Source organism: Equus caballus, chromosome 4 (genome assembly GCF_041296265.1).
Source record: "Equus caballus isolate H_3958 breed thoroughbred chromosome 4, TB-T2T, whole genome shotgun sequence".
Lineage (NCBI taxonomy): Eukaryota > Metazoa > Chordata > Mammalia > Perissodactyla > Equidae > Equus > Equus caballus.
Genome location: NC_091687.1, coordinates 32,456,453 through 33,566,055, shown reverse-complemented (window position 1 = coordinate 33,566,055; position 1,109,603 = coordinate 32,456,453). Strand labels below are relative to the sequence as shown.

The window sequence follows — 1,109,603 nt, the reverse complement described above, 5'->3', positions numbered from 1 at the left end:
TGATACTGCATATGGATACATACATTCATATGTAAGTAGTAAATATATGAAAAACATTTCTGGAAAAGCTAAGCGCCAAATTCAAAATAGACTTTCCTCTAAGAACAGAATGAGGACACGGGGATTTACAACTGTTTCAATAATGTTTCATTTCTTCAAAAAACATGTCTAAACCCAATATTATATTTATATTATATTACACATATTGGTAGGAATTAGTAGTCTTAAATGTTAATATTTGGCAAAGTTGGGCATTGGATTACAATTTAAATATATTACTGTCAACATAATTCTGTGTGCTTGAAATATTTGATAATAAAAAAGTAGATTAAAGATCTAAATCTCAATAAAAGAACAAATTACTCAATAGTAAATTCTAAAGAGAGAGAGAAAGAAAAAGGGAAAGACAGAAAAGAATAACAGAAATATTAGCTATTCAGCCATCTTAACGGAAGCAGCCTTCCACTTCTAGTTACTCCTACATTATGGACTTTCTTGGACACCCTGATTATTTTTAAAATGTGACAGCTAGGACCTTGTTTGGCCTCAGGGACTAGGGATAATGTCTGGTTTTCAAACAACACCTTATTGTTATGGAAATGCCTAAGGCATCTAGGATATCGAACTATGTGCTTAATATGCCAAAAGACTCCAAACAGCTGAGTTGGCCTTTCTTGGAGTGAACACTGTTCAAGGTTGATACTTAAAATATGGGGTTTCTTCTTTCTGACTTACATATCAAAACCAACTCATGCTCTTTAGGTAACCTGGAGAGGGAAGAGAAACGTTTATATCTCCCAAAATGTCTTTAAATGATCCCACAAATCATTCTTTTCTGTAGGAAAGATTGTATATCAATGTAATGCACACTTTTAATGTACTCTGATGTTTTGTTCATGTGTGGAGATAGGCCAAAATTTAGCTCAACATTTTTGCCTTTATAAATTCTCAATTTTATTGGGTCCTATTAGTGAGGGGCTAGTAAATTTAAATATGTATTGTAGGAGTATAAGGGAGTATATTCAGAGAGTATTAATTTAAAGTACATAAACTTGAATAAGAAGAAAATGAAATCAGTTATCATTTGGAATCAGGAAAAGGGCTGTTTAAAGGGCCATATCCCTCTAAGCTTTTAATACATTGAAACAAATTCCTATTGGGTAATTATCTCCAATTACTGAATTTTATAATTGTAGCTCTTCCTACAGGTCATTTTTACTGCTGAAAAACAAACAAACAAAAACTTAGAATCTCCTGTGGTAATTTGTGTTGTTGTAGTTCGTTTTTCATCAACTTTTAGGAGTAGTCTTAGGTTCAGTGACCACAGGCAAATTTAAGAGTGAGAACTGCCACACTTATTCATATGTGGAAATCAAAGAAAGCTGCATGAGAAAGCAAGGGTCTGATTATTAGGAATTTTATAATTCAGACTAGAGATTTAATCCTACAGACAGGGGGAGACATTTTGGAGAGGGAAGAGAAACATTTTGGGACATTTTGGTATTTTCAAGCAGGGAAATGACTTAATGAGATTTTCATTAAATTTGCATATGAGTAATAAACATAAAGTGAAATAAAACCTCTTGATTTCCATGTTTTTTAACTGGGTTAATGACAGTTAAAAAAAGAGTAAGTACAGTGGGGAAAAAAGGTTAAGGTGGGGAAGAACATGGTTTCAGCATTGAACACTGAGTCTGAGGTGATTTGAGGAGTGCCTGGGTTTGGTGCTCAGGAGAAATGAAAGCTAGAATGACTTTGTGGTTGCTGGAAGCAATGTAGAAGGGAACGCAGTGAAACTAAGAAAAACTGGGAGGTCAACTTGGAGCCTAAATAAGTGTGTATCCCGGTATAAGTTATCATTACTTTCTCTGTACCACAATGAGATGTCTCTAAGGTACCAAACAGCTTAAAAATTTGAATTTTCCTTACTTCTTCCACCAGAAACTAAATTTCTTGAGGACAAAATCTCTATCCTAATATCGAGTGAAATTTCTGGTAACTAAAAAATACAGTTAAATCTGTACTGCAAAACAACAAAAGAGTTTCCCTCAAAACTATTATAATTCATCATTTAAGGAATTAGAAAAAATTCCACCAAATGGAAGCATTTTCTAAAATTCCTACCCCATGTGCTTCTTTTTAAATCAAATTGGTAAATTGATGAAGGTCTATCCTCATTTTGAATGTTCGTCTGTTTTAAACAAAACAATTACAGACTGGTGGTGTTGGTTTTTTCCTTTGATTCAGGTGGACACAGTGCCGTGAACTACAAGGTTTAAACTGGTAGAAAGAAGGTCCACATAATTTTTAATGGATGATTTGTTTAAGCACAAGGACTTTGAAGAGGTCTTTGAAGAAAACTTTAAAGATTTAAAGACACAGCACAGTAAAGAATAGATAGATGACAGATATTCTTTGGATAAAAATATTTTGAGTTATTTTATTTTTGACCTAGTATTTCCTGGTTCAGTTTTCATTGAAGAGCACATGAGTCTTAAATGGATCGTCTTAGAAAAACATCCTACTAGTCCTTCAAAGTCCAGTGTTAAATGAGGGCAAGCAAAAGTTGTAATACTAAATCTTTATCCATTTTCATCCTCTGTATATTGTCTCAAAAGTGTAGTTGAATTAGGCATATTGGTTACATTTACACGTTTTATCTCTTAAATAGCAAAATAATAAAGTTAATTTCTGTCACTGACGTACAACTATTAAGATGCATTTAAAAAGTAAAATACTGATATATGAGAGTTTTGATTTTAATTTGAACCCAGGATGATGTACGCAATTTGATAAGCAGAAATCAGCTCTTCAAGGTCCTGCTCCTGAAAAACAAACATTCCTAGCCATTAGCAAAGCTTAGAAATATTTTCTTTCTTTGTGATTATATAAAAACAAAAACAACAAACTATAGTCCTCTCTTTTGGACACTTAATATTCATTAAAGCTATTCATGCACATATTTATGTAGCAGCATTTTATATATCATGTGTACAAATAATTTAACAAAAATATAAAACTAATTATAGAGAGTTGTCTGAGATTTACATGATTTAGATGTATAGCTAGGAAATCCAAAAGAGAACTCCCCACCACACACATTTACACAACTCTCCCTTTACACTTCATCTCACCAAGGGAGTGGCTATTATGGAGAAGAAGTTTGTGGTACCTCTTGCCAAGATTAGGTAAGGTTCTAGTTCATCCCTCTCAATGTCGATATGATGGTGTGAGAGGTGATGGGGATCAAAGAGAAATAAAAGGGTGCTCAATTCTTGTCTTACCGGTGGGGAGATATAGATGTTGGTAAGTGTAAGGAATCAGTAACAGTGAATTAGTAGGAGTATATGTCTTAAGCTGAGGATAAACTCCATAGAAATTTAAGAAAAAGAACTGGGCTCAATTCTGAATTTAGCATGGACAAGTGGGGATTTATAACTAAGAAACAGGGTGGGCGTCAGTGGATGGAAAATTACTAGGAGTACTAGGAGGAAACATCGGGGGTCGGGGGGATTCTTAACCAGCTTGATGGGATTCTTGCTGAAGGCAGGCCAAAGAGATCAGATGTCACTTAGGAGATGGCTGGGGATGAGGAATTTATCAAGACCCAGAGTGGCCAGATATTGAGGGTAGGGGATTCTGGCTGAACCAACTTGACAGGATGCTTGCTAAAACTGGCTGATCCAAGCCCAGCAAGGATGGACACTGAAGCCCAGGGTCAAAGCCTAGTTGAGAAGAGGTCTTAGAGGAGCCTGACTAAAGTTTGTTCAAAGAAAGAGTCTGTCACGAAGGCGTCCCAAAGCCCAAGAAGGGGCTAGTGGTGGAGGATGGAATACAGATGCACAGCCTGGGTATTCACATGCACATGCTTAAGGCCCCTTAAAGTTCAGGAAGCAGAGAGAGTGAATCAGGTGCCTGAGGCCTGAGGCCTCCATTTATACTCTTGCCCCAGCCTTGCAAATACAATGGGCTAGCCTAGATATGGGGATGAAATAAACAAGGAAATAAACAAAGAGATGGGATTTGCGTGAACCAACGACAATAATGTGTGACGAACTGCGGACTACAATCAACTCAAGCCTCTGTAGCTCAGGTTACTAAGGAAGAGAAAGCACATTGCATGTGTGCAGACCGACAGGAGACGACAGCTAGTGGATTACTGGTCCACAGGGACATCTGCCCCTTTGTGGACAAACAGCCCACCACGGAAGTTACTGCAAGAAGTCTCCCTCCTGTGAAGGTAGCCATAGTCCAGACTTCCTAAGTGGGTACTTAGATTGCTACATTTTCATTCGAATATTGCTTTTGTTTTAGTTAAGTTTTTAGAGAAACGTGGACTTTTCCAAGATACTGGCCGCAATTTTAAATATAGCTTCTTGGGGAAAATGTGGTTTGAGTTTCAAACCACGGAATACAACAAAAATGAAAGTTACTAATACCCACCAATTATTGGATGCTTACCGTGTACCACCTGCTTTGCAGACATGATCTCAGTTACTGTGCACAACAACACTTAGACATAGGAATTATTGTCCACATTTTTCAGAAGAAGTTGAGTCTCAACAGAGAATAGATGTGTGACCTAATATCATTACAGTATTACAAAGCTGATAAGTGGCAGAGCTAAGATTCACATTCAGGCTGTCTGATTCTAAATTCCAAGTTGTTAACAGTAATGATATTTTCTTTTGGCCCATTTGTAAATTGTAAATGTCTGTAATAAGTGTTCTTATTACTGCTACATGGCTACATGGAGGTTTAATTTTGTTTATATTTATTAATAACTAATATTTATTTAGAAGCTAATATTTACTTAATGCAATCTTCATTCAATTATTGTAACAATCTAATAAAGTAAGTACTATTTTAATTTATATTTACCAATGGAAAAACTCAGAATTCTAGAGATTAAATGAATTTTCCAATGATATTTTATTTGCTTTACACGTACTAATATAAACATAGTTTGCACCAGTTCTAAGTGTTTTAGAAATATTAACTCATTTAATTCCCACAAGCTCCCGTGAAACTAGTCCTATTTTCATCCAGATTTTACAAATGAGGAAACTAAGGCACAGAGAGATTAAATAATTTGTCTGAGGCCACACGGGGGCAGAGAGAGAGAGTTTGAACCCAAATAAGTGGGTTCCAAATCGTTCTGCGTTGCCTTACAGCTAGCTGCAAATTGATAAAAGCAAGCACTGACTCTCAAACCCAACCCTTAAACTCTATTCTAAGAACATCTATATTATGTTATCATAGTCAAGAAATTACACTTAGAACGACTATTAGGTGACAAAAATTGAATAATCATACTAATTTTCCATGTTTCAGCATAAGAATTCTTATTAACTGGATTTGTTCTATTTCTTCTGAGATGCTGTCCATCTTTATGATTCTCTGAATTAATATATTCCCATAGATTTAGAAAATGCAATCATAAAATTAAGAGACAGCATTGAATTAACTGAGTGGTAGTTGTGGCACTGGTAAAATATTCATGTTCATAAATTCAATTAATAGCATTCTAGTTATTCATTCACTTCATGAAATTGAAGCCTTCTCTTTCATAAATATTTAGTTACTTTCGTGTTAGCCTTTCAGCTAAGATCAATTGTGGTTTCCAGAGTGAATATCAAATGAATATCAAATTAAGGCTCTTTGCTAAGGCTGAGAGGGTCCGTTGTTCAAAAGTTATTCCTCTTCTGCTTAGAAGTAATGAATGATAGTGTCTGTAGAACTTAAGTGAATTATGGCTCCGTTTTAGGAGGCATGTTAGACAGAAAACCTCTGCTGGAGACTGAGAGGACTTAATTCCATCTTTTCTGTTGGCATAGATTGTTTTCACTCCAGGGAGCCAAGTTTGTAATCAGGACATCTGTCAGGTAACACTATCAATGGGAGCAGGCTGTGCTTTTCTCCACAACAGCGTTTGTGTACTCAATGCTGACCAAAGCGTAAGACTGATTACACCCAAACGACTACACACAGAAGTGTAGATTCCAAAAGAAAGTTGCAGACAATTATTATAACAGATATTTATAAAAACAATGAGCTGGAGAGAACACCTTGTCCTAAGACTTTGACTAGAAGCAAAAATAGAAAAAAATAAAAGATGAAGGAGTGATGATTAATAATGTTCTGAATTGTAGGTTTCTGGTGGGTGGAAGTCTAGCAATTTTCCACCAATATTTTATTCTTTATTTCAAATTGTCTCCTGTCAATTTTTTTTATTTAAGAAGGATTTATTATGTGAACACATTGTGAATTAATACATATATACTATATAATCATTCAATATTACAAGAGAGAGTGAAGCAACACAGACAGGTTTATAAAACTGTCTTTTCTTCCGCCTCAGACCTGCTTGTGGAAGTTTCCATGTCACTGCTCAAGTAGAGAGATCCCTAAAGCAGTAGGATCAGACTTATTTCATTAGAACAATAATCTCTTTAGAAGCAGAATCTAAACTCTTCAGATTTATTTGTGTGTGCGTATGTGTAGGCAATCTTTACTCATCATTCTCACTTCTGCTTTGAAGATATGTGAAGTGAGAAATGAATCTGGCCAGGGAAAAGGAAGCAGAAAGTGCACAGAAAAGACTGTTTTTCTATGAGGATCTTAGTATGCTAGACAGTTGAGAGCGGTTTATGTCTTGCTTTTCCTGGAATCATTTCCCATATGATTTCCATAGTTTCTTCCAGCCTAGTAAAACTACAGTATCCTTCCTGGCCATGTGTCCATAGTTTAACCAGTCACAAATGTTCAATCACATACTCATTTGACTTTGTACACACCTTCCTGGGTAGTAATGAAGACACACCCTGAATAGTTGGTATCAATCACATGTTTAGCTATGCATTATACCCATTTATATACACACACAATGTGCCCCCACATAACAGGTGTTACGAGATTTTGATACATCAAGAGTGAAGAAGTGAAGGCTAGTGAACAGAGCAAGGGGACTGGGATAAGAGAAAAAGGAAGGTTGAATTTGTGATGCAAATAGTAGAGATTACAGCTACATAATGAACAGAATAAAACCTGGATAAGGAGCCAAGGAAATGGCCTGAAAGAAAGCAAAGTAAGAGTCTCAAAAGGTGGCACTCAAATTCTGAGATTGACTTGGAAGTAATATAGACAGTGAGATAGGGAGAATTATATGAACTATGGGAGAGCTATGATGAGCAAAGACTTTTACTCGAGGGAAAGACATAATCCTCAGCTAGAAGGACCCCAGTGAAAATACGATGAAAGCCAATACATAAATTAAATGGTGATATTTCTTCCATCAGGATGAGAGAGGCTGAAGGGATTGTGTTGAATGCAAGAAAGAATGGAAGACGGAGCTACAGCAGTGCGGGCGATGAGACCTTCATTCCTCTCTCTTTCACCCCTGCTAGATTGGGACTCAGTTTTGTTAGCATAGTCAAAGTGAAACATCCCTAGGAAGTCTTCCTAGCACTGCTTTTTCTGCAAAAGAACTTAAGTGCTAGTCAAGTTTCTCCTCATTTCCTGGTTTAGGTGAGTCACCTCGACAATGTGATACACAGTGTTAGAAACTCTCCTTTGACCAAAGAATGATTCCTCCCATTCATCTGCTATGATGTTTGACTTTTCCAGTTTTAGAAATGTGAGGATTTTTTTTAAGGATAAGGTCTTCTATCTCCTTTCGTAAAAAAAAATTAAAATGCATTTTTTAAATTTCTCAAAAGAAAGACATTCTCAGGTGCAAATTCCTTCAACTTCCTGCTTATCTGTGTTACACCTGCACCTACTCTTATCTCTTTAAATTGTATCTTAGAATTCCAGGGTGACCTGTCCATTATGCTTTCCATCTCATTCACTTCTGTCTTCACCAAGAACTTATTAGATCAATTCTTTTTCTCTATTTTAAACATCACTTCTTCCTCTGCTATATTGTCTGTTTATATCTCTTCCAATCTCCTTTCCTTTATGGTCATGGTTCAAGATAAAATTTCTACAATTGCTGTATCTATTTCTTCTCTTTCCTTATATGCCTCAAATCACCCAGGACTGCAGTTTTGCTAAAATAACCAGTGATCTGGGAGGTGACAATTCAAACAGGTTGTTTTTATTCTTCTTTCACTTGATCTCTCCACCACCTCTGACACTGATGGTTAACATCATCTTCTTGAATTAATTTCATCTTTGGATTCTATTACATGAATCTCTGGATTCTTCCTACTTCTCTGCCATTCTTCTTAAAGTCTTTTTGCAGCTTCTTCTTATCTCATCTACTACTTAAATTCTGACATAACCCAGGGAAGATTCTAAGCTATCTGAAGACATATTTCTTTGGTTCAAATCCAGGCTTTACTGTGTGAGAGCTATGTGACTTTTGGAAATTTATTTATCCTTTCTGTGGCCAACCAGTAAATTAGGGGTAATAACAATATCATAATATGTGTAATGTAAGTATTAGCTATAACTACTGTATTCCATAGACAATTTATTTCTTTCCTTTAGATCTGTCTGCCATTTCTATTCTAAAGATTCCCAAAGAAACCTCTTGTACTGAGACTCTTCTCCTAAGCTCCAGACTCTTTATGGAAAAATTTCTATTAGCCATCAGTTTCTGGATTTATCATTCATCTTACAGTAACATAACCAAATCTGAACACATGTCCTCATATTGTTTATTTTGGTGGGCAGCAACATCTAGAATTTTCCCTCTCCCTGTTTTGGTCCCAAATCTGACATCAACTATTATTAATTTACTTTGGTTGACTCTTATTTATTAACTCCCAAGAGAAGCTAAACGCTTTTCATTCCATCTTCTCATTATCTCAATTATTATTGCCTTAATATAGGTCCGTCCACTTGCCTCCTGAATTATTGCTTAATTGTTTTCACTTTCTTTCTGCTTCCCCTGACTCTTGACTCATGCCTCTACAATTCATTCTTCACAGAGATGCCAGTGAAGTTTCTCTAAAGAGGAAATCTGAAAACTCTGCTGATTTTCCTCAGCATCCTCTAAAATTTCTTTATCATTAACAAATTCCAAATTCTCATGTTACAGTAACCCTCCTGAGTTGGCTCCTTCCTGCCATTCCAGCTCATCTTCTGATAGGTGCCACCCCCCCGTCCTTTATGCTCAAACAATACATGCAGTTTCCCTTCTGGGCCCCCACATATGCTGTGTCCTCCACCTAGACTGCCAATTTTTTTGTGTCTACTTGGCAGACACACGTCTTTAGGGGCTCAGATTAAACACAGCTTCCTCAGTAATTCATGCCCTGGGTCCAGCTGTCAGCCTTGAGGGCTTTCTTCTCCCCAAATATCTCTGTTTATTGAATTATAGTTGATCCTTATTATTTGGGGATTCTGTATCTGAGAATTTGCCTTCTCACTAAAATTTATTTGTCACCCTAAAATCAATACTCACAGCACTCCTGCAGGCAATTGCAAACATGTAGATAAGCTTTGTTCAGGCATGAGTTACAGGCTGTTGGCATTGAGTTCAATGTTAATGAATCAACGATATATTTGAATAAGGTGTCTTTAAACAGAATAAAACATAAAACAAAGTTATGTACTGATTGGTTGATGAAAATGTGACTAGAGACTCGCAGGAATCTAACCCTGACTTTCCCCTAGAAGTGAGGGTTCAGTGTTCGTAATACAGTGTTTGCAGTGACTCTATATAACATTACTACAGCCAATAATGAAAATCAACTGAGTATTTATTTGTTTGCAGATCCATATGCAATTTTTTGAGGCTTGTTATTCTGACTTTTCATATTGTCTATCTTCAGGGTCTTGAACAATCCTTAACACAAAGTAGATACCTAATAAATATTTGTTGAATATTGAATAACATGTAAAGGTATGTATACAGGGATTTGAATATGTGGCAGCATACTTATTGTAGTATGCATATAATCTCTGTAAAAGTAGAATAAATTAGGTGAATTTCCCTGAACAGAAAGAAGGAAAGGATTAGTTGAGGATAGACGTGGTTAGGGCACTGCTGTCCTGATTTCCGTGTCCTAGGAAGGGGCCTAGGGTAAGTGAAAGAAGAGGAGCAATGAGATGGGAAGTAGCTTGGATCAAGAGTCCCTGGGCAAAAGAAGTTTTAAAAGAAGTGACCAAGAACAGATGGGTTACATGGAAGGCTTCAAGAAGCAAAACTTACCATCCTTCATATCTAGTGAGAGTTTCTAGTTTCCTTTCACTGTCTTGAATTTTTTACGTGCAAATATGTTGACAAACCATCCTAGTTCACCTAGGACTGTTCTGGTTTTAGCATTGAAAGTCCTACCTCATGGTAAACCCCTTGATCTTGGGCAAACCAGGATGGTTGGGCACCCTGTTTGCAAGCTACCATATCTTGAAGCGTAACTTATGTTTTTTTGGTGAGGAAGATTGTCTGTGAGCTAACATCTGTTGCCAATCTTCCTCTTTTTGCTTGAGGAAGATTTCCCTGAGCTAACATCTGTGCCAATCTTCCTCTATTTCGTATGTGGGATGCCACTTCAGCATGGCCTGATGAGCAGTGTGTGGGTCCATGCCTGGGATCCTAACCTGCAAACTCTGGGCCGCCAAAGTGGAGCATGCAAACTTAACCACTATGCCACAGGGCCGACCCCAAAGCATAACATATTTTGCAAATTAAGACAGTGTTAATTTAGTGTTCATCCATTGTATTATATTCAATTATATTGAAACATCCATTATATTAAAACTATAACTTGAAAATTACAATTACTTGACAGTCACTGTTTAGTTCTTGAGGACACATGGGAATTTAATACTGACCTTTTCCTCAAGGATCCACATGTAATATCTCAAAATAATTTATACTTCAAATTGTTTTATATATATATATATATATATATATGGAGTCAGGCTGAAGATTCACAACAATACGTACTTCTGATATAGATTTTTTTAATAAAGACTTTATTTTTTTTATAGCTGTTTTAGGTTTATAATAAAATTGAGAGGGAGGTACAGAGATTTCCCCTACACCCCCTACTCCCACGCATGCATAATCTCCTCCATCATCAACATCATTCACCAGAACGGTGCATTTTTCACCAAGCATGAACCTACATTGACACCTCATAGTCACCCAAAGTCCGTAATTTACCTTAGGGTTCACTCTTGGTGATGTACATTCCGTGGGTTTGGAGAAATGTATAATGACATATATCCATCGTTATATTATACAGAGTATTTTCACTGCCCTAAAATTCTGTGCTCTGCCTATTCTTCTCTCTTCCCCACCCCCAGCTCCTGGGAACCACTGATCTTTTTATTGTCCCCACAGTTTTGCCTTTTCCAGAGAGTCATAGAGTTGAAATCATACAGTATGAAGCCTTCTCAGATTGGCTTCTTTTGCTTAGTAATATGCACTTGAGCTTTCTCATGTATTTTCATGTCTCAGTAGCTCATTTTTTTTTAGTGCTAAATACTTTTCCACTGTCTGGATGTACCAAAGTTTATTTTTCCACTCACCTATTGAAGGGCACCTTCGTTGCTCCCACATTTTGGCAATTACGAATAAAGCTGCTATAAGCATCTCTGTGTAGGTTTTTGTGTGGACATAAGTTTTCAACTGCTTTGGGTAAATACCAAGGAATGTGATCACTGGATCGTATGGTAAAAGTACGTTTAGTTTTGTAAGAAGCCACCAAATTGTCTTCCAAAGTGTCTGTGCCATTTTGCATTCCCACCAGCAATGAATGAGAGTTCATGTTGCTCCTCATCCTCACCAGCATTTGGTGGTGTCTGTGTTCCAGACTTTGACCATTCTAAAAGGTATGTAGTGGTATCTCATTTTTGGATTCCTCATCGAGCTGAAAACCAAAATGTTATTCCAGAGAAAGGGAATATGTAAATGCTAGAGCCATTTTTTTTTTTTTAAGATTTTTTTTTCCTTTTTCTCCCCAAAGCCCCCCCGGTACATAGTTGTATATTCTTCGTTGTGGGTCCCTCCAGTTGCGGCATGTGGGACGCTGCCTCAGCATGGTTTGAAGAGCAGTGCCATGTCCACGCCCAGGATTCGAACCAATGAAACACTGGGCCGCCTGCAGCGGAGCGCACGAACCTAACCACTCGGACACCAGGCCAGCCCCGCTAAAGCCATTTTTACGTTATACTGAGGTAGGGCAGGTAACAGCACTTGAAGAAAGAAAGATCTTGACAACGCAGGCAGGAGAAACATACTGCATAATAACATACTTGTGGAAAGATGGCACAGGAAAGCTTTTGTTCTCTTATACTGCATGTTATTAAGCTTCTTGAAGAAGCAGAAACCCATGCCTCTGAATCACAAGAAGGAAAAATAAATAGGTTCCTTTCATGTACAGCTAATCCTCCATTAGAATGTGATAACTTTTTTTCTAGAGTAAGTAGTTTGTGATACTGTAATCAACGATTCTTTTTTTAATAATAAACAGTCATAAATGCATTCCCTGTGAAAACATGATAATATAATTATTGTACAAGATGGTTAAATTAATTCAAATTTTATCTTGGTTTAAAAATAATAGTTCTTACTAATGGCAATAATCAGATTTTTAGGTATATTTTACTTTCTAAGTTATCTCCAGATTGGTAAAATTACACTTCCTATTCAATTTACCACATAGTTTAAAAGAGCTCCAGAGGAAAGTTCCAGAAGATCTTCGCATAAAAATGCTAATATTTTTCCTTGACTCAATACTTAACAGCTACAATCCCACCCCAGTTTTGTTTACTAAGCTAAGTACTCTCATAGTAGCTTCACCACTGATACTTTCATCCAAGAAACTAATATATTTTGTATATTATTAAAATGTTAAACTTGATTAATAGCAAAACTGCTTATTTACAAAAGGGGCTTCAATCAATGCTTTATTCTGAGAGTGAAGTAGACACATAAACATTAGATTCAGACTAAATTTGCAGTTGTGGCAATGAAGAGAAACATGATAGGCCAACTTGAGCTACTTGACTATGTTTCACTGGCCATAATCAAAGATTTAGACAATTTATATTGATTCCTATCAGTCTTATAGCATTCGATTTACATTAAAAGTATATATAAGTATTTGGCAAGATAGTCATATACAAACAAAGAATAAAACAAAGCAGCTTTGACAGTTTAGGATTAGCTGTTTGTTAGTGCCGTCGAGTTGATTCCAACTCCTAGCAACCCTGTGTACAACAAAGCGGAACCCTGCCTGGTCTTTTTGTGCCATCTTCTCACCTTCCAGTGCTGTATCAGACAATGCTCCTCTGCTATTCATAGGGTTTTCATGGCCAATTTTTACAGAAGTGGGTGGCCAGGTCCTTCTTCCTAGTCTGTCTTAGCCTGGAAGTTCTGCTGAACCTGTCCACCATGGGTGACCCTACTAGTATTTGAAATACTGGTGGTGGCATAGCTTTCAGCATCACAGCAACATGCAGACACCACAGTACGACAACCAATAGACAGGTGGTGTTGTTCCCTGACTGGGAAACGAGCCCAGGCTGGGGTGGGGAGAGCACTGAATCTTAACCACTGGGTCACCGGGGCTGCCTTTTGAGGATTATTTACTTAATTATAAATTCATTAATTAATGAAACAACTCTTCAATATATTCTAAAACAATAAAGAGATAATACAATTTTATATAGACAAGTGCGTTTAACAATGATCATTAGTGGTGATATGCATACATATTTGAAGTATGTGATATAGTAAAATAATTAGCTTGGAAATCAGGGTCTTGAATACCATTCCAGGAATTGACACTAACACATTATGGATACATCACTTACATTATCTCTGCCAGATTTCTTTCATAAAAATGAGAAAGTTGGGATAGATGTGTTTCCCAAACTGCTTTTTGAAATATTCTTCTAAAAAATTTTAACAGATATGGCATTAAAAAGGGGTTGATTGATCACATATGTTTGAGAAATACTGTGTTTTTATACCCCGTCTTGAAAACTCACAGTGCATATTTGTAAGTTAAAGACTCTAAATAAATTAAGCCTGCAATTTACATTTTTGGGGGACAATTTGTTTAACAAGGTTAATTGGATTTGGATCACATTTTTCGTATTAGTTTTAGACACATTTATAAACTAAATGACTTCCAAAGTCCTTCTCATTTTTGAAAGTCCATGATTATATCTCCAGAAACATTTAAATAACATGCCAATTAAAAGGAAATAAATCTTAATCAATCAGATCTAAATTAGTGAGCAATGGCAGAAATAAAGATTTTAAGGTATTTTGTTTTTATCAGACACTGATGGATGCAGAAAGTGCGGACTCCGTATTTCACTTGTAAACTGTGTTTTTCTGATCACATCAAAATGCCTTCATTTCCTTACTCCACAGTCACTGGGGTCAAGGGTCAGTGATTAGGATTTTCTGGGGGAGGAGAGGAAGGAAGTTTGAAGTATAACATTAGATTAATTTCTGTTGACTAAATCCTCCCTTAAGAACAGATCAGCAGGTTTGTAAGTTGGCTGAATGGTCATCCCTTAGATACATCTGTGTTTGAAACTCTGGGCTATGTGGCAGAAGGACACCTGAGATTTCCCTTACCTAAGGTTATTGACAGCATCTTTTTTTTTTTTTTTTTTTGAGGAAGATTAGCCCTGAGCTAACATCTGCTGCCAATCCTCCTCTTTTTGCTGAGGAAGACTGGCCCTGAGCTAACATCTGTGCCCATCTTCCTTCACTTTATATGTGGGACGCCTACCACAGCACGGATTGCCAAGTGGTGCCATGTCCGCATCCAGGATCCGAACCAGTGAACCCGGGGCCACCAAAGCAGAACCTGTGAACTTACCACTGCACCACCAGGCCGGCCCCTTGAAAGCATCTTTAAGTCTACTTACTACAGAGTCTATTTCCCTCTCATTTGGAGAGGAAAATTCTGCCTGAGAATTTTGTGTTGATGAAATTTTGCAGAAATTACAACTATTTGCACATAAAAATTTTTAAATATTCATTATGAAAAATTTACCCTTTCTCAGTCTTTAGACATCACATACATTTCTCCAGATAAGAGAGTGAAATGACTACTACCTCCCAACCAATTGTCCTTCCTTCCTTGTCAGTTTGCATCAAAATTACCAACAGGATATAAAAATAAGGAAAAGCTACATCAGTACAGAAAACTAAAGAAGTCTATTACTGAAGACCGCCCAGAAATTTTAGAGTCTTTGTTATATCTAGACAGATGGGATAATTTTAAAGGATAGCATGGAAAAAACACTTGGAATTTTCCCTATATTATTGTAGTTTGGTGGTAATCCTGACAAAGCCCACAAATATCACTTACACAAAATAGAAACCACAAGGGAAGGTTAAAGTTAGTGGGACCATCGATCCAAAAATAAGATACTTGGGACTTATCCTTGAATTGTGTGGCCAAGTCAGGCAGAGTGCTGGCACCTACTAGGCTCATTTATGCCTCAGGATAGCTTCACAGGAGCAAAGCTCTATGCTGTGACTTCTCTGACTCTGGCTCTGTCTTTATTCTCCAGCTGAGATCTTTGATATTACAAAGAAAATTCCCAGTTGCTCTATTTTCCTTCTTTCTTTTTGTAGACCTGAAGATTTCAGGAAGGGATCCATACCAGTATCTATGGGATTTATCTCATTTTCTGCTTGGATATAAATCAATGGTTTCAAGTAGAAAAGACCTCTAGGGAGAAGTATGAGCAAATGAAGACCAATAACTACATGAATAAAAAGTTGGAACCTGGCAACCCAGATCTGCTAGCTAGGCCTAATGTTTCCAACTGAACATGGACAATGTTTGCATAACATAAACCATACCCAGACCTGGCCACCTGGTGACTGTGGTGGACTAGACAGGCAAGGCCACTGCATGACTACGCCCGAAACAAGACAGAAGCAAGGATACACTCTACAAATACAAAAATAGCAGCCCTGCTGCTGATGGACATGAGAGACAACTGCTTCTTTATCAATGACAGCTTTAGCTTGACTTTAATCCTCTTGCCTTCTAGATAAAAATGACTAAGACAATGAGTCACTAAACTGCTCCTGCTTCTTGACAGCACTCAATTCCAAATGGGCCTCCATTTTGTCCATCTCTTCTTAGTATTACATAGTCCAAGCCAAAATGCTATAATAAGCTCCTCCCAAAAACTTCTCCAGATAACCCACATGTCCACAGCGAAGCAAATAAACCTAACAGGTGTTTTCCTGGAAGTCACGACTGGTGGGCTTCAACACCATCTTGAATCATCAGATGATGTGATTTGGTATGAATTAGTTTGAAAGAAAACAAATCAAAACAAAACCAACAACACAAAAGATAACAGGAGAGAGAAAACTCTGGATTTCTATTTTTTTCTCCTTTTGAAAGAAATTCAAGAGAATATAGAATTCTGAAACTTGAACACAATAAGGTAAAGGGAAATTTAAGCCACAGGAAGATTTCGTGAAGACAAGAAGCAGAAAGAACCGATAAATTTAAAAGTATAAGGTAGTCAGTGAGCACTAGATTGAAGATTGCACAAAATGAGTTGAGTGAAAGAAAAGACAGTAGAAGCCATAGGTGTTACCAAGCTACATCCACCTAGAGGAAGGGGAGCATTTTTACTCCCAAAACACCATTTGTCTAGAAGACACAAAGGTCAGAATAGGCTAATATGAGACCTGAAGAAAAGTATATTTCAAGTGAAATTTTCATAGACTACCTTAGCGCATCCCACGCAATAAGCCACAACACATGCAGGTGCTCAGAAACTCAACTGCTCATCCTTTGTGCATCCTGTAAGAACTGGGGAAGGCTGGATCCTTGAAGTCAAACCACAACCATTTACCACCATTTGCCACACATTTTCTAAGCCTGATGTGACAGAAAAAGGTTGTGGAAGCATTGGCCTTGAACAATTCACTTATTCAGTCAGCCAGTATTTATCAAGTTTCCCTGTTGCACTCCGTTCTGGAGAGCAGCTGAACAAAAGAGTTAAGGACCCTGCTTGCACCCTATAGTTCTCCACATGACAACATGGTTTGCAATGTCCTCCTGATTTTATTCTCTCTCCTACTACCATACAATTCTTCTTTGGAACCAATAGCATCTTAATCCATAGAATCATTGAGTTCTAGATGTCTTTACCATTAGTTTGAGATAAAATAATAATAATAATAATAATAAAATGCTCAGTTTGGGTGAATATATGTTGTGTGTGTGTTGGATAAGATATAAATTTGGTATTAAAAAGGTCAGCATGTGGGTGACGTGTACCTCACAAATATAGTTCAAGTCAGTTCTATTTGTTTATTGAGTATCTCTAGTAACTTTCTTATTGCTCAGTCAGTTTCGTCAAGTTGAAAGTAGTCAGTTCTTCTGCCAGGGCCATTGCAGAAATTAACTCAGGTTTAAATATTTCTAAGAGCTTCTCTTATCCTTTTCTCTTACTTTGTAGGTCCTTACATGAGGCCTAACAGTTTCAGTTGTTTTTTGTTTCTGCCAAATCTAAGCATTCTGCTCTCAATTTTTACTTTTAATTATTTTCTTCAGCTTCTCTTATAATCTTTGAATAGAATTAAAATATTTCGTATCTGACTTTCAGGTTTAAATCATTGTGAGGAGTGAAGGAAGAAAATAAAACAAACAAAAAGAATATCAAACAATACAAAACTAAAAGTGATAGTGGCTTCATAGCTACTTCTTTGACCATCACCATTACCCTTGTTGTTCTCCTTCAGAAACTCTCTTTTACAGCTAATTTCTCATTCTAGGTCCTAATATAGGTCTTCTCTCCACATTAAATCCTTCTGAATACTCTTACCCTCTGTCTTATCCTCCTTCCCCTTATGCACTGTCACCAGGTACTGAACCTGAACTCTTTATTTAGCAGCCTTCATTTTGGGTCCTTCAAGAGATCATATTCCTTGAATCAAAATTAAGACATATGGGTCAAAAACAGAACAAAATTTCTAAAATTGTGAAGGTGAACCAGTATTGGTTCATGGCAGCAAATAAGAGAAACACTGTGGATGACTTCAGCAAAAAGGGCGTGAGTGAACTGTGAGGACATTGGGGAGCTCATGGAATTGATGAAGCTTAGCAAATTGCCTGGAGTGGAAGGGCTGTCTGTCCCCACTTAAATTGTCGTAGTCAATTGTCGCTCCTTTCTGTTCAGTTCTCTGTGTTCTAGCTCCTTTTCATGGGCTGCTATGGCCACTGTTCAGCTTTCCTGTTTATTTATGATGTGCCCAGCACAGTGCTTAACACACTATAGATGTCCAATTAATGTAGGTTTCACTTTTCTTACCTTTTCTGTTTGAGGGTATCTTTTCCCCAAGGTTTCTCTCTCCTACCTGGCCTACCAAAGTGCTTTTTCCAACACCTCATTCTGTATATAATCTAGGAAGACATTATTCACAATTCTGGACTTCATCATATTTGTAACTTAAAAGCAATGCCAACTCCAGCTATCTTTTAAAATACTAAAGGCCCATTGATTACATTTCAAAAAAAATATGTTAAGTCCATTGTTTGGAAAAACTATTCAAATCCATAGTTCTTTGTTCTGAGTGTGGTATTATTCTATTATTTCCCCATCAAGTGAGAAGTCCCAATTCATTAGACCCAGTATCTTTTCTGCTCACATATCCCTTTATTTTATCCACTTGTCCAAATTCTACATTAGGAAGGAAGACCAAAAGGAAGAGGTAAAGCTTATTTCTAAGTTTTCAAATTTTTTCCCTGAGTTCCCTTGAGAACTAGGGTTCCGAATCATACAGATATTGTTTCCTTTAAGATAAAAGGAGATACTGTTACCCCACATGGTGAATAAATCATAATAAATCTAAGACATAGAACAAGATGAGCATTAGCAAGAGACCAGAGAGCAAGTTTGGAAAATCTGAGGATTAGCCAATTGCTCCCTAATGTCAAACCAAGATCCAGGAGAAAAATCATTCTGGCATCTGACAGAAGAAGTCAAAGGTCAGCATTCAATGTGGCCATAGTCTGATTTCCCAACTTCATTGAGCAGGTGCTTAATAAGGCATGATTATTTGTTATGTTTAAAGAATTTAGAGCAAAGAAAGATGTAGAGGCACAAAAGAGAGTGATTCCCAGCTCTAATCTTCTGGCGAGTACACTGTAACCTTTTTGTTAACGACAATTATGTTGAAGTCATTACTTTGTCAGAGTTGATTTCTTTGCCTAAGAAAAATATGGAATTCAAACATATTAGATTACACAAAACTGCTAATGTCACTGATGAGTCTTCGGTGATTATAAAGGAAAAGAAAGAATTTAAGGTCAGCAGAAAGAGCCCTGAATAATTGGGTGATTAGATAAAAATGTGTTTTACTGTGACATCTAAGTGAAAAGGTTGTGTAAAGTTGGCAGAAATTTCCACACAACCACCACGATTTATTCATAAAAAGGAAGAGAGAATAAGAGCAACAGCTGGGTGAACAAGAGTGAGAGAGAGAGAAAGAAAGAGATCTTTTTTACAGCACATGTAATTAATGCTGACTGTAAGAAGTTGCGGTTAATGAGAACTTCTTTAATCACAACAACGATAACATCAAGGATTTAAAATATTGCTCAGTAGGCCTGTTTTCTTTTTTTTCTTACAAGTTGTTTACATCAACAAAATTAACATTTAAACACTTAACAAATAGGACAGGAGCTCAGGAATCAGAACACCTGCCTGGGCTTGAATCCCAGGTTCCCCACTTACTTCACCTCTCTGTTACTTTGAAATAACAGTACACAATCATGACAATTAACAGTGACAATCATTGTGAAATAAATACTTGTTGAAAGTCTAATCAACACTCAGGAACACTAATCTCCATGCCTCCTGGTATTTATGCCCTTGTATATTTCCCTTCCACCCTGAATCTGTGCTGGTCTGTGACTCACTTCTAACAATAGCAATATTTAAATAGCACAAAAGTGACACTGTGCAAGTCTCAGATCTAAGCCTTAAAAAGGCCTGGAAGTTTCTACTTTTGAGCTTTTGGGAGCCCTGAACCACCATGTATTACATCTGATTATCCTGCTAAAGAGACCACATGGAGACAGCGTGTATAGAGGGAGAGGCCTTGAGGCTGGAGAAGGAGAGAGAGGCCTGGCCATCACAGCATCCTAGCTCAGCCCAACCTTGCAGCTCTCCCAGCAAGGAACCAGAATTGTGATAAGGCTATTTTGGACATTCCAGCCCCAGTGTCTCTCTAAACACCATCAGCATGAAAGACATAAAGCAAGACCAGAAAATGACTATGAGGTCAACTCAAAGAATTATGGGATTTAATAAACTGGTTTTTTAAGGCACTGATTTTGGGCGAGGTTGGGGGTAGAAGGTTGCTGTACAGTACATAACAGAAGCAAGCAACAAGGAAAACGTGGAGCTGTGTTGTTCAATGTGGTAGCCACAAGCCACAAGTAGCTACTGAGCCCTTGAAATGTGGCTCGTATTCTTGAGAAACTGAATTTTGAATTTTATGTAGTCTCATTAATTTAAATTTAAAAGCTGCAGCAGTATGAAATAGTTTTTCTGTTAAACACAACTTTGTTTTGGTAGGATGAAATTTTACTTTAACTGTTGTGTTGTCTACAATATTGTTATTGGATTGTAGTTCTGTCAGGCACCTGTGTTGTTTCTAGTATCACACATAAAAACACTACCAAAAAAGATTGAAATATATGTTCTTAATGATTACTTTTTGAAACAATAATATTTGGAATATATTAGGCTACATAAAATAAAACATATTCTTAACATTAATTTCACCTATTTCTTTTTACTTTTTGAAATGTGACTTCCAGGAAACTTAAAATTACAGAAGTGTTTTGTATTATATTTCTATTTGACAGAACTGTTATAAAAGATTAAATGTAGAATTGTTTTAAAGTAGACTTTGTTTTTCAGAACTGTTTTAGATGCATATACCCCAAACCCAATTTCCACTATTATCAACATCTTGCATTACTATGGTTCATTTGTTACAATGAATAAACTAATATTGATATATTATCATTAACTAAAGTCCACTCTTTATTCAGATTTCCTTGGTCATTACCCAATGTCCTTTGTGTATTCCAGGATCCTATCCAGGATACCATATTATATTTAGTCATTAGGGCTTCTTAGGCTCTTCTTGGCCTTCATAGTTTCTCAGACATTCTTTATTTTATTGTATTTTATTTATTTATTTTTAAAGATTGGCACCTGAGCTAACAACTCTAGCCAATTTTTTCTTTTTCCTGCTTTTTCTCCCCAAATCCCCCCAGTACGTAGTTGTATGTTTTAGTTGTGGCATGTGGGACACTGCCTCAATGTGGCCTGATGAGCAGTGCCATGTCCATGCCCAGGATCCGAACCCGAGAAACCCTGGGCAGCTGAAGCACAGTGCGCGAACTTAACCACTCGGCCACAGGGCGGGCCCTGACATTCTTTATTTTAGATGAATGGAGTGGATTGAATGGTGACCATCAAAAAGATGTTTCCACATCCTAATCCCTAAAACCTGTGAATGCGACTTTATTCGGAAAAAGGGTCTTTTATATGTAATTAAGTTAAGGGTCTCCAGATGAGGTCATCCTAGATTATCTGGGTGGGCCTTCAATTCGATGACAAGTGTCCTTATAAGAGACAGACAAAGGAGAGACATACAGAGAGAAGAGGAAGAAGCAATATGATCACTGTGCAGAGATGGGAGTGATGCACCCACAACCACAGGAATGCTGACAACCACCAGAAGCTGGAAGGATCAAGGGAAGAAATCTCTGCTAGAACCCTGGAGGGAGCACAGCCCTGCCAACACATTTGGAAGCTAAAACAATGACCTTGACAGTTCTGACAGTAATGTTCAGATATTTTCTTGAATGCCCCCTATTGGAATTCGTCTGGTGTTTTTCTTATGGTTAGACTGGAGATACGAATTCTTCAGAGGAAGATCACAGAGGTAAAGTATTGCTTTCATCACATTGTATCAAATGCATATACTATCATCATGATTTATCACTGTTGATGTTGACCTTGATCATCTGATTGAGGTAGCATTTCTCCACTGTGAAGTTACTCTTTTTTCTACTCCTTTCCATACCATACCCTTTGGAAAGAATTTTGCCACATCAGAATAAAACTTATAATCAAATGGAAAGGAAGAGATATCCATGGGAACTGCTAAGAGGGAAGAGAAGACACTGAAGGCCTACTGATCAAAGAGAAAAATAGATCAATAATAATCACAGTGTAAAAACGGTGGGGCCACATTTGAAAAGGAGGGAAGAACTTTACTGCTCTGAAACAAAAAGAAATAAATAAAGGAGAGGTAAAGAAAGGGAAATATTGAATAGGTAATGCTAAGAAAGGTTAAAGACCTCATAGATACAGTCATCTTCTCATAAAGTAAAATTCAACTCAATTCAACAAACATTGAGACTTACTATATACCAGACCCTGAACTTGGACCCTGAAGAATCCAAATTTAACAAGATTTAGTGTCTGTCTTAAAATATTTACCATTTGAAAATGAAGGATATCATACGAATAAGGAATAAAAATAAATATAGCAATGTAGGGATATTTTAAAAGAGCGAGAGAAGAGTAGCATTCACATCCATCTGAAACTCAGGAGAGTTCCCAAGATCATCTGGTATTTGAGAGAAAAACCACTAACCACAAAAACTGACATGGTAGCATGACCTAAAAATAATTGCAAAAATAGTTTCTCAACTTTGAAGTTTCTGAAATGCCATTTATTACTGACACAGAATTGATTAGACTTGGGGGTAGAATTCAAGCCAAGAAAAATCATAAAAATACAAACCAGAATGAAAAGTATTAATTATATTGAGAACTAAAACTGTCAAAAAGCTTTATGTGGAAAAATTAGACGAAAAATGGAACTATTAGAAGATGATATTATTTGATGGGCCTTGAGTGGGAGAATGGGGTATTAGTTATTTACATGGGTTCAATGTGTAAAGGCATTAACCTAGCAAGATTCAGTTTCATAGTCTACAAAAAATGAGAATAGAAATAGCTCTTATATCAAAAGATCAAATGAAGTGAGGCACGCATAGCACAGGGTCTGGAACATAATAAATCCCCAGGAATTATTATCATTACTATGACCATTATTGTTTGTTTAGCCATCATTTTCCTCCCCCATTCTAGGTTCTTTCAAAAGGGCAGCCGTATCGTATTCATTTATGCTTCTCTACTGGCTAGGAAAGTGCTTGTCACCAACAAGAAATACAATAATGAGCTTATTTTTCTTAATTAAAGAGGAGTCGATTGTATCAAGGATCAAGAATAAAAGTAATTCAGGGGTTGATAGAAACAATGTGCTTCAAACTAAGCTGTTCCTTAACAAAAGGGAAAAAATAAAAATATTTGTCCATTTGAAAAAAGTCTTATTAAAAGCCATTTTAATGCTCATGAATATATACATAAGAAAATGTACGTATGAAAAAGCTGTAATTCCCTTTACAGCAATACTGTGTCCTGTTCTTGATTAAATGGAAAGAATTAAAGGCAAGCACAAGGGAGCAGGGATTGGGGTGGTTGTGGTTTGGAGACTTGGTTGCTATTTATAAGTAAAAAATGGAAGAGAAGGTGTCATAAACTTGAACTAGGGAGGTCCAATACTAACTAAGTCACAATCTTGTCTCTGTGGACTGCGCTAAGCCCCTTAACAACTTCTCTGTTCTATTCTCTCCATCTGCTTTACTAGACTATTGGGAGGATTATTTAGTTAATGTGGAAGACTATATTTATCAATTCCACAAAATGTCTGCTATTTAATGATGAGAGAGCTCTAAACGACGCTGTGGGAGTATCACAGGGGCTAACAACAGCGTGATTGTCGGTCGAGTCCTTCAGAGACCCACAGGACATAATACGATATGCAGTTCTCAGAGCATTTGGAATTGTATTTCAATAATTATTTCTCCCTCTTACTCCTCCAAGTCAACTGAGTTTTCTACTTCGTGGGCTTGACAAGCAATTTGTTTCTTATGTGGTGGAGATTTTGAGTGGTCTCCAACATTATTCTGAAAATGATTCTTCTAAACAGAAATTACAGTGACACTATGCACTACAGGTGATAACCTCTCTTTCTACATAACCAGGAATGTGAATACTTCACTTTAACTCCTTATCCAAGATCTTTCTTTTTTCCTTTAGTGAAAGAAACAGTTTAATTTCTAGTAACTTGATCCTAAACTATGGACTGGGAAGCCCTCAATATATCACATTTAATTGCAAATTTTTCTATAGGATATACAAAACAGAGAAGCTCAGAATTTGAAATAACAGCATACGCTGAATACTTTAAGGACAAAAGAATTTCCTTGAAACAGGGTTTATAAACAGTCTGCATTTTAATAATTCCATAATAGGTATGATTCTGACTCATTGAAGATGAAAACACAGCACAACATGTTTTGCATACCCCTGATTTGCAGTTCTAGAGTATTAACTCAGCACCTTGTAATCTGTAACTAAAAACAAAACTTCCTACTTCAAAAAAGGACCATAGAGAAGAAAAATATTTCAATACACTCTTAATCAGCATACAATGTGTCAGTCCTCCAATAAGGCCTGGTAAATAAAATCCTCTCTACAATGAAACCTCCATGTTAGGAAAATCAGTTCTTTCATGTCAGTAGGGCAGCATTTGGTAAATTACCTCTGCGCCTTTCTACCATGAGAGATTGATATTACCTCACATATGTGGGCTAGTAATGCTCACCATGCATCAAACCCTTCTGAATTGCTCCAAGGATCATGCTCAGTTTGAATAAGACAGAAAATATTATTAATGGACAATTTAGACTTTAGGCCTGAGGCTAGATTCATGCCGTTACTTGGTCAGGATATTAGCACTTTCCCTTCTTTAAATTATGTTTGCACAACAGTGACATGAGCTAAGCTCGAATATCCTTCTGGAAATCTGGCCTGAATCCCTCTTTGTGTGGGTGTAATTTACACCCTTCGTAGTTTTTCTGTGTATTATAGTTGCTTTCATACCAGGTTGAATGGAATTTCAGACATGATTGAAAAGAGTTCTATTTTCATAATTCAAAATTAATCCTGCCCTGGCAACATGAACATAGCTCTCTGGGTGGTAATCCTGGAGTTAATGTTCTCACTTGAAAATGAAAATACTCATTTGTGATCTTTATTGAAGGTTATCATGTCTACAGAACATGTGTTTGGCGTGACTTCAGAGTGTGGTTCCAGTAATTTCTACTGTGCTGCATGTTAATCATGTTAAAGCAGGGGCTCAGTTTCACATCAGAATCATAAACAGAGCTGGAGTCCCGAATGCCTTCCAATGTGGAGGAGGATGGTGGTAACTGAGATGTCCAGGCAGGGTCAGCAGGGGCCCAGAGGCAGCTTCACAGAAGGTAGAGGTTAAGATACAGATTCCTGAACCTGGCCACTTAATATTTCTTGTCTTTTTTCCCTCTGTAATACTGGAGCGCCTTGTACTAGGTAAGTACTTGTTTCAATTGGCAATCACTCCTGGAAAAATTAGGAGGCTTGACCTACATACTCCAACATAAATTTCACAGTTCAGCATTCTGCACCCCTGCTATCTTCTCCAATCAACTCAGTCCTTCTTCCTACCTCCTCCTTCACTCCCCACGCCTCTTGCCGGACCACCCAAAAAACCCTCTACAGATTCTAGCACAATACTGAGCTCTGGATGATCCCTCATAGATCAATGATTATTTGAATGAACTGTGTGTTGGACTAAAAATTTAACAATCGTTTGAATCATTTTGTGTGTGTGTCTGGTTTTCTAGGCAACATTCACATTTTAATAGTATCCCTGAATAATTTGAACTAAAGGCAGTGGCAGGTGAATTATGAGGTGTCTTCCTGCCTCACATCCTATTTGTAAGAAAACCAGTCCTGTCTGCAACTGTGCATATTAGAAGATTCTTCCCCCCTTCAGCCTTGCTTGCTTGGTCAGAGATAGACACCCAAGGTGTGGACAATCAAATGAACTATTTGGGGAATTAAGATTTGAGGATCAGAGAGGGGATTAAGTAGCTCTTGAGAGCACAATGGGGGAAAAAATAGCAAGTACAATCATGCATTAAAGGCAGCACTTCTTGATGTTCAATTGTGAGTAGACAGATAAAGGGAAGCCAATCTATAAAGAGAAAAAGAAAATAAAGCAAGTATGTTGAAGAAAATGAAGCTGAGGGTATCTCTTATAAAAGAAAGTATCTTAATTACTTTTCAGTTCTTTTGAGGCCTGCTTTTTATTTTGTGAGTGGGTTTTACAAGACACATGTAAAATTTCCTTTCTCTATCTGCCGCGTATCATTCTTCTTTTCTAGTGCTCTCTTGCACTTTCTTGTTCTCCCTCCCTCCTCTGTTTCTCTTACTCACTTGGTCTCTAAATCTGTCTCTCTTTGTCTTTCTCTTTTTTTCCCTCTGTCTCTCTAGCTCTCTGTCCCCTTCACTCTCACCCTTTTCTTTGGTAATCTCTCTCTCTCTCTCCCTGTAGCTCTCTGTCTGTTTCCTCCTCTCCATTTCTTTTTAAAGTTGAATTTCTCTAGATTTAGTTTCCTTGCAATTAAATAGGATGACGAGATTTTTAATCACCTTGATAGGACCAGTGGGCAATCCAACTTCTTTTATAAGTGAGTATGCTGTTTTGGGGGATTTCCTCTGTGCTCCTCAAATCACATCCACTTTACCTAAGTGTATGTAAGAACAGCATTTGTAGTAATCCCTTCTAAAATACTGGATATTAAAGGCTCTGATGGCCTATTGTGAAAAATAGCAGGAACTGCTGGCAGAGCTACGATCTATTTTCAGACATGAGAATGGGAATTGTGAACTCTGAGAAACCTGGTGGTATTACCGCTAAATCATTTGTATACTGTTAAACGATATACTGACGAGGGCGCCGGTCCCTTCAGCAGTATTCCCTTGATATTTCCAACTCTCGAAGCCCTTTCACAACTGAAATCATTGAGTAGAAGGGAGACATAAAATGTAGAAATTTGGAATTAAATCTTTCATTTGGGAATTCACTGAATAGAAGGGAGTGTGAGCTCTTTCAGCTATTTTAAAGTCTGAGGACAATTTAGAAGGAATGAAACCTCATGTTCTGTATGGTGCTGTAGTTTCACATGTGGTCATTTTAATGAGACTCAATAATCACCTGCCCAAAAAAAGTAATTGGTTTAAATAACCTAAGGGTATTTCTCTATCTTTATTCAAATTAAGGACTCTGTTGTGTTATTTCTCTTGGATTAGGCATTATCTAAAAAATATTCATTAATTGGGTAGAGAGTCTATAATGTTAAATCTGCATGTTAAACTATAATGAGAAAACCAACCTTGTTTTTTCTATCCACCAATCAACTTAAGAAATAGAAACTCAAATATAATGTAAGCTCCTTCTGTAGCCCTGGTATAAATTTTACTCGTTCTTTTTCAATTCATTTTCTTCTTTTGCCTGCCCCCCATATTTCCCTGTTTAGGATGCCAGACAAGGGAAAATATAAGTAAAGAGACTTTTCATCCTTGCCTTGTTCTCATCTTATTGTTTTCAGTGTTTCACCATTAAGTATGATGTTTACTTTACATTTTTTGTTGTTTCCTTTTATCAGAATGAGAAAGTTCCCCTAAATTCCTGGTTTGCTGAAAGTTTTTTTTATCAGTAATGGAGACTGAATTTTGTCAAATGATTTTTTTCTACATCTATTGAATGATTCATGTAATTTTTTCTTTTATTCTGCACTAGACACTCACTATAAATTCTAACTTCTGACCCAAAATTCTCATAAAAGAGAATATGACTGGTCCAGTGTCAGATGTGAATGTGGGTCCAGCCAATTGTAACCCAGGGGAGGAGACAGGTTAGGTCCATGTAGACCATTGCCCATTCAGTAGGGACTATGGTTATTGACCCTTTGATCAAGGATGTGGCATGTCCAAAGCATACGTGGGGAGGGGCAATGAGAAGAAGATGATTGTTACCTCTTATATACCTTCTTTCTTGATTTCTTGATTTTACTGTTTATTCGGTAGTCCCTCCTCCAACTAAAGGTAATTGTTGAGTAAATAAAAAATAAATGCAAATGTCATCAGCACTCACTAAATGTTTAAGTCACAAAAGAAAACAACTCCAAAAGTAGAATCAATAACCATCAGAAAGCCATCATTTTTAAAACATTTTTTAATATCTTTCTGCATATTTTACTATTGAAAGAACACATGAGATTCCTTGCTAGATTAAGACCAAACTAATTTATATTTAATTTATACACTCAACCTACTTAGGCATTTATAAAAAACTGGATATATTTTATGTCTCATATATCTTGGCACAATACCAAGTTTGACATTAATTGACAGTTATTCTGACTTAAATAAATTGGCGTTTAAAAAAAGTACTCAGTGACAAAGTAATAATCCTGAATGCATCTGTTCATTCAGACAATGACAAATGACAAACACATTATTGATGTAGGATGCAGAAAATCAAAGTGTACCATGCAGATTTTGGCAAAGTGGAACAACAAGGAATAATGAGACAAAATTTGAGAACCAGTGATTGGACTTCCTGTCCAGGCTGGAAGGGTTGGGGATATTTTCCAACATTCAAACATTTCCAAAGTAAAACCATCTATCAAGTATTAATTCAAAATGCTAAGGATTTTTAACTTAATGCAGTAACTTACTGGAAATTTTTCTTTAACTATCAATATTTGAATTATTATTAGCCTCTCATTCATTAGTTTAGAAAGCAACTTTCTATTAAGACTGCATTGTGCAAAGATGGGAGGTGGGAACCTCTCTGCAATGTGCAGTGCTTTGTTTGTACAATTCACATGCTTAATGGTATAAGATATGGAGGAAAGTGATACTTTGGCCAAATTGTTACTGAACAAACCTGTAACTATTTTTATATTGAGAAACTGGATATACAAGTGGACAGTGGTCAGATCGTATATGACAATAAAACTCTGACCCATAATCTGATGCAGGAGAGGCAAATAGCCTCTGTAGCAATCAGCCCAGAATGGACAGGACTCAGTCAATGACTGCCAGCTCCCCTAATTTTTGCCCCTGGTCCAACTCAGGACCAACTAGCGAAAGTCAACTATGCTTTCCAACCCAATCACATAGGATGCCCCACTTCTAGTTAACCTGCCTCTAGCTTCCCCAAGCCAACAACATTCAGTTGGAGTATATATGAAGGCTTCCTTCTTTTTTTTTCACTGTAAAGCTTCCCACTCTCATGACTGCCTCTGAGTCTGCCAAACCCCAGTGAAGGTGGCTGACTCCCTTGTTATAGAAAGCTCTGAATCAATGGTCTCTGTTTGTTCTCATTTGGTGGTCTTCATTTATTTCCACCACATATTTTTCTATTTAAAAGTACATTAAATATTCACTGAAAGACTTAATAGCAGAACACTTTATTCTAATTTTTAAAGTACATAAAATATTTCATGGTATCTTTGAGGGGATACCCAGGGACATTGGTAGATTGATCACATGCATTATCTACTTTCAATGATGCTCATTAAAATGAAGCTTCATCACTGAAAAGAATGGCAACTGAGAATTAGCTGATAAGATATCTCAATACATTTCTAAAAGACAAGGCAAGTCACCTAATGGACATCATGGATGACATTACAGCCTGGAGTACAGTACAGAAGAAGCACATATTCTCTGAAGAATCACAAAGAGGCTTAACAAGAGGTCTTAGAGTCAGAAATGTCTTTTTTTCCTACAGAAACTAAATAAATTTTGCCAGGAGAACTAGAAGATCTAGCGTCCGAAAATAGAGATGTCCGGGCGTTCAAGATTCCAACATCAATAACCGACTTTCGGCCGTCTTACTTTAAAACCTCACCAATCATGGAGCTCCGCCTAAATACAAGGAGTTTCTAACTGGCATAGCAAAACGGGTATTCTGCTTCTGAGTAAGATGTAATGTATCCAAGCAAGACCAAAGATCCCATTACAACAACTAGAAAAAGCTGGTTAAATTACAAAATTCATATTTCTTTTTAAGGCATTAGATAGCTGTGGAGGAAAAGAAGTCCTGACTGGCTCACATTTCAGAGATGGGCTTACCATATAGATGTGAGCTAACAATATGCAGCTTATTTGCTTTGTTGGTTTTTGGTGATTCTGAGCATGGACGTAGGATACAGGCTTGACTCAAGCAAATGGCCTCTACAAAGAGAAAGAGAAACCCAGCAAAGCTTTTGGCAGCTTCACAGAGAAGTAACAAAATTGGATATTTGAAGGGCCTCAACTGAAGGCTGAATTTGTAAAGAATTTGCTGAAGTCTAAGGTAGCAGAGAGGCCAAAAAGCATAGTCTGTTTGGCAGAATGTAATCTCCTGCAATCTCACAGTATTTAGGAAATAAAGACTCTCCTGGGGAGGATCTGAAAACAAGAGAAGGAAGAGATAACAGCCCTAGAGGGAATGGTGAGTTGACAGTGTGTGCCTATAATCACTTTTCTCCTTGAGGTACTTTCTGATTCTGGACACTGGCTAGTGGCTGAGGAGAAAGAACACTAGGCTTGGGATTTGGCAGAATGCTGTTTCTCAGGAAAGAGATTTAAAGAGTCACATTCTTGGCTAAACAAGACACTTGACGAGGTGCAGCCCCAGTAGGCTTCAGAGGTAAGGTACAAACTATGACTCATGATGATGTATCATAAACATAAAAAAATTTGCAAGATTTTGACAACATATATGGTCAGAAATTAAAGGGACGTGTATAGATCAGGGTGGAAGGAATATAATGTTGGATTCGTCTAAATGTATTGATATCAGTGCATTAAGCAGAGATTCTGGATTCAGTGAGTTAACTGAAGCAATGATAATGGCTCTAATAGTTTGCTTGATTGGTCTCTATCAAATGAAATTGAAATTGCAGGACTTTCTTGGCATGCTGTAGAAGAAGATATGCAAGAGCTCACAGAGATTGGAATCCTAGAGTAGATTTAGCATTTAAGATCTGCTCAACCATCCTCTTAATATGTTCCCTGGGAGAGTCTAGAGAACACTCTCATTACAGAGCTTTTTAGAAATGCATTGTTGAGGACAGTCCTGGAATCCTGGAAGAGCTCTGTGGGGGCTATTCTCCACAAGCTAGGAACACAGTCGGAATGCCGTTGAACTGGACTCCCTGAATTTAATGTGGATGATGTGCACCTGGGATAGTAGAACCCAAGTAGTGGCGCTTAATCACCAAAGAGAAGGTGAGAACGGCTACTGTAATGGGCACCACAGTCAATGCAGTACTTAAAATGGATTTACCTGCAGAGATTTTTGCCATTGACTGATTTGTCATGGCCTCCTAGAACTGAAATAGATGGCAGTCTACAAAAGTATTACTTGAGGGGCTGGCCCAGTGGCCGAGTGGTTAAGTTCGCGCGCTCCGCTGCGGTGTCCCAGGGTTTCGCTCGTTCGGATCCTGGGCGCGGACATGGCACCGCTCGTCAGGCCACGTTGAGGCGGCGTCCCATATGCCACAACTAGAAGGACCTGCAACTAAGATATACAACTATGTACTAGGGGGGATTTAGGGAGATAAAGCAGAAAAAAAACAAAGAAAAAAGATTGGCCACAGTTGTTAGCTCAGGTGCCAATCTTTAAAAAAAAAAAAAAAATTACTTGATTTATATATTGGAAAGAGTTCTAAATCTGGTTAATGTTAATAGAAGACTGACTTGAATTACCAAAATAGAAAGTTATAATCCCTCCACCAATTCCCATACTTGATCCAGTTCACAGACTCAGAACCCCTAGAGCATATGGGAGGCCAGGACTCCTTGAGGAAGGACCCTGCTATACTGCCAAAAACATACTATAAATTTTCTTCCTTCTTCAAAGAACTTGTGGCCATTTTTCAGAGTGACTGTGAATTTGGGAAGGGAGAATAAACAAACTACTCATGGATTACTGGGCACTGACTCTGAACCGACCCTAATTCCTGGAAACACCAAACACTACTCTGGCCCAGTAGTCTGAATGGGGGTTACGGAACTTAGGTAATCAATGGAGGTTTGGCTCAGGCCCATCTTAGAGTGTCCAGTGGGTCCATAAGCCCACCCTATGGTTTTTCTTTTTTAATTCGACCCTAGACTTCTTAGTTGTAATAAATATACTGAGCAACTGGCAGAATCCTCACATGTGTTGCTTGACCCATGGAGCAGATGGAACTTGTGAAAGTTCAGCAGCCAACACTCACAGCAGGTAGAGGATGGGTGTAGCAGTCAGTAAAGGGAATCTGGGGGAGACAACAGTAGCATCCAGTACTGCAGATAGCTCTGAAAGGCTGGGTAAGCCAATGGTCCCTGACATTTTAAATTCTCACAATTTCATTTTCATTTCATTCTCTTTAGATTTTCATATCATTTCTTTCCATGTTTGAATTTTATTTCCATATAATAATTTATAATAATTTTAAGCAATTCAATGAAGAGAAACTAAATTCTACTTTTGAATTTTCCCTTAAAAGTTAATACAGTTATGGTTTAAAAGTGACTTTCTAACAATTCCTATAGTAAAAATTGGGGATGCCAACCTTTCAACCCCAGACAGAAGCCTCACTCCTCAGAAAATGTAGGAGTAACTGATACTTACTGGCTTTAAGATTTTTAAGACATTCAAATTCTCATTACTTCTGCATGTTTCTGTTGACATTTGTCTTGTGGGATGAGGGCAAAAAGGCCTTTGCAGACGTAAAACAGATCACGTTAGTGCTAAGGAACTGAGAAACCGCTTGGCTTGATCTCCCTATTTAGAGATAATGTTATGAACACACAGAGAAGGAAGGTGAGTTGACCTAGGTGGCAGATGCTTAGAAGAACCAGGACTCACAACCCCTATGTTCCAGACCCCTATTAACATGCTTTCTACATGTTTTATGAAGTCCTAATTCTCAGACTGAAAAGTTTGTTTATAGGGCTTTTGTTTTCTAATCATCTGTTAAATCCTTTTCTATCAGGAAGAGAGAAATAAGACCAGAGCAGAATCATTTTGCTGTGAATGAATATTCACATTAGTTGAGTATAAAAAATTGATAGAATTATTCAGTTACCAAGGTTTTCCTTAGAGTAAACTTTTCTTCCAGAGGAAAGAAGAGAAGAATGTGACAAATTTTAGGACAGGAATTAACAATTCCCATTGTTGGATGCCAGAATAAGGGGCAGGATGGGAGCTTCATTTGACCCAGAGACAGCAAATTAGCACTAACAATCATGTAAACCAGCAGTCAGTTCCAAAGAGGTCTAATAAAGTGAGAGAGAACTGACCAATAACAAAAGTCTAATAATAAGCAAGGTACAGAAATGTGTAAAGCACACCATGTGACAACATGGATAAAAGTGAATAATACTTTTATTTTTGCTTGTATACATGCAAAATATTTATGAAAGGATACAGCAGGAATTGATTATGTGAATGATTTCCTGACAGGGAACCAGTTAGTTGGGAATAGAGAAGGAATGGAGAATTTCCAATATATATTCTTTGTTAGTCTTCCGTTTTGAACCATTTAAATGTGTTGTCTACTCTAATTTTGAACACTATGAAGTGAAGTTAGAGCTTCAAGTTAAAAAAAAATTGATGATGACAAAAATAATACATTTGTTAGGCACATACATGTGCCAGGCATTTTACATGCATCACCTCATGCAATCCTTGCAGGAATCCCATTCCTCAGATTTTGTGAAACTGAGGTTTGGTGGGCTTGTCCTTTTGATTTTCTATAGGTTTGACCCTGTGTCAAAGATAGGGCACTAATCATTTGCCTTGAATATGAGACTAAGAAATTAATTAAATATTCAGATAAACATTGCTATACCAATTAGCATTACAATTTCTGTAATTGTTTCTTGGAAAACATTGCATGTTAGCCTATCTATATTCTAAAATTTGATTGAAATTGACTTTAAAATAGAAATATTTTGCAGTAACTAAGACATCAAAAAGGCCGAACTGTTGACTACAATTGCAGAGTATGAATATCTTCTGGAGCAACAGAGCTGCCCATAGCTGTGGATCTCGGATCACTCTGCCTCTGCGTCTTCCCTCTCTGCCGCTGCAAGTGATCTTCAAAGCAGAGGACTGGATTGTGGCATGTTGAAAGCCATGTGGAAAGCATTTTCTTCACTGACTGTTGAGACTGAGTGTGAGCTTAAGTTTGCCTTTTGAAAAATATTTTTATGATTTAATTTCTAGAATCCTGCTTTATGTTTTGTTGAATATCTGAAAGAAGAGCAACAAAGAGCTGTTCTTCAAAGATTGTAAATATTTCCTAAAATATCAAAATTTATCATGTCTTCACACATGTAGCATATTTATGAATCTCTGAGTGCTTCATATTTTTGTGCTGGATGTTAGTAACTTTATCTTGATTATTCCACACAGGTTTGAAAGGAAGCCCTCTTATATATAAGTATTTTATCAATTTAATTTCCTGGTTCTCAATCTATAATTTCAGAACAGATCACCTTACTTTATGCTAATTACTAATTATTTTAGTGAAAAGAAAGACTTCCTGTATTGATTCTTTTTTTGTGTGTTCAGATCATATTTGCCTCAATAACAGCTGTTTATTCTACTTTAAAAGAATTCCAGGGATAGGACTCTCCGAGTAAGTGTTGTGTACTGATATAAATGCCTTCTTTTACAGAATGAAATCAATAAATTATGTGCTAGAAGTGATTTTTAGTGATTTATCAATATGATTCTAAAGCAATTAAAATTCAGATTTATGCATTTCACATGTCAATAATGTTAGAACAAAACCTATAGCATTGGGATTTCATCTCCTATAAGTAATTTTATTTTAAAAAGAAACTACAGTTTTCTAGATCAAACTCAAATGTCTCTGATACTGAATTTCACTTGAAACACTATATTCTGTGGAATGATGTTAGAACATATTTAACAAATCCTCTGTGTTACTAGATTTTTATTTCTATTTTTAAATCTTTCTAGCAAGGGAACAATTGGCTTCTAAATTTTACTCTTACACCACTCATGTCGCTAAAATTCCATACCACCTGAAAATAATCCAGCACAGGGTTATATCTCACCAAGTCCAAGGGAGATGGAAGCATTTAAGTATCTCTTTGGAGGGAAGGAAATGCTATCTTTAATGTACTTCTCTATATACTGTGTCAACCTCATAGTTCAATTATATTATGGACTCATATCAAGCCCCACTCATGATCACACCTCTTATCCCTTTATTAACCTGTAGGTTTTTATGATCTGTTAGACACAGATACACATCTGTTCAACAGACCAAAATCATACCTAGACACCTGCCTAAGTATTTCAAAGGCTACTAGTAAAAATAACTTGAGTGTATAAACAGTGCCTAGCTTCACTTTAAGATGAACATATTTTCTATGCACCACAACCCTCATGACCCTGGTTTTAGCCACTCACATGGTTGACACCTGTGGCTAGTTGGTTCTGGATTTGGGTGAGGCATAACATCTCTAGTTCAAAGTTTGTTGCATCATTTAACAGGAGGAGGGTGCAAATTAGCCACAGGACCCTACAATGAAAATTCTTTAAAAATTACTGTACCCAAGTGTAAATTTAATTTGGGTTAACTTTCCTGGATCCAGATAATATTATAGGGATCTCAAGATTTTTAAAAGTAATATTAAAGTATTTTTAAAACCTCAATTTAGTTCCATTTATTTCAAAGTCTTAACAACAAAGGAATTGATTAATCACTACAAGCTGGACATGTTATCATTGAAGCATTTTTTTCATTAAAATTTTCTAGTTTTTTTCCTTAAATACACTACCTCAACAATTTTCATTTATGTTAAAAAAACTAAGGAATGCACTTAATAATTAATAAATCTGGGTTGAATTAAAGATCGAAGAGGTAACAGAAGTTTACCTTTAACAGGAAAAAGTCTGGATGTCTATCAAATGATACATAGAAACAAGAGAGAAAGGTATAGCTAAGATTAATTTTTTTTTTACTATGTCAAGCTACTGGATTTAGAAACAGTTACAAGCAAGAATATAATATTCATCATATAATTTATGAGTCTATATATTATTATATAATGGAGATAAATAGTATTTAAATCGCTGGGTTGTATGTAAAGAAAATATGGACCAATAGTTATATGCTAAGCTGGGATTGTGTTGTAGTTGGAAATGATGTAGTACAGCTAGCCTCTGGTAACCTTTTGGCAAACTTGGAAGAGGTATAGAAAAGGATATTAGGAATTCAATTTGAATAGGGGTAAGGAAAATGTAAATAGGAGTGACACCATCCATTGCTACTATGTTTTTTTGTTGAAGTCTTAATAGGTTATTCTTAAGGGAGTATTGTTTGTAGGCCATGACGTTTAGAAAGAAGAATAAAAAGGTTTCATAAAATGCCATTGATTCTAGTTATAGGAGTTTCATTCTATCTTGAATAATAAATGATAGAAATTTGATTTGAAAGTGTGATATTTATTATTGATATGCAAATAGCTCTTTTCATTTCTCCTTTATTTATTTTTTTCCTGGAGGAAAAATTCCATCAGAAAATCTACCAAAGTAGATTTGTTATTAGGAGCTGATCCAGGATGAAGAGTTAGTTTTCAAGTGTCTGCAGAATCTCAGCAGACTTTGCGTACGGCTGCAGTCACCAGCAAAATATTTATTCAATGAACACATTACAAACAATTTTGAATACTTTGAATTTACAGTGCCTTTTTGTGGTCTATTTTTTTATGAATTCGAGAAGTCAAAAAGTTGTTTAAAAGTATATTTTTGGATGCCTGTGAAATCTATTGGCCATGAGCAATTTCACACTCATTACTTTGTGTATATTTAAAGTAAAAAAAGCACTTAAGATTTGCAGCTAAAGACAATCTACTCATTGCCCAAAAGCATCTAAAGAATAGAGGATTTCTATTAGACTGTATGTCATATGTCTCTGGCAGCTTAAATTTTATTATTTTTATAATGATACAAATGAAAACAGTAACAGTAAATGGTTTTAAAATAAGACAGAAGCAAAAAATATATTACCTACTGTACATTTCCATTGGCTACTACACCTTTCTCTAAAAACCAAAACATCCATATAAACATATATCGTTATAGGTGAGAGACATGGACACATATGGCCACAAATGTCTTCATGATTCTTTCTTAACTTGGTGTTCTCCAGCACTATGATTAAAATATCAGCAAGTAAGATACAATTATGTTGTCAAGGAATCAACAGTGAATATAAGACTTGCTGCTTCATTTCTTCTCATAATTCTTAGGGGCTAGTAGCCCTTTAATATAGGTGTTTGTGGTTATCAATCACTGAGAGAATCTCTGAGCTTTTCTCCTCTTTCAATCAACTTTCACTGACTTGATGCAAGGAGTGCATTTGTCTCAAGCAATTGACTTAAAAGCACTTGTAATTCAGAGAGGAACATTTTATGTTATCTCTGTTAAAACATTACAATTATGACTTTCTGTCAAATTTGTGGATGGAGAGAGGTACCAATTTATGAGTTCCTGGTAGAAATTACTGGTGTTATGAGAGAACAGAACAGGTAATTTTGCAGTTATCAACAGTTTAGGAAGGTTCATTTCCATTCTTGTTTACCCCATATATGAAATTTGAAGTCATTGTACTACTGACGACAGCTGTAATACAAGCTGGAATGTGAACAGCTTGTGTAAGCACTATTTCCTTAGACCGCACTAAGCTAAGGATTCAATAGTGTCATTACTAATGAAAAAAGCTCAACCCCAATTGCAGAACTCTGAGAATTATAGGTTCCTTCAGATCCCTCCAGCTATTTTAAGTATTTCCTGTTAGGAAGGGATCTCAACATGCTTTCAAGAATAACTCTTCGGGATTCCATAAAATATATAGTTACACTTTAAGTGTGCTCCACCTTTGCCAAGACCAGCCTCAAATCCATGGGACTGAATTTTGTTATTGTTTTAGTGATACTCTGTTCAGAAGTTAATCTCTCTCTCTTCCAAACCTTACCAGGTGTCTCTAATCTCTCTCTTCAGGAAGGTGTTCCTCCATCAAGTATCTCAGTTCCACATATGCTGGTCCACATTGCTGGCCATTTAGATTTCCTGTTGCAGGTCTCCTGATACTAAAAAAAAATTGACTCTGGTAAAATATACATAAAACCTACCATTCAAACCATTTTTAAGTGTACAGTTCAATGGCATTAAATACATTCACATTGTTGTGTAGCCATCACCTCTATACATTTCTAGAACTTCTCAGCATCCCAAACTGAAACTCTGTACCCATTGTATAATAAGTCCCTGTTCCCTCTGCCCCTCAGCCCCTGAAAAGCACCCTTCTACTTTCTGTTCTATGAATTTGACCCCTCTAGGTACCTTCTATAAATGGAATCACACAATATTTGTCCTATTGTGTCTTGCCATTTTACTTAGCATAATGTCTTCAAGGTTCATCCATATTGTTACATATATCAGAATTTTACTAATTTTTAACACTGAGTAATATTCCACTGTATGTATATGTCACATTTTATTTACCCATTCATCTGTCCATGGACATTTGAGTTATTTCTACATTTTGGCTATTGTGAATAGTACTATTAGGAACACTGGTATACAAAAGCTGTTCAAGTCCCTGCTTTCAATTCTTCTGGATACATACTGAGAAGTGGAATTGCTGGATCATGTGGTAATTCTATGTTTAACTTTTTGAGGAACTGGCATACTGTTTTCTATAGTGGCTATACCATACGTTCCAATTTTTCCACATCCTGGCCAACACTTGTTATTTCTGGTTTTTTATGATAGCCATACTAATAGGTATGAAGCAGTATCTCGTGATTTTTATTTGCATATCTCTAATGATTAGTGATAAGCATTTTTTTTAAAGATTGGCACCTGAGCTAACAACTGTTGCCAATTTTTTTTTTCTGCTTTATTTCCCCAAATCCCCCCGGTACATAGTTGTATATCTTAGTTGCAGGTCCTTATAGTTGTGGCATGTGGGATGCTGCCTCAATGTGGCCTGACGAGTGGTGCCACGTCTGCCCCCAGGATTCGAACAGGTGAAACCCTGGGCTACATCAGTGGAGTGCTCGAACTTAACCACGCGGCCACAGGGCTGGCCCCTGGTAAACATTTTTTGATGTGCTTATTTAGCCTCCTGATATTTTAAGGTCATGCTACTACATTTAAAAATAGAATAGTCTTATGCTACAGTATGTAGAGAAAGCAGTAGATTTAGGCATTGAACTGAAGGCCAAGTTAACAAGTTTCTGGTTGTTAAATTGAAATTCATTTCTAACAAATTTAGGAATCTTTTCAGGTCCCTAGTGCCATCCTAACAAAGACTAAAATTGGTACCTTGAAGAAGATGCAACCTTCAACAAAAACTAATGTATAGGCTATAGGCTTAATGGTCAAGTGGCAAAAGGCAAATAAATAGCTATCTTAGGTTGTAAAACTGGAGATTCATCATATGCAAAGGCAGAAGTTTTATAAAATTGTTTCCTGTAATAGCAAGAATGAAACTAACAGACTTTTACCCCATGGAGAATAACTCCGTGTGAGTATTTTTCTTTGAAAAAAGAAACTAGGGTCTGGCGTGGTGGCGAAGTTCACATGTTCTGCTTCAGTGGCCTGGGGTTTGCAGGTTCAGATCCCGGGGGTGGGGGCGGGGTGGGCTGCTCATCAAGTCATGCTGTGGTCTCATTCCAAATGTAAAGTAGAGGAAGACTGGCACAGATGTTGGCTCAGGAACAAGCTTCCTTATCAAAAGAAAGAAAGAGGGAGAGAGAGGGAGGGACAGGGAGAGGGAAAGAGGGAAAGAAGAGGGAAAGAAAGAAAAGAGAAAAAGGGAGGAAGGGAGGAAGGGAGAAAGGAAGAAGAAAGGAAGAAAGGAAGAAAGAAAGAAAGAAACAAACAAACAAACAAACAAACAAACAAAGAGAAACAAAGAAACAAAGAAACTAGTGCCATTAAAACACTGCTTTAGAACAAAGAGCAAACCTAGGATGTAACCATAAGACAAAGCCTCAGGGCATGACCTATTCAAGGATACGGCTGGCACAACCTTTGTTAGACCTCTGAAAGGGTTAAGGTAGAACCTTAGAGATTCTTTGAGTTGGGCCAAATCATCCTATAAAGATTAAGTGCATAGTGTACTGGAACATGGTATGTCCAAAGCCTCAGTAAATAAGTCTTGAGGAAAAGTTACAGATCAACAAGACGTGTGGCTTGTGAAATTGACTTGAATCAAAAATATAGAATGCCTACAGAATTTTTGAGAACTCTATTGGCAAAAAAATACTTTAATATTCAAGATATAAAAATACCTTTAAGACTGTAACTTTATACAGAAACAAAGTGGGCTTACAAAGCTACCAAACCACCAAGATTATGTTCTTCAACGCCCTTTTCAGATCTGACCAAGACATATGATGTAAAAGAAGGACATCCCATGTGGTAAATCCACAATTCTGGAGAAAAATGGACTGAGGGACTACTCCCAGGAAGTAGATAAGGGGCCTGATACAGGGACATCCTCTACCTACAAGTTAGGTGAACCTTGCAACATTTGGCTTCCAGAATTTCAGAACTGCTGTGGAACAACAGCCACTATGTGACTTTCATTTTCCCTTTTTAAATGAGAGTGTTTATTGCAATTATTCTCTTGTACCAATGGTGCGTGGAGGACAATTTATTTGTCTTTGTTGCTCATAGGTCTTCAGATCAAGAGGATGCTCATCTAGATCTGAGGTAAATCATAAGATCCTGGGCTTCAGGCCTGCTTTTGTGATTGGATGAGAATTTGGGAGTTGGGACAGGATAAGTAAATTTTGTAGTGGTAAATTGGATTTTTCCCCCCCAATTCTCCACTTTTCTTCTGCTGGGGGATCTTTCAATTCTTCAGAATGAAGGGATATATCTCCGCATACTAACATAGAGGCTTAGCAACATAACCAGCTTTGGCTAAAGAAATTTTAGTGGAATACGATATAAGCAAGGGTCTTTAAAGTGTTTGCATGGCATGGCTTTGCCTCTTGTACTTCAGTGATGTACCATGGTATAAGCATGCCCTGGGGAACTGCTGGTCCAAGGAGCATTTAGAGACACGTGGGCTGAATGGAACCCAACCTGAAGCCTGGACCCAAACCGAACTAACATGTAACGTGATGCTGGGCCACCCTATTCAAATTGAAAACTTCTAAGTGAGAAAAAGAAATTCTCTTTGCTGTAATCTACTGAGATTTTACAGATGTTTGTTTCATACCTCTAATGTGGCAATACTTGACTAACAAAGAATTAAAATAAATTTCTAATCTGCAAGGAATTTCTCCTTTTACAATTTCCTCTCAAAGTTACTAATAATGAAGAGCAAATCACTCAGGACAGCCTAATTATGTTGCTTTTGGTATCTTGGTTATATTTTTATTAAAAAATCATTTTTACTCCTCCACCCCTCTAGACACTATTTTAATATACTAAATGAACATCCTTGAAGTCTACTCTCTACACATTTAGAGTCCTTGTGAAATACAAACTGTACTGTATCTGTATATGTTTAATTTGCATTAAGTATACATAATTGACTTGTGTTTCTTACTATTTTTCACTGAACATGTTACATTTTTGAGATCTATAATGTTGACATACATGAATCACTTTCCTTGACTCAATATCGCAATGGTATTCCAGCTTATGTAGGTAACAAACTTGATTCTCCTATTCTCCTGGTCATGACACCCAGATGATCCTTTTCTTTCACAAACAGGAGCAAGCATGAACATCCTTATCTATGTTTCCATATAGACCTGCATGAAAGTTTCTCTATGTTATATACCTAAGGGTGAACACACTTGGGTACCCTGAATTCTGTCAAATTGTTCTATAGAATGACTTTGAGTTTATAGTAATATCTTTGTTATCTTAATTTACACATACGTGATTACTTGTGAATTTATATCACTTTTCGTTTTTTCTTTCCTATTGGATTTAATGCATTTTTCTACTCTTCCCAGGACAGATTAGGAACAGACAAAAGGAATTTAAAAACACCTGTTTCTTAACACTGTTCCCCTTTGCTGTTGGCTGAAGTTCCTTCCACGCCACAATGAAAGCATCTTTGGTCACCCTAATGGTTTTCCCCAGTGTTGAGGGGTGTTGCTGAACATGGGCGCTCAGAACAATTAATCTCCCTATATCTCTATGGCTTCTTCAAGCTTGAGATTCATGTTATTTTCCCCCAAACCCAAAGTCTCCATAATATTTTAAACTTTATCAGCTAGTTATGTTGACACTTTCTCATATTCCAATACCAATTGATTTAGAAAAAGACAACACATCTATAATCAAGTAATATATTTCAACTCTGTTATGGATTGAACGTTTGTGTCCTCCAAAAATTCTTACGTTGAAGCCCTACTCCCAATGTGATGGTGTTTGGAGGTGGGGCCTTTTGGAGGTGATCAGTTTTAGATTAGCTCACGAGAGTGGGGGACCCCATGATGGGATTATTGTCCTTATAAGAAGAAAAAGAGTAAATTTGTGCAGCCACTATGGACGACAATATGGAGTTTCCTCCAAAAAGTAAACTAGAACTATCATATGATCCAGCAATCCTGCTTCTGGTTATATATCCAAAGGAAATGAAAACAGGATATTGAAGAAATGTCTGCACTCCTATGCTCATTACAGCATTATTCACAATAGCCAAGATACGGAAACAACTTAAATGTCCATCAATGGATGAAAAGATAAAGAAGATGTGATATATATATATATATATGTATATATATGTGTGAATATTGTTCAGCCATAAGAAAGAAGAACATCTTGCCATTTGCAACAATATGGATGGACCTAGAGGGCATTATGCTGAGTGGAATAAGTTCAGAGAGAGATAAATATTGTATGATACCACTTATATGTACAATCTACAACAACCCACCAAATTCATAGAAAGAAAGACTAGTTAGCAGGGACTTGGAGTGCAGGGGAGATGTTGATCAAAGAGTACAAACTCCCAGTTGTAAGGCGAATAAGTTTTGGAGATTTAATATACAGTATAGTGATTATAGTTAATCATACTGTAGTATATATTTGAAAGTTGCTAAGAGAATAAATCTTAAATGTTTTCACCACAAAAGAAATGGTAATTATGTGATGTGATGTAGGTGTTAGCTAAAGTATGGTGGTAATCATTTTCCAATATATAAGTATATCAAGTCAATGCATACATGTGTTAAATTTACACAATAACACAATATTGTGTTAAAAAGAAGAGGAAGAAAGGCTAGAGTCTTTGCCAGCCCAGTGGCGCAGCGGTTAAGTTCACATGTTCCGCTTCTTGGTGGCCCAGGGTTTGCCGGTTCAGATCCCAGGTGCAGACATGGCACTGCTTGACAAGCCATGTTGTGGTAGGCATCCCACATATAAAGTAGAGGAAGATGGGCACAGATGTTAGCTCAGGGCCAGTCTTCCTCAGCAAAAAGAGGAGGATTGGGGCTGGCCCCGTGGCCGAGTGGTTAAATTCGTGCACTCTGCCTTGGCAGCCCAGGGTTTCGCCGGTTCGGATCCTGGGTGCGGACATGGCACCGCTCATCGGGCCATGCTGAGGCAGCATCTCACAAGGCACAACTAGAAGTACCCACAACTAAAAATATACAACTATGTATCAGGGGGCTTTGGGGAGAAAAAGGAAAAAATTAAATCTTTAAAAAATAAAAAAATAATTGTAGTCAATTAAAAAAAAAGAGGAGGATTGGCAGTAGTTAGTTCAGGGCTAATCTTCCTCAAAAAAAAAAAAAAAAGAAAAAGAAAGGCTAGAGTTTTCTTTCTCCTGCATGTGAGGACACGGTGAGAAGGCAGCTGTCTGCAGGCCAGGAAGAGGGCTCTCACTAGGAACCAAATTGGCAGGTACTTTGATCTTGGACTTCCCAGCCTCCAGAACTGTGAGAAATAAATTCTTGTTGTTTAAGCCACCCTGTCTGTGGTATTTCGTTATGACAGCTTGAGCTGACTAACACAAACCTCTTTCTGTGAACAGGTTTTCAAGCATAAAAAATATCTAGTGGAATATTTGGCTATTTATCTTCAAAATATATCTGTGTTATACTATGGGAAGACAATTTACAAGTCTTTCCAGTACCTCTCTTGAGTTATTGCTGGTATGCCTCCTCAATCCCAAGCACCTCAGTGTATTTTGGAAGGGGAGCTATATTTTTGCCCTATAGCTTTGTATTTACCATATTATAGCATAATAAAATAACCTCCAACTAAAACAAAAGGTCTTAAGTAAAAATTTTTAAACTTAAGAATATTGTCAGTATTATGTGTTATTGCCATATAGAAATATAATTTTTTAGAACATTCAGTCTGCTTTGATTTTCAAAACAACTTAAAAAGTAAATTTCATAATTCAACGTGCTTAATTCTAAATTTATAGACAAATTCAGTATATGAACTTAAGTGATTATATTAAATTCTTAACAATAAATTATTTCTCTCTCTACAAACTCAAACATACAGAGAGAATACAAATTAAAATCAGGAAGAAACCAATAATAACTTCTTTAAAAGGAGAGGGGAGGTTTCCCATTTATTTTCTATTTGAAAACTAAAACCAATGCAAGATTCGTAATTACAGACTATAAACGTTGTTATCAAGTGACAAATGGAAGACCACACAGCCAGAGAAGATAGTTTGTTTCAAGGGTTATCAGAGCCGTCATTTATTTTTTCACTGGCGTGTACACAGTGTCAATTTGGTCAAGGCTCTATCCATAACCATTGGAGATAAATCACATCACTAGTTGGGTAAACATAAATACTCCCAAATTGAAAATAAAATATCTTTCCAATCATTTTTAAGGAAAATCTTGCAGATGGTATGTTTTCATTCCCAGGACCAATAGAACAGTTTAACAGGGGATACACATCTCTTGACATATTCCAACGAGAAAAAGTGTATGAATTTGATGAAATATTACAGATGGGAGATATTTTCATCTCACAATACATTTCAAAGCACTATTTAAAAAATATATTTTAAAGCATATGACAGTAGAAAAGAAAAATATCCTAAAAAATAAAAAACTATAAGACTATAAGCATTTTTCCATTGTTGATACATTTCCTTATTTAAAAGATTTCCATTTCTTTTTACTGTAACTTAGCTTTTTAGCACAAAATTTCAAAAACTTTTATTGTAGCTTACTTGCCTGAGATTTAAATATATTCTAAGGAGAGAATGATAAAATGATGAAATGATAAAATATGTAACTAGCTGCTCAATGGCAAACATATTTATAGAAAGTATTCTCATTTCGTTCATTAATGATCCATATATGCTCTACCTAGTGAAATAAGACCCAAATGTAGAGCCTTCCCTGGAGCAAAAAGTACCTTACACTTAGCACTTCTTTACCAATGTAGAAATTCACATCCACCTTGCCTAATATGAAAACATTCAAGAAAGGAATCTTTTATCCAAAGAAATGACTTTCCTTTTTTTTTTTAGTGTCAATCACCCACTCATATGAGTTCTATGCTGTGGGCACATTTAGACCAAAAATATCTAAAAATCAAATAAGAGTTAAAACAGGATTTCATGGACTTTAATTTCCACAGTATTTAGCAAGAATTGAAATTAATCAGCATTATAAAACAGTCTATGTAAATGTCTTAGACATTGAGAAAGGAAGGATAAGATTTTATTTAAGGTAGAGAGAATCAATTTAGTTGAATGAAGTTTGAGAAAAATGGGACTTGATTCGAATCAATTTTCCCCAGGCTAAAATGAAAACACCCTTTCTCTTATGGACTATTATGCAAGATTCTTTGACTTTTATATCTATTGTGAGACTATTTTTGCCATAAGTAGATACGAAAACAGGATCATTTGAATCTGTTTAGTGTAACAAAAAAAGCTATAGAAATTCTAGAAGGAAAAAGCTATTGAGAAACAAATTAGTTTGAATGAAAATGTCAAAAGAAGGACAATTAATTCATTCTCTTGAATACGTTGTTTTAAGTCACCGTATAATAATTAAAAAATTAAACCGCTTTTTAAAAGGAATTATAAGTGAAATCTATTAACTTTTTATTTCAAAGGCATGTATGAATATTTGAGTCAATCCATCTGACTAGCAAACCCAAGTTAATTCTGATACCAGAACATTTAATATTCTTGTGAGTTTATTCCAATGTCAAAATCTCTCTACATTATAACATCTATAGATACTAGAAGGCTACTAGAAAATGAAATCTTATATCTTCCTTAGGGATAAGGGTTTACTTATACTTTCCACTTAGTAAATAACATTTTTTCTTTTACATGCTTACTTTAGATTGGACTGAAAGTTATAGCTAAGTGAGAGATGGAATTAAACATAGTTTGACAGGAATAAAATTTCATTTTTAGCAGTTGAAAGCCACTCTCTCTTTATGTTACCCACAGGTTAGAGCATTATTTAGTTTTGAAGATAGGACACATATAAGTAACTATTCCTCAAATGTTGAAGAATATAAATAATAATCAGCTGCTTTGGGATTCTGCCCTAGTTGGGAATGGGGGAAAGTGCTTGGATTAGATCCAGATTTTACTCTCAGAGATGAATTCCATTGTGCATCCTTCTCTAAGGCTCATTCTCTAGAAGGTTCATTTTCTAGAATATTATTCCTTGCTAATTATACTCCATGGAAACACATGAAGTGGGCTTTGGAGAATATCCCTTCTTACTGTATAAATTTCACAGTGAGCATCCTGATCCTATAAATTTGGGCACCCAATGTTAGTTTTCAGCTTCAAACAATCAAATGACTTTGAAATCCAAGCTTGTGGTTTTTTGGGAATATACTTTATTCAAAAATTCTTTCGGGTTCTGGTCTGTTTGTTTCTCATGAGTAACCATGCCAGAAGTTCTTCCTTACAACTAATTATCAAGCATAAGATATTTCTTTGCTTTTTCCCTCCTGTGACTCTCTCAACTTGATGCTGAGTACTCTGTAGCTATCTGGAAAAGTAGGCTCATTGGGAAGAGGGGTCTCCATGGTAACTTTAAATTCTGCTTGCAAAACGGCCAGTTTTTCTCTAAAAAGCTCATACTCTTGAGGTAACATCACATTCAGCTAGCAATACCCCACTCATAATATCAACATTCTGCCTCAAAACGTGTCCAGTACCAGAAGTTCTTTAAGTGCATTTTCTGACTTCCAGGTTACCACACATGATAGTTTTACCAAATATTTTGCTACTATATAACATGGGTTACCATTTTCTTAGCTGCCTATAATAGTTTCTTCAATTCTCTCTACTCGATTGTGAAACCAGCCATTGGCACATATTTCAGGGTTTTGTTTATGACACCATTCCACTTTTGGTAGCGATTTTTTTTTTATTGGTCAGCTAACACTGAAATACTGTTGCACAGTAACGGCTCCCCAAAGTCAGTGGCTTATAATAACAAGTTTTTATTTTTTTCTCATGGTTCTGCAGACCAGCTACAGGCTAAGTTCCAGCTGGAGGCTACAGCTTGGGTTCAGGCATGCTTCAGGTGTTTCTACATATTTTTGGACGAGGAGCTACTCAGGACATACTCTTCTCAGAAGCACAGGACGCCAAACCACCTTAGCCAAATCATTCAGGCTACTTTAGAGCTTTTGTTTAAATCATGTCCCCTAAAAGCCTATTAACCAAAGTAAGTCTCATGGGCAGAGCTCAACATGAATGAAATGGAAAATTATACTCTACTCACTCTAGTGCACTGCAAAGTCATCTAGCTGAATGAGGCAGTGAAGAATTAAGGAAAATAATCCAATCTACATCTATCTAGCTATCATCACCTAGTATGTCTCGATCTTCTTTCCTCCTTAACAAGCAAAAGTAGAGCTATAACTTAATCTAAAGTTTGATAAAGTCTATTAATTAAATACCCATCTCTTGGTCTTTTTTAGTAAACTTCTACCTTCCTATTTACATGATAATACAGAGGGAAAAGATATATATATATATAAATAAACACATCTTACATATAATACAAAATATATATATTTTAATACAGCAGTCCCTCCCCATCCACGGTTTTGCTTTCTATGGTTTCAATTACCTTTGGACAACCAGAGGTCTGAAAATATTAAATGGAAAATTCCATAAATAAACAGTTCATAAGTTTTAAATTGTGCACCATTCTGAGTAGTGTGATGAAATCTCAGGCCTCCCCACTCTGTCTCACCTTGGATGTGCATCATCCCTTTGTCCAGCATATTCACACTGTATACGCCACCTGCCCATTAGCCAGTAGCTGTCTAGATTACCAGATCCACTGATGCAGTATTTTACTTAACATTGGCTCCAAAACATGAGAGTAGTGATGCTGGCAATTCAGATATGCCAAAGAGAAACCATAAAGTGTTTCTTTAAGTGAAGAGGTGAAAGTTCTTGACATAATAAGGAAAGAAAAAAAAATTGTATGCTGAGGTTGCTAGGATCTATAGTAACTTTTGTTATAGTATATTGTTATAATTGTTCATTTTTATTATTAGTCATTGTTGGTAATCTCTTACTGTGCCTAATTTTCAAATTAAGCTTTATTGTAGGAATGTATATATAGAAAAAAACGTAGTATAAATAGGGCTGGGTACTATCCATGGTTTCAGGGGTCCACTGGGGGTCTTGGAACATATGCCCCAGGGATAAGTAGGGAGCACTGTATATAATATGTATTTTATATATAATAAATATAGATCTCTTTTTATATATAAATAAAATATATATTTTATGTATTATACATATTATATATACCTATACGTATAATCTTTTTGCAATTGCTTTACTGGTGAATTCCAGAAAAAGCAGAGCTTTTAATTGAAGTTTTTGGACAATAGCCTGAATAGCTGTTTATTCACCCATTTCTTCATAAAACATTTAATGATCTTACTATATGCTAGGCACTCTGATAGTAACTAGAGGGTTCATAACAATCTTCTATTTTTCTTCTAGTCTTTATTTACTGATTTATAGGCATTCTGCAGATAGAGAAGAAATTACCTCTTTGCTTAAGATGTGTTGCAAGTAATTTTTCCCTTAGTTTAGCATATGTGTTTGCTTAGATGTGTTTTTGATTTACATGTGGTTGAATTTATCAAGTGTGATTTGCATTTAATTGAATTCATCAATCATAATTTATTAATTATGGATTCTGAATTTTAGTCATAGGAGAGATATATCTTTGAGAACTTGAGTAACAGTACATCTAAAAAAGGCAATGTGAAATCTTGGATGTATTACTTTATGAGACTCTAAGGAAGATGACTATTCATATTACAAAAGCAAAATAAACAAAACAAACAAAAACAGAAAGGACTATACCCTTCAGAATTTGTGACTCATAGAAGTGAAGAAGAGAAAAATAAGAAAAGGGAAACATGGAATTTTAAAATGATTAGTTATTTTTATACCCGAAGCATCAATATTCAATAGAAAGTTAAGGCCAGAAATATGTTTCTCATTTAATTTCTAATCATAGACAGTGTTTAAAAGTGAGCAGACTAATCTTTAACTGTCAGTTGTAAAAAAGACTAGGTATTTGTGAATAAAGAGAGTGGGATGCACAGTCACCTACTTTCATGGACATATAGAAAACCATTTCTTGGATGTGATGTGCCACAGTAAAGCAATTTTGAAACCTGAATCTGTTACAGTAATCACAGGTTTGCCTGATACTACATCCAGCTTCATCAGGCGTCCAGGTGCTAAGCATTCCTCACAGTATAAAGCAGTTGACAAGTTGAAGATAACCAGACCTTTTGTAGAAGCCAGAAACGTGGTTTCTAGCCAAGACAATAAGAGTACTCTCTATGTGAGTGACAACCCAAGACACCAAGGGTAGGTAATCAAAACGAACTGTCACCATTGGAGTGTTCTACAGTGACACATAATCTTTGCTTTTGATTGGTGTGGTGAGTGCCTGTGTGTGTGTGTGAGAAAGAGAGCATGCAAATGCATTTGTGCAAGAGGAGTGGGGATGCTAATGTGTTTAAATAAGGAGAAATATATCATTTTAATCTAAAGTTCGGCTGAAAATATAACACTTAGGCAAGCACATTTTTGTTCCTGACAGTAGCTTGCTTTGCTATATTCAATGGACATACCTTCTATTCATTAGGAAGCCATAGATAGATCAGTTTATAAAAAGAAGAACATGAAGTTATTTTACTTTAAACATCTTTGAAAAATATTTACTTTAATTCTCTCTCTGGGCTTGTTGTAGTGAAGAAGGTGTTTGAAGATCCAGTGCTAATGCAGAAAAGATTTTGTGCCAGTTATGCCATTAAGAAGTTCAAGACACTATATTGTAAAATAATTGGATAGTGGAGAACTGGGAAATTTGGAAAAATCATTTGCGTAACCAAACATTTATGATTTTACAGTGGAGAAGCTAAAGATTATTTAATGTTAAGAAATGCAAGACACAACATCTGAGCAAGATGAGGCATACTATTATTGAATTTCACCTCCTAATTCATATTATTAAATTCATATTATTAAACTCTTTAGATCACTTTAATCTTATAAATCATTAAATAACTTCCAGTCTATCCCTGTCTGTGCTTACCAAACACTTCTAAACACACTTATTGTTCCCTATCTATTATTTGCATGAGTGTTGAGAAACATAATGCCAGTTCTTCTTGGAAGCAATATGTCCATATAGTTGATATGTAGGGAAAAAGATGAAAAGGAAAGTAAGAGGAAAAATATCTTTGTAACAGATATTTTGGTAATTTCTCATGGATGAAAAAATCACACACTCAAGCTACCACACATTTAAGAACTAAAGTGCAGTTTTATGGTAGATTTGAACTTAAGATACAGTAAAACTTCATCTTAACGTGATTGACCATCACACTGATTCAGAAATAACTCATAAAATTGGGCTACTCTTTCCCCAATTAAAATGGAATAAATGCATTTTATATACAAAGCAGTACACGTAATTATATTACTGGTCTCCAAGATTTAGGTATGAGTCCTGTTCCACCGCCTCTGAATTTATTTATAAATATATACCATTGGATAATTATAGAAAAATAATATTTACGCATATTACGAACATTTCAAACAATTGTTTTATCCCCAAATGAGTAGAGGTTACAGTTAAGAAAATATATATTTGGATTTTCTTTACTAGTATTGATAATCATGATAAATAATGATCATTTTAAAATGAAACAATTATTGTAACATAATTTTGAGATTAGAATTTCATTAACCACAATTCAACAAGCCAATGACTTATGCTACTCTCTTTCTTCCTGATGGTTTGTGATAATCTATTAGGAAGATAATGTAAGTCAAAGCATAGTTTACAGATTTACACAATTTATAGGATATTTTGAAGTTCATATTTGCTAAAAATTTCATAATAAATACTTTAAATAAATACACTTCTCATGGAAACTAAGAAGGACATATAGGTTCAGGTTCTAGGAAAGCAAAGAGAGAACTGGGGTAGAGTGGGGAGCATCTCTTTAAGCATGGCATGACTCTGCCTGACCATGGTTCTGTTGACTATGTGCGATTTTTCACGGCAGCATCTCTAAATCCGGTGTCAAGGCCCTGTGATTGGAGTGAGTCTCTTTACTGCATCCAACAATACCTGCTTATTCCATGGATAGTATGAAAATTAAGTATTAGAAATTACTGTAATTATATTCAGTTCAATAATCACCTTGTGAAAGACATGGCAGCTCAAAAAAGACACATTTTGGCCATTCTGTCTAACGAATGGAAAGATTAATTAGCAAAATATAAAACCTTCACTTATCTGAAGCACTTAAGTTATCACTTTGATTCTTATTTTTTTTTAAAATTCTGCTTGAAACTTACTGTACGCCAAATTTAAAAGGTAGACTTTGTGATGTGAGAATATTATTTTTGCCTAAAAGGACAACTACACATATGTTTTGGGAGATCAAGATGCACCTACACCTGCGGGCAACGCTTTTGAAGCAGGAAATCAATAATTTGTCTTTTTTCCACTTTGGCCACAAAATGCCATTTTTCAAACACCAACAACTTATTCAGCTCCAAATCTTATTCTGGGGAAAAATGTGGTGCAAATCTTGTTGTTTAAATGGATATGATTATTGAGGACAAATAAAAAACTCAGGAATTACTGCATATTAATATCTCAAATCTTATCCCAACGTAACTATTGTTAAAGAAGAGATTTGCAGGCACTTGATCACCAAACCCACTGTCCCTGAGAATGTACTTTTACCCTTTTTTTTCTTAGGCTGGATACTTAAACCCATACTTCTCTGCCTGAATCTGTTGTTCTGGCAATATACAGAGAATTGAATGACTAAATATTTGTGTCAGCTGTTATGGGAGTATAAAACAAGTGAGATATAGTTTCTTTTTTTTTTTAAATACTTTATTTTTCCTTTGTCTCCCAAAGCCCCCCGGCACATAGTTGTGTATTTTTTTTTTAGTTGTGGGTCCTTCTAGTTGTGGCATGTGGGATGCTGCCTCAGTGTGGCCTGATGAGCCATGCCATGTCCATACCAGGATTCGAACCAGCGAAATCCTGGGCCTCCAAAGCAGAGCACGCGAACTTAACCACTCGGCCACAGGGCTGGCCCCAAGATATAATTTTTATATTGACAGAATTTATATTCTAATATACAAGGATAACATGTTCCAAAGTAATTTAACAAAGTGCTATCAAATCATAGGAGTAACTCATTCTGATTAGAATTGTGGAAAACTTCACAGAGAAAGTAACATTTGAGCTGAGCTAGAAGAATCAATAGAGTTTGATAGATGATGGTGGGTGGCGAATGGGGAAAACATTCTGCAAAAAGGAAAGAGCACAAGAAAAATCCATGAGGTGCAACAGTGTAAACTTACCATTTGCATGAATTTGAAATTATAGCAGAGCTTTGCTGTAATATTTTTCTTGTGATGTATGTCACAATTTCTTTTTATGTATAAAAACTTTAAAAATTTGATAGTTTGTCATTTCAATGAAGTAATATTCTAGCGTGAGAATTAAGATAGTGTTTGTTTAAAATAAATTTCATACATTATCTGTTATTATTTGAGTGGCAATGTTTCATTCTTTGTTTTATAAAACAATATGGGAAAAGTTTGAATGTTTAAAATTTAGTATTACATTAGTGGGCAAGAATTAGCTTTTTTCCTAGTGTATTTGACCTTTAATATGAGTCCCTCAGAATTTTATTTAATATTTACATTTTTACTTTTCTACAAACAATTTTTTAATTTTGTGTTATTAGGAGAGGGAAATTGACAAAATCTTGGAGCAATAGGGAAAAAATATAATTAGCTTTAAAACACTGACAGTTTGAATACTATATGCTGAAAAAAGTGGTAATGATCAAAGTCTGATTTGGAAAACACAAAGATAGCAAGTAGATTATATACGAAGAGAAAAATCAGTTCAGCATATTTGATTCCATGTGTACTTTCGGTCTATGAGGCCACAGGAGGTGGATGACACTCTACTGATGAAACCTGGTAAGGCCATGTGTAAAATGCTGAGGCCTATTCTTATTGGTGTCACCAAATTGTGAAGAATGTATGCAAGAGCTATGGAAATGTTTAACAGGCTAATGATTCAATTTATGCTAAATATCACATGGGAATATGGAGAGATCAAGTAAACAACATAAATGAGTATATGAATATTAAGAACAAAATATTGGTAAAGAAGTGAAATCATTTGGCTAGCTTGAGAGCAAATTGTTAGGAACGATGAACTAAATATGGTCAGATGAAGTATTTTTGTCTTAATTTTTATATAACCCCTTAGACTGAAATGAATGTTGTGCATTTGCTATGTCTACTGACATGTGATAGAGTTGGAAGTGACAAATATTTGATCATTCTAAACCCTTAGTTCCTTGTTGAAGATATTTTGAGAATGAGCAAACTAATATTTCTTGGTACTTGCTGTTTCTGGAGCTACAAAAAGGTGCCACAATGAATTAGAAAGAAGCAATTTAGGTGGCTTATAATTTAACCCATGTGCATTGGTTATTTTTCTGAGTCTCTCAAATATACAAATATCTTTTAATATAATATCTTTTCTTGTGGATATAACCTTATAAAATACTAATCCTGATTAATACAATTTAATTTCCTATAATTTATCTTCAAGTGGGAATTTTCTTAAGAGAATGTGCAAACAATAATAGAATCATTGTTGCTTTGTGATCATAACCTGATTTTGTGAAATCATCTATATTTTGGACACATTTACTTTTCTCTATATTACAATAAATATAGTTACCATAGAATATTCACAGATAATTGTCCCACAAGCATTATTATATTGTAGTCCTTAAAAACAGCTCCTTAGGAAAACAAAGTGATATTTCAACATTCTTCTTTCCCTTGTTTTTTAACTCATGTCATGAAACAAATGAGAGTGTAGAAAATGCATTACTATCTAGCCGCTTTTCAATCCTTTAGTGATAAGGATCTACTTTGATAGTTCATCAACTTGGACTTGAGTTGTTTCATCAAGTGTCTGATATAGTTTTGTGTCTGTTATGCATAGGAGATACAGAAGGAGAATAGATTGAGTTGTGTAGTAGAAGGAAGACATGAACTGAAAAATGAGGAATGAATGGAGACATAGCTATAGGAAAAACAGAGTGAGTAAAAGAGAAGGGAAGATGTGTAATAAGTCAGTTACTTCTTTTCTCCATCAATTATTCATATGGTAGCTTGAGTTTCTAGATTAGAATTTTAGTAATATAACATTTTTATATTCTTAAAGCAACTTCTAACCTACCTCCCTACTTTTAGGCACTATGATAATACAATGTGAATTTTATCAAATCTCCCAAACTTCCTGGTTTCAAAATGGAAGAGGTAAATAATCTTAATGAGGGATACCTGATCCTTTTGAGAGAATAAAGTAAGTTATCACTCACCAGGTATGAAACTAGCTTGAAGTCTTTGAGCAGGGCAGGGAGGAGATGCTGATGCTGGAGACCAGGTCTAGGACTTACAGGACTCACTCAGCGCTGAATGACGGGATGTAGGTGCAAGGCAATCGACAAGCGTGCACTGAGTGCAAGTTTATATAACAGTCACCTCAAAGCCTCTTCCAATCCTAAAATTTTGTGATAACTTAGAAATTCCCAATTGAATTCTTTGTATTGGAACGGGCAGAAAACTAATAAGAGGGAACAGAAAACATTTACTTGGACTCAAAATATATACAAATTGAATAGTGCATTTTATAACAAATATACCTATAATCAATACATTGTTAGTCTTCCTAATTCATCTCAGATCATAGGAAAGTGATACTGGAAGTGACTAGTTCAGATTTAGGTAAGTGTTAAAGATAAACAATTTGTTTTGCATTTTATATAGTGCACTATCTTTTTCCACTTCAAGACGTAGTTCAAAGGTTTTCATCATGAAGTTCATAACCCCAACTACACAATAAATAATTAGAGCTAGCTATTGCCAAATAATAAAGTTCCACTAGTTAGAAAACCAATAGTTTTGGCCTGCAAGTTAAACTATCAAACATATTTTAGCTATTTGCAAACCTTCAGAGTTGTTTACAAGTATGTGCAAAATAAGCATGAATTGAAGAAAAGAAAGAGGCGTCTGTGAAACAGCTTGGACTTTAAGACTAGAAAAATAGAATCTTACAAAATATACCAGGGGCAATTTTAATCTGTGTTAGAACATATTGTGCTCTAAGACAGATTTCATTTGAGAAATGAAAATTTACAAAACATTCTATATATTTTGCACCTAAAATTTCACAGATATCCAGCACACAGGACTTTCACTTCTGTTAACACCTATGTCCTATATAGACTCTTTTGTTTACCTAAAAGACAGACTAGCAGTTTTGCCTTTATCTACTTTTTCTTCAAGTTTTTAAGGTGAATTTTATAACTAGATAAAGAAAATATACAGGCCAAAATTCTCAACTCAAATTCCAAAGACTTTTCAACTTATGATGAAATCAAAATAGATTATATGAAGAGAAAACAGAGTTGAAGCATATATGGCAAAATTAGAGATCTTGACGCCCTCCAACTTTAGAGACTATATAGCTGATATTCTTTTAGATTAGCTCATTTGATATGAATAGCTATGATCTTTTGGAATGACGTAAGTTACTTATAGTTATGATAAATTATAAAGTAACTTTTCTTTGCAGAGAATCAAAAACAGGGAAAACAAAGATAATCTTAAATGCTATTGCACAATATCAGCCAGTATGGAAAAGCGTATTTAGTGCCATCAAGAGATAGGAGGCAGGCAGACAATCTGCATAGAAGTTTGGTTTCTGGGGATGACAGGCTCAGCTGGGTACTCACATGTTGGATCCCTCATATAATTAGCTTACAATTAGATGGAGACCGAGGCTGGTGACCCCTTAAGACTTTTTCCACTCACCTGTGTGGCACCTCGGCTGGGACGGCTGGAATTCCTGGCATCTGGTTGGTCATCTCTCTCTCCAGGAAGTACCTTTTTATTTTGTAGTAGCTCTGTGGCTTTTAGTCAAAAAGCCAATGCCTCTTACAATATCATGCTATTAAAAACCTTGAGCTTCCCATTCATAATATTGGAGTTTATTACATAAAACAAAAGCCACAACCACAGATCTCTTTCAGAAAGACCCAAGGGGTCATGTCAGGCTGCTGTGGAACAATTCTCTTAAAATACTTAGGGCCCTATTATGTAACAAAAGATTCAATAAGGTATGTCCTTAGGACCCTTGAGGTCTTTTGAATGACAGAAATTTTCTATGGGCAGTGACTTTGATTCTATAAAGGAACTAACTGCCTCATTTTGTATTTTCTCTCTGTCCACTTCTTACTTTGAGAATATTTTGCTGAGGATAAAGATTATTAGGTTTGAACCCAGCAATTCCTAGTTCCTACATATATCCTACAAATTGTGTTTAAAAATGGAACTACTTTAAGGCATCTTTCTCTTCCATATTATATGATAAACATCTAGAAGAAGCAAGGTAGACTTTTTCAATATTCAGCGTTGAAATCTCCTTAATTACCTGCAAGATCGTTATAATCCCTTTCCGTTGTTCACATTGCCGCAGATTTTCTGCACACATCCCCACAGTTCCTGCGGTTCTTCTGTCAGCATGTAATCGGTGCCCTCTCTTCACTGTCCTCTAAGCCCTCATCAACAGTCTCCTTCGTGCTTATCATAACCGTTTCCTCAATGCCCTTCCAGCTTCTGCTCACTCCCTCACGTGAAAGCTACTTTACAGTTTTTTTCATGCAATTACTCTACATCTAGGAACCAAGTTCTGTTTCAGTTATTTGTTGCTGCATAATGAATTACTCCAAAACTTAACAGCACACAGTGACAACCATTACATTTTGATCAAAATTCCGTGGCTAAGGAATTCAGGCAGGCCATAGCAGGGATGGCTCATTTGTGGGGCCTTACCTAGAGTCCGTAAGATGGCTGGAGTTGGCTGGGACAGCTTAAGTAGGGCCATACATTTTCAGCTTTAGGTTTTTTTCCCTTTGAGATCTGCTGGAGATAGAATCTCCAAGATGATTCCTTTACTCACATGTCTGGCAGCTGGGCTGTGATGGCTGTTTCTCCATATGGCTCTTTTACCTAGCCAGCCCGAGTATTCTCATAGCATTGTAGTGTTCATTTGCTAGACTTTTTACATGGCTATTGTGATAAGTGAGCATTCCAAAAGTTCCTTTAAGAGTTTCAGGGCTTAAAAGCTAGCCTTGAACTCATGCATCATTATTTATGCCATAATCTTTTGGTTATATGGTGTCAGAGCAACTTCAGAGTTGGAGGGGACTACACAAGGGTGTGAATATCTGGAGGCATGGTTCACTGGGGACTGTTGGAGATTTAATTACCACAATGCCTACTGCCTAAGCAAAAGAATTGGCCAGAGGCCAGGTGGACAACAGAAAATTATAAGAGCATTTCTGGTAAGATGGAATTTAAAATTCTGGTAGAATTTATGAATCTTAATTTACTCCTACTATTGTTAATTTTCATATTCTCTCCTTCAGATTTCAACATATCAACATTTATTCTATGGGGATTTTTGTGAAGCCTTCATAAAGATCTATGGCAATCTTATATACACTTTGTAGCTATAAAGCTGAGATAATGGTTTTCTTTTCCTCTGAGGCTGTCTTACAATCTTCTCTGACTATTGTTACAAAAATTAACAATTTGTACCATTAAAAGAATTTTCGTTCAAGCCCAAGACTTAATTATGACAATTTCTTCCTTTCTTCAAATTTTTATACTTTGACATTCCCTGGATGACATGTATGATTAAAACTGGATCAGTTAGAAATAATATATTTGAAAATTCTAACATATTTAAAATTTTTCATTGCTAACTTCAAGCTTTAAAAAATTTGCTTTTTCTGTTTGTTAACCCTGAAAAACTGTCAGTTGACCAAAACACGTTTGGGAATTATAAAGAGATAAATGTTGTCTGTATATTAAGACTTAGACTTTGCAAAAAGTAGAATCACAAGGGACAAATTGTGTGGGATACTGGTACTTCATTAGTAAAACAGAGACTCAAAGTGCTCTTTGAGTATGTTATTATCAGCTGAGACATTCTGGGCACAGCATGGAACACATACTGTGACTAATGATCCTGAAGATGAGAAGTGCGGAACAGTGCATAAAATGGTATTCGAATACACAAACCTTATGTTGCCCATCAAATATGAGCAGGAATACTGTGTCTAGGAACACGAAACAGACCACACATTCATAGGGTCAGGGAATCAGGAAAAAAAGATAAGATAACAAATTATGATGGAAAAAGGGAGGCAAAACACACAGTGCAGACGGCAAATGAGGTATGAGATAAGGGGGAGAGGTGTGCAAGTGATGCTCTAGTTACATGGCTTTGCTTTTCCACATTTTTAAGTGAGTAAACTAGGATAGATTATTTTAATAGCCTACTCATAGTTTATTTTCTTTTCCTTTTTTCCCCTCTGTGTACATCACTTCAAATTATTTCCATATTGGAATAAATGGCACTGATATAGATACATGTGGGGGAAATGGTCCTCTGCTAGTTTTTTCTATTAATTTAAAACAGAAAAAGTCCTTCGGCATCCACCTTCTCCATTTCTTCTTAGGGTTCTTTAATATCTTCTTCCAACTTTCCCCAGATTGTTGCATTTACAGCTGCAAAACACACACTGAATCGAGCACATCCATAGGGAGAAGCAGAGAGATGGTAGAGGGGCTTTGGTCCAGCAAGTGGTCTTGGATGTCTGTTCTTTGTAATATCTGTGGACAATTATAATGCAAGCTGATTGTGAATCCTTTTATTTTAATGAAGACAAAGTGCATTTTTTCATGTGTGTGTGTGAGGTCAGTTTTTATTTTTGGCTACCACTGGAGTATGTTTCTGGGGGGCATAAGGAAGAACCCATTATGAAACGCATGTTTTCACAGGAAGATTTCTTTTTGAACAGAGGTTACATTTAATAAATGAAAATAATCCTTGCAATTCTGTTCTATACGTTTTATTTCCATTAGGATTGAAACTTAAAATTGAGTTCTATAATCTATTTATTCTTAGTTTAGAACAGAAGACATGATTAAAGAGAAATTCCTTTTGATCCTGAATGTTTGACAGAGAGTGAATGGTCAAGACCACACAAGATTAGCTGAAGTTGTAGGAAGCAAACTTTCAGAAGGGAAATGATTAAATGGCTTTCCTAAAAATATGAATCTTTGGGAACCATTTCCTGAAAAAGTTCTACACACCTGTACAGCACTCTTCTAACAAGACTCCACCTGGAAATCTATGTGTTTTGCTCAAGGCATTTTGCCAGAGAGGTATTTGAAAGGTATCAGAGAGATAAATGAAACCACCTGAAGACTGTCACTCCACTGGAATCAATGGCCTTCCCTGGATGGAGTTCGCTTTACTGCAACTGTCAGGCTGCTACTTTGTTCTTTACAGCTCCTCTCAAAACAATATCCACCAAAAGGTGTCAATTAAGTTTTATAGGTGGCAGCAGCTCCACTGTTATGAAGGGTTTTTATTAACTATATGTGAATAACATTAATAATAACTATTTAATATTTATGAGGGCAAACTATGTGACCCAAAGTCCTGGAAGAAGAAAAAACTGCTCACAAAATCAGGAAGCCCAGGAAAGTAGAACAAAGTACCTCACAGGTGTGAAAAATAATCATTTCTTCACCCCAAAATATTCAAGTCTAAGAGACAATCCAGGAGTGGAGATAATCAATAAGGAGAATAGAATCAAAAAACCTTGAGCAGCTCTGTTGAAATTACTGTCATTATGCAGATAGGAAGTCAATTGTCCCAAAAAATGTGCATTGTGTTTTGAATCTACTTTTATAGCTATTCCTCTTGAGGTTTGAGAACTTAAAAAAAACCTCACAAGTATATCTTGTGGAATAGGAGAATTTGGAGAATCACACGTTAAAGATACCTATATATTTATTCAGGTGGATGACCAAGAGAGAGGACACTATGTTTGAAAGAAGTGTTTTTAGGTTGTTTTCATGACTGACGTCAGCAACGTGGCAGAGTGAGCAGTTTTCTTTGTCGCTCCCTCTTTGAACTACAATTAATTGGACATTCATTGATCAACAGAGGATACTCACAGAGCACCTCAGGATGCCTGAGAGACCCATGCTGCTATGCATCAGAAGGTATATGGACTACCCCTGGGGAAGAAGTGGAGATGGGTGAAAACTCTCCAGTCCTCAGACAGCCTAGTACTTATGAGCAACTCTCTCCTGGCTGACATGCTCATAGCACTGCCGTGGCACCAAGGGTGGGCATGTGTGTCAGCAGCATGACTGTGGAAACAGGTGGCTACAGCCCTAAGCACCTGCAATTGGTCCTTTGTCCAATGGGAAAATTCACGGTCCCACAGTGGCCACAGGGAAGTCTCTGGACGGCCCTAGTGGAGAGGCCCCGTCCACCAAACACAAAGGCTGGGAAGCCTTGGGGCAGAAGTGGCTCAGCCAGGTGAGCTACCCACCTGCTGCATTAAACACCCACAGACCTGCTGTGACCCGGAGGGGGCAAGTGAGATCCTGCGGGACTGCACAAGTGGGAGGACACAATCTGGAGCCCCAGTGTGACTGCTCCTTGGTCCAGGGGAACATCCATGGTCCCACAGTGGCCACAGGGAAAGTCTCTGGTTGGCCCTAGTGGAGAAACCCCACCCACCAAGCACAAAGGCTGAGTGACCTAACAGCAGAGGTGGGACAGCTGGGTGAGCTAACCACTGGCTGCATTAGATGCCCATAGCTCTGTTGTGGCCCAGAGAGGGCAAGTGAGATCCTGTAGGACCAGACGGTGTTGGCAAAGTTGTGAGTCTGGGCCAGTCAGCTTCCGGCTGCTGCAAAAGCCCATCACACTGCTGTAGACCCTAAGGAGGGAGTGTGTCTAAGTGGGTCTGTGAGAGCAGGCACCAGCAGCCAAAAGTCCCCTTGTGATTGTTCCCACAGCTGATGGGAGATGTCACAGGGCTACTGCAATCCTGAGGAGGGGCCCAGGCTCAGTCAGGAACAGCTGACAGGGATCCTATTTGGCTCAGATTACACAGGTGCTGCCCTGCCCCCACAGTGGCAGCAAGCAGAAGTAGTAACCAAAGTTTCTCTCTATGCAGAAGCACAAATCCACACCATAAGGCAGTATAAAAAAGTACAGTAAATTTTCAGAACAGAAGGAAAATGACAAGTACCCAGAAAACAATCCTGAAGACACAGAAATTTATGACCTAAATGACAAAGAATTCAAAATAGCTATCATTAAAAAATTCAATGAGTTAAAAGAAAATACAGATATACAACTCAATCAGTTCATGATCTACGTCATGAAAGAGCTTGATACCATAAAGAAGAATCAATCAGAAATGTTGGAGATGAAAAACACACTGGAAAATATTAAGAAAAATCTAGACTCCCTGAAAGTAGGGCTGATGATATGGAGGACAGAATTAGCAATTTGGAGGATAGGAATATAGAAATGCTTCAGATAGAGGAGGAGAGAGAACTAAGGTTAAAAAGAAATGAAGAAACTCGGAGAAATATCTGACTCAATTAGGAAATATAACATAATGATTATAGGTATCCCAGAGGGTGAAGAGAAGGAGAAGGGGGCAGAAAGCCTGTTCAAAGAAATAATAGCTGAGAACTTCCAAAACCTGGGGAGAGAACTGGAAATCCATGTGACAGAAGCTAATAGATCTCCAAACTTTATCAATGTAAAAAGACCAACCCCAAGGCATATAGTAGTGAAGCTTTCAAAAGTTAACGACAAACAGAAAATATTAAGGGCAGCAAGGCAGAAGAAAATAACTTACAAAGGAACCCCCATCAGGCTATCAGCAGATTTCTCAGCAGATACCTTACAGGCTAGGAGAGAGTGGAATGATATATTCAAAACTCTGAAAGACAAAAGCTTTCAGCCAAGAATACTCTATCCAGTGAAAATATCCTTCAAATATGATGGAGAAATAAAAATTTTCCCAGATAAACAAAAGTTAAGAGAGTTCATCACCACAAGACCTCCCCCTCCCCAAGAAATGCTCAGGGAGACCCACATACCTGAAAAAAAAAAAAAAGGAAAGGGTTTACAAAACCCTGAGCAAAGGAGATAAGGAGAAAGACAAAATCAGAAAATTGCAGCTCTCCATCAGAACAGGTTAGCAAAGGCTAAGTATAACATTAAAGATAAAAGGAAGGGAAACACCAAGAATTAATATAATCTTGTAATTTTAACCACAAACTCACAACACGAGAAGAAAAAAAAAAGATCTGACAATAACAACCTGGAAGGGGAAGGGGAAAGGAATGGAACCGGCTTAGTCTAAGGAAATAAGAAGCTATAGAAAATGAACTATCTCATCTATGAGATGTTTTATACAAACCACATGGTAACCACTAAACAAATAACTAGAACAGAGACACAAATTACAAATAAGAAGAAAACCAACCTAGAAAACTATCTACCTGAATTGGTAGTCTGAAATTCATGGGATGGGAAACAAAGGAAATGCAGGAGAACGAGAAAATGCGTGATAAAATGGCAGCATTAGGCCCCTACTTTTCAATAATCACTCTAAATGTAAATGGCTTGAACTCTCCAATCAAAAGACACAGAGTGGCAGGATGGATTAAAGAACAAGACCCAACAATATGCTGCCTCTAGGAAACACACCTCAGCCCCAAAGACAAACACAGACTCAGAGTGAAGGGATGGAAGACAATACTCCAAGCTAATAGTGAACATAAGAAAGCAGGTGTCGCCATACTTATATCAGACAAAGTTGACTTCAAGGCAAAACAGGTAAGGAGAGACAAAGAAGGCAAGTTTATAATGATAAAAAGGGCACTCCACCAAGAAGACATAACACTTATAAATATATATATGCACCCAACACAGGAGCAGCAAAGTACGTAAAGTAACTACTAACAAAACTAAAAGAAGATATCAACAACAATATAATAATAGTAGGGGACCTCAACACCATATGAACACCAATGGATAGATCATCCAGACAGAAAGTCAACAAGGAAATTGTAGCATTAAATGAAAAACTAGACCAGATGGACTTATCTAACAGATATATATAGAACACTCCATCCAAAAACAGCAGGTTACACATTCTTCTCAAGTGCACAGGGAACATTCTCAAGGATAGATGATATGTTGGGAAACAAAGTAAGCCTAAACAAATTCAAGAGGGTTGAAATAATATCAAGCATCTTTTCCAACCATAATGCTATGAAACTAGAAATCAATTACAAGAATAAAACTGGGGAAGGAACAAAGATGTGGAGATTAAACAACATGCTACTGAACAACCAGTGGATCGTTGAAGAAATTAAAGGAGAAATCAAATATTGAGACAAATGAAAATGAAAACATGCCATACCACCTCCCATTTGGGATGCAGCAAAAGTGGTCCTAACAGGGAAATTCATCACAATACAGGCTCACCTCAACAAACAAGAAAAATCTCACATAAGCAATCTCAAACTACACCTAAGAGAATTAGAAACAGAAGAACAAAAAAAGCCTAAAGTCAGTAGAAGGAGGGAAATAATAAAAATTAGAGCAGAAATAAATGAAATTGAAACAAAAAAGACAGTAGAAAGGATCAACGAAACAAAGAGCTGGTTCTTTGAGAAAATAAAAAAAATTGACAAACCCTTAGCCAGGATCACCAAGAAAAAAAGAAAGAAGACTCAAATAAATAAAATTAGAAATGAACAGGAGAAATCACAATGGATACCACAGAAATACAAAAGATTATAAGAGAATACAATGGAAAACTATATGCCAAGAAATTGGATTATAAGAAATGGATAAATTCTGGATTTTGTATCCATAAATGGATACAATGTAAATGGAAAAAATGGATTTTGTAGCCATAAAACACTATCTGTGCCAATAAAATTTTTCCAAAGAATATTAAATACCATGCCTTCATAAAGCTAGAACCTGAACATGTGTGTTCCTTTCCCTCTCTAAGGAAAACATAAATTAATGCCACCTATACGTATATTCCATCTTCTGCTTAGCAGCTGATATTAGAATTAATTTTGATATTTGAATAAGTTTACCTACTTTTTTCTTGGCCCCAATGATTGTTGTGTGCTATTTCAGCTGACGCTAGTTAACTTTCAAAGAACAATAGATTTTCTGTGTTTAACTTATTTTATAGGGCTAAAGTGCTTTACCCACATCCTTTTAAGGGATGCTGAGGAATCCAAGTGATTTCATGGGCAATTATGCAGTGAAACCAAGTCTCTCTAAATTAGAGTGAGTTAGGTTTCCAAAATCTAGTAGGAGGTGTATTGAAACAACGTTACACTTTTAAACTAAAACATTGAGTCATTAAAGATATGAGGATATCCATCACTGCTCTAGGAGTATGATTCTGAGAAATTATTTTTTAAAATAATAATGAAAAAATTAAAAGGTAAAATAAATTTTTAAATGACTATTTGACGTACTGGAGTAAAGACAGAACTATGATTAGACTTTTCTCTAAGAAGCCATGACACCAAAAACACTTTTGTGAGTATTTCATAAAAAAACTTTAAACAAAAGACACTTAAATCAAGACACCACTATATAAATTTTCTGTGAAAACGTTACCACATGAAAACTTCCATTCTAAAATATTCCCCAAAACTTTAAGGCTATTCACCAAGGCAATAGCACAGCCTGTGCTGTGGAAGTCAGTGATAATGAGTAGCTGGGTCCATTTTCCTCCCTTTGGGACTGAAACCATATGCAAACCTCCAAACTCTCAGTCCCAGGGGTCTGGAAGCATGCTGCGGCTCCGCTCATTGGGGGTCAGGTGAAATTAAAAAAAAAAGGATGTTCTTTAAATAGAAGAGTTGCAAAAGTTTGTGTTTATTATCTGGATAACATTTTAACTGATATTATGTTGAGATATAAATATATATATATTAGTAATATGATGTAAATGAATAATAACGATATTAATATATGATAGGCTGACTTAGTTCTATTAATCGTCTTTAGCTCTGAGACCTGGCATTTTGCTGAAATTCACTGTCCTAAATTACATTAACCAATATTCTAGAGTCCATGAGATTATCTCACTATTCTCTCCCCTCTCTTCTTGCCTATGGGTCACGATGGTCTCTCCTGTAGCAGTCTGCTGTCTGAGCCGCTTTTCTTGCTCCTCCAACCGACTCTTCCCACAGCATCTGGAGGGACTTTAAAGAAAATCAGATTATTTACCACTCTGGATTAAAATCTTTTAATGGTTTCCCAGCACCCTTAGATTAGGTTTGCCAGATAAAATACAGGATAAGTGTTATATGTTAAGTATAAGTGTCATATTAGTGTAGTACAAGTACTGAATGAGACATTTTATAATGACAGGTATCCATTGTTTATCTGAAATTCCAACTTATATATTTATTTGTAATATATCTGCATATTTATTTGTTAAATCTGTCACCCTAGTTTGCTCATAAAGCAAATCCCTCTTAGTGGCCTACAAACCTTCCCCACTCAGGGACCTGCATATCTTGGCTGACATCATCATCTTATAAAAAGTCTCTACCACATTTTTCTCTACTCCACTGTTTTACAAACTGCAGGGTGACCTATTAGTAGATTGTGAAATCAACTTAGTGGTCTCTATCTGCATCAAAAAGAGAAAGAGAGTGAAAAGAAAATAATTGAAACAAAGATCAAAGCGTATTACATGTAGTAAGGAAAAATGTTTCATAAAACTCTTTTTTAAGTTATATATGTATATGTTGTATGCCTGTGTCTGGTGTCTGGGTGTGCATTAGGTGGCAATATAAAACTAATCGCTTACTGTGGGTCAGAGTTAAGTATTTCGAAAGCCACTGCCTAGCCGCATTGCCATTCATTCATTTCCTCAAACCTGCAAGTGCAAACCACTTTTCTGTTTCTGGGCCTTTGCAAGTTCTGTTTCCTCTGCCTGGAGTAATTCTCTCCACAATTCTCTCCTCTTACTCGTTTCGTGTATCGAGCTCCTTGTCATTCTGTGGTTCTTAACTTAAATGCACTTTCTGCAGAGGCTTAGAACAGTGGCATCTGTGGGATGTGAAGACCCTGCTCGGCCCTCCTCTAATGATCTGGGGCAGACAAACATACTGAATGGTAACACAGTCACACACACACGCACACACCACACCCCTTTCAATTTTACTTGAATTTACTATCAAAGAAAAGTTGATACTTTTCTGAGTTGGTTCTATATAATATTTAGAGCAAGTAATGTCACCTTTTTTTGGAGGTATATTTCATTACCTCTCTTTGTTAACACGTCACAAATAATGAAATCTAGGAATTCACTTCCTTAATTATTTTGGTTGATCTGATTATTTACATATTTATTATAATGTGTAAGAACCTGATTATTGGAAACTGAACTTCTGTGAAGTGTTCTGTTTTTAATCCACAAGAGGGATTCACCTCTCTTAGGGTGAAATAATTTGCAGAAATCTGTTTTGAGGATCAGAGAAAAACTCTTCTTGAATATGCTTATGGGGACTGAATAGCACTGATTTTACTTTAAGTGATTACTTATAAAAGCCTTTTCATGATGTCGCTCCTTTCCATTTATACAGACTTCTGAAAAATGAGCATGCTTGTCTTCCAGCTACTAACAACAGATGTGCTTAGCATAAAACATCAGAAGTAGATTTTGCAGACTGTAACTAAGATCTAGTAAAAATTGGAATGAAAATTTGCCCTCAAGGGAGCCATCTGCTATTTTCTTCTGCAAACCTGTTTCATATTTTCCTTAGAAGTGAAGGGAAAAGGATGAGTTCTCAGTCTTGCTTCTGTACCAGCACTGCCTCTGCTTATCAACTTTAAAAAAACTTAAAAAAAAAAGTTCAAAGTGATCTTTGTCTTAGAGACCTTCAAAAAGGGTTTGTAATTCAAAAGAATAGATAGAATCTCTTATACCACTTGGATCTGAAGAAGACAGTTTCAAAATTCAGTTGTCTTTTTCATAGAGAGTTTTCAACTATTACACATTCCTTTTGATTTTTTTCTAAAAATTGCTCCAAATTTAAGTAGGAAGAACAAGGTAAACTGAAAAGTATATGAAATTGCCTCTTCTAATTGTAACAAAGGAAGCCACTGCACATACTCCTTTTAATATTTATAAGCACTTTTCTAAAATATTATGTTCTATAGCACATTGATTTTCTTTTTAATAGCAATTGTGAGGGGTTTTCAAGTTCTTAAGAGTAATCTTTGAATTTACTCCAATGTTCTGGTATATTATATTTGTGTAAATAATTTTGGGAATACAGTGGTTATTAATAGAAGCTTACATTTCTATAACACTTTGAAATTTCTGAAGCATAAATTAATTCTTTTAAATTATAAACTATAATTTTTTTCTCAAAATTTTACAAAATGTTTTGCTTGTGAAAATTGAACAAACTAAATTCATTTTTTTTTTTTTTTTTTGGTGAGGACGATTGGCCCTGAACGAACATCCTTTGCCAAGTTGCCAATCTTCCTCTTTTTGCTGAGGAAGATTAGCCCTGAGCTAATGTCTGTGCCTGTCTTCCTCTATTTTGTGTATGGCATGCCACCATACCATGGCTTGATGAGCGGTGTGTAGGTCTGTGCCTGGGATCCAAACCTACGAACCCTGGGCCACTGAAGCAGAGCACATGAACTTAACCACTATGCCACTGGGCCGACCCCTAAATCCCATTTTTAAACTAGGTTTTTAAAATTTTAATCTCTCCAAGATTTAGGATCTTTTCTGCTTTTTCAGTTGGCTTCGTTTAGCTATGATATGAAATAATACACTCTCTATTATATCTATTAATTATCAGAAAGCATTATGTATATATTTTACAAGCAGATAAAAATAACATTGTTTCTTACAGAATTACAGGACTTTATTTCAAGTAAAAATAGTGGAATTTTATTTATTTATCCTGATTTATACTATACATTTCTTTGAATTTACTCCAGTGTTCTGGTATATTATATTATACATGCAGCTGTGAAAGAAATTGACCGTATCAGAGTATACCCCATTTTTTGTGGAGCTGATTAGTTTTGTAACACAACTTCCATGATGAGAAACCAAAAATTTGTTCTCCATTAATGCACAAATAAAGTTTATTCTTTAATTTGCTACTGCAGAATACATTTTCAAAACTAGTCAGTATTTGAAAAACTGTTTCTGATTTGTGTTTGGCCAGAAGTCCTGACTGCAGCAGAACAACCCCACTCCTGAATGTAGTGCCCTAGGCAGCTGTTGTCTTTAGAACTTGACACTTGCGGTAGTTTAAAGCCAAGTCTGGATGCTTTGCTGAATTATCCTCTGCTCCCATGTATAGCCGTTGATGCTCCGTAACATTTGAGCATCTTGCTTTCTCTTTCACTGGCTGATCACATCACTGAAATCAAAATAGTTACTGAAAGTTTAAGAGATTGCAAAATTTTTGGTGATACTGAATTGAGTTTTTAATATAAAACTTCCTATAAAAGGAATGTAGTAAGTATTGTTAAAGAAACTTGACATTGAAACTATAAAATATATCTGCTACGTTTATTTCAAGAATTTCATTTATAAAGAAAATTGAACATTATAATTTTTATATTGTCCCCAGTACTTGGTCTGTGCTTGTGTGTCATGCAACCCTTTGAGAGTCTTCTAGATGCTCTTTGCATCACTTTAGCTTTTCCCCTCTCTTTCTTAATGTGCTGCATAAGAACAAAATTCAGTAGCAAGCAGCTGGAGTGATAAGTTTGCGTGTCAGGGCTTTCCTGGGATGCACTGAAATTTGTTCTCTAGCATGTCCAGTCTTACTATCCAAAGCACTGTGAGAATTCTGCAAAGCCTCAAGAAGGCTCATGCATGCTGGGATTTTAACTCTAATATTTTTGCTTATGCACATAGAGGAACTGGAATTGTTTTCAAGATGTCAGGAAGCATACGCACCTGTAACAATTGTCATTTTATGCTGATGGTTGAATGGAACAAATGTAAATGTATGGAATTTGGCTTGGCTCTACTAGTTCTGCAAAGGGCACTGATGTAATCATGTTGTCCATGAGAATGTGCCTCTCAGATGTCCAGCTGCTTCAGACACTTCAGGGAGTGTGTCTGAAGGCCTAGAAGTTACACTCTGAAATTCCCATTGCTGCTTGCACAAATGAGCTTCCCTTAGGCTGCTCCCTGCCAATGACTGAGTACCACAGGGATCCTGGGGCAGGCATGTTCCTGAGAGATGCAGGACTCCTTTGATGAGGGATTTTGGCTTAAGAATTCACCAACTGCCTTGCCTCACTTTTCTTAAAACTGCATGGCAGTCTGAGATGCCTCCACACTACCTACCTACCAACATACCTGACTATAACTTTCCTCCCTTCCTTCTTTTCTACTTTCCTTTTCTAGCAGCCAGACTCCACCTTGGTCTAATGTCTGCAAATCTCCCCTAGCTTCCTCCTCATTTTCTCTCACAGACTTTTTCTCTATAAGAGTTATTTCTCATTTAATCTTGTTTTGGTGTCTGCTTCTCAAAGGACCTGGGCTAACACAACAACCGGTTCTTACATTGTGAAATCTTAAAGAATTCCCTCCATGAATATGTAGACCTATTATTTTGTTATTATAATAGAGTACATGCTTGCTACAAAATATCCATGGATGTCAGAAAAAAATTCTATACGTAAATTCAAATAATTCATGAATAGACAGGCTATTAATTATAAACTAAAAGAAGTGTTTTCTATACCTCTATCCCTAAAGATGTGGAGATAAAATATAGTGATTACCTCCATATCACATATATTAACAATAGGAATAAATGAGTTAATGCTTTAAAAGTTTTTTGCAGAGTGATTGGAATTAGCATGTAATCCAAAAGTGTTAAATGTTAATTTACTTTATATTGAGGGTTTATGTGTAATCATATTTCTAATTTCAGGATTGTAATGGTATCTTTATGGTTTTATTTTCATACTAGAAATCTAGACTATTACTAGACTATAAATCCCGCATTAGTCTAGATCCCCTTGAAGACAGAGACCATGATTATTTTACTTTGCATTTCAAGTACCAATGAAGGGCAGATTCAGATAAGTGCATGATAACCATTCTCATGCCTTCCTACTCAAATTGTTGTTCCAGGGCCAGTATTATTGGCACCACCTGGGAGCTTGTTAGAACTGCCGATTTAAGGTCTCCTACAGACTTTGCTGATTTCAAATCTGTACTTTATCAAGACCTCTGGGTGGTTCACGTGCACAGTAAGGTGTGAGATGCAGTAATCCAGAAGACTCGTCTATTTAATGTTCATCCTTTCTACATCCTCTTTCCTAAAATAACCCCAGTTGTAATCAGGTAGTTTCTTCTGCCTGACAGTCATTTGATTCAACGAGAGCCAGTAGCATCTTCAGCATTAGGGAAGAAGCCACATTTATCTAAGCCAGTGGCGGCCTGATTCTCTTTGCAAATGATTTGTTTATCCATAGGCCAATGAGTCAGGAAGAAAAATCTGCTGGAGGGAGCACTTCTGGGCAAGGTGTTATTTATTTCACAAAGAGAAAACACTCTTTTTTTTTAATCTCTGGATGTTGTCGTGTCTTTATGGGACTCCTAGCACTGCCTTAGCTTCTTTTCTACTTGCCTAACAACGTAGCCAATAGAAGAAAGGTGGGACCATGAGACAAAGAGAGAAGGGGAACCAAGGCTATGACTTATTTTTAGAAACAGTTTTCATCATTGGAAACCAAAATCTTATTGACCTCTTTTCAGTCCAATAACTCTGCCACATCGTTGAGTATTTGATAAGGGCAGTCAAATCATCTTTCTTGAAACTTTCTTCTTCCATAGCCTATGAGACTCTAGTACCTCCTTTTTCCCTCTGACTCATCTAACTACTTCTTAAAATCAATCCTCTTTACCTCCTTCTCTTTGCATTTAGGGTGTTGCCTGTGGACAGCTTGTACTCTCACTCCAGACTTTCATCATGAGCCACACCGTCTACACTGCCATGGCTTCAACCACCATATATATGCAGACGACTTCAAAAATCTGTATATTTTAGCCTCAGCTTTGCTTTTGAATTTCACAGTAAGCTAGCAGTTATGTAGTGCTTCCACTACGAACTAAGTGCTCTAAGAATATTAAATCACTAAATTCCCACAGCAATTCTTTGGGGGTATGTACAATTATTATCACTGGTTTATAGATGGTGAATCTGAGGCACAGAAGGTGTAAAGATTAATTTTAAGTGTTAACTTGACTGAACCACAGGGTGCCCAGATTAAACAGTGTCTCTAGATTTGTCTGTGAGGGTGTTTCCAGATGAGATTAGCATTTGAATTAGTGGACTCAGTGGATTGCCCTCCCCAGTGTGGGTGGGTACCACGCAGATTGCCCTCTTCAATGTCAAAGGGCAGTATCCAACTCATGGAGGCCTGAATAGAACAAGAAGGGGAAGAAAGGAGGATTCATCCCCTTCTTGCCTGTTTGAGCTGAAGCATTGGTCTTTTCCTGCCCTTGGACAGGGATTTACACCCTTGGCTCTCCTGGTTCTCAGGCCTCTGGACTCAGACTGAATTACAGCAGTGGCTTTCTCAGGTCTCCACTGTAGGGATGGTAGATCATGGGGCTTCCTCATAATAAATCTCCTATGGAGTTAGACTGCCTGGGTTTGAATCCTGGTTCTACTTCTTACCAGCTCTGTGACTTAGACAACACTCCTGTTAGTTTTATTTCTCTGGAGAACCTTGACTAACACAGAAAGGTTTTTCTAAGTTACAGAGCTAGTAAAAAGCAGAACCAGAATCTCTGTTTTTAAACATTGCTATTTTTTCAGTTGCCCTATTGGTCAGATTTCCAAAATATACATTCATAATTTTTTTGTTGCTTTTCCCTATATAATGATGTTATCATTTACCTAGTTACCAAATTCGAAACCGAGAACTCATCCTTAACTCCTTATTTTCCTTTAGCAATGTACCAATTCTCTCTCCCATATGTTTTCATATGAGTTTCTTCATATTAGTCTTGACTGCTGCCCTCTCAGATCAAGCCCTTAGCAATGGTGATCCAGACTATTACTGTCACCCAGAGAAGTCTCTAAAACATTTTCCACGTCTAATGCTTTGTTTTTAAGTAGTACCTGCTTATAGGAACCAAGCATAACATTGCCAGATGGCCAAATGGCAGAATCAGTCCAAACCAGAAAGGTCCAAGAGGGCTATGGGGTGCCATGGGCAAAAAGAAACCTGTGCAAAAGGTACTGTGTGCAAGAGGGGAAGATCTGCACATGCCCCAAATGTCCCTACTGGTAAAGATGACGAGGAGACCCCTCCCCCTTCACATCCCATAAGAACCCTGCTCATCTTCCCTTCCGTGAGAAGGTGTTTTAGAGACAAGCTCTGCCTCCTCCATTCATTGATCAATAAATAAAGTTTCTTCTCTGCTGTTCCCAACCTGCTCTCATTCTATCAGTGAGAGTGGCTCCGGGCAAAAGTACCCACTTGCCAATCACTGGTCCCTTAGGGCTTAGTAACATTACCAAAGCCACCTGATAGGTTTTCCCATTCCAGTTTCTCATCCCTATATATCAATCCATCCTCTACAGCCAACAAAACTTTTCTTTCCAAAATAGAAATACGATCACCTTGATACGCTGCTTTAAAAACCTGCCAAGGGACTCCAGTGCCTATAATACAAAATCCAAGTATCTTAGCATGACACACAAAACTCTGACTTTCTTATGTACCTTGTATTTATTTCATTTTTATGTGTGGGATACAGTATTGTGATTCTTTTACATGTCCATTTCCCCTACCTGATCATAAAACTCTAGAAGGCAGAGACCATGACTTATTCAATCATACATTCATTAAGCATTCTCTGTATGTCAGCCTTAGTGATAGACACTAATGATATATCAGAGTTTAATAAATGGATGCTGTATTTCCAGTGCCAGTCAGAGTGACTGTCATGTGGTGGTGGATTGATAATTTCTGAATTGCATAGAATGATAGTTTTCCTAATTCTGTCCTAAACCATCTTTACAGTCACATCCTCAGAGACAACATTCCATTAAAATAGCACCACAAAGACATTAAGCAGGTTGATAGTCTCAGAATACAAAGCTTGCACTTTGTGTACTTCTATGCCTTTAGTTACGCTGTTGCCTTGGCTTGAAATGCCACTGTTTGTTGACCAGCTAATTATTCTTGAAGATCCAAGTCGTTTTGGGGAAGTCTTCCCCCAAATTCTGCTTCCTTTCACCACTACTCCTTCCACTGTTGCTAGGGAGATAGAGTTATTCTTTCCACTTTGTTCTATCATCAAAGTTGGTATATGTTTTGTGATATTGTGATTTATAAGAAATATATATTTGGCGATTCAGCTAACCAAAATATATTTCTCATATAAATTTAGTCTTCCTCCACAGTTCCCCAAACCTTGGGAATTTCCTGAGTGATAGCATTTAAAGCATCTTTTGTTAAAATATTTGGTCTCTTGTCCTGAGTTCCTGAAATAACTTCAGAGCTATAATGTTGAAATTTGTGTCTTGTTATTTATAAGAGCCCCTTTCACTACAACTGGGTTTATGTTAATGAGGGGACTTTTGGAAAGCACTTAAAGATGAGGGTTTGTTGCCAGAGGAGCTAACCATGAATAGAGGGTTGGAAATTTCAGTCCCACCTCTAGGTTTCTGGGGAGAGGAGAAGGGCTAAAGGTTGAATAAATCACTGATGACCAATGAGCTAATTAATGCAGCCGCCATAAAAACCCAAAAGGATAGGGTTTGGAGAGCTTCTTGGTTGGTGAACACATAGAGATTCTGGGAGAGTAGATTGTTCAGAAGGCATGGAAGTTCCATGCCCTTTCCCCATATCTTGCCCTGTGCATCTCTTCCATCTGGCTGTTCCTGAGTTATATCCTTTCATAATAAACTGGTAATCTGGTAAGTAAAATATTTTTCTCAGTTGTGTGAGCTGCTGCAGCAAATTAATGGAATCTGTAGAGGGAGTCACAGGAACCTCTGATTTATAGCCAGTCAGCCAGGAATACAGGTGAAAACCTGGACTTGCTACTGGTGTCTGAAATCCAAGGTGGGGGTCTTTGGAACCTCCAATCTGCAGCTGGTTGGTCAGAAGCACAGGTAACAACCTGGGCTTGTGATTGGTGTCTGACGTGAGGGGTGGGCTTTTGGGGCAGGTCATTCTTGTAGAACCAAACACTTAACCTGTGGCATGTGATATTGAGTTGAATTCTCAGACACCCAGCTGATGTCAGAGCATTGCTTAGCGGTGTGGGAAAAATCCCCATCCCCCACACATTGGAATTGTGATCAGGACACATTTGTGTTTTCATAATAGCATGTGTCAGTTCTGCATTGAATTGTGCAATCATCAATTTTTTATCCTAGTACTCTGTACAGTTTTTAATCTAGTATTTTTTAGCATGAAATAAATATTCAATTGAATATTGTTTCAGTTGAATTTAAATCAAACAATTCTCTTAAGGCAAATAACCTGTTTCTATGTGCCTTGTTGTTCTATGTGTATATATCCAACCTCTGTTACCAGTTTGCAATCTGATTGATCAGTATCCAGCAGTTAGTCTGACTGTTTGTAGAATAAATAAACAAATGACTCACATCATACTGAATGTACAATGTGTTGATTTTATTATTCAATTATTTTCACTCATTACATATTTAATTATTGGACTGTTTGGAAGTGGAATATGATAGGGTCCACAAACCTAAGATACAAGCCTAACTGTATCAAAGGTTTATTTAAATGTTTGTCTTGCTATCTCCTGATTGAACGATTTTAAATTACTAGCGAAAAGCAGAACTAGTCATTACTATGTGTACTGGGACTAAAGTCAAGATACTACAAAATTCAGTCTTTATTTAATAGAGTTGCCCCTTTATGTGGAAAGATTCCTGCTTTTGATTAAGAACTAATTCAAGAGTTATTCAGGGACAATTATGTAAGGCTTGGAGATTTCTCACGTGTGTGTCCTCCTGGGTTGCAGGTGCTTGAAGCAAAATCTTAAAAGAAATAATAGAAATAGAATTCCCAAAAGCTACCTTAGAATCATGATAGATAGAGTTCTATTAAGAAGGAATTAGAAAATGTGTAAATTTCTTTATGTCTATACAGACTTTAAAAAATTCCCCTTTATCTATAAAATTAGATGTTTAAATAAGAGAAAGAGAAAGCCTCCTCTCTAATAAAGGAAAAGAGATATATTGCAGAACATTTTGAGTCTATACTATAGTTTATAATGCAATGAGATGTAGGAAATTTATCAAGATTTTGCAAAATTAGAAAACTTACTTTCTTGGAAGTTTACAATTATTATGGTACGATAGGATTTGTAGATTTGATCTGAAAATGTTGTAAAAAAAGAGATCCCTACTTTGTCGAAGAGAGACATTGCTTGCCAGGGGACATCTACAATGCTTATTTAATCATGTGTAGGATATGGTGACATAGTCTTCTGCATTATAAGGACAAATTCTGGTAGAGTTAAATAGTATTGTAACCCTGGGCCCATTTAGAGCCAGTTTGAAGAGACCTCCATCTCTGATCAACAAAAATGATTAAGGATTGTCTTTCAGAAAAACTGCAAAGTCATGCAGCCAGGGCATGCCCAAAGGAAGAAATCATGACCTGAAATGACCTCAGAACCAAAGATCCTCCTTCCCACATAACCCAAGGCCTGGGACATGGCAGGAACTTGAAAGCGGACTCTAATCATAAGTGAGGGGTCCCAAATTCAGGAAGATCCTGTGCTAAAATTCTTTCGGCACTACATGCAAAATGTTTAGAACCCTGTCATAAATGTTTAGAGCCTCACCATAAGTACCTGAAGCCCACCAGTCAAAACCTGTCCCACCAGCGTTTCCACGTGCCGGCCTGTGCTCCATAACCTCTTAAATTTCATCCCAAATCATGCATCGGGGAGACGGATCTGAGGGCAAATGCCTTGCCTCCCACCCCCTGTCTCCTTGGAGATGGGTCTCGCAGAATAAAAAGCTGACTTCTCCCCTCAAAGGCTGGTGCCATAATTAATTGGCTTGTTTGTGCGCATCGGCCAGAGAAGCCCAATTTTGGGTGGAAACGGTATCAAGTTAATCAAACCTGAGAAGGCTGACTCATGTTGATTAAAATCAAAAGCGACATATAGAATATAGCTAAAATGCAAATTTTTTTATGATAGAAATATAGCTGTCATAGCACATTACCTTTAGGCAAGATACTTGAGGAGACCATTATCAGAAAACTACTGGTTGACTAGAGGATCAGAACTGGTATATGAGAGGCAGGAATTGAGCAGAGGATAGTTATATGATTTGAATATTTAAGGCCCACAGGCTAAAATAGAAAGATGCATCCATTTTCTCAATAGATTTACTTTCTCACTGTGTAAGAGGGGTTAAGTTTTTGGTGCAGGGCAATCTTTTCCTTGCATAATGATGGATGGCTGCTGCCAAAACTCCTCGTTTTCACCTCTGTATACATTTCTGACAAAATTCAATTGGCACAATTTTTTCTTCAGCAAAGTTAATTTTTTAATCCATTTGCTGTCAGGTTGTCCTTGCTTGCAAGTGATTCTGTCCTCATATAATGATATCTCTAGCCTTCCATACAAGTGTTGAATTTAGAGTTTAACTCTTCACGTGAAATCCTATGTTTCTTATTTCCTACTTGGTGGGACCTTTCTTGCCCTTCCATGCACTGACTAAAATAGCCAAGGAAAGCATAAAACTAGACTTACAAAACCACACAAAATAGTTCCTTCTCATTAAAATTATTTTGCACATTTATATTATTGTCAACTGTATTTTTACTACTATCATTTTGTGGAACAATGATGATTAGTGAGATAATATTTCAAAAATTTCCCCAGTATCTGTTTCAAATAATGACATTTATTTGGAGATGTGGAAAATCTTCAGAGTAATTCAATCTTGCATAATATTTGAACTACTACTGCATATATAACAAAGTGCTTAGTGACATTTAAAAGGTGACTGTGTGTGGTGGTTAAGGGGTTGATTAAAAATAGCTTTTTTACACTTAATCCAAGATCAAACAAATTATTTTAAATCAAAGATTTTATGTGAATTCAAAGATAAGATAAAAAATAAAGTGTAATTGGTGTACGTCTCAATGTTGATCTTTACAACCTAGGTATTTCTAAATAAAAATGCTGGAGAAATGTATTTACAGTAGACAGAGTCTCTTGAATATAAAAATCCTGTCTGGCAGGCTATTTGTGAGGCTGACATTACATGTTAAGTGTGTACCCCTTTTCCTTGCATTTCATTACTTGCTTTCTTTTAAATGGGTGTTTTGTTTTATATATATATATGAGATTTGTGTTTTCAATCTTCTGTAATCCCAATTCTGATTGAAACATGCAAAATTAATTTTCCTAAAATCAGCAAAATGTTATTCAAAATTCAATTAAAAATAAATTTTGTTGAGGAGTTAAAATGCAAATAAATAATACATTTAACTTCTTTCTATTCTTGACAAAATAACTTATTGAACTTGAATTTAAAGATAAAAGGAGTTAGTTCTTACCATATTGGCTTTGTGGCATCAACAGGTCACTAACCTTCACTTTCATAACTCAAAGAGAGAAACAGATATTAAAACCCAAAGCCATCTGTGTCTTCTGACATTCAACGGGTTTAAATTAATGCTGAGGTAGATTTATTCCAAGATTTAAGGAATATTAGAAGTCTTGAATTTAAGAGCTTGTTCTTAGATTTAAAGATGAGTGTGTGTATATGGACAAATATCATGACCTGGTTAAAGCAACGTGGCAGTACAGAAAATGAGAGTGTTTACTGGCAAGCATGTTGAAAAAACTGAACCTTACGAATATTTGGCCCCTTAAAAAGTTCAAGAGTGGCTTTAGACCATTCTAAAATATGTTTCTCATGCGCTGATCTCAAGAATGCCTCCTGGTTATATTTCTTTTGTTTCCTCATAAACGGCTATTTTTATTCCTAAAGCTGTGAAACATTGGGGAGAATTTTAGTTTTGTTTCTTATAAATGTAGCTTTATTTACTTGTGTGCTCATATTTTATCTTGTAAATTAATTAACTTGGTGCGTATTTGACCCCCAATTTTTCTTATATTCTCTAGTCAAACACTTTTTTGTGTATGTGTGTTTTGTGTGTGTGTGAAAGAGAAAGAAAGAGAGAGAGAGACAGAGAGAGAGAGAAAGAGGATGAGAGGGAAAGAGAGAGAGAGAAATATTCCTGCTCTCAGACATTTGGCTTTATATGTATTTAATTAACTATCTGGTTATTTTACCACAAAGGTACATTTGAATTCCTGGTAACTTAAAATAAAGCTAAAGCTCATAGGATAAATAGCTCATGAATTCTTTCTCAAAATGTTTTCCTTGTTTCACGAATAGAATTTTATAAAAGAACTTATTTTTTTTTAAGTTTGTTAGAAAATGTATTTCATTCCCTAGAAGTGAGAGGTTAACATTTTTGACAAAAGCATGCCTGGTTGACATGTGACTAACTTTGTGATTTGGGAGATCTGATATTGTTAAAGCAAAACACAAACTAAAATACCAAACTAGTTAGCTTTCTTCAGAGTAGTTCAGTTGAGATGACATCAATTAAGCATAGTTGGGGATTTGCACTCTTGTTACAATTATTATTATTGTAGGATTTTATACTGACTGGTATAGAAAAAAAATTAATAGACAATAGTTGCTAAGTTCAAAAAGAGATTTCTACGTATGGATATTTTTCATTTATGACATCTACCGCATGGGGAGAACCATTCAGACAATTTACCAAAGAGCTTTGGAACTCTCGCCACAACTTCTACATTTAAGAAGGTCAGATGACTAGAAATAATTTTACTAATCTATTTAGCAAGTTAAAGGAGAAATCAATGTCATGATAAATAATTTGCCTATAAACATTTTTTCTGAGGAATTATGGAGAAAGTTCTAAAACTGGTAGTTTATTAAATTTATTTTCTTCAAGTTTTGTACATTTACTAGCAGTGTTTTATGTATAGCCCAAAACTTAATCTGTTTTACAAATAGTCAGCATATAATTTTGATTAATACATTCAACAAACATTTATTGAGTACTTACGTACAACAGTCACTGTTCTAAGCACTGGGGATATACTTGAAGGGGGAGTTAGTAATAAACAAGTAATTACAAAATATGTCAAGTAATGATAAGTTCTCTGAAGAAAAATAGAGCAGGGTAAGATGGCAAAGAGTGAAACATGGTTGAGGAGAGAGGGAAGGTGCTATTTTAGATAGAATTGTGAGGGAAGCCCTGGCATTTGAGGAAGGGCATAAAGGAAATAAAAGAGTTAGCCTCTATCCTCCTGGACAATTGGCAGCAGTGGATCTCAGACAGAGGCAATTGTAGTTAAGACTCTGAGACAGACCATCTACGCTTGAGCTTCTCGCAAAACGATTTACGTTTAAGTCTGGGCATGACTACATGACTAAACTTTACTGAGGACCTCAGACTGCAATGTAGTCCAAAATTAAATGAGTCAAATATTTTGAAGAAAAAATAGACTTTAGCACTAAAATTCAAGCAAATATAGGGTCCAGACTCATCGTCCTCTCACTTAAGGAACATACATGTAACATATCTAGTATTAGTTATGCCAGTTCTGAGTGACATATTTGAAGAGAAAGTCAGCTTATATGTGGGGGGAGAGGTGGTTGCTATTTGAGGACAAGAGATAAGGATTATAAAACAGCCTAGGTCTTGGCTCACAGTAAACACTCCATAGGTATAAAATGTTTGTTATTATTATTATTATTGTTTAATTGTTTTACTTGAATAATAGAGATGAGTGGGAAAATATCATAACTCTCAATTAGGTGAACAAATGATGCCTGACCAGATGCTAACTCACAATCAAACATGGTTTCTAAGTCTTAAACTATCAGAGAAGATATTTCCCAGCTTTGTGGACTTTTCTGAAGCACTATGTATAGGCACTGTGCTATGTGAATTCAATAAGTGCCTGTAGTCCATTAGAAAAAACCAAAGCGAGCCCTCTCTGACTTCCTATCCTCTAAAGTTGCAGAGATTTAGCCAGTCAGGCCTCCCTGGGGTTAGTGGTGGGAGTGGAGTGGGGTAAGCAAGGTATAGGCAAGTGTTGAGTTTCAAACGAATCCCATTGGAATCTCACTTTTTGTAACAAAAATACCCAAGTATAGAAATGTTCGTTTCAGCGTTTGGTCTAAATTCGTACTGTTCCCTCTAACAATAGCGATGTTCCCTCACCTACTCCTTTCTTTCCTGTCCGAACAATTTCTCATGTTTCAGGACTCGAGAATGGAATTAACTTCTCCAACAAGGCTTCCCTTATCTCTGTCCTTAACTGGTTTTGGCGGGTGCTGCACCTTTACTTTCCATCACTGCGTGTATCTTTTGGCAGAATTTGGAACTCTGTATTAGACTCATCTGTTCCTATGTGTTTGTCTACTTCCATAGTGTAATATAGTTTGTTTGTTTTAATGCTGTCTTAACCCAGTTTTGAGGCCCTGACTAGAGGCCAGCTTCCTTTCTTGAGCAGCTACTTAAGTCACACCCAACCCTTCCTTTACCTAGCTTTCACGCTTTGGGCCTCTATGCATTTGCCCTAATCGCCTCAGGGCCAGGTATTAGAAAACTAGAGACACTGCCTCAGGTCCCACTTGAATGCGCAAAATTATTCAAATAAGCCAACCCACAAAACCTGGTTAACCCCACCCTGCTTGCCATCCATAAACTGGCCCCTGCACCTCCAGTGCGCTGTTGGCTTGTCCCTTTGGGAAATCCCCTTGTGACCGTACCCTGCAGCTTTCTCTCTCTCAGAGCTGCAAGTAACAAAGGGCTCTGCTTTTCATCTATCAAAATGTCATTGTGTTGTGTCCCACTATCAAAATAATCTTTGAATTTTATAAAACATATAGCCAGTAGGTCATTTTCTGGTCTCTATCAAGAATACAGGACTAATCCCTGGCTTCTGGACACACTAGGGTATAGCTCCCAACCAGCTGGAGTCTGTCTCTCAGGAGGACTTCCTACTCCTTCTTACATTAATGAAATGTAAATAATTCATGAAATTATTCCTACAAACAGAACCCACATATGATCACTTGAGATTGAATCACATGAAAATGCTAATATTCAATATTATTTGACCTACAAAACTGTCAATTTCGTCAACTTGATTATATACCTTCTCATATTACACACAGCATGTGAAACATCCGGAGGTAGTGGACTTCATTCCTCATGTCTCTATGCTTCTACACTTTTCCCTTCCATTCGGTCAAATAGGAGTTGATGAACTGGTTGATTATACCAATGACTCTTCTCTAATGAGTAATCTTACTGTGGCTCAAAGGTAACACCTGTGCACTGCCCTCTATAGTAAGCAAGCAAAGCAGGCTATGCATCCACCAGGTGGACCTGGTAACGAGACCTCTGGTCATATTTGCCTTCTCGTTTAAGCCCCTACTGGGAAGAATAATTTAGGATAGAATCTTCTCTCTTCACACATTCCTGTTACTGGTTTTTGCCAGAGACTTGAGTTTAACTCCTTATAAAACAACCACAATATGGAAGTTAGCCAAGTGTTGGAATTAAGATTTAGGAAGGAAACTATATGGCAGAGGTCATGTATTCTCATTGAATTTCTGAAGACACGGACTCGGGAAATGTTCACATTAGCAGTAGCACAGGGTTAAGAACATCTTGAGTTTTTGGAAAGGTTAGAAAAAGCAAATTTAAACTCTGGATATGATATTTGGCCTGGTGATGGTTGGAGGGGGAAGGGGGCCAATGTAGGAGTCCCTACTTAAACCTTAAAACAAAGCAAATGCACAAGCAATTCATCTATTATCGAGAAGAGTCCATTGCAGATCATTAGATGCTGGCTCTCATATTAATGAAGTACCTTGATTCCAAATTTTCTCTGCAGACCTATTCTTTAATTCCCTTGGGGACTTTGGATGATTTGTAGGGCAAGTTTCAGGAAGTTTGGGGAGCTGGACAAAATCTTATCATCATGGCTCCAAAACCTTTCCTCTAATCTCTAAGAAAATCTTATTTAAACAATAAGAAAACATAATGAAATAAGGGAATTGGTTGACTTCAAAGTTAAAGATCCTCCAGAGAATTAAAAAATTATAACATAAGAGTAACTGGGAGCAGAAGAAAGAAGAGGGAGAAAAGAAGATGTATAATGAACAGAGACTACCCACACACACACCCTTTTATTTTCCAGGGAGAAATGCCATAGAATCATATTCAATTATTTCTAAACAAAACAGTTTTAATGGCCATCTATCCAGCAAGTAATTTTATCACTGCAAGTTTTGCTCCCACTGCCCTTCACTTGCCAAAATGCCCAGGAGAAGGGGTCCTCACTCATATCTTCCTTATCACTTAGATAATTATCACTTAGATAATTCCTTTCTTCCAGAACCAACTATTGTCACCAAAGTTCCTCTCTGACATCCTGGCAAAATAGAGGAGTAGCCTTGGCGAGTTCTTTATAACAGCTAGGAGATTCTGTCACAAGAGACCAGCTCCGAAGGTACATTCCATATGTGATAAATGAGAGGGAAATGAAAAGGTTGTAGGTGATTTCGAGTGTGCAAATATGAGCACCATATGTGACAGAAAGGTAAAGGAGGATCTCACCTAGAAAACTGTTTTTCGTTACGTCCTCTGTAATGAATAATGGGGGTGAAAGTCAGCTTGTAAGAGATTAAAAAGTGTAAAGCATAACTGAAAAATTCAGCACTAAGAGGAAAGAAAGAGGAGAGTATTTGGGGATTTTATTTATTTCATATGTGCGCGTGTGTGTATACACACATGCAAGCACACATTTTTTTATTCATGAGCTAAGGGAAAACGTTTGTCAATGGGATGGCATTAAAAAAAGGGTATGAAAATGCTACATTGTGAAAAGGTTAAACTAGGGACAAAGATGAAATCAACTGTGGACAGGGGTGGGAAGCTCATGCCAGAAAATGAGGTAGAGAACTAGCTCAGAGACTTCCAATGAAAAGGAGAAAGGATCCCTTCAAAGACCCATATTGATTGCTGTGAGTTGAATGCTTGTTCTTGTAATTTATTCTTTTCCCCGTTATTATGTTCACAACGTTCCCAGCTTACAGGATTATTTGCCCCCAAATTGATCATCTTCCAATGTATTTTGTAGAGTTGAAATGCTAAAAACACCACAGGATTTTAAACTAACCGAATGCAGGTGTATTATCAGGACTTGAAATCCATGAACTTTCTGTTAGATTGTAGCCCAGTTTTCATTCTTAGAATCATAATACATTCTTTTAAAAAATAAAACCTCACAGAATTAGATGGGGTTTTAACCAATAAACACTGCAGTCTTAACCACATCATTCCCTTACTTCAAACCACTCATTTATTGTTCAGGGTCTTTAAGAGAACAAAAATCATGAGCTTGGTATGGCAGCTCTCTTTCTATGCAGTGTGGGCCTGCTATGCTTTCCCTCTTGAACTTCATGTTTCAGACCTCAGGTACAATTGTGTTTCCTGGAATTCAGAACCCCTCCTGCATATCACCTTATCACTGCCTTTTCTTTCCTTTCATCTCCACCTCTACGTTGCAAGTAACTCCAACTACCCCAGGCCTCTGCTCATCACACAAACATGTTTGAGGGGCCAATTACTGCTAATCTAAGACTCAGGCTGGTTATTTAGTTCTTCCAGGAAGCTGCGCCTGAACTGCACTCCCCTGGCTTCCTTTGATTCCTGCTTTCTCGGCTTTGATTATAGCCTATTTTAATGATATATTTACTTATCACATACTTGCAAACCATGGTGTCTGCTCCGGGAGAAGTCTCTGCTTCCTTGTCTTTTTATAACAAGACCTTAACTATGTCTGGAACATAAGGAGTAGTCAATAAATACTTCTTTCTTATGTGTGAAGTCTAAGCCTTTAGTTTTGAAATGGCAACCCAATGCGAGGGAACATATTTCTTAGCTCTTGTTTTTAATCGTTTATATGTAGAAGGTTGTATACAAATGAGTGATGGATGTTTGTGTTAGGGAAATATTTGGTAGCCTTCAGAATGCAAATGAAAACTACCCATATCTAAGTAAAATACAATAAGTATGGCGATGAAAGTTCACTCTCTGGTATGGGCAAACACATTTCCCAAGATGATTTTTTTTTTAACCTCATAGATAACATTGAACTCATCTGTAAAATAAGCAGTTAAATATTAATCTTTAGAAAATCAATGTTTAATATGAAATACTTGTTTATTTTAAAAAAACTGTTAGGACAAGTTAAGATCTTTATGTGAAATGATTAGAAAATTTGCCAACAGGTGTAGGGAGACATAGAATATGTATATATAAATATAAGCTTATACTGAGCCATATGATTAGAGAGACTGATGTTTATAGGAACATATTTGTTTCAAAGCAGTACTAAATAATGTATCCACTTTTCTTTCTTTATTTAAATGCCTTCTACATTTTTTTTTTTTTTAATTTTGGGGGTTCTATGTCTCAATGCAAGAGAAATTACTGGTTCCTCTACTTGGAAATCACATTTTGAGTGATGCAGTTCCTAGAAGTATGGCAATCATTTTTCGAAGACAACAGCTCTGCATTCTCTTAGGGCACTGTCTGGTTTACTTTCAATCCTTCAACTGCAGTATAAGGTCATTTTGCAGAAAGGCAAATATCAGTCATATTTTTTACAAGCTCTTTACCTATCAATTGAAAGCGTTAACTAGTTCACTTTTATCAAGGAAAGAACATCTTAACTTTTAAAATAATAATTAAAGCCAAAAAACTGGGGGTTTTTTGGTGAGAAAGATTGGCCCTGAGCTAACATCTGTTGTCAATCTTCCTCTTTTTTTTTTTTTTCCTCCCCAAAGCCCCAATACATAGTTGTATATCCTAGTCATGGGTAATTCTAGCTCTTCTATGTGGGATGCTGCCACAACATGGCTTAATGAGCAACGTGTAGGTCCGTGCCCAGGATCTGTCTGAGCCAGTGAAACCTGGGTTGCCAGAGTGGAGCGCATGAACTTAATCACTCAGTCATGGGGCCAGCCCCCCCAAAATTTTTATGTTTAGCTATGGGTAGAGACTCATACATAATATTATTTGTAATCATGACAGTATTGTATGTTCAGTGAGCCTGAAGCAACATCTATCTTCTATAACTATGTTGAAAACTTACTTGATAACATACCTAAATAATTTTTTAATTATATACATTATATTTGGCAAAGATTAATGTTTTTACCATTTTGGATATTGAGATATAAAACCTCCAAATAATATATATATTACTTATAATTAAGTTATAATCTTCAAAGTAACACACATACATATACATATAAATTTTGGAACAGAAAAGATGTACTGTTTTTCCCAATATGTAAAATTTTCCAATTTAATATATATTTAAAAAAATGTTAAGCTAACTCTGAAACTAATTACAATGAGGATTATAATACTTCTTTATTAATTAAAAGAAGAAAACACATTCTACTCTGTTGATAATTAAGATTCATTATTAAAATTATATCTAAATAGGACTTGATTTTGCTAAACTGAAGGAATGTTTAGAAAAATGCAGTCAATAACTCATCATTTGAAGTAAATCACTTAAATTTATTTAGGAGTAAATGAATTTGAGTTAGAGATAAATTAATTCAGGCTAACTATAAAGGAGTAAAATATCCTTATATTTTCTCTTAATTGCTATCAGAGTTGAATGCTTCTTCCAACTCATTTCTATAGTGTTTACTTGTATACCAGTTGATTCTAATTTGGGTAAGTTCTATTCAATTAAATTTCATTCAATGTTGAAATTCCATTCCATGATTTAAAAATTGCAAACCTTTTATTATGGGAAATTCCAAAAGCAGGTTAAACTAGAGAAGACAGTATAATGGACATTCATTTACCCATCACACGTCTTATAGCACAAATATCAACTCATGGCCAATGTCATTTCAAATATATCCCTACCTACTCCTCCCTGTTCATTATATTGACACAAATTTCAGACATTATGTCATTTCATCTGAATTTCAATAAGTATCTGAAAAAGATGCTCTTATTTTTTCAAAATAAAATCACAAGTGTTATCATACCCAAAATAATAATATCAATATTCCTTAAATATCACCAAATATCCATCGTTTTCCTGAATGTCTCATTATTTTTTATAGCTTGTATGAATCAGAATACAATTAACATTTTCTATTAAAAACAAGACAACAGGCCCAAAAGGGAGTCACTTATGCTAAATCTCATGTCAGCAAACCGAGACTTAACGTAATTACAGTTTCAGCTCTCCCAGAAATCGAATCTTCAACCAAACAATCAGGACTTGCCTGATCAGCATGAATTAGGCAATCTGTCTGATAGACTCCATCTTCCCCTAAAGGAAAGTAACCTTACAATAACCAACTAGCTTTTTTGCTTAGCATAACTTCCTTGTTCCTGCTCCCTTCTACCTATAAAAGTCTTTATTTTGTATAGCTCCTTGGAGCTGTTTTCTATCTGCTAGATTGGATGCTGCCTGATTCAAATCAATTTTTGCACAAATAAACTCTTAAAATTTTTAATATGCCTCAGTTTATCTTTTAACAGTCCTGGTGTCAGAAGAGGGAACTGAAGGAAACTCCCGCCAGCCTCCAGGAGCAAGAGATACCAGGGTATTTACCTGTTGAGCTCCTTGAGTTGGCTGCTTTCTTGCCTTTGGAGATGGTGAGTGTCTCCCTCTGGGATCCTTGCTCCACAGGTTTCGTGTTAAGAGCTTTCAGACTTGATTTGAGCATTTTTTTTTTCTCGATCTGGAAATCGGCTGGAGTTGGACTGGATCTTGACTTAGAAATTGGATCGGGTCTAGGGATGGACCAGTCTGGACTTGAAACCAGACTGGGTCTGGGGACGGACTGGTTTTGACTTAGAAATGGTCAGGGGGTCGAACTGGGACCGACTTGAACTGGCTTGGGTGTGAGGCCTCAGGTGAACAGAATTTTGCTTTAACGCTGAGCAAGTAGGCTAATCTTTCAAAAAATAATCTTGAGTTACAGTAGGTACAGAGGAGAACTTTTAACCTAGATAAGCTTATCCATTTACTAGATGCCGTAGAGAAAAGGGGTGGGTCTCAGCCATGCACTCACTATAAGGGGTAGAGGGAAAATTATTTTTCTTTTCTCCAGTTTCTGGTGACCAGGATGAGACCTGTGGGGACATACTACTTCTCCAGAGCCTTCAGACTGGATCCTGGGAAAACTGTCAGAAGCCAGCAAAGTCCTCTCTCTCAAATCTTGATCTGTGGTGCATAGTCAGGAGAGGAAGATAAAATTTTACATTGTGCCTTACCTTCCAAGTTCTTTAGAATTGATTTTTCTAAATTGAATTTTATTTTATAATTGTGCTAAATATTTACACGGTTCTGAAGTCAGTTACAAAACAAGATATATTCAAGGAAATCTAAGTGTAGTCCCAATATGCTACACCTTGTTTCCTCTCTCTCTCCCAACAGGTAAATATTTTTAAATGTATACTCTTTCTTTCACTCTTAAATATAAGCAAATATGTTCATAAACATATTCATAGTGTATCTGTGTGTATATGTGCATATATGCGTATGCGTGTGCATGTGCATATGTAAACTGACAATAAAAATGGCAAGTAATAGGATATATTGGAGTATATGAGGAAGCCATTTGGTGTAAACCTAATTCGACCTGATCTTGTCTTTCCAAAAAGGCCTGACCCAGGCAGTTGTATATCTGCTTTAGATATTCCCTATGGCAAGAGCAAAGGCCCTTGAGATAAAGGTGCAACTTCCCTCCACCTCCCAATGTTGGCATTTCTTTAAGGATTGAGCATCTTTCCTTAGGCTAGGAACTGATTGCTGTGCTCACCTGTGACCACCCAGCTCAAGACAATAGACTTGCCTCCTGCTACGCCCTCTGAGAAAGCAGACCCACTACCTGCTGTGTCCATCAAGTGCTGTGCTGACAGGGCCATCTTGTGACTATTGTGGGAGGGACATTTCAATCACATGTGAAACGTCCTGTATGGGGGTATATAACCACTCTGTATACCTCACTTCTTTGGTGCCCTTTCTTCCTTTGGGAAGAAAGGCCCCAGGCCATGGTCCTCAGATTTCAGCTCAGAATAAACTCACCCAAATTTTCATTTATAGATTGGTTATGGATTATTTTCGTCGACAAAATCAATCCTCCCCCCTTTTCTTGATAAGCAGTAGAAAAGTATACAGACTTCTTTCTACTTTGCTGTTTTCACTTAATATATTCTGGAGATCACTGAATGGCAGTATATAGAGACTTTCTTCATTCTGTTTATAGCTTAATATACTCTATAGTGTGAATGTTCCATAGTTGACATTAGGAGCTACCTTTGAGTGTCTTTTTTTCATTCTTGTTTTTAAATCAATGTTTACAGATAATGCTGAAATGAATAGCCTTGTCATGGATTCATCCATATTTTTTCCAGCACAAAAATATGAAAATAGGATGTGGGATTCTGGGTCAAAGCTCAGATACATAGGCATTTTTTCTGTTTCCAAATTCTCTCCCAAATGGTTTTATTCTGGCATAATCTTACTGATTTTTGGAGGACATAGTAAATATGAAAGCATGATCTAGTTTCTAAGGCTACTTTGTACCTTCATATGGTTCTTTCCTTTGAGAATTAAGAGGTCTCATATTTGAAATCATAGATTCAAAATGAATAGTACATGAAAATTGAATTCTTATTTAAAAGTTGCTTTAAGTAATAAATTGCTCAAACTGCTAAATCGTATGTATACATGCGGCAGAGTGTGCACGTCTGGAAACGATGCAGCTGTATGAGTTATTATACCAGAAATATTATCTTATATTTATAGTCTCATAGAATTCCAGACACCATTGTCTTGAATGCTTTAAAAGGCATAAATGCTTGCTGAATATCCCATTTCCGTTTTGCATTTAGTTTTCTATTGTTCTTTCTTTGGGGATTCTCTAGTGATTTTTTTTTGCCCTGAGATAACTCTCAGAAAGGCTTTAAATATTTTGAACCACTTCTTAAACATTTTGAAGTCTTCTATGTAACAAAACCTTAGTATTATGAAAAGTACTTCTGTGCTTTTGTTTGTTTACTGGTTAAGAGTTTCCTTACATTACAAATAGGTAACTTACTTTTTCCTAGAGTACTGAAGACCTAGACATGATTTTAAGAATATTTCTCTTTTAACTCTGAAATTAGTGATGATCAACAAAGCAGAATATCAGAACTTTTGTCAAAGGATAGAAGGAAGGAGTGGCAGGCAGAAAAAAACCCAAAAACCTTATCGGGGATTTTCTTTTTCAGTTTTGAGCTACTTCTCATTGCTATTCTTCCTTTTCAGCCAAGCTTTGTTTTAGTCCATACTCACTATCTTCCCTTATCATCTTTCATCCACACCTCAGCTCACCTTTATCTGGCTTCTGCTCTTCTCTGAAACACCTCCCAAACTCTGAGACTGCCAAAGTTCACCAATAATATCCTATTGACAATCTTCAGTTTTTTTCTTCCTCGATGTAACAGCTGCATTGCACACTGTTGACACCTTCCTCCTTGTTAAAACTTACTACTTTAGAATCAGGAGAGTAATACTGTCCTGGTCTTTTCCTCAGTCTCAAGACATTAAACAGTGGCGCTATCCAGGTCTCTTTCCTCTGCTCAATCTTTTATGTATGTATGGTTTCTCCATTATCCTTCCAATCCTCTATCTCATATATACATATAATTCCTCATAAATATGACTACAGAGTTTCTGAATCATGTATCTTATTGTATCTGGGTACTTCTAACTGGATATCCCGTAAGTCACTGAAACTGAAAATATCCATTTTCTTCACAACCTTTCCTATCAATGTTTCTTATCTCAGTTTATGTCACATTCACTAATGTATTGCAAAAGTAGAGCTCTTATTTCAGAAGTTCTTTCTCTCACATTCACCTCTAATCAGTCACAGGGTCTGGATATTTCTCCAATAAGCCTCATTACTTACATGTCTTTATCCATGGACCAAATTTAAGCCCTCATCATTTCATGCCGTGTCCCTTTCAATAATTACCTAACTTATCTCCTTGCCTGAAGTCTTGCCTAAATCAAACCAATTCTCTAGATTGGGACAGAAGCATTTATTTAAAATGCACACTTCATTCTATCAATAGCATGCTTAAAATATCCATTGCATTCCCAACACATACAAGATAGAACCCAAGTCAACAAGAAATGTCTTTTTCTCTAAGCTCATCCTCTGTGACTCCTTGTCTCAAATATCATGCATTTGCTTTGTCAGATTGTGATTCCCAGCTCTGTGCCTTCACAAATGTTTCCTCCAGTTAGAAGTCCTCTCTTATCCTGCTAACTATTATACATGCTTTAATATTCAACTCATTAATCCCCCTAAAACAATCTTCTCCTCATTCTCTGTACATCTTTATCATAGTACAAAAAACTCCTGAACTTCTATGATTGTCTCTGTCCACAGCCATACTGCAGTTGATTCAGTAATGGGGTGATATTCTTATGCTCCCCAATCTGAGCAAAGTATATGGTATAAATAATGTTCAGTAAATGTGGGTTGAATTGAACTGAGAAAGATATGCTAAAAATTCTGCATTGACTATGAAATTGGACCACATAGGTTGGTGGAAAGAAAACCATACAAAGAGAATTAAGTCAATGGCATTGAAAGAATGAGAAAGAGTTAATAATAGTATTTGGATGAATTAATTTACATGTTTAAATTATAATTTTACTCTTACAGCATTATTTAGTACCTGATTGACTGTCACCATATTTATGTCAGATGATTTTCAAACTATGGGTTGAGATGGTTCTTCCATGAAAGATTCAATTTTGTTTGTTTGTTTAAAATAATCTTTTTCTATATTTACTTTGCCCTATCTATGTGTTATACTACGTATTAATATCTGCTGGGTATGTAAGAGACACCTAAATAATATTTATGGGATTTATGTTCCCTAGTTTATGTCATGAAAACAGTATTTGAAATTCTATCTGCTTCTATTTATTATTTAATTCAAATTCAAATTTCAGTTAGAATATGGAAACTTGGGCTCTAAGTTCAAGAATTTAAGTGAATCTAACACCTAAAATTCAAGTTTGATTTATTGCTATAGAAATGTGATTTCCTACTTCAAAGAGGTAGCTTTCATGGTATTTCTGGGACAAAAAAGATTTTCAAGTATAGAGTAAACTGATAAAAACCATACAGATTAACAGTTTTGAATTTTTACTTATTTTCAATTTACTTAACTTTTGTAAACTTCAAATAATACACTGTCATGAAAGGATTAATAAGAAGAATATATGACTACCTTTTTTTATATCTGCTGAAGGCTATGTATTTTGAAAGCTTCTTCTCTTTTCACAACTATCTCTTTCACCTGGTACCACCTTTTATTAATGTTTTGAAATACTTTATCTTGAAAGTAGAATATAAATAGACATTAGACTGGAACATGGGAAACTAAAATAGAGTGTGTAAGTAGGGATAGGTAAAATACAGGCAATAGAAAATGCTGCGTGAGCTAAGTGTTTATTTTCAACTTGTGAACTCTTTGAGGAAGCAGATATTCAGAAACTAACCTGCATGATTATCTATGCAGTGAATTCATAGGCAGTATGAAATTCCAGGCCTTGTTACTTGCACTATATTTCCAACGCAGCTTTTTGGGTTCATATTTTCTATTTCATGTTCATATTTACTAGACCTCTTTTTCTCTACATGCTGCAGTGGGCACAATTTAGAGAAAAATTGCTTGCAAGTTATAGTGAAAATGTATCTGTATGCAAATCATTCAAAAATAACTTGAGGCATTTTGTGGCAATCAGCACACTGCCAAGTTCTTCCATCTTTCAACTCTCCATTTGGCAGAGCCTAATTATTGCCAATGCAAACAATGCTTATCATATAAAGGATTAGGAATTCCGATGACGAACAATAGGAACAGATGAGTTCTTCAAAGCAAAACATTTTTATATTTAAATTCCTCAAAAAATAGAAATTTAAACTAAAAAAATCATGTGTGTAGATCCTGCTTGAAAAGTTTATGTGGCTCTCCTTGGCGGATTGCAAGAAAAGAGACCTAACAGGCCTCAGCTTAAATTTGGAAAGTAGCTTTAGAAGTAATATGAGTGGCAAAGAAATTTCTGGAGAGTCTTGTAGGAAACAAATGTATACCCTGACTAAAAATGTATTATGTATATAAATCATTGCTTTGTATAAATTACATACATTATTTTATATATGATATTCTAAAAGTGTCTCTATAGTTCTCTTCCTACATACTTTAATTGATTTCAATAAGTTTAAGACACATTTTATTAAATTTAGATATTTGTCATTTTGTGTTACAGCATTTTTCACATTGCATTATAGCTTGTTTTTAAACATTAGTTTCTACCACAAGATAACCACTCTTTGAATAGTGCTACTAGGCCCTCGTTATAGCCTGTCATCCTAAGTAGTTCATATTGCATAGAACTGTAGTCCTTGAAAAAAATAAATGAATATGTGAAAAAAATCCAACACAAATTATTTATAATATGTATTAAAAGTTATAAATATGAATCAGTTTGCAAATGAACAACAAACAAATGAATAGAAATATTAAATAAAACATTCATCAATTTTGAGTTTTATTTTTCAGCATTGTCTCAAATAAAGCGTTTGATGTTTGATGCATATCATCCAAAAATTGTAGTGCTGCTGATGACTAGAGCCATCAACTGTACTGTTTCTGTTAGGTAGAGGTTGTATGATTTTTCCCTGTAGATGAAACAAGGGAGCAGTGGGAATGGCATAGATAACATATTTAAGCAAAATTTTACTGTAGATATTCCAAACGTTAAATAGAAGTATCATCTCTAAAGCTAAAACATGCTTGCTTTTAAATCTAAAGCTACTGATTACCTATTATTAGAGGACTATTTGGATCACAGTATATTGGATTACTCTGTAATTGAACGTAGCATAAATAGTGCTCTGTTAACTAAAGAAAAATAAAAGTCAAGCACTTTGGTCTCAGTTTTACATTCTACAACTTCTAATGTTAGAAGAAACTAAGCTGTGTTTTTAGTATTTTCTGACATTATGCTCTACTTGACTGCAAAAAAATTCACAAAGGTTTAAATCTGGGAGACAGAGGACAGTAAACCAGCTTTAATAATTATAGATTACAAAAACCACTTGAATAATTTTAGATCGATAGGTCAATAGCTACAGAGAAATTGAGGGAGTTATAAAAGTAGATATTTGTTCAAATGCGACTATATGTTGTTTATCTAACTTATATATCTACTTGTTTAACTCCCTGAATTTCTCTGTAGCTATTGACCTATTGATCTATAATTATTCAAGTGGTTTTTGTAATCTATAATTATTAAACTAAAAAGCTTCTGCACAGCCAAGGAAACCATCAACGAAACGCAAAGACAACCTAACAGTTGGGAGAAGATATTTGCAAACCATATATCAGATAAGGGGTTAGTATCCAAAGTATACAAAGAACTCATATAGCTCAACAACAAAAAAACCAACAACACAATTAAAAAATGGGCAAAAGATCTGATCAGAGATTTATCCAAAGAAGATATATGGATGGCCAACAGGCATATGAAAAGATGCTCAGCATCATTAGCTATCAGGGAAATGCAAATCAAAACTACAATGAGGTATCACCTCACTCGGGTCAGAATGGCTATAATTAACAAGACAGGAAACAACAAATGTTGGAGAGGATGTGGAGAGAAGGGAACCCTTGTACACCGCTGGTGGGTGTGCAAACCGGTGCAGCCACTATGGAAAGCAGTATGGAGTTTCCTCAGAAAATTAAGAATAGATCTACCATATGATCCAGCTATGCCACTGCTGGGTATTTATCCAAAGAACTTGATAATGCAAAGGCATAAAGATATCTGCTCCCCTATGTTCATTGCAGCATTATACACAATAGCCAAGAGTTGGAAGCAACAACTCTTGGTACAAATGGATAAAGAAGATGTGGTACTTATAAACTATGGAATACTACTCAGCCATAAGAAATGATGAAATCTAGCCATTTGTTGACAACATGGATGGAGCTTGAGGATATTATGCTGAGTGAAATAAGTCAGAGGGAGAAAGTCAAATACCATATGATCTCACTCATAAGTAGAAGATAAAAACAACGACAATCAAACACTTAGCAACGGAGAATGGATTGGTGGTTACCATGGGGGAAGGGATGGAGGGCAAAAGGGGTGATTAGGCTCACATGTGAGGGGATGGACTATAATTAGTTTTGGGGTGGTGAACATGATGTAATCTACACAGAATTCGGAATATATTATGATGTACATCTGAAAGCTATATAATGTTATAATCCAATGTTACTGCAATTAAAAAATAAAGAAAGAAAAGAAAAATTCTTGTAACACGGTGCTACCAAGATAAAATATTCATATTACTGTTAATTTATTACAAACTTTATGTTTTTAATAACAAATATCATCAAAATGTCTAACATATATAGATTGTATCTTATCCAAGTTTGGAAGGGAAACAAATTCCTGACTGAAACCATTAGATCTTAACATGGGACTCATTAACAATATCAAAATTTATCAGTACCACATACTTTTAAAACAAGGGTCACTGACTTTTATTATTTACTTGTAGTCTTTGAAATAAAATGCTCTGCTGTTGAAGAAGTTACTTTGGAAGCTTATTTTTTTCCCAGTATGTAAGCAAAGATAAAACATTAAATCAGCTAACTCACCAGCATGTGAGCTTTCATAATTGGGAATACAAAAGCATTATAATACTAAATTTGAATCTTCATGGTTATGACTAAGAAAAGTGCAGTCCTGTAAGTTTGGCTTTACCAAGAATAAATCTTCTGCTAGATGATGACTTGAAGGAATCCAGTTTTTCTCAAATTCAGAAGAGGCCTATAATATGTTAGTAAACTTATATTCTATCGTGACACACTGCATTGCCATAGATTAACCCAGCATACTTTAGTCTTGAAGGATTTATCACATTCTGGTCCACTAATCTAAAAGCCAGCAAGAGGACAGATATGCTGGTGGTCGGGTCCTTTGGAAATATTCCACACGATCATGAAGTACAGTGGAACAAATTTTTGTTTTTCAGAACACAAGTATAGCCCTGAAAAGACACATTTTATAATAAAATCACATTATTCTAGACTCTGATCTGCATATATAAAAATATCATCTTATATCCTTTCTCTTAGCTTCGGATGGTCCCACTTAAGTTCCTTCATGAGCAGATGCTGAGCCAGCCACCAGACATTGAGCTGGTCTAACAGCGCACCCTCAAACCCTGGTTACCTCTTCTTTACTCTTTTCTGTTCGTCCCATATTCCTCTGCTTCCATCCACCTATATCTGGGTGATTGAGTCATCCTTTGAACAAGAAAAATATTTAAGGCTAGAGAGAGCAAAAATAAACACACAAAATCTAGTGTTCTGTTTAGCATACATGTTTCATTTTGTGAGCTATCAATTGTTACTCCTTGCCAGCTTTCAATAATTTAATGTTTGCTTTCTTTGTGAAGTTAGCGGATAGACTGTACAGCTAAGTCACAGGCTCCCACCAATGAGTTCCCGGTAGGCACAAAACTCAATGTAGGCACAAAGAAATTCTGGGCAGAAGGAAAAGCTTTGAGGCTGGAAGGAAACAACTCTAGTTGAGGAAAAGATCAAAGGCAGTATAGCCATGCAAGCCATGATAAGGAGTTTAAAATTTAGTCTAATTGCTAAGGGAAGACAATGAAGCATTTCAAGCAGGTAAATTACAAGACTTGGTTTATATTTTTAAAAGATCATTCTGAATGCAATTGGAGAATGAGTTGTAAGGGCAAGAGTAGAAGCTGAGGAATCATTAGGAAGCTTGCAGTAATCTATGCGAGAATTGGTGGTGACTATATTACACTGGTAATAGCAAGAGAGATGGAGAGAAGTCAGTTGATTTGTGACGTATTTTTGAGATGTATCCTGCAAAATTTAACAGTGGGATAGCTATGGAAGAAAATGGAAAGAGCATAATCAAAGATGACCAATACTTTTCACTTGAGTAGCTGAGTGGTACCATTTACTGAATGAGGGAGTTTGAGTTTGAGATTGGTGTGAGGATTAAAGAGTTCATTTGGAGAAATATCAATTGTGAGATGGCTTCATCACATTAAATGCTCAATCCTTTTCAACATTAAGACAAAACAACATAATAATCTGTCTCAATCTTGCTGCTTCTCTTTACTTTTTCTTTCCTTTCTACATCAAGCTTCTTGAAAGAATTCTCTTTCTCTCCTGCCTTATACTTAGGTCTATGATTCCACTACTCCATTAATATGCTTGCAGTTTTTACGATAGTGCCTTGCTTCTCAATGTGTACTTTCCAAAACAGCAATGTCAGCATCAGCATCACCTGGGACATTGTGAAAATAAAAATTCTCAGGCCCTACCTTAGACCTGATTCTGAATCAGAATAGGTCCAGGAATTTCTCTTTAAAAACCCTACAAGTGAATCTGACGTATGTCAGTGTTTGCAAAAAGACTGCTGTGGTAGGATGCTCTGATGCATCACCCAGAACTCCCCTTCCTGCCTGAGGCATTCATTCTCCTGACTTCTGGAAGTGTTGGCAGCAGAGAACTCTTAGGTAAGTCCCTCTCACTAAGAGGAATTGCCTTCAGCCAAATACAGCTGAGAGCCATCTGGCCCTAAGGTCGCAGCTTTTCTCTAGAGGCATCCTATCTCCTATAACAGAGAGACGGAGGGGCTGATATAAAGACCAGGCTCTCTTGCTTCAAGGTGGGCAGCTATAAAGGACCATCTCATTTTCAGGATTTCCTCAAATATCAGCTACAATCACATTGTAGTTCAACATCTCCTTTTGTTCAGTACTGATTCCCTTACACCTCACAGGTTTTTTTCCTATAATACTCTACAATAATCCTTTTGCATGCAAATCTCAGACTTTTGATTTCTGATTCTTGGGGAGCGTGCACCACAATAATTACCAATGACATCCTCAGTGACAGATGTAATAAAATAGTCAATATCTATTTCATTTAGCTGCTATAATAATTTTCTCATATGATCACTTTCTTGAAATCTCCTCTATTAGTTGTCTGAACTCCATTTTTGCCCCATCTTTCTCTGATCTCTTGACTTCACCTTCTCAGTGTCCTTTTGAGAAGGCTTCTCCTCCATTCATTCCGTCAATTTTGGTATTACTCTATTCTTTCTTGTCTTCTCATCTAACTCTCCCTTAAAAATGCCTTTCACATTAGATGTCCAGAACTTACTCATGGTGACTAGTTAATAACACTGTATTATATACCTGAAATTTGCTAAGAGAGTAGATCTTAAGTGTTCTCATCACAGAATAAGGAAGATAACTATGTAAGAGGTGATGGATGTGTTAATGAACTTGATTGTCATAATCATTTCACATTGTATATGTATATTAAATCATCACATTGAGCATCAAGAAAAAATTTTAAAATCAAATTTTCCAACCTAAATATATATAATTTTTATTTGTCAATCGTACCTCAATAAAGTTGGAAAAAAAGTGTCTTTCATATATGTGAAATCAAAAAGATGCCAAATTTATACTCCAGTTCAGAACTCCAGAAGTATATACCCATTTGTTTACTAGATGTTTCCAAGTGGATGTCCAAACAGCACCTCATAGAATAATTTATTCAACATGCATTGATTAGGTATATCTTATTTATCAGACATTCAAATGTTTCAGTAAATTCAAAGTTGAACACTGCCTATGCCCTCAAACTTTAACGTGGTGTGAGTAAGGCCATACAGGTGGAGGAATAAAATCACCTGAACTTGGGTGGCAGCTCTTCAGGGGATTTATAACAAACACCTTGTTTCTTGAAGCCTGTGCTGATTGTATCAATAGATATTGAAGGAATTTGAGAAAATGGCAGTTTCTCCCGCTGAGGAAAAGGGAGCCAGCAGTCCCAAGGAAAATTGCTATGTCATCCAATAGACTATCCCACTGATCTTTCTCTCCATTTTCTCCTTAAGAAAGAGTCAAAACTCCTTAGGGTCCTTCAAATAATACTTTTAGAATCTAGCCCCTCAGTCTGATTTTCTAGTCTCACATCCTGACATTCTGGTCATACAGAAAAACTTACGATTTCCTTAATATAACATTCTTTCTTATTTGTATGTTTCTATCTGCAAAAATTGTTTATTTTACCTAAAATACCTTTTCTTCTTTTCTGCTTTGATGAAACTTAGTCTTGAAGATTTGGTAAATTGATGATTATGCCATAAAAATTTACTGGGTACCTACTGTGTGCCTGGAAATATTCTAGAGACTTATGATATCTTAGTAAATAATTGTAATATGAATCCCTGCCATAAAGAGCTCATATTCAAGTGAGAGAATACAGACAATAAACATCATCCATAATAAATAAGTACGCATGCCAGCAGGTAATAACTTGTATGGGGTAACAATACAGAGTAGGTTAAAGGAGATGAGGCAGTACCAAGGGTTCAAGGAGCTTTGTTGTAATTTGTCCAGGTAGTCATATTGAGAAAGTCATCTTTGAGCAAAGACTTAAAGGAGATTTGGCAGTTTGCCATGTGGTGTTCTGGTAGAAGAGCCTTACAACCTGAGGAAGTAATTAGTGGAAGGGCCCTAAGATGAGAGTGGACCTAACATATATGAAGACCAGCAAGGAGGCACTGTGGCCAGGCAAAGTGAGCAAGCAGAAGAGTAGACGATGAGGGAGTGATAGAGCTATCATGGGAACAGATCACAGAGAACACCATGTGCCATAGGAAGGACTTTGGCTTTTGCATGAAATTGGGAGATATTGAAAGTTTTGAGTTATAGGAGTGGCATAATCTAACTTGCTTTTTAAAAGGATTCCTCTAGATGCTGTTTTGAAAACAGACTGTGGAGGGGACAGGGCCAGAGCAGGGACCCAAGTAGAAGGCTGACGCAGTCATCTGTAGGAGGGTGGTCACAATGGAGATAATGAGAAATAGATAGGGTATAGATAAATTTTGAAAGTTAAGCTAATAAGATTTGCTGATGTACCAGACTTGGAGAAGAAAGGAGTCAAAGATGACTCCAAAGTTTCCTACCTGAGCACCTGGAAGAATGGAGCTGTCATGAGGTAGGAAACATGGTGGGGAGAGCAGCTTACGGCAACACGATCCTAAGTGTGTTTTGATTGTGTTGTTTTAGATATCAACTAGGAGGTGTTTAGGAGGTTGTTGGATATAAAACAAAAGATAAAAAGAAGTGTCTAGTCTAGAGATAAAACTTGAGGAGTCATTGATATACATAGAATCTTTTTTTTTTTGATATGAGACAGGTTGTGATTATTAGGAGAGTGAGTCAATATGGAGAAGAGGAATACAGTGTGCCTCGGATACTCCAATATTAAAAGTCATGAAAGAAAAGGGAGATTCAGCCAAGTAGATTAAGAAGAGATAGCCAAGGAAGTAGGAAGAAAACCAAGCGAGTCTGGGGACATAGAAGCCAAGTTAAAAAAAAAAAAGTGTATTATGGCTGAGGGAACAATCAATGGTGTCAAATTGGGCTGCTTTGTGAAGATTACTTTTTCCATTACTTTTTTATTGCTACATAACAAAGTACCACAAAGTTAGGTGTGAGATAATTTATTATCTAGAGCTCCAAGAATCAGGAGTGTGGTATGTTTTAACTGGGGTCTCTGCTCAGGAGCTCATAAGGCTCCAAGCAAGGTACTACTGGCTGGCTGCACCTCATCTGGAGGCGCAACTAGGAAAAGAGCTCCCTGGTTAACTCAGGTTTCCAGCAGAATCAAATCTACACAAGTATTTTTGTTGTCTCACTATTTTAAGCAAATACTTATTGGGTATCTAACACCATCAGTTACTCTCCTAGGTGCTATGAAGAATGAAATGATGCTTTACAGTGAGTTATTTTCTTCAGAGAATACAAAATATTGTAGTTCGATAAAAATCCATAAATGAACTACTATAGAGGTTATTCTAAGAAAAACATGTTCATTTTAACTTGGGGAATAAGAAGTCAATTTCCAGCAAAATGTAATTTTTGATTTGGATATCAGATGACACTGGGATTTAACTATCTGTGTAGAAAAAACAGGCAGGTTCTATTCACAGAGCATTATCTCAGTTTGTCTGGGATAGAGAGAGAATTTTAGCTATGACTGGAAACCAGAAGTACAATCCAGATTTTGTGGAGCCATCATCTTATGCAGTTTGGGAAGCCCTTTTTAAAAGAAGAATGCAATGTCACAAATAGAAAATGCCTTTGGCCACGCAACTGCCATCCAACTTGATGGGAAGTGGGATGGAGGGAAAGTCAGAGTGGAAAGACACAGCTGTCTTAACTAATTGTCACTGAAATATCCTAACTTTGCAAATTTTGCTGTAACGTGACTGTGAACACAAAACTAATGCTCTCCACAGAAAGGGCCTCCTAATGCCACAGAAAGGACGCATGTCAGAGGGGCCCTGAAACCAAACTCCATTCACATCATGGTAGCCCCACTTCTGCTGGAAGTGTAGGACGACAGATCACAGAGGGCTTGAAACCACAGCTAAGCAATTGGTCTTTAGTAAAGAGAACTACTGAATAAAATGTGAAGTGTAAGGAATTACCTAAATGATTTGAGCCATGAACCAATTTTGTCTACAATATCTAGATCCCTGATGGGGGAGAAAGCGATTTGCTGAGCTTTTGTTTTGTCATGACTTGTCCATAAAATTTATTTCACTCTCCATATTATATTACCCAAGTACAATTAAGAGAATAAAGTATAGCCATTTATTCATGTGGATCTTATTAAATAATTATCAATTCTATGTCTTTACAAAGAAGAGATTCTTTTACAATTTATTTAAAAATATAAAACATTTAAATATGGGTTTGGGATTTGTCTTTGAAATGACATGTTAAGCTATGTAGATATACTATTTTTTCCAATAAAAGAAGAGAAAATTTACAGTTTTTCTTGGTTCTGTTCTCGGTTATCTACTTCCTCGATTCCGACTGCAAGCTGAAATTGGATGAATTACTTCTGTGGCTGATACAGAACTTTAATGGAATTAACATGCCTTTTCTAAGCTGTTATCTATAACCTTGCCACTCAAAGTGTGGTCTGTGGATCTCATTAAAGTTCAAGAAGAACTAGCCTATAAGACAGAAAAAAAAACCTCTCAGGAAGTTCATGGAAACATTTTAGAAATCTTTGTCAAAAAAAAATCTTTGTCAAAAACAAATGTTATGTATATAAATCCAATTATTATGTCCTTATTGTTTTTATTAGTGACATCATTACAGTGACATATTACCTATAGTTATACAACTGGCAACCAAATTGTTATTCCCATGCCTTCTAAAAACTTCTAATTCCACGAAACCCCATCCATGAAGAACAAGGGAAAAGAAAGTCCATTCATTTAAGTGAAAAATGGAACACCATTTATAATAACTCTTTTGAGGCTTTCACAAGATTGTGACTGGCTGTAAGAAATAATTCTTTGAAATCTGAGATTCCACTCATATATTTCATTTGTTTATTATCACATGATTTGTACATCTACTACTGCAAAAAATGAGCTGTGGTCCATTTTTCACTTTATTGTAAAGAATTATTTTCTCCCTATCATAAGTTACCACTGGCATTTTTGCTAAAAATAATAACCTATTATTTGTGAAAGTCCTCCAAATTGGTTATTTCCTTGTAAATATATTGGAGAATAGATTTACGGAAGTGAAATCATAAAGGTCAATTAATCCAACCTCTTATCTAACAGATTAATCTATTCTGTATTGTAAGTTTTCTGGGTTATATAGCAGTGACAGGAAATCCCTAAATTTTAGAGGCCTACAGCAACACTCAAGTATCTGATCACAGGTTACTGGTGTTGTGTGAGACTCTCTTCTTCCTTGTGCCTTCATTTCAGAATCCAAGCTGAGAGATCAGCTTCTATTTGGGACATATTGTTCTCACAACAGAGGGGAAAAAGTAACAAAAACAAGAGATCTAGCAGAAACACCAACCAATGGTTCTTAAAACTGCTGCTCAAACCAGGCATATGTCAGCTATGCTCACATTTCATTGACCAGAGCAAGCCTCATGCAGAGCCTTTCCACGGTGCTGGAAAGAATCGTCATTCCAAGGAAAGAATCCTCATTCCAAGGGAAGGTAGTGCAAGGATATGGAATTTGTGGAAATGGATAAACCTCCCACAGGGAAAGGGAGAGCAAATAATTAGGAATGATAATTTTTAACGCAATTTGAGATTTATTTAAGTTACTTGTTTTAAATTGCACAATGCTGAAGCCAGTCCAACATGGGGGAGCATAGCCTGTTCTGAGTAACCGTGATTTCTCTCTACTAACAGGCTCTCAGTAATCACTCAGCCCTATTCAGTCATGAATTCACTGTTACTTCACACAGGAAAATACAAACGCCAGTCATTGTGAACAAGGAGAAGTTTATCTTCAGTATGAACTTTCTCCTTTAGTAACCCTTTCACTTTTACCCTCAGTGCCCAGTTTTCTTATTTTGTCTTCCTTGGTCCAGAAGCTGCCTGTGACTTCATCTTTCCCTCATTTCTCTGTTTCTCCATCATAGCTTACTTCTCCAGTTTTAAAGCTTAACTTTCTAATATATAAATACTATAACCAAGTTTCTATCAAGATTTTAATTCACTTGGAAAAGTTGTCTTTATCAGTTAAAATGAATATGTGTCATTAAGAATACGGTCAGAAATGAGGCTGATGGTAGAAATTGTAGGTTCTGTATTAGGCAGGAAGAAATGATTAAGTAAGGAAGGTCTTACATCCATCCCTGTGGTAGAGGAGTGTCTTCTGAAACACTACATTTTATAGTTCGAATTTTCTATGGAGGGAAAAATCACAGATTTGTTAATGGATAACTATAAATCAGAGAGAAGTTAAAATAAAACAAGGGAAAAGTCATAACTCAATTTCTAATATCAGGCATTTTATTATAATATCAAAATCAAGTAAAGAAGTCATTTTTGCCTTTATTTCATAATGAGAAACAGCTATAAATTTAGCTATATCTCCTTATTTCCTTACAAAAAAATAATCTCAAACTGATAAAAAGAACACATTTCTTTCTTTTTTCTAATTTTTTTCTTGCCTATGTATACACAAAATAATTTCTGAGGGAATTTTTAAAAAGCTTCTCCTAAAGGACGTCATATAAAGTAACTGAATAATTTCCTGAATTTTAATTTCTGCTTGTACGTGTAGACATGGCTTGATATTTTTAGCCCAGCCAAGAGTTGTTCTGTGGCAAACTTTACATATTCTGTTAGAAAATCATTTGGGTTCTGTTGGAAACCTGTTCAAAGAATGAAGATTTGTGCTTCCAATAACATATTAAAAACCATTAATTTACAAATATTTAAAATCAAGTATTGTGGTGTGTTTGAACGAAATTTAAGTCCTTTGTTGAAAACTTCTGGGAAGAAACTATTAAGAAAAGCTTTAGAAAAAAGAAATAAAATATTCTCGTACACCTTAACCTCTGTGGATTATAAAATTCCCTTTCCCTGTGCCATTTTCTAAAGGGCTTTCCATTTGTGTCAGTGGCTAACCCTGGGAGCTGCCCTGAGATAACTGTGTGGCTGATTTATCACAACCGCCCTAATCAGGGAGCTGTTTCTTCAGATAAACTCTCTCGCCTTGAAATATTTTCCATGCTGGGCCATTTAGTTTCATTGGAAAAGCAGTGACCCCTCCTCCATTTTTGTAGTAAAACCAGAAGACTTCCTTTTTGCCCTTCAACAGTCTTTTAAAATACATTTCAATAATCCAAAAGTTTGTAAACTTATAGCAGTATAACTTTTTGTCCTTGCAGAAACATGATCTAATGTATGAATTGAAGAATAAAGCCTAACCTTCCAAACTGGTATTTTTATAGAATTCGATGTTGTAGAAATCTCATCTGACTTTTAATTCACTATTTTACGTTACAGATGGCAATAAAATTCTAGTAGCATCCAGAGTTATGCTATTGTATTTCTTAAAAGAACATTTTATAAATGCAATAGAAATATGCTTACTGAAATTGAAGCTCTGACAGCATAGGTTTTTCATATATGGGGCTGTAAATTTTCACAGGGTATAATAATTTAATCACATAATTAGACTTTATATTATGAACAAAATAATAGCTCTCATACTTCTATTTCTAGATGGGAAAGCTGTTAAATGCAAATCCAAATCACTTAGAAATGCCTAGATACCCAGAGGGAATTCATCCTGAGAATGAGAGTTAGACCAGCAGTGATAAAAATCTTGCTTCCTTTTAAATGTTAAATAGGATCCCAAAGCACAGTTCAGATAGGGCAGCTAATAGATATTTGCATGCAATACTGTGAGGTGCTTCTTTGATTATAAATTCTGTGACAGCTATTGTTAGAAAAAATTTGTTTAAAATTTAAACTAAGATAACAACAGATCCATGATTTATCTAGCTAACTCTTCCACAAGATTCTAGAAAATTGCTTAAATTTATTCTTTTGAATAATTTATTTCTCTTGAATTGCAATTTACTTTAAATAATTGTATCATTTCCATGCGGGGCTGGGAGCTACAGGGAATGGAAGTTGGGTAAAACTTGGAATTATTTATAGGACTTCCTTATAAAATGGTTTTTTGGAATACAATCTGACATGATACTTTCTTCTTAGATGGAAATACTGAGGCTCAGGTTATATTCAAAGGGAAATAGAGGTTTGAAACAGTTTTCTAGGAAATTACAATTTTTATAAAAGTTCTCATATTTGATCATTTCCAGTTCTGCAGTTTATGTTGTATGTGTCATGTGGGAAATAGAGGTTTGAAACAGTTTTCTAGGAAATTACAATTTTTATAAAAGTTCTCATATTTGATCATTTCCAGTTCTGCAGTTTATGTTGTATGTGTCATGTATACACATATGTGTAGGTACATATACATGTCAAAAATCAAATAACTAGTCATTTAAATGAGTTTTTAACTAGATTCAGTGTGAAAAAATTGGTCTAAGTAGTAAAATTTATATTATGTAAGATTTGTTCCAAATAACTGGTGAATAAGATATATTTAGCCCTGCATTTAATTGTCGAACAAGATTATGTCGCCAAAATTATTATTAAAATGTGAATATAAAAACATTCGAATGAGTGTGTTTTTCCAAAATTAGTTTTAGTTTGTTATGTACCAAAAGAGAATGCAAAAATGTGAAACGACTTTTCACAAATTTACTAAGACCTATCATATTTTAAATTTTATAGAACACTAGATTCCTAATCACGTAATTAGCTTATAAATCGCTCAAAAATAATGTATTTTTTAGGTCTTATAACACCTAACTGTCCTTTCTTTTCTTGACACATTGCTAAAAAGACATTTATGGATAAAAATGCTGTGGTAGAAAAAATTGTGTTTTTTATTATCCTGGCAAAATCAGGTGACCCAAATTTTTATATTTCTGGTTGTGGTGCAAAATAGCATTGAAATTTTTTTTGAAAGTTTGAAAAAATCTATAAAACAATTTCCTTTTCAAAGTTTATATATATATCAATTTTTAGAATACGTCAAGTAAAAAGTATCCCAAAATATTAGGTTACAGTCTAAAATCTTTATAATTCCAAGTAATTATTGAGATGTTTATTCAACATTAATTCCATCAAATAACAAATGGATATAGTTTTATTCACATCCCCCAAATTTATTTATACATATACACACAGCAAATCATAAAGAAAATGGGATACAATGTCAATGACAGGCAAATCTGAGTAAAGAGTATATGGCTGTTCCTTGTAATATTATTTTCGCAAACTTCTGTACATATAAAATTATTTTCAAATAAAAAGATTAAAAAATTTAAAATATTCAAACTTGTTTCTATTAATTTGCTAGCTTAATTGAATTTTTGATTCAAATTCAACTTTTGGTTAACTTTGGAGCCCTGTAGTTGCATACTATTAAAGTTTATATACTACCTTACTGTGTACTTTTACTTCTATTTATTCTAATTTAGCCACATTTCTCAACACCTACAAACTCCAACTTCAAATAAATAAATTTGGGAATATTGATCACACTCTCCCCCTTGAAACACTTTGTTCCCTTAGTTTGCAAGAAACCATGTTCTCCTGGTTTTCCCGCCACATCTCTGGCTGCTCCTTCTCAGTCTCCTTTTCTGGTTCTTCCTTCTCTCTGTAATCCTCTAAATACTGGAGAGTCCAGTCTTTAGTCTTTTTTTTTTTTCTTTCTATTTTCATTCCCTGGCTTGGTGATCTTGTTTAGTCTCTTGGCTTAAAGTACAATGTGGGTGCTGATTAATCCTAAATGGATATCGCTAGCTAGTGCTTTTCCTGTCTCCAGACTTATGGATCTAAATGACTACTTGATATCTTCACTTAGATCTCAAACTAGCATCTCCAACTTGACCTGTCCAAAAGTGAACCACTTCTTTGCCTCATGCCTGCTATGCCCATAATCCTCTTGATGTTGGCTGATGGTAACTTTAACTTTTTAATAGATTTTATTTTAGTTAGTTCAATGTGTCATTAGCCACATGCATAAGTATTTTCAAGACATGTCTCTCTCTACATTCAAATGAGGGTGATTAATGTATCACATTTATGTGGGAAAGCAAAGTACTTGGAGTCATCCTTGCTCCTCACATTTTCTCACAGTCAATATCAAATTCCTCAACCAATCCTGTCAGGTCTACCTTCAACATGTATCTCCAGATTCTGATTTATCTATTACTTACTACCATCACTGTTATATTCCTTTCCCAAACAGTGAATATCCAACCCAGATTTTTGCAAAGTCTCCTAACTGTCCATTGTATATCTTTTCAGACTATTCTTTTTAAATATAAACATATAAAGCAATAAATTTCCCTCTAAACACTATTCTAGATATATCCCACACATTTTATGTTAATTTTTATTATCACTAAACTCAAAGTATTTTCTAATTGCCTTAGTGATGTTTTTGACACATGAATTAATTAGAAGTGTGTTACTTAATTTCATAGATTTGATATCTTCTAGATAGTTTAGTGTGACTAATTTCTAACAATTTGATTGTGGCTACATAATATACTCTTTGACTGCAGTTCTCTTAAATTTATTGAAACTTGTTATATGGTCCAAGATGTGATCCATCTTGGTGAATAAATCATGTTCACTTGAAAATAATGTCTATTATGCAGTTGTTGGATGTATTTTTCTACAAATAACAATTAGATTAAAGTGGTTGATATAGTTGTTCAGACAATCTATATCTTCATTGATTTTATATATTTTACTTTTTAGTTCTAGAATTTCCATTTGGTTCCTTTTTATAGTTTCCATTTCTCCACTAAGATTCCATATCTTTTTATTCATAGAAGCATGGTTTTATTTACTTCATCAATCAAAATTAACTGCTCTAATGTAAACTAATGTTTACTAATTCCAACATCTGAGCCTTTTCTCCTGATATTGGGACACGTCTTCTTGGTTCTTCCTATGTTGAGTAATTTTGGATTATATCTGAGATATTCTGATTGTTTTATTATGGAGAACTTGGATTCTATTACATTCTTTCAAATACAATTGACTTTTTGATTGTAATAAGAAATTAACTTGAATGGACTCAAACTGCAAACACTGTCAATTTGAGTGGATTCTTTGCATTCTGCCTGACACGTGCATAGTTCTTGGGACAGGCATAGATTTGGGCATAGTTTACAGACAGAATTTAGGGTTGCTCATTGCAGGATCTCCCTCTTTCAGGATTATTCCCTCATTTTTCAGTGGTCATGGTTGTCCTGAGTCCTATCGTCAGGTTCTTTTGTCCAAGAAGAATATGTATAGATGTTTTTTCTTACAGTTTTTAGCCTAATCTACGAAAAGAGGTAACTCACCCTCTTCTAGTACCATCTGAAAGGTGTTTACACTCCTTCAGAATCTTCCTGCTTTTATTCATGCTCCAAAGCCTTCAAGTTTTTGAGTTTTCTTTTGTTCTGTTTTGTCTCAAGAATTGGTTTGTTAATGATCTGAGAGCAGGAGCCCCTTCAGTCGTATCAGAATTGGAACTTCCAGGTCTAGTCTATATAAATATCCAAAGTTATCCTGTTGAAATTATATTAAATCATATAACTTGTCTTGTCAAAATCCCCCAGTTGCTTCCCAACTCATTCAGAATAAAATCCAAATTCCTCATCCTGACTTATAAGGCCTTTCCTCACCTAGCCACCCCAATTCTCTCTCTGACTACATCTCTCATTACTTTTCTCCAGACATACACCACTCAAGCAACACTGTTCTTTTTCTGTTATTCATATGTGAACACGTTACGTGGGCCTATTTGTCCCTCAAGACTTCGTATTTTATCTTTTTGGAATATTCTTTCCACCAAATGTAGACATGGCTGGGCTATTGAACACATTCAGGCCTTTACTCAATTATCACTATTTTTTAAAATAAACTTTATTTTTAAGAACAGTTTTAGATTTACAGAAAAATTGAAAAAATAGTACAGAGAGTTCTCATATACACTGTATTCAATTTCCCCCCATTACTAATATCTTATGTTGCTATGGTACATTTGTTACAATTAATGAACCAATACTGATACATTACTATTAATGAAAACCCGCCAATTTTAACATTTCCTTATTTTTGCCTCATGTCCTTTTTCTGGTCCAGAATCCTATCTAGGACATCCATAACATTCAGTTGCCACATCTCCTTAGGCTCTTGTCTGTGACATTGTCTCTGACTTTCCTTGTTTTTGATGACCTTGACAGTTCTGAGGAATACTCGTTAGGTATTTTGTAGAATGTCTTTAAATTTAAATCTGCCTGATGTTTTTCTCCTGATTAGACCAGGGTTACGAATTCTTAGGAAGAAGGCAACAGAGGGAAAGTGCTGTTTTCATCGAATCATATCAAACAATCAACATGGCTTATCACTGTTGATGTTGATCTTGATCACCTGGCTCGGGTAGTGTTTGTCGGGTTTCTCCAGTGTAAAGTTACTCTTTATTTTCCCCCTTTCCATATGGTAGTCTTTGGAAGGACATTGCTATATGCAGGAGTGAGGAGTTATGCTCCATCTCTTTTGGGGAAGAGTATCTACATAAATCATTTAGAATTCTTCCACATGAGAGATTTGTCTCTTCTGCCCTATTTGTTTATTAATTCAATCATTTATTTATGTCAGTATGGACTCATGGATATTTATTTTATATTTTAGGTTATAATTCAATACTACTTTATTTCATTTGCTAAAATTGCTCCAAGTTCAGGGATTGGGAGATGGCTCCTATCCCTTTGACTTAGTCCCATTATTGTGTGTGTGTGTGTGTGTTTAAAATTTATTTACTTTCTGGCACCACACAATAGTTCATCTTGTATATTTCCTGCTCCACTCCTAGAATTAGCCATTTCTCCAATGAGTCCTCCTTCTTTTCATTGGAGAATGGTATTAGAAACTAAGATATGGGTGCGCTAAGTGTGCTCATTGCTACTAGGGTGATATTGCTTCTAGGCCCTCTCAGTCGACAGAGTAAGGAAACGTATTTGTATACTAACCTCTGTATATACATATACTATAAATATTTTTTTATATCTAATCATCTGTATCCATATTAAGCTAAACATGAATTTATATTGATTTCCTAACTCTAGTCCATTACCACATGGATCATTTTAGCACCTTCTCCTTGTTTGTTCATAACCTCCCACTCCAACAGTGAGAAATCTAGCTTCCACCAAATACCAACCATTTACTTAATTGTTCAATTCCAGTGTGTTTGTGTGTGTATGCAGTATAAAATTATTATATTATATACTATAATATGTATTGTGTAATAAATATTATATATTATACAATTGCATACAATTATTATATATTTATAATATACATTATAAAAATATTATTTTTATTATTTTTCTATCAATGTTCAAATTTTTACAAATCAAACGAAGTAAATGTGTTTGAAATGCATGGAACTGAGGTCTTATTCAATTCTAATGTATAGTGTTTCAAAATATAAATAATTATGTACATGGCTTGTTCACTTTCTCTCTCTCTCTCCCTCCCTCAACAGGACAGTTTTCAATCATGTGTGCAAATGAATGTGTATTTATGTGTATTTTATCTGTACTATGAGTGAATTCAGTTGCCTGATAAAAGTCAACCAATTCATTGGCCTTTCTATTGTGGATATTCAAGAAAAACAAAAAGACTATATCACCATTAGAGTCCAAAACAAGTAGTAGATCCTTCATCGCATAAAATTGCAATGTAAGCGCTAACATGGTTGCAGTGATTTTAACTGCCTTCCCACCCTATATGGAAACCATTGTATGTCAGTGTTAGTATTTTTGTCAGCCCTGATGTTTCTGTCTGTAAATTGTTATTGTCTGTGAATTAACATCAGTTACGGCAGTAGAAGAATTGTAATCACATTAAATGCTGGTATTTTGATAGTTTTCTGAAAAAGAAAAAATGAGTTTGAGATGTTTTTGTACTTCTTGGATTTCATCATTCTTCATTAATGTTCACTGAGAGAGTTCATTCGAGATAGTTTTGATTGCAAATTCCATGTCAACTAGCAAAACTTAGTTGCCAAAATACAAAGAATAGAAGGGAATGCTCAGTCAAGCACAGTACATACCAGCTAGTCATTGTTGAAAAACCTTTGCTGAGTGAAATATATGTGGAATTATTTTGGTGATCTGAGAATTTTAGAAAGTTATCTATGATTGAGTAATGTGAATTACTTATAGATAAGTATATTTAAAGATATATGTGTACTTACCATAGTATAACATTTCCAATAGCTTCTGCATAATGGTTTAATGATTAGTACTATTTAGAATTGGTGAACATATCACACAAAAAACTGGGTTAGATTCAGATGAAGGAAGAGTGAAAATCTGTGGAAGAAAATCAACAATCTGAGATATGTAGATGATACCATCTTACTGGCAGAAAGAAGCAATGATTTGAAACAACCTCTGATGAAAGTGTAAAAAGAAAGTGCCAAAGCAGGACTGAATTTGAACATCAAGAGGACAAAAATCATGACTACAGAAGAACTATACAACTTTAACATAGACAATAAAGACATTGAAATTGTTAAAGATTTTATTTACCTTGGTTCAGTCATCAATTTACATCAATTTAATGGAGACTGCAGCCAAGAAATCAAGAGAAGACTGAGATTTGGAAGGGCAGCAATAAAAGAATTAGGAAAGATCATCAAATGTAAGGAAATGTCATTAGAGACTAAGGCCAAGATTATCCAGACCCTCGTATTCCCAATTACTATGTACGGGTGTGAAAGCTGGACAGTGAAGAAGGTTGACAGGAAAAAAATTGATTCATTTGAAATATGGTGTTGGAGGAGAGCTCTGCTGACACCCTGGACTGCCAGAAAGTTGAGCATATGAGTCCTCGAGCAAATTAAGCCTGAACTATCACTGGAGGCAACAATGAGAAAATCGAGGCTATCTTACTTTGGGCACATCATGGGAAGACAGGATTCTTTGGAAAAGACAATAATGCTGGGAAAAGTAGAAGGCAGGAGAAAAAGAGGAAGACCAAATATGAGATGGATTGACTCCATAAGGGAATCCATAGGTATGAGTCTACGGAAGCTGAGTAGGGCTGCTGAGGACAGGACACTGTGGACATAGCTCACTCATAGAGTCGCCAGGAGTCAGAGCTGACTGGACAGCATGTGACAGCTACAGAATTGCTGAGAAATACACTGCTCTACAGCCAAAGCTACCTTCTCAAAAGAATGATTGACTCCTCACATCAGATATTACTCTAGATATTAAGAATTTATATTAGTTTTTCTTTGGAAAATAGAATAATAAAAAAAGAAGCGAAAGGAGGTATATTTTCAGTTTCTTATTTCTATTTCCTAAAGTACATATAAAATGTCTGAGAGTAATGTAGAAATCCATATATTACACAGTGGACTATAATAGACATGTTTGCATCTTAACAATTGTATAATTCCTTTTAGACAAAGGGATAACTATCATACGCTTGGACTTCAAGAATGATCATTTTAGTAATTATGATTCTGCATTTGATAAGTCTGAAAATTCTTTGTAATTTTCTATGCAAGAGGATAATAATAGATTTTATTATTGTAAGCTCAAAAAATTCTTACATAGATTGAATATTTTAGATTCTCACATCAGAAGGATTTATCCTCTGAACATCTGAGTCATTTAACCAATATTTACAACTTCAGAAGGATGGAAACTGCAATACAATAAGATAGTTCTCACTGTGAGGAACCAAAATCGTTAGAGCAGAACTGAACAGACAACTAGACAGGACATCTGGAAAGGGGACTTCACCATTGTTCTTCAAATGGAATCATCCCTCATTAATACTGGGATTTAATTAATTGAATTAATTTTATTCTTCTTGACATGTTCTAAAATAGTCACACATTTTAGCTTTATTTTTCTATTCAGTTTGTATTTTAGTGGCCATAAGGTTTCCTCCCATATTTTTCTGTGAGATCTGTGATGACGTTTCTTTGTTGTCACTCAAGCTGTGATCTTGGCATATATATCCTATCTGAGTCTCAGTTTTCTCATATGTGAAACAGAGTTTTCTCATGTGAAATTTCCTTATTGGGAGTTGTGCAAATTAAATGAAATAATTCCAGATGAACAATTAACATGGTGATTGGCAGGTAGAAAAAAACTAAGTGGTAGCTATTATGAATTGGAGATGGTATGTGACATATCTAGTCAGTTTTCAGAATACATTCAAATAAATTAACATTTCTCCTACTTTTACCCCAAATTCAAACTTAGGAGCTGTCCAGAAAACAAGTACCATGTCCCATTCTCAAAGGATATAAACATCGATTTGAAGAGAATTGAACTCAAATTTTTCCAGTCCGTCCAGTTGTTGAGGTACCTCTGCTGAATAACTTAACGATGAAACTTAATGGCTTAAAAGTATCACTCTCTTCTTTAAAAATATATTTTCAGAAACATTTGGTTTTTACATATTAGAATTATTTCTATGCTGTACTGCATAAAAGGAACTATTGTTATTTTTATTAATTCAAAAGGAGTTATTATCTATGATAAATATTTTGTAATCCATGTTGTAAAATGCTCAAATAAATGTATACAGCAACGAAACTTTATTGAATCCATTATAAAACCGCATAATTTAGTAAATTGAAATAACTATCAAAATATTTTCTTGGCTAGTGGCAGAGATTTTATTACTGTTAAATCAGAAAAAGACACCTGAGTGTCTGCATGAAGTTACTATATATGTTTAATTTATCCCTTCCATATTTCCTCTTTCTGGAAAGTTTTTCTTGGCACAGTTTTCTGTGAAGTCATCAGTATCAAAAATACCTACCCTAAACCTATACTTTACTTGTGTGTAATTTAAGTGATTTTAATTTTTTAAAGCATAAAAAGACAAATTCTGGTTTGCAGTGTTCTTTATCAACAAATGTGCATGCTGTGATTTAAAAGGCAAAGGCCGGGCCAGCTCCGTGGCTGAGTGGTTAAGTTCGCGCGCTCTGCTGCGGCAGCCCAGGGTTTGGATCCTGGGCACGGACATGCCACCGCTCGTCAGGCCACGTTGAGGCGGCATCCCACATCCCACAACTAGAAGGACTTGCAACTAAGATATACAACTGTGTACAGGTGGGGTTTGGGGAGATAAAGCAGAAAAAAAAAAAAAAAAAAGATTGGCAACAGTTGTTAGCCGAGATGCCAATCTTAAAAAAAAAAAAAAAAGGCAAAGGCCAAGGCCCAAACAGTTGCTGAGAAAGTAAGTGTAAAGCATTGAGGATGTTAGAGAAAAGAACAGAGCAGAGCACAGCAGAAGGGAATGCTGGGTGGTGACACAGGCTTTGCTAGGCTGTAGGGCTGCGGTCCAGGACTGCTACTACTACTATCACATATATACACACACATACACGTGTGAAAATAAACATAAAAGCACATATGTGTGTATATATGTGTGTATGTATAAAATTTCCATAAGAACTTGATTCCTAGTTTAAATTCTTAGAAGGGGAAGCAAACTTTTCTAAGATTTTAAAATTAGAATCAAGTTCTTATGAAAATTTTACAACTAATTTTTTTTATTAATTTTCATATTTCTAAACAATTCCCTGCTACAACTTCCTCTTCTTCCTAATAAGTCAACAGCCCTGCTAAGTATTCCAGTAACACTAGATAGTTTTGCAGTTGAAGTCATAGAAGAAAACAAGTGTGTTTATACAGGGGGTGATTAGGTCATACTACTGGAAAATTATTTAAAATAAAATCTTTGGTATACTCGTCAGTATAGTAGATGATAAAATAACTCACTTCTTTTAGATTATTTAGAATATTTAGATAACATCAAAACTGCCAATGGTAGTTATAACAAACATTGTCTATTTCTATAGTTGACTTCTCTTTTGTGCCAAAGTTTGGAATCTTTATATAATAAAAATAGTTTTAGTGTACCTCTGAGAATTAATTTAAAAGTGGTAGTGCATGTGCGTGGTTCTTTCCATTGCAGGTTAGAGCACATGTTTCAAGCATCCCATTACTTTCCTCCATGTTTCACAAGAACTGTTATTATTTTGTGGGCAGAATTTAGAAACTGCATGACAAACATGTTAGTATTTGTCTGACAGTTGAAAAATGCTAATTAAAATTATTAAATGTTGGGTTATTATTTTGCAAAATATAAAGCTACCAATACCATAGATCATATTTTTTCCTTAGAAATATATAGGGCAGAACTATTACCCTTGCATTCCACTTTTAATAAAATGGTATTTATTTACTTTCTTTTTATGATAAATATTTAATATTAACTTAATACAACTTAAACCATGGCACCGAATTAAGTGGTCCTGGAAAAATACTGGCTTTATTCAAACGGTAATGGAGTGTAGCGGAAAGAACACAGACTGAATGTCAGTAGACATGTCTCTGGGTCAAGATCGATAGCTATATAACAGATATGATATGATATTTGGCTTTTGGGGCTCCCGGTTTCCTCAGCTGTAAAATGAAGTTTTTAAAAAATGAATAAATCTCTTTATATTCCCCATGGCCACCTTTAGTTGGATTACAGAGATGAAGTACACCCTAAAAAAAGAAAGGGAAAATGATAGACATGCCTATTATGTGAGGAAACATGACTATTAGGGAATAGTTTAACTTATTTTTGATAGGACAGTGTTATTATTATTTTTAAAAATCTTATACATATTTGAGGCGGAATAAAAGGACTATAAAGCAGAACGATTGAAAGGCAGAATGGAGCATTTTAGAGTATACATAGTGGTAAAAGACAAAAATAGATGTAAATAAGGGAAAACCATAGATGAGAACATAATAATCAGGAAAAATGAGAAGATAGAACAAAAGCTGAAAATAAACATCTTTCAAGCTGTATATTTCTGCTCGAGTGAAGAAATACTGCTATTGTACTCCTACCATTGTTACCACCACTGATCTGCAATGTCCACTTTCTCTTCTTCCTCCAATTGTTATTTTTAAATTTGTGTCAAATATAAATATTCATAAAATTCTTCCCGACAAAATTCCAGAGTAAAATTTATATTTCTCTTGTAAACTATATGGCTTCAAATGGCATTAATAGAGGGTTTGTTAGAAGTATTTTTAAGCAATGACCATCATAAAAGGAAGAAACTGTAGATCTATCTATCAGAATACCATGGATTTAATAATCCGTAAAGAAATGTGAAACAGGATGGATGTAGGGTGAAACTCATCTATTCATTCATTCATTCCAACAAATATTTGTTTGGCACCTCCAATGTAAAAATGTCATCTGTTAGGAGTATCATGGTAAATCATGGTCCCTGTGCTGAATGAGTTAGTAAGCTCTGCTTCATTAGATACAAATTTCCTCCAAGAGAACTATTTTTAAAAAAAACTGAAAATAGACTAAGAGTGAAATTCAGAATAGAGACATTGCTTCCAGCTCTAGGTAGGCATGTGTGAGTTTGCACATGCATGAGAGGAGAGAAAGGGAAAGAGAAGGAGCGAGGGGGAGAGAGAAAGAGGGCGAACAAGAGAACCTAATCAGACTTGTCTGGGTGTTGCAAGCTGTTATTGTGTAAAATGGCATCTTTTGAAGTGCAGAAACTATGATCCTATTTGATATCCTGGTTGACTGAAGGGCTGGTAGGTGGAGCAAAATATGGCAAAATTCAGTGTTTAGTGAAGGAGGAAGAAAGTCCGTAAACATTACCCTGTAGGAATTCTAGTCCTGGCATGTTTCAGATTTTGGTAAAAACTAGAAAAAGAAGAGAAAAGTGAAATCTAAAAAAGAAGGATGCATAATAATATTGGATCTCAATATCATAAAAAAACAGTGCATTCCAAGAACACACACACGCCACATACATTATAATATGTGGAAAGATAGATACCAAATTGATAATTCTGGTTACTTTAGAAAGTAAAATTACATGTCTATAGGAGACATGTTTCTGCACATATCCCTGTATTATTTTGACTGTTACAATAAAAATGCAATATTTTTATAAAAGGAATAAGGCCATGAAAAGAAGGGCTGATAACATAATTTTGTATTATTTACTTACAGCTTCTAAGAGTCTCTACAAAAAAAAAATCTTTCTCTTTTTCAACATGTTTTGGGTTTTGAGTAATGGTTTACCTTTTTTTTTTTTCTTAATAGGCCAGTGTTATAGGGAGAAGTGGACTGTGGAACAAGGAGATGCTCTGGAGCAGTTCACCTTAGCTTAGCTTTCCACTCTTGGTTAGGGGCTAAGTGAATCAAAAGGCATGACTATCTTCTGCTTCAAGTCCTGATCACAAGGACAGGGTTGGGGCAGGCTGTGGGCTGGGAGACAGCACCCTATGGTTGCCACCGAGATGTGAAAAATTGACTCATTGGCATAGTAATTTTTCATAAATACAAGAAATATTTATGTAATGTTTACTATAAACCAAGCAATCAATACGGGTCCTAGGAATATAGATATTAATATGACAAACCCTAGTCTTCAAAGAACTCACAATCCACTGAAGAGAGACACTCTTATAAACGATCTGTTGTAATACAGTGTGGTAGGACTTTTATAAAAGTATGTAAAAGCATAAAGTGTGGCACAGGATCTCTCTATGAAATTGCTCAAGAAAGCCTTACTTACAGTGAAATTTGAGCTGGATCTTAAAAAAATGAACAGAAGTTTGCTAAGTGGATTAGAGTTTGCAGAAATGCATTTATTACTAGCAGAAGACATTGCATTTGACAAGCATAGAGGAATAAAATAATGACAATTTTGGAAAACTGAAAAGTTACTTTTTCAGTCATAAAAGTAGGGGAGCAAAGTGGGGAGCAGCTGGAGATGCAGCTGAAGGTGAGATGTGAAAATGAGGACTTTTATGCCCTGAAAAGGTTTGGGCTTTCTCCTATGGCTCATGGAGAACTGTGGAAACACTTTAAGCCAGTATGCAACAAGCCAAAGACCAGCCTTGTTGCCTGTTTGGCAGTTAATGTTCCATTTTTACACTGAGGCATTCAGTTCTTTCTAAAAAGAGACGAGTTTTCTTCTTTAAATAGGCACGTTATTAATTAAAATAGAACCAAATTTTACTCGGCTAAATAGAAATGAGGGAGGAAAAGTGACTATTCAAAGCAAAAGTTAAATATATAATGAAGAATGAATTGGGCACACACATGGACTGTTATCAATTGAAGCAGCCTTTGTTACTATAATTTTTACTTCTAAACATATCTTCAGGGGGAAAAAAGGCCAAAACATGTTAGGCAGCTATTTAAACAACTTAGAGTGGAGACCAGAGAACATTTTTGAAGTCATCTTTCTAAAAAGACTGGTCTATTTATAATTATTTCATGAATGGTGTATTACTCTAGGGGATTAGCTATGATTTTTACAAATATCACGGCATACACGTACTGTACTTTGGGTTTCTGTTGAATTGAGTTGTGTGTGGTCTTACACACAAGTAGGATCACTGGCAGCTCATCCCCATGTCTCCCAGAGAACAGAATTCCCATTGTTCCAGTTCTTCACTCGAAACAGCTGGGCTGCCTTTCCTGGGTTAGCTGGCAGGATGGGCAGCTGCAGTCCCGAAATCACACAAATCACCAGTGAAGCTTATTTTGATTGCTAACTTCTGCTACATCAAGAAACTTTTTTTTCCTGTTTTTCTGTGTTTCAGTAGATTCTTTTCATGCACTGCTTCATCCAGCAAAATGTTTAGTCTGCAAGTCCTCTATTTCCACTGTAAAGATTCAAGCTTTCCCCAACTCTGGAAAAAATTCCTCTCTGCGATTTGTTGCTACCATTTTGAATGGGAAAAAATCTTTTATTTCTTCCTTTTCCCAATTGTGTTAATAGTTCCTCCTAGGGCAGTTTTGGCATTTTCAACTGTAGGGAGAAAGACTTTTCCTCTATCCAATGTGGGTTCGTCTGGCCGGAGAACGAATTAAATTCACATGAGACAGAATAGCAAGAGAAAATTAAACAAAGCTTTATGAGGCACTTTCACTCTCCGAAGAAAGAAAGGGCGCCGAAGAAGTGGGGTGCACATGGTGGTTATATACCCCCAAACAGGATATTTCACATATGATTGAAATGTCCCTCCCACAATAGTCACAAGATTGCCCTGTCAGCACAGCGCTTGATGGACATAGCAGGTAATGGTCTGCTATCTCGGTGGGCGTAGCAGGAGGCAAGTCTATTGTCTTGAGCTGGGTGGTCCCAGGTGAGCGCAGCAATCAGTTCCTAGCCTAAGGAAAAATGCTTAATCCTTAAAGAAATGCCAACGTTGGGAGGGGGAGGGAAGTCAGTTACAGGAGGTTACCAGACAAGCACAATAAAATGCAGATTTAAGTCCTTGCCTTTGGCATTGATTAAGAGTTTCTAGAGAGAAGGTCATCTCCTCTTCCTGGTACAGAGAGGGAGATATCTTTACAATATATTTCAACAAACACTAAAAGTACAGAATGTGAGTTTGGGGCAATATGGGGTGTAGGGAAATGTTTATTTCCTTTGCTATGGAGGAAGATCGTTCACTGATGAACTTTCTTCTGTGAAATGAGAGCATTGCCTTTTTTAGTAATCAGTGTGAAGTAGAAAGGAATGGAGAGAGCATGGTCATGATAGAAAGATCTAAAATTGCTAACGTAGTTTATACACAGCATGATGCTCTAAATCAATGTACTGATTGATTTAATGGAGAAATGAAAGTATTCATTCACATACAAAAAGACCCACATGTTACTAATGTATCCATTATGAAATGCCTGAACTTGAGAAAGTACAATTAGGAAACAATTTTTTGTTCTTTTCCTTTCAGTGTTTCCTCACAGAAAAAAACTCTAGAATCTCTCTTTTCATCTATTAGATCTCACAGGTTTTCAGATACTTTCAAGTATTAACAACCTAATTTTTATTTATTAAAAATTCCAGTATCATGTAAATAAAAACTTCCTTGTTACATCAAATTTAGAGCAGCTCAGGCCTGATTCCTTTGCCCCAGCTATGGGGAATGTACACCTTGAATGTTCCTTTGCTTTTTTTTTTCTCACCTCCTCATTTCCCACAACTCATTCTGCTGCTTTTGGTTTCCCAAGGCTGGTGAGATGAGCAGGAAGAGAGGGATCAGAGGAAGAGACAGCTTTGCCTACTAGTGTTCTGGATTCTGATAGTTGGTTCCCTCTGCCTGAAGCAGGTGTCATATGCCCTGTCTGACCCCTTTTATCTTCCCCTTTCTCCTGCTGTCTCTGAGCATATTCTATTGGGGTCCACACAATCCAGGAGGCAGCCATTCCTCTCAAATTGGGCTTGTTGAAGATGTTCCTACTAGGCTATAGTTGGCCATGTTTATTTGGCCCACAAGAAATATTGCCCTTTTTTGTCTATCCTCTTGCTTCTAAGCTTGGCATGCTGACCAACCCTAGCTCTTCTCTAATAAAGTACATCCAAGCTCAAAGGGACAGATCGTCACTCTTTGTCACTCTCTGCTGCAGCCTCTCAGCAGCTCCGGGCCTTTTGGTTTCAGCAGTTCTGCCAACATTCAGCTGAGGTGAATCTTTCCTTGAGGAAGATTAGCCCTGAGCTAACATCTGCTGCCAATCCTCCTCTTTTTGCTGAGGAAGATTGACCCTGAGTTAACATCTGTGACTATCTTCCTCTACTTTATATGCCTTCCACAGCATATAAAGACCTGTGTGTAGGTCTTCCCAGGGATCCGAACTGGCAAACTCCGGGTCACCAAAGTGGAGCTTGCAAACTTAACTGCTATACCACTGGCTCGCCCCAAGCTTTCCTTTTGACAGCTACCTTTCCAACTTCTTTGACCGGTTTCTTTCTACTTCCTTCATTTGGCTATGGGAGAGGAAATACCACAAAGAGATTCCCCTCCAAATCGTCTCTGAAGAATCTCTGCAGAGCCTCTAAACCTCTCTAATATAGGCCAGCGGTGAGATATGCAGTCAGCATTATACGGCTGGTTTTGTTTTCTTGTTTCAAGTCTGGCAATGGGTACTTGTCATCATTGTTCTCAGCATTGCCCTTGACTCAGGATTCTGAGAAAATGGAATTGCCTCATTTAACAAGCTGAGATGTTAATAAAAATGTAACACATTTTATCTATGTTTTTTGTCGATTGCGGTAAACTGATAATAGCTCTCAAAGATATGCCCAACATCCTAATCCCTGGAACCTGTGAATGTTCCCTCACATGGTAAGATTTATGCGGGTACGACTCATTGAAGGACACTGAAGAGAATATTTTGGATTATCTGGATGGGACTTCAGTGCCATCACAAGTGTCTTTGTAAGAGACAGGAAGACAGAGATTAGACTGCACACTGAGGAGCAGGCTATGTTAAAATGGAAGTAGATATCAGAGTTATAAGGCCACAAGCCAAAGTTGGCTAGTGTATATCCCTTCCAGCTTCTCACAGGAGGAGGCCAGGAACGGATTCTCACTGACAGCCTCTGGAGGGAGTGCAGCCCTGCTGACACTTTGATTTCAGTCTCTGGCTTCCAGAACTTTGAGAGAATAAATCTGTGTTGTTTTAAGCCACCCAGTTTGTGGTAATTTTTTGTGGAAGCCATAGGAAACTAATATATCTATTGTTATATGTAATAAATCAAATCATAAACCTCAGATCTCATGTCACTTGACTTACCAGAAACATTTAATGTCCATGACCTCACCCTTCTTCTTGACACACTTTCTTCACTTGGTTTCAAGATGCCACACTCTGATTTTCCTCTACCTTTCTGGCCAATTCTTCTCATTCTTCTTTGCAGATTACTCTTCTACTTACGGACCTTTTAACATGTGAGGGCCCTAGGGTTGTCTTTTGTCCTTATCTCTAGCTCTGTCCTTCCCTTAATGATCTTCTTTAGTTTCATGGTTTTAAATACCATGATGATTCCCAAATTTATATGTCCAGCTCAGGCCTCTCTAGTGAACTCTGAATTGCATCTCCAAATGACTATGCAATACTTCCATTTGGATGTTTAATAGATATCACTATATGGCGTGTGAAAACCATACTTATGATCCCTCATTCCCTTCTGATTGCAGATGGGCCCAGTTTTCCTCATTGCAGTTGTGGGTAACTCGATTGCTTAGACCCAAATTTTAGAATTCATACTTCATTGCTCTCTTTCTTCCTTGCTCTGTATCTAAATCATTAGCAAATATTAATCTTTTATTTTAACAATGTATCTAGAATTAATCTTCTCACCATCTTCAAAGTTATTATGCTGTTTTAAGCCCCCTAGTCTATGGCAACAGCCTCTTAAGTACTCGCCTCTTTCTACACTTATCTCCTATTTACAACACAGCTGTCAGAGTAATGGTTAACCTAAATCAGGATTTCTGCCTCTGGGAAGATGGAGTAGACATAGTTTTTGCTATTCCTCCCACTAAGTACAACTGAAATTCCTGGACATTATATGTAAAACAAATTTAAGAAGACTTGTAAAAGTGGAGAGAAGAAGGCCAACAAGCTAGCGATCTCAAGACCCAAGAAACAATTTAGTGGTAAGTTCCTTGGTTTTTTTTTTGCTTCATATATCCCAGACGGGATCCTGGAGAAGTAAGCAACCCAGAAACACCAATAGGCACAGGAAAACAAATAATAAATAGCCCAAGTAAAACCTGCTTTTTCTAGCCAATGGATTATGAAAGGGGCAAACAGCATTGAATCTACCTCAGCCAAACATAACAGAAAAGTCTGTGGCCCCATCCACGTCTATGCCAGCAAAAGTCAAACGAGGATACTGGGGTGGTATCAGAGAAGACTAAGTGGGAAGTTAGGACCTTCATCCCTGCCATAAAGTAATGAGGTTCTCCCATACTATAAGATCAGTGGAGACTATGTGGGGAGCATGGACTTTCACCATAACCCAGTAATGATGCATCCTCCCGCTTCCTCACTGGAATTCTGTCAGAAGAGTCCTAATGGAGAATCATTCACCACCATTCAGCAGTAACAACATCATTCCCCCCTTGCCAACACACACACAAATACAGTATCAATGGAGAACACTTGGGGAATCAGAACTCCAACCCCAACCCACCTAGAATCCCCTTTCCCACCTCGAATGTCAATGGAGGCTGAATTTAGAACCTGGACTTCCACTACATCTAGCAGTAATAAAGCAGCAGCCTCTTTCACCCACCAAAGTGATTTCAGAGAGTGCTAAAACACAAGATTTAAGTAATATCCAGAGTCTTATAACATAATACTTAAAAGGTCTGGGTTTCCATAGGAAACCACTCATTATACCAAGAGTTAGGAAGATCTCAAACTGAATGAGAAAGACAACTAACAGACGCCACTGAGATGGGACAGATGTTAGAATTATCTAAGATTTTAAAACACTCATCATAAAAATGCTTAAATGAGCAATTTCTAACATGCCTGAAGCAAATAAAAATAAAATTAGAACGTTCCAGCAAAGAAATAGAAAATATAAAGAGGAACCAAATGTAAATTTCACAACTGAAAAAAATACAATAACCAACATAAAAAATTCAGTTGGTGGGCTCAAGAGTATAATGGATGGGAAAGAGAAAAGAATCCATAAACTTTAAGATAGAATAACAGAAAAATCCTATTCTGAACAACAGAAAAAAAAAATACACACAATGAGCAGAGCCTCAGGGACATGCGAGATTATGACCAAAGATCTAACATTTGTGCCATTGGTATCACAGAAAGAAAGGATAAAATATGACAGGATGATAAAATATTTAAAAAGATAATGGCTGAAGTTTTCCAAAATTTTACAAAAATTATAAAACTACAGAATCAAGAAGCTTAACAAAGTCAAAGCAGAATAAGCCCAATGAAATCCATGTCAGAAAACATCATAATAAACCTCTGAAGACTAACAAAACACATAAAAATCTTGAAAGAAACCAGAGAGAAAGAAAACTTCACCTACAGTGAGATTAATTTAAATGATAGTAGGTATCTCATCAGAAACCATAGAAAACAGAAGGCAGTGATACTATATCTTTTAAGTGCTGAAAGAAAATTATTATCAACCCAGAATTCTATCTCCAGTGAAAATATTTCTTAGGAATGAAGTAGAAATCAAGACATTAGCACACAAAAGAATATTAATAAAGAGAATCTATTTCCAGCAGAGCTACTCTAGAAAAGCAACTAAAGAAAGTTCTCCAAACAGAATTAAAGTGTTAAAAGAACGAATCTTGGAGATCAGGAAGGAAGGAAAAATATATAAAAAGCAAAAATACGGCTAAATATAATAAATAAATAAAAGTTCTTCAACTTCTCTTGAGCTTTCCAAATTATGTTTGATGGTTTAAACAATAATTATAACCACCTAATGTGGTTCTTGATGTGTATAAAGAAAATATTTATGACAACTATATTATAAACAGGAGAGGGAAAGAAGAAACATAAAGGCAGACAAGGTTTCTACAAGTGAACGAGTAAAATGTAGTCACTATCAGACTTTGATAAGTTTATGTATATAATAGCTAGAGCAACTACTGAAAAAAACATCTATGAGGAGATACACTCCAAAACACTATATTTACATCAAAAAGGACTTCTAAAATGTGTTCAAGTAACCCACAGTAAGGAAGGAAAAGAAAACAGAGAAATGAAAAAGAGAGAACAAACAGAAAACCAAAAAATTAAATGAGAGAATTAAGCCTACATATAGAAATATTACTTCTAATTTAAACAGTCTAAATAGTCCAATTAAAAGACAAATTGGTAGAGTAAATTTAAAAAACCTGATCAAACTAAATGCTGTCTACAAGAAATTCACTTCAAATACAATCATTTATGAAGTTTGAAAGTAAAATGATGGAAAAAGCAGACCATGCAAACATTAATTAAAAGAAAGCAAGAATAACTATATTAATATCAAATAAAGTTGATATTAAAGAAAATAAACATTACCAGGGACAGAAAGTAACATCACATTATGATGAAAGGATCAATGCAACAAAATGAGATAGCAATCCTAAATGTCTATGCACCAAACAACAGAGCTAGAAAATAATGTGAGGCACAAACTGATAGAACTGAAAACAAATGGACAAATCCAAAATTACAGTTGGAGACTGAAAGAATATAGAAGAACTTAACACCACCGTTAACCAATAGGATCTATATTTATAGTGCACTCCAACCAAGAATAGCAGAACACACACAGTCTTTCCAAATGTCCACGGAATATATGTCAAGATATACCATGTCCTGGGCCATAAAAAAACTTCAACAAATTTAAAGAAAATAAACCATACAGAATGTATTCTCTGACCATAATGTAATCAATCTAAAAATTGCTAACAAAAGATGAGAAAATTTTCCAAAACTTGGAAAGTAAACAACACAATTCTAATTAACCCATGGATCAAAACTAAAATATCAAGGGAAATTTTAAAACATATTGAACATACATTTGTTCAAACCCATTGAATGTTCAACACCAAGAGGGAACCCTCAAGTAAACTATGAACTTCGGGTGATTGTGATGTCAATATAGGTTTATCCTTGGTAGAAAATGTACCATTTTGGTGAGCGATACTGATATGCAGGGTTGTGGGCATGAGATATATGGGAAATGTTTGTACTTTCGTTTCAATTTTGTTGTAAACCTGAATTACATCCCAAAAAATAGTTTTTAAAAGAATATATTGAATAGAATAAAACCAAAAGCACAATATATCAAAATCTGTGGAATGGAGCTAAATCAGTGCTGAGTGGGAAATTTGTGGCACTAAATACTTACACTGAAAAGTGAAAAAGCCTCAAGCAATAATTTTACCTCCCAACTCAAGAAACTAGAAAAGAAGAGCAAAATAAACCCAAAGCAAAGAGAAGGTAGGAAATAATTAAGAACAAAAATCAATGAAATTGGAACAGAAAAAAAAATAAACCATAGAGAAAATCAATGAAACCAAAAGCTGGCTTATTGACAAGATTACTACAATTGACAAAACACTACCAAGATGAACAAAAAGAAAAGAGAGAAGTCATAATTACTAATCTCAGTAATGAAATATGGGGTAAGATTACAGACACTGCAGACAACAAAAGGAAAAGTGAATACTCTGAACAACTCTATGCACATAAATTAGACAACTTAGATGAAATGAACCAATTCTTTAAAAAGTATAAACTACCACAACTCATCTAATATGAAATGGGTAGTTTGAATAGCCCTATAATTATGAAGAAAATTGAATTTGTATATAAAAATCACCCCAAAAAGAAATCTTCAAGACCAAGTAGTTTTATTAGAAAATTCTACTAAATATTTAAAGAACATGCCACTCTGCCCAAAACACTCCTTGATGTCCCATTTCACTCAGAGTGAAAGCCAGATCTTTTCTATGACCTACAAGGGTCCACATGATCAGGCCCCCAATTACCTATCTGAACTCATCTCCCACTACTCACCTTTTTGTCCTCCCGCATATATATAATTGCACATGTAATCAAAAGGGCCTCCTGGGCCTGGACCAGTGGCTGAGTGGTTAAAGTTCCACCCGCTTCTCTTTGGCAGCCCGAGTTCATGGGTTTGGATCCCAGGAGCAGACCTGCTCTGCTCACCAGCCACGCTGAGGAGGTGTCCCACATATAAAAAAATAGAGGAGATCAGCTCAGATGTTAGCTAAGGGCTAATCTTCATTAAGCAAAAAAAAGAGAAGGATTGACAATGGATGTTATCTCAGGGCACTCTTCAGAAAGAAAAAAATGGGGGCTTCCTTGTTTCACAAACACCAGGCCCACTCTCACCATAGGGATGATGTACTATGCTGGATGCTCTGTTTGTATTAATTCAGGCTGTCATAACAAAATACCGCAGACTGGGGGACTTAAAAAACAGAAATTTATTTTTCAGTTTGGAGGCTGGGAAGTCCAAGATCAAGGTGCCGGCTGATTCAGTTCCTGGTGAGAGATCTTTTCCTGGCTAGCAGAGGATCACTTTCTCACTGTGTCTTCACATTGCAGAATGAGAGCAAGCAAGCTCCTTGGTGTCTCTTCTTATAAGGACACTGATTTAATGGGACCAGGGCCTCATCCTCATAACTTCATGTAACTGAACTCTAAATTCCTCTTAAAGGCCCCATCTCCAAATACCATCATATTGGGAATTAGGGTTTCAAGATATGAATTTGGGGGGGGGGACACAAATATTCAGTCCATAACAACATACAAATATGATTTATTTCTTTGCTACTTTTAGGTCTTCACTCAAAAGTCACCTTCTCAGCTAGGACTTCCCAGGCCTTGTCATATAACTTTTCAACACTCATTCCTCTCCCAACACTTTGTATTTCCCTCTCATGCTTCACTTTTTCTCTTATACTTGTCACATCTAATAGACCATAGAATTTTCTTTTGTTTTTGTCTGAATCCTTCACTATAATACAAGCTCCAGGAGGTAAGAGATTTTTTATGTGTTCTTACTTTTTTTAACACTGTATCCTCAGTGCCTAGAAGAGCCTCTGGACATAGTAGACATGTAATAAACATGTGCTAAGTGAATGAACACCATTAATAATCACATTCCCAGATTCAGTATTTAATGAGTTTAATTATCAAATTTTGGGAGAATAGCATAAAGTTGAAAGTAGTTGAATTTAAGTTTCAAAAATTATAAACAGTTGCTGAAATCTCTCCCTGTGAAATTTTAAAATGTATAAGAACCTATGTTCTTCCACAGTCTGCCCTACTGCTTTGACCAATCTTTCTCTCTCTCATTTTTTCTCTTCAACTTCATCACCTTTGAGTTTCATTTCAGCCTTGTAATACATTTTATTTTTCTTCTTATATTTGATCACCATTTTCTACTGTATTTTAGAGTTCTTATAAACTGTTTAGTCATCCTGACACTTAAAATTTTAAACCTTTGATTAGGAAAATAAACTAGAAGTCCTTTTTAAATTAAATATTCAGAAATATAATTTATGAATATATTTTCATTAGGTTCAAAGTAAATGAATTATGTTTGAATTTTTAAAAATTGTAGAATAGATAAGTTTAATTTAAAAATGATTAATTTTTAAATATTCATAAATGTATCAAATTTTTATTTCATCTACCTATCTCTTGCCAGAGCCAACATTTATAAATAAACATGATTTTCATTCTTTACTGAAAAGATTAATTTAAGATGACCATTGGAAATATATACCTAGGCATATTTGTATAGGAAGATCTCCATATATAGTATACAGTTAAATTTACATAAAAACTGTAAGTTTTCTAGACCTGTGTGAATAAAGCCTAGATTAAATCAATCGAAATAATTTTGTGATGTTTTTCTGTTGAAAACAGTGGACTCTATCAATTTATTGGACACTTGTGTCCTGATTATTCATACATTTACATTCTCTTTAAATCATGTTTGTGGAATTTCTAACTCAGAATTGTACACAATTTTCTAATTTAGATTCATGTATTAAAACAATTTGAAAGCTGCCAATTTTGCACATTATTAAACAGCATGCATGCCAAACTCTAATTTTTTATTTTTCTGATTACTTCTACTTTGAGAATTCCATTACAACAGTCAATCATCAGTCATTCGGGGTCTATTTTAAACTGCATATGGTACCAGCTGTAATTAGTATTTGGAAAGGATCAGAAAATAGTTCCAGAGAGCTTTTTTCCTTTTTATAAATTTTCTGGATAAATGTATTTCACAGACAGCCAGAGAGGCAAATTAATTTTATTGGATTTCCCTATATGTTATTATTTAGTGTTAACACTTTGATATGCCACACTTTATAATTATTAAATATTCTAATATTATTATGTTTCTCTATTTAGAATGATGTACCTATATAAGATAAATTATATATCACAATAAATAACAGATAAATGCTACCCCTTACAAATATGAATTAAGAATTGACTGGTTGATTTTTGTTCTTAGATCATTTTCTATAATCCTATTTCATGGAAGCAGAATGTCAAATTTTGTTCACCTGTGTGTAGGGAAGGCTGTTTTCACTCCCAGCTCTTGGGTAAGATGTAGGATTTAGACGAGAATCAAGCTGAAAATTTCATGTTTTTGACCACAGTGATTGACTTAGGGAAGGGCACATGATTTCAATGAAGCACAATAATTTCTTTGATAACTGGGGGAAAACAGATGTCCTCTTTTATTGACTATGAATGAAGAGGGATGTGGCCTCATCACAGGAGTTGCCTGCAGTCATTTTGTAATTATGAGATTACACTAAGAATGGTACCCACACAGAGAAACGAGATCAGGGAGGTGGGGCTTGGGCACATTTTTTGAGCCCTTGGTCAAGTTGAACCCAAAGCCATCCCTGGAGTATTCAGATGCATATGATAACACATTCCCTTTCTTCTTTAATTTGAAAATTCTGTTGATGTCATTGTATACTTGTAATCAAAAGATTTACAGAGTTATACACTTTGATTTGAGTTTAAATTATTGGTTCTTAATCCTGGAAGTTCATTAGAATCACCCAGGAGATTTTTTAAAAATAATGATGCTCAAGCTCCACCCAACCCAATTAAACTGGAATTCCCGGGGTTGTGTCCTGGGCATTAGTGTGTTTTTTAAAGCTCTTTAGGTAATTGTAAGATGTAACAGGGTTTCAGAATCACTGATTTAAATAGAAATTATGGGTCGTTAAATCCAGGAAAAAAGAGAAATTGGAAATGAGACATTACTGTTTAAAAACCAAGAAGGAAAAAAAGAAATATGTTAGTCCTATTTTAATAGAAAGTGGATTAATAGACCATAAATTTGAATTTTTACTTAGTCAAATAATAAATGTCTAGTCTTTATTGAGGTAATAATTTTCTAAATAGACTCCTGAAAAGCTATATGCAAAAGATGATTAAAGGGAAATATACATCTTTATTCTTTTTATTTTGTAATACTCTATAATACTAAATCTGCTTAAATCTTTCATCTTTTACAATGGCTTTAGTTTAAAATTTAAGAAAATATTTTTAATACAGAGTGCCTATAGGTTCTGATAAATCTATTCATAATATCTATGTTTTTATGATTAAAGGTGTCTTCAAATTATAGCTGAATTTAAATATAGGTTGAGGCAATGTCCTCCAACACTATGTTGGTAGATTGCACTTATTGATGCAATTCTTCATGCGTGTATCTATAGTCCTTGTCATGTAACTTCCCAATTGTCTAAGAGCAGAGTGTACTTTTCTGCCCCTTGACTCTAGGCTCAGTCATGTGTCTTGCCTTAACCAGTAGGATATGAGAAGTTATGATGCAAGTAGCGACTTTAAAAGCACTTGTGCAGTAGGCCATGGTCTCTTGCACTTGAGCTGTTGCCTTGAGGAGAACATGTCCCGGCTACTCAGCTACCATGAAGAAGAGGATGAGAGACATGTGGAGCAGAACCAATTCAACAATATGCAGTGAGAAGAGCTGCCTCATTACTGCAGCCTGAAGCAGATTCTCTGCTGAAGATCAGGCAAACACCAACCTATAGATTCACAAATCTGGGAGAATAAGTGATTGATGAGTCATTGAGTTTTGCAGGTGGTTTATTATACAGAATTAGTATGGCAATAGCTATAAATTTAGGCTGAAGAGCAAATCTTTCTCAAACTCATCTTTTATTCTGGTAATAAAAGGCAACAATCTTTAACTACACAGTTAAGGTAAAACTTAAAATGATTATACTTTGAGGAGTATTTGGTGTAAATAGTCTCTATAGAATTCCTTCAGAACAAGTGATACCAGCTCAACACAAGGTTGACATAAGGAAAGTCATATTGTAGAAAAGAAGCTATATTGTAGGGGCCAGCCCTGTGGCATAGTGGTTAAGTTCAGTGCATTCTGCTTTGGCAGTCTGTGTTTGTGGGTTCGGATATGGAGCATGGACCTACACCACTCGTCAGCCATTCTGTGGCAGCGACCCACACATAAAGTGGAGGAATACTGGAACAGATGTTAGTCCAGGGTAATCTTCCTTAAGCGAAAAAAAAAAAAAAAAAGAAAAAGAAACCCTATTGCAACTTCGAATCACCTGATTAACTAACCCAGCTGGATATTCACTCTCCAGGAGATATGCATGCTCTGTAGATTTTATGGCCCCTCCTAGCTGCAATAAGTTGATAACTTTGTTCTTTTGAGTTCCTTAGGAATGTGATGACCCCCATGCAGAGAGTTTATGCTGATAGCCATCATCAATAACAACGGAAAGATCTGGGTATAGGATATTTCTCTGGTCTCTGATGGTCTCTGATGCACGTCTAGTAAAACAAAAGATTATCAGGAACTAAGAGCAGATGTCTGTCTCACCTGGAGACCAGCCCACTATATAATTTGCCTGTAGTCTTTGTTCTTTAAGATGTTTCTTTCAGACATTAGTCAGCCATATTCTCCCTTGCTAGCAAGTTGTAATAAAATTCTTTCCCTCCTACCACCTTGTCTCTTGACTATAGGCATGTCATGCAGTGGGCAGACAACCCCTCCTTGGGTGGTAACACCAATATTCACTTTATTTGGAGGAGAGACTCAGTGCTTTTCTATGGGTGCTTTTATATCAAAAGATAAAGAAAAGGTAGGACTGGACAACTAAAAGCAAAGCCTGATGATGGTACAATTTTACACAGAAAAAATACAACAATTTTGAAAGACTTTTATTCTAGGATTTTTCGTTGATAATTATTCACCAAATCCTTCTGGGTGTTTTCAGTTTATTCTCGACCTAACTGATTTGTTTTTACATTTCCAAATATGAAACTGTAACTTTTCACAAATCAGTAAGATACTTAATAATTTATCTCATTTTATGATTTTTAGTTTGAATAGTAATTATCGAGTTTGAAGGTTTTAGAGAAAATGTTATGTTTATAATGATTATTATAAATAAATTTCATGAAGTTGTAATTTATGGGTTGGAAGAGAAGGTCAAAACTCCAAATATGTTTCATGAGGTACTGACTTTGTGATATACCATTAAAAATGTGTCACTTTTTACTTAACTTTATATCGTTTATCTGAGAAAAAAAGTTATTTCATACTTTCTACAAAATCACAAAATGATGACATTTCAGTGGAAAAATAGGGGATACGAATTCTGGGAATTAACATAAAAAGTAGTTTATCACATGAGTGTCCACATTCCAAAAATACATGGAGGCTTTCCAGGAGACACTGAAGCGGATCGCCTCATTGCAAACATGCTGCTTTCGTCTTCATACAGCGGTTCTTCAGTCTGCAAACAATGGACGCTTTGACAGGGACTGACGCAGAAATAAAGTATTTTAAGACCAGATATATATGGTTGATTTTTTATCACTTTCATAAAAACACAGGAGAGATTCCATTGAAACACAAAGGAGAAATATCTTCATATCACAGTTTGTATTTCTATTAGCACACTTAAAGGCATAATTTTTAATAAATCAATAAATCCTTATAAATTTGAAAAATAAACCTTAGCATAATAGTATAAATACTTCATGTAATATGCAGTAGTGTTTCTTAGTGTGTTTCTCTCCTATGCAACTTAAAATCACTTTTGTTTCTAATTGATGGATTTGTTGCACTTGGCAAGATTCTGGGCACTACCTTTTTTTTTTTAAATTGAGTCTCATAATAGTTTACATCATTATGAAATTTCTAGGCATTACTTTTTGATAGAGGAGAAAAATATTTTGATGGCATGCCTATAATTAGATCCTGGCTGTTCAGCATATTAAAAAGAGAAAATTTAAAGATAAAGCCAATATCAAACTTTATATCTGATCAGTTCTTCAAACATGTCTCATTATCAATTGCTACCCTAGTTTATCACTGTCATCCATGTATCTCTGCGTAGACTAATAGTAATACAGTAGAATGTTTCTGGAAGCCTGCCATTTTAGTTAAGTCTGAGATGGCAATGGTGAAAACTTTTAAATAAAGCAAAATTTGAGAGTTTAGTATTTGGGGGTATTAGTTCAAGAAAGATCTTTCTTATAGCATTCCTTTCATTGGTGGTTATGTACTATGTAGAATAATACATAAACACAAAGACCAAGTTTTCCATTTTTTTCTGCAAGTAATAATATGAGAAGTCCACTTTCATAATATAAATTCTTTATTTTTTCAATATGATGGATACATATAAACATGTGACAGACTCATTTCCCTCCTGCTGCCAGCTACATAGGTTTCAGCTACCCACTCCACCAACTGGAGAATAAGCAGTGAAAAAAAGCTTCCATCAGAAAATGGAAGTCTTTTTTAATCAGATACCGAAATTGTCGCCAACAATTGTCACTTTTTGCAGGTTAAGTGGGGTTTTGCCTTGGGAACAGGATAAAACTTACTGAAAGTGTGAAATAAGAGAGTGTACATCCAGATTGCATACTATGCTAGAAAATAACATATCAGTTTGCAAATTCTTCCGTGAGCAGAGTCATCCCTTCCACCAGTCAAAACCAAAACTTTACCAAACTATGGCAGATATAAAAGAGGCGACTAGTCATTCACAACAGTCTTGAGACCATTAATTATCGATTTTTTAAGCTAATTTAGATACAAAAGCTTGTTCTCTAATGCCGTCTTTCCAAATTCATCACGCAAAACTAGAAGTTGGAGGCAGAAGAAGAATGAAGCTCCTCCTCCTACCACCCCCACCGCAAAGGAATGGTTCCGTGATTCCAGATGAGGATAAGTTTCTTGAAAATGGTGAAAATTTTTTGCTATTTGATAGTGGAGAACATTATGTGGACAGAATTTTGGTATTAGGTACAGAATTTGGCTTAGATGATTTGCTGAAATATGAGGACTTGGCATGTGATGGAACATTTAAACGTAGTCCAGATATGTACTACGTTTCATTAACTTCTTTTTAATGTCCCTTTTTTACTTTCGTTATTTTATTTTTTTACAGCAAAATTGCCTTACGGTCATTTAGTTAGGTGGTGAAAATGTTTGTGGCAAAAATTGCTCCTGGTAAAGATGTCTACGTCGAAGATGCTTGTGGCAAAAGCACCTAGAATCAGTTAGGGAATAGATATTCAGTGCTTAAATGCATAACTGTCTTTTTTTGCCTTTCATCACCTACACAGCTCTAATTAATTGCTGTGTAAAATAACTGCTCCCAACGGCAGAATATTTTGTGGGCACCAAAGTCCTTCCCTCAGATTTTTTTCTCCTTCTTTTAGTAATACTCTAACTGATCCACAATGGCTACTCCTGGAGTTTCAGTAGAACACTAATCCAGTGAGTTCCAAACAATAAACTCTAGCTACTGGTCATGCCAGCAATAAGATGAATTCCTCTAAATAAACAACCCGAAGAACAGACCTAAATTAGAAAATATTTTAAAGGAAAGAAATAGCAATTTTTGTATATGTATTTTAGTATACATCTTACATTTAGTTACGTATAAAAAATATTTTGTAATAATAGGATTTACTGTAATGAATATAACATTGCATATTATATATTATTTGTGTATAAATTGTCTCATAAATTGCTGGTGTGTAGCTCTTGCCCTTTTTTTCAATTAAGACATAGTCACTCTTTCATGCTCCTTCACAGCATTTGGTAATATATCAAGACGATGTGATTTAGTTCATATTAATTTTTTTTCTAGGTGGATTCCTACTGTGCTTTCTCAGCAGCTTCCTTTTACTTCATTTCCCAAACAATTCTACAGAATCAGTATGTAGGCAATAAAGTCAATTGGTCTTGAAATGGTTCTTCTAGTACAGTCTTTTTTTCCCCCTTCCTGGGACAGAGGAATGATAATGACTACTAAAGCTTCCAGGCAAAAGTAAAGACAGTCTTTTAGGAAAAAATATCATATTTGAAGCCCAGTAATTCTTAAAATATATGAACGGATACAACATATTTATGTCATAAGATTGCTTCCTCAAAAGTCTTCCAAAGAATAACAGTAACAAAAAACAAAATAAAAAAAGATAGCTAAGCAATTTTTAAGTGGCCTAGCCAGAGCACTACTAATGAAATACTATCAACTATACAAACTATGTTTATATTGTATCAATATAGTGTAATTTAATCTATCCCAAATAATGAAAACTTATATTTTAAAGACGCATATTTTGAGGGTATGAGGAATGTTTCCAACATAAAAACAGCAGTCATTTTGCATACTTCTAAAAAATAAAACTATGCGTATATTTTTGGATCTGGATTCGTGAACAAATAATTGCATCCTATATTAGTGAATATTGTCCTTATTCAAGTATACATAATATTTGCATTTATTTTCTTCTTCTGTGGTTGACACTTTATTATTAGAAGTCTTTGCCTTTTTATTTTCCTTGCCTCATAATTCAGATTCTTGGCACATGATATTGAGTTTTATGGCTAACACTAAAGTAAATCATGCCCAGCTGTCTCTATTTTAGGTGTTCCTTATGCTTATTCTAGTAGTGTTACTGTTGTATAACTTAGTGTTATTGAACCATTGGGTTTCTACACTTCTGGACTAATTATGCAGATTTGTAACCATTTTCAGGTCTTTGTCACCTTCATGAATGTTCTTGAAATGTGGTTGAAAATTTGCAGATAGTATTACTCAAATCTTGGTTCAAAAACCATAGTGGTATTAATGGTAATGTATTCTAAAAGCATTTTAGGTCAGAGATCAACCAACTACAGGCCTTGAGTCAAATCCAGCTCAAAGTCTGTTTTGGTATAGCTTTTACACCAAGAAGATTATGATAGAGGCTGTAAGTGGCCTACAAAGCCTAACAGAGTCAGCATCTGGCTCTTTACAGTAATAATTTGCCACCTCTGTTGTTAGGTCATCTCACTGCTGTTATTCACTGCTTCTACAATACCTGGTTCATAGTCGCAATTCAACACAATATATTGAATATTGATGTTATTCATTTAGTGTTTTGTTAATTTTATTTTATAAGATTCTAACATGAAAATATATCATTTGTGTAAAAGGGCAGTTAATAAATATTGGAGCAAATGTCTTTAAAATTTATGTGAATTGCTTGATTAAAAATAAAAGATATCATCATTAACCCAAGTGGAGAAAATTGTTTTTAGGAGATGACACTTGAACATTTTTAAAGTACATTCTCAACTCTGAGTGAACAATTGCATAACATACTTCAAAGGTCTTGTGAATAAATTACTTGATGACATAGAAACCTTTCAATGAGATCAATCATATTACTAAAGTTTTATTGTGATATAACCTGTACATTTTTTGATATGTAAGAAATGGTCACTTAATTTGAAAGCTGCAAATATAAATAATAAATATACATTTGCAAACACAATTTACATAGCGAAGAGTCTATCAAAAGCGGCATAAATGAATTTAGTGATTCCTAACCCAAAAAACAAAAGCATAAGCTACAACTAATTAATATAATAAAAGTTGTTTATTAATAAGGGTCAGGAGTAGATTGAGAACTTAATTTTATAAAATTTCTTACACTTTCTTCAATAAACTTCACACTTTGTCTCTCTGTAACTGAATTTCCTTTATAGGCTGACTCAAGTCTTTCTTAACCAAAATCATCCCTATTTTATTTGCTATATTCATTTAATTTCTACTCAAGGCAGCAACATGAGATTTTATCTGTAATTATTAAATTAAACAAAACTAAGCACAGATGCAACAATCAGAAATATTCTAGTCGCAGATTTCAGATAAAACTGTTGAAAAGGTTGTTTTTTTTTAACTAAAGTAAATGACATACCAATTGAAAAGAGGAAATATAATAAAACAGCTTATATTTAAGTCCTTCCTATATAGCAATTACCTCCTGACATCATTTCACACAATATTGTACACAATAATCACAATAATCATAGGAAGCAGATACTGTCATTAGGCTCTTTTTTACAGAATAAAAGTTGGAGGACCTAACTTCAGGTCATACAGCTAACAAATCTGAATCCAAAGTTTGAATCCCTAATACTGGATGCTAGATTCTGAATATTCAACAATTATGCAGTGCTTTCCAACTTACCTACTGTATCATCCTTGCATATGGAACACAATCCAAAGGTCTGGACCATGTTTGAAGACCTAAGAAACATGCAAAAGTTGAAAGGGAGAAACACAAAAAGAGGTTAAGAGAGAAATCATAATTATATTATAAATATCTTTTGTATTCATAAAAGTTGAAACTCTTCAGTATTGATTATAAAGTTATAAATAACTATTAAATTTTATACATTTGATAGAAAAACAGTGACTGACCTAAGATTGACCATCTTTATGTCCTTGAGATCTATAATATGCAGGTGGCTGCTCACCATCACTAGGCATGGGCACTGCTGGACTTTCCTCACTATCGGTTTTTCTGAAACTTGGCTGCACCCTGGAATCACCTAGGGTATTTTAGAATTAGTGGTGCCTGAGTTCCACACTCAGAGATTCTGATTTAATTAGTATTGGATGGGGCCTGAGCAATGGGAGTTTTAGAAGCTTCTCAGGTGACTCGAATATATTGGGATTCTTGGGAACAACTTTACCTAAACTACGTGCTGATAGGCGGATTCCTCTAGTGCACATCCTCACAAAGCAGTTGATACCCAGAGATGTGATCTGCGCGAGGAGGAAAAGTGCAGAGGCCCAGGTTTGGTTTTATACCTTTGAGGTTCTTAAGAGTATTTCTCAAACTGTGGTCCCTGAACCGGTACAATTAGCATAACCTGGGAATGGGTTAGACATACAGAGTCTCAGACTGAATCCAGACCTATTGAATCAGAAACTCAACGGGCAGGGTTCTGCAGTCTGTAATTTAACAAGCTCTCCAGCTGATTCTGATGCACGCTAAAGTTCGAGAGCTATTTAAGCTGAAAGAACCCAAGTAGGGATTTATGACCTTTGCCTGCTTTTCAGTTGGGAATAAAAATAAAACCCAAAACACTATACTGCATATTTATTTTATAATTCATATTTTAAAGGAATATATAATTTATATCTTCACAGTACATGCCAGTTCCTCATACTCAACTTCATGGTAGGGTTTCATCTATTAATACATCACTCATGTTTATGTAGGAGATATATATATGTATATATACACACATACACACACATTTGTGATATCTGTGTATATATGTATTGTGATATAATTTCTTTCAAGTATATTTTGAGTTTGCTGGTATAAATATTTGAAGTTTTAGGTTTTTATTTTGTAGCAGTGAGGTTGCTTGGATTTGTATGGAATAAATAGGGATCTAGTATAATCTGAGTATCTAAAAAATCTATAGAGAGATGCGTAGTTTCAAATTCATCTATAAGCACGTCTATAAATAAGGTAAGAGTGTCTATAATTTATATACGCCTATTTAGATATGTAGGTAGATAATATAATGTATGTTATGTAAACATGTTACATATTGATTGATTTTTGTTGGCGTTTAACAGCATGTGAGAAACTTTATGTAGATATTTACTCTTATTTGGTTGGATTATTGGGGGCAGGATATTTTGAGAGACTCTCATTCATATCCAGCATTTCTCATATTTGTTAACTGTGATTTTAAGCACTTACTTAAACACTTGAGTTGTGGCTAAATTTAGTTTCCTTTATATTTGCTACTTCATGTATAAAACAGAGATGATAGTATCTACTTTATAGAGTCATCATGAAGGTAATATGTAAGGTAATACATATAAGGCCCAGTGTCCATTAGACAGCACTGAATAAATATTAACTTGTATAAGTTCTATTTTAATGTACAAACATTCATTTATACAGCAGAATACTTTTTCTTTTTAAGAATATATGCTTTCAACATATTTTAGAAGTTACATGAAAATAATCTTATTTTTCTTTCTTAATATTTTCAACATTTACATTAAAAGTTTCATGGTGGAAGGCTTCTAAACCTAAAAGACTACTATGAAGTTTAATAAAGGGATCTATATAGTGGTCTATTGTTCATTGTAAATGCAGTGTAACTTTGATAAAATATGACCTGCTATAGCATGAAATTTAGCATAATCCTATTGATTGGTGCTTGTTACTGAAAGAACCAGAAGGTTCTTGTTATACTGCTTTATCTATATCTCAGTTGCTTGGCAAAGACCCAAAGAATCATGTTTTAATGGAGTCCATCTTTGAGAGAATAGTGGAACAAAAATATGATTCTGCACTTTTATGGAACTCTTAAAATATTTATGTTAAATAAATGGAGTATAGGCATTGATAGGGAGGCATCAGATGTCTGGGAGGCAAAAAAAGAATCCGGATTATTATAAAGACAAACACTTAGAAGTTTTGGTCTTGAAAGAATTGAAAATGTAAAACATCTGATAAGAATTGAATTATTGAAGTTGGTTGATTGGTTGAATTTAAAGTAGCTTATTGGTTTTCAAGACTATATTTTGTCTATAGAATGATGTAGAAGTTATCTTTGATTTCATAATTTAAGATTCAAAGATTCTACTAATCTGATGTAGATCTCTAATTTGTGTTGAATACCTCAAATTATTTTTAAATGTCTCTTTTGAATATATTGCATAGTTATAAGATGTAAACTATTTGAGATTAGATGCCATGTTTTATATGCTTTGAATTTCAGATGTTATCATAGTGCTTCTCATAAAGCAGATATTCAGTAAATGTTTTCTGAATGAGTAGAAAGATTAGCATTTTTCATGCATTGATGATCCATCACTATGTCCACGATTGACAACTACTCATGTTGCTTTTGTTTGGGAGATAGTAATTCCTAGTCCTGATGTTCCCTTCCATTTGGAAGAATATCCAGTAGGATAACACTTCTGACCTCTCTGTACTCCCATTTGTGCCGTATCAGGAGCCAAGGAGTGACTTAACTGTCAGGGGACTTTGGGAGTAGGAACTGGGCTTGCTTTGCCAGCTCCTTTCTTGCTCACGGTATTTTGGGATCCACCTTTCTGTGTAGAGCAGATGGCTCAGGTCTTCTCCTGGCTGTGTGATAAGCTTGGAGGTAAACGCCTGCAGGGCAAGATTTGCGGTTCTGCAGCTCTGCCTGTGACTGTATGAATGAATCTGTTTAATTCTTGGGTGCAGATGAGGAGACCAATACCTAAGGATTAGGATGCTGCACACATAAGCTGTGATCTGTATCTGCTCCATCAGTAATAAAGCTGCTATTTTTTCCCCCTTACATCTGTTCCTCCACCCTACTTGTTTTAGAACTCAGGCAGGGAAAAGCGGGTGTTGTGAATTGACCCTCTCAAGCCGTAACAGCCTTATATGGATATAATTTGTATGCTGGAAATGTCACTGACACAAAGGGCTGAGGGGTTGGTGGAGGGCATGCAGGTAATTACCATTTATTTAGTGGAGCTCATATCAGTATACCTGGGAAAACATGCTACTAGAAAGACAAGTGTTTTGCACTTAACTTGCAAAACAAGGGTTATAGAAATATCGTGGTGCCTGCAAATATTAGCGATGTGGTGTTCAGATTGTGACTGAGAATCTCAGAGTACACCTAATTTTTTATGAATATTCATCAGATTCTTCTTATAACTGGAAGTGGACAGAAAATATTTCCATCCATAGTCCCATGGCCACTGTTATAGTTTTGTTTCCTAAGCATCATTGTACCATGTAATATAGCCTATTTTTCTGTCTTCTCCAAAGCAGTATATATTTCTCAGCCACAGATCTAAATCTACTTGTGTATTGGCATAAATATTTTTCTTCTTCATGCAACTGCCGTTTGTATACCACCATCACATTAAAATCTGGGGAAGCAACGATCCCATGAGGAGCATTTTCCTGTATATCCCATTTTTAGTCAGAAGTTCAACTTCTCATCTCACATAAAGTTATTATTTTTATAGCATGCTATATTTACATGCAGCCTACTCTTCACATCTTCAGAAAACATCAAATAGGGTAAACATATAAAATATTATTCTTGCATGGTTCATGCCCTGTCCACTAAATGAATTTATTATTCAAAGCAAGTGGAGCACAACTGCAAAAATCTATAATGTCTGGTTTGAGATTGATCATCAGGTATGAAACTACGTAAATTGCAAATGAATTCTAATGTAATGAATACATAGACATACTATATGTGTGTCTTTAACTATCATATATAATATATAAACTTGTCTCTCTTGTTTTATCCCTCTAAATCACAGCTCGAAACTCTGTGCTTTATCCTGTTATTCCTCTCCTCCGTCCTCTATGCCTTCATTTCTTTCTGCTCCTCTCTCCCAGGATCCAGTCCCCTCTGCTTCTGGCTGGACTAAATCCCCTAAAGCACGTTTGCCTCTTAAACCTCTCTTAGAACCCTGCATGCCACATAGTAGTTACTCAGCAAATAATTGTTGCATTATTAATTAATTGATTGATTAAATAAGGTATAGTGATTAAGGGCAGAGGAGTTAAATTGAAATCCTAACTCAACCAGTTTAGAGCTGAATAACTGAGGTTATAATCTCTCTGAATGTCGGTTTCCTCTTCTGTGCCTGGGGATAATAAAGTCTCCTTTACAGAGTTGTTAGGAGGATGAGAAGTAAAGTGAGTTAAGTGTGTGGTATATGTAGGTGCCCAATAAAAGGTAGCTGGTATTGTTAATAAAAGTTTGTACATTATTAATAATTAAATGTTATAATTAATAATTATATTAATCATTGATTTATTATTAATAACATGTAATTAATAAATTATCAAAGATAAGGCCACTTAGGAAACAAAGAATACCAGTGAGTCATACAATGTTACAAAGGGTTGGGAGGAGAAAGGGATGGAGATACAAATATCATGTGGATGGCTTTTTCCAGGAACATGTCTAGACTCACTTTAGTTTAACCTTCCTGCATTTTAGGTAAGAACCGTTACCCAGAAAACAGGCCTGCATGGAAAGAGGGCCTGAGATGTTTACCTTCCCAATTCACAACAAATATTTCTGGTATAAAATCTGATTCTAATCCTGGCGACCAGTTGATAAGGCAAGGTATTCTTTTTTCAGGCACGGCTTTCCACTGTTTCCTGCAATAACGGTGTAAGAAGCCTCAGAGGGACTCTGTGGTTGCTCTCATGGCAAAGGGAAAGGTAGTGGGTTGTACCACATTTTAGGTCCATTTGTTACCACACAAAGGGCACGATCTGCTCACCGCAAGACAAAAGCCAATCGTCAAGAGGCAAGATGGTGGCAGAGAAAGGGCATTTTATTACAGCTTGCTAGCAAGAGGGAAGATGGCCGACTACTATCCAAAAGAACCATCTTAGGGGAGGCACAGAATCTTGAAGCAGTCATATAGGCCAGGGGGTTATAGGGGAGGGGGTTAGGAATGTTGACCCTCTCGTGTTACAGACTGGGAGTCACCACACCAGATCTTTCAGTTGTCATTGATGATGGCTATCAGCATAGACTCCATTTGGGGGGGGTCATCACATTCCTCATGAACTCAAAAGAACGCAGTTATCATCTTATCACAGCTGGGAGGTATATGCACTACCAGGGGTCATAAAATCTACAGAACAGGCAGATCTCCTGGAGGGTGCAAATCCAGCTGGGTTAGTTAATCAGAGGTCATTCAAAGTTATGATGTGGTCTCGTTTCTACGATATGGCTTCCCTTATGTCAACCATGTATTGAGCTGGTTTCACATTTGGGACACAGCAGGTTTTTGTGGTATTGGTCTGAAACCCAACCTACAAGACGATATAAGTAATATAGTTTCTGTGTGGCAATTCCTTCTAAGTTCTAAACAAACAATTTACAAAGATATTTTAGAAACATACCTCTTCACAGTTGCAGATGACCTGTATTTCAAAGATTTCAATGGCTCAGCATTCAATTTACATCCACGTTGGAGTTTTCTGTTCATCTTCATTTCATGAAACATAATGATCATTTCTAAGCGCAAGACTTTGATTTGGACATTACTGGGCACACTGTTACCTGTTTACTTTTTTTCTGGGTATTTTTCCTACACATCTTTTCCCTTAATGTCTACTTTAACATCATTATCACAGTTCTCATTATTAATGTCTAAAAGCCTGCTTTTGAAAAACATAATGTCTTTGTTAAAGATTGATTTGTATTTGGCTTTACAGAAAAATAAATAAGTGAAACTTTACTGGAACGTGAATACTAACCCACAGCAGGCATTGTATTTGAGTGAGTGTAACTTTGCACCACTTCTGAGAATTTGAGATTGCAGAGAACTTTAGCCTCTGTGCCAGGCCTTGGGGGAGACATTCTGAATGAAATAGAGTAAGCCCTTCACCTCCTTTATCTTTTCTTTATAATGGCTAATACTACTGTGTCTTTCTTAAAACATTTTGAGTTTCTGAGATGAAAGACAATAAAGAAGAAAGGTATTGCTTTGTGATTAAAATGTAAACAGATAAATTTTTACTGAACAACAAATAATTGGCAAGACTGCAATAGAATGTTGTTCTAGAATGTCATGGGATTTAGTCTGATATAATAATCTCAGAATCTGAATTGGGATCAAGGACTGTCTTCATTTCAAACCTGTTGAACTTTTCTTCTCGGCACTTTGATGGTTATGATAAGAAGTTACAACCACTAAGGCCTGTGTGAAGTTTATGGAGTGTGACCTATTTCTGAGGTTGTATATAAACAAGTTATATATCCCCATAGTAAAGCACAAGGATAATTAATTTAAGCAACAATTTGAGTACTAGGTACTGATAAAATAATCAGTCTCTTCATGAATGCAGCACTTATTTGCATATCATAATATTGATATGATCTGAATTCTGCTTTGTCCAATATGATTTTTATCTATGCTTTTGCTTTATTATTGCTTTCAATAAATGAGTTAAGTCTATTCATATTGACTAGTACAACTCAAACATTTTTACTTTGGCTTTTTAAAAATTTGCAATATTTCTGTGCATTTCCTTTGCTCCTTTCAGTGTGTATTTTTCTTTCAGTTAGATGCTGAGAAGGCTGGGATGAATAAAACATAACCCCAACCATCTACCCTCAAAGAGATCCCGCTTTTGCAAAGGAGATAATGGTCAGCTAATAGTAATGACAATGTGGCTGAAATAAGTACTTCATAGGTGCAAAGTGTCATGGGAAAATACAGAGGTCAAAATCAATTCTAACTCAGAGCGTTAAAATGTGTATTTACCACCATCATTTTTTTAACCTTAAAACTGGAAAAACAATATCAAGCGTATTTTAAGAATAGTTAAGAAATATTGGGAACCTAGACTTGCTCAGAAGGGAAATGGTTTGTCTCATATCATCAAAGTTTGTAACATGTCTGTTGATAAGATAATTTCCTCATTGTAATCAGTCAATGACATTTTGATTAACAAATCCTTGAGAATGAAACTCATTTTATAGAAATCATGTGAAATCAAGCTGCATATATTCTAATAACACATTACTAAAATCTTAGTGCATAACTTAGGACATAAGTTCTGTGTTTACCAACTGTTAAAGAGCTGTCTAAAGTATATGTCTTAAGAGTATGGATATAAGTTTTTTCCTTACAGGTAATAGAGCAAAATAGTAATGATTATTTTAGGTGATACTTTATCCCCATTGGCCTGGAAGAGCCTTGGTTTATGTATGTTCTCCTGCCATGGTTATTTGTAGTATCCTCTTTTGCCCAAAGTGTCCTGATTTGAAAGACATACTACAATGTCATCATTTCTATTTATATTTGACAGTTGAATGGCTGGTCATTTATAGTTAATGTAAATTTGCTTCAATGAAAAACATTAGCCAGATTATTTCTTTTAAGGTTTTACCTCTATGAAATAAAAGACTTAATCTTCACGATAAAGGAATTCTAGGCATCAATAAAAGGATGGGAGAGTAAGGTGCCCATTATAGTCCCCTTACTTTTCTGGGGGCATGTTTCCTGGAGCTGTTGGGGGAAAAAGAGAAGTCCATGCCCCTTCCTCAAGTTCTTTGCCTTACCCTGGTACAATTCCAAAGCTAAATCTTTCCCTTTAGTAACTTGTCTTTTTTTTTTTTTTAAAGATTGTCACCTGATTTACGACTGTTGCCAATCTTCTTTTTTTCTTCTTCTTCTCTCCAAAACCCCCCAGCACATAGTTGTATATTCTAGTTGTGAATGCCTCTGGTTGTGCTGTGTGGGACGCTGCCTCAGCATGGCCTGATGAACAGTGCCATGTCCACGTCCAGGATCCAAACCGGTGAAACCCTGGGCCACCAAAGAGGAGCAAGTGAACTTAATCACTTGGCTACAGGGCCAGCCCCCAGTAACTTGCCTTTATCCTCTCCATCACTTCCCTGGCCAAGAAGAGGTTACACTTGTCATGTGCTGCTCATTAGATCTATTAAGGAATTTCTTTATTTTTTAATTTTTTTAATAAGATTGGCACCTGAGCTATTTGTTGCCAATCTTCTTTTTTTCCTTCTTCTTCTCTCCGAAGCCCCCCAGTACGTAGTTGTATATTCTAGTTGTGAGTGCCTCTAGCTGTGCTATGTGGGATGCCGCCTCAGCGTGGCCGGATGAATGGTGCCGGGTCTGTGCCTAGGGTCTGAACTGGCAAAACCCTGGGTCACCAAAGCGGAGAGCATGAACTTAACCACTTGGCCACTGGCTGGCCCCAGGAATTTCTATTAATAGAATACATTGTTAGAACCTATTTTCTTTCTCCTTGCCTCTAGAATACAAGTTCAAGAAGGCAGAAATTTTGTTTTATTAACTGAAATATCCATAATATTTAGAACAATGCTGACTTAAACATATGTACTGGTGAGTAAAGAGGCATTTCTTTATTTTTTATAACATGTTCAGTCCTACGCTAGTAAAGGTAAGGGACACAGATTACAAAAGGTCCCACTCATCAGAAGCCTTGTAGAGGACATAAAGACAGTTGTATTAAGACTTAAATTGGGTGTTATATAATCTATTAGTGCCATAGAAGTTCAAGGAAACAACTGGCAGTAAGGGCTAGAATCAGCAAACGTATGGAGGGGATTGGACTTGACCTTGACTTTACTGGATATATAGGTTTACCTATTCAGAGAAAAGAAAAAGAACATACACCAACTGAAAGGGAAAAAAATCAGCAAATTTATTCAAGTGAGAGTGCACAGGATATGTTTGTGATACAATGTCTCAAAGTGAGTAAAACAAAATGCAACATGAAAAATCGGTCATTTTGGCAATTTTCCTCAAGTTTTTTTTTTTTTTTTTTTTGAGGAAGATTAGCCCTGAGCTAACATCTGCTTCCAATCATCCTCTTTTTGCTGAGGGAGACTGGCCTTGAGCTAACATCTGTAACATCCATCTTCTGCTACTTGATATGTGGGATGCCTGCCACAGAATGGCTTGCCAAGTGGTTGGTAGGTCCACACCCAGCATCTGAACTGGCAAACCCCAGGCCACCAAAGCAGAATGTGCGAACGTAACCACTGCGTGACCAGGCTAGCCCCCAATTTTCCTCAATTTGATGGGAAACTGGGTTTACCCAAACATAGGGGCAAACCGAATTTATATTTTGTAATAATAAAAAAAATGATAAATGCTATTATGCCTATATAGTCCTGTAAATAGAGTCATATATTTCAGTCTAAAATCTTATACTTTATTCTTTTTCTTTAACCCCTTACTTATCCATTCTCCTAGTGATGAACACTGTTGTTGCTCCCTAAATTCCTTTTGACACAAACAGTAGCTCAACAACCATTTTTGTACCTCTCACTGTATGATCTGGTACAAATGTTTTGGGCTATGTACTCATAAGTCATACTCCATATTTAATTTCCCCAGAGCTTCTGGAAATAGAACTCTTTCCAGCTTGGCTCTGAGGTTTAGACTCCCACCCATAGTGCACTGTAGTCCCCATCTCTTCTCATTCTAACAGGTGTATTATCCACCTTTCTGAACTTTTGTATTTCTGAGGGGTATAAATCCTTGTCTCCTTGTTGTTCGAAGTAAAAAGCATATTTGAAGAGATACATGATTCTTATTATGAAAAAATTTTGTCACATTAAACTATTAATTTTTTCTTGTTATTGTTTGACAGCACACTTGCATTAACTTTCCTTAATCATTGTTTGTTGTTTGAATAAAAAATGTAAATGTTTTAATTATGAAGGCACTGTAGTAAAATTGGATATGTCTCACATCAATAAAGACCAACCGCTTTAATTGAGCTAAGAAAAAGAGGCCACTTGATATATCACTTTTTGTATAAACAGTGACATCTAGAGCTACTATTAGAATTCTCTAATGTGTGAATAAGTTACATATTATTATCTCCTGCAGAGTTAATGGATTGCAATAGAATTACAGCAAATGACCCTTAGAGGTCCTTTAAACTTCATCAATCACAATGTAATTGTCAAAGCAGAATAGCAATTAATTTTCATTAAGCTAGGAGGTAATTAATACTTCTTAGGGAAAATGGCTATTAAGTTGTGATTTAAGAGATATAATAGTTTTTCACAATTAAGAATCTTTGCTTAATCCACTGATTCCATAAGGGCAAGGGAGCTATTGTAAAGCTATCAGTCTCGATGTAAAACTGATATAATGGCATACAACTTAAGAGAATAAAGACAACTTTTTGTGTGCGTGTGTGTGCATGTCAGTGTGTGTGTGTGATGGGTAGCTGAAATATAGCCTCTATAAAAAAGATTTTAGGTTTGAAAAGAAGACTGAGTTGATGAAAATATTTGTTAATTGGCCTCACCTGCAGGTTAATGTACTTGTACTATTTTTATTTTAAAAGTGAAAACAGAATTTTAAAAAAGTAGTAAAATATATATATATATCTCTCTAAACTTCTTAAGAATAGAAGAATTAAAAAAATAAAACCTTACCTAAACTTTAAAAATTGGCTTAAACATTAGTGTACCCAACATTGTCACTATCACACATTCTAATTTAATAACAAAAAAATTTATATAATATCTTTAAATCTATGATCTCCATTTCCTGAATTAGTACCTTTCAAAGTATAGGGAATGTAAAATATAGAAAAGCTTGTTAACATGAAATTTGCTGGGCTTTGGCATTATGATAATTATTTAGCAGGTGTAGATCAACGTTTAGGATTACATTTAAAATTAGAATGAAAGGTGATTCCATGGATGTGTTTCTGAATACATCACTACCCTAGGTTTATTCATATATACTTTTTGTATAAATAACAAAAATCCCATGTTGTACGCATGTTCTGTAATTTGCTTTTGTCATTTAATCATGCACTGTGGTATTTTCATTGCCAGTCAATATACTTATATAACATAATTCTTAATGGCTAGACTAGTATATGCATATATAATGCTTTAATCAGTTTTCTGTTTTTGATAAATTAAATTAATCTGTAGGCCTTAGGATCACCTTATGACCATATTTTCTCTCCTAAAGCTGGAGGATTTCTGAAGAATCAATTATTGAAAATAAGTAAATAAATCCTATAGTAAAATGACTAAATGCAAAAATATATCCTCATTATTTTTTATTTATTTTTTATTTAAGCTCATACAATTTCTTGTCTTAAGCAGTACTTGATAGCATTTGAATTTATTCGATATAAAATAAGCAACATATTCTTACAGTTTTTAAATATGTTTAAATTCAAATGCATTATTAAATAAATCCCAAACCTTAAATATACCTTGGTTCTTCATAATACTTTCTTCACAGGAGCTATAAATTGCTTCTTTCCTTTTGTCTTTTGTCATCCAAAGGGGCAACAGGGGCAACTATCTTTATTTTTAATTAGCAAAAGTGAAATGGTTTGAAGATTGCAAGAAAAAGTGAACTTTTTGCTTATCATTTTTCTTCCCAATATTATGCCTACATTACTTATTATAACTTTAAAAAATATCTTTGTGATATCTCTGTAATGCCCACGTTAAAAAGGACTGAACAGAGCTTAAATTTTGGTAACTGACATAGTTAAAATTTTCATGAGTCAAGAGTTTCCTTCTGCACAGCAGAAGGGAGAACATATTTGCAAACCATATATTCAGTAAGGAGTTAATATACAAAATATACAAGGAACTAATACAACTCAAACCAAAAAAAAAAAAACTCACTTATAAAATGGGCAAAGGACCTGAATAAACATTTTTTCCGAAGAAGACATGCAAATGACCAACAGGTACATGAGAAAGTCTTCAACATCACTAATCATCAGGGAAATGCAAATCAAAATCACAATGAGATATCACCTCACACTTGTTAGAATGTCTACTATCAAAAAGACAAGAGATGACGAATGTTGATGAGGATGTGGAGAAATGGGAACCCAATAAATTGTTGGTGGGAATGTAAACTGGTACAGCCACTGTGGAAATTAGTATAGAGGTTCCTCAAAAAATTAAAAATAGAACCATCTTGTGACCCAGCAATCCCAGCTGTGGATAAATATATAAAAGAAATGAAGTCAGGATCTTGAAGGAATGTCTTCACTCTCATGTTCATTGTAGCATTATTTATAGTAGCCAAGTTATGGAACAACCTAAATGTCCATTGAAGGATGAATGTATAAAGAAAATGTGATATATATATATATATATATCACATATGTACATGAGTGTATACATATGTGTGTATATACATATATACACAGACACACATACACCACACACACACAATGGAATGTCTCTCAGCCTTAAAAGGGAAGGGAATCCTGTCATTTGTGACAACATGGATGAACATGGAGGGCATTACGCTAAGTGAAATAAGCAAGATAGAGAAAGACAAATACTGTGTGATATCACTTTTATATGGAAGCTTAAAAAAAAATAGAACATATAGAAACAGTAGAATGGTTGTTGCCAGGGACTGGGAGGTGGGGGGACTAAGGAGAAGCTGGTATAAAAGAGTAAAAACTTTCAATTATAAGATGAATAAGGTCTGTGGATCTAATGTATAACATGGTGACTATAGTTGATTGCACTGTATTATATACTTGAATTTTCTAAGAGAATAGAATTTATGTATCCTCACCAGAAGAAAAAAAGGGAGGGTTTTAAAATTTGTTTCAATATGTTTTTTTTCTGGATGTGGTTGACTACGTGGATTTAGAAAAAGTATAATGATTGCAATGATATGTGAATCCAAATCTGTGATATTGAGGTGTCTGTGATATCTGGGACGTTTAACTGTGAAGTTAGCTTGCAAAGTACTTTTACCTCGAAAATTTTCTACGTAAATAAAAATTATAAAGCAAGATTGAACAATACCATTGTGAACTAATATCAAGTGATGAGTTTTATTAATTTTAAAATACAATAAGATGATTTATCAAAAATTTACTATATTCTATCTGATATGCAAATTGTGTGGGTTATTACATTTTTTGTGTATAGAACCTGTAATTTCAACTTATGTCTATGTTAAAATGGACAATTTATAACAATTAAAATCAAAATTATGAGTATATATTTTATAAATCCATTTATTGTTATTCTTTTTTTTTTTTTAAAGATTTTATTTTTTTCCTTTTTCTCCCCAAAGCCCCCGGGTACATAGTTGTATACTCTTCGTTGTGGGTCCTTCTAGTTGTGGCATGTGGGACACTGCCTCAGCGTGGCCTGACGAGCAGTGCCATGTCCGCGCCCAGGATTCGAACCAACGAAACACTGGGCTGCCTGCAGCGGAGTGCGCGAACCCAACCACTCGGCCACGGGGCCAGCCCCTATTGTTATTCTTAATGATTAAAAAAGGATGTGTTTTACCATGTATATAATGGATCTATACATAATATATGGGAAATGTCTATGGAGAGAAACATAACCTTCCTATCACTGAGGCTAATAAATATCCTAACCTTGGTTTACAATTAAATTTTATCCTCTGACAAGTAATCTATGGAAGAGAGCATATATTTTTCATTATTAGATGAAAATAAGCATTTTGTCATTAATTTAATGAATTTATTTAATATATTAAATTAATAACAATAAAATCCTTTGCACATATAAAAGGTCATTAAAGGGAGATTATGTAACGTACCTATATTTTTTACACATCTTCTCTCTTCTCTCTCCTCCCCAATTCTATGTCTGTAAATGCCTTGAAAGCAAAGAATTGGCTTTATTTATTTCTTTTGTATTACTGGTGCTTAAGTAGTATGGTTCCTGCTGGGCATCGGCAATTGTTAGTTTAAATAAATCTTAAGAATGCTTTTAAAGCAGATACAAAACATTGTTTATGTGACTGTTTTCTATATTGACTTTCCATAAAACCTGAGAACATAACACTAAAACGTGGATCATTGAAGATGTTTTATGTTGCAGGGGAAGCTAATGACTTCCAGGCACATAGCTTTCTTGTCATATAACTTGCTTGAGAAATAGAATTTAGAAACACCTAGACAAATGAGATGATAGAATGCTTTTAGATTCTTTAAGATATTCTCTAAATTGGAGTTTTAACAGAGTCCTGACAGCAAACTGTGCAAAGGTAAACATAGTGATGAAATGCATGTTATTGGCCATAATGCTTGAAGATAATCTATATGCTTTGAATATGAGGAGGTGAAAACAAAGCCAAGTGTTTATAAAGAAAAGAAGGCAGTGAAAGTGATTACAAGGGTTTTTGAGTAGAATCAAAATTTTACTTATGAAAGGACGTCAGATTTACCTCTAGCACTAAAAGAATTTTGCGTAAGACCATAGAGTGCAACAAAATGAGCATTTTAGTAATCATTTCTGTCATAGCTCAAAGCAGCAGGGAGCCTCAGGAACTTAAATTCATCAGATGGGGAGCGTGTCAAAGTAAATGTGCAGAAAGCTGGCAGGATGCCACTTGCCTAGGAACCATTTCTACTTCCAGAAGAAGAAACTGACCGAAGTCAAGCAGGGTAACAAGAAATCAAACATTGGTAGGAAAGGATTCCAGGTCTATAGGAAAAAGGGGCAGCAATGAGTACTATGGAAAGAAAATGTAAGCAGAAGCTCAACTCTGGGGATTGGACAGAATTGTAGAGTGTATTCAAAGTCTGTTTAAGGACTACACAGTCATCTAGAGCTCATTGAACACCAAGGAGACTTGGGTGGATACAGTATAGAAATTGTAACAGGGACAGATGGATGCCAAGTCAGAGGCCATTATTGTACATTTGCTTCTGTCAGAAACTATAGCGGAAATTGGGAGAGCCTGAGCCTATAGTAGGGGCACCAAAGGAAATAGGTCTAACAAGCTGGAGCAAAAGATACAAAATACACACAAAATATATTGGTAATTTTCTATTAAAAAATGCAAGAAAGATTCTCCTGTTGTCCTATTTGACTATAAGAGAACATTTTACAGTTTCTTTGGATTGTCTTAGTTGAGCTACATTCTTCCTGATAGGCCTGTCAGGGTAAGGTCCCTGAAATGCACCCCAGGTAACTAGGGGATTGACTTAGTGCATAATATAATTCAGTGTTGTCAATTTCCACGGTGATTTTTATTATGGAATTGCTGATATTGTCACTGGAATATTGTTAGCTGATTCATAATAGTAAAATTATGTTACTGTTATTTGAGGAAGGTAACTGACTTCCTTAAAGAACATAAAAAGTTGAAAAATAAAGTAATGATTTTGGGGGAAAAACATTGTAAATATGCAAAGGAGACAAAACTATATGGTGTATCAATCTTCCCTCTCCGTTCCTTGTTACCCCACGAATTGGAAGAAGTAGAAACAAGAAAGTAAAATTATTTTTTACTGGAAAAAATTTGAAGTACTGGATAGGGCTAAGATATAAAAGAGACATAAGGCAAAGGAAGGGATGAGGAGGGGGTAAACAAGACAGAACTTGCTGTACAACTTTGCAAAAGTGGGGCGTTTTTTAAGTACAAACAAGTCTAAGGAGTACATGTAATAAATTCAGGAGAATAAGAAAGAGATGGACAGAAACAGGATTATTTGGACTTTCACTGTAAGCTATAATTTGTATTCCTTTTAATATTCATCCAGAGACTCTAGGAGAAATTTATTATACTATTAATTTGCCCTTGGCTGCTAGAGTGAAATAAGTGCAGAGACTTTTTCACTTTGGGCACAATTTATCAATCTCTTAACACCTGTAATTCTTTCTACTTGCAAAGGCTGTGGGTCATCTATCCAGATTACATAAACATTTATCAGGATATTTTTATATACTTGGAAGGGCAAGGCAAGACACACTCCTGTTTGACAGCTTGTGAAATTGAATTGGAGGCAGTTAGGAGAAGATCCTGCTCTGTCTGATTTTCATATTCTTGAGAATGTTTAGATTTGGAAGAAGAACAAAGAATTTCATTACTTTAACTGAGAAAACTTAGTAAATTGGGTCAGTTATGGACAATTTTATCAATTTACCTGTAATGAAGAATAAATCAGTTCTTGTTTCAGCTCCAAAATGTAAAAATTTTGAAAGTGATCACTCCCACCCTTAGAACAAGAAAAAATTAAACATCAGTGACTTTTCTCGGACTTGTCAGAGAACTAAGTTTGTAGGGCAAAATTCCACCACCAAATGTGAAGAGAAAATTGAATATAGTCACGGGCAGAATGTTCTTGGAACCTGCTGGAGCCACCAACTGGTAGGAACATTTAAATTTAAATTCTGATTATTTCCTAGAAACTGAGAGTAGATGAGCCTAACCCTGAGAAACCCCAGAGTCTGTAGTCTGAGTGGTAGTGATTGTGAGCACACTTTTATGGGCTTGCCTCTAGCAACCTCACTAGTTTCTCACAGTGAAGAGCCAAGAAAGATCCCCTCTTGACTCTGCCAAGAGGAGAGAAAGAATAATCATTGTGAAATATGCCCAGAGAATTCTCTATAAAAAGGCCTACTCTGCAGAAAACTTTGCCAGCACTTTATCCTGCACTTCTGGAGGAAGAGCATTTTTCTAATTTCATGCCCCTCTAGCCTTCCTGTCTCTCTAAGGGGGAAAGGAAACTAGGAAACACTTGTGACTGTCACAGGCCAAGGACACAGGCCCACTGGAAGACTGCAATTTAATCATAAAAATATAGAACACTTGCCTCCACCAGGCCTCACCACCACACCAACAGGGCTCTAGTATAATAACAGAGGCTTACAGCTGAAAGAGCTGCAAAATCTAGATGCCCTATGAGGAGGAATACTTAGAGAAGCTTGAAGACAAAAACAAGGACACTACAGAAATTGGAAGCCTCTGTCACCTAAGCTCAACAAACATTAAACATAGCCTGAGTCTTAGTCAGATTAATGTGAAAACTCATACTAAAGTCCTCTTTACCATTCATATTATCCAATATATCTTATAGGACTTTCAAGAACAAATTATAAAGCATGGTAAAAAAATAAGAAAAAAACAGTCTGAAGTGACAAAGCAAGCATTAGCACCAGTCTCAGGCGTGAAAGAGATGTTGGAATTTTCAGACAGAGGGTTTTAAAAATATTTGATTAATATTTTAAAGGTTCTAATGGGAAAAATACACAACATGCAGGAACACAGAGATGGATACTCTAAGAAAAAGCCAAAAAGAAATACTAGAAATCAAAATCAAAGGCCTTTGATGGCCCACCGGTAGACTCAACATGCTGAGAAAAGAATCAGTGAACTTGAAATTAAGTCAATAGGAACTTCCCTAAATGAAATGAAGGAGAAAAAAAGAATGAAAACCAAAAACAGAACATCAGAGAACAGTGGGATAATTTCACAAGGTGTAACATATAGATAGCTGAAATATTAGAAGAAGAGAGAAAGGAATAGAAGAAATAATAGCAGCAAATTTCCAAATTTAATGACAGATACCAAACTCTAGATCATGAGACCTCAGAGAACACAAAACAGAATAAATACCAAAAAAATCTACACCGAGGCATATCATATTCCAACTTCAGAAAACCGAAAACAAAGAGAAAATCTTGAAGTCTAAGAAATAAATCACCTCACCTATGGTAGAAAAAGGATAAGAATTATACTTCAGAAACTATGTAAGCAAAAGGAGAGTGGAGTGAAATTATTTCCCTTCAACTTAGTGTTGAAAGAAATAAAAAACACCAACCTATAATTCTGTATATAGCAAAAGTATCCTTTAAAGTTGAAGGGAAAATAAAGTTTTTCAGACTAAAAACTGAGAGAATTTATCACCACTAGACCTCCCATGAAAGGAATGTGGAAAGAAGTTCTTCAGGGAGAAGGAAAACGCTATAGGTCAGATTATAAAATGAAAGGAAGAATGTCAAAGACAGAGTAAATGAAGGTAAAATAAAACCTTTTATTATTATTATTAATAAATCTAAAACATAAATGTTAGTCTAAAGAAATATAACAATGTGTTAGATTATAGAGTACAGATAATTATGAATGATAGCAATGTCAGAAGGGAAAAGAGGATGGAATTAGGACGACTCTGTTAAAAGGTACATGCACTACACTCGAAGTGGTCTGGTGTTACTTGAAAGAGGCTTGGCATTTTGTTAAAATAAACTCAACTGAGATGTCAAAGTCATGTCTCCACCATGTTTCTTACCATAGTCATCCTAAAGATAGTCCCATGATCACTGTGCTCATGAAGGTCACTTAATCTGTCACTTTTGACAAAAACTGTTTTATCACTCTTAATCAGGATCACACAACTGACGAGAGGTATATTCTATGACATTTACCTGACATGTTTGATTTTGATTTAAGTTTACCATAACTGTAACTCATTGTACAAAATAATGGCAGCACTGTGCTAACATGAGACTTAAACTAGTTTCTATTATAATTCATCTTTTTCTTGTTTCTTGCTGTGAACATTTAAAGAAATATTTGTTTTTATTTCATGCATGACCATATCATTTCTAAGTGTTCAAATTTATTATTGTATGTCATTTGTACTTATTTTACTGACATATTTGTCTACATATGTTGTTTATGTTCTGTTAAAAAAAACCATTCAGATTTAATTATTTTGTTGCTTTTAACTGCTTTTACTGATAAATTTGCTATTCATTTCTGTACTATCTTAGTTTTAATATTTATTTACTTTTTAATTTAGTTTTATTTTTGTTGCCTGTATTGACTGTAAATAATACCAATAATTGTTTATAATACTGCAGATAAGAGAAGAATTCAGTTGTCAGCATATGGGTTTTTTGGTATTCATTATTTACCAAATGTATTAATAATATTTCTCTTTTATGTGTGTGATATATTTTTGTTCAGGATTATTTGATGATATCACATGCCTAGAAATTATTTCCTGCAGAAGTATAGCATATAATGCATTAACATGAGAAAAATGTTTCGCATTACACAAAAACACTTCAAAAGTGCTTTCAATAATTGCATGATGAAATAATCTCCCCCACAACAAATTATTTTAAAAATAGGAGTCACTTATACTGTGGCATGCTTTAAATGCAGGCAAATATGATAAAATATGGAACATACTCATTGGCGCCAATTTCTTTTTATTTATTTTAATTTACTGTATTAGGTCTAGATTTCTGTGTGTTCAATTGAATGGATGTGCTGCAGTAATCTATCTTGACCTTTTTTTTATTGAATATAATTGCAGTCCTCTTTACTTGAGTTCAGTCGATCTAAATGATCGTAATTTTTTATAAAAGAGGATGAGATGGATCATTAGCCTCCTATTGAAAAAGATGACTCTGAGGAGCATTGGAATTAGGTTAATGTGAGGAAGACAGTGTACACATATTTCCTGTCTCTGTAGAGCCCCATGTTAAACAAACAGGTAGCTCTGGGAAATTAAGTTAAGATATCCCATTGTATTTTGATATCATTAGCTTTGTAAGTTTGCCTTATCCCAGACTTTTAGATAAATCACAACAGCAGATTTTATATCAGTTCATACATTTTGACTCTAAATGTTTGTGGTTTCTAAATAAAAGTTAGAGGATGAAAGTTGACAGTTTCCTGTTAAAGATTATATGGTATCCATTATTTGTATGGTAGTATATCATTGTAATCAAAAGGGGCTGTGGAAGTTGGTGTGGATACAGTTTTGACCAAAAAAATATTTTCTATTAAAATAAATTATTTTCATTTTTGAAAGATGACATACTGCCATAAGTCATATTTTACACAAAAGCAGCAACATAAGGCTACAGTGTTTATTTTCTACTGGAATATTTGCTACCTAATGCAATTCTTTTATATTTTTTGCATTAATTTCACATATTTGATTTCCAGTTAATTTCCTACTTATAACTTTTCTGCAAAACCTAAATCATGTCAGACATTTTAAATCTTGTTAAGGACAAGTTTTTTCTCTTAAAACTCCTTTATGTGGGTGAAAGGCATTCTTCCTAGAGAAAATCTAAGGTATTTTCATTTTTTGCATCTCCAAATTAATAGGTTTCTCTGTGAAGCTACCCATCCTACTAATGATGTCACATGGTAACATTTGGGAATCAAAAGTTACAAAAATGTAAGGCAGTATACAATACAACAAATTTAAATAACATATAATATGTTGCCTTAGAGACGTATATAGTTATATTTTGGCTTGATTACCATTTTCTTCCAAATAATTCATTCTTTGGAACTTTATTCTTAACATTTAAAATAGGAGAATATCTTAATTCACTTTATTTAAACTGTGATCCTTAACTATTATTTTATCGTTATATTATTTATCAGGGATCAGCAAACCTTTTTGTAAAGGGCTGGATAGTAAATATTTTAGATTTTGCATGCCATACAGTCTCTGTTGCAATTACTTCGCTGTACCATTGTAGCAGATGTAGCCGTGGACAATGAACAAATGAATGTGGCTGTGTTCCAATCAAACATTACTTATGGACACCGAAGTTTAAATTTCATATAATTTTCACATCGTGAAATATTACCCTTTTTGATTTTTTTCAGTCATTTTAAAATATAAAAACTATTCTTAGCTCACAGCCTATACAAAAATAAGCAGAAAGCTGGATTTGACCCATGAGCTGGAGTTTGTCAATTCTTGTTATATATTAACTAAATCTGAAAGTAGACCTTTAAAGAAAAAAATTAAATTTTTGATTCAATATTTATAATGATTTTTGTGTTACTGAATTTGTAGCCATCAATAACTTTTTAAAATATGCAGTAGGCCCTTCAAGAGAAAACATTATCACAGACTCTTAAGAGATTTGAGAGAAAAAATATTACAGTGGAAAGGACTCGGTCACTGGAACAATTCAAGCAGTTTAAATGTAAGCCTGGTCACTTAGGAGCTTTGAAAGTTATGCTGCCTCTCTGATCCTCTGTTTCCTCATGTAAAATGTGAAGACAAGATTTCTAAAATATAAGATAATTGTGAGGATTGAAAAGAATATATGTAAAGTCATTCAATAGTTTATGGCTATCACAATAATTATTTTAAAATATTTTATAGTAATCTATTGGAAGGCAAACAGTTTACAGGCATTACTGATCTATAGTTACCTGGGGAGATAATTTTCATTTATCAACTTCTATTTCATCTTTTGAATGTTCTTATTTTATAGATAAAAATAATCTGGAAGAAGATAATGTTTAACAACCTGAATATAAAAAATTTTAATAGCCCAATAGTAATATGTCTGTACCGTGATAATCCGAATATTACAAATTATTTCAGCTTAGATATAATTGACACATGAATTGATTCAATTTATATCTAAAAATTTATTGTTATATACTAATAGGCTTATTTATGATTAAATGTTACAATTTATGTTAAAGCAACTCATTATAATTTGAGTCTTCCACATAACTTCCATTATAGTGATGATAAAATACATCTCTTTATGATAATTCACAAAGTAGTAAAGCTGAAATGAAGCCTATTTGGTGAGAATACATAAAACTTCAAAAATATATTAAAATCACCTTTAATTCTAAATATATAATATCACAGTTTTGATTATCTTCCAAAATTTGTTTGTAAAACGCCTTGCCGATGCAATAACATTGACATTCCCAAGTTATGAGTTATTCAAGAGTGTTAAATAAAGTCCTTATGGAAAACTGTACTCACTAGAAAAACTGAGTTCGGTCTCAAGTACAAAGAAGTTCAATTTTGGACTAAAATACTATGTTTTCATCTCTAATTCGCTATAGAATCTAGTAGCACTGATGTTTTTATTCCAAGATTCATTGAAACATATGTTTTAGCAATGTGTTTATCTGATCCAGGGCCTGGTTTTAGTAATCTTCATATACTGCAATTTAATTGGGCTTAATTTTCAGCATAGAGTTGTTATACCAGAGTTATATAGGACAACATCTTCACTTTTTGCTAGAAAGCAATGCATATTTATAAATATTTTAGAATTGTTTGTCCTAGAAAGGGCAATGTGAATGCTTGTGTGTAGAACACCAAAGCTTAGAACAATAGGCTAGAATTCAGACATCAACTGTCCACTTTGGATCTTGTTTATTTTGGATAACGTTCCTGTTTTTAAAATAAAAAGATCAAAACAATTTACTGGGAAATCAAGTATTTTTTCCCCAAACAACTTTTTGATGAGTTAAGTGTAGATGAATCAGAAACATATGCAGAGTTTTCCCTACAACACACGCTGCTTTCATGGGAAAAGTGTTTATGAGAATGCATTTTGGTTTTTAAAATTATGAAAAATATTTTAAGAAATAGTTTGACAATTCCAAATGTGGTTTGTTCATCTGTTCCTGGTACAATATACATCAAAAGAAAGTCTTGGAAACAATAACAACTCTAGGGCATGGTTAATCAGGGTGATACTCCTAAATCTAATGTTTATCAAGGCCTCCTTGACTAGAACAGGGCAGCGTCTCAGCGAAGTGAGCAAGGAGGAGAAAGGATTGGTTCTGGCAGTTTGAAAAAGATAAAATAAAAAGAATTTGTGATCATCATTCAAGCTTTTCATTACCATCAAGGCAGAGCTCAATCCCTTCCTGTGAATCCAATCCACAGTTAGCTTGTTGTTTCTTGGAGCCCTTGAGGGAGCCAATAAGTAGCACCTTTCTTTCCTACCTAATTTCTGAAACAATTAAGAAAATAACAAAAGAATCGAGAGGTGGAGAACTAAACTGCCACTAATATTGCTGGGAAGATATATCTGGACATTGGGAAAAAATGGGTTTGCTACACCCCATCTTCCAGTGGAGGTCATAAAACAACTCACTTGAGGGAAACTTTGAGTCTACTGAGAGGAGATATTACTCTCTGCCACTAAATGGTCAGGTAGAAATGAAAGACAAAAGAGATCAAATACACCTTGCACAGAATTTTTCATAGATCTGTTCCACTAAAAGGAAACCAGATCAGTGGATGTATATTAGTTTGCTAAGGCTGCCATAAGACAGCATCACTGACTGGGTGACTTAAACAACATAATTTTTTTCTTTTACAGTTCTGGAGGCTGGAAGTTCGAGACCAAGGTGTTGGTAGAATTATTGTGTGAGAACTCCTTTGAGGGAAGAATCTGTTCCAGGTTTCTCTGCTTGGATTGTAGACAGTGATTTTCTCCTTGTGTCTTCATGTTATCTATACTACGTTCGTGTCTAAATTTCCTCTTCTTGTGAGGACATCAGTCAGATTGGATCAATCCCACCTTAACAACCTCATTTTAACTTAATCACCTCTGTAAAGACCCTGTACAGTCACATTCTGAGGTACTGGGGATTAGTACTTCAATATATGGATTCAGCCTATAACAGGTTATAACCCACTAATCAGGATCTCATTTCACCAGTGCCAGAATTTCTTTAGCAGCAACCTGGGCTGTCTCTAACTCAAACAAGTGTAGTTCCTTCAGGAACTCACAGGTTACATTTGTTCAACTCCAAATTTCTTTGAGTCTTGTTTTTGAAGAGCCACAGATTTGATAGGACATACGAAATTATCACAGCATTGGCACTACCTCTACCATATTTAAAAAACCAGCCAATCCTGCTCTGAATAGCAGTTGCCTGGCAAAATTCTGTTCTGTCCCCAGAAGGGTGACTGAAGACCATCGTAAGAGTTACATGTTCTCTGAGTGAAGAAATGCAGATACAGAATATGTTCTTGTGTTTAGTCTCACCAGGATGCTTGGTAGTTTCTGACAGTTTTCTGAAACCCACTAACTGAGAACTAAAGTTGAGTTGAGAAACACTTGGCAGTACTCGTTTACCATATCTGAGGATAGTACCCATTTGTGCATACAAAAATCTTCGGCTCTCAGAGAATAGCATTTGTTGTTTTCTTATGCAGTTTAGCAATTTACAACAGTTAATACCTCCATAATTTTCAAAATATCTCCATTACCATTTCCTTTTTGTCATGAAGAATTTAAATACAACCCTCTTTAGTTCTCTGAAGTGGATACTGACTTCAATTACCTTGCAAATTTAAAAGTAGCAAATCATGCTTTGCTTGCTAACACGTGAAAGCCCTTTACAGATAGATCTTCTTTTCCCTAAAATTGAATTCTTTCCTCAACTGCATCTGCCTGTGGTCTCTCAGGGTGTGCTGGGGCCTGTTGCTGGCACTCACATACCAAGTGTTGTTCAAGGTCATGGTGTGGTATTCTGCACTCGAATTTTGCCTGCACCTGCTAAAATCATGTGTAAGGGTTAAACAAAATGATTTCTTTGATTTCTTCATGCCCCATACCCCTTTAGGGATGGTTTTACTTGGAAATAAATACCCTAATAAAACATTCCTTTGTACTCAAAAAATCCACTTCCCTTCAATAATCAGTATTTTTCATTTAAAAATTTAATTGCTTTATGATAACTGCTTCAACTCATCTATTGGATAGCCTGATGTCTAACTAAAAAATCAGGAAATCTATTTAAAGAGCTCTTGATGATTGTGACTTATGGCCTGACATTGGTTTGTAATAACTCTGTATGTATTATGGAGCACAAAATGTAGATTTATTATACATCAGTTATGTTAAAAAAAAAAAAACTGTTCTAAAATTGATGAAGGGAGGTTTCTGGGAAGATGTCTTTTGGGACACCTACTATTCTCCTCCTCCCCCGACTCCAACCTCTCTGCTCCCCTAGAGCCAAGCTGCTGCTGGAGCTTGCAGGCATTGAGCGGGAATGAAACCATTGGCTTTCTTGTGGTCCTGGTGGGTTGCTCAGGAGTTTAGGCACCACACTGGAGAGCCCTGAAGTGAAATCAGTGTGTGGTAGGTTCATGGATGTTAAGGGAAACGGTCTACGTAAGTCTCTTGTGAGTAAGAGTGATTTTCCTGGTACCCAAGAAGCTAAAGAGGATCTTAAATGTGGGCTGAGTCCTCTCTACTGCTAACTAGGAAGGGTCAATGATATCTTGGACCTATCATTATAAGTTTCAGCATACACTCAAGTGCTCCCATTGACGTTTCCAGGCTGAACCATTACTAAAGTATTTATAAATGTGTATTACTCTCTAGAAAAATGTGAATTATTTGTAGTTTTTGTTCCATTTAACACTCTAGTATAATAGCCCAATATTGACAATATAGCTCAATTAAATGCAGCATATGAAGATTACTAAAACCAGGCGCTGGATCAGATAAATACATTGCTAAAACATGTGTTTCAGTGAATATTGGAATAAAAACATCAGTACAATTAGATCTGATAGAGATTTGGAAATGAATGCCTAGCAATTTAATCCAAAAATGGTACTTATTTTATATTTAATTGAGACTGAGCTCAAGTATACTAGTGAATGGAATGTGTCCTTAAGGACTTTATTTAGTTCCCTTGAGTAACTCATAACTTGGGAATGTAAATGTTATTGAATAAAAAACAGTAGGCCTGTAAGGCAACATAATATATTTGTTATGTTGTGTACTGGCTCACAGTTTTAGAACTTTGACTCCCAAATATTATTTTGTGACATCAACCTTGAATAATCAACAAAGTCAATTACATAGAAATATACAAAAAGATGAAATTTTCATCCTTCAAATATAGAATTTGTGTCTGTAGATATTTATAAGAAATAATGTCATCCGATTATAAATAAAACTTTAATATGGTAAAATCTTGATGAAATTTTAAAAAGAAGAGGCCACATCCTCTAATAAAATTCAAGTACTAGAAATAATTGACCAAAAATATTAATTATATGGAAATTTTAAATGTATTTCTAGATGACTCTTGGATTTAAGAGAAAAATTTGTTAAGATATGTTAAGGGCGGGGGCCGGCCTGGTGGAGTAGTGTTTAAGTTTGTGTGCTCCACTTCAGTGGCCTGGGGCTTGAAAGTTCAGATCCTGGATTTGGGCTTACACACCGCTCATCAAACTGTGCTGTGGTGGCATCTTGCATATAAAAAATAGAGGAAGATTGGCATGGATGTTAGCTCAGTGACATTCTTCCTCAAGCAAAAAGAGGAAGATTGGCAACAGATGTTAGCTGAGGGCTAATCTTCTTTACAAGGGGAAAAAAAGGTTAAGGGCAGTTGGTAGTGTTCAGGTACTTTCTATTTCTACATTTTCTTATAACGTAGGCTGTCTATAGGCAGCAGTAAATTTGAACATTTATGCTTTTAATGGTTTTGTGCGGATTTGTGGGTAATTATTTTTTTAGATCAACTTTAATGTGTCCCAATGAGAGTAAGTCATTTCCTCCAGGTGGGAGAATAGAAAGGGAGGATATAAGGGGGCTGGAGCAGGATGAGATAGGATAGGATATGAATATCCATGCCTTTTATGGAAATGTCAGTTTGAATTCAGTCAATCCATCAAGTATAGGGAGCTGCTTTCTCAAATGAAAGCTTATTGACTACTCAGCCAGACAGGACAAGTTATTTGTTTCAAACCCACTCAAAGTTGTACTCTAGACTTATTCTGCATTTGTCTGAGCTGGCATGCCATTTTGTTAGTTAGTTTCCTTGGGATAGGATGGATTTCACCCTAACATAACTCTCTTTGTTGAGTGATTGATAGGTAAGATGTTGTGAAATCATTCCTACAAAGTAAGAATCAGTAAAGATAAAAGACTTGACCTTTCTTTAAGAACATTATAATTTTGACTTTGCATCCAGAGTTCTACTTAAGAGAATTTTTTGAGAGATTAAACTTCTTGAGTAACTAAAGACAAGTCATATTAAAGGAAAATATGTGGTTCCTTTCTCTTTAAAGCTAAAAGCAGTAACAATTTGGTGCACTCTGTCCTAATTGATTTGACTTGCTTTAAAAACTGTCTGCTGAGCAGGTATTCCAGATCATTTTTCAGCAGTGACGTTTCACAGCTATTAAAGTATTATGACTTTATAGAAAATGCTAAATCTGGAAAAATGCTCTTTATTTGAGCAGATGCCTTAGCCTTTATTGTCATCATTGCTTGCCAAACTGATTAGATAATATTTACTTATAATAGACAAAGAAGATAAAAAATGAAAGCCAGGTGTATATCTTGTTATTTGTCTTAGTATTTGTTGTCTAGAAGACGCTCACCAGTATTTACTGATTTACCCTCAGAGTTTTATTATTTTAAAATAGATTCCATGTTTTAAAATTTTCATCATAATATTATTTTATCTGTAACCATTTCACATCCACTTTATTTTTCGATGGAATTGTGAAAAATTTGAAAACAGATTAAACACCCTCAACATTTCTAAAGGTCCCCTCAAGCATAAAGGCTTAGCTAAGGTGTCAACTGTTTATGCTGAGCTCAAGGACAGCTTTCAAATTTGGTTGCATTTTTTCTGCAGTTAATTTAAAAATCTCAAATCCAAATTCCTAAGAATATGGAAGTCCACAATCTATATTGCTTTCTTAATCACAGGGGTTGGATAAAATTGGGTTATTTTGGATGTTTTTTTTTTCCTGCTGAGAATTTCTATTTAATTTGGAACAGTGCAAGTTAGACATCAGTACATTTTTATTTAGAGTTAACATAAGCTCTTAAGGCTATAATTGGAGAGGGGAAGTGTATTTTGTTTGGGCATAATTTTGTTAAAATCTGTTAACAAGTCTGGAAATCCACTAAAAACAGAACTAAAATTGATGTAGACATGTGCTGTGGTGTTATTTAGGTAAATTCTATAGCGTCACCAAACATATATGGATAAAACCTAAAGATGCTGAAAAATGCTCTTATAATAATCATGTTGAAATCCTTGAGAGTGTGCTGGAAGACTTTTTCATTATTAAACCTGTAAGCTTGTCATAATGCAATACATTGCTATATTTACTAAGAGAAAGCCATAAATAAATATATAGAACAAAACTACAGTTGCATAATCTTGTACCATCTTTTAGGTACCAAAAAGTGCAATTGTGAAACATGAAATTCTCTAATGTGTATCCCATGACTATTTAACATGCTTCTGATGGCAATTACTAGGAGGTAAATACCATACTTTCGGGGTACAAGGCATGTTGGTGCCTAAGTTACACTGGAATTTAATATGCTACCATTTTCCCGTAAAGTTCGACACGTTTCCACATGTTACCTCTACTTAGCAGCTGTTGTCACCAGCAAGCAGTGCCTAGTCTCCCACCTCTTACTCTGGCTTTGCGTGACTGTCACTGTTAAAGAAAGTATGGTTTCAGGGCAATTCCATCCTAGGTTCTCCCCAGAGCCTTAGTAGTCAAAAAGTAGAATTTAGAAGGAAGTCAGCTACAGCCAAGTTTTGAGCAATGGAACATGAAAAGATGCCATAGATTGGCATTTCTGAGGAATGTCTAGTACACAAATTATACAAAAACACCCCCAGGCTTTATACCTCTCTTCACCCCCATCATTGATTCCTCCCATTTCTACTCCCTATGTAGCATGTAAGGCTTAGCACATGAAGTATGGTAACTAGTAAAAGTAAACTGGAAGTAAGATTCATCTCTGTTCTTTTAATCTTAACTTTTCACCAAAATCTAACATACAAAAAAGTACACACAAATGTTCATCTTTCTGACTTTTCACTTACTGAACACATCCATGTAACCAGCATCTAGACAAAGAAACAGAACATTATCAGTCAGTCATAAGCCCCTTTATAATCTCTTTCAGTGAATAACTGTCCAAAGCTGACATCTAACCCCAGAGATTTGTTTCACCTGTTTTGGTACTTTGTATAAATGGCATCATACCATATGCATTGTTTTGCCTACCTTCTTTTATTCAATCATGCATTTGTGAGATTCATCCATATGGTTACATGTAGATATAGATAATCATTCCTATTGCTGTAATGTATTCTTTGTGCATTTATGAAAGTTGCTGGATTCGATATCAATATACAAAATAGAAAATGAAATGAGTAAATAATATAATTCACAATAACGTCAAAAACAATTTGTTTCAGGAATGTCTAACAAAATATGTGATAAACCTCTACACTGGAATCTATGAAACACTTGAGAGAATTTAAGGATCCAAAAAAAAGGATGAAAATCCATCTTAATAGATTGGAAAACTCAATAATGCATAGATGTCAATCCTTTCTAAATTAATCTATAGTGCAATTCCAACAAAAAGCCCAGAATATTTTTGCATAAATTAACAAGCCAATTCTAAAATAAGTATAGAAATTTAAAAGGCAGTGAATTACAAAGGAATGTTTGAAGAAAAAGTGATGGCAAGAAAAACACTTGCAATAATGTAAGAGAGAGATGATGAACGTCTAAACTGAAGACAGTGACCCAAAGGGGAGCGGAGGGGACGGCAGAGACAAGGAAAAATTGGCCAGACTTGTCGAATGGCTGAATATAGGAAATAAAGGAGAGGTGGTCATTGCGGATGATTTCAATGTTCCTGGCTAAGAAAGCTGAGTAGATTGCAAATGCCGTTAGTCAAAATAGAAAACGCTAGCCTCAAAATTTGTGAGGATGATTCAATGAATAAATTTAGGGATGACACAATTAGTGGTTGTAAGGAGGAGAAGCAAATTTAGAGGGGCTAATGAAAAAATTTATTCAATTTGGGATGCTTTTAGGATCATGAGGTCTAGAGGTCTGGAGTGAGGACTGAGTTAATGATTTTGATTTCAGAATCATCAAGGTCTCTCACTCTGTCACTGTTCTATTCACACTGTTCTTACTCTAGTTCAAACTCATCCAGGTGATTGCAGACCACTTCCACCCTCTATTTGCTTAAACTCCAATTCTTCCTTTCTGCTGCCATCAGGTATGCCTTCCTTTCATGCACGACAAATCATGTCTCTACTTTATAAACCATTTTGCTGTTACTTATTGTATTTAAAATTGTGTTCACATTACCACATGTTTAGCCCGTGGCATCAAGAGCTTACCCTATCTTTTCAACCTGATTTTCCACTAATCCTGTACCTGTGGTCCACATTCTATAGCCAAATACAATCACTCTGTGTTCGTCAAACACAACCTTAATTTAACAATCTCCACGCCTTTTCCCATGCTGTTTCCTTCTTTGGAAATGCCTTCTTTGCATGAATTCCATAGGTGTAATTCATCCAACATCCAGTACCACATTCTTAGCAAACCAGTGCACCCCTGTGAAGATTCAAATACATAGAATCATCCCATTTATCCTTTAAAACTCCATCAGTCTGTAGTTTTCAAGAATTTTTCAGTCTATGTTGGGCTATATAAAAACTCTTCCATTAACTCCACATAAAAAGCCCCATTTTACAAATGAGTAAACTGAAATTCAAAAACCCTAGGTGACTGCATGATCACAAAGCTAGTGATTGTTAGGGCTTGGACTGCACAGTGGTCTGGCTCTAAAACCTGAGCTTTTCCTCCAAGTCCTTCTTTATAGCACCTGCATTCACTCTTGTGATTGAGTTATTTGCATTATCTCATCTAATTAGTCTAGCATCTCCTTGTGAGTAATTGTGATGCCTCATTTGTTTGTGTTCTGGACAATGCATAACATGATGCTCACATATATATTTTGTTTAGTATATTTTTTGTTGAGAAAACACAAAAGAGATTTTGCAAATAAAAACTAAGTATTTTAAGAGATCTACTTTTAAAGTTTCCAATAAAAATGACAAATACCCCAGAGAAAATTGGTTTTCATATTTTAATTAATGAGAAGGACTAATTGTTATCTTCTTTAATAAAAGAGTTAAAATGATTTTCTCTGGAGTTGAACTAATATTGATGTTACCTTTTTGATAGAATGAGTAATAATGGTTGCAACAGGGACATTAGAATAGTTACTTATCTGACTCTGAAAAGCTTTCATTGATTAAACTGGACTTCATGCACCTGGGAATGTACAACCGTTTCTAGAATTAAAACAATAGTGATATTAGTGAAGGAAATAAGATTTCAGTAAGTCAAAAAGACTATATCAACTTCAGACTGCATCAACAAATCTATTTCTATCTACACAGACTATAGTCTACTCTGAGTAAATGAAGTCTTCACTCCAATTTCTGCTTTATTGCCTCTTTAAATAATATTTTCCTAAAGTTTACCTTAAAACAGATCCTATTCAGGGATCTTTGTTGTAATTCTGAGACATAATTTGACATGTTACATAATTTGACATGTTAATTCAATCTCAAAGGCATTCTTTAAAAATATGAAATTTTCTTTTACGTGTATATGTACATATATCTATTGTAACATGGGTGATCCAGTTTTGCTTGTGTGGTTCTTGTCACATCACTAGATGATCTGGACCTAGACATGAACCATCACTAATGGCTGGTGATCTGGAGCTCGGGTGGCCCTGTTGACAGAAAAGAATGTTTTGGTGATATAGTGACTGTAGTCACTGATGAGGTTGTGTTTCTCCACATGGAGAGTAAGACTGGATTAGACTCCTACGTCATTCATCAGTACCCTAGACTTCCAATTTAAAAGTTACTGTAGTAAGGCAAACCTTTTCAGTTTATATGCACACAACTGTTTTCTCCAAAGTATCCTCACTCCTGCCTGCTCTATTTCCTTATGCTAGTACCTCTGTTCCCCCAACTAGTCTGGGGAAATCTTGAGTATTTTCCAGTCTTATATTCAAGCTGACCCAAAATTAACCACCTCTTCTAGCTTCTTGGGTCAACTCTGAGAGCAGAGGAAGTTTCTTCATCTTTCTCATACTCAAAGAGTGCTACATTTCCAGTCCTAGATATGTCATTTTCCCCTTCCCCATCTCTCTCCAGAGGAGAGCTCAGATTTAAAATCATCCCGAATACTACTTGAGGTTCTAAGGAAATTATTTTGTAAATCTAAGCATTGACTCCTTGCTATGGAAAAAGCCCTCTGTAAAAGTTTTAAATTACCTCATAGACATTAGGATCAAATAATAAAAATAATAGAAAAGATCTAAGCAAAATATAAATGTTTGAGTTATTTTAAAATACTGCCCAACTAAATAATAACCAAATTAGGTCTGGGAAAAAAGATATGGTAAGTTACTCAGAAGACTTTCTACTTCAATGCAAATCATGCTTTATATCAACCCTAGGTAGTATTATGTCAGCCTACCACTTGCAGTTCTATGTGAAAGGGGGATATTTTTTTTTTAATTGAGGAAGATTTGCCCTGACCTAATATCTGTTGCCAATCTTCCTCTTTTTGTTTTAACGTGAGCCACCCCCACAGCATGGCCGCTAACAGATGAGTGGTGTGGTTCCACATCTGGGAACAAAAGCCAGGCTGCTGAAGTAGAGTATGCTGAACTTTACCCACCAGGCCGTTGGGGCTGGCATAGATTTTTAAATTAGACATGAAAAAGAAGTTAGGAAAAGTAAATTGGGCAAATAGGATGCCTTTGGAGTAGGCTTTGTTGAAAAGGATGAGTTCATCTCTGTATATCGTTCTTTCCCTGTCTTCTCACTGTGTTCAATAGTGAATGAGATGTTTTTCAAACCAGTTCAGTTTTTCTGTAGAATTGATAATGATGATGATGTTGGTGGCAAGTTCTCTCTCTAAAAAGTACAGGTAGGGAAATGGTAACTTTAAATTGCTAAGTATTTAGAACATATCCTAAAAAGATTTGTAGTTCCTTAGTGGTTACTTGATTATTCAAAATTCCAAAGTATTTTCAATTTAGCATCATCACTTATGCAACTTTCTTTAAATTAACTTTTGCTTTTCCTCACATAAATCAGGAAGTTTTCCTCACATAAATCAGGAAGTTCCTTCAAGGAGTTTCATTTCCGTGATGACAAGAAACTAAGAAAAAAAGTCATGATTAAAGATTAAAATGGTCATAAGAGCATGCTAATTTGCATAGATATGATTTCAGAAAATGTTCTCCACATTCACCTTGTGAATATCAAGTATGTTGAATGCAACAGAGAATATCATTTATGATTTGTGATGTTTCAAAATGGTTGTATCACTTTTAAGCTGGGTGAACTGGAGTATCTTCTTTCAATGTAAGTAACAGAAAAGCAGATAATGTATGGCTTACTCAAGATTGCATTGTATATGTATCCAAATGTCCTGACCCCAAACAAATCCTAACCTAGTGGCTAATCTTGGTTTCTAATATCGCACCCCAATATAAGAAACCAGGCCTCCTTGGATGAATGTCTGATTTTAGGAACAAATATACAAGATGAGCCAATTGGAGTATCTTATAGTGTCAAGAATTAAGAAAGTGAAAAAGAATATATAGTATGTATATATATGTACATACACACATACATACACATAATCTATGAGAAAGGGACACAGAAATTATTTTAAAAATTCCCAATGGCCAAAGCTGGAAGAATTTTAGCAAGAAAATAAATAAAATACTATCAGATTATAATCCAAAGTATAAAATTAGTATTCACATATCCATACTGATATAAATAATTGAATAAATAAATAAATGGATGAAAATAAAAAAATTCTCCATGCAGAAGCATTCCAAATAATTTACATAGATACCCTAGCCTCCAGGAGCTGGGGCATAACTTCCTACTCCCTTCAGCGTGGGCTGCACAGAGTGACTTCCTTCCAAAGAGGACAATATGGAAAGAGGGGAAAACGAGTAACTTTATAGAACAGAAACCTGACAGAAACAGAAACCCAGCCAGTGATCACAGTGAAGGTCTGTGATAAGTCATATTGATAGCATGTCCCCTTAATATGATTTGGTGAGAATGGTGATTTACCCCCGTGATCTTCTTCCCCAAACCCACAACCCTGTCTAATCTTGGGAACAACATTAGACAAATCCCAGTTGAGGTATAGTCTGCAAAATACCTAACCAATGTTTCTCAAAAATCTCAGTCATCAAAAACAAGGAAAGTCTGAGAAAGCGTCACAGCCAGGAGGAGTCTAAGGAGACATGATAACTAAACCCAGTGTGTTATTATAGATGAGATCCTGGGACAGAAAAAGGGTATTAGATTAAAAACTAAGAAATCTGAATAGAGTATGAAATTTTAATAGCAATGTGTCAATATTGGCTTATTAATTATAACAGATATTCTATGCCAATTTAAGATGTAAATGGTAGGAGAAACTGTGTGGAATACATAGGAACTGTCTGTATTATCTTTGTGTTTTTTGCTGTAAATCTAAAACTATTCTAGGGGCTGGCCCCATGGCTGAGTGGTTAAGTTCGCGCGCTCCGCTGCAGGCGGCCCAGTGTTTCGTTGGTTCGAATCCTGGGCACGGACATGGCACTGCTCATCAAACCACGGTGAGGCAGCGTCCCACATACCACAACTAGGAGGACCTACAAGGAAGAATATACAACTATGTACTGGGGGGCTTTGGGGAGAAAAAGGAAAAAAAATAAAATCTTTAAAAAAAAATCTAAAACTCTTCTAAAATAAAAAGCTTATTAAAAATAAAAGAAAAAACAAAACTAGTACAGTAAATAAAATTCTGCTTACATACATTTGACTATGGTTGTGTGAATCTTTCTCTGTCTGAGATTGTGTCAGAACTTGCTTAGTCATTGCAGGGAGAGGGTAGGAAACAGTTGTCTTTTTAGTAGCTTGTTTTATTTGGAGCCTATTACCATATAGTTCAGAATTTATTTGAAAAAGAATCAGTGCCTCACACTTCCATACTATAGATAGTTAAGGACAAGGTATGAGTTGGTATATTTAAACCTCAGCATAATGTGCTTTGATGCCTAGGAGGTAAACGAAGTGTATGATCTGGATGGGGCAGGAATGCTCTCCAGATGCTCAGTTTCATTTCCACCTTGCATTAAAAAAAAATCACTGTGTGGTACGAGCGAGTGGAAAGGCCATCTGCATAGGTCAGAGTGTTATTAGTACTTTACTTAAAGGTAATCTTTGTCAATTAGTGTCTCATAGATTATACTATGTAATGAAAGCAGCTGTTAAACACTAAAGTCACTAAGCAGTACATGCAGTTTCAAGAGACTTGAATAGTTCATGTAGGTCTTTTTCTAAATCATATATACATACATATGTACATATGCACATACATACGTGTGTACATATGTATATGTGCATGCATATTCTGTAAACAGAGTGAATTTGTGTATGTGTCCATTAATTTAACTTTACTTTCTTTAACATTTTAGAGACAGAATTTCCAAGAATTGTACTACCCTTTTTTTTTTTCTGAGGAAGATTTGCCCTGAGCTAACATCTTTGCCAATATCCCTCTATTTTGTATGTGGGTCACCGCCACAGGATGGCTGCTGACGACTGGTGTAGGTCCATGCCTGGGAACCAAACCCAGGCGGCCAAAGTGAAGCATGCCAAACTTAACTACTAGGTCACAGGGCCAGCCCCTGGACTACCATTTTAAAGAATGGAAAAATTTGCATTATTTTATATCTCTTTTAAAAGACTTCATTTGAGCCAGCCACTTGTCAATTTTTTTACCATTTAAAAAATCGTGATTCTAAAACAGCAGTCCTCCTAAATCATTTCCTCAGTAGTCTCAACCCCAGTGAAAACATCAAAGTACCTAAATGAGGTGAGAGGCCTGGATTTCTAGGGCTATGGAGGGAGAAAATAGCCTTTCCACCTTTAAGCATAACATATGCTGTAACTTGAAGGAGAAAAGGTCTCAAGAGGTACCCCATACAGTGTCCTGTAATTAAATTCAGATGGAGGTCTGACCCTTGCACTCTCACTTTCCTCAAGCTCCTTGAAAGGAGAGTGGATTGAAGACATTTAAGTGTATCCTGTGTTGGTTGCTTTGGAGGATGAGCCTGTTTTTACCAAAAGGTGCCTGTATCAGTCATTTCAGAGGAAGATATTTTCTGAGACACTCCAGGGCAGTGATAGTATTTGAAGTGTTGGTAACTTCTTTTGTGAATATGTGAAGAGGACTAAAGTGATACTAACAAGAAAACGATTCATGGAATTGCAAAGAAGAAATTGGTTTAAATGTTAGGAGCGATTTAGATCAGATCTGTATGTTATAATTGTTGATTTGTTGTAAATCCTCAGTGTTTTTGTTAGATCTACAGAATGAATTCAAAGGAAGAATTTAACAGAAGATTTAAAATGTGTAGGTTCAACAGCCAATTCAGATCCTTCTTCATTCAGATACCACTTGGCCTCGAAGTTACATAGATTGCTTCTATCTTCTTCACAAATTTCTGAATTCCTGCTTGTCTTGTGCTGGTGAACCAGCACCCAATTATATGGGCATGTCCAAACACGTTTAAGGTTTTGAATCAAAGGAAGCAGATGCTTTTTATGCAAAGTCCTGATTTTTACATTATGGATCACTAGGATCAACACTAACAGGAATCGTGTGTCTAATTCTCTGCATCAGTGTGAATGAAGAAGACATTCAACAATAGTAAATTGTCTTAACCTTTTTAAGGAAATGCAAATGGCTTCACAGTGAGAGAGTTGTTGTGTGAGTCAAAAGCATAAAAATGCCAGCCATAAATAAAGGTGAAAAACCCTCCTCTCCGCTAGGATAAAATAACATTACATTCCTGAGATACTGATAGGGACAGGCAATTTCTTTGGAGATTTGTTTAGTCCAAGGGTAGAGAGAAAATAACTTAAATAATTTATTATCGTGTCACCCCAAATCACTTCGTTGAACATAAAGAGAAAAAATCTACTTTCAAATCAATTTTGCATTGACAAGTGAGGAACTAAAACTTTGATGGGAAAAGTTATCTTTGGCAAGATTTATATCTCTGAAGACAAATGCATGTTATATTTTAGAGGTGATATTTTTATCATATGTATTTGCTCATAATTTTAGAGTTAAAAAAATAAATCACAAGTCTTTTAGAAAGATTGTTCTTCAACTCAGTACAAATGACCAACACCATAAAATGGAGTTGTAGATTTTATTTTATTTATCCAGGTACTGACTATTACTTTTTCAGTGATACTTAAAGAATTATAATGATTGATTATTGATCAATATTTCCACACATTTAAACTAAAAGTAGAGAATAGTACTTTTTCTCAATAATAATAGCGAAAATTTAAAATTTCACTTTACAATTAGTCATGTATTTGAACTAAAGATTGTTAATGTAGGATTTGCTCCTAACTCTGTTTAACTATGGAAATGAAGAATAATTGAAAATGAAATGGATTAGGACCAGTCCATTGTTTGGTTGTTTTTAAAATGGGAAATTAGAGTTCTAGCACTCAAAGAAACTCCAGAGTGCCTCTGGCTGTGAAAAGGCCGCCTTTGCTTTATTGCTGATTTTTTATCTGTCAAATGCATTTAACCTCACTCATGTTGTTCTACTGGACGTTGTTTGGCTTAACAAATTAATGGCTCTAAAGTGCTTTGAAAATATAAATCTCTATATAAATAATAAAACATTGTTACAGCCTTGGGATTTGTCCAAGGAAAGAGGGTTTGAGCAGTAATGACGGATCTTCTAGGATTGTAGAGGTTTCAAAGAGTGGAGTTTTTTAACTGGTTATTTCTTAAATTGACGTAAAATCTCAGGACAGCCTAGAAGCAGTTATATTGGATAATTTAAGACTATATGAGCTATAATGATTGAAGTATGATGTTAAAAGAACTGTCTGTTTTAACCTATAATATTGTAATAACTAAAGTAACACCCTCCATTTGTTTTTCCTAGCTGTGTATTCATTCATGTATGATTATGTCTGTGTGCATATTCTCAAACTAAGACATGCTTGACGATATGGGGAATAAAAATAGCTAAAAAATATGGTTGCTGGCCTCAAGAAGCTTTCAAACTCATAAGGGAAATAAATGTGTACAAATTTCCTTAGTATATATTTGCATGTGCAAAATAATCTTAGGGATATAAAAAAGAGATTCTTTTAGAATTGCAGAAGAAGATGAGATGGTTTTTGATGCTGATGTGGCAAGGGAAGAGGGGGATATAGGAGAGACCCGGATCTGGGATGTTTTTATCAATGACCTAGCACTCGATCTGAGCCTTGAAATAGGTTATCTTTGGAAATGCAAAGATGACTTGGAAGACATTCAAGGCAGGAAGAACAGCTTGAGCAAAGATAGGTAAGCAGAAAGACACAAAATATATTTAGGAAAGTAAATGGTTTAGGAGTTTGGGATGTGTCAAATGGGGTAGGAGGAGATAAAGCTCTAAAGATAGCTTGGTGCCAGGTTGTGTAGGCTCTTGAAAACAGGTTAAAATGTGGGAGCTTTATTTAGTGGGAGATTGTAAACTACTTCTTAAAGTCAAATAAACATTTTCATAAGAGTTGTTTTAAATAGCCAGAAAAAAAAGATATTTTATTTAAGATAAGATTGTATATAATGTATTTAGGAATATCCTTCCTGCCTGTGGTAAGAAAAAACAAATAATATGACAGTCAATTTGCACTAGATTTCTGACAACACAACGATCAAGATTTTTAGACTAGGGCCACATTAGTAGGAAATGATGAGTAGCAAATGGTCAAACTAGTCTCAAAGGTTAATGGGAAATTATTTTTAACCCTACAGTGATTTCTTACTTATTACTGTATTTATGAGACAACAGTTAGACTTGTGCAAATTTGAGTCTTTTATGGACACCACAGGTGTCTCTATGTATCTTATATTTCAGAGCATTTTCTTTAGATCATTTCTGAATTTGAGAAATGCTAACATTTATTTTCATTCAAGAGGTAATAGAATTTAACAAGCAAGGATCTCCCTTCCATCATCATTACTTATTCTTAAATAAGTCACAGGAGCAACAACCTTCTCTTTTGGGAATTCCTTTGGAAGCTATATTGAAATGAGTTGGGAGGCAACTTAGAAATGATTTGGAGCAGACTTCTTGTTTGTAGATGAAAAAGTTTAAGAGCCAGAGATATAAAATGACTTGCCCAAAGCCACACAGAAAAAACCTGGCTATCAAAGCCAGATATATATTTTTCAGTTCAATGTTTTTTCAATTATAACATGTTTTCAAAGAATATTTTAGGCAATATTTGAAGAACCAGATTTGTATTAGGTTAAATCAAATACAGTATTTTCTTTTAATTCTGGATTGATTGGAAAACTGGCTTTATTAATAATGTCAGTGAAGTTGGTTACAAGTATTAGCAACTTGTACTTTTGTGATTTCTACTGTCCACCTTGTCCTCTAAAATAAAGCAACAATTACTTATGCAACTTCCAAAAAGGGATTCTAAAGAAATATTTTTCTTTATTAACTTAAATTTACACTTACAAATTATTCATTTTCTAAATATATAACAAATGGAACTTAATGGATGTGCACATGGTTTCTGAATATATAGATATAAACTGTTATGCCATATTTAGAAACTTCTTGGCTAGTTGATTTTAGTATTCCATTTGAATTATGGGTTTCATCAGAGGAAAGCAAATGAGAAATACTCTTGTTGTTAATAGAAAGAATCAGTCTGGCTTAGGATTTCAGAAATCAAGAATATTTTATGAAATAACAGCATGGAGCTGACTATGAAAGTGATGATGATGATATGTGGTTCTGTAATGTATAGTTATCTTATGCAAATATCAAGTTTAATTTTCCCTACTAATTTTATTTAGTTTTGATCGATTTATTTTTATTGATTTCTCATTAATTCAAATTTTCTGATTATTTTGTTAGGATGGCATTTTGTAGCCTTAATTCTGCTTGCTATCCAATAGTTTTCCAGGTTTTTTGAGCTTTTAAACTGTATCACATAATTCGATAGTCCAAGAAACGTATATTAATTGAAGGTTGAGAAATACATTTCACTTTCTTAACTCCTGTAGATAGAAACTAAGCTATCATGACTGAGTTATTATGATTATTGGTTACATATCCTCTGATATAAAGATTTGGGAGGCGAGGGGAAAATTACATATACAGAAAATTTTCTGCATATGTCGCATGGCTTAGCTTTTTTACTGCCTCTCCTCCTCCTCCTGTTCTCCTTTTGTTTGTTGTTTTAATATGTTATGGCTCTTGTTTTTCTGAGTGAATAGAGTATTAAAATAACTGTGTAGCCACAGGACCGGGAATAGAATTTGCCACCCCAAAATACGCCTCTTTGGCATAAGAATTATTTTAGGCTGATTATTTTTTTCTCCCCAAATCCCCCAAGTACAGAGTTGTATATTTTAGTTGTGTGTCCTTCTAGTTGTGGCTAGGCTGATTATTTTTAAGAAACAGCAGACACAGGGCAAAGCTCTGAAACCTAGTAGAAGTTATCCATTTGTAAGTGAAATTTACATTTATAAGAGAAATCTCCATTTGTAAGGGTGCCTTCCTCTCTGAGCCAGGAAAGAGAGGAATAGTAAATCTCTAGAAACTCTTACCAGTAGAGAAGGCAATGACTTAAATCTACATAAAGACTTCATCCTTGTTTACTGTGCTGACCTCATCTTAACAAGAGATGTTAAGGCTGTTTTTCAGAGACTCTGAGCAAGCCAGGAATATGTGCAGAACAGAAAATTTTGACCTGCCAATCAGAAATCATCCTACCAGCGCTTTCCCATACCAGCCTGCCCTCCCTGATCTCTTAAACCTTATCCAATACACTGGATTGAGGAGACTGGTTTGAGAGCCCTTGTCTTTCTTCTTGCCAATCGGTTGCATAATAAACTTTCTTCACTCAAAGACTGGCGTACACAGTATCAGCTTCTGCGAGCGCAGGCGGAGAGAGCCCTTGCTTGGTATAACCTGTAAATAGCAAAGCTGTAGCTAGGATTGACTATATAATTTGTAGGGGTCAGTGCAAAATAAAAATGCAGAACACCATATTAAAAAATTGTTAAGGATTTTAAGATGTGACAGCAGAGCATTAAAACAAGCATGGGGCACTTTATGACTCCATAGGTCACATGCTCATGAAGCCAGCCCTTGCTATGATTTGCAAAGGCAGACACAAAAATTTTCTGTTTCATTTTTTTCTTCTGAATTTTTGACAGTTTCTTCATTGGTAAATCCCATCACATTCACAAAACTGTAGTTTGGTTCATTTCTATGCTTAACCTATGTGCAGGAGTTAATGATCGAAACAATCAAACTAGCATTTGTACTAGTTTCCTATTACTTCTGTGATAAATTACTGCAAACTTAGTGACTTAAGACAATCCACATTTGTTACGTTACTATGCTAGAGGTCGGAAATTTGAAATGGGTTTCACTGGCAATCGTGGTGTCAACAGGACTCAAGGGAAGAATCTGTTTCGTTGCCTTTTCTAGCTTCTGGAGGCTGCCTGGATTCATTTCTTCATGACCCCTTTCTCCATCTTCAAAGCCAGCAACATAGCATCTTCAAATCTATATCACATCACGCAGACACTCTGCTTTCATCATCATACATCTTTCTCTAACTCTTTTAAGAACCGTGTGGTTACAGTGGGCCACCTAGATAATGCAGGCTAATTCACTCATCTCAATGTTCTTAACTTAGTAATATCTGCAAAGTTCCTTTTGTCTTATGCAGTAACACATATACAGGTCCAAAAGATTAGGGTGTAGACATCTTTGGGGGGCTATTAGTCTGCCTACCACAGTATTTCTTCTTGTACACAAACTTCTTACTAATTACAGTAATTCTGTGGGCAATGTTATATAGTCATCTCAAAATTTCCTGACTTAAAAAATCATCTAAATAATTAATTCTCCCTGGACATCTAGTTGATTGGATGCCAAGAGTTATGCCAAAATTTAGTTTAAAATAAGAAGGATGTCTAATTGTTTTCTTTAGGCAGAAATATTTTACCATCAAACACCATCTGTAACATGTGTGAAATAAGCTTTTTTTTCTTTCTTTTTGCTGAGGAAGATCAGTCCTGAGCTAACAACTGTGCCAGTCTTCCTCCACTTTTTATATGTGGGTCACTGCCACAGCATGACTGATGAGTGGTGTAGATCTGCACCTGGGATCTGAACCCATGAACCCAGGCCACTGAAGCAGAGCATGCCAATCCCAGTCACTATACCATGGGGCTGACCCCTGAAATAACTTTTGCTTTATATGGAAGAGAGACCTAAAAGCTAATGTTTATGAAGCATGTATGTTCTTTCTATAAAATATGAATGGTCAGTCTCTTTACAGATACACACAGACATACATGCATTTGTAAGTTTGTGTTTTGTCACATTCCCAAACGTTAAATTTTCCCTACTAACTTTATTTGTTCATAATTGCCTTTTTTTTGTAGATTCAACTTTTCTAATACTTTGGTGACTTGTAAAACTTGGTGCTTCTCACAAATAAAAGGTTAGTGAATAGTCAAAAGACTTTGGCTCAGCTATGAGTCCAGTGCTTGTTGCATGCATACCCCAATAATAGGAATTGTAGAAAATATAGAGTATACATTAAAAGTTTCTGGGGAAAACTAGGTAGATTCTCAAGCAGTAGACATGAATTCAATAAAACAAGATATGTGAACTCATGAGCTGGGTGGTCTGCGCATTTGGTATTCATCTGGAAAGGTGCCTTGGAAAAGCTGTTTTGAGGAAAGACGGTGTTAAAGCAGTGAGAGGATCTGACTGGGTGAAGGAAAGGAGGTAGTTCTTCATAGTAACTGAATGGTGTAGGCAAAACTTCACAACTGCAAACAGAGGACCAATGGAGGGAAAGCAAACAAGCAAACTCAGTGGCAATGGAGAAAACCAGCTAGTGTAGCTGCAAAGTAGATATTCCTTGTCAAGGGCAAGCAAGAGAAGGATCCATAAGTCTGTGTTTAAGCAACAGGATTTAATCTTCCAGGTAACGTATTTATCTAATACAAATTTAGTGATCTTTTCATATTTAAAGTATGAATCAGCTGCAAAGGTTTAAAAAGTCAATTGCTTTATGCAGCCCAGTATGTAAGTTGAGTGAAAAGATTTAAAACAAGCTTGGGGTTAAAAAAGGAATAGTCTAGGAGATCAGATTGTTACAGTACTGCCAGCATAGCATAACCAGAGCTTGGATCTAATGGCGGAGGCAAGAGAAAGATAAGGCAGACACATTTAATATTATACACACACACACAACAGCTGCGTGAGTTACACTTCATGTGTAGTGGTACATTGAAAGTCACATCAAATATCTAAATGTACGCAACTCTAGTAATAATGCTAGTTAGCTTTTATTGACTATTTGTAACATGCTAGATACTTTCCTTGGTCTTTTCCATCAATTTAATCTGCACAGTAACAGTTTGATATCGCATAATTCTCATTTAGATATGAGGAAGCTATAACAGCATTTGAATGATTTGCCCAAGTAACCAGTAAATAGATAATAGGATTTAACTCCTGGTTTTTGAATTCCAAAACACCCTTTCCAGTTTTACCAAACCAAAGACACTGACATTTGGCTTAAAATGCCTTCCTTTGGATGCCCCAAACCTTATTTGATGTTAGAATCATTAAATCTTAGCATCAAAAAGATCAGAAATCTCATTTAATCCAAAATTCTGTTCACTGTAGGAATTGCCACAGCAACCACCCTAGAAAATGGTCACTTAACACCTGCTTGAACCTTTTCAGTAATGGAGACTTTATCAGCTCTAACTTAAATTTTTGTACGGTCCAGTAGCTAGGAAGTTGGTCCTTATTTTGAACTGTAACCTGCTGCCCTGTAACCTTCACTTTAGCCATGACTCTACCCTCTAGAATTATACACAGTAAAAAACTGTATCCCTCTTCCACAGATAGCCCTTTATCGTGCTTGAAAATAGCCATCACAATTCTATTCTGAGACTAAATCATTTAACAAAATATTCATATGCTTCACTATCTTTGTTTCTTATTTTTTAATTGAAGTATAATTACCATACAATATTATATTGGTTTCAGGTGTACAACTTCGTGATTCAAATTTTGCATACATTGCACAATGATAATCACAATAAATCTAGTTACCCTCTGTCACCATACAAAGTTAATACAATATTATTAAGCATCGTCCCCATGCTGTACATTATATTCCCATGGCATTGATTTTATAACTGGAAGTTTGTACCTCTTGATCCCCTTCACCTGTTTATGATTGCTCAGCATGCTATAGACAAATGAGTGTTATTCATCTGTGTAACACTGTGCCTTCACTTCCTTTATATTTCACCTGAGTCCAGAAGATGGTCCCTGAAACATTTTTGATCAACTTACCAGTTTTCTCTACATTAGCACTAATTCACAAAACCAGTGCACTTCAGTCAATACCTTACACTTTCCACAATTAAGATAGATACCTCACGTCTGATAAAATGAGACCATAGTTCCAGCTGCAATATGAACACCTGTGAGGCTGGAACTCTGGAAACCTGAGAATTGTGCAGGCACTTAATCATCGTTTACACTCCACATCTTTAGTGCCCAGCTATGAAGAGCCAGCCAGTGACCTGCCGATGGCTTTTCCAGTAAAACAGAGGAGACATAAACCAGGGCAAATCAGATATGCTTAACAAAAGCCTTCTCTCCAGCTGTCAATGAGCCAGGCAGCACTGGAGATGCCCAGCAGGAGGCTCTCCTATCACTGACTTTTGACTAGTTAAGAGTGTTTGGTTAAGCATTTCGAAAAGTGATAGGTGAGTGGGGTCTTTAGTTGAAGTTATGGATCAAATTCCAGGCTTGTAGTAGCACATAGCAGTCAGAAAAAAATAAATTACTGGGTGTTCAAGTATACATAGACATAAAGTACCTCATGGTGTGATTGAAAGCTAAGTTCTATTTTATAAGTTAACATAAGTAAGAAATATTGCTAAAGGAAAGTTAAAACTCCTAAAATTTGTTGTCAAGAAAATAATGGAGAAGTGGGTATCACAGGAATATGAAAGCTAAAGCAAGATGTGAACCTAAGAGTGGAGGGAAACACAGTCACCTCTTACCTTATCTTAATGCCCTGGAGGAGATGACTTAACTTTGTTACGCTGTCCTCTCATTCTGGATATGTTGAAGTTATTCAAAAGAAAAGAAAATATTTCAGAGAAATTCCTTAAGAAGAAATACATTTATTTGAAACTCGTGTTGAAGATGAAATTTTATAGGGAAGATGTGCATAAATTTCTTATAGGAAATGTATTTTTTATCATACAGATGTGACTTCTTGATCCTACTTGTGTCTGTTAATTTAAAATGAACATTTATATATGGAGATGTGTTTGCTTATAGATATATATGTATGAGTGTGTGTATATATATATATATGGAATTAAGTGATATTCATTGTCATGTACTAATGTTCTTATGTAATATACATATTTAATGTATTACATAATTTAGATATATTATATTTTATATTAATTAAAATTAATAATGATTAATAATATAATTATTAATGCATTAGCTATTATTAATGTATTCGTGATATACTGTAGGTATTATTGAATCACAAGAAAGATACCATGGTTAACTAGAAATTTATATTTTCCCAGAAAGCTAAAAACTGTATTGAACTCCACTGCTTAAATCATTTATAATCCAATAGATCCATTAATAAAAATGTCTTATTTTAATACAATTTATATATTTAAATGCTTTTCACAAACATTATCTCATTTGATTCAATAACATTTAACCTTCAGATGGCTTATGCATATTCCTTAATTTAGAGTTGAAGATAATGAATTCTACGGTGGTTCAAATGATTAGTAAGTGGTAGAGAAAGTATCCAAAATCAGTTTTTTGGACTCCCTAACATGAGCTTTTTCCACCTTATAATGCCCATTTATTTGTCCGAAAAGCAGCTTTTATATATTCAATCATACACAAAATGAAGTCTTAGATTTGCGGTTAGTAAGTCTTGATCAATAAAACTGTATTATCTTGAGAATTAACTCATAGCTTTCCAAATACCTAAGAATCAATGCCTTAGCATATTTTCTCTGATATTTCTCTGTAATTTTGTAAGGAACCAGGAGAGTAAGAGAGAAAGAGCTCTTCCTGAAGAGTTCTTTATTTTGAAATAAAAGAACTTGCTTTCGTATTTTAACAAAAATATTTTTTCCTTTCTAGATTATCCACAGACTGGTAGGGAAAATAGCCCTAGTTGATTTTTTTTTTACACTAATCTTATGACTCAAGTAAAACCATTTAGAAGCTATAACACAGTCCATATGCTTAGCTTTTTGAAGTGTGCTTAGTACTCCATTTGGAATTCTTGATTTGTGCTTCTCAATTTGCTTTGGATAATGTGCGGGTTCCCTTTAGTGAACTGACCTGGTGCAAACACACAATGGATTAATTCCATAATAAATTATGGGGGCAATAAAGCTTTCTAGACTAGTTTGCCTCTTAGGTAACAATCTTTTATGTTGCCTTATAAAATCGAACTTATGTTTTATTTGTAAGTCATTCTGGCATAATAAACTGTTTGAATTTGGGGCACTTAGTTTGGGTCTGAGCAGATTCTTTCTTGGTGCTTTGTTTTATGATGGTTCTGGAGCTACTTATTAGTCAAAACACCTGAAAGTTCCTGTAGGATGCTAACATCTACTCAAAATAACATCACACCTAAAGGCGCATGGAAATGTAGACTCCATATAACTCTGAACTCCAGCTGTTTTCAATCTATTTTTACTTCTATTTATTTTATATCCAGAGAAACCCCACCATTTGCTATCCAATGTTGTAATAAGATCACTTTGCTTCAGTTTTTTGTGAAGTTATATTACACAGAATATGCACTTAGGTCCTGTATAAGATAGCTGTTAGAGTGGGAAAGCTCTCTCAGACAAATAAACAAAGATATGGATTATTTGATCATATCCTGATGAACACTGAGTGGCAGAGATGCCCAAAATAATTCTTACCCTTCTTGGATAAGTTGTTTATTGTACTTTTGAAAACCCTTTTGTTGTATAAACACCACAGTATGGAATGATTTTAACTATTCAAGAAAATTTTATTTTGCTTAGTTTTGAATTTACTTTGGCCCCGACACCAGTTAGTAATCTCTGTTCTAATAAAAGCAAATCAAAGTGAAAAGTTAGTTCCTTCTCTCTCCTCTTTATATGGGTGGATTCTTCTAAAAGAGAGCTGGAGATACTGTGTTTGAATAGCTTTCTTAATTTATCCAAATTGGTGGTCATTTTCACCCTACATTGAACCAGTAAATTAAAAAGAAATTCTAGAAATGACTGAGGAAGAAGCAAAGGTGTATTTGATACCCACGAGCTCATGACAGAAACAGCCTTTTTCTAATGAAAGATTACCACTTTTACTCCCAAATGCAGTGTGGGAAGATGACGATAAAAAGAAAAATGAAATAGAATTAGGTAAGCAGAGTTCAAAATTCATGTCTACCACTATAGACTTAGCTTCTTTAAGTCTACTCTATTTGGGAAATGGAGATTCATTCAAAATAAAAAAAAAGATCTTCTTAGTGCGTAACAATGTTTTTCACTGAAAATAGGGAGAAGTATAAAACAGCACTCCTATCCTTAAGGGATGGACATTTACTTTTTTTATGAGTTCCGTCTAGTCGCTTTCACATCATTCTTGTTAGGATCATGTGAAAATGTATATCAAAATGCTTCAAAATCTGTGGAGCACTACAGAAATGGAAAGAATAAAGACAGTAAAGTCATACTAAAGTCTGGTCAATTCAGTTAATTTCATTCAGATTTTTGATGTTCACTGAATTTATTACATTGCAATAGTATACCAGTGATGACCATGAGAAGAAACAAGCTCATGCTCCATCCACCTTACTTCATCTCTGAGGACAGGAGGACTGCTAGGACAGGTCAAGGAAATAATCCTAGTCAGGCATGTTCCGTGGATAGTGAGCCTTTATGGGGCAAACCTTGTGGCTTTTAGGCTTTCATGCTTGGCTCCCAATAGATTAGTCATTATAAACCATTAGAGTATGTATTACTTTCCTATAGCTGCCATTACAAATTCCCATAGACTTGTGGCTTACAACAATATACATGTGTTCTTACAGTTCTGGAAGTTAGACGTCCAAAACTAAGGTGTTAGCAGGCTTTGCACCCTTTCAAGGCTCTAAGGAAGAATCCTTCCTTGTCATTTCTAGCTTCTGGTGGTTGCCAGCAATCCTTGACATTCCTTGGCTTGTGGTAGCTTAACTCATCTCTGCCTTCATCTCCACATTGCCGTCTTCCCTCTGTGTATCTGGTCTACTTGAGCGCAAAGTACTCCGTCTTTGTAAGGATACCAGGCATTGGTTTTAGGGCCCACTCTAATTCAGTATGACTTCATCTTAACTTGAGTATATCTGCAAAGACTTTATTTCCAAATAAGGTCACATTCACAGGTATTGGAGTTTAGGACTTCAACATATCTTTTTGTGGGACACCATTTGACCCACAAAGGATCATAAAATCCGAAATTTGAATGCATTTCTGGGTGGAAGCAGTAGCGAAGGCAATTTGAAGACTCTGATCCTAGAAATGCATTGAAATGCATCTAGTATGAATGGGGAATTACATTTTATATTTAATTTAAATTAAAATAGCCACATATGGCTAGCAGTTACTTTACTGGACATCACAGTTCTGTCAGCTTTGCATAATGGGACAGGATCTTGCTGTGAAATATTGTATGCTTTAGATCTCCAGATGGGTCCAGTACAGTAATGTTTACAAATTGAAAAAGAAAAAATGAAAAGGAAAGGAAATTTGAAAAAAATTTATCTTTGGTTACATTAGTGTTAAATTTCTCTCTTGAGCTAACAATGTCTTAAATTGAGTGGGATAAGAGGAGAAAAGAATAATATTGCTATATCAAAAGTCTTTAAAGAATAAAATTTATTCTGGCACAATTACGAGGTACTTTATAGCTCATTTAACTAACTGCTCATTATCCCATGAAATAGAAAAGCATCTTGGTGCTCAATTCCATCTGGGTGACTAAAGGTCACTGAAGACTGCTTAGAAAGCCAAGTGAAACTGATTATTTCCTACCAGATAAATGCTTAAAATTCTATTCATATATAAAGTATCAATTGGCACAATTTTTGGTGAATTCGGCAGAGAAACATTTAAATGTAAATTAATCCTTTGAGTGAAAATTATTCCTTTCAGCCACAAAGGAGTTATTTTATTATTACTATTTTTTGTTATACAGTCAAGAGTATAAAAAAATTGGAATTTTCTTGTTTTTATTCCTGCCAGACTATGTTTTCCTTACAGACAGGGAGTGTGTCATATTCACTTTTTAGTGACTATGTGTTTGATAACTTAATTGGGACTTTAAAGTATACATTTAAAGAAAATATGAATAAGTGAATTATTATGGTTGTAACTTTTTTACGTTTCACATATCACAACACACTAATAACTAGACGATTTTGTCCACATGTCTGTGAGACTTTTAAATGTTCATCTCTACACAGTTCTACATTTTATAAAACCTGCTTAATTCAGGAGTATTCATGCTGTATATCACCCGTAGGGCTGTCTTTATGCTGTGTTTGTCTCCTGGAATTCCTTCTTTAACCTCTGTTTTCAGAATAGTTTTCAAACTTTCTCATCCTTCAACATCACAAGATGTAGGATGAAATGGCCATATAGGCTATGATTTAAAGCTACGAATCCATATACTTCTTCACTTTGAAAAGATACCTTTTCTATGTAAGTTAAAAAACAAGAGGTTATTTAAAATTAGAAAAAAGAAGTATGTTCTCAATTCTCTCACGTAATTTAATACTTTCATTTCTTAATTTATACTTAATTTAGGATAGGCCTAAATCCTTCCAGATTTCCATGATTTCTTATGAAGCAGCAGTCTAAATTTAATCTTCAGAAGGAACTTCAGGAACAGAAGGAAAAGCAAACGACCTAATTATTGGAACTTCCAACGACAGAAAATGTCTCATGCAAAGTCTAAAATATTTAAAATTTTCTTTGATTAATTTATAGCTGAGAAAATATGGATTCCTAGTTCTCAAATATAAACCAAAAAGCTTAAAAAGCCTACTTGAGCTTCTTTAAAATAATATTTAGATAAGTTAAGTGTAAATGAATCAGAAATGTATGGATTAACTCTCCTTAAAGTATTTATAGCTATAAATAGAAGAGGAAACAAAGTAGTTGCCAAAATGTGCTTTGGGCTTGCCACACAATAATCATCTGAAAATTACATGAGTTATTCACCATCAATGAACATGGCTGGTTTATTTCTCCAGAATTACTTTGAATGTGGTGAAAACATCTGTGGAAACTAGTAGAACCCATTAAAGGAAATTCTTAGTTCCCTCTGCCTAGATAGCTAAAATTTTCAGTGGCCGCCAATATTTAATCATAAATAATTATAACACATTGAGAAATGTTATATTGCTTTCTCTTGATTATTTGAAAGATTTACTTGAGTACTCATTTAATTTTGTCTTCAATAATGTTGCTACAATAACATTTGGAATAATGAAAATTATGTCAACAAGAATAAGGAAAAATGTTGGTCTTTCTTTAATAGAGAATAAATAAATAATGATAACTTGGAAGTAATGAAAACACATGACTTTCTCTCTATTGTTAAGCATTTTATACAATTGTATAAAGAATCAAGAATTCGCATTTTATTTATCTGTGGTATATTTATATTGTAGTAAAAAATTATTTTTATTTTATCAAATCTGCCTACATTTGCATTTTGAAGTATCCAGCACAGCCTAGAGTTATAGAATGGTAGATGCTGAAATACGAAAACAATTACTAATATTTGTTAATTCCTTGAACATATTCCATCTGACACTGGACAAAAGGCAGTTTTTGTATTAATCTGCTTTATAAGCCATGTAAATTAGTGTATTCTGAGTGATGCTTTTTACCAAGCATTTGAGTATGAAAAGAAGCATTTGAATTCAGCACAGAACTGCTGCCAGGCTAAGTTTCCCACTGTTTTCCTTGGTTTATACAGAATGCAATATCCATGCATTTTAGAACAATAATTGGAAGGGGTAATAATAGTACCACTGACAGTCACTGAGCATCTGCTTTTTGTGAGACACTGAGACGTCTGCCTTATATATTTTTCTTCCTTGTAATTACCTTTTCTAATTCCTTACTTCATTAAACAAATCTGATATTCCTTTACACTACAAAAATAGACTGACACAAAATCATAAACGTTGCTGGATTTGCAATTTTAATCAAAATTTAAAGTGTTTCTTGTTGAGTGGTTTCTGTCTAATCTTGATGATTAAACCATGGAGTTCAGTGTGTTTCCTATGTAATCTGGCACTAGTGTTTCTGTGTCTATCTTCACACAGTTGCTTTTTGATTCAGGCAACCTGAATCATGGAGTTTCTATGGAATTTATTTTTTTGAAATATAAAATTTAGAAAACAACAATGAGCAAATTATTGAATGAAAAAAGTGAATTCATAAACATCAAAGACACAATTGCATTTAATGTCAGACTTTGTTCAGAGACCTGTTTCAAGAAAGATATGGTATTTCCAAACTATCCAGTTTTAGTTATGAATTATATATTGTTCTTTATATAATAAAAAATGTGTGATGCTCTATGCCTCTACACTATGGTATCAATATGTTCAAAAATCAATAAATCCATAGATATTTTCAAAGAGAGATACTCTTTTTTCCATAGGATGTCTTCTCTATGCAGCTGATGCATTCCTGGGGTTGTGCTAAATTAACATGTCAGAGTGAAATGGTTGATCACCATCCATTTGCCTATCCTCCAGGGGTGACTGAAAGTCAGTGATTAAATAATCTCAAGGTCTTTTTAAATTCTGAATTTTTCAAGTCTTATTGATTCAGTGGCTTTTGCATTTTTGCAGAGCCTATCTTCCATACAGATGTGTGATTGATTCTGTTTAAAGGATATCCATTTATCTTTTACTTTAATCTTTTCCTTAGTAAATGAATGAAGAAAACAAGCAAGGAATACGTTAATTTATTCTAGTAATTTTAAAATCAAATAAGTTCACGTGATAAAGGACTATTATCCAAAATAAACAAATAACTCTTAAAACTCAACAATAAGAACATAAACAACCCAACTAAAAAATAATACAAAGATCTTAATAGACACTTCACCAGAGAAGGTATACAAATGGAAAATAAGCATAAGAAAAGATGCTTAACATCATGTGTCACCAGGGGAAACAAAAATTAAAACAGCGACGAGATAACACTACACATCTATTAGAATGGCCAAAATCTAGAACACTGACAACAAATGCTGGTGAGGATGTGGAGCAACAGGAACTCTCATTTATTGCGGATGGGAATGCAAAATGGTACGGCCACTTTGGAAGACAGTTTGGTGGTTTCTTATAAAACTAAACATTCCCTTAACCATATGATTAATCAATCTTTCTCCTTGGTATTTACCCAAAGGAATTGAAAACTTAGGTTCGCACAAAAACCTGCACACAGATGTTTATAACAGCTTTATTGACAATTGCCAAAACTTAGAAGCAACTACGATGTGCTTCAGTAGGTGAATGGATACATAAACTCTTGTGCAACCAGACAATGAAATATTATTCAGCACTAAAAAGTAATGAGCTATTAAGTCCTGAAAAGATATGGAGGGAACTTAAATGCATATTACTAAGTGAAAGAAGCCAATCTGAAAAGGCCAGTCGCTGTATAATTCCAACTATATGACATTCTGGAAAAGACAAAACTATGGAGACAATAAAAAGATCAATGGTTGCCAGAGATGGAGGTGAAGGGGGAAGAGAGATTAATAGGCAGAGCACAGAGAATTTTGGGGGCAGTGAAAATACTTTGTATGATATAATGATAAATGTATGTCATTATACATTTATCCAAACCCATAACATTTGCAACACCAAAAGTGAACTGTTTTGTAAACTATGAACTTTGGATGATTATGATGTGTCAATGTAGGTTCATCCTTGGTAAAAAAAAAAAAAATGTAGTATTCTGATGAGTGAGGTTGGGGAGGCTATGTATGTATAGGGGCAGGAAGTATATGGGAAATCTTTGTACCTGCCCCTGAATTTTCCTGTGAATCTAAAACTGCTCTAAAAAAAGTAAAACCTTAATAAAGATATCAGAGAATGTAGTCCAAGATGGCGGTGTGAGTAGTCTTCTTTGTCTCTCCCCCTTCGAATCTACAACTAATTGGACATTCATCGCTTAACAAAGGATATCCATATAGCATCTCAGGACGCCTGAGAGACCTGTGCTGCTATACAGTGGAAGGCAGACGGACTTCCCCCGGGAGGAGGTGGAGATAGGTGAAAAGTCTCCGCCCCCGACCCCCAAACAGCCTAGTACCTGCAAGCGGCTTTCTTCCAGCGGACACCCTCAGAACATCGCCACACACCAAGGGCAGAAGGGTGCGCACACCAGAGGAGCGACGGTGGAAACTGGTGACCACAGCCCTACCTAAGCCCCCTGTGATTATACCTAAGCCCAGGGGGAAACTCCAGAGTCCCACATCAGAGGCGGCAGGGAAAACCTCTACTCGCCATTAGTGGCGAGGCCCCATCCAGCATCCACAATGCCAGGAGGCTCTGGGAGAGAATCCCGAACGGGGCAGCAGCCCGCCAGATGTCACCACCGGTCTCACGGACTGCGGCTGTCATCCGGTCAGGGCACGGGGCTACTGGAGATCTCCTGGGAGAGGACTGGGGCTGGGTGGAGTTCCAGCAGCCAGCTCAGTGGCCCAGGGGTAAATTCCAGGGTTCTGTCCTGGCAGCAGGCAAAGCCTCTGCCCGCCATTAGTGGAGAGGCCCCTCCCAGCATCCACAACTCCAGGAGGCTCCCGGAGAGAATCCCAAACAGGGCAGCAGCCAGCCAGCTGCTGCCACTGGTCCCACAGACTGCAGCTGTCACCCGGTCGGGTCATGGGGTGACCAGAGATCTCCTGGGAGAGGACTGGGGCTGGGTGGAGTTCCAGTGGCTGGCTCCGCAGCCCAGGGAGAAACTCCAGGGTTCCACCCTGGCAGCAGGCAAAGCCTCTACTCGCCATTAGCGGAGAGGATCCGCCCAGCATTCAGAATGCGGGGAGGGTCCCGAAGAGGAGAATCCCAGGCAGGGCAGAGCCGGCCAGCTGCCACTGAACTCACGGTCTCTGGCTGTCCCCCAGACAGGGCAAGGGGCTCCCCGAGACCCTAGGGGAGAGGAGTGGGGCTGGGTGGAGTTCCAGCGGCCTGGCTCCGTGGCCCAGGGGGAAACTCTACAGTCTCACAGCAGCCTCAGCGAAAGCCTCTGCACAGCACTAGTAGAGAGCCCCCACCCAGCAACCACAAGGCTGGAAGACCCTGGGACAAAAGTAGCATAGCTAGGTGAGCTAACCACAGACTGCAGAAGATACCCATAGCTCTTCTGTGAACTTTAGTGGATCAGTGAGATTTCATAGGTGCTGACAATGACAGAGCTGCAAATATAGGTGATCCTGCCCCTGGCTGCTGGGAAAGCCCGTAACACCACTGCAGACCCTAAGGAGGGAGCACCTCTAGGTGGTCTGCAACAATAGGCACCAGCAGCCTGAAGTTCCCTTGTGACGGCCCCCACAGCTGAAGAGGGACCCCACAGGACCACTGTGACTACAAGAAGGGGCCCAGGCCCAGTTAGCAACAGCTGATAGGGTTCCTGGTTGGTGGAGTATAAACAGCTGTTCCCCCACCACACCAGTAGAAAGAAGTGGAAGCAGTAACTAAACTCTATCTCTATGCGGAGGCACAAATCTACACCATCAAGAAATATGAAAAAATATATTAAATCTCCAGAACAGAAGGAAAATGACAAATACCCACAAAACAATCCCAAAGACAATGAAATATATAACCTAAATGACGATGACTTCAAAACAGCCATCATTAAAAAACTCAATGAGTTAAAAGAGAATTCAGATAGACAACTCAACGAGTTCAGGAGCTATGTCACAAAAGAGTTTGATACTATAAAGAAGAACCAAACAGAAATACTGGAAATGAAGAAACAACAGAGGAGATTAAGAAAAATCTAGATGCACTGAACTGTAGGGCCGATAATATGGAGGACAGAATTAGCAATTTGGAAGATAGGAATATAGAAATGCTGCAGGCAGAGGAGGAGAGAGAACTAAGACTAAAAAGAAATGAAGAAACTCTCCAAGAATTATCTGACTCAATTAGGAGATGCAATGTAAGGATTATACGTATACCAGAGGGAGATGAGAAGGAGAAGGGGGCAGAAAGCCTGTTCAAAGAAATAAGGGCTGAGAACTTCCCAAACCTGGGGAGAGAGATGGAACTTTATGTGACAGAAGCCAATAGATCTCCAAACTTTATCAATGCAAGAAGACCAACCCCAAGGCATATAGTAGTGAAGCTAGGAAAAGTCAATGACTAGGAGAAAATACTAAGGGCAGCCAGGCAGAAGAAAATAACATACAAAGGAACCCCCATAAGGTTATCAACAGATTTCTCAGCAGAAACTTTACAGGCTAGAAGAGAGTGGAATGATATATTCAAAACTCTGAAGGACAAAAACCTGCAGCCAAGAATACTCTACCCAGTGAAAATATCCTTCAAATATGATGGAGAAATAAAAACTTTCCCAGATAAACAAAAATTAAGGGAGTTCATTGCCACAAAACCTCCTCTTCAAGAAATGCTCAGGAAAACCCTCATACTTGAAAAATCAAAAAAAGGAAAGGGGTTACAAAACCAAGAGCAAAGGAAATAAGTAGAAGGACAATAACAGAAAGTAGCAGCTCTCCATCGGAACAGGTTAGCAAAAGTTAAATAAAACATTAAAGATAAAAGGAAGGGAAACACCAAGAATAAATATAACCCTGCCATTTTAACCACAAACTCACAACACAAGAAAGAAGGGGGAAAAATATCTGACAATAACAACCTAGAAGGGGAAGAGAAAAGGGATAGAAGGTTTTAATTTAAGGAAATAAGAGGCTATCAGAAAATGGACTATCTCATCTATGAGATGTTTTATACTAACCACATGGTAACCACTAAACAAATAACAGGAATAAAGAGACAAATTACAAATAAGAAGACACCCAGTACAGAAATTTACATACCTGAATTAGTAATCCAAAAACCATGGGACGAGAAACAAAGGAAATGCAAGAGAACCGGAAAACAAGAGATAAAATGGCAGGGGTAGGCCCCCACATTTCAATGATCACTCTAAATGTAAATGGATTGAACTCTCCAATCAAAAGACACAGAGTGACAGGATAGATCAAAGAACAAGACCCAACAATATGCTGCCTCCAGGAAACACACCTCAGCCTCAAAGACAAACACAGACTCAGAGTGAAAGGATGGAAGACAATACTCCAAGCTAATAATGAACAAAAGAAAGCAGGTGTCGCTATACTAATATCAGACAAAGTAGACTTCAAAGCAAAACAGATAAAGAAAGACAAAGAGGGACAGTATATAATGATAAAAGGGACACTCCACCAAGATGACATAACGCTTATAAATATTTACGCACCCAACACAGGAGCACCAAAATTTGTAAAGCAACTCTTAACAGAACTAAAAGGAGACATCCACAACAATACAATAATAGTAGGGGACCTTAACACCCCATTAACACCAATGGATAGATCATCCAGACAGAAAATCAACAAGGAAATTATAGAATTAAATGAAAAATTAGACCAGATGGACTTCATAGATATATATAGAACACTTCATCCAAAAACAGCAGGTTACACATTCTTCTCAAGTGCGCATGGAACATTCTCAAGGATAGACCATATCTTGGGAAACAAAGCAAGCATCAATAAATACAAGAGAGTTGAAATAATATCAAGCATCTTTTCTGATCATAATGCTATGAAACTAGAAATCAACTACAAGAATAAAGCAGGGAAAGGTGCAAAAATGTGGAGATTAAACAACACACTTCTGAACAGACAGTGGATTATTGAAGAAATTAAAGAAGAAATCAAATATTATCTGGAGACAAATGAAAATGAAAACACACCATACCGACTCATTTGGGACGCAGCAAAGGCAGTCCTAAGAGGGAAATTCATTGCAATACAGGCTCACCTCACTAAACAAGAAAAATCTCACATAAGCAACCTCACCCGACACCTAACAGAATTAGAAAAAGAACAAACAAAGCCCAAAGTCAGTAGAAGGAAGGAAATAATAAAAATTAGAGCAGAAATAAACGATATTGAAACAAAAAAGACAGGAGAAAGGATCAATGAAACAAAGAGTGGTTCTTTGAAAAAATTAACAAAATCGACAAACGCTTAGCCAGACTCACTAAGAAAACAACAGAGAAATCTCAAATAAATAAAATTAGGAATGAGAGAGGAGAAATCACAACAGATACCAAAGAAATACAAGGGATCATAAGAGAATACTATGAAAAACTATATGCCAACAAATTGAACAACCTAGAAGAAATGGACAAATTCCTAGACTCTTACAACCTCCCCAAACTGAATCAGGAAGAAATAGAGAATCTGAATAGACCAATCACAAGTAAAGAAATAGAAACAGTAATCAAAAACCTCCCCAAAAATAAGAGTCCAGGACCAGACGGCTTCTCTGGAGAATTCTACCAAACATTCAAAGAAGATTTAATACCTATCCTTCTCAAACTATTCCAGAAAATAGAGGAAGATGGAGCACTCCCTCACACATTCTATGAAGCCAACATCACTCTATTCCCCACACCTGACAAGGACAACACAAAGAAGGAGAACTACAGGCTGATATCACTGATGAACATAGATGCAAAAACCCTCAACAAAATTCTGGCAAACCAAATACAGCAATACATCAAAGAGATTATGCACCATGATCAAGTGGGATTTATACCAAGGACACAGGGATGGTTCAACATGCGCAAGTCAATCAACGTGATACACTACATTAGCAAAGTGAGAAACAAAAACCACATGATCATCTCAGTAGATGCAGAGAAAGCATTTGACAAGATCCAACATCCATTTATGATAAAAGCCCTCAATAAAATGGGTATAGAAGGAAAGTACCTCAACATAATAAAGGCCATATATGACAAACCCACAGCCAACATCATACTCAATGGACAAAAACTGAAAGCCATCCCTCTGAGAACAGGAACAAGACAAGTGTGCCCACTTTCACCACTTCTATTCAACATAGTACTGGAGGTGTTGGCCAGAGCAATTTGGCAGGAAAAAGAAATAAAAGGAATCCAAATAGGCAAGGAAGAAGTAAAACTCTTGCTGTTTGCAGATGACATGATCTTATATATAGAAAACCCCAAAGAATCCATAGGAAAACTATTAGAAACAATCAACAGCTACAGCAACGTTGCAGGGTATAAAATCAACATACATAAATCAGTAGCATTTCTATACACTAACAACAAGCTAACAGAAAAAAGAACTCAAGAACTCAATCCCATTCACAATCACAACGAAAAGAATAAAATACCTTGGGATAAATTTAACCAAGGAAGTGATAGATTTATACAATGAAAAATACAAGACTTTCTTGAAAGAAATTGATGATGACATAAAGAGATGGAAAGACATTCCATGCACATGGATTGGAAGAATAAACATAGTTAAAATGTCCATACGACCTAAAGCAATCTACAGATTCAACGCTATCCCAATCAGAATCCCAATGTCATTCTTTACAGACATTGAACAAAGAATCCTAAAATTCATATGGGGCAACAAAAGACCGTGAATTGCTAAAGCAATCCTGAGTAAGAAAAATAAAGCTGGAGGCATCACAATCCCTGATTTCAAAACATACTACAAAGCTACAGTGATCAAAACAGCATGGTACTGGTACAAAAAGAGGTGCACAGATCAATGGAACAGAATTGAAAGCCCAGAAAGAAAACCACACAACTATGGACAGCTAATCTTCGACAAAGGAGCTGAGAGCCTACAATGGAGAAAAGAAAGTCTCTTTAACAAATGGTGCTGGGAAAACTGGACAGCCACGTGTAAAAGATTGAAAATTGACCATTCTTTTACACCATTCACAAAAATAAACTCAAAATGGATCAAATACCTAAAGATTAGGCCTGAAACAACAAGTCTTCTAGAAGAGAATATAGGCAGTACACTCTTTGACATCAGTTTCAAAAGAATCTTTTCGGACACCATAACTCCACAGATGAGGGAAACAAAAGAAAGAATAAACAAATGGGACTTCATCAGACTAAAGAGCTTCTTCAAGGCAAGGGAAAACAGGATTGAAACAAAAAAACAGCCCACTAATTGGGAAAAAATATTTACAAGCTACTTATCTGACAAAGGGTTAATCTCCATAATATATAAAGAACTCATGCAGCTCAACAACAAAAAAACAAACAAGCCAATCAAAAAATGGGCAGAGGACATGAACAGACATTTCTCCAAAGAAGATATAAGGATGGCCAATAGACACATGAAAAGATGCTCATCATCACTAATCATCAGGGAAATGCAAATCAAAACTACACTAAGATATCACCTTACACCTGTTAGATTGGCAAAAATATCCAAAACCAAAAGTGTTGGAGAGGTTGTGGAGAAAAAGGAACCCTCATACACTGTTGGTGGGAATGCAAACTGGTGCAGCCACTATGGAAAACAGTATGGAGATTTCTCAAAGAGTTAAAAATAGAAATACCTTATGACCCAGCTATCCCACTACTGGGTATCTATCCTAACCTGAAATCAGCAATTCCAAGAGTCCCATGCACCCCTATGTTCATTGCAGCATTATTTACAATAGCCAAGACGTGGAACCAACCTAAGTGCCCAGCAACTGATGATTGGATAAAGAAGGTATAGTATATATACACAACGGAATTCTACTCAGCCATAAGAAAGGACAAAATCGTCCCATTTGCATCAACATGGATGGACCTTGAGGGTATTATGTTAAGCGAAAGAAGCCAGACAGAGAAAGATGAACTCTATATGACTCCACTCATAGGTGGAAGTTAACATATAGACAAGGAGAACTGATCGGTGGTTACCAGGGAAAAGGGAGGGATGAGGGGAGAGCACAAAGGGTGAAGTGGTGTACCCACAACATGGCTAACAATAATGTACAACTGAAATCTCACAAGGTTGTAATCTATCATAATCTTAATTAAAAAGAAAACAAAAAAAACTAAACAGAATATTAAAAAAAGAAAATCAGAGAAGTATTATGTTGGACCAGCTGGAAATTAACTGACTAATGAAAATGAAGCATTAAAATCTTCCATATCTTTCTTGTTCCGTTGATTTTAAGAGTGTAGGCCATGTGTCAGTGATAGTGCTCTAAGTTATTGTATTGGGCTAGGTTAGTGAAGATAAGAATGCTATAGACAAAATTGCATCCTTTTTTCTTAAGTGAACTGACTGTTTAAAACCATCTGGATTTTAGCTTACCTCCTAGAACACCCATATTTGTGACGTGGTGTTAGTTGTTATAGTAGCTAAGACCTTATGGACGTAGTAACCTGAGGAAGAGGTGAACTAAATGGTGCAATACCAGAAATCATGGCTTAGATTGCTTCTATTCTTTGACCTAAACATAAATGATTATTCAATAAACAAATATATAGAACATAAATTAAAACTATTAATAGCTACACAATAGTCATGCTGTTGAATCAGTTTATACTGTTAATTATAACAATAATTATGCATTCATCCAACAATTTTCAGAACTGACTATATTTATTTCTCACATACCATCTCTGATCTTGGGGTAGGTATAATTGCTATATTTTTTTTAGAAAAGCTGAAGTTCTAAGAGGGATAAGAACATGCTGCTATCAAGATCAGGTTTCTTTTATTAAATAAAAAATGTTACTTATTTCAAATGATTTATTTAGTGGAGAAAATTTTATTAGCTTTTATAATATATGGATCTGAAAATAATATATAAAATGTGTTAAAATCTTAAGAAAGTTTGCTCAATTTTGATAGCTTATTTCCTTGGTTTGCTAATTAATGACTTTGCCTATAATATGAAAGGTTATTCGTTACTTCCTTTGTAATCTGCTTAGATTGTTTTACCAGAATAATTTTGGGTGATTTATGTTGATTTTATTAGGCTTTTCATTATTTTCTTAAAGGACAACTCTTCCTCATTTTTGAAATAGCTAATTTTCTTTTCAATCCTATCAGCTTTTAGGTTTCTTTTTAGGTGTTTTCTTGTCACTTTGACTAGGCGAGTAACCAGACACTGTTTCTCAGGGACTTAGGATTTTATCGTCATCAGGAGTCCAAATATCTGACAACTGTTTCCTTGTTCCTCCTCAAAACTGAATTTTAAATAAAGGAAAAGTAATAGAGAATTTTCAGAATATTTGATGCCTAAAACAGGAAAATCGCAGAGTTTTTAGTTCTTTCATGTTATAGAAAGAGATATTACAAATAATGAGGTTTGTCTGACATGTTGCCATTGTAGGAGTTGCATGGGAAGAATTTTCAAATCAGAAGATAGCCTGCCCTCGGTTAAATTTGTATAGGCAAAGTATTATTAGTATGGATATTTCAGAAATTTTATGATTTATAAGAAATCTATGGAGATATGTGAACACCCACACTGTCCATAATGTGTTTTTACTTTCAGAGAACAGACTGAACAAAACCCAACTCCAAGAAATAGTCTTGTTTTTTTCCTATATTTCTTAGAGTCCTGGCAGTGTTTTGTTTGATGATATTAGATACAATATGTAGTGTTTTCAGCCATAATGTCAGTTATTATATAAAATATTTAGTTGGCCACGACCTAACTGTTTTAATTGGAGTATGCCGTCTTCTAGCCCACTGGCTTTCAATTGGGGATGCACATCAGATTTGCTCATGAAATTTTATCCAAGTACAAATATTTAGGCCTACTCTAGTCTTGCTGAAGCTCTCTCTGATATACTTGGTATTTTAAAAAAATATTGTTTCAGGATTATTATATATCTCAAAATATTTTCCTCCATCAAAATTATACCCATCCATTTTTATATATCAGATATAAAATTTAATGACATCTTTGAAATTTCACTTGCAGCTCTTTTCAAACAGGGTAGACAGCCATGTTTCTGAACTTGTTTGGAGAATGTTCTACCTTAAGGCAGGAAGGTGAAAAAAATTACTTTCCAACCTCCTTTGAAGCTATAATTCTTCAGATTTCAAGAACCTTTTAATGGACATTTCTTTCTGTAAGCTCCAACTTTCAACAACCTTGTCCCTTGTATATTTTTTGTGTGCTTTCTACTTTCTGACTAATATAAGAATTTAAACAGTATTCTCCCCAATTGTTTTTTGTTTGTGTGTTTGTTTTAATCTATGCAACTTGGTATAAAGTAAGTCAGTGTACATTATTGAAGTTTCCAGAGTGTGTATTGGAATGAAATTTAGGAGTTAGGACATCAAAGAGAAAAGAAAGTGTTGGAGTTACATGATAAAAAGCAGAATTAGTCTGTATTCAAAGAACACAATTTTCTCAATATCCCTAAAATATTAGGTTGTTGATGGTACATGATAATTAAGTATTTCTTTCTGAGAAATTGCATTTTAGATCTTATTCAGTTCCACTTTTAATTGTCTCAGGGCTCTAAATCCTGCCAAATACAAGCATGGCTCAAAGATCTGCATGATGCAGTTCTAGAAAAACATTTAATAGCTGTCATTTACTGTGTTTCTAATAGGTTGTAGGTATACTAAATAGCTTACAGAGCTGTTTTTTCCTTTAACCTGTTTTAATCATGAGACTCTTGCAAGATTAATGTTGTTGAGAACCCAAAGTTAATAGATTTATCAAGATTTTGCAACTGAAGGGTGGCAGAGCAGTACTTGAAATGTGTCCCTGATTTCCAAATGTGAATAAAGTCATATGTAAGTCCCTAGATATTAATTTTTATTTTCTTGCTTTTATCTGTACTTTCTCCTTGTATTTTAGGCTATGTAATATCTACTTTCTCCAAAAAATAATGTTCATATGTGTAAGGGAGGGTATAAAACAGGTTTATTTCATCATAATAATGTTGAATAATTCCCAAGCAATCAATTATATTAAGGTATTGAAGTTCAAGTTAAACTTAAATTTCCATTTTTACATTTTCTAATGTCATTATAGTGAACTATCAAGCTATGGAATAAGCCACCCATCATTTTATGAAAGACTTTTCTGTTTCAGTTTGGCCTTGGGCAAATTGTTGTGTCATCACTACACTGGAAATTAAGCTGTGTCTGTGATGTCGATTACTTGTGCAATTTCCTGAAATCCCAGACTAGAGCTGAGACCATGCTTAAGATTAAAGACAGTACAATGGAAATATATAGCTTCATGAAATATGGAATATATCTATTGCAAAAATGATAGGGCTTCTCCCTTAAAACAACAGAATAAAGAATTCTAGCAGAACTATTAAATTTAAGAATGACTGCCTATTACCTAGAGATTAAATATCTTATTTTTCATCGTTTTTCATGTTCATAGGCTGTATATAAGACTTTATGTTCAGCCCAAGATCTGCTCCAAATAAAATATTATACCTTTAACTGTGTTTTAGTTCTGTGTCTTGATTAGATTTTCTTTTTTGATCAGAGTCCTGATTTTCACATTTGAAGAATTAAAGCACTTTCCCACTTGTTTCTCAGTCTCAATTCAAACAGGTGAAGAGAAAAAAATCTTTACAAGCTTTCCCTCGAGTCTGGAAGGGCTGATTTGTAAGACCTCGAATCTCTGGAAAACAGTTTGGTTTAACTATAAAAAGAAAATGAATTTTAGATGTTTTTGATAACCTGCAGATGATCACTCTGGTCAGCACATCTTTTTTGTAGAAAGACCAGGCGCATCTGAATTACAGAGACTGAGAGATAATTAACCCGGTTTTCATTTAGCTTTTTCAAACAGTAAGTATAGAATATAGGGCATCGAGTTTTAGGATCCGTTGTGCAAATTACAGTGGCAGTAATGTGGTCACTTCAATAAGCAGCTGCTTTTTTTTTTCCCTATTCCAAATCCAAATGCTAACATCCAGGCTGTAAAATGATCCTAATCTATTACACTTGAGTTATCTTTTTGAAGGCAGTCAGAATACGAAGCCCCATAAGGAAACAATCTTTATTTTCCATTGCCTGCATATGTTGCATGTCTAATGAAATGCATTTCACATATTTACTTTAAATATGTGATAGAATTACGACATTGACAACTTTCATGATCTTCAAAAAATGTGATGTATTTTAAACATATGGTGATGCCTCGCTCTGTCATAGAAATTCTTAAATAAAATATATTTAATTCTATAAATATAAATATATGGAATTAAATACATTTTACAATCATGCACTGCATAAATACATTTTAGTCAACAGTGGACCCCATATTTGACAGTGGTCCCATAAGATTAGTACCATCTAGCCTTGGTGTGTACTAGGCTGTGCCATCCATGCCATTAAGTGATGCATGCCTGTATTTGTATATCTGTATATTTATAAATATCAAATATATTTGACATTTCATAAACAAGCATAGTTTTGAGATACTTGGATATTTTTTGTTTTGATCATAGACATTTTTGTAAATACAATAGTAAAATGTCACTGAAATTCTTCGGGTGCAATCACAGTTGGTTATCAACTTGGATTTGTCTACGACAGGCAGATAGGTTGAGAGAACTTTATCTAAACTAAACTAGTAACACACTACTTGTAACTTATATTCTTGCTATACTCAATGTTTTATCCAAAATGGAAAATTCTCCTCTGTTTTCCCCAAATTCTCCAAATTAGTGTCATTTATTTTATTTTGTAAAATGCTCATCTTTTAAGTACTTTAATGCAACATGTGGTGTCTACAAATTATAGCAATGATAATAGTATGACTATATCAAGAAGCCAGAAATTGCTCTATTTGAAGACTTACAGATTCCTGAGTGCCAATTTTGAGCAGAAATCAGACTGCATAGGAAAATTCAAACTAAAATTTTACCTTCTTTGATATTTTTTTCCTTTGATACATTAGCACTAAAAATACGTTTATTCTCAAAATTCTCAATTTGGAAGATAAGAATGTTTATAGAGATTCCTACAAACATTCAATATTTTACATGTGGTTTCTAAGTAGATTCAACTTTTTGTTGTTAAGGCGTTAGTATAGTCATGAGCAGCCTGGATAAATCCCTTTTGGATGATATTTACATGTACAGCTTATAAAATAAAATTTAAATACTTAAAATATTTCTTAAGGAGGAGGAGAAAGAAGTTACTAATAATTTTTCTTAAAACTTTCTCCTTCAAAATAAAAAGTGTTCCTAGAAATGTTGTGCTTTAGGTCAATGGTTGTTTTGTTTCCTTCACATTCTACATCACCTACTTTGTGAAGGGGAGTTCAAGATTAAAATGAATGTGAAGCATATCTTAGTCTTTTCCTACTTTGAGGAGAGAATTGTTTATTTGGACAGGTGTTCTTAATTTGGGCTCCACTGAGTCTTAGGGGTTCTATGGAAGAGATTCAGGGGGTTCATGAACTCCCTGAAATTGTATGCAAGGTATTATGTGTTTGTGCATATATAATTTTATAGGAAGAAGATCCATGGTAACACACAGAACGTTAAGAACCACTGTACTGTAGCAAGATCTTGAACATTCTTCCTCCATGTCCTTGAGTTTAGTCTACATGATATTCATCACTTAGTACACATCTGCTGAGTAACCTTGCTTGCAATCAACAGAAGCAGTCTCTGGCTGGCTTTTACAAAAAGAAAATTTATTGCAAACACATGAAACAGCTCAAAAGACTTAAAGGAATAATGAGGAACCAAATATGGAAGGAACTGGAACTGGAGCAGAGTAAAGGCTCTAAGTGGAGAAAACCAACTGGTAGTTTTGTCAGGAAGTAACTGCTGAGAATAATCAGCAGCCAAACTTTCTCCTTTTGATGAGTATTCTAGAGATTAAAAATCCAAGGAGATAGACCAGTTGTTCTAAAGCTTGGTTATTGAAGGCATGGCATCTTGATTGGAGTCCAATAATGACTTTACAAAATTAGAGTAAGGCAATTTCCCCAAAGGATTTTGAGGGAGTAGTCTTAAAAGGAAAGGGAGGAGGGGCTGGCCCCGTGGCTGAGTGGTTAAGTTCGCGCGCTCCGCTGCAGGCGGCCCAGTGTTTCATTGGTTCGAGTCCTGGGCGTGGACATGGCACTGCTCATCGGACCACGCTGAGGCAGCGTCCCACGTGCCACAACTAGAAGAACCCACAACAAAGAATACACAACTATGTACCGGGGGGCTTTGGGGAGAAAAAGGAAAAAATAAAATCTTTAAAAAAAAAAAAAAAAAAAAAAAGGAAAGGGAGGATGGCATCCAAACTAATATCTGCTACATGATATTCATGGAACCGCTATTCAAAGTAGTTCTTTCAAACCCAAATTTTGTCAGAATGCTTCACTGTCCTAAGTCAAAGTGAAGCACCTTCCTTTGTGCCTACGTATAACCTACTTGCTAACTTACAGAATTTATTATATCCTATTATACCTGCTATTACCCATTCCAGGTTACCTGTTTTGCCTGGAACACTACAATGACCTCCTAACATGTCCCTGTACATCCATGTTTTGTTTCTTCTAATTTATTTTCTCCTCAACAGACAGAGTAATCTTAAAATTCAAATCCAGTCATGTCAACATCTTTCAAGGACTACACATTACTTTTAGGGCAAAATCCAAAGTGCTTAACATGGTCTATGTTTCTTGCCTGATCTGGCTCTTGCTCCCTTTCCATCTCCCTCTCAAACCATTGTCCCTCTACACTCCAGTGACACTAATGTTTTTTTCTTTGAAGCACCATGCCCCTTCTCTCGGCAGGGCTTTCACGTATATTGTCTGTACTGTTCTTCTAGAATCATTTCACCATCTCCTTCACTTAGCTAATGCCTATTTACCTTACTCCATAGCTCCCACTGTAGATGTCAAATCCCAACAAATTATTTCATAAACCCCAATACCAAATTACCCACTTTATATTCTGGGGTCATATTTGAATTTCTTATTATAGTCTGATAATTTTGTGTTTAATATCTCTCCATGAGAATAAGAACTCTGTTTCTCTTATTTACTACCACATTCTCAGACAAGAGCCTAATGTACAAATGGTAAATAACCAATCAATTAAGTGAATTATTCTAGAAGTCCCACAGACACAGATCCTAACTTCCTTATTTTCCATTTTATCCCTGGCATATAACACAGAGCCTGACATGTAATAGTTGCATAAAAAATATTTGTTGAATGAATAAAATAATACCATCCTGTGTTAACAAAGCACCTGCTATATGCTAGGAAACATTAGCACAGAACATATATTTTCACAATTTCCACACTTATAAATATCTTTTATTATCATCCTTACATTACAGTCAAAAAAGAGTGAGTAGCGTACTGTCAATTTTTCCTGAGTTCTGTCCGATTCCAAAGCTGCCACATGCTCTATCATGCTGACTCAAACAATGGCTGTTATAATCTAAGTGCTGACTTCCCTGCAGCTACTTAGTACCCACTACAAAAATGTCCAGAGTTTATAAAATGCAAATTTTTGCCTTTCTAGGTCGTTAGAGAATATGCGCATGATGGGGTTAAGCATATTTTGAGCTTAGTTTCTAGAAAGCAGAAATCATGCGTACTTGATTTGCTTTGTATTTGTGCATTTCACATGCTTTCCTCTTATCATGGTAAATGAAAGTTTAATAAATAATGTTGATGATACAGTTTTTATGTTTTTCTGAAGAGAAAAATTACTTTGATAACAGAGGATAACTGAAGATAATATGAATCTATTTTATTATTTTTTTGAACTGTTTCTAGTTGCTATGTGAATCTTTCCTAAGAGATGTCATTAAAAATATTGACAAGAAGCTAGTGGTCTTGAGCTGAGGGAGGGGAGAGGACCTGCTAGATTTTAGAAGCCTTACTTTTAGTCTCATTTCCATTACTGATTAAATGTCCGTGGTTGACCATAATGTTTTGATGAAATTTTGAGATCCTCCTTCAGTTGATAGAGGGAGAGATTAGTAATCAAAAGCTCTCTGATTTTGCTTTAAAACTCTGCATGGCTCAGGAATGGAAAACAAAGGGGCTTTTGAAGATGGATTGCAGTGGTTGAAAATTTATATAATGAGGATCTGGTCACTCAAATCTCATCTGCTACCCAGATCAACTATACAACTTTCCTTCCCCAGTAGTCTGCAGATTTTCATTCTGGGGCATGTAAGTCAGACTATCAGGCAATGGTGAGGGCAAGGCTGAGATGCTGGACTGAAAGTAGAAGGAATGTCTGTACACTAAAGATGAAACTCTATTTACCAATCTGCTCTTAGAATATTTGTGCCAGGCAAGTACCTACAGGGTAACCCTGGAAGATTTTCTGGGGAAATTCACTATTTTTTAAAAAAATTCAGAGATATGGATATTTGAGAGAGTACAACAAAATACTAGGTACCCTCCTATGGGGAAGCCTCCTGGTCAAGCAGCCCTGTCCAGCAAATAAATGGTCGACTCAATTTGAATTGCTTCACTGAAGACAACTCTGGGTCACAGGAAATTTTGTAGCTGCCTCTAGGGTGAAAATCAGAGATAAAATATAATAAACCAAAAGGAGAAAAGAAGGAAACCATATAAAACAAAAAAGATTGCAAGGAAGAAGAAAACTTCAAAAATACCTTGAGAGAGATGTGAACCGAGATCAGTGCAGTATAGTAGCGGAGCAGCCAGAGAACAAATTGTGTGCTGGGAAATTTAAAAATTATAATAGGGAGAGAAAAAGAATCAGTAAGAAAATGTAACAAATTTCTAGAGAGTAAAAAAAAATGATAAAGATAGGTGTTTAACTATTCTATTAATATGACTTCTATAAAGAGAACAGAGAGACTGGAGAAAGAGATAAGGAAAAAGTTCCCACTACAGAATGCCATGAATTAAATTGAAAAGTCTCGGTAAATATTGAACACAATAGAAGAAAAAAAATCACCCTAGGGCATCATCGTGAAATTCCAAATCCCAGGAAGAATAAGAAAAAGAGATAAATTAAAAAGAAAAAAGGGAAGGAGGAAAGGGATTGGGAATATTAAAAAGGATCATGATTCTAAGTGGCTAATCTGGAAGCTGGGAAACAATGGAGAATAACCTTCAAAATTCTAGGTGAAAGTAACTTCAGTCTGTAAAGTCATTCGTTAGTTGAGTGAGAAGGTAGAATTCAGATGCAAATAATCCAATGCAAAATTCTGTGCCTGAACTACCAAGTTTTAATCAAAACATTCATTATGACCTTGATCAAATTACTTGAACTCCGGGTCTGTTCCTCCAACTGTAAAATAAACAGAAGTATGGATCTCCACCTTAGGGAAATAATTAAAGATATGATGAAATAATTAAGTAATACATGTATAAATTGAAGTGTATGAACAACACACATTCTTGTAATTCTTATTTTATTCGAAATTAAACTTTTACACACAGTAACAACCACGCATCGCTCTCTCTCAAATGAATAAGCTATACTTCTGAGTTTGGGAACATAATTCTCCCTGGTCTAATTGCCTGTCGCGCATACACCGAGAGTTTGAGACAAGCACGGTTAAAGGTGATCAGTCTCTTCCAATTCACTGAACTGTGAGGAAAAACTCTCTTAGATAGATCAGGTGAGTCCTCGAAAATTTTTCCAACCTTGTTGGCAGGTCAAATTAATTTTCAAGCCTACACAATCACTTTGAAATGGGTTTATTTCCTAAACTGTTTTTAATCTAGTTTTAATGATGACAAAATGGAGGATTTTGACAGGAACTAGTACAGAATTGATAATCCTGCTCTGGCTTTCTAATTGCAGCACATACAAACTCAGGTAACTGAAGATAGTTTTAATGTTTTAATAGTTTCTCTCAAAATGAGTCATACAATAAGATCTTGTATAGATATTTCCTTTTAGAAGAAGAGTAAGTTTCAAAATATCACTTTTTAAGGACTTTTGCTCAAACCTGTTCATGTTTTAAATATGTCAGTTAAACAAACAAACAAAAAAAATGGAGACATATATACACAAGTTCATTTTCTTACCTGTCTGATATCTCCTCCCTCTAACTAGGCTTTGCCTTTCTTGAAAGCAAGGGCTCTTTCTCCTTTGTCTTGGTATCTTTTATTCTGAGAAACATACTTTGATTTGTTGGTGCTAAATGAGTACCTGCGGAATGAGTGAATGAAAATAAGAAAGTACTGTTAATTTTACTCCTCAACCAATCCTTCACTTCCCCTTTACAATTTTAAACATATTTTGTAACTTTGAACACATTTTGAAATTTTGTAGCAAAATTTCTTAAAAACGAATGTGCTATCAATACCTGCAAATGTTATTCAATGCTTACCTTATAATTTCTCTGTGTTCTAATTTTAGCATTTCTTCCAATTTTTAAAAAAGATTAAGGTTGCCACATGATAAAGCTGACCATAAAAATCTAAATTGATTTAAACTTCAGAGGGACTATGTGGGCTGACCTTGCCGTGTGTCGACGAAAATAATCCATAACCAATCTATAAATGAAAATTTGGGTGAGTTTATTCTGAGTTTAAATCTGAGGATTATAACACAGGAGAGTCTTTCCACAAAGGAACAGAGCACTCCAAAGAAGTAGGGGTATACAGGGTGGTTATATACCCTCAAAGAGTATGTTTCACATATGATTGAAATGTCCCTTTTACAATAGTCACGAGGCTGCTCTGTCAGCACAACGATTGATGGAAACAACAGATAGGTCTGCTGTCTCAGTGAACGCCGCAGGGTGGCAGGTCTGGGCGGTCACAGATGAGCGCTGTAATCAGTTCCCGCCTAAAGAAAGATGCTTAATCTTTAAGGAGATGCCAACATTGGGAGGGGGAGGGAAGTTGCACCTTTATCTCAAAATGTCTAAGCAGATATGCAATGCATGCTCAATGGCCACAGTCAGGCCCTTTTGGAAAAACAAAGTCAGGCCGCATTAGGTTTATACCAAATGGCTTCCTCATATACTCCAATATATCCTATTGCTTGCCGTTTTTATTTGTCACATGGATTCTGTATTCCTACACAGGTTATATCATAACGCTTTCAAATGCAATCCTAACCATTTTAGGTCCTATGAATGATTTAGTTGGCATTCCTAAATTTAATATTGCATATTATGATATTATCATTCTCTGAATGGAATTTCCAATAATCACTGCTGTTAACTAAGATAAGTATATTAATTTATCAATTTTGACACTGTTTTAGTTAAATAATTTCTTCACCTTATTTGTTCTTAATTTCTCACAGCAGTATTTCATTTTCTGTAAGCCCATGTTCATTGCTAAATTCAGACTCTTTTTGATTCTACTGGCAACTGTGAAATGAATGTTCATTTTCCCTTATACTACTCAATACAATATAAATAATATAATATAGATGATGTAATGCCTCATGGCAAAATCTCTTCCTGACTTTGGGTCTTATTTTTAGTAATAGAAATCTTAAATCATTAAAATTTGTATACTTAATGTTTATTTTGGATTGAATTACTCGAGAACACATTAACATGAATGCAAAACAAATTGTAAATTCAATATTTGACAATGTATCAACTGTTGCAGGAGCCAAAACACCTCTTTTCAGAATCAAACTGGTAAAGTTATCAAGTATAGATTCATGGTCACATAAGCAACAAGAGAGAATCTAAATATTTTCCTAAAAACTTGCCATATCTAAACTATAATGAATTACTTAGAGAATCAGCATTGAAAGATGTTTACAAGCACTGTAGAATTATTTACAAATTATACTTTTACTGCTAGGTTGGTAACTGAACTTATGCTTAGATTCTGGAATGACCGCACTACTCAGATCATACCAACTACAGATAAATTAAGAGGATGTCCCCAAACTTTTCTTTTTACTTATTTTAATCCATTCCTTTTTCCATAATAATGCAACTTTTAATTCATGGATGGGAAATAATGTTTAAATGAAATAAGAAATTCAGCCTTTCATCAGGATTGTGTTAGATGGAACTGGTTTTATTATCAGTGAAGCATGGTTACATGGACTGTTATTTTCATGAATTAATACAAGCAACAGTTATCAGATGGCTTCTATACCCTAGGCTCTTTGCTACACACTGGAAATACAACAGCAAAAGAGACAGAAAATGTCTTCCCCCTTGGAGATTATGGTCTAGTGAAGAATACAGACAAGCAACTAGGAAACTATTGTATTGTATGTTGAGATAAAATCATGAGAAGCAGAGGGTGCTGTGGGGACATGAGAGGATTTTTAAATTTAGAATTGTAGACTTGGAGACCGATCAGGGAAGCTTTCCAGAAGAAAGGAACATAGAAGCTGAAACCATAAAGAGAATGATTAAAATGAGTAGGAGTTATCCAGATGAGGGATGGGTGGGAGAGAAGAGGGCATGGCAATAGAGAAACTGTTCCAGGCTAGGAGACTTGGTGTGCAAAGATGAGCAGAAACTTAGTGTCTGGATTAGTGATAGGTATTTAATATGGCTAAAACTGAAAGTAGGAGGTTGCATTGCAGAGTGGGGAAGCTGAGGCTGGAGAAGTTATGGGGAGCCAGATCAGCAGTGTCAACTATCTCCTATTAAAACATTTGGATTTTATGTATTGAATAATGGGAAAGCAATGGAGTTTTTAATGAAGAGGAATGGTATAATTAAATTTAATTTTGTAAAAAATAATTTTTATTTTTGCGTGTAGAATATTGTGAGGATAAATTAAAACAAGAAAAGTCTGAGGAATTTAGAAATAATCTGGATAAAAGAATACAAGAAATAGAATAATGGCAATGAGGGTAGAGTTAAGGAGTGGAGAGATTAGTAGGAGGTATAAAGCACTGATTTAGTGATTGATAAAGAATGAAGAAGTAGGCTTAACACTTGAATGAATGGAGAGGATCACAGAAGGAAAAGGTAAGAGGAGAATTAGCTTTATGACTGAGGACTATATGTTTAGATTTAGAGACATTGACTTACAGAATAACAAGTAACTAATAAAAATTAGGATCTTATTCTTGACTCTGCCACATTGTCACCTTGACCAAGTCACTTATATTTTTTGAATCTCAATAGTTTCATTTGTACAAAGTCCCTTCTAAGTAATTTTATGTATATATATATATATATATACACATACATATATATAGTTATATGTATATAATATATATAAAATAATTATATATATAAAAAGTAATTACACACACACACATCCCAGACCAATATAATCCTCTAAACTCCAATGAAAAAATATAATTGACTAAATAATGCAAACATTTAATAATATATGAAATGTTTCTAGAGGAAAGGTGCTTTTTTATCTATAACAAGTGAGATGTGGGATTAAAATTTCAGTTTCTTAAGAAAGTCTGCCTCTGCTGGAATTAATTATGATGCTATTTGGAATTATTAGATTAAAAAATGGCTACAATAAAACCCCTATTTCATTGGAACATATATCTTCATATGCTTCAGAAGGAAAACGTTTTGTTAACACAGTCTCAACTTTTGCATTTTATAAAAATGTGGAGCAATCAAACTCTTTTCTAATAAGACAATTTCCAAATATGGGGTGTATTTTTTTCTTCCCTGTGGCACTTTATCACCAGAACCCATGAAGCTATTTGGCACTGAGATCTGGTAAGGAGAAGAGATATACGAATGCATTTCCCATTCCTTTTACTGGGAGCTGTAACTGCTCATGAAGAAGGCAAATGTCTCTGCAATATTTACTCATGATTTGGTACAGATGCAGTTGTAAAAAGATGGCCAAACTCCATTGGGTCATGGCAAAAGATTCCACTTCTATGTAATCAAGACTAAATATTTATCAGCAACTTAATCACCTAATATTTTTGTATTATGGGTCCATTTTCATAGAAAATACATTAGATATAAAATATTTAAATTTGAAACAATAATTGTATAAAAAAGAAATATGATTCTAGACACTTAAAATAGGAGCAGTTAGACAAACTATAAAGACAAAGATGTTTTTTCATTATAATTAGTACACTTAAGCTTTATAAATAATGATACATGAGACATTTTGAAATGTTAATGGTAGTTTTTTGTCAAAAGTTTATTTACAATGAAATTAGGGTGCTTAGATCCATAGACTGCGGCCTGAGGATATGCTTCTTTCTGTCCTGAGATATGGAGAAACTATTCCTTTTTCTAGTTTTGAGGGCTATGTACATGGCTTATTTATAGAAATATGGCCACAAAAAGCATGGCAAAATCATCAATGTCAAACTTGTTGTTGTATAATAATGTTATTTTAATGGTTGTAAATCATTGACAAAAACCATCATAATGGTTATTAATGTTTGAGTGCTTATTCTGTATTTATTTATTAATCCTTATAACATCTTTATGAATTCAATACTCCTTTTACCTCATTAACATTTAAGGAAGCTAACATGAGAAATCTTGATCACATAATTAACATGTGACAAACCATGAATTAAGTCCAGATATTACTGATGTGACCACCATGCAATTCCATCTCTTAATATCTATAAGATGAAACAGGGGAGAGCTTCAGAACTGTGCCTTTTTAAAGCTCTCTCACATTCTCTTTTACCATCTTTCACTACTTTTGCTGCGACCTACCTCCTTTACAGGTTTTAATGTTACTTTCCTTTTGAATACACCTCTTTCTTTCCTTCCTCACACATGGTTTAACTGTAATCTAGATCTTACTCCTGAGTTTCAAACCCATATAGCCAGACTAGCGCTGAAAGTCTCCACTGGATTATCAAGTGTGATGGTCCCACATTCAGCTCCCCACGTTTAAAACTGAATTTTTCCGATTCACTTTCAGATCTACCATTCCTGCTCATAACATCTCAGTAAAAGGCAGTGGCGTATTCCCCTTCACTCACCGTAGCCAATTACCAGTTCTGACAACTTAATTTCCTGAATAATCTGTCTTCCCATTTCTGTCATGACTTGTACTTTTGCCCAGACTCTAGTACTTTCACAACAGATTATAGGTAAGGCTACCTCACTTGTCTTCTCCCAATCTTGTCTTCCCCTATCCGGTCAGTTATCTGCAGTACTGTTAGAATGGTCTTTAATAACCACCCACCTGATTGTGTTTCTTCACTGCTTAATGTCCTTTAAGAGCTTCCAACCACCTTCCAGATTCAACCTGTATCCATCAGGGTTCTTTTGGAGAAGCCAATATGAAAGATACAGATTAAAAAATTTATTATAGGGATTTGCTCTCACACAAGTGTATGAGCTACTTAAAGAGTTTTTGTGTGGTTGTTGCATTTGTGTTTAGTGCTGGGTCTGAAGTCAGCAGAGTAGCCAGCTTTAAACATATGACTATCATGGAACTTCTGAAAATGTTGCTAATTGTATGTCTTCTTCACTAGAACAGACAATATTGGAGAACAAGGACTGTGTATTTAATCTTTGTACGCTTAAAATTTATTGTAAGACTTGACACAGAGTAGGTGTTCAACAAATGTTATTAAATGACTAAAGAAAAATCATCCTTAAGTAAATGCTCAGAATTGCTCTCAATTGCTATGTGGACAAGATCAATAAGTTCTTTTAACAGACTCAAATTAAAATGATAAATGAAGTCAAAGATTTTCAACTGTGTATTCAACTTATAATTGAGGGACTACAATATGCCAAGCTGTATAAGGCCCTGTTTTTTTGGTACCTGTATTTTATCAAACTACTTTTTAATTTAATCTTTATCATAAATGAATAGATTAAATACAAATCTCTTCTAATTTTTATTCTAATACAAAATTCTTGTGGACACTACAAGGAATGATAAGGAACTCTAGAGGTTATTTTTATTAAAATTGAATAATACTATCTTCTCAAAAACCATCCTGAAAAATAGGCTCTGTTTAAGGAGAATTTAGTAACCCAACTGAAGATGTTTCTGCTATAATGTGAACTGTGTCATCACTTCAAGGTAAAATGTTACCTAACATAGGTATGCATCGGAAATCCAAATCTCTGGAGTTTTTCTCTCATTAACTGGTAGCTGTCGTTAAGTAAACCACTTATCGTTTTAAAGGGCTTTTTTTTTTAATTGCCTGACTCTCCTTTTCTGCAGTATTGTTGCTAACCAGTAGAAAGTGGAGCAGTTTTGCAGAATCGTCATCAAAGGGTGAAATACACAAAGCCAAGTTCAGGGATATTTTGGGATGGGCTGTGTGCTAACCGATTGGGCTCGGGGATTGAAGTTCACAGGGTCAGAAGTGTTGTAAGTGATGCTTCCTGAGTGACTGGAATCAAGCCAGAGATCAGTGAACATAGCCATGATTCAAAAACAACATCAGCAAGACGAGTCAGAGATGATATCCGGGACCCGGAGCTGTAGGTCACTGAGTCAGGCATTTGGAAATACGCAGAAGCTCTGATAGGAGTTAGAACAAGCCAGGAAATAGCACAAGCACTGAGAGGCACGGGTGATTCATAAAGAAATTGAGTAATTTATGAAGAAATTGTTACAAGTATCAATTCTTTTGACTATTTGACTTACTGGATGAGGTGTATGGGTGTGTCAGACTGGTTCAAAGTTTGGGGCAGATGAAAATACCTTTAGCTGCAGTTAGTCTGCCATACAGCTACTTCCATCAAATTGGACTAATAACAGGTCTTTTCATTTTAATGATAAGGAACTTCATCACTGCTATCCTCCTTGCTAACAGATCTTATATATGATGGCTAAATTGATTTTAAACTTGGCTGAATATAGCATCTCTCCATAGTTTAAATGATGAAACACTTTCCATGCATTTTTAAAATTCTATCAGTAGCAACTAGTCAGTGGCATTATTTTCTGACTTGTCCTAATATTTGTTACAATATCACAGTTTTGTATGTAAAACCAACAAATTATTTCTCTCTTCCTAGACATCTTTATTGTTCCTTAATAGAAATATCAATGTTAAAACTGACATTGTATAGTTACTTTTAAAGAAGAATCTAATGATTCAATAAATAAGTCTACTAAAGTAAATAAAAAAGTTATTTCTTTACTGTAAATTAGTAAATATTTGGAAATTATTGGTGGTACTATTGGAATCTGAAGTCCACCAAAAAATCTGGGAAATCTGAGATATAGTTGCTGTGTATCTGTTAAATACAAAGAAAGGACAAGAAAAAAACAATATTCTAGTAGTGTTTTATGTTGATGAACTTGTGTTATTTATTCATTGACTACCAAAAAAGATTAGCAGAATTAGATGTTACAAAATCTGATCCAAGTCCCAGTTCTGCAACTCATGTGAATGATTTCCTTTTTAATTATAAAATTAAGCCTTAGGTCAAATGATCCCTAACCATACTTGCAGAGCCTTAGTAGTACTCAGAACTAAAATTCTTTAAATTAACAGCAGTTTTTAAATTCTTACGAGATACAGAGAGAATAAGCAAAGATGCAAGATATTTTACATAAAAACTCACCTGGGAGAAAAAATTAATTGGCAGTTTGTAAAAATGTTTACTTAACTCTAAGGAACTGTGTACCACAGAGAACTTCATTTTGTGACAGGCCATCACACGGCGCTGCTCCCTGGCCCCATGCTGGGTAATTGGTCCAGAACTGACTCAGAGGAAAGATCATCACCTGCTGTATCACCCATGTCACTTCCTGTAGCACCTGGGTTGTTCCTGGACTGTTTCCATTCAAATGTAGATCATATCTGACCCCAATCTGTTTTCAAGAGATGATAAGATCATAGCCTGGGGTGCAGCCACAGTGGGTCATGAATATATAAAAACATGTACTCATTTTTACTGATAGTTACGTAAGTGGTGATTTAATCACTGGACTGGTCACTAACATATGACCAAATGGGATTTCTTGAAACACGGAATATCCTTAATGGTTTTCTGGTTGTAAATGAACTCACCAATTTCCCATTAGGATTAATTTTCCTCACAAGCCTTAACACTCAAGATCCTCATAATTTTTTTTTTTAAATGTGCTGTGAAAGAGTGGAAAATCACAAACTGTCCAAATTCTGTGTTCAGGAAAGACAAGTAAAGGGAAAAAAAAATGATGACCAGGACATAGGAAGTAACATTAAACAGAATTTGGTAAGTTGTGCTATTCCTGTAATATTGCTGATGTTTTCAGGGAAAAAGCACAGATCTTGGGGAAAAATCTGTAATTTTATGGGAGGTACTTTCACAATCCTCGTGCATTTTAAGTGTTTATCTGCTTAGCAATATTTTCATCAGGCTTGACAAAATGAAGAGACTTAATGTGTGTTTTACTAACTGAAAGTAACCAATATTTGACACAGCCTTCTCTAAAATGATATATTTAAATTGATTTGATACTGTAAATAAGTTTGAAATTTTTACTAATTGTGTAAAACATGTAAGTTGTTTTCAAATATTCAGCTTTTTCTTTTGTACGGAAGAGTAAATAAAAAACTAAAAGGAGAAAGATCTTGATTTTCCACTTTATTTTCTTAGATAATAAAATGCAGTATATCCTTCTGTCTTCTTCTTGTTACATGAAAGAACTCAAACAGGATAGGACAATGTCAACATCCTTCCGTGAAAGACCACCAGGAACACACCTAAATAATTAAACACATTTAGTTTGTTAGTCGTTGCAGCAGAGAGAACACAATTGGATAAGGCTCGTGCATATTATGGAGGGTAGTCTGCTTTACCCAGAGTCTACTGATTTAAATGTTAATGATATCTAAAAAAATACCTTCACAGTAGCATCTATAGACTGCTGTTAGACCAAACAACTGGGCATCTATCTGAGTTGATGCATAAAATTAACCCTCATAATGGGTGATCATGGGTGTCTCAGTAAGAGGGTATTAGAAAGAATCTTTCATGGCAATTCGAGGACTTTTTGGGTGATTTGGGAGAGGGTTTAAGGAAGCAGCAGTGGTAGGGGTGGTGCTGTAAATTGGATGCTGGGAGAAAGTGGGACAATTTTATGATTGCTATTTCTACACATTTTATTTGTAGGAAGAAGAGACTATCATGAGCATAAGGCTATGATTGGTAAAGAAGAGTGAGCAGTCATTCACTTTAGCCAAAATAAGGGCTGTTTGACGTTTTGTAGTTAACATAGTGAACTTGTTTTTGACTGATCTTAGACACAATAATGTACTGGCCTTGTTTTGTCTCACTTTATCATAGACTCAGAGTAACCTTGTCTGAGGTTGGTATTCTGTGAAATTGTTTTTGCTCAATAGGAGAATTAATGGCTTAAAGGTGAGTATTAGACCAGATTCTGGAGGCGAGAGTCTGGTTCTTTTCTTTCTAGACAGTAACTTGACTTCTGCTCTTACATTTTGAATTGCCTGGGAAAAGTTGTTTGGTTTTGTTGCTGTATTCTCAAAACTGACATTTAAAAGTGGGAACACTTTATAAGTTAAATGAAACCTGGTATATGAGGGAAATATTTTGGTTTATATCCTCACCCTTGCTCAACTAGTCTATCATTGCCTGCTATGTATGTCTTGTCATTGTGGATCCCTACCAATACCATTGCAAGTAAGTCCGAAACTATAGGACTTGATTGAATAGGTACAACTTTTTATGTTGTATGTGGATTGTCTGTTGCTAACTCAGTTTCATTGATATCTCTTCTAAGGTTCCCTTTGCCCTTAGACAAGAATCACCTTCCCTATGTGGTTCCCAGTTGGAGTTTGCCAATCAAAGGAACCCAAGTGCAATCTGGAAGGCAGAAGGGAAGTATACTGGACAGCTATACTCTGGAGGTGGCTGCATATTCACAGAAAGGTTCTCAGCAGGTACTTGAGAACCTTTGCTGCACAATGAGAGAAATGCTTGTGCTTTTCAGATATTCTTGGAAATGCAGTAGTTTTTCTGTAAGATTTTAAGAACTACCCACTTTTTATGCTTCAGGATGATATCTTCAGTGTCTCCTTCCCTGACTTTCCCGCTGCAATTTCTTAACCTTTGATCCTCCAATTCTGCTGACATTCCTTTGAGCCCTAATTCCTATTATATCCTCTATTCTCCAAATTCTTAAAGTGGCTCTCTTTTCTTGACTGAATCTAAATTAATACAATGCCCACTGGCATTTCTGCTTTGTTTTCAGATAGATTCATCTTTCTATCCTACTTTATGCAAGTCCCACTACATAGTTCATTGTGTGATATATGTGTTGATAATACATATTCAGTCAGGGTCGACACATCGACTAATAATTTCTAATCAAAGATGAACAAAAAGATTTCATTCAGATGTTAGTAAATGTATTGTCAACATAATTATGATTTTGATACTTTTTAAGGATCAAAAACAGGATAGATAGAATATATAATTTGATTCTTAAATGTTCATATACAAAATGTATAGCCATAAAATCTCAGGCAGTGGTAGATTGAGTATACATATTAATTTTGTTCCCTCACAAACCCCCACTAACATGACAGAAAAAGTCTAAATCCGTGAGGATAGAATGAACATAGGACAGAAAAATTGTTTGGTATTACAGACTCAAAAAAGCAGTGAGCAAGAAGTCCAACCCAATTTATCCCGTAAAATCCCTAAAACTCAGGAATTGGTATCCGTGGGTATCTCGGGAAGTGGGTTGAATATAGAGAGAACGTTAACAGAAGAAAGAATGGTTAAAAGTCTGATTATAAAGCATGTAGTTCCTCAAATTCTTTTCTCTACTGTAGATGGCCATCCTGGCAGAAAAATGGAGGTTTGTTCTCTGGAGAGAATAAAGCAGAGGATCTCTGAACTGGGGTATACCAGGTACAGCTGAATGTGACGTATTAAGTAAATGTATGTATATTTATAGAAAAGTCTGAGACATCCCCTCCACCCAGCCATCTTCCTTCCCTTCGCTCTCAGAACATCGGCTCCAGGCAGAATACTGAAGAGTCTTTGCAGAATCTGATCATAACAAAACGCAAAACATGAAGAGCCTGACATAGGCATTTCCAATGAAGAAAGGTCAGCCAGATCACTTATGCCAATGAAATCCACAGTTGACCATCCATACCCACAGGCTGAGAACTTCCAAACAGCATCATAATCCTCTGCTCTGAAATATTAGCAGGCAACTAATGATGAACAGATATTTGAGAAAATTCTTCAGTAGGGAATTTAGTGAAAAAAACAAACAGAGGGAAAAAGGTATGTAGGGAAAAATAAACAAAAAAATAAATCATTAATATCCTAAGGGAGATTTTGTTGTATCATTCGCTGAGTGGTCAAGCTGTGTGGCCAAGTTTGAAAGGCAGATAAGTACCACTTAGGGAAGAGACCAGTGCAAGATTCTAGGTCCATGAGAACAGATTAAATGCACACTGGGCTCAAGTGGTACAGAGAAAATAGTCTACAAGATCCAGCCCCTGCAATGCATTGGTCCCTCATAGCCAGCAGATTAACTATGCAGCCCATGTGGGTGACATGGTTGCACCCAACCCATTCATGCTTCAACAGAAGGACATCAGCCTCTCCTCTATGGGATCTGAAATACAGAAAGCTAGGGGTATTCCTGAGGGCCATTGACACATCACTGAAGCAGCACAAAGGAGTACACATTGAGTCGGAAACAGGGAAAGATATTCCCATGCAAGGCGTAGGCCCAGCATAGGCTGTAAGATCCTTTATCTCTTGGCAAGGAAGTATTCGAGGCCCAAGCCCCATTCTTACGTGGCCAAGCAGAGGTTGAAAGACTGCATGCTCAAGACTGCCTTTCCCAACAAATGTGAAAGACTATGAATTAAAAACAGGCTACTATTTAAAAGGAACATTCAGATAAGAAAAGAGAATAAGACATTCTGAACATTCTAAAAAGCTCAATAAAATAATAGGAGTTCCATAACAAAAGAAGAGAGGAAAAGAAATCATCAAATAAGTCTTCTAAGAAAATTTCTTGTAACTAAAGGACTTGTTTCAGATTTAAGACCTCATCAAATACCAGCACAGTGAATGAAAATCTACCTTACCAATGCACATCATGGTAAAATTTTGGAACAGCAGGGAACAAGTAAACAATTCTATATACCTCCAAAGAGGGAAAAATTGATACATATACAAAGAATTAAGAATCAGTATGGTTTCTGAGTTCTCAACAGCAACACTGGAAGCTAATAGACAATGGAGTAATATATTTTATATTCTAAAGGAAATTATATATATACATATATAATACAAATAAACATATTAACTAGGCATAAAATATTATATATTTATTTATATAGTATATAAGAGTATAGGAATGTATTTAATGAAATATCCAACATAGAACACTTAAAGAAGTGTCCAAACAATTACCTGAGTTCCAAAATTCCCATATATGTTTATTTTACATTGATGTCAGTCTCAAATAAAATGACGATATATAGAACATGTGAGCAGAATATAGGAAATGTAGTGGAAGCTGATATTTTCTGAGAGAAATCGATGTATATTCTATGGAAAACCATTACAGTCTTAAAACCTTATAGTTACCCCCAAATTTCAATCAAGGAAAGAAATCTGAAAAGAGATTAAAATTAGCATTGCTAAAAATAGAAAAAATTTGCTCTAATTTCTTAAAACAGTTTTTCAAAACAACTTTTTCCCAAACTACTTTACACTATTCTGTAGTGAATTTCTCACAGATGGATACACATATGCATTTGAGCCTGCTTGAAGATAGATCATGATAATTCAAGTGTAGTAAAACCCTTTCCTTGCTGCCAGGCAGAGCAATTATCACTCAACAATGGTAGCTATTACTATTAATAACTTGTAAACTGCTTCAAGCCAATGTAAAAATAGTTGACTTTTGAGAAAGGAAGGATAACGAATAAACATTAGTTGAGTACTCCTTTAATGAACAATTTATTTTTACCAGAGATTTTCTATTGTAAATTTGTCCTGGCTTACTCAAAAGGAGGAGTGTGTAGATTCTAAGTTATGATCAAGTTCAGGATATTACAGTTATATTTTTACAAACAACCTCTGTTGAGTTTGCTGTTTTTCTGGCACTTTAAAGGTTTATTTAATTTTGTTTTCATTACATTTTTGTCCAGGGTCATTTTTTCCAAAAATTATCTCTCCTTTTAAGATTTACAGTTAATAAATCAAATGCCTAGAGCAAACCATAAAAAAAATCACTCCAAATATCAAGAAAAATATATATTTTCTGCTCTAGGTTGTTTTCAAGTCAAACACAAACTATGTGAATCATAACACTGAAAATTCCATATACTTTTTGCAAGCAAGTCTCTTTCAAGGTGAATCTGAGCTTTGAGTAGGGTTTTTGTGGGGTTTTTTTGAAGAAAATATATGACAGCTTTCTTCTCCCTTTCCTTTGTGCAAGCAAGTGCTCTCTAAAAACATTTGAAATCCAAATGCCTACTTCTACTGTTTAGTATATAGCAAATGACACATCTAAACCAAAATAAACAAATAAATAAATAAATAAACAAACATAAGGAGGTAAAGAAAATGTTTTACCCAGATAAAATACGGAATTTACTTAATGAATGAATCCGTAGGTGAGTCATGGTTTTAATGAAAACTGTTTTTCTGTAAGTATTACAAGTTTTCTCATATTATTACTGCATTTGAAAAAAGTTTCAAAATCTCTTTGTTTAAAATATTTACAGAAAAATCCCCCAGAATATTTACTAGTAAGCAGCAGGAACAGCAGAACCCTGTTAAGGCATTGATGGTGTAGGGGCTGTATGTGAGTGGTCTGCATTCTCCTTGCTAGCTCTCCAAAATTTGCTGTGACAGACAGATGCACTATCAAGGCTGGCCTTAGGCAGATATTGCAGTAGGTCAGGTTTATTTTCTCCTTGATTTAGCCACTTCCTCCTCCTTGTACTGTTTCTCTCCCTTTCTCCTCACAAACCATGACTCCACAGTTGCTTTTGGACTTCTCAGGGACAATCTGATTGTGATGCTTGGTGCTTAATACTCCTGAACAGCCTACCATAGAAAGAGACATTTTCAACCCTAAAATGGAGATCCTCTGTAGTCCTCACTCAAACTTTTAAGTTCCCCCTTTTTCTGCAAACATATACAGATTTGATCAAGTTTTACAATGGCTTTCTATGTTATCCTCTTGAGATATTTGACACCAAAGAGCAATAGCCAAAACCCAAAGGAATAAATCATTTTCTGCTCTGTAGTAGAGTAATGCCATCTCATAGACTTTCAGTTTTCTGATGTCAGAGATTATACCATACTCATCTTTGTATATCCTTCATTTTCTCCAACAATGTTTTGGGAATAATAGGCACTCAAATAGATACATCGAATTAATATGAATTTAAAATAATGAAACAATATTCCCACAGAGCTTTTAGGGAAACAGATCATCTTTGACATCTGTCATTTAGATCCATTTTGATAATGTTCAAACTGTTCTTTGGCTGCTTTACTGGTCAGTTTCAGGCTGTCAGAACAGACAGATGTGGTGTCTGATCTGCTTTGGTGACTGATCCATAGACTTCCTAACGCCCCTGTGCCCCCTGCAGAATTTCACCCATTGTGACCTTCAACCTTGTTTTTCTGCTTGACCTCATCCTGCTTCCTCCTTCCTTTCTACGAAGTACATGAATTGTCTTCTGTACTCTTTCTTTGTGATGTTCCATTGATTTGCTTCTGGGAAATTCTGTGTTCATTTGGCATCAGCAAAAAAAGAAAAAAAAAACACAATGAGGCACACCACATAATAGATAATTTTGCAATTAATGACATGTCTTATGTGAAGCGTTAGATACTATATTATGCTTCTTGTGAGGGCACAGTCAAGAGAAATCACTACTCTGTTTGAAGGGCAGTTAATAAATATGAAAACAGTGCTGTCTTCTGCCACAAAATGACCATCCCTTCAGGGTATCTGTTAAATTCACCTCTGGAGGACAGTGAGAGAAGCACTGTGAAGGGAACCTTTGCTTAAGTAGAGTTTGTCCTTGTTTTCCTTGGGAAAGAAGGATTTCCAGGAAGTGTGATAAGATAGCTATTTCCTATTGCACTGTCATGACGAACTTAGGGAGATACTGTCCGGATGCAGGTGTCCAGGTCAAAGGAAATAAAAGGGAAGTTCAAAAGCGCTCCTCCCATAGTTGCTGATCTTATATCTTTATTAGTATGTCAAGGGAAGTTTCTGTGTAAGCTTATGCTGGAAATTAGGCAAAACCTAAATTGCATGTCACGCAAATGAAACAGGTTAAAAAAAAGGAAAGAAAAATATTTCTCAAAAAAAGTGCATTTATATTTAACAATACTGTAATATTCCCTTAAAAATTTATTAAGTAGATAGATCTCGTGTTAAGTGTTCTTAACACACGTGCACACACACACACACAAGTGGGAGCAGGAGGAAACTTTTGGAGGTGATGGATATGTTTACTATCTTGGTTGTGATAATGGTTTCATGGGTGTATGTATATATCCAAATTCAACAAATTGTATACATTAAATATGCGCAGCTTTTTAATATATAGATTATACCTCATTAAATTTATTTTTTAAAAAGCATTTAGAAAGATACAAAAATACGGTTTTTGCATTTTTAAAAAATTGATTTTGTTTTGAAATAACTTCAAAGTTGCTGAAAAGTAGCAGGAATAATGCTAAGAACACCTGTGTACCATTCACCCACAGAATCTTTTAAAGTTTTCTTTCAATCATGTTCTTTCTAATAAAGCGTCCAATCTAGGATCACGCATGTACCCAATCACATCTTTCTAGTCTGCTTCCTTCAAGGAGCCTACCTCAATCTTTCTTTGATTTCATGACTTCCATGTTTTTCAAGTTTGCAGAGCTGTCATTTTGTAGACAATTTCTCAATTTGGGTTTATCCGATAATTTCTCATGAGGAGAGCCAGGTTATATGTTTTGCCAGAGATATCACAGAAGTGATACTGTGGTTTTTGGGGTGGATTTTTTTTTTTGCATCCTATTCTATAGCAGGTGATGTCTTTTGTCCTAATACTTGCGTTGTGTTAACTTTGTTCACGTAATTAAGATGGTATCAGCCAGTTCTCTACTCTTTTTCCTTTGTAATTAATAAGAATTTTGTGTGGAGGTAATCTGAAACTATGTAAATATCCAATTCCTCATCCTACTGTCACCCTCTAGTTTTAGTAGTCATTGATGTTTCTTGCTTGAATGAATTATGGCTAGGATAATGTCAAGTTGTGACTTTTCATTACTTCTATATGTACTACTTCTCATTTATTTATTAATTTGTCTATTTACATCAGTGTGGATTCATTGATTCCTCTTTTATTCGGTGGGCTATAGTTTGTTAGCATCATTGTCTAAATAAATGGTTAGATTGTTCTCCATTTGGTCAGAGGGAACCCCTTCAAATTGGCCTCTGGATCCTTTTGTTATAATCTCACTTGTCTTTGAGTCCTTTCTTACTGTCCCAACAAGCTGTTTCTGGCTCCCATTATATTTTTTCTGTCCCAGCCCTGAAATCAGCTATTTTTCTAGCAGTATCTGGTCCTTTATAGTGGAGAGTGGTATTTAGAAGTTGAGAAGACAAATGAACACAAGGTGTGTTCATTATTAATGTGGTATTTCAATACCTAAGTATTCTAATATTTGTACTTTCATTCTGTGTCAGCGAGAAACTTAGCTCCCGTTATCCTTAATATATTTACATATTTGCTAAATCCCCTATGTGTAGCTAATATCCCATGACTACAAGGCTGTCCTCACCGCTTCACTCTGACATACAATCTTTGCGTGGCCTGCCGTTACTGGCCACCCTCTGGCTGTACTCACTGCCTCTCTCCACATAAGCCTGTGCCTGCCATCATTATTACCCCTGCCTAATGTCTTTTGGAGGAGAAAGGGGAGAAAAGAGGAGAGCTGAGGTGAAAAGAGGATTAAAGATAGAAATGAGGGGTGGGAGGAGAGTGGGGAGCGATGCTCATTGTTAAACTCTATTTATACTATATTGTAGAATGGATGGAAGCATTCCAGACTATGTGAGTTTTAAGTAATAAGAATAGAGGTATTTTATAATTATTAGGCTCTACATTTTAATAATTAAAGTGCTGCCATGACAAAAATTCCTAAAACATGAAAAGTATTTTCTAAAATAGATTTCTTTATTGAACATCTTTGGAAAGGAACAAGAGTAGACCTACAAAAGACATACCTTATATCCGTTGGCTGAATTTCTAAAGCATGGCATTTTCTACTTAGTAGAACTTTTTATACTACATATTGAAAAACCTCTAAAAACATCTTTGACTCTTACTTGTACGAGAAACACACAGTATCAAAACCCCAACATTTCTCTGTAAATACAGCTTTCCATGATTCCATTATCTACCATTGGCAAGGTTTTAGAAATAATGACACGTTCACTAGTCTTTAACAGACACATGATGAGTACAACCTCCAGTCTGAGCAGTCAGTGAACTAAATATAAAAGGAATGCTTTATAAAGTGCCATTTAGATTCCAGTGTAATAGAGATGTAATGCATATGTCAAGTTATTGAGTTGTCAACTTAAATAGAAGCCAGTATGTCATCCAGTAATTATTGCTATTTAGGCTTAAGGCATTAGTGCTAATATTAGCATGTGAGTGTTAAGTATGCCGAATACAAAAGGGAAAAGAAGAGATTATATGAAGTAAACCTTAAAGAACTCATTATGTTACTCAAGACTATAATCTATCCTTTAGATATGTGCAGACATTTTAAAATCAGGAAAATTTTTATAAGAATATACAACCCATTTGGGAGAAAAAGACAACCAGGTGCAAACACTTACCTGTAATTTTAGGAAAATTTTAGTATATTATCATTATTCTACATAGGTAAATTGCATGTGAAAATCATCAGAAGTCTATTTGGAATTAAATTTGGTGGTTTAGTTTCTAGTTGCAACAATTTATTGACTGTTAGTTGCAACCACGCTGTTGTCTTGAAAAATCCCTGGAATAGAGCTTCATATTTAACTAGTGTTTGAAACCTAAACTTTAGCCCTATAGAGATCTCCTGCAGCTCTCCACCTGCAAAACAAGTTCATGTTTTATGTACATTAAGCTGGTATTTAACACCTTTACCTATTTCTCTTTTGGGGTGATCAATTTTATTGTCAGAAACCTATCAAAACTGAGAAATAAAAAGAGGCTTTTGAGATCTCACCTGCAGAAATTTGGAGATTATACACATACACACACAAACATAAATATTAGTTTCCTCTTACAAGTAGCATATCTAATTTAAAAGCACAGTTCATTTTTAAGGTCACTCTTTCAAAGAGATGGATTAAAGCCGGCTGTTTGTAAGTGTATTGTGCATATGAGCAGTCCAAACACAGAAAAGAGAAGAAAAAAACACACACACTCTGGCATCCCTTTCTGACCCATTCCTGAAGAACATTAAATAATAAAACGATCCATGTGAGGATTAGGATAAAATCTAGCAGGACCAACACTGTCTTTCCTAATTCGTTATGCAGACAAGAGTCAGCAAAAAAGATTGGACTCTTTCCAAATCCTTTTAGAAGCACATTCTTTCTAAAGCAGAAGGCATCTTTACATGAACAGACACCTGCACACATATGCCACCCCCACCCTGGCCTGAATTTTACACTAATGGGTTAAAACCACACAGTGCAGAACCACATTCCTTTAAAGGACAGATTCTACGTATTTAACAGCAAGCAACACAGGGCAAAGAACAAGAAGGCAGAGTCAGCCTGCATACAGTCAGCGCTGTTCCACTTCCTCTTTGGACTTTGTCCATGTTGCCATGCATGGTCTCCACCGGCTCCAGTACCCGCCTTCCTTCAAGGTTCAACTCAACCACATTCTCCTCCAGGAAACCTTCCCTTTCTGCACATCCCAAGGTGGCACTAAGCACCCTTCTTTTGTCTTCTCATATCATTTGAGTAGATGCTTCTATGAAAATACCTACCACTTCTGTTTAAATGTGTACCTCTTTCACTAGACTATAAATTCCACAGTGCAGAGCCAGTATCTTGTTTGCCTTCCTGGTGCCTAGCACACGGACAATGGTTAGACTGAAGATCAGATTAAAGGCTACAGCTTTTCTCTTGGTCTTTGCTGAGAAAAGATCTCCACGTTCCAAAACAAATTTAGCTAATTTCTCCTGCTTAGAGGAGAATTGGAATAGAGGGAATTTTAATTTCTCCCTTAGAGCGGGGGGGATTGAAATTAGTCTTCATTTTTATTTCCTTCCCTCCTATTCTCCTATACACCAAACACTAAACCCTGTAAAAAGGGGTAAAGAAGTTGTAACTACAAGTTTGCTCTTAATTGGAGAGTGTAATTTGGAGATTTTTTTTAAAAAAAGAAAGAAATGAGTAGCTTCCCTCAGGCTGATTCTCTCTGACTGGTTTCCTGGTATTTGAACATACTCCTGTGGCAGTGGATATTGCTGTTCATTCCACACCATTAAAGAGATGTTCAAGACACAAGAGATTAAAATGAAAATAGCTTTGGATAAATAACCAGGCATTGGTTACTGTATGTATAGTCAATGTATAATTGACTAGTAGTATATGAGCTCTAGGTTTGATAGGGAAGATGAGGTTAAAGCAGATTCTGGGTGTTTAAAGGAAGAATATATTTCCATTCTAGATATATTTAGAATGCCACTGACTTTTTTTTTCCCCAAAAAATAGCTAGTTCTATTATTGTTGGGTAGTAAAAGAGGTGAATAAATTTTGTTCATCTTGACTCTCAAGGGGTGGGATGTTTTGATGATTTAATAGTTTTAATTTGGATTTGAGGTATAGAAGTGTTTTGAAATTTTTGGTTGAATCGAAATGAATAGTGTAATAACTATTGATATAATAGTAATAAATCATGTTGATGTATTTAGTTGTGGCAGCTCCTGACTTTTATCTTAATTTTTTCTCATCTTATTTTACCCCATTTTTGTGCAGTATTTCCTTTAACTGGAAACCTCAAAGTACCAACTAATAGTCATTGGGGAACACTCTTTATTTTAGGGCTTATCCCAGAACGGATTAGATAATAAGTCTTTTTTGTCTTTACCTAACACTTTTTTTGATGTGAGAATAATTTGGTGCTTGATAACTTTAAACTTGGTTAACAAACATCGAAGAATTTTGCATACATATTCATTAGTAAGATTGATCTGTAATTGCCTTTTTGGTAGCTCATGTCGTTTTGTTATAAAAATCATGTTGATGTTATAAAATACATGAGGAATTCTTCTAGGCCTGGGGAAGTTTTAATAACATTGGAGTTATCTGTTTTTTTGAAGGTTAAATGCTTTTCTTTTTTTCCCCAAAGATAGCACTTTGATTTATTTCCCATTTCTTCTTCGGTAATTGTTAGGTTGAAAGTTTTTTTTTTACTTCCTCTTGGGCCAATTTTGGTCATTTCTATTTTGCTACAAAGTCATATGTTTTCCTTGTGTTTCAGTTCATTGTGGTAGCATGTAGTAGGCACTTAATTTTTGACGTCTCTTCTCTATGGTTAGGTATTTTTTTATTTTGCATCTATTTTCTCTCTCTTTTGCCTTTAGAACTTGAAGAGGACTATCTGCATTTGTTTTACTGGTATTTTTAAAGAACGAGCTGTTAGATTTTATTATTCTTTCTATTATATTTCTACTTTGGTTTTATTAATTTCAGACTTCACCTTTTAAAATTTCCTTGCCTAGTTTTTAGCCATGAAACTTGAAGGAATATTATTAAAGTATTTAGAGGCAAAACAATTATTGTTTTCTATATTTTTTCTATGGAATGATATCTAATATTCAAAGGTTTATGCCTAATGTCTAAGATATTTCAAATCATCTTTTACATAATTTATAGACTTAATAATATATATGTCAAGTATTCTGTATGTCACTGTACAATAACAGCAGTGTTAAAAAAGCATGAACCTTTACGTGTCAGTAACATTTAAAATCTATTAATCATGAATATGGAATAACAGCAGGTTTTTTTCCTTTAATGCTGATAGACATCTGCTCACACAGTCTTCTCATCTTGATTGACTTATTTGTCAGGAATGAGTTCAAATGCCAATGCAAAGGTTAACCTGCTGTGCCCCTCTATTTAAAAATATAAAGTGACATCCCTTGACCTGCACTTGTCTTCTTGTACAACAAGAATGTGTGAAAGATAGCAGCAGAAAAAGGAGGAGGACAGCTAGAAGAGGGGAAAGATGGGAAAACATTTTACAATTCATCACAATCTCAGTGCTATCATCTAATATTATTTCCTTCCTACTATCCCCCCCCACACACAAAAACACCATGTCTATTGTCCTTCCCCCCAAATCATATTGGTATAAATTATCTACTTTGGAATACATGCAATTCTTATTGCATAATGTTCTTTCCTTTAAATAATTGTAACTAAAAATTATACTGGTATTTTGCAAGTTCATTGAGGCATAATTTACATATCATTAAACCCGTCCATTGTAAATGTACCATTCAATAATTTTTAGTTAATTTATAGAATTGTGTGTCACCACATCCAGTTTTAGAACATTTTGTCACTCCAAAAATTCCTTCAAGTCTTTTTGCTGTCAATCCTTTTTCCTATCTCCAGCCTCAGGATACATCACATTTTTCTTGGTACATTCCTAAGAGTGGAATCTCTGGGTCACGTGTAAGTTTATATTTAACTCTTGAAGAAACTGCCAAACTGTTTCACCAGATCAGCTCTACCATTTCTCCAGGTCCTCACCAACACTTCCCATTGTTGGCCTCCTAATTATAGCCATTCAACTTGTGGCTTTAATTTTCATTTTACTAATGATTAATGATGTTTTACCCCTTTTCATGTGCTTATTACCCATTCATATTCTTCTTTGGTGAAATGTCTCTTCAAATCTTTTACCAATTTTTAAAAGTTTAGTTATTTGTCTTCCTATCATTGAGTTGTAAGAGGTTTCGTTTTTTAAATGCATTCTGTATACAAGTATTTTATCGAATATATAATTTGAAAATATTTTCTGCTTATTTGTGGTTAGTCTTTTATTTTTTCTTAATGGAGTCTTTTATACATAAAGTTTTTACTTTTGATGAAATCTTATCTTTCTTTTCTTCTGCAGATTGTGCTTTCCCTTTATTGTTGTATCTAAGAACTATTTACCTAACCAAAAGTCATGAACATTTCTTTCCTATGTTTTCTTCTAGAAATTGTAGCTCTTATGTTTAAGTCGATGATCCATTTTGACTTCATTTTGGGGAATGCTATAAGGTAAAGTTCTCAGTTCATTTTTCGCATGCAGATATCCAGCTATCTAAGGACAATTTGGTATAAAAGACAACCGTTTTCTCCGTTGGGATACTCTTGGCACCTTTGTCAAAAATCAGTTGACCATAAATGTAAGGGTTTATTTCTGAACTCTCAATTCTATTTCATTCATCTGTACTCGTATCCTTAGGCCAATACTTTCTTTCTTTTGGAAAAAGTACAAATCGTGTTTTATTTTAAAGAGAAAGAGATGTATCATAGACTTTGGAGAGAAAATATGCGTATATTAAGAGAAATATTAGCCAATTATTTAGATTTCCTGTAGAAGATGTTAGTCATAATCTAATAATCAAGAATAAATCAATCACATTTGGATTTGGTTAGGTGACTAGCATTTAATCAATGGCATTCATTTGTTTTTGTTTATTTGCACATTTGACAAATTTAGGGAGTAACTGTTAGCTACAAAGCACTGTGCTAAGTTCTCAATACCCATTGTCTTGATTTTTATAGTTTTATAGTAAGTTTTGAAATCAGAGAGTATAAGTCCTCCAACTTTGCTTCTTCTTTTTCTAAATCATTTTGGCTGTTCTAGGTCCTCTGAATTTCCATATAAATTTCAGGATCCCTTTGCCAATATCTACAAAGAAGAGAAAGCCTGTTGCGATTTTGATAGCTATTATACTGAACCTATAGTATACTGATCTTTAGAAAGGGGTAATAAATCTGTAAACAAATTTTACATTTTATTACTTTATTCAAAAACATTTTCTATTGAAAATAAAAACATTCTTGTCAATCTAAAGAAAACATAATTATGAGCAATCCTATTAAAAAGTGCTCACTTGCTCTATCCTTTGATTTGTGAGGTGCTCCAATTTTAAATATGTATTTATGTAGCCACATTTATATGGGAAATAGAACACAATGTCATTCAAAGAACACTGATCTGAATTATATGTTAACCTTGATGCTGCTACTTGGGCTTGTACAATTAATTTTTCTGGTCCTTAGGTTTATGATCTAAAAAAAGATGCTTCCTTGTTGTAAAACTTTATGAGAAGATAATGTCTCATGCTAATTTTATTCAGAATTCTTCTATAACTTCTTTTGAGTTTTATTTAAGAACATAATAAACCACATCGAGCCAATTGCTATTATTTTATTTTTTGCATAAATGAAAAAATTCTTAACATTTTATTATGAGTTTAGATGCATTTTCTGTTGTAGGAATTGTTTCATCAACAGAGTCAAAGGATATATATTCATTGACATAAAAAAAAGAAGCCTTGACCTGTTCTTCATGAAAAAACCATGTTTACCTGTGTTTTCATTTTATGCATGACTTAAATGTTTCAATTGTATTTTCTTCTTATTTCGAATGGGTAATTTACCTTCAATTGTTTCTTATGTTAGTTTGGAAAAAATTAGCACTTAATTAAAATCTAAAACTTAATTTAGTTCCATGCCATAGAATTAGCAAACTAACAAGAAGAACATGATTTAATTTATTCTTATCTCAGAACATACCTAAAACACCATGATAAGATGTGATACAAAGAGAAAGAGACCAAGTGCTAGAGACTTTGGCTCAACTTGTATATTTGCCACTTACTTGATTTATGATCTTAGATAAGTAAGTTAGCTTCTTGGAAACTTGGCTTCCTCATTTGTAAAGTTTGATATGTCCACTCCAGCTCTATATATGCAAAGAGTTGCTATAAGAAAAAAAACAGAGGCCATGGGAAAATAATTCCAAAATTTGTAAGAATACTCTGCCACTTATTATTTAAATGACTTCGGACAAGTTACTTAATAACTTTGTGCCTCTGTTTCCTAATATGAACATGAGAGGAATAATGGACATTACCTCAGAGGATGATCCATGTAAAGAACTTAGCAAAGGGTTTAGCATGCTGCTTACACTCAAGAAGCATTGGCTACTTCAACTAAAAGTAACGATAATAGAAATAACAATTGTAATAAAATACTTAATTTGGAATAATACTGGACTACATGGGAGAATGTCTGAATTTTACTTTAGGCTCTGTTAAAATTAGTTGATGAATTTGAAGCAAATGATTTAACCTTTCCAGGACTGAGTACAATCATGTGCAAGACAAGGATAATAAACAAAATGATCTCAAATGCTCCTTCTTGCTCTGAAATTCAGAGGATATGTTATGATTATAGAGACTTAGTAAATGAATATTAATTGCATCTTAGTAAATAAATACATATTAGCCTTCTCTCAGCTTTTCCATCATTGTCAATTTCATTCAATTGTACGCACACACAGAGTTATTTTCTGATTTCAAAAAGAAAACAACAGATTAATCTAAGGAATTAGACTTAAAACCATTCCGTTGCTTTTGATTAATTTGCTTTTCTGCTGAAAGTATGTCAGAAAAGTAAATGTACAACCTCATTATAATTATATAATACGTCACCTTGGCATTCTGGTAGCATGAATAATTCAATAGGAAAAAATCCTAAACTCTCCATTCTTAAAGGTGTAACTTCAGTTATAGCATTAAAACAGTTCTCTCATAAAGCTTCAATGTTCAGTAAAATTCTCATTCTCACAGATGGATACATTTATATACAAAGATATTTATCGCTTTTACTAATTTTTGCCTTATAAGTTGGAGGAAGTAGAATAAAAATCACTGATTACTTAAATGTCCTATTCTGTTAATTGGAAAGGCTGCAGAGGAATTCTAAGTAACAATGGAATGTGCCCAGTGTGACGGATGAAATAAATCAAATAATTACAATATCACTGTGTGAGGAAGCAAACTACGTCCACTGTCATGTATAGACCTACAGTAAAGGTAAGGCTTGTAATATTTATTATTTTTTCTTAAAAAAAATAAAAGACAGGTGTCATTGGCAGCTTGAAACAACATTCATGCCTGTGCAACCGCATTCTAACCACATTTAACAAATGACAAAAGCAGTCCCTACCTGGAGTGTTTTACTTGATGGCTGTGTACCTTCTGGGTACAGAAGATAAATGAAGGAAACTGACACCTTCAGATGTTGTCTTGATTAGCGTTGACATTTTTCCTTGGGGGCTGACAGCTGCTAATGAATTTAATTTAAACATGAAAATGGATAAAAAAATATCTTTTAAACCAAATTTTCCTGAAAGGAATGTTGAAGCACATCAATCACAAGCAGTGACAGCAAGTGCATCTAATTTGCAAGATCCCAGATCACCACCACCGTCCCACTCTTGTCATTTTATTCTCTAATTTTTAAATATAACTGCTCAAATTCAGAGATTATGGGAAGTACATGAAATTAAATTGAAATTTCATTCAGCATTCCTGAATGAAAATCTAAAGACGTAGAGTAAGGCATGAGAGGATTTTTATGCAAGTTGTCTTTATTCCTAAATCACCTCTAAAAATGATGCTTTAATATCATTTTTTTTAAAAAAGGAATATGCCTTACGGGCAGACTCCTTGGATTCTTTTCCTCTTTCACCTCGAATTATCTTGTATTCTGAGGAATACGTGATTATTGCACGTCTTTGTTTTCTGACATGGAAATACCTGCATTTCTAGTTTCCCTTACAGAATGAAAATAAAAATGAAATACGTGAAACTGCTATCATAATTTAGGGTGAAAATTTTATTAATAAATAATAACAACAAGTATGTTGTGTACCAGATTATAGTTTGGAAAGCACATTTCTCGTCTAGATAAGATCTAAATGGGCAAGTTGAAACATCCACAGGAAAGTGCAAGACAGGGTCATCTGCTGTGAGGATGAGAGTGAGGACACAGAAAACGAGATTTAAGAAGCAAGTTCTAAAGGAGCTTAGGGCGGAGGTGTGATTCAATAAAGGTTACAAGAAAGACTGATGGGCAGAAGTCCTGCTCTATTTAAAGCAAAGAAGTTCAAACTTGTAGTGAGCCAACAAGTGTTGGAGATTAAGAGGATGGGGCAGGAAGGAGGGGAGATGAGGGAGTTTCAGGTTACAATGATATGCATTTCACTCTTGCTCCTCTCTGAGCCCAGAAACAAATGGACTTTAGTAGGAATAACTGATGGGAGTAGGGAAATGCTCTATTTTTCTCACTTGGTGGTACTAGTGTGAATCATTGTTGCTTTCACTTATCTAGAATTAATTTCTGTGATAAAACATGAGACTCCGGAGACAATTCCATAACCTTTTCAGACTCTGCTACCATACCACAAACCTTTCTTTATGTTAACTTTTTTTTTCAGGAATGTGTGGATAAACTGGTAAGAATGAAAGAAAAGAACACACATTTGAGAAGAGCTAAGATAGTTTATGAAAGCCAAGCTGTTAACCAGTCAACCTAGACACAAGACAAAATGGGATACATTCTGGCAAGACATGGTTGCTAGAGGGAAAAAAAATGTCCACGTGGATCAATTCAAGGGTGATTGCTGAAATTACAAGAGAAGATGGGGAACTTTCTTTATTCAAAAAGATGAAAGCTGTGGAGGAAATTCATGCCATTTAGAAGCAAATAGTGTTAGGCTCCTGTAGGTGGCTTTTCCAGAGAGTCTCTGCAAATGAGATCTTGTTTTCTCTGGCTTTTTATGAACTTTCAACATGCCCCAACTTGCTTCTTTTTGGAGAATAAGGGCAATATTCAACAAGATGGAATTGCAGATGAGTAAATGTGTGGTTTGGGGAGGTAACACCAAATTCTAGACTTTAGTTATCCTCTTGTTGGTATCTTCACTTTTTTTTTTCTTTTTTGGTGAGGAAGATTATCCCTGGGCTCACATCTGTTGCCAATCTTTCTCTTTTTGTTTGAGGAAGGTTGGCTCTGAGCTAAAATATGTGCCAAACTTCCTCTATTTTGTAAGTGGGACACCACCAAAGTATGGCTTGATGAGCACTGCGTAGGTCTGTGTCAGGGATCTGAACCTGTGAACCCAAGGCTGCTGACACAGAGCACGCAAACTTAAGGACCATGCCACTGGCCAGCCCCGGTATCTTCACATTTTACAATGTGTGAAGTCCTGTTCTAAATACTTCATGAGGTTTAGTTCAGTTAATCCTTACAACCAACCCTATGAGGTGGATACTATTATAATCCTTAACCTCAGCGAGGTTAAACAGTTTTTCCTAGATCGTGTAGCTAGTAAATAATGGAACTTAAGTTTGATTTTAGGCAGACTTACACCAGAATTAATATTCTTAGGCAGAACACTATGATAGGTATTTGAATGTGATTTGCAATACATTTGGCACTAGTTTATTTTGCGCTTTGTAAATGGAATTCACACAAAATCATAGGAGAGATTATTCATGTATTATTCAATTATTCTAATTTATTCACTTTGGAATTCAGAGCCTGGGCTGCAGCTGTCCAGGGGCTGCATAGCATCCAGACAACTGAAGGCAGCAATACTTGATAGAAGTAATTTTTTTCTGGGAACTTTCTTAATAATAACAAAAAGGATTAGTTGAAAGTAACCAAAACCATGCCCTTTATGTGTGTGTGTGTGTGTGTGTGTGTTTGTATCATCAATCATTCATATACAGCCCTAGCCACACGACTTTTACTATTACTCCAATACCTCTATACTCACCATGAAGAAATTGGTGAAAACTCTCACAGTGTATGGTAAAGGAATTATCTCTGCCCCATTCTTGTCTACAACCTCCTCATTTGTAGTCTGCTTTGGCATTATCCATCCATACCATTTTGTGACCTGTGTTCATCCATGTGGTAGTTATTAATGCTGTAAAGTAAATATTTCCATCTCTTGACCTTTCAGACATTCAGTAGGATCTTGGCACTCTGTGGTTGGTGGGGATCTGTAATGGTTCTAGATGATGAAATGTGAATAAAAATGATGTGTATCACTTTCAAGTGAGGCTTTAAGAGCTTGCTTTGCCACACTCTCCTGCCATTATTCCATAGAGTGGCACTTTTGCTAGAGAGGAAAATGATGATATCAAAGTGACTATGCCCCAATCAGGGATGAGAGGGGCATGGTGTGAGCCAGAAACCAATTTGTTTTCCTGAGCCTTCAAAATTTAGAGGTTGTTAGTTATTGTAGCATAAGTTAGGCTATATTGACTGATATGATTCATATGTTACACAGGGAAGTGCTAGGTCACATCAGATATTTTGAAGTAGTAATTGCAAAGGCTTCTTGATTCCTTTCTGTGATGTTCCTAGTTTCAATGTTTAAGTACTCCACAGACATCACTTAATGACATTTTTCTTCCTATCCACAATCCTACAGGTCCTTATGGTGAAAGAACTTAAGGTGATTCACGCTTGCATTTCAAACTCTCAAAACTGACTACTGAACTACTTGAGAAGGCCTGTCCTATCTCTGTTGTAGTGGTAGGAAGGCAGTTGTAATAGATTTTAAATGCTGCCCTTATTATTTAAAAAGATTTTAATTATTTTTTCTCTATGGCAGCAAATTGGTCAGTGTAGCCTAGGTGTCTTACAATATATTAATATTGTACTCCACAAAAGAAGAGCTTCAAGAACATTTCATACTGGGTGAGCAAAGTCAAAACATATTTTTAATGAATAAATTCCAAACATTTGATTATGTGAAGCATTTATGTCCAAAAGGGCCAAGTGGAAAACATTCTTCCCTTCTTTCCTTCCCTGCTCACCTTTCCCTTCCTTTCATTTCCCTTCCCTCCTACTCTCTCTCCCCAAAATTATGGACTTTAATAAGCGTTTCTCTAATTCTTCATGTGACACTCTATCAGATAGTCTCTCTCTCTGTTGCCGCCTGAGAGTTTTTGGGTTGTTTATTGCTATTGTTTTCTTAATCATTTTATGCACACTTCTAACTAGGCTATCTTATGATTGCAATTGGACTTTCCATTTTCCCAGACATAATTGTGTACTCTTGCAACACCTAGTGCATTATTTTCCATGCAGTAAGCAATAATAGATATTTGTTGAAGCTTGTCAAATTCCATTCTGTGTTTATTAGTACTTTGAGAGAAGTTGAATGGTTCCTGCTTTTTCACTCTTAAAATTGAATCTTGTATTTTCAGATCAAGTAATATGATGTTAAGGTGCTTTAAGGCCTTAGGTTATAAATATATGGAATAATTGTAATAATTAGCATGATAGCTGTTGTAACAAATGGACCCCCCAAATCCAGTGATTTAACCCAATAAGAGCTGTGTTCTCTCTCAAGCAGCAATGTGGTACTGGTCTTTCTGTTTGGCTGGGGGAGAGGGTGTTCTATTTCTTGCTGTCTTCCTGAGCCCCAGTTTGACAGTCTTCCACACATAACTTCCAAGCTTGCCTGAGCGCCCACATCCACAAGGGAGAAGGGAGGAGAATATATATGATTGTATAGATGAGGTCTTTGGGAATAGGATCGAAATATAATATATCATTGCTTCTTGCAGGCAAGAACTCAGTCATGTGACCATAATTAATTGCAACAAAGACCACGAAATGTAACCCAGAAAGAAGAAGTTAACTAATCTCTGCCATAATATTTAAGGAGTTATTACTTTGATTATTACCATACTTCATCAAATCCAGAATATACATTTTTCTTCTTTTTGCCAACTTTGGAATCAAGATGCATCCTAACATTTGTGATGTTGTAGACTTTCATTATGGTTTAATTGGCAACATCTTTTTCTTTCTTAATCATAAATCAAAGTATAAAGGGACAATTGATAATATCATATTTTAAAATAAAATGTAATATCTCAGCAACTTCCCAAGAAAAATTGTTTTAAATTAGTGATTCAAATATTTGATAAGTACTAAGGTTCTATTAAGTCTGACAATTTTAAAATGTTAATCATGCTAAATGATACCATATGGATTATTTACACTTTTTCTACAATGTCTCAGAGGATGTGACCATTAACAATAAGTGCTACAAAGCAGTAAGTTAATTCTCTGAAAAACTGAGTTAGGAAAATGAAATACTGAGCAATTCTAAGGAATAATACAGCCATATATACATATATATATCTCTCTCCATAAAAGTGCTATGCTTTTAAAAATATATTTGATTGATCTACATTTCTTGAAAAAACAATTGTACAACCTACTTGTACAAACAAGTAGTATGATTGGAAGGGAAACAGTTAACTAAGATGTCTTGCAAGCAGTCTTGCTTTAAAACGGAGTCGGACCGAGAAACTTACAATCTAACTGTATTAGTTACATAGCTTGGAAGACTCCAGAACAGTGAGGAAGCTAGGTGCTACATGGCAAAGTAGTAATGTTGTTTAGCTCATTTGCATTTTTGGGTTTTGGTTTTTGTGTTCACTATTATTTAAGTGTTTTTGAAAAGTACTTCTAGAAAATCTAAATACAAGAGTAGGAATGTATGTTGACATCAAATATTCCTAATTATTGTGATGAGGAAAGGGATATATTTAATGGAGTAGAAAGATATTCTTGCTCATTTCTTGAAAAGCTTTATTCTAACTTCAAACATCATGGACTATGTATGCTAAGGGAATCCTCCAAAGTTTTAATTCATGAAACAGTGACAAAAGAAAACATTTCTTCCTTTTTTTTAATTAATGCTTAGGACGTTTTTCTCCAATGTTTTCATAAAATACATTTTTGTCTTGAATTGCATTTGATGTAATCTAGTCTACTTTGAATAGAACCCAGGCAATGTCATTTACCTGCCATCTTTATTAGTTAAAAAAGAGTGCTAACTTTGGGTATCAATGAAGATATAAAGTGTTTACATTAGCTTATGCTTTTTTACCCCTTAAAAAGAACATCGGAATTCCTAGTTGAAATACGACTGATTCAGACTGTCTCCTCTTCAATCATATGTAAACATCACTTATCTTTATTTTCAAAGCAACCCTTTTGTGAGCAGTTATTACAAAATGTACTCATCTTTAAGATATTTATCTTCAAAAACATAAAAAGGCACAAAATTAGATAACTCAGTTTAGGTGTTTAAAAAATTTTCACCTTCATGTAAACAAAATTTAGATATTTTTTTCTGACATTCTGTTAATTCTGGAAATGGATCATTGAATATAAATTAGTTTTCTTCTCATTGGTAGTCCAGATTCCAGAGTCTACTGATTTAGAAACACATTTACTCACTGAATAAACCAAAGGCTAATTGCCCATCCTCTGAGCTCTAGAACCTAGAGCTAGCCACCTATGCAACCCTCTAATTTAGCACTTTTCATTAGTGAAATTTTCTATTTTGTTTTCGGTATCCCTCACTAGATTCTAAGTTCATTTAAAGTGTTTCTGATGCCTGGAATAAAATAGTCGCTCAAATGTTTATTGAACTGAATATAAGCTAAGTCAGTAGAATAGTAATTAGAACATTGAATGAGCTGTTTGAGGACATATCACATGCTTTTGTTTATGGATGACAACTTCTCTTTTAGAAACTGAGTGAAAATCTTGTCTGTTAAGTATGCTGTGCATGGACTGATTTCTCTTAATGATAATCCTTCATATTGCAGGAAACAGAAATTATTTTACTTTAAAATATCTCATATGGAACAGGTTCTGATCTTCTTCATTTGCACATTAATATTGGAGGGCTAAGACTCGATTTGAAAAATTGAAGATCGTGTATCAAAAGGTATTTAAAGGATTACTGAGCTTGTTTTCAGCCATACTAAGCAAAATTAAATCTCTGATCTAATTTTTGGACACAGTATGAAATCATAGAAATAGCAGACATTCTTGCCATGACTCTGGGTGATTTTGAGCAAATCACTTAAACTTTCATTTTCCTTATTTTTTTGAATATAAGATTAAAAATATATATAATCTTCTCTCTCTCTTTCTCTGACTGCTATGGGAATGTAATAAGATAATAAATTTAAGAAATTAACTGTAGAAGTATCAAAAATTTTTTAAAATATGATAAGCAACAATAAATAGCAATATGAGTAATTTTGGCTCAAATTCACCAAATATAAGCTTGATTTCTCAAAAAAAAAAGCCATTTCCAGTACCCTCTGCAACACACAGCTTTCACACTTCTGAACAACTTACTGTAAATAGTTATTTAAGTAGTTGATGAAGGTTGAAAATACTTCTGTACCATCCATGTTTAAGGTCAAGTTTAGAGTTTTTAAGAGAAGTAGGATGTAAAAATCACTATGCTTCAGAATAACTGCATTCAAATATGCCTTCTTTAAATTTTCCTCTGTCTTAAGTTTCTTTAAAGCCTAGCTTATTTTCATAATACAAATGTACATGTATTTTTGTGTGTTTCTACATGATATCAACCAAGAATAGAATTACTGCCTGATATAGTACATAGAAGGAAAATAATCTCACTGGGACTCAGTTTGAGCAATTCCATCAAAGGCAATACTGCTAATACTTTTGGATGACAATAGAATATTTAATATATCTATCTTCAATGTGTACAGTAGACATTAAGGGTGAAGGCAGAAGTTTGTTAACAAGTAGAATAATCCTCCATGACTTAAGTGTTATTAACAAGATTTGGAGAGCTTGAAGAACAAATATAATTCCATATATGGGATCTGTTCTTTTCAGTTACTCAGGTTGGACTCTCCATGTGTGTTTTGGCACTCTGTGCCGGAAGACATGTCACAGATTTCAGTTCCAGCTCATCTCCACTTATTATCACTATACTTGTCAACCATCTGAAATGACCCTCTCATGCGTACCATGTAACATAAGAGAGCAATGTATTGGAGAGGCTTAAAAGCTCCCACCTCAAAGAGCTGCTTTCAATTTCTACTCAATTCTTTTCCTGCCACATCCTTACGTTAACCTTTCTCTGAGGCTATTTCCTTAACATACTCAGTATATGGTCCATTTCTGTTTCTCACGGATCATTTGGAGGGATGTGTTCTATTGTAGAATATGCCCTGTGTGCTTTGATTGACTAGCTGTCAGCACTTCACTCCTTTATCTGGTGTCTTATATGCAATAGGAAGCAAGTGAAGCTTTACACTTGGACTAAAGACAAACTATGCAGATTTATATCCTTCTCATATTTATCTTCTTTTGTTTAGTATTTACATTTTATTTTTAGTTTAAGAAATTACAGTTTCAATACGATAATCCCTATATCATTACTATTCTTGTTTTCCCTTGTATTAGAGAGAGAAAGTCTTTCCTCATTAAAACAAAACACAGAACCTCCAAGATTTAAGAGAGAGAGAGGAACCTCCAGATTTGGTGAGGTAGCTGATCAAGCATCCGGACATATTTAAGCAGCTTAATCTGTTGCCTCATCAAATCTGAGTTTCCTTTCCCTCTCCTGACTCTCTATTTTGTTTTAATGAAAAACGGCTTTTGTTATAGATTCATTAGCAAATTCTATAGTCCCCACCTTCAAGACGTATCCATTAGATACAAGCTACATGAAGTGCCTGACACATAGTAGGTGATCAATAAATATTTGTAGACAGGATGCATGACTGAATATACCAGATCTGATTCTAGTCATCTCCTCCACCATTCCTCTTTTGGTCAGGTTACTGCATTGGCCTCCTACCTTGTCTCACTGCTTCCAGATATTCCCTTTAAATTCTATTCTCAAAACAGCAGCTGTAGTGATCCTTTGGAAGTGGGGTCAGATCCTGTCATTTTTTTGTCTAGAGGCCTCCAGTAATTTCTCATTTCAGAGTAAATGACTAACTTCTGATAATCAACAAATTGTGTTCTGCAGTCTAGTTTCTTGAAATCTATGTGACCTTTTTCCTATACTCTGCTTTGCAGTCAGCCTGTTCTAGCTCTTGTCTACTTTGATGTCACGTTCCCAATTCTTTATCTTGGTTCTTCAGTGTTACCACTGCCAGAAAATTCTCTTCCTCCAGTATAAGCATAGCTTGCTCCCTTAGCTCCATCAAGTCTTTGTTTAAATGAGATATTTTTAAGGAGACTTTCTGCGGTCGATTACAGATTAGGAATGTTTACTCCCTGTCTCCATCCCACCTCTACAAGAGGTGTTACTTTCCAGTATCTCCTCCTTGATTTTCGGTCTTTGCCTGTAAATCGCTAATGAAATATTACACAGATTGCCCCTGCTTGATAAGCACTCTCGATGCTAGACCTGCCCATTCACACCTCTGTTACACAGATGAGAAGGATATGTCCAGGCTGGTCCACTGGTCCCAGGAGGAGAATGTGAAAGCCATGGCATAGAGCCAATCACTCCATTTAGCCCAGCCTAGACACCATCCCATAGCTGGCTCCCTGGTTTGTGAGCTAAAAAATGTTTACGATTTTACATCATTCAAGTTTTTCTTTCTGTTTTTACCTAGCATCCTTGTGGCAATAGCTGATACACCTTCTATGATTGCTTTGTTTAAAATTAAAAACGTGCAAGATATAAAGCCCAGAGTGAACAGATGTTTTTGCATCGTGCCATCTATAAAATTCTTTTTAATTTTTTGACCATTAAAAAATTTAGTACAGTACTTTTTTTGGCAAAAATGCACTCTACTTGCATGATTTTCCTTGAGAATTGAGAGCGCCTGCATGACTTGCTCATGCCTTTGTGACCAATCAGAGCAACACTGAGAGCAGATGCTTTGGATCTAGTTTCCCATTCATCTTAGTTTTCTCTTCACAATACTTGATTCTTGCAGTTTCCTGAATGATTTCCAGAGTGAGATTTTTGTATAAGCTTTGTCTGGAATTTCAGCATTTTAGAATAAACAAATGCACATAGATTGTTCCTGCAGAAGAGGCTTTGAGCCCAGAAATTAGAGTACTCTAACCATTCTCTTGTCATTTTTAGTTATTTCAGAGCTTAATAAAGTAAGCTTTTTCCAGGCATTCCATGCATTTCATTGTCCATAGTTCACCAGCCTTTGTCCACAGTTCTCTTGGGTATTCTTTTTAGAACTTAAACACGGATATAAAAAGAATTTGGAACATGAGATTTAGCTGTGTGTGCAGCATTTTATGTATTTATTTTTTACATATGGTTGAGAGAGTTCATAGCTTTTTATTGATAGCCTGTTATTTCCCTAAGTGAATCATTCAGGAAGTTCAGATCTTGTATTTCACTCATGTGGTTCTCTAAATTTTACTCTTTGTATCCTGAACAATTTAAATTAACAGGCTTCATATTGTTGTTCCAATGGTCTGCTATATTTTCATTGATTAAAAAAAGCCTTCATTATAAGAAATATTCTATTAATACATTCACATATTTCTTTGATTAAGAAGAAATTGTCTTACATATATTTAAGCCTTTTAAAATTCGTGATTAGCAAAGCTAACAAAGTTCTATTTCTTTTTGTTTTCACTCTCTTACTCTAAGAGAGTTAAAATGAAATTTCCTTAATTTATATATACATGGGTGTATAGACAATTTCCCATATATATATATACATATCATAGACAATACTGAACAATCTCTTGCACAGTACTATTTAGACAATAGCTGGTTAAATATATTTTACTGAAAATACAAAAACAGAGAAAAATTATGAAATTGCTCAAACTAAAACATCATTACAACTTGTTTCAAATTGCCAGCAAAATCAAGTTTTATATTAAAGCATGTATTATTCTTTGGACAACCTAATAGAGAAATTTTACTGCCTATGAAAAGTCTTCCTCAACTATTTTCTTTGGTCAACATTAAAATTTTATTGTGATTATTATTTATGAATATATTAATCTATTTGCATGTCATTCATGAAGAAAAAAGTTAACATTTTGATTTACTTGTTTTCTGCTAGTTCTTTTCAACTCTTGATAAGTTTATCTTCCCATTAAGGAGTACACCCATAGACAAATGTGCCTTGTGCTGAGTACTAACTGCGAAATGGGAACTGCTCTTCACCCCTTTGAATCTATAGGTATTGTCTTTAGTGAAAGGCAGCATGCTGCTTAATACACCATTATATCAGCAGCTTCATTGCAGTGCACAACAAGGGAGGACAGTTCAATAGCTGATGTTTCTCTCCTACAAGCTACTAATCTTACTAACTAGGTTGTGCTGTCAACCTCGGTTTTGGAGCTCAATTAAAACACACACACAGAAGCAATAAGCCCATTGCACTCTCTCTCCAATACTTTTTTTTATCCCTCTGGTGCATGTCTGTGTGTATAATTCAAACTGCTTGCTCATGTTATATGACCAATGAGTCATAGCATAGGGAGGAGAGTCTAGGAGTTCATTGTAATCATTCAGGAACCCACAGTGATGGAAGCTCCATCTTCACATACACTTCCATAATCAAATCAGGTAAAGGGAAAGTAGCAATACATGCATATGTTCTTATAGCTTCTGCCCGGAAATAAAATATGTTGCTTATGTTCACTCTTTATTGGACAAAGTAAGTCACATTTGCAGGCTTATTTTCAAAAAGGGTAGAGAAGTGCCTCACCAGATGTTAAGAAGGAAGAGAAACAAAATATTTCTTAATAGCCCTAATAACTACCACTGTTACTCTTTAGTATTTGAATTCCTAATTAATTTTTTCACTATTTTCTAAATCAATGGAAACAGTATATAACTATTATTATGTAAACATTTGCCAAAAAAACTTCAAAAGATCCCATTAGGTATTAGACATTAATGTGCTGTATGTGCAAAAACAATCATTGCTTCAGTGTGTACATCGTAAAGGCATGATCGTGATTTATAAATCACAGTCCAAGTGTGTTTCTCAGCTTTGTGGCTCCAGATTCTTGGACTTTTTCAGTGATTGAGAATGATCAGACTCAAGAAATCTGGCTCATATTAACCAAATTTACAGCGATTGGTTCATAAACAAGGCTAGTTTTAAAATTAATAACAACTATTGATCAGGACAGATGTAATCTTGCTAAAAAGCACATTCTATCTTGTTAGACAAAATACACAAAATGACAGATTATAATTAGAGGATTGTTTAGTGAACATAGGACCAAAACATGGCCGATTAGATTATCTCCATGGCTGAAAAAAGCATATATATGTGTGTGTTACGTGTTATGATAGCCAGATGTATTTGTCAACACTGTAAGAAATATTTCTTTCATACAGACTGTACAATTAGGTTCATGAGTCAAGACAGCCTCTCCATTAGAGTTTTTGTTTTTAGAACCACAATATACATACTGGGCTAATCAAGTCTGTTAACAACTTTATCTTTAATCATAATTCAGCTATAATCCCAGTAATAATTTTCTGAGGTAACATACACTCACCTGGAATTAGTGTTTACATAATTTTTCTGTAAGGTATGCCTTGTGCTGTTTTGTACCTATTTCCTAAGTGCCTTCTCTGTGTTAGGAGCTTTACCTATTTTATATCATTAAACTCTTCCAACAATTCAGTGATATAGGCATTATTATTTTAATTTTAGAGATGAAAAATTAAGAATTAGAAATATTAATTGATTTTTCCCCTTATTCACCTAATGAGAATTTGGCAAAGCACCAGCAATTTCTGTATGGTGTGAAACCATACTCATTCCAATATAATTCACTGGCTCAATTCCATTTTAAGTATTCTGAATTTCATTAAGGGGTGGACTAAACTTACATCATGGTCACGTCCACATACCTCTGTTACTCTCTACAAAGAACAACCAAAAAGACAAGTAGATGGCTGAGATGACAATGTGATAGTCAATTTTAAGGAAGAGCTAAAAGTTAGAAATTAAGATTTCTATAGCTCATTCTCTTTCCTTTGGTTTTGTCTTATAGAATAAGTTTTCTTCCTTTGAGTATTATTATTCTGTCATTTGAGGATTCCCATATTGTTCAGTAAAAATTTGTATCTTCAGTTGAACATCTCAGGTGCACAAAGATCAAAGTTTATTCACTGATTGAAGTTTAATTGTGGTATCACCTCTAAATTCTGAAAGAGAAATCCAAATCCCTTTTAATCTTGGATAAATCTACTCACTATGAAGGAGATCCTATCTACTAAAAAGCTAAAGAAGTAAGGAAGTCATTGTCTCATCTTTCACTTCCATCCTATTTCAGAAGAACCACAATTCAATCAGAGAATTAAAAAAATACAAGTGCAATCAAATCACTATGGCCAAATATGAAAGAAAAAAAATCTGTTTCCTCAAGAGTTCTGGAGTTCTCATTTTCTAAACAAAATTAAGGACTTTTCCAGTTGAGTCTTCCATTAAAATATGTTAACCTCTAATCCACTCTTAAAGCCTGAATCCTCATAATCATTCTAAGTCCATGCATGATTAGTCAAATAAATGAATGGTAGTTGGACTCAATCTTCATGCAAACTGAAGTCACTAGATTTTTTAATGTGAAAATGCATGCTTTCTCAGGACAGGTAAAGGATATAATTCTAGCTACATGATACATCAAACATGCACAGCATGAAAGTTTATATAGAAAAAAAGAGTAAATGTGGTAAAGAACTGTGCTGGAGGAGATGCAATTTGATAGGCAATTTCAAATATATGTGGTCTGTATGCCCTCAGTAACAAATATTCCCAAGAAATTGCAAACTTTTAAGAGCAGTTAAAATGCCCAAGACTGAATTAGGATCTAATAGTGAATCTCCAAAAGAAAGAGGTAATGGGGAGCTAATTTTTTCCAGCTAAGTTTTGTATCATTGACTATCCAAATGACAACCACAGCAAATTGGCAAACTCATATATTCTGTACAGTTGCCACTGTTTTACAAACATATGGTAACCACAAAAATGGGGAGAAAATCTGATAGATTAATTATAAAAAGTGCATTTCTTAAACATATAATCTCTTTATAATTTTAAAATTAATGTGCAATGTATCATCACATATAAAGGTTATCTTTTACGGTATGAAAAAAGAACTAAAATGAATTGCCTATTACCAGCTGTTTTATTCAGAATTCTATCTCATTTGTATTATATCTGTGTTCAATAATTGTTCATTTATTAATATAAAGTGCTGATAAATAAAAAAAAAAGGAAAATCCAAAATAGCATTTCAGTTTGCTTTTCCCTGGACCACTTTTTATTGTGTGGCCTTATTCCTGTTTAATGTTAATAACAGATGTGGCTTTCACCTCTCCCATCATAGCGGGAATTTCCTTTCATGTGTCATGTTGTTGTCAAGTTTTCATCACTATTATCTTCGTCAGTATTCCCCACAGATGAGTAGAACTCTAATCCTTGAAAAGCATCCAATCTAATTGTTTAGATATAGACAGTTTTTTAACATTTTAATTTCAAAGTGACTTCTTTTGCCAGATTCGCAGTATGCCTGCTGGGTGAGTTAGGGTGTGTCACAAAACTTCTTTATGTTTCAGGATCCAGAGCTGTAAAATAGTCATCGGTATTGATTTGTTCTCTGGGAAATGTGATACATCTGTGTAAAATATTATTCAATTGATTTGTTACATGAAAAGGTACATCTCTCCATAAAAATCCGCTTCCTTGGGGCAAAGGCTTCCATGGTCGTGAGATACTTTCTTCGTGCTACCTTAAACACGGCTTTCAAATATGGGTATTCTCTTGTTCCCATTACATTTAGTGAGTGCTCCCTAAAAGTTTTGCTCATTAAAATATTTACTATTCTGTTAACTAAGAAGAAGACAGCAAAATAAACAAAAATAAGACATAGCTCTAACTCTCAAGACAGTCATAACAAAGGAGATAACAAAATGCAATGTGGTTAGGAAATGATAAGAAATTAGGACAAAATATTTTGTCTATTGGATTGATTGTAGTGCAGTGTATGATATAACTCACTAAGATAGATTTAAGGTGGTTAATGTAAATATTTAGTACTACAGGATGATATAAGTAAAGGGGTTTAGCTATGGGAAAATAAGGACAGGATAATACATTGAAGCCAGAAATAGAGCGGTGTATATGGTGAGTCATAAATTTGGTGTGGAGCTTCCTAGGAGACCAAACCAAGAAGGGGGTATCATTGGCATTAAAGTAAATTTTAAAAAAGGTAAAATAGTGATATAATGCAAATATAAAGTGAACATGTGCTAAAGATTTCATTAAACTCATTATAAGAGGGGACCAGTAAGGTATTAAAATCAGTTCAAAGAGCCAAAGGGCATTTGAGAAGTGCGTGTGTGTGTATGTAATATAAGTGGTATGTCTTATAATATAAATTTTAAAATTCATATAATTGTGTAAACAATTAAATATTATAAGACTTCTGGGTTAGAAGCTAAACTGGCTAATGTCTTATGAGGCAATAAACCGTAAACTTTGTAGTTGTCTATGCCATTGAACAGAAACATTCTATAGCTTTACTGGACAAAAGTCAGCAAATTTTACTAAATATGCAATCTTCAATAAATTTTAAGCAAATATTTTAACTAAATACATTTCCATCGAAAATTTTTGGGTAGCTTCAACACTATTTAGCATTGAAAGAACATATGGCTCGTGTTTTGGCCTTATTTGAGCTTTGTTAATTTTTTTATAGTGTTATAATCGAGCAATTTGTTCATTTATTTACATGTATTAATTCACTTACTTCTTAATGCTGTCGCATGATGTAGATCCTATTACTATTGTTCACATCCTTATTTTATTATTTTCCAGTTTTACCAAGGTATAATTGACAAATAAAAATTATATATATTTAAGGTGTACAAGGTGATGGCTTGATGTACATATACAATGTGAAATGATTACCACAATCAAGCTAATTAATACATCCATCACCTCAAATAGAAACCTTTTTTTTTTTTTGGTGTGGTAAGTACTCTTAAGATTTACTCTCTCAGCAAATTTCAAGTATACAAGGCATTATTAACTATAGTCACCATGCTGTACATTAGATCCCCAGAACTTACTTATTTTATAACTAAGAGTTTGCACACATTGACCAACTTGTATTTTCACCATCTCCCAGTTCCTGGTAAGTACTGTTCTACTCTCTGGCTCTATGAGTTCAACTTTTTTACATTCCACCTATAATTGAGATCATACTGCATTTGTTTTTCTGTCTAGCTTATTTCACTTAACATAATGTACTCCAGATTCACCCATATTTTAAATGACATGATTTCTTTCTTTTTTATGTCTGAATAATATTCCATGGTGTGCGTGTGAGTGTGTGTGTGTGTGTGCGCGCGCGTGTGTGTACATACCACATTTCTTTGTCCATCAACAGACTTAGGTTGTTTCCATTTCTTTACTATTGTGAATAATGCTGCAATGACCATGAAAGTGAAGGTATCTCTTCCAGATCCTGATTTAATTTCCTTTGGATATATACCCAGTAATGGGATTGCAAGATTATATGGTAGTTCTATTTTAAATTTTTTGAGGAATCTCCATAGAACTGTTTTACATAATGGCTGTACCTGTTTACATTCCCACCAAAGGTATACGAGGATTCTCTTTATTCCACATCCTCCCCAAGACTTATCTCTTATCTTTTTGATAATAGCCATCCTAACAGGTGTGAGGTGATATGTCATGTGGTTTTGATTTACATTTCCCTGATGGTTAATGATCTTTTGAGTACCTTTTAATGTACTTGTTGGCCATTTGTATGTTTTCTTTGGAAAACTGTCTATTCATGTCTTTTGCCCATTTTTTAACTGAGTTATTTAGGGTTGGTTTTTGTTTTTTTTTTTTTGGTATCTAGTCTTATGAGTTCCTTATATATTTTGGATTTTAATCCCTCATCAGATACATGGTTCGCAAAATTTTTTTCCCTTTCTGTAGGTTACCTATTCGTTTTGTTGATTGTGTCCTTTGCTGAGAAAACAATTTTAAGTTTCATGTAGTACCACCTGTTTACTTTTGCTATTTGTTTCCTGTGGTTTTAGTGTCACATCCAAAAAAGTCATTGATAAGGCCAAAGTGAAGAGCTTTTTCCCTGTTTTCTTCCAGGAGTTTTACCATTTTAGGTCTTATGTTTAAGTCTTTAATCCATTTTGGGTTGATTTTTGTATAAGGCATAGGGTAAGAGTCCAATTTTGTTCTTTAGCATGTAGATATCTAGTTTTCTCAACACCACCTATTTAAGAGACTAATTTTCTCCATTGTGTGTTCTTGGCACCCTTGTCATGAACTAGTTAACCATATATGTGTGGGTTTATTTCTGTGCTTTCCATTCTGTTCCATTCGTCTATGTTTGTTTTATGCCAATACCATAGTGTTTTGATTACTGTAGCTTTGTAATAGAGTTTGAAGTGTAATGCCTCCACTTTGTTCCTCTCTTTTTTATTTTTCAAGGAATTTTATTGAGATCATAATGGTTTAAAACACTGTATAATTTCAGGTATACGTTATTATTTATTAATTTCTGAATAGACTTCATTGTGCTCACACCCAGTAGTCTAATTTTTATCCATTACCAGACATATGTGCTCCTTTATCCCTTTCACCTACACCTGCCAACACCCATCCCATCTGGTAACCACTAATATGTTCTCTTTATCCATGTATTTCTTGTCTCCCACATTTGAATGAAATCATGCAGTATCTGTCTTGCTCTGTCTGCCTTATTTTCCTTAACATCATACCCTCAAGGTCCATCCATGTTGTTGCAAATGGGACGATTTTGTCTTTTTATGGCTGACTAATATTCCATTGTATATACATACCACATTTTCTTTATCCATTCGTCAATTGATGGGTACTTGGGTTGATTCCAGGTCTTGGCTATTGTGAATAATTCTGCAATGAACATGGGGTGCATAAATCTCTCTGAATTGTTGATTTCAAGTTCTTTGGATAAATACCCAGTAGTGAGATAGCTGGATCATGTGATATTTCTCCTTTTTTGAGAAATCACCATACTGTTTTTCATAGTGGCTGCACCAGTTTGCATTCCCACCAGCAGTGCATGAGGGTGACCTTTTCTCCACATCTTCTCCAACATTTGCTGTTTTTCATCTTGGTAATTACAGCCATTCTGACTGGTATAAGGCGATATCTCATTGTAGTTTTGATTTGCATTTCCCTAGTACTTAGTGATGTTGAACATTATTTCATATGTCTGTTGGCCATCTGTATATCTTCTTTGGAAAAATGTCTGTTCATATCCTCTGCCCAAGTTTTGATTGTGTTGTTCGATATTTTTTGTTGAGTTGTATGAATTCTTTAAATATTTTGTAGATCAACTCCTTGTTGGATAAATGATTTGCAAATATTTTCTCCCCGTTGATGGGTTGTCTTTTTGTTTTGTTCATGATTTCCTTTGCTGTGCAGAAGCTTTTTAGTCTGATGCACTTTGTTCTTCTTTCTTGAGATTGGTTTGGCTATTCAGGTCTTTTGTAGTTGCACAGAAATTTTAGGAATTTTTTCCATTTCTCTGAAAAATGCCACTGGAATTTTGATAGAAATGACATTAAATTTGTAGTTCACTTTGGGCAGTATGGACATTTTAATAACGTTTATTCATCCAATCCAAGAACATGGGATATCTTTCCATTTATTTGTGTCTTCCTCAATTTCTTTCATCAGTCTTATGGTTTCCAGTATACGAATCTTTCACCTTCTTGGTTAAATTTATTCCTAGGTATTTTATTGTTTTTTTATGCTGTTGTAAATGTAATTGTTTTCTTAATTTATTTTTCGGATATTTTGTTGTTAGTATATAGAAACACAACCGACTTTTGTACATTGACTTTGTATCCTGCAAATTTCCTGAATTAGCTCTAACAGTTTTTGGGTGGGGTCTCTAGGGTTTTCTATATATAATATCATGGCATCTGTAAATAGTGACAGTTTTACTTCTTTCTTTCTAATTTGGCTACCTTTTATTTATTTATTTTTTTCTTGCTGGATTGCTCTGACTAGAACTTCCAGTGCTATGTTGAATAGAAATAATGTAGTGGGCACCTTTGTCTTCTTCTTGATCTTAGAGGAAAAGCTTTTGGCTTTTCACCATTGAGTATTATGTTAACTATGGGCTTGTCTTATATGGATTATATTATGTTGAGTTATATCCCTTCTATACCTAATTTGATGAGAATCCTTATCATGAAAGGATGTTGAATTTTGTCAAATGCTTTTTCTTCACCTACTGTGATGATTGTATGATTTGTAGCCTTTATTTTGTTAATGTAGTGTATCACATTGATTAATTCGTGGATGTTGAACCATCCTTCCATCCCTGGAATAAATCCCACTTGTTCATGGTGCATGATCCTTTTAATGTGCTGTGGAATTCAGTTTGCTAATATTTTGTTGAGGATGTCTGCATCCATGTTCATTAGGATATTGGCCTATAATTTTATTTCCTTGTCATGTCCTTATCTGGCTTTGTTATGAGGGTATTGCTGGTCTCATAAAGTGAGTTTGGAAGTGTTTCCTCCTCTTCTATTTTTGTAAGTTTGAGAAATGTTGGCATTAATTCTTTAAATATTTGATGAACCCCACAGATTAAAGCTTCTGGTCCTGGGCTTTTCTTTGTTGGGAGGTCTTTGATTACTGATTAAATCTCCTTACTTTTATTGGTTTGTTCAGATTTTCTATTTCTTCATGACTTAGTCCTGGTAGGTTATATGTTTCTAGGAATGTATCTATTACTTGTAGGATATCCAATTTGATTGTTCATGGTAGTATCTTATGATTCTTTGTATTTCTGTGGCATCAGTTGTCTGCCTCCTCTTTCATTTAGAATTTTGTTTATTTGAATTTTTTTTCTTTTTTCCTGGTTAGTCTAGCTAAAAGTTTGTCAATTTTGTTTATCTGTTCAAAAAACCAACTCTTAGTTTTGTTGATTCTTTTTCTATTGTCTTTCTAGTCTTTATTTCATTTATTTCAGCTCTAATCTTTATTATTTTCTTCAATTCTACTAACTTTGGGCTTTTTCCTTTTCTAGTTCTTCAGGGATAAAGTTATGTCGTTTATTTCAGATCTTTCTTTTTTCTTAATGCAGGCATTTATTGCTAAGACCTTAACTCTTAAAACTGATTTTGCTGCATCCCATAAGTTTTGGTATGTTATGTTTCCATTTTCATCTGTTTCAAGATACTTTTTGATTTCCCTTTTCATTTCTTTTTTCACCCTTTATTTGTTCAGGAGGGTGTTGTTTAATTTCCATGTATTTTTGAATTTTCTAATTTTCCTCCTGAAATTGATATGTAATTTCATGCCATTGTAGTTGGAAAAGATTCTTGATATGATTTCAGTATTCTTAAATTTCTTAAGACTTGTTTTGTAGCACAGCATGTGATCTATCCTGGAGATTTTTCTGTGTGTGCTGGAGAAGAATGTATTCTAGTGCTGTGTGGTCCATTTGGTCTACAGTGTAATTTAAGTCCAATGTTTCCCTGTTGATTTTCTGTCTCGATTATCTACTCAGTGTTGAAAGGTGGGATACTGAAGTCTTGTAATAATAAATAATGATTAATTTATTATTGTCTGTTTCTCCCTTCAGTTCTGATATTTGCTCTAAATACACAGATGCTCCAAAGTTAGGCACATATATATTTATATTATATCCTCTTCATCAATTGACCCATTTATTACTATTTAGTGACCTTATTTATCTTTTGTTACTGATTTTGACTGAAAGTCTATTTTATCTAAAATAAGTATAGCCATTCCTGCTTTCTTTTGGATACCATTTGGATGTAATGTCTTTGTCTATTCTTTCTGTTTCCCCTCTTTGTTTGTCCTTAAAGCTAATGTGAATCTCTTATAGTTAGCATATTGTTGGATCTTGCTTTTGGGGTTTTTTTTGTAAGTATTTTTTTAGAGCAGTTTTAGGTTTACAACAGAACTGAAAGGGAGCTACAGAGATTTCCCATATACCCCACATGCATAGCCTCCACCATTATCAACATCATTCACCAGAATGGTACATTTTTTATCAGTGGTCAATCTATCTTGAGACATCATAATCAATCAATCCTAGTTTACTTAGGATTCACTTTTGGTGTTGCACATTCAATGAGTTTGGACAAATGTATATTGACATATAGCCATCATTATAATATCATACAGAGTCTTTTCACTGCTTTAAAAAACTTCTGCACTCTGACTATTCCTCTCTCTCCACTGCCCACCCTCAGCAACCACTGTCTTGATTACTGTAGCTTTATAGTAAGTCTTGAAGTCAGGTAACATCAGTCCTCCAACTTTGTTCTTCTCCCTCAATATTGTCTTGGCCATTCTAGGTCTTTTGTCTCTCCATATAAGCTTTAGAATAATTTGGTCAATATCCATAAAATAACTCCCTGGGATGTTTATGGGGAATGTATTGAATCCATAGATCAAAGTGGGAAGAACTGACATCTTGATAATATTGAGTCTTCTTATCTGTGAACTTCTTATCTATGAAATGGAATATTTCTCCATTTATTTAGTTCTTCTTTGATTTCATGCATCAGAGTTTTGAGTTTTCTTCATATAGATTTTATACATGAGGCACAGATTGGTGTGTCTCCTGCCAGGTCCCTAATAGTGGCTGGTATGGGCTAGAACTAAGTTACAGGGCCATTTCAGATTCTGCGATCAGGTTGGTGTTGGCTGGCCTACCTCCAGAGGCACTAATAGGTGTGTCTTCTGGTGGGACCCTAGGCCATCAGGACTGCTTAAGGACTAATAGCTGGAATATAAAGTCATTTCAGGATCTCCAAGGGTCAAATGAAAGTGTCTCCCTCTGCGTACCTGGCTAGCAGGGATGCTCACAGACTATAGCTGGGAGGGCCTGGAGCCCAGTTACAGGGCTGTCTCAGAAAATCTACAGTTGGACTGAGTTTGTCAGGGGCTTCTAGTTTGTGGCAATGATCGGCTGGAGCCAGGTCATGGGCCACTTCAGGGTCAATGGCCAGGACTGAGGTCTGCAGGCCTATTATCCAAGACACAGGCATGTGTGACTCCTCCCAGGTCCCTAGGCTTAAAGTGATGGTGACAGAACCAAGGCCAAATGGAGCAGTGGTTGAGTTCACAGGGTATGAGCGTGTTTCCAGGTCTACAGCCAGGACCACCAGAGGTGAGTCAGCCCCCTTGACATAGGCTTATCCTCTCAGAATGGCTCTCCTTGGTCTTAGACTCCACTGAGTTTTTGTAATTTCCTTCTTGGATCCCAAGCTCCCACAAAGGCACTTTTGTCTATGGATGGCTGCAAATTATTGTCACTGAGGTGGAATATGACAGGGGAACTTCTTATTCTGCCACCTTGCCAATGTCGCTCTTCACATCCTTATTCTATTGATAAAGAAGCTGAGGCAGAGAGAGGTTAAATAACTTCCAGGGTTACACAGTGGTAAGGCTTGGAGCTGGGATTCAAGTGCAGACACTTTGGCTTCCTTGTTCCTTTAACCTCTATGATGCAGTGTCAATTGCACACTAAAGAATAGCTTTTTCTACCTATAGAGCGGGAAAAAAAGGACACAGTGAATGATAGTGGATAAGCACTTTTAACAACATTCTTCAAGTGATTTCTATGTGGAGTTTCATGTAGCTGTTTTGCAAAAGCAATACTTGGTGTAAAGCAGAGACATACCAAGAAAGCATAATTTATTGATGAATCCTTAGTGAATAAAAACAATGTTGATGAAGTATACAGTTCTCTGAAGGCTTACTTCAGGGATTCTAGATTCACGTGCTCTTCTGAGCCCAAGCAGGTTAGATGATGAATGGAATGGACCAAGAAGATGAGAGGAAACTGCAGAAAACTGAAGGGAAGTACTTAGCTTCATCTGGGTACTGCCATGTGTAGATGTGGGTGCCATATAGCCAGATGTAAATTTTTCAGAGAAGCCTCAATATTAATGTGAAATATTTCAATTTTAGATATAAATTTATATTGAGTTTATAATAATAATATAGAAACATTGAATAATGTATAATATATAAACATTTACTATATGTTAAACATGTTATTTATATGTATTAGATATAAATTATATAATATATGTGCACAGAGGAATAAATGGAACTCATCTTGCTAAGTTATATTTATAAAATAAATTTTCCTAGGTTTATGAATAAATTCCACATTCTTCAGGCGAAACTCCATGAATGCTATTTGCTACAAATATTCTCTTGGTAAGAGTCTGGCATCAGAAAGTTCCAGGTTATATTTTCTAGTAAAAACCTCGAGGATAAATAGTATATCTTTCTGATCTAGGGCATGTTCTTCATCTGCTGGTAAAGTTGATAATCCCTTAAGTAAATTAAGGTGTCAAAACAATACTCAAACAGAAAAACAAAACAAAACAATTGAAAGAGCGCTTTATAAGATATTGCCAAGGTCTTCCTCCAAAAAGAATTCCAGGATAACACCAAAGATGAACAAATAAATAATGGTGGCCTTGAAATTTTCTCACACTGGTTGGCTGAATTAATGCTATCCAAAACAGCAAAATTTACCTACAAATTGGATTGTTTGATATAAACCATGTTGAAGACTAATACCAAGAATTGTTGGCTGTATTCATGTATTTTCTTTTGGACAACATACATATATAATGCCCAACTATACCAATAGTCTGTAAGGACATCTATTTAAAAAACAGGGATGATAATACTTACTTCATTAGGTCTGTGAGGATTGAGTGAGATTTATTATGTAAGGTAACCAACATTTGGCACATACTGAATCAAGGTATTTTCCTGTCCCACCGCTAATCACTCACTAGATTCCATTAAGCACGCTGCATCAGATGTGGGATCAGAACTCAAACATCTTTAACAATGCTGTCTCTTATTTGTTGTTCTGAGTTTTTGTCTAGTCTCTGCCTCACTGGCTTACCTTGCCATCTGACTCCTTTGCACTTAATAATGTGTATGCTTTGTTTCTAGTATCTGTGGATTTCCTTAAAGCTCTGATTTCATCTTGAATCTAGTTTCTCAATGTATTCCTCTTACATATGAAGTAATAGTAAAACTTCCATAAGTACCCCAGAAATATATTTTTTAAATATATCAGTGTACCAAGCACATTGTTAAATGACACACTAGAGAAGATTGAGACACATATGGAGCACTCATTGTTTCAAGAATCATAGTGTTGTAATATCAAACTGTTTGTGAACACATTTTAGGTGAGGTTGTAGGCTAGGCACTTTAAAGGACAGAGATAAATGGATAGATGAACAGAAAGCAAACAAGTAAATAGTAATAAAGGCCACCTATAATGACATACTAAATAACATGCATATACTATGATGCAATCGGGGTTCAGGGAGGAAAGACTAACCCAGAGGAGAGCGAGATATAGAGATTTGTGGGTGAATGTTTGACCTGGTGCATGAAAGTAAAATGCTGACTATGCAGAAAAGGTGAAATTTTGTATTCTATAGGGGAAACAACCTGAAAAACAAATCAAAGTAATAATAAATATTGTAAATACATGAAAAGTGGGTGATAATTTTGTTTTGTTCATAGTTTTTTCATTCTTTTATTCATTCATGGAGTCAACAAATATTTACTGTGACTGTCACACCAAGCACTGTTCTAAGTGCTAGTTACTCATCAGGAAAAACAAATTCCCAATACTGTAAATGAGAAGTAGAAGAAAAATGGAAACTACTGAGAAATACTCTTGGATAGACAATACTAGAGCTGTAAAGCCAAGCAAATAAGCTTGGTCTTTTCCCAGTTCCTCTGCTCATGCTGTTCCCTCTGCTTAGAATATTAGCCTTTTGTCATCACCGGCTACCTTGCCTATTTATTGCTACTCATTTTTAAAATCCCCCGTAAGAAGGCCTTTTCTGATTTCCTGAATTCAGTCAGATTCTCCTGCTCTCACAACACTATATGACTACTTTCTGAAGTCTTACAACATTTGTTATTTTACATATTTTATGTGAATGTTTTTCGTATGTTTCTCTTCCTGACTTGTGAGTTTCATAATGGTAAAGACAATCTGCTTTTGCTTCCTGATTCCTAGTGTAAGAGATCATTCAGTTAACCTTTATAAATTTGTAAAAGCTCAGACCTTATACAATAGGCAAAGAGGAGCTATTACGGTCTCTTTAATTAGAAATATTCAAGTCTTCTAGGTCCAGGCAAATTATATTTTAGGCCAAAATTAGCTATAGTTGCATGAGTAAAGTGTAACCAGTAAATGTAATCAGTAAATGGCATTTTTCTTTTAGAATTTAAGGTAAATGGATAATAAGCAGAAGTAGTAAATATCTCAACTTTAAAACTGAGAAAATGAGTAAAGTTCAAAAATACCTAAGCCATCATAGAATTCTTTACTGGGTTCCTAAGCATATGGTTTATGTACTCTTAGGAATGTTAGGAATGCTAGAAACCAGCATGAATTCACAAGGAACAACTCATGTCAAACAAGCCTCATTTCTTTTTTCTGACTGTGTTATTAGAGTCCTTGATCAAATGATTGCTGAAGACATAGGCCATAGAGGTTGTCAAAAATCTCTCATGACCTGCTTATGGAAAAGGGAGATAAATGTGTCTGGATTACAGAAGGGGTAAGTGGCTTGATAACCTGGAGAATGTATATGGGTAGATTCCAAACTGCATGAAGATTGTCAGTGAAATTGATATGCATTTAGTTTTGTATGGCTTAATATTTTCACCAATAAGGAAAAAAAAAAGGAGACAATTCTAATTGCATTTGCAAATGAAAAACAATGATAGTGATAGTTTATATAATGGATAACAAAATCAAGATGGGCCAAGAGTACACTCAGTAATAAGAAATGCACAGATCCATATTTGACATGAATTACTAATATATTCCATTTTATACAAATATAGGGTAAACAATTTGGTTTGAGATCACTTCATATGAAAAAGACTCATTGATTTTAATTTGCCATAGGCTCATGGTACACCTACAGGGAAATCAAGAGACAATAAAAACAGCAAAGAGAGTGGCTGAGAGTCTGGGCCCCAGAATAAACTGAGTAAAATCTCAGTTAGACTTAAATAGCAATAGTCTTGAAGACATAAGGCTGGAAACTCTCTAAAATGAAACACAGAGAGATAAAAGACTGAAGGAAAAAAAAAGAACCTAAAGACAATTGGAATAATATTAAGCTGCCTAACAAATATATAATTGCAGTGCACAAAGTTAAGGAAGCAGGACATGAAAAAATATTTGTAGGAATAAGGGCTAATTTTTTTCTGAATTTGATGTCAATTATAAATTCAAGATCCAAGAATCTCAATGAATTCCAAGGAGAATAAACATATACAAGCACACAAACACAACAAGCTGCAACATAATCAAACTGCTGAAAACCAGTATAAAGAAGAAAGGCAGTAGAGGAGAAAGCACACTTACGAACAGTAGAATAATACGAATATAGCTGACTTTTGTGAGAAATTATGTAAGCCAAAAGACAATAGAACACCATTAAAGTGCTAAAAGATAAATTAAAAAGATTAACCTAGACTTCTATAGCCAAAGAAAATATTTATAAATGAAAGTGTATAAACCTTTCTTAGACAAACAAATGCTGAGTGAATTCATTTCCAGAAGACCTTCAACACATGAAGTGTAATCAAGTTTTAGGCAGCAGGCAAGTGATATCAGATGGAAACTAGGGTGTATAGAAAGGAATGTAGAACACTAGAAATGGCAAATATATGGGTAAGTAAATGACACTTTTTCTACTTTTACTTCATTGAAAAGTTATTGCTACCTGTAAAGCAGAAATTATGAACTATTCATAAGTTTTATAACAAGTGTAGAAGTGACAGTGATAGTCAAGGGATGGGAAATGGACAGGAAAATGGAATCATAATGTTTAAAAGTCCTACATTATAAGTGAAGTGATATAATATTACTGGAAAGTAGATGGTAATCAATTAAAGATGTACATTAAAAACCCAAGCAATCACTAAATAAAACAATTAGGAGATAAAGTGTAACACTTTTTTTAAGTACTCAATCTGCTGCGATTCATAGGGTTTTCATGGCCAATTTTTTTGGAAGCGAATGGCCAGGTTCTTCATTCTAATCTCTTTAGTCTGGAAGCTCTGCTGAAACCTGCCCATCATGGGTGACCCTGCTCTATTTGAAATACCTGTGGCATAGCTTTCAGCATCACAGCAAAACGCAGCTGCCACAGTATGACAACTGATAGGTGGTGTGGTTCCCTCACTGGGAAATGAACCCAGGCCATAGTGGGGAGAGCATTATATCTTAAACACAAGACCACCAGGGTTGGCTCCTCTCTGAATAATGAATAGAAAAATAAGACAGAAAATCAGGAAGGATACAGAAGATATGAACTACACTATCTACCAACATGATATACTTAAAATTTACAGAAGTGCTCCCAAGAACAGAGGAATAAATATAATTTGAAAGCATACATGTGGCATTAACCTAGATAGACTATCTTAAAGGCCATAAAACAAAGCTCAAAAAATTTAATAAGATTGGACTCATAAAGTTGTTATTCTCCGACACACAGAATTTAGTTATAATTCACTAATGGAAAGTTATCTCAAAAATTCCCTAATAATTCACAAGTTGAAAAAAAAAAATTCTAGCTGACCCAAGGGTCATAGAAGAATTCACAATGGAAATTAGAAAATTTCTTAAATAAAAAGATTATGATGAGCTCGTGTGATGGTTCATTTTATATGTCAACTTGTCTAGGCCAAGGTACCCAGATATTTGGTCAAACTTTATTCTAGATGTTCATGTGAAGGTATTGTTTTCAGTGAGTGAACATTTAAATCAGTAGACTTGGAGTAAATCTGACTACTCTCCATAATGTGGATGGGACTCATTCAATCAATCGAAGGCCTTAGTAGAAAAAGACTGACCACCCGCGAAGAAGAGGCATTCTGCAGCAGACTGCCTTAGGGCATGAACTGCAGCATCAACTCTTCCCTGGGTCACCAGCCACCAGCCTGCACCGCAGATTTTGGACTTGCCAAACCTCCACAATCACATGAGCAAATCAATTTCTTAAAATAGATCTCTTTTTCTCTCATATGTAATATGTGTGTGTGTGTGCCCATGCACATGTGTGTATACATTCCATTGATCCTGTTTCTCTGGAGAGTCCCAATTAATACACATAGCATATCAAAATTCATGAGATACATCTCAGGCTATGCTAGAGGGAGACTTGTAGTATTAAATTCTTATAAAGGGAAAGGTAAAACCCGAGAAATAAACTTCCGATTTAAAATTTTTTTAAAATGGGCAAATTAGGCCAAAAGTAAACAAAAGAAAAGAAATAATAAAAGTAAGCAGAAATAAATGAGAGAAGTGATAAACAACAGAGAAAATAAAAAAAGTCACAAGATTGATATTTGAAAAGATTAATAAAATTGAAAAACTTCTAATAAGACTGATCAAGAAAATTTCAAAAGAGAAAACACAAATTACTAACATCAGGAATGAAAGAAAACATTGTTAGAGATCTTACAGTCATTCAAAGAATAATAAGTAATTAGAATGAATATGGTTCTGCCAATTTATAGTCAACTTATATGAAATAGACAAGTTCACTGAAAAACAAAATATAACAAAGATTACTGAAGAAGAAATAAAAATCTGAATAGCTTTATAATGATTGTAGGAATTGATGGTTTAATTAAAAACCTTCACACAAAGAAAATTCCAGGCCCTGATGTCTTCACTGGTAAATTCTATTATGCATTCAGGAAAGAAAGAATACTAACAACCTACACATGCCTTTTTGAAAATAGAGAAGGCAATCTTCTCCACTCATTACAGAGCTACAATTGCTCCAATGAAACAAAGGTATCACAAGAAAATAAAATTATGGTTAAATGTCTTTTATGAACATTAAAGCTAAGATCTTTACCAAAATATTATTTAATAGTATCCAGCAATATATGAAAAGAGTAATTCCATCTAGACCTTATCTCAGCGATGCAAACTTGATTTAACATTCAAAATCAATCAGTGCAATTCACCATATCAACAGAATTAGAGAGAAAAATAATACAACTATCTTAATAGATGCAGCAAAAGAATTTGACAAATTCAACACCCACTCCTACTAAAAACTTTCAGTAAAGAAGGAATAGAAGAGAACTTCCTCAACCACATAAAGGTCATCTTCAAAAATCTACAACTAGCAGGACCGGTCCCATGGCTAAGAGGTTAGAGTACTCGCGCTCCGCTACGGCGGCCCAGGGTTTCGCTGGTTCGGATCCTGGGCGCGGACATGACACCACTCATCAGGCTACATTGAGGCGGCGTACCACGTGCCACAACTAGAAGGACCCACAACTGAAATATATACAGCTACGTACTGGGGGGATTTGGGGAGAAAAAGCAGAAAGAAAAAAAAAAGATTGGCAACAGTTGTTAGCTCAGGTGCCAATAAAAAAAAAATTTCAGCTAGCATCACATTTAGTGATGAAAGACTGAATGCTTAACAGCTAAGATAGGGAACAAGGCAAGTTTGCCACTATCAGCATTTCTATTTAGCATTGTTCTAGAGCTTGTAGCCGATGTAAGAAGACAATAAAAAGAAACACAATACATACAAATGGCAAAAGAAAAAGGAAATTTATATTTATATAAAAAATTATCATGTACATAGAAATTCCTAAGGATTAGTAAAAAACCCAAACTGCTATATCTAAGACAAGAGTTTAGCAAAATCACAATATATAATGTGAATATACACAAACTGTATAATCACATTTCTGTATACTAGAAATGAACAATTGGCAACTGAAATTAAGAAAACAATCATTTACTAGAGCATCATAAAATGAGAAATACTTACGCATACATTTTACAAAAGATGTACAAGATCAGTTCAGTAAGAACCACAAAATATTGCTGAGAGAAATAAAGATTTCTTTCTTTTTCAAAATTGTTTTTATTAAATTTATTTATTTATTTAATTGCAGTAACATTGGATTATAACGTTATATAGCTTTTGGATGTACATCATAATATATTGTGAATTCTGTGTAGATTACATCATGTTCACCACCCACAAACTAATTATAGTCCATCCCCTCACATGTGAGCCTAATCACCCCTTTTGCCCTCCTGCCTTTCCCTATAGTAACCACCAAGCCAATCTCCATTGCTATGTGTTTGGTGGTGGTTGTTTTTATCTTCTCCTTATGAGTAAGATCATATGGTATTTGCCTTTCTTCCTCTGACTAATTTCACTCAGCATAATACTCTCAAAGACCTTCCATGTTGTCACAGATGGCTGGATTTCATCATTTCTTATGGCTGAGTAGTATTCCATTATGTATATATATTACATCTTGTTTATCCATTCGTCCCTTCATGGGCACCTACGCTGCTTCCGAGTCTTGGCTATTGTGTATAATGCTACAGTGAACATAGGGGTGTGAGTATCTTTATGCCTTTACATTTTCAAGTTCTTTAGATAAGTACCCAGCAGAGGGACATCTGGATCATAAGGGAGATCTATTCTTATTTTTCTGAGGATACTCCACACTGCTTTCCATAGTGGCTGCACCAGTTTGCACTCCCACAAGCAGTGCACATGTGTTCCCATGTCTCCACATCCTCTCCAACATTTGTTGTTTCTTGTCTTGTTAATTATAGCCATTCTGACAGGAGTGAGGTGATACCTCATTGTAGTTTTGATTTGCATTTCCCTGATAGCTAATGACAATGAGCATCTTTTCATATGCCTGTTGGTCATCTATATATCTTCTTTGGAGAAATCTCTGTTCAGATCTTTTGCCCATTTTTTAATTGTGGTGTTGGTTTTTTTGTTGTTGGGCTGTATGAGTTCTTTGTATATTTTGGATATTAACCCCTTATCTGATATATGGTTTGCACATATCTTCTCCAAATGGTTAGGTTATCTTTTCATTTTGTTGATGGTTTCCTTTGCTGTGCAGATATTTTTAGTTTGATGTAGTCTCATTTGTTCATTTTTTCTTTTGTTTCCCTTGCCAGGTCAGACATGGTACTTGAAAATATGCTGCTAAGACCGATGTCAAAGAGTGTACTGCCTATGTTTTCTTCTAGAAGTTTCATGGTTTCGGGTCTTACATTCAAGCCTTTAATCCATTTTGAGTTGATTTTTGCCCATGATGTAAAGGAATGGTCTACGGTCATTCTTTTGCATGTGGCTGTCCACTTTTCCCGACACCATTTATTGAAGAGACTCTCCTTTTTCCATTGCATGCTCTTGGCTCCCTTGTTGAATATTAGCTGTCCAGAAATGTTTGGGCTTATTTCTGGGATCTCGATTCTGTTCCATTGATCTGTGTGTCTGTTTTTGTGCCAGTACCATGCTGTTTTGGTTACTATGGCTTTGTACTATATTTTGAAATCTGGGAGCGTCATACCTCCTGCTTTGTTCTTTTGTCTCAGGAGTGCTTTGGCTATTTCTGGTCTTTTGTTGTTCCATATACATTTTAGGATTCTTTGTTCTATTTCTGTGAAAAATATTGTTGGAACTTTGATAGCGACTGCATGAATCTATAGTTTGCTTTATGAAGTATGGACATTTTAACTATGTTAATTCTTCCAATCCAAGAGCATGGAATATCTTTCCATTTCTTTCTGTCTTCTTTGATTTCTTTCAACAATGTTTTATAGGTTTCGCTGTACAGATCTTTCACCTCTTTGGTTAAGTTTATTCCTAGGTATTTTATTCTTTTTGTTACAATTGTAAATGGGATTGTATTCTTAATTTCTCTTTCTGCTACTTCACTGTTAGTGTATAGAAACGCAACCGATTTTTGTATGTTGATTTTGTATGCTGCGACTTGACTGTATTCATTTAGTGTTTCTAAAAGTTTTTTAATGGATTCTTTAGGGTTTTCTACATATAAACTCATGTTGTCTGCAAAGAGTAACAGTTGCACTTTTTTTCTAATGTGGACCCCTTTTATTTCTTTTTCTTGCCTGATTGCTGTGGCTAGGACTTCCAATACTATGGCAAATAAGAGTGGTGTCAGTGGGCATCCTTGTCTGGTTCCTGTTCTTAGAGGGATAGATTTCAGTTTTTTTCCATTGAGAGTGATATTTACTGTGGGTTTGTCCTATATGGCCTTTATTATATTGAGGTATTTTCCTTCTATTCCTATTTTATTTAGAGTTTTTATCATAAATGGATGCTGTATGTTGTCAAGTGCTTTCTCTGCATGTATTGAGATGATCATGTGATTTTTATTCTTCATTTTCTTGCTGTGTTGTATCACCTTACTGTGTTGTATTACTGTGTTGATAGATTTGCGGGTGTTGAACCATCACTGCACCCCTGGAATGAAACCCACTTGATCATGATGTATGATCTTTTTAATGTATTGTTGTATTCGATTTGCTAGTATTTCATTGAGGATTTTTGCATCAATGTTCATCAGGGATATTGGCCTGTAATTTTCTTTTTTTGTGTTGTCCTTGTCTGGTTTTGGTATCAGGATAATGCTGGCTTCATAGAATGAGCTAGGAAGCCTCCCCTCCTCTTCAATTCTTTGGAAGAGTTTGAGAAGGATAGGTGTTAAGTCTTCTTTGAATGTTTGGTAGAATTCACCAGGGAAGCCATCTGGTGCTGGACTTTTATTATTTGGGAGGTTTTTGATTACTGTTTCGATCTCCTTACTGGTGATTGGTCTATTCAAATTCTCTACTTCTTCTTGGTCCAGTTTTGGAAGGTTGTATGTTTCTGAGAAGTTATCCCCTTTCTTCTAAGTTATCCAATTTGTTGGTGTATAGTTTTTCATCGTATTCTCTTATTATCTTTTGTATTTCTGAGTTGTCTGTTGTAATATCTCTTATTTGAGCCTTCTCTCTTTTTTTCTTGGTGAGTCTATCTAAGGGTTTGTCAATGTTGTTTATCTTTTCAAAGAACCAGCTCTTGGTTTCATTAATTTTTTCAGTTGTTTTTTTAGTCTCTATTTCATTTATTTCTGCTCTGATTTTTATTATTCCCTTCCTTTGGCTGATTTTGGGCTTTGTTTGTTGTTCTTTTTCTAGTACCTTTAGATGCGTTTTTAGATTGTCTATATGGGATTTTTCTTCTTTGTTGAGGTAGGCCTGAATTTCTATAAACGTCCCTCTTAGAATCGCTTTTGCTGTATCCCACAGATTTTGGCATGTCATATTCTCATTTTCATTTGTCTCTAGGAATTTGTTGATTTCTCCTTTGATTTCTTCATTGACCCAATCGTTGTTCAGTAGCATTTTGTTTAATCTCCACATTTTTGTGGCTTTTCTGGTTTTCTTTCTGTAGTTGATTTCTAGTTTCATAATTTTGTGGTCCAAAAAGATGCATGGTATTATTTCGATCTTCTTAAATTTATTGAGACTCGTTTTGTGGCGTAATATGTCATCAATCCTGGAGAATGTTCCATGTGCATTTGAAAAGAATGTATTTTCTGTGGTTTCTAGATGGAATGTTCTGTATATATCTACTAAGTCCATCTGGTCTAATGTGTCCTTTAAGGCCAGTGTTTTCTTATTGATCTTCTGTTTGGATGATCTATCCATTGGTGTAAGTAGAGTAAAAGTCCCCTACTATTATTGTGTTACTGTCTATTTCTCCTTTTGTGTCTGTTAATAATTAATTTATATATTTAGGTGCTCCTATGTTGGGTGCATAGATATTTACAAGTGTTATATTTTCTTGTTGGATTGTTCCATTTATCATTATGCAGTGCCCGTCTTTGTCTCTTCTTACAGTTTTTGTTTTAAAGTCTATTTTGTCTGATATAAGTATTGCTATGCCCACTTTCTTTTCTTTGCCATTTGCATGGAATATCTTTTTCCCTCCTTTCACTTTCAGTTTGTCAGTGTCTTTAGGTCTGAAGTGTGTCTGTTGTATGCAGCTGGAGGGGAGGAACACTTTTCCTCTACCTAATGTGGGTTCGTCTGGCCGGAGAACGAATTAAATTCACATGAGACAGAATAGCAAGAGAAAATTAAACAAAGCTTTATGAGGACCGCGGCCCGGGGCCTTCCTTCCCAAAGGAAGAAAGGGCACCAAAGAAGTGGGGTGCACAGAGTGGTTATATACCCCCAAACAGGATATTTCACATATGATTGAAATGTCCCTCCAACAATAGTCACAAGATTGCCCTGTCGGCACAGCGCTTGACGGACACAGCAGGTAGTCCTGCTATCTTGGAAGGTGTAGCAGGAGGCAAGTTTATTGTCTTGAGCTGGGTGGTCACAGGTGAGCACAGCAATCAGTTCCTAGCCTAGGGAAAGATGCTTAATTCTTAAAGAAATGCCAACGTTGGGAGGGGGAGGGAAGTCAGTTAGAGGAGGTTACCAGAAACAGGCATAAGTTTATTATGCAGATTTAAGTCCTTGCCTTTGGTATTGATTAAGAGTTTCTAGAGATAAGGTCATCTCCCCTTCTTCTTGGTAGAGAGGGGGATATCTTTACAGATGGAGATTTCCTTTACAATGTAAATGTCTCTTAACAAAAGGGTAAGCAAGTTCTACTTTTCAGTTGCTTTCCTGTCTGCAAAGAAACCAGCCTCAAATAATCCTCATGCCAAAGAGACATATCTTGGGGTGGCCATTTCCAGGTCCCCACACAGCATATACATGGGTCTTGTTTTTTTATCCAATTGGCCACCCTGTGGCATTTGATTGGGCCATTTAGTCCATTGATGTTTAAAGTAGCTGTTGATAAATATGTATTTGTGGACATTTTGTTACTTTTTTCTGGTTGTTTTAGTAGTTCTTTGTTCCTTTCTTTTTCTCTTGCTCTCTTCTCTTGTGGTTAGATGGCTGTCTTTAGTAATATGTTTGATTTCTTTTGTCTTACTTCTTTGCTTACTTTTTATAGGTTTCTGATTTGTGATTAGCATGAGGATCCTATTTAATGTTCTATGTATAAAACAGTCTATATCGAGTTGATAGCCTCTTTAGCTTGACCTCTTTCTAAAAGCTCTACTTTTTCACTCCCCTCCTCCCACATTTTACATTTTTGAAATCATATGTAGTCTCTTGGTTAGTGTGTCTATCCATTACTCTCTTGTCATTGAAACAGGTGATTTTAACCTTCATATTATCTTCACAGGTAGTTGATCTACCACCTTTACTATATTTTTACCTTTACAAGTGATTTTATTGCCTGGCTTTGTTGTTGTTTTGATTTTTTTTAATCTTTATTTCTTGTCATTGCTTTCCCACTTAAATAAGTCCCTTCAGCATTTCTTGTAGAACTGGCTTCTTGGTGATAAATTCCTTTAATTTTTGCTTATCTGGGAAGCACTTTATCCCTCCTTCCATTCTGAATGACAACCTTGATGGATAGAATATTCTTGGCTGTAAGTTTTTTCCTTTTAGCACTTTAAATACATTGCGCTGTTCTCTTCTCACCTATCGGGTCTCAGCTAAGAAGCCCACTGATAGCCTTATGGGCTCCTTGTTGAGTAGGTCACTTGCTTCTGTTTCATTTAGTCCTTTTTCTGGGGTTTTGTCCTTTTCCCTTGCTTGGAAAGCATTCCTTTGTCTCCTCATTATGCCTCTTTCTCTGTGCTTATTTGTATGTATCAGGTGAGTCGGCTATGTCTCCTGATCTTGGAGAAGTGGCCTTATGTATGAGATGCCTTATGAGGCCCAGCAGTGTGCTTCCCTCTCATCACCAGTCCAAATGATCCAGGAGTGACTGCTTTGTGGGCTACTTGTGTTCTTCTGCTGTGTCAGGGTTGCTCCCTCTGCAGGTACCCAAGGAGTCTAGTCTTTCCTTCCCTGGCAGCTGTTTGTAAATCCGGTTTGGGGAGCCTCAGCACCATTGGCTACAAAGTCTATCAGCACACTCCTATTGCAGTTTTCCTCTTAATTGGGTTGTTACCCAGTGTAACTGGTTGCTAGGCTCAGGGGCTTAGAGTTGCTGTAGGCCTCAGGCCTACAAAGCTGTTGTCACTTCTCTTAGGAGTGCAGCTGAGTGGGTCTGGCCCTATGCCCTGGAGCACTCAATTGTTTCAGGCTTTGGAAGGTGGGGCTGATCCTTTTATGGCTATTTGTGAAACTCAGGTCTTCTGCCACTGAGAAGTCTCATCCCCCACAGGACCACACACCCTGTCAACTCAGTCTTGGTCTGTGCACACTTCTCAACCCCCTGGAGTATACCCTGATTCACACTGCAAAGGCCCCCACCTCTCCATCAATACCCCCCTCAGGTCACCTGGTCCTCACAGAGGTCCTGCCCCACAGAGGCGGACACACTCACCTGCCTGTAGAGGATCAAGGCACCCTGTCAACGCAGGCTGAAAAGTGAGCCTGTTAGGTGTTGCTGGTCCCTGGTGTGTGCTGCCTGCCCTGTCTGAACTGGATTAAATCTGTGCTCTAGTGAGTGTGGCAGACCCCTGGGCTAACAGGCCAAGGGAAGAACCTCAATGGAGCCCACCAGGGTCTGTGTCAGCAGCCTGGACCAGGTCAGAACAATGGCCCCCACCAAATGTCTTAGTCACCGGAGAGGTCCTCCTCTCACCAAGATGCCCACAGAAACCACCAGGTGAGTCTTGTTTCACCAAAGGACTGTCAGCCTTCTCTCTAGTGATTTTAGTTTGCTGCAATGAGTGAGTTTGTGTGTGGGCCCTTTAAGACCCGGGTCTTTTCTGCTTTCAAGTGATAGCTTTTCTGGGGGCATCCTAGCTGCAGTTAATAGCCAGTGAAGCCAGACAGTCAGACCTCAGTCTCAGTTGGGTTGAGTCTGAAGGATGCTTATAGCAGTATTTCCCCCACTCCATACCTCATTCCTCCAGGGAGGGCTGCGTACTCAGGGTGGCTCCCGCCTGGACTGCTGAGAAGCTCTGCTGCTCCTAACAGTGGCTTTTTTCCTCTCCAGCAGGAATTTCTGCCTATTCCACCTTAATCAGGACTGTCCCTTGTTGTGGAGATTCTTTTTATTGAGTTTTCAGTTTTCTATCCAGGGTGTTTTTTCCCAAAATAGTTGTAACCTGGTTGTGTTCATGGGAGGAGATGAGTTCTGAGTCTGCTTACGCCACCATCTTGATGAGATCTCAGAAATAAAGATTTCTATAGAGATTTATACTATATTCATAGTTCAGAAGACTTAATATTATTAAGATGCTTTAATTTTTCCAAAATTGTTCTGTATATGTAATTCAATACCAATCAAAACTGTAGCAGGTTTTGTTTTTTGTAAATTGACAAAACGATACTAAGATCTATACAGAAATGTGAAAGACCTGGAATACTTAAAACTTTTTTTAGAGTAATTTGGAAGACTTTTGCTACCCAATTTTAATATTTGTTGTAAAGCTAAAGTAATCATATAGTATGGTATTGATGTAAAGATAGATCTATAGAGCAATAGAACAGAATAGAAAGCCCAGAAATGGAGCTACATATATATGGTCAAATCATTTTCAACAAAGATCCCTAGGTGATCCAATGGGAAAATGAGAGAGTTTCAACAAACAGCTCCGAAAGAGCTGGAACTGGATACCCATATAGCTATATATTTATATATATTTGTATGTTGTTACACACACACACACACACACACACACAATACTTACCTTATACGGTATGAAAATTAACTTGAAATAGTTTATAGACGTAAATGTACATATGTCTGAAGTTATAAATCTTCTAAGAGAAAAATCTTCACAAACATGGAGTAGGCAAATGTATCTTAGATCAGACACAAAAAGCACAAATCATAGGAGAAAAAATAAAATAAAAAAATTAAAATTAAAACATTCTTTTCTTTAAGAGGCACCGTGAATCTACAAACTGGTAGAAACTATTACGATATATATGCATATGTATATATATGACATGGAATTCTATACAAAAATGTACAGAATCTCTGCTATTTAATAATTATATAAATGGCATGGATGTTAACTCGGGGCCAGTCTTCCTCAGCAAAAAGAGGGGGATTGGCATTAGTTAGCTCAGGGCTAATCTTCCTCAAACCAAAAAAACGAAAACACTTATTGTGTCTTATCAAGTTAAAAATACAATTATCATATGACCAAGCAGTTCTACTTCTGAGTCTTTACCTAAGAAAAATAAATATCTGTATCTACACAAAGAGTTGACACAAATGTTCATAGCAGCTTTATTCAAAATAATGAAAACCTGGAAACAATTCAAAGGTTCATCAACAGATGAATCACTAAACAAATTTTAATATATAGATACAACAGATAACTATTAGGCAGCAAAAATAAATTATGCTGATTTATATAACAGCTGATATAAACAGTATATAATATAAACAATATACACTGATAACCACAACAGCATGGAAGAATATTAAAAATATTACACTAAGGAATAGATAACAAAGACAGAAAAATTCATAATGTGGTATTCTATTTATGTTAAGCCATAAAATACAAAACTAAAATGATGGAAGGTAGGTCACTAGTTGTTTGAGGCCAGGATGTGGGGGACAATTGATTGAAAAGGTGTACAAGATAACTTCTTGGAATGATGGATATGCTTTATATCTTAATTTATGGTGATTGTTACATAGGCATATGCATTTGTCAAAACACATGCAAAATGTGCTTTTTTGTGTGTGTGTGCCTCAGCAGATCCAGAGAACAGCAAATTACTTTTGTGCACAAACAGGAACAAAGCTGTTATGAGGTGGGAAAAGCTTTCCCAATTGCAACTAAGTTAGCTACAGAGGTTAATAATGCTGTCTGCTAGGAAGCTACGGTTGTAAGATACAGGAAAACCTTAGTAAGTAAGAGTGAGTAATCAGAGAGCCTGCCCAGAAAAATCAAGGTACCTATATATAAATGGATGGGCTATTGTGAATTGGAAATCAAGAAATGGACTGATACATTCTTACCAACTCAGAGTAAACTAAAAATGATGCAGCCTCTAATGTGCCTAATAGAAAGCAGAGAAATTTGTGTAATGGAATGTTAAAGTGACTATGATTCATTTTGCTGTTTTTCTGCATGTTTTTGTCCTTAGTCATTCAAAAATATTAATTTTATCTTTGTAGAGGGAAAAACTAGATCGGTAGTTCTGTGATGACACTGCTTAAGAGTTGATCTTTAGGTTTGGATGGGCTTTTATTTATGTACATTTGCTTTAAAATTTCATCAGACTTTGTGATTGAGAAGCAAGCTTTCTTCTCCATACTTTAGTGCTATTTTGGTTATTGAATCTCATTTTATCATTATTTATAGTGATGATCATATAAAAATTAAAGAATATATTTCTAAGTGGAAACATAAATTAATCATATTTTGATATACTCTTACTTTATAGCTACTTAAATTTTCAAAGGAATATCAGAAGAATGTTTTTTCTTTGATGGAAAGAAAATACTTGTAATTCTGAGGCATTTTTACTTCTTACATTAAGTTAACCAACTCATAAATGATAGGACAGGTACTTCTGGACCCCTTTATGTGAAATGGTTGAATTCTATTTATTCACTGAGATTAAAAGTTTTAGGATTCTCCATGTTACCATCAATGTATGTACTAATATTTCCTTAAAACACAGTTTTGTAGAGAGATGAGTATATTTTGCGATTGATTATTTTTTAACTCAATATAACGTTAGAGGTTAATCAATAAATAATAATCTGTTGCTGATGAATAACTACTGAAAAAATAGTGTCATGATATAATGAAGAGTACACAGGAAATAAACTTTCTAAGTAAGTGTTTCATCTATTTGCTTGCTTTAAAATGACTTTTACATGTATCATTTGCTTCCCATAAACATTGTTTCAAATTATTATGCTAGCAATACAATCCTACTTAAACATAAAATAAGAATAAACTATTTTCATTCCTTTTATAATTCTAAAACAACATTAACAATATCTAATGTATTATTTACAAAATGGAATTTCTCCTTAAAAATCTTAGTTAAAAGCATGAAAATACATTATTAAGATGAAAAAAAGTGTTAGAAAATAAACGGAGAACTGTCATAACAAAAACGAGTGTCAAAGATCAAGGAAACAGGAAAAGTAAAGACATACTAGAATGAACCTATCTGATATCTGAGAATAGTTAGACTCTGTGACCTTCTAGGATTTAATATAAATGTTTGGTTCATTTTTTTTTGTTTCTTGGGACTCTGACTTCACTTATACAATTCATTATTCAATTCATATATCTGATCCTTTCTGCAAACTGTAAATATCTCCGTCTCTTGCATTGAATGTATAATTTTGTGCTACCCCCTCAAAAAAGATTTTTCTCTGTCTTTTTCCTCTGATCTAGAATTTCTATGGTGGTGTTTTTCCTTAGATTCAAATACAATAAAGTGTTTGAAGTGAGACTAAATATTCCTTTGAATAAGACTTTGAACCTTTAAAAGATTGACGTAGCTGAATTTGAAGATAGTAACCATCTATTTAGTCATCAAATACCTAGGGATCCACAAATATGTGACAGCTGTGTGCTAGGCACTGAGAATACCACATTGAGGAACCAAAGAATCAATTATGCGATATATCTTGTTTGGAAGGCTATCAGAAATTTCAAAAATGTATATTAAAAAGACATAATAACTACCTATGAATCATAATTTTGCAAAGCTTTGATTTGATTTGGATCAAGTAGTTAATAGAAATGTTAAAATGTTATGACCATAAACAAAGATAAATGATTTTACAAAAAATCTAAATAACATTATTCTAATTCCAGAATAATAAATATTAAAAATAATGTAAAATTTTGTAGTTATAAACAGTGTATAAAAATCTTACTTTTTATTCTACAGTGATTAAAGGTATTTTAGCTGCTTTTCTAATTTATAATTGGGTTATAATTGGCATTGGGTTTTACGTTATTTCTTTTAAGGAAAGTTGGTCTTCAGATAGAACACTGTATACTGTTTTCCTCTCTCTTACATTGATTTTTTTCCCTGAGAAATCTTGGAGGCTTTCATCTCAACTTTTGGTCTTGCAACCCTTTTCAGACATATAAAATAAGAGAACACACTTGGGGACAAAAGGAATTTCTCAAAAGCCCCTAATGTATCACATATTGGGTTACAGCATATGTATATGTGCTCTTTAACTTCCTTTTCTGGGAAACAAGGTATGAAGTAAGCAGGATGATTTTACTCTCAATTTATGCTACAAGAATCTAATCATCACGGTAAATTGTTAATGACTAATAGCTCTCTAACCTGCCTTACGTATGTACAGGATCAGGTTAAGTTCACTGAAAATTTCATGGTTTTAGCATTTAATATTAAAGTTGGCAGTGGACTATGAATATTTTGAATGCTACTTTTGGGTTGAAGAAAACACCCATCAGAAGAAACCTCCTGTCTTTAATTTCTAATTGATTCCACATCACCAGAACATATTCCTTTTTAACGTTTCTCAAATATTTTCTGTTGGGAGAAGAAAACTTGGGGTTAAAAATTAATGTAAAGATCTTTCCTAGTTAAACTGTGTGCTTGGAGGAAATCACCAAAGATTAGCTGGATGATTCTGACTCATGAAAAGGGGTGATCTTGACAGGAATACGATGACCTACCCTCCCAAAACATCTTTAATAAGAAAAATGTGTGCTTGACGTCCAGGGAGAGAACGGAGCATTAGAACAGGAGTTATAAATTCAAGCAAATCTGCTAACTCTTTTCCTCCTTGCACCAACGGAGACATCTTAACTACAATAATTTTGGAAGCCCCCTAAGCTACAGAGACACATGAAGTGAAACTGGCAGGAGCTCTCAACACAGCCTTGCATTCTACAATGATTCTAGCAATGGATAATAGTGTAAGTTTGTATTCCTTGAAATCTATAAAATTCTTCCCCTGGCATTCTTTTGTTTGTTATTTGGACTTAGTGGGCTTGACCTATGCAGAGAAGGATTTCAGGGGATTGAATATCTGTTGAGAGAAAGCAGCCTGGCTCAGTAAGCTAAGAATCGGAAGTAGTGACTACCAATTCCCTAGTGATCTGGTTTATAGTAGAGTTCACTGTAGGAAAGAGTATATACATTTCTTATTAATTCTTAGAAGACATGTTAGTCTAGTGCAGAGTTTCCCACAAAGCTAATTGCCCTGTGAAATGTAAGAAATTTTGTAATTTAATAATTTTTATTACACTGGGCAACTTCAAATAATTATCTGAGCATTAAATTAATGGAAACTTTTATATCTTTACAAGTCAGAATTTTCTTTTTGTTTAAGAAGAAGGATCCCTGAAGACATGTCCTTTGTTTAATCTAGTATATCCTTTGCTGGTTAAACACTGTGGTTATTTGTTTGTTTATTTATTTAAATATTATTGTTCAGACAGATTCCTTTGTGAGTACTCTTTATTTTTGCTTGAATACTGAATTCCATTATAGGGGCTGTGTCTAAATAAATCATGGTGTAGTGAGTTGAATGTTGATCCAGTTTGCATAATGACTACAAAGATAAAGCTGCTTTGAGTCAAGAGAAGACTTTTACAAGTTGCAAATGTTTTCTGACTTCTTTCTAACTCATTAGAGCTTTTGTGAATCTAGCCAAGTGTTTCTTACCCAAAGGGACAGTCAGTGCTTATAGAAAGACGACAAAATGTGACTGGGTGAAGTAGTTGCCTTGGGAGAACTCTGAAGTAGTTTCTTACTCTTTCAGTAAAAGTTCCTTTAGGCTATCACCTACTTTTCTTAACAACAAATGCCCGTTCTTCAACACAAACACATTCACACTTTTACACAGGAGTCAGATGATTATGTACCATTTACTTTTACATCAAAACTTACGTTAGATCATAACTTTTAAAAGATATTAAAATCAGTAAGATCCCAGTGTCTATTCATTAAAGTAAATTGTAAACTTTGGCAACTCTACTTTTTATCTGTTTATCAAACAGTAGCATGGAGGATTTCTCAAAATTACTCAACAAGAAATTTTCTGGCAATTATACAAAGAATAAAGTATTTTTGGTTTCTTATTAGATTTTTGGAGAATATATGTAAATCTCAAGAGACTGCATGTAATAAATGCAGTAATGGTTCTAATTTCTGTTTGTCTCTACCAGAGCAATAAAATAGCAGCCACAAGTACATTAAACAGGGTTGTTACCTATAGAACTAATCTTACAAGTATGCTTTCATAATATGGAGGAATATATACTATTAAGTGATTAAGTTAAAAGATGGAAATTCTTGAAAGACTTCATTAATTTTGTACACCAAACATTCACAAGCAACCCAATCCCCAGAAAGATCTAAGTATATGCAAATATATTATATATATAGTCCTCCCTATATACTTAGTTGGAAACTAAGTAGTATAGAGAGCTTAGTTTGAAAAATATATATGTGCATCTTAGTCTAGAAACTTAAAAATATCTAAACAAGAATAAAGTTTGCCACCCTTCCTGTGTGACGCTGATTCTATTGACCCATAAGCCATGAGGACATGCTCTGAATTGTTTTTCTACTACAAGTGATGAATCCCTTTCCAAAAGAAACATATTTTCCTGGCCAGACTAAGGCACCCTTGGACCAGAAATAACTGTCATGTCTTCAACAGCTGAGTTAACTGAATAACAGAAACAAGACATGTAAATATTTGGCAACTATAAAATTTCTTACATAAAAGTTAAAACTTCACTAATATTGATGGATGAGGATGGGGACCTTGCTGCAATCAAAATTTAAATTTAGGTGTGTCAGCCAACAATAATGTTATTAGTGCTTGCTCCTGAGATTTCCAGTCTTCTTTTATAACAAGCTGTGATGTTTCCAGTAATGCCAGGTATCAGGAAGTTTTTGAAACCAACGGTACTTAACTATGAGGAGTAAAAGTTTTACATAGTTCTATGAGTATTAGGTAGAAAATTAAGAATAAAACAATCAAATACATGGAAGCAGGGAGTTATAGCAGAAATCGCTTGTCTCCAGAAAATATACCACAGTATTATTTCTGTTCCCATAAGCAAAGCAATTAAAATACATTTAGGAAAGAAAAAGAAACACACATGGAAACAATAAAAAATGGCACATCTTAGGGCCAACCAGGGGGAGCAGCGGTTAAGGTCGCATGTTCCGCTTCAGATGCCTGGGGTTCGCCGGTTCCGATCCCGGTGCAGACATGGCACCGCTTGTCAAGTCATGCTGAAGCAGGAGTCCCACATACAAAGTGGAGGAAGATGGGCACTGCACGGATGTTCACTCAGGGCAGGTCTTCCTTAGCAAAAAGAGGAGGATTGGCAGCAGATATTTGCTCAGGGATAATCTTCCTCAAAAAAAAAAAAAAAAAGGCACATCTCTTGATATGTATCTCTAGAGATGTTATGAGTAGAAATAGAAATGAACTAACCAAATAAGGAGATCTTTTTAAATAAGTAACTCAGCCATTCCTTCACTTCATTCATCACTGACTCCATCAATACATCAATAATACATTTATTAATTCATTAAACTTTACTGAGTCCTGGATTTGTGCCAGAGTGTGGTTTCTTAGATACCTAGGTTGAAGAGACACTAATCTCTGACCATAAGAAGTACATGACCAAAAAAGAGAAATAGACAAGCCAACTCCTAAAGTTGCAGTAGAGAGTGAACAATACACTCTAGAAGCATATACGAAGTAGCGAAATAGCAGAGAAGGGACTATTAACTTAATTGGGTGGGTCAGAAAAGCATATGTATGTCTCTACATTGCCAGGACAAATGTGTATGTAGAGGAAGTTAAAGGTTTAAAAACTTAATAGGACCTATTGATTAATAGAAGAAAGAATTCTTAAAATTGTATCAATAAAGTCAAAGAGGAGTTTCACAGAAAAAGAAGTATGTGCTGGTTTTAAGAAATATGTGAAGATACCAATAAAAATGGCTATGATGCGTCAAAGAAGGGTGGTAGATGAGGAACTTTGATTGTTATTGTATCAGTTATCACTATCATATAACAAACTACCACAACTTTTAGTGACTTAAAACAACTATAGTCTTGTCATTTTTCATAATGCTGTGGATTGGAAGTCTGGGGATTTCTTCTGCTGATGCCGCCTAGGATCACTTATGCAGCTGTAGTTATCAGAAAGTTTGACTAGGTTGGAGGGTTTAACATGGCCTCAATGCAACTAGCATTTGGTGTTGGCTGTTAGCTGGGTTACCACATCCACATGGCCTCTTATCTTTCAGTAGTCTGTGCTTTTTATAGCATGGTAGACTCAGGGTTCCAAAGGAGCAAGAATGGAATCTGTCACACCTCTTAAGACCCAGGATCTGAAATTTGAGCGATGTTAATACTGCCACATCCTATGGGACAAAGCAAGTCACAAAGCCAGCTTCAATTCAAGAGGGAAGAAAAGTAGACAAGTGAGAAATGTTATTTTTCAGTGATTCAGTCAACATTATATAGACTTTCTCCAGTAAGTCAAAATTTTAAAAGTTACGAAAGATGAACCAGTGAGTCTAGGAGAATTGAAAGCAAGGGAAAGAATAAGCTTTTCTTAAGGATAGATTTAGAGATATTGACACTAGCAAGCAAAGGAGCCATAATGTAGCCAGAAGGTAGTGGGTGGAATGAATAAGATGGAAGATGACAAAAAATGAAAGATACTGTCTGATCAAAGATGAGGTATAGTATACCTGCAAGAGTTACAGAGAGTTCACAAGCAGGGGGGTGGTGTTTGAGATTTAGTTGAGTCAGACAGAAAACTCACACTCTTTGTCTCACCAGCTCTCTGATGGCAGTAATCTTGGACTAATAGCGAGTATAGTGTAAGATTCCCCAGAGGTATTTAAATAGATGTCGGAAGTTTGTCTCCCCTTATAGTCACCATACCACATTATAATTGGAGCATAAGGTATCTCTTCATTATCAAGAAATAGTTTAAGTAACAAATCTAGTCTAAAATTTAGATTAACAACATACACATCAACATTCAAAGAATATTTGAATAATTTTTAAGAAACAACTTTGTACAACAAAATATTAGCAAACCAAATCCAATAATATATAAAAATTTGTACACTATGACCATGTGAAATTTACCCTAGGAATGTAAGGTTGGTTTAACATCCAAAAGTCAATCAATATAATAGATCATATTAATAGAATAAAGCATAAAAGTCATGTAATCATATCAAGTATTTGACAAAGAACAACACTCATTTGTGATAAAAACTCTCAATGAATACAACCTGATAAAGGTCACATATAAAAAAATCTACCTTAACACCATGTTTACTTATGAAATATTGGATGCTTTCCCTCTAAGATCAGTGAAAAGGGAAGGATGCCCACTGATACCACTTCTAGTCAACATCGTTCTCGAGGTTCTAGAAAAGTGAAACCAAGCAAGAAAAAGAAATACAAGCATCTAGATTGGAAAGAAAGAAGTAATATTTCTTTATTCATGATGACACGATTTTGTATATAAAAATTCTAAGGTATTCGGTATTCCCCCACCCAATCTATTAGAACAAATAAGTTCAGAAAGTTCACCGGATACAAGATTAATATATACAAAACTCAATTGCATTTCAATATACTGGTGATGAACAATCAAAAGTTAACATAATGAATGTAATTCCGTTCACGATGCCATCGAAAAGCATAAAATACTTGGGAATAAGTTTAACAAAAGAATTACAAAACTAGTGCACTGGAAATTATAAAACATCATTGAAAGAAATTAAAGAAGACCTGAATAAGTAGAAACATGTCCTCTGTTCATGAATTGGAAGATTTAATATTGTTAAGATGGTTATTCTCCCTATTAATTAATAGATTTAATTTAATCCCTACCAAGGTTTACAATAATCTTTTATTTTTGCAGAACTTGATAAGCTGATCCTAAAATTTAGAAAATCCAAAGACCTAAGATCTCTAAGCCAATTATGATGAAGAACAAACCCGGAGGACTTTCCCTTCCCACTTCTAATCTTATATAAAATAGTATAAATATTATATATACAATATATATATAGTATACATAAGTAGCATATATAATATATATACCATTTTTCATACCATTATATACTTTATATGTACAGTATTTACTACACTATAGTATATATAGTAAATAGTATGTATATAAAGAATATAAGTATAGATATCCTTTTACATAATGATACATATGTAGATCAATAGAATAGAATTGAGAGTCTCCAGAAATAAATCCTAACATTTACAGTCAAGAAAACCCTAACTTTTCAATAAGGTGCCAAAACAATTCAATGAGAAAAGAGAAAAGGACAGTCTTTTCAACAATTGGAGATCCACAGGTGAAAAAATTAACTTTGAACTTTACCTTATGCCACAAACAAAACTTAATAATTGCTTTAGAAGAAAACATAGGAGAAAATCTTTGAGAACTTGGATTAGGCAAAGATTTCTTAAAAGTATTAGACATCAAAACTATGGTACATAAAAATAAACAAATAAATTGGACCTCATCAAAATTCAAAATGTTTGTACTTCGAAAGAAAGCATCATGAAAATACAGTAACAAGCAATAAACTGGAAGAAAATATTTGAAAAACACAGATATGATAAACTACTTGCATCTAGAATAAACAAGGAATAAACCACTCAATAATAAGATTAAAAACCCCAATGAAAAACTAGTCAACAGATTTGAACAGTCACCAAAGAAGATATATGAATGTCCAATAACCATATAAAAATATATTCAACATCATTAGTCATTAGAAAAATTAAAATTAAAATCACAATGAGATATCATTTCCTACCCATTACATGCTTAAAATTAAAAAGACAGATGATAATAAATGTAGTTGAGGATCATAGGAATAGGAGCAAAATAGTATTTTGCTGATGGTAAATGGGACGGTAAAATTGCACAGCCACCTTGGAAAGCAGTTTGGCAGTTTCTTAAAAGTTAAACATGAATTTACTCTACAACCCAGTATATTCCAATCCTAAATATCTACCCAAGAGGAAAGAATTTATATGTCCACACAAAAGACTAGCACATAAATGTTCATAGAAGCATTATTCATAGTAGCCAAAATTGGAAATAATCTAAATGTGTCCATCAAGTGATGAAGAAATAGACAAAATGTTGTATATCCATACAATGGAATACTAGTCAGGAAGAAAAAGGAACAAACTGCTTATAAATGCTACAACATGAATGAAACTCAAAAACATTATGCTAAGTGAAATAGTCATAAGAGAGCAGATATTATGTGATTCCATTTATATGAATGAAAGCTCAATTATGGTGATGTATGCATGATTCAACAAATGCACTAAAAAATAATTCAATTATATTCTTGAAAATATAATTAAAATATACCTCAAAGTTAAAAAAACAAAACAAAGAGAAGCCATTTCATTAAACACCCAACTCTGAGTTGGGCCTCACAGAAAATAAGACTGTCAACTAGTGGAAAGTTCACTGGACTGGATGTCACAAGGCAAGACTCCTGGTGCCAGCTTCTCCTTGCCAATAAAATGTTTTGTTGGCGAGTGCCTTAACATTTCTGAAACTCAGTAGCTTCATCTATTATAAGAGGAATTTGAAATAGGTGATTCCTAAAATCCTTAATTAGTTGTAAAATTCCATGAGCTTACTCATTTCTTAAAAATTATCGGAGGCATCCATAAAATCATAGGATGGAGTGTTAAACTCTGAAGTAATATTTACCACACCTTCATCATTATCTCTCTTTAGAATTCTTGTGATTTTAAAATGCACTTGGATATGTAGTTTCTAATTCATTGGACAAATCACGTTTTATTGAGTAACCACCATGTATATATAAGCTATGAATGCAATAGAAACAAACAAAAACATACGTAATCTCACCCTAAAAGCACCTTTCATTCTCAAAACAGGTAGAAGTCATAAATGGATGACATAACTTGCAGAAGAATGTAAAAAGCAATGACTTATATAAGAGCTACAAATAAAATACTAGAAGATTTTAAGGCCAGAAGAGATTGCTTATGACTGGAGAATAAGAAATACCTTTATGGAAGAAATGTAATTTGAGTTGAACTTTGAAGAATAAGTAAGATTCAAATATGTGAAAATGTGAAGAAATTATATCCAATAGGAAAAGTTACATGAGTAAAGATAGGAAAATTCAGAGAAAGTATTACAATTTGGCTGTATAGGAATGAAAAAGTGAAGTAAAAAGATATAATGTTGGATAGTAAGTTTGAGACAGATTGTAGAAGATTTTAAACGTGAGGTGGCCTTTCATTGATTGTTGGTGGGTAATTCTAACCAGCTTTTTTCTTTTAACTAAGACTATTTTTTAGAACAATTTATGATTCACAACAAAATTGAGGGGAAGGTACAGATATTTCCCACATACCTCTTGCCCCTATGCATGCTTAGTCTCCTCTCTTATCAAATCACTCACCAGAATGGTACATATTTTTTTTTTATCAAGGATGAACCCATGTTGATATATCATAATCACCCAAAGTCCATAGTTTACATTAGGCTTCTCTCTTGGTGTTGTACATTCTATGGATTTGGACAAATGTATGATGACTTGTATCTGTCATTATGGTATCATACAGGTAGTTTCACTACCATAAAAATCCTCTGTGCTCCACATAGTCTTCTCTGCCCCCCTCAACTGCTAGCAATCACTGATCTTTTCACTGTCTCCATTGCTTTACCTTTTCCAAAATGTCATATAGTTGAAACCATACAGCATGTAGCCTGTTCAGATTGTCTTCTTCCACTTGCAATATGAAATAGGCATTTAAGTTTCCTCCATATCTTGTCCTGGCTTGGTAGCTCATTTCTTTTTAGTGCTGAATAGTATGTCATTGTCTGTATGTACCACAGTTTATGTATCCGTTCACCTACTGAAGGACATCTTGGTTGCTTCCAAGTTTTGGCAGTTATGAATAAAGCTGCTATAAACATCCATGTGCAGGTTTTTCTGTGGATGCAAGTTTTCAACTCCTGGATGAATACTAAGGAGTGCCACTGCAGGATCATAGGGTACAAATATGGTTAATTTTGTAAGAAACCACCAAACTGTCTTCCAATGACTGTCCCTGTTGCTCTGCTCCTCACTAACATTTGGTCTTGTCAGCGTTCCAGATTTTGGCCATTCTAATGGGTGTATAGTGGTATCTCGCTGCTGTTTTAATTTGCATTTCCCTGATGACATATCACGTGGAGCATCTTTTCGTATGCTTATTTGCCACCTGTATATCTTCTTTGGTGAGGTGTCTGTTAAGGTCTTTGGAATATTTTTTAATTGGGTTGTTTGTTTTGTTATTGTTGAGTTTTAAAATTTCTTTCTACATTTTGGATAACGGTCCTTTATCAGATGTGTCTCTTGCAAATATTTTCTCCCAGTCTGTGGCCTGTCTTCTAACTCTCTTGACATTATCTTTTGCAGAACAGAAATTTTTAATGTTAATGAAGCCCAGCTTATCATTTATTTCTTTCATGAATTGTGCCTTTGGTGTTGTATATAAAAAGTCATCACCATACCTAAGTCATCTAATTTTTCTCCTTTTATCTCCTGGGAGTTTTATAGTTTTGTGTTTTACATATAGGACTGTGATGATTTATTTTGAGTTAGTTTTTGTGAAGGGTGTAAGGCCTATATTTAGACTCATTTTTTACATGTTTTTGTCTGGTTGTTCCAGCACCATTTGCCAAAGAGACTTCTCTCTGCTCCATTGGATTGTCTTTGCTCCTTTGTCAAAGATCAGTTGATTATACATATGGGGGTATATTTCCGGCCTCTCTATTCTGTCCCATTGATTTATTTGCCTCTTCTTTTACCAATGCCATGCTGTCTTGATTACTATTGCTTGAAGTTGGGTAGTGTCAGTCCTCAATTTTGTTCTTCTCCTTCAGTATTGTGTTGACTATTCTGAGTCTTTTGCTTCGCCTTTCCATGTAAGCTTTAGAATCAGTTCGTTGATATTCATAATATAACTTCCTGTGATTTTGATTGGAATTGCATTGAATCTAAAGATCAAGTTGGGAAGAACTGACAGCTTGACAATAGTGAATCTTCCTTTTCATGAACGTGGAATATATCTCCATTTATTCAGTTATTTTTAAAATTTTGTTCATCATAGTTTTGTAGTTTTTCTCATTTAGATCTTGTACATATTTTGTTAGATCCACTGACTTTTGAGCAGCAGAGTAAGTTTATCAGAGGTTTGCTTTAAGAAAATTAATCTAATTTTTCTGAAAAAGAGGAAATTGGAAATTGTGAGGCTGTTGGAATACAAGATAATAAAGTTGTGAACTTGACTAGTTGTAGTCAGAACAAAGTACGAGACATAGATGAAACTGATGTTGCAGAGGTGGACGTGATAGGACTTATTACTGCTTATTTATGACCAAAAGAAACTGAGTAATAATGGGCAATGTTTTAAATTCTTTACCTATTATCTCATACAATCCCACAAAGCATTGAATGAGGTAATGACCATTATTCTCATTTTATAGATTAGAAAACAGCGCAGAAAATAATCTAAGATTCATGCCTGGAACATAGTTGCAGTGGGGTTTGTTGGAATCTAGCAGCTGGAGCACATACCAATCTGATAAAGTCCTCTCCACAAGATATGACTGGAACCCTAGTTCCTGGAAACACTGTGCTTCTATTGACTTAAATAGGGTACACAGTATGAGAAAACATAACCTGGGATGGAATAAGAAAAGTTGAATCTGGATAACTTGTTTTGTTTTCCCTTACTATGTGGTTGTGTGTGTCTGTGTCTGTTTTGTAAGTCCAGTGTTCATGAATAATGTTGGAAAAAATGAAATTCATACAGAAGCTATGAATTTTTACATGAAAATCCCCATTGTAATCCTTCTACTATAATGTCACTAAGTTATTTGGCTTATTATCATCATCTTCTTCTTTACAATAAAGCTTTTTAATAAGAAATTCCATTCTCCTATAAAGGGGAAATGTCTTCTTGCACGTTGCTTATTCTGTAGCCTTAAAGCAATGTACAAAAAAGTTGATATTGTAGAAGAAGTTTTACATTTTTTGTGAGAAGAAGATTAGATATGTGAAGATTACAAACTGTGTGTGCATGCACATGTGTGTAAACATGAAAAATAAGTAAGGGTAAACACAAAATCTTAACTTTTGTTGTCTTCTTGTAGTGAGGTTATGAATAAATGTTTTGTTTCCATTTTGGGCCTTCCTGGATTTTCCAATGATCTGACATGTATTACTTTGGCCATTTTTTAAGGACTTTAAGAATTTCAACTATTGAATCCAATGCATTTGATGAACTATATGATTCAACTAATGAACTTCTCTGATGCTTCTGTAGTACTTTGGTCCTAACTAGATTTGAAACTTGTCATCTCCCAGGGTTATACCTCTTGCCTCTTCTCTTCTTGTTATCCCATTTCATAGAACTGAATTTTTCCTTAATCACATTTTGCTAATTATTATTTTCCCCACTATAGCAAGGACTGCTTTTTGCCTACTCAATATCAATTCTGTCTGTCTTGCTTAAAAACAGAACTTTCATTTTGTTGGGAGTTGCACAGCACTCAGTTAAAAAACTAATAAACAAAAAAGGAAACAAACAATAGTGACAACAACAACAACAAAAATCTATGCGTCCAGGCCTCCCTTGAAGATGAAGTGCGTGTGTGACACAATCTGGTCCATGTGCTATGTGTTGGTAGGAACTTGCTATAAGCTGCTTAAGGAGAATTCAGACTCAGCGGACACATGCCCTACATTATGCCTTTGTGTCTCTTCCTTATTTCTATATGCAACTCAGACATGTTGGCTGGAGAGGCAGTAAAAATCTTATTTCATTCACTTGGAAAATTATTGTTAGAACTTAATGCATCTGTTTTCATTGTGTATTCCAGATTAATTTAATAATACTTCTAGAGGTAATACTTCTGTTAGGCCGTAATCATCTGACTTCTGTTGGCTAGACCAAAATTAATTAATCACAAAATACACTCCATTGATAGAATAAATTAAACACTTAGATGCAGTTTTCATTCTTTACATTAAAAAGCTATACAGTGACAACAACAAAGATTTCACTTGGGCATAGTTGATGTTGAGATAGACTCTTGAGTAAGAATTAAGCATCTGCTTTAGTTCCTTCATTAGGATATTTTGGTTCAGAATGATAATTCTACATAATTATCAGAAGGGTAAATAATAATAACAAAACAATAATAATAAATATAGTTTATTGAGTACTTGATATGTGTGAATCCTACGCTGGGCACATTAAGTCCATCGTTTCATTTAATTCTTAGACTAACCACTGTGAAGTAGTCACCTTTATGACCACATTTCATTGAGAAACAGAGGCAAGAGACAACTTGCCAAAGGTCACACAACAAGGAAATGGTGAAGCTGGAATTTGACTGAAGTTCTGTCTGACTTCAAAGATTCACTAAATGTATGAATCCCTATGTTATTCTCTTGTCGTGTTTCCATTTTCTTTCATCAGAGGATATTCTTCTTGTTCATTTAAAATGGTGTCAAATTATCTGTATATAATTTAAAATAAAGGGAGCTTCGTAAAAGAATCTTAACTTTCACTTATTCCCGTAGCATTTTGACTAGTAAGGATCATTACTTTTTAGGTCTAACCGAGGATCGTAGCCCAGAGAGAATACTTTTGGTTCTTCCTCTTAATAAGCATGTGTCCGATGATAGCATTTATGGCCTAAGGAAGCACAGGGAACTATGGACGATGTAAATTCTACATATGTAAAATAAAATTGTCTTGCAATACTTCATTTGAACTGTAAACTTTTGATTTCTGAAATTTACAAGGTCAGTTGTTGTTCATCCTGTCGTCATCTCATCGTATAGTCTTTCTTATCAACAGCAAAAGAGAATTGAGCCCGGATTGGTGGTAAATACTCTTAAATTCCCTCAATGGACATGCATTCCATAAAAATTGGATAACAATTTAATAATAAGGAGGAGTATATACAGTTTATTTGGGGATAGGTATATGATTATCTTTCTAATCAGAGTCTGATTTGCGTTAGTTCCACCTTGATTTGTTATGAGACACTGGGTATACTAAGATTTACTTTCCTGAACTTTGGAGAAAACTGAGATCTGGCATAATCAATAATAGTGAAATTAAGTTTCTTAAACATACAGTGCAGTTACAGAAAACATGTATTACATTACAGCTGTTGTAATGAAGAATCAAACAAAATCATGAAACTGAATAATTTTATGTATGGTTTTATCACTTCATTTTCTACCTAATTCAAATATTAGGAGGTTGCTTTTCATAAATGCTGTTTTTCCAGAATTTCATGATCAGCAGTCTAGTGTTCCACATCTGTGTAGAAAAACCTACCCAGGGAGTTGCTTTAGCATTAAACACATGATTAGGCACTGATACACACATTGCACTTAGTAACGCCATTAAAAGATTCTGTACTACACCATGGCAACAGATGTCTTAAGTTCTAAAAACTAATCAAAAAATAAATCAACCAACATAAAAAACACATCTGAAATCCTGGAAATAAAAGAATTTAGTCAGATATTATTCAATATTCTATCAAATCTGTGTTAATTTGTAAAAAGCTGTGCTGGGTGCTGGATGTTTTTATGTAAATGAAGCCAAATATGCATTTTACTCTGTGCTCTCCAAAACCGTTTACTATAGAAACCACTTTGTCAGGTTCTGAAGTTCTTCTTCCCAGACCTGAGATAACTCAAGCTTTCTGAAATAATTCTGTTATTAAAGCAATATGTTCAAAGGGAGCAATGCAAATCCATAGGGAACACTGCTGAGAAAGTAATGGTCTGCTGGTGAGTTGATGGACTGCATTAATGGTCCCAGCCAATCTGGAAGGAGGACTGACAGCTCTCAATTTGTAATGTATTTCATATGTAGAACATGTTCAAAAGAGAGTCCTAAATATTAGAACTCTGCATTGGCTAATTAAACTCTTTGCAAATTACGGCATTGCAACCATGAATTACACTCAGGCCATTAGTCTCTAATCAATAAGAACATTTCTATCCACATATGAACAGTAATCATAAAGGCAAACAGATTTACTTAGAATATATTTTCACTTTATTTTTACTTACAATATTGACTTAATTTGGGGCTCCAGAAATTCATTTTCTGGGAAAGGGGAGTCTTTGGTATTTTTTTTTCAAATACTAAAAAAGAGTTAAGTATTTCAAAGTCTTTAAAGGGATTCTAAATGTTCTGAAGAAATTTTTACAATGCCATCAGAAATGAGTAAAATACTATATTTTAATCATAACTGAATCATTTCAAATAAGAAGTTTCAATACCACAATATAGACTTGAGGCAAAATTGCAGTTCTAATGAATCCTAGAATTTAAAATAACTTATTATTTCTTCCTTTTTAAGGACCTCTATCTGCAAATTTTGTTCATGCTTAACATGGTTTATCTATTATAAATAAAGGAGAATAAAGATGAGCATCATCTTGCTTTGGAACTTTCTTTTGAAAGTACAATGAATATTTAGCTGTTATAAATTGTTTCTCTGGTGACATAATTCATTAATATAGCAAATATAACAAGAAATCTGTAGTTATCAGCACACAATTTGCAAGTTATTTTCAGCCTGGGTGATCTTAAGGTGCATTTTAAGCTGTGAACTCAAATTTAATACTGAATTGCTGCAGTGATTTTATCTTTTGAATTTAAATGTAGCAAAAAATAATTTTCAGGCTGCCCTTAATAAAACATACCAATGAGTTGTTATGCTTTTGTGATGTCCAGAGTTTCCCTTCACAATGTTATTTAACTTTTACTTAGGAAGGTTAGATGATGAACTCTTCCGCTGGAGCATGCCATTTTTAGCTTTGGTACTTTATTCACCTTCTCTTCCCTGGAACATCTAACCAGAATAGTCTTCTAGAAGTACCAAGAAATGCTTAGTAGTACAAATTTTAAAAGTATAGACACGTAAGTCTTAATAAACTGACAATGTCTGGAACATGACAATTAGCTCAGAAAACCAATTTCCATGAAATGCTTTCATTGGATGACAGATTTTATTTTTCCTAAAGAATAATCAATGATTAAACTTTGTTTCTGAATACAGACAGTTCACATCAGAGAAAGAAAGAACACTTCTTCAATGGGAATATATGTAACTAATATTCTAAATGCTCATCTTTTTTGGCATAGTTTTAGGAGAAAAAAAAAGAAAGGTAGAAACTGAGATAATCCCAAACTGTTAGGCATGGGAACTTTATAATCTTTGCAGAATCATAGAGGCCTTAATGATCCCTTGAGACTATTAATGCCTCTTATAATTTTCATAAACTTGTCAAGTCCTGAACTTCACCTCTCTTACAGCAATTACACTGAACCAGAACGATGCTCAGAATTTTGTTCATAGCATTAATAAAAAGCTATGTCACAAGGGTACTTAATAAAAACAAATGTGAGATTTTGCTAGAGATAGTGGGCTCACTGCATCAAAGCATATCCATTTATGAATGTCATAAACTCTTGATAAAATGAGTTGTCATGTGATGGCATGTTTATTCCAGAAGTAGGGATGAAGATATTTTTTATTAAAAATAATAAAAACCTTCCGCCAGCAGGTGGGCAATAACTGTGGGGGCATGTGGCTAACAGCTGGATATTATTAAATATGTATTAACTTGAGCACCTCATTGGTGATTCTTTAATAAAGCTATCTGTTCTCTTTTTTTGAGCAGGATTAGCTCTGAGCTAACATCTGCTGCCAATCCTCCTCTTTTTGCTGAGGAAGACTGGCCCTGAGCTGACATCCATGCCCATTTTCCTCTCTTTTATATGTGGGACACCTACCACAGCACGGCTTGCCAAGCGGTGTATATGTCCGCACCCGGGATCCAAACCGGCAATCCCCAGGCCTCTGAAGTGAAACGTGCGTATTTAACCATTGCACCACCAGGCTGGCCCTGCTATCTGTTCTTTATTATTATTATTGCTAGTGTGGAAGGGTCACACATTCGCAGTCATATGGACAAAAAAGATATAGTTTTAAAAATTTTTCTTTAATTATTGTAATCTTGCTCACAAATCACCCACTTTTTCAGTTAATGGAGATCCAAAAGCTAGTCAATAAGAGTAACTTGGTCATTCTCAGTTAGGGGGTCAGTCAATGTAAAAAGATCCAGTCTCTGAGAGATTGTTTCTCCCCTTCCCTCCTCTTTCCATGCATGGCTATGAGAGGAAGGTTTCCAGTCCTTATGGTCCTGGGGAAGGGAAGGTTGTCTCTGGCTGGTTCTATGCTCATCCTTGCTATCTAGTCTGACTGAATGTCAAAGCTGACTACGGACTACTTTTCTCCTTCCATTCTTGCGAGAACAACAGTGCTCTCCAGGCAAATTATGCAACTAAAGTGATATTATCCACATCATACTTGATCATTCTAAGCTTTGTGCACTTGTTGCCAACTAGTTCTTGACTTTTATTTATGCTAGAAAAACGTGCCCATCATATGAATCAGTACAATATAGGTTCAAGAGACCAAAACTCAAAACAATTTACACAAACAAACTGACCAACTTATCAGATCAAATGGGCAAACTCTGAGTAGGGTAGAGCTCTCATTAATGACTTGCACCAAGGACTTGAGAATCTTAAGGATCACCTTCATCTCTTTTCTGTCTGTGCTACTCTCAGTGTGTTGATTTCATTCTTCTGTAAAGCTTCTCCATGAGGTAAGCATTCTCTCCTCCGGTTAGTTATGAAGATGTGGTATTCTTAACAGACTTGTGTACAGACCCAGTTTGAAAAACATCAGAGAAGCACTTCAATTGGTTCACCTTAGCCCATTCACCTGTCTTCTGATAGGTAGGCAGTTTCCAATGCAGGTCATATAAGAATCACATTCTTTGAAGAAACGTTCCACAGGGGAAGAAACCAGAGAAGGTGGTGAAATAGACATCAGAATAATACATCCCCCCACGTGCAAGTAAGTAATCATTTCATTGTCAATATTTTTAATAGAATGTATTCATTTTCCCTAATTTCTTCTAGAATCTATTTTAAATGTCTTCCCCAGAATCTTTAAATTATTACAGCCTTATACCTTAATATAAGTACTCTTTTCTTAGTTTTTAATCATGTCACAAAATTGACTCTTCAATTTTAAAATAAATATCATTTGGCCCTGCTTACTCCTCAAACCTCATCTCTACAGTTCCGTGAATTCTTTTTCATGTTTCTGAAAATCTGCCAACCCTTTCTTCTCTGAAGTCTTTTGACCATGCTTTTTACTATGCTTTTACGATGCTTTTCCCCGTGGTTAGCCCCTTCCCATCTTTTGTTCTCCAAAAGACCAACTCCTACCACTTTAATTACAACCTTTATTTGTTTGTTGATTTATTCATTATTTGTCTCTTCCATTGGACAGTAAAATCCACAAATACAACACCACGCCTCTGATCTCCCATTCTATCCCCAGAGGTTTGCTCAAGCCAGGCACACGGTAAGCTCTAAAAAGCCATTTGTCAACTTAATAGTTAAATTTGACACTTTCCAACTTTTGACTTAACCAGTTGCAGCACTTCTTCTTTGGCTTCTGTATCAATAATCTCTCTGGCTTTCTATTGTTATTCTGGCTCTAACTCCTTTTGCTTTTCCTCTCCATCAAAAATATTAGTTTTCTGGCAATCTGTGTTTTCTTCTCAAACTGTGTACTCTGACAAATCTGATTCTTGTCTATGGTTTTAACTACTGCTCTATGCTTATCTGCTTTTAGCTCTCCTTGTTATCAGAATCATTCTTTGTTGCCTATTGACTATCTCTTTTGAATATTGTTAAATGGAATTCAGCATTCCCCCACCCTCAACAAACTCACCCTATTTTCCATCTTATTGAAAGAAAATGCCAACAGGCCAGTGATCCAAGCCAGAAACCTAGAAATTTCATCCAGAGGTCTCATTCCATTCCACCATTTGCCAATTATGCCTGCAATTATACATTCTGTCACCAATATTTAATAAGTTGTGTTAATTTTTCCTTCTATATAATTCTAAAATTCATCCTTTCTCCTATAACAGTCCCTAACTTGTATCCTTACCACATAATATTGCCCAGGATGATTGAAACTACATACTGCCACCAAAGTGGATTTTCTAATCATGAACTTGCCTTTTATAGGATTTAAATATTTCAGGTGTTTCCCCTTGTCTTCAGAATATTCCTCTTTTAAACTACGTAAAATTCTTTCTAACCTAATATCCAGATAGTCATGAATCATTTGTATATCAAATGATTTGTAATCTCTTAAATATTTTAAGGTCTTTCACATCTCTGTGAATTTAACACATTTTTTTGCCAGTCAGTTGACTAATCTAAAAATTACCCATCCAGATCCATAAAAGTATTTTCCGACTATCCCATTTCAAAATGGCTGTGTTGCATCTCCTCTTTAATGTCAAAGTATTGTATATGTATGCCTATAAATGGTATTTATCACATTATATCATAATCATTAATTTGAATTTATGTATCCTCTGACTAATGATTATCTGGTTAAAATCACCACTAACATTTGTTACAATTCAAGGTGATTGCTCATGTTCTCAGATAAAGTGGGCTTGTCTGGTATAAAAGAACAGAACTCATTCAGAGAAATTCAAGCAAAAAAGGAGGCTTAATGTTAATTAATCACAGATGTAAACTTGGGAATCCTACCTCTTCAAACCCAGGAAAACTTACATCAAACTCCTCACTTCCAAGATCAGAGGAAGTCCAAGCTGTCCCTCAAGGATTCAGAGGATTCCTTGGAGTGAAGAGATGGAGAAGAAGCCAGATAACATTCTCATAGCCCCAGCTGATCCTGATTCCGTGAAGGAAGTTACCACATTGATGCAAACTTGAAATCCCACTTCTTCTCTATTGCCTTCCTCCACGGACACATGCAAAAATAGACAGACAATCACACAAAAATTCACGAGTCTAATGGATAGTACTGAAATGCCAGAGGAGAGGTTACATTACATTGCAAAAAAATTTACAATCTCTGTTTGAAATTTCTATTATTGAAAATCTCCTTAAACCTCTGCTCCACTAGGGATGTTTTTCTTGGCCCTTTTTGCTTTGCTACAATCTTCTTTCCTTCTTCCCTTCTTCTCTTCCCACTTACTTCCCTCTTGACCACTTTCTCACTGTGTTTCCCCAGGAGTTCCAAATTCTTCTTCTTCTGTTAACCAGAGCAAGCAAGTACAATCCAGTGTGCATTTTTAAACTTGCACCTCCAAATCCAAGAAGCTGTTTTACGTGTTTTGCCAGAAATCAGTTCCCAACTCTTCCATGTTATAGAGAGTAACCTTGGACAAGTTACTCAAGCTCTGTGTACCTTGCCTTCCTCATCTATGTAATGGGGATAATAGTAGTAATTAACTCATATGTGTATCTTGATGGTCAGATTACTCAATATTGATAAACCTAAACAAACCCTGACAGAGTTAGGGGCTTAATAAATGTTAATTATTGTAATTGTTATTTTTATGGTTGTTTACCCTCCTGTGAAGCCTCTGTTGTTATACTGATTATTTTTTTCTTGTTGTTATTCTTTCTTTCTCCTCCTCTCCTTCTCCTCCTCTTTTGCTGTTAAATAATGGTAGCATGGAATCTCTCAGAACTCCGTTACAGCTAGAATAGCCCTGTCATATGAAAACAAGCAAGCAGAAAACTATGCACTTTTTTTCTTTCTGCTCTCATAATGCCTTTGACCCTTGCCTCTCTTTTTGCAGATACTTTATTAATCTGTGTGCACATGACATATGACACACACATAATGGCCACCCAAAAATGGTGTTCTAGGATCCAAAATCTATATAACCTACCCACTCATTTCAAGTCTCTGGGAGAGAAAATCTAATTGGTCCATCTTGGTTCAGGGGTCCACTCTTACTCTAGTTGACCTTTGTTCGAGTTTAGTGGGTTCTCTAAACAAAAACAAAAATGTTGGTCTCTTTTAAAACACCCCTTCTCTGTATTTGTTCACCTGGACTTTAGGGAATGTCTCTTATCTTTTATTCCTAGCATTAAGCACAGTCTTAGCCTATGCAAGACACTCAATAAATGCTTATTGAAAGGATCAAGTATTGATTCTTTTTTTTGTGCTGAATTTCACTCACTAGCAAATTTTGTTAAAGTAACATCCTAGCATTTATGTTATTAATAAACTGAACTATTCTTATGTATTTAAGTGGCTTTCTGGTCATTTAATAAAAAATAGATGTGGCCTCTAGAGAAGACTGAAAAAGCAATCAAGGATGAAGTTGTCAGTTAACAGGACTAGAGAAAGAGAGAGAAATAAAGGAAAATAGAATATGCCAATAGAAATATATAGAAAACCGATAACACTCCCAGTAGTTATTCTCAATTATCTAAAGAATAATGAGAATGAGAATTATGAACATTTCTTTTTATATATATAATTAATCTTGGAAGTAATTTTTAGATAGTCATCAAAACATATCTATCTATTTCTTCCTGACTCATATATCAAATTGCTAGGAGAGTTTTGTTTTACTTATTTTTCTAAATATTTTCAAAATTTTAATTTTCTAAGATTTTATAAACTTCATTTTGAAACCATCTAGAAATGCGGCCAGTATTAATTTTGGAAAATACGTTTAGCAGGTTTTCATTACTAAACACACTTTACTGCAGTTCAAGGTACCTAATTTTACACCTGCTTGAGCAGTGAGTAGAGTAACAACCAGAAGAAACAGACAGGAGAGAATCTTTAAATATACATACAAATAATTTTTTAGTCCTGATTCTCAGTCACGCTTGTTACCAACCAGAAGTCAAGCCATATTTTAATTATTAGAGTCTATCAGTGAGGAAAAAATCAAGCCAGCAGCAGTGGAATGGGAAAAAGAGTGATTGGCAGCTTCTAGGGGAGCAAAACCTTCACTACAGGAAATGAATGCCATTCCATTTTGATTTTACAAACAAATAGCTTAATTGAAAAAATTCTTAGTGTGTTGGAAAACCTGATCTCCCACTACATATTTCTTGTTCCATAGACCATATCTAAATGAAGATTTGATGATCATAACCTAGTTAATAATCCTGAAATTTATCTGCCTTCAATAAATGTTTACAGATTTTCACAGAAGTGGCTCAAATATTAGTTTTTAAGTGCATAAATGTATGTGAGTATAGACACATACATTTGTTATATATATTAAACAGTTTTCTTTTTAAACTAAAGTCAATTATTATTTTTTACTAATTAAATATATTAATATCAGATATAAACATAATTAAATTTATATGTATGTGTAGAGGTGTGTACGTGTGTGTGTATATATGTAAAGATAAATATTAATGTCTTCTAAACATTTCGAGGTTGTTGGAAACTCTTCCTTATTGTTTCTTAGATCTTAGAAACCTACTCCTAGATAGTAAGAGTACAAATAAATGAATACTTTTCTCTTGCGTGTTTTTCTTTTCCAAAAGGAATCCTAGAAATTGCCCAGAGTAATTATCACGTTACACTGAAAACTGTGTGAAAACCAAAGAACTAGTTAACTTTTGCTTAATAAAGTTTAGTTGAAATGTATTTTATACATAAATTATTTGGCATAACGCTAAAACTGTCCATAGACAAACATTGTGATAAGCAAGTTTGCAAAACGAATTACACTTGACTTGTAATGGTCTCAAGGTTCCCTGTTTGTTCTTCCTTTCCTCTGTTGTCAGAATCCAAAATTTCCTAGAGTCCACATGGAGGACTTCCTGGAAATGCCGCGTAATTGACACCTCATCCCTAACATATTCTTCTCATCAAAATACTTCTTACCAATGCTTCAGTTTCTTGATTCCAAGTTCTCTGCACTTCAAGATTATTTTCTTGTTAAAACATTCTGTTTTTACATTTCTATACAAAAAGAGATAAAAATGGTTTAGCCATAGAACAGTATACATTCCAAATTACTGTGTGCTGGCCAAAAAGAAAAGAAATGCAATTCCATCCTTTGTTTAGGACACTTGAAAGACGTGGTGGCAAATCCAACATCATTTATAGAAATACTTAATAATGTCTTATTTTTCTCTCCTATCTTTTTTCCTCTTCCACCCCCAGTTGATGGGGCTGTCTTCTTTGGCCACCCCTCCCACAAATGTAGTGTTATTACTTCCTTCAGTTACTTAGCATTTAGTTGGTGATTCTCCTTTCCTCTCCTATTTTATATCTTTTTCCCTCATGAATCCTTTTTCCTAAAAGACTATCCTCTATCTCTTTCTTGCTACCATCACAATCTCTCCTCAGTGTATAGTTCTATTTAGATGACCACATAATCTCCCTCTCTAGTCTGGAGTTTGATGCTAAATTCTACATGCTGCATTTTTAAATGCTTATTTGGCACTTCCACCTCATGTCTCTTAGCACCCGTAAAGTTACCACCAAGTTATATTGATTAAATTATCATTTTCCAAACACATATACTTTAAATTCTCCTCTAGTTTTACCTCCTAATAATCAGTTGCTAATTTCTATAGATATAGTCTACTAAATAAAGTTGCTCCATCTCTTCCATTGATATGTGTATCAATTTATTAAAGTTTTAATAGCTGTCATCTATACTTTTATACTTTCTTCATAACCTATCAGTTTGGAGACTCTTATCTTTTCAAGTAAGGCTCATAGTGCCCCAGCTTGATATCATTAACCACACAATATTAGCCCACTGAAAAAGGGGGGTATGTGTTTCCACATGACAGCCTACTAAATTTGAATAATATCAAAATCTTCAGAATATCATTCACTACTATCATACCAATAACCTCTAACCTGTCAAACTGGCCTATTTATCATGCCAGGATATGAACTCTTAAATTTGTCTTTGCTTATAATATTGACATCATCTACAATGCTCTCTCCATCAATGTCTTTTAAAATCCTATTAGTTTAAAACTGTTTGAAATGCAACTTACATTATGGAGTCTTTTTTTGAACTCCACGTGTCTAGGTATAAGCTCACTCTTTCTCTCTCCTTGAATCTCAAAAGAACTTTACCCAAAAATAATTTTTCAAGATTTTTTTTTACTTTGTGCAGTGCATGTTAAACTTTATTCCACTACTGCCTATATGATTTTTAAAATAAATAATTCCATTGCCAATATATAATTTCCTTTGCTCCAGTAATTTTTTTGCTTTACAGTAATATCTCTCAAGAGGTGAATGGAAAGAGAGACGTGAGGATTTGGCCGATGAAAGTCTCTGATAACCATATTCTAGTTTCCCCAAATTTCAAAGTTCTATTTTACACAATGTTAACACAGTTTGTTTTACATAAATACAGTGCCTAAAAACTCTTAATTTATTTATTTTAATATTATGACTGTTTACTTTTTACAACCTTGAGCAATTTTTTCATATGGCTTTTTTATATTGTACATCGTAAATTTAATAGGAAACAGTACATTAACCAACAAAGTATTTTCCCAGGTAATGTTTTAGATGAAAACGTCATTCTTGGTATTGTGCCTGCAGTCTCCAAGAAACTAAAACTATAGAATGAGAAAGTGACATTTTTTATTATGTTGCTTGGTGGGTTCAAAATACTATACTATGAATTTGCATACATTAATTCATCCAATATCACATAGCTTAAACGGGCTCCAAGTGACATCTCCAAGTCTGTAATTCTCACTATACCATTGTCTCATCTAAGCAAGTATTCTATTCATTTTAAAGATGAACACCTAGTAACAGAATGCAAAGGCTTTTGTTGGTTTTGTTGTTATTTCTACTTTTCCACACTATGATTATATAAAATTAATTATGGATTGGGTAGTTAAAATATCAAGCAGATTTCCATTTATTTGCATAATGCTTAGCTAATTTGTAGATAATTTCATATGAGTGGAAATGAACTGTTATTGATTTTTTTTGTTTCATTCCACCGTAGTCAGAAAATACACTCTGATTTCAGTTCTCTTAAATTGTTGAAATTTGTTTTATGGCCCAGTACATAGTCTAAACTGGTATATGCTCTGTGGGTGCTTGAAAAGAATGGGTATTCTGCTGTTGTTGGGTGAATCGTTCTACAAAAGTTGATTACATTCTGCTTATTAATGGTATTGTTGAGTTCTTCTATATTCTTGCTGATCTTCTGTTTAGTTGTTCCATCAAATATTGAGAGAAGGGTGTTGAAGTCTCCAACTATATTTGTGAATTTATCTTATTTCTCCTCTCAGTTCTATCAGTTTTGCCTCATATGTTTTGCACCTTTGTTGTTTAATGCATGTACGTTTAGGATTACTATGATTTTTTTTTAATGGATTGGAGCTTTTATCATTATGTAATATCTCTCCTTATCTCTGATAATTTGCTTTACTCTTAAACCTACCTAGTCAGACATTAATACACCACTTTTTCTTTTCTTAAAACAGTGTAATAGCTTTGTTATAGTCACAGAGTGTATGACCATCACCATAAAAGTGATTAATTATTAATAATATCATTATATAATAATCATTATGTTAATATATAATGCATGATATATTAATTATAATAATAAAATAAAAATAACTATTCAAATGGAGCCCCTGTCTTGATGTCAATATTGCTAGGGTGGGAGTCCCTGATTCGTTAGTCTTCTCTGCTACTGCATACCTCACTGCTGGCACCAGGATACATCACACTCCCTAGACCCCCAGGAGTACCATGGATTGTACCCATGGAGACCAGTGGTCTAATTTTTAATTCAAAAGTGATAAAGGAATGAATACCTTATCCCTGAACCCCCCAAAACACCAGCTAAAGTGACCCAGTTACTCAAACAATGTCAACCTCCACCAGTCAGTTTGCTTGGGCCTTGTTATGTGCCACCTCATATTAACATGTGAAGAGATTGATACTTTGGCAAGAGGGCTAACAGTCCTAAGGAACAGGATGTTATAGCTCTCTTAAATGCAAACCTGGATCCCTCCAAAATGGACTGGGAAGCCTTGGAAGGAGAGATGGCTGCCTATGAGGCAGGCCTCCAAGACTCCCCGACCCCTTTCCCTTTAGCCACCTAAGGGCCTGCACTATGAGTTATTAAAAGGAGATGAAAAGTGAGAATGTCGGCTAGAATCCCACAAAGGAAAAACAGGAGAGAGATGTTAGGAAAAGACTGGCCAGTTTGGAGGGAAAAGGCAGAGTCATAGCAAAAGGAAATTCAGAGCTATATCAGAGTTTCAATCTGAGCATCTCTGGGTTGAGGACTCAGTGTTCTTCTGCTGTACTACTCTACTGCTTATGCCTCTATCGCAACGAAAAACCTGATCCTTAGGGTTATAGGGGAAAATATCTATGGCACAGCAAAGGGGCTAACTAAAACCCAACTTAGGCGAGAACTGGAGTCCTTAAAACATTAAACCAATGCCATGAAGGGGGTCCCTAACCCTGACGATGCTGATTTGAAGATCTCCAGAGGAAGAAATTTATAAATATGATGAATGTAAAAAGAACCCTCCCCCACCCCAGTATATCCAGTGCCAAAAAAAAAGGAATTAAAGAAAACTGGATGCAGGGCAAGGCAATTTTTTAAAAAACACTACATAAGTCTTCCATAAGTGGCTCAACCTAGTTGTATTATAGAGCCGCAAAAACATGACCCACATCTCCCAAGTGGGTGTCCTCTTGAGAATACCCCAGTTCTGCATCTCTCTGGATCATGAGCTCACTTCATCTCATGAGATGACTTCACCTTGGACACTGAGACCACTGCCTCAGGGATGCCCACAGGCTGCCCCTCCTAAGACACTGAAATATTGGACATGGGACATGTATTGCTTTTCTTCCTTTGCTACCAGGAAATCTATTCTATTTCCTGAGCTCACTGTTCCTTTAGCCCATGATACCTGCTCTTTGTCAAAACATACTATCCTATACTTCCACACATAAAAGGAAATCTTGTAGAGGTTACTACTGTCTGTGCCATTCTAAAAATTAATGGAGATTACTGCTTTCCTCAGGAGCCAACTGCCTCATATGTGTCCAGCCCTTGACCCCATGGAGAGAAGACCTTCTACTTCCAGAGCCTTCTCTTACTCCTCTACTCCAGCTTTCCACTGCAACTTTCCACATTGTGTCTCTGACAATGACCACCATGACTGTCCCTTTCCCCTTGGTTACACTTAATTTTTACATACGCCTTACCAATCAGTTCATACTCTTCAACAATGTAACTGCTGGACCTACTACCCTGACTCAATACACCAAGATATTATTGTCATCAAAATATAACTCATACTTTTGCACATTTTATGACTCTGCCAAGACACTGTTAGAAAATTCAGAAATTTCAGATTTGTTTTCTTGGCTAATGCCATATAAATGGGGAACTTGGTTATGGGCTGGCCTACACGGATTCTTTATGCTTCCACTTGTTTTATTCCTTTTTACTCTCATCATAAAATATTTTCTAGAGAGGTTAGGGCAATTTATGCCCTACTGTGTGGAAGTCTCCTCTCCTACTTGGGCCATTCAACCCAAATAATTGAGCTCAAAACTGATGTCAAGACATCAAGAAGTCAATTGGAATATAGTTTTGTTTTGTTTCTGAGGGCTTGGCTGGAGACTAGGTCAGTTCCTACTCTTGAGGAGCTGATTAAGTTCACATCCCAAATACTTCCCTTATTGGACTCTCATACTTCTGATCCACTATGCACCCACCCTAATTGCCCAGGACCCAGGTACCAGGTATCTACATACAGACCTTATTCCCCAGAGCTTGCGAAATTATTCAAATTAGCCAATCCACAGAGAGCTCAAGAAACATAGTTAAACCCATCCCACTTGCCACACATAAGCTGCCATCTCCAACTCCAGCTTGCTTCTACACTGAGCCCAGGTATAGCCCCTTGCGTGGCCCTGTATGGCAGCCTTCACTTGTTTGGAGCCATAAGTAACAAAGAGCTCTGCCTTTTATCTCTCTGAGTGTCACTGCACTGTTTACTGCCATCAAAAGAATCCTTAAATCTTATAAAATAATTGTATATACCTTGTCTTCTGTATACTTTGCTGTTGTTAGACTATCATTTATTAAGATAACAAAAATAAATTAATAAAAGGTAACTTCTGTGTACATTCATGCTTTTATTTATCAATAATTATTCTTGTCACAAAAATTCTGCTTTTAGATTCTTAAGTTAGAATAGATTACATAGTTTTGCTTGTTTATTTCACAGAGTATCTACGGCATCTTGGTTAATATAACAATTAGGACATGGAAAAGGAAATTATGTTTCAGAAATCTTTCTGAAATGACTATTTATAGATGATATTTTTCTTTTTCTATATTTTTCCCACTCTAGCCATTAAACTATTCATATAGACTAGAAATAATTATCCACTGAAATTGCTACCTAATTAAGAATGTGACTTAAATTATGGAGGATCATAGGAGACCACAGATTAGAAATTAACTCACAAAAGTTAGTAAAGGAAATCAAATTTGACATTGAATTTTTTTCTTATTTGTTTGAGAATTAAACATAATAGTTAATAAACACGCTATATGTATAGAATATAGTTCTATATGAGAACAAAGTAGAATGAGCAAGAGAGAAAGAAAGAATATGTAAAACAAAAAAAGAATGAAACGCTAGAATTATATTATCATTCATTTCACTGTCTTAATAATTCAGGTACATTAAACTTTTTAAATTTTTTGTTAACACTTAAAATAGAGTTCGCCTGTATTTTTAGAGAGGCAGAGAGAGAGAAAACATGGCTTAAACCTAAAGAGAAAGTCTCACCCTGTAAATAGACACCACAAAACCACTGCAAAGCCCTGAAAATTCTAAGGCTTTGGAGGGGCCCAGTGTTCTATGTAGGAGAGTTTTAATAGACACCGGTGAGGCATTCTGGCAGAATGACAGTTCCATTGGAATAGTAGCTTAAAAGTTTTCCACTTCCAGTGACATTTTATTTGTAAACTCCTGTCTTTCAGAGTTAGGCAGATGCCTCTTTGTTTAAATTTGACAATAATAAGCCAAAATTGAAATACAAAGATGTAGATTTCCAACATGTATGTTGCTTTCTTACAGGCAACTAAAAAATGTATATCTGATCATTACAGAATGTGTTTAAAAAGAAAATTGTATACTTTAGAGGGAAAATTTAATAGAGGTAATCAGAAAGAAAGCATCAGCAATTGCACCTATGCGTTGGTTTAAATGCTCTAGGCTGTGTGCAAAACAGTTTCCTTCGTGTCGGTACAGTTTAGTCTATTACATCAGAATTTTATTAATCTTTCCAAACTTTTCTCTTGGAAAATCTCTTTTACTTCAATGGCTGCAATATGCCAGATATTTCTCAATCATACGTATCTTTGGGTAAATGGACTTTATTTAAATAAAAATAATCTAAACCAGAAGTAAGCAAACTACAACTCTCATGTCAGATCTTGTCTGCTGCCTGTTTTTACAAATAAAATTTTACAGGAATGCAGTCTTACTCATTCATTGACAAATTATCTATAGCTGCTTTCACACCACAACCGAGCCGAAGAGTTGCTACAGAGACCATATGGCCTGCAAAGACTAAAATATTTACTCTCTAGTCCACTACAGAAAAAGTTTGCCAATCCTTAATCTAGACCAAGGCTGTCCAATAGAATATTCTGTGATGATGGAAATGTTGTTTCTGTGCTGTTCAAAAAAGTAGGCACTAGCCACATGTGATTATTGAGCAAATGTGGCTACAGTGATTTAGAAGCTTATTATTTTAAATAAATTTTTAATGGTCATATTTCAATGGCTAATTACCTCTAGTAACTGAAAAATTCTAACCTACCAGCGTAACCTTGTACATATAAATAGCTTTCAGTTGTATTACTGATCATTGGTGCTGAAATGATGAAAGCAGGTATTGATTGTAACTCTGCTTGTTAATACTAGATTTCTCTAGTGAATTTTCTTTATTTTCTTTTCTGAAGACTACTTCACAGCTTTCCTCTCTATCAAACCACCAGATTCCTCTCCTTTCGTCACTCTATTTCAGCTTCCAATCTCACCTTTTAATTCACTGAGAGAATAAAGTAAAAAGACGGAAGTGCCATTTTCCCACTATCAATTCTACAAACCAAATCGTCCCCCTGTACTCACATTTTTATCTTCCCTCTTGTTACACTCCATGTTGGTCCATAAAGTTTGTTCATTCATTTTGATCTCTCCAGAGCACTCTAACTTATAACACTGCCACAAAATATCAATTTTCCTATTAATATGCATTTGAAGGTTTTTCTTTTTGTACTTAGCTGTGTACATCTAGTGAAGCTGACAAGAGTTTCTCTAAGGCACATTCCTATAAGTAAGATTTCTGTATTACAGGATTTGAACACTTTCAATTTTACACCTTATTGCCAAAGTGGTCTCCAAAGTTATTGTGCTTATTTTTCTCTCTACTAGCAAAGAAGGAGAGTCATCTCAAACTCTTGCAAAACTTGGTATTCTGGTATTTTTATATTTAACAAATTTCAAGGTATGAAATGGTATCTTATTATTGTTGTAATTTGCATTTCTTTATCAGTAAGATCAAATGTCTTTCCATCTATGCAACTCTAGTTCTTTCATCATATTACTTTGCTACATTGAAAAAATCTATATTCTAATTGATAATATTTATTCTCCTTCCAATATTGCATTATTACAAACACTGCTCTGGTAAAAACACAGGGAATGCCTTGTTATCTGTACTCTCTCTCTCCAAATATTTGCTACAACTTGCAAAACTTTCTACCCCATCTCACTATTGAATCAAGAACATACACCCCAGTGTAAGACATAGAACGTGCTGCAGCCATATCTCAGTTGTTTATTGGATAGAGTCAGGATCATGCCTTATGGTTGTTGTTTGAAGATATCACAAATTAACACTCTCATCTTCTCTGCACTTTGTTTGTGGGTTTGGCCCTTCCTGGGCCCCAGCATTACCCTTCTAGTCTCCTGAACTACTTCACACCTTCTCCTCTCTCTTCAAATTGTCAACAACTTTCTCCACTCTTCAGTCTCACTAATGTCCTTCCTTATAAATGTCACTGATAAAAAAGAAGAAAATCCACAAACCACTTGTGTCTATACTTACATATCAGTTCTTCCTTCCTGTTCCTACGTATGAAACATCACTGCTGATATTGAAAACTAATCCCTCCACAGCTTTGCTAGATCTTGTCATTAAACTCCTCAAAGCTTTGTTTTCTAATGTCTCCATTTTGTTTCTGCTACACAATCAAATTTTCACTCTTTCCTGGATTATTCCCATCAGCATACAATCATGTTTTGAAAAACTTTCCCTGGAACCCACATTCTCTAGTAACCACCTTATTTTACTTCTCTTTGTAGAAACACTCTTTGAAGCAATTATCAATTCATTCTGTATTTCCTCAGCTTTCATTCTTTCTTTATCTTAATAATTGCACTGAAACTTATCTTTCTCAGATTACTAATAATCACATAATTGCCAAATTCTCAGTCCTCATCTTACTTGACTTCTCAGCAGCTATTAATTCACTTGCATCCATTTTGAAATTCTTTCTCGAATTGGCCCCTAAATTGTATTCTTACTTCACTAGCTACTTTTTCATAATCTTTGTAGCTGACTTCTCCTTCTTTTCCACATCTCTAAATTATCAGGGGCCTCAAAGCTCAGCCTTGACCATTTCTTCTTCTCTATCTTTGCACACTCCCTACAGAACCTCATCCAATCTCAAGACTTTAAATACTATCTATCTTTATTTGACTTCTAAATGTATATCCCCAGCCTTAACTTCTTTCTTGATGCCAGGCCCCTATATCAAACTGACTACTTGATGCTTCTGTTGGCTGTATAGCAGGAATGTCAAACTATGTCCAAAGTAGAACTACGCCCCCCCCACACACACACATGTCACCCCAATCTGCTCTTCTTCTTCATCTCAGTGAATGGCACCACTGTTCGCTCACTGAGTTAGGTCAAAGGCCTAGAGGTCATTCTCAGTTCCTCTTTACTTTGTATCCTATATCCAAACGATAATTTTTTAACTCTTTATTTGTCATGTACAGTCAACGAGGTAGGCACTTTATCTGCAAAATCAAGATCAGTTGTTGGCATATGTAGGTGTTCATCAAATATCTGTTGAGTGATGAACGAATGCAGGAGTAAGATTGTTTTTGTGTGAAATATGTAAATCTTCTCTTAAATCATAGATAGCTTTCAGAAAAAAGAATGAGATTTAACATTGCTTTCATATGCTTATGTAAAAAATGCTTTAGAAATAGTCAATCAACATTGTGATTATTTATGTGTAAAATTGATATTCCACTGGCATAATGGTTCTATTCCTTACTTTTTCAGATGTGTTATCTTTGGCTTTCCTTCCTGGGTAGATTTCCTGATATTTTATGCTATTTCCACTTCTTTCAATCTAACTGTATAATTTAAGAAAAATTAGCCATTTATGGAGAAAAGATAGTCCCTAGTGACATTCAAGGGTATCAAGCAAAAGAAAAAGGCACACTCAATTATCCAAGATGGATCTATAGTACTTCTGACAGTGCAGGTTAAACAAATAGTTAACAAATTCAAAACAGAGCAATTCCAATCCTTCATTAGAACTCTTAAGTTCTATGCATATCCGGTGATGAAACATATAGGAGTCGTTTATTATTTTGATTTGGGCTATGAACTATTCCAAGCAATAATAAGGAATGAAAGGACACTTTACTTTCTTATATGAAAAACACATACTTTGGTAGGTCACAAAATCTTTCAGATGTTGATGTTTGAGCCTTTTACCTAAAATATGCATCATAAGTGTAATAGATATCTATTATTTTTATCTTCGGGCATTCTTTCATTTGCATCTTTTTCGTTTTAAAAAGGCAGTTCCTTCTCCTAACTGGTGGAGCTGATAATCACCTGGCTTCACTTCCTCAATTTCATGGTGTATATGAAAGAAAAAGATCTGCTCAATTTTCTTTTTAAATGTTGATATAAATCTTAGGAAAGGGATGCTATGCACTTTCCTCTGACATTGTTGGGTATAAGTATAATCCAAACTATATCTGATGATGGCAGTGAGACAAACTTCTTGAGCATGAAGCCGTCATAGACTAAAAGGGAGCAGAGAGAAGACACAAAAAAGAGGCATATTGCATCCGTCCTGGTGGCACAGCAGTTAAGTTATCACACTCCGCTTCGGTGGCCCGCGGTTCACTGCTTGGGATCCCAGGTGTGGACTTATGCACCACTTATCAAGCCATGCTGTGGCAGGTGTCCTACACGTTAAATAGAGGAAGATGGACACAGATGTTAGCTCAGGGCCAATCTTCCTCAGCAAAAAGAGGAAGGGTGGCGGCAGATGTTAGCTCAAGGCTAATCTTCCTTAAAATAAAAAAAAGGGGGGTCATAATATATAATATTTGATTATATTATTTACGTTCCTGGATCCAGCTATGCCTAAATGATCTCTGGATTTTTTTGTATTTCTGAGCCAATATATTCTAGTATTGATTGACTTTTTTTCACTTATAACCACAAGTGTCCTTACAAACACAAGCAAAGAAAGGATTTCTATGTAAATATTACATCATTTTTTAATAACTTACAATTAAAAAGTATTAAAATCATTTTCAAGATCCTCAAGTATTACTAGAAACAGAAAATATTAGCATTTAGAGCATTTGGGTTTTACTCATTGATTGGATTATTGAATTTACGATTTTCCTTATCCTTCTGTCACTATTACTTCTTAGTCTTCTTTGAGGGTTCCTTTCTCCGAGTTAATTGTTTTCATTACTCTTTATACTCTCTGTGTGTTATTTCATCCACACACACAATTTCATCACTGGCCTGTATGCTGATGACTCCCAAAATCTCCCTGATTTTCAGGTTTCTATATTCAATTGCCACTGGGTATCTTTTCTTACAAAATGTATAATTTTAGTCCATTATTTCTTAGTCTCATGTGAAATTATAATTAATATCACTGAGTAAATATCAAGAGAGAGAAAATATGAGAAAGTAACAGCTTTAAAACCTATGAGTGTACAAAGCGATACAGCTAAATAGCAACTCAGAAGAGATGGGGCATGTACATTAACTCCTTCTCCCCTGCGTCCCTTACTGATCTACCAGATAATTAAATCTAACATTAATGGAACAAGCCTAGGGTGGCATGCCCAACTCATTTCCCACCTTGTTTTCTCAATGTTTCTCTAGTCCTTTCAGGGCTATCTAAATTAAGAGCCACCATACTCATATTCTGAGAGTTGTCATTGATTTGTCCCTTTCCCTGAGTCCTGACAGCTAATCAAAAAATTTCTCACCTCAATGCTTCCCTAGTCATTTCTCTGCTCTTCAGCCCTAATTCTCCTATCCATCCTCCTCACGTTTTGCCTGAAAACTGCAGCAACCCTTCAGTGATCAAATAACACTTTCTCAATGATGCCTTCACTGAACCCTCCTTGGAGTAGGTGGGGAACCCCTGCTATGTGCTTTCCTAATAATCTGTGATAGTTGGTATCATTGCAGTTGGCACATATCAGTGTACTTTTATTTGTTGGTCAATTCCTCTAAGTTAGAAGCAATTTCCCTTACTATTATTCAATATAGAAGTGGTGGGGCATCTTGAGTCCTTTCAAAATATGGCAAATACAATTTACCAGGTTCATTTTGTTTTTTATTTAAAGGTACCACTGCCTGGAATCTGACCAAATAAAAATCTAGGGAATTTATCTAAATTGTCAATCTCCAACATTATATTTAAGGTTAAGAATTTGCTTCATGATCTTCAGCCTCTTATACTTGTTTTCTTCAACTGATGGTTATGTGACATTATTCCTCTGATTCTGTGGCTTTGTAACACGGTCAGAATATTGTTTAATCCTCTGGATGATGAGGTCTATAATAAACCTAAATGCAATTCTTTTTGAGCCTTACCTAATTTGAAATTTCAGAACCTAGGTCCAAGTTGAGACATTCCCTTTGATGGAAATTTCCTCCCCAAGATCTTCTGTTTGTCATCATTTTCCTCTCTGCTTAAATATCACATCTTCAGAAAGGCCTCCCTAGACCATAATTGCAAATTAGCTGCCAACACTCCCTGCTCTTAAAATCCTCTGCAAATCACTTGTGTCTTCTTACCCTATTTCAATTTCCCCAAAGTACTAGTCATTAAATGACATCATTTGATTTTCTATTTGTTTATTTGCTTATTGCCTTTCTTACTACAAAAAATATAAGCTCCTGTGGTAACAGACTTTGTTTTATTTTCCCATTTTATTCCTAGAGTCTAGAATACAATGTAGAATATAGTAGGACTACAATAGCTATTTTTTTAAAGTAAAGAACAACTGGAGCATAACATATTAGTTTCATTTCCCCCTTTATATTGTCCATTAAGATGTTATATTTTTTGTTTTTATTATTAATCATTAAAGCTATTCATCTCCTCCCCAATTTCAACTATATTATTGAGGTCATTCTTTTCCCATTTAATGTAAACATAAACATAATTATTTTGCCTTCTGCCTTACCATTTTGTTTTCCTTGCTTTTATCTGAAACTTCCAGTATCTTTCCTAGATTCCCTCTCGCCAGTTCATTAACTAAATATTCTTCCTTTACTTATTCATTTTATCTTTGATAAATCTAATTTTAACATTTTCTTCTTAATTATCTAGTTTTTTATTTTATTTCTTAGCTAGATTGCAGATAATATGAAAAGACCGTTTCCTCATTAGTTGTAAGAGTAAATATGTATTGAGAAAACTGTGGTCTCTTAGTTTCATCTTCTAAGTTTAGTCTTATGGAGGAAAAGGAAAAAGAAGAACCATCAACATCACATGTTAAATTACACTGTCTAAGAATGACAAGTAAAAGTACAGCAAAGGATTTATATAGTGGTGTGGAATGACACCCACAGTTCATTCATTCCCAAAAGAGGGAAACTGTATCGTGACAAGAATTGAGCAGGGTACCTTCAAACTATTGGTTAATCACATTAAAGGTGATGAACTTGGAAAAAACAGTCACAAATACACTGTAGTTTACACTACATGGACATTCCATTCATCAGTCACTCTTTATGTCATATTTCCATTTTATAAATCTCAGAGAAGCTTGAGTTGTAGGTGTTGGAAAAACATGTAAACTCTGGAAACATTTTCTGCTCAAGTTCTTGGTATTTGTCATACTTATTTACTGTGATTCATGACAAGATTCACAAGTAAATCTTAAAATCTGCCAACTGTTAAATCTTTCTTAAACTATGACTTTTTGTTTGTCTTTGGGTTCATTTATTTCCCAACTGGTAGAAAAATACATGTGCCCATTTTAGCATTTTGAGAGGAAAAAATGAAGGTGCTAGTTGTAATGGATTTTTTCCAAATTGGACTTTGACTCTAAAACCAATATTTTTAACTATTTATCAAGAGTTTAGGGTTATATATATATATATATATGAAAATAGAATTTGACATGAAACTTTCTTGAAAAATAATTATTTTTGAGTATGTGAAGTGGGTTAATGGCATGGATTCCAGAAATATATTGCCTGTGTAAAAATTCTTTGCTATACTGCTTACCGTGTACATGACTTTCAGCAAGCTATGTTGCCTTATTGTTTTCAAGTGTAAAATGATTATAATATTGGCACTTAAATAATAGTGTTGTTGACAGATTAAAACATGTTAAGTGGTGAGAATAGGGAATGACATATTAGGCACAATGTAAGTATTTAATATCATAATTATTTTTCAGATTTGAATTAGAGAAATGTAATATAGGTGCTAAGAAAAAATAAAAGCAATTCAACGTATGCATAAAAGAAAATTAAATCACCAATTTAATATGGTCAATAAATTGGATAGGTAAGTAAGTTTTAAAATTTATACCAATTGGAAGCCAAGGTGAATTATAGGATTCTAAAACCACTTATGAAGTATGCATCTTTTATGCAATTCATAACATTTAAAGATATTCCATAAAGTTTAAAATAATTATTCCACAGAGAACAAAGTAATTGATAGCAACATATTTCCATATTTCTATTTCTCTGCAATTTCAAAGCTTGTCTAAAGTAGTGATGAATTTGCCAATTTTTAAAAATCTGATCGAGTAGGACAAAGGATACTAGCTGACTTGAACTCTTTAAAGGAGATTAGTGGTTCCATATCTTGTAAATAAATTCAAAGTTAAATTTGGCTTTGATAAGGGAGGAAATTTCTTGTCTCATATTAATTTGTTGAATCAAATATTGACTATAATACTCCACGACTGAAATTAAATTAAGAAAAAATCTTTATTTAAAATACTGAAATCACTTTTTAGAAAGATCTCTAGAATATTCTGAAATATTACCTCTCTCAAATATATATCTTTAATTTATGGCATAACGATTTAGTCAGATAAATCTATAAAAATATGTAGTAAATTTTAGAGTGTAAACCTAGGTTTCAAGAGAGGTCTTGCCAAGACAGAGCGGAAGATGTCTGTGACTATAGAAATGCCTAGCAAATCTGGTGGATTTTAAATATTTCCTTCAATACTATTACTTTGAACCAAGGAGGGGATCCAAGTTTTGTGAAGCCTGAAGCATAAATAACCTTGAGATCCTTCTGTAAGGAAAAGAAAAGACAAAACAATAATATAACATTGGGTATTAAAGGATTTCTTGAAGAGAAAAAAATACAACAAAATATAAATATTTTAAAGCTTCAAGTCTATAAAGATACCTTCATCATAAATAGAATTATCACAATTGATCATAGCTGATTATAATTTTTATTATTAAAATAGAAATCTTTATTTCAGTTCACAAAATATTTATTCAATGATGAGGCAGTAATGGATGTCCTTGTTTAGAGCTTTATGTGTTTAATAGTATCTTCACCAGTATATTTTCTATCTAATTTCCAATAAAAATATTTTTCAGATATGTTCATGTATTTCGCTCCTCTTTATTAATTGGATTATCAAAAATCAAATAGCCTATTCATTACTTCTTTTTGAAATGCATATCTTCTTAATGAATTACTACATCTGCTATTCCCTGAAAAAGAAGAAAATATCAAAAGTGCTCTATGCTATCGCTCAGCTTTATCACTTTTAGTTCATATTCCATTAACATTTCATCTAAACTTTTCTCAGTTTTGCCATAAATAAATTTTAAAATGACAAAAGAAGGCAACCACAAGAAACAAAATGTGACACCAAAAGTGACTAAAACTCATCAAGTTCAACTACAGCCAATAAGCCTTCACAAAAAAGCCAATAATATGTGAAATATAAAACCAGTAATATAGTCATAAACTGATCCTCACTTTTTAGAATCTAAGTTCCAAAGGTTACTCATTTATGAAGGTTTAGAATAAAGAGCTCTTCACTTTAAACTAATAGTATGTTTACATGTGTTAGAAGATACAATAGTCAATATATTCAACTATTTAATACTAAAAAATTCCCTTCATTTTATGAATAAGTTACTGAAATAAAAGTATAATAAAACTCAGATCAGAAAGTAATGCTGCAATGAAATAAATATTTAACCAGTGGGCAAATTTCATATGGAAACTCCAAGAGAACACAACAAAATGGTTTTTACCCTGAAAAAAAATTACCCTCATTAAATCCTAAAACATGCCTTCATTCCTAAATCGAATAATAAAGAACATTAAACATAACACATGTCCTCTTTATAACCCAGGTAAACATTAAAAGATTGATTCTAATATGAACAGGGGAAGTGTTATTTTGAAATGAAGGTGATCATGTTGATAATTCCATTAAACTCAAACTATATAATTAACTTAAATTCAGAAAATTTAAAAAGTTGGTTGGCCCAGGGGAGTTGCTTTTTCAAAATCAGATCTTTCACCTCTAGGTTACCGTTTTGAATCCAAACAAGATAAAAAGAGACTGAAAATTATTAACACATGATGTTGCTTGATGGCTCATAGGAAATTGGTTGGTGGTCTCAGCTTAATCCCACAGACAGATACTGACATCATTAAAAAGGCCACCAGAGTTTGCAGTAATTTGTCTCTTTACATCCAGGCTTACAAGAAACAAAGGAGGGGTCTCCCCGTGGCTGAGTGGTTAAGTTTCGCCGGTCCTGGGCGTGAACATGGCACTGCTCATCAGGCCATGCTGAGGTTGTGTCCCACATGCCGCAACCAGAAGGACCCACAACTAGAATATACAACTATGTACTTGGGGGCTTTGGGAAGAAGAAGAAGAAAAAAAAAGATTGGCAACAAATGTTAGCTCAGGTGCCAATCTTTAAAAAAAAAAAGAAACAAAGGAATTACTTGCAAAAAATCTCTCAAGGGCAATAAAGGGATTAGTTAAAATACATTCAGAAGGGGCTGGCCCAGTGGCACAGCGGTTAGGTGAGCACATTCCACTTTGGCGGCCTGGAGTTTGCTGGTTCAGATCCCAGGTGAGGACATGGCACTGCTTGGCACACCATGCTGTGGTAGGTGTCCCACATATAGTGTACAGGAAGATGGGCATGGATGTTAGCTCAGGACCAGTCTTCCTCAGTGAAAAGAGGAGGATTGGCAGCAGTTAGCTCAGGGCTAATCTTCCTCAAAAAAAAAAAAAAAAAATTCAGAAAAAAATATTATTTCAAAATAAAACTCCTATAAATATCTAAATCATAGAAATTTTAAGATTAATTGTTCAATTCTTTTGATAAATAATCTACCCATTTCAAAGCAGAAAATGACCCTTTTGAATTTGTCAGTATTTGGGGACAACGGAAGAAAACAGACCAGCAGATATTAGGGCAGAATTATCACATAATCGATTGTGCGTGTGTGTGTCTGTGAATGAATAGATTCCCACAAAATGTATTTAAATTTCCTCAAAACACCCAGCATAGAGTTAAATATACTCATATATCTCTAAATATAATAATTTTAAGCTCAAGAGAACTATTTTATAACGTATACCTGTGTGATAAAGAACAGAATTTTGGTTCTACAAAGGAAAATAGTCCTGAAATTCAAATATAAAATATACTTGAACTAGAATTTAATTTGAGTCAACTCAGTTAAACTCAAACCCCAGAATCTGAAAATCTCAGACTGGAAACATCCTTCATTATTTCTTCATGCAACTTCTCTTCTTTCTTATCTGATATTTGAATTTCTTTTTAATTTTTGGTTATTTTTTCTCTACTTCAATATATTTAGAGATGGAGAAATCACTTTTCATAAAACATTAAATTTCATTTTGAGGTTGCTTGTGTGAGGATTCTTCACTGTAATGCACTGAAAATGCATGTACCAATTGTATCCATCAGTAGGTTCTAATTGTGCCTTCTCTGCTGATGACTGTGAAGTATATCGTCTTTTCCTCAAAGTGATGCTCCAAACAGACCCAGCTTTAGGGCATACTCAGTTGCTGCCTGTGACTACATAGCTATCAATTGCTAGAGCGGTAATAGAAGCCCTGGCTTGCTACTTTTGCTAAGTCCTATGCTTTTAGCAATGATGATATACTGCCTTCATGCTGCTGATGAGAAAGAGAACAATGGTTTTATGAAGGAGAAAGAAATACACATGTTGCAGAAATACTACTCTGAAGGCACTGAGGCAGAGTTTTCAGGGGACAAGTCTTGGTCACGTGGCTGGTTAGGAAACTGCACGAGGTTGGGCAGGACCAGGTATGAGTAATATCCAAATCACACTACTGGTTAGGTGTCTCAGGGTCAGGGAGGGAGAGGATGCTAAACTAACTCCAAGATTCAAGTTTATCATACCGGGAAGATGTGATACCATCAGCCAAGTTAGGGTCACAGGAGGAAGTGCAGTTTGTCCATCTTGGTGGATATAAATTTTCCTTTCAGACTTCAATTACCTAAGGTTGGAGGGGTACTATTTTTTTTTCAGCTTTATCCAAGTATAACTGTAAAATGCAAGATATTTAGAGAGTACAACGCGATGATTTGATATACATATACATTGTGAAAGGATTCTACCCATTGGGTTCATTGACATATCCATCAACTCACATATTTGTCTCGCCCCCACCCTCTATTTTAATGAGAACATTTATGTTCTGTTCTCTTTGCAAGTTTCAGTTATACAATAGAGTATTATCAACTATAGTCACCACATTTTATGTTAGATCCTCAGACCTTATTCAGCTTATAATTGAAAGTTTGTAGCCTTTAACCAACCTCTCTCTATTACCCCCAGCCCCTGGCAACCACTTCTCTACTCTCTGTTTCTATGAATTTGACAGTTTTTTTTTTTTTTTAGATTCACATATAAGTGAGGTGTCAGACAGCTATATTGCATTTTAATAAATTTAAAACTTTAGATAATTGGAATAAGGATACTATGGTGAAATTGAACATATTCTGATGAATATGTAGTTATTATAAAAAATAATTCAATATTCCACCTATGAAACAACAGTGGATTCAACAATTTTCAGTTATTTTACAAAGTCGGTCTATTGTAAATATTTGAGTTGTGGCCCAAAATTTCTAATGCGCTAATTATGGAGACTTACTGAAGTTTTTTAAAGATCTCAGTGAGTCTTTAGAGATCATATATGGAACTTTAGAGATAATGTGACAAATTAAGAAATTGAGGGCCATGGAGATTGAGATTCATCAACACATACATAAAGTGGAAAAGCTAGAAGTCAGATCCAGAAAGGTGAAGTGGATCAGATCTGAAACATTTTCTACCAATGGTTTTATGCCAGTAAGCCACAGATACTTGAGGTTTTCGTATAATGCTTCATGTCTGTCAGAGGACTCTCACCCTGCTTTTCTTTGTAATAAATAGCCTTTAAAGAATCAAAGCATTTTTGGTACCAAACAGTACAATGTAATTCATGGTTTTCTTTATTGAACAAAGAGCCTATATCCGCAGGGTCAAAGTTCTGCCCTTAGGAAAGCCCACAACCTGGGACATGTGTAACTGTACTGAGCAGCTCGGGTCATGTGGAAGTTATACTTGACAATAAGCTCAATTCTACTAGTGAAAAAATTTTTTCAATAGGATGTAGGATTTTGGGCATAAAAATTTGCAAGACACATCAAAATACCATGTTTATTACAGGTTATTTAAATTTATCCAGGAGTCAACAGCTATCTCTGATGAGTTAAATGAAGTTGACGGGAATAATAGGGAGTGGTGAGGACTGTGGAATACTAGAGAAATCACACCAGGGCTGAGTTCCAGCCATGTGAAAATGTAAACACAATGTTGCCAGATCTTTTGTTTTTTTCCAAGATCAGCTGGAAATTCACGATTTTTGGTTTTCTTTTTGTTTTAGGTGGAGTGAGGTAGAATAGAAAATATACTGGCTTTACATCTTAACAACAAATACACTTTATTATTATTTTTTTAAGTTGAAGTATAGTTGACATACAATTTTATGTTAGTTTCAGGTGTGCAACATAATGATTCAAGACTTAAATACATTACAAAATGATCACCACCAACAAATACACTTCAAAAACATTTTATTACCCCAACAAAATACAACTCTGAATTGCATTTAATCTAGACTCCTCCCACTTTTCATCTCCAATGTAGCTATATCAAATATTTTTGAGATGACATAAAATAATGACAGTGAAAGCAAAATATGCAGATTTTTCTAAATAACTTTAATCCTATGGAAAATTGCTAAAAATCTCTAAGAATCTACAAGAAATAGTTTCTGTACAAAAACTTATTCAGCTCTACTCTATGAATATACCCAATATGTTATAAACTGAGATCAAGAAGTATTGTGTTTATAAATGCTTTATTTCTTCCCACTTGGTTGATATATAGGAACCTGCCAATAGCAGTTCATGTGAATAGCACAGTTAACTGGGGAAACACATCTTCCTGGATGAAATGCAGGGAGGGCCTGGGGACAGAGGTCAGGAATCTGTGCTTCTACACTCATAGTTAACTGCTATGTCTCGGATAACTGGAGATAGGTTAAGATCCGGAGTCAGAAAAATAAAACTGAATTATCTGTCAGGAACAGGAGTCAAATTACCAGGCTGTACTTGGAAACACAAAAATCAGGGTTATACAGTGAAACAGATGCAGCAAAATGAAACTGAGACTAAACCATAGTAGCTTGCGTCAGATTGCACAATGCAGATGAAACACAGTGGATGTCAAAGGGAGGAGGAGGGGGAGGAGAAACTTGGGCTCAGTCTCAGAGACTGAAAGAATTTATAGGCAGATCATCAAAAGACAGCAGAGTATCTGGAAGGCTTGAATACCTGGCAGGGTACTGTGGCGAATCCCACACCAAGTCTGGTTCACATTAAGATGTGTGTTTCGGCTTGCACACTTCCATCCTTGGTCAGGCAGAACAATCTGGGGCTACAATAGAGATTAACACATGGCAATATTTTTATACCTTCTCTTAACGCAGAACAATAAATCTACAAATAGAAGTCTAGTTCAGAGGCCAAGGACTGTTTTCTGTCTTTTTACTCTTACTTTTCAGTCTACTTTATCATCAGTATATTTGGTCTCTAAGGACCCTTTAAAAAAGGCAGTGCATCTCCCTTTTAGTCATGGCATTGAGAAAAGATATGGTGAGAGTCCAGTCTGTTGAACTGTTTCATGTGTCTTGGTTAAGGACCAATAATTATTTTGAGTGAAAACTTTACTTAACAGAGCAACCTGGTTAAAATTCTAAAATGTGGCAAATCTAGTTTCATCATTTTTTGAAGACATTTTATGAATATGTGCTTTGTGTCATGCATCATTATTGGATTCTGAGATGAAGAAGCTGTTTATGCTCCTCACCTTCTCAGATCTCAGGCTTAAGAAAGAGATGGATCTGCAGACAAATGATCATTCAGAGTGTGATGAGGCGCCATTAACTTAGATGTGTAATAAATGCTATGAGGATACTGAGGAGCAAGGTGATGACCAAATATTAGGGGAAACGTCATACTTCAATTTAAAAACTATAATCCTTCAAAATTTTCCTGTAAATTTCTCTTTTCTCTATCCACCAACCACATTTACCTGATTCATTATTTGATATTGATGAACTTTCCTGAATTTTATGCCTTAATTTGCTGAGAGGGCCATAATAGAGTATCACGAACTGAGCGGCTTAAACAACAGAAATTTATTGTCATTGTTTCACAGTTCTGGAGGCTGGAAATGTCGGCAGGGCCGTGTTCCCTCTGCAGGCACCAGGGCAGGATCTGTTCCAGGCCTCTCTCCCAGCTTCTGATAGTTCCTTGGCTTGTGACAGCATAACTCCAGCCTTCACATGACATCCTCCCCGTGTGTGTGACTCTGTGTCCAAATTTTCCCTTTTTATAAGGATTTCAGTCACACTGGATTAGGGGCTGATGCAACTCTAGCATGACCTCATCTTAACTAATTACATCTGCAGCAATCCTGTTTCCAAATAAAGACACATTTTGAAGTATCAGGAATTAAGACTTCAACTTATGAATTTTGGAGGGACACAATTCAACTCAGAACATTTATCTAAATCCTCTTTATTTGATAAAAGGCCTGAATTTCTTCCAAGTATGGGATGCTCTGAATTTGAATTTAGGTGCAAATATTACCAGATGAATACAAATCCAGGTGTACTTTCTGTATACTGCAGGCGGGTTCTTGGGAAAGATTCATAATGAAGTCTGCAAGGGATCTGGAGATTTGAATGATCTGTGTAAGAGAAATAGTTGATTATAAGGGGTTCTGAGATTCAAGTTTAGACAAAATTTCCCTAGTAACAGCAAAGTATATATTGGATTTATGATTTTGTTTTTTACAAAGTCGTCTTTAGATTTTGCTGAAAGATTTGTATGATTTTCTGTTGTACTAGGAATTCAGCAATTCTTCCATGGTTTCTTGCAAAAGATAATCTGTGGTAATACAAAACTTTGGTTAGATGTATTCAGTCTGGAATGAGTAAGATAGGGTCACCTCTGCTCAGCTTGGTTTGTCTGCCACTAGGCATTATATTGAAATGGTTAGAAAAGTGAGAGAAACACATTGTTTCATTTATATAAAGAAGGATAAACTATGATTACTATACATAAGTGTTAGTAGATTACCAAAAAGTGATGTTCATATGTTAATAAGAAACCTATGTTTCAATGTGATTGATTTATCATATTGAAATATAGGACATAAGCTTTGCATTACTGCAGAGGCCTGTTATGCAGAGTGTGGAGGAGGTGGTACATGGTTGATAGACGGGGAAATTTGTTATTCTTGCTATTTTGACACAAGTGGCACATTATTGAGATTTGTACATTGTTAAAAATGTAAGTCGAAGTTTATCTCACTTTTGGATAATAAGGATTTCTTTTTTTAAAAAAATAAAACAGTATTTGGGTACTTAGTGTTGGTATAGCTTCTATCACTTCTGATTCATTGGTCCAAGAGTAAAAGACAAGAAATTAAAAATTAGCAGTAGCAATGACATAATCAAGTTTGACCTTTTCACAGAGAACATTATACCCAAGGAACACATGTGGTTATTCAAATTTTCCAGAAGAAAAGTTTAAGAAAGAAAAGAAGAGATTAGCCTGAAAAGTTCTTAAAAGAAAAGGTAGGAAATTAAAATCCACAGAAATAGCATATAACCTGCTGAAGGATGCACTCTTGGAGATTCATGAACACCGAGAAAAGTAAAATAAGATGAAGGCAAGACGTTTTAGTTTGGGAAGGATGAAAGACAAGTGATAAAAGCCAACGATACTGACTTTCAGGGATAATGTTTAAAACAAACAAACAAACAAAATCAAAGTCATTCCCAAATGCACAATAAAACAATCCCTTTGAAATAAATATATCAGAAATGCAAAATCCGCTAGAGATTGACCTGGTCTCTTAGACTACTGTATTGGGAATGAAGCAATCCAAAGAGATTGCACACAACGCGGAGGAATTGAATGGATGTTTTGTGCTGGCCTTCTTTCCAGGATGATGAAGAAGCATCTATCCTGGAGTTACTTTGTACAGAGAAGGAAGTTGAAGAACTGTCAGGGAAATCAAAACAAAGACCTGATTGAAAAAATATGAGAAACTAAGTGGCCATAAATCACAAAGTTCAAATGGTCTTCATCTAAAACTTTTGAAGGAGTGAAAGAACGATGTAGCTAAGCTACCACCAAAAATGTATCAACACTTTCCATCAAAGAGAAGGGTGATGAATGCCCATCCATCCCTAAGAATAGCCCAGTGTTACTTGTAAGGTTAGATTTTAATAAAAAACATGGTGTTGTCTAGAATTATTCATCCTTCAAAAAAGAGTGTATTTTTCCCTTTGTAGAAAATGTGTACTTTCACAATTAGTTTGTTGGTTTTGGAGGATATTTCTCCACACATAGGCTTTCTTCCCTGTATTTGTTTGTTTTGTGGTGGGTGGTGTTTATTTCTGAGTGTGTTTCTCCATGAGTTTGTTAACCTGAACATTACTGAATGCTACTAACTAGACACACTCTGATGGTTTACCAAGGAGAAGATTGTAATCCAGCCTGAAATATCTCATGGCAGCATTTGTTGGCTGTCTACTTGATCTGGTTGATAAGCAGTAACTTTATTGTTGCAACATGTGGGGGTCTTTGGATACTAAGCACCATGCCAGGCAAAGCAAAATAAAACCTGCTTGGTCAACTTTATTACTCAAAGCAATGCATGCATTTATAGTGGTTGAGAATTTTCTCACATTTGGGGAAAGTTTTTATTTTTAAGACAGAGAAATTCTATGATGCCCAAATTAACACAAATTAATAAATGGCTTACGAGCATGTCAGAGTTACTGGTGATGAATTCAGGGCCTCCCATTAAAGACCAGACACTGATTGCACAAGAGACTGCAGCTCTCTGTTTAATTCTTAGCAGGTGGGCACAGGCCCAGCCTTCCCATCTTGCACTGCTAGTGAACCTCGGATGTGACCTCTCCAAGGAAGGGAGGGGAATTCATTCACCATGTTTGTTTTATACTGAGACTCTTTTTAGATGAAGGCCCCTAACCGTGCTGAATTGTTCTTAGTTAAGAGTGTGAGATGTGTGGCATGACTGGTGTTTTTGACAGTCTCTAGAATGATTATTTCATTTGTAACTTTTAGACTGCTCCAAAGCCATCACTATACCTAAAGAATACACTCAGATGAAATACCTAAGAAATCAGATGAGCCTTCTTAATGGATTTCCATAAAGTGTGTGATATTTAAAAGCCAGTTTACTTTGTTTTGCTAAAGGTTAAGGGGGAAAGGGATTCAAGGCACACACCTCTTACTGCCACATTCTTGGGATTGCCAATGTGAGCCAGGACCACACAGTATCTTCACAGCTACTGCCTCCTCACCTCAACTGCTTTATCCAAGCCATCTACAAAACATCATTTTTCACTGTTTTACTGAATTGCACAGTTATCCTGGGGCACTTATGGGCATTCCTGTTTCCCTTCTCCTAAATCATGTCTCTCTTTCCAAATTATGGCATGATTCCTTAAAATGAACATCTGTCCTCCAGAAAAACTTTGTAAGGATGGAAGACTGCATTAGGCGGTGAGAAGGAGCACTACTTCCAAGGAGAGGCAGGGCACGCGAAGAGGGCGCTGGCTCACAATCTTTTTAGATCACTGACCACTTTGAAAATCTAACAGAAACTATGGACTCATTCATTAGAAAAATTTATATGTAAACATTTAGCAATGCAAATTCAGGTAGTTCATAAACCTACAGTAGCCATCTCCAGATTAAGGACCCTCGATCAGCTGATACATTGACTACAATAAACATTACTTGGAGCCCTCATTCTGTACAGTGACCTTTAATCCTCTACTTTACCTCAAGTATGTTGCGTCTCCACACTTAAACATGTTGCCTACTTTTCCGTCAAATAGAAGTAGAAGATGCTGTTCATGAATGAGATGTATTGGAACTGTTACTACATTGATCGTTAGGAGAACTAAATCTATAATAAACTTGCCACAATGTCTAGTTTTCTTAGTTCTCTGAGCAATAGTTTCTTTATCAATAATTAGATAAATTTGATTAAGTTTTCTCTAAGGTCCATTCCAGCTCAGAAATTAGATGACAACCCATATTTTTCAGGAAAAATTCCTTACTCTGATTGCTAACCTAATAATAAGAGAAGTGTTATATCAGTTGAAGAAATTCTGCAGAAATGATAGAATTATATGAAATTGGACATCTGTTCATTTAAAAATAGAATTTTTAAACCATTATTTAGTTTATGTTTATGTTTCTGTTTATGTCTGCTATTAGATTTTGACTCTTCCTATTTTTATTTTATGTGCATAATTGCTATAACATATATATGATTCATTATTTTCATATGCCTTTGTTGTTGAAATATATTACCTTTTACACTCTTAGTGAGAAACACAGAAAATATATCTTGGAAACTAAGTAAATATTAAATTTCATAATCTGATCTTTATGATTTATAGGAAGAAATGAATGTCTTTCTTCTAAATTTGTATCTAGTTAGGGAGGCAGAACATCCTAGATAGGAAGAACCAGTCATTTGATTTAAACTGCCTGGTTCAAATCCTGACTCTGCCCCTCACTAACTCTATGACCTTGAGCCTTCTCTCCTGTAAACTAGAGCACATAATAATAGTGCTACTTTGCAGATGTAGATGCAGATTAGATGAGATGAGATTCATGCCCTGGTGAAGTGTTGGTCCACGGGACGTGGTCTATAAATGTTAACTGTTATTCTACTTGATTTTTTGTTGTTGTTTTTTTACAAACGATATTTTAAAATGAGTGGGTAAGAATAAAATTGCATGTATTATAATATTTTGCTCCAAGTAATAGAAAAACTCCAATATACACATTTATTACCCTCTCTAATAAGGGAAGTTCAAAATAGCTAATTCAAAGGTAGGGTGGTCTTCTGTGGGGTCAGGGACCTGGGCTCCTATGTTTTTCTCTGTTAATCTCAGCTTGCAGTTTTTCGCTGCACTGCCCAAGAAGGCTTCTCCAGCTCTGGCCACGATGCCTCTATCCCTGCCCCCTGGAAAGGGGATGGGATGGAGAAGGACATCTTGCTGTTCTTTAAGGTCGTTTCTCCTGTTTATATCCTATGCACCACACCGTAATCATAGCCTGGCCTTAAGGGCAAGCTTTATGCTAGGTGTCAAATCTAAAAATTGGGGTTCCATTACTAAGAAAAAAGACAATATACATTCAGGGACAATTAGCATTCTTACCACAAAAACTAAATATATCATTTTTTAATAATCAAGATTAACTAAATCCATATCAAATAAAATACAGTTATTTTATAATTTAGTGATAAATCAGAGCAACCCTTAATTTCCTGAATAATCATTAATCCCTCTAATTACTAAATAAATCTGTGAACTTTGGTACTATACCTTTCCCATTATTCCCTTCATTTATTATGTGTAACTGAAATATTTCATCTCTTCAGGAAAATTTCCTTAAATCTCTCCTCTTATTTAGATACTTCTTCTCTGTAATTCGATATCTTCTAAATCATACGTTCATCTTGGCACTTATGACACTATAATTATTAGTTACATACCTATTTCCCTTATTAAAATATTCCTTGAGGGCAAACACTATATCTGACATGTTTTTGTAACCTCAGCCCCTAGCACATTCCTGGAACACAGTACATTCAATCACTGCTTGCTGAAACAAATGAATGGACTACGTGAGGTAATTTATGAGCAGTAGCATATAGAACACTAGCAATTGTTCGATGCATGTAAATTAGAAATCAAGTATCAGATATACCACATATATTTGTTTAAGTAATCCTAGGAATATAATCCTAGGTATAAATCCTTTGAATTATTGCTATAATCGAATGTAACCAAAAGAATAAGTAGATTAAAAATATTCCTTTTCGCTTCCTCCTCCCCTAACCACCAGTCAGGAAGTGAGGAAAATGAGAATCCTAAGCCATGATTTCAATTTAACCTGTCTGAATAGTCATGTCAAAATTCTGGCCCCACCTTTTTGTAGCTGAGAGAGTGGACAAACAACATCTCAGTTTTCAGCTCCTTTCTTATTACAGACAGGCCTGAGAGGTTCACTCTGACCTCATTGATAAAGGAAAGGAACTGACACTTTTCTGACCTCACTGCCAAAATGAAGCGTTGCCCCAGAGAGAGGAGCCTTGCACATTGTGAGGCACTTAAAAAAAATATTTCTCTTATTCTTTCTGGTTTTAAATTGTACTGTCTCTGAGAATGAATATTTGTTTTTGGGAGGGGTGTGTGTGTGTGCATGTGCATTTCTTGGTTCTACTATTATTCCCTAGGCAAGTCTTGCCCTGAGTGCATGACATGTATTACTCATGGTGTGCAGAAGAACTTAGGTGTGACAAGGACTGTACGTCTAGGTCACACTCATTGAATACTGACTGAACCCATGGCATTGACCATCTCGTCTCAGGAAACAACGTACACAGAATGGTCTGGTGGAAACTCATGCTACACACACACTTTTCTCTGCCCATTTACTCCTTTCCCTCTACTCATTTGGAGACCTTGAGCTCACTTTACAAGGATGCTCCCAAAATCTGTTCCCAGTTCCCAGCTCTGGGTCAACCCTTAGAAATCCTCGCTTAATCCTCCCTGCAGTCGCCTGTGGATGTCAGCGCTCACCCTACACTGCCTTTGTGCCCCTTCCCTAAACTACTGCTACCTTAAGAAAGCCCCAGCCCTGTCACTCCCTGGCTGCCGCACACTCTCAGCCCATAATTCTCTTCTTCCTTCTACAGAGTCCCCTTCCTCTTAACCCCATGAATCCTTTCTGTGTTACAGCCCCACCTTACCCATAATCTCTCATCCTCATATTCCTAGTTCAATTTTTGATGCCCTAAATCCAATTTTACATCCCTTTGTAATCCTTACTGTGATCCAATCTTCCCCTCCAATGATGGAGTCCCTTCTTTCAGGCAGGATCACAGGCACCCCTGATCTCTCCACCCTTCTTATTGTGAGACTCCTGAAATCTGGGGTACCCGCCCATACCTGCTATAGAACTTCTAGTCTTCATTAGCTAATAATGGTTCTCATACTTTTATCTTGGGATCTTCTTGCTGTTTTCCTTTGTTTGTGTCCCTCAAACCACTAGATTTCTTTTAAAAGCAAGCCACTTTGTGCCAGATAGTCATTGATACTTAGTGCCCTTCTAGGCGATTCCCTATACCATAAAGAGGGAAAGCTGGACTCCCCTGCCTGCAGGTTTCTGGTTTAGATACAATAATGAGAAGCACTCATGCAAAATTTGGAATGCAAAGAAGGAGAAGACAGTGTATTCTGACAGCATTTGCATGCTAGGCCATAGGAATAAGTTTGTAGCTGCCTGGGGATTTGCCAAGCTTTCTGGGAATTCCCCCATGTAGGTAGTCCAGCCATCAGTTCTAGCTTCTTTGTGACTCCTGTACTCCCAGATTTCTCGAAAGGAGTCTTCCTGACTTTCATTTCTCCAGGGCTTCCCACTGTAGAAGTCTCAATTTTGACTCCCTAAGCCTCCTTCCTCTCAGAATGCCTAAAATGTCCTTGATTTTCCTGAAAAAAATAAAAAGCCTGACTGAATCATTACTTAAGTATAAAAATGTACAAGTGTTATGTCCAAAAATTGGACATATTTCATTAACACACGGGAAATGTCATTTCAGAAATAAGGAAAACAAACAGACAAAATTATTACTCTGGCTGGTGGGTAGATTTCAATGTGGATTGGACCTGAAGAGTTCATCACAATCATGGGCTGGCTGGCGTCTTGATTAATAATTTGATGCCACCTGGAGCATTTCTCCAACCAAAGAGAAAAAACTGATATGCTTTTAAAAACAGGCAGGATATAATCAATGGAGAACAGCAGTTCTATGACAAAACAAACATTATACTCTTTCTCTGAGGGGTGGAAAGACTCCACAATATCTGCTAATTGTTTCCATGTAGAAATTTGAAGCCTGGGTTTCCAAATTTTTCACCTTATCAGGAGAAGCTGAGAATCTTACTTTTTATGTAAAATCTCCAAAATTTAATTGTTTGGCAATGAATTCCAAAATATTTCTGAACATTGTGTTTATCCCCCAAACACAGTTACACATTGTTTATAACCCATAGGCTGACATTTTCTGACCTCTGGTCTAGACATAATGACTTAAATATGGGGAAATACACTACTTGAGGGAGGGGAAATGTTCCTAGTCAAAAATAAAATCCTATAAAAAAGAATTGAAATGATTAAATCATCCGTAGAGATCTTAAACATGCAAATATGAAGAAAAAGGCATCTTTCACTCTCGGGTGTACAAACTTGATATCAGGGAAACTAGATTAGAAAATGGGATGTAATCTTAAGAGACCAGGTTCCTCTCTGTGGCTTTAATTACTCGGTACATTCCTACTGGAACTATAGGAACAGCTGTATATTTTACCTTCCTAAGTTATTATTCCCTTGCGTTAACTAAAGTCTAATCCACTCCTGTGGAGCTGAGAGGTGATATGGAGAATAAATGGACAGGGCTGTAAGAAGAATTGTGTTTGACACACTGACACATCACAGCACCAACACCCACCCACCAATGCGTGAGTCAAGAAGACCCCTGAAGGGGCTACAGTAGAAACCAGCAGCAAGGCAAGCAGCAAAGGGTCCCTGCCAGAACCTCAAGCATCAGAGTCAAGTACAACACAAAGGCTTCCTGTGGACAAAACAGGAATGAAATTAAATAAACCACTTCCAGCTGTTGCCTGGAAGAAATTGATCCTTGAGAAGAAGGAGAGGGTTGTTGATGTTTGATATTAAATCAGTAATTTTTTTACATTTTTTTAATATTTTATAATTTATAATTTATTTATATTACATTTTTATATTTATATTTTATTTTTATTTTTTGTCATTATTTTTTTAATTGCAGTAACATTGGACTATAACAGTATATAACTTTCAGATGTACATCATAATATATTCCGAATTCTGTGTAGATTACATCATGTTCACCACCCAAAAACTAATTTTAGTCCATCCCCTCACATGTGAGCCTAATCACTCCTTTTTCCCTCTCCCCTTTCCCTATAGTAACCACCAATCCAATCTCCATTGCTATGTGTTTGTTTGTCGTTGTTTTTATCTTCTGCTTATAAGTGAGATCATACGATATTTGACTTTCTCCCTCTGACTAATTTCACTCAGCATAATACCCTCAAGGACCATCCATGTTGTCACAATTGGCCGGATTTCATAATTTCTTATGGCTGAGTAGTATTCCATTGTGTATATATACCACCTCTTCTTTATCCATTCATCCCTTGATGGGCACCTAGGTTGCTTCCAAGTCTTAGCTATTGTGAATAATGCTGCGATGAACACAGGGGTGTGAGTATCTTTATGCCTTTGGGGTTTCAAGTTCTTTGGATAAATACCCAGAAGGGGGACATCTGGATCATATGGTAGATCTATTCTTATTTTTCTGAGGACACTCCATAGTGCTTTCCATAGTGGCTGCACCAGTTTGCATTCCCACCAGCAGTGGACAAGGGTTCCCATGTCTCCACATCCTCTCCAACATTTGTTGTTTCCTGTCTTGTTAATTATAGCCATTCTGACAGGAGTGAGGTGATGCTTCGTTTTGTTAATGTGGTGTATCACGTTGATAGATTTTCGGATGTTGAACCATCCCTGCATCCCTGGAATGAAACTCACTTCATCATGATGTATGAGCTTTTTAATGCATTGTTGTATTTGATTTGCTAGTATTTTGTTGAGAATTTTTGTATCAATGTTCATCAGGGATATTGGCCTGTAATTTTCCATTTTTGTGTTGTCCTTGTCTGGTTTTGATATCAGAGTAATGCTGGCTTCATAGAATGAGTTAGGAAGCCTCCCCTCCTCTTCAATTTTTTGGAAGAGTTTGAGAAGGATAGGTATTAAGTCTTCTTTGAATGTTTGGTAGAATTCACCAGGGAAGCCATCTGATCCTGGACTTTTATTCTTTGGGAGGTTTTTCATTACTGTTTCGATCTCCTTAGTAGTGATCGGTCTATTCAAATTCTCTACTTCTTCTTGGTCCAGTTTTGGAAGGTTGTATGTTTCTAAGAATTTATCCATTTCATCTAGATTATCCAATTTGTTGGCATATAATCTTTCATAGTATTCTCTTATTATCTTTTGTATTTCTGAGGTGTCTGTTGTAATCTCTCCTCTTTCATTTCTGATTTTATTTATTTGAGCCTTCTCTCTTTTTTTCTTGGTGAGTCTAGCTAAGGGTTTGTCAATATTGTTTATCTTTTCAAAGAACCATTCATTTTTTCTGTTGATTTTTAGTCTCTATTTCATTTATTTCTGCTCTTATTTTTATTACTTCCTTCTGCTGATTTTGGGCTTTTTTTTTTTGGTCTTTTCCCAGTAACTTTAGATGCGCTTTTAGGTTATCTATTTGGGATTTTTCTTCTTTGTTGAGGTAAGCCTAAACTGCTATAAACTTCCCTCTTAGAACTGCTTTTGCTGTATCCCACAGATTTTGGCATGTCATGTTCTCATTTTCACTTGTCTCCAGGAATTTTTTGATTTCTCCTTCGATTCCTTCATTGACCCAATCGTTGTTCAGTAGCATTTTGTTTAATCTCCACATTTTTGTGGCTTTTCTGGTTTTCCTCCTGTAGTTGATTTCTATTTTCATACCTTCATGGTCAGAAAAGATCCATGGTATTATTTCGATATTCTTAAATTTATGGAGACTTGTTTTGTGCCCTAATATGTGATCAATCCTGGAGAATGTTCCATGTGCATTTGAAAAGAATGTGTATTCTGTGGTTTTTGGATGGAGTGTTCTGTATCTATCTACTAAGTCCATCTGGTCTAATGTGTCCTTTAAGGCCAGTATTTCCTTATGGATCTTCTGTTTGGATGATCTATCCATTGGTGTAAGTGGCGTGTTAAAGTCCCCTACTATTATTGTGTTTCTGTCTATTTCTCCTTTTATGTCTGTTAATAATTGCTGTATATATTTAGGTGCTCCTATGTTGGGTGCATAGATATTTACAAGTGTTATATTTTCTTGTTGGATTGTTCCCTTTATCATTATGTAGTGCCTGTCTTTGTCTCTTCTTACAGTTTTTGTTTTAAAGTCTATTTTGTCTGATATATGTATTGCTACCCCAGCTTTCTTTGCCATTTGCATGGAATATCTTTTTCCATCCTTCACTTTCAGTTTGTGAGTGACTTTAGTTCTGAAGTGTGTCTCTTGTATGCAGCATATACATTGGTCTTGTTTTTTTATCCAATTGGCCACCCTGTGGCATTTGATTGGGGCATTTAGTCCATTGAGGTTTAAAGTAGCTGTTGATAAATATGCATTTATGGTCATTTTGTTACTTTTTTTTCCTGGGTGTTTTAGTAGATCTTCTCTGTTCCTTTCTTCTTCTCTTGCTCTCTTCTCCTGTGGTTTAATGGCTATCTTTAGTAATATGTTTGATTTCTTTTGTCTTACTTTTTTGCTTACTTATTATAGGTTTCTGATTTGTGATTACCATGAGGATCCTACTTAATATTCTATGTATATAACAGTCTATATTGAGTTGATAGATTCTTTAGCTTGACTTCTTTCTAAAAGCTGTACTTTTTCACTCTCCTCGTCCCACATTTTATGTTTTTGAAATCATGTGTAGTCTCTTGGTTAGTGTGTCTATCCATTACCCTCTTGTCATTGAAACAGGTGATTTTAGTACATTTGATTTTAACCTTCATATTATCTTCACAGGTAGTTGATCTATCCCCTTTACTATATTTTTATTATTACAAGTGATTTTATTGCCTGGTTTTTGTTGTTGCTGTTTTTTGATAATTTTTTATCCCTATTTGTGGTCATCGCTTTCCCTCTTAAATAAGGCTTTCATGATTTCTTGTAGAACCCGTTTCTTGGTGATAAACTCCTTTAATTTTGCTTGTCTGGGAAGCTCTTTATCTCTCCTTCCATTCTAAATGACAACCTTGATGGATAGAGTATTCTTGGCTGTAGGTTTTTTCCTTTTAGCACTTTAAATACGTCATGCCATTCTGTTCTCAGCTGTAGGGTCTCGGCTGAGAAGTCCCCTGATTGCCTTATGGGCTTTCCTTTTGTATGTCACTGGTGGCCTTTCGCTTGCTGCTTTTAGAATTCTCTCTTTATCTTTAATTTTGGACATTTAATTATAATATATCTTGGTGTGGGCCTCTTCTGGCTTATCTTGTTTGGAGCTGTCTGTGCTTAATTGTCTGTTTACTTCCTTAGGTTAGGAAAAGTTTCATCTATTGTTTCTTCAAATATGTTTTCTCCCCCTTTGTCTCTCTCTTCTCCTTCTTGGATACCTATAATCTGAATGTTGGAGTGCTTGATATTGTCCCAGAATTCCCTTAGAATCTTCTCATTCTGTCTAATTCTTTTTTCTTTTTTCTCTTCAGCTTGGGTGATTTCCTCTAGTCTTTCGTCTAGCTCGCTGATCCATTCTTCTGCATCCTCTTCTCTGTTATTGAGTCCCTCTAGTGAATTTTTCATTTCCAGTATTGTATTCTTCATGTCTGATTGGTTCTTTTTTATATCGTCTAGTTCTTTGCTGATGAGTTCACTGTGTTCATCCAGTCTTCTCCCAATATCTGTGAGCATCCTTATGGTATTTTGTTTGAACTCCTTGTTGAGTAGATTGCTTGTTTCTGTTTCATTTAGTCTTTTTTCTGGGGTTTTGTCCTTTTCCCTTGCTTGGAAAGCATTCCTTTGTCTCCTCATTATGCCTCTTTCTCTGTGCTTATTTCTATGTATTAGGTGAGTCGGCTATGTCTCCTGATCTTGGAGAAGTGGCTTCATGTATGAGATGCCTTATGAGGCCCAGTAGTGTGCTTCCCTCTCATCACCAGTCCAAATGATCCAGGAGTAACCCCTTTGTGGGCTGCGTGTGTCTTTCTGCTGTGGCAGGGTTTCTCCCACTGCAGGTACCCAAGGAGTCTAGTCTTTCCTTCCCTGGCCAGCTGTTTGTAAATCCGGTTTGGGCAGCCTCAGCACATTTGGCTACAAAGTCTATCAGCACACTCCTATTGCAGTTTTCCTCTTAATTGAGTTGTTACCCAGTGTAACTGGCTGCTAGGCTCAGGGGCTTAGAGTTGCTGTAGGCCTCAGGCCTACAAGGCTGTTGTCAGTTCTCTTGGGAGTGCAGCTGTGTAGGTCTGGCCCTAGGCACTGGAGCACTCAATTGCTTCAGGCTTTGGAGGTGGGACTGATCCTTTTTATGGCTATTTGTGAAACACAGGTCTTCTGCCACTGCTAAGTCTCCCCCCCTACAGGACCACACACCCTGTCAACTCAGTCTTGGTCTGTGCACACTTCTTAACCCCCTGGAGCATACCCCAGTCCACACTGCAAAGGCCCCCACCTCTTCACCAACAGCCCCCCCAGGTCACCTGGTCCTCACAAAGGCCCTGCCTCACAGAGGCAGACACACTCGCCTGCCTATAGAGGATCAAGGCACCCAGTCAATGCAGGCTAAAAAGTAGCCTGAGGGCTTGCTGTCAGGTGTTGCTGGTCCCTGGTGTGTGCTGCCTGCCTTGGCTGAACTGGATTACATTTGTGCTCTAGTAGGTGTGGCAGACCCCTGGGCTAACAGGCCAAGGGAAGAACCTCAATGGCGCCCACCGGGGTCTGTGTCAGCAGCCTGGACCCGGTCAGAACAATGGCCCCCACCAATGTCTTACTCACTGGAGAGGTTCCTCCTCTCACCAAGATGCCCCCAAAGTTCCCCAGGTGAGTCTTATTTCACCAAAGGACTGTCAGCCTTCTCTCTGGTGATTTTAATTTTCTGCATTGAGTGAGATTGTGCATGGGCCCTTTAAGACCCAGGTCTTTTTGGCTTTTGGAGATAGCTTTTCTGGGGGTATCCTCGTTGTGGTTAATAGCCAGCAAAGCCACACAGTAAGGCCCTCATCTCAGTTGGGCTGAGTCTGAAGGATGCTTATAGCAGTATCGGTCTACACTCCAGACATCACTCCTCCACAGAGGGTTGCATACCTTTGGGTGTCTCTTGCCTGGCCATCTGAGAAGCTCCACTGCTCCCAAAAGTTGGCTTTTTTCCTCTCCAGCAAGAATTACTGACTCTTCTGCCTTAGTCAGGACTGTCCGTTGTTGTGAGGGTTCTTTTTACCCAGTTTTCAGTTTTCTATCCAGGGTAATTTTTCCAAAAATAGTTGTAAACTGGTTGTGTTTGTGGGAGGACATGAGTTCAGAGTCCACTTATGCCTCCATCTTGACAAGATATGCCTATTTATATTTTATATTTATCTATTTTATCTAGTTTATATTTATAAGATCTTCAAATGAGGGCTATATTTTTTAGTATTATAATAAATTTTAGAGCCTGTTCAGATAAATTTCAAAAGGGTAACTTGTTTTATGACGTGTCCTATGTTAAAAATGACCTATATGAAGCAACAGGTTATTCTTAATTCTTTTTTTTTTTTCTTTTAAAGATTGGCACCTGGGCTAACAACTGTTGCCAATCTTCCTTTTATTTTTTTTATGGATTGGCATCTGGGCTAACAATTGTGGCCAATCTCTTTTTTTTTTCTGCTTTATCTCCCCAAACCCCCCTGTACACAGTTGTATATCTTAGTTGGACGTCCTTCTAGTTGTGGGATGTGGGACGCCATCTCAACATGGCCTGACGAGTGGTGCCATGTCCGCGCCCAGGATCTGAACCCTGGGCCACCGCAGCGGAGCACGTGAACTTAACCACTTGGCCATGGAGCCGGCCCCTATTCTTAATTCTTAATAGGTTGTTCTTATAATTATTGAATTGCTTTTCTCCACACCTTTTTGAGGTCAAATACCATATGTCCCTGGCTCACTCTTTTATCTCCAGTGTCCAACACAATGTCTGGTACAGAGGAGGGAAGAAATCAACAACTACCTGTTAAATGATGGAACAAATAAGCGAATTATGAGAACACTGTCCTGATTTTTCCTAGTTGGGGAAAATTTATTACACAAAGAATTCTTCATTTCAGAGTTTTTAGTCTTAATGATTAAAAGTATGACTTTTGAAAACAAATGTAGATTCCATTACTTTCCTGCACTAGAGTTGTGTGACCTTGGACAGATCACTCAAACCCTCAGGGTTTCATTTTAGAATGACACCAACGTCAAAAAGTTGCTTTGAGATTTAAATGACTGCTTGCACATAAAGCACCTAATAGATGGCTAGGCCCATAGTAGGCAAGAAAATGGTAGCATTATTTAACGTCTATCAATGAATGATGACTATAGGGGTTTCTTAGATTCTGCTTAACTAAAAAGCCTAGTTCCTGATGTACAATGGTGAAGTCCTTTAATTGTTATCTCTTATTACTCCTTTTCCTTGTTTATCTCATTATTTAATTTTTCACATTCACATTTTTCACATTCAGTAGCATGTACTGAAATGACTACCCTTTTCTTTCTATGCTCAGAAAAAAATGGCTGCTTTTTTGAGATACTGTTTTTGGTATGTGGTTAAGTGCGATAAAATTCTATGGTCAACCACTCTATATGCAATAACTTCCAAAGGATGCTAAGTTGCATTACTTTCTTAAATTTTGTTTGCTGAAGCTTTGCTAAGCATTACAATATTATTTCTAATTTTTCCTAACTCACTTGTAATAAGTTAAATGATGCATGGTATTGTATGTATTTGTTAAAGACTAAGTCAAAGTATGAGTATCATGACCAGTCACTTTTTTCACTGAGTTTATAGTTTAGTCAAAGTAAAATATCTTCAAAATAAAAATGCAGCTCTGGGAAAATGACACTGCAAATATGTGCTGTGAAGCTCACCCTGCCCCACATCAAATACATAGCCACGATAGAAAAAATGTAAAAAGCAAATATTAAATAAAGTCATCCTCAAATGAGGATAAAAAAGACAAATATTTCTGTTTTCAAGAAAATGAAAAGAAATAGAATAAAATAATCAGAATGGAAGATAATGGCCTGTTGGATTCTATATCTGGAAATAGTCAGAAGCTATTAGGAATTGAACTTCTGTGGGGTAGAAGAGACCAAATGTGTTCTGGGTAAATAGTACTGGGCAAAGAGTTAATTTTCTGCTGGAAACCAGTGGCTGGAATGGGGCTTCTTACTCTGCATGTAAAAGAGAGAAGACAATTTCTGGTGCTGGGGCTCTACCTAGTATGAAGCAATTTGCTTGGGGAGGCAGGAAGATAAAGGGCCAACCTCCCAACCAGAAACTGTGACAAACCTTCTATGGTTGGATTCCTTGATCTTTGAACTATCCCTGTGGTGTAAATTCCTCAAACTTCCAAATTAAGAATTGTTTATGTACTGGGGTTCCAGGGACCAGGTAAGGAAACCCCAATAGACTAGAGAATGAAAGGCAGAAAAACAGAGAGACAGAAAGAGAGAGACTGAGAGTGTGCCAGCCTGTGTCTAGAATTCAAAATACCAAAACATGTAACTAAATCTAATTAGCAAAAAAATAAAAATCTAAGAACAGCAACAATCACAAGATGATGGTGGAAATTAAAATAACAAAATAATCTAAACATATTTAACATCACTACTCTCGGATCCTCAAAAAGCATAATTCAAGGAACAGTACCAGTTTAAAAATATACTTGAAATAAAATAAAGCAAAATGAAACATATATATATATATATATATATGCAATATAGAAATCTTGGAAACAAAAATAGTTTTTGAAAGAAAAAAATCATAACATGTAAAGTCTAGATTGACTCCAAAGGGGTATAGTAAACTATAAATAAACTGTTGAGGAATTAACACAAAATGAAACATAAAAATGGAGATAAAAAAATATTAGAGAGGGCCTGGCCCCAAGGCATAGTGGAAAAGTTTGCATACTCTGCTTCGGTTGGTGGTCTGGGGTTCATGGGTTTGGATCCTGGGTGCAGACCTATGCACTCCTCACCAAGCTGTGCTGTGGTAAGCGTCCCACATATAAATTAGAAGAAGATTGGTAAAAATGTTAGCTCAGGGACAATCTTCCTCAAGCAAAAATAGGAGGATTGGCAACAGATGTAAGCCCAGGTGCTAATCTTTAAAAAAAAAAAAATTCATGAGCAGAAGGAATATTTCACCAAAGAGATTAAAACTCTTAAAAAAAAAAAAAAAAGCCAAGAGAAATCGCAGAGATGAAGAACACAATGATGACATAAAAACAATCTAGAATCCTTAAAAACAGAGCTGATGTTATAGAGGACAGAATTAGTAATTTTGAGGGCAGAAATATAGAAATGCTTCAGGTGGAGGAGGAGAGAGAACTAAGACAAAAAAAAAGAAGAAATTCTTTGAGAAATATCCAACTTAATTAGGTAAAGCAACATAAACATTATAGACATTCCCAAAGGGAGAAGAAAAGAAGAAAGGAACAGAGAACTTGTTTAAAGAAATAATAGCTGAGAACTTACCAAACCTTGGAAAATAACTGAACTAACAAGAATATGAAGACAATAGAGCTCCTAATTACATCAATGCAAAAAAACGTTCTCCAAGGCAAATAATATTAAAACTGGCAAAAGTCAATGACAAAGAGAGAAAATTAAGGGCAGCACAGCAGAAGTGAATATTCGACAAAGGACCTCATATGAGGCTTTCAGCATGTTTCTCAGCAGAAACCTTACAGGCTAGGAGAGAAGGAAATGATATATTTAAAATGCTGAGAGACAAAAACTTTCAACCAAGAATACTCTATCCACGAAGCTATCCTTCAGATACAATGGAGAAATAGAAGCTTTCCCAGACAAACAAATGTTGAGACAGTTCATCACCATTAGACATGCCTTACAAGAAATGATGAAGGAAGCCCTCTTACCCAAAACAAAAAGGCAAAGGTTTACAAAACTTTGAGCAAGGAGATAAAAAGACAGACAAAATCAGAAAAGTGCAGCTCTCTATAAGAACAGGTTAGCAAACACTTAATTGTAACATAAAATATAAAGGGAAGAAAAGCATCAGAAATACCTATAAACACTTCAATTGAGTCACAAACTCACAACACAAAACAGAATAATTTGTGACAACAATTACCCAGAAGGTGAAGATGAAAGGGATGGAACCTGCTTAGGCTAATGGAGATAAGAGGCTATCAGAAAATGGACTGGGGCTGGCCCAAGTGGTTAAGTTTGCATGCTCCGCTTGGGCAGCCCAGGGTTTGCTGGTTCAGTTCCTGGGCATGGACCTGCATAATGCTCATCAGGCCATGCTGTGGTGGCATCCTACATAGAAGAACTAGAATGAATTACAACTAGGATATACAAGTAGGGCTTTAGGTAGGAAAAAAAAAAAGAGGAAGTTTGGGAACAGATGTTAGGTCAGGACCAATCTTCCTCACCAAAACAAAATTTTAAAAAGAAAAGCAAAAAAATAGAAAATGGACTGTCTCATCTACAAGATCTTTTATACAAACTTCATGGTAAACAGTAAGCAAAAAATCAGACAAGAGCCACAAATCATATTAAAGAGAAAACCACCAAACTGACACAACAGTCAGAAATACAAGGCAAAAGAAACAAAGGAAATATAAAACAACTGGAAAACAAGAGAGAAAATGGCAGTATTAAGCCCTCATTTATCAATAATCCCTCTAAATGTAAATGGGTTGAACTCTCCAGTCAAAAGACGCCAAGTGGCTGGATGGATTAAAAAACAAGACCCAACAATATGCTGCCTCCAAGAACACATCTCAACTCTAAAGACAAACCTAGGCTCAGAGTAAAGGGATAGAAGATGATATTCCAAGCAAATGGCAAGCAAAAGAAAGCAGGTGTTGCCATACTTATTTCAGACAAAGCAGAATTCAAGATAAAAAAAGACAATAAGAGACAAAGAGGGGCACTATATAATGATAAAAGGGACATTACACCAAGAGGATATAAAACTTATGAATATATATGCAACTAACACAGGAGCACCAAAGTATATAAAGCAACTACTAACACATCTAAAGAGAGAAATTGACAGCAACACCATAATAGTAGGGGACCTCAATACTCCACTTACATCAACGGATAGATCATTCAGACAGAAAGTCAACAAGGAAACAGTGCCCTTAAATGAAAAACTAGACTGAATGGACTTAATAGACATATATATAGAACAATCCACCCCAAAACAGTAAAATGCACATTCTTCTCAAGTGCACATCGAATATTCTCAAAGAGAGATCATATGTTGGGAGACAAGGCAAGCCTCAATAGATTTAAGAAGATTGAAATCATATTGAGCATCTTTTCCAACTACGATGCTAGAAATCAACTATAAGAAAAAAGCTGGGAAAGGCACAAATGTGTGGAGAGTAAACAACATGCCACTAAACAGTCATTAGATTAATGAAGAAATCAAAGGAGAAATATCTAGAGACAAATGAAAATGAAAACACAATATATCAGCCCTTATGGGATGCAGCAAAAGTGGTACTAAGAGGGAAATTTATAGCAATACAGGCACATCTCAACAAACAAGAAAAATTTCAAATAAGTAATCTTAAACTACACCTAAGAGAACTAGAAAAAGAAGAACAAACACAGCCCAAAGTCCGCAGAAGGAAGGAAATAATAAAAATTAGAGCAGAAATGAATGAAATAGAGACTAAAAAAACTTTAGAAATGATCAATGAAACTAAGAGCTGGTTCTTTGAGAAGATAAACAAAATTGACAAACCCTTAGCCAGACACACTAAGAAAAAAAGAAAGAAGACTCCAATAAATAAAATTAGAAATGAAAGAGGAGAAATTGAAATGGATACCACAGAAATGTGAAAGATTATAAGAGGATATTATGAAAAACTATATGCCAACAAATTGTATAACCTGGAAGAAATGGATAAATTCTTAGATACATACAACCTTCCAAAACTGAGTCAAGAAGAAATAGAGAATCTGAATAGACCAATCACAAGTAAAGAGTTAGAAACAGTAATCAGAAACCTTCCCCCACAAAATGTCCAGGACCAGATGGCTTCTCTAGAGAATTCTACCAAAGATTCAGAGGTTTAATACCTATCCTTCTCAAACTATTCCAAAAAATTGAAGCAGACAGAATGCTTCCTAACTCATTCTATGAGGCTGACATCACCTTGATACCAAAACCAGAAAAGGACAAGACAGTGAAAGAAAATTATAGGCCAATATCACTGATGAATGTAGATGCAAAAATCCTCAACAAAATATTGGCAAACCAAATACAGCAATATATTAAAAGGATCATAAACCATGATCAAGTGACATTTATACCAGGGATGCAGGGAGGGTTCAACATCTGCAAATCAATCAATGTGATACACCACATTAACAAAATGAGGGGTAAAAATCACATGATCATCTCAATAGATCCAGAGAAAGCATTTGACAAGATCCAACATCCATTTATGATAAAAACTCTCAATAAAATGGGTATAGAAAGAAATTACCTCAACATAATAAAGGCCATATATGACAAACCCACAGCCAACATCATATTTAATAGTGAAAAACTGAAAGCCATCCCTCTGAGAACAGGAACAAGAAAGGAGTGCCCACTCTTGCCACACCTATTCAACATAGTACTGGAGGTTTTGGCCAGAGAAATTCGGCAAGAAAAAGACATAAAAATATCCCAATTGGAAAGGAAAAAGTGCAACTCTCACTGTTTGCAGATAACATGATCCTATATAGAGAAAACCCTAAAGAATCCACCAGAAAACAATTAGAAATTATCAACTACAGCAAAGTTTGAGGGTACAAAATCAGCCTAGAAACATCAGTTGCATTTCTATATACTATTCTATACACTAACAATGAACTAGCAGAAAGAGCAGTCAAGAATACAATGCCATTTACGATACCAAAAAAAAAGAGTAAAATATTTAGGAATAAATTTAACCAAAAGGTGAAGGACTTATACACTGAAAATTATAATACATTATTGAAAGAAATCAAAGAAAACATGAAGAAATTGAAAGATATTCCATGCTCATGGATTGGAAGAATAAACATAGTTAAAATGTCTGTATTACCTAAAGCAATCTACAGATTCAATGCAATCCCAGTCAGAATCCTAATGACATTCTTCACAGGAATAGAACAAAGCAGCCTACATTTTACATGGAATAATGAAAGACCTTGAATAGATGAAGCAATCCTCAGAAAAAAGAAGAAAGCTGGAGGCATCACAATTCCTGACTTGAAAATATACTACAAAGCTATAGTAATCAAAACAGCATGACACTGGCACAAAAACAGACACAAAGATCAATGGAACAGAAGTGAAAGACCAGAAATAAACCCACACATCTATGGGCAGCCAATTTTTGACAAGGGAGCCAAGAACATAAAATAGAGAAAGAATATTCTCTTCAATAAATGGAATTGGGAAAACTGGATAGTCACATTCAAAAGAATGAAAGTAAACCATTATCTTATACTATACACAAAAATTAACTCAAAACAAGGGCTGGACAGGTGGCATAGTGGTTGTTCGTACACTCCACATTGGTGGCCGGGGGTTTGCAGGTTTGGATCCCAGGCGTGGACCTAGCACAACTCATCAAGCCAGCCTGTGGCAGCATCCCACATAGAGTAGAGGAAGATTGGCACAGATGTTAGCTCAAGGCCAATATTCCTCAAAAAAAACCAAACAAACAAACTCAAAATGGGTTAAAGACTTGAATGTAAGACCTGAAAGCATAAAACTCCTAGAAGAAAATATAAGCAGTACACTCTTTGACATTGGTCTTAGCAGCATCTTTTTGAATACCATGTCTACTCAGGCAAGGGCAACAAAAGAAAAAATAAACAAATGGGACTACATTAGACTAAAAAGCTTCTGTAAGGCAAAGAAAACAGTGAGCAAAATGAAAAGACAGCCTACCAACTGGGAGAAAATATTTGCAAACCATATATCTGACAATGGGTTAATTTCCAAAACATATAAAAATCTCATATAACTCAACAACAAAAAACACACAACCTGATCAAAAAATGGGCAGAGGATATAAGCAGACATTTTTCCAAAGAAGATATGCAGATGGCCAACAGGCACATGAAAAGATGTTCAACATCACTAATTATTAGGGAAATCCAAATCAAAACTACAATGAGACATCACTTTACACCTGTCAGAATGGGTATAATTAAAAAGACAAAAAATAAGAAATGTTGGCGAGGATGTGGAGAAAAGGGAACAAACACTCATACACTGCTGGTGGGAATGCAAACTGATGCAGCCACTATGCAAGATAGTATGGACATTTCCCAAAAAATTAAAAATAGAAATATCGTTTGATCCAGGTATCTCACTACTGGGTCTTTATCCAAAGAACTCGAAATCAACAATTCAAAGAGATTTACGCACCCCTATGCTCATGGCAGCATTATTCATGGCATACAAGACGTGGAAGCAACCCAAGCACCCATCAACTGATGAATGGATAAAGAAGATGTAGTGTATACATATTTATACATGCATACGCAATAAAATGCTACTCAGCCATTAAAACAAAATCATCCCATTTGCAACAAGATGGATGGACCTTGATGGTATGATGTTAAGCAAAATAAGCCAGAAAGAGAAAGACAAACACCACATGATTTCACTCATATGTGGAAGATAAATAAACACACAGATAGAGAGAACAGATTAGTGATTACTAGAGGGGAAGGGGGTTCGGGGGTGGGCGAAAGGGGTAAATGGGCACACATATATGGTGATGGATAAAAATTAGACTCTTGGTAGTGAGCATGATGCAGTCTATAGAGAAACTGATTAATAATTATGCACACCTGAAATTACACAATGTTATAAACCATTATGATCTCAATAAAATAACTGAAAAAAATAGTCATAAAAACAGAGATAGATTAAGATGACTCGACATAAATTTAAGAGCAATTTAAGAAGACCAAATGTGGGAAATGATAGAGAACAAATATTTCATTAGATAATGGCTGAGAATTTTCCAAAAGTGTAGATAACCTGAGCCCATCAGATTAAAAATTAACAACAAGTATTGCTTGGGATAAATAAAAACACATTCACACATGGTAAAACTACATAACATACTGGATGAAGGATAAATACGAAATCTTCAGTTATGCCATAATTGGGGCAAATTTTCTTCAACTGTCATATAGCAGCCTTCTTATTAACAAGAGTAGACGCCAGACAAAATGGAGTAATATATTTAAAATCCTAAGAGAAAGATAACCGTCAATGAAAATTTATATATCCAGCTGAATAATTATCCAAATGCAAGGGAAAAATAAAGGCATTTCCAGACAAACAAGGAGTAAGAGATTGCACTATTTTCAGATCATAGGATATAATTCAGGGGAAAAAATTAAATCAGAAGAAATCAATGGGATGCAAAAACAATGGTAAGTCTGAAATATTCTAACATGTATTGCACTATTTCATTAACTATTTCTATTTGGTTTTCAAGAACGTAGAACTAAATTCTAAAGAATGATATAAAGGAAGATGGAAGAAAGGTAGTTTGCCGGATAATTGAGATATAATTAAGCCTTATTTTGTATGGTGAAGTTGATAGAGATATTGAATAGCTGAAGACACTGTAGGAAAGATTTATAGTGAGAGACTGAATATAGAAACAGACAATGTTCAGGACTTATAGGAAAAAAGAACTCAGACCCACAACCTCTGCAGCCACCAGCCTAAGAAGCCAACTCATAGCCTCTACAGCAATTGGCCCAGGATGTTCTTGACTTAATCAATGACTATAAGTTTTCTATATTCTGCCCACCTACTCAGGATCCATCAGCAAAACTCAATATGTTCCACAAATCACTTATACAAGATGCCTGACTTCCAGCTAAACTTGCCTCTAACTTCCCCATGCCAACAACCTCTAATTAAAGCCTACCTAAAGCCTTCTTTGTTTTTATTATAAAGGTTTTCTTCTTTCCTGCTTGGCTTCAAGTCTCTGACAAAACTTTATCAACTTAACAAATGTCAAGAAAGGGGAAGTTAGGCAGAAATAAAAAATGTTAAAGAACACCAAATAAAGTCTAACAAGTAAATCCAAATATATCAATAATAGGAAGATTAAATTTATCAATTAAGAGACAGAGAATATCAGATTGTATAAAACTATATCCAATGTAAAAGTCATGTCCAATGTAAAGAACATACATATAATAAAGCTATTTAGAAAAACTGAAATTTATTTTCATGTAAAGGATATAGTAAAAACATACTAAATACATGAAAACAAGTATTATAATATTACTCTTACTCATATACAAATTAAAAAATAGTCAAAAGCGTTAATTAGAATAAAGATAAGATTTGCATAATAAAACAAGTAAATGTCTACCAACATAATATAAAATTCATGACTGTCCATGCTTTAAATAAAATAACCTTGAAATACGCAATGAAAAATTGATAAGAATCTGAAGAGAATTGAGCAGTCACCATCGTAGTTGGAGATTTAAATTATGAATATGCAACATTATATAAAACAGGAACTAATGTATAAAACAAAACATGTTTGGGTAAGGAATCAAAATTTGAACAAAACAACTAAAAGATTTAATGTAAAAGATACAGAACCCATTAAAATATGCTATATTATTACATAATATATTATATAATATAATTTAAAAATCCAATACATTAAACTTGAATCAAATAGACAATATTCTAATATACATATTTACTACCAAAATTGTCTCATGATGGAAAATAAGACTTGCATACGGCAGTGAAGCATTTTGAAAGTGAAATAAGTAGGTAAATGTCTACTCCTCAAAAAATATCTTAAGCATAAATGATTTTAAAGAGTATTTTTTAAATCAAACCTTCAAGAAATAAATAATGGGTAACTTCTAGAAACTGTTTCAGACCACAGGACAAGAAGGAAATCTATTCTGAAAATTTCATTTGAAAATGGACTCATACAGTATATATTTGCTTGTGTCTGCTTCTTTCACAAAGCATAAAGTTTTATCATCCATGTTGTAGCATGTGTCAAAACTTCATATCTTTTCATGACTGAATAATATTTAATTGCCTGGATATACTACATTTTGTTTATCCATTTATCAGTTGATGGACATTGAAGTTGTTTCCATGCTTGGCTGCCTAAGACATTTTATAGAGCATTTATAAAGGCTGTATAAGAAAACAATACTATATACCTACCTCACTTATAATTATTGATAAAAAAAATCTTAACAAAAGATTTTCAAGTGAAATTCAGCAAAGTATTAAAAAATATATCTTGATCACATAGGGCTTAATCCTAAGAATACATGCGTATAAGACTTCATGCCCTCTATTCATAGTGTACCTATACTGCATAAGTCAAAGGTAAAAGATAGTTATCTCAAACATACACAGTCTATCGAATTCTATCTTTTTAGCAAAGAAATAAGCAAAACAAATACTTTAAACTTGATTAAGAGTATCTGCTACTAACATACATTAAAGTCGACACAATATAAAAATATATAAGTAGCCCCATTAAATCACTTCTACTATTAAATCCCTTCCTAGAGGGCCTAGACAATGCTATATAGGGAGAAAACATGAAAATTGGAAAGAATAAATACGTTTGGTGATTTTTTTTAGATAACATTATTTTCTATTAATAAAATACGAAAGTATCTATAGCAAAATTATTGGGAATGATAAGAGAATTCAGTATTGCTTATGGATATAAGTTTATCAAAATTCTATGTGTCCCAAATGTAATAGATTCCACAGTACACATAAGTGTATAATAGAAAGTATACCATCTACAATAGCAAAATAAAAATTAAAAAACCTATAAGAACTAAATCTATCTAAAGTTGTACAAGGCTTTTATGGAATACGTTATAAAATTTTATTTCAGTACATAAAAATTTCTATTATGGAGGAATGAGATATGTTTGTTGATAGAAAACATTGATATTACCAACAATTCCTTTTCTAATTTTTCTACAAGTCTTATGTAATTACTATCACAATCTTTTCAGGGGTTTTTATGGACCTTGTCAACGAATGACAAATGTTTTATGGAAGACAAAATGGCCAGGATATCAAACACAGTTTTAAGACACAAGAATTTAAATGACAATGGGTTGTAAAAGCTTTGTTTAAAGACATCAAAATAAAATTTATATATATTCTTTTAAATTGACAATTTCAGTACAATGAAACATTTCAATGGAACAAAATTTAATTTGTAAAGCAAATTAAAAAGTAAATTGAATTTAAAACAACACACAAACTAAGAGAAAATATTTTCAACATATCTTTCAATCAAACAATTAATATTCTAAACATATTTAAAAAATCCTTCTGAAAGTCAATAATAAAAAAATAAATAAAAAGAAGCAACTCAAAAAGGAAAAAGATGAATACTATGCAAACAAGTCATGAAAGAAGAATAAGGAAATCTTTTGGGCAGTACAGATTTTTCTACAAAACTAGCAATTAGTGAGAAGCAGATTACAACTAAGAGATCCTGCTTCATTCTCCTCAGACTGACCAGCGTTAATAAGGATCAGGACAATGGAATCCCCCCATACCTGCTGGAGGGGGTGAAAACAGGTCCACTCCTAAGAAAGCTGATATTGGTCATTTTTTTTCCCTATCCCAATATATCCAAGAAAATTGGGCAGAATATTCAAGGCAGTTGATATCAGCTGTTGCTACACTGTTCTGTACCTTATTACTCCCTGCAGTTTTCCGTTTGATTGACCAATGTCATGGTAAAATAAATGAATAGGAAAAACAAAGTAAATAAGTGTTAAGAAAGAAAAACAAATTGGGTCTACAAGACAAAATAACACAGAGGATATAATTTACATTGTTTGGTTAGGACCGTCATCTCTAAGGCCCTAACTTTTAAACTGTGACTTTACTTATTTAAATAGTGATTTCCTGAGGTACAGTTGGGAGAAGAACCTTCTAGACAAACAAAACAGCAGAGATTGAAGGTATGAGAAAGGAAAGAGTTTGGATCTTTCTAGGGATAGAAAGAAAGCCAGGTTGTCTTGAGTGGAGTGAAAGATGAAATGGGCCTGAGTGAAGGTGACTGTGGCGAGGGGTATTCATTTTATTTAGGAGCAACAGGAAACCAATCGAGTGATTTTAAGGATTGAAGCATTGAAATAGGTTTGTTTTATGATTTTGTTCAATTATGAGAAGAGTAGAATACAAGAGGCAAGAAGAGACTAGGAGACACTAAACTGAAGGTTGTTGCTATTGTCCAGGCAAGAAATGATGGTGGTGTAGACAGGGAGAAGTGGACCAATTTAAGAAATAGTTTGAAGTAGCATTATGAGGACTTTGTGATAGACAGCATGTGGAGAGTGAAGAAGAGGAAGTGTTTGAAGTATGGGTCTCAGACTTCTGACTTGGGCCAGTACTACTTTGACTAAAAAGAGAGGAAAAACTGGAGAAGGGGCAGATTAGAGAAAGGGGTGGAAGGATAAAGAGAGATCAAGAATTTAGACACCAAAGTAGAAGGACATTTTTATATGCCGCAAAACAGATATAAAACCAAGTAATGGTCAACTTATATGTATCAGTCCAATAAAATGTATTGCTTACTTCCTCTTTTAGTATTCTTTAAAATGGGAATGTTTACTTCTAACTTTTCAAAATCCTCCTTTTCTTTTCAAAATCATTCTCTTATAATATTTGAGTTGCTCTTGTGTATTGAGTTTCAATAATTTTGATCTTCTTTAGTTGTAATTTTTAAAATTCACTTGCCAAGATTCTAACAATATGCATGTTACTGATTGGATGTCCAATAAGCTATTGTGATTTTGATTCTTTGGAAGAATATTAATAATTTGCTACTTAAAATAATATACATCTTAATAAGACTTTAAAATTTTTAATATGTTTCCATACAAAGAAAAGAGAAAGACTTGCAATTAGGCACAAGGCAGCCAAGGAGAAAAACATCAGGATGTCTAAAGACATTTAATCACATGTTTTTCATGAGATTTCCACTGAGGATTGATTGATTTTAAGTTCAATAATTTGCTCTTTTAATATTATGACAGGGACTCTGAGCCCTAAAAATGTGCAGAAATAACAACAATCGAATAAAATTAGCTAACATTTCTTGAGCACTAACCATGTATCAGACGCTGTACAAAGCAATTTATAACCCTCCTAACAACCCATATGATAAGTAGTATTATTCTCTTTTAGCAGATGGGGAAATACAAGCAAAGTAGTAAAAAATAATGTACTTTGAAAAGTAAAAACTAAATATTCCTATTAGAATGAAATTATCTGCTTGTTGTTCTACATGCCAGAAAGTCAGACATTCAAATTTGGAGGAAGAGCGTCAATTGAGGCGAGCTTCCGGACCTGGGTTAGGATGTGATTATTAACTGGCTCCACATTATTATAAAGGAAGTTACATTTTCTCACCTAGGCAGTTTATTGAATAGTGCCTGTAGATTCAGGGTAAAACGTCTATTTTAGGTTTCACCATGACAATTTTACCATAATCTTATTTTTATTTCTGAAAGTAGGCTGTTGGACTTACTTGAAGAGAGTACTAACCACATTAAAACAACCTAAGGTTGTTTCAGAAATCTTTCAAGAGAAAATGCGGAGGGAAATATTTAGCATGGATTTGTTCTAAAGGAAGGTGGGTTTGTATTTATAGAAGATGTTTACTTTTGAAAGCAGTATATAATTGTAAAATTATACAGTTTTAGCTAATATGCTAAAATCAAACTAAATATATCCTGTTTGAAAGATATGAAATTTCCACTGTGCTTCTTCCAGCTCTCTTTCAGTGTTCATTTTATCTATTAGAATCCTGATAAGTTTGGGGTTTTTTTTCTTTGCCTTCTTTGTTAGATTTTACATCTAAACAATTTTTCATTTGCCCAAGAAGGGTCTAGAGACCACACAGAACTAGCATATTTTTCTGCATTGGTATTCCTTTTAATCTTTACCTTGTAGCTCATATCAAAGCTGCAATTGTTTGCTAGCCAGCAAAATCTAATGGCTCCCTCTGGTCAAAAGCTGTCAACAGCAATCTATCCAGCAGTGAGGGCATTGCCTGAAATAGAAAAGCAACACATATGGTCATATTCCTTGGTGAGCAACAAACAAGGCAGGGCTTAACATTTTCAAACACAAAACCATTACCAACCCCACATAATAAGACTGCAGTGCTGCCATATCAATAGAGTCTAGCATGTTATTACTAGAGAGTATCACTTCCTGGTTCATTACCGTTCTACAGGTGAAAGATAAACCAACCGTTTATACTGTTTTTCCTTCCCTTGATTTGGCAATGTGGCAATAAGGCTGTTTCTTAGATGTTAGATCATGATTTATTAGGTGTCCAAAAGTAAACCCATACTTCACAATGTATAAAGAAAACAGGCCTCAAATGATCAGTCCAGATTTCCTCCTAAGTATAAAGACTGCTAAATTCATTAGGAAATCCAACAAAGTAAAACACTAAAATATTAAAAAAAAAAAAAAAGAAAAAAGGATTCTCTCCAAAATCTGTAATGTGCTGTTTAGGGATTCTGAGATGGGTGATTTGTTTAACATTTGTGTTATCACAACGGTATTGTGTAATCCTACTGACACAGTCCAGTATAACTCTAAACATCAAACCAACCATTTAGTCTCCTGCTGAGTTTCCCATCCAAGCTAATCAGAATTCTTGTCTTCTTAAAACATTTGCACTCATGGCATTCCAATGGTTTTTCCACTAATAGCTCAGCTTTTTGGATATTTCTAAATCAGAATGCACTGCATACTGCTAGCTTTACTTGCTTTTTTATTCCATCTGTCTTCTCACCTGAATGCCAGAATTCTTTTAGTAATTCCTCAAATGAACCCCAAGAAAGAGTTCTTGTTATTTCAGTTTGAGGGCATCCAAATTTAAGCAGAGTAGAAACAAAATATTCACCAAGTAGTTGTCATACATTCTCGAGTATCCTCTCTCCAAACCAGCTTTATATAATGTATAGTGTATGATGGAGAGTGGATTGTTCTCAAGTTAGAAGTAAAATTCCTCATGTACACATAAGCTATGCTGAGCTTGGTATAGCGTATAAAATATGTGCCTAATCTTAATTCATCTAAAAGAATGATTATCTAGGTGTAAGATTTAGGTTATAAATTGAAGGAGAAAATAGTCTTAGGTAAGGTAGAAGAGAAACTATTACTCATTTGTTCACATTTAACAAGAGGAACAGCAGGGTACTATGTAAAAGTAGGTGAGTTGCACTGCCCTGTGGTTCATTATACGGGACATGATAATAAGGCTCTGAAAGTTCCTGCAAAAAAAACGACCTATACTTTTATGAATTTGTTTCTAATTAAAATACTTGTATCACTGGTAGGAAATTCATCCCCCAATATAAATTTTAGACACCTCATTAATTGCTGCCATGTCCTTTTATAGAAATCTCCAAAAAATGCATGCACAATTCTACTTCAGAGAGGATTATGAGTAACTGATAAGTCTTATTGGAATCTGCCATTGGTTTAATCATACTAATTCATCTCACAGGTGAGGTGAAAAGGGGAGAGCCTTCAGTCTAAATTCAAAGAAAGAGAATGGCTTTGGTTTAGTGAAAGCATGACAACGTTTGGTATTTTGTCTACTTTCCTGACATATAACTCCAAGGTTCAGTGAACTGGTAGTATGTTTTGTTCATTATAACATCTTCAAGCATTTCTAAGATGTCTGGGGTTTGGCAAGCTCCAAAGTCACCTTGCCAAGAACATTTTCCATTAGTATTTACACCCATATGTATTTTCAAGGAAACATTTGAGTGTTTCTGAATAAATAGAGCTATTAAATGTACAAGTGGCCCTTTGAATAAACTATGATAAGTCACTCAGCTTATTTTTAGGGGAAAAATGAAAAATCAGAAAGAATTCATATTTGCCAATGAGCCCAAAATTTTAAAGATTTGAATTGTGTCTAAACCTTAAATCAAAATATTATTAAATCTTAGAATTACATAAAATACGTTCTTGCCATGCATAGTATCCATGAAATTTTCTATTAATTTTGTCATGTCTGTCAAATTTGTATCTCATCTAACACCACAAATATTTTGAGTACTTTGACATGTGTATGTCATTTTACCACCAACGCTTTCCTGCTTCCTTTTTATGTTAAGTAATCCACATAGGTAGTAATAGTAATTCTTCACAGAGAAGGCCACAGCTCAGCTTGCCAACAGCACACCAAAAGTTAGGTGGAATTGTCTACAGTCTTCCCCTAGGCACTACTGTATAATATGTTAAGTAATATATTAAATATAATGCTTAACAGTGTATAAGTATTCATAAGCATAATATAGTATTTTAAGCAGTATATTAAGGCCTTAATACCTAGTATATTGAGGCACTAATATCTACTTTTTTAACACTGAAGATAATATTTACTAAAGTTCATTTCATCTATCTCATACTTTATGAGGTCTACTTGCTGCTGTCGTAATAAGCTAAGTGCTAGGTGTCAGTGAACATTCTGACCCTTTAAACTTGAGAGTCTTTTCATGTGGAAGGCCTGCTATTTGAATCAAACCATGTTCATCCAAGGAGCAACAGGTTCCAGCTGACTAATTTTAGTCTTTTCAGGAAAAAGAACATACAGGCTTCTAGAAGATCAAGGAGAATAGTGATACAGACAATTTTGAAGTGTTAGCTGCTAAGTAAGTTTCTTGAAATTTTTTCAAGAAATCTCTTCTATTTCTCTCTTCTATAAATATTTCTTCTACTTTGACAGGCACTGGACATCTCTATGTTATGACCTATGGCAGTGCTCTTCAAACCAAGAGATGTTTCTTTGGAATACATGCTTTTCAAGGGAGAAGAAGGACATGTTATGGACAGTGTTAAGGAGTCACTTTCCAGCTCTAATTCCCAACTTTCAGAAATACTTTAAAATCTATTTGCCTGAGAATACAATCGCAATCAAGATGTTGTGCCAGCTTCCTTTCCTGACTACTTCTTCCCATCATTCTCTCCCACGTTTGAGATCTTTCCCTGGTGCATTTGACCCTAAATGTAAAAGTCCCTAGTGCACCAAACAAAGAAACGATGGAACAAACCGTTGCCTGAGAAACCTCCTTTAACTTCAAACATTTGTTTGAAAATGAAGATATTTGATTGGTCTTGGTAAAGCCTATCTTTAGATTTCCCAAAAGTTAGGATGTGGAAGACTTTGACGCCTAGGTAAGAAATTCAAGTGACTTCCAATGCTTGCTTTCAACAAAATTGAAGGAGGATCTAACTGAGTTGTCAGCTAATAAATCATAAAAAGTAATTTTGGTAAAAGATCACAATATAATTTTTTTTAATTTGCTTTTTTTGTGAGGAAGATTGGCTCTGAGCTAACATCTGTTGCCTATCTTCTTCTGTTTTGTATATGCGTCACTGCCAAGCATGGCTTGACTAGTGGTGTAGGTCCACACTCAGGATCCAAACCCATGAACCCAGGCCTCCAAAGCAGAGTGCGCCGGACTTAACCACTATGCCAAGGGGCCAGCCCCACACGATATAATTTTGGCATGCAACATAGAAAGAGTTTAAATAATTGAGTGATATATCTATGCTAGAATTCCTATTTCCATCTATTTATTTTTTTGAAATATGAAATATATTGCTTACTGCTGACATTTATAAAACTGAAAAAGAGGAGTAAAATTGAGGCTGAATCCTGGATGATTCTAGAAAGAAGTTACATTAATCTATGTCTGCATAAAATAATTAAAGGAAAAGCCAAAGCATCTCATTAAAAATGAATAAGATTTTGTTTAATAATTATTTATCAAAACTTGGTTATATTGATTATGTGCTGGTAATAATTCTAATGAAACAGAATACAGTAAATATTCTTTTTAAATCAGAGTTTACAATCATCAATATTTTTTTCAAATCATTTACACATTTTTGTTGAATATGGGTCTATTTTTCCTTTCCTTTGCTTGTCTGGAATAAAGGAACAAGTGAAAAGGGAAATTGTTTAAATAATACATGTGTCATTAAAATGTCTACTAATGATATGATTTGGCATGACTTGGATTGGATAGTTTAGATCATTGCTTTAATAATGATATGTCAGTTTCTAAAAATAAAAGTAGATAAAATACAAGATTAAGGATAATTTTGAAAAGAAAATACCTATAATCCTAGCTACCTTGAAAAACATATTTTCAATAATTTTTATCCTCTAGTCTATATATTATTTTTACAAAATATATCAATCAGTTTTAAAGAAACTTAATCTTAATTCTTGTTATTAAAAAATCTCAAGGGAAAAATGCACGACAGAGAGATCATCTATTATAACAAATATAGTGGATAATTTTAGCATCATTAAGGGTAGGTCAACCAGATATTATGTAACTTCTGCTGTGATGTAATATGAAGCATATAATTTCACCAATATTTATTCTAGTCAAAAATGTCTCATTTGAATCCACCAAGCTTTCAGATTTAACTTACAGTTTACTGAAAATATGGCAGAAGGAGGAATAAGTTAAAAGACATCAAGAGAAAGCAAGCTAACAAAATCAAAAGGCAGGACATTCTTTTCGACAACTGTCCTATTTGTGTCAACAAGTCAGTGTCAGTTAAAAACGTATCTCATAACAGAAAATCTGGAAATAGCCCAAATTGAGAATACAATATTAGTATCAGATAAAAATGTCATCTTAAATCAGGAAAGGATACAACTTTTTAATAAGTGAGATTGTGTAATGAGAGCTATGTAGAAAAAAATAAATTTGGATCCAGTCTTCACGTCATATGCCAGGATAACTTCTAAATGGATTAGAGATTTGAAATTAAAAAAAAAAATCATACGAGCGCTAGAAGAAAACATAGGTGAATTATGGACTCGAATTATGGACAAAATAATGAAAAATATCCATAAATTGATAAATTTGTTTATATAAAAATGTAAAAAAAATTGCAAAGAAAAAAAACCCCACTCTATCATTCCAAGATGACAAACTGGAAAAAAATGTAATTTGTATAGTATAAAAAGTATGCTAAATATATTAAGATCTTCTAAAAATAAAGAAACCTCAAACACTATAGAAAAATGGGCAAAATATACAGACAGCTCAAAGTGAATAGAAATATAAATGCCCTTAAAAATATGAAATGATATTCTGCTTCACTGATAATAAGAAACTGCAAATTGTAACTACCCTGAGATCCCATTTCTCACATATTGGATTGGCTAAAATCCAAATGTTTGGGAATATCCTCTGGGTAGAGATAAAACATTCTCCTACATTGATAATGGAAATGCAAAATGTTAAAACCGCTGTGGAAGGAAATTTAGTAATATCCAGCAACATTTATGCATTTGTTCTGTGGCTTACTAATCCTACTTGTAAGAACACATCCCAAAGATACATTGACAAAAATATGAAAAATAAAATATATACAAGGCTATTTATGGCAGCAATATCTGAATAATAAAGACTGAGCAAAAAGGAAAGCAAATGTACATCACTGTGGGACATGAATTGGTTGAATACACACAGTAAAGCAACACAATAGAGTTCTAGGTAATACTGACATGGCAAAAGGAATATGTCTATAAACTACTAAGGATTTTTCTTTATTTTGTTAAATAAAGAAAGCTAGGTGGAGAAAAATGGGTATAATGTGCTATTATTTATCTAAGAAGGGGACAGTATATGCAAAATGTTAGGTATAAATAGCAATATGTTAAAACATAAGCAAGATGTATTGACTGTTAATATATACACATGTATATAGCTTATGCTACAAGCTAGAAAAATAATTTTAAAATTAGAAAACATATGGATACTTTTAGGAATGGAAGAGAAGAGGATGAAACAGACAGAAATAAGAGCTAGACTTCTCTGAATATGCTTTGTTTTGTAGGTTTTATTCTAGAACCATGTAAATATTCTCTATAATTATAAAAAATTATTTAAAATAAGAAAAATAGCAATTCCTATATCCTGAAAGCAAATTGAAACAAATGAAGCTATGTATTGAATTGATAGCATAACCACACAGAGTGGAATTATTCCAAGTGCCTTTAAAACACAATAATTTGACTGTACACACCTATGAGGATGGAGAAAGGACAAAAACAATTTTAAAAATATAAACAATTTTCAGTAGATATTTGTTAGTACTTATAATGATACTGTTAGTCTGACATATGCAAGTATACATACAAATTCGCTTATAGGAATTGTGTGCATATATATTTACAAACATATATATACATATACATTATACATATATGCATATATTCATATACATGTTTTTATATATGTATTATTGTGGTTATTTTTTTAAAATAGTGCTTATTTTGTAGAGATACAACTGCGTTTTTATGGATGAAATGATATGATAATATTAAGACTGAGATTTACTTCAGATAAGTCACTTTTGTTCAGGGGGAGCAAATATGTCTTTGGAGATATAGAGATGAAACAGGATTGGCCTGAGTTAATAATTGTTGAAGCTATTTGATGAGTATATGGAGAGTGATCTTATTTTCCTATTTTATAAATGCTAGAAATTTTCAGTGATAAAAAGTTGTGAAAAGGCAGAGAAGTAGGCAAACGTGATAGTTTAAAAGGGGTTTAAGAAACACCAAATGAAAATGAAAAGAAGTTTTAGAGACATCAAAACCAGAAGCAATGCTTTGATCTGGAATTAGATGCTGATTTAAACAATTTAAAGCTCGATTAAAGTAATTTAAATTTAATCTGTGTATTAAAGAGTGAAAAAGTACAACAGAAATGGAGATAAATACTGATAAAAAACAGATCACAAAAGATATACAATAAGATCTCATTTCAGAAAAAATGTATTTATACATGGGAAAAGACCTGGAAGTCAATATACTAGTTATGCTTTGGGTTGGGAGAATATTAACTTTGTTGTTGCATTTATTTTCTAATTTTCTACAATAGATATTTACTGTCTCAATAAAAATATAAGGTTATTTTATTTAAGAAATAAAACATGAAATCATTTTTCTACCCTAGTGCCACTGATACTTCTATTATAGCAATGTAAAATGATTATAATCTTTAAAATTATTCCCCATTTATTTTATTATATCTGAGCATGTTAATACTTTGTTTTTTTAAAACAAGGGTTATTTAAAAGGAATGATATAAATCTAATTGAATTAAAATTAAAGTCTTTATCACTTATTTTTTTATCATTTTATTTTATTTTATTTTATTTTATTTTTTTTATTAATGTTATGATAGATTACAACCTTGTGAGATTTCAGTTGTACATTTTTGTTAGTCATGTTGTGGGTACACCACTTCCCCCTCCGTACCCTCCCCCCACCCCCCCTTTTCCCTGGTAACCACCGATCAGATCTCCTTCTCAATATACTAATTTCCACCTATGAGTGGAGTCATATAGAGTTCGTCTTTCTCTGACTGACTTATTTCGCTTAACATAATGCCCTCGAGGTCCATCCACATTGTTGTGAATGGGCCAATTTCGTCTTTTTTTATGGCTGAGTAGTATTCCATTGTGTATATATACCACATCTTCTTTATCCAATCATCAGTTTCTGGGCATGTAGGCTGGTTCCACGTCTTGGCTATTGTAAATAATGCTGCGATGAACATAGGGGTGCAACGGACTCTTGAGATATCTGATATCAGGTTCTTAGGATAGATATCCAGTAATGGGATGGCTGGGTCATAGGGTATTTCTATTTTTAACTTTTTGAGAAATCTCCATACTGTTTTCCATAGTGGCTGTACCAGTTTGCATTCCCACCAACAGTGTATGAGGGTTCCTCTTTCTCCACAACCTCTCCAACATTTGTCGTTCTTGGTTTTGGATGTTTTTGCCAATCTAACGGGGGTAAGGTGATATCTTAGTGTAGTTTTGATTTGCATTTCCCTGATGATTAGCGATGATGAACATCTTTTCATGTGTCTATTGGCCATATTCATATCTTCTTTTGAGAAATGTCTGTTCATGTCCTCTGCCCATTTTTTGATCGGGTTGTTTGTTTTTTTCTTGTTAAGCAGTGTGAGTTCTTTGTATATTATGGAGATTAACCCTTTGTCAGATAAGTGGCTTGTAAATATTTTTTCCCAATTAGTGAGCTGTTTTTTTGTTTCAATCCTGTTTTCCCTGGCCTTGAAGAAGCTCTTTAGTCTGATGAAGTCCCATTTGTTTATTCTTTCTATTGTTTCCCTCAACTGAGGAGTTACAGTGTCCGAAAAGATTCTTTTGAAACTGATGTCAAAGAGTGTACTGCCTATATTCTCTTCCAAAAGACTTATTGTCTCAGGCCTAATCTTTAGGTCTTTGATCCATTTTGAGTTTATTTTGGTGTGTGGTGAAAAAGAATGGTCAATTTTCAATCTTTTGCATGTGGCTGTCCAGTTTTCCCAGCACCATTTGTTGAAGAGACTTTCTTTTCTCCATTGTAGGCCCTCTGCTCCTTTGTCGAAGATTAGCTGTCCATAGGTGTGTGGTTTTATCTCTGGGCTTTCAATTCTGTTCCATTGATCTGTGGACCTGTTTTTGTACCAGTACCATGCTGTTTTGATCACTGTAGCTTTGTAGTATGTTTTGAAATCGGGGATTGTGATTCCGCCGGCTTTGTTTTTCTTGCTCAGGATTGCTTTAGCAATTCGCGGTCTTTTGTTGCCCCATATGAATTTTAGGATTGTTTGTTCAATTTCTGTGAAGAATGTTCTTGGGATTCTGATTGGGATAGCATTGAATCTGTAGATTGCTTTAGGTAGTATGGACATTTTAACTATGTTTATTCTTCCAATCCATGTGCAAGGAATGTTTTTCCATCTCTTTATGTCATCGCCTATTTCTTTCAAGAAAGTCTTGTAGTTTTCATTGTATAGATCCTTCACTTCCTTGGTTAAGTTTATCCCAAGGTATTTTATTCTTTTCGTTGCGATTGTGAATGGGATAGAGTTCTTGAGTTCTTTTTCTGTTAGTTTATTGTTAGTGTATAGAAATGCTACTGATTTATGCACGTTAATTTTATACCCTGCTACTTTGCTGTAGTTGTTGATTATTTCTAATAGTTTTTCTGTGGATTCTTTGGGGTTTTCTATGTATAAGATCATGTCGTCTGCAAACAACGAGAGTTTTACTTCTTCGTTACCTATTTGGATTCCTTTTATTTCTTTTTCCTGCCGAATTGCTCTGGCCAGCACCTCCAGAACTATGTTGAATAGGAGTGGTGAAAGTGGGCACACTTGTCTTGTTCCTGTCCTCAGAGGGATGGCTTTCAGCTTTTGTCCATTGAGTATGATGTTGGCTGTGGGTCTATCATATATGGCCTTTATTATGTTGAGGTACTTTCCTTCTATACCCATTTTACTGAGGGTTTTTATCATAAATGGGTGTTGGATCTTGTCGAATGCTTTCTCTGCATCTATTGAGATGATCATGTGGTTTTTGGTTTTCATTTTGTTGATGTAGTGTATCACGTTGATTGACTTGCGGATGTTGAACCATCCCTGTGTCCCTGGTATAAATCCCACTTGATCATGGTGTATAATCTTTTTGATGTATTGCTGAAATCGGTTTGCCAAAATTTTGTTGAGGATTTTTGCATCTATGTTCATCAGTGATATCGGCCTGTAGTTCTCCTTCTTTGTGTTGTCCTTGTCAGGTTTGGGGATCAGAGTGATGTTGGCTTCATAGAATGTGTTAGGGAGTTCTCCATCTTTCTCAATTTTCTGGAACAGTTTGAGGAGAATAGGTATTAAGTCTTCTTTGAATGTTTGGTAGAATTCTCCAGAGAAGCCGTCTGGTCCTGGACTCTTGTTTTTGGGGAGGTTTTGATTACCGTTTCTATTTCCTTACTTGTGATTGGTCTATTCAGATTCTCCATTTCTTCTTGATTCAGTTTGGGGAGATTGTAGGAGTCTAGGAATTTGTCCATTTCTTCCAGGTTGTTCAATTTGTTGGCATATAGTTTTTCATAGTATTCTCTTATGATCTCTTGTATTTCATTGGTATCTGTTGTGATTTCTCCTCTGTCATTCCTGATTTTATTAATTTGCGATTTCTCTCTTCTTTTCTTGGTGAGTCTGGCTAGGGGTTTGTCAATTTTGTTAATTCTTTCGAAGAACCAACTCTTTGTTTCATTGATCCTTTCTATTGTCTTTTTTGTTTCAATATCGTTTATTTCTGCTCTTATTTTTATTATTTCCCTCCTTCTACTGACTCTGGGCCTTGTTTGTTCTTCTTTTTCTAGTTCTGTTAGGTGTCGTTTGAGGTTGCTTACGTGAGCTTTTTCTTGTTTAGTGAGGTGAGCCTGTATGGCGATGAATTTCCCTCTTAGGACTGCTTTTGCTGCATCCCAAATGATTTGGTATGTCGTGTTCTCATTTTCATTTGTCTCCAGATAATATTTGATTTCCTCTTTAATTTCTTCAATGATCCATTGTTTGTTGAGAAGCGTGTTGTTTAGTCTCCACATTTTTGCACCTTTCTCTGCTTTTTTCTTGTAGTTGATTTCTAGTTTAATAGCGTTATGATCAGAAAAGATGCTTGATATTATTTCAACTCTCTTGTATTTATTGATGTTTGCTTTGGTTCCCAAAATATGGTCAATCCTTGAGAATGTTCCATGTGCACTTGAGAAGAATGTGTAACCTGCTGTTTTTGGATGAAGTGTTCTATATATATCTATTAAGTCCATCTGGTCTAATTTTTCATTTAATTCTATTATTTCCTTGTTGATTTTCTGTCTGGATGTTCTGTCCATTGGTGTTAATGGTGTGTTGAGGTCCCCTACTATTATTGTATTGTTGTTGATGTCTTCTTTTAGTTCTGTTAAGAGTTGCTTTACAAATTTTGGTGCTCCTGTGTTGGGTGCGTATATATTTATAAGTGTTATGTCTTCTTGGTGGAGAGTCCCTTTTATCATTATATACTGTCCCTCTTTGTCTTTCTTTATCTGTTTTGCTTTGAAATCTACCTTGTCTGATATTAGTATAGCGACACCTGCTTTCTTTTGTTCATTATTAGCTTGGAGTATTGTTCTCCATCCCTTCACTCTGAGTCTGTGTTTGTCTTTGGGGCTGAGGTGTGTTTCCTGGAGGCAGCATATTGTTGGATCTTGTTCTTTGATCCATCCTGCCACTCTGTGTCTTTTGATTGGGGAGTTCAATCCATTTACATTTAGAGTGATTATTGAGACGTGGGGGCCTACCACTACCATTTTGTGTCTTGTTTTCCGGTTTTCTTCAGTTTCCTTTGTTTCTCGTCCCATGGTTTAATCTGTTCTGATGTAGAGCTGCTACTCTCTGTTGTTGTCCTTCTACTTATCTCCTCTGCTCTTGGTTTTGTAGCCCCTTTCCTTTTTTGGATTTTTCAGGAATGAGGGTTTTCCTGAGGATTTCCTGAAGAGGAGGTTTTGTGACAATGAACTCCCTTAATTTTTGTTTATCTGGGAAAGTTTTTATTTCTCCATCGTATTTGAAGGATATTTTCGCTGGGTAGAGAATTCTCGGCTGTAGGTTTTTGTCCTTCAGATTTTTGAATATATCATTCCACTCTCTTCTAGCCTGTAAAGTTTCTGCTGAGAAATCTGCTGATAGCCTGATGGGGGTTCCTTTGTAGGTTCGTTTCTTTTGCCTGGCTGTCCTTAATATTTTCTCCTTGTCGTTGACTTTTGCTAGCTTCACTACTATATGCCGTGGAGTTGGTCTTCTTGCATTGATAAAGTTTGGAGATCTATTGGCTTCTGTCACCTGAAGATCCATCTCCCTCACCAGATTTGGGAAGTTCTCAGCCATTATTTCTTTGAATAGGTTTTCTGCCCCTTTCTCCTTCTCTTCTCCCTCTGGTATACCTATAATCCTTACGTTGCATCTCCTAATTGTGTCTGATAATTCTCGGAGAGTTTCTTCATTTCTTTTAAGTCTTGCTTCTCTCTCCTCCTCTGCCTGCAACAATTCTATATTGCCATCTTCCAAATTGCTAATTCTTTCCTCCATATTATCGGCCCTACTGTTCAGAGCATCTAGATTTTTCTTAATCTCCTCTATTGTGTTCTTCATTTCCAATATTTCTGTTTGGTTCTTCTTTATCGTATCAAACTCTTTTGTGACATAGCTCCTGAACTCGTTGAGTTGTCGGTCAGAATTCTCTCTTAACTCAGTGAGTATTTTAATGATGGCTGTTTTGAAGTCATCATCATTTAGGTTATATATCTCATTTTCTTTGGGATTGTTTTCTGTGTATTTGTTACTTTCTTTCTGTTCTGGAGATTTAATGTATTTTTTCATGTTGCTTGATGATGTTGATTTGTGCCTCCGCATGGAGATAGAGCTTAGTTGCTCCTTTCACTTGTTTCAGCTGCTGCGGTGGGGGGAGCAGCTGTTTATACTTCACCAACCAGGAACCCTGTCCGTAGTTGCTAACTGGGCCTGGGCCCCTCTTCGTAGCCACAGTGGCCCTTTGGATTCCCTCCTCTGCCGTGGGGGCCGTCACGGGGGGCTTCAGGCTGCAGGTGCCTACTGTTGTTGCCCACCTAGATGCGCTCTCTCCTTGGGGTCTGCAACGGTGTTATGGGCTTTTCCAGCGGCCAGGGGTGGGATCACTTATATTTGTCGCTCCTTTGCTGTCGGCACCCACCAAATCTCACTTGTCCTCTATGGGTCGCAGGAGAGCTATTGGCATCTTCTACAGTCTGTGGTTAGTACACCTAGCTATGCTGCTTTTGCCCTGGGGTCTTCCAGCCTTGTGGCTGGCGGCTGGGTGCCTTCTACTGGTGCTGTGCAGAGGCTTTCCCTAAGGCTTCTGTGAGCCTGTAGGGGTTCCCCCTGGGCTACTAAGCTGGGTCTCTGGAACTCTCTCCAGCCCCAGTCCTCTCCGAGATCTCCGGCAATCCCTAGCCTCACCGGGCGGGCAACGGCAGCTGGGGGTCGCCCCGCCCTCTGGGCTTCTCTCCGGGCCTCTGCCGGGAGCTCTGAATGCTCAGCGTGGCCCCTCTGCTACCGGCAGACAGAGAGTTTTGTCTGCTGCCTGGCGGAGCTCCGGCGCCTCTCCACCGGGTCGCCGGACCGGCCCTTGAAAGTCCCCCCGCCCCGGTCCCCTCCGAGATCTCCGGCAATCCCCAGTCCCACGGGGCGGGCAACGGCAGCTGGAGGTCGCCCCGCCCTCTGGGCTTCTCCTTTTTTTATCATTTTAAATACCTAAAGTTTCTCAACCACTCTTCGTGCAAAGACTCATTTTCCTGAAGTTAGTTTATCTTCTACCACTTGCCATTTAGAAGCTATACTTGCTTTTAATCACATAATTGTTCCTATGGGGAATAACTAGTGATGAAAATGAGACTTTATATCTGTCTCTACTTTAAAAAATAGAAAATAGCTCTTTTTTGGTGAAAAAGATTGGCCCTGAGCTAACATTTTTGCCAATCTTTCTCTATTTTGTGTGTGGGATTCTGCCACAGCATGGCTTGATGGGGTATGTGTAGGTCCGGACTCGAAGTTCCAAATCTGCAAACTCTGGGCCACCAAAGCGGAGTGCGTGAATTTAACCATTACGCCACTGGGCCAGTCCCTGAAAATACATTTTTTTCTCTTTTATGTAAGTACTAAAAAGACCTTCATCATTGCTGATTGATTTTTTAAGGTATTTTTACACAATTACTATGAAGACATAGTGATCCAGACCTACATTACCGTATTAGACCAGCACAACCTGTTATCATAGTCTATCCCACATATTGTAAGCTAAATGACAAAATATGAGAATAGTCGATGAGAATTTTATGTGGTCCAGTGACATAAATAACCAAAAAAGGCATGCCTTTTTGAGGGAAAGAAAGGGTATGCTTCACTTTACTACAATTTCTTTTTTCAATATTTTTCCTTTATTAATATTATAATTAATTTTTTACTCCTTTTTTCATACCGTTTTTCTTGAGTGGCTCCTTCAAATTATAGTCAAAATTGGAAAACAAAAAAGATATACTCATTATAGGTATGGTTGCTAATATCCCAGAAGCATAATTTTAAAAAGAATTTTAAATACCAGTCCTATGGCAGACTGACAATATACCTTCAGTTAAAGAGAGTAATAATTCTTTCTTATCCCATTTCTCATCCTAGTAAACAACAGCTCTTGGTTCTTTTAGGACTGGCAGCATTCATTGTCAGCAGTTGTAACTCCAACCTGTTTTATTGGAATTTCATTCTGCTTTGGGCTTCTTCATGTTTGGAAAAATATTAGGTTTCAGTGTTGTGATTAAGATGAAGCTCAGTTTGGCCATAACTTCTTTATAGAAACTTTGAGAGCCCAGGTTTACTACTCACTACACTGTTCTTAAATGAAGTGTATATCCTTTACAAGAATTTCATCATAGAAAAAAATGTGATCCTTATGAAAATGATGCAAGTGATTTTAAGAAAGGAGCCACAAAAAAGGGAAGCTGTAATCTGGCTCCCCCTTTTCACTCTGACCTCATTTGTTGCAAATGAATAAAAGCACAAATTGAGTTTTATGCTGAACACTTTAAAGTCAGTAGTGGTTTAAGGTTATAAGCAAATGAAAACCAGAAGGAGTTTTGGAAGTTATGCAAACCAATGTGCTTGAAGATTTGAGTTTCTCCCAGGTAATTACAGAGAGAAAAGTGGTGAGGATAAGGCTAGCGAGTTAGAGAATGATTCCTCCAGGATTCTGAATCACTTTGTACTTCAGAGTCAGTCTGTGAAGAAATCTCCTTGGGTCTGGGCCAAATGAAAACTGAAAGATGATAGAAAAAATTTTATGGAGCTTGCCCGGTGGCATGTTGGTTAAGTTTGTGTACTCCACTTCAGCAGCCAGGGGTTCACCAGTTCAGATCCTGGGTGCAGATCTACACACTGCTTATCAAGCCATGTCGTGGCAGGTGTCCCACATATAAAATAGAGGAAGACGGGCCCTGAGAGTTAGCTAAGGGTCAATCTTCCTCAGCAAAAAGAGGAGAATTGGTGGCAGATGTTAGCTCAGGGCTAATCTTCCTTAGGAAAAGAAAAATTATAAAGGTAAATTTGTTTCTTGTAACTTCTTTATTCCTTGCTTAAGAAGCCTGTGTATGTTTTTCTGTTGTTAAAATGCCCTTTCTTTTGTGAAATAATTATACTTAGAAGTCATATTGTTATTTGTTGCTATTCCTTGAATTGAAATTGGTCATATTCATTCTTATTTTTGACTTCTTATTTATTCAGAATACAAAAGTTAGTAACTCCATGCAGATTAATAATTATTTTTGAAATTGTACTGACAGGTGAAATGGAAAGATCAGAGAACCACAGAATTGGGCCAACTTACTCATATAGAAGTGTCTTACCCAATGTTACGCTTGTGTTCTGGCCTCTCTAACATGCCTGGTTGAGGTCAGTTGACTGAGATGTGAAATATAAGGCATGGGGGCCGGCCCGGTGGTGCAGCGGTTAAGTGCGCATGTTCCGTTTCAGTGCCCCAGGGTTCCCTGGTTCAGATCCTGGGTGCGGACATGGCACCACTTGGCAAAAAGCCATGCTGTCATAGGTGTCCCACGTATAAAGTAGAGGAAGATGGGCATGGATGTTAGCTCAGGGCCAATATTCCCCAGCAAAAAGAGGAGGATTGGCAGTAGCTAGCTCAGGGCTAACCTTTCTCAAAAAAAAAAAAGAAAGAAATATAAAGCATGACAGACTGAGAAACTCAAGAGCAGTAAAGGGAATGCATTTAAGGGGACTGTTCCCCTAGCCTGGAAATCTACTCTATAAATCCCTACACTTTTGAGGCGCCCTACTCAGTTGATATTTGTCTCCTTCATTAAACTTTCTAGGCTAGCCCTTTTAGGCTAAGATCCACCTTTTTATACTATAGGGAGTACATGCTCTTTAAAAGCAGCCTGGCTCAAAATGGACTCATCAATTCAAGTGTTGGCTAAACTGGGCTGAGTTTATCTGACTCATTCTGCCTAATTTGGCTCTTGATTATAATTACCATAGGTTTTTCCAATGTCTCATGTCATTTAGAAAGAAGAAACTGGCCACACATAGTAACTCTGGGCTCTCTTTGTTTGACTTGCTTTCTGCCAAGATAGAAGCAGGGCCTCTAGGTTCAGGAGGTGAACCGGGATCTGGTTACTAAATTCTGACCTAATGCTTTTTTCCTACTGACTTAGGATAATGAAAAAAAAATGTACTCATTTTGTATTGTGAAGATTCATGTAGCATCACAGCTCTTAAAGGAACTCCTATCAAATATATTAAATAATTTCAAAAATTAAAGAAAGAGAGTGAGAGTTGTGGGACAGAAAAAAATTATTTTAAGAGCTGATTGGAGGATTCTTCTGAGAAGGTGTACCCATTGTTTAGCAAATTACCCGGAGGGGCTATTTTATATGGGAAAAAGCAGCACTCATGTATTTGCCTAGAGTAAAGAAACTGGCCAAAAGTGGAAAAAAATAAACAAGCAGTAAATTTTCCACCAAAGAAATACACAGATGTCTGGAATATTATAATTCAAAAAGGAGATGGCTCTGAAGTCCCAGGAGAAGTGAAAAGAGTGAATGGTTTTCAGTTGTAGAACTGACTTTATTATTATTTTTTTTCCAAAGACAGAGGTCTAATGGACCATTTTAAATGATCTGCTGTTTATTGTGGCAGCACTAGTCCTCACGCACTGTCCTTTAGTCTTCAGTGGAGGTCTCCTACTCAACAGCCGGGTAGAAGAGGGAGTGTGCTCTCTTTTGGATTACGTGAGAGGAGAGCAGGAACGGCCACAGGTGGAAAGACTTGAGGGAGGTGGAGAGTTTGGGATGAACAGGTAAATAGGAACCAAAGATGACCAGGCAAAGCTCAAGCCTCTCACAAAACTCAAGGGATGTTCACACAAGCTGGGAACCCTGCATAGGTAGAATGGTGATTCAACCTAATTGCTACTTGTATCAAAAGGACAAGGTGACTTTAACAACCTGGACAATTTAAGATAATCTAGGTCCCTGACATGAGACACAAAAGAAATAAATTCCACTTATAATTTGTTTCAAATAATCTTCCTTTGTTTTTGTTTAGATTTTTATTTTGCTTGTTTTAACATTTCCTGTATGTTTTCCCTTATCAAATGGAGTCTGCTGACTCTTCTATTTTGTGTCATCCACCTCAACCTACTAAATTTACTCAATTATACTCTTTAAAACTACACTATTAATGCCAACAACAAAATTCAAAGAATATACAAATTGCACTGGTCACTGTACAGTTATTGTGATTTTTATTAAACATGACAATTACTTCCATGTAATTTCCCCAAAGCATTGAGATAGCAGGAACATCTACAGAATTATTTCCACTCGTAAAGAATTTGCATCTCAATAAAATACTTTTCTGCCAAAAACTTTATCACTGGAGTTAAAGTAACACAGAGGTTAAGCTCTTAACTAAGGTGTCTCTCTGGTTCTCTCGGACTCTTGGTATCTTCTTCCCCTCTAGTTCCAGGTCCTCAAGACCTCCCTGGCGGCCAGACCCTTCCCCTCACGTTTCTTGTATGCTTTTTTCTTATCTGTGTCTAAGTCCTGGACCACTTGCAAGGTACAAAGGCTAAAGGCAACACGATAGTTTCTTCTTTCTTTAGGAGATAATCTTAGCTGTGATAACCCAGATCTGAAATGATGAGGACTTCTTACATTGTACTAATTACTAGAGAGACTTTAGTAGAGGAATTCTGTACGTAGATGACTTAATCAAGGAATGACCTAAATATACAAAGAAAGAAATTCACCAAGTGGAATGAGAATCTATGTGGTAAAGTAGGGAAGACTTTCTGATTGAGATAACTTTTGGATCAGCACCAGAGTGATGTTGATATGGCAAGGGACAGTCCAGGGCTTTGAGGGGTCAAGGGAACACTGAAGCATGTCTCCTGTACCAGGAATGGAGGAGTTATTTATAAAGAGCAAAGTATTTATAAAGAGCCAGTAGAGTACATGCAGAGCTTCTCAACAGTCTTGAAATATCATGACACATGATATTTGTAGTTTGTATTGCACGCTGGGGTAAACGGAAGACATTTGTCATGATTGTAGATGCCCTCCTTAGACATCTTAGGCTCCACCCACTAGCTCCCAGACCTAAAGGATGAATATTTGGGTACTCTAAAACCCATTTTTTGTGGACCAGTTCAAAAAGGAGATAAAGAGTCCCTGGAGCAGTTTCAGCAGACTCTCGACGTTGACACACCTTAGGATTTCATCCTCTGGGAAGCCACATATCTACGTGCAGTGTGGCCTTGGAATCCTCCATCCGGTCTTTCAGAAATTCCTTTACCCAACATAATAGACACGCTAATGAGTTGGTGTTTAAAATTAGGACAGAAAGAATGCAATTCTACAAAGCAGTTGCTTTTTCAGTTAAATGATCTACTTATTAATATAAGTTAAATTATCCTCAACTCTTCAAATACAGCAGCACCTGCCTTTGTGGTGCAAACTATAAATAAATGAATAAATAAAGTCATTTCTGAGGATGAAAAACGCTTGGAAGAAAACAAAGCCGAGCAAGTCCTTCCAAGGTGCCTGAGGTTGGGAGGCTGCTTGAGATCGGACCGTCATGACAAGCCTGCCTCAAGATCAGCTGAACCCTGCGTGATGCGAAGAAGGCACCTGCCTATCCTGAGAATTACATTCCAGCTCAGGACACAGCAAGTTCTCAAAGTGGCGATAAGTTTGGAATACGTATTTGATGAACAGAAAGAAGGTTAATGTGGCTAGCACTTAGTGAGCTGGGGACTGAGAGGTGAAGATGAGGTGAGAAAGATAGCTGAAGGCAAATCACCTGAAGTCACAGTAACATTTTGAGTTTTATCTTAAAATTAGAGGGTTTGAAATTGTTAAATAAGCATGATATGATTTACATTTTTAAATGATCATTCTGTGTGGGAAGCATATCACAGAGGACCAAGAGTGGAATCAGAGAGACTGGTTAGAAGACTATTGTAGCAGATTAGGCAAAAAGTTATAGCTTGGACCAGAGTGGTAGTAATAGAAATGAAGTAAATTGATAAATTCTAGCTATGTTTGGAGAAAGCATTTCCAGAATCAGAAATTCAAAATTGTTAGAGTCCCAGAGTTTATTACCTTTGCTTACTTATGTCACAAGAGACTGATGTTTAAAATCAAAATGCTGAATTTTTAAGAAGGAAGATGGCCTAAATTTTACCTATCAAAATACTCTGTCTCTCTATGAAAAAAACCCCCCAAAACACAACAATTTGGGAAGCAAAGAACAATTATTTATTTGGATTGAATGGAAGGCAAATCAGTGCTTGTGTAGATTCTGCCAATGTTGTCATTTAGTCCTTTTTTTAAATGGTTTAAAGACTCACAAGTCCATTTTGGTGGATGTCAAATATCCAATCTGGTCATAATGGTCATCTTTTCATTTGAGAATCATTCTTTCTCCCTGAGGAGAACTCATTTCTCTCCTCTGACCCATTTATGATATGAGTCTTTATGACTCATTTATAGCTTCACTCTCAGAACATAATATTCTCATGATAGGCAAGCCCCGTTGAACACATTCCTGGTTAATATATCCTAGTAGGTTGCTTCTTGTTTTTAATAAGCAAACATCTATCTCTTAGTTAAATTTTCACCTAAAAATAATATTGGAAAAAATATTTTTTATTCTCCTCAGTAAAACACGGTAAATGACAACAACAACAAAAAATATATTCAAGAAAAATCAAGTCACATTCAAATACAATGGGTAAAACTCGGAATCTCATATAGATGTCTTGAAGAATACTTTGAGTGTCAGTAAAAGGAATGTTGCTGGCACCAACAGTGACTATGTTATGGAATATAAAGCAACTATTTTTAAATAGCTGTATTTGTTGTTTAGGGATCAAGAAGTAATGTTTTAGATATTTTATATCCTCACATGGTAGTGAACTTCTTACACAAAAGTGTTTTACTATATTGTAGTTAAAAGATATTGGATGAGGATTTTGGTTTAACAGGTAGCCTGTTATAGTTTTTCCAATTTAAAATAATAGAAAATGGGTCCTGCAGTAGGCTAAATAACATCCCCCAAACATATAAGGTACTAATAGCTAGAACCTGTAAATGTTACCCTATATGTAAAAAGGGTCTTTGCAATGTGATTAAGTTAATGATTTTGAGATGAGGATATTATCCTGGATTATCTAAGTGGACCCTAGATGCAATCACATGTATCCTTATAAAAGGGAGGCAGAGGGAAGTTAGATACACACAGCGAGGAGAGGGCTATATGCATGCTGACAGCCACTAGAAGCTGGAAGAGGCAAGAAAGGACTCTCCCCTAGAGCCTCTGGGGGGAATGAGACTCTGCTGACACCATGTTTTTGGCCCAGTTATACCGATTTCAGACTTCTGGCCTCCACAACTGGGGGAGAAAGATTTCTGTCGTTTTAAGCCCCCCAGTTTGTGGTAATTTGTTACAGCAGCCACAGGGAACTAATACAGGTCCCTCGTTATTATTTTCATAAAGAATCTCTGAATTTTCAGAAATGGATTTCTGATGTTAAGTAAATGATGTGATATGTGTATTTCCCGGTTTCTTAGATGAAAGCCTACTTTGGTAACATATGCACCTTCTATGGATCCTCTATTGTGATGAACTTTAACCAAAACTTCTTACTCTGCATTCAAAAATGAACTGATACTACTACTTTGTCCTGTTGAGACCATTTGCTTAAACCTTTGATTGGCATTTCTCCAGGTTTCTGTTTCTGTTCCTATCCCATTACCAGCTACTACCTAAAACTACTTGACTGGAGGTAGAGGGTGTGTATATTCGAGGACAGAGTTTTAGGCTATGTTGAAAGGAATCGTCACAAATTACCTATGATTTGACAATAGTACCCATAGTACTGATTATGTTTTGTAACAAAGTATTGATAACAGAGAATAGTCCCATCTTGCTGAAATGTAGTGCTAAAGCATAATTTTCAAAAAGTTGAAAATGCAATTTTCATACAAATATAAAATGAAGACACATGAAAGATATTATTTGAGTCTCAATGTTTCTCTATCACCTCATGACTGACTTGGGTCCTTCTTGGCCCTTGCTGGTTTGGAATATGTTCTGAAACTCAACTCTGTCTCCCATCTGGCTTCCCCTTGTCCACATGTAGCCTCTGCTTGTGACTCCTCTCACTCTGGTGATTCCTCATGGAGCTCTCGCTACATTTGGAATTATCTTTTCTACATGGTGAAGATCAGTTGCATCTCAATAAAACAAAATTAATTTGTGTTGTTCTGAACAGGAATCATTTGCATTGCTTTCAGACAAGAATCATTTATAGTGCGATCAGTTTTCAACAGTTAACCTCACCCCTACAGACCCTTAAATAGTCTAATCAATAGAAAGTCACAGCCCTGTAGAATCAGATAATGTCTGGAGGGTCAATTAGACGTCACCCAACACTTGATGGAAAGAATACTCAGTAATCTCTTTGGTAAATAGTCTCAAGCAGTATTGATTTATTGTGCTGCCACCTCTGATTAAATATTGACTCTGGGTATTACTGCTCATTCCTGTCACCACTCCTCATCTGTTTGTTTTTGGGTAATTATGCTTACTACCTCTACTATTGGAAGAGATTCAGGACTCTCCATACCTCAAAATGCAGGCCCAGTCTCTTACTAGATCCATATAGTGTATATCCCTCCTCACCTCAAATCAGAGGCCTATAGCATTCCTGACTGCGATTAACCTCTTCCCAAAATAATAGACTGTAGGGAAATCTCACACCCACACACTATGGTATGGTCTTTTCCCGTGGACCTGATAAAGCAATCACCATTAACACAATATTCTGCAGTAGTATCAACAGTACAGCATAGCAGTATGCACAGCCAGCCTTTCCTGGGGTAGTCAGCGTGTGATGCATCAGCTGTGGAACACTCCATTATCAAGGGAGCCCTTCTGAGTTTCATCACTTTTAGGAATTGGCAAAGGAAGCCACGGCTGATATTTTGGATGACAGGAGAGCAGAACCGAACTCCCCTCAGATGGAGTACTACATTAAAATACCTTAGGTTAAAAAAAAGATGATTTTGTATCATGGTCACAGTCTAGGAAGGGCCAAGATATATGGATATACACTAATGGGAAGAAAAATAGGATTAGATGATACACATGAGGTAGATAGAATAAAATCTAGAATATTGCAAACAAATGACTATTATTTGTTAGTCACTGCTGCTATTACTTCTCCTCCTACTACTATAATAAATATTGTTTTATATTCCCATGGTGTTTAGTATTATTCTCACTTACTGAAATAATGGAATTAGTTGGCTAATTAAGCCAAGCTGAGCAATTAAGGCATACTTGTCTTATCAGAAATAAGGTGTCAGAGCTACTAAAAAGTACTAATACTTCATTATACCATAAAAAACAATTAAATGACAAAATTCTTAGCATGAAATTTATATTACAAAAATGAAGCTGTCAAATTCCTGATTTGAAGGCACTTGTACTTGTATGAAAACATTCAGTAATATTAAGAAATCCGTTGAAAATTATACTTGATTTTCTTCTACCATCAACTCTTTAAAGAAAATATATCTTTCCTGAGGCACAATAATAGATAGCTATGATAATACTTATATAAATTCCTAGAATACCACAGAAGAAATGACCACTAATGAAAGAAAACAATGATGTCATTTGTTTTTGACTTTTAAAAGAAATGTCTTTAGTCTATGTTTTAGTACTGTCATTCAAGGCCAGAAAAATGTATCAAGGGAGAAAATAGATGTAAAAATTGTTAAAGCAATTAGGCCACTTAATAGTTTCGATTACTAATTATATAGTATTTCAGATTATTGGTCGTCTGGTTTCTAACCCATTGTTTATAACCTAGTTTTGTTGCTTCCCCTTGCCCTTCTGTTTCATCACTTTTTTTTTTTCACATGGCTTATACTTATAACACTGACAAGTAGCTTTTTTTCACAATTTTCATAACAGCCATGTGGAAAATTTTTCTGAATTTGAATGCTGATATTTGTTTTGACATGAGGTACAAATTCTCACCATTTAATTTTTTAAAGATTGCCTAGTTCTTGTTAAACTTTTGAAACGTTTCTGAGCTCCCTCAACTGCCTCTAACTTGCAGATGTAAATTTGTCATTGAGTCCATCATGCTAGATTTAATTTTTACCTAAGTCATTGCAATAGGAAAAAAAAATGAGAATGAATACACAAATGTGATATGATTTTTTACATCAATATAACTTTTAAGATTCAATTTGAAATTCAGTTTCAGGTTTGCTAACTACTTTGCTATTTAAAATGATCCAGACTTGCTTTTGCCTTTTACCGGTTCCTAGTGATAAGTGATATTAAGTGTGCACCATGACAAAATCATACCCATTCAGATCCTGGATAAGATAGATAATAATTGCTTTCTGGAAGAGATTTTCTGGTAGCCCACCCAATGAGGGGGTCTAATTTATAGTATTCATATGGCAAAGCACTTCATAAACATTATTCTTTTCATTTTCAAAGTAAGTCTCTAAATTATGTACTTATGCTTATCCTAGAAATGAGGAATTTATTGCTATTGATAAAGGCAAATTCAGAGTCTGTGTTGGTTTTATTCCACAAAGATGTTCCCTATCATAGAGTCAGGAATAAGAAAGTGCAAATAGAACAAACAGATCGTCTGTCAAAAGCCACAAAAATTAAGAAATATGTAGGTACAGAAAAATGCCCAGTGGGTAATGACTATTACCTATTGAGCAGTAATGACCCATAAGTTTGAATAAACTATAAACTGAAATGGGATGCTTATTCCCACCAATAGTTCCTACCATGACTAACTGACAGACCAACAAAGCAGTTTAGAGGACAAGTATCTTACTTAAATCAAAACGATATGTGGAAGAGTTACATGTTTTACTTATTTATTTATTTGTTTATGTATTCATACTTTTGATCTAATATATTTATATAAAAACACCACAATAATAAACTTAGAAACCAGGCACTCTAAGAGATCCAAATTTTCTTGAAAATAGCAAAATGATTCAAGACACACACACAATTGCTTAACTCTGAAATTACCAGTCTTTCAAACTTCATTCTTTTGCACATGCTATCAGTATTTACCTTTTCTGAGAAGAACTCAGAATGTCAATTCATTGAAGTCTCAACTTCCAAACTTTTCCTCAGAGAAGTACTTGAGCTATTTTATCATCTGTGAAGTATTCATTGACTACTGCCTTCCCTCACAAGATCCCTGTTTGCATTAACACCCCTATTATTGCTTTTAATCAATGTGTACTGATTACTTGTTTATGTATTGCCTTCAGTACTCTCAACACAGATCCTTGAGGATAGGAAACCATCATTTTTGTGTTTTAGTGCCTCAAACACTGCCTGTCAATGGTGCCTCAACTCATGCTTGAATGGAAAAATGACTGTGTGAAATAATATGTCATGGTTTATGTGTGTAAAATCTTAAAATTTAGGCTGCGTCTACAGAAATTAGATGCAAGATCTAGTGAACATCTTCCTATCTCTTTATATTCCTCTTTTGTTTGAGTCGAGAGAAATACGTCCAAAAGGACAAACAAGCCTGCAGTTCTCAACCTTGGTTACACAACAGAATCGCCCCTATACCAATTATAGCTGAATCTCTGCGGATAGGACTAGTCTCTGTCTTTTTTAAAGTTCTCCAGGATATTTTAATGTGTACACAACGTAGAGAACCATATGTCTATACTACTGTTCTGTTCTTTTAATCTAGAATATGCGTATGGGAATAATGGGAACACAAATGAGACAATCAGATCAAAGAGGGTGTGTTCTTTAGTGATTGAAAACCCCATAGCAGTTTAAGCTGTCCTTATAGCTATAATTAGGAGGCCACCAAGCTAAAATTTAGATTTACATATTTCTTGTGACATTAATTTACCTTCCTTCTCTTTCCTTTCCCCTCCATATGCAAAGATCCAATTCCCACCTTCCCCAATGCAATTAGACAATAACCAACTTGAAATGTAATCAGTATAATTATGATTTAAGTTTAGAGCTAATAAATCATTGTGAAAGGTAAGTTACAAGAAGAACAGGATCATGCTTTGTAAACAGACTGCTGGAAACAGAAGAACCTGATAGTGCAGAATACTATGTGGAAGAGAGAAGTATTTGTTTTCGCTAAGTAAACATGTGTGTCCTTTATTATTGTGATGGTACTTCATAATTATACCATCACAGAGATAAAATATCTATTAAGACCATACATTTTGCTTTTTTATTCTATGTTAATCAATGCCATCTTATGATAATGATTTGATCCTTTAATAAATACTAATTTTAATAATTAAAATTAAAATATTAAAATAACACTTTAGTAAATAGAGTGAAGGTGTCTTGAAATGACATATTGCTCCATTTTTCACGAGTTTCATCCCATAACAGATTTTCCTCTTAATTATTAATATAATTATTCAAAATAGAAAGTGACATTTGTGACATTTGGTGTCTGCTCATATAAGCATTTGACACACAAAAAAAATCATCCACACTGTTGTCATTGATGTCTGATTTCACCTAGAATTCAGAGACTTCTGTCTATACATGCAATAACCTTGCTGAAAGCTCTTCAATACATAGCTGGGCCTATCTCAAAAGTTATGCTTACTTCAATCTTTTAATTGATTAATTTATTTATATTCATTACAGTAGCCAAGACTCAAATTATGTCTTAGGTGTTTCTTATATTCTCAATTGTGTGTAAAAATCAAACCATTTACCAAATCTATTTAAGAATATGATAGAAAAATTAGAAACCTTGAATGACCAGCTTGCCGCCAAATTCTCACTTTAGTTAATCAAGAAAGTGAAATTTTTTGAGTGAATCAGACTCGCATGTGTTTGGTTATTGCGAGTCAGACCACTAACTCTTGATCACTCTAGTGATCTGAAAACTGAGTTTCTGAATTTGCTGAACCAAATAGAAAGACTTAGAACAAGGTACAATTGCAATACACTAAGGTTCGTTAACCATAGATCTGTAATAGAGCCAAATCAAAGAGGACAGAGAAAGGAGCAAAGAAGATTTTCTAAATTCCAATAGATAGGTAATTTTTAAAGATTCCTTAATTTTTTGAAGATTTGGAATAAGCATTTGTATAGAGGCATTCTGGAATTTTAAACTTGATTACCTTTACTGATAAACAGAATTTCATTTCACTTTTGAACATTGTGCCACTTTAATTTATTTTTTTCCATTTGTTTGGAGGCTTTCATAAACTCATTCATTCATTCATTCAGCATATATTTATTATGTCTTTATGACAAGCAAGTCATTTATTGTTCTAATCTGGGTCCTGGGAAAAGCGTTGGTTTAAATATAAAATCTATTTCTCTTATTCACACAAGGAATGGATTTCTTAAAAAGATGTTTACTCGCTATGTAAAATCAATCAAACAGAAGAAGAGGGTTTGAGTCCATATCTCAACTGCAGTCACATGGAAAGAAAGCTGCCAGGCAACAGGCTTTGGATTCTATCATTGGATAATGGCTGATTGAACAATGGCAAATATAAAATAAACAGTAGTAATCACATATCCAAGCAGGTATCATTGCAAGGTAGAAATATGACAGCCCTGGCAAAGTGCATAAGGGTAGGAGCAATATAATAGCATTTATCAGTTTACATCAAGAGGTGGAAACGTTTTTGTATAATTTTGTTGGTGTTTTTAAATTTGTATATTGTCCTGAGGGAAATTTGTAAGCAGATTCTATGGGCAAAGTTTCCTCAATGATGTTCATGAGGGTATCTTTTAAATTTTCAAAGAATGTGATTTAAATTATTTGGTCAAATAGCAAGAAAGTTACAGCATCTGGTTTGAACTCATCTATCATACATAGTAGCATGAATAAATGGAGACATTCATCACTATGCACACAACAGAAATTGTGTTCTCCTATTGATACAATTAAATACTCATAGAAGCCTAAATGCATAATAGCTTCCAGACCCTTTGTTTAATGCCAAAAATCAATGGCTCCACTTCCAATGAACTCGATAGGCATATGTTCCCAGTCAGAACCATTGTGAACCCTCTCCAGTTTCTAAACATTTATTGCTGGTACTGTAATAATAAACATCTTGCATTTATAAATGTAATGTTGCCTAGAATTTTTCATTTTTCAAGAATGCAGAGCACACTATCTAATGGTTCTCATATGTCCAGTGTGCCCACGAACAATTTGTCTTCTGAGTGGAGTGTTAATCTGACACCTCAAGGACAGACCTGTTTTCAGAGGGACTGAAAGAAAAGCTAGAAATATTCGTGGGCTTCAATAACTACTGAAAATCCTAGTGCACTGTGGCTGGGATTACTCAGAGTTCTGGATCACATTACTTCTTCATGCCATATTTTGCTTAAATAAGAGTTATTAAAGATGCTGGGAGATTATTTTTTGAGTCATTGCCAAATATGTACACTAAACATACATTTAATATATGTGCATATATATAAAATCAAGCTAATGATGGCGTTTATGGTCCAATTATTTTGTTTCTCATCCAGGGTCAGAGTTGGGTGTGTAATAGTAATGTACTTTCCATTTTTTAAGCCAGTTTCATGTGATAACCCCAGAGCAGTGATGAAAGAAGCAAATATATTCTTTGGTCATAAACACCGTGGGGCAGAGCAAAATCCCTCCTTTAAAGACAAATCCAAGATTTTGATCTCGGGTCAAGGGTAGCACATTAAACATAAGGCTTTCCTATTTTCTCCTATTAATCTATTTCTCAAAATAACCCCCACAAAAAATAGAGTTTTATTAATGGCACTATTCTGCTTGGAATAAGAAATTAGAAGCTCATTTCACCAATGGAATAAAAGATTGCTTTCTTTAAAAAAATTTAGTTGATAGAGGAAAAATATTGAACTAAAGCTAGAAACAAAGCAGAGACTCAGACCTGGATCCACAATGTTTGCTTTTCTTATTTGACATGATTATTTATCTTAACATTCCCAGGTGGCTTGAGCAAGACTTGAATATTCGCACGGCTACCTTGAACTAGAACAATGTTTTATACAGGCGTGAGGATAAAATAAAATGAAAACGATATCCATCAGGCTCACATACAATTTTGCTCATTTCTTTATCATGCTTTATATTTAGGAATAAGGTTTTTGCCCACCCAAAATTATCAACTCCTTGCATTCACAGTGATTTTTAATGCTCTCTCCATATTTCTTACCCCAAGGAAATACTTAATTCACAGCTTTGAAATAATGACAACTTCTCAAATGGAAAAAGCAACTAAGCTCCTAATATATGATGATCACAATTATTGTTTCCTCTACTGATATCCTAGCTTATCTTTTTCATGCCCACAAACGTGTTGCGAATAGTTATGACCTATATTTGATATAGAAAAAACCAAAAGAATGTTTAAGATGGAAACAATTTTTCATATGAGTTTAGTATTTTATACCATTTTACTTTTTTACTTAGATTTCAGCTACTAATATTTCCACATGGGCTAAAATGATTCATTACCTTCCAAAGTTCATCTCTCTGTTCAAACTTTAATAGTTGAGAACTCAGTGATCACATACTGTAGGCCGGGAGTATCTCTAGAACAGGCATGCAGAGTTTGGCATAAGTTCTGTGATCCCATTATGAAAACAACAATCCTGCCCTCTGCTTCCTTTTTTAAAAATTGAAATATAATGGACATATAGCATTATATTCAAGTGTACAACACAATGATTCAATATTTGTATATATTTTGAATGATCACGACAATAAGTCTAGCTAACATCCATCACCACCATAGTTACAAATTATTTTGTGATGAGAATTTTTAAGATTTACTGTGTTAGCAACTTTCAAATATGCAATACAGTATTATTAACTCCAGTCACCATGCTGTACATTACATCCCAGGACTTATTTATTTTATAACTGCAATTCTGTATGCTTTGATCATTTTCATCCATTTTGCGCTGTGCTCACCACCCCACCTGCCTCTGGTAACCACCAATCTGTTCTCTGTATCTATGAGCTAGGTTTTTGTTTTTTTTAGATTTTTGTTTTGTTTTTTTTATAAGTGAGCTCATACAGTACTTGTCTTTCTCTGTCTAGCTTATCTCACTTAGCATAATGCCCTCAAGGGCCATCCATGTTGTCTCAAATGGCAGGATTTCCTTCTTTTCCTTTTTTTTTTTTATGTAGTCTGCACATTTAGTCACTTTAAAACCTCTAACATAATCTCGTGTCCATTAAATAGAACCAACGATGTTGGGCCTGCTTAAGTTACAAGAAAAAAGTCACTGTGCACCAACCCAGTATCATACAAAACCAGCCAGCTGTCTGGCCACAAGGGTGGGGGATGGGAGAGAAGGGAGCACCCCTGGGCAGGAGGCTGGGTCCAGGAGGGGACAGGGGAGAGAAAGAAAAGCAGGCCCCCAGTTCAGAGGGGAATGATTGTCCTGATGGGAGGGGTACAAAAGGCATGTCAGAAGAGGGGGATTTGGGAGTCAGGACAGGTCAGGGCTTTCTCCACCAGGGCACACTGTTGCAGGGACTCTGTGCCACCACCTCCTTAGGGCCCACCTTGCCTGCGGCATGTTCATTTTTGCCCTCCACTGGGAAAGCTAAACACCAAGAGGACCAGATTGCAGCAGACAGAGGGTTTACTCACAAGGCAGCCATACGAGGAAGCAAGAGCATGAGTCTCGAATACACTTTCCAGAAAATAGGAGCTGGGGGATAGCGAGGCAGAGTGGCCTGGAATGTGGAGAGAGGTGATTGGAGGTGAGGAGAGGTGAGGTAATGATGATCTGCTCAAGTGCAGTCAGACTTGGTGCCTCTTCATAGGACCCACGTTCACAAAATGGTGGTGCTAGCATGACCTGAGGGTGGAGTTTTTATCCCCCTGACGTCAAAAGGTCACTTATCAGGTCACTTATCGGCACAGGCCCACTTGATGAGTTGGTGGTCTCAAATGGCCTGAAGTGGACGAGGGGTTCTAATTCCTGAAGAACAGCTCAAACACCCATTACCATGGTGACCCGGGCTCCAGGGAGATGTTATCTATTGGAATCTAGTGGGAGTCAGATGGCATAGTGCCTAAGCAGCACAGTTAACAATGGGTGGGGAAACAGCTAAAAGCTATAATCAGTAATTGCAAAATGGAAAAAGACCTTTAGTTCCTAACTGCTTAATCATCAACGGCTAACACTCTGCCAGGTTCACTTGCTTCTTCAGAACTTGGGGCTCAGCTACTTTCACTCCACACAAAAAAGGAGAATCTTCAAGGCTTCATTTCCATTTTTTTAATCTTTCAAGAACATTTTCTTACAAAACCGCATTCAAGTGGCCTGACAAAATTTAAGGCAACTGCAAAGACAACTTCCTATTTATAATAAGGAAACCATGGTTAATGGAGCTCAAAGAGGTATTCTTTGAGCTAAATATAGCTTCAACCTTCTTTTCATAGTTTTTTTTTTTTTTTAAAGATCTTGGCCAAGAGAGTCTTAGTCAAATGAACAAATTCAGGGTGAAACGAAAAGGGCCCATATGCATAGATGTTTATTCTGAGGAAGTTTTCAATGCTGTACAGGACCTTTTTGCTGAGTTTCTGATTTTATTTGTTGCTCTTTATACACCAAGAACTGTTTACTTAAAGTCATGTTTATCTATAATCTTTCTACTGGTGTCCTGCAATCTTTCCTGTCAGTGAAGATAAAGGCTATGGCTCAGGAACACTTACAAATGTTTTGTTAATTCAACCTTAACACCTAATAGAAGTTAAAGCACATTGCATTTAACTACCAAGCATTCACAACATCATTTTAGTGACCCAATAATACTTTACTGATTACTTACCCTTTATTCACATTTAGATTGTTGTCGATCTTTTCCTATCATGAATAATACTGTAATAAAATCCCTATAGCAAATGCTTGGAATCTTGATCACTTATATCACTCAGTTTCTTTGAATTCATTCTTAGGTTTGAAAATTCTAGGTCAAAGTGAAATATATTTGCCAATGTTCTCTGTAAATAGCCTATCAAGTTACATGCATATAAGCAATGTGACAATTTGGGGGGCATGTTTATAATGTTGGAAAAGGTAAGAAGGGTATTTAAAAATATATTATGATAAATTCAAAAATCGTAATAGCTGCACGTATTGAATTGTCTGTAATTACTTTTTGTATATGAAAATACATTTAAATATCCCTTTCAGTCTAAATTTCCTTTCTCAATCTTGCTCGTGCTTAGGTCATAAGCTTTTATATTTAGAAAAGGATGAAATAACTTTGGAGAATTGAAAGACATTAAACACGGAAGACATGCAATCCTTTGCGGAGAGGTTGCCTGTCCTATTTTCAGCCATCTGTGTGGAAGTGGCACCTCAGTCACTCTAACCGCTCAGACTGAATTTCCCCATCTTAATCTCTGCAGACTATAAAGCCTATCCTAATTGTGGACTCTTCAAAAAACTCTGATGCTTCTTTTCCAGAGCTAATATATGACATACATAATTAATCCCTGGGAAATTAATAAATCTAATATAAGGCAACATGTCAAAGTAATACAAAAGAATCCTAATCTGTTTTCATAGCAAACTACTTTGTAGGGGAAAAAAAAGGAGATTGCCATGTCAATTAGCATTTTTCTTTAGCTCCCATTGTATGTTAAAAGAAATTGTTTTTAAAAGTAAGTAAATTTAAGGTGGAAAGCTACCTCCAACTTGTTATTTCCACAGAGTACAAAAGAAAGCTTACTTGTAAGTCATATTGGGGTAAACATGAGGGCAATGTAAATTGCTGAATACCCTTTGAATATTATTTGAATATTTCTTATTCCTATGAATAATAAAGAACCTGTACAATGAATGCCCTAAACATAGGAATGCCAACCATTCTACTAAGATGTTTTCATATGGCTGTAGGAATTGAATAGTAACAGAACATAAATAGAAGCGACACAATGTGAAAAGCTTGGTTAGTTAAAGTACACAATATTGTTCATGGCTTGTAGGGAGAAATAGGACATAGGAATATAGTATAAGTGGGATAAATGACAAGAATGCTGTCATGCCTGGATCTCTGGTAACACACGCATTGCTTTGCATCACCTTCTTGTAAATAAGGAATTAGTGTCCCAAATTTCAGAAAAACGTCCCCAAAGAGAATGCTATCCATTACAGCAGCCTCGTTAGCTTTAAATGTCATGAGAGAGGGATCCAAGGACAGAATATCTAAGATTGTGCTAGGCAGTGTCATAGATTTTCCATTAACCTTGCCCTGGATTGCTAGCATAACTTCAGGTGCTGAAAAGTGCTTCAAAACCCTAATGTCCCCCCTCCTGAGTAATTTTTCTAGTAACAGAGGGAGATGGATTACTGGAAAGAATTCTTGGCTCCTGAATGTTTGGCAAACTGTCTAGTTCTTTCTTGTGTGTTTCTTTCTTAATTTTGTTGGTTCGTTTTAAAAACATCACTATGTATATTCCACCATTTGACTCAAAAGGATGCCAGAAATGACATTGAAAATGACTCAGCAAAATAGCAAGTTTGTTCCTAACTACAAAGCTAATATAAGTCATTAATATTATTACTATTCCGAAATCTAGTGGGTGGTGACATAGGGAAAGAGCTAAGAATTATTGTTTGTTTATTTATAGTTACACAATAACTTAGGCAGTGTTTGATTTTATAAGCACGTTTCTAATTGTAGCCTTAAAACAAGTTGGGAAAAAAAAGAAAATGACATAAACCACTAATGAAATCAGAACTTTGAGGACAAACATACATTATTCAGTTTAGTTTTCAAAATGTGTTTATTCAATTAATAATTTAACCACATAAAGAGTAACAACAAATATAGTCCTGTTCTGTCCGGGTAATAATAGCTAATACCAGTGGAGAAGTACTTTATAAAAATAAAGTAAAAAGAAACTAAGAACAATGTTGGATTTTTTTCCACTGAACTTTTAATGTTTGATGAAATATTATTTTTAATGATGTTGTTAAGCTGCATTATTTACAAATACGTTTTTATTCCATTATATATGCATTCAAAGCTCATGCTTGTCTATTATATTTATGTTTAGAAATGAAAACTGCTGCCTAAATAGAAATTGCTTGATGCCTATTCAATTTATTTATAACTATGATATTCCCAAAGTAGCTTCTTTATAAAATATTCTGTTCAGAAAATAATAATTTAATAATTTATTGTACTTATATAATATTGTTCACAATTAATTCTGTTTCATTTCTATGATGATGAACCATTACAAAGAAGTAATTTAAAATAACACAATATGTGGTGACGACTGGGAATTACACTTAGTACTTTTGTACCTCTTGCTTTAACCACCAAAGGGGGAAAAAATCTTAAATAGCTCAAAGTGACTCAAGATAAATTAGAGTTATGATGAGTTTTAAAAAATTATTAGTATCTTCAGTTCCAAGGTAAAAAAAGGAAAAATTTGAAGATTATGCACTTTTACTTTAATGCCCGAGATGAATGTGATTATCTTTTCCGTGTAATCACTTTATGGGCAAAGACTGGTGAGGGAATCATGGTAGAAAGACAAAAGTTCTCCATTCCATCCAGCAGTCACCTTTTTATGAACCTACCATGTACTTAGAGTATATCAGGTGAGCTGGACCCATATAAAACATATATGACATGGCCCTGCGTTTATAATTTTATAGTTTCTGTGTGGGGAAGAACTTCACTCAAAAAAAGTATAAAATAAAACAAAGAGTAATGACAGAAAATTTAGCCGCAATACCATGTGTTTAAGATTCTCATGGAAGAAGCCAAAATAAAAATATTAAAGCAGGTAGCATATTTGGAGATGTACACAAATTAAAAATTCTACATTCCTAATTCTTTAAATGATTGAGTTTAATTCTTACTTTTGCAGTGAAAAAACAAAACATTTACTAACTGACATTTTTGCACAAAAACTTCAAAATATTAACTTGTTTCTGTAATAGTTAGGGTAGACTAAACTGCAATAACCCCAGTCCCCAAAATAACTAATGACATAAACACAGCAGTTTATTTCCTGCTCACCTAATGATTCGAAATAGACATTCCTCGTTGAAAAGTAGCTCTTTTTCATGTGGTGATTCAACGACTCTCAGACTTTGCCTTTTCCTGGGACCTTGTCACCTGCCACCTCCAGCCAGTCAAAGGGAAAAATTAGAGTGAAGGAGGCATATATGCCCTTATTAGAAGCCCAGACTTTTGTGCTATTGGAAGAATTTAATAATGTGGCCACATCTACCTTCAAGAGGAAAGTAGTCTGGTCATGTGCCTGGCTCTAATTCTACTGCCATGGAAGGAAAAAATGGAATTTGATGGACAGCTAGCAATATTTACCACCGCTTTCATTAAAATGCCAGATTGATAAAAACAAGAAAAATACTCTGATTTTCTTGACTTTTAGTCTCTTATATTACTGGCATATTTAGGTATATTCTTGTATATGCTTTTCATTCTATGTATAACAAAGCCTACATCTCTCTTTCAAGATCATTTTAGTGAGGGTAGCAAGGACTGTGTATTTAATAAAGTTATACATAATTCCATTAGTTATATTTGAATTATTTTTTCATAAACACTCTCTGTTAATGAAAACTATATGTAGGCATAGCCTGTAAATCCTCTCTCCCCTTAAACCTTTCCTAATAGAACACTACCAAGTTTTTAATATCAAATTCCTTAAAATATAAATATATCTCAGCAATACAGTTTTTTACTGATGCTTATTGAGGAAAAACTTATATATACATTTTTATGTCTCAAAACAAAGATTTTAAAAAAATTATATGGAGGGAAAGTCTCATGTTGTTTTCCAAATATAATTTCAGATTAGCAAAATCACAGGTAGGTGTGTTTAAAAGTGTTGTGCATGCTGATACAGGGAATAAGACTTCAAATGTTGCTAGCACCAAGAGGATCATCAGGGTATCACATCTACTGTCATTATTCTCTCTCCTTGTACAGATATCCTGAACTTGTTTCTTTCATGTCTGCTTATAGTTAGCCCTTGGTTTTGCTTCATGCTATAATTGTCTTCAAAAGTTTGAGAAAGTTTTGAAGAAAAGCGTGGAGAGGTAAGTAAAACATGTGAGAAGAGCACTTGCAATAAAAGAGAAAATGAAAATAATATTGTTTGACAACAGAGAGCCACCAAAGACTGCACGTGCATACTGTGCACTTCGTCAACACCTTATGTACCATAATTACAGTGAAAAAAATAATCAAAAAGTCATAAAGCATTTTGGTTGTAATATGTGTAAAGGGACAAAAAATACACACATTTATGTTAGAAAAGCTTGGGATAAACCTGGAAAGCTGGAGTCAAGCCAGAGTGATCAAGACAGTCCATTCTGTACTATGTTGATCTGTAAGAAAGTGAACAACACATTTGAGAAGATGAACATGAAAGTTATGGGGGAGAAGGATGAACTATTCAAGGCGCAAGCCCTGAATTTTGCTTCATGTTAAAACTATCCTCATTATCAAAACACCAGGGAAAGTGGCTGCAGCTGACAGTGACATGGATCCCACATCCCCGTTTCATTTACAAAAAAAATTGATGAAGGAGGCTATACCACTGAGGAATTGCTCACTGTAAAAAAGAAAAAAATGTTTTGTTTTAGGGTGTATGCCTTTCTCAGCATTTATCTTACAGTAGGAGAAGAAAGAATCTGATCACAGAGCCTCTAGGGAAGGCTGAGGCTGACTTAACTGCTGCGAGTTAGGTTCAAATCCTTTCTAGTGATCATTCTGTAAACCTCTATGCCCACAAAATACACTCAAAGGAACATCACCAGCTATCTAGAGTTCCAACATCAACACCGGTTGATAAGACGGTTTTTGTGAATTATATACAATTCTAATTGATGTACTTCACAATGGAGAATATAGCCAAACAAAATCTCAGAAAGAAGGCTTTACACAATATCGACAACGTTTCTGGACATCCATGCAGTGTTGTAACAGGATGACAACATTCAAATCGTTTTCCTTCTTCCAAAATCCGCTGTTTCAACCCATGGACGAGGTGGATATTGCATCCTTTATGGCCTATTATGCTCATTTGCCTATGCAATATGTAGTCTAGGATATGAATGCCAAACAAGAAGCTTCACTGAAAGACCTTTGGAAAAATCTTTACACAAAAAAAACTTTAGAGTTCATTGGTGAGTCATGGCAGAGAGTTTCTCTACAAAAAATGAACAGCGTATGGAAGAAACAAATCTGGCAACTCGTGGCCAATTTCAAATGCTTTGAAAACGCGGTCCATGCTAAGGGGAAATTGTTGCATTTGCAATGGTAACTGACTCTGAGGAGGTCAAAGAAAAAGACATCAAGAATTTTTAGATTTCACTGAGAGAAATTGCAATAGCAGCCTGAAGAGGACTACAGTGATAAAAACCTGAAAAAGCAGTCAATGAAAACCCTGGACATTGACTTATAGTATGGATTATGCAACAATAAGCATCATCCTTGAATATATGATGAGCAGTGTTTCTTTGAAAATGGTCTCATGTCTTTTGTAACACCATTCAAAGATCTCCAAATATAAAAAAAGGAGTGTAAGTGAAGCTCCATTTTGAATTGATTTTAAAATTTAAAAGCCTGTGCTAAATTCCCTAAAAATGTTTCAAAATCTTCTTGTTCAGTAATGCCAACAATAGCATGAAAGTAGTGGAAAACTCAGATCCTTTGATTCTAACGTGTAGTTTACCTAAAATCGTCCCTCTTTAACTCAACTCATCCACGTCATTGTCTTCCACACCCAGTGACAATTTCTGTTCTACCTCTTCTCCACCTTATTTCTAAACCTGTTTTTCAAGTTTCAAGACCCCACCTCAGCTAGGAACAGTTTATTCTAGGAAATTGCTGTGGAAGAGGAGGTCCCCCAAACTATTTGTCTGGTATTAAATACCTTAGATAAATACCTAACTCTGCCCTTGTAAAGCAGCAAAAGCATCATTGACAATATGTACGTTAATGAGTGTGACGGTGTTAAAACGAAGCTTTACTTAAAAATTCAGGTGGCAAGATGAACTTTATTTTGAAGCTGTAGTTTGCCAACTTCTGTGACAGATAATATCCAAACATGGTCAGTATCAATTACTTCGCTTCCTGTATGTGTATAGTGCAACTGATACCAAGAAGTGGAATCTAATCCTCCTCTCCTTTAATTTGAATTAGTCTTAGTGATTCATTTGTAACTAAGAGAATACCACAGAATTAACATTTTGGGATTTCTGAGGCTAAATTATAAGAAGCCTTGCAGCTTCTGCCTGGACCTCTTGCAATGCTTGCTCCTAAATTGTTTCATATCTGAAGTTAGCCACTATGCTATGCGAAGTCCATGGAGAGACCGTGTGTGGGTGCTCCAGGAAACAGCTTCATCCAGCTCCCGGCCAATAGCCAGCATCAGCTGCCAGCTATGTGCACGAACAATCTTGGAAATCCAGTCTGGTTACACCTTTCGATAACTACAATGACAGCTGCCATCCTTACTGCAATCGTACGAGAAACCCTAAGCGAGAACTACCCAAGTGAGCCCAGTCCACTAACAGGATTATGAATGATAATACTAATGTTGTTTTAAGCCTCTTATTAGGCTATAAGAGATAACCAGGACAATCACATAGGTTCTTTTTAATTGTATATTATTGTTTGCTTTTTATTCTAAAAATGTTTATTACATTGCAATTGACATGTTGTATTGTAAATGAATGCTTATTCTAAGGTGTTCGAACAGTACAATGTACCGCATTTACTGCTTATTTTTTAAACAAGCCATATCGGCTTTTTGTTAGTCAAAAACTAATATTTTAAAACATATCACATCCTAACATGGCAGTTTGTTTCTTATCTATAATCATTTTAGAAAACTTGTTGAAGATTTGAGATTGATGTTCAATGTGTCATAATTTCTCACATTGAAGAGATAGGAAATGGGCTTCCAATAATCATTTCACAGGACTTTTGACTTTCAGAAATGAATTGCTGACATTAGTGAGGAGTCCCTAGATAACCTATTTTAGGCTGTAACTGTTAGTGAGATGAAGAATATTGAATTTACCATTACTCAGTACACAAATGTGACTCTGTTTAAATACCATGTTATTTGAAGTTGTGTCAATGACTTCTGGTAAACCTGTAATGAAATTACATCCATTATATTTGAATTTAAAATTGTCATTACTATTAGATTTGAGCTGAGAAGCTATATGTGTTATGAACAAGAAAAATATTTGTTTCTAGTTTCTTTAGGCTTTTAATAAGAAGTGACAAGTCTGGGAAATATAATTTTTAATGATTATTTACCTATTTAAAGCCCAAAGGTAAACTAAGAACATTATGGGGAAAGAATGCCACAATGCCATTTGTAATTGTTTTCCTATCACTTAATTTTAATTATATGACAGTGAAAAGAGAAAAAAGCAAAAAACGAAAAACTTGCACATTGCCTCTTAACAAGGGCTACATTGACCTAAGCTGCTCCTCTATTCACAATCATTTAAGATATAAAGAGAAAGAGAAATACGTGATTTACTTGTGGTAATAATTAAAAACCTGATCTAGAAAAACACAAAACCTTCGTATAGACCCCAGAGTATCAGTGTAACACAGATTTAGTGAATATACTTGCTCTTCTGAGCATTGCTTTGACCTAAATATGAACAACTTTCTTTACTCCATTCTAAAGTTCTGAGAAAAACATATGTCAGGCTTGGCTTGTAAAATCAATAGACATCTCTCAATGCTTGGGCCAAAAATCCCTGAAACAGATCCAGAGAAAGCAACAGTTCTAATGGGAGATTACAACATGTTTGGACATTTCATATTTCACTATGTATAAGAAGAATTCAACTTACGTAAAAATGTGTACCTGTATTTGAAAAAGTTCAAACACCTAAACAGAACAGATGTCATGTGCTTTTGGATATACCATAAACAAAAGAAAAATACCCCTACAAGGTAAAGACGCAATTTAATATTGTCACTAAAAAGTAAACAGACATTTACTTATCACATCAGAGTTCAGGCTTGATCACAAAATAAAGTCACAAATCCTATAACATACATTTAAATTGGCACATGTATAAAATATGGAGAAAAATTAGGCCACCTATAAGTTGAAAACCTTGCAAGTGTTCGGTCCTCAGATTCTATTATCACTGAACTTGGAAGAGTGTATTTTGGCAGTGTTATTGGATTGATGTCCCAAGGGTGGAATTAAAACAAGATTTGCACCATATGTAGACATACAAAATCTTGCTTGTTGGATACCACCATAAACAATACGATACAGGCCATCTCAATCTCTTGCTTCGTTCTCTGAGGCCCCCAAGGGTAGAACAAGTATTTTTCATAAAATAAATTTTTCTTCCTAATTGGCAAGACACAGAGAAGAAATAAATAGAACTGTGACAGAAGCAGATACCAGATCTTGGATATCAGAGGTTACAAGGCTGCTGGCATGCCCACCGCACTGAGGCGATATTTAACTGGGGGAAACCTTTTCGGCAACAGGGAAAGGCTCTTTAAGGCTACAACTATGTCTGAAGGAATTTCTTTGGACAATATGCTTCTAAGCGAATCCCTACTTCATACTTCACTTGTTTCATTTTTTGATAAGGAAAAAAGATAAACTCCAAAATTCTGAAATGTCAACCTCATAAGCTTTAAAATAAACTCGAAACTATGTTCACAGAAAATATAAATTTAACTTAAAATACAATTAGCTATCTGAATGTATCATCATATAATGAAAAACATCTGGATTAGCTTAATTATTAGTGCAATTGATGATTGAATTGCCAGAACTGACTAGCTGATGTGTTACAGAGATTCAGTCTGCTGGAAGGGGAAGATGAGGTTTGCTAGAAAGGAATTTACCATCTGGGTCTTATTTACAATTTCTAATATATTCTTGAGCAGGAAACAGAGAGAAGGAATTAAAAACAATCCTTCAACACTGCATATTATTCCCCCTGAAACTTGTGTCTGACTACTGACTAACATGTTCTAAGTGAGAGGAAGGGCACGATAAAACTGTGCTATTTTACTGCTCATGAGACGAAAACATATCACACAGGGTAAGTTTTTAGTTTAAGATCAGCTGGTATTTGTGGTGATATTTTCCAGATTCTGAGTAAGAAATCTTTAATGTTACTAGTAAGTGTTTCTTTCCTCCATTCCTGTCGATTATTTTTCTACTTATAAGCACATGTATCAAATATGGAAACATGCAAATATTCTACATCAGATTATATCATATTTATGAGTTCCAGATTCTAAGAGTATATTTCCTAGAGTTCCTGATATTTCTTCCCACTTTTCCATTTAAAAACTGCTTCTTTCAGGTTTTGCTAATTTTAGACAAGTAAACATATTGAAAGGCTTTATATTTAAAATTAACTTTAAAAAAACTGAGATTAATTTAGCTTGGTTTGCAATAATTTTTTATTTTCAAAATGAAAAAAATAAAATTTAAGTTAGGATCTTGAGGCTCATTGGCAAAATACATTACTTTTTTCTTTTAATGGGGCGATTGTACCAATGATGTGTATTGTCAGTTGAAGTTCACTTTTGAAGATTTTTAAATAGCTTGTCTGCACTTACATGTGGAAAGCTATAGCAACAGGCAGTAAAGTGTTACTGCAGATCACTTGAGATTTAGCAAGAGCCTTTTATAATATTAGGTAACCTCCTGGAAACATGATTCTATTCTACGTTCCCTGAGTCTAAGATATACTGCGAAGATTCAAGCCCCCGCACATCTGCATGCTGCCATAAACAAAACCACAACTGTGTTTTGAAACTTATTCCATCATTCTTAAAGGAGAGGAAAAATTCCTTTTTTCCCCTGTATTCCTTATATATATGTATATATATATATGTAAATCTATATACATATCATATATGTAGTCCACGAAATGGAGTAACGCTCTTTGAATAATACTGGGAAATGCAGTGTTAAAGTACTACATGCAATATGAATCTTTCCAGTTAAAATGAAAAACTAAAAGATGTTTCTTGAATTTGAACGTGTTCTGTGACAATTTATAACTCAAGTATTGATTTATATTTTTAGAGAAAAGTATATAAAATATTAACAGAATACTGCACTGATCAAAAGCATTTGGCTTTGGAATCAGAAAAAAAAAATCTCAGTTCAATTTCTACTATCCCATTTTACTGGGGAAAGTTATTAATTTACCACAGACTTAATTAACTCATTTCTATGGTGGAGATAATACATCATAGAGTTGGTCAACCTCTTCAACAATAGTTATTTATTAAGTACCTACTACAACCCAGGCACTCAGCCAGGCTCAATGCTAGTTGACAAAAAATATGAAACTGTGAACAATGTCACCAGTCAACAAAAGAGACATTGTCCTGGCTTTTTTGGAGTATATATTCCAAAGGGTAAGAGAGATGATACTAAATAAATTAATATAAAATTGAATATACAATGATCATTTTAATAAGTGCTTTTGAAAGAGAAAGAAGAGGATACCCTGAGAGAAAAACAGGGGCAGAAGAGAGATTTGGGGTAAGGAGTATCCCTTAGATACCTACTCTTGCTCCCTTTCAGTATATTTCTAAACCAGCGGGCATGGTCCTATGGTTTGTCTAAATCAGAGCATCAGGGTAAGAGCCAATAATTCTCCACTATCTGCTGCCCATTTGCTGGCCTGACGTTATCTACACTTGTCCTTTGGCAGTGAGCTCCATCTACTTGAATTACCCTGCTGTTTCCTCCTCGGGGCCTTTGGATTTAACACGTCCTTGCCCTGTTATACCCCAGACTTCCAAGTGGCTCTTCCTTCTTTAGATCTTTAGGTTTTTACTTAAATACTATTTTCCCGGAGAAACCTTCCTTGAATAATGTTTCTAAACTTGCAAACCTCCCAAGCCAAAATTCACTTGTCCTTCTTGTTCTCCTTCTCTTTCTTATTTTCCCCTCTGGCTCTGAGCATCTAACACAACATGAATTTACTCCTTACTTCATTGTCTGTCTTCCCACCTAATTGTAAACTCCACAAGGGCAGGAGTTTGTATCTATTTCACTCACTGCTACAGTCCCATTGTCGAGGACAAGGTATGCTGCATAGGAAGTCATCAATAAATATGTGTTGACTGATCTAGTCAGGACCTGTCTGAGGACGTGACATTTAAACTGAGAAATGAATAATGACTAGGAGTAATGAAGACTACAGGAAGGTATTCAAAGAGAAGGGAATTGTGAATGGACAACCTTTGAAACTAGCAAAATTTGGTTCTAGGGAGGAACTGAAAGCAAGCTTTGGATGGCTGCAGATTAGGGGAGAGTGGCCTCAAAGCAGCAGGAGAGATGGACAGAGGCAGATCATACTTAGACTAAGTCTTCCACTTAGTAAAGAATAAAATGTATAGTAACCTTTTTTTGAGTAAACAACTCACTTAAAATTTGAAAGAAAAGAATAAAGAAACATTAAAATGATATTTTATTTTAGTCAATTGAAACAAAGAAAGAGCAGGTAGAAAAAAAGGCAGAGAGAAAAACGGAGGATGGAACAGATAATTGTGAGTTCAGTTTCTGAAGACTAGCTTCCTGAAATAATGGAGGTGGCAAAGGAAAAGTAGAGGACAGTGGGAAATGGAAAGAATTAAAGAAATTAAAGAAAAAGTTAAGAATGAAACCAATATTTTTTTTTGAGGAAGATTAGCCCTGAGCTAACATTTGCTGCCAATCCTCCTCTTTTTGCTGAGGAAGACTGGCCCTGAGCTAACATCTGTGCCCATCTTCCTCTACTTTATATGTGGGACGCCTACGACAGCATGGCTTAGCCAAGCAGTGCCATGTCCACACCTGGGATCCGAACTGGTGAACCTGTGCCGCCAAAGCAGAACGTGCGCACTTAACTGCTGCGCCACCAAGTCGAGCCCCTTGAAACCAATATTTTATGCTTACATTTACTTAATACTTTCTGTTTCTACTGTATCTCTATGACTCTATATTTTTTAATATTTTTTTAAAATTTGCTTTTTCCATGCTGTAATTTGCTTTCTCTAAACCTGACTTCATGATGGCTTCCTATTACCTCCTTTCCCCCATGGGGCCATCAAAACACAGGCCTCTTGCTCCATCACTCCCAACCCCCTCCTCTAACAGCTCTCACAACTTCTAGCTCTTCCTAACTTTTAGCTCCAACATCTCTCTTTGACCTTTATGTCAGCTACCACCTACTTGGTTCCTGCTGAGAGCGCACTGGCCTGGAAGACTCCCCAATCCCTTGGCCTCTTGCCTAACTCTGATTCCAAAGCTAAGTGGCAGCTGCTCTACCACTAAATCCATATTCCATAGTTTTATTTACAAAATATCTCTTGGCAGCATGAGCGTATAATTTATTGTACCAACTAGGGGCCACTAACAGAAGGGGATATTGCCTGGAATAACAGATATGAGCTGAGGCTGTCCTGGGTAACACCTAGCTTTAGGGAACATATTCTGATTAATTGGCTTAGTGTTGCCACCTTGTCCCTCAGAAATATCATCCGAGGGTTGAAATGGGGGAATTCTACATAGGGCATTGGGAAGAGCAGCAGCTAACACTTATTGGAGCAAAGACTATTTGTCACACACTGTGCTAAGCACTGGGCTTTATTCTCACATATGCACATAACTGCTTTTGTTGATTTTAAGGCCAGGCTAGAAGAAGGCAACTGAAACTTCACTTTACATTTTATCTAATAACAAATAAAATAAACCAACTGCTATATATAATCTGAAGGCTAAAGTTTCTCAATTACTGGCAGAAATTGTCTTATGTATATACATATACTATTTGAAAAAGAAATTACTATTTTTTTCCCCTAAAGAAGGCTTACGAAAGTCTTGTACGACTACAGGAAAAGCTTCCTTATAATAAACCCAACTATCTCATAATGTAATTCAATGTAGCCCTTTTGAGACATGCCGTCAGTTCTTATTATTCATAGCAGCTATGTTCTTTACAGTCACTGCAAATACTGAATTAATGAGTATTGACTCATCGCTCCCAGGAGAAATATAGGGTTAGGTTCCTACAAGCCTCTGCTGGCAAAATTGTTATCAACTGATCAATACATAATCTTGTTTTAGGTGTATTTCTGTTAAAGACATCTTATATAATATATATTGCTGATTCATTAACATTGAACTCATAGCCAGCAGTGCTATAACTCCTGCCTGCCTGAATAGAGCTTACCTAACACACGTGTTTTCTCCATAGGGCACATCACAGCCTTTCAGAACTTAGAACACTAGACAGCACTTTGGCACTATGCTTGGGGGACATTTTAAACACAAAAATCAACAAAAAAAGCATGAAAATGTGGTATGGAATGGACCACTAAAAGGGTACTTATTTGCGTATGAGAGGTGAACAAGAAAGCAAAGTGTCACTTTGTTCAACCTCAACTGGGAGCACGTACATCAGAGGCTCGCTGCTTTGTGCATATCTGCATACGACAATGAAAATACCCTAATATTGACTTGGGAGTTACAAGTAGATTTTAGTAAGTAGACAAATTTGCAAATACAAAATTCACAATTACTGAGAAATCCACAAATAAGGAGGCTGTATTATAATTTGAATTGTGGCATTGTAGTGCTTAAAAATCACATGATGTCTTCACAGTACACTTGGAATAATACAACCTGCCACCCTGACCCATAGGCCTTGCCTCATGTCATCCTGACTATCTTTTAATTTTTTTGACCACTCCGCCCAGGCATACTGATTTTCTATACATCAGTGACTCCCACCCAAATCTGTCCTCCCAGCCTTAGCCTCTTCCTTAGCTCTGAACCACAAATTCATGTATCCAATTCCATATTAGAAATCTTGATTCAGATACCTAAGGAGCATCTGAAACTTAACCCAGTCAAAACAGAACTCATGACATTTCCTGCAAGTTCTGCTCCTCCCTCAGTCTTGTTGATCACAGTAAATGTCACCACCATCCATGAGGTGCTCTGGCCACCTCAGCCATCTTTCTGGCCACCTCAGCCATCTTTCTGGCCCTACATCATGCCAACCTTATCCCCACCTTTGAGAGGTGACATTTGCTCTTTCCTCTGGTTGGAACTCCCTTCCTCCCCATGTTTTTAAGACTATGTCCTTCACATTTAGATCAAATACCACATACTCACTTACTCCTTCCATGACTACCCTTCCCTCCAAATCATACTATCATATCAACTTGTTTTATTTTCTGCATAGTGTTTCTCACTATCTGAAATTCTTTGGTTCATTTACGTTCTTATAATTCTTTTTAAACTGCCTCAGTCCATTGGAATATATTACCCTGGAGGGCAGTGACTTTTTCTCCTTTACTGTCCTATTTCCCTCACTTAGAAGAGGCCCACTTCATAGTAGGCCTTCTGATGTCTGTTGCTTCATCATCTTTTTCTAGACCATCACCTGCCCAAACACCTTTCTGCCCCAGAGCCTTTGCACTCACTCTTCCCTAAGCCTGGAATGGCAACCATGAATTGTTCTTCAGATCTCATCTGAATGTCACTTTCTCAATGAAACCTACCCAAACAACCCACCCCTAAAGTAGTCTCCTTTCTCACTTCTGAGTGTTCTCTCACATGACACCCTGTCTGTTTGTATTTATATCACATTTTTATTTGTTTAACACCTGTATTATCAATTAGCTTGGGGTTGGCAAACACTGGCCTGCAGACCAAATTTGACCCACTGCCTACTTTTATAAGTAAATCTTTGTGGGAAAACAGCCACACCTGTTTGTTTATGTGTTGTCTATGACTGCTTTTGTGCTGCAACAGCAGAGTGCAGTTGTTACAAGAGAGACCACATGATATTTAAAGCCTAAGTTTTTTAGTGTCAGGCCCTTTATAGGAAGTTTGCAGACGACTGCCTTAGATTATAGGCTCCTGAGGACAGTGATTCTCTTTTAGTCACCACTGCATACCAAACATCTAACATACTACCATACATAGTTGGTACTTACCTATTATTTCTTGAATGAATGTTGCATGATTTAACATTAAAAATAATGTGATTAAGAAAATTTTTCATATTCAAAAATAAACAAGATTTTTTGTGAGTGTAGTTGCTTTTTGTTCTTCTCTATATTACTTGATCCTGATTCTTTGAACTACACTTATTTTCCATCATTTCCATTGGTTGTGTAACATTAAAACAACACAGAGAACTCTATCTAGTAAATATCTAACTACTGCCAAAGTGCTAAATAGAACAGTTTTGTGTGAGTATTTTGGGCCCCTAGATTACATTCACAGAGAGACTAGAATGTGGTGACTTTAGTCTCCTGACTCCTGCAGACATACAGGTATCATTCCTCACTCTTTTTGGCATGGCATTGCTATAGAAAGTATTTCCAATACTATCCCAAATCACCTTCCCTTCCATTATTATAGAGATATTGCTATGTGTCCTTTGAGGTAAGGTCTCTGTCTTTTATTGTACTACCTTGAATTTGACACATCTGAACTTTGTTCAGTCCATTTCTCACTGCTTTTCTAGTTTGCCAAGTTCATTTTGAATACTGAATCTATCTTCCATCAGTAGCCCTGTCTTTATTTTCTTCAGAAGAATGAACTCATCTACAAACTTGATGAGCCTATTCTCTATTCCATTTTCCAGGTCATTGAAGAAACACTTAAGCAGCCCTGGAACCAAAGGTGACCCCTTGAAAACGTCACTTGTTATGTCTCCCCAGGCTGACACTTATTCATCAGTCTTTCTCTGGGTATGGGCAGCTGTTCAGTCTACTGAATATCATTGGCAAAAGTAACAGAGCAGCAAAAAGTGTTCAGGGAAAATATTTTGCCTTCTGCTTCACTAAAATAATGTAGTAAAGTGGTTGATGCTTTTTAGAAGTTGAATCTCTTTTGTATATGGAGAATTATATTTTTTGTTTGTGTAGTCAACTCTGCAATGTGGCCTCTCATAAACACTGTGATTAGACAGAGAATTGGTCACCCTTGTTTTGTCACAGAATGGTCTCTATTTATTTTCAAGTCTTCTTTGTATCTGTATTCTCCATCCTCTGTGTTTGAGTAATTATCAAGTCCTGTTCATCAAACCAATTCTTGGAAGGTTCTTTGCTCTGTTGTTACAGTTAGAGCCTCAGCTCTAGCCACTATTCCCTCTAGCCAAACTATTAGAAAAAAATTCTTAACTGACCATAATCTTACCTCTAAACTCTTGTGATGCCCTTGGAGGGAAATATCTCATCAAATATTATGTTGTAACTGACCATAATCTTACCTCTAAACTCTTGTGATGCCCTTGGAGGGAAATATCTCATCAAATATTATGTTGTTTCATGATTCTCAGTTTAGGAAACCAATAGTGGCTTCCAATTGCCATTCAAAATAAAATAAATCTTGTTTTTAAATGATTGACACCTGAGCTAACATCTGTTGCCAATCTTTGTTTTCCTTCTTCTTCCCGAAGCCCCTCAGTAGGTAATAGTATATTGTAGTTGTGATCCTTCTGGTTGTGTTATGTGGGACACTGTCTCAGCATGGCCTGATGAGCGGTGCCACGTCCACACCCAGGATCCCAACCGGGAAACCCTAGGCGGCCAAAGCAGAGCGTGACACTCGGCCATGGGGCCAGCCCTAAGATAAATCTTCTAATATGGCATTCAGGACCTTCTCATAGTTAGCTTTTATTCTCCAGTCTTTAAAGCTCACTTCCTGCTTAGTGCTCTGATAAGCAAGCATGGTTACCAATGCAGCGACTCCAAAGTCCCCAACATCATCTTATAATAACATCTGCTAGTAACTTAGAATATGCTTTTTTATTAGTAGTATTATTATTTACAAACATGTTCATATTTACCAATATAATATTGACAATTCACTACTTTTTAAAAAGTATTCCCATGAACAGCAGCCTTGTTAGCACTTGAAACTGGTCATATATGTTCTCTATAATATTATAATCATCTCTTGATCTTTTCTACTGATGCATTGTGCATTTGTCTATGATTTCTTATTAACCTCTTTGGATCCTTTGGAATAACTCATGAAGCCAAAAACAGAATCTTTAACCACAATGTATAATTATAGGTGGGCTTTACTGACTGAAAGCGAAAAAGAATATTACTGTTAGCATCCTTGATAATCAACACCACTAAAAAAAGGAAAAAAGGGACTTATGCTTATAAATTCAGAAAGCCAATTAACTAAAGAGTATTTTTTTAAAAAAACTACTAATGATTTAAGTGCAATTTAATTATCTTTTGTAAGTAGTGTTAATAATGTTTCAACTTATATTCACCCCACTGCACATATTAGACTTTCATATAGTAGATGCTCAATAACAATCTGTTGAATGGAGAATTATTTGATTCATAGTGTAGGTATATAAAGGTATGCCTTTTTTAGTTTTCTTGAGGACTACTGGCCCTGAGCTAACATCCGTGCCCATCTTCCTCTACTTTATATGTTGGACGCCTGCTTCAGCATGGCTTGATAAGCAGTGCATAGGTCCGCACCCAGGATCCAAACCGGTGAACGCCATGCGCTGAAGCAGAACGTGCGAACCTAACTGCTGTGCCACTGGTCTGACCCCAAAGGCATACATTTTTAATGCTATTTTCCTATTTTGAAAATGTGTGTGGGGAACTGAGAGAGGAGAGAGAACAGGAAATCTTAAAGAAATGCTATGTTTACATGGCATCCATTAAATACTGCAGCATAATAGTAGTTTTTGAGATTCATTTATTAATGATTATTGTTATTAAGATTCATTAATGAAGGAAAGTAGAAAGATACATTAAAATATGCATATCACTTTCTAAATTTAAAGAATCATTTTGTTGGAAAAAGTTACTTTCATTCCCTAAGCAACCAAAGAGTACAAAATAAAACTTACATGGACATTGATGCTAAGATATTTAGCATATACTAAATATTCAATCAATGTTAAAAAGTGCTAAAGATTATAAGAACTGGAGTGATCAAGAAAGAATTTATGCAAAAAAATGAAAAAGGCAACACAATTTGAAAAAATTAAAAAACATATCTATGGGTAATCTAAGGTATTGACAAACAATTGATTTTTTTATAAACATGCTTGATTGCCAAAATAAAGATGTGAGGAAAATTAGATGAGTTTACCAAAAATTTATTATAAAGATTTATGATTGGATCAAAATATAAATTATAATAAAGATTTTGTTCTTTATTATTGCTCTATGAAAGTCTGGATTTACTAAACAGATTGTACGGGTTTGTACTTTTCCATCACAAAAATAAAACAACACATGTAACATGCCGCTGTGAAGTATTAAAGCGTTGTAGAATCATTATTCGAACAATGAAAACCAGCGTTCACTCCTCTGATATTTCCTGCCTAAGGGATTTTTAGCATTTTCTTTAGCTTTTTCAGATTCTTTCAGCCATCTTTAAAAATCAGTCTCTGAACATGTATAATCAAAGTGTGCTGTAGTAAATTTCCACTAAATCATGTGACATGTTTTAAATCTTGGTGATGGAAAAACTGTCTGATATAAGCTTATGGAAATATTCTTATAGTATGGAAATACAGTTAGCAATGTTGTTCTAATATGTATAAGGTAGAAGGTAAAGACATAGCAATCATTCTTGATAGTCAGTGCCGGCAAGTCAAGCTAGGTGTATGCATTTGAATATGTATAATTACTAAAATTAGCCCAGATTAGGAGGCAATGTAACACATTTCTAATGATTTGGAGTGTTACTGTCTGTCTCTATCAGCTTCCAACAGTGTGACTTTTGGCAAATTATTTAATATCTTATAGTCTGTTTCCTCACTGATAAGACTGGTTAAGAGTAATAACTAAGTTATACAGTTGTTAGGAGGAGTAAATGAGTTAATACTTACAGAGTAATGTATTTATTTCCTAGGGCCGCTGTAACAAATTACTATAAACTTGGTGGCTAAAAAAATGGACATTTTCTCACAATTGTGAGAAATTGTATATTTTCTCACAATTTTGGAGTCCAGAGTCCAAAATTAAGGTGTCAGCATGATCAGTTCCTTCCAGAGACTCTAAAGGAGAATCTGCTTCATACCTTTCTCCCAGGTTCTAGTGATTCCCAGCAATGTTGGTGTTCTTTGGCATGTAAAAACATCACCAATCTTTGCATCTATCTTTACATGATATTCTCCTCTATGTCTCTATGTATCCTTTCCTTTTCTTGTAAGGATACCAGTCATTGAATTTAGGGCCAACCCTAAATCCATGGTGATCTCATTTCAAGATCCTTAGCTTAATGACATCTGCAAAGGCCATATTTCCAAATAAGGCCACATTCTGAAGTTCCTCATGAGCATGAAATTTGGGGGCACCCTTTTCAACCCCTTGAAAGTACAACAACTGGGCTGGCACAGAATAAGTACTCAGTTTATAAAAGTGAAAAATTGGAATAATTTAAGTAAATACTAGTAAGAAAAGAATACATAAATCATATGAGTCACATGCTAAGCTTTATAACAGTTATTAAGTAATGAGCTCAATCCATTTGTATCAGAATGAATAAATCTGGAAAGTGTATTGTTGATTTTAACAAACTTCAAAATCAAAGGTATACTATTAATATAAGTTAATACTATTGCATTTTAAGGCTACAAACACCAAATTCATGAGAAGTATTGATTTTGGTTACAGAGGAGGAATATGGGATGGGGAAGAAGAGATAATACTGTAATAATTACTCTTAAACTGCAATAATTACTCAACAACTGTAGTAATTACTCTTAAAAATATATTTTCCAATTTAATTTATAGTAGCATCAAAAAGAATAAAATACTTATGAATAAACTTAAGGAAGAAGGCAAAAGATTTGTACATTGAAAACTACAAAACATTGCTGAAATAAATTACACACAAATATATGGAAAGACATACCATGTTTATGGATTGGAAGACTGAATATTGTTAATATGTCAATACTACTTAAAACAATCAACAGCTCTAATGCAATATCTATCAAAATCCCAATTATGATTTTTGCAGAAATAGAAAAGTCAATCCTAATTGAATCTCAAGAGGCTCCAGATAACCAAAACAATATTGCAAAGCAACGAAGTTGGTGGTATTTCTATACACTAATAGCAAACTATCAGAAAGAGAAATTAAGAAAACAATCCAATTTACAATTGCATCAAAAAGAATAAAACACCTAGGAATAAATTTAATCAAGGAGATGAAAGACCTCTACACTGAAAACAGTAAGGCATTTAAGAAAGAAATTGAAGAAGATACAAATAAATGCAAAGATATTTCATGTTCATGGATTGGAAGAAATAATGTTGTCAAAATGCCCATACTACCCAAAGCAATCTAAATCAAAATACCAATGACATTTTTCACAAAATTAGAATAAATAATTCTAAAATCTGTATGGAACAACAAAAGATTCCAAGTAGCCAAAGCAATCTTGATAAAGAAGATCAAAGCTGGAGGTATCATGCTCCCTGATTTCAAATTATATTCCAAAGCTATAGTAATTAAAACAGTATGGAATATTGCATAAAAGCAGACACACAGATCAATGGAACAGAATAGAGAAACCAGACATAAGTCCATATGTATATGGACATAATTTGAGACGAAGAAGCCAAGAATATACAATGGAGAAAGGACAGTCTCTTCAATAAATGATGTTGAGGAAACTGGACAGCCACATGCAAAAGAATGAAACTACACTACTACCTCACACCATACACAAAAATTAACTCAAAATAGATTGAAGACTTGAATGTAAAACCTGAAACCATAAAATTTCTAGAAGAAAATCTTCCTCTCTATTAATGAAAACCTTTTGGTGTTGAGGTCCATATTTTCAAACTTTTTGAGGAGATTGTTGAGGTCTGCAAAAGTTTCTGCTAACCCCATCACTATGAATTTTCTTGGGGGTTCTTCTTTTTCTTCTCCTGCAGTTTCCTTTTCTTTTGCCTCTTCTTAGGCTATGCATTAGAATTAGTCATTTCTTCAGCAACCACCTTTAGGAGCTCCTCAATCTCATCCTCATCCACACCCAGGTTAAAGCTGCTTGCCATCTCAACCAGAACCTTGTTGATTTTTGAAACTTCCTTATGCTTGGCCAATCCCTTGAAGTTATGGACAAACTTCTTGAGTGTCTTCTTCCAGATGTCACTCATACACTCCTTGATGACATCACCCGAAGCCCAAGAAAGGTTCTTGACACAGTCATAGATGTTGTAATCCTTCCATAATTGCATCAGTGTCTTCCTCAGCTGCAGCAATAGCTTGGGCAAAGGTCCTTCTCACATAGTAGACCTTAAAAGCTGCTAAAACTCCTTGATCCATTGGTTGGATCAAAGAAGTGGTGTTGGGAGAGAGAAACATCACTTTGATATTGGGATGAAAATCACCAATAAAAGGAGGTTGTCTGGGAGCATTGTCAACAATAAACAAAATCTTGAAAGGTTGTTATTCTCCAAATAACACTTCTCCATTTCACTGGCATAGCAATTCAGGAGCAAGTCTTGGAAGAGGAGCTGGGAAATCCACGACTTCTACTGCTCTTATAATACACTGGCAGCGTGAGCTTATTGATATACTCGAAGGCCCTGGTGTCCTCACTGTGCCATATTACTAATAGTTTCAATTTGTAGCCTGAAACATTGCCCCCAAGCAAGACTGTTACCCTGTCCTTAAAAATCTTGAAACCTAGCATTGACTTGGCCTCCTTATGGGTGAGAGTCCTTTCAGGCATCCATTTCCAGAATAGGGAGGTTTCATCCATATTGAATATCTGCTCTGACAAGTAGCTTTTCCTCCAAAATCAGCTTATCTAGACTTTATGAAAATTCTTTAGCTGCCTTCATATCAGCACTTGCAGGCTCACAATTTACTTTCACATTATGTAATGAAAGATGGTTTTTTAAAAAAATTATTTTATTGAGGTCATATTGGTTTATAACATTGTGTAAGTTCAGATGTACATTATTGTATATCTGTTTCTGTGTAGACTGCATCGTGCTCACCACCGATAGTCTAGGTTTTATTCATTACCATACATATGTACTCCTCTATCCTTTTCACCCAACTTCCACCTTTTCCACTCTGGTAACCACTAAGCTGTTCTCCTTATCCATGTGTTTTTCTTCCATATATGAGTGAAATCATATGGCATTTGTCTCTGTCTGGCTTATTTCACTTAACATATTACCCTCAAGGTCCATCAATGTTGTTGCAAATGGGACAATTTTTGTCTTTCTTTATAGATGCATAGTATTCTGTTGTTTATATATACCAGATCTTCTTTATTCATTTATCAGTGGACGGGCACTTGGGTCACTTTCACATCTTGGCTGTTGTGAATAATGCTGTAGTGAACATGGGGGTGCATAAATCTCTTTGAATTGTTGATTTCAAGTTCTTTGGATAAATACTCAGTAGTGGTATAGCTGTCATATGGTATTTCTATTTTTTGAGAAATCTCCATACTGGTTTCCATAGTGGCTGCACCAGTTTGCATTCCCCCCAGCAGAGCATGAGGGTTCCCTTTTCTTCACATCCTATACGAGATTATCTTTTGTCTTGATAATTATAGCCATCCTGATGGTGTGAGGTGATATCTCATTGTAGTTTTGATTTTATTTCCCTAAAAATTAGTGATGTTCAACATCTTTTGATGTGCCTGTTGGCTACCTGTATATCTTCTCTGGAAAAATGTCTGTTCATATCCTCTGGCCATTTTTTGATCAAGTCATTTCTTTTGTTGTTGAGTTATATGAATTCTTTATATATTTTGGAAATTAACTCCTTGTCAGATATATGATTTGCAAATAATTTCTCAGTTGGTAGTTGTGTTTTTGTTTTGTTCATGGCTTCCTTTACCTTGCAGAAGCTCTTTAGTCTGATGAAGTCCCATTTATTTATTTTTTCTTTTCTTTCTTTTGTCTGAGTAGACATGGTATTTGAAAAGATGCTAAGACCGATGTCAAAGAGTGTACTGCCTATATTTTCTTTTTGGAGTTTTATGGTCTCGGGTTATACATTGAAGTCTTTAACCTATTTTGAGTTAATGTTTGTGTATGGTGTAAGATAATAGTCTACTTTCATTCTTTTGAATGTGGCTATCCTGTTTTCCCAGCACCATTTATTGAAGAGACTTTCCTTTCCCCATTGTATGTTTTTGGCTCCCTTGTCGAAAATTAACTGTAGATGTATGGTTTTATTTCTGGGCTTTCACTTCTGTTCCATTGATCTGTGTGTCTGTTTTTGTGCTAGTACCACGCTGTTTTGGTTTCTGTAGCTTTGTAGAATATTTTCAAGTCAGGTATTGTGATGCCTGCAGCTTTCTTCTTTTTTCCCAGGACTGCTTTGGCTATTCAGGGTCTTTTGTTTTCCCATATGAAATGTACGATTCTTTGTTTTATTTCTGTGAAGAATGTCTTTGGGATTCTGATTGGGATTGCATTGAATCTGTAGATTGCTTTAGGTAATATGGAATTTTAACTATGTTTATTCTTACAATCTGTGAGCATGGAATGTCTTTCCACTTCTTTATATCTTATTCGATTTCTTTCAATAATGTATTATAGTTTTCAGTGTATAGCTCTTTCACCTCCTTGGTTAAATTTATTCTTAGATATTTTATTCTCTTTGTTGCAATCATAAATAGCATTATATTCTTGACTTCTCTTTCTGCTAGTTCATTGTTAGTGTATAGAAATGCATCTGATTCTTGTAGGTTGATGTCATACCCTGCAACTTTGCTATAATTGTTGATTATGTCTAATAGTTTCCTGGCGGATTCTTTAGGGTTTTCTCTATATGGGAGTATGTTGTCCACAGACAATAAGACTTTCCTTCCCAATTTGGTTCCCTTTTATTTAATTCTCTTGCCTAATTTCTCTGGCGAAAACCTCCAGTACTATGTTGAATAGGTTTGGTGAGTGTGGGCACCCTTGTCTTGTTCCTCTTCTCAGAGGGATGGCTTTCAGTTTTTCACCATTAACTATGAGATTGGCTGAAGATTTTTCATATATGGACTTTATTATGTTAAGGTAGTTTCCTTCAATAGTTATTTTATTGAGAATTTTTATCATAAATTGATGTCGGGTCTTTTCAAATGCTTTTTCTAGATCTCTTGAATGATCAAGTGATTTTTATTCCTCACTTTGTTAATGTGGTGTATCACATTGACTGATTTGCAGATGTTGAACCCTCCCTGCATCTCTGGTATAAATGCCACTTGGTCATGGTGTATGATATTTTTAATGTATTGCTGCATTCAATTTGCCAATACTTTGTTGAGGATTTTTGCATCTATGTTCATCAGTAATGCTTGCCTGTAATTTTCCTTCTTTTTGTTGTCCTTGTCTGGTTTTGGTATCAGGGTGATCTTGGCATCATAGAATGAGTTAGGAAGTATTCTTTCTTCTTTAATTTTTTGGAATAGTTTGAGAAAGATAGGTATTAACTCTTCCTTAAATTTTTGGTAGAATTCTCCAGAGAAGCCATCTGGTCCTGGGCTTTTGTTTTTGGGGAGGTCTTTGATTGCTATCCATCTCTTTACTTGTGATTGGTCTACTCAGATTCTCTATTTCTTCTTGATTCAGTTTTGGGAAATTGTATGTGTCTAAGAATGTATCCATTTCTTCCAGCTTATCAAATTTGTTGACATATAGTTTCTCATAGTAGTCTTTTATAATCCTTTGTATTTCTGTGGTGTCATTGTAGTTTCTCCTCTTTTGTTTCTAATTTTATTTATTTGAGGCTTCTCTCTTTTTTTACTCAGTCTGGATAAGAGTTTGTCAATTTTGTTTATCTTCTCAAAGAACCAGCTCTTAGTTTCCTTGATCCACTCTACTGTTTTTTAAGTATCTATTTCCTTTATTTCTGATCTAATTTTTATTATTTTTCTCCTTCTGCTGACTTTGGGCTTTGTTTGTTCTTCTTTTTAGGTGTATATTAAGATTAGTTATTTGAGGTTTTTCATGTTTGTTGTGGTAGGCTTGTATTGCTATAAATTTTCCTCTTAGTACCACAGTTGCTGCATGCCATATGGGTCGGTATGTTGTGTTTTCATTTTCATTTGTGTCCAGGTTTTTTTGATTCCTACTTTGATTTCTTCATTGATCCAATGGTTGTTCAGTAACATGTTTAGTTGTTTAGGCTCTGCTATATTTGTGCTTTTCCCAGCTTTTTTCTTGTAGGTGATTTCTAGTTTCATAGCATCATGATCGGAAAAGACCCTTGGTATGATTTCAATCTCCTTAAATTTATTGAGGCTTACCTTGTTTCACAATATATGGTCTATCTTTGAGAATGTTCAACGTGCACTTGAGAAAAATGTGTTCTCTGCTGGTTTTGGATGGAATGTTCTATATATATCTATTAAATCCATGTGGTCTAGTGTTTCATTTAAGGCCACCATTTCCTTGTTGACGTTCTTTGTGTATGATCTATCCATTGATGTAAGTGGGGTGTTGAGGATCCCTACTATTATTGGGTTTCTGTTAATTCCTCCCTTAGGTCTGTTAATAGTTGCTTTAGATACTTTGGTGCTCCTGTGTTAGGTGCATAGATATTCATATGTATTATGTCCTCTTCATGGAATGTCCCTTTTATCATTATATACCTTCTTTGTCTCTTATTGTCTTTTTTATCATGAAGTCTGCTTTGTCTGATATAAGTAGAATAACACCTGCTTTCTTTTGCTTTCCATCTTCTTGTGGTATCATCTGCCCTTCCTTCACTCTGAGTCTGTGTTAGTATCTAGAGCTGAGATGTGTTTCCTGGAGGCAGCATATTGTTGGGTCTTGTTTATTAATCCATCCAGCCACTGTGTGCCTTTTGACTGGATAATTCAAGCCATTTACATTTAGAGTGATTATTGATATATGAAGCCTAATACTACTATTTTATCTCTTATTTTCCAGTTGTTCTGTATTTCCATTGTTTTTTTTTTTTTCCCCTTGTATCTTTGATTGCCGTATCAGTTTGGTGGTTTCCTCAGTTTTCTCTTTATTTATGATTTGTGGCTGTGTTCTGATTTTTCATTTAGTGGTTATCATGAGGTTTGTTTAAAAGATCTCAAGGATGAAATAGTCCATTTTCTGATAACCTCTTATTTCCATTAACCTAAGCAGGTTCCATCCCTTTCTTCTTTCTCTTCTGAGTTATTGTCATCACAAATTATTCTGTTTTGTGTTAGTATGGTAAATTGCGAGTAAATTGAAGTGTTTATAGTTATTTTTGATGCTTTCCTTCCCTTTATCTTTTATGTTATAATTAAGTGTTTCCTAACTGATAGAGAGTGGCAATTTTCTGATTTTGTCTGTCTTTTCATCTCCTTTCTCAAAGTTTTGTAAACTTTTGCATTTTGTTTCAGGTAGGAGAGCTTTCTTCATCATTTCTTGTAAGGCAGGTCTAGTGGTGATGAACTCCCTCAGCTTTTGTTTATCTGGGAAAGCTTTTATTTCTCTGTTGTATCTGAAAGATAGCCTCACTGGATAGTGTATTCTTGCCTGAAAGTTTTTGTCTTTAAGTATTTTGAAGATATTATTCTATTCCGTCCTAGACTGTAAGGTTTCTGCTGAGAAATCTGTTGAAAGCCTGATGTGGTTCCTTTCTAGGTTATTTTCTTCTGCCTTGCTTCCCTTTGTATTTTTTCTTTACCATTGACTTTTGCCAGTGTTACTATTATATGCCTTGGAGAAGGTCTTTTTGCATTGACGTAATTAGGAGTTCTATTGACTTCATGTACTTGTAAGTCCTGTTTGGGAAGTTCTCAGCTAATATTTCTTTGAAAAAACTCCCTGATCCTTTCTACCCCCACCCACTTCTCCCTCTGGAAGACCTATAATCCTTATCTTAATTTTCCTAATTGAATCAGATATTTCTCATGGAATTTCTTCATTTTTTGAAAATCTTAGTTCTCTCTCCTCCTCCACCTGAAACATTTCTATATTTCCATCCTCTAATTCACTAATTCTTTTCTGTATAACATCAGCTCCATTTTTTATGGTTTCTAGATTATTTTTATCTCATTAATTGTGTTTTCCATATCTAGAATTTCTGTTTGGTTTTGTTTTTTAGAGCTTCAATCTCTTTGGTAAGTATTCCTTCTGCTCATTAATTTTTATTCCTGGGCTCATTGACTGTCTTTCTGAGTTTTCTTGTAACTCATTGAGTTTCTTCATGATGACTATTTTGAATTCTCTGTCATTTATATTTTAAACTTCTGTGACTTCAGGATTGGTTTCTGGTGACTTGTCATTTTCCTTCTCCTCTCAAGTATTACTGTATTTCTTCATGCTGTTTGATGAATTGATATTTTGACTGTGCATTTGTGGTAGTATCAGGTTGCAGATTCCATCTGTCACAGATGGAAGGGGGAAAGGAGCTCTGTTTTCTGATCCTACCCCATCTGCTGGTGCTTGTGCTGGTAGGGCCACTCTGCATTTGCACAGGAAGCCACAGCCACTCAGCAGGTTGCACCCATGTGGGCAGGGCGTATGTGCTCTGTCAGCCTGCCAGTGGGTCACTCTCACATGATTGGGGCCACTGTGCTTGGCATGGGACTGGCTGAACTGCTGCAGAAGAAGGGGAACGTATGCAGGACCTGAGCTATTGCCACTCACAGGGGAACGTTCCCACAGGTGGGGCCACTACAGCATGATGGGTGCTCCTACAGGCCTGGCTACCACTCTGAAAGCATCCATGCACATTCTAGGCTGCCCCTGCCTCCACTTACAGTCTCACCAGGCTGGCCACTGTGTGAGGATCTGTGACCTGGCTCACAGCTGCCCTGGAGTGGGAGGAGCCTGCTCGCCTAGTTCCCCTGATGCCCAGGAATACAGTCAACCCCTGTTCAGATGTATGGCTGCATGCATCTCTCAGGCATCCTGTTGTGCTGTGCAGGGAATACCTTATTGGTTAATGAACATCCATTTAGTTGGAATTTAGAGGGAGGAGAGATAAAGGGAACAACTCACTCCACCATGATGCTAATGTCACTCCCCAAAAAGTGATTTTTGAATCATTTAAACCACCCAGAACTAGCATTAAATTCAACATTGTACTTGGGTCCAGCCTTTTCTTTCAACATTACAAACAAATTTTTTGCTTTGGCTGCCGTCATCGTGGTGCTGAGAGCAATACACTTCTGTGTCTAGTCTTTAATCCAGGTTATTAGAAGTTTGCCAATGTCTGATACAGGACCTTCTCAAATTTTTGTTAGTCTCATTGTCTTCAGTGAATCAGATCCTTTAACAGCTTCCATCACTTTGCTCTTGTTCTTCACGATCATAGCTATGGTTGAATGGGACATACCTGACTGGCAAGTAATAACCATCCCTGATTTTCCATCTTTGCAATCTTTAACCACTTTTAATTTCATTTCCAAATCAATCACTTGATGTAGCCTCTTGCTGGCAACATTAACAGTAAATTGTGTATTCCTAGTGGCCATGATGAACAGAACAACATGAGATTAAATCAAACACAAGAGAAAGTGATGCAATCAAGAGATGTGGTAAACACAAGATGTATGGGGCTGCTGCTGGCATAACACAGCATATTGTTCTACAGTAAACCTGTTTCTTTTATAAGTAGAAATAGTACACTCTAAAATAATGATAAAAAACATAGTATGGTAAATGCATAAACCAGTAACATAGTCATTTTTTATCATTATCAAGTATTATGTACTGTACATAAGTGTATATGCAATACTATTATACAATTAGCAGTGCAGTAGGTTTGTTTACACCAGCATCACCACAACACGTGAGTAATGTGTTGCACTGTGATGTTACAGTAGCTACAATGTCACTGAGGGATAGAAATGTTTCAGCTTATAGTCTTATGGGACCACTATTGTATATGCAATCCTTATTGACTGAAACGTTGTCATGCAGCACATGACTGTGTTCATTCCATTGTATAAAGTTCCAGTGTAGTGATCTCATCACTCTTAAAGTTCACAAATAGGGATTGGAATTCCATCTTTTTATGAGGTTTAGGGAAATTAAATTACTATTAAGTGATGGAATAAGGATTTAAGTCAGACTTTTTAAAACTTTGCACTTTTCACTGAACCACAAGCATATGGCATGGCATGAACATAGGGGTAGAAAAGGGAATGGAATGGAATGAGGACTAGATTATATCACTCTGCAGGGATAGTCCTATGCAGAGAGAAAAGTGATGATCAAATGAAAAATGGAGGTCAGTGCCTGAGTCACTGCAGTGCACTCAAAGCTTATCTTGCCTTTTTTTAATCCCTTCCAATTAATCTTTTCAAAACATAGTTATCATGCCAGGTGCTTACCAGAAAGCTTCCAACAATGTTTCTTTGTTCTACACAATCTTACCCCTCCCAAACTTTCTCCATGATTCCCAGTTCAAATCCTCTATTTGACAGAGACTGTTTTCGTCATCATTTCTGAAACACACAATATCCTTGCTTACCTTTGAATTCATGGAACCCACATTGATTTCTCCTTTTTCTGATCTCTTATTAAATTTATTGTCTGAATCATTCTTTCTGATCATAAAAATCTCATTTAATTTATTGTGAGTATTTTTTCATCCCAAGTAGTTTGTAAAATGTCTTGTGGTCAGACAGTAGATCTTGCATTGCTTCTGTATGAAATCTAAATCAGGGATAGCTTATAATACATATCTATTACTTGTTGAGCTGAACTAGAAATTGTGTAATAGCAGATGTTAGCTCAGGGCCACTCTTTCTCAAACAAAAAGAGGAAGATTGACAATAGCTGTTAGCTTACGGCCAATCTTCCTCACAATAGAAAGAAAAAATGATAGTCTGACATAAAAGTAATAAAATTTTAATAATTAAATTTTGATAAATTTTCAGATTTAAAAATATTATGTAACAAGTCTTGAAGGATACTGAAAATAATAATTTTTGCATTCTAGATTTTTAGCATTTGGATTAACTGACTCACAAATATTCTCCAATTCACTTGCATATTTTCTAGTATTGACCTAAGTAGAATTATAAAGTTATTAGAACTACTTTTTGGATGTCTTTCCTTTAATTTAAATTTCTCTCTGCCACTCTGTCCCCTACCGCCAAGCTTTGCCTAATTTTTCCCTTACCCAGATGTATCTTTTATCGAGAATAACTTTCCTTGGCTTCACCTCTCGTGGCAATTTTTGGTATTAAGGCCCTCAGCCAACCTGGAGACTTTTAAATGTCTCGTGCCTTTTTTAACACCCGAAGTATTTATATTCCCCAAGAAAACTCTTCAGTAATACAACTTGTCCTTTCAAAGGTGACTATACCAGGCTTCTGGTAACCACTAACTAATCCTAAACTAATCCAGAGCACAAAGAACATATTCTAGGTAATAACTTTTATCTTCCTTCTAGATCAGTAGCATTTTTACCAAAGTAAAATTTTTGGTAAGACAGTTCTAGACTTTGACCAAAGGGTATCTGAAGGAAAATATTTAAGATATAATAGAGGAAGAAGATGACCAGTGTTGGAAATATTTTGCATCATAGAATTCTAAAAATCATGCCTTATCTCATAAAAGAAGTTGCCCCTACGTACAGGCATAACTCATTTTATTGTGCTTCCCTTTATTACACTTTGCAGATCTTGAGCTTTTTTTTTAACAATTGAAAGTTTGTGGCAACACTACATTGAGCAAGTCTATAGATGCCATTTTTCCAACAGCATTTGCTCACTTTGTGTCTATGTGTCACATTTTGGTAATTCTCATGACATTTCAGACATTTTCATTATTATTACATTTGTTTTGATGATCTGTGATCAGTGATCTTTGATGTTATTATTGTAATTGCTTTGGGGTGCCACAAACGATGCCTATATAAAATGACAAACAATCAATAAATGTTGTGTGTTTTCTGACTGCCTCACCAACCAACCATTCCCCCATCTTTCTCCCTCTCCTAGGGCCTTCCTATCCCCAAAACAACAATATTGAAAATAGGCCAATTAATAACCCTGTAATTGCCTGTAAGTATTTGAGTGAAAGGAGAGTCCCACCTCTCTCAACTTAAATCAAAAGCTAGAAATGATTAAGTGTAGTGAGGAAGGCATGTTGAAAACTGAGATATGTCAAAAGCTAGGCCTTTTGTGCCAAAGAGTTAGCCAAGTTGTGAGTGCAAAGGAAAAGTTGAAGGAAATGAAAAGTGCTACTGCAGTGAACACATGAATGAAAAGAAATTGAAACAGTCTTTTTGCTGGTGTGGAGAAAGTTTTAGTGGTCTGGGTAGAAGATCAAACCAGACACAACATTCTCTTAATCCAAAGCCTAGTCCAGAGCAAAACCCTAACTCTTTTCAATTCTATGAAGGCTGAGAGAGATAAGGAAGCAGAAGAAGAAAAGTTTGAATCTAGCAGAGGTTGATTCATGAGGTTTAAGCAAAGAAGCTGTCTTTATAACATAAAAGAGCAAAGTGAAGCAGCAAGTGCTGACGTAGAAGCTGCAGCAAGTTCTCCAGGAGATCCAGCTAAGATAATTAATGGTGCCTTCAAGTTGAAACCAATGCTCACTTGATATTCTGAAACTTCTAGGGCCATTAAGAATTATGCTAAATCTACCCTGCATGTGCTCTATAAGTGGAGCAACAAAGCCTGGATGGCAGCACATCTGTTTACAACATGATTTACTGAATATTTTAAGCCCATTGTTGAGACCTACTGCTCAGAAAAAAAGATTTCTTTTTCACTACACGTTGACAATGCACCTGGTCACCCAAGAGCTCTGGTGCTGATGTACAATGAAATTAATACTATTTTCATGCCTTCCTACACAACATCCATTCTGCAGCAAAGGAGTAATTTCTAATTTCAAGTCTTATTATTTAAGAAATACATTTTGTAAGGCTATAGCTGCCATAGATTGTGATTCCTTTGATGGATCTGGACATTCTGGAAAGGATTCACTATTCTAGATGCCATGAAGAACATTTGTGATTCATGGGAGGAGGTCAAAATGCTAAAATTAACAGGAATTTGAAAGAATTTGATTGCAAATCTCATAGATGACTTTGAGCGGTTGAAGACTTCAGTGGAGGAAGTAACTGAAGTTGTGGTGGAAATAGCAAGATAACTAGAATTAGACGGGGAGTCTGAAGACATGATTAATTGCTGCAATCTCATGATAAAACTTTAATGGATGAGGGGCTGGCCTGGTGGCGCAGCGGTTAAGTGTGCATGTTCCACTTCTGGGCTGCCCGGGGTTTGCGGGTTCAGATCCCGGGTGTGGACGTGGCACCGGTTGGCTGGCTTTGGTAGGCGTCCCACATATAAAGTAGAGGAAAATGGGCACAGATGCTAGCTCAGGGCCAGTCTTCCTTAGCAAAAAGAGGAGGATTGGTAGATGTTAGCTCAGGGCTAATCTTCCTCAAAAAACAAAACAAACAAACAGCAACAACAACAACAACAAAAACTTTAATGGATGAGGATTTGCTTCCTATAGGATGAACAAAGACACTGGTTTCTTGAGAGGGAATCTACTCCTGGTGATGATGCTGTGAAGATTGTTGAAATAAAACAAAGGATTTAGAATACTACATAAACTTAGTCAATAAAGCAATAGAAGGATTGAAAGGATTGACTCCAATTTTGAAAGAAGTTCTACTGTGGGTAAAATACTGTCAAACAGCATAAGATGCTACAGAGAAATCGTTCATGAAAGGAAGAGTCAGTTGATGTGGCAAACTTCAGTGTCACCTTATTTTAAGAAATTGTCACAGCCACCTCAGCTACCTAATCAGTCAACAGCCATCAACATCAAGGCAAGACCTCCACCAGAAAAAGAGTATGACTCGCTGAAGGCTGAGATGATTGTTAGCATTTTTTAGCAATAAAATATTTTTTAATTAAGGTATGAATGCTCTTTTTTCAGACATAATGCTATTTCATGCTTAATAGACTACAGTATAGTGTAAACATGACTTCTATATGTGCTGGGAAACCAAAAAAATTCATGTGATTTGCTTTATTGTGATATTCATTTTATTTCAGTGATCTGGAACCAAACCCTCAATATCTCCGAGCTATATCTGTGTTTATTGAATCATTGATTATTCACACCTGATTGACAAGCCACTGTGTACTTTTTTCCAGATTTTCTCATAGAAATATTTCCTCTGATCTAATTCTATGCATCTGATTCTATTGATATTTTATCCTACACTATTAAAATAATATCATAAAGTGAATAGAATACTAATGCTTTGGAACTTACACTTTTTTTTCTGCCGAATGCATGATATTTTTTAGAACCGATGAACAAAAAACAACCAAAAGAATAACACTTTTCCAATCTTCTAGAGCTGGTGAATCAATAAAACATAAAACTTCCTGTCCCATCTTCACCTTACATATAATTGTGCTCACCTAAATCACACTGGGAAAAAAACACTTCTGTGTAGAAGAGACAGTAGACCCCATGCTTTAATGAGCTCCGTGTATTGCACATCCTTAGGTTAACAAGGCCCAACATTGAAATCATGGAGTAGAAAAATGGAAGGATATGAAACGTTTTTGAAGATATTTATATAAAGTATATTTACATTTGAGTTGAAGGAGTTTTTCCAGAAATGCCGAATTGTTACTGTGGATAGGCTCAAAGTTTATTACCTTAAACTTATTGATAAGCTGTTTGGAACTCAAATTATTTACTATTTGGGATTTAAAATCTTTAATCTTTAATAAGTGAAACACTTTAAAAAAAAGAATCAGATCTTGAACCACATAATTAAAAATGCCATGAATTTTTATTTCAGTTACATAATATCTTAAATATTTGAACAAATATATCAAGCAGAACTATTTGTACATCATTTTAAACAAAATATTTTGATATTGAATTGGAAATAACAGATCTCATTTGGAGTTTATTGGAACAATTTTATTGATAACAACTTTACAGCCATCACAACCATACTCACCATCAGTAAAACTAAAGGGGAGATTGTGTTTGGATGGGATGGTAATAAAATCGTGAAATGGGGCTTGGAAATCAGAGAGAAGCTGGTTTGGTGGTGGTTTACCTTTCTTAAGGGAAGAAAGCTTTTGATCATTTGTTCATAAATTAGATAACATTTGGTATAAAGTACTCTCTTAAGAATAGCCTTGTATGATGGGTTATGAAGAAACCCAGAAATAAATCAAAATAAAGTCTGCATGTTTCTCCAAATCTTATCCAAACTTTGGTATTTAAGTTAGACTGGAAACTCCCCAGGAAAATGTTTCTTGGGCTGTTTCCAATATGTCCCTATTTTAGCCAAGATAGAAAATATCACAATGAAAGTATTCATGGCATTTTATGTGAAATCATGAAAATGTAAATGTTTTGTTTGTTTTTCCAATGAAAATTCTTGAAATCTGAAAACACTAAAGTTTGGCTGAAGTCCATAAAAGAGAGTTCATATAGTCACAGATAAACTTTAATCTAATTTACCTAAATCCAATTAAAGAAAATCAAGATTAATTGCTCTCCTATACAATATTTCTACATGTAATTCTGCACTCTTCCAGCAGTATATTCTCTGTAATTTGAATATCAATGTATGCTGGTAATGTCTCTAGGATATCCAAACCCTCATACATACACACACTCACCCATAAACAGACGTTCTAAATAAGCAGACATTGTTAAAAAGGCCCTCTCCTCATAACGTAGCTATACACAAACAGTAGCTGGGAGCTATTCAGGCAGCTTCAATTTGCATTGGCCCCTTGGGTTACATTTAGATTACAATCTGTTTTTTCTCCAGTATTATTATCTTTACTTTTGTTTGTACCCACATTTTTCTTGGTTCTCTACTCCCATTCTTACCATACCTTATATTTCTCCCTCAACATCCGTTCAGACTTTTCTTCAATTTATTCTTGCTTTTTAAGCATATTCATTCTTATTCTCTTGTTTTGGATGGAAGGGTAGAGAAGACACTTTTGCTAATTTTTTAGCATGATCATTATAATTATCCAAAGTCAGAGGACTACAAACATGTATGTCAGTGTAATCTAGCACATAACATAAGACTGTGCTGTTATTCAAGACCAGAGTTTTATTTTGTTTATCTTTTGCAAAATGTTTAACTGTGTCTCATTATTTAAGTAAAATTTTCATGGAAGTGTACCTTACTTTATTTCCATATTTATTTTCTCTGCCTTCTTTGTCTCCAGAAATGAAGTGAGACAGTTTGTTTCTATGTTTTTTTTCATATACTGAGTAGTATGATTTTACTGCTGAGTAAAATAAGCTTCTGTTAGAAGAAATAAACCATTTATTCACAGGGAAATGGTAAAATATGAAAAGGAGAATAACAAATTATTACTCAAACAATGGATATTGGCTGATTTGGGGAAACATGGAAAAATGGACTGAAAATTAAGAGTTTATTATTTATTTATTGAAATTCTTTTTTTTTTTTTTTTAGGAACATTAGCCCTGAGCTAACATCTGCTGCCAATCCTCCTCTTCTTGCTGAGGAAGACTGGGCCTGAGCTAACATCTATGCCCATCTTCCTCCACTTTATATGTGGGACGCCTACCACAGCATGGCGTGCCAAGCAGTGCCATGTCCGCACCCGGGATCTGGACCAGCGAACCCTGGGCTGCCGAAGTAGAATGTGCACACTTAACCAATGCACCACCGGGTGGGTCCCTGGAAATTCTTAATTTTCCATCTTATTCTTCCATCTTCCAATTATTTGCTGTAAACCAATTAGGGATATTAAGAAACATATGCTCAAATGATTTTAATTTTAAGAAAATGTGCCAATAAACGATTTTAAACAATTCTTTGGCAATTCCTACCCTCATTGATTCTTAGCCCCCTTAGTAGAACTTTTATCAGTGGGCTGGACTATATTCCTATTAACTGTTTGGGCACACAAAGCTAGAATTATTATAACTACCCAAAGAAATAAAAAAGGAGTTTATTTCCAATTTTCCTGTAAAGAAATCAATGATAATCATTTTATTTTGAGTAGGATAAAATTATTCTGCACAGAGACTGTATGAGATGGTGAGGAGTGAGGATTCTAGAGTCAGATCTAATGGGATCCTGCTTCCAAATAATCACAAGCGTGTGGCCTTGAGTAGAATGGCTTCTCCAACTGTGTCCCTCATCTGGAAAAAGAAGATAAAACAGAAACGTGATAATAATAGTAATATTGACCTCACGATGTCATTGCAGGACTCACAAGAGACGATGCGTGTGGAGCTCTTTGCGTAGTTTCTGGCATCTAGCAACTGTTCAGTTATCATCATCATTATTAATAATAGAAGTTGTCCACTAACATAGGAAAGCAGCTCTCAATAACATAGAAAACTAGATCAAACAGTTCTGCTTTGTGAAAATTATAGTTATTCTGATTACTTGCAGATTTTTGATCGTCAAGGAGTGGTGATACAGAAAGCCCTAATGTTGCCATAGGTTAAGGTGCCTATCTCATAAAATGCCTAAACAGAAATATCTACAAGAGGACATTTTTCCTAACAATTGCCTTCAACCACATTTTTTCTAAAGAGCCCAAATGCAGAATGTCAATCTGCCTGACAGTGTAAATCTCCTTAAAGCAATTTAATACAGATTAAAAAGATAACCTTGGTTTATATAGCAGAATGAGAGATCTGTTTTAAATCCATCACGTTAAGACTATCAATAACCCCCCATGATTGAGTGGTTTTAATTAATTTCAGTTAGGGCATTGGAGGAAGGGTGCTTCATTTAATCCTTCCTTGATAAAGTGAATATTATGACTATCACTGTAACTTTGTAGCTTGAACGTCTTTCTTTTTTTGTTGAATTTATTGTTTTCCTTGCTATAGAGCAATACCATTTGGGGAACTCTGGTTCCTAGGAGCTTTAGTGCTACCCCGCCTCCAGCACTATAAAACAGGGGCCTGCTGTTTTAATCACGCCTCTCTCTCTCTCTCAATGTTGTTTGCGCCCTGGTACAACCCATCTGCCTTGAATCTAGTGCTCCGCTGGGGCTGCACACATCTGCCAGCCAGACTACCTTCATACACAATTACTCAATCCACCGTAAGGCTCTTTAATAAGAAACAAGTGTGACAACGGCAAGCCTCTTTTTTTTGTCTCTCTCTCCTCTCTCTCTTAAACCACAGAGTCAAATAGCTCTAATAGAGATGAAGCTTGATAGATCCGTCCAGGTGTAGGTGAAATGGTAGAGCCTCAGGGGTAATAGATGCTGTGCTCTCATGCTGAAGTTTAGCAGTTTGTCCTGACCGGCTCTCTAGCAGCAGTGTGATGGGCTGCTCCTTGTACAGTTACAAAGTCAACACGCCTCTTGCCGGTCACGTTTCTGCCTAATCCGGAGGGCAACCTGGGATCTAGGTAAGAACAGCAGAGCAATCGTTTTACTTCAACGTCTGGACAAAGGACAGCAAATGCAGTAAGTGGAAATTTTATTTTCTTCTTTTACTTGGGAATTAATTAAGGATGTTTACTCTCAGGGAATCCTCTGAAGACTGTGCAAAAGTGAACTAGCAAAAAGCCTGTGTTCATAACCCTGTGGATTTCCTCTGGTTTCATTTTGCACAGTGCCTTGGCACGGTCACTGAAGCTTAAATACTCCGCGAGTGACTTCCTCATTCAGAAGGTCTCGGAACTAAAATGTGGTGCTAATAATATTGCTTATTCAATCCTGCAGCCTGGCATATTTCTGGATGAAATGTCCTTTTATTACTGTCAAAAATGATGATGGCATGTATTTTGTCACAGTTCTGAGAATAGAAAAAAGCTTTAAGAAGCACATACTCTTCCTGAAAATGATTTTCAACTTTTCCACATAATTGTATTGTTACATCACTGTTCATACATTAACGTGAGGAATTTGCTTGTAATTTTTGCTTAACAAATCCATTCTACAACTCAATCTCTTGCCAAAGAAACGATCCTAAAAACTCTATAAACAGTATTAGGTTGTAGCAGCAGTGACTATGATAATGAATTTTTAAAACAAACACAACAAAACAAAAGGTCATTTGTCTAATAGCATAGGAAAAGATATTAAAACCAGATGTAGGAAATCTCAACTTTGACTTTTTGGTCTTTCATGCTTGGTTTAAAGCAGCCTTCACATTGCGTTTACTTTGCATTTACAACTTTAGATTCACCATTAAACTATGTTTGAACTTGAAGTTCAGATTTGATCTACGTATAACCCTTCTCCTTGAGTCCCCCACTCTGAGTTTTACTTGGCTATGGGGAATCTTTTTACTACCATACCGTATATCCTGAGTCGTGTTAACAAGCTAACCATAGCGGACTTTTTCAGATGGAATGTCAGCCAATGTGAAAGAATGTTTGCTGTTCAGACGTATGATGTTCCACGTAAGAAATAAACACATGGGACATATGCCCTGACAAAGATTCCAGTTATAATTTATAAATTCAATCCATCAAATATTGCACAAAGATGATCATATTAAAAAAGGATGCAATAAAAACTGTCAACACATTATATCAATTTGTAGTTAAGTTCTTTTGTGGGGGGTGGAGCATTTTTTATTTGAAAAATTAGTCTAGAAGGCATTGTCATCTCAAAAGACAATGCACATATTTCGGTAGATAGACAAGTGAAATTAGATAAAACACTGTTGCATTGTTTAGATAATTCCCCCCTGGCCAATGTTTTGTTTTTGTTTTCTAACTATTATAGATGAACATCATTGAAATTGATGGTTTAAAAGCCATGACAATAGAATCCTGATGACTCCCTTGTGTATATTCAGAAATGATTTAGCTTGGATAAAGTTGCTGCTATGAGAGGTTTAATTAATTACTGCTAGTTAAATGTATTTCTTTAAGAATTGCACTTGACATTACTGATGGTGGAGTAAACGCAGTTTAAAAGTCATTCTTCATGAAATACTTTAACCGACAATTGTTGGCATTGAATAGCGGTCAATGTCTACCCCCTACAGGGAGAGAATCTAATTTCACTATGCCTTCTCCAGTACATGAATACCACGGAGTACAGTTCACACATATGAATGCTGTAACCAAGTCAATGACTCCAACAACTGCCCCTTAATGAAAAGGTCAGCCCTGTGATTAATAAGAAGCCAGTTTGAAAGGCTGGACTTCACTTCAGCACTGCATTTAGATTTGTTTCTTTTTCATTTACTTCGTTTGCCTTTCAATGTGTAATAAGATGTACTGTACTTTTTAAACATATTGTGGTTGGTTTCATATTATAGCAATACATTAGTTAGTATATTTGGTTCAGTAAAAAAGTAATAATTAAGTGAAAAAATCAGTCAAGCCAATTATTTAGGGAAGAGCATGGTGAAAGAATTTTTACTCTTCATCCAAATAGGTGGAATATATAGCCTTTGCTTAAGTTTCAGTTAATTTAATAAACTTTAAGAGGTACTGTAGGGGTGAAGATGGAGTGACAGAGGAAGGGTTTGATATATTACTTAAGATTTATTATGCTTAAATGCTAGCTATATGCTAGCAAGTAAATATACACTGGTAACTCATGAAGATAATTTTTCAATAATGGTAAAATTCATTGAAGAATATAGCTAAGTGGAGATAAAGACAGTAATTATATACCTAGTGACATCCTCAAAGAAGCAATTTAGTCATCTAAAATTCATAATGGTGGTTTTGTGATAACATTCCAATTAAAACTTGTGCTGGAAAACATTATCGTTAAGTCCAATTTACAATTTAAAAAGATAAAACGTTTAGACTGGAATTACAGTTTGCTAATAAATATCATGTTAAAATTTCAGCAAATCACAAATTAGATGGTCCTTTAAAAAGTTTCCTTTATCTTTTCACTTATATAAATGTTTTGTGTCCCTCTGGCTTTATCTGTACGTGTTTTTAAAGAAGGTTGAAACTTGCGTAATTACATAATACAGTGTAAGTATATATACTCTATGTAGTATGCATGAAAATTTCCATATGCTTGGAGGAAAGTTTTTAGAAATCACAGGATAGATCAACTTATTTTAAGGGGTATTCTCTTTCAAATAACTTAGATATTTTTAACCCTAAATCAACACTTATAGGATTTCATAACTCCATTTTGACTTGAAAGAAAGGAACTATATTACATATCAAGATAGAAAGTATGGGAAAAAATACAGTCCAATTTCTATGGCCACTCAAGGAGGAGACCATATAGTCACTCTATAGTGGGCACAGTGCTTCCTAGACATCCTGCCACCTTCTTAATGCCTTCAGCTGTATCTTCCTGGTACTCTTCTATTCAGGGTTCCACTTTTGCTCTGAATTGAAAGCCAACTACTTCTAGATTGGGTGCCAACAAATAACATTAGTTGGACACCCACAAGGAACCAGACACTGCCCTGAGCATTTTGATCTCTGATTTATTTAGTCCATCTAGGCCACTGAAGTAGGTACTATTTCTATTCCCAATTATAAATGTAAAAACAAAGTGGTTGAGGGACTTGCCCAGTGTTACACAACTAATAAGTAGAGGAACTTGGGTTCAAATCAACTTTGTCTGAGGATAGATACCTTCTCCAATAACTAGACTACACTGCTTCCCTAACAGGTGACTTCATTTTCAGTGCAAAGTTGACTTTGTCTCTGACCACCTTATTAGGACTACCTGAATTCTAAAGAGGATTCATAAATGGAAATAGATAAAACATCCGGTCAAAGAAAGCATAAATAGTTAAATGCCAATGAGTACGACTCACTTCAAGTTACATCATCATTCAGCACTTATAGACCCTACTACTTTTCAGAGATTTTACTACACCTGAAGAAAGAGTTTCAGTCACATCCCAGACGTTTGGGGAAGAACCAGATCTTCTACCCTCCCTCAGTTACTAAATTTCCGTTCCTATTAATATTAAGTCTTTGAGGAGAGTTTGCCTCCTCAGGGTATTTCCAACCAAGCTGCTGCTGATGCTAACAGGGGTGACTAACCACAATGGCCTCTCAATGAGTCACCTAAACACATTCCCGCCTCCAAGGCAGTGAAGAAAACAAGCTGTCAGTTATTCAACCTCAAACATTTTCAGGCCTCAGTATTCAAATATTCTGTCTGGGTATTTATTTTTTAAAACACAGAATGCTAATTGAATTTTCTCTTCATTTGTGGATTTTTTTGTCATGCAAACATAATCTGGAAAACACCTATTTGAAAGATTTCACTTCAGATACAGATTTGCCTAGAACCTGCATCTGTGGTAGGTCTATCTGCAGAAATATTTTCACCCCAAGACTGACATCCATCAATAAGATTGAGAACATTCTTTGTAGAAGGATCAAAAACAAAATATTTATGATAAAAAATCCTTTATATTTCATAACGTAAGTTTTGTCATTGTGGGTTCATATATCCTCTCCCAGATGAAGACAGAATATTCTGTTTAAAGAGTGGTTTTTTGAAAAAAAATTTTTAAAAGCCCATATTATCACAATTTTTAAGCCAAGACATCAGTTTCTTTTATAAATGCAAGCAGATTTATGCAATGCAAATGAAATGAACACGAGGGTATTACTTCAAAATTTTAACAACTTCAACCAATTTCTTCTGAAAAAGTGGCTAGCTATAAATGTTAATTTAATTCTCACATATCCTTTGGTTTTGCTGAAAGATATTTGATAAAGATATTCAAATGTGATTGGCATTTATAAAACCATAGAATATTCTTAAACAAAAGAAGATGGAGAAGAAAGTAAGTAATTTCTTTCAAACTAATCTCAAGATTCTGGAAGAATTAATCTATAGTGACAGGATCTGAAAGCTCTAAATGCCTTGAGGATTGATGATTACTTGAAAAACAGTGGTCTAAGACTTCCTTTATCACTGTCCTTACTCAAAGATATCAGAAGGCCAGCTCCTTGAAGTTAGTCTTATCCTCATAAATTATTTTTGAGTTATCCAGGAACTACTTCATTTTCATTTGTAGGCTCATCTTAAGTGAGAGTCTCCCCTCCCCTCCCCACTCCTTACCTGACCCCTTCCAAGCCTTCCACCACAGCCCCAGTCTACAACTCATTCTTACACTGGTTACTTCCGGCTCATGTTCTAGGGAAATACTCGGAACATTGTAGGCTTAGACGTTGTACTGGTGGACAATTTCATACAGATTTGGTGGTTGGCTGTCCTTGCTCACTTCCGCAGTTTCATATATTCTGAAACCCAAGCCAGCAGTCAACCACAACTCAACTCATGGTCCTTCCCCTGCGTGGAGGGCTCTTGGCCCCAGTTTTCCTACACAAATAAGACTCCCGGACACCTTGGATCTATGTCTACAACCAATATCCAACAGTTCTTGAGTTTCTATCCCTGACTGATATTAAATATTCTCTTCATTTTAGGCCCACTAAAATATATAACCTATTTTGAGCAGCATATGGATTTTTAATTTTGTTTTAAATTACGCTTTACCATTGCTGTGTATTCAAAGTAGAAGTTGCCGGTGTGTGTAACTCAAAAATTCAAAGGGGCACCTAGGGGTGTTAGCAATCAAGTTCAGTTTGTTTTATTTCTTAATATTGTACAATCAATTTGATGAAAGAGGCAGAGGGGGTGGTTAGTATTCTATTTGTACTTCTATTAAAAGTTTGAAGTTTTGACCTTGTTTCTAGCCAGATATGCTGATATGCTTGAGTTTCACATGCTAGATAATCATTTTCCTTCTAAATAGTATTCTTAGTCACTCTAGAATTTGTTTTCCTTAGATAAATCATAATCTATTTATTATGAATATACATTTTAGCATATATAGTTATATTTGATTGAATTACAGATCTAAAATTCTCTATAAGTGAAGCACTGAATATGAAATAAAAACATGGGGTTCAGGTCCTCTTTTTGACAATTACTACTTGCTTTCAAAACATGAAGAATAGCCACTATGCAAACATATGATGATTTACGTATGAAAGAACTTTAAAAAGTTACCGGGAAGAACTTTAAGAAATTATCCTAAGATAGAAAAGAACATAAGGAGAATGCACAAGCCATGTATATGATGCTGCGCACAAGACTCTTGCCAGACTTTTAAAGGATGTTGCATATAATGCAGGACTAGATGTTTGTTGTAATTTATGTTAGATCACATAAAGCATAACACATATTTTCTTTCTTAGGTTAAAGTATGTTTCAGTGATATTCAGTCAGAAAACTTTTATCTGAGCCTAAGTTCCATTTAACAAAATATGAGTTTAAATAAGTAATTCTTTCTGGGACCAAATAAACATTTCTCAAACTTTTCTCAATTTGTAAATTTAATGAAAGATTAATATTTAATTATTGCCCTTTCTTGATGAGTGTCTTCCCTGTCCCATTTTAAACAATTTAAGAAATGAAATAAAGTTAACAATGGAAGCCAAAAATAATGTGAGAAGTATATTTTATCCCAACCAATATTGTGACCAAGTATTTAATTTATACAAAATGAAAATTTGTGTAAGATTAGCTTATGTGCAAACCTTTCCATTTTCTTTAAGATATAAAAGCAATTGTATGTGGGTGAATATAGAGAAGAAACATTAGTTTAGTAACTACTATATATCCTGTGGTTTACATTATTTCATTTAACCTTCATATTAATAGACAAAAGTAGATTTGTAATTTCCACTTTACAGGTGAGCCATGTGTTTTATTTTCTCAATTTCATGAATAACATTAAACCAATAAAAATATTTTCAAGTGACTAATATAAAATTGAAAGCAGTAAATGTGTCCAAACATGCCAAGATGCCGATATGCAGTGCAGGCTGAGGCAGAAACTGATTTTTATTATAGTTCCATTCCTTGGGCTGGGATTTAAAGACTGAAAATATTTCAATACATTATGAACCTCAAGGATGAGCACATACACTGTGTACATGGTAAGAGACATACCTGACAAAAGCATTAATCTTGGCATCATATTTTGATTCAAGAAAATATGAGAAATGAGTGTGATACCATTTCTTTCAGGAAAACATTTTACTTTGGCGCTTTTATGAGAATGCAAATGCTAGATAGTTTTAACCTGTGGAAAATGATATATATTTTATATCATACTTTGTCTTTACTTCATATTTTTAGATATATTCATTAATTTGTGCAATAATAATGTGATAACTAGTTTTGTGTGTGTATGTAGTTTGTGTGAAAGTGAATATGTGTATGTGTGAATAAACTCAGCATAATTTCTATCATATATTCTACAGCAATAGCTTTATTAAACAAAGGATTTTTATTTTGTTTAAAGAATTGTAGTCTGTAACTTAAAAAGCAAATCTCATCACAAACTTTTGTTTGCACCAACAAGAAAAAAATCTATGAATTTAAAACATTTGTTTCCTGGCTTACTTTGGCTGTTTTATTTTATTTTTTGAGGAAGATTAGCACTGAGCTAACTTCTGCCAATCCTCTTCGTTTTGCTGAGGAAGACTGGCCCTGAGCTAACATCCATGCCCATCTTCCTCCACCTACCACAGCATGGCTTTTTGCCAAGCGGTGCCAAGGCCCCACCCGGGATCTGAACCAGTGAACCCTGGGCTGCCGAAGCAGAATGTGCATGCTTAACCGCTGCACCACCAGGCCAGCCCTTACTTTGGCTGTTTTAGAGTTTTGGATATTTATGTTAATCATTTGCTATTCTCTGCTGCTATGGGAAGGCTGTGCTTTTGTGTTATTTAATGTGTAACTTTAAACAATGACGTTGGCTAACAACAGCCTTACACAGGTCTTATGGGTGGAATACAAGTTTTTTTGATAATATTATTAACATCATTGTCTTTTACTTGTCCATTTTGGAAACTGAACTTTTCTTTTTTATTATGACAAAATCCAGAATTTTTTTTTCACTGGTATGACCTGGGTAGTGTATTGCCTACCTGGAGTCTTTTTAGACTCTCCTAAACAACTGATTCACAAGACTACCATTGGCCACAGCTGACACCAGCCTACTCAGGAAGAGATAGGACAAGAGGGAACCACAGACTGCCAGCAGGGCAGCATCAGGGGCTCCCCTTGAGGCAGTCTCCTTCCAGCAGTCCAACAGCTCAGGTGCAAGTAGAGAAGATCAAAATGAGGCCGGTGGGCGAAACACCTCAGCTTAAAAGCCTCCTTCCCTATAGGAACTGATATCTTCTGTAACCACAGAGGCACAGCTTCTAGAGTTCTTGCAAGGGGCCTGCCCAGCGAAAATAACCCAGATACTCAGAGAAACCCAACATTAGGCTTACTATCAGGTATTTACAATTCTCCAAGTCCCAGTCCAGTGTAGAAATCAAGGGTCATTTTTACAATAGGTAATTTTCCTAGTAATACAGTTGGCATTCCGATTTTTATCAGGTTCCCAAGGGAATAGAGGTAGACGTTTCATAAAACATCAAATTGTCAAGAGGAAGGGGAAAGTGTGTGTTAGTTCTTTATTCACAGGTGATTGACATGAAGTTTGAGAAGATTAATTTTAAGGACTAGCATGGCGTATTTTCATTCTGTCTACAAAGCAGACTGTACGTTAGTTTATGGGCATCACTGCTGCACAGACCCGCCATCATTTGTCGCTTTGATTTTGCTTCCAAAGCACTGAAGCACTTCTGTCCCCTCTTTAAACTTTAAAAACTAAATACACCTACACACCAGCATCCTGAAGGGCTAATAAAAGGTCTATCTAGATCTTGATTAAATTTCCAAAGGAATTTTGTGTTCTTTCTAAGAGACTAGACTAAGAAAGGTTGAGACTACCCTCTGAAAGTCTAAAACTCAAAGTCAGTCATGTACCCACTTAAAATAAATAAGGCTTCACATAAGATGAGCATGGAATTGTTTCCAAAGCTCAGGACACTAGTTCTGGAGAAAGACATTTAACATGAAAAGAGGCTAATAGGACCCATCCGTAGTACCTCAGTTTTGACTGCAGCAATAATGTTATATGTGGCCACACCTGAGGTAAGCATGCCTTAGGGCAAGGATGTGAATGTGAATGTGGCAGGAACTCTGGCTTTTCTAGAAGGAAGCAGTATCATGGTCAGATGATACCTTGTAAGTTTCTACAACTATGATTATCAGTGTTTAAAGATGGATTCCAGCTGTTTTTTTCACAAAGGGCTATGGGCTGGGCACACTCAGAGCGTTTTGAGTGATTTACTACTGTGGTTGCCAATGCTAATTATTGTGTTTTAAAAGCACTGCTAAGAATTTGTAATAGTGATATTTCAATAAATGAACACCAAGACACTATATGCAGTTTGGATTGAGTCTACTAATTTCTTATTTAGGAATAGATTTAGCTATACAATAATTGTAAAATATGTGTGTATTTATATATGTACATTGTTTTATAATGAGTAGAGAATTTACCAAAATTTCAAAGATTTTCCTTGCCATAAAGGCAAAATTAGCATTATGACCATGGACAGGTCATTCAATAACACTACCTCAATATTTTCAAATGTAAAATGAGAAGTTTGAAATAGATGTATATAGTTTCTTTTATGTCTAATTTTTTAAAATGTACATATATTATTTCATTTATGATAGTTATCATTAATCAACAGCAGTACATACAACATAATTTAAAAATAAACTTTAGGTAGAAGATATATTACTCTTAAGAAGACGTGTTAATTTTTTAAAGAATTTTATTTTTACCATACATTTTAAATGTCTTAGAGTCAGTCTTGACTGAATTAATAAGCTCTTGAGTAAGTAAATATCCTCAAGTTACTTGAATATTGAAAAATAAGGGCATTGATTCTTTCAGTTAATTTTACTGGCTTCTCTTAAAGTGCTTATCATGAATTGAGAGTTTAAAATGCATTTCTTGCACTTTAAATAGATAATAATTGCCTTTTTTCTATTAAAGATAATTTTTTATTCTGTCAAACTATAGACAACATAATAAAATGGAGATGGTGCAATGTAATTAGCTGAAAATAGTGAACTTAATTTATCTTGAATTACGTAGAAGAGGAAAAACATATGAAACCATATTGAGAACGATATTACCTAAAGAAATAGAAAAATATATTGCAATTATTTCATATTGCTTTTTGAAATTAGAGCTATAAATCTCTGGAAAATTTGACAGAGATATATGAAGTTCCTGTTAGATCTTTTTCAATTATACACAGCATTTCTTATTTAACAGATGTTAAGTTTTAACATCAGCTGTTGCTGCCTCTCTTAATTTGGATGAATAATATACTTAAAGCATTGTTGGATTTCTTTGTTTCAATAGGATATCTTAAAATTACCATAAAAGATCTTTGGAATAATGTTTATTTTTAATTAGATTTGATTCTAACCTGTGCGGCATAAGCCATTAACAAGTGAGACACACACAAAAGAAGACAGAGATAATGAGTGTTTGAAAGACCCGTGGCTCACTGCAAACTTAGATTTGCCCTAGTATCTCTTCACCTGTCAACCCTGCAGTTAGGTGGACCTCTCTCTACTTAGAAGCACAGAGAACTAGGAAGTATAAAGAACAGGATTGACTATTAACAAATTGTGAGTGTTATGAACTTTCTCTTTGATACTCTTCCATCCTCTTCACAACTTTCCCAATTCAGGGGCAGTTTCTCCTCCCTTCTTCTCTCAAAAATTGAGTCACCCTCATGTTCATAGTCTTCATACTGACTTCTGATTGCCACAAAACTTGAACTTCTGCCAACAGCAGTGTTTTCAGTTCAAAAAACTCCATGCTCCTGGGGCTGGCCCCGTGGCTGAGTGGTTAAGTTTGTGAGCTCCACTGTAGGCAGCCCAGTGTTTCCTTGGCCCGAATCCTGGGCGAGGACATGGCACTGCTCATGAAACCACGCTGAGGCAGCATCCCACATGCCACAACTAGAAGGACCCACAACGAAGAATATACAACTACGTACTGGGGGGCTTTGGGGAGAAAAAGGAAAAAAATAAAATCTTTAAAAAAAAAACAAAAAAAACTCCATGCTCCTAAACAGTCTTTATTCTTTGGCATTGTCACCCTCCTTCCCAGTAATTCCTAAATCAAAATACTCTTTCTATTGGTGTAGTAATTCTAGGTCCCAGAAGGGAAGCCGATTAAACATAGACACGGCATGTTGAAAAATACAGTTTGATGGGCATCTTTTAATTAACAAAGTTTTAACTCTTTGGGGGTGTTTAAATTTTAGTAAAAGCATTCTTCTGATTCAAAAGGGGTCATTAATTTTTAGCTTCAGAAAAATTTAGAGAGTTGAGTTTCAGGCCTCGAGCTTATTGCCCTTGCGTTCCACCCCTGGGCTGTGATCTTCTGCCTCAGGCCACCCCAGCCCAGGAAGCTGCTCCCTGCCTAGTGCTCTCATTGTCGGGAGATTAGGATCTAGTCCAATTCAATAGCAATTTTTGGTGCCAATCAGTTTTGCCTGTTTTGTGCTCATATGCTCAAATTTTGAAACTAACCAATGGAGGAAACTTACTGAATGAAAATACTCTTTAAGAGAAGTTTTAAAATTTACTTTTGATGGTTATGTGTTACAAGTCCATTTTTCACCTTCTCTGCCATCCCCATGTTCCTTGTTAACCCCTAACCTCCATATTCTCCATCCCCAGCATTCTTTACCTCTGAAATCAGTTGGAAATTCAGCAGTAGTGAAAAAGGGAAAAGAGAAATACAACAACCCTGCCTGAATGTTGTTCATTGAGTGAAAGTGAGGCTGCTCCCTGTATGAAGCATTGTTCCCAGTGGCTGCTGCAGAGAACATTAATCTTGTTTTAGTAAACTTCATTTATATAATTAATCATGTTGTCATTTTGGGGCTTAGTGATGCAGTTTGCCTTGGATAACTGCCGGATATCTCAGACCCTTACACTAGCTTAAACTTTTCTGATTTGCCTAGTCTAAAGTTTATACCGAATTCAAAGTTAGTGTGCTAATGCAGTTGTGCTCTTGTGATTTTTGTTGTTATCGTTATCTTTGCTTTAAGTTGATCTTGAGATTTTGCAGGTGAAAAAAGAAGTATAAGTGAATGTTCCTAACAATTGAACTTCTTATGTATTAACATTATTGATAAGTTGTTGATGCTGTTTTAATGGCTAAACTATGGCAGGGCTATATGTATGGCACATGGTGTCATTGACATATGTTCAATTTGTTTGAGGTTGTATACTTTTTTAAGAGTGAAATATAGCTCTTTGAAAACCATTAATTTTAAGGCATAATTTAAGCATCCTTCCCCATTCTATGAAATCTTGAGCTAGGTAGTATCCGTCTCTGCTCACTGAATTCTGTAATACTTATTATCTGTGTCAGTTATTTGATAGCTGCCAGTACTGAGATATTTTCACTCCTAGTTCCATTCTCTGCTAGATGCCAAGGTTCCTGGACACAGGGGCCATGGCTTCTCCCTCTTTGTGTGCCACACAGCCATGACAAAATAGGTGTTCAATAAATACTTTTTGATTGAGAATTGACACTTTCACCCTGTAAATGTAGATTGAAGGGTCTTTACCTTCAGTCTCTATACCCCATTTGCTGTTTAATTGGCTATTAGCTGGAACTGATTGATAGACACAAAGTTTTTTTTAAAGAGAATTGGCAGCTATGTAAATACAGCACTTAACCCTAAGCACGCAGCCATTAACCTTAATCACTGTCCATTAACCTTCAAGCACCCCAGGTTTCTCCCATTACAATCCCTCAAAGCAGACCCTACTGAATGTATTTTTTAGCATGAAAAAGAACCTTAGTAGAATGTTTTTATTGTTCTGTGAGTGGCTCTAAAACATGTATTTTGAAAGAGAACGTTTGACTCCATTTCTCTGTGTAAATACTAATTAATTTTCCAGGTGTTCAAAGAAAGATACTAAATTGGGAAATTATTTTGCGGAGCATGTTAGGACATAGTTGATGAGAGAAAGACTAGACAATGCTTTTTTAAAGTACCATTTATAAGGTTGATAATCACAAGAGTGTCACCTACCACTTTTGTTTTAAAATATCTTTGCAGTTAAATTGGATTTTTACTTTGCTTTGTTTTGAGCTACTGCTGTTTTTTTTGCTTTCTTTTTAAAGATTGGCACCTGCGCTAACATCTGTTGCCAACCTCTCTTTTTTCTTCTTCTTCTCCCCAAAGCACCCAGCACATAGTTGGATATTCTAGTTGTAGGTCCTTCTGGTTGTGCTATGTGGGACGCCGTCTCAGCACGGCCTGATGAGAGGTACCATGTCTGCACCCAGGATCCAAACCAGTGAAACTCTGGGCTGCCAAAGTGGAGCGTGCGAACTTAACCACTCGGCCATGGGGCTGGCCTCAACATCTATCACTTTCTAACTGACCCTACAAATGAATGAAAAATAAATAACCTTTTCCTATAGCCCTGGCTAAAATATTATTTAATATTAACTCCAGGTATATAGAAACAACCAATTACTTTAGGAATAGTGACTACTTGAAATATTTTCTATCTAATTTCGGATAATAACAGAGAGAGAAGGATAGATGAAATTTCCTTCTTTAAACATGACATTTTATATTTGTTCTTGTAAGTATTCTTGCCATACATACAGCCAATTTTATTGAAATAATACTTATTTGCATAATCTTTTGTAGTCTACAAAATCTATATTTTCTCATTTGGCTGTTTCACAAAAACTGTAAAAAATAATAATTGTATGTTATTGGAAAGAAACGAAATGTCAAGTGTTAATGTATTTCAATTTATTGTGTGTTGTTTTATTTCATGGTTTTGTTTTCACCAAGATCTACATTCACAACCTATAAATATAGTAAAATAACATTACAAAGTTTCAAAAAGCTTTGTGTGTAATTTTATATGCAATTATGTTTTACGACCTCAATCTTTGGAAGGAAAACAGTAAGTCAGTGAAGTTCCCATTGTATTCTGAACATAATACATCTTAGGAAGAGGGGAAGTAGAGTGTGGGAGGGTGGCTGGGGGTGGGGAAGGCAGAAAGAGCACCTTGCTATATTCAGGAAAGCAACTTGATACTAATGGACTGATTATTTTTAGATTTGCCAAAGCACTCAGTTTTGCTTGAAATCCCAGAGGGAACTGACACTAGAAGGTGTGAGCAACTGAGGGCAGGGGAAGGTTTCCCTTACAACTGCATTTCAAGGTATATTTTAACAAACGTGAAATCTCACTGGAAAAACAAAACAGTGTAACACCATGACTTCAACTCTAGAAAGATGTTACCTCAACATTGGCTGGTTAGCTAGCTATTCACTAGGAAAGTACAGTTGCCTAAGTGAGGAAGAAGGTGATAATGAGAAGGAGACTTGGCAAAAGAGAGAACAGGCAGAAGGAGCTCCACAAAGGCACACCAAATCCAATACTGACAATGTGTTTTGAGAATTAATCAACAGTTTTCACAGAAATTACTCCCCAAATGCTTATTCCACTCTCTAAGCAGTGTTCTCATTCATTCATTCATTCAGGGCCCTGAGGATGCTCTTGGAGGTACAAAGATCCTAAGAGCATACTAATTAATTTTCTTACTTTTTATTTAGCAGATTCTGTATCACTATATATATGGAAAAATAGCTTAGACATATCCATATACTAGACATTCTTTTCACACAGGTGATGAGAAATATGAGCAGATTTAGCTCAGAATTTGAGCAAATAAATGGAAGTAAATTTCTCTTCATCTTGGCAGAATGTCTTCTCCAATAGATACATTATTCATTTGAGTAACATTGCTTGAGGAGCTGTGTTACTTCGGGAATACTTTAGGTCATTGCTGTCATTGAGACAGTGATAGAAACATATTAAGGATGTATTTTTGAATTATTGTTCTTTTTACAAACATGTGGCAGGTATTCTTCTATAATACTTTTTACTTGCAGAAGAACAACTGGGAATAAGACAAGTTTCTTTCCTTCAATTTGAGTGTTAAGTGCTATGATAGAGTCTGGATACTATAAAATTGATTAAAATGTTAATTTTTTTTCCTGTAGAACTTGGATAGAAATAGTTAGTAATTGTAGCCATGTCTCCAAGTTACAAGAAATAGTTGATTTAGTGATAACACAATTAAGAACAAATTAAACCATATCGATTTTGTGCAATTTAGAAACTTACATTAGGTTCTCAGGGACAATGTAAAGAGTCTGGACTACATAAAATGTATATTGTTTTCTAACTCTATGTATTTTCTACTATTACTGTATCACTTTTTGATTATTTATCAGTTTGAATGGTTATGCATAAGAAACACAAGATTCTAATATCTTATTTTATTAAATAAATAGCAAAACAGTATACACAATATTAGTAAAAGAAAATTTTTATATTTGTTTATTGTCTTTATTTTTCACTTGAGCACCTAATATATATTAAACATTCATGATTTTGTTGAATAAAATTATTTAATCTTCCAATTAAACACTGTCAGTCTAATTTAATGAAACTAACTTCTAATTTTACCACTCTACTGCATTACTTTACAGACCCTAACCTGGTTGTTGGCTCTATTTTTGGATGACTGAGTTGTATTTTAAAAATTCTTAAACTAACTTTTGTTCCTTTATCCCCAGGTTCTAAGGAAATATAAAACTTTTATGGAAATCAAAAAGTGCTACCATAAATGTTGTATCTTTTCTGTAAATCTGGCTTTCTTTGCATGTTTTTCCAAAATGAATTATAACCTAGATATGTATGAACACTAGAGATAAAGCCTACCAGGAGAGCAAAGCAGCTCATAAGATTAATGCAGAAGCATTTTAGAGAAAACTGCCAGGGCAGAGACTATTCCTCAGGGACAGTTAGGGAGGGGGACTGTCTTTGACCCTAGTGTCTCTCCTGTAAGAGCAGGAATGAGGGTCACAGGTAATCAGGAGTTCTATAAGTAAATCCACCTTTCTGTGCTCATCACCTGTCCGTTAACAAAATATTTGCTGAAGACTAATTACTTACAAAAGATTGGGGAAAAAAATTAAGGAAATAGGGATGCCTCATATTTCCCAACTAAACCAGCAGGTTGCATATTATGTGAATTGTTTTTCTTAAAGACTGCTCTTAAAATTCATTTTGATCTCATTTTACCCATAAAAGAGTTAGGTCAGAGTGTCCAACCCAACCCAATAAAGTTTGCTCCAACATCTGTATAACTGCATTTTCTCACTTAAGATGTTTTCAAATGTTAAGTAGAAAGGAATTTAAGAAAATATTTGTTTAATATGTGTTTTTAACCTTAAAACAACAAGTCAACACACCACCACCACCCTAAAACCAATGACAAGAAACACCACAACCACTCATCACATTCACACACACCCTCACGCCAAATGAACAAACAAACATACAAGCAGATGTAAAAAACAAGTCAACTACAAAAACAGATTCTGCGTTTCTAACAACTCATCCTTGCAAGGAAAATTCAGATTGAATGTGTATAGTAAACACACACTTTCACCAAGTAGTGTGAGAGTGGCTGTGCCCAGCCCTCCTGCTCAGCCTCACCCCTCCTGGGACCCAGCACTCTTGGGGGTGAGGTGAGAACTCTGGCGCCTCCAGCCCATCTGAGGCCTTCTGGAAGAAAAATGATGTCACAGACGTTTCACTGTTTTTTCCGTATCCTCGCTGTTTCCATTTTTTTTTCTCGTACCTTTGAAGATTTTTCCTCTCTTTCCAGTTCCTCTTCACTTTTTTAACTTCTAACATTTCTCCAAAGCTCTCTGATCCCCGAAATAGAGGGACAATTCTTCTGACCAAATATGAACATTCAATCCCACTGGTCCTTTGTATTTTCTCTCTCTCCTCACTGCGGATGGGGCTGCTGCTTCTCCTAGGGTAGAAGTGAGGGTGTGAGCATCATCACCTGCATTTGCCATCTCTAGGGAAGCACTGGAGAATACTGGCTGTTAATTAATATTTTATGATGTGCTTCCTACTCTTCAGAGGAAAAACACTACATAAATGCCAAAAAGTCATAACTCAGTTCTCTTCTCTTCTTTGGGTTCCGGATGCACCAGCTCTCTCTTTTCCCTCGTGAGAAGGGAAAAATCCATATTCTTTATTACACCCCCCTAGAGGATAAAATGTCAAGTGTAAAAGCTGCTACAAGGAGGAACACTTGTACTCATTTCAAAGTGATTTCCAATGTTTCTCTTAAAAAAAAAATCAAATAGCCGTTTTCCTCATAACTGTCAGACGAGGGACCCTAAGCCCCAGAATTCTCTACCATCTGAGAGGGGAGCCGAATTTCTCCCTGTGCTTCCTGCAGTGCTTCACTGTCTGGGAAACAACCTGCCTTTTCGAGAACAGCAAGCTTGGGTTCACTTGTCCTGAAGACAACTTTCACCACACAGGAAGGTCGTGTTCTACATGAAGTTTCTTTGTGACGCTATTTTTGACACACACATAACTTGCGTCTTTCGTCTATTGTTTTCCATTTAAAATATGAGAAATCTGTTTCCTCTAGCAAGGAATGTTCTGGTTTCGCTCATTTATTTTTTCTAATCATATCATTTTTAGTATTATATTATAGTCAGAGAAATCAGAAAGAAACTTTTTTCTAAGGCCAAAAGATAAGGAAAGCAAAGGAGTGAGGATGCCTCCACTTCTAGCAGAGGAGACTGAGAGCCACGGTTACAGTGATGGGATGTCCACGGCCATGCAGGGTTTTGAACTGATTTGGATCTCCACAAGGTCCAGACCCAGATGCGTCTCAGGCATCTGGACTCTTCTTCAATAAGGGTGTGGAAAATAGAACTGTAACTCGTTCCTGCTTCCGTATAGTGTTGTTAATTATATTTTGTCTTTTTAATTTTTTTCATTTAAAGGTTTTCTCTTAGAACCAATGTTTAAGATAATTTTCATAGTTTTGAGGCTCTATTTATGATTTGAAATTCTATTCTTAGTTTCCTCATTGTCTGAATGATCAGATATTTTTTTCCAACCATTCTCATGGTAATTATAACATGTCTTATATTTGACTTAAATATGGAATGCTAAGATTTATCCGTGGATGGCATTTTAATCTTTCTTATTTTTTTATTCCTATAATCTTATTCTTTTTGAGTTAAAATCATGGAAAATAATAAAATGATTAAACAAGAAGATTAATGTTAAAATCTTCAGAGGGAATCAGAGAGAGGAAACTAATATTTAATAAGTACCTAGGTATTGGATACTCTGCCTAACTATGTATATATCTTTCTTGTGTGTGGTTCTTTTTTTTTTTCCATTAAACTCAAACAATATCCCTATGAAGAAAGCAAATATGCTGGCTCAAAGAAATTAAGTAAATTGTGTAGGTTAATATTTAGAGTTACTGGCAGAGCTGTGAGTCAGACCCAGCCCTAACTCCAAAGTCTCATTTGTAACACCAATATGCAGTGCCCTTCTCATGCCACTCTCACCATTATTGGAATGTTCCCAACGATATGTGTGTCATTCTAAACCGATAGTAACATGGAAAGCTGTTGTTAATTATATCATCTGCCCTTTAGGGGAGAGAGTATTACCTTACTTCTTGAATGTCAATATTTCATTATATTTGAGATTTTCCTTTTTCCATTGTTAAAATCTACTGCTAGGACTTTATCTGTAGCCTTGGTTTAAGTGGACTTATATTCCACTGAAATAATATGATGAAGTGTGTCATGGTGAAAGTTTAAAAGCAGAATATTGATTTCTAAATGAGTTTACCTCTTACTATATCATATGATCCTTTTTGGCATAAGAGTTTGTTTTTAAAAGAAGATTTTGATTTAGCTCTAAAATATTTAAAGGTATTTTGTAATTTGACAAACACTGAAGGTCTTCTCTGATATAAATGGGGGGGCATGTTTTATCTGAAAAAGGCTGGAGGATATGATTGGACAAAAGATCAGCAAAATACAGATTAAAAATAGAAACAGCATCAGTAGCTTCATGACCAGTAAAAATGCAAAGCACTAATGAGTTTTAACCCATTTCTCGAATAATTAACATGTCAGCTAAGATCTCCTTTCAATATCTAGATGTTTACTTTAAATCCTCCTTGCCACAAATCAATATCTCATCAAAGTCCAAAACTTTCCTGAAAATTTCTGCATATTTCCTGAAACAAGTGTTGGAGTAGAGGAATAGGACAATGCAACTCATGTTTTTATTTGTAGCTCTTGAGTCCAAGCTAACTTCTCTTCAATTCATAAAAACTTTTTACTATTTCTCTTGATTTTACTTACATGGACATATAAGCACAAAAGTATATTCATATTTGCCTTCTTTTCTATTCAGCCACGTATATGAATATTTTACTGTAGACTGGGTGCTCAGTTTGAGGTTAAGTAATCCCCAGAGCTATCTGCTACTGTTCATTGACTTAGTCCCTTAAAATTCTATTAAGTTTAGTTAGCAGTCAGTGTCAAGTCAGTGCAATTAATAATAATCCTGGGCATTAACCTAAGCTACTGAAAGGAAAAATATCTGAGAGTCAGATAATGTGGAAGGCCACTATTCCTAATGTGTTGTTCACCAATGGAAGTGACAAATTTCTTTTCTTTTTTTTTCTTTTCTTCTCCTTCCTCCAATGCCCCCCCAGTCCATAGTCGTATATTGTAGTTATAGGTCCTTCTTGTTGTGGTATGTGGGATGTAGCCTCAACACCGCCTGATGAGCGGTGCCATGTCCACACTCAGGATCGGAACTGGTGAAACCCTGGGCCACCAAAGTGGAACTCATGAACTCAACCACTCGGGCTGGGCTGGCCCCAGAAGTGAAAAATTTTTATCGGAACAGGGGATCTAAAAAATAAAGATTTCCCAGGGGCCAGCCTGGTGGTGCAGCAGTTAAGTTCACATGTTCCACTTCCACAGCCCAGATTCACTGGTTCAGTTCCCGGGTATGGACATGGCACCGCTTGGCAAGCCAGGCTGTGGCAGGCATCCCACATATAAAGTAGAGGAAGATGGGCACGGATGTTACCTCAGGGTTAATCTTCCTCAGCAAGAAGAGGAGGATTGGCAGCAGATGCTAGCTCAGGGCTAATCTTCCTTAAAAAAAAAGAAAAGAAAAAGATTTCCCAAGTCAGCCTTAGGTATAAAAGCACGTTTCCCTAGATACCAGGGGGAAAAACCATGCATAGAAATATGGATGGCTTAGACTGTCTCTTGGCTGGGGGAACTGGGAGTTTTGCTGCACTCAAGCAATTCCAGGTCTAGGTTTCATAACACTTTCATTCTCTCTTTCTCCCATGAGGATATAAAGCCACTGGGATAGGTTGCTAACACAATTTCTGTTTTTAGCCCTCAAAAGACTGAAATTATTGTCCTACAAATCTAAGCTTTGCTTTTTTAGCATCACTATAGATTTCAAGGTCTTTTGATTCTTCCTGCATATATTTCTTCCTTTGTGCCATGTAAAAATGAGATATATTGACATTAATCAACCCTTCCAACATTTTATTAAAAATCTTATACTTAAAATGATACCTAAAGATCCTCCTTTAGGGATTTCCTCTTAGACTTTTAAAGCTTTATGTATCTGTTTAATAAGCGAGATATAAATATGATGTGTCAGTATACTGTTAGTCTTTTACAATGATACTGTGTCAAGCAGTCTCTCTGATTGATAAAAGAAATACTGTTGGGTCTAACAAAAACACAGTTTAATGTAAGTTTGCCCACAAGGCCACTTATAAGCATTAATACTTTATGACTCAGGGCTGGAAAGAAACCACAAAAGATAGGGGTAATGCTTTAATCCCAGTATCTATCTGGCTTAAGAAAACTGTTTCTTTTCTGTATATTGCAGGGTATGAACTTCAGAGTTTTTGCTGGACTACAGCCTTAAAATATCATAATTCTCCATTTTAGTCTTTCTGCTTGATTGTTGGAAGGCATGGTAAACTAGGGCCATCTCTTTCTTTTTTTCCCTCTCTCTTCTCTCAGTGTTCCCTGTTTACTCTTTGCTAGCCAGTGGAGAATCATACTCTACTTTTCCCTCTGACGCAAATAATTTTATTGTGAAATCCAATTATGAAAAAAGATGTCAAGCACAGTCTTAAAGGAGAAAGAATTCAAATCTCAGGCAGCCAAATGGGCGAATGGGGACAAGGTTGGGACAGACCTACTTTTTATTTGTATAGTGCTCTTTCCAAAGCTTACACTAAGGAATATTGCTGAATAAGAAGTGTTAAAAAGTTAAAAGATAATTGGAGAAGGAGTTCGGGGATTTGTATGTATAAACTTGGCTATATCTTATATATCAGTAAGTAACTATTAGCTGTTATATATATATAAACCTCAGGTTTTTAGCATCAACTGCCACAGTCTTATTCTGAAATGAATGATGCTTTGTCCTTGAGTTGTCAGTAGGTCACAACAGGTGAGAACTACCCACAAAAGGCCAGTCTGTACTCTCCCATCCTCACACCTTCCAGTGCTTTTTAAAATTCATTTTTTATTTTTTTAACAATATTTCATAACTGTTACTGTTTTCTACTGCCCACAGACTCATTTGTGTCTCCTCAGATGCCTTATGACACAGCCTAGTTCTTATCTAGAATAACACGTCTTTTTGATTAGGAACATAAATTTGGTCAAATTAAAGAAAAGTAAAGACGAGGTTTGTTAAGGACATTGTTTACAAGAAAAACACTCCTCATTTAATTTTGACCTTGAAACTTCTGGTAATGGAAACAATAGAGGATTTATGAACTCTTTATGAATTATAATGATGGGGGAATCCCAAGCACTTAAGGAATCTCCTAATGATTTTTTTCTCTCCTTCCCCTTTTTCATTAGATTACCTAGCAGGAAATTTAGTAATTGGTGAATATTTATTCCCTGTGCTAACCTCAGAAGCAATGAACTATTTTCTGCGTAGAATGTTTTAATATGTTTTTGTTTCATTTTACTCTTTCTATTTCCTTAAATTTTTTTTAAAAAAACTAACAGATTTATCACTGACATCTCATTTTATGAAAGTAATTAAATCATTTTGTAGAAGAAATCCACTATATATGAGAAGTCATACAAATTGACCCAAGTTACAGTGACATTCATTAGAAGAATGCTTTTACTTTTTTCAAAAGCACTTTTTGCATATATCCCATTTAGCACATGTGGGCAATTATTTAAGTTAACAAAAAAAATTCTTAATGATCATCAGTTACCATGTAAAAGCACAAAACTTTCCTTATGTTTTGGGACACAAAAGAAGGAAGTTAATGCAACCTGTACTTTATTATTTTGTATCAGATGCAAAGCTTTTTCTCAACTTTAAATCCAACTGAAAGCAGCTGCTGGAAAAACATCATTACGCTATACCTTAAGCTGCAAAAGCCAATTTAATGGTGACATTTTATTTTGTTCAGATGGTCTGCTCTTTTCTTCTGCTGAAACCAGTAAAGCCCATGGAAACTGTATCTGGATGAAATCACTGGAAGGTGAAGGCCCATGACCAAAAACATTCTTTAAAGATTACAGAGTTATAGTCAAATAGGATAGCAGCACTAACAAGAGTGAAGGTCTCCCCAAGACAGGAAGTAATATTACATCATTCATATACATAACCACATTTTCCCTCTCCTGGAGAAGAATAGAAAGTTTATTATTCAAAAATATCAATACATAAAATGTGGACATTACTTTTAAAACACATATGGTATGCTTTTCAGGTCAGCTCATTTCTATGTTTTTTAAAGATATAATCACTTTTCTGACCTCTCCAGGTGAAAAATTTTTTATAAAAATTCCTTAAATTTTGATCATTTTATTTGCTTTTACTGAAATGAAATGAAAAAAGAGAAAATTGCCTATGTTGATATTATCACAAACAAAACTTGAATAGCAAGCAAAATCTGACACTATGGCTAATCTAGCTTTTTCAAAAATAAGAATATTTTACTGCAGAGAGACAGTTTTTTAAAAAAGAAAATAACCACTCTTGATATGAATCCAATACTCATAAATCTTTGTTGGAAAACTTTGGAAGTAGATTATTTAATCTAGCACCAGCCTTTACTGAACAAGAAGGTAAGAAATCTCTCTACCACTCTCACTAATTCTCATTTTTAAATCATTCTTCTTAACTGATAATATGCTTTTGTTCATTCATTCACTCATTCACTATTTATACCTTATCTGTGAAACGGACTTACAATAAAAGTTATAGATAACAGAAAACCATTGACTTAAATAGTTGATAAAAACAAAGAAAGGGATCCAGTCAAGTTACATTGTTACTGTGATGTGAGTGTCATTGCACCTAGGAACCCAGCAGAGTGCCTTTGTAATGACCTTAAATGCAGGAAACTAAGCACCTGCCATGGATCGTAGTTATAACTTTTACATAAGTGAGACAAGTCTTGCCACTTAGGAATGACTCCCAGGTGGTCCTGGCACAGCCTGGTCACATCTGCTACATCTTAGAAAGCTGAGAGTGAGGGTTCCACATGCTGGCATTGTGCCACATGGCCTTGCTGAAAGCTTTGTACAAATAAGAAATTCAAAAACTCCCAAGATATAGAGGAAGAGAGAGTTCCAAATTAAAAATACAATAAGGGATGCCTCCAACAAGTAACTTTCCCTTTGTGCCCTAAATCTTCCTGATTCTTAAATGAGTTTGTTGGACTAGATCATTTCCAAGTTTTTACCCTTCTCTCCAGAGTTCTTAGCGAGCATTTCATCTCATCAGTGGTAATCTACATAGAGTCTATCACTTATTCATTCAACGAACATTTCCTCTAGAGTTTGAAGAATAGAATACAGTCTTTATCTACCTTGGGCTCAGAGTTTTAGCAGGAGAGACAGAAATGTAAACAGATTATTAAAGAATAGAAAACAATTACTTAACACTGTTATTTTCAGGGATGTTGAAGGAAGTACTTAAGCCTTCTGGTGAGACCAAGAAAGCAGCTGTCTTGAGTAAGAGTTCAGTAGGTAACCACTGTCAAAGGAAGGAAAAGGGAAGGCCATTTCTGGTAGAGAAAATGGTCTGTGCAAAGGCAGGAGGTGAGGAAAGTTTGGTAAACAAAAAGAGTTCTTGGAAGATCAATGATGTTGGAAAGCAGTGAAAATTGAAAAGTGGCTTAAAAACCAGACAGAGGCCAGATCATAAAAGAAGTTGCATGAAGGACTATGTAGTTCATTGCTTAGGGTCATGGCCCCAGAATCCAGTGCCTGGAATTGATTTCTGACTTAGTCATTTATGTGGTTCACAACTTACAAAAACTTATTCAACTCCTCCTAACCTCAGCTTCCACAAGTGCACAAAGGCGGTAAGATTTCTCCCATATAGGATTATGCTAAGGAGCAAATTAAATAATGTATACTAAAATTGAAACTTCAACTAGGCACCAAAAACTGAAAAATGCAAAATTGCAAATTGAGGTACCAAATCATCACATGCAGATTTTTGAAGGAAATTTCTGAACACGGGTAACCCTTTGAAACTTTTTACAGGATGAGAGTGAAGAGAGAGGAGGAAGGTTTATGAATAAATTTTATTAAAAAGAACATTTGCCAATCTGTGGGCTTTCATTCTCACAGGAATAAGATGGGAAGTGGTACTACGTCCATCACCTCACGCCTGGGGGTGGAACTGCAGGTGAAAGGATCCCAGCCAGGGACATCCGAATCACTCACAAAGGCACTCCAGTAAAAGCAGTCAGCTTCCACCATCTTCCAGCCCAAGGTACCATCTAGCCCTCCAGCCTCATGCTGACTTGAGCAGACAGGTGGAAGAAGATCTGTCGCTAAGTCGGGTTCATCTTGGATGGAAATATATATTCTGATTCTAAATCAGGGCTGTGTTTTGCGACTTGATCAAAAATCTTTTACTTAAGAAGGGGCAGAGAATGCATGGGCCTGCCAGTTTTCTGTCGTAGGCAGGAAAATATAACCTTCATGAAAAAAGTTTTTGAAAGATAGTGGGAAATAAAAATGAAGTTTCAATTTGATTATGTCACAGACTTGCTCCACACAGCAATTTAACATTAAAACACCAAAAGGAGTAATTGGTACATAGTGAGAGATTAATTTTTGTACTGTTAGCAGCTATGCCAAGCTATGAAGCATGTCCTGGGTAAATTGGGAAGCCATTATAAAGAGAGAAAAATGATTGATTTACATAGCAGAAGATAGTTTTGAGCTGAGTTTGGACAAGTATGTTGGGGAGGAGGAGGAAATCAGAGGAGGTCGTTTAGGAAGCTATTTAATATCCCCCCAAAGACATGTTAATGCTTGTAATGAAAGCAGTAGCCGGCGTAGGTGGAGTACATTTGGTAGATATTTAGGAGGTAGAATGCAGGACCCAGGGGCATATATTGAAATGAGGAATATAGGATGACATTTCTGGTTTTCTGGCTTGGGCAATGAGAAATAAATGAAGAGGAGTCAAGTATTTTTTCTGTAGTATTTTGAGTTTTGGAACTTTCTGAGAGTTCCAGATAAACATGTGAAGTTGAAAATAATCATCCATCCTCAGGAGTTAAGGCTGTGTTAGAAATAAAAAATTGAAAATTATATTTACTCATGTGGCAATGGCAAACATGATAACACCTATGAATATTATCTATGAAAAGAAGAAAAAAGTCAATGATAGATCTATATAATATTATATCTGACAGTGGCCTCAGAGATAATTTACAATCGTTTTCAATATTTTTTAGCTTAATTCAAGTGAAATATTATGTGTCTATCATGTAAAACAGAAAAAAATGGAGCTATTTAACTGAGGAGAGGGGTGGGAGGAGGTCCTTGCCTGTACAGTCAACTTTCATCCATTTTGAAGACCCCTCCATTCCTGCAAAACACTTAAGACACCAAGGAATAATTTGAAAATTGCAGATCTTGTATAATCTTCTGCATTTTGTGCACGTGTTCTTTATTGGAATATAATTGATATGCAAAAAAAAAAAACCCTTTGGACATATTTAGTGCATGCAATTTGATGAGTTTGGAGTATGCACACACTCATGAAACCATCCCCACAATCAGGGTAACAAACGTATCCATCAACTCCAAAAGTTCCCTCCTGCGCCTTTGTTTTCTGTTTTGTTTGTTTGTTTGTTTTGTGATAAGAACACAACACGATTACCCTCTTAACAATTTTTTAAGTTTTTAATACTGAATTGTTAATTATAGGCACTATGTTGTACAGAAGATTTCTAGAACTTATTCATCTTGCATAACTTAAACGTTATATCCGTTAAACAACTGCCCATTTCTTCCTTCCGTCACTTCGTAATCTTTCCATTTAATACACAAGGAAATGATAGTAGGAAAATTTAGGTGGTTTGTTTAAAGTTGCACACAATCCACATATATTTATTTATGATTATATAATTCAATAAGGGTAGTGTCAAACTTAAGGGTTTATTACCCTTAAGACTCTTTATCTCTTAAAGCCATACAGTAGATGATTTTTATATGACAATCTGTGGGTCACTATGTTTACTCCTCACGTTGCTAAGGTCCCAGTTAAGACTTAAGGAAAAGCCTGTATAATCAAGTGGCCTTGAAACAACTCTTCCTACTTCAATCCTCTCTTTTTTCTTTTTTCTCTTTGTTTTTCTTTTTTTTAAAGATTGACACCTGAGCTAACATCTGTTGCCAATCTTTTTTTTTTCTTCTTCTCCCCAAAGCACCCCAATACATAGTTGTATACTCTAGTTGTAGGTAATCCTCTCTTATTATTTATTTTATTAATAGGAATACATGCTCCTGCTTCAAAAATAAAAAGATATAGATTACATAACAAAAAATCTTCCTCATACCTCTGTGCTCCAAAAGCAGGTAAATATGACTTTCTTACATATCTTTCTTATGTAATTTTGCCCATCTTTGATATCTGTTCTCTATGGTCTAATCTGTATGCAACAATTAAAATGATCTTTTTAAAATGAAAAACAGATCATATCACCATTCCACTTACAACCTTGTTATGGATTCCTATGACAATTAGGGAAAAAATTCAAATTTTTACCATGGATTTTAAAGTCCTAAATGATGGATGTTGTCTACCTTTTTGGCATTATCACACTCTATGAGACCCTTCATTCACTACTTTTTTCTTAAACCTAATTAAGCACTCTAATAACTTAGGCCATTGTACTGGTTCTACTTCGTTTCTAGAATGTTCTTTCTCCTATCTTGATCCTTCAGAAATCAGCATAAATGTCAACTCCTCAGAGCATCTTTCTTCTCTCTTTCATCTATTGTAACTTTAGTAGACAACTTTGGAGAGAAAGATTTGAGTTCCACTCTGTGTTCTGTCACTCACTTGCTGTGTAACCTCAGGCCCATGACTTTTCTGGGCCTTTTTAAAGTTGAAAAATAAAGACAACATTGCTTTTTTGTCAAGGTTGTTGTGAGAGCTCAATAAATGGAAATAGTTGTGTTAATTTCTGTCTCTCTTTCGCTCAAGAAGAATTTGAGGATCATTTCTTTTGTTAGAGTTTAAAAATAAGGAAAACTAAGAATGTGAATATCTGAAAGGAAAATAATATTAAAGGGAGATTAAAGTTTCTAGATCACCAGCTATGCCCAGGACCTACCATTAATTAATTAATAATTAATTACTCATTAGTATTTACTATATATCAGGTACTAACCTTAATCCCTGGAAAGATAATGACACATATAATCTATAGAGGAAGTAGGTATATAACTATATTGTAATATATATTATTAATATAAGTGCAATATTTTATGGGAACATAGTGTAAAGAACAGAGGTTTTATATAGGTTCACTTGATTTGATTCTCAGATATTAAACAAGTGTTTAACAAAGAGTAGAGGAAAAGGCATTCCAAACAGAAAATTATGGATGGAACCTCAGTAAATTCTAACACTGAGGAGAATGCAATGAGGAGATTGAGAAGGTAAAGTTTTAAGGAATAAGGGTCAATGGAGTCTAATGCTTCCGAGGTTAAATAATTTAAAATTTTTAAAGTGATTATAAGATTCTAATATGAGCAGTTCACTGGTAAATTTTTCAAAAATCATTGCCTTAGAGGGATACAAGCAGAATGTAGATTCAGTGTGTTGAGGAATTAAAGGAATTAAAAATGGAAAACAGAGTTAAACTCCTATTTCAAAAAGGTTGATAGCTATTTAAAGTACAGATGTTGAGTGAAGTCGTAGAGATTAGATTATTGAGGGAAAATGTATTAAGAGGAAGGAAACTTAAAACTATTTATAAGAGAAAAGGAAGAGATAATATAGAGAGGATATTTGAAAATATAAGCAACGGGGTCAATAGCATAGGTGGAGGGGCTCAGAGACACTTCCGTCTCTGGAAAGAGGTGAAGATGTCAGTTATGATTTGGGAGGTTGCGAGTTGAACAGCTACTATATAAATATACAAGGAACACTGTTTCTAGATCATCTTTTCACTAGAGACCTCTTGTCCTTTTTACGTGCTATGAAAGTGAACTATTCTTGAGTGGCGTGGGCATCCACACATCGTGACTTGTTTCTGCTTTAGAGGGCCTTTGTTATTACAGAGCCACTCAAAATAAAGGTCTGAGGAACATGACTAATTAAGAATGCCACACTAGGAGGAAGAATAAATGTGACTTAAAGGAAACAAGCCAGACAAAAGAGCAGACCATAGCTATTCTAATTTCAAAAATGAGTCGTTAATGATCCTGTAGAGCTAGTGTCAGTATCAATGATCATGGAAAATTAGTTTCTCACATTCTTTCAGGGATGCTTTGGCTTTTTTACATAAAATTCCTTGGGAAGACTCCAGAAGTCACAGTTGCTATATGTAAAATTTTGTCATTTCTTCTTGCTTGATTAATATGAACCCCTGAATTATATGCTGCACTATAAAATATTGCAGCACTAGTATCCTGAAAATGTAATATAAGCTGAAAATCAGGCCATACATCTTTTGTTAATTCCTCAGAATGCTTTGGTAATAAGGTATGTGTTTGTGAGGAAAAATCATTCAACGCATAAAATGTCAACGCTTAATAAAACATGAGAAAATGCTTTAGAAATTGTAAGGCGCTAGTCATTTATGAGGCATTATATATTCATAGAGAGAGGGGAATAACTAAGATACATTGGCTATCACAGTAGTTTAAAAAAATAGAAAGTGACTTAAAAGATAACTGAGCATCAAAAGAAATGTCCAAATGACTGAATATCACAAAATTTTATTAGTATTGCTAAGACAGTAGAATCTTCAAACTTCCAAATCCTGTTGTTGAAACATTGGTCTTTGTGGCGAAGATGGTAAACTTATAAATTGTGAAAGAATTGAATAACCCAGAATTAAATGAGAAATAAGAAACAAAGTAAAACAAAAAGAATCATAAATTTATTTTTCGTAGAAATGAAAAAAATTCTCTTCCTCTATGTGGCTTAGTTTTCTTCCATTTGAATTGACTCCACCCTAGTGGTACTCAAGTTAGCTAAACATTAATAGACATGTGTTCTAAAGTGGATTTGACCCTTCTCAGAATGTCTGTTTATTTTCGTCCCTAAAGGTCTATACATAATTTAAAGGAAGGTGGAGAAGGCACGTCTCCATTATTTGTTCATGCCTATGCTTGATTATAATGCAAAAAATATTATCTGTTCATGCGTAAGTATCCTAAATTATGTATCCATAGTTCGTCTTATTTAAAAGAAGTGAAGACAGCTGTAAAAAAGAGCTTTCCAAGTATTTGTGCATGAAATATACATATTCATGATGGGAAATTACGCGCCTAAAATGTGCTCTTTGCAAGGGGCAACGTTATAATTTTACCAAAGTAAATCCTATCTTTGTGCTCTGTTATTGTGTCACTCCTGGCGGGACACAGCAGGCTATTCAGTGGCGATCCTTGAAATTTTGCTCTGTTTGAATGTTTAAACATATTGAACATAAGAACTAAATTTTAAGGATGTAAATGACTGAAACATAAGGCAGCTGCAGACTGCTCACTAAGAACATTTGTCAACATATTTAATCAGCAATTCATTTCACATCCCCTGTATAGAGCATCGTGTCTATTAGATGGCATTTAAATGAAGTATACTTGAAGCATATTATGCTTTCTTAAATGGGGAAAATGACATATAACTTACGAATTTGAAGAATCTACCTAGGATGCTAAAATAATTTTACAAAAGAAAAGTATTTTAAAAATATAGGAATAAATAGCCTGCTTTTCAACTGCACATATTGGGGTTTCTCTTGGTTTGAAATGTAAGCCAATCTGTGCATCTAAGTGTAGGCATTTCAGTGAAGCTTATGTGACTCAGTTTTGCACTTAGGTACACTTGGGTGTCAGTTGCAAAGAGTCACAAATAACACCTGAAACCGGGAGGCTGAAGCTTCACTTCCTTTGAGGACTCTTCCATTTCCTACATGGATTTCCTTTTTGAGCCTTGGCTTCCTTATTCTTGAATGGGGAAAACAATCTCTTGTCTCTCCAGAGAGCTTTGTGTGTCTTAAATTAGATAGCATATAATAAAGCTCTGGGTAAACTGTAAAACACTCATCAAATGGGACAGCATATTCTAATCAAATTGCTGGTGTCTGAGTCAACAAATGGACTGGAACAGTGTAAAGGCTATGAGACCTTTAAGTTGTGGATAATTATTTACCTCAATTTCACCAAATGACAAGATTTGAGAGGGTAAATGAGTTTACATTCTTTGTTTCATTGTGAGATGGTAGACAGATGCAGAATAGCCTGCAAGTTGCATAAAACTTTTCCAAAATAATTACTACTATTATTATTGTTCCTTCTCATTTTTATTTTTTCTGAGGATTGATTAGCAAATTATAGCTCCCCATGTTTCATCATATTTTTGGAAAAATGCCCAAAAACATAAGTTCTGACACAAAGATAGCACTAAATTACTAGTTTCTGAATCTATTAAGTTAAGAAAACAAAATTAAACTTCTATCCCATTGCTTTATTTGCCTTTCAATCTGTAGGATTACAAATCCCCTGGAATGGTGTGTTCGTGATTATAACACCTTTCTTTAAATTAGCTTTAAAAATTCTCAGTCAAGAATTCTTAACATTTTGAAAATTGGAATTGATAGTATTGTCAAATTGAGTTGATGAAACCCTAAAGCCTCTGAAAAGTTATATGTAACCAAGATTTAAATTTTCTTAAGTAAATCATAATTCATTCAAAGAAAATTTTATTCCTTAAGATTATTAATGTTTTCTGATGAAGTTATAAAACGTATGTTGAATGCAAAGCTTGTTATTCAGAGCGTCAAGGAAATCTTTAGGAACTTCGTAATTCAGACCCTGTGTTTCTTTCTATAGATTTTCCTCACACCATTGATTTGAATCATATCTACTTTCTTTCATCTCTATTAGGGTTGATAATATTTATTGTCCACCTGCTACAAAGGTTACTGAAGTTATTTTTTGTTTGAAAAACTACTTGAGTTCTTTAGAGATCATTTTAAAACATTGCAACTTGTGATTACTATTGTTTTATTATAAAGAAATGAAGCACAAATAAAGTGTAATGATTCACATTCTCTAGAGAATTTGTTCTGTATCAACAGTTCCAATGTGAAATCCTTCTTGTTCTTAATGGTTCAGAAGCTACATTCTTTTTTTCTATCCTTGAAACAGAATGCTTAGAAATATGAGTATGTGTTTTTAACTGCAACTCATTTCATATCTTACATGACCTATATCCCTGATATTACAACAACTTTCTGGAACATGACAAATCCCATGTTGGAAATGTAGTAGGTCCTTGGAGGATTTTTATAGAAAGCAACAACAATATTATAAATACGTATGTATAAAATTTGAAAGCAGGTGCCAGGAGTGTGATGATATTAGTGCTGTACACTCACAGGAATTTAGTAAAAGCTGGGAGATGTCAAGACAAAATGTGAAATCTGGAGGATGACCAGGAGAGAGGTGGAGGACTCCTTAATCAGAAAGCTAACAGGCTAGAGGAACTTTCCTCAAGGAAAGGCAAGGCAAAAAGCTAGAATTCTAAGCTCCCCAGTGGGCAATTGCAGTATGTAAACTGAAAAATTAATAATTCTGTGAGAAAATTTTAGAAAATGCAATAAAAATTAAAAAGTAAAATGTTCATCCTATTTATTTGTTTCTATGATTTACATAGTAACAAAGACTAACAACTTTTTTCTCTGAACTAATGGCTTCAATAGGTTAAATTATAATAGAGTTAAATAAAAAATTGTTTAAATATTCATTTCTTCTCTTTAAAGAGGGACACAAATAAAAGCTGCTGCACATGTTAAATCAGCCATTAAGATGTGTTCTTTTTTCCAAAAGGCTACAGAGGGAAAATCACTCTCTTGGTATAAAGGTGAAGCATTGCTTTCTCATTTCACAAACTCACAATCTTCCTGTGTGTGTAATGCTTCTATGTTTAGAAGATGAATAATTACTCATGTAATTTAAACTGTCCTCTTCCAACATAGAATTTAACATAACATCCAAACAATTAAAAAAATAGGTTGTGAACACAAAGGACTAGGCCTAAAAGTCAAGTACACTTCGGCTCTCATCATTCACCAAGTTGATTCTCCTCATTTCATTTACATGCATTGTGTGTGTATATATGTACCTATCTGTTTGTTTCTTATAATTATATAACATAAGTGGACTTTTTTGCCTAATAATTGTGGAGTTTTTTTTTGCCCAATGATTGATTGACTAATATATTTAACAAAAAATTAAGAATTAGTTAGAAACATGTTTTTCCTTATTTGTAATCAAGTGTATTTCTATTCTCAAGTTAGAACATCTCAAATGGATATCTGGCAGTTTAGTATATTAACTTCTATTTAAAATATATTAATCATTTGATTAAATAGAAACACTTGAGATTGTTTCTTTATCTAGCAGAAATGCCTCATTTAAACAAAACACTTTCTAGCTTAATTTTTTAAGGATTATTGCAAAAAAGTCATTTCAATTCAAATTTCCTATGTATTCAAATTACTTGAAAATTTATAAGGCAAAATTTATAAAACTTTTGGTTTTTCGCAGTTGCTTTAAAAAGACAGACATAAATCTCTCTCCTCTAAATATTAAATCTTTCACTACTTTCTGAAGTCCATTAATTTGTGTCAGCAGCTTCTCTAGCGTTTGCTCTGCACTCAGATCTTGATGATTCTTGATGGAGCGGAGGAGCAGCAGAACTGAAGCTTGATAAATGGTCATACATACCTACGTAGATATGAAGTGTATTTTCATGTAATTGAACAAGACTATATTCTATACTCGAGGAAGAACTGCCTCAGGAGAAACTGGAAAATTGCCTCTTTTCTATTATCCACCCTTCCTGACATTCCGTTCCACACTAGAGATAGCATTATCAGCAGATTTGTTCAGAGGTACTGGGTATTCATTGATGAATCTGAGATTGGAACCCACTTGTGTTTATATTAAAATTCATGTATATTTATATAAGACACGTAAATCAGTATGCTTGGTATCTGAAGACCTGAGTTTGAGTGTCCTGGCTGTATTACTTAATAGCTGACATTAGCTAAGTCACTTAGGGTCCATTGGCCTCAGGTTTTTATAATCATAATGGGTAGGAGATTTAAATTACAAAACCACTAAAAGATTAAATGGGTCTTTCTAACATGTTGTACAAATGGGGATTTGTTTGTTTGTAGAAAGGACTGAAGTGACATCACAGATATTAAATGTAAACAAAGCCAAATACACCATGATTATTTCTATAAGTTGTATAAAAAGAAAATTCAAACTTTTGTTTTTTAATTGAAAAATTTATTCAATGAAGTTATTTTTTAAAGGCTTTACTATAGGATACATAACTATGCGGTTACATAAATCAATATATTACTATTCATTAATCACCAAATATTTTCAAAATTTAAATCTTTCTACTTGGTTGATATTAGATTCTCAGCTTCACATGGTAGAATTTTTATCATTTGATATCTAGCCCATTCAAAGTTAAATGGTTAAGAGATGATAGTGCCTCCTTAGTCATTTATTTAATCACAGTGTCTATAAATAAATGCTCAAAAAAGTTCGTGAATGATTCCTGTATTAATTTAGGAGTCCAAGAGTTTTATAACCCAGAGTTCGCTTTCGGCTTTCAAAATAGAGTACTAGAGTCTACCGTATTAAGGTGTTATCCATCACATAGCCCCCAAACTGACTTGACTCAAAAATCTTAGATGTCTTGACTATCTAATTTATTTTTACAGGCATATCTTTATAAGCATAGAGGATTAGAAATAAGAAAGGGGGATATTTTCTGATTTTTAAATATTTTCCCCCCATAGGAGAATCTAATAACTTGTGAAGTACATGAAATAATTTTAGAATATCATCCCAAACATCCTTACATTGAGGCATCTCATTCACAAGTGTTAAATCTACTTTAAGGCCTGAATTGTCAAGGATCACATACATTGGGTAGCTGCCAAATTTCCATTTCAGCTTATGCTGTGTAGACAGAACATGTATCCATATGACCTGCGTAAATCAGCCATTCAGCTGTCTCACAAGCTATTTCAGTTCTTGCCTACTGCCAACTAGGTGAGAAAGACTATTCATGAGAATGAAAGTTGGAGTATATTTGGGTTATTACATTGGTTAAATCTTGTTCTAACCCTTCCGTCTCCCCTATACAAATGAAACAAATGTTTTATTCTTGAAATTCAGAAAAATAAAACTCATAACTTTTAAAAATTGTTTAAAGTTATAAATTTAAGAAAATTCTTATAACTTGGTTCTAAACTTTAAGTGATAAACTTGAGACCATTCTTTTTAATTATGTACAAATATATTAATCAGAGGCCTCAGACCAAATTGTAAGAAGAAATGGCTCACACTGAAATTTCAGAGATATCTCTGAAAAACAAGTCCTCAAATCAAGAACTGAGTTTGCTAAGCGTTGCTATCACTAACTCAGATCGAGTGACTGAACTTAACATGTAATATACGACACTATCTTTTATACCTTTTAAGTTATTGTAAGGAGGTTATAAAAATATTTTATTATTCAAGCATCTATTGATCATTTGGAAGTATTAAATTATCATACATTCTTTCAAATATTCTTGTTCAATAAGATGTAAAATATTAGAGTAGTTCTATTAAAGTAAAAACAATATTGTAAGATAAATTTTGTACTCTCATTTTAAAGGAATGCATTCAAAGTATTTAATTTGCACAAAGTTTACATAAACTTTATATTTATTTTTTATCTTAAACTTTCTGTTTGAATTTTTAAACATCTTCAGAAAGAGGTATTCACCCGATCCATCACATTCATTTAAAAAAATGAGAATGAGAGCTCTCATATTTCTAGCATACTGTTGTTTAAAATCATCTATTTTAATCAAAATTCAGCTCTCTATTACAAGAAATTAATATAGTGCAGCACTGTCCACTGAATGTATAACAAATATTGAATGTGGTAAAATGAGAAGCAATATTGACATACAAATGTGATACCAGCTATCTTGCTAATTTTTCTGAGAGTCTTAATTTTAGTGTATTATAGTACCTATAGCTTTAAAGATTAACATAATCTTTGAGGTGCTCTTTGTTAATATAATTAAAATAACTGTTTTTATTTGGATTACACATATAATTACTGAAGTTATTAAATCCATTACTGGGATCATATAAAGTTAATTTGAGTATACCTTGTTTGACAGTGGTAAAAAGATTTAAAATTTGAGTGCATTGTTTTTATAGGCGAAGATACATATCTGAGTTTTGATCTTGCCACCAGATGGCAGGAAAAATCAGAATCAAATAGTTCTATTAAGCAGCGTAAGGATCTTTTTTTTTAGGAGGGGTGTTTTTCTATTGTTGATGTTTTTCACAAAGCCCAAGACATCATAAATATAATGTGAATAGACAATAATATCTGATAATTGCTGGTAAAGTTTTCTATGTTTTCAATGTAATCATGCTATAAAATAACAATATATTCGTGCTATCATTGATATCATGAGTTTGAAAATTATAATTAAAGTTATTGTTTTAGGAACATTCAATTATAATGACTCTAATGACAGTAATGACTGGAGTTTTCATTCCCCAGATTTCCCTAGGTAGAAGAACTGGTCACTAAGCTCCCTCATATACAGGCCTTCAGTTAAAAGAATGGCATGACAATAAAGTGTACAATCAATGAATACTCGACAAAGAGATGATGGAAAAGAAAACTAAACTCTCACCTTAAAGTTAGCTCCTTTTTGGTCAAGGCCAAGCAGGGACTTATCTGTGGCTGATATATGTCTTACAATTTCACAGAGTAAACATTTTAAAGTCCTAGTGTAATGCCACTTGACATCTTCTATAAATACAACCCAACTTAATTATAACACAGAATAAAGGCAGAAAGAGAAAATATTCCCCAATCTGCAGTAAGATTCTACAGTTCTTTTATGTTTTTTCCATGTATGCTTTTTACTTTTATCAGGAAAAGTTCAGGATCATTAACATTTTGAATATATGCAAAGGAGAGAATTGAGGCAAACTTTTAAATTATGTCAAATAATTTTGTGGATGCATATATTGTGGATGCATTTTTTACTGCTCTAATAATCATAATTACTTCAATACATCTACTTATTTTTCAATACAGCAGTTTTCTTTATCTTTCTTTAAAGTATCACTTTAATATCAAAAAGGATGGGTATTGTCTCCTCCCTCTTCTAAAAGAAAAAGTATAATTGGAATTAAACCATTTAATCAAGTCAGGTTTGATTCATTGATGTGATCCTTGCATAATAGCTTTCTTTAGCATATTAGCAAATACATTTTTATGCAATTTTTTTTTTTGCAAAGAAAGGCAAAGAGCTATTCTTGATAAATTCCAGATTACTTTTTACTGAGATAATGTAAACAATGGAAGACTATTTAATGTAGAGAGTGAGGCCTTTAGGGAAAGACAGGAGTGTTTCCTTCGGGTGGCTCCATTATGTGCCATTTCCTGACATTACACAGAATAATGCAGCATTGCACTGTGTGGAGTAGAATGACGTCTACCTGTCATTCAAACTGAAACAAAGTCTCATCAACCATAATTTCCTCTGAAAGTAGATTCAGAGGTTCTCTCTTCCACAGTTTAATTTGCATAATGGCAGGTATTCAAAGTGTGCAAAGATAGAACTTTTATTTTCTCCCCAGATTCCTTTGTCTTTGATAAAGATGAGGCAAAAATTTGGAGAGTCGTGGACTAGGGTTACATAAAAAATTTAAACTATTATTGGTAAAACAACCTGCTGCAAATCTATAAGGATGTTACCCTGCAAATTTCCAATGTTAAGAAGAAGTGGAAAGACTCCAACAGTTTACAAAGATTTACTTCCGAACAAAAGACCCTTGCTTACTTGCACAAATGGTCACAGGTGACCCAGTACACCAAGTTCAGGCAAGTTGTGAATGAAAAAGAAAAATGACACCTCTGGTCAGTGACAGATGAACTTTGCACCCATCACGCTGCTACAGGGAAAACAGGTAGGTGAATTGCTGCTGCTGTCAGCAAGTCTTTCATCAGCAGCACCCCATAGAGCAGTGCCGGTGGCAAAATACATAGTTGCCCTGTACATATTTTGGCTTTAAAAGACTTTTAAAACTAATTCTTAATAAATAGTAATATAACATTATTTATGTTTCATGCTGAGGCTCAATTAAAAAGGAATCACTAGGTTTAAAAGAGAAGCAAAGTAATGGGATAGAAATCATCATGAAACTTACCTGGGTCATGAGAACACTGAATTTATATTGTCAGTTGTGCCACCATGGATGAATGTTTGTGGGAATAACATACAAATACTTTCCAATGGCCACATCATACTCGCAAAGTGCATGCCATCCTATCTGGATTTCTGGCATTATCAATTCTCAAACAATAAGATTTAATTCTCCATTATGGTCCCCATGACCTTATAGTCGTCCATAAAACAAGTCTTAATGGCAGATCACTCATTACAGAGTAACATCCACGTGGGTTTGTGTTAGAAGCTCAATTATTTTAGCTTCTATTTTTTTAATCTTGCCTTAAAATAACAATCTTGAGTCTACTTGGTGATTATTCTGTTTCGCCAAACATTGAACTTTTAAGCTTTACAGAGTGAAAGAGCAAAAGTGTGATCTTTACATAAAACTTTTTATTCAGACTCATTTGATTAGTAAAAATACAGATGTTAAAGATAGATTTAAATAAGCAAAGATAAAAAAAGTTAAAATAGATTTGAAAAATGACAAGTTAAACAAATACTACCTAATTCATTTAGAGATCAAGAGTATGAGGAGGGGAACAGAGATTGCAAATTTCACAATGTAATTGTTTCTTTATTTGAGGAAAATATAGTGATACTGACTATGGTTTTGCAGACTATAGAGGAAAAAAATAAGACTTCCAAATTCTCATCAACCTAACTTGGATGACGGGAAGTTAAAGGGATAATGTACATAAAAAAATAAAACTATGTTCCTATTCTCAATAAAGTGTTCAATGAAACATGAACTCGGCATACAGCTAGGTCACCAATGATTTTTAAACAGGAGTTTTGCCAAGGCAAATTTGCTTTGGTAAATTTGCTTTAAGTTTTCAAATCATGCCACTTTGTAAAGTAGTGCTGAATTTCAGGCATTGTAGAGACTTCATAAATAGAAGACCTTAGCTCCTTTTCCAACAGATATTCATCCATGTATAGGCAAATTTCTATCTATTGTCATGCTCTATAAAAATCACTACTATCACTGGTAAGAATAATCAAATCTCGGTTAATGATTTAGTTTAGCTTATTTAACAATAGTTTAGGACTATAAACATCTGTAATCAATTTAAGAGCTATTTGTGATAGCTGGACAAACTTGTTCCAGAATGATTCAAAATTGACAACAGGGGCTTTTCCCTATGACTTTGGTTACCCACGGACCTGACTTTAAATAGCACCCAAAGGGGAGATTTTCCTTCCCAAGGGAAAGCACAACAGTTTCTGCGTTGGGCTAGGAGAAATGCTATGTGTTGCACATATTTTTTAACCCAGCAATTTTGCTTCTAAGGATTCATCTTAAGTATATAATCTCATCAGTCATCAGGAATGTATGTACAGAGTATTCATGAAAATATTGTTTGGAATATTGAAAAGCTACAAACAAAGCAAATTCTTACCAAGACAACACTCTTAGAAAAATTAGAGTATCTTCATGAAATGGAATCATTTCAACCCACTGAAAAGGAATGTGACTATTTAGAAAATAAAGCTCTCCAGGATAGGTTGTTAGTTAAAAAAGAATATATTTGAAGAAGGCATGTGAATGCAACCACAGTGGTGTAAAAAGTAAAGAAAGAAGTTATACAAGAATCCCTTCAAAGTGGTCACATAAGGAAAGTGAGGGAATATTTATAGGTGAGGAAATAGTTTTTTATACCCAATTGTACTAATATATGTATATATATATATATATATATATATATATATATAATTTTACTATGAAAGTAAGCAAGTGTTAATTTCATTTTTATAACTGAACAATTACTTATATAACTAACAAACTTATTACTAAAATGTTTATTTTGGATTATTTATAAATATGTATATATATGTACACATATAAACATATGTAAATAATATTTGACATTATAAAATTATAATCACTGTTTATAGATTGGTGACAACATGCTAGATACAGATGTAAGCTTTTCATACAACATCATATTTAAACAACACAAAACTCTGGGGTAAATTTTGTTATACCCATTTTGCAAAAGAGAAAACTGTAGCTTAGTTAAGTAACTTGTCTAAGGTCTCCTGGAAATTAAGTAGCCAACGAGAGACTTGAACCCTGATCTGACTCCAAAGCCTGAGTTTTGATTTCCCATTACGCTTAATAACTCCCTAATGTGGTCATTAAGAATGAATATTAAAGGCCAGCCCCAGTGGCCTAGTGGTTAAAAGCTCAGCACACTCTGCTTTGGTGGTGCAGGTTCAGTTCCTAGATGTGGACCTACAGCACTCATCAGTGGCCATGCTGTGGTGGTGGATCACATACAAAAAAAGGAAGATCAGCAGAGGATGTTAGCTCAGGGTGAATCTTCCTCAGCGAAAAAAAAAAAAAAGAAAGAAAGAAAGAAAAGAAAGAATGAATATTAAGATATTCTCCGAGACTCTAACTAAAAATGTAAATAATTAGCTGAAAGGTATTCCATCTTCTCTCTCCCCTCTATTATAATGAAATAATTAATTGTAATGTTAGAGATTATAAACTACATGATGATGAGCAAGGTACCTAAATCACTGTGAGTAGGTAGGTAGATAGATACTCAGGTTTCACACCTGTAAAGTGGAAATGATAACAGATACTCCATCTGCTTCACAGTTTGTTGAGAAAAGATGAGATAGTATTTATGAAACTGTATTGGAAAATGTCAAGTGTTATACAAATTTTACCTGATTCGGGAACTATAATATTAAGATCTATTTTTTTTTGATGATTCAAAAATACACATTTCACTGATTCAAAATATCTTTGTTGTATTTTTAGAATTATTGATTGGCAAGAAATGTTTACATGGAAACCTAGACATAGTTTTTAGTCTTTTAAATATAGCTGAAGCCAGAATGGTTGAAAAAATTAATCACTGTTTTCTTCTCATGATATGTAAAATGAATCCCACAATACATTAAAGGTTATGTTCCAGATTAAATTCCATGATGAATCATTATAATCCCTCTTTTCTATAAACTCTAGATTCCCTTGCCCAGTTTTCACTTTTACTTGCTTGACAACTAGGATTAAAACCAATTCTCCACCTACTCTGTCCCTGAACCCATACCGCTGAACAGAGGTAGAGAGACCCACACCCACACTGACGGTTCTCTCTTTAAGTTGACAATCGCTAACCTCAAGTAAGTCCTTCATGCTGCCTAGAAATTGCATTAAATTGCATGAGTCACCATTCTCCTCCTCTTCCAGAAGACGTTTCACCCCTTCTCCACTCTAAATTAAACCTCTAATACTCCCCCCCTCATCTTCACTGGCAGTTGACAACCTTGTATTTATTTACTGAGAAAATACTAGCAATGGAAGAAAGACTTCCAAAAGCTTCCACATCACATCTACTCACCCACCTGCATTGTGCTCATGCCGCCCAGCTTCTTGTCCATAACTGTAGATGGAATTGTCAGTGCTACCAGCAAAGGCCAAACCTTTCAGTTCAGCTTTGGATACGTTCTCTTCTTATCTATTCAGAGAAATCCTTCTCTCCTCCATCTACTCTATCTTTGAGTTTTTCTCTTTATTGGATCAATCAAAATACAACACACGTTATACTGTTGCTTTTCCATCTTTATAAAGAAAGAAAGGAAAAAACACTCACTGCATATTTTCTTCTTGCAGCTACTGCTCTGTTTATCCCTATACAGCAGAATCCCTTAAAGAGTGGTCAATACTTTCTTTCTCCATCCTTCTACCACATTCTCTGTGTTTGTTTTATTTCTGTTATAATTTCATAGAATAAAATGCCCAGGTTTCCCTCAGGCCCTCCCTATGCCTGTATCCAGGCCCTCGCCTGCTCTTCTCCTGGACAGGTGATGGGTGTGAGGGCCCGGCCATCCCTGCCATGGCTGCATCGTGGGCAGAGGCCTATCCTCCAGCCTGAGTCTTACTTGGTGTGCTGGATAATTCTGTTGTCAACTTAGTCAAACTGGGGACTCCATTACCCAGAATTAGGCAATATTCTTTTATTCTGTCTTTGTCAGTTTTTAATATCAGGTACACTGACCTTGTAGAATGAATTTCATTGTGGTCTGTCCTCTATTTTATGAAAGAGTTTGTATAAGATAGATATTACTTCTTCCTTCAATGATTGAAAAACTTACTGGTATATCCCTCTAGGCTTGGAGTTTTCTTTATGGGAAGGATTTTATAATAAATTCAATTACTTGATTTGGATAGGGCTCTTCAGATTTTTCAATTCAGTCTCTTGTCAGGTTTGGTAAGTTAGGCTTTACAAAGAATTCACCTATTTCCTGTGAGTTGTCAAATGTATTAGTATAACGATATTCACTAAATCTCCTTAGAATTCTTTTTATGTCTGTTTGATCTATAGTGATGTCCCATCTTTCAGTCCTGTTACTTATAATTTTTGATTTTCTCCCTTTTCCTTCATCAGTCTAACTAGAGATTTAACAATTTTATTAACTATTAATTATTTTATTAATTTTACTAACTTTAGACTTGATTGACTTGTCAGTTTTTGCTTCATTAATTTTTCCTCTTATTTTTATTATTTTCTTTATTCTACTTAATTTGGATGTAATTTACTCTTCTTTTTTTAGGTTCCTAAGATGACAGCTCAGGAAAAGTGATTTCACTTAGGAAAGTGTTTCAATATCTTTTTTCTTATCTATAAATTTCGTTCAAAGCTCTGGCTCAGTTATATTTCACACATCTTAATATACTGATATCTTGCTTTTCTGGGTGAGGACTGTGGGAAGTGCTTGGCCTGGGCAGTTCTGAATCAGGTCTTTCATGCTATTAGATCGTGGCTGAAGGTAGCATAGTGGACTGCTGAAGATACTGTGAGTTGGTCAGGCCTTCCCCCTCCTTCTCCCTTTCTCTGTAATCTCAGAGCCTCATTGTGTGATTTCTCCACATGTATTAGTTTAGAATTGCTCATAGCATGATGATCTCAAGACATTCATTCAGCTTACACTATGGCTCAGGGCGCCAAAGGCAAGTGTCCCAAGAACACCAGGTAGAAGCCATACCACCTGGCCTTAATGACCTATGCTTGGATGTCACATAGTGTTACTTCAGCTATAGTCACAAGCCTGCCAAGATTCAAGGAGTGGGAGAATAGGCCTCATCTTTCCATGACAGAATGGGTGGCAAAGTCACATTTTAAGAAGAGAATGCCAGATGGGAGATAGCATAGCTAAGTTTGGAAAATACAACCTGCTACATCATCATTGACCCATGGATGTGTATTGCTTTTTAACAAAATATATTTTTATTTATTTGCTTCTATCCTCTGCTCCAAATGTAATTATTTTGCATATTTGTTTACTTCTCTATCCCCTTACCTAGTACATGGTAGGTGATCATAAATATTTGAATATATAAATAAATTTAATGATTCCATCTCATCTGTCATGGATTTACTAATTTTCATTTTTCTAACCTGAAACTATTTATTTTTAAATTTCAACATTAAAGGTGAATATATTCTTGATTCATTAATTCAATATGAGTTCCATTTGCTTTGTTTGTATTTTATGATCTTTAGAGAATTGGTAACATTGTCAGAAATCTTCATATGCACTGCCACCTTGCCCCTGTTTCTTTTGTGTTGACAGATTTAATTCCTTTTCCACTTTCTAACAGTTAGTAATTCCACAAGCAGGCTTTTTATAGCCTTAATCTAAATCTTCTTTGTGGGTGGCTAACCTTTGACAGTCACTGTTTGAAAAGTCTCATCAGAAATATCTATTTTCATGGCTCTGTTTTAATATCAGACATAATCCAGAATTTTTCATAGCACACATATTTGTTCTGTCAAAATAAAATAATCAGGACTGCTGCCTTGCTTATGCTCAATAGAAACACTGTAAATAAAACCAGCACTGGCAGTCAGTAATCTAAAATAACAAAATAGTTTTACTTCTTGAAATATAATCAAGAGTTAAGGCAGGCATGAAACTAAGATAAAATTCATCCAAGTAGGAACATGAACTTTGATTTGTCATAAGTCTTTTACGTTTCTTTGTACTTCCCATATCCTCTTGACTGAGAATTGTTCCTAGGTTCAGAATGAAAGTGGGGGAAGGAGGAGGGAGAGGTTATGTGCCTGTTCTCCCTCTCTGATTTTTGACCCATGGTTTAAGGGCTACAAGCAGGAAGAAGAAAGGACATTTGCCATTGTCTTACTTTGAAGTCATTAAATCACAACAGCCTAAAACAAGTACAGGTGTTAGTGTTCATTGCTCTAAGTCCATGTATATCCAGCAAAGAAGTCATCGAATGTAGAAGTTATTTAACTGTGGTGGCTCTAAGGAGTTAGTTCCTCTTCCTTTATTAAAAATAAGCATTTTTCTATTTTTCCTACCTTTCCTTTCTAAAAGTTTTTATTGGGGACCTATAGAAGGAAAATCATCAATGAAGACAGGGAACTGAACAAGTGGGTTCCCATTCTATCTTCCTTGTGTTCAACTTCTCATTGAAGCTCTCAGTTTTGTTACTCTTGTGTCATACTGCTTGGGTCCCTCTGATAGAACAGTCTCTGGAGAAAACCCCTTTTTGTTTAGTTTCCTTTGCAAAGTTCAGACAATGATACTTTCAGAATGTCGATTTATTACATATTTAGAAACAATAAGCTATAATAAAGAAGAAACTTTAATGAAATCTGTTATAAGTTGAAATAAAAAGGAAACTTGAACAAAATCTTTTATTACAATATACAGATGATGAGCCTGGAAGTATTGGTCATTACCTTGCTGACATTCTTTGATCTCTCAAACTCTTGACTGTTTCTACTTGGTGAGTTCCCTCTCATTAACTATCATACAAAAGCAGTCTTCAGGCAATATGTCCTCTGTCCTTACTCAGGCCGAGGGAGGAAATATTATCGCTACTCAGTTTTTGGTTTGAAAGGCATCACTTTCCAATGTTTTGCTGGCAATCGGTGATGATACATATAATGAAGTAGCTCACACTTTGAGTTAGCCCCAACATCCTGCCTAGCTAAAAAGTTATTTGACCCATTACACCTCCATGGACCAATGAATTTTTAACTGTATGACAACTATAATTACCATGGCACACCCACTACAATTATAGGCTTGGTCTTCTATGGATTTCATCATAACATATTAGTTTGATGCCTTGAAGTTGTGGGAAAAGCTAATTGAAATAGTTGAGCCTAACATACAATGTTGTAGGGCCATCTTATTTTGACTATTTTTATTTTGTTTTATACACATACACAAATACATAAAGTCATTTTGAACACACTGTAAACTTCTTGAATGCAGTATTTATATCCACTTCATTTTGGTCTTCCTATTTTTTGTTCAGAATAGACAGGCAGCCAATACATATTTGTTGACTGCTGAAAGAATAGCACTTAACTTCCTTTTGATTAACAAAGTATAATCCATAGGCTGTAGTCTCTGGAAGTTCCTGAAAATATATAATGCTTACACATTTTTCTCCAGCCCGTTTTAGGATAGATTGCTTTTTTTTCACAAAGATTTCCTTCCATTGTTTGTCTGTCAAGCCATTAACTTTCATTTTCTGTGAAACATTGTTTGAAAATTAGCTTTTCAAAAATCAGCTGAGGTTAGTAGGGGAGCAGTTAATGTCATGTTGGCCTGAGGAAATACCAATACTAGACTGGAATATAATTAGTTTAGAGAAATTAATTTTGAAAGTAGCACCTGAGCGCTACTGATTAGAGCAAATATTTTGGTAGATTCACACATTACAGTCCTTTACTGTTCTATTTGCTTTTATTCTGCTGATCTGATTACTGCACATTTCAAGTTACTTTCTTAATGGCATTCTCTATTTGAAAATTTCATCCATCTGGAATGCTCTGTTCTCATGGATCATAACAAAATATCAAGTTTTTAAAAATCTTTCCTTTAATGTTTTTCTTTAAAGCAATTTTCCTTTTTTTATTTAAAAAACAGAAGTAGAAATAGAAAACTAATGCTGTAAAAGCATCAGATTAATTTTGAAATTGAATTTATAATGTTTTTAAAATGAAATGAAATGTGCTCTACTAAGCAAAAAAAGGTTCTATCCAATCTTTTGAGATATTACATAAGACTATCTTAATAACAATAGCAGTTTAAGTAATTGATGTTCAAACCAGACTGTTAACTGGAAAGAAGCAGGCAAAGAAGAATGGCCAGAGCAGGGAGTTACTTCGAATACCAGCAACAAAAACTAATTACTAGCTCAAATGACACAAAATTCCACCTACCATTTTTGTCTACTTCAGTGTTGCTCCTTTTTTATTCCAGCTGGTCTTCCAGGAAAAATTAGCCACTAAAGCTGACTTTCTTCTGATTTACCACATGTCATTCTTCATTTGAACCCTTTGGGAATCACCTTAACCAACCAGAAAGCCTGCGGTAAAAACTCCTTGTGATCTTTTATTCTGAGGGATGATATATAAAAGTACATAGAGCTGAGGAGCTGTTTTAGATGACAGCCACTAGGATTCTGCTTTGTGTTCCTATCATGGAATTGAATTACTGGTATTTAACTCAACGTAAATGGCAGTTTCATACTATTTGGGGAAGCTGAATGAAAAGACTTTTGGATAAATAAATAATTTCTCTTTCAGAATAAATAATTCATTCATTGTTTCCACAAACACGCAATTTAATACTTAGCCCCTCAAAGAACATAGGATAAGTAGATGAAAGAAACTGTGGCTTAATCTCAGTTACACTAAATTGTGAATGTTTTAATTTTTGCCCTTTTTGCATACGAGGAGAATTTTAAAACAATTTACGTTCTGATTGACTACTTAAACATATATCTTGTTGTGTCACTTCTACGTTAAAACATTCAATGGCTCCCATCATTATTAAGCTTTGTCTAAACTTATTTACATGGTATACAGGGATCTGGCTCCGGTTTCCTCTCTACTCTAATCCCCCGCCATATGTGGAGTAGATTTTTCTAATCTAGCGTTACTATAAAGAGAATGCTAGGAATCTACGAAGAGAAATCACTGTGTCTCACTTACCACTGACACCATCTGCTGATGGTGTTTTTTTGTGTCGATAATCCAATGTCTTCCTTTGTCTGCTTGGAAAACTTCCGTTCCTGTTCAGTACAGAGTTATCACTGCACTTCATCTTCTACAATCTGCCCCGACTTCTCCAGAGAGAGGCAATTGCTTTCTCCTCCATGTTACTCTGCATGTAGTTCTATCATTTGCCTTATTATAATGTATTATAAGTATTTGCTTATAGACCTCTACTACTCAACTATAAGCCCTTTGAAGGCAGGGTACTCTTAAGTCTTTGAATCTTTGTAACGTGAATGTCAATGAATTCTTGTTAAATTAACTGAGTTTTGCCACATTCTGTTCCGTCATTAATTCCTGAAGCTGGCTTCACCCTAAACAATTTTCTTTAGATTAGATTCTTAGAAAAATAATTAATAAACCTAAAAAAGTTGTCATCAAATTTAGGTAGACTTTGCTATTCAAGCTCTTATTTTTAATTTTCTGTAACTTCTTTGAAACATATTTTATTTTCTTCTACCTATTAGCTTAAGTAAATGAAACAAAGTATTTTCTTCTTTTTAATTCAGCTCAAATTTAGTGAATTCTGACCCTAACATGAGTATAAACTTTTTGAAAAGTAGTTAGATTCAAAGTTTGGCAAAATATGACCTCTTGGTTCAAGGAAGAAAAGCTTTAAAAGACTAACAGACTGATAAGACTCCATGAACATCAAATAGTACAAAAAACAATATTTGATGAATTAGGTGTCAGTGAATCATAATTATGGAAACTAAATTTCCCCTCAAGTGCTCATGGGCAAAAAGGCAAGTTTAAATGCACTTAGTTTTCCTTCACACACAAACTTAAAACGAAATAAAAAAAATTTTTTCTCAAAATGTCCTCTAATTAGGGCTGCCTTTTGTGTAAAATATTTAGGGCAGCCAGATTATTAAGAGAAACCACTTCCCTAAATAGCTGCACACATAATCTATTAATGTTAAATTCCATTATATCATTTGATTCTTTGGGAAAATGATCTGGAAGGACCATGTTCTGAATATGTAAGGCTTTTAGAGTTTTACACTCCATAAAGATCTTCAAAACATTATACAATTTAGCTGTTTATTTCTTTGCCAAAACTAAACTTAAACACAGTAAAACACACACACACACACACACACACACATACCATTCTGTGGGTGTGTGGTTGTGGAGAAATGTGGAAGGCTTTGAGACAAATGATCTATACCTTGAACCAGCATCCTTCACTGACACCTGGCCCTCCCAGCCAATCTGTTTCATGGATAGCCATCCCATGAAGCCTGTTTCTTTAATAAATCATCAGACACAGGGTCAAATTACTATGTTACATATGAAAGGTTAGAATTACTTATTTTTCACATCCATCTGATTGAATAATAATGATCTAACCAGTTTGAAAAGCTCATGCCTTAACTAAGCATGATTATATCCTTATAATAATGACAATTGGAATTTGCAATCATTTTAATTTTTATCCATTCTATGTGAAATTTTAGCTACTTTTATTCTTTAATAATCACGTTTGTATAGAAAATTTTACTGTCTATTCTTTAGCATTACAGGAATTGCCCAGTTCTTATGCAAAATATTATTTCCCTACTTGGAAAGTATGTTATTTAGTTAACTTTATTGTTTGGAGAATATATATGTCAGAATTTCCTTTCAATTATCTTTGCTTTCCTAAAATCAAGCACATTTCATTTTAATTATTCTCCTAATAATTAAAAGCTGTTGAAATATGCATATTTTCTTTTGAACATGTTGTATCATAATTAGAGCCCTCTTGAGTAATAAAACTATTCAAAAATAGAAGATAAATGAAACGAAGGATTGTTACATTTTAATAAAATAAAAATAATTGTCAAAGACATAGCCTTCCCAATTGGGTTTATATTTCATTTAGGTTGACAGAGTAACAAATACAGTCCTCAACATTTTAATTGAGGTATTTACTTAGTGTGAAATTTAATGTGTATTTTAACTTTCTATCTCCACAATTTGCCAGGAACATTTATAATAGCATAAAGCTCCTGGTAGCATATTACTGTGTTTATGGTTTCTGTGCTGGTTGACATTTATTGGTATTCTTGTCCGTGATGTGTTCGTGTCCATTTCCCTGCCTCACCTTCCTCCTTCCACCAACATTCTCAACAGCAAATTAAATTAGGACAATGTAAACATTTTGACTGCCTGTTCTTTCTTTAATATGTCTTTCTTGTGTGCATCTTACTGGATAGGACATCCTTGAATGAGAGGTCATGTTTTATGTCCCCTTCCACTCTCATTGAAAATTTTAACAGCAAAGATTTTGTTTTAAGCCATTGGAATTCTTGGTCATAGCCCTTCTTTGATTTTTTATTTTGAAATGATGATATAGGCCAAAAATAAATTATTGATATCATTCTTTAATTTAGAGGCATTTGGAGAGGCTGGGAAGGTAAGCATAGCTATTCAGATAGAATTATTCCAACTTATGTTCAACAGCTTCTAGAAAAGGTAGAGAAATGGGATGGCATTTATTATAGTAGTCGAATAACTTAACACCCCAGGATCCCTCTAACGTGGTTTTCTTCTTTACCCAATGGTATAATCCTCACTCTAGAAGCCCCATCCTTTGGTAATGCATGTCCTCACATCTTCCCAGAGTAAGTCTTCTTACTCTTGATCAGAGAAAATGCACATAAAATATGTTTATTTGATTAGCCAATATTTTATTTTATTGTGTTAAAAATATTTAAAAATGGAGAACAGCATGTGTGAACAATGAAGTTATAGCCTTCCAGGGGAGATTAAGAAAGAATTTGAAGTTTTGAATAGGAAGCCTAGAGATAAAAGCTACAATATTTATCTGAAAAGGTAAAGATTAGTGTTAAAAGATATTAAGTTTAAATATCAAAAGTTGTTGCAATGAGTATAATGGTAAGTTTCTCTTTGCTAATAGTCAAGAAGGGACATAATGTTAAAGCTCATTAGGAGATATTTAAGTTAAATTTGTAAGAATCCTATGATTTTACAAGTTAAAATTGGGAGTAAAGTTGTGTTGCGAACATTTTCTTCTTTTAAATCATAAAAAAAAAAGATTTACCTGAACAAATAAAGTGAGATAGATAGACAGATGATAGATAGATAGGTATTTAAACTGCTATGACAAAAAGTAAATAAAGATATAGGGAATCAATTGAAGTAGGCAATGTCTGGGGAGGAATGTAGTTCTTGTTTACAGGATGGCTGGAGAAGGCCTGTTTGGTGAAGTGACGTACATGAGGTAGGGACACTCAAGTTTATGTACAAGGATTGTGTTTATGCTGAAAGAATAGCAAATACAGGAGCCTCAAGACAGGACTCTGCCTAGTGTTTTCAAGAAACAGCAGGGAAGTCAGGGTGGCTGGAGAGGAGGAAGGGTAGGCAGTGTGGTCAGAGGTGTCAGAGACCATTTGAAACTTACAAACCATCACACAGTGACAATTTCATATTCAAGTCTTATACCTATAAGTCTTTCCATAGTATTCTCATAGTACCAAGACTACAAACATGTCTCCTTTATTCTGTATTTATCAAAGAAAATTTTTTTGCTTTTTATAAATTTGTATATTATGTTACAATGAATTAAAATGTTGTAGTGATTACTATGATCTATTGGAAGGCAGGTTTAATACTTTATTCAGCATTACACTGCCAGAATCTATTAAAATGGTTTTCCTTAGATGGCCAATGTACATATTTTCTCAATGAATGCGCGAATAATTCAAATCTCCTTTCACATTGAGAGGTAGCATAACATGGTTAAGAGCAGACACTAGTTGAGACTGCCTGAGTTTGAATGTAGGCTCTTTAAAACTTTGGTTACCATGGGAAATACAATGAACATCCTAAATTTATAACAATCTAGTTTTTTCGATCCTAATTAGCTTCAATAGCATACAAAGCTCTACTCCTATACACTTCTGCTCCTCTCCTTTATGTTGGTGGTCAAATTATAATTTTGTATATTATGTGCCCAATAATAGATTTATAATTATTTTTATGCATTTGTCTTTTAAATCATGTAGAAAATAAAAAGTGGAGTTACAAACTAAAATTTCAGTGACTACTGCAGTGTTCTTAACTATAAACTAATTTACATTAGGTTATTCCTCACATCTAAGCTGATGCCTGGGAATAACTGATTATCAAGAGCAATATCCAATTAAAAGATTGAAATGCCATTTTTTGTTAACAATTTCTTATTATAATTGAAATTGTTTAAATGCAAACAGTAAAAATGTTTTCCTGGTATTAAAGGACTATAAAATTTAAAATTTTGAACAGAATTTCTATGACAGTAAGTTTATAGTTGAAATAAAACAAAATTTTGTAACAAAAACACAAACTGGTCATAGGATTTTTGGTGTGAGGAAATAAATTTACAACCCATCCGTATCAATTTATTTTTTCAGAAACGTTAAAGTGAATATTCCTGTCTTCTGTCATGTAAGTAAACATTTTACACAATGATATTCATTAATTAAAAATCTAAAAGAAGATTTTCGTCACCTTACAAGAGTTCGAGACCAAATAACATTGAAGCTATCCATATTTATTATAAATTTACATTTTGTAGTGTCTTGTAATGCGTACAGAGTATCTGAAAGAGATTTGAACTATTTATTTGTAACAAAGCAGAGCACTATTAAATCACAATATAGGTAAAATACTCTTTATTCAAGATTGGAGTAGAGTTTCTTTGCACTGAAATCAAATATCTATTTATAATGCAGCCAAATTAAAAAGTTTAGCACAGAGCTAAATTTTAAAATATGATAGCCAGTTACAATAATCAAGCAAATTAGGGTTTTTCAAAGGATTGTGCCTTAAAAATTACAATTACCATGGGAACCTTAATGAACAAAGCAGGAACTGAATTTTATTCCTTCTTGGAACAGGATTTTCTAATTAGTCTGCTATGTTAGAGCTGTGGATCCATATGGATTAAAAATAGATGAATAGCCTCTGCATCATTTTCCCTCTGAAAGTTTGTCTTTACTCCAAAGCCTTTGCTCCAAATATTGCTTTAAATTATACCTGCCCAATTCCAAAGTAAACACAAAAAACCTGAGAACATTTTCATTTTTCTGAATCTGAAGTTCCTATCACTTTTCCAATCTGGTATCCGACTAAAGGTTGATAGTCTATTGGTAAAGCTTCTGTCTTTCTTGTTTTAAACCCAAAGTTCCTTGTTTCAAAGATCTTTTTCCAACTTTATAACTTTGCATTTATGAAGTAAATGCATGTGACTAGAACTTCCTTTTAGGGATGCTGATTAGCAAGGAAGAACCAGCAATAAATAAATGAGCTCCTGAATGTCCCACCAATAACAAAAAGATATCAAAGTTTTCTGTTAAGTCAGAGCAAGCAAGTCTAGATTACATGGATATACTTTTTGAGGCTTGTGGAATTAGGTCTACCTTATGCTTTAAAGAAATTCTAAGAGTTTAGTTAACCATTGGTTGAGTATTAAATATATGGTAGGTAATTTTGTTGCTATATCCCTATCATACAACTCAGAAAAATAAGCACAGAGTGTATCTAAATTGTCCAATGATACACAGCTTGTAAGTAGCAATTTTGATATTTGAAACCTGTTACTAAACTCTCACTTGAGAGCCTATGCTCCCAGCTGCGCTGCTTCCAATGTCTAGAAGACCAGGGCACACACACAAGCAAACTGATATCAGCTTAAAATTTAAATATGACAAAATGCCAAAACAAGCCAAATAGTTCATTCTTTACGTCCCCAAATGTTTATTTAGAAAAATTCCAACCTACAGAGATGTTGGAAGATTAGCAAAATTAACATCTGTGAAATTTATGAACTAAGTTCATCAGGTATTAACAGTTTTGCAACATTTGCTTTCTGCTGTTCCCAAGCAGCATTTTTCTCTGAATCATTTGAGAGTAATTGCAGACATTATGAAACACAATCCCAAAATATTTCAGCATGTATATTCTAAAACCTAGGAAATTCTCTACTTAAATGACAATTTTGTTATGACACCCTACAATATTAATTTTGATATAGCAATGTCAAAAAAAATTTTTGAAACTTGTTAATAGGCAAAAGAGATTACTGAGTTTCCTTTCATACACTCATTAGTACGATGTGGTAAAATTAGTAAATTTTCTATTAGCTAGTTTATTTTATAACACCTAAGGTTTATAAAATAGCAGAGGTTAACTTGTAAATTTCTGTTTGCAGAGGTGAAAATGATTTCTATCTATTTAAAAATATAACCCCGATGGCTATAGTTTATTTCCCTAGTTTTGTATCTAACCCAGCAATGTTATCTTAATATTCCTTTGTGAATTTGCCTTTGGAAACCTAGCTCCTCGTGTAATCTTTGGTCTAACTTTAATATCTAACTTGTTCCTCACTAATTAATGAGCTAGATAAAATCTTTGTCGTATATATTTATTTCATATTTGTGAGTCATGTTTTTAACTTTTTGAAAATTATACTTTAACAATAGTCCTATCTAAATACAGTTCTTATTCAAATTTTCCCCAACTGTTTCAACAGTATTCCTTATAGTTCTTTATTTGTATGATTATTTTGATCCAGGATTCAATCAAGGACCTTGCATTGTAGCTGTTTTACATGTCTCTTTAGTTTCCTTTAATGTGAAAGAATAGTCCCTCCACTTCACCCTGTCTGTTTTGTTTTTCATGATATTGACTTTTTTTTTCTTTTAAGAATGCGGCCTAATTGTGTTAAAGAATGTTCTGCCATCTGGATTTGTCTGAAGGTTTAGTCATGCTTAAATTAAGGTTAAACAGTTTTCGGAAGAATTCTACAGGTGATATTGTGCACTTCTATTATATCAAATTCACTTAATGAATGTTTGCCTCCTTTTTGAAGATGCTAAGTTTACTCACGTGGTTAAGGTGACTTCTGTGAGATTTATCCATTGTAAAGTTACTGTTTATTGCGTGTATTGGTCAAGCTATCTATGAGGTGTTACTTTGAGACTCTGTAAAGATCCCATTCCCCGACAACATTTTAGCTAATGATTCATCATGTTCTGATGACTCGTGCTTTGGCCAATTATTACACTGGTATTTGCAAAACCAATTCGTTCATTTTAAAATGTCAGCGTTTATGGGCAGTAGAATGGTTAAGGGAGCTCAGGATTGGAGTCAAGAGATAAATGCTTACAGAAGCATAGCTTCCAAATTTCGAAGAATGGTGAACCTTGGTTATAAAACTATTTTTTAAAATATAAAACAAGCAGACAAATATCACAATTTATCTACTTTTTAAACTGGTATCAAATAAGCTACTCAGGTTAACAATGCAGGGGTTAAACCATAAATATCATTATAAGGCTCAATAAAGTATCAATTAATTGAGCTATCAGGAATTTATAGTGAAACAGTGTGTGTGACCTTGAGCCTAATTTTCCCCGTCTGCCAAATTTGGAATAATAATCCATACTTCACAGGCACGTTTTGAGGATTAATTGAGATGCTACATGTAAAGCATGGATCATATTTCCTAACATGTAACAATGATTTTTAAATGTTAGTTATTTTTACTGTATTACATTGTCCTATCCATCATATGATCTAGTATTTTCAATTTTTTTAAAATTACTAATATGAAACAGTGGAAGGAATAAAATCTGCGCTGCTTTCAGATCTTTCCTCTCTACATATGCTTTTGATGGATTTGCTTTCTACTGTATGTTCTGTTTCATACCTTAAATCTCTTGTTCATTGTTTTAAAATGGCCACATAAAATCCTTAGAGAATGTGATTTTCATTCTTAAAAAACCTTCATTTAGAGAGGATGTGGCAATAGCAGCAGTACTCTACACATATGGTAATACATTCTGTGATGTCATAAAGGCAGCAGTTATAAACAGTAAGTTCTTAAATGAAAGTCAGTAGTGGAAAGAAAGAAATATACAACAGAGTAATAATTCCAGGAGCATGTATGGAAAATTAATTAAATGAAAACTATTAAAATACTTTCTGTCTGTAAAAGGTGGTATTTCCTTCCAAGGGTAGAAAAGTAATTTTTATTGAATTTTTTATATTTGGGTCTTGAAAAAACAGCTTGATAAACAGAAATAGAAGTTTGCTTTGTGCACTTGAAATGCATGTGCACACGTATATGTGTGCATGCATCTGTGTGTGAGTGTGTGTGTGTTGGGACAAAGCTGTGCAACATCCTTATGCAGGACACTGTTTTTAAATTTAGGCAAGCTTTCTAAATTTTCAGTCATTCCTATCTGGAGTACTATAGCCTGGGAAAATGTCATTGCATAAATTATCTCAACCATAGTGTTTGCTTCTGTTTATATTTTTGAGTTAAAATGAAAGAAGTCAGGGAAATAGTTCAGGAACTTTAAAAATCCCTCATTGACAAATAAAAAGGCTTGCTTTTAAAATAACCCATGCAGTCTAATCTGTACACCACTTAGAGCACAGCTACAAGGTTTGCTCATCAGGAAAGGACAAAGGGAATTTGGCGATGTTTCTTTGTAAATGATCTAGCTCTTGTTTTATTTGCCTCTTACTTTGAACTATTTCTATATCAAAGTCATGGCTAGTAATGAAAGAGCTTTGGGGGGATTTCTGACTGACAGTTACCATTACTAATAAATTGCCTCAGAATGTAAAAATGTGACCCCTCATGTGGTTCAACCACATTGTTTGCAAACTGTGACTAAGTATCAAATTCTGGCTTTTTGCTAAGCACTCACCATGGAACAATACAGTTTCACTCTTTAGTGCTTTCGCACTGATTGTGTAAGTCATAATTAGAGATTCAGCTGGGGATGAATAGAGAAGGATTCGGCTGTGCAATTGGCTATAACCACTCTGACCCTGCTTGATCCTCACTCCCTAAAAATCTGTGACCTCCTGTAGCCTCTTGCATGATCCATGTATATGGTTCGTATTGCCTCTCTACCAACCTTTTCATCAGTAGGCTTTTCAAGCCATTACTTTGCTTTGTAGCCTTATCAAGGCATTCGTTTTGAGCTATCATAAATAGCATCCAGGAGTTCAAAGCTTTCCCAGCACAGTAGGAAAAGTCACAATGGATTTCTTAGGAAAGCAGTTGAGAAATGTAATAGAATTTTACAGACATCATGCATTTTAAAACAAGTGCGCATTTGAATTAGAGAAGAACCACAAGAGAATGGAATAATGGGGATGTAGATACAAGGGGTCTATTTTATAGAGTCTATTATATTACCAGGATTCAACTTCACAAATTTTAATTTAATCCATCAAGATCTAGTTTACAGGTGGTTCATGATCTCTTGTTGAAAGAAAGCAGAAGGAAAACAAAAAACATAAAAAGAAAGAAAACAAACCTGAATCTAAAATACTGTCTTTCTTAATCCAGCTGTTTCATGTTGACATGAGAAAAATATAACACCAGAAAATTTCTCAACGTGTATCAGGGAAAACATAATTTTTCAATGGAATTTTTACATGTCTTTTAAAATTTTAAAAGATTAATAAATTTGAGCCCATCCCACTTTATCCCATTTGTTTTGTTATAACAGTAGAATCCATGAATATATGTCATACCCAAATGTCAATATTTTAAGAAATGGATGCAGTTATGTTAGTAGTAGTCTATTTTTTCAAATGGGTTTAATATAAAAAGCTGATTTGGCTGATATTTTGGAAACACCATAATGGAAGTAATAAGACATAAAGTCAATGATTCATAGTAATTTGGAAGCAAGGGAGAACTAGAACTTTAGCATCCCTCCAAGATAAATTATTCCTGACAATAAAATATCTTATTACTTCCCGCTGAAGTTTATGCTCCAGTGACTGTGCTTTCTACTTTGTCCCTTAAATATGTTCAGATGTTAAAATAGAAAATTTGAATCATAATCATCTTACAACATTATAAAAAACGTCCCAAGTAGGCTGCCAACATTTTTTCTTCTGTTCCACAAATCAAGTGCCACATAGGAAAGAAGGCTGTCTGTCCACCTCTGTTCATGTTCTGAGATGTGGTCAGCTTTTCTCCTGAACGCACACCCACACACAGACACACAAATGCATGTGTGTACAAACATTTTTGAATACACTGACTTAACTGCAAGTCCATAATCTTCTACCTTAAACCTTAAGATTTGGGGGGCAATGACATGTTATACCCCCCACCCCAAGAATAGCTGGGAGTTCTATCTAATAGCTGCCCCTGTTCAATGTAAAGCTAGTCTTTTAGGTGCAGATATCCTGGGAAAATAGTCAAATGGCTTTTAAGAGTCCAAGTGCGGAGAAACACAAATACTTTTGAATGCTTTAAAGGCGCAGGGTTAAATGCTCCCCCAAGCAATTTGCCATTTCCGTGTTAATTCAGTTTGTAGAAACACATAATTAGATCTCCACTACCTGCGTTTATTTTCCTTATGAGAAAAACATGTGGTAGAGACAGAGCAGTGGCTACATCGGGAAGGGAACACTTCATGGGGGGCCTTTACATCTGCTGAAAGGCCACAACTACTACGTTTCCAACAGAAAACAAAGCAGAATTACAGTTTATTCCTTTATTGAAAACTAGCACCTCTCCCTAAAACTAAAATAGGTGCTTTCATGTAGCATTGGTAATTTTCTTCTTTACAGGTGTTACACAAAGCAGCCTGGGGAGTGTGCCTTCTGGGCTGGGAATTAAAGCCAGGCTGCTCACTGAATCCTATAATACATAACCATACAGGCACAGGCTGACATTAAAAGAATGCCTTCTATCTTTAAAATTACAGAAGAAAATACCCTCTGATGAATAACCACAATTACTACTTATAAAAGAAAAAAAAATGTGTTGTGTATGATTTTCTATATATATATATGTATATATATATTATGTGCATGTATTATTGTGTATAAAAATATAATGATTCATGTGAATTTGTGTTTTCCTTTAACTAGCAAACAATTGATCATATAATACAAGAAGATAACATGTATTTACTTTTGTTTATTCTTGTATTGGACCAAAGAAATACTTAACAGCCTTGTAATATTAATTTAATGTGACTTACCCAGTGGGAAAATTGTCTTTAAAATCAATTATCATATAATGCTACTCCATAATGTGATCTGTATTAATCTTTCTTTCCGAACAGGAAAAAAATGAAAACTTTTAAGGGAAGAGTAAGCATAATATTTACATTTCCTTAATAACATTAATACTACTGTATTTTATATCTCACAGTAGAAGAACCTTGAAACCAGTACATGACTCTCTGAGAAATGAAATTCTTATATAATTTTTATAGTTTCTATCTAAATTAATTTTTTTCAAAAATGCCTATTTCCACAAATTATATGCCATAGCATAGTTTTTCTCACCTAACATATTTGGTCCAAGAATGTCAGTGATTCAGAAAACACATTTGCTTTCTCCTTCTCATTTGGGAACAATTAAATCAAACACAAATAAATTAGATTTCTTCTTTTAATTTGAGAAGAACTTAAACAATGGAAGTTTTCTATCCATCCAGAAGTAAGTGAGTTTCAGGGAAGGAGTCAATTGGCATCTACGAATCCTAGTAAATGCTAAGTTCAATGTTAATAATGTCCAAGTTATTATCCTCTCGTTTTGATTTAAAAACATTAGGGCAGCTGTAAAATGCCAAGGAGGTAACACAAAAAGTTGTGATGTGAAAGGTGCCACTGGGATTTGTGTAGTGTGGTAGACCTAGGATGAGAGATTTTAGAGGGCTGCAGAGAAGCAAAATAGAACTTTGAACTATCATATACCTGTGATTGTAAAGCCTGCAGTGAGGAATTGAGAAAGGGTGATGCACTTGAAATGTGCGACACCTCTGAAATCAAGAGAAAACTCTTCTAAGAAGTGAATGGTCAGAAACGTCACAAGCCACAGCGACATTAATCAGGACAAGAAGTGAGAAAAAGGCACCAGACTCATTTATGTTAAATGAAACAGCCTAAAGCTCCTATTCTAGGTTCTGGGAAATTGCAGGCACACCATAAATGGTAACTCTTATTACTTTCAATAAGGAGGAGTGAGATGAAACTCAATTTTAGAGTCTTAAAAGACTGTTTGGATAGGAAAGTGAGGGAGTAGCTGGATTATACATGTTTGAAAATTGAGAGACAGAAATCAAAAATGGATTATCAGTCAACACGGCTTTTGGTTATTTTGTTAGTTTGCTTATTTTTACTTTTCAAAATAACTGTCCTAGTTATTTGAAAAAATAAACTGAATAAGACATGAGTCATCTAGCACAATGCCTGGCATACAGACTCAGAGGGGAAACAAGCTCTTTGTTTACCATGTGCCCTGCCCAGTTTTATAAGCTTTGCATGATTTATCTCATTTAATTACCACAAAACCCTACGGGTTAGGTAACACTCTACAGAAATAGGTGATTGTTCTAGTATGTCAATTTATGTAAAAGGAAACAACGGTCCATAGGGGTTAACTAAACTTTTCAAAACTACTCACCTAGAGAGTTTTGTCTGACTTCCCTCCACAGTGCCACATTTCATGTTAGGGGCTTCCCGTGCCCACATATGAAATAAAAAGGGAAGAAGTTCATGGAGAATGCCACGGCAAAAGTACAGAGGATTTTCTGGGAAATACCGGAAGTTTCAATGTAAAATAAACTCTCAATAAATGTTTATTGAGCAGCTGACTGATACTTTTTGCACACTTTAACTTTTCTATGTATCACAATTTTAATTAGAACTAGACAATTGAAGTAACAAATAAGATAAAGTAGATTATTATTTGATATTATAAGCATATAGAAATGCTGTAGCTTTGTAAAATTTTGAATTTCTGACCTGGTGTTTTAGTATGCCTTTAAAAACTTCAGTTATAAACTTGGAAATGTAAATCATCAAGATTTTGAAAAATCTCAAACAAAACCATCCCATTTTTGTGTTTTCTTTGCCAAAGAATATATATGTCATGTTGCCATTTATGCAACTGTTTGGACAAAGAATAAAAAATCATACACCTTTTCTTAACTTATATTGGACAATAATACAAAGCTATCATCAAAATCATTAACAAAGACATCACCAAAAAATTAACACATGCTAATTGCTTATTAACTACTAGTTATCCTGCTAAGAATTTATCCTTATTTCACAACCAATGAGGTAAATACTGCCTTGATAAGGAAACCAAGGATTCAGATGTGGTTCTATATAATTTCTCCAAGGCAAGAAAATAAAGAGTATACAGATAGAAAAGAAAGAAAACTTTTGCTATTTTTCTCATGGTTTCTTCTTACATGTCACACCTTCAACCAGGAATGCTTCCCAGCTAAATATATTTCAGCATTTGGAAGTTCGTCTAATTAGAGTGAGTTGGCAGGTAAATTCTTTTACTTTTTGTTTTCCCAAAAACAAATCTTTTAATTCACCTTGGTTCTTGAAAGATAGTCATTCTAGGTATGGAATTATAAGTTATAACAGTTATTTTCTTTCAACATATAGAAGACGTTATTACAGTGCCTCTAACTTCCATTATTGCTGTTGAGATGCTAGTGCATTGTCATTCCTTTTCAAAGGCTATATGTTTTCTTGTCATTTATAAAATTTTCCCTTTGCCCGTGAGGTTCTATTAGTATTTTACATTACTATAATTACTATTATAGTACAATTACATATTATATCACTATAATAAATCTTACTCGAAAGTTTTTTTCATTTACCCTATTGGTAATTTCTTATTCTTCTAGGATAAAAAATTGGATTTCTTTCCCTTATTCTGTAAATTTATATCATAATTTTATAATTATATCTCAAAATTCATAATTATGTTCACTTTTTAAATATAAGCTTTTACCTATTCTTTTATTCTGGAATTTCAGTTAGATATATCAGCCTTTCTCAGTTCACCTTCTGTGTCTCATAACTGGTATTTGATATTTTAACTCCTTTCTGTGGATTGCTTTATGAATAGTTTCTTTGGTTTTTTCTGCCAGTTCTTGCTTCCATCTTGATACACTGAATGTTTTACTTTACTTTTTCCATTTCTAAAACTTTGATTAGAATCCTTTTTAAATTTTCACAGACATTTTAAAGTTTCTTGATCCTCACTCAAATTTTCAAACTTACTTTTATTTCCACAAATATGTAAACCATGCATATTTAAATTATTTTCTTATACACTAAATATATAATCTCTCTAGTTTTCACTCATGGTACATTTTTCCCCAATGAGTTTCTTGTTTTTTATCTGTGTTTAAGAGTTCTGAATTGAAATTAAGGTTTTGTAGTGTCGATTTTGCATTTGCTTCTGTCAGTTGCCTGGGTATCCCTCCTAACAACTAAATTGTGTAAACTCGAGGAGCAAATCTACATGAAGACCAGATTATGGTTATGAATTCTCAGAGGATATTTCATTTTCTCTCACACAGTACCAGTGACATAAGGACATTTATTTACTGTTCCTCCTGCTGTGGGTTTATTGCAGGTGTAATCCTTCGGGAATGCAGCTTTATAGAGCAATCTTCTATCATGTGCTCTACTCAAGCATACCAAGGCTTTATCTTGTGTCCTGTGGACCCTGAGCAGCCATCAAAACGGAAACTTGAAATCCCCTGGGTTTGCTGCATCAACGTAGGGGAAAAACTGGTGTTTAAGCACCCCTAATTCCTAGGGTTCCACTTTCACTGCTGTTTTTTTTTAGGCCCATATGGATTTTTAAAATTTTCACCACAGAAAGGCATTTAAAAAGATACTTGCTACATTTTATATAGCTCTCATTTGTTTTCATTGAGAGGCCCATTTACAGTTTTGTCTACTAACTGCTGGCAATGAAAATCGTATTTGTGCTATTTTCAAAACTCCAATTACATATGCCTTCTTTTGTTACTTATTTGAATGCTGCTTTTCTGTATATTAAACATGGAGGTTTTAGTTTTAAAAAATTTCATTTGTTGTTTCAATCAGCCATCAACTTTCATACTGATAGTGGAGTCTTTGTTAGAACTGATGCAAAAGACAAATTAATATTGATATAATATATTCAGGAAATCTGCCTCTAGTATTCCACAGAAAACTGGGTTCCTACGAATTATACCTCAGAAACAACATCCCTGTTTTACCTTAACTATTCTTTAAAGATTAGCAAATAATGCTCAGAATGCTATGATTTTATAAGAAAATCTTTCTTAACATGACAGTCTATAAATTCCTGATTTTCCAAATCGTATGGTACACGTTGGGGTAAAACTGAGTTAATGATCTACCAGCACTTATCTGTTAAAAATGCTTTAAACTATAAGTAACAAAATACCTGACCAACAGTGGCTACACAATATATCGTTACTTCTTTATTTAAAGATGTCTAGGGGCCAGTCCAGTGGTGTAGTGGATAAGTTTGCATGCTCCACTTTGGCAGCCTGGGGTTCATAGATTTGGATCTTTGTCATGGATACACACTGCTCATCGAGCCATGCTGTGGCAGAATCCCACATACAAAACAGAGGAAGATTGGCACAGATGTTAGCTTGGGGACAATCTTCCTCACCAAAAATAATCATCATCATCATCATCATCATCATCATCACAAAAAGATGTCTAGAGGTAGATTGTTTCATGGATGATCCAGCAATTAAAGAATACTACAAAAGAAAGTATTTTCTTTCTAATTCTTAGTATGCTCTTTATTTGTCTTAATCCTCCTTGTATCTTAGCCACAGATGTTTTCCATAGCTCTAAGAATCACATTTGCAAGGTAGAAACAAAAGGGAAGGAGTGATGCCAGGCAGTTCTTTCCTTCTTCCTATTTCTTCTCATCAAATTATCTTCTGAACAAGACCCCAGTAAAATTCTTGTTAGGTTACTTTGGTCAGGACTGGGCCACATCACTATTTCTGGCTTCAAGAGAGACTAGAAGAAAGAGAATCTTCTGGTAATTGATAAGGGGAGGGAAGTTGGGAATAGAATGTGTAGGTAGGAAGACTTTTCCTCTACGGAATGTGGGTTCGTCTGGCTGGAGAATGAATTAAATTCACATGAGACAGAATAGCAAGGGAAAATTAGACAAAGTTTTATGAGGACCATGGCCCAGGGCCTTTCTTCCCGAAGGAAGAAAGGGCACTGAAGAAGTGGGGTGCACAGAGTGGTTATATACCCCCAAACAGGGTGTTTCACATATGATTGAAATGTCCCTCCCACAATAGTCACAAGATTGCCCTGTTGGCACAGCGCTTGATGGACACAGCAGGTAGTGGTCTGCTATCTCAGCGGCTGTAGCAGGAGGCAAGTCTATTGTCTTGAGCTGGGTGGTCACAGGTGAGAACAGCAATCAGTTCCTAGCCTAAGGAAAGATGCTTAATCCTTAAAGAAATGCCAACGTTGGGAGGGGGAGGGAAGTCAATTATAGGAGGTTACCAAACAAGCACAATAAACAAATGCAGATTTAAGTCCTTGCCTTCCCCATGGATTAAGAGTTTCTAGAGGCAAGGTCATCCCCTTTCTTCTTCCTGGTACAGAGAGGGAGGCACCTTTACAGATAGAGATTTCCTTTACAATGTAAATGTCTCCTAACAAAGAGCAAGCAAGTTCCACCCCTCAGAGCCTCCTTTCCTGTCCCAGTTTATCAAAAGCAATCAGCCTCAAATAATCCTCATGCCAAAGACACATATCTTGGGGTGGCCAATTCTGGTCCCCACAAATGTGAGAGGCAAACTAATGTTATCTGCAGTAGTCCACCTTTGGCTATTCAACATCCACACTCTTTTAACATGGAAGATACTCACCTCTCCCGCAAGAAAAACCACCCCAAAGGCTCATCCATTTATTGCATATGGCTCCTTTTCTGTAATACCTAGGTGATATGTGTTACTTTCCAACAGGTTAGATGTGACTACTTATGGTTAGAGATTCCAAGTTAAAACAGAAGGCATTTGCCTCTAACACATACACTATACAATTGTGGTCAATAAATGCTACAACTTAATTTTTCATTTTGAATGTGAACAATTGGAAACACACAACAGTTGTTTCTGAGAGCGTATATCTTACCCTGATAGATAGTAATGGTAAGAAATCCTATCCTGGCAGTGAAGTTTCCTGATTAACCAATCCTTCTGTCCCTGCTTCTGTTCCAAGATCTTTAGTTCTATAAGGAAGAGAGGAACATTCTTCTTTATCTTCCTTCCCATCGACATCTGAATTGGATGCTGGGGAAGACATTTCTCCTCGAGGATCCCCTGCTTTAGCATGCTTCTTCCCATTGATGCTAGCTTAGAGGCCCAGGGATTTACACAGATGTTTCCTAGATAGATTTAGTATTTTATTGCTGGTGCATTTCTCTCAAATTTTAGTAGGTCCTAGTCTGTTTGCTTTTAACCAATTCCATGCTCTTGTACCTATGGCCAAAATAAATTTCTTAAACATAATCTTTAAGTTGGGATACGTAGGCATAACTTCCAATTGGGTATTTGCTAGAGGGTTTGCCCCCTTGATGAAAGGCACTAGGGAGAGTCTGAGGCATCTCCTTCGTGTATCTCCTAAAAAGGCTGATGTTTGCATGATAACGCTTAAACTAGCTTCAAGTGGGGCAAACAGAAGTTGGCTTTTCTAATCCTGTCAAGCTCCAGATTATGAAGGTGAACTCAGCCCAGATTGCAAGCCACAGGCAGAGAATGCCTGGCCTCGAAAAGTAACTAAACACAGGCCAACATTCTGAATTTTATCTACTCTGCTAGCACATTGTTTACATCCTAAAGTAGTTCAGGCAACAGGTGACGAAGTTTCACCAAATTTTAATTAGAGTCTGTAAAAGTCAGAAATCATTGGTTTCTGGCTCTTCTTCATCTCATCATCAAACAATACCACATTTAGAGGCACTGGCATCAACCCAATTCTGTTGCTCTCTGCAGAATAGGTGTTGGCACTCATTGATGGCTTAGGAATCTTATTGATGACTCAATACCTCCTCATGAGAACGTCTGGTTAAGTGTGACCTTAACTCTTAAGTATGGTGAATCAAGTAGCACTTCAGGGAGAAATGAGAGAAAAAAAACAACAGGAAATCTGGATAGTGTTCTCACAAACTATATTTGTGACCAGAAGAACTATTTCTTATTTCTAGTAGTAAAGGGGTTAATACTATAAACACCATTGAAATTGACCCAGCAATTGGTTCCCAGCTATGATAATGACCATAATTCTTGAATACCATCAGTTTTTTTCAGTTAGCTCAATATACTAAAAGTATCAGTAAAAAAATATTGCACTATCAGGTACTCAGGAGGCCTCCTACTGCAATGGCACTGGGATTGGAAGGTGCTTTACAAGTCTCAATAGAACTTCAAAACAACCAGTGGCTATACTTGCTTTATAAATATAAAGTGTCTCAGAAACACATCATTTATTTTATTATTATATGTATTTTTTACTTTATGCAGAGGACACTTGTGGCTGTTACTTTGGTACAAAATAATCATGACAACTCAAGTCTAATATGTCAACAAATAGAATAAGATGGACACAAGGGTAGGGAAATTACCTATATACTTTTAATCTCAGTTTGCATAGGCAATATCCAATTATATAAATTTTTGAGTGCCCTTGAATGTATTTTAAATATTTTGCAGAGTATAATTTCTGTCTTTCTCTCTTTTGGCTTAAAAAGTTTTATATGCCTACAATTCTATCTGTTCTGTTTAAAGAATAAACATTCCTTTATCCTGATCCTGTATAAGTTTATTAATATTTTTTTGAAAATCGCTGTTGGTATACAGCAGCAGGAAAATAGGCGGAATACATTTTCATTCAAGTACACAATTTCATTCTTTACCACGATGACTACTGTGAAGTTTCTAAGTAGACTTAGCTAAACAATGGATCTTATGTTACACAGAGGAAAGGTATCTCCAATCACTTTTCAGCAGGTACATTTAGGATCTCTGTACAGTTTTATTAAATTTGGCATATTAACATTGCCAAGACTTAGGAGATTTGTGAATTGTTTCCTAACCAGCCTGGGCTAGACTACTCAGAAGCCAGGTGTGTACCGTTGCATTACACAATTACATACTTGAAAATCAAAAGGGGGAAATGAAACCATAAAAGCTGCATAGACAGGAAAGCCAAATGCACTCTCAGGGCGCATCATTACATACTTCAGACTCGCAAAAGAGGCTTCCTTCCTGTAAATAGTGGATAGGGAAATCAGAGGGTACATCAAATTGACACGTGGGGAGAGATACAGAGAGATCATATTCACTCTAGCAATTTTCTACCAGAGTGGAGCAACTCCAACATACCTGGATTGTCAAAGCCAAATAAATTTTAATTATGTTTTATCTAATCAGGAGAACTCTTGCTATATTTTCTTCTTCACTTGATTTGGTGTCTGACAGATAGAAAGATGCTTGCTTTGCAGAGAACTTCGCCACCAATATTTCTAATCCACACAATGTGAGACACAGAAATGGAGCCCTTTATTTTTTTCTCCTCAAAATATCTCCTTTTTGTAAAGTGTTCCTTGTAATTTGTTCCTTTGTAACTATAAAGAGTGATTTTGACTTTGATACCCTAGATTGATACCAATGATCATAACAGTAAGGAAGTATTCCAATTAACTTTCACACTTTTATTTTCTTAGTCGTATTAATGAACTTTCGTTTCTACACAGCCCTTGGGAAAAGCTAAGGAATCAGGAAGGTTTCCTAGGATCATACAACAGAACTTCAGGGAAAATGCTCCTGGGCCTATTATCAGAAACTAAAATTTCCTCAGATACTGTGTCCCTCTGGTAACCTACTAGGCTCTAGAAATATATTCATGTTTCCATCACTTATTCATGTTTCTATTACATGTATCTGTGCTATTACTTATTCATGTTTCTATGTGCTTCTATTGCTAGGGGTTGATACAAGTTCAGACCCATAGAAAGCATTTAATAGATGAAAGTATACTCAGTTTTCCTTTGTATTCCACACTGTTATATAAAGTTATATGAAGAATTATAAGAATTCTGGTGGTAGTTACAGTCTGGTCATCTGGAAATACAGAGAGGTATATAAAATTAAGATATTGAAAATTAAACAAAAAAATTTTGTAGAATCTGCTCAATAAAGGTTTTGAGTAATCAACAGTACACTCAAACGATAGCGGCCTAAAAAATGAAAGAAAATGTGCTTAAAAACAGTGTGGATTCAGGAGGAATTATCCTGTAATTCTTTTAGTCTTCAAAAAGCACACAAAAATGTCCGCCCCTTTTTAAAGAGATATATAGAAGCAATAAGGTTATGGTTACTTAAGTACCAACTTCCCTGAAAACATCTCAATCCAAGATGGCTTAAGAACCAGGTGAAGGTTTTGGAAAAGCTTTTTAAGTTCAGCTTTCTTACATGAGCTAAGAACCAACCTGTCAACTAAGAGACTTTTCCGGAGACACTGAAATTCAAATGTTTTGAGATCAGGAAAAGTCTGTTCATTGTTGGGTTTTGGGTTTTTTTTTTTTTTTTTTTTTTTTTGGTATAGAGTGAAGATACACTCTACCACAAAAAATATTTTGTTTTTAAGGTCAGATTTTAACACAGAATATGAATTGAGTTCTGTCTTCTATCTGTATTTACCATGATCCATTGAAATAGGTTATTTCCATTGTGCACAGGTGGTAAACTTATCTCACATGGTTTTTATGTAACAGCCTGGAAGAGCCAGCTCTGAAGAGCAACATCTAATGATATCATTAAAATGATTGTAAACATGCCTGTTCTGACAGAAGTGAGCTTTCTTTCTGTTGATATCCATTCAAATTGTTTGGTAAGATCAAACAAATGTAGAGTTATAATACGTCAAACATGTGTACATTCTAAAAGTTTCTGTTTTAAAAGAGATCTGTTTCTTTAGAAGTCAGGACAGCTATAAAAGAGCCAGACTACAGATCAGATTCAAAGTCAAAACTCATTTTCTCTGATTAGAGCAGAATTCTCTGTGTCTATATCATTTAGCCAACAGCTTCCAATGAAAAGAGATCAAACAAAATAATATTGCAGGTATTAAAATATATTGCGGTGGCATGTAGGTCTATTAATTAACCATAATTACTGTTAGGTTTTCTCCAAAACAAAATTAAATATTTTCAGTCATTAAATTTAATCTGTCCTTCTTCTAACCTTTTTACCTCTTCATCACCATTCCTTTTCCTCTAATTTATTAGTTTGCTTAGAAGTGTGTCATGTCGTGCGTTCTAATTTTCATACCATTTAAAATTAATTCCAAGAAAGTCAGTTAAATTTGAAGTTCTCAAGCAAAAACCTGGCTTTATTTTTTTCCCGTGGCAATAGAATTGGATTTCTCTGGCAAGTTTCACTAATATGATTTCTTAATATTAGCAAAAAATTGTGGATTAAATATCTATACTATATATGGAAGTAGAAAATGAAAACAGAGTATGTTTCCCAATTAAACCTAATAACCATCAAATACTTCACAGATGTCTGATGTTTTATAAAAATTATCTCATTTAACCTCCTTGGGCTTAAAATCACAGAGTTAATAAACCAGGCTTGTCTAAAAAAAGAACCTGCATTCTTAACCCTTAGAATACGCTGCCTGTTTTTTTTTTTTTCATTTGAGATAATGTTAGTTACAGAAACTTCTATTTTAAAGTAGGTAAATATAGTACAGTATTATCTCTACATGTAGGAGAAATGAGGGGAGGGAGATTTCCCCTCGTGTCAAAGAGTAATACTCACCGAGCATTCCATTTTCTCCCCCACATTAGCATGTAGTCTTACACTTACTTTGAACCACAAGATGATTTTGGAGAATAAAGTATGGGACGAAGTGTGATGTGTCTCATTTCTGGGCTAAAATTGTAAAAATCTGGGGTACCGTTCTTCAGCCTCTCTCTTCCTCTACTGTGTTTCTGGGGGGACTGGATCCAAAACAGCAAAACAAAATGGGTTACTGAGTTGCTGCAAGGGCATCAGCGCCCAAAGAATTTCTCAAATATGCACTGGATTCTAAATGAACCAGAAATGTCTTTGTTGTATTAAGCACTGAGATGTGGGCATTGTTTCTGTCTGTCTAACCTATCCTATCTAGTTTGTCTGTCTTATCTAGCCAATCTTGGTTATTGTAGAAATTGCTACTGGAAGTGAGATGCTGCCTTAAAAAATCTAATGTGTTTGACATCAACCTAATGACCCAGTGGTGGGTGAGCAGAGAGAGAACTGATACTAGAAGCTTTGGAGAGATGGAACTTCATTTCAAAAAGTAACAAAACATTAGAATAACGCGAGCAGCATATCACATACCTAACAAATGTGTGACTCTGGTTTGAAAGCAGGCTGTTTATAACACATGTGATTTGCTATTAATTCTATTTGGCAAGGTATATTAAGAAATAAATGGGCTCAGAATAGAATTGACTAGTTTGCAAGCAGAAGTAAAAAGAGTCTAATACAGAGCCTTGCAGTGTTGGTAAAACAATTGTTTCATGACCCTAATAAATGATAAGAGTGCAGAAGTCTTTACAGATAAATGTCTAGTGATTTATTTCCAACTGATTAAATTGCCTCAAAGCAAAGAACAGGTTAAGAATGTGACACTCAATAATTTGGTAAAATGGCTCAGGGAAAAGATCAGATTAAGAGTGTGGCTTTGCTCAGATATTCAAACAGCTTCTGTGTAAGCCTGTTACATAGAGAGTGAACAATGCAATGAAAGAGTTGAGATGTACAAGATAGAAAAGAGCTGAATACGTTCTGGGTACATGGAGAAGTTTGGAATTAAAGTTCTCTGGCTATTTTATGTTCTACTGGAAAAGAAGTTATGGATTTGAACAACAAAAATGAAAATGACTTTTGTAGACTTAAAATGACTCTAAGTTACCAAACTTTCTATGAATAGTAAGCTGACTGGGAAAGCTCCTCAGAATCCAAGTAGGGGATCCTATTTCTGATGGGAACAGCAAGTATAATGGGAAAGGAAACGCATCCTTAAAGATGAAGCCAGGAGCCCCAAAGAAGAAAGGACTCTCTGGAGGTCCCCAAAAGAAGAAACTAGATCCAACAGAGGAAAATTCCTCAAACCCAGCTTAGGACATCTCACAGTGCCTGATTTTGGGGACCAAAATGTCTAGGGACTAGTCACTGTTGTGTGTCTCTCAGTCTTCTTGTCTCCTAACGGCATCTGTTCTTGTTTCTGTTCCACCAATGTTATTATTATTATGCATGATTGTCATTTATTTTTGAGTGTTCATGGATGTGTATGTATATGTGTGGAGGGGGTCCCTTAACTTGTCTTTTTAGTTTATATGTTTCAGTCAAAAGTAGTGATGTCTGAACCTGATAGAGAGACTCTCACATAGCAGCCAGAGGTCTGGGTGACCTGGAAGCAGAGACTGTATTGGGTTTTGAGTTGTCTCACTTTGAAAGTAGTTGAGTGTGTTTCCTTGTAGATTAGTGGGAACAAAGGATATCTGGGGGACAAAGAAAGTCCTCAAACAATACTCCCCATATATTCCATTACTCCTTTACGATCTCCTTGCTCCAGAGGTTAGGTGGAGCCAAGAACTAGTCTTGATCAATGAAAGGTGAAAAGAAGTGACACGTGAAACTTTCAGGCCAAAAGAGTTTGGCTCATATTTGATTTTCCAGTCTCTCTCTTTTCCTAACTTGGTGACAACAAAGACGTGTTAAGATGATACAGCCACATGATTGAAGCAGCTCGGATCACTGAGTTGCTGAACAGAGGGTAATGGCCTTGGGATGCTATGGGGATCCATGGTGTACTTGTGGGAATGAGAAAGAGACTTTTATTGTGTTAGGCCTCTGAGGGTTTTTTTTGCTGCTATATATCTTCGCTTTTATTGACTAAAGACAACTATTACTACATTTAATGTAAATTATGTACAGATAATACTGCTTTTTTGTTTTCAGACTGAAAAAATATTTGACTAATATTTTTAACAGATTTATATTTGTTTTCATTATTACATATTATAATAATTCTGAAATCAATTTCTCTTTTACTCTTCTGAAGTCACAAGGCTAGATTTATTTTCTATGATTAGGGTTCTGTATTATGCAAACCTACAATAAAGTTTAACACATAATAACAAACCAAAAATAGTGTGAAACAGTAGATGAAAATTATTTTTAATTTTCCAGTGTCATAGAAAAGTGATCGCTGCCCTAACATCTTAGCAAAGATAAATGGAACAAGGAACCAATGAGTTATTTAAAGGACTCATTAACTTTCATATGACCCTATTTGTAATTGAGACAGTTGTGTCCTAGTAGTGCCCTCCAAGAAATTGAATAATGAGGTTTCCAAACATTCTAAATTGACTGACATGGAAGGGAATGATCCCATTCTTTAGCCAAATCTCTGTGAGGTCCAGGCAAAGGGGGAGACATCTCTTAAAGAATTCATGAGAATTTCTAAGACTAAACATTTAAAATGTAATTATTTTTCCTAAATATTAAAGAGTTCAGTACACTGGTTCAGTAAGGAGGTAAATTTATCGATTTTCTCTCTAAACTGAGCAATGTTAGAGCAAGTTTGAGGTGGAGGAGTTGGGGGGAGGGACAAAATAGGTAAAAGGAATTAAGAGGCACAAATTTCAAGTTATAAAATTAATGTCATGTGGATGTAATGTACAGCATAGGAAACATAGTCAATAATATTGTAACAACTTTGTATGGTGACAGGTGGTAACTAGACTTATCATGGCGACCATTTCCAAGTGTATATAAATATCAAATCACTGTGATATACACCTGAAATTAATAAAATATTATATTTCAATTGCACTTCAATAAAAAAATTGTGGCAAGTTTAGATACAGAAAATTTTTAGGCTCACTCATGGCTCATGTTAGTAGCAGAGTTTTCACAAATGCATTGAATAGCAAGAAGAATTACTATGCCACCTTTATGATATTCTGTGATAAAGTAAATAATTGAAATACATTGCAGAAGATCAGTCTCATTTCTCTGGGAACAAATGCTGGACTCAGTATTCTGAATTCACACAAAACCTGCCATGGAATTTCTCATACTGCCTTATAATTCATTGAAACAATTTTTCCAAAGTCTAATATGCTAAACTCACTCTCATTCTGAAACCATAATTTCATTTACATTTTTAACATTTGAATCAAAATAGCCACAAATTGCTTGCCAAAAAAATCTAATTTATGTTTTTAGCAATTGTGTGTGTCATGCTGCCAGTGTTTTTGTCTTATTTGTTACTAATTGTCCCTAATTGGAAAGCACTATGAACAGTAAAATATTAAGAGAGAGGCCACCAGTACTTTGAAGTTTATTGGTTACAAAAATTGGATAGGTTTTCCTGTATTAACTTTGGTGAGCATGGAGCTTAGAGTTTTGTTTATTTGTTTGTTTTTTTCTGTTTCAGTTTTATCACCACATTCTAGTTATGGAATAAGCTGGTGATTTGAGTGATATTTTTCAAGACTAAACCACTTCCTCCAGTAGAGTGTTTGTTCTTATAAGTAGATACAATTATGTTCATATGTTTAGTAGATGAATCCAGTGGTGTGTGCATGTTGAACAGAATCTCTCATAAGTAGTTTTCTCAATTCTTTGGAATTTCACTCGAATTTAATGTATGGAGAAAATTCAATCTGAAAAATAATTTTTCTTAGTGACAATATTTCTTCCCATAAACACACACTTCATCTTGCATGCATGTACTTAATTGTGTTAGACAAGCTCTGGAGATATTAACTGTAAGTTATAAATTAATCCCATGAGTTATTAACTAACTCTTAACTATTATAAAGCTTAAAGTTTCCTCCAATTTTTTAAAACTTAGTACAAATGCATGAAAATATGCTCATGGATTTTAATTTTCATATTCATAAGGTCAAAGAAATGAAAGAAATGTAGGTCCAAATATAATGTTTCCAATTTACATTTTGAGTTTTTAAGTAAACTATACTGTAAGTTATACAAAAGGGTATTTTATGTCTAAATTAACTGCATATACATTCTTCAGTCACTTTTAAAGTAAAGAAACTTAGGATTGCTTTTGAGTATCAATCAAGTTAGATTGCAGATAGCATGATATTATGGGCAATTTCATTTACGCAGAAATATTAGGAATCGAAATTTTATTTGGCATTGCCTATGATAACGTGTTGCATCATCTGCTCTTGTCACTGTGTGAAACTGAAATTACCATCAATGGGAACTTCCCAAAGAGAGAAACCCTCTTCTGGTGTGTGGGAGAGAGATTGGGGTGGGTGGTCTGACGAGCCTGAGAGGACTTGCATACAGTCATGCACCAAATAACAACTTTCAGTCAATTATGGACCGCATAGACGACAGTGGTCCCATAAGATTAGTACCATATGGCCTGGGTGTATAGTATGTTATACCATCTAGGTTTGTGTAAGTATGCTCTATGGTGTTCACGCAAGGGCAAAATTGCCTAATGTCGCATTTCTCAGAACATATCCTTGTCGCAAAGCAATGCACAACTGTAAATTATATTCCCAAGGAGTCACCATCTTTTACTGGAAACATGGCTGTGTTCAAGTAAATGCCTTTTGATCAGTAGTAGCTGGAAGAGGTTCACCACTAAGACCATGAGGCTCCTCCAGACTGGACTAGACCACTTGGTGAGTCACAGCTGGAGGTCAATCAGTTCTCCACTTAGGATGGAAACCTCTTCTGACTGCCCTGCGATGTTTTCACATGTCGGAAAGTTCTGTCTCTGAGGATGCGTAGCAGAGACCAGGCATGAGAATATCTACCACACTGGGTTGGGAGGTGGATTAAGTGAAGTAGTGTCCCAAAGTAATGACTCCCTTGCTGATCTTCTTGACCCCTTAAACCAATCTCATCTCATGGCATATTTTCAACAACTACTTTTTAAAAGATACAACAGAAAATAAAGATAAACACCACAACATTAACGAGTGTAATTTAAGCTTTCTTTGAAATGATAATGCTCATTTTCATTTGCCAAATAGCAGGTTGAGTGCTAGATATACATTATATAAACAAATACTATTATTGATATTTTCCTTTGCAACAAAAAGCTGAAGCTCAGAAAATTTTAATTATTTTCCAAGGACAAATAGCCAATGAATAGCACATTTGGGCTTATATTCATGATTGTATGATTCCAAGTCTACTCTCTCTCCCTCTTTTTTTTTTTTTTATTGTAGTAAGAGCACTTAACATGAGATCTGTCCGCTTAACAAATTTTAAGCATTAGTACATTATTGTTGACTAGAGGTATAATGTTGTAAAGCAGACCTGTAGAATTTATTCATCTTGCTTAATGGAAACTTTGTGCCTGTTAATTAATAACTCCCTATTTCCCCCTCAGCCCCTGGGAACCACCATTCCAGAATCTGATTTTATGACCAATTCTACTCTTAACCACCATGATATACTGTCTGCATTTGGAGACTCAGGAACAAATTTAGGGTTCTGCCAGCACTTCAAAGGCATGATTCTGGAAATTTTACTGATAAATTAGTGTGTGACAAAAAGTATAAATTTAAACTGGGGTAAGTTTAGGCTGACCTTATATTATGTTTTTTTTTTTTTGGATTCCATAACAAAAGGTTATTATTTATATTTTTTCCTTATAGTGATTGCAGACATTCTCTAAGAGATATATAGCTAAAATATATTCGTATAATTATGATGAAGTAGGAATTTAAGCAAGGTTTGCCTGAACTTATTTGACAGACAATTCTGTTTAATGGGTATTGAATAGCTGTTCTGGAATAACAAACACTGTAAATTCAGTGCCTTAAAACAACCACCAGCTCATTCAGCTGGAGTTTATCTAATGTAAGGTCACTCTAGCTTCTTCAGGTTAGCTGGGGTCGCTGACCTAGTCTGGGCTCAATCGAGGCAGCTTATCCAGGGCAGCTCTGTCCCACATATTTCTCATTATCCTTCTGGGACCAGTTAGCCCAGGCATGTCTTTCTTATGGCAGTGGCAGAAGTACAGCAGAGGAAATGAAAACACATAACATTTCCTAAGCTTGGAGCTGGCACAGTTACCTTCACCTCATTCTATTGGCCAAAAAAGTCTCATGACCAAACTCATAGCCCAGCGATGGAAATATCATTGGCCCCATTTGTGGGAAGAATGGCGACGTCATGTGGAAAAGAGCATGAAGATAAGAAGGGAGGGAGGACTGGGCCACTAATGTGACATACCACCCAAACAATTGCATTTTATTTGAAAATGTATTCTAATTCCAAACTAAAAGGTTACTCTATAGTCTTAACCATTTGATCACAGGATACAGTGAAACTTTCTGATTTCCTGAGGGACGGAGGAGATCTTGGGTTTTGGTCAGGTGTTTTCTTCCTATGAAATTATATTGCTCATGTTCTTTAAGAACCTCTTGTGCGTCTCTCTGGGTTCAGTTTTCAGCACTAAAACCTCTCAGTGAGTGACTCATTAAACTAGTCACCATTATATCCACCCACTCAGCCTCATGCCGCAGCCCCCAAATCTGTGGCTGCTGTGTCACACAAGCAAGAAAACCGTAGAATCCAGAATTCCTATTCAACTGGTGCCAAAAACTGAAGTATTAAAGTTTAAGAAGAGCATTTGAGAGTAATCATCTGGAAGAAAAATAGCTGGATTGCTGGGGAACCTGATCCGAAGGTGACTATTACTCACTCACAGTGAGTTAAGCGGAAATTGGAGGAGGGAATCATAACCCGGGAGTCTGACTGAAGATAGAAAGCCGGAAATGTCTAAAGCAGCTGAGGGGGTGAACATATTTTGTCTAAAAAGATAAGGCAGCTGAACAGGGAGTGAGAAGACATGAGCCAAATTTACACACATGAATAGTGAAAATAATCTCTAAGTAACCAATTTGGGAAGAAGTGAGGGAGATAATAATGCTCTGAGTGGCTAGTGATGAGAGAACAAAGAGGTTAGCGATGCCTGAGAGAGATCAGTAATGTTTCCCAGGTGCCAGAGAAAAGTTCACTGTCAGGAGGAGAGAGGAGTTCTTTTCTGTTTTTTAAACCAGTTTACCAAGAAAGTTCAAGTTCTGGTAAAGATTCAAATATAAAATATTTTTGTTTGCTGCTTCCTTTACTTTTCAGAATATTTTAAAGCAATCAATGGGACAATCTTTGAAGCAACAAAGGGAAGTATTCATCAAGAGGAGGCCTTTAGCAGCTATTTGGGAGGAAACACTATTTCTAAAAGGCATATGACCCTGCTTTGCGTTTGACGCTAAGTGGAACCTAAAACAGTTTTAAAGAAACTGTTAACATCTGTATATTGTTATAGCCAAAATCCTCAAAATAATAGTTATCTAAAAGCAAAGCAAAAAAATCCAATTAGGTGTCTACTCATTTTTCCAAATTCAAATATACAAAATATTAATTGTTCCTCAATTTCTGTGAGAGATGGGGCTTCTCTTGATATAAGTAATTAAATATCTATAATTAACAGCTGTAAGTTTTAATATTTTATTTTCTTATATATATATATTCATCTCTATGAATCTATTTCCTCCCCTATAAAATGAAAATAAAAATACATAGTGTAAAAGTGTTTTTTTTTTTTTTGAGGAAGATTAGCCCTGAGCTAACAACTACTGCCAATCCTCTTTTTTTTTTGCTGAGGAAGACTGGCCCTGAGCCAACACCAGTGCCCATCTTCCTCTACTTCATATGTGGAACGCCTGCCACAGCATGGCCTGACAAGCAGTGCAAAGTCCACACCTCAGATCCCAACTGGTGAAGCACCGGCCACTGAAGCGGAACATGTGAACTTAACCCCCTGCGCCATCAGGCTGGCCCAGTGTAAAAGTATTTTTGAGGTGTAAACAAGGTAATGTATATTAAAAACCTTGAGGGGCTGCCCTGTGGCCAAGTGGTTAAGTTTGCGCTCCACTTTGGCTGCCAAGGGTTTCGCTGGTTCGGATCCTGGGTGCAGGACCTAGCCTGGCTCATGAAGCCATGCTGAGGCAGTGTCCCACAGAGCACAGAGGCAGAAGGACCTACAACTAGTATATACAACTATGTACTGGGGAGCTTTAAGGAGGAGAAGAGATAAAAAAAGAAAAGAAGTTTGGCAACAAATGTTAGCTCAGGTGCCAATCTTTAAAAAAAAACAAAACCTCAAAAACCTTGAAAAGGCAAATGTTTACAGTTACAAATTGAAATGGAGAATCGAGAAAATGAAGGAAACTAGGGTTGACCCATGGCTAAAATAGGAATTCAACAGAACTACCAAGTTTGTTTGTATGTTTTTAATCTTTTTTTTTTTTTAATGTTATGATAGATTACAACCTTGTGAGATTTCAGTTGTACATTATTGTTAGTCATGTTGTGGGTACACCTCTTACCCCTTTGTGCCCTCCACCTACCCCCCCTTTCCCCTGGTAACCACCGATCAGATCTCCTTGTCAATATATTAACTTCCACCTATGAGTGGAGTCATATAGAGTTCGTCTTTCTCTGACTGACTTATTTCGCTTAACATAATGCCCTCGAGGTCCATCCACATTGTTGTGAATGGGCCAATTTCGTCTTTTTTTATGGCTGAGTAGTATTCCATTGTGTATATATACCACATCTTCTTTATCCAATCATCAGTTTCTGGGCATGTAGGCTGGTTCCACGTCTTGGCTATTGTAAATAATGCTGCGATGAACATAGGGGTGCAACGGACTCTTGAGATATCTGATATCAGGTTCTTAGGATAGATATCCAGTAATGGGATGGCTGGGTCATAGGGTATTTCTATTTTTAACTTTTTGAGAAATCTCCATACTGTTTTCCATAGTGGCTGTACCAGTTTGCATTCCCACCAACAGTGTATGAGGGTTCCTCTTTCTCCACAACCTCTCCAACATTTGTCGTTCTTGGTTTTGGATGTTTTTGCCAATCTAACGGGGGTAAGGTGATATCTTAGTGTCGTTTTGATTTGCATTTCCCTGATGATTAGCGATGATGAACATCTTTTCATGTGTCTATTGGCCATATTCATATCTTCTTTTGAGAAATGTCTGTTCATGTCCTCTGCCCATTTTTTGATCGGGTTGTTTGTTTTTTTCTTGTTAAGCCGTGTGAGTTCTTTGCATATTATGGAGATTAACCCTTTGTCGGATAAGTGGCTTGTAAATATTTTTTCCCAATTAGTGAGCTGTTTTTTTGTTTCAATCCTGTTTTCCCTTGCCTTGAAGAAGCTCTTTAGTCTGATGAAGTCCCATTTGTTTATTCTTTCTATTGTTTCCCTCAACTGAGGAGTTACAGTGTCCGAAAAGATTCTTTTGAAACTGATGTCAAAGAGTGTACTGCCTATATTCTCTTCTAGAAGACTTATTGTTTCCAGCCTAATCTTTAGGTCTTTGATCCATTTTGAGTTTATTTTGGTGTGTGGTGAAAAAGAATGGTCAATTTTCAATCTTTTGCATGTGGCTGTCCAGTTTTCCCAGCACCATTTGTTGAAGAGACTTTCTTTTCTCCATTGTAGGCTCTCTGCTCCTTTGTCAAAGATTAGCTGTCCATAGATGTGTGGTTTTATCTCTGAGCTTTCAATTCTGTTCCATTGATCTGTGGACCTGTTTTTGTACCAATACCATGCTGTTTTGATCACTGTAGCTTTGTAGTATGTTTTGAAATTGAGGATTGTGATTCCGCCGGCTTTGTTTTTCTTGCTCAGGATTGCTTTAGCAATTCAGGGTCTTTTGTTGCCCCATATGAATTTTAGGATTCTTTGTTCAATTTCTGTGAAAAATGTTCTTGGGATTCTGATTGGGATAGCATTGAATCTGTAGATTGCTTTAGGTAGTATGGACATTTTAACTATGTTTATTCTTCCAATCCATGTGCATGGAATGTCTTTCCATCTCTTTATGTCGTCGTGAATTTCTTTCAAGAAAGTCTTGTAGTTTTCATTGTATAGATCCTTCACTTCCTTGGTTAAGTTTATCCCAAGGTATTTTATTCTTTTCGTTGTGATTGTGAATGGGATTGAATTCTTGAGTTCTTTTTCTGTTAGTTCATTGTTAGTGTATAGAAATGCTACTGATTTATGTATGTTGATTTTATACCCTGCTACTTTGCTGTAGTTGTTGATTATTTCTAATAGTTTTTCTATGGATTCTTTGGGGTTTTCTATATATAAGATCATGTCGTCTGCAAACAGCAAGAGTTTTACTTCTTCATTACCTATTTGGATTCCTTTTATTTCTTTTTCCTGCTGAATTGCTCTGGCCAACACCTCCAGTACTATGTTGAATAGGAGTGGTGAAAGTGGGCACCCTTGTCTTGTTCCTGTCCTCAGAGGGATGGCTTTCAGTTTTTGTCCATTGAGTATGATGTTGGCTGTGGGTTTGTCATATATGGCCTTTATTATGTTGAGGTACTTTCCTTCTATACCCATTTTATTGAGGGTTTTTATCATAAATGGGTGTTGGATCTTGTCGAATGCGTTCTCTGCATCTATTGAGATGATCATGTGGTTTTTGATTTTCATTTTTTTGATGTAGTGTATCACGTTGATTGACTGCAGATGTTGAACCATCCCTGTGTCCCTGGTATAAATCCCACTTGATCATGGTGTATATAATCTTCTTAATGTATTGCTGTATTCGGTTTGCCAGAATTTTGTTGAGGATTTTTGCATCTATGTTCATCAGTGATATCGGCCTGTAGTTCTCCTTCTTTGTGTTGTCCTTGTCAGGTTTGGGGATCAGAGTGATGTTGGCTTCATAGAATGTGTTAGGGAGTACTCCATCTTCCTCAATTTTCTGGAATAGTTTGAGAAGAATAGGTATTGAGTCTTCTTTGAATGTTTGGTAGAATTCTCCAGAGAAGCCGTCTGGTCCTGGACTCTTATTTTTGGGGAGGTTTTTGATTACTGTTTCTATTTCCTTACTTGTGATGTTTTTAATCTTTTTTAAGGTATACTTTTCTTTTTCAGTGAGGAAGATTGGCCCTGAGCTAGCATCTGTTGCCAGTCTTCCTTTTTTTTCTTTTCTCCCCAAAGCCCCAGCACATAGTTGTATATCCTAGTTGTAAGTCATTCTAGTTCTTCTATGTGGGATGCTACCACAGCATAGCTTGATGAGTGGTGTGTAGGTCCACAGCCAGGATCCGAACCTGTGAACCCCGGGCCACTGAAGCAGAGTGCACAAATTTAACCACTTGGCCACAGGGCCGGCCCTCTAATTTTTAAAGTTGTATTTAAGCCCTAACTACTCTAAGTTTTGATGGAAATTATAATTCATCTACGAATTCCATAGATATCCCATATTTTTTCTTAAGAGGTATCTGTTAAGCTGTATAAATCTCGGGGGAAACCTGTACATTAATAATAAGGTCTTAAAAATAAGGAAAGGTAGGGGCTGGTGCCGTGGCTGAGTGGTTAAGTTCGCGTGCTCTGCTTCGGCAGCCTAGGGTTTCTCAGGTTCGGATCCTGGGCATGGACATGGCACCACTTGCCAGGCCACATTAAGGTGGCATCCCACAAGACACAACTAGAAGGACCTGCAACTAAGATATACAACTATGTGCCGGGGGGGATTTGGGGAGATAAAGCAGAAAAAAATATAAAATAAAATAAGGAAAGGTCTTTCTTTCTCTGCAGAGTAAGTTACTAACTAGTTCCTCAGATTGCTATTCCAGGTTCTCAGGAATCTTGCCACCATCTACCTCTCTGAGGTTGTCTTCTACTTGTGTCCAATAAGATTCTGTACTCCAGTCAGACCAGCCTATTCATGCCACCGTAATTCTGCACAGTCAGTATCCTTGCCTTTATTTCTGCAGCTTCCTTTCCCACCTGGGATGGCTCCCCCCTTGACCAAAGATTATACATCCTATGTCCTTTAAGTAAGAGGCCTAGCCTCTACCTGACAGCATTTCTGGATCATCCCAGCCCATGATGATTCCACTGTCATTTAAAAATATGATATCCATATCACTAATTTTCATTAGCAGGAAATAATTTACTAATTGGTAATAAAATTTGATTTCACTTTCTGTTGGTGAAGATAGAATTAATTGACTAATATAATGGGTGCTAAAAAGGGGCTATTAGTTTGTTAAATACCAAATGTCTATAAAGTAATAAAATATTCTGAGTTATATCTTTTTTCCATACATGTATATATTCCCAATTTATGGAAAATGAAAAACAATGTCAGATGACTAGTAAAATATTATATTATTACAGAGGGAAAGAAGTCTGGTGACCACAAGTACAATATCATATCTTCTGAATAGCAGGAACTCAGGAAAAAGCTCTTTGCCTTTGAAATACTATAGTTGGTACTAGCATATAACTATATGTATGGCTTTTTTAAACAAATTTAATGAGCCACTTCTCAATACTGCTACTTATTGTTCTTGCATCCAGTGGCCACCATCTCTTCACTGGACTGCACTCACTGCTCTCACTTTTGCCTCTACACTCTAGTCTCCCCACTGCAGCCAGAATGATCATTTTAAATGTCAATATAATAATTTAACTTCATTTTGTTTAATTATTTTATTTATATATTTATTTTATTATAATGATTTTTAATTTAATAATTATATATTTTATTTTTATTATGATTATTTTAATGATTTAGAATAAAATTCGAACCTTTACTGTGACCTTCGTGTTTTGATCGTGTCTACATCTGACCACTCCTCCCACTGTTCATTCCACCTGAAGAAGACCAGCTTCCCTGCTGCTCTTTGAAAGTGACAAGGAAGGTTCCATCACAAATATCAGTATTACTTATCCCTCACCTCTCATTACACATCAGCACATCCTTAGAGAAGCCTTCCCTGACCAGCCTAAAGGAAATATATTCCCATCATTGAAATCCACGCCCTCTGCTTTGTTTGTCATTATGGCACTTATTACTACTTAACATTGTATTGTATATTTATTTGATCATGTTTATTATCTGTTACCACTTAAAAGAATGACATATCTGTGAGCATAGAGTCTTTGTTGTGCTAACCATTTTATTTACAGCACCTAGGTTACCATCAGGCATATACTAAATGCTCAATTAATCTATTTTGAATAAATGAACTAATATTTTCACATGCCTAGATTAGAAACATACATATGTTGTCCTTTCTAGTCTGCAGAATTAGGTTGTTAAACATTATATTTCTATAAAAAGATTGCTTGATCTAAGCATCCAAAGACGAGGCTTTGCTTTTGTTCCAGGTCCCAGGACCTTGGTGAGTCTCATAAACACTCTACATCTCAGTTTCTCTTCATGAAACAGTGATAAATATTATTTGCCTTTGTTCTTGTCACTTGGTGTCATGAAGCTGATGAACAAAGTATGTTAAATACCAAAAGTCATTTTCAACAGCAAGTTGTTATTAATCCCAGGTATGACTGAAAATGATTCTTCTACTTATTCCAAAGAAAGATGATAATGCACATTTGGTAAAAATCCCCTAGAAATAAGTCTACATAGAACACAGGATATTAAAAATCATTTTTTCTAAAAAAGTTCCCAGACATACTAAACTTATAAAATGTCTGCCTCTGAGCTGCCTTGAGGTTTTGCTTGGACTCCAAATATAGGTTTGTGTGTTTTATATGTCCATCTCTATAATTATTGATTTCCTTTGGGATGCAATTTTGGCAAAATGGATTTATTGTTTTCAATGAAAACAACAATAATATAACTCTAAGTGAGATGAATTAACATCATACTCTAGTGAAATCTTTAGTTACAGGGCTGGGTACATATTTGAAAGAAAATCTAAACTAAAGATACTTCATCAAGATAAAATCCATTCACTGTGTAGACATAAATTTACATACAAATACAAACAGAGATAGAGAGTGAAACAGAGACTGAGAGAAAGAACATGTGCTTGGTAGTATATATATTCTGGCTATATAATAACAAGGTAAGATAGATGTACTTACTGGCTATATATGGTCCATACAATAACCAGGATAGATCAATACTTACACTGGTGTGCCCTATCACTCTCTCTCTCTAAAATATATATATATATATATATATTATACTTTATATATAGACTAACAACCAAGATGAATATAAGGCAAATAAAAGCACAAGCAAAATAAACGCCTTACTTAAATGTTTAATAGTTTCTAAATAATATTATAGTTAACACATATTTTCAGTAGCAAGTACTTCCTGTTGTTATCATTTGGCCGCATCTCTGAGACAAAATTGAATTCAATGTTTGAGGAGTAAAAAAATCTTCAAATAGAAAATCTTTGGATTTTCATTTTGCAACATGATTTTGAAAATATGATTAGACTTTGAGTCACCACCAAAAACAATAAAACATAAAATTAATAAACTCAAATCAAAATTCTGACCTACTGATGTGATATTTAAGTGATCCACAAAATAATTACCTTAGTTTCAAATGATCCTTGAACTTGTAACCCTCATTACAAAGATAAATAACACACTTTTAATACGACTCATCTACAGAAGACAATGATTTAATTCCATAAGTGAATTTGACATACAGATCATCTTCCAATGGATTGCAAAAAGGGTATTACATATCATGAAAAAATACTGGGTCCTAGTGAGAAGCTCACTGCTTTGGTGAGAAAGATTCGCTACAAGTACAATGAGTGAATTTCCATTCTATTTTTGAACTTGTGAAGAAAAATAGATTTTTTATGTTTATACCCTATATTTAAAAATATTATGGATTATTGTCCATAAATAAGCTTAAGTATTTTGTTCTGTGTTTAATTTTTTATGGCACCTATAGCATTACATTTTGCTTCCTCATTTTCTTGACTAAGCCATAAAGTTCATGAGAGCATTAGTTATCCTTTTATTTTCAGTACTTTCCATAGAGTGTGTATAAAATTACTGCATATTTATTGAATATGTTTCTGAGAAAGTCCAATATTTTATAAATCTAAGATTTATTAGTGACCTTTTAAATAACCAAATTGTAGATTTGGCTAAGACAAATTGCATGGCTCCTAAAGAATTAAGTGTAATCTCTTTAGCCTAGTCTTCAAGGTCTTTCGTAGTTGGATTTCAGCCTACGTTTCCAACTCGATCTCTCTCTACCTATGTATGCATAGGTCTACTCTCTATTCCAAATGTGCCTCTTGCTTTCTTCCCTATACTTATATATTTTTTTCCATTACAATTTTCCTGTGTGGAGTGTTGTTTCTCCTCCACAGTTTGTATTAAAACCTTAAACTCTTGTTAAGTATTAATTCACATCCAGTCTTCTCTCTTTGAAATAACTAGAATAGCTGTAGATAGCTAGACTAGATCGCCATCTTTTTGGAACATCTGTAGCAAATCTGTCCTTTGAATGTTCAGAGAAATTTTTAGCAAAACTGTTGTTTGGCAGTTATATTATAAGAAAGTGTGTTTTATTTATGCACATACCTTAGCTCTTTAAATATATTTTAGGATTCTTAAAGATGTAAACACACATTTTGTGGATTACTCTGGAGAGTTTACAGGCTTAGTTTAAGAATGTTTCTTTTTAAAGGTAATTGTATATAATCTAAAATAAACCACATAGCATTGATTTCCCTGTTTATCTCGACGTAAAATTAAATAGTTAGACTAAATTATTGAGCACCCGCATAGCTGCTATTTCCACACATAATCTATACACTTACTTATTACTGGAAAACATCTTTTACTCACACTCCATCCCCAGTTCCTAGAGGGATTTTCCTGTCAGTTACTTTATATATCCTGTGTAGATGTGGTCTGAACAGAGAGAAATAAAGGAGAGCAGGGTTTGTAAATTCATAGACATATTTCATAGAGTTATTGTCAAGACCTTGGACAAGTTGCTTAAATTCTCAGGACCTCAATTTGCTCAAAAACCAAACTTGGAATGAGATGAGCCTACCTTATAAGTTTTGTTTTTTGTGAAGATTAAATGAATTTAGATGTAAATTGTTTAGAATGTTGGCCTGCTTAAGAACAAACTCTCGGTACGTTTCTGCCATCATTAAATAAGAGCAAATGAAAAATTCTACGTGACCAAGTAAATAAATTTGAATCACCATTTTTACATCATTAGTTTGGGATTGACAATTTACCTACTGGGAAGCCTGTCATCTTAAAATGACTAGAAAATGACGTGTGGATTTTCATTGAACAGAAGGACTTACCTCAGTTGTTGTTTATGGCTGACCCAAGTGAATCTCTTGAGGGAGCCTGAAGTCATCCCGCTTTGGAGTACTCATCTGCTGAAGCAGAAGGAATGCGTGTTCCTTGTTCTCGCTTGTGTGAAGCGAGGTTGTAACCTACAGAGTCATACATGGTGAAATATGAATTGAACAGCAAGGATACCTTTTCTACCATGGTCGTTATCTCAGAAACTTAACAGATTAGAGCAGATTAATAAAGAGGAGTAGTTTACTATATTAGTAAATGAATATTGACCATTTCATTGCAGTTTACTATTTTAATATCACTTTGTACTACTTATTACACTTGTAATTGTTTGTTTAATGCTGTTTCTCCACTAGACTGTCAGACTTATAAGAGCGTGATGTAGTTTTGTTTTACTGAAAACTATATTCCATGGGCCTACTTCAGGTCTGTGGCATCTGCTAGGTTCTTAGCAAGTATATAATGAACTAAGTTTTTATGGTTGAAGCATGCAATGTATTACTCTAGCTAACTGATACAATTAGATCATAGGGTACAGTGAAATCATGATTGAAAAAGAAGGAGGTCTTTGACACATAAAAAGGGCAAGAATCTTGGACTTTTTTAAAATAAAGATTTATCTGTCTGTGATAGCTTTAATGGAAGCTTTCAAAAGGCAGTGGAAAACCTTTATATTTTTCTTGGTAAATACAATATTCAAATAATTTAGTTGAACAGTAGTGTCCCTAATTCTATTAGTTTAATTGTTCATAACCTTGTTATAATGACTCTAATATAAATTATAATTTAAATGTTACGATTTTTTTGTTATTCAAGATAAAATATTTCATAAGAATTAAATTTATGATACTGATCACAGGTGTATTATCGATTCATAATCTCTTAAAATTACTAGAGAAGTATCATCTTATGATGTCTATATGGGTCTCAATATCATAGAATAGCATCTGATTCTGGTTATAAAATGAAAAATGTCAAGTGTATAATTTATCTAGGAACAACTTCAGAGTGATTCTGAAGTTGTTTCCAAAGGTAAGAACATACAATGTGAATAAAATCTGCATAAGTGAAGCACTGGTTTAGGGAATAATTTTTAGAGACTAAGAGATAATGGTTTGAGGCCCAGATTCACCACTGAAGAGCTCTGTGACTTGGAGCAGGCTACTAAACTTTTTCCGCCTCTTTTTCAAGCACAAAATGGGCGTAATTGTAATAAGTGCAGAGAGCACAAACCCAGTGCTCTCAAATTTAGACTATTCTGAACAATAAAGGCACCAAAGGAGTAATCTCTTTCTGGTTCCAAACTCTAAATATGAGTGGGGTTCCTTTCCAAGCATGAGTATTGTGATAAACTGGATAAGACGGTCTTCTCCCCAGCATGGAGGCGAAAGGGAACTATTTGGTACACATTCTTCCTTGTCGTGTCATTTCTTCTCCTGTGGCACAAACGCCACCCAAACAGTCCTCAATTCTTCCTGCAGGGTTGAACTGACTCTTTCACCTCTATTTCTACTCTTAATTATTATTATATAATTGTCATATGTGTTTTATTCCCTTTGTAGTGTCATAACCAGAAGGTAATGGTGAGGCAAGATCCTGTTGTTGGCCAGTGGGAGTAGAATTAGTGCACAGGGCAGCTTTGATCAAGAATTGTAACTCTTCTTGGTCAAAGGCATTCTGTGTTTTTAACTGTCCTCATTCTTGTGGTTAAAAGAATGCAAACAATTCTACAGTTCCAGCTCTTTTTTTTTCCTTGTTCTGTTTTCTTTTCTCTCCTTCCTCAAGGTCTCTCCGTGTCTTCAGGGCCTGTGTGATTTGAGCAGTCTATTCAGAATTTACTAACTTCTTTTGGTTCCAAAAGTTACTACTGATTCTTTTTTTCTTCTTCTTATATAATGAATTTTGCCTGATTCATAATTATTACTTGAAAACAAAAAAGTAACAGCATAGTAATGTTAATAGAAAATTGGTTTTCTTATTTGGAAAAAGAAAAAATATTAAGGTTCTTATGTCACACACCAAAATACACCTTGGGTGATAAAATGCTTGGTTTCTTATACCATACAACCATACTTTTTTGTGACTAAATTAAATATAAAATATTCAAATGATTAAAACATTATAAAAAATAATAAATAAATATAGCTTAAATCCAAAAAGATAATGGATTTCTAAGCTTAAATGACGAGAAGAAATTGTAAAGAAAGAAGTAAATAACACAAAATTAAAAGTTTTTATTTGAAAATTTTTTTATATATTTCTCTCTGTATATTTCCTCTCTTTAATCAATGTTGAAATTCAAACTACAAATTAAGACAAACTGTTTTCATGGAATATGACAAAGGATTATGTATATAAAACTCATTGGTTTCAGGACCTCATTATATATTTTTTTAAATTACTGAGAACCCTAAAAGGTTTTGTTTTAATCAATGAATATGTACTGTAATAGAAGTGAAAATGCATACATTTAAAAATATTATATTTATTAGTTCATTTAAAAGTGTAGTAAACTAATCACTTGTTGACACAACTACATATTTTGAAGAAAATATATTTCCAAAGCAAATTAGTGAGACTGTAGCATTTTTTCATACTTTTGTACATTTCCTTGGTATCCAGCTTTATAGACAGGTTCTCATAGCTGCATCTATATTTAATTTGTGGTGGCAGCAGCACTCATCCATAGCCTCTGGAAAACTGCAGTATACACTCACCAGAAAATGAGGGTGAAAGATACTGATCATATCTTCATTTATTTTGAAAGCCATTTGACCTTGCAGAGCCCCCAAGAAGTTCTTGAGGAAACTTAGGGTTCTCCAGCTCACACTCTGACAACCATTGTCCTGGACTAATCAGGTCCATACCAGGATTACTAACAATGTCACAAAAGCTACATAGTTGCTATATAATTAAGCAGGACTAGAATGAGTGTGAAAGTGACAGTCACAAAGTTCTCTAAACCATAAAGTTTATTGTTAGGTAGCCATTCAAATAAGATTAATCACATTTATTAAATAGAAACTTGTTTATGTTATGAAATTGAATACAAAAAGATACAAAATTATATGTTTAATGCAGTCAATTAAAATATCTACAGAAACGTTTTAAAATGGACCAGAAGTTAGATCTAAATAAAGCCGTTAAAACATTTTTTTTTAAAAGACTGAAAAAACATCTGAAAGAAAATGCCTCCCCAAATTATCAGTGATTGCCTTTGGGACATGGCTCTGTATTTCCAAAGGTCCAATAGTGAAAAGAGTGCGAATCCAGTTGCCATCGCCTGGGCTGTCATGGAATTTAGGCCACTGAACTGTTTTCTCCCAGGGTTCCTATTGCTCTCACTTAATGAATCAGTTCTTTGTTGGTTAGAATTTGGTCCAGAGTAGTCTTTTCCCAAATAATTCATTTCCTTTATCTTTGATGGATGGAATTTTCAATAAGGTGTGTCAGGAAACTTGTCAGATGATATGACTTTGCTGAAAGAGAATTTCAGCAGATGTCTCTAGACTGACTCTCCCATTGCTACTTGGTTCGGCTTCTGAGGCAGTCTGATGATCTGTGTCAGGACACATCATCCATTTCCTTCCTCCGGCTATTGCTTAGTGGTACACTCCCACATTGCTGTTTTGTTTGTAACTTTCCCATTTTTTCCTCATCCATTTGATCTACAGCATGTTTCCCTACCTAGACTGATGGATGAGCATCTCTTCTGTGGAGGCACAGTGCTGGACTCTGTCTGCTTGACCCATCAAATACCCTTATGTCCAGTGCTGGGTTTTCAGAGCGCTCCTCTGACACTTGATGGGTTTCCTTAGCAGGGTCTGCAAACAGATTGATTGCTTCTGAGGGAACACATATGAAACAAATTTTTGCACATATAAAATATAAAGTTTGAATATAGGAATTAACTTTATCTTTCACAGAAGTCTCATGATATTCTTAATTGTTATATTCTTAAAATGTGTTCAAGTGCTACTGAGTTGGTTAGCTTGTCTCAGGTAGCATTCATTCACAGTATAGTTTGCTTCAATTAACTCATTTTCATGTACTTGGATGACTACTTTACCTTTGTTGTTTGAATTGCATTTTCATCTTTATTGTGTCACATTGTTATGTGCATCCCTAATGTCAAAGAAATAGATAAATATATCAAAGACAGTTGGTGAAAGGGTAAAATTACCAGTGAAAATACTATAGTTCTGTGAAGTATGTAAATACTAATAGTTAACAGAATCTTATTATAAATATAGAAGGCAATTTCATATGTGGTAGGCCATGTGAAACTTCAAGAACGTGAATTTTTCTAAGAAGGTGTAACTGGAAGGTGAGATTAGAAAGTATGATAAGGATGATCTCACAGTGATATATTTGCCCTTGGTCACCATCATATTCATTGTTATATACTGCTGTCAAGTAGTATTCCAGATCGTTCTGACAGTTTCAGAACAAACGCTCACATATGCATTCCAATATTCTTGATGGATCTATAAAGTCCTGGAATAATGATAGTAAAATTAACATTTGTTAAGCATTTATTACATGCTTGGAATTGAGACTTCTCTAATTCTCTCAACACCATTATGAGGTAGATACTATGATTACTGCCATTTTATGAATATGGTTACTGAGTCTTGGAGAGATTAAGTGACTTATTCAAAGTCATCCAGTTCTTTGTGGTGAAGGACATTTATCTCAGAGATTGTCTCCTGACTTCCCATTCTCCACCATTAAATATATCATCCTACATAAGCGTCAATAAAAAACAAACAGAAAACAAATGAAAGTTAAACTATTTCAAAGAACTTATAAAACTATCACAGAAATGGAAGAAGGGAGAGTCTAGAGCCAAGGTTCACCTTCTAATTCTCTCTTGTAGGATTCTTTGCATAGGAAGCAATGAAGAATACAGCCTCTTCTCCCAAGTCCTTCAGTTAAGCTCCCAGGCCTAACCCTAAAGATGCTTCTTTGACTTTTTTAATGATGTCGTTTATATCCACATGATCTAGCAATATGACGTTTCTTGGAATTCTGTTTGTAGTTCAATGTGCTTTTCCAGAAGGCTTAGCTTCCTATCCTACGTCAGGAGATTCATCATTACCAGGGTGTCATTAGTAGTGCTTCTTCGACTCTCCTATTTTATATTAATCCTTTTCCCTTATGATGCCCATTTATTCTTTTTCTTTGAATATAAACTATTGCTTCATATTTGTGTGTACACATAGCTCAACTGCTCTAGTGGTAGAATCTCTTCTACTGTGTCATAGCTCTCCATTTTTATGTTTCTGTTTTGTAAATTTTATTTGTACATCTCTACCGTTTAGGAATATTATAATCGCTGATCTCTATTTTATATCACTTCTCCAATTCAAAATAAATATCCTTTGTTCCAAGTTGTAAAAATTCCTCCAGACCATTTAGCTATACTCCTTTGAAACAAACTGTCTCAACACTTCATAAGACCATGCTCCTAGTCTAGGCATCTCTCCTTTGGATCATAATCACCAATCACAGCCACTGTGGCTCTCCTTGGCGACTGCTTCAGAAATTGTGAAAAACAATCCTTTCTTCCCAAGGTCTAGCCATTCCAATCACCAAGAGCTCCTGCCTATTTTTTAGTTTTTATACTAGTTTCTGATATCCAGTAGGAACCAATTAACAGTAATTAACGCCAGCCTTTGAAAGTCAGTTAGTTGTAAACTACCCAAAAATCAGGGCACAAGATTTCTAAGAATTATACAAAATTAATTAAACCCACCTTCTATGGAAAAAACAAATCTTGGTTCCTGCCAAAGCTAGTAAGTTTTCTGTAGGAGATTTGAGATCTTACATTTTCTTCCTGCCTCTGTGGCTTGGCCACCCTGCCAAGAAAGGAAATTACATTGATTTTCTCCTTGTAAAACTACCCCATGCTTGCTGTGGTGTTTAAATAAATTTCTTCCTAATTAACTTCCTGGTTAACTTCTTACATCGGTTGTGGAAAAGTTTCCTGTTTTCTAAAGTTACATGTCTTTTCTACCATCTTTATTACTAGCCAATAGTATATTCACTGAAATAGTAATATAACAAAAGTCTCTTTTGCCCTTTCTGACATTATTATACACAGTGATACCTCTTTTGTGTTGCTTTCCTTCCCTTTCATCCTTCTTTCCGTCCTTCCTTTGATAGATTGCACATTTCTTTACCTCATGTCCTCATGTTTCAAAATTTATTGTCAATTCCATTTCACGTGGGAAAGAATGAAGACAACTCAATTCTAATTTTGTTTTGAACAATTTAGTTTCATTCCATTACTACTGAGTAGATGACAATCAATCAAGAACACCCTGTTTTGCCTCATTCCTAGTCCGTTTCCTTTCTGACATCATAGTTTTACAGCAAAAGTTAAGTATACTTATACAGGTTAATAAGGCCTGTTGAAAACATTTCTCACAATAAAATTTGTAATAAGCATATGAAGTTGTAAAACATTTTCAAGTATTCAAGGGAAAAGATAAAATATAGGAAAACAAATATTAAACATTCAATTCCTGATAAAATTTTTAAAAACATATTTATAGCTGTACGTTTTAAAAATTCAAGTTCAGTTTTAATTCTTGATAAAAGAATTTTAAAAGGTTACTTAAACTTGTATATTTTTTTAAAGTGCTGTAAATAAGGATGGCTTGCCAAAAAGTGCGGTTTACTCTATTCCCCTTTGAAGCTAAGATAATTTAAGAACTCTCTGAACATTGGTGGCAACTTGAATAATATGTATTCTAGACTCATCCTGACTTGCTCCACGTAAATTTGGGCAAGTGAAAAATATGCTAATACTTTTGCAATTGTAACCTCTTTCAATGTAACACCTTCCAAATCTCGCAGAGCAAGATTCGGAAGTTGTTACTCTGTTTATGCATTAATTTGTCAAGACGAAATGGAGAAAAAGGTGTCATATAATTTAACCTGTGTGGTTCTCAGGTAGACTTCATCAAAATTAAGCTGCTTTGAGTGATCATTAAAGGTTGCATAGTGACTGTTTTTCAACTTGTAGCACAACATCCCTACCTGGAATTTCAGAACCTGTCGTCTTTCCAGCACCATAAAAACCTTAATATTATTGTGCCAGCTCATCAGAACTAAACTTTTTAATATTTTAAAATTGTGTTTCATAATAAAGTAATTCTATTATTTGAATTTACCAAAATTGAGGACAGTTTAAAAATTAAAATAAATAAAGCAGTTAGACTAAATGGCCCAAATGAAATCCTTTTGTTGTTGACTTTCTAGCAGGTGCAAAACTTACTTTATTTGAAAGAAAATCTCAGACTATTCAAACTGCATATTTTTGTCATTAAAATGCATGTTGTAAAGGTCTTGATTTCATAATGATTTAGTTTTACTTTATGAAATTCAATTTACATTCATTTAATAGGCTTCTACTAAATCACTGGTTATAATTAAAAAACACGTATCAGAAACTTTCATGTTTAAAGATGTATTTAAGATTAACCTGCAAGTTCCAAGCCATTTTCTTACAATATGGATTAGGTTAAAAAGTAAAGTGCTGTTTATACTCTTGGAATTAGGGTCAAATTAAAGTGAATAAATTCTGCTTTTGAATTTGATTATAAAATATATATTAAAGAAGTACAATTAATTAGTACTGAGGTACAATAAATAAATATCTTACCTCTAAATTGTCTTTTTAAAAGCACGCGTTAAATTCATTATATTGTATACACCATAACATCAATATGACCCAAACCCTTACCCATTTTTAAAACACTAAAATAATTTTCAAAAGAAAAACATAGTATTTTTAATATTTAAAGATCTATGTCATTTATTGTGCATAGCTAGTAAATAGGGTCTATAAAACATGATGCGTGAATCAGAAATGTAACAAAGATTTGAATAGCATTGCTATTTCTTGTTACAACCATTTATGGAGAATTTCTGAGCTCTTTCCTTTCATCCTAGGATATTTCCATTTATTTTTATTTATAGCATAATGAAGCCAAGAGCACTTCAGACTAACTTGGTTTTTCATTTACATTTTATTTACCTGGGGGTATATATTAAGAAATTACATTCTCAAGCACCTACAAATTGGTCTTTTATTTCTGGTTTTGTTTGTTTGTTTGTTTAAAATACTTTAAATTGGGCTGATGTATTTTTCAGCTTTCTTCAATCTTCTCCTTAGTTTGATTGTCTAGATTCAGCAGACAGAAATTTTTCCAAGTGGGAACAATATGATATGAACCCTTGATCAGATAAAAAACTACAGAAAAAAGAAAAAGGTGATTATACTGAGAAATCACTGGTGAGAATAATTTAAAAGTTATTCATTGACTGGATAAATTAAGGCTTTTTAGAAAACATTTATGTAGGTTCTATCCCCTTATTACCGAATAAACCTATATAAGTATAGTATATATCTATACTTGAATATAGATTATATTTCTAGCTTATTGAACAAACCAAATAATTTTATCCTACAAAATGGCTGGGAAATTGAGCCGACTTCAAAAGCAGCTTTGTTTTTGTTATACTGAACTTGTGCAACACTAGAGACTTGGTTTTTGGTCAAAACAGTTGTTTCTACTCTCATATTATGAACATCCTAATTTAGAGAATTCCATTCTGTGTACTTAATTTCCCTGAGAATCTTAACTGGAAATGATCTCTGTTGTCCTGAGCCAGTCATGAAGGTCTGGTATGCAGATGCTATACTTCATTCTAATGAAGCTACAGCGGTAGATAAATTGATTTCGTGACTTGGTTGGCAGAATAAAATTTGGTATGATAAAAAGAATAATAAAGCCATATTTCCACATCACTTTTGGAGAATTCACCTGAATTTAGTGATTCTGAGTTATTTTTGTCTCCTTCATTTCCCTACCAAATTCCAACTATATATCTATTTGTTTCTTGTGGTGCATACATAACACATGCACTCAGAAAACAAATATGACACTTGTAAAGAACCACACCTAAAAGGTCTAGCATAAAATTTTTCTTTCTTGGATAAAAATTTCTTTTAAATGATATAATTGAAAGAGCAGTTTTCCTCCTCCTACCCCAAAAGCATAAAAATTTCAGCAGTACTGTTTTGTCTCTATGAATGTTGGGAAGGATAAAACCTATTGTGCATATGATTTAATATTCATCTACTGTTGCTTAGCTTTATAGTTTTTATTAGAAAAGCCTCTTAAAAGAAAGTTTATCTGAAATTCTGGCAATTTAATTGGGGGATATAGGAAAAGGAACAAAAAGGGGAGGAAAGTAAAAATTTAATGGGTAGGGTAATGGTAGAGATACACACCTTCTTACAGTCAGTAGTAAAATCTATTTTTAAAATGTTATATATCTCTTGTATAAAAAAGGAAACAAGAAATGATTTGTCTCTTAAAAGAGTAAGTTCAGAGCCATCTTACCACATAAGGTACTAGCATCAGTTGAGTTGAATACAAATCTTTGGTCTAAGTTTTCTCAGCTATGTTGTCCCAGTAAAGAGTAAGCAATGACTTCATATGGGGGGAAATACATTGCCAGTGCTCTTTAATATATCCTTTTATGTCCAAGAACTCTGTGGATTGGTTATTACGTCATTATAAGTTTTGCTTTAAATTTTAAATGTTTACAATATCATTTTGATGAAATTTTATTTTCAGCTAGACCATGGTGACATTTTTATTTCTCAATTTTTTCAGAGCATTAAACTTACAGTATATACTTTGAGAGTAAGCGTTAGTGTGTCGAGATAACATATGTTCTCAATACGTAACTGACACATAAAAGAAGAAAAATGTGATTTAATGAAGCAATTTTAGTATTCGTAACTTAACATATGGTTTGAGAAGAGGATAAAAATCGATAAACAATGTGGACCTAAAAGCTCACAGACAAAACTACTTCTTAGGTTAGATTCCATGCTTTTTGACATTTTAATGTTGTGATCATCAAGACTTTCTTATTCTCTCCCAAAAATGTGCTATGGGAATAAGCAACCTTTCAGAATTTGATTTCAATTTTATAAACAGCATAGCATGTCAGTTTCTATTCTAATATAACAAAGAAAATGAAACACTTTTTCTCCATATTTCATGTTAATTCACTCATCTATGTTGAACTATGCTTTACCATCTGAATCTCTGTATCCACTATGTAATATATGTTATATGGGATCATAGAACTATATTAGGCATCTGAAAAATATACGAAGAAATAATTTATATCATAGAGAAGACTGTCTTATGTTAAAACTTATTATTTCTAGATCACTTTTTTTATTTCAGCATATATGAGAACTGGTACAATTGGTGACTAAACTTCCAAAACACTTCTATTATATTAAAAAAGAAAAAGGATATATGTGTGTGTATATGTATGTATATATGTGTAATATATATCTTATATATACTTTGTGTAATTTATAGTTGTTACAGGTTAATTTGATACTTGTCCTTACCAATCCAAACTTTCTTACCCATGAGCTTCCCATAAGTGACATATCAGTCTCCTCTTATTTGATCTCAATAAATATTTGTGGAAATAATGAATGTAAGTGAAGGATGTGGCAGTCTGACTCCAACCTGCTTACTTTTGGATAGTCTCAGATTGTTTCAGGATGCAATAGCGTATTGTTACAGAAATGTATCCTCCTTTACCCCACACTATAGCCATGTTATATAACCATGTCGGTGAGACATCCCATATGTCATGCTCAGTCTTGGCCATCTGTATACTGTCAGCATGAGCAAGTGGCTTCTTGCCTTACTATAGAAAGAGGTCTACTTTAAGAATTGAGTTGAATTTTTGAAGTTCTGTTTATATCTTCTGGAATAGGGAGGCAAAAGGTATCATGCTGGGTCATATTAAGGATTAGAAACCCCTCAATTTCTAGTATAGTATTTGGAAAAATAACTTGTAGTGAATTTGGGGAACTATCTTTCAGAGGCCTATCCAACATGTGATATTACTGGAGGAGACCAAGCAAGGTTCTAAGTCCGTACATAAATGGGGAAATAGTTGTTACGTACGGGAAAGATGAGAAGGAGTTTTGAAGACCATCTAAATTGTTAGGAATGTTGACATTGACTTTATATAAGTACTGTGAATAAGTGTTTGCCCTACACAGCTTATAATACCTGACCATCTGAAAAATACTTTCTAATGCGTTATTTTAAAGTGTGTTTGTGTGTGTACATACATATGCTTGCACGCATACTTTCCTGAGTTCATATAAATTTCTATTTATACTACTAAACTTCTGTCTTGAAAATAATCTGCTTTTCAAGGAGGATCATAAAATATACACAGCCCTTCTTATCTTCACTCTCTTTTCAATCACTAACAACTCTTCAAGGACATCAAGTGTCGTGACAGATCAAGTTGACTACATTTCAAAGATTACTTGAATTTTTAAGGAAACAGTAAATGAGAGATAAAGACAATTTGGAGATACAACTTGTGAAAATAGTATAACAACCATGGTAATTAAGGATTTAGGTGCTTACTGGCACAATTGTGCTCTAAATCCTTCTTTAGTTACTAAACAGCATTATTAATGAAACTTCCTAAGAATTCTAAATTTAGACTTCAATAGAGCATAGGCAGACACTGTATTTTTAAACAACGTAAATGAAAAATAAACATGAATATATCCATTGCAGCTAGTAAACACATCTTCAGTGTGGAAGAAATACAGATTTGGGCCATTGGTGTGTGACTTTCACAAGGTGCATGTCCAATCACAAAGAAAATATTTTTCCCAGTTTTAAAAAAATGAAGTTACTAAACACATAGAACTTTTGTTGGATTAAAAATATATTATAAATGTATTGATTGTTTTTGATGAAAATTTACTGCTTTATGTATACTTAAAAGGAAACTACTACCTCACTCCCCCATCCCCTGCAAAACAATGGATCAGGTTCTATAATATATCGGCACCATGAGAAGTTATTGGCAAGTAAGTTTGGGCACAGTGAAGGAGATGATGTGGTATAAACAAGGATTATGGAAATAAAAAGAGGAAGTATAGATTGATGTGAAGGACACTTTAGTGGTCAATGTAGAGAGATTAACATAGATCAATCAATAGAGATTGACATAGATTAAAAGAAAGAGAGGTCAAGGTTAAATTCTAGGTTCTGGCTTGTATGACAGAACAGACATAACACTGAAATAGGGAACACTAGTGGTTACGTCAATCTGGGGGTATCAAGGCAGCAAGAATGTTATTTCCAGTTAGGATACATTGATATACCCTGGAGATGTCAAGAAGGCAGACAGAGATATAAATCTGGAGCTAAGAGGAGCAGTCTGGCCTGGAGATAGCCTTGTTAAAAATTCTTTGAATGGTTATTCATTGAACCCATATCCATAGATGCATATGAGAATATCTAGAGATTATAGTGGAAAAAGAAATGAGGACCTGGAACAAATTCTAGGAGGTAATATCAATAAAGGCTAATGCTGTTAAGGTATCAGATAAGATTAGGTTTGAGAATATACTACTGGGATTATTAATATGAAGGCCATGGGAAAACAAAGAAAATACTGTTCTGGTGGAGCCAGATTGAAGTGGAGGGAAGATTATTCCTTCATACTGATAATTTCTCTTTAGCACAATGTCTGTCCAGGTGTTGTACACTCTGCAGGCAATATCTTCCTTCCCCTCTTCATCTTCCTGTGTTCACTTATTCGGGAAAACCATTTCTGACCTTACTGCCTAGCTCATATCTCCATATTATATGTTTTTATAGAGTTATTTATTATTATTTAATTTATTTGAGTGTTTTTTTAAACTAATATTAGTCTCCTTTCCTAGAATTTAATCTTCATGAGAGACAGACCATACCTACTTTTACAGTTCATTTGTATCCCAAGCACCTAGCACATTTGGAGATATTGTAAGGACTAGATGGAAAGAAAGATGAAAGTGGTGGAGAAAGGAAAAAAGACAGAGTTGAAGCTATAAAGTTTTATTCACTAAGGGAATAAATGAAGAACAAGAAGCCCGGGGAAACTAACAGACCTCCAGAAAAATATTAAGTAGATCGTATAATCCCAATACAGAAAAAACTACCTCAAAATTTAAGTACAAAATACATGGACTAAGTGAACAACTCATTTATACAACTTGATTCACACAGACACACACACCCATGTAACCACCACTGAGATAAATATATAGGATTCCTTCCTGCCAGTTTCCAGACAATAGTCCCTCAAGTAAAACCAACATTCTGACTTTTACCACTATAGATTAGTTTTTCCTTTTCTAGAAATTTATATAAATGAAAACATATAGTTTGTAGTTTGGGAGTCTGGTTTTACTCCACATTATAACTATGAGATTTGTTTTGATGTTTTGATGATTATTTCTTTTCTGAAAAAAGTAAGCAACTATAAATCTCAAAACAAACCAGAAATTTTAAATTATCAGTTTTAAAGAAATAATTTCCTTAGCCAAAGAGGAAAACAGAAATCCCAGCTAACAACTGAGTGAATTTACGTTTTATAATCTATGTGGAAAAACTAATCTTGACTTTGAATAAATATTAACAAATATTTAGTATTTTCTCTCATATATAGTAGTCTCACAAAAATAATTCTCAATTAAAAATCCTGTAAATTTTATCTACTTCTATTATAATACTAAAATGTTGACTTTAGCAAAGCCATATTAATGTTTTTTTGATGAAATTTACCTTTCAGCAGTATTTTCTTGTAGTTGACTTTTTAAAAAATAGATTTTATTTTTTAGAGCAGTTTCAGGTTCACAGAAAAGTTAAGTGGAAACTGCAGAGTTCCCATATTTGCTCTGCCCCACTCACGTCCAATCTCTCCTACCCTTAACATCCACATTAATTTTTTAATAAGCTCTATTGAGGTATAACAGACATATAATAAAATTTATCAATTTTAATTGTAAATTTGATGAGTTTTGACTAATGTGTGCAATCATCCAGCCACCACCGCAGTCATGATATGGAACATTTCCATCATCCCCAAACTGCCCTCACGCCCCTTAACGGTCAATTCCCTCATTTCACCTCTGGCCACTGACAATCAATTCTCTGCTTTATGAGTTTAAAACTTCGAATTTTCTAGCATTTCATAAAAATGGTATCATAGAGAATATATTCTATTGTTGTCCTTTTTATTTCTAAATAGTTTTCCATTGTCTGGACATACCATAATTTGTCTTTCTAGTCACCAGTTGATGGAAATTGATTTTGTTTTTTCCTATTGAGAATAAAGCTACTATCAGTTTTGAACACACATCTTTGTGTAAATTTGTGTTTTAATATCTTTTGGGTAAATATCTAGCACTTAGACTGCTGGATTGTATGGTAAGAGATGTTTAATTTTATAAGAAACTGCCAATCTTATTTCTAAAGTAGCAATACAGTTGTGCATTCTCACAAATAGCACATACAAATTCCACATCCTCATTCACTCTTGATGTTGTCAGTATTTTTATTGGTACATATAAAATAGAGTGTGTAGTGGTAGCTCATTGTGTTGATATTTTGCTTTACTCTAATGACTAATGATGCTAAGCCTGTTTTCCTGTGCTTATTTGTGATTCATGTTTATTCTTTAGTAAAATATTTATGCACATAAGCACATTGTTTAAATAGAGTTATCTTATTATTATTGAGTTGTAGAAGTTTTTTTTGTATTCTGGATGCGAGTCCTTTTTCACATGTGTGTTTTGAAAATATTTTCTCCCAGTATGTGCCTTGCCTTTTAGTTTTCTTAACAGTGTCTTTGAAAGAGCAAAAGTTTTTGAATTTTGAGGAAGTCCAAGGATTCTCCCTGATGCTTCATGTCCTACAAGGTCTTCCCGCTAGGGATGACAGAAGCAAAAACTGTGATCCTCTGGCTCCAGATATTTTTCTGCCTACTTCATTTTATTTATTTATTTATTTATTTATTTATATATATATATATTTATATTTTTTTATTAATGTTATGATAGATTACAAGCTTGTGAGATTCAGTTGTACATTTTTGTTATATGACTCCACTCATAGGTGGAAATTAGTATATTGAGAAGGAGATCTGATCGGTGGTGCCTACTTCATTTTAAATTGCTTCTTTTTTCCTTTCTGGGGTAGTCTACTCTAGACCTACATGAGTAGGTCAGTAGTCAGCCAAAGACTTGAGGAGACCCTTCCACAGATACACAGTGGTCTTTCTCTTCCTCTGGGTAACTCCCCTCTCTCCAGGACTCTGGCCAGCAAAGTCTAACTGCCTTGGCCTTTCAGAACTCAGTTCTCTGTATTCTCAGCTCAGCAAGACTTTTGTTCTATACTTGGATCTTTTCCCTGTCTCTGTACTGAAGCATGTATACTGCTCCCAAGTACTAAGTTGATGCAATTGTAAGGCTCACCTGGTTAATTTCCTTTCTCTGAGGGACCATAGTTCTGCCCTACCTGTTGTCCAATGTCTTCAAACCATTATTCTACATATTTTATGGGAGTTTTTCTAGTTGTTTAAGGCAGAAGGGTAAATCTGGTCCCTGTTATTATTCCACATTGCCCAGAAATATTAGTCTTTATCTTCCATAATATTGGAAGTATTGTAAAAAATCCATATTGAGTGAATTGATAAACACTTTTAAGCAAATTGTAATGCCCAAAATATCTTTATTCTAATATATTCTAACGAATCCTTCGCGTAAGTATTAATGGGTTTTCATAGGGTCAGATTGCTTCCTTCTTTAAATAATTTCCATGGGAAGACTCTTAATTTTCTGTTTGTATCCTAAGTAACTCTTTCTCTCATGATTCATATTGTTAACTTTTTACTGACATCTCCACTTGGCTGTCCTATAAGCACATCAACTACCTCTCAGTGCCAGCTTATCCTCTCCAGGCAAGCGTTTCCTTAGAGAATCAATATTTGGCAGAGGACAAAGTAGGATTCAAAAATCACTCTGAAGTGCTTAATTTGAGTAAGTATCCTAGCTGCCTAGCTCAGTCATAGGCAATTCAATGCAGTCATAGGCAAGTTAATCAATCTACCTTCATTAATTTTCCACATGGTCTGCCATAGAAATCTTCCTAACAATTACCTTGGTACACATAATCTGCCTGCTTACAGACCTTCCAGTGTTTTCCATTGCCTGGAGGACAAAACTGAAACTCTTAAACATGGTACTCAATACCATTTACAATGTGACTAAAGTTTCTAATTCCAGTTTGTTCTCTCTCTACCTCTATTCCTCATCTCTATAATTTCATACTGTCGACAGGTAGGCTTATTATTTTCTTCCTTTGCTTCCTCATAACAGAATGTTCATTCCCCAATTATAAGAATTTTACTAGTAACCAGTTATTTATAACCATATTTAACAAACTTGCTAGATTGTGTGTAAATTCAAGAGGTGGAAAATTTACAATTGAGATGAATCTATAGAGAAATATTAAATTGTGTATGTATACACACACACTTATACACATATATATGTCTAAGAGTCTCTTTATGCCTATAATTGAAGATCTCTTATTTTCCCTGAAATGTTTATTTAGTTTAAAAATAAAATTTCAAGGCCTCTACTCTTTCTGAATTTTAAAACAGTTTTCTTAATTCCCCATTTAATTTATTCAAACAGACAAGGTTCTTGTGCACATGGATTTACCATGTAGGTGTTAAATAAGTTATGTTGTAATTACAAAAATGTAATTACAAACTTTGATAGGTTTTCCAAAGAAAAAAAATTTTCTGTAGTAGCAAAGAACAAATGAATCTGAGAGTTTAGGAAAGGCTTCCTTGAGGTGGTGAATCATAAGACAGCATGCGAAAAATTAACAGAAATTAGCTTGTTTGGGGGTGAGAAGGCAGGAAATGCATTGTGAACAAAGATTCTAAAGTCTGAGAGAACATAAACTTCTAAAACAGCAATAGAAGCTTTTCATTAAAAAGGTAGTCTCTGGAGTTATAGGGCTATTTTCAAATCCTTAAAGGGCAGACAAGCTGGCATATGTAGGTAACATGTTCAGAATTATAATTTTAAAAGTCGCTTTTGTTGCAAGCATCATGGAGACTACATTGAAAGGCAGCTAGAATTAATGGGAGAATAAGGAGGCTATTTTAGTCATTCAAGTTTAAGATGATGGGGGCTTGGATGGGTGCTGTCAGTGGAGATGGGGAGAAGTAGGGAGAATAAAGAACTCTTCAGAAGGCACTATCTGCAGAATCTGCTGAGGGAATGAATGGGAAGTGAGAAATAGTAAAGAATGTCTCCTAGGTTTCAGGCACCTGGATTCATAAACTGGTACAAGAATTATCAGAATGTTGGCAACTTGCCCATGATTTATACTTTTTTTCTTTTTGGTGAGGAAGATTTGCCCTGAGCTAACATCCATTCCCAAACTCCCTCTTTTGTGTTTTTCTTTTGCCTTGAGGAAGATTAGCTCTGAGCTAACATCTGTGCCAGTCTTCCTCCAGTTTGTATGTGGGATGCCTCCACCGCATGGCTGATGAGTGGATTAGGTCTGCACCTGGCATCTGAACTCACGAACCTGAGCTGCTGAAGTGGAGCATGCAGAAATTTAACTACTTGTGGAGGGGGCCGGCTCCAATTTATCCTTTTTAATTCAGGGAAATTATCTCTAATGACTTGTAATTTAAGTTGTGTTTCCTAAAAAAAGCAGATGACCTAATCTTGCCTTGATAGTCTTTGAAGATTGATAAAACAAATAGACTACTTTTTGAATGCAATATTTAAATCTCTAAAATTGCGCACTTAGGAATTGCTTAATAAGTGGGTGCTAGTTGAATATATTAAAGTTAAGAGACAAGATCGTGTTAACCACAGGGAGCATGGAGAGTATGTACTTATCATGTGGTTGATATTGTGGTAATTCATGTCAAATGGAGACTTTATCAGATCATTCCAATAATTAGGTTTAAGGGCCTATTTTATTCAAGATTCTTTTATTCTTTTGAAATTGTCTCACTTCTCTGTTTTACTTTGTACATGGAGATATAACCATCATAAAGGTTAAGTTAAGAAACTTTGACTGTCAGAAGAGTTCTAATTTCTCTTTTACATTCCGCATTTTTTTTAGGGAAGATATTTTAAAAACAAATTTTACAAATTTGTTTTTATAGATCATTCAAAAGTCGGTAAAAATTTAAATCCCTTCTCCAAAAAGAATGTATCTCAGAAATACTGACATAATTACAAATTTATTAATATTGTAATTGATCTGACACAAATATTGCTAATATATGTATATCTTCCTAAACTATCTAGATAAACTCATCTTGAATAATATATCATTCTATGGCTTGTAAACTGAATGCTGAAATGTCTTTGCTAGAGTTAAAAAATATCCCTCAATCAGAAATGTTATCAATCAAGGAATAGAGATCTCATCGGGTTATTAACATATTTTAATGTATTGTTTAAAAATTTAACTAGGAAAATAATTACCTTTCAAATTTTCTCTTAAGAACATTGAGAAATCATATATTCTCAAATTATTAATAATAATAGTTAATTAAATAGCTGTTTCAATGATTCACTTTAATAATCCTATTTTCAAGAGTTGTAGAAATATATTAACTAAATATTTCTTTTTCTTTATAAGATTTAAATAATCTGAAAATAAATATCGTTATCACATCAGGATAAGTTTTGAAAAATATGTTTCCTGGGCAAAGTTTAAATTCATTGAATTTTCTTTCTAAAGTGATGTTTTTAAATCCTCCCTGCTTTTTTTTTCCCTCTATAAAATAACTTCAGATATCCTAAGTGACTATTGGAGTATTAGAATTTTTTTTCCCCCAAAATTAACGCATGTGGGTAAAATGGTTCTATGAACGTTGAAACTTTCTTCAGGTCTACTACAATTAATGTGCTATCAGCGAAAATGGGCATTGTTAAGGCTTTGAAAACTGATGTTTAAATTGAGAAAATAGGACACTCTTCAGACTACTCCACGACATTTTTCTCTTTGTTATACTTATCAAAGAAAGACAAAAATTTAAGCAGTCTCAGAATATTTTGCCCTCATGTTAGTTGTATGAATGGGACCTAAATGCCCTAATCAAAATAGCCACCCTTATATTCTTGGACTCCATACCTCGTGTGTTCAGAACCACAACTATGGGGAAAAGTTTTACACACATTCTTTAAGTCACCAAACCCTTTCCACAGTTCTTGCCAAACTTTTACACAGTAGGAACTATGAAAACGAGTGCCAAACCCTCACGTTCCTCATATAGCTTCTAACAGCTGCAAACCCTTAAGCTTCAAGTGCAGCTGCTTTAAGTAGAACTATTGAAAGGACCCACAAAGGCAGATACACAGATTACACATGTTCAATAACTTTAGAGCAATAATAAGAATATGTGGTTATATTAAGGCCATTAGACAGGAGAGAAATTGTACAAGCAGTCTCTAATTGACCTCGCAGGGAGAAGCTGATCTCCCTTCCTGTGCCTCTGTTAGTCCCCAAATCATCTACTTTGTTAGGATTATATTTTCTTCCAGGACAAAACCCCACACCAACTAGAGTGCAATTACGTTGGTTCAGTTAGTGCCTGCTTGCTGATTTGTAATTTTCCAAGGGAGCACCATTTGAACAGTTAATTCCTGAAAAGTCTAAAGCAATCTCTGGCACCGAATTATTACTAGGGATCCAATATATGTGACATGTACGCCAAAGTGGAAAATGGAACCTACCACAGACATCTGAGCTGTACCATATAAAAACAAAAAGCAAATTTAAGTAAAATCCCACATGTGAGAGAAATAACTTAAAACATGTTTTTTGTCCACTTTTTAAAAACTAGATTTGACCATGCAGTTCTCTTGTTCCCAAAAATCAAAACAAGTTCAGTTAATACTTTAAATCTTTTTTTCCCATTTTAAGAATGTTAGAAAACTGGACATTTGTGAATTGCTTTTCTATTCGTTCAGCTTCTAACTAACTTTATTTAGTTGAATGAATACCATTAGGCAAGTCCATGCGAAGATTGAAATTGGCATTTAAAGATTTTTTTCTTGTGGACATGGGCAAACTGAATCCCCATCTTTGCCATTTCAGTGTCATTATATTCATTTAAACCTAATCTCTGTGCTTAAACTTTCCATTTCTTCAAACATTTATCCTTAGAAGGAAATAATAAGCCTGGAGTTAGAAATAAGTAAAATCTAAGAATAAGTTTAATGTAAAGTGAGGCTAAATTGTATTTAAACTCTTGGGCATCATGAGTTTCAATTAAAAAATGTAAAGAATATTAGCATTTTAATGATCAACTCTCATTACCTATTCTAATGCAATAAAGGCACAATGTTAAAATTAGGAGGGGTACAAAATTTTAGAATTGTTTAGAATTAGAATTTTAGAATTGTTTAGACAATTATTTAATTTATGTTTTAACTTCCTCCTCCACCTAAATTTTATAGTTTATATGACCAGATTTGTGTTACTACAGCTCTCTTAATGGATGTCTTTTACTCTTGTGCTTTATGCAAGCACTTAATTCTCATTCATATCATATTTACTTAATCACTTACCCACCATTGGGATATGTAGAACATTTTCCACTGTTTTATATATATACATATGTGTGTGTGTATACGCATATATAAACACATATATAAAACATATCTATTATATATATATAAAACATAGTGATGAACATCTTTGTGAACAAAGCTTTGTTAGACTTTGGTTAGCATAAAGTTTTTGTTAGGCCTTTGATAAGATTCAATACCCCTGAACAGTGGGGTCCATCATTCAACTTCTGCTTGAAACGTTCTCCTCCTAGAGATCTCACTGCTTCCTGAAATTCATTGTTAGGAAACATCACTTGTTAGGCAGTTCTGCATGCTTTTTTTAAAAATTTGAGAACGCTTTGGGTGCTGCATGTAGATCAGGATGAAGATGTGCCAACCTGCCTTTCCCACAATAAGTGTAGTGAAAAGTATAACCTCAAACCCCAGCTGCACAAGGCATTCAGGGATCTAGGGAGATTCTTTATCAAGGATTTTCCAGTGATCAAGAATGAAAGCTTGTTTCATTTAAATCTCAACACAATGATCCCTCCATCTAAAACCTTTTTATATTAAATTGAATTTGAATCCATTCCTCGGAAAACTTTAGTCTTGAGCTAGTTATGACTCAACACTCCTGGCCTCAGTAGTCTTCTGTGGCTTTGGATATGATTTTGAAATACTGACAGTTGAATGCTGCAGAGTATGGCGCACAATGGAGAGTTGGCCAAATAGCGTTTGGGGAGATAAGATGAGAGTTATCTATCTTCTTTGAGTAGGACTTTGTTTTCTCTTAAAAAGCCTGTTTTAAGGGATGGAAAATATAAATGTGGGCATAGGTCTGTGTATGTTTTTGTGTTTGTGCATACATGTATCAACAAAAATCTGCTAGGCACACTAAACATAGTTTCCATATTTTTCTTGGCAGCTATTTTTTAATTTAATCATATATGGCATAAAAAATAATTCATTGAATTGCATAACAATAAAAATAACTAAAATTTATTAATGTGCCAGTCCCCTCCAATTTCTTTACATTAACCCACATATCAATGCTAGGAAGTGGCACAATTTTATCCCATTTTGCAGGAGAGTTAACTGAAGCTTACGAAGTATAAGGTACCTGTCCTAAGTCACCTGACGAGCCAAAATTCAAAGCCAGGCAGTCTGTATAACACTCCTTCTTTCCAACCACAACACTGATCCATTTCTATAGCAAAGATAAATTTAAGTCTGGAGAAGGTGTTGGAGTAATATAGATAGCAACTGTGCTATTCTTAGAAAAGTTGTATTTAGGGGAGGCTTCTTGAAGGAAATTGAGATGGTAAATAATTTCTTCATATTTTAACTTTGGCAGACTATTTTACACGACTGCAAGACATACTACTTAGTAAATGTGTGTATGTATGTGTACACATACATTTACCATCCTTTCATAGGCCTACTTGGGGATGTTTCTCTCTAATGCATTCTCCTCATGGAGCCCCCTGGTTATGTGCCTTTGTAGGTGATAAGGCCTCCTTGGCATTCTGCTTCCTCCTCCTTAGGCACATTTCTACCCCAGGCTCACAGAACACTGTCCTACTGTATGGAGATAAAACGGAGGTTGTGAAATGCGGTTCATGTTTTCATTCTTGCTTTGACTGAGCATCTGCTCACCAAAGACCAGTCTTTTTTAGTTCCATCTACTCATTACTATGGTTACCATGGTATATACTCTATTTTAGGCCTGTATCTATTGGCGTGTGGCCATTTTCTCCAGGAACAAAACAGAAAAAGTTTTCCAGAGCCAAACTGGCCTTCTATTCAGTAAATATGGTAATTTTTGCCTATGCTAAATTTCCTTCCCTCCCCTTTCCTTTTATGTTTGGTGTTCTTCTGTTTGGAGAGGATCTTTCCATCCATCTTTTTTGTGTGGATTTAGCTACACATTTTCTACTTAATTACTCCCTCGGTTTTGAAAAGTTTCCCCTTAACTGCACTCATACAGGGTTTGTTTCCGTAGTCATTGTGATATTTAAATGTGAAAGTTGCCTGTATATATTCTTTTAAATATAGTATCTAGGGAAAAAAAGCTCTGATATTTCTTGAAGTAGATCGTGCTGTTAGTAAATTTTACCCACGCTGTAGACCTGTGCTATCCAATTGGATTGATGGCTAGTTGCCCTGTATAGCAACTGAGTTCTTGAATTATGCTAGTCTGAGTCGAGTTTTGCAATTTTTGAAGACTTAGTGAAAAAAAAGAACGTAAAATATCTCAATAATTTCATATTGATTATATGAAATAACATTTTTGTTATAATAGATAAAATAAAATACATTGGTAAATTAATTGGACTTTTTAATTACTTTTCAATTTTTTAAAAGTGACTGCTAAGAAATTCAAAGTTAAACATGTGGCTCACATTATATTTCAATTAGACTTTGCTGCTTTAGACCACTTCTAAAAGTTGAGATAATGTCGATAAACAAAAAAATAATAATTCTTTCATTATTGTTCATATTTGGGGTCATCTTTGCATTCTTATTATCAGCTATAACAATTTGTTTGCTTAAATCTGTCTCCATAGTTCATAAACATCTGTCATTTAAAGGCAACGTGTTTGAATCCCCTAAGAAAATGTGAATCATATAATCTTTACTTTCCAGCAAGGACTAAACAGTGTGTGTGTGCATGTGTGTGTGTGTGTGTGCACGCATCTATGATATACACATATACGTATATATATATATACAATTTCTCAGTTGCGATAATAAATTATTACCCTACACAACTATAACCTATATTTGCCAATGTAAAGATAGCTTTTTTAGCAGGGAGTAAACCTTCATAGTCAAAATATACATGGAAAGGTCTGAGGAATAAAGATATAAAACATGTTTTATTCTGAAAGGGGAGTGGCCATCATCATATCAAAAATAATTAAAATTATGTAAAAATTTAAATATATCTATTTTATAAGCCTATTCCCTTAGGTTCTACTTGCGACCAACATTAATAATAAGTTTAAAATGAAGAGAAAAGATAGAATTATGAAGGAATCCTAGGAAATTAGAGAATTTCTCTTCCCCATCACACATATCTATAGAATGGACCCAAATTATTTCAAATGATTGAAACTTATAAGAGTGTTTGAATAAAGAACGGTATTTTAAAGTATTTGTAATAGAAATTATATACCCAATATTAGAAACTGTTAATACATTTTAGAAAGATTTTCACTACAAAAGATCAAAATAAAATAAATTTTTTTATTATAAACCATTTATTTTAATTTTTTCTTATTTAATTTTATTTGCATTTGTTTATTATTTATTTTATTATAAATTATAAAGAAACTTTAGTTTTCTGGAAAATTTTCTCACCCATCAAACATCATATTAGGTGAAAATAGATGAAATTTTCTCCAGAATTAATTGTAAAATACTTTCCATATTACCCTGAAATCCATATCACATAAAATACATTAATAAATTTATAAAGAAGACTTACAGAACAGTAAATGTGTAAATGGAAAACAAATTTGCATTTCCAAAATATGTACTCTTAGAAAGATCAATCCAAACATTTGGAATCACGTAAACAGAATTTAAAGGAGCAGTGATTTACTCTGAGTCTTTGATTACTTGCTGCTTTTCAGTTAATTAACTTTTAAGAAGAAATTATTACCTTTGGCATTTAGTCAATTAGAGGAAAAGACAAGCATGGATATTAACTAGTCTTTTTCAGTACACTGGTGGACTTTAGGTATATACCCAAACCTGTTAAATACGGGAGATACAGTCCAGAATCTGAACATTCTCTTTAGTACATTAAGTTTAAATTCCTGGCAATGGAACACAATGTAATGTGGGAAATTCAAAAGTTATTTCCCTTTAAGGTTTAAAAATAACTTCCTTGATGCCCCAAGGCTTAGAATTCATTTAAATTATAACAGATACTTAGTCTCTGTATGTGTAGCACATGTCTTGGATAAAAGTCTCAAACTGAAAACAAAAGGGAAAAGGCATAATGCTCAGAGGCATTTCAAAGGCATTATGCCTTTGAAAATGTCCTTTCGTTAAAGCATTTCAAGTTAGCTCACTTACCAAACTATCTCCTGGCTTATTGGCCTTGGAGCTTTATTTTCTTCATCTGAATCTTTCTTCAGAGGGTGCATACATCATGGCAAGCAGGAAACCTTTGAAATTTTGAAATAGTAATGAGCATTCTTTTGTAAATTTCTATTAATTAGAGGCTACTACCACTACTCATTATTTTGTTTTAATTTCTTCTATGAGTGGTGAAGATTTTGATAAAGAGTCAAGTGAGGGGTATTCCGAGTATAGAGTCAGCATTGTAGAAAACCTTAAACATCATTTTAAAGTTAGAGTCTTATTGGAATTGAATATTAGCCAATAGAGAGTCCTTCTGTTGCATTTCAACAATCTGCTGGAAGTGTAAACACCAGATTAGGGACAATCAAGGAAGGTTGTAAATGTGTTTGTGATGAGGAACTGATAGTAGCTTCAACTGAGAATTCTGGAAGATTGTGGTTTTACAAGATATTTCTAAACTGATACTCCCATGTAATATGTAGGCACTGTTCTTGTGTTTCCCATTTTACATAAGAAATGCTCCATCAAAGCCAGATTTTTGTCTCAAAAATAGAATTAATGAAGGTAATTAAAGGACTAATTAACTGATTCCCTACATCAAGGGCTGAAACAGTGTTCAAAGCAGCGGTCTTAGATTGCATAGTAACTGTTAAAAAATGAGATTGCATTATTTCTCTTTCTTATCTTAAATAACGCAATGATTCATAACCCTATTATGTTAAATCATTGCATTGATAACGTCACTGTAGTGAGTAGAGACACTTAATAATAACCCATTTGGGTGCAAGAACTATAAATATTTATTCCGAAGTAAGAGCTAATATGTAGTGATCGCTTTAAGTATTTTTTCTTCTACAATTTTTTTGTATGGAGTATAGGTCTATCTATCTATATCTAAAGCATATCTACACCTATTTCATTAATACAGCATGTGAAAATATACAAATATTTCAACTTATCAGTGCCTTAGATTGATTATGTCACAGCCATGTGTTAGGTTATATTCTTTTAATTATACTGAATTGCCACTGAAAAACCAAAAGAAGATTAGTTTTTTCTTTCCATCTTAAGACATTTTAAATTGATCGTCTCTTAACTTTAGCCTTTACTTTGAACGTTGACTCCCATTTCGGCCTGGGATTTAATACTCTTAATTTAGGAATTAATAGACTTTATCTTGTCTAAAGATTACATTTCTACAGACTGCTGTCCAAGACCATTTAGACTAAAATTAAGAACATCTCATTTTATTGATAATGCATCTAATATGGGTACATTAAAAAAAAAAAGAAGGTAGATTACATTGCCATGAATAAGGATTCATAATTATTTACAATCACATTGATCACATTTTAACATGCAACAGATATAGTCATTTTTTTTTCTGGAAATGAGTCATCAGGACTTAGAATTTGGGGTTTATTTGTAATATCCTTATTGGAACATCTGGTATGAGCCACTCGTAAAACTCATAATGCCACACCAAGGCTCATATTAGTGTATTGCATGATTCAGCGACCTACGTAGTCTTTGGATCTTTCGTCGGAACTCTCTCTGAAAGGGTACTGGTAAGGTGTAATGAGTAATGGTAAAAAACAAGTTACTCACTGAAAAAGGAAGACAACAGAATCTAGCTTATGATAATTTTGTGAATAAGCTGAAAAGATACCACTAGGAGCCAGAGTTTGTATTATTTTATTTTTTTGGTTCCATATGTACCTTCATGCAAATTTTATTCTTTCCAATGTGCCAGAACATTTCATTAATAACAGGAAAATGCCTCCTTGCTAGTGGGGTTCTCATCCACATTCCTATTTTATTTCAGGAGGTTGGGCTTCCTTTCCTTCCATTTCTACTTTTTCTGCCACTAGGGGAACATGCACACAGGCATGCAGACTTGTTCTCTCTTATAACTTGCCAGCTGCAAGGCTGAAATACCAAGCTCGGAAACATTTTTTTCAAATAGCGGCAGCAGCAACATCTGGATCTATGCAACTTTAATCTTGGCTGGTTTTCTTCTTTTCCTTTTTGGCCTTCCAGGCACCTGTGGATGTCTTGTACATATACAATGACATCAAACCGTAGTTGGAAATCTAAATCTCTTGGTATAATGAACAATGATTAGTTTAGAAGCATATAAAACCACAAACTGCTAGTAATAAAGAACAATTTTAATGTATTGTAGATAAGGGACAATGAAAACTTTACTTAAAAATTAAGTCAATTTAAAACAGTTAATGAACACTAGAGTCACCTAAATCTTTCATTTTCAAACTTTATTATAAAATTATGGGCTAGGATTAAAAGCAGAGACACACCTTTTGTCTAAGAGGGAAGTCTCTTGCCACAGAATATTAATCCTTAATTTCAAGCTAAAAGAACTTTGGAAGGAAGCCAAAAAATTCTTCCAAATACCCCTGGCAAATTTTTTAATCATCTTAGATACTTCTGCTTTTTTCGATACCTCAAAGTTCCTGATGTCTTTTTGAACTCCAAATGAAATGATTGCAAAGTGGGATTCTGAGATTATTCAGAAAAGAAATCAATAGTTCCACAAAGAAAACCATGTCTGCCACAAGTATTGACAGCTTGAAACTCCAGTCTACATAGCTCATGGCATTCAAATATAAAAGCTGAGAGACACACTCTGATCTACAACACCTAGCAGCATATAATTCTGGTCTTTCCTTCCATGGCATAGACTCATCAGTTTATGTTTTGAATGCCTTGGCAAATTAACCTCAGATATGAATATCAAAGAGATCGATATAGGACAAAATCCATTCTATACTTTTTGATCCTCTTTGATTTAATAAAATCAAAACCATTCTTCTCTCAGAGTATAAAGGAAGGACCGTTGTAGTGTTAGCATGAGCTCACGGAAGAGTTGGATGAAAAACTGTGCTTGTAAAATTTTACAATACCCAGTTATTTAAGTGTGCAAAAAATAAATCGAGTTACCCCTACCATGCCCCACGTATCATAGGAAAAAAAAGTAAGTGGTAGAAAATAAGTAGTACAATGAATGGCAGGTGACTATTTTGGGTGGTAAAGAAAAAATAAAATAGGTAATATCCTTTCAATGATAAAGATATGAAAGGGTACATTTCTCTTCACATTTTACCTCCTCACAAACTCAGTCATTGTCCTCAAAATGTTAGCTTATGATGTTTACCTAAACAGATGATCTTCATTGGAAACACTTAAAAATCAGTAGATCTTGTTACTTAAATGTATACAATGTTTCATTATATATAGTCTTCATTTTTTTTAAAGTTTCGATATTAGGTTCCCTCATTGTTCAGTAGGTACAATTAGAGTCATTTACGTCATCCGTATTCTTTATTTTTGAGATGTAATTATGTATGCAATTATTATCTTTTCTTTGTGAATTATGCTATAAAATATTTAAGAATATGACCTAAATCATATTAATATCATAAAAGATTTTTTTCAGATTCATTTTGAATTCCGAATTGTGTATTTTTAATAAACCAACCACAAAAGTGAGCAATGGAACATATATCCAGGGCATAAAATATTTATTCCTGCTTAATATGAGGCAGTGATGTAAAATAAATTGAATATAACTGGCCTTGTGTTTCTAGTACTTGAGTTACTTCTTATGAGAATCTGTGTTTTCTATATCATACCTTTATCCTTGGCCATTAGGTAAGAATGTGGGCCTCTGATATTAAGAATTATGATTGACCCCAAATCATTATAATTGAATAAATCACATTCTGGGGCCCATCAATTAAACTAGCAAGTACAAGCCTTAAATTTGCCGTAAAAATAATACCAAAACATTTTTCTAGGGTAGGACAGTAATTAATTTAAAGACCAGGAAGGCCCCATGTGAAGTCACAAAGAGAAGGGGAAACACGTAACATAAAATAACACAACTTTTGGAATTATACACTGTATTCTCTCTTATTTTTCACTAAAACATGTTGTATATTGTTGATTTTAGTGATTGTTGTTTAGAGAAATGTAGAGTAACAGTATGTTTTATAGGAGTTTGGTAGACAAAACCATGGCCCCCGTCTTGCTTCAGAGTCTCCTTGTTGTTGCTTGGAATGTTGCTTGAGTCATCTGATTGGATTCCAGCCCCTCTTCCAGGTTTCGTGGAGAGTCTTCTGCCTAAAAATTCTGCTATGTTTGTGTTTCTCCTCTGATTAAAATCTTTCTTAAAACTTTTGCCATGACAATCTCTCTCAAACCTCATCTTTTGCCTTCTTCTTTCATTAAAATATATGTTTTAAAACACAAAACTACATGTAATTCCTTGAACATTCAATGTTTTACTGCCTCCATGCCTTTATACATACTGTTACCTCCGCCTAGAACGCCCTTGTGGATTTATCTAACTCCCCATGTGCCTGGCACAATCTGATCAAAAATCCCGGGATAAAGTTAATTCCTCCAGGAAATCTTCTGTTAACCTGAGTTAGAATTAGTCACCCTATACCACCTCTATATCCTTGGTTTAGTTACATTTTTGCATTCCTCTTCCTAATGAATTTACAGTTTTCCCTCCTGTGGGATTTTGAGTTCCTTTAGGGCTGGAACCACATGTTATTTACACCTGTGTTTCCTGAGCCTAGTAGAGTGCCTACACGCTTAGTAAAAATTTGTTAAATGAACAAAGGAAAGAAGTGAATGGGTCAAAATGAATAAAAGTCAGTACAATAAGGAATATTTTTATTCCCTATAAACTTGTCTTAGGTTGTTGAAATAAATCAGCTATAATCAATTGATTCAGTGTAGATGAGAGTCTATCTTATCGGAAAATAAACCTTCAAATATTTATTTTATTTTTTTAAATTTTATTTATTTATTTTTTTGGGGACGATTAGCCCTGAGCTAACATCTGCTGCCAATCCTCCTCTTTTTGCTGAGGAAGACTGGCCCTGAGCTAACATCTGTGCCCATCTTCCTCTACTTTATATGTGGGATGCCTGTCACAGCATGGCTTGCCAAGTGGTGCCATGTCCACACCCGGATCTGAACCGGTGAACCCCGGGCCAATAAAGCGGAACGTGCTCGCTTAAGCGCTGTGCCACTGGGCCAGCCCCTAAACCTTCAAATATTTTATGTCTATCAATTGATGTTGTGTTTTCACAAAGATAGAAACTTTTCACACACAAAAGCTTCTCATCCTGAAAATTTCCTTCTATTTCCTCTCTCTGCCCCTCTTTCCCCCCTTCACTATCTCCTTTCTCTCTTTCTTCCAAGAACTAGACATTTATTCTATGCCAGAAATTTCTCGAGGGCATGGGGTTAAAGGAGTCATTAATGTTTATTTATGGTTACCCAACTCTCTTGTGACGGTGCAAATGAGTTTTTGAAGTGTAAAGATGGGGACACTAAAATATTTTTTCCACATAGACTGCCATAAAAAATAACTGGCCTCTCTGACTTTCAATCCCTATTCACTTGACTCATTTCTGGTTCTCTGAGTAATGTTCCTAAAGATTATACTGGCTCTTTTATTTCTTTAAAATTTACAAAAACACTTATTTGTACAAAAGGAATGATATGTGATCCAATAAAAACAGACTATTTAAAAATAAATGAAGACAGCCACAAATTAAAGATTTAATTCATAAAATTCAAAACTGTAATCTATCAACCATCATCTCAACAAATTAGAAAATGCTATAAATTATCTTTGTGCTCTATTTATTTTGTGGTAGATGCATGCAAATATTATGTTGGTGCCATTAATCCCATTTTGAATTTTATCACAGGCTAAAAGAGCTTGCATAAAGGAAAACAGGCTTGAGAGTTGTCCATTCATCAAAAAGACCATGTACCGTAGCTGCTTTTCTATATTGAAGTTTGCTCTGTTTGCATACTTTTAGGCTTGAAATCTGTGATTAAATGCTACATTCTTTTCATTAGCTAGCAGTGGTGTAAGTTATAAAACTGGGTCTGGTTCAAAACAATGGTACTTTGAAAAAATGAATTCAAATCTGTGAAACGACAGTTATAATATACAAAGAGTGATTTTTATAGATTTTAAAAAGGTTTCATATACAGAAGTATTCTAGTAGAGCTTATAGGAATCAAGAATATTTTGACATACTCTCATTCTTTGTCTGTTAGAAATTATGCATGCTTTTTGATACTACCTTGACTGTATGTGAACGATCCTAGTAGAATTCTTGGCATACATCATGGGCTCAGTATTTCCCCACTTCCTTTGCCTGCCTGCTTTTCTTTCTCCTTTCCTCCCTTTCTTTCTCTTTTCCTCTCTCTTCCCATCAGGACCACTACATTTCAATGGAGTCTTGCCTCATTACTCCAGTTAAAACCTACCACTTACCTCCTAACTGCCACTGAACATACCTAATGGCCTAGAATTAAGTTACGTTATGAATTTTATTTTGAAATCTCTTTTGGAATTCTCTAACATATAAATATTAACCTCTCTAGAAATAATATGTCTATTGAAGTTAGCTCATCAACAGATTTTGCACATTTCAAACTGGCTATCATTTTTAAAATAGGTGTATAATATTATGCCCATATCAGCCTCTAAAACCATTTTTAAAACAAAGATAAAATGTTTACGTCATACAAATTTTTACAAAAAGGAATAAACAAAGAAACAAATATACATAAAAAATTCAATGGGCACATATCTTTCTTAAATGCCATCATTTCACAAGGAAATTTTACAAAATAAAAATGAATCGCTGTATATTTTTTCACTAACTGTAGAGTGACTATGGTTTTCCCATGGGTTTTACTTATATTCTCCAAGCTGGAATAAGTCAAAAGCAAATAATTCAAGAAAATATTTGTTTTTTATGGTTCGTAAATCACTTAAATTTAGTTTATAATATATTTCCTTGAATTATAGAATTGGCTGATTTAGCCTTTCGCCAGAAACCTTTATTTAACCATTAACACTATGAATGCCTTCACATAGGCAACCAATCTCTTTCCTCTGAAATATTGTAAAAGCTATCTGAATGATCTCCATGCTTGCACAGGCGGCTCCAACCATCCCTACTCTGTCAAGTGGCAAGAGTGGTCCTTTTACAATATGCCAGATATTTCACTCCTCTGCTCAAAGCCTCCCAATTGCCTACAAGGCCCCCTTCAAACTTCACAAGGCTCTCCATGGTCAGGCTCCCTCATACCTCTCTGATTTCATCTCCCACCACGCCCCTCACTCAGGCCACTTCAGCCACAAGGGCCTCCTCACTGTTCCTGAAAAACTTCTACCTGCATGCGTTGCGTCTCTGCTGCCTCAGGATCTTCTTCTAGATATTCTGTGGCCAGCTTTCTGAGCAAATCTCTGAGCAAGGGTTACCTTATTAGACAAGATCTTCCTGACCTTCCAATCTAAAATAACACCTCTCACCGCTCTTTCTCTCCTTTGCCCCACTTTGGTAGTTTGTGGGTTTTTATATCGTTATAATTTATTTCTTCATTTATTTATTGTCTAAGGATTGTCTATTGTATTGCCTCCTCTCCTTAGAACGTAAGTTTCATAAGAGCAAGGACTCTGCTTGTCCATTACCTTAACTTCAAAGTCTAGAACTGTGCCTGACCCATAGTTGACACAAATTAAATATATATATATATATATTTCTAATATATATGTATATATACACTCTCCTTTGTTATAGGTCTGTAGGCCTGTTATAAAAAATAAAGACAAATATAAATTATTACATAAAAAGCATTTATTATGTTAGCTATGCCACTCCATTTCATATTCTTTACTATGCAATGAATGTCTTTTTTCTTTCCACTCAAACATAAGCTCTTTGAAGGAAGGGGTTGGTTACATCTACTCAATGTTAGTGTTTCCTACAACACCAAGTACATGACTTATATTTTATCAAACAATAAATATCTATTGAATGTTGAAGGAACATATTTTTAAAATTATTTTTGTGATTGACAATTATAATGCAGTCAGGGATATTGTGAATCTTCTTCCATTTTTACCAATATGGCAGTCTATTTAGCTAGACTATTATTTTGATATATAATATATAGCTATTTTGATGTGTACCTTCTCTTTCATAAAAATAGAGAATTCACACATCTTATGATAAATTTCAGTCGCTTTGAAAAAATGAATTCAGGAATAATTTATGAAATTTCTTGTTAAAGATAAAAAATGACATATTTTGTTATCTAGAATTCTAATTTGGTAAAATATGATTGCCAATGTCCAGATAATCATCATTTTGCTATTTATCTATTAGCCAAAAGCAGCATTTGCTTTGTTTCAACCATATGTTCTTTTCATTTTGCTCTATAACAATCTTGTTTTTGTTCATTCATTGGAGCTGGCAGATAACTCTAAGGGTATGAATTCTGAAGCCAATTCAGCGTTAACTTTATATCCATGACCAATGTCAAATCTGAACTCTATCTAATAGAAATGTTGAGTAATCTCACGTTAATCTTCTCTGTCCCAGCTCTGACTAGCAGTAATGAACAAGGCTTGATTGGAAACCTCAGTAGATTTCCATCGTCCTATAGAGTTTGCTTTTGAAAGAAACCACTCTATGGATTTATCCCGTCCCCTAAGTCAGGCTGCTGTGGCTCAACAATATTTGAAAAGTTTTCATACGCCCTGTCATTAAAGAAATCCTTGACTCATGGTGTCAGGAATGTAAGTGGGTTCAACCATCATACTGGTAAAAACCAGTTCTCCAGATAATTTTTATTTATCTACATATCTTGACATTGTACTGATTCACCATTTTTCAAAATAGTTAGGAAAGGTAATACATAATTAAAAACTTTAAAACAATTTATTTTCAACCACATTTAAAACAAAAACATACTACTCTCTTGAAGAGAATAAACAGACTTATGCATGATTTTAAAATCACATTTAAAATAAAAATAGTTGACATAAATATTTTTATTGCGCAGATGTTATGCCATAACAAAGAAAAATTCATAGGATATTACTTTTTGTCTGTTATAATACCAAAGAAATTAAATGTTGAATTAAAAAATAATATCCTTACCCTGTGTTGCATAAACCTTGAATGATGGTAATCAACCATGATGCGTGACTAAGGCACACATCTGTCCATATGATTTATGACAGAATATAATCAGACAATAAGCTCTCCAGTTTTTCAAGCACTATAGTTCATTGTAAGAAAGGATCATATTAAGCATAGAAGTAAGGAAGTATTTTTCATTTATCCTATTTCTGCAGGATTCTTTCCACTTCTTTCTCCCAAATTTACTCTCTTTTACTCATTGAATGCTGCAAGTACCCCCTTGTGAACTTCCACTCAGGAAATGACATGATTTCTTCTCGTCAGAGAAATGTTTTCTTTTTATACGTGTGTTCTGCTTTAGGGGAATGTGGTCTGTCTGTCATACTTGGCATACTTGGTTATGAGGTGATTAATGCCCAAAGAACATATAGATTAAGAGACTTGTGATAATGAATATTAGCAAACTTTAGCAGCCACACCACAGTGAATTCTATCTTTGGAAGAGAGGATCAAGCTCTCTTCAGTATGATGCCTTTGATTGACATAATATTACAGTACAGAGAAAAATGCACAATTTTTTAAATTATCAATCTATAGCTAATCTTCAGAGATCATTAAAAGAAAAGTCTTAGCCTTATTGCTAACACTTATTAAGCATTTAATTATATTCAGCATTTGATGACATTTGTTTAAAGATTTGTTTAATCGTTATTACAACCTGACAAGGATTGTACTATTTCCTTCACTTTACAGGCGTGGAAACTGAGGCTAGAGTTGTAGTCATTTGCCAAAGTTTGCCCAATGGGTAAAAATGGTGGAGTCAAGTTTCCAATCTAAGCAGGTGACCCTGACTGCCATGCTCATAACTGCCAGACTCCTCTGTCCGAGTGTTAGGAACTGAGTCCCTTTTCCGATGCAATCTCCTTCTGGAAGCACCTACTGAGTTTAAATGTGACTGATACAAGTTCTCATTTTTCAAAATCCTCAAAGAATTTTTTTGCATCTTTCTTAAAATATGTATATTTTCCTTGAATATAATTAAAATACAAATGATGATGATGATAATAGTGGAATTATTTTATTGAGAGTTTATTTTTTAGAGGCATTTGTTTTACATGTACTAACTCATTTACCCTCACAAAAGCACTATGAGGTAGATGAGAATACTATCCACATTTTACATGTGATTAAACTAAGGTCACACAACTAATTAGTTACAGAGCAATGATTTGAATGCAGGCAGTCTGATCTCAGAACATATTTTCTTAAAAATTATTGTCTTATCATTATTGCTGGATCGTGCAGTGGAGAAAGACAGTGCTTTATGGAGATCTGGAGACTTTCCTAAAGTAGTATCTCAACATTTTAATTTTAATGATAATTGTACCCCACTTTGTTTCAGAAATCATGTAAATGTAACTTAGGAAAAAATACAATAAAGAGCACTTTTATGAATTAAGAAATATTTGTTGAGTTAAATATGTAATAGTATGGTTAGAATAGCCATAATATAAAAATAAAGATTATGAGATGAGATTAGAGTTATCAATTAGAATTGGCCTTATAAACTGTCTGTTTTCCTCCATAGATTACATTGAAACCTTTTGGTTTTATCTAGGTAAACTGAAATTTCGGAAAATGCAATTGTTAATCATAATAAAACTCCTAAAGTCAACAATTAAGACTAAAATTCAGCTAAATATATATTTGACTAATGTTAGGTAATTCTCCAGTGTTAATGGCCACTATGTATTTAGCACACCTGTGGTACAGACATTCTCATATCTTATCATTGAATCTTCACAATAATCCTGAATGGCAATCATAAGCATACTCATTTTGCAGAAGAAAAAAAATGGAGGCACAGAGGGATTAAGTAACGTGCACTACGGTAACATAGCAAGTAAATTGGAAAACTCCATCTGTTTTCAAATCTCCTAATTTCTTACTACATCGCAACACTTCATCCTGTATAATACCTCTTACAATTAAATAATTATACACAGTTTATCTTTTTTTGTGTGTGAGGAAGATTCATGTTGAGCTAACATTGGTTGCCAATCCTCCTCTTTTTTGTGCTTGAGGAAGATTGGCCCTGAGCTGACATCCATGCCAATCTTCCTCCACTTTGCATGCAGGATGCCTCCACGGCATGGCTGATGAGTGGAGTAGGGCTGTACCTGGGATCAGAGCCTGAGGAACCCTGGCTGCCGTAGTGGAGTGTGTGGAACTTTACCCACTCAGCCACGAGGCTGGCCTCACAGTCTGTCTTTTTACTGTGAAATAAAACTGCTCTGTGCCCGATCTTAATTTATAAAAGTGACTGAGTGACAACAAGGAAAGATCAATGCCATTGAAAGAAAAGTTTAATGCTATTCACAGTTCCCCTAGAAAGATAAGCATGGCATACCACACAGGGCCACAGGAGGAATACCAAGTTTTGGTCAAGATGTAGAAGCAGGAGTGAGGGGAAAGACTCAGGACAGAGCCTTTAACGGGCTTCCTGCAGGAGAGGCAATATAGGGCAGAGCAAGAAGTATAGGATTGGCTAGTTTGAATAATTCTGACAGACTTTGGGCTATAGGGATAGTCTCTAGTTGCCTGCTAATTGGCCTTGGGTTGATTTAGAGCAAGGAAGTTATTAACTTGATGTGTGAGAGTTAGATAAGAAGATAGGGGGGGGTACTGCCTTGGATCTGCAAGTCTGTACATGAAAGATGTGTTCCAGGCAAGCTGTTCACCAGCCCTGGGAGGCGCAGTATCTCCCTGAGTCTGTAAGCTCCCCTCGAAATGTCAAAACATCTTTAGATACAGAAAATAGAAAAGAAAGTTAATACAATAACCCACATACAGAAAAATCATTAATTTACTTGTAAAATATGTAATAGACTTCCCTTCTACGAAGCAAGTGACTTGAGATCCCTAAGCTGTTTATTTCTGCAAAAGAATTGTATTTCCCTTTTACTTTTTATAAATAATTCTGTATATCCAAGTACATGCATTTAATAGTATAAGTAGCTGATGTTAGTAATATGAAATTTACAATTTTGCTAGCAATAAGAAACAACTTCTCGGATTTCTTTAATAAACTTTAAGAAATTCTCCTTGGGAGGGATTCCTACTAAAATTTAGCAACTTGTTTAGTGCGCTGGAAGGAGCATATCATTTTTACTTTATAAAGATAGATTAAGCATAAAATCTATAGACAGAGGATAAAAATGTTAATACATCATAATACCCGGAAAGAACAAATTATTCTCTTATGAGAGCAAGAGGATATAAATTTGTATTCCCTGTTAAGTATTGTTAGGACTAAAGGTATAATACACATTACCAAATGGTCTTGATACCTGGTTGCGCATCAGTGATTCCATAACCATAATAATAGCACAGACCCAGGAAACAAGAAAGAGAATAGAGTTGGGAATGATACCAGACATGGTAAGAGAAAAGTGGTTCAACTGAAGTCCTTTTTGCCAACTGGGTTCTTGATTTGTATTCACCTACTAGGGAGCTTTACTATTTTCATGACTTTGGCAGTCTCGTAAAGTCTATGAACTTCTTGCAATGATTTTTTTTTTAAAGATTGGCACCTGAGCTAACAACTGTTGCCAATCTTTTTTTTTTCCCCTTCCCAAAACCCCCCAGTGCATAGTTGTATATTCTAGTTGTGAGCGCCTCTGGTTGTGCTATGTGGGATGCCACCTCAGCATGGCCTGATGAGCGGTGCCACGTCCGTGCCCAGGATCCGAACCAGGGAAACCCTGGGCTGCCGAAGTGGAGTGCACGAACTTAACTACTCAGCCATGGGGCTGGCCCCTAGAATGACATAAGAATATTGAAAAGAATAGATTTCTGATTTAGTAATACATGCCCTTTTAATGAAATCGTTAAGTAAGAAGATCTAGCAGAAGATCTGATAATACCACAATTTGAAAGAAGCGAGAGTGTAAGTGACATTGTAAGATTTCTGAAAGAAAAATAATGTGATATAAGAATTATCCTCGTCAGCCTACTCCCCAAGACTAACCACATTGTTAAAATTTCACCATGCGTTTGTGAGACACATACATAGTGACATGGGAAATTTACATCTGAGTTTCCTTTTAGAAATGATTCAATTAGAATCACAAGTTTTGTGACAAATCTGTGAGGGACTACTGAAACAGTGGATACTATTCTTTTCAAACTTTATTTGTCCTGTTATATTATCTCACACTTATAATAAGATAAATAAATAAAATACAAATAACAATTAGAAAAATATTTGTAGCATGTATAAAGAACAAAGTATAAAGATCCATAAAATATAAAGAGATGTTACAAATCAATGAGAAACAGACAACCAGTAGAAAACGGATGAAGGGTATGACTAGGTGATTTACAGAAGAAGAAATGCAAGGATATATATAAAGCACATATAAAAATATGCTCCACTTACCTATTAAGCAATGAATTATTTTTTCACCAATGGGATTAGTCAAAATTTAAATATTAATAGTGTATAGTGTTGATGAGATTATGTGGGAAAGGGCATTTTATGTTTTGTTGATGGAGTGCAATTTGGAAAACCTAAACTCTGCCTTTGGAAGATATTTTGGCAATATTTACCTAATTACATGTAATAACTATTTGCTTGATCAATTTCACTCAGAAATCTCTCCTGCAAAAATACTCTCACATAATTATACGTAAACTAAAACAACTTATCTGTCAATTAGTTGAAGTATCCTTAAACTGTAAATGGCATTTGTATTCTATGGAATAATATGTAACAGTTAAAAAGAATGAAGTAGGTTTTTATTTATTACAGCTTTTTTTTTTTGAGGAAGATTAGCCCTGAGCCAGCATCTGTTCCCATCTTCCTCTATTTTATATGTGGTACACCTGCCATGGCATAGCTTGATAAGCAGTGTGTACATCCACGCCTGGGATCTGAACTAGCGAATCCTGGGCCACCAAAGTGGAGCACGTGAACTTAACTGCTATGCCACTAGGCCAGGCCCTTTGGTTACTACTTTTTAATGATCTGCACGACATGTTATGTTAAAAAATAAAAGCATGGTGTTAAACACACAGGTATAATATAACTATTTTTATGGAAAAAAGCCCAAATATTTAGATAAATATGTGGAGAAAGATCTAGAAGGATGTACTCGAAACTCTTACGCAATGAGGAGTAACTGGAAGGGTGGAGGAAACTTTTACTTTTTCGTATATTCTGCCCAATTTGAAAAAAATATATATGTGATTTCTTTTGGTGATACAGTCACAGGTACTGCTAATACCACTGTGGTTTGTTACCTACCTTCATAAATGAAGGGATTGAAAAATTTCAGTTAAAACTTACTAAAAATAATTTTTTTTTCCAATCCAAGTTCATCGATCACCTGAATTTTACGCTAGATTCTTGGTGGTCTGTGAAGCCCTGGTTGAAAGCTTTGGGATCCTTAGAAATTTCTTCTCATGAAGTTAAGGAAATGGTTCTGTCAGTAAAGTATGTCATTGACACTGTCTGCTTCTTTACTTGCTGCCCCCTTCCAGCTTGTTGCCCCCTCTACTTACTTTATCTCAGAAAAACCAATTTCATTTGTACTTTTGACAAAAATTGCCAAGAACTTTGTCAGGGCCTAACATCAATAAGCTGAGCACTCTGTGGTCTATCTACCCTTCCAGCTTCCCTTCTCCCACTAAATGTCTCTGGTCAAAATATTGAAGTTAAAAGGCCACAGAGCCTAAGAACTGAGTCTTTGCAATCAGGTCAATTAATCCTTTAATATCAATTCTGTCATTGATTATCTGTGTTCATTGACCTTTCTCTCCCTCAATTTTCTTACCTGTAAAGTGAATCAGAAATACTTAACTAGCTGAAATCTTGTCAGAGTTAAGAATAGCTAATTGATGTAAAGTGCTTTGAACAGCCTTTGGGTTATAGCAAATGCCCAGTAATAGTAGCTATTGTTATCCTGACCTCTGGGATTTGGTGGCTGATATATGATAAATTAATATACTAATCATCATCTATGTGATGAAGAGACTTGAAATCCCTTGAAATTAGGATTAATATTTTATTCAGCCCTGTTTATTTTTATTATCTGGTGAGTGTGTAACATATGTGACAATTTTTTACATAAATATATTTAAGCAATACATTCCAAACACCCAATCTAAATGTAGACTGATGATTTCTAAGTGGTTATATTTCAAGCAAGTCAGTTTAGTTGATATCTGGGTCTGGTAGTATTGTATCCTGTCACAGAATTCACATACAGGTGCGATAAAGGTGGCTATAAAAAAGCGTTATTGAGCAATAAAAGTCCCCTTATGCTAACTGCCCCATTTGTTCTATTCTACATATCTTATTGGATGCGAAAAGAAAGACATCATTTATTCACACAATAATGATAAGAACAGCTTTTAATGATTTCTTTATTTAAACTTTGTTTCAAAATTCAATAAAATAATTTCAAATCATTTTTATTAACAATTAATTGGTGATTATCAATTTGGTATTAACATTTAACAACTAAAGAAAGCAGTCTAAATATGGAAAATCCATATTTCTATTTTTTAAATGCTATCAATGTTTAAAATCATAGCAATTTCATAGTAAATGGCGAGGAATTAGTTATCGCTTATTCAATTTAATGTATGAGGACAGGGAGGCTCAGCTGTAACCTAAAAGCCATTTGATGAACAACTTGTTTCACTTCTTTCATAATTCATGCTTTGTTTCTTTCACTCTGTAAAAATGTAGCAAATGTCTTTGATCAATTGATTTTTAAGAATTGAATATACTTTTTCAAATAATATTTATTTCAAAGCTTATTTAGAAACCAGGCATTTTTAATACAATTTTGCAGTTTTGGGACTTCCTGAAGTAGTTGCATGTTCATGGAGTTTTTCCTAAGAAATTCTGTCCACCAGAGAACAGTTATTTCAGTTAAATAATTTATTGGCAACTCAGCGACCATAATAACTGACAAAATATGTTGAGACAAGGAGTAGTCAAGTATAGTAAATGTGAAATGTACTGGGAATTTTAGAATAGGAAGAGCATATGCAAGGAAAAATGAAGGATAATACCTATAAAATAATAAGATTATATTTGTTTTTAATATTTTTAAGCTGAAAAACTAGTGATATTTAGGTTAAAAGCAATTTTATTAAAATGTGAGTTAAAACTAAAGGAGTAAAACTATGCTATAACAAAGCTCTATGCAAAAAAAGAAGTATCAGCCTATTACCTTTTACACCTAGATAGGGTGAGAGACAAAAATCAATGAACTGTGAGAGAGTATGCTGTCACTAAATACACAAGATCAATGGGTAACTATAATATAGCCTATATTTAATTTTCCATACAAAACACTCTTCTCTCTAGCAAATCAAGGCAAAACTGAGGAAATTAAATGAAGAGAAAGAAATAAAAGTGCATTCTTAGGTTTAGTGTTTTAACAATCACCATCAGTGACCCAGTTTTGTTTTGTCTTTTTCCCTTCCAAGGAAAGAATCTATACATTACTTCCACAAGTTTTGTATGAAAGTCCCTCAAGGCTACATGTGACAAATGCTTCTTTGGGACAAATGTAGCCTGAGGGCTAGAAAGAGTTTTTAGGGTCCAAAAGCTGAATCTCACATTAATATGGAGAAGTGTCCTATTAGGATGACGGGTACCAGCTATAGTAGAACTTCCTAATGTGTGAAATTATTTTCTGCTGGTATCACGAGCTTTGTCCTGGGCGAACTGGTTTATTTGGAGCCTGCAACTTGTGAAAGCTTCACCTTTTCCATTTTTAGAAAATGTTAGGCAGCAAAAAGCTTTTTGACAAACTGCAGATGCTGCAGAGTTTAATCAGTTTGATTGTGGGCATCTCACTGCCTCTCCTTGTCCCTTATTTTATTTGAACACTAGCAGTTTTAGAAAAATTTTCTGCTACTGGATTATAGTTTTAAGATAAAGTAAAAGGATCTGATTCTGGAAGATTAAATATCTGCCTTCAGGAAAACATCAGCAAGTAACAGCAAAGAAGACTCACAGGAGCTTCAAAATGGTAACTCTCTCTGTCTTTCTGCCGCTCAACGTTTCCAAGTATACTTTTAATGTATAACCGAGCACCCCTCTGTTATCTGGTTAATGGCTGATGTGATATGGTGGTCTGTACTCTGTATGATGCAAAAACAAAGGAGTTAGTGAATTTTTAGTTTGTGTACCTACATTCTGTATGCTGTGAAATAAGTCCTTGTCTCAGTTTAAGGATTTAAAATTATTATTATTTGAAAATATTAACTGATTCACTCCAAATAGTTCTTCATATCAGTGCTTATTTTGGTTTTAATTTGGTTACAATCATTCTGAAAATTAAAAATGGACCACCTAACTTAAGGCAGTGGTCTTTCTAATTCAAACAATTTTATCTCAGTTAACTTCTCTCAAAGGGAAATGAAAAAATATGAGAAGATGGTAAAAAAAAATGTTTAGTTTGAAATCAGGAGCACTTTTTAAAATAAATAACAAAAGAAAAAAATGAAGTAGAGAAAAAGGACCCAAAAGTACAACAATGAAAAGAAAAAAATTAGTAGTACAAAAATAACCAAGAGGGAGTAATCCCTACAGTTTTAACCAATGCATATACTTAAATTGAGTAGTCAGATTATTGGGCGAGTTTATAGTTGAAAATTAATAGCCTCAAAATGATTTGATATTGTAAGATATGGGTATCAGAGAAAGCTATTTGAATGGGATTAAAATGTTCTCTCAAAATTTTTTGAAGTATTGCTATAGAGAAATCTGAAAGATTTGCTAAGTTTACTTATTTATGACAAGAATATCTAGTTGATTGCTTTTATCAGTATCCTTTGGGGTTTTTTTGTATTATTGTATCACATTAAGAATAAATTGTGAGAAAAACTGCAGTCACCAAAGATTGCTTACATAATTGTTTAGAAGGAGATAAACCTGCCACGAGACTGGTTTTAACAGAGACAATTTAGATGATTTCTCATTATTTGTTTCTCTCCTATGATTTTATGACTTAATAATTGTAGCTGGTATTTTAAAAGCAGAGTTCACAATTGTGTCTATTATTATTGTGCCAGTCCTCCAAGGAGAATAGAAAGTGTATAGACTTTCGTTTCTTGGAGTCTCTACTCCATGGGGCTTATGTCTCCAGTGGTGGTGTCATTAATAAAAACAGAGGCTTCAAAAGTTAAAAATACCTGGAGAAGAATAGTTCACATCCTCTCCACCCTAATGGTCTATATTTGCATATTTTACCTGAGCAGTGAGCTGAAATTTACTGATTACATTTATACATCTTTACATTTCGACTTGATATGATGCTTTGGAGTCTTCTGCAGTCTGATTGTGGCAATTTTGATTACCCATTCGGAAATGAATGTCTTACTGATCCAATCCCATCGGCTAGAACAGTTAGTAGAAAATCATTTCATAACAAACAAAAAACTTCTCCAGATATTATTCTTTTCAGTTAGATGTTATTTACTTGTTCCCTAAAATTGTATAGTACCGTGAAGGATTTATTATGAGATTAAAACAAATCAACTACTTATTCCATTAGTGTTGAATTGTTCTTTTCTTCATTTTATAGTCAGAGAAAATCAGCTTTTACTCAAAAAAATGGCTTTCTGACTAAGTCTTGTCTGCCAATTCCCTGAATTCCAGCTGTACTAAGGTAGACAGGCCACAAAAAGAGGCCTTTCGAAAGCGGACATTGCTTGGCTGTGCAAAGGGGACTTTTGTCTCTGACATTCTGTTTGCTCTACACCTTTGGCTTCTGTGCACTTTCTGTTGTATTGTTGAATCAGTGGGGCTACACGAAGTGGTACTATGCTAACAAATGATTTCAACATCTAGGTGGCTTTATAATAACAAAGTTGACATATTGCACTTTTTGTATGTCCATCATGGGACAGTTTAGGCTATGCTCCATCATTCCAAATAAAGAAGCAGACCCTATCTGAGATATACTAATCTCATGACAGAAGAAAAGAACAAGGGCAGAACCATGAGCTGGCTTTTAAAGCTTCTGCTCAGATGTGGCACATGTTACTTGCAGTTACACGTCATTGCCCAAAACAAGTCATATGATTATGTATAAAGTCAAGGATACTGGACTCTAATTCTCCTACAGGTGCTGGCCCAGCAGGGAGTAGCAGCACTCTTGACAATAATACAATCTACCAAAGTCTAGTCACAAATATTCCCTTCCCTCTCTTACACACGCAAAAGTCCCATCTAATCACAGCATCAGATTCAAAGGCTAGAACCTCATGATAGCCCAGATGAGGATCTTAATCTGAAGAACTAGGAGTTAAAAGGACCTTTTATATACTCTATCCCTCTCCTCCCAGCCCCCACCACACACACACACACACACACACACACATTTCTAACACATGACGGAACAGCAAGATACTTTTAATCAGAAAGGGGAAGAAATGAGGCACAAAGCAGTCACTGTGTAGATCATAGCAACTCTGAAATGATAGTGGGCATGACCCTCTCCTGATTATGGGGAATGTTTTGAATTAGTCCCCAGGTCTGAGGCCTGTGAGCCATTGCCTAGCGTATTATTCTCCCTCACCTTTAGCTCTGGCCTCTGGCAAATCTTTGTCATTATTCTCCCTCCTTGGCATTCTCTGGAGAGGGCATTGTAGAACACTACCCCCTGCAGGCTAACCAGATTTCTTCTCTTAATTTTACTGCTAGTACAAATTTGGGAGACCTAAAGTTTATTTCAAATCTTGGACACTCACATTTTTCTTTTATTTCAGGCTGATGGTTCATTTGGTTGTACAACTTTCTTAAAACATAGTAGGCTTTTTATTTCTAGTATTTTATTTTATTCATCACAACCATGCACCAACAACCACACCCGGGATTTTCACTCCAAGCCTAGATACCTTGAGCTTACTGGGCTTCTAGAAGACTCATATCCCTTTTTTATTCTATTTTTTCTGAGCTGTTCTGACCAAAGGAAAGTATTTACTAGCTACTACCTTAATTAGTGCAGAGATTTTAACAAAGGAGTGAAAGTCACATCCTTGATTTGCTCTGTGCTACGAGCTGAGTTGTAGTCAGCTTTTGTGACTCAAACTTTTCCACAGTTTTATCCTTTACCAGTTAGAGACAAGAAACTTCCACCTTTCAATGCTGCAAGGCCTATAATTTCCAGAAAAATCTCTGTTTCTGTTGACTTTGCTTACAAACTGGCCTATATGAACCTAGGCCTGACAGTAACTCAGAGGCACAGCTAGTTTAGAACATTATCTACTTCCCACGTTATTGCAGTTCACAGCTTTACCAAATGCTTCTCCATTGCCTTACATGAGTCACCATCTTTCCGACCTCCAATAAATAGTTTCTTATCACCTACTGTTTGATCTCAAAGCTGATACCATATAATTTAGATTTTTGTTACTATAGTACTTTATTTCACAGCACCAAATTCCATCTCAATTAGCATAGGCTAAGTTATGCTGAGGTTATTAATAGCCCTACAATAAGAATAAAAATTTTTATATCACTTACATTATACACATATATCTTCTGTGATGGTTTCAGCTCTGCTCTGTTGTTTTGTACGCAAACGTAAGAATTAGCTTGTTTCCCAGGAAAAAGAGTGATGCAGAACCACACTGTGGCCCCTATAGCTTCTGCTCAGACATAGCCCATGTCCTTTCCACTCACATTTTATTTGCCAAGCAAGTTATGTTGTCAAGCCTGAGGTCAAAGGAGTGGGAAGTATCCTCCTGATGTGGAGGCACACTCCATAAAATTTCTACATTTTTTGCGTTTAATAAGGCAATCTTACACATTTTTCTTAGAAGAGACAAAGCTTGAAGGTTGTAGAATTTGGAGTTATATGACTGAGACCTGCTTACTGAGTACACAGCAGAACCTCCTTATCATAACGTTCTTTCACTTTCTGCAACTTCAGTTAGTTGCGGTCAAGCACAGTCTGAAAATATTAAATGGAAAATTCCAGAAATAAATAACTTGTAAGTTTTAAATAGCCGGCCATTCTGAGTAGCATGATAAAATTTCATGCCACTCCTCTCTCCGTCCCACTTGGGACATGAATCATCCCCTTGTCCAATGTACCCATACTGTGTACACTACCTGCCTGTTAGTCATTTAGTAACCATCTAGGTTAAGAGATCAACTGTTGCGGTATCATAGTGCTTGTGTTCAAGTGACCCATTTTTACTTAATAAAGGCCCCAAAGCACAAGAGTAGTGATGCTGGCAATTCAGATATGCCAAAGAGTAGCCGTAAAGTGCTTCCTTTAAGTGAAGAGATGAAAGTTCTCAACTAAATAAGAAAAAAAATTGTATGCTAAGATCTACGGTAACTTATCTTACAGTATATTATTATAATTGTTTTATGTTATTATTGTTATTGTTGTTAGTCTCTTACTGTGCCTAATTGATAAATTAAACTTTATCATAGGTATGGATGTATAGGAAAAAACAGTATATATAGGGTTTCAGGCATCCACTGGGGGTCTTAGAATGTACCTGCCGTGGATAATGGGGGTCTACTGACTAACATGCCAGTTGCTTGATGTTTTTGAGTAATCACTTTTTGTTTTTATTTTCCTAATGGAGCTAATAATGCTGATGTTGCTTATAAACACTTGTCTCATTGATATAACTAAAATGAGCATAATATAGATATCTGGTTCATTAATATATTAGATACTCATTGGGAAAAAAATAGAATGCCTTGTAATATGCAGTGTACAAGGTTCCTAAACATATGCCTGTGATTTTTATTTACCTAATATTTTCAAGGAATTAAATCATAGATTTATAACAATCTCTGTCTTAACTAAAATTTTGCTTTTTATCTAATTGCAAAATTAGATAGATTCACTCAGTGAATTCTGAGAGTTTTAATAAACACGACTATCAAAATGTCTTAGGCCAGGTCTAGAATGAACACGAGAAGCTATGGGACACACTTTTGAAGGGTAGAAAAGTTGGTTGTTATATTTGTGAAAAAGACTCTCTCCTTACTCATCATAAGCACGCAACTGGGAACACAGCATACACTTCTAGACCTTTCTATCACAAACTCACTCATCAAGCACAGTTTTATCTATTACCTTAAGTGTAAGAAAAACAAAACAGTTTTTTAACATGCAATTTAAAGAATGAAAGCTTACTGTTAAAATATTTGAGATCACAGGAAAGGACAATAAGTAATTAATTTGATTTATTCCCAAATAAGTGTGAGTCATTATTTTTGTTTCTACAGAATTGCAAAAATAAATAGCTTAAGTGAGAGGACTTATAAACTTATAGTTTCATTCTCCATAAAATTTCTACATTTTCTACTCTCAAAATTGGATTTTTTTGATGTAGACAGCAATAGAACTTGAGAGAAAATAAGTATTCAAAAGTATATTGCAGCTGATATTCTATAAAAATAATGATAAATTGTTATTTAATTACATGAATACTTAATTAAGGTCCAGCGTAGTCAAATAGACCTGATATTTTATTCATAATGTTTCAAACATATACATGGCAAATAACTTTAGAATAGGAGGTATTGCAAATATCAGGAAGCTTCAAAAAAATGTTTGTACCAATAATGTTTATAACTATGATTAAGAAATAATAGAAAGATTCCAAGCCTTCTAAGGAATCATATATATTCAGAACAAGGAATTACATATATTTAGAATAGGTGGAGCGCTTATGTTCAGAAGGAAATAGAGACTCCAGAAATTTTGGTGGTACTAAGCACTTGGGTGATTTAAGTTTAAAGTTTATCTAATTAAAACATAACAAAGTATGCACAAATCAGCTAAGGATTCTCCAAAGAGAGAGAGAGAGAGAGTGTGTGTGTTTGTGTGTGTACACACACATGCATACATGTGCATGTGTTTTGCATATATTATATATTAATAGTGTATATTTTACAAAGTGCATATGAATTAAATATATAATATATACACTATGAATGAAAGTTTACAAGATAGCATTATTAACATATGAGTAAACTCAAACATTTAAGCTGTAGGTGATTAGTTCTGTAATAGTTCATAGAATTTCTGTTTATTTTCAAAGCAGAAATTGATTTCAGTGTAATTTTTTTAAAAAGCTTTAGGAATTATCTGTTACCATTGGGGTTCTTTCCATGACCTTTTAATGACCTAAAACTGTCCCAAGAAATTTGTGCAGGCTGATTTAAAGTCTGTCGACAAAGACACTGGGAAGTTTATTTAAGGAGATAATTGTTCAGAAGAGCCTTAAACTAAGGACAATGCTTTAATTTTCTATTTGTATATACTTTGTAATCTCATTGAAAAGTAAAATGATGAAGTTACTTTGTAATCTCACTAAAAAATAAAAATGATGTTTTAGATTTAGGTCTCTGTGCTAAATTTGAGACAATCAATGACAGCTTGGAGTTTAGAAACTGCTTACTTGAAGGAGAGATGCCATGCAAATATTTTGATCAGATTATGCTTATTTTCGGCCTATGTCAGAACTGGTCTAAGACCGGATGATACAAACCTGTTTTACGTCTTTTGAAGCCCTGGGTGTCATTTCTTTCTTTTGGTCACCTCATCTCATAGCATTTCAAATATATTAAATTTAGCTTTGTCCCACATTAAGAATTTTTTTATTTTAAAAATTTGAAAGAACTTCACATACTTGCCCTTTTATTTCATTATCATTTTCCAGGATTTTTTTCAACAACTACTATGCATTTTGGAGGATACTTGGTGAGTAAGAGAATCTTAACTATCAAAAGTTTTCAATTTAACAATTAATAAAGCTGAGAGGTTAAATTTAACAAGCATTTAGTTAAGTATTCCTTAATTTCTGATTTGCATCGTTTTTCATATTCTGGAAGCCATTTAATTTTTCACAACTTAAATATTTTTCTGGGACCTTGAAAAGCGTATGTTTTTTCCCTGAGGCGTTTGCTTTAGCGCTTAATGACATATCAGCCTCAGTTGTGTGCACCCTAAGTCTTGAGGATGCATCTTTAACACTTTGTTCATAGACTTGGGGCCCTGAACACCCTGTAGTCTGACTTGGATTTTTACTTCTATGCTTCCTAAGCATTCAGGACATACGACCATCATTATATTCATCACATTATACTGCAATCATTAATTTAGTTGTTTGACTCTCTCTGTAACATAAAATAAAGGAGGAGGGAACACATTCATTCAATTATTCAAATATGTACATTCATTCAAATATATACATTCACTTAATATACTCATTATATAAATTTGAATGCTACCCTTTGCCAGGCATTGTTCTCTTCAGTTGGAATATAGGGGTAAAGAAAAAGCAAGTGTCTGCTCCCTGGAGGTTCTATTTTAGCTGCATGCCTAATTTAATTTTGCACCTAAAGCATTGCCTGACATAGTGGATATGTTTAATAAATACTTTTAAGTGTATTAATAAATGAATAAAATATGGAAATTGTGTAATTAAACATAAGAACATTTGAACTTACTTAAATTTACCCACTTTACTACAATTTAGATATTCAGGACAACACATATCTTCAAGATATTTGAAATGTAATACATCTACTAATTCTAATCAAAATGAGTTGGAATTCTGTATCATAGATGAAATTAAACCCAAATTGATTAGTTTTTATTTTATTCATATTTACTTCTCAAATTACCTCTTCTTCTCACTTTCTCATGAAAGACAGAGAGAAGGGGAGATGGAGGCAAGAAAGGAGAAAGAGAGAGAGAGGTTAAATTTGGAATGAACTTTTCTAGAAATATTAATGACAGTTTTAAGTTTTTCCAATCAATTTGCTATGTTATTTTTAAAGAAAATGACCAATTTAAGTTTCAATTCAGCCAACTCCTAGTAAATCATTGCTTAGTGAAAACAAGTACAACAGAAAGTAGAATGTTACATTTCTTCTTGGTACATCCCTGTAGAAACTAGCAGACATCAGATTTATCAAAGTTACAACTCCTTTAGAGTTTCCAGGAGAACACCAGGATCAAAGAAAAGAAATAGATAAGAGAAAGAATTACAATTTGCTTGCAATAGGAGTTTCTCATTTAAGTTTCACTTGTTACTATCATTTTAGAACAAGTTAAAATTATGCTGGTTAGGAATCTTTACCTGACACTAATGGAACCTCTTTTGATAGATTTTGTGTTGGAAAATTATATGGTGTGAATTGAAAAAAGGAACTCTCAGATATTTTATATCTGCAGGTGCCTGCTTGGCTCATGTAATCTTCCCAAAGATAGGGGGAAAAACTCTTCTGTGCCAGAAGCTTCTCTACATTATCAGAGAAGATGTGTGTTTTCATTCTGTCAAATAAATATATTTTAGTCATAGTTATAACTATTGAATTAAACAATACTATATGTGTTAGAGGAAATTTTTTTGATCAACATGATGGTTGCATTGTGGTCAATTTGAAAAAGAGATAAATGAAGTAGTAAAACTTCCATTGTGTTAAGTAAGCTGTTTTAATTATATTATCTTTAGCTTTTTTTTTTTTTTTTACAGTAATTTGATTTGACCAATGTGTTATTGTTAACTAGAAAATTGTGTTCATAGCATGGATTTTACCAATGTTTGTTGTATATTTCCTTATCAGTTCAAATTTGTTTTTGGTTATGACCATATCATATTTTGCCTCTCCACCTCCCTCCTATCACTCTTCCTTCACTCTTTACTCACTGACTTTATTGCTGTTTCTGGAATATCTGTGCATAATCTTGCCTCAGGGCCTTTGTATGTATTGCTCCTTTGATCTTGAATACTCTTTCCCAAGATACCCACATAGTTTCCTCCTTCAGACCTCAGATAAAATGTCACCAACTCAGAGAGGACTTCCCTGACCACCCCAAGCAAATTAGTACCCAATCACCTTCTAGCCTCTTATTTTATAGTGCTTACCATTGCCTGACATTGTGTTATGAATTTGTATATTATTTGGCTTATTGTTTGTATAAAATTTATGCGCTTTAATTTGTGTAAAAGTTATGTGCTAAAATAGTGCCTGGCACATAGTAATTAATAAATATTTATTGAGTTAATGATAAATATCTATAGGAGTTATAGACAAACAAACCAGTTAAAGTTTATTGAGCTGTTCATGAAACAGAACACTTGTAACATCAGGATAAGAGAAAAGTCAAAAATATAAAAAACAGTCTTTATATTTGGAACAAAACTTCCCTTTCTTTAGGCTTGCGGTAGTAGAAGTCCAGGGGAGATCAGAATGCTGACGTATTCTGATCCACTCCTCTGCTGGCCTCTAGGTCTTCATATGCAGAAGATTCAACCACATTCTAGGAGGCTACCATCAGTGGGGCTCAAGAGATTGGCAATGTGCTCAGAATAAGTTGACCTCTAGACTGGCCATAAGATGCCTTCTGTGTGAGTAAAAAGGAAGCCCACATGTGGTGTCTACAGGCCACCACTGATGGGGTCAAGGGAGAAAGACAACCCCTGTGCTAGCCTAAAGTTGTTCATCAGAAGTCAGGAGGAATTCACACATCCTTTGCTGGGTCAGAGAGCACTGTCATCCCTGAAACCCTGAACGCTCCTGACAAGACCTCACAACCACCTCTCTGGCCACACTGATACTCACAGCCTCATCACTATGGTTTGTCTTGGGAAAATCAGGATTTGACTTGTCATATCTGCTTTCTTGTTTTATGTCAATGACCAAAAGGAACGCAGAACTTCTAAGTTATTCCTGATTCTCAAAACTTTCCTCCCCATTCTGGAATCCTCTCTGTTTCCTGATATCCTTTCACCACGCTCTCTGGAACTCACCAACAAAGCCGCTTTATCTTCAACCACTTTTTGTATTTTCCCCTTATCTTCTCTCTAAATGACGCCTGATTCTTCCCTGATGACTCTGCTTCTCATGCCAGCTTTCAAGAGATGCCTATTTCCCTACCACACCATTGCCATCACTGAGATTGGAGGTGGGATAATGTTCTCTTTGCTCCTTAATGTCACATCCAGAGCAGTTTCTTTCCTCCTCTCTAAAACTGCCCAACTGTGATCTCATGAATTAGTAGATACAACTTGCTATACCTCTTTATAGAAGTCTTCCACCAACCTCTGGTCACTTCCCCACTTCCTTTAAGATTTTAGCTTTAGGTTACTGTCACTCTCTCCAACTCCATTCTTGTCATATAGTATGCTAATTTCAGTATCCACATAGATGAGTCTTCAAAAGCACTAGCCTCTGAGTTACTTGACTCCTCTCCCCGAAAGACCTTGTTTTCCACTTTATCAGTGCCATGGAATAATTTCACCATCTTGTGATGCATGTATCTGAGGAATATTTAACATGATATTAACATTTGAGTTTCAATGTTTGCATATATGCCTGGGGTAATAAATTATCTGTTTATTTACCTATACACGTGGCATAAATTCTTTTACTTAAATCAACTCTTTAAATTTTCTTTAATCCTATCACATAGAAAGGGATCCAACAAAAGCATGCTGTCTAAATGCATGTAAGATAATATACTCTGTTTCTCAAAAATATAGTAATATAAAAATATTCTATAATTCTCAAAGATTTGCAGTCAAAAAAGGGACTGCAAATAATTCAGAATCTATATTACTGTAGTTTTTATTGACTTAAATAAGATTAATGTTATTTAATAAGGTTAATACTCAGCTAATGACTCTCCATTGCATAATTTTTTGGCTAAATTACATGTTTTCCGAAATGAGATAATGTTAAGTCTTTGGTGCAGATTTGAATTGTCTTTATTTTGTTTTCTAAATTGTTTTAATTATTTATTCAAATATGAAATAGTGTATGATCAACGTTACAAAGCATCTATTTTAGTAAAATAAAATTATTCAAGGTATGTTTTTAATCTCATATTTGAAAAGATTCAGTTATTTAAAATTTCTATTTACTTTTCATGTATGCTATCTTTTCTTTATTCAGGAAAAAAACCCACTTTTGTTAAGGTGAAATCTGGGTGCATGCTAGCAGTGCCATGAAATTCCTGCTTAGTTGAGTTGTTGACGTGAGTCTTTCATCAGCAGCAGTGAAAAATGTTAACGACATCAAAACGTTATGGACAAATCAATAAGAGTGTGTTAGAATTTCCACTAATTCTCAGATAAATCAGTTATTCTTTAGCACAGTCAGAAGCTGAATAATGAATTACTTCAGAATACCTCAGATCCAATTAGTGATTACCAATTGTAATTTGTTTGAAGGAGCCAGAGTGAAATGTTTGTCAAATTCAATGTCTGCCTCTTCTAATAGCTTTTTCCTTCCTACATTACATTCTCCCATGCAAAGTATTAAGGTTGTTTGAAGAAATTTATACTGACTTTTAATTTAGTGAAGCACCTGTTAATTGATTGCTAATTGTTTGGTTTATATTCTAAGAATGAACTTGTTTATTTTTATAGGGTACTTAAAGTGTCAAGGTATTTAAAATAACCAGTTGGACTAAACAAATGTACCTCAGGAATTAAGAATTTTTCCTGGAAGGAGGTAAGAGATTTCAAAATATGAACACGTTTGCATGTTACTAAGTTTTGGTGAAAATTTAGATATACTAGTACATTTCTTTGGCATATAATTTAGAAGATAATATTTAAATATTCAGGGAACTTTCTGTTTTCACTTATATAGTTTTCTATTCTATGGAATGATTTGGATATATGAGAGGGCTACAACATTTCAAAAAAATAATTTGTAGGGAAGCCACATTGCCACTTCAAAATGTGGATAGCAAATGTTTGGCTTTTTTTGTCTTCCTACTTAGGAATTAGACTGGGTTGGCCATGTTCCCCTGGAGCCACAGAGCAGAGGTAACTGGTGTGGGGGAAGATTGCCATCCAGAAAGATCTTTTGGTTAGGCTGGCCCTTCTACATTTCCCGGACCACATATGGTTACTATCAACTAGAATCCGTGCAAAAGCTTGAGTGCCAAGCACAGAGGGAGGAGTCAGTTTTTAGTGGGTTACCCTATCTTAATTTTGACCTGAGATGTGAGACTGAAATTTTACGCTTAAAGTAAATACAGTTAAGAAATCTGAATGTATACATATATTACTTTTTAAGTCCTCTTTATTCCTAAAGATTCCTTTCTGAAGTAGGTAGAAAATTTAGCAGTTATTAGGTTTACCATTCCACTGTGTTATATAAATTGCTATTAGAAGGAATAAACAAAGGAATTAAAACTTAAAGATATATGAGTAGTGTATGGGACTGGTAAGAAAAGAAAGACTGAATTTAAATGTTTTTTTCCCTTATGGATTTTTGAGTAGAATAAAATTCATTTATCAATTTTATTTTGATTTTTATTTTAGTAAAACTATAGAGTTCCCAATTTTATTGAGTCTCTTTGGATTTAGTTAGATGATTCTCTCTATTTAATGTGAAGAAATGCTTTTTTCCCTAGGTTTTTCATATTTAGTGTCCAGAAAAATAAGATTTTTTGTGAAAACTATTTATATTATAATTGCTATATGTAAACATCACTTACATACACAAATCACTTATGACATAAGGTGAAAATTCACTGTTTTGAGATCTACATTGAAGTTGTTACTGTTAATATCAGGTCAATATATATTTTTAATTTTTTACAGGGACATGTCTCATATCTTTAGTATTGGTAGGGCAGTAAATACTTCAAAATGTGACTCTAGTGTTGCCAGTTCCCCGATACATGCATATACATATATATACATCTATTATAAACATATATACACTTATATATATGTGTATATATATATATATACACTTATATATACATACATATATACACTTATATATATGTAGCCATTAATGGGCTAGAATAATATTTAGCCTTCCACAACACTAATTTCCTGGATGCTATTTTTCATTAGTGCATCATACGCACAAATACTAAACATTTGCTTTCTTTTTCAGCAAATAAGAACCTTCTGATTTTCCAATTACAGTTGCCTCATAGGGCACCAATAAAAAAGGCCAGGTTCACAAAGTGAATATCCTGGGCACTAATTAAAATCTGTTCCAAATTTATAAAGGCCAAAGTCATACATAGACTTGGTTTCAACATCATTGCCCTCATTGCCTTTTAAGGTATACTTGAAAATCACGCCAATTTTTCAAAATTAGTTTATAAAACCCTCAACAGTCCACATGGATGAGTCTTAAATCACTGAATATAATTAACAATGTATCCATCAGGTTGAAATGGGATAGTGAATAGTAGTCAACTAATGAATATTTATAGAAGTTGGAGTAGCAAATTTGACTAAAATCTGATGAAATTTACTTCCAGATACTCCACCTAACAGAACTATTGGCAGAACTGAATTTATGCTTCTAGACTTTGAATAATTCAAATACAAACTAGGGTAGATAAATATAAGCTTGTTGGAAAATGTGATCTGGCCATACCAATTGGGAGCCTTGAGACCTGTTTCTTGTCAATGTCCATTTCAGTGACAGAGCTGCTCTCTCTCTTGGTTTCTCCCTTTATATTAACATAGATAACTTGGAGGAGAATTATTGGCATGTCAAATGTGTTATGATATATTTAATATAAATAATTACCTAAAAGAGTAGATAATATATTTTGCTTGTCCTGCTAATTTTGTTATTTAATGGCTTATTTGCTTAGGGAATGCCAAGATCCATGACACATTTTTTTCCCTCTCCTGAATCTGAGAATGGTTCTGCAATTATTGACTGTTTCCTAGACATGGCTTCATATATGTTTGATTCTAAACAAATTCTAGATTGAATATATATAATACCTTACTAGGAAGCTCATGACAAAGATTTCAGGCATTCATTAAAAAAGTAGAAGGCAATTAAAAAAGACTGTAGTTTAAAAGGATGTACTGATTTTGGAAGAGATAAAAATGAGATAAAATGCCACATTAACTAAAAAGGAAAATTGAAAATGTGTGGATGAGAAAGAAGAAGAAGATACAAATCAATATGCTAAGAAGATCGAGTAGTATGTATTAATTTGGTATTCCATTCAAGGTTCATAATTTTATGACTATTGAATAACTTTGGTCTCTTTCATAAGGAAGTGGTCTCATATACTAGAATGAAATTACACTTCAGAACTCACATAGTTCTGAATTTCTAAGCTGAATCACTGTGTGACATTGATAAAATTCCTCTGCCTTATTTAATATTCTCATTCATCTATTGGGATTAGTGATATCTAATTTTACTTGCTTACAATCTTTACATATTTTGAAATATTGTGTGATTTTTGAAAAATTGAATTTTGTAATGTACAATATAGTTTTCCTTTATTTGAATACTTTTCAAACTACCTTTTCCTTATTTTATTTTTCAAAAGGATTTTACTTTTTATGGTTAAGTATGAGTCTTATATTTTTACTCTATATTATAATCTTTTTAGGTGAAAAATATTTTTTCTTCTTTATGCCTTCCCCTACCCTGCAGTTTAAGGGACAGACAATATTTATTTAGTTAGTGACTGAAAGAAAAAATAAGAACCTTTTTAGGTGAGGAAGATTTGCCCTGAGCTAACATCTGTTGCCAGTCTTTCTCTTTTTTTTGCTTGAGAAAGATTGGCTCTGAGCTAACATCTATGCCAGTCTTCCTCTATTTTGCATGTGGGTTGCTGCCACAGCATGGCTTTATGAGTGGTGTATGTCTGTGCATGGGATCCAAACCCTCAAACCTATGCAGCTGCTGAAGAAGAGAGCGCCAAACTTACCCGCTGTGCCACTGGGCAGGCCCCACGAATGTTTTTATATAGATATGTGGCTGGTGAATTGAGTTGAAACAAAACCATTTAAAACAGATAAAATTCTCGGGGCTGGCCCCGTGGCCAAGTGGTTAAGTTCACGCACTCTGCTGCAGGCGGCCCAGTGTTTCATTGGTTCGAAACCTGGGCACGGACATGGCACTGCTCATCAAACCACGCTGAGGTGGTGTCCCACATGCCACAACTAGAAGAACCCACAACAAAGAATATACAACTATGTACCGGGGGGCTTTGGGGAGAAAAAGGAAAAAAATAAAATCTTTAAAATATATAAAATTCTCTAACGGATGTCAGTGTTTAAGAGGGAAACAACTTTTGTTTCAAAAGAAGAATCATTTTAACTCAGTATGTTCACCTATTAATTTAGCTGTTATTTAATTTTTATTTTTAAATAGGTTCTCTTAGCTTATAGGATATTAATATTTTAACTTGTGTTGTAACCACTTCTAAGATTTTTCAAGGATTTAGAATATCTTTTCTTTATCAGAGAATTCCCTAAACATTTTTTAAAGAGAGAAAGATTGCTCAGGTGTGCTAAGAAAATCATTCCGGAACTGAGCGCACACTCAGCTTTAGTAACAAGAAACTTTGGTGACCTGAGCAACTAGCAAGCTCTCACCTCATTGCCTTGGCTAGATATTAGCGCCCACAGGGTCAGAAAGAGTGCCTAAAGGTGTGGCTTTGCTCCCAAAATAATCCAGCGCATGCCTAACCTCTGCACCCAGTGAGTGTGGTATCCAAATGGCCATGAGTAGAAGAATGTTACCTATCTCTTTGAAAAACCTCAGCCTGCGTGTTTCATAAAACCTACTTCAGTTTCAGACTGAATCTTTATTTTTCCATCTAATAATTCCTTCTTCCCCCAAACTGTTCTGTTCTATTTTTTTATTTTACCTTTGATAATCTGTACTAAATGTTTTTAGATTCACAGAATTTATGAGCCAGAATGGACTTGCGAGATCATTTCATTGTTTACATAAGCAAACTAAGGCTAAGATAAATTTAATACAAGTTACAGAGACCAAGAACCCAAACTTCAAACTCTAATTCTGGAGTTCTTTTCTTTATATCATAATATCTTGCTCTCAAAATATTCCGTTTGCTGGACTTTCTTCCTTATCATTTTAGGATTATCTATTGACAATTTACATTATTTATCAGCATTGTCTGTAACTGTAATTTGTAACCGTGTGGGCAAAATAAAGAGGTAACATCCTCTTTTTCCACAAACAAAAGACTGTCAGTGGGTAAAAATAATTTAGCAGAAAGATTGGGTAATAATAGAAACACATGCATAGCACACTACCTCAGGGAGCAACCCCGTTTAGGGAATAACATTTTACAGCTGGCTAAATATTTCTTGATACATATACAAAAGACAAAACACTGCATAGAACTTGTATCTTAGTTAAACTCCTTAACATGTTTACAATCTCTTTGGGTGAAGCCTCTCTATATATTTATTTTTCCTTACTAACTTTATTGAGGGTTAATTTAGGTAATATAAACTGCATCTATTTTAAAGGGCTCAATTCCATGAGTTTTGACAGTACTCTAGACCCATGAAACCACCAGCACAAGCAAGATACAGAATATTCCATCACCTGGCAAGATTCCTTATGCCCCTTTGCTTTCTTCATACTATGAATTAGTGTGCATTTTATATAAAAGGAATCGTATAAGTATGCATTTTTATGTGTATTTTCTTCGCTCAGCATAATGATTTAGAGATTTGTATATGTACCTGTTTGTATCAGCAGTTCATTTCTTTTCATTGCTGAAGAGTCTTCCATTGAATGGATATACTATATTTATTTATTCATTCACTTGTTGTTGGATATTTAGTTGTTTCTATCTTTTGACTTTTGTGAATTAATTTTTTATGAGCATTTATGTAAAAGTCTTTGTGTGGACTTGTGTTTTCATTTCTCTTGGAAAAATATGTAGGATTGGAATATCAGAGTCATTTAGCAGGTATATGTTTAACTTTTTAAGAAATGACTTAAGTTTTCCAAAGTGGTTGTACCAATTGACACTCACCTGAGCAATGTATGAGAGTTCCTGTTGCTCTGCATCAGGAGTCTGCAAACTATAGCTCTTGAGCCAAATTTAGCTTTTTCTGTAAATAAAGTTGTATTGGAACATGACCCTACACTCATTTATTTATGAATTAGCTGCTTTCATGCTACAAAAGCAGAATTAAGTAATTGTGACAAAGATCATATTGCCCTTAAGATGGGGCCTAAATATTTAGCTTAAAATATTTACTATCTGGCCCTTTAAACAAAAAGTTTGCTGATCTCTGCTCTGAATCCCTGCAAAACATTATGTTATCAGTCTTTTTAAATTTTAGCCATTTTAATGTATATGTGATGGTATTTCAGTGTGGCATCAGTTTGCATTTCTCTGATTAATGATATTGAGCATCTTTTAATTTCTGTATTAACCATCTGTATCTCTTCTTTTCTAAAGTATCTATTGAAATATTTTACTCAATGTTTTTAATTGGATTTTGTCTTATTATTTTTGAGTTATAAGAGCACTTTATATGTTCTGGATACTAGTTTTTTGGTAGATATATATGTTTTGTGAGTACTTTCTCCCATTCAAGGCTTTCTTTTTTCATTTTCTTAAATTTCTTTTGGAGAGCGAAATTTTCAGTATTGATAAAGTGCTTTTATTCTTTTATATTTGTACTGTTGGATACTAACTAAGAAATGTTTGCTAACCCCAAGGTTAAATTTTTTATCCAATAATTTCTTCCAAGAGTTTTATTGTTTTAGTTGTTGAAGGACTATGATCCATTTTGAGTCAATTTTTGCATGTAGTTTGAGGCTCATTTGTTGAAAAGACATTCTTTTCCACATTGACTTACCTTAGGAATTTTGTCAAATATCAATGGCCTACATCTGGACTCTCTAATTTACTCCATCAGACCATGTGTCTACCTTTTTCTCAACAACATATTGTCTTGATTTTTGCAGATTTACACTAAGTCTTGAAATCAAATTCTATAAGATGACTAACTCAGCTGTATTTTAAAATTTCTTTGGTTCTTCTAGGTTGTTTCCCATATAACACCCCCAACCCCCCAAAAACACACAAAAAAGCCTCCTGAAATTTTGATTGGAATTTTGTTGAATCTATAAATCAATTTATGTTTCTCTAGATATCTTATTGATTTTTAATTTAATTCCATTGTAGTCAGAGAACATATTCTGATATCAATCATTTAGAACCTGCTGAGAGTTCTTTTAAGACCCAACGTATGTGCTGCATAGTGTTTATTAAATCCACTAAGTGGATCGACTAACAAAATTCCTTACGATGATTATGTAATTTTAGTTTTCCTCCTTTAGTTCTGTCAATTATTGCTTCCTGCATTTTGTCTTTTTGTTGTTGTTGTTAAGGAAGATTCTTCCTGAGCTAACATCCCTACCAATCCTCTATTTATTTTGTATGTGGGACACCTCCACAGCATGGCTGGTGAGTGGAATAGGTCTGTGCCTGGGACTGAACCCATGAACCTGGGCCACTGAAGCAGAGCATATGAAACTTTAACCATTCAGCCACAGGCCTGAGCCCTTGTCATTGTTTTTATAGGTTCATATACATTTATGCTTAGTATATCTTCCTACTGAATTGATCCTTTTATTGTTGTGTACTGTTTCTTTTCATTTGGTAATGCTTTTGCCTTGATGTCTATTTTAGCTGATATTAATATAGTCAATCCAGCATTCTTATGCTTAATATTTGCATCTAATTTCCAAGTCATCTGTTTAATGTGACAGTTGAGCATTTAATGCATTCTGATTTCTGTTCCTGTGTAACATGTATCCCCACCCCCCAGCAAGCAAAAAAAGCTTTTGCCATCATATTTTTATCCCTGATATTCTGAAATGTAGTAATGTTATGCCTTTTGCAATTTGTTTTATTTTGTTATCTTTACACTAAGCACTGAGAAGACCCTTTTAATCTGAAGACAGACGCCCTTCAGTTATGGGAAATTTTCTTGGTGTAGATGAAGATATGTATCTATGTAGAGATATAGAGTTGGATATAGATATATCGGTATATATGAAATATGTATATCAAGATATGGATAGATAGATAAGATACATAATGTGAAATACATATAAAAGAAACATAAATATAGATAAATTTCTTCCCTGGATTTTCTGTCTTCACATTTTGTTAGTCCTAAAAATCTCATATTTGACTACTTTAATTGATCAAGTAATTTCCTTTTACTTCTATTTTTGAATTTTGTGTTCTTGCTGTTTTACTTTGTGGAATTTTTCTTGACTTTGTCTTACAACCCTTCTGGTGAAGTTCTTATTATACTTATCATACCTTTAATTGCTAAGAGCTCTTTTTGGTTCTCTGTTTCTTTTTCTTATAGTCTTATTTGTTTGCTTATTTGTTTTTAATAGATTAAGCATCTTTTCTTATTTCTCAGGAATGTTCATTATATTATGTTTTTCGTACCCTTCATTCTTTTTTTCAGGTTCCTTCATTTGGTGATTTTGGGGGATTTTTGTTCCTCATTCATGTTGTCGGTTTTCCTCATGAGTCAATTGATTCTGGGCTGTCCATTGGTATTTATGAGTGAGATATCAAACCATTTTTGGAAGCACCGTATGGAGTAGGGATGGAGGGGTAGGGATTTGAGGATACTTTGTGGTGGATCATTAGACAGCACATTATACTGGCCTGTAGGCAAGTCAGTCTATTCACAGTGGACCACCAAATAGTGATATGTGGGGTACTTTCTCCTGTGTTGTTTAGTTTCTTTAATAGTTGGCAGTGGGAAAATACCTGCTGATTGCTGATATTTTGGGAATATGGTGGGGGAAATGGAAGGATTGGAAATTATCAGCTAAAATGACGCTTTGAGATTACCTAGATATTACCATTACTCATGTTATTTCTGTTCTCCTATTACCATAGATAGTTGACTGTAGTTTAAATGGAAGTATAGACTGAAATATAGTTGCACCTCATCTGTGTTTCATCAAAACCATATCCTTCTTGCACCACAACTGGACTTTGAAACAACTTATGTCTGGAAGTGCTAACCATAGTTGTCAGGGATTTGCCTGAGATCTGGGACAGTTGCTACAGAAACCATCCCATTCTGCTTTTTAGCGAAAACTTAACCAACAGCGATTAGCCAGAACTGAAAATAACAAAAGGAGAAACAATAAGCATAAAAGAGCAGAGTATTAACAATAGATGGATTTGTAGACTGTTGTACATAGACCTGTGTAGATTAGTTTTTGAACTGAATTTCTGGAACAATTTAATCTACACTACAAAACTTGAGACTCAGACTCTAAAGTTTTTGAAGACTTTTATCCTACTTTATTCTAAAACTGTGGTCACAAGTTCCCTTGAGCTTTCTTTGTTAAGGACAATTATGTCTTTTTTCTTTTAGAACTTCTTTTAGTAGAGTTTAAAAAAAAATTAAGACCAAATCATAGAATTATTTCTTAATCAGAAGAGCACAAGAGTTCAGATAAAATTTCCTAACATATTTTAAGTAGTGTTTCTCAAATATGATTTAAAATCTCAAAAAAATAGAGTATCAAACTGGACTCAGAAAGCCATGTTACTGAATAATATGACAAAATTGACATGATTTGAAGTGGTGTTAAAGCCATAAATACATTGCTATATTGGCAAGCTGTGGCTTTTTGGGGGACAGTGAGTTGGAAATTTTGTAGTAAACAAAAGTGTGTGTGTGTGTGTGTGTATGTATATATATATATATACATATGTATGTGTATATATATATATATATATGTATGTATATATATATAATAGATATAAAATGATGGCATTTAAAAGATTTTCCCCTAACATCTAAAAGAGTTCTCCATTCACAATACTAAATTATCCTTGGATATTGACTAAAAAGCTATCACAAAGAAACATAGAAATACTAAGATGAATAAGATAAAAATGTGTAATCTTAAAGGATTCCTGGAATATCTGGGATCTACTTGTTCACATCAATAGAAAAATCAATTGCAGTTCTATAATCATTTAAAGAACACCTCAAATTTCCCTTTTAAGTGGTCAAGAAGTCCCTCTGCAGCAATAACTGCTATAACTGGCTATATAGACTGCCATGGATTCAGCTGGTAAGGAAACAATGGGCCAAATAGATTAAGACACTTAAATTTTTGTTACTAGGTAATATGCAAAACATATCCATCTCTTACCATGAATCTTATCCAATTTCTAAAGTAGTAGACGAGTACGTTGCTTGAATTCATAATTAAAAGAGGTCACACGTGTTGAGGTAGCCATTTTGAAGAAACTACATAAAATGGTTGTACCAATTGGTCTGCCAAAATGCCCAATTTCAATCTCATCCACTCATCTGGGTAATTCCATGTAAAACCTTCATGTCTCATCCCAATATTACGTCCAAAAAAAAAAAGCCTTCAAATTTTGCAGTAGTTGTCACTCTTATAACTTGTTCAATGCTTGTTTTTTAGAAATATTTTCTATTAAGTTGGGAATTGTGATTCTCTTTCTTGTTACTGTTTTATTCAATAGTAATTGCTCAGTTAATATATTGATTGCTTGATTAGTTGAGCTTACATTTAAATATTATATATTTTGCTTAATTATTTTCATGGTTTCTGGCTCCTTCAAAAAGATATGTGAATATTCACTATGAAAGAGGCTTTGCCTTGTGCATTTATGAACATTCTTTGAGTTATCAAACCCAACCATGGTAATGGATATCATATCAAAAGTTTTGCGAACATTATCCTCAGTGTGTTGGTTGACATTTTCGAATCATAATGAAAATCCTTGATTATAACTAAAAGTTAAGTACAACCAAGAAGTGGTGCACTAGGTAGTAAAACAACAATTATTGTCTAAAATTTTGGCTTGAATATCAGAGGGCACAATTACAAATTTGGTTACTTATTAGTTGCTTTGTTTTATCAAAGACAGGAAAGTTAGAGCAGGAAGTTTTTAGCGATCATTCTGAGCAATTCATTTAGGTGTAAGAATGAACAAAATGAGGAGAGAAAGGCAAAATGATTTGTACCAAATAAACACAGTCAAAGGAAAGCCTAGGTGTAGAAATCAAATTTTTGAAATAATAAAGACACTTTTTCTATTGCAAACATGTGAACTTCACTTCAGTTATTTCCCTCCTTAAAAAATGTATTCTTTTGAAAAGTTTTGCCTCAAGCAAAAGATAAATTATAGCATTTATATTTTGTGAATGAAGAAAATCTTTACCTCTACAACCTGGTGACTTAGTGCAAGAATATCAGATGAAAATAACAAACATAATGTCTCATTTAACAACAAAACGATACTGTCAGTATTTTGATTAATGTCTATTTTGAATCAAGAGACCATTGTCTTACAGAAATATTCTAGACCAATTGGTAGTCTAGACTCTGTAGTTCATGGAAGTGCCTTCTAAATTAGATTCTTTCATATCCTACAGGCTGAGATCATGCACATCTGAGGCATGTTAGTCAAAATTCCACACAATCCTCAATTGCCAAGTTTGGATGCAATTAATATAATACTAAAAAGTAAGGAAACTAGGAAAAGTTAACATTAAAAAATGTATATTACATAGAGGTCCTACAGATAGCATTGAGAAGAGAAGGGCCTCTAGCGCTCTCCAACCACAGGTTTAAACTTGAAGCTAAACTATTCTCAGCTCCAGAGGAATTGTGAAGGCAGGGAAAAGGGTTTCAAGATTGAGCAATGAAAAGTGAAATGTCCGACAGAGAAAGATAAATACTGTATGATCTCACTTAGTGGAATCCAAAAAAGCTGAACTCATAGAAACTGAGTAGAATGGTGGTTGCCTGGAGCTGAGGGTGTGGGGGAAATGGGAAGATTTTGGTTATAGGGGAAAATCTTTCAGTTATAAGATGAATAATTTCTAGGGATGTCATGGAAAGCATGGGGACTATAGTTGTATATAGTACACTGTATTATATACTTGAAAGTTGCTAAGAGAGCAAATCTTAAATGTTCTCACCAAACACACCCACACAAATGGTAAAATGGTAATTATGTGAGGTGGTGGAGGTATTAACTAACCTTATTGTGGTAGTCATTTTGCAATGCATACATGTGTCACAACATCGCATTGTATACCTTAAACTTACACACTGTTGTATGCCAATTATATCTCAATAAAGCTGGAAAAAACGTTTAAGCAATCAATTAATTCAGATGTATTTTCTGAACAGCTGTCTGTTGGGGACACATGAATAAGAGGTGTGATTCCTTTCCTCAGGTATCTGACAGTTTAACTGAAGATGTACTTTTCTCACCATTTTACCAGTTCAACATTCATTCCCTGAATATTTAGAGTACCCCAGATATTATGCAAATTATTAGTAAAAGAGGAATAAAAATAAGTGTCCTGCCCTACAATAAAAGGAATGTCATCACAGGAGCAATATAGCGAAAATTTTCAGTAAAATATGGTAAGTGCTAGGATGGCAAAGTGCCCACTTCTCAGTCTTCACTTAGCCTTCATGCAACTCCCATGAGAATAATATAGGAATTTAATTTATTTAATTATGGTAACAAATAGAGACAAATAACTTAATACAAATTGACCAAAGCATATAAATAGATAATTACAGCAGACGGAGCTATAATGTGCAGCAAACATATGAAAGGACACTAAAGCTTACCAGTAGGGAAGTGCCAACTACAGCAGTAATGAGATACCATTTTTCTTTCATAAGGTTGATGAAAATTAAAAATAGGAAAGCTAGTCAATGTTTGCTAGGGTGCCAGGATGTGGGCACATTCATTGCTGGAGGGAATCCAAATAGCCATGAATTCATGAAAACTAATCAAGAACTATCTACTGAAATAAAAATGCATATATTTTAATAAAGTAACAACTAACAAACAAATAAGACAAATAAACAAAGACAAAAGGAAAAACCACTCCAGGAATATCCAAAATTTTCACCAGTGGTGAAGAGTTAAGTAATGTAGTTTGAATCCATACTATTGAATAATCCGAGTTGATTAACAGATTGGATCAATGTATATGTGTGCAGGCTTATTCATGATGTTTGTTTCATGAAAGAAATATTTTTGCTAAACAACATTTATGTTATGATACTGTTTTTTTAAACAGATAACATAAAATTCAATCTATATGATATATAGGTATATATATGACTTTTCATCAATGTGAAGAAAGATATGGAGGAGGCTGCTGTTGGAAACCTGGAGCATGAGGAAGGGAGTTAATATAAGGAATTTAATTTAAATTTTTCTCTTTACATAGCTCCTTATATTTTCAATAGTTGAGGTGAACACATGTTGATTATTTTTGAAAATATTAATTATAACAAAATGTAGATATTCTGGAAAATAATTAGATAAGTGCACTTGAAATATTTTTTGGATTATTGTTTGTAATTTATAGAGCAGTGACTTATCCCAAATCCATTTGTACAGGTAATCAAGTTGATAATATTACTCTTTTTTTTTTTTCTGCCGAGGAAGATACACCCTGAGGTACCATCTGTTGCCAGTCTTCCCTTTTGGTATGTGAGCCACCGCCACAGTATGGCCACTGATAGATAAGTGGTGTGGGTCTATGCCCAGGAACCAAACCTGGGCCTCTGAAGCCAGTGCAGTGAACTTAACCACTAGGCCATTGGGGTGGCCCAAGAATATTACTCTTAAAATTAAGATATTTAAAGCAAAACCGAATTGTTAATTTTTTTTTTTTTTTGCATCTGTGAATTACTTTGGTATCTTTTATTCCACGTACTATTAGCAGGTTAGAAGAAGTAGTGTTCTCACTTTAAAAATGAATTGCCCTTGTCTATACACCAAATATAAGAAACACCATTGATTAATGTTCAGAAGGAAGCCCTGACATACCTACATAAATCAAAAGGGAACTGTGAGAAAGCGACTCCAACTCCTTTAAGAAGATATTCTTTCAAGAAACCAATGTGCTGCTAACCTGGCTCTGAATAGGTAATTATGTCAGTCCTTTGCCAGGGCACTACGGATAAACCAGCGAGGATAGGGCTTCACAGCAATGACTGGTCCAGATGTTTGAATCTTGATTATATTTGGGATGGAAACATTCAAAAATATGTGCTTTAATTATAGACATGGAAATAATTATTTCTCTGCCTCATCCATCACCCTGCCAAGGCTGAGATTTTTGTAACTACTGCTTCATCCAATGCATTTGTAAACAGACATTCCACAATTTTGCTAGAACTGTTTCTAAATTACTACTTGTATATAATTTGCTTCGAGAAATATATAAATGAATCTTCCCATGCATACATTAATATATTCGCCAATTACATCTCTACTAACTGGTCCACAGGAAAAACTTTGAGAGAAACAGGCAAGATATTTTCACAATATAACTAACCCACAAAATATACAGTAAACATTGACTTTTAAAATATGTCCAAAAGCCTGTGAAAGTTACAGTTAATTATAATTTTCTAATAGAAATTGATGCAAGTCAGGATCACTTTTCTACATTCTTTATTTACACATTCTTGCAACTACCAAATTTTGTGTGTCATAAAGTCACTACTGTTCCCTTCTGTGATGAAGTTTGTTGAGGAGAAATTAGGAATAGGTTTTGGTCAATCCTAATTTGTGTGTTTTCTCCCTCTAACACATTTTTACATGATATTGCCATCAATTAAATAAAGTATGGAGAATTGCCTCCATTTTCAGAATAGAGGGTCTTCTCTTAAATGTTTTAAGTTTTATCTACTCGGGTGATTAAACTGGACCCAGGGTTTTCACCAAGGAATAGCTGAATATTGCAGTGATGGATTGTTTTTTGATCAGGCATTCAGTATACCTTAATCTGAATAAATTATTTAAAATAAGATAATTAAATTAGCCATAATTTATAGCAGCAATTTTAAAATCAAATCTTAGTTAAACCATATTTCATACTAAGTACATATTCTACTTTCCCATTTTAACTTCCAAATAAGCACTGACAATTAGTCAGCGTTTAACATTTATCATACTTATCATCACAGCTGCAGTGGCACCAAAGGTGACCAAGAATGACAAGAAGAGTTTTTTGAAAGAGTTGAAAATAAAGGGAAATAATGGTTGATTCTCCTTCGTTTATTGAGTGGTTGGAGGTAGAGAAGCGGATTTGTAGTGAGGTCATCAGTCACAATTGGATGGTAATTTGAAAATGGATTAGCTTAGAAGTAGCAATTTCTGCTCCATGGGTTTCAGTGAAAAAGTCTGCCTAATTCTGTAAGAGACCTCATGAACTGGCAGAGATCAATGCCTACCTAATGTGCCATTATGTACTGGGCACACGTCAGTGATTACAGCACAGCTGTGGCTGGGTTTTGCTTGCTAGTTCTTTAGCACTTGCACCACAGGTGCTCCACATGATTATTTTGCCCAAAGGAATAAACTCTTTAGGGAATTAAGATGGACGAGAGACTTTTGTTCCTAAGAAGCTTTTCACTTTTAAACCAAAGAATGAGCAGTGTCAGATGTCAGTAATGTCAGCTTAGTAACAAATGAAGACTAAACAACTTATAAGAAGGAAATCATTCTCTATTATTTGTTTGGATGGCACTTTCTTATCATTAAAATTTTATAGCATAAGACTACCTGCGTTTTAGCTTGAAAGAACATAGCAGTACAAATTCCAAGTTAGAACTGTTCAGTGTTTTAAAGATTATAGATTCATATTAATATTTAAGAAATAGCATTAACCAATTAAGTTTTTTAGCTTTTCTTATAGACTGTGCAAATTAGTTGGCAACAAAGAATGAAAAGAAATTTGGTCAAATGAATTTACAACAAAATTTGAATGTGAGATACATTGCCGATAATTCTTAGGTTCTAATGCTCCCTAGATTTCTTCACTGTTCCTTGCAAACATTATGTGTAGGAACAGTGAATAAAATACTAAGGGCAGTTAAAGTAATTTGAAATGCAAATCTATGTAATATGAAATAAATTCTGCTTTATACTTTAAACAAAGGAATATTAGTAATATTATTTATCTGAAGTTTTCCATTTTATAGCTCTTTAAATTTGATATAATATGTGATGAGATGATATGAACAACATTCTGGGGTAATGCAACACACAGAAAGGAATTTGTTGAGAATAATTTATGATTAATTCGTTGGCACTACTCTGAACAATATCTAGTACGTGATCTAAACTCTTTGAAGTCTTCTTTTTCCCTTTATGTAAGATAGATGATGTGTTTATAGTTGATAACCAAATTTATCAGCAACATTGGATTTCATTCAGCTGCCTAAACTGTTCTAGGTGAAAGGAATACAATACAATGATTAGCCAGAAAATACTCTTTAAGATTTTAGGGGCAAAGAAAAGCATCCTGTCCCAAATTACTCCTCAGTCTGCTCATGTAAAATCCTTTCAAGAAGGGATATTCATCTAATCCACAGTTAAATATTAACTTCTAAACGAAATATTCTTAGTAGTGGTAACACACTAATTTGGAGAAGTTTAGTAGATGTAAGAAGGATGGTGACAATCCCATTTAATACTTCCAAAGAGTTATGTTCAGATTTCAAATGGATAATTAATTTTAAAAAGGGACTTAACTCAGAAGAGAATTGTTGCCATGGTGAGGGGACTCACCATGCCATTTGGCAAAAAAGCAAAACTCAATGGGAGAATTGGAGAAAAGAGGTAATTCAAAGGCTATCACATGAAAGGAGGATGAAGCTTCACCTGTGTGAATCCACCCGGTAGTACTTAGAATACTCTGTGGCTTCTTAGACACAATTCAGATAAATAGGGAAAATAACGTTTTTAGCTTATAGAACAATTTAAAAGTGCATGAGCTACCCTTGAAGTTATTACTAAAGGTAACTCTCATCCAGGGGTATTGAGTTGAGAGAAGAGATCCTTGGATTCTGCCTTATCCATGGACGTAGACTTGTTGTTTAATCTTCTGTGACATCAATGTTTTAACTCATAAAATGAATGGGTTAGACTAAATTTCTTATGTCCCATTTATTATTTTTGGTGAGGAAGATTTGCCCTGAGCTAACATCTGTTGCCAAGCTTCCTCTTCTTTTTTTTTTGCTTGAAGAAGATTAGCCCTGAGCTAACATCTGTTCTGTGCCAATCTTCCTCTATTTTGTATGTGGGTTGCCACCACAGTATGGCTGATGAGTGGTGTAGGTCCACACCCAGGATCTGAACCTGCGAACCTGGGCCACTGAAGTGGAGTACACCAAACTTAACCACTATACCATGGGGCCAGCCCCTCTTATGTCCTGTTTTTAAATGGTAGAAATTACTTCATAGGTGCCACTTATTGGGTATATTGGGTGAACCAATTTTTGATTCATTCAAAAATTCAATATTTTTTCCTGTAAAATTTACCTTAAATTTACCTAAATAGGGGCTGGCCCCATGGCCGAGAGGTTAAGCTCGTGCGCTATGCTTCAACAGCCCAGGATTTTACTGGTTCGGATTCTGGGCGCGGACATGGCACCACTCATCAGGCCACGCTGAGGCAGTGTCCCACATACCACAACTAGAGGGACCTACAACTAGAATATACAACTGTGTACTGGGAGGATTTGGGGAGAAAATGCAGAAAAAAATTTACTTAACTAAAACATATATATCTATATTTATGTATATAAACATTTTGTGATACTACATTTTAAAATGATCAAGATGGAAGCATCCATTAAAGTATAGGAAAATGAGATTCCACATTGTGTTTATGTATGGAAGGGGTGATCTCAAAGAGAGATATACTGGAATATAGAAGATAAATTTCTCTTCATTCCCATTTGTCTAACCCCAGCATTGACCCTTGCTATTACAATTCTCATATATAGTCATGAGTTTAGTAAAATTAATCAAGTTAAATACTCACTCTCACTGTCCTATAATAACTTTCTACTCAAGATAAACCACAAAGACACAATCTGAGCCTGCAGATATTGTGACAAATATGTCTCAAACAAGGAACATTTGAAGTGCTCAATGTAGTTGATTTATAGATTGGCAGACTGGACAGAATATTGGAGGTGCTAGTTTTTTCAAACTTGACTCCATTTAATACGCATAACCATAAATTTGGAAAAATTGCTGTTGGCCTACAAGGTGAAGAAATATATAGACAAGGATTAAAATAAACAAATCAAAGCAATTGTTGCAAAATTTAGTAAATAAGATGAAGATTTGCATTATTTGAGAAGGAAGAGTTAGAATCCTGATTGAAGTTGACAGTTCTGACAATCCATTCTTATAAAGGCAATCCAATTAGAAAGACTCCTCGAAAAACAATGTTTTGAAATTATCGAAAAATGGAAAAGAAATACTTCACATTTGAGTCAAAAGGAATATCACCATAAGCGAAAGTAAAAAAAAATAACAGATAAATCAGATCATGGGTTTTCAGAAACCAAATAGGCTGGGAAAATGCAGTGAAGGACATGAAGGAATCGGGCCTGGTGGAAGAGGAAGACTTCCGGCGTGATGTATTTGGCAGAATGAATTTAAAAATACATCTTGTGATTGGAGTTTGGATTAAGAGAATGATAAAAGAGCGATGATGATACTTTGGGAAACCAAAATAGATAGTCCTTTTCAGCTTTAAAAATGGTATGATTCTAGGCTTTAGATGATTTGGAATGAAAAATTAAGAGAACATGGCAAGTTTAGTTGTTCATAATAAAGTAAGGTAACACAAACTTTTTTCAGTTTTTATTTTCATTGAGAGACAAAAATAACTTGGCTCTGGTGATAACTTAGATGTAGCAGAAGCCAGGATGGTGCCTGGTATACAGCTGAGGTCAGTCATTTCTTAAATTGAATTATCATATTAATTTCAGTATGCGCTGAGTTAAACACTTAAGGAACCTCTTTGCTCTATGTATGTCTGTGTTATAGAAAGTAAATTTATTTTCTAAAAATTGTGTAAGTCTAGATATAACATGTAAATTATTTCTTTAGAAGTTAAATATAGATTATTGATGACATGAATGGCATCAAATATTAGGATACTCGGAAATACATTATTATTGCATTATTAAATGGTGCAAATGTAGTTTCTTGCTTTTAAAAGTTGAAACATACAAAACATAGTCAGGATCCTAAATCAGTAGAGCATAGCCTTAATGAATGAGATCTCTAGGGCAGGGGGTGGACAGGGGTTGGGTGGGGTTCAAAAGTTGCCCACTTTTGAGTTCAGGTTATTTCTTTGAATTCTGTCTACTATTTTGATAAACTTTTTCTCAAATTCTGTAAGCCCTGTTTCTATAAAATGGGCAGAAACAATAGCTCCTGTATCAAAGAGCTATTCTGAGGATAAGTGGTAACAGTTTTTTTCAAGACATGTTAGCTATCATTATCTAATAAAATAATAATCCTATCAAACTAAAGGTAGTGAATTGGGGAGTTTTGAATACTATTTTCTTTTTTCTTTCCTAGAGATTCATATTTGTCATTTATTCTTTGATCAGTCTATTATTTTAGATAAAACTCAGGGATTCTTGAAGTGATTTTTTTAAATGAAAGGTATTATACATCAAAATGAAATTCTAAACCCACTCCTTCCTTTATCAGCATTACTCTCTATCTGTCCTGCATTCTTTCACTGTCTGGCACTGAATTCAAGGAGACTTCAAGATGTGACTGAAAGAGTTTGATGTGGATGAAGGTCAAAACAAAGCCACCACTACTCCATCAAGGTGCCTCATATTTATCTCATTTTCCTCCCTTAAAGTAAAAAATCCACCGCACTGCATTTTTTAAGCTAAGGTGGGGCAGGGGATAAATTAAAATTTTTTTAAGAAAATTTAGCATGCCAAGATTTCAATGGAGTTTGAATTTTTTTTTTTTGAGGAAGATTAGCCTTGAGCTAACTGCTGCCAATCCTCCTCTTTTTGCTGAGGAAGACTGGCCGTGAGCTAACATCCATGCCCATCTTCCTCTACTTTATATGTGGGACGCCTACCACAGCATGGCTTGACAAGCGGTGCCATGTCCGCAACTGGGATTCCAACTGGTGGACCCGGGGCCTCCGAAGTAGAACGTGCGCACTTAACCGCTGCGCCACTGGGCTGGCCCCAGAAATTTGAATCATTATAATTTATGCATATTTATTGAGGGCTGTACTTTTGCTAACGTAAATAGCTATTTGTTTCTTTCCCAAGTTGTCTATTGTCAAAGAAAATATGCCTTTATATGCAACTTATTTTATGAGAATCGTCTTATCAGCTAAAGTGAAAACAAGCAAAACATTCAAAGAAATTCTCAGAAAACAAAAAAAATGAAGATTTTTATGCTAGCATTTATATCAGTCACTTAAAATTGTTGGCATCGCCAGCCTTTACATCTCAATATTTAGTTGAAAAGAAATATAATAACTTTCCTATTAAATGAATCGAGTTTATTACTTCCTCATGTCATAATCACATAAGTTAGGAATTCAATTGTGTGTGTGAATGTCTGTGTGCATGTGTTTGCACACACATATTTTTTTCTTAGATACTTTTGTTATACCTGTATTGATTTCATTTCCTGGAAAAGCGTTTAGTTGAGCACGAGGTCAGAATTCTTTAGATTTGCCTTTTGTTTAATGCCTTCCTGCAAGTTTTCACGCGCCTGCTATATTATCTTCTCTATTTAAATAGTAAAGGAAGTAGACTCATTCCAGAGAGAAGTTTGATTTTCTTCTCTGAAAGCACCTGGGAACTGTAGATAAACAGTATATGCAAAATGGGAGAACATTTTTTAGGACCACCACAACCACAACATAAATAACAAATAAAGTTTTGGCTACATTGTCAAATCATAAAAAAGTACAAGAGAACAACAGAAAGTGCCCCGCCAAGCACACATTGAGACCTGCTGTTTTCCCTCTTAGTGTGTCCACGTGGTTTTGATTTTCATCTAATTGTAGGAAAACACAAACATTGGCAAAAAGCTTTTTACTGGATGTTTGGTGACCCCACTGTGTTAAATAGGAGCTGAATTTGAATTCCTAAAGAAAACCTCTGTATGATAAGTTTGTTTGGCTTTTATTCCCAGAAACTTAGTAGGCCTGTCAATTAAAAAAGAAACATCATCCAGAAAACTGGAAAAGAATTTTGATAGTGAGATTAAAAAGTAGGCACATTCTCCTTCCTCATGACTTTTGTTATTAATAACTTTGAAAAAGTCGTTTGTTGACAGGACACAATGATTAAAGGGGATCCAGCCTTCTATTTGAATTGCTCAATACTCTGCAGAACAGTATACTAGAGTTGAATATCAAGTTTTAGTTTTTGATGAGTGAGAGGAAATGAAGCATTTTACCATACTAAGGTTGACCATCTACCTAGCCTTGTCTGCTCTCACCTCAACATTTTGTAGGTAAAGTCCAATGATCTTAGGTTGGTGATATTGTCAACTAGGATAGATTTAGGGCTATCTCCTGTTTTGGCTGTGTTTCAGATCTCAAATTCTACTTTTTAGGTTGTTCCCGAATTGTAATACTTGGAAGAAAGGAGAATACAATACTTAGAGAGTGGTAAGAGAAGCTAGCTTTTGACAATCAGGAGAACGAGAATAAATATTACCTTGGTAGGTGGTCCTTTTTCTGTTCCTACTGATCAGTGTCAGCTAGCAGTTGAAAGCTAGCACCTGCTCGGAGACAGATATACACGGCATTTACTGTAGAAGAGCATGCAGGTACTCAAATTGCACTTAAATTTACACTTTACTGTAAATCAGTTATCTGATTTCCTTGTATAATGCAACTATCTAGATTTTAAAAAGGAAAATGATGCTCATTCTCAAAACTGATATTAATCATAACAGTCTCATTTAAATATTTTGTATACACTTTAGCATTAATTTCCTCTCCCAATCTAGAATAGTGATTATTGTCTGTCACATGCAATCAGTTGCCAAATTTTCTACATTCTTCTCTAGAATATTACATTTTTCTGTAATTATATTTTCATTGATAACACCTTTCTTTGGAACTTTTTTACCTTTCACTTAGTAAATTAGAGCACCAGGAAGGAATTAAGACTATTTTGAGCATTTTCTCGGATTTTTAAGCCTGCGAAGATGGTGGGTGACATTGAAAGCAGTAGTTAAAACAGAAAAATTGGGGAGAAAGATGAGCTGAGTTTTGACTAGATTCAGCTTGATACTTTCCTTTAGAAATACAAACACACAGTTTAACACATGCACATATCTGTATTTGCATATATCATGGAAATGCTCAGTGTGTTCATTGGTGTACTGATTCTCGAATGGTACAATTTTGGGTGCTCTGAGAACAAAGATTTAAGTGTTCAAGTAGGCTTGGAAGTCATGCTACCCATTATAATCCATACCTTTACACTCCCAAACACACACAGACGCACAATTTTTCAAGATTAACAATCTATAATAACCTATTAAAACTCTAAGATATGCTGCTGTAAAGAAACCTATTTAAATAATTTTATTCACTATTTCTCAAATTTATTTTATCGTGGTAGTTATTTTGTCTTACTTTTCTTCTTTTTTTTTTTTTCCAGAAGAGAGAAAGAGAGATTGCAACTGTTACTATGTAGAAACACAAACATTTGTCCTTTATGAAACACTAGTTTAAGGTTATCTAGGGAGCAGAGAAGACTGCAAAAAAGAATGAGGGAAGAGATTTCCAAACAGATGTGTTAGGACAAAAAAGACTTAATTGTGTGTGTTAATAGATGGGAGAAAGTCAATAGAAATGGTGGGAAATTTCAAGAAATTATGAGGATGAGAATAAAGATCATGAAGATGCTTATAATTGATAATATCAACCACCTACATAAAAATGAGGTTACTTTAAAAGTTTTTGGAGGGGAGCTGTTCTGGAGATTTGAAAAATAATGTGGCAAGTTTAAGGAGAATAGAAGTATTAACAGTCACAAAAGGAAATGTTACAAACAGTCCACTAGGAAATTAAGGATAAATTAAAAAATTGTAAATCCACTTTGAGGATACAGCAGTAGCTAAAAAACATGAATTTACTGTGGAGCTAATTGAAAGTGGTGGATTTATGCCAGGAAAGGGTAATGAGCTGATGCGGACGTGGATGGGGGTTTCTGTATGCAATGCAAGTTTGGGACAGTCAAGGGCCCAGATGATTTTGAATGTTACAGAAAAGATCATCTAAAATGGATGATCAAGAACTTCTACTTCAATATGGCTTCTGGGTAGCAGCTGAATGGCAACCTCTCTGTTCTTTGAAATATCCATGAAGGTATGGAAGAAAAGAAAATGTCTCAACACTGTTAAAAAGCATTGTAATAATAACAGTGAACATTTAATTTTTACTATGCCAGCCAGGCATAGTTATATGTATTGATTCAGTTTATCACTGTAAATTTTTTATTGTTATCCATAAATTATTCTTATGTTTCAGTTGAAGGAATTGATGTGGGAAGTTAAGTAAAACACACAAGCTTGCACAGCTAGTGAACAACAGAGTTGGGATTTGAACCTAGTGAACTGTTCTTTTAAATATTACTTTAAATTGTTTACTATCGAAACCTATGAGAAATTGATGATGATTTCATGTTGGAACAAACTGAGGAAAATACAGTTTGAATGAGAGAAACTCAGGGTCCCATCGATAAAGTTTTTCCCTTCTTTCTTGGGAGGAAGAGTAGGTCATCCCTCTCCAATCATGTCCAAGTATAGCTCATGTGTGATGCTCACTTAATTGTGAACATACTGACACCAGACCTAAACTAACTTCCCCCCAGCTGCCACATGACTCCCCAGGACTAGCAAGGGCTCATGTTCAGTGCTCTCCACAGGTTGCCCCCTCTTTTCTTCAGGGAGTCACCCTAGGACTGGCTGTTCCTTTTAGTACCACAGACTTCTTTGGAAAATTGCTATACCATTCTCACCCTCCTCAGTCCCACCCTCATCTTGACAGTAAAGGAGGAGTAAGGAGGCAAAGAGAATACAATCCTTGTATCAGAAATGATTTCTCCAGGAAATAAAACTTTACTCTCAACAATCAGAAAAAATGCTCGTGGTTATTTAGGGTAAAAGATTAAATTCAGTGAAATGCTGTTTGAAAGATCAAATGCCTAAAATTTGGTATCACGAAAATTTGTTAAATTTTAACAGAAGAATTAAAAGCCAAAGAATGGATGAAACTCTAGCAGGCTATTAAAATTCAAAAAAACAGTAACAGTGCAATTTTAATATTTCCATATAGACATTTCAATGAAAAAAATTAAATGGGACAAATTTCCCTTTATGCTGGTAAAAGATATAGACTCTGTAATATAGACATAATGTAACTTTAACTCTGAAATGCATTGCAGTGGTATGGTGATCTTTCACAATAAATTTCCTATTGTCAAGGAGCTCATACTGAGCTCAAAAGACAATGTGATTCCTGCGGATGGTGATATACACAGAACGCTGTGTAAATAGAGAGTAACATCTGAATAGACTGGGAGGTCAGACAAAATACTGAGATGACTTTTATTAGGAATAAGCAACATAAAATATGAGATTACTTATCAACAGACAAAAGAGAATAATGTAACCATGTGGAGCACGCAGCAGGCCAGTGTCACACATTCCCTGTGAGTGTACCAGCTTTAGATCATACATTTGACTAACTGCAAAAAGTTTGTATTTATCTTTCATTATTTTGTATAAAAAAGCCTATTCTTTGTTTTGTTTTCTTCTTTTTATTAAATTTAATTTTATTTGGAAAAAATTCAAACACGGAAAAATTGCAAGAATAGTACAAAGAACTCCCACATATTCTTCACCCACATTCAATTTTGCTAGTTGCCCAGGCAATTATCACAACTGAATCCAATCCAGGATGGTCCCTTGCACTCAGGTGCTTGTGTCTGTTTCGTCTCCTTCACTAGGAACAGTTTCTCAGGCTTTCCTTGGGTTTCATGATCTTGACATTTTTGAAGATTAGAGGGCATTCCTTTTGTCAAATGCCCCTCATTGCAGGATTTTCCAGTGTTTCTTCAAGCTTAGACCTAGGTTATACATTTTTGGCAGGAATGAACAGGAGTGATGCTGTGTCCTCATTGCATCCTATCATTTGGCATATGACATTGACGTATCCAGTTACTGATGGTGTTAACTTAGACAACTTGATTAAGGTGATCTCTGCCAGTTTTCTCCACTAGAAAGTTACATTTATTTTTTCTTTGTAATTAATAAGTATTTTGAAGGAAGATATTTTGAGACTAAATAAATATCCTGTTCCTAATTTCACTTCATTCATTGATTTTAGAAACTGTTGATATTTCTTGCCTGTCTTATACTTTGATGATTGTTGAATGATTATTTTCTAATTTCATTTATCCTAATCCATTTATTAGTTGATATTCTACACTAAGGAAGAGACTTGTCTTCTCTCAATTCATTTATTCATTTGTTTATATCAGTGTGAGCTGATGAATTCCAATTTTATTCAGTGTGCTGTAATGTTTACTATAATTGGCCGGATTTGGTCAGTGAGAGTCCTTTATGCTAGATCCTTTATCATTTTGACGTGTCTAAATCAGTACTTTGAGTACTCCATTGCTATCTGGTACAACACAATGTTCTAGGATCATCTTGGACTTTGCTGCAGCCTAGAAAATTAGCCATTTCTGCAAGGAGCCCTGGTTACTTTCAGTGGAAAATAATGTGTAGAAACCAAGATGTGCATGCTAGATGTGCTTGTTATTGGGTTTTGCTACTTACAGGCCCTCTCATTGGACGGAGTTAGGAAGTATATGCATTCACACACACAATTTACATCTATGTTTATATCTATAACTATATTTATATTTACATATTAAACCATGGCTTGATACTAATAGATCAAAATTTTTTAAAGTTTATTTTTATAGAGAAGTTTTAGATTCACAGCAAAATTGAGGAGAAGGTACAGAGTTTTCCCATATACCCCCTGCCCCAACATATACATAGCGTTCCCCATTATCAACAGCTCCCACCAGCGTGGAACATTTCTAACAATTGATAAACCTCTATTGACACATCATAATCACCCAAAGTCCATAGCTCGCTCTCATAGATCGTGCCTTTGGTGTTTTATCTAAAAGTCATAGGTTTACCTAAGGTCGTCAAGGTTTTCTCCTATATTATGTTTTGCAAGGAGTTTTATAGTTTGTATTTTACATTTAAGTCTGTGATACATTTTGAGTTACTTTTTGTGAAGAATGTAAGATCTGTGTCTAGATTCTTTTTTTTTTTTTTTGCTTGTAGATGTCCAGGTGTTCCAGTACTATTTATTAAAAATGTCTTTTCTCCATCATATTGCCTTTACCCCTTTGTCAAAGATCAGTTGACTATACCTATGGGGGTCTATTTCTGGTCTATTTGGTTTCATTGATCTGTCTATTCTTTAACCAGTTCCACACAGTCTTGATTCCTGTGGCTTTCCAGTTAGTCTCGAAGTCAGGTGGTGTCAGAACTCCAGCTTTGTTATTCTCCTTCAATATTGTGTTTACTATTCTGGATCTTTTGCCTCTCCCTATAAACTTTAGAATCAGTTTATTAATATCCATAATATGACTTGCTGGAATTTTCATTGGGATTGTACTCCCTCTATACATCGAGTTGGACATAACTGGCATCTTGACTATCTTGAGTCTATATATCCATGAACATAGAATATTTCTCCATTTATTTAGTTCTTTTTTGATTTTATTTATCAGAGTTTTATAGTTTCTGCATATAAATCTTATACATATTTTGTTAGTCTTGTATCTAAGTATTTTTTAGGGGGTGGTAATGCAAATGGTATTGTATTTAATTTCAAATTCATTACTATAAAGGAAAGCAATTGACTTTTGTATATTAACCTTGTAGCCTGAAAAATTGCTATAATTACTTAGTTCCAGGAGTTTTTTTGTTGATTCTTTCAGATTTTCTACATAGACAGAGCTTTGAGTTTCTCACATCAAGTATGATGTTATCTGGAGGGTTTTTGCAGACATTCTTTGTCAAGTTGAGGAAGATCCACTCTATTCCTAGTTTACTGAAGAGTTTTTATCAGAAAAAGGTGTTGTATTTTCTCAAATGCTATTTCTGCATCTATTGACATGGTCATGCGATTTTTCTCTCTTTGCCTGTTGATGTAATACATTACATTAACTGATCTTTGAATGTTGAACCAGCTTTACATACCAGGGATAGATCTCAATTGATTGTGGTGTATAATTAATTTTATACATTCTTGGATTTGATTTGCTAATATTTTGTTGAAGGTTTTTATATCTATGTTTATGAGGGATGTTGGTCTGTAGTTTTCTTTTTTGTAATGTCTTTGGTTTTGGTATTAGGGTAATGCTGGCCTTATAGAATGAGGAACTATTCCCTCTGCTTCTACCATCTGAAAGAGATTATAGAAAACTGGTATAATTTCTTGCTTGAATGCTTGGTAGAATTCATGAGTGAATCCATTTGAGCCTGGTGCTTTCTGTTTTGGAACGTTATTAAGTATTGATTATTTTTTTAATAGATATAGGCCTATGTCGATTGTCGATTTCTTCTTTTGTGAGTTTTGGAAAATTGCGTCTTTCAAGGAATTGGTCCATTTCATCTAGGTTATAAAATTTGTGGGCATAGGGTTATTCATAGTATTCCTTTATTACCTTTTTGATGCCTATAGGATCTATAGAATAGATCAAACTTTAGTCTATTATCACTCATGCCTGTGCAATGACTTTTGGACTGAAATGGGAGAGAAGGAAGAAAAGAAGAAAGGAAAAGATTAAAGGCCTTTGTTTCTGTTGATTTTGTTTTTAAGGCTTCATCATTATTTCCAAATATTCATTGACTTTTAGACATGGAAAGGATGCCACTTTGTCCAAACCTCTCATCTTATGCCTAAAATAATTGAGGTAGAGGGAAATGAAACTACTTGCCAAAGTAGCACATTTAGGTAAATGTAAAGCCACAAATTTTCCTCAAAACGTGTAAGTGGTCTCATACTTTACTCACCCAATATTATTTTACCTTTAGTTACTGAAAAGAAAAGAAAATGACTAAGAGTTAACTCTTTTGATTTCATATTTATTGAGAGACTGCTATGAGCTAGGTTCTATGAATTGAATCTTTCAATCTTTTTTCAACAAAAACATGTAGTAGTAATTAAAAATCCATTTTACTAATGAGGAGACTCATCTTCAGGAAGACTAAATGAATGTCTTAAAGTCTAATAGGAACATCAATTGTGGCTCAAATTTTTCTGACTTGATTCAAAATCTGCTGAGCTTGATAGTACATTACTACATAAAATATTTGTAATAACAGAAAGAAGAATGGAATAAACCATGCCAAATGGCAATCAAATTAAAATAATCATTGATTTTTAAAATTAAATTAAACTGTGGACATGACTGATGTTTAAAAATTTTACCATTGTATTTGTGAAATAATAAGTCCACTCGAAAATTGGTTTATACAGCACTTATTATATGCTATAAATTGTGCTTTTAACAGAAGATATAATGATCATTAAATCATACCATCAAAGACTCAACAACACATGTGGAAAAATATAAAGTTACTCAATACATATTAAGCATATTATAAGGAGATACTTTTTATGAAGTAGATACGAAATACTGTAGAAATCCAGATTAAGGAGGCAGCAGGTACCTTCAATAAAGAGAGAAATATAAGAGATAAAAGGAATTTTTCCTTTCATGAAATGAGGAGTTACAGATAATATGTTTAATGAAGTTGGGCCATATTGTTTTTATTGCTATACACCCAGTACCTATTAGTGTACCCTAGTTCAGTGTAGACATTCAATAAATATTTACTGAATAAACAAATGAATGAAAGAACAGATTTGAGTGAACTTTTTTTATTTTAAAGATTTGCACCTGAGCTAACATCTGTTGCAAATCTTCTTCTTTCTCCCCAAAGTCCCCCAGTACGTAGTTGTATATTTCAGCCCTGAGTCCTTCTAGTTGTGGCATGTGGGACACCACCTTAGCATGGCTTGATGGGTGGTGCTGTGTCCGCACCCAGGTTCCGAACCAGTGAAACCTCGGCTGCTGAAGTGGAGCCCACAAACTTAACCACTCAGCCACAGGGCTGGGCCTGAATGAATATTAAATAGCATCATATAGCTGAAACTTAGGGCATGGGATGGGGAACGGCAGAAGGCAAATCTGGAAATATTAATTAAGGCACCTAGTGAATGTGTTCACTGCCACTTTATATAAGCAATACATCATTCTGTGATCTTGAGCAGAAGGGTCTAATGGAAATATAATGTTAGCCACACAAGTAATTTTAAATTTTATAGCATTTGAAAAATTATTAATTCATCCATAGTATACATTAAGTTAATTTAATATATCCTAAGGGTCAAAATTATTATTTTAATATATAATCAATATTAAAATTATTCGTGAAATATTTTACATTCTTTTTTGTACTGCCTTTGAAATCTGTTATTTTACATTTATAGTATCGAAACTTAGATTAGCCACATTTTAAATGCTTAATAGCCACATGTGATTACTGTATTAAAGTAGTTACTTTATAACAGCGCAGGCCTGGGGTTTTGCTATTTAAAGTGTGGTCCTTAGACCAACAATGCCTGAGAAGTGGGTAGAAATGCAGAATTCTGGGCTGCACTCCAGACCAACTAAATCAGAATCTGCATTTTCTTGAGAATTTCATGTAGTTGTATGTCCATGGCAGTTGGAGAAGCACTAATCTAGATAACCAACTCTAACATTAGGTGAGCATATCCCCAGCAGTACAAAAGATAACTACTATTGAAGTCAGAAAAATTAGAACTATAAATTATATCGATTTCATCTTAAAAGTACAAGCTTTAAAATATTTACCATTGTGTTCATACTAGTGTCTTTACTTTGTCCAAATGCCCGATTGTCTTATGTCCTTAATGTCTGGTAAGCTAAGGTAAGAATTGAAGTTCCATGAAGGGGAATAAGTATAGTGTCTTTCTTTTGTCTATGCCTGGTAAGTGGATTTACGCATTTTATTATTTTTATGTTTCCTACCATTAACTAAACTAACAAAATGGAAGCTATAAAACATTTTTGCAAATACAAGAAAACAAAACGAAACAAAAACCTGGCAGAGCTAGCTGTTCTAATTCTCATAGAAAGTTTTCCTTGGTCTTGATTATAGGTAAAAAACTAATGATATAATCAGACTTACAAAGTGGTGAGGTGAAAACTCTAAAGTTCTCAAAATATCTACTTGAAATATAGATTAACACCCCTATAGTTAAAGGTGAACTTAGCCCACTATGTATATTGTTCTTTGAGATATTACCTAACGATGGTATCCATTATAATTAGGAAGACATTTGAAATGTTTTTAATTTAATCTTCTTTGTTAGGCTTTTTCTATATCCAGGTTTGCCTGGGGGAGTTCTGATTTACAGCAGTTGTCTCAATATAATTATTAAAAGCACCTGCTTTTGCTCTCAAATGAGGCTCTGCTTGGAAAATAAATCATTTGATCACGCTGTTTATCACATGCACTTAAAATTTGTCTTTTGGGTGTTTTATAATGTATGTGATGTATAAGTATGGTAAGTAGTACATATACACAATTTTTAAATGAATGATCATATTCTGATAGAGATTTAATTTTTCATTGTTGTTGTTACGTTGGAGATCTCACAGTGAAGACCTGACTTGCAAGAAGCTGGAATGTTTCCCAGGTTCACTCTTAGCCCTGTGCTTAATTGTTCCCGGCAGTCCCTTTCAGGCAGGGACTATGTGTTCCCTTTCAAACTGATGTGAAGTGACAGTCTAAGCAGAACTGTGTACTTTGCTCTTTCTCCTCTCTCTGCTCCTTAATTGTCGGAAGAGGGGAGTAATTGTTAGGAATTTCAGAGGCCTTTCCTGCATAGTGGATTGTTTACTGATGGAAGGAAAGGCAGAATCAACAGGAGGCAGCATCTCAACCAACTGAGTGAGAGTGGCCTGTTAAAGCCTTGAAGACACATTTGCAAACTGCAAAGTGGATCATCCACTTCCAGCTCACTTGGGATAAATTAAATATACTCTGGAAATGGAAATTTTTATGTTTAAGCAGGAAAAGTAAAATATAAAATTTAAATCATTAAAAATGGGCCCTATTCTAAATAAATGGGTGCTTATACAATCTTTGAAAATCTTTTGGAGCTCTAAGAGTTTATATTAAGAAAATAAAACTTACATAAATATACTTTTCCATTCCATGTAAATATACTATTATTTTTTACTTAAACTGAAGAGAATAGGATTAAAGAATTTTGAAGAATGAGTGATAAAGTTTGATTGACACATAAATGAGACAGGCAAGGTATTTTGGGATACGTCAACTGAACCAACAATTAGATGTCCCTGAAATGTGGAAATCAAAGAAACGTAAGGTTATCTGTCAAACATGGCTCTCCATAGTGGAGGAAAAAATGGAGCAGGACACAGCCTACCAAAACATAGCAGACATTTGGCAGAGAATGTCATCAAAAATTTAAATTGCAGGTGTGTGTATTCTAGTTAGAAAATGTCCAATTGCATGCAGTTGTTCCCTCAGCATCCCCATCACTGCAGACAACAGATTTCAGTATTTTTCACATAATGATGGTTTAGATGGGGGCAGCTTTTCTCAAAGTGTGTTCCTTGGACCACTAGTTTTTCCAATATGCTTTGGGGAAAAGTACCACATTCAAGTAAATGTAGAAAAATTTTCAAACTCTAATACTGTCCTAAAATTCACATTGCACATTCACATACCTAATGGTCTTAGGGTTCCTTGCAGTAGCTAAATTAGTTTTTTAACTTTGTTCATTCCACCATTACTTAAGCATCTTAAATTTCAGAAACTTTACTGTGAGTGAAATCTATTAATATTCAAGGAAATCAGTGTCCCACAGAAAACATTTTGGGAATTGCTGGGCTGGAGGAATGTTGCTGATGTACTACTATTCCTAGCATGCTGTTGACCTTGTCATGTATACCTAAGTTTAAAGAAAATCCAAAGCAGTAGTGGAAAAGTTTTTGAAAGATTTTAGTTGAATTTAAATTACCATTGCTCAGTTATTTAAGCCTTCCTCTGTGTCTGAAATAGCACTATTTTCACTCCTACATTAATGTATCAGCAAAAGACATGGTTACAAGGAACCTGACAAATAATATTGAAATATTCTCAAATATGAAACTTGTGATTCTATAAAGGCCAGGATTCATATACATGAATATAAAAATTGTAATTATAATATTAATATAATTATTAATTATATATTAACATAATATGTATATTAACCAAACTTCATATTTTTCAAATGAGATATACATACTCTCAGAAGTATAATGTTGAAAATCATCATTGTTGCTGTTTTGATGACATAACGTACTGTTGGAAAATAATTGTATTTACATTTCAGCTCATGATTATTACTTATTTCTTAAGGTGAAAAAAAGCTGAGCTGAAAAACAGAAAATTCCCTAAGGAATTTCTTGTTGGTACCTAGGGACCAAATAGTGTTAAGTTTTCCAGATGCTCAGAGATAATGGTGTAACCGGATCTGCCTGTACAATGGTTAACTTGGTGGAAGTGTGGGAAAATATCTTTCAGCACTGGACTTTGTAATCTAGTCTCATTTACAATCAATATGAGTGATACAGCTTGAAGAATGAAGCTAACAGTATTGGTGAAGGAAAATGATATTTTAAAACATTCCAAGATGTTGTTGCCAATACAAGTTTATTTTGTTGCCTAGTTCCTCAGAACCAAGTTCTTTCCTCCCAAATCATATATTTGTCTCTATAAGGCTGATGATATGATTTTTCCTTTATTCACATTTATGTTTCTGTTAAAGACTTAGTGAATGTGATTTCCCAGAAGTTATAATTCTGACTTGAGAGAGACAATTCTGACTAGAGCTGGAAACGCTGAACCGCTTTTGTTTTGTGGGTCCATTATCTTCGTAGCTTCAAATGGGTGTGTATTTGTGTCTTTGAAATTAGTACACTTCAGAGGAGGTAACTAAAAATAAACAGAGAAAGAATGATGAAGAGGAGAGGAATTCAGAATAAGATTAAGATGAAAGATGATTTTGTCCACAATATATAATCCCCATATATTTCTTATCAAAGTTAACTATCCTTAAATTTGTTCCATAATAGCCAATTGCTTCAGAAATATGTATAAATAGTAGAAGCAGAGAAAGTCGGTCCTACTAATCCGAAAAATCCCAACCTATTCACCAGGTGAACCAGGCAGACTCAGGGATTAAAAGAAGTAATCTACCTGAAAGTTCCATTTTATAGAAATTGTTCCATGGTTAGAACTCATAATACACAATTTCTGTGCGTAAACTGTGCTTCTTTCTATTTATTTTTTAAAATTTTTTCCAATAGACTATTTTAAAATTTCATATTTGAAACATTTTCATTCCCCTAAAAAATAACACAATCCTAATGTATCCCTGAGATTTACCAAATAGGAAAGCAAACCAAATCAATAAAACAAGCATGCATATAAGAATAGAAAAAAAGAAAGATTATGGCCCAAGGCCAATAAACAGCAGATAGATCCTAAAGAACAGTCAGAGCTATTCAATCTTGCCGGGAGTAAGTAGGGGAATGCAATTTATTTCTCAGTTTTGTCATATTCCCTTGGTTCACCCCCTTCCACTTGTATCAGCAGGTCAAATAAAGGTCTGATACATGGTGTATGGGAGTCTGCAAGGCACACAGTTGTTTGTATTTGCCCCACAAGTGTTTCAGTCTTTATTTTCCAACATGCCAAGAGGAAATTTTTAAAGGAAAATAATTTGCAAAAATTTCTCTACCTGGTTCACAGAATTAAAACCACTCAGGCTGGAAAGTAAAACAAGACTTAGTGACACCTCAACTCTCATGGCCAGACAGACAAACAGGTAAATCACTTGAGAAGATTTTCAAGCTTAATACTTTGAAAATCGATCTTGCCTCAAGGGGCTACCAAATCATATTCTCCATCTAAATATTTGTGTTTCAAGCCACGCTTGTGCTCAACAAGTTTTGTAGGGAAGAAAAATGTTTTTGTTTTGAAACAATATGAATTCATTATTAAGAAAATACTTGAGCTTTAATTTTAGAAGTTAAATTATGCATCTGTTAAAAAGTTACTTTTTATTATAAAGTGATTACTATAATGTGTTTATATGTTCTATGAAAGTGGATAAAGAAAAGGATGCATATTTCCAAAGACACTACAGTACATATTTTAGCCAAAAATAATTTCTGCCAAAGAAGTAAATAGCAATGAAATATCAACCAACTTTTTTTTTTGAGAAAGTAAAATTCTACATGATAGCTCCTTGTGCAAACTTTAATAATAATAATAATAATAATAATAATAATAACAGTGTAGTGTGTATCTCCTTAAGATTAATTTAGGCTAACATAGAACATATTACAGAAACAAGATATTTGACTTGTGAGATAGGTGACCCCGATTTTACTCTGTGCTCTGCCATCAATTAGCTGTTTTATTTTATGTAATTCCCTTAACCTCTCTTGATTTAAATTCAATTATCCTTAAAATTGGAGAGCTTGACTATATTATCTCCTAGGTCCCTAGAAGCTCTAAAGTCTCTATGATGCTAAAAGGTCAACTTCACATAATTCCCATCTCCCTCAATTACTATGCCGCTCTCTCTGGCCCACTTTTGATCAGGGTTCATATGAACTAATGACATGGGTATTGTGTTCAAGGATAAACTGCTTCAAAGCTATGTTTCACTTCTTGGGTTTTCTTAAAATATATTTTTAAATTTATGTATCAAATATTAAGCATTTTAACTCCAACAATTAAGCCAAATCAGATATATTAGGAACAGAGTGTTCTAGTTCTGTAGGACGATAAGGATTGCTAAATAATCCAGTATGTATGTGTGTATGTATGTATGTATGTATGTATGTGTGTCTATATATACTTTTTATTCCAAGCTGACAATTTCAGGCTATTTATTGATCCAGGATGCCAGAAGAAAAGTGAAAGAGTTTCCAAGAAGATGAGAGAAAGAGAGAGAGAGAGAGACTGAGAGAGAGAAAGGAAAGAAGGAGCAGTGAGAGTGAGAGTAAGAAAAGCCTTCTACTAGTTGTACAGTAAGGTTTATTTTGTTAGGAAGAGGAGTCACCATAAGATTGTTCATTGATCAGCCACATGCATAAGTAGCAAATCAGAACCATTCATTTTCCTTGAGCTGAAGTTGCAATTCTCAAGAGTGGTGTGGATACACTAATGGGATGTGATTAGTTAGAGGTAAATTTCAAGCAATTTGATATTTGTTAAAGGACCAAACTTTGCAAATGATTTTCTTTAAAGTAAATCAGAACACATTTAGGTTAAGCCTATAATAATAACCACCTTGCTTCCATTCTGACATTCTATCTAGAGAGGAAAGAAAGGGTCGAGTAATAGAGAGCTGTAAATTGTTCATAACTGATAGTGAGTGCCTCTTCAGCTGAGAAAGTCCAGGAAACTCTGGATGAAAGTTATACAAACCAAACCCACCCAATGTAGCCCAAGGAAAGAGGTAAATACAGGAAAGGACAGGGATAGAGGTTTGTTTCAGACTTTCATGAAGCAAACACTCGTATATTCCATTGAAGGGCTGGCCCTGTGGCCAAGTTGTTAAGTCTGCACGCTCCGCTTTGGCGGCTCAGGGTTTCGCCGCTTTGGATCCTGGGTGCGGACATGGCACCACTCATCAGGCCACGGTGAGGCGGCATCGCACATGCCACAACTAGAAGGACCCACAACTAAAATATACAACTATGTACTGGGGGGATTTTGGGAGAAAAAAGCAGAAAAAAAAAAAGATTGGCAACAGTTGTTAGCTCAGGTGCCAATCTTTAAAAAAAAAAACAACAAATATTCCATTGAGCCTTCCTCTCTCATTTTCACCTGGGCCTCTCTGGGCTTCACTCCTCTACTACAGGCAGTGTATTCTACCAAGCTGGAAGTAGGAGAGCAAACGTCAAAACTGCCTCATCCAAGTTTAGGACTCCAAGACAAAAACAGACACAGAAGCAGAGTGTGCGAACTTAACCACTCAGCCATGGGGCCACCCCCAAAAGTAGATGTATTTTTAAGTATGAGTCTATCTATGTAGAGATACTTAGAGGAAAAAAATCCATTTTTAAAGATTCAGAAACTGTTGCATATGAATAATATTTATACTTTGCTGGGGATAGGTAAGGGATTTAGTTTATTACTATTTACTGACAAGTTTACTCAGTATTAGGCAAATGTACTAGGTTCTGGGAATTAAAAAAAAAATTGTGATTCCTACTATTCAGAAGTTGATAATCGCACATTTGAGTGTATGCATGCGCATATGTAGGGAAGTTGGATAGAGATAAGAGTCTTAAAAACCTACTTTGGAAACAATACACTTAATAATATGTAAGTATTTTTAACAGGTGCCATCATACCTTTGCTAAAATTGGTGAAATTTATTTGGCAGGCATTTTTATTCAATATATTGAAAATTAAATCAGGAAGTATAAAATGACTTTCATAAACTTAGCTATATTTCACTTATAACCTCTATTATTTGTATGTGTATGATAAATAATCTGTAACTGTGATTTGGTAGACACATCAATGATTAGGTAATACTTATATTTAAGGTGGGAAATATTCTCAATAAGCTCTTGTATATAATATTCACAACATTCCTTAAACATTCTGGCAAGTCCTGTGGTGACCAAACCTCAGCTAATTCATCATTCCTATTTTCTCACTCACCAACTAAAGCAATTTCCTTCCATTTGCGTGCCAGTTGGCACTTCAAGTTTGTTTTCAATTATGTTTTTAATTTTTTTGAGTTGTATTTGGCCTCCCATTTCATTGCAATTTTAGGTTGTAGCTCTTTCTCACTAGATGACTCATAGGTTATTGTTTTTTTTTTATTCTTAACTGAAAAATGTAAATACCCCAAATTTGCCAAAGGCTGATGATTTTTTATTCCACAGCTATAGATTTACACCAATGCTGTTTAATTTTCAAAGTCACTTTCTCACATCCGTTCTCGCCTCTTCTCTGCGATGCTGAAATGGCCTTTGGGTTTTCCTGCCACTGCGATACTACTGGAAAAAGTTTCATAAAACACCACTTTATCTATCCAAAATGATCAGTGGGCCCTCATTTCTTGCTAAATTATGTTCAAATTTTTAGTCTAACATTCAAGAAAAATCATTCAATCTGTGATCCTAATAATTTTGTCGCAATGTTTTTACTACTTATCATGTATAGTCTATATATCAATTACATCTCCTGTGCATTAAAATATACTGTGGGCTTCATCTAAGCAAGATTGCTTACACGCAGGAGGTGAAGTGGTCAGAGTTTGGGCAGGGAAGATGGCTGGGGAAGTGGCAGAAATGAGACCTGTTACTAGTTTAGTCCACTAGGCTGCACAGACTAGTGCAGAAAAAGTCAAGTGAAGGGAGATTTTCAAATAGTCAGGGAGGCATGGTTGACATGGTAGAAAATAAATATTTAGTTCTGGTTCATTTAAAATATCTGCTAATGGAGTAGTATAGCCCTCTGAACACCCAAAGAAAAGAGCAGAACACAGTTACAGTGCATTCATGTTAAGTAATACTTGAATTGCACATTAGACTGTGTCCAAGGGGCCAGTCCATGAGTTGCAGGACTGCATTCCAGGATTAAGTTCAGAGACCTGTCTCCTTGTATTCACAGAAAAAGAGACACAAGCTAAAGCAAAAGCAATAGCTCAGAGAATGTGTACATGGGCTTTGGAATCCAAGGAATATGATTAGATGTGATTATAAACTCAGCTTTTCTGTTTACTAGCCCTCATTTATGGGGTAGTTCCTTAACTTTCTAAGCCTTTGTTAACATTTTGAAAATTTCAAAACAATACACAGGTAGAAATCTTGAACTATGAAGCAGTGTACTCTGGTCTTGGAAGTGGATGCTATTGGGTTCAGACACCAGCAGAACCTTACATTGCAAGGGAAATGGGCAGGTAGCCTGATGACTGGGATAGGAACTCAAAACAAAGGCCACACAAGACACCTGGTTCAGAAAACTGGCAGAGAAGTTTGGACAACTTCAACTCTTATAAGAATCTGGGAACAAACTAGTCAACATTGAGATATGATGAGCCAGACAACTTACCAGAGGTGGTGACTTGGTGTCTAAATCTCCGCAGGGCAATGCAAACACTGAGAAGAATGAGTGTGCCCTAGCTCAAGGCAGCCTGAAGCAGTCTAAAGAAGAGGTCCCGAACCCTTCCCGCGCCAGATTAAAAACTGGATTTTGTTTTTATAGGCATGAATGTGGCTCATTCTCATGATGAATAATGCTCCAAGGCACTAGAGTTCAGTTTGGTTACAATGAGCATCTCAGATCTGTGTATATGAATGTGTTTTATCTGAACCACATGGATCCACAATTGAGTTAGAAATTTAATGAAAATATGTTATCTTAATGTATCTGGTATCCCTGAATTTATTGCTGTTACAGGAGCCAGACAAAAACCACAGGAGTAATTTTTCTTATAGAATTTTGGCTCTTTTACTGCCATCCTTAGCCAGAAGCAAAATGCATAAATATTCAGGAAAATTAAAAAGAACAGGGAAAAACTTATCCACATTGTTGTAGGCCCCCCAAGTAGCTTGCTTCAGGTTACTATTTGTTTTCCTCAAATATTTACATTCTCTCCTAACACATTCTGGAATGATTGTATTGAATTGTCTAAAGTATTCCATTTACGTGAAGAGCTGAGAAGATATTTGTAAATTTGTACAGGAAGATAGGCTAATGAACATGTAAGATATTCATTATCTGATTAAAACAAAAATAAGACTGAATTAACACAAAAACAAGAAAAATAACACAATGTCATGAACAGTAATGGAGGATAAATCACCCATGTCTCTCTTTGGTAGAAGCAGTGATAATGATGATTCATTCATAATTTCTTTACGACTTTTATTTAAAAAGAAATTAGTTTATGCTATGTTTTACATTTAACAGTTTTAGATGTGCCAGAATAGATTTTTGGTTCCATTCTTCAGATGCCAGTTCTAACACGATGCAGGAAAAGTACACTAACAGTACAGTTTATATTGGGATGCTTTATTTCCTTTTAGGACCAAGAGTCATGATTATGATTATCATATATATCTAATATGTACTTTTGTAAATAACACTGGAGAGAAGTAGGATAGATCTGCTGCTTTCAAATATTGTGCAAATTGATTTAGGAAATAAAGAGCATGGAACATCATTTCTAGAGATAACTATTAGAGGTAGTATGCATGTGTGTGAGAGAGAGAGAAAGAGAGAGAGCAATAACAGCAAATACTTACATTGCGTTGACTGTGTGTCAGACACATTATAAATGCTTTATCTATAGAAACTAATTTAATCTTCACAATAAAATATGTGTTCGATAATTTCATTAAATCCATTTCATAGACGCAGAGGGACATACAGTATAAAATATCCCAGTGAAGAAAGAAAAAGTAATGCAAGGCCAAGCTAAGAAAACCATACCACGTGTCCTGTTGCCAACATTAAAACTCTAGGCTCCAGAAGACTGGGATTTTCTAGTTTTGAGGCAAACACTACTGACCTTGCACTCTGTACTACCTACAATGTTTTCCAAGAGGGAGTGACTGGGACTTCTAGACCTCGAGTGCTCCTGCCTGTGTGTGTCTGGCTGTGGTTCACAAGATTAGATAAGAGCACAAATTCCATCATATATCCATATAATGTGACATATTTTAGAATTTGGGAATATCTTTAAAAATATGAGTCAGAGGGAAAATATATTGCTCAAGGGCTAATAAGAAGGGAAGATACTATAAGTAAATGAAAAAATTCCATTTGCTAAAGTAGATGTTGTTAGTGCCCTTGAGTCAATTTTGACTCCTAGTGACCCTGTGTACAGCGGAGAAGACTGCCTGGTCTTCCTGTACCATCATCTCACCTTCCGGTGCTATATCAGACAATGTTCCCTGCTATTCATTGGGTTTTCATGGTCAATTTTTTCAGAAGTGGGTGTCCAGGTCCTTCTTCTTAGTCTGCCTTAGTCTAGAAGCTCCACTGAAACCCGTCCACCATGGGTGACCCTGTTGGTATTTTAATTACCAGTGGTATAGATTTCAGCATCATAGCAACAGGCAGCTGCCCCAGTATGACAACTGACAGACGAGTGGTGTGGCTCACTGACCAGGAAGCAAACCTACGCAGAGGCAGTGAGGGCACAGAATCTTAACCACTGGACCACCAGGGCTGGCTACTAATGTATATAATTGCCATAAGTTATGTTTTGATTGTGCCAATCTTAAAAGACCTATAAATGTATAATTTATACCCAACAGTATAGTTTCCTAAAGATAACCTCTTCTACTTCCTTCACAAATAAATGACACAGTTTCCTCTTTCCATGGATCATCCATGAAATGTCTACTCTCTCTCTGTAAGCTTGACCTGGACACTATGAATAAACCCTGGCAGAGTTTTGAGAAGCTGTTCATCTATATTTTGTGAAATATTTATCTGACCTGTAAAGCTGATAGAACATAAACAGGAAAAAAATCATTTAGATATTTGCCATACATTGGGCTGGTCTACCTAGGGTTGCTGAATTAAAAATTGCTTTAAGTTTAAAGGTTTCTAATAGTTATATTTGTAAAAAAGTTATTCCATTGCCCATATATTTATAGATCAATTTATAGATATAGCTATAGTTATGGATATAGCTTTCCGTAGCACGTCCTTTCATGGAAAGTAATTTCATGCAAAAGGGCTACCATCTTTTTAAAATGGTGAATATGCTTCATTGAATACATATGTTAGTATGGTTATATGTTAAAAATAGAGCAATCCTGAAAAGTGTGATGATCATTATGTAGAAGGTATACTTGCTATGGTCTCTCAATTGATATAAAACAATAATAGGTTCAAAGTAGCTTTAAACTGAGAGATGATCTCCAACATAAGTATGCATAGTCCTCCTATTCAGGGTCAAAAACATATCACCTGGGTTTTATAGATGCTCTTGGTTCAAAGGATCCTGCATATCTGTTGAAAGAAGATCTCCTCTTTTAAAAAAAGATAACAATATTCACTTTAATAAATGGCTATGAGGATTATAAATAATATTAGTAGTATATTGCTGTACCCATTATAGTACCTGGCACAGATTATTTATTAAGCATATGTGACTATTATGATTATAGAGAGTTATATTTTATATATCTTGTTCTCCCATGAAGCTCTTGAAGATATGCCAGGCTTAAAAGTTTCAGTCATTCTCACATCATTTTATTCATTCCTTCATTTATTCATTCACTTGTTCACTTTACACATGACTGCCAACTAAATGTCATGCACCATTCTGTTTGTTGTAGATGCAATGAGGCATAGAAAATGTCTTTGAGAAAACTTTAGGCAGATGATGACATAGAAAATCACGAACTCCTGCTGGGGATTGATATCCGCAGTGAGCCTTGATCTAGACCACGCCCTCTCACCGGAAACAGCAGGGGGCTGTGTCCTCCTTTGATGGCATATGAGACTTCCGAGTGCTCCACTTCCTTTTTTCCAGGGCTAATCTCCCAGTTCTTCACTTACGGTCTCCTTTAATGTCTTCTCCTAACTAATGTTCTCATTTATGGCAGCTACCTCTCCTTCTGGGCAACGTTTGATCTTAGCAAGGAAAGATTCTATTTCTTTCCCAGCACCATAAATATTCCTGTTTTCTTTTCTAGAATAAGTACTAGGGTTTATTGTAGGAAAATTAGATAATAATTGTTCATTTTCATGCTCTCCAGTTTTTCTCAGGAGCATTTTCAGGTCACACTTTCCCCAGACCGCTCCCCAGATCCTCCGCCGCCCCTACCCCCAACACACACATGTACAAACATGTATACCTGAGAAGTCAGGCTTGCATAGCTTTAGGGAACCAGTTTTTGTTCTCAGAATAAATGGTTGGAGTAGAAAATTTACTCATCTCCTTGGTAATTTATCTTGGAGGTGGTATCCAGATTAAGGACATAAGAAACAAACTCTCTTTAAAAATTATACAATTTACGTACAATTAATAGAGAAATAGTCTTCTGTATAATCTATCCTCTCTAGTATAAACTGAATGAAAAAAGTTGTTGGTGATCATCATTGATTAGTTAAATATACAATATAGTTTTGAAATGTTCAAATGCTTTATTTAATTTCCTTGAAAAACTAATTCATATGAAAATGAGTAAAATACAGATATCTCACTATTGAGGTTGTTTAAAGATACTAGTCTCTAAAATATAAGATTCTTATAAGATATCTTATTTCTTCATCAGAACTTTAGTTTCTTGGTCATAGAAACCAGTTTTATGCAACAAGGGAAATATAACAGATGGCAAAGCCACAGCTCAGAAAAGAAAAAGTAATCATGCCTTCTGGTTTAGATAATCCCTATAGTTTTGCCTTTGGAATAAGACTAGTTTCCTATAGCAATACCTTAAAAAGAAGAATGAGGTTTAGTGGGTGGAATTTATGACTAGAAGTGAAGAATCCTAGGTTGTAATTTTGGTTGTCCCATTATTCATTGTCTCTTGGAGCAGTAAAGTAGCACTTATTAATAAGTAAATCTTAACAGACTGTTTCTAGGGCTCTGTGAAAAGCACACTAGGCAAATATTCATTGTCACCAGAAGTACTTAAAATATTATTATTCAAATATCAGATGGCAAAAAAATGAAACATAGGAGAGATTTTTATCACCAGTCTGAAAATATATAAAATCCTGCAGAAACCAAGAGTTATTGTCTCAGTTTTTTTCTTTTTTCACAAGGTTTACAAAATCATATTGAAAAGGGCAGAATTATCTTCACAATATACAGGTTATAATTTTTTCTTAGGATTTCTATGTCACATTTTCTCTTTCCCCTGAACTTTTACATGGTGGAAAAGAATTCAAGAGTTCAGTAAAAACATCACATTACCAAACATCCCTTCTATGAATAGCCATTGCACAGAGGAAGTAAGGGGAATTTAATAAAATAGTCACAATGAAGCAAAGGCAGCATCTGACCTTTGGAAATAGGAGCATATACTCAGAGGACTAGTCTGGGAACCTGAAGTCCTTATCCGCCCATTGACCCCCAACAAGGGACAAGCTAAGCAAAGGAAGTGCTGGATGTGAATCCAGATGATGGAGGAGGTGGAACAAGTCAGACTTTGACCTGGTGTAAGAAAGTGTTGTCAGAAGAAAGGTAGAGGAATGAGGCTTTGAACACAAAAACTTGATCTCAGAGCTTTAAAGTGAGAGGGTGTTCTATCTCATGTCAGATAAATCATGAGTATTTGCGATTGCTTTTGAGATATCACAGGAAAGGTATGAACACAAGAAGTGAAATGCCATTCTATTTAACACATCTAAAATAGGATAAGAAATTTTTATCAATTTTATCTGTTTGTGTCCACGTGGTTTTCTTTTACTGGTTTATTAGGTTATTTGATCCACAAATTAAGCACTAGCCACAATTAAGCACTAGCCGAAATTAGTGTCTTTATAAAATTTTGTTCTGAGTGTTTATTCCTCTTCAGTTTCATTTATGGAGAGCCGATGCACATATTGTTGATGAGTCAGATTAGGAAAATCACAGCAGCCCTATTTAATTTCACTGGGAAGCCCTGGCCATCCCCATGAGGGTTACTGTTTCAGAGCAGGTACACATTCTTGTCCTAAAACAAGTGGCTTGAGTGTTATGCCAGTGCCCATGTGTTTATGCATCTTAATTCTTTAAGTGTTACCTGATTACCCTGTATGAAATTGTAAATATATATCCCAAGGAAAACTAAAGGGAATGGAAGCCTATATTTCAGGATGTATTATGGCCCCAGTTTCCTAACGTCCTGGGGGAGAAGATGTAAGTTTTAAAACAGGTAGCATGGTAAACTAGCTTTACAGTAGATTTGAACTGTGGATGGGTTACTTGTTACAAGTTCAAAGAACTCAAGTAGAGACTAAAACAAAATTTAAAAAAATTAAAGTCCCCAGCCTGTTTTTGATGAGTGTTTGACATTTATTGCTTCCTTTGGCTTTTTTCCCCCTCAACAAAATCTTGTATGATTTAAGAGGACCAAACCTCTAGCTGCTATGGAATCAGAAATTGTTAGTCAGAAAATGATATTCCCTTGTTACGATTTGATTCATGGAAAATTGTGGAGACACTCTCTTTACCCAAATAAATTTTGTCAGTTTTCTAGATCTGCCTTTCAACTATCTTAGCTCTCTAGGTCTGAAATACCTATGCCATGGGAAAACTCAGAAGGGAAAAAGAAGAGCAAAAGTATGATATTTTAGATTTCAGTTTCTCCGGCATCCATTCCTGCTTCACCAGCGAAGAGAAAAGTTGTCAGGTAGTCAAACTGCCTGGCCCATCACAACCAAGTTTCCATTCAGGGAGAAAAGTCATTATAGGGTTCAGAATACTTTTTATTTGTGTCTCATAAACAAGGTTAAAAATAACACCAAAAAAGGATGTTAACCATATGCCGTCTCACAGTTTGTGACTAAAGGGGATAAAGTTACCAAAGTTCCCTCAAGCCCTTTGAACTTGAGAACCAGCATGCATTTTCCATTCTATTGCACAATATGATAAACACTAACCCATTCGTTGCTGCTCCAGAGTGTATGGTGGGCTCCCTTTGTTCACCAAACACAGGACATCACATCGTTTTCATTACTGTCATTAACTGCAGTACTTTCAAACAGCTGCTTACATTCACTAGGCTTTTGTTTACCTTTTTTTAAAAAAAAATACTTTTAGATGAAGTCATGATTGAAAATCATAGGTTAAAAAATGTTCAAAAGATCCCTAGGTCTACGAGCAGTGATCAGTTACAATGAATTTTAACAAAGTTTTAGGAATATATTTCATCATTCAAATATAAATGAGTTAAAGATAAATCTTTACTTTCAGATAATGATAAAATTTTAGTGTTATAAGACATATAAGGTAGCCACATATACTACCTTCATTTTACATACTACTTATTAAGTCCTAAATATGGTAAAACAACATTCTTCAAGCTACCTTAACACGTCATTTCTTAGAAAAGAAGGAAAGTCACATTTGTAGTTTTTCCCTACATTTTGTATATATTTGAGCAAATAAAGGGACTGCAAATGTGCAAAACCAACCATACGGAGACTTAAATGTGGACGTGATGCTGCCATCATCACATCATCATCATTACCCACATTGCCCACGTTCTGTTCTAAAAACTCCAGATGCTAATTCCATGTTGCATTTTATTCTTGTGCTTTAGGAAAGGATTATAAATCTCTAGATACTCAACAAAACTGAATAAAAAGTGATAGAAGCAGGATTGTTTCATCTGCCATCATGATAAAAAGTCCATTAGAATTTTAAAAGTCTTACCTATTTTACCAGTTGGCAATTGTTTAAAGGATCAGGCAACATCCATGCAGTGCTGCGGAACGTTTCTGTTTTTATTTTTGGAAATGATTTTGGTACGGCTACTACTCTCCACGCCATCTTTCTCTTTCTCATTAGTAGATAAGTTCTTGTAATGAGACTGATGATAAATGTGAGTTCAGAATAAAATCATAGGAGATTTTCAATCAATGAAAATAATACAACAAAGACACAGGGGAGATCCATCTCAGAAGTTTTCTAGGTTAGACCAAAGAGAAGGGAGAATGTAGACTCCAGAGATATTCACCAAAAACTATAAATTTGAATAATTCTTTAGGTTTCAAATTTCAGCAGAATTGCTGTAGTATAACAGATGTGTCCCTGTGCATTTCTAATTGGAATTTACAATCTTTGTGAAAGGGTCAAGAGTGAGAGAGTGTTGCCTTTGAGTGCAGATAGCCTGGATGGAAATCCATCGTGGAGACAGAAATAAGCTTTCTACAATCTCACTTCTTTATGCCTCAGTTTACTCAGCTATAGTCCGGGAGTAAAAGAATAGCAGCCTTACAGAACGGTTGTGAAAGTAATTGAGGTAATATATATGCAGCCATTAAAAGAGTGTCTGTATTGGGGCTACCTGGTGGTGCAGTGGTTAAGTTCGAATGTTCCACTTCCATGGCCCGGGGTTCACCAGTTTGAATCCCAGGTGCGGACCTATGCACTGCTTGTTAGGCCATGCTGTGGCAGGCATCCCACATATAACATAGAGGAAGATGGGCATGAATGTTAGCTCAGGGCCAGTCCTCCTCAGCAAAAAGAGGATTGGCTGCAGATGTTAGCTCAGGGCTAAAAAGAAAAAAGAAAGTGAAAAAGAATGTCTGTATTATGATAAATATCAAAAAGTATTGTTATTTCTATTTGCTATATTATTATTCACCATTGAGCCAAAGCCTGCCCATGCCAGGTTCTTAATGTCCCCGTGTACTTAACTCCATGATGGTGATCTACTCTCACATTAAAGCTTTGGATCTTCCTCTCAATTCTACCTTTCACCTGGACTTTGTCTCCAGCAGTCAAAAATAAAACCTCAGGGACTGGCCCCATGGCTGCATGGTTAAGTTCATGTGCTCCACTTCGGCAGCCCAGGGTTTCCCTGGTTCAGATCCTGGCGTGGACATGGGACCACTCGGCAGGCCATGCTGAGGCAGCGTCCCACATAGCACAACCAAAGCCACTCACAGCTAGAATGTACAACTGTGTACTGGGGGGATTTGGGGGATGAATAAAAACAGAAAAAAAAAGATGAAGATTGGCAACAGATGTTAGTGCATGTGCCAATTTTTAAATAAATAAATAAATAAAACTTCACAAGACACATGTGCTTCATAGATGAAGTACTTACCAAATTTTACTTCATTAAAATTTGAAGAAGGCTATTAGAAATAATGCTGTCATGAACCTCTTATAAATGTCTTTTGGTACATATGTGTAAGCGAACAGACATGATCAAACTGTTCATGGGGGCATGCAAAAATAGACAAAACTAATCTATGATGATAAAAGCTAGATTAGTAATTACCTGTCTAGATGGGCGGGTAATGACTGGGGGGGAGCACAAGGCAGGCTTCTAAGATACTGGTCATCTTTTATATCTTGACTAGGTGGGGGTTACATATCCATTTTGTAAAGATTTGTCAACTGGCACTTAAAATGGGTGCGCTTTACAATTGTCAAACTAAAATAAAAGTGTTTTAAAAACGTTTGAAGAAGAAATATCTAGAAGTAAGGATTGTCATGAAATGCATATTATCTAGAATTCACATTGGAATATTATGAGTCATTGCTCTGATTTCAGTTCTCAGGGAAGTCCCTAAGCCAGTGCACCTCAGCTCTTAGGTATAAGCCCTTCTAATTTTAGGTCATGCACTCGACTCTATCTCCCTTCATTCTTCTTCGTGGTTAGTTTCACTGACCTTCAAATCATTTCTCGTCATTTCCTGAAAACTTTAGCATCCAAGTCAACTCTTTTTCCTCCCATCCAAATCCTATTGCCATCTTATGCAAATTCAATGTTTTTGTTCTTGCTCAGCTGACAACCTGTCCTCTCCGTTTCTTAGACTCATCTCCATTTGACTCAACCTCACTAACTAAATCTCATAGTCACATCTGGGCCATGAGGGATTTGGAATAAAAGATTGAAACAACTAAGTCTATCATAGCCTCCTTCCTTCTGGCACTGTCATTCAGCTATTCCCAGTAAAGCAGTTCAGTTCTTTGTTTCATCCATACATCCAACAAACTAATGTTTCTATTTTCTCAGTTGTTACCATCTTTTCATTTTTTTACAATCTTCCTTGTTCAGCTTACAATTTGCTATCAAGATAATACCTAATTTCTCCAGGCCAGTTGAACTCTTTTTCATCTTTTTGCCAAAGTCCAGTCTTGGATCATTTAAACTGCCCATCATCTCCATGCTTCCACCAGAACTGCTAGAGAAACTCACAAAACAATGAAAGTTAGTAACAGTATACATTCTTGATGACCGGCACCAACTAGGCCCCGATGCTGCCCAGTGGTTCTTTGTTTTCCTCATCAATTCTCTCTGCAGTTCTCCATAGCAGTGATTTCAAAATGTATTTATCTTTCTTACTTACGGCCTTTCCTTTCCTCCACCCCTCCTCTCAGAGATAATTTAGCCACCTACTGCAGTGGAGAAAATAATAACCATCAAATGAGAACTATCCCAACTTTCTGCCACCTGAAGGATAAATGTAACTCTCTCATCACTCATAATTTTCTTATTCCCTCTGAATACAGCAGATGTTTTCTTCTTCCTATTCAACTTGTGTTCTCAACCTCATTCTCTATTTCCTTTTCTGAGCTCTCACTCTGTCATATATTTCTTCACTCCTGTAGCTTCAGCAATTACTTCTATACTGGATAATTCTTATCGTGATTTCACAACAATTATCTTCCATCTAAAACTTCCCTCTTTGCACACCCCCTCTAGCTACTACTCCCCTTTTACTCTTCTTCCTTTCACAGATATCTACATATATGTAGATACGTAGATACATGTATTTGCATATAAACATGTATAATTCATACATGCATATATAATACACACATTATATATCTCTAAAATTAAAATGTGTAACACATATACATGTGTTAATAATACATAAATTGTGTATCTATATCTATCTTCACACTTTTTATCTCTACAAAACTGATCTCATTAAAGTTGCAAATAAGTGATAACTAGGTCACTTAATCTAATAGGCATTTTGCAAACCTTATCATAGATCATGTTCTTTTGGACTTTCTCTTCACCAGACTGGAGACTCCGTGAGGGCGGGGACTAGACCTGTCTTGCTACTTCTGTGTCTGCAAACCCCCATGGTAGGTGCTTGTAAATATTTCCTGTGTGATTTAATTAATGTTATAAAAAGTCATATAATACTCCTTATCAGAACTTGCATTTAGAAAAACATTGAACTTTGTAGAAAGCATAATTCTAAATTACTTAAGCACAAAGGAAATATTTACTAAAGCTTTCAGAGCCAAGCTCTCTTTTTCAACTTTATTTCAATTCATATTTTTAGCATTTTAAAATAAATTGATGAGTTTATATAATACAATTTCTGTAAACGGATAGTAAAATAATGTATTTTATATCTTCTAGTATGTCTTGATTCCTCATGCTATAGCAGAAGCTCTTAATGTTTAGATGTCATCCTGAGTTACTTTATAGGTGAGAACTTGTTTTTTCTAATTTTTAAGTATGGGAAAATTTGGTTTTCATAAATGATAATCTTCAAGAATTAGGGAAATATCTTAGATAAGCAGTAATTTTTCTGACAGGTTCATAACTTGTGAAGTAGGCTTCACTTTCAACAACAAATCTTATGTGCGTGGCCCATTTTGTTATATACACTACAGCAGACACAATATCACATCTGGAAAAAATATCTCATTCCTCCTGTGTTGTTCTGTGTTTGCCTTTATACAGAAGTCAGTATTCTTCTATTTGAGTATGAATAGTTTTTCCATCTTTCATCTTTCATAAATGATTATTAATGCTATCTCCCCAAGGCTGACTACTGAATTATGTGATACTACATTTTAGCAGCACCGTAGAACCACTGCCCACCAGGTAACAGTCAAGGGGTCTAATGCTGATCTTACTCTTGCTCGATACATACTGAAATCTTTTCAGAGAGCAATTACGTTCAAGGAAGAGGATTTCTTGGAGCATGTACTTTTTATCCACTCTAGCAGGCACTCAAGAAGAGTCATTCTTGGGCTAATCTGAATATTCAAATAGTTGCATATCATTTTGTTCCCTCATAGAATTACTTTTCTTGAATTATAAGATATTATTTTTAAAAGCTGTATTATTCTTTGGGTTTTATTTATTGTAAGCATATGGGACATCAAATTTCTCAGGGGCCTAAGGATAAATTTCTCCAATCTCAGTACCAGGAATAAGTATATATGTTCTCTGCAATTATTTTACTTTATTTTGCGGACCTTGAATCGCATTCTGGATTGTATTAACCCTCACTGTCTAAGTAGCAGCTCACAAGAGTAGGAAAAGAAAGTTCTCTTGTTCTAAGTTAATTAGAAGAGAGCTCCTAATTCTTGCAAGCATTGTATAGATTCAGTCACCCAGGAAATCCTACCAGTTGGTCTGAGGGTAAAACAAACTGCGTTTACTGCTCAGGGGAAGCCCAGTATGTGGTGAGGCTGGATGAGTCATGTAACAATGTTTTGTGCAAAGAGTACTGGGACGGTCACTAGATGTGGTGCATGATTTCTGCGGGAACTCTGCTCCATAGAGAGCCTTGCAAGCTATAAAGAAATATAGTTTTCTTGAGTCAGCCTTCTGGCTCAAACACAGTCTCCCATCTTCACTTAAGCATAGATGTCCTCACTTAAGGATAAATGAGAACACACTGCTTATCCTAGAGTCAGTTTTTCTGACCATGTATCCTGGCTTCAAGTTCTCCTGTCCACTTGGAAGTGGACTAATGGTTCCCAATCACATAAATTAGCCCTCTTGGCTTTTAATCTGCTGTTTCTGTCAGAAATTCCAACCCAGGTACTCGCCTGATCACTTACCAAAGCATAGCACCTTGGATCAGCAAATGATACTTTACATTTTAACCAATGCTTCTGAAAACCCAAAGCACCATAATGATGATAGAATTAAAGATAGCCACTTGCATAGAAGAAAGAACTCAATAGTGTCACTAAAGTCATAGTATGTTGAAATTTGACACACATTTCTCTTGTTGCATAAATAGCTTAAAAGGCATGGGCTATATTTGAACCTATTTACTGTGAAATTCTTATGAGAGGAAAACTCCTATGGAAAGAGTAAGCCCTATGAATTTTATCACTACTATCTCATCTTCATTTGATAAGAAATATTTAACTATTCATAAGATTATCTCACTTCCTGGACATGAGTGTTCTTTGCCAAATTGAACAAAAAAAAAGTAAGAATCAGCTATTCCATAATTGACAAGTAAGAGTTAATTCCTAATAGATTTTGCTGTAAATGGTAAGATCAGAATAAAATACTATAACTCTAGAATTTTTCCTTCAGTTGTATTTTTTAAATAACCTATTGGTAGAGGTAGCCATTTTAAGAAAGCTTCCACTACTTAGAAATAGTGAACTGTCAATTTATATTGAATTGTGAAAACAGATTAAAATGAAAATGTAAGGTGCTATCACTTTAGAGTTAAAAAAACCAGGCTGGCCTGTGGCCACAATATTTGCTTCCCAAATGTCATCTTTAGAACAATTTTTTAAACCCATTGTGATTGCCTCTCCATCCTCTCAATTCCCAGCAGGCTAAAGCAGACCCCACATAGTCCCACACAGATGCAGACAGAGAAACTGCTCATTATCAATCAACGAACACAAACAAGTTGAAAACTGCTCAGTTCCCCCTGTTAAAGGTAAAGAGGCTTAAAGCCCCCAAAGAGTTTATTATTTCAGGACTGAGATCGTCAAAGTCACTTGATTTTGACTTGCACAGTAGCCACAAAGGTTAAATTGAGGTTAAGTTTCCCAAACAAAATGGAAGCAATTAAACAGTTAAATAATATTGCTTTATTTTTTTGGTTTGTGTTTAACCTAGAGACCAAAAATGTATTAATATAAACAAAATGTGAATTTTTGCGTATCTCTAAGTAACAAAAGTGATACATAAGAAATTGCCTTTTACACTTAATTATATGTTTCTACACATTATTTTTTCGCTAAAAATCACAACAGAATAGTATGTATATATCCAGCCAGTAACTGATTATAAGATTTCTTTCTTTGCAGTTGGATGTCTAGGGACTTTTGAAGTCTATAATTTTCGATTAGGAAGAAAAAAATCAAGCTTGTTGAAATGGGATAATAATATGACTTATGTTTGTTAGAGTAGAGTCAATTAGAAAGAAAGCCAGTCACAGGGTCAAAAGACCTGGATGTAGCCATTTCCCTCCCTTAGAGCACTATGCAAGCATAATCTACTTTATTTTATGTAAATCATGTTCACATTCATTATCTCACTTGACTTGTAAAATAACTTAATAGAGGGAAATTTGACCAAAGAAAAAAAGAAAGAAAGAAAGAAAGAAAACTCAGATTATGTAACTTGCCCAAGACCACATACTTAGCAAGAGTTGGAGCCAGACTCTAATTCCTCACTAATCCCATATATTACATTATGTCAGATTTGGAATCATGTCTCTTTAGGTATCATGGAGTATTTGGTTTTATGTCTAATAGAAAATATATTTTTGTTGGTATTCTGAAAGAATAATTTTTTAGCACTATAAAGAATAGTTGACATACTATTTACTGAATCTTCTGTGTCTGAAAAAAATATCTTAACCTACCACCATGGAGACCCGAATGTGTTGATTGTATGTGCTTATGTTGGCAAAAAGAAATTAAAAAAATTTTAGGCTGTGACCAACACAAGCCCCTTTCTTACTAAATTCCTTTTTCCAGCTTGGTCTCAGTTGCTATGCTAAGAAGAAATACTCCCTTGCCTTAAGTTAATCTAAAAGAGTTTCAGTGTAGAGGGGCTAGTAAAAGAGGAAGGATGGATTCGAAGAATGGCCCCTTCAAAGATTTTCTAGATACCAGACAACCTTCAGGTACAGTAGCTGGAGGGAAGGGCAGGGGGCAAAACATGACTCCCATGAGGAACCAGAGCACTGGCATCGACCAAGGCATGGAGAAGCACTTCATTCCTCTGACACAGAGAGAGGAAAAATTGAGCTGCATAAAATATTGCACAGATTTGCCAAGTGTGGCCACACCCAGGTTTCCTGTTCCACATAAGGTTAGAGCTTGGATCACAGATGTACAGCCAAATGTGGCCTTGCTCTGACCCAGATCACGCCATGAGAGGACAAGTCACTCTGAGGAGCAGTTCTCTTTTTTTATTCCTTGAAGCTCTACACTCCCTTACAGTGGAATCACTGGGCTATTAAATGTCTTAAAGGACCTTTTTGTAGTGTTTCCTAGGTGGAGACACTCCCAACACACTCTGGGTAATTAAAAAAAAAAGAGACAGAGACATCAAAGAGTGGGATTTTTTAGCTTTGGTAAGGCTAAAGAAAGCCTTTTAGCACTATAAACAATCATTGCCATTCTGTTTATTGAAACGTGTCTGGAAAAATATAACTCATAGGTAACTAGGCTAAAGAATGTAGATTTTATGTTTAGGCAGACTATGTAGAGACAAATTCTCGATGAAACTAAATGTATATATCTGCTGACTCTCAAGACAAGACGAGTATTCAGTTTATGGTAAAATAGTTGGTTGACCACTTGCCACAACCTCCCAGCAAAAGGTGATAGTTTTGCTGATTCCCTTTTGTTGTTGTGAAGTATGTGCTTGCTGGAGCATGCCACACATAGACATGTGTGATGCAGAAAGTATTCGTACTTCTTAATTTGTCAGAATGGTGTGGTCAAGAATTTGAAGTACTTTTTAATTCCATTTTAATAATTTCCCCACAGACAAAATATTAACAGCCTTTTTAAAGAACAACCTAGAGATTATTTGAAGAGAAACCAGAGGATTGGAAGGAAAAAATAGACATAAGAAAACCAGGATTAATTGTATTTATTAAGTGCTAGTTATGTCTGCCATTTCCTGGAAAAGAGACCACAAATGCCAATTTCTATCTTAAAGTCATAAAGAAAGGTAGTATGTATGGTTATTTAGTTATTTACTGGATACTGACAAGAGAATGACTACTTTGTATCGCCCAACACAAAGCAGAAAGTGGTTCAATGCATCACTTTTTTTTCCAACTATAGAAGAGCCCAGTTTGTCAATTTGTGCACATGTAGTCCAGAAGACAAATCATGCCTAAAGGAGCTTAAAGAAATAATTTAAACTCAACACATATTTTACCTTCTAAACACTGAGTTGATCAACATCTGCAGTTTTTAAGTTCTTCTAAGACTCATACTTTCTGAGAGCAGCACTTTCTTCCAGACAGCTACCTGGTGGTAGTAGTGGTGGTGACGGATGCTGCGATCATGAGTTTGGTGGCTCACTGAGTTTTTTAAAGAATTTCGGAGGCCGAACAACTATTTATTCAACATGCTGTAGAGAGTTCTCTTCTCTTCCTCTGTGGACTGGCCAGTCAAAACGTTTTGTTGTATACTAGAAATTTTTATCACTCTTTATTGACTTACCTCTTCTTAACCAAAGGATTTTGTTACTGAAATTTATTTTGTTTAAAAATCAGATTTTTTTCCCAATTACAAATGTTATACACACCAACTTTGAAATATGTTAACTCTAGAAACAGGAGAGAGAGGGGGTTGCTTTCTTTTTAGATTGTTACTTTTTCCATTTTTCTAAAATATAAAATATAACGGAGAGATCAGGAAAAAATCGTGAAGATGTTAATATTGATTTAATTTTGATGATGTATATATGAGTGCATGCTACATAATTTTTTCTGCAAAATTAAAATACATATATTTAAAAAAGATTTTAAATCCAAAAATCCTCATTGTGGAGCCACTAGAGATCAAAAATAAAACTAATTTTTCTGTATAGCTACCACTTAGAATTAACTACTTAAAAAATTTGAGAATAAATATTTCTAGGCTTACTTTTTAAATATACATTCTCATAAATTTTTGTTGGTTTGTTTTACATTCCACAAGTTTTTTTCACCCATTTGTACAATCCGATATTTTCGTTTTTTCTTACGAATTCATATTTCACCAAATTTTGGCACCAAAAGCATTTCTGATGTCATTGATTATACTTAAAAACCATGATTTATAATCATATCATCATATTGCATTACATCATTTTGCAATAATTATAGATTTATCTCCTATGATTAGATATTTGCATTATTTTCAATCATTTGAAAATATTGTGAAAATGGCACTGTGATAAATAGCCTTGTGTAAATCATTCTGATGACTTTCTTTAGAAGTTAAATTACAGGGTCAAATACAATACACATTTATAGTTCTTATACATATATACATATCAAGGTGTTTTCTAGGATGGCATAGTTTCTCCTACGAGAAGAATATGCCAGTGTTTAATTTATCACACCCTCCCCTAAACTGGAAAAAATAAATAGAGTTTGGGATTTTTGTCAGTTTAGGGGCAAAAGATATTAGCTTACTTTTATTTGCACTTATTTGATTGCTTTTCAATTGAACATTAAATGTGTATGTGTATTATATGATCCCTTGAATTTATTTTAGAGAGACCTTTGCTATAATTGGGGGCTAATAATTGTTGTATATATGTATATATGAATTATTAATCCTGTGTTATATTTGTAACAAAACACTATTAACAGTTTGTATTTTATTTTATTTTTGGCATAAAGTTTAAGAGTTTATGTAGTCAACTGTTTTGTTTGTATGTTTGGTTTTTATGATTTTTCCATTGCCTTTGTGCTTGGAAAGTCCTTGTATTAGTTTCCTAGAATTGCAGTAATTACCACAAACTTGGTGTCTTCAAATAACAAAAATGTATTCTCTCATGATTCTGGAGGCCAGAAGTCTGACATCTGCGCCACTGGGCTGAAGTCAGGGCTGGCAGGGCCACGCTGCTGCTGGCGGCTCCAGGAGAGAATCCACTCCTTTACTCTTCCCATTTCTGGAGCTGTCTTCCTTGGCTCATGGCCCCTTCTTTCATCTTCAAAGCCAGCAGGGCAACATCTTCAAATCTCTCTTTCTGCATCTATCTTCACATGGCCTCCTACCTTCTGAGTGTGTGTCTCATGTCCCTCTGCCTCACTCTCAGAAAGACCCTTCGATGGCATTTAGGGCCCATCTGGGATAATGCAGGAAATCTCTGCAAGGTCCTTAACTTACTCACATCTGCAAAAACTTCACCACTTAAGGTAACATTCACAGGTTCCAGAGACTAGGATTTGATATCTTTGGGTGGCTATTATTCAGCCCACTATAATCCTCTGTCAAAAACCATTGAAAATGAATTAAATGTTCACTTTTATATTTTTTCAGACCTCTTATAATTCTCTCTCTCTCACTCTCGCTCTGCATTTGAATCTGATATATCTAGACTAGCTTTGGCATTTGACATAATATTTACAGCAAATACTACTTTTATCTTGGGATCCAGTATATCTAGCTACCACTTAGGTGTAAAATGGCGATTTAAAGCACTTGAGGATCTATATGATATTTTTGTATTATAGTTACATACACTGCTTTTAATTAAAACACATTATTCAAACTAATAATATTGGAAGAAAATGTGAGTCCTGCCTATAAAATTATAGGAAAAATGACTATTTTACCACATTGTATCAAGCCTGTATATTTACTTGGACAGGGTAAATTTTTTTATAACCTCTATCTTTTTTTTTAATCACAACAGTCATTACCTAGACTTATAATGATAGAAGTAGTGATTATGTGTGAATCTTTATCAAGCAAATTCATCCAAAGGTGGCCCCCAAAGATGATTAAAATCAGTAATGTGGTTTTGTCTTTAATTCTAACTTCTCAGATTTAGTACCTCAGATCTCATTATATTCCTATAAATATAAAAAGTATTCTAGTCACAGTTCTTTTATGATCTATTTTTTAAACTATGAAAAGAAATTACTACTGATAAACTAGAACTGGTATTGCATTTTTAGTCAGAAAGATAACCTGATGCTTTAAATAATGAATTAATGAGGCTCTCCCTGTAACCTAGAGGTTAGTTATGTGGGCTCTGCTTCAGCAGCCTGGGTTCCGACCCTGGGCGTGAAGCTACACAGCTTGTCAGCTGTGTGGTGGTACTGACCTGCATACAAAATAGAGAAAGATTGGCAAAGATGTTAGCTCAGGGCTAATCTTCCTCAGCAAAAAAAAAAAAAAAAAAAAAAAAAAAAAAATTCATTACAAAAGATTCTCAAAAGCTATTCTGAGAGTAATTATTTCAGCAAATAACAGTTCTAATATTTTAAAAATATAGTTTTTTATGCATGTATTTCATTTTTCTTTGATATTTGAGTGTAAAATGAGTATGACACATGGCTACATAAGATGGTTTAATTACATTACGTAGTGTTTAGTGGGTGCAATTGCCTATGGGCAAAGGATTCAATTTATTTGCAAAAAATTTTGGTTCAAATTATTCAGATAAAATGTCTAATGTTTCACAAATTGAAAAATAATTTTGTGATGAGAATTAAACTTTTGATTAAATAGATACCTAATAAACTGTTAATAATTTTTTGTTGTTTTACCTAAAGCAAATATGCATAGTTGTACAATCATGGAATCTTGTAGACTAATCTGAAATATGTTAATCTATCATTTAAATAGAAAAAAATCTTATTTCAGTATTATAATACACTTTTCTTGGTCTACATTCTTAACCTTCTTGGATGTGAAAAATGGCTTTAAATCGTAATTTTTGCAGATAGAGCAAAAGAGAGAGATGACTGACTTTGGCAAACAGGCTTGTGTGTAGAGTGAAATATTTCAAATTATTTTGGAAAACAGAATTATCATAGAAAAAGTTTGCATCGCTATTTTTACATGTAAAAATTTGTGATTTAATATTACATATTAATGATTACCAGTAATCTATTATAAGCTACTATTCCCCATTTTACCCAAACCAAGGGATTTGAGACAGCTGATTGAAATACATAAATACAAATTAAATGGAGGAGAGGAATAAAAGTGTCTAAGGTTGAAGTGGTTAGTAAAATGTATTTGATTCTGCAGTTGTTTGTTTTGAATATTGTGCTGAATATAACAATTTAACAGAGGTATGATATGGAGGTATTATTACAAAGCCAACCGATATAGAAATCACAAGATGTTAAGATTAACTAGTATATTAATAACTACTGATATACACATATGGATTGGCAAATAGATAAATGATACATAGAAAGACATAGATCTGTATATCTAAAAATAGATATTCTGTGGGGCCGGCCCGGTGGCATAGTGGTTAAGTTCACGTGCTCCACTTTGGCAGCCCAGGGTTTGCAGGTTCAGATCCCAGACTTGGACCTGCACACCGCTCATCAAGCCATGCTGTGGCAGCATTCCACATAAAACAGAGGAAAATTGGCACAGATGTTAGCGTAGGAACAATGTTCCCCACAAAAAAACACAAAGATATACTGATTTGCATCAATAACTACTAATGTATAAGATGAAATGAAAAGTATGTTTATATGCACCGGAGGGCTTTGGAGAGAAAAAGGAAAATAAAACAATCTTTAAAAAAAAGTATGTTTACTGTTGTTGTCCAATTCACTAGTATATTTTTAACAACCACAATTTGTACTATATTTGTTAGTTTTCTTCAATAATGACTAGTTGATTACCTTTTATTTTTTTAGTTGTGTAAACATAAAAGCTATTGCATTTCAAATGTTCCTTTAAAATATGCTTTAAGGCATTTCTAATATCCAGATTCAACATAATTATGTCAAATGTATTAGAATATGATTCATAGGATTCATCATCAGGATACTACAAAGTGAAGATATTAGCTTTATTTTCAACTCAGTCATTGTTCCACTAAAACATTCACTTGACTACTCATTCACTCTGACTTTTAAGAAGATCTTACTGTTGAAGCAATACAAGGTCCAGTATTTCACATTTTCCAAAATGAGTTGCATCATTATAGACTTCCTAATTTTCTCATCAAAGAAGAAAATGATGCTTGCTTATCCTTCCCCAGAGTTGAGTTAAGCAGGTTATACCTGTTAAACTGATGAGAAAACCAAGATGAAATGATAATAATTGACCTGCCTTTTGTCATATAGCCAACGAGGAGTGATGGAAAGCTGGAAACCTAATTTCTTGCCTTTTAGGTCACACAATTAGTAAGTAGTGGGCCGGTTTTAAACTCATGTCACTCGGCCTGAAAACAGGACCATTGAGTGTCTGACATAGTCTTGTTAGAACTTGTTGAAACTCTGCTGACAGCATAGAGCTTCAGGTCTTCTGACTCAATAGGAATAGTTTTAAAGTTAGTTGAAGCTTATATATTCAAATATACAGGTTGAAGATATAAGACCCTAATTTGGCCTGTGTTTATTTTCAGTTAGTATTTCATTTTCTTTAATCACACCTCAGACATGTTTTAGCATATAAATTGATATTTTAATAATTATGTATATGTATACTTTTAATTTAGATAACACAGTTTTCTGTAAAATGGTTATTTCTTTTCTCAATAATGAGCTTTCAGAGAAATGTTGATCACTGATATCTGGCAAATCATTTCTCTCTCATTTCCTCTAGGAGTCTAGTTCATACTGTTTCCTATCTTCAATGGTGTAGACCTTTACTGTGGCTACTGTAGATTACCCACTGTTCTGTAATCAAGTTCAACTGAAAATGCAATCAACATCCCTCTGAAGCATTCTCATCTACTATTCCCTAAAAACAACCTATGTTCCACCAAATCTGGCTTCCTCAGTACTTCCCATATAGCCTTGATATTTGTCCATCTGGTGACCTGTGATATGATTGTCTTCTTTTAATACATGAGTTTTCTGATAGCACTTCAGTCAGCAATGATTCCCACTCTAATCCGCATTGCCATTGAACTTTGTTTTAAAAGCATCCCTGATGCATGTTTCTATTAATTGACTCTATCTATGTCTCAGTGCAGTGTCCTAACTGTAGTATACCATGATGACTAAAGCTATAGATTCTGGAGCATGACAATCAGAGAATAGTGCAAAATTAATAGCTACCTATATTCCAAGTGAATGCCAAACTCTTTGTGTCGGTTAAACTAATGTCATAGATGGAAAAATCCAGGCATTTTAGGAGAATGTGGCCATATATCGGTGGCTAGTAGAGTATTAGGGAGATGAGTATAACTTGTGAATGAGAAATGACTCTTCAAGGGAAAGTTGAAATGACACCTTGGAGGAAGGGCCTGGAATGTGAAACTAATGTATTAGTAATGTTCTTTCTCTCTTGAGAAAGGAGGCCATCATAATCAGAATTCTAGCAACTTAATACTGATGACTGTGTGAGTGAAGGAAAGGAGAGTTAGAAATCTCTATTAGGAGGCTATTTTTGATATCTAAGAGAGAAATATTAATGTCCAAAATAGGCTAATATAACTGGAAGTGTATAGGAAATAGGACCTCATCCACACTCTTACTTCGTTTGCCCACTGGCAAATATGTGATAGGCACATAATCAATACAGTATGGTAATTAGCTAAGAAGCACAAGGTAGAGGATGTTCAAAAAGTCTGGAGTTTTAAATCTAAGCAAAGGAGAGCATAGTGATGCATTTAAAATTGAAGGCATAGGGGCTGGCCCAGTGGTGCAGCGGTTAAGTGTGTACATTCCACTTCGGTGGCCCGGGGTTCACCAATTCAGATCCTGGGTGCAGACTCGGCACCGCGTGGCAAGCCATGCTGTGGCAGGCATCCCACACATAAAACAGAGGAAGATGGCCACCACGGATGTTAGCTCAGGGCCAGCCTTCCTCAGCAAAAAGAGGAGGATAGGCAGTAGATGTTAGCTCAGGGTTAATCTTCCTCAAAAAAAAAAAAAAATTGAAGGCATAGGAGAATGAAAATTTTGAAGGGAAACTAATGAATTCTAATCTACTCCTATCGAGTTTAAGATAACTTCAGGCTTGTTTTGTGCAGTAAACAGCAGGCTCTTAAGTGTGTAGCTCTAATGTTTAGATAACAATTTGAGAATCATCCAGTAAGGGTGATATTTGAAGTTGTGGGAAGGCAGTAGATTAGTGAAGAATATGTAGAGTGAAAAATAATGCACTCTGAACATGGGACCTAGAAAATGTCTGTACTTAGGGGACAAGTGGAATAAGGTGGTGAAAGAGCTTAAGATGCAATGGTATAAAATGTGGTTTAAAGCAGCCATGCTGGTAATAAAGACAGCACACTCAACCATGGCAGATTCCTCAGAGTTGTCCAAGAATAAGCCATCAGTGAGTTTGATGATAAATCATTGATAATTGATTTTTATAAGAACTATTTTCGGGGGCCGGCCCCGTACCCAAGTGGTTAAATTCGTGCACTCTGCTATGGCAGCCCAGGGTTTCTCTGGTTTGGATCCTGGGCATGGACATGGCACCACTCATCAGGCTACTCTGAGGCTGCATCCCACATGCCACAACTAGAAAGATGCACAACTAAAATATACAACTCTGTACTGGGGGGATTGGGGAGAAAAAGCAGAAAGAAAAAAAAAAGAAGATTGGCAACAGTGTTAGCTCAGGTGGCAATCTTAAAAAAAAAAAAAGCTATTTTAGGAAAATAGTTGGAGTCAGGAAACTAGATTTCATTTTGTTTAGAAACAAAAGGGAGATGAGGAATTAAAACAATTACATCTAAACTACTATTTTCCTCAAAATGAATTAGTTTGAGTTATTTTTCTTATTACAATAATATATATTCATGCAGGAATTTCAAGTAATACCAAAAAGTATGAAAAAGAAAATAAAGAAATAAATATCAAAAAACATGCAAAATTTCAAAAAATCAATCATTTATAATTTAGCAAACATTTTTCCAAACTTGTATGTAGTTACTCACATACTACACAAGACACATATGTTTGCATATAATATTAGGTATATGCTCACATGTATATAATTTTATGTAATATGCCAGTTTGCAACATTTCATTTCAGTCAGTAATATAGTAACAATCTCGCCATATTGATTAATATAAAATGCATTCAATGGCTAAGCACTAGTTCACTATACTTATATAAAATAAGTCATGTAACAAATTTATTATGTACAGATAAAAACACAAATATTTGCACACACGTCTGATAATTACCTTTGGATAAATGCTAATAATGAAATTCCTGTTTTAAAATATATACATTTTTAAATGATTTTCATACATATTACCAAATGCCCCTACAGAGTGTTTCCTTCAAGTTGCACTCTAAGCAAGTTGAGGTAAAAGTTTTCCCCTATGCCAAATGTAAACTGAAAAGATAGCAAAACAACATTGGGATATTAACTAATATTAATTAGCATTTTTTAATAGATACAATTATTCTTGTTACTTGACCCTCTTCAGCAATGCTCAGCACTCAGGAATAAAAATGCAAAAGATTATCCTAGATTTGAAAATTGAAATGGTACAAATAACAGGCAGAACGTCAGAGTAAGTAAGGAACAAATCTACAGATATGTGAAATTAATGACGAAACTTCAGGCTATTACATCTAAAAGGCGTATGGATGCCGTGAGGGCTGGAGGTGAGCTGGAGGAGAGAAAGCTCATAGGATCAGAAATGTTTGGATGAAAAGATAAATACATTTAATAAAAACGGAGACCTTTGGAACTGAAGAGGTCTAAGCTTTATGAGGGTACGGTTTAAAGGCTCGTTAACTTGAGTGTTAAGAATGAGACCAGAAAAGGGTAATCAAAGAATATTGTGACCAAACTGGCTTAAGTCAATGGGGAAAAGAGAAGAGCACCATGAAGTTGGGAAGATAAATGCAAATAAATGGGTAGAAGACATCACAACTGAATGGCATGGGCATCAAAAGCAGAGCAGTTACTGATAAATGATAACAGGGCAACAGTCTCAACACAGCAGTGAGGGCTAAAGGGAACACTGGCCCCTTCACGTGAGTTCATGAGGATGAGTGTGGGGGAGGGTTTCAGGGTAGGCAGCGTTAACAGGATTAGGTCAGATTTCAGTTCAGGTGAGGAAACCAAGACACTTCTAGAAAAAGTTTAGATCACAGGATTTTTTAATTTTCTAAAAGATCCAGAATGTACCCAGAAACAAATGCAGTTTAGAAAGGTCCAGAGAATGAAAAGAACATGGTTTGATTGCCACCACACCCCCCCCCACCCCAAATCAATGTATTTACTTTTTTATGCAGCTTGTTATTGATTTCTTATGCCGCATATGGCTATGAGGTCACTATTAAAACAAATGAATAGGCAAGACCATGACTATAGTTCTGAAGCACTTTATAAAAATGAGACACGTTTTTTAAGTACTGAGCATCTAACAGACTCATGATACCCACAATATTTTAAATTTATTATTAATTAAATATATCTTACGCATTTGAACAGATACTTAATGCTGAGTTCCTACCAGGGCCCTGACTTTCTCTAAATTCACTATTCTGTCCTTGCATGGCAGAATTTGCCAGACAAACCATCAGGTTACTTAGAAAATACACCAAAAGGTATTATTTTAAAAATATTTTACTTCTTGATTTAGTGTAAGATAAGTAAATCTGAAAGACAATAGAAAGAAAAATATACTCTGCTTACAAGTGTTCAGAGAATGAGACAGCATTATAGTGTTATTGAATATATCATTCTATGATTGAAATATTTCTCAAAGCTTTTAGATGTTTTTGGCTGACTCTTTTATTGTCATTTAAATGAAAATTCTCCCATTAATTTAAATCGTATTCATCAAGAAAAAAGCAATTTTCATTTTTTTGTCATTTGTGAAAATTGCATACTTGTGAATTCGTCCATGAAATTTTACCACACAGAATATCCTGTAGTAGATAATCTATATACATTTAATCCTCACAACAGTCTTATAAAGTAAATACTATTTTCCTTGTGTTTTTAAGAAAAAATATGTACATAGAAGTTAAATAAGTAGCTAAAATCACACACCCAGTAAGGATGTGGGTTTGGGGTTTAAAATATGTTTAAAAGCATTTCTGCTTTGCTGGGTATTCACCAGCAACATAATTTTTACCCAAGAGAACAAATGTATGCAGGAAAAATTTTGTTCTTGAACAATGAACGTCTTAACAATAAAAAGGAGAAAAGATTAAACTGAAGAAAATATTGCAAGATTGAGAAATTCCATGTTGCCCTGACTTATCTTTGGTCAAACCAAGTCTTTAGGTTAGCAAGTGGGGTATGGAAAGTCTACAAAGTTATTGAAATAACCTGAACAAAGAGGAGAACAGCTCCAAGAGTAATCTCACCTTAATTGCTTGTCATTCCCCTGGATAAAACACTATTCTTCATTAAATTAGTTCTTTGTTACTCGGTCCAGCTAAGAAGGGACGTGATAATGTGAAAGCCACAAAGGCTGTCCCAAGGAAAGAGGCGATCGTTGGCTCAGGAATCTCAGGGAAATAATCTGAGGTGCTGCAGAGGAGGGAAAGCATCTAGAACAGCGAAGATAACTGGATGTTTGTGAAATGTGAATCTGTGTTGGCGGAAAGCATTCTTTGACATTCAAACTGAACTTGGAGGAATTGCAAGAAAATGCATGAAAATACAAACATCGAGTGAGTTTTATAAGAAAGTTTGAAGGAAAAAATTAGAAGGAAAACTTGTCTCTCAGACAGGTTCTGTAAGATTGAGTACACTGTTTTCCTAGGTGCTGGGGTTAAAATGAAGAACAAAACATGTCCAAAGAAGAACAATTAAGAAAGAAGGGACAGCATCATTCCTACTTTCAAAGGGATAGTTGTTGGGTGCAAGCTTGTCACCTTCGCTGTTTAAAGCCTCTGTATCTTTACTAATTTGTATATGTGCCTGTGTCTCTGAATGAACAATATGTCACTGAGAGATGTGTTCAAATCTATTATTCCAGCCATGGAGTTTTACATTTCTATTTGGAAAGCTAGATATGTTTGCCTTTTATATTTTGAAAAAATGTTTTAGTTGCAGGCAAATTTAAAAATATTTTATCTATTGAACTGAATATTTTGTCATATTTGGTGAACCTCTTTATTTTAAATGATGCCTTTTTTCCTTTTTTGAGGAACATTGGCCCTCAGCTAACTTCTTCTGCCAATCTTCCTCTTTTTGCTTGGGCAAGATTCTCCCTGAGCTAACATCTATGCCAATCTTCCTCTATTTTGTATGTGAAACACCACCACAGCATGGCTGACGAGTGGCTTAAGTCCACACCAGGGAAGCGAACCCACTAACCCTGGCCGCTGAAGCAGAGCATGCCAAACTTAAGCACTAGGCTACGGGGCTGGCCCCTTAAGTGATGCTTTTAATTTTTTATTTTGTCAGATATTAATAAAGCTATACCATCTTTCTTTTAATTAGTATTTAATTTAATGATTATCTTATTTTATATATATACACACAAATATATATATATTTATATCCTTTGTTTTCAGTACTTTTCTGTCTTTTTCTCTCTTTCTTCTCTCCTAAGAAACAAGGCTAAGAATTCCATTCTAACCCCAGTGGCAAAGATGTGTTTTTATTTTCCAAAGTGAAAAGGTCACTTTTCAGGCTAGGAGGCGGTTTCCCACCCAACTTGGCCTTGGCTTTGTCTCCTGTCCCTACACTCAGTCCCTTACAGTACACACCCAGCTTAGCAAGGATAGGCCGAAGTTCCCAGGGTGCTAATTTATCTCACAAGATTCAGACTTTGCAGTCCTTTCTGGCCTCAGTTTTCTCCTTCTCCTGGTGTTTTTTGTAGCTGTGCCACATTGGAAGCTTTCCTGTGGACATCTGGTACACCATGTTAATCAGCATTTCAATAGTACAATAGAGCTCTCCTTAAAAATTACATAGGGAAGATGCAATCTCATCCTATTTTAGAGTTTCAGGATGCTGTTACCACTTTGTTTATTATTTCCACTCCCAGGAAAATTATCATCTAAGAGCTTTTCTTCCTTCTGATCATCTCCCATTCAATGGCGACTCCCAGTCTCTCTCTATCTCACCTCATGGATTCTTATTACTGGCCCACATCATGCACCTTTACAAGATTGTAACCCATCTCCTCTCTCCTATACTCATCTCCTATAGGTAGACACATAGTTATTGGCTACTTACTATGATCCAGGTGCTGTGCTCGGAAGTGAGGTAGTAAGGCATCTGAGAGACATTTCCTGTGGTCAAGAAGGCCAAAGGATAATTTGGAAAATGACTTGTGTAAATCAACCATTTCAGTACAATGAGATACATGCAAATATGTATATGTATATGTACATGCACCAAGGGTGGTATGATTCACTATGTCTGTGAGATTCAGGAATGGCCTCAGGGAAGAAGTATCAGGTGAAAAGATTTTTAAAGTATAATTAGGGCTTCCTAGTAAGAAACACAGCATGGCAATCCAGCCAAAATGATTAGCTTGTGTATACATACTCCACTGTGATACTCTCAGATTTGGAATAAATTGCAAATACGTTGAAATAACTGGGACATGCTGTTAACAGAGAAATGTTAGAAGATAAAATTAGAAATACAGATGGTCCCTGACTTAAGACAGTTCCATTTACTATTTTTCAACTTTACGGCGATGCAAAAGCAATACACATTTAGTAGAAACCATGCTCTGAATTTGGAACTTTGATCTTTTCCCTGGCTGGCAATAGGCAGTACGATGTTCTCTCATGACGCTGGGCAGCGGCAGTGAGCCACAGCTCCCAGTCAGCCACGTGATCATGAGGGTAAACAACCAGTACACTAATAACCATTCTTTACCCGTAGACCATTCTGTTTTTCACTTTCAGTACCATAGTCACTAAGTTTCATGAGATATTCAACACCTTATTAGAAGATAGGCTTTGTGTTAGTTGGTTTATGCCCGGCTGTAAGCTAATGTAAGTGTTCTGAGCATATCTAAGGTAGGTTGGGCTAAGCTATGATGTTCTGTTGGTTAGGCATATTAAATGCATTTTTGACTTAAGATATTTTTCAATTTGTGATGGATTTATCGCGATGTAACCCCATCGTAAGTTGAGGAAGATCTGTGCTGACAAAAGCCAGATTATTAAAAGCCTTTTTTAGAATGCTGAGGAAAGAGCAGCTATTGAAAGACTGTGTAACAGAACAATATTAACAGTTTTATATTTAATTAAATACCTGTGTAATCAAGGTTACAAGTTGGAAAGTTATTGTAAAAGTGCAATCAAGAGCAGCTGAGACACCAAACCAAGCAGGGATAGGAGCAGAACCAGACAAGGCATTAGACAAGATTAGACAGTGGAATCAGAAGAACATGCTGACTGACTAGGTGGAAAATCCTGGGAGATGCAAGAGCTAAGATAACCGAAAGGACATGATTGATTTTGGGATTTCAGGATTATTATGTGCACTGGAGAAAAGTACAAATGAAAGGGGAGTGCTTTATTTGGGATAATAATGAATTTAACTTTACCCCTGTTGAAGCTGAGTTCCATAGAGGATACCTATGTAGATAGCTTCCAAATGAGATAGAAATAAGAGTTTTGGAATTTGAAGGAAAGTTATGGGTCAGAGATATTAATTTGGAAAATATTAGGTTATAAATAATAGTTGAAGCTATGATAACCAGGTGAAATATCATTTTAAAAATATCATTTAAAAAATTTAAAGGGTGAAAAGAGAAGATGGCCAGGGATAAAACTTTGATAAAGAGTGAGGATACAATGGGGATACAAAGAGGTGATTCGGTCAAGATGATAAGGGAGGGAGGTCGGTAATAGATCTGTGAAGTAGGACAGTTCAGTGAGAGCTCTACGATGGAAAACAAAACGGGGAAATTTAGAGTAGGAATTTCAATTGATCAGGAGTGTCAAATGCCAGAGATTTTAAATAAGATAAATTACCAGATTATTAGGAGATCATTAGTGACCTACTTAGGGCATTCTCTTCACTGTGGAGAACTGAGTAATGAGTAAGGGTAAGCCTGGCGATGGTTCCAGTTGGCTCCTCTTCTAAGAAGGTTGGATGTAAGGGGAAATGGAGATTGGTTCATAGCAGGAGGGGGACATAGGAGAGTGAGGAAGTTGTTCTTTACTGCCTTAGTTTTTCTTTTTCTTTCCATAAGATCAGGAAATTGAACATGTTTGTTGAAAAGAAAGAAAAGAACCAAAGAAAGGTAAGAGAGGGTATAGCAGATATAGCAGAGGCAACAGAGTAAGGAGTTGATGTGACTTCTTTCTATGGGTATACTTTAGGGGCCAGAGAGCAATAGTTTTGTGTTGCAGAACTCAAGGCAAAATTTTATTATTTTGTCTCCATGCTACAGGAAACCTTCAATTGAGGACTAACCTTGATCTAATCCTAGAAATACAGGACATGTAGACATTGAAAATTATAGAGGCCATAAGACTTCATTATAGTAGTCAACAGAAAGTAACATTTTTTTTTCCTGTTTTGGTGAGGAAGATTGGCCCTGAGCTAATGTCTATGCCAATCTTCTTCTATTTCATATGTGGGACACTGCCACAGCAAGGTTTGATGTAGGTCTGCGTCCTGTATCCAAACCCACGAATCCTGGGCCATCAAAGCAGAGCATATGATCTTAACCACTATGCCACCAAGCTGGCCCCATAAGAAATATTTTAAAGAGAATCCATCTGGAAACCAAATTCTGCTGAATGACATGTTGTACTTAATCAGCAATCCAAGATTAAATTGGATTGATAATGAAACTGGAAGGAAAAAAATGCGTTTATCTATGAGATTCTAGTAACTGCTCATTCACTAACTCTATACATAATATTAAACTTCTTAAGAATCTTTTACAGTTGTCCATAGCCAATGAATATCTGAATTATTTGACCTTATTATCAAGTGAAAATGCTACTGCTCAAAAGGAGACTTGAGAAAAATAAATAAAACTTCTTTTTGCCAAATTTAATCCAAAATTTCAAGGCAACTTTGTAACTATATCTACATTTGGCGAGCCGTTTTTAGTGTGAGTCCCTATGCTGCTAGTTACAAATGACAAAAAATAAAATATGATGTGAAAGACTACCCCAAATATGTACAAAAGTAAGTTATTTACAACACACGTATTGTATCATAAAACTCAGGGCTCTGGAAGAAACAGCTGGCACATTCAAAATAGGTAATTTGAATAAATTTTAATAAAAGGACAATTTACAAAGGTGTGGGCAGGCTGCTGGAAACCACAGAGGACAGCGCTGTATTCCAGTCCTTTAATAGGAGATGCCATTACCAACCAAAGAACCAAAGGGAGGGAGAAAGGTGCCTGTGTTTACAGAACTTGGAAACAGAGACAGAAAGCATGCAGCCAACCTATGAAATCCTTCAGGAAGAAAGCCAGGGAAATAAATATGGGACCTTCCTCTCCTTAATCCCTTTTCTCACCCATTCTGTTCTCATGCTGGTAATTCCTATTCACAAACCTGATATCGAAGCCAGAGGACCCAAGAGCCATTTCACTGAGTTTATACGTATACTGTGAAGCTCCTTTGGCACAAAGAAGAGAGGATAAGTGGAGAGAGGATTTGGAGGGGCAAATAGAAGATATATGGTACATATCTAGTTTATATTTAACATGAACAGTGGTGTAGCATTTTAAATGCTAAATAAATGCTTCAAGAATATCAGGTCAATGGAGTATGATTTTGTAGCCTTCTTAAGGTCCCCAAATCTTGGTCCTGTATTAAAATTATGTCTATTTTCTCACTTGTGAGATGTTCACTTTATTCTACAGTTCCCAATCCACCCATGACTCAAGCGTCTGTTCTCAGCTCAAGCAGTTTATGCTGGCCTATTGTACTCTGGCTTCTTCAGCATCCCATTATAGAGCACACCCATGCTGCCATATCTCTGCATCCCAACCACCCCAGCCATATATTGCCTTCCATACAGGTAGAGCAGAAGCTCTTATCAAAGCATTAGAAGGGGCATTTTATGTTTTAATTGAGTTTTTTCTCCATGTCTCATTATCTGTTGCCTTTACTTACCAATCCCAAACGACCTTGAGTTGAACTACCACCCCCTACACAACCACACACATGTACACAAATAAACACACATCATCTACTAGCCCCCAGTAGCTAAGAAAGGGGAAATTAGGCAGTGATGGGAATTTCAAGCTGGAGAGAAGAATAGGCTTCTATTGCAGACTGGTGGTGGAATTACTTTGCACAAGCAAAGTCTTTCAGTTCCCTTCAAATCAGATCACACAGGTGGTCCTACTTATTAAAGAAATAATCCACTCCCCAAGGCATCGGGACTAATACAGAAATGGAATGAATGTGAGGATGCTTACTCAGTTGTTGGAAAAACACTCATAACTATAGGAGTCTTGTTTTCAAGTGTAAATTAATTTAATAATACAGTGCTTTGATTTACCACAGTTCAATTGAATAATTGAGTGGCCAGATAGAAGGACATTTCCAGTCAGCTATTTCATTAAAATATATTTTGTTTTTTCAACATCACCCAATACACACTTATTTAAAGCAAATATGTATTTTTGCTTTTACTGTTGTCTCAAGAAAGGAGATAACAAAGAAATACTTGTTCTAATTTAGGAGCACAAATCTTCCCCGCTTCAAGATCAAAAATATCCTAGTAACTCGTTAATCTCTCTTGAGAAAGACTTTGTACAGCAATCACTTGTATTTTCTTCTGTGCTGTTAAAACTTCTCCTTTTTAGAAAAAAATAGAAACTCAAACTGAACAAAGAAAACTGGTTTTCTGCCAAAACCTGTCTAGATTGTAACTTACGCAGTTCATGTTAAAGTACTCATTTATCATTCACAAATCAACCTTATAGAGGATGGCTGCTCTCATTTCCGTCGCCTTTCTGTCCTGTGAAGAGAAAACCTCACGCATTAAACAAATAGAGAGTTGAATCTGTGAGGCTTATTCAATGCAAAGAGGATTTTTAATGGCATCTCTATAATTATAGGCACTGATAACTGACTATAAAGCTTCATTTCCCAAATGCCACAGCCATTAGGAATAGAATGATATGTGATTTTGTGCTAGATTTTTTTAAGAACCTTATGCCAAAATCATCTTGCCTTCTTTTAGCTTCAAATATTGGTTTTTGGGGAGTGGGTATCAGATATTTATTATAGCATATGAATATACTATGCAGAATGATTTTAAATGTTTGAGTCTTTGTTTTTTAATTGGAATATGATATCACCACCATGATATTGGCTGTAATCTTTGCCCAAGTATTGGGTGGCACTTTAAAAATCATACTTATTTTAGATAACAATAATATATCAAAAATTTTAATTACTCAAGTGGGCAAAAGGCTACATTGAAAAAGATAAAGATGTGATTTTTACGGCATGAACACTTATTCTTGTGAGCTATGCCTTGTAACTTTATTGTAGACAAATTTTCTAAGTGCTTCAAAAATTCTACGGAACGTTTGCAAGTGTAGGTTCTCCCAGCTTCTGTTTTTTGTAAAGCTTTATGGGCTCAGCTTGTACACTTAAAGACATTTTCTTTAAAGACTCTTACAGGGGAGTCCATGGCAAAATGTGTGATTTCTGACACCTTTCCTGTTCCCGACAGCGCCATTCTGAATTTATGTTCCCTGTCTTGAATCCTGTTCTCTAGGGATAGAGACAACAGAATGTCTCATTTCCTAGTTAATTTCTGATTTGTCACCCCTTGAATGCTGAACACTCTTAAATATTTGGAAAGGTATCATTTCACTCTTAGACATACTTCAAGGTGAATTACTATCTTTCCAAATGTTCTTGCACAATTAAAATCTACCTTATAGACACTATGTATATTGAAATTGAATAAGAACATGCATTTTTATATGGCTTTCAGTTGTGCTCTCAGGGGAAATTTACCACATAGCCAACTAATAAATAATAATGTTTTAACTTGGCATCCATGACTGTTTAAGTGCTTCTCAGAAATTAGCCCATTAATCTTCTTGCAGCTGCTTATAGACAGCAAGTTATCTTATTCTTCCCACCTTCTTCTATTATCCCCATCCTGCTGCCTAGAATTCTATACTATTGTGCCCACGTCATCACAGCTTCCTCAGGTGCTACTCTGCAGAGCAGCACACTCAGGGCATGAGTCTCTGGCCTCCCTCTTCTGCATTCATTCTGTGCTGGTTGTGAAAGGGATATTCCATGAACTGTAGAACAATACACTTTAAAGAGCTGCTTCGTTACTTTCCTAGGGGTCATTCAACAAAAGAAACTTGTTCTCTCCAAACGGATAATGTTGTTCGGGAATTTTTAATTTCTTACCACCTCTCTGGATGTATTATTCTTCCTTTCCAAAAGAAAAACCTGTGGCACATTGAGATCAAGCACAATGTGTGAAATATGATAAATTGCTGAATTATTCAATTATGTGCTATTCATACTGTACAGAGCTGCGACCACAAACTCAGATCTCCTGATCTTGGTTCATCTGTCTTTATACTATGTATGATGCTTTTCTAGAATTATATTAAATTTGAAACTGAGATGACAAGCCAAATAATTTGTATATAATTTGATCATCAATCAATGAGTATAAATCAGAAATATTAATTTGAACTTTTCTATGAGGCACAGTAAATACTATTTTTAAAATATTTCCCTTTAGGCCTTCAAGAAGCTCATTCTCATTCTATCCTTCCTAATTCTTCTCTTCCCCAACTTTCTTCCTCAGAATGACTTACAGTGCTAGTACACATACCTGAGTAGAATATAAAGCAGGCACATCTTATTTTCATAATAGGGGTTAGACTATTACCTTATTACATGCAGTATTGATGGCTCACAATCCCCAAATATTCACAGAGTCAAGGGGAAACCAATGACTCAATTAACTTCTACTTGAGTAGTTACCAGCTGTTTGAAAAGGTCTGTGTACTAAGGGAGGCATTATTCAATTGGAGAGTGACAAATGAATAAGCATGAAGTCACATCCACCTCCCAGTGAGTGATGTGACAACAAATATTATTTATTTCATTAGTGGTACTTGAAAGGGTGCTCAAGGTGTCCCAAATCTCTCTTTCTCAATACTTGCACTGCCTAAGAAGGAACTAGAATGGAACGGACTTTGTCTTGTTTAATGGATTATGTATAGTTCATAATGCATATTTTCATAGGAATGTTTTAGCTTGGTGTCAATGCTCATTCATCATGATGTTGTTTGTTTTTTAAAACCTAAGTAGAGCAAAAGATTAAGTGAACTTTTACCTTTTGGTATATTTACCAGACAATTTCTTAGAAATACTTAAATCCGGAAAATTTGAGGAGTTGTAAAAGTCACCTAAAACTCCTTTCTGTCATAATGAGAAAACAATTAATATTGCAATACTTGAAATTTTTTCTTAATTTTGCTCTAATTTACAAAGTACAAAGTAATATTTGCAGAGTCCAAGTATTTTGAGGTAAACATTCAGAGAGAAAAAACAAGATAATTGATTTAGAAGCATCACCTCCTACACAGGTCACTTTCATGCTCTCTTCTATCCTTTGGTACAAATTAGTCATGTCATCTTTATATTAATATTGAAAAGAACATGAAGATCAGAAGGTAAATGTATTCAAATGAATGATTGAGTTAAAGATGGGGAAAAGTTCAAGAGAAGATTATAGTCCAGTTCGTTTATGGTTAACATCTGAACAATGTACCGTTGTGGTAAATTGTTCTATTATCTGCTTTTATTTTTATGTATGTTTCTATTGAAGCCTTTTAAGATATTTCTTGACCACATACTTTTATTCACATATTTATCCTTGTTTTTGGCAAGATTTCCTTCACGTAATTAGCCCTATGTATACCTGGATGTTTATTTCAATAGAAGTATGTGATACAAGTCTCAAGGTTTGCTCCTGGAGAACCCTGCAACTGGGTTCAATTAAGACTTCTAATTTATTTCTAAACTATGATATCATTTTAACTTTCCTAAAGTTCATATTGAAATTCTCTAGATGTCTTGTTAATTTTATCATCTTTATTCCTCATATTGATTTCATATGTTGAAGCCTTAGCTTTTCACATAGACACACAGGATTCCCCTTCGGAGCCTATGTTTTTTGGTTTTTAAAGCCATATTCTAACTGCCTAACACTTACATATAGAAACACACTCTATGTTGAGTTGAATTTTGAAACATAAGTAATAAATTATTGTCTTTGTGGTGAAATTTTATGTAATCCTATCAAATGAGTTTATTTTCCTCTAAAATACGAAAGAATCATGATATTTGGAAACGTTATTAGCAAGATTTGAGCTCCATCAGTGGTTTGACCTCTGCGTCAGTCACAAAGGGAACAGTTTACAGGCCAATGTAACTTGCTGGACAAGTGCACACACACACTATACATAGAAAGGTGAATAACCAGTTTTTCTTACTATTCTAATGATTTTTCTTCCTACCCTACTTCTGAAAACATTAAGTAAAGCTTTCTGTGACTGTGACAATTTTTGTGTTGTCAGCATTCCTTCTTCTCTTCCCTGTCTTTAGTTCTTAACCTTTTAATGAAGGTGCACATCTCTTACCAGTCTACATCTGCTTCCCAGTTTGCAATGCTAGAGGAGTCAGTCTGCTATAAAATATTTGTTGCATGACTTGTGAAGATTCGGTTATGATAAAATGTTGTATTCAGAAGCATTTTCAATTGATTTAGTGTGTGTCCCTGGCATAAGAATCAGCTAGGAAATTTATTGAAAACAAAGATGATCGTGCCCCACATCTCTGGGTCCTGAATCAGAAAGTTTGGAGTGATTTCTACATATTGGTATGTTGAACAAGCTTTGCCAAGGATATCTACGCGCAGCCCATTTTGAGAACCATTGTCCTGACACGGGTGTCACACATGGTAGGTATTATGCACTTAAAGAATGACTCAATGGGTAAATGAATAAGGCTGAAAATATTAATTTAGAACCAATAAACCTTTCTATACTGAAACTAAATATAATGCATTTTTTTAAAATGACTGCTGCTTATATGAAATTTGTACATTATTCTTTTGGAAAATCTATCCTATGTTTACAGTTAATATTAAATTTTGGAACAAAAATAAAACTAATTTTTTGTAGGTTGCTTTGTCAGCAGCTGTCATTTCCAAGTTTGTCAGGTATGCCAAATTACCAAAAGCAACATGAGATTTTAACTGTTCCCCCCACCCAAATCCTATCTTGTCTGCTCATTTTACTACAACTGATACATTATCATGGTTAGATCTATTCTTTCTTTCTTCTTCTTTTTTTTGTTTGTTGAAGAAGGTTCACCCTGAGCTAACATCTGTTGACAATCTTCCTCTTTTTTTGCTTCAGGAGGATTAGCCCTGAGCTAATATCTGTGCCAATCCTCCTCTATTTTATATGTGGGTTGCTGCCACAGCATGGCTGGTGAGCGATGTCAGTCCATGCCCAGGATCCAAACCTGTGAACCTGGGCTGCCAAATTGGAGCACACTGAACTTAACCACTATACCACCGGGCTGGTCCCTAGATCTATTCTTATGTGTCCAGTCTTCTATATTTTATTTTGATGTATATAAAAAAAGTTTTAGCAATGTGGCTTGCATCTAAGTATTAATTATTGGTGATATGCCCTTCTAGTTTATCTATAAGTATAAGATCTGGAAATACGATGTTGTAGTCATAGTTTAGAGGTTATAGTTAGTGTCACAGGTATAAAACTCGAAATCAACCTCCCTTTACATATCTCAGTTTAATTTTTCTTTGATCACTTTATCAATGAACAATATGGAACCTAAGTATTAGAATCAATGATAACACAGTTTTCTTGACATAAATCTTGTGATCTTGAGAAGTTTCTCAGAGATATAAAAATGAGTTTTGACAGTAATGACTAGATAGTATTAGTAAGTAATACTATAGAGAATCATCATCATGGCAGAGCTTGATGGTATAGATGTACATGATATCCTCAGGAAGTTCCATGGTGAGTTCCACAAGTGCTTTTGTGGGAACTATGGTTTCCATGCTTAGAGTTTTCATAGTATCTCTATACATCTTCAATATCCATTCAGAAAAGTTCAGACTCATTGTAACATACTGATGACTAGTATTAGAGACCTTCTGCCAGATATCAGAAAAGACTTCTTATTCCTTGCCAGGCCATAGATAATTGGTTTATTTTGTTAAGAAGTAAGGTGAGAATATAGAATTCTTAGAGGCAACAAATAAGTCATTACTTAAATGTCTTTAGCCAAGGTCCTTTTACTCTCCATCAAAGATTTGTGTGTGTGTGTGTGAGGAAGATTGGCCCTGAGCTAACATCTGTGCTAACCTTCCTGTTTTGTATGTGGGACACCACCACAGCATGGCTTGATGAGTGGTGCATAGGTCTGTGCCCAGGATGTGAACCGGTGAACCCCAGGCAGCCAAAGCTAAGCATGCAAACTTAACCACTATGCCACTAGGCTGGTCCCCATCAAAGATAATCTTAATCAGATATTCCCCTCACTGGTTTATCAGTCTTCTGTTAGTAATATGGAGCAATTACTAGAACCCAATGGGGAAGAATTATGCAGCATCAGCCTCTTTGAGTGGAGACTTGAGTGTTTTGTGGGTCTTCTATACCAACATTTTGTAAATAGTTCTTTTGTAAGTAAATTCTACTCAAAATATCTTACTTTGAATTGTCATAAATTTGCTGCTGGGATCCTAAAACAGGGAGGCATGACCTAAACATAATTAAAGATAAGTCGACACAGAGTAATATGATATGGGGGATAAAAATAAAATATAGTATTTATTCACCACTTAGAGAGGAGTTGGTTCCTCTAAGTTATGATAAATTAGAGGAATAAGTCATAGGAAAGCAAGCTCATGCTAAATGTGACAATTATATTACCGTATACAGTTGAAATCCCTAAATATCACCAATGCCTCAGTTCTTTTTCTTTTTGCTTTATTTCTTTTTGAGAAGTTACATTAAATTAGGGAATTAAGTTCATTTCCATTATTTAATGAAGGCCAACTGAATGGTATAAATCAAATGAAACGCCTTCATTAAGGCCACAAAATAATTAAGATTTGAGGTTTTCAATATTAAATTGGATGTTTCTAAAAATATCTAGAAATATAAAGTATACTCTCAAGTTTGTAAAATGTCAAATGACTTCCTCTCCTTAAAGCTAAGCATCTTTTTTAGACTATTTTATCTCTGATATATCTCGTCTTGTGTCTGGGAGCAAGAGAACTTTTGATTACTTAATAACAATCTGAATGCAGAAGGCATGATCATATAATCCCATATGGATTTTACCAGGTCTAAGAATTCTAAGGCTCTTCTTTTAGCTTTTTAGATTGAAGTAATAGACGCAACCTAGTTGTTAGGACACAATTTGTTTTTTTATGGTAAATCATCTTAAATTTTATTCTCAATATTAGAATATCTTCTCAATGAGGAACAAGGATCTTCAATCTGCAGATCTAGGAATCATACCATAAATGTTTCAAATTATCAGGATTTTGAAATGGAAAGAATTTAAAAATAAGCCTTACTTAAGAACTATAAAATGATCCTAACGTAGGCTAAGATGGGCCAGTAGCAGTATATCAGTCATTTTAGGCTTAAAAATGCTGCAATAATAACAGTCCCAAATCTCAGAAGATTTATGATTTTGGTCACTTATTGTGAGCTGCTTCTGTCTCTGTTTCGAGTCTTCTTCATTAGGGTTACAAGTTGCAGGATCAACCTCATCTGAGACATGGTAGAGGGAAAGAGATGGTGGAATCATAGGATGGTTCTAAAGCTTCTGTTCAGAGATTGCAGTATGGCTCACTTTTCACTGGACAAAACAAATTATATGACTAAGCCTAAAATCGATGGGGTAAGGAACGTAATCCTCCCACAGCAAGAGGCAGCAAATAATTAGAAATCATATTTCAGTTTACTTTTCGAAAATATTTTTTTCTGATGGTATTCTGAAATACACGGTTTATTTACAAGTTTCTCATAAAAATGCAAAATTTAAGAAAAATTTTTCTCAAGTAAAAATTGGATTAAATTTTACATAAAAATGACACCTAGACATTTATCTTTGATAAAGGTCAACTAATTAACATTGTATGAGGAAAATGACTTTTCCTAACCCGACATAAGAAAAACACTTTGCTATATTCTGTAACTTCATAAATACACGTATACCTATCTGACCTTATTTTTAATAAACTACCTTTATTTCAATTTATTAACATTCTCAGCTAAAAGCAAAAATCTGATATATCGCTCTTCTGAAATATACAATTATTTCTATAATACTGCATAAATATCCTTAATAATAGCAACAACAACAAGAAGCATAAATGGAGACAGCAACTTTCATAAAAACAGTACCTTGGATTTGGAATTAGGGTAAATTTGCCTTTAAACATCATCTTTCTGTTTTAGAGATAAAACCAAAATCTTATCATGAAAGTTTATTAAAAAGATCATATTTTTAATTGTTAATATTTCTTTAAGATTAAATTTAGATTTCTTTTTGAGATCTCTCTATCAAGAAAATGTATTGTATAAAATTCCTTTTTTCTCCATTTTCCATCATCATTAAATAAATACTCATCATCATTCTTTTATTATTAACCACTGTGGGATTTTCTGTAAAATCTGCAGCAAATGTCAAAAGTTCTTTATAAAAATAATGTAAAAAATATTTTTAGTATTTTTAACTTTAGGCTATTTGCATATCCCATATGAATGGGAAATATGTTGAAGTCATTTCCTTGAAATAATAGAATTGACTATTAGGTATGGAAATTAGAAACTCTGTTCAAAGTCGTAAAATTAGGTGTGAATTTATTCATAACTCTGTTCTTACTTGCAAGAAGAATGGGTGCTTAAAAAGGATTAAGAACAAATCTAATCTCCCTGGGGAAGATACTTTTAAAAAGAGTATTTTAAACCTTGATTTGTTTGGCTTTTTCCTTATTCCTTCCCTCCTTCCCTTCTCTGCTTCCCTCCTTGCCTCTGCTCTCTCCCTCCTCTTTTTAAAATGTACTGCATTTAAACACTGTAGCACATGGTAGAGCCAGCAAGCAATATTATAACATAAAATTTAGAAACAAGTTGAATTTTTTACACACTTGAATTTTTTACAATTATGTTCATTGCCATAAAAATAGACAGATCTGCAATTTAGAAATAATAGTTTTGTTCCCTTTCAATGATAGAAGACAAACCACTTCTCACATGTATTGGAGCATTCACTTTTTATTGCTAGTTTCTCCTAATCTGAAAGTATTCAGGTATTTTTAAATTATTAGAGAGGAGGAAATTATAGTACAAACTAATTAATTTTTACTTGAAATATTTATGAATGAAATCAAAATTCCCGTCTATCAAAGAGAAGCGTTCGTTTCCCTACACTGAGTATCTGTTTCCGGAATACATGCAATACGCACTGAAAGCACATTACAGCTGTGCCAATCTTTTCACAATTATTTTGAATCGTTGGCTAGTGGCCCCATTTGACAGTTTGTGAATATGGCGAATCATTTAGCATTCATGCTGCTGCTGTTTTGGCACAATTACCACCAATCTCGTATCTGCTGCTATTCAAACTGATTGCAATATGGGGGGATAGAGAGTTACTGCCTTAATGTTTGGTTCTTTGTACTCTGCTTTTCTAAAAGTGGCTTGCTAGGCAATGCTAGATAAAACACAATGAAGACCACTTTGTGTGATGACCTAAAAGCCTCCGAGGACATCCCTTTTTATTAATTTCCTGATACCAATTTAGGTCTGGTATCTAATTTTAGAATTTTCTTCGAGAGTCTGTCGACTGGACGTCCATCTATTCCAAGCATGTGCAAAATATTTATGGGCCTCTGTGCAAAGCCAAAGACTGTCATGTCGTTGTATATATCATCGTCCGTTTGTCATTCTGCCTAACCTGACGCAGAGGCAATGGCTGTCATACAGTTTCTTTCTTATTCTCGGTGGCATCACTTGAGTTTAGTCTTCTGTTATGCAGTTTTAATCTGATCAAAAAATGTCAATATAATTTAAACGTGAGTAGGGGTCAGGTTTTGAAAAAGTACTTTAAAAATACATTTACCGTAGATTTTTAATCCCTTAATATAAAGAGCTACTTTTCCACCTGCTCTTATATCTTAAAAGAAAACCTGAGGATAGATTTAACTTTCACTACCAGAGCAGTCACTTTTAAATAAATACAAAAGTAATCATCTTCAGTAAATAGTTGTTCAGTGAACGAGTACTAGTGTTGAAGACTTCACTTGTAGGTGTAAAGTGATAATACTAAAATACTTAAAAAACTGGCACCACAGTCTTTTCTTAGCTCTATTGTGCTAACACACATAGAAAAAATATGTTTGTTTCAGAGCGAATGAAAAATGAGTCTATTAGTTTTTCACGGCTATACTTGTGGATGTGTTATGAATTCACTGATTCAGTAAATATTTAGTGACATTAACCATGTACCAGGTACTATCCCAGGTGCTGGAGACATAGAATAACACAGATTAGGCATGGAGAATACTTTCTAAAAAGAGTAGGAAAAATAGAATCTACATAATTAATGTATATAATACGTATATAATATGTCAGATTATGATAAGGGCCGTGAGGAAAAATAGATCAGAATTAGTTAAAAGAAATAAGAGTTATCGTTTTAAATTGGGGGGGTCAGGGTGAATGGAACCTCATTGAAAAAGTAATCTTTGATGGATCCATGAAGGAGCTGAGGGAATGAGCAAAGTAGCTATTTGCGGGAAGAACATGTCTGGCAGTAGGAACAGCAACTCTTTGTCTTTGATTATTGATGCCCAAGAATACAGAGCATAGAGGAGCTCTTCCAAGGTGAAAAGATAATATGTTCTACATAACTCAGTTATTCCTTTGTGTGCAGAAAGTCAGAATAAAATGTTTGCTCATTATCATTCCAGTTTTGTGAGTATAAGATTCTATCATTTTAATAAATGTATTTGAAAGAATGGCAGGACTGGTAGCATGTCTGTTTCACAATGCAATTGAATTCTTTAAAAAAACATAAGTTCTTTATTATCTAATATTGCTACCATGTTATCTGACTAGATATACCAATTTAAGTCCAATTGAGTTGTAACTATACAGAGGAAATGTTAAAAAACACAATGTAAGCTATGTTGTCAGACATCAAATTACTTAATTTGCCCAGGGCTCAGTTTGGTCATCAGTAAAATGGGAAAAATATTCTTGTCTTGCAGGGTATTGCTGTGAAAATTAAAGTTACGGTATGAAAGTGTCTAGTTCAACATCTAGCTTATTGTAGGCAATCAAAGACTGATGTATGTAATTGCTGTGTAATCGATCAGAATATTTATTATTAAGGTACAGTGAGAAACAAATGTCATCAAACCCATAATGCTCACAGTTTCATGACAATCACATTTATTTCTTTTAAGCGTACCACTTGGAGCCAAAAAAAGGGAAGACATTAACATACTTGGATTTTGAAGGGCATCACGTTGAAGGCATAGCCTGATGCATCTATTTTTATGATAGTGTTGTGACAATCTCCCCTTTCCAGAAAATGAAGGTTTATGGGAGATTTATGTGCTCTGCTCTGCCTGGCTTGGGGTCTTTTCTCTTAGTACCTCACTAGCTTCTTATGATTTGCACATTTTTAGGCTCAATTTGCTAATACATTCAGGCAGATTCAATTCAAGCTTTTTTGTTCTGGCAGTTATGTGATATTTTAGAGGTGATTTTGTATCATGATTCCAGAGCACTGTATTGATTTAATATTGACTTCATGGCGGACAGTTTTGTTTTCCCAACTTTTCAAATTCTTGCTAGGACTCTTATTCTTACTACCTCACGCCATCAATAAAAACATTATCATCAATTCTATGATTATTTTGAATATCCAGAAAGTGAAATATTTGAATTCCAGAGCGAAGCCTCATTATCCCCATTGTTCTGCAGTGTTCATCCAAATGTCTGCCTCATTCCTTCCTTCATTCATTCATACATTTCACCTTTCAAAAACGGCCTTGATTTAGTGCCTAGTGTAAGCTTACTGCTTACTGCTTATGTTATAAGGCAAAGAAGGTATAATTCCTCCCTGTGAAAAGAGGAAGGAAGCTGATCTTTAAACAAATCATTACAATGTATTTTGAGATTCTGTTATAATCACTAGGAACAGAGTGTCAGGAATTCAGAAATGGGTGTTGATAAACGTCTAGAGTTTTAGGGAAGAGAGAAGGTGACATTTGAGATGAGTCGTGAAGGATGGGAAAGGATTTCTCTAATAAGAATATCTTGGGATTTCTTATAAAAAGAAGCAGGTTTTGCTAGTTCTCATACCCAATCCCTTGCTACAATTCTCATGCCTATACTCAAACTGTAAATATTTCATGACTTGTATTCCTTTATTTATATAATTTATATTCTTTTATTTGTACCTGCCACTCTTCACACTGTTCTTAGGAAATCCTGTTCAGGCTAAATGAGGCATAAGGGAGGCACACACAGAAAGTATGCTATTAGGTTACAGTCTCAAGTGGTTCTAAGTGCAGCTACATGTCCTACATGTAAGAAAAATCACCACTGATATTTCTGCTAGCCTCAGGATTATATAATTAAAAATAAAGATAAGCATAATAAATTAATAGATAATGCTCTTCAAGCCAGAATTAAATTCTTTGTACCTCTTTCCTTGAAATTAAGTGTATGAAAAAAAAATGGAAATAATTTATTTAAAAAACTCATAGAAAAGTTTATCTTTAATTAAAACAGTACCAAAAAATTATGTTTTTCTTCAAACAATACATGCATGAGTTTGTATGGGAGAGAAAAGGGACCTTCAAAAGGAATGAAGAGAAAGAGAAATAAAATGCTGACCAAATATTTTATTACCATTCTTTCTATTGTTGCTGTTAATTGCACTTAATATTCTAATAACATTTGAAGAGGACTTTAGTAAACAGACACATACATGGATATTCACACGTGATTAAAATAATAAAGAATGAGAAAATGCAAAAGAAAGGAAAAGGTGTTCTCCAGGAACCAACTAGGAAACTAGAAAAACCTGGTTTCTATATGTGAACATTAAATTCAATTTTAAACTTCCCATCAGCTGAAGTTAAAAGGAAATACATTTCCATTGACTGATAGTAAAAATATATCAGTTCTTCGTTAGAGAAAACCCTTTCCTGGCACTAAATTCTGGAAGGAATTTGTCATGTATATCATTATTTGAGATGTTGACTAGTATAATGAACAGTAATTTTGCAGATATTGGAAGAGTATTCTTTGTGAGATCATTTTTTATATCAACCTACAGTAAAAGTTAGGGCATAATACAACATTATGATCACTGAGTCACAATGACGCTTGGGGGAAAATAGAGAAATAGATTAAACCAAATTATTTGGAAGACAAGAGAATTAATGTCCCCAGTGTGATAATGATAAATGAAAAATGCTATGTGTTTTAAACAGTTTCCATTTTCAGAGTAGATGTTTCCATTTACACTGTGAATTCAAAATTCTAAGACGGTGAGAATTTTTAAATGTCATTTCATGTTTGAGAAAGAGAGAGAGCTGATTAGCCAAAGTCAGCTGATTATTAGTTCTTTCTCTTATGGTTGGTCTTCCCAAAACCCACTGCAACTTGGCTTCTTTTCCCACCGCCAACTCTGTCCTTGCACAGGCTAAGGATGATTTTCATCCTATGCCTTGAATAGAACTTGCATTGCCCAGCTTCCACATCCGTCTTCCACATTTGGCTGACCTCCTTAAAAGTTTGTGACATTGCTTTCCCTGTCTCTCCCTGCTTGTTCATCTCATTCTCCTGTTTGGGGTTCTCCTCTTTTGCCTATTCCTTACTGCCATGCAGAGTTCTGTCCTCAGCCTACTTTTCTTCTCCACATTGATCCTAACTCCTGCATATGTTTCAATCTTTGTCTCTGGCATTTAAGCTTAAAACTACTTTACCAGCCTGCTTGTATGTACCTAAAATATATGCTTAGTATTCTTCTCAAAACCAACAATTTCACACTTGAGCTCCCTTCTCTTTTCTCAAGCACATCTGCTCCTCTTCTTCTCGTGCTGGTATCAGTTAATGGCTCTAGTCACCTGTGGCGTAAGCATGGGAATTATTGTAAATAACTGTGTTAGCACAATATTTATAATATCAACACAATATGCAATATTTAATATTATAATATTAACACAATATGCAATATTTATAAGATTGTAATTGCAACATGGGAAATGTTGTGAAATCCCACATCTCCATCCTTCTCTTTATCAAACCTTCCATCAGGACTAGCATGCCTCTTTTGTGTTTTCCTTATGTGATTTCTCTCTTCTTTTCATAATCTACTTCTGTGATTCGGTGCCTTGTCATTTCTGGTCTACACTGTTACAATAGAAACCTACCTGGCCTTCCTACCTTCATGCTTATTGTTAGTAATTATATCCTTCACACTGCAACCAGGCTCATTTATCTAAAAACCAAATCTGTCTATGGCTTTGTCGTTTTTACAGTCCTTCTGTGTCTTTTCATCACCTGTATCAGAATTACAAGCATGACTATACAGGCACCTTTTGACTTGGCCCCTGCTGGTCTCTCCTTCCTCTCCTCTTTTCAGTTTACACCCTGTTCCTGGCAGAATTGCTCCCATTTCCTGCACTCACACATGCTCTTCTATTTTGTGGCTTTGTACTTTGCTGGAAGCCTGGGCACAACCTCCTCATCTTTCTTCACCTGCTCTTACTCATCATTTAAGACCCAGCTCAGGCAGCATCTCCCACAGGAAGCCTCTGTAAAGTCCCAGTTGGGCTAAAGGGCTATCATCTGTGCTCTCTGAGCAATTTGTATGCTGTGTTTTTGTTTTCTTTTCATGTAACTTTCCCTCAGTAGATTGGGACCTCCTCAAGGGCAGGAGTCACATCTTGTTCATTTTTTTTATTCCCCATAGCAACTAGTTCAGTAACTGGAAATGCTTGATAAATATCCATTGAAATAAGTTGAATTAAAATTATTATCAACAATACTGTTTTCCCTTCATATCAAATGCAGATCCCAGTGTCACTGAATGAGAGGAATGTAAACGTGCATTATGGTCTCTATTAACCCTCTCTGAGGAAGAAATTTAACTTTTCTTCTGAAAATGATAGGAATAGTAAACACTCTCCAGAAACCTCAACTTTAGCCAAATTCTTCTGCATCGTGCCAACCACATTTAACATCAGAACCATGTAATTAACTTTTATCCCAAATTCCTGCCTCAGACACTAGCATAAGAGGGATATTACAACTATGTTTTATTTAATAAATCAATATTTTGATATTGGGGCTATCATAGATATTTCCAAATATTTTAATTACAGTATTATACAATATTATATAGGTTTTTATATATAATTTATAAAGTTTTTTATGTATATAATTTATATATATATTTCATAAAATTATATATAATTTATAAAAGTATATGTTTTACAATTTATATAAATTATATGTTTTTATATTTTATTCTCGAACTGAAATTGCAAATTTATATGGAGCAATATGAATCACTAAATTCTTATTCCTAACTAAAATAATTAAATATTGTTAATATTTTAAATTATAAATGTCACACCATGGTTTGAAATATGCTTTAGAATATAGTATTTTCAGTACTAGAAGAAACCAAAGGTGAAATATATCTAGTCCAGCTAACACATTTCTAGAGAAGAATTTTGATGTCTCAAGTAATTCATTATCTAATAATACATAACTGGTTAGTGCCCAAGCTGGAAATAGAACTCAGGTTGGGTTTCTGTCATCACACTGTACTGCCTCCTTGTTATTTAAAAATGTAATCCATGTATTTGGGTCAAACATGAGCCTGCACTCCCTCCCACACTCCCCCCCCCCCCAACACACACACACAGCCCACTACATGGAGTGGTTAAATGATGGAATCTTTTTATTATTGTCATTCTTACTTGGACCACTGAGGATTATGAAAGGCTTATCTCCAAAATTAATAGAATCATTGACAAGGCATTATGGAATGTTCATCTTTGTTTTGCAATTTCATTCTAGATTCTTTCCAGGTATATGTAACAAACTTTAGGTCTGAAAGGTGGCATTTCATTGCCCATAAACATGAAACAAAACACTCAGAAGAAAAAGTTTAAAATGCAAATTCTAATCACAAAAAAAAATTTGTTGATATTTTAAATTGAATCAAACTATGTTGGCCACTAGACCATTAGCTGTAAAACAACATACTATTTATATGTAGAACATTATTTTTAGAGTATTACTTGTATAGAAACCATTGCTCATAATGAGACTCAGGCAATAGTATTTACCTTTAAACCCATTTACAATGCACTAATCAGAAACCTGCAGTTTTCTATATTCTAAGAGTCCGATTTCTGAAAATAGCCTTTATCACTTTTTCCAAGTCTGAAATATGAGAGTATTTCTTCAGAATAGGGAAATGGGAGAAAGCCAACTGTTCCACTTGTATGTAAGATGTCAGAAATCACACATGAGTTTGTATCATTCGAGAAAGGACAAAATTATTTTATTATATGTAATTGAAAACTACCTCAGCCCAGCTAAATACTTTAAAAAGTCAAGAGTAATTATCTTTTGTCTATTTTTTAAAGTTCATAATTAATGGTATCTGGGAGGTTGTAAGCCACCCCTGGTGGTCTAGTGAATAAGATTTGGCACTCTCACCGCCATAATACTGGGCTTGTTTCCCAGTCCGGGAGCCACACCACCCCTCTATCGATTGTCATACTGTGGTGGCTGCGTGTTGCTGTAATGCTGAAAGCTCTGCCACCAGTATTTCACATACTAGCAGGGTCACCCATGGTGGACAGGTTTCAGCAGAGCTTCCAGGCTAAGACAGACTAGGAAGAAGGATCTGCCCACCCACTTTTGAAAAAACTGACCACGAAAACCCTATGAATAGCAGCAGACCATTGTCTCTGATATGGTGCCAGAAGGTGAGAGGATAGCAATGGTGCAAAAAGACTGGGCAGGGTTCTTCTCTGCTGTACACAGGGCTTCAGAATCTACTTGACAGCACTAACAACAGCAAAGGAGGTTGTTGGTATATACTTCTAAAAGGCTAGTAGTCTTACATTGCCTCTCCAACTCACTTGTAAATCCTTGATGGTAGGGAACATGTTCATTTGTCTTTGAATTCTTACAATTTTAGCACAGTGCCTGGCACAGAAGTTCAATAAATGTTTGCTGAATTACATTTACTGTGTATATATGTGTGTATATGAATAAATACATACAGATGTACATATACAGACGTACATACATATACATATATGCATATATAAAATACATAAGACTAAAATGCTTTATAATCTTAAGAGAAAAAGTATTCGCTTGGCTTCAAACTCCTGACTGTCTCACTGCTTTAAAGTCCTGGTTGCGACACAGCCTTCCACTCTCATAGCAGTATTCCTTGAGTGTAGAGCAATTGAAAGGAACCCTGCCTCCCCCACCAACAGCCCCACCAACCTCCCGGGAAAAGGGTGACACATTTTCCCCACACCTACTTACACAGGAAGAAGACTTACTCCTAAATATTATAACACCTGACATTTAGCTTACGGGTCAAAGAACTGGGCAAAACAAAAGCCATTTATGTCAAATCTATACCTAATGAAATTCTATTATTTAATGACGTTTTATCACCCTACTACAAAATGCTTTTCTACATATCCCAAACTAGAACATATTAACACCTTCAGTTAAACATAGTTTTTAAAACATAGTATTTTTTTGCTCTTTTTTCTTTTCTAAATAAGCAAGTGGTCATTGACCAGTTTTTTGAATTCTGGGATTTGTTTTTCAAACCAGTCTTCATGGATTCAGGAATACATGAAATTCTTTTAATCAGTTTTTGATGGAATGGGCAGAGTTCTTCCAAAAACCTTCAGATTTCTTTCAACTCCTGTTTTTACTGTTCATCTGAACGTAACAGTTTTGAGAGCCAGCTTTGTCTCTTGCTGCCAACTGCATCCTGCATCTCCCAGGAACCATAACAATAGTCAGGAAGTCATTCACTTACATTTATTGAGGACGCATTGTGGAAGGAATTGCACTAGGAACTTCACAGGAAACAGTCCAGATGAGGCTTGCCACTGGAGATGCCCTGTAATTAAAGCAGTACTAAAGACAGCTATATTTATGATACGTGCACTTTACCGACAGAATGAATTCATACAAACATGCCCAAAACACAATACATACATGGAGAGATTTAGCTCATAATGCATAATGAGTGTTAGGGTGACTACAGATAGGATAAATTATTTTGCAAGACTTTATAGAGAATTGAATATAAAGAGGGAGTAACCAAATTAGAGATAGAATGAACTAGGGAAGGGGATAGTTTCTACAATATTATGTTTACTGTAATATACATAGAAAAAGGTACCTTACTCATTTTTTTACAGTATCCAGCCACTCATTTTTATAGTTGAGAGAAAGGACTGTGAAAATTACCATAAAGCCCATTTAATGAAAACACAAAAGATACTAAAGTATCAGAAATTAGAGAAGATCTATAGATTAAAGAAAACGTCATTTTGGTTTGTACAATAATCTAAGCTCTTTAACATTCACTTTGGTGAATTTAATTTGTAAAACTGTTGCCTTGTTTCTCTTTCTTTTCTACAACTTTTGAAGTATAAATGTGTGTGGAGATATTAACACTTCAGTAAATCATAATGGAAAGAAAGTTATAGTGTCAATCATGTAACTTTTATGAAATTATTCTGAAATTGTATGGGGCAAAAGAAATATGATCTAGCGGCTGGCATGGCAAACAGCCCGCCACTGTCAGATACTGAACTGCCACATCCTGCATCTTGTTAAACGTAACTCAATCGTCTCTATTTCAGAAGGGTCTCTATTTTCCTCCTGGCACTCCAGTCTAAAGTAGACTAAAGCTTAAGTTTGTTTAAAGCTACAACATGAGTATTGCTATAAAATAATTAGTGACATTTGAACCACTTTCTGATAGACTCAATTTAGGGAGAGTCTAAGTGGCTTTCCACATTTATCGAATTCACATTTGAAAATGCTGCTAGGTACATTTGAAACACAGCGTTTTTGAGGGAGTACAACAGGATGGACTTTTAAAATTCTGTATAGGTTTATAAATCTTGATTTTTTGTTAAAGTCTGCTTAACATATATGACTACTCATGGCCAATAAATCTAGAAAGTTTTTCCATGGACTGATACATATGCAAAAATAGACATTGTAATTCTATTCAGATTGTGGCAATTGCATATTTATACTTTGTAATGTTTTAACTTCTGGAAATTATTGTGAAAAATAAATATGAAAATGGACTTATTTTGTAAATTAAGATATTCACAACAATTCATTTTGTGAAACTGAATGATATTTTGTGGGTGTCCATTTGTAGATCTGAGAATTTGTTCAAAGATCATTGTATAATATTAATCATTGTTGTGTTTTTGGCAGTGTATTTTAACGGTGACAATAAGGTAAAAGGGAAATGTTCCTGTTGAAACTATTATAGTAAAGCATTCCACTAGGTTGGAAAATTAACTTATTTACCAGCCAATCAAGATTCCCTAGTGTTCTGAAAACAGCATGAAACAAAACTTGTTGAAGTTAAAATACTAAAGAGTGTTGTTGACCTATGAGACATTCTGACTTAAAAAATAAATAGTAGCAGGAGATATTCCCATAATAGTTGTACAGGTGTTTCACCTGTTGACCTAAACTTCTCTGCTTCCTAAAGTTAAGTATGACACTTATCTGGGAAAATAATTTGCCCTGAAACATAAATACTAACCCATGAAGCTTGCACATTGAGGATTTAGTGCTAGTAATGGGTCCTCTACTAATTCAAGGTTTGATTTACCATAAAAGATACAGTTCTTCCTATACTGTGCAAGCTGTGAAAGGCAGAGGATCTCAAATCCACATCTGGCCAAGTGAGACACCAGCAATTTGTTAGGAGGTGAAATGCCTCTCTGCTGCAATTTGCAGCTGCCTGCAGTTTCAGGGCTGATTGGGGAAGGAAACTGCACGCTTATTAGTCTAGGTCATGGTTTCTCTGCCTGCTACTGCCTCCTCTACTCTTCCTATTCTAACTTAGACATTCTCCCTGATCAAACCTGCTGCACTTGATATGAAATTTGATGAGTTTAAAAAAATAACGTGTGTTAGAAAGAAACTTTTCAACCCATAAAATTAACGTCAGCTTAGGTCTTTCTTTTTCATCTCACGTTTGTAGTACCTACTGCAGTGATTCTCAAGCTGTTGTCTTTTCTTTTTCCAAGAGGGCATTTTGGAATCTCTGTTTTTTCTAAAAAATATCTACATGATACCCTGGCTCCCCATATTCAATTCTAATGCCCAGAGGATTGGCCAAGCTCTGTAGCTGCAGAGTCAGACTCCATGGTGTATGGAGGCGAAAACTCTGCCTAGGAACACTGGCTCCCTTGACGTCTTTGTGTTGAGCAATGTCAATAAGATGTCTGATTTGATCCTAAGAGCCCTTGGGAAGGGGGCGATTGTCAACCTCATTTCTAGACAAACGATAATTTCAATTATTTTGATACAAATTGTGATCTTGTGATTTAAACCCAGGTGTCCTGTTTCATAGAACACATACATTTTCACAATTGTGGTGGATTTCTTTCTGGGAGTTTTATAACCACCATTCTTAATTTTTAAAATAAAAAACCATGAGAACTTATTGCCACTTGGAAACACTATATGTTTGGGAACACTGTAAAATACTCATTTTGATTAACCTGAATATTAGCAATGTACTGTAATACTTTGTAGACTATAGGAAATCTGAAGAGAGGTCTTTAATCTGAAAAGAAATACTTAATTCGATAAAAATAATAATAACAAAATGATGAAATTTTCCATGCTTTGAAGGAGAGACCAAACATTTTATTTTATTGACCATAAGATGGTTACTTTAGCAGCATTTTAAATAAACAAATTAGAACTCTCTATAATATTACTGCCTACACTCCAATACACGCTTAATATAACAGCATGGAAAACTAGTACAATTATATCCACAAAGAAACCATTTCTAGCAAACTATTTATTAAAATTGTGAGATATCTGGGCCACAGTATTTTAACTAGCTAACATATCTCCCTTGACTCTTTAATTAATTAATGAATCCTTTAATTAATAGGTTAAACTTTACTCTGTGCCAATATGCTAAGCACTGAAAATGAAATGATCAGAGAAAAATTTTCTGTTCTCTTTGAGATTAGAGTCTATTGAGGAAATTTGTTATAATGTAAAGTAATAAGAGCTGTAATAGACGTATGCACACAGTACCATAGAATCATAAGGGAGACACCCCCCATACTAGTCACAAAACACTGAAAAATTAAGCAAGCCTTTTTTTTTTTTTTTTAAGCAATCTTATATCCTGAGTCCCTAATGCAAAATCCTGACATAGGCAGATTAACTTTAGGGGGATACAATAGCCTATAATCATGAGTAATCCAACAAAAGACATAGGCAATCTGTCATCGGCTAGGGTCTTCCACAATAATACAGAAGATATTACAAGAAAGAATGAAAACAATATAGGATTGGATGAAAAGCAAATAGCAGTAGAGATGTATTTAAAAAATAAACAAATAAATAAATAAGGCACACAGGCGAAAAGAGATATGGAAAGCTTTGTAAAGAGTGTTTATGCTTTGTGGTAGAAAGTTAAAAAAAGGGATCAATTGGCATTTGTTACCAGGAATACATATCGCTATTCTCAAAAAACATAATTTGTTTTACAAGTCACAATGATTGACACCTAGACAAGTCTCAAAATTTTGTTGAATGAATGGATAAATATAAAAGAAACAAAGCACGAATTATAAGTAAAATGTTTTAAAGTTGACTGGATTTGAGAGTAAATAAAGAGTATATTTTAAATTAGATATCTGGAACCAAATTAAGGGTGCTGAGTTACTGACAGTGGCAAGCACCCACAACCTCATGTTGACAGCCCAAGGAATAGATTACCACAATTAGCTTGATTCATTCAAACTTAGTTTTCTTATTTCTCTGTTTTTATTTTGGCTTAACAGAATGGAAATAGATTTCACAGCGTCATTCAATCTGAAGTAATTAGTTAATATGTCAAAATGAGACCACCAAACTATCTGATTCTATTAAAAAAAATCAAATGTCATTTCTACAAAGTTACACAATGGGAAATATACTCATCGTTAAAATTGTAAGTTCAAAAAACTAGTGTTTTTTTTCTTACATATAATCAGTACGTTATTGCAGTTAATTGCTAAAGCTTTACTTGAGATAATAGGGCTAAAAACTGTGTGAGAACACAATTTGATATAGCAAATATTATTGTTATGCCTCAAAAGGTGTTCTATAAAATTCTGTCTGTTAGATATTTGGGGGTCTTTGAAGTGCTTTAAGTTACCAAAGTCATGTATCAGCTTTTAAAAAATAAGCAAGGGAATAAGCATATTGTCATTTACGTCCTTGAGTCAAACCATTCTCAGCTTGGATCTGTAACTAAGAAGATTCAAGGTTGGACATATTAGATGGTATTTCTCCTCTCATCGATACAACAGGCTAGAGAAAATGAATTTATGATTGATTTTCAAAGAGATTTATTCTATGGATATGCCCTAAGGGAGAATGGAGAAGACTTGAATTTTCTTCATAAATCATTTGTTAAAAAAAGAAATTGTTAACTAATAAACAAGGCATTTCCTAATCTCTCCCATAAGGTGACAGCTGCTCCTGTAGCCAAGGCAGTGAAATGGAACCTGGCATGATTGTAACTCCACCCCCACACGACAAAGGGAAAAAAGGGTGGGGGGTGCGGTAGGAAGCCCAGACCAAATGATATTTAACACTTAAGACAATACAGAAAGGAAAGAAAATAATTAAAGTCTTTTCTTCCTAACTCTTGCAATTTGGTAAAATCTGTGCCCTTGAAAAGCAGAATGGACTGTAGCTTTTGAGTCACCGTCCACCGAACAGTTGGTTTTGCCATTATAATAACCCTTTCAAGGAGCTCCAGTTCTAGGTCTTGGAACTTCTGTTCCCTATCATTACCAATTTCAATTTCTTTTAAAACATTTTTTAAAACACTGTTTTTTAAAATACAGAGAATTTTAGTAAATTTAATATAGAGATTTTAGTAAACTCACATCTGAAGTGCAACATTCTTTCTAGTGGATAACAGAAGGAAACTGGTTGCATCTGCTTTGCCCAAGTCAGACGGAAAGTAATCCTTTAAACAATACTGTCCAGTTTCTTCACTGTGTTTATCTTGTATCGATCTGCTCATTCATTTATTCAGTAAGAAGGCGTATGATATGCCTTTACTGAAAGCGAATAACTATAACTTCAGGTCCTGAAACACTCAACAGCCAACCTGCTCTTTTCATTTGTATTCCATGGGCGCCTCATTTTTTCCTCCTCACTGCCTAGCCTGTACTGATCAGTATTAACAATGGGATTTTTGTCTCACTTTGAAAACTTTCTTGTTCCATTTGAGTTAAGGTGGAGACACTCTCACTTAAAAACAAAACAAAACCAAAAAAACCCAAAAAACAGGTATTTTTGTATTTTCAGTGTTTTATGATTTCAATATGTTAATACTCAGGAACACTGTATTCACTTATCAGATAATCTAATATAGAAGCTGTAAGTGATGACAAGCTCCTTAAATAGACGGAAAAGGAAAAATTCCATGTTTAAAACATTTTGAAATGTTGAAAAATATGATGAATTTAAGAAGTCAAAAGGAAAGAGACTGTGGAAATGATAAATCATGTTTCTATAACTGGACTTTAGCCACTTTGGGCAATTTGGGTACTAACTATAAACAAAACTTTATGCATCCCTTTTTTTGCTGCTCTTATCCATCCCATACTCAAATTTAGTAAACTAATGTAACTCACCTCCTAGCCCCACAAATCAAATTCTCAAGGAACGGGAAGCTACTCTTACCTTACCCTAAAGAAGTTCCCCTGTAATTTCTGATATCCTTAATTGTTTTAGTTTTTCTTAAAATCTTCAGCCACAAATAACATGACTGGCCTGTTTCTAGTTTCCTTCTGCATTGATTTAACATCTATCACTTCAATTCATTTGAAAAACAAGGAGTCTTTTATCTTGAGTCCCTATTTACCTCGAAGTATCATGAACATTGATATCACAAGAGAAAACACAAAATTATTTTCTTCACACTGTTACGAATTCAGTCCAGAGGAGGGACAAGTTGCATTTTACTGAAATCTCTATTCATCCAGTGGGTGGGAGGAGGCAGGAGGGAAAGAGAGGAGTTAATTCTTCTCTAAGGATTGAATTCCCTTTGCCTTTTACCAATTTCTCCTCGCAACTCATGCTTTCACATGTTACTTATACTAAAAGCATTGACAAGGGTCAGACTATGAAAAGTTTAACTTAATTTCTTCAATATTGCTTTTAACCTGCCAGTTCCCAGAGACTACCCCAGTAGTTCTTGAATAACTATCATTTTTGGCTAGAGTGAATAACGTATCAACTATTTAATGTCCTCAATTAATAAGATGTCTTCTGGTCTTCTAAAGAATGTTTTCACCCATACAATTCTTTTTTAGGAAAAAAAGAAGCTTCAAATTCCCTTTATGAAAAAAAAATACTCATTAAAAATGAATTTCCAACATCAGATGTCAGAGCAAGGGCAAATGTTCTACTATGACATTTGGTGTAATTCTATTGATCATAGGCCTTTCTCATGGACTAACGAAGCATTCCCTTCAAGGAACAAAACAGGAAATGGCAGATGTTGGATGGAAACTAATATAGGTTTTTTACATGACTCAATTGAGTAACACCTTGGGAAGAGTACTGAAATTTGTCTGCTTGTTTTCACTATTGGTTGCCTTCTTGGTGTTGTTTCTTAGGAGAACTGGTTAACTAACTCATTTTGAAATTCTTAACTCAGTAATTTCTCTTAAAGAGGTCATCTGCTTCTGTCAGTGGCACACACTTTGGGGCGACCCTCTATCTAACGACAGAGGGTGGCCTGGGCTTTTGGGGAGAGGCATGTGCGTTTAATAAAGTGCACCATAACTGCAAGTACACTTCATCTACTAAATCTTTTAAATACATCTAAACTATATTTCTCCTCATTTTCTTTTATCCACAAATATAGTGAGTGTTTTTATCTACCAGTCACAGAAAGATTCACAGTATCTATAACCTGGGGAAGTACTTGGAATACCCTCTCACAAATTAGAACAATAATTTCTGCTCCTAAACTGGAACGTTTATTGCCATCCAAATTCATTTTTAAAATAAATAACAAAATACAGAAAGTGGATATTTAAAAAATATACATGTTGGTTTTATCCAATGCATGAGAAAATCAAAATACATTTCCAATGGAGAAATGCTTTAATGTGTATCTTCTAATATTATATGGGTCTTTATTGAAAAACAAGACTTAACCAACCTCTTGTGAAGTTGGAAGTGTTGTTTCTCTAGAAAATCAAACACACCACCCAGAAAACTGCCACTCTCAGAGTTTTATACTTGAAAGTCTTTGTAATCCATTTCAATGTGGATTGGGTGAGATTAAAAACTACTGATTTATTTAACAGAAATGTATACAACGGCATGACCATCATATTAAACATCTGCTCCAATGTGACTCAGTAGTAGGAGTTAATCACATCTGAAAACCTGAAATTTAAAAAGATATTAGGAACTCAGTTGTAAGTAGAGTTAATTTTAGCACACGATTTAGATTTGGGATTAGAAAATGATTGAAAATAGATGCTTTGAGAAAGAAACAAAGCAAAATTTTTCACTTACACCTTACATAAATTTCAACATTGAAAAGTCAATATAAGATTTCTGACTTCTAAAAAGGGGTCAATGATGCAGGAAAATCAGTGGTTAAGGTGGCAAATACAGCAGGCTTGATCGTGTCAAGGCTCAGGCCACACATTTTCAGAGTAGGGCGTGATGTTGCTTGCGGGGGAATCAAGCCACATTTCACACATGCACGTCAGATTCTGGTAGGTTCTGATAAACACCCGTCCAAGTGAGTCTACCGCTACTTCCCTTCCGCCTCAGCTGAGAAATAGCTTTAACCTTGCTTGTCTCTCATGTGTTTATGGGTGTAAGAAAAAAGTTGAAAATGACTTTATTTAATCTTGAAAGTCAGTTGAGAAAGTAATAGAAATATAAGTTTCCAAATACTTTTCGTAAGTATTTTTCAAGCATGTAGTTTATTTCCTCTTTTTTTTAATAATCACAGTTAAAATATCTATGTGTGGCTGCATTTTTCTACTATTTTATAATGTAATCAGTCTAGGATAGTTGTACTGACCCAGAGAATTTACTAGTCTCACATTTTTTTAACAAAAAATTCTATAGATAAGCAAACATAAATATGAATTTATTAAACTTTCAAACAAATGAAAAGACAAAAATCGTAAAAAATTTGGAGGGTGAAAAAAATATCAAATATAATTAAATATATCAAAGTGTTTTTTTAAACTATGTGTATATGTTTGTAAAGTTAGAGGTGTCCATGCTACCAAATTCCAGGCTTCAACATTAATTTAAATTATTTGTTTTACAAAATGAAATAATTCTGTTCTGACTTCGTGGTTCAAAATCTAGATTGGATGTCTTTCTTCCCCATGCACTCAATTCTGACACGGTTTTAACTGAATTTTACCTACAACCTTTTATTTTTTCCTGGAACATATCAAAATGTTTCCAGATTCGACATTATGCAAGTGAAATGGATACATTTCTAAATTTGCTTATCCCGTTTAGTTTTGACAAATATAAACTTGCTCTCCTACTCTAGGTAACAAGGGCTAGAGAAAAATAAACATTTTAAGACATTGAAAATATTTTATTAATGAAAATGGTGAACTACTTAAAGTATTTAAACTAAATATACGCGATATTTCAATAGGATAATTCCTTAGTTCAATCCTCTAAATAATCCCAAAGTGACATAAATTCCTCTGCAGAATGATTGTCTACAGAGAACAATCCATGGAAGAAGACAGACAAGCCTCTTGTCATTTATAGCCTTAATCCGTTGCCTAGAGCGTGAAAAGTGCTCAGGATAACAAGTGTGGGAATCAGGAAAATCAACATTATTTTTGGATTTTATTTTCTTAACAATACTGACTGGTCAATAGGCTTGTGGAAACTGACAGATACAATATGGTCTGTTTGATGAATCAATCTAGTGAAGCAGTGACAGAATGCCTCCTCCCTTCCTCCATTTCCCCCCTTTAAATCCTCTTCATCTTCTTCCTCCTCCTCCACCTGCTCACACACACACACACACACACACACACACACACACACAGAGCTGCTCGTTCTCTATTGATCTGTAGACATCAGACAATGAAAGCTGTAATGACAATGCTTAGATGATTTTTTATTAGAATACTAAGCCACTTTCAATAAGTGTTTGTTTTTAATTGCGAGACTTACCCTCTCTATATTATTGAAATAGTGCTCTCTCTTCCGTACTTCAAATGTGTATGTTGTATGTGGGATCTGGGTGGGGTGTAGAACAGAGAGAGTTGGGGAGTAAAGAAGGGAAAGTTTTAGATGTTAACTTTTATACATCTCTCCCCATCAAAAGTTCTATAAGGATATCAGCTTTGGGGAAAATTGAAAGAAAATTAGAAGAGGAAATTTAAACATCTCAGACAATACGCCTAGGAAAGAACTAATGTCATTTGTATGATTGCCTGAATACATGCATATGTGTCCACAGAAAATTTAGTAACCCTTCACCAGCTTATGAAGACACACAGATATTCTCTTTATGTTAGTTCTTGACACTCAGCAGGGACTTTTGTGAACTTTGTCATCTTCCTTTGCCCTTTAAACCAAAACTAGGGAAGTGGCTTTAATTAATGAGATGTGATGCATTAAAAATGTTAGCCAGAGCATTCCAGAAGCTGGGAAACCATAGATGTTTTTAAATTCTGAGTATCCTTTTGAGAATCCCAAGTTGTAATTTATAATTCTCAGTGGACCCATATTTGTCTTGAACTGATTGTTGAAACGGGCTTTACTAGGAATTTCTTCACCGAAATTGCAGTGGGGCGGGGGAAGGGGATGGTCGATTCAAGGAGGTTTGTTGGGAAAGGGAATGATCTCTAACAAAGCTTTAAAACCTTCAGTGGTTAAAGTTACATTGATGAAAAGGATATACATATACATGCATAAACCATAAATGTATATGTGTAGATACTTGTACATACACACACACATATAATGCACAAGTTCAAGCAGAATTACATAATGAGCACAGTTGTAAATTATGTAGGTAGCAGAATTCAGATTTTTTTAATCAAAATTGCACCTAAAAATGGCTATAAAACAACGCTTGCCTTGGGAAGTGAATTTATAGCTGCATGCCTTTCACAGGCACGCTGGAGGGTTCTGCTCTCAGCTCTAATCTCTAGGAGATGTTTTTTGCATGTGTTGTGTGACAGGAGGGAAGGGGAGTGGGTTGAGCTCGCCTGTTTTCCCATTGTCAGCCAGTCTAGTGAGCGTTGGGAAAACCTGTCTGTGGGATCTCGTGTCATCTCTCCCTACATGTGTACAGGAAAACTCCGCGCTGCTCACGGTTCCTCCCTCCCTCCCTCTCTCTCTCTTTCTCTCTCTCTCTCTCTCTGTTTCCCTTTCATTCTGCTTCCCCGGAGCCGAATGAAGCAGGGAGCAGGATTAGAGTCCGCCGGCTATCGGAAGAGCCTAGATAAAAAGAACTGCTTCTTAAGCACCACTGCAGCAGCTTTTGTTAATTTTTTTTTTCCACACAACAGTTGTGCCTCATTATCCGGTGCCTGGCTCGATTTTTTTTCTTTTTCTTGGAGGGTTTGAAGTTTCTGTGCTTCAGTGACTGTTTCAGAAGAAGAGGTGTTAGCGTTGCCTTGAGGTCTTGATTGTCTGCATTTATGAATGAAACTGACCTAAATCACCTGTTACCTCCAGTTTCTAGATTGTTTGAACTTCTCTGGCCGCACAATACAGGAGGGAAGACTGAAGCAGCATAAGGACCGCCAGCGGCTGCAGCATGGGCTGCTTCGCTAGGATTGTCTGTCTTTTCTGGGGAGTATTACTTACAGCAAGAGCAAACTATCCAAATGGGAAGAACAATGTGCCAAGGCTGAAATTATCCTACAAAGGTAATTTTTTCTTTTTCTTTTATTTGGCTAGCTTTGTAATGCCCCCCTGCCTGCTGCCTTTTCATTCCTTGAACTCCCTCCCAACCTAAACCATAAAACCTTTAGTTTAACCTGGGAAACCTATGTGATTGTGTGTGTCTTTCTGAGATGATTTAAACACTTTTTTATAAAAGCATGCCTTCAGTTTGATGTATGACAATTTAAATGCAAACAAAGAACATTTAATCACATTTGCAGAGAAGAGCTGAATGCCTGGTAAATGCTGATCGTATATGTGATCACATTCTGTTGATTTTTCTGACTCTACTTCCATTAAAATATTTTTAAAAACTGCTATTGCAAAAATGTTCTCTTTGTGGATGTGAATACCTCACCTATAACAATTGTTATGATAAATTGTATTTTCTTAGTTTTAGACACTAAATGGTTAATTGTCATCATGAATATTCAGTTTGTTCAAATCTGACAATCAGATGCTTAACATAAGCAGTAGATCAGGGTTTGCCAAGAGAATATAAACTGGAGAGAACAGACTAGTTTTTCCACAGTGTGTTATGATTGTACAAAAGACTACGTATGTGGCTAATTGGTGTAAAGCTAAAGCCATGGAAGTATAATGTTATTTAATTCCATATGTGCTTCAGTGAGAACTGAAGAGACATTACTTTCTAGTTGTACAGCTAGTTGTGTAAACTTCTTTTCAAAAAAGGTATAAATTTAAGAAAGAAAAAAGCATTATCACGTGGCTGCTAGTACTTTATTTGGTTACAGTTTAATGTGTATGCTTGTTTTTTAATGAGGATTTAAAAAAAATTTGTTCTATATGTGTTTAGATAGATTTTATTAGATAGGCATATAAAATAATGCTAACATAGATTCCAAAATTATATATATATAAATTTTAATGGAAGAGAATGTTTATATAACTGAGGTATTATGAAAATGGAGTTGAAAATTAAGCAGTTTTAACTCAAGTAGTTTTATTCCCTAAGGTGTTGCTTTCTTATGATTCTCAGATTTCTAGAATTGGGGGTGGGGCAGCAAGAATTTTCAATTATATTCCGTTTTTAGCCTGTAATGTGAAAGAAAATTATTGGATCTATCTGTAGAGATGTCTAATGTACGTTGCTCTTATGCCAGAAAACACATCCTTTAATTTTTACATGATAGGAAACATCTCTTTCTGAATTCTCTAGTGTGAATGAGGACCACAAATAGGAACGAGAGATGTAATTTTCACACTTTGAATTAGAAAATTAAACACCTATTAAATGTGTTTATTTGGATTTAATACTTGTTAGATAAAAATACATTGAATTGGAAAATATATTTATTTTTGATATACTTTCTTTATTACTAAATTGGGAATGGATTTTAAACATTAGCAAACAGAATTGCAATTGTACTCATTATGCAAGATTTTCAAAAATAATCATATAGCATCCATTAAATATTTAATTAAATCTCTATTATGTTTCCCTTAGTAACTGTCTTTAAATTGTTTCCATAGTTTAAGATATTATGGCATCTGTGTTTTTATCAGCTTTTGCTTTCTATTTTCACTCTTTGAGAGGATGCCATCAAATAATTCTTAGGTTGACGGTCCACTTTATCCAAGTTTATATTCCTTATGACTAAGTTTTACATGCAACTTTAGTTGTTCATGATGTGTATGGTTATATGCTATAATGTTAGAATAACAAGTTTGAAACATGAGATACATTTGAAAGATCCACTAGATTTGGAGATACTGTGTAAGCACTAAATAAATTGTAGAGTAAATAAGAATTGAGAGTTATGCTTATTTATTTTATAAGAATTTTATTTCCATGGTGATAGAGTACTGTTCTTTTTAGAAGAGGCACCAGTCCTTTCTATATATTAAACGATAGCATTTAATTAGAATAACGCTTTGTTAGGTATACATGCTTTAAACTTGTCCAATGAAGTAAGATGTATATGTTGACAAAATGTGTATATTTGACACTTTTATAAGCCCTTTTTAGCAATGGTATCCATTAGAATTATTCTGCTTTCCTTTAAATCAAAAGCTGCCCTACAGCTACATAACAATTCTATTGATACACCTAGAGCTGGGCAATTTGGTAAAATAAACTGTGAAATGAACAACAGAAAGAAGAATACAAGGAATGGCCCGAACAATTTTTCTTCTGTCATTTTATTGGTCTGTCATTACCTTTTTGTCTCTACACGTACACTTGTTTTGCCAAAGCAAACGCCTGGCAGCCGATTGTCACTACTTTGTTTCTAAACAATAATAGAGATTTTTTTTTTAGTTACTTCTTTTCCCTCCTTAATTAGATGTCAAACACAGTTAAAACATCCACTGATTTGCCCTTAAAAATATTCCAGCATGATTCATGAAGAGTTAAATCCCTGCCAACCCTAATTTCCCATGGTCACTTGTTTTTAAAGATCCACCATTAACTCTCTCATTGCTCAGGTTGCCAAGACAAAGTTTCTGGCAGTCACTGTGCTTACTTTCTACTTGTCATCTTGCGTGGTAGGAGATGAAAGAGATTTGATATGTTAAATGAGAAGGAAGAAGAACAAGAAGGCAGCCTTTGTAGTGGATGTACATACATATCTAATAAGGTGCCCCTTTACTTTCTAGGAAAAAGGAATTGAATAGATGTTTTCAGGACCATCTGGAGAAGTGATAATATTAGAAAAATGGGGTATGCTTGCTTTTTCTCTGAACCAATCTGATTTAGAATCCTTGTGGGGGAAGCAAATGTGAGAACTCTGTAAATCTCAGCAGTCACATACAAATTATCCTCAAGAAACATTCACTCAGAAATACTTTTGCCTTCCGTAAATATATGTTATATAGCTGAATGTTAAAATGCTTCTTTTCAAAACTGGTGGATAACTGTTTGTTTCCCCTAGAAAACTAGTCAGATTTTGTTTTTCTCATGAAAGACCAGAATTTCATATAATCTTTCTTTTAGAATGTTTGGTACAACGAAGACTTCAGAAAAACCTATGGAAATCACAAGGAAATAAATTAGGTTTGGGGTTTTAAACAAATGACAAATGTTCCGTCACTCAATGTAATGAGCTTTTCCAGGACAGTGTATGCTTCAGTTTTAGTAGAAATCAAAGACACGTGCAGTCTCAATGTGAGGATGATCATATAGATCCAAGAGCTAAATCAATGCCTTTAACTGTAGCTTCATAGGGAGAACTTAGCAAATAGCACTTAAATAAATGGTAGACATTATAGAGGTTTCCTTTTCATACTTTGTAAAGTTTTTTTCCCACAGTCAAGTTGTTTAATCATTGTAAGATGAGATTATTACTTAAATCAAAATTCTCATACACATCTTGCTGATACTAGAATATAATATTTAACTAAAAATTATGAAGTAAAATTTGCAAAAGCTTTTTTATTTGCCATTGCTGAATACATTATTATCACTTCAAAATTTAATTAATATGAATAGGCTTTACTAATTAAACTTGTTGACTTTTCAGAGATTTTCTTTACTGCTACCAAAGCACCAACACACATTCACACATACATACGTATATGTGTATATATATGAATAACAAAACTTCAGGTTAACATTTTATAGTTGAGAAAAGTAATCTTGGCAATCAGGTTGTGAGTTATAATAAAATGCTGTACAAATAAGTTATTAGTTTAAATGACATTCATACTTTAAATTTTACATATATATATTTATATATACACACACACACACACATGCATATATTAGAGTGGGCATGATCTTTGAGTCCCATGAAAAGTTTTCATAGATATCTCAAGTATGCACATAATCGTATAGGATGGAATTTGTCTTATACCAGAAATCTTCTCACAGCTAAAATAGAATGTGTCTATGAAAGGTAGGGGGGATATATGTATATATATATATCTTTTACACAGAGCAAATAAGTTATAAATTCTTTGCAATGCCTTTTCTCCAATAGTCACTTCATATTTGGTGTCAGGTCTTTGACTGCTGATTCTTATTTAATATGGTCCTTTCTTCTCAAATTCTATGAACCTTAAAACTCATATTTTGATTCTGAAATCTTCCATTTAAGCACACTGAAAACTAAAATTTTTTATTCATCTACTCAACATGTATATCCTGGCAAACAAATGAAAAATGAAATAAAACAAAACGCTCAGTCACACATCTTGTGATCCAGTGCTGGTCAGATCAAATGAGGGCTAGTGAAAATCTCCAATTTGCGGCTTTTGTGTTTAAAGCTGCCAACCAGATTGGCCTCTGAAATAATAATTTATGCAGTGTAGACTTTAGCAAGTAAAAAATATCTGAGACCACAAAACCATCTCATGTAAGCCTCTGTCTAACCCACTAACTTTTGATAATGATGTTCAGTTATTACTACCTTAAGTAAACCTGAATACTGACGAGATCACCTTTTCAATTTTAACTTTTTTATGTTGTCATTCTCTTCATATAAATTATTTTCAAGACTCCACTATTGTCAGTGATTGACATACCTGGATATTTAGATAAGTAAATAGATGTATAGATCTGATAACTAATTTTTCTTTGTTTTCTTATTTTTAAGTATCGTATGTAAATCAAAAAACATAATCAGCAAATATGTTGTGATTTTTGATCAATTATATTTATATTCTATACTGAAGAATTAATGCAACTCAAAGAGCTTTCAGGTATCAATTTAGCTAGAATTAATTAATATGATTGCATATGTTCCAAATAACAAAACAAAAGTTAACTTGTCAGTAGCAGAGCATAATCTATTTATGCTCAGTGTGCATATGTAATTATATTTCAGATGTGTGCTTTAAGTAACTTAGGAAGTTATCATGATCTTTATGTCAGCTGTAAGAAATTGTGTGGTTTAACTTCCTACTCCAATTTTTCTCACTTAAACTTCAGCAGCACACCTACGTACCACAGTTCCAAAAGTCAAAATATCACACCTTTACATCTTTTGAGGAATTTTAAAATCTAAAGTCAGGACAATTTTACATAGACTTTATACTTGCATTTTTCTAAAATCGTCCAGAGAGACCAGTACTAAAATAAATTTTTAATTGATCATTATCTAACAATGTTCATTTACAAAGTCATGGTATTACATCATGGTGAGTTACATATTAATTGGTTAAGACATTGCATTTATCAAAAATTTATGAAAAGAAAAATCTATGATGAAGTGATCTGTTAATGCCAAGTTGTAGGTAAAAATCTCCAAAATGCATGACACTATCTAAGTTTAATGCATGCAGTGAAAGCTTATTTTAAAAAGACCAGCAGTGGTAAATATAAATTAGAACAACTGTGAGTCTTGGGATGGATTTTACCCCTCCTGACTTCTAAGGTGCCATTTAAAGGAATTATCATGATTTGCAGTTCTGTGCTTCCACTAATAGGTGGCACTAGCAATTTGTGACAGCTCTTTCATTAGTTGGGAAATGGGCAGGCTGGTAGGAAAATAAGCACAGAGTAATGTGTGGAGGCCAAGCTTGGAAAAACTGGCATAGGAGTCAGGAGATGTAACGTGCAGAAAACAGAAGCACTAGTCAAAATGGAATTTTTTAAAGATTTTGATGTGCTTTTGCATACATTTATTGGTATATTTTGACCCTGAAAAAGTAAATGGTTGTAAGTAAAAAAAATAAATAAATAAATAAATTTTAATTTAAATGAGACTTTACGTGTGAAATTGATCTGTAAAATGTCAAACAAAATAATGAGTGAAGTATTAGTACCAAACAACCAGAACAATGGAAGAACAGTTTCATGTGTCTATATATATATTAAATATTTTATATATGTTCATATTTATATACAATGTGTGTATTTATATATATATGTACACACACACACTTTTTTGAAGCCTAAATCATAAAGTGTGCATAACAGGAATAAAGTCACCTGCCTTTGGCTCGTTATTGCCATCATTTACAATTGGAGAGTAGTTAGTTGAAAAGGTAAAATAATGTTTAGAAAATTACATTCGGTATGTTTTTAAAAGAACGACTTCTTTTGGTTTGTAGATTGTTTTAAATTATATCACAATTAAACAAATGGAAAAATCAATAAATTCTATCTGACACAAATAAGTCTGAATGTCTCCAGTTATTATCTCCTTCAGTTGCCAAGACATAAATATCAGTATAAATAGGGAATTTGCATACTATTTCCAAACAGTAACAAAGCTGGACTCTGTCGAACACAGGATAAGAAAATATACAATTTATACTTGAATTAGAGAATGAAAATAAGCAAAAATAAAATTCTGTTGATAAATATGAAGAATGAATTGGTCTGAGTATTTTCTACAAACTTAGGGTAAAATTTAAAGGGATCGCAAATTTAAGGAGTTTTGTCATCTCCTGAATGGGTCATTAAACCTGCATTTCCTTGTTTCTTTTGCATGGAGAGATGTGGCATGGAAAACAATGTTGACCAAACCTTACAATAACTTAATTTGTTGCTGCAATCATAAACATGTCCTTAGATAAATATAACATCAGCCACTTGAGTCTTTATCAGCTAGCTAAATGAAGCTTAGTGCTATTGAATATGTCAAATGACTTCTTTGGTCTGTAAAACTACTTCTGTGAATAGTCTTTGTTCTGCCAGACTGTGCAGTTTTCAAGGCCAAATCTGTATTATTTTCACTGTTATATTTTTAAAGGCTAACACAGATTCACTTGTTGAATGAATTTATGCTTCATCTGATAAACGTGTTTTAAACACAAAACATACCTGTTTATAAGTGAGTACAAAAAGAGTGCAAATTTATAATAAATCAATTCATTATAAGTGAATTGTATGTTATGAATGATGTAGAGAAAATAAACCCAGTGCTAGATGCTAGGGGTAGGAGCTTATCAACGGAGGCATTTAGGAGTACACAAAGGGTATGTGAGCACTGGTATCTCCACAAACAACGTCTCCTCTGAACCAAGCCTGTTCCAGGACTCAATCAGATAGTATCTGGGTCATCTTTGTTTGCCTGCAAGTAATAGATGGAGAATATGGAACAATACATGCTTCTTGGAAGGCTCTAGGAACGAGGTTGAGGAACTGTTTCGCTACTTTGGACGAATACCCTGATCTTCCTTAGTATTGTGTCTTGGTACACAGAGCCAGAAAAAAAAGTGAATGAGTCTTCTAAAATCAAATAGTGACTACAGATAAAAGGTTTCATCACCGTTCTCATTGTATCTGAAGCTTCCGGTAGAACAAATCAGTCCTACCTAACAGAGTTGAAAGTATAATTGTTTAAAATTTTAAATTGACAGCATTTCTTGTCCACACTTGTGGGAGAATCCTGGTTTTGGTCTCCGACAACTTGCTAAGATTTAGTATTGCAGAGCCTTCTTTGGTTCCTCTTATCCTTGATTCTGCTTATGGAGAGCAGCAGTTGCTCACTGCCCCTTCCTTTTCATCTCCAAGTCAGCCTCTTTCTTCCCTTGGCTTTGTGTTCTATCGCCGGGGACCACCGCCCACTTGCATCCTTAGCCCTTTCTTCTGAGCCCCAACTTGTCCAATAGAGTAGATGTGATAGGAAGTAACCACAGGAATCTTGGTTAAAGTATGAATGTACAAAATATATATTGAGTTCTTTGTTTAAGATCCTGATCTCATATAATTGAGAAGGTAGGGAAGAATAATAGGCTAATTTCCTTAGTCTGCTTATAGGTCTAAAACTGATGTTTAAATATAAATTAATTTACAATGCTTGATGTTATTCTTATAAAACTATATGTTGGTCTTGCGACAAGATAGAAGTATCAATAGGAACAGTAGGGCAACTACCAAGAGTGTTGTTATGTACAAATCATAGCTATTAAGTGGTGTTAAAAAATGATTAATGCCCAGTTCCAACCATCAAAGAATATATTTGGGAAAAGTCAAAACAAAGTTGTCTGTACTTGAGGTCAAATCTAAACTATACAAGTACTTGTGAATCAGGCTAGGAGCGTCATGAAGTTAATACACAATTGTCTAGGTTTGACTGGAAATGATATCAAGAAGGACAAGTGGCACATAGTTGTAAAGACTTTTCCACAGTGGCCACAGTGGTCACTTGGGCTTAACCATCTCTCCTTTGAGATTTGTCTGTAAAATACATGAGCTAAGCTTCTTCCTAACCAATGGAAAAAAGAAAGGAAAGTTGAGTTTGGTTATCCAGGGCAGAAACCACTGTGACTATAGTTCCTTGAAATTATAAAACATACTGATTTGAAATGCTGATTTCTTCTTGTTCTCCCAGTTAATTTGTATTTTTTCTGCTTTACTTTATTATTTTTGCAACCAATCCACCGAGAAGTTGTTAAAACAGCAATTGCTATTTTATAAATCATGTTCATTTTTAGTATGAAAACACCTATGTCATCTAGATGATGAGTATCAGGCATTAAAATGCCCCTTAACTGTGTATTCCTGTTGTATGCCACATATCTTTAAATGCAAAGTCATATATTACACATATTTTAATTTGCTTAGCACTTTGGTGTCATTCAGGATGTTTCTCTGGCTCACTTAGGAAAAGATTGGTTTCAGAACAAACAAGTCACTAAAATCTTGGAAACTTTTATAATAGACAAAATTGTAGGTTCATGGTATTTTGCAACACAAACTTCGAAAAGTTACTTCTGGAATTTTGGTCATAATAGTATAATCCCTTGAATTTACAGAATTACATATAGATGAAGACTACATAAATCAATGTGTTTACATATAGTAATACGTGTATATGTATTCATAACAAATACAAGAAAACTTATATTCAAGTAGTTGTTTTTCTAAATCACATCACATTTATTTGGGAATTATGGAAAGTGGAATGCCAATCACTAGAGCACAGGATTGAGGTGAAAGGTCATGGGGAGAGGGTCTCATCCTTTTCTTGATGTCGGGTCTTCAGGGGTTCAGGATTGGCTGTGATCTTCTGTCCTTTAATGGTCGGCCTTCTCAGAGCATCTTCTACTGTACAGTGCTGCTGTCTAGCCAAGTTCTCTGCTCTCTCTTAGACACTCCTATTCTTGGAAGTTGCAAAGATGCCCCTTTCAGCAGCCCTTCCATTGAGCCTTCTCAGCCTCTTGGCTCAGGACCTAGTGCTTGGGGTCTTGCCTCCACAAGCACACATACAACGTTGCCACTCCCAAGTCCTTCTGCCTGCAGAGTGCAGGGTGTGAGTGGGAGCAGCTCCTACTGTGCAGTAGCCTTCCATCAGTCCAGATTTGAAATCAAATTCCTTTTTTTTTTTTGACTGATTCTGGACACCCTCTGCCACTCCTTTTCTGTGGAAGTGCAAAGTCTTCACCCATGTCTTCTCATCCTGTGCAAATAAATCTCATTTAAGGCTATCTTTTCAAAATAAAATCCTGTTAATTCTCCTCTGAGGGTATGTAAAAGTTTCTAAACCTCAAAGATTAAAAACTCTTATGTCTCTTTTGGGAAGAGGTTAGGAACCTTTCTTTCATTTTAGCAGATTGATCTAGAGAAGAGCAAATAAAATGACAATCTCTTCAGAAGGTAATCTTGCCACTTTAAATTTTCACAAATGGCCATCTTACACACACATACACCTAATGATCTAAACTAGACATTGTTGTCTGGTACAGAGAGTGTGGTTCTCATCTATTTTGGTCTATATACCTCAGCTTTACATCTATAAAATATGCTGATTAAGAGACAAATTCATTTCCTTGACCCTTAAGATACAGAAATGTTGCCCAAGTGATGAACAGGAAGGGAAGAAGCAGGAAGCTCACACGCTAGAAAGCGTTTGCCAGTGTTACCCAGGAAGTGCTTCCCAATCTATCTGCGCCCTGCCTAGGAAAATTACTTTCCCAGATGCTACAAGTTCTGGGAGCCAGTTGCTGGGCCAGCTGGGGGCTTTTGCATGTCTCTCTTCCACATATCCAAGGCCACAGAATACCCACACTTGGATCTCTCACAGGGGAGTCCAACTCAACTTGTTCAAAACTGTACTCACTGTCCTCTCTACAAACAAGTTTCTCCTCCTTATTCCCCATTTCAGGGAATGTTATCATTTTGTCCCAGTTGTCCAGGCAAATAACATCTTTGCCTCTCTCCTTGCCAGCCCACTCCATATCTAACCAGTCTCAATGTCCTGCGGATTCCACCTCTTGAGTCTCTCTGTCAAATCTGTCATATTCTCTCTTCCAGGTTAAGTCAGACCCTGATTATTACTTGCCCTATTATGATAACAGCCATCTATAATTATTTTCTCTTCTTTTTCTGTCATTATGGCTACAATTCTTTCTGATATTCCAATCTACTTATGCCTTTCTCTTATTTTAAATTCCTATGATTAAAGCTCGAACTCTTCAGTGTGACCTATAAGAATGATTAACCTAGAGGAGTCTATGGCATAGAGACAACTATTTAGAGGTCCTGCAGTTGTTCAGATGTAAGGAAATTAGTGCTTGAATAAGGATCATGAGAATGGAAATGAGAAAGAAAGGCTGGAGATGAGGCACATTGAATGAACAGAATAATTAAGTTTGGTAGATGATTGTATGTAGGGAGCATCTGGAGAATTCAACAACAATAAGGTTTTAAATTTCTGCAGCTAGGAGCATGATATAACAACTGGTAGTAACTGGAAAGTGAAACTTTCTTCACTTTGCAGTCTCAACCATGCCCCAACACAGTCCTCCCTTCTCGACGTCACACCTGTGAACTTTACTTCCTGGGCGCACATCCTGCCACCATCTCAGTTGTTTACTAATGCTGTCCTCTCCAGTAAACATTGACATGAGTATCTCCTTTGGCAAGGCTTTTGAAGAGGCACAGAAGTGTAAAACATAATATGACAACTGTCCTAAAGGAATTTACCATGTGGAAGGGGAGAAGACACAGCTTGTCAACTTTTTAACATCACACCTGTTTTTTTATCCATCTTATGTTCTCAGTCAAGTGCAGAGTCCTGCATAATGGGAGCCTCACTTAATACTCCTTGAATGAAGTAGTTGAAGGAATAAGTGAGGAGGTGACAAATAATCATTCCAGGTGAGGGGGCTAAGGAGCAGAAGTAAGACCATATACAAAATGGATATGAGTACAAGACATAGCCCAGTTTAATTTCAAGGTTTGTAAAATAGAGTAGTGAAACATTTGATTGGAACAAAAATTATTTACAGCTTCAGAAGCAGTTTAGATATGGACATATGGTAGAGAATTTTGAAACAGAAATTACAGAATTTAAACTTTAGATTTGAACAGTAAATGATGCAACTTGTTTTTTTTTTTTTTTTGAGGAAGATTAGCCCTGAGATGCATCTGCTGGCAATCCTCCTCTTTTTGCTGAGGAATACTGCCCCTGAACTAACATCTGTGCCCGTCTTCCTCTACTTTATATGTGGGCCACCTGCCACAGCGTGGCTTCATAAGCAGTGCGTAGGTCCACACCCAGGATCCGAACCGGCGAACCCCAGACCCCAGAAGCAGAACGTGCAAACTTAACTGCTGTGCCACCTGCTGCCCCTGCAACTTTTTAAAGTTTATAAATGAGTGGCATGTGCAAAGCACTGCTTTAGGCATCCAGAAACTTGGGAGTCAGCCTTCAGTTCTGTGTTATTGAGTAACCATCTGAGAGCTGAAGCAAGATTCTGAGACAAATGGCTACAGTTCAGATTGGACCTCATGTAATGACCTTGTTCTCCTGGAGTACAAAGACCACATGTGGGCACGTAGCTTATTTTTACCTACACAGAGCAATATATTTCCACATATCCAGAAAAATGCAACTCATCTTTAAGAAAAACTGCAGATACTCATGCTTTTATGTAAGCAATTCCAACAATCGTGTCATTTAAGATGCAGCACTCTACCTAAAACTATTCTGTATTACATACTAATTCCTTCTGAATTTCTTAGCTTTAAGGTAGAGTGTACATTTAGAACTTCTGATGAGGAATCACACACACATTTTATTCAATCTCAGAGTCACTATTTGGGAAAAGCAAGAATATGAAGGGTGACCTTTTTTTTTCAGCTTGCTCTAGTATATGGGTTCCTCATTGTTTCGATGGATTTTTTCTTTTCTCCTGGGCTAGTGTGCAGGGATTCACTCCTTTGCACTTGACTCTAACTGGATAAAGTTGGAAGCTGCGCCCAAGCAGAGCGACTGCTCCTAAGACGCCAGTTCCCTGTGAGGCTCTCACGCTGGCCCAGAGTCCTGGAGTCTCTCACTTTCACCACATGTTCTCCGTGTTCAATAGAGTCTCAGCATTCTTTTGCTTCCTTAGGTGTCTATTCAGAACAGAATTAAAGTTCCTTTTGCACAATCTAACAGAGCAGACATCCTCTCTCTATCTTTCAACCTCCTAATCCCGACAGCTTCTTGAGAAAGATTTCTAGCATAACAACAAAATGAGAACAAGTGACTGGAACAAAAAAGTTTCTGGTACCATGAAATTACTTAGCAAGGCAGTCAGTGCCGGTTTTGTCCACTGTTGTTTCATCAGAAATGAGATTAATACTTATCTGATTGGCTTTGCTCTTTAGCTGTCAAATTAGAGAAAACACTCTACACTGCAACAGTACTTCTGTCCACAACTGTATAAACATCAGCAGGTTAATTTTGAAAGAATCTGTTTAGTCTATTTTAAGCAGACACCATATAAGGAAGTGAAATTATTGATGCTATAGTAATTTTTTTCTTTAGTACAGATCTCAGTCTATAATATTGAGCTGTACCACATATAACACACACTACGGGCCACAGTCTCCCAAATGGATTCTCCATGGTACATATTATAGCATCTTTTTCATGTGATTTAGTTTTCTTTATAGTTAGAGATCATGGCTGACTGTCTCTAGTGTGCCTCACCTAAACAGTCAGATTTCTTCCCTTTTCATATTTCCAAAAGAATAAAATTTCACACTTTTAGAATACACAAAATGACGGCACATATTCAATTAAAAATAAATACATTTGATAATATACATTATCATGATTTACTGTTATTGAATAGTAAGTCGTGCTGTGTTTACAGAGTTCAAGTACCTGCATGTTGGCCTATCGAAAATTAATGACCGTTTTGAATTTAGCTCCTGGAACGAAAATTTCACAAGTACAAGAGGAGTCTTAGCATAGCGAAGTGAATTGACTCAGACATTCTCTAGGGGTGAGGACTCTGGCATGTTATCAGGTTTTTTAGCCTCAGGTTGCTCTTCTCTAATGTGGGGAGAGTAGCTGCTTAACAGCAGCTGTTAATCAGAATATTGACAATGCATGTGTAAGGTGCCCAATCAGGGCTTGGTATGGAGAAGATACTCACTAACTACTAATTCCTTGACGCAGATTGATAATTGTATAGGTTCTAAATTACAGTATTTTGCTCATTTGCTCATTTTGCTCATTTGGGGTGGGTATGCATGCATGTATTCTTTAGCTCCTACTTATTTTGTGAATTAGATTAATAATAATAATACAAATAAAATCACAATAGCTGTATTTGTAGTATGCTTCTTTGAAAGACATGTAGCACCATAATGTGAATGTTTAAAAACATGAAATTGTCAATATCAACTAGTCACTGAATATATGAGGAAGCTTGGTAAAAAGCTAGTGTTACAAGTAAACAATTGATGAACAAATGGCTGGGTCTAACCTTAGGCCTTTCAGTCCTATACAGGTGAAGCTAAATGTCTTGATATTGACCTATGACACAGTTTTAAATGTGACTTCAATAGACTCTGGACCAGTGCATACATAGAGTTAATGACGGGCATGAAAGCAGACCTGATTTTTAGGTCTTCTGGCTATGAACACATACTGAACCAGGCTGAGCAAGGAAGCACCTGTTTATTCAGGAAAGGATTGCCTGCATCTCACAGACTATAAGTTCCAATTCACGTTTTCAACATGAACCAAAGTCAGTCCTTTAATATTCAGTAAAAATAACCAGGAAATGACTAGTTTTATTAGCTCCTGTACTTACAGCATATCCTCTCAAATGGTGTAATGGTTGCCTTGAATGTTATTTTGTTATAACTTGGTCCATGAAGACACAACATCCTTCATGACAACTTAAAGAGTATTGAATCCACATAGGAATTAACACAATATTCCTATTTGTTATGTCCCCAAGTCTGAATGAAATGCTGTAAAGTCAGAGCCTTTCTGACCAATTCTATGAACCACCTGTGATCACAAATAACCCATTTGCCGGAAAAAGGATATGCACTCAAGAAAATAAACTTTCAGTCTGAAGTTAGTAAATAGAATGAAAAACATGTTGAGAGTAACTTAAAGGGGCTTTTGTCTCACAGAAGACACTTGGAAGCCAGACTGGGAAATTTAGACGTCATTAGAAAGGGAGGTGACACTAACCACAGTCAGCTTTTAAAGGATTTTTCTGGAAGGCAGAATTCCTTTGGAAAATGCTTTATGTACCAGCATGAATAAATTTCTGAGGTACTCTAGACAAAGGCGAATTTTATTTCATTGTGGCTTTAGCCATATTACAATGCTCATAAACTATTTTACCTTATGCCAGACATGTGGAAGCAATCAGTATATGTAAATGATATGTGAAGGTGAGGTACGGTTTTAGCTTAAAAACTTAAACTGTCTGTGGTTATAAATTATAACCACATCACAAAGAACAACTTGCCTTTTAATAGTAACTTAAATGTAAAAATAATCAGTGATGAATTCTTAAAACTTCTGGCATTTTTTTTGTAAAGTACAATAAACGTAAAATATAGTGCTACTTTGTGCTGTTAGATTATTTTTAGGGAGCAATACTCAAAGGCAAATATGTTTTACCTTAAGTAATTGTTAAAATGTAAGTAGCTGTAGTTAGACATAATTACATCAGTCTGTCGCTGAAAAACTACTTTTGCCAAGGGTTGCATTTTAGACTGACTACAGTTATACTTTATTAAAATAAATGGTCCCCCTCCTTTTTTCTATTAGCATGATATCAATTTGGTTTTGGCCTATAATATACTCTTTCTACTTATATTTATATGTGTGTATATATGTATTCATATGCTTCATAACATTTCATAAATTTTGAACATATAACTTTGAATCAAATCTCCTTGAAAAGGAAACGTATATAATAAAAATAAATGTTTCCCTTTCTTTAAATTCAAAACAATGAAACTCTTAGTCTCAATATGATGGTGCCGTGCCGCTTTTAAAATATTTCTACCATCTACTTTATGTAAAGCTGGATATTAAAATGACAAGAATTCAAAGTAGTGTTACTAGACAGACAAACACACAAACGAGAGGAGGGAAAGAAAATAAAGCAAATAAAATAAAAGATGAATATTTAAGCATTATCTTATCTTTTCAATGGGAAAAAAAGCACAAGGTCATATTTTGTTAGAATGAAATCAGATCTTTTGTACTCCTAATTTGTTCATAATAAAACAAAATTTCCACTCATTCTAACATATTTACTTGAGGGAGCCAAGAAGTGGATCATTATAATAAGTATCTAAATAAAATTCATCAATATTTAAAAGAAAGAAACAGTCACCAAACCTTTGCTCAGCATGCCATCCTTCATTCAATAGCTATGTTCTTGGCCAGGGCCTATGAGAAACTAGGACAGACATAAAAGACACAGTCCCTGTGCAGAAGGATCTTACCCTCCATTATCAACCCAGACTAATTAGGGTTGAGTATATCATTGGGCCGATTTTTTTTAAAAAATGGAAGTTTTCAAAAATAGAATTAATTCGACAGTCTACTACACAAATGCCAGTTGCCATTTGGAGTTTGCTTCATATGGCAGTAATAGAGGAATGTGAGGGGAAGAAGAATGACTGAGAATAAAGGAGCTAAACAGAGAAGCACTGACTAAGCATGCTGGATGCAAAAAGTGCTAGAAGACAAACAAATCCTTCAACTCAGATGCATGTGCACGTGTGTGTGTGTGTGTGTGTGTTTTGTTGTTGCAGTTTGGTGCCGGGTTCTAGTGTAAGTGATCACTAGGTTTAAATTTCCACATTATTGTGCTCTTGTTTCCTTAAGTATTATTCTCTTTCTCATCCGGGAAATGTTCTTTTAAAACTTTAAAAATTCATTTCAAATGAACAAAAATGTACTAAGTATGACTATACACCAATCACTGTAATGATTAGTAGAAATAGAAAAGCACAGAGGATTAACCTCTGTTTTCAAAAACTTCACAACATAATGCTCAAGAAAGTATAGCACCCAATGATAAGGCTTATTGGTCCATCATTTAGACATGAAACAAATGCTATGAAATTTAAAGGTGACAATGGTTCATTAAGCATGCTATGGTATGCTATTGCGCGTGAGAAAAATATGTTTTACAGCAAGTAAAAATTAAGCTGGACCTATAAAGATGAAGTAAATATTGCAAGAAAGAATGGGGAAGACCTTTTGGTAGAAGCACAGTCTGAAGACAGGAGGCATTAATGTGTACAGCTTATCTAAGAAACAGTAAAATTAATTTAATCTTATATGGAAAGGAGTGGCAGGTAGTAAGGCAATGGGAGCCAATTCTGAAAATCTGAGTATGTCAATGATTCTTTATAATCTTTGATCATTCCTCTCTTAAGTACTATTATGGTATGTGATGAAGTACACTGTAAATTATGGGATATGCTTAGATAAAAAGGACATGTGCTGTCCTCAAGGAACTCACATTTGTTGGGAAAGGTAGGCAAGTATGTTGAAACCCAGATTATGACACAAACGCGCAAAGAATAATATATCCCAACCAAGAACTGTGAGAATTCAGAAATTAAGATATTACAGAGGCAAGGGATCAAGAAAGCCTTTATATGAGAAGAAGCATTTGAGGTGGACATCAAAGAGCCTTTTGGCAAGCATGGAGGGGAGAGGAAGAATAGAGAACATTCTAGGTGATGGAAGTAAATAAACAATAAGCAAGAGAGAAAGTCAAGGGCATGTTATGAAATGTTTAGTATTTTTGTTTGCCTAGGCATATTTAAGAAAATCATATGAGATAAGTTCGGGTACTAATTGAGTAATCATGAACAGGTAACTTGGCTTCTCTGAGCACACAATGCATAACACAAAAAAGGTGATCAATAACTGTCTGTTATTTCACCCTTCAGTTTCCGATGGAAATGATTAAATATCTCATAGAAATTGTCATCATCACTAATTTTAATTGAACTATTTGGGTACATCCTAGGTGCATAGTACCAAGCCCCAGAACCACAATCTAGTTGGAACCAGTGGAGCATAGTAGTAAAGAACATGGTTTTAGTAATGAGGAGGTTTGAGCTCAAATCTGACACTTACTGTCTGTGTGACCTTGGACAATATACCTCACTAAAACTCAATCGTTATTTATAAGATGAATATAATAAAAGATTTACCCTTTAGGATGGTTGTATTGATTACATGAGGCTTGGACAGTGACTTCTATTTACTTATGTTTTTGCTGAGGAAGATTCACCCTGAGCTAATCTCTGTGCCAATCTTCTTCTATTTTGTATGTGGATCGCCACCCCAGCATGGCCACCAACAAGTGGTATAGATCTGTACCTGGGAATTAAACCCAGACCACCAAAGCGGAGCATGACAAACTTAACAACTAGGCAACAGGGCCAGCCTCTGGATGGGGCTTTTTTGAAATGTATCATGGATAATATACATGGAGCACTAGCAAAGTGATTGTCATGGTGAGTGCCCAGTAAGTAGTAGACAGTAAAGAAAATATAAGAATGGCTCACAATCTATCAGGTCAAGTGATAAAAAGTACAGAATAGATAAGTATAATGGAAAAGCAAAGGAGTCATTCTTCATGAAAGAGTGAGATAAGAGCTAAGGAAGGAAGAGTATAAATAAGATAAGTTAAGAGTTGAGATAACAGTGTGAGCAATTAGGTAAATACATAAGCTATTGGGGGGAGGGGAGACAATTTGTTTGATTGCCTTTTCCTCTATTGTATTAACCATTGGTTTGAATAAATCATTTCGGTCAGTGTGGCTACTCTTGGTAATGTAAATGGTAATTATTGTGTTTGACTTTCTGTTATTCTCCCTGTCTTCCTAAAAGATTGATAAGCAGTGACTAGGCCAACATGCATTATAAAACAAGAAGGAGTTGAAAGATCAAATGACTAGATATTCCAATAGTTACAAGTAACAATAGAGTTGCTTGATATAATGATCTATCCAGAAGTTTATCAAGACAATTAAAGTGATGGGAGTAAATGAAATCAGAAGAGTAGAATCCTGGGGAGGAAACAGATGCTGTGAGGCAGAAGGGAAGAAGAAACTTTACTTAAAAATATATTGGTTAACACTATTTTTTCTTACATCTCTCATTCAAGACATGAAACAACTCTAACACAAAATTATTTAAACTTCTGTAAAGGATATTGAATTGTTGTATAACAATAACAACTAAATGGAGGTATTTTCTGAATCCACTTTATAAAAAGTGAATATTATATATATCATGCACAGAATGCATAAAAATTATTACCAAATGATAACATGTTCCCATAGTCTCATTACATTTCATTTATTATTGAAATTGTTCCTAATAATATGTGGTTCCTTTTAGCTTAGGAAAAGAATAGAAAGAGAGTTTTACCTTATGTGACAATAATGGCATATGCTACAGCTAAAGGACTAAGGTGATACTAGATCATAACCATTTAGAAGAATAAAATGTATGGCCTATCAAGGTAACCTACGTGTAGGTTGTTTATTATAATGTCTTCTGACATGTTATGGATCAAAATATGCTTTATGAAGCATAACAGCTACCTAAAGTAAAGGCGGTGTGCTGTAGACCCTTTAGTGCTCTTTTCTGATATCACAGTTCTAAAGAAATTTCACTGGACTATAGCTCTATTCCTTTAACTATTTTCACTTACATGACTCATACAAGAAAAATGAGCTTTATTTGAATGAACGTGCTTCATCATGTCCTTTTAACTTTTTGAAGTAGCATTTTCTTAACTTTTTCCCTGGGTATTGCTAATAATAGAAGACTCTCCCAAAAATATTTTCAAGAAACTTGATAGCACCACTGAAGTAGTCCAATTTTAAGGCTCAAGTCTAGCAATTCTTATGCAACAATGAAAGAAGGCTTCAATGGCTCCATTTTTTTCAATTTCCAGAGTCAGTTGTCTCTGCTACTGAAATCGAGTGTTGTACACTCTAAATCGAATTCATGCTACTAGGAAAGATGACTCCTGACTGCACTATCTGAATTATTTACAAAAGTAAATCAAAGTCATTGCTTTCAGTTCACAAACAAACATTGTCCAAGTGGCTAGGAAATGTGAGTGAATGGGCAATACTAGGAATTGTTCCCTGTCAGCTCTGAAAGTTCAGTTAAATGCTGAAAGAAATACTTAAACATTCTTAAACACTACTCTTAAGACTTAGATCTTAAGCATAGGAAGACCAGCTGTTCACTTTGTTTACAAATACTGATTTCTCTACTATTATCCTTGATAAAACGTGCTCATTTTTAAGCCACTGTTCCAGACTCTTAGGGGCATTCATGGCACCCTAGTAATTTCCTGTGCCATCTTTCATAAATAAATAAGCTCATACAACTTAGAAGATAATAGATGAATTTCGTTTTCTTTTTGATAGGTATACATCAAACTCATGGTATGTTTTCCATTAAATACAGGAAGAGTGAACCGTTTGTGGTAGAAATCCCAATGGAAAACATATTTACACCCCTCTGATCTCTATTCCAGTCTGGATAATAATTTTTTGACTTGACTGCTCCTTTTTTCAAAGTTCTTACTATTCATGTTAAGTGAGACCTTTATTTAAATTGCTTCAGCAGTTTACAACATACCACAAAATAACCTCTTAATGTGCGTTTTGTACCAAGATTTGTATCTACTGAAATATAAGAACTGCATCCTAAATAATTTATAAATTCAAGGAAATAAGATATTTTATATATTAAAAAGGGAGAAACTAAATGGAAAGAATTGTTCTCAGAAAAAAATAGAGAGTTTTACTTCAGAATTGCACATTTAGGCTGTCGCAGATTTACCATTTCCCATGCCAAATAAAGTGATAGGAGTGCTGTGAAAAATTTAACGCTTGTTAGTGTTGGTGAATCACTGTGACCATAAATAAAAACTGCTATAAAACTTCAGAGCATTCTTTTGTGGGGCAGGCAAGGTTCACATAGAGTCTGCTCCTATGCCTACTTCCAGACATTTAGGATTCACATATCAAGCTTTTCATTGTACAGGCATCCATCTGATGGAAGGTTCATCAGATTGTTTTATTCAAAACAATGTATATAGTAATACAGAGAAAAAACTGAAAAGACTGCTGTAGGCTTCCAATCAAAACATTTGCTAACTATCATTTAGATAACCGAAACCATTTATCTGCTTGTTTTATGCTCTGCCCTTAAGTCATCCAGAGGACTCCAAAAGAAAGGAATGGAATTTTTTTCTCAAGAAAATTCTGGTTTTCAACCCTAGAACATGAGTCCCAAATAACACAGACTGCTGATTGCTAAACTTGAAAGTGGTGAACCCTCTTCCCTCAAAAGCAAGGGAAAGCTGACAATCAGGATACTCAGCTGGCATAGGTAACACACTAGGTGCTGGCTTGACATCAACTTTCCTATTCCTTTTTACTGGGGCTAGTTGGCATTCCCCGATGTACTGTTATACTGGTATTTGAAATAGGTTAGCTTAAAACAATTGTTTTTAAAGTTACTTAAAAGAAAAACCTCCTGTGTTTCTGTTGCAGTAAATAATGGTGAAGATAAAAATAGTATCACCAGTCACCATTTAATGAATACTTATTAGTGGCCAGAAATAGTGCTAAGATTTTTTGTGTAAACTATCTTGTGTAATTATTACAGCCACTCTAGGCAGTGGACATTGTCCATCCTTTTATGGATGAGGAAACCAACGCCCAAAGTAGAACAAGTATAAAGGAAAAAAGAATTTTCATGTCTGTCTGACACTAAAGCCTTTACATTTTTTTCAATTGTTGTAAAAACACTTAACATGAAATCTACCCTCAATAAATTTTTAAGCATACAACATATTATTGTTGATTATAGGTACAATGCTGTACAGCAGATCTCTAAAGCTTATTCAACTTGCTTGACTGAAACTTACGCCCGTTGATTAATAACTTCCCATTTCCCCTCCCCCCAGTCCCTGAAAGCCACCATTCCATTCTTCGATTCCATATACTTAACTAGTTTAGATTACTCATATATGTGGAATCTCTTCTTTTAATCACTGTTCCCCATTGAAGAAGATCTGATTCCAAGTGATTGGAAGAAACCACTATCCAAAGGCTGCAACTGTGCCATTGTACATAATCATTGCAGTACAAAAAAAAGACTTTCTAAAAAAATTAACAAATTAAAAAAAATTTAACTTAAAAAAATTTTAACAAAATCACAGAATCTTAAAATTTTTGATATAAATTATTGCTAGCTTAAAACACACACTAATATCTAAAATCTTTGAGGGGAAAAAATCTTTTTCTCTAAGTGTATGAGCCACATATAAAAATGAACAATTAGGACTACAAGAAGATTAATTCCAATGTTAGATCTTTACTCATTCTGTATCTTTATTTAGAAAATAATATGGATTTCCATAAAAATCTATCATTTTTTTAAGTGAATCATAATGTTTAGTTTACCAGTAATGTATAGCTAATTATATGCCATTACATAATTAAGTTTACTGAAATAAAAAAGGTAACACATAAAAAGTAATTTTTACAAAAGCATAGAGTTCTAGCCTCTGTTTTTTGTTGATGCTTAACATACATCACATAGCATACACATCATTATTATAGATGTCAAGAAAATTTTAGGCAAAACTCAAGTGAAACGTCTATAATATGGCTGGTTGAGGCTAAAATAATACAAAATCTCTGTGTTCCACAGAATTTACTCTCTAAACCATAAATCCCTTCCGAACATCCAAATATTACCCCAGCATTGCTGACACCTTGGACCAGGTTCACATAAAGGTTTCTAAGTTTTGGCAAACTTTTTGACAAATGCATAGAATCAGAGGCTAGCGTCAATTGTCACATTCTATTGCAGATGCTTCTCAGCATAAATAAAACGGGCATTTTTTATGAAATCTTAAGAGGCTCATTAATCTTTCAAGAAGAAAGAGAAAAACTGTTTAGATAATGTGGCTGCTCTAGTTTTACAGTAAGTGATGAGTTCTTCTGTTCAGAGAGAAGAACAATGTGGCAACTATGAACACCACAGGTTATATTTTTGTTTTTAATTCAGCTCTTTCACTTAAAAAAATGTTCTGTGTGGTGCCCAGATGAACAATTGGAATACTTAATTACAAACATTAAATCACTTGCCTTGACTATCACGAACCTGGAAATTTATAAACGCTTGGTAAAGAAACCAATTACGCATTATCTCAATATTTCTGGACCTTGGAATTGGATTTCTGTTTCATATTTCTGCTTGCGAATTTCAGATACATATATCTCTTTGTATCCTAGGTCTCTCCTCCTGAGTGTATCAACTTGAATTCATGTGTAACTTGAATTCATGTCAACTTGAGTTCCATAGGCCTTCCTCTCTCTCAGACCCCTTTCCTTGTCCTCTACCACTCAGTGTATGGCACCATCACCTATGAGTTGAGACTTGGGTCATGCCACATTTCTCCATTATATTAAATGTATTTGATTACATATTTCCAATAAAAATAACTGCAATTTTTATAAGAGTTTTTAAAGACAGTTCAGATGGCTCACTGGAAGGCTCTCATTTTTTTATGATGACTTTAAGCCAGCCCTGGTAGTCTAATGGTTAAGATTCAGTGTTCTCACTGCTGCAGCCCTGGTTTGTCTCCTGGTCAGAGAACCCCACTACCTGTCTGTCAGTTGTCATACTGTGATGGCTGCATGTTGCTGTGATGCTGCAAGTTATGGCACCAGTATTTCAAATACCAGCAGGGTCACCCATAGTGGACAGGTTTCAGCAGAGCTTCTAGACTGAGGCAGAGTAGGAAGAAGGACCTGGACACCCACTTCCAAAAATACTGACCAAGAAAACCCAATGAATAGCAGGGAGCATTGTCTGATGTATCACCAGAAGGTGAGAGGATGGTGAAAAAGACTGGGTAGGGTCCACTCTGCTGTACACAGGGTTGCCAGGAGTCAGAATCAACTCAAGGGCACTGATGACAACAGTAATATCTTAACTGATGATATGACAAAGATAGGCCAAATACTCTAACTAGAGAGAAACTCAGAGTATAGATAATAGCTAAAATATTAAATAATAACTATGCTTTTGCTTCAAAGAATTTTTTCTCACTATACTTTACCTGAAATATAGCTGTAAGGGTTGGGAAAAACAAAAACATATCCTTTACCTTGTGATAGGACACGAGAGAATTCCAAATTCAGTCATCAGATTGATTAATATTTCCCCAAAACTCTTCCAGGTACATATGTCAGAAGTGTATATCTCAGGTTAAGAGATTCATATTTCCTCAGGTAAATAAACTCATCTTTTTTTCTATAACTTAGATTACTTTCCAAAACAAAAATAAAACAATAGATTGAATCAGGGGTCAGGAAATTACAGCCTGTGGGCTAAATCTAGCCTGTGGTCTGTTTTTGTATAGCTTGCAAGCTAAGAAGAGTTTCTACATATGTTCGCATGCTCCAATTCGGCAGCCCAGGGTTTCGCTGGTTCAGGTCCTGGGCACGGACATGGCACCACTCATCAAGCCATGCTGAGGCGGCGTCCCACATAGCACAACCAGAAGGACCTGCAACTAGAATATACAACTATGTACTCGAGGGCTTTGGGGAGAAGAAGAAAGGAAAAAAATAAAGAAATATTTAAAAAAATAAAAAGATTGGCAACAGATGTTAGCTCAGGTGCTAATCATTAAGAAAAATAAAGAAATCACAACCAGAAAGACTCATAGCACAATATTAAAAAAAATTATATGAAATTCAAACTTCAGTTCCATAAATAAAGTTTTGAGTTTGGTCAGAAGAAATTGTGAAAATATTCTGTTCTCTCTTGTTATATAAGCACCTACACAATATCCTCAATGTTGCCTCTTAGTCTGCAATGCCAAAAATATTTACTTTACGGCCCCTGACAGAAAAAGGTTGCTGACCACTGAACTAAATGATACTTGGAAATGACTAAGCTATTCATTTTTGCTTTCTAGAGATCAAAGGTCAATTTAATACCAATGATTGACAATATGGAGATGTACAAAATGAACATATTGGTTGGTTAACTCACAAAATATAAACAAATTCTGATTCCAAACATAAAAGTGTGTTTGAGATTTGAAAAAGTATAGGGACATCTTGCTTTTGTTTAGCTTTCTTCCTCTACCACTGAACATGTAAGAATAGCTTCTGTTTTTCTTTTTGACTCTCGTTTGAAACAGCCTGATATGGCTTACGTTATTATCCTCATCATACACCAAATGCGGAAAACTCAAAATGATCATTTTCCCATGTAAGCAGAATGAAATATAATGTTTGGTTATAAAAAACTTTTAAATGTTTAGCATTAAAATAATTTGGTCCTTTCTTAATATAACACTTTTTTTGGTCCAAACAGTTCATTTAAATTATATGAATTATGTTTTCTTATATTATAAGAATTATATTAATATTTTTGGGGTTTCCTTATTTTGTTTTTTATAAATCTTATATGTAATTACTATTTAGCTATTCAAGATATTATTCATCTAGACTTATATGATAAAACAATAGAAAACAACTGGGTGGGATACCAATATCAACATGAAATTAATTTGTCATATTATGGTGAATTTATATCTTTACATTATTATTTTGAAAACAATGAATTTTCTAGTTGATTTTATATATTTGTAGGTAGAACACTTTCTAAGCTTTGGCAGGGCAAAGGTGTTTAATTTACGTATTTATATGCAATTTACATACATCAAAAAGCTTCACCTATTTCAGAGTAGTATAAATCCCTCTGATCTGAACACTCAAATTGTCAATGAGTAAGTGTAAACCTCTCCCCACTCTCCAAGCCAAACAAGGGAATACAATTTATCTGTTTCCTTACCCCTACTGCAGAAAGCATCCTTTCCCCTTCCTGTAATGTCATCTTTTAATGCCGGATTGTCACAACTTGAAGTTGAACTCTATATTCATTTTTGTTGAAATTTTTTTGTTGCTTCAGAAATAAGCAGTGTGTATTGATTTTGTACTCTGACTGAAATAACTATTCAGGAGACTGGAGCACTATTCTTTATAATTCAGTGTGATAGTGTGTTCCATCACCCGGCAGCTCAATTTCTTTCTTTCACCATCTGTTCTTTCTTTCTTTTCTCTCTGCCAAAAATCAATAGAACTCAATGAACAAAATTGAGCTGCTCCATAACCCAACCATATTGGGATTATTTTGTTCACAATACATTGACCTAGTTCTTACACTGGTCCAGTTTAATTAAGTAAGCCCTCTGTTTATAAAAATGCACGTTTACTAAACTGTAAACATTAAATGAGTGTTATAAAAGCAGCCAAAATGTTATTGTTTCAACAGTTAAGGTTTTAAGATGGCAACACTTGGCAAAGATAAAGCTACACAGTGTCTGTTTCCAGCTTGGAAATCTCTTTATGAAGCAAGAGCTTTTCATGAGGATCAATTGTACACATCCAGGAAATTCAATAATTAAATTTTTCAATGCAAGCAAGTCTGAAAATACTATCAGAGATTTTAACAAATATATATACATATAAGTATGTCTCTGAAGACAAGTCTATCACAATATTCACGTAATCCTAGAATAATTTTCAGTTGCTCTATTCCACTTGAAAATTCTCTATATAAAGTTTTTGCGCACACATCAAACTCATTTCATATGATTGTCACAAATATAAATACAGCAAATAGCAGAAAAAAATATGTGATAGCATTTCTAATAATTCGTAATTGTCACAAGGTTTGTTATTGTGCAGCCTTATTAGCATAAAAAAACACCATAGCAAAGGGGTTATAAATTCCATTTAAAAAGTCACTGCAACGTTAAGCACCTTGAGAAATTGTAGTGGTTGCATTGTATATAGACTTTAACATTATCTACTTTATTTATTACAAAAAGTCACCTTCATTTTTTAAATGAAATGTTAAGACTTTTATATAAATAGGAATAGGGGCAAGATGTAAAACAATGCATATATAAAAATGTTTTATCATTACAAGATAGTGAGTCGAAACTGAGAGTATCAAGATGTACTCGCTTTCCTTAATTTATGTCAGCTGTGCTAACAAAGCTGTTTTCACCTGATGTCTCATTCATCTTTGCAACCTGAAAACCGAAATTGCAGTGTGCTTGGTGACACTTATATTTGTCATTTTCTTTCTTTTCATTTACCGTTTAAAAATTTTTTTTTTACTTTTCTTGCTAGAACTCTCATTAGTTGCAGGCCTCTTATTTTTAAATAAAGGTAGACTGGAAGGAAAACAGAGCTTTGTTTCAATATCGGTTAAATATGAAGCTATTTAATGAGATGAGTGATATCTTCTTTACTGAAAAGCTTTGAAGATTTACTCAAGGAATTGTCACCAGTTACGGTCATTTTTAAAGAACAGTATCTCATTTTTAAAATTAATTTCATCCTTATTATGTGTATTAATAACACATAATTGTGTTATTTAATGTTACTTCCCAAGAAAGTGTCATTCTTTTCGTGATTGACTGTAGACTATTCATTGAGACTTAACCTCAAAGAGATGGTATTTTGTTTTTTAGAGTAAAGAAGAAAATTCTGGAAAAAAATCTTTTTTCTTAATACTTATGAATCTTAGTCCCATAAGAATAGAAATTATAATAATTCATATTAAAAAGCAATAGACTAATTACGATAATTTAAAATCCTTCACTACCACTTATATTTTGCTCCAGTAAACAAGGCTTACAAGGAGGAGCATTTATAGAGATGCATAAACGATAATGCTTATCTGCAATGCTCAAATTTTACAGTGGTAAACCAGTGATGCTAGATAGCCTGCAGGTCAACTTATTAATGTTATTAATTATAAAATTGAAGCCTAAGATAATTCATTGGCCTTAAATCTTGAAGACTTATGGCAGAGAGAGGATTAGGGCCCAGAAGTTGCATCCGCATAGTCTTTGAACATTTTATGATGTTCCGTTATTTTCATAGATAACGTAAGTAATGGAGAAAATTAATGCCCCTATTTTTTTCTCCATATCGATGTCTTTTTATTTAACAGGAATGTTATTTATAATTTATAATAGATGTTGTTTTCATCTCAATACTCAATGTATTTGGGACAATGTAGAGTTTGCAACACTGACTATATATTAGAATTATCTGGTAAGATTGATAAAAAAAATAAAATACTGACACCTGACCTCAACACAGGCTCCATTATATTAGCCTCAATAATTTTTTAGGCTTGTCAGGTGACATTAATGTCCGATCAGATTTGAGATCACTGTTCTAGTGGTATATAGTTCAATACAAACTTGAACCCTCAAGAAAATAAAGTTGCATATTACAGCCAACTAGAAAAGAAGTTTAAACCATTATCTGACAAATTTAGATAATGAAGATAATTTTAAAAATGTATATTAAAAGATTAACTCAAGGGGCAGGCCCAGTGGTGTAGTGGTTAAGTTCACACTCTCAGCTTCTGCAGCCTGGGATTCACAGGTTCAGATCCCAGACACAGACCTACATACTGCTCATCAAGCCATGCTGTGGTGGTGTCCCATATACAAAGTAGAAGATTGGCATGGACATTAGCTCAGGGACCATCTTCCTCAAGCAAAAAGTAGAAGATTGGAAATAGATGTTAGCTCAGGTCCAATCTACCTCAGACACACACAAAAAGATTAACTGAAATGGCAGAAAGACTCATATATATTTTGAGCCAGTAGGTATTATGTTAGGTATCCCAACTGGTTCCCATCGGATTCTGAAATAAAATTCCATTCTATTAATTTTCTAATTTGCTTATGAAATGCTATAAATTAATTTAATATAGTACCTCATTTCTATAACTAGATAGCCATCATTCATTTCCCTCTAGGTTTAGAACAATATGATACTCTTATTTGAAACATACATATTATTTCTTCTGTTAGTTAAGTTTGTAGAAAGCGTCTTCCTTTTAATACTTCTATCTATATTTGTAATATTGTTGTTATCTTTATTAATGAAAGCAACTGACACTATAGAAGCTTAGCTGTTTTAAGAGAAACTAAAACACGAATTGCTATGTCAGCATGTGGGCTGCAAACAGAACAAACGATTTTGTAAATACACACACACTAAAGGGAATATGCAAATTGACTTAGCTGATTTTTGCAAAAGTCATTTGGATGTAGGGAAAAACAGCCCAGGAGATATACATCTTGTCTTACTACCTCTTTGTTTATCCTTCATTGTCCTTTTTCAGAAGCAGTATTTTCTAGTGGAGTATCATACTGCAATGTGGAATTCCAGAATTTTATTCCAGTTATATATGAATTATCCTTGACCTTAAACCATGTTGTCTTTATTTATTATTAGGTAATACTTCGCATATTGAGTGAGATATGATTGTCTAATCATTGGGAATAAAAATAATAAATACAGTCAAGGAAAAATGATGGAACTCTATTTCTGAACCTATTTCTTATAATGACTTACAGCCATTAGCTGTTGGTTTGGCCCATAGCCCACTTCTCTATTTCATTCAGCTTCAAAACATTGTAATCATCACTGCAATGCTTTTCAAAATTAGGCATTTCAACAAATAATCTCAATATTTATAGCTCTTTTTTGTTTGTTTCTTCATTTGTATTTGAGAAGGGATGTTATAAGAATATTTATTTTATCCTCTTGAGTGATGTTAAGCTTGAACTAGAAAATGAAGACATTGGGAATTCTCAAACTGTATACCTAAATAAAATAGAAAAATCTGCACCAGATGATTGTCATTTCACTATGTCTTATGCTTTTAACACCACTTACAAATTTGTCTGTACTCCACTCTCTGTCTCATAGTTTCTGTCTTTTCATGACTTTTATTGTCTTGGATTCTTCTTACAACCTTCCCTCTGTGTGTCTGCGTGTTTGCCATATGACTCTAGTATTCAAATCCCTAAGAGAGCAAATTTGATCTGAATTCGATAACAAAATGTTCCTACTGAAAAGAGTTATTGTGCCAGGCCATATCAGAGGCATACAGGGTGCACACTTTGGCTCAGGCAGAGATCTCTAATCCATTAAATTGTAGTTGCATGATATAAAGCATGTCAGCAAACTACTGTTCCTACTTTTCAGAAAGAAGCTATGGGTGTGCTGGACACTCAGAGTTTTAATGACTTTGACCCATATTCAACTGCCACCTGAAAACCATAACCACGTGTTCATAGGTAGCTTGAGGACCGTATGTGTGCTTTCTGGAGCTCAATCCTGATTAGGTCTCTTCCTTCTCAATTTTTTTTCTCTTTACTGTTTGTTAAGAGCAAAGATTCTTAAGCCAAGCTGCCCATATTCTGTTCTCAAGTTATTTACTATACATAAGTTATTTGTAAGTTTTCCCACTGCAAATTAGGGATAATAAAAGAATCCACCTTTGAGTTATTGCTAGGACTAAATGTGCTAATATAAGAGTACGTAGTCTATATAAAAATTATATAACTTGAAGCAATTGTAGTTACGAGAGTATTGTTATCAGTAAATATACAAGATTATCCTTTCTTGGGTATAGGTAGAAGCCCAAAGCACAAAAGACAAATGATTATTCAGCCACTGAGTGGTATCTAAATACAATTCTATTTTTTCATAATTGTATAAGAATTTTTTGAAGATAAAAATATCAAATTTATCCTGGGAATTTTGTTGCAAAATGTCTTCTATTCAGAATAAATAATGGCAATAAATTTATCAGTAAATTAAGATATAAGCAGAATTACAATAAATGGTTCCCAAGCTGCATTCAAGTATCTTTTATGAGTATTTACCTTTGGTTTTATGATTTAGCATTTCTGTTAAAATAGTACTTTGTGAAATTAACTGCTACTTTCCCATATAAATATAATTTCCCTCAAAAGCATAAATATAGGCCAATGGAAAAGACGAGTCAATAAGAAGGTGATCATATAAATAAGGTTTCTCCCAAATATTGGTCAACATAAATGTATAATATTAGACATGTAGAAAATATCTATTTATAATATTAATTTTATTGTTTCACTTATTTAAAATTACATATAAAATAATATATTAATTGAGGGACAATGCTGTTTTCTAATCTCACTTTATGAAAATATTTTGTTCAAAGTATTTTCATCCACCTGTGGTATCAGAATGTTCAACAATACTTAAGCTAGATTTAGAGACACCAGAGTTCAGCATTTTAACTCTGCTATCCCTGAAAATTATAATCCAAAAACACTAACTCTTATAAAATAAGGACAGTTAATTTTTCTTTTTTTGGCCTTTGGGTATATATTTGCTCTCATCATCCACTCACTGTACTACTTCTTTAAGTGTACTTTAAAGGTATACATATATAACATGTATACATATGTGTGTGTGTGTGTACATATATTTAGACTTGACCTCTAAATGTAATTTATAGGTTCTAAGATAATACTATACAAAGCATATGAATACTGGAAAGAGCTTGGATTTTAGAATCAACAATTTTGGATTAAACTGCAGCTCCAACAACTTGTCTGGTTTTAACAAGTTACTTTATCATTAATACCCTCTTTGCTTATCTATGAAATAAAGTTTAATAGTCCTTATCTTGCAGAGTGCTCAGAACTTGAGTTTCTAAAGAACTTACCAGCAATTACATTAATTAATCATTTGTATTTCTTTGACTTTAGCATACAGTTCCTAATGCCAGATTCCAGCCTCCATGTGGCAGCTCTCCCCCTGAGTCTTTACAAAAGCGAGTTCCCGCATCACCTTGACCAGCCACAGACAGAGAGCAACAGCGTCAAGTTGTTTCTGTCATGTCTCTTTTCTATTAGAGAAAAATGAACTTAATAAATGACATTTTGGAGCAAACTTCATGAATACAAGAACTTCATCCTAATATAGAAATAAATTATTAAAATATTATATTTATAGTATTCATTTTACATTACATGAAGCTGAATATCCTTGCTTTTTCAGCAATGTGAAATTTAAAATATAAACATTTTTTCCAAGTTAATCCAATAAGACCCTACGTTAAATACTGTATACTTAAGCAGGCTAAACTCTCAGGATGGGAATTAGGGTCAGGATTCAAATTAGTATTGAGCTAAGCAGTTTGGGGATATATTGTTATTTTTAATGATAAACATATCAATTTGATTAAAAAATTGAAGTATTAATAGCATTAAATGAATTTAAATATTAATTCTTCTAGGATATTTAAGAAATAGAATATATTAACATTCTCTCTCCTGACAATTGGTTTGTCAACATTTTAAACATCTATTTGTTTTTGATCTTAAGTAAAATCAATATGCAAAAGTATTTTACATGAATGAGCATGTCTGTCCCGCATCTGCGCTGTACCAGTTCCAAGATTAGACCGTAGACGTCCAGCAGTTCTCGCCATAAATCCAGGTATTTCTCCAACCTCCAAAGCAGGGAAAGATATACACTATACAATGAAATCATTTCACACATCACTTCGAGCCACTCATTTCATGGGCTTGCCAGCAACTTTTACAGTTTAGTACAGTAAAAACCTTCTAACATTGGTTTTCCTAACGTAGAGAAGCCAGGACTCCTGGTATCCCCTGAGGGTGCTTGGGGTGATTTGTGCTACAGGCAGTGTTTGTAGTATAAAGATTGTGCTCACATTTTAATTTCTGGGTTGAATTAAAAAATACTTCAATAAAAAGCATTCTCCTACTCATACAAAAGAGCAAATTTTTGTCCTAATTCTGGTGAATAGTTCTGTTGGAGCAAGCAGAAAGAACAGTTGTGATTAGAGGCCTGCGGGGATTTTAAATTCAGATAGCCCTGACACGTGCTAGCTCTGAGGTCTTAGCCATGTTTCTTCCCATCTGTAAAATGGGAATAACACTACCTACCTCATGAAGTTGTTTTAAGGATAACGTATATTAAGGGTCTGAAACAGCACCTGACCTAGGGTAGAACTAAATAAACATTACGTATATACTTTTACCTCAATAAATGGCCAATAGTCAAAATATTTCAGTACCAATATTTGCTGCAATTTTATGAGAATAAATGTAGAAACATCATACTCCTTTAGAATATATTTTAACTCTAAGTTTACACTAGCTCAGTTTTTAAGACTTCATAGCTACCTCCTGAGGTTTAAAAAGCTGTAAATTATTTCAGAAATAAAATTGGATCATGTATCAATCATATTTTGAGGATCAATTTATAATCTTTATTCCTGTTTTTATTCTTTCTAGTGTGCAATTGATGCTTTCCATTGTGGGACTCTTATTCTCATGGTTTCAATGTTTCTTTTCTGGCTTTGTAACAGCAAAATGTCCAAATTATGAAACTCACAATATTAAACTCATTAGAAAACAATTGTCCACACCCAACATGCACACTAGACATTACCTAAAGCTAATGGTAAAATTAATCTTTCCAGTCCTCAAATTGCTAGATGCATTAATGCCTAGATTGCATCAAGAACTAAAAGAGCCTAACCATGTTTTTTGACAGTTTATTCTGCGATTAAATTACAGTATCACTAAGTAATGCACTTCTCAAACTGCAAATTGCCTTAATGTTGGAATGCTTTTCTCTAACTGGCATGAAGAGGTGGTGTTCTAATTTTATTTCCCCCACAATTACTATGTCAGCTCCCTTGGAAATACGGTGAGGGTAGACCGATAAAGCTTTACGTGGGAGTTTTGCATCTAAAGTGTTTTACTATGTAACAAGATCTATATGCAGTATTTCCTAGAGAAAATTACATTTGTAAAGATGAGTGCTTCCAAAAAACATCACCTATTTCTTTTAAATTACTATAAAATGAAAAGATACGGCAAATTTTTTTTTTTTAATTGCTGCTCTTGTAAGGTGTAGCAGTTCTGGACAGACCAGCTACTTACTTCTGTGAGTGTAGAAACAAACTTTCAGTATCACCATAACTGTATAAGCACTAAAATATGAACTAGAATTTTATGAATATTGTACCTTTAAGACCTTGGTAAACAGCTTGAAGTGGCTGTTCACTATGCACAGGGGCAGATTCTTCTAATGGGTTTCTGTAAAGAGGGGAAAGCAGGCTACTGATACAGTCCCTTTCTTTGAAAAAAAATGAAACAAGTAAAATATTTTGAGTTAATGATATGCAAAAAGTCATTACTGAGGCTTGTTTTAAAAACTGCGAGCACTGGGCCGGCCCAGTGGCACAGTGATTAAGTGCACACGTTGCCCTTCTCAGCGGCCTGGGGTTCGCCAGTTCGGATCCCGGGTGCAGACATGGCACCGCTTGGCAGGCCATGCTGTGGTAGGCGTCCCACGTATACAGTAGAGGAAGATGGGCACGGATGTTAGCTCTGGGCCAGGCTTGCTCAGCAAAAAGGGCAGGACTGGTAGTAGTTAGCTCAGGGCTAATCTTCCTCAAAAAAAAAATTTGCAAACACTTATAGAGACTAGCTTTACAAATTAGTCCATAAAATTTACTTTAGGACTGAACTGTAAACTTTGATACAAATTTTGGAATCACTAGTCATCTACAAAAACTAATATGTACAATTTTGCTCTTTGCTGTCATCTTGTAGAATTATTATATTTTACAGAGAAGATAATGTTAAAAAATTGTAGAAAAACAAGTAAAATTCAAAGCATCACAACAATATGCAACGATCAATGGAAAAACAATTAGCAATGGAATTTTACATAATAACTTTTTATTCATATTTTATTCAATCAATATTGTTGAGTACCTACAGTGTGCTAGGCACTGTGTTATGTAGAGGAGGCGTAAACACTTATGGCACTACCCAAATAACACTTATTGTCTAGTTGGGGAGAGCAACAGTAAGCAAAATTATGGCAAAAATAAATATATAAAGTTCCACCCTATGATAAATGCTATGAAGCACATAGGATATCATGAAAAAATTTAACAGTAGAACCTACTGTAGATTCTCACATCAGGGAAGACATCACTGAAGTAATAATACTTAAGTTGAAACATAAGGTTCAAGTTAGCCAAGTGGAGAGGATGGAGAGGGGACTAGAAGATTCCAGACCAAGTTATAGCATCTGGTAAAGACCTAAGACAGAAAAGCATTATAGCTCTAAGTGTAGTGATGGAGGAAGGAATTAATAAGATGCTGGCTCTATCACGGCAAGCACTTGAGCAGAGGAGTTGCATGATATGATCCACGTTTTAAGAGGATCCCCCTAATTATGCTGTCTCCAATGCATTGAATGGCTGAGTCAAATATATTTAGAATTCTGTTGCATTAGTCCAGGTAAGAGAGAAGAGTGACTTGAAGTAATTTGGTAGTGGTGGCAACTGAAAGGTGTGTGTGGGTTTGAGACGTATTTTAAGAGTAGAATTCACCGTGACTTTCTAAATTTGGGTAATTTACAACAACTATGAACTTTTCTATCAATTGCCCTAATAGTTAAAATCAATTGCTTGAATTAGCTATATGCTCTAGATCTTCAGAAAAGACTGCTAGTGCTATTTTCACACACACACACACACTGTTAAAGTAGGTAAGAATGCAAAATCCACCTTTTAACTTTTTCCTAGGAGATCTGCTCTCCAGAGTCCCCCTAACCTTGCTAGATATTAGTCAGTCTGTGGTCATTAACAACACCTTGCATGTGAATTCTCAAATTAGCATTCAACAGCCTCTGAACTCAAGGCTTTTCAGATCCCTGCAGATGTTATTCATCTTTCAGTAATGAAGTATGGTATTTCATAGAATGTAGACATTTTACAGTATGGAAAACAATGAATAGCTAGTAGTTATATCTGTATTTTTTAGATAAACATAAATATTGTGAAATATGTTTATAAGGATTTTGGATAAGTAGAGCTACCAGTGTGAAGGAGAAATATAAGCTTTTAATACTCAGAGGAATGTTAATGATCAGCATCCCTTCTAACGCCATTCAAAAGAGTACTTCTTGCCCATGCATATATTCCACATAATATTGAAATTGCAAAGATCATTCAATAACTTGCTCAAAATGTACCAAGCTTGAAAATTACAATGCTAATAGCTAATTTCTCTGGAATTTAAATAAAAACAAAGGATTCCATACATGCATTTTTAATCAGTGCTGGCATGCATAACAGACATTTCAAGTCTGACTATCTACCTTTAGGTGAAAAGGTTAGTTACAGCTAAGGATTTGGGCTTGATAATGTTATACAGAGTCCATTTAACAAAAGAAATTGAGACGTTCTTGAAAACATTTACATTTTATGGGTCAGGATGGAGGACTATGACTTCCATTCAAATAAATATATAGGGAAAAAATCCTATGGCTAGAATGTACAGCTGGTGAAAACATAATATTCCCACATACATTTCATGTCTTCTTGACATGTGTATCTTCATTGTATACACACTTATATACATACAAACTTTCCCACAGAAACATGCCACATACGTCGAATTGGAATGTGTATTTTACAAATAATTCTTTCACAGACAATCCAGGAAGTAAATACTAAGCAAAGTAATAAAACTATCTTTTCTGTGGCATGCTCAATTATGCAACATTAATATAAATCATTATTTTATAATAGATTATTTTGAAGATGCTTTCAAGTCATAGAATGACCCAAGAATGTTATCATAATTCTGACAAGACCATTTTATTAAGTGACACGCTTTCAGGGGTTCATGATTGCCTGTCATGAGGAAAAGTTTGGAGAGACTACTTTTCTGCTATAAGGCTCACAGATGAAGACTTCAAACTTCAGTTGAATCCAAATAACTAAGTAGTTGTCATAGCATGAGCAAAAATGGCATACTTTGGTCACCTCAGGAAGTTGGAAAATATAAACCCCATCACTTCCTTTTTTTTTTCTCTCCTGGTGAAGTAAATACTGATAACCTTCGATTCCAGAGGATTATATGAATAAAAAAAGAAAAATAAATAAAAAAGTCTTGTTATAATCTATACAATCCTAATTGGAAAGAATTGTCTAGAAACTTTAAAAAATTGGAATCATTATAACACCTTCAGAAGGAAAAGGTCCTAAAGATATTCAGGCATTACATTGTTTTTTTCTTTTTAACTTTGCCTGAGAAATAGTGAGGGGAAGGTATTTCCCATGTGGTCTAACATGGGCAAAGAAAGACATAGAATCTTGCTAGCAGTTCCATCATAAATCAGATGTTGAGTTAAATGTGGTATTCAGAACAAAGACTAAGCTTTCTGAATCTTCCTTAACCCTTACAGCTAAACTAGATATATTTGATAATAATTATGATATTATGTTGCTCAAATATAAGATAAATATTATTAATATAACTTTAACAAAATCTCATCAGGTCTCATCAGCAAGCAGAATTCATCCTTTAAAAATTGTTTTATTGGGTAAGTTAGAGAAGAAATATATTTAAAACATTATGACTTAGACTTTCCTCATCCTCTCCTACATAATCAAAATAAGCAAATGAGTGTAAAAAAGAAACAAGTATTGAAGCCAAGACTGAATTAGGTAACCATTTAAGGCAATGTTTGATACAAGTTGACACAATTCCTTATCTTGTACCCAAGAGAAATTCCCAAGTGGAAAAGATGGCCTATTTGAGGTCAAATGTTTTTGTCAAGTTGTTTGGGAAGAACAAGGCACACCTGCCCAAAGTATAGCAACTTCTTAAAATGTGGAAGCTCTGGTAGGAAGGTATAGAGTTGACGAAAGCTGAAATACATCCAAATTCTCCCAGAAACTTTGGAGTAGATTTTTTTTTAAAGCTATGAAAATCTATTGGGAGTTGAATATATTTCAGTCTAATTCAAAGAGACGCTATTTTATGAAGTCTTGGCCGTGCTGATTCAAGCAAAGGAAGAATCCTGCATGATGAAAATCTTACATGGGAAAGAGTGTTGATAGACAGGTCTTGAGTTGGAAGTATGAGGTCACTGGTTTATATCCTGGGGAGAAAACCTGGACATATTCCATGAAAAACAGCTGCTTTTGTAAAATTTAATGTCTTGCACACAAATGGAATTAAACTGGCTACTGTCATTTTACGGATTCCGCAACTCTCAAAGAGAGGTGGACATTTGGACTCAAGCATTTCAGATATGCTGCTTCAGCATGAAAATATAATTTTCTTTGAAATAAATCAATAACAGAAAAAAATTACATTGCAGTCATAGTACATACTTTATGACTTGAATTATTTACATTCATTGAGGCTTGCTTTATGGCCCAGAATATGGGTCATCTTGTGTTTCGTGTTTACTTGAAATGCATGTACATTGCATTCTTGTTTCGTCGAGCTTTCTACGAATGTCAACTAGATCAAGATGAGTGATACTGTCGTCTGTTTTCTGTATCCTTACCGATACATATATAGGTTCTATCAATTATTTGAAGAGGTTTATTGAAATCTCTGAATATAAAAGTGGATTTGCCTATTTCTCTGTGTAGTTCTATCAGTTTTTGCTTCGTGTATTTTGAAGGATTTTTATTAGGTGAATAAACATTTCCTAATGTCCACTTTAAAAAATGTGTAGTTCTGTTCGCTTGCGGGCCTCTGAAGCACTCCCGAGACCCTGCGAGATGGGGTGTCCCTGGGCGTAGTGCTCTGCGCTGCAGTGTCCTTGGCCCTGATTCCACCATTCTGTGAGCCTCTGGTAACATGCTCAGCGCATCCCACCCATCCTCGCTCAGGCCCTCCTTTTTTTAAAAATACCTATCCGCCTTATTGTTTTAATATTTTTACAAGGATATGTTTTTCATTTTAACAAGGAATATTTTTTAAAAAAGCAGAAACACCGCCCCACCCTCCAATTTTAGATCTTTAAAGTTGTCTTTCCTATAGCCAAGGTGACCCAGTCAGAGAGCCCCAGGCAATTTCCTGATAGATAATTGACCCTTCCCCGCCTGGACTCACGCGGGGGCTTGGTGCACCATCTCCCTGCGCCCAGGGCTCCGAGAACAGGCCTGGTGGAGATCCATAACTCCCAGGAGTAGCGAAGCCACTGCAGAGAGCTGGAGGGAAACATGCAGGCTGCCCTTCCGAAGCCACTGCAGAGAGCTGGAGGGAAACAGGCAGGCTGCCCTTCGGCCCAGCTGTAGAGATACCAGCTCCGACACACAGTAGGTGGTTAAAAAGCGGCTGGAGATGTGGAAGCCCCTCTCTGAGCAGGCCTCGCCTGAGGTTTTGTACACCAAATCCTTGCTGTTCTAGCGGCAATGCTCTATTTAAAAAGCATTTGAAGGCAGCCTGGCAGCATCTCCATATTCAAGATTGGGGATCCCAGAATTTGGTCCAGGTCTGAAAAGGCTTAGAGATGGAGCAGGATAGCGTCTTGATTGGGACCTGGGCACTGCCCTCTTAACATCGAGGGCTTGGCTATTAGCCCATGCTGCCCACGAGGCTCGCTTTCCTACCTGCCAGCAGGGACCACCATCGTCCTTCAGAAGCAGCTTCCTGGCGTAAGGATTCTGAATGCAGTAATCAATTAGCCGCGTCTGCTGTGGGTGCAGGAGGCAGGAATAGCTGCAAATGTGCCAAGAATTTGTCATCTTCCATGTGAATGCCTGGTCAAGGTCCCTCCCTTGGAGATCCTGCTCAGTCAGCAAAGTATCACAAGACGGGGACATCAGCTTATGGCCTGCTCTCTGTTGACCATCATGAAGACTTCCCCTAGCCTCAATGGATGGGAGCAGGTGCCCTCTTCTGCTGGGCCACCTCTGAGAAGGCTCCTGGCGCCCACTAGGACAGATGGATGTCCTGCCTGCCCCAAGGCCTGTATATATATGAGAGCAATGATACGTATAACAATATATACAATGGTTATACAATATATACCATTTTATAAGAAAGATTTGGCCAAATATGTACAGATATAGATAGATTTTAAAATTTAAAAACCTGTCTCTTGAAACTTACAGAAAACAGAAAGGGACATGTTTTATTTTTCAGTTAGGCATATGATTGAAACTCTAGGAAACAGTCCAAAGTTTTTATTCAGAAAATGCATATTAATCAGTTTCAGCTGTATTAGGTATTAAATATTTGTTGTGCTAATTCTATAACCTTTTTCAATGTTCTATTTACCTTAAATAGATCATTTTTCTTTAATCTGGAAATTTATATTTTTTAAAGTAAGTTAAAATTATATTAAGTAATCTGCTGAAAACATGAGGCGTTATTACAATACTGTTATGCTCCAAAATTTTAAAGGAATTGCAGACAACACTTGAGCTCAAAGAAAGGAATGGTCTACATTCATTTTCAAAATAATAAGCCTAGATAATGTCTATGATTTTAAAATTCCCACCAAACTATTTTTCCCCAAAATATTTTAACGTCCTAGTATTTATTCATTTGTTGTGTTATATTTTTAATAATCAATGTCTGATATTAATGTGACAGTGTCTCTCTAAATAATCCTTGAAAATAAGAGCAATTTTAGATTAAAATAAAGGCCCTGTGTCATACGACATTGGGAAACGTTAGGTTTAATAAAGTTTCCTTAAGTGAATTTCCTTACAACTAGACCTCTAAAAGTCTTTAATGTCTTAATTTGAAGTAAAATATAATGATGTATTTAGTATTCTTCCAAACTCATTTTTTTGTAGAATCCTTTATTCCATGGAGCATCAAAGGAAACTAATATTTTAAGAAGCATACCAGTATACGATCATTCATTCATTAATATGTATGTTTGCTTTCATTAGGCAAAGAGACAGGGAGAAAGAGTTCTTAATACAGAGAAAATGTCACATAAATGTCACAGAAAATATTTTCTAACTTTTGTTTGGAATATTTAAGATTTTCATACCCACATGCTTTTCCTGTTTTGTGTTCTGTTTACCAACCATAGAAATATGATAGAAGGTAGAGGACAAATAAAGGCTGTATAATTAAAGTTAAATTTCACTAAAGTCACATTTTGAACCTCAAACAGCGTATCTACATTTAAGACGAAGTTCATGGTAGAATTGTTGAATTAACAAAACAAAAATACATTTAAGAAAAGATTGGCCACAAAAATAGTATAAGGCCAAGCATAAGAATCCATTTAAGCACAGAGATTAAAACGTGCATCTTTTTGCTAGCCCAGTGTGAATCTTTGCCTGCCAAAAAAAGAAAAAAAGATTGACCACTGCAAAGTACCTTAAAGATCATCTCCACTTCCTATCTCTCTGAAGTCCTGTTGACAGCTCTTTCATAATGACCTTAAAAAGCAAAACAAAAAACATGTGCCTTTTTATATTTTATGGTCGCTCCTTGGGGAAGAAAATATGCATTTTTTTATCCCTATTCTGTTGCCCTCACATGATTATAGGTAAGAGTTATGAGGCCAATGATAACTGTGCTGCAGTGTATATTAAATCAGTGTGTGTACTGGTTGTGAATATTACAAGTCAACTACTGATGGTTCAAATGCTCTCTCTTTCTTTGATGTCTACAAGGATGATAACCAACTGTATGTATGTGGATGATGTGCCTTTCCTGATAGAGTCTCTTTTGACTTCAAGTCTGTTGGTAATTGGTACTTTTACAATAAGAGTGTTTTCAACTACCTGAATCAAGCCCTTCATAGCAGTATCACTTACTGGTTCTTGACAGCTAATGAAGTGGCAAAGTAGGGCTGATAAACTCCAGAGCCTATCCAGAGAGTTGAGGGTAGCATTTTTTAGATTCTGATTTACTAAATGAGGTGGAAGTCATTAAGTTCATCAAACAAACTCTGCTATGAACTTTTAAACTAATTTCTTGATTTTTTTAAAGTAAAAGGAATTTCTCCCTTTTGAATACTTAAAAATGACTAAAAAAGTTATAATTGAGAAAAGCTAGAAACTTTTCTCTATTTTGCAGTTCTTCTAGTTTCTACCACTTCTTAAGCTGTATCAGTAATGGCATTTAGCCTAATAAGAAAAAATGTCTATTTTAAATAATCCCCTTACAAGAAAATATAAAATTAAAATAAATTTTTAAACTCTTGGAAATCTTATTAAAAATGTATTGCCGCTTAGGTACACAGCAAAATAGACAAGCTCAGCTTTTAAACCAAGTTTGTGAAGTGGAAAAGTACATAGGTTGCTATTTTCATAACAATTTATTAATTGAAAAGAAAGTTAAAAGATAATACCTATCATATGTTTTCAAGGAAATAAACATGTTCCAACTTTAAAGATATAAAATTATTTTCAAATATTTAATCCAAAGTTTAGTAATAACAATATTGTTATAAAAAGTGATTGGCAGAGATAATCTTAACTATTTACATGCAAAATAAACAAGTATCAGGAAAATGAAAGAATTAAGAAATCAGTGACTTTAGATAAAATTACGTGACTCTTTCCTTGCTCACACTGAACTGTTCTGAGGGTTTTATTCAAACTTAATGGCACTAACACTTACTTTCTGTTCCTTCTTGTCTACAGGCAAATTTTATCCTTGTTATCCTCTGTATTCAGACTAATGGGAGAGTCTCATTGTGGCCAGCAGAGTTTAAAAGGAGACCATATTTCACTCTAAACAACATTTATTACTTATCATTCTAACATTGTTATTAGTGTTTTGTTTTTGTTTTTGTTGTTTTGTGAAAGAGAAACAATCACATTTCAGGATGAAGAAGTGTAGGGGGAGGTTTAATAAGAAATTGACTCACGCTACTTTTTTGCCCGCTCTTGAAGGAGAGGTAAATCTAATTCCGAATTAGATGTTTATCCTCTGTGTCCTGTGTTGGTCTAGAGATTCTTTAGTTTCTACTGTTCTGTCGAGCCCAGAGATGTGCTTGTTTTAATGGGCCCTGGGAGAGCAAGGATTTTCAACAAGCAAGCTGGATTTTTAGCCTCGTCCTAGGGAATCACTGAGTTGTCTTTACGGCTCTTGAACCAAACATGGCTCACATCATGTTTAGCTTCAGTCCCAGAACAATTCTAAACATGACCCAATCTGAGAATAAATTTACAGCAGAATGTGTATGGAAAAGAAAATAGAACAATTTAAATTTTTCTCATTTTCTATTTAAGATAAAATGCTTAAATTATTTTTTTCTGTACCAAGTAAATTTTAGAACAAATACCATCAGATAAGTTTTGCAAAAAATTATTTGGGCAGAGCAGAATATAGGAAAACTTAATTTTGCCCAGAGTATCTATATAATGATCCCACTTTTCTCCCTTTTATTATGCATGTAGAAAAACTATAAACTGTTAATGAGTTGCTATCAATCAAACTCATTAGGGCATCTGACTTCCATTGCTTAATAAATTCTTAAATGTATCTACTCCAAAATGAAACACCTAAGTAGGGAAAAATATCTATAGCATGTCATCATAAATAGCAAATAATATTGTCACTAAGATTAGAATGTACTCAGAATACATTGTATGGTTTCATCTAGAGACTTCTTTGATTGAGTTTGTTGGTTTTGAACACCCTCCTCTCCCACTTCCTTCCCACCTCTCTAAGGGAGATCTGATTCAAACAAAATCCTTTTAGGAGTAAGCCAGAAGTCTTTATAATTAACATGTATCTATTCTAGTTAAAGGAGTGGCACATGACTAGACATACCATATAGATGCCCTCCCTTCCCACCGCCCCTCCCCCGAAAAAAATGAAGAGACAATAAAATAACCTCTCAGATGAACAACTTCTACTTTTTTAACTGACAAAATTAAATTGCATTTGTTTGTGGCATCCAGGCACTATGCAATTTAAGAGACTAGAAGTAGTAAGAACAGCAGGATAAATTATGGGTTATCTAACCCACATGCACTGTTACCCACTCATAAACATGTCTACTTTATCCACCTAATCAGAAATCCATCTGTTCATTCATTCAATAAAGACATAGTAAACACCTTCTGTTGGCCAAATCTAGGGTTTGGGTAATTCCTAACCCCAGCCACACACACCTGCTCCTCTGATTTGGTTCCTTGATTGATCCTTGAGAATGTCCACATGATCTCCTGGACTTCCCTTGTGACCTTCTCTCTCCCTTCCAACTAATAATTAAATAGACTCTTGCCTCAATCAAAAAGGGACGCTCACAAACACTGAAATAAGTATGTTCTCCAGTCTGTTCACACTTGCATGTATCAATTTTTGTCAGTGAATGAGGAAGACTTCCCTCCCGTAAATATGTCTTGGGATGAAAATGATGGAAAAATACTAATGAAATATTCAGTTTCTTTCCTCAATAAAAGTTCATTTGTTCAGCATTAGAACAATTCAAATAAATCACTCTTAAGCAGTTTTTAAAAAATATTTATAGTGGGCATTTGCAACAGATGATGGGTAACTGAGTGGTTTATAACTATTTAATTCTCCAAATGTGAATATTTTCCACAGTTTTGATACTAGAAAAATGAAGTATACAATTTGTAAATATAAAAAAACAACCCACTTACTTTCTCATAGTCATGTGGAATATGATAGTTATTTGAAGAACACACTGAAACACATGCTGTGGCATATGTAAGTAAGCGATGAAGACTGCCTGAAAAATCAGACTTTCAATTGTGTTGATCAGATAAGGCTCTTTTTTAAAAAAAAAAAAATACTTTGTTAATGATAATACAGTGCTTGCCACTCCTAGGCACTTAATGAACACTTGCTGGTGAACTGGCTGATAATAGAAACCTGCCTATAGAGGAGCCTTATAAATAATTAAGACATAAGACAGAATCAAAAAACAAAGTTTCGATCTCTGAGTTAGTAACCCATCAGTCGAAGCACTAAATTAAACCAATGTGAATTGTAAAAGAAGGATCTATACTTTAATTCTAAATTTTTACTGACTAATCATCTCACACAGAAATGAGTGGTCAGTTGCGATGCATATTGGTATTAATCATTTTTATTCACACTAAAACATTTAGATTTTTATGCAATAATGACATTTAAACTCTCATTGTTATTCTTCCAAGGAGAAGTAAAAGTTAACATTATACATTATTTCATTGTAAATTGTTTGCAACTTTTATTTTTTGAGCATATACTTGTACCAAAAACATACTGCAATATCAGGGATCAAGCAGCAAAAAATAAAGAGAAAAATTAATGTTATAATTTTTCTAGAAATTTATTTAGGAAGAGCATTGAACTGAGAGCCAGGAGACCTGAACCTAAACCTGGCTTCTGCAACTGTTAATGGTAAAGTCACCGATGCTCTTTTAATCAGACTTTATAGTGTAAGGATCTTTCTAGATCTCAAATTCAATAATTAATTAATTATCTAGTTAACCATTTTCTTTGCATATAATTAGGTCCACATTGCACTGTGCTAGCTTTATATCTAGGAGAACTAGAGCATGTACCCTAATGCCCATGTGGATGAGTGGCAGGCAATTAATGCCTCAGTGTGTGATAGGATCAAAGTGTTTGGGGCGTGAGAGGAGAGAGTAATGCCTGCTAATGCTCAAGGCTTTCGTGGGAGAGATGGCTTCTAACTGTAGCTTGAAGAATGAGAACAGGGAAAATAAACTAGAAGCAGGAGGAGACGGGCCAGGTTTAGAGAAGAGTAAATTGGCCATTTCTGATAGAACTGTGGGAACTTACGGAACAGGCATAAAATAAGGTAGTAAAGGAAGATTAGGGACTGCGACTTTAATTAGGGAGACTGGGGGAAGGTAACAGTGGTTAGGGGAGGTGCTGCTTTCTGTTGTTTTTTTTTTTAATAAAAGTATTACCTTTTTGAAATATGCTCTGGTCAGTTTATATGGTGATTCCCTGAAGAATATGTTAAAGTTGAGAGAAATTGAAGATAGGAGAACAATTAAAGTATGTTGCTATAAACTATAGCAATAGCTAAACTATTTCTCCTGCAATAGTTTTTGTTTAATGTTAAAAAATAGAAGGCTGACAAACTTTTTTCACATGATTATTGTATGTAAAATGACTATAACAGTACCTAGCACATAAAATTATAAAAATTAGCCATTTTATTATAATTTTATAGCCAGGCTGTAATTAGGGTGTAGATGGCATAATTTTATTAGTCATTTGAATGTAATGTGTAACTGATTGGGAGAGCTAGTTTACAATCTGTCATACACTGTATATTGCTACATTTGCTTCTTCCTAGATGTTTATTATTACATTTACTTTTTCTGAGTGTTGTTGCATTTAAAAAAAAAAGAGGTGTTTCAAATAACAGTTATTGAGACACTTGCTTCTATGTGACAGGACCAGGTATATGTCAGGAAAATGTTCTAGGACAAGGAATACAAAAATAAGTAAAAGCAGCATATTTTAACTTTAGAAAGGGAGCTACAAAGGTAAAGGAGCGATTCATCTGTATTTGTACAGGACAGTGTGTTTCACAAAGGAAGGCATGATACACTACCCCTTAGAAGGTCAGAGAATTCATAGGAGAGGCTTGACCTAGATCTCGAAAGATGAGTGGATTCGCCTAAGCAAGTGAGGGTGGAAGATGGAGAGCACCAGGAGGATAGAAAGCATTCTAAACTGTGGTTACTGTAGATGGCATGCCATCGAGGTAATTGGAAATAATTCTATATATGCATGTGTGTGTGGGTAAATATACGTATTTATATATCGTTGTATATATAGGTACACACATGCACTTGCCCATGCTCTATTGGTGAATGAGCGAAAAAATAAGTGTGGAAAATACAAAGGGCTTAAATCACACAGTGGAAATTTCTAGGCAGGTTTTAAAGAGGCAAGGAATGTAATATCTGTGCCCTTGATTTTGACTCATATCTTGTTTGAATGAATTTTATTATTAAGAAGTTGTTACTGCTGTAGTTGCTTGAATGGGTGGGTATTCTGGATCTTTAAACCTTGAATGTTTGAGAATGTCTGATACTATTTCTCCTTCAAAGACAACTTTCTGGATATAAAATTATTGAGTCACATATGTTTTCACTTGGGTATTCACACAAATTCCTTTTGTGCTTTCTGGCAAATAACATTGCTTTGAATAAATGTGAAGCCCACATAATTACTTCCCTTCTATAGGTGACTTGTTTTTTATTCATAAATTCTGAATATAGTCTTTGATTACTTAGTAAGTTCCATAATTGATCCTTCTATAAGATTAGAATTTTTTGGAAGATAGTGACATCTCAGACTGCAGATATAAGTTTATTTTTAGGTTTTATTTCCTATCTTTCATTCCTAGTATCTTCTCATTAATCAATTTCATCTCTTTAAAAGAAAATTTGGTTTATTATTACTTATTTTGGAACTTTGGCAACCAGAATTAATTCTCTCTTTCCTATGTCAATTCCTCTTCTTTTCTATGCCTTCAACTGCATTTTGGTGAACTTTTTATCTTCTTTTGACATTGAGGAAGTGAGCTGGAGGAGTTCACAGTCTACAATTGCTGTTTTGACTTGAAAACAAGCTCCAAAATTTTTAATATACTTTTTTTCTGGGAAAATATGTTCTTCATTCTTTTATATTTTGGTGATTGGTGTGTTTCTCTATCAAAGACAGTTTGTGGACTAATCTGATGTTCACACCTTCCACTCCAGCCCTTACTGTATTTTATCTACAGTGGTCTCCTTTAGTAGAGGGATAATGTACACACAATAAATATCGTGTGTGTATATGTGTGCGTGTGATTAGAGCAATACCTGGCGTACAAGTGTCAGTTGTGATGATGATGATGCCTTTGTACTTTAGCTGTACTTCCATTCTTTATGGACATTTTCCAATAATTTCATAGCTATATAGACTCCTAGAGCTTGCTTCTGTAATAAAGCATTTGAGGATGCAAGTTTTATGATTTGTTAACACTTTGATTAATAATTCTATCCTATCTGGAATATGTGGAGAGGTATGTTATATTTCAGCATTCTGTCTCAAAATATTTCATGCTTCATTATATTGGATATATTTTCTTAATAACTTTTGGTTTGATATTCCATTGGTATTGGTTCCTCTCTTCATTTAATGTGGCTATTTTCCGCTATTTTCTTGTTCTTTTTTTCCATAAGACTCAAGGAAAGTGGATAGAGTGAAAGTGCCTTTTCTGTAAACTAGAAGAAAGTTATATTTGTTTTGTAGAAAGATTATTCTGGAGGCAATGCATAAAATGGTTTGTTGGTGTAAACCTAGAGAGGAAGTTCTGTTAGAAGATACTTGCAATAATCGAGGGAAGACATTATGAGGAATTGAACTATGAGAGTAGCAATGAGTATGTAAACAGAAGAAAACATAGGAGAAATTATTATAGTGTTAAACAAAACTGAAGTGATGGATTGGATCTGTGGACGATGAAGAGGTGCTGGTTTCTATGATTCTTTGCGTGAATGATACTTGCAACCAATTTTAAAACATACAGAAAGAAAAGTGATGATGTCACTAATGGAAAGAAGAAAAGGGAGTGAGCTCTGTTAAAGTCATGCAGACTCTGACATGTTTGTACACTATCTAAATAGAGGTTTCTAGTAAGTCTTTGTTTGGCCTTTGGTGGGAAATCTGTCTTGGAAGATATACATTTGAGACATGTCAAAATACTGCTAGTGATGAAAGCCATAGTTGTAGATAAGATTATATCTGCAGAATTATTATTGTGTAAAAAGACCAAGTACAGTGCAAATAAAATAGTATAAATATTTAAGAGACTGGTAACTAAGGCAACTTACGTGATCATGAGAGGTAACCCCACTTCTCAATATCAGTTCTTAGTATTATCCAGAATGTATTCTTACATTTTGCACATTTCTTCTCAATAGTCAGTTCTTAGTATTCTCAAAAATTCTGCCTTCTTAGAGGTAATATAAAGTAAGACAGAGCCTGGCCTCTGGTATCAGATGGAAATGGGTATCTTGACTCTACATCACACCAGTTCTATGACCTGGGATATTCCCAATATTTATCTGAGTCAATTTCCTCATGAGAAAAAAATGGAAATGAAAATTCCCACTTCACAGTGTTGTTGTGAAGCTTAAATGAATATACTTATAAATCATTCAGCACCTTTTGGCACATAGTAGGCACTAAAATTTCTTTTCCCTTGTGTTTTCCCTTATTTCTATCTCCTAGTCTTTATTCATTTCCTGTACATGGAATGTTCAGCCCAACCTCTTTCTGCTGCTGAAAGTCCTATACATTTTTATGGTTAGGTTTAATTGCCAAGCTCTTTCTACAAGGACTATCCACTCCTCCTGTGGCGTTCATTTCTCCTCCCTGTTAGTTTCTTTAGCTCTTATTATTCTCTTTGTTGCTGTGTTCATTTAGTGTTTACTTCTCTCAGAGCATTTGTCTAACTTTCCAACGAGGTTTTTTTGTTTTCTGGGGCTTTTATTTGCTGAGCAGTGTTCGCCCTGAGCTAACATATACGCCAGTCTTCCTCTGTCTTGTATGTGGGTCGGCACCACAGCATGGCTGACAATTGGTGTAGGTCTGTGCCTGGGGCACCAAACTCGAGAACCCAGGCAGCTGAAGCAGGGCAAGCTGAACCTAACCATGAGGCCATGGGGCCAGCCCCCCAGCAAGGATTTATTAATCTCTATAGTCCACATACTTCTTAGCCAATGCTTGTGTGTTATACATAATAAGGACTGGATACGTGTTTGCTGAATTAGTAGTTGCCTAATTCGATTAAATAATAAAAATCTGAATCATCAGATTAGATTGCAAACAACTTACTTTCCACACATATTTTTCACATTATAAGAAGTGGGAAACAGTTTAATATCAACAGGTAGGCCTATCACTGATGTTTTACAAGCATATTTGAAGGAAAATGTATTGTTCCCTCCCTGACAGTGTGGTTCAGGGCACGTATGTATTGTGTGGGTCTGGAGGTGTGGAAACTGGGCTTGGGCTGGGAATGAACCTTTACTTGTCCAAAGCTCAAGTATGAGCACCTTGTAACTAGATCAGGGAGTCTATCCATGTCACAAAAGGCTGATTATTCATGTCAGCTATGAATAAGAAGCATCTGGCAGATGAGAGTCCTGGTATAAATTTAATGTGAGATCAGACCATCAGCAAATAGAAAGAACTGAGTTGCAAATGTCCTAGGCAAAGGTAGTAGGGTTGTATTTTATAGAGTGTTGTGGCCTCTGACACAGGCTGGAGAAAATAATCAATGTAAATATTACTGTTAGCCCAGGATATGTAAACAGGATGCAAATTTTGGGTGTCTACCCGCTATTGAAATTAGAAAATAGATTTTTCTAAGTATATTCAAATGATACTTACCAAACTTTGTAAATTGAGAGAATATACTCAGCATCACTGAGTATAAATTAATAAATAAATAAAAGCATGTAGATGCCCTCTAACATTGGCTCTGTTTATGCAATGACATGATGCGCTGTCCAGAAATGCTGGGAGCAGAGTCCATCATCCACAGTATATCTTAGAGCAGCACTTGCCAAACAGAAGTCTGTGGAAAGACTCATTTGTGTAATAAGTTTTAAAAACTAGACTTTAGTGAAATAAAAGTAAAGGAAGAAAATTAAGGTGAATTTTTCCACGATATAAATGTATTCATCTCTAAAGATTATCCTTTTTATGTGTTTTTTGTCTTTTCTGCTATTTTTGTTAGTTAAATAAAATGCTTCCTCCTTTTTGTATGAAATGATAATGATAGTAAATAGTACTTCTTTTTGTTGCTTTGCTTTTGCAATGCAACAAAAAGTTGCCAACTTTTATTTCAGCCCTTATTTTGCTCTTAAAACTTTTTTTGGTTTATGAAATTTAAAATATAATCCAGGAAGCACTGAAATATAGGATCTAAAAATTTTGGACCTCGATGAACTTTCCAATATTTACAAATATCTGGATGTGGTCATCATTCAGTCAAAATATTTTGGCATCATGTAGACCCAGCCTTTGACTACTTTAAATGGGGTCTTTGTCTGTTCTATGAAAAGGACAAAGTTTAAGTCATGGAAAAAGGACATAAGCCTAAAGCCATCAATGAATACAGGCAATTCATTTGAGTCCAGCAGAAGTTGGGATCCTATTACCTTTAATGCTATAAAACTTAGAGGAGAGAGAGAAGGGGAGAGTGGGAGAATGGGAGAGAGGGGAGAGAAAGAGAGAAAGAAAGAGAGGGAGGGCGGGAGGAAGGAACAGAGAAATAGAAATGTAATGGAAGTCAGAAATACAAAGAACAGGGTGGCTATTTGAATCTGAAGGTCAAGTATACAGCAGCTCTCCATCCCACTAGAAACAGTCTAGTTCTAGGCGGTCTTGCATTCTAGAAATCAGTGTTCATTTCATTGCCTTTTTGAGAATCTGACCCGGTCATTGTAATGTAATCACCTGTATAAATTTGTGCTTATCCTAAAGATAATCAGAACACCACAGAAACCACACAGTTTTATTATGTAGAGATGAATAGTCACATATGATTTTGATGTAAATTTTGCCATTTTTTTCATACATTAAAATAAATATATAAGAAGAGCATTAGTTTATAAAATAACTTTTTACAAATTTTTAAATTTTATTTATTATTTTTTTGAGGAACATTAGCCTTGAGCTAACATCTGCAGCCAATCCTTCTCTTTTTGCTCAGGAAGATTGGCCCTGAGCTAACATCCATGTCCATCTTCCTCTATTTTGTATGTGGGACAAAGCGTGGCTTGCTATGTGGTGCATGAGTCCGCACCCAGGATCCGAACTGGCGAACCCCAGGCTGCCAAAGCAGAATATGTGAACTTAACCACTACACCACCAGGCTGGCCCCTAAAACAATTTTTTAATATCGCAAATAATGTACTGATAGTGATTGCTAGCAATGTCTTGTCTTTATTCAAAGAGAGCTTCATTGAGATCATGATGAATTCGGGGGGAAAGGCAAATCTGAAAATTTATAAATAAACAAGTAGAATGAAAATTGGAATTGACTCATTACAAGAGATCATGGTTTTTCTCCCATGATTATTTGGTAGGATATTCTGATTAAAGAACAGATCAATCATGATTTCTTTTCTTCTTTTGCTGCATGTTTAGATTAAACAGAAACCTATCAAATGGACTTTATGTATGTGTCCTGAATTTCATAAGACTCTATATTTGTAACTACCTAACAAGTGCAATCTATTTATAATTGATGACACTTCTGCTTTAAATTGTATGAATTGATTTTCCCTTTCAGAACATCTATACACTTACGCTTACTAGATACGTCATCTTTTATCATAATAATAATGGTGATAACAATTAGCACTTATTGAAGACAAACTACTTGCTTGGCTTTATGATCAGCGTATTTTCTATTTTGTCGTTAAGCAAATAATAGAAACACTAAATCATCTGGTGAATCTGGAATAAACAGAATGCTTGTTTAATAACCTTTCAAATTTAAGAATTCAAGTTCATTAAAGAGCGCTTGTCTGAAATGGCAATTTTTATTGCAATCCTACCTTTACTTCTCTTTATGGTTGATATAAAAACAGCATGACAGCATGTGGAAGTTGAAGTAATGTCTCAACCAGAGAAAAACTGAATGACACCCAAAAAGAATTAGTGCCTTTATATGCTTGGATGTTTTTACCATAGTCACGTTGATGCTATAGAAATTCAGGTTGTTCGTTAAAATAACATTTGTTGTTGTTCAACTAAATATGAACATAGGCAAGATGTGGGAAGCTAGCAGAATATTAAATATTAAATCTCACATTACTGAATATTTATTTTAGTTCCAGTACTAGTTTACGTAACGGTAAGATTTACATAACAGAAGCTGAAAAGAAACACCTAAAATTCTGAAGGAGTAGAGTCAAAGTTGGAGTTATTTAACATCAATTGCAGCTGACTGTGTCCACATATAGGAAAAACAAAATCATAAATAAGGAAAAACAGAATATTAAACAGCGCAAGATCTAGATTTACAGAAATGGTCTCTGATTTTAACCTAGGTATTTTTGCCCTGGAAAGCGGTGAGATAACCTAAGCAATCCAGAATTTGTCATGGCTCACTGCCATAAGGGTCTCACAAAGACTCTTCTCTCGGTAATAAAACAATGTAAAAGGTCCCTGATAGAGAGGAACATCTAAAGAAATTGAAGCAAAAGGAATGATGAGGCAAAATTCAGCACATTTGAAAGCAGGGAAACAGCTGCTTAACCAGTACTCCAGGAAAATACTGTCTTTTCGTTTAATGAAATGATCCAGCAGAAACATCCTTTAAAGTGTAGTTTCCAGAGTGATTTCATACATAAACCACTCAAGACTTTTCTCAAGTTGTCTATACCTATAATTCTCCCTGAACTATTTTACAAAATTCAGCCGGTAACATATTTTTCAATTGGATGAACATTTCAGTGTTTGGAATTATGATATACAAAGTCATCATCTTTATTATTTAAAGTTCAGAGCACATAAATTGGCAAAGAAAAAGTAATACTTCACTCTTCTTAAAATGACCGTTACATTTAATATTAATGTAAATCAAAGAGCATATTGCTCTTCTTATTTATCCCCTTACGGTACAAGACCACTGATGCTAACAAGTTATCACACTTGGTAAGATAGGTAGAAAAGTATTTTTTTCTGTCTGCTGCTCTGGACCATAATTTCCTACTTCTGGTCAACAAGATTGAACATATTAACATTTAACCTCTAATTAAACAAACAGGTAATCTTTAATTTAGTGTTTACTATGAGAACTATTGTTCTAGATATTTTACATGAATTATCTAACTTCACCTTCACAATAACTCTTGGAAGATATGTTATTAACCCCATCTTCCAAAAACCGAGGCCCAGGTGGTGTAAGGAATTCGTTCTAGTTTGCACACCTAGTAAATAGTTCCGTAGTGATGCTGATTTTTTTTTTTTACCTATAACTGGATGACTCCATGTTCTATAGCTATAGTAGTTGTCTTCCTATAACTTCTTCCACTTAATGCTTAGAGCTGCCTTATGTAGTTTCCATGCATTTCCATTTAAAATCCACCCTTCTGTCCCCTTGCATTGGTTAATATTTCTATGTACTTATCTTGGTTTAGACTCGGCTGGTTTTTATTTTTAAGTTTGCCTAGCTACCTTTAGTTTGCTTTCTCTGGTTTTAGGGTAGAATTATAGAGTTTAGAATTGGAAAATTGAATGAAGGGCATCTAATCTATTTGACAAACAGACCTCCTTAAACAGCCATTCAGTCACCACATGAATATATCCAGTGACATAGCCCCTGCTTCTGGTAGTAGCCCTTTTCATCCTCACACAGCTCAGAGTACCTGAAATTACAGTCTTATATTGACTCTCTGTAGCCTTGATCCTTTGAAGTCATTTGGACACTGGTAAGAGGAACGACATTTAAATTCAGATACCATGTAGTGGATTCTCTGCTTTTTCTCTCTGAAGACTCATAGCTCTCATTTCTTTTAGGTATGATTCACATGAATGAAACTCTTTCCCTTGATCTAGTTCTTTTTTCCCTCCTTCCTTCCATTCTTTCTTGCTGCTTCTTCCTTCCTCCTTCTTCCTTTCTTTCTTCCTTTTTTTCAGCAGGGTTTGGGGGTGGAATAAGACCAGCCTAGTATTATACTGTTTCTCATGACGAAATTAGAAAAGCATCCTTTAACAACTTGTTAACAATTAATTCTTGTAATTTTGTGTATTAGATAGATACATTTTGATATTTATTGACCTGGTAATATGGAAAAGAAACCGTGTGAGCTGTGGATAATGAGGTATTAATTCATATTTCATGAAGTGAGAGAATGTTAATTCTGGTAGATAAATCATCTATATGAATGATTGTAATAATTGACAGTGTGATATGAGCAAGTTATAAGAGTAATTCAAGCAAAATGTTACAAAGAAATTAGTTCTATGAGAATTTCTTAGAGATAGCATTTGAACTAGCTTGGAAGAGTGGATACTATTTTGTCAGGTGGCATATAGTTGTATGTGTCAGGAACAATGGCAGCAAAGGCTAAAATGGATGACTACAGAGCATGTTTTTCTGCAGGGTAGAGGTCGTGAGGAGGAGTACTGGGGTGGGGTCTAAACTCAAACCTGTCCTTTAATGCTAAGTTAAGGAGTTTGAACTTTATCACCTATTGAAATAATGTTTTTGATAAGGTGGAGAAAGCAGTAGAAGAAATAGATAGAGCAAGGCAATTTATCAAATGGCCAATGTCCCAGGGTAGGGGTTTGGACAAAGAAAGGGTCTAGATTGGTGCTTCCTTTCTTTGGAAGACACATTGTACATTTTATGTATGCTAATGAAAGGCCTCTACTATATGTGCACTGTAAAAATCTGAATCATTGATTCAAAACACAGTTTTGGAGGATCTTCAACATTTCTGTCCTATGGATGCTGGTTGTATTGGTATATATATATACATAATTTTGTTTGAAGCAGATACTTAAACCTCTTTGGTGATTATCAACAACTGCCTTTCTAAGGCAAAAGTGAATTTACAATTAATGTTATTTTTATCTGAAAATATTTTACTCACTTAAAGTATAGGCTTAAAAGTTCAGTATTTGCCCATTCACAGCAAAAGAAAATTGGAGAGCAATAACAAACCAAAAATTTGAGGTCAGATAATAAAATTAACTTAATTCATGTTTTCGTAAAAGTCTAACTCAGTTTCTCTATATGTCAGTTACAAAACATTACTAAGGATGTAGATGGTGGAGTTAATGATTTAATGATCAAAAGCACATATTAAAATTCCTCAATAGTAAGAGGTTGCAAACAACATAGAAGGTTAAACAATGTTTCCCCCATACTACTTTTGCTCTGTTGGCCCCTATACTTATTCTTCTAGCTAATGACTTAGAGCAAAAGAAACCACTTAAATAGGTCTTTGTAAAATTAAAGACATTTTATATACAATACTGCCCATTCTAATCTACCTCTACACCCAAAGAGATTCTACGAGACCAGTTGTGTGGGCAAGGTATTTCTCTCTCTTTCTTCTGTAAGAGTGTGTGGTCTTGAGTATGAAATCAGCAAACTAATAAATATAACTTCCATTTCAATGAGATGTAAAACAAATTGGCTTCTGTATATTTCTTAGTACCATGAAGAATAACCACTGGTTGGTAAGTACAGCAGGCAGTAGTCAGCTTACCATGTACGAACAGTCTATGCTTATGTGGAACCTCACATTAACACCCAATGTCTTGCTTCGTTACCTTGCAGAAATGTTGGACTCCAACAATGTGATCACTTTCAATGGGTTGGCCAACAGCTCCAGTTATCATACTTTCCTTTTGGATGAGGAACGGAGTAGGCTGTATGTTGGAGCGAAGGATCACATATTTTCATTCAACCTGGTTAATATCAAGGATTTTCAAAAGGTATCTTTATTCTCATGCATATACTGTAGTTCTTTTGAAACAACTGAAAATATAAATAATCCTCTAGCTATTTAACAGTGTGACAACTGAAAAAAATGTTTAAATTAGTATTTTATCTTTTAAGATGGAAATAAAAATAATGCATTAATTTGATTATCACAAATGAATAGATGCAGTAAACCATAAAAATCATTGGGGAAGAAACCATAGTATTTTCAATGATCATTATAAGAAGTATTAACTTCAGCTTATCCTTCCATAGTTATATCATTTTCCTGCATAGATTTAAAATACTTGAATCGTTATAGAAATATAGTTGATTTCATGTACTGTGTATACTATGTTTATATTTGTACATCTCTCTATATTGCCAGCAAATGCAGAGTATATAGATCATTATACACATGCCTATCTGACGTGTCACTTGTGTTTGTAAATAAAGTTTTTTGGAACATGGACATTCTCATTCATTTACATATTGTCTATGTCTGCTTTCGTTCTACAATGGCAGAGTTGAGTAGTTGTGATAGAGATCATCTGGCTGACAAAGCCTAAAATACTTACTATCTGGTCTTTTAAACAAGAAAATTGCCAAAGCCTGATTTGGAAGATCGCTTTTCAGTGTCAGGTTTTTGCAAATGTGGTCGTTTAGACACTACCAGTCTATCAATTTTATTCTTATTCTTTATACTGTTTCTGGCTTATGTAATTAATAAGCTATACAGTTTGGAAAATAAACATTGATTGACAGATTAGTGGAAATTGTGCTACTGAATCTATATGCTGTACTCTAAGTCAACCATTTATTCAGTCAATATCTCCAGTCTTAATTCTCTGAGGAACAAAGATCTTTAAGCACAACTTTCACAAGAGTGCTAGTGTTAGTGCTTTTAAAAGTACATGCATTGCAGGAATTATGTATGTTAGTCTTGTTTCTTCTTAACTCTGAGGACTTTAAAGTGATGTGCCTCCACTTCTTATAAACTAACAGACTGGACATTAATTTTTAAAAAGTAACAGAATTGGAAAAAGCTTTTGTTCTGGCTGAAGAACGTTGCTTTTGGGATACAAGGAAGATTTAAACTCAAAGCTGATTCAAATCTCTAGTAGAGTATACCACTAAACTGAAGACTTTTACTTTTATTACTCCAACTCTAAAATTCTGACTATATATAAAAATATTTGATTTGTTACATATAGTCATATGAAATGGCAATGCTCTTACTGATATTTTAGAATAAGATGTGGCATTTAAAAATCACCTTGGGTATTTCTTTTCTGACTTTTCAATCTGTTTGATTTCTAAACCTACTCAGATAACAGCAATATCCCTAAGATTATCTACTATCTAAAAAAACTGCTTATTCATTTGTTTTTCTGAAATAGTAAAAATATTTTTCTTGGAGTCTTTTCTAAAGTCACAAAATAAGCAGGTTTTTGTTGCTGTTTTAATGAAAGGAAACCATCCTTTATAAAATGAATTAAAAATCTAATATGATTAAGAAAAATTTGATATTTTATAATGGGAGGTTATATCAGTTCATATTTTCAGTGTTTATGACATTTTTATCATTTTATAAAGTTCATATATATGAATATAAATGTATATGTATGTATCTATAGATAGATATTATATAAACACGTATCACTTCAGAATATATATATATAACATATTTAATGTTTCTCTCTGAATAAATATTCTTAGTTTGGGTTATATATTCAATTGATTCTAAAATTGCAAAGAACTAAATTATCATATCATATGAGACAAGCTACTATTTTATAGATGAGAAAAATCCTAGAGCCATTTGTGTGCTCGAGATATATCACAGTATCTTCTACCAACGAGGTTTGTAATAAATATATCCTGAAGTAATGAATTAAATAAAAGTTAAGTGATTTGCTCAACATCCAGTGTTCTTCTTGTAGCTCTGGCTCTTGAGCTTAAAATCATTATTCTAATAATAGAAGACATATTTTTAAAAATCCATTCCAAACATATTACTTAATTTTAATTACATCACCCTGTTTATAAAAGTAAATGCAATTTACTTAAGGATGTACATTTGTTTGTCTATATTTGTCTATTAGTGCTCTTTTTAACCTATGTATAATGTTATTCAACAACTTTTCCTAAGCATCTACTATTGTGATAAACTCTATAGGGGACACTATAGTATGTCATAAATCCTCACTGAGGAACTTACAAGATAATATTAAAGATAAGATGTATGAACATAAAGGTAAATACTAGGCCAATCCCTGTTAGGACCAAAAACACATTCTCGGATTTAGAAGGAACATGGGAAGATTCTTGGCCTTGATAAAAGAGTCTAATCTGTTCGAGACATAAATGCTTGTTAAATAACAAGCAAGAGGGACTACCAGGAGCAGCATCAGAGCGGCATAAAGAAGGGAAAGGGTAAAATAGGTCATGAAGCGCTTGGAATATGAGGATGAGATCTTTAGACATTGTTAACTGAGAAATTTTTGAGCAAAGAAGACAAAGTATCAACAGCTTAACAAATCTAACCAAAAAAGTTAGGAGTTGTTCTTCATGGAAATGGATACTGTTGGAAAGACAATTAAATATGTATATTTATTTATAATATATATATATTTGTTCCCCTGACTTATAGTTATCCTCATTAAATTCCTTTCCAAAAGAGCACTTTCTGCATCAAAATGTATTTTACTCATGCCAAATCTTTAAGTTTAATTTTTTTTACTCTGGAACTCTAGAAAGAGTACATACCTCTCTAAGTATGAGAGAATTTAGCATGAATGTTATCAAAATTGTTTTTTTATTAATATTTGACATAGAGAAATGACAAAATGAGGCCCATACTGTCTCAACACCAACATCAGGAGTTAGAAAACTATGAGAAAACAACTGGAAAATTCAAACATTTTGAATTAAAAAAATTATCTGTTTTAATAGTCTGATTTTTGCACAATCTAGTCAATATGAATATGAAAGTCAATAAATCTTAGCTCTGTTGTATATTATTACTGTTGTGTCCCCGAGAACATTTGTATTTGGTTCTCATCCACTGTAATCTTTAAGAAAGAATGGATCACTTGGCCTTTCCATAGTCAATGTAAAGATAGGGCTGTGAAACCTGTGGAAGGAACTGCCCAGCAATTGCTCCAGTAATTCAGGAGTCAGGGTAATGTTACTTGTAAAGATTAAGGATTGTTCACTTTACTTGTAAGGATCATATTCTTGAATGTCTTTACTATGTGACTACTTTGTAAAAAAGTTGTGGAATAAGTCAAATGATAGTTTTAATTTACACACACAGACATATATGAAAAGAAAAGCACACAAAAAAAGAAAAGAATACATAAATTAAGAGCTTCAAATGGTAAAAATGAAAACATATCCAAAAACTTTTAGGGCTTTGATAATTCTTACATGGACCTGAAATGCATTTGTCATATCATACATTATTTCAATAAGTCCTAAATTCTTGTTTATGAATGGTTGTATTTTGTTTTTTAATTCCCTAGATTGAATATCATAGTCTTTGCCCAAGTTTATGACCATTTATACTGAATTATCTAGAGGTTCCCAAATGAATGATAATCAGTCATTTTGAGACTAAAAGCTTTCTAGCAGACATAAATGATTAACTGCCATCATCTCTAGATTTTTCTTTTACATACAACTTTTTTCCCCTGAAATTAACTAAAGTTACCAGAAGAGAAAAACGAATAAAAAAACATTAAATTGTTCTGCCCCAGTACAGATGGGCGACACTGGCATTTTTCAGGGGAACTGGAAAATTTTATATTAAAATTTAGATGAGGGTATTTGCATTAATGTTATTAAGGGAAATGCATCCACAGTCCTCTAAGCCACCAGTAAACGCCTTGGCTTATCTACTACTGTCACTGTATTCGTACAATATAGGAACCTTTGGAAAGACAAAGAACAAATATTAGGGATGAAAACAGACACAAGTATTTCTCACTTAGTCTAAGTTTTGCCCAGAGTCGGGAGGGTGACTTTTTATTTTACAGCATCTGTTGGCTTCTTTATTTCCTCCTTTATCTCCTGAAAGTATACAATGCTACTCTTAGCATTTTTACCTGTCCCCCCCCCCCAAAAATACCCACTTTTCTCAGATGGGTTTTCTAACCCTATTAGTTGTTCATTCTCTCATGTCATGCTGAGATTTGGATTAGGGAAATGGATCCAGAGCACCCAATGTTAAAATTTCAAAATCACTATTTCATGATCAAGACTGATTCAATTAGAAAAATACAAGCCACATTCTTTGCCTATTTCTACCTTTCTTCACTAGACTCTCATATTCTTTTAGGATGATCTCCATCACCCGAACTGCCTTACAGTTCTTTCCACTGCATGCTGCTCTGATCTATTGACTACAAAAATTTCTGTGTTGCTCAAGTTTCATATACGGAAAGCGTAACACATAGATGGAGAAAGAATGATTTAAGTTATACCATTAACTGATGCCACTGCGAAGTCTAACCTGAGAGGTTCCAGTCATATAATGCTTTATGGAAGTTCCTTTATCTCAGTTGCGCCAGCTTAGTCTAACAGACTATAATGTTGGGTCTCTTAGAGAGCTTAATTGGGGTAAAAAAATGTTTCTCCTCTGCCTTTAGATTGTGTGGCCTGTATCTTACACCAGAAGGGATGAATGCAAGTGGGCTGGAAAAGATATCCTGGTAAGTATCAATCTACAAAACTAGTTTAGTAATTGCATAAGTAATTTATTACTCTGTCATCATTTTTGTTCATTGTTGTATTAAACATCATGTTTTACTTGTGTACTTAATCACTGTTTAGAAACAAAATGATATTTAATTTTGAATAGGCACTTTTATATAAAGCATTGATGGTTTTATGTAAAGAAAGTGTGCAAAAATAACAGTACACCTAAATAAAGCAAAATATGTTCCCTTTGATGATTTATATATAAGCAAAAGATAATTAGCAAAATGCAATTTTGTAACATACATGTTTATGCTCAATAAGTCAACTTTCTTATACAAATTGGTTTTCTTTTCTTTTTTTTTTTTTGAGGAAGATTAGCCCTGAGCTAACTGCTGCCAATCCTCTTTTTTCCAGGGAAGACTGGCCCTGAGCTAACATCCATGCCCGTCTTCCTCCACTTTATACGTGGCACACCTACCACAGCATGGCATGCCAAGTGGTGCCATGTCTGCACCCGGGATCCGAACTGGCGGACCCTGGGCTGCCAAAGCAGAACGTGTGCACTTAACTACTGTGCCACCAGGCCGGCCCCTACAGACCGGTTTTCATGTGTTAATTCCTTTTCAAAGACATGAAATTTTTCTGAGTCATCATGATTAAATTACCCATCATTCCTTCTTTCCCTTCCATTCCTTTTGTTTCTTTTCTTTTCCTTCCTTTTTTCCTTCCTGCTTCCTTCTTTTTTCCCCTTTCTTCCTCTCTCCTTCCTTCTTTCCTTTCTTCTTTTGATGCACTCATTCCTTAAATAAATGTGGATTGAGAAGTGCCTATGTAATAGGCATTGTCCTGGGCACTATGTAACAAAAGATGAATGGTAAGCAATCCCTACAATGGTTTTACCCTTGTAAACTGGTAGAGGCCATTTTTCCCGAAGTAAACTTTGTCAGTAAAATAAAGTGGGCCACTGGTTTGAGGTATAGACAAGTATTTGCACAGATCACGACAAGCAGTTATAATAATTTAAATCAATAAATTAAAATGAATTATAGGATTTAAAAGTATATTTGTATTATTTTGTGTCTTAGACATTTCGTCTATGTATTAGCTTTTAGAAGAAATTTATCCTATGTGCCTAAAGACATAAATCAACCTGTATGTATATATATAGATATGTAGATATTTTCCAGGGACAACTTGATTGATTGGTAGTGGTTGCGTACGATGATGTATTTGTTCAGACTGTTTTAGAGGTAGAATCTGAGTTCATGGGAAAAGAATGCCTTGTTCTGGTAGCAGTGTTGGTTATAGGAGAAGGAAGGTGGATAAAGGAGCACAGAGTATAGGTATTCCCCATCTTTGATTAATTACATATCAGCAAACATGGGAACTTCATCCTTGAAACTTTCATTTTAACGATAATGATTATAAGTTACACTACACACCTTCATAGTACAGCAAACATTTTTTCTGGGTATGTGGAAGTGGACAAAACAACTGTGTTCTATCAAATTTTATACTATCCCAAATTGATACATATGTTGTTGGGATCATTGGAAAGGAATAAATAGAAAGAATGAAGTAGGAGTCCAGATAAGTCAAGAATTTTATGTTGATACCCCCACTGAATCATTACTTGTACTTGAGCAAGTACCTTAATTTGGGGGGGTGGGTTAGTATCTTTTCCACTGAATGAGATGTTACATATTTTACAATTATGAGAAAGAAGTTTAATAGTTTTTGTGAAAATCATTTAAAAGTAGAAAATACTTCAGAAGTGTTTTGCAAAAAGTATAATTGAATATACAAAAATTTATTAACATAAAAGTGCAGTGTTTATCATTAACAAATTATGCTGAAGGGTTTCAACGTGATAATAACGAAGGATGGATAGAAATAGAGATTTTACCTCTATGCAGTTGTGACTTTTAAAAACACAGACTTTGTCCCATTCCATTAAATTTTAACAGGTGAGGATGTGGAAACATAGAATTATTGAGAATCTTTTCTGTGCCAAGTACTATGATAATTTAAGTAGTATTTTGTAGATGGAGTTTTAACAATAACTTTATGATGTGGGTATTGTTACCCCCATTTCCTTGATCAAGAAATATAATGATTCAGAATATTCACTCAAAATATTTTCATTCAAAATTTTTGGAACATTTTGAGTACTCTGCTAAAAGTTGAGATAAAATTTCTGTCCCTTTGATAAGTTTTTGGTGTTGTGTGGCATATATGTATTCTAACTCGCCTGATAACACTCAGATAATAAGCAACAGAGATTCAAATAAATACTTTACCTATTCTGGTCTCATCAAGGTTGTGTGTATAATAATGACCAGCTCACAGCTTTACTATAAGATTCAAATAATCACAAGTGAAATTATTACATACAGTGTAATGCATGATAAAATGTTAACTATTGCTATTATTGGTCTATGTAATAGAGTTGCTTAGACAATTTTTAAGTGAAAACGTTGTTAATGAAATGTTTGGTCTTAGTCTTTTTTGTTGTTGTTGTTAAGGAAGATTTGCCCTGAGCTAAAATCTGTTGCCAGATCTTCCTCTATTTTGTGTGTGGGTCACTGCCTCAGCATGGCCACTCATGAGTGGTGTATGTAGGTCTGCACTGGGGAACCAAACCCAGTCCACAGAAGCAGAGCAGACCAAACTTAACCACTAGACCACGGGGCCAGCCCCAGTTTGATCTTTAATGATCATGACCACTGTAGTGTTGCACTGTTCTGAATTCAATTTAATTTGAAAATTGAAGATAATAAACATAATTATCTGACAAATTATCAGGATTTTATAGTAAGCACTTTGAAAATCGAAGATAATAAACATAATTATCTGACAAATTATCAGGATTTTATAGTAAGCACTGAAGCCAAGTACTGAGCATATTTAATGATTGAATCAACTAATTCAGTTGCTAATATAGCAGATATTCTTTTGTGTTTGTGATTTCCAAAATTTACCTCAGTGCATTTCCCTTATCTTTTATCGCTCCCCCCCCCCCCTTCTCCCCACCTCTCTGCTCTCCTTCCCTATTTATACTGAGCACTGAGGGATTCTGATGTTGGTCCAGATGCGGTTAGTTCAGCAGCTGCAATAAAGTCGTGATCTTCACAGTGCCTTCTGGGTAACCCTAATCATGACTTCAGAGGTTTTCCCTCTAAGAAGGGAAACTTTATTGTATTTTCCAGGCTTCCTTAAAATGCTTATGGGTTTTATAGAACTACATTAAAAGGAACTAAGACAGATGGCATTTGCTAAGTCTGATACAGGGTACCACTGGTGCCTGATCATTTCATAGCACCTTGTAATAAAGACTCTGAAAACTTATAAATCATGATTTATACATTATGGTAGAGATAGGTAATTATGTGTGCATTGGGAGATATACATTTTTGAAAGTTTAATGGTATGGCAATATTAGTCATCTAATCCTTTTAAAAGTCAACTAATTAATGTAATGATGAAATGTCTGTGCTTTGTTTATTCTGTTACATTCTGCATTAAATCAATTCAATTGTTGTGGATTTTGATTTCTCTTTGTTAGCACTTATTTAAGGAAATGAAAAACAAACAGTTTTCATGTATTTTAGTTCAAGGAAAAATGTATCTTTCCTTTAACCATCAGGACTCCAAGTAGAATTGTAACCCAAATAGGAACTGACCTGAACATTTCTAGGAAAGTAAACTAACAACTTCCTTGAGTGCTCTCCATAGTTTCCAGAACCCAAGTTTACCCTTTTCCTGCTGGTTTTAGTGTTTTCTCTAAAAGTCCTCTGGAAATAAAGCTCCTTTAAACAAACCTTCCTGGGGGAAGTACTATCTTCTCGAGATTCAGATATAAGAATACAGTAGGAAAATACAATAGGAAAGTGGGGCAAGGATACTGGCTGATTTTATATATCTTGAGAGTGGGTCATTCTTAAGTCTGGTTAAGATGGCATAGCCGTCTGGGAAGTCAAGATATGCCACTGAATGGAACCTACATAGTTCCTGTGTCATTGAGCATAGCATCATACGGAAAGTTGAACCCTTTCCCCATTCTACTAGGCAGCTAGAAAGATACAAGCCATCGTTTCTCAGTGCTTGCATCATACGCATATGTTAAATCAGCAGCTGGAATTCAAGCAGCTGTTCTACAAAGATGGAGTTTGTGGCATAGAGGGAATCTGCAAGCTAAGACACCTTTATTTTCTGTCTCTTTCTCTGTATATGTATAGAATATAAATGTGTCTTAGGCTGCTGATAATAACATTTCTGACAACAACATTAATCTGAATTTATTTATTTTTCCTCTTGTAGAAGTGAATATATATGATATATACTAATATGCCTTCATTTTTGGTGGTGTAGGTTCTAAACCTTTACATTGTTATGGCATTTCTATATTAGAGGAGTGAAATGCTCATGAACTTTTCCAGTGTTGTTACTTGAGAGTTGTAATTTGAAAAAAATTATATAATATATAATATTATTGGACAGAAATGCTGAATAAGGAGATAAATACAATGCAGATATCTTTATTCTGACTGCTATTGTGCACTTTCGTTTTCACTTTTGATATTTTTCTGGTGCTTAAAATCCACTTTCTTATTCACAATAACATTTCTATTGAAGGATTAACTTTCTTGACCCTGTTTTGGAAATGGAAACTGAATACATGCTAAGCTGGTAAAAGAATCTGTTTTGAATCAATAGCTCTCTGACTCTTCTTTGTTTATCCTGCTAAATCGTCTCTCTCTGCACTAAGTTTCAGTAAAACCAAATGGCAACCGTATGACTGTTAGAAATATTTTGAACAAAGTTGGAAATCAAAATTTCAACCATCTGAGATGAACAAAAAAAGCAGATTCTTATAACTTCACTATTGTTGGATACGTTTCAAAGCGTAGTTTCATGCACCTGAATTTTGGCACATTTTTGCAGTTCTTGAAGGATTTATTTTTATATTTTTGTCCTTAGTTGTTATTCATTTTGATGATATGATATATTTTGATGCCTGTCAAATTTATCATGGCTCGTATTGCAAACCTCAACAACACTAATTTTTGCCAAATGAATGCATTTGAGAATTTGAAGCTATACATGCATCTTAAGTTGCAGGATAGTCCAAAAAGACATCATCTTTGATTTTTGTATTTTAAGGACTTCAAAGCATGTTAAAAAATATTTTAATGGAGAGTTAGAATTATCTCCTAATTCTAAAAAAATTGTAAGACTTCATTAAATCTCAAAATCCTGATGTATAGTTGTCGGAAGATAATTTTTCATGGGTCTCTCACATTTCTGCACACCTGATAAACAGAAGCATTGACTTCTTATTTTGCGGACTATTTTTAAGGATATTCCTATAGTGAAGAAACTTGTAAGGTAGCGTCTCCCTCTTAAGCAAAAGGCTGGTTTGCAAACAACTTTGAGAAGTAGAGATAGTGTCCCTCTTGGAGCAAAGGGTAGGTATGCTTACTGTCCAGTACAATGAACATAACATCTCCTTCAAGATGTAATGGCCAACATACTTATGACTATTATAAAACATTCAAATTCCCTCAACCCAGGGTTCCTCTCTTAGAATACAACCCACTTCATGCACAGGTGTCACCTGGCTCTCTTCTCACTGCCCAGTGGGAACTGGAGCTTGGGGAACTGGCAGAAGAAATGCTGATACTCTGACTACTGCTATTTCTGTGAGTAATAAAGTTGTTTATCTCTGATCCAGGAGCTATATATCTTCTGCCAGAGTCCATGAAACTGTGTCAGGGTAACTTGTTATCTTATAAGTAGGGCAAAATCATAGACCTTTTACATTTCTTGACAATATTGATTACAACTTTTTGTGGAGATTCTAGATGATCTCACAAATGAGAAACTATGGTCAGTTTATTCATTTTTAAATATGAGTGCCATGATGAAATTTGATGACCCTTCAGATAGTCAGACACCTGACTTTTGATGAAAGCCAGTGAAAACCTTGCTTATTAAATGTCACAGAAATGAGCATAGATTCCTATGTGCAAGTACCTTTGTATGTTTATTTCTACTTGGGGATAAATGTCAGGTAAGTTGAACAGAATGATAACAGTTTAAATTCAGCATTCAGAAGTAATAATGATAATGGCTAACACTTATTGAGAGCTTACTGTATTTACCAAGTATTGTTCTAAATGCATTACTTTTATTAACTCATATTTGTTTATAAGATACACATTTCCTTTCAAAGTAATTGGATGAACCAGTTTTGTATCTTAGGTAGGAGATACATGGGAAATGAAGCTTTGCTGTTAAAGTTATTTTAGAAACTAGGTTTCATTCATATTTTGAATTAATATGTTTTACCAATACAACAAAATAAGGTGGTAATTATTGTTTGAATTTCCATGGACCAAGTCTCATATATATGAACTTAGTTTTTTTGAAAATCTTTTAGATTCAGGATTAAAATTTAAATGCATTTTAAGTTTATATTTGCAAAGTAAGGCTAGCACTTATAATAGACACATTATATAAAAACTTTCAGAGGGTTTGGGGATTTTGAGTTGTGCTCCTTTTTATTGGAAATTTCAATTGTACTCTTCAGTGGCTGAAATGAAATTCACATATTTGGCATTGCTTGAAAATTTTTTATTTAGATTTGATTGGACATCATATTTCACCCACGCATCAATATACATACTTTTAGAGTACAGTAAGCATTTTATACTCTGTAAGGTTCATTAGAATGATTTGGACAGTTCCTCCGAGAAAAGGATTTTGGCCGATGACTTTTGACTACGTAGATTTTTCCAAGTTCAACTGACATATAGTTTCTAATAGTCATCATTGATATTCTGCTTTTTTATGCACTTGATAGTGATTGTGAATGGATTTCTGCTCATTTCTGAGGGTACACTGTCACTTCAGATTTAACACGAACTCTGGGAATACTTTTCTTAGATATTAAAAGGGTTCCTAGAACCAATTCAAACATGAGTGTGTATGGAGGATCCTCCACACCAACACGCAATTCTCAGGCACCAAGTTGTGTCTGGGACTTCAACTCAATTCTGACACTATCTACCTGGAGATAGCATCAGATTCCACAGGGGGAGAGTTCAGTCCTACAAGACCGCCCCCGCCCCCCAGCACTTCAGATGCCAGTGGTAATCTCAGGTTGTTACCTGTGCTGCTTACTGACCAGGTACAGATTGGAGGTTCCCATGACCTCTTCCTTGGACTTTAGATGCCAGTCGCAAGTCCAGATTGTTACCTGTACTTCTAACAAACCGGCTGCAAATCTGAGGTTCCCATGACCCCCTCCTCAGATTTGATTAATTTGCTTACATAGCTCAGAAAACATATTACATACTGTACCACCAGTTTATTGTAGAAGGATATAAATCAAGAACAGCCAGATGGGGGAGGTGCATAGAGCAAGACATGGGGAAAGGGCAAAGAGCTTCCCTGCCCTCTTGAAGCATGCCATTCTGCCTGCATTTCCATGTGTTAACCAGCCTGGAAACTTTCTGAACTGCATCCTTTTGGATTTTTATGGAGGCTTTATTACATAGGCATGCTTGATTAAATCACTGGCCATTGGTGGTTGATCCAACCTCCAGCCTCTCTTCCCTTCCTGGAGGTCAGAGGGTGGGACTGAAAATTCCAACCCTCTAATCGTATGGTTGGCTCCACTGGCATCCAGCAGCCATCCATACCTGATTTCCAAAGGTCACTTCATTAACCTAACACAAAATGCCTCTATCACTCTCAGCACTTGGGAAATTCCAAGGGTTCTGGGAGCTCTGTGCCAGAAGCAGGGATGAAGAACAAATATATATTTCTTATTATAAATCATGTAGCAATAGAAAATCACCCTATGTACACGGGACATCACAAAACTTTCCTCAACTTCTATTTATATCATTTAATTTTTATCTATTTTTAAGTTTATTAACATGTATATATGGGAGAAACCCAGGAAAACCAAGTAACTCACTGAAATGGCAGAAGCCGTCGCCTTAAATTAAATACCATCTTCAGCTAAGAATGAAGGAGGGTGTTGGAGGCAGTGGTTTTGAACTTCAAAGGGGAGAAAGGCAATTCACATGGAGATGGAAAAGCAAATGTTTGGTAAACAAATGTTTGCTGGGCCATCTATAGATAATATGACCTGAGGGAGAGAAAATTTTGATAAAAATGGGCTTAGCCAGGATCCTCTCAGTCTGTCATATCCAGAGTTATCTATGGTGATAGCTCCTTCTGGAGACAGGCCTTCTACCATAAATTCTGTCAATGCAAATAACCCATGGTCAATCTATAAATCAAAATTGGGATGAGTTTATTATGAGCCAAGTTTGAGGACTACAGCCTGCGGCCTTAGGAAGGGCACCAAAGAAGTGGGGTGTATAGAGTTGTTATATAACATCTTGGAACAAAGAGCATATATCACATCACATATGACAGGAATATCTCTTTTACTACTGTCATGAAATGCTTAGCTGGCACAGCAGGTCAGGGGTTAGCAGGTCAGTGGTCACAGGTAAGCACAGAAGGTCAACAATTAATCCTTAGTTCCCAGGAAGAGATGCTTATCCTTAAAGAAATGCCAATATGGGGGGGAGTTACATCCCTATCTGTAAGGACATCATTCTTGTCTTTGGGACATAGTAAACGTTTAAAGCAGATGTACAACGCATGCTCAGTGGGCCATGTCAGGCCCTTTTGGAAAAACAGGGTCGGGACAAATTAGTTTTAACACAAATGGCTTCCTCATATACTCCAATATATCCTATTGCTTTTCATTTATTTATCAATTCTTTTAGGCAGTTAGAGGAAAGGTAAAAGTTTCTTTCAGAGTCTTGTGCTTAAAAACAGTAAAGCAAGGATGTCAGCAACATGACAGAGTGAGCTGTTGCCTTCATTTCTCCCCCTTTTGAACTACAACTAAAAGGACATTCATTGACCAATGGAGGAAGCCCTCACAGCACAACAGGATGCCTGAGAGACACACACAGCTATACGTCTGAGGGTGGATGGACTGGCCCCCTGGGGAGTGGCAGAAATAGGTGAGCACATCCTGCTCTCACCTGGTAGCCCTATGCATGGAAACAAATGCTTTCTAACTTGGTGTAAGTGCCCAGAAAGTGGGAACACCCAGCAGAGCAACTGTAAGAGGAGGAGGCCATAACCCTTAGCCCACCCTTGTGGTCACTCTCCCAGCAGAGAGATGGAACCCACTGAGCCCCTGTGCCATCAAGGAGCATCCATAGCTCAGGTCACAGCAAGGAAGCCCTGCCCATCAAACACAGCAGCCCCACAAACTGTGGATTGTACACAGGGACCTCAGCAGATTTCCACACTGGGGCAAACACCTCCCAGGCATGCACGATCCCTCACAGTACAGCTGCGCTCCCAAAGAGGGAACAGGTCTGGGTGGCTGCAAGAATAAGTGTGGTGGCTTTGAGACCACTAGTCATCACTTTCTGGTGGGGAGGGTAACTTGAAGTGACCCTGAGGCTCCAAAGAGTGGCCTTAGCCTAGTGAGGAAGCCCTGTGCAACAGGGACAGTCCACACAAGTGCCTGAACGCATCCCAGACTAGGGCAAGCACCCCTAATACCCGGACAGCTTCCAGCATATGGGGTGGAGCCAGAAACACTGCTCCTGCTCCCCTCTAGTAGTAACAGGGGGAATCTGCATCCTAAGAACACCACAAATGCCCCAACAAAAGATTACCTCATCAAACACCATGAGAAACTGCAGCAACAATTCAGACTAGAATGAAAATGACAATTCTCCAGAAACCAACACTGAAGACAAAGAAATATACAACCTAAATGACAGAGAATTCAAAATAGCCGTCATAAGGAAATGACTTACAAGAAAACATGAAAAGACAATTCAAGGAGCTCAGTAATAAAATTAATCTCTTCACCAAAGATTGAAACTATAAGAAAAATCAAGCAGAAATCCTGGATATGAAAAACACAGTTAATGAAATAAATAATAATCTAGAATCATTAAGAAATAGAATTGATCTTATAGAGGAAAGAATTAGTCTCCTTGAGGATAAAAATGTAGAAATTCTACCGGTGGAGGAGGAGACAGAACTAAGATTTTAAAAAACATTAAGGAATTCTTCAAGAAATATCTGACTTATTTAGGAAAAGCAACATAAGGATTATACGTATTCCATAGGGAGAAGAGAGAAAGGAGCAGAGAGCTTGTTCAGAGAAATAATTGCTGAGAACTTCCCAAACATGGTGATGGTTTCAGATTTACAGATAAACAAAGCTAATCCAACACTCAACTTCATCAATGCCAAAAGACCCTCCCAAGGCATATAAAAGGAAAAATGGCAAAAGTTTGGGATAAAGAAAGAATATTAAAAGCAGCACTGCAGAAGAAAATAATCTACAAAGGAAACCATGTCAGGCTTTCAGCAGATTTCTTGGCAGAAACCCTACAGGCTAGGAGAGAATGGAACGATAGATTCACAATACTAAAAGACAAAAACTAAGAATACTCTATCCAGCAAAACTTTCCCTCAGATACAATGGAGAAATAAGATCTTTCCCAGATAAACAAAAGCTGAGGGAGTTCATTGCCACTAGACTTCCCCTACAACAAATAATTAAAGATGCCCTCACATCAGCAACAAAAAGGCAAAGGTCTAGGGGCTGGCCCCATGGTCGAGTGGTTAAGTTCGCGCACTCTGCTGCAGGTGGCCCAGTGTTTCGTTGGTTCGAATCCTGGGCGCGGACATGGCACAGCTCATCAAACCACGCTGAGGCAGCGTCCCACATACCACAACTATAAGGACCCACAACGAAGAATATACAACTATGTACCGGAGGGGCTTTGGGGAGAAAAAGGAAAAAATAAAATCTTTAAAAAAAAAAAAAAAAAAAAGGCAAAGGTCTACAAACCTCTGAGCAAGGAGATAAGTACACAAACATGATCAGAAACCTGCATCTCTCTACCAGAACAGGGAGGCAAAAGCTCAATTACAACTTAAAATAGAAAGGAAAAGAAAAGATCAACAGTAATGATAAACCCTTCAATTTAGCCACAAACTCACAAAATTAAAAACAGAACAATGTGTAACAGCAATTACTCAGAAGAGGAGAGGAAAAGGAAGAATCTACTTAGGTTAATGGAGATAAGAGGCTGTAAGAAAATGGACAACCTCATCTCCAATACTTTCAAACAATCCTCACAGTAACCACCAAACAAAAAATCAGAGCAGAACCACAGTTCACGAAAAGAGAGAGAGCTGAGAAATACCTCTCAGAAAACCAACAAAATGAAATGGCAGTCAAAAATACAAAGGAAGACAAACAGTGGAAACATAGAATAACCAGAAAACAAGAGATAAAATGTCAGCTTTAAGCCTTCATATAACAATAATCTCTCTAAATGTAAATGAGCTGAACTCTCCAATCAAAAGACACAGAGCATGTGGATGAATTAAAAATCAATACCCAACAATATGCTGCCTCCAGGAAACACACCTCAGCTCCAAGACAAACATAGGCTTAGAGTGAAAGGATGGAAAACAATACTCCAAGCTAATGTCCAACAAAAGAAAGCAGGTGTTGCCATATTTTTATCAGACAAGGCAGATTTCAAGTTAAAAAAGACAATGGGAAACAAAGAGGGCAGTATATAATGACCAAAGGGACATTCCACCAGGAGGACATAACACTTATTAATATATATGCACCTAGCACAGGGGCACCAAAGTACATAAAGCAATTATTAACAGACCTAAAGAGAGAAATTAACAGCAACACAATAATAATAGGGACCCTCAACACCTCACTTACTTTAATGGACAGATCATCCAGATAAAAGGTCAACAAGGAAATAGTAGATTTAAATGAAATACTTGACCAGATCAAGTTAATAAACATATTTAGAGCACTCCATCCAAAAATAGCAGAATATACATTCTTCACAAGTGCACATGGATCATTCTCAAAGACAGACCATATGTTGGGTAACAAGACAAGCCTCAATAAATTCAAGAAAATTGAAATTATTGCAACCATCTTTTCTGACCACAGTGTTATGAAGCTAATAATCAACCACAAAAACAAACCTGGGAAAGTCAAAAATATGTGGAGACTGAACAACATGCTATTGAACAACCATTGGCTCATTGAAGAAATCAAAGAGGAAATTAAAAAATACCTGGAGACAAATGAAAATGAAAATACAACATACCAACTCTCATGGGATGCAGCAAAAGTGGTCATAGGAGGGAAATTCATAGCAATAAAGGCCCACCTCAACAAGCAAGAAAAATCTCACATAAGTAATCTTAAAATGCACCTAACAGGGCTAGAAAAAGAAGAACAGACAAAGCCCAAAGTCAGCAGAAGAAGGGAAATAATAAAAAACAGAGCAGAAATAAATGAAATACAGACTAAAAAACCGGTAAAAAGGATCAGTGAAACTAAGAGCTGGTTCTTTGAGAAGATAAATGAAATTGACAAACCCTTAGCCAGACTCACCAAGAAAAAAGAGAGAAGGCTCAAATAAATAAAATTAGAAATGAAAGATGAGAAAATTATAACAGATCCTGCAAAAACACAAAGGATTGTAAGAGAATATTATGAAAAACTATGTGCCCACAAATTCAATAACCTAGAAGAAATGGATGAATTCCTAGACTCATACAACCTCCCAAAACTGAATGAAGAAGAAATAAAGAATATGTACAGACCAATCACAAGTACAGAGATTGAAACAGAAATCAAAAACCTCCCAAAAAACAAAAGTCCAGGACCAGATGGCCTCTCTGGAGAATTCTACCAAACATTCAAAGATTTAGTACCTATCCTTCTCAATCTATTCTGAAAAACTGAAGAAGACGGAGCACTTATTAACACATTCTATGACTCCAACATTGCCCTGATACCAAAACCAGACAAGGACATCATGAAGAAGGAAAACTACAGGCCAATATCACTGGTGAACTTAGATCCAAATATCCTCAACAAAATATTGGCAAATCAAATACAGCAATACATTAAAAGAATCCTACACCACGATCAAGAGGGATTCATTGTGGGACTCAGGAATGGTTCAACATCTGCAAATCAATCAATTTAATACACCACTTTAACTAAATGAGGAATAAAAATCACATGATCGGGGCTGACGTGGTGGTGCAGCAAAGTTCGCACATTCCACTTTTCAGTGGCCTGGGGTTTGCCGGTTCAGATCCTGGCTGTGGACATTGTGCCGCTTGGCAAAAGCTATGCTGTGGTAGGCGTCCCACCTATAAAATAGAGGAAGATGGGCATGGATGTTAGCTCAGGGCCAGTCTTCCTCAGCAAAAAGAGGAAGATAGGTGGTAGTTAGCTCAGCGCTGATCTTCCTCAAAAAAAAAATCACATGATCATCTCAATAGATGCAGAGAAAGCATTTGAGAAGATCCAACATCCATTTATGATAAAAACTCTCAATAAAATGGGTATAGAAGGAAAATACCTCAACATAATAAAAGCCATGTATGACAAACCCACAGCTAACATCATACTTGATGGTGAAAAACTGAAAGCCCTCCCTCTGAGAACAGGAATAAGACAAGGGTGTCCACTGTTGCCCCTCCTATTCAACATAGTACTGGAGGTATTGGCCAGAGCAATTAGGCAAGAAAAAGAAATAAATGGAATCCAAATTGCAAAGGAAGAAGTCAAACTTTCACTATTTGCAGATGATATGATTCTGTATATAGCAAACCTGAAATAACCCACCAGAAAACTACTAGAAATAAACAACAACTACAGCAAATTTGCTGGGTACAAAATCAATTTTCAGAAACTCAGTTGCATTCCTATACACTAACAATGAAGTAGCAGAAAAAGAAATTAAGAATACAATCCCATTTACAGTCGCAACCAAAAGAATAAAATACCTAGGAATAAACTTAACCAAAGAGATGAAAGAACTTTACACTGAAAACTATAAGTCATCATTGAAAGAAATTGAGGAAGACATAAAGAAATGGAAAGATATTCCATGTTCATGGGTCAGAAGAATAAACACAGTCAAAATGTCCATACTACCTAAAGCAATCTACAGATTCAATGCAATGCCAATGACATTCCTCACAGAAATAGAACGAAGAATCCAAAAATTTATATGGAACAACAAAAGACCCCAAATATCCAAAGCAATCCTGAGAAAAAAAGAACAAAGCTTGGAGGCATCACAATCTTTGACTTCAAAATATACTACAAAGCTATAGTAATCAAAACAGCATGGTACTGGCACGAAAACACACACAGAGATCAATGGATCAGTATTGAATGCCCAGAAATAAAACCACACATCTATGGACAGTTAGTCCTTGACAAAGGAGCCAAGAACATACAATAGAGAAAGGAAAGTCTCTTCAATAAACGGTGTTGGGAAAACTGGACAGCCACATGCAAAAGAATGAAAGTAGCCCATTATCTTTCACCATACACAAAAAGTAACTCCAAATGGATTAAAGAATTGATTGTAAGAACTGAAACCATAAAAATCCTAGAAGAAAATATAGGCAGTATACTCTTTGACATTGGTCCTAGCCATATCTTTTCAAATACCATGTCTACTTGGGTAAGGGAAACAACAGAAAAAGTTAACAAATGGGACTACATCAGACTAAAAAGCTTCTACAAAACAAAGGAAACCATCAACAAAATGGAAAGACAACCCACCAACTGGGAGAAAATATTTGCAAATCATTTATCAGACAAAGAGTTGATATCTAAAGTATATAAAGAACTCACACAACTCAACAAAAATAAACAAACAACCCAATCAAAAAATGGGCAAATGATATGAGCAGACATTTTCAAAGGAAGATATACAGATGACCAACAGGCGCATGAAAAGATGCTCAACATCACTAATCATTAGGGAAATGCAAATCAAAACTACAATGAGATATCATCTTACACCAGTCAGAATGACTGTAATTACCAAGACCAAAAACAGCAAATGTTGGAGAGGATGTGGAGAAAAGGGAACGCTCATACACTGCTGGTGGGAATGCAAACTAGTGCAGCCACTATGGAAAACAGATGGAGTTTCCTCAAAAAACTGAAAATAGAAATACCATATGACCCAGCTATCCCACTACTGGATATCTACCCAAACAACTTGAAATCAAGAATCCAAGGTAACATATGTACCCCTATGTTCATTGCAGCACTATTTGCAATAGCCAAGACATGGAAACAATCCAAGTGCCCATCGACTGATGATTAGATAAAGATGTGGTATATATATACAATGGAATACTACTCAGCCTTAAAAAAAGACAAAATCGTCCCATTTGCAACAACATGGATGGATCTGGAGGGTATTGTGGTAAGCGAAATAAGCCAGACTGAGAAAGACAAACACCATATGGTTTCACTTATATGCAGAATATAAACAAACACATGGACAAAGAAAACAGTTCAGTGGTTACCAGGGGAAGGGGGGTGAAGGGTGGGCACAGGGGATGCAGGGGAGCACTTGTTTGCTGACAGACAAGAAATATGTACAACTGAAATTTCACAATGATTTAATCTATAATGAATCTCAATTAAAAAATAATAATAAAGCCAAAGAGACACATTTTGGAGTGGCAAATTCTGATCTCCCACACTGTCCCTACAAGGAACGAACAATTCACAATACAGTTCTTTCCCAAGTCGTGGCATGGTGTGAGTTAAGCAGACATGGAAATAGTCAAACCAAAAAACTGATGATTATTTTAAGAGTAAGATAACCAGTTATTGATCAATAAATAAGTGCTGGGCTTCATTCTAAGTACTTTACATGGATATATCTTTAACCTCATGTTTAATTAAGAAGACTAAGTCTCAGAGAACCTAGGTAACTTTCCGATAGTCACAAAGCAAATGGAAATGATGCCTGAATAATTCTAACCTGTGTCTGAGTGACTTTTAAAGCATCAGATTAATACAGTTGTTAAACAAAAGTTCAACCAAGTAAATTTGAAGATCAGTTGGCTTTATTAAGCGATTCATGAATCTGGCAGCATCCCATTTAGCAACTAGAAGTGATGTAGGGTCGGTGAGCCGAGCAGTCGAAAGAAAGATTTCTTGGACTCTCAAGATCTGGCAGTAGTGCTCTTTTATTTAGAGAATAATGTGGAATAGCATGGGGACAGGACCCACGGGCAGTCAGAGCTGCTGCTGCTGCGTGGGGACAGGGCCCAAGGGCAGGAGGAGCCGCAGCTCCTGCCCCGAGTTGAGGGTTAGGGCTAATTTTATAAGGCATGGGTATGTGAGTCATCTCTTTACAAGACAAAGGAAAGAACATGAAAAAAGTTAAAATGGTATCAGTGCAGCTGGGGTCTGGTCGTTGGGTGATCCCATGACTTTTAGACAAGAATCAAATCGGATTAAGTAAAGGTTAGAAAGGTTAGAAGGCACCACCCTAAATCAGTTACATGAGATTGCCAGACAGCAACCAACTTAAGTTCTTGCCTTCCCCATTAAGAGTTTCTAGGGACAAGGTCATCTCTCTTCTTCTTCCTGGTACAGAGAGGGAGGCACCTTTTACAGATAGAGATTTACCTTACAAATGTAAATGTGTCCCAACAAGGGCAAGTTCCATTCCCCAGAGCCCCCCTCCCTGTCCCAGTTTATCGAAAGCAATCAGCCCCAAACAATCCTGATGCCAAAGAGATATATCTTGGGGTGGCCAATTTCAGGTCCCTACAAGGTCATCCCCCCTTCCTTCACAAATGCAAATATCTCTCAAAGAGCAAGCAAATTCCAATCCTGGGAGCTCGCTTCTCATCTGCAGTTTTTTAAAATTAACCAGCCTAAAATCTTCATCAGAAGGACACCCTACGGAGTTGTACAAAATGGAAGATTTTTCTATGGGGTGGAAGGAGAGCAGGGTTAGAAGGTATTAGCAAAAGAAAAGAAAGGATTATTTTGGGCCAGGACATCTCTTTGAAAGGAAGGGAATGGCAAGGGTTTTATCATGCAGATTGCCTCTTCCTCTGGTGGGTGGGGAAGGCCTACATGACAGATTACCTCATTGGTACTGACCAGAAAATTCCAGACTGGTTGATTAAGATTACACTTCTGTGGAGGGTTGAAACTGCAATTAGATCTGGTTTTAAATCTAGGTTTGCTATCTGGGCTTTAGCAGAAGTGATGCTGTTTTGGGCCTGTGGTTTTTCTCTTTGTCATAATTAACTACCTCCATGCTATTTCTATTTTATCATTATGATTTTATTACTTTTGTTCTATATGTTTTTCTTAAATTCCTTGAGAATACCTTTTCAAACGTAAATACCTACTTTAGAATAAGTAACATCTTCATCAAATATTAATAAACAGAAGCAAACTTTAAAATTCCACATCTTAATTATATTCAGAAATTACTTCTAAAATTAATATGTATGTGTGTATGTATATATATATACACACATTTACACAGACATAAATATGTGTGTGTACATCCAAATATATTGCATCTATGGATTATATATTATATATGGATTATTATAAATGGTTAAGGAGTGTCCATTTATTAGAAGATATGTTGACAACATTTTATATTATTAACTATATAATGGCATTTAGTACTTGAACATTAAGGACTCCAACCAAAAAACTTTTTACTTTTGATGATACCTATGGCAGAGGGTATAAAAGATGTATATATGAGTGAAATCAAGCATTCATCTAAAATCTGGATTTTATTTTCATTTTTCCTTCCTCAAGACTACATCTCATATGCAATTAAAGATGCAGTTCATATCCCCTATTTGAGAATTAAATTCTATTTTGGTAAATGTGGATATGTTAGAATTAAGTTGCCAACTAATTCTATCTGCAATAAATCTCTTCAGATTGTAACTCTACCTACTAGGTATAAATCATTGATTTAGTTGCTTCGAGACATGAGCACTAAGTACTCAATACCTTGCATAAAATTGGAAGCCACACAATATCAGTACTGAAATCAGAGTGAGGATTTTGATTGCTTCATAGTTCTCTCGGTTTGGCAGGAAAAATATTTAGGTTGGTTTCACATAATATTTTACAATTGTTTGCATTCATTTGAATATAAGGTGAAGAAGGGTTATGCTAGGTACATATTATGGACCACCCACAATCAAATAACTCCAATGAATGGAACAAATGTAGCAATTAATTAGATTGATAGCACAACATAAAAGAAAGTAGCCAAAAAAGTAGATATCATCAGCTTTTCTGGTCCATATGGAATTTCAAAGTGAAATTACTTAAAGCTCCTTTAAACAGTAGAAGAGAATTGCCTTGGGCAACTTTTGCTAATATCATGGTCTCTAGTGCCTATGTGTATAATCATTTTGACCAAGTTTGAAGGTTTCAAATAATTTGAAAGAAAAATGTTTACAGAATCTTAATCAGTATTTCTAGAACGTCAAAACGAATAGTCAATCCAGAGGTGAAAAACTTGTCAAATGGAACACTTAACTGATATGGACATTTAAGTAAAATGATTTGGTAGGCTTGTACAGAAGACTTCATTTAGTCTATCAAATCATTCAAGCCACTTTAAAATTTATTTTTCAATTATCCTAGGTTTAAAGGTGACACAGTTCAATTAATAGGAATAGGCTTACATACTTAAATAACTAGCCATGAAATAATGCCGACTTTGTTGTCCTAGTTGAATCAGTATTTTAAAAAAAATTCTCTGAAATTAAACAAAGCAAAGCATCAAGGTGGAAGGGTCAATGGGTTTTATTATACCATCATTCTTCTTAATAATGAGGGTAAAAATGTCTCCCAAAATGGACAGGACAGCCTACTTGCCATTTCATATGGTGGCTGTTAAAAAATTCTGAGTCACAAATTCAACATTAGATGGCTAATATTATAATTAGAACACAGTTAAATCGTCGTTTTATTAGATATGCCTCGTTGAAGAAGAGATTTCTAACATCCTTTAGTGAATGGTGAAGCATTAGGAAGATATGATTATGGACAATCTGATCACAGCTGTAATAGCACAGTGTTAAAAGAAAAAAAAAAGACAAAACATTGTTGCTAGGTAAGTATGGAACCGGCTTAAATAAAGAGAGAGATGAAGTGAGTGACAGGAACAATCTCATGGATTACTGCTCTGGCACAAAGATTCTAGTATTCAGCTAGTTTGCCAAATAAATTGACCAGAGAATAAGAAAGTCAACAGATTAACTTCAGGAATTAAGCCTATTAATGGATTTTCATGAAGAAATGTATCTACCCATCATGATAGGAAAAGAAAGTCCTTTTTAAATTTCCCAGCTGCTAGATTATACATTAAAATATTTCTACATGAACTACTGAGGTGATACAGAATATTCTTTTCTTTTTAATGAATGTTCACTGACCTGAGGAAATGCTGTATGATACCCATTCATTTTGGGCTGATTTATATTTGAACCAGACCAAGTTGTTTGATGTAATCAGGAACTGAGTATATTTGAACAGAGACTGTTCATCTTCACAAACTTCTCTCCTCGTATCTCTTTTATTTAGAGCAAAATTTCACTGCTCCATCCATAATTTAAGAAGATGCAAGGAGGTAATTGGAATAGGAGGTAAAATACAGTCTTTTGTAGAAAGTATAATTATCAGAAGTTAGTTAAAAACCCCTCAATTCTGTTTTAATTTTCATGTGTGGAGCAGTTGTTTTGACAGATGGATAGACTTTATTTTTGTAACCGTCCAGGAAAAGTCTACATAACACAGTCTAATCAGTGCTACATATTTGTAATGTTTGTTTTTGAATCGCTGTGCGTTTGGCTCCTATATCTTTTTCTAGGGGTAGACATTTTCTAATTTATTTTTCCAGGCTAATATCTCTACGTGTAATTCCTCTATCCATTTGATCCGAAAGCCCTAGAAACCCTTAAAAAATAAGTATAAACGGTTTGTCACTAAGGATGATGAATCATCGCTCCCCAGGTGTGGCCTTGGGGTTTACTGGTTTATAACTACCTTTACTTTTACTTCTAGGTTAAGTTAACAATTTATAATGCTGTTGGTCTGGAGTACATTTCAGTAAAATAAGAGGTCAGTATGGTTGCCTGACTCTAGGGAAGCCAACTTGTTGCTAAACCTATCTGTGTATATCAGCTTAAATTCCAAAAAGGATCAAGGTTTGAAAAATGAATTCATTTTGAACTGATTACATTCTCTTTATTACGTTGTAAATCCGCCAGCGCTGAGCAAAGCAGTGCAGTAGTTTAATGCCAAAAAGTACATTACATTCTGAGTTTTAAAAATCGTCATGGTTCAAGAAAAGGTCAGAAACACTCTTCTTCTGTCTCCCTAGAGCAGAAACGTGTGAAGTGGGTTTCCTTTTTCTGCCATGCTTCCTTTTTTTTAGAGGAATGTCCAGGCTGCTTCCAAATAAAATGAATATCCTGTTTTGGAACGCTCAAAACCTTGGCAGCAACAAGCTAGAGAATGAAGGCAAATGAATGACAGGATTGATACTCTTTTATGTAGGTTTTCTGTTTAAAGAACAATCCTTACTAACAATGTCTCTTTCAAGTTTTTGGTTCTTCTCTGTCCAGTTCTTTTAATTCACTGTTTCCTCCCACATTGTTGTTGATGAGTTTCCTTGAAGCTATTTATAACCAGTTTTGAAAGTATTTCATTCAATTTCTTTATTTCATTTCAAGTGTCTTAACATACTCTATAAACCCAAGAAATTTCTCTCCATTTTATTTGCATCAACCTTCACTTCAAAATAATATTGAGCTAGCCCCAGGGCACAGAACAGTACAAACTGCTGCCAACTGGCAGAGTTCATTGGGGAAATGAACAGGATCATTCCAGGCCTTAGGATGATAGGGGTGGGTCTACTTGCTTTGTAGCACAGATCAACTCTCTTATCAGTATTCTCAGTAGAATGCCAGGTTTCACAGCTATAGTCTTCTGATTCATTTTTTTCTAGCAGCTCTGAAGAGGGATAGCTGTCCCCTTATAGTGGTGCTTCTTTGATAGTTAATAGAGAACAAATTAAAATTATGATGTTCAGTGTGGCTCAATTCCAGTTTTCAAGAACTCTGAGAGTTTTTCAGTCATTAATTGTGGCTAATCAGTTATCCAATCCAGAAGAGCTAAGAGCCCGAAATGCTGTGATTTTAGGATTCATAACAAGTTCCAGAGGTGATATGAGCCTTCATTTGTGTTCACAAGTATCCATGCTCATAAGATATTTCCTTTCTCTCTCTCTTTTTTTTTTTTATTGTGAAGAACTAGGGTCTATTCTCAAATTTCTAGAATGCACTTAGGTGTTACTAATAAGATTAGAGAATTTGGGTTTGTATTAAAAATTGCTTGGATATCTTTAAAGGCATGGAAAACAAAATGAAACACTGTTCTTTCCTAAAATGAACAAGACATCCATCTGGGTCTGCCTCTGTTATCTACTAGAATATTCGTTTGCTTACCAATATATACACAGCCTGTTTCTTGGCTTTAACATATGGTGCTGGAACTGGTTATTTATAATCTCGAATGCTCTAATATTGAGTGCACAGTCAGGGCTGGCTATCTCTATGTAAAAGTAGAGTGTGTGGCTATCTCCATGTTTCAAAGAAAGGGGTGCCATAAAATATTTTTCTGAAAATGACTTCTTTGCAAATGACTAAATTTGCTTAAAAGCACAAATACATCCTTTGGGTAAGACTCACGAATGCCTCATTTGTAAATGAGTTTATCAGATGTTTCCCTTTCCACAACCTTTCTCTGCCCAAGCATTCATGCCCTGTCCTCTTGAGGGAGGAGGAGAAACTGTTACAGAATGGAGAGTTTGTTGCAAAGAGTCTTTAAAATTAGGTTGTTTCTGTTTCACAGTTTTGTCTAAGGTATACCCTAGTGAAAGTGAAGCATGGATGAGATCTATGTACTCTTTAAGCTAGGAAATTTTTCTTCATAGCAACTGGCAAAATCAGTTGATTTCAGAACTTAATTTTACCTGTCATAATGTTTTACTAGACTAAAGATTCAGGATTTAAGCAGCAAAACAGTGGGAGAAATTAGATGTATATTTTAGCTTCTCCCCTAAACTACTCAGCATATGTTAAGAAAGCATGAGGAGTCACAACTTGAAAGTTTTATATTTTACTTTAAATAGGTCTAATTTACCTTGGGGACAAAGTATTATGTTCATTCTCAGGTTTCATCCTAGAAAAATTAATGATGATGGAAAGCAATTATTTGAATTTAAATATCCATTTTTCTGCTCAAGTTTGGGTGTCTGCTCCGTATTTTATGGGCGCAATAGAGTTAAGACCAAAATCATCAGCACAGACACATAATACAAATGTCGTGTGGAAATGTACTTAAATTATTGTACCATTTCAATTATGAACTCTGACTACATGAAGTCCAAATGCATTCTGAGCTTTCATTTGAAAAGTCACATGTCATAGAGAGTGACTTTGGGAGTGTTACACACTGAGAGGTGCCAAGACCAACCCAATCCTCTATTATGTTTGCCAGCCTTGCTTGAATCGTGGTCTGCTTTTGATCTTTTTCTGCATTTCTAATTATATATTTGGTTCTTATTTCCAAATGCATAGAGGCAAAAACACAAAATGAGTTTAAAAAGTCTATGATCAATAACAAAATAATTTTCAATGCAATTTTTATTATTTAGCATATGAGAGCCCATTTGGATACTTTCAAAATGAATATTATGTTCATATTCCATGATGAACTCGTATTTTCTACTTATATTGTATGCAACTCTTAAGATTTGTTATATGATTAATAGACCATAACATTTTATTTGAACCTATTTTCATAGTTTGACTTTTTCTTTTTACAATATTAATATAGAGTCATCTATTTAAAAATATTTTGCAAAAATTGTCTTTCCTGCTCTGGATTATTTTGGCAATAAAATTACCCAGTTTATATTCTGAATATCTGATTTTTTTCCCAAAATCTTTCCTCAACAAGGACAAAACCTAAGATTCCTGCTTGTTCATAGAAAAACATTTTCTTTCACAGGATCTACAGATGTAATAGGATATATAGAAAAAATATAAATAGCTCTGTCTATTTTATTTCTTAGGTGATATTTTATTCAGAGGATAAAATTGCAGGATGTCTAAGCTTCTTTAAATAATAATAAGCTATAACTAGAATTTCCTCTTGAAACTAGTTGTTCTTTACCGGGGGGATCCATGTTTCATTGGGCATGGGGTCCATGTATGGGTCCAGGATGTCCATGAACCTCCTGAAAATACTTATTAATTACAGCCACTCTAGAAAATATCCTTCAGCCTACAGACATTCCAAACTTTAGCATCTTCTCTATATCATCTTAAATATAATCAAATTGTCTTTGAGGCTGAAGCAACATTTTCCAGAGGAGGTGGCTTTACCTTCTCAGGGTCTATGGAGTTCACTAACAAGCAGCACTACAGAAGTTAAGAGTCAGTCACCCATCATTATGGGTTCCTAATGATGTTTAACAGTCATGTTTAATGATAGGTTGTGTTATATCTTAATTTTGTTTTATTTTTCTAAAATTAAACTCAAAGCTGGTTTTTGCAAAGAAATTTTCACTGTTATATTATTTAAGTAATTCAATACTTAATCATATAATTTGCTGTTCTCTTTTCTAGAAGAGTCACCTGTGATTGTTGGTTATCTATAACTTTATTCCACTTTTGTATAAATAGTTTTGTATAAATAGTTTTAATTAAAAAGTTATGGAAGAGAATATTATATTTAGCCCCTCAAAGAGTAAGAACTTTTATATTTTTAGTTCATGTAATAATGTGAGCAAACAATAGAATAATAAGCCCTAAAAATGTTGTGAAAAGGACATAAAAGAAAAGAAATCTGTTCAAGCGTGCCTAGCCCCCTAGAGGACACCTCGGTCATGCTGACTGCTAGAACTCACTGGTTTTCCTTTTGTTTTACAGAAAGAATGTGCTAATTTCATCAAGGTGCTTAAGGCTTATAATCAAACTCACTTGTATGCCTGTGGAACAGGGGCTTTTCATCCAATTTGCACCTACATTGAAATTGGACATCATCCTGAGGTAAAGCTGACTTTTAAAAAAGGGTGTTTGTTTATGACCCCTTCCTATTCAAATGCTTCATTACTAATTTCTTCAGCTCATTTAGCTTCTGGTTTGCTATTCAGTGGGACCTACTTCAAATTCAGATGCTGTTATTAATTTTAAGCTGTGGATGCAAAAAGAATGAGACTATCACTCAACGATAACTACAGAACAGGAGGAAGGAAGCAAGGAAGAAAGCATTTGCTTTCACCCTGGATTACAGAGTTCAATCCATTTTGCATGTGCAGCAGATGTCAGCAGGCTGAATGTGTACTGTTTTCTCCTTCATTTGTATACTGCCAGCTTTCCCCTCCATTTCCATCCTCAGCCGGAAGTGTCTGCCACCCCAGTTGTTTTCTTCTGCCTAGGGATTAAGAAAGGATGCCATACATGTGCACAATGATCTGATCTCATATTTGACCTAAATTATTCACATTTGTGTTCTTGTTCAGCTAAACTTTCCTTTTACATTTTTGGCTATTATTTTGGCAGTATGGAAAAGACGTTTCTTTAATTTGTCTGTTGCTCCTAAAAGATGTTTTAGTGAGGAAATTAAATTTAGGTAAATTTAAGTAAAACTTGAAATTAGGGAAATATTTAAAAGAAAAGTTACTAGTATTGAAAGCAGTTTCATGAATTGGGCTTACCAATAGCCTTCAATTATAAGCCTTCTATAATTTTTGGCACAAAATCCTAAGAAGAACAAAAACTTTCATGTGGTGAGAAGATAATTTGTGACAGAATTTGCTTCCAAATTGGATTCAGAGATACTAAAAAAATAAAGGATTTGTTTCCAGAATATATCTGGAATCCTAAACATAACATATAATTTACATTTTAGCCACTTCTTTGTAACTTAAACTCTAGATTCTCTCTCTAAATTTTCTTAAGGTGTCCTAAATTGATAAAAATATATTGTTTTAATCCAAAGACACAGAAATCAAAACAGTTTGGATTTTTTCTATAAGAAGACTTCTTAGAGACACTGTGGTTTCTAGACTAAACACAACTATTATTACTTTCTTGGTAATCCTGGGAAGATTAAACACTTTCCTAAGGTCTCACCAGTTTAGGCGTTGGCCTCTCATCAGCCTATTCCTCCAATGCACCCTTCCTCCTTCTCCCTCCTGTGAGCACCTGTACTGTACTTGCTGACATATCCTAGAGTTTTAAGTAAACACTAACTTTAAGGAAAGGCAGTTCTACTTAAATTACTTGCTTCATATTGATGAAATTAGGAATAATTTCCTGCACATGGTCCTGGAGACTTTGCGCACTTAACTTTTTAGCACCTTCTGGATAAATCTCTCCCTCTTTGCTTTCTTCTCAGCTATACCCAGGCACCATAAAACTTGGGCCTGGAGTGATTGACCCACTTTTCTGTATTCTGAAGATAGCTCTAGAAAACTCCTTCCACATCATATTGCACTTTTTACATCTGCCAGGCATCATGCTGCACAGGGTAACAGAGTCAGGAGAGCTGAGCTCCTGGCACAGGTTAGTGGAGAAGACGTGGGCTTTGGGGTCACATCTGGCTTCTGATCTTATTCTACAACTTCCTAGCTCTGGAGCATTGGAAAAATGAGTTAACCTCTCTGAGGTTAACCTCCCTGAGACTCTGTCTCATAATATGTAAAACAAAACTAAGCAAAACCCCTTTGATCCTCAGTGTTCATATATGTTAAATGAGAGGTTGACTTATTACCTCTAACCGTCTTCCAACCCTCCTAGCAGGGCACGACCCACTGACATTTTTCGCTATAGAAACTCAAGGAGTTCTAATCCCATCATTGTTAACTGCGTGTCCTGTGGCCTCAGACTGCTGGGCTTTTGTCTGACCTCAATTTAGTACTAGATGCTTGATCCTGGGCAAGCTACTTATTTTCTTTGTGTCTCTGTTTCTAACCTAGAAAGTAGTAATGAGAATGGTCTCTACCTTATACGGTTGTTGTGAGAATTTAACATTGTCTAATAGGTAGTTCTCATATTTTTAACATTTTCCCCAAAGTCTTGAGTTTTTTTCTTAGTTGCTATTTAGTAAAGTTCACAGCATATTTCCTTATCAACTCAATGACTATCATTGCTGCTTTATAGATGGGTGGGAGATGGAAAATTACAGGTTCTGGAGCCAGACCATTTACCCAGAAAAATTGAGGTGGCCTTTTTGTCCACTGAAATAAATCAGTAAAGCTTCCCATTTGATCTCCTGCGAGGTGGGATATTGGGGTGCAAGTATTTTCCTGAGATTCTGAAACTCAGAACCTTTAAGAGAGCCCTCTTTCAGAAGCTCAGTGATCCTGATTTGCATGGCCACTATATATTGGGAAATGCTGTTCCAGACAGTTTAGGAGGTCAGAGGGAAGACGATTATGCAATTACCTGGGGGAATTTGGAGCAGTCTAGACAGTCAATCTAGGAAATTCTGGAAAAGATATTATCAAGATAGTTTGTCTAGACAACATAAAATTTAATTTTCAGTGCTTAAGCTGCCTTAAGAGAGAATCTGCTTTAAATTGATCTATGCTGATACTTAAAATACTACCCTTGAATTTAAACAGTTATGCTGTTTGTGAAGTTAAGAAAAAGAGATAATGTGCGCTTCATGCAGTTCAGAAAAGAATGACAGTAACGGAAAGATTCGAAGAGGAAGAAATCAAACAGCAATCAAGACTGAGGCCAGGACTGTTGGATTAGAGTTCATAAGCTCTCATCAAGTTTGAATTTAGTAACTTTTATATGCAAGCCTGCCTTTTCAGATAGAACTAGCACACATCTTTCTCCTATATTCTAGTTTAGAAGTAGCTTGTATACTTTGCTGTTACCTGTCCCACTCTACATCAAATAATGAAATCGTTTCCTTTTTAAACTTCTGTTCAGCCTTTACATATTACAAATAGTTTTATCATACAAAAAAGGATGTTTTGCTTACAGTTTTTATCATGGCTTTCATGGACATTTTAACACTCAATTTTTCCTTTGCAGTATTCTTTCTTTAAAATAACTCATTGTCTTACATTGCGTTCCCAAGATTGTTAAAATCCACTGTTAGAAAATGACATTATGGACTCGCCATTCCAGATGGCCAAATGCTGCAAAGGTGAAAATGTTACTTTTGAATCAAATCAAGACTCCATTCATCATTTAATAGCTTCAGAACTTGTAGGAGAAAATTAACAATTCCTTTTAAATAATGATAAACAGTGTGTGAAAACCCCCCTTCTTTAATCTTCTAGTTATGAACATAGACCTCATTTTACTTTCCTAGAATTTTAGTAGCAATATTTATACTTCTGAAAACCGTATTCCAAAGTCTACTCTTGCTGCGTAGTGAATGCCTTCCGACCACACACAGTATGTCATTGATTGCTGTATTAAACAGATTTTCTGTTTCCTGTAATACAGTTGGGAATTGGTAGACATATTAATTAACTCCAGTTCTATAAGATGTGTGTCAATCAATTCTTGGGTATCTGCCAATAGTACTTGACATTGCAGATAACTGCCAATAAGGTCACATACTGCATACACATGTGTGTGTTTATCATAAAAATGCATGCAGAGTTCACGGAAAGAATGATTCAGAGCTAGAGTACAGATGAATTTTGAGTTTAAGCTCTCAGCATCCATGCCATTCAAATGAAAAGTGTAAGTCATCCTTATGAGACAGAATATTCCCAAATGGCTTATAGTATATGGTATTTCCCCTTCAGATTTACGTTTGTTAATAAAAAAAAAGTATGAATTTAGGAGGAGTATAGCTTTTCGAAGAAGTCTCTGGATGTTTTTTCAAATTCCAAATGGGCCTTTTCTGTGTACTAGGCAGGAAATCTAAAGAAAGATGGACGCAGATGAGAGCTGGAAATTATTAACTCTGTAAATACTCTCATAATGTCATGATCTCAATTTATGATAGAACCAAAGGGACATTAAGAAATGCAATGAAGCTTAATGACTATCCCTGAAGTCATTGTACAATGACAACCAATATATCTAGATGTAGAATAAAACATTTTGTTTGGTTCTTCCTTTTCACCAAGAATAAGAGTTTGAGGCTGACCCAGTGGTGTAGTGGTTAAGTTCGCATGCTACCCTTTGGTGGCCCAGGGTTTGCAGGTTCGGATCTGTGGTTGTGAACCTAGCACCACCCCTCAAGCCACGCTATGGCGGAATCCCACATAAAGTAGGAGATGGATGTTAGCTCAGTGACAATCTTCCTCACACAAAAAGAATGTGAGTTTGCTTTTATAGAAAACTTTGAATCAAATGCTCTTAGTAACAGTCCCCATCACCAAAATGCTATTTAAGCAATAGCTAGGGCTCTGTGGACAATTTATACATCGAATCTAACCTCTTCTAACTGTGTTATATCTTTCAATGTATTATGTTATTTAATCGAATAGAGTACAAGTTTATTTCTAAGAGGAGATAGTGAAGCTGAGAAGTTTAGGTATCTTGGTAAAATGATGAGGAGTGCTTTTGGGTAGGTAACATCTTTCTATCTTTCTTAGATCATCCAATACATTTCCCTTGTAGTAGGCTAACCTAGGTGGTGAAAGTCAGGATGCTTTGATGATTTCTTCTCTGCTACTGATTATTTCTACCAGAGGCAGTATGTTCCTCCTTCGCACTACTGACTTGAGCCAAATGTGGTTAGAGTAAGTCCATAATGATTTCTAGTTTTTCTTTCCTAATCTTTCAATACTTGAATCATGTTGAAAGGTGGACATGTACAAGTTACTGTACTGAATATACAATACTGTCATTTATATTGCAAATTAAATTTTAAAATGTTCTGCTGTTTGTAGTTGAAGGAAAGCATCACAGTTCATAAATTTTGAGTGAACTTACCAGCTCACTAATGTATTTTCTGTGAGCTATTAATGTTCTAGACCATAAATATTATCAATAAGATTGCTTCTCAAAATTAATAGAACTAATAGCCAAGTGAGGTAGTAGGAGGACCTAAGTTATGATTAGAAACAAGGCTAGAAAAGAAAAAAAAAATCACAAATGGTAAAAGAAAAAAAGAGAGAGAGAGAAAAAGAGAGCCATGAATACAAACCAGCATCTCCCAGACCCTACTTAAAATGTTTCAAATCACCATTTTATTCTTTGACTTGTTTACTTTAAATATTTGATATGAAAACACCATAATTATGAGATTAACATTTTACCCTCTACCACTTATTTGGTTCAATTGTAAAGTTTTTTTTTTTCTCACAGTATTTTACCATTTTTTAATTCCTAAGAACAAGAACAGATAACAATGGAAAAGTGAGCATTCAGTTCTTAAAGTGCAGGGTATTTTGTTTCATGTTTTGTCAGATCTGGTTCACCTAATGCCCGGAAAAGAATTTGGACAAAATTAAACAGCTTTCTAAAGGCCATATTGGCGCAATGATGTCATTATCGATTGCTTGTTAAAAGTCTGGGGCCGGTCCCATGGCCGAGTGGTCAAGTTCTCACATTCTGCTTCGGGGACCCGGGGTTTCACTGGTTCGGATCCTGGGCGGGGACATGGCACCACTCATCAGGCCACGTTGAGGTGGTGTCCCACATGCCACAACTAGAAGGAACCACAGCTAAAATATACAACTATGCACTGGGGGGATTCGGGGAGAAAAAGCAGAAAAAAAACAAAAGATTGGCAACAGTTGTTAGCTCAGGTGCCAATCGTTAAAAAAAAAAGACCGTATTATCTATAGTACTCAATTTCTGAATGGCATCGTCATTCAAGATCAATACAGTCATTGGTCTAAATCATATTAGCACATTAACAATATATTTTTTCTTTTCCTCGTGAACTACCAATAGCTAGTTTGGATCAAAGACCATACCTTTACTGAAACTAGCCTGTCACTGGAGTTGTATAGTCCCTAATTTACTCTTTTTCCTTTTGTGCTCTTTTTGATTGATTCCTCTGCACTCATTCCTTGTATTATCCATTTTAAGAGGAAACTTATATCCATGAAAACCTTAATTTGTTTGTTATCAATATTACATTTTACAAGAAACACAAAGAGTAGTACTAAACTCCATTGCCTGCTCTTGTGTTTGGTCCATTTTCACCTCCCCTTTATTCTCCTTCCTCCGTTGTGACCAAAGCTTTCTCTGCCCTTGAACTGTAGTTCTATGTTTTTCTTCCTTTATCTCTTTGTCTCCTTGTCTAAATTACTTCCTTTGGAACCAAAGTTTTAGATAGTGGAAATATAGTTTGGATATGCAGATGAGAAGGAAGGTGTTAGTTTGATATATTTAAAACTTTCAAAAAATAGCAGAATAAACTTAGACTGAATTTCCACAAATCAGAATACATTTGCCTCCTCTTGCAATGTGTTTCAAATGGGCATCAGCAAATTACGTTGCAGATTTGTTTTAAACCGTGGTGGTTCACTGATGATAATCTGAAAAAATGATATAAGTGCATTCTACATTATTTGAATAACTACTTACTAATCATATAAAATGTTAAGATTTTAGTGCCCTTGTTTGCTTGTGGCTTGTGATCATGTGAATGCCAAGAATACTCTTTTAATTTTCTTGGGCTAATGAGAAAGAAACAAAGGTTGACTCGATATACAAATGCTGTATTCTTGCGAAGTAAAGGCCAAAGTAAGGTGAGAGTGGGCTGTATGAAGGAAGATTTTGCTGTGGTTCAGAGAAAGGTGTTTAGAGGAGGGTAGAACTCCTCACTCCAAAGACTGTAGCTCTGGTCACTAGGAACATATTCATATTGCAGGAAGGTTGTATTTTTCAGGATACACGATATCATTGTCCCATTGCATTACTATTGCAAATTTTAATTGTATTTGTTTTCTAGTTTTGTTGGTACCTAATTTTAACCATGAAGAAAATACACTTAGTTTTACAATTCTACAAATTTAATTACTCTTAGAAAACATAGGATGTAAGGTAACTCTGATGGTTTTCTAAGAAGATCAGCTTGTGGTAGTTTTTAAGCAGATAGTGTTACCTGTTCCCTATGTTTACATCAGAGGACTCTCCCCTTGCCCTAGTGTAATGGCCTCTGGTTTGGGCTCCTCATGGCTTTCAGCTGCTCCAGGCTTAGCACATGTGGTCAATTTGGACAGGATGAGAGCCGGGGAAGTAGAAATAGCAAAGGGTGGTGATGAGAATCAGTGTGAGGTGATGAGAATAGCACTGAGGTGAAAAGGAAAGACATAATGAGAAAACCAGACTTTCTGGAATAGAGGCTTTATTTATTAAATAGATTTGAGGGAATACTAGGAAATAATGGAGGTTTAACATCTATATCTAGAGCTCTTCCGATTTGTGGCTACAATTATGCTCAACTGCTACAATCAATGCCCAAGTGATCTTGGAAGCAATTTGTATTCAGATGAATGATTCAAAAGAAGTAAAATTAACTTTAATAAAAATATAGGAAACATTTTTCCTAAGCAAGGTCCTAAAAGTAATGATAAGAAATACAAACACAAATGTCTGCCCTCAAAGAGCTAACATATGCATAAATATCTAACTTCAACATAGGTGAGAACATCAGTAATATTAACAGTTATACCCTGAACAACTAATATTTACTGAGCATTGAACATATGTCCTGCAGTGGCTACTCACTCAGTCATCACAAAATCTGATGAGGTAGGTACTCTTAGTATCTTCATTTTACTGATGAGAAAATTAAAGTTTCATGGGGGTTTTGTAATGGGCCTGAGGCAAGCATGCTATTCAATGGTGTATGTCTGAGTCCAGAACCTGGTCCTTTGTTTATTTATTTAATTTTGCTGAGGAAGATTAGCCCTGAGCTAACATCCACTGCCAGTCTTCCTCTATTTGTATGTGAGCTGCTGCCACAGCATGGCCACTGACAGATGAGTGGTGCAGTTCCACACCTGGGAACCGAACTGGGGCTGCCAAAGTGGAATGCATGGGACTTAACCACTAGGCTGCTGAGGCTGGCCAGAACCTGCTCTTTTAAAAGGAAGTACCAGTACCATGCAGTGGGAGAGAAGATAAAATCATTAATTATGATTTAGGGGATTGAGTCAGGGATTTTGTCCTGTATTTATTTTATGTTTCAAAACTACTTAGTGTGTGCCAAGTTTGAACATGGTGACAAGTATAAATGTGGGACCCCCTGATGAAGGGAACAAAGGCCATCACCTTTAAGCTGGATTTTGGAAAATGGGTGAAGGATTGATGGATGTGGAAGAAGGTCAAAACTGGAAGGACAGAATGGAGGGACAAAGACGTTGAAAGGCCAATGGGGAAATGAAAAATATCCCAGTGTGCATAGAGTATAGTGATTTTCAAAAGGGGAGGCTGGAATATTAGGATCTGGTTGAGTTTAGGGATACTAGTCAAGAGCTATACAAGTTTTTAGAAAGAGACTACTATTATTGCCACAGTTGGTTTTGAAACATATTTTTGGTATAAATGTGATGGTGGGAGAATGGACATAGAGGTACATCCATTTGGAGAATATGGCAAAAGTTGAGTAGTGCCACATGGATGGGAGTCTAGACTGATGTTGAGTGAAAGATACTAAATAATATTTAAAATTCTTATAGGAAAACAACAAGAAATCACAATAACACCCAAATTTCATAAACCGCTAGATGAAATACAACTGAGATGATGATACTGTTTAAACTCCCCAGTGAAAAAATGTTTTCCCAATTCTTCTGTGATAATTATGGCAAACATGTATGTTAGCACATTGTGGCTCATGCACACTCAATTTTTACTCCTGAGTCTACAAATAAGCTGAACTTATGTTGTGCATAAAACATTAAGCTATCATATGCAAAGTTATGTGAATTTCTCACCCATAGCGTATCACAAAAGCTTGGTTTATTCACACTTGTAAATCCAGAGAATGCCATTTTTTGTTTTGCAAATGTGAAAGTATTTCAAACCCACTTTGTTAAAAAAATAAAAATAAAAAACAAACAAAACCCAACTAAACAGAAAGAAACAAGGTATAATACATAGTACTTAGAAACAGTGATTTTAAATGAAAAATCTATGCTTTATTTTTAATTTCATTATTACAATATAGCTTATACTGATTCTGTGAAATTTTTATGGAAATGATATATCTGATTTATCCCTTGTTATTCTGCTTGATTTCTCTTCTACTGTAACTACTTCTCATAATTTTTAAATTATTATTATTACTATTAATGACCATCATTGTTTGCATATTTGATGGCTTTATCAATTTAGTTTCCTAACTCTGTGCTGCAAGTGTTATCTCCATTTTTCAGTTCGAGAAACTAAGTCTCAGAAAGGTTTAACAGACTACCTATCATCAGACAACTAGTAAATCTGTTGTCGTAACCATTATAACATATGGTCTTTCTAGTGACATAAGTATTATATCTGATATTGTACCAATTATACTTCATTGTTATCACGCTGTGCCATGGGTCTTTTTTTAATTCTTTTTTTATTGTGGTAAGAATATTTAGCACAAGAGCTTTCTTAACAACTTTTTAAGTGCACAATTCAGTATTATTAACTATAGGCGCAATGTTGTACGGCTGATCTGTAGAACTTATTCATCTTGCATAACTGAAACTTTATGCCTGTTGAGCAGCAGCTCCCCAGTCCCCCATCTCCAGCTCCTGGCAATCACCTTTCTACTCTCTGTTTCTGTGATTTTGACTAGATTCCTCTTATAAGTGGAAACGTGCAGCGTTTGTTCTTCTGGAACTGGCTTATTTTACCTAGCATTATATCCTTCAGGTTCATTGTCCCCTTATTCACAATAGCTCAGATGTGGAAACATCCTAAATGTCCACCAACAGGTGAACAGATAAAGAAAATTTGGTGTATACATACAATGGAATATTATTAAGCCTTAAAAAAGAAAGAAATCTCACCATATTTAAGAATATGTACTATGTGTTTATTAATACTCAGATCTAAACACTCTCAAAACATTGAATTTCAAGGAAAATGAATTACTACTTGCGTTATTAGAAACCTTCATGAAAGAAGCATTAAATTCTTTGTGCTGAAAATGTGACAGTGCTTGTCAACTTGGTAAAATTTCGTGGCTGTGGCAAATTCATCTTTAAGAGGATCTGGTAATAATATAATCAGGGAGTCATGTTTCAATAAAAGAAGTACTAGGATACCCCACAGAATCAATTACTTTCTGTTTTGACTAATTCCCTCTATATGTAATCTAGGTATTGAGCAATGATAAACAAAACCTACTTAACTTGTACTTCCACTCAGACACAAGGAGTAGTAATATGTTTTACAATCAAAGAGAGTTGTAATTCTTTTTTTTATCCCAAGGGTAAAAATCAGAATCTGTAGCATAATAGAAATATATTTGAAATGGAGTTTTTAAAATATAAGAAAAAAATTAGAGTTTTCCACCTCTCATTCAAAGTAAGTTTAGCAATGAAACGTGCCCTTTTTCTCAATATTTTGATCATGTAATATTTCAAGAACACAGAAAAGTATGGATACTGGGTATACATATATAGAATTCTAGATTCTCTAATAAACAGAAAACAATTTTATATGGCATACAAATTATCAAATAACGGAAAGGTGGCATAGTCTTTATTCCACTTTCCCTATATGAGTGTGTCTTATCAAGTTCTCTCTGCCTGTGAAGATACTGAAATATTAACATGTTTGAGAAAAAGCCACATTTTTACTCAAATTTAATTTTGTACTTATAGGTCTTTAGAAATTCTAGCTGGAGCAAATGTATTTCGACAAATAAATATTTATGTGAAAGGACATCCTTTAATCATTGCCTAAAATATTGAATGGGATAGGCCTTCAACTTTTACTGAACACAATTATTTCTATCTTTTCATATTTTGCTATTATACTTTAGTAATTTAAATCCATTCCTGTATAAATGATAGAAAATGTGGTGTTAGTATCTGAGTATAGCGTTGAGATTTGTACATTTATGTGCAGGAAATATATCATTTCAAATTTTCAGAAATTGAACCACATAGAATGACTACTTTCCATTTTTATTTTATTTTTATTTTTCAGTCTGCCATTTTAATTCAATTGTGCCTATTTGGTCACTGAAAGCAATCTCAGAATTGCTGAGTGGTTAAAAAGGGAGTCTAATGGGATCTAAAATCAATTCACGGGTCTGTCACTGATTCATTGTGTGACTTTTGCTGCCACTGAAATGACATTAAACTGGTCTCCTTAACATTTTTATATCTCAGGATTTCTCTTGTGATAGAAAAATACTTATCTAATACACATGATGCATATACACTTAAGAAAATAGGTTAATGATTAAGAAGTACCAGAATAGCTTCTATTTCAATGAGTTACTTCGCTTCAGATTATCACAAAGCTTTTTAGAGGCTAAAAGTCTTTGTCCTTCTAGTGTTGCAAATGGGGTTTTGTATACATGCCAGGGTTCAAGCTCCTTTTAGTGCTTTTATCCCGGCAAACTTTTCTTCTTTTGATTTATATTTTGTTGCCATGTAATAGCTGTCTTACCTCATATTTAAATTGCTTAACCTGGAAAGGATGGATGTTTAGTGTCCCGAGTTTACTTGCCCTTTGCTGGCCTAGATATTGGAGGCAAATATAAGATTTGCAGGGAGGAACACCTAATCTTTGTATTATATCATGCTAGATATCAATCCTACATACTACCTTGACACTACATCAAATTTTTGCTAACAGCAAGATGGATTTTTAAAAAAATTCATGCTCAAATTACACACTATCTAAGCCATGTGTAAAAATCTTTTTTTTTCTAGAATAAGGTGTAAGAACTTATCTGACAGAGGAATGGGAAAAGATTATGTAAGTGGTAAGCAAAATATTACCATTTTTACTACGCAGACATCCAGAAAATGAGAAATGAACTCACGTACCCTTGTTTAGAAAGTGCTTCAGAGGCAATCAATAGTTTTCTTGATTAAAATCAACTTCAGGTGAAATGAAAAACAAAATGATGTTTTTGCCGTATGAATAAAAAAATGTAATCCCATTCACTTTTCTACCTTATATTTATCAATGTGTGAAAATGTTAATAATGTTCTAAGACAGAAATGAAAAGTATTTTTCAACTATGCTGCCAAGAGAAATATTTTGATCTGGAAGGTTTTAGTACAAAAAATTAGGTTGAAAAATTTGATATATTCATAACTGCTTAAGTCCAAAGCGTACTGAGCACAAAGCTTGGCAATATGTGATATTCTACTTTTTTAAAAATTATATGTCCAGAGTTAAATTGTGACCACAATTTCCGTACAATTCTTGCTCAAAAATATATGTTTATAAAACACTGTAGCTTACGGCTTCTGCATAGCTCCTCTAACTCCTGTTCTTCATTTTATAGTATAGGAAATTTAAATTCAGATTGCTGAAATAGTATTCACAAATCCTATGGTTACTTAGTGGTAAAAGCTGAACTTAAACTCAGTTCCCCTGACAGCTAATTCAGAGTCCTTCCCATTACACTGTGTTGCCTTCACTCTCACTGCCAAACATGTAAAAGGACATGAAAGACACAATTTTCCATGTATGTCAAGCTGTTTATAAGGATTTTTTTTTTCAAAATTAAAGTGAATAAGTAAGTAACATTAGGTGATTATTTTTAAAATACATTGTCTTTTACTTTCTTTCTCCATGCATTCATGATCGGATTATTAACTATATCATCTAATTTCAGGGAAAAACTGTATTTGTTTCATAAAGGTGATATTTACGTATTGAAAATGATTCAGTTGCCTCTTCAAAATAGATAAAATTTTAATATTGTTTCAATACTTTACACTATTTCCTTTTATTCTCATAAAAGTAGCTAGATTTAAGATGATTTCGCTTAGTTGAAACAGTCAAGACATCAAATACTATCAAAGAAAATAATTGAAAGCATTAGGAAAGCAACCCGAACACAAGATTCATGCAAAATTTCACCCACACACCTTTATGTACAAAGGACAAGAGTGACTAAACGCTTTGATCACTCCTGGATAACATGAAAGAGTAAAAGAAAAAAAATCTGTTAGAAAAAAGGTTTAATGAACAGGGTGGAGACTAGCTGAGTGTTGACATAGAGCATAAGAAAAAGATAAAATCAGAAACAAAGTTATTTATAGTAGCAGACCTCAATAGGTCCAAAGAGATAAAGTCTGATTTAGAAAAAGATATTAAAATAAATGCAGTTTTATTTATATTTAAAGTGTTCATAATTCCTATGAGTTCTGTACAAATGTTTTCAATAGGAAATATGTATATATATAAATGTATATCTATACAAATTTTATGTATAAAACTATATATAGTGTATATTGTATGTGTGAGTGTTTATATCCATAGTGATGGCAACATCTTAGGAAAAATTATGAAGATGCAATATAAAGAATATAAGTCAATTTAGACTGCCTGAAAATGTATTTGTAGATATAGACTTTAGTCTATTTTCCATTTAACTTAAGGAAATAAATGTGTGCTGTGGGAAAAGTGATTTTTTGAAATGGATCAGTGCTATATACCGATAGAATTTGCCTGGGCATTGTCCATCACTCAACTGTTGCAGAGATATCCAAAGCAGAGATATTTCATCAGCACTTTATAAATTTGTGGGACTTTCAGGTTTGTGAGTTTTTGTATCCCAAAGGGTGTTGTTGTTGGTTTTTCCTTTTAGAATTGGCATCATATTATGCTACCATAAGCATAGACTCCACTATCATATAAACTAGTATTTTCCAGGATTCTGAATGTTACAACAGTTGTCCCCATCCTTATGTCTGATAGATGACATGCACATTTGTGACATTCTATCATGGGCATGCCCGGCATTATATGCATAAGGATATTCTGGAATATAAATGGGTAAAATAATGACATTAGAGCCTTAATTCTGAAAAATAAAGACAGAAGAACCTTAACCTTGAGTAGGTCATAATTTCTTAAAAACTATTAACAAAATAAAAAGAAAATTATTGAAAATGTATGTAATTTGAGTTCAGGAAAGTACGCCAAGTTTGAGGTCACAGAAAGTGAATCATGGGCAAAAAATGGCAAAAAGCTCTGATGTTAGATGTAGTAAGAAAGTATTTAAGAAATAGAAAATGAAAGACATCTGCTACTAAGATCATGCCTGTATGTTTTAGACTCTTCTGCTGGACACTAGACCAGAGATGTAAAGGTCACTATGACATACGGTTCAATTTGATGAAATAATGCTCAACTTACATCCCTCTCCTTCCCGGCTCCTCACCACTACCACTTGGCCTGTCCAATAAGGTTGCTACACTGAAGCCAGAGCAGTCTTCTCAGAAAGCAAATGGTAGCCTGTCACCCTGGTTTAAATACATTGCCCTGCCTCCTTTGAACTTGCAATTAGGGAAATCTGCTTTTTGTTCTTTGTCCTTCCTACCTCTGCATCCTTGTTTGGACAACTCTCACCTTATCCCCTCCTGAGGAACTCTGAAGTTCCTTTTCTTCTTTCAGTTCCTTTACATTCCCAGTCTCTCTTTTTCTAGATCTTTGCACTTATTGTTTCTGTTTCCTGGATGGAGCTTTCCTCAGATTTTGGTTTAATAAATCCACCTCATCCTTCTGATCTCAACTGAAGCATTACTTCTCTAGAGCAACGTGCCCTCACTTCTCTTGTGTTGTAGATACTACTACTATTATACATACTCTCATAGCAACACAGGTGAGGAGGCAGACAAGTAAATAGATACATATATTGTGATAAGTCCTGTAATAAGGACTAGAGAATTTATCTGAAATAGGATATATATTTGCAGGTAGGATTCACGTAATAAACTCTGAACTCTCAAGGATTATTTCTTCATTTCTCAAGGGTTAATTATTCTTGTGTTTTTCCTGTGCAAAAAAGGTACAGGGCACAAATTAGAATGAGAACCTGAAATGAAAATCCCCAGCCAGTTTGAACCCTTGAATAACACCAAGTAATCTCTTTAAAAAATTGTGGGTACTCTGTATTTCAGTACAAGCTATTTTGCACATTTGACATGTATTTCCATTGTCATGCCAGGAATAATCCATATTGATTAACATATAACTATGCTGACATTTTAGCACTTTCAATTATTTTGTTATTGGTAGTATCATTGTTTTAGCCCTCATATGCATATGGCTTAAGTAGAGAACAGATTTATATAAAGTTTTCACAATAACATTTACACAGATCTGCAATTGAAATTTATTCTGCTGTTAGAGCCCTTATGCAGCAAATCAGGAGAGAAAAAATAGAGGATATACATGACTGAACTTAAAAGAAAGAAGGAAGGGAGGAGGAAGGGAAAGAAGGAGAGAAGAAGGGAATAAGAGAAGGAAGGAATGAAGAAATATGCCTCAAAATCCATTTCGATAAAACAATGGAATAGGCTAACAATGGAATTTATTGCACACTACAACTATTACTAATTTGTCTATTAATTTTTCTTTTGGGCAATTTTTTCAGAATAGAATAGGAATTCTTTGTAGAATTCCATACTCTGAATCAAGTGTGACACTTAAAGATGGTTTGGGTGCTCTCACTCATAACATAACGCTTATGGTAAAGTCTGCATTTCACTCCTGAAGACTAAGGCACAGGAAGCAATAAATATAATAAGCAATGTGATGTTCAGCAGCAGCTTTTTCCTGACAGTGTAGCGAAGTAGAAGGCAAAGGCAGAAATATGTACATACTAACATTCAACACATAATAACTGAAGGTAGCATTTCAAGAAGACTATACGCTATTGTTTGAGTTTCGAATTAAAGCTCTCTGAGGATAAAGGCATATTTTATTTTGGTAAAAGAGTTGCCTTTCATCTTCCCCCATCAGGATTTAATTGGCAGGAGATGACACAAGCTGCTTAACAATTAAGTATTTCAGAAGTTGAGCAGTTTGACAGGGAGCAAGTTTCCCTCAATTGTGCTTAAATGCCTTTTTTTCTCTGTGTGAACAGCATGTATTTGGCATGTGTAAAACATTAATTCACTAATACTCTCAGAGAGAAGTCATGGGTTAACTAGAATTCAGACATTAGAATTTAGCAGAATGTGCAGAGTTATGTAAAAATGCAACCTGTATGTCTGTCTATGGGAAAATAGTATGACGTTGTAATATTATGGCATTTAATTTTGTTTATAACTTACTGATTTAGATTCTAGATAAAGCATCTCAGAATTCTACAATGCTTGGCAGGTTAGAAAAGGAGCATTATAATCAAAATGACTGCCTGTTTTTGACAGACTAAAAATGACTGATGTAAGCTCTTCTCTTACAAGTTATTAATAAGTCAATAAATTTCTGAATATTCATTGTGAGAAAAGATGAGGCTATTGCCTAAAACATGGCATCAACGTAATACAGTTTTCCTTAAGCCTGATTGAGTTTTTAGAAACCACTTTGGATTAACCACAGTGTTAGCTAGAGTAATATTTAATTATATCATTTTACCTCAAAAGGATATTGTGATCCAATATGCTTAAGCTAGTAAAGCACTTTGCTGAATAGACTCTGAACCGTGGCACTGAGTACTTCTTATTCTAATTCTCGCCCATCTCTCCGGCCCAGCACTCCAGATGATGAGGTGTGTCCTTTCAGTTTGGAGATTTTCTCTTCAGATTAGATGTGAAATATAAAATATTTTGTAAAAGCATATTCATTTTATCAATCTACAGTTTTCTACAGCTCATTGTCTGACACATTTTAGAGACTTGGTAATATTTGTTACTTAATAAGTAAATGAATAACCACCAGTGTAGGCATAGTTATTTCGACTTTAAAAGTATCAATTTTAAAAATTCTCATTTTTAATAGAAAAACATCACTTAGTTAATAGCATGCATTTGGTCCCACTTTGATTTCTTTTCTTTGCTTCCGGGTATAAGCTTAAATTTTATTTTGCATTTGTTCAACTCTGTGTGGCATGTTTCCTTTTCTTTGCATTTAGGTTGAATTGTCCCTCCTTGCAGAGAAAACATGTTATTGCCATATGGTAGGCTATTTCTGTATACATTTAGGCAAATCATCCGCAAACATTGTGTTACCTTCCCATTATTTAAGGAACAAACATGAAAAATATATGTTTCGGAAATGGAAAAGAGGGTTTCTTATAATTTAGCAGCCATTAGTAGTCTGATTATCAAATTCCCAGATTTTTTTAAATTTTTTGAGGAAGATTAGCCCTGAGCTAACATCTGCTGCCATTCCTCCTCTTTTTTCTGAGGAAGATGGGCCCTGAGCTAAATCTCCCTCTACTTTATATGTGGGACGCCTGCAACAGCATGGCTTGATAAGCAGCGCGTAGGTCCGCACCTGGGATCCAAACTGGCAAACCCCAGGCTGCTGAAGCAGAGCCTGGGAATTTAATTCCTACGCCACCGGGCCGGCCCCAAATTCCTATATTTTTATTAAACACATATGTTGATTTTTTTCCTATGAAATACTCAAATTGACTGACTTAACCCCTGAACTTCCATGGTTTTACTTAGAAAGTTCTTACCAGCTGCTTTCTAAATCAAACTTTAAATCCGAGAACTAAATACAGTTAAACCTCCAGTGCAATCCAAAAAATAAAAGCAATCTTTTGTAATATTTGTTTTATTTTATTACTCAGAGAATATATGGAATTGAACTTCAAAATCTTTCAAATATTTATAAACACAATTTCTCTAGTTTATTTCCTATAATAAGAAAGATCTAACTTCAAATTTTTCATGATATAATAATAATGAGATTTTCAAATATATTGTCCTAAGAATGAATGTTTTAAATGTCTTACTTATTTAGTCTATATATCTGTCAAAGATTTTGTTTAAAAATTGATTTGCATCTCTGTCCGTTTCATGACCTTTAAACTTTAGTTTGACAACACAAAAAGTTTTCTTTCTAGTTAATAAATCTAGGTGCTTAAACTAACACACAGTATATTTAAACTATGAGTTGTTTATGTATTTATATATACATATATAAATAGTTCTATGTATCTATAAGTATATAAAATATATATATACCACCTATATATATACACCACCCTTATAGCTGCATAATTATAAAAGAAGCACTCAATTTGTAAAATGAACCTTATAGCAAATTTACCATAAGAAATGCTACTAACTACCTTGAAGGAATGCCTGTGTTTTTATTAGATGTTTAGGTAATTTGAAATTATAGTATACTTTTCTGTGATTTAGATACGTATCATTTACATATACTTTTTCATCAAATGGCATTTTTCCTAACAGCTCTAAATTGAATCATCAATGGTTCTTAGAAGGATTATTACTTCAATGCCTTTTTTACTCTTAGTATAAGTTCAAAAAAGCTAAGTAAATAACTTTAAAGAACTTTAAAACCCTCTTTCCATAGTTTCAAATCCTGAAAAAATAGCATAAAGGAATATTTAGAGCAACAACAAAGACTTCTCACTAGCAAAGGGATAATTATATATTTATTTTTGAATTCTCAAACTAATATTTCGTACTATAGTAGTTTTCATCGTGTTGGGCAGGAAGTTGGGAAAAATAAATAGGATTGTACATTTCATACCATTTTTCTAAATATGTCAAATTTTATAGTCAAAGGATAATAAAATATTCTATTATCTTTAAATAATCTTTTACGAAAAATGTCTTTATAATCAATCAGCATACAACACAGACTGAATAGCATTTGTACCACATAGTGGTAAATAAGATTGAACTAAGATGCGATTCTTGCCTCAAGTAACTTAGAATTTACTTAGAGACATAAAACTGTGAAAGTCAACACAGACTTTTTTGTGCTCATTTTATGATGATGCCAATTTTATGGATTTATAGTTGAAAGATAAATTTGACATGTTTTCTGCCCTCAGAACCATATGGGCATTTGGGAAAGAAATCATATGTAACATAAAGCAATGTCCAATTATAAAACGGTTATGTAGAAAGTGCCACAGAAGCCCCAGTTTTGGAATATCCAATTTTGCCTGAGAGTATTTAAGCTAGTTTCAAAGTAAGTCAATACAAGAATAGGGTCATTTCATAAAATAGGAAGAGCACTGCAAGGCACAGAGGAACAGAGTAAAACAAAATGCAAAAAAGAGGAAGACCAACGATAGTAAAAAAATATAATACAGTGAAATAGATTTTCAGAGAATAGAGGTCAGTGGGAATGAAGTGGCCAGGAAAGATTTCAAGAGGATGGTAATTGACAGCAGTAACAATAAACCAACAATAAACTACTATTTTTGAGTTACTCTTGAACACTTTTCTGTATAACTCTGTTTATCCCCCAAATCATCCCTTAGATGTCCTTCTCTCAGGGAAGGCTTCTCTGGCTACCTCATTCCCAGTCCTTACCTAAGCAAATCACCACCATATTTTCCATATGATATCGTCCTTTAGAAATATACATTAAAATTACATGAATGTTGTATGAGTTTTGTTTAGCGTCTGTCTTCCCTACAAAACTATAAGTGCCAGAGGACTGATCCACTATCTGTCTTATCCAGCTCTGCAACCCTAGCCCCTGGTGTGAGGTAGGATCATTAAAAATACTGTAGAAATTAATGATTATATGTCCAAACATTATGCCAAGTAGTTATCTTATTTCATCTCTACGATAGTCTAAATAAGCAGACGGAACTTTTTTGCATGTTATAGATCAGAAAACGGAGCATTAGAGAGGTTAAATAACCAACACAAAATCACACATCTAGGGAATCCCAGACTCACAATTTGAACTCAGAACTACTTGAAAGTAAATTCTGATATGGCCTTGAAGTGTTTGGATAAAGGGATAGAAAAAGGTAAATATTTTCATTAAAACAAACCAATAGCAGAAAAGCAAAGAGGGGAAATCAATAGGAAATGTACTATTTTTGTTGGATATGAGAATATGACAGAATATGTTGAATAAACTATTTTGCTTATTAGAAAACAGAAAATGAAGTTGGGCATTGGGATTAGATCAAATTATGAGGAATCAAAAGGCAGTTATATATATGAAAAAGAGAGAGCTACCGAGGATTGTTGAGTAGAAAATTAATATGATGAAAGTAGGTTTTATGCAATTTTAAACTGCTAGTGGAGTATGTGATGAAGTGATTTAATAAAAAAGTGATTTAATAAATAATCAAAGAAATCTTCTAGGAAGCTAAGCAGAAATCTAGTCTTGATGTAGTCATAGCCAAGACTTGAATGGAGAAGGTAAAAGAAAAAAATATAAGAGCTGCTTTGGTAGAAGACTAAAAGAATGATTTGATAATTGATAGTTATTAAAGAATAAATGAAACTGATAACCCAAAGGTATGTTCTGGGCTTTGAACACGTGTGACAAATAACGATGATTTCATTGATAAGATTTGGAGCATCATTAGGAGAATTAGCTTGAGTATAGGATTCTGGTGTGAAGAGTAGAGAAAGTGCGGTGGTTGGTTTCCACTCTGTTGAGGTTATGATTTGGAGGGGACATCCATGCAGTGTGTCACTTAGGCAAATACTGAGCTGAAGGGAAAAAGAAGGAGAAGTGTAGATGAGGGAGTCATGATTTTGAAGTTCTGAGTGATAATTAAGGAGAATTAAATACAAGGAAGCCAAAGACTAAACCTGAGCAGAAGTACTTTTGGTGAAGCTGGGGGAGAAGTGATGAAGAAAGAGAAAAAAGAGATGGGGTAGAAGAAATATAGAGTAGAGTCAAAACAGAAAATCATACCTTGAAATGGGCACTCAGAATTTCCCTATTTGATGAAAACAACAAAAAAAGCCTTGAAAGAACTAGAGGGGAGCTGGGACAACTAGTGTTTTCTAGTATGGCTCTTTAAGTAGAAGAACAGGAATGGAATTCAGCATAATGTGTTAATGTGGAAGGGTTAATTGAGGAAAAGGGACAAGTATAAAATGACTTATATGTGAAATTCAGCTGTGGAAGGAATCAAATTCAAGGGAGTGTAAGTAAGCAAGAAAAACAAATTGTGCAATTGGCTAAATTTATCTTTATGGGTCTAAAATAGCTTTCCCAATTAATCCTTTGGAAAAAACAAAATTTATCTTTGTTTCTCAGGGCTATCATTTGTTACAGAGGCCCCTGGTTATCATTTTGACATACGAAGAAATAAGTTAAGACAACTTGTAGTAGAGCAAGATTAGAAATAATAGCTCCTTGTTCCTAGAATATTTTCTCAATACACAAACCACATGTATTTTGCTATGAATTTTTAAAATCATATGATTCACGTGGCAATGACTTAAACAGTTAAGCCTACTATATTATAATACCTTGGCCATGCATATAATTATTGTAAATTCCAGCTCTGTTAATTATTAGTTGTGCGTCCTGGAGCATAAGCAGAGCAGCAGAACCTGGACTCAAATCCAGGTGCCCTAATTCCAGAGACCATGAAAGAGGCACAGGACCTAGCATCTTGCTATGTTCTCAGCTTGTGCTGCTGTGATTTAGTGCTGGTACCAGAGAGACGGCTGGCAAAGGGAACGGTAGTAGTAGTAACTGTAGTAGCCACATCAACAGTGCCAGGCTTCATGCCTTTGACGTTCATGCTCTGGTTCTGTGCAATGATCACATAGAGCACCTACAGAGAATTGACCACAGCCATGGAGGTAGGAAAACAGGAAAAACGGCATGCTCTGGCCTCTTCCCTGATCCTGCAGGCCGCCTATCTTTGGAAATTGAAACAATTATAATTGCCAAACAATGGCAAAAAACAAAAACAAAAACAATAAATTATGTGAAAGGCAAGCAGTCTGGGTTGACCATACGTTTAAGGTTCAGTTGTACTTCCCCCTTCCAAAAACCCAATGTGTCGAAGGTTCTGACCAGCAAAGCCCAGTCTTCCTGATACCCCATGCATAAGCATCTTTTCCCTCATTTATTTTTAAAAGTGCAAGGAGGTACACAAAATATTAGAAGAGAAAGGTAGCTTCATTTATTTTTAGAGGGGTAAAGAAAACACAGAAAACTAGAATAATACAAGAGGATGCTTAAGATGAAATTAATTTTACAGTTTAAATAACTCAACAAGTTAATTTTTAAAATTGTACTCTGTTAAATGTTGTTAGACTTTTATCTGCAAAAAAACTTTAAGATTTCAAACTTTCCAGTTGTGCTATAGTTTGTAACTTTAGCACACGATTTAGGATATCCCTCAACTTAATTGCTGTCATATTTTCTTCTTTCTTGGTTTTACAGCAGTTTTTCATTTCCATCTGTGTTCACTCACTGCCCTCATCCCAGCCCACCAGTTACTTTTTTTCCTAGAACAATGCCTAAGGTTTTAGGGTCAGTTTCAGAGCTCTGTGTAATATAATATCCTCCTACATGTATGTTCTCATTTCCTATGACACCCCCTCTCATCCTTCCTTTGCTCCTCCTAAACTTCAATATAGACCATTGATGCAGTTAGCCAAAAAATACCTCATTCCAAACGTGGCATCCTCCCTCACTAATATTGACATATTCTTATGCTTGATTCTTCACATCCCTTGAGGAACCCACATTGTTAGGGATCATATTACATAGGCATTTTCAGGTTTCAATATACTATAACTTTGTTTCTCCTAACGGTATTATCTTTGACAATGGATAATGACAATGAATAGCAGCTTACAACTAGGTTTTCAGAATATTGCACAGTCTACATCTATGAAGACAAAAATAATTCACTTACTGTTGAGGAAAAATCCGTACCCTATTTTGCTCATGATCAGAAATTTTGACTTAAGCATTAGGATGTTTGAGGTAAATGGGTGTTGTGGCTTTTTATTACTCAACTGGAGAGCTGCCTAATTTTCCTTTTCCTTACGTGTGCTACCTTTGCGTTAGCAAAATTTGAGCATCTTCAAATACAAAGAAGCTAGATTTCTAATACATGCCATATCCAGGAGCATAAATTTAGATGATAGGAGACTACGCTCGAATTCCAGATCTGTTCCTTTTGATTTTTAAAAACCACAACATGAAGCAGCTCTCTAAAGAAAACATTTTGCCTCTTTTGGGAGGATTTTTTATAATACCACATAGAGCAGCAACATTTTTACTACTACCCACTTAATATACTAAATGAATTTTGCCCCCAAATCCTTGCTATTCCAATTTAGCTTTGAGCTATTCTAAACACAATAGCTTCAGGGGATTATTTTATGATTTACCGAAAATTGGAATAACCAGATCATGCCATAAGTGATTCCACCTAAATTTTAATACATTTATTCTTAACTCAGTGTCTCAATTCAACTAACCAGAGCTAATTGGTCTCCTTTATGTTTTCAAATGTTTTTGAGTGAAAGTTTATAAAGCAAGAGGCACAGAATTATAATTCATTAGTTAGACAATTTTCCTAATGTGTCATTTCATTATCTATCCTAATTTCATAATTACTTTCAAGTAAAGTATAAACATTATTTTCTCTGATAACTGCTTTGTCATTTATTCAAAATGTATACAATAATTTCAAAAGCTGTATAGAAACAATAGCCAGGTAGTCATTTTTCTGGTCTTTACAATCAGTTTTTTAAAGCATTACTTTGAAAATAAATAAGTGACACTTAGAGACTTAAAAGAGATAAAGAAATTGATAACTGTAGCAAAACTGCAAATGATTCTGTAAAATTAAATGGGACTCAAAAATCAAGACATCAAATGTATAACCAGCTGAAATTTCATTGAAAAGATTGGTACTTCTAAGCCTACCACACACCCACAACTTGTATGATCACTGCTGCTCAGCCAAGCAGAAATCTGGACTTGAAACAGGTCAACAAAAATAAACATAAGACAATTAATAATGGCACTTGAGAGGTAGCTTTATTTGTACAGAACAATGCCTCTGGGGCCGGCTCGTGGGCAGTGGTTAAGCTGGCGGGCTCCGCTTCAGCTGCCCAGCGTTTCGCGGGTTTGGATCCTGGGTGCAGATCTAGCACCTCTCGTCAGGCCACCCTGAGTCCCACATAGCACACCCAGAGGCACTCACAGCTAGACTATACAACTGTGTACTAAGGGACTTTGGGGAGAAGAAGAAGGAGGAGGAGGAGGAGAAGGAACAAGAAGGCCACAAATGTTATCTCAGGTGCCAATCTTTTTTTTGTTTTGTTTTGAGGTTTTTTGGGGTTTTTTTGAGGAAGATTAGCCCTGAGCTAACATCTGCTGCCAATCCTCCTCTTTTTCTTGCTGAGGAAGACTGGCCCTGAGCTAACATCTGTACCCATCTTCCTCTACTTTATATGTGGGACACCTACCACAGCATTGCTTGCCAGGTGGTGCCATGTCCACACCGGGGATCCGAACTGGCGAACCCCAGGCCACCAAAGCAGAATGTGGGCACTTAACTGCTGAGCCACCTGACTGGCCCCAACAGGTACTAATCTTTAAAAAAAAAAGAATAATGCCTTTTACATAATTAACTATGGATTTAGGAATAAAGATTGTAACAGTAACCCACAAAGATTACCATGGAAAAAGGCATGACTATTTGGTGGAAAAGAGTCTCAAGACTGAGATGCTGAACGATCTCTGAACTTCAGTGTTTTTATCTATTTTGATGGATTATGTAAAATAGTAATATTAATATAACTAAACTACCCAGAAGTTGTGATTATCCCTTATCTGAGTCACTCATCATCTTGGTTTTATTTACATTTATTATATACACTGTTAAAGAAATATGTACAGTTTTAAGAAATATGGTTTCAAATTACTATTTAGTTAATTATATTTGTATTTAATGAATTATAGTAGTAAAAATATATATTACATATAGTAATCATATATTGTGAACCATCCTATAAGCTGCCCATAATTTATTGTCCTCTGATATAAATTTAAAGGTAGAAAATATTATCAGAAATTGATTTACCAAAATAAATTTAAGTGGTCCATTTTCAATCAAATTTGGACCTCATTTGCTTTTTGACAATCTATGATTTAAAAATATTTTTATATGTTTCTGTGAAGAGAAATATCTAACTGCTTAAATTCTAATATCAAATTTTGAGGATGAAACCTCTTTTTTATTATAACTGTAATGACACTAATGAATAACACTAACAATTGACATTATATATTATTTAAGTGATGCTATAAAATTCAGATGAGATTTGACTATGTTCTTTTTTAGGTTAGAGATGACTGCTCTGAGAGCATGACACCTGCAATGTTTTAAAAATGCCACAAAACCAAAATTTAGTTTTTCTATCCATGTGCAGATTTCAGATGGCTTGAATTTCTTGTGAGTTGGAATTAACAACTGATTCATATGGGGAATCCTTGAGCTCAAAAGCTAATAGCATTATGGACTTTACCTGTGGATTTTTTATGTTCAAGATGCTCCTAGATTTTGGTCCTTGGTCATCCCTCAAAAAGGACCTCAGGATCAAATTTTTACAAGCTTAATATAATATAACGTTTTCTTTTTAAATAAGGGAACACTATTTTTATGCAAGATGAATGATAAACAAACACAACTAAAAGAAAATGTATTTCTTTATCGTCACCTTTCCTTTATTTAGTAATACAGGATTCTTCAATTATGACAGTAATATTAAAAAATTACCTAAATTCTTGAGGATTTAACACTCCACAATGTGCCCACTGCCTTTTTCATTGTCTTTTCCACTCTTTGTGATCATCTTGAGCTCTTTCCACTTTCTACTTCCTGCTGCTCATCCTGGTTATTTTGCTTTGTAGCTAGAATGTAGCTCAAATAAATAATTCACAACTTGAAAATGAATGAAACATATATAATGTATTCCACTCCTTCATGAGCGTATACTTCTTGCCTCTGTGTGTGCTGGCACACAACAGTAGCATGGATAACTGAAATGATAAAACAATATTGAAGGAATCTGCATTAAAGTAAAACCATGAGGCAAACTGAAAAGCTACCCCAAAGTTAGAATTTTTTTGTGTTTTTCTTCTACTACCATGGGGCAAGCCATTCTCAATCTTGTTCTCAATAGTATTAGGAAGGAAAAAAAAGAAAAAAGAAGAGGGCAGAAATTTAAAACAGTGAGCCTTTAGTCAATCTTGTAATTTAAAAAAAAGTGTTCTCTTTTCTTAACCTTTAAAATATACATTACGATTTGAGTGTATCTGTATGTTTAAATAATTGTAAACCTAATATCATGGTAAAGAAATATTTAAAAATATAATATATAATATTAAGTTGTACACATGTATATTTAATACATAATGTATGTGAGGTCAAATATATAGAATATATGCATATGTGTGTATATGTACATATGTGTATGTATATTTATAAGTATATATGCGTATATAGATATAATCAGTAGTCCAACATAACTTTTTTATACCTGCATATTTCCTTCTAGTTTTTTCATTTGCATACATATTTATTTATGGGCTTTACGACTGTAATTATGTGTATTACTCATCAACATTGATCAAACATAGACTTGGGAAAATATTGACAGGTCTATTTAGATTCAACAGTGCCTAGACAGTAGAAAACACAACTTGCTAAATTTTTCTTTCCTGTTGTTCCCACATCAGTCCATTGTTCAGATTGGGCCATTCTTCTAAGCATGCCACAAATATATCATGTGCATTCTTGCTTCTACTTATTTAAAGCAGCTCTTTCATCTCTCATTTTGAATTTGTATAACACAAAGTGTGTAGGAATATATGTCATAACTTATAGTAATTAATTTTTTACTACTCTCAATTTTTGTGTGTTAATATTCTCCCTACATCTAAAATTTTAAATTTCTTAATGACAAGGATTAAAGTATGTTTTTTAGGAATAGTAAATGACCATGAATACGCTGAGCAAGATATTAAATGAGCTTTCAACTACTTTAAAATAATTTATAGAAGCTTTATTATGTTTTATCCAATTGAAAATGTCATTTAGAATGATATAAATGTCCTGTCCATGTGAATGGTAATTTTAGGTGTGCACTATAATTTTCAACATCAAACATTCTAACTAATAAAACAATAAAAATGCTTGATTTATTGATTTCTTCCAGATTATGTAATTATAATTGTTTATTTGGTAGCAAAGGAGTCCTGCTTTATAGCCGGAAACCAACTTCTACCAGTGAAAGGGATTAATTTATAAATAATTCAAGTGTTCACTATGATAGAGTAGAAATAACAACCCAGAAGTCAACTCAACATGTGATATAGAATGTCTCTATGGTCATTAATTTGAAAGCAAAAGAAGCTACCCAATATCTGCGTACTTCTCTAGGACTGCTTTGCCTTTATTTTGTGGTAGTTGACCAAACAGTCTTAAAGTTAAGCTCTTAAGAATTCTGAATAATTAATTTAGATACAAATACTTTGAACAGTCAATTTTTTTTCTAAGTAAAACAGAGATGTTTTTAAACAGCAGTGCAGACACAGATAGATTTAATTATGTAAAAAGAAGGAGTGAAAACCTGTGGAGATTTATGATACTACGACAATTAAATAGTGTTTCAAATCACTTTGAAGTTCCCATTAACTTATATGTTTAACCATGATTAATTGCTAAACTTTATAGTACTTTCATCATGATATATGAGAGCACGACCACAGCCCTTCTGAGGACTTTGTTGTTGGAAGTAAATCTGAAAAATGGGGACTATTAGTTGAAAAGTACAGTGTAGTTGTTGGTGATCAAGTAAGTTACAGTGCTTTATAAGGGTTGCAAACCCAAATGTGTACACTGACCATGCAGTGACGTAAAAATATAAGGAAACACAAAAAACGGGGAGCAATGGAAAAGTTGTATTGTCCCATAAAAAGTCCCAAGTCCCATGAAAATGCATTCAAATTCATGATTTCAAAACCCTGTCAACTAAATAAAGCATGTCCCTGGGCCAGACCCAGTCCATGCACTGTCAATTTGAAGATATACTTAGATAATAGGATAGAGATATCCTTTTTTCTTTTAAATATATGAGCTGCATGATCATTGTATAAAATGCCAAAAAAGAGAAAAACAATATAAATTAAAAAAATACTCAAATGACATAGAGACAACATTTTAGTGCATTTCCTTCAAGTTTTTTTTCCATGCATCTTACATAGTTGTTGCATTATTGCTTCCACGATGATTTAACAGAGGTCTTAATTCTAGGTATTACAACATATTTAATATAAACATCTATTATAATATCTGCATCATCATAAATTATGTAGATATACCGTAGTCTACCAACCCCCTCATATCGGCATTTAAATAGTTTTCAGTATTCTAAATAGTACGATGAACCTCTTCTTGGTTTAATTTTTCTATTTTTTTCTTTTTTCTTTGCATTTATTTCCAAAAGTAAAATAATAAAATTAAAATATATGGAAATTTTTAAGGATCTTTCTAATTGTCAAATTATTCTCTAAAATTTATATTCCCACCAAGAATTGACAGGATTGTCTCTTTCCTACAATACCTTTGCCAAAATAGTAATAACGTTTGAAATATTTTCTAATTTTCTAAAAGAAAATCATGTACATTATATGATTATGACAACACCTGAATGACAAGGCTTTGCTAACACAAAGCATGGTATAAATAAAATGTTAATTCTTTTGGCCTCATTACTTCCCAGATGTATCTATGAAAAAGTCTTTAGACGTAAAGAAACCATATGAAGTACATTCCAGTACTTCTTACAGTACATATGCTCCTTTCTAGTAGACATATTTACATTTAAGTTACTAAAATTTCCCAGTGGTGTCTAATCATGGATGTGACAAACACATTTATAAAAAGAAGTAAAAGTTAGTAGCTGTACATACATGATTTAAGATAAAAAAACACTCTGATGCTTTATGAAATTATACGATGGGCAAATACAAATAACTATGTTTTAAACATGGAAGATCAAGTGAATTGTTCCACTAGTGTGTGTTTTGTGGACCATTGATTCACTCTTTGACTAAGCTTACTTTACCAGGTCTCACTGGGGCAAAGCATTGTAGAGCAAATTGTTCACATTCTGGAATTTCTCATTCTAGCCAAGATAGAGTTTTCCCTTTCATTGTTACAAACCTTGGGAGTTTAACAGCCGTTCATAGATTAATAATAATACCATGACAAGTTTGTGATAGCTCAAATTAAGATCCTATTAAAAATGTAATCTGCATGAAGTATGAACACATATGCTTTCTGTTTTCCTTGGTTTATACCATTAATTTTAATGATGGCAAAAAGCAGATGAATTATGTCACTGATGTTTGTTTGAGGAACCCAGATAAATTCAGGTCCCCTAAATTAAAGGGTAAGTCCTGTTTAATCCAGTTGTAAGAACTGTGTATTTTTACTAGGAGGATAATGAATAAAGTGATACTTTTCATAAACTTGGAAATAAGTAATTTTGTATAGTTTCCTGCAAATGAAGTTAAAAACATGTTAATTCCTTCTGCTTGGCTTTACTATATTAATAGTATAATGTGAGGACTATATTAAATATGGTGTTATCTGTCATGGTCAATTCACTTAAGGTTAATTTAGGGCCTGACCTATGCAAGAATTATAGGGAATGCAAAGTTGAGTTAAGAAATATTAGATATAACAAAACTTCATGTGTGATATGTATTCATAAAGCTACATGGTTGGACAAAGCAAATACAAAAAAATTAGCTTTTTAATACTTCCATTTGTTACTAGATATGGAAATTGGTTACCTGGCTCTGCTATATACTAGCTGAGTGATCTGACTGAAGCAAGTCATTTTTTTCTCTTTCTTTGTTACTTCATCTACAAAATTAGGATAACCACACTATAGATTTCAAGGAATATTGTGAGTATAAAAAACTAAATACCTACAAAGCACTTAGGACAGTGTTCTTGGCCGATAGTTGCATAACAGATATTAGCTATTATTATCATAGAAAATTAGTTATCAACATGCTATCATAGCAAAGATGTGTCATCAATAGTGTATTTATGATAATTAAAATTCTAATGAACTAAATTTCTATATAGTTTAAGTATGTTTCCCTATGTTAATACACATTGTATCTCATTTTATCCTTGAGGAAATTTTGTAGTGTATTTCCATTTTACTGACAGGAATAGTGACACTTCAAAGATATTTTAAAAACTTGTTTTAGACATATAATCAATAAGTAGCACAATGGATCGTAGAATCTAGATTTCATAATACAGAAACAATAATATTTTTACAACATCAACCTTAAAGGTCAAATAGTAGGAAAATTCTTCATCACAGAAAACCATATAATGTCTGGAGACCAATTTGTGAGGTAAGATTTCTAATATACTAAACCAATGCTTGAACAGACTGTAGAAACTGAAATCAATGAGGCTGAGGGCCAACCGTCCCCACTTCGGTTCAGCCTATAGATAAACAATGAGAATGTTGTCTACCCTGATGATACTATCCTTTCTTCTATTTTGAATTCTAAGAATTCCTCCATAACAGAAATTAGACTCAATAAAAAAAGTCTGCATAGATATAACTAGATATTGATCATATACCACGAATATTATACTGGATTATATTTTATATAACTGGAATACTTTTATTATTTAATTTAATAGGTAAAATGCATTTTTGTCAAAACAATTATTATATGATTGGCTTTGTAGCTTTACTTGCTGAGGAAAATTTCCTTTCCAAGGTGTATATTTAAAAAAAATTATAATTTTTGACTCTAAATATTTTAGCATCAAATGACTAGATTTTGGATTTAAAATCAAATATTATAATTACTGTACATAGGAAACTACTCAAAAGTATCAATTAATGTGAAAAGAAGTTATTATTAGTATACACAGACCTAAAAATCCTTACAGCCATGTGCTTTTTCCTTGAATTTATCTTTTGTCAAGGTTCTTTTTTTTAACTAACAGTTATTTACATGCAGCAGTGTATTGTTTATTTTATTGCAGAGAAACATAAAATTCTAACATGATATAGCTGACATCACAGTTAAATCTAAGATGGGACTAATATACTATAATCAGGGTAGAAAATGATGCTTGCTTTATTCACATAGCATTACTTTTTTCTTTTTTTGAGGAAGATTAGCCCTGAGCTAACTGCTGCCAATCCTCCTCTTTTTGCTGAGGAAGACTGGCCCTGAGCTAACATCCATGCCCATCTTCCTCTACTTTATATATGGGACGCTTACCACAGCATGGCTTTTTGCCAAGCGGTGCCATGTCCGCACCCAGGATCTGAACCAGCGAATCCCAGGCCGCCGAAATGGAACATGTGAACTTAACCACTGCGCAACCCGGCAGGCCCCAGCATTACTTTTTAAATTTGTCAGCATTTAGTGACAGACACCAAGGTTACATTTTTTTTTTTTGTATCTTCTCCCAATGTATATTGTTAAATAACTCTTTCTAACACACTAATTTTATGAAGTTTACTATTCATAATTACTCTTATATTCTTTTGAAGAGCCAAGGACTCTTAATAGCTCTCAATTTTTAAACACTTCTGGAAAGTAAGAAGATTTCATGCAGGCCAGGAAACCAAGTATGAATGATTAGAATAGCAGAGGGATTGGGGCTGAAGTTCAATGGCTGAATTTATAAAAATAAACGAATTCCAAGTAATAGTATGTAGAGAATGAAAAGGAAAATGGGTTTTAAAAATCTGGAGAATCCCTCTGTTATGTCTAAGGAGTGGGACAAAGAACAACAGAAGCCAATGTCCAAGTTCAGAGCGACAGGATTGTAGAATTGCACCATGTTAGAGATGGAAACATCTTCGTAGAATAACTAATTTGGAAACTCTTACCATGACTACATAAAGTCAATACATCCTAAAGATTGCTGATAACACATATATATGCTTAACTTCAGTCTTCTTGAGGAAAGAATCCATAGCTTTGGTAGAATATCGAAGGGGATTCTGTTGCAACAGAAGAAACACGAACTACAAAGAAGCTAAATTAGTTGACCAAGTCACAACACACAACACGCAAAATTCCTCTAAACTGTGTAAGTGTAACAAGACCTACTTTCTCCTCTCCCCGTGCTGTGGTGGTAGCTCTTTTCCTGCCTCCAGGCTCGTCTGTCTCTAAATCATCATACACATCACTGTTAGATTCATCATAATATTGCACCTCTTTGATGCTGTTGTTCTCCAACTAAAATTATCACTCTGTCACTGACACCCTCTGAACACAGACTAAAGTGCTTATTGTGGCACAGGAAACTTTCCACAGTTTGATTCCAAATTCATTTCTCAACCTTCTCTCTCAATATATGCATGTGTTCTTCGTTATCTAAACTCAACTTTGTTATTTATCAAATATAAATTATATTTGTTTTTGAGGTGATTTTGTTTACGCCATTTCCTCTAGAAAATCTGCCTCCCTGATTTTCTCTGCCCTTTCTCTGTGAGCACCTCTGAGCCTCTGCACCCACACCTACTGCACACACATGCACATTCATGAGTATTCACAGTGACGCTCATCTCCCAGAGAAATAAATCCTTCAAGACACAAATCTGGAACAGAAAATTATCTATCCCCATTTTGAATTCCTGTGATTTCCAATTTCTACTATTTTAGGGTACATCTCACATAATATTTATCATAAACTCGCTTTTTATACAGTAGTTAAAAACTTGGATTTATAAAGAAACAGATCTGTTATTAAATTCTTATTCCATCACTTATTAGCTTTATAATTTTGAGTATTATATGTAAAATGTCTTGGTTTCTCATCTGTGAAACTGGTGTAATCATAGTAGGGTTGCTTGAAGATTAAATTAAATAACATACATGAAGTCTTAGAGCGTCATTAGTGCCTAGTATGTGTTCAATGTTAAGTGAAATAATTACCAAATACTTTATAAACATTGTAGTATCACGTGTATGTAACGGATTATTGTTATTTTTGTTACAACAATTTCTGGTATGCTCCTTGAGTTAAATGATTGAACTTTTCACCTTCATATTCCAAACATAATTCTTACATAGTCACAGCTCAATATGTGTTTACTGTATTTATATTTATATTACTGTTTCAGAAAACTTCTGTAAATTATAAAGTTTCTAAAATAGATATAAAGATGAAAATACCAATAGGATATTACGTATTTTGTAAGTAGAAAATTACATTTGGCAAACCCATCAGCTTCTCCACTTTGCTGTTCTACTCGCCTAAACCCCAGACATATTTGGTGTAATTTGTAACAAGTAACAATGGTCAGGTAACCAGTTACACTGGGGTGATGGGCTACCCTGAGGGATATTACATCGATCAGAGAGAATTTTTGAAGTTCTGCAAAGGAATATTCTGATAATTTTAACCCTCAATGAAGATAGCTCTATGAGTGGGGTAATATTTATTAACAAGCTTAATATTAATAAAAAATTAATTACAAGGTCCAATGAAAATTAAAGATGAACAGGGATGCAAAAACAAAGGGACTATAAGGTTATATTCTTTGTTATTAGGGTTTATTTTTTGTCTTTATAGCTAGAGTAAATTCATATTTGAAGTGTATGAGTATCAATAATATATTAATAGTAACACATATTACACAAAAAAATTTAGAGTATCATATTTCCTAAGACTCACTTTAAAACTTGGTTTAGTATTTGGATTTTGTAGTCTGGCCTCTACTGCACAGTTGTGTTCGTGTCTGTGTAATATCCTTAAATTATTAGCTCCTAGAGATCAGGGCTATGTCCTTTCTATTTCTTGGATATAGTTTTTCTATAGAGCCTCTATTTGGTAACACAGTCGTTCATTTATTCACTCATTCTTTCATTGAGCATTGACTCAGTGCAAAGTTCTGTTTTAGTATTTGAAAGAAATATAGTGAATAAGATTTCTCACTAGTCTCAAAATAATTTAATAGGAAAAGAATAGATGCATTACTGAATATCAAGGTTGAAGGTAACAAATGACACAAAGAAGGTATGAATAGATTGCCATGCAAGTTCCAGGGAGAAAATATTTTTTCTGCTAGGGAGAATCAATGAACATTTAATGGACTAGGTATCTTGACCTAAAGTTTAAATAATAGGTAAAATTTGTACCTGCATAGATTTGGAAGAAGGGATGCAAATGGAAGAAGGACATACAGGAAAATACAGGGTGTGTATTTGTTCATCCGTACTGATGTTAAATGTTACATAGTGTAAACCCTGGTTAATAAAAATCAAAAACTAAACTAGTGTTTTTAGTATAATTTTTTTCTTGTGGATTTCATGGCCATTTCTACTATGGTTGTGGTCTGATGACTTTTCTCTCCCTGGAGGCCCTTTGATTTTTGATTCTACTCTGCTGCTGAGGGAATAGGATTGAGGATCCAGAACTGTGTTGTCCAATAGAACCTCTGTGACAATGAAAATGTTTGCATCTATGCAGTATTGTATTCACAAGCCTTGTGACTACTGAGCACTTGAAATGTAGCTAATGTAACTGAGGAATGGAATTTTTTATTTTAATTAATTAAATAGCCACATGTGACTCATGGCTCCGGTATTGCACAGCATAGATCTAGAGTCATGTTTTTAGGAAAAGTAAATTCTGGATGAATTTGATCCACAAATGGATCTCCTTTGGGCAAAATACAGTATGCCACACTATTTCCTGTGAGATCTTATTACATCCCTTCTTTGCTGAAGCCAGTAGTTTTACCCAGTATAGTCATTGCCTGTGTACTATTATTAATTAGGATATGCAGAGAGGAAACTAATAAGTTATATTTGTAGAAATCTCTGAAGACTTTTAGGAAGCGACTTTTGAATTTACTCTTAAAGGAAAGGAAGTTCTCCCTGGGGTTGAGGGCTGAGAGTGGGTGGGGGAGGAAGAAGAGGTTTCAGACAAAGATGAACCAAAGCATGATGTGACCAGGGAATACCTGATAATTCAGTATAACTGACAAACAAGGTGTCTTTTGTCAAGAGCAGGAGAGGAGAATGAAAAAATTTGAAAAATATAATAGTATATGTTTTTAAGTGCTGTGCTGTCCAAATATTGGTTTTGATGTAATTTTATATAGTTTCCCACTCAAAATGGTCATTCTATCACTTCTGTGTAAGATTTCTTTTTTTTTTAAACATCATTTATGTTTTAATCATTAAGTAAAGCAACTAAAATTGCAACTTGGTTACCTAAATTTATTGCTTGGACAAGATTGAGTTTGGGAAATTTATTGCCATGATGTCACCAATGGTTTATAATTTATAAGACTTTGGATTAGACATTAGTACAGTTATTATTTCCTCTAATGCGTTACCTCACCACAGTCTAATAACATTCAGGAAATCCAAAAGACAAAGGGGAAAGAGTGGTCTTGAAAGCTAAAAATAGCTGCTGAAAGCTGATGCAATCACGTAATAAAATATGGCACAATAACTTATGTGATATGCTCATAGTATCTGCTAAAGCAATTAGAATCCATGCAGCTATTTTTTGTTCATATATTACCAAAAATGAAAACCATTCTAGCCCAAGTGAGACATACGAGCTATGCAGTTTAATGGTATACATCGGTCTTAGAATTTTTGGTCTTATTACTTGCATATGTTATCTATTTAACACTCTTTAAACCAGAAATCATTGAGTAGCAATCAGATTTCAAAAGGCCTTCCAAGTACAGCTAAACAGTTGTCTACATGATATGTTACATATGACAACATGGAATGTTAATATACAATTATATTAACACAGAGTTCCTTTACAATGGGTTAATATATTCACACATCTAATAATAGGTCTTACTCACAAGATAACAGAAACAGCAATATTGATGTCTCTTCATATCAATCACGTTAAATTTATCAGATATATTAAAAGGGTAGTCTTTTTTAATTGAGAATTTTTATACATACAGTATTTAATAATTTTAAGGAAAGCTTTTGAACTAGACTGGTCTAGCTAGCTACGGGAAAGAACAATTTTCTGTGCATTTGGGGAGTCCAAAGCATTTGTATGTATTTTAAACACTTGTCCTAATTTCCACTGATGGAAATATCCAGGCATATCCACTGTGATGTGAAAGATATGGATCAGTGTAGGAAAGAATGATTTTATTGTGGCAACTAAAAACAATGGGAAGAGCAAATTAATGAATTTTTTCGAGGGCATACTAAGTATTTTTTATATATATTATTAAAATAAATATTCACATCAACTGTATGTGATTTTCTTATCCTCCTTTTACAGATGAGGAATCTGAGTTTCAGAAGGGTTTAGCGATTGCCTGAGACCCATAGTTAAGAAAAGGCAGAGCCAGGGATAATACCCAGTTCTACTGATTTCAACATCCTTGGACCCTATTACTATATGTAACGGGTATGAATTTTACACCACAAATGTTTGTATGTGAGAAATTTAATTCCCTATTCAGAAATCAAATTTTACTTGTTCCAGGCCCCCATCTCACTAGGCTAGAAAGGAAATTCAGTTTCTTTTTTTTTGAGAGAGATTAGCCCTGAGCTAACTGCTGCCAATCCTCTGCTTTTTCCTGAGGAAGACTGTCCCTGAGCTAACATCCAGGCCCATCTTCCTCTACTTTATATGTGGGACGCCTACCACAGCATGGCTTTTTGCCAAGTGGTGACATGTCCACACCCGGGATCCGAACTGGGGAACCCCAGGCCGCCAAGAAGCAGAACGTGCGAACTTAACTGCTGCGCCACCGGCTGGCCCCAGGAAATTCAATGTTTTACTTTTCATTAGAATCATACAAGAACATAGAAGAATTGCATGGTGATACCCAAAAACTTGGGTAAGAGATACGTTTAATGGAAAAAAGGAGGCCAGCTTTGAATACATTACCTGACACCATGATGAATGATAGTTTTCATCGTCTCTTGAACCATTACTGACATGCTTAGTCTCTCTTCCCATGAAGTCTAATCCTTTACCTTGTAAATCAAATAGTAAACACGACATTGGAAGTACTTCTCATCTACCTTGGCATTGTCCTATTAACTTGGACATATGACCCCAGACATCAAGTGTCTCATACTTTGAGGGATAGCTCCTCTATCTTTGTCAGTATTGTAAAATGTCTTATGAGGACAAGAAATTTATAGTAATATTTATTATTGTTTTTGAACACACCACCAATTCTCTCTGCTGCTTCCTCCAACCTGTGAAAAATAATCACATCTACAAATTTTAGTATTTTCTATGATTTGTGGCAGTAGAGTGTGTATCTTTGAGCATATTTCTTTTGGATTATTTCCTAATTTTTATCAAAATACATCTAAATATTTCTTAAGACATTCTTCTATGCTTTTTCTTAGTATATGTCAATGTTTCATATTATAATTTTAATATTCAAGTGCCTATGATAAATTTGTATTTGTAAACAAGTTTGTAATTTTGTGACTTATAAAACTGTCACTAAGTAATATTTCTTTCATATTATGCCAGGAAAGTTTACAATAATGGTAAAAACTTGTGTTAAATTTTCATATTCTTTTGTTATAGTGGTAATATGAGCAGTGTTAATAAAATAAAAATAAATTGTGTTTGTTTTTTATTTTGCTGCTTTAAAAATGCTTTATTTCAGTTCTTTAATCCTCACACCAACATATGAGGTTAAATATCCTTATTGGCATTGACTTTTAGGGGCCTGAGATACTAATTGGCGACCCAAGAACCAGAGCTAATCATTGGCCCAACTGGGCCTCACTCCAGACTCACTGCCCTTTCTGCTACAACCTAGCACCATTCTGAGAAACCCCATAAATTATTGCATGGTGTAAGTTTTAGAAGTCAGCTAAAGAGGCATCATTCCAAGGGATAGCTAATTACCAAACGCAGAATCAATACAAGGCAAGAATAGAATTGGTAATTCTCACTCACAGTAACAAACGTGGAGAACACTTTTGTTTTGCTTCCTTTTCACTCTTTCTCCCTAACTCAAAGAGCCATAAATTGAAACTCTGCCATTAGCTCCATCAGAAATATTAAATGTTAAATAAAGTGATCATAAAATGAACACCATTTACTATCCTAAGAAGGTAGAAAATACTTTCATGTGAACAGTAGAGAAATTGCCAAAAAAGCTATTTTATTTTAGTCTGTGGACAAGTTAATGTGCTACTGGAAACAGCATCCATATTCTGATCTAATTAATTCCCAGAGCACTTGGTTCTGAAAAGAGTGCTCAGAAATACCCCCCGTTTTACTCCATTGTCACCTAGAAGTTTCAGTAGCTGGACACATTCTGAGGACTGTGTCTCAGGCATGAACTAGTTACCCACTTAAGGCTTTTGTTGCAGTGCTTTCTGGCATACTTCCTACTATGTGACTTCTGCATGTTTCTGCATGTAGTCAAACGTTCACCCCACTTTCTGGGTACTTGAGCCTTAACTGAGCAGACTTCCCTGTGATAAAAATGTGTCATCCCTGTGCTGCTTGTTCTAGCGACACTAACTCTGGGCACACCTCCCCTAACATACAGTTTGATATTTCACACAGAGAAATTGATAAGGATAGTTTCAGGTACTTGTACCTTCCAATGTGAGTAATTTAAAAATGCATGAGAAGCTTGTAAGCAGCAAAGTCGTAGGAATGACAGGCTGGGGGAAGTGACTGCTCTGGCTAGCTAGAATTTCCTTTTGGAAAGTTCATTCAGAAAAGTAAGATAGTGTATCTTATTCTAGAAATCTAATATAGTGGATTGCTATCTTTTTTCCCTATGTGAGGGGAAAAAAGAGTCATTTTATTTAAATTTGAAATTCTTTCCTTCAAGAGACACTAGGGTAGCTCTTGGCATACTTATGTGGTAAAATGCTCACTCTACTCTTGTCATGACCTGTCTTCTTCTTTAGAGTTCATTTATACCTTATTACTTGCAACGTGCTAAATGCTACTAAAGATCACTGAGCTAAGTAGATGTTAGGCTAGTAATAGCTAGGTTTTAATCCACTTAAGTTATTTTGCCATTTCTGAATTTTACACAAATAATAATACCCTTTGACGGTGGACATGAGTACTCAACCTCTGTCTGATTAACTGGCATGTTAAAATACTTCTTGTTATAAGTAAATTCAATCCTTCTTTTTCTTTCTTACAGGACAACATTTTTAAGCTGGAAGACTCACATTTTGAAAATGGCCGTGGGAAGAGTCCATATGACCCTAAACTGTTGACGGCATCTCTTTTAATAGGTGTGTAGTCAACAATCAAACAGTGAGTTTTCTGTAGATAATAACCAGATTGTATGTTCATTTTTATATGCCAAGGTTTTTTCTTATTGATCATAAGCTATTTTTGGAGGATATCAGTTGAGATATTTTCAAATATTTTGAAAACGAAGAAGAAACGCTAAATGCTGCTTTGATTATTGCACTGTTTAGTCTAGGATGCTTTTTAATTGAAGTAGTTTAATAGTAGCTTTCAAATTCCTGCTCAATCGCTATACATCCCCACTAGAACTTTAAAATGTTTATTTTGTAAGAAAAAAGTTTTGGTTTTTATTTCATGAAAGAGATATTTTAAGGGGGAATTTTGACAAATCAGAAGGAAGGAATGAGATTCAGTTTATCTTGTTAATTGTAGTTCCAACATTTGTCACACTCTCAACATCTGAACAACTTAATTAGCACAATCAGTCTAAAGGATGCTACAGTTGGCAAAGACTCTATTGTGTTACCTTAAGTTGACAAAGGCTTTCTGTATTCATCCTTTTTGGCTTTGTCTTATTTTCTCTTAATCTAACAAAACATTTTATATATTTCCTCTATCCTTTTCTCCAACCATCTTCCTTTCTAGTTTTCTTCTTTCCTCTTTTCAACATTGCACATGGGTGGTAAATGCTTAGTCATAGTTCAAAAGGATAGAAGATGATAGAAGTAGTCAGAAGAAAGAGAAAACTTTCGTCTGTATTGAAAAATAAAGAATTCTTAATACATTCTTTAACCACTTCTGGACTGAGGCTAAATAAACACACAAACAAAATGCGATACATCGTTAAAAAAGTTTTCATTTTCATTTTCATTTTCTTTTTTTAACTTTTGACCAAACCAACAACCTAGAACACAAAAGATTCTGGATCATTAGCCTGTTCCTGTTTTTACTTTTAATATAATTATGTAGAAATTAGGAAACTATTTCTTTCCTTTTTTTGGATTCCTTTCTATAAAATATAGAAAGTAATTTTTGATACAACAAAAAGAGTAGTGAAACTTTCAAGTGTAAAATTTCTAATGGAATTTTGAATAATAAGTCTAGATGTTTTAAAAGCAAATTTAGGTTATTATTTGATGTGTCATAGTTCATAAAGTTTTACCAGCCTTTTTCTTTTTAAAAATAACTTTTTTCCTACTCAACAAAATAAAACTAGTCATATTGACTACACTATTAACCATGAAGATATGTTTTTTACAATATTCTCTAACGTTTACTTTATTACTATGTGTCATTGATCCATTTTGTATTAAGAATAAAACCATTACAGCACGAATTATCTCCTCTATTGCTTTCCAAATGTATACAGTTTTGGTCCATTTGATCCATTTATGGAGCATTTTAACAAAAGTTTAAGACCTGAAGGAATGCAGTAAATGTAGCACACTTATAATTTTCCTGTTTACAGATGGCCTGGTGATTACGCGTGGATGACTTCTTTAAGTGCACACACAGAAATTTGAAGTTGTCTTAAACAAAGAGGAGGAGTCCCACCTTGTTCAAACTTGTAGCCTATACTTATCTAAATTGCACACTAAAGAAATGATTGATAGTCCTCAAAAAGCAGTATGTAAAATTGTGCCTAAAGGAGCTTTAATTTGTGGTATGTTTCTCGGTAGGGATTTGCTTGATTATTTATTTTAATATTCCTTTGAGAAAGGATGATGACAAGTAAGTATTGCATAGTTCATATGGTATGCAACCACACAAAGTCCACAAAGAATAAGAAACTCCACAGTTTTGGTGTTATATTAGAGCTTATTTGAAAAAGCTGTATAGGTTCGTGAAAATGAAAAGAGAATGAGGGAAGTTCTCTGAGTCAAGGAGAGGTTGTATAGCTATAAAGATGGCGTTTCAGAGAAACAGCTGTGAAATGGATATCCAAACCTTACCTATCCAACATGGTAAAATAATTGAGCAACTTTCAGAGGTATCTAGTGCTTATTGACAAGGAAGATTATTCGACCAATGTAAATTAATGTCTGAATCACTTGAATAGCAAGATATAGAAAAATGAACAGGCTTACCAGACCTGGTACAATCCCTGACAATATCCTCAACACCATTATAATTCAAGAGCTGTGTTTTTTTTTCATAGAGGTTATTTGCTTCTTTTGTAACTGTGCTATAAATTCTTCCTCTCACGGTATATTTAATTCCCCTCTTTGGGTTTTTCTTGGCATTTTGTCTTGTGCTGCTTTAAAAAGAATGTGCACTAATTTAATGGAGTTATTTAACATAAATATTTTCTACAGCACTTACCAAACTTTTACATACAAGGGTAACAACTGTCTCTGAAATATACAGGTTGCACATTGTATATTAGAGAATGGCTATTGGGAAAGCCTACCTACCCAAAAGATTTTTTTTTATGTCATGCTAGTTTATAACATTTTGAAATTTCAGTTGTACATTACTATTTGTCAGTCACCATATCTACGTGCCCCTTTACTCCCTAACCCCCTTCCCCTTTGGTAACCACTAATCTGTTCTCTTTGTCCACATATTTGTTTATCTTCTACATATGAGTGAAATCATATGGTGTTTGTCTTTCGCTGTCTGGCTCATCTCACTTAACATGCTACCCTCAAGTTCCATCCATGTTGTTGCAAGAGGGATGATCTTGTCTTTTTTTATGACTGAGTAGTATTCCATTGTGTATACATACCACATCTTCTTTATCCATTTATCAGTCTATGGGTACTTAGGTTGCTTCCACATCTTGACTATTGTTAATAATGCTGCAATGACCATAGGGGTGCATAAGTCTCTTTGAACTGTTGATTTCAAGTTGTTTGGATAAAGACTCAGTAGTGGAATAGCTGGGTTGCATGATATTTCGATTTTTAATTTTTGAGAAATCTCCATACTGTTTTCCATAGTGGCTATACCAGTTTGCATTCCCACCAGCAGTGTATAAGGGTTTCCTTTTCTCCACATGCCCTCCAACATTTATTGTTTTTTGCCTTGGTAATTATAGCCGTTCTAACAGGTATAAGGTGATATCTCATTCTAGTTTTGATTTGCATTTCCTTGATGATTAGTGATGCTGAAAATCTTTTCATGTGCCTGTGGGCCATCTGTATATCTTCTTTGGAAAATGTCTGTTCATATCCTTTGCCCATTTTTCTTTTGAGGAAGATTAGTCCTGAGCTAACATCTGCTGCCAATCCTCCTCTTTTTGCTGAGGAAGACTGGCCCTGAGCTAACGTCTGTACCCATCTTCCTCTACTTTATACGTGGGACACCTACCACACCATGGTTTGCCAAGTGGTGCCATGTCCGCACCTGGGATCCAAACCGGCGAACCCTGAGCCACTGAAGCAGAATGTGCACACTTAACCGCTGTGCCACCAGGCCGGCCCTGCCCAATTTTTGATCAGGTTGATTGTTTATTGTTGCTCAGTTGTATGAGTTCTTTATATATTTTGGAGATTAAGCCCTTGTAGGATATAGGAATTGCAAATATTTTGTCCCAGTTGGTGGATTGTCTCCATTTTCACAGGTTCCTTTGCCTTGCAGAAGCTCTTTAGTCTGAGGAAGTCCCATTTGCTTATTTTTCCTTTTGTCTCCCTTGCCTGAGTAGACATGGTATTCAGAAAGATCCTTCTAAGACCAATGAGAAAGAGTGTACTGCCTATATTTTCTTCTAGGAGTTTTATGATTTAACATCTTACTTTTAAGTCTTTAATCCAGTTTGAGTTAATTTTTGTGTATGGCAAAAGATAATGGTCTACCATCGTTCTTTTGCATGTGGCTGTCAAGGTTTCCAAAAACCATTTATTAAAGTGACTTTCCTTTGTCCATTGTATATTCCTAGCTTCTTTTTTGAAGATTATCTGTCCGTATAGGTGTGGTTTTATTTCTGGGCTTTCAGTTCTGTTCCATTGATCTGTGTGCCTATTTTTGTACCAGTACCATGCTATTTTGATTACTATAGCTTTGTAGTATATTTTGAAGTCAGGGATTGTGGTTCCTCCAGGTTTGTTCTTTTTCCTCAGGATTGCTTTAGCTATTCAGGGTCTTTTGTTGCCCCACATGAATTTTAGGATTCTTGGATCTGTTTCTGTGAAGAACGTCATTTGGATTCTGATTGGGATTGCATTGAATCTGTAGATTGTATTAGGTAGTATGGACAATTTCACTGTGTTTATTCTTCCAATCCATGTGCATGGAATATTTTTCAATTTGTTTATGTCATCATCGATTTCTTTCAATAATGTCTTATACATCTTTCAAATCCTTGGTTAAATTTATTCCTAGATATTTTATTCTTATTGTTGTACTTGTAAATGGCATTGTATTCTTGAGTTCTCTTTTTGTTAGTTTGCTGTTAGTATGTAGAAATGCAACTGATTTTTGTAAGTTGATTTTCTACCCTGAAACTTTGCTATAGTTGTTGATTATGTCTAGTAGCTTTCTGATGGATTCTTTAGAATTTTCTATATACAAAATCATAGCATCTTCAAACAGCAGGAGTTTCACTTCCTCCTTGCCAATTTGGATACCTTTTATTTCTTTTTCTTGCCTAATTGCACTGGCCAAAACCTCTAGCACTATGTTGAATAAGAACGACAAGAGTGGGCACCCTTATCTTGTTCCTGTTCTCAGTGGGATGGCTTTCAGTTTTTCCTGGTTGAATATGATGTTGGCTGTGGGTATGTGATATAGGGCCTTTATGTTGAGGTATTTTCCTTCTATACTCATTTTATTGAGAGTTTTTATTATAAATGGATGTTGGATCTTGTCAAATGCTTTCTCAGCCTCTATTGAGATGATTGTGTGATTTTTCTTCCTCGTTTAGTTAATGTGGTGTACCACACTGAATGATTTGTGGGTATTAAACTATTCCTGTGTCCCTGGTATAAATCCCACTTAATCATGGTATATCATTCTTTTGATGTATTGCTGTATTTTGTTTGCCAGTATTTTGTTGAGGATTTTTGCATGTCTGTTTATCAGTTATGTTGGCCTGTAGTTTTCCTTCTTTGTGTTGTCTTTGTCTAGCTTTGGGATCAGGGTGATGGTGGCCTCATAAAATGAGTTAGGAAGTGTTCTATATTCTTCAATTCTTTGGAATTGTTTGAGGGGGATAGGTACAAAATTTTCAAGTTTGGTAGAATTATCCAGAGAAGCCATCTGGCCCTGGACTTTTATTTTTGGGGAAGATTTTGGTTATTGTTTCAATCTCTTTATGTGTAATTGGCCTATTCAGATTCTCTGTTTCTTCTTGGTTCAGTTTTGGGACGTTGTATGAGCTTAAGAATTTATCCATTTCTTCTAGATTGTCCAGTTTGTTGGCATGTAGATTTTCATAGTGTTCTTTTATAATCCTTTGTGTTTCTGTGGTATTTGCTATAATTTCTCCTCTTTCATTTCTATTTTTATTTATTTGAGGCTTCTCTCTTTTTTTCTTGGTGAGTCTGGCTAAGGGTTTGTCAATTTTGTTTTTCTTCTCAAAGAACAGTTTCATTGGTCCTTTCTACTGTTTCTTTTGGTTTCAATTTCATTTATTTCTGCTCTAATTTTTATTATTTCCCTCCTTCTGCTGACTTTGTTCTTTGTTCTTCTTTTTCTAGTTCTGTTACATGTAGTTTAAGATTGCTTATTTGAGATTTTTCTTGTTTTTTGAGGTAGGCCTGTATTGCTATGAATTTCTCTCAGAGGACCACTTTTGCTGTATCCCATATGAGTTGGTATGGTGTATTTTCATTTTCATTTGTCTCCAGATATGCTTTGATTTATCCTTTAATCTCTTGAATGGTCCATTGGTTGTTCAGTAGTATGTGGTTTAGTCTCAACATGTTTGTCACTTTCCCAGCTTTTTCTTGTTTTTGATTTCTGGTTTCATAGGATTATGGTCAGAAAAGATGCTTGATATGGTTTCACTCTTCTTAAATTTATTGAGGCTCGCCTTGTTTCCCAACATATGGTCTGTCTTTGAGAATATTCCATGTGCACTTAAGAAGAATGTGTATTCTGCTGGTTTTGGATGGACTATTCTATACATATCTATTAAGTCCATCTGGTCTAGTTTTTCATTTAGTTCCACTATTTCCTTGTTGGCTTTCTGTCTGGTTGATCTATCCATTGATGAAAGTGGGGTGTTAAGATACCCTACTATTATTGCCCTGCTGTTAATGTCTCCTTTTAGGTCAATTAATAGTTGCTTTATGTACTTTGGTGCTCCAGTGATAAAGGCATGTATATTTATAAGTGTTACATCCTCTTGGTGGAGTGTCCCTTTTATCATTATATACTGCCCCTCTTCATCTCTCATTGTCTTTTTTATCTTTAAGTCTATTTTGTCTGATATAAGTATGGCTACACCTGCTTTATTTTATTTGCCATTAGCTTGGAATATCATCTTCCATCCCTTCACTCTGAGCCTGTGTTTGTCTTTAGAGCTGAGATGTGTTTCCTGGAGGCAGCAAATTGTTGGAACTTGTTTTTTAATCCATCCAGCCACTGTGTGTCTTTTGATTGGGGAATTAAATGCATTTATATTTAGAGTGATTATTGATATATGAGAGCTTAGGGCTGCCATTTTATTGCTTGTTTTCTATTTGTTTTGTATTTCTCTTGTTTCTTGTCCCATGTATTTCTTACTGCCAGTTCAGTTTGGTTGCTCTCTATGATGTTTTTCACAGTTTTTTCTTTATTTATCATTTGTGTCCTTGTTCTGATTTTTTTGTTTGGTGGTTACTGTGAGGTTTGTATAAAAGATCTCAGAGGTGAGATAGTCCATCCTGTGATAGCCTCTCATTTCCTTAGTCGAAGCGGGTTCCTTCCCTACTTCTCCCCCTTCTAAGTTGTTGTTGTCACAACTTATTCCATTATGTGTTGTGAATTTGTGGTTAAAATGAAGTGATTACATTTATTTTTGTTGTTTTTCTTCCCTTTATCTTTAGAATTATAATTAAGTGTTTGTTAATTTGTTCTGATAGAGAGTTACAATTTTCTGATTTTTGTCTGCCTATTTATCTCCTTGCTCAGGCTTTGTAAACCCTTTCTTCTTTTTTTTCAGATATCAGGGCCTTCTTGATCAAATCTTGTGTGTGGGGGGGGGGGTCCTGTGGCAATGAACTCCCTCAGCTTTTGTTTATCTGGGAAAGTTTTTATTTCTCCATCATATCTGAAGGATATAGTGTTCTTGGCTGAAAGTTTTTGTCTCTCAGAATTTTGAATATATCATTCCACTCTCTCCTAGCCTGTAAGTTTTGTGCTGAGAAACCCACTGAAAGCCTGATAGGGGTTCCTCTGTAGGTTATTTTCTTCTTCCTTGCTGCCCTTGATATTTTCTCTTTGTCATTGACTTTTGTTAACTTTACTAATATATGCTTTGGAGAAGGTCTTTTTACACTGATATAATTATGAGTTCTATTGGCATCATTTCAATGTAATTTCAGCTCCTTCTGCAGGTTTGGGAAGTTCTCAGCTATTATTTCTTTGAACAAGCAAGCTCTCTACTCCTTTCTCCCTCTCTTCTGTCTCTGGAATAGCTTATGTTGCAATTCCTAATTGAGTTGGATATTTCTTGGAGAAGTTCTTCATTTCTTTTTAGTCTTAGTTCTCTCTCCTCTTCCATCTGAAGAATTTCTCTATTTCTGTCCTCTAGAATGCTAATTCTATCCTCCATGATATCAGTTCTGTTATTTATGGAATCCAAGTTTTTTCTCTCTCCCATTGTGTTTTTCATCTCCAAAATTTCTGATTGGCTTTTCTTTATAGTTTTGATCTCTTTTGTGAAGAATTCCCTCTGTTTATTAATTTTCTTCCTGATTTCATTGAACTGTTTATCTGAATTCTCTTGTAACTCGTGGAGATTTTTTACAATGGCTGTTTTGAATTCCCTATCATTTAGATTGTAGATTTCTGTGCCTTCAGGATAGATTTCTGGGTGTTTGTCTTTTTCCTTCTGGTCTAGAGTATTAATATATTTTTCATACCAATTGATGGAGTGGATTTGTGCCATTGCATAATGATAGTATCTGATTGTATGTTCCAACTGCCGCCACTGTGTGGGGGGGTGCGCAGCAGGGACCGTGTAATCTGAGCCCACTGCAATCCCTGTCAGCTGTGCCTGTCAAAGCCTGGGCCACTCCTTGGGATTACAGCTGCCATGTGGGATCTCCCACCAAATGGGAAAGCAATCATGCAGGAGTCCAGGGCTGTTACCGTCTGCTCCCACAGTCCCTCTGAGTTGTGCTTCCCCCTTTGTGGCTGCAGCAGTAGTCCGGGCATTCACAGCAATCAGGAGCCCATTTGCCCAGACTCACAGCTGTCCTGTGTCTGCTCCTAGGAGGCACCAGCCATTGTGTTTGGTGGGTGAGGACTCTCCACAGGGTCTGAGCCAGAGCCACTCCCTGGGACCATAGTGAGACTGTGGACTCTCTCACTGGATGAGAGAGTGATCACACAGGGGCTCAGGGCTGCTGCTGCTTGCTCTCACTCTCCCTCTGAGACACTCTCCACCCTTTGAGGCTATAGCGGTACTATGGCATTTGCAGCAGCCAGGAGCTCATTCGCCCAGGTCACAGAAACACCGCTGTCTGCTGCTAGGTCTGCTTCTAGGTACAGCAGCTGTTATGCTTGGTGGGCGGGGCCTCTCCACTGGGTCCAAGCCAGAGCCACTCTCTAGGACCACGGCGGGACTGTGGGCTCTCCCACTGGACCAGGGAGCAATCACATGGGGGCTTAGGGCTGCTACTGCCTGCTCCCACAGTCCCACTGAGTCATACTCCCCACTTCAGGGCTGCAGCAGTACTATGGGCATTTGAGGCAGCCAGGAGCTTGTTTTCCCAGGCTCACAGCTCCACCACCTTCAGCTCCTAGGTGGCACCAGCCTTTATGCTTGGTGCACAGGCCCTCCTAACTAGGTCTGAGGCTGAGCCTCTCCCTGTGGACCATGCAGCCCCGTTGACTCTCCCACTGAATGGGGAAACAATCACATGGGGGCTTGGGGGCTGGTCACCTGTTTCTGCAGTCACATCAAGGTGCACTCCCACCCTCGGGGCCACAGCAGTGCTACCAGCACTTCAGCCGGGAAGGCAGTCACACACATGTGCTGGGCTGCTTGGGGGCAGAAAGTGCTCATCTGTCTCTGTAACCTACTTGGGGGTAGTTCATCCACCTTCAGATGTAGAGCTGTGCAGGTCTCTCAAGCATCCTGATGTGCTGTGTGGGTATCCTTTGCTGATCAGTGAATGTCCATTTAGTTGTCATTTGAAGGGGAAGAGACAAAAGGAACAGCTCACTCCACCATGTTGCTGATGTCTGTTTTCCTACCCAAAAATATTTTGAATATAGTATCCTTATTTCAGCACATAAGAGAAATTTTCAAGGTGGTTCTGGGCTACTTCCTTCCCCAATACTGGGAAATAAAATTTCACATTTGTCTCAAATCATCTGTAAACTGGCTGGATGGATCTTGACAACTTCATAGCAGATACCTTTTTTTTTTTTTTTTGGTGAGGAAGATTAGCCCTGAGCTAACGTCTGTGCCTGTCTTCCTCCATTTGTATATGGGTCACCACCACAGCATGGCTGATGAGTGGTGTAGGTCCATGCCTGGGCTCCAAACTCATGAACCTGGGCCACTGAAGTAGAGTGCACCAAACCCAACAACCAGGCCATGAGATGGCCCCTAGTAGATACTTTTTATACCATGAATCCCTCTATTAAGCAGTTTCAACCAGTAGTAAACTTTACAACCAGATGACAGCATAAAAAATTTAGTTTATGAAACCTGTGAAGGTTTATTATAACCTCTTTTCCAAATGCTGTGGATTTTTAAGCTGATAACCATAGAAAATATGGATTCTCTCTTGGACAATGCATAGCTACTGAATGAAGTCTCCAATCTTGTAATATGTTCTAAGTTTTTCAAATCACCTTAGTAAGGTTAATTTTTTACATCTCCTTTAATAAAAATCATTTCATTTTTTTCAATATGAAATTGCTCCAGTATTTATTTTTTAAGTATTTATTATTTCACCCACTTGTAAATAGTTTTATGACTTTGTTTAAAAATTCTTTATTAAAAATAGCAGTTGCTCCCCTACTCTGAATAAATGCCAGGTGGGAACACAAGAATAAAACCCAATATTTTCCTAACTAGTTAAGTATTATCTCATGTTTTCACGATGTGCAAGGAATAGTCAACTTGAAAGAAGTTTTATTTCTTCATTGAAGTCTTCTCCAAGCATTTCAGCACTAATAATTTAGAAATAGTCTATCACTAAGAGATGTTATTGAGATCTATTTAAAAGGTCTGGGACTACTAGCTATGGTTTATTTCCTCAAGCTAGAATTCCACCTTGTCTCAGGAAAGAGCATAATTTGACATTAGAATATGCTATCATTTGGTATTAGAGCAAATAAGGTACTCCCTAAATTAAGTAACTACAATTGACAAAATTATTTGAACCTCTCTGAGCCTCAATTTCTTTATATATAAAATGGCAGGGCCATGCTAATTCTGCTAGTTTGTTGTGAGGATTAAATGAGACCATGTAATAGCATAATACATTTGGGTGTTTGTATATTTCTTGAATACAAATGGAAGTAGAAACCAAAGAAAACTGATAGGAGTGCTTGCCTGTAGGGAGGCTCAGAGACAGATTTGGTACCTTATAAATTTTATATTTTTAATTTTGTACCATGTGCACATATTAACTATTCAAAAATATTCATTTTAAGTGAACAACATAAGTAATAAAGCCATCATATTATATTTATTGATATGGATAAGGTGCTCAATAAATGTAAAAATGTAAAATTATTCCCACACCCTTCCATTCTCAAGAAATGGATCTCATTCATGCTGTCATGGGGTGGAGGAGATGAGAGAGAGAGGAGAGAGATAAATTTCTTTTCTTCTCTTTTCTAATTACTCTGCTACTCTGTGAAATGGAATTGACTTCAGGTGTTAAGAACATAATGGTTTGGTCTTTAGGTTTGTTTGATTTTTGCTCACATCCATGTCACACTTCACACCTGTGTTAGTAATGTGGCGATTTCATCAGTAAATTTTTTTTCACCCTCTCTTTCTCCTCACCACAACCTTCGTAGGAATTGTAATCCAATATATTAACTGATCTAAGCCACATTTTTTACTTCATTTTAAGCTATGAACAGAAAGTTGAGTACATATGAACTTTTGTTTTTAACATGCTTCTCAGGTAACTCTGCCTCGGTGGAATTGCAGTTCACTAAACTTTGTGCTCATCTGAGTAAAGAATGTTCTCCTTAGAGACAGTTAAGAAAGCTTACAGTTAAGAAAGAATGGCAGTGTACTCAAATAGCGATTTTCATATTTGACAATTTCTAGATTGTTAGCTACATTCTCTCAGCACTAATTTATCTTAGTCTGATGTATAATTTTTGAGACATCAAACTGCCTATGTGGTATTTTTTTTAGAGAGACTTTTAAAAACTTTGTTGGACAGAGTATCCACAACCACTTTTTGACACACATAACAACTACTTGAGTATATTATTCTACTTATTGATTTAATAAAATTGGACAAATATCATATTTTCTTTTACTGGTACCTCATTATATATGGAAAACCCAAAAGTATGTATCTTAGCCATAATGCTATTTGAATCATCATAGGATAACATTTACCTAATATACTACTTCAGATTTTCAAGAAGACTTATATTTGGGGTCATAAAACTAGAAAATTAAGACTGTGCCCAAGAATCAACATGTAATTTGATAACTTCATAAATGAATGACCTAGAAACTACAAAAGAAGTTTGGCAAGCAGGCTTTTTTTTAAAGATATTTGTTCTCCAAAACTAAGCCAATTGAGGTATAATAAATTTCTTATACTCAGATATCATTAGATCATTTCAGATAGCCACAGAATGTAATAAGTCTTTGAAACATGATGCAAATGCACAAGTGTATTAAATGAAATATACTCTGAATCAATATTATATATCTGCTTAAGAGAATACAAGAATAGGATATTCCACCACCTGTACATTTGGGTCAAATAACAAATATGTCATATAATATCTGAAGCTGAAGCAATCAACCTTCATAAGAATCCTATAGACTTTTCAGCAGAAAATCTGATCTAAGGCCTGGTGTAAACGAATACTTACTGATATTGAGCATTGACAATATGAGAATGTACCCTTCATGGCCATCTAATCATCTGGTGCCCTCCAGCTCACAGAAATCATATTGACTCTTGCTAAAAATAATATTTGGGTGGGAGGTAATTTCCTATGACTGGGGGCAACTGGTGCCTAAACTTGTTCCTTCGCTTGGTTTCTAAGTCAATTTCTTAATTTAATTCTGTTTTTAGTGATAAACTAAGTCAATAGCTCTTCTACTGAAGAACTCTTCTGTTTTCTCTGAATGATTGACCTATCTGTTGTCAAAAGAGAAACAAAATCACTCTTGTCTTTCTGCCTTTGCCTTTATTTATATTAATTTTTGCCTTCCTCATGTGGGAATGGATAAAAAAATAAGTATAAGTTATAAAACAACTAAACAAATGAGTAAGAGAAACAAATACCTATCTATATCCAAATGGTAGTTTCTTTTGTTGTTGTTTGCGTCATTTCAGCTCTCTCCTGAATAGAGTTTATATGTAATAATAACCATAATTTTGGATTTTACTCACACTAAAGCAAGCTAAGAGAAAAACAATTAACGACATTCTTTACTTTTCTATTTCTGGTTATACTTCCTGTTGGGCATAGTCTTACCTGACTACACTCTGATATGAAATTGTTTCATTTTCACCTTTTGGTTGTTTTATTTTCACCTTTCCGGATATTCATCACGTAACATGTGGTTGAAAGGGCAATGAGGTTCAACTAATAATTTAATACTTTTGAATTTTTCAAGATAAAGAGGACACAAGGCATTCTTTGACAGGTGTTCCAACATCAAAATGTTTGAAATTGACATGAGCATTTTAGGCCGCTTTCACGACACATTTTTAACTAACACCTTCTTATTCACCCAGATCAAGAATAATAATTCACCTGAAGTTTAAAAATTCATCACATCTATTTCTCGATTATTTGTAAAAAGATAAAATATCAACCTTAATAAAAGTGTTATAGTTATTGAATACAGGTTAAAATTAAGCAGACAATGGGCATTTAAATATTTCAAGATACCTTTGAAACTTATAGATACCTTATTCATAGTGTTTTTTGTGCTCTTAGAAAATGGTTATTTCTTGACTTTGTGGGCAGTTAAACTGTTATTGCAGCATATTATCGTGAGAGCAAGTCAAAATTGAACATGATATTTAATTAAGTGAAGAGAACACAGGACGCTTTTGAAGCCCAAAGATACCATACTATGACGATTTAGGATGTCATATGACTATCATTCATTTAGCTAGTAGTTTTTACTTAATATATTGCCAGACCATCATTTTTATTTGTCTTGATTGACAATAATCCAAAATAAATGAGCAATTTTTTAAAACTTAATCTCCAACATAAGGCGTCTTTCTATTAATATTTAAAATCATGACTTGGAGTTGCTCAGTGATTCTCTCTGTAGAGGGTCTCCAAAGCCTGGTACATCCAAACACATCAGAGAATCACAGGTTCTATTGAAAGAATTGACTTGGGTTGGATCACTGAGAATGTCTGTTTTCATTACAAAGCCCTTATTTGCAAGTGAGAATTGAGGGTGTGAACATAGAATATCACATAAAGAATCAAATTAATAAGATTTCCCCAAAGGCATTTATAACTGAAGATGCACAGAAAGTTTTTGATTCATCTAATAAATATGAAAGTCTTTTGGAAATGATAGTGTTATACAAATGTTTCAGTTTTGATTTATCTATTCCTACTTTATTTTCGGAATATGTTTCAAATCAATGAATTTAGAAACATTAACTTGTCCAAATGATCAACAAGATAATATTGTTTTACTGTCATTATGGTAGATTATTTAGAGAAAATTTTATATTTTTTTGTTTTGTTTTGCTGATAATTCAGTGTAAGTAAGCAGGAAATAATATGAGGCATTTTCTGTTTAAAGGAAAGAAATTGTAATTTTTATAAACTTCAGTTTATTAAAAAGTGGTATGGTTTAGCGTAAGGGTTTGGGATTAAACAGGCCTACATTTGAACTTTCACTTTGACTTGCCTAGTCTTTAGCTGAGCAACCTTGGGTTTCTTGAACTGTAAAATAGGGATAACATTTACATCATGGGGTTGTTGACAGAACTAAATGAGATAATTTGAAAATGTCAAGCCTGTGCCTGACTGCCTGGCAAACACAGAATGGTATTCAGTAAATATTAACTTCTCTTTCTCCTTCCTTTTTTCTTTTCCTTTCTATTCTAATTTTCTAAATATGATTCCTTCATTATTAAACTCTGACCTAGAGTTAATTCAGTTTAAATAGTAATGAGTCAAAGCACAACAGAATCTTGAGCTGTAGTGATAATGACCTGTGCTTGTCAAAATTTTCTGCAAGCGCATTTCTGTTATATCTGAGACTATGCTGTGACTTGTTTTTTGGATTATATGATAGCTTATATCAAGTTAGACATTTCTCCCACTTGATATATTAAAAAATAAAAAGCAAGAAAAAAATTTGGCAAGGAAAGTATTAGTCCTTTCTAAATTATAGCAAAATCTCATTAATTCAGATCCCACTAAAGAGGAAGTATATTATAAATTTAATCTCCATTAAAATAAAAAACTATAAGCAATAGTTACAATGATACCTCACTCTAATAAATAAGGATATTAAATTATAGTAGCTTTACACATGTAAAAACAAACTGTGATAAATATAATTTGCATTTTGCACTCTAAGTTTGTCTCTGGTCACAGTAGAAAAGAATAAAATTTCGTGTCTTAGTAATGTCCTCTGAATCATATTTTACTCAACTTGTCTAAGTTAGTACTAAATGAGTAGTCAGATACTTAATCAGTGAATGATCATTTAGTAAAATACTTTCTTCAGCAAAGACATAGGATTTAAATAAGTAGCTTTGCATAATGATGCAGAGAACATTTCTGTTTTCTTTTTAGCATGGTCTTAACATCAAACTTGTATTTTGCTTGTGTTGTTTTTCTTGGCTTAATTGAATTAAAGTGTGTGTATGTGGTTTCATTTTGCCACAACACAGATGGAGAATTATACTCTGGAACAGCAGCTGATTTTATGGGGCGAGACTTTGCTATCTTCCGAACTCTTGGGCAGCACCACCCAATCAGGACAGAGCAGCACGATTCCAGGTGGCTTAATGGTAAGTGGTGTGTGCAAGAGCATAAGCACGTAACACGTTCTAACTGTAGTCATTCAATGGAGAGCTTTTCTTGTACAATACAAACAGTATGACTTCAGTATGCAGTTAGGCTCGTGGTGGTGACTTCATTACTGTGGGTGTGAGAAAGTGTGGCAAAAAGAGAAAAGAGAGATTAAAAATTCAGGAAAATATAGCTTTGTGCCAAAATTGAAGTTTCTCAGTAGTTAAGTATGGAAGGAAATAGTTCTGGGCTGGAGCTACGGAAGGGAGACAGTGGAAAAAGATAAGATGACTTACCAGTCTTATCTTACAGGGACACCACAACAAATTTCATGATGTAGTATTTTTTTTCCTCCACACCTCTCATATTGCCTTGAGAGCACCATATAAGCTACTGAATGTTTAAAAAAAGTTGTAGCACTAATAACAGCATTATGTTGAAAGGGTTTTCAAAATTTCAAAGAACTTTTATATCATTTCACTTGATTCTCCTTTAATCTTCCTAAAATCCTCTCTCCTGTTTTATAGGTGAGGAAGTTAAGGTTAATCTTTTATCTAACGTTACATCTAACCTAGTAGTAGAAGATTTGGAACAAGAACCCAGTTTTCTGAACTTCAGGCACTGGCTTCACTACTTAATGAAGTAGATACTTTTTTTCACTCTCTTTCTCTTTTTAGAACATAAATAAACTTAATATAGGAGAAAATGTACAAAATTTATAAACCTAAAATAAGTGCTATGTTCATTCAGATTTTAAACCAAATAATCCTTATATATTCATCTAGTAGGTTTCTTTTTATTATTCACTTACACATTCATCAAAGATTTTTATAATGGTCCCCACAATATTAGCATGGTTATTTTTTATTATTAAATGATTATTTCCATTTATATCTGCCTTCAATATTATACAGTAAAACTGTTCAGTCACTAGTCTCTCATCCATGAACTTTTTCCTGGTTTCACATGCCTCATTAATAAGTACAAAGCTCACGATTTACAGTCCATCTGTGTTCTCAGTAAGATACTTATTTGCCTCACTCTTTGAACTTCTACCATATTTGATTTTCCTGCTTTTCTGGGGGAACCGAAAATTCATTTCATCACCTGTGTCTTTCATTGGTTTGTTAGAGGCAAGTCACAATTCTGCCACTTGAACCTTACTGAAACTTCAGGAGACTATGAGTTGTGTGTAACAATCTGTGTTCTAATATATCCCATACTTTAAACATGATGTTTATTCAAAATGTAAAGCATACCTCAAATTACCTCAGTCAACATCTCTTCTGTCCTGCAACAGCATTTCTGATTGTCCCAGGATTTTTCATGTATTAGTGAGAATGGTGTGCCTCTTACCTTCCACATTTGACCCTCCTGCTCTTGCTCTTAATTGCATTGATGTTTTTTCATAAATTTACCCAATTTGTGTTTCTTTTGCTGTCTGTGTCTCTTCTTCACCACAGATTTCTTCCTCTGACCTGAAAACTTGCTTGTTTATCCCTTAATCATGGTATGCCATTAAGTCCCTATGTGTCATAGCCTGGTTAGGAACATATTTCCTCAACATTTTTACCACCTTCAGCCGCTTTCAAACTGACTTTGATCTCATGAAACAGCTCCTCCAAAGGTCACTAATGATTTACTATACCTTTTTATCAACCCTCATTTAGACAATCTCACCTGCAGTATTTGTCACTGTTAACTAGCCCATTCTCTTTAAAAGAGTTACTTCTCTTAGTTTCTCTTATTTCCTGCTCTCTCGAGTTTCCAATAAGTTTGACATCACTTCTCTATTGTTGTTCTCTTAAATGCAGATGATGCCTAAGATCATTCATGATTTGAGTACAAACCCTGTGGCAATCAAAAAAGATCGGACGTATAGTCAAATATCCACCCCTGTGGGTAGAGGAGGTATAGTGGTACCTGGGCAACCATCGGAGAAAGTAGAGGCCTCACCAAGGAAAAGAAAAGATGCTGAGATCACAATAAGGCTATCTATATAAAACTATAAAAGAGCCAAACTCCAAAATGCGAAAGGACAATTTTGGACTATCCGCTGTCAATTATTAAACCTTGGCTTTGTATGAAGTCAAAATTAGTAGGAAAAAACCTCTTTCAGCCTTGCTATCTGGTCTATTCTCAAATTGAAATATTTATGTAGAAGGGAAAATGTTTACTTTTTATTCAGCAAGAAGGAGACTTTGATCTACTAAGAACTCTGAAGGGCATACAGGCTTTCATTGTCCATGAGAAAGAAAATCTCAGTGCAAGATGGAATGACATAAAGGAGAGTATAGTATCCATTTCATTTTTATGGCCTTGGAGGAAAAAAATCGTCAAGTTAAAGCTGCTTTTGTGCTACACACTCACATGTTGACAGCTGAGTCTGAAGAATTTACACTGTGGGAAAAGAGTCATTGTCCACAGCTCTGTACTTCATCTCTGCAAATGTGTAGTTCATTTGAGAATTCAGTTATCAGCCTCTCAGCACTAAATGTGAGAACTGATTTTACCAAATTTGCACAGGGCTTGCATTTGACAGGGTGCAGAAACTAGAACTGCTGGAGGACGGGGGATGCAGGCACGTTTGAGATAGAACCAAGGGACTGTGTGAATCACAAGCCTCATGGAATTAAATACCTTTCCAGAATAAAACGGGAAACATAATCTTTACACATTCATGCATAAAATAAATGAGTTTTGAGGCATCAGCGTAGACTACACAATCATTTGTGCTGCCAGAAGTAATAAATTACCTTGCAAGGTACTTTTTGAAAAATCTTCAGGACTATTAAAGTTAATTTTGGCACAGGACTTTACTTTTCTCAAATCAGTTCAAACCAATTCAGTTATCTTGGAAGAATCAGTTGGCTTATTTTAGATGACTTCTAATTTTTCTCCTTGCTTAAGAAAAATAAAAGTTACCTGGAATTGGATCTTGAATTACTTTTTTTTAAAATGGAATTTCACTCTTTTCATAATTGCTCACTAATATTTACATTTTCTATAATAGTATCAATAAAGGTTTAAATTCAGTTTTATTTTAATAGCAAAAATTAGGGAGGGGTAATACTTTTAGATGAAAAATCATGAGAAAGATAGAATCTACTGATTTTTTACATAACTGCTTTTTGAAAATCACCATTTACACTAGCCCATAGTTTATAGTTGTTAGATGTTAGAACAACTTTTGATTTCAGATAATGTACTTGTACGTGTTTGATATGATGTACCCAAATTCACTATGCTTTTTTCTTGTGCTTCATAAATTCTTTCAATATTCTACTGTTTTAAATTTCAATTCCAATTTCAACTCACTAACAATAGGAAAGTTAGGTAAAATTTTTCTGTGCATATGTATAATAAAGAAACAAGTAAGTTTATACTGTTGTTATAGTAATGATTTTAAGAAATTACTAAATTACATTTAGTATGTAAATGTACCACCTAGTTCTTGTACATATTTGCCATTCATTAGAGCAGATGGATGGCTAACCTATGTTTATTTTTCTGTTTGATGGACATATTTCCAATATTGTTTGTGTCTTGGACTAATATTCAGATGCTGTATGATATGAAGGAAAAACTATAGACTTTAGAGTGGGACAAAGTTTCACCTTGACTTTGGACTTGATTTTTAATTGGACTAATACTACCTACCTCTTACAGTTGTGAAATAAAATGACCACATGATAATGTGTAAAAAGTACTAAGCAAGTGATTGGCATATAATAAGCAGCTAATAAATGTGAATTTTCTCTGTATCCTTTATCCCACTTCTGTTGGGTGGAGCAAGCTTAGGAAGCTTTGTCAGATTCATTTTGTGCGTGATTATATTTGAGTCAGGGTGAAAGGGCCGTCAGAGTTGGGTTTAATATATGAAACCATATGGATGCTTGAGAGAGCCAAGGCCCTGTGAACACAAACAGACCTAATTACAGGGCCCAGAGCGTGAGGCCTTCCCACTCATTTCAGGAAGACTTGTTTTCTTTTAGTGGAATTTCCTAAAAGGATCATGCCTGTGGATAGACCAACTCACTTACTTTTTTCTCTAATTGAAATGGTATGCAAGTCATCATTCCACTTCCTCTCACTTGTAACACTCAAACCAGGACGGTCTGCCCTTATTGGAATCAGCAGAGCTTCCTCTGTGGTCACGCGCTAGGATAGTTCATGTTCTCTAAAGATTCAAATTTCTCTACAAGATATATTTTTATGAAAATAGAACCAAGAAATGTGACCACAAATAAACTATGAGAGCACTAATTAATATTGCATGGTTCCAGATACCTAATGTCAAATCACTTGTACGACTCTCAATGTACTGTTTAATTCTACCATCTCTAAAGGCATAAACTATGTCAGAGTATCCAACTGGATTTTTTAAAATAAGCAAAATGCGTTATCTAGTTTTGCATAATGTCATAAGTCTTAATGATGCCACTTTGAATTATTTCTCTGATGAAGTACGTTAGTGATATTTTGCTGACCTTGGGGGAAAAAACCCCTCTGGAAGCCTTTTTCTATGGTTATGTGAGCAGATGAGTATTAAAGAAGTTGAGTGATCATTTGGTTAGAAAGCAGCAGCAGCCACAAAGGTTTTCTTGGTTCACAGCCTGAGAAAGAAGCAGCACCGATGCAGTCTCTCTGAAGCTTTGAATTACGTCTTCTAGGAATTATACTTTGTATTTTTTAGTTAACAATTCTGAGGGATCAATGGGGAGAGCCGCAAATAAAAATGTTTTTAGTTATTTTTGCTGAAATTATGCTGAAACAAGGATATGTAATAAGTTTAAAACAAGTATTCATATATATATCTAAACACAACCTAGTAATGTTTTTTCTCATGAATTTATTACCCAGAAACATTTTCATCCTGATAAAGAATGCACACCCTGCAGAAGTATAATCTTTTCAAAAAGTAAATATACATCATGAAATTATTCTACTCTCGAAATAATGATAAATTTAATAAACTAATTATACTTTATTTTTTTCATAAAGAGCAAAATGTTACCGAAATATATCTTTACTTGATCTCCTTTTCTTAAGACGTATTTTCGATGTCACACTTTGTCTAAGAAACGTAGTCACTTTTAATCGGTTTTGTTTGAAATTACATTGCGCTAATGAGGAAAAGTGAATAAAACTTTTGAATAAAAATTAACTCACTAGTGGCAATGTGTGGAGGGTGATTTTATTTTTTTCAGGCCTCTGAGAAAATGTACCTGAATAAAATTGTTAGGATACACTATTTTAACATTTTTTAGTGGTGGGCTCTTTAATGGGTACAACTCTCAAGATTGGCATATTAGTCAAAAACTTTGAACCACTTAATTTATAACTTACAGTTGAATTGTAAGAGTAGAAAAATAACATTTAAGGATATTACCGCATTTACTCAAGGAAATCTCAATTTTTAAATTGAAATCGATGAAAATGTATAAAAATGAGACAGTATCTTGGAAAATTCTTTAAATTAAAGCTACCTCTCTTTTTCCTTTGGATTCTTAACATTTTTCTCTGTAGTCTTACCTCAGTTTAATGAATACAGAGCCTGTCTATGCCGATTTCCTCTTCTAGAGTACGTTCAGAACTTGGTGGGCCTCAACAGGGATTTCCTGCTGACTGGGTAATCTGGGTTCATGTGTGCAGTGACACCAAGCAAGAGATTTACCCAAAGAGGTGGATGCCATGACAATGCGTGTAACCATGGTGTGACTGGCCTCTCTGACATGATTCTCAAAAGCTTTCCCTCTGCGAAAACAGAAGCCTGTTTGCAAATTAATTAGTTTCTGGCAGTAGCTTGATTGTTGACCCAGAGTTTGTAGAGTGGAAAAACAATCAGATTAGTGTGCTCAGGATAAAAGACCAGTGTGCAGTTGCGTGTGGCTTGCTCAACTATTGAAACTATGAATGGACTGAAACAAATTCCTTTCTGAGCAGCCTAGGCAGAGGTTAAGTGTGATGAACCCAGAGCTCCCCAACAGCAAGGGCTTGGGAATTAAAGGATTTTAGCCAGATAAAGTTGAATGATGGCAAGCAATGCCTTTGAATTTTAATGGCATGAATAGTTTTGACTAAAAAAAAAACCCACTTGTTATGTTCTAATCACTGTGAGTGGAAGGAATAAGTTTATAATATTATTAAATTTAGGCTTGACGCAAATACTTTCATAGTGGAAGATTTCAGAAGCTTTCAGACTGGAAGATTTTAATTATGATGTCTCCAAAGCTAATATGATAATATCTAAATGAAAAAAAGTTATAAAGTAACCTGCTTTTTGATGTTCACAAAGTGTTTATTCATTTATTTACTCCAACTATTTTACGATGTGTAATCTTCACATGCCCAATAAAATTAATCCTGAGTCAAAAAGAAATGTTGACCGATGAGAATATATATTCTGCTATTTATTTTTACAAATATCAAATTAGATCATCACACTAAGAAATGAAGGCTGAAAGCTTAAGACAAAAATTTCTGCATGCAGGTTTTGATGATTAAAATTTGCTTTAGTCAATAAATTATTATTTACACTTAATTTTGTAAGACTACCTAACACAATAATCCATATATGCTTTTCCTTTTTAGATACCACAGGCGGATGTGTCCCTAAATACAGCTCTGATGGCTATCACAATACTTTCCCATTCAAAAATTGTTTCTGTCTCTCAATTTACAAGTGAATTGAATCCAGATTTCTCTGCCTGTCAAGTCCTTTGTCATCTAATCCTAAATGACCTTTCCAATATTAAACACTAACATACTCAAATCTAATAGAGTTGGTTATCCTCAATTGTATTATCTTTTTCATTTAACTATACCATTCTCCTGATGGAGTTTAATCTTTCCCACCCTTGAATCCCAAGAGCACATAGTTGCGTGTTTGTATTTATCACTTTGCCTTACACTCTACGATACACCAACTAAGAAGCTCTTCAATGAGTCCACTTTGCAGGTTCTGGAGGCCAATTGCCTAAGTTTGTATCCTGCATCCTCCACCTACTGCCTATGTATTATTTTCATCACTCATATAAGATTTGTGAAACAGGGTTAATACTAATATACTGTTTTTCCAAGGATACATGAGACAGACCATATAGGGTAATAAGAACAGTGTTCAATAATATGGTAAATGCTCATGATAACTGCGATTGCTGCTGCTATCATTTCCATACCAGCTTTATACATAGTACATAATGCACATTTGGCAAATTAATATAGTGAACCAGTCTAAAGGGCATGTTTGCCTTTTTAAATCTGGCCTCTGGCTATTTTGTTTTCTTTTATTTAACTGATTATTATCATTATATGGGGCACTTAGTACATCAAGAATATATAAAATATTTAGCTTTCGTATTAAAATGCAGTCATGTGCCACATAATGATATTTTGGTCAATGACAGACCACATATAAGATGGTGGTCCCATAAGATTAGTACCATACAGCCTAGGTGTGTAGTAGGCTATACCACTGAGGTTTGTGTAAGTACACTCTATGATGCTCGCACAGTGAAATCTCCTAACAACACATTTCTCAGTACATGTCCCCATTGGTAAGCAGTGCATGACTGTAGTAAACAAATTTTTTAATTAAATTAAGCTTAACAAAATTAGCAGATAAAACAAAGAAATAAACAAAGGCTAAATTTTGACAAAATGTCCTTCTCTAAGTGTTACCTTAGCTCTAGTAAGTGCAATACTCACCACTTAAGTAAAGAAACCATTAGGTTAATTTTTGTGTGTGAGGAAGATTGGCCCTGAGCTAACATCTGTTGCCGATCTTCCTCTTTTTGCTTGAGGAAGATTGTCGCTGAGCTAACATCCATACCAATCTTCCTCCATTTTGTGTATGGGACACCACCACAGTGTGGCTTGATGAGTAGGGTGTAGGTCTTCACCTGGTTTGCTTCAACCAGCAAACCGTGGGCTGCAAACTTAACCCAGAGCATGCAAACTTAACCACTATGCCTGGCCCCTAGCTTAATTTTTTATTAACGTTTTTCCAATATAATATTTAAGAAGACATTGACTGCACTGATGACTCTATGAAAATCATTTATCCTGATGTATCACAGCTCAGCTTTTAAATTTTTTCATGTGAAGACATCTATAACCTTTGCGATGGTGGCTAAGCATGTGGAGTCTATGGAGCTCGACTGCCTGACTTGGGCACTAGTTCTCTGTGCTCAATATCCCCTTTTTTCATGTGGAAATAATAATAGTTTCTCCATTTTGGTTGTTATGAAGATCATGTATGAGTAAATTCACACAAAGCATTTGGAAAAATGACTACTATTACCAAAAACAAACAAACAACTCAGTTGGTGTTAGCTGGTTTCATAATATTATTCAAGAATTTTAAAGAATGGAACAATAAAAATACCTAAATATGTCAAGTCACTAAAAATGTAGTAGAATGCACGTTCTCTCTTAATGGAACAGTCACATATTTCTAGTAAAGCAATGAAAGTGGCTTAAAGAAAACAGGAGAAGATGAAGTGGTAGTGTTCTATGTCCTTTCCTTAGACAGAGTTTATACATACAGGATTTCTTGTCTAATGATTTCTGTACATTTTGATGAAAATAAATCTACTACTCCTCCTTTGCTTCCATAAAAAGAGAAAGAATATTTTCTAAGCTTAGTGACATACTTATTACGAAGTTACTTACACATGACAAAAAGGCATTAAAATGTTCTAAACTTCATATATCAACTAAACATAAATTACAAAATGTTATCCTGGAAAAGGATCTTTAAAATATTTTCCCAATAATATTAGTAAGGAATATTCAGGTGTGTTTAGATGCCCTTAAAAGGAACATTTTCAGGTTAGAAATGTTTGTGTCACTATATGATTTAAGAAATAAAACAAGAGAAAATCCAAGCTCCTTCACCTCCCACCCCTGCCTCCCATACCTTGCTCTCAGCAATCTGTCGCTTTCCTAAGGGCACTTTTTGATCACCGCATAAATTCTTCATTTTAAACTGTATACCATTATACATGTGGTATTATTATTATTTTAAAATATATTGGTTAAAAAGTAAAGATATGCATTTGAAAACTAATTACAATTTATTAGTAGTAGTAATTTTGTAAATTAATGAGTATAATTTTCTTATTCATTAGAAGTATAGTTTTTATTATTTTGCTTGATGATTTGCTAAATTATAACTGGTTTTGGATTTCATGGAGGCTGATAGAATAAGGGAACCCATCAAAAATGTCTCTTTTCTAAATATGCTTATAAATTTGTCTAAATTCATATATATCCAAATAATCTTCTTTGATCGTTTAATTCTAATTTAAAAAGTTGCCAGGTTCTCGATATCAAAGAGAGTTATCTAATTCATCCATTTATGAAATCCTAACACGAATGCATATGGGAAATTGGTAACAGCAGATTTAGCTTTCCCTTTGGGATCCACTCTGCCTTTTCTGCTTAGCATACAATGGGATTTAAGTTACAGCCAGCTCAGAGTTGTGTTTTGGGCTTATATATTGTATTATGACCCATTTATAATTTAGTGAACTTTAATCTCATTGATCCTGAAAGTTATATAATGACAAGGCTGATGTCAAACGGATGACTACCACTTAATCACTTAGCACCCACAGAGTTAGTGTTTGTTTATCAAATGTGTTTTCTAAACACATTTAAGAATGAATGAACAAATTATGCTCATGTTTTGCAGGACAAGAAAGCAAACTTGTAAGTCAAACAAAAATAAATGAATTTTGAAGATAGGAAACAAAACACATAGATTACCACAAAACCTTACTCATTTTTGCATGGATTAAGGGGAAATCTAGTCATACCAACGATTCAAATGATAGAATTTGGGTTTATAGGGCTAGGATGAACCAACAAGGTACAGGACATCTTTGATCAACGACTTTCATGTGTTTGCAGTAATCATATCAAGTATTTTGATTGAACAGAAATTATTGAACTAGTGGCTGTTTGCTCTGTCTATATTAAAGACATGAGAAACAATTTCTTTGTGTTATTACAATAAAATGAGACAAACCCTGCACTTATTAAAAACTAAGTTGGAAGTATCAAATTGGTTTAGAAAACACCTTTATTCGTCTATATTAGGTATCTATGGAAATGACTCTATATTAGCACTCAAAATACATTTCTTTTAAGATTGGCACCTGAGCTAACAATTGTTGTCAATCTTTTTTCTTTTCCTCCCCAAAGCCCCCCAGTACATGGCTGTATATTCTAATTGTGAGTGCCTCTGGTTGTGCTGTGTGGGACGCCACCTTAGCATGGCCTGACAAGTGGTGCCAGGTGCCCAGGATCCGAACAGGCGAAACCCTGGGCCACCTAAGCTAAGTGCACAAACTTAACCACTTGGCCACGGGGCCAGCCCCATAATCTTTATTCTTCAAGAAATAGGAAGGAATTAAAAAAAAAAAAAAGGACTGAGGTTAATGGAGTAGTTGCACTGAACAAAAACAAAAATTACTTTAAGCATCAGCAGCAATTTTAAATTCAATAAATCTGTAAATGCTTTGACATTTAGTATTATTATGCTGAATATTTGAATGTTTCAACAATTAAGTAATGAATTGAAAAATTGCAGTACTTACATAAAGAAATAATTGAAACAATCATGAACAACTGAAATCCTGTATTCATATAGTGTTTTATACTCTTCAAAGTGCTTCCCATAAGATCACTTCATCTTCCCCAAAACCCTGTGAAGTAGAAAACTGAAAGGAATAAACTTTAAGTAGCCTTCAAGATGTCAATAGTAACCTACTCTTGGGTGAAAAGTGAGACTAAACCCATATCTTCTGAACTCTCTTTCTAACATGTTTCTTTCTAACATGATCATTTTAGTATTTACCATTTAAAAAATGTGCATATTTCCGTTCTTTGCTACAAATTTTACATGTAGAAATGTTCATTAAGTTAAATATAGACTTTGGAAAATACAGGTACATGCTTTTCAGAAAGCAAAGATTTGCCAAAGTTAAAGGATTCTGTCCTACAGTGGTTCACAGAATGAATTGTGTTGTTTATGCATAGCCCAAGTCACTGGAAACTTAACTGGTATAAACTCTTGCTACTAAGAATTTGGCCCTTGGACTAGCAGCATGTGCCTCTCCTGGGAGCTTGTTAGAAATGCAGAATTTCAGAGCCCTCCCAGACCTACTGAATCAGAATCTGCACTCTATCAAGGTCCTACCAAATTAGAATGTGAGTAAGACTAAACTAAACTACCAAAATATATTACATCTTTGATGTTAAAGAAGATACATAGAGACACAATGATTTTGTTCCGTTCTACCTGAATAGACTATCTTGTAATCTCAACTTAAATTGACATTAGCAGGCAAGAATGTGTGTGTGTGTGTGTGTATTCCTTATTTAGACTCAATTTACTGCTCGTGATGTGGTCTTATCCAAACTCTGTAATTCTTCTGATATCAGCCTTCTTAAATTAGTGACTTTTGCTTCCATTTAAACCAGGGAGATATAAACACTAGCTAAGTGTGTACTTTGAGCTGGTTGGTTGGAATTTCAAATAACAATCACTGATAAGACTTCCTAGTAAAGCTGGTAAGACCCACCTTACCCTCTTTGAATCATTCTACTGAGACTGTGTCAGATTAATACAGCTGCTAGCACCTTTTTAATAGCCCATGAAAATCTCCCACAACTATATGTCCTGTTAAACGTTAAGAGTTTAAAAAAAAATGTGGTAGAAGTGCTGGCCTAGGGTTCAAAGAAACCTCAGGTAGTTTAAAAAGTTGTTTTCAGGACAGGTTAATGTGAATTAATTGCCCTTCACTACAGCTAGACTAGGATAAACATTCTGTTTTAAATAGTAAATTGGATGATAAAACAGCAACATATTTTTTAGAATATAACTATTACTTCCCCTATAAACATCTTTTTGTCAAAAGTATTCAGTAAAGAAACACTAAGTAGATTTTTAGTGCAAAGAAAAGAATAAAACACAAATGTAAATCCCAAAATTACACTTTTTATGTTACAACTTTAAATTTTGTGTTGCAACTTTAAATTTTTTTTTTAAGATTTTATTTTTTTCCTTTTTCTCCCCAAAGCCCCCCAGTACGTAGTTGTATATCCTTCGTTGTGGGTCCTTCTAGTTGTGGCATGTGGGATGCTACCTCAGCGTGGTTTGACCAGCAGTGCCTTGTCCGCGCCCAGGATTCGAACCAACGAAACACTGGGCCGCCTGCAGCAGAGAGCACGAACGTAACCACTTGGCCACCAGGCCAGCCCCTGCAACTTTAAATTTTAAATTATAGAGATGTGATATGATTATATATAATAGAACTTTTCCAATATGAAAAAAGCTCTCCAAATTTCATGTAAATATAACTACCAACTTTCTCACTGTTCAGTTCACATAGATGTACTCCTAAAAAACCTCAAAATAGATGGAAGTTGTTTTGTTAAAATAACAATAGTTTATATTTTTACATTGAGATTAGGAAAGTACAAAAGTGGTGGCTAATGTTAAATTTGAATTATTATTTCTTAAGGGATTTAATTGTTTTCTGCAAATTCTAATTACTTTAAAAATTATGCTTAAATTATCTTCTTTTCTGCTCTGAATTTTCTTCCCCATATAATTAGATATTTCCAAGAATCAAAACTATTATTGTCTCTTAAGAACAAAAGCCATAGAAACCGCTTATTATATTGCAGTTCAACATGTTTTTGTTCTTTGAAGAGATCCTGAATTTCCGGCATTTTGGGGAACATTTTCTGACTAGAGGATGATAGAAATCCTGAAGCTCCATTGGTGTTGTAATTAGGATAATTAGTTTCTATCTATAATAACATTCATTTTATTAAAAATTTGCCAAGGTCTGTGTCAAATAAAAATTGACCTAAATCTTCCCTGGTCCCTAAATCATTGTTTTAAGAATCAGGCCACATTCTTATAGATACTTCCTTTTCCCTGGAACTCAAGACCCTAATCCGAGGCAACTCAGAGAAAAAGTCTCCTCTCAGTGCAGTTCTTGAATGAGGGCTTGAACTATTACTATGCCCTAAGAAATGGGTAGATATCAGAAAGAAACTTTCTCCATTTCATTTATAAATTGACTTTTATTTCACAGAATAAAAATTTTTCGTGAGATTACATATTCAGAACTTTTTTGGAAAAGTAAATTTTATGATTTTATGAAAATGGGCTTTTTTAAAAAAATAAAACTGTTACTGGAATTCACAAATACCAGTTTTGCCATCTGTAGATTCTGAGCTACTTTTCACAGAAAAAAGAAAATATAAGCAGAAGTTGAATATGCACCTAAATTTTAAGAGAATTTAATAGAAAAAAATTAAATTGGTATTACATATTTGCTTCTGTTTTTGTGTTGCTTAGTGGTTTTTTTCCTGTGTTTTGGGCCAAAATTTCAATCTGTCAGTCTAATTTTGAATCATGTATAAAATATTTGAGTGAGAAAATTGTATCAAACCTTTAAGAAATGTCTCAGAGCATAGACAAGGATCAAAAGGTTTTCAAGTCATTCAAATCATATGGAGCTAATAGTATTACCGATAACAATATTGGACAAAAAGGAAAACTAGAAACAAATAGATTTACGACTACCAAATACTCCAAATAAATGTATGAAATCAACTCTAATATTACAAGGGTGATTCAGTAATAGGAAATCTCTTAATTCATTACCTTAATATTTTAAAAATAAAATGTGCTTTATCTTGTTTAGTGTTGAAAAATAAATCAAATGACTTTTTCTGATTAATTAAAATACATTAGCTAGGAGTAGAGGAAAATGTTCTTAACATGATAAGAAAGAAAGATTTAAACCCCTATTAAAGTTTTTAATGCATAGAGCTCTGTCAATTTAGGTAATATGTTATTATAAATTTTTTAATAATTAATTTTATTTTTTAGAGCAGTTTTAGTTAGGTTCACAGCAAATCTGAGTGAAAGGTACAGAGATTTCCTATATAATCCCACTCTCACACACGCATAGGCTGTCCATTATCAACATCCCCCACCAGAGTGGTATATTTGTTACAGCTGATGAACATACATTGACACATCATTGTCACCCAAAGTCCATAGTTTACATTAGAGTTTACTCTTGGTGTTGTTCATTCTGTGGGTTTGGACAAATAATGACATGTATCCACCATTATAGTATCCTACAGAGTTAGTTTTACTTACCTAAAAATCCTCTGTGCTCAACTAATGTTCCTCCCTACTCCCTAACCCTTTGTAACCACTGATCTTTTTACTGTCTCATAGTTTTGCCTTTTCCAGAATGTTATATGGTTGGACTCATACAGTATGTAGCCTTTTCACATTGGCTTCTTTCATTTATTAATATGCATTTAAGTTGCCTCCATGTATTTAATGGCTTGATCTACCAAACTGTCTTCCAAAGTGGCTGTGCCATTTGGAATTCCCACCATCAATAAGTGAGAGTTCCTGTTACTCCACATCCTGCTCAGCATTTAGTGTTGCCACTGTTATGTATTTTAGCCATTCCAATAAGTGCATAGTGGTTTTTCATTGTTATTTTAATTTGCATTTTCCTGATGACATATGATGTGGAGCATCTTTTCCTGTGCTTATTTGCCGTCTGCATATCTTCTTTGGTGAGATGTCTGTTAAGGTCTTTGGTCCATTTTTAAATCAAGTTGTTAATTTTCTCATTGTTGAATTTTAGGGTTATTTGTGTACTTTAGATAACAGTCCTTTAGCAGATGTATCTTTTGCAATTGTTTTCTCCCAGTCTCTAGCTGTCTTCTAATTTCTTCATATAATTGTTTTTCAAAAGTTGTATTTATTTCTGTGAAATGCATCTTAAACTTCTATAGTTCTCCTTATGTTAAATGCTACCAATGAGTAAGATGTAACTATAGATTGGAGAAAGAGTTGAGAAGCACTGATGTTTTTCTTCCTTCTCAGAGAGATTTAAATCACGCCTGTACTATATCTCTTTGATGTGTTGATATTTTTTTAGCTCCTTGCTTAAGCACTGAAACTTTTAAAAAATAAATCATACATACAAATGCACTTGTTTCATCTCATTTAATAAAACAGAGTAAGCATACTGTCTAAAAATATTTGATGAACTTTCTGGCATAGGGAAGAAAAATGTGCTCTAATTTAAAATGAGGTGAGTTAGGAAATACCATGTTTCTTGAATGTCTACCAATTTTCTCTTGAAGAGAAAGTTTTAGTGTGAAGTCATCAATTAAGTAAGATTATATAAATTACTTTTTATCATGAAGCAATGGCTTTTCTAAATAGAAAGTTCCATTTTCTTTGGATGTAGGAAATGAAAATTTGCTGACTTCATTTTCTTCATCTAAGTTCAAAATTTCTTTTTAAATTGTATTATATGCACAATATTGTAATTACTTTATGAACATGGATTCTATTGATAGCATGATTTTGTTTTTAGAGAGCAGAGTTTATATTATATATATTCCCTTTAATTTCCTTTCATATTGACATCTCCTATAATGACAAAATATAAAGGATAATTGTCTTTTTCCCAAACCTTTTCAATTTTATAGAAATTAATTGGAAAAAAAATTCCTTGATGTCTTTAAATATAACAAATCAATACCCAAATTATTAACAGCAGGAATACGTGTATTATTATATATGTGTGTGTGCATGTACATAAACATTATAAGGTAATAAAAATATTCTTCCTGGAGATTGAGTCCTTCATGAAATTCCATCTGATCTTCTCAAATAATAAACCATCTAATCTAACCACACAGTAGCTTATATTTAACATAATTCAAAAACATAATGTAAATGATGAAAGGACAGTTTATGATGATGGATGAGTGCATTCATAGTATGAATTTATTTAAGATCTAATACAAGGAAACAACTATAAATATTTCAGCTTCCTGTAGTTTAGAGGGAATAAATAGTCAAAGATTATAGAAATGTGAAAAATATTATAGTTGAGGTAACTGGATTAAATCTAAAGACATCAAAATATTTCTAATCCATATTTAACATGATAAAACACAGACATCTAAATCATTACACATAGTGTATTGTAAATAACAGAATATCATATACAACTCCCAAAATGCAATGGAAAGTCACTCTAATATGTAATGAATAAGGTACATAATTGTATCATTCCCACATTGAAATATTGAAGAATTGCTCCTTTTATAACTAATCGATAAAAAAGAACTCATATTTACAAGATAAGAGAGTGGAAACATAGACCACATTTGGTGGATAATTATCAAATCATAAATAATAACAAAATAGTCATATGAACCTGTGATATATCCATTTACTTTGTTAGATTAATATTCCAATCACTCTCCTTAAAAGCTACTTGTGCTCAGCACTAGGTTCCTGCAATTTGAGAAATTCATCAAAATAGAGTAATGGTTATAAGATATACATGATAAAAATAAATCGGCAAAACAGAAAGACATAACAAGATGTATTTTATTTTAAAAAAACACAGTAAATATTTATTAGCAATTTACTTTCTAAATATAATTCTACAACTTGTATGCAATTACATTATGAAATGTTCCTATGTGAAGAGAAGATTTTAAAGACTATAATATTTAAGTAAAAAGAACATACATGATATCTAGATATAGAAAACTAACCATTCATTGAAGATTTTACCATACCAAATTTGCATCTCTGAAAATTTAAGCGATGCTTGGAGCTCTGCTCGGTTATATTGTTTGAATTTGTTGATTTTATTGCAGTTTGAGTTTAAGACCAAGCTATAAAAATAAATTTTAGTAAAATAAGGAAATTATTTCATTCACCACCCATAAGAATAATTACTGTATTTACACACTCTTTTTTCTTAATTTTATCTTAACCTTTATATGTACCTAAGCTCTCCTTTGCTGAAAGTTAGGAAAAACATAGTACTTTTTGTTTCAGGAGGCATAGAAAAATTTTCTCTATGAAAATTTTCAAATACCAGAAAGTTGAAAGAATTTTATAGTGATACACCATTGTCCTCCACCTAGATTCTACAAATTTACAATTTACTATAGTTTATCCCATATTTATGTATCCATCCATTCCTCTCCATCCTTTTTTCTGAATTCAATGTAGATTTCAGACATCAGCACACCTTTCTCATATGATGAACAATGGTATGAGTTCAATATTTGTTTATGTATTTTTTCTATTTAGACAAAGTTTACATAGACTGTAGTGCACTCATCTTAAGTATACTACTCAGTGAGTTTTGAAAAATGATATGCTTCCATAACCCAAATGCCTATCAAGATATAGAACACTCCAGAAAGTTTTCTCATGCTCTTTCCCAGTCAGTCCCCACACCCTTCCCCCCAGAGGAATCCACTGTTCTGAATTTTCTGCAATAGATTATTCTTGCCTATTCTAGAAACTCATATAAATGAAATTATACAATATGTATGGTTCATTTGTTGTAATGTTTGTGAAATCCATCCATGTCATTACTTGTATCAGTAATTTTCTGGGTTTTTTTAAATTTCTAAGTAGGATTTAGTTGTATGGATATACTACATTGTCTTATCTGTTCTTCCATGATAGACACATGGGCTTAATAAAGCTGCTATAAACATTCTTGTTCAAGTCTTGTTGTGACCATATGCTTTCATTTCTCTTGATTAAATAGCTAGGAATGGAATGGTTATATTGTAGGGTAGGTATATGTTTGGTTTTATTAAAAAACTGCCAGACCATTTTACACTCCCACCAAAAACTGTATGAAGAAAGTGTTAAACAATGGATTGGCATAAACAAATTGAATATTGATGAAGTCATTCTTGGCATTATGTGGAAGAAAAAATGTGCAAAGTTAAGACCGATAACAAGAAACTCCTAAATCTAGTGAAAGGGTGGAAAAAATTTGAGGACCAAAATTAAGACATGAAAGATAAAGGCAGACATGAAAGTTATTTAGAGGAGAGATGGAAATAAAACTTCATGATTGATAAAATGTCAATGGAGAGGAAGGAGAAGTCAAAACTAATCTCGGGTGTCTGAGTTGTGTGATTCTTAACAAATAAGGTGGCATTGAGAAAGATGAGGATCCAGGAGGAGCAGATGTGGAAATGATGGAGACAGTGAGTTATTCTGAGGAGCTAAATATACAATGCTACATGAACATGGTCGAAAGTCAGCCAAAAATTCTGCTTGGGCATAGAAGAATAGCCTGGGAAGCAGGGAGTTAAACTGATTAAGATAACCAAAAAATTTATGGGAAAGGGAAAGAGGCAGAAACCATTGAGTAATATATTTTTGAGTATTTCCTTTCTCTACCTTTTTTTTTTTTAGGAAGATTAGCCCTGAGCTAACATCTGTGCCCATCTTCCTCCATTTTATATGTGGGACGCCTGCCACAGCATGGCTTGATAAGCGGTACACAGGTCCATGCCTGGGATCCAAACTGGTGAACCCTGGGCATCAGAAGCAGAGCAGACGAACTGAACCACTCTGCCACAGGGCCAACCCTTCCTTTCTCTACCTTTTTATATTCTTTTATTTAACAGCTGACATAATTTTTAATTACCTCATAATGCTTAGACATAGCCATATAGTCTTACTTGTACTTACTAATGTTATTAAATACAATACTAATTTAAATATTGCAAAGGTGATGAGTACTCTCATCATATAAATTAATTTGTTGACAGAGAGTACAAGGAAACACCTATAAATATTGCAGCACACCTAGTTTTGCTTGACTAAGAATATAGCTATTCAAGCCCCAGGATTGAGAGTAAAACTTTCTTTTGAATCTTTTAAGTCTATGTGTCTTTATCTAAGTCAGTATAGAGAAAAATGTCGCTGCTGCTCTTTTTAGTTTCTGACTCATTTTGACCTTCTCTTTTATTATGGACATCTGATGTGAAGGAGAGAGCTCTTGATTTGCTCTTTGTTTCTGCCCTCTATCATCCAGTCCTATTTTTCAAAAAGATGCTCGTCTTTTGTTGACCATCATCTATGTGAAAGGCAGTTTACAAACCGTAAGACAATTATGTAAATAGAATAGTGTTCAGTTGACTTCAAGTTAGCAACTCTCTTAAAATGTAATATAGTATCTTAAGAAGTAGAGGGCATTCAAAGATGAAAGAGAAAACCCTGTCTCCAAAGAACTTAATGAAGAAACATAGTATATCACACTAAGAAAAATCTAGGGTAGGTGGGAGGGTCTAACTACTCCAACTGAAATTTAAACAAAATATTCTGGAAACCCAGGAAACAAATTTCCACCTGAAGAATTTAAAGAAGGTATTTTGGAAGGTATTTGAAAAAAGTCTTGGAAAATTGGCATGATTCTTCATCGAGGATTTGCATAAGTAAAGAATGAAAGTTCTGGGAATCCAGAGGGATAAGATAGAGGAGGGTACAGGGGGAAATGCAGTGGGAGGTGAGCCTAGAATTATATATTAAGGCTGAGTAGTGAAGACCTTGAATACTTTTTAAAGAGTCTGAGTTTAATTGTTTAGCTGATGGAAAACCATCAGTAAAACTGAGTGTATATTTAGAAATACACACTGGCAAAACGGTGAAGTGTTTATTAGGAAGAATGATTTGAGACAAGTGGGTCTCTTAAGACAGACAAGTACTTTAGGAGAGAGATGAGAGAGCCTTAATGAGGACAAAAGAAGTAAGGAACAAAATACGCTTAAAAAACATATTAAGGGTAGAATTGGTAGGAAATGACAACTAAATAGACGTGGGAGATGAAACTGAAAAGATAAAAGTGGAAAAACATTTTCTCTTTAACTGCAGGATTGAATAAGGGAAACTCTAAGGTAATTAATTTAGTTTGACATGTAGAGTTGGAGGCACCACACTCCACAGTGATGTCTGTGATCACTTCTTGTAGGTCCAGTATCCCAAAGGCTTTTCACTTCCTCTTCAGTAATTAGTTTTCAACTTAGAAAAGCTGTGGAAAGTTTGTTTGTGTTATAACCATTTAGTTCAAATAGACTTATTTTGTTGTGTTATAAAGCAGCAAGCGTTTCCACTATTCTCTTATTGATATTAAAAACTCTCTCTATTAAAATAGGAATCAAAATAGCCAAATAGTGTATAAGGATATGCAACTTAGAGACATATTGAAAAATACATAGGTGTTAATACTTGATGCCACATGATATAGTAGAGACAACTCAGCTCTTGCTCATGTCCTGGCTTTGCCAGAACTAGCTTGCTCTTTGGCTATTTGCTGGTGTCTTAATGTCAGGGTTTCATTCTGGGAAGAGTGTGGATTAGAAGAATGTGTAAAAAGCACTAGAAAGGGGCACAGTAAATAGTACCTATAATTTTCACTTGACATTCTTCCTAATCTTCCGTCCTAGTCAGCCCTTCTCTCCTTCCTGATGTGACTCATCTTGAACCTTTCTTGGGGTTAAGCTATCCCAGGGGCAGTTCATAGTTTCCCAGCCAGCTAAGCATCAAAAGTTTTTCCAGGCCTGTTCCTTGGCAGCCAGAGGTTTTTCTATTCCACAGCCAAAAAATGATATATCCATTCTGCTTAGGCTGTTAGCTAAGAATGTGAGACGACCTTATGCTACATTCCCTGCATTCCCAATATACTAGAAGTTCCCATTCACGGTCTTTTGATTCTTTGGGGCTTTTTTTTATCCCTTGTGTTATGGCAAAGCTAAAAGGAAAAGAAACCAGTCACTATGGCGGCCATCCTGGTATGCTGGCCATCATCTGCTGATGATTTTTCCTCATCACCAATTTCCCTGCTAGTTAGCTTGTATATATTTTGAACCCTGAAGCTGTGATATTGGAAATATTTTTAAAAATTGTAAAAATAAAGTTTTACAGTTTAAATACAGTTTGCATACTCAGTTGTCTTTAACAGGTATATAGCTTCCTTATCAGCTGACTTCTGATTCAACTTCTCTCATTAGCAATCTAAAACATATATTTATAAAGGATATTTCTCAAAGTTTTATAAACAGTGTTATAAAATAATAACAGCTAGTAATTTTGAAGGCCTATGATATAGGTAAGTAGATGGATAGGTAGGTAGATAGATAGACAGACTGACAGACATATGTGTGTAGACATAGATGTATATACATTCTCTAAAGTAATTCTCCCAGCACTCCTCAAAGATAGGTGCTTTCTGAGAGATAGGAAACCTGAGGCTGGTTGACATGAATTAATTTTTTGAAGTTACAAATTTAGTGAGTGGGAGAAGCCTGGTTTCTACGCAGTTTTCTCTGACTCCTATCACAGAACAGTTTTTGTATATGTATGGTGAAAGAAGAATTTGTTTCTTTTTATGTTGGTAATTGAAGGTATGTATATAGTAGGGATTTTCCTTCATGAATAGTCATAATGTCGGTGGAATTCCTGTTCAAGTGAAGAAAATAAGAATGTGTATGTACATTCGGTGAACTATATAAATTTTCAAGCCTTCCTTATGCTCTCCTAGGTGGCAATTTGGGTTGTTTTCCTGCAGTGGGTTTGTGCTTCTCCGATTCTGCTGGGGAACCTCCTGACATGCTTTACGAGAGGACTGAATGAGTGTTTCATGGTATGAAACACTAACTAGTCCTTGCAGTAGTTGCATGAGAGAGTTTATAATCTTTAATTCCATCCACCATACAAATGAACTGTGTATAATTTATGTCCTAGAAAAGCAATATATGTCCTAACTTTTAAATTTATAGATACTCCAAAGCCTTAATTAATGGAATTATAAATTTAATTCATTTTCAGAAAATATATTTCTACAGTTTTACTTGTATGTTCTTGTTCTTTGGGGGCTTGTTGCTGCAAGGGATAGGTTCGGCTAAATGCTGGTCAAATGTGGTTGTACTAGAGATTCAAATTGATCCTAATGCTGAGAGCAGCAAAATGTGTTCATTATTTAAATAAGCTCAAGCTGCCAAATGAATCATAAAGGCAGCCGAGCATCCTGTGCCAAGGTGTCATTTACATTAAGTGTGAGATTGCACCTGAAAGACAGTTTAATTTGCAGCTGCTAAAAATATTTCAACAAAGTGATACTGTTACACGTGGCAGGTGGTGCCCAAACGTGAATTTTGCAAGAAACGCCATCTGTGGGATGAGGTGTGGAAGAATGTCAAGGGGGTGGTAAAGGAGATAAAGGGGGAATGAAAAGAGAGGCGTATTTACTCAATATTTATTGCTATTGTCATGACTAAAGATTCCATGCTTCACTTGATAGCATTGGCCCGAGATTATTAAACGTGATTATTTGTTCAGCTTCTACCATGTATCAGGGCATTGCAAAAGTACCACGGTACCTGTAAAGACAAAATTTCTTCCCCGAAGGCATACCTCTTAAGCTATCCAGATGAGAGAGTTCTTTCCAACTCTATTCGCCTTTCCTAGTGTTTACATTGCAGGTTTGTGATGGCGAGATTAAGGCACTTTGATCCTGCTTAAATGGATTTTGCCACTTTCTTTTGATGTTCAGCTTTTAATGTACATACACATTGACTTCCTGCTTCACATCTCAAGAAATATTTTCAAACTGTACAAGCTCAAAGATTTTGCTAAATTCGTGTCACGGGATTTTGTGAACTTTATAGAGTGAAAGAACATTGCATTGTGGAAAGGTATCTAGGGGCGTGGTAACTATTTACATTATTAAAAGATCTGGATATGTGTGTCCATTAGTTTCACTAGGTTTGGCCCACTGTAATCAAGAATTTGTATCTGGAGATTGGAAATAGGCGTTCTCTGCTTTAATGGGTTGCAGAACACAAATTTAAAAAGACAAAGTAACTAGTGGGTTTGAGTTTTTCATTTCTGCTTGCCATTTGATGGGAGCACCCGGAAGCAGAATAACTTCCTTTGTGAATACCATGAACTTTCTTAGATTCCTAAGTAGAACTAATAAAATAGGTCAGTCGGAATGAATTTTGGTAGAAATTTTCCCTGGGGAGTTTTTGATGACAAGGCAAGCTATTGAATTGCTTGTATTTTCTCAGGACGATGGTAATCTCTGACCTCCAACATATGCATTGTTTTTAGCTTCATAAAATGGGGAAACATGCTTTCTGTTGTTTTAATCTTATCGATGGAATTTGATTTTGAAAAGTTGCAAAAAGATAATTAATTTTACTTCATTAATTGTCTAACACAAAAGGATGCAATCAATAAAGGAAATGCTTCTCCTAGGTTAAAAGAACATTCATAAAATTTCAGAAGAACATTTTGAAAACCTCCTGTTGTGTAATAACTCCTATAAATAGTTGCAATTTAAAGAAGCATATCTAAGCATTTCTTTAACCAGGAACCTAAACATTGTTGAGCCTATGATGAGTTCTACTCATCCTAAACACATTAATAAACTCTATCAAAAAGCAAGGTAATGTGATTCTTTCTTTTAAAAAAAGAAAGATATTTTAATTCAGGAGATTCATTCATTTATTAATTAATTCATTCACTCATTTAGGAAAGATGCTTTCTTTCAAAAATTATACTTAGCTTGGAAGAAACAGTCAGGAAAGGGCCAGCCCGTGACCGAGTGGTTAAGTCCTTGCTTTCGGCCGGGGGTTTTGCCAGTTCAGATCCTGGGCGCGGACATGGCACTGCTCATTAGGCCACGTTGAGGCGGCGTCCATATGCCACAACTAGAAGGACCCACAACTAAAATATGCAACTATGTACTTGGGGGCTTTGGGGAGAAAAAGCAGGAAAAAAAAAAGAAAGAAATAGTCAGGAAAAAGTAGGGAGATCAGCTTAGAAGAAGAGAGGGGAAAGAAAACAAGTGATTAAAATAGAGTTTTATGGATTCTAATTGAGGAATATGTACCAGGCGCCAGGGAATGGTTTGTGTGTTAAAAGGTGATACACAGTACAAGATGGTTTGGAGAAGGTCAGGCCAGAGGCAAGGAAAACAAATTGAATGTGACTGCCAAGAGAGAAGAAAAAAGGGCTTACATTTGGGTAGTTGCAGTGGGACAGATTAAAAATGTGCTAAGGGAAGTATTTTGTTAGGAATAGAAGCTGAAGGCAGGAGAGGGAAAACTGTAGGACAAATGCCTGTCATTACAAATATGAAAATGAGGATAAAAGAAAAAGAATTAAATGTTATCCAAGAGGAAGAAGCTAACTTCCTTTCATGTTATGTGAACTACATGCCTATGAAGATAGTGGATATGGTGTTTTCTAGAACGATAAGCAGGTTGACCAAGGGATTAAAGAATGACAGCAGTGGTCACTTCTGCTGGAAAGATAAGTCAAGGTTAGTTTGTGGATGACACTGATTGCCCTTAGTTTATTTTCTATATTAGAAACACTGTGATTAATGTAACGGACAAGGTTTCCCTCTTTCCTCTTGTGCTAGAAAGCTTGGAGCCAAAATTGGGGCCCATCTTAAGTATATGTATTGACAGATGTAGTATCTACTTTTAGCCTTGTTACTGGCTCAGAGTAAAATCAGCATTATTGAATATTTTATTGTACCAATAGCCGAAGATAATCAAAGGAGAATGAGTATCAAGTTCTATTTGATGATTTGGTAATTCCTGTTGATTATCAGTAGAACATTATCAGTGGTGAAAGATGCCGAAACCTAGATAGTGAAAAGTTGAGATGCAGGTGTTAAGTAGGGCGGGGAGTTCTGAGTACAGTTGCTCTCTGAAGTCCTGTGGCTTAATGGATGCAAGAAATCACAAGGGATTCTACAGGACAGAATGGCAGTGGCAGGGTTTTCTTTTCTTTTCTTTTTTTTGCAGGATAAAAAGATTTTAAAAATAAATATTGGACACAGAGAAAGAGTCATTAGAAAGGGGAAGATTGAAAATCCAAGGAAGAATGCCTTCTTCCCTTCATTTTGCAACTCCCTGGTTGCTAGATTTCTTCCTACTTTTCAACACTGTTTTCAGTGCTTTAGATACTAGCCTCTTTTCTCTTTTTACTCTGTACCTTCTTAATTACTCCATTGATTTCCATTTCGAATAACTTCAGCTCTAGTCCTCAGTTCTTTTCTGAGCTCTTGTCTCGTGGGACAACTTCACAAGTGTTTCACTCTAAAGATGCACTAAACTGAGTTCATCTCCCTTCCTCGCTCTTGTATCCATCCCTCCTCAAGTGTTCCCTATCTCAGTAAATGATTCCTATGCAATCAATTGTTTAAATCAGACATTTCTTTAATTTTTCCATGATTTTTCTCACTACTGTTTACGTTCAACATCTTATCAATGAGCGTAATCCATCAATTCTATTTTTATATAATCTCTGCATATGTCCCCTCTATCATACAGATCCAAATAACCATCATTTTTCACCAGTCTCCAGAATGGTCTTCCTGCCTTCATTCTGGCCTCACTATAGTTTTTTCTTTACAGCAGCCAGAGTGATTTTCTTAAAATAGAAATCTGATAACGTTGTTACTAGGTTTATAGCACTTCGCTGGTTCTCTTGTAACCAATAGCATAATAAACTCCTGAACAACACTTCTTTTGTATTCCGGCCTCCATTTAACTTTCTGTCATCATCTCGGACCATCTCTCTCTATAGTGACCACTCTCTGTGTGCACAACATTCTCTGTTGTTTCTGTGACCTCGCACATGTGTTCCTTCTACTTGGGAGACTCTTGGTTATTCTTCAGATCTTGAATTATATGTAACATCTTCTGAGAAAAACTTTCCATAATTCCTTTAAGGCAGGAATTGATCCCTAATCCCTAACAATTAGGAATTCCCTTTTATTTCCCACTGCATTCTTTCCAAACTTTTATTTTTGGTTTTTTTTTGTGCAGTTTAATAATTGCTTTGTTTGCTAGTATTCTCTCACAGACGTAAGCACCATGTAGACAGACAACACTTCATCATAATATCCCGTAATATTCCACAATCCAGAGCACAGAGTAGGAAATATTTGATAACGCAAATATAAATGGTGAGTGATTGTGTGAAGAATAGAGATTGTTATTGGAGCAATATTCTGCAGATTATTGGGTTGGGAACAAATAGAGAGAAGCTTTAGACTTAGAAATGAGGAGATGTCAGTTTTTCCCCAGAAAGGAAGAAAATAAAAATTGAGGAGTGAAGGAAGGAAAAGGAGGGAGTTCTTACGAAATGGCCTTGGTCTTATCAGTATAGTAAATAAGTCCATCTTTGGAGAATAAGTGAGATTTTGTACATTAGTTGATGTGAAAACAATCAGAATGATTTTAAATAGTTGCTAATAATAAATCTATGGTGAGCCACTAAATAATTCTTTAGGAACACTACAATTCTTGTTTAGGATAAATAGCTTAAATTTATAGCACATCCATTTACTATGATTATATAATTTTCTTCATCCTTGCTTAGGTATGGGGAGAAGGGAAAAAGGGTTCTGGGGCTTTGTAAGACAGGTACAGTGAAGGTTCAGAAGGCCAAGAGGTTCTAGGATGATAAAGAAGATGATTAGGATGTTCAGATTGGATAAAGAGGGGAGTTCACCAGTGAGGGGAAGAATAGACTGACAAAATAAGAGAGAAGGGTAAGAGGACAAAATATAAGAAGGAAGGGGAGGACAAAATTTTGGAGATTGAAGAAGCAGAAAATGACTAGTGAGCATAAGTTTTGTTAAAAGAGAAGATTTTCTAAGTTGGAAAGAAGAATGTCTCCTTTTAAATTTTTGCAAGACATCAGCTAGAGACCTATTTTATTTTGAAATAGGAATGAATGTATTTCCAAGTATTAGATATAACCTAAATTTCTTGAAGAGAAGTTGCATTAAATTGACGTTGTTTTTCTTTGATATTCTCTTTTTCTATTTTAATACATTTGGCACTTATTTACCACATAGAACTTTATTTTAGGGCTACATCTGAAGCTATGTCAAACTGTTAATTCACCTACAAAATCCTCCATGCCTGTAGTATCGGATATTAAAAGAGAGACTAAGATTGAAGGCCCTTCCAACAACAGAGAGGGAGACATGATGTTTGATAACACCTTCTCTCATGCCCACACACCAAGTTAAGAGAACATGTAGAATATTGTTCACTTTATTGTCATTTTTGTGCTTCTAACATCACTTTTCCTAGATTGTAGCTTTCTGAGAACAAAGGATATATATTATTCATTTTGTTTGCTCCACATTGTCTTGCGTGCATTTGTGATCAAATAAAAGATAGTTGGATTTAATTACTTGACATTCTTTAAGTTATTCAACTGTTTTATATGAACAACTACACTAACTAGGGGGTAAAATTAGACCAACCTCTCCATTGCTCCAGTAGTAAAGTCGAAGAATGTATGATTTTTCATTTGAATTTTGTTTCTGGATTATAATGAACCCAAATCAAAATAACTGAATTTGAAATAAACCAAATTTGAAAATTACGCATCTGAGATCAGAGAAGTAAGAGTCTTGCCAAAGGTCACAAAAGTTGCAAGTGACTGAGCTGAGTCCTTTCACATGTATGTTTGTGTTATACATGTGCGTGTGCATGCACATGCACACACACATATGCTGCATTTATAGGAGCCTAAGTTTGTCAGTGTGGTAATAATTCTTTGGTTTTTCACGCTGTAATTCCTACCATGTCACGTTAATTATTCTGCTCACCATTCATCATGACACAAACACATACACACAAATATATTTATGTATGAACAAGTAAACATTTATGAAGAAAAATAAGCTTTGCAACAATTAAGATTAAAATAATGTATTATTTTATGTATCTTTTAAAAATTCTAATACTAAGTAATTCCAACTTTTAAATTATTATTCTCCTACCCTTATTCCACTGGCACACTGAACTTTAAATGTGAATAGGTAATATTTCATATGTTTTACTTTACTTACAGAGCCTGTATGATTTGCCTGAGAAGGAGAGTAGAGTACAGCCCTGTGAAAATACTAAGTGCTTGGTCCCAGAGCAAATGTTAAAAGAAGGTTACAAGCACAGAACACATGATAATGATGATTGTTCACGGGTGTGTAGATTAGGACTCAATAACATGGATAAAGCTAGTTTCAGGGTTCTGATCTCTTTCCTAGTCTCTTAGGTATGGCGCTGACCTGTGTGTGTACATTTCATTGTTAACTTGATAACATAATACACCATGGGAGTAGAGGTAGCTTATTGTAAGAATTTAAATACCTGCAACGTCCTAAGTGCTTTCAGTGAGACAAACTCAGCTTCTTAGTATATTACATGTTAAAGCCATGAAACTATTACAGATTTTTATATAGTTAGTATGAGCCACAACCATATTAAGCCAGGTATTTACAACAGTATTTTTTGAAGTGGGGCTCTAAACATCGCTAATATATCTTCTGCATAATCTAGGCTGTCTCATTTTTTCCTTTTTTCTTTCCTTCCCTCTTTGCACAGATATTCATTGAATGCTTACTATGTTTTAAGCTCTAGGCTCAAAGCATCAAATAAAACATGCCAAGTCTCTTTTCTCTAGGAACTTATATTCCATTGCGGGGGGCAGGGAGACAGACAATAAGCAAATGAAGGTTAGGTAGAGACAGAGACATGTATCACAGCAGGTGTTTAATAATATTAGGAAGAAAAATAATGCATGAAAATAAAGAAAGAATGACCAGGAGTTAGGATTTCAGGGCTTTAAATAGGTTAGTCAACAAAGATCTCTTTGTTAATGTAATATTTGAACAAAGACCTGAGTAAAAGTAGAAATTCAGTCTTTAGGATATATGAGGTCACAAAGTTACATAGGGAGGAAAAATTTGAGGTAGGACTGGGAATTCTTGGCTGAGAACAGGAAGGAGGTTGATATGGCTGGCTAGCAGTAAGTTAGGGAAGAAAGGGTAGGTAGAAGAAAAGGCATGTGAGGTAGCAGGGACCAGATCATAAATGGCTCCCGGTCACTAGGAGGATTTTATATTTTGTTGTGAGAGGTTTGGAAAGATATAGGGGGGTTTAGAAAGGAAGTGACATATCAGAGGTTCACTCTGGCTGTCGTGCGAAGAAATAGACCGAAGTTGGTAAGGTAGCAACACGAAGACTAGTAGGGTCTATTGTTGGCAATGGTGGTCTGGGAGAGTTGAGTAGTAAAGGACGTGGTAAGAAAGGTGATGAATAGGAATGTACTATAGATAGAACGTGGGATGTGAGAGACAGAGAGGACTCAAGGGTGGCTCCAGGGTTTTTGGCTTGAGTACCTAGTCAATGACATTGTCATTTACTTAGATGGGAAACAACAGAGAGAATTTGTTTTTGTTGTCGTTTTATGGGGATCTTATCTCTCCCCTCCCACCCAGTCTTTGCTGGAAACTGGAATAGAACAATTGGTAGTTTGATTTAAACTATTTTATGCTTGAATGGAAGAATAACAATGTTGATGGCAATAAGTAATATTTAATAGCACTTACAGTTTGGAAAATATTTTAATATGCAGTAATGTATTTGCATTATGTGATCACACTAAGGATTTCTGCACCTACTCCTAACTATCCAAAAAAGAAAGTCATGAATTTTTTTGAGCTATAATGTGATTTGTAACATACTTTAAAATGCATAAAGAATAGTTCACATGTGCTGAACAAAGTGGACTAAGGAAAGATTAGTTCTTGAAATATGTCAAATGGGAGTTAAGAGAAAGTGAAAATGGACTGTAATGGATGGTATTATTTATCCAACTTGAATTAATATGTATGCTATAATTTGTCTCTCAGATCCGAGGTTCATTAGTGCCCACCTCATCCCAGAGAGTGACAACCCTGAAGATGACAAAGTATATTTTTTCTTCCGTGAAAATGCTATAGATGGAGAACACACTGGAAAAGCCACTCACGCTAGAATAGGTCAGATATGCAAGGTGAGGTAAAAAAAAAAAATTGAGAGAATATCATTGTCCAGTCACAGTTTTATTTCTTTTCCACCTATGTGCAAATACAATGAAAAACATGGCTAAAAAACTTGATGATCACTATAAATATTTAGGTGATAAAAAATGATTGAAAGCATAGTTGCTTATGAGTAACTCGTCATAGTTAAACATGCAGGTAGAGCAGGTGAGGCATTATTTCACAATCATGTTAAATGATCTTAGTTTGAAATTCTAGAGAAATAAAATCTTTTCATATCACCTGGGAGAATATACTTTTTTGTATTCTCAGACCTAGCACAGGTTTTCTACAATGTGTACATTTTGAATGAAACTTTGTTGTTGGAATAACTAAAGTGTTAATATAAGAGAGAAAAGCGTTAAAGCTTATTTTTATAAATTGATCATAGCATCTTATGTACACAGACATGCACACACACATGTAATTTTGAAGCTTTGAACTTTATCTATGTGAGGTAATTCATTTACTATGTGGCACAAAATCAGATGTAATATTGCATTATAATGCTATGTAGAAAAAAATTGCTCAATAATTTCTTACAGATGAATTAGTATTGGTGTGAAGATATGATAGCAGTACTCGTCTTTCCCTCCAGACTGTACAGTGCAGTGTATAAGCAATATGAATAAAGCCAGCTGTTATTATATATTAGGCACCTTTCATCTCAAGAAAATCACAAAGTCAGATCCAGTAATTGTTTTAAAATGGAATTCTTCTGGTTTTCTTTCTTTGAGGAAGGTTAGCCCTGAGCTAACATCCGCTGCCAATCCTCTTTTTTGCTGAGGAAGACTGGCTCTGAGCTGACATCTGTGCTCGTCTTCTTTTATTTTATCCGTGGGATGCCTCCCACAGCATGGTTTGATAAGGGGTGCATAGATCCGTGCCTGGGATCTGAACCAGCGAACCCCGGGCCGCAAAGCAGAGCACACAAACTTAAACGCCATGCCACCTGGACAGCCCCTGGAATTCTCTCTTTTTAAGACAATATTATGAAATTTTAAAAATCTCTATTTTTGGGGGGTATCCTCTTTTCTACTCCGATTACCATCTAATTATTTATTTCTAGTATAGTAAATTACTAGAAATGCAAAAGTTTTAACTGTCTGGAAACATATAAATAATATGTGAAATATATGAGAATCTTTTCTCCACAAGATTTAGATCATATTTAAAAGCACTACTTACAAGGGTTAAAAAAACTTTATAGTATATAAAATCATAAAAACGAAATGTAAATCACTGTTATAATTTTGAAGTAACATTTATATTCCTTCATATATATGCACATAAATTATATTTTTAAATTTTTGAAAGACTGTAAGTGACCAGTGAATATATACCATCATAATAGAATTTACTGCTACATTAGGTTAAAATTAAGTTTCATTTTCAGTGAGGGGACACTTTTTCAAAATGTTTTCTCTGGAGTAAGTTTCCTTTATTAAGGTTTATGCTAATATTTTTTCAACATGCTATTTGTATAGTTAGAATTGTATCACCTGTTTAAGCTTATAAAATATTCATTGCTAACGTGCTTTTATTTGGGAGGTATTTTCAGTGTGAGTTATAGGGAATGTTTTATTCTTCCACTCAGTAAATACTCATTAAGTGCCTGCTGTGTGCTAATGTGTTCACTACTGTGAACCAACCTACTTAAGTAAGATCTCAAGAAATGCACATGTAGGGTGGAGAAACTTAAGCCAAACCAAAACAACCATGAGAGTAATAATTATTCATTGCAGAGTGATGACAGAATGGAATAAGTAAAATAACTTTTTAATGCTAAGGGACATTTATTGTAAGTCATCCCTGGAATAAAGTTGGAGTAAATAGATGTTTAACAATACAATGAGAAAGCATAGTTACTTGTATCTAGTCATTTACAATTCCTCATTCCTTATTTTGAAAAATGAGTAATTGTATTTTGTATGTGTCTTAAGATTTGAAGATAAAAGAAATATTTGAAATCATCATTACCATGCACAGTTTCTAAAACCAGTGTTTCCTCCTTTCAGAATGACTTTGGGGGGCACAGAAGTCTGGTGAATAAATGGACAACATTCCTCAAATCTCGTCTGATTTGCTCAGTGCCGGGTCCAAATGGCATTGACACTCATTTTGATGAATTGCGTAAGTAGCTGATGTTGTACAGAGAATATTTGTTCAGACTTTGCCATAACCATCAAAAATGCAACTTTCCTCAATTTTGTTTTCAAACAGAGGATGTATTCCTAATGAATTCTAAAGATCCAAAAAATCCAGTTGTATATGGAGTGTTTACAACTTCCAGGTAAACAACTTTTTACTGACTTACTGTCATAGAAACTTCATGTCCTTTACGTGCTTTCCAAGTATTCACAATTTGTGAAAACATGTTTTTGAAATAACAATGTTGACTTAATCTTTGAGCAGTTGTGCACTCTTGGGTGGCTGAAATAAGTTATGACCTAAATATTTTTTAATGAATTTTAGCAAAGAATATCATCACTATAAATAGAATGGTGAAAACCATATGTCATGTCCTATTTATGTATAGCTTTGACTTTAAAAATTTCAGTGAAATGTTGAGTATTATAAAAATGCAGATCTGAGTTTTGATAAGACTTTTTAGTGATATAAACTAAGGGTGGAAAGACTTTTCCCTCTTCTCTGGCTCTTCTCCCTTCTTCTCCACCTCCTCTTCCTCTCGCACCCTCTCTCTCTTTCCCTCCTTCTGTCTTTCTTCACCCTCTCCTCCCACTCCTCCTGTCCCCTTTCCCCATCTCCCCGAAGGCCCTTGCTGTCAATCAAGCAGCAATTATCTCCTGACTATTACATTCAATATAAAATTTATGTTATCTGAAGTTGTTAACAGGAACATATATTTGCATGCATATAAATAGGGATATGCAGTCGGATAAGGATAAAATGTTCACAAGAAAAGTAAATTAGAATCAAGTCAGGAAAAGTTCTGCAATGGACTGTGATGGTATAAAGAGAAAGATTAACTGCATGTCCAACACTGATCTGTTCTGTATTTATTAATGCCATTACAAATTGATTGACATTTTTACTTAATAATTTTAAAAATAACATGTGGAAATTGAGAAACCCATATTACTAAAACTATATGCAGTTTCCCATACCTAAATATTTCTCCCCTTGGTATAAAAACAAAATGACAACTAAAATAAAAAATGTGAGGGGCTCAAATTAAATAACCCTTAATCTGATTCTTCTGCTTCCTCATTGCTTAGGACAGTGGTTCTCAGCCTTGAGAACGCATCAGAATCACCTAGAGAGCATGTCAAAATACAGATTGTTAGTCCCTACCCCCAGAGCTCCTGATTCAGTAGGAATGGGATGGGGCCTAAGAACTTGTATTTCTAACAAATCCCCAGGTGATGCCCATGCTGTTGATCTAGGGACCGCACTTTAAGAATCACTGGCTTAATGGGTAGAATAATTTTACCCCTCTCCTTCAGTGAGGCGGAAGTCTACAAGTTAGTCTTCACAGCCGAGTCATGATAAAGTCTTTCAATGATAGCTGATTTTATCAAGAAAAAAGCAAATTATATAACAATGAAAAGGTACATACAAAACTTACAAACTATGATGTAGCAAATATGTGTTAATTTGCTATTCTATTATGAAAGTATTGTTATTAAATTCTATAAATATTTACTGAGATTTACTGTGTGTCAAGTGCAACATGTAATTGATCTTACAGAAAAGAAGCCAGGCATGGTTTCTTCCCTCGTGAGGCTTGCACTCTACCAGACACTGTTTATATGCAGCAGTTTCTGATAATAAACTCTTATGAACACGTGTTTTTCATTTGGTCTGATTTATATGGAATTTTCTATGAGGAGAGATCGGTTAAAAGATAAGCATTCCATATTTTAAATGTGTACAACTGTTTTATATCTTTGTGTAAATACATCCCTCAAGCAGTGTTTATGTAAGCAAAATAAAACGGAAAATCGTGGCAACTCATGGCAAACTTCCAGTTTGTTCAGTTACCTGATTTTGTCTAGTAAAATACTGGGGATAATTGCCATAATACTCCACTTTTACTAGGGTGTAATAGGTACTAATGTAAAACCATTTTCTGCTTTGGGAAGAAATGATTTTAAATGCCTTCATACAAATCAAACTCTGTTACTTGATCTAATACTTTTGGTGGTTTTGGAATTTAATATAATGTAACACATCATTTGACATTGACTATTCATTTTCTGTACTACTTTCAGCTTATAAAATGACTTCTTATAACATTCTTGCTTACTTAAAAGTTCCCTGGTTTCAGTAATGATGTTTGAGTCTTAACATATTACCAAAGTTTATATTTTCCTTTCTATATGATATCAAAACTAAACATTACTTTTTAGACAATCATGTATATATGTTTTTCCTATCAAAGTTTATATATGATATAAATGTATATAGTCTATGAATACTAAAAATGGTTTCATCCATGCCTTCTACTTTTGAGAAATTATAATTTTTCTTTTGTATATTGTTAAAATATATACATGTAACTAAAAAGAAATTCCCAAAAACTGTCTGAGATTGCTAAGAATTTATGTTCATGTTTTGATAATTGATATATGAAATTTAAAAACCCAGTAGCAACAGTTCTCATGCCATTGTATAAAGTTGAAAGTCTGTTTGTGTTCTCTGTCTCTTTTTTCAGTAACATCTTCAAGGGGTCAGCTGTGTGCATGTATAGCATGAGTGACGTGAGAAGGGTGTTCCTTGGTCCGTATGCTCACAGGGACGGTCCCAACTATCAGTGGGTGCCTTATCAAGGAAGAGTCCCCTACCCACGGCCAGGAACTGTAAGTGGCCTAGGTGTTTAAAATATAAAACAGAAATTTTTGCTGAAGGTTTAAAAAAAAGTAGCTACCAAAAAAATGTTAAGTACAGGTAATGTAAAACGATTCCAAGACTATAAATGAAAGCAAGATAAGGGTTTTCTGTGATACAATGGAATTCTACATTTAAAAATATGCTTTGTACAGACTTTGTGTTCAGTGCTTATCTGTTATTAATACTCGGAGTTTTTGAGAAATAGAAAGCGAATGAGCAGACTTATTTATTTTCTTTTCTGCATGGATTGTAGTGAAAGTGGCCTTCAAAAGAGTTGAAACAATTAAGATACACCTGGACTTGTTCTATCTAATCATAGCAAAGGCTCAAGGATTGCGCATTAAATAGGAGAAAAAAAGTTTTTAGTCGATGTTATCTTCCCACGGAAATGGGACAGACCCCTCACTACTTGATATGTGAAAGAAGATATGCAAAAAAATCTCATAGCAAGAGCAGAGCCTAGATATTTTAACAGACACTGTCTACTCTCACCAGCCCTTTCCTTTTCCCTCCAGCAACCCTGGACACATTCAAGCTTAAAAAAAATTGGACAGAAATCAAAATAAAACCAGCTTTGAATCTTTAATTTAAAGTAGGGAGAAAAAAAGAAAAAGACTTAAATATGGTTGAAAATTAGTGAAGTCATCATCAATATGATGATGTCAAAAGTAAAAGAATATCTAGATAGAATGATCCACTTAAGTAGAACATTTTCTAATCCTAAGAATCTTTAAGGAAATTATTTCATATAACTTGCATTTGAAGTTTAGCCATTACTTTACTTTAACTTCAGGGTTTTTTATTCTGTTAAATTCAAGTACATTATGTTCTTATATGATTTTATTAGACACACGATGCTTTTAATATTCTTGTTATTTCTGTATTGCTAAACTTATTTATGAGCAAATTGAGAATTTTACCTTTTATTACTTCTAGCTGATGGATCTTGTAGGTTAAAAAAAACCTTAGTTAACTTTCAGAAAAATAAATGAACAACATGGAATATCTCTTGATTATATGAAGTCAAAAGGGTTTTATAAAAAGTCTAAGGTATTTATCCCATTTCCTAATGGTAAACTGTTTTCACTTTGTTGGTGGACAGTTTTTTATAGCTATAGTTGTTTATATCTGTGACTAATTAATGCGAGTGTATTCTAAATATAAACCAACTCTTTCTAGGTTCACTTCAACAGACTTGGTGGAATTCCTTCAGTGTGCCAGATATTGTGCTAATATTTGCTATAAAGTTTTTGATCTAAAGATGTGTCCAATATATTTGGAATTAGTAGTAGAAATTAGAAATTATTGTGTGCCAGAACTTGTTCCAAGAAATTTATACCTATTTATATATATTACACTTAATAGTCCAGGTTTTGTTCGCATTTCACAGTTGGGGACTCCGAGGCAAGGAGAGGAGCCAGGATTCAGTCCAGGCAGTTTGGTTCCAGAGCGTGTGTTCTCACTTACTCTTCATAGAGAGTTGTTATAACATGAACTATAGGCACCAAATGCTAGAGGCAGAAGGCAGAAAGTATTGCCTAATCTAGGAGTTAGAGTTAGAGAGGGGCTGCTAGGAGGAGATAACACCTAACTCCATGAATAAAATTCACTTGGGATGAGTTCATTAATCCCCAAAAGTGGCAGCCGAGAATGTGTCATTCCGTCAACCCTACTGAAGAGAAGCATATTAAGTGACCTTCCAACAATGTGGCAGTAGAATGGCATTTTCTTTATTTTAAAGAAAAATCTACAGCTCTAGATACAGAAATAAAAGGAGAGTAAGGCAAGAGAATGAGACAAATTGTAACAAAAATCTATAATAAATAAATCCCTCACTTTAATTTTCAATCACGTATTTCTAAATTTTTGCGAGCTATTTTTAAATGGTAGTAGAAAAGCAAAAACATAATTTTAAATTTCATAAAAATATTTTATTGTTTATTTTAGGAATTTATAGAAATATTTGATATTTCTGTAACATTAAATAAGTAATTTTATAATTTACTTAAAAAGTAATTCCTTAATTCCTTTAACTTTTATATTAGTGTATTATTGTGTGTATATATATACATTATACATATACATACACATATAATCATAAGTAGATACTCTTTCCATTTCCAAACTGGTTTACTTATTTCACTTCTTATGAATTATTAATAATCTATATCAAGGTAATAGCAAAGACAATTGATTTCTCCTTCTAAGCCTCTTGTAAGATCAAGAACCTCTCAATTACATTTCAGCTCTCAAGCTCTTACATTAAATGGCAGAGATCACTTAAGTGTAAGACAAAAAGAAAGAGAATGATGATATTGTACTCTGAATACTTGTACCACATAATTAAATGCAGTGAAACAAGACGGTGAAATTTGAATTTTCCATTTTTGTTTTATTGCCTTATGTGGAGCGTTTATATCCAGAACTGATATTATGACACTATACACCAGTGCATCCTTTCTGGCTCTCTGTAGCCATCATCTGTTCTTCTTGGTCCATTCTGATTGGTCAGTTTCTGTGCCGTGCATGTTGTTAAACACTTTGAATAACACCTCTCCTTATCCCTAAAATTACTTTAATTATTAAAGAGATTGTACTTTTGTTACTTTTTGTGGTACTTTTTCAGGGTTACGTTAGAAACAAAGCAACATAGAATAATTTGCATTGTCTTTTAGTTTGGAAAGAGCATTTGTGTTTTAGCATGATGCCGTAGGAAAAAATGATACGTATCCAATAAAATTATTCTGAGTTCCTCCAACCTAATGATTAATTGCATTTAGTTGTAACATATTCCCTTTGGTATTTCAAACACTTCATCTATCACACAAATAAAATATAAGGTTTTGCCACTAATAGGGGCATCAGACTCCTACTGTACACTGAATTCATTAGATGTATTTGCAGTTTTTATAAGAAATGGTGACATGACTAAATCCCATTGAGACAAGATATATTTAAGAAATATATGCTATATATTACATCTACTAATTTAAGCAACATTATTTTTTAGTTTATCGGTTACTTAACTTTAAAAAAATGATCACAGGTTTAGATTCCTGGACCACTGAAGTCATATGTTTTTATATAATTTATAATCCTATTTATTATATTTTAGACAAAAAGTATTCTTCTCTTTATCTTAACAGTGTCCCAGTAAAACATTTGGTGGGTTTGACTCTACAAAAGACCTCCCTGATGATGTTATAACGTTTGCAAGAAGTCATCCAGCCATGTACAATCCAGTGTTTCCTATTAATAATCGTCCAATAATGATCAAAACGGATGTAAATTATCAGTTTACACAAATTGTAGTCGATCGAGTGGATGCAGAAGATGGCCAGTATGATGTCATGTTTATTGGAACAGGTAAATGTTTTAACTTCAGCTCGAAGTTTTCTTCCAGCATATTGCGTTTAACTGATTAAGTCTACTAAGAACTGAGGGAAGTTTATATAGTCACTCTCAAGGTATAGTTAACCTGTAATAAATGACAAAAAACCTGAACATTATACCATTACAATGTGTTATCTTTCTAGGCAAGTTGACATGTATTAATTTAAATAGAATTTCCTTTTCAATCAAAGTTGATAAATGTAACCAGGCAAAGCTAATGATTAGGTGAACAATCAATGTTATTCTGTAATTGAATCATAAATCTTTTCTGGCCCAGGGCTTTTTAAAACAAAGGTCTACTGCTCAAGGCAGGTCTAAAATTCCCAAGACATTCAATAACGATTCCAGAATATATTGCTGCAAAATGATCTGAACTTTAAAATTAGCATAGAGTGCAAATCTTCTAAAAAATAAATTTTGGCAACAAAATTTGTTCAGTGTTTTTGCCAGACGATAAGAAAAAACAAAACAAAACAAAACTTCATCAGAAAAAACAAAAAAAAATGAACCTAAGGAATCATCAGATACATTTTAGATCCATTTCTATAGAAATTAACAACATATTTTTATTAATTCCATGGTTAGAAACAAACTTTTTGCAGGTATATTTTCAGAACAAATTCCATTACTATTGTGGCTTATTATTTTATTTTCCCCCTACTCTTTTTAATAATACTATTTTGAATGTACTGATTACAAATCTGAAACTTGCTACTTCGGGTCAGAGTCCAAGGTAATAAATTCCTAGTCTCTATTAACGTTGTTAACTGACATAAATCAATGGGAAACAGAGTGAGTGCTCCACTGAAAACTTTGTATAATAACATTTATTTTCCCTTGGTGAGAAACAGAGAAAAAAGACTGCATTAACTACAGGGGAATGGCAACTGTGCAGTAAGTGCTTTAAAGACAAAGTTTTATAGTGAAATACTTATGTTGTCAGATATAACGGTGTCAGGTTCTGAGCAATACCTTTTAGTCTACTTTTGTGAATGAGAGTTTCTCTAGCAAATAAAAGAATCCCAATGAAACTCAGAGTTCAATAAAAGTCAATGAATTGCAAGTATCAACTTTTGGTTATAAATATCTTTAGAAATGATAAGATAATAGGATTTATCCTATTAATATTAATATTAGCTTATCATTTAATATCAGATTATAATTACGTCTCTCTACAGAGTCATTAAGTTTGTTAAATAATGTCACACTTGTCTTTTTTTTCACTTCTGGCCTAAACATATTGAGAATTCCCTCACTTACTGTCAACGCAACAAAAGCTTGCTTCTGGCTCTCTGACCAAAGAAACCCAAGCATGAGTTTTTAATTCCTTTTGGACACAAGCTGTCTTTAAAGGAAACAGTTTCATGAGCATGTTGAATGTCTGATGATGTGGATGGCTATCAGTCAGCACAGACCAGGGTCATCTGTCAGCAAAGTAAATTGATTACAGTAATTTTATCTTTTAACTAAGTTGCACATCATAGTATATTGATCCTAGTTGACTAACCTCATTCAATTTGTGTGAAATTTTTTGAAATACTACTCGGTAAAACTTGACCTGGAACACAGATAAAGTTATGTTTGGACACAGGAGACCGATCAGAGGCACTGAGTAGATTAACCTAATTTACCTTTAATCTTCGGTGTTATGAGTAGTCTAAGGTCCTGTAAACACAGAAGGATCTTCTTAAAAGAGAGTTTTGTTTTCTTTTTACTTTATAGGGGATATACTAGCAACCTCTCTGGATCTCACATAGTACATCATATTGATCCCCTGAAAATGCTTACCAATGATATAAATATATTGAATCATTTTCCTAGTATAACTTATTCTTTACTGGCAAGATGTTCTTCTCAAATAATTAGTCTGTTAAACTTGATTAAAATGAGCCAGTTGAAGCTAAAAATAATTGATCAGCTAATCAGAACTAGAACCTTGAGTAAGGCCCTGTTCTTCATTCAGTCAAGGAAGAGGAACGTGCTGTGAATAGTAGAAAATTAAAATCTTCCTAACCCAACTTTGAGTAAAATTGACAGCTCTTGTCATTAGAACAATTTGTTTCTTTTAAAAATGAAAATTAGAATAAATAATGCTTGAAATCTCTATAAAATATATTGTTTTTGATTCATGCTTCTGAATTTTACATTTACTTAGTACTCTAAAATTGATTAACCAATATATTAATCAAACTAATATGTTAACCAAAATTGATTAACCAGTTATTGAAAAACCACTGTAATAAGTAATCCAAGGTGTTGATTTTGAGAAATCAGGTTATTGTCATGCATCACTTAGTGGTCATTGAGCTGTCTTTAAGGGCGGGGCCTTTAAATACTAAATGCTGTCAGGTGACAGGAGGATGAGCAGTTAGGCTAGGAAGCTCTTAACTGCTTCTGTTACTTGACAACAGCCCTTGCATTTTGCATCTACATTAAGTCTTCATAGTTGTCCCTGATTTCATAAACAAAAGTGGAAAAACATGTCATATCAAACTGGTATTATTTTTAGGTTTTTTTTCCTGAGATACCTAAGTGAGATAAAAAATAATAAAAATAGTTAATCCAACCTATTGATTATTATATATACTTTTAATTATGCAGCCTTAGGATAAAACTATCTCCAAACCTTCATATATTCCTAAAAATTCAATTCTTTTTATGCCATGGTATGTTTGTAGTTGACCTAGTTGCATGAAATGCATTTGAATATATATTTTACTAATGCTGTAATGAAAAAATAAAAGGAAAACTGAGGTCAAAATGTTCTCTTTAGTCGAATACTGTTTCCATTCATTAACGCTAAACTCTGTTTAGATCTATTTAAATTGTGGTCTTCTCCACTTTCTTTCAAAGATGTTGGGACCGTTCTTAAAGTAGTTTCAATTCCTAAGGAGACTTGGCATGATTTAGAAGAAGTTCTGCTGGAAGAAATGACAGTTTTTCGGGTGAGTGCTGCTTAATTTCAAGTGTCAACAAGTTCACTCGTATGCCTTTCCCCCAGGACAGCTGCACACTGAAATTGGTATGGACAAGTAGTCTAGCATACCCTTCTAATTAGCTTGTCAATTAGAAAACCAGACAGTAGTCAAAATAAACCTGGAAACTTTCAGTGCTAGTTAAATCTAAAAATGCAAAGAAATATATTTTTGGCTCATATTTTGTTTTCTCAATGATAAAATATATGATTTACATCTTATATGATTTATGTAAGATATCTCCATGGACAAACTCTATGCACCTCTCACCCCCAAAATCTTCTCTTTCACACTTTGTGGTATAACTAGGATGATAGGTGGCTTCCAGAGGAATGAAGACATTTCAATCTTTTTTTAGCTTATTTATGAATTGTTTTATCATATTTTCTTACAGAAATCATTTGTTAGCAAAATCGTTTGAGGTTTTTGTATCACTGGTGGCACATTTGTTAAGGATTTCTAGTCTATACACTTAAGAAATAAGCAGATATTTGACCCTTTGTCCTGAACATGGACACGGATGGCCCAGGTAAATTTATATAGGATTAGGAGTAGAGGCAGCAGGATATGGGTTGAGGTGAGGTGGGAAGAATAGAAGTAATACGGCATATACCACAATATCTGTTGTTCCTTTTAGAAAGCCAGCTAATACGAAGAGTTTGAATTGAAGCATACCTTAATATGAATTATTTATGAGATATGAGACAGAAGCAGATGCTTATAAAAGGTTTATTTCAGAGGGCCGGCCCAGTGTGCAGTGGTTAAGTTCACACTTTCCACTTTGGCAGCCCCGGGTTCACTGGTTCGGATCCCAGGTGTGGACATGGTACCTCTTGGCAAGCCATGCTGTGGCAGGCGTCCCACATATAAAGTAGAGGAAGATGGGCATGGATGTTAGCTCAGGGCCAGTCTTCCTCAGCAAACAGAGGATTGGCAGCAGATGTTAGCTCAGGGCTAATCTTCTCCCCCCAAAAAATAAATAAAGGTGAAAAAAAAAGTTTATTTCAATTTTTCATAAAAGAATAAGGCAAACATATGAGATATTTATAACTGCAAAATAAACTGGAATCAGAAGAATTTTGTGGATAGAAAATAAGAAAACTTTGGATCTAGTCCCACAACTTAAAATTATCTCATTTAGTCTCCAGGTGTCTCAGATGCTTCATCTCTACAGTGAGGCAGCTGGATTGAAGTTTTCAGCTGAATAAATATTTTGAAGAGAAAATGAAATACAGTATTGGAAGTTTCTAATATATATTCATTCAATTAAAATTATGATTTGCATTGAAAAAGACTACTGGTAAATCATGACATAGACATCTTGTAATGGCAACTAAATAATGCTCCAGTGGAAATAGTTTAAGCTTTTCAGTAATAGATACCACTGTGCTTCCCCATCAGTGAAACAGTGAGAATAATATCTACTTCCCAAAGAGGCTGGAAGAATTAGAAGCACTATATGTAAAGCATCGAGGACAGTGCTAGGTACTATGTTCAACATTTTATTGATAATGTAATTTTATTGTTTCCGTTCAGCTATACTGAAAACAAGCCACACTTCCAGCAGCCTTTGCTACTAACCCTTGGTTTAAGTCTTCAACATAGTAATATCAGCAGAATTCTATCAAGATTTTTTAAATCAGGTACTTTGGCCTTATTTTATTTATGTCTGCTGTACAGTGATGGCTAATCTCTATCGTTCACTGTCTCATTTCAGTATTTACATATTGATAGTTTAGCCCACAAATTCAAAAATACAATTATCCAAAGGCATTGTGTTAGCAATATAGAATCCATGCAGATTTAGCAAACAAATTATGGACACTGAGTGGTAGATAAATAAATTGCTGTCTTATGTTCATTGTTGTGTATCCAGAGCCTAAAACATGTTTTCAACCAACATTTATTAAATGAATGAAGGAGTCGATATTGATGAAAAGATGAAATATGAGAAATTAAATAGTTTAAGGCCTTCCTTAGGGAGACCATGCTTAAAGTGAGGTGCCAGAGTATGAGGAAGATAAACTGGGAACAGCAGCAAGTTAGCCTGATGATTACATCCCATATTATTCTATAACAGAAAAAAAATTACCAATTCTATATCTTTGGAAATTTGTATTGCCACCACTGCTGCAAATGGAGTTAGAGGAGATACTAAAATATTAAGTCAACTTAAGAATTTCTTAATTATTTCCAGAATCTCTTATTTTTATATTTATCATGATTCATTTACATATTTCCCTTCATTTGTTGTATATTATTAAACCGAGTTTGATTTACTAATTCAACTGTAAACAAACATGTATTCTATGTACCATGGTCCTGGCACAATGCTGGTGATTCAGAGATGAACGCTGTAAACATGGTCCCTGACCTTATGCAGCTTACAGTCTCTTACGTGGTATCTCTCATAGTCTCGAGGACTTAATGTATTATCTACTAGTACAATTAAGTTTTATCTTGTAGAATTATATCAAGTCCTACCATGCCATTTTAAAAATAAGGCTCTTTCTTTTCTATCATTTAATTATTGTCTGTGATTTTATGAATCAGAACATGCATAGTTTTGCAGTAATACCCTATTCTTGCTAATATTCATTCCCCACATCTCAGGAATTTTTAATTTACATTTCACATTTTAGCTATGTTCTTTAGTACGTTAATAGAAATTTTAGTTTAAAAAGATATTAATTAAATCTGATCTATTAAATAACTTTAAAAAATCTTGAGATGTTGGGAGTTAACAATCTTGCAAGCACAAATATTTAATATCTATTCGAGTTTGTAAGTATTTTACAGTTTCCAGAGAAATACACACTGAATTACACTTACGAAAGCAAGTGAATGACATTTTTGTGATTTTTAAGATATCATGAGAAAAATTCGTTATCCGTCTCTAACTATTAAGTGCAAATAAGTAAAATTGTGTTAGCATGGAAATGATAGTTTATCAGTTTACAATTTTGTAAAAAGACTTTTTGCAACCTGGGACACATCTCTTTCCATAAATAAATGTCCCAGTTCTCTTTCATATTCTCTTCTGAGCATTATTGCCATTATTATTCCTTTGGCACTCAAGTAGACAAAACATATTTGGGCAGAGTTTAGAGAAATATTTACTTTCAACATTCTATTCTTTCAGGCAAAGTTCGTACATGTATTGTGGTCTAGCAATTGGAATATTTCACTGTCAAACTTTGTTTAATTTTGCAGTGGGAGGAAAAAAAAATAACACATTAAAGCAATTGCTATGTACAGTGAAAGAAGCAGAGACATGTTACAGTTTTAGATTTCTCTTAGAGCCTTGCAAATCATTCTATTTAACATAAAATAAAATTAAAAAAGGTTAACCTGAGCATTATGCTAGTTTGACAAGGTAAATAGGCAAGGGACAGATTTAGGGTCATAGTAGCATCTGATACTCTAGATTTTAAAAAGAAAGACATTGAATGTCAACCAACCAGTTAATTTTACCATAATATCATCTCCAGGAGACCATGTTCATTATGTGTCCTTGCTAGACTGAATAACCAAACCTCATATAAAATCCTGAATTAAAGCCAGTACTATATCCATTGCCATCTTGAGGTTGGTTTTAGGAAAACATCTTGGCTAATCACAGAACATTCCAGTGGTTTCAGTTACTCCAAGATACTTTTATTCTGGGTAAAATCAAATCCCAATCAGAGAATAGAAAAAATATTCCTCGATAATAAAACTTTTCATTTTAAAATAAAATTTTAATAGGTAATAGGAAGTGAAATAAAATTGGCATTGGTATAGGACTCTCGAAATGACTTTGAATTGCAACTATATATTCAAAATGGTATTAAAGTACTAAGACACAAACAATTCCAAATATTACTTGTAATCACAAATCTGCATTTGAATCATATTTACTATGTGATTCGGAACAAGATGGTCAAAGTCAGTTCAGCCTCAACTTCTTCATTTCATAAATTTTGAAGGCTTTTTTAAAATTGCAGATTAGTTACTAGTAGATGGTACCTATTGTTCACTAGTTATACAAATGAAAATCTATTTTAAAATGCTTGAAAATGCCACATCTATATTTCGTTAAAAAATATTCAAAAGGTACAAAAGCCACACATATGCTGATTTTTACTTTACTCAGTGTGGGATTTTCTATCCAGTCCAGTCAAAGAGGGTTTACTTTTGAGATAGTGACGTGTTAGATCAAGTTGCAGTGCATTTAGTACAAAGGGTTTTGTTTATAGTCCTACAGACTGCAAAGGATTGCAAGGCAGTTATGTCGATTACACATGCATTTTAAATCCAATTTATGCAATATTCCATGAACGGCTGAGCAAACAAATGGAAGAGTTTAATTTTCATTCAAATGTAAAACATAACTGATGCTTTCCAAAACCTAGTCTATTAACTAGTTCTAAAGGAGAGTCCACGTGCTTAGCATCCAGGGAGCTATGTGAGAGTCTCCTGGGATCAGCAGGTTGAAAAGCTCTGCAAGTGCAAAAGTTTAATAAGGACTAGATTGAAATATCTGAAAAAAATATGGTAAATTAGAGTCATAGAAAATCTTGAAAGGATGCTAAGTTTTTAATTTCGTTTTTACTCGAACACCAATTAAATTTGCAATTGAAACCAGTTTCATGAAAAAATGCTTATGAAGCTACATCTATTTTAAATGGAAGTCATATTCACCACCGGCTATTTCTCAGAAAAAAAATATAGCTTATTTAAATGGATGTCATCTTAATATATTGTCTATTAAAATTCAACTGCAGGAGCAAGTAGCATATTCTATTCCAAACTGTTATTAATTTCCTGGTTTGGAAAATAAATAAGGTTCTTTTAACTAAGAGATCCTAGGATCTTAATTTAAGAATGTTGAAATCATAATATGGCACAGCAGAGTTTGGTTTGTACTGGAGTTGTCTTCTTTTACAAGTTATGTATGAAATAATTCATTTTCATCCACCTGATAGATACTTAATTTTTCATATTTTCAATGAACATGAAATGTATGAATATTAATCAGCTTCTCTTTTATATAGTTTCACTTAAGTTTTTAAAAGAACTGAGACAGAGCTAACTTTCACTTCAGTTACACTAGCTGTTAATTCTCTAAGAAGCACTTTCCTTGCACCTTGGCTTTAAAATTTATCTCATGGAAGCCTGCATGAAGGTAGCTGCTTACCTAACCACAGAACCATTTCTCATGTGAAGCTGTTGCAATGGAAGAAGTTGCTGTGGGAAATTTTCCTAACTCCTCTAAATTCTATTTGGGTTCACTGATTCCAGTATTGTACAAACCTAAATAAAATAGTCAGCTTTTGTCTTTTTAAGCTAAAAATCTGGGATGAATTGTCTCCTTGATTTTTGTGATATGATGCTATTAAATTCTAAAGATCATATCTCTGCATGGAGAATATTGGTAGATATTCCTTTCACTATAGTTGTCTTTATGACTGATAATTCTTATAGAAAATTATTTTAATATTATTAATTCAAGCTATGAAAATGGGAAACTATGGGAAATCTCTAAATTATTCTGTTAAATGAATTCACATCCTAACCCATTTATTTCATTTGTGTCTCAGGCAGGTTGTCTTAAATTTGTTAAGAAAATTCCATCCTCAGATTAGATACTAGAGTTTGATGAGGAAATTTGCAATTCTGCAGCACACCGGGGTAATTAAAACCACAAGAGTGGACAAGCTCACCAGGCAAAGAATGTAGCATCCAAAAGAGAGAGAAAGGGAGTCAGCCAGGGAAGGCAAACATGTGAGGAATGGCTGGAGGTTGAGAAGACTTGGAAAAAGGCTAAGAATAAATAGTCAATAAAGAGTTCCAAAGCATAATGAAATTTAATACAGGAAGCAGTTGAGAAGAAATGAGTGATCAGTAGTGCCATATGAAACAAAAAAGTCCAGTAATAATAATATAGACTGAAAGTGTCCATTCAGCAACACAGTTCATTGGTGATTTCTGCTTCTGAGAATTGTAGGCTACCTCTCTATGGTAAGGGCTAGATTCAGTGGGCTGAGGGATGAATGGCACTGAATGGGACATGAACAAGTAAAGATAGTGAGTATAGAATATTTAGATTATTTTGGGGGAAATTCTTGCTAAGCTTGAAGGAATAAAGAAAGACTTTTTTAAAAGATGGCTGCCTTTATCTAATATACAAATCCAGTGGAAAGAACAGACTATAACAGGGAGAGTGATAGATAGGAGAGAAAGGGGAAAATTGGAAGAGACTTCATTCACTCATTCATTTATTTAACAAATATTTATTGAGAACTTGTAAATACCAGGGACAATCCCAGGTGCTAGGGACGTGGCAGTCAATGAAACAGGCCCAAATCCCTGTCCTGAATTAGTTGGGGGGGGTGAGGTGTGGAGAAAAACAATTAAGAAGACATATGAGACGCCTCTGCTACCCCTCCTCACATCTGATCAGTCTCACTTCTAATTCCCACTGTGTGTCTGTCACTTTCTGCCCCAGGACTTCTCTGATAGCAAGTAAAAGGGCAAGTAAGAGTCACAACTGAGTGTGGGACTAATGGAATGAATAAATACTTTGTGCAAAAATCAGTGGGCAATTTTGAGATCTATTGTCTACTATCCTCAGATTTTCTCTCAGTGGTGACTTCCATGGCACATCTTTTTATTGACTTTTTCTCCTTCCTCTCAATCCTTAGTTCCTCGCTCCTGCTCCTTATCTTGCAGATAAGAGCTTACCTCAGACTCTGCTTCAGGGTATGGGGGAATCTCACAAGACACAAGATAAATGCCATATATATATTTATGTATCATATATATACACATAAATGTAATACATACATATGTATTTCCAGATGGTGATAAGCGCTAAAGAGAAAAACTAAAGCAAGAAAAGGATACGGAGCTGTGTGTGTGTGTGTGTGTGATGAGAGAGAATGAGAGAGGAGAGATTTGAATAAACACTATGTGCCAAGCACATTTGTAAAGTGCTTTACATTTATTAACTCATTTAATCTTCTCAACAGTCCTATGAGGAAGGTACCATCATGCTTATTTTTGAGATGAGAAAATTGAATTACCAAGAGATTACATACCTTGTCTAATATCACACTTCTGCTCTGGTTTGAGTTACTAGTTGAATCTGTGCAGTTTGGCCTCAGAATCCAACTCTACGCTTTCTTCAGGCTCAGCTTTAGTCACCTACACAGTGAGGCCTTTTAAGATTATTCTTCCCACGTGAGCCTCTTTCTCATCAGCCACCTCTGAAACCGCCAAGCAATCTCCTTCTTAGCATTGTGTTTGTCACTGATGAAAGATATAATGGAGCATAGTTCAATGAAAATGAATCTAAGACAATATAGGCTAATGTGTTCAGGTGAATAGCCTTTTGGTGGTCTAAGTTCATCAAAGAACAGTACTTATTTATGCAGGCTACATCTGCTCATGATAGGCTTCGGTAGAACACTTAATGAAGTGTATTGGTGATTATTACTTCCCTAGTTATTACTTCTCTAGATTAGCCTGTTGATAGAAATTGAAGAGATTATGTTCTGGCAAAGACCTAAAGTGTAGGCCTTTACACATTAAGCAGTCATCTTAATAATAAAGTGATTTCATCCCACTGAGCTTTCACAGTCCTTGATAGCTGGAAACTGGCTAATACTATCAGTTCCAGCTCCTTATTGATGTCATTAGGAGCTGGCTTGGCGCTGTCAGCTAAGCCACGGTGTTCTTCAGTTGAACATAAAAATTTTCACAGAACACCAACAGCAGAAGGGGCCACTCTGAGATTATGATGAAGCAAGACCATTCTGTTAATCAAGTGTGAACACAGACAAGAACATAAACGTTACGAAAACCACAAAAATGAACAAATATCCCCCTTCCTGCCTGTACGAGTGATTGCTACCTCTTTACAAATCACTGCTCTTAGCCTCACTGTTCTTCCCTCCTTCTAAATAAGACTTATGCAGACACCTCATAATAAAATTACCTCTGTTTTTTTGACAGCATCCAATGCAGAGAAAAGCCCGACTTCCTTGAACCCTTCTTAAAATCACTTAACACAAGCCCAAAACATAGAAGTCCTTTCCCACAGTCTCTTACTGAGCAGTCCCATGGTCTCAATTATTGCAATGAGCAATAAACCCAACTTGGTCAACTACTGGTATGTTCCTGATGGTCTTTGGCTGGAGGACATTAACAAACCCTTATTGTCTGCTCCACACATTTAACACTTATCTATGGAATTTCCTTCATGTGTTTTATTTCCCAGTTATCTTGCTTCTTGTGGGTACTAAAGTTATCTCTCTGAAAACTTATGTTAGTGCCCCATGTTAATTAATTAATAACTGACTTTTCTGATTGACCAAACAGTTCACATTTTCTTTTTCTTCTTTAGGAACCAACTACTATTTCAGCAATGGAGCTTTCCACTAAGCAGGTACTATCATTATGTATTACAATCAGTCGCTATCTTGCTAATTTTGTGTTCCAAATAATTTTTGGAAATTTTTTTGAAAAAAAATTTGATCCAGCAAATTTTACAAATTTATTAATAATTGTTCAAAAAAACAGGAGAAAAGAAAAAATATTCGTATAAAAAGCTAGTAGAATGAAATAAAGATAAATTTCATTGCTCCCATATTTTTAAGCAATTTCATATATATCCTATAAATACATTTCTTAGATCATTATTTCTCGCAAATTTCATGTATAGCATTTCTTTTATTGGTCTTTGTAATATAATTTACTCAATGATATTTTTCATCTATCCTTTGAAAATAACATTGATGGATATTTCAGAATATAAATAAGTTTATAATTCAATTTAGTTTGCATATCTAAACAAAACACATTTTATAGGCTAATAAAATTATGCACTTTACTATATGTGTTTGGAGGATCCTGAGTTAAAAAGTTAATTTTACTTTTTCAGTAGTATCGTGTGCTAGAGAAAACATTTATTTGGCTCAATATAAAAGGAAACCAGCAAAACGATCACTGCCAAATGATGTTATTAAACTTCATGAATTCAAGGGTTAAGGTCAGCATATTAATAGTCTTTCCATTCACATTGAATGAGTGTTTTGGCAAGACACTTAAGAAACACAAATGACTTCCAAATCCTAAATGATATGTACAAAATAAATATAGTTTTAACTTGTAATAAATTACCTTTTCCCTATAAATGTTATAGACGTTCTATCCAGTATATCAATGGTAACTACAAAAAAAGAGGCTTGGATACTGAGTTGAAATTAAGTATTAAATAACCTAGGAGGAAAAGCCAGAATGGAGTAGGGAGACCTCACTCGCTGCCATGAAAAGTTATATCCAAAATTGTTAACTGTGAGAATCATTTGGCTAATCTATTCCTGAATTGTTTACGTTTCATCGCTGACCATATATTATCCCTTGTTCAAGACACTAAAATACTGTGCCAATAAAACTCAGCATATGTTCTTTCCACGCATACGTATCAAAAGAGATTGATAACCTCCAAGATATTTAGAGAAACTCAGTGCAGATATTATTGACGTGATACTGTTAACTTACACTTCATGAGTATGTGTTCACCTGTACCTGTAATTTAAAAATTGTCCAATGTTGGCAAGGAAATCTGGGGATTTCCAGGATGGAAGCTAGACTGGGATATTCTTTCTTGTAATGATTTTTTAAAAGAAGTCACCCCCCTCCTCAAAGCCCCAGTACATAATTGTATATCCTAGTTGTAGGTCATTCGGGTTCTATATGGGATGCTGCCACAGCATGGCTTGATGAGCAGTGGGTAGTTCTGCTCCCAGGATCCCAACTGGCTAACCCTGGGCTGCTGAAGCAGAGTGTGCAAACTTAACCACTCAGCTATGGATCTAGCCCCATTATTTTTCATTTTAATTTTTTTTTTTGGTGAAGAAGATTGTCCCTGAGCTAACATCCATTGCCAACCTTCCTTTTTTGCTCGAGGGAGATTGTTGCCAAGCTAACATCTGTGCCAATCTTCATCTATTTTATATGTGAGATGCTGCCATAGCATGAGCTAATGAGCAGTGTGTAGGTTCTTGCCCAGGATCTGAACCTGCAAACCTGCAGCCACCAAAGCAGAGCACGTGAACTTAACCGCTGCACCACTGGGCCAACACTCGCAATGATTTCTTAAAGTATTTATTCTCTAGTAAGCTTCATTGCCAGTCTTAATTATATTACATCTAGTTTTGTAAAACCTTCCTTTCTTTTTAAAAATTTTATTTTTTTTGTGAGGAAGATTGGCCCTGAGCTAACATCCATTGCTGATCTTCCTCTTTTTGCTGTGGAAGATTAGCCCTGAGCTATCTGTGCCCATCTTCCTGCATTTTGTATATGGGATGGCACCACAGCATAGCTTGATGAGCAGTGTGTAGGTCCATGCCAAGGCTCTAAACCTGAGAACGCTGGGCCACCAAAGCAGAGTGTGTGAACTTAACCACTATGCCACCAGGCTGGCCCCATTTTTAAAAGTTCTTAAAGCAACCTTAAGAATTACCTATTAAATGCAAAACTTTTTACCAAAAAACAAACAAAAAGTGTTTATCAATTTACAATACCATGATAGAAGAAAGTGTCCCCAGCCTTCATTTTCCATTGCTAGAAGTTTGATTTCTTGCAGAAGAGACTCAATTTCATTCATGCTCATGGACATTTTAAAAATGAGGCAGTAGTTTCAAGAGGGACAAGCAGTGTTACAACTAATTTTCTGGATAAATGGACTCATCTCCTGCTTATGACCTGCAGCTTGTTAAGGAAGATAGTGAGAAAGCCTGTGGTGATGTTAAATTGGGCAGAAAAATCACATCAGGTTACTTGTTAGTGACTGGATTATGCTCAATGATGTCTGCAAGCATCCCTTAGATTTCATTTAGCTAGCATAATTCGTTCTGCAAATCATTAATAATACTGCAGAATAATTATAAAGTAAAAACTTGACATTGAATTGTATTTAAATTTTGGCATTTCATCACACTTTATCATTACAATAATTTCAGTTATCATATTTTTGGTTTTCTAGTCTTCCCATGTATTATTGTGATTTTCTCCTAAAAGGATATGACAGATCTAGCTACCGTTATTTAGATAATAACAACTCCTTTGCTACTCAAATGTTATATTCTTAGAAATCTATAAGTATGCATTTTGTTCATGCTTTTTAACTTATTGGCCAAACATTAAGATCTTTTGATTAGGTATGACCAATTTAATCAGTAGTTTTTTAAATTTGTAGTTATGACCACAATTGTGGATAGGCATGCCCATATTCACCAATAACAATGATGCTTCTGGATATTGGCACCCCATTTTAGCTAATTTAATTGTTGTTTAAATGTGTTTGTTTCATTTTCCATCACATTGAAATTGCTCGCCTTCAATACAATCTAAATTTATTTTTTTAAAAACATGCCTTTGGAAGAGAGAAATAAAGGATAAGAGGGAGAAAAAGAAGTTCCTTCCATTAGTTAAGTTCTTTGTTAATATTTTTCAAATCATAGTTGACCGTTATCACATACTGCTTCTGTAGATGCTTTAAGAGAGGTACAAATCAATCTGACTTTCTCTCAACCAAAATCTTAACAATATTCATCTTTTCCTCCCAGGGACTTTAACTATCATTTCTTAATTTGCTGTGGTATGTAGCATTTTTCAACATGATAAAAGATGAATATAGTAAAAAGTTGAGTATCTGTACTACATACTGTATTCTATATGCTATGTAGAGTATTATGTATTGTAAATATTCTTCATTTAAGGGAATGGAATAGGCAATATTTGTCAGTATAACTGCTTCCACAATGGCTTCACTTTTATTGTATTACTTCTTTGGCCTTACATCCCTTCCTGTGTTAAGATATATGTAAGTTGGTTAGCTTTAAGCACGGAATTGTTTTCTATATAAGTACTCCTTATAACTTAGTAATTTCTTCGTTTCTAATTGTTACATCAGTCTTCATTCAACTTATCTGTTTATTTATATGTGTATTCCATCTTTGAAAGTCTTTTGGAAACACAATTTTAATTATATCCATTGCTGATTGTCAGGCACTTTGTAATATTAAAAGAACAGACCATGGTTCAGAAGCTGGCTTTTCTGTAACTTATTTTTCACTTATAGGAAAATATAATTGTCTAAATATTTATATGGAGAAATTTCACTTATATGGAGAAATTAAAATACACTTTGGAGGTCTTTTCCATGTGTACTATTAGATGTTTCAGTATTTACACAAGTTTTATTTAAGGCTTACTATAAAGGATTGAATAATCCTTTAGTACATACAAGAAAAGGGAGCTGTGACACCAATTACGGTAGAATGTGGAGAAATCGCAAAATAGTTTTATTTGTATTTCATTTTGTGTTTACATAAATTTGCAGCTGATATGCTACATTCGCTCAACTTTGTTAAAGGCGTTTTTTAAATTGTACTTAAATCCTGAATTAGTTGCTGTTACAAAGGTTTTTTTTTTTTTTTCCATATTCTGCCTCATTCAGTAACTCCAAATTCATTGATGATAATGGCATTGTAGTTCATTGTATCTGAATTCGTACTTTAAAGATTTAGTTAAACATGCTCATTTTATGGAGAAGGAAGTCTTAGAAAAATTATGTGAATGGCTCAAGATCACACAGAGAGTTAATGTAGGGCAAGACCTGGAATCCAGGTACCTCAAAGCCCGATACATACTTTCTCCACAACACTGGAGCTTTTTGTTCAAGTCTACTGCACCAGCCAGCGTGTACTTGATTCCCTTCTTTGATGATCTTTTGAAGGAAAAGTAATTTAGTAGTTTTATTTAAAGTAATCTTCTTGGAGGTAGTGCAAGAACAAGACAGTAATGAGCAAAACTTCTTACACAATCAGGCACCAAAACTTCCTGTTTCCTTCTTTTAGGAGAAAACTCTATCCCAGGCAATGTAATAGGGTGCCCACAAGACAGAACCAAAAGATCCCTCCCTACATGGCAATGTAGATAATCTGATCAATCAAAATGATAAACAGTAGAAGGAAAAAAAGCAAGCTATCTAAAAGCAAAAACTGAAAGGTTGAACGTTATAATGCTCAGTGTCTTACTGTATTCTTTTAAAAGGTTATTTTTATTGAAGTATAATTGACATAACTATTACTGTCTTCCTTTATTTTCCCTTGGTTTTATCCTTATTATAAAATACTCCTGTTTCAGTCAAATATTAAGATTTTGATCTTGCTCTATTTTAAATGGTCACATTATCTGCCAGGCCTTTGAAGAAACTACCAATAATAGTATTATATTAAACTTATAAATACAAATTTATTTTTGATAAGTTATGTATAAATAAACATTTTTTTAAGAAAAGAGATTTGAAAACAAGATAGTTTGGGTCCTAACAGTAAGCTCTTTCCACAGCAACAACTCTACATTGGCTCCACTGCAGGGGTGGCCCAGCTCCCTCTGCACCGCTGTGATGTTTATGGGAAGGCCTGTGCCGAGTGCTGCCTCGCCAGAGACCCTTACTGCGCCTGGGATGGCTCCTCATGCTCTCGCTACTTTCCTACCGCGAAGAGGTAGGAGATGTATTGGAAATAAATACAAATATTTTCTATTTATCTTACCTGATTCCATTTTTTGGAACAGCTTTCTTTGTGTAAGTTCATCACCTTTTTCTGATGAATAAAAAGAGGTTTCAGGAGGTTTTGTTTCATTTTTTTTCCCTTAAATAGTCAAACCAATCAGAAAAATGTATAACAGGATAGTTTGGTACTAAACGTAGTGGAACAAATGGTTTTAACAAATTAGTGAGGTAGATCCAAAACATCACAATAATATCCTTGAATGTTTACTCTTGGGAATTATAAAGTTTTTACCTTCATTTTACACAAATGGAAACTGAAAGCCAAAGCCTTGGAGAAAGTCATGATGAGGATCTGGCCTGGGCCTTGAGCCTTTGTACAAAAATGCTCTTTTGTCCAGAAAATGCTCTTCTTTTTCTATCCAACATTCTAGCCTGGTTTTAAAATTTAATGAGGCAATTTGTATCTCTGGGTGAATGGAAAATTCTCAGAGAAATGAATTTATTTACCTTTAGAGTCTTTGAGAGTCCACAGGAACCCAATTATAAAAAGTCAAGAAGAGTTTTTTCTAGTTTTGAAGATATCACATCTTTGTGTGTGATATATATAATTTTGATTAGCTAGCATCGAAATATATCTATTTTACCCCCAAATTTTAATACCACTATATTATCATAGTATCATCTCACATTTACAGTTTCTGAACTTGAAATATAAAACCATATAATAAAATATCTATTAATCTGTATATGTGTTATACAACTATTTTAAGTATACTCTTGATAGCATTTAAAAGTATTTTTTTGGATATGCTTGAATAAAAGTTGCTAAGATATATCTGAAAAGTTATCTAAAACAATATGTTTAGAAAAGACATAACTAAGTGACTGTCTGGGAGATTGAAAGCAGTAGACATGGACATTGAATCATTGAACACAGTATTATCTTCAGGAGGGGCGGTTATACTTCAGGGAACTCTTAGACATATCCTAAAAGTTGTACACAAACTTCGTTTACTTTTGCTTTAAAAAGTAAAAACACTTTCTTCATTTGACAAAATAGTCATCTCAACATATTGTCTACTACTCTCTTATGGCTACCTTTCTCTGTGGATATTTACCAATGTTTAGGAAATGAGCAATGATAGATGAAAGTAATGTACAATATCTTGCTAACATAAACCTAAAGATTAAAGGTATGCACATCAACCTATTGAAAAATAAAATAGAAATCAGCATTATTAAGCCACTGCATTTTATGAGCCATAAAATTTACTTTTTATTTTTCATTACAGCTAATATTTTCAAAGAAGCTGTGAACATGGGTTTTTTTTCCTTTGCTAGTGAAGCGTGTTCTACAACATTTGGATTATTTTAAATGTTTGGGAAACAGAGGAAAGAAATAACATGAATTTTTACTTAAATCTTTTGATTACACAATTTAGATAACATTGACTACTGTGTTAAATCATCTGCAACTTAAACCTATCATATAATCAGTCCAGATGGACTAAAACTTGGTCTCTTGTTAATAATACTGTTAGATGTAAATGTAGCATTAGCTCATAACATTTAATAAATATTCACAATTTTCTTAAGCCTTCAACACTTAGAATTGAGATAACATGTTTGTATTACTTTTATATACCTATTGATTTTGTTGGCAACTTAAATCTAAGATAAAAACTTTAGGTAGAGGTAATGTGTTATTGATTAAAGAAAACATGGATAGTTTAATAAATGGCAATATGCAGCTTTACTGCAAGAAAATTAAATTATTTAAGATTAAAATTTTATGATTCTTAAATTCATTTAGCTCTAGGGAGCTTTTAATGTTCCTCAAAAAATGTAGAATTCATGTTTGAACTAAAAAGAAATATTTGCTTTCCATGTGAAAGTGTATAACATTGTCTAATTTAGTAATAATACATTTGAATTTTAAGGTTTTCTTAATAAAAAAGAAGATAAAAATAAATCATAATACATCTATAATAAGTTAAAAACCTGTATATGATTATATATTTGAAATGCATTTATTGCATACTTACAATCCAAGATTGAAGGAATTATCATTAACACATTTTTGTTATGCCTTACAGATTTTACTTAATCCAGTTTCATGTGTCTTGAAAAGGATGTTTAGAGGTCTTATAATTTAGATATCCTTTGTGATGGCATTTTTCAAAAGTTTAAATGGAAGAAAAATGCCTTCCCAAATGCTTTGTGGTTCGTGTTTCACAAGTCCCCTTGTTGGCTAAATTTTGAAATGTGCAACATCTGTTTGATGGTCTTACCAAATCTACAAATAGAAGTCTATAAATACTTTGGGCTTCTAAATTCATGAATACAGTAACAAATTCCATATATGCAATTCTCAATGGCCTTTATAAGAGCTCTTTTCAGGGATGGTAACTAACTTTGCAGCAAGACAATACGCATTAAAATAGATGCAAAAAAACAGTTGGGCAAGTGTCTTCAATCTTTTCCAGTCTATTACACATAGTCAATCTCCATTTTTAGCCTCTTTCTCAAACTACACATTTTTTTGCACCACAATGGCTAGAACCAACCTCTCCGTCCCTGTTAACCGTTAGCAAAATATAGAGAGAGGATGCCCAGAATGTACTGCAACTAATATGATCTAAAACTAAAAACGAACTTAAAAACTAGATTCCTGTCTTAATACTTTTAAATTTAAAAAAAAAATCTACTTAAGGGATTATATATAAGTATTAAGAGAAAGAGAACATTCATGTGGATTTTAATTTTCAAGCTTAATCCTTTATCAGTGATGAGGGAAAAAAGTTTAATTCTATTTATTGAAGAAATGGGTTAATTTTGTGCTTTTTCCTCAGAATTTAAGATGTTAAGAATTTTAGAGTTTCTGGATGTTACATTCTTATTCATTGACATCCAATAGCAAAAAAACATGAATTTTCTGTTATCAATACTTTAAAAGACTTTTAATGCATTGTTAGTACATTTGTCTACTGGTTCCCATTTTGATCGTCTTGGAGGTATACTGAGCTGATTTTAAAAATCTTTTAGTCAAATGCAGATGCATTTCTTTCTATAAGCTCTTGAAGTCTTTGATTTTTTATTCTTTTTAATTCTTATGACAAATTCCCAAGAGACAATAGAGATACAATAACACCTTTTAAATGTAATTATTTTAGACGCACAAGACGACAAGATATAAGAAATGGAGACCCACTGACTCACTGTTCAGACTTACAACACCATGGTAAGTTACAACAGTTTTTGTCTTTTAACCTGTTAATAGCAGAATAAAATCATAGGCAATAATGCATATCCACACATATGCATGTGGGGCACACACCTCTTCCAGAACACTTAAAGAAATGCAACTAAAGAGAAAGAAAATCTAGGAGAAAGAAAATTCTAAAGAACATAAAGCACTGGATTACGTTTTATTACTGCAGGTATGGTAAATTCCAGCTTCCAGACCTTTATGAGATGTAAAGCTCAATTTTCTCATATTAACAAAAAGGTTTAAGTACATGCTTCTGTATACAGTGGCAACCTGAGAGTAGTAGGCAACAAAAATATTCATTTAGATACATCAAAGAAGAAAATGTGATCTTAAAATAAGAGCTGCAAATTATTCATTAATATGCTGATGATATAGACCCAATATATTGTTATTGGGTACCCTAGTCAAGTAGAAGCTAATTCAGATGCCTTCACACTGATTTACTAGTTTGATATTCCCTTGAACTGAGGATTTTGGAGGAAGTTCATTTTATGCTCCCTAAAAGATGTCAAGACCTCTTTAATGTCAAGTTGCTTATTTAATGCTAAAATATCAACCAATCTTCATTTAAAATGCAGTAATATTGTAGTATATCTCACTCCTCCTACTTCAACCCTTTACAAAAACAATAATGAGTCTATGCTTCCCTCTACTGGGGAAACTTACCAATGACATCACTGCTAATGAACGTTCATGGTTAAAAATGGCTAAAATGTCAAATGTAAACATTTTACATGTACTTGAATATAATTATCCTATTAACTTTTTTGGTAACTTTTACATTAATCCTAAAATAAGGTCTGATGTTTTTGTAAATTGGATTTGATCTACTAATTCTCTGTATAGAATATTCTTGTTTCATAAATGTTAAGAAAATACACTGCACAAACAACACCCAGCATGCATTGGAAAACCCAGCTACCTCTCTGAAAGTCAGATCCCCCTGCTGTGTATCCCGCATGTGCTGGTGTCTGATTTATGAGCGTTCACAGTCTTGTTTGGGGGATGCCAATACCAGAGGACATGCAGCCACCAACTGAGCCTATATTCTGGATCCAGTTTTGCTTGCAAAATTTTCCTGCCAAGGACTTACCTGTCTGTTATTTTTCTCATTATAAAGAAAAAATATATCAACAAATTAGAGCACATGTTATCAGTCTTTATCTTTTTACAGATATAATGAATTATTGACACACCCTTCTTAAATGTGTCAAATGCACAGCAAAACATGCACTAGTCTTCCATTATCTATTTCACGTAAAAATATTGAATTATGATCAGCACAGTTTAAGCAGTGCAGTATTATGAAATATTAATTCATTATAAAGAATCTACTTGCTTAGATATGGAGAAGCTAATGATAATAACTGGAAGAAGAAGAAATAAGACAATGTAACTAGATCTCATTTCCAGTCAGACTTTAATCTCCATATCAATATGGACCTTGTTATTTTGTTTACTCTTATCTCTAGGGCTGTAACAGATACAATATCATGAATATCATAGATATTTAATAAATATTTCTTAAGTGAATAGTGTAATATTTCAAGCTGTAGCATAGATACTTGTTTTTATGTTTCAGTAGAGATTTGAACTAAATAGCATCTATTATTTATTGTGAAAATGATTTTTCATACATTGTTATTATTAACACCATCATATTCAGGAACAGAATCTCTCTTTTAAAAACATCATTATCAACCAATCCATTACCTAATAAATTATTATTATACACCTCTATATGTAGGATACTATGCTATGTTTTGAAGATTGCCAGAGAACTATGTATATATCACTGACATATATATATCTCACTGATATGTCTGTGTCTCTGTATCTTTATATGTATTGTAGGGGAGGAAGACATTTCCTCTTCCCAAATGTGGGTTCGTCTGGCCGGAGAACGAATTAAATTCACATGAGACAGAATAGCAAGAGAAAATTAAACAAAGCTTTATGAGGAACCATGGCCCGGGGCCTTTCTTCCCGAAGGAAGAAAGGGCACCGAAGAAGTGGGGTGCACATAGTGGTTATATACCCCCAAACAGGGTGTTTCACATGTGATTGAAATGTCCCTCCCACAATAGTCACAAGATTGCCCTGTCGGCACAGTGCTTGATGGACACAGCAGGTAGTGGTCTGCTATCTCGGTGGGTGTAGCAGGAGGCAAGTCTATCATCTGGAGCTGGGCGGTCACAGGTGAGCGCAGCAATCAGTTCCTAGCCTAAGGAAAGATGCTTAATCCTTAAAAAATGCCAACGTTGGGAGGGGGAGGGAAGTCAGTTACAGGAGGTTACCAGACTAGCACAATAAAATGCAGATTTTAAGTCCTTGCCTTTGGTATTGATTAAGAGTTTTTAGAGAGAAGGTCATCTCCTTTCTTCTTCCTGGTACAGAGAGGGAGGCACCTTTACAGATAGAGATTTACCTTACAAATGTAAACGTGTCCTAACAAAGGGCAAGTTCCATTCCTCAGAGCCTCCTTCCCTGTCCCAGTTTATCAAAAGCAATTAGCCTCAAATAATCCTGATGCTAAAGAGACATGTCTTGGGGTGGCCAATTCCAGGTCCCCACAGTATCTTACTGATACTTCTATTTGTTTAGCAATCCAGTACCTTCAAAGACTCAGTATTTTTTCAAAAAGATACATATGCTGGAATTATGAGTGTACAATTATATAAGGAACAGCTGATCAAAGGCATATTCATTTTTTTTTTAAGTGAGACTGTGGATAAATAAATGTTGTTGACAATTGCATGAATGGACTTTGGAGAGTGCTTAAGTTGTGCTTTGATGAAATTAGAATGGTGAAAGCCTATAGAAATTGGGAATGTAGAATTGCTTAGCTATGGAAAATAAAATGAACATGAATCAATTTTTCTCCTGATTCTTCAATCAGAATGCATACTGTAGGGAGGAAAGGGAATTGCTATGGTTCAGTATTATGGGTCTATTTTTGGGGTAGAGTCGGGGGTAGAATAAACAACTCTAAGTAGATGCTTGTGATATATGGGAGGAAATGGTAAAATAGTCCAAGAAGCTCTGCAGCAATAAAACATTCCTTTTTTGAAGGCCTCTTTATTCCTTGTCAGCTTGTATTGCTAATTGACCAAGCATAAAAAAATATACACCATAGATTACAATAAATTTCAAATATATGGAAACTAAGTCAGGAATTCCCAAATGGCCAGACTGAGGCTTATCATTAGGAATCAGTGAATTATCTTGGAATAGGTGATGTCAATATTTGAAAGTAAAATGGGCAAAAACCCAGAGCCCAGCTCTGTTAAATCCTATATGATGGCTTGCTAATGTCACATCTCACAGTGAGTAAAATATACGTGCTCATATGGAAATATATAAAGATATGAGATGCTTTCACAGAAAGCTGCTAAGCAACTTGAAGTCAAATTATACACTTCAGGATGATCAGTTCCAGCTGTAATGGTAAACATATTCTGTGACATTCTATATTTCACACATCCTGAGATTTTAACAGAGAGACTATATAAAATAACTCAGAATTAAGGTGGAAGAAATTTTACTCTCCGTGAAACCTTTAACACTCTGCTTCCTCTCATGTAAAGGCAGCCCTAAAGGTGAATTGGCCTAGATGAATGAGAAAAATCCGGTCTGATACCCCTTGGTCCAGCACACTCCATCACTGGTGGCTATTCACCTAGGGAAATTTTAGTATAAAACCCTAAATATATATGTGCTGGCAGATCTTCTTGTCTTCCCACTCAGACTTCATACTGAATGCTAAAAAGAAACCTCAGGTTGTTTCCAATACGTTACCTTCCTTAAAATCACTATTGTGCACACAATTGAATCTTGTCTGAATTTGCATTCAAGAGCACGAGTGGGTGAGTCAATTTACCTTTAAACTACCTCGCATTTCCTCTTTACTAAACAAGAATGAGCTGTACTATGAGCTGCATATCCAGAAAGGAAAAAGCTATACCATAAGTAACAACATTTTAAAAAAATTAACATCTTAGATTTTTTAATCTTTGAAATATCTTAGGTCCTAACTTCTAGTTTAACGCCATCATTGAATTTCACTTCATAACAGTTCTCTTGGCTGTTCTACATACATGCATTTTCTTTTTAGCTTCCCAACAATAAAACTCTACAGAATTCAGTCTTCTTAATTATCTCCATGACTAGCTCTTCTCAATTTCTGTCTTGGGTGGCATCAAAATCATTCCAAAATTTCATAAAATGTCTTTGGCAGTGTCATCTTTATGGTCTGCAGAGCTATACATTTAGTATTTTGTAGCAATGCTAGTTTGGTCTGTGCTTTAGCGTCTTTTAAATATATAGAAAATCCAACTATGAATCTGAGTATTTAGCCCCAAGAGAAGCCTCAAGCTTTGATAGATGAGCATGATGTTAGCTCTAAAAAATCCCTAACTTTAATAAATTAATAAATTGTATCAAGTCTAAGATGTCACTGAATGTAAGATACACCATTACTTTATGTACTTCTGAAAAAGAAAAGCTGTCCAAGATGAACAATCTAATAGATAGTCCCGCATCAAGCCAGGACACAATATGTTTCAGCATTAATACAAAGGAGAAATGAACTCCCATGCAGAAGAAGATAGCAAGGAAATTTGCCTGTTTCAACCATAATCATGGGTGGTGGAAAAAACACTCCGTGAATCACAAGATGGTACCCATGAATCTTTACTTTCTGAATTCACACCAACGGGGTGGACCAAAAACTTTAGACAGAGACTTTAACTTAAAGAGGTATTAGGGTAGTCGGATCTCATGTGTCTGACAGAAGTAAGAACAGATTTTTTCTGGGAAATAGCAACATCAACTCACATCAAAAGCAATTGTAAGACATATTCTGATATCAGAGACGTTAAAATATAAAGAAGTGTGCATCTTAGAATGAAATTATTAAAGTATTATTTTTTATGATTTCTGTAAACCCTTTTGAAACTATTTTCACTGGAGATAATCAATCATCACAAAAGTCATCTTCCAATATTCTCTTAGGCAGATAATTCAATTATTCACAGTATACATGTGCAAGACATGCACATACAACCTGAATAAGAAGTTTGAAAAATTTTGCGCTGTCGTTTCTCCTTATTAAGTTTTTAAACATGTCAACTGAGATCATCCAATTGTTTATACACCTATAATTGAACTGTTGTAAATGGAAAGTTTTTAAGCATGCTGTATGTCTTTAAATTCCAAAATTCATAAGGAACACATATTAAAATACAAGATGGTATTTTCATTATTGTTTATAGATTTCTGCTTCAGCAACTTGGTATTATCCATCATCTCCTATCATAACTCTTTGGGAAAAACTAAATTAAACATTAAAGTCCATGTTTCCTGATTTTTAAATGTGAAAGTTCCTATGGTAATTTTACTCTGGCATATAGATTATATGTGCTTTCTTGGTAAACTGTTTGCTATAAAATTATGAAAATAAAACATATCATATGTTCACTATAAACTAAATAAATACTACAGTAGATATCTTCATATTGGTATTGCTTTTTAAGTAATTGAATTTCAGCCTGCCCTATTCTAGGAAGCATTGCAGCCTCTAATATCACCAGATACTAAGCACAGTATTAAATATAACTTTTCAGATGACTTTACAGTTAGCTCATAACACATCAATTTCATTTTCATATCTTAAATTAGTAAGGCTCTAAAAAATAAGATACTAGTGATTCTCTCAAATACAGTAATTACCTATGAATAATAAAATTAAAATACCTGGCCCTATTTATCTGTCTGTTGATGCATCTACCTATCTATCTACCAACAAGAACGTTTTAAACATGAATCTACTTGAATCTGTGGATTCAAGGAAGATTAGGAACTACCTGAATTGTAAAATTCTAAATGCTGTGCTCTGGTTGATAATTACTTCCCAGCATCAAAGACAGATCTTAATTTAGGGCATAAAACAAAGTAGTTTAAAGTTTAAATTTATCTTCACAAGTTGACAAATTGTAAGTTTAAATTTTGTCTAAGATTTCATTAGTTGAGTCTTTTTTGTACTTGACAAATGGATTTATTAATCACGTGGACTTTAATATGCATAGATGCATGCATTTCTAGCTGCATTCATGCATGCACGCAAACTCGAATTCAACATTTACTGGGAAACTAGTTGGTATTAGTATCATACAAAACACTGGAGAAACTTGTAAGAAGAATTATCCTGATAAATAAGCAAACATGATCCCTGTTACCTTATTTAGTATATACTGTAGAATTTAAGTACACTGTAGTATATAATATTATTAAATCAGTTGTTAACCATGTAAATAGGTCCAAAAATATACGTGAATATTAAAGATGAATGAAATTTTTGTCAATTTTTTAAATTTTTAAATATTTTACATCTTCTCAAACGACATTGATTCATCCAGCGAAATGTCTTTTCAGCTACTGCTACTTAAAGAGATATTATTCCTTTGCTTGAAATCAAATTAGATTCTTTTCTATTGATAAAGTGCCTGTTGAATTTCTGGAGAAAATCATCTTGATTCTAGTAAGGAAAATGTAAGTAATGATGCTTATACATAAGAAGTACATATCTACAATTTTCCTTGTCACTAAGAGTTGATGGGCAACATTTTTTTCCTCCCCTGAATAACCTTTAACAGTGAATATTATTGAAAAAACAATTAAATTGCAATATGATGCAAACAACTGGAATTAGATTTCTTGTTATGCAGTTCAGAGACAAACTGTATTTGCTGAATATTTAAATAATTTGCAACCATTTTCCCCTCCCCCAGTTTTTTTACTTTTATATTTATTATTTATGAAATTCAACTTTTTAATAACCTGAAGGAGGAGAACATCAAAACGATAACAGAGATCAAATAGTTGAATAAATATATGGTTCACCACCTTACTCATCTCTGTCTTTTCTACATGTTGTCAAATTTCCTAAGATTGTTACATTATTAACATTTCAATCTTGGGAGACACTTATAGGGTTAAAATGAAAAGTGAAATAAATGGAAAGCTGAAATGTGATGCCTTCTGTTTCTGCTATATTGGAAGAGAATCAAATACTAAATAAGGCCTTTAGCAACGTGATATTTCTGGCCAAATGATGGATATCATGACTTTTTGTTGTTACAAAAGGAAGCAATTTATTTAACTTCTTTCTTTCCTCCCATTCTTTCTGGTTTATTAGCCTCGTTTCATTTTCATAAATTATCCCACTAAAAGAGGAAATGATTAATTGAAGACTGCTTCCTTAAAAACATTATTTCTTGTCATTAACAGCTGTAACATATTATAGCATTGTGTTATTCAAACACACTGTGATGTTTTTAAAATAATCTTAATTTTTGTAGCTCTCAATTATTTTGCTGTATCTATTCAGATTATTCAACCCATGAGAATTCATTATGCCAATTTAACAACTTTACCCTTCTTGTCTACTGGTAATGTTCATGACAAAAGTTTGTATTCAAAATAGTTGCTAAATAGATTTTAAAATGGATTAAAATGAGATTGCTTGCTTTCTGGAAATCTACAAGGTTAATTCATTGGCATGGACATCCTTGAGACATACAGGTGTCCCTGGAGATGTGAAAATGTATTCATATGATTTCTCAAGTCTCTTTCTCTTCCTATCATCTCATATTTGGAATTTTTGCTTTTGGAATATACTTGATTAGTCATCATCTTTTCCCACCATATCTCAAATCAACTCTTGTAACATTATAAAACTTAACAAATTTAGATTTGAGATGTTTACATTTACTAAAAGTTTAATAACATATTCTGTCATAATCAGGGTTATAAACCTGTTTTTAATTGATTAAACTTTTAATCATTTCTTTTATGTACTTACAATAACTCTGTGATTTGAGGATGTCAAAGTTACATGAGATTTCAGCTTTTAAATGCAATGTAAATAGTTACCTAGATTTCCCATTCCACGGACATCAGCTAAGCGTTCCTGAATGCTTTGTGCCAGAATTATGGAACATGCAGTATGGAGGAAGATAACCAGATGAACAAATAATTGTAACAAATAAGACTTCATGTGCTCTAAAGAGATATATAAAAAAAGATTTTTAGGAAACATAGAAGAGGAAATAATTTCTTTGATGCTGGTGCGGGGAATAGGATTGATGCTGAGAAGAAGTTTATAATTTGTCTCAGTGTGGATTCTCAGTAAAGGCTTTTAAGTTTTGAATTAACAGTTGAAACTGTCACAAGAACAGCAATAATAATATCACCTCACATATTTAAGAATATTTCTGTATCGAGACATTATTTTTTATGTAGATATATTTTAAGAACATCATAAAAGATATTAAAAAGGGTTATAAAAATTTTATGTTGTCTATAATTGCTAAATGACATAATATATTTAAGACAATTTGCAATTGTTTGATTAAAAACAAAGATAAGGTAAAGATAGCAATAATGGCACATAAGCATAGCAGGTATACTGACAGAGAACACAACCATGCATGCAGCAAGAACATATTTACCAAGAAGCTGTAAGGGTAAAACATAAATTTGTCTAATGAGTTGTTTTTTGTTTGTTTGGTTTTTTTTTTTTTGTGAGAAAGATTTGCCCTGAGCTAACATCTGTTGCCAATCCTCCTCTTTTTTCTCTCGAGGAAGATTAGCCCTGAGGTAACATCTGTACCAATCTTCTTCTATTTTCTTGTATATGGGATGCCTCCAGAGAATGGCTGATGAGTGGAGTAAGTCCACGCCTGGGATCTGAACCCACAAACCTGGGCCACCCAAGTGGAGTGTGCGGAACTTTAGCCACTTGGCCATGGGGCCAACCCCTCTAAGTAGGTCTTTTTAGCTATTGTAGAGGGGGAAATGTGATCAACTAATCAGTCACAAAGTTTATTTTAAAAAAATCAATTGTTCAAGAGAATCTCAATAATTCCTAAAAACTAAGACCAAAAAGAAAAATTTCTCAAAGATGAATGTGGAGAAAACACCGCAGTGCAACGAACATCATACTCAACCACATTGTGACATAAACACAGTGAGCAAATCCATAGAGTACTGCTTATGGGCTTCCTCAACGTAATCAGAGGAACCTCAGCCAACACAATTCCATAAAATCAATTATGTTAGGGGATTAACACAATGTGTTCCACGTAAACTGCTCTCAGATCAACTAGTTTAATCTAGAGTGAGATTTTGGGTTTTACCTAACCCTGAATTTGCAAGATTTCATATCCTTCAAGAAATCTTTAATCAACAGTGTTTTCTCAGTTAAGCTTCTGATTTATATTGGGTGATTACGAGCTCAATATTATATGCTCTGAAAATACTTATAGCTATACTATGCTGCCATTTTTATGCAAAGCTGTTTGCTTTAATAAACAGTCAAAATGAGAGTACGTTTGACATTCAAAGAAAAAATTGAAAATCTAGTAAGATTAGAAGACAAGAATCAAAATGTTGTTCCTTCGTAAATTTTTCTGAAAGAGAGAGAGAAGGAGAGAGAGACAAAGAGTTATTGGGGGCAGGGGGAAGAAAGGAGGGAGAAAAGGAGAGAGAGAGAAACATATTGTTATTGGACCTCTAATGTTTTCTGTGTTGTGCAAAATTTACTCAAGCAGTTGGGTAGAAGGGCCAGGAAAGGGAATGGATATTTACTGAGTGCCTTCTAATCATTCTTTCTAAATATTTATTTGGTATCTGTTTATAAGATGTCAGGTTTGGAGACATTAACAGAAAAAAAATGTTTACAGGTTGTTACATCTGAGCACCCAAATATCTGAATGCTTGGCTGAGGCCACTTTAAATGAAAGTTCTGGCCCTAAATTAAAAGTTGCTGATGATAGAAACATTCTACTGCAGAGGAATTAATGGAAATAGCTACACTTAGTGGAAATTTAGTTTTTGCAATTTTTGCTGATGGCAGCAGTACCTAACAGAACATAGAATAGGTGAATCTCAAATCGAGGAAAGACAACAGTGCCTCTGCATAGTGACTCGCTGAGAGTTAATATGACAGGACTTTTAGCTTCACTGCTTGCTAACTAGATTTTCTTTTGCTTTTTACTTAGACAAAGGAGAGAAAGAAAGGGCCAATTTACAGGGGAATGAGTCCTTAAGGTATTGGGAAGAGTAGTTATAAAGGCAAATTAACTAAAGCTAGCAGGCGAATGAACCAAACTTTCCAGTTATTGTTCTTATCTCATTCAGGTAGAAAAGTACCTGAATGTCAATGTTTCTTGAAAAAGACCATCAACTGTTGCTATAATAGACTAAAAATAACTTGGTATAAATTCTTGGTTAAATCAAATAACATCTTACATTATATTCTACTATAGGTAAGTAGAAGATAAAATGAAATATTTTTTAAATAGAAGAAAACATTTACTATCAAGAGAATTTTTCTTTTTGTACATTGGGAATCATTTGCTGCCACCAGACGTAATCTTGAAGAGAAACTAAAAACTGAGCAGGTTTTCAGGACTAAGAAAGGTTAACAGAAAGCTCTCTGTGGTTCAAGTAAAATGATTAAATTGATTGGGAAGAAGACAACCAAGTTACTTTTTTTAAGTGTACCTATTCAATGTTACATTTATATTAAACTCTCTTCTTTCTTATTATACAAGTTGCATCGCTCTTCTTAGCTTTGTGTCAACTAATGTACTGAGGGATTTAAAGAGTCCTATGTTTGAGAGCAATGATTTACTGATACCTTAGATTTCTATAGATATCCTTAGTAATTTAGACAGATTAGGTAAGAGACTAGTCAGTTATTATCGTAAATTTCTACAGGAAAAATAGGCCTGGGAGGTATAGCTGGTAAGCCAGAAGATACTGGTGGCTCACCATGTTGTTTGTTTCCAAACCCACTGGATTGTTTTTTCTATGTTATCATGCTGTCATATATCTTATGATTCATTAATATGTAGAGATTGAATGGAAAGTTTTTTCCTAAAAGTGAAAGGATTTCTTTTTTTAATTAAAATTTTTTCTTTTACTTTTTAAAATTTTATTGGAATAAGAACACTTAACAAACCATTCTAATTAGTCATGGTAACTCCTGAAATACAAGAGATTTTCCAGCCCCCGTCGGGCATAGAGATTCAATTCCTCTCTAATCCAGGGAAGCAGATGTCTTGCAAACTAGCACAGCAACATGTGCTATTCATAACGTATCAATTAAAGATATACAAATAATTTCAGAGGAAAAAGGAAAATGCTACCATAGTCAAAGTAGATATTGACACACAAAGATATATATCTCCAATATGGAAAAAAATGTGACTTGGAATCAGTTGCATATTGCTGTTTCTTTACATTTCAGTCATTTCCTGTTTTTTTCCTATTTCCAGGGGATTGATTTGTTGAATAAGAAGGGACAGATACTTCCCAATATTAGAGGAGTTTTGTTTCACACGAGAGTAATAGAGGAAGAGGCAGTGAGGTTGACATCCCGGGAGATAGAAAATGGAGGCAGAAGGTCGCCTGTAGGCAGGATGAGGATAGGAGATGATTGACATAGGCCATGTACAGGAATTGGATGGAAGCAGGATTTTGGAAAGCTTTAAGTGTAGTGAGAGCAACTCATATTGTCTATGACAGACAGAAGTACTCAGTTGATTATAACAAGAGTAAAACTGTCAAAGTGATGCCAAAAAAGGGAGGAAACATTTTTTTTTAATTAAAAATCTCGCTGAGTTTGAAGTAGAGAACAAAAATTTTTCAACGGTCTACACTGTCAGCCCTCTATGCATGTGAAAATGTATTTATTATTTTCTAAATTAACTTAATGAGTTCCAGATTGTACAGGATGTCATAATGAAAACAGGATTATACAAGATAATAAGGAGTTTTTCCTCTAAATGAGTTTTACCTAGACTCCCTGTGTCGTGCTTTTGATCTTCACTGTGTTTCATTTACCACATTGAAGGAAGTTACATAAAGGATAAAATAATAGAAACTTAATCAGGAAACAGGTTTCCTCATTGCTGCATTTTAATATATTCGCTTTAGCCTAATTCTTGAAAATAATAAAAGATGTGTCATTTTAAAATAAGGACAATGGAAACCACATTACATTATAATTGTGCATCTTTCCTCAGAGCCATCCCAAATATTTCACACCAATTTATCTTCAGAACAAACTTGTGGATTTTTTAGGGATTATTGATGGGGAGTATAAACTTCCTGAATTCTACTTGTATTCTGTAAAATACCAGATAAATATTATTGGCTAGTGAATTTAATTTTACAGATGAGAAAGAAACACAAAGAGGCAAAATAATTTCTCAGAAACAGATTCTTGTTTCCAAAAGTGCTGTAGAGTAAGTATGACTATTGTACTAATAGCCCAATATGAGCTGGCCCCATTCGTCACAGCATAGAGTTTTATGGTGAAAATAATTTCTTGGTGCCCATTATCATGGCGTATAAAGGTGTATAACTATACTCCACACATGACTGATTTTGTTAATGTAATGCTTTTTTCTGGTAGACAAATCTCTGCATATGCTTTACATAACCCATACAAAAATAGTCTATTTAGGTAGGCACTTGGGTTTTGAAACCTTACATCCATGACTTTGCTGTCATCCTCAATCAATTTGGAAAAACTTCCAACTTGGCAACCAATTTATCTCTTGAATTGCCAAATAAATACTTTGGAAAGTTAGGTTTGCTTGTCTAACATTTTCTCATTTTATTTCCTCTTCACTGGCCAGATAATCACCATGGCCACAGTCTTGAAGAAAGAATCATCTATGGAGTAGAAAATAGTAGCACATTCCTGGAATGCAGTCCAAAATCGCAGCGAGCTCTGGTCTATTGGCAATTCCAGAGGCGAAACGAAGAGCAGAAAGAAGAGGTATAGGGATGAAATTGACTGGCTTATTTCTATCTAACATATACTGTTAAATGACCCCAGCATGGTTGACCTGAGGTGGGGGGAAAGTACTGTGAATCTTTATCCTTTTCTTAACCCATCAATAGCTCATTCATTAAACAAGCATTCACTGAAGGTTGATTACATGGCAGGTTTTGTGCTAGGATTTGAAGAAACAAAGGTGAACTGGTAAGAGTTTTATCCCAGAAGCAATTTGGGGATATACTTTAGAGTCTTCTTTTCTTCCTGTAGTTATCTTCAAAGCAATTATGTTATCTATATTTGTGTACAAAAAGAAATAAAATAAAATCCTCCTACTAATTTTAACTTTTGTTCAATTAATTCTGCTATCCAAAGGTACTTTCCTTTCTCCATTAGCTTCCTCTTCAAATGGGGAGGGGAAATTTGAGGAAGGGAATAGTAGATTTTGGGTGAAGGATCTGAGGCCCCAGTATGAAGTCTGATACGAACTATATATGTTGCACCAGACAGAGCTTCCTCCTCACTGGATCCCTTTATTTATCTGTAAAATTAAAGAATTATACACAGAAAATCTCAGTGAGTACTCTGGGTCTTTAAAGCTTTTTAAAAGCATTAAATAAGAATAACCGAACTATGTAGATGATTCGTAAATGTATTATGTGCAGACATTGTGTATTTTACAAACATAATCTGAATATAAAGGTAAAAATCCTCCCATTATCTTTTTTGACATTTGAAGAAGGCTTTAAACATGTGATCACATCATACAAATGTCAAGGCTGATTTTATATATTACCAGCTTAGGCTTTCAGAGATCTCTGTTATAAGCTGTTTTCAAAATAAAACTGAAATTAGATATACTCAGGAGCATATATTCATATTTATGTCACATCTAAAACCTAGGTAATTTAATATTTAATTATTAAACATGTAATCCCATGCTTTTTTCTGCTTGCTCAACTGCTGATTTTTTAATTTTATTTTTTAAATCTTATTATAAATTTATTCTAATGCTACATTGCTTTCTGGCATTATAGTTCTGCCTTTCCAATTCCTATATTTAATGTTAACTTTCTCCTATATTTATATACCTTCTTTAAAATCTATAAAATAAAGTATATCATTGTCCTTTCTTCCCATTATCTTGAGTATTTTAAATTATTATAATGAGAAATTCAATTAAAACAGTAGACAATCAATATTTTGCAATGTATCTTAAAAATAATTGACAGAGATTTTCTTTTCCCTCATGGGAAATGCTATCATTTCTCTTCAGTTAGAAATTTTATTAACTGTTAAAATGTGCTTCAACACATAACATAGATTTTTACTGAGACAGAGTTTCAGAATTTATATTTCTTTTAAATATATATATTTTGTTACGATCTTTTTTCCTTCTGCTAGATCAGAGTAGATGATCACATCATCAGGACGGAACAAGGCCTTCTACTCCGTAGTCTACAGAGGAAGGATTCAGGCAATTACCTCTGTCATGCTGTGGAACACGGATTCATGCAAACTCTTCTTAAAGTCACCCTGGAAGTCATTGACACAGAACATTTGGAAGAACTTCTTCACAAAGATGATGATGGTGATGGCTCTAAGACCAAAGAAATATCCAACAGCATGACACCCAGCCAGAAGGTCTGGTACAGAGACTTCATGCAGCTTATCAACCACCCCAACCTGAACACAATGGATGAGTTCTGTGAACAAGTGTGGAAAAGGGACCGAAAACAACGACGGCAAAGGCCAGGACACACCCAAGGGAACAGCAACAAATGGAAGCACTTACAGGAAAATAAGAAGGGTAGAAACAGGAGGACCCACGAATTTGAGCGGGCACCCAGGAGTGTCTGAAGTGCATTACCTCTAGAAACCTCAAACAAGCAGAAACTTGCCTAGACAATAACTGGAAAAAATGCAATATACATGAACTTTTCTCATGGCATTACGGGGATGTTTACAATGGTGGGAAATGCAACTGAGTTCCACCAATTATAAATTAAGTCCATGAGTAACTTTCCTAACAGGCTTTCCTCCTAATTCCAACATCTAATAGAGGTCAGGTGAACACAGATGTTCACTTTAGCAGACTCAATGTTTCCTACGAGATTTCATTGTAGAGGTTTCACTTTCTTCTTTGCCTGAGAAATAAAAATGTCATTTGCCATATTGCCATCTAAAGAAGAAAAACTGCATTAGTAAAGCCATTTTATTGAACTAAAAGTTTAAAATAAACTGCATGGATTTACTAAGCTGATGAATATTGCAAAATGTGGTTGGATTCAAGGATATTTTTTGTCTACCAGCACTCATGTTTATATGTACTAGAGGAGTAAAACGATACTAAATGAAATGGTCTGTGGAAACATAAAAAAACATAAACCATTCATCCTCTTGAAGAAAAATGGACTACACTGATCTACTACTGATGTCTTCTTTCAGCTTTGACCTAAAGATGTATTTTATTAAAACTATAATTTAAATGTACCATGACAAATATGCAGTAAAGTTTAGCTTTTTTCTAAGCTAGAGTAGGTCTTTGTCTTACAATTATTGTGCTATATAGTTTTTGTTTAAAAAACCCCAGTTGTGTGCTGCTTTTTTTTGACATTTTGTCTTCAGTTCTGAGAGGGATAGCCAGTATTGTCCTAGAAACATATATACATTATTAACAATTAATTCCTAAAACCTGGATATAAATTATGCTTTATTTCTCTGAGGAATTCAAACAAATAACACCTCCCCTTGTTTAAGCATTATCTAACTTAATTTTAACCTGCATAATGTCCTTAGAAAAACAGAGCATTTAGCTAGCAAAAAAGGGAAGAAACAAATTGATTTGTTAAATGCATTTTTTTGTACCTAGTAGATTAATGAAGAAAAAAGGAACTGCATATTTCATGAAAATAATAAGAATTATCTTAATATAATGTTAATAGAAAATGTCTCTTAATTCTGTGCTTGAATCTCTGCATGATATTTGAGACATAAAAACTCTCTCATGATTCCATTAGGAATCTGTGCCACTTAATTTTTTTTGAAAAGACAGAGATCAGTAATATTCAGAACAGCTTAAAAGTAAATTTCCCAACTCTGTCTACATCTGTATCAGCTGCCTCTTATCTCACCATGTTTAAGACAATTATCTGTCTAAAGAACACGTGATTCTTTTCACATCAATGGGAATGACTTTTATACAAACTATTTTCCAGGATACAACCACACTCAAAGCATGTTAAACCCTTTGTCATGTCTCAAGGATGTATAAGACCTTCAGCCTTACAATATACTCTCTTTTGCACTGCACTCACCTTTCCCAGACTCCCTCCCTAGGGCCTTCATCATGCACAAAAATGCAAAGGAAACATCTCATTGCCAATTAATGAAAGTGACATTGAAATTCTAACTCTAGCTGTCTTGGGATTCTAATTAACTGAGCATTAATTTCTCACCTCAGACTACAGTGAATTTTTTAAAAATTCTCTATCAGCTGAAATATTTCACAGATGGAAGCTCATGTTTCAGTTTTAATCATTACTTTGAATAAGCAATTTGTTGATGCTTGTTTCAAATGAAAGTCTAAAAATATTCTACATTCAATTTTAGGCTCCATTGATTAATACAGTGTTACTTTTGGAAGTACATCGAAGTACATCCTCAAATGGTAGCTGAATTTTAAATTATTTGAAGGACACACTCCCTGTAGAGAAAAAAAAAAGTGTTTGAAATATAAATCAACGAACAAACAGTGCTCCAAAAAATAGGTCATTCTTTTATTTTCATAGAGTTTCTTAACTGTACTAAAATTCAGTGTTGCGTTTCATTCTAAATTTGCAGCTACATCAGATTTATTTGCAACAATAGAAGTATCTTATAAGTCCTTAAAAATAAAGGATTTGAAGGGATAGAGGTTCTATGATAACTTTGGGAGGCCTTCCAATGGCTGAATGCATTTTGTTTAGCATTGTAAAATATCCATAGAAAGAAATTCTAGACTTCAATTAGAAGAAACAAAAACAAACAAATTTACTGTCATGTCTCTATAAACCATCAAATCTATGTTTTCAAAGAAAATTATAGATTTAACTTGCAGGTAAATAACTCATTGCAGTCATAATCTTCTGCCAATGTGTATTGAGAGGGGGCAGTTTGCACAAAAAATAATCGAAATCTCATTTAATTTAGTTTTAATAGGCTTTGGTATATGCATGTATTATCAGAGTTGAAACTTTGTTAAGAGACTCACGTGACCTTAAGCAAATGATGACAGCAGTCTTAAGGTAGGAAAAAGGTACATTGCAGCGGAGAAATTATGGCCCAGTTGAAATCAAACAAAAAATGTAAATGCATGTAAATGCACACTTAATGCTCCTCTTTATGTATTACTTAGTGACTTTTAATATGTGTTTAATATTTTTGCTACCTACACATTAGGCAAAAGAGATGTAAATAATTTTGAAAAGAAGAGGAAGAACAGTATAAAATGCAACTTTTTATAGGTACTCAATTTCAATGTGTTCAACATCATCCTAAAATGCAAGATTTTCCCACACAGGTAACAAAGTGGTTTATGTGCTATTTAAGGGCAGAAGGTGTGTGCCCATTCAATACGCATGTTTTTTGCCAGGTAGTAAATATGTTCCATATCTGTATTTATCATTGCATTTCAGATGGGAACTAGAAAACTGGAGAGAAAAATGTAATGAAATTGCTGCTGTAAATTATTCCTTTTAGCATGTATTCAGTTGCTAAATACACATTTCTTCAAAAGATTTGAATTCAGATGTCTTTACTGTTCCCCATAGCATATGGTGTCAAGGAACATAAGTTTAGAAAATGTTGAGAACCAGAGCCAGGTTGCTACATAATCAGCTAGCAGATTTCTTCATTGTAGTCATCTGTAAACTGGGTTCTATTATGGTGACGATGTGAATTTTTATGCCCTTTAATTTAAATATTGTTACATTTATGTCATACCTAAAAAAGAAATATGGGGATGAAATCCTATAATGTGTCATTATGATAATCAGTTTGGTTTCATTCAAGATCTACAAAGATACCCAATAATTGTTATTGAAATTGCCTATCCTGAAGGTCATAAGCAAGCATTTTATTAATATGGAGTGATTAGTATAACATTTTGAAATCTTTGGTTTATGAATTCATTTTTTAAACACAATTTGCATTCATTTTAATGGAAATCTATCAAGTTTCATGGTTTCAAAGACACACTTAACAAATAGAATTCAATGTCATCTTATTGTGTTATAGTGTGTTAGCTATAAATTGGCCTTATGCCAGAGACATCCATTCTTTTTATTTTCACTTTGTTTGTAATAGTTATTTAAAGTCGGTGAATGTTTGCAAAATGCACGTTTCCATAAAGAAGAAAACATTATTTTTCAAAAAATCTGCAAAATGCTATTAGTTTATTTGATTTCTAACAATTTTCTTATTCTAGTTAATTAAAGAAACATACCTCTTTTAAGTTAATATAATAAGAGGACCTATAAATGAAAGAGAATGAAGTCACAGAAATGGTGCCTCATATAGTATGGCCATTTTCAGTCAACCTGACCAAAGAAACACATTGGTTTTTGTTTCAAATACGCAAGCACACACAGGCACAGGTACCGAATTAAACCAAACCAAACAAAAAGACGATTTTGAATATAAAGAAATTGAGCTTCTAGACACTTTATCTTTTACAACCAGATTCTTATCCATTCAATTAAATTCCAGTGATAGATTTTGTCTGTGTACTATGTAATAGGCACTGGTAAGTGATGAGGATATTCAGATGAGTGAGACATAACCCCTATCCTCAAGAGTTCACAATGAAATAAAGAAAACAAAATGGCCTTACATCATCTTCTCTGGCAAGTCTTTCTTGATCCTCGCATCCCTAGGTTAGGCTAACCACCTTGTCTGTACTAAATTTGTGCTTTCTATATACGTTTTATTGCCACACTTATCACGAAGTATAATTTCTTTGTTTACATTCCCATCTCCCTTTCTAGACTGTGAGCTCCTTGAGGACAGGATCTAATTCATCTCTGCCCTCAGTGCCTCACATGACACCTGGTATAGGAAATACCAATATACATAAGTCATTGTTGGAAAGAACCAGGTTACAATGTGACAACTGCCAAATGCAAGCTCATAATAAAAGTGCTATGGGATCAGAGAGTAGGAAGTATTTAAATTGTGGAAAGGGATCACGGAAATGTTCAGAAAACAATACAGGCTGTGAATTGAAATATAAGTCAGATTTTCCCAGGTGAAGTAAAATGAAGGGCCATCTAGGCAGAAGACATAAGGAGAATGGAAGATAGGGTGAAAAATACTTTTATTCTGGGAAAAAGTATTCTCTGTGCTTGTACGAGCCCAGGCTTCACAAAGAAGAGTAAAATGTCCCATTACTATGAGTCAAGATGTTACATTTGTTTGGTTCTTCTTGGATTTTGATTTATTGCCCTCTATTAGTATTCACATTCTCATCACTGGCACATGGTGGCATTCACTCTGCTTCCTTCCATCCCTTGACCTCTTTGCTCTCCCTCCCTCCTTTCTCTCTGAGTGTTGACCACTTTTATCTTTACTCAGCTGGAGTCATAGCACTGGGCAGTGTCCTCACAATTATCTTCAAACTAATCTTTATGCCATAATCTCTTCTCCAGTTCAACCTGTCGTGCTTCAGCTGGGATTTGGAGACTAATGGCTGGGAGAAAATAGCTTTACCAGGTTGACCCCTCTGTGCTGCAACACAGTTCAGATGAAGTTTCTCTTATATTTCACCTGCCTTCAGGATTACCTCCCTCATCTAGTATTAGATGACGTGGCCACAGGTTCCAACATCGCCTTGCTAATTAGCAAGGTGACTCACAAACAAGACTTCATGAAAGATATCATTAAGATATGAAGCCCGTATTTGTTCAGTGGATACCCTAGATGGGGTACTTCAGGGCTAAACAATGATGCAGGTCAAGTTAACACAGATAGTTGACAGGCAAAGTCTCCTATTTTTTTTCTTTAAACAAAAGAAAAAGTTTTAAAAAATGAGGAGGCCTAGCTGCATCTTGAATCTGTCAACTCCACACCACCACTATATTAAACTGTCAAGTTTTTTCTCTTGTAACAAAAGAATGTATTTTATGTCTCTTAATGTAAACATTATACTTGTAGACACACTATTTATTTATATGGTACCTAAGCAAAAGTTTTCATAAATGTGTTCAAGTCATCACAATTTGGGTAAATTTTAAGTCTCAACTTCCATGCTTTCTTTGTAAATCTCACTGAAGCATTAGCCTTCAAGTAAATCACGTTTTTAAATTCATGTCAGTTGTGTAACGCAGTTCTTAATGTTTTCATTGTTTTATTGATAACTAATTCTAGAGACACTTAAATGCTTTCAGATCAAATTTTGTGTCTAAAGATCAAACAGCTTGTCTACTTTAGGATTTTGTAATACGTATCACATTTTAGGGTGTCTGCATCCCTGAATTTCAAAAAAAGAATGACAGTTTCATTAGTTCTGAAATATTCTTATTTTTTCATGCAATGTTTTAAATTGCTGATAAATGTCAGCACATTAGTATAGGTCTCTATACACCATTCAATAAATTCTGCTTGAATTTAGATAATGACTAAAAATGGCACATCTATGTTTCAAATTTGCATTGTTGACATCTACCAATCTCAGGAACATTGCTTATTTTCTTCTTTGCAATACTTTGACCCTAATAGCATGTTTGTTGAAAGTAACTTTACTGTATTTGGTTTAGCAAGCAGGTTAATTATACAGCATCAGAAATAAAATCTGGCATCCATATGGAAAAGTACACTATCAAAGAGTATATTGAATTCTTACGCTTATGCAATATATTCACTCACGAAAGCATAAGTAAATACTCTAAGATTATTATATTTTGGCCAAAACAATAGTCTACTCATTAATTTTAGAAACATGCCATTGTTAAAGTTTATCCTTTAAATTCTTAACTTCTCTGGAATTTAAAAAGCAAACAACAAGTACCCGGGATTACAAAATCCCTAATCATTCAAAAACTAACATATCCTGTTCCCCCTAGTGAAGATTGGAATATAATTTGCAATTGTTTCCATACTGGCCTCTTTCTAAACTCCTCTTTGTCATTAGACAGTGTTTATTAAAATTATGTCCTACCAGGTAGCTCTATATTCATTATTGAGAAGTAATACTGTTGAACTTGTTCAAAGGAAATGTTTATACATTTTCATAAAATCATCTGATTGATAACAGTACATATTAAACCTCAGAGCAGAAACCCTTTATAGTATATCGCATTGCATTACATTATGATTTAACATTATAATGGTAAATAAAGTCAACATAATCAGAAGTGCAGAAGCACTAATAAACCTGTACTAAAGTCACTGTTTGGTGATAGCAGTACTACATTTTTCTACCACTTTGTAATGTTCAAGGTATTTTCATGATCTCATTTGATCTTCTTTATCTGAGTAGGGCATTTTTTTAATCCCAACTTTGTAGGAGAAAAAAGTAATAAATGGCTGGTCTTAGATCTGCATTCAGCAAATTTTAAACCCCAGTTTGCAATTTTGTTATTTAATCCAATTTGAGCACAACCTTTTTATTATCATATTGCATCATATGGTGAAAATAAGTAATCTATTAATGTTTCAATAAACTGCCATTGCAATAAGCATTATTTTAGTTTAGATCATCTAAAAACAATATACATTCAAGGAAGCAATTTATTTACTTGGGCACTCAATTAGCATAAGATATTAATATGGAAGATGAATGAACCAATGAAAATCAGTAAATTCTTCAGTTATAAAACACTTGGAGTGATGTCGACAACTCATTTTCTCTAACAAAAAATTTGGTTTCTTCATGCATCCTTCTTAAACTGCTAAAATGAGGCCCCTTTCCCAAAAAAAGAATATTTGAATTGATACAAAATGAGTTTTCTTCACATATTTGATTATGTGACCATAATAAGAAAAAATATTTTTGGAATCATATATGCATTTGTAAAGTCTGTTCTTATAAATGAAAATAATTTTGTTAGAAAATACCTCAATTTTTAATAACAATTTGAAATGAATACTTTTGTGAGAAACAATATCCTTACACAATAATTTAACATATCAGGGACAACATCCCACAAGCAAACTTCAAAAATTTTTAGCATTTTAATAAAAATATATAGCTAGATCAACTTTGTATATACTTTTCATTGAATTGCTACTTCCTAGTGTATAACAATATCATTAACAATTGACAATTTCATTCAAAAGAATGAAACTGGACTATCTTGCATAATACACAAAAATTAACTCAAAATAGATTAAGACTTGAATATAAGACCTGAGACCATAAAATTCCTAGAAGAAAACATATGCAATAAGTTCCTTGAAGTAGGCATTGGCAATGATTTTTTGAATCTGACACCAAAAGCAAAAGCAACAAAAACAAAAATAAACAAGTGGGACTACAGCAACTAAAAAGCTTCTGCATAGCAAGGGAAACCATCAACAAAGTGGAAAGGAAACCTACAGAATGCGAAAAAATATTTGGAAATCATGTATCTGATAAGGGCTAATATCCAAAATATACAAAGAACTCATATACCTCAATAGCAAAAGAACTAATCTGATTTAAAAATGGGAGAAGATCTGATTAGACAATTTTCTAAAGAAGACATACAGATGGCCAACAGGTACATGAAAAGATGCTTTACATCATTAATCATGAGGGAAATGCAAATCAAAACAACAGTGACTGAGGCCGGCCCATGCCATAGTGGTTAAGTCTGTGCACTTTGCTTTGGTGGCCCAGGGTTTGAGGGTTCAGATCCCAGAGGCTGACCTACACACTGCTCATCAAGCCATGCTGTGGCAGCATCTCATATACAAAATAGAGGAAGATTGGCACAGATGTTAGCTCAGGGACAATCTTCCTCAGCAAAACAACAACAACAACAAAACACCACAATGAGTTATCATCTCACACCTGTTAGAATGGCTATTATCAAAAAGACTAGAAATAACAAGTGTTGGTGAGGATATGGAGAAAGGGAATGGTTGTACACTGTTGGTAGGAATGTAAATTGGTGCAGCCACTATAGAAACTGTATGGAGGGTTCTCAAAAAATTAAAAATAGAACTACCATATTATCTAGCAATTCCACTTCTGGGTATTTACCTGGGGAAAACAAAAACACTAACTTGAAAAGGTCTATGTACCCCCAAGTTCGCTGCAGCATTATTTACAATAGCCAAGATATAGAAACAACATAAGTGTCCATTGATGGGTGAATGGATGAAGAAATTGTGGTGTATACATGTATATTCCATTGTGTGTGTGTGTGTGTGTATATATATATATATATATACACAAAATACGCTATTGTATGATTGAACAATGGAAGGTTATTTAGCCATAAAAAAGAATAAGCTGTTGCCATTTGTGATAACATGGATGGATCTTGAGGGCACTATGCCAAATAAAACAAATGAGACAAAGACAGACAAATATCATACGATCTCTCTTATATGTGGAATCTAAAACAAATTGTAAATTAAGAAAAACTAGGCTCATAAATACAGAAAACAGATTGATGGTTGACAGAGGCAAGGGAGGGATGGGAGTAGGAGAAACAAGTGAACTGTGTTTTTTTTTTTTTTAGTTTAAATAAATTGATTTAAAAATATGTATATAACAATTAATACCTTATGTCAATAAATGCCAGAAGAAATCCTATATAGATTCTCATTCTTCAATAGTAGTAACTATAATTGTCCCATGTATATATATTCAACTCAAATACACATAATTTTTAAATAAACTATGTTTTTACTTGGTGCATATATCTAGGTAATTTAACTTAAAAACATCAAATTAAAGGTGTATAAGAGAAAATTGCAGAAATTCTAAATTTTATGGATGAAATTTTGTTGAAATTCTAGGTCATTTATTCTGCCACTTGGTTTTAAACTTCCCCAGTCCCACCAATTAGGAGACCAGTCCTTGGTCTGTGGACTATTCCAGTGGAAGTGAACCGTAGGAAGCACAACTTCCTTTAGAAGTGCACACCAACATCTGGTTAACTTCCAATTTAAAATGGCATCCTAAGAAATCAGCTTTGTTCTTAGTTTTCATTAGCGTATCTGAAAGATTTTAAAGATTATTTCAAAATCCAAGATTTAATATGAAACATAGATTAGGATTATCAATGTCATGTTGATGTCTCTTTCATTTCCAGTTATATTATTTTGTCACTTCTGCTATACCATATGGTAGTCAACTGTGTGATATTTGATTAGCATATTTTGAAAACTAGGTCAACTCATTAATGTTCTAAAAAATATTTCCATATTATTATGAGCTTATGTTCTCTGGAAGAATAGCCTCTAGTGAAGAAAAGCATTCTTATTGCCCTCTACTGCCACTTCTAAAACTTTCTGCTGAAATCGTAAACAAAACAAAACAAAAAAACCAAACCAAAAAAACTCTTGTGTTTTGAATATTTTGCCATCTTCTCACTATTCCTTTCTTATCCTTTTAAAACGATGTACTAATTTCCACAATTCTCTTACACTTTCTACAGTGTCTGAAACATCTTTCCTTCCAGTTAGCAATCCATCTTGCAAAATTCAGTATCCTCATCAATAACCCATCTAACATCTGATCCCACAGTTAATTGACCTATTTCTCCAAACCACTTTCAGTCATCAATGAGAGATAAGGAAAGTTTTAATAGCCTGTAGAAATAAAGTTTCAAGGATAAGAAACACCATCTCAGGCCAGATGGAGGAAAAGAGAGCACAGCTTCAAGGACTTGAGCATCTAGGCCTCAGACCATTTATGCTGCATGTGTTGAGTACCTCCTAAGTACCAGGAACAACATTCTGTACTTGGGTTTCAAAGATGACTAAGAATTAGTCTCCGATTTTGAGAATTTTACAGTCTATTGAAGAGAGAAAAACACAATAGGCAACATGTCAAATGTCATAAACCGAGTCTAACCATAGCAACAGTAGTAGTCATCAGAGCTGTAGTAGTAACGGAAGAAGTAATAAGTGTTTACAACAGACTGTTTTCTTTACTAAGTGCTTTCTTTGTATTTTTATATTTGACCAATACAACAGCCTGAAAAACCCTATTTTTATCCTGATTTAATCAATAAGGAAACTCAGGTACAGAATGGTTAAGTAACTAATTACCCAATTCACCAAACCAAAAGTGGTAGAAATAAAGTTTTAACCCAAATGTAATTAATGATTACTTGTGTTGCTAGAAAGATAAGTAGTCATGGTAAATATTATTTAAGGGAGCATGCTGTGTGGAAAGAGAGTGAAAGTATGTCAAAAAGTCTTACAAGACAGACAGAATGGAGTCTATTTCTTAAGAGAGGATAGACAATCAAGTGGCTTTGGAGGCGAGCAAACCTGTTTAATTGTCAGCTCTACCCTCTTAAATAGTGCATGTCTTTGGGCAATTTTTTTCCTTTTTATTTCCCTGGGCCTCAGTCCTACCATTTATAAAATAAATAACACCTCAGTTCTTTCATCTGTATGAGAGAGATGATAGAGAATTTATTCATAGAATTGGTGTGATAATGTTGATATATAACATGGCTAACACTGATATATATTCACTTTTCTCCATTTCTGTCCTGAAAATGATGAGAAAAAGATGTTATTCCCTGTTTAAAAAACAAAATGCTCTTGATTATATCTACTGCCACCCTCTTCAGACACTGATCCCTCTACTTCTTGTCTTAGTCTCTGGCACCTATAATTCCTCCCTCTTCCTGTTCTAAAGGAATCATTGTAGCAATAACAATAATTTCCCTGAGTCATACCATTTATTTGAGCACTTTCCTCTTGCCTTTTTCCATAAAAATTCTCAAAAGAAATTCTAAGGGACTCCCAATTAAAGGCAAAGAACTTATGTGTTTGACTTTGATCTTCTCATAAAATGCCATGAGATTAAGATGCCAACACATTTATCTTAATTTCCAACTAAATCACCTTTTACTTTCTAATTTTTAGGATTGCTGTCTTCAATTACCACCGCAAAGCATGCATTCTAAAGATGAATAGGCCAATTGTTCTATACTAAGTAATCATTTGAATATATATATATATTTTTTTTACATACGGTTTTGGAAGTTAGCATTTTCAAGCTTGAAAAGGAAACATTTCTCCATACATTATTTCATAAACTATCTTCCAGAAAACAAAATAATTCTTTTCATATAGGCTCAAATAAACTATATTATATTGTGTGCTTTAATGTATGAAAAATCTTGAGACACAGTCTTAAGTAATTCCAAGTGCTGATGAAGAACTTTCAAAAATAGAATCAAAGTTGAAAAAATAAATAGTATAGAAAAAATTGTATTTCTTGTAATAGGATATAGTTTACAGGAAGAAAATGTAAGAACAGGCATTTATTCATAGTCTCTAAAGAACACATGAAAAAGAACACTACCATAATTCACACCTAGAAAGACAATAATTTATGCAAAATCACTCCCTTTAAAAAGTAGAGATGAAAAGAGACACGACACCTCAAAACCCTGCCAAGCTAAGGATAAACATAAGAAATAAACCATATGTGTTGTGGAAGGCAAATCCACAAAGAAACTGTTAGGCAAAAATAAGAACAAACTATGACATGATCCAGATGGTCACTAATATTTAGGTCTCAGCACAACCTGATGGACATCAAAGTCTGGTAGGAAAGGATAAAAGTTGCCAAAGTGTGAACACTGATCGGCTTCAATTATTTGGTAATTCTTTTTAAGTGTTTTTATTTGAAGTATTGTCATCTTTCGGCTTTAACTATCTTGGAAATTGATAAAAAGCAGCAGAAAGGCATGAAACAACAATGCAGGCTGTGAGGTAGAATTATTGTGTTCATAGAAACTTTCAGAGATCATTTAGGCTAGTTCCCAGGAAAGACTACTGTATATGTTAGATAAGCTGGAAGGGGGAAGAATAAGAAGGACTTTACAAAAGTATTTTATACTGTCCATAACTGAAAAGAGCATTACGTTTAAAACTCAATGGGCAGTGCATATATTCGTAGTAGCAAAGCAGACAATTTTTAGACAAAATTGAACTACACATTCTTTAATGCCTTAAGTCGAAGTCTGTTCTCTGGATATCTTTCTAGGCTCTGTGTTTCTCAGTCCTGCTATGTTTAAACATTTTGCACCAATACAGCACAGCTCACTCTGCAGACCCAACTTTCATTATTGGCCATATGATGATATAATATATTTAACATAACATAAAGGAATTGAAAGAGAGTGCTCAAAAATAAGAAATTTTAAGAGCATGAGGAGCAGAAAAATCTCAAATGCTGTGAGATTATGAAGACAGAGAGAATAGGGGCTGAGTAGCAAGGGAAGAAAGTGCATTGATCTTCAAAGAAAGTAAAAGCATAAAGAACACAGCTATCATCTCTTTTATTAAGAGTGCAAACGCTTGAGTTCCTGTATACTTCCTCTTTTCATCCTTCTGGAGATCTCAATCTTGTGTGCTATTGATCTCTCATTATCCTGTCTACTTTGGCCAACCAACCACTACATCTAGGCTTCTGGAAACACGTAGTCAAAGTGTGGACTGCCAACATCGGCATCACCTGGGAGCTTATGAGAAATACAGATATCTAAGACCCAGCCCAGACTCACTGAATCAGACCTTCCATTTTAGCTCAGTTCTCAGATAATTTGTGCACTAATGTTTGAGCAGCAGTGCTCTAAGAGATTTGGATCTCATTCTCTTTCAGGGGCACAAATTTAGATTATTCTTAATATTTCATGACTCATTTATCAAGACTTCCCTGGCCCAATGGCTCCACACAGGCTTTCTCCTGTCCAAGTCCTAAGAAGACTAACCTGCTTCTAGGGTCTGTTGGCACCAGGGGCGGAGATCAGACACTAACATATCTGGGCCCTGGACTATCAGGGGAGAATTACTTAGCCTATTGATGAAGAGAAACTATTATACATTTTGAGAATGATTGTGATAGAAATAGACAGAAAGTTGTTGTATTTTAAGTAATATTTATCCAACAATGATATAGCCTGGGTTGGGGGTGGGAGAAGTCCCTTAGAAGATATTTCTACTATTCAGCTTTTTAAAAGTGATGCCTCCTGTTTGTTTGTTCATTTGGATTTTTTGGATAAAAAAGAATATGGTAAACCTCAACAGTATAAATAGTTTTATCTAGTTTTTAAATAACATTCTTAGGAGAGGGAGTGGAATGCAATGAAAGAGTATACTTATAGATAATCTTATCATCTCACTTATTTTAGGTTTCCAAGGGTAATTAAGGTAGAAATTTTCCTGGAATGAAAGTCCCCAGTATTAGGCTTCCTGAAATTTGGCAGCAGTATGAGAGTGACTGCTTGAATTTCTCAACTATTTTTTTCCAGTAATTTTATAGTATTTTAATTCTATGAAGAGAATATAGTAATTTAAATACTTCCTTTTAAATAGAACTCCTTGAATTACCAACAGAAAGACTTTTTAAAATTAAATGTGCAATTTAGTAAAAAACAGTAATCAAAGCCTATTTCCTTAGGATATTTTAGTGCCATTAAATCCCAATAACGTATATAACCAACACTTGAACAACCCACATTAATAATGCACACATGTATACATGCCATATATTTCTAAGATTTATTTTTTACTTCATCCTGGGTGGTCTACTACTGCTTTTTACACTACAACCAACTGATCCCAAAGTTCAGGGTTATTGAAAAGCATCACAAATAGAATCCATGTGTGCATTGTTTAAGTTCCAGTTGATATTAACAAAGCTTTCAGCAACTTTGCCAGTTCACTGCCAGCAAAAGTTACCGATGTCTACCATTGGTTGTAGAATCACAAACGTTTTTGTATTGTTCAATTCACCCTGATAATCTTTCCTGGCAAATTCAAGTATGACTGTTAGGAAATGATATTATTTATGTTGCACTCACTGATGCATGTCAAAGCAACAGATCCTATCTGTTTAAAGCAGCCCATACACTTCTTGTTAGACTATTCACTGTCACAGATCTATGCATTCTTATCAATCAGACTATCTGTCCTTTAGAAAAGAAAAAGTCTCAATGCTATTGTTTCTATGAAAATAGTTTGTTGATTAGCAGCAGCATGTGGGCCTATTAAAAATCACTTCTACAAAACCATTTAGAACTGAAATACTGGATGTTTTATGTCAATGAGATTTCAGGAAGCAGAGACTAAATTAAAGCTCATGGGAATTTCTAGCCACGAAGTTTGAAAAGCGCAATCTTCTCTTAAGCTCTCTGTAAATCATCTTAAAATACTGCTGGTTTGCTAATGTGTAACACAGACTCCTAAATTTTTGTTGAGGAGAAAGGATAAATTGAGAGCAATGAGAATGGGAGTCTGGGGATATTTTGAGGAAGAATGTTTCCAAAGTAGACATGATGTACTAATTGTACAGTTGCAAGGACACAATAAAGTCACTACCAAAGAGGTGCTAGTTTACTGTCCCTGAGTCATGAAGCAAGCATTTCATTGTGTACCATTGAGTATCAGCTTCTTGACATGACAATTACAAATTATGTTTTTATATTTTTAACATAAAAGGATAACCCTTGGATAAAATCTCATATAGCATCAATCGCTATAGAATTTACAAATCCAAGTCTCCATTGATAGCAAATAATCCACTCCAGTCTCAGGTCTGCATTGGCAAATGTGTCATGCTGAAGTACATTTGTGACAGTTCCCTTCAGAACCAATGAGCCTTTTGGAGCTGTTTTCTTGGCCAAGCACAGTGCACAATCCGTATTCTTTTACTGGTCAATTCTTGTGCTGACTACCATAGAGTAGTGGCCAGTAGCTTATGACCCATAAATGTTTTGTAAAGTGGCCATGGCTTTAATTTGTCAAAACTGTTGGAAAATTGTCTAGTGTAGCAGAAAAACTACACTTTCCAAAAGGTTGTTCATCCTTTCCATTTTGGGGCTGAAGAGAGGACCACATAGGACAAGGGCTGAGGATGGGGACAGGAGGACTCTGACCACTTCCAGAGAGGAAGGATGGTTCCTCAAGCCAAAGCTAAAGAGCTACAAGTGGTTGAGAGGTCAGAGGAGATATGAGAAAGTAAAAGTAGGGAGAGAAGTGAGAAAGAAGGTGGAAGGGTAACTAACTTTACCTTCCTTCCTTTAGGAAATCTGAATTTTCAAAAGGAGAGTTACGATGAAGCTAGATGGAAGATAATTTTAGAGTTTGGGTTAATCTGAAAAATGATATGATTAAGGTTTAGGGAGTTGCCTATTTAGCTGGAAGTGCAGATTCTCAAATCTCAGGTTGTTTGATCTAGGTTCTATAGAGCTGTGTGCATGTGCTTGTGTTTGTGTGTGTGCATGTGTGTCTTTTAATTAATTCAAACATGTCCAAACTAATTAATAGACCTCTATTCAAATTTTAAAGCAGGTAACTTGTAGAACCCTATTTTCAAAGCTAAAATTGCTTGTTTGGAATCTACAGTCTTTATGTCTCAAGCACCTATCCACCTTCCTCATCTTTGCATTCCATACGTCTTTAGCCAACAGAATGGATTATAGCTCCCCTTTCACTAGGAATGTACACTTCAGGGGAAGAAATCCAACAGCCCAACCTTTATCACTAAACTCACAACTTATTTGGAAAAATAAAATGCAATATGGCACTTCATTGTGTAGGTTCCTTCATAAAGCCTTGCCCTTCAAGCCCTGTATAGTGCTTGTGCTGCAATCCACCTTCAGTTCCTGCTGCTCTTCCACATCCAACCCAATTCCAAGCCTCTACTGCTACCAGGCTGTGCTCATCCCAAGCTGACTGTGACGCTATCACCTGAACTCCTTTGAGCCCACCTCTGCTGATACTCACATAGCCAGAACAAGATACCTGCTCTAAGCAACCACAACAATCCCTGGTGCCATTCATTGGTGCCATGCCAATTCCTCTACTATCCCAGCCTTGATATTACTGACAGTTTCTAGTTCTAATATGCTTCATATAATTGAACAATAGAAGCCCTAAGTCTGCGTAGATTTTTTTATTTCTCTAATAATCTCTTTTAAGAGTTTTAATCTGAACCGAAACAGACTTCAGGCAAAATGAAGATTTATGTCAAAGACTTTCATCTACCTCACGTGAGAGTACTCAAATGCAATTATTCTCCTTCTCTATTCAGAGTGTATTTTTTAAAGGAGAAAGAGAAAATAGACCTCCAAGTCCTTTTTTCAAACTCCTCCCACAGATTCCAGAGGGAAGAAGGTAAACCAAGTCAGTCCTTTAGGATATGCTACTAACATCATAGGACCATCCCAAAAAGTTTAAAAATGTGACTCTAACGACTTCCAGGTTGTGCATATTAATATAAATAAAATCATTGCTATAAGTGAGGGAATTTCAAAAAATCTAAGTGACAATATCAAATATTAAAAGGGAAGTATTTGGGGGGCAGGAATGATCTGTCCCCAAAATCTTGTCTTCCAGATTATTGTCTCTTCTGCCTGCTTGCAAAGTTGATTTTACCTCCATTCTCCCCTTCCATGAGAGACCTGCTCATCTCTGCTCATAATTGTGGATACTCAGACTCTTGTACGATGCTTATAACCTGAGCTTACTTAAAAAAAATATCTTATCTTCTGTAATACGTTCATACCATCATCATTCTCTGGCTATGTTAACTTTGAGTTCTATTAATCAAAAACAAATGCATATGGCAGACAATCATCTCCACATGCTTAGAACATGTAAAAATTCATAATCAAATATACATTAAGGAAGAATCGATGCTAGAATCAGGAAGACCAGAAGAGATTGATATATGTCATTTCTTCACTCAAAAATTATTTATCAAATCCTTACTATGTGCTAGACACAAGAGATATAAATCTGACTCCTATGAGGTTACAACTTTTACGTTGAGATGAGTTGATACTGAAATATATCATAGAAAGTGATAAACATATTAAGAGAGCAAGAAGTTTAAATGCTATGGCAAGTCATACACCGTGTTGTTCAATAAGACTCAGAAATAATTCTGGAAGAGCTCCCTTCTTTCAGGGAGATTCAGCGTTCTTAGCCCCATTATACAGAGAAACAGACAAGTAGAGGAATGCTCTGATGCAAGAGTTCATGTCAGTATAGAGTGCTTTTCATGCTAATTATCACTGTCTCTATGATGTATGAACTCAACATAAATATTTCTCCATGGTAATTGAAATATTTATACAAATTCACTCATATAAAATTTTTTGTAAATATTTTTGAAATTTTAGGAATAAATATTTTAGCTAGGTAGCTTTCTGCTTTTCAATTTGCCTACTAGCAGCTTGTATGACTTCATACCTATTAAATCCTCCTTAATATTTGCTTTGTTTTTATGTAGAAAAATCCTAGAAGTTTAGATTACTCATCTCCTTCACATAACTCTGATGTTATGCACAATTTATATTTAGCTAAGTGTGTTCACTTTTAAAAATATACTTCAGAAAGAGTTCAGTCTTGAGAATGGGTTTGTACTGGGGGAAAGTATCAACAGGTTGTCAACTTTTCAAGTAAATACCTCTCAGGATAGGAGTATCTAGGGATTTTGCAAAGGCTATTTTCGCATAATAAAATGTCTCAGTCTGAATTTCTTGGCAACTTTTGCTTTTGACATTTTATTTTTCAATTAAAAAACATTTCAATGTGTCATTATCTTGAAGAATGGAACATTACATGAGTCCAGATGAATATAAAAACAATGCAAGCTCCATGATTTTAGCCAACCTGCACCTGCCGTCTTCCCTGGAGACCCACTCCTGTGTGATTTCCTTACATGAAGTAAGAGCTTTTCACTGGTCAGACTGCAGTAATTCCCAACAGTTATGAAGTTGTGAAACCCTCTCATTGTTTGATTTCTGCCCTCTACCTCTAGAATTTTGGAAAAATTTGAAGGAATTCAATTTAATCTAATCTTTTTGAAAAAATCCAAGTAATCAAATGAAAGAGCATGAAAATGAGATTGTAAAGTAATTATTAGCTCTTCTTTTTAGATCAGACTCGCATTCCTGGGCAAAGAATTGCTTCTACAGGTGATATCTCCTTCTATACCTCTGATTTGTATATCATCACTCCAGGAGAACATATTTCTTTCATTCATTCATTCATTCATTCAGTAAATGATAAGCACTACTGTGTGCCAAGCATGGTTCTAGATACTGAATATTTAGTGGTAAAAAAAAGATGAAATTCCTATAGTAAAGGCACTTACATTTCAATGTGTGAAACACAACAAAACATTAAACAAGGATCTAGTAGCCCACAATTTTCTTTAGCACCAAGCAAAGAGCTTTGTACATAGTAAGTGTGTAGTAACTATTTGCTGAATGAAAGATGTAGCCTAGCTTTGCTATTTACTGGCAAGCTACTTATCATCTTTGCTAAATGAGAATAACAATAGGTATCTATTGGGTTTCTGTGAAGGTTTAAAAATATAATGTATTTAATATGTAAGTCACAGTGCCTTGCATATAGTAAATGGTGGAAAGTGTCAGTTCACATCAGCACAAAGTTATGCACAATACATTGTAAGTATTATGGAAATTGAAGGCAAGGAGTTAGTGATGTCCTGGTGGATGGTTAGGTACAGTTAAGTGGGATTGGCTGGACCTGAATGCATGATGAAGGATGAAAGGAAGCATGCTATTACTTCCTCATCATCAAGGATGGTACCTGACAATTTACAACTGGAAATAAGAAATGTAAAGGAGTAAAAGAGATTTCAGCTAATGATTTGAATCTGCCTACAAGTGACGATGTTAGCTTTGTAAAATGGGAAGTAGGTCAGTATGGGTATGAAGACCATAATGGTTAACCAGGCAGTTCCACAGCTGTGGAAGAAAATTAGTCTTCTCCATGTGTCTTTAATATACAAGCTGAAGCAGTGAAAGAACTTAGAAGGGCAGATGTGCCAAGCGGGAGAACAAAATGCATTACAAGTACTAAAACTGATAGTTATTGATAGTTCCAGTATTTGCACTATATCCCTTCCCTTTCATCATTACTAATAATTAAGTTTTGATTATAATATACACCTTAATTCAATAATTCAACAAATATTGAGTACCTCTAATGTGCCAGAAAATATGTGTATACTTTAAACTGGAATACCACACATAAATCCTTTAATATGAGACAAACTCCTCCGCAAGTTATTATAATATGAATTCTCAGCTAACTGACCCTTAAAATACTTCCATTTATATTGATTCCTGTTGTCCAACCGTATAAGAGCCTTCACTTGCAAATTTTGCACCATGAACATAGAATCAAGTGGAAACTATTTAATGGAGAACTGGCCCACTCAGTTTGAATCTCGACATCTGTCCTTCAAATTAAAAATCTCCAGGGGAGGAAAAAAGGACACATTGTAAATCTGTGATAGTTTCAATCAGTGTCAGTTGGTAGAATTTAACTAATGCTATTTGAGCATTTAATAACATGAATAAAGTCAAAGTGTTTGACATGTGTAGATCCCATACACAAATTTAGTTCAATTACTAAATTCATCTATTTTTATTAAAAGGTAAGTAGGTGCCATAAATCACAAAATTATAATCTTTCACTGCTGAAGAAGAAAATAAGCAAGTGAATCAGTATACTGGCAAACACTGAATAATTAACCCTGCACCCAAAAGTATTCCTTCAACCTCCAAGGCCTTACTTGCTGGAAACCACACCCTGAGAAAATATGCTTTTCTTTCCAAACTTTCTCATGAGCTATAGAAAATAAAACCTGGTTGGTTAGGTGAAAGGAAGTAATATAAAATGCAATGAATAAATGGGAAAGATTAGCATGGAGAAATGTGGGTAATCTACTTATTCAGGAATATTTTAACAACAGCTCTTTTCTGCTGCTGTCTCTTAACTCTGAAATCACAGAGGAGTTGAATACTATACTTATTTGGATTGATTCCTCAAATTCTTTGTTAATTGAGAAAGCTGATATTGTATGAATTCTCCAAATGACTATGGTTTCAAATGAGAGGTACATTCATGAAAGAACTTTAATTCTTCCACTTTCGAAATGAGAAGACTATTAATCTCAATTACATATTATTATAGCACCTAATATTTTAAAACTGAGGGGTAACTTTAAAAAGAGCAAAATCAAACTTCTTTTAAAAAGACTTTCCCATTAGGATATAACAAAACTATGTTTTAGATATGGTGAATTTTTCTTCAAAGTATTTAAAGTTTGTTCCATTTAAAAGATATTGTTTCTTATTCATTGCTAACAAACAACTCTGAAAGTCAGTGAGTTATACATCTGCAGTTAGCTACATAATAAAAATATTTTTATTTTTATTATTTACCCAGTGGTGTAGTGGTTGGGTTTGCACACTCTGCTTCTGCAGCCTGGGGTTTGCTGGTTTGGATCCCAGGTGTGGACCTACACACTGCTCATCAAGCTGTGCTGTGGCAGCATCCCACATACAAAACAGAGGAAGATTGGCACAGATGTTAGCTCAGCAACAATCTTCCTCAAGCAAAAAGAGGAAGACTGGCAACAGATGTTAGCTCAGGGCCTATCTTCCTCGTCAAAAAAAAAAAAAAAAAAAGGAAATACTTGGGCGAAAGCTGAACCTGGAATTAAATTATCTGGATAAATATTCCGATTCACAATATCTCAACCATCTCTCAATTTTATCAGTACTTTCTAATTAATTCGATAGTTTTTATTATCTTGATCACATTTAAAGCACATTAAATGCAATAAATAGAATAGGAAAACAGAGGAATATTGAAATATTTATGCAAAAATATGCAAAAAATAATCTCAGAAGTATCATGAATTATCAAATACGATTTTTAGGAACATATGTGAAAATTAAAAACACATCAATCTACCATGATGCTGTGTAGAATAATTTCCATTTTTCTGAAAGTTAGTAGTTAATGAATATCCCAAATTATTTAATGGATAAAAAAAGAAATTGCAACTTAATACTTTCATTTAATTAAATTATAACAATCTTTTTAAATGTATTTTTCTTCTCAAAAAAGACAGAAGCATGAGAAATCTATGCCATGTGGGAGAAAACACAAGCAAGATTGTCCAATAAAATCTGGCTAAGGAAAATCCATTTTACCTCTATCTAACTGGGATTCTTTACTGAAGCTATTTTGGGCCAAGTATATATGAAGAATAGCAGTAACAGGATGATTTCTAAAATCAAATATAGCGACCCCAAGCAGAAAACAATATAATAAAGTTGCTGAGGAAATGCACCTGCCACATAGATCAGTCTCCAGTGAAACAATGGCAACAGGCAGGTCACTCTGACGCCGAGCTAAGATAGAGTGATATGTCTCAAGCAAAGATTTTACACAGCTCACAAGACAAAGAGGTGAAGTCAATATCAGATTATATAAAGAGTGGAAAACAAACAGAAGGCCTGTGTGCTCAGGTAACCAAGACCATAGGAAGCCAAGTGACTCAAAGTCTGAAGCCTTAACCAAAGCACTGCTCTCCCCCTAGTGAGAGAATTTCTGAACTCAGGTTAAGAACACAGAGGAAACTGACAATGAACCTAACCAAAAAAGCAATGACAAATATGGAATCTTGATCCCTCAAAGGCATAGGGCCTACTATTTATTTTTTTATATTCAGAAAAAATCCTGAATGTGCTTCTATTCTAGCACTCATTATCTTCTATATCCATATAGAGATATACTCTATATTTTTATCTGACTGGCATCTTAACCAGATGATGAGCTTTTCAAGAGAAAAAAAAGCAAGTCCTATTTATCTTTATATCTGCAACTTCAAGCTCAGTTCTAGACATACAGTAGTAAGTACTCCATAGATGTTTAATTGATTGATTTGTAAAGTACTACTAGAAACATGTTAAATTTTCTAAACAAGTATATTAAAATCAGTAGTGCTATCTTTGAGTATGAGTGAGAAAGGTGTGCATGTGTTTATGTACACATATAGTATAGTATCAAGTGTATGTAACTTAATATTATATCATAGGATTGGACAAAATGGCATACTGAGCACACCCGATAGTCTTCTTCCTGACATTACACCCCAGAACTGCCAGAAAGTGTATATTTTTTAAAAATTGCATAAATGTAGAGCCTTGCTCAGAAACAGGAAGGAAAGTTTCAAAAGATAAAACAGTTATGCCTGAAAGACTGAAAGGAGACAAACTTTGATCAATTAGAAGAGTGTCAGCTCCTCAAACTTTTGGAAGAGTATGACTTTTAAAGCTTGATAGGAGTAAAGCCCCAGAAATTCCATGGTGGATGCGTGGAGTGAGGGGGCGCAGGAGCAGCCATGGCAGGATTAATTGCAGTACCACTAAGGGAATAGTCTATTTGCCAACCCAAGCACATTTCATGCCCCTCTACCATCCCACACGACACATCCCTCTCCACCAAGTCAAGCTATAGTATTAGTGTTTGCCTCAAGGTGGACTTCCCAGGTTGGAAACAAAAGACAATGTTCTAGACAGCTGGCAATGCTAGAGGAAAATGGAGGGAAAAAGCCCAGAATAAAAGAGCAGAAACACTTTTATCTAAGGCTCATCTTGCCCCTCCAGCAGAATCACTGAAAACTATGAGTAGGGAAAGGGCCAACTGTAGTTGGAACGCTCTACGCTCAGATAGACTTCATAAGCTAAAAGAGCCAAACACCTGAGAGAGAAGCTGAACTACAGATAAGGACACTCTGATAGGTCACAAGACACCTCAGGAACACCAGCCCCATGAAAGAGACACAATACTCAGGAGAACTTCAACCAGAGAAAATAGGTCAGATACAGCAGTGATGATCAACCATTGCTGCACTGCAATCTCCAAAAAGTGTTGAGACCTCAATATCTGAGGGTCAGATATTATGATGTTTTTGTTTCAGGGTGCTACCTGGGAATAAGAATTTTTAAAAGCTTCCCACATGATATTAAAGTGCAGCCAAGGATGAAAATTTCTGTGATAGGGCATCAGTAACAGGAATTTAAAACACATGCATGCTTATAGAGTTAAAGATGAGATTGCATCTGTGGTGCCTACTATGATATTCAAAGACCGTTTTAGGATTTATGCTATTATCTTTATCTTCTGCTAGTTTTCTTCTGTTACCATTCGCTGTTATTGGAGGAGAGAGAGGTTTAAACAAAGAGAGGCTGTGTTGAGTTAGGGTATCTCCAAGGGAAATCCTAAGGATTAGCCAAACAAAGGACACACGAAGTAGAATTACCTTCTTTTATTCAACAAGGTCCAATGTCTGGTACTTACATGCTCAGAAACTTGATCTGCCAGATTTCAAGAGCCAATGTACTCAGGAATGCTGACCCCAGACTACAAAATACAATGTGGAAAGAACATGGACAATTTATTAATTTACAATGAGGAATATAACTGTGAATGAGATAGAAAAGCCTGCAGAGGGAGATTTTTACTTAGTGTGAAATCAGAACAAGAGGAATTAGTCACATTTCTCAAAAGTTTGAGGGCCTCAGCTATGAGGATTGGAAGCATACTTCTTCATTTATTTATTAAAAGTAAAAAAGATTTACTGAACTCCTATTATGTGTCAATATAGGACATGAAGATATAGACAATGTTTCTCCCCTCAGGGAGCTGACATTCTAGTGGTGGGTGGGATGAGGAAGACAGTAAAGAAATGGATACATAAATGAAGAAAAATGACATAGTGAGTATAGTGGGTTTAACAGTGTCCCTCCAACATCTGTGTCTACCTGGAACCTCAGAATGTGACCTTAATAGGGAATAGGGTTTTCACAGAGGTCATTCTGGATTGAGGTGGGCCTTAAATCAAATGATTAGTGTCCTTACAAGAAGAGGAGAGGATACAGAGGGACACACGGAGAAGAAGTCCATGTGAAGATGGAGAGAAGCCGAGATTGGAGTTATGCTTCCACAAGAGAAGGAATTCCGGGAGCCACCAGAAGCTAGAAGAGGAAAGCAAGGATTCTTCCCTAGAGCCTTCTCAGGGAACATAGCCCCTCCAGCACCTTGGTTTCAGACTTCTGGTCTTCACACCAGAACACGTAGTTTGTGGTCATTTGTTACGGTAGCCCTAGGGAACTAACACAGCTGTGATCCATTGTAGATAAAGAATTAAAAAGAGAACAGTATAATAAAAAGTCAATGAATGACACTGAATATGGGGTTTGACTGAAAAGAAAGAGCTAGCCACAAAAACTGAGCAGTAAGAATGCTCAAGATAGAAGAAATGGCCACAGCAAAGATACTAAGGCTATAACAAGCATGCCACATTCCAGGTACCAAAATCAGGCCAGTCCATTTAGAGCTCAATGGGCTGAGGGCAGAGGGGTAGGAGACCAGGTTGAGAGGAATTCAAAATGCATGTAACATAATGACTTATATAGATGTTAATTTTAAGTGCAATTTGAAATGTTGGAAAATCTTAAAATAAGCAGGAAAAGGACGCAATTTGATGGAGGATTCTAAAAGATCCCTCTGGTTGCTTTAGAGACAATGTATTTTGTTTCGTTAGCCCTTCACCAACTAGTACATGGTCACAGAGGGGAGTAACTTGGGGTCAGCACAACATGTCATTTCTAGATCTCAGTCCAGTCGCTGGTAGCATGTTTTGGCATCAATAAGGTGACAGTAGGAAAGCTGAAGAATATTAAAGGAGGAAAAAGCAACACTGAATAATTGTCGGGAATGGCAGGCCTCTTCTCTTTTTGCTTTTCATCTGCTCTCTCAGCAGCTGTTGATTTCCTAAACCGAGAGTGAAGGGCTAAGACCTACAGCTTATGAATTGATCTTGTAATTTTCTCCAGCTAAGAATAATTTAGAGAAGTCCTGTTCATTTAGTAAGTATACTATTTCTCATAGGAAGACATAGCTAAATAGCAGTAGTATTTCTAATTACACCTAAGAATTTGAGATTTACTAAGACATGACAAAAAAATGCTAACTTCAAATGATGGTTACTGGATATCCAGTTCAAAGGGAAAGTTATCTTGTATTACCTAAATAAATAATAATGTACCCATATATGTGTATATATGTATACATAACATATTTATAAACTTGCGTGCTAGTGATCCTAATCTTTGTAGTAATTCTAACAATTTCCCTGTATAGCTTCAGTATGCGTACAGTCACTAAAAAGGAAATGAGTAGCAGGTATGTACTTTGTTCTACTGAGAAGAAGCAGTGACAGGGATATAGAAGGATAATGTATTTTGCCCAAGTGAACTTCCCAACACATAAAGTTGAGAATAACAGCTAGTGAAGGCATGATTCTTTGGTCACCTACTTTTCAGAAAAAAAAAAAATCTGGTGAACTCATGCTCACCTGGGGAACTTGCTCTCATCAGCTAATTTCGAGAACAGGAAAAAGGAAATTGCGTCCCAGGCAGTTTGACACAAGACAATGGGGCAGTCTCCTTATTGCTTAAACATGCAGCATTGCGCAGAGCCATTCTGCACTTTCCTTCTCACAAAAAGCAAAATCAGCCTCAAAGACCAGGGTAGATATTGCACAAGGAGAATTTATTGAGCTTCCTTACATCTTGAAAGGATTAGTTGCACCTGCACATAAAGAACCTCAACTGGTTCAGATAAACAGGCTGAAGGCACCTTCGTTATTACACTTCTTTTAAGGGGAGATATGTGACTGATACTCCTGACCAGTTTCACAGCCTCCGGGTTCACTGCTGAGGAGCAAGATTGCCATCTTCTGGTAAACAAGATTGAGAACATGCAGCTGGCTTTCCTTGAACTTGCTAGGAAAGTAAGTTATTAAACAAAGAATTTTCGTTTCTTTGAGGCTGAATTACAGAATTGTTAAAAATATCATTTCCTCCTTAGGATTTGATTCTAATCTCAATTGCAAAAAATGAAGTAAAAATGCACTCTAAAAAGTAAAGTGGGAAGAAGAGGGGGAAAAGGACAAGGGGAGATCTTTTAATAGAGAACATTAACAGAGAAGTTCAAATTTTACAGGTGAAACTAATTTTTTCCTAACTACTTATATTTTCTTGTAAATGCCTTCAGGTAAATTAGCTATTAAATAAACGGGAAATTCTGATAGTTAAAACATAATGTTCTCTACTCAAGGACATTAATATCAACATTTAGAACTAGAGCAAGCATATATCAAAATATAACATAGCATAATAGCTTTATTAATGTTAAATTATTTCAATAACTTCTTTGTTCCACTTAAAACATCACTCACTTATGCAAAGTAACTTTACAATTTTCTCTCAATTTCTGACCTATAATTTTAACAATATACTTTAAACATTCATATGTAAATTTTTTTAAACCATTACATTGAAATAATTTTACCTGGTCTACAAAACATACACTGTTTCTAACTACAATTACCAATTCCAGAGTCCTGACCTTACTTGTGGTTCACATAAATTCTCCATAAAACTAAGCTGTGATAGATCTCCCTTCAAAGAAGAGCTTATTGTCCTGTACTTCAGGTTGCAACCTCTTTAGGGATTCCTCAGCTGCACCTGCTGACTCTTCCAACTGCTCCAGGTTCCTGGTGGCCCACATCCAGTGACTGGTGGATACAGGAAAATAAAGGCCAGCCATTTTGGCCTAACTTTAGACTACTCTAATGGACCATCTTAGCTCCAGAGCAACTTATAGGATTGACTTTTGTCAACCTTCCTAGCCTGAATCTGGTCTTTGCCCAATCGTGTTTCCTCATCCTCCCTTCCACAGTTGTTAATCCCACTGACATTCCCTAATGAATATCTTGCAGGCTAACTCCATCTCAGAGTTTGCTTCCAAGGGAATCTAAACAGCAGCTCAAGCTGAAGGACAGCCTCATTGTGATCACTTACTTTGTCTTGTGCTTTTCTATGAAAAAAGACTTTCTTTTTAACTTAATCAAAAATGATTTATCTCATCAAATTTTATTAACCACATAACATACTTTTAGATAACTAAAATACCATAAGATGCATGGTTTTTGGCCATTTTGTCTATTTTATATCATTGAAATAGTTCACATAAGCCTATATGTGTGTGTATTGATCTAAATATTGATCTAAAAATTGTATTGATATATTTATCTAAATTGGAAAACTTGAATTTTATTGGATCAAAGTTTTAAATTCTAGGCAGTTTAACTATAGAATATGTATACTTAAAATTTGTATTTTACAGTAATATGTGCCATAAAGAATATGTGATTTTAGTAATTCGAGATGATTGATTTACCTGAAATATTTTATCTTTGCAAGTTAAGAATGTATACTCAATATCTCCAGTTTAAAAAAAGATATGGACTAGGATTTTAAGATGGAAGGAAAATGCCCTCTAGTGGTAAATATTAATAAAATAAGTTTTATTTTTAAAGCATTAAATTTAATATCTTGTTTAACAAAGTTATGAAGTGTCTATTACACACTAGGTGCTATGCCAGGCACAGAATAAAATGAATAAAATAGAAAGAGTACAAAACCTCTTCTAATGTGCCTTCTAGTGGGAGAGTTAGACAAATTTTACGAAAGAAAACAAACTAATTGCATATTTAATGAACAAGATGAAGGGAAAAAACAGGATTCTGAGACAGAGAACAGCAAGGGGAACTTGCCTTATTATCAAAAACTGCTTACTCCATCATTTCTAGGAATCTTCAATCTTCTCATTTAGATTTGGTGGACTAAGGATGGTTGTCTTTATTGCTGTTGCTTTGTTTCAAACATTTGAGGCATGTGAGCATCTGAAACTAGAATCTCAAATCTGAAAGAGAACTCAGAGCTAATTCAGTTGTATAGAGGCATCTTGGAATAGTAAGTCATATACACAACTTCTAAAATTTTATATAGCAATTTTGCCAAATAAAACAGAAATAGAAGAAGCTCATTGTATTACCAGTAGGTGGGATTCACAAATATGTAATAATTCAAAGCCTTCCTCTCACTACAAGAACATAATCTCATTGGAATAAAAAAAATAATTTATGGAAATCCCCAGAATCCTATCAATTAGATGAGCACTGGGCAAAAGAAAAACACACTTCTAGATCCTACAAGATCCCACTACCTTCATCACTGGAATTTCCTGGGGTCTGTCAAATTTTCTTCCAGGATTAGACTCAACACGTTGCTCACAAATTGCTCTCTGACAACTTCAGTGCCCCCAATCACACTTCCACAGTTCAAGCCTTTTATAAGTAGTTTAAGGCAGGGAGATGATAGTTGGTGTAAGAGATAATACTTGAAATCTCACTAGGATGGCATAATGGAAGTGTGTTTGTTTACTTTTGTTCATATAAAGTCCAATCTGGTGTTGCCAATCAAGAGTTGGGGAGAGTGGGGAAGGGGTGTATTTCCATGAAAGTCCTACAGGGTTCCAGGTTATGGAAAGTGTATCACCTTCAATTCATATTTTATCAGGTCAACTTGGGTGTCAAAAACCAGCTAGTGGATGAGAAACATGAATGGAGATTACATAGAAGTTATGAACTGCCTATGGAGTTTATATGTATTATTTCTACTTCCATTCTGTGGTCAGAAGCCATTCATTTGCCATACCATAATGCAGTAGAGTTTAAGAAATGTGGTCCTACACTATTTTCAGGTAGGAAGAGAAATAGGACTGATGAACAGCCATACACAATTGTCATAACATTTTAGAAATGTATTCAGCCGTTTGGTTTATTATTGATCAGCAACAAAATAGCTTTGAGTCTCATTTTCCTGAAACACGAAAATGAATTTAACAAAATCTTCTTTACAACACAGTCTTAAGGTTAAGAAAAATAATTTATGTGAAAAGGAGTAACTCAGTGTTTGGCATCCAGTAGCTGCCAAAATTTTGAATTTTTAATGATGTATTTGTGGAGGCCTGGAATTGGCCATCCCAAGATATGTCTCTTTGGCATGATGATTATGTGAGGCTGGTTACTTTGCAGACAGGAAAGCAACTGAAAAGTAGAATTTACTTACCCTTTGTAAGAGACATTTACATTGTAAAGGAAATCTCCATCTGTAAAGATACCTCCCTCTCTGTACCAGGAAGAAGAGGGGGATGACTTTACCTCTAGAAACTCTTAATTAATGCCAAAGGCAAGGTCTTAAATCTGCATAATAATCTTATTCCTGTTTCTGGTAATCTCCTATAATTGACTCCCCCCACCCCAACATCCTCCTTTGTCTTTAGCTGGATATGATATTTAAGGTGGGGGCTTCAGCCATTTTGGTGAGTTGCTCAGCTTGCCTGAGCCTCCCATGTATACATTTATAAAGCTTTGTTTAATTTTCTCCTGCTATTCTGTCTCATGTGAATTTAATTCGTTCTCCCACCAGATGAACCCAGAGAGGGTAGAGGAAATGTCTTCCTCCCCTTCATATTTATTCCAAGAGTATCACAAAGTTTTAAAACTTTCCTAAATGACTACATCACTAATTTGATAAAATATTCTACATCTAAGTCATATTTTCTAATAAGATCAATATGTTATTCCTCTATTGTATCACACTTCTGTTTTTAGGAGGAGATTTCACACACATAGCTTAATGCAAAATACTGACTCTAAATTTGGGGATTCCACATGTGAGGTCAAGCCAAATGGGATAACATTTTAAAAACCATGCATCAAAATAGATGGGTGTCTTGCTCAAGCAGGAGATGTGTAAAGAAATGATCGGTTATGTTATAATATTAAAACCGAAGGCAGATAGTCGAGTCCTCACTCATGCTTAATTCTTGGCAATGGCGATATTGTATTCAGTAGTTGAAGCAGTAGACTAACATACCCTATAGACTAAACCAAGCTCTGTACTTTATTGTGTCTCATCTCTAAAAAAGAGAGTATTCAATGTTGTCAGAGTATTCAGGATATTGATTTATACATTGCATCATATCAATTACCAGCAGAGTTAGCATTGCTTCTTCTATGCATTTGACTCAAAGTTCAAATCTGATACTACCATTCTGTTTGCAAACTTCTCCTATAACTTTCCCCATATCCTAGCATATATTGATATGATCCTAAGCTATATCCCTCACTTTTATTTCTGGTACTCCTTCCTCTTCAGCCTGCCCTATTGGCTAAGATCCACTTTTATCAAGTACACCATGAGCAATCATGTTTCTTTGCCCTCACCCAGAAACTGTTTTTATGCCTCTCATTTTTCTAGCTCAAATGCCACCTCTTTGAAATCGTCTCCAAATCTTTCTCTCACCAAAGAATTAGTGTGTCCCTAGACAACAGTCCCACAAAATTACAGTGCCTTTCTTGTGTTTTTTTTGTTCACATCTCCCCCAGTACAATGAAAGCAGCTAAAGACTATCCTTTCTATGGTGTGCCTGCTTCACCAACTAAAGTATTGTCTGGCTTGGGAATCAGATGCATATGTTCTGGGCCAGTGATAAAACTTTAAAGGATTATAAGCTCATAATGAACTAGCCCAGTGCTTCATTTAACTTATAAATCATCTGAAGAATTTTTTGATATTCAGATTCTGATTCAACAGATCTGGTGTGGGTATGAGATTCTGAATTTCTAACAAGCTCCTAGCTGATGCCAGTGCTGCTGGTCCAGGGAACGCACTTTAAGTGAAAGAAAGAGGGCATGCCCACCTACAAATACTTAAATTAAAATAAATTTTTTAGAAAACTAGGCATGCAAGATTCAATCTTTTCAAGATGTCATTTCTTCAAAAAGTGATCTATAGATTCAATGCAATCTTTATCAAAATCCCAGGACGGTATTTTGTAGATATTGACAAACTGATTCTAAATTTTATATGGGGAGGAAAAGACCCAGAATATCCAACATACTCTTGGAGAAGAACAAAGTTGTAATACTGATACTACCCTACTTCAAGATTATTGTAAGTTTACCGTAATCGAGACGGTGTGGTATTGGTGAAAGAACAGACAAAGAGATCAATGGAACAGAATAGAGATATCAAAGTAGACCCATATAAATATAGTTAACTGATCTTTGACAAAGGAGCAAAAGCAATACAATAAAGCAAATACAGTCATTTTGGCAAATAGTACTAGAACAAATAGACATCTACATGCAAAAAAAAAAAAAAAATCCAGAATCTAGACAAAGACCTTATACCCTTTACAAAAAATTCAAAATGGGTCATAGACCTAAATGTAAAATGCAAAACTATAGGAGAATGTCTATATGACTTTGGGCTTGGTCGTGAATTCTGATACAATACCAAAGGTACAATCCATGAAAGAAAGAACTGATAAGCTAGACTACACTAAAATTAAAAAATGCTGTTCTGTAAAAGACAGTGTTGAAAGAATAAAAAGGCAAACCACCTAGTAGGAGGAAACATTTGCAAAAGACATGTCTGATAAAGAACTGTTCCCCCAAATATAAAAAGAACACTTATAATGCAAGGATAAGAAAACAAATGATTAAAAAATGAGCCAAAGACCTTAAGAGACACCTCACCAAAGAAAATATACATATAAGCATATGAAGAAGATGCATATAAGCCTATGAAAAGATGCTCCACATCATATATCATCAGGAAAATGCAAACTAAAAATACAAACAGAGACCACTACATACCTATTAGAATGGCTAAAGTCCAGAATACTGACACCACCAAATGCTAGTGAGGATGTGGAGGAAGAGAAACTCTCATTCATTGTTAGTGGGAATGCAAAACAGCATGTACACTTTGGAAGTCAATTTGATGATTTCTTACAAAATTAAATATACCTTTATCATATGATCCAACAATCATGCTACTTAGTATTTACTTAAAGGGGTTGAAAACATATGTCCACACAAAAGCCTGTACATAGATGTTTATAGTAGCTTTATTCATATTTGCTAAAACTTGGAAGTAACTAAGATGTCTTTCACTGGGTGAATGGATAAACTATGGTACATTTAGACAATGGAATTCAGTGCCAAAAAGAAATGAGCTATCAAATCTAAACAAACATGGAGAAGCTTAAATGCATATTGGTAAGTGAAAGAAGCCAACGTGAAAAGGCTACATACTGTGTGATTCCAACTGTATGATCTTCTGGAAAAGATAAAACTGTGACAATAGGAAACTAATACAGGACATAACGAATCCCATACTTTTAATCTATAAAAAATACATTCAACAAATATTTACTAAAGAAAAGTAGTGAGACATTTGGGGGTAAGAATTTTCTAGTCCTCTTAGTAAAGAAAGCATATGCTCTTTGATATGATATTGCAATTATATGTTTTATGCAATAGGGAATGAAAGATGATGCTCTTTGCTTATGGAAGGATAAAATAGGTTAATCTTATTCATATTAAAGGGTGCTGGGTTGGTCTCAAGATGGTGGTGTAGGTGGACTCTGAACTCACCTCCTCCCATGGACACAACAAATTTACAACTACTCTTGGAACAATTACCCCTAAGAAAGAACTGAAAATTGGATAATAAGAACCCCCCACAACAAGGGACAGTCCTTACTGAGGTGGAAGAGGAAGAAATTGCTTTCTGGAGAGAAAAAAAAGGCATCTTCACAAGCTGCAGTGCTTCATGACCAGCTGGAAGAAATCCTAAGGTATGCAGTCTTCCCTGGAGGAGTGGGGGAGTGTTACTACTATAAGCATCTTTTGGACTCAGCACAAGTGATATGAGTGTCATAATATCTAGTTTTTAAGGCTATTAACAACAATGGGGAATACCCCCAGAAAAGCTATCAGACACGACAGGAAAAAAGCTGGCTCTTAAAGGGCCTGTGTACAAATTCACTGGTTTTGGAAAGCAACCTAAAATTACCAGAAAGAAAGGTGCACAGTCCTTTATTGAAAAGAAACTCACCTGATAGGCTCTGGGTGCATCTCGGTGAGAGGTGAGACCTCTCCAGGGACTGAGACATTGGTGGCAGCCATTATTGTGACCTAGTACAGGTGTGCTGACAGATACTGGCAGAGGCCATTGAAGTTCTTCCACTGGCATGTTAGCCCAGGGTCTGCCCCACCCACGAGGGCACCAATTTAATCCAGCTCAGCCAAGTCTGCTCTAGGGACTGGTCCCAACCAACAGCAAGCCCTCAGGCAACTTGTGGGCCTGCATATGCTGGGGACCTGGATCCTATGCAGCCAGGTGAGTGAGTCCATCTCTGAGGGGCAAGGCATGTGTGAGGAGTGAGTGGAATGCATGGGGCATTGGTAGAGTGTATGGGACTTCTGCAGTCGGGTAACTGGGTCCACTTCAGGGGGTTGGGGTGCATGCATGGGGAAGGACTGTGTTGGTTGTGTGTGTGGCCCCATGGGCAGTGGTGCTTTTCAGTTGCAGCAGACTTGTGCTTCTCAATAGCAACATAGAGGATCAGCCCCACCTTCCAAAGCCTGAAACAATTGTATGCTCCTGTGCCTGGGACCTGCCCCACTCAGAGGTAATCATGAGAGAGCTGACAAGAGCCTTCAAGGCCACAGGCATGCAGCAATTGTAAACTCCTGAGCTCAGCAAACAGCCACACAGGGGGCTTACTCACTTAAAGAAAAACTGCAACAAGAATGTGGTATTAGATCTCACAGCCAACTGTGCTGGGGCTCCCTATGCCCAGTAAAGTAACTGAAGGGTCCATAGCAGCCACATACAGCTGAGCATTACAACCAAGTGGCCAGGGGACAGCCTAGCTTCCCTGGGCACCTGCAGCAAGAGAAGCCCTGTCACAATAGAAGGACACATATACCACACAGAGAGAACACTCCTGGAACATTTGGAACTGGTGATGCGAGAGAAGCACATTGCTGGACCTCATAAGGCATCTCTTACCTAAGGCCACCTCTCCAAGATCAGGAGACATAGCTGACCTACATAATACATATATACAAGCACAGAGAAAGTGGCAAAATGAGGAAGCAAAGGAATACATTCCAAGTGAGGGAACAGGACAAAACTCCAGAAAAAGAACTAAATGAAACAGAGATAAACAATCTACCTGAGAAAGAGTTCAAACAAAAAGTCATAAGGATGCTCACTTATCTTGGGAGGAGAATGGATGAACTCAGGGAGAATTTCAACAAGGAATTGGAAAAATATAAAAAAGAACAAATCAGAAATGAAGAATACAATACTGGAAATGAAAAATTCACTAGAGGGACTCAATAGCAAAGTAGATGATACAGAAAAACTGATCAGTGAGCTGGATGAAAGACTAGGGGAAATCACCCAAGCTGAACAGATTTTAAAAAAAGAATTTAAAAGAATGAGCACAATCTAAGGGAACTCTGGAACAACATCCAGTGCACTAACAGAGAAGAACTTCTAAAACACCTAGAAAAAAAGTAACAAAATGGCAATAAGAACATACTTATCAATAGCTACTTTAAATGTCAATGGACTAACTGCTCCAATAAAAAGGCATAAGGTGGCTGATTGGATAAAAATTAAAGGCCCATATATAAATTGAACACAAGAGACACACTTCAGACCTAAATACACTCAAAAATTGAGAGTAAAGTGATAGAAAAAGATACTTCATGAAAATGGCAAAGAAAAGAAAACTGGAGTAGCAGTACTTATGTCAGACAAAATAGACTTTAAAACAAACAGTGTAACAAGAGACAAAGAAGGGGCACTACATAATGATAAAGGAAACAATCCAACAAGATGATATAACACTTGTAAATATGCACTCAACATAGGAGCACCTAAATATATAAAGAAATTATTAACAGATATAAAAGGAGAAATAGACTGTAACACAATAATAGCAGGGGATGTTAACACTCCACTTATACAAATGTATAGATCATCCTAACAGAAGATCAATAAAGAAACATTGTCTTTAAATGACACATTAGACCAGATGGGCTTAGTAGATATATAAGAACATTCCATCCAAAAACCACAGAATACACACTCTTTTCAAATGCACATGGAAGAGTCTCCAGAATAGATCACATATTAGACCACAAAACATGTCTCAATAAGTTTGAGAAGGTTGAAATAATACCACGCATCTTTTCTTACTACAGCAGTATGAAACTAGAAATTGGCTACAGGAAGAAAATCAGACAAGCCATGATTATGTGGAGGTTGAACAACATGCTACTGAACAACGATTTAGCCAGTTTGTTACTTTTTTTCTGGGTGATCTAGCAGTTCTCTATTCCTTTGCTTTTCTCTTGCTCTCTTCCCTTGTGGTCTGATGGCTTTCTTTAGTAACATGCTTGATTCCTTTTATCTTACTTATTATCGGTTTCTGATTTGTGATTACCCTAAGGATCCTATAAAATATTCTATGCATATAACAGTCTATATTGAGTTGATAGACTCTTTAGCTTGACCTCTTTCTAAAAGCTCTACTTTTTCACTCGCTTCATCCCACATTTTATGTTTTTGAAGTAATATCAAATCTCTTGTTTAGTGTGTGTCGATCCATTACCCTCTTATCATTGAAATAGGTAATTTTAGTACTTTTGTCTTTTAACCTTCATCTTATCTTCACAGATAGTTGTTCTGCTACCTTTACTATTTTTTTTACCTTTATCAGTGATTTTATTACCAGTTTTTTGGGGGGTTTTCTTGATAATTTTTTATCTCTATTTATGGTCATGGCTTTCCCACTTAAATAAGTCTCTTCAGCCTTTCTTATGGAACTGATTTCTTGGTGAGAAATTCCTTTAATTTTTGCTGTTCTGGGAAGCTCTTTATCTCTCCTTCCATTCTGAATGACAACCTTGATGGATAGAGTATTCTTGGCTGTAGGTTTTTTCCTTTTAGCACTTTAAATACATCATGCATCCTCTTCTTGCCTGTAGGATTTCGGCTGAGAAGTCTACTGATAGCCTTATGGGCTTTTGTTTGTATGTCACTTGTTGCCTTTCTCTTGCTGCTTTTAGGATTCTCTCTTTATCTTCAATTTTGGACATTTTAATTATAATGTGTCTTGGTGTGGGCTTCTTTGAGCTTATCTTGTTTGAAGCTCTCTGTGCTTCCTGTACTTGAATATCTGTTTCCTTCCTTAGATTCAGAAAATTTTCATCTATTATTTCTTCAAATAAATTTTATGCCCCTTTCTCTCTCTCATCTCCTTCTGGAACACCTATGATACGAATGTTAGCATGCTTGATATTGTCCCAGAGTTGCCTTAGACTGTTCTCATTCTGCCTAATTCTTTTTTCTTTTTTCTGTTCAGCTTGGGTGATTTCCTCTACTCTTTCATCTAGCTTACTGATCTGTTCTTCTGTATCCTCTACTCTGCTATTGAGTTCCTCTAGTGAATTTTTCATTTCCAGTATTGTATTCATTTCTGATTGATTCTTTTTTATATTTTCCAGTTCTTTGCTGATGAGCTCACTGTGGTCATCCAGTCTTCTTCCAATATCAGGGAGCATCCTTATGATATTTTATTTGAACTCTTTGTTGGGTAGATCACTTATTTGTGTTACATTTAGTCCTTTTTTGGGGGTTTTGTCCTGTCCCCTTTCTTGGAATGTATTCCTTTGTCTCCTCATTGAGAGAAAAACTCCAGGGGATCTAGTCATAAAGGGGCCCCCACAATGTTTACATGAGGTAAATACGTATACCATATGGCCCAGCAATAATGTTCCTTGATATTTACCCAAAGGTGTTGAGAACTTATATTCACACAAAAACCTGATCATGGATGTTTATAGCAGCTTTATTTATAATTGCCAAAACTTGGAAGAAATCAAGATGTCCTTCAGTAGGTGACAGATAAATAAACTGTGGTACATCCAGACAATGGAATGTTATTCAGGCAAAAGGAAGTGAGTTATCAAGCCATGAAAAACCATGGAGAAATATTAAATGCATATTACTAAGTGAAAGAAGCCAATTTGAAAAGACTAATTACTGTGTGGTTCCAATTGTATGACATTCTGAAACAGGCAAAACTATGGGACAGTAATAGAATAGTGGTTGCCAGTGTTGGGGGTTGGAGGAGGGGATGAATAGGCAAAGCACAGAGGATTTTTAAGGCAGTGAAAGTATGCTGTATAATACCATAATGATGGATATATCTCATTATGTATTTTTCCAAACCCATAGAATGTAGAACACTAACATAAACTATGGATTTGGTGTGATTATGACATGTCAGTGTAGACATTGGTAGACGTCAATTCTAAAAAATGTACTACTCTAGTCGGGGGATGTTGATAATGGGGGAGGCTGTGTGTGTGGGGTGAGAGGATATACAGGTCCCCTCAAATTTTTGTGAAGTAAAAACTTCCCTAAAAATGTAGTCTCAATAAAAATAAAATAAAATGAAATTGAATGTTCTTAAGTAGTTGGACCAGTACCTTTTTATTTGAGTTAACTCTAGTGAAGCAAACATGGCCTCCTTGAGGTCAGTGGAGGCTTCACAACTGAAGGTTCTCAGTAGAAGCACTCTCACACACCTTTACCCACACCAACATAAAGTCTGTTGTTGAGAATAGTTTATAGACAAGAAAATAGGAAACCTTTTGGTCTGGGTTAGACTTACTAGGATCTCACAGAGGTTTGATGATTTTAAAATGTTATTTCAAAATATTTGCATTAATAGTGCCATTTTTGTGAATTTTATGTTCTATTTGATTCTCTAAAATTATTAATGTCTTCATGCTAACAAAAACAAGCTCTCTTTCATTAAATAATTTTTGCCAATTTTCTTGCTCAGCATAATAATCTGTAATCAGGATGATGATACTTGTCACAGTCAATGGAATCATCACTGTGAAGCTGCTGCTCACATTTGTGAATGCTCTGTTAACTGTCCTCATTGAGAGGGTGTTATAAATTATTAATTTCATCTTCTTTCTGCTTTTTAATTTCTTGTCTGGTATGTGTCCTAATTCTCATATTTTTTATGTCTTATTGTTTTTCTTATCTGTATTTTTCTATTAGTCAAGGTTCTCCAAATATACATGTTTATATATATATATATATATATAATATACATACAAACATATCACAACATGAGGAAAAAATACCCATAACAATATACTCCTCATTTCTGCAACTAGTCACATAGTTGTAGCTGGTATTAATACCTACCTTCTTTCACTACCCATTCTGTATTCCCTTTACCCTCAGTAAACATCTAAGTGGATTATGGTTTGTTGCCTGATGAAGTGATCCAAATCTTCATTCCTGAAGTGTCTGAGCATTAGTAGTCCTTCATGAATTGGATAGGTGTAGTTGTCCATTGACTTTAATGACAGGGTGTGGTAATACTAAGAAACGCCTAAGAGGTCTTCTGCATTTCAGACATACTCTTATTTATTTCTATTGTGGAGTAGCAGTCCAATTTCCCCTTGATAAACAAGATCAATAACCTTAGGAAGTACACTAACTTCCTTCTTTGCCTGTAGATTCAGAGGCATGAGGAGCCCATAGTGGCTGAGAAGCAGTCTCAACTTCTAGTTCAATGGAATCATTGTTGTCTCTCCTGGTGGAAGCAGGAGGTTCATCCCTTTTGCACTCTAGACCAGCAGAACATAAGGTTTTAGGAACAAGAAGAAAAACTTTTGCTAGTGGATCACCAGGTGTAATAGTGAGTGGTGTCACTCTTATCTTTACCTGTTGATTCCTGGATGTGTGAACCCTGGCTATGGGAAAAATAGCATCATACAGTCTCCTGCAGACCCTTGACCCAATCCTGAAAGATATTGCCACTTAGCTGGTACTGTAACTGAATCTTCAAAAGGCTATTCCACCATTCTATCAAGTCAACTGCTTCAGCATGATGGGGAACAAGGCAAGACCAATGGATTCCACTAGCGTGGGTCCACTGATGCACTTCATTTGCTGTGAAGTGAGTTTCTAGATCATAAGCAATGCTGTGTGGAATACTACGATGGTGGAGAAGACATTCTGTAAGTCCATGGATGGTAGTTTTGGAAGAAGCATTGCATGCAAGGAAGGCACTTCTGCATCCACAGAAGTGTGTATTCCAGTAAGAACAAAATTCTGCCCTTTCCATGATGATAAGCAATCCAATGTTATCAACCTATCAAAAAGTAGCAGTCTGATGACCCTAGAGAATGGTGCCATTTTGGGGGCTCAGTGTTGGTCCCTACTGCTGGTAGACTAGGCACTTAGCAGTGGCTGTAGCCAGATTAGCTTTGGTGAGTAGTCGTCTATGTTGCTGAGCCCACGCCTAACCTCTGTCCCTGCCATCATGGACACTTTGTCCATGAGTCAATTGGAGAATGACAGAAGTGGCTAGGAAAAGAGGCTGACTAATATTCACAGAACAAGGTCATCTTATCCATTTGATTATTAAAATCCTCCTCACATAGGACTCAAATATCTTCATATTTTGTGTTCATTTGGAGAAGCCTGTCCACAGACCTTTTCTACAGACTTCTTGATTACCAATTTTCCAGTCACGTTGCTTCCAAGTCCCTCACCATTCAGTCAATCATTGGCCACAGTCCATGAACTGGTATATGACCACATGTCTGGCCATTTCTCCTTCCAAGCAAAATAAACAACCAAGTGCACTGCTTCAATTTCTGCTTACTGGATAAGTTTCCCTTCACCATTGTCCTTCAGGATGTCCCAAAAAGGATAGTGCTATAGATGTCCACTTTTGGGTGGGGTCTGAATAACTCACAGAACAATGTGTAAACCAGGACAGAGGCCTCTTTTTTTTTTGAAGATTTTATTTTTTTCCTTTTTATCCCCAAAGCCCCCTGGTGCATAGTTGTATATTCTCAGTTGTGGGTCCTTCTAGTTGTGGCATATGGGATGCCACCTCAGCATGGCCAGATGAGAGGTGCCATGTCCACACCCAGGATTCAAACCGGTGAAACCCTGGGCCGCCGCAGTGGAATGCGCAAACTTAACCACTCAGGCACGAGGCCAGCCCCAGGACAGAGGCTTCCATTCCTCAATCAAATGATTGTAGGGGACTCCCCATTATGCAAAAGATGTAGGCTGAGAAAGAAAGAGTAATATAGCAGCAGTGGAAACCAGAGGCATTGGGGTGACTTTCATCTGTGACTTAGTTTTGCCCTCATGGCCTATTTGAGCCCAACCTCATCTATAACACTTCCATGTGATGATGCAGTACTGCTGCTGTGCCCACCCGACTTCATAGCTTGGTGGGTCAGACAATGCTTAGCTCATAATAGAAGGAAAAGCTCCAAAGTAATATACACAAAATTTTTGTTAAGTCAACTGGGATCCCAACATGATAAAGAATATTATGTTTGAAGAAACAAAGAAAGTGCAAAAGTATGTACCCATAGCATATTTTGTTCTTTCTCATTAAAAGTTCAGGATAGTATATTTACAAGAATGACTTAAGAGGACAATTCCTTATAATTTTCTGTCTGTAGAGGCTAAGTTTGAACAAAAAGGTGTTCAAAATGATTTCCATAGTCTGCTAACCATTTTCAACATTTCAAGTCAATGTATTCTTGAGATTTTTCTCAAGTATGACTCCTTGGTTTAACATTCCTTCTGGAAAACATGCTACAAAAAATCATTTCCCTGAATTACATTCCAGAGTGCATACAAAAATCTTAGCAGGGGCCGGCCCTGTGGCACAGCGGTTAAGTTCGCACATTCCACTTAGGCAGCCTGGGGTTTGTTAGTTGGGATCCTGGGTGCAGACATGGCATCGCTTGACAAGCCATGCTGTGGTAGGTGTCCCACATATAAAGTAGAGGAAGATGGGCACAGATGTTAGCTCAGGGCCAGTCTTCCTCAGCAAAAAGAAGAGGATTGGCAGCAGATGTTAGCTCAGGGCTAATCTTCCTCAAAAAAAAAAAAAAAAAATCTTACCAATATTATTAAATGTGCTGTTTGAAAGTGACTACCTATTTAATATTTTAGTATTAGTATGTGACTCAGGCACATTATAGCAGTTAAAACTATGTTCCTGAAGTATAATGTAAAACTTTTGAAAATGTATTTCTACAAGTTTAATAATAAAATTTAATAATAATATTGTACTCTTTTGCATAAAAATCAGCATTTCTTCTTATATACCAGAAACTTATTCTATATGTTGATTTTTTTTATTCTCACTTTCAGACAAATTTGATTTTAAGTAACTTAACCCATTTAACATTGGGTAATGTGTATTAGTTTCCCTCATAGTATATTTCAATTACAAAAATGTTAAATAAATCAGAATATGCTTCTGATTGCAAGTGACCAGAGCTTTAACAGGAAATCCAAGAATCAGAGTGTTATGTTTTCCAGGTTATCAGAACTGGGAATTTGTGGAATTATGATCAATTTTGAACCACTGAAAAATTAACAGTTTCAGAGTGTAGAAAGTGACTCTAATGAAAAAAAAAGTAGATAATATGAAGAATCACACTTGTGTATATGAAAGGACATTATGAGAAAAAAAAATTACTGGAGCCTAACTATAGCAAAGAGATTTTGAGGAGTCACATGGAAGAACTTTTTGATATATTATACCTTAAACCTTCCATCAAAGAAGATGTTGGAACCTCTTTTCTGGAGATCTAAGTGAAAAAGTAGACTGGATTTTATCTTTCAGACTTAAAAGCCAGGTAATGTCGGAAACCCAAACAAACGAACTTTCTGTTCTATGATTAGGTTATTTGAAAGGTTTAAGAAATCCCAGCCCTTCAATTTCTTTCTGGTACTTGTCTCCTGTTAAGTCCCATAGGTATATTTTCCTCTCAGGCACCAGCTCACTTAAAGCAAAGTAGTCACAGGAGTGGCCAAATCATCAAAAGCAGGGTCTAGTCCAGCATTAACCTAATTATATGCTGCAACCACTTTCCTATGCATCTGGGAGTAACATCTTGGCTTTGAGACAACATCTCTGGGATTTGATTTTCAAGTGACATAGCCAGTTGCTTTAAAAGGTTTACCTCCTGAATGCTGGAGATGGAATGTCATCAACACAAAGAAGCAAGTTCACAATTGGATCAAAAGCTTCTGCTTACATTAGCCAGCATGGCTTTGTCAATGGCCAGAGAGCCCTGAGCTCTGGTTTCTCTGGACCCATATTTTCTCAGTAATGATGCAGTATCTGGTTCAGTATGATTCACTCTGAGATGATGAAATCATTATGTGCCTTGCTTTTTATTTCACAGAGAATCGGTAAGCATTTTTTTAAGGAAAATTTTATACAAATCTTTGACATGTCTGGCAAGGAAATTTGGCAGACATCTGGAAAAGAACCAGCATCATTTATCCCCATCCAAAATGTATTTTTGCTTCATGTCTATACTTTTTCTAAAAGACAATGTACAAGTTCCTCTTAGCCATGAGATTTTCTTCAGCAAAATTGTCTGAATATTCCATGGATTATCTTCTGTGTCTTAGAAAAAGAAGTCTATGTTTCTATTCCACCCCTAGATTTCAGAGGGCTACAGTGTGGTGTAGAGCTGTCATATGCATTAAATCAATAGCATTTACTGTTGGCAGGGAAATATAACCTGCACTCAATAAGCAGACACATAAATTCAGCCTTACAGGAAGTTAGTCAATAAGTGCGTTTCTTCTGCATTTGTTGCTGCTGAGTTTGGCTACAGTTATCCCTTATGGTGGTTTGTAGTCTCTGTCTTCTGCTCTGTTCTCCATGGTAGAGGCTTTATGAGGTGGTTTCCTGAGCTGTTATAAGGCTCTTTTCCACGCTCATGGAGTGACTGCTTTGATTGATCTTAGCACCTTTGCAAATTCTGGTAGAAATCTTTTCTTAGTTGAGGTTTTTAGATATTGGCTATATAACGAAATAAGGAGTTCCATATTTCAAAGTAGTATGTTTGGAAGGGTGCCTAGAGTAAAGAAAACATTAATAGGCATAAAAAGCTAGCATATGGATACTATAAGAAGTATAATGGAAGACGTCCAAATAGAGTAGTGGAAACTCCCAATCAAAGGGTGTGAGGGGCAGTAAGGAAAATATGTTCTCTTATGTTTCTGCCAAAATGTAAGGACAATACAACCTATAGAGTAAATGCAACAGATGCTAGAAACTGCAAAAAGGAACACTCGTGGCAGCCAACTTAATTTAAAATAACATCCTATTTGTCTCAATTTGATTGTAATTATATTCTATGTTATTTTATCTATTTATTTAGTCTATTAAGACCACCTTAAATTAATATAATTTTAATATCATTATATTGTACTCTATTGACCTCACAGAAAGAATGAAACATTAAGAAATATTTCCTTAGAAAGATCAATCTAAAAAAGAAGATCTATAATATGTCCTGAACTCAGTCAGTTGGTAATTGTCTTTAGGTTCCTATTATGCACCTCGATATAAATGAGGCATATAAGTGAGGAAGATGGCATAATTGCTTCTTTTAAGGAATTTAAAGGTTGGTTTAAAATGGTAACTGGCTATATTTTCTTTGCCCACTCTAGCACGATTATTTCAAGTTTTTTGATTATGAAGATTTTTCCCTTCCCAAATTCCAAGGAACACTTCTTATTTGGAGTTCTCAGTATAAATGTTAAATTAATTATTTTTATTTGATGCACGTAGCTTTTAGGTAAGGATTGTAGTATGTTTTACAAGATTTAAAGATTCTTTTGATGGTAGGACATAAGACAGTAACAATCAGATACGTGAAAGGCAGAACTTTTTGTTCCTTATAGCTCTAAACTAGGGAAGGCTGCCAGGCAGGGCCACACAGGGGATTGCACCCTGGGACAGAGTTACAGCAAGGTGGAGCTGTAAGAGGCAGAGTTTCTGGGGTTCCCTGTGGATAGGCTAAGTTGAATAATTTTGTGGGCTCTGAGGCACAGGGGCTATCTCTAGTTGTCTGTAACCTGGCCCTGGGGTGATTAGGGCAGGTGAATGGTGGCCCGGAGCAAGAGAGCCCGATGAGGTGAAGTGGTTCGGTGTGGACTTAACTAGCTGCTCAAGAAGAGCCACTGATTGACCTCTAATCAGGGCCTCCAAACTGGGTCAAGACAGCACAACTAAAAAAATAAAACTATATTATACAACATACAGATTAAACTGTAAAAATATTCTTCATAACTTATTCAGACATTTATTCACTCATATTTTCAATAAGTATTTAATGAATACACATCACATGCTGACTCCATGATGGACACTGAGAAAAGAAAAGATGAATAAAAGGTTTCCAGTTCAGTGGGAGACAAAGCAAACAATGGCCATGTAGTTGTAAATGGAAGAGAGTCATAACATAAGATGCTATTGGAACATAAATGTAGTGTCATTTTTACAGTCTAAACCACTCAGGGCAAGCTTTCAGACATAGGATGCATCATGAACAAAGATACAGAAGGGAGACATAATATAACAAGCAGCAATCTTGGAAAAAAAGACTAGTACAAATACACTGTATAAATAAAGAAAGGCCCAGAAAGATAAAGAGACAGATTATGTCACAGATATCGACTAGAATACCTTCCACAGCCAGTATTCACCTGTAGTTTCCTCTGCATGGTCAACGCGAACTTTGTTTAATCACAAATTGCACAGATTTGACTGTCCAGACATGATATGTAAGCATTATAATAATGTGGCCAGAATGACGTATCACAAGAAAGAATAGATTTAGAATTCCATTCTTTCAAAATGAAAACATAACCTCTTCTACTGAGCAAGTGGATATCTGGGCCCTCACCTGGTCTGGAAACCTTGGATATGAGATTTACAGTGGCTATCATTGGGGTGGAGCTTAGTATGAGAGCATGAAGCAAAGGCAAAGAGTAAAATGGAGTCTCCTCCAGAGACATGAATGCGTTCTCAAAGTGTTCAATGTTAAACCCAAAGGAAAAGGCAGAGAGCAAATTCAAGTTTTCGTGACACCTAGGAGGAGTGAGTTGGATCCTGGAATCCAGCCTGGAAATACACCCTGAACAAGGGTTGGGGAGGAAAGTTGTAATGAATGTTGGTGACTTAATCTGTAAGTAATGATAGAGCCCTTAAGGATTCAATATGTTGATGATGGAGTTTTACCTTATAAAATTGAGGCTTTCTGTATTTTATGACATTAAGAGAGCTCTCTACTGAGGGAAAGATATTGAGATACTTGATTTTTATGTAATTGTCAACTTTATTATAATTTTCCATTATTATATTAAAGGAATTGAATAGATTCTATTTATTCTGAGCCCATATAGAATTAACCCCTGGGGGCCAGCCCCGTGGTCAAGTGGTTAATTTCACGTACTCCACTTCGGTGGCCCAGGGTTTCACTGGTTTGGATCCTGGGTGCAGACATGGCACCACTCGTCAGGCCACGTTGAGGTGTCATCCCACATGCCACAACTAGAAAGACCCACAACTAAGATATACAACTATGTACTGGGGGTATTTGGGGAGAAAAAGCAGAAAAGGAAAAAAAAGAAGAAAATTGGCAACAGTTGTTAGCTCAGATGCCAATCTTTAAAAAAAAAAGTTTTTTTAAAAAAAGAATTAACCTTTGATTATTGAAAAGAATTATTGATCATCAGAGTCTAATAAAATGTATTATCTATAAATCTATAGCTCCCTCTATAGGGAAGTTCATCATACAATTTAGAAAAAATAAATAACCCACTTATAGTCTCATTGGATATAACAAATCCACATCTTGCCAGATAAATGTATAAATATTTCAGATGTATGTATCATTTATGTGAAATAGTTGACTTTGTGGGTTAGGATTCCTTTGTCTGTCACTGAAGATGCAGAGTGTGACACTGCTATACTTAGACCCTAAATGCATGACTTCCATTTCTGAACCAGTCCCTGAACCTTCTGTAACTCAGACCTCAAAGCTTAGCTTGTTCAACTCAAACTGACTTTGCCATTATTCTCCTATTTGAGTTTCCCCTCATTGCTTAAAATATGTCTTTTTACAATTGGCTTATTTAAATCATGATTGAAACAAGGTATAATTATTGAATTTGGTTGTACATCTCTTAAGGCATACACAAATAGACTTTACTCTTGAACTGATCTCTCTCACTCCAGCTTCACCATCATTTTCATGCCATCAGTTTGTGGACAGTTGTTTTTAGAATGTCCTATACTCTGGAGCTAACTAATTACTTCATAGTTTTGTCATTGAATACATTTTTGCATCTCCCATATTATCCTTACACAGGTAATATACACATAGATTGATTTTACTTCATTATCTTATCTCGTAATCTCTGTCTTCTATCTGTCAAGCTTGGCCTATTATTTCCATCATGATGACTGACATATTTGGACTCATTTCTGCATTTTTATTTTACATTCTTAATATGTCACTTTTTCTGTTTCCAGTTTTCTTACATTTTCCTTTTTGGCATACTGATTGTCTTTTCATTTTAATATTTTCCCTTAGAATAGATATACTTTAAAAACTTTACCACATATGTATTTAACCTAAGAACTTTCTAAAGTTATTCAGTATCTCAATTCCCTACCAAGCAATACAAGGTACTTAAAACACTGTAATTCTGATCTATACTTTCTTGACTTATATGCTATTGTTATATAGAATTTTATTTGTGTTTTTTGTTAAATCTACAAGTTAGACCATACTATTATCTTATATAGACAATACACATTTCAATTTACTTACATATTTACTTCTTTCTTTGTTCATTATTACTTTTTGTATCTCAAGTCAATTTTCCTCTTCCTTAAGTATATCTGATAGAAATTCCTTTATTGCAGATCTATTGATGTAGACTCTTATTTTAACATTTATTTATGTTTCTGTTTTCTATTCATTTTGGGTCACTATTTATTTATTTGCCAAGGAAGATTAGCCCTGAGCTAACATCTCTGCCAATCTTCCTCCACTTTATATGTGGGTTGCTGCCACAGCATGGCCAACAAGTGGTGCAGGTCCATGCGTCGGATCTGAACCTGTGACCCAGGCCACTGAAGCTAAGCAGATCAAACTTAACCACTACACTACAGCACAAGCCCCTCACTATTTTTAGTGTTGTTGTTTTTGTGGATTGTTTTGTTTTATTTGTCCTTAGAAATTTCTTTAGTTTTCTTATGAGTTCAGTATGAATTAAAATTATATGTATTTTCATTGATTTAGAATCTCGTTTTATTTCCAAAGGGCTCTTCAGATATCCAGAACACATGCTTCAGGGGAATGGGTATTACAGGCAGTTTTGATCTGGATGACTGGTATGATAAATGGGAGAGCAAATATATAGACCTGAAGTAATACCTAAGAAAGGGAAATCTACAAAGGAGGCTGAGAGCAAGTCAAGGACCAACTGCCTCAAAAGGGGATGGAGATTTGGAAGAAAAATCTTCTGAATATTTCTATAATATAATAAGGAGTTTGATTCAAGCTCATTGATATCAACACATCAAGATTCACTGTCACTACTACTTGATTAACAATCAAGCTAGTATATCACAATGTCTTAAAAACAAATGGAGTTCAGTAATTTTTGTTAACATAAGTTTACAACTTAATATTAATACTTTTAACTTTTAAAGATTCAACTTGGAAAATACCCACAATAGTCATGACTTACTAAAGAAACAACAGAATTCCAACCTTCCTAAAATACATAGAGTATAAATATGTGTGTGGTTTAAAAAAGACCTTTCCATCTGGCTTAAACTCCTTCTTACAGATCTGTTACATCTGGTCATCAACTTTGACCCAGGGATGGGATCTAAAAGTCGTCCCCCATCTGCCGTTCTTTCTAGGCTTGCCTCTGAGATGAGATTTCAGAGAAGCTACTACTGTAATAACAACATGGGACTCCGAGGCTGTCAGTTTTCAGCTCAGTTCATTACTCAAAACATCTCTCATAACTCATCTCAGCACATTCCTTTACATTAATCATGCAAATGAGCATTCTCTCCTCTATAATCAAAACAAGGGAAAGGAAGTTGTATTGTTTTACTTGCCTTTTTCACTCCCTCAATATCTAATAGGACTTAGAATGGTGTTTTGGAAAGACACATTGAATAAATGAATGAAATAATAATTTGATTCTCCTCTTCCAGAAATACCCCTTCTACCTCTTCTCTTAGCTATGTTTTTTGTCATGTGAATCTCAAATTAAATGTCAACTCCTATCCAATAGCATAGGCTCAAACGCTTACTACCAGAAAGATTAGTGTCTGAAATGTGCTATCAGGTGTGGCAGTGCCAACACAAATATGATGTCCTTTCCTTTGTAAATAAGTTGAGGACCATGTAAATGTAGTTGAATTACATTCTATTTAATTCTACTTTTACAGAGTATTGTAGATTTACCTAACTATCACTTCTCTTTAAATTATTAAAAATAGCACACTCTTAGCAAAAGTATAAAATTTATAACGAACCAGAGACATTAAGATAATTAATTAGTTTCTAAAATCACTCACTTGCAACAAAAACATTATTTCTACTGTGAAAATAGAAACAACAACAAAAACACAGCTGAGTTTTGAAAGGGTTTTTGGTCAAAAACACTTAATTCAGTAACCTCAGAAGAACATTCTGTAAAGTTGCTACTATTTGTCAGAATTCAAGTCTCATTGACCAAAGAAGCAAAAAAAGAGACAAAAACAAAACAAAACACAATAAGATAACTTATTTAGGGTTAAGAAAACATCTATTTGGTTTCAAATATTTATAATTGATGTAATTCTATTTTACCTATTTGGAGTAACATATAATTGTTTCAGTTAAATAACTTTAAGCTTTTATAAAGGTGAAAGAAAAGTCTAATTTCTGTCATCTCTACATGAATTGCTCTCGTCACACGCAAATATAAGGTTTCCCGTACATCCATTTCATAATCGTCCTCCCAAGAATGACTAGCTAAAGAATTTCAATGTCATGAAGGCTCTAAATCAACTGCCATGCTCAAAGAGCCCTTCCTGGAAAGAGTTTACAGAACAGTCATGAAGACTGCCATTCTTGGAAATAAGATTGGAGGTGCTGGAGAATGTTCTTTTCCAGCAATTGAGCTGTCATGTATCCTCAAATTTAGCACTAATCTAAAAAAGACCTCCCTCTTGGTTTGTACTTGTGATATAAACATTTATATAAAACCAAGATTTAAGGCAAATCAAGGGTTGCCATGGTGTGAATTATCTTAATGGAAAAGATTGCTCTGTGTTTATAATCTATGTACATGTTTCATTCATATTTTACTCATGTATACTGTTCTTATGAACTAGACAGCTAAGGTTTTGTAAAGAGATTGACATGTACTTTCTTTTTAAACATTGTCCAATATTCTCCCTTCATTTGTATTTTCTTTCCCCTAAGAATATGGTAGGTACATTCAGAAATGCAGAACCTCTAATACACATGGACCTATGATAGCAAAATTCACACTGGAAGTTTGTCCACCAAAAAGCTTCATTTCCTTGACTACAGTAAAACATTTAACCAATAAAAGCATATAATTTTCATTCAAATGGGATATTTTATGTTTAACTATTTTTTATTCTTCTTTTGTAAAACAATTGAACACAATATAATTTAAATAAAAGTTGTAACAAAGTAAAAGCTAGATCATTTTGTCCCCTCCCTTAATAATCTAGATTATTCTAAACTGTCAATCAACATTAGAATGGAACATGGGAAGGGACTCTTAAGATGGTATATGAAGTGATGTAGTCCCCCAAATGACAAGTTTCATAGATAAACAGAGCAAAAGGTTTTGGGTGACTCTCAATTCAGCAGATAGAATTTTCCCAATGGACAAATATTCCATAAAGGTAAAGTTGACAGAAAGCTATTGATGGGGCTTGTGTTAAAATTTTGTATATTCTTCATTGAAAAGAAGATACAGAAATGTGATTATATTTAATTAATTTCCAAAATCTAAGGAACTAATAAGCTTTAAAGATAGTTGATTATTATTAGTAGTAATAGTGATTGTAATAATAGCTATAGTAGAAATTAGTAATAGCACTAATAGTGGTAATAGTTGTTATTCATTAAGCTCCTATTTCATGTCTTATACATGTAATAAGCTATATGTATTAAGCAATTTACATGAATTAAGCATATGGTCCAAGATCAAAATGCTTGAATGAGATGGAGCTAGAAGGAGAAACTGAATGGTCTAACTCCAGAGCCTGCACTGTTGGCCACTATGCTATACTGCCTCCATTGGTAGAATCATTGTCACCATTTGGGAAACAAGAGCACAGAAAAGAGATAAACTCAGTCTTTAGAAATATTACATTTAAAAATATGTTTTTATAATTATTTATTAATTATTTTTATGTCAAGATTATGTAGGTTACAGGTGTTTGAAAATGGAGAAATAAGATGAGTCAGGAAATAGAAGCAATCTAAGTGGACAACAGAAACAAAAACAGCAATTTCAAAACCATTTAAATGTTGTGCTAAATTAGCTTACCTTGAAAAGTCTCTAAACAGCAATAAAAGAAAAACAGAAAACCAAAGGTAATAGGATCATATTCCATTATGTACTGAGCACCGGCAACGGCTCTCTTTAGATTGATACAGTGTTGTACCAATCATGTGGGTGCATCTGCCTGCCTAATTTGTGGCCCGTGACAGAGCATCTACTCCATCTAGCATCACATGAATCCATACCCTTGAACATGGCTGGTTACATTAGGATGGACACACAACCCACAGGGAGAGGAGGGATCCATAGGCTGAGCTAAACCAATCAGATTATTTCTCTTAAAAACTTTAAGAGTACAAAATGTAGTCAACCAATAACGGATGCCAGCCAAATGATATACTTTGGGGTTAAGGCCACCAGCTTTGAATCATTTAAGGGTGATAAATAAGCAGAGGAAGCCATTTTACTGACAGAACCAGGAAAGGACAGCAAATAAGCAGAGAGAGGCAGAGAAGGGAGACATGTAAACTCTGAGAGACACAGATCAGTTTCTGACAGTTTTCCAGGTTCTGTGAGACCAGTCTCTACTTATGTCCATTGCTCAAAGTCTCTGAATCTAGGTTTCTTACACAACAAACCCCTACCTGGTCTTTGTTTAAATGACACATGATTCCTTGAAATTAAGAATACCTTGACCAGGAGAAGGGGTGGAGCAAAATGACTGGGTGAGCTGACCTGGGACGTTCTCCCCTCCAAACTACAACAAAGGACTGGAAAAAAAACCCTGAATTTCACCTAATAAACCTAATGCCAGGACTCAGAGACCTACAGTATCAAAAGAAGGAGGAGGGAGACCCTGCTGCCAGCCTCAGAGGAGCTGGAACGGGGTAGGAGAGAACTTTGCTTCTCCCCCTAGAGTCTGGGATTGCTGCGCAGGTGCGGGAAGGAGCGGGGGAGGCGCTGTGTGACCAGCCATCATATAGGACTCCCACCGCCGGTACAGTGAAAACCCACTGATGGGGGAAAGCTTCCGTGTGCAGGCACCCCATAAACCCAGGGCCCCGGGAGACCAGAGAACAGAACTGATCCAAATCCAGATTGGCGCACTAGAAAAACCACCCTGGACCCACCCCAGGAAACCGCTCTGGGCACCGCCATCTTGCCCAAAGTGGGAGAGCTCAGAACGTGTGGCTCTCGATCCCCACCTAGTGGCGACAGGCTGTAACTGCAACCGAATTCTACCACCATGAGAAAACACCGCTCCTCTACCATCCAGCAATTTATAAAAGCCCCAGACCAGAAGGAAAACAATAAAAACACAGAGTTAAGTCCTGAGGACTTGGAAATAGGTAAACTAAGTGAAATGAGTTCAGAGCAGCTATAATCAAGAAACTCAATGAGGTAGAGAGAAAGATAGAAAAACAAGCCGAGTTCTGGAGTTACTTCACAAAAGAGATTGAAATTATGAAGAAGAATCAAACAGAATTACTAGAGATGAAAAACACAATGGACCAGATAAAACAGAATACGGATTCCCTGAATGCCCAGGTAGACTCCATAGAAGAGCAAATTAGCATAATTGAAGGTAGACAGGCTGAATGGCTCCAGACAGAGGAAGAAAGAGAACTAAGGACTAAAAGGAATGAGGAAAGTATTAGAGACATAGCAGATTCAACGAGGAGAAAGAATTTAAGGATCATAGGAATTCCCAAGAACGTGGAAAAGGAAAATGGAGCAGAGAGTGTGCTTAATGAAATTATAGAAGAGAACTTCCCAAATCTAGGGATTGAGGAAGAAATGTGTGTAGAGGAAGCTTTCAGATCTCCTAGATTTGTCAATGTAAAAAGACCTACTGCCAGGCATATAGTAGTACAAATGGCAAAAATGAAAGACAGAGAAAGAATACTCAGGGCAGCAAGATAGGAGAAAAAACCTACAAAGGAGCACCTATCAGACTTTCAGCAGATTTCTCTACAGAAACCTTACAAGCTAGGAGAGAATGGAGTGACATATTCAAAACTTCAAAAGATAAAAATCTTCAGCCAAGAATACTATATCCAGCAAGACTATCCTTCAGATATGAGGGAGAAATTAAATCTTTTACAGACAAACAAAAGTTAAGGGAATTTGTAACCAAAAGTCCTCCACTACAAGAAATCCTCAAGAAGTCTCTCATACCTGAAAAAGAAAAATGGGAGAAAGGGTTCACAAACCACAGAGTAGGGAGACAGATAGATAGAACCAGAATAGGATAGCAAATATTCAACTATAACATTAGGATAAAGGAAAGGAAACTACCAAAGCAAAGACGATCTGATCACTCTAACTACAAACTCATAACACGAGTTGGTATAAGAAATGAAAATAATAATTTAGGAGGGGAAGAGCAAAGGGACTAAATCAGTCTAGGCCAAGTAAGTCAGAGACCACCAGAGAATAGACTATATTATACACGAGATTCTAAATACAATCTTCAGTGTAGCCACTAAAGTAAAAAAAGAACAGAGCCACAAAACATAAATAAGGAAAAATCTAAGAAACCCAGCATAAGAAATTTCAGTATCACATGGTTAGGATAAAGCACACTGGAAGAGAAAAGCAGGAAAACCAGATAATGAGCAACAGATTGATAGCTTTAAGTCCACATGCATCAATAATCACTCTCAATGTAAACAATTGAACTCGCCAATAAAAAGACACAGAGTGGCAAAATGGATTAAAGAACAAGAGCCAACAATTTGTTGCCTCCAGGAAACACACCTCAGCCCCAAGGACAAACACAGGCTCAGAGTGAAGGGGTGGAGGATAAGACTTCAAGCTGATAGCAAGGGAAAAAAAGCAGGTGTTGCAATTCTTATATCAGACAAAGCAGATTTCAAAATAAGACAGGTAAAGAAGGACACAGAGGGACAATATATAATGATCAAATGGACAATTCATCATGAAGAAATAACGCTTACAAATATCTATGCACCCAACATAGGAGCACCAAGGTTCATAAAGCAACTATTAACACACCTAAAGGAAGATGTTAAAAACTACACAATAATAGTAGGGACCTCAACACCCCACTCACATCAATGGATAGATCATCCAGACAGAAAATCAACAAGGAAACAGTGGAGCTAAACGAAAAACTAAAACAATTGGACATAATAGACATATATAAAAATCACTTCATCCTTTAAAAAGCAGAATACACATTCTTTTCAAGTGCACATGGAACATTCTCAAGGATAGACCATATGTTGGGAAACAAGGCAAGCCTCTACAAATTTAAAAAAATTGAAATAATAACAAGTATCTTCTCTGATCATAATGCTATAAGGCTAGAAACTAATTACAAGAGAAAAGCTGAGAAAGGCACAAAGATGTGGAGACTAAACAATGCGCTATTGAACAAGCAATGGATCATTGAAGAAATTAAAGAAGAAAAAGAAATACCTGGAAACAAATGAAAATGATAACATGCCATAACAACTCATATGGGATACAGCAAAAGCTGTATTAAGAGGAAATTCATCGCAATACAGGCACATCTTAACAAACAAGAAAAATCCCAAATAAGCAATCTTAAACTACACCTAACTGAACTAGAGAAAGAAGAACAAATAAAGGCCAAAGTCAGCAGAAGGAGAGAAATAATAAAAATCAGAGCAGAAATAAATGCTATTGAAACGAAAAAGGTGGTAGAAAGGATCAATAAAACAAAGAGCTGGTTATTTGTGAAGATAAAAAAAAATTGACAAAGCCCTAGCCAGATTTACAAAGTAAAAAACGGAGAAAGCTCAAATAAACAAAATCAGAAATGAAAGAGGAGAAATAACAACAGACTCTGCAGAAATACAACAGATTATAAGAGAATACTACGAAAAACTCTATGCTAACAGAATGGATAACCTAGAGAAAATGGATAAATTCTTGGACTCCTACAATCTCCCAAGCTCAGCAAGAAGAAACAGACAATTTTAACAGAGGAATCACAAGGAAAGAGATTGAAACAGCAATCAAAAACATCCCAAAGAATAAAACCACTGGACCAGATGGCTTTCCTGGGGAATTCTACCAAACTTTCAGAGAGGATTTAATACCTATCCTTTTCAAGCTATTCCAAAAATTTAGGGAGGATGGAACACTTCCTAACACATTCTATGAGGCCAACATCACACTGATACCAAAGCCTGACAAGGACACCACGAAAAATGAGAACTACAGGTCAATATCACTGATGAACATAGATGCAAAAATTCTAAACAAAATTTTGGCAACCAGAATTCAGCAATTCATCAAAAGGATCATACATCATGATCAAGTTGAATTCATACCAGGGACACAGGGATGATTCAACATCCACAAATCAATCAACATGATACACCACATCAACAAACTGAGGAATAAAAACCACATGATCATCTCAATAGATGCAGAGAAAGCATTTGACAAGATCCAACAGCCATTTATGATAAAAACTCTGAAGAAAATGGGCATAGAAGACAACTACCTCAACATAATAAAGGCCATATATGATAAACCCATAGCCAACATCATACTCAATGGGCAAAACTGAGCACCATCCCCCTGAAAACAGGAACGAGACAAGGATGCCCTCTATCACCACTCTTATTTAACATAGTACTGGATGTCCTGGCCACAGCAATCAGGCAAGAAAAAGGAATAAAAGGAGTCCAAATAGGGAGGGAAGAAGTGAAACTCTTGCTGTTTGCAGACAACATGATCTTATATATAGAAAACCCCAAAGAATCCATTGGAAAACTTTTAGAAGTAATCAACAACTACAGCAAGGTATAAAATCAATTTGCATAAATCAGTAGTATTTCTATATTCTAATAACGAACTAATAGAAAATAACTCAAGAAAACAATACCATTCATAATCGCAACAAAAAGAATAAAATACCTGGAAAAAAATTTAGCTAAGGAAGTGAAGTACCTATATAATGAAAATTACAAGGCCTTTCTGAGAGAATTGGATGACAACATAAGGAGATGGAAAGAGATTCCATGTACATGGATTGGAAAAATAAACATAGTTAAAATGTCCGTTCTACCTAAAGCAATCTACAGATTCAATGTTATCCCAATCAGAATACCAATGACATTCTTTACAGAATTAGAACAAAGAATCCTAAAATTCACATGGGGCAACAAAAGACCCCGAGTTGTTAAAGCAATCCTGAGAAAAAAGAACAAAACCAGAGGCATCACAGCCCTGACTTCAAAACTCACTGCAAAGCTACAGTAATCAAAACAGCATGGTACCGGTACAAAAGCAGATGCACAGATCAATGGAACAGAATTGAAAGCCCAGAAATAAAACCACACATCTATGGACAGCTTATCTTTGACAAAGGAGCTGAGGGCCAACAATGGAGAAAAGAATGTCTTTTCAACAAATGGTGCTGGGAGAACTGGAAAGCCATATGTAAAAGAATGAAAATTGACCATTCTTTCTCACCATTCACCAAAATAAACTCAAAATGGATCAAAGACCTAAAGGTGAGACCTGAAACCATAAGGCTTCTAGAAGAAAACGTAGGCGGTACATTCTTTGACATCAGTATTAAAAGGAACTTTTCAGACACCATGTCTTCTCAGAGAAGGGAAACCATAGAAAGAATAAACAAATGGGACTTAATCAGACTAAAGAGCTTCTTCAAGGTAAAGGAAAACAGGATTGAAACAAAAAAACAACCCACTAACTGGGAAAAAATATCTTCAATTCATATATCTGACAAAGGCTTACTATCCATAATATATACAGAACTCTCACAACTAAACGACAAAAAATCAAACAACCTGATCAAAAAATGGGCAGGAGACATGAACAGACATTTCTCCAAAGAAGATATACGGATGGCCATTAGGCACATGAAAAGATGCTCATCATCGCTGATCATCAGGGAAATGCAAGTCAAAACTACAATAAAATATCACCTTACACCCATTAGAATGACAAAAATACCTAAATCTAATAGTAACAAATGTTGGAGAGGTTGTGGAGAGAATGGAACCCTCATACACTCCTGGTGGGATGTAAACTGGTGCAGCCACTATGGAAAACAGTATGGAGATTCCTCAAAAAATTAAAAATAGAACTAACATATGATCCAGCCACTGCACTACTGGGTATCTATCCAAAGAGCTTGAAGTCAGCAAATTCCAAAAGTCCTATGCACCCCACTCTTCATTGCAGCATTATTTACAATAGCCAAGACATGGAAGCAACCTAAGTGCCCATCAACAGATGATTGGATAAAGAAGATGTGGTATATATATACAATGGAATACTACTCAGCTGTAAAACAGAACAAAATCATTCCATTTGCAACAACCTGGATGGACCTTGAGGGAATTATGTTAAGTTAAATAAGCCAGATAGAGATGGATAATCTCTGTATGACGCCACTCATATGAGGAATTTAAAAATGTGGACAAAGAGAACAGATTAGTGGCTAACAGGGGAAAGGTGGGGTGGAGGGTGGGCAAAAAGGGTGAAGGGGTGCACCTACAACACGAATGACCAACATTAATGTACAACTGAAATTACACAAGATTGTAACCTATCATTAACTCAATTAAAAAAAAAAAGAATGCCTTGACCAGAACAAAATAAGAGTAGTGTGTCTCTATTCATTTTCTTATTAGAAGATGGCTTAACTTGGTTTAGATTTAAGCAAGGAGTGAGAAATGGAAAAATCTTACTCTATGTAAAGTTGCTTTGTTATGAATGGAGGGAGAATTGACTCCCTGGAGCTAGTTCTCTGATGAGATATTCCCTAAACCAGGCCTCCTTGTTAAGTAGCTAAAACCTGGGAGGACTCTCAGCTTCTGATCAAAAGAACAAATAGGAAGTAGAAGATAAGACAACTGAGAGATTTTCAATGTTCCCTATAGGGAAAGATTATGCTGAAATTAAATATAAATGCATCCAAGTTATTTGGTTCATTTAAAATATATCCCATTATAATTTTTCCCCACTATTGAATAGATTTTAAATTGGTGACTTTAACTCATTGTAGTCTACATTACAAAATAATGAGTTTTTAATTCATTTCCACAAAAAGAAGAAATTATATTAGATTTTTTGACTCATTCAATTAACATTTATTGAGTGCTTAACCGCTGCGCGGTGCCAAGGTTTCAAGGGAAAATAAGATATATTCCCCAGTATAGAAATAGCTTACAATTTAGTGGGGAGAATACTAATTCTAAACTACCAAAATCATATTAAACATTTAAATGATGTTTTAAACCTTGATAATAACTCATCAACATTTGCTGAAGATTAAGTTATAGTTGAAATTAGGTTAAGAATTTTATGCAAAATGTCATCTGCTAAACTGAGATAGTGAATCTATCTTTGCTAAAACTTCTTTGTGAAATATACTACCCAATGAACATTAAATTAAAAGAAAACCTGCCTAATGATTTAATCAGTTGCTTAATGGAAGACTTTGATTCAATTATGTCATAAAAATGCTACTGTCAATGAAATAAAGGCTTAAATGTAAGACCTGAAACTATGAAACTAGTAGAAGAAAACAAAGGAAAAAAAACACCTTGGCATGGGTCTTGGTAATGATTTTTTGGAAATCACATGTAAAACATAAGCCGCAAAATAAAAAATAAACAAATGGGACTATATCAAACTAAGAAGCTTCTGCACAGCAAAAGAAATCAATAAAATAAAAAGACAACCTATGAAATGGGGAAAAATATTTGCAAACCATATATCTGATAAGAGGTTAATGTCTAAAATTTATAAAGAACTAATATAACTCAATAGCAAAAAACCCAAATGATGCAATCTAAAAATGGACAAGGAACCTGAATAGACATTTTTCCAAAAAAAAAGATATGAATGGCCAACAGGTACATGAAAAGATGCTCAGCATCACTAGTCATAAGAGAAACGCAAATTGAAACCACAGTGAGATATCACCTCGTGCCTGTTAGAATGGCCATCATCAGAAAGACAAGAGAACAAAGGCTGGTGTGGAAGTGGAGAAAAGGGAACATTTGTGCACCATTGGTAGGATTGTAAATTGGTGCAGCCACTATGGAAAACAGTATGGAGGGTCCTCAAAAAATTACGAATAGAACTACTCTATGATCTAGCAATTCCACTTCTGGAAATATATCCAAAGGAAATGAAAAACTAATTCAAAAATATATCTGGACCCTCATGTTCATAGCAGCATTATTTACAATAGCCAAGATGTTGGAAACCACTTAAGTGTCCAGCAGCAGTGGGTGAATGGATAAAGAAATTGTGGTGTACACACACACATACGCGCGCACACACACACACACACACACACACACACACAAAATGGAATATTATTCAGCCATAAAAAAAAACAAGGAAATCCTACCACTTGTGACAACATGGGTGGAGCTTGAAGGCATTATGCTAACTGAAATAAGTCAGATAGAGAAGACAAATACTGTTTGATCTCACTTATATGGGGAATCTGAAAAAACAAAACAAAACACCAGACTAGTAGAAAAAGAGACCAGTTTTGTGGTTACCTGAGGCAGAAGGTAAAGGGAGGGGGGATTGGAGGAAGGTGGTCAAAAGGTAAAAACTTCCAGTTACAAAATAAATAAGTACTAGGGATGTAATGTATAACATGATGTCTATAGTCAACGCTGCTGTACGATATATAAGAAAGTTGTTAAGAGAGTAGATCCTAAGTGTTCTCATCTCAAGGGGAAATATTTTTTCTTTTCTTTTTACTGTATCTATATGAGAAGATAGATATTAACTAAACAATTAGTGGTAATCATTTCACAATAAGTGTAAATCAAACCATCATGCTGTACACCTTAAACTTATACAGTAATGTATGTTAAAAATCCTGTCAGACAAAAATAATGTTTAACACATTATTATACTATGACTTCTTATAGATTAAATTGTGAAATATATAATTTAGAATTCTTTACTCAAAAGTTGACTAATTGTATGCTAAACCAAGTTGTATGAAAATAAATGCCTATTGTTTTAGCACGAGAGTAATTAATTAGATATTTACTAATCCTCACCACATCAACACTTAGCAAGTAATATATAGTAAATGCTTAACAAAAAATTGTTGAATAAATTAATAACTCAAGAGTAAGCATTTTTAAATCTATTTTCTATGCTAAGCAATACATGAAACAGAAAAGAAAAAAGCTTCCTAGGGGTGAATTATATATTTGGGAAAGCCATACCAATATAAATAATTACTCTCTTTTTTATTCTTTACTTTTTAATTTTGCTTTAGGAATTTGATAGTTAATATAATATTGCTAACTACAAGGAAACTAGGTATTTTAACAAAAATCTATTATTTTGTGCAATGGCATATGGAACTAGTTCATGGATGACCTTGCTAAAAATTCCAGACTCAATATGTAAAGAATAAATATGCTTTTCTCGCTCTATGCCCAGCTCAAATTAGAAAGGCGTGAGTACTTTCAAAGAAAATCCAGCAAACTTATGGTAGATATCTCTCATATGAAACGGATTGTTTAAATTATTTCAAAAGGGAAGTCCTTGATTTTCAGACATAGATGGGCCCATCAGGGGACATAATTAAAACCAAACGCAAAGAAATTCATTCAACTTTCTGAAATATGTAGGTTGTTTATGAAAGTGGGCAGAGGAGAGAGAAGAAAGCATACAGACAACTGATAGTTTTTAGCACAGGTGAATTTAGATAATTACATTTAGATATAAAAATTATCTGACAAAACAAATAATTTCCTCAAATTTCTAAAATCCATTGACATTTCATAACATTTTCTATTTCTTAACAAGTTGTACTTCTTTTGAAATTATAAATATAATTCATGTTCATTATAAATGGCACATAAGCATCCCTATATCACCCCTCCATATTTTCTAACATCAGTAATGTGAACTTCTACATGATGCGATACCCTGCCCACATTTCCCTAATTCTTCTATTAACTTGAGTTTCACTCGTCAACATTCGCTCTATACTAATGGTCTTAACTTTAGTTAGGCTTGGGGATAAAATATAAAAATTGCAATCTAGAAAATAATTTAAGAGAACTCGAAATCATAATTTAAAACCTTCCTAGAAAGAAAACTCCAGGCCCACACTTATTCACTGATAAATTTCTCCAAATATTGCAGGAATAAATGATATTTTTACACAAACTATTCTAGAGAATAGAAAAGGAGGAAATACTTCCCAGTTTATTTTTGAAACCAGCATAATCATCATATCAATGTGTGATATGACTATTACAAGACTGGAAATGTATAATATTTCTCATGTGCATAGATGTGAAACAACCATCAAAATATTCACAATCACATCTGTATATATATGTATACATATACATGCACAGATACATATGCACACACACATGTATATAACATCACATCCAAGTGGGAGTTATTTCAGGAATTTGAAATTAGTAATCATTCCAAGGACAATTACTGTAATTTATCACGTTGACAAGAAGGGAGAAAAACCATATGACTATCTCCGGAGGTGGAAAAAGCATTTGACAAAATTCAACAACCATTTATGATAAATATTCTCAAAAAGCTAGGAATTGAAGGGATCTTCCTCAGCCTTATAAAGGATATCAACCAAAAATCTACAGCTTTCATTCTAAAAGGTGAAATATATAATGCTTTCTCTTTAAAATTGGAAAAAAGATAAGGATATCCATTCTCATTACCTCTTTTCAATTTTGTACTGAGGGTCCTAGCCAATGCAGTAAAAGCAAAAGTAATTAAACCTGTAAATATTGGGGGGAAAAAAAGTAAAATTATTTTTGTCGCAGATGACATAAGTATGTCTAGAAAACTCAAAAGAATCTACAAAAATATTAGTATTTATAAGTGAATTTAGAAAGATCACTCAATGCATTGCCAATATGTTTCTATATACTAGCAACAAACAACTGGTAGAAATTATTAATATCAAATTATTAGGCCTTTTCTGAGAGAAATGTGTTAGATCTTTGCTAAGAGAATTTTAAAAACACCTAAACAAATAATGAGGGTTTCCTGCTTGTGGATTGGAAAACTCAATATTTTTCTCCTTTATTGATCTATAGCTTCAATGCAATGACAATCCAAATCTCAGCATGCTTCCTTTTTGTGGTAATAGAGAAAACTTCTGTAAAAACTTAGATTTTTAGCCCAGCTAATTTCTGTGCTAAAAAGGACTTGAATTAGACGATGCAAACTTGAAAAAGGAAAAAAAATTTAGGGGCTTACACAGCTAGATTTCCTACTTCTACTAAAGCTGCGATAATTAAGACAGTCGGGTATTGGTGCAAGGATGGGCTCTGGACTTATTGTCACAGCACTGCTACAGTTTAGGGGGAGGACTGTCTTTCCAATAAATGATGCTAGAAAAATTGCATATCTATTATATCCATTTAAAAAATAAAAAGAAACTTGATCTCTACCTCATACCACATTTAAATAAATAATGTAAAATTTTCAATTAAGATTTACACATTTTCACCTTAAATCTCACGTGATTTGATCCTCAGTGTTGTTACTAACAAAAAAATGATTCAAATATTATTTAAATAAGGGAATAATTCAGATATCTAGAATATTTTACTGTTATTCATTCCATCTCATAATTCTACAGTGTTCACATATGTTTTTAACGGAAACAATATTTGAATTTACTCATCAGCCATCTCAGGCATTAATGTTTGGATTATTAATTATGCACCAATGGTTATTAGAAATTTTGTGAATCTATTTCTATCTTGGCACACTTGTTTCTTCCAAGTTAAAAGTGGAAAAGACAGAAGATAATGGAGCACAAAGAGAATTCATTGATGCTGTCAGCTTAGCGGAAGATTTGACAACTATGTTGGACTGAAAATTTTCAAACCGTGAGGGGATGAGGGCATGCAAGATATCAGGGCAAAGTTGACACAAGTATAATAAAGTATTATCTACAAAATGTGTAAAATGTATCAGTTACATTACAATGATGAACTCAATAAATTACTGAGCTTGGTGCACTTATTCCTGGGAATTCCTTGGATACTTATTATAACAAGAGATATGTGAACCAAAGCTTGGAGGAGACTTTACCTTGTTATGTATGAATTAATTTTATTTATAAAATTTTATTCCCTGCTTTGAGAAGTATATTTTAAAAATAGATCAAATACTTCCCATATCTTTATTTTATGGGCTGAAAAAACTTGGTATGTGATTACAAAACATAATAAGAACTACAACTTCTAAAATTTCTAGCCATTCTATTTTTTAAGAAGTAAACTTTGAACATTTTTATAACCTCTAGCATTCTGCTCTCCGTCCATTTCTTTCCAGTTTTATTGAGATATAATTGACATACAGCACCGTATGAGTTTAAGGTATAAAGCATAATGACTACACTTGATGTATTATGAAATGAGTACCACAATAAATTTAGATAACATCCATTATCTCATATAGATACAAAAAAAAAGAGAAAAAATGCTATTTTTCTTGGAATGAGGACTTTTAATATCTACTTTCTGTGCAACTTTTCAATCACCATATGTCAGTGTTAGCGATAGTCACCATGCTGTGCATGACATCCCTAGAACGGATGGATCTGACAACTGGAAATGTGTCCCTTTTGGCCACATCGTGCAGTTCTCCCGCTTCCCACTCCTTGCCTCTGGTAACCACAAATCTAATCTCTTTCTCTATGAGCTTGGTATATATATATATAACCTAACATATATATTAGATCCCACATACAAATGAGATAATACATTATTTATCTTTCTCTGACTTATTTTACTTAGCATAATGTCCTTAAGGTCCATCCATGTTATCACAAATGGCAGGATTTCCCTTTTTTACTGACTGAATAATATTCCATTGTATGTATATATACACCACAATTTCTTTATCCATTCATCCATCAGTGGACACTTAGGTTGTTTCTGTGTTTTGACTACTGTAAATAATGATGCTATGAACATGGGGGTGCAGATATCTCTTTGACATAGTGTTTTCATTTCCTTTGGATATATACCCAGAAATGGAATTACTGGATGATATGGTAGTTCTATTTTCAATTTTTTGGGGAAATTCTATACTGTTTTCCATAGTGGCTGTACCAATATGTAATCCCACCAACAGTGCATAGGGTTATATAAGCCCCATAAAACATTAATTAATTAATTAATATTAAATAATTAACTATTAAATATGTTTCATGCTCATAAAAGTTAGCACCATTGAAAAGTGATAGTGAGGAAGTTCATGACATTTTACCAGAGGAGCAGCTATATGATACAGGTACATTGTACAAAGAGATAAGTGGCCGCTGTGAATATGATATATTTAACCACAGCTACAATGTGACACTCCTGTACCTCTACCCCCTGGAATTCACCAGAATGCTTAGATGCTTCTAGTGTTTTCTTGACGTATTGGATGAAGTATTGGTTATTTGTTAAGAGCATGACTAACTTCATCCAAATCTTAACTCCAATATTCAGTTGATGTGTGTCATATGGAGTAAGTTATTTATCCCTCAGTTTCCTTATTTGGAAGATGGGGGTAATAAAATTGTACTACCCTGATAGAATTGTTCTAAGGAATCAGTGACCTAGCACATACAAGATTTAGAATATAAAAACATCCAAAAAATATTAACTGTTAGTAGTAGAAGTAGTAGTAAGAGTAATAGTAGCAGCAATAGTAGTACCAATTCTGAAGATAATAAAAAGGAAGCAATGACAAATTTTTAACATGAAATTTTAGGAAAGGGAGAGTATATATTTTTACGTGGCAGGAAATCATGTCCGAGATATTTGGTTTTAACTGTGTTTTTAGAAATGATCATCCATGATTTCTCAAAACTATGTTGAAATTCCAAAAGCACTCTCCAGACAACAATAGAGTTCAGCTGTCTAGGCCTCTAGTTCGTGGTCTCTACTTCCTACCTTGAAATAGTCTCCATTAGGGTAGTGATGCCAAGGAACAGGCTCTCTAAAATCACCACGTGATCTATCAGGCAATCATAGCAACACCACAAATCACTGCCCTGAATAACACTGTGAACACAGTACATGGTAAAGTGATTCATTGCTGAGACAATGTTCATTCAGGAAAACTTTGAAACTGAGACCTAAGTGTAATATAGTACTACCATGGTTCTATTTAAGAATGATATTTTTTAAGCTAAAGTAAAGAATTTAGTATAAAATCCTTCCATTTATGTGGAATTAGATAAAATATTGCCTTCTCTGTAAGAAAGAAGTGATTTTTCATCTTCGGAATGTTTGGCATGTGGAACAGTATTTTCTTAAAGAAACGAAATATGCTTATTTCTGCATGATTACTTACATCTTTCTAGTTGATCAGGTGCTGAAAGGGCCTAACAAATAATTGCATGATGAAACCAAGAACATGATATTACAGTCAAGAAGAAGCATTTTTTCAGAGAGCAATTCCCTTGTGGGGATTGGATAAGGCATATGTATTGAAGGCCCTAGCCTATGTGTGGCATGAAGTAGAAAAAATGGGAGTTTATATTAACCTATATTATTGCCAGTGGCCCCAACATCTGCCAAAAAGTGATGCCTGAGACAAAATTTATCTTTTTGTGTATACGTACTTATTCCTCCTAGTAAATGGAGAAAGGAGAAATTTCTGTAGGCAATCACAATAGACAGCTAAGTTGAAATAACTACTTGGCAGGGTATAACTGGAAAATGACAAAATTTTGTGTTTCATCTACAAAATTAGTTCTGGAACTCATCAAAATTCATAATCTAGAATTCTTTCAAAAATACAAACTGTATAGTCTTCCTTTGGTTATATACAATGAATGACATATTTGAATTTTAGCCTGCATGAAAAATGATAACATTTTTATGGGGAACCAGAATTCAACTTTGGCATTGACCTACAACCTCAATGGTTGTACTTAGAGGTGAGTAAAATGTTATTGCTACCACTATGATTCACATATCTATAAGAATTTCTAATAAAAAGTATATGCTTAATAAATATTTAAGGGAAAAACTAAATGAATGAATATATTCTATGTATGGGAGTGTTCTATACAACTATAGAACATATTATATTCTGGCCATCATATTAAACATGGTTAGACAAATCCCGTAGTCGCATTTTATATATACAGTGCAGCGTTATTCATTCTGGAGGAAATTCCTCCAATCTAATTTCAAGCTCACCTTTAATTTTCTTGCTTTACCTCTTCAAGTTCACCAGTAATAGATGAAACTAAAAAAGCTACTTTTATAAAACAGAGAATTCATTTTGTGTGAAGTATATAGAAGAATTGGAATTCAGTATTTCTAGAAACTTAGGTAACACCATAAATGCATTAACTCCACTAATTGTGTAGTTGAATTCATCATGATAAAGGTAAATTTTGTGTATTAGTTATTTATTGATGCATAGCCAATTACCCCAACATTTAGCAAATTAAAACCACACACATTTATTATCTCAGTTTCCGTGGGTCAGTAATCTGGGCACAGTTTATCTTGGTCCTCTGTTTCAGCATTTCTCACAAGACCGAAATCAAGACATTGGCTCAGAGTTTGCATTCTTAACTGAAAGCTCAACTTTTCATGCTCTTCGATGGGTGTTGGGAACATTCAATTCCTCTCAGGCTACTGAACTGAGGGCTTCATTTCCTCCCTGGCTATTGGCTGGATGCTGTGCTCAGGTCTCAAACACAGTAGATTACACCATCAAAGTGTGAAAGCAATAGAATTAGCTATCAAGATGGAAATCACCACCCTTCATAACCTAATCCCAGAAGTCATCTCCCCTCCGCATTGCCATAGTCTACTGGTTAGAAGCAAGTTACCCAAGGCGAGAGTATTACACAAAGCTGAGAATAAGGTGTGGGTTATTAGGGCCATTTTAGAGGCTGGCCAGCACAGTAGATTTGTTGTGTTTGTCCTTAAATTGCCAAGCGTTATTTTGTGCACAAAGATTCTAAACACTTTTAGCAGCTAACTTATTATTTTGTAATTTTCAGTTTCATCTGGCTCCTCATATTGGTTTAATTCAAGCTATTTCACAACATAAAGGTTGGAAGAAAAAGTACGTATATAAAGGAGAAAATATCTTGTGAAATCAGCAGAGGGAAAATCTGCTGTCACTTCTGCTCATGTCCAAGAAAACTGGAAGGCAAGAAAGCCCCTTCCTTGGTATTTTGCCAAACCACTCTCTCTGGAAATTTAATAGACGTTAAGTGAATTTACGTTAAAGTATGTAAGAATATGACTAAGTTATTTAAACATTTGTTACCCTTCACCACCTTTTCTTCAAAGCCTTGGAAATTTGTCTTTGGGGTTTGAAGGGTTTCCTTTATGCTTTCTTTTTTTTTTTTTTTTTTGCAAGGAAGATTAGCCCTGATCTAACATCTGCTGCCAATCCTCCTCTTTTTGCTGAGGAAGATTGGCCCTGAGCTAACATCTGTGCCCATCTTCCTCTATTTTTTTTACATGAGGGACACTCACCACAGCATGGCTTGATAATCGGTGTGTAGGTCAGCACCTGGGATCCAAACTGGCAAACCCTGGGCCATGAAGTGGAGTGTGCGAACTTAATCACTACACCACCGTGTTGACCCCTCTTTTATCCTTTTCTCTCTTATAAATAGACTATAACATAATCAGGTAATTCACAAACACTGTTATTTACTATTTTAAAGTCCTAATTTTAACGACACCCTTTTGTATATAAAAATGAATTTGAAATTGAAATAATGATTATACAGCTTTTAAACCTTACTTTCCCAATAATGCCTACAAATATTTGAGTATTCTGCAGATCCTTAGACAAATAAGCAGCTCTATTTCTATCATTGCTATTAAAAATATAGTTTTAACAAAATTCTTAAAAGTTCCCTGAAAGATAGAATAAGTTACCATGCATTGCTCTTCTTTTGCAGGCTATTAATCCATTGCCATATAATTGTGAGGACTCAGTTAGTTGCAAAATAGAAAAATCAAGTCAACCTAGACTACACAAGAAAAAGGGGATTTATTGGTGCTTTTATGAAGGAATCCCAAGCTTAAATGGTGTCCTCAGGTTCCCATTCATCTATCCCTCTCCTATACTTCTCCTTGGAAGCTGGCTTCATTCCTCCTGCTTCTGCAGACAGACTTACTTCATACCCTGGGAGTACATGGCCTCTGACAGATCAAGCCTTATATAAGCCCAGGTAGTCATTCTGGAGGAAAGAAAGGTTTTCTCTTTCCCAATGTTTCTGTATAAAAAGAAGATTTTATCAGATCCCTGTGAAAACACCTGGGGCTTGAAGGATAAGGTACTTTTCTTATCCAGCCAGAGTTAAATTCCCACTTTTAAAAAAAAATTTTTTATTGAGTTAATGATAGGTTACAATCTTGTGAAATTTCAGTTGTACGTTGTTTATCAGTCGTATAGTAGGTGCACCCCTTTACCCTTTGTGCCCACCCTCCACCCCACCTTTCCCCTGGTAGCCACTAATCTGTTCTCTTTGTCCACATTTTTAAATCCTCATATGAGTGGAGTCATACAGAGATTGTCTTTCTCTATTTGGCTTATTTCACATATAATTTCCTGAAGGTCCATCCATGTTGTTGCAAATGGGACGATTTTTCCTTTTTTATGGCTGAGTAGTATTCCATTGTATGTATATGTGTGTGTATATATATATATATATATTTCTTTGGAGAAATGTCTGTTCATGTCTCCTGCCCATTTTTTGATCAGGTTGTTTGATTTTTTGTTGTTGAGTTGTGAGAGTTCTTTATATATTATGGATAGTAAGCCTTTGTCAGATGTATGACTTGCAAATATTTTTTCCCAGTTAGTGGGTTGTTTTTTTTGTTTCAATCCTGTTTTCCTTTACCTTGAAGAAGCTCTTTAGTCTGATTAAGTCCCATTTGTTTATTCTTTCTATGGTTTCCCTTCTCTGAGAAGACATGGTGTCTGAAAAGTTCCTTTTAATACTGATGTCAAAGAATGTACCGCCTACGTTTTCTTCTAGAAGCCTTATGGTTTCAGGTCTCACCTTTAGGTCTTTGATCCATTTTGAGTTTATTTTGATGAATGGTGAGAAAGAATGGTCAATTTTCATTCTTTTACATATGGCTTTCCAGTTCTCCCAGCACCATTTGTTGAAAAGACATTCTTTTCTCCATTGTTGGCCCTCAGCTCCTTTGTTGAAGATAAGCTGTCCATAGATGTGTGGTTTTATTTCTGGGCTTTCAATTCTGTTCCGTTGATCTGTGCACCTGTTTTTGTACCAGTACCATGCTGTTTTGATTACTGCAGCTTTGTAGAATGTTTTGAAGTCAGGGATTGTGATGTCTCCTGTTTTGTTCTTTTTTCTCAGGATTGCTTTAACAACTCGGGGTCTTTTGTTGCCCCATATGAATTTTAGGATTCTTTGTTCTAATTCTGTAAAGAATGTCATTGGGATTCTGATTGGGATAACATTGAATCTGTAGATTGCTTTAGGTAGAACGGACATTTTAACTATGTTTATTCTTACAATCCATGTCCATGAAATGTCCTTCCATCTTTTTATGTCATCATCCATTTCTTTCAGAAAGGCATTGTAATTTTCATTGTATAGGTCTTTCACTTCCTTAGTTAAATTCACCCCGGGGTATAATATTCTTTTTGTAGTGATTGTGAATGGTATTGTGTTCTTGAGTTCTTTATCTGTTAGTTCATTATTAGAATATAGAAATACTACTGATTTATGCAAATTGATTTTATACCCTGCAACTTTGCTGTAGTTGTTGATTACTTCTAAAAGTTTTCCAATGGATTCTTTGGGGTTTTCTATATATAAGATCATGTTGTCTGAAAACAGCAAGAGTTTCACTTCTTCCCTCCCTATTTGGATTCCTTTTATTCCTTGTTCTTGCCTGATTGCTGTGGGCAGGGCCTCCAGTACTATGTTAAATAAGAGTGGTGATAGAGGGCATCCTTGTGTCATTCCTGTTTTCAGGGGGATGGTGCTCAGTTTTTGCCCGTTGAGTATGATGTTGACTGTGGGTTTGTCATATATGGCCTTTAGTATGTTGAGGTAGTTCTCTTCTATGCCCACTGTTTTCAGAGTTTTCATCATAAATGCTGTTGGATCTTGTCAAATGCTTTTTCTGCATCTATTGAGATGATCATGTGGTTTTTATTCCTCAGTTTGTTGATGTGGTGTATCATGTTGATTGATTTGTGGATGTTGAACCATCCCTGTGTCCCTGGTATGAATCCAACTTGATCATGATGTATGATCCTTTTGATGAATTGCTGAATTCTGGTTGCCAAAATTTTGTTTAGAATTTTTGCATCTATGTTCATCAGTGATATTGGCCTATAGTTCTCTTTTTTCGTGGTGTCCTTGTCAGGCTTTGGTATCAGCGTGATGTTGGCCTCATAGAATGTGTTAGAAAGTGTTCCATCCTCCCTAATTTTTTGGAATAGCTTGAAAAGGATAGGTATTAAATCCTCTCTGAAAGTTTGGTAGAATTCCCCAGGAAAGCCATCTGGTCCTGGGGTTTTATTCTTTGGGATGTGTTTGATTGCTGTTTCAATTTCTTTCCTTGTGATTGGTCTGTTCAAATTATCTGTTTCTTCTTGAGTGAGCTTTGGGAGATTGTAGGAGTCCAAGAATTTATCCATTTTCTCTATGTTATCCATTTTGTTGTTATATACTTTTTCATAGTGTTCTCTTATAATATGTTGTACTTCTGTGGAGTCTGTTGGTATTTCTCCTCTTTCACTTCTGATTTTGTTTATTTGAGCTTTCTCCCTTTTTTTCTTTGTAAGTCTGGCTAGGCATTTGTCAACTTTATTTATCTTCTCAAAGAATCAGCTCTTTGTTTTATTGATCCTTTCTACCACCTTTTTCGTTTCAATAGCATTTATTTCTGCTCTGATTTTTATTATTTCTCTCCTTCTGCTGACTTTGGGCTTTATTTGTTCTTCTTTCTCTAATTCAGTTAGGTGTAGTTTAAGAATGCTTATTTGGGATTTTTCTTGTTTGTTAAGATGTGCCTGTATTGCGATGAATTTCCTCTTAATACAGCTTTTTCTGTATCGCATATGAGTTGATATGGTGTGTTATCATTTTCATTTGTTTCCAGGCATCTTTTGATTTCTTCTTTAATTTCTTCAATGATCCATTGCTTGTTCAATAGCACATTGTTTAGTCTCCACATCCTTGTGTCTTTCTCAGGTATTTTCTTGTAATTAATTTCTAGCTTTATAGCATTATGATCAGAGAAGATGCTTGTTATTATTTCAATATTTTTAAATTTGTAGAGGCTTACCTTGTTTCCCAACATATGGTCTATCCTTGAGAATGTTCCCTGTGCACTGGAGAAGAATGTGTATTCTGCTGTTTTGGGATGAAGTGATCTATATATGTCTATTAAATCCAATTGTTTTAGCTTTTCATTTAGCTCCCCTATTTCCTTGTTGATTTTCTGTCTGGATGATCTGTCCATGGATGTGAGTGGGGTGTTGAGGTCCCTTAGTATTATTGTGTTATTTTTAACATCTTCCTTTAAGTCTGTTAATATTTGCTTTATGAACTTTGGTGCTCCTGTGTTGGGTGCATAGCTATTTATAAGTATTATTTCTGCTTGATGAAGTGTCCCTTTGATCATTATATATTGTCCCTCTGTGTCTCTCTTTACCTGCCTTATTTTGAAATCCGTTTTGTCTGATATAAGTATTGCGAACCTGCTTTCTTTTATTTTCTATTATCTTGGAGTATTGTCTTGCACACCTTCACTCTGAGCCTGTGTTTGTCCTTGGGGCTGAGGTGTGTTTCCTGGAGGCAACAGATTGTTGGATCTTGTTCTTTAATCCATTTTGCCACTCTGTGTCTTTTTATTGGAGAGTTCAATCCATTGACATTGAGAGTGATTATTGATGCATGAGGGCTTAATGCTGTCATTCTGTTGCTTGTTATCCAGTTTTCCTGTGTTACCTTTGTTTTTCGTCCTGTGTGTTTTAGCCCACCCTTTGACTTCTGCAATTTATTATGCTGGGTTTCTTACATTTTTCCATATTTATGTTTTGTGACTCTGTTCTGTTTTTTAGTTTAGTGGCTACCCTGAAGTTTGTATTCATAATATCGTGTATAATATACTCCATTTTCTGGTGGTCTCTTACTTACTTGGCCTAGACTGATTAGTCCTTTTCCTCTTCCCCTCCTAAATTATTATTTTCATCTCTTATTCCAACTCGTGTTATGAGTATGTGGTTAGAGTGATAAGATCATCTTTGCTTTGGTAGATTCCTTCTCTTTATCCTAATGCTATAGTTGAATATTTGCTATCCTATTCTGATTCTATCTATTTGTGTCCCCACTCTGTGGTTTGTGACCCATTTCTCCCTTTTTTTCTTTTTTCAGGGGTGAGAACCTTCTTCAGGATTTCTTGTAGTGGAGGTCTTTTGGTTACAAATTCCCTTAACTTTTGTTTGTCTGGAAAAGATTTAATTTCTCCCTCATATCTGAAGGATATTCTTGCTGGATAGAGTATTCTTGGCTGAAGATTTTTATCTTTTAAAGTTTTGAATGTGTCATTCCATTCTCTCCTAGCTTGTAAGGTTTCTGTAGAGAAATCCGCTGAAAGTCTGATAGGAGTGCCTTTGTAGCTTATTTTCTTCTATCTTGATGCCCTGAGTATTCTTTCTTTGTCATTCATTTTTGCCATTTTTCCTACTATATGCCTTGCAGTATATCTTTTTACATTGACATATCTAGGATATCTGAAAGCTTCCTCCACCCACTTTTCTCCCTCAATCCCTAGATTTGGGAAGTTCTCTTCTATAATTTCGTTAAGCACACTTTTTTCTCCATTTTCCTTTTCCACGCCCTCAGAGATTCTGATAATTCTTAAATTTGATTTCCTCATTGAATGCACTATTTCTCTGAGATTTTCTTCCTTCTTTTTAATTCTTAGTTCTCTTTCTTCCTCTGTCTGGAGCCATTCAGCCTGTCTATCTTCAATTATGCTAATTTGCTCCTCTACGGTGTCCACTTGTGCATTCAGGGAATCCGTATTCTGTTTTATTTGATCCATTGTATTTTTCATCTCTAGTATTTCTGATTGATTCTTCTTTATAGTTTCAATCACTTTTGTGAAGCAACTCCAGAATTTGTTGACTTGTTTCTCTATATTTCCCTTTACCTCATTGAGTTTTTTGATGATAGCTACTCTGAACTCATTTTCACTTAGTTTACCTATTTACAAGTTCTCAGGACTTAATTCTGTGTTTTTATTGTTTTCCTTCTGGTCTGGAGCTTTTGTAAATTGCTGAATGGTAGAGGAGCGGTTTTTGCACATGACGGTATTATTTGCTTGCAGTTACAGCCTGTTGCCACTAGATGGGGGTTGATAGTCATGTGTTCTTAGCCCTCCACTTTCAGCCGCGATGGCAGCGCACAGCACATGTTGTGGGAGGAGGGACACTTTCTTTTGCATGCCCATCTGGATTCCGATCAGCTCTTGCTCTCTGGTTTCCCAGGGCCCTGACTTGATGGGGTCCCAGCATGCAAAAGCTTTCCCCTGTTAGTGGATTTCCACTGCACGGGTGGTGGGAGTCCTGGATGATCCCACGGATGTGTGGCCTCTCCACCACTCCTTCCTGTACCTGCAGCATCGATCCCAGTTTCCAGGGGAGGGAGTGAAGTTTTCTCTTACCCAGTTCCAGCTCCTCCGAGGGGTGCTCCAGCCTCTGCCCTCCATTATCATTTGGCTGCTCTGGGTCTCTGACAATCTCTGTATTAGTTGAAATTCAGTTGTTCCGTTTTGGTTGTAGTTTGGAGGGGAGAGAGTCCTGGGTGAGCTCACTCTGCCATGTCACTGACGTCATCTAAATTTTCACTTTTAAAGTTCAGAACAGACTTCAGTGATCAGGACTTCCATTAGAGCCATACGGATAGAAGAGGCAGATGCCCCATATAAGTCTGTGTGTCATTTCCTGAAGAAAAGAAGAAGAAACCTAGCAAAATAAAAACAAGAGATGTCATGACATAGCTGTAGGAGAATTAGAAATTTTCAATCTCCAGTTTACTAAGCTTTTTACTTTATTTTGCACAAATTTTGTTATTTTTAATGGAATAATTTTACATTTACACAGTAGGAAGCTAGAATAATAATATAGGAAACATTTTTTCTTTATGTAATCATTTCTTTCTCTTTTTTTTTTTTTGGTGTTCTGGTCATACTTGTAAAATTTATGTACAATCATAATACCTCTAGAATAACATAGCAAATCATTTGGTGTGCATCTGCTAAATTATAATATCATCACAGAAAAACAGTTCAAAGTAATATTACCCAAAGGTAATATACAATACAAAATCAAAATCTAGAGCAATTTGTATAGTATACACTTTGGCAAAATACCATATTGTCCCTTTGTGCATAAAGTCATTTGTAAATGATGTTTCTACCTTTACCATAAGTTTCTAAGTAACTGGAGCTAAATATATTCAGCTTCCTAGAAGCTAATTTCTAATAGTCAATTTGTAAAGTGATATTGTAGAACATGGCTGAAAGTAAATCTTGGATTTTAGAATATTTCATATATTCTACTTTAAATTTAGTTTTTATAGAACTTGACTCTATCTTACTTAAAACAATTAAAATGTTTAGATTAAAAAGGTAAACACTAGTTTTGGTTTTACCTTCTGCTTAGAACTGTAAAATCTCATTCACTATTATCTAGGTTTTACGTAGGCATTCTAATTTTTTAATAATGGAAACTAGGATGCATACATGCAAAAACATAACTATTTTGAAAATAACTACAATAACACCTTCTTCTATTATTTTAAATTTCTCACTTTTTTACAGATTTTCACCTTATTCACTACAAAGGTGTTATTATTTCACCTGGTATGCATAATAACACTAAATGAGAGATTACGATGACAGTAAGAAGGTGATTCAATTAAATCTAATTATTAGATTCCATTATTTTTAATGCTCATCCTTCTCTGTCTTTTCTTCTGCAATTTTGCCATAGATTTCACTCTGGTGTCTAAAGGATTTGAAGAAGCTAAACTCCTCCCTCTTCTTTGATTCCCATGAAGAATCTTATTTTTTAAAGCAGTCAAGGAAATAAAAACTCCTACCCACTCTCCCAAATGTGCTTCCTTTAGGAAGGCTCCTACTGAAATCTAGGCTACATTTAAAACCACAGTAGCAAACTATGTAATTTTGAAAGAAAGTTATATAAGTATACATTTACTTAAAATTGTGTGGCTAAGACATAAGGACAAGCATAAGAATTATCTTTAATATTAAAATGTTGCTGTGTGGAAAAAGGAATTGAAACAATTTTGAGCTGCTTCTCAGAGAATAAACTAAACTAGTGGATGAGATGGGTGTAGATTATAAAATGAAGATGTTCTCTCAACAATTAGAGTTGCTCCTGACTCAAGCGGTTGCTAATTTATTGGCTATTTCCTAGAGGGATACACAGGGAAGAAATTGCATTGGATGGATCTCTAAGCTCACTTTAGACCTGAGATCCTGGTGATTAAGCCAAAAGAGAGTCTTACATTTTTTCTGTTAAACAATAATGTGTAGCACAGATCTCAGTATTTTATTAATACTTACTATCTGATGATATAGAGTGTTAATACTCTGACATCAGAAAAAATATTATATGTATCTTCTTACAAAATTGGCTCTTTTGACATAGCTAATCTCAGTTTTACTTTATGTTGTTGACTTGCTTTATTCTATTTACCTCTGAAAACAATAAGGAGAAGAAATCACTGAGCATATAGTCAGAAAAGCCCTCATAAAGGAGGTAGGATATTTTATATTTTGGCAACAGATTATAAACATTACCCTAGAATACATAAAAAGAAAGCCAACTTAATAAACCAATAGCATTTATACTGTACAACAACTGAAAAAAATTAACGGAAAACTTGAAAATATGGACAAAGATCCTAGTTTTATAACTTTGTAGAGATTGAATACCACCAAAATAGCAGCACCAAAATTCACCTTTTTAACTTTGTTTCTTGAATTTGCTTTATGCAAAGTTCAACATTCTTTGTATTTGTCTTGAATGGTAGAAAGAGAAAAGATAATATTGCAAAGTCTTTTCACAGAATTGTGATTTCAAATTCCAGAAGGAGAGCTGGAAGAGTAACTCCTAGTTAATGGACTGTAGATGAGTGACTTTTATGACTCTCTTTTTTATTAACAGATAACAAGAAATCTTTCAACAGAAAGGTCTTCAAATATACGAAAACAAGCACAGCCAAAGAGGTGAGCAGTTTCCTTTGATGCTTTTTTGATTAGACAACTTGGACTATCATGTACAGTCATTCACTGTTTAGACCAGGTCAGACAATTTAATTCCAACTATGGCTTTATTTGTTCATTTGCAAATCAACAGAAGTTTGCTAAAAAACAACAACAACAAAAAACCAACCCAAATCAAAAACACGCCATCCTTACCTACTGACTTTAAGATCCTCTCTGATTGAGAATTTCATTAACAATTTCAAAATTTGCAAAGAAGGACTAAGTTAGGATGCAAGTCAAACTGTGATTTCTCTTCATCGTGTTCTTATTTGAAGGATTTAGCAGTGAGAGCAAAAGAGAGAAACATAATTTGCTATAATGTGGAATTGAATACTGAAAATGTATGGAATTGTGGTAGAAATAATTCTGAGTAGACGATAAAGATATTTTGGTTTTAGTCTTGGCTGTAAAACAAACTATGTGACCTTGGAAAGTCATTTCACTTAATTATTAAACTTCACAATCTGTAATATAAGGAATTTACTAGATACATTATTTTAAAACAATTTTTGCCCATGAAATTCTGCAGCAGCTATGAAGATGCAGCACCCATATCTTTCTTCAAGAGAGAACTTTCTCCAAGGAATGTAGTTAGCTGACAGCCCCCAGCTGCTGCACCTTTAGAATGTGAGGTAGTGTTTATGTGAAGGTCACTTTCTTCCTGGGCCACTCCCAATGACAGTCAACAATGGGAGTACAAGAACTGTGTCATTTGTGCCTAATTAGGGTAATTTTCTCTATCAGGTAATCTTTGCTCACAGTCTCTCCATCAGGTTAGCAGAAGTTTCTCAGAGCTGCACTGTAGTTTGAGGATCTTACCACTCAATCCTTTTCATTTTCCCTCTTTGTCCAGAGGTGTCAGATCAACATTGTGGTCTGGAGCTCACCCATGTGGCGGCCTTGAGAATGTACTTCACAGACGTCCAAACTGCAGGAAGAATTGATGAAGAGCTCCACAGCTGTGCTCTGACATCCATTGTCAAGTTTGCAGGGAAACTAGGCATTCCATGGGATCCTCCCCACCAATGACTGAAGGATCTTAAGGCAGCGCCATTCCTGGTAGACATAGGATTCCCCTGAAGGTCAACTTTAGCTTGCAAACTCCCCAAAGACCTTGCTGACTCTCTCTGAAGACTGCACAGCTGCCTGAGACGCTTCCATTCAAGCTTCCCTCACTCCTTCCCTTAGGATAAGACTTACATCATGGTCTAACAGTTTTCTCCGCCTTCTCCAGCTACCTGCCCATTTTCTTTCACACAGGAATTTCTGCTATAAAATCTTGACATTTTTAATTACATCTCAGCATCCACTTCTCTGAGGATTCAGCTATCGCATTCCATCTTTTCTGCTCCTTCTCACCTTTATCCTTCACAGGTATTTTCCCCAATTAATATCTGACACTCTTAATTCCACATTGGCATATGCTTTTTAGAGGTTCAAAACTACCATAAATCCTTTCTTTCAATGAAATTCGACAGGAGAGCTCAATATTGGAAGTAATAGAATGAGTTTCTTCTGGCTGAAGCAAGATTTGGGGTCCAAAGAGTTCCCTATTCACTGCCACTCTCACTCCACCTTTGCTTCCAGTGGAAGCTCCTGAAACATTTTTGAGAAAATGGGAAAGATAGTTTGGAAACTCCAAAACAAGATATCTTAACACATTAAATGCTGTAATTTTGTAACATCTAAATGTCTTAATTGGAGTCCATATAAGGCCTTTATAGTGCTCCCCCAAATCTGAAATTTTTCACCAGAGCCAGGTCATGTAGAGGTATTCCCTGGCAGAAGCCACAAAAATTGGAGCATAAGACAAAGGTATAAACTCGTTTCTGGGAGATAGCAGCCAACTGGAGTGAGACAGAGGGAGTGCAAAGATGACGACCACCAGGTTCTGTTCCCTGAGAACAGCTACTAGGGCTCTAGATATGGGCCAAACCAAGAGCTTGCCCCTCAAGCCAAAGTTCCTGGACAAGCAAATAGGCCTCTTTCACAGAAGACTGGGGCTGTGTTTCAGTCTGTTGTCTGTGCGGTTCTCTGGGGGTGGTAATCTGCCAAGAACTGTCTCTCTGATTGTTACAGTCCCGTGGGACCCTAGAACGCAAGTTCCCTGGCCTCCAGAGCCAAGCCATCAAGGGGTGTTTCCTGGGCCGCAGCTGCAAAAACCTGGCACTAGACGTGTAAAAGGTCTTCCGGGAGATACTGGCACATGGAGAGGGCGAAGATGGAGCCCACCAGGGGAACAAAAAGAAGAAAAGACAGGCCTAGAATTAAAAACAACAACAACGAAAATGGTAGAGAGGGTAAGAAAAGAAGAGAGGCCAAGAATTAAAAAAAAAATTTAAAAATGCACCCACAACGGGTTGGGGGTAAAGTGGAGATGGCATCCTCAGGAACAAAAAGGGCTGACAAAAGAGGGAGCCTCACGGGGGCCCCTCTGGCTCCCACAGCGGGTAGGCGAGAAGAGAAAAGAAAAGAAAAAATGACTTAGAATTTTAAAAAATAATAAAATTTCAAAATACAAAAAGGCACCTGGAGGTGAGAGGGGAGATGGATCTTATCAGAAAGAAACAAAAAAAGATGGCACCCGGCGGCTAAAGCAAGGCAGAGGGACAGCAGGAAGAGGGCTGGCCAGTCTCCATGCCTGGAGAGTGTGCCAGCAGGCTCCTAGACGTGTGTTTTAAATTCGTGCCTACCCCTCGACAGAGACTTTCGTATAAACATGAGCCTCTTTCACGCACCTCACGCCTGGTGGAGACCCGCTGCGTAGGCGCTGGGCCCTGGGGCCAGTGAGCCAGGGGCACAAGCCCTTTCAATAGCCTTTCCCAGCTGCGGGCAGCCTGTGGCTCTTGTGGACCTAAGTGCCGTTTGGTTTTCAAAGCAAGATCTTTGGGGGGCTACTCCTTCAGGTGCAGGTCTAAGAGTCGGGGTGCCCCATGTGGGTTTCAAACCCGTTGCTCCTCAGGAAGCAGCTCTGAGGTTTGAGTTCCCTCATGGTTGTGGGACACCGCTCTGGGGGTGGGGTTTATGGTGAGACTGGGTCCTAGCCTCTCGTACCGGCTTCCATGTGGTTTTCTTCTCATTTGCCTGTTGTAGTAGTTGCTCAGCCAGCTTTAGGTTTTTTGAGAGGAAATTGTTCTATATGTAGCTGTAACCTCGGTGTGTCCTGGTAGGAGGTGAGTTCAGGATCTTCCTACTCATCGTCTTGCACTGGCACCGCCCTCTCTCTTGTAGTTGAGAATTTTTCATCTGATTGAATCTCCTATGCTTTGTTAGAGTTTTACTCTCTCCTGACCCTACTTCTTTGTTGTCTCTAATTTTCTGTAGTTTGGAATATCAGGCAGATTTATTAAAAATTATATACGAGATAGTATGAGGAGGAGAAGAAAAAAGATTGCATGACTGTAGTGTAAAAATCACTCATTTGGAGTCCATCATAGACAAAACTTTTTGTAACTTGAAGTGAGCAGAGACCACTTCATCTGACGATTTCATGTTTGCTCGTTCATATTTCCATAAGAAGCATTATGTTGAATATCTATAGTGATTCTCACTGCTTGATGAGTACCCGAGCCTAACTTAGGCTAATTCCTATTATAAGGAAAATGAAATTAATTTTATTTCTTCATCTTTTGCTGTGATGTACCAGGGTGTGTGTGTGTGTGTGGTTGTGGCTGAGGGAAGGCTGGGGCAGACAAGGGGAAAGAGAGGAAAAAAGCCTTCTAGACAGGTGATAATGACGATATAGTATAGAAATAGTACAGCAAATAGATTGGAATGGAAATATAATAAAGCCATTCCTAAAGAGAATTGCCTTATTAATATAATCATTAGGGATTTTAATAAAAAAGATAGCAACATAATACAGCCTGACATTAACGGACTTTCAGATTCTTTGAATAACAAGGATCAAATTTGAAGTTATATTAATGTCACTGATCCATACAGCTTTTGATTAGTTTCCTTTTCAGACTGATCCGGAATGAAAATTGCTCAGAACCATTCATACTGTAAGCATTAAAAGGGCTATTTGTTCACATTGTTCTGGTATGTCATCACTTTTTGGGGTTCATTAGAAAGGTAAACATGGTTTATATCTGTGAGTTATAGTCAACTCAGCAGGCATTTAAAACATTAAAAGTATGTGTTTCTCTTTAAAAGAGAAGAAGCTGTGCAAACAGTAACTCTTTATGTCTAGAATAGATAGGAATTATTATTTATTTTTTGTGGTAGTCAATTAATCACCAGGAGTTTTACATGTGATCTTGGCTGGGTTGGAGGACGTTATTCATATTATTCATTCGTTTTTCTATTTCAATTTTGAATAGTTAACATGTTATTAATTTCTCGAGTTGGCTTTTGCTTGGGGTAGTTTAGGAAAACGTTTCTATTTCATTGCTAACATTGACACTCCCCTACCTCATCTAAGAAGTCTCCCCTGACTGCAGGCTGTCTTCTCTGATCAGAGTTTAACTTGCTTTCTCTACTGTAATTTGTCACTTTCTACCTGGCACTGTAATTTCCTTTGCCTATGTTCATATTATCTCCTCAGATAGATCTTAAACTAGCTGAAAGTCAGGCATTTATCTGAAATCTCCTCATATCTCCTAGACCTTCAAGTCTTTCATTCGTCAACTCTTGGTAAAGTTTTGCAACATAAATTTTCTCAGCGTATAGCATGATTTTTTTTCTGTATAAACATTTCACTTTGTATGTAACTTGTTACATATTCTGACAATGCAAATAAGATACTAAATGTAATTGAAAATTTCCCTCATCTTTTATGATCCTAAATCACAATTTACAAGTAAAATATCACAAACACTAGAGATGAATGTCAATTATTGATATACTTATATGTAATTTTTCCAAATAAGTGCTTCACATGTACATCAAAAATGACTTATCATCTAGATTAAAACATATCTGGAAACCTACCTGGCCTTCAGTCGGCTGACTATACAAAATTCATTGATCTAACCATCAGGTTGTTCAGCTGCAGAACTAAAGGATTTAGAATGTCAGAAAACATGGATACCAGAACTCCTAAGCTTTACATATTAAAAAAATAATCTCTAGTGATCTTCTGATGCCATATTGCTTGTGCATTCACTCAATATTTATTGAGTACACGGCAAGGTCACAAACCCTGAGAATAGACCCTGATTGGAATGATTAAGGAATACTAGGTGACCTGGTACGATCAACACTATCTGAGCAGGGGGAAATGTAGCAGAAAATACAGTTGAAGAAGTGGTCAGGTATCTGATCAGAGGATCTAGCAGGACGCATAAAGGATTTTCCATTGTATTCTGAGTATGGTGATGACAAGTCTTTGAAAGACTGGAGTCAGTTGAGACGTGATCTGACTATGCAATGCACGTGATGGTTAAGACGGACCGTCAGAATTACTGCACTGATGAAACATGATTTCCACTGTGAGTTAGAGTCAACTCAGCAGGTATTTGAATTAAATATATGTGCTCTTTTTCAAAATATATATGTAATTAAGCCACATCTAGGACTCTGACTCTTAGGGATTAACCTAAAAATACAAAGATAGCTCATTTCTTAATTTTTGTTGTTTTCTTTTAAGTGGTGGTGACACTGGAGCTGAATACTGTGGAACTACAAAAGGGTTTGGTGACCCGGAGACCAAGGGGGTGGTGCTACTATTGACTGCTTAATGACTCTAAGTGATTTAGGAGCTCTATTTGAATCATTCAGATGGCATAAGCCAGCTATATTTTCACAGGCCATCTTTTTTAATCTCTTGTTTGCAACCAAAAGCTCTGAAAACCTTGCACTGTCCACATTTAAGAGACATTACTGCCAAATGCAACTTGCACTATTGAATAAATATAAAGAAAATACTAGAGGAATTTAATTGTCTCTGTTGGACCAGTTGTCCCATCCTCAAGCAGTAAGCCATGGAACAGAGGCCCAGTCCACTGTATTTGGAGCTTTTCTTAGTGATGTGGGAGAAAATCTTCAGCAAGGCAGCCATCTCAAAAATCTCTTCTCCAGTTACAGTGACAAAGACTGGGACACATAGCAAAAGACATGGTAAGAATAGAGAGCAAATAATTCTGTAACTCTCAGCCAGAAATAGAGATGCTTGGGAGACAAGACTGGAGTCAAAGTAACTGTAACAGCAACATTCATTCATTCATTCAATATTTATTGAGTGGCTAATATGTATAAGCACATGAAGATACTGTTTGTTCAGTGATGACCAAGATAAAGTCACTGTCACTTGTGCATCTACATTCTATGGTGTTTTTCGTCCTCCATTTCCCCACCTAAACTAGAATCAAGACAGTCCTAGAGGAGAAAAAGCCTCATGAAGGCATCAATAGCTCTTGTTTTGGAAGTAGGGTTACAAATTCAGAGAAACAGAGAAGGCTGGCTGGTGTGCTTGTTCAAAGGAAGGAAAATCAAAACATTTTATGACCATATTAGCTCAATAGCTGCTAATTTTTTAGGTGCAATTTTGAGTCACCTGGGAAGATTTGAAAAAATCTCAGAGCACTAGGCTGCACTCAAGACCAGTGACATCAGCATCTCTGGGATGGATGGGGCTCAGCCATCAATAATTTTTAAAGTCCCCAGCTGATTTCAATGTGCATCCAAGATTGAAAATCACTGCAGTAGTTTATTATTTGTCTTGTGTCCTCCTAGGTATTTTCTTCGGCAAACATATACTGCAGAACATGTATGTATATGTATATTTGTATGTGTACATATACATATCTATGTATGTCTGTATGTATATGGTGCAGTTATTATTTGAAGGCAGCAGTGATTATCTGACCAGAAATATATTTGGGGAGATTTGTTTTAATAAATGCATGGAAGCTCTTCTGTAGGCTGTGGTAATTTGGTGTAATTAACAAATCATGTTTGATGTCACTGCAAAAAGAAAGTCACCTGAAACTACATAAACTCTACAGTAATAAAAAAGAAATCCAGCGTTAGTTTCTGACTAGAAGTTATTATCCCTGCATTAAATCCATCATCCTGTATGCTACCCCAATTTATTTTCCTGTAAAAAAGCTAGCATAACATCTCAAAAGTTAGACTTTATCTTTAAATAACATGAAACTATTTTGTTACCGTAACTCAATTTCCCATTCAACCATTAGATGTTGATCTTACTACTTGCAAGCAAACCTGTTGTTCGCTATATAGTACTTATTTATGCAAAGCCTCATTCTTGCTCGTGATTAGCAGATGTGTAAAAATAGGTGATGTGCACAAGTGGTACTGGCACCACCCCCTGACCAGCACTACTGTGTCTCTTCTAGAGTGTGGAGTAATTTCTCAAAAAATAGTTTCCATGTCTCTCTGTTCCTCATCTTCTGCCAAATTGCTTTCAGAATGGCCCCTTCATCCTCTCCCAGTTCTCACAGTAATGGCTACAAACCCAGCCAGACAGAGGAAAGCAGCTGCTTCAGGAGTTTAGAGTAAATTTGGTCTCCTAAAACAATAAGAGAATGGGCCACACAGCTCACTTATATTGTCTGCCCTTAGAGAAATGTATATTTCTTAGTGTGAGGTAGGGAACAAGTCAACATTAAATATCTCTGTGGAAATAAATTAAATGACACCAGCAATTAAGAAACTTGAATGTAAGAACACTGTCTGATACAAAAAGATTAAGATTTACTTCTAGATCAGCTGACATATATCTTTAAACCCTTTCATGGTGCAAACAAAACCTTTAAGCAATTTGATTCTCAGCCTCTCTCCTCATCCTTCCAGGAGGATTCAGCTGTGATTTGTCAGATTTTGTCATGTTGTTATCAGACCTGGAATGACCGTGCTAATTATTCTCCTAATAGATGCCAGGATTTGATCATGCAATAACATGCTCCTAGTGAAATGATTTTAAAAAGTGATTCCATCACACTGTCTCTATTGCTTATTGTTATTTGTAATAGAAAATAGGGCTTATTGTCTCGGTACTATTTGGGGATGCATGACAAATATTCCTTTTAACAGCGTGTAAACATGGATAGCCATAGAGGGATTTATTGCTGAAAACTCGAATTCTGTTGCTCTTGGCTTCTTGATCTTTTTACCACTGTGCAGTGGAAAGAGCCTCCAACTAGCTTGATTTTGTTGCTGCTCCCACTGCCAGATATAGCAAACCTCAGACACGTTGCTTTGAGTTATGTCCTGGTAGGTTTTGTTAGTGTTGTAATTTAGCTTCTCCACTTTAGTTCACTCAAGTAGTTCTGTAGATATCTTGATGCATTCCATATTATACATGGTGATAAATATGCTATAGAGAAGAATTACATACAATAGTCATTGCTTCTGTGGTTATCACATAGGTTCATTATAGAACGGAGACTTTTTTTATTGATAAACAGTTCCAAAAATTTAATTATGTGTGTATAGGTTATCCTGATAAAACAGTAAGAGACCAAATATGTTTGAGGCACATGCAACCAAATCATATCAAAAAATAATGTCTTACATTCAGGCCTTCCCTGACCTTCTATCATCAGATTAACAAACTTGAGTGTGTATTAAACTCCACAGACCAGCACTTCTCAATTTTAATGTGTGTACAGAATATTTAGGAATCTTACTAAAACGCATATTCTGATTCAGAAGTTTTAGGGTAGGGCCTGAGATTCTTATTTTACAAACCTCCCCAGTGATATCACTGCTGCTTGTCTAAGCACCACACTTTGAATAGAAAAGAACTAGGGAATTGGCTTAAGACCCAGATTCTTGGGGGCCAGCCCCATGGCGTAGTGGTAAGTTTGGGACACTCCACTTCCATGGTCCAGGTTCATGGGGTAAGAGCCCAGGCATGGACCTACACCACTTGTCAGCCATGCTATGGTGGCAATCCACATCCAAAATAGAGGAAGATTGGCACAGATGTTAGCTCAAGGTTAATCTTCCTCAAGCAAAAAAAAAAAAAAAAAAAAAAGAGGAAGATTGGCAACAGATGTTAGCTCAGGGTGAATCTTCCTCAGCAAACAAAACAAAACAAAACAAAATAAAACAAACCCTAGATTCTTGGGCTCTGCACCTCACTTACTAAATGGGAATCTCCACTGAAATCTCATTCCTTTTTAATTCCCCTGTTAATTCCAATGAGTAGCAAAGTTATAAACCACAAACAATGAGGCACAATGTAAAGAACAGGGCAAGTCAAAGTCCAACTTCTAATTAATTTTTCTAATATCTAATTTCATCTTAAACCTTGGAGGAAGCTCATCAAATTAAGCACTGTGGAGAATTAGGCTCTTAAAGTGGAAGCCTGCATGGGAATACAATGCTCAGTCAGGAAACAGCTTTTCTCTCAGCTGTCCCCTCAATCCAAGATAGAATATTTCTCAGAGCGAGAAGCACATGGATGCTGTGATGCCAGAAAATTGAAAGTGCTCTTCTCCACTCCTACCCATGACCATGTTCTCATAGCATTCAAGAGCAGACTTCAGTCTGAGGCGATATTCCCAGGGCCGCTAATATTATCATGCACAGTGTTCCTTAATGTGAATGAAAACTTTTAATAGTCTAGCATGTAGAGGTCCTCCAAGTTGCTTACCGTATCCCCAATGTGGAGAATTTGTTTACGATGTTTTCCAAATATCCTATAATATTCATACTGTAATGAACATCTTTATGCATAAATCTTTGTCAAATTTTTTATTTCCTTAAAATATATTCTTTTTTGGGGGGAGAAGAAGATTTTCCCTGAACTAACATCTGTGCCCGTTTTCCTCTGTTTTGTTTGTGGGTTGCCACCACAGCATGGCTTGATGAGGGGTATAGGTCTGCGCCTGGGGTCCAAACCCATCAACCCTGGGCCGCAGAAGCGGAGCTCATGAACTTAACCACTATGCCACTGGGCTAGCCCTTTAAAATATATTGTAACAGAGAAAATATTTAAACATACTTATTTTAAGGCTATTGATATATAGTCAAACAGAATTAAAGAAGTGTTGCACCAATTTATAATTTTACCAAGAACATATAGAAATGTATCTTTTACTTCACCCTTGGTAACATTAACTGGAAGTTATCTAAAAATAATGTGTGAGGTTGTGCAGTGGGAGTAGAAATGAAACAAGATTGGCCATACTCTGGTGACTACTGAAGCTGGATGAAGGATATGTGAGGTCTCATTATACTGTTCTATCTACTTTTGTATGTGTTTAAAATTTTCCTCAATAAAATGGAAAAAATTTAGATCGCACTATACCTATACAGCCAGACAAATCTCTCTAAAGGAAACTCTGGTCATGTTTGTCCCCTCCTCATAGACTTTGCCGACTCCCATTGCCCTCAAACTTTAAACAAGTTAATTGAGCTCATCTGGTGCTGCAGATTCTAGGCCTTCTCTAATTCTTCAGCTTCATCTTACACAATGTCCCCGTTCATTCTCTAAGGTTCTCTGAGTTGATTTATTTGCACATCCTGTGACATGCTTTTTCTCTCTGGGGTCGCATTTTCTTTTCTGTATGATGCTCCTTTCACTAATCTCTAATCTCAGTTTTTCATAAATATTTTTTAAATTTATGGATTTTCTTTGTGATTACTTATTGTTTGTAGTTTGGTGTCCATATTTTGTCCATGCATCTTTAATATTCTCTCATATAACTTTTATCTCTCTTCTTTTACCTTTATTTTCTTCCAAAGATTTTGACATTATCACTATCACCAATTAAGTGTAAAGCATTGAATTTTGCTTTTAGTGTTGTTAGCAGTAATGCTAAGTCTGCTAGTGCTATTTAGTTTATTTCCATTCTTTTCTTATTTGAATCATCTTTGCTTTATTCAGCTGATCATGACATTTGATACTGAATCTATGCTTTCTTATTTTATTGAAAATGACAAAAAGATTTTAAAACTTTCATCTAGTAAATTACTTTTAGATATATGTCTTACATGTGCATTTTCAGGGAAATGTTTCCTCATCTTAATTTGCAGAATCTTTTAATTGATTTTGACTTAGATTGGGTTCCTGCAAAGAGACTCTGAAATGGACATTTTCATGCAGAGGAACACTGCTTCAAAGATGTGAGGGAAGCAGGACTGGGCAGAGGGAGAAGCTGAATTGCAATGCAGTTGCAAAAGTGACCTCAGCTGCACCACACTTTACCTTGAGAGTAGTCTGGAGTGAAGGCAAGGGTTCCAGGCTTTGTACATCTTCCCCTGCATTAATTAGAAGGGACAATTTCTGGGGTGCGTGCAGCTTTGAGACCTCAGCAGCCAAAGTGCTATGGAGATGAAGTACCTTGGACTTTTATGGATAGCGCATCTCAAAGAATTACTAATATCTACTCACATCCACTTGCTGGTTCTTGTAATCTCAACATGTCTGGGAACAACTTTCTCAGGATTCTGGTTTATTTCATTTCCTGGGGAAATTTAAAAGTTGAACGTTAGTGGAACAGATGATGATCTCTGTTGCTACAGCTCGTCTAAAAACTCAGCCATCTGCTCCCTTTAGATTCCCCATGCCCAGGGACAGTACTTCTGCTGCTGTATGTGGCATACCTGGTGAAGTGACCCACACCCAAGTCCTTGGTCACCATGTTCTTATCTGGATAGCAGCAGCCTCTTCCTGATGGTCAGGGTCACTTACACCTGCCAGAATGTTGTTTCTTTTGTTTGTATGCTTTACTTTTGTCACGGGATCCTGAAGTGATTGGGTAGCACCTATAGCTTAAGGTTCAAAGGAACTCTCACTCCGTGCCCTGGTGGGAACGTTTTCCTCTCTGGGAACCAGAAAGTCTAGATCAGTTTCTCAGCCTTGGCACTATCGACATTTTGGGCTGGATAATTCTTTGTGTGAGGGACTTTCTGGCACGTTGCAAGAGGTTTAACAGCATCCCTGGCCTCTAACCACTGGTTACCAGTAGCGTTCTCCAGTTGTGACAACCAAAAAACATCTATAGACATTGCCAAATGCTCCTTCTCCTCCAAGGAGGGGACACAAAATCATCTTCAGTTGGTGTAGGGCCACAGAGCCTAAACTTGAGGGAACAAGGAGCATAAACACCCCAACTGCCTCACTGGGAGTGACAGTACTACTATGTCTTGGTTCCAATACCCATGCATCCTACCATTTGGGTACCAACTAATATTCATTAATTTAGGGTATGTACCATGTCCTCTTGGAGAATGGTGCAGGATATCTTCTCTAAGCTGGCCTTACAGCTGTACCTTCAGAAGACCACCCTTCACTCTATTTGTCCAGAGCCTCAGGGCAATGCAGGGGCCAGGGGAAAAAACGCTTGGGAGTCTGTGGGCCTAGTGGACACATTGTGAGCCAGACCTTGGCCAGGGCTTCATTTATTACTAATTCCTCCCATGCCTATTTAACAGCGGTACAATGGTGACATTTTGGGATGTGGGTTATCAGTATAAACTTAGACCCTGTATCCTAGGTTTGAAATCCCTGTTCCTCTTCCCCAATAGTTTCCAAGTACATGGTCGTGAGTTTCTTTAGAAAAGCACAGGGGATATCATTACTGTACACGTTGTATAGTCTTTCCATCGTGTGGAGTCCTTCCTTATGGGGACTTAGTGTCTCTCCTTCAGTCAGTGCATTCTAGTCATAGAGCCGGCTCATGTCTGGCAACTGGGCCTGAGAATGGGACTTTTTATTGAGGAGGCTGCCCTCAGCCTTCTCATCATCCATCTGCAATTTTGTTTTGATTGTACAGGTTAAGTCATATTCCTGTTGGCTTGCCTACTATCATGGGCCTCAGAACATTGCATTCTGTTTTTTCTACAGTTCTCTCTGGGTCAGGATCACAGGCTGCCACTCACACCTTGCTACTCTTTATGGTAATTGCTCCCACCTGAATTCTGATGGCTAAGTGCCACCAGCTGGACTTTTTTATTTCAAATCCTTATTACTTTCAGGGACCTCTGTTCTGAATCAGCATTTTCTACAATGAGCATAGCCTGTAGAGGACAACCACCATGAAGCTTCTCAATGATATTGGCTCACTCTCACTGATATTTTCCATTCTGCTTTGATAAATGGAGTGTCCTTAGGCCCTCCCACTGAACGTAATTAGCTGGTGGGATTTTCAGCCTTACCTAGTATAGCCATTACAGCCTACACACCTGTTTGAGCCTTTGGAGACTGTTGTGGAATTGAATGTTCATGTCCCCTCAAACTTTATGTGTTGGAGCCTTTAACTCCCAATATGATGTTAATAGGAAGTGGGGCCTTTGAGAGGTAATTAGGTTTAGATAAGGTCATGCAGGTGGAGCCCTCATAGTGGAGTTAGTGCCCTTAGAAGAAGAAGAAGAGAAGCCAGAGCTGATTCTCTCTGCCATGTGAAGATATGGCAAGAAGGCAGTTGTCCACAAGTCAGCAGAAGGGCCCTTGCCAAGAAATGAATCTGCTGGCACTTTGATTTTCGACTTCCCAGCATCCAGAACTGTGAGAAATAAATGTCTATTGTTTCAGCCCCATAGCCTAAGGTATTTTGTTATACTACCCCAAGCAAACTAAGACTTAGCCCTTCCTCTATGATTTAGTTTAGGTCATCACTTCCTCCAAACTTGCAAGGTCATCCTAGTAGCATGTTAGCACTGTCTCATGAGGTTCCTGCCAAAATATTAAATCTCCTATTATGCGAGAACTCTTTGTTATCCAACTTTACACCTCTTTCCTTGTCCTGCACCCATATATGTTCTCTCATCTTTACTAGAGAATAGTAAGGTCCATATATGTTGCTTGATGCTGAAGCTTCTTTGGAGTGTATTCCTTTTCCTCCCTTAGCAGGTCCGACACTACTTCAACTGGCTTATGCTGACATTCAACCCTAACTATGGTTCTAGTGGCCAGGTAGGGAAGAAAGGGTTCATTCTGTAGGGCAGAGCCTAATGTCTTGCAAGGCAGAGGCCTCTGTATTGCCTATAAACAAGTGGCAAGAAGGGACACTAACATTTGACTAAGAGATTGGGCTATTTCTACAGGTTCAGAGAGATCTGGAGTTTCAGAGATCTCAAACTCATAAACTAAGATGGCCCCATTTCAGCTCTCAAGTCTCCTTTTCATCCCAACCAGTGCCTAATCTTGGTGTAGCAAACTTGCCGGGGTTGAGAATTCAAACTTTTCCAGGGCTCTCCTACATTTCTGATTAAGTTCTGGGCCTGATCTGCAATTTTTTCTTCCGTCTATCTGCAGCTGATGGGGATCTCTTTATGAGCAGCCAGAGAAACACTCTGACCTTCACATTTCACCTTAAATTGGTGATCAGTCATCTTCAGCCTTTTATTTCTTTCTCTAAAGCATTGATAGCTCCCAGCAAAAACCATCCAATTTCACAGTAGTTAAAATTACTACTTTCCCCTGTAGCTCTCAAATGCTTGAGATACCCCACCAGACCTTACATTCCTTTCACAGGTATCTGTTCCCATTTACCACCAGTGAGATTTTTCACAATTGCCTCACTAGAGAATACCAAGGTCCGTCAGTACTCTGACGGTGTACTTCTGGGGTCTTCGTGATCATCTGGATGGCGGGTGAGTCAAGCCTCCAATTCTCACTTTAAAGTCTGCTTCCTAGGATCATTCCTAATGCCAACTCTCTTAGGCCAGTTTTGCTTGAAACAAAATGCAGAAGTGATTTGTGTACAGGAGGTTCGTTGGGAGCACACACTGGGGCACTCCTGTAAGGCTGTGAAGAAAGCAGGACTGGACAGGGAAAAAAAGTTGAACTGCAATTCAGTTAGCATGCTTCACGTGACCCCAGCAGAGCTCTAGAGCTGGTGTGGCCCTTCAGAGTTATCTGGATTTGAGGCAAAGAAACATCAGGCATTTGTTCATGACCATCTTCTCCCCTCACACTTAAAAGTGGTAAATTTTATTGTTTATAAATACTACCTTAATAAACAAATAGGGAAAATATTTACACTCATGACAAGTAAACAAAATTTTAAAAATAACATCATTAAATAGGAATGAAGATTTTTCTGAAGATTTCCTAGTACAAAAGAGAGGGTTAGAGCACATTTAAAACAAAACTTTTTTAAAATCCTTTTTAAAACTCTTTTTGTCCAACATCCCACTCTGCAAAGCACTTGCTACATTTCTTCTATACTCTTATTCTTGTAGATTTAATCCCTCTTGGAGCATTTCCAACATCATCGTGGGCTGAGTTCTCCTTTTCATCTGTATCCTTATTATCCCTTTTTTACATAGGACAGTTTGGCGCTCTCTCAGCTTCTGCTGTTTGCAGCTCTCCCCACCAGTCCACCTTACTAATCAGGGATCTTCTTTGGGATCCATCTGCCTCAGAGGGGTCAAGACTGGAGATTATAAATTCTTTGTATTTAATATGTTATCCTCTCATATCTGTATATGCTAATTACAGCCCTTAAATGTTCTCCACCAGTTAAAATAAAATCTTTTAGTATTTTACTTCAAAATGACCAATAGTCTCCACTGTTTAAAAGATAAAAGTCAGAATTCATCAGTCTTAACTTAACCAAAGGCTACAACTTTTAAAACTAGATTTGGCGGGAAAAATCTAAAAGCTGTCCTAGGAAGATGTTGCATTTCTCACAATAGAATATTTTAAACAAATGTATACCAAAAATTAATATTTTAGGAAAATTTTGTTATATGTAGGAAAATTATTGACCTTAGTACAAATATTTTCAATTAAACAGTAGACAATACAGCAACTCCACTAAGACTCAGTTTTCAAGGGCTGCAAGCAAGAGTGGTGATTCATCTTCTGCATGTTTTAAAACTATCATCTGTTCTCTGCCTCACATACTCTCTTGTTTACTAGAGAAAAGTTATAAAGAATATTTGTTAACCTATAGGTGAGCTCAGATAGAATTTTTTATGCAAGGAAAGGAAATCGGAAATTGCTAAAGATAAACAGCTTATATTCAATGGAGTCATGATGCCAGAAAATAATGTGAGAAAATAAGCCAGGTAGATAAGCAGTTCTCTCTAGCTTGAGAGGGGGCTGATGTCAAGTGTCCTCAGAGGATGTCTTAATTCCCTTTTTCTCATCCTTTAAGGACCACATGTAAGCTGCCTTAGCACTTTGTTAGACTCACCCAAGGTGTTCTTTCGTGATGTATTTACCAATCCAAAGCCAGCTCTCTTTTGTAAGGGAAATGTATTGAGAATGAAAAAAAATCTATAACATTGAGGATCATTCCAAATAATTTGAAAATAAGTATACAGGCTTTGCTCCAATGAATTGCACTATATTCTACACAAAACAAGGATTGCTTCATACTTGATCCCTTGAATTTGTACTCATTTTGGCAGTAGAATCTAAAAATATACCACTCAAATATAATGCAAGCATTTGCCACGAAACCTGATTATTTAGATATTAGGTCTAAAAACCTTAGAGATTATGAAGCTTATGGGGTTGAATCAAAGTCTAAAGATAAAACTCTAGAACAAATATTCCACTTAAGTCCTATCAGGCTATTTCATGTATATGGTTATTTCTCAAACATGCTGAAATTGGGATAAGCTCAAGAATTTTATAAAATGAGAGTTACTATAGTTTCCACTTTTAACAAAGCAGTCTATGACTCTCCACAGTACAGTTTAAGAAAAAAAAAAGTCCTGCTTATCTATCTATTATAAAATCTCAAAATTCAATCCAGTAACAGTGAGCAGTTCAGATTCATTCTATGTAAGATATTTGCAAAAATTCATCAGAAGCCTACAAAATTAGATATTTCTACACAATGTTTGCTTTTGCTAAACTCTAAGACAAGCAGAAAGAGCAGTCCTAAGTCTTCTGGGGAAAAGGAAAAGTCGATTCAGAATCAAAAAACAGAGAACTCATCTCTGTATGGATGCCCCCTTTCTTTACTAGGATATAAATGCACCACCCAACTCCAGCCTCCCAGAAAGTTATGCATTTGTGAAGGCCACACATCAATAGATAATTTTTATTCTTTTGCTCTAAATTAGGATCTTATTTAATGGAAGTGATTGCTATAATTGATATTTTAGTTATTTTATTTTCATTTTGTTTAACGAATATTTATATAATGCTAGTTATGGTCCAACCAAGGCACTGTTTTAAGTGCTTTACCAATGTTAACTCATTTAATCCTGAATACAGTGAGATAGGCAATAGTTGATACCCCTATATTACGGACAAGGAAACAGGCACAGAGCTCTTAAACGACTTCTCAAAGGTCACAACGGTAGTAATTGGCAACACCAGAACTCAGTCCAGGGCTTCTCTCTCTGGAGTCCATACTCCTAACCATTACACTGCACTGGGTAGTGGAAGAATAAATTATAAAGCTAGAAATTGTTATATAATTTTATTTTTCAAATTCATAACAAAAATAAAAATCATTTTAAAGGAACTCTGTACCTCATTCCCAGTTTCTCTCTCCATACCTTCTGCCATCATCGTCAGTGACCCCACCCTCTTCACTGTTAATCCATAACACACTATAGCCTTATGTCCGGCATGTTACCTTTCTCTTTATCAGGCAGCAAAGCATAGTTTTAAAGGGAAGAGTCCTGGAGCTGTGCTCTTTGGTTTGTATCCTGGGTCTGCCACTTACAAACCATGTAAATTTGTGCAAGTTGCTTACCTTCTCTAGGTCTCCATTGGGGTTGCTGGGAGGATAAAATAAACTAGAGCATGAAGAGCCTTAGATAGTGAGCAAATAAATGTTGCTTTTCTTCTTATTACTTTCTCTTCTCAGTAAAAATGTGCACTTCATAAGAGCGTTGCATGTTGACTCAGATGTTCTTTAAAGCATCTACCTCATGGCCAGATACCTAGGAGGAGCTCAATAAATGAATGAGTTTCTTCTTTCTGAAGTTCAGGCCCTCTTTCTCTCTTTACTAGACTGTGGACATCTAAATGGGCTCTTTCTTTCCAAATTTTTCAACCAATTCTGCAAATTAGTTATATTTCAAAATCTAAATTTGAGTTACATTGTAGCACATGTAATTTGATACAGTGTAAATTGTTAAGTTTTAGAAAGCCATTCGATGTCCTGTGCACGTTGGCTGTAGCTTCCTTTCCTGCTTCATGTCCCCACTCTTTCTCATTTATGCACACAGTGTTCCTGTCACACCAGAGAAGTCACTTTCCAAAAACACTTTGATAGCTCTGTGCTGGTAATCATGCCTTTCTGCTTGAATGCCCTATTGCATTACCACTCTCAGCACAGGCCCCATTTGAAATTTCTCTGTGACCCTGTTCAGTTCTCTGGAGACAATTTATCATTGCTTCATCTCTACTCCAAAGGCGCACCACTTACAATCTTCCAATAGTTCTAATCACCCTCCGTTGTATTTTGTAATTAATTGTATACCTATTTCTGTCACTGTGTAGGGGGTAAATGCCCTGCATGCACCTCTGCACCATGAACAATGCCTGCTATATAATAACTTCTCACTAAATGTTTATCATATGCACAAAATATGAATTGAACACTTAATGATTCCTCAAGGGCAATTTGAAAAAGGTAGCTATGTCAGAAATACAGAAGGAAAACAAAACCTTAATATCTACAGTGGAAAATTGGTTGGCATTCAACTTCTAAAAACAAATTTGGGGGAAAAATATAAAGCAGATACCCCATTAATAGGAGCAAGATGGAAAATGCTATTGCCAAACCATATTTAAGAGCAATCAAGTGCTCTAAATTGAGCATAAGTCTGAAGCATGATGAGGTTAACAAAAAAGAAAAGACCAGTGTTATTTTGACTGAATTGAAAACAGAGTGTGAGGAAACTTGTATTTTGCCTTGGAGAAGAGCCTGACTTTATTTCGTCCATTAAGCCAATTTTGTGCCATACCTTAGTGAGTGCTTCAGATCTTTATCAATAACCTCTGTCCCCATTGAGCATATTTATCCTTTGTTTCATGCCTGCCTTGCTCTGTTCTCTGCCAAGTGGTTGATTATTCACCTTAAATTTTGTGTTAATGGACATCAAAGTAATAGCTTCACTTATATTAAATACATGTTTCATAAAGGTTTCTAGATTTAGAGACTTGATTATAAACTAAGGGTTGAATTTCCCTTAGACTGACCTTGGAAGATAGTAGGTCAGTTGGGAAATTCATTAACTATCTATTATATGTCGACTATTATAGGATGTAGCAGTGTCAAAGAAAGACCTAATCACGATCCACATGGAGCTCACAATGAAGCAAGAAAGGCAAACAAAGTGTAGATGAGATCAATGTTATAGAAGAATACTGTATATCTGCAAAACTAAAGCTTGTATATCCAGTTGAAGGATAAGAAAGTGATATTTAAGCCTAGTCTTAAAACACAAATTAGAATTAGCTGACCAGAGTAATAAAGGTAGGGGAGAGGTATTCTGGATGAGGGAGAGTGGTCCAGGTAGTGGGAATAACGTGTGTGCACACTTTGAGATGAGAGAACACTGAGAGACTATAGAAGAAACTGAAAGTCAGCATTTTTGCAGAGGAGATAATGAAAGAAAGAATAGGATACATAAGGCTAGAGATAAGGGCAAACTAATTTGAAGTCTTCTAGTTGACTTCAGGATCTTGGTCTTGATCTTACAAGCTCTGGCTTCCCTCATACAAAGGATGGATTCTCCATTCACTTATCAAAAGCCATTCACTCTACTTTGCACTATATCCTGTCTCCTCTAGCACACCAAAGACTTTATTCCTGAAATCACATTCTGTCTCCAGAATAATTACTTTTTTTCCTACTCGATCATTCCTATATAAATATAAATATACCATAAGAAATCACATCTTAAAAAATAAAAAGCCATTTCCCACCAGTCCATCTTCCCTGCCTAATTTCTATGTACCTTTTATAGAAAATCTCATCCAAAACTTTGTCTATACTCACTGTCTACACATTCTCATTAATCCATCATACTTCAACACAATTTTATCAGGATTTTGTCCCCATGCTATACTAAACCCACTTTGGCAAAGTAATTAGTGACCGTCATCATGCATGCTCTAGCTGATCCAATGGCATTTAATGAGCCTACATCTCATTCTAAATTTCTCAGTCAGATATCAGACATTAGTTCATCACCATATTCCTAATTTTGTTGAATACATATCAAACTGTCTAAGTGGTTCCTTTGAAGCCACTGTCACAAGTCTTTTACTAAGATAGAGTAGAGAGTGTGGGGACTCACAGCACACCGACAGCTTTCTTTTAAAATCCTTTCAAATACTCCTCATTTAATCTTCAGCTCCTGAACCTTTGATACCCTCGAGGTGGGTAAAGATTTAAGAGTTGTCTAACAGATTTTCAACCACTACATTTGATATTTTTGCACAGTTGTCTCATTTTTGCATAGTTGTCTCATTTTTGAATGTACAGTCTCTGTTCTTAATGCCTCAGATAAACTGAGATGAGAATAATTTCATTTTAATATACCATTACCAATGTATCTTGAAATGGATCACATCTTTTCATTTAGAATAGAGAATCAGTCCAATTTGGGAGTCTCAGTTCAAAATGCCTTAGGGACTCTTCCCTCTGCAATCATTAAGTTGCTAGGTAGATAATAGTTGAGAAAGTTCCAATGTGTACTAATGTCCATGATGAGGTCATTTTTTCTTTTGTTAGCAGGAGTTTCAAATATAGATTCACAGAGAACAGTATGCTCACCCTGCTGCAAGCCTCTTCACCCGAGTAGAGTAGAAACATATGGATGAGAAAATAAACAAAGATGGCTGTTCTGCTAATGCACGTGAGGGGCCATTTCAGTCACATGGTTAAGCCCATAATGGACTGAGCTTGCTAAGTATGTACAAACATGCTTTCTGTGGACGAGCATGTTATGTTATCTTGGAAAAAAGACATCTGCAAAGTAAATTATAAAAGACTAAAAACATTGGAGCGGAAATAAAGATAAAATAAATAAAAATAAGGATGTTTTACACTAAGAACGGAAGAAAGGTGACTCGGATGGATGACTTTGTGTCTTTCTTAATAGCAAAGCCCAGTGTACATAGCAGTGTGATTTACTGTTTATCTGTTAATAGAAACAAACATATATGTGGAATTTTAATATGGTAAGATATATATTTTGTATGTAAAAACATAACATAAGAAAATCAACCTTTTAAAAAGAATACACCAGTTTTGGCACTCTTATAAGGAAGACTAACTAGAAACAGTGCTGTTATTAGTACCCTTCCAAAATACAGAATTCCAATGTTTGAATAGCTTATAAAAGGAACTATCTCAAAATCCTTAAAGAAAAACGTAGATACTAAATTGTCACATGAATTCTGCCATATCCACTTGTGATGGTTCTCACCAATATTTCTAGCTAAATGTTGCCAAATTTCATTATAAGCCTCAGACATGTTGTATTGATAGGAATAAAAATTCATTGCCAAAGGAATCCTGAGAAAAAAGAACAAAGCTGAGGATATCACACACCCTGATTTCAAAATATACTACAAAGCCATAGTAAACAAAACAGCATGGTACTGGCACAAAAACAGAAACACAGACCAATGGAACAGAATCAAGAGCCCAGAAATAAACCCACACATCTATGGACAGCTAATTTTTGACAAGGGAGCCAAGAACATACAATGGACAAAGGAAAGTCTCTTCAATAAATGGTGTTGGGAAAACTGGACAGCCATATGCAAAAGAATGAAAGTAGACAATTATCTTACACCATACAACAAAATTAACTCAAAATGGATTAAAGACCTGAAATCATGAGACTTCTAGAAGAAAACCTAGGCAGTATGCTCTTTGCCGTCAGTCTTAGGAGCATATTTTCAAATACCATGTCTGACCAGGCAAAGGAAACAACAGAAAAAATAAACAAATGGGACTACATCAAACTAAAAAGCTGCTGCGCAGCAAAGGAAACTATCAAGACGAAAAGACAACCTAACACATGGGAGAAGATATTTGCAAACCATATATCTGATAAGGGGTTAATATGCAAAATATATAGTGAATTCATACATCTCAACAACAAAAAATCTAACAACCCAATTTAAAAAATGGGCAAAAGATCTGAACAAACACTTCTCCAAAAAAGGTATACAGATGGCCAACAGGCACATGAAAAGATGTTCAACATCACTAACTGTAAGGGAAATGCAAATCAAAACTACAATGAGATATCACCTCACTCCCATCAGAATGGCTATAATTAACAAAACAGGAAATAAGTGTTGGAGAGGAGGGGAGAGAAAGGACCTGTCATACAGTGCTGGTGGGAGTGCAACCTCGTGTAGCCACTATGGAAAACAGTATGGAAATTCCTCAAAAACTTAAGAATACAACTACCATACGATCCAGCTATTCCACTCGTGGGTGTTTATCCAAAGAACATGAAAATATGAATATGTGAAGATACATGCCCCGTCATGTTCATTGGAGCATTATTCACAATAGCCAAGACTTGGAAGCAACCTAGGTGCCCATCAGGGGATGAAAGAATAAAGAAGATGTGGTATATTTACACAATGGATTACTACTCAGCCATGAGAAACAATGATATTTGGCCATGTGTGACAACTTGGATGAACCTAGAGGGTATTAAGCTAAGTGAAATAAGTCAGAGGAAAAATTCAAGTACTGTATGATCTCACTCATAAATAGAAGATAAAAGCACCAACAAACAATCACATAGAGACAGAGATTGGAGTGGTGGTTACCAGAGAGGAAGGGGATAGGGAGAAGGGCGAAAGGGGTGATTAGGCACATGTGTGTGGGGATGAATTGTAACTAGACTTTGGGTGGTGAACATGATGTAACCTACACAGAAATCAAAATATAATGATGTTCACCTGAAATTTATATAATTTTATAAACCAATGTTACCAAAATAAAAAATAAAGTGATGAAAGAAAAAAAGTAAATACTGTCAACTTAGAATTCTATATTCAGTGAAAATATCTGTGGCAGGCAGAATAATGGCTCCCCAAAGATGTCCACATAAAAATAATTTCTTCTTTGCAAAGACAATCATAAATAAAGTCAAAAGCCAAAAGCCAAAAAAGACCATAAAAGATTATTTAATTTGGCTACATATAATTAAAACTTCTGTAAATATACCATTAACAAAGTCAAAATACAAACAAAACACTGAGAAAAAGTATTTACAATGTGTTTCACAGAAAATGACTGATCTTTTCACTATATAAAGAGATCATAAAAATCAATAAGAATAAAGACATATAACCAAAAGAAATATGATCAAAGATGTGACAGAAAATAACTTATGAAAATTTTCCCTGCCTCATTATATAAATTGTATTTTAATACCAAAAATCATCCATCAACATGCTTTCTTGAAGAGTCTGTGGGGAAACACACACTCTCATATATTGTGGGTAGAAGTGTAGGCTTTTACAAATGATGTGGACATTAGGCAATATCTGTCAAAATTATAAATACATATAAATGACTCAATATTTCATCCTACTGATTTATTTGCTTGTGTCTGAAATGCGTATGTTTACCTTTTTATTATACATGATTTTTTTCATAGCAAGTGATTGGAAACAATTCAGTATCCATCAACAAAGGACAAATTAAATATTTTAAATATACAACCAATAAAATCTAATTAGAAAGTTGTTCCATTATTCTAGGAGGAGTGAAGTAATATATTTGCTTAACTTATTTTTCTCAACCTTTTATTATAAGAAAACTTTACATTAAAATCATACTATGATTCCTTTTTTTGTTTTTCAAATAGGACAAGTCTAAAATTTAACAATTAACATTATTGGTGAGGCTCTCAGGAAATAGGCACTGTTGTATATAGCTGGTGGAAGTCTGAGTTGTCTGCCAACTCTCCAGCATTATTCCCACTCATTTCTTTTTTTCCTAGCAGGGCCTGTCTCCTGCTGTAATAGCTGAAAATATCATCTACTTGCTTTCCTAGCAACATGTAGCTAGGGCCTGTGCATACACACTAGAACAGACAAACAGAACCTGAGACGATGTCTGGGATTTGGTTTTTTCCTTTGTAATAGAAAGGAATACACAAAAGGAGAATGTTCTTTGTTCCTTGTGAGGCTTTTGACTGTGGCAACCATTTTGGACCGTAAAGGGATGAGCAAAAAATGCCTTGCATTCAGATTTTGTGTTATATGAAAAAGATATGCCTGTCTTTTCAACCACTTTTAGTTGGATAGTCTTATTGCAGCTGTAAGCATTCAAACTGCTACAGGAAGTTTCTCAGAGGGTCAGATGTAAGAAACAGCAACTTCAAGATATGGTCATACCTGTTTTTCACAGGTCACAGTGGCAATGTATAGGAGGCTAAGGGTGAGAGAAGACTTGAAGGAGCAAACAGCGCAGTTTTGTATAGGTGTGCATTGTTGTGCATTGGCAACAAGCTTCTTTACCTGCGGGTTTGAGAACATATGGTTTTAATCTTCCCATCAAATATAACTTGTGGGCATAACAAATGCTGATATAATTCACTGAATGAATGTGGAATTCAAGAAAATATCTTCTCAATGAACAATGATAACACTGAGTTTTAGTCTCTTTCCCTTCTTTATTGATTTTATCTATTTCAGATGTCAGCAGCTCTTTGTCATTTGGACCCCTAAAGTAGCAATCATTCAGAACAGAAACACATCAAGGGTGTCTCCTAAGCTATCCAGTGACCAGCAATTCCCTTATGAAAACCCCAATCATCTATGATTCTATGAAACCCCTGCAAAATTACTACTGCCTAATAAACTCAACAAGATTACCTTCCAAGCACAATTGGTTTTTAGGTTTTCAAGTTTATACCGTAAAATAATCCCAACAATTTAATTTTCCTCTGAATCAAATCATATTACCGATTGACAGATATTTGCGCATAAAAGATAAATTAATAGTAGTATTTACAAAGAGGGATATAAGTAAACATTTATTAGCAATGACTAAACCAGTTCTAATCAAAGAGCTGATTTAATTATTAATTTACTATGTTGCTAATAACTTCTCTAGCTCTGGTTTCCTACACTATAAATACTCATTTTGAATGAAATCAGTACTATGCTTCTGAAATTTGGAAATTCTATGTAAACCAATATCCGAAAATCATATATAAAAATTTTTAATTTATGAGTAGTAAAGACTTACTGATTCCTTTATTTTGCCATTACGTCTATGGCCAAATCATACTTGTTATACAAATTGGTTTTCATGCTTACTATGTTGTGGAGTTTGAGATAAATTTTTCTATCACTTTGTAAAATCTCGGTGAAATTGCAACCATTTTATCTGCAACAGAAATAACATCTAAGAAATTATGAACCTTTACAAATATTTAAGATTTTGTTTTCCAGAATTACATGAAATATTTAATGTAGAAATTAATAGAATAATTGAATTCTTCGTTAAACATTAAATTCTATGTTGGCCATTCAAAATGTTTTATTCTATTTGTTGTCTATAATCATATATCTATATCTTTCCTTTTATACTTAGATATTTTAATTAGTGTGAGATCCACGTTGTGTCTTCAAGAGGATCAGAAGTATATACACTGTGTAGCAAATTCGGTTGATTCTCTATGCCTTAAGGAAGCTGAAACTGTGCATTGTCTCAAGGAGGCAATTTAGGATGAAAGACACACTGTGAGGGAGGAGGAAGAAGAGGCATAGTCAAAGTACCTGTGATCTTTTAAAGCAATTCATGGTTATATCTGAGGGAAAAAAAGCACAAGTTCAATACCCAGAGCTTTAAAGGGTAATATAGATTTGTCTGAATGATTCTTGGAGACGTGGGAGTAGAGACAGTCATCATCAAATGTCACAAACAAAATTTCCCAAAAACTCTTCTTGAGCATATGTTACTCATGACAAATCCTATTCCCTGAAGCAGATGACACTCATCTTGTTTTCATTCTCTCCTTCTGCCCAAACTTCTCCCCGTCTTTCCTTCTCTAGTCTCACCTTTTTTCTACTTCCCTATTTTATGAAGCAAAAAGTGGCTTATCCATGTGTCTGATTTAGACAAAGTTTTTCCTCTAACATGTTTCTTGGAGGAATATATCTTTGTTGCAATGTAGGGGAGAGTCTTAGTTTTTCTTGCTGTATACTCTGTGAGAATGTATTTGTTGCATCTATCCTATGTTCCTAGCACCATACTTAATAATAGGGATTCACAAATGTATAGATATACACATGCATACACTTACCTACGCCTACACACACACACACACACACATATAAACATACATGCATAGATATACACATGCAAATATATATACATTTAAAACATAATTTCCCCATTTCATTTCATGTAGGACTAACTTCTTTTATAATTAAGCTTCTACTCTGACACAGATTACATGCTTCCCTATGTGATTTCACTTCCATCCCAAGGATGCTTTGAAAAGCTTGTAAAGTAATTTCATTCGTCTTACGACTGACACTCCTCATTACTCTTGCTTTCCCTGATTTCAACTTATTTCTGCTTCTTGGACTCTGCAATGGTAACCCCATCATGAGCAACCCCAAAATAATTGTACACAAACGTACAGGATTCCAGCAGGAACCTTTTTAAATAATGCTTAAAACAAGTAAGCCCTCAGCCTCATTCCCACCTACTCTTTTTATTAAGCTCTTTGTTCACTTTTAATGAGGAGCATAGTGTCATATCTATTCTGTTGGACAAGAGCCCCGGACTGCATATCTTTAGCATCATTTCACTCCAGTTGCCCAACTACTTCAACTTTCCAGTCATGTAAATGTGTACGGTTTTATCATCTCAATGAAGGAAACAGTTAAACTTAGTTTTCCCAAATTCTTCCCATTCTGTTTTACTTATATTCCCCTCTTTGCTGGAACTTAACATTCCTTCTTTTCCCATTGTTAGACAGAATAAAGAATAACTGGTCATACTTCAATCATCTCCCCCTTATTTGAAGGCCATCATATATTCACATTCCCATCCTGTTTGATTATATGCTATGCCATCCCATCATTTTAAGAGCATACCACAGCTAAGAATAATTAATTACCCTTCAGTGTATTATGGCAATGTGATTTATTGCCTTTCCTTTCAATTTTGCCTATATTTTAAAAGACGAATAAATATACAGAATTTTTCAAAATGTATCTACTTTTAAACTACTACCAGTATTCATGGACATTTAACCAAAGCTGTCACTCATTCTGAAATACCTTCAAAGGTTTCTAAGGAGTGCATCTTCATGGGATGTTTGTTCACCTCCACCAACAAAGCAGCAGTGTGTGTGTGACTGGCAGAGAGCCTCAATAGAGTAAAGCTTTGTTTCGCTTAACTAAGAGGAACAATAGGCTTCCTCAATTTCAACAGGTTTTTTTTTTTTTTTTTTTAAATATCACTCATCTACTCCAATTAGAAACGTTAGGAAAGTATGATAGTCACTCTTCTTGGGCTCTAAACTTCCAAACTTGCATTAGTCCATGGAATAACCAAAAAGAAATGTCTTTTACTTATACATCAGTGAAAATCCTTGACAAAAATTTTTAAGTGAGTTTGTGCAAAGCCACTTCTAATTACCATACTTGTGTCACAAGGATTGAGTAACACTGCTAATGATTACAATTATTTTTAGCTCTTTTACATCATTAACACTCATGCACTTGAAATGTGCGTGCATCTTCATATGGGAAGCCGTTCAAATGGGTATCATTTATGACAAAATTGCTTAGGGCAAACAAGCTTCCTTTTCCAAATAACTTCTAGTACTTAGGAGGAAGGAACTCATTAGTAGTCATGGAACATTCACTGTCAGGCCATTTCCATTTCTAGGAGGTAGAAAAAGTCCTTTTGAAAAGCCATTATGTATAATGGTAGACAAGCAACCAGAGAACGATATCTCACAACCCAGGGGACCCTGGGAGGGAAGGAGCACCAAAATAGTCAGGGATTGTTTAAAACAGCTTTCTTGTTCAAAAAAAAAGTGTAGCCTACAATGTCTCATGAGATAAGCCTCGCCTCTCTGGTGTTTAGATTTCCCTGTCCCTGTTACACACTTCATTCTATAAATCTGTTCCAGTTGAGTACTGTAAATAATTCTTGTCATGTGATTCTTCCATCTACTCTTTCACAAAAAGGCTTCTTCCTCAAAAATCCCAGGAAAGCCAAAAACTTTTTTGAATAATATTGTGGCACAGGACTTAGAAAATGAGTCTCTTGTTCCCTTCCTTCCTTTCTTCCTTTCTTTCCCATTGCCCTTGCCTTTCTTCCCTTCCTTCTTTCTTTCTTTCTTATCAATCATCTGTTCATCTGTGACACATATTTCTCATTTTATTATAGCATGCAAATCAATTTAACTAAATAAACATTTATTGAGCACCTATTATATGCAAGGCATACACCACTTTTAAGATACCCTCTTGCAAAGGCCAAAAGTCTTAGAATTTTCAAGGCCAGGTGTGAAAACATCTGCAAAAAAAATAAAAGGCAGCCAGAGCACACTACCTACCTGTCAAGCAGAAGTTCACCTGGGCTCTTGTAGATACAGACCCTCATTCTTTCCATGGTGTTTACTTGGTTCAGCACTCTGGGCCCTTACTTTGAATATCTCTGTGGCTGTGGTTATGTATCCAAATCTGATTTATTTTGATTGCTTGACTCCTGCTATTGACCCCATTTACAACATGGCATTTATCCTTACCAGCATCTCGTACTTTTTCTACTTGGTATTAACCAGCAGATTCACCTTACGCCTGTGTTCTTTTGCTCTTGATTAAGCTTGTGGGTTTTACCCCAGGACATTCTCTCTCTCCTTACACGTCTTCACTCAGCAGTTGTTTAAGAATTCCTGGCTAATTAGTTATTCCTACCCCACAGTATTAGACCAGTCTTGGTAAATGGTTTTATCTAGTTTCTAGTGATAAAACTACTGATGATTCTCCAGTACTGCATTCATTTTGAAGGTGTGAGAGCCCCACATTTTTAAACCAAGATTATAGAGTTCTTTGTTCTTTGTTGTTAGTGCCATCGAGTTGATTCCCACTCCTAGCAACCTTGTATACAGCAGAGCAGAACCCTGTCCAGTGTTTTTGTGCCATCCTCTCACCTTCCTATGCTATATCCGATATCCTCTACTGCTATTCATAGGGTTTTCGTGGTCAATTTTTTCAGAAGTGGATGGCCAGGTCCTTCTTCCTAGTCTGTCTTAGTCTGGGAGCTCTGCTGGAACCTGTCCACCACAGGTGACCCTGCTGGTATTTGAAATACCAGTGGCAGAGCTCTCAGCAACATACAGCCACCACAGTATGACAACCCACAGATGGGTGGTGTGGTTTCCTGAGTGGAAAACAAATCTGGCCTGTAGTGCTTTTAACCGCTAGACCACCAGGGCTGCCTTCACAATGTTCTACCTTAGTATTGATGGAAACAGCACAACTCTCAAGCATCCTAGACAAAAAATGAAAAAGTTTATGCACTATCCCAATTTCTTCTTCCTACAACTCAATCTACCCTCACAGCCATTTAAGTCCTAACACATTCTTGTTGCATGCAGCAAGAGTAGAATTTTTTTTTCATCTCTCTTAGCTTAGGAGCTGAAATGTCTTTGTTTAAATATGCTAACTTGGGTCATAATATTGTTATCTTTCCAGCAGATCTATTCTTAGGCTCTGTTTTGTTCTTCCCATTTACTCATCCATTTGCTTCCCTATGGACACTCCCTATTTTCCAAAACTGAAGTTATCCACGCTTATTCCAGAAACAGAATTGTTATCTATGTCCTTATTCAAGGCAGCTGATAGTTTTTTGCAGTAACTAAAGTTATTCATGAAATTCTTAGTTTTGCAGCAAACAAGAGTCATAACTTAAAATATCAAATATTCAGGATACCAGAGCACCACAGACTATGCAACAAATGAGCCGTGACCAAAATGATTCAAGGCAGATGTTATGATTCAACATAACATAAGTTGGACAATATATTTAACAATAAAACAGAAGGCCGGCCCGGTGGTGCAGTGGTTAAGTTCGCATGTTCTGCTTCTCGGCGGCCCGGGGTTCACAGTTCGGATCCTGGGTGCGGACGTGGCACCGCTTGGCACGCCATGCTGTGGTAGGCGTCTCACATATAACGTAGAAGAAGATGGGCACGGATGTCAGCTCAGGGCCAGGCTTCCTCAGCAAAAAAGAGGAGGACTGGCAGTAGTTAGCTCAGGGCTAATCGTCCTCAAAAAAATAAATAAATATAAAATAAAACAGAATTATTAATAGAAGCCAATAGAAGCCAATATTAGATTGGACACGTGGGATGATGGAATTACTACAGTTTCTGGGAGCTAAGACAAAAGAGGAAAGGTTTCTTTCACTACATAGTTTCTGTCCCAAAAAAGCCTATACGTGTTTCTCGAATACTACATTTTTTTCTGCAACTAATTTTGAGCATTACTTTTTATATCTTATTATGTAAAAGTGTTTAAAAAACATAGCAAAGTAATATTCTGATTCCATAGTTTTTACCTTCAAATACATCCACTCCTCCTTACCTCTGCTGTTACCACTCTTGTTTAATTCCCTATCACTTCTCCCCTGGCTAATGCAACAGCCTCCCACCTAATTGCCCACTTACTCCTATTTGTACCTCTACTGTGACAGGGCAGCTGGGATGATCCTGTTAAAACGTATGTCAAATCATTCATTTCTCTACTGAAAACTACCAAAAGCTCCCTCATTTCACATAGAGTGAAAACAAATACTTTGAAATGGCCTGCAACGTCCTATGTGATCTTTGGGAAAAAGGAAAATGATTATAAAATGAATCTTCAAGATGCAAGAATGGAAAACAAAGAAATTGGAAAGCATGTGCATAAATCAGTGAAACATTATCTGTATAAAAAATTAATGCCTTGAAAATTAGAACATAACTCAAATAATGGGCAACAATATAGCAAATATGTAAGGAAGGAATTATCAGAATTAAAGTTTATTAAAGCCCTTCTATTTCAAATGGGAACATTTAAGATACTGATTAAACTGGGACTACATCATCACTATAAAAAAGCATTATAACAGAGCCTTACATCATTATATACAATAATTCATTCCAGGTGGATTAAAACCTGTTACATGAAAGGCAAAAATAGAAAGACTTTGTAAGAACACATAAGAAGATATTTTCATGGCCTTGGGGAAGAATAGGGTTTTACAAACAAAACAGAAAAGTGATAGCCATAAAAGAAAGAATTGATTGGCTATACATTTAAATTAAGAACTTCTATTCCCCAAAAACAGTGAAACGACAAGCCAGAAACTAGAAAACAGATGACTGTCTAAAAAGAACTCATACCAAGCACAAGACAATTGCACAAAATTCGTGAACAGGCAGGATGCTGATTGTGGGGGAGGCTGGGACTATATGGGAAATCCTTGTACCTTCTGCTCAATTTTGCTGTGAACCTAAAAATGCTCTAACATATAAAGTCTATTTTTAAAAAATCATGAAGAAGCATTTCACTGAGGAGGAAACAATAAAGACCTTAAGTATAGGAAAATATTCATCCTTGATAATGATTAGAAATGTACAAATTCAGACTGCAATGTCACCATTTCAATTTATACCCAATATATTGCCAAAAATTAAGATATCTGATAGTGCCGAATGCTGGTGTGCCTGGGAATCAATGGAACTCTTTTATATAGCTGGTAGCTGTTTACCATATAACCACTTTGAAGGATAATTTGGCATTGCCCTGTAGAGATGTACATTTTCCACAGCCCAGTGTTCTACTCTTGCACAGATGTGCCAGGATACAGGTACTTAGATGCTGTAATAGCCAAAATCAGAAACAACTCACATGTCCTTGGAGACAATATATAAACAAATTATGGTATATAAACAATGTAGTATTATACAGCCATTACTAAAATTATTAAATGTAATTAAATGAACTAAACTGTATGTAACAACATAGAATAATTTTAGACACATATATTTGAGGAAGATATCATGAATTACAGCAATAAGGTGACATTTTTATTGAGCTGAAAAGCAAACAAAATCTAACAATATATAGGTTGTCCATAAATACATAAAGTGATAAAATCACTTAAACCAAAACAAAGAATAAAAATAATTAGCCTCAAATTTAGAGTATTGATGGAGTCTGGAGGTGAGACAATGGGATAGAATAGGGAAGTACGCTCGGGTGGATGTAAAGGATTGGCAATGTTCTAGATCCAAAGCTGGGTGGTGACAATAAAAGATACACATTTCATTATTCAGTTCCCTAACTTCTATGACTATTACATATTTTCTTTTTTCTTTTTTTGAAGAATTCCTTTTACTGTGGATGCATTTTCACAATATCCATTTATTGCAGCAATCATTTATCAGTACAAAGTATCAAGTGTTTATAAAATTGGGGAGAATGACACATTCATAGAACACATTAGTCAACTTGCAGTTTTACCTCTTAAAGATAACAAAGAAAATTGTAATCAAACAAGTAAACAAGGAATTTATTTTTCAAAGATTAAATCCAAACAACAAAATTCTACTCTAAAACTTATTCCGTCCAAGTATAGGAATAAAAATCAGGATTGATACATTCTCTTCTCAATCTTAGACTTACTTGAAAAATATATAATAGCGATCAGAAAAAGCTCTTGTTCAAAAGTACGGCAGAGCAATGTGACCTCACCCTAAGGCCTTAATTCAAACTTTGATCCATTTCACTCCAATGATGGGAGTCAGTGCCAAGTCGGGCTCTGCATGTGACTCTAGTTCATGTTGTTATAGACTGTGTCTGCTCCGTCCTAGGTGGGTGACTTGTGAAATCTTGGTGTCTCCCCTTCCTTTGGCCCAGGTAGGTTAAAGCTGGAGGATTCAACCACACTTTACTGATTTATGAGGAAAATAGACTTTGGAAGACGGTGGTCAGCCCCATGCCTGCCATACGCTGGCTAGCAGTTCTAGGAGAAGAAAATTAGAAAATATCTATTTGGAAAGCTCCCTCAGTGTGCTGGAAATTGAATCCAAAACAATTCTGGCTAAGTCAACTAGAGTATGGGTTTATATAACTATAGTATATGTGTATCTTTATACTAGAATATCTGTTCAAAACACTGGAGAACTCTTTTAATCATCATTAAAAGTAATTGAACTTAATTCAAAGCTGAGCTTAACTGGTTTCCACTAAAGTCTTTGCCATACTTGTTTTTAAAGCCAGCAGAAAAATAAATAAATAAATAAATAAATAAATAAATAAATCCATTTTGAGAACTAGCCATAAATAATGAGTCTATATTTCTTTTGAGTTTTAAGAAATGTATTCCTCACATATAGACAGAAAAGGTATCTCTCCTACCCTGGACCCTAAATTACTCCTTTTATAACATTTCATTTCAGAGCGAGGCCCTGCTGGCCAGTCTGGAAAAACAATCTTGCAACTGCATAGGAATAGTGAGTTATAAAAATACTTAAGTCTTTCTTCAAAAGCCACCTGGCCAGAAGTGTGGAGAATGTCATCGTAGCAGGTTGAGCCACTCTCCCTCCTTATCTGTAGGCCTGTGGGCATGCATTGTTTAAGCTGTAGACGAAGAACCAGGCCTATGACCAGGTGTGTGGAGCTACAATATTTGCATATTCAGGTAATTCTTCCCTCTCAGTAGAACCGGTGATAGGTATACAAGAAATCTATGAGTTATGATGTTACAATACATTTACAAATATTATGTATTTTATGGTATGCTAATATATGTTATCTATATATAATAGTATAATACATGTTTTATATTTTATTATGTGCTACAACTGATTTACATAAGTATAATAAAAACTCGATTAAGACCTTGTTAATTTAGAGTTTGTCATATCATAGACATCATGTGTAGAATCAGGCAAACTCAACTTGCCCTGACACAGTTATAAGAGCAAATATTTGAGAAATCAGTTAAGCATTAAAAACAACAAAATAAAACAGTAAAAAACCAGCAATAGTTTTGACCAAATTACAGATTTAAAAAAAAAACAAGCAAAATTTTTAAATATTTTATAATTCCCAAATATTTTTACTCTGAAGAAAGATGCTTGTTTTCTATATTTGTCTTAACTTTTCTCAGGGCTATTAGATTCATGCCTGAAAGATAAATCTTGTTTGCTTCCTGTGTATTTAATCAGGGATAAATTGTCATTGGATGTATGTTTCGACCTAACAACTAAGGGAACACTAACTCTTCAAGAAGCTTGATCTCCAGACTCTTGGCGCCTCCCTTTTCTTCTTTTTCCCTTTTTCCCAAAGTTCTTTTTTCCAAAGACACATTACAGCCTTCTTGCATTAGGAATGCTAGATAACACATCCAAACTACACTTGGAGGCCGTTTCAAGCAGCAAAACCACGAAGATAAAGCAGAGAAATGTGAAAAAAAGTGGTAGTAACTAGACTGCGACAAAGACATTTGTTTACAGTACGAGAGCTGAAACAAGAGGGCAGAGGCTGGCCTGTTCCGCCCCAGGTGGGAACGCGCACACTGGGAGACTCAGCTTCTTCACTGCCCTGTTCATGTCTGCAAATGACTGCAAAGCTATACCCCTGGTATTAATTTTGTGCTTACAAATAAATTTTAGCAAGTAGGCAAATTAGCAAATACCAAGTCCTTGCATAATGAGGATTGACTGTATTTATCCTAATTCCACTGCTTAGAGAACAGAACAAGCCTATATCCTCTTTTGTGTATTAGCCCTTCTCAAACTTGAAGATATAGTAGTTAACATTTATTCAGCATTTAACAGGTGCCATGCCCCTTTTCACAGGACTTTACTTGTATTTACTCATTCAGTCCTCACAACTGTTTTATGAAGTAGAAATATCATGATCATCATCCCTATTTTAAAAAGGAACCAAAAAGCGCAGAGAGGTTCGATTATTTGCTCAAATTACATAGTCAGTAAGTGGCAAGACAGAATTAAACCCAAGGTGCCTGGCTCCAGGCTTGTCCAGTTAAGCGCTCTGCTGTGTGGCTCACACAACTGCCCCCACTCTCCACACCGCCAAAATGTCCTCTGCATATCCAGTGCCTTGGTCTCAAGTCATCCATATTTTGATGGTTAGGTTTTATCTCTGAATCAAATTAAAGTGCAGAAAATTCTGCATTTGTGTAGCATGGTCTTGGCTCTTGGAGGACTGCTTTTCACAATATTTTGTGCTGGGCATGTACTATGGGACACCATAGGTGACATATGGAAACTGTTATTTTATTTACTGGAGAGGCATTGTTGAGGATGTTGTTTTCCAGATTATGCAGTGTTCCCAGTGTCGAGTGTCATGTGAGTCAGTTCTCAGACCCAGTGCCAGGAAGGGCATGAGTAATGTACATGCATTTACTTTTTCTTTTGAGACAATGTGAGTCAGGTTAGTAACCATATTTTCTAAGTGGATGCCAGGAAACTCTAGAACTCTAAAGACCAAGTATCCACAACATCCTACACAGTCATTAAAACTTGTATTACTATATAATGCATGTTTTGATTTTCATCTTGCTCTTGACGCTTCATTCTGTTTGAATTTCTTAAATATATCTACATGAGCTACCTCAAAACAATTGTGGGATGAAACAGACGGAAGCTATATAAATAAATGAATACATAGATTAATTTGATTTGGAGACATTTCATTTTCCTGTGTTCTAGCTTGTAGACACAATTTTAAAATTAGCATCCAAAACTGTGAAATTCCAGATGTGCTCTAACCAACACTCCTAGCATTATTCCCATTTGCTTTGATCTACTTTGGTTAAAAGATATCATATAATTTCTGTCTAAGTTTTCTTAATTCACTTTGGTATGCTATTCTAATATCTTATAAAATTTATAAGGATAATTTTATAATTTTCTGTTTAGATTTATGAGCATATTTTATTAATTTTAATTAAAAACCTTATTTGAACATCATATCTATTTGTTTCTACAACCAATAAAGTTATATTTAAGCTCTGCAATTTATTTTTAAAACTTACACAGATAAATCTAAATAAGAGTGACTAAATTTCCTAAGAGTGAGTAGGTGAAAATGTGTATGGGCAGAGTTACACCTGCACAGATGATACTTCAAAGCAATGAAGGACTCAGCTTTGTAAACATTATGCTAGCTTAGCAACACCATCACATCAAATTAAATTCTAGGAATTCATACTAACCATGATTAAGGAATCTGTTATTTTTGTTGCCATTTTCTTCTAAATATATATTGAAGTTATTTACTGTGAGTTATAGACTAGCATCAAAAATTTTTTAGAATTAAACATAATAGGCTTGAAAAGGTGATATTCCCCTATGAGTCTGCATATATTAAAACTTTAAAAATCATCCTAAAAATGTCATGAAGGAACAAGAAGAAAGAATAGGCTGCTATCTGTCTATTAGGAGGGAGAAGTTAATCATGCAGTAAAGTAAAACATGCTTTGGTCTCAGTATAAGTTAACTTTATTTTATTAAGGATGATTTTTATCCCAGAAGATATGGTCCATGTTGAGACTTTTTAAGAGGCTTTAAATTTGTTATGTTAAAGGATCTCCAGGATCCTTTCAGGGAGTCTGTTTATTTTCCAAGAGAGAATAATCCACGAGACAAAAATTTTGTTTCCATATTTACCGATTTGATGTTGAATATAGTTAAAGAGCACATGGTAGATTGAGTTTTTTTTACTTTAGAAAGTGCATTTTTCAGGAGATATAGATATATTGACAGAAAAACAGATAGATAAATAGGTAGATAGATCGATAGATCAATCAATAGATTGATCGATAGATAAATAGATAGAAAAATATATATACACACTAAAATTGTATATTTCTGACTATCATTAATGTAAAGGGCAGAATCCTCACTTTTCCAGAGAACCAAGAGGGCAGACCTGACTAAAGAGAAACAAAAACAAAATAAAAATGTAGACTGCATTTTCCCCAGAATTTGCTTAACTTTAAGCTTTTTTCCCAAGATGATACTGAATTTTAAGCATTCAAATTTATCAGGGAAAAGTACAAGGAAACTAAACGTGATTTAAAGTAATAAGGAACAAAAAGTGCACTATAGTAAATAATATATATTACTGTCTAGAATGCATCATTACAGACTATGATTAGGGAATTTTTAGTTTGGTAAAAGATATACATTTTGCCAACCAATAGTCCTGCCATTTGTAAATGCATCCATTTCTATCCATTCTTAATGCCACCCTAGGAGAGAAAAAAGTGTTTCCTTGAATTAATTACATCAGTGAATGAAACACCAGAATCTTCTTTGGTATTTATTATTCTTTTTCTTCTACACGGTCAACAAACTGAAAGTTTTGAAAGCAATACAGGTACTTTTTGATATATGACTTCTATTTTGTCATGAATCCCTTGAAATAAAGTAAAATTCACCATTCTCAACCCACGGAAAACTTTAGGAAACATAGCTCCTTCTAACTGGTAGAAATAAATTTATTGGCTAATCATAGGAAGTACAAATTCCACAGACAACAATATTTTTGTTAGATAAAATGTGCTTATGTATACTCTATCCAGAGTCTAAAAACATCTAAATAATATACTAAGAAAAAGCTTAGTCTCTCGCCAGCTATTGAGAGCACAGTCTCTGTCTGATCATAGATAATTGCAGTCCCAAAAGTTGGCAGCAAAGAACTTTATCATGTAAGCAACATTTTAATTTATATGCAAAGGACTGTATGTTAAGAAAACACTTTACATGAGACTTTAAGCCATCTAAAAATAGCATTTTTTGTGAACAATGGCTAAAGATGATGGTATCTTTTAAAGTTGTGACGTAAAACATTAATTGTTGGGATTTGGAAATAGTAGAAATAAAAGAGAAATAACTAAAAAAAAATGCAAAATCTTAATCTGTCCTCTGGTTTACTCGTTAGAGGCATAACATTTAAGACCATTAATAGTAACATCCATTCAATGTTTACTGAGTAATTACTCTGCGCCAGGCGCACTTTAGCACTCATAATATATGAGTGAATCTAGCACTCATGGGTCCTCTTTGCCTTCTCTTTGTCCAGACTGGTTTATATTCTTTCTTATTTCCTATCTTACCTTCTTTTGTATATATTTATTATTATCCTCAGTTTATTTTCCCCAATAGTTAAAGACTTAACATTTTACTGGTTAGTGTAGACCTGTGTTATCCAGTACGATAACCACTAGCCACAGGTTGACTATTAAACCTAACTTCATTAAAACTAAATAAAATTTAAAATTCAGTTCCTCAGTCTCACTAGCCACAGTTCAGTAAAGTGAACAGGATTTTATGATGAATTGGATGAGTGATGAAGAGAAAGAAAGCCATCAGTGAGGATTCTAAGGCCTTTTGTCCCGAACACTGCTGAGGATGGATTTGCTAACAACTGAGATGGGAAGTCTATGGATGAAGATAAGTAATTGGATTTGGAACAAGTTAGATGTAATGTATTTGACAACCAAGTGGAGACGTCAAGGGGCATTTGGCTATACAAGTTTAGTGTTTAAGAGAGAGGCTTGGGTTGAAGATTTTAATTTGGAAGTTAGCATATAAGTGATATTAAAACCTGGATGAGATCACCAAAACAGCAAGTGTAGATGGAGAAGATAAGACAAAGGAGACTTTGGATACACCAAAATTAAGAGGTCAGATGGAAGCTGAGGAAGGAGTGTAGGAGAGTAGTGTTCTAGAAACCAGGTAAAGAGTGTGTATCAAGGGGGGAAAAGTAATTGTGTCAAAAAGTTCAATAAGTCAACTGTGATGAGAACAGGAAATAACCAGTGGATTTAGCAACCTAGATGCAATTGACAGAAGCAGTTTCTTAGGGAAGTAAGGGTGAGAGCTTAATTAGAGTGTATTTAAGGATAAATAGGAGAGGGAATTTGAAAACAGGGTTTGTATACAACTTTTTGAAGATTTGTGTTACAAATGGGATAGTAGCAGGGTAAATGGGGTCAAGAGAAGAAACTGTTTAAGTCAGGAAATAACAGCTCGTGTGTATGATGATGGGCATGATCCAACAGAGAGGGAACATCGGTGATGTAAAGGGAAAAGAGGAGAACGTTGGAGAGAGGTCCTTGCTTAGAGGAGAGAGGGTAGGATCTGTGCTCCCATGGAGTGACTGACTCAAGACAGCTTGTGCAGCACTCTTCTATTGTAATGGATAGTAACAGAATATACATCAACAAACAGATGCTGGAGGAGGCACGTAAGGTGGTGGCAGTCTGTGGAAGTTCTCTTCTGAATGCTTGCTTTCCTCAGTGAGGTAGGTCAAGATTGAGAGTGTGCATCAGGCAAGAGATTTTGGGGGTTAGGGGTTAAAGAAGAAAGTGGGAGATGGACGTTTAAGACTTTATGATTCATAGTACCATTGCCTGTCAATACTGAGTGTCCTTTTGAGGTCAAGGACACAGCGAGCTAAGTCACATGATTGCGTGAGTTTTTTCAGCTTTCATCTGCATAGATACAGCTGTGGAATAGGGATTTGCCAAACTAATATAATAAAGAAATATAAATAAGGAAATTAATTTTATATACAAGGGAGTGCTTAAGCTGGGTAAGAGTGGATAGAGCACCTCATGGAGTGAGGGACAATGAACAGATGGTAGCTTCTAGAAGAGTGGTTCTTAATGTGTGGTTTGAGTACTCCTGGTGGTTTTCCAGGATCCTTTCAAGGAGTCCAAACTATTTCCATAATACTACTAAGATGTTATTTGCCTTTTTCACTCTTCTTCTCTCATGAACCTACAAAGGAGTTTTACAGAAGTTCAAGATGTGTCATATCAAAACACATTTAATACAGAAACAGATATGAGAATCCATCTGCCTTCTTTTAAGTAGATGTTGAAGAGATTTTAAATATGTAAAGCAATGCTACTTTTCTCTCTAAATTTATTTTTGCTTGGGAAATATGGCAATTTCTCAAATGTGGAAATTGATGCTAAAATTTGTATTTATGTTTACATATGAGTCTATTATTGCTATTTTTAATAAACTTTTAAATTATTTTTTAATTTTTCCGTTTTAATTTAAAATGCAACAAGAACAGTAGATAGCACCCACGTAAATAAAAGCTTTTTAGCATCCTCCGTAATTATAGCTTTTTGCTTATAAACATATTTGGATTAATAATAAATTGTAGACAATCTTTAAACAACCCTGGCAACAGAATAAAATGATAACATAGTTAAGAGAGGATTTAAATTTCTTTTTATTAAAGTGTTTGTTAAAAGGGAGATATATTAATTCCTTTGAATGTAATATTTCATTTACTTAATATCTTTTATTAAGCATTCAACATCTAAAGCTAGTTACTGAATCATAGAGGAAGAAGACTTGGAGAAAGAGTACCAGCACAAAACATAGGCAGTCCTAATGGAATTAAGCTCCAAACAATGTAAAAGTCATGTGGATAGGAATCCTTACTTGCAAAAGATAGTACTAATATTAAAAAGTAATACAGTAGCCCCCCTTATCTGTGGGGAATACATTTCAAGACCCCTAGTGGATGCCTGTGTGGGGGATCAGAATTTGGCATCCCAAAATGTGTCTCTTTGGCTTAATAATCTTTAAGAACGAAAGACTCACAAAGAAACTTTGACCTTTCCCCTAACTGCCTAAAAGAATTTAAGATACAATGCCTCTCCCAAGAAGGGGCTATAACCATAGATAACTCTAGGTGTGGTAGACTGGGAGGAATCTTGCTAGGCCCATTTTTATCAAAGTTCTCTCTCATGTCATGTTGTCTATAGATGGCCCAGCAAACATTTGTTTATCAAACATTTGCTTTCCCATCTCCATGTGAATTGCCTTCCTCCTCTTTGAAGTCCCAAACCACCCCCCCCAACATCCTCCTTTGTCTTTAAATAAAGATGGTATTTAAGGTGGTGGCTTCAGCCATTTTGGGGATTTACTCAGATTTCCTGGGTTTCTCCCATGTATGTTACTAAACATGTTACTGAACTTTGTTTGATTTTCCCCTGTTATTCTGTCTAATGTCAACTTAATTCTCAGATGAGCCAGGAGAACCAGAGGGTAGAGGAATAGTTTTTTCCCCCCTATACCTGAAACTGCAGATAGTACCGAACCATATACATACTATGTTTTTCCTATACATACATACCTATCATAAAGTTTAATTTATAAATTAGGCACAGTAAGAGATTAATAACAATAACTAATAATAAAATAGAACAATTATAACAATATACATAATAAAAGTTCTGTGGATGTGGTCTCTCTCTCAAAACTGTACTGTACTCACGCTGCTTCTTCTTGTGATGATGTAAGATGATACAATGCCCACCGGAGGAGGTGAAGTGAGGGGAATCACCTAGGCATTTTGAAATAGCCTTAGGCTGCTTCTGACCCTCTGGCAATATGACAGAAGGAGGATCATCTGCTTTGGGACGGTGGTTGACCAGATGCAACTGAAACTGCACAAAGTGAAACGACGGCTAAAAGGCAACTACTGTATTCTTGAAAGTTAAAGTCAGTAACTGAGGCTAATGTATAGGAATTCCATTACTATTGGTCAAGTGTCTGTAGGGTCCTGACCACCATCCTAATCAATGGGGATCCAGAGTGAATAACACAGACATCATCCTGCTTTCAAGTCACAACAAATAGTGTTAGAAAATTAAAGGAAACTGAAATATTTAAACCTCTATGAAGACTGAAATATTTGATAGCAAAGAATACTTATGAACATAAATGAAAATCTCATAAATATCACTATATAACTTTTTTCTTAATTGGAAAGCTTCTAGGAGGAATTTGTCAAGGGAAATGTGAGGTTTGTATATATAGTAAGCAGTCTTTAAAGCTCTGATATTATTCTCTGTATATTCAGCATCTCTAGTGTGACATCAGGAATTATTTGTACCTCTCTGGGCTTTTTCTGTTTCCATCTGTCAAATTATCATAATGACTCATATCAGTTAACAATTCTCAAAGGTTAATGAGCCAAGCTTACTTTTCAAAGAGCTTTGAAAAGCTTTTTTTATTACCGTTTATTACCATCACAGTTTGATGCTGCTATAGGTTTGGCAAACTTTATTGCTACAATATATTTAATATGAATATCAACATATAGAACAGACAGTACTATCTATTATTGAAATAGATGTTTCCAGCTCTCATATTATTTAGAAGTAAATATTCTAAACTGTTGCTATGTAAATGTCTCTAGCTATTTAAATTGTCCGACTAGTTTATATGAAACTCCTCTGGTTACTAAAACAAATGATTCACCGTTTTTGCTTCTTTTTCAGGGCAATATACTTGTCTAAATTATTCTATAATGTAGAGCTTGATGAGCATTATGTACATCTTCACTCAACAAACATATATTCGGTACCAGCTAAGGTTAAACTCCTGTGAAGAATACAATGGAATACATAAATGATTCCTGTGATACAGCAGTTAAAAATTTAATTGAAAAAGAAAAAAAAGGAAATAAAGAGAAGAGTATGATATAATCATATTGTGTACTGTAATAAATATAAAACAATAAAATTAATGAACATCACAATATATAGAAATTAAAATATATTTCATGATACATTTTCATAAGTAGACTGGTTTGTTTTCCATAAGTTTTAGATCTATCAGTTATGTTTTACTTCTGTGCATCTTGTTGTGGCTATTTCCTGTTATGTACTTGTCCTAGACTTGGCCCAGTTCATTGTTCTAGAACTCCATTATGAAAATGATATTGTATTGCTCTAAAATTAGAATGGTTTCCTTTGGTCATCTAGGTTTTGCTTTTCTATTTGGAAGTTTCCTAATTGTGTGTGTGTGTGTTCATGTATGCGTACTTTTATTTATTGGGTGAGTACTCAGAGCTTCTGCTAATCAAATCATGAAGAGGTGGTTTTATTAGGATGGTGTTTACTTTTTAATTCAGATTGCCAATCAGCCTAAAATCTTCATGTTGTATGATCTGCTGACCTCTTCTCAGTAGGAAAGCTTACATGGGACAGTGACAGACTATCTTGTGATAGTAGGTCAAAATAAAAGGGCCTTAGACATAATGTTTTCAAGTTATAATGCTATTCACCCGTCTCCATTTAAGGACACATTCTTCCTAACCGATCAGAATATCTGCATTGGCAAACCCCTGCATCACTTCACAATCAAGACAAGGAGGAAGAGATTCTGACTGACCAATTCTTCCTCATGATCTAAAATCCATGAAGAGTCTCACCTTTTTATATTTTAATGAACATGTTGAAATTTTCAAAGTTATGACATATTTTGCTTTAGTTTTATTTTATGACAATTACATCCTATTATTAAAAGAGAGTCACTGATTAGTGATCTCTTTAAAATCATAAATGAGGTGAGTTATTTTTGGAAAGGAAAATAATAGATAAATCTATTCTTTTGTGCATTAAGCTTCCTGTATCTTTTCTATTTTAGGATTTCATTTATTTAGTCCTTTATTCCTTAGTTGTAAAAGAAAAATGTTATCCTCATATTGAAGCATTTCTCTGTAATAGTAAAATAGCTTTTTTCTACATATATGAGAATTTTCCACATGCACTGAATCTCTATATTTCTGTATAATTTGAAAGATTCTGTTAACTGTCTTTGCACTTGTGTTTGACATTTTATGTATTATTTTTATAGACAAAGTATATATAATTTATGCTTTTAACTCTTAATACATATATATATATATATATATATATATATATATATATATATATTTAGAGATATTTAAGCTTTTAGTACCCTTTAGCTTTACACTGGTAATTCAGATTATCTTATATTAGTATTACTGATACTATTACCTCGAAGAATTTTATTCTTTGATGAGCAACACTTTCAAGGGGTTTGAGGACAGAAGATTGGGACTTCTACAAGATGGATTCCACAGATTACAAACATTAACAGCAATCAAATTAGAAAAGCTATTTTTCTTACTGAGTGACAAAAACCATAGACAGTTTAGGATGATGCTTGGCATATGCAATGATTCCTATAACTCTCATTATATCTTGCTGAGCCTATGAGGTTTCTTTATCCACTTTGTTGATTCTCATGCTGATCAGCTTCCCCTTGGCTGAGGATGGTACAATACAGTGGACTGGCCAAAGTGCTGAAGACTCACTCCAGATCAGAGCTGAGTAACCAAGTAGAATTTCTGCCGGCACTGACTCTCACCCATACAGAAATTCTTAATCTTCAGTGATTTATTAATACACTTTCCTGAATCAAATTTAATTTTTCTAAACCTTTATCTATGAAGAGATCTTAGCTAATCTCGTGGTTACAACTACCTATATTCACTTTGCTGCTGAACCTGAATTTGGAAGTACCTGTAACTGCCAAATGTGATACTGTTCTGGAAAACGCCTTTTAATATTTTATTATTTTCCTGTGGAGAAGAAGTTGCAGTTATATAATGAACTATGTCTTATCTCCAAGCAGCTGGGGAGAAGAGTTGCCAACCAGATAACAGGCCCAAACATCAGATACATATTTGATCACTGTTTCATTTTTCAAAAAATAGGTTTTCGAGGAAGTTACTTTTATAGTAAAAACTGCAAGAAATTATATTTTACTAAAAGGAATTTATAAATAAAATATTTTATTTTCTTCTTTGTCTAATATAAGTGTTGTCAATATAGGTCAAATGATTGTGCCAAAATGCCAAGATATGTGATGATGTCACCTAACAAATACCACAAACCCAGAACAGTGCCAATTCAGATCAACATGAACTCTTAACTGCTAAAGCTTTGTATTTTGGATCTGCTTAATATTGAAGTCATTGGTAGGAATTTAAAGTTTCGTTTGTGAGTTCAGAAGAAAGTGGGAAAAATCAGTGAATTCAATATTACCGACTAGTTCAGAGACAAGGTTCAAATAATCTCAGAGAACAACATTGAAGAGGGAACTTCCTCACTTCACATAACAGAATCACCTGGAGGAATGTCCATCTAACTGTAACTGTATTTTCCTGCCCCAATTCTCCTGAGTAGCTAAACTCACAATTATCATTGGAATCTTCAGAGCAAGCTGACATTCTACATCCCACTGTAGCTTGTGGAGGCCATTGTAGCCTGATTCTCATTGAGGGTAAAGTGAATTTCAGCGTGAAGAAAGAATGAGATGTTCTAAAAAATGCCTTTTCTTGTTCCTCTATAATTTAGGTATCCTATTTTCCCTCTAGGTTCACCAAGGTCAGAAATTAGTAGTTATGAAATTTACTTTTCACTGCCAGCACTAATATGACACTTGGTATGTATCAAGATTATAATATATACTTTGTTGAAAAAAACCAATCAAACAAATTACATTACTTTCCATTCTTCCCTCTTTTGTTTAATTCCACTAACAAAAATCAGGTATATATTATTAAATTTTAATAATCCAAATTTAATATAATGTGAAATATATTTTATATGATTTTATATTATATGGCTATGGTATGTTAATAGTATATTATGTTGTACTATAAAATATACATTATAATTAATATATTTTAAATGAATGTTACTGTGATATATCATTTATTATAAAATAAAAATATTAAATAATATAAGGTACTATATTATTTTATGTTATGTAATTGTATTAACTAATCATCAATGCATTATTTATTTAAACTATACTTAATATCATCACATTAGTGTTATTGTGACTATAAGCCCTATTGAGTACTTGCTATGTGCTAGCCACCAGGTTAAGCACTACACAGCACCTAATGTAATCCTCAAAGCAACCTCTGGGGGCTGGCCCAGTGGTGCAGTGGTTAAGTTCGCACACTCTCCTTCTGCTTCAGTGGCCCAGGGTTCTCCGGTTTGGATCCCAGGCGTGAACCTAGGCACCACTGCTCAAGCCATGCTGTGGCAAGCATCCCACATACAAAGTAGGGGAAGATGGGCACAGATGTTAGCTCAGGGCCAGTCTTCCTCAGCAAAAAGAACAGGATTAGCAGTGGATGTTAGCTCAGAGCTAATCTTCCTCAAAAAAAAATAAATAAATAAAAAGAGAAGAAAACCTCTGATTTATTGTTCCCATTTTACAGAGAAGGAAATTGAGACAGATTAATTTGCTTGCCTGGTGAGTGGAAGAATTGGAATTCAAACCAAATATGCCTAACTCTAAAATGATTTCAGTGGACACATCTCTATCATACCTATTCATACATTACACCCTTCTCAGAAATAATCTGCATTTTAAAAGACTATATTTAGACTCCCAAATGAAACCGCTCAGCGTGTCATCTAAAACATAAAGGTTTCTATCTTATGGCATGACTAAAATAATTATAACTGTTTTAGATGGCACATGCATACTTTCCATGCGTTCTAAGTTCTGCTATATTTGTAATAACGAAACTGCTTCCAACAGCTCAATTCACCAAGAAGTAAAACAGACGGATGGTAACATGGCTTATCAGCAGCATTTTTCCTAAATTCCAAATTTCAGTAGATATTAGAGTAGGAAAAGCAAGCTAATTAAAGCAAAAAAATAGGTAGATTATTTTAATGCCCAAATGACAGCACTGACGGTCTGTTACCAAATGTCACTCTAACAGAGTTTCTGAAGCTATTATATTTAATGGAAGACGATGTGAGAAATGTGTACCAGGTGCTGCCAACTCTGTCTGATCTCAGTGCTCAGTTTTGCACTCAGATGTTTGAGCATCGAGGAATCAAAGGATACAGAAAAATGGATCTATCCTTCTGTTGAAAATGGAGCCCACAGCTAAAGCCTGGAGGTGCATTAACTAGCTCAGTGGGAGTACATAACATCAAGCACCTTGTAACTGTGCCTTCTGCCAATCAGTATGTCACCAATAAAATTAACTAGCTAGGGTTAGTGAGTAACTTATGTCCCATGTTATTTCAGTGCTTTTTAAAGGAATAGGAATTTTATTTTTCTTTTGCCGCAGTGTTTTGGATGTATTGCAAATTCTCTCTTCTTTATTCTTCCTACTCCCGTAATTAGATAAAGAGACTCATTTTTTGACAGAAGCAGGGGAAACTTTCCAAGATGATTATTTTCTAAATTTGTATTAATTTCCCTAGATAGGTTTCTGATTTCCTAAATCCTTTTGTTCATCTGCAAATGTAGAAGCTTGCCATGTTCTCTCCTATCTGAATGGTGGCACTATATTTTAAATTTATTTCCTATGTATCTTTTTTCTAAAACCTCAAAATAATTTCAATATCCCATTGAATGCCAAGAAACCATGAGCATAAATATCTAACTCATATAATTAGCTCACAGGAAGTGTTCTTTTAAGAAATGGCATGTAAATTCTTTGTAGAAAGGATTAAGTAATTTAATGTAAAAATCCCTAATATAGATAGTTAAGGCTTTCCAACTTTTAAAAGTGTTATGTGTTTAAATTTAATTTAAACTGAAATACGAAGACTAAAATTCCCATTATGCAATTTTTTAAAAAGGCCATATGAATACTATCCATGAGGACATTGAAGAAAGACTCTCTTATTTTACTGCTGAAAGGCACCCGTTCATTTAACTTGTAACAAGGAAAGATCTGTTTCTAAATTAGTTTTGATAATCTAATGACATCACAGAAAATAATAGAAAAGAAAAAAAAATCAAGATATCGGACAGATTGTCTTTCCATTCTGGAAAAGTCATCAGTGAACATCCTTTTGTGATGACTTGTTATCCCAAGAAAATAGATGTGGTATTCCTCAAAATTCTTAAAGAATAAAGAAGTCCTTCACATAAATTAACACGGATTTAGAAAACTTATAAGAACATGGCCCTTCACTCACCTGAAGACTTTGCAATTGCTGTAACACGTGTTTAGCTCCGTTTCTTATCTTATTTAACAAGACTGTCCTTCCGGGGGAGAATGTCAGTGGGTAAAGATAACAATATACTGGATTATCAATAAAATGGATATTCACTCCATATACAGCAATTGGCAGAACCAAATATAGGGAAATTTTTAGTTCCTTCTTCTTGGGAATCTAAATTTTCGCAATTGAGCCAAATCCGTGTTCCCTTTTAAAGATGAAGAAGCTGCATGACGTTAACCAAACAGAGCTGGTCACTCCAGTGTGACCCCAAAGGAATACAACCCAGAGGCTTCCATGAGATGAGGTGACTGTTTTCTGTCTCCACATTGGACACACATATAGGCCTTAGGAATCTGCAAAAATAATGGCTAAGAAATAAATGAAAAGTTACAAATCAACACTTTTTCAGTTATGGTTTCTAACACTAGTTAGTAATGAATAAAACAATAACTTTTCTTAGATTGGCTTACATTAATGAATATAAAGATTGTGGCACAAGATTCTTTTTCTGCTTCAGTTAAATTTAAAGATAAATGGATTTCATCAATTATTGAGGAGTCTATATCCAGACATCCCTGACCTACTGTTAATAACAGTATTTTCATCAATGTGTTAATATAGCTACTCCTCAAGAGCAAAGAATGGCAAACTTTTAAAGAAAGTACAATGGATTACACAGCATCTCTAGTTCTTTCCATCTCTGAGTACGTAACCTACCAAGTTATAAAAAGCACACTCACTCACAATCTTACAAACCACAAAACAAAGGATAAACAAGACTAAACAAACTTTGATTAAGCAAGGCCAAGAACTCAACAATAGAGTAAGGACTGAAAAATGGAAAATAACCAAATACCCTTTATATTTGATATTTTAATATATCTTTGACTGTTTGATGTTATAAAATATATTAAAACATACGGTATATAGGATACTCTATACAAAGATAAGAAATCCGATGATGGGAGAGTATATAAATTCCAAATTATGACTCCCTTTCACTGTCCTCTCATGCTGATCCTAAACACAACCCGCAGGTTCTCCTTTCATTCTATAGCAATACTGAGGCAGGAAAGGCAAATCTTTAAACACAAAGAAGGACCAAATTTTTATCTACCGCTGACATAGATTTCAGTATGGAATGAAACTAAGTTAAAATGGAAAGTGGTTCAAATTCTGTTTTGGTAAATTACAAGTTAGAAGTAAAGTTAGTAGACAGAGTTCATAAAAAATTGAAAGTAGAATTTGCTAAATGAAACAACTTCAAAAGATGTATAAATGATTAGGTCTAATTATTTTAAAAATGCTATATAATTTAAACAATAATATTCCATAGTGGTAGTTGATATAACATAGTAATTTCTACTTTTGCTATGAATTTTATTTCAAAGCCACTAGATGGCTAACAAGCACAGATAATGTAGATTTGCATATGTGTGTATTCGTGTTTTATCACATAGCATACCTTTTCTTATAATGTATTTTTCAAACTATATGCTAGAACAAATTTGTATGAACAAATGGCAAATAGAAGGGTCATGTACAGACATTTCCTTCCAAAATTTTGCTTTGCATGCCTTAATTTGAAAGAAAAAACAATAGAAAAGACAGGCTGCTATGTTCTTGTTGCTAGTTGATGTTCTTTTGAAAAACTGATCATTTCCAAAAGTACTTGAGCTGAAAATGGAAGATGTCTAATCAAGGAGCTACAGACAAAGGAAGTAAATTAAGGATTCTTACTCCCAACTGTGATCTTAATTTTTAATTTAATTTTGCTTAAATTACATACATCTTTCAATAATTCAATTTCTTTAGCTTTGGAAAGGTTACATTAATTTTACCAATTGCCACTTATAAAGATAACTTTGTCACTTTGAGTCAAAAGTGTTTTAATATAAATCTTGAGAGTTCAGTATAAAACAATGAACAGTGTCACTACCTATAGTAGTTTCTTGCTTTACATAGAAATTGTAACCCATAATTTAATTATATTTAATAATAATATGCCCATATACTTTTCCAAAACTTTAGCATCAGATTTTTTTGGGAATTCAGGATTTGGTGATTTGAAAAAGTTAAATGGTGCATATCCCATATTGTATGTCACATTTCCTGTTAAGTAGGGGGTTACAATACATAATTAAACTCATCAAAATGTCCACAGTGAAAAATATATTTTTCACCCTATTAGTAGCCTTATATCAATTCAAATTAGATATTCTCACAAAATGACTTACAAAAAGTCTATTATTTTCAAAGTATTTGGGATTTCAGAATTGTGGATCCATAATATGTAACATTTTTACACACTATTATTTGTTTAACCCCCATATTTATAGATAGAGAAATTGAGATTCAGAGAATATACCAATTTGTTGATTCCAAGCCGCAAATGACTGACCCCAACCATGTGATCTTTCTGCTAAAACGTACTACCTCAGGAAAGGAAAGTGCAGGGGTAATGTGCATGTGAGAGACATTTATGCACTTTTCAAGATGACGAAAATCTCCAAGCCTCTCTCCAGAGTTAGAAGTTATTAGGAAAAAAAGGTGCTATATTTGTATAAAATACTGTAACTATGATAAAAGCAGAAGATGTTTCTTGTCCTTACTCAACTTTGGGTTCAATCATGGGGAAATCTGACATCTGTTTTTCCAGTTAGGCATCCACTCTCTTATTCTGGAAGGTGTCATTCTGTTTTAGGAAAATGCAAGATTTGATTCAACATCTCAATTTTCTTAATAAAGCCCTTAAAGTCTCAGTAATAAAATACTTAACAAAGAAGGTTGTAACAGAAATTTGGAGCTAGACTGAGATGAGTTTAAATCTCAATTTACTAGTCACAGACCACGAGCAATCACTAAACCTCAGGTTGTTTAGCTGAAAAGTAGGAATAATACTAGCTATCCAAAAGGGTTCTTGTGAGGATAAAGGAGATAACTTGTGGTAATTGCTTAGTAAATAGTTGATACTCAATAAATGGCAATCCCGACCAGACCCATTTTATAAATGCAGAAGAAGGAACCTTAAATTAGGTGACTTTCCCAAGGAAGTATATCCCAAATCATGTGGCACCCAATTCAATTGAGTAAATGAAAAGAGGTACAGAGTGAGAGAGAGAAAGTAGTTCCTTAAGGATATGAATTATATCTTTCATTTTATTTCTTATAAAAAAAAGCAAGGAACTAAGTTAATAATATACTTCAGAGTCTCTCAAGAGGTTGCAGTCAAGCTGCCTGTCATCTTTAGTAGCAGTCATCTCAAGGCTCTTCTAGGGCTGAAGGATCAGATTCCAAACTCATTAATGTGGTTATGGATAGGCCTGGTTCCTTATGGGCTTTTGGACAAAACACCTTGGTTGTTTTCTGGCTGTTCTTTTCCAATGGACCTCTCCAGAGGGCAGCACAAAACATAGAAACTGGCTTCACCCTGAGCGAGTGATCCAAAAGAGAGCAAGAAAAAGAGAGCAAGAGAAAGTCCGAGATAGAAACCACAGTCTTTTATAACCTAAACTTGGAAGTGACATATCATCACTTCTGTAGTAACCTACTGGTCGCAAGACCAACGCTGGTACAAAGTGAAACAGGATTCCATAGGGTATGGATTCCAGGAGGCAGGGATTACTGGGGACTGTCTTGGAGGCTGGATGTCACAGGGTACATCCTCAGAAAATATTGAGTAGATTCAACTAGAAAAGATTATTTTCATATTTGGAAATCCAACATGTATGCTGAGATAATATATTAAAATGCTCACACAGAATCTGCCATTTATTGGTACTCAGTAAACAATAATTTCCTTTGTTTATTGAGTGATATTAAGTTAAATGAGAAATTCAACTATTTAGAAGACTTTCTAGTTATATGAGCCCCTTTATTTTGCTATTGTGAAATAATAATGACAAAAATATTTAATTATTGGAGTTTTTCCGTAATAACCTTTCTTATAAGCCCAAATTAGACATGTTCTTATTCTAATTCTTACATTAGTATCATTTTCAACCTATGCTTTATTTAAAGGACTTTATTTAGGCCATGTACATCTTGTGAGGGCATTTTGTATTATGCTAGATATTATATCAGCAGCCATCTTAACTGAGGGCACAAAAGCTGCAATACATTGCAGGACTTTCCTTTCACATAACTTGCAAGGCAAGTGATCGAGTAAATGAAGGACTAGTGAAAGCATCAGTATCAACTCATGTGATGGATGTTATTACAGCTTCATTTTTCTTATTTTTCTATCAAAACATTAATTTAAAAGAATTTTTAATATTTTTTCATATGCTAATAGATCATCTTGTATACTTCTCTAAACACTGCTTTGGAGACACCTGATGTAATGATTCCCAAATTTATCTCCATATGCCCTTGACTTGTCAATTAGTAGAATTATTTTTTTCATCTTTGGCTCAGAAGCAGCAGTGGTCTTTTGATCGCAACTTCTTTGAAATAATCCAATTCTTCTTTTCATTTATCTCACAATAACCTTTAAAAATTAAATGAACCAACCAAAAACAAACAAGAACAGCAGCAAGAACAATGCAACGCAACAGAACTCTGCCTTGTCACCATGCAAATGAACTCAGCTGTGAAGCCGTCTGAGATCTCCAAGACTCAGTATTTTGGGCAACTGAAGTGGTTTGAATGCCTGCTCCCTGTAGAGCTGGGATTCCTAGTAGCCTACCTGCCCTTGCGAGGATCAGAACTGCGCATGGTTAAACATCTGATTGGGGGAGCAAGCAGCAACCAGGTCTTTAGAAAGCCATATGTATTTTAGCTTAAACTGGCGTTGTTAATACTGATCAACAACAAAAATAAGAGCAGTAGAAACAAATGAATTTTTTATGTACTTGGAGTCCGTTACTCAATAGTGTGTTTATCTCCAAAACACCAAAGATACAAATAATAGATAATGGTAGACCTGACCTCTTCTCCCACATTGTGTATGATGAATGTTACAGAAATTGCAGTGAATAAATTTTTCCAATGTAATCCATGACTGAAAAGGAACACTACATCTAAGTTTTGGGGATGTGTGTTTTCTAGAAAGGGAGAACTAGACACAACTACATAATAAGACGTGCAAGTCATACCCTGGAGGTCTGAGCCTGGCTGCAAAATAATTAGTTTAAGCACTTATTTGAATTGGTTTTGAGCAAGTGCATTGTTCAAAGCAATTATAACTTGCTTGTTCTAGGAAGGGAAAACAATTAAAATTAGAGTGTATAAGAGAAAAAGGCCCAATTCTGAGGTATTGCTGAATGACAAAATAATCTAAAATTGTTTATACTCAGAGATTTGTTTTCCTATTGCTTTTTATGCTTTTTCTTTCTAGTCAAATGATAGAAAGAAGAAACTCAAATTTACTGAGTTAATTTACTATGTTGGGCATTTGACATGATACCTTATTTAAATGAGAAAACATTATGATGAGCTTTGTCTTTTTATGTCTACTTTACAAATAAGAAAGAGATTAGGCTCTGAGTTATTAAGAAACTTGCCTGAGGCTACACAGTAACTGAAGGAAGCCAGTCAGTCTGACTCCAAACCCCATGTTTTTAATCCATTTGCACTTCCGTATTGCTGCCTGTTTGAAAATTTGTTGGTGATTATCAGAATGTATTTTGCATAAAGCCAACTCAGTGTCTGATTATTCCCCACTAAGAAAGTGAATTTAAAATATATCATTTCAATATATTCCATAAAATATTGCAAAAGAATTATCTTTAAAATAACAATAATTACTCATGATTTTATCCTTATAGAAAATTGTAGACTCTAACTAGTTGAATGTTTTTTTAAGTTCACAGATTTTCATAGCATAGAAATTCATAACTCATAAGCTTGACAGTTTTCCAAGCTAAAGATTTGTATGCAAAGGTAGACTGATCTTCTTCTTCAAGGGGATAAAAATGATTAATCAACCAAATGATCTTTCTTCTAGTAAAACATCTGGTATAGTATAAATATAATAAACATTACAAGTAGCTTGGCTGCTGTGAGCTTTGATAAATTACTCTGAGATACAAGGAGAGGCCCTTCTCTCTTCTGAATATGAAATTTAACAAAAAATACTCTTACCATATGGTTCTGGATTAACATTACTATATATACTGCTCATTGATATTGTTCCCAAGTGAAACATATTCTTCATCAAATTGCAGCCTCCACTCTCCTGTGGTGCATATAATTAACGTGTTTAAATTTAGATACCATAGAGAACATAGAACCATTACTTGTGAAAGACTGTAAAGACAGACAGGTCATAGAATAAGGCATCCAGTAAATTTATAGCTGAGAAGCTTTTATGAGGTCAAAATTGGCACTGGATGAAATAATCTGGGATATCTTAGAGATCAGATTTAGATCAACGTTTATTCACAACTTTTATTTGCATTAGTTATGCAATTATATTATGTATATAACATGATAAAATATATTTTCATTTATTATAAATAATTAAACATTGAAATAAAGTTTGCTCATGAATTAAACTTGGTTTGTTTTAAATATTGAGTAATTGAAAAACCATATAACAACAAAGTAGTGACACATTGCTTTTAACAACCAAACTTCACAAAACTAAATGTAACCTTCCTAAAGATACAAATTATAATACCCAAATTCTTAATTATAGAATAAGGTATATCTTACTTTATGAAAACACAGATTTATCAAATTTACCCTTTTTTATACTATCAGTTTTTCACACCATTATCAAATTTAAAAACTTTTTAAAACCAAGTAACAAAATTTTAAATGTAAATGCATTTTTATATGCTAAATAAAAGTGTTGCGGACTTAATTACACAGATTTTGCCCGTTTTTAACATAATGCTTTTTATTAACCTAAAGTAACACCTGATGCTGTTTAATTTTGATGTCACTGAATAAATAAAGCAGAAGGAAATGTTGTCATTATTTCTTTCAAAATTGTTCTTTAGAGCTCTTTTGTAACCATATAACTATACACATATTGTCCACCCAAATGACTTTCACACCAGAAAAGGTCCAAAGTCGCCTTTTATGAATTTAAATGCTGTCCTCAAACAACTACTTAAAAGTTCATGCTCAGTCGATATAACAATAACCAGAAGTCTAAAGGCCTGTTTTCTGGTAATCAAGTCATCACAATGAAGTGAAATTACCAAGTACTTTTCTGTATGATTTAACTAGAGGTAGGATGTGGTTATTCACTACATATTTTCATCTTTTAAGGTCTATTGTTACTAATAAGGATTTTAGAAGTGTGTTAAAATCATTTTAACATTAGAGAACATTTTTCAGAGATTTGTTTATCTAAAGATGATTCAAAGAAGGAATTAGAAGAAAACAAGTATTGAAAGAAGACATAGAAATGAGTACACGTTATTTCAAGAATGAATAAGTTACATTCCAGTAGGTCAAAGAGTTAAGGTGAAGGTCCATGCTTAAAAAAATTATTTCTTATAAAAGAAGATTTAAATTGGTCAAAGTAAAATTTTAAAAAATTGAAATAATCTATGGGACCAAACCCTTCCCTATATTCTCAATTAAATAACAGCTGGCATTTATTAAACGCTTATTTGTGTCAAGAACTGTAGTAAATAAGCCCCTCTCATTCATTACCCCATTACCTTTTGTAGTCCTCTCAACAGGATAAAGTAGGGGGTTTTGTTATCTATATTTTAGAGACAAGGAAACTGACAAGAGGGATTGTGAATCTTGTCCACTTTATTCAGATCAGGTAACAAAGTGACAAAGCCTGAACTGAAATACTTTTCTTATTCCAGAGCCCACATCCCTTAATTCTATGATAGGCTGCCACTTAGAACACAAATGGTAAAATTAATTTCTAATCACTTGAAAAATGCATACTAAAAATGTCTAATTCTTAGGATACAGAAATAGAATACTGCCGATAAAAGAGGCTAAGATTAGAGTAATAAGAGAGAGGCAACAGTGCTCTGTGAAGCTAGACTTAAGTCCAGAATGAAGGCAGAAAAGGAATGGCTGTTAAAATAACCTAGGGGAAATTTGATGGAAGTCTGAAGCAGAGTTTTGATAATAGAGAAAATGATAAGGGAAAATATTCAAGAAATACTTAGAAGGTAAAATTGGTGAAACTTTTAGTTGAATAAATTTGGATATTGGAAGAGGCAGGAGTTGACAATAATTCACAGATTGCTTTAAGTTATTGAATGGATGGTTTCTCACTGATTGCATTTGAGTGTTTTGCTTAAATCTAACTTTCCTTATTCATATACACACCTTTAAACAGAATTTTCCAGTAAATCTTGTAGGAAAGTTATCAGATACACAAAGAGATCTAATGCTTTTTGAAATAAAACTTCTCATCCTCTCACTGTTGAGTCTATATTATGGATTGAATGTTTGTGTCCCCCCCGAAATTCATATGTTGAAATCCCACCCCGCAATGTGATAGTATTAGGAGGTAAGGCCTTTGTGAGGTATTTGGGATTAGATGAGGTAATCAGAGTGGAGCCCTCATAGATAAGATCAGTGCCCTTACAAGAGTCACAAGAGAGCTTGCTTCCTCTCTCTGCTCTTTCTGCCATGTGACAATACAAGAAGTAGCCAGTCTGCAACCCAGAAGAGGGTTCTCACCAGAACCCTACCATGTGGGCTGACACCTTGACCTTGGACTTCCCAGCCCCTAGAACTGTGAGGAATAACTACTTGCTGTTTAAGCCATCCAGTCTATGGTACTTTGTTATAGCAGCCCAAACTCACTAACATGGTCTATAGTATTTACATTGCTGGCAAACCCAAAGTTGAAAGTGAAAAGTAGTTCTTTTAAACACTCTGTGTTTAATCAGCATATCTCCAATTCAGGGGCTGTATTCGAAGACTAGTCTGTCTTGCTCCCGACACTATATACAACTTTTTAAGAACTTTGTCTTATGGTAGAATATTCACACGTTCAAGATAGTGCAGAGACAGGTAAGATTTGTGCAAAAAGTGGACATTGAGAAAGTATACAGTCTACCATGTTTGCCACATTTTCTCTACATCTTCATCATCTGTATTAGTCAGAGTGCTGCAGAGAAACAGAATCACTAGGATTTATATATAGAAAGAAAGAGACTTATTTTAGGGAATTGGCCCTGGTGGTTGTGGGAGCTGGCAAGTTCAAAATTTTGACAAGAGTTGATTTTGCAGTCTTGAGTCCAAATGCAGTCTAGAGGCAGATATAATCTGCCTTACTCAGTGTTCACTGATTTAAATATTAATCACATCTAAAAAATACCTTCACAACCACATCTGGACTGGTATCTGACCGAACATGTAGGCATCGTAGCATAGCCAAGTTGACTCATAAAACTATCACATCATCCTTCTGAGCCTACCCATTGGTTTACGGACACTGATTTGCCTTTCAGTCCACAGGCAAATGGCTAGTTATTTGTATGTCATGTTATGCTTCCTATGGTTTTTTAGTAAGCTAGTACAAAAGTGATAACTTAGTACACCGCATTTTTTTCTGATCAGACACCAATGCATCAAGTCAAACCTGTCAGAACAAATTCATATTTAGTATTTTCTATTTACATAAATGGTATGCCAATATTTACCTGAGATTCAAGAGAATTCTATTTCTAGGCCAGCTATTTACTTGAGAATCATGGGTTATATAAAACACTTTTAATAGGAATCTATATAAATGTAGTTTTGTGGGACAGAGAAGCTAAAAATATCAGTTTTTTAATAGGAAATAAAGCTATTTTTTTTATATAGAAACTCATGGCAAAAAACAATTCTAATTCTCTTTAATGCCATTCAAGGACCCAAATCAATTTTCTTAACAAATAGAATTGAGAAAGCTTAATATAAAATGTAACTAACACTTAAATTATATAACCAAATTCTAGTCTTCATAGAATTTTACCAAACCTTTGGTAACATTAATATCTCATGATTTTGCACATATTTAAAACAAGGAAACTGTAATTTCACTAAAAGAATCTTTAAGAAAGCAGTTTCAAAAATTAATGTACAAATTTTTCCCAGGAATTTTTTTCTTTTTTTATTGCGAAAATTTACAAACATTCATGTCAGTTGAATAAAGTTATAGTAAACAACCATAAACACTTTAGCATGCATATCATTAAAATTTTCAATATTTACTTATACTTCTATTTTTTATAAAATTTACATATGTTTAAATGCACAAATGTTAATTGCACCATTCTATATATGTTTTGAGAAATTCATACAGCTATGCAATACAAGTACCTATCGGCACTGCTCTTCATCCGCGAAGTTCCCTCATCCTTCTTCCCACTCAGCCTTTACTACCCTTTAGTAGACAGCCAGTGTTCTGATTTTTTCCTTACCAGAGACTAATTTTGCCTTACTAGAATTACATATAATTAGAATAATGGTATTTTTCACTCTTTTGTGTAAGGCTTCTATCACAGCATATCTTAAGAAATTTTTGACTGTACATATATTTCTGTGTTTACGTGTTTTCTGTCAGGTTTTTGGCATTTTAGCAAATACGTTTTTATGATTCACAGCATACACATTATAAAAACACCATGCATTAACTTACCTAATATTTTTGAGCACCTACAGCAGATGAATCAATGTATTTACTTTTGAAATTACTCAATAGCAAATAATAGGGAGTTTACAGTTTAGTTGGAGAAATATCAGAAAGCCAGAAATAACAATTTGATTTAATAAAATTCAACACAGACTACTCTCAGAGCCAAATATATAGAATTACCCTAAATTAAAGGATCATAGTTAGCTACCTCTCAGTTGTAAAATACACAGAATGAGGTATTTTATTTCTTAATAAGATACGCACAATAAATAACCAATAGTAACATAATAAGAAAAAAGAAATATACACATAAACACATTGTTTATGTGTAATAAATATTGCTTGTTTTGTCATTATTTTTAATAACTTCTTCTGTAACCTTTTAAAACCACACATCATCAAAAAATAAATTTTATGAATATCATTATTTTAAAATAAATAAATAATTGATTAAAAAGAAAGCAATTGTGAAACCTACATTATTTCCACTGGTTTATAAAATGAATAACTAGTTTTCCTTCCACAGGTTAAAAACCTGACTCAAATACATTTTAATAAGAGCCAATGAATATTTTTAGAAAAGATTGTATTTAAAATGACGATTAAGAAATTATTCAGTTTATATGGTAGTCAATCTGCTCTGAAGTGACAACAGTTGCCATGGTGAGAGCATATTGCAGCCGCATCAGGGTGGGAGAAATCAGGACACTATTTATTCACCCCCACATCAAGAGACAAAGTTTGTGTCTTAAAGATATAAAAATCTTATGTTTTTAAAAGTAGCATATTTGAGACAATTATCTTTAAGTTTTTGTATCAAATGGTAAAGGCAAAAATGTTTCAATGTGTGATTTAAAGAAATCAAAATGTGTTTAGGACTACAAACCACAGAGCTGACAAAACTGTCAAGCTGGAAGCAGGATGTCACAGATTGCATATATCTCTCATGTCTCTCTAAGCATTACTAGGAATTTCAGGCATAGAGAATAAGTACATGACAAACACAAACGTAAAATAGCTATCTGAAAGGTAATACAAATCTTGCTTAAAATGTAAATAGCATTCACACATATCTAAATATTAACTACATGAGAAAAACCCAAACAATGTTAGCTGAAAAATTAAAGAATCTTTGTGCATGGTGTAAGGGAATGGTCTACTTTCATTCTTTTGCATATGGCTGTCCAGTTTTCCCAACACTATTTATTGAAGAAACTCTCCTTTCTCCACCGTATGCTCTTGGCTCCCTTGTTGAATACTAGCTGTCCATACTCAAAATGGATTAAAGACTTGAATATAAGACCCGAAACCATGAAACTTCTGGAAGAAAGCATAGGCAGTACACTCTTTGACATCGATCTTAGCAGCATATTTTCAAGTACCATGTCTGACCTGGAAAGGGAAACAAAAGAAAAAATGAACAAATGGGACTAACTCAAACTAAAAAGCTTCTGCACAGCAAAGGAAACCATCAACAAAACGAAAAGACAACCTAACAATTGGGAGAAGATATTTGCAAACCATATATCAGATAAGGGGTTAATATCCAAAATATACAAAGAACTCATACAGCACAACAACAAAAAAAACAACAACCCAATTAGAAAATGGGCAAAAGATCTGAACAGAGATTCCTCCAAAGAAGATATACAGATGGCCAACAGGCATATGAAAAGATGCTCAACATCATTAGCTATCAGGGAAATGCAAATCAAAACTACAATGAGGTATCATCTCACTCCAGTCAGAATGGCTATAAATGACAAGACAGGAAACAACAAGTGTTGGAGACGATGTGGAGAGAAGGGAATCCTCGTACACTGCTGGCGGGAGTGCAAACTGGTGCAGTCACTATGGAAAGCAGTATGGAGTATCCTCAGAAAATTAAGAACAGATCTACCATATGATCCAGCTATCCCACTTCTGGGTATTTATCCAAAGAACTTGAAAACACAAAGGCATAAAGATACCTGCACCCCTATGTTCATTGCAACATTATTCACAATAGCCAAGACTTGGAAGCAACCTAGGTGCCCATGAAGGGACGAATGGATAAATAAGATGGGGTACTTATACACAATGGAATACTACTCAGCCATAAGAAATAATGAAATCCGGCCATTTGTGACAACATGGATGGACCTTGAGGGTATTATGCTGAGTGAAATAACTCAGAGGGAGAAAATCAAATACCGTATGATCTCACTCATAAGTAGAAGATAAAAACAACAACAAACAGACACGTAGCAACAGAGAATGGATTGACGGTTACCATGGGGGAAGGAGGGGAGGGCAAAAGAGGTGAATAGGTTCACATGTGAGAGGATGGACTATAATTAGTTTTTGGGTTGTGAACATGATGTAATCTACACAGAATTCAAAATATATTATGATGTACATCCAAAAGCTATATAATGTTATAACCAAATGTTACTGCAATTAAAAATAAATAAGTAAATAAAATTGAAAAAGAAAATTAAAGAATCCTAATATAATTTTCAAATTTCTCTGTCACTATACCTATATTTGATCAATGAAATTCCTATGGTTATATCTTGTATCTGTGAAATACCATCCATTCATATTCTTTTATTTATAAACAAGTATTTAGTATCTACTCTATGTGAGGCATCACATTAGACATTTGAAATATATTGTTGAACATCCAGAGCTTGCATTTATCAGTGGGTAACTGATAAAATAAAAATGATATGTGAGTAAATTATATAGCATGTTAAAAGTGATCAGGAATGTCAGGTGAAGTGTTAGGGGACCACTTGCAATTTTACAAGAGTGGTCAGAGTCATCCTCATTGAGACAATGACACTGGAGCAGCAAGAAAGAAGTTCAGAGAGCTTACCAGGATGATACCTAGAAGCTATTCTAAGCAAAAGGGAGAGGCACTATGAAGACCCTAAGGCAAGGAGGCCAGTGTAGCTGGAGCAGCCTGAGTGAGGAGAAGAAAAGTAAAGAAATACTACGGAGATGAGAAGGGAGCCAGAACATATACTGTGTTGTAAGTCAAAGTTAAGGACTTTGGCTTTGACTCTGAGTGCAACTGGGAGTCAGTTTGCACAAAGCAGTGCCTATAATAGTTGGAGAAGGATTAGCTGGTTTATGTATAAGAAAAAGAAAGGAATCAGAGGTGACTCCAAGGTTTTTTAGTTGTTAGTTTGTTTTCCTTTTAAACTGAGCATTGAAAGATGGATTTTTAGGCTGACCCTATGTCCCAGTTCCCTCCATGTCAATTTATGCCTGTAATCCAAACAGTACAACTTTTACTTTGAAAGTACCTAATTTGAATGATAAATTATATGGTTTTCCTATGGTTACTGAAATGAGGGATACTGGCAGGAAGCAGAATTTTGAGGGAAGATCAGTAGTTAAGTTTTGGAAGTGTTTAGTTTGATTTGTCAATAGGAAATGTAGGTGGAAGGTTGAGTTGGCAGTTAGACATGAATCTTGTCTTGTATCTCCTGCAATGTCGTTTTGGACTTACTAGCACACGGATGGCATTTAAAACTATGAGACCATATTAGATTATGGACAAGGTGAAATAGAGCTAGAAAGGGAAGAGGGCCAAGGACTGAGGCCAGGGACATGAATATTAAAGAGCGAGTGAACCAACAGAAGAATGATCAACAAAGGACAGAGAATAAACTGTCAGTGAGGTGGGAGGAAAACCAAGAAAACGTTTCTGTTTTGGAAGCAATGTGAGGAAATTATAATAAAAGGAAGGCAGTGTGCTCCAGGTATTTATTGCTGTGAATTAAGCCACCTTGAAATTTAGCTACTTAAAGCAGCAACCATTTTATTATGTATCACAATTTTGTGGGTCAGAAATTCAGGCAGGGCTTATGTGGATCGTTATTTTGCTCTTCGTAGCATTGACTAAGGTCCTCAGTTGTCTTCAGCTGGAGGAGAGCTGGTCTAGAGGATACGACACACTTTCCGTCACGCGTGGCTTCTTAGCAGGGATGTCTGGAAGGCTGAGCTCAACTGGCACAGTCTACCAGAGCACCTACAAACGGCATCTCCAACACGGCACTCTCTGTGAGATCAGACTAAGTACATGGTGGCTTAGGGCTCCCAGAAGGAATATGTGAGAGATGGAAGCTGCCTGTGCCTTAAGGTCTGGGTTCAGAAACTGGAACAGTGTGACCTCTGCCATACAGGAGAGAGGACCTAGACCTCAGCTCTCACTGAGAGGAATGTAAAAGAATCCATGGCCAATTTTAATCTACTGTACAGTGATTAGATATCAACTGTGGCTTCCAGCCAAAAAAATCTGATGATTGAGAATTGACAATTGGATATAATAACATGAAGATCACTGGTTTCCTTTACAAGAGAAGTTTCAGTGTCATGAGGATGATGAAAGTTTGCTTAGAGTAGGTTTAAAACAATAGGAGAGCAAGAAACAATTGATGAGTTCCCCTTGACCCTGGGTGACAAGATTGAGCAATTCTAAAAATAATATTGCAACTTACTCTGAATACTTTACTAATGCAAAAACATTGTCTTTCAGAGTAGTAAATTCTGATCTTGAAATCCAAATAAAAATCTGTTTAATATTTATTGCTTTTCATTTCCTTTTAGCTACATCATTGAAGTGGCAATGTTGGCACTATCCTACAATAATGAAATATTTAAAAAATTTTCATAAGTGAAGCATAGATTTTGCGTGTTTTTTCACATTTTCTGCAGCATCTATCTCAAACTAGACATTAGGGAGTGAAAATACAAAAACACAAACCATCCTTTCCTAGTCCAGCTAAAACGCAAAAATTTGCTATCTAGTTTTATTACAACTAATATTAATTTTGTAATTTTAAAATATAGCTTTTGCTACTGAATTTACAGTTTTGAAATAGGTTCAATTTCCTAAGAAATATAGAAAAAAATATGGGAATTAGGGAGAGAATAGCAGTAATGCATTTTGTAAAAGGCAAAAGATTTGTACAATCTGAAAATAATTTGAGTGTTGAGTAAAGCCATTTGGGAATAAAAATACATGACTTCAAAACCATGATGTTTTAAATCTAAAATTCCCTTTGAGTATTTCAATTTGTTTAAACATCGTTTTTTGATCAAATACTTCAATGAAAAACAAAACTGCAGCATGCTGTTCATCTAATATTGTTTCAAATTTTGTGCAATAAATGTTTAATGCTAAGTATGAATATTTAATCAGTGAAATTCCCAATAATAACATTGCATAATATTTGAATTGAAAAGACAATGTTTTAGTTGTTTGCGATATTTGTTATAAATATTTAAATGTATAAAGTAATTTTGGTATACTATATAATCCAAATGATACATGATGACTAAATAAGGTGTTTCTAAGGGCCAAATAAATATGTTCCATAAATTTCAGGCACTGTAATTAATTTGGATGATGGAGAATAGAAAGATCACCTTTAAGTGCAGGCACCCATTTTCCCTGATTAGTATTTTCTGTAGCTCTTTGTTTTTCTTACTTTCACTTAAATGATTTATGTCTTCAAACCATCACTACATGTGTTGGTTAAATTATGTTACAAACTTGGTTTAAATGTGGTTGAGCAGTTCATTCATCACTAACTAAATAGTGAAATATCACAAGGGAGTCTAAAAGAATGTCACATAATTGAGTGAAAAGAATATTATAAATATTTGCTTTAAATGTAAAGATTTTCAGAGGAATAAATCTGTGTATCTAAAAAAAAAACATTTCTGAGAGCTACACAAAATTGATAAAAGCACAAATAACTTCCAGTAATTGCTGTTTTCATTCACCTATGCAAGAGAATTAGCCTATAAAATAACATACCAGATTCATGTTTGAAAGATGTCTGAATTAACATTAATGGTTACTGGCAGTACTGATATTGGTAAAAATTTTGAACTAAACCAAGGTTATGCATGTCTTCTTTAGTTGTTCCTCTCACCATCTTCACTCCCAATCCATCAACCCTTTTGCTACCGCCAACGCTTACTGCTACCACAAAGCACTTCTGCCCTCTCTTCTGCGTTCCTTTCAGCTCATCTTTTCTGAGTATTCTTCTGCATCTGTTGCACCTCCATCCATGTTAAATGTCCAATAGTCTATCTGACTTTTAGCACATCCTTCTTCACTGCTAATCAGGTTGAAAAGGAATTGATAATCTTATTTACATCAAAGTGTAAGTAGGTTGGTGATTATTTATTGCTGAATAGCTAGCATCAGTATTAACCACCATATATTGTAACATGCAGATGATCATGTTATACAACATGAGAAGCAAATATTTGTTTCTTTCATTTTGTGTATATCTTATTATGAGTGTCCAAGGAACAGAAAATGTCTATGGTAGAGGTAGTTTTTCAGGAAAGGGAATCTCTTTATAGCCTAAGCATAATGTTTTAGTCAGAATTCTCCAGATAATCAGAGCCAAAAGTATATATAGAGATATATGTAACAGGAGAGATTTATTATAGGAATTGGCTCATGAGGTTATGGAGGCCGAGAAGTGTGCCAGTCTGCTGTCTGCAAGCTAGAGAACCAGTAAAGTCTATGGTATATTTCAGTCCAAGCCCAAGGCCAGAGGACAGAGGATGATGGACATCCCAGTTCGAAAAGAAAGAGTGAATTCAAGTTTCCTCCATTTTTTTGTTCTATTTGGGCCCTCAGTGGATTGGATGATGCCTGCCCACATTGGTGAGAGCAAATCTCCTTTATTCAGTCTACTGATTCAAGAGTTAATCTCTTACAGAAATACCTTCACAGACACTCCTAGAAATAATGTTTACCTGGACAGCCCTTAGCCCCATCAAGTTGACACATAAAATTAACCATCACGTGTACATATGTTTCCAAAACTAACATTATTGCAGTCTAACTTCATGAGTTTTGCTATATGTACTATTATTTAGTTAACTTTTAAATTTTAAGTCAACTCACTATTAGACTCCAATAAATTTATTTAGAAAAGAAAATGTATATCACAATGGTAAATGAAAACCAGTGTCACTTGCCATAAGTAGTACATAAAGATTAATATGCAATAAAAATTAATATTAAAATTTAAAAATACCTATACATCCACTGCCAAAAATATGACACATACTAAAAAAACGGGGTATGAAATTATCTACCATCTATGGATTAAAATATAAACAATCTTATGGCAGTTCAAAACAGCAAATTAAAAGATCCACTGATATGAATGCTTTTTAAATTTGTCTAATCTCTCTTTGTAAATCTCAAGAAAATGACAGCAACTTAAAAATTGCCAAGAAAAGGAGAATTGGAGAGGAAGATAATGACAGATAAAAGATATCAACAAGAGTTTTTAGGTGGAAAACAAATCATGGAGTGAAATCCCTGTAATCTACCAGAGAAGAGCTTCAAGTATACAGAGATGCCTTCAAGGAACCAATTTATTTGCATCGATTTATAATTCAGAAATCTCAGGAGTTGAAAGCATCCTATATAACCATGAAAGAACTATTCTTGCTCCTGTCTAAAGCTAATCCTTCCATGTGTGCACTGGGCCTCGTTACCTTTCATCTGCTCAAGAGCAGCAATCTAGAATTTCTCTCCTAAATTATCAATGCTTTCTAATCTACTAGATCCTTTCCATCAGCATTCAAATATACTATGATCACTACCATCTAAAAACAAAACAAAACAAAACAAAACTCTTGATTCCATTTTTTCCACCATCTACCACTCAATTTTTTTGGTCTTGGAAACTGAGTGGCCCAATTCCTTTTTCCCATTCTCTCTTAAACCCATTTAATGAGGGCTTTGTTCTCACTGGTTCACGGAAACTAGTCAAAATCACCGAGGACCCCTGTTTTGCAAAGTCCAATGGCCAATTCTTAATACTCATCATACTTACTCGACCTGTGAGAATTATTTGACACAGTGTTCAATGTCTCCTCTTGAAACCCCTTCTTCATTTGGCTTACAGAATGAATACCTCTCTTTTGGTTTTCTTTTCTGTCTTCCTGAACAACCTTGTGTATTCCTCTTCTCCTCAATCTCAGTCTCTTTATGTTGGGGTGTCCCAGTCTCAGTCTTGCTCCTCTTTTCTTTTCCTTTTTATTTTCTTTAAGATTGGCCCTGAGCTAACATCTATTCCAACCTTTTTTCTTCTTCATCTCTCCAAAGCCCCCCAGTACATAGTTGTATATTCTAGTTGTAGATCCTTCTAGTTCTATGTGGGGCACTGCCTCAGCATGGCCTAATGAGCCATGCTGGGTCTATGCCCAGGATCCAAACCAGCAAAACACTGGGCCACCAAAGCAGAGTGTAAACTTAATCACTCAGACACAGGACTAGCCCTTTCTGTTCTTTTCTATGTATATTTATTCCTTTAGTGACAGTATCAAATCTCCTGATTTAAATACCATATTTAGGCCAAGGACTTTCTAATTTATATTTCTACCCATATCTCTTTCTCTCTCTCTCAGACTCCAAACTCATATATTCAAATTCATGTATTCGTAAATCTCAACATCACGTCCAAAACTAAATACATTATCTTCCCCCCAAAGTTCATACTTGTGGTTACTCAAAAATCATGAGGTTTTCTTGATTTTCTTTCATACTCCACAGATAATTAATCAAGAAATCTTTCAAAATATATCTAATATCCAAAGAAACTCAGTTCCAGATCACCATTTTCTCTCTCCTGGGTTACTGCGACCTCCCCATTTGTTAGCTTCCTCACTAGTCAGCCAGTATTAATTCAACGCAATACCTCTCTTTAAAAAGGTAAAAATTATTGTCAACAAAACGGAGCTTTGTCTTTAATTCATATGCTTGATTTAATATGACTCTCCAGGGGACTCAGAGTTTCAAGGTCAACATAGTATAGCCTGTTCTAATTAGGTACAATGATGCCACAACATCTTGCTTTTTCCTTAGTTTGGGAAATATTGAAAATGTATTTCTAAATAATATAATTATAGTAATTTTCAATAAGACATGCTTGTCTGAAGGATACTATTTGTCTTATATAGTAGCATATCTTCCTGGGTATCTAAGAAGCTTAAGTGATAGGTCATCTTGCAACAAGACACAAAATTAAATATTTTAGAATATAAGCTGATCTTTGAAAGATTTATGCAGCATTAAGCGACCTATGGTGGGAGGTCCTATTGTTCTGGCACTATTAATGATGTAAACGAAATAAACTGTTTAATTGTATTAACATTGATCTCTCCAGACTTGTTTTTTTGTTTTCTCCACTCTGGGAAAATTGAAGCAAATGTTTAGACCCATTCCTTGATATCTGAGCATAGATAGCTAGATCAAATAAAATCTTCAAAATACACCTTTATTTAAAAGTACTTCAAGGATGTTTTGGGGGTGTGATTTTTTATTTCATTTCTCTCCCAAAAGGTTTCAAATCAAATTACAATTCTTTTTCAAAGGGTCTCAGTTCAGTTCCTCTCTTCCTTCCTTCTTATGAGCTGAGAACTCTAACTTCAGTCCTCCTGCAGCCCCAAAATGAGAACAGGGCTTACACTGTGGATATAAACAAATAAACAAAAATCTTATTTCATGAGCACCTATGCAACCTCTTGGCCGATTTAAATATTGTGTCATTTTCCTGCTAGCAATTGTTGCTGAGGAAGCATAGCAAACTGGTTAAGAGCGTGGACTCTGACACAGACCCTGTCCTCTTTCAGAACTTTCATATATTCTTCTGTTCTTCACTTCAGAGGGCAGTACATTTCGGTCTCTCTGCCAAATAATATTACTTTTACCTTGTAGCAGCTTAATTATGCCCTTAAAATTTAACTGGAGGTGGACAGGTAGTTTTAGTCAATAAAAATAAAAATCTGCATTTTAGAAATCTCACTGTAAATACATCTAAAGCCCGGAAGAAATGCAAAGTATTTGTTGTTTTTTATTTTGCCCTTCAGTAACTTTACAGTCCATGCAAAGATTTTCTTTTGCACAGTTCCTTCCCTCTTCTGCCTCCACTCATGTTTATTTTCATCTTTTTATTTCTCAGCCCTTCCAACAGGATCCAGATTCTCAATCGTTTGGCTCAACCTAGTTGTCTGCCAGTGCAGAAAGATGGATCACAGATTATTTTAGACTGAAGATAAAATCTTTGAAATCCTCCTATCTGACTAGATATTTGGTCTAAGCAGGGAATTTTAAAACAAATTCATATAAAATTTGTACATCTTGTTTTAATATAAAACATAAGCATATATGTTTATTCAACAATTTTGTAATGTAGTGCCAGGCCTATTCTTTGACATGGGTCCATTAAATGAAGTTTTTCGTGGTATTTTATATAACACATACCCATGATTATCTATGATTTCTCTTTAGAATTTTTTAAGCAGAATGAGAACTTAAAGATACTTACAATGCTGTCTGAGTGAAGAATAATTCTAGATTTTAAAACTTTTTCTCCCAATCTCTAATAGTCGTTTAAACCACACTAAATTTGACAGCAATTCTTTGATTGGCTTGTCCTTATCAAGATTTTCCAAAGAATTCCATTGGTGGAAATCACATCTTTTTTTATTCTGTTGTCACTCATATTTCATTGGTTTGCATAATATTAACTGAATTCTATAATTACCTTAACAAGTAAAATTGCCACACATAGGCTTGCAGAATAAACACCCGACTCTCGGTGAGACCACAGCTCTACAGCTGAGGAGAAATGCTCAGGTGTTTTAATGAACATCTTGGTACCCTAGCAGTTCAGCATATTGTAAATCTCAGGAAATAAATGGACTGTGTGAACTATGTCAACCAGCCTTATGAGTTGGTTAAAGTGAGGTAAATTCAATAACTTCTACTGGAATTTTAATAAATCATGATGCGACTAGTATTTTTCTCTTTTTTCATCTTACCTAAAGACCCTTTCTAGTAAGCAGTTGCAGCAGAGAGAAGGGACAGGGTCAAAGAACGCCATCCTTCAGCAGTTGAGTTATTGATATGCATAAAGTCTTAGGCTAGAGGAATATATCTGTAACATATTCAATATGCTAATTTTTATCAGAATTTATCTTTGCCAGAAAATAAGTAAGGGTATCTGAAGACAGATAGATTATGGGTGAACTGAAGAACTGTGTGTTATACTAGTACAATAAGAAATGGTACATATTTGTGAAAACAATGCAATTTTAATTATTAACCTAGGAATGAGGAAATTCTGATCATAGCATTGGTCCTTATTTATTACAAGCAGTTGGTTAATTTTATGTTTTTGCAGATCTATAGGTGAATACTCACTTGAATTGTTTAAATTGTACTAGTCTTCTCATCTCAGGTCAGCACTATAACTCATGCTTTCTTTTTCTAAGCTTACTCATTTATTCCATACTATTTATTTCTATTCCATTGGTTTTAAGTGCTTTACAAAAAATTCAAAAGGATTAATGGAGGCTTATTGTGTTAATTTGCTAGGGCTGCTGTAACAAAGTACCACAAACTGAATGTCTTAAACAACAGAAATGTATTGTCTCACAGTTCTGGAGGCTAGAAGTCCAAGATCAAGATGTCGGCAGGCTTGGTTCCTTCAGAGGCCTATGAGAAAGTGTGTTCCATGACTCTCCACTTAGCTTCTAGTGGTTTGCTGGCAATCTTTGGTGGTTCTTGGCTTGCAGAAACATCACCACAATCTCTGTGTTCATCTTCACATGGCATTCTCCCAGTGTGCATGTCTTTGTCTTCACACGGTGTTCTGTTATAGAGGCACCAGTCCTACACAGCATTAGGGGCCCACCCTACTCCCATATGACCTCATCTTAGCTTAAATCATTACATCTACAAAAACCCTATTTCCAAATAAGCTCACGTTTGGAGGCACTGGTGGTTAAGACTTCAACATATGAATTTTTGTGGGACATAATTCAACATATATCACTTCTTACTTTTAAATATAAGAATTTGTAGAGAAATTAAATAAACGTATGCATTTAACTAGAAGAAATTGTCGTGCACTTGTCTAACCCTTCACTGTAAATCCCATAAATGAGGTAAGGGCCTATATTGCTAGGACACAAGAATTAAAATAAAAACAACATCATGAGCTAACAGACTTTTACATGGCTAAAAGAACTAGCTATTTTTAAAACTAAATTCCTCATTCACGGAAATGACAGCAAGTCTCGCTTCTGATTTGTGCTTCATTTAGAATTATATTCAAGAATTATAAGCTTGAATGAAAATATATTATTCATCATCAATAACTTCCAATTCCACGCTTTTTTTTTTTTTTTTTTGGTGAGGAAGATTGACCCTAAGCTAACATCTGTGCCAATCTTCCTCTATTTTATATGTAGCATGCCGCCACAGGGTGGCCTGATGTGTGGTGTGTATGTTCATGCCCTGGATCTGAAACTGTGAACCCAGGCCACTGAAGCAGAACACATGAACTTAACCACTATGCCATGGGGCCGGCCCCAAATTCCACACTCTTTTTTTTTTTTAATATTTTATTTTTCCTTTTTCTCCTCAACACCCCACAGTACACAGTTGTATATTCTTAGTTGTGGGTCCTTCTAGTTGTGGCATGTGGGACGCCACCTCAGCATGGCCCAGTGAGTGGTGCCATGTCTACGCCCAGGATCCGGACCGGCAAAACCCTGGGCTGCCAAAGCAGAGCGCTCGAACTTAACTACTCAGCCATGGGGGCAGCCCCAATTCCACACTCTTAATATGAATTATCCATAGTATGAATTATCCATAAATGAATGAATTATCCAAGTATTCATAATATGAGTTTTTCATAGTCTATACTCTCTTCCTATGTAGATCTACATAAATAAATTATAAAGTTATTTTTAAGTTCCATAAATATGTATATATATATATGTAAAATGTTCTTTTCCCTCTTCAACAATGTTCATATAAAACTGATTTTTCTGTTTAAAGTACAGAGTACTTTGGTGACCGTTTTGGCTGTTTCTATTTACTATCTTAGTATTTTCTACATTTCTTCTTCCAGGTCTCAGTTTACTTTCTATATTTGCTCCCTTTCCTTTCTATTTGCATTTGAAACCCTGCTTTATAAGGGCTTCATTTGTTGGTTACTCAAGTTTTAATACAGTTTGCCTGTTATTCACTTTGGAAAGTGTGTTTTTTATCATATAATCATGTTTTTTCCAAATTATATTATATAAAAGTCTTAGCTCTTGAAATTATGATATTTACGACACACTATATTTCTTAGATTTCTTGTATGAATTTTAAAAGTAAATGGGCAATTATGAGAAGTAACATAGGAACAAAAGTCATATAATTTGGACTCCTTTGGAAATCAATTATATTTTTTTCAAAATTACATAAACATAAATTATTTTACAACTTTACTATTTTTGAATGTCTCCTTTTAGTACTAACAGAATTACAGCTAATAATGTCGAGTTCCAAAGAGCACTGATTTACATCTGTACCCTCCTTCAAAGATTAGCTCTTGTCATTATAAGTCAATCAAAAATCAATTTAAGCCTCTTGACATAATTAGAAGTTTCAAAGTGATCTGAAGAGCACAATTTTCTGTTACATATGTCAAAGCTAGATGGGAAAAATACCACGGGAACAGAAAGGTCAAGGGCTAATCTACTCCAAAGTCATTAAAGATCATATTTAAATTGCTTTGGAAACTTCAAGGTTTTTTAAGCCATCGTCAAATTCCCCACCAGAACAAGGTGCCTCTGACATGACAGCTGCTCTGCACAGACAAGCAAGAGAGTTTCTTTCTCCGTCATGCTGAAATGGATCTCTGGTTTTCAAAGTTTATTTTGTCATGCGCATATTTTTATCAACAAATTTAGTTAAATTTTAGAGCGGAAATTTATTCTGTCATAATAGAAGGATTTTTTAGCCTAAATGAGACTATTTTAAATTGCATTTTATAAGACTATATTTGCTGAACTAATTAAAGCCATTTGCACAATGCTATCATATTAAATATTGAAGGAAAGGAGTTCCCCATTTATCTTGAGTATATAATCTCCATTGAAAACCTTGGACAGAAAAGTAATTACCTAGAAAATTAAAGGTACAACATGAGCATGTTTTGAATAAATCATCCAGATAAAATAATTGTTTTTCTACTTCATTTTGGCAATGGAAACCTATTTTACTATAAGGCATTAAATTATAGTCATTAAAACTTTGTTATAGGGCTGCTATAATCAAAACAGTGTTGGACAGACAAATATACATTCGTATCAACAACACAAATAAATTGGTGGAACAGAATAAAGTACATGGACATATGCAAATATCTGTATATTTATGCATTTACTACATAATAAAAGTGGCATTTAAATTCAATGTGAAAATAAGTTTATAACAAACAGTTTTAGTAGAAGATAAAAGTAAAAATGGACAATAAATCTATGAATCAATATGCAACCTGGGAAAATGCCAACATGACTTGATGCCACGTTGTATCCATTAGATGGACAAATTTCAAAACAATTGCTAGTTATAGCATTATTCACAATAGCCAAGGTATGAAAACAACCTAAGCGTCTGTCAATGGATGAGTGGATAAAGAAGACGTGGTATGTACATGCAAGGGAATACTACCCAGTCATGAGAAAGAAGGACATCCTGCCATTTATAACAACATAGATGGACCTTGAAGGCATGATGCCAAGTGAAATAAGTCCAACAGAGATTGAAAAATACTGAACAGTATCCCTTATGTGTAGAATCTAAAAACGTCTAACTCATAGAAATAAAGAGTAGAATGGTAGTTGCTGGAGGCTTGGGATGGGAGAAATGTAAAGATGTTGGTCAAAGGGTACAAACTTCCAGTTATAAGACGGATAAGTTCTGGGGATCTAATGTACAGCATGGTACCTATAGTTAATAATACTGTATTATATACTTGAAAATTGTTAAAAGAGTACACCTTAAATGTTCTCACTACAAAAAAGAAACGGTAATTATGTGAGGTGCTGGAGGTGTTAGCTAACACTATGGTGACAAACATTTTGCAATACATGAGTACATCAAATCAATACGTTCTACATCTTAAACTTACACAATGGTATATGTCAATTATATCTCAATAAAGCTGGGAAAAAAGCCATTTAAATCAGTAGACTCAGTAAAGCAGAATGTGAGTGGACCTCATCCATCAGTTAAATGACTGAACAGAACAAAGAGGCTGACCCTCCCTCAAGTAAAAGGGAATTCTTCCTGTCTGATTACCTTTGACCCGGAACATTGGCTTTTTTCTGCCTTCAGACTCAAACTGAAACACAGGCTCTTCCTGGGTCTCAAGCCTATTGGCTCATGGAGTGGAACTATGCCATTGGCTCTCCTGGGTCTCCGGCTTGCCAACTTACCCTGCAGATCTTCGGACTTGCCAACATCCATAATTGTGGAAGCCAATTCCTTAAATAAATCTTTTTTCTATATTTATATCCATCCTCTTGTTTCTGTTTCTTTGGATAACCCTGAGTAATACAATCATTCACAAAAATAAAGCAAAAATGATTTACTAAAGATGAAAGGTGTTGATGACATCTATTAGAGAGAGGGAGGAGGGCACATTCAGGATGGGACACAGGCACTGTGAAGGCCACGACAGTGCTCTAGGGCTTCAGCTGGGGCGTGAGCTGCAGGAACGGTCGCCTTGAAAGTGTCCTTTATCTTATACTCTTTTCATGTGTATGATATATCTCATAATAATTTTTTAATTAAAAAAGTTGCAACACTGAAAATAATAAAATATATAAAAACAATTGATAATATCAAGTGTTGGTGAGGTGGAAGAGATTGATAATCTTAAAAGCTACTGGTGTAAATGTGTATAAAGCTTGTTAACACATTTTTGGAAAGATATTTGGCAGCTCTAGTAAAATGTGAAATATGCACCTATTTGACACAGTGGTTCTATTTCTAAGACTTTGCCCTTCTGAAATTATAGCAACAGTAAGTAAGAATAAATTATCGTAGTATTTATCACAGCCTTGTGGGGAATGACAGAAATTAGAAACAGTAATGACCATTATTAGAAAAAATGAATAAATTACTTAATATCCACATTATGCAGCTGTTACATCTTTTAAAACATAGTTAGATGTGTAGATACTGTCCTGAAAAGCAAGTAGTTACCAGATGTTGTTCAGAGGAGAAAAAGGCAAATTGTTTTTTAATGTGTGTAGTGTGATGCCACTTTGTAAGAACAAGGTAGAGGGAGTGCTGTGGAATGGTGTGTATAGCTATAATTGAACGCCAGACTTATGCTACCTAAATTTTATTTTAAGTCAAATATAAAAAGACCTAAACATCTGGATTGATTTAACACTCTATATTGCTGTCATGCAGACATTTGGTTTAAGTATTTAATGTTTCAGACAGGAGAAACACAGGAGTAAATTATTCACTTTGGGTACACTGATTTTAAAAAGGAAAGGTAATAGGTGACTACAAGTGCTTCCTGAAATTCAACTCCCCTGATACTATCCAGAAAAAAATGTATACTTCTTCACCAATATCTGTGACTAGAAAATAAGCGATGGCGTAAGAGAGATGATGCACAGCTGTTATTCTTGTATCATCAATTCGTGCCCTCCTCTTAAATTCCTAAGATCCCAGCTAATCTTAGAAAAAATCATTTTTCATCCTAGAGAGTTAAAATAATTATATAACTAGTGAGTACATATGACTGAATCTTTCCAATAGTTCTATTAATATAAGACAAATTCTAATGTTTATTTGATGTACATTCCAGACACAAATTGATATTATGACTCCTGTATATGCAGTTATGATTTTATCACTTTTAGAGTCACCAAATAGGATACATCCATAGCAAAACTCATAGTAACTAGATGTGCTATTGTTTTCCATAAACAAAATATAACCTGAATTGTGCCCTCCTCAAAATTCATATGTTGAAGCCTTAACCCCCAAGGTGACTGGATTTGGAGACAGGACCTTGAAGGCAGTAATTAAAGTTAAATGAGGTCATAAGGGTGTGTCCCTAATGCAATGTGACTGGCATACGTAAAAGAAGAGAGAAAGGCACAAGGGATGTATATGCACAAGGAAAAGGCCATGTGAGCTTACAGTGTTAAGATGGTCTTCTGCAAGCCAAGGAGAGAGTCCTTCGGAGAAACCAAAGCTGCCCACACCTTGATTTTGGACTTTCCAGCCTGCAGAACTGTGAGAAAATAAACTTTTGTTGTTTAAGCCACCCAGTCTGTGGTATTTTGTGATGGCAGCCCTATAGCATACATATATATATATGTCGTACATGTATGATATATGATCGTATGATATATATCATATAAATATGTAACACTTTATATACAGCCATGTGTTGCTTAACAACAGGGATACGTTCTGAGAAATGCATCATTAGCTATTTCGTCCTTGTGTGAACATCCTAAAGTGCACTTACACAAACCTAGATGGTATAACCTACTACACCTACGCTATATGATATGATGTAGCCTCTTGCTCCTAGGCGACAAACCTGCACAGCACATGCAGGCTACCTGGTAACGTCACCACTCAACACATTACTCACATGTTTGTGGTGATGCTGGTGTAAACAAACCTACTGTGCTGCCAGTCATATGAAAGTAGATGTCACTAGGCAAAAGGAATTTTTAAACTCCGTTATAATCTTATGGGACCACTGTCATATGTGCAGTCTGTCACTGACTGAAACATTGCTATGTGGTGCATGACTGCATATTATTATAAAATGTATGTAACATATTATATATAAATATTATGTTTTATATGTAAATATTTATACATATTATAGTTATATGATATACAGTTGTACAACATACATAGCATATTATATATATGTATTATGTTATGTATATATTTTAGTCTGTTAGGGCTGCCATAACAAAATGCCAGAGTGCCTTAAACAACAGAAATTTATTTTCTCACAGTTCTGGAGGCTGGAAAACCCAAGATCAAGGTAATACGTTATATATAAATATAACAAAAAACTCAGAAATGTCTAAGTTTACATGAAACAATCTCACTGTATTTGTTAAAATAAAAGGCACACCGATGTTCAGATAGAAATTTGTACCCTAACCCATCACACCAAAGGAATGGTAAGATACCCTGTACGTAGAATTTGGAAATTCAAGTTGTGAAAAAGGCCAACATTCCGCAGTTATTTTTCTTACTTTCACTTCCTTCATCCTCATCCTATTCCTCCACCCACATCTGGTATGAATGCAGAGAACATTTGCTGCAAATGATCATAGATTTACGGTCCTAGAAAGATTGAAATGTGTACTGAGAGGCCAAGTCGTTTAACTAACTGCTCTTGGATGATGTTTTATTTCTTAGGATTAGACAGTGAGGATACAAAACCATTTAATACGTCCTTGGACCCCCAGGGAGAGTGGAAATTTCCTTAAGTGTTCATGAATCAACCACACTAATAAGCAATTAAATTGCTTTAGAAATTTACTGGGCAATCCTCACTGCAGATAGCTATGAAGAAAAAAATCACATGGCAATAGGATTTGTGATAGGGACACAAGACAGATTATTTTCCCTAAAAGCACCTTTCTAGAAAGCAGTAAGTTTACCTTGAGCAAGAGAACATGGTTATAGTAAAAAGAACACTAGACAGAGAAATTCAGCACATGAAAATTTATATCTCTAAATCATGCAAGATTAATAGTGCTGATATCACCCCCAAGCGGGCGAAAATTGGTTCTTGAGGAGAGTGAAAAAAATTTAGATACTACAGTTGTCCGTGGCCCTCCAAAGGACACAGGACACAAACAAATATATAGTATATCTGTGGCGTTATAATTTCATGGGGAGGGGGTGGGGAGTAATTAGAAAAGAATTGTGTACAAAGATGCTTTAGAGAAGTGATTACTAAACAAAAAAAAAAAGATTAAAAAACTGCTGTAGGTAAAATGTAACATAGATATATATACATATAGAGATATAGACTGAAAGATAGCTAGATCTACCTGCTCCCAGCCCCTTGGTAAGGAAACTCGACTAAAACACCCCACACTCACAGCCCACCAGATTCCCAGCCTGGGCATCTCCAAAGCATTCCTCAAACGTTCTCTGAGTTGATAGGAAGCTTATATTCTCTTGGCCTTCTCTTTTCCTGCATTCTTGCTTCTCTCTGTTAGTCTCTATTCAGCCTTATATCAACCAAAATGTAGGACAGAGCCACTTCACAAGATTCTACAAAATAAGATTAACTTTTTAAAAAAAATATGCACAAAGCATTTATGAGTCTGATAGATTTCACTTCAAAGCTGGACATGAAGACAAGGTCACAGATTTCAGTAGACAACAAACCACGTGCCGTACAAATCAGACATTTATATTCTTCAAAACCCCTGTTGGTCAACCCACAGCTAGGAATTCCTTTCTTGGTACTTACATTACACAGCACTGGACCTGTTTCCACTTCCTTTTTTCTTTCCTTTTATCTCATGCTTGCTGAACCCTAACTCCATCCTGTCCCCAAACGCACAGAAATCTTCTCTTTCTTTCACACAAAAACACTCAGACTTCTTTGGAACATTCAAAACAAATGATTTCTTGGTTACATCCCTAATTCTTTGAAGATTTTAACTCCTGGCTTGCTGTCTTTGACGGTTAATTTCATGTATCAACTTGACTGAGCTAAGAGATGCCCAGAGAGCTGGTAAAACTTTATCTCTGAGTGTGTCTATAAAACATCTGTAAAGGTGCTTCAGGAAGAGATGAGCGTCTGAATTAGTAGACTGAGTAAAGATTAATTTTATCCAATCGGTTGAGGGTCTGAATAGAAGACAAAGGCAGAGGAAGGGCAAATTTGCTCCACTTGAGCTGGGACATCCATCTCCTCCTACCCTTGGATGTCAGTGCTCCTAGTTCTCAGGCCTTTGGGTTCAGACTGATACTTACACCATTTATTCTCCTGGTTCTCGGACATTTGGGTTTGGACTGGAAGTATACCCTCAGCTTTCCTGGGCCTCCAGCTTGCACATAGCACAATAGGGGACTTCTCAGCCTCCATAATTGCTTGAGCCAATCCCTCATAATAAATCTCTTTCTATATATCTCTCTAATATGCCCTATTGATTCTGTTTCTCTAGAGAACACTAAGTAATACGTGGTCACTCATGTCAAAATGGCTGCTGTTACATTTCCAAGTCTGAGGTTCTTCGCCTCTTCCTCCCCAATTATCTTTCCCTGTTCAACCTTAGCCACTTATTTCAATGGTCATACTCTAAGCTTGTTACTACCACTAGTGGTACGCTTTCTATAGTTTTAATTTCAAGGATTCCCAGTTTCTGATCACCTCCTCTTTCCATTTTTCTCCTACTATCCAGACTGCAAAAATACTGAGATCTCCAAATCATTGAGACGACTACCATTCCACTTTCCTTTACCCCGCATCATGCCTTCTCCAGCCTTTTAATCCAATGTATATTCCAAGGCAATCACTGTCATCCTTCCCTTGCAAGAAGCTTTAGCTCCCTTATGTCTTGTGTTGTACCATCCTTATTTGGCAAAAAATCACAAGCCTGGATAAATATTACTCCTTTCTTTCTACATGCCTATACCTGCACAGCTGAGCCATGCTGTAGAAAAACACAAAATCAATGGTGAATCATCTCGCTTTACTTTGAGACCACTAACCTAGAGAGAGCCCTTTTCCTGCCTGGTAATTTTGCTGCTTTATTTTTTTTTTTACTTCATTAAATCATCCCCTCGTCCATAAGAACTTCCATAAGAAGTTACAACTTCTTATGCTTCCTTTCCATTCCTGTTCTCAGCTGATGATCTTGCTTCTCTGACTGAGAAAGTTGAACTATCAGGAAGGAAGTTCCATAGATTTTCACCCCCAAATCCACCTCTTTTCTACATTTGTGTCCTTATATTCTGCCTTTCTACCATTACCATAGATGAACTATTTGTGTCCCTATCTGAGGACAAATTCCATTCATTTCTACACTAATCCTCATTCCCTTTCATCTACAAGGACATGGCTCTAGAATTCTCTTGTCTACCTCCAGTGTTTTCAGTATTTCCCTTTCTACTGGATCTACGAGATCACCATTATAAAAACTTCAATAGACAAACATGTTATTATTTCTCCCTTCTCAAAAAACGAACAAAACTTTCGGTTGACCTCATTTTACCCACCAACCACAGACTAATTTTGTACCCTTCTTTTAGAGCAAATCTTCTTGACTCACTCTCTCTAATATCTTTTATTATATTCTCTCCATAACCTATGCTCATTTATTTGTAGCCCCTACAGCATCACCAAAACTGCTTTGTCAAAGTCACTGATGAATTCTACTTTACTAAATCCAATGGTCCATTCTTAGTCCTCACTTTACTTCTCTTGTCAGAAGTACTTATCATGGTTGATTACTTCTTTTGTTTGAACCAATTTCTCAATTCCCTGTAACAAATTGTGTTGTTTCGTTTTGCCACTCTTTCACCTTTGCTACGTTTCCTCCTCTGTAAAGCTGGAATGCCCAAGCCTCCGTCCAGGGGTCTTTAATTTTCTGTATTTATTCATTCTCTTAATGGTCTCAGTAAGTCTCATGGTTTTCAATGCCATCTACATATGGATGGCTCTCAAATTTTGTCTCCAGCTCATATCTTTCCCTTGATCTCCAAACTCTTGCATCCAACTGACTGTTCAACTCTTCCATTTGAATGTATAATTGGCATCATAAACTTATCCAGAAATGAACTTAATAGTTTTCTCCAAAAATCTGTTTCTCCCACAGTCACCTTCATCTCATAAGTAGCATTTCTATATGTTTCATTGCTTAAGGCATCCCTGATTCTTCTTTCAGTCACATTTCGCATCTAATCCATTTCAAGTCCTTTTGTCTTTATTTTTGGAACCAGTCCAAAGCATAAATATTTCTCACTATCTCCCCTGGTACCTGTCTGGTCTAAACCAAAATCGCCTATCCTTTGGATTGTCACAGTAGCCTCCAAACTGATCCTCTTTCTTTCACACTCCCTCCTGCCTGCCCCTCTCCCACCAAGTCTTTTCTCAACATAACAGCTAAACTAGCATGTTAAAATATAAATCCAGTCACATCACTCTCCTCGAAACCTTGCAGAGCCTTCCCAGGCTTCATTCAGAGAATAAGCCTAAACCTTGCCAATGATCTGTTCCCTGCCTGCTCCTGCCTTTCTTCCTTGATTTCAGCTACTCTCGTTCTGCCTTTCGCTTATTCCAATCCAGCCCCACTCACCTATTACTTTTCCTTCTCTTCCTTCTCACTTGCCATTCCTTGTGCCTAGACTATATCTTCTCTACCTAAAGATATCCATAACACTTTCTTCAAAGACTTCAAAGTGCACATTCTCAGTGATGCTTCCCTGATTAGAGGCATGATCCTCTACTACTTCCTGCTCCTCTTGCAATCTTTGTTTCCCTTCTTGTTTTATTTTTCTCCTTAGGAGTTTTATCTATATGATAAACTATATATATTTTACTTGTTTTTTTTTTTTTTTTACTGCAGTGAACCATCTATGAAAACAGATATTTTCTGTCTTTTTTGTTCTCTGTTAATATTTTCAATGACTAGAGCCATGCATATATGTATGCATATACAAGTATTTGTATGTATGTGTATAGAATGAATTAATGCATGTTAGATGAATGAATGCTATGATTGTTGACCACTTCCTCTTCCCAGTTCCTAAGACATATTGTAACAATGATTAACTGGTGACTATTCAGAATCACCACACACCGTGTTTTCTCTGTAAAGTAATTTTTGAATTTGCATAACTGTTCCTTTACCTTAAGATATCTGGATAATATCTCCTTATGGTTAACTTGTGGTACCAGTTTCAGAGGTTATGCATGGCTCAGCAACATGGACTTCCACTCATCAAGGCTGACCTGGTCATGGTCAACACTCAGTGCCCAATCTGCCAGCAGCAGAGACCAACACTGGGCCCTCAATAAGGCACCAGGAGTGATCAGCCAGCTATGTAGTGGCAGATTGATTACATTGGATCATGTCTTTCATAGAATGGCAGTATTTTGTCCTTACTGGAATAGACACTTACTCTGGATATAAATTTGCCTTCCCTGCACACAATGTTTCTGCCAAAACTACCATTCATGGACTTGTAGACTGTCTAAACTACTGTCATAGTATTCCATGTAGAATTGTTTCAAATCAAGGAACTCACTTCACAGCAAAAGAAGTGTGGTAATTGCCCCAGGCTCAAAGCATTTATTGGTTTTATCATGTTCTCCACCATTCTGAAGGAGCTGGCTTGATAGAATGGAGGAATGGCCTTTTGAAGATTCAGTTATGGTGCCAGCTGGGTGGCAATACTTTTCAGGACTGGGGCAAGGTTCTCAGAAGTCTATATATGCTCTGAATCAGCAAAATATATTGTCCTGTTTCTCTGATAGCCAGGATTCACTGGTCCAGAAATTAAGGGGTGAAAATGGGAATGGCACCACTCATTAATACCCATCATGACCCACTAGCAAAATTTTTGCTTCCTGTTCCTGTGACTTTTTGCTTTGCTCGCCTCCAGGTTTTAGTTTCAGAGGGAGGGTTGCTTCCACTAGGAGACACAACAATGGTTCCATCGAATTGAAAGTTAACATTGCCGCCAGGCCACTTTGGGCTTCTCATGCCTCTGAATCAACAGGCAAGGAAGGGAGTTACTGTGCTGAGATGATTAATTCTGACTGCCAGGGGGAAATTGGACTACGACTCCACAATACAAGTAAGGAAGATTATATCTGGAACACAGGAGATCCCTTAGGTTGTGTTACCGCTAATAGTATCTCTTAGTACTAAGAGTAATAGATCTCTTAGTATTACCATTCCCTATGATTAAAGTCAATGGAAAATTACAAGAACCCAATCCAGGCAGGACTAGTGATGTCCCAGATCCTTCAGAAATGAATATTTGGGTCATCCCACCCAGTAAAGAACTACAGCCAGCTGAGGTGCTTGCTGAAGGCAAAGAGAACACAGATGGACAGTAAAATAAGATAGTTATAAATACCAGCTACAAACACTTGACGAGTTACAGAAAGGAAGACTGTAATCGCCATGAGTATTTCCTCCTTCTTTTGTTATGAATATGTTTGCTTGTCTATATACATATTTTAAGCAAACATCTTTGTTTTGTTTCTTTTATTCCTTTATCATGTAACATAAAATGTATTGATTTTTATCAGTATTTATTGTTAATTTTACATCATAGATTTCAAGTTATGGGATATCAAGAAAACAGTAAACATCATTCAAGGACTTTACCTCCTCTTCTAGGGAAGAGATTAGTGCATTTTCTGTTGTATGCAAGATAATTGTATCATATTAGGTGAAATTATGACCTTGTTATTGTTTTTATTTGGAGACTAAGTATGGTTTAAGGAGATGTGTATAAGTGTCAGGTTGACAGGGGTGGGTGGACTTGTGATGGTTAATTTTATGTGTTAACCAAGGGATGACCAGATAGCTGGTAAAACATTATTTCTGGGTGCATCTGTGATGGTGTTTCTGAAAGAGATTAGCATTTGAATCAGTAAAGAAAGTAAAGAAGATCTACTCTCATCAATGTGGGCTGGCATCATCTAATCCGTTGAGGGCCAGAATAGAAGAAAATGTGGAGAAAGTGTGAATTGTCCCTCTTTTTGAGCTGGAACACATATCTCCTCTTGCCCTTGGACATCAGAGCTCCTGGTTCTTTGGTTTTCAGTTCCAGGACTTACCAGAGGCCCCACCCATTCTCATGCCTTCAGACTTGGATCGAATTATGTTACCAGCTTGTTACCAAGCTTTCTTGGTTCTCCAGCTAACAGATGGCAAATCATGGTACTTCTTGGCTTTCATAACTGCATGAGTCAATTACTACAATAAATCTCCATATATATATTTACCTCCTATTGCTTCTGTTCCTCTTGGGAACCCTGACAAATACATATGGCTGGCTAACAAATTACCCCCAAAGCTTAGTGGTGTAAAATTACCATTTATTATACCTGCTGACTCTATGGATCAAGAATTCAGACAGGGCACAGCAGGGATGATTTGTCTGTGTTCTGAAATGTGTGAAGCCTCAAATAGAAGTCCTGAAGGCTGGATGCTAGAATTATCTGCAAATTTGTTGATACTGGCTATCCAATGGGAGACTCAGACCCTCTCTATATGGGTCTCTCCATGTGGTTTCTCCAGAAAAGCTACTTTGAGCTTCCTCACGGTGTAGATTCCCCAGAGTAGGCATGCCAAAGAGAGCAAGACAGGTGTAAGCCATATCCTTTTTATGAACTAACCTCAGAAGTCCCACAGCATCACTTCCACTAACTCTATTGGTTGAGCAGTCATAAAACTCCCACTAGGCTTAAAAGGAGGGAACATAGACACAATTCTTCATGGAAGGAGTGTCAAAGTTGCATTGTAAGAAGAGAAGGTGAAATGAGAAACATGGTTGCAGTCATTTAGGAAAATACAATCATCCATATTTTCTTGTGTAGGTTTTGTCAAGAATTTCCTTGTTCTCTGCCTCTTTATTGATAAACTCAGCTAGGTGTTCTTATGTTCAGTAATTCAAGGTCAGAGCCAGTAACGTGTAACGTTAGACACATGGTTAGACCTCAGACCTGTTCTAACAACTAAAACACATATATGTATATAACAATGGTGGGGGTAGTTGTGGTGTAACAAAAAATAAATAATACTTGGTTTTTGTCTCCAGTTCCTGACACAGATCTCCTAAATCCCTTGGAATTTCCTGAGTGATAAGAGCATCTTTTGTTATGTGTGATGACTCTTGGCAGGCCCCTAGACAGCTTCCGGATGGAGGCTGGTCACCAGAAGGACCAAACCTTGATAAGAAGACTTCTAGCCCAACTTTTAGCCCATCTTCCCAACCCCTGGGGAGGGGAGAGGGTTGAAGATTGAGTTAATAATCGATCATGTCTACATAATTAAACGTCTGTAAAAATCCCTGAATGATGGAATTGGAAGAGGTTCTGGGTTGGTGAACACATAGAGGTGCTGATAGGATGGCATGCTGGAAAAGGGCATGGCAGCTCCACACCCCTTCTCCCATACTTTGCTCTAAATCTCTTCCATTTGGCTGTTTCTCAGTTGTAGCTTTTATAATAAACCAGAATAGTAAGTAAAGTGCCTTCCTGAGTTCTGTGAGCCATTCTAGCAAACTATCAAACCTGAGGAGGGAGTCATGGAAACATCAATTTTTAACTAGTTGATCAGAAGTATAAGAGGCTTGACACTTGCAACTGGTGTCAGAAGCAGGAGTAGTCTTGTGGGACTGAGCCCTTAACCTATGAGGTCAGCACTAACTCTTGGTAGTTACTGTCAGAATTGAATTGAATTGTTGGACACCCAGTTGTTGTCTGGAGAATTGGTTGTTGGTGTTGAAGAGTTAGAAAAAACTGCAGAGTGTGTGTGTCTGTGTTTCTCTCTCTATATATATATGTCTCTCTATATATGTGTGTCTACATATTTTATATATATATATATATATATATATATATATATAATCATAGAAAATCTTATTTGAAAGAAATTTTAGAACTCATTTTCCAACATTCTTTATTTGCAATATCAACAATTGATATATATCCAGTCCTATTTAAGGAGCTTTATTTGGAGATCCCTAATTATTATAAAGGCATTTCTCAGCATGAACACATGTAGACCAGAGGTAGCTTCTAGAATTGGACGTGAGCCAAGTGATAGCTATGACATCCTCTTTAAGCAATTTATTTTAACAAGGTTAACATTTCCAGTTCTCTAATCTGTAGCTCCTCTGCTATGGTTACCCTTCTCCACTATCCCCTTTGGACTTGTGTCAGCTGGACCCAGATTAACCCATAATTTATCACAATGGTCCAGACATGGTATGACCAGAGCTTGCCATCTGATTGAACTTTAGTAAATAGGTTGAACAAATATTTTCTGATTGAATCCTTACAGCAATTTTTTGAGGTATGTATTACTATCTCTATTTTATAGACAAAAAGAGGGCATATTTAATCTTAGAGTTCTCTTAACTTTCTATAAAAACAAGATACCTCTCTCTAGGGCTAATTCTGCACCTGTCCTCCTCTTTTGTGACTGAGGAGTTGCTTATTCCTGATCTGTGAGGCATGAGGATTCTGCTGCCCTCTTGAGAATAAAGCATTTTCCTTGATTTGTCTAATGACACATAGGCATGGTTAGTGCAAAACTGTTAGAATGACCAATAGAACAACCTTTGAAATAAGAACAGTATGATATGATATTACCACCATGTTTAGGAGCACAATTTCATAGATAGGATATAAATCTTGGGATTGATTTAGATGAGGCTGTTTTTCAAAATGTGAGGCTCAAAATTAGAGAATAAGGTAATCATATGGCAAGAAAAAAAAGAAGAAAAGAAAGAAACTGCCTCTTTAGAACCAAAACAAAAGATCAAAACTGAAATTCCCAAAATTAGGCTCACCCATCCAGGCCAGATTCACTTGAAAGTCACAAACATTTAATTCATGCTGTGGGATGGAAATAGAGAAGATAGAAAGTTGCTGCTTTCCTTCTATGATCTTAACACTTAATGGTTTGATAAAATAAGTAAAACTATAACTGCAATACAAGGCAAAGTAAGATAAGTGCTGTAAGAGAGGCATAAGTAAAGCGCTGTGGGGAGTTGAAAGAAAGGTCAATGCCAAGCAATCACAGCATAGAAACGAGACTAACAAAACAATATGGAAAGAATTTTGCTAAGCTGAGAGCAGACATTTCTTCCAGCCTCTGGGGGAATTGCTCATTGGTAGGGCAGTCTTTAAGAGCAGTGTAATGCCAAACAGAAGCAAGGCCAATAATAAGTGAATTTGGTGGCGGAAACAGTTTTCTGCTCCTGGGCCTATAATTTAAAGTTATTATTGGGCCTTTGAGGCTAATCCCACTAGAACAAGTCTAGGGGCTCTGGGCAGAGGACAAGTAGAGAGGCGGTGAAGGACCAGCAGCAATTTCTGGTAAATAAATTCTGAAACTGGGTATTTAGGTAATCTCTTGAGAACCAAATTCCAACCATCAGAGGTATTTTATGACTGTAATATGTTAAATTTACTTATATGAGTAGCAGCACAGGTGTGTCTTAAACTATAAAAATTGAAAACAACTTCATAATAGTCATAAGAAGGTGGAAGAATGCCACTTTTTTCTCTTAAATAGTGAAAATGCACATAAGGTCTGGAAACCCTTAGAGTGTTGAATAAGACTTAAATAACAGCATCAACAAACTGGACTATGTCATTTTATTTATAAGCAGAGCTTAAATTTTCTGGTTAAATATTGTTTTCTTCTAAATTACCTGTATCTAGTTTAAGCAACTAATCTGACTTCTTAAGAAATATTTTATTCTATAGATCTTAGTTATTTAAATATTGTTTTGAATGAAGAGAGATTTAATTTTTATGAAACATAGGGTCTTTTAGTTATAAAGTTTTGATAAAGGCAGCCTCCATTTATTTTCTAAGTGAAGAAATAAACTAGTCCCTTCAAACTACTAATCATGTTAAGATTGATCCTTATTTTGTTTATCTAAGAAAGGATGAAAGCTTGGTCACTCCAGGCGTGTGAAATTGTCGACACATTTTTCAGCACCCCTACTAATTTATGGCTATTCACTGGGAACTGAAAAATACTCAGGTGGCTGACGGTAGACATCTCAATGATTTACTCACAACATCTGCCGTCTGACTACATAGGCTCCATTCAGCAGTCAGCTTCTTATACAACGGTGTTCTTCCTGAGTTCTCTCTTTTGTGCAAGTTGGTATTAATTGACACGCCCTCTCAGATTGGTATTGAAAAAGTCTGTCTTCCAAGAGAATTATCATGAATAAATTCACTTTTCTGAATCATATCATATTTAGCCAGGTAGTTAACAGAAAAATGGGGAAATGGAGAAAGAATAATTAAAGGGGAAAAACCCACAAATGTGAGGCTCAAAATTAGAGAATAAGGTAATCATATGGCAAGAAAAAAAAGAAGAAAAGAAAGAAACTGCCTCTTTAGAATCTACAAGAATAATTGAGGGAATCTTAAGCCTTAGGATTTCATATCCACTTATAATATCTTATAGTGTGCTTTTATTTTTTTAAGAAAGAAATCTTCCAGAATAAGTATCTGTAGACATAACCTTGAAGTTCTGATATTTGTGAGAGAGATGATTGCAGGGAACTGAATATAATTACTTTCTTTTCATTATCTCCAGGGAAAGTAAGAAGGTGCATGTGAGAACACGATGTAGACCAAACTCAGTGAGCTAATTATGGTTTAATAAAAGAAAAAAAATCTCAGATTCCCACCTATGGTAAGGATTAAAAATTAATAAAACCACAAATTATAAACATTGTAGCAATTAACCTATACTAAATACAATTAGTTCTCAATACATTTATGACCAACTATAAGCTTAACAATAAAATGGAACACAATAAAAAGGACCAGTTTCCAACTTTACATTAAAGAAAACTGTCTCTAAAACTTATGTCTGTTCACATACATGTGTGTTTCAGACACATTATGAGTTTTTCAAAGACATAGCATAACGAAATCAAAAGCAAGTTTAGAGCTGTTTAGAAGAAACAAAACTTTGATTGTTTTTGAGGTTACAGCAAACCATTTGGCACAGAATTAAACTGCTTAAGGAAGTGAAATACGAAGAGCTCATCTATAAATTTTTCCTTTGTATTATTATGTACTTGACACAAAGATGTGCTTGGGCTGGGAGAACGGCCTTCAATTCCACCGTGTGCCAACCTTGTAGCAGGACATAACAGTTTCCTTCTTTTCCCAAAAGAAAGTTCAGTACAGCATCAAGGTCAAGACCACCAATTCCAGAACCTGGGCTGAGATCCTAGCTCTGCAATTTAATTGCTGAGTGACATTGGGAAAATTATTTAACCTCTTGGTCCTAAGGTTCCTCATCTGAAAAATGGAAATAATTTGCTCACTTCATAGGTTTACTGTGCCTAATAACTAATGACTGAAATGACTAAATATATGTGAAGCCTTGGGACAGGGGCTTGCACATAATTAGTGCTACATAAGCATTAGCTATTACTGTCATCACTGTATCTGGCATTAGGGAAAAATGCACATCGTGCACATCATTGCATCATGTACACACATGTGCATCATTTCATCTCCTTCAAACATCTCCTTTTACCTCTCTTTCTGGGCTCTTCTCTTACAGCCTTCGTCTGAGTGCCCCCACCACCCTTTTGTCCTCTGTCCTCACCAGCCTCACTGGCTCTAGCCTTCTGTGTCCAGAAGTGCATCTTACACCAGTCACCTCTACCCATCACTCCATTTCTTACAAAGAACAGCTTAGCTTTGTCTCAGCTTCTCCAAACTTGGATCCTCTCACTTTCACTTAGTGTTGTCTTCACATACATGAAAGTATATTTACTGTATGTGAAGACCAGCATCAGTATCCTAAGACAGTGACCCAGGAATTATAAATAACATATTTTTTGATAACACAGGCAACATTTACTACCATTAATGTGATGTATGATTCATTTTTTTAAATATCCTTTACCATACAGTAATGACAAAAAGTTGAATATATGAACACGTTAGCAAGTGTTTGTTTAGTGTAGTAACGTAGTGCAGAATCTGAAATCATCTTATTTACCTGTTCCAGCCTTGGTGCATAAAAGTCATGATTATTATCTTCAATTAAGTTCCATGTCCAGTATCAACAGGTAAAAATATACAAACAGGAGTTCTTTAATCAGGACTTTACAAAAACTAAAACAAGATTATGTGTATACATATATTTGTACAACCATTCAGAAAATAGTATTTGGTAGTGTTGTCATATAAACAGAGTGATAGATAATACAAACTAGAAAATATATAGTCATTCTCAAATGAATTTTCAGTCCTCCCCAATTCAGGAAATAATTAAAACTCAGAATACTTAGCCAGATGAATGTAAAGAAAACAATTTTGTTCATCGTAACAGATTATATTTTTCCCTGCACTTTGTGGGGGGGCGGGGATCTCAATGAAATGACTACTTGTTTCCCTCTGGAGAATTTAAAACCAGTTGAAAAAATCTTCATACATACTCCCCCTCCAACACACACAGAATCATTCTCAGTTAAGATTCATGAGTTTCCATCACTTGGATTTTTTCTGCTCTAGTAACCTTTGATTTACTTATACAGATCTGAGGTTTTCTGCTTCCAATCCAGTCTGAAAAATGCTTGTGCTAGTTTCTAGGACCAATTCTAGGACCAACATGTCTCTGTGTGGAGCTGTCTTGCATTTTCTTTTTCTGAAGATTTCTTCTACCTTTTGTGTATTTACTGAAATATTGTGGGCTAGAGGTAGGAAGAGGACATTATCTTGAAGAAAGAGAGTAGGAGATGGGGCTGGCCCGGTGGCATAGTGGTTGAGTTGGCACGCTCTGCTTTGCTGCCCTGGGTGTGCCAGTTTGGATCCCGGGCACAGACACACGCACCGCTTTTCAAGTCATGCTGTGAAAGGCGTACCACATATAAAACAGAGGAAGATAAATCTACAATAATTTACGTCATATTCAAACAACCTGCTTCTTTAGCTAGAGAGGTTTAACTATTTAACTTGTAGTCGAGGTCCCAGCTTGGCAGACAAAATTAACCATTATAGATGTGAGAAACCATAGCCTTCCTCAAAAGTATTATGTTGACGTCTACTAGGATTCAGTCTGCATGAAGGCAAGTGGGACTTCCTATGGAGCTCTGTGTCTTACTGGAAGGAAGACTCTGTCCCCAGCAAAAAGCACGAACATGAGCTGGTGTGGGTGGGTGAATTGCATTTGCTGCTCAGAATTTCCTCTGATCCAGTCTTCGTGGTGTATTCTTGATTGAAGGCTAGACATACGTGAGATAAAAGAAAAAAGAAAAATGCCTAAAAAGGTTTTTCACTTAACTTTCTGGGTAAAACTTAGAGCACAAAGTGATAGTATAAATCTCTGGTGTTTTCAGGAGTGATGGAATGTGGCAATGACAGTTCTGAGGTAGTGTACCTGCAGTCTAAGCACAGTTGGTGGGGACAACTATTGCTTCTGATGCCAATATCACCACAGCAGCCAGACAGGTGGAGCGGCGGAAACCGACATATGCTACATTGTTTATAAGCAAGAAATAAGGGGAGAGAGTGAGAGAGAAGAATGGAAGAGGAAAATAGAAAACGCTTTCTACACAACCAAAAGAAAATTCTAGGAAAATGTCGCCACCGACAAAAAGAAAGAGATTCTAATCCTTTTAAAGGATTTTAGTAGTAGTTTCCTCTCACTACTACTTTCCCATCTTTGCAAGATTTTACGATAAGAGTTAAATCTGAGGGTCACCAAATAAGGAAAAAGAATGTATATTAGAAAATTTTTGATGGTGATTCAAAATATTTCAACCTGAAATCCTTTTTCTTCTTAAATTAGCATGTTCTCTTAAACTCACTCACAATTTTATAGCTACTTCTTAAAAAGGGGGAAAAAAAGCAAATAAAAAGATTGTTTTATTTTTCTTTATTTTCTCTCTTTCCAGACGTGAATTACTATTTTCAGGAGCTTTTTCCTGTGAGAGTCATGAATCATTCTGGTCTGCTTTGAAGGGGGGCTCCAGTGACATTCTTTGTGCCCTACCAATGATATTATAAATATTTGTTGTCACAACCAAATGTGCAACTAATTATGGCACATTAAAATATTTATGTAAGAAGTTAAAAATATTTATAAAATTGATAGGTTCAACATTCAGCACATAATAAAAGCTCTTTACAAACACATGTGTGGTGTTTACTAAAACCCTGAGCTAACATCTGTGCCCATTTTCCTTTATTTTATATGTGTATCAAAATAAACCACATAAAATGATTTTTAAGAGTCTGACTAACCTAAGCATCAACTCAATTTATAAAATCACAAAGTTCATAATATATTTTAATATTAATCATACAAAGAGAATAGTGTTGCATTTTATATACTGTCTAGAAAGTATACTAATGAGCAGCCTCCTACGTTTGTCCCTCTGTTAAACATAAGGTAACATCCCCAAAACTACCTTGTTCCCATTTTTAAGTTAATCCCAATCACCACCCAGAAGCAGGTGTTCTCCTTTGGCAACAAGAGTTGATTATTCTCTTGATTAAAGGGATGAATGGGAGAGGCTCATCCTATTTCTCTCACAGTATGACAAAGAAAATTGAGAATCCCACGACTTCGAACTTGCAATGTCCATAGACCAAGTTCAATACAAATAAATATTTATTGAGAAGCTTCTGCATGCTGAGGACAGTATTATATGATACAGGGGCATAAATATGAATACATTTAGTCCCTGCTTGCACAGAATTAGGTATTAAAATAACTCTCACATGAGGCAGAACCAGACAAGAAACAAAACAGAACTACCAAAGTCAAGTCAGGAGCTCTGATTATTAATACATTTATATTAATTTTAAATTTGATTCCTTGAGTAGCTTATGTTCCTTTTTCCTCTATTATTCCATTTTTTCTCATTCTTTTTTTCAAAGAAATTTAAAAGGCAATATCTAATTATCATCTCAACTGATAAAATGTTGGACAAGGACTTTAAAGAAATATGAAGAACTGAAAACTTGGCTCTATTATTGTGATATGTGTAATACACAGTGTTCTTTATTTTCTTAATAATATGATACTGATGAATTAAAAAGACAATGCTGATTGTTTCACATGTTCGTCTTCTAGATGAAAATGGCTACACATATAGCAGTAATTTTAAAGGCCAACACTTTTTTTAAGTGCCCAAGTGCTTTAAAACACACACACTACTAACAGTGATTATTCTGCATTGAATGTGCTCAGATACTCCATGAATTTTTTTAAATTTCCCCCTTTCAGAGTGCACTTATGCGCATTGGACATGGTTTGTAGACACTTCTGGATCTCAAGGGATAAACACTACATGCAGAAAAAGCAGTCTTGTGTGGCTGTGGCATAGGATCCTTAATCATTTGTTTTCAGTTTACTCAAAGAAAAAAGATAATTTTGACAGTTCTTGATGAGAAAACAGATGATATAAGTTGAATTTATTGTATAATGTATGCAAAAATATAAGTATCATCCCAGATTTCCATTCAGCACAAATTTCTTTAGTAATATTTTGATATATAATATTGAGACAGGAACAAGCCTAATGAGATAAGGTCATCTGCATGGCCCCTAACTAATCAGCAAGCTGGGAGAATCAGAGACCACTAAGATCCACATTCTGCAGCCTCAGGACTTTCCTGGGCCCTCGCATGCACCCTAGCAGCCAGGAGTTGTCTGAAGGTGACGGTAGCCCCAATAGTATAGGAAAAATCACACCCGGGGTGGAGAGCTAGCACGTTAGAGATACGTGCAATGCATGTGGCGGCATGTCGAACAACAGCGCAGGCGCAAAAAGAACCCCCAGCCCTAGGTGCCATGACAAGGCACTCCTCCCCAGCCCTTGCCTAATAAAAAGCCCCACAATCCGGCTTGCTACTGAGCTGGTCACCCGCCCGTTTCCTTTCCACACTGGCCCCCTTGTGCCTCCCCTGTGCACGAGCTAATAAACTTTTACTTTTCTTTCCCTGTTTGTTGCTTTTCTTGATTTCTATCCTGCGGGACAACAGAAATTCAATGTGGTGGTAAAGATATTAATTTCAATTTGGGAGTCTGGTAATAGATAGAGTTTATTATTTACTTAATAAGCAGGAGAGCCGTGGTGTGGTGTGTTTGTGTATGTGTGAGCTTGTGTTGTGCTTAAAGGACTCTTTCCCTGTATCTAAGTTGGAGAATGCAAACATTCTTTTCATTTCCATCTATATAGTCTGGAAAAGTATATAGGTTGGATTGTGAAAATAGTGCTATCGTCATGAAGTTCTTGCCCTATTTACCCCACCCAATTTTTATGAAGATCTAATTTTTATAAGTATGCGAAAAATCAAAGAACTATGTACACTTACAAATGATATGCTCAAAACTTTGATGAATAACAGTTAAAATATATTTATCATTAAGTATCGTTATATAGCACACTACTCTAGAACTCATAAAATAGTATATTCAAAAGTTAGCAAAGGGGAAGCTGAAATTTTTAAAATCTCTGTTTTCACTGCAAATACATGTTTTTTCCAATCATATTTCAGGTGGATAATGAATAGCAACTTACACATAATAGCCTAGAATTGATATGAATAAGTTAACCAAGGATAGAGAGCAATTTATCTAAATGGGCTTACAGAGCTGCAGGTAAGGGGGAGAAGGAGCGGGGAAAGAAAGACCTTAAAGGTGGAAAAAACCAGAGACATGTTAACAGGGACATTTTGCATCCTTTCCTCCTGCAAACTTGCTATGTTCCCAATGACAATACCAGGAAGTAAAAAGAAACTGGAAGATTGCAGGAAAAAGTATGAGTTAAAAATATTTGAATTTACCAGAAAGGGTAGAGAAGTGCATTTCCATGTGACTCTGGCTCTGAATCCTATGACACTGACTTCCTAGTGAATCTCTGCTTTTGTCATCAGGTAGTTCATTGTGGTCTTTTCCCTGAACTCCTAAATCTGCAACATTGGTCATTTCATTTCCCTTCTATTTTGAGCATGTCATATATTCTTTCAATTATAATTCAAAAAGTATTAAATACTGAAAACTTACTACAAGTAAGGTACTAGGGATATGAGACAGACATAGTCCCTGCCCTGTGATTTGTGATTTTACAATTTGAAGTGGAAGGGGAAGAACACAGTTCTAAAATAGGGAATACCAAATGTAATAGATGGTCTTACAAAGAGAGCATAGAAACTTTGTTAGTGCTTAACAGAGCAGCCTGACTTAGTCTAATGCATCAAAGTAAGACTTTTCTAAGCCTTGATAATTAATCTGAATCCTGAATGAGAAGTACACGGTAATCAAATTACTCATAATGGGGAAGAGGGAGTGCTGTATCCAAAGAGTTGGAAGGGGAGAAAATGGTGTGCTCAATAAATTAAACAAAACTCAGAATGGCTGGAACACAGAGAGGGAGCAAATTGATATTATGAAATTAATAAGAAGAGTGATGGAGACAAGTAATGGAGGACATTGTAAGTTTTGCTAAGAACCCAGATGAAAGGCATCAGCAAGCAACCATCCCAGTACTTTAAGCTGGGGAATAATGTGATCAGATATGCATATTTAACAAATAATTCTGGAAGCAATATGAGACCCGAGTGGACTGGATAGGGTGAAGGTAGATTCAGTGAAACTAGTTAGGTGGCTAATATAGTAGTTTAAGAAGATGTTAGTGCCTTGGGCAAGGATTGTGATAGTGTGGATGCAAACAAGAGAATAGATATGAGATATATTGAGAAGCCAAATAGACGAGATCAGAAGAGGCAAGTCCAGGATTAGTTAGGTACAGGAATACTGAATTTGATGTGTCCGTGAAATGTCTAAATGAATATGTTTAGCGGGCAGTGGATAAATGGTCTGAAACTTAGGAGAGAGGTCTGGACCAGAGAGTCATTTGAGAGAAATGTTACAGTAATGGTAATTGAAGCGATTGGAGTGAATAAGATGTCGAAGAAGAGTGAGTAGAGGAAGAGAAAAGCGCATAAGACAGATCCATGATGGGCCCTGCTATATAAGGACTAACTATAAGAGGAAAAGCAAGGAAAGGAGAGTCGAAAAATGTAGGAGAAAAACCACAGTAGTAGTGTTGTGAAAGTCCAAGAAAGAGGCAGTTTATAGAAGAAAATAATAGTAAACAACAGTATAATATTGATGGGCAATAACGAACATTTTAGATGCTCCCCACTCTAATCAGTGCTACCCAAAGTTTTCATATCCTGGCACGTACTGCAAATGCTAATGTTAGTGTGGCTCAGTTTGGTGACAGAAGCCAGACCGGGTCAAGGAGGTTTCAGTGAGAGAGGCAGACAAGCTTGTTTCATTGCATTGTCACCCAGGAATTCAGCCTGAAGGAGCAATGTAAGTTTCTGTAGATTTCACCGCCCTCTGACCAGTTCACTCTGTACTTTATTCCTCCTTGGTGAAGGGATGTCTTTCCAAGGCCCTAAATGGGAAAAGAAATCTATTCCTGTGCAATCCCCAGACAGATCTAATATACTTCCCTATTTTAATTGCCTCCTTCTCATCCTATTGGTGAGAGAAGGATTCTTTTCCCAGTTAAGGGGATGGCTGAACACATGACACACAGATAAGATTGACAGCAGTTTATTAGTGCCATATACTCAGCCTAGCAAAAGAGAAAAATCACACACCACACAGGGCCACATGGACGTTGCACCAGGGGCTGAGGGAGGAAGATGTAGTATCAAGAGTTTGGGGTGCCTCTTGTTTCCCACAGAAGAATATGGTTGGCTTGTTCACATAATTCCAGAAGCTGACAGGGAACTGAAGCCCACTACTCAGAGGTAAGTAGGAACTGCAGCTGGTCATCGTAATGCGGAGGTTGCTTGGCTAGCAAACCTGGTCCACAGGAACAGAGTGGGGAGGGGAGCTTGTGGTTAGGCCATTCAAGTCCCACTCAGTTCTCCCCAGATGTCAAGGCACACGTAATAGTGGGCCTTAATCTTATACTCCCAGGAATGCCCAGAGAAGAAAATTGGCTACATGGATGTGAACACTGAATGTCTCTGAGTGTTCTGAACTCTGAACACTGAATATGGAACTCCCCATCTCTCTCTCACTCCTATTTTCTACCCTAATCCCCAGGACTACTTTCCTACTTAGAACAGAAAGACTTAGACTCAATTGTTTCTTTTCCATAATATGGAAGAATGTTTTGAGCAGAGCCCTCCAGGCTTGGTTCTTGAAATACTAGAAGAGAAGAGGAAGCCTTTAGGAAATCCTCTCTGAAGATAGAAGCCTGGCTTAAAGGCTTTTTGTCTGATGGAAAATGTGGAGTGTCTGTCAGTCTCTGCCTAGAGGCAGACACTGGAGATTTTAGTAGGGCGAGGACTTGGAAGGCTTTTGGTGGGAATTAAAGTGCATTTGTTTAATATTTGTCAACCTTAGAATCTCTCCTCTATTATCTTAGAATCTCTGCTTAGAATTATTATCTTAGAATATTACATTATTTATTATCTTAGAATCTCCGCTCTATCCACAAGTTTTGAACACCTTGCATACAAATACAATATATCCTTACTATCCACCAAAGAAAAAACACTTTTAAAAATTTTTCTACAGCCTCGGACTTTTCTCCCCACTGAATTGTTTCTAGGACTTGTGCTTAAGTGGCCATGTAGATGGCTGTGCTACCCTCAGAGCTGGGGATTATAGGAAAGGCAAAGAACTGAATGCTGGGGAGTGGTGGGGGGAAACAAAGGTGTGGGGATAAAGAATTCAGTTTGAGGTATATTGATTTTCCAGTGCTGTGAACCAAAGAAAAGGCCTAGTCTGGAGTTCAGAAAAGAGGTCAATCTTGGAGGAAAGGTTTGAAAGTCATCAGTTTATAGATAGTAGTAAAAACCATGTGGGTGAATGAGATTTCCCAGAAGAGCACATGGAACCCAGGATGAAGAGGTTACAAAATCTTCCCTGGGCTAGGGCCCAGACAGGGTGGCGTAGTGGTTAAGTTTGCTCACTTGGCTTTGGCAGCCCGGGGTTCACAGGTTCAGATACCAGGTGTGGACCTACACACTGCTCATCAAGCCATGTCGTGGCAGTGTCCCACATACAAAACATAGAAGAAGAGTGGCACAGATGTTAGCACAGGGCCAATCTTCCTCACCAAAAATAAAGAAAAAATCTTCCCTGGGCTGGAAGAAGAGAACAAAAACTTTGAAATAAGCTTTCCTAACTGCAACTGTGCATATTCAGCATAATCAACTATTGTTTAAAACTAACCAGGTCTTTCTGTCCCTCCTTAGTATATGAGTGAGCTGTCTTTCACAGGAAGTCAAGGTCCAGACATCAACATTCAGCCTCACAAGGCCAAATGCAGGCTGAGGATGAAAACAAACCAGAAAAGTCCAGACAGCCAAAGAAAAAGAAATTCAATCTTCAAGGCCAAACATAGGCTGGGGAGAAGGTGCCAACTAACATGGCCACATGTTCCTCCTCCGCTACCTACAACCCCAGCACACGCTCTCCGTCCCCTACCTAAAAGGGAAGCATGTACTCTCCCTCCCCTACCTAAAACTGCAGATAAAACCCCCTACCTTGGTGAATCTGAGGTCTAACTCCCATCTCCTCTTCCAGCTGCCTTTGGATAACGTGAAACCTCTTTCCTTGCCACAAGCCTGGTGTTTTAGTCTTTTTCTTTATTGGCCCTAGTCTGCGGAGGGTGAGTGAACCTGTGTTTGGGTTCAGTAATACAGATGTGAGAAGAGAAGGGGGACCCCCAGAACGTGAGAGGTAGGTTCCCCAACTCTGCAGCGCTGAGAGAGAATACACTGATATTCACTTTCCAGATTTACCAGAGTAATTCAGAGTGAATACTCCTGCCTCAGAAATCAAGTCATTTATACACACTTGCCCTTGCTATTTTGATGTTTCATCTCAGTCACCATCTGTCTGGAGTTTACCAAAGGAAACTTTCATTCTATTGTATGTGCCTCTGAACAAGTGTTAGAAAACATTCACAACCTCCTCCTTGGGCTTTGCTCTAGCTACACAATCCAAAACTCTCCAGCCTCTCACTCAACTCGGATCTCTACATTGATACTGCATCTTCAGTGACAGTGATGATATATTTTCAGAATATTCATTTAAAAAATATTCACACTTAGAACTGACGCCTAGCGTCCCAAGAATGTTTTTATCTCTCAGATATACATGAGGAATATCTATGATGCTTTTTTTGTGAGGAAGATTGTCCCTGAGCTAACATCTGTGCCAATCTTCCTCTGCTTTACATATGGGACGCCGCCACAGCATGGCCTAATGAGGTCCCACCCAGGATCCAAACATGCGAACCCGGGGCTGCCAGAGTGGAGCGCTTGAACTCAACCACCATGTCACCAGGCCGGCCCCTAATAATATCTATGAGGCTTTCTTTCTCAAATATTTTATGCTTTATTGATCTAATAGGGGAAGCATAGCTTTTAATTACAAATTTAAAAATCATGGGATAAATATGTTCCCTCTCAGAGTCTTGAAAAATTTGCTCTGTGAATTGGAATACTAAAATAACATCTTCCAAATCTTTTTATCTGCTTCACATTTGTAAGATTTGCACAGAACTTCTAGCATAATGCATTTCTAGAATCCAATTTATAATAGCACTGCAGGAGTTCATTGATAGTCCCATATGACTCACGAGAAAAAGGAAACAAGAAATAGTGTCACCATGTGCTTTGTTTTGAACATGTTAACTAAACATTACAGGGGCAGATTAGGAAAGCAATCCCTTTATTGAGTAATTGCCCACTTAAATCCCTAAAGATCAGTTATTGTAACATGAACTGTAAGATTGCCACTAAGAGTCTTAAATGAGTCAATAAGAGGTCATGTTTATATACATTAAAAACACTTGAAAGAATAATATTAACATTGACTCTCGGGCGTGCCTACACTTGCCCAGTGAAAGGTATTTCTCTAGGAAATATGCTGCTTTCAACGTCAGTATTCTTCTAAATGTGCAGCAGATGTGACCACTGAAAATTCACTTTCAATATCTTTTGATTTAATAGTAATAAAGAGAAGCCAGTGTTAAGTTCATTGATGTGGAAGGAGGTCTTATTTAATGTCATGCTGTTGATATTGGCCATTCAATTCATAGATGGAGAAAGCCTCCAAAGTGGATAATTAACGGGCTATTCCAGCACTTCTGTTTTTAATCTGGCAAAGTAGTTATTAACAACAGAGGAGGTTTCTCACTATTCTTTTCAGTTAATTCTTAGCAGATAAACTGATACATGTAGTTGAATTTGCAAAATCACTACGTACTTCAGTAGTATAAAAGAATATGGATTCTTATTGTTTTTGGAAGATTCTAGATCATTAAGTATATTACGATCTCTAATAAAACTTGGTTTAAAAGTTTTCATGGCCTCAGAATACACTTGCACTATAAAATGAGGTAATGAAATGTGTCACATGAGTTAAGAGTTGTAAAAGTCAGAAGAGGAAACCTAAAAGAAAAATAAAACCCTCTACCTTAAAATTTAAAAATTAAAACCCTATGACTTTTCATTTTTGATGAACATCTAATCATGTATCCAAAAACTCAATGTGTTCTCTTAGACCCAGGTTAGTATGGCCTTTCCTTTTATTTATTTATTTTTGAAACAATGTTAGTAAAGAATTTTACTGTTTGAAATTATTTATCTGTTAGTGTATTTCTTTGTCATATTAAAAAATCTTAATCTCAGAGCTCTTTGGTTTATGACTATTACATTTTGGGAGTTATCCTCTGGGATTTAGGGCTTAAGATTAAAATCATAATTTTAGACCTAAGCTGAGAGTATATATATACTTTTACTGTGATTTCCAATCTGTTGGGGAAAAAGTCTGTTGGAAAAAATATATATACCATTAACAAATAATAAGAAGTCATCATGCCTCTTAGAGTAACACTAGAAAGCCAAAGAGACCTTGTATTAATGACACCTAAGTTGAAGTTGATAAACTGCTGAAAATTTAACATTTAAGAACAGATTGTACCAAAGCATTTCAAAATTATGAGTCCATGAGATTGAAGACATCTGAAAACTCCCTTATAAAACCAAATTGTAATTACATCAATCTCTAGCATTCAATTTCTTACAAAATCAGAGTCCTTGGGGCCAAAAAGAAGAGTTCAGTGCAACAACATTTGGGCTAATTCAAATTCTCTGCCCTGTGTCACCAGTGGAGACCTGGTCCTTGGGTATCTTCCTGGGATGTTGCAAGTAAGCAGAATTTGGGACTGTTGGTATAGATTAATTGCTACTAGAAAATTGAAAAATTCTTGGAAACTCCATTCCATGAACCAAAATCTAGAACTTTGAAGGTGGTTAGGATATGCAACAGGACTCAGAAAAGTTAACCAGATTTAGAGCCAGAATGGTGCCCCCACATCTAAGAACATCTCTAAGGACTTGCACTGAAGTAACTTACAGACTTATAGTTATGAAGATTCACACTCTTTACGGGTCACTCTTGCTGTCTCATTGAAATGATTCAGATCTCAAATTCATGATTATGACTGATTTGGCAACTCATCCCCTGGCATTTCCCAGATATCAGAGTCTAGTAGGGGTGAGATAAACCCAATAACCATCCCCAAAGGGTGCTTCCATTTTCCTCAAAACCTTGGAGATTAAATGTGATCTAGCATTTGCTTTGATTTTGGCAAACTGGTACAGGGACTACTGCTACCATAAAATCACCTATTCCCTATAATGAAGAAAAAGGACCAAGGGGGTTAAAGAATCAACTTTAAAAGGCAGGTATGTTTTCTCCCTAGGAAGTTTCCCACTTGTAAACTGTGAAGTTTTACAGAAGGGCGAAGAGTGGAAACCTTCTCCAAGTGCAAGGCAATGAATTAAACAATAAGACCAAGTAAATATATATATTGATATGCTGAAAGAAAGGTGTAGAAAGAAATGAAAAATTGATACACTGGGAAAAACAGGAAAGAAGTTTTATTTTTAGGAACTTGAAAGAGAATGACATTATTTCATTGACAATGGGTAGGGGTAAAGAGGGCTCATCTTTGAAATTAATTAATCTTTAACAAGTATTTTCCAGGCTACATATTTAGATCCTTTTTATTATTTTTGAAAAATAATAGCAGGAGATATGTTGCACATATCTAGAAGCTCATCAAATTCTTCTTCTTGAAAACACAGAAGGACTTCATATTCTCACAGCTGGATTGGGTCCAGGTCTCTTGGTTCTGCTCAATGGAAGTGGGTGAAAATAACATATACATATTTCTTGACCTATCTCCAGAACATCTTTTTGATGCTCTTTAGGGATCATGATGTTAAATTATCAGCATCACAAGATGAAAAGAGATTGACTCCCTAGCTACTTAATTGAAGGTAAACTGTTAAAGAGAACCAATCTCAATACACATCAGACTGTGACAGAAGCAAGAAATAAATCTTTCGTTGTTCTGAGCTACTAAGATTTCATGTTTTATTTTTAATCATAGCATACCTTAGTCTATCCTGCTTAATTCATAAACTGGCATAATGTGAGGACTACTGCTATAACAAAACCTAAAATATTTGTTATAGGTTTAGAGATCAGGTGATGGAAACAAGAAAACTGACAAGTGAAATTTAAGAAGATGATGATCCATGTTACGCAGAGGCAAATGTTTGGTAAAACTGTTGCATGCGATAACTTGAAAGGCAGACTATGTATCTATTCAGCTAGAAACTCTAGGAGATGTGGTTAGGGAAAAAAATCAAAGAATTGGTTTATTTTGAACATTATTGACTACTTTTAACAAGGTATTACCACCAAAGAGAGGAGCTCAGGAGTATATTAGCCATTTTGCAAACAGAAATAAAATAGAATGCAGAGTCCTAAAATTCTGCACCTTGTAAAGTTAGAAGAGCTAGCTGCTTATGGACTCCAAGCAGTTGGTGATGGGATTTTAATTGAATTGAGCAACAAAGATCCAGTAAAATGTCTCAGATGAATAAAATAAATCAAGGCTAAAATCAGTAAATGTATGTATAGCCTTCCCACCCGTTATCCTAGATTGGTGATTCCAATTAAGTTAACAGAGAAACGAGTCAGTAAAACGTAATGAAATAAAGAGATTTGAGAACTATATCTGGAAAAGAACTTTGGGTACATGATTACTGGTGCATGTAAAGTTAGAATAAAACAAATCAGCAGTCTACTGGTTTCAAAGAATTTATTGCCAAAAGTCGCAAATTTGTGCTACAGAAGGCTTTGACTGCTTCAGACTTAAAACCAACAAATGAATAATAATAAGACCTTGAACCCTCCATTTTCTACCAGCATGAGGCAGACTTTGAAGGCTGTATAGTTTCAAAGGTATTCTCTCTAACACTCACTTCAGATGTAGCCAAGGAAAATAATGGACTAGTAGGAGTCTCCAAATGGGTGGATCAAGGGGCCATGGAGAAAACGGATAAAATAATTCCTTCTTGGGAGATGAATTAGAGCCTAATCCAGGTAACCCCGACCCCCACATGCTCAGGGTAAGGGACCTTCACAAAGTCTTCCCAGCGGATTTTCGGAATTGCAGTGGGCAAGTGTCCACTGTGTGTTTTCTGTTCTTCCCCTTTCTGAGTGGGAAATTTTGTTCTTTCTATGTTCCACTATTGGGCAGTGCGCGCACGCGCGTGCGCGCGCGCGTGTGTGTGTGTCTGAAGGTAGCCAAAGAACTTGTTTCTTTAGTTCATAGGTTCCCAATACAAAAGAAATCATAAGTGGACTATTGGACAGGACTGCACCTTAACAAAAAGCATAGCTCTTTGAACTTGCAGTCAGTCCACAGAACTTGGTGTTCCCCCTTTGGGGAGGAAATGAGAATGTATATTGTATGTGAAAAGGGACAAGTAAATTTTATATTTAATAATCAAGAGTAGACTGTGTTAGAAAATGGTTAAATATTCATCACATCTGTTTCCTTTTCCTTGGCACACAGGAAAATTCTATTTGCAAGCCTTTTTTGCAGTTAACTTTCACATGAACAGTTCTGTCTAAGGGAAAGTGGGAGAAAATGACAAACACCACTTCCAGACCTGGCTGTTAATATCTCTTCTGAGAGTGTCATGGAGCTCTCTCTTGCTTTTCAGCTATGGTCTGAGATTGTGCATTCAAGATAGTGGTAGCACAAGATGGAAGCATCCTCTACTTCCAAAGTCCCCCTTGTGGGATAGCCACAAGAAATAAAATATCATTGGATATATGTGTTACAACACCTAGCATGCTATGACGTATATCATTGATCCATTCCCTGAGTTGCCACTATTTCCATTCAATCCACATCATCTCTCCATTCTAAGCTTACTCCACACAAACCACAGAGTGACTTTAAAAGTGTAATTGTATTGTTTCTCTATTTATAAACATTCCATAAATTTTCACTCACTATGGCATCATCTTCAAATTAGTAACATAGAATGTAAGAATTCAAACTGCCTATTATCGCATCCTATATCTCAATTTTTTCTGGTGTCTCTGACTCACTCTCTAATTTCATTTCACTCTTTGGAAATTTCCTATTAATTTTGTAAGGTTTCTTGTGTGTGAAGACTTTCCAGTTGTCTCAGGGGTAGGGGATGGGGAGGTGCGTTTTCCTCCATTCTCTCATAGCACCTGGTGCAAATCTCTCTTATTTTATTATAAATATTTGCTTATATCTGTCTTTAATTATGTGTATCTCCTCAAAAACTCTAATTTTCCTTCATATTACTCTTTCACAGCATAGTTCATAACACATATTAATCACATCTTATATAAATAATAATATAATAAATGAAAAAGTACCAATAAAAATGTTATTCATGTAGGCCAGTTGATATAGTCAATTAATCGACAAAAGTAGATTTCAGTTGAAGAACATACTTAGGAAATTCCTTCTTTCATATATTTTCCTGTCATATTTTTATAACCTCTTCATAACATTTTTAACCTCTTTATATAACCTCTTTTATAACCTCTCCATAACCTCTTCATTCATTATTGTTGTGCTTCTCACCTAAAAACCGATTTAACACAAAGCTTCTGTGTTGTATTTCATTATGTTCTTATACTTTCTTCATGGTAGTTTCATTAGCCATGTTTATCACAGCCTGAGAATCCATCACTCCGAAAGAAAAAATAGCAGTTATATCATCCTTCTCCCCCAGACACAATTAGAATGTGTTTTTAATGTAGCCTACTTATTAGTACAAAGCTAAATTGGTAGTCTAAATGCATTCAAAATCAAATCACTCATCATTAATTCTATAGAAGACCTTGGGCTTAGAATTATGAACCCATGTCTATTTTTGTCTTATTCTCATTGAAAATTAAAAATTGACTTCTGATTAAATTTTTAAATGCTTTGAGTTAAACTGTAAAAATTACCTTCTAACTCCTTGTCATTAATGCAACGAGATGAGATAAAACTGTTTATAAACTTGTACTTTGCCAGCAAATGATGTCTCTTAGACCCTTTCAAGAAAGAAATTTAAAACAAGCTTACTTAGTAACTTAGAAATGGATTTTATAATGAGGTATCATTCTTCATAAACCAGAAATGATTTTATGCTAACACTATGTTTATTTCCTTGACAATGTCAAAGAGACTTGCCATGAACATTTTACAATATGACTCAGTATCATAGGAGTGACAGCTGAAGTCAAAGTTTTCCTTCACATTTCTCTAATTTATTTAGGTTCCAAGATATTTTGCCATCAAAAACATTTAAAGATTTACTAGGATAAGTCAGCAAATACAAACTGTGAACCTATAATATAAAGCACAGTGCTAAAGGCTCACAGAAAACAAAGAGCAACAAAGCAGCACAATTCACAATCTAACTACCGTTCCGGGATTTTTCAGTTTATTTGGAGCAAAAGCAGCAAAACAAACTAATTCATTAGAGAAGCCAAATGAGTGATGACAAGAAAAAACTGTGTTTCCATAATGCTTTTAAGTATCTTTGCTTTTGTATGTATTGTATCATTTGATCTTCATTAAAACCATACAAGGTGGAAACTCTTATTATGCCCCTCCTCTCTTTTTACAGATCCATTCTTATTTGAGTTGTATATAGGAGGGCTTGTCCATTATCTTGGTGCAGGGAGAAATACTGAACTGTTCTGTTCTTTTAGTAATACTTGAGTGGGGAAGTTGGAGATAGGCTTTCCTTTCCATCCACTTAAGTGTCCAGGATCTACTTTCTGATTCTCTGGGGCTCATGACTATCCTGAAATGATACAAGGATTGTCTACATGAGGGTAAATCTAGTGAGGGCTGAGAAAAGTCCTGGGAAATAGAACAAGAATCGCCTAGGCTGAATAGTCATCAGGTGAAGTGCTGGCTGCAGGTGATGGGGGGTGCTCTCTCAACACTGTGGGAAGAGCTATGGTGTGGGCCCCAGCATGAGGGAGACATAGAGCTCACCAGTTGGCTACTACAGCCCTCACAAGACTCCCTGGTGCCTGCCATAGGCATATCTTCTCAAGTAGGCTTGGATGCCTACTCTGTTCCTGTCTACCTAATCCTTTGCTTCGTCCTAGAGCCCACCAACCACTCTCCCTGTGACCCACTCACTGTCTGTGTCCCTGTAACTCAGTTTTGCATCTCATATCCAATCCTACTTCCTTACTGCTAGATTCACCATCTCAAATCTGTACTACTGTATTAACCTTCTTCTAACTGTTATCTCTTCCCCACATCTCTCTCTACAAACTCCACATTGCCACGCTTCCTAAAACACAAATCTGATGTTGTTATTTTCTCAAAGGTGAGGCTTCGTAGCATAGAATTCTCCTTATCTGACAGTCTTCATCTCTTACTACCCAATGCTCCCCGAGGTGGTCTAAACACACAAGAAACTTAAAGCATTCTCTCCATGCAAAATGCTACTCTAAAGCATTATGTCTTTGCTCATGTTCCCACTGCATGGAGTGACCATTTCCCTCTTTTCCATATGGAAATAATCAAATATCCCCTCATTTACAAAATTCCACACTTCTCTAACAGGAAGAGTTTCTCTTTTTCTGTGATCTTATTTAAAGCACACTTTTTCTAGCTTTATCAAATTGCATTGAGATTTTTATTTGTGAATGTGTCTACCCCATTAGATGCTTATGTTCTCAAAGTCAGAACAAGCAAAAAACTGTAAGAGCTACAATTGCCCATTACAAAATAAATTTATTTTTCCACCTTCAGAGACTACTTACTCTTCATCAAACATACATGCTTCTTTCCTCATGATAGGCTTTTATTTTAAAATACTCTGGCTTGTTTTTAATATACTAAATTTCTAATTATCCTAAGATTCTGTTCAAATGTCATTGCTTTTATGAAAAAATTGCATGGGGAATGGCACAAATAGGGTTACTTCCTTTTTGAAATATATAATTTCTTATGCCTTGCTTTAGAAAATACTAACAATTTCCTCTTTTCTTCTTCCATAGTACTGTATATATCAACAAGAATACAAGAATATTGTTATCAAAGAGAAGAAGTATAATATAGTGGATAAGAACAGTGCTCTGGAGACAGACCTAAGTATAAATCATAACCCAAACCTGTGCTAACTTTGAACTTGGGAGAATTGTTAAATTTATTAAGACTCGGTTTCTTGGGAAAACTGTTTTCATCTTAGTAACTAAGTTCAGAGATCACTTTGTATGTATTGTGCTTGTTAAAAGAGACAATTTTTATAAAGCGCTTAACAAAATGCCAGTGTTCAATAAATGTTATAATTACTGGGTGATTTTTGCCTCTTTCAAGTGAGAGGACTGGGGGAAAGCAGACATGCTCTACTTCAGTCCTCCAGTAATCCTGGCAGTTCTGAGATGCCCTTCCGAAGAAAGCATGGCTGCATCGAGAAGCAGGAATGTCTGCTACGTTTGGACGGAGCATTGAAGTATTAACAGTGTTTGAGATCCACTGTTCTAAATTTAAGGCATCTTGAAGCCAAGGATACTACTTTAACTATTTCGTACCTTCATAAATGAGGATAAGTTTTTCATAAAGCACGTTTCAAAATTTTTTGTGGACCTGAATTGGTAATCTGAAGTTAGATGTCATTCCAGTTCTTCATTCAAAACTATATTGTATGCCAATGCCAATGGCTTCCAAAAAAGAATATTTTTTTGAGAAGGAAATCTGTTGGCTAATAAGAAAAGGATTTCAATTGTCAAGCTGAAATAATGACATAAGTGAGTAGGAGTATAAAGAACAATGAACGGAATGTGGGTTTGATCATGGAGAGCAATATTTGGAGGCAGCATATTGCTCTGCATGGGTGGTAGTATTGGGACATTCATGGTAATACCTGGTTCATTAACCAGGTCAACCATACTGCTACTTAGAAGCAATGTTTAGGAAAATAATTCAACTTGACTATTTCCTTCTGGCTGCTCAAAAAGTAGCAGCATGCTCTATAATCACACCTAAATCTGAAGACTACCATTTCAGTAATTGTACAGAGAAGAAAGAAAATTCTTAAAACCACTTTTGTTCCAGGTTAATGACGACCTGGTCTCCAAAAGATGGGTTGGAGAAGTTGATTTTTTTTTAGTAATTTAAGTTATTTCACTTTAGACTAAAATTGATAAGAAGATGCTTCAGCCTTCTGGAAACATAGGGAATTTCTTTTCTGTTTCAGGAAAAAATTATGTCACAGGATTCTTAGCCTCATTCTTTTTGTGTGTGTGAGGAAGATTGGCCCTGAGCTCACATCTGTTGCCAATCTTCCTCCACCTTGTATGTGGGATGCCATCCCAGCATGGCTCAATGAGTGGTACATGTGTCCACATCCAGGATCCGAACTGCTGAACCCTGGGCCACTGAGGCAGAGCACACAAACTCAACAACTATGCCACCAAGCTAGCCTGACTCCATTCTTTTCAATGCAAAAATAAATGGAAAGAAATTTCACTTGATAGAAAATAATGTAGATTTCCCTTTAATTTTAAAGAAAATTGTTCATCTCAAATTTATAAATTTTCCATTTTAAATATCTGCTTTATGTGTATCTGCTAATTTTATAATTTATCTCAGTTAATCAATTACCCTGTGATTAAACTGTCTCCTGGGGGCTGACCCAGTGGTGTAGTGGTTAAGTTCGTACATTCCTTTCCAGTGTCCTGGGGTTCACAGGTTTGGATCCCAGGAACAGACCTAGCACTGCTCATGAAGCCATGCTGTGGCAGCAACCCACATAAAATAGAGGAAGATTGGCATAGATGTTAGCTCAGTGACAATCTTTCTCTAGCAAAAGGAGGAAGATTGGAAACAGGTGTTAGCTCAGGGAAAATCTTCCTCACACACAAAAAAAAGATGAAGAAAGTATAAATAGGGTGCATGATTTAAACATAAACTGTCGCCTGCATTTAATTGTCAAATTTTTAATGCAAAATGAACTGTAGGGTAGTGTTTATATAATTTTATGGGCTTATGAGCTAGTATTTTCATGCTAGCTATTAATGTAATTTATGTTTGCCTTTTAATATATTGAAAAAACAATTGGTGATTTGGACTTACTATGTAAGCACCAAATAATATATATGGACTACATTACATAATACATGTGTTTCATTAAAATATATGTGATTTCAATATTTTGTGGGCCAGAACATGAATTATATTTTCAATATCACCTCATAAATTTGTAAACCAGAACATATATATATTACCCATATGCTCTCTTTCTCAGAACATAGAAATCCACTAATAATATACTTCTTTCAGTGTATATCTTTTAAATTTTGATGATGTAGCATTTCTCAGAATATATTGGCGGTAACTGACTAATGACATGCATTTTTTTTAGTCTAAAAAAATCAAGGTCCTTTTAGAAGACGTTTTTGGAAAAATCTAAATGCAATTGGGCATAAATACTCCTTCTCCAAAATGAACTCTAAATATCCGTAATCAAAATTTGAAATACTCAGATTCAAAATTAGGAAAATAATAGCACCTGTGCCATGTGAATGTAATGTACATCAACCAAGTGCTAAATATATTCATATTTAATTTTCCCATCAATTACTAGATTACTCATATAATACATGTATTCTATATTTAAAACATAAGTATGTTCATATACATATACATTTCCATAACTCTTCCAAGAGTAAAGAATGGTATTTTAGTGAAATAAATGTTAATATTTTAAGAAAAAACAGCTCTTTTAAAAGTTTGCTAAATTCATGTCAGATTACCTTGTAGAAACTTACCAATTTAAAATATTGAGAACAGTGTATGAAAGTGCCCATTTCTCCATACCTTGTTTCAATTAGAATAGCATAAATTTTAAAACCTTTGCTAATCTGGTAGGTAAAGAATATCGCCAATGTTTCATTAATTTAGAATTATTTATTTAATAGTACATGTTATCATCTTTCATCTATTTATGGTTAGTTTGTTCTTTTTCTTCTATGACTTATCTCTTTTGGTATACATTTAATGCCTGGCATCTAATCTACATTTAGGGTAAACCAAGGACACAATAAGAACTAGAACATAGAATACGCAACTGCAGGGCTGCAGGAATTTCCCTATATATTAGTAGGTAGTGTCAAGGGTGCTGACTCTACCTAGGATAATAGTGTAATTTTGGCAATGCATCTGAAATTCGCAGTCTCTTTGACTGGCAGTTTGCCACATGTGGAGTATTATATGCAAAACTTCAGGCGTGCCTCTACAAGGAACTAGGGAGGCATTAGGGAGCTCCTTTCCTTCTTTGAGATTTTTTTATCCTAATTCTGTTATAAATTAAAGTGAAGAAAATTTCAACAAAGTTGTCATTCTTGTCCATATTCATATCTGGACCAACCTTTGTAGTCTGCACTAGCCCTCACTTTCTGGGAACAGAACTCACGTTTCCTATGAGAAATCATCTCGCTGCTCTCTCCACTTGGCTTGGATGAGCTGAAACCACATAAAAGGATTTACATGACCAAGACTGAGCAATCAGAGAACTCACCTCTGACTTCCTGATTGGTCCAGAATGAGCACATGGCCCAGTCAGAGCAAATTCGAGCTTGTTTTAGATTTTGCTGGAGGGACATCTGTCTTCTTTGGGGTAGCGGAGAAAGTAGGCTGTATCCCTGAAACTGCCAGCATTCCGCTTGCCACTAGAGGAAAAGGGCTTGTCTGAAAATGAAGTCAACATATAGGAAAACAAACTGAAAGATGGAAAGACAGAATTCAGATTCCATCGTTTAACCAGTCGAATTCAGTTACGCATAGGTTTCCCAGTTAAGTGAATAAACGCATCCCCCTTTCTACTCAAGCCAATTTGTGTTGGGTTTTTTAACATCAATACTGAAAGATTCTTGACTGCTAGAATAATTTATGTTTTTTGTCCCCTTTTCTTTTTGGAGTGTCCATTTCTTCATTATTTATAAGAATTTACTTTTAATTGTGTTTATGATGATTTTTGTCTTAGAGTTTTGATGATTTTACATTCTTATGCAGTTGAGTCTAACCTTTACAGGTTTTTCCTCCGGTGACTACACGTTTATAAAATCATACTACACCTACTCATTTCACCTATTTTTTAAAAATTTCCCACCTACAATATACTCAATTCTCCTGTTTTTGCAGGTCTCTTTTTTGTTTCATTGTTTTCTCTGTCTTTTAAGATAGTACAACACTCATTTTGATTATATCATATTTTGCCACATTTTAACGTCATTATTTTTTAATCCCTCCATAATTTCCCTTGCTGTTATTGCATTTTTATTGCCTGGGTAGAATGTTGGAATCATTTTATAGTGTTTTCTAAAATAATATTTGGATTTTGATTACAATTGTATTAAATATGTGAATTAATTGATGGTAATTCCTTTTTTTATATTAAACTTTTCCATTTAAGAGCATAGCATATCTCATCTGTTATTTACATGTCCTCAGTGATGTTTTACAGTATTTCACAAAGAGGGCATGCACATTTTCTTTTAATCTTTTCCAAAGGAACTCTATAGTCTTTACTTTTGTGAACTATTTTTTTCTATTGTATTATTGTGTATTGTGAATATATTAGGCAATTGGTTCTGGTATATCTCTTTTTATAAGACATATTAGTCATCTCATATTAGTTTTATAATTACTTAACTAAATCTTTAGGACTAATTGGTAGAGATTTTCATTTCTGTAAACCTTAATAATTTGCCTCCTCCTTTCCAGTATTCAGAACAGTTTTTTTCTGTTTGTGAATTGGCTGATATTTCCAAAAAAATGTTACATGTTACTGGTAATGGGCATACTTATTTTATTTCTGACATTAATGGAAATATTTCAAGAATTTCTAGTAATATTGTGATGACTATAAGTGTGTGTGTATGCATATATTATTAAAAGATAAACTGAATCATATTAAAATTTTTAAGTTTATTTGCACAAAAATCAATTCCAATCAGGCAGCGCCAAAACGAAAGTGATTAGCTGTGCTTCAGTGACAAGAGCTAGGGGCAAGGTATTCACAGGGAACACATGGCAGCAAAGCAAGGAAGGTATTTGATTGGCTATAGCTTAAGCAGTTGCATTATTTGGAAAGCCTAGTTGGCTGTTTGGAATCGGTTGTTACTCTCAACCTTGAGGCATTGGCAGGAATTGATTTTGGCTTAGGTTTCAGTCTGCTTACTGAGCTACTGAGGCATTAGAGACACATTAGTCTAATGGCCTCGTTGTTTGATAACTTTAACAATATACACAAATGGTTTAAATTCACATGGTACATAAGATGGTTGGATTGACAGGGAAAGTCTTAGAGCAGAGCTGCAAACATGCTTTTATATAGGGGACAGATATCCAACTGAAAGCTACGTGGATACCTTGGTATCTGGATAATGCACTGTTTACCTAAAGAGGCAGCCACTGTTCACTACTGAAACTGTCATTCTAATCAAATCAGAAACCGCAGTTTTTATGGCATAAATGTTGACAAATCTTTAAGAATAGGCAATATTATACTGCAATAATGAACAATTGGAACATTCCAGTGGCTTATAGCAATGAAGTCTATTTCCTGTCCGTTGTGCATGGCGTCACACGTTTGCTGCAGTTGTGCTGCATGTCTGCTACATGTCATATTCACTCCAGGCCGATTGAGGTGCAACAGAGGGCAAAGAGAATGTGGCAAAACATCCAGTAGTTCTTAAAGCCAAAATTAGTCAATAACTTTTCACATTCAAAACAGTAACATGGCCAAGACTAATGTCCATGAGAGTGGGAAGTATAACTCTTCCCTAGAATGGGGCAGAGAATAGCAACTACTTCAATCTATAGCAAGTAATTCGTAATGTGCATAAATACAAAGTGAGACAAACAAAACTTGTCAGCAGGCCAGGTTTGGTTTGTGAGCCATCTTGCAAACTTTATTTCATGCTCTTTAGTTCTAAATCTCAGTCCTAATGCCCTGTGACTGATGGCCTCCAGTTCACCGAACCAAAAAATACAGTCGATTCACTGAATTGCAGCTATAAGCTTTCCAATATCCACTGAAAAATAGGAGAAGCAGGACTCCACAATAGCCTTTGGCGGCCTTGTGGAAGAATCATTGAACCATAAATCTTGAGTAATTGTTTAACATAAACTAGAATTAAAATTCTTTCCTGAAAGTCAAGACAAACACACAATCTCATGTTTTACCCTTCAGATTCCTAAACTTGTTTGAAAATGCAAATAACTAGGCTTCTATGATATGTTTATGTCTAGCTGTTATAGAAACCAGATAAATTAACTTTAAAATCTATTTCCCTAATCAAATAATGGCCTTCAAAAATAACAAGCATATTTCAAAAAAATTAATTCCACTAACTTATCACCTGTCAGTATTTCTTGTTAAATGTTCAAGAGACCTTATCAGGGTATTTCTTCTTGTCTGAAAATGTTTCTTGAACCAATATAGTTTTTCCAAAAAATTATATAAGCCACTACAATGGACAAAGAGATGCTCCACTTCTAGCCCATTTCAAAGAAGGACATCTTGTCAGAGCTGCAGAGAGTGCTATCAGTGGACCCCATTCAGTGGACATCCCTTCAGGATGGCCTCAGCTGCAGTGGAGCACATCTATCAAGATTACGCTCCTTCCACGGCTGCCTACATCCAATAACCGATTGATATGGGAGTACATCAATCAGCCTGGATGTGAGGGTAGAAGAAACTCACAATTTTGGCCCAACTCAGAACAACTCTGATGTTTTAGCTCCAGAGCTCCTTGTGGGATCAGCCACTGCACATTGGTGTATGCACAACCTCTCCCTCTGTCCAGTTCAGATAATCCATCCTTCCTTTTCCCCTTCCAATGTTATCAATCTCAAAGGAACTCCCTAATAAGCTTCTTACAGACTAAACTCTGTTTCAGAGGCTGCCATCAAGAAAACCCAGCCTAACACAGTCTTTGAATATCCTTTCATTACTTTGTTGTCATAGTATATAAAATAGGAAGAAAAAGCCAGAAATTTTAAATACCTAGAATTCAATATTCACAGAATAAAAATTATAATCAAATTTGAAAATTATTACATAATTTCTTTTAAAAAATTATGTAAAAGAATGAGAGAGAAAGAAACAAGCCTAAAGTACTGTGGTAGAATTAGTAAATATTTTTAACCTCACGTATTGATTATATTGATTTTATTTTTATTTCATTTAATTACTAAATATTACTTAACTTTGTATGCTGACTGTACTTGGTGATTAAGTCTGGCTTTAATGAAAGATTCCTGCATTGTTCTGTGGGCAAATACTTCACTGTAATATCTGCTAAATATCCAAAGTGTGAGCCACCGATCACAACAGTATACGGCCGGGTGATTGCATCTGGGGAGAGGAATGAGCTGGTGAGCCGGAAGGCAGACAGGGAGGGACTAGCTTTGATCTGGCATTGTTGTTCTAAATCTTTTATCACTACTGACTTTTAAAATAATTGCATGAAATATTTAGATAAAAATAGAGAAAAGAAATGTTTTAAAAGGGAAAGATTCACAATGAAAAATAAGGGGGGAAATTGCTGTTTACTGGACATTTTTTACTAGGCATTGGGCTATATATTTATCTCATCTAATCCTCCCAAGAAACCAAGATTTAAGTCATTTGCTCAAGGTTGCATATTTAGCAAAATAAAACAGCTTTGAACCCAAGCTATCTGACTCCAGAGATTCTACTGTGGGAATCACAGCATAGTGCTCTTAACGCCGCCTTTAAACCAAATGATTGGTACAGAAAACAATTGCTATAGAAATTTAGGCAGGAGATGAACCAGGAAAGGTAGCAGGATGGATCTTGGATTTGATCTGTGTCTTAAAACACTGATATGAATTTGGAATAAGGAGGGATGTCAGGGGGACTATTCAAAACTCTGTGTGTGTGTGTGTGTGTGTGTGTGTGTGTGAATTGTATGTTTTCAGAGAGCAAGAGAAGAGTAAGAGGCAAACATCCTCCTCTAAATTATTCATTTATGTTGACATGCATAATTAATTAAAAATATATAATGCTCCCCAGAAAATGCAGGAAGAAAAACAGTATCAACATTAATATATCACAAATTTGATATATAACCAAGATGCTATCAGAAGCAAAATTTACTTGCCTTTCAGAGTTCAAACATTTTTAGGCAAAGTTGTGGTCCCCTGGTCCCCTCTCACAGACATTGAGAGTGTCATACATTGACTCATCCTATCTCTGAGTTTTTTTAGGTTGTCATAAATATATTTGCATTAAAGCTTGGCATAAGCTTTATATTTATATATATATATAAATATTTAAATATTAATTGGAAGGACATCTGTTTCCTTCTATAATCATTGCTAACCATGCTCACTAAGGAAAAAAAAGTGGCTAGAGTCAGTCCTTGTTTCTTGACGCGCACTCACTCACATGCACATACACATACACATACTTGTTCTGCCTTTCACAAATGGAAGAGAATTAAAGCCCTCCCTGCAGAACAACCCTGTGTGGAACGTGTGGAACGTATCAAGTTCAATGCCAAGAAGTGTTCCTCGGCACATCCACGATTATTGCTCTAACTCTTCTTGTTTATGCTATCCTTAGTCAACAAACATTCTGCATACCACTTCCCACGTGTTTTCAAACTTGTATGACCACACGCCCACTGTGAGGCAAAGACTATGTCTCTTTTTACCCCTACCAGTGGATCTCTATTGCCTAGAAAAAAAATTATCACAAGTAAGTAATTAGTAAATATTTACTGAAATAATTAATAAATGATCATTTGATGTAACACTGAGAAATTTTTTCCATATCTATTTCCCATTATGTATTTGCTCGAAGACCCTATTGGGGAATGTTGCTCATGTACTACTTCAAAGATGGTAAATGAAAGTTTAAGGGGTATATGACAAAAAAGAATTATAGCTGTAATTACATCAAAGTCTTCTTAAATGAGTAAACTATGGTGTGTATAGAAATTCTCCTGAAGCCTTTAAGTGGTTTTATTTCTATAAAGACCACAATATTAAATGCACTATTAACATTTCATTGGAATCCCAAAGTGAATATATGGCAAAGTGTATTTTTGTTCAGGAGAATATGACATAAACTTGTATTCTTTTACAAATGTTCAAATTAAAGTAGAGACTATAAATATGCTGTTCTACTTTGTTTTCTTTCAGCTTCCATAAAATTAATTTTATTTATTCCTTTTCTTAGTGTTTGGCATGATTCCTCAGGAATTTTCCAACCAAATTAATGGCTATTTTTCTTTCAAATTAATTATATGGCTTATATTAATACACCATTCCACACAAAATGTATAAAAGTGTTTAATGCCAATAATACAAAGATAGAATAATACACTGTATGGTTAAAGTGCCAATTGGATATAAAATATATGAGAAAACAAAAACTTGTCAGATTGATTAAAAATAATGCTTTTTGTTTAAAAAATTATGAAGTACAAGGGATTAAAAGAAAATATTGCTGGATATTTTTTTTTATTTGCCAGTGTTGCCTAATAAAAATCTCATTATAAAAGATCAGTCAAATTTTCACCTTCCTTGGTTTCTTTTGGTTTCATTGTTGTTTCCTACTTATGAGTACTGGCGTTACAGCCATAATATTTTCTATAAAATATTTAATGACCAAACACATTTGAAAAGTATGATTAAACATCTATAAATTAGGGAGAAATGAAGTCTATTCCTTTAATAATTCCACAGCACATTTCTTTCAGGAATTTAGGAGTTAATTCATCTATACATACTAATTCTGAGAAGGTTGTTGAAATCCATTATCCCCAGAACATGAAAGGCAACATGCATGGGAAACAGAGTGAGCTGTGAAAGCAACCACAGCTATGGAACCCTGGAAGATGTCCTATTCTTAACTGCCATTCTTTTATCAGGAAAATGAAGGATAATGATGAAACCTACCAGAGTCGGCTGTCGTTAAGGTTAAACTTCCTAACACATGCACCTGGGCTTATTTGTTCTTCAAAATTGTTGGTTTATTTGCTTTTCATTTCTTCCCCTCCTCTTCTCCCCTTGGTAATATGTTGGCGGTTATGAGTGTGACCCTTGTGTTGGAATATTTGGATGTAAATGTAGCTCTGTCATTTAACATCTATAATAACTGGGAAAAGATATTCAAACCCTCTTTGCTTCAGCTTCCTCATCTGTATATTGGGAATGAGAATATCAGTACTTACTTCATAAGGTTTTCCTGAGTATTAAAGAGGTTAATACATTAATGAGTAATGCCTGACTCATAATAAATATTCCAAAATTTTAGATATTCTTAACACTTGGAAGAAGAGGTTGTGATTTCCAATTAATATTTACCAATAACAGTATTTTTCCATACCTGCAGTGGGTTGAAGAGCATCCCCCCAAAATTCATGTCCACTCAGAATGTCAGAATGTGATCTTATTTGGAAATAGAGTCCTTGCCGACGTAATTAAGGTTGGGATCAAGATGAGATCATACTGGATTAGTAAATTACTAAATCCAATGAAAGTGTCCTTGTAAGAGACAGAAAAGGACACAAAGGAACACAGAGAAGAAGGTGATGCAAACATGGAGGCAGAGATTGGAGTGATATGACTATAAGCCAATGAATGCTAAGGATTGCTGGAACCACCAGAAACTAGGAGAGAGACATAGGATGGTTTCCCCACATCAGTGATATGAAGTATGATGTATACAAGTGTGAGAAAATCACCTCTGGCACTCTGTATCTTTAGATTAAACCCTGTAAGAATTGGAGATAAGTGTTAAAAATCAATTTCAAAGTTGTATTCATCTCCCTTGGAATATTCAAGTTCCCATTAATGGAGCGTTGTAAATATTGCTTCTAAATGTGTTGAGTCAAGATAACTACCCTATATAGGAGATTAACTCTCCTAAATCTGGGAAAATACCTATCTGGAAGAGTTTGAATGAATCTAATCTAAAACCCACTGATTTGTTCATGCTATCGTAAATAAGTAGAGCATTTTAACAAGACATTTTCTCAAAGCACATGGGATAAGCCTCAAATAAGAAGTGAAACAATACACTAATTATGTGCAATATTACTTTGTGTTTGAGATCGAAGCATCAAAGGTATTTTCAGATCTTCATTCAAATCAACATCTAGAAACAAACTGAGCATCCCATTTCCCCCAAAAGAGACATGCAAATTTAATTCTAGAGGTGATTCTGGACCACAAAAGCTGAATATGCAATCTATTATTCATTTAAATATTTTGCTACTTGAAGGTTGAAGAGTTCATAAATATTTTTACAATTCCTTTTTCTTTTTTTTGGAGGACGACTAGCCCTGAGCTAACATCCCCTGCCAATCTTCTTCTTTTTGCTGAGGAAGATTGACCCTGAGCTAGCATCTGTGCCCATCTTCCTCTGTTTTATATGTGGGACATCTGCCACAGCATGGCTTGATAAGCAGTGCTAAGTCTGTGCCTGGGATCTGAACCTGCAAACCCCAGGCCACTGAGGAGCTGTGTGTGAACTTTACTGCTATGCCACTGGGCCAACCACCACAATGCAATTTTTAACACCGGTAATATTCTAAATACTATATAACATTTGCAAGAAAAAAAGCCTGAAACTCTATCCTAAAATAGGTGGAATTAATTGGTTAGATTTGGGTGGTTATTACATTTAATGGAAAATTGATGTTGTAGGATTGGAACATGTTAAAATTATGTCAATTAGTTTTCATCCTAATTATAGTACGGCTATGGAAAGAAATTCAAAAACTATTTAATGACAGCTGCATCTTAATAACAGGGATTAGGATTTATTTTAGAGATCATTTGATGGCTTTGCTTTTGTTACATCTACTGAAGGAGTACATTTGGTTGCTTATTTGACAAATCAACAAACTGCTTTCACAACTGCAATATTCTTCAACAGCAAGATGAAAAAATACATCAATTATAGCACTAATAACTGTCATCAATAACTGGCATGAGACTTTTAATCATCACTGCTCTATTTCAGAACATTTGTTTATATATGAATTAGTCCTAAATGTAGGTGACTAACAGTGAAATGAACTATATAAGAAATAGTCTTCTAATTAAAACAAATTGTGTCATAAATAAACCTTAAAATATAAAATACACCCTATCAAAACTTTAAAGGAAATAAAAATAAAAATGGTTTAAATAAATTGTGATCTGTTTTTCATCTAATTCTAGATTAAATTGTTCACATGCATGAACCATCACAATGTAGACAGTTCTAATTATACAAACTAGAAGTCATGAGTCATTTACCAAAAGAGCACAACCCAATGAGATGTCCTATTGAAACCTAAGGGGATAAGGTTTAAGTTGTCTTGGGTGATTTAAGTGACACACACAAAAAAAGTAGACTTTGTGAAAAAAATATAAACTTTGCGAAAGAGCTTTTGACGTAATCCATCACGTTAATAGACTAAATGAGGAGAAAAGAGCAGTTGATAAACTTCAACACCTATTTATGTTCAAAAATGTATTAGGAAAATGGGAATATAAGGCAATTGCCTTAACTTATAGCAAACATTACACTGAAACAGCTTGGAAGTCATTCTTATTAAATTCAGGAATCTAACAACTATGCTAGTGTTTGGTATGCTCTTAGACCTTCACATTAATATTACAGGACAACAAAATGGTAAATTTATGGATTGAAAGGGAGAAATAATAGTCATTATTATTGCATACTCGCCTACACAGAAACACATCCTCATAAATAATTAATAAGAATATCAAGAAATGATGACCGTATCAGACCAACTTAAAACAATTAATAACATCCCTCTATACTAGAAACAACACGTTTGAGATCATAGTAATAGCAAAGATAGATTCACAATGGCACTGAAAAACTTTTATGTATTTAGGAATCAACCTAATAGAAAATACAGAAAATCATTATACCCTACACATTAAAGAGTGGCAAATAATACCAAGTGTTACCGGATGTAACCAGCAAGGATTTATGGAGTACACTTAGAAGTATTTAGCAAAATTAAGCATGTAAATGCCCAATGATCCAGGGGTCCTACTATTTAGGTATATATGCCTGTATCAGTTATAGGCTACGTTATGCTCTGATAACAAACACTTTCAAAATCTCAGAGACTTAAACCAATACAGATTTATTTTTATACAACATGTTTATTACGGGTCTTGTGGAGGGTGTTCTAGGTATTGTCTTCATGTCTGGACACACACTAACAGAGAAATACCATCTGTAATATTGTTGGTCAATGAGGAAGATGAAAAAAGTGTTTTGGATGGGGGTCTAACGTTGAAAATTCAATGGTTGGGCCAGAATTGACAGATGTCACCGCTGTCACATTGCCCCACTCTATTATTTGCCTGAAAGGCAGAGAGCTAGAAATATTCCATGAGCAATTAATGGTAACCACAGTTTGCCCTTCTGGTTATTTGGCTCACTATCCCTCCTACAGGCAAACTACACTCAGTCCAAAAGTCTCATCTGGTCATAGGCATCAAGCTAAAAGTCCAGGATCTCTGGATGATATGTATTAGTCTCTACCTCAGGTCCAGATGCATCTCCTCTCAATTCAAAGACACCCCACACTGCCAACATACCCTGGTGGAACCAGAGAGTCATACTAAATGCTCCTCTTCACAAAGGTGGGGGAATGCAACATACGTGGTAGTCATTGGTCCGCTGCAATTTTGAAATATATATGGTGAACACAGTAAGAGCTAATATGATCTTATCAAAATGATAGCAAAATTCTCATGTGGCTTCACATGGGCACTGGTACAATAAGTTTATCATGGCCTTGTTTGTGGTTGTGGGAGTTAGAAGTACCTAGGGGAAATCACTGGGGAAATGGAAAAGTAAAATATGATAGATGCATACTATAGAACACAATGCCCTAATAAAAGTAAGCAACTAAACACATAACAGCATAACTGTATCTCAAAAACAGTATGAGTAAGGGGCTGGCCCCGTGGCCGAGTGGTTAAGTTCGCGCGCTCCGCTGCAGGCGGCCCAGTGTTTCGTTGGTTCGAATCCTGGGCGCGGACATGGCACTGCTCATCAGACCACGCTGAGGCAGCGTCCCACATGCCACAACTAGAAGAACCCACAACGAAGAATACACAACTATGTACCGGGGGGCTTTGGAGAGAAAAAGGAAAAAATAAAAAATCTTTAAAAAAAAAAAAACAGTATGAGTAAATAAAATAGAAAAGCTTAAATATTTTCCAATAATTTACCAGTTTTTAATGACATATAGCAAACAATTCAAAGAAAATGCCTATGTAGGAAGTTGAGTAAGAGTAGAGGTCAGGGGGAAAGTGAAAAATAAAAGGATATAAAGTGAAACAAGCAAGTAGTCTTTTACTGATTGCTAATGACAATGCTCAGAGAGCTGAAACGCTGATTGACCTCTACTCTTAGCAACAAAAGGAGATAAGAAGTAAAAATTCACAAAGAATACATGAGCAACACAGTCATATATAATAGGAGATTACAATTAACTCACAGCAAAGAGCAAAACATATTTTAAATAGATGTAATTAATTACATACACCAATTATTTACATAACAAAGTGAGATGAAATGTTACGTAGGAAATTTTCTTTACATCTTTGTGGAAACTTGATTCAAGAGTTCAGATTTTTTGTCAAATAGTCTTCATTGTACTTTTATATTCAATATTGGATAATGGTGTTCAGGATTTCCTCCCCTGAAAATGAGTCCTATAATTCAGGGCACTAATTGCTTTAGGAAGGCAGCCTATATTGCATTGTTATTTGTCAGGGTTTTGGTTTTGTTTTCTTCAAAAAAGTAAAAAGGGGGGGCGGGACCAAGATGGCAGCATGAGTGGTCTTCTTTGTCTCTCCCCCCTCGAATCTACAACTAATTGGACATTCACTGATTAACAAAGACAGCATCTCAAGACGCCTAAAATTCTCGTGCTACTACACATCAGAAGGTGGACGGACTTACCCCCGAGAGAAGGTGGAAATAGGTGAAAACTCTCCAACCCCAACCCTCGACCCCCAGACAGCCTAGTTCCTGCAGGAGGCTCTCTTCCAGCGGACTCCCCCATAGCATCGCCACACACCAAGGGCAGGAGTGTGCACTCAGCAGCGGAGCGATGGTGGAAACAGGTGACAACAGCCCTCCCCAAGCCCTGTGCAATCACACCTAAGCCCAGGGGGAATCCCCAGGGTCCCACACCCACTGGCAGGGAAGGCCTCCACTTGCCATTAGCAGGGAGGCCCTACCCAAAATCCAGAACAAAGAGAAGCTCCTGGCGGGCCCAGCATGGCACCAGACTGCAAGCTGCCGCTGGGCTCATGGTCTCCGGCACACAGCTCAGTGCAGGGAGCGCCCAGACTTCCCATGGATGTGCTTGGGGACATGGTTGGAGCTCCAGCGCCTGGCTCTGCGGCATGGGGGAAGGCTCCGGGGTCCCACACCTACCCGGCAGGGAAAGCCTCTGCACGCCATTAGCAGGGAGACCATGCCCAGAATCAAGGACAAAGGGAAGCTCCCGGGGGGCGGATACCCCAGCGCGGTGGCAGACCACGAGCTGCCGCTGGGCTCACAGTCTCCAGCACACAGCTCGGTGCAGGGGGCACCAGGACTTCCTGTAGACATGCTTGGGGACATGGTTGGAGCTCCAGCACCTGGCTCTGTGGCACGGGGGAAGGCTCTGGGGTCCCACACCTCCCCGGCAGGGAAAGCCTCTGCTCGCCATTAGCAGGGAGGCCACACCTAGAATCCAGGACAAAGGGAAGATCCGAGTGGGCGGATTCCCCAGCCCGGCACTAGACCATAAGCTGCTGCTGGGCTCATGGTCTCCAGCGCACAAGTCGGTGCAGGGGGTGCCTGGACTTCCCGTGGATGCGCTTGGGGACTGGGTGGAGCTCCAACACCTGACTCTGCGGCCCAGGGAGTCGCTCCAGGGTCCCACACCCCGCCAGTAGGAAAGGCCTCTGCTCGCCATTGGCAGGGAGGCCCCGCCCAGCATTCGGAACACCAGGAAGCTCCCTAAAGCAGAATTCCCCACAAGGCAGCAGCTTACAAGCCACTGCCAGGCCCATGGACTCTGGCCGTGTCCCAGATGAGGCAAGGGGCTCCCGGAGATCCTGTGGGAGTGGAGTGGGGCAGAGTAGAGCTCCAGTGAAATGGCTACGTATCCCAAGGAGGGCCTCCAGGTTCCTACAGCAGCCTCAGCAAAAGCCTCTGCACAGCACTAGTGGAGAAGTCCCAACTGGCAATCGCAAGGTGGGAAGGCCCTGGGGCAAAAGCAGCACAGCTAGGTGAGCTAACGACAGACTGCAGAAGATACCCATAGCTCTGCTGGGACCTATAGTGGACAAGTGTAATCTGGTGGGCTCTGTTAGGGACAAATTGGCGATTATAGGTGATCCTGCTCCTGGCTGATGGGAAAGCCCACAACACCACTGCAGACCACAAGGAGGGAGTGCGTCTAAGTGGGCTGCAGCAGTCGGCACCAGCAGCCTGAGGTCCCCTTGCGATTGCTCCCACAACCGACAAGGGACCCCACAGGACCACTGTGACTACAAGGAGGGGGTCCAGGCCTAGTCAGTAACAGCTGACAGGGTTCCTGGTTGGTGCAGTCTAAACAGCTGCCCCCCCACACACACCAGTCGCAACAAATGGAAGCAGCAACCAAAACTCTATCTCTATGCAGAGGCACAAATCCACGCCATCAAGCAGTATGAAAAAATATATTAAATCTCCAGAACAGAAGGAAAATAAGCACCCAGAAAACAATCCCAAAGAGAATGAAATCTATAACCTAAATGACGATGATTTCCAAACTGCCGTTATGAAAAAACTCAATGAATTAAAAGAGAATTCAGATAGACAACTCAATGAGTTCAGGAGCTATGTCACAAAAGAGCTTGACACTATAAAGAAGAACCAATTAGAAATACTGGAGATGAAGAACACAATGGAGGAGATTAAGAAAAATCTGGACTCTCTGAACAGTAGGATCGATAATATGGAGGACAGAATTAGCAATTTGGAGGATAGGAATATAGAAATGCTGCAGGCAGAGGATGAGAGAGAATTAAGTCTAAAAAGAAATGAAGAAACTCTCCGAGAATTATCCAACTCAATTAGGAGATGCAACATAAGGATTATAGGTATACCAGAGGGAGAAGAGAAGGAGAAGGGGGCAGAAGGCCTGTTCAAAGAAATAATAGCTGAGAACTTTCCAAACGTAGGAAGAGAGATGGAACTTCACGTCACAGAAGCCAATAGATCTCCAAACTTTATTAATGCAAGAAGACCAACCCCAAGACATATAGTAGTGCAACTAGCAAAAGTCAATGACAAAGAGAAAATACTAAGGGCAGCCAGGCAGAAGAAAATAACTTACAAAGGAAACCCCATAAGGCTATCAGCAGATTTCTCAGGTGAGACCTTACAGGCTAGAAGAGATTGGAATGAAATATTCAAAACTCTGAAGGACAAAAACCGGCAGCCAAGAATACTCTACCCAGCAAAAATATCCTTCAAATATGATGGAGAAATAACAACTTTCCCAGATAAACAAAAGTTAAGGGAGTTCATCACCACAAAACCTCCTCTTCAAGAATTGCTCAGGAAGAAACTCATTCCTTAAAAATCGAAAAAAGGAAAGGGGTTACAAAATCCAGAACAAAGGAGATAAGCAGAAGGACAATAACACAAAGCAACAGCTCTCCATCAGGACAAAATGCAAAAGAACCAGAAAACAAGTGATAAAATTGCAACAGTAGGCCCCCACATTTCAATAATCACACTAAACGTGAATGGATTGAACTCTCTAATCAAAAGGCACAGAGTGGCAGGACGGATCAAAGAATAAGATCCAACAATATGCTGCCTCCAGGAAACACACCTCAGCCCCAAAGACAAACACAGACTCAGAGTGAAGGGATGGAAGACAGTACTCCAAGCCAATAATGAACAAAAGAAAGCAGGTGTTGCGATACTTACATCAGACAAAGTAGACTTCAAAGCAAACAGATAAAGAAAGACAAAGAGGGGCAGTATATAATGATAAAAGGGATGCTCCACCAAGATGACATAACAGTTATAAATATATACGCACCTAACCCAGGAGCACCAAAATTCGTAAAGAAACTATTAACAAAACTAAAGGGAGACATCAACAGCAGTACAATAATAGTAGGGGACCTCAACACCCCATTAACACCAATGGACAGATCATCCAGACAGAAAATCAACAAGGAAATTATAGAATTAAATGAAAAATTAGATCAGATGGACCTAATAAATATATATAGGACACTTCATCCAAAAACAGCAGGTTACACATTCTTCTCAAGCACGCATGGAACATTCTCAAGGATAGATCATATCTTGGGAAACAAAGCAAGCATCTACAAGTTCAAGAGGGTTGAAATAATATCAAGCATCTTTTCTGATCACAATGCTATGAAACTAGAAATCAACTACAAGAATAAAGCTGGGAAAGGGCCAAAAACGTGGAGACTAAACAACATGCTACTGAACAAACAATGGATTATTGAAGAAATTAAAGAAGAAATCAAATATTATCGGGAGACAAATGAAAATGAAAACACACCATACCAAATTATTTGGGACGCAGCAAAGGCAGTCCTAAAAGGAAAATTCATTGCAATACAGGCTCACCTTAATAAGCAAGAAAAATCTTAGATAAACAACCTCAAACGACACCTAACAGAATTAGAAAAAGAAGAACAAACAAAGCCCAAAGTCAGTAGAAGGAGGGAAATAATAAGAATTAGAGCAGAAATAAATGATATTGAAACAAAAAAGACAGTAGAAAGGATCAATGAAACAAAAAGTTGGTTCTTCGAAAAAATTAACAAAATCGACAAACCCTTAGCCAGACTCACTAAAAAAAACAGAGAGAAGTCTCAAATAAATAAAATTAGAAACAAGAGAGGAGAAATCACAACAGATGCTGAAGAAATACAAAGGATCATAAGAGAATACTATGAAAAACTATATGCCAACAAATTGAACAACCTAGAAGAAATGGATAAATTCCTGGCCTCATACAACCTACCCAAACTGAATCAGGAAGAAATAGAGAATCTGAATAGACCAATCACAAGTAAAGAAATAGAAACAGTAATCAAAAACCTCCCCAAAAATAAGAGTCCAGGACCAGACGGCTTCTCTGGAGAATTCTACCTAACATTCAAAGAAGATTTAATACCTATCCTTCTCAAACTGTTCCAGAAAATGGAGGAATATGGAGCACTCCCTAATACATTCTATGAAGCCAACATCACCCTGATCCCCAAACCTGACAAGGACAACACAAAGAAGGAAAACTACAGGCCAATATCACTGATGAACATAGATGCAAAAATCCTCAACAAAATTTGGGCAAACCAAATACAACAATATATCAAAAAGATTATACACCATGATCAAGTGGGATTTATACCAGGGACACAGGGATGGTTCAACTTCCGCAAGTCAATCAACGTGATTCACTACATTAACAAAATGAGAAACAAAAACCACATGATCATCTCAGTAGATGCAGAGAAAGCATTCAACAAGATCCAACATCCATTTATGATAAAAACCCTCAATAAAATAGGTATAGAAGGAAAGTACCTCAACATAATAAAGGCCATATATGACAAACCCACAGCCAACATCATACTCAACAGACAAAAACTGAAACCCATCCCTCTCAGAACAAGAACAAGATAAGGGTGCTCTCTTTCACCACTCTTATTCAACATAGTACTGGAGGTTTTGGCCAGAGCTACTCGGCAGGAGAAAGAAATAAAAGGAATCCAAATAGGCAATGAAGAAGTAAAACTCTCACTGTTTGCAGACGACGTGATCTTATATACAGAAAACCCCAAAGAATCCATAGAAAAACTATTAGAAACAATCAACAACTACAGCAAAGTTGCAGGGTATAAAATAAACACACATAAATCAGTAGCATTTCCATATGCTAACAATGAACTAACAGAAAATGATCTCAAGAAGTCAATCCCATTCACGATCGCAACAAAAAGAATAGAATACCTTGGGATAAATTTAACCAAGGAAGTGAAAGATTTATACAATGAAAACTACAAGACCTCCTTGAAAGAAATCGACAACGACATAAAGAGATGGAAAGACATTCCATGCACATGGATTGGAAGAATAAACATAGTTAAAATGTCCATACTACCTAAAGCAATCTACAGATTCAACACTATCCCAATCAGAATTCCAATGTCATTCTTTACAGAAACCGAACAAAGAATCCAAAAATTCATATGGGGCAAGAAAAGACCCCGAATTGCTAAAGCAATCCTGAGAAAGAAGAACAAAGCTGGAGGCATCACAATCCCTGACTTCAAAACATACTACAAAGCCACAGTAATCAAAACAGCATGGTACTGGTACAAAAACAGATGCACAGATCAATGGAACAGAATTGAAAGCCCAGAAATAAAACCACACATCTATGGACAGCTAATCTTTGACAAAGGAGCTGAGGGCCTACAATGGAGGAAAGAAAGTCTCTTCAACAAATGGTGCTGGGAAAACTGGACAGCCACATGTAAAAGAATGAAAATCAACCATTCTTTTTCACCATTTACTAAAATAAACTCAAAATGGATCAAAGACCTAAAGATTAGGCCTGAAACAATAAGTCTTCTAGAAGAGAATATCAGCAGCACACTCTTTGACATCAGCTTCAAAAGAATCTTTTCGGACAACATAACCCCTCACATGAGGGAAACAATAGAAAGAATAAACAAATGGGACTTCATCAGGCTAAAGAGCTTCTTCAAGGCAAGGGAAAACAGGATTGAAACAAAAAAAACTGCCCACTAATTGGGAAAAAAATATTCACAAGTTATTAACAAAGGGTTAATCTCCATAATATAAAAAGAACTCACACAACTCAACAATAAAAAATCAAATAACCCAATTACAAGACGGACAGGGGACATGAACAGACATTTCTCCAAAGAAGATATACGGATGGCCAATAGACACATGAAAAGATGCTCATCATCGCTAATCATCAGGGAAATGCAAATCAAAACTACACTAAGATATTACCTTACACCTGTTAGAATGGCAAAAATATCCAAAATCAAGAGTGACAAATGTTGGAGAGGCTGTGGAGAAAAGGGAACCCTCATACACTGTTGATGGGAATGCAAACTGGAGCAGTCACTATGGAAAACAGTATGGAGATTCCTCAAAAAGTTAAGAACAGAAATATCTTATGACCCAGCCATCCCACTACTGGGTATCTATCCTAAGAACCTGAAATCAGCAATTCCAGATGTTCCATGCACCCCTATGTTCATTGCAGCATTATTCACAATAGCCAAGTCATGGAACCAACCTAAGTGCCCAGCAAATGATGATTTGATAAAGAAGATGTGGCATATATATATACAATGGAATACTACTCAGTCATAAAAAAGGACAAAGTCGTCCCATTCACAACAACATGGATAGAGCTGGAGAGTATTATGTTGAGTGAAATAAGCCAGACAGAGAAAGACGAACTCTGTATGACTCCACTCATAGGTGGTAGTTAACATATGGACAAAGAGAACTCATCGGTGGTTGCCAGGGGAAAGGGGGGTGGGGGGGTGGGCACTAGGGGTGAAGTGGTGTACCTACAACATGACTAATAATGATGTACAACTGTAATTTCACAAGGATGTTAACTTTTATAACCTTAATAATAATAAAAAAAAGTAAAAAGGCCTCCATGACTTGGCCAGACTGCTGAATGGTTTGGAAAATAAACTTGCTTCTGGAATGTAAGCCTAACATCACTGACCAGGTCAAGTCTCACAACACAAGAGGGATTTAAAGAAGATAGAACTTAATTATATCCTTGAGAATGTGGTTTCAGTGCTATGGTTAAAACTGTCTGCTGGAAAATCTGAGGCTGTAATATGACAGGAGAAAGCACACAAAGGTGGAGAAACTGTGTACTTGACTATTTATATTCACAACTTTTCTATCTCCCTCCTTCTCCCTTGCTCTGCCTCTCTCCCCTTCTCTGCTTTCTTTTTCATTTGCACTTAAGTGATAATAGCCTGTAGAAGTCAGTATCTGTTTAAGTATCACTAGAATTTTATGTTTAGATAAAGTTGAACTTCTTAAAAGTCTACAAATCAATGTTGGTTAAAAATTTTGAAATGATATTTTATAGCCAATAAAAGCTGCCAGAGATATGTATAAGCACAGATTAGTAAATAATAGAGAATTTTTCTAGAAATAGAATTTTCTGGTATTTTAGGAGAAGGCTACAGTCTTATTTCAATAAAACAACCTCTACAATGTATACTATTTTCATAAAAATATAAGGGAGGTGTGTATAAAATTCATGCATAGTATATAAATTAGAATATGCCAATTGGTCTAATACACACAAAACCATACCATTATGTAGTCAAGAATCTACATGAGCTGAGCAAATTCTAAAAATAAGGAAAGAGAGGTTAGTGTCAGGATGGCAGCATAGGCAAACTCTGAACTCATCTCCTCCCATGGACACAACAGATTCACAACTACTCTTAGAACAATTACCCCTGAGAGAGAATGGAAAACTGAATAAAAAGAACCCCCACAACAAGGGACAGTCCTGAGTGAGGTGGAAGAGGCAGAAATTCCTTTTTGGATAGAAGAAAAAGCCACCTTCACAAGCCACAATGATCCATGGCTGGCCAGAAGCAAGCCTAAGGTATGCAGCCTTCCCTGGAGGAATGGGGGATCTAAGTTGGGGAGTGTTACTGCTATAAGCATCTTTTGGACTCAGCACAACTGAGACAAGTGTCATAACATCTGGCTTTGCTGGCTATTAACAACAATGGGGAATACCCCTAGAAAAGCTATTGGACATAAGGGAAAAAAGCTGGCTCTTAGAGGGCCCATGGACAACTTCACCCATTTTGGAAAGCAACCAAAAATCACCAGAAAGAAAGATGCACAGTCCTTTGGTGAAAAGAGACTCACCTGATGGACTCTGAGTGCATCTTGGTGAGAGTTGAGACCTCACCAGGGACTAAGAAATTGGCAGCAGCCATTATGTGACCTAGTGCAAGCATGCTGACACAGACACTGGCAGACGCCATTGGATTTCTTCACCTGGCCTGTCAGCCCAGGGTCTGCCCCACCCAATAGACAACCGATTTAATCCAGCTCAGCCAGGGCAGTCAGCCTACCTTGGGACTGGCGCCACCCAACAGCAAGCCCTCAGGTAACTTGTTGGCCTACATAGGCTGGGTACCTGGATCCTCTGCAACTGGGTGAGTGGGTCCACCTCTGAGGGGCAGGGCATGTGCAAGGAGTGGGTGGAGTGTGTGGGGTGTTGGTAGAGTGTGTGGGGCCTCTGCAGTGGGGTAAATGGGTCCACTTCTGGGGGTCAGACATGCACACAGGGCAGGACTGTGTTGATGGTACGTGTGGTCCTCGGGGCAGGGGGCTTGTCAGCTGCAGAAAACTTGTACTTCTCAAACAGCCAAGTAAGGCATTGACCCCACATTCCAAAGCCTGAAACAATTGGGTGCCCCATGCCTGAGGCAAACACCACTCATCTGTAATCCTGAGACTGCTGATAAGAGCCTTGCAAGCCAGAGGCCTACAGCAATGGTAAGTCCCTGGGGGCCTATTCACCTAGAAAAACTACAAAGGGAATGTGCCATTAGACCTTATAGCCAATTGTGCTGGAACTCCCCATGCCCAGTAGAGTGACTGAAGGGTCCATAGCAGCCACACACAGCTGAGCATTATAACCAGCTGGCCAGGGGGACAGCCTAGCCTTCCTGGGCACCTGCAGCAAGAGCAATCCTGTGACAACAGAAGGAAACATGTAGCCCACACAGAGGACACTTCTGCAACATTTGGAACTGGTGAGAAGAGGGAAGCACACTGTTGGGCCTCAGAAGGCATCTCTTACATAAGGCCACCTCTCCTAGACCAGACATGTAGCTGACCTACCTAATACATAGATATAAGCACAAAGAAAAAGACAAAATGAGGAGGCAAAGGAATATGTTCCAAGGAAGGGAATAGAACAAAACCCCAGAAAAATAACTAAATGAAACAGAAATGAACAAGCTATCTGACAAAGAGTGCAAACAAAAGGTCATAAAGATGCTCACTGATCTTGGGAGAAGAACGGATGAACTCAGTGAGAATATCAACAAGAATTGGAAAATATGAAAAAGAACCAACCAGAAATGAAGAATATAATACTGGAAATGAATAATTCACTAAAGGGACTCAAAAGCAGAGTAGATGATATAGAAGAACAGATCAGTGAGCTGGACGAAAGAGTAGAGGAAATCCCCCAAGCTGAAGGGATAAAAGAAAAAAGAATTAAAAAGAATGAGGACAGTCTAAGGGACTTCTGGGACAAAATCAAGGACACTAACATCTGAATTATAGGTGTTCCAGAAGGAGAAGAGAGAGACAAGTGGCAGAGAATCTATTTGAAGAAAAAATAGCTGAAAACTTTCCTAACCTAAGGAAGGAAAGAGACATCGAGGTATAGGAAGCACAGAGCATCAAACAAGATAAACCCAAAGAGGCTCACATCAAGACACATATAATTAAAATGTCCAAAGGTAAAGATAAAGAGAGAATCCTAGAAGCCATGAGAGAGAAGCAACACATTAAATACAAAGGAAACCCCATAAGGCTATCAGCTGACTTCTCAGCAGAAACTTTACATGCCAGAAGAGAGTGGCATGATATATTTAAAGCGCTTAAAGAAAAAATCTACACTCAAGAATACTCAGGGGCTGGCCCCGTGGCCGAGTGGTTAAGTTTTCATGCTCTGCTTCGGTGGCCCAGGGTGTCGCTGGTTCAGATCCTGGGCACAGACATGGCACTGCTCATCAGGCCACATTGAGGCAGCATCCCACGTGGCACAACTAGAAGGACCAACAGCTAAAATATATAACTATATACTACGAGGATTCGGGGAGAAAAAGCAGAAAAAAAAAAGAATACTCTACCCATCAAGGTTATCATTCAGGGGAGATAAAGGAGAGGTAAATACTTTCCCAGACAAGCAAAAAGGAAAGGAGTTTATCACCAAGAATCCACCCTTACAAGAAATGCTAAAGGGACTTATTTAAGTGGGAAAAAGAAGACCACAAATCAGAATAAGAAAATTATCCCAAAAAAAGGCAATAAAACCACTGGTAAAGGGAAAAATACAGTAAAAGTAGCAGATCAACAACCTATGAATATAATATGAAGATCAAAGGACAAAAGTACTAAAATTACCTATCTCCATGATAAGAGGGTAACAGAGACACACACACAAAAAAAGAGGTTAGATATGATATCAAAAACATAAAATGTGGGAGGAGGAGAGTAAAAGAGTAGAGCTTTTAGCAAGAGAATAACTAAATGATAATTGACTTAATATAGATTGCTATATATGTAAGTTATTATATATGAACCTTGTGGTAATCACAAACCAGAAATCTTTAATAAATACACAAAAAATTAAGAGAAAGGAATCCAAACACAATACTAAATAAAGCCATCAAACCACAAGGGAAGAGAGCAAGAGAAGAAAAAAGGAAGAGATAAGAACTACTAAAACACCCAGAAAAAATGTAACAATATGTCAATAAGTACATACTTATCAATAGCTACTTTAAATGTCAATGGACGAAATGCTCCAAGCAAAAGGCATAGGGTAGGGGCTGGCTGGTGGTGCAGTGGTTAAGTGCGCACATTCCACTTTGGTGGCCCGGGGTTCACCAGTTCAGATCCCAGGTGCAGACATGGCACCGATTGGCAGGCCATGCTGTGGTAGGCATCCCACATATAAAGTAGAGGAAGATGGGCATGGATGTTAGCTCAGGGCAAGTCTTCCTCAGCAAAAAGAGGAGGATTGGCAGCAGTTAGCTCAGGGCTAATCTTCCTCAAAAAAAAAAAAGGCATAGGGTGGAAAATTGGATAAAAATAAAAGGCCCAAATATATGCTGCATATAAGAGAAACACTTCAGACCTAAAGACACTCACAAACTGAAAGTAAAGTGATGGAAAAAGATATTCCATGCAAATGGCAAAGAAAAGAAAGCAGGGGTAGCAATACTTATATCAGACAAAATACACTTTCAAAGAAAAACTGTAACAAGAGACAGAGAAGAGCATTACATAATGATAAACGGAGTAATCCAACAAGATGGTATAACATTTGTAAATATCTAACGTACCAACATAGGAGCATCTAAATATACAAAGCAGTTATTAATAGACATAAAAGGAGAAATAGACAGTAACACAATAATAGTAGGGATTTAGAATTCCACTACACCAATGGATAGATCACCCAAACAAAAGATAAAAAAGGAAACATTGGCCTAAAATGACATACTAAACCAAATAGACTTAGTAGATATATACAGAGTATTCCATCCAAAAACCACAGAATACACAGTCTTTTCAAATGCACATGGAATATTCTGCAGGATAGATCACATATTAGACTACAAAACATCTCAATAAATTTAAGCAGATTGAAATAATACCAAGCATCTTTTCTGACCACAATGGTATGAAAGCAGAAATCAACTACAGGAAGAAAATGATAACAGCCACAAACAAAATGCTATGGGCAACAATTGAGTCAATGGAGAAATCAAGAGAACTCAAAAAAATACCTGGAAAAAAATGAAAATTAAAATGCAACATGCCAAAATTTATGGGATACAGCAAAAGCAGTTCTAAGAGGGAAGTTTATCAGAATACAGGCCTAACTCAATAAAAAAGAAAACTCTCAAATAAACAATCTAACAGTACACCTAAAGGAACTGGAAAAAGAAGAACAAACAAAGCTCAAAATCAGTAGATGGAAGGAAATAATAAAAATTAGAGCAGAAGTAAATGAAAGAGAGACGAAAAAAATAAGAAAAATCAATGAAATGAAGAGCTGGTTCAATGAAAAGATATGCAAAATTGACAAACCTTTAGCTAGACTCATGAAGAAAACAAGAGAAAAGGCTCAAAGAAATACAATCAGAAATGAAAGAGGAGAAATTACAACAGACACCTCAGATATACAAAAGATTATAAGAGAATATCACAAAAAGCTATATGGCAACAAACTAGATAATATAGAAGAAATGGACAAATTCTTAGAATCACACAACATTCCAAAACTGAATCAAGAAGAAATAGAGAATTTGAATAGACCAATCAGTAGTAAGGAGATTGAAATAGTAAACAAAAGCATCCCAAAAAATAAAAGCCCAGGACCAGATGGCTTCGATGGTGAATTCTATCAAATATTCAGGCTTAATAACTCTCGTTCTCAAACTCTTCCCAAAACTTGAAAAGGAGGGGAATCTTCCTAATTCATTCTGCAAAGCCAACATTACCCTGGTACCAAAACCAGATAAGGATAACACAAAATAAAATTACAGGCCAATATCACTGATGAACATCGATGCAAAAATCCTCAACAAAATACTAGCAAATCGATTACAACAATACATTAAAAAGATCATACATCATGATCAAGTGAGATTTATTCAAGGGATGCAGGGATGGTTCAACATCTGCAAATCAGTCAAAGTGATAAACCACATTAACAAAATGAATAATAAAAACCATACGATCATCTCAATAGATGCAGAAAAAGCATTTGACAAGATACAACATCCATTTATGATAAAAAACTGTGAATAAGGGGCCAGCTCTGTGGCTGAGCTGTTAAGTTCGCGCTCCGCTGCGGCGGCCGAGGGTTCGGATCCTGGGCGCGGACATGGCACTGCTCGTCAGGCCACGTTGAGGTGGCGTCTCACATCCCACAACTAAGAAGGACCTGCAACTAAGATATACAACTATGTAGGGGGGATTGGGAAGATAAAGCAGGAAAAAAATAAAAAAGATTGGCAAGAGTTAGCTCAGGTGCCAATCTTTAAAAAAAAAAAAAAATCTGAATAAAAATGGGTATAGAAGCAAAGTACCTCAACATAATAAAAGCCATATATGACAAACCCACAGCTAATATTCTCAATGGAGAAAAACTGAAAGTTATCTCTCCAAGAACAGGAACCAGACAAGGATTCCCCCTGCCACCACTCTTGTTTAACATAGTATTGGAAGTCCTAGCCAGGGCAATCAGGCAAGAAATAGAAATGAAAGGGATCCAGATTGGAAAGGAAGAAGTGAAACTGTGACTGTTTGCAGATTACAGGAGTTTATATTTAGAAAACTCTAAAGAATCCACTAAAAAACATATAGAAATAAGAAATGAATACACTCAAGTTGCAGGACATAAAGTCAACATACAAAAATCAGTTGTGTTTCTACACACTAACAACAAAGTAGCAGAAAGAGAAATTAAGAATGCAATCCCATTTACAATGGCAACCTAAAGAATAAAATACCTAGGAATAAACTTAACCAGAGGTGAAACATGTGTACACTGAAAACTATAAAACGTTGAAATAAATAGAAGAAGACACAAAGAAATGGAAAGATATTCCATGTTCTTGGATTGGAAGAATTAATATAGATCAAATGTCCATACTTCCTAAAGCAATCTACAGATTCAATGCTATCCCTATGTAATTTCCAGCATTTTTCACAGAAATAGAACGAAGAATCCTAAAATTTATATGGAACAACAAAAGACCCCAAATAGCCAAAGCACTCCTGAGAAAAAAAGAACAAAGCTGGAGGTATCACACTCCCTGATTTCAAAATATATCACAAAGCTATTGTAACTGAAACAGCATGGTACTGGCACAAAAACAGACACACAGATCAATCGAACAGAACTGAGAGCCCAGAAATAAAGCCACACATCTATCAATAGCTAATTTTTGACACAGGAGCCAAGAACATACACGGAGAAAGGAAAGTCTCTTCAATAAATGGTGTTGGGAAAACTGAACAGCCACATGCAAAAGCATGAAAGTAGACAATTATTTTGCACATACACAAAAATTAAATCAAATTGGTTTAAAGATTTGAGTGTAATACATGAAACTTCTAGAAGGAAACATAGGCAGTATGCTTTTTGACATTCATCTTATAGCATATTTTCAAGTACCGTGTCTGACTGTGCAAGGGAAAAAAGAGAAAAAATATACAAATGGGACTACATCCAACTAAAAAGCTTCTGCACAGCAAAGGAAACCATCAACAAGATGGAAAGACAACCTAACAACTGGGAGAAGATATTTGGAAACCATGTACCTGATAAGGGGTTAATATCCAAAACATACAAAGAACTCATACAGCTCAATAACAAAAAAGCTAACAATCCAATTTAAAAAATGGACAAAAGATTTGAACAGATATTTCTCCAAAGAAGATATACAGATGGCCAACAGGCAAATGAAAAGATGTTCAACATCACTAACTATCAGGGAAATGCAAATCAAAACTACGATGAGGTATCACCTCACTCTGGTCAGAATGGCTATAATTAACAAGACAGGAAACGAGTGATGGAGAGGATTTGGGGAGAAGGGAACTCTCATACACTGTTGGTGGGAGTACAAACTGGTGCAGCCACTATGGAAAATAGTATAAAGATCCCTCAAAAAGTTAAGAGTAGAAGTACAGTATGATGCAGCTATTCCACTGCTGGGTATTTACCCAGAGAACATAAAAACAAGAATGCATAAAGATACATGCACCCCTATGTTCATTGCAGCATTATTCACAAGAGCAAAGATTTGGAAGCGACCTAGGTGCCCAACAAAGGACAAACTGATACAGAAGATGTGGTATATATACACAATGGAATACTCCCCAGCCATAAAAAAAGATGAAATTTGACCATTTGTGACAACATGGATGGACCTTAAAGGTATTATGTTAAGTGAAACAAGTCAGAGTGAGAAAGTCAAATACCGTGTGATCTCACTCATAAGTAGAAGATAAAAACAACAGCAAGCAATCACATAGAGACAGAGATTGGATTGGTGGTTACCAGAGAGGATGAGGGCAGGGAGGAGGGCAAAAGGCGTGATTAGGCACATGTGTGTGATAATGGATGGTAATTAGTCTTTGGGTGGTGAACATGAGGTAATCTACACAGAAAACAAAATATAATGATGTACACCTGAAATTTGCATAATGTTATAAACCAATGTTACTGCAATAAAAATTTAAAAATAAATAAATAAAAGAAAGAAAAACATTTTGCTAAAAATTAGCACTTACTTTGCCAAAGCAAAATACTTAATTCAGCAAACCACTTTCTTACCTTAGTCTTTACAGTAAAAATAAATTCCTTGCACAGCTAGTTGAATTTAAAATGCTGAACTAGACATTCAACATTGTTGAAGTCTGAGAGAAAATTTTCTACACCAAAAGTGTCCTAACTGATCTTTATGAAGAATACTTACTCTGCATATGAGTTTTTAAAATTCAGCCCCAGAAACTGGGCTTGGTTATATTCCGAGGGGATGGAAAAGGGAAATTTTCAGAATCCTTTGCAATTTAGGGATTTGGTAAGCAAGACCTGATTTCTTTCCAGATTCCCAAATCACAAGAGATTCAAATTTATATTGTATATTATATATATATATATATAATATTTGGAGTCCTCTCCATCCTAGAAGACTTCCATGTCAACATACATTTAATTGGAAACCAAGCAAAGTCTCCAATACCCAAATTATCAGCACTCTTTTATACCCAGAGTACAGAAAATAACAGCTATTTTCCTGCTGTCTCAACACGTTTGTTTCTCAAATTATCTACTTCTATTAATTTCTAATATTTAATTTTAATGCCAATCTCCACAGCTAAATTTTATCCAAATTCACAAAATAAATTTTCATGTTTACCATTTTAGATTGCCAGATTTAGTGATTTTAATAACTTTAGTGATTAAATTATTTCTTCTCCTTTCTTTTTTGACACATTTATTAACTTTCTTGAAATGAAAAACAAAGTAGATATGGTCTAGCTTAGGAATTTTTTTTTTGTTTTTGAGGAAGATTAGCCCTGAGCTAGCATCCATGCTCATCTTCCTCTACTTTATATGTGGGAGGCCTGCCACAGCATGGCTTGATAAGCAGTGCATAGGTCCACACCTAGGACCTGAATCGGCAAACCCTGGGCTGCCAAAATGGAGTATGTGAACTTAACTGCTGTGCCATCAGGCTGACCCCAGGAAATTTCTGATAAATTGGAAAAGATGATAGTGACATAAAAAGCTAGAGATATGAAAATGGAGCAACTATGGCTAGTGTATAAAAGGTTAGAAGCCATTACTCCTCCCCCAGCAAAGTGCTTTTGCCAAATTTGTGCCTTCCTCAGCTTATATACAAAACTTCTGCTCCCATGAATTCAAATAAGATATGATTGTAAAATATTATTCAAAGGAGATATATATATTTTTTAAATTCAGTGAACAGGGGCTGGCCCAGTGGCACAGCAGTTAAGTTCACACGTTCCACTTCGGTGGCCTGGGGCCTGCCGGTTCGGATCCTGGGTGTGGACATGGCCTCACTTGTCAAGCCATGCTGTGGTAGGCATCCCACATATAAAGTAGAGGAAAATAGGCACGGATATTAGCTCAGGGCCAGTCTTCCTCAGCAAAAAGAGGAGGATCAGCAGCAGACGTTAGTTCAGGGCTAACCTTCCTCAAATAAATAAATAAATAAATAAATTCAATGAACAGATAGATATTCTCGAATCTGTTCTAAAAATTACCTTATAAACACATAAGAATACTCAATTGTCATCTAGTACAAATGCAGTTAGGGCATTTCCCACAAATATTAACAACTTATCAAATTCTGATATTCATAATATTAAATGAGGAATTACTATGTTGAAATCAAAATCATCTTGATGCAAATAGGTCACAAACTTTTATGTAACTTATCAATGTTGTATGTTATTTTGAACAAGGTGGAAAACTTAAAGCTTGAAAACAAAGTATCCCAAGAATAAAAAGCTGTATACTTATTGGATTGTCTATCTCTTTGCTTACAACAAATGAGAAAAAGTAAATTTTTTTCATACCAGAAAGTTTATTTATTTTACCTCTGGCCAAGATTCTAGAATAGACTTGTTTCTTAATTTATTGAGATGAAATTCACATAACATAAAGTTAGTCATTTTAAAATCTAGTGGCGTTTAGTACATTCACAATGCTTTATACCCACCACCTCTATCTAGTTCCAAACATTTCCATCACTTCAAAATAAAACCCTATACTCCCTAAGCAGTTTCTCCCCATTACTGTCTCCTCTCCCTAGCCCCTGGCGACTACTAATCTGTGTTCTCTCACTATGGATTTACATCCCCTGGACACATCATATAAAAGGCATCATACAATAAGTGACCTTTTGTGTCTGGCTTCTTTCACTGAGTGTAATGTTTTTGAGGTTCACTCACTGTTGTATCAATACTTCATTCGCTTTTATGGCTGAATAATATTCCATTGTGTGTACAAATCACAACTGATTTATGCATTACTGCATTGATGGACATTTGGGCTTTTTCCACCTTTTGACTGTTGTTATCATAATTGCTATGAAAATGAGCATACATATATTTGTTTGAGTACCTATTTTCAGTTATTTGGGTCATATACCTACAAGTAGAATTGCTGGGTCATGTGGTAATTTCATGTTTAACTTTTTGAAGATCTTCTTTTTCCTCTTGAGGCTAAGATTTTTTAGCACTCTCTCCTCATGACCACTAAAAAACAAAAAGAAACAAAAGAAGATATAACAAAAGATAACACTTAAGAAAATATCAGATCGTGTAGAGTAAATACTCTCCCTCCAATATTCAAAAACCATGTTTGGCATATTTAAAAGTGGAACAAGGAAAAAAAAGATATTTTAAATCCTAATTTCGTTTTCATTAAACTCAGCCTTTCACATGGCTTATATGTCCCGATCTGAAAAGTGAGAGATCTAATTTTTACTTTTAGCTTCATTCAATATTCTGAAACTTATTTTTATACATTTAATGTTTGGTTAGGTTTATTTACTCTTTTAAATTGGCTTAAAAGCAATTATAAAAACAAGAAAATTGATTAAACTTAAATAGAAAAACTTCTGGTGTGTTTTTTTAAAGAATATACATAGTTTTCTTAGAATTCTGTCTCTTTTAATTAAGTCATAAAAATACACAGTAGTAAATATAAAACACAACATATTAAACATTAGTATAAAATGTGTGATTCGTTGTCTTTTAAATGAAGATTTTCTTTAGGAAGAATTTGATTTTCTCCATTTTTAGTTTCATTTGTTCACAGACTCCCATTCTATACAATATATCCATGTAAACCCTCCACATTCTCTTAGTTTATATGATAATTACTTTAAAAATAGCAGGGAGTATTGTTTTTTAAATTAGATTTATGATACAATTAAAAATGTTTTAAATTACAATTTTATCAGTTAATTAAGATTAATATTTGGAGGTTAAATTTTTATGATAATATTACAGATCAGTGGAAAATCTACGCATGTATTACATTTTGTTAAATTTAAAGATAATAGCTAATTTTATTCTCCCAGGGGTTATAATTTAAGCACGACATCTATGAATGTCTCAGGAGTTATCCTAACTCATTCTTCTCTAATCAGAGTACTACTTTACATACTTAATGCCTTTACGTTAAGGTCCACAAATAATGAACAGCATGACAACTATAGTTAATAATATTGTATTGCATATTTGAAAGTTGCTAAGAGAGTAGATCTTAAAAATTCTCATCACAAGAAATAGAAATTCTGTAATTATGTATGGTGACAAATGTTAACTAGACTTATTGTAGTGGTGATTTTGCAATATATACAAACATCCAATCATAATATTGTACACATGAAACTAATATAATGTTGTATATCAATTATACCTCAGTTTAAAAAAGGTCCATGAATAGACTGATATTGAAAAATCTCCAGGATGTATTGTTAAGGGAAAATAATCAGTGTTTAAAACAATATGCATACTACATTCTGTGTAGAAAAGGGAGAGATAAGAATACATACTTATGCTTATTTGTATATGCTAAAAGAAATTCATAAGAATGAAGACAAGAATTATACATAAGAAATTAATAAGAGCAGTTATGGGTAGGCATGGGGTAGATAATGTCTAGATGAATTAATACTTTTTGCTGTACATCTTTTTATAGTTTATTATTTTTGAACCCTGTGAATACATTACCTAGTCAAAATTGTTTTTCATTTGTTGTAAGCGGTTATTCAAAAAAAAGCCCACATTTTCAAAGGCAAACTTTTTGCCAGATAATGCAATTATGAAAAGATCATCCTTAAAGAGAATATACAAATATATAGAGAAACTTGTCATAAACCTTATTTTTTAATTTGTTTTCTTCTCCCTCAAACTTTCTAGTAAGAAACTCATCTTACTCACTTCAGGGTTAAGGTACTTCCTGTTACTTTTACTATACGATGGATTTTCCATGTGACATTAATGTATCATCTTTTAGGTTGAATAGGAAAATCAAAACCCAGATCTGAATTACAAACGCCAGTTGTTTTCTTAGCAGGAAAGTCAAGGTGTGCCACCTTCTAAAATCAGAAAGGCTGAGTTTACTTGAAACCAAATGACTCATTCTTCCCTGTTGTTTTTGTCCTTTAGAGTAATTTGGATGGCTCACAAAATGAGATCAAAGTTGGATTTGGGAGGCTTCCCGTACAGTATTGTCAATTTACTAGTCTGGGACTCTGGATACCAAAAAATAAGTGGGGGAACTCCATTCCTGCCTCACACAGACACACACAAAGACACACACACACACACACACACACACACCATGCAATATGACACTTGTTTATACACACTTACCTTGAACTGCAAAAGAAGGTACCAATGTTATTTTTCTTGGAACTAAATAAAATATATACGTTATTGCTATAATGGAACACAAACATATATATCAAACTGCTTTAATATGGAGATTCAACTAGAATGATCTTAGATTATCTACCTGTGATTAAATTGGACTGTGATGTAAAAATAAACAAACAAAACAAAACAAAGCAAAATAAAAATGGAGTTTAGATACTTCAGATGTCAGTCATGAAATTCACAAAATTAAACCAGTCAATATTTTTTCCATATCTAATTTGAAATAGCTATAGATACTATTATAAGACACTTTGAAAACTTGAGGATTAACCTGAGTCTATATTCCAGCTACAAAATTTTTAAAGTTATGCAACTTATCCTGCTCATCAAATTTTGAAGACTTATATGCCTCAGTATTTCATCTAAAATCTAAATCTAAATCTAAAAGACAGAGAATCATTAATGCTAATTAGATATTTACCCCAACTCTTCAAATTCTACCAAAGCTGACATTTATTTCAATCAAGAACACACAGACCTGGATTTCTAAGCCGCTTCTATGTACAGAATATCAAGCACCTACTAGTCATCCTTACTTGAAAAATCAGATTTTTTCCTGGAAAAACATGAAAAAGAAAATTATTCTTAAAGAAAAAAAGGTTACTTAATAGCGTTTAAAAATAATAATACATAAACTTTCTGGGGTCCGGTCCCATGGCCAAGTGGTTAGTCTTGGCGCATCCCGCTTCCGCAGCTCAGGGTTTCGCCGGTTCACATCCTGGGCACCGAAATGGCACCGCTCATCAGGCCACGCTGAGGTAGCGTCCCACACGCCACAACTAGAAGGACCCACAACTACAATATATACAACTATGTAATGGGGGGATTTAGAGAGGAAAAAAAGCAGAAAAAAAATCCTTTCTTTGCTAACTCCTGTCATTCCCCAAACTTTTTCTTTGTCCCTTCCCTAATCAAACTACTGTACTTAAAAGCTAAATAACTGGTAGGACCCTCTTAATTGCTTTTTGCTGCAATCCAGCAGAATCTCAGTCTTTTTGTGTCAGTGGTGAGCCCAGGTAAAATTGATCAAGTCCCCAGACTCTCTTGTATCTAGCTGTCAACAAGAGACAAAGTTCTGGCCAATGAGCTATAAGAAGTCTATTGAATGGGGGACTTCTGGGAGAAGTATCTTGTGTAAGGTTGTGATAAAAAGATGAAAAGGTTATTTGTTTTTTTATCTCTCTCTCTTTGAATGAAATGATTAGAGTCCAACAGTTTTTTTGAACCAAACTCTAAGAGATAGAGCATGAGCTGGAAAGAGATAAGGGGTCATCCTATTAGCCTTGTACTGCCTAACTCTAGACTTCTTTTATGTAAGACGTATATTTTATTTTATGTAATATTGTATTGTTTTCTGTCCAATGTGGCTACATCTACTACTAACTAATACTCTATTCCTGTGCTCTTCCACAATGCCTGTACCTTTATCATTGCATATTTTTCAGTATTACATTTGCCTATTCATCCTACTAGACCAGATTTTTTAATTTCATGGGGCAGAATTTTTTCTTTAATAAATCAGGCAATAACATCAAACTACTCAGCATCATTTCATAAATAAAATGAAAGGAATTTTATCACCAAAAATGTAGGAATGAAAATATTTTTTTTAAAAAATGAATTTAGTTTTGTGAAACACCTGCAACATTGTCTTCCTAGACTGCTTAAAACTTATTCAAAAATAAGCATGCACTTATCCATATACCACTTTTTGGGACTCACTGCACTGAGCTGTATGTTTCCTAGGGAAGGCCCACTATATTGTTCTCCTTAGCACAGCATCTGACATCGTGCTCAAGATATATTTGCTGAATGATTAAGTCATTCAAACAAATTTCCGTACCCAAAGGGAAGAAAATTAAAAGAAAGAAAGAAAATGTTATCTTTTTTCTTTTGCTGGGGCCATGTGAAAATAATTTAAAATGCTCTGTGCTTATTAGTGCAAAAATGAAAATGATAACTTGTCCCTTTGACTCTTTATAAAATCTTGTCACTCTGAGAAGAAAAGCCCATCATGTCTCCTGGTAAGCCATCCCCAAACTTAGCTACCTTCACTGGCAGGAGGCAGAGTTCTTGAAGCAAAGACTGTAAATGAGCAAAAATGAGGCCATCTTGTTAATGCTAAACGGCCCCAGCCCCTCCTCCATGTGACTACTCGCTGCTCGGCACAAACTCTAAAAACTTCACACGCTCTCCTGATTTATGGCCTCTGCTTACGTACGTACTCTCCAATAGCTCGATAAATTAAAACTTTGTTCTATGAGTTTCTCTCCAGGAACTGGCTGACTACAGGTGGGAAGCACACCTACAAGTTATCCATCACAGCTGACAGAGAATGGAACAATGAAAGAACTGGAGTCCGTCATGCGTGAAGGAAACACCCTCCTTACTGCCCATGTATCCCTGTATAACTAACTCAAGAGTCTGCAATTTCTGAAGAAGGTTTTTGAGACACTAGCCTACCATCTTCCCAATTATGCTGGCTAATTGAATTAAAACTTCCTTTCTCCATCTCTAACTCATCGTGATTAATTGGCTAAGAGTGCGGCAAGCAGAGGGAGCCCATTGCTCAGTATCAAGATCCTGGGGTCTAGTCTGCCACCTATGATATAAACTTACACATTGAGCTGTCCTCTGTGGGCCTGAATTTCCTTCCTTCTGAAAGAGATGTGGTTGCACTGGATGACTTTATAGTCATTTTCACTCTGGCCTGCTGTGATTATATGTACATCTCCAACGTAATCCTCTCACACTGTGGTTTAAGGCTCCTCTGTCCTTCTCCAACCTCGAGGGAGATGGGGATCACAGTCTCTGTGTGTTTGAAAATCATTACTGAATTTATCCTTTGATATTCCTAGGTGTCTGGCCACACGCCCAGTTGGGTGAGCAGTGTGGGACAGGTTGCAGAGAGACCAAAGAAAAGACCTGGAGCCAGCGAACGAGACATAAAGGTTTATTGGGAGTAACTTACAAGGAGGCCCAGTGGCGGCTGGCTGGACAGCAACGTGCACCCGCTGCCACGGGTGGGAAGGAGGTTTCTTATATAGGCAGGGGACACAAAGGCTGGTATGACCAGTGTTCCCAGGAACAGTAGTTCAAATGGAGGGCCTCTGTGTCCCTTTAAGATGTGATGTTCTTTGATTGAGATGAGGTAGGACCGGGACTGGCCAGGCCCTGGATTGTTACAAATCCCAGCATCTGGGTGTCCTGCCCAGAAGAGAGGAAGAAGCACACATGGTTGCAATGGGCTTGTGGGCTTTTGCTGAGTGACCAAGGCCCAAGCTCTGCACTAGGCAACCTGAATAACCTCATTTCCTTGATTTTTTCTCATGTTCCCTTAACTGTAAATCCTAAATCGAACATAATGACTTAAGAAGTTACGAATATGCAATGGAAGGTGGGTAAGGATGATTCCTATATTTTACCTGTCCTATAGCTCTGGCCGTGGACAATGTGGAAAGTAGAGAGAATTAGTGGTCACTATCAAAGTTGGTCCTGTATATACAAAAGAAAGCTGAAAATATGGTTATTAAAAGGAACTTTAACCACTTTCTTTTATACTCTCCACTAAACTTTAAAACACCACATTAGTATACAGGCACATGTGTACTTCCATCATTTATTTTGAAAATAGAGTGAAAAATGCCACCCGAGGATGACTGCAATGTTGGTCTGTAATTCTGCTTTAGAAAAGTAGTTTATTCTGAAAACATTAGGGAATGATATCCATGGAAGTTTTGAACAACATAAAAACAGAGGGAGAAAGATAGAATAGTTCAAGAACAAAGTTTATCTTACTGTTCCCTTAGGGTGTTTCCCATTTCTAGGGCAGTAATTGAACAAACATTATTTATGTATAAGCTTTTTTGGACAAAGGCCCTCAGAACTCAACGATAAATCTCAAAGTATGAAGATAATTAATCCAACTAAAACTCATTTAGAAATATCAGCAACGTCAGAGAACAATAGCAAGCTAATTGGGGTGAAGGGATGCCTTGCAGATGAACAGCTCTGGGCTTTGTCATATCTCAAATCTGTGGAGGCAGAACAAACATTCATATTAATGAATCCAAACAGATCAAATATGCCTTAGAAGACATATTTCTCTGTGGCTGTTTTCCTTGGTTGGCAGTGTCTCTTTCTCCTGTTTGTTTACACAAACAGACACTGAAGGTGCTGAATTCCTCTCTGGTGTCTCTTTTCCCTCAGGCTCCCTCCTTAGATCAAAGGACAGCGCCATGATTAAAAGGGGAGCTAAATTACTTTCAAGGCACAGAAAAGGGAAGTGCTGGTATACACCTGTGAAATTGTTGGTCAACAGTCCAAGCCATTCCTTCACTCCTAACACATTACATATTCTCCCAACTAATATCCTGACTTTATACTGCCAGGATCTAGTTTAGGGCCAGGACCAAAATGGTTCTACTATTTATTTATGTTGTGATCTCCAGCATCTGTATGTATATAACATCAGGGGTAGGTCAGAAGTAGAAAGGATTCTAAAACTTAATTAATATAAACTTCCCTTTCTACATCTGTAAAATAGGAATGGTATTAATCTATGTCTTAGATAGCTACTGAAAGAAACAACTGAGCCTACATAAAGCAGCAGAATACCTATCTATCATAGGGCTCTTTTCAGGATTAGTCAACAAAAATAATCCATAACCAATCCTTAAATCAAAATTTGGGTGAGTTTATTATGAACCAGATCTGAGGACCATACTGCCTGGGCTCTTCCTTCCCCAAGAAAGGAAGAGAACCAAAGAAGTGGGGTGTACAGAGTGGTTATATACCATCTTGGAACAAAGAGCATGTATCACATATGATTGGAATGCCCCTTTTACAACAGTCACAAGATTGCCTAGCCAGCACAGCACAGCTATTCACATAGCACGTAGCAGGTCTGTTGTCTCAAGCTGGGTGGCCACAGGGTGGGCACAGAAATCAAGTCCTAGCTTAGGGAGAGATGCTCATCCTTAACGAAATGCCAATGTGGCGGAAGTTGTGTCTTCATCTTACGGGCATTTGTTCTTGTCTTTGAGACATACCAAATGCTTAAAGCACATATACAATGCATGCTCAATGGCCATGTCAGGCCCTTTTGGAAGATAAAGTAAGGTCAGGCCAGACTAGTTTTACACCAAATGGCTTCCTCATGTACTCTAATATATCCTATTGCTTGCCATTTATTTATCAGATTTAAATGAGATCCTATTTGTAAAGTGCCCATAGTGTGTGCTATAGATTTTTGCTAAATAAAATATTAGTCAGCATTCAACAAATATTATCTAATAATCTTATGGTGATGCCACCACTGGTGGTGTTCCTAACATTGATGACAGCCTGTACTTAGTCTTTCTCTAACACAGAATACAAAGGAATATGAGATCATTTTAAAATAATGACATAATACAGATTTGAGATGTGCACAGAGCATTAGGGAAGTCCCACACAGGTGCACTCATGCTTTTGACTTGCTCTGGGCTTATTTTCAAAAAGAGAAGTCACTAAACAGGCTATTTGTTGAACCGTGTAATCATTGCCTTCACGCATCTTTCTGTCCTGAAAGTCAAAACTGGTAAAGCTGCTGGTTTGTGAGGGGAGGACAAGAGTAACTGTGTCCTAACTAAACCTGAAGAGGCAGTGGTAATCGTGAAACTGTCAAGAGGGAACTAAAGGCTTTGGTAACAAAAATTCATGCAGGTGTATTGCCTTAGGCAAAGGAAGGAGGCGTATTTAACCCTTTTCTAAAAGAGAAACACAGCTGCAACATAGTGAAGCAAGACTATTATATACTATTATGTACAAAGACAGGTGGTGTTGCCCTCAATGTTACATATTTTCAACCATGACTTGCTTCACAGAAATTTTTCTTGCTCTGAAATGGCTGGGTATTTATTGGGGCCCAGAATCAGCAAAAGTGAGAATTTTATAATAGTGTGAGCACTTGGTGTAAGTTAGGGCCTCCTTAAAACATGTGTCATGTTTCCAAAGGTCCCCTACGATCCCTCAGGTCCCTCTGTAGGCAGAACAATTCCAAGCGTAGCCAGGCAACATTGGAACGAAAATCACACTTCAGGATCCTTTCTTAGACACAGTGAATTAGAACTGATAAGAAACAGGGATGTGATCTGGAAATCTGTATTTTTAACAAGTTCTCCCAGGTAATTTTGATGCTTTGCCAAATGTAGCCATGGTCCCAGATTCATGTTGCCTCTTAGATATGCTAAAAAGATGTAAATGTGAAGGACAGCCAGAAAGTAATAGTAACTTATTAACATAAATTTTTAGAGAAAATATTCATTAAATAAAAAATTGCTTTGAAAAATTACTTTATTATCCCAATTAAAAATCTTAAACATTAAAGGGAATTAATAGATATATCAATTCCATATAAATTCCACTCAACTTCCTTATGAAGAGTTTTAGGTATGAAAATAAGATCAAGAAAAGAAAAATCCACGTAAGTGACTTCTTTATAACAAATTAATCTTTAGTTGTAGAGCATCCATTAAATCCTGTAAGCACATTAAGCAATGTCAGATTTAAGAGAATCTCTCTGGGCTGCATTTCCCTTAATCATTTTGAGGCAAAGCCATAAAGTAATTCTAATTCATATTTAATTCCCACAGAAGTATCAAGTTAAATGCAAGTAATCCTAAAATACTTTTAGTATTTGACACTAACGTGGTATTGAAATTTGGATCTCAATTTAAAGGACCTGTTCAAATTGCTTATCAAATATTCATTTGCTATTGGTTTTCTAAATGTCAAATACCACTTTAATTTTGAAAGACAATATATATTTCTAAATGCATGTTTGTATGTATACATATAAATGTATGTGTATACATAAATATACATATATGCTACCCTGTATTTCAGAATGCCTTTTGGACAAATTATCATGATGATATTAAATTCATAAAATACAGTTTGGTGATGTTTCATATCAAAGATTAAGCAATTGGTATAATTTGTCAATATTGACACTTTATAATACGTGAATTCTGTTTCTAATATTCAAAGTATACAATATTTAAGGCAATGATCACATGGTTTTCTTTCCTCATTTAAGTTAGTTTTTCACCATGGTACCATAAAAAAAAATATTCATTAATTCAGGAAGCAATATTCATATCTTTTCTCTTTAACTCGCTTTTGAAAATACTCTTATTAATCTCACTTATAACCTACACCGGTGATTCTCAAAGTATCAAGTACCAAACCAGCAGTATCAATACCACCAAGGAACTTTTTAGAAATGTCCATTCGTCCCCTTAGACTTATTTAATGAGAAACTCTGGTCCTGGGAATCTGTTTTAACATGTCCTACGGGGTTCTTGATACACAGCAGAGCTTGAAAATCAGGCTCTGTCCAAAGCTAATAGTATCATATCTTCATCTTACTTGACTTTCAGCAAGAAATGTCATAACTGACCACTTCCAACTTTAAAAATTCTTATTTAATTATGAAATATTTCAAAGTCAAGAGGTACAAAGAATAATATGAAATACTCATGTCCTCATGCCTGCAACTTAACCCATGTTAAGAGTTTTGCTGTACTTAATTCAAATGATTGTTTGAAAGGAAATGCTTCAGATTCAGTGGAAAGCCAATACCTTACCTAATACCTTTCTTTTCTTTTTCAAGGTAATCACTATCTTAAATGTGTGTACATCTGTTCTATTCATGTGTCTAATGCCTCTGTATATGTCCATAAATATATAATACTGTTTAGTTTTAAATTTTTATATAAATAAATAACTTTTTACAATATGCTTTTTTCACTCAAAATCATGTTTTTGATATCTGACTACGAATATGTCTTGCAATTTAGTTCATTCTTAGGTACTATATATTGTTGATATTATGAACAATTATTTATCAATTTTTTATCAATTCTCTACTGACAATGCTACAATGAACATTCTTGGAACTTATCTTTTTGTGTACATATGTGATATTTTCTTAAAAATAATCATATGTATGCTTCTATTATATAAAATTATGATATAAATATTTTATATATTAAATAGTAAATATTTATATCATTTAAATATTATTAATATCTAAATATTAATGTTACATTTAGTAGAAATATTATGTATTTAATCTTACATATTTAAAATATAAATATTTTGTAATTATATATATAATATTTGGTTTGAGGTATATATGCAGGACTACCACAAACACAACTCCAGGAGACACAATTTACACGTTAATCTATGTAAATACTGCCCCTTACAGCTGTGTGTTCCACATCCTAGGCACCTTGTAGCAACTTCACTAGATGCTGCTAAATGCTCATAATGTTTGTTGCTCTTAATAGCAGTTTTGTGTCTTTCTATTTTTTCTTATTCTCACTGACAATTGATAGTTAACAACTCTAATTTTTGCCCTAATATGATGAATGTGAAATAAAATTCTTTACTACTTTGTATTATCCTAATTATTATGGAAGATGAGTATCTTTTCATAGGTTTATTGGCTATTCAGTAATTTACCAGGGGTATTTTCTGTTTTTCATAGTTCTTTGATATGGTTTTTATCTTCCCATAGGTTTTTGATTGGACGTGTTGAATATAATTTCTTGAGGAGTGTGGCTTTCCTTTGAATTTCTTTTAACAGTGTCTTTGTTACATGGATTTTTTTAAACTTTTTAAACTAACTATATGTCCGGAAAAAATGTCCACATCTTATGTTAAATGAATTATCTTAAAGTGAACACACTTGTGTATCCTCCACCAAATTCAAGAAATCAAAAATTATATTAATTAGAAGAGAAGTTTTTAAATACACTTAATGTACTTTTTAGTGGTTTGCTTTTGAATCTTCTTTAAGAAATTCTTCCTTAATTTACAATCAGAAAAATGTTTCTATATTTTTTCTGTAAGTTATAAAGCTTTACTTTTTATATAATTTTACTTTTCACATTTTTTACCCATCTGGAATTTATGTATGGTTTAGTTTCAGTTTTCTCTTTTTCACCCAGATGCTCCCGACACGAAGCTGGATCAGCAATATTCTCCCAGGAAGCTGAGGTCAAGTCATGTTCCCAGGACTTCACTGTTGCTAAGGCCTCACTCACAGGAACGCACGACTGCCTCTTCCTAAGAGTCCTGAAACGCTACATTTGAACAAAGTACTTCTCCAGGCTAAATTCCTTCAATTTACAGGACTTTTTATCTCATTAAAAATACCTTACTGATCTAGTGATGATTAACTGTTCACATAGTTCTCGACTGGATGGCAAAGGGTGAAAACTCCCCTCACCCCTTCCTTTTTTCTCTCCCTCTGCCTATTAATACCAATGCAGCCCTAATATCAGGGAAGGCCGGCATGACTGTTTGTCTGGTAATTAACTAAAGAAAATACTCACTCTGTAAAATATTTACTTGGAGTCTCAAAAGTTTAGCTATGTTAGCAACTGTATGAATGCAACAAAACAGAAGAAAGATTTACTACTATTTCCCCAATATAGTCTCCCAGACTCTGACTGACCCAAATATGAAGCACAAGATGAAACTGAAAACAATTCCATATTTAAGTAATGTCTTACTCTACTTATCCATTCCTTATCATATGAATCACAAATTATTTATTTAATTTTAAGTGAGGAAAAAAATGCCAACAGAAGATGTTAGCAGTTCAGTACGTCAAAGCAATATCTCAAGGAGCTTTGAAAGCACTGATTTAAAAGCTTTGAAATTGCTGATCTAATTAGTCATTATAATCATGTACTCAAGGAAACAGCTGGATTTTTATTTTCACACTGGATAAGCTTTATTCCACACAAGGGTAAGAATTTCCTTCTATGTGTGAAACATATTATATCACTGTTCTTTTCACTAGGACAAAGTCTATTAATTGCCTCTTGCCTCTTTTAGTTATCACTACATTTCCAAGAGAAAATATGCCAGTATTTTAGTATTAGTATTTTTCCAAGTAACCTTCCTTAGATTTCATGCAACATTTGGAAAGTAAAAGCAGAAAATTATTTTTACAAATGTTGCTGAAAACATAGACATACACACCCAAGGGGCCATTCCACAAAGGTATGTTAAGTAACTCTTAAATAGTCACAGAAAACAAAACACAACAGTTTTGTACACAATTAAAGCCATAAATTTAAGTGAACCCATGACCTTTGATCTATACAATCAGATGGGCTATCCTAGAGAATAGCTGTGGTGTGCATATTGGAGGTGGGAGTAGGCAGAAAGGAAAGGTATGTAAAGATAAACACAAATATAAATACATAGTTGTTTTAAAACATGTCCCCAAGTTCTTTGACAGTCCTTCCATCAAGAAGTGGCATTTATGTTCCCTCCCCTAGAACCTGTCAGGCTTTATAATTGCCTTGACAAATAGAATGTAACACAAGTGACATGGTAATGCTGCAGCTTCTGAGGCTAGGTTAGAAAAGGCTGTGTAGCTTCTGCTGGCATCTCTTGAGACACTTGCTCTGGGAGCCTTCAATCACCATGTGGAAAGACCATATAGATGGATCCCATCAAGGGAGAGAGAGATGCCCACAGACCTCCGGCTGTTTGTATCTTCCCAGGTCAGGTACCAGACATGTGAGTGAAGAGCCTTTGAGCCTACCCCCACCACTATCTGACTGAAATCCAGTGAGAGACACTGAGCAAGAACTGCCTACCTGAGCTCAGTCAAACCTCAGGTTTGTGAACCAAATGAATGTTTATTATTCTTTTTTTTTTTTTTTTGAGGAAGATTGGCTCAGAGCTAACATCTGTTGCTAATCCTCCTCTTTTTGCTTGAGGAAGATTCTCGCTGAGGTAACATCTGTGCCAATCTTCCTCTATTTTATGTGGGATGCCACCACAGCATGGCCTGATGAGAAGTGCTAGGTCTGAGCACAGGATCCAAACCTGCAAACCCTTGGCCACCGAAGCAGAGTGCGCAAACTTAACCACTATGCCACCAGGCTGGCCCCAAAATAAATGTTTCTTATTCTTTTAAGCCGCTGTTAGGATGGCTTGTTACACAGCAACAGAAAGAACAGTGTACAATAAAATTAGCACACATGCTGTATGCAAATATAAAATAATGACTTTTTTTCATGCTACTTAGAATTGTCATAGAACCTCATATAAATTAGATGCCAACCTAATAATAAAAACATATCAGAGGTAGATGCTTACATAACTTAATTTAGTTTCCAACAGTGGAAAAATTATAGTAGCTTGTTTTCTTTATGTTATTACTATCAATAATTGCTATGATTTCAGGGTTCCCATTTCTCCATTTTTGTGACATAGCATCAGAATATAATACTTGAGATCAGAATGCAAGAATATGGTTTATTCTATCTTTTTCTTACTAAAAACACGTTGCTCTTTATTAATCCATCAAAGTTTTTCCCTAAGAAAATGGTATGTTTTCCCTCATTATAATTTCCATTAATTTATTCTATGTAATGTCCTTTCTCCATTGGATTATTGCTTTAAAATGTCTCCTGGTTTCCATGATCATAGTGCTATTTTCCTATATTAAGTGCAATGTAAAAATAGAACTTGGCCTTGTTATATTTTTCTACAGATTCACTGTCACCCTCCTTTAGTTTTATATATAGCCAATCCTCATTTCTAACTCCAGTAAAATGCAAACTTTAAATCCAGATGCTGCATCGCTATTCTTTTGCTATTATTCTTTTTCTCTCATTTGTTTCTTGTTGGTACAATTTAAGATATTGTAAGCACTTAACTTGCTTCCAGGCATTGGGCTGATAAGACGTTTATTTGACACTCAGGGTCTGAAAGCAACAAGGTAACTTTAAGTCTTGTAGCAGTTAGCTTTTACCAAGTAACAAACCACTCCACAAATTAGTGTTTTAAAACAGCAACCATTTACTTAGCTCGTTATTCTGCAGTTGGGTAATTTGGGTTGCCTGAGCTGGGCAGTTCTTTTGGTCTGGGCTGGTGTATCAGACACGCATGCCAGTTGAATTACCTTTTATATAAAATTGATACTTTACCAAATACCTAATTCCTTTTAACAGCTTTTAATTTCCACTTAGTTGGCAGGGCGAAAGCAAAGAAGTCCTCACAGTTAATGAGAGTTGATGACTTGAGACACTTATCTGGATAAACAGAATAATCCATTCAAAAACACGATGGTTGTTAATGAAAGAGAAATACTCAATGATGAATCATCCTAGTGTGAAACCCCTCTTTTTGCTGTTGATTATAAGGCAACATTAAAGAGAGACAAGAAAAAAATAAATTATTGTCTTACGAGTCATTAAATAAATGAATTCTGAAGGGAGGGCTGCTTCTTTTTCAATACTTTACTCCATCCTCTAAAACTTTTCCACCAAATGCCTTGTTCTGTGGTACTTACTGCCAATTTATGTTTTACAGAGATTCTACTGTGATTTGCCCATAGACAGAGAATTCCTCATTAGTCCGGATTTATTCCGCACTAAAGAATTTGCTTTCACACTGTGTTGTGAATTTCTGAGGCAGCAAAACTCATTTGAAAGACATTTGTGTAAAAGCTCAATAAACCTAAAACAATGTTCCTCTTTAGAACATTAAAACTTCTTCTGCTCCAACTTTTACTACTTTGAAGAGAAGGATAATATATTTCTATCTCACAAGTAGATTACAGTTAAAAGCAGAGAACCATCATGCCAAATTTCATTTATTCATATACCATCCTATAAGAGAATTAACTGTACTAACACAATGTTTTTCTATAAATTCTCACTTAAAATCAAATCCTATGTTAATCTTATCCTAAACAATAATGTTTATGAAATCACAAATAAGTTGTTTTATTATTTTCCAATATACATGACCATTAACACCTAATTATTAACAGAAAATAATTATTCTATAAATTTTCTAAGATCACATTATATGACACCCTTAACAGGCATGTTGTATCTTGAAAAACACTAATTGAAATTTTCGCAAATGTTTGAGAACTAAGAACAAGAGTAAATATTCCCTTTCCCTGGTACTACATTCAGTAAGAAAAGTTGTGAAGACGATAGTGGATATTGATGGCAAATTCATAGTAATGGAGATGAAGAGATTATTTTAGTTCTCAGCATCATATTTTTAAAGGATCATGGATAATCTAGAGCATGTTTCTAATCAAAATAAGAAAATTTAGACCAGATCAGGAGTCACAGATTTTCCAGCAACTAAAAATATTCAAGCAGAGGTGGAATGAATAATTGCCAAAAGAGTGTGCATGGACTGCTATATAAGTTCTAGGATTCCTTGTAAGATTTATATTCTGTTATTTTCCCATTGCTTTGGGCCTCTGTAAAATAGCTGCTGTGATTTTTAGTAGAGAAGTTATTAAAGTCCATTATCTGATATATTTCATAGGAAAAAACTTTTCAGGAACCTATTGTGGTTCCTTCTTTAAAAGTTTAATAATAAGATAATTATAATAATTTCCTGAATTATAGTGCTTCAGTTATACAAACATTTGTTTCTTTTTCATATTCTAAATGCAAACTTTTGAGCCAAGTGCCTTACACCAACACATTTATGCTATAAACTTTCTTTAGTTAATTCATTCTCGCTGACAAGCCAGATGCTAGACAACAAAACCTGATAAAACCGTTCTAGCAGTCCAGTAGTAGAAGTTGTACAAATAATTAGATGAGTCACTTGACATCTTTGGAAATGATATAGCTATATCTGAATTATCTCATTCAACAAAACGTATTTTGAATGATGTGTGATACATTATAATAAATAATACATTAAAAGACAATTCCAATTTCAAAAATTTATTTTCAAATTCACATTATTTTTTAATTATAGCAGTGCACTTATTTTAACTAAAGCACAAATCAGTTTCTGTCTTCCTCCAAACTTGTATCCTACACTCCACTTCTCAAAAACAAAAGGGAGAGGGTAAGATTTATGTCAATGTGTTGAGTTTGATGTAAACTAGGTATAATTTTCCAAATTCGTATTGGACTATAGAAGTAAAATATATCTATAGTGGGCTTATACCACTTACTTTTTACTTCAGACCAAGTGGGTACTGGTGAACCAAAATAAGTTAATTGAATATGGTGTGTCCATATATATGTGCGTGTATGAAAATTGCATTTCAGACAGAAAATTCAAGGTTACACTTATTTAACAAACACAGAAACATCTAAATTAAGCCAGAATAACCTAGAAAAGAAAACACTTTGAATTTTGAATATACTGTGATAAAATATTTTAATTACTCAATAAACAACTGATCAATAAGTAAGTCATGCTCTTAGTTCTGAAGTGAACTTGGTATAACTTTGCATATCCTTTAATAAATAATTCATCTCTCTTCTAAAAACAAACACACAAAGTGTAGGACTGTAAGAAATTTACTATATTTTATTTATTATTACCTCACTTTATTCCCTTTTTATCAGATGTGACATTGAATGTTACTAAAGTTGGAAAACTGTTTCTTTTAAGTCAATCTATCTAGCCAGCATTAATCCAAAAGAAAGCAAATTTCAAGTTATGTGTCACTTATAATTGCTTTTGAAATAAGCCAAGTAATTCATAACAGAGCTTTTAGGCAGTTAGCACAAACTGTGATTCAAATATTTCTTCTAAATTGCAAATTATTTAAATTCCAAATATTTATAATATATGTTGTAATGTCTTTGAATAAATACTTCTTTCAATGTTCTAAAATTAGATGGAAGTGATGGTTGTACAACTCTATATATACTAAAAACCATTCAATTTTACAATTTAAATGGGTGAATTATCGGGTATGTGAATTATACCTCAATAAAGTTTTAAGCATTTGTTTCTCACATCTGATGTATTCTCCCAAAGCGTTTTAGCCCCCTTGCCATTGCTCATAGTTATATCTTTGTTTATTGTCTCCCACTTAGGTAGCCCACTTTGTACATGTCTTTATTATTAATGCCCATATAGACTTTTTGTAATTATGTGTTTAATATCTATTTTCCTTCCTAAGTGTATAAGAGCATTTGACAGTAGAGTTTGCGGTTTATTTTTATATTCTTAATACTTAGCATGGTGAATGATACATAATAAATATTTGTTGAACAAATTAATTCACTCATATATTAGGGAGTTAAGAACAGAAAATATCAATTTTCATTTGATAACTTTAAAAATGGAAATACAAAGTTACTACATATAGTACCAAAAAGACAGAAGCCAAATACTGAATGTATGAATAGGCTTCAAGTTACCTGGATAGAAACTTACACATTCCGCACTAGCATGACTCCACGTTCAACATACTCCTCATCCCAAGTTCACCACTAAATATGCCAGATCAATTATCTGTGAAAACCTAGCTCTTGTTGCAATGAAAATCTGGAGAAAAAAATTATAGCAATCAAAATTATATTCATAGCCCTGCCAACTTACTTTTGTGTCTCTCATGAGAAACACTCTATGATTATACTGATAATTTCTCTATATCACCTCCCAAAGTTTGGCAGAATTGTTAGATGAGCAATAACATATACCTAAAATTTCAAGTCAGAGAAAAAAAATTAGTGAAGCTATAAAACAAAATAAATGGGCTAATAATCTGTTAATAAGATAACAGTTGAATAAAAATTCTTATTTTTCTTTATAATGTGACATTTAATTTATAGTATGGACTATGAGGCTATTTGATATGCTGTTAAAAAGTTCTTATGGTCATGATAATATGTTTCATTGAAACATACTGACATAATTGGCAAATTTAAGACATTCTTTTGAAAGAAAATGCATTTAATTTTAAATTTAGTTTTTAAAAAAATCAGTACTTTAGATTACTACTGACCAATAAAAATGGCAAGCAATAGGATATATTGGAGTATATGAGGAAGCCATTTGGTATAAACCTAATTCCACCTGACTTTGTTTTTTCCAAAAGAGCCTGACTGTGGCTATTGAGCACGCATTGTAAATCTGCTTTAAAACATTTACTATGGCAAGAACAAATGGCCTTAAGATAAAGGTGCAGCTCCCCCTCCAAACATTGGCATCTGGTTAAAGATTAAACATCTTTCCTTAGGCTGGGAACTAATTGCAATGCTCATCTGTGACCACCCAGCTCGAGGCAACAGACCTGCCACCCTGCTGTGTTCACCTTCACCGAGACGGCAGGCCTATCTGCTGTTTCCATCAATCGCTGTGCTGACAGAGCAGCCTCGTGACTATCGTAAAAGGAACATTTCAATCATATGTGAAACATCCTCTTTGAGGGTATATAACCACCCTGTATACCCCCACTTCTTTGGAGTGCTCTGTTCCTTTGTGGAAAGACTCTCCTGGGTTATAATCCTCAGATTTCACCTCAGAAAAAGTCACCCAAATTTTCATTTATAGATTGGTTATGGATTATTTTTGTGAACACTACAATTTCAGATATTTGCAAAATTTGTTGATTCCATCAGGTCAATTTATATATCTCTTAAAAAATCACCGAAATGCCACTCTTTTCCAATTGAAATCCAGCCACCTCTTAAACAAGAAAAGGAAACTGAAACTCACAGCAAAGTGGCTGTAAAACAGTGAAACCCAGCTATATAATAACTCAGTATTAAGAGATTTTGCTATTCCATAATCCAAAATATTGTACAAAACATGGTTCTATACACTAAAACTATACTCTTACATGATTATGATTTATGATTTACTATTGCATAACATTGCTATTCTATAACTATAGAATTACACATGTTGCCTACTATATTATGACCATGGTGAAGAACTCAAGCGCCCCCAAAAAGTCTCAACCCAAATGAAAGAAAAGTTGAATAAATTTTTATAGACCAACAGTAAAATTTTTAAAAGACTCAGATAAAAAAATCTGCATTGCAAACAGTCCCTTGGAATACTAATTGTTTGATATGACAATTAGGTACTTTAACACACTGCTATAACATTTTTACTGATAGCAATATAGAAAATCAATGCATTGATAAAAATTTTTATGTAAAAATCTCGTGTTCCTAAAATGTCTATAACATTTTAGTTAATCAGTATTTAAAAAAAAAATGAAAAAAACAGAGAAATTAATTTCTTTTTAACCAATATGTATTCCATGTTAAGTGTTTTTACTTAAAATGCCACATCAGGTCATTTTCAAGAAAAACACAATACAAAATTTATATAACCTTTTCTATTTTATCAGCAAGAAAGAAATTCTTGCCAACACTCCGCTTGGAGGGGACTTCTAACTCTGAATCATTGGCAGGTGCTAATTGGCAAAAAAGAAGGCAGTTCGCAGTAAACACCTTTCTCCATACAGAAAGTGTTGGGCTGTAAAAACCAAGTTCTTTGAGCTTTATTGGCTGTTCAACAAATAGTCTTTTAATGGTAACAAATGCTTAGCTCTGTGTTAGCATAAAGGAAAATTATTTGTTAACTGTTCATGTGGTTTCACTGGCTTAGTTGCATGTTTGGTTTTATTACTCATATGAAAAATAATCTAAACAGTTCAATACTTTAGGAAGTTAAAAGTTTTTGTTTGGACAATTATTCATCTCACTGAACTACAAAAGGACCCAGGGTACAGGAACAGTTTTATATTTATCATGCAGTGAAAAAGTGCACCCCGTGTAGAATTACAAGGATCTAACTTCATTGAAAGTTTCTGTGACGTCGTAAACCAAAAGGCTGAAAACTAGAATTCTTAAAATCCTGATATGAAAAGGTAAAGACTTCTATTACCTCAATATGCTCTGTAATCTAATCTGTACATTAATTGTTTCTTAAATGACCCATTTCCTACTCTCATATCAAAATTTGTAAATTATAAAATATTCAGAAAAAGCTTAGTATTTCATTTAGCAATCAGTAATAACCAATTTAAAAACTCATTCCAGTAGGAAATTAACTATTTTCCTCCCTTAGAAATAAAGCAAAATCATATTAAAATTTATGACATCAGTGAAAACATCTATTAAAATACACATATAATTTAGAACAACTTAATCGGGATCTAACTTTTGCAAAATATTAGGCAGTCATGATGGTAATAAATCCCGAAGTTACTCCAAGTTAATAAGTATGTGTCTGTTCAGAGCCACAAACCCTCCTGTGGAGCTTGGGTATTTTATAAGCAACAGCTTCTTATAAGGAAACTTAGCTACCATTTCCTATCAGCTGGGACACAGCTTGAGCTTAACTATGCAAGTTAGCTCAGTGAATTTAACCTCTACCAGACACAGAAATCCTCTTGGTGAAGGAGCCTTCATAGATGGGTAATAATATCCTAGGAAGCAATGGAAATTCTGAATATACCACGTTAATATTCACAATAGTTTGTATCCTAGTCCAAGGCTCTCATAGATTTGCAGATGCATTTTAAGGGCAGAGGAGCTATAAATAAAAGGTTTAAGAATTATTTTCAAACAAAAATCAGTGTGCAATATCTGGAAGCTTAACACAGAGGCAGGGAGAGTTGTAGCCTTGTGACTGAGATGAAGACTGCAGTGTGGCTTTGACAGATGGGTCTCACGGCACAGCCTTATCAGAGCACACAGTCCAGCATATTGCCCCAGCCTGTGGTGGGTGAGCTCAGCCTCCTCATTAGCACCCAGTCTGAAGCCATAGCACGGAGGTGGCACATGGGCAACTGTATCCAAAGCAATAGGAGGCTGGCAGTGCAGTGGTAAGTGCAAACACAAACATCGGTCCCTTGGTCACAGTGCATGGATACCACAGTTGATGAAGGCGAACTCTAAATGTGCGTGTATGAAGGATTACATGTGTCAGCCAAGCTACAGTTCCAAATAGGAACACTTCATGGCTTTGGGCTAGGCTGGCAGATGCTGAAGGGTTAGTTCTTAACTTTCTGCCTCAAATAGCTGCTTTGTATGATTATAGTTCTAACTGAAATAATGCTAATATAAATTCACTCTTCTTTAAGTAACTGTCAAAACAAAACCTCAAGGGGCAGGCCAGGTGGCGCAGCGGTTGGTTAAATGCACGCATTCCGCTTCGGCCGCCTGGGGTTCGCCAATTCCGATCCCAGGTGCAGACATGGCGCTGCTTGGCAAGCCATGCTGTGGTAGGTGTCCCACATATAAAGTAGAGGAAGATGGGCACGGATGCTGGCTCAGGGCCAGTCTTCCTCAGCAAAAAAAAAGGAGGATTGGCAGCAGTTAGCTCAGGGCTAATCTTCCTCAAAAAATAAAATAATATAAAATAAAAAATTTAAAAAAATTTAAAAAAAAAACCTCACAAAATAACCTTATTTGTAGACAGACTAGAATAGCAGCTTGGGAAGTAGCTCGAAAGAGAGAAAATATTTGCGTTAATTCATGAGAATGCATTACCATTGTCTGTTAAATGAATACATTCTACGAGATTCAAAGTCTATTTTTATGCTGCTTATTTGGGATTAAGGCAATTTTATATAATATAAATATAATTTTAAAGAAGAAATCTTTTAAAAGGGAAATCTATATGAAATGACAAAATTTACCAGAACCTGCAAGTAATTTTAGGGACTGTGGAAAGATAATCAGATTAAGAGAAGACTGAAGAATTTCCTGGTCATTGCATAGAATTGTACTTAATAGTATTCTTCTAATGATGAGTAATTCTTTTAATTTTTAAAATATAAAATATACTAAGCAAAATCACTCATTTAATATGCGATGTATGAACTATAAGGTAGATATAATCTAATTATACTTTCACATTAACTAGTGAAAAAATAACATAAACTTCTAGGCAGCATTTCCTCATCTGAAGAATGCAATAATTCTACCCTAACTATACTTATGTTTTCTAATAAACATAAAATTATTAAAATTAAATAGCTTTCTCATGTGCTGGAGTTCTCATCAAAAAGGGATTTTTTCAACTATGAATCACTGCTCTGAGATATCAAACATGTGAAAATCAGGTTGCAAACTATAAATGTCAAGTTGTGACATCTTAGTATTAGGCCTTAATTCAACGTCGGTTTATTGAGAAATATCTTCAATGTGAAGAGAACCAGAGATTATGTGAAATTTGGACAGAATATGGAAAAGTAACATTACTTATTTGATCCAATTTGAGAGAGGTCAAGATATGCCCTCCTGCCAAGGGGCCCTGCTGAGGGGCCTGAATTCTGACATTAACGCTCCTTTGAGAGCATGCAGTTGTTACAATAAAAGTATTTTCTGGCATATCGTTAACCCAGTAGTTCAAATTTCTCAAAAACATTAATTATCCAGTCACTCAGCAGTGCACTGAGGTAATGAAACTTTAGATGGGTTGATTTTACATTACTAGGGGACTGGGAAGAATGTGGGGGGACATATATTAAGCTGACGGACTAAGCATGCGAGAGGCAAGATGATATGGACTCTAGGTGAAAGGCAGTGATCTTCAGAGACCTGGATGTTGGGCCAGGGTGGAGTTACTGGAAACTCTCCTCTCTGGGTTTCCTGTGCTTTTCAATCTCTTACATTTCTCCCCATAAACACAATCATTCAGTATCGTCTTTCCCTAGGATTCCACCCACCATCTTCTCCTGTTCTCCCTCTTAAGTAATCTCTTTGAGTGATATCTATAGTGTTCTGCTCCTCCTACATGACCAGTAGTTCTTGTGTGTTGAATTTATGGAAGGATAAAATGAAGCAAAATGTAGGTAGATATATCTTAACCTTTGAAAAAAGTCCAAGTCTCCAAACTATGTATGTAAAGTTATTATTTTTAGGAACTTTTTCAAAAATTATACATGTTGAAATATAAAATATATATGGCATATATGAAACATATGCCTATAATCTATGTTTTTGGGAAACCAAAGATGAACTTTTTCTTCCCTCTACTATTATAAGGGATATGTGATTTTATTCTCATTGAACCAAAAGAAGAAAATCAGAGTACAAATAGTTTAATAAGGAAAAATCCAAGATAAAAATACAAAAGGAATAGATATCATTTGGTCTGAATGGAAGAAGAATATATAAAAGCCTTAAAAAAATATTTGTAGACCATCTGGATCAACTAAATGAGTTATAAGATAATACTTTATGGAACATGCTTAAAAGAGAATATCATACAGCTGTTAAAAAGAATGAAGCAGAAATAATAGAGAATAATTTTCACAATAAATTATTAAAAGCATAAAGCAAAACATATTTGCCACAAATGTTTTGTTGAATCTAGAAAGTCTAAATCTTTTCCATTGCCATATATAATTTTTAATGTAGTCAAATTTGCTATCTTTTTTGCAATTACTTTTACAATTTCTAAGAATAGCAAATCTTGTGTTCTCCATATTTGAAAATAAATGTTTGTGTGTGTGTATAAAAATTAAAAAGCATATTGCAGTATAGACTGAATAGTATGCTACCTTTGCTGTAAAAATTTTAAAAGGGATTAATATACACTTAGTGTGCTGTGAGACTGGAATGTTTTTGGAAAGCAAGAAATAGAATTAGAGTTTTTCTAAGGAGGGAGATTGAGGGATGGTGGTCAGGAATGGAAACAGAACTATTTGGACTCTAGAGTGTATGCTATTCCTTTTTTTTTTTTTAACCATACAGGTATTATTTCTTCAAAAACAGTTTCAATTTTTAAAATTATAATACTATAATGTTTATATTTTTCTACCATTTATCTATCTATACCATTAATGGGTATTATTCTATTTAAAATTATGTCAAAAGTTTAAAAATCATGGAACAATAATATTTAAATAGTACACTGACTTATAGCACTCGAGACCTGACCATTGCTTCCATTCCTAGGTATCATCATAGGTAACCACAGAATGTAGAGGACAGTGCTAGAGCGAGTATTTACAAAAATAAAGAGGGGCTTCCAATTTCTCCACATCCTTTCCAACACTTATTGTTAGCTGTCTTTTTTATTATAACCATCCTAGTGAATATGAAATGCTATTTCATTGTGGTCTTAATTTGCATTTCTCTAAAAAGTAATGATGTTGAGTATTTTTCATGTGCTTATTATCACTTTGTATTTCTTCTTTGGACAAATGTCTTTTCAGATCCTTTCATAAAATGATGTGGCTTTTCAGCAAACAGTATGGTATTTCTTCAAAAAGTTAAACATAATGATATCATATGATCCAGCAATTCTACCTCTAGGTATATATGTAACCAAGAGAAATAAAAACATATGAAAATCTTGTACACGAATATTCATAGTAGAATTACTCATAGTAGCCAAAGGTAGAGACAACCCAAATGTCCATGAACTGATGGACAAATGGGTAAATAAAACATGGTAAATCCATACAATAGAAAAGTATGCAACCATAAAAAGGAATGAATTACTACAAACATGGATGAACCTTAAAAACATTATGTCACATGCAAGAAGCCAGTTACAAAAGACTAAGTATTGTATGATTCCACTTTTATGAAAGTTCCAAAATAGGCAAATCCATAGAGGCTGAAAGTAGATTGGTGGTTGTCTAGGGCTGAGAGAATGGAGGTAAGTGGGGAGTGACTGCTAATGGGCACAAGATTTCTTTTGGGAGTGATGAAAATGTTCTAAAATTATGGAGATGGTTGCCCAACTCTATGAATATACTAAATGCTATTGAAATGTACACTTTAAATGGGAAGATTGTAACGTGTGAATTGTATCTCAATAGAACTTTTTTTAAACAAGAGAGACAATAGAGTCCACTTTCTTTAAAAATCTTAGACTCTACATATTTCCAAATCATTTATGTTTCTTTTATTATGAAAGACTACTATGAGTACTGGAAAAACAAGCAAATAACTCTGGCCAAGTATGAATCTTTGTTTCTTCAAATTTTGGTTTATATATTCAACAAACATTTCTGAGGTGCTTACCATAGAATGATTAATACAAAGCAGGATTAGAGATATGAAGTTGACAGAGAAAATGTTTGTACACTGTGTGAGAGAGACAAGATGAGTCTTAGATTAGTGGCACTGAATTCTATAAATTTATCCCCAAATGTGGATATAGTAGTGGGAATAGAAGTATTTAACCAGAAAAGATGAGACCCCAAGTAGACCTTGATGGTTTCATAGGAAGTTAGCCAAGTAAAAGATTATGATATATTTCTGAAACTCACCCTTCCCTTCCCCACACCCTTGACGAGGGATTTGCCCTTGACAGGCATACTGTTATTATTAGACCCTCTCTGCTGGCTGCAATTGACCAGACCATAAATAAACCCCTGACCCAAACTGCTCCAGATGCTCTCTCCTAGGCATTATGAATTTGGACTTAATCAGTCTAGATAGGTTTAACTTGAACCTTGGGATGTAACTTCAGGAATTATCGGTCTGCCATCTCCCATTGTCTATATGTAGAGGCCAAGAAAGCCAAGCTGGGAAGGTGGATAAAAGAAATGATACCCCAAGAGAAGGAGTTATAAGAAATGAAAAGCAAGTACTACTGGGTTACTGATGACTTTTTCATTCCTTCTTTCAAGCCTAATGGACTTGCATTTTGTAAAATATTCCAGTATTCTTCCAATCAAATTACCCTTCTGCTTCAGCAGAAAAATATAAAAAAGGGATACAAAGAATGTGAGGGAGCCAGAAGTGTGTAGTCCAGTCAGAGGAACGGGCTTGCGCAAGGGCACAGAAATGTGAGATTCAGACAGTATTCTATGTATTTGAATATAAATTCTTGCTTTTAACATTATTTATTTGCTACATAACTATATAACTATTCATGGTCAAATATATATTCTCAGAGAAAATCGGACAAAATCATTGAATTCATAGTAAATTGTTTACCACATGGCAACCTCCAAATATTGATGGGGATGAAGAGAAATCAAGGGGAAGCAATGTCTACTTCACTGGTAATTCTTATTCCCATCCCTTTCCTAAAAATCCAAGCTATTGCACGGGATAGTGATACTTTCCAGTTTTTTGTCTTGAATAGTTATGTCACAGAAGATATATTTGTAACTAGAAAGAAGTAAAGGATAGTCAATAGCAGAATTTAATCCTCTGGATTAGAAATCTAAGCCAAAAATCCATCTAAATTTATGATTCAGGATATTTTTTCCAAAGTCCAGAGCTAAGAATAAACTTGATATTTAACTCACATACATATAGCAGAAATTCAAATTTAAAAGGATTCAGGGATCTTGTCAAGATGGTGGCATAGGCAGACTCTGAATTCATCTCCTCCCTTGAACACAACCAGGTTACAACTATTTTTGGAAAAATTACCCTGTATAGAAAACTGAAAACTGGATAAAAAGAACCCCTACACACAAGGGACAGTCTTGACTAAGGTGGAAGAAGTAGAAATTCCTTCTGGAGAGAAAAAAAGCCACCTTTAGGAGCAGCAGAGTTTCTCAGTTGGCCAGGTGGGAGCCACCCTAAGTTACTCAGCCTTCCCTGAAGAGGTGAGGTCCTGAGCAGGGGTGCAATACTGCTATAAGCATCCTTGAGACTCAGCACAACTGAGACGAGGGTCTTACTATCTGGCTTTGCTGGCTATTAACTGCAGTGGGGAATACCCCAGAAAAACTATTGGACTAAAGCTGGAAAGACCGGGGTCTTAAAGGGCCCGTGCATAAACTCACCGATCTCAGCAAGCTAAAATCACCAGAGAGAAAGCTGACAGTCCTTTGGTGAAAAGAGACTCATGTGGTAGGCTCTGGGTGCATCTTGGTGAGAGGACAGACCTCTCTGGAGACTGAGATATTGCTCGTGGCCACTGTTGTCACCTAGTCCAGGCCTGCTGGCACTGACAGGCAGATTCCATTGAAGTTCTTCCCCTGGGCTGTTAGCCCAGGCGTCTGCCACACCCACTGGAGTGCAGAGTTAATCTAGTTCAGCTAGGGAATGCAGCTGCCCACACTAGGGACCTGGCACACCCAACAGCAAGCCCTCAGACTACTTGTCTTGGCCTGCCTTGACTGGGTGCCTTGATCCTCCACAGGCAGGCAAGCATGTCCACCTCAGCGGGGCAGGGCCTGTGTGAGGACCAAGTGAACTGTGGGGGGCATTGCTGGAGGGCAGGCACTCTCCAGTGGGGCATTGGGGTATGCTCCAGGGGGTTGGTAGGTGTGCATGGACCAGGACTGTGTTGACAGTATGTGGTCCTGTATGGGGTGAGTCTTAGCAGCAGCAGAAGACCTGTACTTCACAAATAGCCATAAAACGGATCAGCTCCAGCTTCCAAAGCCTGAAACAATTGAGTGCTCCCATGCTGAGGGCCAGCCCCACTCAGCTGCACTCCTAAGAGAATTGACAACAGCCTTGCAGGCCTGAGGCCTATAGCAACTGTCTTACAGTTGAGCCCTTGAACCCCTGACCCTAGCAACCAGCTATACTGGGTACTTACCCAATTAACAGGAAAACTGCAACAGGAGTGTGGTGTCAGACCTTGTAAGCAATGGTGCTGAGTCTCCCCAAACCAGGTTTACAAACAGCTGGCCAGGGAAGGAAAGACTAGACTCCCTGGGTACCTGCATTAAGAGCAACCCTGCAACAGCAGGACACAAGTAGGCCACAAAGGGGTCACTTCTGAATCATGTGGACTGGTGACAAGAGGGAAGCACACTGCTGGCCCTCGAAAAGCATCTCTTACATAAGGTCTCCAAGATGAGGAGACATAGCTGACTCACCTAATACATAGATATAAGTGCAGAGAAAGAGGCATAATGAGGAGACAAAGGAATATATTCCAAGCAAGGGAACAGGACAAAACCCCAGAAAAAGGACTAAGGAAACAGAAATAAGCAACCTACCCAACAAAGAGTTAAAAAAAAACTCATAAGGATGCTCACAGATATTGGGAGAAGACTGGATGAACACAGTGAGCTCATCAGCAAAGAACTGGAAAATATAAAAAAGAACCAATCAAAAATGAAGACTACAATACTGGAAATGAAAAATTCACTAGAGGGACTCAATAGGAGAGTAGAGGATACAGAAGAACAGATCAGTGAGCTACATGAAAGACTAGAGGAAATCACCCAAGCTGAACAGAAAAAAGAAAAAAGAATTAGACAGAATGAGAACAGTCTAAGAGAAGTCTGGAACAACATCAAGCATGCCAACATTCGCATTATAGGTGTGCCAGAAGGAGAAGAGAGAGACAAAGGGGCAGAAAATTTATTTGAAGAAATAATAGATGAAAATTTTCCTAACCTTAGGAAGGAAACAGACATCTAAGTACAAGAAGCACAGAGAGCTCCAAACAAGATAACCCCAAAGAGGACCAGAGTGAGACACATTATAATTAAGATGTCCAAAATTAAAGATAAAGAGAGAATCCTAAAAGCAGCAAGAGAACGGTAACAAGTAACATACAAAGGAAAGCCCATAAGGCTGTCAGTGGACTTCTCAGCTGAAATCCTACAAGCAAGAAGAGAATAGCATGACATATTTAAAGTGCTGAAAGGAGAAAAAAACCTACAGACAAGAATACCGTATCCATCAAGGTTGTCATTCAGAATGGAAGGAGAGATAAAGATCTTCCCAGACCAGCAAAAATTGAAGGAGTTTATCACCAAGAACCCAGTTCTATAAGAAATGCTGAAGGGACTTATTTAAGTGGAAAAGCAATGACCACAAATAGAGATAAAAATTTATCAAACCCCCCCTCCCCCAAAAAAAACAGGCAATAAAATCCCTGGTAAAGGTAAAAATACAGTAAAGTTAGCAGATCAACCACCTGTGAAGATACAATGAAGGTTAAAAGACAAAAGTACTAAAATTACCCATTTCGATGAAAAGACGGTAATGGATAGACACACACAAAACAAGAGATTAGATATGAATTCAGAAACATAAAATGTATGAGGGGGGAGTGAAAAAGTAGAGCTTTTAGAAAGAGGTCAAGCTAAAGAGTCAGTCAACTCAATATACACTGAGTATATACATACAATATTATATAGGATCCCCATGTCAATCACAAATCAGAAACCTATAATAAGTAAGCAAACAAGTACAAGAAAAAAATCAAATATATTACTAAAGAAAGCCATCAAATCACAAGGGAAGAGAGCAAGAGAAAAAGAAAGGAACAGAGAAGAACTACTAAAACACCCAGAAAAAGTAACAAAATGGCAATAAATACATATTTATCAATAGCTACTTTAAATGTCAATGGGTTAAATGCTCCAATCAAAAGGCATAGGGTGGCCAACTGGAAAAAAGATGAGACCCATATAAATGCTGCATACAAGAGATGCACTTCAGACCTAAAGACACTGACAAACTGAAAGTGAAAGGATGGAAAAATATATTCCATGCAAATGGCAAAGAAAAGAAAGCAGAGGTAGCAATACTTAGATAAAACAGACTTTCAAAGAAAAACTGTAACAAGAGACAAAGAAGGGCACTACATAATGATAAAGTGAACAATCCAACAAGAAGGTATAACACCTGTAAATATCTATGCACCCAACATAGGCGCACCTAAATATATAAAGCAATTATTAACAGACATAAAAGGAGAAATAGACAGTTACACAATAATAGTAGGGGACTTTAACACTCCGCTTACACCAATGGATAGATCATCCTAACAGAAGATCAATAAGGAAACACTGGCCTTAAACGACACATTTGACTGGATGGACTTAGTACATATATATAGAACATTCCATGCAAAAACCACAGAACACACCTTCTTTTCAAATGCACATGGAACATTCTCCAGGATTGATCACATATTAGGGCACAAAACAAGTCTCAATAAATTTAAGAAGATCGAAATAATACTATTCATCTTTTCTGACCTCAAAGGTATGAAACTAGAAGTCAACCCCACGAAGAAAACCAGAAAAGCCACAAAAATGTGGAGATTAAACAAAATGCTACTGAACAACAATTGGGTCAATAAAGAAATCAAAGGAGAAATCAAAAAATTCTTGGAGAAAAATGAAAATGAAAATACAACATGCCAAAATCTATGGGATCCAGCAAAAGCAGTTCTAAGACAGAAGTTTATAACAATTCAGGCCTACCTCAACAAAGAAGGAAAATACAAAATGAACAATCTAACAGTGCATCTAAAGGTACTGGAAAAAGAAGAACAAACAAAGCCCAAAATCAGCAGAAGGAAGGAAATAATAAAAATCACAGCAGAAATCAACCAAATAGAGACTAAGAAACAATAGAAAAAATTAATGAAACCAAGAGCTGGTTTTTTGAAAAGATAAACAAAATTGATAAACCCTTAACTAGACTCACCAAGAAAAAAAGAGAGAAGGATCAAATAAATAAAATCAGAATTGAAAGAGGAGAAATTACAACAAACACCTCAGATATACAAAAGATAATAAGAGAATACCATGAAAAGCTATACACCAACAAATTGGATAATCTAGAAGAAATGGATAAATTCTTAGAAACATACAACCTTCCAAAACTGGACCAAGAAGAAGTAAAGAATTTGAATAGACCAATCACCAGTAAGGAGATCCAAACAGCAATCAAAAACCTCCCAAAAAATAAAAGTCCAGGACCAGATGGCTTCCCTGGTGAATTCTACCAAACATTCAAAGAAGACTTAACACCTATCCTTCTCAAACTCTTGCCAAAAATGGAAGAGGAGGGGAGGCTTCCTAACTCACTCTATGAAGGCAACATTATCCTGATACCAAAACCAGACAAGGACAACACAAAAAAAGAAAACTACAGGCCAGTATCACTGATGAACATTGATGCAAAAATCCTCAACAAAATACTAGCAAATCGAATACAACAATACATTAAAAAGAACATACATCATGATAAAGTGGGTTTCATTGCCGGGATGCAGGGATGGTTCAACATCTGCAAATCTATCAACGTGATACACCACATTAACAAAATGAAGAATAAAAATCACATGATTATCTCAATAGATGAAGAGATACATTTGAGGAGATACAGCATCCATTTATGATAAAAACTCAATAAAAATGGGTATAGAAGGAAAATACCTCAACATAATAAAGGCCATATATGAAAAACTCACAGCAAATATCATTCTCAATGGAGAAAAAATGAAAGCTATCCCTCTAAGAACAGGAACCAGACAAGGATGCCCACTGTCACTACTCTTATTTAACATAATATTGGAAGTCCTAGCCAGAGCAATCAGGCAAAGAAAAGAAATAAAAGGGATCCATATTGGAAAAGAAGAAGTGAAACTGTCACTCTTTGCAGATGACATGATTTTACATGTAGAAAACCCTAAAGAATCCACCAAAAAACTTTTAGAAATAATAAATGAATATAGCCAAGTTGCCAGATCCAAAAATCAACATGCAAAAATCGGTTGCATTTCTATACACTAACAACGAAGTAGCAGAAAGAGAAATTAAGAAAACAATCCCATTTACAATTGCAACAAAAAGAATAAAATATCTAGGAATAAACTTAACCAAAGAGGTGAAAGATCTGTGCACTGAAAACTATAAAACATTATTGAAAGAGATCGAGAAAGACACAAAGAAATGGACAGATATTCTGTGCTTTTGGATTGGAGGAATTAACATAGTTAAAATGTCCATACTTCCTAAAACAATCTACAGATTCAATGCTATCCCTATCAAAGTTCCAACAAAATTTTTCAACAGAAATAGAACAAAGAATCCTAAAATTTATATGGAACAACAAAAGACCCCAAATAGCCAAAGCACTCCTGAGAAAAAAGAACAAAGCTGGAGGTATCACACTTCCTGATTTCAAAACATACTACAAAGCCATGGTAGCCAAAACAGCATGGTACTGGCACAAAAACAGACACACAGATCAATGGAACAGAATTGAGAGCCCAGAAATAAACCCACACATTTATGAAGCAGCTAATATTTGACAAGGGAGCCAAGAGCATACAATGGAGAACGGAGAGTCTCTTCAATAAGTGGTGTTGGGAAAACTGGACAGCCACATGCAAAAGAATGAAAGTAGACTATTTCCTTATGCCATGCACAGAAATCAACTCAAAATGGATTAAAGACTTGAATGTAAGACTCAAAACCATGAGACTTCTAGAAGAAAACATAGGCAGTACGCTCCTTGACATCAGTCTTAGCAGCATATTTTCAAGTACCCTGTCTGACCAGGCAAGGGAAACAAAAGAAAATTAAGCAAATGAGACTTCAACAAACTAAAAAGCTTCTGCACAGCAAAGGTAACCATCAACAAAATAAAAAGACAACCTAACAATTGGGAGAAGATATTTGCAAACCATATGTCAGTAATGGGTTTATACCCAAAGAACTCATTAGATCTCAACAACATAAAAACCAATAACCCAATTAAAAAATGGGCAAAAGATCTGAACAGAGATTTCTCCAAAGAAGATATAGAGATGGCCAACAGGCATATGAAAAGATGCTCAACATCATTAGCTATCAGGGAAATGCAAATCAAAACTACAATGAAGTATCACCTCACCCTGGTCAGAATGGCTGGCTATAATTAACAAGACAGGAAACAACAAGTGTTGGAGAAGATTTGGAGAGACGGGAACCCTTGTACACTGCTGGCGGGAGTGCAAACTGGTGTAGCCACTATGGAAAGCAGTAGTGAGTATCTTAAGAAAATTAAGAAAAGATCTACCATATGATCCATAAATCCACTGCTGGGGATTTATCCAATGAACTTGAAAACACAAATGTGTAAAGATACATGCACCCCTATGTTCATTGCAGCATTACTTACAATAGCCAAGACTTGGAAGCAACCTAGATGCCCACCAAGGGATGAATGGATAAAGAAGATGTGGTATATATACAAAATGGAATACTACTCAGCCATAAGAAATGATGCAATATGGCCATTTTTGACAACATGGACAGTCCTTAAAGGTATTATGCTGAGTGAAATAAGTCAGGGGGAGAAAGTCAAATACCATATGATCTCACTCATAAGTAGAAGATAAAAACAACGACAAACAAACACACAGCATTGGAGATTGGACTAGTGGTTACCACAGGGGAGGGGGGGAGGGAGTAGGGCAAAGGGGGTATTAGGCTCACATGTGTGGTGATGGACTACAATTAATTTTTGAGTGGTGAACATGATGTAATGTACACATAATTTGAAACATATTATGATGTACATCTGAAAGGTATATAATGTTATAATCCAATGTTGCTGCAATAAAAAAAAATGTGAAAGGCAAAAAAATAAAAAAAAATAAAGGGATTCAGAACTGAGAATTGATCAAGTAATAGTTTAATTAATATACTAAATTAAAATATTTTTTACATGGAAATACAAAAAACTTAGAAAGTTTAAGATTTTCAGATCCTGAATTAAGTAGTATGAATGAAAGAAGTAGAAAGTCACTAATAACTTTTCTACATTTGTTTATGGTTCTCTGTAGACTTTGGGCCAAGAATGAAAATCTGCCAGTTTATTTTGTTCGTCTGACACTTTCTGTAACATTTCTTTGCCTGGATTGATCTGTATGCATTTCAGTATTCAGCAATCTTTACCTGTTATCATATAGAAAGACTTAGTAAAAGACATGATTGTTTTCTGTATCATGTCCAGATGTAATTTCCAAAAACCCGTTTTATAAGGCAGCCTCACTTAAGTGCGTCCCATGGCATTAAAGCTAGTATAGTTCCCACAGTTAGCATATTGCACTACAAAAATGAAAATGGCATTTTAAATTCTTAAGCCAAGTTATTTATGCTTTGCACATATAATTCACACATAATTTTGAGTAATGTGTTAGAAGAAGGATTAAACGTGTCAACCGAGTTATGTTTCCCAATAAGAACACTTCATTGCTTTGGGCTAGGCTGGCACATGCTGAAGCTTTAGTTCTTAACTTTCTGCCTCAAATAGCTGCATTATCATTATAGTTCTAATTGAAACAATGCTAATAGTAGTTCACTCTTCTATAAGTAACCCTATTGAAAATAATTCATGTATTCTGTTTATCAACATGATTATATATAGCGGACATGATTACACATGATTATAGATGTTCTTGCAAGTATGGTTATGCAGTTGTTTACCACAAAAGCATTATGTCAAACTGGATGTCATTTAGGGAAGCACTATACATTTCAAGTGTTAATGGGAAACATTGACTAAAAAGTAAAGTTACATAAAGTATACCAATTTTATCTAATTATCTCCCTACTTCACATCCTATATCTTCTAATTCTTTCCTGATTCTACTTGAGCTCTTTAGTTAGATCCCGTGTCTTGTTCCTCATTTGGTCTCCAGAGTCTGGCACAGTGCCTCATATACAATAGACACTCATGGATGTTTATTCAGTTCGTCCAATTAATACAAGAGTTTTGAGTCCCATTCATTACCAGGTCCTATGCTAGGTAGTGTGTTATAGTAGAGTTTGAAATAATAAAAACTTCCTACCCTCGCAGAGCTTATATTCTAGAATGGTAAAACATAATAAAAAGTAAAAACAGATGATATAGCACACTAGA

The 1,109,603-nt window shown here is 35.2% G+C and overlaps 1 protein-coding gene and 2 long non-coding RNA genes across 7 annotated transcripts; 2 read left to right on the top strand and 1 right to left on the bottom strand.

The window, feature by feature from the left end:
- Window positions 1-273,683: 273,683 nt before the first annotated feature.
- On the top strand, window positions 273,684-411,931 carry LOC138923730 (uncharacterized). Its single transcript, XR_011437792.1, has 2 exons — window positions 273,684-273,923; window positions 411,570-411,931. It is a non-coding gene; the product is annotated as an uncharacterized lncRNA (long non-coding RNA).
- Window positions 411,932-413,195: 1,264 nt separating this feature from the next.
- SEMA3A (semaphorin 3A) lies at window positions 413,196-864,237 on the top strand. Of its 3 annotated transcripts, XM_070264479.1 has the most exons (20): window positions 413,196-413,553; window positions 464,217-464,250; window positions 550,937-551,021; window positions 648,964-649,157; window positions 704,387-704,544; window positions 709,183-709,245; window positions 733,184-733,303; window positions 772,273-772,366; window positions 787,523-787,642; window positions 817,283-817,425; window positions 819,472-819,586; window positions 819,677-819,746; window positions 822,132-822,276; window positions 825,454-825,673; window positions 828,554-828,645; window positions 837,065-837,106; window positions 842,077-842,234; window positions 845,416-845,483; window positions 858,224-858,366; window positions 859,771-863,142. In XM_070264479.1, exons 4-20 carry the CDS (start codon window positions 649,046-649,048, stop codon window positions 860,224-860,226), a joined length of 2,319 nt encoding a protein of 772 aa, XP_070120580.1. In that variant the 5' UTR covers window positions 413,196-413,553; window positions 464,217-464,250; window positions 550,937-551,021; window positions 648,964-649,045; the 3' UTR covers window positions 860,227-863,142. The 3 variants fall into 3 exon arrangements, with proteins under 3 accessions (XP_070120580.1, XP_001491284.1, XP_014594674.1); XM_001491234.5 differs by lacking the exon at window positions 464,217-464,250 and having other exon boundaries at window positions 413,452-413,553; XM_014739188.3 differs by lacking the exons at window positions 413,196-413,553; window positions 464,217-464,250; window positions 550,937-551,021 and having other exon boundaries at window positions 648,399-649,157; window positions 859,771-864,237.
- A 159,296-nt stretch (window positions 864,238-1,023,533) lies between these two features.
- On the bottom strand, window positions 1,023,534-1,101,990 carry LOC138923729 (uncharacterized). 3 transcript variants are annotated; one of them, XR_011437791.1, is made up of 4 exons: window positions 1,101,773-1,101,990; window positions 1,074,945-1,075,047; window positions 1,045,855-1,046,024; window positions 1,023,534-1,026,143 (listed from the first exon to the last, which is right to left on the bottom strand). It is a non-coding gene; the product is annotated as an uncharacterized lncRNA (long non-coding RNA). The 3 variants fall into 3 exon arrangements; XR_011437789.1 differs by lacking the exon at window positions 1,023,534-1,026,143 and adding an exon at window positions 1,036,840-1,037,108 and having other exon boundaries at window positions 1,101,773-1,101,977; XR_011437790.1 differs by lacking the exon at window positions 1,023,534-1,026,143 and adding an exon at window positions 1,038,072-1,041,117 and having other exon boundaries at window positions 1,101,773-1,101,977.
- Window positions 1,101,991-1,109,603: the final 7,613 nt, after the last annotated feature.

Excerpts from the sequence above, each read along its gene's own strand:
- SEMA3A (XM_014739188.3), top strand. The coding sequence starts at position 649,046 with ATGGGCTGCTTCGCTAGGATTGTCTGTCTTTTCTGGGGAGTATTACTT. Across the intron at positions 817,426-819,471 it reads GAATAGGTCAGATATGCAAG|AATGACTTTGGGGGGCACAG; the intron begins GTGAGGTAAAAA and ends TCCTCCTTTCAG. Across the intron at positions 845,484-858,223 it reads TTCAGACTTACAACACCATG|ATAATCACCATGGCCACAGT; the intron begins GTAAGTTACAAC and ends TTCACTGGCCAG.